We start from the raw sequence: 979,482 nt of genomic DNA on the forward strand, positions 1-979,482 counted from the left end.
CACTCTTCCTTTAAAACATCAAGGCTCAAAATCGATCGACAGCCTGCAAAAGGCGGTGCGGGCTGATATAGGCAGATTTTTTGTCGACTGTGATGGATAAAGCGAAGGAGAGGAGGGCGACTTGATTGAAAATCCCGTTAAAGGAAAGAGGTGCTTTTAGGAGTTTTTGAAAGACTGCAGGGACCTGACGTTCGGGATTTGATCACCCGACCGAGTCTCTGTTTTACTACCGTCAAACTTGAGTTTACGGCGCTCGATTGAAAAAAGAAATCAAATAGCAATTTGTTGCTGTAACAAGTCCCGTCTCGAATTACTTTCATCAGAGTACGGGGATTTAATATTTTAATAAGTAGATGATAAAATGACGGGCTTCATGAGTTAAAGGCTGCGCCAATAATGTATCATATATGATCGATAACTTAAGAAAAATCCAAATTAATAAAATTACTATATAAAATAAATAAGGTAAATATAATAAATAAATAACTACCTACCTACCTACACTATATGATCACTATAAATTATGAATAGATTTCCAGAGTTGTACGAAATAAAAAATGTGTAAAACGCCGAAAATGCCGTAGGTATATTTTTTAACAAGGTACCTAAACGATACATTTTATTGTAAATAACAAAATAAAAGATTCCCCAAAAGGACTACAAAACGGCTCGTTTATTTGATTAATTTTTCACAATTGGTGATTCGCTTCCCTTACCTACAAAGGAGTTATTACTTAAATTGCAAATACCTATACGAAATATATGTTAACGCAACAAAAATACTTTATAAAAGACAAGTTCTTTTATTGTTTTTATTTAAGCCCACAAAGCTATTTAATCATCGATAAATTTAGAATATCGAGGACTTTTTTATCTTGCATATAAACACAGTTAAAAGAACAATGTAATGTTCTAATATATGTGCATCTAAAACTACCGAATAGTTCGATAAATATAAGTTGAAGCGATATCAAAAATGCGAATGCTTTTTTTTATTGTATGGATACTCTTATTCCCGCAAAATTTACTTTATTTAATGCATTTCTGTAAACTTCAAATAGGTACGCGCTTTACTAAAATAGCATACTTAATGATAATATTTAACCGACAGACAGAGAAAGCTAATTATTTTTTGTCTTTAAGGTCAACTAGATGTCGGGCTAGCATATCCAATGATATGCAAGAATTTCGTACAACTTCTCGGCCCAATCCAGACCTTGACCTTGACAGATTGACTTGACTGTGCACACGGTGAGAGACAAAAGATATCAGCACTCTGTTCCGTTCTTCCCATGTATCTCTACTTTAAAACGCATTTAAAATTCTTGTAAAACGAAACAAAAGATGTATCGTAGACTCTAGCTTTCTCTGCGCAACGGGCTGACCCCGTCCACAGACATTTATTTTTTGTTTTGTTTATCCACATGGAAAGGCAAAGGTATCTAAGCCCAAACTGCCTTCGACTGTAGCAGAGCCAAGAAAGACATAGACATTTTTTTGTTTAGGTTATCTATATGGTAAGGCAGAGGGATCTATGCCCATACAGCAATTGGCTGTATCATTCATAGACATATATATATAAGCATAACTTTATGTTGACTGTGACCCCATCAAAGGATCTCGCAAACCTCTGCAGAGTCATGAGTGGGAATCTTTATTGAGTATACTATTGTTGCCAGGTAGTAAAGATTTTATATGGCAATATTATCCGATTCGTCATCCATCTGTCATTATAAAATACTTGTCAATTTCCGGCTGCTCAGCTGCATTGCTGTTGCAGTTGATATCCGAATAATATAGTTCTTGATTCTTATTAGAAAATAGTTTCTTCCATAAAACATCATGGGAGACTCCCTTGACGGGAGTGAAAATGCCCCGGAGGCACATAATGTCGTCGTGGTTGATTTCCAAGACTTTGCCAACTACCTGCGTCGGGCTGCAACGGTACTTCTACCGGAGGATGACATCGTTCCGCCGACGCTGAACGCCGCACTTGACGACAAAGTAAACCAAGACTGCATTCGAAAGTTCATCTGCGATCCGCAGGTGTCTTCGTTGTATGTACAGAGGTTTTCATCCAAAGGTAAACACTGTCGGAATGAGCAGATCAATAAGATGATATCATCATGCATAATCTATGCATTTGCAATTAGTATTTTTATAACTGCATAGAAATTGTTTGTTCCAGTCTGCTGGTCTGCTCATAGATTTTTAGGCTTTCTTTTTACTTTCACATTATGAAATTAATCCTTATAATAACTTTAATTGCTATGATCAATAACTATAAGACCTTTTGCATTAAATGTATAAGCCATAGATATTTTCTCCTCTGAAGCTATTCATAATATCTCTCAAGAAATATGATAATTGGCAGACCAAGTTAATTACAATTCCCAAAGAGGGTTGAAGTCGAAAGGAGGCCATAAAATCACAGCGGAGTCTTCAAAGTTGTAAGGTCTTTTTTATGCTGAATGTTACCAGGAGCACACACAAGGATGAGAAAGAGACTGTACTAGTCAGTTCTGGCATGGTCTGATTGGACTGTGATCATGTTAAATTGTCTTTATTATCTCCTAGCTCAAAGGGTATTTCATGTACTTATTAACAGACATAAAATCATGACAAGTCCTTAATTCGGCTGAATACATTTTTGTTCTCTTTTGTATAGCAAGGTCAATCAACCTGATGTTAGAATATCCTGTCCAAGAGATTTTATATTATTTTAATTCTCCACAAACATGTTGTACTTTATTTAATAACTCAGAAAACACAGTACACATTTTACGAAACTACAAGTGATAGTTAATATTGTATGAATTTAAATAAGACTTATTTTTCAGAAGATGACAATGAGCAGCCAACAGAAGGTGAAGAGGAGAAAGAAGCTGTCACCTATCAAATCAGCAATGAGGTGATTATGTTCTATTTTCACTTTTGAATAATTATAATCAAACATATATTTTATTTACCATATTCATCTGAATCAACTGTTAAGTCTTAAAATTTGGGAAGTTCTGTGTAAGTCATCCTGTTCCTGGTTTTTATTATCGGCTGTGATGTGACTAATCCTACTGAGATAATATATTAATCTCTACATTTTGAGGATTTAGCTATATTTTATGACTGGCTGCCAGCCTGATGCTATCTTTAGGAATGCTGTTGTTAGTAACCTCTTTTGACATTAGCATGATTAGAAATATAGGACCATGTCTAATTTCTAATGCTGTAGTGAACCGGGCGGGAACCACACTGTTTAGATAGTTTATTGGTCAGTACTATACAAATTATGGAACTACAAGTGTGTCATATTTTGCAGGTGCACTTCACATCTCCCCGAGTAGCCGCATTTGTCTGCATCAAGAGAGGTGCAGTCATCGAAGCTGACAAATCCATCCATAGTCAGCTGCGCCTCATCAATCTGTCTGATGGCTCCCCCTATGAGACTCTCCATGCCTTCATCAGCAAGACTATGGCTCCATTCTTCAAGAGCTATGTCAAGGAGAGTGGAAGAGCTGATAGGTATGCAGTTATTATGTAGAGTACATTATAATATCCTGGCCATAGCTAACTACTTGTCAAAAATATTATAGATAGTCCAACTAGTTAAGTCATTCCAATAGTATTTCATGAACATTTTATAATGTTAGTTCCTGCATCAAAAATAAATTCTATTGCTTTGTCTAATGCATCAGTGACTGTTTCCAAGGACAGCAGTGAATGCTTACCATTAGGTAACCCATATGCTTTTTTGCCTGTTGTGCTACAAAAAATAACATAAAGTGGGAAAATATATTGTGAATATGCTGAATTGTTTTTGTGTGTGTGTGTGTGTGCAGGGATGGAGATAAAATGGCACCATCTGTAGAGAAGAAGATTGCAGAATTGGAAATGGGTCTCCTGCACCTGCAGCAGAACATTGACATCCCAGAGATCACCCTGCCGGTGCATCCTTTAGTGGCCGCTGTCATAAAGAGGTACTGTTTGGATATTATTTTAACAAAAAAAAAAAACAAATCATAGTTTGTTTTTAATCTCTTTAATACCTCGCCTGTTCTCGGTAAAATTTGAGCTGCCGGAGTAGTTAATTTTCTATTTTTGAGTTATTAATTAAAATTTGAGGTTTTTTTATAGCCTAATTTATCTGGAGTTCACATGGCAGTTGGTTAATGTTTGAATATTATGTGGACTGTCTAGCTAGTCCACTACTACTACTAGTGCATGCACAATTCTAATGATAAATCTTTATCAGACCCATCTGGGTCTGACGCAAGATATGCATTTTCTGAAATGCATATTTTGCGTCACAATGAGCACTTTATGCAAGATGGGCACTATGCAAGATATGCATTCCTCAAAATGTGCACTTTGCGTCAGATCCACAAAGATTTTATAATAATGTTTGTATCTGAAACATTGCACATTTTACCATTTGTTTCAACCAGAGCTGCTGACGAAGGTCGCAAACCACGCGTGGCTGACTTTGGTGATAAAGTGGAAGACTCAACATTCCTCAACCAACTGCAGAATGGCGTCAACCGTTGGATCAAGGAAATCCAAAAAGTATACCTTCCTCTTGTCTATTGTTTATCTTTATCAATTTTTATGTTTTTAACACATGTACTAATGATATATCTTCCATGTTACCACTGATATTCGCGGAATACCAACGCCCTGATTTGGTACAAATCAAATTCTGAGTTGTGGCCTAGTTTTTTCATTATTTTTTATTTATTTATTATGTTAAAAAAACTTTGTAAAATATTTTGTTTTATAATTTAGTATTTACTTAACTATTTTCTACTCATTATTAATATATTGCATCTCATTTTTGTGTTTCTATTTTCAGGTTACGAAGTTGGACAGAGACCCCTCGAATGGAACGGCCCTTCAAGAAATCTCATTTTGGCTTAACCTCGAGAGAGCTCTTCATCGCATTCAGGAGAAAAGAGAGAGTATTGAGGTTAGTATATTGTATAAAATTCTATTTTTGTGCCATGTTACATTAATTACAATTTGTTTTATTATCTTAGGTGGCTCTTACCCTTGAGATACTGAAGTACGGGAAACGTTTCCACGCCACAGTGTCATTCGACACCGACACTGGTCTCAAGCAAGCTCTAGCGACGGTCTCAGACTACAACCCACTAATGAAGGACTTCCCGATCAATGACCTGCTTAGTGCTACGGAATTGGAGAGAATTAGGTAAAGTCAGATATATCTAAATCATTGTTTATTATTGGCTATATAACTGTTTGTAGTAAAAAAAATGATTTATCTATATCTAGCATATTTCATATTAAAATCACGACCAACCAAAATCCTACAGCAAAAAATCCAAATATAACTAAGAAATGCCTGCCAACCCTCAGGCTGAGAATGACAACTTCTTAAAATGGCAACCTCCAAAAACGAAAACAACCTCATATGACAACTTTCTAATATAGTTCAAAGCTTCATCACATATCACCACAGGCTTTTTTACCTAGATCATAAGTTCAGAACCAAATTCAAGCCATACTCGTATGTGTTATTAGACTAGCAGTGCAACAGATCTTCTCTCACCTGCGCAAGATCCGCTCCACAAAGTACCCGATACAGCGCGGCTTGAGACTCGTCGAAGCTATCTCCCGTGACCTCTCACAGCAGCTATTGAAGGTAACATATAAATACCCGATTCATCAAGCATTATATGTTAAATGGAATCTGTAATGATAGACACAAATAAAATCTAAATTGTTGTAACTTTATGAGTTAATGTAAATTATTATTATTATTATAATTTTTGTATAAACGGAGTCACTAAAATATATACGTTTACCTTTTTCTGTTAACAGCAATTTGTATATTCTCGTTTTTGATATATTTTTCTTTCCTTGAACTACATTGTTATTAGAAATAAAATTTAATAAACTAGTTGACTTCATGCCAGTTAAACTTTCAGACCAGGCAAATACAAACACTGTGTGTGTACTTATATACTGTGCTGACATGCTGAGTTATAATCTGTCTTCTGTAAACGCTGAGAAACAAACTAAATCAATCAATTTATTCATTATTTCGCAATAGGTGCTAGGTACTCGGCGCCTCATGCACATTCCATTCGAAGACTTCGAGCGCGTGATGACGCAGTGCTTCGAGGTGTTCTCCTGCTGGGACGACGAGTACGAGAAGCTTCAAGGGCTACTGCGGTAAGTGCACTCAAATCTGCTATTTACTTGTTCGTTTAACTACGGGCTATATATTTTCATAGGCTATTTATGGGCTAGCAACGTGTTTTAAACTATTTAATCTCAATTCCACTATCCAGATAAAAGTGGCATTCGAGTTTCGCTTTAGTTTAACTCTGAATACCCCGTCAGGACAAACGCGATACTTATATGATGTATATATTTTTTAATCTTGTATGTACTTGTATTGTATTTGACGACCTCCGTGGCTTAATGGTCATCATGCCGGACTGCTACAGTGGAGGTCCCGGGTTCAAATCCCGGTCAGGTCAACATGAAAAATGATCTTTTTCAGATTGACCTGGGTCTTGGATGTTTATCTATATATGTATATGTTATAGAATATAGTATCGTTGAGTTAGTATCCCATAACACAAGTTTCGAACTTACTTTGGGGCTAGCTCAATCTGCGTGATTTGTCCCTATTTATTATTTATTATTTATTTATTTATGTATATGACGACCTCAGTGGCGCAGTGGTAAAGTGCTTGCCTCTGAACCAAGAGGTTCGAGGTCCGGCTTCGATCCCCGGTCGGGTCATGATGGAATATTTGATGTTTATCTATACATATATGTATTTGTTATAAAATATAGCATCCTTGAGTTAGTATCCCATAACACAAGTCCCGAACTTACTTTGGAGCTGGCTCAATCTGTGTGTTTTGTCCTGATATATTTATTTATTTATCATGTCATACTTTGCAAAAATTGTCCAAGTGAGTTTTAATTTTTGTGTTATAATTATCTTTCTTGTTTCTCCGCAGCGACATAGTGAAGAAGAAGCGCGACGAGCACCTGAAGATGGTGTGGCGCGTGTCCCCGTCGCATAAGCGGCTGCAGGCGCGCATGGAGCACATGCGCCGCTTCCGCCGCCACCACGAGCAGCTGCGCACCGTCATGCTCAGGGTATTTTATTATTTACTTAACTTTAGCTTTTGCTCCTTTATTTCGTTCGGCCGCTCATAATTTGTTATTGTCAATATCTCGAGTTCTATGCAACGTTTCAAGATGAAACCTATACCAGGTTTTAAGTTAGACAATCCCCTATACAACTGTGAACCTCATCAAATTCTATCGAGTGGTTATTTTATTATGAGATGCGCGAACAAAAGTGCATGCAAACACAAATTTAAAAAAAATGTTTTCGCTTCTATTAGTCACATAAAGACCCCCATAATTCTTATTTTTTAATATTTCTTTAGTCAATCTATAAAGAGTAAAAAAAATATTTTTAACGAACCACATTTTTGTCATTGCAGCTCCAAATATTGTCAAGATTGCTTGATAAGCTCAGTGTTACCAGCCTACATTATTTTCTACTCTTTATGTAGACAATCCTTATATATTTATTATTTATTTTTCATTGCCGAAAGTATCCTATTAAATAATCTATACCCAGGTGCTACGACCGCGCGCTACAGTGACCCCTGAAACAGGGGGTGGGGGGGAGCCCGCGCAGCCGCATTCATTGCCGATGGACGCGGCCGATGCCAACGCCATCGCTGAGGTAAATTAACTTATTATTTCGTGGTTTAGACTGTCAACTGTTTACTCATTTTTTATTCATCATCGTCATTAACAGCAAATTTAACGTTCCCATTGCTGGGGCACAGGCCTTGCTTATTGATGGATAAGGAGTATAGGCCATAAACTACCACAGGCCCATTGCGGATTGGCGAGTTTTGACGACTACAGATACAACCGGGATCAACGGCTTAACGTGCCTTCCGAAGCACGGAGAAGTTTACATAAAGGAGAGGAGGAATACATTTATGATCACCCATCCAATGACCGACCTTTGTATGAATGACTTAACCGCCAATACAGAATGCCGAGCGCGTTAACCTCTGCGCCATTAAGCTCCTTTTTATTATGCCCCATTTGTAAAGGTACTTATAAAAGTTATTTTTGTTGAAATCGAAAAAATCTTCTTTAATCTTATCATTGAAAAAATCTACAAAAATCTTTATCTATGGAAGGGAAAAAGGGCAAAAATCATCGGTCTTTTGTTTTCACTTCTTTAGTTTCTAACTATTTATGATTATAATTCGTCGTAACAGGTGAACTTTGCGTACGAGAACGTGAAAGAAGTCGATTGCCTGGACATCTCTCGCGAGGGCTGTGACGCCTGGGAAGCTGCTGTGCGCCGCTATGAGGATAGGATTGGTAAGTGCTCTTTACTACATTATTATTTTGTTTACTTTCCTTTGTCTTACTTCCAACAATTTTCCGCTGTTGGCCTCTTGAATGGGTCCTTTCAACACTGCTTTAGTGGAACCGGCCTACCTCCTTCGGGAAGCGTACTACCGCCAATGTTGAACAGCACTAGGCTTCGGCCATGGTCGCTGGGTTTGCCAGCAACTCTTTTGTTGATGATATTGTTGTTGTCTTATCCACCAGACCGCGTGGAGACCCGCATCACGGCGCACCTGCGCGACCAGCTGGGCACAGCTAAGAACGCCAACGAGATGTTCCGTATCTTCTCCCGGTTCAACGCCCTCTTCGTGCGCCCGCACATCCGCGGCGCTATACGCGAGTACCAGACGCAGCTGATACAACGAGTTAAAGACGATATCGAGACGTTGCATGAAAAGTTCAAGGTATGTCAAGTAGATGTTTCAAGGAGTATAGGTAAATGTATAATATTACAGAAGTAAGGATGCCAAATGCAGAAGAAAAAGTAGAAAAAGCGAACCCTGAGCTCAAAGCAACCAGGATAAAGAAATAATGAAAAGTTAGTTATTTTTAGGTTTTAGGTGTAATGTGTTTATATGGCATTAATTACTTATTTGCAGTAAAATACCCCACTTTATTTATTGCTTTAGGTTTACTGTTTACTTATATCAGAATGACTGTGTTAACAGCAAAAAAAAATTTTTTTTACTATGCGTTGACTGTGCTATGCCAATTTTTTTGTTTACTAATTTAACACTCCTGATGATATTATTTACTGTAACGCATGTATGTACTGATTGTTACAGTTCTTTATATTTCATTCCGAACATCGGAACTTGTCTCACCCGGTGTTCAGGTCCATGTTTCCTGACTGGAACGAGCCTCATCCATTGGTACCCACTGCAATAACCGTCACTTACACTGCTCATATCCGTGCCACCACCCAAGGCTGAACACGCTTGTTATGTTTAGCGATATATGCGTGTCTTTTTCCTCGTCTCATTGAGATAATGACCAAGTCAATTCCACCAAAATTGTTAATCGTAATTTTGAACGATCTATTTTTTTTTTGTACAATGTTCTTAATTTAACGCGTTGACTCTCTTTAACAACGCGACGCGTGTTTTACTAATCTCATGCAGTAACGCCGTTACGCGTGTGACGAGTGTCATCGCGAACAATGATCCTCAACAAAATCAAAATTAATGACGTTGCTACGTTATTGAGGCGTGTCGCAGTCAGAATGCACTAACGTAATATCATTTTAATTTTGCGTTACACCAAGGCATAACGCAAAACTGGAATGAGTTAGCTTTATACCTCGGTGTTCTTGCAAATGGCCATTTAAACTCCAACGACGTGATATTTACTGTGTACCAATATGTCCTTGTCCTATTCCCAGCTCTTGTACTTGTTCTAGAACACTCTTTGACCAAAGCCATCGCCAATGCAGTCACAAGGCCTGCCTACTCGTTTATATATATTAATGTCATGGACAGCTGTCTTTTTTGTTCTCAATTCATGGAAAAATGTGTTAAATCAGTAATCCTAATATTTAAACAGTTGGATGGGAATTAGAAGACGCTGTTTCGCTTTTCCAATACTTTACAAGTTACAAAATACAATAATTACTCTACAAATACAGCCTCTGTGTCGCTCTTCGCTTGAGAAACATCAAAGTAATTTTAAAAATGTTAGAGAAACGTTTGTATTTTCAGGTGCAATACCCCCAATCTAAATGCAGTCGTCTGTCATTGGTCCGCGACTTGCCGCCCGTAGCGGGCTCCATCATCTGGGCCAAACAGATCGATCATCAGCTCACTGCTTATCTGAAGAGGGTTGAGGATGTTCTTGGTACGAAATTCCATACGCTTATTCAAAAATAGATCGAATGCATTTATATGTTCTATGTTTTATGTGTTCTTCTTCATAGCGTGCCCATTGTCTTCATACCATTCCATGTATGTTAATTTGAGACGTTACCTGTACCGTATTCGGTAAATAAACATTTAATTAATTCCTTCAAAGGCGCAATAATACATATGTTGATTCTGCTACAGTTGTTTTTCGATCTCTTGTAATGATAACTACTAATTAAAATACGATAATGAATAAACAGGCAAAGATTAATAATATTTAGTATGTCTCATATATGTTGACCTAATTTTTAAATTCCCTTAGGTAAGGGCTGGGAGAACCATATCGAAGGTCAGAAACTCAAAGCCGACGGAGATAGTTTCCGCCTGAAACTTGACACCCAAGAAGTTTTCGATGATTGGGCACGAAAGGTGAGTATATAATATATATATATATATATATATATACCTATTTAAAATTCCTCATATGACTTATAATAATTATTTTCGCGATATTTTAGGTACAACAACGCAACCTCGGTGTGTCCGGGCGTATCTTTGCTATCGAGTCCGTTCGCGCCCGCTCCAGCAAGACTGGGACCATACTGAAACTGAAAGTCAACTTTTTGCCAGAAATCATCACCCTGTATAAGGAAGTGCGAAACTTAAAGAACCTTGGTTTTAGGTAAACAAATCTATTAGTTATTAAGCAGTTATTATTCGTTCCTTTTTTATTACATTAAAAATTTATGGATATTAATTTTAGGGTTCCCCTAGCTATTGTGAACAAAGCTCACCAGGCTAACCAACTGTATCCATTCGCTATCTCACTCATTGAGAGTGTGCGCACTTACGAGCGAACTTTGGAAAAGGTATGTTCTTTATATAATCTTAACTCCACATAAAAAATACATTACTCACAGTGTTCAAGCACAAAACACGAGACAGATACTAGAAAATTACTAGCACACAATAATCACCTACTTTACTAACAAAATACACAATGATTTTTCTATGTGTGAGATCACTAACACATATGCATTTTTATTTGTGCAGCTAAATAATAGGAATCATACAAAGGTAGTCTACAATGCTGCATGGTTCCGACGCTTCTATGTTATTTATTTCATGTGCACTCTATGTACTCGTATTTGTAATATTTATAAATGAGATTGATATGTGTATATTGAGAATGAATATAAAACACCAATGCTTTATGATATAAAAATATTAAAATAGAGAATATTACGCAAACCTCGACGCAGATTGCAGCACCAATCCAAACCACCCATCACCATGGTGCACAAGTCAACACTGTTGATATCTCACTCTAGTGCTGCACTCTGGCGTGATAATATTGCAGTAATATTTCCTTTTCTCTTTTTTCACTGAGTTATAATTTATAAATTTGAAGATTGTTTTTATCTTTGCAGTGGTTGAACATAATGTCCTTCAACTAATATTTTCTTCTGTCTTGCTTTCTCGAGTATTACTGGCTTTTATTTAATAATTTATTTACGGCACAATTTTTATCACTTCGTGAATGGCAATTCTGTGTAAAATTCTATTAGCGCTTCTTTCCAATGTCTATGGTCTTCTATAAAGCTATATTTTTATTTGCCGACATGCTGAAATATCCAATTTCTAGATCCGTGACAAAGCGTCGATCATCCCCCTGGTGGCCGGTCTGAGACGGGACGTGTTGAACCAAGTGTCCGAGGGAATGGCGCTCGTGTGGGAATCCTACAAGCTGGATCCGTACGTCCAGAAACTGAGTGAAGTCGTCTTGCTGTTCCAAGAGAAGGTATGTAATGTGAAAAGTAAATGACATGTGGATAGTTTTATTAAGTAAAGGCATATATATTTCGAAACTTGTATGGTACGTCATTTAGATGAAAAAAATATGCCAGTTGGTCTTTACATTATTATTTTTTATTTTATCATAGACGGCTTTTCCAAAACCATAATTTCAAGTTCTCTTTCTTATAGCCAATAAGTGGACACACACGTGCTTTATACGCGCCTCTTTTTTTTACTGCTTTTTTTTTGTTTTCTTTATGCAATAGAGTTTACATACAAATAACTTTCTTGCCAACATGAATGGCGTAGTTTGCCATTGCCTCCGCCATATCGCACTTTTTGTATGACATGTTTATATTTTAGGTTGAAGACCTGCTAGCAGTAGAAGAGCAGATATCAGTAGACGCTCGTTCGCTGGAGACGTGTCCGTACTCCGCGCAGAGCCTCGCCGACATCCTGAGTCGACTGCAGCGAGCCATCGACGATCTGTCATTGCGCCAGTACAGTAATCTGCATCTGTGGGTGCAGCGACTCGACGAGGAGGTGACTGTACTAAATACATAAAAGTGCCGGGCGCGCCTAGACCTCACCCTTCTGAATGCCAATGGAAAACAATGTTGCTATTTTTATGACAACATAAACTAAGAACTAAAGATTATAAAGACCACCATTATCAGCGAATATGTCTACCACAGCCCACAGCCCTCCAAATCATTTGTTTGGTGTAGCTCCTATAATTTTTCTAGATATTTTTTTAAGATAGATAAGATTTTCACGCTAGCGCCTTTCAACGTTAGGTCGCACCCGTAACTGTATACCAAATTTGCATCAATATGCATCAACTTTTCCAGTGTTTTAATATACGTTTTCCGACAGGTGGAGAAGAGCTTAGCCGCTCGCCTGCAAGCTGGAGTAGAGGCGTGGACGATGGCTCTGCTCGGGAAGGTCAACGAACTCGATCTGTCCATGGACACGTACTCGCCAGCTGAGCCCACGCACAAGCCGGGAGGTGAACCGCAGGTAAGTTGATTACTTCTATGAAGATAAATCTTTATCTTTATCTAAATTACCCATTTACTTTCTTGTCCAGCGTATCCTACCACATACTACATGAAAGACCTGTATGACGCCACATAGATATACGTGACGTCGCTTCTCACAAATTTTACCCACCACAACAATACCGATACCTAAAAAATTAGAAAAAATACATGCAAGAAGTATTATTGAAATTTAAATGCTCTATATGTATGACAGAGATCACTGTCATACATACGGTGCTTTTACATATACGAGTGAGTGAGAGAACACAAATAAATATATTTTATTAATTTTTGTTAACCAATAGATCGCGCGTGTGGTCCACGAAGTGCGCATCACGAACCAGCAGATGTATCTGTTCCCGTCCCTAGAGGAGGCTCGCTTCCAACTCATGAGGCAGATGTTCGCCTGGCAGGCTGTGGTCACCAGCCAGCAACGACTGCAGAGTACCAGGTTACCACTAAAATAGTTCTGATTTAATAAAGCTATGTCATGATATTATGGGATGAGGATGAACGAGGATTATATAACGAACTTGGTACACGATTTCATGGTTCGCTTAAACATGTGTTTATTTCTTCAACATTTGTTACAAATCATATAAGTGGTTGACTAAAAAACAGATTTTTCTTTATGAAACACTGAAGCTTGTAAGAGCGATGCTATGTTTTTCTTAAACCTATTCTATATTTTTTCTCAAGACTTTTTAGAAACACAAATGCTGCTAATGTATTTTTTTATACTAGTATAAGCCACGACCACGACATTTGTATTTTTATTTCAGATACCAAGTGGGCGTTTCTCGTGCCCAACCAGCAACGTACCGCAACTTGCTGACCAAATTGCCGGGCGGCAGTGCGCCGCTGGAGAGCGCCTACGACGCGATCGAGCAGAAGATATCGCAGGTGCGCGAGTACGTCGACGAGTGGCTGCGGTGAGGATCACATTGTTACATAGTTACTGTTAAATGTATAGCGTATCTCGTGACAACAAATTCTAAACTGTCTGATATATGATGTTTTTTTTTTTATTTTAGCGAAATAATACCGCGTTTTCTAAAATAAGAAAACAAAAATTTTTTCAGTGTTTGTTTGCATTTTCTTACAAATATGTTAATTTAAATAATTTCAGCTACCAAGCGTTGTGGGATCTTCAGCCAGAGAGCTTATACGGGCGTCTCGGTGAGGACATCACCTTGTGGATCAAATGCCTGAATGACATCAAGTAAGTTATACAATTTTTTTTTATCTGCTTAAATAAGCTTACCTGTTATTATTTACAATGCACAGGTAATGGGGTTAAATGGTCCCAGAATGGCAGTGCTCTAGTACTTGCGCTGGCGTCCCTAACTAAGAAATAAGAATAACACTACTTTGAATTATGAATAAAAATTATTAAAACTTGTTAAAAAGTTAATCAAGCCATACCTAACATTCTATTTTACATCCTAAAACCTTTAAAAACCTTATTTTCTACTAGAAAATCGCGCACGACATTCGACACATCGGACACCCGTCGTGAATACGGCCCCGTTGTCATCGACTTCGCCCGCGTGCAGAGCAAAGTGGCGCTGAAGTACGACGCGTGGCACAAGGAAGTGCTGGGCAAGTTCGGCGCGCTGCTCGGCGGAGAGATGGTCACCTTCCACTCGCAGCTCGCCAAGTCGCGCAGCCAGCTCGAGCAACAAACTATCGGTTAGTTTTTAGACTGTTTTGAACGAACAATTCTAATTTTTTGGTGACAATATTCACGTTGTGAAAATATAAACTCAAAAGCCCATTTTTTAAATATTCATACTACGTAATTATTATAAACGGGATGGTATGAAGTTTAAACAAATACACTTCATCCCCACTACCATGATTGCCGTAGCTCAGTTGCTTGCGGTACTAGTTAGCTACAATGGTGGAGCATCAGTAATGTGGTTGTGATGTACAGTTACGTGCATACAATTTTTGTCATGTTTTCGCGGTTTAACTGCTTGGCCAATTTCCAGCTGCAGGCGGCAAAAAATAGTATACAATAAACGAATTATTTCTTAAATGCGAATATATAACACTTGGGAAAATAAAATTTATTTAGTTATTAGCTCTCAGTTCAATAGAAAAGTAAATAGTAAAAGCTCTTTTATTAAAATTATAGTATTAATATGTAATCAATAATTTCTTCAGAAATAATGAATCTTATGATTGAAATATAAAATAAATAAATTACATACGCAGAAGCGGCATCTACTAGCGACGCCGTATCTCTCATCACTTACGTGCAACAGCTGAAGAGAGAAGTCTTGGCGTGGGAAAAGCAAGTCGATATCTACAGAGAGGCCCAGCGCATTTTGGAAAGACAGAGGTAATTTTGAAGTTTGTAGTTTTCAAATTTCAAGTTAAATTTTTTAATTTATTTTTAATTAAGTACAAAGATATTCCTTATATTCGGAGTTTTATCCTTAAATTTAATGATGTTTTTTATTAGATTCCAGTTTCCAGCGCAATGGTTGCATGTTGACAATATCGAAGGAGAATGGAGCGCTTTCAACGAAATCATGCGCAGAAAAGACTCTTCCATCCAGACTCAGGTAATCATTGTATATCATTGCTTTTAAGACCTCCCATCATTATTTTTATTATATGTCAGAGATTTTTGTCGAAACGATTACTAGATCGAATCTCTCGACATCGATCTTTAACTTTAATCACTCCTTTCTAGGTCGCATCCCTACAACAGAAGATCGTAGCGGAAGACAAAGCCGTGGAGGCGCGCACGCTGGAGTTCCTCGGGGAGTGGGAGCGCAGCAAGCCCACGCACGGCTCCACGCGGCCCGAGGACGCGCTGGCGCGGCTGCAGGCCATGGAGACCCGCTACACCAGGCTCAAGGACGAGCGCGACAACGTGGCCAAGGCCAAGGAGGCGCTGGAGCTCCATCACACTGGTGTGTAACCTGTCTGTGTAACTAGTCTGGCAAAAAGTGACCAAAACGTATTTTAAACGAACTAAATTTCTTTGCCATTGCAATACCAAAAATAATAGTCAAGATTGGTTCATAAAAACCCAGTGTTGCCAGCCGCAACAGGAGACAGCGCCCTTATTTATTTTCATCACTTTCTTGACAGAATGTATTTGCAACAGGACATTAGAGGCTGCTCACCAAAATACATTGTTCAATTGACCTTACGTTTCGCTCGATAGAAGAATATTTTTATTCAATTGGACCTTTCTATTTTCGCTGCCTCTGCCATGTCCTATACAATTGTTTCGCGTTCAGGAACCTCGGTGAACGACGAGCGCATGACTGTTGCACTAGAGGAACTACAAGACTTACGCGGCGTCTGGTCTTCCCTCAGCAAAATCTGGTCGCAAATCGATGACATCAGGGAGAAGCCTTGGCTGTCGGTGCAGCCTAGGAAACTAAGGTATTTTCAATTTGAACGGATTATATTTACAGGGTTGTAGATTTATAATATATTTATTTGCTTGGTTTCTACTTTTAAGAAATATATTTTTCGTATGTATATTCTAAACTCATGCTATGCAATATTTATTTATCAATTTTATATGTGTCTACAGGCAACAACTGGAAGCCATGCTGAATGAACTGAAAGAACTGCCTGCTCGTCTCCGCATGTACGACAGCTACGAATTTGTCCGCAAACTACTACAATCATACACGAAGGTAATATAACAATATATGTTCGAAACTTTACTTGTATTTGCTTAAATTTGTGTATTCGAGCATTTCTAAATACCTACTATATATTTCTAATCTATAGTCCCAGTTTTTCGAATAAAACAATCAAAATAAATGAGTTATGTTTTCATCCTAGGTGAACATGTTGATAGTGGAGCTGAAGTCGGACGCATTGAAGGAGCGCCACTGGCGCCAACTGTGCCGCGCGCTCAAAGTGGACTGGTCGTTGTCTGAGCTGACGCTGGGGCAAGTGTGGGACGCGGACCTGTTACACAACGAACACACGGTCAAGGATGTTGTCTCTGTTGCTCAGGGAGAGATGGCGCTCGAGGAGTTCTTGAAGCAGGTAAGCAAATATCCTAACTAATATTATAAATGCGAAAGTATGTTTGTTTGTTACCTTTTCATGCTCTATCTACTAAACCAGCCTTCTTGAATTTTCGCATATATGTAGTTTGAAGTATGGAGAAGGACATCATTTTCCGACATGAAAGGTACCCACCATTCATCCTGGAAAATTAACGGGGAAGCCTCGTACAAAGGCTAGTATTTTATAAAGTTTTTCAATGAGATTGGTTTCTGTCCGAAATGACGCTGGGATGTTTTTGGAAAGTGTTACATTTAATCTGGTTAATTTTTTGTGACCAAATAAATAGAGGCCAATTTAACATATTTATTAAAGGTTCGCGAGTCCTGGCAGAGCTACGAGTTAGACCTGATAAACTACCAGAACAAGTGCAAGATCATCCGCGGCTGGGATGACCTCTTTAACAAGGTCAAGGAGCACATCAACAGTGTCGCCGCCATGAAACTATCTCCTTACTACAAGGTAAATACCTAATTTTTCGTTTTTTTTTCTATTTCTCTTTGCTGAAAGATATGTAAAAGCATACACTACCACCTTTTCCATTATATGTTATTATTGTCGGAAATGAAATTCTATAGAACTGTACATGTATACGATTAACATGTATTACGATTGTAGGAACGATTTTACTTCAATGAAAGTTCATCATTTTCTTTTGTCACAACAGGTCTTTGAAGAAGAAGCGTTAACTTGGGAGGAAAAACTGAACCGCATCAACGCATTGTTTGATGTCTGGATAGACGTGCAACGACGATGGGTGTATCTGGAAGGAATCTTCAGTGGCTCAGCTGATATCAAGACTCTATTGCCGGTGGAAACCAGCCGCTTCCAGAGTATTAGGTATTTATCACTCAATCATTTATTTGTAAAACATAGGTAATACACATTAGTTGGTGTTGAGCAGTATATGTTTTTTCTCCTATTAGGTATACAAATATAAATTATTCTTATTTACTGATCAACAGTTATTTAGATCACACTACTGGGCAAAGCTCCCTCATTAAAGAGCATTAAGTAATCTAAATGTAGTCGTGGAGGGAAAGGAATATTATTGTTATTTAACAGTAAAAATGTATAAAGAAAAAAATAGAAGTGGTTTATTTCTAATTCCAGCTCTGAATTCCTCGGACTAATGAAGAAAGTGAGCAAGTCCCCGATGGTGATGGACGTGCTGAACATCCAGGGCGTGCAGCGCGCGCTGGAGAGGCTCGCGGACTTGCTCGGCAAGATACAGAAGGCGCTCGGGGAATACCTCGAGAGGGAGAGAAGCAGCTTCCCCAGGTTATTATCAATCATTTCTCAATCATCATGTCATACAGATCAATTATCATCTATGTGAAGCTGTGGTGATGTAATGGGACATACGTAATGGAATAGTATAGTAGTTTTCATCGACCACCACTTGATTCCGATGAAGGAAAACATCGCGAGGAAATCTATTGCTTGATTATCAACTTGTGTGTAAAATGGAGAAAGCAACGGCCAACCACTCCATTAATAGTGCCAAGGAATACGAATTTGAAGTAGTTTATGCGATGCATCGTAAAAGTCATACAAGACGTCCCCTCTCCCCTCCACTGCCCCCTCCACTGCACTTAGAAATATGGTCGCAGTGTTGAGGCCGTTCTCAGTGTGTTCAGCTATGTCTCAGTGTGCAGACTTCTGTCGCTCAGTGACTGGCTGTTGGTTAGTTAGCGTGGTGGGACGTCGATTAGTGGATGTAACTAGTTGGGATGTATAGTTCCTATAAATTCTTACAAATGTATACATGTTGTGGTATTGTCGTGTCTTTACAATGGTCTGGCTGTTTTCAATTCAGATTGAACCGATAAAAATCAATACTTTCTGACTTATTCCATTGCTACATTTCCAATTTTTACATCGCTGTTTGTAACATCTTGGTAAATAAAGTATAAACAAATAAATAAATCAAATATTTTCTCTTCCATTTCAGATTCTACTTCGTGGGAGATGAAGACCTGTTGGAGATAATCGGCAACAGCAAGAACATCGCGCGGCTGCAGAAACACTTCAAGAAGATGTTTGCCGGCGTCGCCGCCATCATCCTCAACGAGGACAACACTGTCATCAACGGCATCGCTTCCAGGGAAGGCGAGGAGGTATGGACACAATAGGGACTATTACTGCGATGAAATCGTAAAAGATATTTCAGATGATTTTAGATGGCTTGAATAGAATCTGACGCAGTGGTATATATATATATTATAAAATGAGACACACAGATTGTGCTAGCCCCAAAGTAAGTTCTAGACTTCTGTTATGCGATGTATATATATATATATATATATACAGATATTGCTATCATTATCTCATTTTATAATAGATCATTAACATATCACATACATTATACATACATCTGAAAAGCTTAGTATGTAAAATGAAAAAGTTCAGAACATGTCTTACATAATATGTATGTAATACATTGTTTTTTTTTTTGAGAACTAAATTGTCGTACTTTTTTTTTTAATCCACTAAGATAGACATGCCTCATTTAATATGTTACTCATATCTAACCGGTTTATTTGCTCTTTTTTTCAAATAAAATATACCTACATAAATAATATTTTTATTATTTTCCAGGTGTACTTCATGTCGCCGGTGTCGACCATAGAGAACCCCAAGATCAACTCGTGGCTGTCAATGGTGGAGCGTGAGATGCGCGTGACGCTGGCGTGCCGGCTCAAGGACGCGGTGGGCGATGTCAAACAGTTCAAGGATGGCAACGTCGACCCGCAGAAGTTTATCGACTGGTGTGACAAGTATCAAGTGAGTGGACTCATAACTATGTATGCCCAAAACTCAATTATTGGTCACCTTTGCCCATAATTCTTTATAATCATATTTTTTTTGATTGGTTCGACCTGTTCCATCTGTATGTATTTAAATCTTCAGTTAATTTTCACCTGTCGAAATTTTCCACGTTGCTTCTATCCTGATGGTGCACGAACTCCTTAACGGCTTACTGCGCAGACATTGTTTATTTTGGCATGCGTAGACAAAACAACAAGATCTGTGATGACAATCAAAGCATGTGTAAAAAAATGCATTTTGTAATTTTTCATTCATTGTTTTATGTATTTGGAATAGATAAACATAAAATTGAATTTGTTTTCAGGCCCAAATCGTAGTGCTAGCTGCTCAGATCCTCTGGTCGGAAGACGTAGAAGCAGCGCTGGGCAGCGGCGGCGGGGACGGGCTCAAGCGAGTGCTGGCTCATGTGGAGAACATGCTCAACATCCTGGCTGACTCCGTGCTGCAGGAACAGCCGCCGCTGAGGAGGCGGAAGCTGGAGCATTTGGTATGTAGCTGGTGGAACAAAACTCCATGAACTCTGTCTCATTTTTTCATGTTCCAAAAATATATCTGGGACTGTGCCGCCACGAACCCCAGGATCAGAATAAAAAATAATTTTGAAGATTTTTCTGTGATCTTAGACCCGAGATCGGTTGTACTGACGTCAAGCAGGCGCATGCAAGTCAACCCTCCTTGGGAAAGTTGTTATTGCCTAATAGCTACCAAAGTTGTCACTTTAATTCAGGGTGTTAGATAAGGATAGTATACTTATTATTTATTATGACATCACATTGTCTTCAGATCAACGAGTTCGTCCACAAGCGTACAGTGACGCGTCGTCTCATCGCTTCGGACGTGAACAGTCCACGCTCCTTCGAGTGGCTCTGCGAAATGAGATTCTACTTTGACCCCAGGAACAATGATGTAAGGACATTCACCACATAGTAATAATCATATCTTCATGACTTAGGTTCGTGACCGCCAGTAGCAGTGGCACTCTTGACTAGAGAGCCACCGCTTCTGCTGATAGATTAGAGATTTCCAAAGTAGTCAGTCTTATGCCTGCTTTAAGGCCTGGTTATCACATAGTCTTTCACATATAAATTGAACGTCGCAATTTATCGTTCTTATTTTCTTTCCTTTGGAAGTTGTTCTATTCCATATACCTATGTGTAAATTTGTACAGTAAATAAAAAATGAACCTGTTCAAATGATATGTTTTGTGCAGGTCCTGCAACAGCTGACGATCCACATGGCGAACGCGAAGTTCCTGTACGGGTTCGAGTACCTGGGCGTGCAGGACCGGCTGGTGCAGACGCCGCTCACCGACCGCTGCTACCTCACCATGACGCAGGCGCTCGAGGCCCGCCTCGGGGGCTCTCCGTTCGGTTAGCTTTCTTCTTTAATTCTATTTCTTCTTCATAGCCGTTCTATTTCTTCTTCATATTCCTCATGGCTGAGGGTCGTGGTCATTACGTGGAATTAAACACACACGACTTTTTTGGCATTTTCTATGGAGTGGTTTGCCATTGCCTTCTCCATTTCACACACAAGTTAATAATCATCCAGTGTGCAGTTGTCCTTTGCGATGTTTTCTTTCACCGGAAGCGGGTGGTGGTCGATGAAAACTACTATACATTAGTCAGATTGGTATACAAATTTATGTGGCACAAGTAGAATTCGAACCTGGGAGCTTTCGATCCACAGGCGGGCGTCTTAACCATTACATCACCACCGTTTCAAATTAATTATGTTTATTTAATCGAAATATTTTACACCAAATACATAGTTACGCCTCGTTGATATTATTTCTAGGACCCGCTGGCACGGGTAAAACCGAGTCTGTGAAAGCGCTGGGCAACCAACTGGGCAGATTCGTGCTGGTGTTCAACTGCGACGAGACCTTCGACTTCCAGGCCATGGGCCGTATCTTCGTTGGTCTTTGTCAGGTAAGTGGATTTAGCGTTTCTTTGAGATTTTAAATTATATTCTAGCGATTGTTAGCTTAGTCAAACAAAGAAGACGTGACCCAGTATCCTTAAGTATATAATAACGTTTCAGGTGGGCGCATGGGGCTGCTTCGACGAGTTCAATCGTCTGGAAGAACGCATGTTGTCGGCCGTGTCGCAACAGGTGCAGACCATTCAGGAGGCGCTCAAGAGCCATCAGGAGGGAGACAACTCCAATACTAGTAAGTCTTATTAATATTATGAGTACTATATATATGATCTTCGCGTGTTTCCGGTCTCATTCACTAAATTTTCTAATAAAACTAACTTTGAAGAAGCGTCGCGCAAGCACCTAGCGCAGGAACTAATTTATCACATAAACATGCAAGCGGGCCCGTCGATCTCATAACTCTTTATTTCTGATATAGATGCTTCCAAATATGATTTTTTTTAATAATTACAAATTTGTAGGCAAATCCATCACCGTGGAGTTAGTAGGCAAGCAGGTCCGCGTGTCTCAAGACATGGCGATCTTCATCACCATGAACCCTGGCTACGCCGGCCGCTCCAATCTGCCCGACAATCTCAAGAAGCTGTTCCGAAGTTTGGCCATGACGACTCCTGACAGACAGCTCATTGCCGAGGTCATGCTGTTCAGTCAAGGATTCAGGACTGCTGAAAAGCTAGCCTGCAAGATTGTGCCCTTCTTCAAGTTAGTATTTATATTTTTTGTTCTGCTGAGCAAGCAACAACTTCTTACTTCAGGATATTGTTTATGACCACTCGAATCTGAACGGCGATCGATCCCGGAGCCTCGGGTGTAACAGTCATAATATAATAGTCCCGCATAATAAGATGTTGACGCTGTGTCTTTAAAAATTGTTTCATTTCTCCTTTTTGTTTATATTCCACTTTTATCATATAGGTACTTGTATACAAAATGGCAACGCTTCTTATTTCTGATGCCTTTATCTACAGATTATGCGACGAACAACTGTCCAACCAGTCTCACTACGACTTTGGACTCCGAGCGCTCAAATCTGTGCTCGTGTCCGCTGGTAACGTCAAGCGCGACCGCATACAGAAAATCAAGGCAAGTCATTTTTTCGTAATCATTGAAATATTAATAATACCTTATCTCAACTTGTGATATATATATGAACAAAAAGATTGAATCGTTAGGAAAAGTTCTGATAATTAATATGCTACCTATATATTTTTTTTAATTTGAAGATCTCTTTAATGGACAGTGAGGCAAATTGAAATATTTAGTTCTTATCTGGCTATTGAATTATGTGTTTTCATGTATTTTTCTCTTTTTCAACCATAGCGTTTCAGATTTAGCACTCCTGTAAGTTGATTAGCTTACAAATCAAACAGCTCCGATTATTTTTCATTTTATAGCGAAATTACATCATATTATTTTTTTATAGGAGAATTTGATCGAGCGTGGGACAGAAGTGCCGGATGAGGCGTCCATAGCGGAATCTTTGCCGGAACAAGACATATTGATTCAGTCTGTGTGCGAGACTATGGTCCCCAAACTGGTGGCCGAGGATATCCCGCTTCTGTTTTCGCTGCTTAACGATGTGTTCCCCAACGTTGGATACACTAGAGCCGAGATGACCGGTGAGTTACATAATAATCTCAGATATGCTTATTTGATCAAACAATATTATTTTAATGATTTTATAAACGACATAGCTTCAGGCTAAAATGTTATTTACAAAATAACATTAAAATTAGACGATGACAAGCGGATGCCAGTAATGTATGTTGAAATGGAGAAGATCCTTGCCAAGCAGTGGGACAACAATTTTCAGACTATTCTTAATATTTAGACTTAGCAGACATAAATAGAGGATATTATAAATATTGATGTAATAGGTTTAAAGAACGAGATTCGTGCCGTTTGCGCTGAAGAATTCCTCGTTTGCGGTGAAGGCGACGAGCAGGGCTCCACTTGGATGGACAAGGTGCACTATATATTCTAATATTTACAACTAACCGCTAATCAGAGTTAATTATAGCCATTATAAATGGACAAGGATAATAAGACTAACTTCTCGCTAGATCTTTAAAATAATATTTTTGATATAAAAGAATCGTAATAAGTGCTATGACGAACGAAAAGCATGTGCTGTTTCACTTGAGTCAATAAGACACTTGTGTTACATGTTGCGCCGCAATGTTTCTAGGATACGGGGATTAAATTTCTCATCAACAATGTATAAACTGTAATAATCAACATCAATGTTGGCGTTATACCAACTAATGGGGTTGATGCATTTAGCGAGATGTAAGTCTGTGGATCGAATTCAAACTAAAACCATTCCATCATTGAGCTGCACCGTCAGGTCATGATGTCTAGCACTAATAATTAAAACTCATTTAATCAAGAAGGTGAAGGTATATGTATATAGGTATACTATATACTGTTAATCCGATAATATGTAAAGGTTTTAAATATTTTTTTTTACAATCCATAATAACTTATAATCATTTGATATTATCATAACAATTAACATAATGCTTTATCATTTTAGTGTTTTGATCGCACTTTATCGTAACTTAAAATATGTTTTCACAGTTTTGTTTTTTAAGACTTGGGTCTAACAGTACAAAGCACGAATTTTTATGAAACTATTTTCTGAACCAAACTTCACAACATTCCATATTTCAATTTATTTTAATTTTCGAACAAGTGCGAATCGAAACGCGTACGTAACGTAACCATACGGTAGTACGTGAGTGTGAATGCGTATGCGTTTCCATGCTAACCCGCTAACGGCACGTAGAGGCGCAGCGCGGCGTCGCGCGCGCAGCACAGCACGTGGATCGAGAAGGTCAGTGACCCCGAGCTCTTCAGCCGACCGATGTCGCTCTCACTGTGTCCGTGTCGTGTGCATTCACTTCTCTATGGTTGCATGTAATGGTTGTTGTCTTTCTGATGTTTTCTTACATATTGAAGATGCATTTTATGTAACAGTTTCATAATATTTCGCAAAATAGTTTCGCATAACTTGTTTGTGCTCGCTCGTCACATTCCCTGTTTTAGTCACAAGTTTTTTAGGAGTCACAAATCTGATGTAGGATTGCATGATTTTATTCTGCATTGTATGTTATAGTTGAATAAAATTTAATACAAATTCAGCTAATTGTTACATGTAACCGCAGCATTAATTTGGAGTTGTCATTTGTTTGTGCAGTCTTCACCATGTTTACTTTTCAGCCGATCCTGTCTTCTCTGTGTGGTAACTTGGACACGATTTCATCACATATTATTTTTCACTCCATTTCCTATATATATCACCAATAATAATTACGCTATTTGAGTCACATTCTACATCTACTATTCTATATCTCTTGACTATAGTCTTTCATTGAGGTACTATGATATTGTTTAGCGTAATATTTTTTTTATATTAACTAGTTTTGATTTTTAGTTGGGGTGACGATGTCAAATTCATCTGGTACACTTTTTATGAAATTAGTATTAAAAGTAAATAGATTTATATAGAGTGATATACACTTATTAAAAGTAAATAGATTTAATTTTTATCTGATTAAACACATCTTGTTCTATTGCTGTAACTTGATACTGATTGTTACGTCGCTTGAAAGTTTTTCCCTCTTTATGTGCATAGAATATGGTTATATTAATTTTATTTATGCATGTATACAGGTCCTCCAACTATACCAGATCTGCAAACTGAACCACGGTCTTATGATGGTGGGCCCGTCCGGCAGCGGCAAATCTACCGCTTGGCGGGTACTTCTCAAGGCTTTAGAGAGGTATGTCATTTATAGTAACTACTTTTATAATTATTATAATATTGTTATATGTTCACAATCATGAACGGTTTTTTAATTAAGAAAAAAGTTAAAGCCTGCTTTTAGTTAAAACCTATTTTGTCTCGCCCTGTCAATTTTAGTATTGTGCTATAGAGACAAATTTTGTTTTAACTTTTTTATGAATGTAAAGGTCAGAATATGTAAAATTAATTTTAACAAAATTGTTATTATTACTCGCCATGTCTCTTGTCTAGATAAACAAAATAGTTGAGGGCCTTTTTTTTGTTTTTATAGGTCAAGTTACAACATTTGATATTTGAAGCGTGAAAGAATCCACAAAAATACGACTGTACGAATGTGGCCTAAAACTGGTATTTTTTTTCCAAAGATACGAAGGCGTGGAAGGAGTGGCCCACGTGATCGACCCGAAGGCGATGTCGAAAGAAACTCTGTATGGTGTTCTTGACCCCAACACTAGGGAATGGACTGACGGTCTCTTTACTCATATTCTGAGGTAAGCCTTTATCACATAAGAATCCGCGCCACGAAACTAATAGTTTAATCTGTCAATCAATCTTAGTGCAATCTCTTAGTCTTAGATACGCCTAGATAAATGAAATGTTATGTTTTACGTTCGAACTATTTTCTTGTCAATTACAAATTCTTCAAAATATATGGGCCATTTTGTAGAACTCACAAACCTATACGAACATACTGCTAATTGTATTGATATGTCGACAGTTTGTTTTGTTATTATTTCTTATAAAGTATTTCATTTTGTTTTTCTTATTCAGAAAAATAATCGACAACGTTCGCGGTGAGATCAACAAACGCCAGTGGATCATCTTCGATGGAGACGTGGATCCAGAGTGGGTGGAGAATTTGAACTCTGTATTGGACGACAACAAACTGCTGACTCTGCCCAACGGCGAGCGGCTGTCGCTGCCGCCCAACGTGCGGGTCATGTTTGAGGTGAGATCGACAAACGATTGTTAACCTTATTGCCTTGGTTATAACGTTAAAGCAAAAAAAAGTACGTTGCAAAATTCAATTCAATGTTTCGTTTTGCTACAACGACGTTCTGATGATACGTCTGTTATCATTAATCTTGTATTTGTCAGGTGCAAGATCTGAAATACGCGACGTTAGCCACGGTGTCGCGTTGCGGTATGGTGTGGTTCTCACAAGACGTGCTTACCACGGAGATGATCTTCGAGAACTATCTCATGAGGTAAAGTTTCGTTTTGTCAAAATTTTTTTTATAACGACTCGAGAGAACGATTGTCAAAGGACTAATATTAATTTATCTGACGGAGGGACAGTGCGGAAGGAGCATTGTTCAGGATAGCGTGGTTTCAACTCCCGCTCGGTTCCAGATTTTTTCATCATTTCAATTAATTAAAAAGCATATGTATAACTAAACCATTAATTTATCTCTCTCAGACTAAGAAACATCCCGCTTGAAGACGGCGAAGAAGATTCGTTCAGCATCGTCATGGCTGCTCCCACTGCCGGCGGCGATCAAAATGCCGTCGAGAACATTTTATCGCCAGCTTTACAAGTAAATATTAATTTTATCTAAAGTTTTTAACAATTATCACTCTCTTGTTTGGTGGATTCAAGTCTAACCGGCTCATCGTTTTAATATAGACTATACACTATCCCCGAACTTAAACATATATCGACACAAATGCATGAACATTGCGTATTTAAATCCGCTTAAGTTTAGAGAATTATTTACAGATAATGAATAGCTGACATAATGTACAAGATGGCGACTTAACCCTTATGTAAACGAGTCGAAATACAATGTTGTGCATGTCTGTCATGAATGTAAATACAGTTTAATATGTTGAATGTCAATGTTTTGTCATATTGTTAACATGCCTAAATATATTAATCACTATGCTAATACATTGTCTTTTTCCTAGACTCAACGCGACGTGGCTGCGATCCTTCAGCCTCTGTTCTTCGGCGACGGACTGGTAGTGAAATGTCTCGAGCGCGCTGTATCGCTCGATCACATCATGGACTTCACGAGACACAGAGCGTTGTCTTCTCTGCATTCCATGCTGAACCGCGGCGTCAGGTATCTTTTCTAAAATATTCAGTTGAAAGTACTTATTTACTCACGTCTGTTGGCCAATTACACTCACAACGCATTTTATCATTGTGAGTCGAAGGACATATTTATATATTATGTAAGTGTAATAAATTTCAAATAAACTATACATTTATTACTCATTTATTGAACTTTTAACATCGTAAATAGATAGGAACTCAAAAGTAAAACTTCTGACAAATAGAAACATTTGAATAAAATGTTTGGCCCTCAATGTCTAGAGACATGATGAGAGACTAATACTTAGTGCTGAGCTATTGTTTCTCATGAAAAGAAACCAACCAACCCTCTCGCAGGAACATCCTGGCCTACAACCGGCAGCACCCCGACTTCCCCATCACGAGCGATCAGCTGGAGGCCTACGTGCCTAAGTGGCTGGTCTACTCTCTGCTGTGGTCCTTCGCTGGGGACGCCAAACTTAAGGTAATTTTCTGATCTGTTTATTTTGACATACTTTTAGCATCAATCCTGCTCTTTGTATTAGTAAATAAAATTTGAACAAATAAATAAAACGCTTTAACATTTACAGCACTTTATTTAACGATTGTGCGTCTTTCAGGATCGTAACGAGCTGGGCGATTTCATTAGATCTGCCAGTACCATGCCGCTGCCTAACTGCGGAGCAAATCAGCATATCATCGATTTCGAGGTAATTTACTTATTTATAATTATCTCGACTCGAAGTAGAAGTCTCGAGAAATTAGGCAAATATATTTACCAACGTAAATTACTTTCCAAAAAAAAAACGTAAAGTTTTTGGAAAGTGTTTTCCCTTTGCCTTTGAAAATGTATTCATTTTTATTTTGGTTACCCATGTCATGTGCAGTTCTCAAAAGTAATGTTTCAAGTGTTCCAAAAAAGGTACTATATATTTCTACACATTTCTTGCATTGATCCACGAAATATGACGAAAAAAGGGTATAATATTTGTTTTCAGGTATCAATAACCGGCGATTGGGTTCCGTGGTCGGCCAAGGTACCTCAGATCGAGGTGGAGACCCACAAAGTGGCCGCCCCTGATGTGGTAGTTCCAACTCTGGACACCGTGCGCCATGAGGCGCTGCTATACACGTGGCTAGCGGAACACAAACCGCTAGGTATGAGATATTTTGGTTTGGCAAAGTATTTTTTTTTTACGAAACGTAAAACTTATCAACGTTATTATTATTTTCATATAATTGTGAATAAAAATAAATATATAAATGTATCTTTCTTGTATTAATTTTGAATGTACATATTTTCGTGCAATAAATTTATTACAAACAAAAATACATGTAAGATTTCGTAACTGTTTAAAACTGAAATCTAATATTCATCTTTTTTATTGCAAACCTTTTTCGGATAACCTTTTATTTTAGATAAATAAAAACTAAATTTATTTTATTTTTTATTGATTTAAATGGTTCACAACGGGAATCATTTTTTGGTGGAGTAAATAAGTATTTATTATTAATATTTTCTAGTATTGTGAACTCGCGGGAAGAAAATCTTCAAATATATTTTTTTCCCCACAGTACTGTGCGGCCCGCCCGGTTCAGGCAAGACCATGACCCTATTCTCCGCCCTCCGAGCGCTGCCGGACATGGAGGTGGTGGGGCTGAACTTCTCGTCGGCCACCACTCCTGAGCTCCTGTTGAAGACCTTCGACCACTACTGCGAGTATAGGAAGACGCCCAATGGCGTTGTGCTGGCCCCTGTACAAGTATGTATATATATTTTTTATTTTCTCCTATAGATATATGTTCCTATTGTGACCATTACATAACACAAGTACAATTTTTGACTGGGCATGGAATAAAACAAGTACAATATAAATTAATTTATATTTTTTGTAGCTGGGCAAATGGTTAGTGCTATTCTGCGACGAGATCAACTTACCGGACATGGACCAGTACGGCACGCAACGCGTCATTTCCTTCTTGAGGCAACTTCTTGAACACAAAGGATTCTATAGGGCCAGTGGTACGTATTGTACATTTATTATTTCTATTACAATTTGCTTTTTATATTTTAACTTATTCTCTTGTTCTTACATCAATCATAATGTATACAAAAATAAATAAAACTTGGTGTGATTCAAACATTTCACCTCACCATGCTTGTCTGGAAGCCAAAGAAAAACAGAATGCGCCAGCTTTTCTACTCAAGCGTATATTATAAAAGTCAACCTTGGGAACCGTTTCCGAATTGGTCTCATAGGCGATAGGCTAGCAACCTGTCACAATTTAAACTCAACTCCGTTAACAAGCCCACCATACAACAAAACGTGGCAGAGTTTCGTAACTGTGTTCTGTCGAACCCGCAACGGATAAAGACTTATCACTATCTGAGAATTCAATTTTTGTACGTCACACCAGATCACTCGTGGGTACACCTGGAGCGCATCCAGTTCGTGGGCGCGTGTAATCCGCCCACAGACCCCGGGCGGAAGCCGCTGTCTCACCGACTGCTGCGGCACGTGCCAGTCATCTACGTCGACTACCCCGGAGAGACATCGTTGGAACAGGTAACTACAGTAGCTTAGGCATCATAGAAAAAGTCATAATACTGAAATTTCCAAAATTTATTTATTTATTCACAGATTTTTGCATGTGTGTTACATAAGCTGTATTCATATTTAGTTGTTTTACAACCAAGGGTCAAAGATGGTCTTCTTGTTTATGTGTCTGTAACCAAAACGCTGCATTGATTTTCTTGTTGAAACATACATTTCAAAAACATTATCTTTTTTCACATTACATAGTATTTTACGAGACTTTATTATATTTAATTTGCAATGAGGAAATTTATAGATTTTTTATTGTACTTTATTTGTACAATTATCATGTATCATGATTTTCAAGTACCAAAATTGACAGAGTATACCCATTTAGGATATACGCACACTTCTTATACATCCATAAATACCTTACCACTCCACCACCTTAGTACTTTACGTACGTACCTTCCTTATTGGACGTTATATTGAGTGATGATGTTTCAACAGATCTATGGTACCTTCACCCGCGCCATGCTGCGTATGCAGCCCGCCCTCCGCGGCTACGCTGAGCCGCTGACGCAGGCGATGGTGAAGCTGTACCTCGCATCCCAGGAACGGTTCACACAGGACATGCAGCCGCACTACGTGTACTCTCCTAGGGAGATGACCAGATGGGTGCGAGGAATCTGCGAGGCCATACGGTGAGTGCAAGTTCAAACATTTATTTATTTATTTTGATATCTGCAGCATTGTTAACCTACTCCTAGTTTTGCGTTCTTTCGTACTCGCCCGATCCTGGCGTATCGTGCGAGACTATAATCCAGCTCTAATCCGTGGTGCGTGTAACATGCCATTGCGACAATTTACAATATATCGACATTGAAAACTATAATAATTTCCCTCGGTTTTGTACTCTTAATAACCTCTGATATCAAGTCATAAACACACATATCTGCCTATGTGTTATGTACGTTTTTCATATACATATGTATATCAAAAAAAAATTATCGGTAAATTTGTTAGTTTAGTATTAATTTAATTCAAAAACTACATCAGAAATTCACTTTACAGGCCACTGGACAATCTATCTGTAGAGGGCCTGGTCCGTCTATGGGCACATGAAGCCCTGCGTCTATTCCAGGACAGATTAGTAGAGGACTCCGAGAGACAGTGGACCGATGAGAATATCGACAATGTTGCTATGATGTTCTTCCCTGGTAAGCTTCTGTAAATCATTATTTGTGAAAAATATGAATGGGCTTTTAGGTACGGAAATTAAATTACACATACGAGTAAGATCAATAATCTAGGTACCATAAAAACTAAAGATACTTTTGTTGCTCATATTTTTCGAGTTATTCTGATTGCTAAGTATATCTAAGACGAATGCGGTCGCGAATCAACATACTAAGTTTGTAGTTTGTATGTGAGCGTAGTTTAACGCATGGAAAAACCTTACTCAACCTTAATCTGCATCAGAATTTGCTACGATTCGACATATCTACATTAAAACTTATCATACATTATAACTTACATTAAATCATTTTCTTCTTGTACATTGGAATTCATATGTGTGTTATACTTTCAGGTATCAATAGAGAACAAGCGCTAGGTCGACCAATCCTCTACAGCAACTGGTTAAGCAAGGATTATATTCCTGTCCAAAGAGACCAACTACGTGAATACGTGAAAGCTCGACTCAAGGTGAATTCAAATAGTAATAGTATACAAGCCGGCAAATGTTGGTTTACTTTTAATTACTTATGAGTTAGATAGAAAATCAGAGTGCTTCAAAACAGGTCGATAATTTTCTGTTACTATAATGAAAGTTAAAAATCTGTTTGGCAGGTGTTCTACGAAGAAGAGCTGGATGTGCCTCTAGTTCTATTCGACGAGGTTCTAGACCACGTATTGCGTATCGACAGAATCTTCCGTCAGCCACAAGGCCACCTGCTGCTGATCGGAGTATCAGGCGCCGGCAAGACCACTCTCAGCCGCTTCGTGGCCTGGATGAACGGCTTGAGCATCTTCCAGATAAAGGTTTGCATCTATAATTTTATTTAATTTTTTAATATTCCGGTTTTGACTAGGAATTAATTGATCATTATCCTTGCATGTTTATTCAGTAGTTATGCCTTTACAATTCTTTTTCCATACGTTTGGTCTTTTCGAGTTTAAAATCTTGTATTTAAATTCATCTTATCTTAAATGATTATTTAAAAGTACTTTTTGCCTCGCCCGCGTGAATTTCTCACGGGAACGGTACATTTTCCAGGATGAATTATTCCTACGTCCTTCTTTTGTCAATGTCTACACTGTCGACAACATTTGTGATTTATATATTTGACCGACTTCAAAGAAAGATTGTCTTAATTAGTCGCGACATATTTTTAGGTGCACAACAAATACACGGGCGCGGACTTCGACGAAGACCTACGCTCGGTGCTGCGGCGCGCCGGCTGTCGCGACGAGAAGGTGGCCTTCATACTCGACGAGTCCAACGTGTTGGACAGCGGCTTCCTCGAGCGCATGAACACTCTGCTTGCTAATGGAGAGGTCTCTGACATCTCTGTTCTATTTTTGAAAAAAAAAAGGAAGAGCAATCGGAATTTAGAATAGCAATATGACGTTGCTGGCTGGTATAATTATGAAATAGAAGAAATCATGATCGGTATTGTAGTTAATTCAGATATTGTGATTCACAATTTTTGTAATGAGATCTATGACTGGAATCTGATTATAATTTCTATGAATGATCGATGACAAGCTACCTGATTTAATACACACATGATTTAATGTATTTGCAACGTTTTTGACTTGACTGTCGCTCATGTATATTTTTCGTCATTGTAGGTGCCCGGATTATTCGAGGGTGACGAATTTGCCGCTCTCATGACTCAATGCAAAGAGGGAGCTCAAAGGGAAGGTCTGATGCTGGATTCCAACGACGAACTTTATAAATGGTAAGTTCAGCTACTAATTGTACGAAATATCATATGATACACAATGACACCCACAGATGTATTTATCAATTGCTATTTCGTAGCGATGACTTGTAATTATTTATTACAAGCTTTGGCCCGCAGCTACGCCCGTGTCCCGTAGCCTATATGTGACCTCAGTTTATTAACTATTCTGTTTAAACTTTCATCAAAATCGGCCTAGCGGTTTAGCTATAAAAGCTTACATGGTTTATTGTATTTTTGCACCTTTCATCAGGTTCACTGGCCAAGTGATGCGAAACCTTCACGTGGTGTTCACCATGAACCCTTCATCTGAGGGTCTGAAGGACCGCGCGGCGACTTCTCCCGCGTTGTTCAATCGTTGTGTGCTTAATTGGTTTGGCGATTGGAGTGATGGGGCTCTTTTCCAGGTAAACTATTATTTCATAAGAGAAAAATTACACGTGACAAATCATTTAGCAAGATCGTCGAACGTCTATATGAATCTCATTAAACTGTGGTAACATATTGTTTTCCCTAGGTGGGCAAAGAGTTCACAAGTCGCATGGACCTAGAATGCGCGGACTACGTGCCTCCAGAACTATTCCCAGCAGCTTGCGGTGAAGTGCCTGCACGTCCGGCGCACCGCGAGGCCGTGGTGAACGCGTGCGTGTACGTGCACCAGACGCTGCACCGCGCTAATGCTCGACGGGCTAAGCGCGCCAACCGCACCATGGCTATCACTCCCAGGTGCGTAGACAGAGAAAGATATAGATCTAGTCATATTTTCCATTTAGCTCATACATGCATACATAAACATGACAGCGCTGACGACAGCCGTTGAGCGTTGGAACTTAGGCACCATTTTCCTTCATTTTTGTCTCCACTTCGCACGGTCGTCAATATATCTAGTTGTCAGGCCATTGGCACGCATATCATGCTTTTCTTGGGTTTACACTATGCCCCAATTTTTACCCTGCTATCATATTTCATTTATAGGCTAATGATTACTTTTTCCATAGAACTTGATGATTTAATTATTTATTTATTCCTTGCTTTTTCATGTAAGATTCACATTGGTTGTCACAATAATGTTTGTTAGTAAGTGTTATTATGTATTAGTCATCACCCATCATCATTTTGCTAACTCAAATTGATTAGCGTTCGGTGGTTTTGTCAGGAGATTTAGAATTACATATTAACACAAAATACTTAAGATTTCAGTAAATGATTCATGGCTTATTTTACCATCTCTTTTTTCTTAACAGGCACTACCTGGACTTCATCCAGCAAATGGTGAAGTTGTACGCGGAGAAGCGCGCGGACCTGGAGGAGCAGCAGCTGCACCTGAACGTGGGGCTCGGCAAGATCGCGGAGACCGTGGAGCAGGTCGAGGAGATGCAGAAGAGCCTCGCTGTCAAGTCTCAGGTAAACTACTTATTACAGATCAAATACTTCTTCCAACAGAGCAGATAAATGGCACGTCTTGAAGAGCAGCTGAATAAATTATATATAAAATGATATGTAACAAAATATATGGAGTGTTGCTAATATAAAGGAAAATGTCATTCAACGCATTGATTTAACATTTGATTATGATTCTAGGAACTACAAGCTAAGAACGAAGCGGCCAATGCTAAACTACGTCAAATGGTGAAAGACCAGCAGGAGGCAGAGAAGAAGAAAGTGGAAAGCCAAGAGATTCAGGTTTCGCACTGTTTCTTCGATAAGTCTTTTTCTTATTAATGGTCACTTTTTAAAACGTATTTGTTTTTAATTTAGGTGGCTTTGGAAAAACAAACGAAAGAAATCGAGGCCAAACGCAGGGATGTTATGGCTGATTTGGCTCAGGTGGAGCCCGCTGTCATCGAGGCGCAAAACGGTTTGGTTTTCATTTTCATACCCATAGTAGTTATACAAGTTGACGACGGGTGAACTATGCCTTCGTCGAACGCGCATTTAGTAGTTTCAATATGTCATAGATCGTGTCATAGCATGTAAATTTGTTACCCCAAATATTCACAGACGATTTGCTTAACGTCAGTAGTTAGTTTTACTCGATGTCACAAAAAGATGCCTACATAAAATATTGTTTTGAATGAACAAATTATGATAATATAAATCAAAACTGCAAAATATTTGATGAATTTGGTCAATAGAATATTTTATTATTAAGTATTATTCATGTTTGTGTCGTTTATATTTTTGTAATGTTGCACGAAAACCTCTTATGTTCTGTTATTGACATAGATTTTATGCATACCTTAGATTCCGTTTCGTATTTAGCTATATATGTAACTGATTACTAATATATTAACTAATTGATTACACCAAAACTACACATAAGTAGATAAAACCTAGAAACATGAAACAAGCCTGATGATACTCATATTATTAAACATAAAAGTATATTAGCCAAACATATTGCAGCGTGTTATTACAGGCTTAACCAACTATATTATATTATTGTTTTAGCAACTATGGTAAAACAATAATATAATCAAATTTGATACATATAATAATGCAATACCTGTAAACTTACCCAAAGAACAAATGAATATGACACGTCTGGCTTCTGACTTACGGAATTCATATAGAGATATAACATAGTATTAAAAATGGAGATATACAGCCGTGCGGTCGATCAAGAAACAGCAGCTGGTAGAAGTGAGGTCGATGGCCAACCCGCCCTCCGTGGTCAAGATGGCGTTGGAGTCCATCTGCACGCTGCTGGGCGAGAAGGGGGACACTTGGAAGGGCATCCGCTCCGTCGTCATGAAGGACAACTTCATATCCACTATAGTTAACTTCGAGACTGAGAACATCACGTTAGTTTTGTTTACTTTTTGTAATGGATAGTATGTTGCCTTGAATTCTTAGAGCTAGCAATAATATTGTTTAATTTCATTTTTATTCTGTCAAATTTAAAGATAAAAAGTAAACAACAATATCGCAACTTGCTATCTTACCGTCTAAGTCTGATTTATAGTACTTCGTTATTAAATATTATTTTAAGACTATAAACTGTTTTAGATAGTTCTACATTTTAGATAGCAATAAGTATTGTATTTATTGGCAAAAACATATTGTATTGTAAACTGTTGCATTGAATGCTTTTTATTGAAATGTATTACGTTACGTTTTAGTTATTTCGTTTTTCTGCTATGGATTGTACGTTTAATATTAAAAAATAGTCACATTTTGGACTATTAGAATAAAAATAGAAAAGAACTTTGTGAAGAAAAACATGTAAATAAAACATAAGCTCGCTTGCATCATGTGACTGTTGTTATTAATATTATAAAACAAGCTGTGATCACTGTATGTATATTGTAAAATGGCATCTTTGTAAGACTAATAGAACTCGTGACTAACATACTAAGCATCGTCGTGAACATTAACAACCGTTTTAACCTTTGTCGTAAGATTAACCGTGTTTCTATCGGCAATTCCAATATGAACTATGGGCCGTAGATCATTGTGTCCTTAGCTTTGCTTCGCTTTTCTTCTATTCTTGAGGTACTTCTATTAGTTTAGATTTCGGATCTCACATCTATACTTTGTAGCAATTGATTCAATCATTGGGAAATGTTAGAGAGAAAAGCGTAACATAGCGACACACGTCTCGGTCCGTCCCGTTACAGTGATCTGATCCAATGTTAATCGTACAATAATGCTAGCCGCATGAGACACGACGCTAAACGCCTTTTTTGTTTCTCTCCTTTGTACTCTCTCGCTCACGCTTCGTGCTGGTGTCGGACGCCGCCCTCCGCGACCGGACCTTAAAATAAACAGCGGTCAAGTCGATAAAGAAGCAACACCTAGTGGAGGTGCGGTCTATGGGCAATCCGCCGGCCATCGTGAAGGTCGCACTGGAGTCCATCTGCCTGCTACTTGGGGAGAACGCAACCGATTGGAAGGCCATTCGAGCCGTCATCATGCGGGAGAACTTCATCAACAGCATCGTCTCCAACTTCTCCACTGAGGACATAACGTGAGCGATTCACCCCACGCCCCTGCCCCGATTCCCCCTTGTCCCTCTCTTTTGGTGAAAGCGCATGGCGTTTGATCATTGCATCAGAGGCCTGATACGCTTGAAGCATGCTTACTGCTCGATGTTCAATTTTCTTTGCACGTTCTAACTTTGGGAATTGGCATTATGGTGATGGCTTATTAATTTATGTAGTTGATGTATGACTTTAAATTTGCCGCCAATATAATACTGAAACGACACTACAATTAACACTTATTTTTACTTTACGTCGGGTGTTTTAAGTAATTATATTTTCGTTATTTCATTGTAGACTATACAAGTCATAGTCATGAATATTTATTCCGTTTAATTTGGGAATTCAAAAACGAGACTTTACACATTTGGTAAAATGACTAAGTCTACTCTCTCATTTATTTTCATGACGGACGCATGAATGTATTTGCCAATAAATAACATTCGTCAAATATTACAAAGTCTCCATCAATATTCAAACAATAAGCTTTGTGTTATTTTGTTCCTTATTATTTTTTGTTGATTTTATTTTTGCTATCTAATGTGTCTTTCTATCGAACAGTGAGAGGCATTGGATGAACTGTTTGTTTTTTATTTTTTGTTGTGTGGTAAGTGACGTCCAATTGCTAAAACTAAGCTAGGGATTACTGGGATTCTGCATGTCACAATGAAGTATTTTCACGGAGAGGTTATATTCAAAATTTAATCTGGGATCATTGGCATTGCACGAAAAGCACGTTAGTATACGTATGTTGTAGAAATAGGGCTGTTATTAATCACTTATATTTTGCTAGTGACGATGTGCGAGAGAAAATGAAGACTCGATACCTGAGCAACCCTGATTACAATTTCGAGAAAGTAAACCGAGCCAGTATGGCTTGTGGTCCTATGGTCAAATGGGCTATCGCACAGGTGAGTTCATAGTTCATGTTATGTAAATATTTAAATAAGTGTGAAACAAATTACATCTTCGCCATTACCTGTCCTTCTTTATTTACAGTAATAAGGCAGAGATGACGCTTTTAACTGTTATTTTCATAAATTCTATCATGTGAACCCTGTTGATGTGAATAATTGATTTTTATACGTTTCTCGATATTTGGTGCACAGCAGTGCAGACCATGTCACAAAGGTAATCGAGTATTACTATTATTAGTCGCTAATTATGATTGCCGCGTAAACTTCTAGATCGAATATGCGGACATGCTGAAACGCGTGGAGCCGCTGCGCAACGAACTGCAAGCGCTGGAAGACCAGGCGCAACACAACGTGAAGGCGGGCGACGAGGTGCGCGAACTCATCGCGCAGTTGGAGAAGTCTATCGCCTCCTATAAGGAGGAGTATGCCCAGCTCATCAGCCAGGCACAGGCTATCAAGACTGATTTAGAGAATGTGCAGGCTAAGGTGATGATTATTTATTTTTTAAACATTTACTTGACTTTTTAGATTCAGGGACCCGATTCTCATGCAATCAAAGTTCATTTCCTTGTTATATTTACATCGATGATGAGCGAAAGAACTACAATTGCGTGACAATCGGCGCCCTGACTTTTTCATATCACACGAGAATAGAATAAATAATTTATATCTGCCAGTACAGCCCGGGCACTAGATATGTTATGCAAACGCTATAAAATTATACTATTCAATATATTACAATTTGTTTGGTACCCAGGTGGACCGCTCCATAGCCCTGCTGAAGAGCTTGGTGATCGAGCGCGAGCGCTGGGAGTCCAGCTCCGAGACTTTCCGCTCTCAGATGAGCACCATAGTAGGGGACGTACTACTGTCCGCCGCTTTCATCGCCTATGGAGGGTACTTCGACCAGCATGTGAGTATATTGTGTAGTTTTATGCTGAGCAGTGCCAACCACTGCGACATTCAAGTATATTTAGGCATTCTTTAAAAAAAAATCATAGATATCGAATATAAAGCTGCCAAAAGTAAGAGTTCTTAGAATTCGGCGGTCTAGTTTCTCCCTCATTTTCAGCTACGACGTCAGTATCTAATAGTGGGCGACATTCTTTATTCTTCTTTAGTTAGGGCTAAGTGAATGATTTGCAGCTCAAAATCACTCAAAAATGTCTGCATATTTAATGTTAATATTTTAGTACCGTCAAAACCTGTTCTCGACGTGGACCGCCCACCTGGCGGCCGCCAACATAAAGTTCCGCGCGGACATCGCGCGCACGGAGTACCTCAGCAACCCGGACGAGCGGCTGCGCTGGCAAGCCAACGCTCTGCCCACCGACGAACTGTGTGTGGAAAACGCTATCATGCTACGGGTAATTATCATTATAGCTCTCTCTCTCTCTCATCTGAGCGCACTAATATGGATCTGAATTCAGCTATAGAGCGTCGAACCCAGGAACTGCTTTTGTTTTAAAAATTTGCTAATGATGTGTTTGTTCTGGTGGAAACTAGCAACTCAATTTGACGTAGATATCTTCAACCAATTGAGTACTTCAACTATATGTGTGGATGACAACGTATTATTGTGATAAACATGACCTGATACGCCAGGATCGGCTGCTTTATTTTGCGTTCACAGTTATATGTACTATGACGATAGCTTGTGTTCCGGTCGTAGTCACTAAATGTAAACTTAAATAAATGTAAACTAAATGTTGACTGAAAGCGCACAAGTAAGACCAATATTCGGAGGCCCACCGGTGCATTTACTTCTTAGGTCTTAGGAGTAGAATGGAAATAAACTTAAAACTTTAACTGTTTCTTTAGCGCTTCAACCGCTACCCGCTGATCATAGACCCGTCGGGCCAGGCCACGGAGTTCATCATGCGCGAGTTCAAGGAGCGCAAGATCACCAAGACCTCCTTCCTGGACGACTCCTTCAGGAAGAACTTGGAGTCGGCGCTGCGGTTCGGCAACCCGTTGCTAGTCCAGGTCAGTATCGTTGATTTTATATAATTTTATAGAATTCATTTGCATAGAATTAAATCACAGCGAAACAGTTTCAAATTGACATAATATTCAATTACGTATCAAGTAAAGTAGCTGCAACTCCTACGTATATATAGAAACAAAAATTTATTTCAAAAACAACATTGAAATTATCTTATATAGTACATTCTATATTGATGTCGCTGCAACACAAAGTCAGACCTCACCACATCGTAAAAGAGTTAATATTAACTTCAAACTTATTTACTCAATATACCATTTCGTATATATAAGTATTTTCTAATGTCTTGCACAATGTAAATGTACCTTGATTCTGTAGTCAATGTCATGGTTTTGTGAAACTTTTGTAAATTTCATTAATGTCCCGCGGTAGTGAAAATAAATAAAATTACAATATGTGTCTAGGACGTGGAGAACTACGACCCGATCCTGAACCCGGTGCTGAACCGCGAGCTGCGGCGCACGGGCGGCCGCGTGCTCATCACGCTCGGCGACCAGGACATCGACCTCAGCCCCTCCTTTGTCATCTTCCTCAGCACCAGGTCCGATACAACTTATATTGTACATGCGAAACTCTTCTGTCTGTCACGCTTTCACCCAACGTCCAACATACGCTACCGCGAAGCTTCCTCAGCTTACAGCGACAACCAGTAAATAAAATAATAATAAAATCTTTATTTCGACCACTTAACTTTCTTATTCATAACACAGTGATAAATACAGACAGTGTACTTATTTGTTTGAGTCCTAACATGTAAACGGTCATCACGGTAGTTATTGTTGAATTTTGTTGAAATAAAATATTAGTTCAAATCTACATTCTAAAGTAAACCACGAAAATCATTCCAAGTCTTAATTATATTGCTGTAAAATCACAAAGCGGTGGTGGTGTAATGGTTAAAAACCTGTGGATCGAAAGGTCCCAGGTTCGAATCCTAATCGTGTCATGAGTTTGTATACCAATCTGACTTATGTATAGTAGTTTTCATCGTCCACCACTTACTTCCGGTGAAGGAAAACATCGTGAGGAAACCTGCACACTGGTTGATTATTAACTTGTGTGTGAAATGGAGAAGGCAATGACAAACCACTCCATTAATAATGCCAAGAAAGTTGTTATGTGTGTTCATTACACGACCCTCAGCCATGAGGAATACGACTATGAAGAAAATCACAAAAAGTCATGGTAAGACTGTTTACGTAAGACTTGTAAGAAAAAAAAACTAATTTTACAACTAGACGTGATTTTCGAATTTAGCAACGTCTCTGTGGATGACGTAAAAGATATAGAATATTGTATCTATATATTGTATTTTTATAATTTTGACCATATTTTGAGTAAGAACATACCATCCCCAGGGACCCGACAGTGGAGTTCCCCCCAGACATGTGTTCGCGCGTGACATTCGTCAACTTCACCGTTACGCGGTCGTCGCTGCAGTCGCAGTGTCTGCATCGCGTGCTCAAAGCGGAGAGGCCCGACATCGACACCAAACGCTCAGATTTGCTCAAGCTGCAAGGTGAGATAACCATCTTATCTTGCATCTACCCTTACTTGCAAAGACGCCGAGCTGGCCAAAAAAGTTTTCCATATACAAGTTGCAAGCCAAATGTGTTAGGCAAATAATAATGCTGTGTAAAAGTTGTAGAGCCGCAAATTGGAACCGAACACACAATAAGGGACAAAAGATTTTAACACTCTATCTCTATTCTTCCCGTGTATTTCTAATATATCTTTCGTATCTTTTGAAATATATTTCTACATTGTGATTTAAAATTGTGCAATACTAAATATTCCAGGTGAATTCCACCTGCGCCTGCGTCAGCTGGAGAAGTCTCTGCTGCAAGCGCTCAACGACGCGAAGGGCAAGATCCTGGACGACGACTCCGTGATCGCCACGCTGGAGACCCTCAAGAAAGAGGCTGACGATATTGGACAAAAGGTAATCACGTTTAATCTCTTAATGCTGCAATAACTGTGATCATTACGATCAGCCATTTTTATCTCCACACTGCCTGGCCAGTGACCTTTCTTTAGATAAGGAGTATGAGCCGTGATCCACCACCCAATTACAGCCGGTACCAATGACTTAAAGTGCCTATACCTCGAGAAATAAATAAATTATACATTTTTGAAATAAAATTAAATAATACATTTCTGTATCTGTGATGTAATTCATGTACTATATACCTCTATATATTTATTTTTGTGTCCCATGTGAACTTTAAAAATTTTGAATTGTTTTAGGTTGAAGAAACTGACAAAGTTATAGCGGAGATTGAAACCGTCAGCCAGCAATACTTGCCGCTGTCACAAGTAAGTATAAAGAATTAAAAACATGCGACATATTGGGAAAATCTGGATTTCCCCCCTGCGCCTGATTAACAATAATTCTCTTTAAAAAAATGATTATTCATCTTTTTTATATTGGAATGTATAAAACTGCTACATCTTTTATATCATTAATTTACAATAAAAATGCAGGCCTGCAGCAGTATCTACTTCACGATGGAATCGTTGAACCAAGTGCACTTCCTGTACCAGTACTCCCTCAAGATGTTCCTGGACATATTCAGCTCGGTGCTGGTGTGCCCGCTGCTGAACGGCGTCACGGATTACACCGCTAGGTTGAAGACTATCACTGAAGAGTTGTTTACGGTAAGATTATAGTACATAGTTGATTTTGTCATCTAATACAGCTGAACATATGAACTCCATATATTTATTTTTGCATAGAATAGATGGAACATATTGGAAAAATCTTTTGTCTGAAGTCTTGCGACAGTCTTCGCGGTTTAGATAAAATAACTATACTTATTTTTTTACGTTTCTATCAATAGAAGCGTAAAAAATAAGTATAGTTAATGCCAGCATTTTATCATATATTCAAATATATGATAAAATGCTGGCATTAACGCTATTATTTCTGTTTGTACCTACCCTTTGACGAACACTAAGCATATGTCAACAGAAATTATACAAAAAAAAATTAATACACGTCTAATTATCCAGCAAATTCTTTAACCCTTCGACACTTGTACCGGAGCTGGTGACAGAGGCACTCTTATTTATTACTCTTGAATAAACCTGTCACCGGCGCCGGCGGCCATATTTTTGCGCCTGTCGAAGACAAGACACTTCCAATCCTACTAATATTGTAAATGCGAACGTTTGTGAGGATGTATGTTTGTTACCCCCAAAATCTACTGGACCGATTGTTATGAAATTTGGTACACGGGTAGAACATAACCTGGAATAACACATTGGGTACTTTTTATCGCGAAATTCCCACGGGAGAGAAGCCCCGGGGCGCAGCTAGTAAATAATAAAACAATATCGTCAGGCGGTGTACGAGCGCGTGGCCCGCGGCATGCTGCACACGGACCGGCTGACGTTCGCGCTGCTGCTGTGCCGCATCCAGCTGAAGGGCGTGGGCGCGGAGGACAACCTCGACCGCTCGTTCGCGGTGTTCCTCGCCGGCAAGGACGGCTACGTGGCCGCCGCGCAGCCCGCCGACCAGCTCACGCCGCACCAACACGACGCCGCCGCCAGGCTGGCCACTAGGTATACTCACTCATTTTTAAATATGGTAAAAACTCTTAGATTGAGGCGTTCTACTGCAGGAACCAAATGAATAGGTCGGTCGACTGTATAGACTATATATAGGATAGATGCTTGCATATAAAATAAAATGTATAAATACATTTATATACGATATCAAATGTCACAGTTTTATTTATAATAACATTATACAAAGTATAATTGAAACTCTTTTTGTCTTCAAAATTTGTAACGTCACTTCGTCCCCCACAGTCACACAAGCCGAATATAATTTTGTTTTCGAGACAAGCAAAAAAGTATTTGATTTGACTCGACGGCTACTACCCTATCGATGTTATCATTGTGTGGTTAATATAATAGTATGTCGTTGCAGAGTGCCGGCGTTCCGACGGCTGCTGCAGAAAGCCACGGAGCTGCCGGAGCTGGCGGCGTGGCTGGCGCAGGCGGCGCCGGAGCAGTGCGTGCCCACGCTGTGGGACTGCGACGCCGCCGCGCCGCCGCAGCCGCCCACCGCTGCCATGTACCGCTTGCTGCTCATACAGGTGCCGCTGCTCCACTCTCTGCTCGTACACTACCGACCTCCGAAACGATCACTCATATGTACTTTCCCATTTGGTCTGATCCTCAAACTGTACTTTTTTTTTCCTATACGTTTTCCTCCTATACTTTTGTTTCGGTCCACTTTCCTCATCAGTCTACAAGCACGTAAACAGTTGCTATAGCAACGATGATCGTTATGATAACCGTTTTTACTTAGATTTCTTAACGATTTACTGGACTGAGCACTTCAGAAAAAATGCTAAATTGACTAAAATATATAATCGTTTTCAACCTATGTATCATCTTCATACCGGTAGAGTGTAAAATAAGTACATAAATTAAAAATAATAAAAGGAAAGATATAGATAGAGATATTATTAATTAAAATCAACCAGCGATAGACTAATTAAACGCCCACAAGTTTCTATAGTATTTCTACAACAATATATCCTGACAGGCGTTCCGTCCTGACCGCGTGATCGCCGCCGCCACGCAGCTGGTGTCGGCCGTGCTGGGCCCCACCTTCATGTCCAAAGCCGAGACGGAGTTGGACCTCACCTCCATCACGGAACACCAACTAAATGCCACCACACCGGCGCTGCTGTGCTCCGTGCCTGGATACGACGCCAGCGGTGAGTCGCTATGTTTCCCTGCCGATTTTTATTTATTTTCTAGGTCTTGCTCGCGGCTTCACTCGCGTAAATTTCCCAAGGGAACAGTTATTTTTCCGGGATGAAAAGTACCCTATGTCCTTCTCCATACTTCAAACTACATGGATCCAAAAAGAAGATCGGTTGAGTAGATAGTGCTTGAAGTGATAACAAACAAACTACTACTTTCGAATTGATAATACTAGTTAGGATTACAAATTTTATTGTTAAAACTACCCACAAGACTTCGTGTGTTGCAATTCTTAATCGTAGCCCACCACGTAAAGGATACAAAGTCTATGATTTAGAGCTAAAAATATAATGCACTAATAGTAAAAATGTTCTGTAGGTCGAGTGGACGACATGGCTACAGACCTGAACAAGCCGCTGTCGAGCATCGCCATCGGATCCGCCGAAGGATTCAACCAGGCCGAGCGAGCCATCAACTCTGCTTGCAAATCTGGACGGTTGGTTCATCACATTACTTTCGATTCTAATTATTCAAATAAATTTCGCTGTTAAAAACATTACTATATGACTTAAAATCGAGAAAAGCTGAGCTATTTTAAAGCAACGCAGATACGCTGTGTTCCCGAACTTAAAATTTGTCTGCGTTCCCGAATTTTATTCTTGTGTTAAGAAATTGAATTTTTTAATTCGTATTTTGGGAGTTAAATGGAAGAGTAGGTCAGATATTCTAATGTGACTTGTGTGAATTTCCAGCTGGGTGATGCTGAAGAACGTGCACCTAGCGCCCGTGTGGCTGGTGCAGCTGGAGAAGAAGCTGCACTCGCTGCAGCCGCACCCCAACTTCCGCCTCTTCCTCACCACGGAGATCAGCCCCAAGCTGCCGGTGAACCTTCTCCGCGCGGGCCGCGTGTTAGTGTTCGAGCCTCCTCCCGGCATCCGCGCCAATCTGCTGCGGACCTTCGCTACAGTCAGTCTCTCTCTCTTTCTTTCTCTCCCTCCTTGTCGTATCGTATCCTCACGTATTAAATTATCAGCCCAAAGCCTCATTGTGGGTTTCGAGCAAAATATAATCCTTTCGAATATTCCGCTGTAATGTTACGATCATCCGTCTACCTGACGTCAATTCTCTTTGGCGGTGCTCACTGCATATATAACACCAAATGAAGTATTCAACACAATGTACATTGGTATTTTAAACAAACTCAAAGCAGGATAAGCGTTTCTGCGATTACTTATATTTTATTTTTAATTACTACTATTTTGAGTTCTACACTTCTTGTGCCAAATGTACACTATTAGCCATGATTGTGGCGAGTCAGCATAGTTTACTTAGTTTGTGACCTTTGTATCAACACAAGGAAAATCATGTCTGTCAGTGTAGTTCTGTCATGAATGTGAGGAAATCCAAATGATTATCCTCAGGTGCCGGCGGCGCGCATGATGAAGCCTCCGTCTGAGCGCGCCAGGCTGTACTTCCTGCTCGCTTGGTTCCACGGTAAAATCCTTTGTTATCTTTAAATAGGATAGAAGTTATATGTCCATTGACGTAATAATTTAATACCACTTTCATTAATCAATTTTATTTACTGTATGATTCATTATTTTTAGTTCATATTTGGAACATATTCAAAATGTAAATAAGACGCACTTCTTCTTCACAGTCACTTTTTCACGTCAAATTTTAAATAGTCATTTCGCAAAAGCTACAAACCACTGACATTTCAAGTAGTAATACCGAAAAAAAAACTCTTTTAAACAGTGTTGGTGCCATCATGCCAAAAGGGCTTACCATTATTACTTACATAGTTTTTATTCCGAAAAATTTGACTATATAATCGTTCTGTCAATTATTAAATGTCAACTAATAAAGTATATACCCAGGTATCGTCCAGGAGCGGCTGCGCTACGTGCCGCTGGGCTGGGCCAAGTACTACGAGTTCAACGAGTCGGACCTGCGCGTCGCCTGCGACACGTTGGACACTTGGATCGATGCCACCGCTATGGTAAGGTTACCACTCATTGTTGTTCCAGTTACTTGATTCGTACAGTTTATCGAACACCTCAGCACGGGGTGTAAAAAAACGAATAATTGTATTCCTACTTATATAACTACATCACTTATCATATCTATTTATATATATAAAAACTAAGTTTACTGTCGACTTCCAAATCGCAGATACAGAAGAAGCGGCGCAACAAACTTCATCGCAGCCTTTACTTCTAAGACGTCAATTAACAAGTTGTTTCTGAGAGTGGGGGGCGGGGGCGAGTATGTGACCTCTCTCTCTCATCTGAGCGTTTTCCCGATTGCATCCGTGTGATGTTCCACCATAATTCATTTTGAAATTAGTATAGAACTTCAAGAGCTAGTGGACACTGGTGTCAGTTTAGGAACTGGCGGCCGTGGAATCAATGTCAAGGCCACCGGAAAACTATGAATTTATCAAGCTGTGGTTATAACATCATCATAGCAATTTTTAATATCCCAACTGTTGGGACACAGGCCTTCCTTCGAAGCAAACACAAAAAGGAAACCCCTTATTGCTATTTCTTTTTCAAAAGTTGTGTGATGGGGGCTGAGGCAGACGAGAGGAGTAAGTCGTTCCGCCATAGCTCCGCGCCCCTACATATATTGTAATCCAGTTGCAACGAAATAAGCACTTGACAGTTTACTATATTTGTTCTATCCAGGGCCGCACCAACCTGCCTCCGGAGAAAGTCCCGTGGGAGGCGCTGGTGACGCTGCTGTCGCAGTGCATCTACGGAGGGAAGATCGACAACTTGTTCGACCAGCGGCTGCTGCACTCGTTCCTCTGCAAGCTGTTCACGCCCCGGTCCTTCGAGGCGGACTTCGCGCTTGTGGCTAATGTGGACGGGGTGAGTGTTGTGCTATTTTGGCAGTCATTACCTCTATGTTAAATATTTTAAATTTTGTATACTTGTAAATGATGTTAAAATGTATTGTATAGAAAGAGCTTTTATAGTCTGCTCCGTTATTATGCATTCGATATATTTTGAGGACTTGTGATCGGTCTATAGGTTTATTAAATGTCCATCTTCATTTGGTGTTAATTAATCAATGAAATTTGAACCATAGGCGACAGGCAACCAGCGGCACATCACGATGCCGGACGGCAACCGCCGGGACCACTTCCTGAAGTGGATCGAGGAGCTCTCCGACCGGCAGACGCCGTCCTGGCTGGGACTGCCCAACAATGCTGAGAAGGTATTTATTTATTTTACATCTCTCATGTTCGGTAAGTAGGTCCTTATTACCACCAAATGGTAAGCACCACCAGCTTGTAAGTGACCAATTAGCGCTCTAGGGTAATAATTATGTAGCTAGAAAAGTCAATTGCACCCTCTAACTATAGGCGCCCTCGCTGCGCTCGTGCGTCTAAATATCTCGTGAATAAGCAAAACGTCGCATATCTTGTAAAAACCATACAATAAATTACATACCTGTTACATATCTTACATTGTATACATACCTGCGATTCTTTTAAGCTATGTAATTATCACAATCAAATTAATCCCTTAACGCAATAACTAAATTAGCATAAAAATTGTACAAGTGTACGCGAAATAATGGCGATGTGTTGTAGGGTGTAATGTGTGAAACGAAACCTTAACACATGCCAAAGAAAGATAGGAGACTATCTGATATCGGCTTATGTCGACGACTGGTTGCATGTGGTTGTAATATGTATGTGTGCGTGAATTGCACACATTTTAATTATTAGAATACCGAATATTATGAGCGAGTTCCCAGGCGAAGTTTTACCATAAGCTATACCTCTAGCTGTTATAGAAGGCAATCATTATGTGCATAAATTGTTGGAGATTAACCATAAGCTCCAGAAACTTTTATCCACGGGCCTACGACTTTACCAAATGTTTCTCCAGGTGCTGCTGACAACCCAAGGTAGCGACCTCGTGTCGAAGTTGCTGAAGATGCAGCAGCTGGAGGATGAAGAGGAACTCGCGTACAACGCCGCCTCCCAGGACGATCCAAGTAGATATTAATTTACACTGCATTCTTACACAACTACACTTTCTTTTGTTATGGTCCATCCCCGTCATGCCTATGATACTCCCAAACTCACTTATCCAGTAATTTTCGTCACTTCATCCATTGTCATTTTTATTCGACAATCGACACAAACTGTTAGTTTTCTGAGTGTCTATTATGAACTCTGAATTTAATCTGCGTATTGAAATTAAACGAACGTGTCATATTGGATTCTTAATATTCTTCTTTTGTACGTAATACTAACCAGTAATACGTACAAAAGTCACATCGTCGTATTTCACTTTCAAAAGTGAGATTAATCGAGATTTTTCTTTATCAGTGGCCATTGTAGTTGAAGGCGACGGCAGACCAGCGTGGATGAAGACTTTGCACCAAACCGCCTCCAACTGGCTGGAACTGCTGCCCAAAGAACTGCCGGTAACTAACACTTGCATCATTAGTAGAAACATTATTATTTAGGACAGTGTGGAATTTTCTTTCACTTGTTGCGAATCAAACTTATTATTACAATTGAATTGGTTTATGTGCCTTTCATAACTTAGTTTTGTTTTTTATTCGCGAGGATATTTTGTTGGTAAGTTGCTATTTTTATAGTAGTAATGCTACATATTTCTCCCCGTCACCATTGTTATTTAACACTAGGGACTTTCCTGACATTGAGAGGATCGATGACGAAAAATGGTCATGACCCTCAAACGTTTGTGACAATATTTCTGCACTAAAAGTGGGCTTAAATTGATAATCTGGTACCAAAACGTTAACGTCTGGTAACCCTAGTCTCGGCACATTAATCCAACAATCATTTTAGATATAGATAAACCATTTATTCATAAATACCCCTCTACAATAGAACCATATACAGACAACAGCACCTCAAGTTACCTTGCCTAGAACTCTATGCAACGGTATTAGCGGCGAAATTGCAATAATTTGGATTGTTACATGTGCTGTTATAAAACTAGAAAAAATTACCCAAATATTTAATGCGAATGATATTACAGACGCTACGTCGTACGGTGGAGAACATCAAAGATCCTCTGTATCGGTTCTTCGAACGCGAGGTGGCGGCCGGCGCGGCGTTGCTGCAACAAGTGTTGCACGATCTCAGGAACGTCATCTCTATCTGCCAGGTAATAAGTGCCACATTGCTGTTACGAGTGACTGACGACATTCAAATTTAAGTCTCTTTTTTGTCTTATTATAATTGTTTTTTTTTTTAAACTATAGCAATTTTGACCAAGCTTGACCAAGGCCAACGTGATTTAGGTCCTAAAAGTAACTTTATTTATATTATTGTATAACTAGCACTAGCCGTAATTTACCGCGTGTACTTGCAGTCGGACTCATTGCACGAAAGTTTACCTTTGTTGTACTTCAGGGCGAGATGAAACAAACAAACGAGACGCGAGCTATGGTGGGGTCCCTGGTGCGCGGTATGCTGCCAGCAGTGTGGCGGCGGTACGCGGTCGCTCGCGGCTGCACCGTGCAGCAGTGGGTCATTGACTTCGCGCAGAGAGTGGCCCAGCTGGCGACCGTGTCTGATGCCGTGAGCCAGCGCGGCGCCAAGCGGCTGCAGGTATGTCGTATGAGATCGGGCTACTCTCCCGATATTAGATTAAAATTATTTAACAATTAAAAAAAAATTAACATTTCAGATTCTTATAGATTTCTTTTTCTGATATTGATTTATTTTTGGTTACGAATTTATTATAATGTAACTAGGTTTCAGAGTAATTTTTCAGAAATAGGTAAACACTGGTTTTTAAAGAGGAACTCTGTTAGACATCACCAGATCCAAATGTTTATTATATTTTGGATGTAATTGCAGAGTATCCCTGTGTGGCTTGGCGGGCTGCTGAACCCCGAGGCCTACATCACGGCCACGCGGCAGTGCGTCGCGCAGGCCAACTGTTGGTCACTCGAGGAGCTGCATCTGCAGGTAGACACCGTAACACTACATCGTATACTAGATGTACTATCGTGTACTAGGGAGTTATGGAACTTTTACCCTGTTAATGTCGTTGAAGCCGAATTTTCATTACGAATCTAATCAAGTTTTACAATGTTTGACTAGGTGTGTGTGGAATAAATCACAGAGTCCGACTTCGTTAATTTGTTCGCAGGTTAAGAGCCAACAAATAGGAATGAATGACGGAATGTATAAAAATTCTGACAATACAATGGTCACAGCCTAACAGGGAGATGGCATAAGGCCACGCCATTGTCAAAGCAAATTGAAAAAAAATTTCAGCAACATTAACAGCTAAGTACTACAAATCAAAACCACATGTTCATATTTATTCCAGGTAACGATCCCGGACTCCGGCACTGCGTCGGAGGTGTCGCAGCCGGAGTGGTCGTTCTCTGTGACGGGGCTGAAGCTGCAGGGCGCCACAGTCAAGGGCAACAGGTTACTTCTCACCAGCACTATCATGGTGGACCTGCCGCTCACCGTGCTCACGTGGATACGGTGAGAAATTTTTATCCTTGCGTGTAGAAACACGTGTTTTTCGGAAGGTTTCATTCTCAGCTAAATTTCAATCAGATTTATGAATATTCAAAACGTTACATGAGTTTCACGAGCGTTTTGAACGCCGCCGTGGGGGCCATTAGTGTTTATTAAATTGTACCATACACAGTAATCAATTTAATTATCCTATTTTATAAATAAGTAAAGTACTGGTACAATGTTAATTTTATAAATGTTTAATTTTAAAAAAGATTATTCTTTTTAAAAAAAAAGTGCGGCACTAATGAAACTCTAGACGCCGCGTTCAGAGTCGTGAAATTCACCCTCACATACGTTTGATTAGTGTATACTCAATACACTTGTTCCATAGACAGTCGATAATTGTGGAGACCCCCTTATTTGCTTCGTATAATATCCACAATAATAACATAGAGACAAATAAACGATGTGCAGTCGGCCAAGACGAGTCCACCCACAGTGGGGCCACAGATTGGAAGTATATTCATATAATTGTATATTCCAGCGGTCCGGAGCCGGCGACGGCGGGCCAGTCGCTGACGCTGCCGGTGTACCTGAACAGCGCGCGGTCGGAGCTGCTGTTCACAGTGCGGCTGCCGGTCGCGGCCGGCCAGGAGCCGCACGCCTTCTACGAGCGCGGCGTCGCGCTGCTCACCTCCACCGCGCTCAACTAGACCCGCTCCGAGGGGCTATCGGCTACGAGAACGCACGCTACGACACTGTCTACGAATATTTAAATATTTGCTACGAAAAGAAAATAACTACTATGAAAACGCGATCAGTGAAATTGTACTCCGAAAAATAATGCAATCTTAACACACTCCTTTGCTTCTCTTTACTATAGAAAAGTTAATAGTCGACGTTATTTAGATTAAAATATAGCTCAATGAATGAGTCCATGTATTCAATTTTTGGTATTTTAACGCGTTTATTTATTGTCATTTAATATTGTGCTAAAATCTCAATGTGCTTTTATTTATTATTTATGAAAATATAAATATTGAATAACATTATTTTGTTTTAATACTAGCATCCCTATTCTAATAGTTATCCGCTTTATCCACTAGTGGATCATAGAAAAAGCTTAGTGGATCGTAGTGTATATGTTGTATGTCAATATTTTTATACCCTCATCACCCAAAAGGGTTGATTTCTTGTATATACGTTTTGTATTAGGTTTTATTTATGCTGTGCTTATGTTATTACCTGAAATAAAATTATTTATTATTATTATTAAAAGGTATACACGCGTAATCAACAATCACAAGGGTATCTAGCTCCAAAGAAGTCAAATAAAATGTTGTTACCACGAATGTGTTGGATCGACACGAATGAAATTTTCTAAACACGTATTAAAATTTACTTCAAATCTATGTAATGTTTTATATCTGTGCTTCAAATTAACGTGTATTGTAATCTTGAGGTTTTAAGTCCGTGATTGTAATGTTTCTTCTTGGATCATATAAAGATATATTCTTAAATTATTTGGCAAAACATATGTACTTTTTTCGGTCCGTGTGAAATCTAACATCAATATCGAGATCAAGAAAGCTGTACACGCGCTGCGTACTTATGACCGTAAACTACAAAATATCATGGAATTAGTAGGTAATCCGTAACAAGTACCTACTAATTCCATGCAAAATATAAATCGGCACTGGCATTTTGTCGATATCAATAAGTGTCAAATAAAACGAAGGTATTTATTAATTATTCTTACTAATTTATTTAAAATTACACTTAACAAAAGTTATCTATATCCATAGATATAGAAAATCAGTCATAACTGATTTGCTTTTAGTTTTCTTCACTGTGGATGGTTTCTGTTCATTCCAGGAGGCTGCTGCTTTGGCAACCTGTAACATGAAACACGTACAGCAAAATGTGCTAATAGAACATACTAAATGAAATCCTCTACACAATATAGGCTGTATTTATTTGTGGCCTAAAATACAGAATGCACAAATATAAGTACTGTCTGTATCAGTGATTTTTTGAAAAGGTAGGGTATTCCATTATTCGAAATATATTAGAAGTATGATGTACCTGGTACAAATAATCTTCTGCGGAGAAGAAGAGTAAACGTAATCCGAGCTTCTCTCCCAGTCAGATCGCTTCTGGTACTGACTTTGTCGTCGTCGGTCCACGTAGCTTATCTGAAAAAAAATATATAACTATCAAATACCATCAATCTACTAGCCTTTTACCTATTAGTAAAGAATGCGCGCTACATGAGTTGTGACTTGGGGTGTTTATAGTACGCCTGCGAAGTAGATGATTTATAATAGGCCTAGGCAAGTCATAGACACGCCAGGTCCAACTGGCGCGTATTGTACCCACTTTCTGACATTCATCTCATTTGAAAATTTTATTGACCGACTTATTAATAAAACTAATTTTATCAAATTTGTTAATATATTTCAGTGCCGTCATTTCGACATAGTGACATGAAATCTATTACTAGGCAGATACTCACGATGCAGCTGACCGGGATCCATATGAGCGCGGTGACGAGCACGACGACGCCGACGATATTGTCGCGCAGGAACCCGAGCACGTTGTTGATGTTAATGTCCTCGATGATGTCCCAAAACCGCTCCACCACGTCCTGAATCGTCTTCTCGCACACGCCCTGAGAAAGTCACATCTTCTTGAGTTATACGTTTGATCACAAGTTATGTACATGTTCATAAGTTTTAATCATAACTAAAGAAAAAAGAAATATTATTTATGAGCTGCGGTATATGGATATGGATTTCTGATCATATAAATTCTAGCAACTTATTTATATCATGTAAATTGAAAAAAAAAGGGTTTTAGTTTATATTTTTGCTCCTTAGAGAAATTATTATTAATTTCTCATGTACTCGACTTAACTGAAAGGGGGTAATAATTAAAATTGAGAAAAGGTATGGAGGGAAGTCACTTGATCATTTTTAATATAGACGCGCATAATACGTCGCAAGCGACTGCCCTCCAAAAGGTGCCTTTTGTCACGATAAAACGACGGGACAGGTCCCGCGGCCGCACCTTGTTGCAGAAGCCCTGTATGCAGGGCGTGCCGTCGGGCAGGATGTCGGCGAGCGCCACCGGGAAGCAAGTCTTGTTCAGCGACTTGCGGCAGCAGCGCTTGCACGCGTCCGCCACTGGACACAAACATCATCATCGATCGCTACATAGTAAAACAAAGCCGCTTCCCGCTGTCTGTCTGTCTGTCATTAATAATATTATTATGTCATTCATATTAGCAATGTTGATGTCAGTTCGGCAGTTGACAATTGATTATTTTTTGACACTTAATCTCTTGCACGTCAGTGATTATTAAACATATGTCCTTTTGTAAAATGTAATGGACCATGTATGACGGAATGAAGATCATTTTCTCATTGATTCAGCAGCAAGTGTGCAAGTACCTATGTCGCACATGCAGCTGTGGAGCCCCTGCGTCTCGCAGTAGGGCACGCAGCTGCCGTTGCGACAGCGGCCGCGCTCCGCGCACTCGTGCTCGTCCGCGATCGCCGGCGCCTGGGAATTTGTCAATCAATATAAATGTTACTAAAGTAAAGGGTTGTGTTCCCAGCCTACTATAATTAATTATATATATTTTTGGATGAAAAGCACAAATAGCTACTTAAAAAATAAAGATATTAGTTTTTTTTTCAGATAAGCATGTTTTCATCCGAATTTATTCTAAAAATAACTACCCATTTATCTTATCACTTAGTATCATCCTGTGTATATTTTTTATAATATTTAAAATATACGAGCATACATATATTTATAAAACAATGCATACAAAGCATACCTTTGCTTAAAGTAAGTATTTGTTCACTGAACTGTACAGATATCACTCATGTTTATTTAAAAAACACAATGTGTTGTATAGTTATACAGTATTAGTTAGAGATGTGTTAGTTACCTTGGGGCAGTCGGCGGAGACGCCGTTGCAGATGGCCTCGCCCTCGCAGGCGGAGTGCGCCGCCTCGCGACACACGAGGCCGGGCGGCGCGAACACGCAGCCCGCACAGCACGGGGAGTTCTTGTCGCTGACACATTCCTTATTCTACATCTACAGGGTTTGCGCTCAGCGTTCTTCGCGAAAACTCAGCCGCGAACCCAACTTTTGCGTGTGTGCAAATACTGGCCGTAAACCCATCTCTAAGGTAAATAGAATGATCTGGTGGTCTGACTGAAGTATTTGCTATGTGTGGGTTTCTCAACAATCACACTACCAATAATAATATAACCACATAAACGATTTTTTTTTCTATTTATATTCAGCTGCTAAGTCCCGTTATTTTTTTTTCTTTAATTATGAGAATGAGACAGCAATGATTAACACAAAAAGGTTTAATTTATATGTTATAATATATCGAACATATAGAATAGAATCGTGAATACCTGCAAACAGCTCCCTGACCCCTTCTCAGCTTACAATTTTTATCACAGCACATGTCATTATCCTCGGTACCTGAAATAGCCAAATGAACAAACATATTAAATTAATATAGATAGTAGCAATTGTCCACGACAACACCAGATCTAATACTCAATTTACACGGGACATTTTAGAACAATATGTAAACGTAAAACGAGAAACACTGAGAAACAAACTTTAAAATGATAAACATACAGAACACAGGACAGAACTCCAGAACATAAGTTAAAAATTTACAAAATTCAGGCGAGAAACCAAAGACCAACTTGAGAAACAAACTGTGGTAATTACCCAGCAGCCCCGCGTCGCACTCCTCGCCGCCCTCAACGCGCAAGTTCCCGCAGAAGCTCTCCTCGGGTTCCGAGAAGCAGCGCCCGGACTTAGCCTGCAGCACCTTGCGGATCGACCGCAGGCTGCACGGTGAGAAACGCTGCGCAAACAATACTTTATCAACTCATCCCAAGGCTAGACGTATACATATACTCTTGTCGCGTTTAACAAATGATTTTGCTTTGAAAATCGAATTTTTATACACCTATATAATCTATACACCTATGTAACCTTAAAAGTAATTACCTTGTTGTTGACATCGTACCCGCTGACGCTGTAGGTGTACATGAGGTAGGAGCCGCCCTGCGAGGCGGCGGGCGAACACTCGGCCACGTCGGGGTCGTGTTCGGAGCCCCAGTTGTGGCCGAACTCGTGCGCCGTCACCAGGTCCGCCTCGCGCGTGATCACGCGCTGCCCGTAGTGGTTGCGCGACGAGCTCAGACCAGAGTTCAGGTATAACGTGTAGCCGTTCTTGAAATACTCTGCAATATATATTTCAGACAAAATTCTAGAAGATATTCTTTTACTTCACTTTTTTGCGTCGCACATATGTTCTGTTTGTCTTAGTGATTGGCTGGGATAGAATGCTTGTAGCATTCAGTTAGCCATTTGTTTATAACTATGTTTTTACTTAGAACAATAAATAAATCCAATATTGTATATTTATATAATAGTTGTTGTGTGTGTACTTTTAGCATGTGTTCTTTGCATAATAATGATATTATAAATATACATGTATGCTTAAATGTCATAGTATAGAGCCATAATCAAAGCATAAGTGAAACTGAAAAAGATAATTAACCAATTTAGACTTATCTCATGAAACAAGGCGGTCCTTATTAATATGTTTAAATCCTAGACTAATTTATGTAAATCAGTTATTTATATAAATTAGTCTATGATGTAAACACATCAAATTACAAATATAAAAACAACAGTATAAGCTTATTAATAAAATTAATTAATCCAAAAAAAAAAAAACAAAAGCTAACAGAAAGAACATAAAAAGCAAAACACTCACACTATTGCGCCAAAACAGCTGAAAACAAAAACAAAAATATTTAAATCATAATAAAATAATATTAAAAATTAATATATGCTTACATCGGATCTTTCATAAGCATCGGATTCAAACACACCCAGACAACCGCAACAGCGTAGTAGTCACCACGCTCGCACGCCATTTGGGTTCGATTCCCAGTGCGAACAAATTTTTGTTTTATTTTTGTTCATCGGACCAAAGAAACAAGCTCACTGAGATGACAGATTGGGTCGTGAACGTGATGAAGATCAAAATATATCAACGCTCTGTCTCGTTTCTTCTCATGTATTTCAAATTTCCACATCTCTTTCTTGTAAGAACGAAATGGAAGATGTGACGGGGCTTTCTCTGTCTACGAGTACTGTCTACGGTATATGGATTACCATACCGGGCGTGCAGATGCCGCCCACGGAGTTCCGGCGCGGCGAGCCGACGTACGCGAGCCCTAGGATTCCGCCCTCGAACTTCAGGTCCGTGAACAGGTGAGCCAAGCAGAAGTCCTTGTGCGAGTACTCGCGGCTGAATACCTACGAATTTACAATTATTACTTAACTAACTTCAATGCTGTGTAAACTCGCACATTATAACACTTTCATAAATTTATAAAGTAGAAAAATCCGGCTGTTATATTTTCGTATTAAAGTTAATAAGTTTAACATACAAATAAACATTGAGTCTCACCTCGAGCAAGTTCCGCACGTCCCACTTCTCCCGCACCATGTTGTAGTGCGCCTCGCCACCGCGCACGCGCGTCGGCTCCGAGTGCACCAGGATCTTCTTTATCACGAACCCCATGCCTTTGAACCCGTCCATGTCCTATCAATCAAACAAAATTTGTGTATTGTAGACAAGGACAAAGAAATTCAAATAAATGGATAAAGACAAAGAATTTAATAAAAAAAACAGCTTTTTAAACTAAGTTTTTTAGGAGCAAATATATATTTTTTATATTTACCGCACCTATTTTTCTATGAAAGGCACAGAACAAAGGAAAATGGCATACACGAAAAAAGCTTCTGTTCAAAAAATCGGGCGGCGACGGGCGTAATAGCGTACTAGAGAAAGCAAAGACCAAGCAAACTATATAGACGACAGACATCTGTAACTGTAGGTAAATGAGATGGAAGATTTTCCATACATCTTGCCGGCCCAATCCAACTAATCTCAAACAAACAGGCAGATTAGGGCAGGCACGTGGTGAGGGACAAAAGATGTCAGCACTTCTGTTTCTTATGTATTTCTAATATGCATTTCACTTCGAAGCAAAAGATATGATGAAGTTTTCTGTCTATAGTATAGTTCTTTTCTAAAGATATCGTCTTATCATCTTTAGAAAAAATGCATACCCATAACCGAATAAATATGAATAAATTGACGTACCTGACGGTCTTGCCAAACAGTATCATTATATATTTTGTGCACACGGTCAATGAGACTTATCTGAAAAGAAAATTCACCTAGAGATAAAGTACTTGTACCAGAGAAAAAGAAAACAGACTAGTTTTTTGGATTAAAAATAAAATGTATAAATGCACTACACATGAAATGCGGGCCACATACTTGATCTTTTTTCGATTATGTTTTACTATATTTTATTTTTTTGTTATCTACTATATTTTATTTCTTTTTTTTTATAATTACGACCGTTTTTTTACTTTGACGCGTCAACTCGTGAACGGGTGCTGCGGGGGGGAACTGGTCAGCTCGATCTCTTATTAAAAGTTTTTTTGTTTGGTTACTTCATTTTTTTTCCTTTATCAGCACTCGATCACAATCATAATATGTTTCAGTATACCTTTTGACCATGTACTTTATTGTGTACTTACATTTTTATATTACTGATAAATAATTATACATAAATTTATATTTAATAAATGGTAAGCCCTTCTAGCATGATAGGGATCAACACTGAATGAGTTTCGTTTGGTATTTCTTCTCAGCAATGGTTGTTCCGAAATGCTAGTAGTTTGTAGCTTTGGTAAATATAATTTAATTTAGAATATGACGTGAAAAAGTGCCTGTGAAGGCCTAATTTCTGAATAAATGATTTGATTTTGACTCTCATGATAAATAATGTCACTTCTTCTCACTGACAAGACCCTTATGGTGATTTGGGGTAATGAACCATTAGGTATAGGTAAGTAAGTCATTTTTACTGCTACTTACCAAATAACTGATGGTAGTTTTCGTGTTACTGGCTCCCATTTCCTGGAAGAATCTATAATCAGCCACGAGCAGCAAAGGACACCTGGTCTTGGTGGGCGTGTATTCATAGTCACTTTGCCTTTTCACACGCTGCGCCTTTACTGATCCATTCTCAGTAAATAAAGACTGATTCAAATATTTATATTTTTCCAATTGCTCTTGTTGCTGCTCTAAATCTATTTCTGGTTCTTCCTCATGTTCCTCATCTGTATCCAATCCTTAAAATAGATTAAGAATAATTAAAAACGATTCCATGTCAACTCTCTATCTCATCCCTTTTATTTATGCATTCAAATTTTGATATTTTTAATAATGATGTAAATTCGTCCTATATTTGTTAATTGATGTTCTTGGAGAAAAGGATGTGGTTAAGTCTGTTGCGCCGCTTCTCCTTCACCTGCGCTTTGGAAGTAATTAAAAATCCTAATTAATTAGAATAGTAATTAAAAATCGAATTTGAATTTGAGCTCTCCAGTTGACAGCCATTCACAATCACAACCCAAAGTGTATGTATGTATATGTATATATATATATATATATATATATATATATATATATATATATATATATATATATATATATATATATATATATATATATATATATATATATATATTTATATATATATATATATATATAATTTTCTACCAGTGTACCAAATTTATATATATATATAAATTTATTATACCTTTGAATTTTCATATATCTATATCAATGATCCAACTAATATACTATAATATATAACTATAAATGTGAAAGTAAGTTTGTTAGTTACCACTTCACATATTATCTATTGGACCAATTGTTATGAAATTTGGTGCACTGGTAGAAAATAACCAGGAATTTCACATAGGGTACTTTTTATACCAAAATTCCCACGGTTCCCACATGAAAAGGTTTAAAAGTATAGTTTATCTAATACATCACATTATCATCTTATGTGCTTTATGAATTATAAAAATTTTGTTACCATATCCATCTTTGACATAGCCACACACACGAGGCTTGGCGTGGTCATGGGGAGTGTCAGACCAACTGAATTTTATGTCTGATGAGCGATATGTTATCATGGTTCCGTCATCCAAGTGAGGCAAATGGCGCCAAGATGGCTGTAAAAATCATTATGAAAACGTTAATCGCTGATCAGGCCTAACACTACATGTAGGTGCAAAATACCCAAGCCATGAGTAAATTTTATTTTATACTGTAGGCTGGAGCCCACAGTATACAATAAAATGTAAAATCAAGAGTAAACAATCTATTGGCTTTAGAATTGCAGTGGCAAGAATAATTAACATTCTTCTTTAGCAATTGGTTGTGAATCTCAGTAGCCAATGTGACCAGAGGGGCATCTATTATTGAACAATTGAGTTTAACAGTAATTCACCTCTATATGGTAAGTGTCCTCTGGCAGGTGAATAGCACCTGTAATCATGCCATTTTCCATGTGCAACTTTACATCTGAGGTAATTTCTCCAAACACTCTACCAGTGTAGAAGTTATCACGATCTGCAACCAATATAATATATGTCATTACTAAATTAATCATAAAAAAGTATTTGGCTGCAAGCAGAGATAGTTTTTGCCTCACAAATTTCCCAGTCATGTTGCTCAGGCATAATGAGCTTATGACTGGCCAATTGCAGCTAGAAATGTCTAGCTGAGATAACTTGGATGGAAAATTGGTAAAAACTGAAACCTAATATATATAATATAGCTACAACAGTGATAAAATAATATGTGAATAATATTTATATTCTTGAGAAATGTTCAACATAAATATTCAAACAAATTAAGATAATTATTTGGCTTTGTATTCTGAGCCCTAAGTTGGCACTTCAGGTCATTCAATCAAAACAATAAAGTAAATTTTCCAGTATCACATGTGAAATAAAAATTATTGTGACATAGCAGGCTTGCAGACTCACCAACATGAACTGTACTCTCTTTTCCATCACCGTCAACTTCATAAGCCTTGAAATTGGAATGTAACACAGAACTGTGCGGATGTAGAATCAGACGAAACTGTTTACCATGAGTTTTGAAGTGTAATTCTTTGATAGTATTAAATGGATGGTTAGACAATTTTGCACCTCTTTTTTCTATATGATGTGTAAAACTTGAAGCATGTAAAGTCTCGAAGTATCTTAAATTCTTATAAATAGAGCCTGAAAACAAAATGCAAATGTTGAAGAGTACAAACTGTTGAGTAAAATCTTTGAAAATATGTACCAGGAGAAACGAAATTGTAAGTGTACTTACAACTACCATATATGAAACACGTAAAAAAAGATATTACTGTAAACTTCTCATTGAACCACATTTTGAGTAATTACAGTACTTATGTTAAATGATTCAGTGAAATACAAAAGGTGACGAAAGTAACAAATGGAAATTTTTTCGTCACGTTATATTTGTAATGATCTTGTGGTTTTGATAAATCATAAATTTATAGGTATTATATCCAGTAGGTAGTACGGGCCCACCACTTTTAATTTATAGAATTAATTTAATGAATTCTACTCTTGTCTGTGCCCACCACCACCACCATATCCATCAACATAACCACCATCCAATACAAACTAAAATATTGAACGACACCATGACACAATAAGAGACACACCTGGAAATAAAACTAACTACTAGAGCGTACCTATTGTACTAGAGTGCTGATATTGACTGAAAAAGTGGGACACGTTGGTACGTATAACGTTTTACCAAGCGTCTTAGCTAGTGATGCGTACTGTAAACCTAGTCAGTCTATATTAAATCCATAGATATATAATGTTCTTTTATATCTGTGATTAAATCATACTCTGAATTATGTACGTAGTAAGTAGAGGATACATAGCATATAATAATGAACATGTTTGTATTTTGTATGATCTTTATTTATTCTCTAAAATTATCTTCCATGTAACTAACAATATGGAACTTTTGTAAGTTTTATTTCGATTCCTGAAAAATAAAACTTACAAAAAAGCTAGGTAAATGTTTCTAGGAAACCGGATTTTAGCATTTGTAGTGTACCTAGTCATTAGACTACGACCATGGAATTAGTAGGTACTCCGTGGCGAAGTACGTACTAAATCCATGACTACGACAATCTAACAAGCGGTTAGGCAGAAAAATATGAAAGTGTCATAGTACAAATTTCCTCATGGAATAGGCATGGTGAGGGCATATTACGCAAAGCTCAGCGCAGATAGCGCTACTGGTACAACTAAGGTACACAAACATTGCCAATGGAGGCAAAAAGCGCCAATTTTCAATATTATTGCAAATTTACGACTAAAAATACCTTCTACGCAATCGTGGTGCGAGTATAAAGGAAAAAGGAAAGATTTAGTGAATTATCCTGAAAATAATAACACTATTTTAGGTCATGTTCTGCATTATTTGGTCAACTGTGGTCATAAACTGATATAAACTTGATTTTGACTAAGATGTTATCTATATGAGTCCATATTTTAATAAGTCTAAACGTGTGAAGTGTTCTGAGCTTATTTCCGACCGTTTACTGGCTCGAAAATTTTACAGCGTGAGGCGTATCCCATAGTTTTCGAAGTGTTTTATCTTATGGGAAACGATTTTTCCCAATATTTCGGCACCCGAATATGCTAAGTATATTGTTGTATATTTTCACAAATGAATGCTTACATAATGAAAGGATTAATAAAGTACTCTAAAATAAACGTATTAATGGACACACCAAAAGGCGGCAAAGCTTTTGTGTACTCTGGCGAGATAAATGTGCAGTAATGCTCCCTATTCTATGGTTCGGCGACAGCGACAGTGTGGAACATAGATAAGAATATATTACTGGTGCAACTAATGTGGAGAAGGCATTGCAACTTGCAGCCGATGATTGAAGCATTGATTTTTACCAATATTTTCAATACTTATCATCATATTTCAATGACTTCAACAAATGTCCCAAAACTCCACACGAAAACTAATGGGTCTGACGCAAAATAAGCACTTCGCAAAATGTGCACTTATTTTTACACGAGCCAAGCCGCTAGTCATTTTTTTCTTTTATTTAATTTATGGCCAGTCCAGTCATGATTATCCATACGTAACCCATACCTCGAGATTAATAAAAGTCTGTGAACCATACTAATATTATAAATGGGAAAGTCAGTTCGAGGAAATTTGGTTATGCATATTGTTAAAGACCCAGATCAAATGTATGCTGTTGTAATAAGACTTTCGAAAGTTTTAGATTTTAGTCACAGAGCCAAATATCCTTGCCAGCCTACTTAGTAACTACAATTATAACAAAAAAAAAATTTTTTTAATCATTTATTTATTACTTGACATAATCATAATTTCACTTTAGTTTTACATCCCTCCACGGAGACGCAATACTAGGTGAAGAGTAGATTCTTTCTGAATATTATAATCGGAAAGAGTGCGTCCATCTTCTAATTGTTTCCCAGCAAAAATGAGTCTCTGCTGATCAGGAGGGATACCCTCCTTATCTTGAATTTTGGCTTTAACATTTTCAATAGTATCTGAAGGCTCCACTTCTAAAGTAATAGTTTTTCCAGTCAGAGTCTTAACAAAAATTTGCATTCCTCCCCTCAATCGTAAAACTAAATGCAAAGTGGATTCCTTTTGAATGTTGTAGTCAGATAGTGTGCGTCCATCTTCTAGCTGTTTACCTGCGAATATTAGCCTCTGCTGGTCAGGGGGAATGCCTTCTTTGTCTTGAATTTTAGCCTTCACATTTTCAATAGTATCCGAGGGCTCCACCTCTAATGTGATAGTTTTGCCGGTCAATGTCTTGACGAAAATTTGCATACCACCTCGGAGACGCAGCACCAAGTGAAGGGTAGATTCTTTCTGAATATTATAATCGGATAGTGTGCGTCCATCTTCCAACTGCTTACCAGCAAAGATCAACCGCTGCTGGTCTGGAGGAATGCCTTCCTTGTCTTGGATTTTTGCCTTCACGTTTTCAATGGTGTCTGAAGGTTCTACCTCAAGTGTGATTGTTTTGCCAGTCAAAGTCTTGACGAAAATTTGCATACCACCTCGGAGACGCAACACCAAGTGAAGTGTAGATTCCTTCTGAATATTGTAATCAGAAAGTGTTCGTCCATCTTCTAACTGCTTGCCAGCAAAAATAAGACGCTGCTGGTCGGGTGGGATACCTTCTTTGTCTTGGATTTTAGCCTTAACATTTTCGATAGTGTCTGATGGCTCAACTTCTAGTGTTATAGTTTTGCCAGTCAATGTCTTGACGAAGATTTGCATACCACCTCGGAGACGCAGCACCAAGTGAAGTGTAGATTCTTTCTGAATATTGTAATCGGATAGTGTGCGTCCATCTTCCAATTGCTTACCAGCGAAAATCAATCGTTGTTGGTCAGGAGGAATGCCTTCTTTGTCTTGGATTTTAGCCTTTACGTTTTCTATGGTATCAGAGGGCTCAACCTCAAGTGTGATAGTTTTGCCAGTCAAGGTCTTGACAAAAATCTGCATACCACCTCTCAAACGCAAAACCAAATGCAGTGTTGATTCCTTCTGGATATTGTAATCAGAAAGTGTGCGTCCATCTTCCAACTGCTTGCCAGCAAAGATCAATCGTTGCTGGTCAGGAGGGATGCCTTCTTTGTCTTGGATCTTAGCTTTTACATTCTCAATTGTATCAGATGGCTCGACCTCCAACGTAATAGTTTTACCGGTCAAAGTTTTGACAAAAATCTGCATACCGCCTCGCAATCGTAATACTAAATGAAGTGTAGATTCTTTCTGAATATTATAATCGGATAGTGTGCGTCCATCTTCCAACTGTTTGCCAGCGAAGATCAAACGTTGCTGGTCTGGAGGAATGCCTTCCTTGTCTTGGATTTTAGCCTTCACGTTTTCAATGGTGTCTGAAGGTTCTACCTCAAGTGTGATTGTTTTGCCAGTCAAAGTCTTGACGAAGATTTGCATACCACCTCGGAGACGCAGTACCAAGTGAAGTGTAGATTCCTTCTGAATATTGTAATCGGATAGTGTGCGTCCATCTTCTAACTGCTTGCCAGCAAAAATAAGACGCTGCTGGTCGGGTGGGATGCCTTCTTTGTCTTGGATTTTAGCCTTAACATTTTCGATAGTATCTGATGGCTCAACTTCTAGTGTTATAGTTTTGCCAGTCAATGTCTTGACGAAGATTTGCATACCACCCCGGAGACGTAGTACCAAGTGAAGTGTAGATTCTTTCTGAATATTGTAATCGGATAGTGTGCGTCCATCTTCCAACTGCTTACCAGCAAAGATCAGTCGCTGCTGGTCTGGTGGGATGCCCTCCTTGTCTTGAATTTTAGCCTTCACATTTTCGATAGTGTCTGATGGCTCTACTTCAAGGGTAATTGTTTTTCCAGTCAAGGTTTTAACAAAGATTTGCATGCCACCTCGGAGACGTAACACCAAGTGAAGTGTAGATTCCTTTTGAATATTGTAATCGGATAATGTGCGTCCATCTTCCAACTGCTTGCCAGCGAAGATCAACCGCTGTTGGTCTGGGGGGATGCCCTCTTTATCTTGGATCTTGGCTTTTACATTCTCAATTGTATCAGATGGTTCTACTTCCAAGGTGATGGTTTTTCCCGTCAAAGTCTTCACGAAGATCTGCATTTTGCCTGTAATAACGTACAATATGTTTTAAATACCATAATATACCAAAAGCTACGCCCCTCCTACCAACTGCCATGTACTCGCTATCGCTTCGTTTTCATGATAGTTATGACACTTCACTTTTGCTTGCTAAAATAATAGTAGTAAAATAATTCGCAAGCTTGCTGTGACCGCTTCGTGATAAACAGATGAAAAAGTAGGTCACTAGGTCATGTCCTCGTAGAACTAATAAATCCTCACTCACTCTCGTTATAGGTAACTATTTAGTTTTCAATTTCTCCTAATTTTTAAAATAATGCCTATGCAAATTTATCACCACGCGCTCGCTAATAGGTATTGCGCAGTTCCATTCCAATATCTAGATAAGCATACCTACTCATGTGAACGTCTTAATTGCTAAAATAATAAAAAAATGGCACTACCAAAGTAATATTTCACAACATAATGCTCATTTTACAAGCATTATTTCGATTTTCCAGTGGTGTGCTGCTCATACAGACATCATCATTACAAAATGGCGAAAGTTTCACCATATTTTACATCAAGGAAATAGCGTACCTAACATAGAATACTTAAATTATCTTGGAAACATTAGAAATTGAATTATAAATTTTGCTAACTCACCGTTTAAATCACTAGAATTTAGTCCAATCTGGTAAATTCACACTTAAAAAATATAATATTGCCCTCAAATAACAGCTCTGAAGAGTCACACGTCAATGTTGTTTCGAATCAGTCACAAAGTTTAAATGCGCCACCAATAGGGGCGCCGTTCTTTATATAGATGCCTGTTATTGCGATCAATGTTTTGACCCGAACAATGGCGAGACTTCACGAAATCAGCCGACCGTTGTTTTGTTTCATTTACTCTTAAGAAGAAAGATGAGATGAAAACCTAATAATAAACTTCTAGAAAGCATGCGTCATGACATGACATGGTATTTTATTTATTTCATCTATGATCATGTATGATTATAGCATTTTCTTTGTGACGTAGTAGTGGGTAAAGAAATTGAAAACATTGCGTTATGCAAAAGGCGTGTCAAATGCAAAACTTGTAGGTAAATTTGTCAAATGTAAAAACTGGTTTTATTTTGGTAATTAATGATATGGAAATTAAATCATCACCTAGGTACCTACCTAGACTGTGGCTGATGTAGGTATTATGGCCTGCCTATAGAAATGGACGACAATGTATAGGTAGGTAACTGTAAATTTACAAGTTAGCCCACATTTATACCTATCGAATGCCTGTCGTAGGAATTTGGACTTTCAACTAAAAAAAATCCTTTCCTTTTGGAAGCTACAATGCACCGCGCGCGTGGCCCTTCTAAATCTATGCAGTGCACCACAGATATAAAAATGTTACAAATCTAGGTAGGTACCTATGCAATGCTCAGACTCGAGAAGTTTTTTATTACAGTAGGTAGGTAATGTTTGGTAACCATCATGAGTTCTAATATCTGTGACATGAGTAAGGCCAAGATCAGTAGTAACTTTAGACCTATGTCTAAATATTAGATACCTATATAGGTACCTATGTACCTATATAGGTATCTAATCAAATTACAGACAACACTTGTGTCTATTTTATTAGATTACCTAGCAGACGCAACGCACGACGTACGAGGTCGTAAGTAGACTATTTACTACGCAATTATAAAAGTAGGGAAGTATCTATGTTCTAATTTTACCAACAACAACATACAAAGACACGCACGTTCTCGCTACTTCGCACGTGTTCTTAATGCGCAAATTGAATAAACGCATAAAATCAATTATTTTATTTCAGTTCCAAAAACAGCGGATGGATTTTCGGCCAAAGTACAATTAATTCTGCGAATTAAAATTACTAGGTACTATGTACCCACCATGGGTATGAGTCCTTGAGACTCTTCTCATAAATAAGAATATGTAGGTATCCTTACCAAGAACGGTAAGAGTCGTTCGTACCGTTTCGCGACAGATAGGTTGGAATTGTGGTTTACTATACGGTAGTGTCAGCAGAGCGAAGTTTAGATACCTAGGTAGGTATTTTTAAGATGGAGTATTTTTAGTAGGTATCTCTTTTAAAGTGGCATTTGAGTTCGACAACCCGGCGCGCCATGAACGCTCTGTATTCTGGATGAACTCCATTCAAATTACAATCCATATTTTGGCGTCAATGAACGGTACTTGGCATTTAGCCAACCATAGCTAGACTAAAAAAAATAAATGTTTGGTCATAGCGTAGTCGAGCCGGGTCCATAAATCTGCATACAATGTCAACATTCACCAAAAGTTTCATCATGCGGAACAGGTACCTACCACACTGGAAGTCCCGGTTTCAATCAAACCCAGTAGGTAGGTATGTGGCAATCCAATCCCATCCCGGTTAATGGGAGATGGAAAATGATCTTTTTCGGTTTGATCTGGATGGATATTTATCTTACTAAAATTATACCTAAAGGCGTAAGACTGTGACTAGGTATGTTTGTCACGACCATTGCGTACCTAGTTTGTATTAGAGCTTTTATTTACCGCTAGAAAAACGAGCAATGTTCGTCGAAACCGAAAAATTTGGCGAGCTGTTTGCCAATTACTTACGTGGAGTCTGCATTTGCTTTGGGACTAATAGGTATAAACTATGCGATGTTTATGTGGGCTACACACTATCCGCGAACGGCTAAGCTTTGGCAGTTCGGTATACATTGCTGATTATTCATTGCGGTAAATAAAAGCACTCAAACAAATTAAGCAATGCATCTGCCCGAGTTCGGTGTGGAGCACAACTATCTACATGTACCACCTACTACCAGTTAGTTAAGTATTTACTATAATTACATAATGTAGTCGTAATTAGATAGTAAATAACGAAACGAGTGATGACTAACATCAACATAATGTGATCATTTGGTAATTGTGGTATGGGCACGGTATGGGTAGGTAACTAATGTTGTACATACCTACCTAAATGGTCTGTGGTACCTACCTACTCTACAGTATGTACATCGTACTCAGACGTATCAGCAGTAGGTAACGAAAATAAAATGATTCTAATCAAACCAAGATGTACAATTTATTGTAACTTTTATGTTATTCTCAAAATGGTTAGTTAACATTGTGCTTATTTTGTTACATTATCGTTGCGGGAACCAATTTAAAGGTAACTACCCGTAGGTACACCTGTATTGCGAAAGATTAACTGACAATGCAGCACACTGACACAGCCGTCTACTATCTAGATGTTCATGCCCATAAGTTTCTTGTCGAACATAAACTCTCCAAGGGCATCATGGCGTTCTATCATCTTCTTGAGGGTAGAGGCCTTGCCTGCGAGGTCGCGCTGACCCTTGAATTGCTCCTGCAAGAACTCACCAGTAAGATAGTCTACTAGGTGGTAATGGTTATAGGAGTCGTCATTCTCGCAGTTAACAATTACAGTTCTGATGCTCTTGGTCACTTCGGTCTCCATGTTGAGCGCATGCTCCAGGGCTTCAACACCGCTCACCCACTGTTTGAGTTCTGGTTCGCCGATCTGTATGAGCGAGCTGACGTCGGAAGTGAGTTCTCCTCTCATCAGGAGATACTCAATGAGCTTCATTGCGTGCTCACGCTCTTCAGAAGCCGCGTCGAAGAACAGTTGGGCAAAACCGGGACGATTGATATTGTCCTTAGAGAAGTGAGCACCCATGGCCAAGTACTGCAAGGCAGCTTTGACTTCCTCCTGGATTTGCCGACGCATGCTGTTCCGACAGGAGTTTTTGAGGGTCAGCCATTCCGTAGGGATGGTTACCGGGTTCAACTGGCATTGTGCCGCGAATGCTGGGGCCGCAACAGACAAGAGGCCTACGAATGTTAGCAGGATAGCTTTCATATTCAAAATCGAGTATTATCACAGACACTTTGACGAACGGATTAATTAATTTCGCGTGAGAATAAGTAATTTCGCTGTTCCGCGAGAGCACACGTTAAGAGTCAAGCCTTTACACACACTGGTGCAGAAGGCGACTATGTTCGGAAATATGGAAACAAAAGCTATATATAGTGTTCTGGACTGGACACCTCTGATTATACGAAAACAATGAACTACGGGCGCATTGATAACGACATCTCATATTGACAAGTACTTGTGTATTGATGGAGTAAGCGAGAAACAAGATAATTTATGTTGACGGAAAATTAGGTGGAGGGTTTGTGTTCCAAGTCGGCCACAGAAAAATTTGTTAACCAAATATTTGCATGTATATGTTATGGAGAAAATGATGATCTATGAAATAATTTGTTACAATGTATTTATTATTTGTTTAGGGGGGACTTTGAGGAATATCTACTAATAAATAAGACATAGGTTGTATTATATGATCAAATAGAAAGACTTGAAACCATGCATTTCATAAGTACTACATACATAATTCCACGCTTGAAACACAAAACCTTTGAATGACACATTTTTATTACGGAATAGTTTGGTGGCACTGTACTGGGGCAATACTAGTAATAAACTTGAGTTTAGTCTAGTATTGTCTTGAAATTAGATATATATTTAGAATATTATTTCAATAAATTTAGTTTACAGTTATAAAATTATTTGACTTAGATTTGAGTTATCAATATACATTCTTTACCATTACATAGGTACTACCTACCCTACAAAACAATCTACATTTTTTGATTAATTATTTTTGTGGAGCTTGACTACTGTATTCTTCCCATGGCCGAGGTCCACGTTTATTTTCCCAATTATCAATATCCAGTTTCTTTATTTCTTCATATGTGTCTTCTAATGTGACTTCTTTAGTTTTATTAAGGCCCATTTTTTGAGCTTCCTCCCTACTAACTCCTTTTACTTGAGAAAACTGATATCTGAAAGGAAAGATTTATATTTTTAAAAATAAAATTAATGAGACTAATCAAAACATTCCAGTGCTATGTAGTTACATGAGACAAATGTATTGTCAAGATTTAAAAATCTTACAAGACAACAAAATTTTACAAGACATGTAAACTCAGTCATGAAAATATATCTTATAGTGTATATATTATATTTGCAAATATACTTTTTAGTGTCTATAGTTTGAAGACCTTGCTTGCTTTGTATAGGTCACTATGAAATAAACTAATCTTTTAATTAAGGTGTTGAAGTTCCTTTTTCAGACCGGGTTTCCGTGGTCTAAACTCAACCTTTACTAATTACTAAGCTAAAGTTGCTAAAATAGATAAATATTAATAATCTATAGTGTTGTTTGCCAAAGATAACCTTATTTGTGTCCATTCTCGTAAACCGAAGGAACCACCTAATACGAATATAATGAACGGTAGACCATATCTAAAAGATTTCCTTTTACTGATAACCGAAATATAATTTCTGAAAGAATCAACAGACTCAAATATTTTATTTGCTTTGACGGTCATTCTTTTGAAAACTTATAAGTTTTGGATTTTTATATGTTATTTTCTTTTTAAATCATTAGTTCTTTTGGTAATTCGGTATTTCACACTAAGAAAAAACACTTCAGACTTTCTTTTGGAGTTCGGTAATTCGGAGATAGGGAATGGAATGGAAAGAAATATGCAAAACATTGACACAATGACATTGACATATGATTGACATTGGCATTTAGCAATGAATGTTTGCTACCATAGACATTGTTCATTCCTGGGGTGAAACAAGATCAAACAAGCGTTTTCTGTCTTTGTATGTTGGCTGAATGTGTTTTGATCTTTCACACTACATTTTTGTACTTCGACGAGAGAACATGAATATAAATTTATAAAATGGCTGACCATTGAGTGACGTATCGTGTTGTGTGTTTATGAATTTCCAAATTTTGAAAATTCTAGTGGTTTCATTATGCAGTGAACATTATAAGACGGTTATTGTATGGACTTGTGTTTTTAAACTCGGTAAGTCTCGATGTGTTACTTAAATGTACGATGTATACCTATTTAAGTTGGTCATGGTGGTACCGAGGAAGAGGCTGCTGACTGTAGGCGGGATAGGACGGCCTCGATCGCCTCGAGAATTATCAATCAAAAAGGTTTATGATTACTATTCCATACAACGCACTAATTTCAGATTATTCGAAGACTTCGTTTTTGTTGGTTGTGGCAAAATAATGTCCACTGAGTGCCCAAATACCTAGCATGGGATTCTTTTCCCCTGGCGTAACAAATATATGATGACTAAATTTTTACATTTTCATTATCTGGCAATTTTCTCATTCAATAGATACCTATTTATATAGGTAGTTGTGAAGTGGAAAATAAGTAATGAAAAAGTGTTAATTATTATGGTCCTACAATTTTGGTTGCCTATTGAAATTATGATAGCATGCTGATTGCATTGTTTGTAGCAAATTTACAATGTTTCATAAGTTGTATTTATAGTTATATATATATTGTTATTGAGTGTGTTGAAAGATAAATGAACAAGGTGATCTTAATGCTACATACCTATCTGGTACTTCTGTACTAGTGTATTTATTAAATCTAATTATCAAATCTCTGTTAGTAATAATATAATAAAATAATATTATGAGCAAGAAAGTATGAGCAATGTTATGTTGTTGCGGTTTGTATGGCCCATGTTTTACTTTATTTACTGGATTTTACCCACACCACTGTATGTAAGGTTTTCCATAGGAACAGTAATTTTTTCCTGAATACTCTAAAACCCATACCCTAGGCTCTTCTCTGTATGATCACTTGTATGATTAACAACATGTATGCAAAATGAAGGTAGATTGATGATTGGATAAATTCTGAAGTGGTAGCAAACAAACATACATAGTGGTAGCAAACAAACAAACATAAAATAAAATTGTTAATAATTATGATTACCATAATTTATTCCTAAGATAATTATATTAATAATTCATAGTTTATTAAGTCATGTGAAATGCAAAATTTTAAAGTATAATATCTGCTAATCTACCACACTAATCATAATAAGTAAGCTTCCTACTATCCAAACTATGTAAAACTTGAGGTATGAAATTATCTCATAAATTTTTTTGAATTTACCTACTTATTTTTCCAAATTGGTATCCAAAATTCCCATGTTAAATTCAATATTATTAGATAAAACATTTACATAGAAACCTACTTTAAATATATGTAAGGTACATATACTATACAGTATCTGTATTTAAGATTTATCTTAGTTATTTTTAAGACAAATCTTAACTTAATATGCTCCTTTATATTTGAAACACCTTAATATGCTCCCAGGTATGATTTCTGTGTAATACAAATCCACTTTATTTTTTTTTTATTAATTTTATCAGAATATTATTTACATTTTCACTAAAATTTATGACTAAAAGAATCACTACTGTTCTTGTTTATTTTTGGTGTAATGATAGACTAAAAAGAAACAAGTACTACAGAGAAATACTACCTATAGATCATTTTCATCAGCACTGTGAATCAACTTGGGATGTACATTACTTATTGATGTCAAAAATTAGTAATTTTTTACTAATTTTTGATTGAACTTAGCAACATTAATTTCGTTTCGTTAGTTATTATTTATTTATTTATTATTATCATGATCATCGTCGCGAAAATATGAATATATAAGGTCGAAAATCGTGACCACGCGAAGTAATTGTCTATCATTATAGTTTGGTCGCAAAATGATGTGCTGGATACCCCCGAAGGCGAAGGCATTCCAGTAACATCGACAACAGTCGGTCACGGGGCAATGCGGCGCGAACGCTACCGTACGCCGGATTCCTCTCACGCTCCAGTTGTCACAAATACCTCCAATTGTATTGCATTTTGCCATTGCGCGGATGTGAACTTGGGGATACCGTACGTCTAATTAATATTTTTCATTATAATGTTTCATTATAATGTTTTGTTTCCTTTTTGGCCTGTCGGTGTGTTCACGCGTAGTCTGTATATACATGGCTAAGATCTGTATTTATATGACTGTCTTGGGCCGGGGGTAAAAAATATATTTCTCTGTTAATGTTTAGCTCCTATGCTTGTTGCTGTATGCCTTGCGCATATTCAAAATTGACCTCGTAAAGTAAAACTGAAACCGAACATTTGTGTGGTAATTATCCGTTTCAGCTGAGTGAGTGTGCCCGTGTAAATTACATGCAAGTAATACCTTCGTACCATAGTGGAGCGTTTCCTGTGCGCAGATCAGCATCAGGTTGCCGCAACCGGACACTACACATCATTTACATCAGGAAATAGACACTCGAAAATCAAGATATTTCTAAGCCTTAGTTACTGCGTTGCTAGCTACTTGTGAAGTTCTGCAGGAAGATCTTTGTTTTTGTTGAACAGTTATTATAGTCCAATCATGGATGGCGACGACCTCGATGTTTTGTATATTACTGATCTATTAGAATAAACCAAGGTTATTATTGATAGGGATGTGTACTTTATTTTAAAAATCCAGAAAGCCTTGAAAATCTTACTTCACTGGAAAGTGCGAGATTGTACATTAGGCTGTAGCCTAATGTGACACCTATGCGTGCTAAATCTGTAAATATCCATAAGCAAATGTATCACTTACCGATCTCATACCTTCAACACAAAGGTACAAGGGCTCAGGTAGGTACGTTCACCAGGTGTGGGTAAGCACAACCAAGATAAACCTTTGGGTAACTCCTACACTCTGTTGTAGTAATTAAATGAAGTTTTGGTGCTACGGTCTGATTAGTAATTTTCTGCATCAATAGAACTTGCGGAAATCGAAACTTCTTGTTCATTTGTCAAGTAGATTTCAGTTCATTCAGGCGGCGGCTCTACACTGAAATCTGTTCTGTGTTTCACCAGGTTTCCATGATGCATTAGTTTGCCCCATGTGAAAATCATGAAAGGTCCTTGGTAGTTGTACCATTTCCATATGATTGTGTGTATGCTGCAAATGTTCACGGCCCCGGTTTTGATTACGCATTTAAGACAAATGGCATAAATGTCGACGGTCGTTTGTGTAATGCCTTTACTAATAGGGAAATTCGTTTGCCGGTGGGCAGATCGGTAAACCGCTGGCCAAGTTGACTTATTTCTCTGTCAGCAGTTAACGTTCAGCGTCCGTTTGGTTTGCACGCCACTGTATGCGGCTCTCCGCGTTCCATTCTACTCGAGTGTACCTCTGTGTCACGTTGCTCATGTAAACAAAGATACCTCCTTATAGGTTACTTAACTCATACGTGTTTTAGTGTAAACAATGATTAGTGTTGTGATGATTTCAAGACAAATTTACTGATGAATGCAAACCGGTGTGGAAATTTGTGCATATTTTGAATATTACGTCTACATATTTATGGACCGCTTGAAACGTGATTACCATGTCATTATGCTGAAAGTCGCATATGGTATGTTTTATTGCAACATTTAATTTTATAGTTCTAATTTATTATTGCGCAGTAACTTTGTTAACTATTAAAGCGTGACATTTGCAATATGATTCTGTTTACGGTCATGTACAAATCGATATACGAATGTTTCAAAAGTTTATATTCGATTTTCTTGTGCGGTATGATATGTATGATATTCATCAAGAGAGATTTTCTGTTTCGCCTTTTTATCTTCTGATGTAGGTACCTACTTAAGGTGTTTTCAGACCGGAATTGTCTGCCTAATATCAATCTACTTACCTAAATTAATTACTAGCGGCCCGTCCCATTAAAATCATAATATATTGGTTTACCTAAACTTTCCCCACGAATCACACAATCTATGGGTGAAAACCGCATGAAAATCCATGCGCGAACGAACAGACAGACGACTTTGTAATAGGTATGTATGAATGGATGATAGTCCAATAAAGTTTTTCTTTATTTGAAACAAGAAATATAATGATAATACAAATACAGGACTTACCTCAAGGTACGGTATTATTGAAGTTCTGTCATAGTTATGACAGAACTTACATCGTGTATAGTAGTGTTGTTATGATATTTGATAGGTAGGAAGCGCTGAAAGTGTCATCATATCAGCATCAACCAGTGGTGTAGAGCCGGCTAGATGCGGTCCAAGGCCGTAACACACGTCTGCCTTGATATGGCGACGTGGGTAGCGGTTTGTTATGCCACATGCAGGTACTTACCAACTCCAAACTTGTACACATACCCATATCCACTGTATACTAGTTACGCTGGTTTTATACATTTTTCAAGTAAAAATAATAAGGCACCTATTACTATTATAATGTTTCTTATAGCTCATTAGTCATCTATGAGCTAAACAAGCTAATGAGCAGATGCGAATCAATGAAACGTTTTAATTCAAAGTTTCTTTTGTCCGCAACTTCGCCCGCGTCCGCTCATAACATATTATAGTCAATATCTCGGGTTCTAGGCGATTGCGATCGTACATTGCGATTAAACCTATACCAGATTTTAAGTTAGACCATCCGTTATTGAACTGTGAAAACCAAAACACATTAAATTCCAATCAATAATCTTTACGTCTTGCGCGAATGAATATAGCCTACTTACAGTTTTATTATATGTATAGATATAGAATAAATATAGATTACTTACCCTAGCGCCATGTAAATTCTTTATTGTGAGAAGCTCAAAATCATATCGCAAAATACATTTATATACTTGTTGTTGTAAAATAGGTGTGGTGGTTTCGTCATTTATGATTTATCGAAGCACCATTTCCAGCCAAAACAGTATTAATGGTTTCCAAGCATGAAAATACCCTTCGGAAGCAGTTTATTTATGGCTGACGTGTTCACGTCGCCATTTGCAGGGGAAAGCACGAATATGCAATTTTACAATGTCTGGATTTATTTTATTTGTCTCGTTTTCCACAAATATACTGGTATAAACAAGAAACATTTTATTCTCAGTCTCCTCAACCGACCTTCTTGAGGGGAAGGAAGTAATTCCTATTAGCATTGAGGCCGCAACGTTATTTTCTTTGTAACTGCTTCTGCGTTTTGCAAAATTGATTTTAACAAGCAACAAGATTTTAAATTCATTTATGTTGTATTATATTTGAGGAGTTATATTTGAAAGTATTACAATGTATAGCTTACTTACTGTTTTTCAAACAAAATAGCGAGCTCATCTTGCAGTGTAGCGTGTCTTGCCGTGGGAATTGAAATAGGTATATCCATTGAATACCTATTCCCTACCATGCATAGATAGGAATGTATGTTTCCTGTTTTTATGCCGTCTAATACTGAAATAAAATGTAAACACGATGCTAGTAATGTAAACAGTGGTAAACTTGGATATGTAATCAGTACTGCGTATCGCTTCCTACATTTATTTAAAGGCCACAAGTCAACGACCATCACGTTTCACTTTATCCCAATGTCCTCTCTTCAATGTTCTATGAATATCGTAATAATAATTCATACAATAGTTTTATTTATTTAATATGTATTTTTAAGGAACTGTAAATATTAGTAGAATTCGAAAAACCTCTATAATTTATCATCATTCAGAGGCATCCCGATCTTTAGAAGTGCTTTGTTGTTTAACCCTTCCTAAAAGTAAAATATCCATATCAGTACATCAGTATATACAATATACCGTATTAGGTACCTATCGAAGATAATACGTTTTAAAATCGCCAATACCATCAACAGCGTCTTGCCTGTTTCTGCAATTTAAAGTTCTCGTGCGGTTTTATTTATGGGCAAGGCCCTCTCGCAATGTAGCATTGAAAATGGCTCGTCGAAGTCTTCAAGATTCCAAGCGCTCTGTTGATTTTTATGCTACATAGTAATTCAGCCTGTGAGTTGTGATTAGGTGTCATGATTTGTAAGTGCCGCAAGGCGTCCGCGGTGCGGTGGCTGGAGCGATGAAAGTGAAACGCGTCGAGTGCGCCGTGGTCGTTCAACCCGGCACGCGCCTGCATCCTCCACGGCCAATCTTGTTGCTCGTATTGTGTATGATTTCGCTGCAACAAATCTAGCCCTCGCATGCTCTGCTAGTTCTACACACTTGACTTGGGTTTGTTAGTCGTTCCCATTTTCCTGGCGATGATTTGCTTAAATACTTGTGGCTTTTTTGAGCCGTTGTTATGTCATCAGAAAGCTCATTAAAATTTAATTAGCCATTTAATTGAAGCCATTATCATGTATCATGATAATTTAATCAGATAATGTCATAGACATACAGAAGAATACGCAGAAGTATTTGGCCAGCCTTATAACATAACAGTTAATTTAATAGTATACGCTTTTTATAATATCCCAATACTATAGACACAATAACAAATACATATAACTAACAATATTTAGATACTTTGTTTTATTCTTGCAGTGAAATTCGCTAAGTTTCAATTTGAATGTTGGTTTGTCAAGTCTATGCACGCCCATACCATTGCTCGAGCATTACACAGATTACAATGTTCATTGGCGCCGCCATTATAAAAGAATAAAAGATATTTTCCTGTTCAGGCCTTAATAATACCAAAAGAGGATGTCGGGGTCTGCTCGTTGTTTACTTCATGTGTTCGTTCGTATGAATCACCGGGATCATTTACATAATTCGTGTCATTAATTTTGGAACATTTAGTTTCAAATTGAATCGTTTTAAATTAGAATTCACAAGAGGCATGGTTAACTCGGTGCTAATTAGTCATTGTGTTCTCTCTTTGTTGGATACCATAGAGGGCCGTGTGGCGAATTCCAATCCGATGAGCTAATGTCAAACAAGGATCGACAAATCCATCTCGGATAGCCTCTATACGACATTGAATACGTCGGTCACGACCGTGCTTTTTGTTTGCTCGACAAATTATGACCGAATGATTTGTTAATCCTCTAGTTTACTTATCTACCAGTTTCATATCCGGGTTTTATCTTTGTAGAGACTTAGTACTCGTAGAGATCAATAGGTGTTTATTTTTAATTCAAATCAATTTTTACCAGCATATGCAGGGTATTACCTGAAGTATATAAGGTATTATGCTAGGTTCTATTATAAACCTGATTGGGCATTCTGCCCACAGGTCTGCTAGCATTTAATTGAGCTGCCGTGGGACAGGAAGTCCAGCTCTGTAATGTAAACTCTAGCCCTGGCTACAAATCAGCAATATCTTAAATACTTGACAACTACAACTAAATCAGTCTTTTGGACTTTTTGACATTTTATGACAGTACCTTCCGCTGTTTATGCAGCTTATGTGTGTTATCAAGGAAAGACTACTTAAACATTATGAGCAAATGCTCATAATGTTCAAGTAGTAGTTTCATCCAAATGGATGATAAGTTATTAGTTGAGCCATCTCAGGTATTAATTTTACACAATGTTTATTGCTATTGAAATTTAAATAAATAAATACTTGCGATATATCAAACTTTGCTCAGAGTAATATAAAATATTACAAAGAACAGACCCTATAAAAGTGTCAGTGGTTTCATAAACGTGATTTTCCTGCTGGTTTATGTGTCATTTAGCTGGTCATCTCATACAGTCCATTACATTGAGTGGCCATAATTTAAATTAATTATAATTACAACGAAGCAACTCCACGAGCGTTGCGGTGGATGTGACCTTCATCGCTGCATGAGAGAGATGCGTCAATTGTCAAACACAATTGATTTTATTTATTGCGCTGGCGTCGCACGGGTGTATTACAATCATTGTCTTATTGGTTTTACCGTGCAATTACTTTAGTGATTAACGTTTAATTATTCATTATATAATATTCCATGTACTTACAGAGTTTGTTAACGCTATAACACTTGCATCAACATTGTGGTAATACATTAAACATAAGTTTTGTCAACTAAAAATGGATGGAAATTATGGAATGGTTATTGCATCTGCCATTATACTTATTTGCTGATAATAAGGTGGCTTTGGTGGTTTGGTTATGGTATTCAGTTCAGATGCATTTGACCATAACACATGTTACGTCAGAGTTGCGTGATGATAAAAAGGTACCTATAATACAGAAATCATTGGACACGAAGGTGTGCGGCGATGCGAACAGTCACGCTTCGTGGCAAATCAGTTTGTTGCAGTTGCATCACTAGTGCAATATTTGTCCCCTAATCTAGAATAGCTGGCTTGGCTAATATAAATATATCTTTTAATTTAACTTTTTAAGGGCGAATAAAATACTTCTCTTCAGCCAGCTTCCTGACATCAGATCGGAAAGAAGCTGGCTTTATTTATTTTATTGGCAGCAGTTACGAATTCATGTAGTTCGTTGAAATACGTAGTCGGGATGCGGCCCCCGTCCTCAAATGCCCTAACATCTAATTCTGTTCGCAATTAATTCTGTCCTGCCCAATGCCCTTTCCGTCGTTAATTTGTTGCGGTAGACGTATGTTTACACGGCCTTCTAACGGGAAATCATTTTCCTGCAAATATTTTTTTTTAAATCCAATTGACGATTGCCTCATCCTATTCAAGTTACATAAGCCGGTGTACACGCGCAAATGCAAGGAGTCACGATAGCCGTCACGCTCCGTCGACGATGTTTGTCCATACATACACACATATCTAACTAAATGACGACCTCGGTGGCGCAGTGGTAAAGTTCTTGCCACTGAACCGAGAGGTCCCGGGTTCGATACCCGGTCGGGTCATGATGGAAAACGATCTTTTTCTGATTGGCCCGGGTCTTGGATGTTTATCTATATATGTATTCGTTATAAAATATAGTACCGTTGAGTTAGCATCCCATAACACAAGTTTCGAACTTACTTTGGGGCTAGCTCAATCTGTGTGGTTTGTCCTAATATATTTATATTTATTTATTTATTTAATGACGAGACGAGACTGAGTCACCAGCCGCTCCCCTCAATACCCTCTTGTTCAAAGTATTTATGTAACTATACATTTTGCAAGTATAATTTTTTACAAATATTTTGGACACATGATGTTAATGCGCAATAGGCAGGCATGACCTTCAAGCACAACCTTCGAGTAATAAATTCTTCGTATGATAGTGTAATTGTAGAATTTTCCCAAGTATTGGAATAATATGTAAACATACATATAAATACCACTATTAATGGCGTAGGTACATGGTTTTTGTACTTATCTAACGTATCAATTCATTAAAACAAATGTATCTATTTAATGGCACATCGCATAATAATGATACATCAATGGTGCTTACTAAATATTAATTATTATTATATTGTAAAAGTTTTAGTCATATTGTATTATTTTTTATCCAGAAAAGTCTTTGTGTAGGTAGGCGTTATGTATCACTGATTTTTTTATGTTAACAATTCCTTAGATAAATACTTAACTGTTACAAGCTTGTGTGTCAAATACTGCCTTTTACGGAAATACATAGCTCCACAGCTCGCTATAAACTTAAACCGGTGTTGGGTGATGAGCGGCGCCTAGCTGACCTACATTAGGAGACGAAGCCATAAGGCCATAACACTTGATTGATTACCAACCTATCTGCTCACTCCATGTGAGCAAGGGCTCGTGTTTATAGCTTGGATTAATTGGTCAGACAAGTGATTTTATCACTTAGTATACGTATTTGAAGAAAAATCTAAACAGTATTATTATTGTACTGTTTATTAGTCTTTAATACTCAGTGGTTTCTATAGCTGTATTTTGGCCTGTGGTCACTGTGTTTTTGAGATTAAATGTTGAAGTTGATAAACCCCATAACGACAAAAGCTGTGCTAAGTATTTTGTTGTTTTATCACAAAGATTCTTGAATTTAGAATTCAAGTTTCTGGCTTTATATTTTGAACCTAGAAAGCGTGAAGATCACAATTTCCGCAACTTACAGTGACTGAATATGAACATTCAGCAGGAAATGAAAATATACCAGCAATTTTTATTATAAAAAAAAACAGTCCTGTAGTATATTATATACTAGCTGATGCCTGCGACTTCGTTCGCGTGGCCGAACAATTTTTGGTAAGGAGTCAAAATTATTAGAGAAATTTAATTGTACAGACAAATGTAACGATATCTATATATGTATACAAAAGATGCTAATCAGACTGAAAAAGTATATTTTCTATAGTTTAGCTGAACTATTATGACTCTTCTTCAGGTGTTCCAGAACTTCGATTTTTATACCTCAACAGAAAATGCTCATCAGGCTGAATAACTTTTGTTAAGGTGTCATTTCTATATTTCCTATAGTTTAGCTGTATCATCGTAGTACTCCATTAGGTGTTCCAGTTTTCAAAATCATTTATACTCTATATGTTGACCAGGCTTTATAGCTATACAACAAAAAAAAGCTTCATTCAAATCCGTTCAGTAGATCCAGAGATTAGCGTGTGCAAACAAACAGACAGACTTTTTTTTGACAGACATTCTTATTCTATTACTGATTCTCTATCGATCTCAATTTTTTTATTTAAATGTCTTCAGTGTACAGAACACTTTTTTACTGTTTTATTATATGTATTGATTAGTAAGTATTTACCTATTAATTCCAAAACAAAAAAAAAGATTTATTTATTAATTACTGTTGTGTTACATAGTAATAATAGTGGTGATACTTTTGTAGAAAGTAAGGCTTACTTGTGTTAATGTTTTATGACCGTGATAACCATTCAGTTTTATTGTGCTTCAAGCATTCTCCTCAAATTGTTAGCTACTTTTTCTATGGCCGAATTAAATTGAAGCCGATATTGAACTTAATAATTGCTTTTAAAATCTGTCAATAATACAATAGGCCGCTAAGAATACTATATAAGCGACATTAACAACATGGAATGAACTGTATACTGTTAAAAAATTACACTATTTATTTCAAGATGCTCCGGAGAACCGAAATATAAGTTATACTTGTCTCATTAAATAATCATAGCAAAACGTAATAAAGAACATTTCTTTATACATATTGCTATCTGAAATTGTTTATTTCGATTATGTACGATTAGATCTTATCATTATGTATTAAACTTTGTCCACAGATGATGAGGTGTAAACAGGGTTGGTAGAAGTCGGCGCGACATGAACTCTGACGTCCACCGTCATCAGGCGCATCCGCCGCTTGCGCAGGTAAATAACACTAGAGAATTGCCCATTGGTATATAATTAGTTGCATAATCATGCAATTGACATGTAAATCCCGCTCTGAATTAGGTCTAGTAATGGCGAACGAGACCACGATTGGGGCACATTCTTTACCGATGTTTCAGCAGACTGCGGCACCGTGGTCGCGTAGGTGCGCCCACTTTAGCTTTCTTTACTATATCTATTGTCATGTTTATGACCGGAAATGTAATTCCAGTTTTGTATAATATTTTATCGTTTCTACCTTGCAAGAAACATTATATCGATGTTTTTTTACGAATTAGTTCCGAATGCACATTTCCGTAATTTCAGGAACTGAAACAATAAATGAACAGCTGAAACAAAAGACTTTTGTGTAGCAGTTGAGATGCGAATAAAAGAAATATGTAAAACATTTTGCATGTACAAGCTGTTCGCAAAGTCCCCGGTACCTGCTGCGCCAGATTTGGCTGCGCGCCAAGGTTACATGCATTTCGATAGATCATTACACTCTGTTGTATGGGATATTTAACATTTATTGAGGTATCAATCCGAGATACTATCAACTTCTACGATCGTGTTTGGTAGTATACGAGCATTTTTATTGGCAGTTTATCTAAAATGCTTACATCATCCATTCTGTGAATGAATAGGCGTTTAGAGCGGGTATATACATATATATAATATTTGACATATACGCGGTAGTTCTGCGTACCCTGGGCTTGGACGTTTACAGCTGTGGAAGAAACCAGGAAAGCCTCACATGAGATATTTCGGTACGCGGCAGTTCCTAAATAGTCCTTAATAATCGCTTATAAAGTAGGTATCTGATAGCATATCATTTTGATTTCCCTGTAGCGTCAGTCTGTCTGTATGAACGCGATAAACTCAAAACCTACCGGACGGATTTTTGTGCAGTTTTCACCAATATATGGTGATTCCTGAGGAAGGTTTAGGTGTATCATATTATGGTTTTACCTGGACGAAGACGGGCTGAAGTGTAAAATAATGAATACTGGCAAATATTATCAAACAAATTTATCTAGGTAGTTTTATCTGTCAGATAAAATGATATTATTGATATTTTATCACAAAGCGATGAAACAGGCCCTAAGAGTGATAACGGAAATAAATGTAAACTTATGTTCCGTAGCACGGCGTGCACGCTGGCGCGCAGAGCGTGGGTCCGTGTGGCTGGTACTCCGCGTCGGCCGCGCCCGCGCCCACCGCGCCTGCGCGACTCAAGCGCGCCCAGCCGCCACACCAGCTGCCGGTTAGTACTCACAATATTAGCTGTGCCCCGTGAATCCGCTTTCGTGACCATTGAGTAACATAAATTCACACACAACCAAACTTTAACATTTATGATATTACTACCGTAGTTCCACCAGCGGAAACCTTTGTTTGACCTCCGGTCATTAGTTATATCTATTCCAAAATAGCATCTTATGCATATATCTCATAGCATATATGGCATAGCATCTAGAGAAGTTTTATTACCTCATTTGATTAGAATCACCACGCTTCGCGAATGTCGCCCCGTCATTGCCATAACGATGATGATGTATTTTCCTTTTTCATCCAAGGTTTGTTTCCTTGCCTTGCCTGTTATTTGCTCGTTGTTTGTTTTCCGCAATTGAGTTTTCAGTACACTATAATGTGTTTATGAATATCCTTGTTTTCCGAGATCACATTTAAATGTAATGTCCTGTTACATAGTTTATTATATAAAGTATTTATTTATTTTTATTATAATCGCCCTGAATTGTAAAAATGTTTATATAGAAGATAAATCCAAAAATATAACTAATATGATTTGCGATTAAAACGCTCATCAATTCAATAACAAAAGTACTGTTTAACACAAAATTTGTTATATAAATGTATCAACAACAAAGTGTTGGAACACTTCACGAAGTGGAACCAGTGTGTCAAGGATGCGTTTTGTGTGTGTCGGTCGATTAATCTAGTTAATGCTAATGACACTAACATACATATGTATAGCAATCAATTCCAAGACTTCTGTGCACCGTGCACAAATATTGCATACACAAGATCGTATAGAAAGATGATGTGTTTGTTGATGATGCTATTGCTTTAGCTCACAACTTTATATGCGAGTAAGTATGGTGTTACTTTGGTACTCCCACGGAATCTACAAATCAAATTTGAGATATCTACGCCCAGGTGCGTTGTCTATCGGCTTAGGAAGAATGTTATATTATGTAGTGATAATTATTTCTACTTGCGAGTGCAACTCGTCCGTTTCTTTATTAAGTACTTATATGACATAGCTATAATAAAACTATTGCTAGAATATAATTTTAAAGCAATACAATTGTTTTATTTTGTTTCACGTCGCCAATAACGAATGATTAACACAAGAATTCAGATCGAATACAAAACAGTAGGTGGTTGTGACTTAATGTCTCTTTGTTCGTAAATTCCATTTATCCTCTCGGCTATACGTCTGTAGCTAGAGGACAAAGATCCATTAGAATTAGTACAATAAATTGTACTTAGCTTTATTATACCAGCCACGTTTACATACAATACAAAGGAAAATCGTCGTATTTATACAACTGTATCGAATTATTGATTACGCGAAGTAGTTTCTACGTCAATACGCAACAATACAAATATTAAATGTTTACATTAAAATTCTATTTGGAGTGTAGGTGTAAATTATAACGGAGTAATGAGAGTAGCTCGCGTGATATCACTCCTGCAATGCACTTCGCCTCAATAAATATATGTACATAGGTCTTTAACCAAGCTCAGACGCTTACCATGGAGTTAATGAATGAAAATGTTCCCACGACTAGAAAGTAAGTCAGTACCGACGCTACTGCAATTAATGGCGTCTGAGCGGTGAGCGAGAGCACGCATCTGCAATGTTTCTTTTATCCATAATGTTTTTGCATGAAAATAGTGTAAAGCTATTTTTATCCTAATCTCCACTTGTTTCAGTCCGGAGGTGGTGTGAGCGGCAGTAATGGGCCACACGCGCCTCTCTCGCCCACCGCATTGCAGAATTCCGTTCCACTTCCACATAATGTAAGTGCTGAATTTTGGTATAATAGACAAGCCAAGGGATTTTTAATAAAACTAGAAATGAACAAACTTGCGGCTTTTATCAAAAGAATACAGACAATAAACTGAAGATTATATATTTGTCAACAGAATCTAATGTCGTCGTCGGTGCGGGCGCCTGCCCCGACTCCCCGCGCCGCCATGCACACCTCTCAGACATCACCCGGTAAGACCTTATATACCTTAGTCAGGACTTATCCTTAGTACTCCTCAATCATAGCATAATGGTGAACTTGTTCCGAAATACAAGTTGGCTTCAAGAAGCATCCTAGTTAAAATACATTGTATGACGTCAATATTTCCTTGACATATTTTGTCATATCTAATGGTGCGTATCTAGCTAGTAAAGTACTAAAAAAACTGCTCAAGTTCAAGTAAAAAAAAGTCATAATACCCATGTGAGTGTTCCGTAAATTGTGTACATATATTTACGGTTTTCAGATGTATTATTTAATATTGTGCTGTAAGACAACGCTTCTTGGTAAATTATTTTAGGTCGACCAGAATTATTCTATATGTTTTGATTCCCTGTGAAATCGCATATATGTTACAAAATATATGTTACATAAATGGTAATATCTTTTGATCGTGTCGACCCACCATTTTGGTGTTTTTACAGCTAATAAAGACCGTATTCTCGAATATATAAGCTTCCCTGAGATTATTAAAAAAGCTACGTAAATATTACATGCGCAATGCAATGTCCTGTGATTTTAACATTTATATTTCTAATTAACGGTAATAATGGTAATGAATGACGCCTTTTAACTCTATACGAACATGTGACAGTATGTGCATTGAATAAGGATAATGTGACCGTTACGACGTACATACAACACTAAATATTAATATTTTCCCTACAGAGACATTATTATTGTGGTATACCATCATTAATTTTATATATTTAATTTATTAATTAAATGACAAATTATGTGGTGGTTACTGTGACTCTGTTAATGATGAATAGTGTTGCATGCTTTGTGGAAATAAGTACATCCTATAATTTGTAAAATACACTTCACTTCAGAGATATTAAAATCATTAGTGCGGTAATATAATGTAAAATGTGCATGGGATCCACGACATGAGTGTTGTTCATATTTATTGATATATTTGCCTTTTTTTGCAGTGGTGTCAAAAGGCGCTAGTGACGTTTTGGTGAACTCAACCACAACGCAAAACCCTCCCGCCGCTGGCAACAGGCTGGTCAATATGGCGCAGTGGTCGTGAGTACTCTTTTATATACTTTACTTGTGCTATTGTAGTAAATCGCTTTGGATTTTTCACGCCCTTGGCGAAAAAAGTGTTTAATTTACCATTATCATCAATGTTTATTTCGACTCTGTTATCGACCTTTACTCACATTTTTATTTAATCGTAATGATAACGATTCTGTAAATTAACTAAAAGAGAATTATGAAAAGCATTTCGCAGAAGGAGGCTGAAATTATCCATTTGTACTAGTATTATAAATGTGAAATTGTGTTTTTGTCCTTGTTTCACGTGAAAATTGTGATGATGTAACACATAGTGCCATGCTCAAGTAGGAGCGATAACATAGAAAATGCCATTATTGCTTCTCCTCTTGCGCAGATTGTAGACGTCAATCAAGAAAAAGGGTAATTAACGGAGTTTCTTTTCTTAGACTATGGGCTAGTAAACTATCAGTATACTGTTTCAGAATTTCCAATTCCATCAGTAAACCCGTATCTAGCTAAATATGGCCTTCTAGTCTTGAAACTTTCGGCTTTGTCTATCCCGTATGGGATAAAGACGTAATACTGTATATAAATATAATATTAACAATTTAATTTCCTTAAAAATACTTCAATTTTTGAGTCTTGAAAGAATAGTTCTGTTATAAATGTGATATCGCTTAATTAATACATCATGCCGAAAATTGTCGGCAATTTGAAAATGTGTCACAGTCATTAGTTCATTACGATATCAGGTTATCGGCTTTATCTCCGTGATAAAGCGTCCACACAGTGTTCAGTCGTGTATACGATGGAGAGCGATATCGCCGAGTGTTACTACAAGTCGCACAAAGTTAAATTGTTTATCCCGCCAGCGCACGATGATTTCGTGTAATTAATTATATCTACACTAATTATAAAGCGGAAGTGTTTGTTGGTTTGTGTGTAGTGGGTAATCTTCGGAACTCCTCTGGTGTTGCAGACTATATAGCCTGTCGTGACCACTTCACATTATATAAAAAAAAACTAAACCGAATGCCCATAATTATTTTATCTGTAGAAGACTAAATTATTATATGACTGAGTTTAGTTTTAAGTTAATTCTGATATAAAAATATCAGCATCACATTGTGATGCTGCTGAAGCTAGTACAGTTATATAATTAATTATTATACATTCACTATTTAATTAGTTAAATGATAGGTAGAACGCTCTACGTGTACGTATTGTCTAATAAAATACCGTCTGCCTCAATTTAACATTTAATGCTTGTGAAACATTATCCAGCAGCAGGACGCTTAGTTGATTCAATGAAGTGTTAGTGTTGACTCTAACACTACGGACACTTAGTATATATACTGATGTTTTTCATGATACATACTTGAAGAAAATTTTTTTGCGTTTGTTTCCAACGCTAGAAATATCTCCATATTCTCCCGTGGATGTCTTATGAGACGACTAAAGGACAATCCTTGTCAGCTGATATGCCACAACAGCATTCCTAAAGAGGGTTGATGGTTCGAAAAATTTACCCCAGGGTTAAGGCGTAACTGTCTATAAGGATATATACAACTAGTGAGTAGGACTAAGACACCTAATGAAGATTACGCTTGCGTTCAACGGACACAAGAGGAACGGTCCGTGCGTAACTTAATGAAAACCAATTTAATTTCTCGGCGCCTAAAAACCACTGTGTATATGACAATATTTGATTACTATTTATCAAACATATATCACTGCAGATATTTGTTTATGCTGCTGGCTATTATAATTAGCCGCGCAGCGGTGCGTGCGATCTCGTTTGTAATATATGTTGCACTGCCTTCCTACCTGGTTGATGCACTCAAGAGTCCCCCCCCTCTCCCCCATCATCTCTCCTCATAATTATGATTATTATGGAGAGAGATGAGGGGCAACGATATTTCATACAACAATTTTAAACTATGAGACGTCGGGTTTTCATGGGATAAGCCGTTCAATGAGACTGAATACTGTATTTACCTGGTGAGACGACGTGTAATTTTTATTCCCTGTATACCTAGTGTTATATTTTAAATTTAACGCTTTCAGTCCCGTCTGCACGTAATTCCCCATTTTTATTCAACATTGACCTAGATAAAAATACTAAACGTGTAACTGGTCCCCGCGTTATGTAACTGTTGTTGTCGTACAGTTGGCACCACGGCGCGATATCCCGGGAGCGGGCGGAGGCGCTACTGTCGGGCTCCCCGGACGGCGTATTCCTGGTGCGCGAGAGCACCAACTTCCCCGGGGACCACACGCTTTGCGTCAGGTTCCGCGGCCGCGTCGAGCACTACCGGTTTGGATTTTTTAATATATAAAGGACTAAGCAGGGAAAGAGGCATGCGGCTCGCCTTATGGTAAGATGATCACAGCCTTTGGACGCCTGTAACAGGGGTGTCGCACACGCACATTGCCTATAATCGGAACATGACAATGCAATCTCTACAGTTTATTTTTACAGCAGAAATTGCTAGGTGAGAGTGAGGACCCATGCAGATATGTTTTGCCAATATTACTTTTTTTAGTTAATATGTATCGTAAAACCGTGAAAGTGAATTTTTCTAAAAGAGGCTATTTTTATTTGACTACCTTTTATGTTGGCAACCGAAAAGAAAAGAGAGGTATCCTCTCGCTAGCATTAAAAAAAAAGAAAAACTAATTATTCGCTTGATTTGCAGTGTAAAATGGGCAACGGCGCCGGACAGTCAGACTCAACGGCTGACGATAGATGACGAGGAATTCTTTGATACCATGACTGATTTAATACATGTAAGTTCAAATATTAGTTACCTCTTCGTTGTTTTCTCTGTTTAAAAGGGTCGCTCGAAACTTCGAATTGATCAAAAGAGTAATGTTTGAAATACCTACTCAAAATTATTGTTTACTTTAAATGATTATTTTATATAGTATCGTTATGTTATGTATAAATAAGTTCTCACAAGAACTAACTTTAGGGCTTAGTCATTGAGATTTGTCCATATGAATATATTTATTTATTTTCCAGCATTACCTGGAAGACGCGGACGGGCTATGCACGAAGCTGGTGCGATGTCTCCCGAAGGCGTCCCCGAACGGAGCCAACAACATCGGCGGCGGCATCATGGGCTCCACAGCCCCTCAGCCCACGTCCTACCCACCTCATCCTCAGGTATGCTGACAGATTTGCACTTAGAAGAATTAAGTTTTCTAAAAGTAATTTAAATGCCTCGTATTCTGAAAACCAGACAATAGTTAAACAATATATTCTTGCGTACATCGTACATGCAGGTGTTCAAAGTTTTGTTCATAATTGTGAGTTCACCTGGGTGAATAAGCTCAGGTGAATTAAGTTTACGTCACGACAAATACGCGCATTTATATTTACTTGTATTACTACAATATCGCTGAAGTGTTTGTTTGTTCGAATTAATGGAACTACTGGTTCGATTTGAAAAATTATTTCTTTGCAAATCAATCACAAGAGCAAAATATTGCATAGTCAATCAGCATTAAGTACGTGACAACGGCACGTGTTATTCGCGATAATTTTGTTGATGTTGACTGCTGAAGACATATAGTTATGTGTCCGTACCACTAGTTAAACACGTTATACCGTGTAATTACACATTTCAGTCACGCCACGCTTCAGAGTGCGGTAGACTGCGACTGCTGAATGTATTTATTAATGTCTGATGAAAGAAAATAGCGATTTAATCACTTTACAACTGTACTTATAATCTGTTAGATAAAGAAAGAGTAAAGAGATTGAAATGTTTTAGTTATTTATGTTTGTAATAGCATTTTTTAAGATTTTATTTGGTGCACGTGCATTCGGAGCAGGTCGCTGACGCGCTCGAGTAGTGAAAATCAGCGTCCAAACTAGCGTTTTTTGACGCGATCTAGAAACTGGGGATCGGTTCAGGCAAAGGAACATATATGGAATGTAACTTAAAACATACTTTAAAAAATACCCTTTCGTATGAAATGTATGAATAATGCACAAGGTATCTACAGACTTATAGTGTGTATGTTGAATTCGTCGTTTAAAATATATCTGCAATAGTCATGTTCTATTTGGATCTTAGGGCGTGGGCGCAGCAGCGCCGCCGCCGTACCCTCCGACGCCGCACGTGACGCCGCAGCCCCACTTCCCGCACACGTACTCAGCGCAGCATCCGCCCGCGCTCCCCGCGCCGCACCCACCGCACCCGCCACACCCGCCACACCCGCCCTCCGCCGACCAGACGGATAGTGCGTTGATGCCGCAGAACTTCGTCGATGCCCGTAAGTATATTTAATATATTGTTAACAATAATAGTAACAGAAATGCAAGAACAAAGATACATTCTATATAAAGGTTGCTGGAGGGAGTTTTTCAAGGTCATGGGCTACAAACATTGCTATGACCTTAACATGACATACTTGTTATTTGTTTGTAGACTGGAGAATAGACGAGCGCGATTTGGAGATCAGGGAGAACATCGGCAAGGGGGAGTTTGCGGACGTGATGCTGGGCATCCTCAACGGGTCGCAGAAAGTGGCCGTCAAGATCCTCAAGGATCGCGAGGCCGCAACCAAATTCCGCGCTGAGGCCAGCGTCATGGCGTGAGTTCTTTTATACTCTATAGCTTCAAATTTACTTTTTATAGGGTATAATCGTTTTCGTGTTAAGCTTTTTATTGTGTATAGTGCTTCGTGCCATCAAATGCGTTAAAAATCATATGCGGTGCAACTAACGGTTACGGAGGACGGTTCCGTCTCCTCAATGGTTATAAGAGAAACCGCATGACAAAATTTAATTTGCGAGATTTGATCACTGACTCCGTAACAAGTCAATGTGATTATTTAGCATACTGGCCGCCTAAAATGTACTAAAAAAAATCATCTTCTAAATTCAAATATTTTTCATGTTTGACAGATTCCCCACAAAATTAAAATGCTAAGTGGCGCCATTCGCATTATTTTAGTTTATTTCATTACTAATAGTAATTGAATTGGTTTTATTCTTGATTATTCACATTTACATCACATACAATCACTAACGGAATATACTCATTCGCCTATAAAACCTGTTTGAGGAAAAGCGCACAATGGAAAGCTGCTCCAATTTATTTCTCAGTATTGATCTCACTCATCGATAAAAAAATCCAAATTAATGCACGCATTCTCCAACTATTCACATATCAATATTTTCCCATCACAAGCGTAACAAAAAAAAACTCACTTTACAATTACGAGTCAGTTCAGTATTTATGTTTATTTTTTACTCTATGTAATTCTGAACAGCAAAACGCAGGTGTCATTAACATAGTAATGCAAGATGTAATTGTGCTTGCATGCTCGTTGTGATCTCCGCATGAAAAACGTTTAGATTTATCAATGCTTGTTATGCTTTAGCGAATTTGATTTTCATTGAGTTATTTTTTATACTAGATTTTTTATAGGCATAATGTATAATGAATTAAAAGGTCCATAATGTTTTATTAATAATGTTTATATTTTTTGTATTATCATATTTTGTTTATTTAACCTTATTAAAATCCGCCGCTAGAGGCGCTGATGTAGAGTGACGTCTGTGTCCGATTTTCAAAATGTCAGTCATGCTGATATTTCGAAAATACACTTGCCAATGGCGTCCATCAATGGGCGAAGAACGGTAACCATCGTTGTGATAACGGATTCACAGATTTTCGTGAGCGTGTCAGGTTTTGTGTCAGGTTAGGATATGCATCTTCTGGCATTAGTTTTGAACTGTAACAAACATGCTAACATGCGGCCCGCCCCCAGGTCGCTGAAGCACGAGAACCTGGTGCGGCTGCTGGGGCTGGTGTTCAGCGCCAACGGCGGCACCTGCATCGTGACGGAGCACTGCGCGCAGGGCTCGCTGCTGGACTATCTGCGCAGCCGCGGCCGCCACTACGTCACCGAGCTCAACCAGATCAACTTCGCTTAGTGAGTACAGCTGACTGATCTGTGATTTGCATGCTGATTATGCGTTGAGCGGTCAATTCTTTGTATTTTCTTTTTATTTCATATGAGCACTATTGGTATACGTTATCATCCGTGTCGATGTCAACACAACTTGTCCGTTTTACAAAGACTGTGCGGAAGCGTCACAGTCAAACATTTATTTCGTATTACGCAAGACAAAGCTATACCAGTTCGGACGCCATTCGATAGGTCATTATGTGATATGTCTCATACAAACTACGCAATATTAATTAGTTCGTGAATTCGACAGTATATAATGGCAGGCATAACGAAAAGCAAAGTAGGTATAAGGAACGCACGTGTTCGTGTGTGTGTGTGTGTGTTGCAGCGACACGTGCTGCGGCATGGAGTACCTGGAGCGGCAGCGCGTGGTGCACCGCGACCTGGCGGCGCGCAACGTGCTGATCTCGGCGGAGGGCGCGGCCAAGGTGGCGGACTTCGGGCTCGCGCGCGCCGACGCCGCGCCCGCGGACCCGGCCGACGCGCTGCGGCTGCAGGCCAAGCTGCCCATCAAGTGGACCGCGCCGGAGGCCCTCAAGTACAACGTGAGCACATTCATACTGTTCACTGCATCGCGAGTGCCACTTTGTTTGGTACCTCTTCCCGCTTTACTTGCATATGTGTAGGTTTCAAGTGTGCTGAAGGACATAGAGTAAGTTTTATCCCGGAAAACAAATGCTGGCAAAAGCTAGTAAATTATATTAACGGGCCTTAGCACGAACCTTTTTTATTTAATATTGTTGACGTTTCAACGACCTTGTAGTCGCCGTCATATTTTGCTCAGAGTATTAAATTGTACTGGCCTTGGTGTTGCTAATTTTACATCTACGAAAATGGTTAAGGTCTCCAAAGGTGTGTATCATCAAGAGCTATAAATTAAGCTGTAAGCTGTACATTAAAGTAAATGGTATTTTCGGTTCTGTTCATTGTTCTGGGACTGCAAGACAAAATTCAGTATTATTTTGGTGTTGTTTACAGAAATTCTCAAATAAGTCTGACATGTGGAGTTTTGGTATTCTCTTGTGGGAGATCTACTCGTTCGGAAGAGTGCCCTATCCTCGAATCGTAAGTGCATTTGGAATTTTCTTTTTACTATTTTATCGATAGCCGTTAATATATTAAACCGTATGAATTATTTCGATTATTAGGTTTCCAGTTGTAAACTTTAATGCGTAATAAGTTTGTTACAAAAATGACATTTATGACACAAGCTCTTAATGTTGTTAGAGAGATCTTATGGCATTCCATGTGTGACAATAAAGTCATGTCCGTTTAGTAAACGGTTGAGAAGTTCCCATGCCTGGAGCCGAACCTGGGTTCACCATCTTGTGATGTTTATTATAATAATGCATTGTCATCCAAACTAAACGCGTGTACAAAATTTCAGTTCAATTGGTTGAAGATATCTGCTTGAAAATGGAGTTACAAAATTCCAACCATATATAAAAGCGTGTACAAAGTAATGTGCTCGGCAAATACAGTTTGGTATAGTCTTATGCTATTTTAAAATGCGTTTACACGAAGCGAACAAAGTCTGTGGCAAGGAATAGAAAGAGCTTTCGTTTTCTGTAAATCACCTTTGAAATAATGACATTGTTTTTTGTAAATAAATATGTGTCCAAAATGTCACTACTTGGCCGCACAAAAAAAAGAAAAAAAAGTAAAGTATTGACAGCTGTCAAACTTTAGCGCCAACTGTTTTTTTTTTAACAATAGACTACTTATAATTTTTATTTACTTTATCCGTATGTACGTATGTATAATATATTTATATACTTTTATATTTTAGGTTACACACTGATCCGTGTTTATAATATCATTATTACATATTATATTCCGTGTCAATTTCAACCTTGACGTTGGCAATATCATCGTTTTCGCGAATGATGGAGCCACGAAATTAAAAAAAAAAAACTTTGGTGCAAGTTCGATAATTACAAAACATATTTAAAGTGATATCAGCAGTTTCGTTTACTCCTTTTCTATTACTTACCCTTATACCTAATAGTTCAAACAAATGGCAAGTAATTTCGCAAAAAAGGTTAGAAAAAATATATCACCTTCAAATCATTCGACCGAAGACCAAATATTTGGTTGACAATAATAAATTTCGGGCTGCTTCAAGGTTTTCCTTCGATGCCGCTTTACTGGCCATATAAATCACGAACACACAAAGAAACATTTGACGGGCAACATATCGCTCTTTTTTATGTATAAAATATAAAAAATATTTAAAAAAAATTAATTGTAATGAAACTGAAAGAACGATATGTTGTGCGTCAAATGCTCCCTAGAGCATTCGTGGCTTTCAACAACACCATTAACAAATGTTCAGCCGCTGGCGGAAGTGGTGAGGCACGTGGAGCGCGGATACCGCATGGAGGCGCCGGAGGGGTGTCCTCCCGGGCCCTACGAGGTGATGCGCGCGGCCTGGCTCGCGGAGCCCAAGCAGAGACCCACGTTCGCGGCCACGCGCCGCGACCTGCTGGCCATCCGGGAACACACGCTGCAGCACTCCAACGCTAGCGCGCACCCGGTCAGTGTCGTCTCTCTCTCTCTCTCTCTCTTACAAGCATTATTTAGTCTAAATATATTCCAAATGATGTGTGCTCAAGAGCTGCCAAACATAACAATATAAACTATATTATATATGAGAATGTTTGTGATAATGTATGTATGTATGTATGTTTGTTTGTTTGTTGTTAATGGACCGGTTGTTATTGAATTTGGTACACGTGTAGAATATAACCTGGAATAACACATAGGGTACTTTTTAACCCAAAATTCAAACTATACTAGTACTAGAGGACGCTGACATTACAAAATAACAATATAGACTTTATGTGATACGTTAGTCAATAAACAAAGTGATTAGTGACCTTAATAATTAGAAAATAACATTTCAACTATAGATCTCTGTATAATTATATTAAATTAAATTTATTTCGGTTTTTTTTACAGTGAAGTGCAGTGAACACCCCGCCAGATAGCAAAGGACTGCATAAATGAAACTGTATATTTTACTACGTAGGCGATGTGCTGTGACGGTTGCGAGTTGTATTTTATAATACTTGACATAGCGTAAGTACTAAATTATTTTAATATCTTTAAAGACACTCCCTCGCTTAAGAAGTAACTCTAATATAGATTAGGTATTGTGTAAAATTGGTGTGCCGTAGAACAATTGTCCGGTATTAATGTAATACAGGCTTTATTACAGGGCTTTTAGTACTGTACTCGCGCAGAATTATTATGTGAATGAGGTTACATAATAGCCTGATTAAAAATAATAGTAATAGTTCCAGATAGTTCCAAAAAAAAATCCAGAGTGATGTTAGATCGATCGATTAGGTCGACGGTACGCGTCGGGTATTATAATATAGCTATAGACAGTGATACATGACGGTACGAAATTTTAATAGTAGTAGACAGATTAAAATAGTGTAGAAAATGTATTTTGTTTTAATGAACTGAAACAGCTGTTAGGCCATGTTTTGGCAATGCTTTGGATTGAGAAAATGAGTGTAGCACGAAGTTCAGCGTCCTTGTAAATATATATATTTTTACATGACAGAATTGAAATACTATTTTTTCACCAATGAAATATACTATTTCTATCTACTATGTGATTAACGTTTTACCTGCTAGCCTATTCACATATTTAAATCTCGCGCAGAGTCCGAAAAGGATTTATTCCTGACAGTTTAAAACATGCATAGAAGAGAAACAAGATAATAATTTATTTGATGAATTACCCCAGTGATATAGTTAAATTAAGTTTTATGTTGCCATAATACAATATTTCGAGATATATTTACAAATACCTATGTTCTCTCCGAGACTGCACTAAAAGCTCTGTACATTTTTATTCTTATCCATTGTTGAGGGCCTAAAATAAAAACGAATTATGTTATTCTGATAGACTCCACCCAATGGCTATCGTATTTGCTGTATGTCGGTACTATGGCGCTGTCTAGTCAAAGGAAAGTTTGTAATATTCATTGTATGATAGTTATTATTTCATTGTATTTAACGGGTGTACGGTGACTGATATGATAACACATATTGCTAAGAATGACAAAAGTGTCACACTATTGTTTTCACTTTAGTCTATTTTTACAAAGCTCGACAGGTTAATATACATGGATAACTTTATATATAATTTCATTCGCTATCCGGTTAATCACATATTATGCTTAACAACACATATAGAATATCGTTTTCGTAACTTCAGTAATTTTAAAAACAACAAATGATGGTTAGTGTAAAACTGTAGTGCAGCTGAAATTGAGCGAGATATTCGTTCCAAATATAGATTATTGTGTTCAGTGCATTTCGACTGATCAGAATCATTGCAATCCTTGCATTAAATGTTGCACTTTATTAGTAATTTTAAGAATAGGAAAGGAGTTGCGTAAGCCAACTTACAGGTTGTGTGTATTAAAATAAATTGTAGAAAGTATTAAATCGTTACTTTCTCGGCATTTGAACTTTAGAAATTGTACTATTCTCAATATAAATGTGTCCAATATCGATTTATAAAATTTCATCAATAAGCCTAATGTAATGTAATTTGTTTTACACAAAGAGCTATGTATATTTTACTTTATACATTAAGTTTTGAGAAAACAAAAAATAACTTTATCTAAACTTACAAATTTATATTTGTTCAATTATGCACAAATTTTATGAATTCAAAAATTATTGATGATAACTAATTCAAGACAACAAGTATAAATAAATGTTATAAAGTTAGTGTGATGTTGTACTTGTGTGTTCAATTTCAAGGAACAGTTTTGTGCCAGTATCTACAAATGATCTTATGATGTAGTTTCTACAAACCATGAAGTTCGTACAATATTGGATAATGTTCGATGTCGTTTGCTGCATTATATAAAAAATTTACCTAAAATGAATCTCAATGACCTTGTGTCGTGGCTCGTTAATATATTAAGATTATATCCCTGTAAACCTGATCCATTGCTAATTTGTCTGTCCCTATAATATTTAAATCAGATGCTGTTAACAGAATTTAATATTTTCAAAAGATTTTATATGTGGACTTATTTAGATAAATTCTTGAATTTAAATTATATACTTGAAGTATTGATTTAATAGTCTAAAATGTATTAATTATGTGTGTCAATGTTGTCTTATTATGCTTATAGCCTCCACTTAGCTAAATGGGTTTAAGATTAATCTACATATATTTTTAAGATTATATTTATGTGTATATAATTTCTTCAGTGGTGTTTTAATGATTTCTGCACTTCAAGCATTATGAGACAACATTCTTTAAGTTTAAAATCTGGTTCAAAGACTTTATTATGAAGATATCCGTTCAAATAATAATGTATTCTTATGCAATACTAGCTGTAAGTGTTAAATTGTTTTTACGGTTTATTTATGATCTATTTGCAAATCGGTGAGAAATGATTTACCAAATCGATTCATAATACGAGTCATTTCTTTTCTACCAAAGCGTATTTTAATGAAAATGACTTGTGTAGTATTTCGAAGTCTTCCTTATTTGAATTTACGATGAGATGTAAGCATGGATGGGCGTACAACTGTGTGCTAGTCTTAAAGGTTTACAATAAGCCCCAGGACTGATATGTTTACAGTTATGTTTTCGTCACTACTTTTAAAATAACGAAACAAAAATCTCAATTTTGTTTTGTTTATTGCTGTATGTACTATTTTATCCCACACTGTAAATACATTTAATTATAAGCGATAAAATGTATAATAACAAAATATAAATCCACAATACATATGATGTGTTTTAATTCATGCTACCTCTACTAGTCACTATTGCATATTGTACAAAAAGATTCGCTCGTGCTACATCCGGAGTTATAATCATAGACACCGAGAAGTTTCTCCGAAGACTTAGTCCTTCTCCTACGACGTTTGGGTCTCTCAGACTTTTGTTCCTTCATATTGTGACGATTGTGCTGATTATGTAATTTCACAAACCTCTTTTCTTCCTTTACATCGTTACAATTGCACAGTCTTTCTTCTTCCTTCACATCGTGACATTTGTGCGACCTCTGTTCCTCCTTAACGTCAGTAGGCGGCCAACATCGGCACTCGGTTTGAGTTTGCCCCTCCGCATCCGGCACACTGCTCGCTTGGTCGAGGTACGTGGCCACCACTTTATCCGCGGTCTGAACCGCAGAAGTGGAGTTGCCAGTCGTAGGAACCGAGTACGTTGGACTAGTCTCGCCCCTATCCAGATCGGTGTCTTCGCAAATACATTTGACGTGTGCTGCTGTATGTTGACTGTTTTTTTCACATAGATGACATGTATTTTCGTTTGATTTTTTGTCCTCTGTAATGTTTTCAATGCTATCCACAGAGCATTTGCAAATTACTAATTTCTTTTTTGGTTCCTTTATCAATGTTTTACGCTTGCTTTTTCTAAATTCAGATTTTTTAAGGCTTGCGTTTGAGGAACATGGGCTTGTTTTCGATTTATCAATTGACATCTTACTTGAGGAATCTTTATCAGATTTATTACATTTACATCGATTTATTGTTTTATTATATTCTTTCATAATTTTGAGCATACGACTTGCACTCGTGTTGTCGGAATGATTGCAGTCTGTAGTGCGGCACAAGCATTTTATTTCTATTGGTGTTTCTACTGATGCTGCGGGCACAATCGGAGGCACGGGGGGTAGATAAGGACAAAAGTAATGTAGGTCCGTAGTAGACGTCCAACAGTCGTTGTGAAACTATAATAATAGGTAAAATTATTTTAAGTAAATCTTTCTTGTAATTGTAGAAACAATTACAAACTAAGTTTCTGAAAATAAAATTAGCTAACCTTATTTTAAGATGTGGGACCAGGTGTTTTAAAATTCTCATAAGTTATATGAGAATATTTAACGTTGAATACTTGCCTTTAGCTGAAAACCTGCCGGCACGACATTGTTGTCGTAACCGAAACATGATTTTGTGAACGGATCGGGATTGGTTCTCTGCCAATATTGATTATAGACCGGCGATATCCTGGAGAAATAGAAGACGCTTAGTTACAAATTAATTATCGATTCGTCACTATTAATTATCTTTCCATCATGTAGAGTATACGTACGTATTGGAGAAATTTCTAATGATCCAAAGCCCCGGGTTAGGTTTACTATAATTGTAAAACATATTGTCATTGAAGGGGCACGGAGGCCATCGCTTCAAGTGGATATCGCTTCGCCATCTCACAGGCAAGAAATAATACTGAATGGATCCGTCGGGGAAAGTTATGGAATTTACTTCTCCTTCTCCAATAACATCAGGAGCTAAACCATTGAACGGATTTACTGAAATTGAAGGGATTAGAAAATATTACAAATAAGGCAATATGCATAAAATTAATGAAGTCGGTATGATCAATTAATATTTTGCTTGTTTTCATGGTTTTCGTCATCACTATAGTATTTTAAAATCTCTCTCTGCCTTTCTCTTTCTGGACTTTTAGTTCCTCCGCCACGTTTCCGATTTAGATGCGGTTTTGACAAAAGTCTACATACAATAGGTAACTGATTATATAGTCACAGTATAAATCATCACATTATTTACTATTTTTTCGTGAGAGAATGAATGTTCATCCCAACCAGGAGGAATAGGAGATGTGATAGTCCGGTTATAATACCTGGATTGCAAGGAAAATATTGACCAGAATATGGTAAATTGATTCCAAATGGCGGCTGCTGACACTGCATGATTGGAGCTGTCTTGTGGCTGACTAATGTTATATATTACTCGTGTAATGCATAGTGGCTAAAGTGGGAAATATCAACACAAATAACCCATTTTATTGTAAGACTTTGTTGACAACGGACTGTCCGTTGGTCTCTGATCTGATGTCTCAATGACGATTGTGTCATTTAATGACAACAGAAGGTTAAAAAATAAAATATCGAATTTTGTCTAAACACGAACTGTTTCAAAACAATATTACTTTCTACCAGAGCAACGATAGTGCGTGGGCAGGAATTAAACGTCAACAAATTCCCACTCACACATGGTGTGAGTGGCTCATAACAATATAAAAGTTCTTCACCTGTGGTTCGGAAGATCAATGAGCAAACATACTTCCCGTATGTATTTAGATTTACATGTCGAGCCCCTTGAGCATTGATGTATTTTAACATCAAACACCACCCGAGCCAAGTATATATGCAATAATTCTTTATATAAGGATTTTCATAAAATAATATTACTTACATTGTAGGATAAGAAAAGTAAATAATTTGACAATTACCAGTTTTATTTCTCAACTTATTGTCTCTATCTGGGCTCCCTGTGGAAGTAATAACATACGACTTCCACGGGGCTTACATATAAAATACAATCTGTCAAAATATACATCAGTAAATATACTATACAGTAGCAACTTATATTATTATATACAAATTAAATTTGAACAACAACAGTAGAAATTGGCACCATATTATTTGAATCCCACTCTCATCAAAACGCGCAAAAAATATGTACACGTTCTCAATTTATTTACTACAAGTATTGACCAATGCAACTGATACAGCATAATTTGAAACTAAGTACTCGTAGTATTCATTAATGTAATGAATCCTAACAGTTTCAAGATCTAGTTCTTTTTGACAGCTCATAGACATATCCTTTTTTGTGTTTTTAGTTACCTTATTAAAGAAATATATATTTACACTTTGTATAAGCCGTCAGAATTTAATTACTATATTTACTATTTGTTTTTTTATTTACATTATTAAGAGTTGCAATCTTGTCTATTCACTTTTTTATAATCAATTTAAATCACTTTGAAAGTTCTTATTCCAACTTTGGATTGGCACCAGGAGATCTACTATTTCGCCGCTTCTCTGTCGCGATCTATGTGTTGCCGCCACTGTGAATCATTGCTGCTGCATCACATAATCTGAATCTTTCTTTTGAAACTAAAGATTCACTATGCAACTTTCTGCAGTTTAACGGTACTCTTTTGAAACACACAAAATATGAACATCAACTGTAGACAGCGTTCCGAATGTGGAAGTTGACGATGTACTCTGCGTTGGTGCGCTGCACGCTGATGGCGAAGGGGTCTGTGGGGTGGAAAGTGAAGGCCACCAGCCGCCGGGCGCTGGCCGGCACCGACTGCCCCAGCACGCCCGCGTAGATCTTGAACTTCAGCAGACCGGAGTCCCGCGCGTAGAACCTACAGCATATAATATGACGGAGTGTTAACTCTATTGATAATTTAGCGTATTGTCGGTAAAACAGCACAAGATGTTACTCATCGGCAAAGTGACTCATAAAATGTCACCTGTTGTCACTCACTTGTGTGTTGGTTACATGAATTTAATAAGTACTTCGGAGTACTACTAATTCCATAGTTGGTTATAACACGAACGTGTGAGCGTTGTAATAATTGCTTCAGTCGTAGCTCTGTTGTTTAAATTACTAATTTCTGTGGTCGTATGGTTTCGTTCTTATTTATTGATCATAAAAGACGTGCTGTGGCGTTAATTAGGTCAGGTGTGATTAGACGTGAAGTGACTATGTGATCAGTCAGATACTTTGTTGATGTTTTTCTGTGATTATTATCTCATCACAATGAGATTTGTGGCGTATCCACAAGACGAATTTGGTTGGTTAGTTAATACGGTGGGACGTCGTTTAGTAGATTGGTTGTAACGTACAGTCCCGGAAAGATAAACCTGATCCCCCTGTGATAGTATATTAGTTATATATAGGGTGGAGCATGGTGAATGTATGATCCACAGTCCCGATTTGAGACACGCAGGGTCGGCCATGTTATTATTATTTTGGTATTTCCCTTCTCTTTCTTTCTTATATTAAAGGGCTGGCCTTGAAAATTAAAAAATGGGCTCGTAAAGATATAAACCCTTTTTTTGCTAACCCTTATTAACCTAATCTTATAAACCTAACTAAAAAATAAAGTTACTGTTATTTCAACATGATAGACTAAATTATATTTGAACATGATAGACTATCTTACCTTATAGGATATTCGCCGTAAGCTTTAGGTCTCTCCATAACAGAAACCCATTTATCGTCATAACTAAAAAGGCCCAAGTCTAAATATGGAGAGCCACTATAAGATTGTGCGCTAATAGGAAGCTGTGCCAGTATTCTCTTGGTAGCTTCAGTGCGACCGCCGTAGATGGCTCTCACGATGGTCTGCTTGAAGCGCTGCTGCGTCATGCGCGCGTACAGGTTGTTGGACGGCGAACACGTGAACTGGGAGTCGGCGCACAGTCTGGCGTTTCTGAAGCAGTCGCAGTAATTTTCAAACAGTTGTAACAATCCTTCTGATGTATTTTCATATACTTCCAAGATTTTGCTCTCACTTATATTGTATATCACAAAAAAGGATGATTGACTATTTGGTTCCGCCACTCTCAAAGTGACTACTTCTTCACTTGCATATTTTATGAAAAGATGATCTTCATCAAGTAGCTGCATTTTCCACATCCTTAGACTCCTGAACATATCAAAATATTTATAAAATTTCCTTAGCTCTAGCGGATCTTTGCTATCGTCACTGATGGTTTTTGCTCTTTTAAATAAGAAGACGAGCAATCTATGTTTCAAACTATTTATTGTCTCTTCATGAAAAGGTCTCTCGTGTAGTAGCGGCGCAAACACTGAGCTGACAATAAAAGGGTCGTCGTCGTAACAGAACCTCCCTATTTTCCTCATTTCAATCAACATTCCATCAACAATTTGGAATAAATGTATAGTTTGATGTTGGACCGACAATACTGCTAGAACCTCCTTGTATAGATAGATGCCTTGGTTATGAGAGAGGTAGATTTTATCAATTCTAAAATGTTTAGTGTCACATAACTTGCCATGGTGCAAGTCCACTAGATGGAGGGAGTAGTCTTCTAAAGCAGACCTGCAATCAATATAATACATTTATATGTAGAGTTCAATTTGAAAAGTTACAAGTGACTTTGAGTCAGGGTTATTGCAACACATACAGTTAATAAATTATTGATATCAATGAGTCAAAAAAATAATTTTTAGTGGTATAATAGGTAAAAGGCTTCTCTTTATTATTTAATATTTATCTCTTTAATATTAAATACTATCATAGAATGTATATAAAAAAATATTAAATAATTTATGACTTAGTTTTAAAAAAGTAGAATTGGTATTACAAGAAATTTGAACAATTCTCAAAAATCATGAGATATTATTTCAGGTAATTTACCTCATTGTTGGAGTAACAGCTTCATTGTTGCTGTGTATGTGATAGAAATGAGGTCGCAGATCATCTGGAATGTGAGCAGCTGAGCCAACAATCACATAGCGACCGTCTTCAGTGAACAAGCTGCACTCTCGGTTGAGTTGTTGCTCCATGAATGGCATTTGATTGGAGTTTCGTTCATTTCTTGGCACTTCTCTTTGCTGACAAACATTTACTGTGAATTTTGGCTGGAAAATAAAGTTTAATTCTCTATTCCTTAAAAAATATTAATAATGTATACACAGTATAAAACAGAAGCAATTTTTCTGTAGGAGTAAATAAATAAGGTTACAGTTTAGGGTTTCAGCATTTATTCTCATTTTTCTCGGGTTTCAGAATATTTATATCACATATTTATAGATGACAAAAGGTATGTAATGCTTATGTAATATATTTAATCTTTTAATAATTTATAATAGTAGAAGATAAAATAATAAACTCACTTTGAAAAACCTATAGAAAATATGAGTTCGAATCCGATAGTGTATGTCAGCATCTGCATTCAATAAATCTGAAGGATAACCAGCCACCAGGTCCCCGGCCGCCGCAGCTCCTCTATATTCATATATCTATAAAATTATTTTTTGGACTTTATCAACACTGCATGTAAATATTTATCTTCTAAACAAAATCAAAGTGAAGTCCAGGGAGATTGAAGAAGAGCTATTTCACTAACACAAAAGAAGGAAGCCACTGTGATGTATTAAAAATGTAATTGTAGTACAAAGTAAAATTATAAAAAGGCTGATTAATTCCTTTAGAGAATGCAGAAGAGCAGTAACAGCATTCTAGAGATGATAACCATGAGGTTATCATCTTTAGAATGTATTACATGTAAATTAGCATGAGCCCTAACTGCCATGGGCTGACACACTGCATACTGGTAGCCATTGGAGGTAAAATTATTATTTTTATGTTATTTTTTGTAATGAAATAAAATAAATAAAATTAAATTTCATATGCAGTGATCAGAAATAACTTGACAAATGTTCCACAAAGAATATAAATATTTTAAGAGCAAGAGTTAAATTTTACATAAATCTAACTTACCTCCAATGAAGTCTGGTCTGCAGAAAAGGCAATAAAGTGTTTTCCATCTGGACTGAATTTCCTTAGAAAGCATGGTGGTTTTTCAACATTCACTATAGTCAAATTGGGGAAAATATTTTGATAGAATTCTCTAACAACATGAAAATGGGACCCTGGTTTTTTAGACCCATATATTTCTCTCTCCATCAATCTTACAACAATGTTTTGGGGTTTTATTTTCCTAGGCACAATGCGTTCCGTGCAAATGAATTCCTCTTCATTTAGAGTGCCAGGCGGAATATCTTCATAATAAACATTACTCTGAGTCTGGCTGCTCGTTGAAGCCATGTCAACTACTGAGTTGCACAAGGCTTAACAAAACTATTCTAAAATGTATATACACATATATTCACGATTATTAGCTGCAAGCATTCTGTTGATTATTATTAAATATTGAAATTTATAAGAAAACAGCACGAAAACACAATAATCTTAAAAATCTCAGTCCCAGGCAGGCATCATCACATCAATCGATTGATTATTTATACGTACTTGACATTGACAGATTCTGAAAGTTGACAATGACAAAATTATCAAAGACAAATTAATATTAGGCAAAGACGACACAAGGCGTTGCCTTGCCGTTGTTGCCCATTAGTCATCCAGCAATATCAGGAGCGGTCAATCTACCTGTACCACCGAAGCACAGATTCATGTTTTCATATAATATAGCTGTGCACCGAAGCCGGTTTCATGGATTTACATGTTTTTGTTTCCATGAACTCGAAATATGCGGTTCTGACAACAGTCTTGCCAGTGATATTTAGATATTTTTAATTTAAATTAATATAATTTTGTGTTTTATTGTTAATTATATTTAGTGATAAAAATAAAAAGTTAAACATCCACTAAATGAAAGATTGAAATTTATTTTTAAAGTCTTGCCAGTGGGAAAAAAGTGACAGCTTGCTTCTTACAAACGTCAAATGAGGATTCAAAATTTCTTCAGTTCAGAGTATTTTGTATAGGAGTATCAAATAGTGTTCTGTGATTTTGAAGACGATTTAATAATTTTGTGTTATAAAATAATAAGTAGACTTCCATTTAACTCTAGCGTGTAATCGTATACATGGGTTTTCTGCAAATATAGGTTAAGTGAAGCAGTTTTAGTAAATTAAAATTATGGATGAACCAACGTTACGGTATGAAAAAATAGATTTTCTTGGAGAAGGACAGGCAAGTAATTTTATTTATTAAATGATATTGATATATTTTTTGAATATAAACACAATATTTTTATTTGTGAAAGTATTGAAAATTGTAACCTACAAAAATGTTTATATTGACACATCACTTTTAATTTTGTCCTCAGTTTGCAACGGTATACAAAGCTAGAGACGTGAAAACGGATAAAATAGTAGCTGTTAAGAAGATAAAAATTGGTTCACGTTTAGAGGCTCAAGATGGTATCAACAGGACAGCATTGAGAGAAATTAAATTATTACAAGAATTGCAGCATGTAAACCTTATCGGACTATTAGGTATATTTCTCTGATAATTCTTGATTCAAGAATTTTGATCACAAATCATTACCACAGAAATAATCATTATTTATACATATAGTTAAATTAGAATTAAGTTGTGCACTGCTGAAACAACTAAATTTTTGCTTATAGAGTTTTATAAAGTATTTTGCTTTTCTTTACATGTAGTATATAAACAACAGTACACAAAAGCCCATTACACATAATTAATTTCCTTACAGATGTTTTTGGACAAAAATCTAATGTTTCTTTAGTTTTTGACTTTATGGACACCGACTTGGAAATAATTGTTAAGGACAACAACATTGTACTTACTCCTGCTAATGTTAAGGCTTACATGATTATGACTTTAAAAGGTAAGTAACTAATAAATAATAACCAGAGAATAAATCATCTTAAGAATCATCACTATACCTTCCCTTATTCCACTTATGCATGTACAGTACATACTGTGCAGACAGTATGGAATTTTTGCCAAATATAATCATATTGACAATTTAAAAATCAACAGCTCTCCTAATGTTTGCGAAAGGAGCTAGTTATGTCTACCTTTGTTATTGTTCTGTGTTGTCTACCTTACAAACCGGTGCAAATGCTTCTGTCAAACAATTGTTTATGTATTGTATCTCGATTTTATGCAGTTGACATGTTAGTATTTCAAATCAATTTGATGTTTCTGATTTGATTACCTTCTTGCAAAAAAAATCTCATGCTAACTCCACTCCATAAGACATCTCCTCCACATTTTGCTGGTGATAAGTTTAATTTATGAATTAATGAAAATTTGATAACTGTTTTCACAAGAAAATATGTTTTTAGGGTTAGAGTACTTACATCTAAATTGGATATTGCACAGAGACTTGAAACCAAATAACTTGCTAATAAACAGAGAAGGAATATTGAAAATAGGAGATTTTGGTCTTGCCAAAGCCTTTGGATCTCCCACTAGAATAAATACACATCAAGTTGTCACAAGATGGTACAGGTAAGAATAATTAATTGAATGTTATCATAGATTAAATGTTGAAATAGATTTTAACATTCAAAATAATAAAATACATACATTGTATGTACATTTCACATTACTATGGCACATGGACTTACCAATGTAGCAAAATTGGTAGATGCTAAACAGTGCATAAAATAAGTTTTATTGTTTACCACTGGCAATGTCCGACAATGTATTCACAACTATACTGCTGAAGAAGCTGCAACCTTGAAGTGGCACCAGACTGGATATGTCCCCACCATGCCACCATATATGGGATCACTGAATGAACACGATCCTATATTGAATGGGGACCATAAGAGTTGCTATATTTTGACATTGTTGTAAACCTCAATGCTGTTATTTCATAAATATTTTCGCTATTATTTCATAAATATTTTCAGATCTCCAGAATTATTATTTGGAGCCAGGCAGTATGGAACAGGAGTGGACATGTGGGCTATTGGTTGTATATTGGCTGAACTACTTTTGCGAGTTCCCTTTCTGCCTGGAGAATCCGATTTGGATCAGTTGTCCCGAATTTTCCAAGTTTTTGGTACACCTACAGAGGAAACTTGGCCTGTAAGTTAGACTATGTATTTACTAAAATGTATATGACTGATGCTGCTGGACGATGAGTAGATGTAATGACGTAAATAATATGCATTATTTGTATCAGAATACCAATATTTGATTATGAAAGAAATTAAATTAAAGCAACAGTTGATTACAAATGCTATACATTGTGAATCATCATCATAATTACATTTCCCACTGTCTGTCTATCCCTACTTAGATCTTTTAAACTGGATATTGATGCATATATTTTTAAATATAGGAGAGTGCTTCAAGAAATGGTTTATATGTATATAACATGCGTAATATTTCACCCGAGCATAGTCGGGGCGGGCCGCTAGCACATAATATATCTTGTACATGGTAATTTGAGTAAATGTTGAGTTATAAAAATTATTTCCATTGTTGTAGGGTATGAAGAGTTTGACAGATTATGTACAGTTCAAGCAGTTCCCGCCGCAGCAATTGAGACATATATTTAGCGCTGCCTCAGACGATCTAATCCAGCTTCTAGAAAGTCTTTTGTCTATCTACCCCCCCAAGAGGTGTAACTGCGCACAAGCACTTCAAATGCCCTATTTTAGGTAAGTTGGTTTTAGTATCATAGCTGTGTGTATGTGTAATTATTTGAATTGGTTATGACACAAAGAGAGCATTTCATTATGCATATTGGTTCGTGCTTGATGATGAACATTTTTTTCAGCAATAAACCAGCACCAACTGTGGGTACAAAATTACCAATGCCTTCAAACATATCAAAAGTGGAGGCTGAGAAACCATCACTCAAAAGAAAACTTTTGGAGAATATTGATGGAGGTTCATTAGCAAAGAGACTGCAGTTTTAATATACAACCATATAGGCCAGCATACTGTCGTAATCAGTACAATGTTAGTGCAATCATGGACAGAACTAGCTTTGTATGTGTATGGTTAACAACCAATAAGAATTCCAATGAGGGTGGCCTCTTACAGGTAATATATCGAAACTAGTCAGCACAGTCTATATATTACATGCAAGTGCCCTTAAATACTGCAGATCACAGCTTTTTAATCATCCAATATGCAGCATCTATTAAAAACCTGTGGTCTGCACGACCTTAAATGAATTTTCATTCAGTATAAATGTATTATCTTATTGATTAAAATGCTTCGAACAGGTTGTAGCATAAAGCAGGACTTATATTCAGAAACTTGTTTAATTAAAAGTTAAATTTATATTTAAGACAATATAACTTTGATACAAAAGTATATGCAGTTTTAATTAAAATAATATTGTAAAATACATTATGATTATTTATTAGGTACAGGGATAAATTTGACGGAAAACAAGAAGGCAAAAATATACACTCTAGCAGAATTTGCTGTAAAGAAGCAAGGGTTAGCTAACGTTACAAAGTTAAACTATGCCAACAATAGCTATCATAATATTAGGAAAGGATATGAAAACATATCTTCCACATTCCACTTTACATCGGCAGTAAGATAGGCTGCGCTGTTACGTCCATATCAGGGTGAGGCATGTCGACAATAAGTCTCGTGATCTCGGCAATGCGGTCAAAGTAATACAATAAAATGTATGTTTTCTTACTTTGAAGGAGGAGGGACTGACACTATTAATCTGGAACAAAAACAAGGTAATTTAAAATATGGTTCATACTTGTTGCGCCAGTTACTCAATATTTGGCATCGTCGCGACAGTAGTTAACAATATTGTGCCCCGAGGCGACAGTAGTCTTGTATCAGATAGTGGTGCCCTTACGAGTTCATCTTCCACGCGGTGTAGGCCATGCGCACGAGGTGAGCCCGCGTGGAGCGCCGCGCGCGCTCGGGCTCCGCCGGCCGCGCGCACATCACCGCGTCGCGGCACTGCACTACCAGCTCTGCACACACATCATATACTGGGATCAATAATATGCTACTACAATGGCTAGACTAAGACTTCTGGCCAAAATGGGCTATGACGAATAATTCAGATTACTTTTTGGAAAAAAACCTAAACTGAATACTGAAAAAAAAAATCAACTGAATACAGAATAAATGTTAAAAAATAAACATACCGTCGAAGTGGTCTCCACAAGCTTCGGGTTTATGCTTGACATTTGTTTTACTCTTTTTCACGGCAGTCTGCACACAAAATTTTATTGTTCCCTTCTGTCCTCTAACACATTTTTTTACATATTTTTGAGTAGCTTTTACATTACACTTTCTGTTGGCAAACACAATATTTCATGTTAGTAAATGTTCATAAGTTTAAAGTAAAACTAATTTGAATGTTCAAAGCGCCAATTCATAGTAATTACGCGTAAAAAAACAAAACATTGTGTTAGCCATCACAGCAATCACTACCAAACGTATGAAATGGCCTGAGAACATTTTAGAAAATCAATGTGGTTACCTTGGGCGAGTTGGAAACGACGGACAAACGCCCGTACACTCCATACTTGCGCTCGTCCTCCGGCCTCAGGGTTCCCATCTTTTTCATCACTAAATATATCTGGAATTGTAAAGACAATGTGAGCATAGTTTGGTTCATAAAGGGTAATAAATAATAAAGCCATCTCTCTAAACTTGTGGCACTGAATCATTTGATAATCGATGTCGAATAGATTAGCTGGCTATTTAACTGGGTAAAAAATAATATATATGTATATACATATGTAGGACATTCAAAACAATCGTGACGTCATATAAATCACTTACAAAAAAGTACCTTTTTTTTTGACATTAGAAAAAGTATCTGATTTCACTAGGTACATAGCAAATTCATGTCAAACGCTGTGCAAAACGTAGGATTTAGAGATTTTTGACAACGTTATACATGGGAGCAGCAGCTATCTTATGCTAAATAAGCACAACATCGCTCCGGCTCCCTCGTCTGCAGTCACCTGCTCCAGCATGCCGTAGCTGCGGATGAGGAAGTCGCGCTGAGCGAGCAAGTTGACTCGCTCGCGCTCCTCCTTCTCCACGATCGGGTCCGGCTCGAATGAGCACAGCACGTATGGCGGCTTAGTTTCCTTTTCCGGCAACTGTGATTTATTTATATATACATATAGAGATATAGGTAGAGAGCACCTTTGATACCTCAAGGGTCCTCTCTAGGTTAGGTACCACATTTTAAAATTTTATTGTACACAAAATATATAATGTGAAATGTACTAAGATAAAGTAAGTAAAGACAATTTAACTTAAGCTTATTTTTTATTTTATTTATTTATTATTGGCATAATAGCTGATATTGTACAATACAAAGCTGTATGCTTACTATTTGCTGTAATAGCGACGGTTTTTGAATCAGTTTTGTTTTATCATCCTTTTCTTTTTTCTTGGGCTCTTTATCTTTTTTAGCTTTAGTTTTGTCAGTGTTAGTGTTCGTGGTAGCGGTGGCGGTGCCGGCGACGGTTGAGGGCGCGACTGTACTCGCTTCGTCGGCCGCTTTCTTCTCGCCTTCCTTCACGCCTTTTGGCTGCGATGGCTTTTTAAGAGCTTCCGCTTTTGCTTTCGTTTGCTGTAAAATTATTATACATATAAAGGCTTCTGTTATCGACGCGCTATTTAATTTATATGTCATTTAAACGTTACCAATATCCGTACTATTATTATAAAAGTCGGTCTACAATATCCGTACTATTATTATAAAAGTCGGTCTATACAATTTTAGGATTTCCGAATAAACTTTGAAAGAAAAAAATATATTTATTGATTGTTGACTCGCCTGGAACTCTTCACGCTGCAAGCGAGTGCAGTCGCCGCGCGCGCGCGAGGACGCGGTGCCCGTGTACAGGGAGCCCGAGGGCTGCTGGAACAGCGACGCGTATTGCTCGCCCACCGGGTACACGCGTCTACAGATACAAATCTCTTATTTACTTGTAAGGGGCTTGTAACACATTTTATTAAACAGCAGATCCTGCTGATGTTGTTACAACATAAGCTGGATCGAGAACTGCGATTATATAGATTGGCAGTTCTTAGATGAAAAAAAATATTTCCGTTGTTAAAATAACAGGTTTGAAAGAGAAACTTGTAACCAAACTGTATAAAATATATGATTTTATTAGCGCGATTGGGAAAAGCACATCACCACACGTCTACAGATACAAATTTCTGTAAGAGGCCTTTGACATTTTATTGAACGATATGTTTTGACACTACATTATATAAAAATATTTTACAAAAAAAAAAGTACTTTGAACGTTCTATGTATTGTGCCCAGAATACTTGCAGCATTTAACAAATAAGGTGTAAAAGTTTATCTCCCACTACCTTATTAATAAAAATATAATTCTTATTCTCGAATGCTTTGTCCATCTTAGTTTTCATTATCTGAAGAGATTTTCACAGTTTGCCAGATTATGTAATCTTTAAATAGTGTTTTGTTAAATAAATAATAAAAATTCTATCCATTCTAATCCAAGAATAACATTTTTATTATATAGAATTCCGTCAAACTGACATGCTTTGTAAATTAGTAAAAAATAAAAACGTCACCTGAAGTTGCCGAGATGAGTCTCCTCCCACTGTATTTGCATCTGCCAAGGACTTTTTTCTGGCTCTTTTTCTTCATTCGGAGTAAACTCAGAAAATCTGAAAACATTTCTCCCTTTGCATTTGAATTTTCTATGTCAATATTGGATTTATTTGCTTGACATACTACTTTGATTTTGTATTTCCAATCAATCCGTGATTAAAATCAGTTTAATCATGAATCTCACTTGTTGGTCTGCAGCAGCCGGTCCCGTATCCGCTTTCGGTCCTCGTCCAGCACGCGCTTCTTGTCGCACTGCCAGATGTTCAGCATCGTGAACGTATCCGTGAGCAAACCTTCCTTCACTTCGCGGTCCAGCTGCGTGTCCGTGTGGAAACTAGGCGAGTGATTTACCTACAACCGGGAATACTGTCAAATGAGAGAGAATTACAAAGACTATATTCTGATCTGATCATATCCCAAGAAATGGCTTCATATGGTAAAGTATAAAATTCGTGCGTCGAAAAGCGGAATCCGGGCCCGGGCTCCAACGCTCAACGGTTGGGAAGGAACCGGAAAAATACTTAGATGAGCGATAGACTATCTTCTAATTTTATGTTAATTTGCAGAAAGAAATTAACGTAATCTTGTTATCTACATAGCTGGTACCTTCAAAAAGTACGAACTTCACAATAAGGACAAGATTCTACTGTACAGACTTCGTTGAAAATCTTGGGAAAGGTTATATTTTTTGTGGCATTTTGATGTTACATGCCTTACCTCTAATATAAATGGATGCAGCTTATGATCCAAAAGTATATCAAATCCGAGAATTTCAAAACATGCATGTACCTGAAACGGCAAGTATAGAACATTAACTCAAACTCTATGCGAAGAAAATGTTGGATGGATCAAATATACAGACAACAATGTCATGCAAAACTGCAGGTACTTGGGGATATGTAACACGTAGACAATGGTCTTGATGTAGGCTACACTTAGTATCACTGCGTGAACGAATCAGGAATGTGGTCATCCCCAGAAATGCGAATTTCACTGACATAACCCATAAGCTCGCTGAGAGCCCTATGTCTAGTAATATACACTTGTGAATGAAATTATGAGTAAGCGATGATTAATTAAGCAAAGGAAATAAGATAATTTTATCATAGAGACCATGTCATGCGAGGGGAAGCACGCGTGGTAGCTGTGCTTGAGGATGGGCCACGCGGAGATGATGGTCTTAACGATGACCTGGTCGATAGCGTGCCACAGCCGGTCCAGGTCCACGCCTTGCGACAGCAGGATCTTGTTCAGCGTCGATATCTTGCTGACGCGCGGAAAGTTGGACATTAGTACATAGGTAATTTTAGCATTCAGCATCCCTAAAGCGATACTTTGTGTACGCAGGTTACGTATTTCGGCCATATGCATACGAAGACAAAATATAAATGTCCACATAGGTATAGGTAACAGAGGCGTAATTTTCTGCGAAGCGATTTATTTTTAGTTGTTGCGCCGTCGAGTAAGGAAATCTATGCATTTTGGAATACTACCACTAGATTTCTCATAATCATACTGAAACTTTCTATAATTACTTGCCTACGTTTACCCCAATTTTTAATGACCACGAAAAGTGAACTTACCGTTTACTTCCTGCCTCGGAGTCGTAGACATAGGTGCGACTGTGTTTGTTGAGCGCGTAGTTGGTCAAGTGCATGAATACATTGGTCGTATTGTTCACGTTGGGATCTGCGTAGCGACTGGTCGCAAATCTAAAAGAGTTTACCACAATTAACAATAGAACTAGTATGCAAACTTTGCCAAAGTGATAGAAGAAAATACATGCCTAACTAGACCTTCGTTGTAGACAAAAATTCTAAGGGGATCACACGATGTGATGAGTGTGTAGACTCTGATGTCGAATTTGTAACCGTCTACTAAATAAGGCTTGGATAAGTACACCTGCAAATAAACAATTGTATATATAGTGATAGCAGTTAGTAGTGGATCGATGATTTAATCAACTCTGGATATAATTCGTTGGTGGTGTAAATATAATGAAGTGCACTTTATAGGTAGATTTCCATGTTTCATGGAAAGCTGATGATAAGTTACGAGATTATGCACATTCTGTTTGATGTATATTATATGACTATGATCATTTGACAAATACACAATCACCTGGCAAATGAGTTTGTCCGTGGGTTTAATATCTTTGAGTGACTTTGTGAGGTAGATGCCGCGTCCTTGGCTCCCGCATTCTGGCTTGATTATAAAAGTTTTGTTTTTCCGTGACTTACTATAGTTTAAAGCTTCCCCGAAGCTAAAAAAATTACATACAATTTATATTAAGCAATTCTTTTTCGGTGCATTTGCAGCTTTGCACTCTTAAAATAAAACTATTTTATGACGTCAGTAACTTACTCTGCTGGAAGACACCACGTTTTCGGAAAGAAGTTGTATTCCTTTGGGTAGATCTTTTGCATTCTATTTAAATTACGAGCTAGTAAATCTTTCCTGTAAAAACACTTCAATATTTTTAAAAGTACTAAATAGGTACTTACACATTCACATGTATTGGTTTCTCAAATCAGAATGGAATTTTGTGAATCACAAGAATTGGATTAAGTACTTAGTCTAGATTAGATAAATTAGAGTACAGACATACATAATATTAATGTTCAACCCTTTGTTGTATAAATAAAACGTATTAATCGCTTCATAATTAATATTCCAGAAACATGCTTTCGTGATTCATAAACCACGGAGTCAAATAATAGGGTTTAATGAGCGCGATATTGCCTGCACCTGCACTTGCAGCAGTCACGCAATGCAGTATAACTTATAATGAGTTCGTCCTTTGCTTCATTCCACTGCAAGTGGCAAAAACTTTGCATCGCGTTGCAAATGTAGGTACTTAAAAATAGAAGTTTTAGGCACCCAGCGGCATACTTAATTTTGTTGAAGAACAACGGTAATTAATACTTTATACTTACTAGGTACTTATTCAAGTGTAGTACAAACTATTAGACTATTATTAATATTGAGTAGTATGTTCATACCTACTATATGCCTACTATACCAGTTTATTCCTAAAAAGTCCAACGGAAACCCGCGTAGGTAATATGGTATATTCATAAATCCTATTCCAATGCAAATTGTATTGAGAATGCGATCAGATATGAGAGGCAAATTGTTTTTCTAATTCAAAAAAGGTTGCTTGTACGGTCACCTGCAGATCTCCAACATGCCGGGAAAGTGATTAATCCGCTGGAACCTCTTCATTTCTTTAGCGCGTTCGACGGATACGCTCATGTCGGTCCAATAGAAGTTCCACGCGTCCTCCTCAGACACTTCGCGCATGCCGAACGCGCTCGCCACCTTCCGGATGGACTCGTAGCGGCAGTTTGTCAAGCATATCGATATTTGCGATCTATCGATATAAAACCTCTTTTCAACTACGGATCCCTACTACATAGCCAATTATTTTTTACGGATGATCTAACGTACAGTACTTCAAACACTAAGCATATTTAGATAAAGTAGTTTTATACATTCGTAAAATGTACAATGAAGTTTTTCCATCAACTTCTTTTGAAAATATGCTAAATATTATTTATTAGACCATCTTATTACGCAATTGTGATCGAACTTTTATCTTTGGCTTGGAGCTTTCATATGAAGTGAAGTTGATATCGGCGGTCGTCTTTTTATCCTGAAATTCCCAGCGGAACACGGCAACTGAGCGCAACTGTTATACATAAATGATTGAGTAACTAACGTTTCTCAATCGCGCCTCTGATCACCCAATAGGATTTTGATGAAGTTCTAGGTATAGAAAACAAGTAATATAAAATACTTTCTTTATTTCAAAGGGAAGCTGATTCCCGGGGGGGCGGGGCCACGGGGCGCAGTTGGCATTATAAAGTGTATGTTTCATCCCGACCATCCTTCTGGAGTGTAAATAAATACATTAAGGTCCTCCGCTAATAGATGATGCGGGTGCTCAACAGCGGGAGCCCGCGGTCTGTATTCGCTTTGATTCATGGATTATTATGTTCCTATAATTACTGTAACTTCGCAATAATAATAACATTTCGTAAATACTCGTGTCCCCGCGCCGTAACACCATCGCCAATTAACACTTTCCTATATTAGTTTTGTGTAGAGCGGGCACCCGCTCCATGGGCCCCTTGTCTATTAGCGGAGGCCCTAAAACACATACATAACACATTGCGACTGAAAACTTTAAACCAACTAAAGCAATTGTGTTGAAATATTTACGTGAGTAATATAGATATTACTTCTGTTCAACATGGAAAGAATTTTTCAAATGGAGTTATGCGGGGAACTAATAAAACTTTCGAAATAAATACTTTTAAAAGACAGAGCAAAAAACGCACCACCCACTTTTTCAAAGTTTATACAGGTTACGGCAAAAATATGCGCTTAATTAAAAATGGGTTGCGGTGTATTAGTCCATCCTCGGCATGATCAACTATATATAAATAAAAACCTATATAGAATGAGTTCAACCTCTTTCTCTTCTTTTTCTTGCGTGTGGGCTCCATCGGTATGACGGGCGCCGCGCGCGACGTCGGTTGCGACGTGTCGTCCTCGCCAGACAGCTTCAAGTCGTAATTCCTCATCAGCAATGTCGCTATATTCTCGGCTTGATCTTTTTCTGCCTTTGCGATTGGGTCTGCTGATTTTTCATCTGCAATGTATACATGTCAACCCTGCTAGAAACGGGCTAATTGCCAAAATGATCGATCTATAAAACCTTACCTCTACACTTTATTTCATTCCTTTCGGTCAATGCAATGGAATAAAAAGAAATATATTTTTTAAATTAATTGGTACAGTTAATTTGTGGATTCTTACGAGATCACGACGACTATATTTTAAGAAAGAAAATACCTGTGATTTTTTCTTGATTTTCATTTTTTCTTTTAATTTGATGTGTATGTGTTAGAGGACCATGGAATGATTGCTGATCTTCGCCACGCAAGAAAGTGTCCACCTGCAAAAGGGTATTGATCTACTTATACATAATAATAATCTACTTCCATTTTGGTATTAGAAAAGTTTATAAGTAGGTAATACATTACATACCTCCATTTGCTGTAGAGGCAAGTCATCAAAATAAGCTAATTATTAGTGCTAGACATCTCCGGTAATAATACCGATATTAACTAATTATAAACACGTTCAATGGTCAAAAATAGTCACTATCCAACAGAAACCCAAAACCTGAAACAAACCAAAAATGCACTGAAAATATACAATTTGCCAATTTGCATATCACTGCTCTGTAATTAATCTAACATTGGGAACCTTGCGATGCAGTAATTTCATAAAAAATTTGCGAGAGACATTATTGAAAACTGTTTTTTGTTTTTATTTCATGTCAGTCAGCCTGTCTTTCAGTCAAATTATCCCGGTTACTAGTCAACTTCCGCTTGCAATAGAGAACCGGAAGTTGAACGTGACTTCTCAATAGTGATGCAAGTAGAAAGAATCACAATATTCAATCGAGAAATATATTAGATTCCTCGATTATGAAATTAATATGTACCTAATTGTACAACACTTTTGTATTACTCTGACTGAGGTAAGATTTTCCGTAAAGATTAGACAGGTTATACTTTCCCCTAAATGAAAATTATGTACCTATTTACAAGACAAAAATAGATATTTTGCCATTTATTTTAATTGTATTGTAATAAAAAAATGGATGCGTATGGAATCATGGCATGTAGAATAGATTAGAATTTAGTTCCGTCGTGATAACATGGCAGTATATTTAATACCTACGTTGTAAATATTAGCTTGTACATCACGTATGCATACATACATAGGTTCCTGCTTCTAAGAGCGCTTAGAAGCAGGGACCTATGTATGTTATGTACCTTATTCCACTTACTCTGAATAAGTGGAATAAGTATTCTGTACATATTATTACTCTGCTCTCTTATATTTATGTTAGATGAAAGAAATAAGTAACAATAATAATGAACTAATATTTGACAAGTGGAAGGGCTCCGTAAACTCGTTCCATAAATGATAGACCATAGTTAAATAGGTAATTTTTTAATATATTTTTTAATTTGTTTGGTTGGCAATGCTTTTTATAGCCGTCAAGCCGTCAGCGCAAGTCTCGTCCGTCAAATTCTGTAGTGCTTGTACAAAAATTTTGCTTTTCCGCCAAAGTACAGAGTCATTCTAGATTTGCCAAAATGGCAGAGGGCCAGGAAGAACCTAAGAAAATTACAATCACAGTAAAAACTCCAAAAGAGAAACAACAAGTGGATATTGAAGAGGATGCCGACATTAAAAAAGTAAGTACCTACGGCATTTCGAGAATCATTGCCCATGGCGTAATAACATAGATATTGCATACGCAATCAGTGATGAAATTCGTTTGGTGTTTCGGTATTGTAAATATTCATTGTTTCTTCGTGGCTTTTAGTTAAAAGAAGTGTTGTCGCCAAAGTTCAGTGCCGAGCCGGAACAGTTATGTCTAATCTTCGCCGGGAAGATCATGAATGATGCTGATACTCTAAAACAGCATAACATCAAAGACGGTTTGACTGTTCATCTGGTGATCAAGACTCCGCCCCGACCGGAACCAGAGGGTGCGGCCCGACGCCCTCCAGGTAACTCCTTTACAATTTCCACAGATGACAACTTAAAAAATTTATACTAACAAGGCAGGTATGTAATCTTATCTATATTTGTAATTTCATTTTCTATTCTACTTGTTTGAATATGACTGATCAACTTAATGTTAATGGAAAATTAATACCTCACAATGTTAATAGCACTTAGTTCATTACAATTATATTGATTAATGTATCATCCAAGTTTACACAGTAAACTGTACATTATGTTGTAATCCTTTATTTGTGAATTAAACTAATATTGTTACTATGTTAAGCCCAATTCGCACTTTGATTAGTGTTAAGCACAGCTGTGACTTGAATAATTACATAAAAATAATTAAAGAAGAATTGCCTTGCAGGCAATTATTATTTCAAGTCCAAGTATTTACACTTAACAATTGCACTTACTAATCAGAATGAGAACAGGTCTTTACAATTGTAGATCTTCTATGTGCAATTATTGCAATGTTATTTATTATTGATAAAGGATTTAGTTAAATACACATTATTATCTTAAAGCTATCACCAAATGCATGATCGGACCTCCTATACAGGGACCATTACACCCAGTTTGTGAAAAAGTATATATTGTTTACTAAGCAATTATTTCTTTTTGCAAATTATATTAATGTTTGCTGACTAAACAATGAAGCCATTTTTGTTAAACGAAATTCAACAATAAAATACTTTGCTAGTTCAGTTTTTATCAAATACATTTTTGGTGAAATTACACAATGTTTGCTGAGTAAACAATGAAGCCATTTTTGTTAAACGAAATTGAACAATAAAATACTTTGCTAGTTCAGTTTTTATCAAATACATTTTTGGTGAAATTACACATTTGCACAACTAGATGTTTGCTATTTCCATTGTGAATTGGTGAATTCAATTTTGTGAAACAAGTTATTGCATGTACTTTATAGGCCTTAGTGAACCTGTGTATGATAATCATTAATACTAACGTCCTAATGGAAACTATTGCAGTACACAGAATATTGAGGTATAACTAAAAGTACATTGAGTATGAAGTTATATTCTCATGCAACAAAATATATATTATCTATCTTGTTTACCAGAAATTCAAATCCAAAATTCTTTATTAAATTCAGAATGATATACATCACTTATTAAATTATGGGATTCAATTATTTATCGTTTACTTCCACACATTTCAATCAACAAATGTATATTATTCACAGCGGACATTGGTGCTACACCATTTGGTCTCAACTCTCTGGGTGGGCTAGCTGGTCTTGAGAGCCTAGGTCTTGGACAAAGCACATTCATGGATTTGCAAGTAAGTCATAAAAACTTTACATTGACATGTTCTTCCTGTTGAAATTGTTCTTTTTCATCCAAATGTGGAATCATTGATGTTAAAAATGTTTTAGTTTTTTATTTAATCCAAACTTAAAACATCTATTTGTTTCAGGCTCGAATGCAGCAAGAGCTGTTGTCCAACCCAGACATGCTGAGACAAGTGCTGGACAACCCACTGGTGCAGCAGATGATGAATGATCCAGAGAATATGCGGACTCTCATCACATCCAATCCTCAAATGCAAGACCTCATGTCTGTTAGTATTTTATATTAAGTATGTGAGTGGGTATTTAGGATCACCTAATTGAATTTTAGTGCTCATTAATTCATGAACGAAAATGTTATGGCGATATTAATAGTTCCTAGAATCTACTAGTGTAGTGTGTAATGTCAGACGAACAGGAAGAATGGACTATTAATTTTATTTAAATATGATATCCTCATACAATGGTAATGAAGCAGAGCCATTCTAGGACGAAACCACATGTATGTAAACATACTTATAGCTGTAATAGTTGACAAATGTTTGTTTTTACTTTATCAGCATTTGGTGAAACAGGCCCTAAATATGTTTTTTTTTTTCAGAGAAACCCTGAGATCAGTCATATGCTCAACAACCCGGAGCTGCTGCGGCAGACCATGGAGCTGGCGCGCAACCCTGCAATGCTGCAGGAGCTCATGCGCTCCCACGACCGCGCGCTCTCCAATCTCGAGAGCATACCTGGTGAGATACGTTATACACCCACTTTGCTGCAGTTCGATTTTTCTTACAAGTCCTATTATGTAAACAATCTTACCATACCTTGTTATGATTTAACAGCAAATTGACTTTTTAGAAAATTATTTTACTGATTAATGAATATTTTATTTTTTAATGTATAGGTTTGAACTAATATTTAATTTATTTTAAACAATTGTGAAGATTGTTTACATGTGAAAAAACGGACTGTACTTGGACTCACTGAATCGAATCGCGATGCTTATTCACAGGTCACCACCACAGCGCTTACAGTTTATATAGTATCACTATGCACCTGGTCGAACTCCCACAGCCTTTACGTGTTTTCGGAAGAAAATAGTGTCCCATACGTACTTTCCTCCGAGAATACGTCTGAGGATGTCGGGTACTATCAACATTTTTTATGCAAGACAACTGTTTATTTACATATTTAAACCTGTATATTTTTTTGATTGATTTATGTACTGCTTTCACGATTAGACAACAAATCACAGGTATTTGGGTACGAATTTCATAAACTGCATTAGGTTGAATTGTTTAAATTGTGAATTAAGTTGAATGATTACATTACTGCATATGATTTGTCTAGAATTGTTAATCCTTTTTTTTTTACTTACTAACATAAATGCGAAATCTTGGATGTATGTGATTGAGTGTGGATGTTTCTTACTCAATCACATAAATTCCACGAAAGCTTAAAATATAACCTAAAATAGCATAGGGTTACTACTTACTACTATTTATTAGCCCACAACTAGCTTTTAATTAATTTTATAATGGACTAGCTTTTGCGCGCGGCTTCGCCCGCGTGAATTACATAGCAAAATCTCAGTAATTTTTTTACCGCGTACTATGTAAGACTGATAAACATATATTATTCAAATTCGCATTTTTTCTCATCTTTAGTTCAATTTTCTGTTTTCCGCTGCGTGTCTCGTCCCGCAAACTTGTCTAATCCCGCGTTTCCTACGTATTGTGCCATCATGTTTTTTACAATGTGTCCCGTCCTGTTTCACAAACGTAAATTAAACATTTTTTTTTATTTACTATTACTGTTATTTACTACAAAAAGTGTGCCAATTTTCAGCTTTTTATCTTGAAAATTGTATTAAGTCCCATACAATCTTTCACCCCCCTTATGAAGGGGTTGAGGGTTAATTTTCAGGAAAATTTGAAACACGTCAATTCATTACTTCATTGTAAACAACCAAAATTCAAATTTTCAAGTCACTACTTCAATGGTGTAGAACTTTCATATTTACAGTTTTTCACCCCTTTCACCCCCTTCGGAGTAGAATTTCCAAAAATCCTCTCTTAGTGCTCCTACCAGCAGTTTTGGGTGTATGTTGTCTGTCAGTCAGTCAATCAGTCACTCACTCAGTAACGGAAGAGTTTTATACTGATATATATCTAAGATGTTAATCCCGTATATAAGGTACCTAAATACCAAATTTCAAGCAAATCGGTCCTGTAGATTTTGAGTGATGCGCTTCAGACACACAGACAGACAGACAAAAATTTCCAAAACTATATTTTCGTCATCATTTATTCGTAACTAAGCATATTCCATGAAGAATTTTAAAAAATATATCCAATGTACAAATTTGGCCTTTCTTCAATTTTATTATATGTATTGATTTCATAAATTAACCATAGATTAAGGTCTCATTGTTACTAACGACATGGACCATGTCTGAATAACGAATTTATTTTGTATTATACTGCAGGAGGCTACAACGCTTTACAAAGGATGTATCGAGACATTCAAGAGCCCATGTTGAACGTGGCCAGCAGCATGGCCGGAAATCCCTTCTCGGGACTCGTCGACAACTCTGGTGCGTACATCATTTTGTAAATAAATAGATGGATAACAACTTCTAAAGGACTTAAAATAACCTCATGTTATTTAGTATTATTTTTATTTATTGTTTTAACCCGTCAATCGACACAATCAAACAAGTGTCGTAGAAAGCAATATGTATCCCTTGGAAGGAAGTACTATTTTATACTCATACCTCTTACTCATACTCTTGACGTAGGTAGTACATTTTATTATACTGTGTCTTAACATACACCCTCATTGCAATCTGTTTCTTTCTTCCCTCGATGTGTAATGTAGATAGATAAAACTTTTGTAAAAAAGCAATACATACACACAACAACAACTATAAACATTAACACAAGCTTAAGATAGGAAGTGTTTGTGTTGCAGTAATACAAAAAGGTCCATCTCAGTACACCAGTGTCAATCAGTGCGTCTTATCCTTATAGTGAGTGGTAGACAGATTTTCAGACGTGACCCGAAAGTGTAAAAAACGAAAATAAAAAACCAAAATACCTCTAAATTAAGGAAAATATATACATAAAGGGACGCCATACAATATTACAGTGATACAATATTATAGTGATATTTAATTGGAAGTAAACTATAACTACAAACCCGTCTGAATAAATTGTGTAAGTAAACAGCGCACTAACTATGTAGGATGGAAAAATAACGATAGATATAATAATAAAGTAATAAATAGATAACAAAGAGAAAAAGAAATAAATCGATTCAGTGGCTGCAACAACCACTGTCAGCAATGAAGTATACAGTTTACTTTTTGAGAACTTAAAAGGTGGGCTCGAAATTGTTGTAAAATTTTATATTATGATGAAATATTGATGTCGTGAGATGCGTCATCAAAAATCTGACGTGTAGAAAGTATGGTGATTTGTTATTCAAATGTAAAAATTTGTGTGGTTTCTTTTTTATATCTACGACACAGATATTGTCAACTCAAAAAGTAGTAAAAAACTTATTTTGCATTTATTTGGAAAACTTGCTTTCAAATATGAATGCAAAAGTGTGAATAGATATTTGTTACGTAAGAAACAACTTCCAAACGGTTTTGATTTTTACATTAGTAATTAATCCATGTGGGAAGCGGTGGTAGTGTAATGGTCAATACCTGTGGATCAAAAGGTCCCAGCTTCGAATGCTGCTCATGCCACACTTGGTGTTTGTCAATCAATCTTGACCATTCTAGTTCATTAAACATCTGTTTTCTTCAAGTCCTTGGCAAAATGTACGTTTACTCCTCTGTCTCAGTGACACGAAAGTAGATTTTGCCCTCAGAAACGCGAGAGCGGCATTCTGCTAACTGGCGAACCATAGCGGTTCACCAGTTACTTAGCATAAATATATTTATGAATATTATAGAAAATATATTTTTTCGTGGTCGAGTAACATTAATTATTTATATCAAAAGGGAAAAAGCTACTTACAAATAAAACTGTCGACCTGTTCTTCCAGACGGCACCAACCCGCAGCAAGGGTCGGAGAACCGGCAGCCGCTGCCCAACCCGTGGCAGCGCGGCGGCGGGCCCGGGGCCGGCGCGGGCACGGCCGCCCCGGGGCTCATCAACACGCCGGGCATGCAGTCGCTGCTGCAGCAGATGTCGGAGAACCCGCGCCTCGTGCAGTCCATGCTGTCCGCGCCCTACACCAACGACATGCTGCAGGCGCTCGCCGCCGACCCCGAGATGGCCTCTCAGCTCATCAACCAGGTACGCGTGTACTATGGTTTAACGCCGACTATTTTCTCAATTTATACTCAGTTCGGCGTGAACAGGCAGAGTACACAGTTTATAAAAATGTATTCTCTAAAACAACTTTATTCGCTAGAATATAAACTTTGGGATATGAATTTGATATTCAATATTTTCAATATTAAAACCACGACCGATTTATGGGATAAAAGCTGTGCTATATAAAGTCCTGATAACTGGAAAAATGTAGAGTTAATTCAGTTAATTATGGCATACATTTTTTATTACTAGATAAAAATCTCATACTTAAATCAAGAGAAATCAATAAAATGCATTATTTTTCAGCTAATTTACTTTATACATGTTTGCACTATTGCTCATCTAAAAATAACAGACTGTTTAGGAAAATGTGATTTTTTTAACAAATAAAATTGTCTTTGTTGACAGAATCCGATGTTCGCGAACAACCCGCAGCTACAAGAACAGATTCGCACGATGATGCCTCAGATGCTCGCGCAACTCCAGAACCCAGAGATGCAACAGATGATGTCCAACCCGCAGGTCTGTATTTTATTGATGAAATTGTGTGCTTTATATCAAGTCTTACAATGATAGGTGCAGTGACTTATTTTCAATGGAACAAATACCCATACAACGTATTACCTATGTGTCAGGTTAATTAAACGGTCAGACCGTTTAATAACTACTGTTCATTGTAATAAATTCAGTATATACAAATATAATTCGTACCTCAAAAGGAAAAAAAAACGGAGCCCGAAGAACAGAAGAAAAATCAGAGTGATAATATGGAGCGTAATAGTGGAGACTTGTTACACATATTTGACAATATGTACGGTTGCAGGCATTGAACGCGCTGCTGCAGATCCAGCAGGGCATGGAGCAGCTGCGCGCGGCGGCGCCTTCGCTGGTCTCCAACCTGGGGCTGGGCGCGGGCGCCGCCTCCGCCTCCCCGCCCGCGCCCGCCGCCCCGCCCGCGGTCCCCGTCTCCGCCAACACCGCCCAGGCCCGTCAGCAGAACAACTCCGAGCTATTCACACAGGTATACCATACACATTACATCTCAAATGGAAACTAAACGTGGTATAGAGGAAAACCAAGGTGGTGGTGGATAGATTCTGTCAGAGAAAGTTTGAGTAGGGAAGTCTTCAGTGAAAGTGACCAAGATAAATAATATAATGATAGTCGTCCGTTACGCGTTTATTAGGGTTTCCAGTTTCTCCACCTATTTTATTTCTAAAGAATTCATGTAGCGAAACTTTTACACTGGCGATATATAAAACATCAAAGGAAAAAATAAAAAAGTTCACGAAATCCTAATACAAACTTGTCCAACATTTCGCATCTTTCCCTTAGCACCAACCAAGCCCCAGTCCCGAACTTCTTACAAAGGTAGGTGAAATTATGCAGAATTGGGAGCATCGTCGCGCGCAAGCCACTAATAATGAATGTGACGTCAACGCCCCGACCTCCTCTCCCCATTCCATACAAATCCTGCAAAATAACTCACGAACTCGCCCTGAACTCTCGGACGTTGCCTTTGACTCCGAGGTTGGTACTTAGTAACCTAACCACCAGTTGATTGTTTTTTATTAACTTTCATTTGTAGCATAAAGTATGATTTGTTGATGTATTAAATTATTTTATCGTTAAAGTAAGTTGGTGGTGAAATTTCATTGTATCAATAGATACGCTTATGTAAAACGTTAAGTAAACATATTTGAAAAAACATCTTACATAATTTTGGGCATAACTTATATATTTTAGGCATAAAACGGGGTGTTTTGTGGATTAATTGAGCGTAAACTACTTTCGCTGAGCGCGCCTACACGTACCATAGACAATAAAAACATTGAGCATCACAGCCCAGGGTCCGCTTTCCTACTTTTTTGTCTCCTTTTCGCACGGTTGTCGGCCTGCCGATACCCATATGAGCAAATGGTCTGTCAACTATGTCAGTCATGCTTAGACGTACGAATATCAGAAATATATAGACAGATGGGTTTACGCTTGAATAATCACTTTTATCCGAGGTATTTAGTTTTGGTGGAGGATGACAGCTTTCTAGACCTGCAAAGCTGCTGGAATTTTACGTGTAATTACATCGTTTTGATTTCAAATATTCTTTCGCAGTTCATGCAACGAATGGTGTCAGCCATGTCGAACAACCAGACCAACTCCACGCAGCCGCCCGAGCAGCGCTACTCCCAGCAGCTGGAACAGCTGGCCGCTATGGGCTTCCTCAACAGGGAGGCCAACCTGCAAGGTTAGTACAAGTATTATACATATAGGTAGTGTTAGTGTAGTAAAACTAAATACAGCAGTGTATCAGCCATGTTGGAATACCAGACGAATTCAACCAACAAACATAGCTTATTTATTTACCACCATAATACTATCTTCTAAAACTTTCCATTAGGCTTATTTTACAACAAATCAGAAGCGAGTTGTGCCAGCACTAACATAGGAAATCAAATACATTTTTCCTGATTTTAAAACTTATATGACAGTGACATCACTACTTTTGAGTCAGTCATTCCTAATACAGGTACTTTAATGAGAGCTAAAATAATTCATTTTGATCAAGTTTATTATTATAAATATTATATTTGTTCGTTCCAGCTCTAATCGCAACCTTCGGTGACGTGAACGCGGCGGTGGAGAGGCTACTGGCCCTCGGACAGTTGTCTATGAGCTAACACTAAGGCCCCTCTGCGACAAACCTGGCTACTACTACACTCGAGTTTAACTATTACTACGCTCACAACTGTATTTTGTCATACTATTCCTATGTGAACTTGGTCAGTTATAATATAGCTGTTTTGACATTCCTATTGACCTTTCACTGACAACTTTTTCCCACTCATGTGGGGTCGGCACTGTATGTTAACTCCTTCCATGTGGCCCTGTCCCATGCCATTTCATTTAACATTCCCTTTCTAGTTTTACTTTCGTTTTCGTTTGCAAGAATATTCCAATTTAAATTGTCTCCTGGCAGCGAAAGCACCGACATTTTTCCCTCTTTTTCAATAGAGTTATGTGCCACTGTTCTTGAATATTGAAATATACATCCAAGTAATTAGACTTGCTTAATAAGCTTTTCCTTGTCTGTTTTTGAGCTAGCCTCAAATATTTATGCAAATATGCAGTTGTGTGACGTAGTAGTTCTAATGTTTTATTTCCATTCTAACTGCTAAATTATGAATGTAACTACGTACATATAATGCGAGATATGCGTCACATATTGTGTTTAAATTATATTTTGTTTCTCTATACTTCTAAAACAGTCTGTAGGATAAAATAAACTAGTTAGTGTATCCAGACAGATGACACTTTATAACATTCACATTCACTGAGTATGTATTGCACGTATTTTGCTCCACGTCCTTGAATACTGGAGGCAATTTTTTCGTATTGTCTACATATATTGATACGTGTATAGTTATATGCAATATTTGTGTGTACAATCACAGTGTGAGTAAGTAGCCATAATATAAAATACGTCGGTTTAATAACTATGATCCTTATTTTTACCATCATTTTTGTTTGTGGTAGGAACGTAGTCCTACATGTACTATTAAATTTCATTCCTTCTCGTTTTAGGTGTTATACAAAATTGTTTATTAGTAATCAATAGTATACTTACATGATTATTTAAACGAAGCGCGGTAGTCGCTTGTTTTATTTACTGCTGTAAAAATATATGGTTATATTAATTTATGGTATAATTTAATTTGTTCCCACTACCATCATCGTAGACTTTTACGTTGGTCTTAGTTACGTAAACGTCTGCATAGGTTATGTAAATAGATTCACTTCACATTAGTTAATGTGTTACGACAGGGGTTGAGCCAATATTATTTCTCAAAATGTATAGTATAATTAATTTATTATACTTGTAATATCAGAACACATTGGTACGTTGTGAATTTCGTGCGTCGAGAAACGATTGAATTTATTTGGCATTGCGGATAACGGTCTTAGGATGGTTTATAAATATTTTTGTATTCATAGTACAGTCATTATACTAATCTGCTTGTTTAGTCAACAGAAATAATGTTTGTTTAGCCATTATTTTGTAAGAAAGATCACATGTTTTTTTTTATTTCATAAGCTGTGGTGGTATAAAACTATTTGATTTTTAAACTTTTATTTGTAGTCTATTGCGATGGTTTTATAGATAATTCGCAAATTATACGTTGTAAAATAAGAAGGATTAGGTGTTGCTCAGCTGTGTAGGGGAATACATTACACAACCTTAACATCATGTTATGAAACATGCAATTGCGAAGGATTATAAAAATAAAAGGTCCCTTTTGCTAAACATCTCTTGAAAGATTTTTTTTTATTACAGAGAAATTGTTTTCAAATGTACAAAAATGTAAACAAAAACTGTTTAAATTGTAACTATTTCATTCTGTTCAAATGAACTCTCAATTTCTATGATGATATTGTATTATTACAACACTAATAAAAAGGAACTGCATGTGCTCTGTGATGTATTCTAGACTGCTAGAAATGTCTGAAATCGTATGAATCTGGACTGGGTGTAACATTATATTATGACAGAATGCAATTATTATAAATAAATAAAAGTAAACAAATTGTAGTTTTATTTATGTATCAAGTGTTACCTAGTGGTTTCTAAACTTTGCGCTTTGAACACATTTAAATATTATTGTTGACGTTTCAACAACCTTGCAGCTAGACAGCAATGTTAAATGAAAAGGTGCTAGGTCCATGGATGTACATCAGTACCTACTAATTCCATGGCTAGGTCCCGTTAATACCAGGTAGGTATGTTAGGTATCAAGTCTTCACAATAAGTTTTTATACGTGTTTATTCTTAGGTTGATGGAATAATAAAATTTCACGTTCTATTCCAGAACTTTGATTTCAAAGCATTTATATTCCTGTCTACGAAACAACAATAATGTTTAAGGAAGTTGTAAACAAAATTTATTTTTGCGAAGATATATTTTTTTCCTTGTGTGTGCAGACGAGAAAAAAAAAGGATATGTGGCCTTTGCTCAACAAACACTGAACACAAACTTGTTTTATAAATAAAAGCTTTTTAAAAAAATGTACTCTGTGGCACTTGTCCTATTTACTCTATAGGTACCATAAACAATTCAAAAATAATCACTGGCTGAGAATGCAATAAGAGTCGTGAAAATATCAATGTTTAAACGGGAAAATAAAACGATGATCGATTTTTAGGAACTTTTAATTTTTATTATTTTAATAAAATGGAAAGATTTATTTATTAATATTTGTGTGTAGAACCCATACAATTGCAGGTAATTAATTAATCAAAAATTAATAGAATTCCTTTCTTAAATGTGATTTGTTTTTCACATTATTGCTCTCTTTTCAGTCATGTATTCTCCGAGGCAAAAAATTCTGTGGTTTGCTTTTAGTACAAGAATAGTCATAATATTTCTACAAGCGGTATCAAATTTTGTGATACCAGACCACAATGCCAATGTTTTCATCAGTCCTGAGGATCCAACACTACGAAAAACCTATGTGGACTCTATTGTGGACAAGTTGTTGGGTGGTTTGAAGAGATGGGATGCGCAGTACTTTATACATAACGCACAATACGGGTACACTTACGAAAATTGTTTAGCCTTTTTCCCCCTTTTCCCTATGATTGTAAGATATGTTGCATATGGGCTATGCAGTTTGTTTGGATCGATTATTAATTTTCATAGTGCACTTCTAATATCAGCAACTATTGTAAATATCTTGATGTTTATTAAATCCGCTGATGTATTACACAATTTGAGTTTAAGAATACTTAGAAGTGAAAGCAAAGCATATAAGTCAACTGTATTGTACTGTATTAATCCAGCCAGCATTTTCTTTACAGCTCCTTATTCCGAGACCCTGTTTGCGTGGATGTCGTTTTATACAATGTTCAAATGTACAGAAAATGAAACATTGCGATTTGCCAATATAGACATTACAAGTGGGTTGCCCGCAGGTTTCTCAATGATAGCTCGATCCAATGGATCTGTTAACCTAGGATTTATATTATATACAAATTTCAAGAATGTAATAGAGAGAACACTGCCTGAGATTGTGTACAAATATAAAACTTTAAAGCGCAAGATAATAATTCCATTCTTGCTTCTACCACTGTTTACATCTAGCCTTGCATTATTTTTGACTGTGATAATAGCTTTGATTCCATTTTTATTAGTTCAAACATATAATTATTTTAAATATTGTGTTCACCACGACCACAACCTGCCTGATTTCCTGTCAAATACTGAGTATGTTCTCCCAGGCACCACAGAGAGCCCTTGGTGTAACTACACTCTGCCTTTATCTTACTCTTACATACAGGACCACTACTGGGATGTTGGCTTATTCAAATATTACAAGTTAAAACAGATTCCTAACTTCATATTGGCATTTCCTATATTATTTATAATAATATATCATTGTATGTCTTACATAAAAAACAATTTTAAATTATGCCTTAGACTTGGATTAAAATCTAACATATTTGGATATTCAAACAAGATGCCTTATAGGCCAAAGCAATATTCTAAAGGTTTTGGGGCCAATGATCCTTTGTTGTTTGTATATGTGGTTCATGTGATGTTTTTAGCTGTGTTTTGTATTGTTTTTGTGCATATTCAAGTGTCAACTAGATTGTTAGCTTCCGCTAGTCCCGTTCTGTATTGGATATGTTCTAGCAGAATGAATGTGGGACCTACTCCTTCTGCTGACCAAAATACTATAAATGAACACTTCCGACGAATTGGTGCTGGGAAGAGAATACCTTCCCATCACTTATCTATTGCAAACTTAGAAGGAGTGGACAACATGTATAGTAAATGGAAAACATTCATAATAACGAGGCGAATGCCAGATTTCCAATCCCGATTAGTGCAATACTATTTTCTTGGATATTTCATAGTTGGAACTATTTGTTTTTCAAATTTCTACCCATGGACATAAAACTTTAATCAGCTTAAGTTTTAACATATCACATCCTACGTATCAAATATGTTTAGGTTTGGAAGGTTTTTACCACAGAACTACCTCAATATAGTTATGTGGTCTTTGCATATCATTTGTTCTTTATTTAATAGATTAAATATAACAACATTCCACTAGTCAAGAAGAAAAATATAAGATATATATATTTTATCTAATTTTATTGTATGATAGGTACAGATAAGTACAATAGCGTTTCTTAAATTTTGCATTAATTACCTACTAGCTAGATTAATGTCTTTGGTCTTTTGATAAGATTTACCAATAATTACAATTTAGCTATTATTATTATCATCATGATAATTTTAAATTATGGCTTTAAAGAGAAGATAAGATTTTACATACATTTTAAATGATATCTTGTTCAAATTTTGCTGCTTAAATATCAATAAAGCGTGGGGCCTTCAAAGGAAGTCCATTTTTATTAATGGCATAAATAAAGTAATAAATTTAATATTGCCTTTTTAAGTAGTATGTTAAGAATTATAAAGTAGAACTGTTATTGTTTCTAGTCCTCAATGCACTGGTGGACGAAATTAAGATTTTGACTGTGGTGAGAAAGTACTTATGTGTTGAAAGTACTTTTGTGTACTCTAACAGTATTTGATTAGATTTGAGTGTGAGAAACCAGATAGTACCTATTTGTAGGATTTCGTGGAGAAGTTGCAAAATGTTCCACCAGTGCACTGACATATTTTATATACTAATTAATAGGTATAACTTTAGGTGTAAAGATTTTGCATTTTGCTGTTCTTTCAATTCTACAAAATTTTTCGTTTAATTTTTGGACTGCGCTGGGTGACCACGGAAAATGTGAAAACATGTGTTGGGGTCGTTTAGTATGTCTTCAACTATAATTAAGCTTGAGGAATTGACATGTTTTATTAAAAGTATATATCTATACTATTATTATAAAGAAGTAAGCGTTTGTGAGTTTGTATGTTTGAGGTGGGTAATCTCCGAAATAACCGAACCGATAAAAAATATATTTCACCATTAGAAAGGTACATTGTTCAAGATTGCTATAGGCTAAATTTTATCTTAAAATTCCTACGGGAGCGAAGCCCCGGGCAACATCTAGTTAAGTATATATTTATACAGGGTTACTGGTAAAATACTAGCAATCTCGCAGGTCTAGATAACTAACAACAACACAATGTTTGTTCTGAGTTAGATAATTGGTTCAATTGTAATTATATACAAAGTTTCCGTATTAACCACAAATTGATCGAGATGAATACGAATCGAGTCGAATCGAACTCAGGGCTTAGAGGAGCACAGGACATCGATCGAACGATACTAAAGACGCGCCAAATATTCGTTTAGTTTTCGGTATTTTTTCCACTGTTTGTAGTATTCGCTAAAATAATTCGGTTTAGCGTCGAATATATTCAGTTCGAGTATTTCTATTTTCTTGACTAGGTACATACTCGCATCTTCAAACTCATGTTGGAAACAAATCAATTATCAATATTTTTCAAATAAAAAGCGAGCAAGCAGCAGACAAAAAAGACAGTGGTTTTCGGTTTTCATGTCAAAATTCGTAGAACAAAGTTGACGTTAGCTTTCTAGTACGTGCGAGGTGTTTTAAAGTAACTTTTATAGAATCTTTTCTCCAGTCTACCTATGTAAAATTTATTGTTACTAGACTCCATACACCTTGTCAGCCTGTCTACGTCGTCTATTCCCATAGATCGACAATAAAATCTAGTCCAGATAAATTTATTTCATGCTACATGTATAGTTGACAGCACATCAACTGACTCAACTTCATTGCAAATATCACCTCATAAGAGGTCCAGGTGACATGCTGTTGACTGTAGCCTCAGCTTAGGTAATCTTCTAGCTGACACGTCCAGTCTCCTGGATTCCAGGACATGCACATTGCAACGTAATATTAAAAATTGGTTGGCACATTAGCTACCGTCCATTTTGTAATAGAATAGCATTACATATATTTGATTTTTTGTTGATTACACAAAAATAGGTTTTTAAATTTTTATTTAGACTATTTTGGGCAGGTAATAATTGAACTATTTTTTTAAATTGCACAGTTTTAACAGCAACACTTTTATCTCTTTCAATTTGTAAGTTTTAAATGCATAGCCAAATTTTTTATGGTTGTGAAATTTTTCATTAGTTACTAAGCAGTAAGCACAAATATTGACACAATTCTTCTTTTGTAACTAACGAAATAAAATACAAAGTTCAGTATAAAGTGTTTTATTGCGACAGATACAATCATAAGCTAGGTTTCCTATACTTAACGGAAAGTTCGACAACGACAACACACACAAAGTTTACATAACTAAGCAAAGTCTCATATTCATTTATAGATTATGCTGGATAGTCTAGAAGCAGCAATGTTTCTTCTACTCACTCGCAATCGTATCAATCAACATTATGTGAAAACGCGATAGAGAATTAATTCTAACTTGTTCTCGGGTATGCCAATGAACCCTATCCAGCAATATTAATTCTGACGAGCTTATATGGTCTAAATCTAAAAAATAGCGAGAATTGCCATATAACAAAACTGGATATCAGATTAGAATTTTACTTCTTCGAGAAAAGAGTAATATTTGTGTAATGAATTGTTTTTCAGCCTTGGCTAACAAACAATCGCATCTTTTAGATTCATTTAAATTCCTAGATATCATCGGCTAGAGATTCCGGTTCACATTCGTTATCATTATCCGTCGAGTCTGGCGCCATCACGGGCGAGAGTTCCGTGGAGTCTGGCTCTTGAGTGGAGGAGTCGGGGAGGACGGGCGGTTCGGGGGTAGGGGGAGGGGGAGAGACGGGGCGGACGGGGAGAGTGAGGGGGAGGGGCGCCGGCGGAGGGGGGAGGAGGACGGCGGGGGCGGGCTCGGCGACGGGGCTCGGCTCGGCCCCGTCGCCGGCCGACTGCTACGCGGCCGCTAGCGCCTCCTGGAAATTTCAATTACGTTATTGAAAAAAAAATCCTTCCGAACCATTATGTTGAATTCCAATTCATCTTTCTGCTACTTCGCTATTTTTGTAACTTATGTCGAAAACGATAAAGATGCGCCAACCTCACCATGGGTTTAAGGAGGGTTAAGGATAAACCCATAACATACACATTGTACCTGTAAACGAAGGCGAGCGCGTTTGACCCGCTCCTCCTGCCTGCGGACGTCTTCTTTGGTGATAGTGACCGCCGCGATCAGCGGCTGCTCAGGGTTTAAAAAAACACCCGGGTTCTCCATGATCGCCTGCTTTGACCCGGTTTGACCTGAAAACAACGTCCATTTATAATCTCTCTCATCTGAAGATGCATTTTCGGCATTGGCGCTTTCTTCTTGTTGTCGAGTCAGAATGGCTATTATATAATTTTCGACCAATGTGGGGTATGTTTAGGTAACATGGAAGGAGTAGTCGGGTGAATTTCACGAGCGTTTCGAACACTGTCGTAGGTTATCATTGTGTTTATTAAATTTTACCATACACAGTAATCAATTTAATCATCCTATATAAATAAAGTACTGGTAAAATGTTAATTTTATAAATGTTTAATTAAAAAAAAAAGCAATTATTCAAAAAAATATGCGACATTAATTAAACACTACACGCCGCGTTCAAACAGTCGTGATTCAGATTCATTTATTGCAATGTCACAAGTGGTAATGTTAGATGTTACATAGATAATAAGTAAGTACAGGTGACGCCCTGCAAGGGCGCAGCAAACATTGGGGCAGCTAGATGCCATTTACTGAAATATTTAACATTGTTTGTTAATTGTTGATTGAAATGATTAAAAATGAAGTCGGTTAAAAATGAAGGGGAGTCGAAGGTATCACCGATCGATTTGATCTTCAAAGAACTCTACGATACTGTAATGACATTTGTCCAAAATAAAAACCTTGAGATGGTTAGTAAATATGTGTGGTTTTTCAATATTTTTTATTTCATTTGGAATATGGTTAAATATTTTTATTGCCATATGATGAGGACTAGATCCAATTAGTATTAGTAAGTGGGATTAATAATTTATTTAAATACCGATTGTTTCTTCTGTTACAGTTATCCCTATTAGTATATAATTCACTGTGAAGTTCACCCAGTCCTATTATTTTATATAACTAACTAACCAGTAATTTGCTGAGATGATACATGTAGGGCTGTTGCGAGCGACTGTATGGTGGTGGCGTCGGAAGTGTACGGTCCCAGCGGTTTGATGTACTTTGGGAGGGAAGTCGTTCCTATCACGCCATTCGCATCGCACGCTGTGAGACCCTGAAAATTATTGTTTATATAATTATTGAATTGATTGATTAGGCAAATTATTTCACAAACTGGTCAATGAAATTTTAAAAATTGATTTAATTTTGGTGGAGTATGTAAAGAATCTAGTGAATTATATTTATAACACCCAAACAAACTGTATCTATATTTGATCAATAAATTTTATTTAATTCATTCTATCTCAATGGACCAAAAAGAAAATTACAGAATATGAGTAAAGCCACAGCTAGAATAAGGAACTGAATACAAAATAGCAATACCTCGAGTCTCTTTTCCCAAAACAGCTGCTTCGGCTTCTCCTGCTTGTCTCCAGTGCGTTCGTGCTTCTGGTCTGTCTTCACCTTGCTCTCCTGTGTCTTGTACACAGTCACCGGCTGCTTGAATATTGACGCAGTTTGGCGTATGGGCGGCACTAGCGACGCGTCGGAACGCACGCCCCTGTATACATGCAAAACAATAATGAAGTTATATGCACAAAAATGTGTTTTCACTAGAAATCACTAATTCAATTTACTGTTACAAAGTACTCAAAAACTAAGAAGAATAAAAATAATAACAGACATACTCATGCTACTCGAGACAGTGGTACGTGCAAGTGCAGTATGAAGTGCCAAATATTTACTTAATTTATTATTTGGATAAATATATATACCACAGATTTGTGATAAGTTAAGGTATTTAAGATTAATTTTTGATTTTGATTAATACATTTTGACAAGAATATTTTTTTATCTCAGATAAATACAATTTTAGTAATACAACATCAATAATGAACAAAAACAAACACCGACATTTGTAGGATATAAACTATAATGTAGATACTACATGAGTTTAACTAATAGCTAACTTAAATCAGGAGTAAAGATTTTGAGTCTCGAATGGCAAGACATACTGTTTAGTAAATAATATAAAGAATCTTATCTCTAATCCTAATTGTGATAAAACATACCATAGATATGAAAACAAAACCAAAACAATGACACACAAACACAAACAGCTTACAAACATCTTCATATTAGACACCAACTGATAGCCCGCTTGGTACAATTTGGTCATTTAAGCTAATTTTATGTTAAATGATAGATAAACTTAACAAGCATTTTATTCAAAAACTGTAAAACCACAGTAAAAATCTTCCTCCAAGAAGTGGAAGTGGGAAAATACCTAATTACTATAATTTATGAATACAAAGTTTTGAATCAGAAATGTTTTTGTTTAATAAAACCTTATCCCATTATGCTTTTGACCAAGTTATACTAACAATTAAGATAATAAGAATATAATATAATAACTAGAAGTTAGCAAAGCTGCTGTGACAGTGTTACTAAATATAATGAATGGTGAAGTGATACAGGCACTACCAAGCCTAAGCTAACTCATTAAATGTATGTTAAACAGGTACTAGAACTGGGGTGGTCTACAAGCGGTGCTGGGTCAACATTTAAGATAAAATAAAACAAATTGTTGTGATCTAGTACATATTACAATATTCATACAAAATGTTTTAAATTTCATCAAAAGATGTTGAACAACAAATATAAATTATATACCTAACTTACATACCTAGTGATTGCAATATACAAAAAGCATTTGTAAGAAATGTATGTACTACCACGGGAATATTTTCAAAGGCACTAGCACTTGAAAAGTGACTACAGACTGATATTCATGAAAATATTGTAATATATATTAGACTCACAAAATGATTATAAAAATTACACAAAAAACTAGCTAATTCTAGGGCACACTGACTAAACAAGCTTCTGGTAAATAGCGCATTGTAGGACACAAAGCAAAGACTGCACTAATGATCACAACACAAGTGAGAGTAGTTATTGACACTAATATGGAACCTGTAATCGAACTGAGCGCGTGCTTTCTTGGCCTTGCACAGCAACATTGTGTTTATTTGACCTTGATGGAAGTCGAAACATGACAGGTCCATACTATCACCAAGATAACGAACTAGCTCGGGTTTACTGCGAAACTTTTTACCTGTAGGGCTATAGAAAATTCATAGTCATCCATCGGAGGGAGTTGAGTTGTTAGTATCACATGTTAATATTCAGTGATGTTCAATGCGAGTGAACAGTTGATTGAACATCTAAAGCTCAGCAGCGCACCGTTATTGGATGTCACCAATAATGATTTATGACTATAGCTTCACAGTGGGGTGCCATTGTCAGGAACACGGAATAATAAACTCTTATTTTTCCATGGTCAGGAACATTTCTCAAAAATAGAAACATTCCAGAAAGTTTTGCTCTATCTTGTCACATCTTGACCAAAAAATATTTTCTATGAACCAGAACGCAAAATTCCTATCAACCAATGTAAACCATGATAGATTTAACTACTGAATGGCAGATCACTAAGCATTACAAAATATCATAAAATGAAACATATCATAGTATACAATGAAGATATTACATTTGATTTGATAATATTTACTAGATTTCTTCAAATTTAATTTTTCATAAAAATACATGTCATGTGAGACCTTTTATAAGGGCAAATAAATTAAAAAAAGGACAAAGCGGCATCTTACTAATAAATATTCATATATATAAAACTTAACATTAAAATTATTGATCATGAAGTGACATCAAACAAGCAAATACATTTACTAACCTATAGTAATAAACATCAACTTTCCCAGCAGTTAGTCCAGTTTTTCTCAATACTTCTTCTCTTTGCCATCCTTTAGGGAGAACAGAACAATCCGATCTCTTTTTTTCAATTGAAATATTCATGTTTCACTGTTATGATATTATTGCTCTGTAAAGGTGTAAATGTAATGAGGTTTTTTTTATTTTTTGCGATTAGATAATTTCGTATTAGTTATGAATACAAAACACTTACCTGCAAATCGTTATAAAACACAAAATACTAAACTGTATGATCGATCGATATCATTCATTACTTGATTATGGTATCTATCTTTTCTTTCCCGATCCAAAGAAATGCAAAAAACTTGTAAAATCCACGGAACACAAGCAAAGCAAATCAGAGAACAAAAGGTAACAGATTGGTAACAGATAAATAACCAACCTGTCAGTTTATTTGAAAATGGCACAAGGAATTTGATTACGGGGTAAATCGGGGACATGAAATTATAAATCCTGATTTGACCCAAAATAATTTAAAAACGTACATATACATTTATTGAGTAGGAATCTTTAATACTTTTTTAAACATGCAACACTATTGAAAAGTGTCATTCAAGTCAAGGCAAGGCAACTGTCTGTCATGTCAGTCAGATGTATGTAATTTTTGTGGTTGACTAGTTGTTAAAGATTTGTAAAATTGCGGCGACTTTTTATGTTTATATTAGAGATAATTTGTGAAGTTTATCGTAAGTGAAATAAGTAGAGATATTTGAATGGTTCGTCATAGTAAGTTATGGTAAGTGTTATTCGACGGCTTTGCTGCTGGTATTTTTCTTGGTGATGTCAACTTTGTTGAATACCTACTTTCACTTAAAATTATAGCAAGTTCTACAAAAATATAACTTTTTATAAGAGATTTTAATAGCCTTCCTATATATTAAAAGTTGCAAGGTACTAAAATAATTAAAATCTATGGTTCTGGTAAAACTACTGGTATTTCAATATCTAAGTGGATACTACAAAAAGGTACTTACCACTTAAGTTATGTAGAACTCTAATTGATACAGTTGGAATAGCAATTAAAATATTTCCATGGATAATGCAGATGATTTGTTATTTATAACTATGATTTTGGTGCCTCCATTGAGTGTTTGATAATTGTAACTGTTATTACAACAGATTTATGTCAACAAATTATTTTCCAAACTTCAATAGTACCTAGTGTAGTTGTTTATATTCATTAGATTGCTGCCCACTGTAATACTATATATATTATCTTATTTTTTGGAGAAGTGGGCCTACAACACCTAAAAATGAAAGCAACTTCAATCACAGGTCTAAGCAAAATTTGCACTATCTCTTGTTAACTAAACTAATCCTTTTCACTTATTTTTGGAGTATACCTAAAGAATGTTATTAATAAGCTAAGCTATGTTTAAAACCTGTGCCTGTAATTAAAAGGTCCCAGGTTCGAATCTTACACATGCCACATGAGTTTTAAACTAATCTGACTGAAACCTGCATACTGGTTGACAGTTTAGTTCACTAGTATTTATGTGACTACTACCTGCTGGTTGGTAGTTGTAAAAGACATGACTGATGCTTTTAAACGACTTGAATAAAATCTGACACCAGTGTTAGCATTAATATACTTGATAAAAAGAAAACTAAGTGATAATTGACACTTCATAATTTCATATCTTTTTTATGTTTCCTTACTTTTACTTATTAAATATGCACAAATGGTAAACATATGAAGTGTTTTAATTTGGCTCTGAAGCCTACTAGATATAGGTATTTACACTAGTACATTACATTGACAATAAATAAGTTGTTGCAATTAGATCACACAATTTTTCAGTCTGATTACTTAAGAATATGTAGGAATGCTTTTGGAGTAAATTATGCTATTTGCAATATGAAGTAATAAATACTTTTTATGGTGGTAGATAAAAATTTCCCACATATATGTAAGTAAGTTTGTAATTAGTATGTTTATTAAATATAACTACTTCCCATTTACAGTATCTATAATGCAGACTAATACATGAATGTCCATGAAAGTTTTGGTATTATGTAGGGCTTAATTACTACCATTGCAAATGCTACAAGATGGGTTGCGTGATTATGTCTCAACATTTATGGGAATTTCAGGATTATGATGAATATGCTTTTATAGGTTTAATTCTATTAATTACTACATGTATTGAAATTAATGGAAAAGTTTTTGCATAAAAAAAAAATTACAACCATCATATAATAGTAGTGTAGGTATATAGGATATTAGTTAGGATACAGTATGAAATAAAAATGAAGAGACCATTTTCAACATTTACATTTTTTCACCACCAACCAGTACGGCGGCGGCCGCGGCTGCTAATTCTCTCACGCGCTCTTTCAATTATTCTTTTAAATAATTCATATGAGTTAAATGTCCGTGAGTTAACAGTCGCCTTGAACTTTTTGCAAATATTTAGTTTTGTATTTACTTTACGTTTCGTTAAAAATAAAATATCGACAATCATGATATAGATAAATAATGCATACACAATGTAAAGTACAGAATATAGTTAAAAAGCTTTCGTGATAAGTCCATAATAATAATCTAGAGTGAACGCATACCTGTCCCTACATAGGCCTATTTTGTTTAGTTTATTGACCCATGTCGGCTTAATATTTTAGCTTTGCTTGCTTGCACGCAACCTCTTTTAGTCAAATTGTGTTACGTTGTTTACATTACGGTATTAAAACATGTCACAACGACGTGTTATTTTTTAATTCAGTAATTAATTCCACGGCACGGACTATGCATCGCCAAGCTAGCTTTTTATATTGTCCATGTCCTAATGTTGTGCAAATGTTTCCCTTTCTCCCATCTATTAGGTGGGTTTGTGCCAGACTTTTAGGGAAAATACTGGACGAGAACCGATCTTTGCCTAAAACTAGACGAGAAAAACACTGCTACGGTCGTTCTTTCTATACTTCATTAGCCTATGGGTAGGGCACTGTCCACATAAGTACATAATCTGACTTGAAGTCACGAGCAATAATTTAAAAAGTTAACCGGAGTTAGTAAGTCGAAAAGGAGAAAAATAAACTAGCGCGCGTGTCAATCTCACATTACCTTTGCGTATCCAAGAGGCTAAGTAATTGAGAGATAAACTATATTGAAACATGTAAGATTATGTACGTACGACCGAGTATGCTGGGCTGTATAGGTAGTATCTACCTATATCCATTATCCAGCAGCTGGCTTGGATGCATTTGAATCACAAATTTAATGCATTTACAATACTGAGAATATCAACAAAGGACCTCAGCTCACAGTTATGTATGAATTTATATAAAATACTTTTACCAAACTATGTTGGTAATTAAAAATTTTATCAATGCATTATGTGCTCTTGTTTCAATTAATATTTAGTCATGATATCACACATATGGCTAAAATGTTCAGTTCGCCTTGAATGGCCATTAAATCTTCATAGGCGTACGCCCCCTTGATTGACCTATCGTATATTACATGCTCCGTTTTAACAGTCTACTTTGTTATTACGCAATTTCGGCATTTTACAAGGGTCAAGGGCAAATTGAGACTGTTCGGTGGTAAATTTGTAAAAAATAAATCCATGTTATGATTATACATCACAACACTCTGCGCCTATAGAGACGTTATGTTCTATAGAAAATGCCAAGGTGAGATACTGCAGTAGAAACGCGACGGGGCTGAACAAATAACCCGAAAGCCCCTAAACATTATTAAGCTTTTTCTGTTATCAACCATGATGGCAGGGCTTCTTTGTTGCTTTATTCGAAATGCCAGGCGTGGCCCGTGACGCCATCGTCCGCCAAAATGTCGTGCCATTTCGCGAAGCCCGCCACACCCGTTTTCACCCTAATCTCTGCAACGGTTTGTCCAAATCGTTCCCCTGCGTGGCTGACACGGCCTAGTTTTATGGTCAGCCAAATTCATACTGACAGGCTTGCCTTCCGTGTCTTGATTGAGTTATTTTCTTCACTAATCTACATTGGACCCTCTTAACTCTTTGGAGACACCTGAAAAGTGCACCCGAATAATCATGTGCGATATGGAAAAGCAAAATATATTTTTTTCACCTAAGATTAACGTTCGTTTCGTTAGCAAATGTTTTCTTTCACTAGTACGAGTAAGGTACCTAGGTACTTGAATTTTTTTCTGCCGATAATGCGAACGCCAATGAAATCTTATAGGTACCTATGTCTAAACTATTTGTCTTGCGTAGCGTAGCATCTTGCATACACCCACCCACTTTTCCCGTTAGACTATCCAGAGCCCATCTTATTAGTACAAATAAATTATTTTGTTCTCTTCTACCTTCGAATTAATATCGTTTTTAAAAAAACTAAGAATAATTAAAATTATGTCAATTAACAAATAATTACCTTATTAGTATACATATCTGAATTTATAAGTGTAAAATGTGTTTTGTTTCAGATCATTGCTATGACCAATATGGCGGCCGGTCACTGCGCCATGCTGCGAATGCGGGCTTAGCTTCAGGTTAGTTTACTCAGTTTTAAAGTTACATAAAGTTACCGTCATTGTTAAACTTCTGTTTCCAACCCCCGTTTTGTCTAGTACCTTCAATTTTCCTATCTTTACTTCAACCGAAGTCATGAATAAATAATATAATGTAATGTTTGTCTCGAAGATTCTCATTCACGTCTTGTATCTGTGACCTAATATCTTAAATCTTTCCAAAAATATTGGCATTTATTTTTTTATTGATGTACTTACACACGAAACCTATAGATTACTTGATAAAAATAACAAGGATGTTACTTATTACAAAAGAAATCTCTTTCAGTATACCCGTGCCCTTAGAGGAGAGACCCATCTCTCTTCTAAGGGCACGGGTATACTGAAAGAGATTTCTTTTGAAATAAGTCCCAACTTAGAGGCATACTTACCTTAAGTTACTATCTACTTACCTGCCTTAATAAAATAAGCTTGATCATGTGGGCGAAGAACACCTACAAGTCCGACTATTCAAACTAATTCGACGTTATAAATACATAATTCCAAAACATTTTTGATTGCGTTCGTGTCGCCGTTGGATTGTCTAACAAAATGAAACATTAAGGTCCCGAGGACCGCTATAAATATTACAGTGTCCATTGTGAGCCAATAACAGGTGTTTATTGTTCGGTTGTCAGCTGCGTTGATGGATGATAGCATCTCTCTTTATGTTGATGTGACCTAAATGTGAAATTGTTGCGATTTGTCTTTCTGTGTGAAAACCTAACGCTAGGGTGTGGTTTTCGCCCTTGGGAGATATTAATTGACTGATACTAGCTGAAACTGGTCTGGAAACATTAATATTAGGTCCTTACATATGAAATTGGTGTTTGGTACAGGAGGAACAAAAAGTCGAATATTTTTTAATACAATATATTTATTTAAGAAAAGTAAGAACTATTATTATCTATGCACTTTTTCCATCTCATACCTATGAGACTGAGAATGGACTACCTAGTCCATTGATCCCTTTACTAAAAAACGGACGGGACATTCGGACGGGAATCAATAAAATCTTTGAAGGTTTGGACTGCCCTATCGGAGTTGAATTTTTTCCCTTGGAAGAAGTTATCCAAATTTCGAAAAAAATTGTAATCTGTTGGAGCAGAGAATCCACTTCTCATCATAGGTAATGATTTGATTTAAAAACCCTTCATTATTGTGCCGGTTAAGTAATGTAAGCAGTCGACACGCGTTTGCCGGTTTGCTTCACTCAATTCGTGAGGTACCCACCTTTCAAGTTTCTTAATCTTCCCAATTTGCTTCAAGTGGATTAAAATAGTTGTATCACTAACACTGAAGCCTGAAGCTAACTCGGACGTGGTTTGCGATGGATCCGCTTCCACAATAGCCTTCAATTCTTTATTATCAACTAGGGTATCCGGCCCGTCCACGGGACTTGTTCTACAGGTCGAAATTTCCAGAACGAAAACGTTGGAAACAAAAACGCACTGTGTTTTCTTTTGCGACATGACCGCCATACACATCATTAACCCTTCGAGCCGTTTCCGCAGCGCTGGTGCCACAGTGGAACTCGTACTCGTAAATAACGCGATATTTCAAGTTTTCCATTTTGTAAACTGAGTGACGCAAACAGAAAAATCAGAAGAAAAAAAAACAAATGAAAGACGGTTAACGAAACACAATTACATGTGTAAATAGCTGTATAAATTTGATTTGGAATTCCTAACCAAAGAGGAGAAATTTGTGATTAAAGTGACCAGTACAACGCCAATTTCATATGTAAGGACCTAATAATATTACTGATACTATTTACTTTATCTATGTTACTGTAAAAAGAAATAAAAAACTGACGTAATCCAGAAAATGTCTGATGATCTTCAAACGGCCAAAGACTATCTTGGACACAAGACTTACCTACATGTACTGTGTAGTGACGTCGACAACCCTGTGTCCCCGGCGAAGATTTTCCCATGCACTCTTCAGTTTCCCACCAATGTGTTTAATAATTCTCTAATTTATTAGCATATATGTACGCCCGTTGTTTTTTCACGGATTTCAATTGATCACTTAATATTTTTGTATGTATAGGGCTAAATACTTTTACCCGGTCACAGATTATATATATATATTGAACTAAAATTTGAATATGATGAGTCGAAATATATATATATATATATATATATATATATATATATATATATATATATATATATATATATATATATATATATATATATATATATACATACATATATATATATATATATATATATATACATATATATATATATTAATTAATATTAATACGATCATGTTCTAAAGAAATATTCAATAGGTACATTGAATGGTTCATATGCTAGTCACATATATCATTATAATAAAAAAATAATGAATACCAGGATAAATAACTATTTATTTATTGGATATAGTCAAGCACTGATATGAAAGTGATCAGTATCAAGACAAGAAAAGGTAGGTATGAAGAATCAACATTTAATTACCAGTTACCGTATTACACTGTTTATTTGTAAATTAAATTTTACTTAGTCATACTTCGGGCAAGCTGTTATTTGTGAATGAAAATTTAATGTAAAATTACTAATAGGTCATCATTATCGGCTACTATACAATTCGTGAAAAATACCATATGGCAATGGAATGTATGGAGAATTTTTCGAAAGTCTTGGCATTTTGTTTGTTTCCCACTAACATCTGTCTTTCTATGGTCATTTATTTTTAGTTATATTTTTAGCATGTAACTTTAATCTCAGTAGAATAATAAACAAACAAAAACACATAGATATGTGTTGCGATTAAATGTAGACTAAAATAAGACGTAAAAAATCATAGATTTTCGTATCAGTTGCGCATCACGCATAAAATATTTGATTATATTTTTAAGTTAGTAGACCAAGTTTTAAAAGTGTGCAGGAGCTTACCATCATCATCGTATGGATGATGATCGCAGATGACTGCGATCCAGTTCAAGACCGATTTAGTTAATTTTTAATACTATGTAGTTACTATAATGCGATTTATTTCTGGTTCCTAAATGGTAGGCCTGCAGGTTTCATCTTGGTGGTGATAGGTCGAATTCAATTCGTCAAAAGATTAAAGAAGTATATAAGTTTCGCAAGCAAAAGGTAGTAATAATAGTTTGTGATCTATTTCACTATGAATATTAACCCTGCGACTAACAACGCTTTCAGGTAAACAGGAAATCCATAACGGACGCTATCAAACCCCATCAGTTAAACGTTCCCACCTATTTGTGTGCCGGTGACCGTATAGACGTAGTCTGTGATGGGCGCCGCGCCTAACTCAATCACGCCCACCGGGTCAGCCCTCCGCAGGGTTGAGTTCTTGTGTTACATAATGTTAGGGAAAATATTATGTGACACAAGAACAGGCAGGCATTTAGTCATGATTTGGTGGTGGTCAAGTTGTTAAGATCGTCAGCGTGTGAACGACCGGTCCCAGGTTTGAACCCTACTCTTGCCACATAAACCACCACTTGCTTCCGGTGAAGGAAAACACCGTGAGGAAACCTGTACACCGGTTGACAGTTTAATTTCACTAGTGTGTATGTATAGATGTTGGCAAGTAGTCGTAAAAATAATGTCATATGCCTTAAGACGACTTGAATAATATATAACACCAGTGTTAGCAAGAACACACTCGATATGAAAGAAAGATTTAATTATACCAGGACCTATACCGTAAAATTGCCTAAATAAATATACGGTATATTTATTTAGGCAATTTTACGGTATAGGTCCTAATAAGAGAATAATTATCAGTAAAAAATTGCCATTGCAAACTAGGCAAGTGCTTTTTTTTTTTAATTTTAGCTAATATTATCATTCGTATCTTGATTTTTCACAATGCTTTACAGTATTACATGAACACTGCCCTCCATATAGAAAGTAGTTACTGCAGTTATGCACTTACGTCTGCAAAGCCAAAGCGTAACGTTTACTGTTGTTCGTCATAACCATGACAGCTTGTTTGGTAGCCGAATTTCATAAATAGAACTTGTGCACAGAGGCGCATTGAGGAAAAACACGTTTCATGAAGTGCAGTATACGCATGTGTGGTGGTAACCCTAGCCCTGTGCTTAATATTGCTGAAAGTAGAACGCGAATTCATGTGCGCGTGTCACGCACGCTAAACTACAACTTGATCGTCACGCATAACGTCTAATGTCCCTTGCACGGCCCACAGCTAAGGGGTTGATTCTATTGACTTTGGAGGCCTATCTTGGCCTAATTTGGCGGTTTTGCCGTTAAACGTGGTACAGTTGTTAATTGTGTCAATATCAATACTATTAAAGAATACTCCGTTATTGTTGATGAGCTCAGTAAACAAACAATTGAATGTGACAAAAGTCATGAAATACTCGCAGTTTTTTTTTTCTGGAATGGTGCCATCAGATTTGCTTTAGTGAATCATTCCTATTTTATTTTTGAATTTGTGGTCTGGTCTTCATTACAGAGTATATTTCTACGAAAAAAACCGCTGTCTGTTGGTGAAAATCTCATCTTACTCATTTTCATTCCATGCAACGACCACCGTGGCGTAATTTTTCTTAACACTCCAATTATGACGTTATTTTTTCGTTTGTGCCAAAAAATAGATGTGCCCTAGTGGACATTTTGAAAGTGGGATATTCTGAACTTAACCGATTTTAGCCCTAGATCAAAAATCATCATGTTTAGATGCAGGTCGGGCCCTTGCATATTTATATTATAGTCATTAATTTCATCGTAGTCAACAGTCATTTTTATTAAGTACATAAATAAAAATTATGAGTAGGGGAATTCAGGCAGTATACACAGACATGACATGCGATTAGGCCCTGACGTCATGCATGACGCATCGGCATTTTAGGACGTACTCTACTCACACGCTAGTGCTTCATTTAGAGTATTAAAAAAAAAACACTTGGAATTTATTAATAACATCATGAAGCCTACAAATTTGTCAATGTGTATAGTTATATACATTGACAAATTTGCCGTCTATGTCAAGCTAATAAATATATTTTTAGAACTCGATGACCTCAACATAAACAAAATATCGATGTGTGTAATCTTAACAACAGAAACATTATAATAAAAGTATCCCGTATAAAAAAAGTACAAGCGACATAACCAAGGCCACCTTGAGTGAAACATAATTTTATCTAAAATCTGTAAATAATCTTATTTCCGTTTTAATAATCGTTCGAATGTTCAGCAAAAAAGTTGTCTGAGAGGTCAAAATAATACGGAAAAAACTATAACGCCATCACTGACCCGCAGATTTCAGTTAACTATATAATATTTTCACCGTTAAACTTATAATTTACAATGCGGTAAAAAGTGATGTTCGTCTTTTCCAGTTATTTTATCTATCTCTTAAATACACATTTCTTAGTAAATAGGGAGCTAAGAAATACTACGACTTGCCGTGTCACGTGATGTTACATCAATAAATCACATACATTCGCAAAAAATCCACCCTACATTAGTGTGATAAAAAGTTTTGTTCGTTAACCAAGTTTACTTCTGACGATCCATAACGTCTAAAAGTTAAATTGAACTAAGGAAATTTACTTTTATTTATTATCGGGAGGGTCTGCAATTTTTTAAAGAGCTCTCGATGAATGTTCCGGCTTTTCTGTGAATCCACCGAAAGTGTGTGGAATTTTTTATAATATCAAAAGCAGCAACTGATTAACCATCGAACGAAACTGTCGATGGTGGTATGTGGTTCGTGGTACAGCTCCCACTCACCTTGCAGTACGCTAAAATACACTATCAAAACAGTATGTTTCGTTCGCCCGCGGTGGACAGACGTTTTTCATGTGTTATCGGATTCGACTTTAAAGAAAAAATCGTGATATTGAATTTTTAAATAACGAGTGTCTATTTATACACATGTGCCTTAGTTTTAGAATAAGACATTTGGTGCATTTTTTGTCGTAGACAAGTCATATTATTGTGTGAATGTTGAAGTTGTTTTGCAGATTTTAGCGTCTTTGGGTTGTCTGGTCTGCTGGTGCATAATGTAAGTTCCCGCGGAAATTTTGTGTATGAATTTGTTTATTTTGTTCGTTCCGGCTTACAATTTTTATGTTTTATATTATTAAATAAATATAACATATATTATTAAATAAATTCATCAAAAATATTTAATGTTTGTTATACAAACAGAATTCATTAAAATACCTGAGTTAAGAAGTAGTAGTAAACCGAACCCAAAGAAAACAATTACATGTCAAGTTATGCGATTACAAACGGGGATATAATTGACGATTACAAAATGCACTTAGCGAGCAATTACAATATGAGAATTACCACATACTTTTCAGAATTGCTACTGCAAGTCGTTTAGAGGCACTATAAGATGCATATTAACAAAATTCATTTGATTTGTCTTATCATTTGTAAAATACGAAAAAGGTGAGAAGAGGACAATTGTTTACATTTAAAAAATACGAAATAAATGTAAAGTTTTAAAATACCAAACAAATGCAAACTGGGCAAAGTGCATTTGTTTATACATACAGGGAGTTTAGTAGGTGATGCAAGATTTAACCTGACAAAGAAAAATAATTGTAAATAAAATCATATATGTAGTTACACTACGTCTCAGACAAATATAGCTCAAACGGCTAGAATGGTTTGCATAGACCTATCAAACTTCCTGTATATTCGTGAAATCATGTTGAAAATTTCATACTGATTGCACTGATTCAGACAAAGTAAGCAATTTATTTTTGTAGGCCTTTCCGAAATCTTAAACACCTATCGGCTATGAATATAGAAATATTTTTGCATCGCTACTGAAAAGTGCAAATTTATCAAATCTTTATTTTTTTATTCATTGTTCACACATTCATTGTTAAATGAACATTCGTTCGAATTAACTTCTATTATTTTCAAAGTAAAAATCTAGAACAACCTTGTTGTTGTCCTTCCGTGTTGAAATTAATAATTCTGGTGCAGTTGCGATTACAATGCATTTTTTTAATGGTAAACATGACTCGATTATAAACGCCGGTGTGGCTTCCGATCCTTCATCAAAATTTGTCTACAACACGAATATTTTTGTTCAAGTTACAAACTAAAATCTGAAATAAAAAATATAAACATATTTTTATGCAAATATTTAGTTTCAATCTTTCAATACAATACCATAGCTGAAGTTTGTCTATGATAATGTTTAGTTTGGCTAAGTCAATTGAAGGGCCCCCAAACGCTTAGGTTGTTGATAACAGAACTAACTATGCAACGCGCCCGCCATTATAAACATTGGAAACTATTAGTAATTGTAATGTTAACAATGACTGTATTGTAAAATGTAACTTCCTACTAATCCTTTCCTAGACACCTACTTATTAGCTATATAGGAATCCGTTAATTTCGTCGATTGTAATCATAATTAACATATACAATATTTTATTTAAAACCGTTACTAAACCTACTAGTTTAGCTTTGATTAATATTACTTAATTTAGAATATAACGTGAAGAAGTGCCTGTGAATGTCTAATATCTAATTTGAATCGAAAGTAGGTTTCAGGTCCCTCGGGTGTATAGTAGTTATTTCGGCATTCTTTCGATAAAAGAATCCAATGGTGACTTAGCAAGACTTATGTAGTCAATGGTGGTGTTATTCGTAATTTATGAAATTCATCAAATAATAAAATCTAGTTCAGTAAATATAAATTCACCAAACCATAAAAAAAAAACAATAAAAATATACTACAAATCCTACAACAATTCTAACTACTTATACCATATTTTGATGAGGCGTACCTTCAGATGTAGGTCAAACAAAGTCGTTTAGAAAGGTTGATTAAAGCTCTAGAATGGGTACATAGTACTAAATTCCTGGGCATCACAGTGGATGACAAATTAAAGTGAGATAAACATATTGAAATCACGGCCAAAAAACTTAGTACGGCAGCTTTTGCAGTGAGAAGGATCAGACAGTGTACGAACATAGATACAGCTAGACTTGTGTATTTCAGCTACTTTCATAGCATTATGTCCTATGAACTATTAGTTTGGGGTAATGCAGCTGAGATAGGAAAAAATTTTGTATTACAGAAAAGAGCTATCCGTTTTATTTATGGGTTAAAACCTCGAGATTCTCTTCAAGAACTCTTCAAATCAATTAACATCCTCACTGTTGTATGTCAGTATATCTTTGATGTGCTTATTTTTGTCAAATCAAATTTACATATATATAAAAAATTAAACGAAGTAAATAGTGTAAACACTAGAAATAAGCACAAACTTTGTATGAACAGATTCAGGCTTAAAAAGGTTCGGCGGTCTTTCGTGGGTCAAAGTGTAAAATTATTCAATAAACTTCCTGCAGAGGCTTTAATCTGCCAATGAAAAATTTTAAAACTTATGTTAAGAAAAATTTTATGGATAAAGCGTATTACACAATTAACGCCTATTTGACTGATAAAAACGCATGGATCCTCCCGACAACTTTGCCACTTCACACATGATCTCCTAATTTTTATTTTACTGTTTTTTTATTATTTTATTCATAATTTTTATTTTTGTGATAATAATTCATATATTGTGACATTTAAATTTTATTTGTAAAACATGTACGTGATTTGTGATCTTCAAGTGTCTGAATTATACTTCTATTTCGACGAATAAGATTTGTAATTATGAAGTCATGGGAATCGAGTGTGTCATGCTCACTCAAATGATCAATCTGGTAGTGGCGTCGTGGGCTAGGTCGTGAGGTTCCCTCTATTATGGTTGAGCTACGCGATGGCTGTCCCATGCGTCAACTCGTGAACGGGTCATCTCGTTTCTCATATATATATTTGTAGCTTGTGAGAAATAACTATAAATATAAAAATTGACGAGAAAAAGTGCCTGTGAAGGTCTAATTTCTGAATAAATTATTTGAATTTGAATTTGACACTCTTGTTATCTCATTGAAAAAAGGGAGGCAATGACTATTAGGGAATACAATCCCGACCAATATTTGCGATCCCGGGATTTTGGTATCAAACGAAAACTACGATTGAATAATTAAAATTATCGTCTTTATTCAATTTGATTTCGTTTAAATTGATGTTTGCGAACATTCAGACTATTCTTATTAAAAAAATAGTTTCGAAAATAATAAAATACTTGTTCTTACAATTTAAATATCTACTTAAAAACAAAACAACAATATCTAATTAAAAACAAAACATATCCAAGAAAACTCTGACTTAAAAAGAGATATAAATATTATATTAGATAGGTAAGTACTTGCATTCAAGTCAGGTCTAAAAAAAGGGATGCACACGAATTAATTAATCATCACAACATAAAATCATCTGCGACCGGTTGCACCAAGCCAAAGATAAACACCGTACGCCTAGGTGTAATGTAGTTTTCAGAGCATTTTGATCGCTGCGGCCGCCGTCATTATACGATCCGTAAAAGGGTTTGAAGATTTGTGGCATACCTACTGCCGCCATTTTGATTTTTTTTCAAAATCGCGGCCAGCCATGAAACGTATATAAATCGATAGCTGACATTAATACCAACAAAAAATATTAAAACAATGACCCTCGTAAAGTGTCAGGTTTCTGAGATAATAACCGTCAAAGTTGATCACGTGACATCCATAATTATAAGCAAGGGTATGTGTTCTGATGAATCAAGATGTTAAAAAAAATAACTTTTAGAACAAATATTTATGTTGCATTGTATCTGGATATATTTTTCAACTTAATAACATATTTTGTGACCATCTATGTGTGAGTGCAGTATCGTCATTTGATTTAATATGACATTTGACATTATAGGGTAAATAAAAGTAATAGGTACCTCTGTAAAACCATTTACTACATAACATAAGATAGGAATAATCATAAAATTAAAAATTCTCTTTACATTTATATTGTGGCATAGTTTTATGGTTACCTACTACAATTTCTCTTTGCGAAAATAGTTATATAAACCTGGATTTATTTTTACATTGGCACAAAAGGGAAAAAAATTAAAAGTACAGTTTAGGAACAGTATTTTTATTGCCCGATAAACATTTTAAGGCATCATGCTTTTAGTATACACAATTTAAACACTTTTGAGACTACAAACACAAAAATCACATTCCTAACATCAATACAAATACTAAATAACGAATAACTCGCACAGAGAGGCGTTTACTCCCGCATAGAAAGAACACAGGTAGCAACAACTGAGTGCAGCGGTCGGGGGGGTATAAAGGTGCCCCCCCCCTTCCGTCTCGCTTGCACACTAGAATAATACAATATATAATCTATTTTCTTGTTATATATAACACCTAAAACAATACCTAATGAACAGTACGTCACCATTGACTTTTTTGTCGTAGTATGAAATATTCTTATTAAGTACATAGTAGCCGCAACATGTAGAAATATCATGAGGCATAGTTATCTATGTTTTATTATTAATATTATCTATACCTATTAGAATATTTTGTGTATGTTTACACATATATACCAAATAGATGGGATTATAGTAAAAAAAAAATCACGTGATCAACTTTGACGGTTATTTTCTCGGAAACCTGACACTTTATGAAGGTCATTGAATTAATATTTTTTGTTGGCATTAATGTCAGCTATCGATTTATAAAAGTTTCATGGCTGGCCGCGATTTTGAAAAAAAATCAAAATGGCGGCAGTAGGTATGCCACGCTCCATAGTAAAATCTTCAAACCCCTTTTCTTGACGAAGGAACCATTTCCAAAATGAATCATTTATAAAATTGACATTACCACAGTAGAAATTAATTGACCAAGTGAGCGAAGCGAGCGAGGTCTAACATTCTACTTGGGGCAAAAATACATTTTTTGCATGTATGTATGTTTGTAACGCGATAACTTTCGAACCGTTGGACCGATTTTGATGAAATTTAAAGGTTTATGTAGGATATGCCAATAAATTTTTTAAGGTTATTAAGATTTTTTTTTGTTTGGTTAGGTTAGGTTAGGCACTTGATCACAATCATAATAAGTTTCAGTATACCTTATGACCATGTACTTTATTGTGTACTCACATTGTTATATTACTGATAAAAAAATATACATACATTTATATTTAAAAAATGGAAAGCCCTTCTGGCATAATAGGGACCAACACTATTTGAATGAGTTTCTTTCGGCATTTCTTCTCAGCAGTGGTCGTTCCGAAATGCTAGTAGTTTGTAGCTTTGGTAAACATCATTGAATTTAGAATATGACGTGAAAAAGTGCCTGTGAAGGCCTAATTTCTGAATAAATTATTTTATTTGATTCGTTCGTGGGGCATCAAAATTGGTTCAGTCGTTTTTTAAATATTCACAATTTTGTAAACATGTTTTGTGTTCGCGAGGTCTAAGTTCGCGGCGAACAACTAGTTATTTTAAAGTCAGATACTAAAACTAAATTTGAAAAATTATAATGACAGCGCGGCCGTAGCCGTTGAAATGCTCTGAGAATCATCCTGTAACATGTAACCAACGAAAACCTACTGCACCTAACTCTAGCCGAATAAGCAGGCAGTAGCCTAGGAGTGGCTACTCCTAGGCTAGGAATAGCCAACTGAGACCGGCTGCACCTAGCCGGCTAAACCTATGTGGAGCCGCACTATATTATATAACTTGCTGCGCCCCGTGGCATCACACCCGTGAGAATTTCGGTATAAAAATACCCTATGTGTTATTCTAGGTTATATTCTACCTGTGTACCAAATTTCGGTCCACAATTTTGCGTGAAAGAGTAACAAACATACGTACACACAAACATCACAAACTTTTGCATTTATTTAAGTAGGATAATACATTCTAATACACAGAAGTAGGTTTAAGTACATGTTTCTTGTTAGTTGTTACGTCTACAACTTCCAGTAATTATATGCCTGTTGTTTGTCAAATCGATAAATTATTACAATCGAACTGATTATTTCCTTCCAATAGTCGATCTATGAATCATTATTTGTCAGTACGTAGAGAACAATAGAGTAAAAAAATATCTTGATTTACTTCAATCTTGTATTAAAAAGTAAGTAAATCAAGATAAAAAACCAAGATATTTGTACATCGAATCGAGATACCAATCTGTGATTCGAAAATGTTGTGTATAGCTAGGTAGATTCTGTTTTGAAAAAGGTTAATGTCTCGTCGATTAGTGGGATGATGTTGGGTGTTGGTGTGTATCAGAGTAGGAAACGGGGACAAATAATTTAGAATATGGAATATTGGATCAGACATTTTCGATTTCTTTAGACATTGATGTCATTGGTTTTGGCATCACCAAAATTACCCCAAGAGAACCCAATCATCAATTAAACCATATTAAAAATTGTGTGAATATGTTTATCTAGTGAAAATGTGAATGTTGATGTTATAAGAGTGGTTATGTGAAGGTCGGTTAGCTTCTGACTATGCAACGACGACTGTGGTTGCGAAACCAGCTCAATCGAATTCGACATCGAATTGGATTATTCTGCATGCGTATCAGGTTTTGATGGAGATGCAGCAGATGCTTGACAGCAGGCAGGCGGCTGATCTTATATTCATAGCCGAATTTTCAAATCTTTTTTTATTCGAAAGCCCGAAGCCCGCGCTTTAAGCCGGACACTTAAAACAATTCCATGCCAAAAATTGTTGACCTTATATCTCGGTAAATACGAGTACATTTTACAAAGTGAAAAGTGACTGTCAATAAACAATCATCCTACCAAAAGCTCTGTTATAAATAACACTAACGAAATCCACGTTATTAGTATTTCTCATAATTAGAACATTAATCTGGGTAATTTATTGTTTTCGTGTAGGAAATTAAATAATTATTAAACAACAGTTGCGCCCCGGGGCTTTACTCCCGTGGGAATTTCGGAATAAAAAGTACCCTATCCCTGTTATTCCAGGTTATATTCTATCCGTGTACCAAATTTCATAACTATCGGTCCAGTAGATTTTGCGTTAAAGAGTAACAAACATACATACTTTCGCATTTAATACAATTAATAAAAGTAGGATTTTTTAACATTAAAATGCAAAGAATTTTAATTTCGATTTCCAACCTTTTCTCATCATATTTTGCAGTCGATACACAGAATTATGTACTTTATTGATATCGATGCACATTCAGAAGTACTAGTTAAAAGTCAGTCCACTTCGATTAACGTCTGTGCACTCACGCGCCGACCGCGTGTGACGTGACTGCTGTATCAAGCATGCATCTCAGTTCTCTCAATCAACATCAATATGATCTTATTAGATCACTGCTTGACCACTCTTACTTGGCCACAAGTCCATTGCATTGTGAAACATCGAATGCCGATATAATCGGCCTCCTAATTGCGTGCCGTAAACTGGTGCATTTGACTGGGAGTCCCGTAGTACATTTGATAAACCATTGAAGAATTCGTTCCCACTAGTTCAAACTTAGTAAAAAAAAGTTTGAACTAGTGCGAACGAAGGAAACTTATGCTTTTATACGTCTAAATAATGACATTTATAATGAAGAACCTACAGAGTACAAAGTACTTACGTCTTCGTTGTTGGTTTCTCCTAATTATATTTTTATCTAAATTACTCGCTTTACGTGCAATTAGATGGAATATGGAAATTACATATCGACTTAAAAAAGGAAAGATTAAATATATTTTCTTGTTAATTTTATTACAAACTTTACTTCAGTTTTATCCGCTGCATGTCTGTTATACTTAATAAATTTTTGCGAATTTACCCATTTTTCTGTGAACTCTGCTTATGTAAATTGAATAACAAAACAATTTCATTATTACATACAGTTTCAGCTTATCTGATAATGCAGTCGCAATAAACCTTAAAGATACAACTATACAAGATCAGACGTGAAATAAAATGTATCCTCTTGTGCAGAAGACAGTTACATGTTTTAAATGATGGCAATGAAAATTATAATTGAAGTAATATTTAATTTGTTACAGGAAAGCGAAGTGTTCAGTTGAAGCGCAGAATGCCGATCGCGCCGCGCGGCCCTCCGCCCGTGTCCACGCCGCCTTACCACCAGCCGCTCCGTAGAAGACCTAGCTTAGATCTCAAGTGTCCTTCTATAGTCTAAAGTTTTATACTCCTCTTTTATACCGATCCGTTGTTTTAAGTACGCACAGTGCTAGTGTTAAGTATCGCGCGCGCGTGAGTGTATGTGTGTCGATGGTTCGGCCGACATGGGAAAATCCTCGGCGCGAACACATGGCCAAGGTGAGTTATGAGCCAACCTTTGCAGACGACCTAACAATGCCGCGGAGGGACACCTGTCTCCAAGGTCGTCTTACTGCTTTACCCACACAGTACGCTTCCCTGACCTCGATAAAATTATTTATAATATATCTTGACAATGGCTGTATGCAGTTGATCGATCTAACTAAACAATTAACAGGAAACGCTGTGTTGAACTTGAGGAATTGTTGTTAATATAGTTTAGTACGCTGCAAAGAGAAGAGAGAGGGAATAATTCAGCTTCAGCAACCCTTTTTAATGTATATTACCATTACCCTACTACACAAAAAAAAATCTCAAACAAGGTTTTAGTGCCCTGCGCTCTATTGGATACTAAATATTTTCTTGCCAGAACCTAGCCAATTCAATTAAATATCCCACCAATTTACCTTTTGGGTCACACACTTCAAATGGCTTGGCCAATTTTTATGAAATTTAGTAAGTACCTACCTTGTATTAACTTGTTATGTCAAAAAACAAGTTAATACAAGGTATCAGTTACCTACATTTTTATTCCGAAAGTACGCGACTCCCGTATTTGGTTTAAAATTAGTCTGACTCTACTTAGTTTATGATTCTAATTAGTATTAGTCTGATTCTAATTAGTAAGAGTCTACTTACATTTTAGTAATCTTTTTAAAAAATAATTACGCCTGTAATTCTTGCCGTAGGTACAGCTGGTGTAATATAATTTGCGTGCACATATTATACATATCCGGGGTTGTATGAAGAGACCAGTATCATCATTTAGGTTCTTATAAAGTGTTTGTTAAAGAAACGGATAAGCTAAATTTAATTATCATACTACAAATTTCACCACAGTTCACAAATCACACATTGAAAGTTGGCAGAATTACAAGGTTAGCGGGGAATACCCTGCTATTGTCTTGAGATGGAATTAGTTGACATATAGAAAAAAAATCTTCTACCGGCTTTGTGCCTTGGTGCAATTCGTTGACCTACACAAAATAGATACCTATTGCTTGTGACAAGAAATTCTTTACAAGTTTCCCATATTGCGTTGCCCATTTACTTGACATATACTTATGATGTATCTGACTATTGCGGCGTTATGGTTAATGTTTATTTTACGTTGAATTATAAAACTTTTTTTCCTGTAGTAAATAAAGATTGTATTGTAACGTTGGAAGGAGAAAGCACAATACGCAAAAATGTGATCACCACAGACTGCATAGGCGTGCAGTGCAATGTGTAGTCGTGTTTTGCAAATTCAGTTGAATGTGTAACAAGTAGCTTCAATAAAGAATTAATTTAATGAACGCTGACACTTTCGCACCTTAGTGTTATTGTTGTAGTTATAAAACTTATTTTGGATAGCTGAAGACTAATTTATGATAACTGAAAGAAACCTTTATAATTAAATACTATTTATGCCGCTTGTTGCGGGTTGTGGCAAGCGAAAGTTCATTGAAATGCACCAGGATTATTCAATACACTACCAATTTTCCCAAACAAGCTTTTGCTTGCGTTCATCAGTTTTAGCTGTTCTGTTAGTGAAATATTTATAGTGTCGTAAATTTCTTTGTTATGAAACCAAGGAATTTTGTAATCAACGCAGGCCAGCTGCTACCCTGGAAAAAGCTACATGAAGTTTTATCGTACTATTTTTTGCATGTCGCGCGATGGCTATTAAAATTTATTAATGTTCCTATTGTATTGTCTACACGAGCGATAAACTCTTAAGAAAAAACCCGCTAGGAATTTGAGATTTAAAGTTATCTACCAAATCGTTGAGATCTGTCGGATAATAAGATCAGGAAAGCCGGCAACACCGAGCGCAGTTCGTAATGCGTGCGCAGCGGCGGCGGCGCTAGTGTGTGCGGCACACGAGTGTCGTGCTAGCGACGGGCGGGAGCGCTCGTGTTGCGTTGCCGTGCTGAGCTGGTGCGTGCGGAGTGGCCGCGCGCGGCACGCGACATGGGGCGGCGGTAGCGGCGCGGATGTGCGCGCGCTCCGAGGCCGTGGAGCTGGAGGTGCTGGGCGCCGAGGGCGAAGCGCGCGTGCCGCCGCGCCCCCTGCGCCTCTCGCTGCTCGAGCTCCTCGGCAAGCTGGTGCGCCGCGACCAGCCCGCACCGCCGCACCGCCGCGCCAGGCATAACCACCGATTTCGCACCTTTGTTTCTTGTGGTCTGTATCGATTATTCGTGAACGTTCCGACTCGATGACGATAGGATGTCGTTTATTGAATTTTCTTTTGCTCGCAACCAATACTGCATCTTATTCACGTGTCGTTACGATTTAGTTGCGATTACAATGAGCTGTTGCGTTTATATTGTATGATGAGTAACAGGCGTGCCGCATTGCATACAAAAGAAAGTTCGTGAGCAATGTTTTGTTCTCAGTTTGGTGAAGACGAGGTGGTCTGTGTCAAATTTTTGGGAGTATGTCTTGTAAAATCAGGATAACGTATCTTATTGGCCAAGGTCGTAGTCAGCGCGCCCCCGCACGGTCAACGTACGGGCCAAGACGCGCTTCAGCGCTTTGCGATTCGCGTTTATGAGACCCGTTTTGTTATTGATTACCCGCTAATGTTATATAGCACATAATTTCATGGAATATGTTATAATACCTATATAGCCTATTAAAAACTAGCTGTGCCCATAACTTCGATTGCGTGCAGTTCTATAGGTATTTATATTTTTAAATTTTCTTAACATACAAAAATAATCAAATCATTGCACAATTAAGGTAAGGCCAGACGGACAAGTTATCTTTATTTTTATTTTATTTAGTGAAAAGATAATGAAATACCACTAAATATAAAGATAAGTTTACTTGCTGAAGATTAAAACCAGAAATTGGATCAGGCTCTCGAGTGAGACGCTATAAATTACTTCCTATCGACCTAGTAATTCTCAAAGTACCTAAATTGTAAGTCAGTCATAATTCCCAAATAGAATCTAGGCCGTAAAACTCGTGAATACGATCTACTGAACCTAGATCGTGCGTAAAATAGCTTAGGCAATTGCCAAGTTTGACATGAATGATGGCTAAATAGAAGTTTTGAGTAACTTTGCATTACATATTTGTATAACAAAGATTTTATTATGAATGTGTGTTATGTAATTAATTGAAATGGCAATACAAAAACCTTTATTATATAAAACTATGCAATGTTAGTTTAAATTTGGTTGTAGAACGAATTTACTGCTGTAAACAATGAATACCACGGGCAACTAACTTTTGACAACTCTAAAGTTGGTAATAAAAATATAGTTTCAAACTATGTAAGTGTGGTGTAAAATTCCTCGAATGTTAGGTTACAATTGCAGCACATGACATTACGACGAATACACACCAGCCTCCTAAAGACTGACAAAATGAGATGCATACGCGGTGAAGTAACACGGTATAGTTACTAAAAAGTTCGGTAAACTACGCACAAACGAAGTATCATTATCCAGTGTATATTAATGTTATTTGGATTACTTGTATAGATCATATTTAGATAAAGTCTAAACTTGTATTTACTATACTAAAATATCCTAAGTGTCTACAGATTGAAACCTTCGCTTGATTGATGACTTTCTAAATGGAATGGTTCCAAAAAAAGCTGGTCTAGCGTTTACATTGATTTCAATGTCAACCAACAAATTTAAAGTTTGTTAACAAAATAGAAGAAAACACATTCGAATCGAGAAGCAACTTGTTTTCACTAAATACCTAATTTAAGAAACTATAATATTAGTCGCTCGAATACAAACATCTTCGAAGAAGTGAATAATTTTGTCTAAGAAGACTGACTCACCTTTGGGACCCTTGAAGACTGACTCATAATTGTTGCCTTAGATTTAAAAAATGTTCCATAGAAACTTTATTATGTTGTTTAAACAAAGTTTATCCCCACTTGGCTCCCGTGAGAATTTCACCACCCTCCTTTGCAACCACCCTCATAAATATCCAGTCCAGTCCAAAGATTAGCATGTTCAGATTTAGTTCAGATTGAGTTCAGATTTAAATTAATACCTATACATACATAGATAAATTTCATCCTTGTTAATAATGAATATGTGTAAACGGAGCGCTAGTAATGTTGCCCTACCAAAAATTTAAGAAGATTAACCATTACGATTACTGACTGAAACCAGTCAGCCTGAGCTGCCCCTGAAACGTTATTAGTCGTAAAGCGGAGAACAGATCGATAGGCGTCCCCGCGGCGCCGCGGCCGGCGAGACTTTCAACCCTCTTACTGCTGAGAGCTATTCGACCCCGTGATGTTTATCACATGCCTGCCTTGCCTAATTCTGTCGTGAAAAGTACACCTATATGTTGCATCTTTGATAAAGAACTAATGAGTATTTTTTTGTTTTTGTGCATAATATATTTATTTTGAGATCATAGTTGTATGGAGATGTTTACCTTAAGTTAGTCACCCCATACGCGGTATTTCCTGATGCCTGTTTTAATGCCGCCTGCAAAATACAACTTTGAGCCTCTGACATAAGATCTAACGAAGTCCCATGCGTTTTTGCAGATAATGTTAGCATTTATTTTGCCATTGATTAGTTACATTTTTATAGGTTGTAAATAAATAAAGTTTTTTACAAAAGTTAGATATTACAACCGTAAGCAATGTAATAGGTATAACAGGTGACAATAGTTGGTCGTATTTACTACGTGATTATGTGAACTAATCAAGTGCGTCAAGTTGGACCAGTTTTTGTGCACGTTGTGCATATGTGCGATTATAAGTGCAAACGCAACTTCATACTGAGTGGTCATTGCTATAAACATAATTGCATAAGTAGGTACTCTTATGAAACAAGCAAAATTTCACGGATTTCTTTTTTCTGAAACTAATTTGAGTCCATCCAAATGTACCAATTTTGTTTTTTTTTTATTTTGTTGCCAGTTTTTGGTATTGATTATTAAATCAATATTATTTTTTTAACGTAAGTGCGTGCACGTGTAATCAAATAATATTACCACAATACTCGATATTACCACATTTCGAAAAGTATTTGTGATTCACTTAGAAAGTAATGGGAAAAAATCATTATCATACTCACAATGTCACAGTTGGTCGCTTTTAGTATAGATTTTCCATCAGCGACGGGGGTAAATAATGGAAAAATTGTGTATTGACTAACAAAGTGTGTGTATGTGATGTGTGTGTATGTGAGTCACATTTGATAACGAGCTAAATTACAATCGTCTGGATACATATCATAGGAAGCCTCCTATGATGTGGATCCAGACAACGATTGTAATTTTGTACTGTTGTAGGCAGCCGCCTACAACAGTACATAATCTAAAATAAATACAAAATCTAGGTTAAGAAATAAAATCTTTAAAATAATGAGCCATAACTAATGAAGCACTTACTTCGAGGGCTCTGCGACCCAAAGAGGATCTTGGCCCCCGGTACTAGAGTTCCCCACTCTATCCTATCTTGAAGGAGCTCATTTTTTATATTGTCTCGTGTGTTATCGCAGGTGTTAATTATTTCCAGCTACCTGTATGTTTTTTAGATATCGCATAATAAGTTGTATATAACGATGAATGTATATAACGGATATTCGTACGTCTATTGATATAAATTGATATTAAATTCAATATTGTGATTAACAATTCTGGTATTAGTCAAGCAGCTGGGCTTGGACAATACAAATAATATACAGTCGATTCAATATAACGATTCCTTATAACGACTTCCTGGCGAATAGCGCAACGTGCATTTAATTTTACGATTATAACTTTCAAGAGGCAATGCACACGAGTTTAATGCTATGTACCGTGTTATGATTCTCACCATAAGTGTGATTGGTTGATTTTCATCAAATTACTTAATTTATCGCATATTTATTTATTTATCGGGGTAGCATAATTATGCGAAAAATAAATAGCAAAGCAATAACTCATGTTGCTCATTTATAACAAATTAATTAGACAAATTATGTTCCCGAAATAACAAAAAGAAATTAACGACGTTCATTTACTTGTGTCCTAGGCCTCAGTTCGGTTTATCCAAACTTGCAAGTTTAATATGACAAAATTGTACGTTTACGAATGACCTAGAATTATAAAATGTATCAAAAATCATGTTTTTTGTAACATGTTAAAAAAAAATCTACTGAATGTGTTAATTATGAATCTATAAGTTATAATCGCTATCTTATTTTCTCTTTATGCAACCCTGAATTACAAAATGCAATCATTATATCGAATTAGAACACTGTTCGCTTTTTTCTATAATTTCTGTTTTTACTTTTTTCATCGTAAATAACTGCAATTTTAGATAATTTATTAGATATCAGAATTATATCATGAATTAATAAAAATTTGAAACTTTTAAATTTCAGTGTCAGACTGTTTATTATTTATTGATTGCACTCTGAGATCACTAAAGTCGCTATATCTGTTGTTTCAGACAATGAACGGAGAATCAAAGCTAACAACAGGGAGTACAACGCGCAGTTTCGCTACGCTGTAAGTACAATACCTGGGATTATTCTCTGTCTAATAATAGTCATGTCTGCTTATCTAAGTGTGGATAGTCAAGTCCATCCTTCCAATTACTTTATAGGTAGTGGTAGTAGATGTACCTAGTAGTCCGTTATATTATTCTTCGTCCTTTCTCTAATCTACTAAGACCGAAAACTCTATATTAATAAACTCACTAGTTTGAAGAAAGATGTGATATTATAATTATTTTTGTATTTAGTCAATTTATATTTTAGTTAGACTTTCTCGACGAAATGTATATTAAATTGTTTTCTCTTCTTAAATTATTATTTTAATCCTTTTGTTGCAGAACAACTACATCAAAACATCGAAGTACTCCATCGTGACATTCCTGCCGCTGAATCTGCTCGAGCAGTTCCAGCGGCTGGCAAATTTCTACTTCCTGTGTTTGTTGGTGCTGCAGCTAATCCCGGCCATCTCGTCGCTCACGCCCATCACCACCGCCATCCCGCTCATAGGCGTGCTGTCGCTCACTGCCATCAAGGACGCGTACGACGACTTTGTGAGTGTTCTGTGTTATATTTGCTGTGTATTGTTCGTGTTACAGCTCTTCTCGATTATGATTCACTAAATTAATAAGTTCTATTACTTAAATGCCTTCTACTCTATTATACTTACCTATGTAATTATAGTAGTTTCTTAAATATTTTTTCTGTCTAACTGAACAAAAATACACATAATAATCTTTATATAGCAGTGGATATTTATTACCTAATTTACATGATTTACTTTTTACAAGGAGGAGATACAGTAAAAAATCAAAAGTAGCATAAATCAAGCAGTAATGAAGAAGTCAATTTGAGATGTTATGAATTTTACGGCTGCAGTGATATGTGTTTGTTGACTGAAAAGTTGTAGTTATCCTAAGTAAAATCGAGACTACATATAGTAAAATTTGGTCATTTGTCAAACAAGAAAGTGGGGCGACCCGGCCACACTTCCGCAAGCAATGCACGTCTGATCAAAATAGACACATTATTGGAATCACTCTCCACTGTGTGGCGACCTTCACGTTTTGAGCCGGCCTTGTCTATGAATAGTCCTTTTATGAACTGAGAACAACATAAGTGAACAAATTGTATACATATTAGGCGTTAACTAGAACAAACGAGCATCTGCAATGCATCTAAAAGTTATGATAATATAAGTAGTGAAGGAAGTGTGGCCTTCTACTATAGATAGAGATTAGAATATAGAGATTGTAATATATTCAGAAGTATTAATAAGCAAATTAATTCATTAGACTTCACTTTAAATCATTTGTATACCATGCCATATTTAAGTATACTCGAGAGAAAGAATTGCTTTCCTTAATGCAGGTAAGTGAAAGAGAACCGCACACTTGCACTGTTACTAAGATGCCCTTTTTAAGTTTATGCTTATGGGTACTAAAGTTTATGTGACTTCACATAAACTTCAGGTACATAAGACTGACCTCAGCTTACGTCACCGCGTCCTCAGTTTTTACGTGTGATGCTAAAGTAGATAAAGTCATGGTAGAAATGAGATCACACGTCGTTAAATATATTGTTTTCATTACGTAACTGAATGCCAAAAAGGTTTACTACAGGGTACATAATATGAGATTATAGCTATATTTAAGTTCTCCATATATTCTATATTTGCAATTTTCACACTACTGGCGATAAATGTTCACGGTTATAAGTCTATATATTCTAGATTAATAATTTAGGGTATAATATGCCCGGGATATCTCTATCTGCAGAAATTACACTAAGCGAGCAATTATATGGGTGGGATGTATGGTATCCTGAATACCATCACCACAAACCACTATCATTTCATTCAGATGATCACACCTTCCTGGCAACATGACCTTGGGCCAACATTTTACTTACAATGTTATTAACGTTGACAATTAATTCCAGCAACGACACCAGAACGACTCGCAAGTGAACCACCGTCGCGCGAAGACCCTGCGCAATGGCAAGCTGGTGGAGGAGAAGTGGGCGTCGGTGCAGGTCGGTGACGTCATCCGGCTGGAGAACGACCAGTTCGTGGCCGCGGATATCTTGCTGCTCAGCAGCTCAGAGCCCAACGGCTTGTGTTACATCGAGACTGCGGAGTTGGACGGGTCAGTCAAAGCATTTATTCACTTTTTCAGTTTAAAATTGTATGGTATTTCTAAAAGCTATAATTATTAGTATTTCGGAGCAAATACTGAGAAGAGAGGCTGAAAGAAATTCATATTAAACGGTAAATAGTCCCTATCATGTCAGGAGGCATTACCATTGTTGTAAGTCTTACCATTATACGTTACCGACATTACAGACAAACCATTTGCTTTTCGTTGAGATGTTATTTTATTATATTTGATTTGAATAAACAATAATTACGAAGAAATATTATTTATTCTCTAGAGTTCCAACTGGTGAATGAAAATGAGTTGTTGCAGGTTAGAAGCACTTTATCATGCCAATGTAATACTTAATCAGCAATTTATATTACAATTTTTCTACCTACAAATTTATAAACATATCCGAATCCGAACCCAAAGTTTCATCTCATTTAAAATCTGTATAAGGAAGAAGTGTGTTATTTGTTGTCCTTCACAAATCTTTGTGACCAGACATGTCACAAAAGACTTTAAGAACATAACTTAGCTATAACAAAAGACGTTTCTGACAAACTCGTTTGCGAGTTTGTCAGCAAAAAGTGAAATAAACAGCGAGCTGATTTGCAGAACATTCAATTTTGATGTACGAATTAGATTTGACAGAGGAGACCTTGAACAAGTCATTGTAAAAAGGCCAAGGTTTGGCTATTTGATGTTGTATTGTTTAGTCGTGTCATGTACAATTGCGAGCTCTAAATTTCGCCCTTCTTATCGTGTGGGTGGTAAGGTCAATCGATCCTTTTTTTCCTGATGTCAAGTTTCTAATACGTTTTTTAAATAAATCAACAAAAAAAATCACAGTTATTATTAACATACATCGTATACAAAAACCGGATATGAAATAGCTGAAAAATATTGTCAATTCTCTTAGCAGCCCTATTTGTGTGCGACCCTGTTTAATAAATGTCTGACGAGGAAAATGTGTTAGGCATATCGCACCGAAGGGACACTGCGCTGCGGCTTTATGCGGGACTTTTGATAGTCGTTGGTACTACATGTACTACATCAGTATACTAGTAACTAGGTATGTGTCGAATAAACCTACATACTTGTTTCATATAAATAAATAAATAATTTACCGCAATATTGCATCATGCACATAAGTAGACAAATCTCTATTTATAGCAAAGTTAACTATGCCTCGCGGCTTTGCTTCCATAGGATGCTAGACTACACGTTTCTCATTTAAACTGTAATTGGAAATTCCAGATAGGTATTAGCGTATTTAATATAAAACTAACATAAAAATATCGTTATCTTTGTTATATTGGTATGCGTAGCACCATCAATTTCTACTTTTCTTGATCGCGACTTGAAAATACAATATCTGACTCATCATTCATAAAAAAAGACAGATATTATATTGATTGTTTCAGTGTAATGGCCCCATCAGAGTTGTACAGACCTATTTTAGCTGATATAATATTATGAGATATGCATAAAGTTAGTTTCGATTCAGAATGACTAGACCGAATATTGAACAAGTAATAATCATAATTCATATGTTAATGAACAAATTAGGCGTGGCGAGGCGAGTGGGGGGGGGGGGGGCACAATACGAACTTTGTATTAAGTTACGTAACGCATAATCTTGTGGAAAATTGACGGTTTATACATAAAGACCCTTTTACAAGTCAGTTAAGATTGTAACTTTATTCAGCCATCGTTGCTAATATGGTTAATGGTAAATTTGTACGTGCATGTACGTACGTAACAAATGTTCGATATCAGGCGATGAGGAAAGAAAAATCTAGAATGCCGTTTATGGTACTGATCCGTGGTGCTACTGATACTTGTATTATTGGGAATTATTTCTATCTGTCAGCACAATGCAATTTATTGGATTTGAAGGTGAGAGTCAAGGATTTAGAATGTTGCATTGGCATTAATTAGGCTGTAATTAGGAAGAAACAAGCCTCATTAGTGTTTATTTCACAATTTTTCGGAAGGTAAATTAGTTAAATTAGTAGCTTCATTGAAATACTGGCCGGTCACACACGTTTGTAACTGATATAAAAAAGATTCAAATGCAGAATATTTTATAAAAACTTTCACTTTTAAATAAATGTTGATCTACGAAAATGTATAGAATTTTGCTAAAAATATTTGTTTTAACAATATTGCTGTGATAATGATACAAATAAATATACACTTAGCAATTTAACAAGCCCACGGCTGAGAATTACGTCGCACACAATACTCAACATGTTACTCAACAAAACTGTTATCAATATTGCCCTTATACATATACCTAGAGGGTATCACACCCTTACTCCACACGTTTCTGTATATACTACTTTTGTATCTTCCGTACTCACAGCATAATCTTGTAAAAAATATTTTTTACGTATTCAGTCCGACTGCTGTGCAAACTCCTTCCAATCTATCCGATGCCAATTCCATCCAAGTTCTCATAAAGCTTTGCAGAGCATCACTCCAACGCTTTCTTGGCCTTCCAAGTTTCCTCTTAATATCTCTTCTTGACCTTATTCTCACACATGTTGGGTCAGCACAGTACCCTAACTTCTTTCAATTAGCTTTTTCACTCGCCATTCTCCCTTCCTATTCATACTTTCCTTAACGCAATCAATCAACCCTATAGGACATTAATTTCTTCTTATTACAATCCTATTTATTTCCAACAGGGAGACGAATTTGAAATGTCGTCAGTGCCTTCCCGAGACGGCCGCCATGGCTCAGGACGACGCACAACTGGGCGCCTTCGACGGCGAAATCGTCTGCGAGACGCCCAACAACCTACTTAATAAGTTTGAAGGTATCCTCAGACTTTTTTATTACGCAATATGTATTGTGAAATTTAATAGATAAGCCTCACTGATTAGTTGTGCCTTCTGCTTTTGGAAATTTCTATGATAGAAAGTAGGTACCTTCCCAAAGGGCCACCTTATATGTATATTCGATTAACTTTTTAGGTCATGTAACATATTTTGGGTCGGTCGTAAGGAATGCTCAAATACGGTGTCAATTCCTTGTATGCACGAAATCTGGCAACATTATCTATATTATATAGCAGATTGTTTATCATCAAAATTTGCTTAGCTAATTGAGTAACAAACATCACTAGAATTATTAAGTAAGTTTGACACTAATTTACCGTCGCTTTCAAAGCGTAAATTGACTAATCAGTTAAATCTTCAGTTCATTAACCCGCGTAGTTCCCCGTGTTTGGGTGAAGCAACACCGGTAGTAGGCACGTTGTCGCGATGTGAAATTCGCGAAGACGACACTCGTTACGAGGTACAACCATCGACTGTAATGTCTGTAATAGCTGTGGCGTGCTGGATTTGCATAACATAATGAATCCATTTCACTATTGTAACTTCATAGAGAGCTACAGTATGTAAACTAGTAAACCGTAACCATCTCTAGAATTTATAATAGAATGTCGTAAAACTAATGATTACAATACACACGCACACGCGCTACAATAAGATCACTCTACATACACTCTCCTCGTACGACCCCTACGGGAGGTATCCCGTCTAGATAAAAATCCTGGTTTAACAACAAAGAGGGTTGACGTCACAGAGACAGTCAATCGTAAAATACCAGCCGAATCTTCAATATTTAAAATATTTTTTGGCTTGGCTACTCGGAACACGCGACGATGAAAGTCGTAAAACTACTGGATAAGTACCTACATTTCAGCATCTGAGCAACTGGCATTTCAAATCTACATGCATCTGAAATATTTGAGGTCATTGACGTTGCGATGTTGCAACCATAAATGTTATTATGCATAATCATTTGCAAAAAGTACCTACAGCGATCTCCTTTGTGTTTTGTAAATGCAACATTGTATTATTATTATTTTTATTGTCCTAGATGGAGACTTAACTAAACTATATTCATTTATCTAATCCGCACTTTGAGATATGTAATTTATCTTATATCATTAACCTTACCTATACATCATTAAAGATCGACAGGGATTATTGTCAATACAATGATTGCTGCAATATCTTGGTACTTCGAAATTGTCTTCAAGTGCAAATAACTTATTATGATGTAGTAATAATACCATAGTTACTTATTTGCGAAATAATTTTATTATTATTTTACCTAATCTAGAAACTTCTGTGTTTTAAAACATAGTTTCGCTTAAAATGAGATCCCTTGTTGTTTAAAAAGTAACGGTATCGTGAATGTATTGAATAGTTAATGTGACGTGAGTTACATACATAATATCAATTTATTGACGTCAATAATACTACCTAAGTAGGGCTAAATTACCGACGAAGGATAAAAACTTAATAAATCCCAGACAATGTGTGAATTTGACTTTTTTTCCTGGAGCAAAGAAGGAACAATCCAGAACATTCAAGGGACTATGAGAAATCTGGGAAAACCGGACCGATGGCCGCCCTACCCGTGTGTGTTTTTTCTTTTTGTTGATCTTTGGGCCATGACCACTGCTCTGTAGTTTTTAAAATATTATTACTATGATTGCTGCCTCTTATAACCAATTATGTCGACAATATTGTATATGGTATTGGACACAAACATATTGACTGTCACTGTATTCTTAATGGATCTTTCAGTAAAATAAATTGATTGATGAATACAAAGTCCTGTCTGTCGATCGTTGATTCGTTTACTGATAAGATGTAGGTATCCCAGAATGTTTGTGCAAGTGTTGAGAGGCCTAACATTGGGTGAATTGGCTATTTGACTGCGTCTTCTTTACGACGCTTGACTTTAGTTAGCTCGTAGAAAGTAAAACATTTAATAATAATATAATTATCTAAATAGTGACGTCATTTGACATCACTGTCCCACAAGCTCCATTTCATTGTTTTTAGCATTAAGAAAATAGTATCTGATTTATTTTGATGATTATTTGTTACAAATAGCCAATTGCATGTTTAAGTAGGAAGAAATAAAACTAAACATCTTACAAATAATGTCTATGAGTCTATTAGCGTGACATAATAAGTGAAAAGATTCAGATTCTGAATATATGTAATAATGTTCATATCGGTTCATACTTTATTATGAAGTAACTTTACTATTACACAAAATATGTATATTTGTTCATAGGGACGTTGAGCTGGCGCGAGCAGCATTTCTCGCTGGATAACGACAAGATTCTGCTGCGCGGCTGCGTGTTGCGCAACACCTCGTGGTGTTACGGCGTGGTGGTGTTCGCTGGGAAGGACACCAAGCTGATGCAGAACTCCGGCAAGACCAAGTTCAAACGCACCAGCATAGATAGGCTACTTAATTTTCTTATTATAGGGGTAAGTTTCCTCATTCCTCGACGAATTATCAATGGTGTTAATCCATAAGTGAACCATCCATCACCAACCGACCATCGTGACCATTCGATTTGGTATTGCAGTAACAAAAAATTTAGTTAAAAATCCCTTTTTTATAAAATATTTGCGGACATACTGTATATAGAATAGATTATTTAGTACGAAATGTGTAGCTAGGAGTTTCAAAATTTTCGTAAGAACATACATGCATTGGTAGATTGTTACACTTCACGGTAACACATCGAGTACAATATAAATAATATATTTAAGTCAAATGACAATTTGTTGCATCCTTGGGTCTTTATTCTTTTTAATTTTTATTTGTGTAGTATATCCTTACATATTATTAAACAAAGTCCTCTACCGCGTCTGTCTGTATCTTGTCTGTTCGCGACAAACTCAAAAACAATTGCACGAATTTTCATGCAGTTTTCACCAATAAATAGTGAGGTTCCTGAGGATGGTTTAGATGTATAATTTATTATGTTTTATCCAAACAAAGTTGGGACGGGCCGCTATTAATTAAATAATTAAATAAAATTGGTTTAGGTTACCAGTTCAAAGCTGTCATGTAGAGTGGTAATAAATATTTTTTCATTTTTACTTACATACCAATATATGCTATCGCATAAATGCGAAAGTCTATTTATCTATCAGGCTATAATTAATTATGATACCACTGAGCCGATTTTAATAACATTTTGAATATATATAATAAAAGACCTAAAACCAAACTAGGCGGTCGGAACTACGGGCAACATTTAGGCATTAATAAGTTCTCTCTCTGTACAACCTTATCTTTACCGCAGATAGTTTTCTTCCTCCTGTCAATGTGCGTATTCTGCACGGTGGCGTGCGGCATATGGGAGTGGCTGGTGGGGCGGTACTTCACCGCGTACCTGCCGTGGGACACGCTGGTGCCCAGCAGCGACCCCACCATGGGTGCCGTGGTCATCGCCTTCCTCGTCTTCTTCTCCTACGCCATCGTCATGAACACTGTCGTGCCTATATCGCTCTATGTGTCTGTTGAGGTGAGTGTTTCTTTGTTACTCAGGAAATGTGTAATAGTATTTGGTCCCTGCAAATTCAAAATATAAAGTCGAAATAAATCCACTATTAATCTAGCAATATCATACTATTGGCTTCGATAATACTGAGTTTATAACCTAATCAAATTTATCTTATTTATAGGTAATAAGATTCGCACAGAGTTTCTTAATAAATTGGGATGAGAAGATGTATTACGATAAAACTGGTACTGCGGCGAAGGCGCGGACAACAACGTTGAACGAGGAACTTGGTAAGGTCAACATATGTTATTAAATATTGCGTATTAAATGTAGCACACATTAATGCACATTTTAATCCCGGTACAATGTTAAACATTTGTTATTTTCAGGGCAAATTCAGTACATATTCTCAGATAAAACGGGTACTCTGACACAAAACATAATGACGTTCAACAAGTGCTCGATTGCGGGCATATGTTACGGCGACGTCGTGGACGAAGTCACGGGCGAGACCATCGAACTCACAGAGGTACGCTCGTATCGATAGAACCAACATCGATGAAAATGTCTCACTCGATACAAAAGTTAGACAAGCACATTGCTATAGATTTTTTTAGTCACAACAGTGCATGTAGGTTGCATTTTATTTGATATATCACAAAGCACTGCGAATGAAGGCAAAACTCGCACGTTTCGATACGACGAGCCTCCGATTTATTTTGCATGAAGTTTGGATTTGTTTTACCATTGAGAATTCGAGTGGTTTTGAAATTGATACCCATCGAGTGTTTTGTTCTCATGTTCCCTGCTTCTGGGGTAATGTTGTGAAATGTTTACATGTCATGTTGACGTTTTTAGTGTTTTCCTGTTTGTGCACGATTTTATCATAGAAACATAATTATTACACGTGGTTCATATTATAATTGTTTAATTAGGAGTAGTTCATTCACGAATACATACTATTTTCCACCCAATGTCATTTACCACACACATGAATTACGAGCATGGACATGCAAACCTTTGGATTGTACTGTAGTTTATATGAAAGAGCCTACATATTATACTACAAAAGATATACATATAATATTATGTAAAAGTCGCCATATCACGATATTTAAAACTAGTTTAATGATTAAGCGAAGTCCATGTGGACTGCGATCTATGTATTTTTAAAAAGAATATAAGGGTATGGTCAGACTAATTGTGCATAGCAAAGAGAACAGCCGAGCGTGACGTATGTGTGACGCAGGCGCGCGGCTCGCGCGGAGCGGCGCGGCGGAGCGCGGCCCGCGCGCGGCTGCTCGACGCCGAGCACGAGCAGGGCCGCAGCACGCCCGGGGCGCGCAAACCCACGAACGGAGCGCATGTATGACTCACGTAGACTAAGAAAACTATAGACTTCGTCTTATTTTAGAAATATGCGTATTACAAATACAATAGAAGAAACGCGTTAATATCTTTTATAATAATTTAGCGCTAATACATATATGGGTCTTTGTTACCTGAAATAATGCTATTTTTTATTTTGTGTCTCGTCGTGTTTTACAACGCCCAATCTTTCGCGTTATAAGATGGGCCAGGAAGTTATATGGAAATGTTCTATCTCATTTGACTACACTAGCTCGTCGTCTTTAGTTTTCTTTGTCTTTGATGACTTGTATGACCAACGCAATGCTCGCTACCTCTCGCTCCCTGGGCCGGTGTTCGTCTTCCGAGCGTCGTGCTCTGTGACGCCAGAGCTTCTCAAAGTTCTCAATCGTCACGATGCCCGGAGACCTATTAACTTTATCTAAAAAAAGACAAACGCGCTATTTCATTACTTATGTATTTTTTGTAACATCGTAATTATGAAAGATCAATACGAATTGATCAATCGCAGTTTTATATGGCTAATGTGACCTTTGTTGGAATGACGCCCTATAAAAAGTAATTGTGTGCCATGACAATATAAATTCTATGATTATAAGTGAAACTTTCAGCGCATTTGTTAAGTTTTAGATTAATTAAGTATATTAAAAATGTCGACGTTTATTTTATTTAAAAGCTATATCTATTTAGTTTGAAATCTTTAAAAGGGATTTCAGAAATGTGAACTATGGATCTGAATACGTCTAATAACATATTTAGAAACTAATTTGCGAATAATAAACGTCGTATTTTCATATCCTTATTTTGAAACAAATATATTCATAGTATGATGTGTTTACCGGTGAAAGTATTGTACAAAATTCACCTCTCAGATTTTTATCGTATTAAGTTCATACTTTGAAAATATTATTATTTTAATATAATTATTTTATTATAAACTTTTATTTCTATCAAATTATGTATTTAATTATATATTTGTGGAATGGTTCTAGGCTAACCCTAACTATTGTAAAAATAGACTGTAAAAGCTATTTATGTCTTAGATTCAAAATAATAATAAAGTTACGAATGACGACATACGAAAATACTAATTATAATTTTTAAACACTACATTAATATTTCTGTCTACTGTCACCAACCTATCATCATTTCATCATTTTGGATGTTTGTAGGGACTGCTATGGGAATAAATATTGCTTTCCATTATGGTTGCATGTAACCTTTTCAAGGGTTTGTTAGGGAGGTTTTGTTGTAGTCTGATTAAAAATGTGATTTAGATTTCAACATTATAACTTGGGTCCCGTAAATAAAATGATGTTATCTAAATACATTTCCTATCAGCCTATAACTTCCTATATACTTATATATGTTGAAGTATATAATAATATATATAAAATAATTGTGTTGAGTATTGTATCGTAATTTTAACGAGTGTGCGTGTGACTAACCGCTCTGTAATTTGTTGTGTCACGCATGTCCGCTTTGCATCCTTTATTTGTTGATGGTACTGCTTCTAACACAGTAACACATTATTTCATATATGACAGACCTTCCTTAATCTGTTATTTATACAAATCAAATGGAAATAGTTATTTGCTATTGACTTTATTTAGTCTTAAAATTGTTTGAATAAAAAATATTTTGATTTGTGGTTGTTTCTTTAAATACTGAAGAAAACCCGAAACCAAGCGGTTAACGAAGGTACGTCTCCCAATTAGTAGGACCTCACATATCTGACCTATCCTTACTTTCCCAGAACACAGAGCCTCTGGATTTCTCCTTCAACCCGGAGTACGAGCCTGAGTTCAAGTTCTTCGACTCGACTCTCCTGGAAGCGGTGAAGAGGGGGGATCCGGAAGTGCATGATTTTTTTCGTCTCCTCGCGCTTTGCCACACTGTCATGCCGGAACAGAAGAACGGGCGGTTAGAATACCAGGTACCGAACGTGATTATGTAAAAGCCTGTACGTATTTTGTATGTATTATCTTGCATTTGTGGTGTTAATTTACCTGTACTTAACACTCGCACATATACATAAACAAAATGCAAACCGGGCATTACCACACATCTCACTTAAAATATAAGATCTCTTAGAATAATCATTTATTTTATTTTTTTCAATTAAAATTACGAACGAGCTGTGTGAGCTTACGGTAACCGTAAACTTACAGCTGAGATTATAATAATGTAGCTTCAGTTTGTTTTTTATTATCGACACAATGTAAGTAAAGCAAATTTGTATGTCTCCAGGCGCAGTCTCCCGACGAGGCGGCGCTGGTATCGGCCGCCAGGAATTTTGGTTTTGTGTTCAGAGAACGCTCGCCTAATAGTATTACAATAGAAGTTATGGGGAATACAGAGGTAAGGAACCCCTTGATATCGTCTTCGATTCTTAAAATAAAATTAAAATGTTCAGTGTGTTTTGGTCTCTGGGGACAACACACTTCTTTATGAGATATGGATTTTTTTAAACTTTCATATCTTTTTGTATTGTTTTCATAATACAATTTATTAAAATACTTTGTTGAGTATTAATTTACGTTTTCTTTGTTTCAGGAGTATGATTTGTTATGTATATTAGATTTTAATAATGTTAGAAAAAGAATGTCCGTGATATTGAGGAAGGATGGTGAAATTAGGTTATATACAAAAGGTGCTGATAATGTAATATACGAGAGATTAAAATCAAATCAAGCAGAAGTTAAGACGAGAACACAGGAGCATTTAAATGTAAGTTAAATCTCATATATTTTTTAATGGTATACAACTACATTTGCAATTTAGTTACTAAAAATACTTAGTAACTAGAAACCAAATTAGTTATAATTTATTCCATAACATAATGTAACCTTGTGTGCTACAATGCAAGTTGAGAATAATTTAAAAAAAAAACAACTAAAATGACAATTAAGTAGGTATCTTAATACAAGACGTATTATAAAAATGAAATTTAAATATCTTAATGTCACCCCTTCTGAATTTCGCTAGAGTCGACAATATTACTTACTCTATTACTTGACATTTGTTAAAAAAATCGTAGTTTAAATCAAAAACACTAGTACGCCTTTGCCACAACACAATCTATCTCTCAGAGCTTAAATACCTCACAACTGGCAGCCTTAGTCGCGTTTATTTGCAGCATTCTTTATATAACGGTACGGTTTACACCATAATCCCAACTAATATTATAAATGCGAAAGTAAGTTTGTTTGTTACCTCATTATCTACTGTTATTGTTACGAAATTTGGTACACGAGTAGAAAATAACCTGGAATAACACATAGGGTACTTTATATCCCGAAATTCCCACGGTAGCGAAGCCCCAGGGCTCAGCTAGTATGTGGGGTGTAACAATAATGTGGGGTGTACTATACTTTAACAAATGCTTTCAGTTCTGAATTTGAAATAGTAAAATAGTCTTTTTAATGTTTCCTTATACTTTAGAAATTGATATCACCTTGATGTAATTGATTAAAACATTTCTGAAATGACATATATAAAACTTATTCGAAATTGATAGGTAGGTTGACCATTAAAGTCTTACAGGCAGTAATTAACGTCAAGTTCTCGCAGTTCGCAACTAATGCTTAATTATAGGTACCGCTCCAACGAAACTTACTTTTTACTAATCGGTCATGATTATTTAATTGGATAAAGAAGCTACGCGTCATTTTCATGTAACGATATTAGGGCGATTCTATGAAAAATATTAATACTAAATCAAAATAGGTACTTACATAGCTGGAATATTTATCAGTTATCTCACATTTTATTTTATGTACTTGTACGTGCAAATATACGGTAATTAGAAGTAGTTGAAACTGAGTAAACACGATTCGTTATTCTAAAATAATTTGTCAATTACAAAAATTTCAAAGCATCATTTCTTAATAATTTCCTCAAGATTCATTCATTGTGCTAATTATTAGCACAATTTTAAAAATTATTTATTTGAACTAATCAGTCATTTTTACGAATGCATTTTCGATTTCATACAAGTTGTCAAAAAAAGAGGGTTCAGTGTCACAATACTCACAATAAGTATAGAATATTTTTAAGCTTAAGCTTTAAGCTTTTAAATAAATATTGTTTAATGAATATCGTGAAATCAAAATGGTTTATGAAGCTACGAAAACACACATACAAAGAAATTAAATAGAATAAAAAATGTGACCTTATGACGATATCCCATTTAATGTGCGCGTAGAATATATTTCGTACATACAAACGATATCTGATGGATTTAATTCTTTTTAGAAATTCGCGGGCGAAGGCCTGCGCACACTAGCGCTCGCGTGGCGGCCGCTGGAGGAGCGCGGCTTCGCGGAGTGGAAGCGGCGCCACCAGGCGGCGGCGCTGGCGCTGCACGACCGCGACGAGCAACTTGACGCCATCTACGAGGAGATCGAGACTGACCTCATGTTGATGGGTTCGTGCATACAAATAGACTAGATAACATTACTTGTTTATGAGAACGTAAATATATAAAAAATGAACATTTTGTCCATAAACCTTGCCTTTCTCAATATATCAATATTTATTCAGATTTCTTGTAGTATTTTTTTTAGATGCATATAAAGGAATTCAAAAGTTATGGTACTTAGTTTGTACGGTCTAGATTCTTAACATCTAAATAGTGTCATCATCTGATAGTTATTTTATTTACAATTTCAGGTGTCACTGCTATAGAAGACAAATTACAAGACGGTGTACCAGAAACGATATCGAATCTCAGTATGGCAGGAATCAAAGTCTGGGTACTTACTGGAGACAAACAAGGTAAATTTATAAATGCCAAACATTGTGACAATGGTTCGAATCCTAGTATTTAGGATACATGCCTATATGTTTTTATAGACTATAACATCGAGAGAAAACATGAACACTGCCGCTGGATGACTATCTGTCAGATACCTTTGGGCGACTTCAATAAAATCCGATCAAAATTTTAGCAGTAACACATTCTATAAGAAGAAACTCTGATGCAAAATACCTGGATATATTCGTTACACGGGTTCCTGGACTAGTTTTTAAAACTGTGCTCCAATTGAATCTCACAATTTGGTAGAAAGGCAATTTTAATGTATGATCCACTTTACAGAGACTGCAATAAACATCGGGTACTCGTGCCAGCTGTTGACGGACGAGATGGCTGAAGTGTTCGTCATTGACGGACTGCTTTACGATGACGTGGAGCGGCAGTTGGCCAAATGCCGGGACTCCATCCGGGTCGTCAACACCTTTCTGCCGCACGGTGAGTTTGCACTGGGATATTAGGATGGCTACTCGTGTGCAGTAATTATCATATTAAAGTCCCGGCACACCGAAGACCTGTGTTGCTACACGGTTGTATGCATTAAAATTCCGTACTATTACTGCGTACGTGCTGGATAGACGTTCAGTGTGCACGGACCTTCATTCTGTTTTCTCGTTTGCATTAAAAATTTCTCCAAAAATTTCTTGTGTTACCGATCTTTTACTTCTTTTTCTTCAACAGAAAGATTCACGCCTAAAAAAACGTTGATTTCTATTATTATCATACACTAATTTTCTTTTGTTATACACCTTATTACTGACATCGTTTATTATTTATCTCTGCTCTAGATACAAGGGGCGTTATCCTGAACAGTGGCAGTAACCGGTGTGTGTATGTGTCAGGTGCGGACAAGACCGGCCCGGAGGCGAACGGCGACAGCCGTCCGTCGCCGGTGCGCGCCAACGTCAAACTGAACGCGCCCGCCGTCTCCGTCGTCACTTTTAGGTGGGGACATAACACAATACCACACGACAGGTAGAGAGACTGAGAGCTGTATCACTTCATGTCACCATCTGTTGTGGACTGTCTGTGCGCTGCGAATCACAACTGTGACGATATTTCGATTCGTTTTTCAAAGATGTATATCGACATTTTGTGGACCAATTGTCGTTGTCAGTCTGGAACGCGTAATGGCTTTATTGTAAATATAAGTTACTACATAACTTTAGACCATAATATAAAACTAGTACTGCAAATACTTTAGTTGATAAAAAGGCAAGTGAGGACGGTTTCACGCCTTAATTTTGTTCGCGCTATATATTTCTCATTCTACATCCTTTCGCTCTTACTATTTCGCGAACGTCCGGTTGGAGATTTTTTAGAAAATAAACTAATAGTAGAAAAATATTTTAATTTAATTTACTGAAATTTCAGACAAATCAATGTAAGACATTTGTAACTCAGTTGTGATTCGCATGACGTTTTCTACTGTGAGTGCCTTTTGTAGCCAGACTTCAGTTAGTAGCATTGCTTTTTAGTGATTGGCGACATCAATCACGTATGTTGTTCTACTTCATATATTGATCGATATTTGATGTCAATATGTACATAGAAAAAGAGGCGTGTATGCACCGCTTCTATTGTATGCAAGCGTTAGAATGGGGACAGACTCAATGTGTAACGTATATAATATCATTGGCCGTCTATTCGCAAACATTATGATGCTTCTTTAGTGTCTGTTTATTTATGTTTTTGCTATAAATTTGCCTTTATTAGTTTCGTGATATTTTTAAACTTTATTAATAGTGTACAGTTAGGATAAACTAATTCGGAAAATATTTTAAACGAGTAACTATATATTTTAATTTTGCTTAATGAATCACTAGTACTCACTACTACGCCTACTATTCACGAAACATAAAACGTTTATATGAATCTAGATTATCGAAACATAGCTATATCGGATTCGTTCCATCTCTTTTGCACGTAAGATTTGTGACTGAGACAGACACAATCCGCCGCGTACTTCCGCGCCATAACGGACTCCCTAGTTTGAATATATAAATGAACTCAAAAACTACATGTTAGATAATAATAGTAATTCTGTTAACTGAAGTTTACCACCTCTGTTACTAATTCCACTAAATTGTTTTCCTACACACACTTATACTGTTCTTTCTCTCTCTCTCTCTCTCTATCTGACCCGTGTTTAACCACACCACAACTACCCTCATGCAGGCACACCCATATTTTATCACTTTCTAATACTAGTTTGTAGAAACTAGCTATCACACGTATTAGCCTTAATTTCGCATTGCGAGTAACATTTAAAACCCCACTACAAAGGGATATTATAAGTTTGTTTTCTTTTCGTGTTTGTTTGAACTGTTTATTTGTAATATATTGCACAAAGTCGTTTACCACAATGTATTTGAATTATAAACACATAATTTAAATGCAAATGTCTATTTGTTTAATTTATATTCAATGTAAATTGTAAGAACTGCATTTTTTATGATAATAATTTAAATAATCTTTTATAATGATGTTCTGTTTTTTTATTGTATATGTGAATAATTTATCAAATTGATCCTATTCGAACAAAGAAATAAAACAATATTCTTACTAACTAATTAAGTAAAGCTAAATAGAAACTTGCGTTACATAAATTACTTTTATAAAGTGTGCTCCTAAAAAGAATTCCGGGATGCCGAGAGTTGATCCACATAAACTATTTAAATTTAAAAGATTCGACTGTTATGTTAAGACTGGACCTGCCTGACGTCAACCCTCTTTGGGAATGCTGATGTTGCCTATCCCCTGTCAAGGTTGTTTTTATCCCTTAGTCGCCTCATACAACATCCACGCGAGGATATCCACACATTACACAGACGTATTACACAATAAAAAATGTGCGAGTGTGTTGTTTTGCAGCAACGAGTACGTGTCAGGCGGTGGGCCGTACGCTGAGTCGCACGAGCCCACCAACGACGACACCAATGGGTTTGCGATCGTCATCAACGGACACTCGCTCGTACACTGCCTGCATCCCAAACTTGAAGACAGGTATGTACTTCAATAACCGCATGATATCATCATCATTACATAGAGTCCACTGCTGGACATCAAAGATTTCCAAAATGACTGGCTCATCCGTCGTTTCTCTGCGATTTCAGTCAGGTCACCCGACCAAGGTGGTCGGTGCGTGTTCTACGCGCTTTCCAGTTCGTGATATCCCTCTGTTCCATCTAGAAATTTTTATTATTTTGTGAAGCACGAAGACGTGAAAAATAATTCTGAATAAATGCTTGGACTTCGCTACAGCCGACCAAGCTATTTGGTTCACACAGTCGCCCTCTACTTTGAGGACTATATAACGGAGATCTGGGCAGGTCCCTCCCTGTTTACATTCTATATTATGTTGAAATTATTAATGAACCTTTTTTTGAAAGTCAGTCGACCTCTCTCAGTGGTTCAAACTAGTGACCGAAGAGACATAAACCCTCGTCATTAGGCTCGTGCCTCCCCAGGTTTCTAGAGGTAGTGCTGCAGTGCCGCTCGGTGATCTGCTGCCGCGTGACGCCGCTGCAGAAGGCGATGGTGGTGGAGCTCATCAAGAAGAGCCGCAAGGCCGTCACGCTCGCCATCGGCGACGGCGCCAACGACGTCTCCATGATTAAAGGTAGTTTCTGAATACTGCTGTCCTTGTCTAGATCCATTTTATTTATAGTAAGATGTAGTATTTTTTAGTTTTCATTAAAGTCGTTTTTAATTTCATAATTTGTTACGTCACTTCCCATTGTCATACAAGCTCCAGACATTTTTATGTTTTTGACACATGGAAAAAAGTATCTGATTTGACTTGATGACAACTATTACTCCCAATGACAACAGTAATAATCTTTATTTGCCAACAACATATGAAAATTGATTAGAGTATCTTTTTGATTTCATGATTTGAGAAGTCACTTGTCCTCACAATTATACAAATCCGATATATTTTTATTATAGTCAATCTGATAATAATCTTTATTTGTCAACAACATACAAAAACATTAAAGTTATGTTCCAGCGGCGCACATCGGCGTCGGGATCTCGGGGCAGGAAGGCATGCAAGCGGTGCTGGCGTCGGACTACTCCATAGCGCAGTTCCGCTTCCTGCAGCGCCTGCTGCTGGTGCACGGCCGCTGGTCCTACTACCGCATGTGCAAGTTCCTGCGGTACTTCTTCTATAAGAACTTCGCGTTCACCGTCTGCCATTTCTGGTTCGCGTTCTTCTGCGGATTTAGTGCGCAGGTTTGTGTTTGTCTCTCTCTCACTCACTCATTCATTCATTTGAGCATTTTTACGATTTCTTCCTAGATGTTAAGCGTCGGAGTTCAGGGTCCGCTTTCCTACATTAGTTGTGTATTTGTAAGATTTTTTATTAATATGTATGTTTGAACTACAAAATGTTACAGTTCGATAGCCTTGCTAAAAGCGAATGAGTCACCAGCGTTGACAATGCAGTCGGGCTTGTCACAAAATTTGAAAGTCACATACATTACATCTGATATGGAGCCTTAAGCCTGCTCTCCCTCCCCGCGCCTCAGACCCCGAATCCCGATTGCAGACGGTGTTCGACGAGATGTTCATATCGGTGTACAACCTGTTCTACACGTCGCTGCCGGTGCTGGCGCTGGGCGTGTTCGAGCAGGACGTGGCGGACAGCACGGCGCTGCAGTTCCCCAAGCTGTACGCGCCCGGCCACACCAGCCAGCTCTTCAACAAGGCCGAGTTCATCAAGTCCACGCTGCACGGCTGCTTCACGTCGCTCGTGCTGTTCCTCATCCCTTACGGTCAGCTCTATTTATTTTTGTATTTGCGGCCCATACATATATAGGTCAAAACATAATAAATTATACACCTGAACTTCCTCAGGCATCACACTATCCATTGGTGAAAACCGCATGAAACATGGTGACACCGTAGTCCACCGAGAAGAGCCTCGCTCTTAAATTAGATGATGATGAGACGTTAGTGCTAGCGGTATACCATTCACTATTCAGTATTGAATCTTTTCTTTGGCAGACGCAAACAACCTATTAAATTAATCTATTGTATAGTTCTAGTTGCGTCACAATCCAATCGCACTGTGATTGGTTGACTGCGGTTTATTGTAAAAGGATTTGATATAGAAAATCATTGACCTGTCTGCTCTACCTACCGAATCTGTTATAAGAAATAAAAAATCTGAATCGTAAAAATAATGTTTTGTCTTCATTTTCAGGTACTTACAAAGATGGATTGGCGCCGGATGGCAAGGTCTTATCGGACCACATGTTATTAGGAAGCGTCGTAGCTACTATTTTAATCATAGATAACACGACACAGGTGAGAATTCCGTATAATCTCAGATTTTTTATTGCATGAAATTCTGACATTTCCGACATTGTTGCCAATATTGGAAAAATGAACGTAGTTTCAATTACAGAAACTATTAACTTAAAAATATATCGATAATTTAACTTTCATATTTATAATATTTGATTTAGAATGTGACATGAAAAAGTATTTGGACAAACAATAACTTTAATAATTTATACTTATAAATTATTTGATTCATCAAAGTGTTTCGTCAAAAAGACAATGACTTGTTTCAGATCGCGCTGGACACGACGTACTGGACGGTGTTCAATCACATCACGATCTGGGGCTCGCTGGTGTCGTACTTCGTGTTGGACTACTTCTACAACTACGTGATCGGCGGGCCGTACGTAGGGTCGCTCACGGTCGCACTCACGCAGCCCACCTTCTGGTTCACTGCAGTTTTAACTGTGAGTTCGTGCGACTTGTAACAGATTATTTCTTCAATAGGCTGGATGGCAAGATTTTCAAAATCTTCGCTTTTTACGTGATGTCTGTGCACTATTCATTGTAGTTATTAACAAGTTGTATCGTTTTCTATATTTGGATTGTGCTTCATACTTACTTTCCGTTGAATCTGGGTGATTTTTCATTATCCTCCTCCAAAATAAAGAACCATTCTAAAATCTTAAAAATTAAATATTGATTAAATTATAAATTAGGGTAGTGAAAAGATTCTCGTCTTTGTTGAAATTTGAAAGAAGTGTAGTGACGGTGATCGAAATGCTCAAATTCACCGATCTACACTGTCTACCTTTTTGTTCTGTGTGATTTTTAAATTCGATTGCGTTATTTTGAGACAGTCCATAAATGGGACCCTGTATGTGTCGGTTGTGGTCCCAGATGATAATCCTGATGGTGCCGGTGGTGTCGTGGCGGCTGGCGTGGTCGTGGACGCGGCCGACGCTGGGCGAGCGTCTGCGCGCGCGCCAGCGTCGCCGCGCGCCGGCCGCGGCCCCGCGCACGCCCTCCGCGCGCCGCGCGCGCCGCTCCGTGCGCTCGGGCTACGCCTTCGCGCACCAGGAGGGCTTCGGCCGCCTCATCACGTCCGGCAAGATCATGCGCCGCATCCCGCACGCCGACGCGGCGCTGTCGGCGCTGGCGGCGCTGCCGGGCAAGTTCCACGCGCGCCCGCCCTCGCCGCCGCCGCCCTCGCCGCCGGAGCCGCCGCCCCACGCCCCGCTCGACGCCCCGCGCGCGCCCACGCAGAACCTCGCCACGGTCGACTTATGAGCCGCGGCTCGCATTGTGATAACGTTGATAGATTTAAAGATTCGTATTATATTATTGCCTATATTAAATTATATTTGTTGATCGAAATATATATTGATAGATATTTATTACGATACGTACTAAGATTACTCTTTTGTATTGGAGGAGCGTAGCTAGTTTTCGTAATGTTCCTTTCCGTGTGTAGACGTGCATAGTTTCGTTGCCGTCGACTCGCGCGCGTCGCGAGGACGCGAACATTTTTAAAAGTGAATAGAATTTCTACTGAACCCTTAATGTATAAATAGTTAGATTTTTATTGTTTCCTCATACTGTTACATTCGTCGGTTGGCGGCGTCCGCGGCGGGCGGCTCACTTGTACTTAGTTCGTCCTTACGACCCCGCGAGGTCACTTTATATTTTCACTTCTTATTGTAGCTACCTGCCCGCCCTCCGCCTCAGTCGACCGGCTCTATTTGTTGAGCTTTAAGTATTAAGTTTTACTTGCTTTTTTTTACTTATTTTCAGTGTCTGAGATCATAGTAAGTTGTCAACTTAAACCAAATAAATTGAAACCACGAACAGTCAATATATTTTATGAATTATGAAAGATACATTGTTAACTATATGATACAATCCGAAATAAAACTGCTGATTGAAACATTTCCTAATGTAAGTATTTTTTTAATGTTCTTTCATATTTTTATATGTATTTTCTGATTTACTTGAATATAATCATTTAATTCGTCAATTTTACTACATGTAGTAGCTTTTGTTACCTAAACTATTTGTAAGTACTTTTCACTCTCTATTGTGATTAGTGCCAAAGTTACCAACATTATGTTATTACGTCACCTTCTAACCATCATACAAAATAAAGATGGTTTGTTCGCACATAATTAATATAAAATGTTGACTGTCCGTGCATGAAATCAATGTTATATATTTGCTTTGGATTATTTTTTTTTAATAAAAATGTAATTCTTATAAAAATGTATTTATTTCATTATATTTTTAGACATATATATCTTTCTACCACTCAATAAGGAAGAAAAAGTAGCGCTCGCAGGGAGTTCTCAGTTAAAGCTCTGAACTTCCAATCGTGATAAATTATTTTATTAAGTATCTACTATTAATATAAAACAAAGTAGTTTCCAGCTGTTAAAAAAGTAGCGCTCGCAGGGAGTTCTCAGTTAATGCTCTGAACTTCCACTCGTGATAAATTATTTTATTAAGTATCTACTATTAGTATAAAACAAAGTAGTTTCCAGCTGTTAAAACTACGGAATGGATTGTGTGCGTTATTTTCTAATAGATAGTGGGATAACTGAGGAAGGTTTAGGTGTACAATTTATTATGGTTTTACCCGAGCGAAACCGGGCTTTATAAATATTACATTAAAAAATATTCACTTATTAAAATATCTACCTACCTACTACATCTTTAAACACTGAATAAAAAAGAGAACAAACACAGAATTAGATCGAGCGAGATCTAGTCCTTTCTGTATTGTCAAGGGCGATTTATTCGTCAACGCTCAGCATAAACCATACAATGCTGAATTTGGACAGCAGCATATTGTTAACGCGCGCGGGTCATATCGTATCATGGATTTAGTAAGTTCTTGTACAGAGTGCGTACTAATTCCATGTACCGTATCTCTGTTATTAATGGTCAAACTACATCAACATAGATCAACAAAAAATAAAAGCGGCCAAGTGCGAGTCGGTTACGCCCATGGAGGTAGCAGTAAGTAACATAACATTAAAGTTCTTGTTGATCGATTTTTGTATATTTTTAGCCTTTACTAAATCCACGGCCTATAAAGAAAAGTTGAATGTCATTGTCAAACTGTCATATCGTTTAAAAATTGCTCAAACTAAAGATGAACTAAAGTCCAAACATAACCTAATTTGAATAGAAAGACGGCGGGCGAAACACCTAATTAATACAATTTGTTTTGTATCTTCATGCATTAATTAGGCCTGATTTTTCTCTTACATTCTTAAAATGACTGATTACAACGTGGTACCATGGTACGACAGCAAGGAATGGCTTGAAGTGTACAGTAAAATTTACAATGAGAATAACCAACAAGAGGCTCTTAACATGTTGCTAATTTGGAAAGCGAGGTGCCCTTCGCTTCCATCAGGCATAGAATCAACTTTGACTTTATTGGAAGTAAGTTCCCATGATCAGAAAATTTGTGATGATATTACAAAAGATCAATTCATACGTCTGGCGTACTCATCAGCCATAATGCGTTTTGTTAATCACATGTTAGATACACAAACTGCTAAAGGGTCAAGTTTATATAATGCAGCAAAACAATTAGGAGTTCCCGACTGGATCATAGATATGAGACATGACACTGCCCACAGCAATAATTTACCATCCATAGATTTACTGAGAGAAGCAGCAGCTATTTGTTTAAAATGGCTTCAGGAAAATTATTGGGATAAATATAGAGAATGTATACAGGATTACACAACATCTGCATATACTTTGGGAGATGGGAATGGAGACACAACTAAAATTATAGCATTACTAAATTTTTGTTTATCTCTTAGTATATGTATGCACTCTAAAATCAAAAAGTTGTCTGATATATCAGATGTTACTATGAGAGAATCTATAGTTAATGACACCAGAGATTTATTTGGAGATCAAATTGATTTATCAAATTTGAAAACTATTTCTATTATGTCCTTAGTAAATGCATTGAACGGACAATGTAAAAATCTTTTGCAAGGTAAAAACAAAGCAACTCAAGTTACAAAGGTCTTATTGGGAGAAGATTCCTTGTTTCTTTCCTTAGAACTATTACATTACTTGAATGAACATGATTTCCCTCGCAAGAAAATATTGAGTGCAGACTATATTCAATGTTTTGAACTCTTGTTGACATTTCTTCATTCAAATGACTTGATTTTCGAGTTTATACTAGAATTGGTCCATATAACACAAAATGGAGAAGACAAAGAAAAGTGTCTTTTATCAGCACTTTGGCTAGCAGAAATACTTAAGGCCTTAAAAAAGTCTAAGGAGTTTATTAATAAGATGAATAGGTAAGATTATTTTTTCATTTTATTTTTTTTTTTATTTTTCCATTTCTCATACTCAGAAAATGCTTAATCAGGTGATGTGGAATTCTACACTTTGATTACAATTAGGCAACAGGTTTTGCGTTTTCTTTATGTGCAGTGTGTTCCATAATTTTCTGAATACTCATCAGATTTGATAGTCATACTTATTTTTTACAGGATAAATACAAAAGACATGCAGTCCAGAAAAAGAAAAGAGTTAATATCTTTATATCATCATTGGTTTCCAAATGATAGGTTAAATGGCCTATTGCTAGATCTTCTGAAGTCTGCTCCTAGTGCCTTGACTAATATTAACTTTGTACAATCTATTATATCATCCTACAATCCATTTCTGACTTGTTTTGTGGCAGATCTTTTAAATTTAGTTGAACCACATTTGCCGAACCCAGTGAAAGATAAAGTGTGCAAGTTGGCCAATATGATTTCATCACCTGAAAAACTCCCAAGTGCACCAGCAAAAATTTACACCGTTGAAGACTTAAAATGTAGCAATATGGAAGCTGGTCATTGTTCTATGGAAGTAGAAGATGAATTTAATGATGTTGAATGTAAAAACAATGAAGACATATTTAATCCCATAAATGCACAAGGAAGTTGGGTTTTATCATCAGTTGCTTTTGATTGGTCTGCAGTTCCTATTGGATGTTTCATTCAGAACTTGAATAATTCAAAGTAATATCCATTCAAAATAAAACCATCAAATTTACACAGCAATTATTTATTTTTCTTTTATATTTCTGTATACAGTAGAATGTTTTGGTTACATTTCATTGTAATGATATAATAGGGTCCTAAAAATAATACGAACAATATACATGTCATATAATACAAGATCATTAATTTAACGTCACAGTCAAATAACATACAGGAATATAAAATGTCAATTTGTAAACAGCATAGTATTGGTCCTTAGGATAAATACAACTATAGAATAGATTCAGTAAACACAGTAAGCATGTCTATAGAAATATCGAATAATATCAAGTAAAACTTCCACAACATCAGTTCTATATTTATAACCTTGTCATGCACTACCATAAAATCATGGTAACCTACAGAAATTTGAAATATCTATTAAAAAGATAAATACAAAATGTAGTTTTGTAATCCTTTTGTGGCTGTTGGAAAGTTGACACCAAGCTAAAAGTTTCAACTATGTAAATGTAAAGTGCCTTTAAAAAAATATTCAGTAATAACTTTAATATTAAGAATTGTCATATAAATCGATTTTGCCAACATCCTTGCAAAAATCAACATTATTATGATAACAGATCTGGGCTTGTAAAAAACATTTTATGCATATCAAATAAAAACAAACTTTGATAAAATTTTAATAGTCCAAATACATAGGCACCTAGTGTGAATTAAATCAAATTTACAAGAAATTATAACAGATGTCTAAATAGGCACTTTGATAAATTAAAAATTACAAAAAGAATTTAAAATAGTACCTTCCTAATTTTAACTAGTAATATTTACATAATTCTCACGTGGAACGACACTATCTACATACACTTCTAGTGTTTAGTGCTACATGTAGCCACATTGCACATTCAATTTACTTAATAACTTATAGAAACTTGTTAACATGGAGCCTTCGAATTAGTGATACTAGACCTGTATTTAAGTAACTAATTTTATAACTACGTAAAATAATGTTTCAAGCGGAGTACGCGTTAACAGTACGAGATTATTATAAGAACACTATAATTATGTAAACAACAACAGTCGAGAAACAGTTGAACATTCGTAGACATGGACTGCTGAAAGCAAACTAGTCGAAGGCACAGAAATACAGTAGATTACTGCGGCACAACCCCAGCGAACAGGATAACGGGATTGTATGTACACGATATAACAACATATAGGCACATCTAAAAGGAAATTTTACCAATTATAAACTCAAGTTTGAATTAAAATAAATATTAAAAAGAAGTGGTGGCTTGTGGTCAAGGAAGTGTCAATGAATTATAATAAACATACTAACCAATATAAAAAACAAAAACATATATTGCTGAAATAAAATTAAACCTACATAGTTAACTTACAAAAATTGAGCTATAAATATCTCATACAAGCGTTCTTAGTAACAAGTTCAAATCATAAATTGATTTCACAGAGATAATTCGTTGTTTGAATAGTTACAAACTAATATAGAGCAGGTAAAAACATTTGTGACTTATATAAAGATAAATTCAATAGCTTAACAGTAGACAGTCTTTTGGAATACAAAAATAGTGAATCATATGAAGTTAATGTAACGGGAATATTGGTGAACTAAAAATTGACTTTTTATTATGTTGAAGAATACTATTAATATTTAGACAACTTCAAATTATATTATTCAAAATGGTTTAATTTATGTAGTTCACATCTATTAGACAAACATCATTTGAGGGAAGTAAACTTTATCACTAGAAATAACTAAAATTGTGACAGGTAGGGTGCTAGGAAAACTGAACAAGTTTGATGAGAAATGTAATGTCACATTAGAAAGGACTCTTTTCACAGTGGAAGCAACGACATGGCGGAAAAGATTCTTCAAGTATTGTAAAATTATGATAGCTTCTACTGATTTATTACACTTCAAAAACAAAAAATAAAATTTCCGAAATGGATATTATAATTATCTGTTACAACAAATCTTATTTTCAGAATGTTCTAATTTGGCCTTTTATCTGTAATTTGATCTTTGATTTGCATCTCTAAACGAAATTTTTAGGACACTTAAATATACCAATTATTTATTAGGTAAACAGACCAATATAATCACAATTTGACACTAATTCTAAATTTGGCGTAGTTAAAAGAAAAATTAAATAATGTTAGCAGTAAGAATATAATTTGATGAAACTAATTCAGTAGAAAAAATATACTACAATTAAAACATTTAAGATTTACATATTTACAATGAAAATATATCATAAAATAGTATGTCAGTGGGTAGATGATTTTTTATTATATATTAACATACGAATAAGAAATATATATTCGCGTCTGTGTAGAGGTCACAGACGCGGTCGAAGGTACCGGTTGGGGCGTACTCAGTACTCTACGCAATAAGCTCATCGCTAAAAGTTAAGTACAAGTTATCCATGGCTCGGCGGCGACCTGAGGTCGTCGCTCTACACTAATAGATCTATGCCTCATAACAACATACATCGCTCTTACATTGGCCAAAAATACCAGTTTATTACTAATTCGATTCTAAATGTCTCTAGCACAAATGGCAAGAAGTTTTGAAACAGTAATTTTGTGGTATGTAATAAAACTAAGATCAAGTCACATTACACGTCCATCCCAATACATAAAAGAAAAAATAAATTACAAAGGGATGCTCGCACGTCACATGCTTTAATTTTTTTAATGTGTTTTCCACCTGATTATAATCTCAAATACAACATTTTTACACAGCAACCAGATTAATTTGGTTTGTTATACTTATCTTGGCAATCATAATAACATTTAGATAAAGATTTTTATTCAATAATCTCATTTATCTTTGGGAATGTATTGCAACTAATCCTCATCCACTTCTTGAGAAAATTTTCAGACAATACAATCACTCTTTAAAATGACGTCAAAAGAACTGGTTTCGTAAGAATATATATACTATAATATAGATCGAAGTAATTAAATATTTGAGTATACACCATCTGTCCTGTTTCTTCTTGTATTTTTCTAATACGCGTTTCTCTTTCTTGTTTTGTAAAAATAAAAAAAAGATCAATGCTTTTATGATTTTCCCACCTAAATGTTTGTGAAGTTTCGAATTTCAAACGCCTCCGTGAGGTGAAAAGTACAGGAAAAAAATTGAGAGCGCCTACCAGCTCTCATTGCCTCATATAACGCAACGAGAGCGAAATCAAGGGCTTGGACAATAATAACGAAGTATCACATTTTTCGAATTTAGTGACAACCCTGATCACTGGCACCAGTTGTATGGCTGCCGTTACCCAGACTAGACCATGATGGGGTCGTCGGAGGACAGCTGGCGGTGCAGCAGCCGCTGGGAGCGCAGCGAGGCGGCGGTGCTGAGGTCGTCGGAGCTGCCGAACTCGCCGTCGTGGTCCGTCGTCGACAGCAGGTCGTCGTCCGACGTCGCCCTACACACAAATCTGTTTTATTACCTATATTTATTTTATTTATTTCTCTTAAACCACTGTTTAAACAAAACATTGACTGTATCGAAATATACAACAATTATTCAGTCGTATTTACTAAGCGGTTGCTGTCGCGACTTATTTGTCAATAACTATATAATTTTGTTTGCCATATCGACTCGGAAAGAACTTATCTCCTTCCATTTTTTGATAGTTAACCTCCTATACAATCGATTGTCCTAAATAAATCAAATAAACTAAAAGGTCAATATATTTTTCACTGTAGTAGAACACGTGTGGTAGTGTGCCTACCTGATGAGCGTGGGCAGATGCGAGGTGAGGATGGCCTTCTCCTTCTGTATCTCGTGGATGTGGCCCACCAGGATCTGGTCGTCGGGCCGCGAGGAGGCGGAGGTGGAGCGCTGCGTGCTCAGTCTGTCTGTGGCGGTGTAGTACGCGTCCTCCAGCGTTGCGATGTCCGCCAGCATTCCGCGCACCTGTCGCACAACTCATCATTTTAGTAAGTTTTGGTAAAATTTGGATGTGAACAGTGGTGAAAAATATGTAGGTTAAGGTTGAAATCGGGTTTGAAGTATATTTGTGATCAACCAAAAAAATTTGATTCACATCGATTCCTAACAATAATAAAATCGTTTGTGACAGCGAAGTAGCATTATAATCTGCAACAAGAGCGGCGGCTCGCAGTATAACATATACTCACAGTGCGCATCTTGTCCTGCAGAATGGTCTCGAGACAGGTGGTCTGCTTGTTGATGTCGTGCAGCGAGTCCTGCGCCGGCTGCACCTTGCGCGTGCGCAGGATGCAGGGCGCGAACACGATCGCCAGCGCGTTCGGACCCATCCTGGAATCACAATTTTAAAATAAGAACTGTCATTAACATACAAAACTTCAGCTTTATTATGGGTATTTTTTACACCACACAAATTTTGTGAGCAGATACAGATAATGAAACGACATGTCCCTGATGTTCCTTACCAGGCAAGGGATTTTTATTATACAAGATGCTAAAATTAATAACATTTCAAAAAGAGTACTTACCTATTGTGACTTTCTCGTAGTGCTACTCTGGCCAGGTGGAATATCAACCTCTCTACCAAATCAAAGTTCGGCTTCGGCAGCTTTTTTAGTATCGTGAATATGCTTGATACCCTTTCCTGAAATAAATGATATATAAAACTGTAAAATTTCATTTCAAAGTTAAGTTAGCTGTATTTTGGTTGGCAAAGGCTTTTGGCATTTCAAAAAATTAAACAAAAAGATCTGCGCTGAAAATTGGATAATTAATGTAACCGGCAAGGCAATGCAGTCTTGATAGTTATAGTAGTTTGGCCGAAAAAAAAGTTACGTTTATAGCAAACTCCGCAAAAATAAAAATATATATGGCCCAAACCTGTGGATCAGTGATGTCGGCGGCGAGGATGAAGTCGTCGTAAAGGTCAAAGGTGAGCAAGGGCTCAGGCAAGTCCCTGAAGAAGCCCTTCAGTACCGACGCCCGCACGTGGACCGCGTACGTGTCTAACCGCTCCACGCCCTCTTCCGGCCGCTCGTCTAGTAGACGTCGGAGTTCGCGAACCTATATACAATAAATATTGATAATTACTTATTTGATTCATGAACATTTCACACGGCCTCGCTAGTCACTAATATTTACTTTATAACATGTAACAAGTATATTTTTTAATTTTTGCCAAAGCTTTTATCGTCAAAGAGATCTTGTTGCATTCAACGCGTGAAAACAAATGTCCGTGCAGTATACGTTTGAGGAGTTCTCTCATTCGGAGCCGATTCTATATGCACCATCCAATCAAGCATGTCATAATAATGCATTGTCATGGAGACTGAAAACATTCGAAAGTAGGTTTGAAAGTTATCTTGCAAAATATGATTACTGACAAACATTGAAACTGGTGTAATTAAAAGTTTGTAGAAAATAAACTTACCTTTGAACTGAGTCCACTTTTTCGGTAGAGCCCCTCGTTGTAGAGGCCCGTCATCTCAATGGTGGTGATGAGTCTGTCCACCACTATGGGAATGTTGCTGTCGCCGGTCGGCAACTCGCACAGCGGCACACCGAACACCTGAAATGCAAATATTTTTTACTGCTTGTTTCCCGTGGATTTAACCCAGAAAAAAGCAGCCCACGTCACTCTCCAACATCTATCTTCATACAAAAAATTATATTAATCACACAATAGCTCTGATTTAAGGAGGATAAGAGTAAAGAACCGTTGTTTTCAATAAAACTGTTTGGAAGATGTCTTACCAGTCCTCTGGTGACGACCCCGTACTGCTCCCGCCCGCTCACGTCGAGAACGCCAACTATCGCTGCAGAGTCCTTCCGACATTGCGTGTTCACCTGTTTACAAATATATCAATCAATGAATTATAGAGATCCAAAGACTTCAAACGAACAGTTACTATTTTGTTTCTAATTATTTTTGTAATATATTAACTATTGGACAAATTTTGATAAAATTTGGCACAAAGAGACTTCAGGAGTAAATAAGTAGGTTAACTTTTATCGCGAAAAAGGTGGACAAAGTCGCGCTCAGCAGAACTTTTGAGCTCAGGAGAAAATAGGTTATGGCTCTGTGGCGCCGCAACCTCTGTATTTGTATAAAACTAACCTTCATGTAGCACTTCTTGTGCGAGGCCAGTTTGCAGCACTGGCAGATGAGCGATCGCTCTATCGGCCACATGAAGAATGTCTTGCAGATCTCACACTCCGTCGGGATGTTGATCATCGATAGGATGAATATATGGCCCTTGTATTGTATGGGGTCGTCCACCTGCAAAATTACGTTAGTGTTAACAAAAAGATTTTTCACAATTAACTCTGAAGCAACAAACAATATTATCACACTGCTAACTTACGAATATAATCCCCAAGACACAGGATTTACTAAAAGCAAATTCAACAAACCTTTCTCTTTTTGTCTTTTTTCCTCTTCGTTCTAGCTTTATCGGTCTCATGCTGGCTCATGAACTCGTCCATAAAGCCCCTAAAGGCATTGACCCCCATCGTGATAGACAGCGTGGATCCCTCACGAGCGCAAACAGTTTCCATCACGTGAAGGAAGTTGCCGATAAGGTCTTTGTATTTGAGCGCAGAGCCCCTTGTTTCGACCACGCTGTATGTAGCCACGAGGTTGTCTTTGAACTCGCTTAGTGCGTGCTTGAATACCCTGTCGACCTGAAATAACACATTAAGTAAAACCGTTTGCAATCAATCGAGAGTTAATCAGAATATACCCATCTAATATAGGCAGAAAATGTCCAGCGAGAAGACCTTGAGATGGAAAGACGACATCAAAAAGATAGCGAGCAGCATCCGCTTGTTAACTTCCTAAAATTGGCGGAAACTGAAGCCAAATATTTGGTTGAGCAATGCTGAGAAAAATAAGATAAACATTTCCCTTAAATGAGTTGGAAGAAAATAGCTTAGAAATAAGCCCGCCATGGGTCCATGTATAATATGGGTAATATATTGTTGTATTATTTTGTTGTGTTGTCGTCTTTATGCGCTATAAAAATATCGATTATAGATTTGTTTTGTAAAACAAAGCCTACCTCGGACTGTTTCTCGTTATCAGACAGCCCCATCTGATAGATCTTCTTAGTGATAAAGTTCTGCATCGCCTGCAGCTCAGTCGCGTCCGATATGATTTTGTCCGTGCGGTCCATGAACTCCGAGGTGCCGGTTAGGTTGAAGTTCGACGTTACTGAACCTAGCAAATTAAAGTATTTTATTTTTACGACTTTCATCTGCGCGTTTTCCCAGTTTCTTCCGCCGCCATAGGTCGTCGGAGACTAGGTTCTTTTCTATTTTTCTTCTCGACTTATTTTTCTGACTATACCAGAAATAAATCCCTCTCTCTCATCTCAGCATTTTGCCGGTTCTTTCTCAGCTGTCAATAGCTAGACTGTTAAAAATCACGCATCGATGTTTTAAAAAACTTCCCCAGTGACGTAATAACGCGCACAGCGTGCGACCGCCGAAAAATCTCATGCAAAATTAAAATTAGCACTGGCGTTGCGTAGTTATTTAAAATCTTGAATTAAAATAGGTTATATGCATTTTAATATAATTACACTGCTTCTGGGTCTAGAAAAATAATTAACAAACAAAAACGAATAATTCCTACTGTTAGTTATTTTTTAAAATTACCTTTGGCCTGATCCCCCAGCATGTTATAGGGCTCCTTCATGATAATCCTCTTCCTGTTCCTCGGGCGAGTCTTGGCGTTGGCCACGACCGGACTGGTGCAAGGCATGGTGATGACGCCCTTGTTCTGAATGCACTTGGTGTGGTATAACTGTTTGCAGTCGATGCAGCGCTGCCCTTGTGTGATGAAGGCGTCGATCGCCTCGTGGCAGTACACGCATTTGTCGTCTTTAGAGAACCGCGTGCCTTTGCGAAACCTGATGATAATATTGTGCCATTGTAATTGTCATTTGGAAAATTAATGTTGAGCAAGTAGTCACCGCAGCCTATGTGTGTGACAAATGGCTGTACCTGTGTCCAGCGATACGGAAGAGTCCATTAGTAGTGGTCCCGATGAAGTCAGTGGACCTGGGGTCGGGCGCGCGGGGCTCGGCGGGGGCGGGCGCGGGGTCGGAGTTGCGGCGGCGCAGCGCCGGCGCCGGGCCCCTACCCGACCGCTGCAGCCCCGCGCCGCACGCCGCGTCCGATATCGGCGCCGATACAGATGACGTTTCTAGTAGTGGCGCCATCAACTCTGATGATGTTCTGGTGGAAAACAATCATTTTTTAAAATTTTTAAAAATATATTTCTTTCATCTGATGGTAGCAATAATAGGGAAGATGCGGGCGGACTTAGGTATTTAAAACAGACATAAAGTTAATGTAAAGGACAACCTTTGCAAGTATAAGATTATTCAATCCTTATAAAATCTTCAAATTTATCAAAACAATAGAGACATTTTACAGTGACAACTATAACATAGTTAATTTATATAATATATATTTAATTTATATAATACATAATTTATATTATTATATTTCAATACTTGTCAACCCAAGCAATCATCTTGAATGAGAGTGATCATATAAGCTGGCAAGTTACCTAGCAGGGTGTCTCTTGCCGTCTCTATGGTCGGCCACAGACACGGCAGCGTCCAGAGCGTCCAGAGCGTCCAGAGCGAGGCGCGGCGGGCGGCGCGAGGCGCGCGCGGGCGGCGCGGGCGGCGGACACGTCTCCGCTGGCCGCAGGCGCACGCCCGTCGACACCACTGAAGAAAACATATAAATTATTTTGTCAGCTCTTTTTTATCATTTGACTATGATATAAAATAAATAAAAATTCTAATTTAATTATCTCAAAAATGGGGATAACATTATATAAACTTTCATAGAGCTATTCAAGCTAGAGAGTGGCAAGAATGTTAGGGACGCACACAGTTATACCACATATAAAACTTGAATATGTAGGTCGATTAATGCTATCTTACCGTAGTAATAGAACACGATCTTAACACACAGAGTAAGGTATCCCATCATCAGCAATAATATAAAAACACCTACTAAATACACTACAGAGACACAGTTACACGTACGTTGCCGTTCAGTCTTCATACTCAGAATTGGGGATATCGACATCCTACACATTTTGCCTAATTCAAACACGTCACTGAGAGAATACTTTAGTAAAACACGTCTTGAGCATTTCAAATACCAGACTTGACTACTTTACATAGGATAGGAATAAATAATTTAGAAGTCATTGATGAAGTAAACAAATTAATTAACTAATGATTTTAAAACAAATATTGTTTTGTTTGTTGCTGCAATAGCAAATATATTTTAAAAGAATAATCATTATTTTATTGTGAAGGTACTATCAGCGGATTAGCATTTTTATTTTCCATGAAAGAGTATAATATTATTATGTTTGCTTTAGTCATGATATGATGAATTTGAAAGTGAGTTTCGTGTATTTATTGTTTCCTTCATTTGTGTACGACGTGAACAATCACATACATATTTTAAACCTAAAATTTTGTGATAATATGGCGATGGATGATCATCATTCTTTTGGAACAGCAAAATTCCCAAATTTCAAGATTCCCGACGTACAAACCTCTATATTTCTTTCTTTCATCTGGGCGTTTTCATAGTTTCCTCCGCCATAGATCGTCGGAGCCCAGGATCCGCTATCCTACGTGTTCTCCTCCACTCCGCACCTAGGTCTAGCCGGGATGATAACGGCTAAAACTAGATGTAGCCACATCCCGGGGTTAGCCGTAACATATATAAAGAATAATGATAATGACAGACGATATGATTATGATCTTTGTGTCGACTGACGACATAAATGTAGCACATGTCGTCCCGTACGAACCTGGTTGTGCCTTGTGGTCGGGTCGGGGGTCGCGGCGCACGGGCGGCAGACTGAGCAGCGCGGGCGGCTGCAGCGTGGTGCTGGACAGGCTGCGCTGGTACACCTGCGGCGAGCTGCGTCTGCGCATCACACCGCACGCTTTATCATGCGGCCTGACACTTTCTCTCTCATCCTCTCATGTTAACAATTACATTTCAAGGGTTCGCGTATCATAAACATGAAATTTTAAGATTCGACTGATTTTACAAAGTGTGACGATAACTTTAGCGAGTTATCGTCACACTTTGGGGATTTTGTCATTGCCTATCAACTGTCAAGGCTGTTCTAATCCTTAAAAGTCAAAGCATTAAAGTTATGCATTTCACGTCAAATTTATACCATTATAAAGATCCACATCCAAGGTTATATATTTAATAATATACAAATTGACACTTACCTTGACCCTGTACTTTTATTTGTGTCCGAGCTGTCTCCCGAACTACAGTTATTTATCCTTTCCGTTACATCTACTAATTCGATATTCTTGTCATTTGTCTGAAACAAAAATCAAAAACTTACTAAGTTCTTCCTCTTTCAATTTCCATTTTCCAATCTACGCAATCACCTGATGACCATGATGACTATTTTCTTCTATTATATTTTCGTGAAAAAAAAGAGTAATAGCAATTTTTTTTCTTGCTGGCCAGATATTGACGACCATTTTTATTTTTAATTACTACTTACTTTCGTCTTGCTGGCCAATATGTTCTGGTCCAACCGCAGCCACAGCAGCTCATCCGCGAGGTCGGCAGGAGTGATCTTGTTGGGGACGGCCACGCCTTCAGCGTTCCATCGCCCGATGTCTAAGAAAGATTTCACTTCTTTTTTCTTCTTTCTTTCCTCTTTTTGGATTTTACTGCAAAATAATGGTCAAATTAAAATTAATAAATTTAGACTGTATAAAAACTATTTTTATCAATTACTCGGATTTATTTATATATGAATGTATTATTTCGACCACTGAAACATGTGAGTAATATTTTTTTAATCAATGATTTCAGTGCGTTTGATCTCAATAATGCGTGGTGGGAAACAAAGATGACGTCGAAAGTGCCAGGACCAAGCTCAAAAAATGTCTATTAATCATTCAAAATCTTATTTACATACCCTAAGCAGTATATGCAACTTAGGCTACCTAGAGGAGGAGGAGATTATAATATATAAAGTACCTTTTGTTAACGGCCGTGATATCTGTGACCTGTGCGTTGGTTACGTTTTTGTTTTCGAACGCCGCTGCAGGAGGAACAAATGTGTCTCGCTTCTTTTCCAAACTGCAAGAAAATAATTAATAAATAACTGGACAATCAACAGGTACTAAGCTACGTACTAACCTATAACAAAAAAAGAATAATATTACAAAAATTTAGAATGAAAGCGACTGAGATATCGCAGCTAAGCCCTTATAGGTTTACCAATACATATTTAAAGAATACTTTTCACATGTAAATAAAATGTACAAAAGTACATATTCAAATACAGAACATTATTATTGTGAATTCAAATAAAACAATACCTGGCTATGGGTAATGATTGTGTAGCTCTCAACTGTCTCATGTTCTCCACTCCTCGGTTGATGAGCATATCCCTAAAATAAATGCTGCATGAGAGATTTGCTACGTGAAATCGTAAACCAACGCCCGACCTACATATTCATAGAAACACGGCAACTACACGCGCGCAGTCAATAACTTACTACTGTTTATTACTACTAAATAGTACATTAAATTCGACAAAGTCATGTTTGAACTATGCATGTTCGTAAAATGTTCAATTAAGATCACTTCCGAAAATCATCAAATGAATATTTGTTGTACAATTTAGGTTCTATATTTCTATTCTGTTACCATTAGGTTCTCTATTTCTATTCTGTTACCATAATAAGTATAATTAGGTTTTCGTAGTTTTGTAGTCGATTATAAGCTACGTTGATCGTTCCTTAACAAATAAGTAATGAAAATACGATGAGTCTGCTATATTAAACAATGAATCAGCCGTTTTTGAATAAAAATACAATATTTTACATTTACAATACATTTTTGGTCATCCAACCAATGAGCGACCATTGTGAGAGTGACTTAATCACCACTATCGCAGGCCGAGCGCGCTAACCACTGCGCCATTAAGCTCCTCCAAAGATCTACAAAATTTGAATCAGCACTGGCGTAGCGTTGGTTCAGTCGGAAATAAAATTTATTAACACCGACACAGTATCAGGATGTTTCATATTTTGTGACACCCTGGCTGCATTATGAACGCTGCTGTTTCGCTTTAGCAAGGCCGAGGTACAACTGTACGAATCTCATTAAACTGTACCTATATTGTATACTTACAGTTGCGTATCTATAATGTTCTTGAGCTCTTCGAGGCTTGGCGCGCGGTTGGTATCGTCTTCGTGCTCGTCGCCCGCCTTATTGTCATGCTGTCAACACAAACACGCACACTCCGTATATACATGTGTGTTCTGTCACACGTTCATGACAAATTGTACGGACGCATATTCTGATATGTCGTGACTTATATATGTATACAACGAGAACTTCATTATATATTAGGCTTCATTATTTCATAGGCTTCATTATATATACTAAAAGAAATGGGACAGAGTGCTAATAACTTTTGTCCCTCACCATGTGAAAAAATATTCACTTTTATTTCTTATTATCATTACGCCACAAATGAAAGTGCGTCCATACGTAGCTATTAGTGACAAGGACTTTACTAGTTATTTTCGGGAGCTTACAACATTGTATCATTCTCATTCTAAAAACTGAAATATTTTAATCAACAAATAGGATCATAACACATACGATGAGTTTAATGCTAGTGATTGAGATTTCATATGTGATTTATTAGTAATCGAAAGAAAAACATTTCATGTTTGTAGCGACCCTACAAAAGTTTTATGTAAAAAGTTATTGAAGACATCAGCAACCATTAATTTACTATGTGATAGTAAAAATATATGCACATAACAGATTAATGGCGTGAATCGAGCAAGGATGTGAATATTGGAAATAAATTATTTATTATTTTGATAGAAAGATAAATAGAGCGCGGTGTTTGCGGCTATAAGTCTGGAGCCCGCTTAACACTTTAGTGGACCCGTGACTGTTATATCAGTATATTACCGCTTGCTGATAAAACATCTGATAGCCTAATGTAACATATCGACAGATAGAGTTAAAAATTGTGTTTCACAAGTGTTGGATAAGGCTAACTGGCCATTCATTCACATTAGACAGTTTCATCCATTCGTTAGTTATATATTAGATTACCATATGATATGTCGATGAGATACGAAAATAGTTTCAGGGTCTATTTCACCACTTTCTGATAGTGGTGAAATAGACCCTAAAACTATTTTCGTATCTCATCGAGTCTCCGCTATAGTGTTATTATAAATTCCAGTGATGTAGGTTCGCATGCGAATATATATATTTTCCATATATGCATTTACATGGAAATAATACCGTGAATTTAGACGACAATCATTTGCCAATTATTTACACCAATCAAGTCATTAGTGGGTCAAACAAGTTTACTTACGTCGTTTTTGTCGAGTATTCTGCGCGGTCTCCGAAGGGCAGGTAAAGTTTTTCGGAGTAAATAGCCTTTGGCGGCGGCTTGGAAGCCCACAATGCCTTTCTTTAGCTTCAAGTACCATCTGCGCACGCGATTGCCGCGAAACCACGCTTGAACTTTCGTAGCCGCTTCCACGCGAGCCACCAGCCATTGTCTATTAATTGAAAATAGTAATTGTGTACTTTATAACTAAACTTAATTTGATGTTATTTTTTAAAGTACTAAAAATATTACTGGTTTGCTCTATTAATAGGCCAAGACAGAAGGAAAAAGTTAAATACAATTCACAAAACAAGAGAACAAAGTAACAATAATTCTAAACGATGTAGTATCTCAAAAATGCATCCACTTTAAATTTGTACTCATTGCTGATTTAAGAAGTTTCGTGTGTTAGGTGGGCGGTCGTAAAATCACAGTAGAATCTTCAAGTTTGTAATATTTCTTTAATTTTTAACACTGACCCCAGGATACGAGTCGTCACGGCCGTGCCCAATAAGCAACATGCGGAAACGAGAGAAACAAATAAAGTTATGATGTTCTTTTTTCTTCCTTACAGAGTATATTATGGCTAACACTGGCGTTAGATTTTATTCAAGCCGCATAAACTGTCAACCGTGCAGGTTTCCTAACGATGATTCCATTCACCACATGTTATGATAGTGACGATTACCCACCTGCAATAACCCTGTAAGACGCGAGAGGCGCGCCGCAACGCCAGAAAGCGGCGCCGCTCGAGCACGGCGCGGAACCAGCGCTGGATGGCGATGATCGACGCCATAATCTGCTGGTGAAGCCGGTATTCCAGTTTGGTCTGCTCGCTTTCGCGCATGAAGATCTTTGTCGCACCTGGGTATTCAATAGTTTTTGTTGATTATATTCATGGAATCTGACATGGAATTCAAAGGTTGGAAAATCACAACACAGCTGAAGAGAGATATGATAGGAAACTCCCTTAGAGTTTCCTATCATATCTCTCTTCAGCTGTGTTGTTTTACCATATTTTTTCTCCACTTCCAAGTAACTTGTTAAGTCTATAAAGAGAAGATTAAATTTATGACGAACTACATTTTTTTTGCCAATGCAATACCAAATCGAACGGCCAAAATTGGTTGCTAGCCGGCCACACAGCGAGAAAAAATTGATTTATTTCGAACCGCCCGTATGCAAACGAAGTAGCAGCCGGTACACTTAAATCTAACTAAAACTAGTTATAAGTAGATAAATGTCTCACCTAATTGATAGTTATCCCTGTCCAAATTCAAGGTGGCCAAGAAATGCCTGACGTCGGCCTGCGAGCTGAGCAGCCCCTTGGGCAGCAGGATGCGGTACAGCTGTATGAACTCCTCGTACGTGAGCCGCACGTTGTAGCCGGCCTGCCGGATGCGCACCGTCTCCAGCATGCCGGTGTACCGCAACTGACGCTGGACGGTCTCTTCGTCGAACACGTTCGGTATCTTATCGCTGTTCGATTTTATACATCTGGGGGATTTTAAAGGTTTTATTGTTACGCTGAATGAAATTGGATTTCAGTGGATAAATGTAACGTGAGAAATAGTGATCATTAATCGAAAATACTGGTCGCTCGTGTGTGATTATAGATAGAAAAGTCGACAGTTTCAGTTTTAGAAGGAGTTTTCCGTCGATAATTATTAATTTTCATTAATGACATTGGATTTACACGATTGTATTTTCATTTAAAGTCACTGGGTACTTTGATATTTGTGTGAACATGAGAAAAAAAATGTGGCAAATTGACAGTCTCTAAAAACATAATTGAACGATAATACTGGTACATATTACAAGCGATAACCTGGTATAATTGCATTTTAACATAATAATAAAAGGAATCATATCCCACATTTATTTTGCTTAGAGATAGGACAGAAAATGGACTACCAAAAAAATGGCATATCTAATTTTAATCACCTTATAAAAAACGGGTTAGCTTGGTTGAGCGTTTCCATAAGTGCCGCCAAGGAATGCTGAAATTGCGCAGCGACAGTGAGCGGCTGTTTCCGCTTGCCCGTGGGCGCGGCGGTGCGCCCCGCCAAGGTCTTTACGCTTTGCAGGTTCTTCAGCCCCTTCTTGGCCCGCTCGCGGGGCCTGAACGACTTGTTCTTCCTGCGGACACAACCGTGCGTGCTAGACGTGCGTTTTGCTAATGTTGATTAGCTCGAGCTTGTATTCCGTTCACAAAATAATATTACAATACCAATTTCGACACGTTTGACTGTTGTCAAAAATTGATCTGCCTGCTACAAGTTTATTAAGTCGCTTAAATTTTGTTGAATGACGGTTACAAAAGTATTTATTTGTTGAAAATGTGATTTTACATTGAGAAAGTCTGTAGCGGCTGGCTGAATATGAATGTTTTTTGTCAGTAACCAAGTTTAATAGAACTTCAATACTACGGAATACTAGCTCGAGCTAAAGATACCTTCCACCGTAATATAACCAACTACGTGATTTATACTTAATTATATTTACAACATGCGTTTGCGTTGTGTACATGACATGTATTTACATATGTGTCGATGACAACAGATCTACCTGATGTATGAGTATCGTGATACAAGCTGGCACAGTGAATTCTGTTTGTAAACCAATAAAAACACACATAATCAAAATAAAACGTCTTTAAAAATCATAAAAAATAAAAACAAAATAAATAACAAGTACTTATATATATTTCCCGCATTATACCGACCACTGATAAGCGCCCGTTTTTTTTTAATGTATAACATGTAGCACCGATTATCACACACAACATAGAGAAATGCTTGGAAAATTAAAACCCAACAGCCATCACCGTGATAGAGAGTGAAGAATCCCCACCGAAAATCGCAGGTTCATCAAACAAAAATCTTGTTTTGATTTCTCATAGAAAAATCGTTTGCAAGTTTCAAATGACCTACATTGTGAAATAGCTCAAACCTAACAACACATTTTAAAGGAAATTTGAAAAATTAAAAAATGTGTATTTTTTATTTAAAGTCAACTACTAAGACAATAAAAGCAGTTGAATCATTTTGGATTTAAATTTTAAAGTAATTTTGTATCTGATTCAGAAATGAACCATGAAATATGACGAGACTTCATAATGCTATTTACTGGTTTGACATGTCCCTTAAAATAAGAGTTTGCGGCAATTTCAACATTAGACATTTGTTTGATGAGTGCATGTGCGCATCAGAGACAGAGAAGCGCTCGACGTACATAACGATCTGGCTGGCGCGCTGCATGACGTCCGCGTCGTCGAACTCCCGCTCCACCCTGCGCGTGCGCGTCTCCGCTATCCTATAATTCTTTGTCTTCCCATCGGCGCGCGCGCTATCCACTCGCTGCTTAACCTCCGCGCGATTCAGCCCGACCTTTGCCGGCGTTCTATTGGGCGTTCTATCCGAACGCGCACGAGTTAAAAAAATAAATTTCAAAAATCAAATGTGTAACGCATGCATGGATGTGCTTGGACTTAGTGATATGATCTATTAGGGCTCGTTACGCCTACGACTAGGTAAATAGAGGATTTAATTGAACGAAGTAAGTGTTAACGTTTAGATTTCTACAGAATAAAGCGGAAAAATGTCTACATCATGGTTCAATAACAACTGATAAGTAGACTAAAAAAATGCGAGGGGTTCAATAAATGATAAAGCAAGGGATTGATTAGAAAAGTGTATTTATTAATTTTTGTCAGTAATCTAAACTACTTTCATATAAGGATAATGATGGATTTTGGGAATTCAACCTATTGCAAATGCAACATCGTAATTTGGAAGGGGATTTTTTTATTCAATAGAAAATGTATGAATTTATCATTATTTTAATTTACTTCGTTTAATTAATAAATTTACTTTAGTAGCGAAATGTTTACACAGTAGTTAGGCTGTGCTCAGACCGACTCCGAAATGAATTTATTGTAGCATGATTGGTTCTGTGAACAACTAGACCTCTTTCAAACGGACTGACAATGTCGGCAATTATGTAGCTCTCACTCTCATAGTATTGTGCGAGTGAGAGGCACATATAAATAAACTGTCAGTTCATTATGTGGCCAAATTATGTAGTGGTCTAAACGCAGCCGCCAGATGGCGAGGTTTGACGGAAGTAACAAAATGTAATGTCCATGCGTTAGGTGCACATAGAGTAATAATAATAAGCATGCCGTACAGACGGTGACTTACGCAATGCGGTTGATTGCGAGATTGATTGACGATACTGTCACCAGTTGGCTGAGCAACAAGACACAAATCATTACGTCACATAACTATATGCAAAGCACTTCAATTCTCAATAAATCCCCTAAACATTATTTCTATAGCAGACGGAAAACGGACAATGACCCCGGACTGATTTATATCTATCTCAAGCATGGAAATAATATATCACGGTCGCATTTGAACAATAAAGTTGTAAAACGTAATGGCAATATATTATGTGTAAGGGACAGATATATACTATTCAAGGTCTTAACCTTTTTTCCGCCTGAATTAGACACGGACTTTAGCAAGCCTCTGTCGAGACTCAAGCTTTTAAAGTGAGAATGTATGTTACTGTACACAATGCACGCTTGACGGCATGCTAAGTACTTTTTCAATTTATAATTAGCTTCATGTCATAGCATTCTAGCACTAGTGTCGCACGGGACTATCATCCAAATGCGTCTAAATTGGGACTATTATCTAATTATGTTTTTATTTCAATTATGACATGCCATTTACAGTAAAATAGTAATTACAAAGACTTGCAGTTAGTTGGATTGATCGGAAAGCAATTTTAAATTTGCGTATTGACACAAGGACGTAGCATATAGTTGGGAATATAATAGAACTGACCTGATTATGCTGTCATTAGGCGCGTGAATAGAGGCGCGAGACACTCTCAAAGCTCCGTCCGTTCTGTGGACTCTATGCTTTCTGCCTGCTTCGTGGAATGCGAAATATCCCCTGAAAAAACAATCAACAAGGTTAGGGAACGTTTTACCACTACTTGTCATAGCAGCTCCTAGAAATCCGTGAATGCCACAATGGTGAAGTCTGATGGCAAATAAGCAGGCAGCAGCTAGTAGTCAGATCGCAAGCCCTCCGCATTTACCTCTGCCCCTATAGCCCTGCGTGGAGGCGTTCGAAATTCGACTGTACGAGTAAAAACCAAGTAAATAGGTCACCATCATCATTATCAATTTTCAAACGTATTTTTTTTTATGAATTCATTAGCCGTTGAGGAGTTCCTCCTGATACCAGGAGTTCCCCTTGTATTGACATTAGATAGTGGTATCAGTATGTATTATCACAAAAAAGGTTACCTAAAGAATGCCCGCACGATGGCCCACCGGAAGACCGCGACGGGGTCGACGCCGACCAACTCTCGCACGAACGCCAGCGAAGAATTCTTCAACACGCTCACTATATCTTGCCGCATCAGATCTAAATTTTTTTCCCTCATCGCTGTCACCTGTAAGGTGAAACAGATTGATAAACTATCATCTAAACATATTATAAAACATAAAATCGAACTATTTTATAGTATGCCGCAGTTACGATCAATAATTGTTGTCATCTAACTTCCAGAATTACAACATTTTATCATTAGTTCTGTTCTTCAAAGATAAATAAATAGTGTTAACAGATGGTATATCTTAAACTCAAGCAACATGAATGTTATTTTGTAGTAATGTAAATTAAAACAGTGTCTAATACAACATACATTATAGATAGTAATAAATAAGCCTACATGAATAACAATAGGTTACCTGGTATTTGACCCTGCCAGCATAGTGCTTGACGACGAAGGCGGGCTCCCTGCGCTGTGGTTTCTCATAGAACTGGTTGTCCTCATGCACAGAGTTGAATTTCTGGAGTAGGGTTTCGTTCGTCGCCCAGGGGAAACTGAAAAATATTGTTGTTTCAGTATCGTTTAATAACATAGAAAATAAATTCGTTTGTTTCTACCAGCTTTAATCATTTCGCCATCTGATTTATTCGCATAATTTAATTAGTTGCCAAGGAATATCGTTAAATGAGTCACTAAAGAATAATTAAGTTGCACAATATTGTTCTTGATTGAAGCAGTTTCAATACGAACTATATATGAGGATGGCATATTTATGTCAAAACAAAATAATAAAATGAAAAAAAAAATTCGCGAACGTAATTTGCCTTTTATCTCATACCGAAAAAGATATCTGGCTTAAAAACTCACTTGCATTGATCGTCCAACAAGCACAGCAGCCCACTAGGCTTGCCCTCGATAAGCTGCAAACACTGCGTATTATCCGAAAACCCTATATCCGTCCATCGGATTCCCTCGCGTCTGTACTCTTCTTGTTCGTACTTGAACACGTGCTGGTTGAAGTAATACTGCAGGTGCTCGTTTGCGTAGTTGATGCAGAGCTGCTCGAAGCTGTTCGACGGCCCGAAGTCCTCGAAGCCGAATATGTCTAAAACACCTGGAGACATTGGACGCATTTAATAAATTACTGACACATGTAAACGAAATTACTATTATTTTTATCAGCAATTATTTATATAGTTGTGACCGAGTACATTTTATTTCAAATCAAAAGCCGTGACAGTTACTATAGAAAATTGAAAATGTTTTGGGACAAAACACAATTATTTTTCAACCATTTATATCCTCGACTCAGACGCATGACTAAGTAAGAACTTACAAGAGCTGGCAAACGAACACAATATTATATTATAAACATTATAATTATAAGAAAATAAATAACAATTTTACTGACCAATGCTGTGTCCTTGATGCTCCCGCAGCGTGTCCTTTTTAGACAACAGTGCATGGTTCACCTGCATTACGATCCAGTCGAATAGTGCACCATATAGGCATTTAGCCATGGCGTCTCTAGTCGCTATTGCTTCTGGTAATCTGGGGACAAATAGACGAGTTCTTTATTAAAAAAGTAGTATTTAGACAAAGTTAAATTTGTTTTCGTAAATAGGAGTCGAGTATTTACAAATGTAATGTGAAAACGAAATTCTTCATATATCTACGGCTAAGGATATGCGAATTTTTATTGCGAAATGGCATATTTTGAAATGACGATCTAACGTCAAATCTATTAATATACCAGCTATTGATATCTTTCGGAGCGCGAACAAAATATAACTAGCAGACGCATGACTGAATACTAGGTAGACTGATATATTAAAACAATACACAAGGTATTTTCATTTCTGTATCATAACAATTACGATAACATTGCATCATAAATAAACAGGTAACAATTTCAGTTCTATCTTGCAAGTTTTCAATAAAGACAGTCTGTGAAATGAAAATATTGTTTAAATGTGACATTATTGCCATTTGCTTTCGTTTTTTTATTATACTGAGTAAGCTAACCGGAATACGGCCCACCTAATAGGAAGTAGTCACCGCAGCTTATTTTGGTGAAGGAAACCAGCACATTAGCTGAATGTTTTTTCGGTAACCGACAGAAGATGGCGGTGGTCGCAATGTCAAGTCGTACTTGAATAAAATCTGACACCAACCAATGTTAGTTCCAAGTTTAAAACACACTCAATAAGAAAAAAGTAACAGAACCAAAAACTGGGTTCCTCAGACATTGGCATAACTTAAGAGAATGGTCTTTGGGTCGGTCATAGATTAGATTTTACCTGTAGTTGATAACCAGGGTCTCCCCCGAAGCCCTAGCGCGTTTAGACGTGAGTGCCGCCAACAGAGTCTCCTGTTTGACGTGCAGCAGCGAGGATATCAGGGAGACCACTTCAGGGTTCCTCACGCCCACTGCCTCGTCGTGATGGTAAGACTTTCTTGGCTGGAACTCCACGTTGCCTGAGATGAGGTGTTGTTTCATTAATAAAGTAATTGCTTTGCAATAAGTCAATTGACTGATTGGCACTACCATTTTAATAAACTAAATCAACATGCTTTTAAATATAAATGTGTGATGGGTTTTTTTGCAGGATAACTATAAAAATGTACGACTTTGCCCCAACATTTTCCACAACATTATATTATTACTAACAATGAATCACAGCGTAAAAATAGTAAAATCAATATAAAAGCAATAACTCCACAAAATGTAAGCTCATCCTAAAAGAAACTTACCCAATAATAAAACAGCTGATAACACTGCAAAAAGTCTGCGGCGTTTGTCCATGGTGAATCCCACCATGTCCATAGATTGCTTCAGCCTCGAGAACTCATACTGCTCGTCCACACCCGGAACCACACTGCAACCAGTCCGCGACAAGTAGTTGTATTTGTCCACACTAAGCAAATGCAACTGTTCTTTCTCCTGCTCTGATGCACCAGCCAACAAATAATAGAACACGTGATAGTTTCTCTCGTTCCGACCTTGGCTGCAAATTCTCGATTTTTCCAAAAGATATTTCTGTACTACAGCACCATGGACCATTCCATTTTCCTTATAATTTACTTGTATGAATTTGCCGAACCTACTGGAATTATTATTGTGGGCAGTCTTTGCATTACCAAATGCTTCTAGGACGGGACCAGCACTCAATATTGTCTGTTCAACTCCACTCCCGTGTGATCCTTTCTGACTGAGAGCTGTTAAGTGATGCAATAGGAAATTGGTGCTCTCTGTTTTTCCGGAACCACTTTCACCACTAATCACTATACATTGATTTGTTCGCTCGCGCAGCATAGAATGGTATGCTGCATCTGCTACTGCAAATATATGTGGAGGGAGGGTTGATCCTATTCTCTTGTTCTGATACAGCTTGACATATTTGGGGTTGTAGATGGGGTAGAACTTGAACGGGTTAAGGGCTATAAGGATGGAGCCGACGTATGTGTAGATATAGCCAGCCGCAAACCTCGCCCTCAGGTTATTCAGCAGAGTCTGTTCATTGAGCTCCGGCAACTGGCAGAGGTCAGGATACTCGCGGTCCTTCGGCTGGTAGAGGAACCTCTGGAAGTAATCCTTTATCAGCTGCGGATCCACTGAGAAATTTTCCATCCATGGCTCGTCCGGTATTTTCTCGCGCAAATAGAACCTGTCGACAAAGTAATCACCTAGTTACACGATCGGACGTATTACACATAAACAAGCTGAACTAAAAATAAAATTACTTTTGAGTCATATTCAGATGATTAAATCTAAATATTTGCGTGTGGCCGAACAATTTTCGAGACCATGTTGGAAGTAAACGGCAATGTTTTAGTTTAATTGGCAGGATGGAGACGGCGTTATCGGGCGGTCGCGGCAGGAAGAGTGATTCACGCGCACCATTGGAACATTATCCCCAATCACTATTATCCTTTATTTAACAACACCAATTTGTAACGCGAATGATGTGATGTAAACATTAATCTGGAAAATATTTATATTGCGTCGCACACAGATCAGAACGTCAGCTCCAGAAATTTACATACATGCACTAACGTCTCTCCACTTATCTCTGAAGTCTACAGACTGAAATTTGAGTAAACAAGCTGATACATGTACTGGTTTAGAACGAATGGAATAATATTAAAGAAATATTTATTAAGCTAAGTTTGTTGCAAAACTGATCTTCAAACATCGTTGTTTGTTTCAAACCGCACGCAAAGTTGCGGGCACATTTTTAGGAAATATATACCAAGATGTATTAAAATATATATAGATTGTACGATAATCACCGCGACTAAAGCCGTAGCCGCGGCGAGTGGGTAAATACACTCATGCAATTTTGTGATTAATCAAAAGATGAAAGACAGACGCACACATAAAGACAATTCATAGCTCGGATTACCGTAAATTCGCCACATAACAATCAAATAGGCGACCTTGCTCCGTTTTTAGTGAAGTCGCCAAGTCGACCGGATCATTATATTTATTATTTTTTGTTCCCATAAATTATTCTGTTCCGAAACATTACAGTTGGCGTGGTGCCTAACTTTGCGTTGTAATTTCAAGACTCTATGTCCGTTTCTTAATTGAGACAAATTGTATAGCAATCTTGTTATATACATATCTGGCCTTGCCTAAAGACACGACATTTTCTGGGAAATCTTTAATATTTATTGCGCTACAAAATATAAAATGGAAACAAAAATAGTACTGATAAATACGTTATAAATTACTTTATTGTTCAATTATATTGTTGATACTAAATAGAGGTAAGAAAAAAATATATGTTTATCATATCTAGTTATAATTAAATCGTAGATTTATCAGTTTCATGGTCCAGTTTGGAAGGGAATATGATTCATTTGTTGATTGCAATGACTCAATTCACTTACAAGTGTTAATAAACAAATGGTTATCAGATTAAAATCATGATCAAGGTGAGAAATAGACCCTAACAAAAAATAATAGCAACTAACAAAGATGTCTAACCAGCTTCATACATAACTCTTAAATCAGTTACTATTACTACAGTCCAGCAAACGATGATTATACTGAAACGCAAGGTAGTTCACAAAATAATGTTATAATTAATTTGGGCTATTTATTATGTGCCCACACGGAACTGATCATGTGGTGAGTTTAACCACTTGATCAGAAGCGTTAGTTGTCCGCGATCCCATTGTGATCGTATTTGGCGCCAAGAAAAAGCAGATTTAAAAAAAGGTATATTTTTAAATGAATGAAAAGTAACAATCCTGTCAGAATTTGCACAATAAAGAACGCGTGTCCAAACATAATTGGCTGTTTCAACTAACTAGCCAGCTATACAATAGTATAAAGTGACAGGACTAGGCAATTAGTAAACAGGTGTACAAACAAGGTTAGATGTATTAGAGTAGAATATAATTTGAGAATAATTATTACAGATATGTAGTGCTATAGACATACTAATGTCATAGAGATAAAGTAAATGATAAAGCCCTATCGCCTATCATGTTAAAATAGCAAAATTAGATTGAAATAGTGGTTCACTATAAGACGTTGATATGTAAAAATATAAGATTAGATATGTACCTAAATTGTTATTAATTATTTATTGGAATTTCTTTAACTCTAAAATATTATTTGAAAGTGCATGCCAGCACTAAACCTCCAAGGGAGCTAAACGATCACCATAAATTGATTTATTAATAAACTAGCCACCCGACTCTGCTTCGCATCGCAAAATACGTTGCGTGGTTTGAAAGAAGAAAGCTTAAAAAGAGACAGAGGTAGAGGACGATTTTGTTTCATACTAAGTAGTGATGTTGAATTTATTCAACTTATAAATAAACCAAAATAAGGAGAAAAATTCAAACAAACTTGCTTCCTGCAAAACATTATGTTTTAAATTATAATATGTTTGCTTATTTATATATTGTTAAGATAATGTCAATATAATGTTTGGGATATATAGGCCATCATTTCTCAGTTGCAAGTCACAAAAGGAATACCAGTCCAAGATGTCCAAAAACTATGACAATTTACCTATAGTATTGCTCGGAGTTGTTGTTAGGCCACAGTAACATGACACCAACGGGAGATTCATCAGGTGCAAGCCGCCTCTCCTTGCACTCGCCGCTGACTACATCACCCACAACCTGTTTGAGAAATATATTTATAAATATTTATTTGCGCTTTTTCAAAGGTGACGTCCAATAAATAATAGTTGTATGAAATAGGTTATTATCGTCTAGACTGCAGGTTTCCTCACGATGTTTTCCTTGACCGGAAACAAGTGGTAGTCGATGAAAACTACTATATATGAGTCAGATTGGCATGCACTCTTGTTTGCACTCCAACCTGGAACCTTTCAACCTGAACCATTTCATTTTCTCCTGGAACCATGGAATCCAACCTGGAACCTTTCAATTCTCAAGCACAGGTCTTAGCCATTACACTACATTACACTATTACTGCTTCTGTTTTTAACATGTATATTTAATTATCCTTACCTCTATATGCTCTATCAACTCAACCAATCTTCTTGAAATTTTAAATTAGAAGGACATAGGGTACCTTTCATCCCAGAAAATTAACGCGGACGAAGCCGCGGGCAAGAGCTAGTAATTCATGATTATGATATGATTCACCTTCTTATAGTTACCATCCAGTTTTTAATATTCAATAAATTAAGGCCACATGTTTCAAACCAGACAGTGCTAGTCAGATAACAATCAATTGAGTAAAGAAAAGATTCTTATGTTGAGAAAACATGTTTGATAAAATAAGAAATGTGGAATCTGACCTTTTCACTTATTGCATATATAACACAGTCTTATGGAGTAAGGTATGGAATTTTTTAACATCTTGCAACATGCACAAGTAAAGGAAGTTGCAATGATATTTATCTGAGTCATTAAAGTTCATTCAACAAAAAAAAATAGATGACAAACACCAAGCTTGTCAATTACATATGAGTAATATGTCATTGAATTCTAGTATACTGGTAGGGTTACCAACTATGGATCTTCAGAGATTTGGGAAAACGAAATCCCGATTAGGATTTTTAAAACAATTACTTTATTTTTTATTTAATATACACACAGAGCTAAAACTCTCTACTGACTATGCTAAATAATAATTTAAAAAATATATGTTACTAAGATAATTCAAATCAATTTTAAGATTGTATTGTCAACAGAGTTAATTAAGTACATACCTCTGCCAGCTCATATGGTCCTCCTGAGCCATTATTTAGGTTTAGTTTATCTGCAATGCAGCACACTATCTCTTCGGAGCTTGTTTGTTTGGAGGCTTCCACTGACAGTGCCTCATATTGTGCCGAGAGTGCTCCAACAAACACCTGTTATCAATACACTTGGTATACATAAAAAACCTAATAATATCCTTAAATCGTAGTGTACCTAAGAGTTCTTATCTTATAAAACATGGTGACTGACATGTGTAGTTAATATTAGTGTTCTATAGATTTGAGTAGAAATTATACAAAACGTCTGTTTCCATAAATATCAGGGTTTCATTTGTTTTATTTGTTATATTTGATAGATCTTTTTTCATATAAAATGAGTTTGAAGATCAATAAAATAAAAATAAACTGCCAGAGATTTCAGTGAGAATTGTGCCAAATTATGTATTTATATCACCAAAAGAATGATCAAGTTGAAAGATCAAGCTTGATAAGGGCATTCCAGGGTGGTGTTAGGCTCTCCACCTGGCAGCTGTTTATATTTGTAAACAGTGAACATACATATTTGTAAACTGACTCTTAATAACATTATGATCAATAAACACAGATTCCTTACTTACACTTTTTCACAAGAAAAAATAATATTTTAACAGAAGTTTTTTGTTTTCATTTCATTATATATTTTAAAATACATGAGTTATACATGAGTTATATATATATATATATATATATATATATATATATATATATATATAATACATTGCTACAATAATAATACAATAATACATTGCCTATGATGTAAATCATAATGAAATTTTCAGTATTGTAGTTATTTTTTGTATTGACAGATTGGTTTAGGTTTAGCGATTGGGGATGCTTTGATCCTGATCTTAATGAAATAATTGTTAAGTTGTACAGATTTTATGTATTGAAAAGCCTCAATATTTTATCAAAAATTAATTTGTTTAAGTAATCTGTCAAAGATCACGACTCACATAAGCCCCAACAAACAGTCAAAGACCGGGTAAGCCAAGAACCAGAGGGTGATGTGATTTGGACAGGTTCCATAAAAACTAGAAAATTTTAACATAGGACAGTACCAAATGGAAAGAATGAAGGCCCTTGCCCAGCATTAGAAAATAATTGTCTTTAAATAAAAATTAAATAAATAAACAATCTGACACTAACCTGCACTATGTATCTATAGTTCTCAGCCATCCTGTGTCATTGTACAACCTGTACTGTGTAAATCAATCTCCAGAAATCTTCTCTGCTCGAATGCCACTGACCAGACATCTCACATTTTTTTGTGAACATCTAGACATTATGGATTTCTATTTTTATATGGTTATCGTCATCTGCTAAAAACATTTTATAATTTTATACAACCGAAACTCTTAACACATCAGTAATTGAACACTATCTCATTATTATTGTTAAAATATGCAAGTATTCGGTGTTATGCACCTGACCCCCAGTGAGCTGAGCAGGTTGAATTCAACCGTGACAAGTTCGAAAATACAATGTTTATATGGTGATATTTGCAATAACATTTATCCATATCATCGGAACTGAGGACTGGGAATGATTTTAAGAAAAAATATAAGTTTTACAGCTAGAAACAAAGAAGAGAAATCACAGATTTGGGTCACATGCTGATTGAATAAAACCAAATACTTACTAAGAGCGTTTCTACGGATTTCTTTGTTTATTGCTTTATTGAAACGAATTCTAAATGTCCACTTTATGAAACATAAGAAAATTGCCACTCGAAAACCACTTATAAAAGTAAAAAACAACACTTTACACATAAAACTGAAGCGAAATCGGTGTCTCCAACAACCTGTTATTTGTCAAACTCTGCTTTCGTTCTCGCACTGTTTAATTGCGACAATTATTTATTTACATTATTACACATAAAATAAACGTTGTTTGGTACTTTTAAACTGTTTAAAAAATGTATGTAACGTATTGCAAGTAACAATTATGTTCAGAGAAATCTAATCTATTGAACCACCATTTTTATTTGTGTCGAATTGAATCGTGTATCAAAACTTATTTTAAATATACACTTCAATTGTATGGGGTTGCTAAGGAAATGTTGACTTCGTAAATAGTTCGGGTAATACCATAGACTAGAGTAGTTACTAGACTAAAAATGCATCGTTTATGGTAATTCATTCGGAAATTTTAATCATTTCATATTTTTTTAAAATCATTTTTGATTAGGTGCAATATTTTGTTCAGTTTTATATAATTAATAAGTAGGTATATAAATATAATATATATATAAATAGGTAGTATATAAATTTAATAAGTAGGTAGGTAAGTAACTGCTATTCACTGGGCCGCACTGCATAGAACAAATCACCCAAATCCATAATATTAGTAGGCACTCCGCCGAAGTACTTACTAAATCCATTCCCAAATCACAGATTTAAATCTGTGGTACAAATCATTAAAGAGAAAGTGACAGAGTCAGGGAATTATTTTACCAAAGATTTTGGATAATAGAATTTATGTCACGTCTGAGTGTCAATGTCACTACCTATATCCTTTTCATCCATTTCCGGTTTCATCCCGCCAAAAACTTCCAAACAAGCTTTGCTTCAATTCAGTTCAAAGCATAGACAAAGTACAAATACATACGTATAGGTAATATATCTTGCATTTTTGCTGTAACTCTAAAGATAAGGTCCACAGACATAGGTAGTTATGTGAAGAAGTGGCGCACTGCTATTTCTATCTACCCGTGTACCAAATTTCACCGAAATCCGTTTGATAGGTAAGTATATAGTGATTAGAGTAACAAACATACTCATATCCCAACTTGCGCATTTTTACCTAATATATCAGTAGGATTGATTTAAAACGTGCAAGATATTTTCTTACAAAGTCTCTACCCTATTGATTATTTAAATTTTTATTTGCACTATTTTTATTATTTTTGTTCATTTGCTTGCCCTACATTTGGTAAAATTTATTATTCATTTTTTGTCGATTTTTGGTACGCCGCTTAACGCCTGCTAATCACTCATCTAGGGTTTTAGATCAGATGACAGGATTGTCCTAACATGTTAGGAATTTTAGACTCTGTCAGGAAAACAGGGAAAATTTGGAATTGCAGAAATTAATACTTTTTTAGAAAGGTATGTCCCCCGTCGTCCAATTCGCCCGCGCCTGTGACGCCCCGCTCCGCACACCGAATATTAATACAATAAATTGTATTATGTAATTATAATAATTCGCAAGCGACAAGCTTGATATATTTTAGTTTGGGATGCGGTGCGGTATGTATTAATTAATTACATATTTTTTATGCATATGTATTAGTATGTTACTACACTTGTATGCATATTTATTAGTAGGTAGGTTCCATTAAAACTACTGTATGTATCATACACACAGACCATTTAGATCATTAGCCAGTAATTTCAGGATATTTATTGCTTAGTAATGGATTTTATCCGGATTAATTAATTCCAGATCTGGTAAACCTACACTCATCTGATATTTTAGCTAAACAACTACAAAGTCCACCGCCTCGTCCGATAATATACCCAATGTTTCTTTTTGCGTTTTCACACACCAAACGATGATTTATTTACTAGAGAAACAATTATAACAAACAATGGATTGCAAATATACAATCGATTGTTTGTTATAATTTCGTAATAACAAAACTATGCTTATAAGTAGTATTACTTATTGTAATTTTATTTAGAAGACCACTAAGTATTTATTAATTTGAACATTTTGTCAACCATTGGGCTAATGAGACAGAAATGGTAATGTGGATTACATTGGAAACAAAATTGATGTGCCTATATGTGATTGTGCTATATAATGGACCAGCACTAAACAGTGGTTGCCTCAGTAGATGGACCCCGCCTTGAGGTGCAATCCTTTCAATTGAGTTCATAGATGATACTGTGATTTCCGGTGTACCTAAGTGTTAGTTGACTAGTGGTCACTGGCCCAAAAAATGTAGGTTCAATATTAACTCGTTTTAGTATTGACGAATATAAGTAATATGGTCATGTTATTTACTAATAAATAATAACAAAATTTCAGTTTTATTACTAGGTATATACTTAGTTTCTTAAAATTTTGAAATTATTACATATTATATGACTCATTCTTTCTTATACATACAACATACTACTAACCGGCGGCTCGCACAAATTTCTGACTTAAATTGTACTTTATGTATTACGTACTTACTATAACAGTCTTAATTTCTGTCCATAGATTATAAATTTAAGTAGTTACTCCAGTTCAGCAATAAATCACGATATTCTCCGTGTTCTTGTCACACGGATTGTGTTCTGTCTGTTGACTGCTGCAAGTGAAGCAGTGGCAGCTACAGCCTCAGCGGCACGGCGCCGGCGTTCGTGGACACGGCCATGTTTCGAAAGATGGTCGGAACGAGCGAACCGTTTGCCACATTCAGTACAGCCGTAGGGCTTGTCCCCCGAATGGCTGCGACGGTGACGCGCCAACTCGTCTGACCTCGCAAATCGCCACATGCAGCCCTCCCACGTACACCGGTACGGCTTCTCACCACTATGGCGCCGCAAATGCGCCCGCACGTGCGACGCTTTAGCGTACAACTTCCCGCACTCCTCCACTGGGCAACGGAACGCTCCCAATTCAGCACAAAACTTAGGTTCTCCCCAAGACTTCATTTTTGAATTAACCCTTTCTATATCGCTCTCGGCAGTCTGTTTGCCGATCCACTCTGGTCCATATGGTACAACATCATAGTCATGCGTATCCAACACGTATAAAGATTCACTACTACCAGCGGAATCTATTCCCGACTGTGGAGAGTCATTAGATAAATCACTATTTAAGGCTTCTAATAAGTACACGTCAATTATACTCTCGTCTAAATCTTCGAAATCGAACACAGGTGTATTTCCCGCCAGATTAAAGTCTTCTTTGCTGATATCCGCGGCATCACCGACGAATGCATCACACTGTATGTCCAAGTCTCTAAGTTGCCAGTCGTCATCTGATTCAAACGTTGGTATCTCAAAGTTGACAAGACTCGCTGGTGGTGAGTGCTCGAAGAGGATGGGATCACTTAAGAAAGCGTCTTCGAGCAGAGGCCCGCTGGTGTCAAAGAACATTTTGCCTGGAATCAATTAATGATTGTTATTTAATAATTCAGACATTTATGCAGCGAAATGATGTGTTGTCAGTGCTTAAGACTAATTTAACTTATATAGAGCATTGAAAACATCGCGAGGAAACTTAACTAATTTGTTTTATCAATGTGAAAAATGAAGAAGGCATATTACAAAACAACAACTTGAATATAACCGAGAAACTTATGTTTCATCAAATAGGTAATGCAAGATGTCGACAGAAATAATTAATCCGTTCTTCTTGAAGAACTTAGGATTTAGTGTAGTTTTTATTGTTATAAATAAATAAATAACTGCCTTTCTACATACTAATTAAATTATATATTTACCTTTATTTTTCACTATCTTTATCCACAGACACCATTAGTTGTACTAGTACTATTTGTTATTGCTGGTATAAAGCCGGCCTGTTATTCGGACAATGCGGCACTAAGGAAGTTATCTCGCTGATGCGGGATGATGAGGTTGCATCCAGCCGTTTGCGTCGCGTCCTGGGATTGGACTGGAGTTGGAGTAGGCCTGCGCCCGCACCTCGCTCCGGACATGCGGACTGATAACACGATCACCGATTATCGGGATCCGCGCACGCACATGTCCGACCCGACAGCCATCGATTGCTATTATGTAGTTTCTACAAGGCGAAATTAACTGGCACTGCTGTGAATGAACGTACAAGAGTAACTGTAAGCAATTGTACGACACTGACGCGAGCTTAGGTACATATAATTACTTTGTTTTCGACGACAATTTAACAGAGCGCAGTTAAAATGATAAAAAGTGGAAATATCAATTAACAATGCTGTTTATTGAACATTACGCGAGACGAAGATCATTCACTTTCTTTTCTCTTATCGGTTGTTTGCTCGACTTATCCGCCGCTTCTATTGCCCTATTGGACGATTGTAAATAAATACATACCAAATCCGTTGAATGTTTACTTGCATAATAAAAATATACGTTTAGTTACCTTTTCTTTTAAAAATTGCGTTAAATCACGCTTAACAAATACATATTAGCAAACAAATTTCCCAGGGGATATAAAAAAACGCGTATTCTACTGTGGTTATTATTTATTATCTATCGTTGATTGGGTCGGATATTCGTCACTGGTTTTTTTACGAGTTTCGACGTAAACAACAAACAGTTCTTCGTAACAGAAACAGATTGTTTCTGTTACGAAGAACTGTTTGTTGTTTGTATCATAAATATTTTGTGGAAATTAGGTCTAAGGTTTAACTATAAATCCAGAAATATAATTCATGATGAAAAAATGTCGTTCAAAATTGGTTACATATTTTTAAAATAAAATTTAACTAAAACGTCTGAAAAAACTGAGCCGATCACAAGAGATTGATTATAAGTATGGGATGGGATAAGAAGAATTTAAAAATCGAATTAGTCTGAATACCTACGTTGTTTTATTCTCATAAAAAAACATTTAGATACCTAAGTCTGTACCTATTTGATACTCTCGCGTTTCATGGTTGGTGTAGGTAGGTACATCACAATCACAAAAGTAAGCTGACTGCAACTGTAGAGAAAGAAGCTTGACTGGGATAAATTGGATAGAATAGACGTAAGGATCTATTGTCTTTGTGGAATATAATATAGGTAATTGGAATTTGTATTATGGAACCAATTTGCAATTCATATATATTACTAACTACCCGACGTTACCTGGGGCTTCGCTCCCGTGGGAATTTTGAGATAAAATATAGCCTATAGCAATCTTGGATAATGTACCTTTCTAATGGTGAAATAATTTTTGAAATCGGTTCGGTAGTTTCGGACATTACCCGCCTCAAACATACACTCACAAACGCTTATTCTTTATAATAATAGTATAGACTCATGAATCATTGTGACGAGACTGTTGTGTGAAGATTGTCATCGTAGTTACTGTGATAAAATATCGTGTCCCCCATATTATCAGTAACAGTTAAAAATGTAGCTTTTGCCAGCGCTGTTTCGTCTGCGTAAATATCCCACAGGAACAGTACTTTTTGACACTTTGATCAGAATCTAAGCTTGACCGAATAAAAAAAGCTAGTTTTACCATATATCCATATACCATATTTATTTTAACACACTAGTAGCTTGAAGAGGCACCAAAACAAAACCACTTTAGCATTTATAATATACCTACCTACTTATATATATATATATAATTCCAATTCCAGACTGGAATACCACATAGACATTTTTACATCGACAACTCCCGCCGGTGGAAGCTGGAAGGTCCAGGTTTACTACTACAAGACTAAAGTTGGATTAATTATTGACACTGATTGGTACTTTTAACTAGCAAACAATTTAGCTAATTTATTTTTGTACTTACTTGTATAACAGTTCTAACGGCCAAGGCAAAATCCTCTCACGAACGCAAAGCTTGTGAATGTTTTAAATTGTTTAAAAAAACTTATGTTAGATGGCCACCCAACTGAACCTATTCCAAATTGCGTCATGATTTAAGGATGAATGTTGCGTCGTATGGACATGCTGCGTCGTCGTTGGCGACGACGCGGCGGCGGCATCCACCGGTGGCTGGCACCGCCGGCATCTGGCATGCTAATATCTATCTCCTCATATTACGATGGCCTCCAAGTTTACGAGACAACTGTCGATAAAGTGTTTTTAAATGTATATGTGTGTTATTGATTGCATGTTAAGTTTGGCAAAATTAAGATAAACTTACTGATAATTAATAAAATTATCACTTCAAAGCCACTTTTTTGTTCACTGGAATTTGCGATTAACTTAATGTCCTGGGCAACATTGCTTGTCTACAAAGTTCGTGCAGAATTTGTTTACCAAAATACGTAACAATTTTGTTGAAGTAACAGTACAGTACAATAAGCAGCGATAACAATCCGTGGCTGGCACTGCCAGGGTCTCTCCGACGGCCACCACGATGATTACGTACTGGTATACAAACATCTAATGGTCACACTTGCAGAAAATTACCTCCATAGTGGAGTAGCACAGTATCGAGAACTCACACTTATAAAGGGATTCCCTGCGTGTCTGCGCGTAACTTCAACGTCTCTGAAATTTATTTTTATCGACTATGTACTAAAGGTACCTATATTTTTATTGAAATACATTTTCCGCTCCATTATCCTTATATCCGTATTCTTACCTAATTACTATACTTAGTACATACAACGAAATTTCTAGATTGTCGTGAAGACATAAGTATAGAAGGTAACAAACAAATAAACATTATTTCGCTTGCAATTTTTTTATCATAAATATTTCTTTAATAGAGAAGATAGTTTTTTTTATGAATTCTTTAGATGAAATGTGAAAATATTCAATATTCATAAATATTATTATATTAAACTAAATAACAGCGGGATTATAATTGTTGTAATTATTTAAAAAATGCGTCCTCATGTCGTTTTATTTTCAACCCATTGAGATAAAAACTGGAATATGGTGTCCACGTGTCAAAGTAAATAGCAATCCCATTGATAAAGTGGCTCGAATAACAGCCATTAGGCATCGATTTAGCAGTGCCTATTGCTGACTGACACGGAAATGAATTATTGTGAAGATAAAAATGGAAGCGATTGTGCTCTGGCTGGCTGTTTAGATTTGAATTCGTTGTTTGTTGAGGATAACATTATTACGTTAGGAAGAGAAAGTAGATTTTTTATTAAAATATCAGAGATAGGCAAAAAGTAATTGATTACCGATTAAGTGCGATTAGGTACATATTAAGAAGGGATGACAGATTACACAAAACAATTTTGAAAAACTAAAACCAAGATTAATGTAATCTTGACTACATTAACTTTCAAATATTACAAATTGGTGGGGTGGTCAATATATCACGTCTTCTTTGATGCCGGGATATTGATGTTTGGGGTGGTTTGATTTTTTAATGGTTGATTGAATTCTTAATATAACATTTCTTCAATGTTTAGCTAATGGGTCTTAAGTAAAGTTGAAGTCAGTCATATTAGCTTTTCACTATACTAAATCACAGTTCAATAAAGGGTAAAACTAAACTATGGACCACATTTATAGGTTTTCTGCCCCGAATTGTGGTTCACCGTTCACGGTTTTATTCAGTGACATAATGTTCATTTTACAATAAGCCGAACTACTATCAGATAGTATTGACATCGATTAGCCCATCTTCGATTAGGACCCAACCAAGGCGCACGTGATCGATTCAATCAATATTATTATTTACATAAAATGTATGTACATAAGGAGGTATTGCATTTAATATATAATATCCCTTATTTACACCTACACATACATTTACCTCAGGTGGAGGTATGCAAAATTACAAAAAAATAGTTGAATTATTAACTTAACTAATTATAAATACAAAATAATAATAGATATATAATGATTAATCTGAGTGCGAAGAAGGGCTTTGCATTTCTCTCTATTGAGTCAATTCAAAATGAGACGCAGAGAACCAATCACATTGTGAAGTTGTCGTTGCGTGCAACGACGACGCACTAGGTATGATTGGTTAGGTGCGTCTCACTGCGAATCGACTCGATGGTGAGATGTAAATAGCAAAATTACATTACGCACACTGATTAGCCAAGGTCCGAAAGGAATCAACTAACACGGGTATATAGGCGGTCGGTTAGAACTCGGATATTAGCTATCCGAGTTGGAATTGATGAGTTTCAACTGTGGCAAATCGTCAGTAGTAGAAGTGCTCCATAAACGTCGTAAGTTGCTAGCCATCTTGATACCTTTTTTTATTTCACACTGGCTGTTAAGAAACCTGGAAGTATTATTTAATCTATGCAGAAACCATAGATAAAAGAAAAATATTATGGCAGAACTCACAAGACCACAGTGCATTTTCATTATTTTCTTTTTTTAATAATAATGTCATTACTTGATGCTGACCCCTTATTTGCCATCCCTTTCATCGGTAAGCCAACCTCTCCTTGCGCGCTGAAATCTGTACGGTGAGCATGGATTAGTAAGTACTTCGTACATACTAATTCCATGGCGGTGAGTAGTACAGTCTGTCAAGAAAGTTAAGAAATAAACTGAAGGCGCTGTCAACTCTGGTTGTTTATCAACTAATCTTAACCATTCTATTTGGTGGGTATTGCAATGGCAAAAAAATTTAGTTTGTCAAATATCTTCACTTCGAAATAGCAATATACATGTACCTTGCATTAAAAGGTTCTTGAGAATACTGGCTCCCTGTCTCTCATGGATGCTTACAACTTAAAAAATTAAATATGTAGAAAATTATGTTTTAAAATTTACTTTCCGTACTTGATCGGGATGTCCTTCTATGCTAGTGTTTTCGAAATTATATCAAATATTGTCAAAATATAAAGCCTACTAGCACTATTTTTTTGTCTATTTATAAAATAAAATTGCCATTAATGACTTCGGGTCTTTATCAAGCTATTTATCATTATAATTGGTCAAGCGTTTCGGATATGATAGATAACAGACAGACATCGCATTAGAAAAGGTGTAGGTGTGAATAAAACATAAAAAATAGTTTGCGCATATCTTTTCTTTAATACGAGCATTTTACAACAATATTGAAACGAAATCATCATTTTGAGATCTGCTGCCAACATACACTACGGGCGCTCAACAAATAAACATAAAATCGCGCACACTAATCTATATAAACAAGTCGCATAAGTACATACAATACAGGCTTCCCAATATAATCTATACATACACTAAAACTATATCACCACGTGCCACTCTGTTCGCGGAACGTCACTCACTATACACAGTCACTTGATCTGTTTTGTTCGCTTGTTTGTTTGTTTGTCACTAGTAGATCACTTCGTAGACTGTCGCTTTCTTGTCGCCGGAGCCCGTCACGATGTACTTGTCGTCTGATGAAATGTCACAGCTCAAAACTGATGAAGATTCTTTAGACTGTAACAAAAATACTCAGGTTAGCACTTGAAAGTATTTGTCAAAATCGTGTTATTATAGTTTTAAAATTTTGAACATAAGGTGAAACAATATAGAAAAATATTTTTGATTTCGATATTACAGCAATATTATTGAATAAAAAAGATAATCTTTTTATGTCTATGCGTGCCAGAAACATCATGTCCATGTAGGAAACATTGCGGAGTTCCCTTGTTAGGAGCCGGTTTGAGAGTACTAATCATCAACTACTCAAATCATCTTATTCATAATAATGTCAATACATTATAGATACATACATGTGTAGGTGAATGTTAACTGTCTGTATCGTAGCAGAAAAACGGCTAAACCGATTTCTATGTAGTTTTTTTTTTATTTGAAGAGAATTTAATCCAGAGTGTCCTTCTTTTTTTATAGCAAATGAATGGTTGCTATTAATTTCAGAGTTGGGAATTTCTTAAATATTTAATTTAAATTTTATTAACAACAGTTTTGAACAAACATTCGGGCATGTCAAACGAAACAAAAGCTCTTAACAAAAGAATACCTGGAATATACTAGCGCCGTAGGGCGTGCGCCAGGCGTTGAGCAGGTTGTCCTTGCCCGTGGACACGAACCACTTGCCGCAGGACGCGAAGCGCAGCGACAGCACGCACGACTCGTGCAGGTGCAGCTGGTACTTGTCCGGCTTCACCGCGTGCAGCACCTCCACGTTGCTGTTCTCCATGCCCACCGCCAGCCACTCGCCTGTGCATCACAAAATATAATCATTTCATTTTCATTTCTCGTAAAGTAGTTGATTTGGCTTGCATATAGGCGATGTAATGTATGTAAAGAAACTACGCGCCAGCATTTGTAGATACGTCCTAATGTATCAAATCGTCATTACAAAAGTATAAGTGAGATCAAAAATAATTTTAAATATGATTATACCTGTTGGACAATAGCCTAAGGAGAATATCTGAGAACTGAAATCATGCTGCTGCAGCTGTCTGCCTTCTCTTAAATCCCACGACCTGAAAATACCAAGATATCATTTATTAAACTATCAGAATGTTAAAAATATAACAACATTATAATAAAGAGAACATTTCTCTTATTTACATTATGCATGAAAGTAAAAATAAGAGTTATAATTGAATAAATCGAATCCTACGCCGATGGATGTAGATTCAAACATTTCGACTTTTTCACCTACTATAATTTATTTTATTATTATAATATAGGAATAGCATGCGTAACATTAACATTTACTAGAAGTAGACAACATTTTAGATATAATTTTATGTTTCAAAAAGGTGTATATATCGCAGCCATATTTTAGTTTCCGCGATCTTACAAAACGGCGCGTTAAATTGGAGAAATGGCGTCGCTTTCTAAAACTACGGTTTTCAAAATAATATGCGATATATTCATATTGCCTATATATGAATATATTGATATATATTCATATTGCCTAAAAGTGAGGTTAAGATCCACGTCACTCTGTTGTTGAGAATGGCAATGCGAGTCGACATTTTCACAAAGGAAAAAGAAAAATGCACTAACCGGACAGTGTTGTCGAGCCCGCCCGTCCACAGCTTGGTGCCGTCGGCGGAGATGTCGATGCAGGACGCGCCGTCCGTGTGGCCCTGGAACTGCCGCACCAGCGTCTGGTTGTGCAGGTCCCACACCGCGATGTTGCCGTCCGAACAACAGCTGAAGCACACCTGCAACACAATTACAGACATTTAGGGCCTAGTTCACAACTAAATAAATTATCATATTATTGTAATCTGACAGAAATCTGCCTGAAGTTATTTGCCAGTCAGTCCTATCCAACCTGTGAAACATAATATTTGTGACCGTCCAAATCGAAGGAGACCGGCGGCTGGCACTTAGGTCTTTATTGCCGTTGTTCGAATACAAAACAACGGCAATAATGGCTTAAATGTCGGGCGCCAAATCAAAAGGAACCTTCCCTTTTGATTTGGACGACCACATTTAATTTGTTACATTCAAGCTATCAGGTATTTAATTAGTAAGCTACCAGCATTTCTCAGGGAAGCCTATTGTTAATTAAACGATTATTTATAAATAGCTGGACTGGTGAGATATATTTTTTTAATATTCGTACTACTGAGTAAGCAAACAGACACATCAGGCAGCAGGGGTACCTTGGAGTCGGGGCTGATGGCGAGCGCGTAGCAGGCGGGCGCGGAGGAGGTGAGCTCGGCCTTGATGCGCGGCGTGGGCGACGCCAGGTCCCAGATGGACAGGTTGGAGGCCTCGCCGCCCACGATCAGCGTGCGCCCGTCCGGCAGCAGCTTCACCGACCTGATGTAGTTGTCTCTTTGCTGGAAACCATAAAGTCGATCGTTAATGACGAATTCCTGGATTCCTTTCCCCACCACATTACGCTGGAATGTCAGGTCCAGACAATTTTTAAAAAGTACACTATTGTTATTCGAATTTGATAACTGACCGGATATTTGTCAAATATCGTTGATTGATGGCAATACAATGTGTATGGTACAGTGAATGTCAACATGTGTGTGTATTCTTATTTCCGCCACATTTATTCCGATATGAGTGTTTTTTTTTTATTAGCAACGTATTACCTCTATTGCCTGTTTTATTGGTAGTTAAAGCGGAAAATTTATATGTAAACATTGTACAAAACCAATCTCAGATTCGTTACGGCAAAAATATATTTACCTTCACACATTCACTGTAATGTATTCGACAAATAGCGTGCTATTTAGTTGATCCATAAAACAATAATATTAAAAAGAAAAATGCGAATTATGTAAATCCCACAAATACATAAATGATAAATACACAAGCTGAAGCGCCGCTTCAAAAACACAAAATTCAAAATATTTACTTTTTAAAGTTTACATGCTCGCCAAACGTAAAATCATTGTACATGTATTATATAATTTCGTCTCGTGTAAAAACATAGCTCACATTGAAACGTACTATTGCTCACCAACCTACCCAAAATCATTGCAAATTCTATATATATTCCCGTTGCATACAGGTAAACATGACATATTGTGATTTGCCGAGCATGTTAACATGCCATAAGAATATAAAGTTTGTGGGACAGTTACCCACTCACCAAACAGTCCAGTTGGCTGACGGGCGCTTTACTCGGCTGACTGATGTCCCACACCTTCACGCAGCCTTTCCCACCGGTGTACACGTACTTAGTGGGCGAGGACACTGTGACTGCGCAGACGACTTCGCCGTGCGCAAGCGCAGAGACTTGTCGCGCGTGGCGCGGGATGCCCGGGCCCATCAGGGCGTCGGGGGGAAACGGCACCGGCTGCATCTGACCCTCCGCTGACACGTGGAATGAGTATGCCCTGGAAAATACAACTTTTTTGTAAGTTTTTTTTTTATCGATTCGGTAATACAATACCGTATAACTAATGTATAACTTGATGGACCAACCATATGATATTAAAAAAAAACAGATACCTATATTGGTATTGTCAAATCAGAATGATCACTAATAGAAGTATGTGGTTGGATAGGTCTCTCTCAATAAAAGATTGCATGCATTTTGTTATTCGCAAAAATTCGAAATTACAACAAAATTATAACGAATTTAATTTTTCAAGTATTACTAGACTTCAACAGTTTCATACCCACACGTACGTGCGTATTTTCCTGTAAGCATTTAATTAACCACACGGAATGGTTAGCATTTTATGACGTTGTTAATTTAATGTTTTTCAGGAACATTAGTCACGTGTTTCATCCATTCCTGACCGCAATGATAGCGAACTGTGGCCTGTGGCATCAATATTAGGTTTCGAGATAAATTATTATTGCAATGGCTGAAAATTACCTGTTTTATTTACAAATACATGTGCGTGATTTATTTAGGTACCTATCTAAAATGGCAATGTATATGTTACGTTAATACGTTGTTTATTTATCTTGCTGATCATTAATTTAATTTATTCAAAACCTAAGCAACCAATAAATAAATTAACAAGTCACTCAATGACAAAATAACTTACGGTTTTCCTCCAGGTATAGGCGCTAAAGCAGCGGGTCCTAGCGGAGGCCTAAGGGGTTCGTACGCTAGGGCAGCTCTCGCCGAATATCCAGCTAACCCATACGCGTCATGAGCGCCATTGCCCAAATACGGGTATTGTAAAGATGGCGGTTTGACGGCGGCTTTCAGCGGAGCGCCCGCGGGCCCCGCGCCGCTAGCGCCCGACGTCGGCGTCACCGGCTTTGAAATCGGGGTGCTGGGCTTCTCATCTAGCTTCTTCGCTGAAGGCGTTGATGCATTGCTTGAGGTACCCGACCTGGAAGTTCATTTATGGAATATAATAAATATTTAAGAAATGTACTTTTATTTAGCCAGAATTTTAAGATTTTATGTACAGATTATTCACACCGATATTAAGCATGTGCATTACATTATAATTGTAATGAAAAGATCAAAGCGATAAATGAAACGGCGGCTCTAATCCGTAACGCACTAACGAGATAATGTTCAAACAAAAAGTAACGCTAATTCGTCGTCATAACAATCTCTAAACTTAACCCCAAGGCTCCCGAAACTGTTGAAGTTTGTGTGAAGATTATCATCAGCTATCCGCGGAGGCATGTCTAATCTTATTGTTGTTAATAGGACTACACGAAACCTCGGCCGGGCTCTAATTCCGTAATTGATTTAGTCCGGGCCGGATTAACTTTCGTGTTAGCTCGTCGTGTCTATGACCCGTGTCGCTAGGGCTTCTATTAAGAGGATCGTGCGATCGTCGTAAACTTACAAATACGTTAGGTGTTAAAATGGCTTCTACACTAATAGATAAGCGCCGCATTAGGTTATTTTTAATTAGGAGTGAAACATGCCAAGCTTTACTAAATGTAAGAGGGATTTTGTAATCAGCTAAGTGACTAAAGTGGTCAAGTTATGATTTAATGCGTAGGTACGTGTAATTTTAATTAACACTAGTTTACACATATAAAATATTAGAAATTACATACATTATAAAACATTATACGTTGTTTATTTATTTTCATTGGAATCGTACAATGTTTACATATAAATTTTCCGCTTTAACTACTAATAAAACAAGAAATACGTAATACGCATACAAGTATATTTATTGTAGGTAAAAAAAAAACTATATACCTGGGACTGTGTGGTGGGTGTTCCTTCTTAGGTTGCAACTTATCTAAACCGTTTTCTCTGGGTGAGGGCGCGCCGTTGTGTGGCGACGTTGGCTCCTCGCTCGCGTCGTCTACTACCAACTCCTAAAATTAATGGAAAATGTTTTTTTAGATAATTCTCATTACGAAATATGTGGGCAAAACATCATTGAAGGTGCCAGTAATTAAATAGGAGGGCTAATCTCAAATTATTCCAAGTGAGTCAAGACTCACTTGCAACTTAACGCCAATAATTTGATATTATTTCCACAATCAATAAAACTGAAATATGATATTTTGCAATAACAAGATAAAATTACTCACATGACCCATGTCTTTCTCTTCTTTCTTTAGTTTCTTGTGGTCAGGCTCTGCCGGACTCCGCGTTCTATATTTTTCTCTCTCGCCCGGAGATATGGAATTCCTCTGTAACAAAGAAACAATCTTCAACAACAAAATCCCTATAATATAGGCAGTATCGGCTTGCTATTCGATCAAATACGAGTAGGTAAACATAATCAAAACGTTTATGGCCTTACGTAGCTATAGCAATCAATCGATCATTGTTCGCAAATAAATCGGCGCGCAGCGAGGCGAGTGCTACAGTCAATATCAATATCAAAACACGCTGAGGCAGAACAAACTGACCGCATGATTAGCTCCGGGTGTGGTCATCGCCCCCTCGGTGGGCCGTGGGGGGACAGGAACCCCGCAACATTTGGATGAGCGCGCAAATACGAACTAATGAAATAATCATATACGTGATGAACGACCACCACGCTCGCTGATTCAGGCCATGTTGACGTTTAATAACGTTGGTACAGCTCCGAATGGCGGCGAGTTGTTAGATGCCATTTGAAGAGTATACAAGTACGCACGCGAGCGTGAGTGCAGCCATTCGAGCGAAATGGCTTTCGCTTCTCTTATGATTCAATATCGCGCAAACTTTTACATCGGGGCTATTGACATTCTAGCTGTAAGCACAAAAGATACACAACGTGCCAATATCTATTGCGCAGCATAAGTTTTCTAACACGATTCTGCTCAAGCAGAAACGGGCGTCGAATGAGAAACGGGTTGGGTCTAATCCGGCGTCCTCCGGGAGCGAAGCCCGCACGGTTCGTTGGGGCCTGAAGGGGTCTAACGGGGCCTAATTTTACGAGGTACTAAGTTAGAGGCGAATGGCAAGCGGCTGTTAATTTGCTCTCCTCGCCGACCTGTCGCCGCCCGCTGTGACTTACGACCGGCCGCCGCGAACCGAGACAATAACACTTTATGTTGAGATCCACATCTATTTATCGCCGGCCGAGATAAAGCGAACATTACAATAGATCCAGTTCTATTTAATGGGCCGACTATAAACGCGAGCGTTCTGTTTTCACGCACAAAGAGCCTGATTTTTACGATGAATAAATTAGATAATAAAATTGGGGCAAGTGTATAGAACATAAGATAGTACATAGTATGTAACTTATTGCGGCGTTGTTATTGGATATTTGATGATAGCCGAGATGTAACCAATAAAATTTTATTATTTGCACAAGTCGCGTGGAAAAACATAAAGCGGTCCACACTGGTGTGTATGTTGGTATCGAAGTGTAAGCTATGTCGCGGGGGTCGGCCGTGTGTTCGAGGGCTTAATTTTACGATCTCCCGATCTCCGCACAGTTCGATATCGAATTTCAAGTGCTATTTCGAGAGACCCACGGAGCTCGCGGTAATGTGACGTGTCGGATTCGATTGGATGGATTTTATGATGCCGTACAAGTACCGTCATTCACTTTGCTCGTGGAGGCTGTTTGCGGTTAATCGTTAATTTAATAGATTGCATTTGTGGCCGCTCCGACGCGGAATGAGTTAAAGAATTATAAAGAATATTTATAATAAATATTTCATTTACTTTACGATTTCATTAATCGTAGATTTAGAATTTTTTTAGATTTAGATTTTTTAATCAGTAGGTCAGTAGGTGGTAGTAGGTAGTATCCATATACAAAAGCCAAAACAAAGTCTAGACCAAGCCTTTTCAGTTCAAAACAATGAACTTAAGTTAGTGGACTGAATAGTGAGACAAAGTAAACATTGCAATAAAGTTATTTACGCGGTGGAACGTGTTGGTTGACTTGACATACAGTTCCGCTCGAGGGTGATAACGTATTCCATGTATAAGGTAGAAGCGGGTTGCGAGGTCACCTAGGCTATTTTTAAAATATATGAGGGTGATAACAATTGTATCAATATACTAAACTATATAAAGCTTAGAATAGATGTGGATGTCAGTAGGATTTAGTAATCTCATATCAAACGGAAACACGTTATTTATCGAGTGGATCAGCCGCAAAACTTTTCCTTTTTCAACGGAAAAGAGAACAGAGCTAATCTTTACTTTATCCCATTACGCGGGTCGACCTCAAGAAAAAAGCAATTGAGTCTTGGAAGGGTAGGGCGGAAGGAACCGTCGCTAAACAAGTACGAGTCGACTACAAGCTCCGACAACACGACTTATCGGCTACCGTGCGACGGGCAGCCCGACACCCGGCGCACATGTGTCGTGAGCGCGGGGGTGAGGGGGTCGCGGGCGGAGTGCGGATCGTGACGTAACGTATAAAGTGGCAACACACAGGCGCGCTGTTAACGCCGCCCGGGCTTATTGTCTGCGGTCACGCGACGAGCCGTTTAGCCGCGCGCGCCGTACCGCCGCCGCCCGGTTAACCGGAAGGGGGGCGGTTAACCGGACGCTCGGGGGCGGAAGCGGGGGAAATAGATAAATAGACCGCCCGCCGCTCGGAAATGTACGGATTGAGTTCAGACTATATTTCAGGTATAATAGTTTTGAAAGTTACGTGATTTACACGCGACGTTTTCGTCTTTAATAGAGACTGGCATTCTAAACAACTCGTTTTATGATACTGTCATCGAAAAGTTTTATTATAGACCATTTATTTTTAAGTCCCATTACGCCGTCAATTTATAACTTTGTACGATACGTAACGGACCTAAATGTTTCATGAGGCGATAATACGAGAAGGTCCACATCGTTCATATGTACGCATTGTTAAACCAGTCTCTACCAGAAGGGTTGAATGAATCAAAAAGGATAATAATGATTCGGAAACAAGAAACCGCTACGAAATTGTAGCCAAGCAAAAACGAAAAAAATAATTAATTGGATGCTAGCGCGTAAACCGCGGGGCGATGCGCGACTTTAAAATTAACTTTACCGGTTCATTCGTATACATAAATAATGGAGGAATTTCTGAATACACATTAAACTCCTATAAAGAATACATTAGCATAAATTTATGGTAGCGAGTCGGCGTTTCGAGCGCGTTTTTACGTGACTCGTAAAGTTTATAGTCGCGAGTGGAGGATTGCGTTTACTGCGCGCTATCAGTTTATGGCCGACCCCAAATAGCCAAATTGCCTGGTGCTCGTTGTCGATTGACGTGCTGCCCGCCGACGCACGAACAGCACGGGAGCAAACCTTCATTTTCATCTTACCAATGGGTGAAATTTCTCTTTCAAGGCATAATAGATCTGCGCTCTCAATGTTCATTGATAATTTTTCTTTTTTAGTTTTTCAGACTCCCAAAAGTGACATGATACAGTAACAAGCATAATTCAATAGATAAGCTTCTTGTACCTCCTAGATTATGTTTTACTATAGCGGCAGTTTATTTAGCAATACTAAGATTTGCAGAAAGGATCAAGACAATTTAAGAGGAGCGACGGCGAGTGTAGAGTGCGAAGCTATTACACCGCCTCTCGGCACCCGGCACTTGGCGCTACGAGCTCTTAGCGAAATACCGTACGCTCGCCTCGCATCCCAACACTCGCAATGCACTTGGAAACTTGCCCAATACAATTGGTGGCCATTACCGCTCCGGAGAATACGATTCTGTTATTGTTAGCCAACCGCAGCATAATAATTGGTTCATAAACTTTTGGAGGTATGTCGTTGAAAGCAATTAGTACAAGTATGTATTGCATAATAATGTTTCTATTTTGGTATGTATTGTAATGAAGAATATGACAATAACCATTCATGAGATATGTATGAGTAATCAGTCACTAAACTATTCGGTAGCTTTAGTTAGACTAACGTAGGAACATCAAATTAACAGAGGTTGGGTAGATGTATCACACAAAGTTAATTCCGGGGAAGCCGTCGATAAGCAATCTCACCCCGCCCCTGCTCCATTACAGGAGTAATTAGCACAATTAACAGGAACAGGCGTACAGACGAGCGAGGGGTCGCGCGGAGCGGAGTGCGGGGCGGTGTGCGGAGAGCGCGATCGCTTTCACGCATGCAAACAAAAGTCACGTGGCGCGGCGCCTTAATTAAAACGATAATTGAGTTGACTTCCAAAACTCATCCGCCATTTCGACATTCCGAGAGAAATTTCACAGAAACTCACCCCCCGAAACTACGAAGCCCTTAAGTGTCGACGACTTTAATTTTGTGTTAGCTCGTCTACTTTGCGGTCTCGGCGAAAATTTTAATACGGTGTACGAACGAAGCCGCGCTTTTGTAAAATTACTTAAATAAATTACACCAAATCGAGTTTGTCGTGGCGCTGAAAGCTGAGAGGCAACTCGTTTGGAAAATTGGCAATGAAGAAATAAAGTTGGACTGCGCCAAAGAGAAACTTTCATAAAAACTTTAATGGTAAACAAAAACCTTAATCTGAATGAGGACTTAGCACTTGAGGGTAATGACATAAGATTGCTGGGGACCATGAAATAACTGTGCGTATCGCGTGAAGTGGCGACTGTTGACAAAACCCGTTCCTTTAATTGTGATCCTTCGCTTAAAATCAGATAGGGTGCGGAGGGTCGTGGATCCTCACAAGACCCTTCCACTCCAATATGTACGCCGACATTCCCGTCGCGGCTTAATACCGGAGATAAACAATTCGTTCCGCCTTAACGAACGATTCACTCCAGCGACATCATAGCAATAAAAAACAATTTACTAAGGTCGCTGGCCGACCTTTCGAAATTATGTCTCATAAAATATATTAAGTACTGGACTACTATATTACGCCATAGCTACGTACTACGTATATACATACAACGAACAAAATAAATTATGTCAAAATTTATTTGACAATATAATTAACCAATAACCGGATTGAAGTTTCTAGCATTTAACAAATTACCTAAAAAAATTTTATTGATATTTATTATTATGGCTTTTTAACATAATAATTGTCTTAGAATACCTTACATAATAAATAATCTTATATCGAGAAAAATAGTTCCAGTTCGAGACTGTAGAATGCTACCAAGGTCTATTCGACTTCAGCACGAGTACTAGTTTGCTTATCTGAATAAAATTTCTTTTTACTAACACACTACGTTACCCTGTACATATGATATGAACAGAACGACCCACGCGTGGTTTTCAAGAAATTAAAAATTCTACCGTCTTTATACAAAATCTATAACATACCCATCTTTAACTAGTGATTGTTAATTATCGTAAAAAGAAACGCCGTCAACGATGTAAATTGTGTTTTTATTAACGGCTGGAAAAAGTTCAATTTATAATTACAAAACATGTTACGTACAAGATAGTCAATTTAAAATAATTTATCATCACAATCCTAAAAAAAATAATAATGTGAATGTGAAATAACACAATATAATATTTAAATATGATGTCATTAATGGGTCCGATGTCGTCACAACCTCTAAACATAGGTTGTAACATATATTATGTTTAGTGCCAGTTTATAATAACTAGTTGTTCGTCACGAACTTTTAAATCTCGCGAACACAATAAAATTTGATGAGTATTTACAAAATTATGAATATTTCAAAAACGACTGAACCGATTTTGATGCCCTACGAACTGAAACATTCTATTGACAGATTCTACATACCTTTTAACGGTTCGAAAGTTATCGCGTTACAAACATACACACAAACATACATTCATAAAAATACGTACATACATACAAAAAAGTATTTTGCCCCAAGTCGAATTATTGTAGATAATATGTTCCAACACTAGTTTATCATGTAATTTGTACTTTTAGGTGTGGTTTTTTTTTAACTTTTCAATAATCAAGACAAACAAAAAATACACGACACAATTAGACAAAAAATGTTCTATTTCATTTTCAGCTTTATCTGTGCCTATCTAAAATTTGTTTGCACAACTAAAACCGAATGTAACAATATTATTTACATGATTTACTGTCGTCACTTAACTATGAAGAGACTTGAGATTTATCAAGACACGTATCCGCTACCGCAACTCTCCCGAAAGGGGTCGCAGATCGTGAGGCTCGGCGCACGGTTATTTAGATGAGGGCTCCCTCGCCACCCGTCAATAAAACATTAAACACGTAACAAGTTTATGCGCAGCGACAACCCTAGCGGATTCCGCCACTTCGTTAATCCGGGGCAGGGGCAGCCCTAAATTAGGGTCGAGACAAGCCGTAATCCCTCGCTCGGCGCGACGGGGGATTTATATTGTTATTGCTCCGCGTCCGGAATTATACGAGGGTTGAGGGACTAATGAAAGGGGAAATTTAATTCCTAATGATTCTCGTCTTAGTCCGTAACGAGGAAACTCGAAAAAGGGCTGCGACCCGCGCATTTTTATGATTAATCGTTTTAAACGAACCGAATATTATTCGATTTCGAATGGTTGTTAGGGATATTGACTGTTTGTTTTTACTCGCAATGAAATAATGTCGACGTGTCGTTGTTTGTCGAGGCGAAAGTTAACTACCAAATTGGATTACAAATTTATTCATGAAACATTTTCAATGCTCGTGCACGGCGGTGAAGAGGCGAAGCATATGTAAATGCGTGATAAGCACGAAGGGAACGACGTGCAGGGAATAGGATGTGAGCGTGTACGGCAAGATGGCGGAGCAAGCATGACATGCCGGCCGCATTGTTAAACATGCCGCCGCAACCGCATCGCTGGTACACAACGACATCGCTGTACGGTTTGCGAACCGATCGCCAAGTCACCGACATCTGCACGGAAAACCGCAAATACATGCCAATGTATTGCAGTTACTACATTGCAGCATTTGCAACGAAAATTACTTGATACAAGCTTCGAAGTACTACATTCACGTATCTAACCAAAGGAACACAATGCAATATCACGAACCTAGTAAATATTTCATTAATAAATTTAAAAAGTCTGGTTATAAGCAGACATAAGTATAGTACGTTTCAGAACCGAGAATTTCCAAAACCAAAGGTGATGTATAAGAAATCAAACAATACATGCATGAATACTAAAATGTGCTGATTATTAAATATGCAAGAGAAATAGAGCTCATTGTTACTAAACAATCAACTGTTTGCATCATACACAATATAAATATAAGGTAATACATCATATTATTCAGTAGCGTAGCGAACTAAACAAATACAGCACACCGGAGGTATGCAGCAAGCATTATATTTCGCACGCGAAATGCAAGCATCAAACGGTAGTGCCACCCTTCCGCTCATTACGGGCGACTAATTGAGATAAATTATGAAGACGTGCAGCCAGCCGCGAGCTATCGCTACCTGCCCGCTAATTACATGCAGCGATTTCAATTATACAAGCAGCCTAGCGTGTTTTTTTTTACTCGCTTGTTTTTTCACGTTTCCATTGAACGGGTTTATGTATCGTAATGAACGCACGGAATAACGCATTGTAAATTTATAGACTTATAGCGCTTTGATGCAATTAAACGATAGTAGTTATAGTTATTATTATGGCTTGTTGTAAAAGAGAGCAATAAATAGATTCGTGTGGGGAGAGGTGCATCGGTAGCGTGCATGCGGGCTTGCTTGGGGCCCACACAGGGCGTAAACAAAGTATTCAGAGAACGTGTGGTGTGAATATTCTCACTCCATGGTGGCACGACGCGACATGGTGACCACATAACGAACAACCGACGATGCCACACTAACAAAGACGGCTGCGGCTAACACACTGATTAAAACAGCCACAACTATCCCACAAGTTTTACGACCAACATATTTTTACTGTAACAACTTGTGTGTCATTTTGTTTGCATCTGCAAAATATTGCACTTTCGATACGAATCGGCGAATGCAATACGTATTGAATATTTCATTTGGAATATTGAATCGGTTGGAGCACCGAGTAAGCACGGTTCGTCGCATTCGTACGATCTCTGTTGGTTAGCTGTGTGTATGTATGTTACGAGTACGAACAATAGGGATTTGGCTTCCAGTATGTTCACAACTTGGACACAAAGCAATATTGCCCTCATAATGTCTGCACAAAGCTCGGGTTGCGATCATAGCATTCATCATGATGCAAACGGCACGCTTACTAACTCGCAAATAAAACGTGAGACGAGGAAAAATTATGCCTTTGCATGGAACTCCTGAATTTCGATGAATAAAAAAATACAAAGTTGTTAATTTTTATTCAAAAGAACTGAGTGTTGCTTGAGTAAACACCAAACATCACGTCTCCTCAGGCAAAATAGGCAATTCCCAAAAAGCTGTTCTCAGCGGGGCAGTAAGACAAACATTTAAGATTTTATACTTGCCGATTAGGCAATCCTATATAAATAATACTGGTTAATATTAGATTCCTGTTACATTGCGGTGCAACGACAGTCGGATATTGTTATGAGAGCGGGTGAGGGGAGTGGTAGGGGGGTCGGAAGGGGGCGCGATTCGATCAAGCTTGCATAAATCGATGCGATACGCCCCGATCGAGAACAAAGCCGCAGGCCCCGACCGAGACGAGCAATACCCTCAGAGCGGTACAGACAGCTACAAAACGTCAAAGACGACTCTCAAAGAATTCCGAATTCCCTGGCTTTCGAGTTCGGCTGTGCTCGGCGTAGCTTGCATTCAAATTGTTTGAAATTACTAAAGTTATTCACGAAGGTTGCTGGCATAGTAACAAATGGTTAATGCACAGGGGGATAGCTTCTATGCAACTGACTTTATTATTTAGGACTAGCAACCGCCCCGCCTTCGCTCGGGTAAAACCAGAATAAAAAAGTAGCCTAAGTCACTTCTGAAGGTTTCGTCTATCTCTGTGCCAAATTTCATCAAAATCGGCCCGGTAGTTTGAGTTTATTCATTACAAACAAAAAAACAAATTTCTCTTTATAATATAGTATGGATTTCTTTACTTAGTTTGGAATTAGAAAATGTAATGCAAGCACATTCTCAAATTTACAATGTTAGTTACGCAAGATTGTCTTTCGTTATTATTTGTTAAAAGGCAAACTAAACTTTCTGGGACATAACACAAAATGAAATCAGCGCACTCATCAAATACAGTAAGCAATCTCGAGTATCTTTACTTTGTAGCCTGGCTTTCTTGCAAGTGTTGCATGTGTATCCGGCATTAATAAGTGTGAATAAATATGGCGCGCACGTCTGGCGTATAACGAAGCGTGTTTATTCATATTAAGCATATTCAACACAAGTCATGATTACATCGAGCAGATTATATATTCCAGAGACACAAAGCCCCTTACTGTACGTCGGATAATCGGAACGGAATAATCTGGGATGCACCGTAATCTACATGTTATTCCAAAGGCGTAGCATATCCATTGTAGGTAATACTATAAATGTGAAAGTCTGAATTTTGAATTTTGATGAAATTTGGTATGCATGTAGTTAAAGAACCCCGTCAAAACATAGGCTACTTTTTTTTGCTTTACAAACGACATACCTACTCACGAAAGTGAACAATATAAATGCGTTTGGTTGTAAATTCGTCACTATTACAACCGCATATAGATCTATCCAGGGAGGGTAAAAACGATGAGAACTTAAGACTACATAAAAAGATTCGAAAAAAAAGAGAAAATATAAATATCGTAACTTGAGTGATCCTGTAAGTGTGGGCCGTGGGCGAGGGACCATGTCGTCCATCTAGCTACGCCACTCTGTTATTGTGTATCGCAGCCGCGCATAAGAAGATTAACTGTAGCACCTATCTATCTATGTATGACCGGATGGAACATTAGCAGCGAATTGGAATACAACCAATTGAAATAGCGAATACCGATACCAATCCGATTATGAAATATTGTATATCGATCGATACTCGTATATTAAATGACTACTGTAGGCTTTGACAGTATTAAAACTTGCATTTTATCCATCACAAAATTTATAATTACAATGCAATGGAAAATCGCATGCCACATGCATGCATGCATACTCGTATGGTAATAGATTATTCCATGACGTTGGCTTCAAAACAATAATTTCATACATAAATATATAATGCATGTTTCCCATGTTTCAAAATCAAGTCATTTATTCAGAAATTAGGCCTTCACAGGCACTTTTCCACGTCATATTCTAAATTAAATAATATTTACCCAAGCTACAAACTACTATACTACTACTATATTTGTTAAATGTAATGAGTGTTAAGAAATAATCGGGATAATTACAGACTATGTTTACACCCTTCTAAAACGGCATTACTTAGTAAAAGTATTGTATGTATGGCACCTAAAATTTATAACAAAACCCACAACAAGTTAAAGATCAGAATTTAAATTTATTTCAAAAGTATCTCAGGTCCTTACTTATTAATAAATGTTATTATAATTTTTTTTAAATTATAATAACATTTATCAATCAATATCAATCGATAAATGTTTTTTTTTTTAATTATAATAATAAAAATATACATAATAATTAATAGATAAATGTTATTATACTTTTTTTTTTAATTATAATAACATTTATCAATCACGACGATTTTTTTTAAATTAGATAATTAATTTTAGATTTAAATATAAATTTAGTCAATTTAGTTATTTTTATTTATTCTATTTTGTTTTGTGGGATGATAGCATGCTCTCCATTTAAATTTGCATACCCGTGTACGGTGAAACTTAAATTACAACAGGCAAATCAAATTGGAAAAAAACTACGCGCATATATATTACTAACTCCTATAGCAACCTCCCAGTGCATAGCTTCTGAAGTAGAGAACTAAACAGCTTTAAGCACACTATGCAGTCTAAGATTAGCTGCAAGATAGAATGCGGTGCCGTCAAAGTGATAGATCGATAACTCCTCGACACTGCCTACTTACCTTATCCATTATCAGATGGGTTTGTGCGATAAAACCGATTCTTGTGACTAAACACCAGTTAGACATGCTTGATCTTTGACAGAGACGAATTAGGTTTCTAGACATCACTTGAGTATTAAGTACTACAAAAACAAATCTGTTGATCAAGATAAACAGACATCAAGCTTAAGGCGATTTATCCATGTCATACTACAAAACAAATACAAGGAAAACTGTATCACTAATTCCTGAATGTTGTCTCTTTCTAAACATATTAGCGAAATAGTAACAGGACTGGGTGAGAGAACCTTTTTATTATAAGATAATTTATTTTTACTGGAAGTTACACACACGCAAGTTCGCGTATCTAAAGCTAAAAGAAAGAAACACGCAGGCAACTCTCCTGTGCAATCTGTTTCACTTTACACCGTCTTAATAATTACAAGTGGCCATTCCTTCCAATTAAGAAAGTCTCGGGCGATAAATTGCGAAGGCTGTCGCGCGTCGCGGCGCTCGCCGACTGTTGTTATACGCGCGTAAACACGCCCGGGTAGGGTTGCCACCGAGTAAAAACAAAAGCACATTACAGTTCAGTTTTAATGCTTTAATAAATTGCTCCACCACCGCCCGCCTTGATAAATAAACTCGTATTTACACGCACCGCTGCCGCCTTAATTAAAGGAGCGCACCTTTAAATACGCAACGACCGGGCCATATCGGAGAACAAACGCAAATTTATTCTGACCGGAGTTTTTTTTTGGCATCTATTAAATAAAGAAGTCGAGGAGAATGCTAAACAAGGTTGAGCGGCCCTCGCCCTGTGAGTTTTCCACTTGAAGTGGTGAGCGGGTGGACGGGGGTGAGCGGGGCTGGGGTCACGGGGGTGTTATTCAGAGTGGCTTAGATAAGGTAAGGAGGATGAAGAGGCGAGATGCGCGGCGTAATGAACCGGCTCCGACCAGTTTTTGTGTGGTTCGGGCGCCTAAATTGAATATTAGGCGCGATTTGAGAGCGAATGAGCGGCGGTAGAAATAAATCCGCGGTTATTATGTTACCCAAATGAGATTGTGGAAAGCCTCGCGCTGTTAGGCTTTGGGCCGCTGCTGCTCAATTTAGCGTCGGTGTAAATTGCCCGTCGTAAACTTTGTTATGTTTTGTGGGAATTCGAGCGGCTTTCTAGGAACCGAGCTAGAGTGGAGTATTAAACGATTGTTATTGAAACCGGTCATGATTTTGTTGAGCGTGCACTCGATTACTTACACAATCGAGCGACTGCATGCACTCCATTGTTAAAATAAACAACGAGCCGCGTCGACGTATCGGAAAATCAAATAGGTAGCGCGCGATGTTTGCAAATAAACAGAGAGCGATCGCGAAATCGCAATACACAGTGTAGCACCTCCGCGATTCGCAGAAAAACATAGTTGGGTACATGGTGAAGCACGAAGTGAAACCTGAGGCAGAGTTCCGTATAGTCGAACCAAGGAAAGATGGTGGGTTTATGTAAACTTTATTAAGGTGTGCAGTGGCCCCCTGCCTCCCCTCGACTCAAATTGTAACGCGCGTCCGTGCATTACTCAGCTCGCTGCGTGTTTGCACAGATCTAGAACGGCGTGCGCAGACTGCCAACACAGCTCCTCTCCGCCGATCGGGGTCGTTGCAAGATAAACTCTTCACGTACCGTCCTCAACTTATAAACTTGCTTACCTCACCCAACTTTGCTAACAAGTTTTGTTAAAGTATGCTATAATACGCTATTATGGGCATTCCCTTTGAAACTCTTGGCAATCTCGTGAATATTTATATTAAAAAAGACGTGTTTGTCTCAACTTTTACATAACTTCTCAAACAGATTTATTGCTTTCAGGTTGAGATTGAACAGAGTATATTTAAAAACAAATTTAACCATTTTAAATTAACATTTATTAAAAAAAGTTTTTTTGCATTAATCAATACATATCATCATCAATATCAATACATATCATCAATACATATAATAAAATTGAAGAAAGGCCAAATTTGTACATTGGATATATTTTTTTTTAATTCTTCATGTAATATACTTAGTTATTGATATAGATGACGAAAATATAGTTTTGGAAATTTTTGTCTGTCTGTCTGAACGCGCATCACTCGAAATCTACTGGACCGATTTGCTTGAAATTTGGTATGTAGGTACCTTATATACCGGGTTAACATCTTATAGACATTTCATCCCGGAAAATGAGGAGGGTCCTGTGAGAAAATTAGATACATTTCATCCCGGTAAATGGTCAGATTCCCGTATGATAATTGAAAAATTTTACGCTGAGCCGATTTACTTTAAAATTTTGTAGAAAGGTGTAAACAGAATATAAACGCGCTAATTCACGCGGGCGAAGACGCAGGCAAAAGCTAGTTACGTAATATTTCTGAAGTTCACCAATTAATTGTGATATAAAATGTGGCAAAAATAAATAAGTATCCGAAAACCTCAACGCGAAGTAGGTTAGTGCGACAAAGACAATATAAAGTGGGGTTGGGGGGTGTATCGATTCGCGTGCATCCGCTCAGCACATCTGTGCGGTGTGGCTGCGTTCAGCCGAGCACAACAAGGGAGGAGTAGCACGATAGCCGACATTCGCAACACCTCCCGACGCACTCGTCAACTCTCTCAGGGCTGCCTCTATTCTTTTTTTATATTTATGTAAGACGACTTAAAAATTTTATCTTAATTACGTTTAACTTTAATTTTAGACCAATGCTAACACGATTTATTTTTTATTTTCCCACATTTCGGGGCAAAAAAAAGAACAAAAATAATATGAAAGAAGAGACTGGTGCAAGAAGCACGCACTTTATTCGATAGCGTTGCTATCTCGCTACAAATAGGCCACGCGAGGCCAATTTGTTTAAAAATAAATTATTTTGTAAAACGAGCTTCAGTAACAACCCTGTGGAATAGGGGTGTGCCTCTTGCACCACCCACTTGTTTCAGCCAGAGCTGTGTTATGAAATCAACGTGTTTGAGCGCAACACTCGCGCCGCTCCCAAATGGAAAACGCAGTACTGTTGGGGAATTTTTCAAAGCGAATGTTTTCCCTCATGTTTCAAACTAACCTAATTGGAAAAAGTTGAGAATGTTTTTTTACTTACATGTCTTTCCTCTGCTGAACTGATACCTGGAAATAATATAATGGTGTGTTAGAATTTACAAATCACTAGTATTCTATCTGACGGTATAGCAAAATTATTTAACTATATTGCGATTACGCCGCAAGCTTTGTGGCGCAAGGGTATATATATTTTAAAGTAACTCTCTGAATCCCCTTCTCAATAAGTGCTTTAAAAAGCAATCACGTCGAGTCTATGAACGTGATATCAAATAAATAACCTTTTTCAGCACAGCGTTCAGAATAGCGTCTACGCGAGAAAAATCTACAGTTACAAAAAGATGGTTACAGATATAAAACCTTGTACATAAAGCATAATATACGCCGGGCAAACAATATGTATAAGGCTATTGTAATGTTTAAAGTGCACCATTAAATTGCAAAGCCTCGACTAGCAATGGCAACTGACACTTTCAATACGGCACTTCTGCACATTGTATATTTTATGTCCTGAGCCGGGGCGGTCGGGTGTAAAGTGCTCCATGAATATTGCAGGGCCTGTCGCCGTCACGCGTACAGAGCCAAATAACTTCTCAACGGAGGAGGTACAACGGGGAATTCTACGAATTCACAGAGAAAGTAAAACACGACCGATGGTTGCCTGGAAATTGAGAGATCGTGCGGCAAGTGCTTTAATAAAAGTTCCATTACATATTTAATTTGTTCTGGTCGAAACTTTTGGGGTGTTGTTTTGCAACAGTAAGGTTAGTTAGGATATGGACAAATATGACTAACTAAGGAAGTTTGGCCCATTTATAATCCTACTAATGTTATAATTGCGAAAGTTTGTGAGGATGTATATGTTTCTTACTCTTTCACGCAAAATCTATTGTTAATAATTTGGAACACGGATAGAATATAATTTGGAATAACACAGGGTATTTCTTATCCCGAAATCCCCTCAGGAGCGAAGCGCCGAGGCGCAGCTAGTTATAATTATAAGAAATCTATGAGCGTCTTGTGGTTGAGATGATGATTGTTATAAAGCACCGATAGAACTGCGGTTAAAAGCATATTATTCCGAGCTTCAAAATTATACCTAATCGAAAAGATGATGGTCTTGATGTATGAATTGAACCATCTCAAAAGATTTCAAAAGTTATGATAAGACGTAAATAGATATGTATCTATGCAGACATGTGTCTGCACCGCACGACGCTAACCAAACAGTGAAGCAGATAATTGTCAAGCGGCTGAAGCTGCAAATTGGCTGGAGGGGTGAATAGACACGAGCCGACTGAGCACTTAGGGCCAGTCGGAATTAGCGCACGGAGCCGTCACAGCATCCATCAAACGTGGCTTTATGTACCAGACGGGATACCTACGTATAGCATTGATTAACCACATACGGAGACTAGGATTGCAATTCAATTTTACGAATGACATACTGATTTTAGACATTCATTCTTATATCCATCTGTGAAGAAGCCTGTGTCTTCGCAGTATAGCCATTAAAATAGATAGATGACAACATGAAAACAACTCTAATAGACAGTGAGTTCATATAAACATCAGATGTTAACATCATTTAAAACTAACATTGCATAATTACAATTCTCAGTGTGTCCGTAATTGGCACTGAGTACGAGATACGCCCGCATTTGAATAGAGACATGAGGTCACAGAGTCAAAGGCATTATCTAACGCGACTGATTCACCTCAAGTTTACCAGTAATTGCCGGTCCAATCTCATTACTATGCACGATTCGTACATATAAACCACTACCAGACGTCGAATTAGGAGGCGTACTGCCACAATTAATTTAAATGCAATAGCCTCAGTTATTGACCGACTATTCAACCATTCCATATCCGCATATGCATGAATGGACTGTGCACTGCATATTAGTTGTAATAACAGTGATGCAATATATCACGCATTCCTTACTAATATAACGATATCGATACGCGACAAATCACATTATGATAACTTCGCATCTTAGTTATTAAAGTAAATATTATAACTAAGTATTCGCTTAAGTGAACACGTGCAAGTTGGCGCACATTAAAACGCGAGGTTTGTACCGGGCTGTGGCCGCATACACTCAAGTCACCCGCAAAATTACGTTACTAATTGACTAAAACACGCGACGCTCACACCAGCAAGGAATAATTAATTGAGCGCTGGCAAGGTAAAGGAGGAGGGGGCCATCTGCGCGGTAACTCTTACATCAGTACACCGATAATGGCACAAATTAGCCAGGGAAGTGGCAGGCGGCGGAGCAGGGGTCGAGGGGGCAAGGGGGCGCTAAGCCGGAACATCCCGGAGCGCAGATTACCGCTTGCTTTTGTAATTAACCGGAGCGACGGGCGGCTTCCAAATCCATTTCTGTGTTACATTTTCATTTGTGGCGCGCTCGTCGGCTGCGCAGGGATTACTCGCGCTCCGGTGAAAACTGAAAACCCCGCTCCCTGTTGTTTGCCAGGAATATTACTTTAATGACGAGAAATATAAACTGCGAATTTCGGTCGTCTAGGGCTTTGACACGGGGAGTATTTCAACCAATCTGTTCCACATCTGTTTACATATTCTGTCCAAACAACGCACGCATAGATAGGCACCAATTCGAAGAAGTGACTTATTCATACTCTCAAAGCAATATCGAGCGCTCCGTAGCCGTCAGCGATCCGAAAACACGCAAACAGCGAGTTCAAAAAGCCTCTCGAAGCTAGTAAATATTGAAACAGAAGTGGGATCGGAGACGTCTGCCGGTGGGCGCGGAATGGGGGGCGGGGGGTTCCTCGGAGGGCACTAATAGTCTCCAGTGGCGCACAGCAAACAAGACGAACATACAAACACGACAGCTCTTCAAATATTCATCTTATGTATTGAACCGTTATCTCTCACTTGCCAAGATTACTTTGCGGCTTTTTGCATATAGGTTCGTGTCGGATATTGCTAAACTTATATTGATGATATTTAGTATCAGAAAATTATTAATAAAATTATCAAAAAATGTTCGAAGTTTACCTTAAGTTCGTCTTATACAAGTAATATGATATTCAACTTTAGAGAATTACCTCATTTATTGCTGCACCACCTTCGAGGGAGAAATAAGATTATTGTAGCTATTTATATTCTACATAGTCTATTTAAAAATAAGATTTAGCCAAAATCTTACCATTTCCTTTATCATCTGACCGATGTAGATCTGGTGGCTTAGCGAGTACTGAAAGGGGGTGGTGAGGCACTCCGAGGCCCAGTAGCCCCGCTGGGGGCAGAGCGCCCTGGCCTAAAAGAGGCAAGGGCGGCGCCCCATGCGCCGGGAGGTGAGCTGCGTGCATTTGTTGCAGTAACCGCGGCAGGTCTGGCCTTTGTTGCTGAAACAAACAAAACAATTGATCAATATCAAAGTTCATAAATTCTTCAAAACTGAATTAAAATCAACTGCAAAAAATAAATCGTCAAAATTAAACACTGTGTATTTGAACTGCAACACGAGCAAGTAAACCCTGCCACCGTAAATAAATTTCATTAGATAAATAAAGCAAGCCACTATTTAAGTTCGGAGTGTTGACAGTCAAAGTGAATTGATGTGTCACCGCAGAGCTCCGTGCATTTTTAAACCGAAGCTGAGCCAAATTAAAAAGTCCTCCATAGCCCCTCGTGCCGCCGCGATATTTTAAATTTTAAATGAGAGCTTCGCCGCCGGCGACGACTGAGCGAAATTGATTACTCTTTCTCCATTATTCCCCTTTTTCCTCTTTTTCTGCGCTTCCCTTTCATATTTCGTCTCATTTAAGATTGTCGTCCACTGAGACAGTCTACAAAGGTGTTCTGTAGCAGTTGGGATTGTACACGCTTATTTTTTTCGAAATTTACAAAATTTAATTTCTTTATTATGAACCTTATTGCACAACTTAAAAAATTAACAATAGGGTGGACTTAGCTTAGTTTATGCACGGTATTTGTATGATCATTGCATTTTTACTAATATCAGTACAATAATATAATCACTGAATTTCACCTAATGTCACATAAACTATGAACTGCATATTACTTATGCATGAAGAAATAAATACAATATACAATCCTAATTGATTGGCGACTAAATAGAATAGATGAGCGATGAAGCGATTCGATCTCGAAATCACGTTTTATGTCCAACGAATCAGTTGCTGAGAATGCTTTCAGCGCTATTATTTATTAAAGAGGCCGGTTCGATTCACCCCACACGTCCATTCAGTCACGTGATCCGTAAATTCGCTTTCCGAATCGTTCCGATCCTATACATATACGCCTCGCTAGCCTCTCGTCACTTGCACCACCTCGCACAAGCTTTTTCCGCTCGGCCGAGCACGTTCTTTTTTTTTAGCCACCGAAAATTAATTGGATTTTCGCCGAGGGTGGAACATATTTTTTATTGGCCGCTCACGGCTGTGATTTATTGTGTGTCAAAAGGTGGCGAGCGCCACTTAGCTGGGAGTGCTTTTTTATCAAGGGGGATTTTTTAATTCGAATTAGTTGTAGATCTGTACATGTATTAAGATATCAAGGAAAGACTAGATTATATAGACAATACATGTAATAACTTTGTGTGTAATCTAGGAATATTTAATATAAGTGTTTATAGAATATAAATAATATTTTATATGAATTATTTCCGCCTCGCGTAACTACCAAATATATTTTTTTAAACTTAAATGAGTAAATTAAAAAAAATATTTTATATTATTTAATATTTTATTGGCACGTATAAACGCAACTTTTAATACGCAGCGTAAATACATATATGATGCGGGGTGTCTCAGTTGACCCATAAGTTATTTAATCTAAGTGCGCCCGTGAAGCGAGCGCCGCCGGTGTCAGCTCGTTATTCTGCGGCGGATCCCAATGCCACAGCTATCGTTATCGAGAGCTCCCGTTTCACCCTCTCATCCCACTACACCCCGAACTCTCCCGCTTCACCCCACTTGCCTGTTATGAATGACAATAACGCGCGATACCTCACGGCACTTTTTCCACAGCATATTTAGACGTGATTAAACACACCCGATAGGCCCCTCGGATTAAAACTCACTCCCCTAACGACTTTTCCATCCATTTACTTATCTCTGCGAACTTTGCTGTTTGCACCATCAACCAAATTAAAGTTTGATTAAGTTTCCTTTGAGACAACAGGCCTTATTGAGATTATTTTTTTAAATATCGCGTAAGCAGTCTATGGTTTGCCTGGAGTGTTTAAAAGTTAAAATTGTTGGGGCCTAAAAGTAATTACTGTAAAATGTTTAGCTTTAATACTGGTGGTTAAAAAAATATAATAAAACCGGGCAAGTGAGAGTTGAAGTCATGTACACAAAAAAAAGCATTTTCATGTCTCAACATATTAAGGGTTTTCCGATTTTTTCTATAAGTACTGAGTTGTAATGCATTTCAAAGTCAAGGTGACTTTAAAATGTATTACAACTCAGTACTGTAGACAAACTCAGTTAGACAAACGACTGTGAAAGCCAATAAGAGTATGTGGTAGTGCGGACTACGCTACCACACGCAATGTAAAATAAATCTTTAAATATTTTCCTCGCGTCCGCCAAATATACAAAGCGTTATATAACGTACCATTTCTTTTACAATACGTTAGTGAACAGACTAGGGCTGTCTCCGAGGCTTTTGTTGTGAGAAAAATGCGGTGCCGGCTTGGGCGCGGGTTTTCACGGTACATTTAGCATGTCCCTACCCGCCGGGATTCCTATTCGTTTAAAAACATAACATGCTCGTGTTCATATAAAAATAAACAAACGCATTTCTCTCATTCAAACATAATTACGACAAGTAGCCGAACAAATAAAAAAAAACTTGTTTAAAACAGGGAAGTGGCGGTTAGTGGCACAAAACGGTGTCAATATAAACAAAGTTAAAAAAGAATTAAAATAAACGAGCAGTTTAATTATAGATTACAATAATGACTAGGTATCATTGGCATTTACATTTTAATTGGTTAACCGATTACAGCAAATATTGGAGGCGTAATCAACAGGCATTAAGGTGCAATTAGTTACGTTTTAACAGGAGAGACGGAGTGGGGAACTTTCCACTCTAACACACTTAAATAATTAAGAACGGTTAGTTCTCGGTTAGAAGGCATGGATATTGGCTCGCTGCGTCGAGTACAGATTATTTAGTTGCATAATACGTATTGCATCTAATTCATCGTTTCAGCTTTGCCTTAATCTTGTTTTGATTCTAGACACGCGCAATGTGAAAATAGTTTTATTGACGTATCGTAACAAATAACATTACTGCTATTTTAATACACCAGTGAGACGACTGTCACATATTACATAATGATTTAAGTCAGTTATAATGCATGCAAATAGTAAATATAAAAAAATAATATTTTTATAGTGTTTACTACCTATATACTATTATGTACTTTGGGATAGTAAATTTATGTTTTATATAAAGGCCATATCTCAATTTAACTTGAAATTCTTGGGTTTAATTAAACAGGTATTTTAATATTAATACCTCAATAAATAAAATCACTTAATATTTCCTAGAAACTATGAGTTATTTGTTCCGAAATGTTTAACATGTAAGTAATGTAGCGTTAAAGTTTCCCAATATCAGCGCGGATTGGTTTCACAAAATTTAACCAATGATTATTATTTTACTGCCAGCGGTTCCGCGCAATATGTTAACGATCAGATTGCGCGGTTTAAATTAAATACATTTTTCGCTTAGCACTATGATTGGAAAAGGAAGTAGGTAGTCGATTAAATTGAAAATTCGCAAAGCAATAACCTAAAATATAAAGAGGATGTAAGCCATAACCAATAAGAAGTATACATTTCTTAATTAGAAATAAATTAAATTAAATAACAGGCAAAATTAAAGGAAATATGTACGACTGTATTAGGTTAAAATTAATTAATTTTAGTAAAAATTGTTTAATCAGAATTTCGTATGAATATTACCGAGCTGATTTGCGTGATGATGAAGTAACCACGAAGGTTGCCATTCTAAAGATTAAAGCATAAAAAGTTAATTGAATTTCTAGTTGAAAGGTAACCATAAAGTAGGCATTACATAAAATCAGACTTGATAATGATTTACGCAGAGTTCACATTAACTGTCGCTTAACCGTGAATACAGGATATAAAACTGCGATATACGCTACAAAGAGGGTAGTTTATCGAGACAAGGGTGTGCGGGGGGTCGGGGGGGCGGCGGAAGGGTGTCACGCACCATTAGGCAGGAAGCCTCGAGGCGGGTCGACACGCGACGCCAACACGTGTTACACTTTCAACATAATTGCTTCTAATCACATATAATACTATGTACATTGTACACGCCAGGCCACGTACATTAATACTTAATGATATAATCACTAATCAGACTACAAATATCTACTGACAAGTGGGAGCGGCGGAATTAATTTAAATGCCTTTTGTCGTGTCGTGCCAAGTCTGTCAAACGAATTCCAATAACACAAATAGATTTGAAAGGTCGAATTCTCGCCATTATCAGCGTCTGAATCATTGTAACCACCTCTGAAGTCAATACTAGAACATCTAACATTGATCGAGTTAAAAAACAAAGTAAAAGACAAAATGTTTATTCTATTATGATACTATAAAAACATGCCCATCACTTGACAGACAACATCGGAACCCCAAACAGAAAGTAAAAAACATACGAAAAACTCTCAGGCCGGATGAGTCGTAAAACTGATTACATAATTTCATTGGAAGCGACGACAGAATGGGCCCTAACTCACTTCCTCGCGTTGAAAAACAAGGAGCTTCGGCTAAGCGACAGGGGAAAAGTTAATGCGGCTCGTCGAGCGTCGAGCGACGGCAAGAAACGCTGAGGGCCGCAATGCAATATTTATCACCGGCCGCGGACGTGACTGGGAAAAAATGACAAATTCATGTCGCCGCCGCCCGCACCCCGCGCCTCACCCCCAAAGCGCTGTATTCCCATCGTAATTTTTATCAGGGGGCGAGACCCGACGCAAACTAGATAGAAATGTTTTCACGACTCGCTTGTTTATAAAGCCATCGACGGCAAAACAGATACGCTCTATTTATACAGTGAATGCTCTTGTTTGCTCACCTATCACTAGAGATAATGTTGCATAAACGATACACATAACTCATAATACACTTATTTATTTCACAGGCTTATGTCAACGATACGGCTTTTCAATTACAGGAGTATGTCGTAAATATCACAATGAGATTTGTTATCGTATTCGATAGGCTTTTATGCCGTTAGCGTCAGATGGAACTGAACAGGATTCTTATTGTGTAATGGAGGTGAGCATGTGAATCTGAAAGGCGACGCGGAACAAAATCTGAACGAGAAATAATTCACATTCAGCACCACCCACCTCCGTCCCGGTTATTGACGACGGGTTCATGCACATTGCGGAAACACAATGGAGAACAGTTCGCCACGTTATCTGCCGCCCTTGAATTCAATTCACACCACCCTGTTTGTAATTCATCAGGCTGAATGGAAACCTAATTGTTTATCCGCTGTTAGAACTATCTATTTATTTGAGGTTACTGCAAAATATCAAGAAAAAACGTATAACTAACGTTGGAAGAGAAAAAGCGTCGTTTCAATTTAAATTAACAGCCAATATATTCAGAAGCTGCCGAAATTAAACAGTACAATACCAGATAGAATCGCGTTCAAATTTCAAATCTCAGTTGTATGATATATCAGTATAGACGAATGAATAATGATGATGAAAATAATGCTATTTGAAACGGGGGATCTGCAAATAAAGCTTAACAAAAACAAAACGTTTAAATTTGGAAACGGAGCACTCGTAACGGTAAGTGATTTTAATAGGCAGGCAAACAGTCCCCAATTTGAGGACTATTCCCTCTTCACAAATCGGCGCGCGCCAGAGTCCTCGCAAATCACACTGAGGCAGTGAGGGGGCTACTCTCGGGGGAGAGCCCCTTTGATCCCTAGCTGACCCGAAAATAAAAAAGGTTCGTAATAAAAAAGGACCGACATACGGAAGGTGGCGCCGCTTTTTTATTTAAATTAGAGTGTTTTATAGGGGGAGAGCGATATTGCGTTTTGCCGGTGTCTCGAAGGCTATTCGGTAATCTATACATGTAGGTAAATCCGCACGGGGCGGCGAACCCACGGCAATACTTTGGGGTCTTAAGGTATTTTCTTTTATCCTTTGGGTGTTTCCGATCGTAGACGCCGAATAAAAAGATTGTCGTATGTGATGTGAAACGTGCGACGTATGAGGATGAGATGAAAACATGTAGACGAGGACGTCATGTCATTTTAACGCGTCGTGTGCTCACGACATACTCTAATTAGGAGCGGTTATCGAGTGTGCGTTGAACGTTAGTAAATAACCCATGAGATTGTTGATTCGCAGCCAAAACTGACAAACCACTAGGTGCTAATATTCCTAATTTAATAAGACAACGTTAACCACGTATTTCTCTAACAAATAGTGAACACGAAAATATTTTAGAGTAACACTATTTGTTTAGACTAGTTTTATGTGGCTTAGCATCTGCCCCGATGAGCGTAGCTGTGATCGAATTGGCCACGAGCCAAGCTCTACAAGCCAAAAGAGTCTATCAAGCAGAGACAGACGAGCGACGAGTGAGTTTCGATGCTTTATTTTCGCTCTCATTATCTATCATGTGATTTATTTTAGTCACGGTATTCGATACCGAGGCATCCCAACGCCAAGAGTTAACACATCGCGAGAATAGATCAGTATAACGACTTGGCACCCGCGTGCGATAGCGCTTCAGCTTTATAATGGGCGGCAATGAAGTCCTCACGAATTGCAACAAAAATACTATTAGAGTATCGTGAAATTAATTTGAGTCGCAATTTGAAGACGGGCTCTAATTCGAAGGTGGGTTTTGCGGTAAAACACAACTTGTTGTGAGAACAGAAGTAGCGAAAAAAAATATATATATTATATTTATATTTAAAAAATGGTAAGCCCTTCTGGCATAATAGGGACCAACACTGTTTGAATGAGTTTTTTTCGGCATTTCTTCTCAGCAGTGGTCGTTCCGAAATGCTAGTAGTTTGTATCTTTGGTAAACATCATTTAATTTAGAATATGACGTGAAAAAGTGCCTGTGAAGGCCTAATTTCTGAATAAATGATTTGATTTTGATTTTATATTTTTAAGACGAGACAAAAAGTAGTAATATCTAGGATATTGTCCACATGATATTGTAATGTGATCTAGATCACATTACAATATCATGTGGACTGGAATCTATCAATAATCACGTTTTTACCCACCATGTGCATAGAAAATAAAGAAAAGATTCTTATATTTTTTCTTTGCTTTTTCAGACTTATCTGTGCCATTTTTGATTTGAGTGTGGTGAGCGCTAATAGCCCCGTAATAACGTTTGGTACGATATAACAAACGTCACCCACGTCGATGACAAATGGCCGGGGCCTAAATAAAACACGCTAATTCTCGCGAGGCCATCCAATAAATAAAACAAGCTGTTTTCTCCACGGTTGTAGTATTAGTGCCGTAGCTACCGGAGCGGAGTACCACTACGTTTAAGCTTATGGGACCCTCAGACTTAGACACACAAACTTTTTTTTATCGCACTGTCATGATTTCTTATAGTAAAACTTTAAGCTTTATCTGAAACTAAAAGCCCGACCCCAGTAAAAACATAATAAATTATACATCGCACTATCTAATCGTGAAAACCGCACAAAAATCCGTGCACTATTTGAGTTTATAGCAAACATACAGACAGACGCAGTAGATAGGACTTTGTTTAATAATATGTAAGGATAACCAAATATGAGATAGTCTCAGATTTTTTTGTCCATGGCCTCCTAAATGCGTAGGCTTCATATAAAAAAATGTTACGCCGGGGCCCCAGGTATTATTGCACCGGGCATATGGCTACGAGCTACGCCACTGTATAGTTTGAAACAATTTTATCAATTCCGCGCGGTTGGAGCGCCGCCAGCCAGTTAGGGCTTAGATCGTTTAATTAACGAGCGTCGAACTTTAGACCTGTTGAAAACCGAGCTTTCACACAATTTACTCACTTAACACCATTTGAAATTAAAGCAAATGTTTTTTTAACTGCTCGATTATGTTTTTTGTGGAGTATTTTTATAGTTAATACGAATTATGCTAATCGATAAAGGAAGTGTAGCCGAATGTATGTGATATTATGTATCACGAAGAACAAAATCTATTTAAGATAATTAGAACAAAAAAATAACTTGAACAAATTGATATGTTAAATGCGCGATCAATGCTGTTCAATGATGAAACAATTTTATATTCCTTGAAATGACGATCGTAACGTGAACCCTGCAAGTGAAATCATTAAACAAACGCCAGGCGCGATGAAAAATAAAACATGACGGTATACGATACCCATTTAACTTAACGCGTCATAAATTGTTTCAGAATTTCGTTTGATGTTTGTCACAGAGATGTATTACAGCCTTCCCATTCCCGACGAATAAGAGCAACAAGCACATTCTAACTGGTCGTCCTAGCTGAGTTACAAACGCGACAAGGCAGTGGGACGCGGCGCGATGCAAAGGTATGTAAGTATAATAAATAGCAAATAATATGGTCTGTATTTGCCGTGTGTCGCCGTAGTTTTTCACACACGCACAGCATCGCATTGTGTCATACAGCAATCCGCAGCTAAATGTGAACGAGATTGCTTCTCAAGATGCTTGAAGATTTGGACAGATGCCATCGACACTGAAATAACACGTGTTTGATCGGTAGCTTTGTTATGATCACACGACTTTATTAATTCAATTACAAATTGGATTAGACTCATTGGCTATCTGTACCATAGACTATATAATGCTTATAGGTATGTAATTGGCAGACTGCACGCGACACATTAATCTAACTAAATATATTTTAATACAGTGTCCTTTAAAAATTCGTGAATGATTTATTTTATAAATACTTAATAAGTTTAAAGAGAAAGCGTTTAAATATTCGCGTTTATTATCAACTAATTAAAATTTTGAAACATTCTGCCGTTGACACGAAAACGCGCGAGTAATTTTCATTTTGTTTGTCCGTATTTAGACAGGAACCGTGTCCTGGTTGCCCACCGCATTCCTCGTACAACCGGCGAACATTCCTGGTATATTGGAACACGGTTTTGTACAAACTAAACACGTGTCCAATCCATCGCGTGAAATGTTACCGCGTTGCTTACATGGAAACTCGATTAAATAAAACTGTTATCGTTTACGTTTAAAAAATTGAGCTTGTTTATACAATACCTGTGTAAAAGCTTTTCGTGGTAGTTGTTAGCTTTGTTAGCTTCTGTTTACCATACTAATTGAATATATATAGATATTATCTTCTATATCAGTCACAACTTTTCTAGTACTAAGCATAATGTTAGGTAAGTATTTAGTATTATAAAGACTTTCATGTCATTCCAATAGAACTAGCTATCATGATCCTTACGACGGTTATAATACCACTCCTGCAATAATTAAACTCTTCCTTAATAATCTCCCAGACATAGTTTCAGTAGCACTTACCCCTATAATAGCGTTGAGTTCCGTCATCGTGACCTGCTTCGCCCTCTCCACGGCCGACGCTACTTGTTGCTGGTGCTCTTGTGATAAAAACGGAAGTATTTGAGCTATTATCGCATTTAGTCTTTTTGCTATCTCCGTCTGAAATAAAAAATAATCCATTAACATACACAAAAAAGGCATTCGATCATGTAATCGATTCTCAGAATAATTAAATCGAAAACTAACTTTATCGCAACTAACTCGCGTCGATAACGCTAATAGACCGTGACGCAGACGAGCAGCAATTTAAATTCACTGATCTATTTCCCTGTATAAAATGGCCATTAACTTTCAATAACGCCGGCGGCCGGCGAAATAACTGACCACACCGTTCCGTTTCACAAACAAATACAAACCGAAAATTGTTCCACATTCCAGCGCTACTTGTATTCAATAACGTATATAATTAGCCGATAAGCCGGTGGAGAGCAACAAATAAAATTAACACGGTAAACAATAATGCACGCGGTCAAACGAAATGATAAATCGCAGTTACCGAGCTCACATTTATTGGCTTTGTTCGTATTTTACGTTTAAATGCACATTAATTTTATTCACAGATTGGAAGTGAATCGTGAACAAATTAACATAATTGAGTTTCTGACTGAGAATATAAAACGTGAGCTATTTTGGAAACGTTAATTTGGTTTGATAAAGCTGCGGTGAACCTGAGGTGGAAAAATGTTCAAAGAATCAGTTAAACGATTCGGTGGTCGATAAAAGATTAGATAAAACAATTATTTTGGAATCAGTAACAAGATTACCTATGTCTGAGCCATACAACTAAAAGCAATGGCGAGCCGCCTACACTCACCTTCATAACTAAACAATGTGGGAATATTTTTATTTATTCATTGGGATTTTATTCAATTAGTGAGAGCTGTGCGGGTGTGAAGCTACGCACTGTGCAGGTCGGCACGACAACGCGCACCGCAAGCCGCAACCAAATCGTTTCTAATTCCACATTGCTGCACACAATGCGAACCTCTAAACTATTTATTTTCTAATTATAAACTTATATTCATTTAACTAACAATTTATATCAATATTCTATATATTTTATGTAATTAAATGTAAATGAAACACTATATTTTTCTGCGACTATAAATAAAGTATTTATTAATTTGATTTTTACTATATATCACGATATCAATGAATAGTAGGGTAATGTATCGCGCAAATCCACGATTATACTAAAATGTGGTATTATATAGAAAATCAAGAGAGAGTTTAACAATGCTCTGAAATCTAATAAACTGACCACAATATAAATTATGCAGACTGTTTGTCCGTTCGCCGATAAACATCGAGCTAAAAGCAGAAATCAAACGCTGGTAATTTCCTAAATGCTAATAAAACAACAAAAGGTCAACGGTGAATTCATTTCGCATATTGCATATACAGCGAACGAGACAACATAATCATCTTTGAATATTCACGATTCCAAAGGTGAAATGTTAAGCGGAGGAAATGGATTTTTGTGTTAAGAGTCATCAATTACAATATTATTGTTAATGTATTCATTCATATTGCACAATGGATGTGTTTATAGCGTCGTAAAATTGGAAAGTTGTTATGTCGCAGTCACGGTTAATAAAGTTGATTAATATATTCAGTTTGAGAGAATAGAGTAATAATATCTGCGAAAATATGTCTATGAAAATGTAAATGAACGTAAACGTAGTAGGGCAGTGAGGCGAACAAGCCGCGAGCCGCAGCGTTCCCGCGTCGCGCCCGATTCACCGCAAATTACATTTTCATCCGCCGCCTCCCGTCGCGCGGTCGATGTGGAAATTCACAAGCAAAACGCGCGAAATATCTGCCTCGATTTTCCGAAAACAAGTATGCTGCTTTATCGCAAATTAAACCAATTTAATGATATTGCTTTATTTGATGAGAGATATGCTCGACGTGCGGTGTCGATATGTGTAAATTATTTCATGTATTAATGCTGATCATCAAAATGCATTTAAAGTATTCATGAAACTACAGTACTTACATTTGTTTATAATACTTTTGTACGTGAAAGTATTAATACGTTAAAAAATAAAGTATGTAACAGTTACAGAAAAGATTTTTAGTGTTTAATTATAGTAAATTGACGGAAAGTTTTGTTCAGAAACACGCCAATTAGAATTAATTATTTAAATTCTTATTGCTAGTATTTTTGCTCTTTTAGTGATAGTTATCTTTGAAATTCAAATTTTAATGGCGCAAGCAACATTTGCATTGTTTAAATGATTAAATTTGTTATAACATTTCTTAACTATCACAAAACAAGTCTATTCCGTTGAAAATTCAGAGGTAATGGAAAACCTCGGAAAATAGCACAGCTACAATCGTAAAAATCCCTGCGAAGGTTTTACACAGAGCGGATTTCTTATTGGAGGCGCATTTCGAAGAGACTGGAGCCGTCCGTACCCCTACATCTGTACCAACGAGCGTCAGAATAAAAAGAGGGCGTACAAAAGGCCCGCAAAATACGTACTTTTGCAGCTCTCCACAAAAGATATAGTACGGTTTGTCATTAAGGAGTTCATCCCCGCGCGAGAAATAAAAGAGGAACGACGGGTTTCGGGGTGAGCGGGTGTGTTTGGGGGGTGCGCGGGGTGGGGTGCTCACTAATGGCTCCGACACTCATCCGCTAATGCCGCGGGTGACTCTTTTTGCCCGATTTTCACGTGGTTTAGTCGCTGGAGCTTTTAATCTGAAGCTGCATCTTGTGACGCTCCATTTGTCCTTATATCTCTACAAATGCGTAAGCTGTTGGGATTTCATTTCACCTGAGCATTTCATTCACTTCTGTTAACACGGAGGTATGGAGGGTAATCTCTGTCTTTATACCTTTAATATTTTATTTTAGAGTGGATGAGTACTCGTCGAACGATACGAATACAATATAATATGAATTCATCTCTCACAAAATCTAATAAAACAGAAAGAATATTATAATAACAGAAGTCATATTTTTTGTTTCATTGAAAGATAGTCGGGGTAGAAATGGAAGTATAGTCGCAGATAAAATTGAACCACTTACACAGGTGAGTCAGGCTTATCTGCTCTCGTTAGTACATATACATAGTCAATTACAAATGTTATTTGATGTTAAACATAATCAAAAAACCTATGTGTGTGTTATCTGGCCACAAAGTGCATGATGTACTGCACATAGCTCGGCTGGAGGAAGGCATGCAGGTCGCGAGGACACGTACTCGCGCCACAATTTATGGTCTCCGCCCAGAGCTACACGGTAAAGACATTACGAGGAAGCGCCCGGAATACTAACTGATCCGAGCCACCGCTCTATGACTGCGTAGGTACATTGAAATTTTGAAAATTACTTACGACTAAAATTCAATTTTGACACATGTTCTCACTTCTTGGTAAAATAAAGTGACGGTAATGCGAGAAATCGAATAACAATAATATTTATTCTTAAACATGTCTTAAGAAAAAATGGTTCGATATGTAAATGTATAAATTCTAGAAAATATAAAGAAATTGCACTGCACTAAAGTGCTAAGATATCAAGTTAGCGGTGCATTAATTACAGAATATCAAAGTACCGCTTAGCATCCACCTCCGAACTTCAACAACTTTGCCAAGAACACTGCCAGAATAAACCGAAAGGATCCACCTCGCTTCTACTCCTGCCTCGTTAATGGACCAACTCTTTTATGAATTATTTATGCATGCCGCGTTCTTATCTTACCCGCAGCGGTGAAGTTTCCACTTTATTAAACAAAACAGACTTCAATCGAAAAGGCCTGCTATTGTATTGAAAGCGACGTCGCTCTTATGGCGCGGCAATAAATAATTCCTCCGGCAAAATGGCAGTCGACTCAATAAATGGGCTATTATTGCTGCAGACAGAGCCAACATTATCGTCGATTCGTATCGCATTCGCCGAGCAATAATTGTTTAAACATAGCCTGCGTGGAACATTAGTGGCTGGCACATCGATAATGCAAAGCGGCTGCGCTGACGGCGAAGCTCGTTAGCTTTCTAATTGCCACGTATTAAAAGGTGGGCTGAGAAGACATACTCCACTCGAGAGTGTGAACCGGACCAATGCTACCACTCAAATATTCACATACGCCTCAATTACTTCCAGTAAACCGAACCGAACGACAATATAATTGACGTTACTTAAAATAATTGCAGGTCGAGTCAATACCATAATAAACAGAAATGTATCGAGGAGCGAGTCATTAATATTCATTATAAACAAATGGATATAATTACTCTGCAAGAACAAGTCGTTTCGAGAGCGGTTGAGTGGGTGTGTAGTGCGGGGACACGTCGTTATCTCGATATCGAGTATCGAGTGCAAGCAGCGAGGCGGCGAGGCAGGCGCGGCGGGCGCGGTGTCACCTCGTAATCAGATTGTAATTGCGCGATCAAGAGGCTGCCATGCTCGAATAAACAGCACCTGTCAATTTAAAACTCGTTGCTTCGACTATAAATAAACATGCGTGCGTGTCGGGTTTTATTTTATGAAACTACGGAGTTTGTTTCTTTTCGTTTTATTACGCATGTTGAATTTTTATGTAAGTCTATCTTGATACATCAAAATGTATTCAAGGATTCTAATACGAATAACGAACAGTCTGTATTTTATTGAAATTAAAATTTTACATAATATGGCAATAAAAACTGATAGTGGAATTGATTTTACAATTTATCGTATGTCATAAACAACGATATTGCTGTTAACTGTATGTTAACAATTTATGCTACGTGAAACATTACCTGTAATTACGAACTGGATAATGGCCGTATAAAAACAAGCCTTCACTTAACTCGTGAAATAACCCTCGAGGCCTGATCGAGTGCGACTCATAATGTAGTTTATAATGACTTGTCTCGAGTGTCCAATAATGACTAATGGCAGTACTCGTCAGGTATGAACACGAACACTGGTTTTAAAAAGAATACGCCAACTTTCGTTTACGGCATTGCCATGCCAGTTTAGATTAGACGTTATGTTATGAGTGGTTACAAATTAACAATACGAATAAATCTATTTGTCAAATATTTGGTTACCTTTCATTCATGCCATGATGCAAAATTACTATGTAAACAACTTTATTAAGTTGAACAGTTATAAGATTTAAAACCCGTAACTGAAACCAATTAGATAAATGAAGGGAAAGCCCTGCTTCACCACTTAATTACATTGATGTAAATCGACGAGCCCGTAAATTGAGTCGACTCGGTGGGATCACGTCAGATTGACAGATTATAGTTGACATATTACGAGAGGGCGAGAGGCAGACACATGGTGCCATAATAGGGCGAGGCGAGGCCGATATTGACTTGAATGTTTCTCTCCAAACAAAGCCAGCTTCCTAGCTACCCTTGTTTGTTTAGGTCCAGGCCAAACGTTTATTGCCCTTTGTGTATCTTACCTCTCGCTAAAGCGTGAAGCCTTTTTGACTCGACACTTTTTACAAGAGCGCTTATAAGCGTGTTGATTACTCGACACCCTAAAACAGCGACGTCAGGTATTTTAAATACATTTATTTACAATCGCAATAAAATAAGAAGTAAAACAGAATCACGATATGTTTGCCAGTGAAGAGAAACCGCTGTGTTCACGCGATAATTAAACTCAAATAAAACATGTTTCTCGACACATGAATTGACCAATTTGTAGATTGCATAGTTTCACAGCGGTGTCCGTTCGCCGCAGATGAATCAATCATGGCGGTGCCGCGGGAGTTTTTTTGCTGACATTAACAAGCAGCCTCAGTAATGACTGCGCGTTTCCGGCGCCTTGCCTCGCTTCGTCTTGTAAAGGTAATGTAAAGACGTGACGAACAATGGTGTACGCTAACAACGCGACTGTCGAATCTATTTAGACGTATTACGGCGCAGCAATTAGAGCACGTAAACAATCGTAATGTATGCAGTTCCGTTCACACGTAATCCACAAATTTCCGTAACACAAGGCCGTTTTCAAAAGTGTTTTATTAATCGCGTTCACATCAAATTATCCGCGGTCCGACGCGCGCTTATTATTTTTAACTTCGAAACGACTATTATCGACATGCCATGCGTGTGCTATTATCACGCCTCATATCAGCTAGTTGTATCGAATAACATCACTAAAACCACTATGGAATAATCTTAAAATGTTATTCATCGAAGTCTAATCATGTTGTAAGAATTGCTTTTTTTTTATCAACCGTCTTATTCACAACGCACCATAGTTTATCACGGATTTAGTTGATTGGAATGATAACGTAAATTCCCGACCATGTTTAATGATAAAGTAGATAGATATAATAATATTTTGTACGATCAATAGAGCTGACGATAAACTCAGATTGAGAGATATGAAACATGTCATTCAAAATAAAATAAAATGGCAAAATACAGAGGAAGCGGATATTTATTAAACGGTCAAAAATGATTTACAACGCGCGTGTAACTGAGTGATTTCCGAATAAATAATGATATTTTATATAATTGAAACATAATTATTGTAGAGGTATTTAGACTACATATAGTAGTTATTTCGGGAGGTTTACTTGCACGTGACTCCAAACTGCATTGTATGCGTCCAGTTGCGAGGGCCGACCGTGCTTATTTACAGAGACCGTTTGTATAGCTCTGTTTACTATCTCGTCGGCACAGGGACAGATTATGGAGACTATAAAATCAAATCTAGTGGTATTACAGAGTTTGAATTTTCATCATATGAAAATTTAATTTATTTCATCTAGTCTACAAAATTAAATAGCAAGTTTCTATACAAGCTAGAGACAATCATGAGCAGCTTGCATAACAATATGAACAAATCTACAGCTAAGAGACGGCCGACAGTCCGGCACCGGTTTATCAATTTCTTATCCAACTTATCTAAAGACTAGTGAAATTAATGAATTATGGTATTCTAAATAAGTTCTAATTTAGTTTAAGCTAGTAGTAGTAATTTCTTACGGTACACACACTGTTTCGTATGTATATGACTCAAAAAAATTGATTTTTTATAAGGCAGTAATATCCTACTCTTCTGTACTATCTGCATTTAATAGCATGGGTTGTCGACTGCTGGCATGTTTTATCTGTGCTTCTCAATCGACGTAACGAATTTACTTTGATCGAAGACAATCGACAGCTAGAAGCTACAAAAGAGATTTATTGAATCGTGAGATCACTTAAATTTATGGCTCACAATCGAGATTTAAGAGACATTGATAGTCATATTCATCCTTTGCCGCGTCTGTCTGTCTGTTCGCGATAAACTCAAAAAATACTGCACGGATTTTCATGCGGTTTTCTCCAATAGATAATGTGGTTCCTGAGGAAGGTTTAGGTGTATAATTTATTATGTTTTTACCCGAGCGAAGCCGGGACGGGTCGCTAGTTTTATTATAAAATGCTAATACGCTATCACCGCGACGACCTCGGTGGCGCAGTGGTAAGGTTCTTGCCACTGAACCGAGAGGTCCCGGGTTCAATCCCCGGTCGGGTCATGATGGAAAATGATCTTTTTCTGATTGGCCCGGGTCTTGGATGTTTATCTATATATGTATTTGTTATAAAATATAGTATCGTTGAGTCAGCATCCCATAACACAAGTCTCGAACTTACTTTGGGGCTAGCTCAATCTGTGTGATTTGTCCTAATATATTTATTTATTTATTTACCGTATTATATGTATTGAACGTAATGTATTGAACGTAATGTATTGAAGGTAATGTAATGAAAATAAACCTCATAGGTTTACTTTTATACAAAGTTTTAAGAAAATAAATTAAAGTTTTAATAAAGCAGTGAATATATTTTATGAAATGAAGAATGATTTTTTATACAAGAAGAAGACCACGGCGTTGCTTGTGTGATATTGTTTCTGAAAAGGATTTTTTTAACAAGAACACGAAATGGTTAATCGCGAATATTCGCCGAAACGGTTTCTCACTTAAAATGTACTTTGATATGCCAATAAGAATTTATATACATAACTATAGCAATATTAAACATATATAGATGGGACTCGTACTTTATTTCTCTGTGTGTTAGTCAACGCTACTGTTTGGAACGTATGTATTGTACACACAGTTGGCACAGCGTGTTTGATCAGCTTGTTATGTTGGTATTCTACGAGTATCGACATCGGGATTCGACCACCTTCTCGTTTTATTGTTCCAATTGCAAATTCAACAACATCATACGTATTCGTATATTACTAGTTTATGATTATTCCACGTACGATTTCTTACAGCTATAAATATATAATGCAATACGTATTTTTTTTATCTTCAAACTTTTAAAACATTTTATTGTAAATTTATAAGAAAAAAATCGCTGTTTTATATCGAGTTTCGTCAAGACACGCAACGTCATTTACAGCTTGTTTAATCTACTTTTTCAGTATTTTCTATTCGAAAATTCACATGTCTTGCTTATAATATCGTGACTTAAATCTATTATATATACTATATTCATCAAGGCAAACTATAATAACCCGGTTATGTATAATTGCACCGGAGATTAAGATATAATTATTTCAACTAATAATCCTTATTAATGCCGTGAGTTAATGCTGCTAATTACGTACTTAAAATGATAAATAACATCGAAGATAATCTACCTTTACAACAAATCGTTTAGCATCTAAAGCTGTATTTATAAGCATGTGATTTTAATTTTGTTTTAATTTGAACGGTGTTGAATTATTTGGAGTGAGTTTAAGCGAAGGGAGGCGGCGCGGGTTGCGGTCAGTCGACCGCGCGACCGCAACGCTGTGGTGGACCGCGGCCACAGCCGCCGCACCCGCGACCCCCGCACCTTTTACCCCCTCTCTCCCTCACTACACGACACCCGTAACCCATACTTTATTTTTATTCATGAAGATTCATAGAATTAACTCTATCGTTCTAATTAAGAGGCGTTTGGTGTAATTCTATTACTTTTGAAGTAAGATGCTACCAATAAAATAGGAATCCAAATCAAATTATGTATTACAATGTATTGATTTAAAACAAAAAATGTTCTGTGGACGAACAGAGCGAAATGAAAGCTGTAATTAACTTGAAATATTAACGTATTAAAATTTAATTATAGGTAATTCACACGGCTATCTCGAAGTGATGTTCACGCAACAAATAAACATGTTTATGTAACCGTTAATTACACTTTCGTTATTCTATACCATCGTGTAAATGAGAACTAATTGGACAAGTGGGCGTATAAAGTGTGATACCAATCTTACGTCAGTTGTTACATTCCTACATTGAGAGCGATTTGCTGGCGTTGAATTAGTCATTAGCGAATACCGCTAGCGTGTGGCGAACTATATCGGCGTGTTGGAAGTGTTGGGATAACACGCGGCGCCACACGCTACGTGTTGTGGCGTTGTCGCGCCACACGCCGCGTGGCATATGGCCACTGGAACACGTAATATGGGTGTATGTTTATGCTTAATTTACGAGCGACTAAAAAAGCACGTGAAAAGTGCTACAGTAGTGATTCACGTTTTTGTAAGAGTTGGTAGTAATTTGTATAATATTTTAATTCGACTCTAATATCCTAAATATCCGGTTTCTAAGGATTCAACAAATCAATAATCATTTGTGAAATGCATTCAAGCGAATAGCATTCATGCAGAATCATTATTTTATTTGTAACAAAACATTGATTCCGTCAACACACTAGCACATGATTAAAAATAGGATTGGATATTTATTTGAAACTTCAATTTAACAATTCTTTTGACTACACATTGTGTCATACAATAAATCAAATTGCCGGAGAATAGAAAAAATATACAAAAGTTTAGATTTACAACGACGATAATAAATGGAATATAATTTCATTGATGTCAGTCATTTCGTTAGATTTCTTTTGATATCTCCCTAAACTCCAATTTGCCTCCCCTCGAATGTTAATATCTGAGAATAATGTCCCCCTCGCGGAGGTTCACACACGGCTGCTTGCAGACAACGCGTCACGTGCAGCGGTATCATGCAGTTAGCTATTTATAACGTGAATGCTACAAATAATAGGTACACCCTTTGTTATATTATCTGGGATTACATTTACATAACTAAGTTTTTTAAATATTTTTAATTTCAAGCTTGTGTAAACTAATCCTTTAATCCCATATACATATTAAACTATAAAATAAGTAATAAATTTACGTAAAATTTAGTTATTTACATTTTATTTTGTAAGTTAGTGGCCAGTGTCAATAATGTCATCAAAAACTTATTCATAGATAATGACTACCAGTAAATAACTTAGATTTATTTTTAAAATTGAACTCTGGCTCTCCAACTCTGATAAAGTTAAATTGTATGTCAATGTTTTGTCTTATACATGTACAACTGTAAACATTTATTATAATTTTTATAGCCTGATAAAGGATTTCACGCTTATCCGACTGTTGTTCAATGTTCTAAGAATATATTTTTAGTACATTTCATGTTCAGAAACGTAATGTGATTAAATTATTTGTATAGTACATTTAGTTCCATCTCAATATTAAAAATATTCCCCTGACGTGTGTGTGAACATTACAATTTAAAGTAGAGTTAAAAATCATAAAATGCACTTGAATGGCTGGCAAAGTGTATTGCGGAGCAACTGTCAGATTGCGAGGGTTTCGCCGTCAATAGCTCCGAGGGTCGCCACCCTCGTATTTGTACTACCCCTTCGCCCTGTTTGCATTGTTTCACTGTATTTGTACAGACTACCCGCCGCCATACAACTGTTACCGTTCCCTTATAATGTTAGCGAGATTTAATGATATACTATCTACTCACATAGCTAAACCGAAACAAACAGGACTCCTTTTCATGTAAATTTGGCCCGGTTATTTAATTTGCTTTAATGAGTGAAGCAAACACACCGCTCCTTATTATTCCCGCGCGGTTCGGACGGTTTACGGCCTATTACTGTGAATGGAAAATGAATGAGTCATAGGCGTGTAGTTTACGAGGCGAATAGAAATCGTCTGTTTTAAATGAAGAGTCAAGGAGCGGACGAGGCGTCCATTATTCATGAGAAGGTTTCACGGGCGACCACGTCCGGCGATGACCGCCCGAAGCGCATGAAAGCAAATTGTTTCGGAATCAATATCCGTGTCTCAATCAGCGCAATTAAGACGGCCCGTCTAGCGTATTGGATGTAATTAGTTTCGTACGATGCTTGCGGATACGGTCGCAAGGGGCGACATAAACCAACTAAAATAGAGGAGAATAAAGTTAAACGTGCAGGGAACTACCCCTGTTAACTGATTACAGGCTGTTCACTTACTGCGCCAGCTGAGACGGCTTCTTTAAGTACATATTTAACGAGTCTAGAACTCTGCACTCGACGCTCTTTTAAATTATAGTGCCGTTATACACACATATATTCTGAACATGTGTTACGTAAAGAAAATATCATACTTGAGATTCAAGTAGCACTCGATAAAGTTACAATAAAACAGGAGGATATTTCTGACATTGAAAGGAGTGTGCGACGTGACGTGCAACATTTATTTGGAGATAAAAAAGTATCCTATCCATAAAACGAAATCCGAAGTGAAATCCAATGATGTATCTCGAACAACATGAGTAAGGAGATAGCGAGATTAATGTGTATCAGCGCGATAGGCATGTCGAATGGTGCACACATTATTACGTTGTTATATGTCGTGGTTTACTATAAAGGCTGCGGGCAATAAAACTGTGTTTATTAGTCACGAGTGTTCACGGCCTCATTACACGGGATAACTTAATGCGCACGAACATTGAATTAAATGTTCAACATATATCTGATTAATGTTTGAACATTCATGAAGAAAGTTTACGCTCCTGAGAACACACTGTATAACCGGCGAATTTAATAATGCGACACGGCTCCCGTTTTTCACATGGTGTACATCGTCCCCGGGCATAATAGGGGCCGAATTTGAAAACACAATTAGACTTAATACAGAGGTGATTGTCGGGTGAGGGTCGTCGGTGAGGGTTGGCACGGCAAATCCTTTAATTTGGCTCCCCGATCAAATAATAAAGCGGAGGGGCAGCGAGCGAGCGATATCGCGTTTAGTGGTTTTATTGCAAGCGCCATCTGCCGCGCACCCTGTAGATGGAAAGATAATTTCGCTTTTAAAGTGAGGGGCGCCGAGCGTTCATTGTGAATTGTTGCGTTCAGACAATTCACAGAGCTGTAACCGGCTGTAGATGGAGTAGATAGAGGCCATTATGCGGGGCCCTTAACGACTACCTGCACGCTGATGTGGACACTCAACAGCTATAATTTGATAACACATGCTGCTTGCCTCGCCTCGCTAAACATGCCTCATATTGATTACATAGCCGGTTCCTTGCGCGCAAACCAATATTAAGTTATTATTTTTAAAGAGCGTCTCGTGGCTGTAATAAGTAATGATATCCTAGATAAGTGTCTAGCTAAAGCTTGAAGTAAGAACATAAATACGGTGAGTAAAATAATTTACTGGCCTTGGGTTAAAGAAAAAGAAACAATTCTAACAATAAATTTCGCTTGTTGGAATTTTAAGTCTGCAAGACATAAAAAAAGATTTTAATCTCGTAAACCGTTAAAAATCTCTTTGCAATTAGAAATAAGTACCAACAAGAAAATGTCGATAATAAAACAATCAGCGATCTGCAAAATCAATTAGAAAACAGATTTTTAATTTTCATTCAATCATTGGTAACTTCTGCTTAATTAATTTTACATCCGTGAACAATAATGTGAAGCCGACTTGCTAATTAAAAACTATGGAGAGTGTCGCGGCATAAGACAAACAGGATTAGGGCATTGCACCACTCCCCCGTTTGATCATAAACATGGGTAAGCGGATCGGGCACGTGCAATGTTTTTATCAGCGCCGGCGGGTGTGGACGCACCCTAACGCAAGGGTAAACAGCCCTCCGCCCCGTATGAATAATTTGAGAGCGCATCAAGGGCGAGGGCTGTGGACGGAATCGCAATAAACCCGAAATTATTAAATTATACGGGCAAAGTATAGCGCGGGATTTTTGCCCCCTATTATATTAATTGTATACATTATTGTGTTAACTTTTGTTTGTTACCAAGTAACAACTGTTTTGTAGTAGAACAGTTTTTACGGCTTGTATATTATGCGGTTTTCAATAAGTTCTACATCGGATTTACATGATTGTCATGTTTTTCGCAATAGATGTATTATTGTATGTTCACAGTTATTGAATTATGTTATATGTATAAAATAATCTTCATGATGAACATGACCTGAATGTAAAACTTTGCTAACATTACGTTACTATACATATTTAATCCTTCGATACCTACCTAACCTTAAATCCCGATAAACAGATAAACAACTTTACCGCCTGTTAAGGTGACAAAGAGTTTGTTATCGCTGTGATACAAATAAATGTTTTGGAAAAATATGTGACATATCCTTAGTGAACTAGATATACACAATGAAATGTGTCTATTATCTATGTGCGCAGCGAAGCGTCTAGCTAGTCGTTGATATTTCATAACAAGCGAGTGACAGAGGGTGGAGAGCTCGGCAGGGTGTCAGCACTCGTAAACCTCGACAAAGTATTTTATCGACATCCCGCCGCGCTCTCGCCCGCACACACAACCCTATTGTCTACATTCGCGACACTTCATGAAACCACTCGGCTGTAAATTTATTGCTCTTCAGCCAACGCACGCTCACATAAATACCCTTTATCACTGTTTATATTCTACATTTCATTATGATCGCAATCTACAAAACGATTCGAGTCAGAGGCCCTCAATACGGAAACCGTTGCAATAATCGGCAGCGTGAAAGTCAGCTCGGGCGTGAATAATAGCTCGGAGCGCAGAACAATACATCTCCGTGTCGATACAGTAACACAAAGACGAAACAATCAATTCACGCCATAAGTAGGTGCGATTCGGCACGGTCCGACTACGGTCTGGCTCCGCGACTAACAAAAGAAAACCTAAGCAATTAGTCGTCGTCAGAAAGAGCGGAAAACACGCGTTAGACGCGGTCACGCCGCGCCGCGCGGAGCGGTCACAACCATCATCGCTGGGAAATTCAACTTAAGTTTTTAAATAAACCTTATGCCCGAGCACGTAGATCGAATGCTCCACGTGCAAAGTCAAAAAAATCCTGTCACCGCTTTAATATGCCCTGAGGTCTCACACGACCTTGAAACGTCATAAGTTCAACAAATTAAATAAAACGAAAAAGTGTACCCTATTTTCCACTCTAGAAAACGATTTCAATCTTTCTATAAAGAGTGGTTAATTTAACCTGAGACTGGCGGTCACGCAGCGGAAAACAGAAAATTATAATGTTGTTGAAAAAAATGTGAAAACATTATTTTTTTATAGCATTACGCTTGCATGCAACGCCACAAAAGCTTAACAAACTCGGAGGGGTATTCTGGTTCTCGCTCGACTGAGCGTGTTAAGTGCTAATGTAATAATCCATTACAATGAAGCGCGGCAGTGTACGCTAAATAGCGCATTCAAGCATTGAGCTGGTGGAGGCCGCCATCTGTCCGCCGCAGTGGCAAACAATGCGAACCCTTCGTAATCACCCTCCTTGCTAGTTTACTATACCCTAAACAAATACCGCTCGCTGCCATCTTCGCTTCGGCTTTATTATTTCGCCCAGCATTTCAAAGTAATACAAAAAAACATTGCGAAACAATTAAGAAGCTAATTTTGCTCTTAACTGTTATTTGTGGTTTTTTACTTTGCTGCGGCTGCGGCTTCTGATCTATTGAAGTTTAAAAGATGTCGTCCAACTTAAAATAAATAGTACTAATAGTAGTAATAGTAGTAAATGTGCGCAATTACGAGTTACATTTGATAAAAGAACTGAAACACATGCCCCATGAAAAAGCCAAGCGAGAATTATTGATGTGTGAAACGAATGGCTGTTTCTTATAAGAAGTCTTCAGCGTTTTAAATTGATTTTGGTTCCGTTATGAGGACGTGTTAAAGTAGGGCTATTATTAAAAACGTGGGGTTCGAGCGTGGAGCAGGACGGCGAGCGTAAAATCAACAGATTACTACGGAGCCCCCGCAGCTAGCCCCCAGCGCACGGACCCCTGCCGTCCTAATATTATATCCGTTGCAACAGCAATTTTGCAGCAATGAAGGATGTCAACTAATGTTATATTTACTAAATTAAATATAAATATTTTTTTTTCGAGAAAAGCATACAATTAAATACTATTGTAGAGTATTGTACGATAAGTACTCTGATTCCAGTGATCGAAATGAAGTAAATTAAATTTATGAAACAATTTCGTGCAAAACCATAATGTGTGAATTAAATTTTAATTCATTTCGTTCAGCTACAGAAAATTGCGCAGAGGTAGAAAACGTTAGCTGCGTTAACAAATAAAATTAAAAACATTATAAACAGTCATTTAGTGACAGCCCTGCGCAAATCCCCCTTTTTGTAAATCCTAAGCATCAATAACTCGTAAGAGAGATAAGGTCTCCATTGTAGTGCTTACTTAGGGGAGTCCTTCCCTCCCCCGGCAATATTGCGATCATAATAAACGCCATCACAACATTAATATAACCGCTGCGTCTGTGATTGTCAGACAAATTATTATTTTCCGAGCAAAACTCCAAATTAGGGGAACGAAAAATAACTTTGCAAAACATTCGTAGGAAATTAAAAACCAGAATGTCAACAACGCGGTTTGGGGCGACATAGACATGCTAACAGCTAGCCATAAAAAGTATAGAAATAAAAAATATAAAGGAATCACCAAAAAGAAAAAAGGGTGAGACGTTTCGTTACACGTTATAGTTTGTAACTTGATGCTGCTCGTTTTTACTGATTAAACAAAGTTTCTAATAAAGTCGAGTTAAATTGAAGTCAAGCTCGAAATCGACCCGAACACAAATACTTTTTTTACTTTTACGTTTCGTTGTGGGCAAATTCGTTCAAACTAATAAAATAAACCACCCAGCACTTTGCAATATTACGCCATTTTAACATTCGTATCGTATGCAACTGGACTGTGAAATTTTATTTGTTATGTGAAACGGAAACTGTTGGAGATACTGTTTTAAATGGTTCTCGATTAAGTGTTGGTTGCACCGTCAACTTTGACGTTAATTTTAACATGCGCAGAAAAACGCAAAGTCGACGACACTTTGACTAAAAGTCAGCGGCGCGCCGCCGGTTAAAGTCAACGTCAAATTTGACGATGAAACTTACCCTAAATAATTCTATAATGTTTGACATTAGAGTGTCTATGTATATCGTATACCTATTTAGAAACTTATACGTATTACAACAAATATTTAAAAGTAGCTTAGGTTAAATAATGTTATATATGTAAAAATAATAATTAAAGTCTGAGGTACATACCTGCTTGTGCATTTCCACATTGAGGCCATATGACATTTCATAGTACTGAAACATAAAAGACACGCATTAGCTGAATCGATTACTACATGTGTGAAAACGTTACAATCCAACTGTGACACGGAAAGCTTTTGGCACAGATTGGCTTCCTCAAATTGTAGGAGGCGAGGCGAGTGACCAAACATCCGCAGCGGCATGCTGGAAACCCGCCAGAAGTGTTTCCGACACATAAAAATTCTCAGAGAATATTTCCTCTCAAGCGTATTAAAATAAATTGCGAGCGATTTGGCTACACTTAATCATGATTCATATATGAATGGACCAACATTGGAGGATTAAAGCTTGCCAAAATACACCATACGTTTATACGACACAACTATGCGTGTATTCTTTAACACATGCTGCGCTCTCGATAATTTTATTGCTGTGGAACAAGTGATTAATAGCTCAACAATCTACAAACAAATATAGAGGCTGATAACAATATTTATTACACATCCAACAGCTTTGATCGATAATAGTTTGATGTCGCAGCACACAACTAAACATGATCGAGGGTGCACCAAATGGCCGACTCAATCAAACAGAAAAATAGTAACCATGCGGGCGCCGGACAAAGAAACATATTTTATTGATTTTACACGCCACACCAAATGAAACATTTGATAACATCTCTATCCATCCGTTAAATTAGCCGTCCCTCCGATCACTGCGCCTGATAAATTGACGTCAGCCTGACCCCATTTGTTTGTAGATTTAAGTATCAATTAAATTACTCACCATAACATAATGCCTTTGTATTTCAATTTTTTCACTAGCCAATTTTTCGCATTCTAATTTTAAACTGCAACAAAAAGAAAATCTCATGTTATTTTGACGTCTACATTTTACGCTATCTAGTGGCTGTATACACATACGAGTAACTCGTGTGTAGGTTTCCTAACAATGTTGTTATGAATCAGCTTGGAATTTAAATACCTATCTGTAATACGAGTGGGATTCGAACTGGGGATCTTTCTGTGCTGGACTGGACCACCGCTGTCAGATTTCGAGTCTTCTGAATTTTTTAATTAGCTATTTGAAGCGGTCAGATAAATTGTTATTTATTAAATAGTTATTTAATGTACCGGTAATCCACAATTACATTCACTTTATAATTTGGTCGGTACTTAAGGGGACGATAGCACGGACTAACGGCCATAAACATTTTGTATTCCACGAAATCTTTTAAATCATGAAACAATTACGACAACATTAACTAAAATTGTTCACTGTTTAAAACAAATGCGCTCTCTAACTAAGTGATACTGTTTAGTATATTAACGTTGAAAATCAATTGCTATAATTATAGCTCATAGCCAAATAATATGTTGTTTGTTTGTTGTTTAATGTTTATACTTTTTTTTTATTTGTAGACTACAAAACTGAACTCAGGTGCTTACAAATTATTAAGAAAGCTATAAAACTGGTTAGTGCCTATTAAACAGAACACTGTATGTATTTTCTAAATTGTTATCTACCTATATGGTTTTTAGTGGCGACACTGTTCATATATTGCTATATTATCATTGCAGTTTTAGTCAAACATAATATGTAATTACGTAAGATTAATAAGATATGTTATCGGCATTCAAATATTAATCTTATATATTAAAACCCTGGCCTAAGACCCGGCCTATGTCACTTTCCGACTATCTACAAATCAAAAAGTCAGTGTTCCGTTTTGATGTTTTCATATTAATAATATATGGATGTATGGATGGATGAATTATACCTATGCATTAAGCTAGGGGAAAACGTTGTCGATATAAATAAAAATAAATGTGTCATCCAACGGAGTATCATAAAGTATTTCGTCGGTGTCACCTCAATGAGACATCTTGAGGATAAATCTGTTACCAGATTTAGCTACACATTAAGTACTATCAACACTGTACACTAAACAAGAAGAGTATAAATATGGCCAGTGTGTGCGTGAGTAAATCCAAAATCTACTCTTCCAGAAACCTATTTGTAATCGAGTGGCATTTAAGAGCGTAAATATAATACAAAAAGTAAACAAAGAAGTACCATTTATTTTTTGAGATAACAAAGAGGGTCACAAAGGGCGAGATTGTAAGGGCTCAAAGGGACAGGTAGGGTTTGATCCGCTGATTCCCGGCGACAGCGGTGATCCCAAATGATCTCCCTTTAGAGATACTTTGATATAATGGTTTTTTTTTCATTTTAGTTAATCTTTTAAAAGAACTCTCGCTCTCACTTTTACGCGTGTTTTTCTTTTATTCTATTCAAAAATGTTGTACAAACATTGGTAATAATTTCGCTTTAATTCGACCATCAGCTAATTTATTTTTAATACCAGCAACGAGATACTTAAGTACCTATACTTAATGAAAATTTTCAAAAATTATTTGATTTTTAGATAAGAACACATTCAGTGAAAATAAAATATTATATACTACTATACTAACTTGTGATATTGTGCTTGTAGAAAGTTAAACTCTTCTTTTATCCTATCACAGGACTCGCCGACTGTAAATTTGATAGGTTGGCCGGGCTGCGGTGGACCCTGTAAACAAACAACCACGCTGATAACCATTGCGCACTTTGAGCAAAATAAAATAAATTTTGGAATATGAGTGGACAGAAAAAAATAATCAATGACAATTTATTATTAGGAAAAAGACACGTACGAACTACTAAATAAAAAAGCCACTTGTTACCAAAATAGGCCAGCCTCTTATTGGCAATGTTTAACACGACACGCAACATCCCATCAATCTCGGTTTGACCACAAAAACATTCCTATCACGAAACAAAAATTACACGCATCCCAAATTACCATAATACAAATTATCCTTTAATGACCATAATTCGGTGTGAGGCTCGATTAATAAAAAAAAACAACCGATCGCCTCTTAACACAAAAATAAAGTAACACGAACACGTGAGCATGTAATAATAAAATAAAAAACTAACTTCATAATAAGAAGCACGAAAATAAAAATAAAGCGAGGGACACAACAACACACGGTCGCCGGGAGGCCGGCGGCAAAAAATAAACAACCTCCGCTCGGAGCCGGCGCGAGGAACAAACGGACTTTAAAAATAATAAAAGGAGCGTAAATAAAAGCGTAAAAGGAACTGGCGCGGCGTGTAGACGTTGTAAATGGAGCTGCGGACAATCGGGATCGAGAAAAATGTGGCCGGAATTTAATGAATGTAACCAACCATCGCAACAACTGAGATAGGCTTGCGGTTAGGCACGATGCGTCTCATGCTTTTTGTAATAGGCTGCACTTTATGATAGCGTAATTTCAGAGAATAGATTATAGGTTGTAATGGGTTGACGTGGATGTGGTTTAATCAGATCACGCATGAACACAATACCGCAACATTTATGTAATACAATAACTACTTTGGCGATTACATCGGGGAAATAAATCTAGTTAAAAAAAATATAATGTAGCCAAAACCATATCAAGCCATTTAAGGTGAGTAAGAAACGAACATTTACATTACGGTTGGGTACTATAGTTACCGTTACCGCTTGAACTTTTGGAAATTCAACATTTAAACAGAATGATTAGTTCACTTGGTAAAAAGATAATTGAAAATTTCAGATTAAATTACATCGAAAAAGCAAGAACAAAAAGTGGACAAGTAGCCCGCAGCGGCGCGCGGCGGTCGCGGCACAACGGACAAGCGCGTGAAGCACGGCTTCGAATCAAAGGACGTTACGGGAAGAAAAAGCAAGAATACTTGTGCCATGTGTGTCACCTTAACTTGAATGTTTACAACAATAGATAACAAATTGAATCAATATAAAAGTTATTAATTTATTATATTCAGTAGCTGCTTTTCGGTGTAAGTTATTGTATGTAATAAAAGTAAATAAAATATTTAGTTGCCTATTATCGTTCATTAAGTAAATAAGGTATTTTAAACCAATTGTATCTTGCTACAGACGTATATATAAATTATATTACAATAATACAAAAATCCAAAACTTTGGTTCTGTGTAAAATACGTCAATGAAAATAAAGAGTCGTTACGTATCGTTTTCCATTATAATAAAACATCTTTTCAACACAGCAATCATTGCATGCAGCAGATTACAATAAGAAAAAATTCAAGGCAATATTAGACTGAGTAAACGTTTTCTTTCAACAAAAAAAAGTATCCCATAAATTATCGCCGAAAAGGTCAAATTAAAATACAATGAAGAAGTTTTTGAGTGGCAGTATTGTGTAGAGGGCCGGATGAAAGGCCCGCATCCAACAGCGACCAGTCACAAAAACAAAATGCGTTTAAACGGATATAAAAAGGAATGTGTATTCTTATTTCAAATTATTGAATAAGTCTGTCTACCCACGTCTACCTGTGTAGGGACTAAACGAGTCGTTTTATTGGAATTTGGAACGATTGAATGAATTATTTTTATTTTCGAATCTGAAGTAGTCCTACTGGTCTTTATGTTTTGTTTACTACTTAAGCGATATTTTTTAAATACTTAAATAAATATAACCGCGATTAAAATCAAAATTCCATGAAAAATTAATCATAATTCCTACTCAAAATTTGTTTTTCTCAAAGTCAAAGCATAAGTATTTAATCGGAAATTAAGTCCTTCGCGTGCACATCACACTATCTATTTGTGTAAGAAAATGTGTCACTGAGCAAGAATTTGTAAAAGTGAGTCGATGTCACTTATTCATTAGTAATATTAGAGGCTTGCCCGTTCCTCTAAGAGCACACACAAGTTCAGTCAGCGGCTCTGTAAACATCTAAACACCATTCGCACTTACAAACCAAACAAGCATAGACAAATATTTGAGCGCCAAGATTGGCTTTGTAACGAAACGCTTCGACGCTTCATTGCCCCGAGCTAATTTCTACTCTACTGTTATCAATTTAGAGCTCACAAGAGCTAGCATATGAACAGTTTTTAAAGCCTTTTGTGTAGAAGAAAAAAAATGTTAGTAAACTAATATGGTAGCGCAGGGATCAGAAAGCTGATTTTATTTTCTCAGAAACGTGACACCACGAGCCGCCCAATATGTTGGTTTGGTATGAAGTCTTTAGACGTCGTTGGCCGTTCTAGTTCTGCGAAAAGTGGCTACAAATTGATGTTTATTTTTTTCATAAAATGTAGACTATTCCAATAATACAGTTGTGACTAATTCCCTTTTTAAATACATGAAGATAATACACGTTTACTTTAAGAGCTTTTGAATATTTATTAATGTAAATAACATGTCAAAATGAGTCGTCGTCACATTAGCATCTTTTATCACCATACAAATATCAACTAATGGTATCAGATTATGCCTATTATTATTGGTATTAATTAGGTTTGTTGCGAAAGAGACCGGATATCAATCGTATTACTTAATTTGATTACATGCAAAACGCATCCAGGTCTTATCTACCTACACTCAAGTGTACTTTACAATTCTCATTCATTATCCATACCAAAAACATGTATGTACTTAATTCGAAAAAAAAAATACAAAACTCTCAAAGTGATTCTTTTTGAAAGTTCTTTCAATGAGATGGTTCCTATACGAGTAAAATTGCCAGAACATTTCAAAGATATGTAGCCGACCTCAAGGTAGAAAATTGAAGGTGGAGGAAACTTCTTTCCTCCACCTTCACATGACCACATGATTGATTGTTAGATATACAAACCATCGAAGACAAGACAATGAATAGAACCGAGTATATATGGGTGGCGCTCTAGTGCTAGGCGCTCCGATAGCATCTTGCTTGATTATGACGAAGCATATTTGTTTACCTACTCGAAATGCCGTGTTTGTTCACTGATAATGCTATCTCGCGAATGTGAGGAATTATTTTGGGTGAACATTGACTCAAGGCACTTCACTTATCAAACCTGATAATCCCATTTGACGAGATACATTTCCGCTGATAACGTAGTAACTTAAACACAATCGTTAGCAATGTAGTTACACCATGTGTACATTTCTTGTGTAAACTTATAATGGGATCAGTTTGTTGCTCCATAGCCTTGGGAAAATTCATTTATCTGATAAAAATATACGAATAATAATGACTGCAGACGTGCCATGACCTCGAGAAAACGTAACGCTTTCAGTCTGCCTACTTTCTTATAGTTTCATACTTTACAACAGCGCACATGGGCAATCGTGCAACGCATTTGACTGAGCAACCTTTAATTTATGTTTAAGTGTAAAAAAATCAATATTTACAAAATCTTCAAATGACTGGCGAAATCACATCAATACCTAGTCAAAGCAAAGTATTTGAAGTATTAGTGTTTGAAGAAATCGTAAATACCGAGGATGACGCGCCGATGTGGCCGCCAACTCATTTGTTCAAAGCGGTATCACCATTCGTCAAATATTGGCCGAGTAGGACGTGACACGGATTTTGAGCAAACAGGTAAATAGGCATAATTACATTAACACCACCCTCCCTCCCCCTCCTTTCTTGGTTCGTAAAAGTGAACCGCAACACAAATGTTGCGCTTGGCATGTATTTTGACTGTTGGACACCGTTTTTTAGATCATTACGAATTTCGGTAAAATGTTTGTTTTCTTTCTCTTAGGGTTAGGTAGATGTATTTACAAATTATTTTCTGACGCGGTCTGTTTCATTTATCAATCAATCAACAAGATGTGCAACGGTTAGTTTCTAAACGATGAATGAAACATGTGAGATAGACATCAATCAAAACTATACGCCAGACGATGACTGTTACGTTACACGTATGAAATGAAGATTCAATGGAAAGCGCGGTAAAGGGGTCTTTACGCTGCAGTAGTTTAAGAAAGTCAACAATGAACTCACATTAATTTGAGTTTAGGTGTGAGACACAAAAGACAATCGTCCGCAAAGGAAACGCATCTGCTTTTTTGCATTGTAATATGTCAGGCAATATGGTCGTGCGTAGCATTTCGATTTATTTTGTACCCTTCTGGAGGTCCTTACAGGTTAAATTACGTAAACTTTACAAATGTGGCTATTTATTAGCTGATGACCCCACCAAAGTAATCTTAACTACCACATAAGTAAAATAGCTACTAGCATGTGCTACTTACATGAGTGGAAACACATGTAGGTATATCTGATATACATAATAGGCACATTTATACGTAGTAACTACTAAGCAAAAAGTGACAACATGTTATGGTAATTAACATATCTACCATTTGTTTTGCATTTTAGTCAAATGAAACAGAGTTTGCCACTTTTGACCCGTGTAATATTGTTGTCGGATTGACATGTCACAATGCATGTCATTTTTGTCAAGTATGAACTGAAAACCAATCGTGTATGGGTGAGGCTTCAGGTTTCTTTCTTCAATATTTATCATAATATTATTGTTATTGTTTTTTAATGAGACTTTCTATTTCAACAACTTAAATTAATAATCAAGTAATTATTTTGCCTCTTTCAATGAATAGTTTATATTTGCTCTCTGAACTTTAAGATAGGACACCTTGTTGTACTATTACAATGAGTTGTATTTTAATTGATTTTTGAAGTGTGGTTAGTCATCCGTCGGAAAATGCAGTGACAGATGCGCTGCGGTTTGCGGTGTAAAGCTACCTTCTACAAGCAGACGACGCTCGGAAAGCAACTTTAAAACTCTGGTAATAAGGATTACTTTACGACGTCTTGTTCATGCATTGACGTTTCAGACACATGGTCCGTTTCATTCTTAATTTTATTTTAATCGCGATTTCATTTCTACTTTATTCTATGATATTGTAATATGTACCAGTCAAGAAACAATACAACTTTCTCTTAATTGTATGATGATAAAAGTACTGACAATTATGTAGTATTTAGTACCTACTTCTATACTCGTCTGTGATTTGATACAACGTACGTTAGTTTCCTTCAACGTACTGGCTGACTAATAGTTATATTATTAATAATGGTAATAAGCAATAATATTAGTTAGCCGAGAAATAGACGAGGCTAATTTAATTATCGATAGATTTTTTTTAAGTTAATAACTTTGTCATACATAGCGTGGCACTTTTGGGAGCCTAATCTGGGATCAGTAAACTATTTCCCTGGAAATACTACTTATCACCACGTGTTCAATAAACGATTGCCGTGTCAGGTAGCCTATGATAAGCAAAGTAAGCAATGAAGGAAGTGTCGCTAACCGGATGCCTTGCGGCCGCCACGGCTGCAGCGGCAGCGGCGGCGTTCATTGCGCCCGCGCTTGGATACATTCCCACGTCAAACACACGCAGCCATCGTCAGAAACACTAATTAAAACAAGACACAACACTCACTCCACTCAAGACACAACAATAACACAATAGTAAAGGCACGAATCCGCGCGGTCAGTCACACGCGAGACACTAGAATTTTTTAACACGAAACACACGCTCCGCACTCAAACGCTGGAAATGAACTGGCGTGCTTGGAGGAGGGGGAATCCCTCTCCGCGCCCCGCATCTACCCTTCCGACCCCGCGCACCGCTGCTGCCGTGAGTACATATTTTCTCCACTTGAATTTTTCGTTCGGTAGACTATCTTCACATTTGAGAATACTTTACCCGACTCGGAGATGTAATAGATGTGTTCAGGAATTTTCCTCAGGGAGACGATGTGGTAACAGACGTGATAGGTTCGATCGGTCGGTACGCGAGACACCATAACTAAACTAGTTAGGTACTATCACCTGCACGTGCAACCAATAGGAACAAAATATAACTTATCCTTCATCGTCTGGATAAACTTACCAATAAACGAACAGTAACACGAATTTGTAATTTACATCAGTCCACGTGATTCCATAAAGTCCGCATCCTGTCCACAGCGAGGATCGTTGCAAATTAATTCTGGAATCACCACCATTATATCCTGGGTTATACGTCAGTCAAGGAAAAGATTGTGAGCACTTGATGCTTTCCAGCAATAAATAAACATTGTTTTAAACAAGTGGCAGGAAACGTGGGAGACCTTTGCCCAACAGTGGGAAAAATAGGCAAGCCCAATATTTACGCAGTAGGTAGATATAATCGACATACGACCTAAGATAACATTTATATTATAGCATACTAATATCACTCGTTTTATTTTTATGGTTATTGTTGGGATTTTGTGGCATTTTTATTGGCCTGTTCTCAACGTCATTCTAAACACGAAAAGAATACAAAACACTACATTACCTACTTACTACATTACAATAGACCTGGGTATTCTCAAATTATCTGGTGTGTCTTAGACAAATAAGAACATTCTGAAACTTTGAAGCGGTGGTTAAGACCATCCGTCTATGATCGAAAGGTATATATATATATATATTTGTAACTAGCTTGCGGTGAAGGAAAAGGAACTTCACTATAGTGTGAATGTGACTAATTGCCACTAGATGGCGGTAAGTAGTCGTAAAAGTTCATGCCAGATGCCTTTAGGCGACTTGAATAAAACGTGACACCAGTGTTAGCAATAACACACTCGATATGAATGAATGAATTAATCAAGAAACTGTAAATTCAATAATAAGTAGATATTTCTGACTGATGTGATGTGACTGACATAAATACATAAAAAGGTTTCTACACATAACTAGGTACCATTTTATAAAAAAACTTTCGACACATACCAATTAAAATGAACCGAATTATACAAAATTATCAATAAAATTTCAAGCAATTCAAACAATAACTCCTCGATTGAATACAATTACGATCATAAATCACTCGTTTTTAATATCCGTGGCATGCAAGTTATCTTTCTGTGTAATTATGTAACTATTGACATTTACTTCTGAATTTATAAAATAATCAATAAAGCAGATGATTAAAACGGCTTGCAATGGTAAATAGCCAGCCGAGTGGTTAATTAATCCATTGTAACCCTTATTATTAGCTTACAATGCCCGGTGGGTTTGTGTGCATATTTTCCTACAAAAAGTTAATGTTTAAAACATTTTTCTCCTCAAAGCCCCCGTATTACGCTCGGAAGGCGCGTAGGCCGCGTTTTATGTTTATTCAATGCATTCCGAGCGCATATACACGCTTGAGTTTTTATTGTAAATTGCATTCCGGTTCGACGGGAGATATTAATCAGAAATGGTAGCGGCCAGCTATCGGTGGGCTCGAGTGCCCATTGAAAAGGACAGACATCGTTCATTGCATGTCTTTTTCTTATTGACCATTTTTGTAGTTGAACAGCTATTAAAATTATAAGTATTAACTCAAGTCATTGTGAAAACCGCATAATTTAGTTTAGGTGCATACATTTTCAGTTTTGGTCTCAATAGGTAGGAACATGAGGATGGATCACACGGAATACAACAATAAACATAGAATTACGTTTCATTGCCATTAACGTAAACGGGCAACAATTTAGTGGATTGCGTAGTTTGTGTCGCGAGCATTAGGTAGTGGAGGAGCAATAAGCTAAAACGCAAGCAATTTGAGGCACATGACAGCATCAGTCACATGCTAGAACTACCAATCGTTTATTTTCATGGGAATAAGCAGTGGCGTGGCGAAGCTAGCTTAGCTTAGGCCCTGGTGCAAAAAAAGGGTACGGGACCCGCGTGAATGACGCTACCTACAATAATATCGGAGCTCTACACAAACCACTGAATACACAAGCATCGACTGTGTTGAAGATGGGTTGCTGTGGTAGAGCTTGGCCATGTCTTGCTTCTCGCGATTATACTAGGTACTCGTATGTTACACAAGGTTTATTTAAATACTTAAATTATGAGAAGAAATTATAGGCTCTCGTGCAAACATAACTTCGGCCTGTTTACAATTAAATCCTGACTAAAGTTTTTAATTACATTATTTAAGTTTCCTTTATTTAAGTTTATTTGGGGATGGGTTTGATTGATTTATTTGAGTGTGCGAGAAAAATAAGTTCGGGGGGCCGAGGGCCCCTGAGCTCGAACGCCCCAGTGCTCTGTCCCTTGAACTACGCCATAGCCAAAGAGGAAACAAAACGCCATCGCATTTTGTACCCGTGTAGTTTTTTTTTCTTTTTAATTCTTATTTTGAATCGTTTTGCTGGCCGCCACATGTCGTGGGGACGCCTCACAATGGATGTGGTATTTATGTTGTCTATACCTGCCTACTTCGAAGCCTTTTTTATGTATACAATTTTAATGGGTTGCGTTTGCGTTTCAAGAACTAGTATTGCAACAATAAGGTATCAATCAGAAGCAAAGCTAATGATGCCTGAATACAAAAAAATATACTTACTAAACCTCGAGATATGATTTTTACTTTTTATATTTTTTATTACCGTCTTTATTTAGGTACCTAGATGTTTTGTTTTGCGGTGAAATGTTGTAATTGTAACCTAAAGTAATTACATACCTAGATAGTTACTAACCCAAAAGGATTTAGTTAAAAATAAAAATATTACCTACCTCATGGTTTATCTCATAACTCAATAATCGCAATAAAAAACCGGCACCTGGACTTGCCTATTATCGTGAATTATTTATTTGTATCGAGATCAAAGCGATACAACTGCCACCTCCCGCGCAGGCGAGCGATCGTCGGCGTTGATAACGAATAAATAACAATCGGACGATATCGCCGCGACATCCATGCGACAACGCCTGGCGCTGGTGTCGGTCTCTGGTCTGGAAGTGAAGCCGCATGTTCCTGTTGTCGCCTCCCTCTTTGACGTATCTCCACAAGATGTGAAATGCGGATTCTCAATGGCTTCACTGAGACAGCAGCAAGAGACTTTTGACTTCATAAATAAGTATTACTTATATCTGTAAATGCTATTACCACAGTCCGTCCCTTTTTCCATTAGGTACATGTTGTATTTTATATGCAGTAAAGTTTTAAATTTAATAGGCGGAGTTTTGCTACTAGCATTTAATTTATTTGAACCATATGTATTCTGTATCGTATAAATAATTCCAGATTTTACCATTCCATCATTGGGCATTGGAAGCCAACTAAATTAGAATTTTCCCGAAAATTAAATAAATTCAATAGGAGACAACGGGTACAATCGGCCCCGCTGGTGTCGGTCTCGCAGTCACAGTTCTACCTGTATCTACATTATTCTACATCAACATTTTTACGATCCCATTGCGTTGTCGATCGGTTGCCGAGAGATAAGCGTTAATTAATTAGGTAGGTGGTTTAATCGAGCCAATGTCCCGACTCCATTCTAATTTACACACTCCACTGTAATAAACGCTTTTATCAAGATTATTTTCGTTAATTTGAGTGATATTTATGCTCGATAAAGGCAGTCATCGTTAAGAATATTCTATTCTAACATCTTCGCATAATCGATACCGGTTTTGTTTTATTCGAATGATTGTCACGCATGGGCAGATAGCATTTGACTTTAGCCAATTAATTGGTCAATAAAAAGAATAGCAGTTGCGACATGAGGTCGTAATGAAATGTCAAGTGATTAATTAGTTGCTAATGGAAAACGAGAGTCAATAAAACAACATACAAAACACGACACGGCTACTGTCGATGTCGTTTCATCGCATCTCGTATCTTAATGCAACACAGGAACACAGCAACATACATTTTGTGCTAACCTCTGGAAAATGCCAAACTTATGAAAATGACAAAGAAAGGTTTTAATGTTTGTTTAATGTCTTGTTATTCATGCACAGATCCCTGGTGTACAGCATAAAGCCTTTATAATTGATACAGCCCTGCACACAGTTGTACAAAATAAACAGTTCGTAATTAGCCGGCGTGAACAATTAGTTGTATAACCGGGCATTGTGTTGTGTCGCGTCGCGCAAAAACCCGGTATTCTCGAAAGTCACTCCAGTTCCCAGAAGGCTGGGACTCGCGGACCCGACTTTTTGCCGCAGAATTAATATTTAATGGCTGCATTCGCATTGCACGCGATCTCGATTTAGATAAACGTCGGAATACTTGGGTGTTTGCGTTAGAGAGTGTGTGAATTATGAACAATTTGTAATTGTAATGCTGATAATACGAAAATTATCCGTATTAATTATACCCGTATGTTGGATATCGCTATAACTAATCATGCACACAAATAGGAGTAATAATTATATTCTAATTACTGAATAGGTGTTACCGACCTAAATAACCTTAGCCATAAAATTTTACATATTGACACATAAATAGTTCGATAAAGTTATTTTTGCTGCTTTTGGCAGAAAAAAATATTTGAATAAAAATAGTAGGTATGAATACTACTCGTAAGTAGTATAGGTATACTACTTACGAGTAGTATTCAAGATTCGTAAATATACTTAAGTACCTACGTAAAAACACAGGAAATTCGCTTTTGTAGAAACTGACTTTAATTCAATAAATATAAAACATAATGTTCTTGCAATAAGTAGATAATAATTAGAATAATATTTATAAAAGTCAATTAGACAAAATTACACAGTTAATTGGGTGGTCGTAAAGCTGTACTTATTTAGCGTTGTAATTGTATGTATGTACTATGTGCAGTACATCATGGAAATATTGTTGGAATCCTTTATTTAAACTTTTTACGACAGAGTCGCAATTTTATATCCCGACTACATTTAGTTTATCGAAATATAATAATTTTACTTGTTAGCAGCGTCGAAGTTCAATTTTATTCGAACATACAATTTTATTTGAATGGTTCATAATTAATAATGAAAACTACCAATGATAAATGAAAACCTTATATACATATAGTGTGCTGTTTTTAGCATTTAGATGTTGTCCTTTTTTAATAAACAAATAAGTGACGCAAAGATCCTGTGTCTAGATTTCTCCAACAGCAAAAGTACTTATAAGTGTTACGCGATCATACCTTAGATCATTTAGTAAATGATGTAAGTTGAGACTTAAGACAAATAATTTTATACTTAGGTATCTGTATGAGTACAGATACCTAAGTATACAATTATTTGTCTTTCAAACACATATATTTATACACATATTTATGTTGAGGTGTGGCAAACCGTCTCTTGTGTACAAAGTACTTGCTGCTCCACCACACGTTCGTCCATCCGGAGTTTCTGGAACGTGACCTAACTCTTGACGGACCACAGACGTTTCTTTTCTTCATATTCACAAATCTGAAACAGGTGTGGACACAATGGAAAAAATGCTTAACACATCCAATTTGTGGATTACCAGTGGTGACATCATCAGTTTTGTTAGAGTCATAAAAAGTGATTAAATTTTACCTATAAAGAAATAAAATTTATAAATCTACCTAAGTGATAATTGAATTTGTCGAATGCATTTATAGTTAAATTCCAGTTAACATTTATACTCCCAATAAATTTACAAACATGCCAAAATAAAAAATTAAATCACTTAAAAATTCCAAATTATTGCTGTTCTTGAAAATAAGCAACATCTGAAATGAGTAGCAAATTACTAGGCACTACAGGTAGTAGTAACAGGAACTGCTTTTTACTTTGCCTACTTTATCAAAATTTACGAATGCAAGTGCCCTATGTCAATGTTTAGTCTGGCAATAATTTGTTTTTTAAACACTGGCTTTCAAGTTGGTCAATAAATCCTATAGACGCCATTGTACAAGCTGCGTCTTAGAAACTAGAGTTGGCTTTGGAATTACTTACTCATACCGTACCACCCACTTAGCTGTAAGTAGTCGTCGCATTTGAGAAAATGACTTAAGTTTAAGAAAATGTGAAGTCTATTCTGTATCTGTGTTCACATTAAGTAAATTTATGACAATCTAGCATGCCTCTGTGTTTTGCTGGCTCCAGGATTTACCCCACCGCGGGACAAAGTGAAAAATAGCAGCAAAACTTATTGCAATATTTTCTTTGTTTTGTAGATGAATAGATAATTAAGTATAGATGTCAAAAATAAATGATGCACATTTTAGACAATTTAGACTATGTAACTGACTGCAACGTTGGGTTCACCCCAACCGGTGAAAATTCGTGTAAGATTTTCGCTCAGTGGGTAAATACTGGTAAACATTGGTAAATATTCCTGATGATCGTCAGTGGGTTCGGAGCCTGGGAAACAAAGGGAATAGACATGCCTCTGCCATATGCATGCCAACAATGAGCGTAAATATCGCACTTGCGGCCTATTCACCGATTGACACGTCATCGTACCCGGCACACCCGTCGCCTCCACTCCGCAAACCACTTAATTCAAAATCGCGTTACATTGCCGGCTCGAACCAGGCGTAATTCAATTAAAACGCCGAAGCGTCGATGGAGTGGGAGCTCCGAATTAATACCATTTAAACTTAGAAGAGGTGCGAGCGAATTGCTTCGCTATTAATTAAGAGATCATTATCGTGTCCATCGTAATCTTGCTATATATGATGATGTATGGTGTGGTTGGTGCCTATTATTTGATTCGAACTATATCACAATTTGTGGACAAATTATTCAAATTATTACTTAACAACAAATAATATATTTCGTAGATAGTCAATTTGTATTTATTTATTTACACTGAACTAAATTAGTGCAGATATATACTATTTTATGCTTCCCTCTGAGCTCCTTTTCTTTATCCTGGAATTCAATTCTATTTTAAGTTGTACCGATATACTTACTAACCTATTAAATCTTATGTGTAAATGTATTTACCTAAATAGACTATTTAATTTGTTTTTTATTATAGGTTTCTAATAAATACTTACACGCTCTAAAGTAATAATTTCCTCTCAACTCTCTCCAGTCAATAACAATATGTAACATTTCTAAGAACGCTTTTGTAGCATCAGTGGAAGCATATTTCAAACGATTTCACGCCCCCACATTAGCAAGCGGCGGACAAAGCCGGGAGTCGCCGGTGATTGTCCACATTCGCCGCCATCAAAACTGCATTTGCCGATACGAGCGACCATCATTTTTCCTTATAGTGGCTGAGAGCATTAGCTTCCTCTTTGACCTAAATGTGTATTGTTTTACTGTTTTTATGTTGATTTGTGAATTGTTACAAGAAAGGTAAACGCCCCTATAATGGACAGTTTTTGTTTGTGTTACCTGTATCAATTATGATACCTGCTTACTTTGTAAAACAAACACGATTGAAATGTGTGACAAGCTGTTAAATCTGGCTGTATAACAGAATATTTACTATTTATTTACTGATTTCATTAATGTCATAATAAATATAAGTTATGGAACCCGTTTGCAATTCCATGAGGTTTATAATTTATTCTCGATACAATGAAAATTAAGTAGCTACTTTCCAACTAGTCAAATCAGAAACTTTTATCAATTGTCAAAAACAAAATTTTTGGAGGGATAGTATTAATTGTATGCCAGTGATTGTACTTTTTTCTTTGGTGAATAAAGTTATTATTAAGTGATGACACGATTTTGAAATCAAAAGCATTCCTAATATAGGTAACCTGTAACCCACCTGCTTTAATTAGAAAGAAAAATAGTAAATCACCCGATAAATTACCTAAGTAACTTACATTAATGGATTTTATTTTTTACTTCGTCGCAATGTAGTCAATTAAGTAAGTAGGTACTTACATCTAAAAATAAATGCTAGCAAAGATTCACAGTTCACTTCACAGTACAGCTATGAAAAAGGAAAGCGATATCTAGTTATTGTTTTTTATTGTGCTCGCGAAGTTGACTGTCTTCTCTATTGTGAGCTAAGCATCCATCGGTGGGTATGAGTGGGCTCACTGTATGGGTGGGCTCTGAAGCTATTCATCACTTAACTCCAGATAGATTGGTACTTACTATATAGTTAGACACAAGATAGTTTTGTAACTAGGTACCTACTTATCTTTTAAATACTTATCTTTTATTGATTTGAACAAAAACAAATAACTTATGTACTCTACCCATTCAACCTAAGGTAGATATAGCAGTAAGATAGATATCATATCTGATAGTAGGTAAATATCAGTTCTAGTATGTAAAGTTATCAAAAATATTCACCTAAAAGGTAGCCCTCTGTGCCAATTGTACGTACCTAATTAAGTAGGTAAACTTACCGTAAACAAATCGCTAAGGCCGAACAGCCGAGAATATTTTGAAAAATAATTGCTAAAATGAGTTATTAGGTAACGAGGATACCCCTAACAAAAAGTTGCTTCACTCAAGTGGAGGCAAACAAACGTAATCGTAATCGTAAAATAGCGTCGTTAGTTTCACTGAGACTGAGATCGTATCGTCTCGTCCAGGATTTGTCTGCGAATGTCAAGTGTAAGTTACGTGTATCTGTGTGGTAACTGGCAACAAAGCGGCTACTGGCCTTATCCGATGCAGGCATATGCTTCTTTTTTAGGGTTCCGCGTTGGTACAAAAACGGTAAGTAAAGGGATATGTACCTACCTACTGTTACTAAGATTCCCTATAGGTCCGTACTATATCTGTCTGTCATCACACCAGTCCATCACGAACCGTGATAGTTAGGCCGTTGAAATTTTTACTGACTAAATTTCTGTTGCTACTGTAAAAAAAAAATACTAAAAAACGGAATAAAATAAATATTTAAGGGGGCTCATACAACAAACGTGATATTTTCGTCATTTTTATACTTAGATAATGATTCGGAACCTTTAGAGCGCTAATCCAACTCGCACTTGGCCGGTTTTATTTATTTTCTTTGCACCTCATACCAACACGAACGCCACCTACCCCCTTTTCTTTTGCAGCGTACACTCGTCAAATAACTAGGTAACGACACTAACGGGTTACTCACCCGAAGATAACAAGAACTGAGTTCGCTCGACTACGGTTTCCACACCCATATAAAATTTAACACGAACACACCTATCTATAACAGTAATTGCCTGGAGTTGCCTACGATCTCGTGTGTAAGGTGTAAGATATATAAGTAGATAGGTACCGACCTACCTCATTTGTTAAAAAAATCTTATGTTAGGTATATGTATTTTTATTGAAATACTTAGGTATACTTACCTAAAGTTTATTAAGGTAGGTAAGTAGGTACCTTTAAGACAGCAAAGAAAATGGAAAATTAATTTGAAAATTAGTAGATAATATCTTTGCACATTACAAATCAATTTTATCATAAAGTAGTACCTATATACCTACCTAGTACCTATCTATAGATTTCATAGTTAATTTCTAATGAGCAAAGATAGGTACCTACCTACATATTTCTTTTTATTAAAGTGTTCAATAACGGCATTTTAAGATTGTTTAGGTACCTATTTTTAGGTAAGAATCGTATAAATGAATAGTCAGTTATCTAGTAAAACGAGGAACTGGCTGGACCTCTGACCCGACATGGACGTCGCGGCGCGGTAGCAATGTCGCAAGTCGCGGCGACCGGCGACCCCGCGAGGTCTCGAGACGCAGGAAGCGGGTCGCGGACTTGCCATTAGCGCCGCGCATTCAATAATAATGAACGAGCCGCACCGAAATATCCCCTGTTTACACCCACTCGCTCGCTCGCTCCGCCGCCGCACCGACCGACCGCATTTTATTTTTTCGCTGTCGCACATTTCGCCGTCATAGCTATTTCCACTCGAGGCATTATACGCGCGTCAGTGTGTGCGTGAGTCAACGTGGACTGCTTCGTTCTCGGTGAGCAGAACTCGTCGAATACGCCCCTGCCATTGGCCTAAAAGTCGAGATCGCTTATTAAGGGCGGAGTTACACGCGTTTCTGAGCTCTGATTGGTTACGAAGACGATCTGGGTCGGTTGCATTGGTTGAGGCGATTTTTATAAGCGCGGCAGTCCACGTGGACTCGTTTATCTATTCAGACGCCGGCGGCGCGGTCGCGGGGGGAGGCCGGGGGGTATACGGGCAATCAGTAAAGGCGGGAGGAATACGGCCATATTTATAAGAGCTGCGGGGATGCAATCACGAAGCGGCGCGGGGGTCGGCGGGCGGTCGGGGGGAGGGCGGCGGCCATTTTGAGGGCAGCTCTTTTTATTCGTTTTTCGCGCGGGGTGCGTCGTCGGCGGGAGCGCGCCGTGCGCTAATTGCGGGGGTAATGAGGGCGCTCGACTCGACTCGCTCACTCTATTAAACTCGCTCGCTATCGACTGCCTTATTGATTTGTCCTTAATCGAGGCGCGGTGGAGTGGCGAGTGGCAGGCACGGCCAGCCGGTGTAACGTAAACAACGAGCGCGGAAATGTCGCACAAATTGAATTAAAATGATTAGACTGGAGCAACTACGCTGAGCCACTGACCTACTCGCCAGCCGCTAGTCGTGGCGATGCCACCGTCCAATGGCTGTTTGTCTGTCTGTAGTTTGTGCTTTATTTTTTTTACTCAAGTATTAATGGCCATATAAACACATGTTGGTTAATAAGTTTAAGTAATATTACAAACGACATTGACACTGCAGTTAAGTTAGGTACCTACCTAGTTACTAGCAATACTACTAATACATAACTTATGTATAGCTAGTAACTAGGTAGATAGGTAAGTACCTCTTACCTATTTTATTGTGCGAGTTGAAGATGTTAGTACCTATCCTACTCATATGAATTCGTTTACCAAAAACCAATAAATTAAAGTAGTACCCACTTATACCTATAGGTAGTAAACAACTACCTACCTATCAATTCACTCCGTGTAATATAACAAATTCTTAGAGCCAACATGGTTTTGCTATTAAAACGTTTGTCAGACAAATAACAGACAGCGTCATTTTAATAAAACAAAAAACGGTGTTTTCACAAAAAATCGTCATAGAGTGCGTCCGCGGTATCGGCAAATAAGCAAAACAACGTAATTTGTTTGCCCCCAGACGTTTGCTCAGGTGTCTACATTACACGCTACAAAATGTAGCCATGTAGTAGGTATACAGACCGCCGCCGCGCCGTAATAACATGGCCACTTTCGAGTTTCATTCGACTATTAAATTAAATATCTCCCTGTAGGTACGGTATGTACTTCAGTCCTAATTACATTGAACACAGCACTAAGTACTTAAGTATTTTATATTCCCAATAAAAGTTGTAAGTAACGAATTTGTTAAGGTAGGTTAGGAACCTACCTTAACAAAAGTTGATTTTTATTTGCCAAAAATATGCAAAAGTACAGGAAAATAAAAATCAATTTGCCTATAAACATTTTTCGTACCTAAAGTTACTACTTCTACTGTAAAGTATTATTAAATATACTGTTTTTTGTAGATCTTAGGTACTTTGGTGTCCCTACATACACTTTGAATGTGTGTTTGACTACCTATTGTTTTATATACGCATTCATAGTATTTTATATATATACAGGGGCGTACCTAGTTAGTTAACCATTGGCTATGGACAAAAAACATCTGAGGCACCATCTCAACTATCGGTTTAAGTTTCATCAAAATCGATGAGGAAATAAAGGTGACTAGGTAGTCGAGATCCGATCCTCTGATTTTAGGGCCCTTCTCAAGGCATGTATGGTATGGTCCAATGTAAGTAAGTAATTGCTTATTGAAAACTATAGGTTACATAACCTAGTACAATTGTGGGTAAGTAAGTAGTACCTAGGTAAGTACATAGGGAAGCTTTAGCGATTTGTTTGCTTTCTTATAACAAGTATAAGTTTAGCCTCATTTATAAGAACCCGGCTTGATGAATGAATACTATGGTACATTCATACCACAGTTTCTGCTATCGTTTTAATCATGTCACTATGGTTTTTCAATTCTATGAAATTTTCACACAAGGGCCACTATTGAAACACCATTGAGACACGATTGTAAATCAACGTTAACAAAATCGACACACATAGATCTCTTAAAGGAAAACCGAGCCCACGACAATAAATTTGTAATGGTAAAACACCTGTTATGTGTCAGTGAGAGAATAGCAATAAATGTTTGGTTATTCACCACGCGACCACACTATTGCAATTGAGTGTGGTCAAAGGAAAAATATCTTTGAATTCATCATGTGACTGCTAATTATGATACTTACTTCTACTACTTACTACTTGCTTGCTTAGTGACCCCAGAGTAGATCTCGGCCTCCGATCCGTAGCGAGATAGCGCTAGAGATTTCTGCGTTTTGCTGTACCTATAGTATATGGTTTCTCTCGTCTGAGCGTTTTTCCGGTTGATTCCTGAGCCGTTTAGCAGAGCCCATGGTCTGGTTCCATACCGTTTGGTCTCCATTACGCAATTTTCGCCGCAAGGTCGTCGGCATAGTTGTCAGACCATACTGGTCTTCATTATCATTATACCTCGATAGGTAACGATACGTATGGTAACGACTACTATAAGTATTAAGTTTATTACAGTCAGTAAGCATTTATTTTAACGTTTTTATGACTTTTGTGTTAGATAAAAAAAAATATTTTCATGAAACTTAATGTTTCATGAAAATAACAGATTTTGTTTATATTTGTGATGCTTATTTTTAATTTATAGATTGTGTCTAGTAGAGGTGTTATCAAAAGTTGAATACAAAATATTATTTTTGAGCCATGAGATTGACCGTAGTTATGGATGGTTAACTCCGTGTGGTTCGATATTGAATAATCCAAATGTTTTATGTGCGGGGTGACCGTCTGAACTTCTCATTAAATTATGAATCCGTGTCAATTTCACGCCATTTCGCGCCACATACGACTCAACATCCTTATTATTGTGTTTAAATCGAAACATTCAATTAATGGTAATTGAGTTTATGTACGGTATAACTTAATATTAATGTATTTCTGGGGATCTGTATATTCATGAGGTCTCCAAAATTTTGGATGAAAACTAAAAATTCGCACCCTGTGATTTTATTTGTTTGTTTTTTTTTTCAGTGGCTAAACTTACAGTGAATTACTAAAATATAAACACAAATGACATTTACAAGAGTGACATAATATACCAGCAAAGGAAATTATTGTATTCGATAAACGACTCAATTAATATTTGCTCAGATAACGTTGATGATAATTGTAACATACCTAATTGTGTCAGTCGCACCATCACTGGTGCACTAAGGTGTATATAAAAGGTATAAAAAATAAACAGAATTATCATCGATTAATAATAATTAATCGATGATAATTCTGTTTCTTTTTTATAACATAGCACTGATCCTACTATATAGTTACTAATGATATATACCTAGTTCGATTTTCTACTACGTGGCAAATTATTTTGTTTACAAATATCGGACGAACCGGAAAGCACAGAAAACGTACAGAATTCTTTAGCATTAGTCGGATTCGCGCTTGGCCGAATTTTTAACACATACACGCTTGTGCAATTATAATACGACATTTTACTTTACAATTTGTGTAAAATAAACATTGTACATGTCATGTTACTTGGAAATAGTTTTAGTTAGCTTGTAACAAAGTATAACTAGTCATTATGTCTACATTTTCTACGGTTAGGTAGTTATTGTACGTATAGTATATGTTAGGTTCTGTCTAGAATATAAGTTAGTCTCAGTAGTATAATTTAAATTTTATGAATGTAAGCAATAAGTACTTATTAATGTATTTTTTTTTCACTATAACAGCAGCGTCTGTCTTATATTGATGGTACTAAAACTGCACTGAAGCATACGTACTTACATGTATAGTTGTTATTAAAGTATCTAATAATTATTTTTCTTAATTAAGAAGTAAATTTTATAGTGCGAACTTACCTACCCCGAAACTACACAATTCAGGCAGCTGAGCAAAATGGCCACTTTGTCATTTCATAAAATAAAACCAAGCGACGAGTACCTACTTACTGGAAGTAGGGTTGCCACAGGCCTTTTATTTTCATTATTTGGTTTAATTTATCCATATGGAAAGGCAAAAGGATATACCCATACAACCATCGTCTGGAGTTTCTTTGCCACACCATTCAAGGGCTGCAGCAAACTTTTTTTTTACCAAATACCTATAATATTTTTTTTTCAATACCTAGTATAAATGTGATTTAAAAAAATATAATTTCCTACTCCTTACTCATCTTTAATACAGATTTTTCAGGAAGGCTAGCAGTCGGGCCGTTTAATTGCTGATAGGATAGATTAAATAGGTATTTGAGCGTATTTCATACTTAGATTTTAATTGTTAAGGTAGGTACGTGGTGTACTTTATTAATAAAATATGGATACGCCCGACAGTGGTATCATTATTGGGGTTGGCAACCTAACTCGAAAACCTCACAAAATTAGCATAGGTACTTATAGCGTTAGCCCTATTACGTTAGATATACCTATCAAAGCTACTTAGACATATTATGTTATGCTATTAAAATATTTTACCACATTTAAATTCGTAAAATCAAATAAAATCAAGTAAAATCTCACAATTCCCAATATTTCGTGTCATCAAATTCCCTATTGCACGAATCACGATATTCACGAAACAATTTAGCTCGAATGCTTGCCAAATTAGACTCGGTACGGTAGATATTTTCTCTTATCTCGAGTTTTACCAAAAAAATTAGGTGAAATAATTAATTGAGATGAAAATAGTGCTTAAACACATTTTTTTTGCATTTTAAAATAATGTTGAACCTCTGATGTGAATTACGTCGTTTACAAGTCTTCGAATTAGTATAATTTTCATATTTGCTCGTTCTGTACGCGTCCAGTGATATTTTATTAAAATCGCAGCGCATATGGTTCCCACGATTTACAAAAAAACGCATAACAATAGATTTAGGACGAATCTTAGAAAACTATTTTACAACTGCAAATATTTCACTTCATAACTAATTTAGCTGCTATTACAACCATATGGAAGCATTTTCAGCATAATATAAAATATGGTTCACATTAAGTGAATATAGGTACTTAAGTAGTTTTGGATTTAATAAAAAAAACAGAATTACCAACCCTACAAGTATTTATGCCTAAGTACATTGAATTTTTAAGATGTCACATCTGTTTAGGGAATCCCTTTCATGATGATAAATGTGATAAGATTTTTTTAAGTCTTTATCATGTTAAGATTAAGTAATACCGGATACTGGTCGTTTTGTTTTGATGAGAAACTTTTACATCAATGTTTATCATGTAAATTTACAAAATATTCTAATATGAGCTTGATTGTTGAAAGGACAGTGTGCAATATTTAATAGATTGTTAATTTCCAATCATCTACTCATCCAACTCAATATATGAAGCAGTATAATTGGCGGGGTTACAGTCAAGTGTAATAATCGAGACAGAACGCGGGCAGTGCAGAGTACCTACACGACAATAGAGCGCGTGAGAGCGATATGAAATTTCATTAACGAGGGTCGAGGCAGCTCTCCGCAAGACGGCGGGCAAACAGCGCGCGTGAACCCACGAATAATTCACACGCGAGCCCTACAAATAACGCGCCCCCCGCCCCGCGCCCACCCCTGCAATCCCTCCCAGCCGCAAACTGAGTTATTTATCGCCCCCGCGCCTCCCGTGCCGGGGACAGGAAATACCCGCACGTATTTTTACAGGCGGCCTTAGACCGCGCGAAACACTAGTGACATCTCTCGGGGGGAAGATGAAAATTCGCCTCGACTCTAACGTCTGCGCTCTATTCGTCACGTGTTCATCTCTCTTCGTGAGTAACGACTCTTGTTGTCTGCTTCCGAATGTTTTCTCGGAAATGCCTCCTTTAATAACCGACAATTTACTCTGACGAGTACTTTTGATTGGAACAAAAGTTGTAGTAACAGTTCATTGATATACCTACTTAAGAAAATTTGTATTAACTATAGTCAATTTACCACTTTAACAAAAATCACAAATTATAGTAGACGCGTCAAATAATTATTATCTTAATAGAATGCTGCATTTATCTTGCTGAAACTAAGATTTCCTTATCTGACGTTTACGTGTGGCTTAACTTAATAAAAGCCGATTCCGTATCCTTTGATTCCATTGAGCCCGCACAAAGAAGTAATACAAAACATTTTTTCGAGAGTCAAAATAAACTTTTATTGCTCTTTGTAAAGCAAACAATGCAAACGAATACTCAGGTACATTTTTTTTTATTCAATTTCAAATATTTAAGCTCTCTGAAAGCAATTAAGTAAGAATATGGATTGAAATGAGGATTCTTTATTACCCGCTTGAATAGGATTTAATTCAATTAATTGGGTCTGGCTGGACTGCACTTTTTTTTATTAAAATAAAATGTACAACATAACATCGGGTTTATAATTAATATTTTATCTAGCTTTTGCCCGCGTAAAAGTAGCTTATGTTTGAACGGGGATCTTTAACTACAGCATACCAAAATTCATCAAAATCGGTCCAGCGGTTTTGAAAACGTTATAGACAGATAGACTTTCGAATTCATAATATTAGTATGGATTAATTTAATACATAGGTACCACTAATCAAAAACAGGAAAACCCTATGTTTACTTACAGAGGAAACTAATAATTTTGTTGACATCGGCACCATGCCTAATCAGAAAAACACTAATGTTTCAATAACTCGTAAAAATATCTATAAAATTGATTTTATGGCTATAATATATAAAAAGTTTGTAAAATGTTATGAATGCTAGATGCATTCATAAAATACATTATACAATACGCAAGTTACATACCAAAACTAGTTAATAAGTACGGAATTAAATTATTATTTAGCTTACAAATAAAATGAACTGTTCAAAAATGGATCTGATACTTACAAAATACATCATACATAAATATTTAGGAAGGTATTTGATTCCCCGAAATACCGTCCAATCAAATCGAAAAGTTATCGATACAGTGATCATAAAAAATTAAAAAACGAAATCCGTGCCCCATTCCCCCTTGTGCGACGGGCGCTAACGTTAGATTAGAACCCCCCATTTTTGCGGGTAAATCAGTGGCGTAGTTAGGTAGCCATAGACCCCTAGTTATGGCCCCTGGTGTAAAAATGATCTGGGGCCCCACATACACTAAGAGATCATTTCTCATATTCAATCGTCTTTGGGTCATCGGTTTACTTGATTAGTTTCAGAGCAAACTAGCTGTGAACGTCGGACAGACAGACGTACGAGTGATTATATAAGGATTCAGTTATTTTCCTTTTAGGTACGAATACGAAACGTTTTATTACACGAAATAATGCGCAAAAATAGTTCATTTCGCTGCCCAGGTTCGAGAGTATTCGAGACCCCCTAAGCTTGGGGACTCCTGGGCACTACTGTTTGGTCCTTTGATAGTTACGTCACTGCGGGTAGGTAACGTGCTCGGTGACACCTCGGCGGGTCAAGTGCTGGCAGCGGGGCGCGGCGCGCGGGGCGGGTTTCGCTAATTCCAAGCGCGTGACCGCACCGCTCTGCCGGGAGACGATTTCATAATTCAACTGGTGAAAATTTACTATACACTTCAAATTTTTTATCTATTATCTAGGTATAGTAAGTTGTATACCTAGTATAATATTTACTTCTTTAGTATTTATTTATTCATATTTTTATTTACCAAAAATAAATTAAAATATTTTTAATTAATATAAGTGTGAACCGAAAAATGGTCAATCTTTGGTCATCTATAGTTTAACAAAATTCGCAACGTATTTTAGCATTGACCAGTGACCAGGCATCTGAAGTTGCAGGTGTAGAGGTGGTAGGTAGGTAAGTAGGTGGAAACTGTGTAGTGGAACTGGAAAAGTATGACTGGAAGATTATGATGAAAAGGTGTTAAATAATATATACAGCTTGACAGATACTACAAAAATACTTGAAAGAGCGTCATTAATAATCATAAAATTTAACCTACCCAGTAAAAGATTAATTTGTTATTGTGAAAAAAAGTATGCAAATAATTACATAATAGTATAAAACAAAATCACTTCCCGGTCCCCGCTGTCTGTTCCTATGTGATATGTGGCTTAGATCTTTAAAACTACATAACGGATTTTGATGCGGGATTTTTAAATTGATACGCTTTAGGTGTCTTTTTTATTATGATTTTACCCGAGCAAAGCCCTCGTATTTTTTATAACGGTGAAATAATGTTTCAAGATATGAAATTTGAAAATAGCCTCCCAAACGGTACACGGTTTTCCCGCCGGATTTGCGTTCATACAGTAAAATAAAAAGGGCGATTTGGTGCCCTCCATCGCCGCCGTCCGATTAGCGGCGCCCGGGGAAATTAAAAGTATTTTATTCCAGCATTTATTCCCTTTTTGTTTGTGTTGAATAACGGTCCGTTCCTACCACGGAATTTGAATTTGTTAGGCAGTAGAAGTATCCTCTCTAAGCCCACAGAATTACACATAATCAAATTAATTCAATATTGTTGATTAGGTTAATTACTAAGCGCATCAGGCTAAATAGGTACTTCGGTATTTGAATAAGATTTCACTCTTACGTTAAGCGAATAAATCTTACAATTTTGAAGATGTCTGATTATAAGGTGATTAGCGCCACCTCACATTTATATTAATTTCTTTTATTTTTTAGCGAAGATGAATTATGCCACTGTCATGTCTTTCTACTAAAATTCTTTATATAGGTATATAAAGAATTTTAGTAGAAAGTCATGACAATATTCTGTGAGAATGTTGTTGTAGCCTTTCAACTGTATGACATCCACGCCATGGTCAATCCATAGGTATAGATTAGCCCGATTCTAGGGTGGGAACCACACGCAACAAGCAGAACTATGACACTTCTATTTGCTGATTTATTCGCTGGTTTGGACTACGGTGAGCCGGTCCGGTGCCGGACGAGATGATATCGATAGCGTATGGTAGCCGATAGCTGTGTTCGTTATCTCACGGATTAACGCTGTCGACAAAATATTTATGAAGTAGTTTATTCTAGACGTGAGTGATGCGACCAGACGGTGGGTTTTTATTTATCGATAAGACGCGGAAAATCTTAAGATAATCAGATAAGAGTTCTATTCTTTTTATTATTGTGTCTGTATAGGATCAATTTGTTATCTGTCCTTATTTTTATTTCTGGTACTTTAAAATGTTGAATATCAAATGTATCTTAGGCAAGTAGGTAAGTAAGAGGGTACGCGAATAGATGGAATAGAAAAAAATACATCCCCCTTTAGAATGGTGAAGATAAATACTTATTTTTATCCAAGTGTTTTCGCAGCGCGCGGAGGGTGACAAACAGTCTGACAATTTATCATAATACCGTAATAAAAGGAGACCAGTTGGCGCGAGTGCAGTCGCAGGCGGAACTTATAGCCACTGAGGCTAGAAATATGCCTTTAATAAAAGATATTAACCACACCTTTCAAGCTACTTTGGAAAGTATAGGGGATTCCTTGGGTGCTATAGAACTTTCATATGAGCAATTTTTACTAGTCCAATCAATACAGCTTCTAATAAATAGGTAGGTAAATGTAATGTTGTTGTTGTTTTAAACTTCAGCATTGATGGATTCACATGGAGTAGGTATATTAACGAATAAAATTTAATAAAATGATTAAATAAGTTACATAAAAACGTCTAAGCAAAGTGAGAAACTTCGTACTTAACTGTACCGCGAAGTACCTACTTATGTATTCTCTTATCTATGCTAATGAGAAAGGAGCCTAACTAACTAATCCTGCCTGTCTAGACTTACCTGATGTATGTAATGTGTACCTAACATGGTTGATGTAAGAATTAAATTAATGTATCAAACATGTTCACAGTCACAGGTCATGTTTTTAAATTAGTTACCAATTAGGTACTAAATAATAAAGAAATGTGGCATTCGATTTCGGTTGAAAACCGAAATATATATATTAAGTTACAAAGCTAAATATATGCCTTTTATATGTATACTAGTTAAAATAATCCAATCCGAAGCCAACATTTAAAAATAATTGGAAAAAATACCAAATTCAAATATTGCCAATAACGCTTCAGTTATCGCCTGTACCCGCAGTCACAGTACAATCGGTTACACAAGTGACGCGTTGCAGTGTTCCGTGCAATTTCCCGTGCAATGGCAGTGACTGCAGGGCGAGCGGGGTGGGGCTCACTGTCTATTTGTTTGTTTGATTATGTAAATTGACCACTTATTGTATTGCCGTGCTCGAGTTATGATTTATGAATTTTATGATACACTTTGCAGCAGAGGGCTTCGCGTAGATAATACCTACCTACCACTTATTAGAGGTGTAAGTACAGTAGATGCAAAATGACTGAAAATGACCATTACACTATATCCCATTTATTAAGACCAGTAATATTTTAAGAAGGTATATTTGAACTATTCTTGCCTACTGCTGCTATTAAGTACTTACTTGATTTTTTTTTTCTCTTTTTCCTTTACGTATATTAAAATTAGATGAAGTTAATAATCCTTTTAAAATCGCACTAATTACTATATTACTGTACTGTATTACGGTCGAATAAAAAATCTATACTTAGACTTCAACCGGTATAATTCTGAATAATGCAGCTGATGAATACCTATAGGAAAATATGAAACTCAAGGTCGAGTGGGTCAGACGCTAAAAAATATTATAGGCCGGGTCGTTTCTCTAAAAAATGTGATAAAATCTGGGAAAACCATGAGTGATGAGTAGAAGAGGGACTGTGCAGGGACTTTCGGCTACTTGTTTTTATTGATTATAGTTATGTATTAATTATTATAATAAATATTATTTCTCAAAGATTGTAGTGCGAGTTTGCTCACACTCATGCAAATGTTTTTTTAAAATGGTATAAGGTTAGTAAGAAATTGGTAGATAATCACAGTGGGTGAGGTGCGTTGTAGAATGTATCCAAAACTCTTCGCAAGCTTAGAACAGGAACTATTAGAATAATAGTGTATTCAAAGTTTTTGTTCTTTGCCTGGATTTCAATCTCCAGGAGGCTGGTTAGCTGAGCTTCTGGCAAATACACAATTTAGTTTTTTCATAAAATTGTCTCCCTTATCAAAGGTTACATGCTAAAATATTTTAAGTAGGTAAAGGAACCGAGGGACGAATTAGAACTTTTTTAATTTCTTAGAGTGGTGTTCAAAATAAATTGTAATTTAAGTAAGTATTTATTAACATTCGATGATTATTGACTTGAGAATAAACTTATTCAGGCGATACCTTATATAAAGTATATCTAATCTTTAAGTACACTATTGAATCTTACACCTGACCTGATTAAATAAGGAAGTGGGTACATCGAAAGAAGCTTGTGTAAGTAGGTATTAGTACTTACTAAGTAGATATAAGTACCTACATGTAAAGTATATACTTGGGTAGGCGTTTGTCGAGAGGTCGAGACTGATGATAATACTAATCGGTCAAGTGACAATCATCGTGGTCATACCAGCTAAGCCACGCCAGGCTAACCTAGTAATAGATAAATATGAACAGGTGTATTTGTGTAGTAACAATATTATGATGGCATAACGCAACTCACGGAATTCATGACCTAAATCTTGGATCCTTTGTTCGTTCGGTCAAACGCCCACGAAATAAAAAGCAGCATATTGGGGCAAAATATTGCGAGCGCTCTGAATGCAGCGGCTGCACCTCTCCGCTATGAAAACGTCGTGCCTCAGCACAACAGTTGACTCGGAACAGAACACACTCACACACCGACACCCGCTATAATAAAGGGGTGGAAGCGGGCAGGGCGGGGCGGGGGTGCTGTGACGATGCAGTTTGCACCGCGGCCTCCTCCAACCTTCACCAACTTGCGCCCGTGTTCTTGGGAATCGTTTTAAATTCAAGAACCGCAAGCTCTCTACAAACCAATACGCACTCTAAGATACAACTTATAAGAACTAAAATCACAACCACCTCTTTTTGTAAGACTTTCTGAACTTAAAGCTTCGTGACACCGCAACATCAGATTTAAAACTCTACACGTACTAGATAAAGTCGAGAATCCTGTAAATAATTCACAAATGGCAGCTGTCCTTGGTGTGAGTGCGGAGGTGAGAAATACATTAGCGGTACCGTTTTCTATTGGTCGTTGCTCCTGTGTTGATATTAAGGAGTCCACGTGGACTGCTTCGGTGGTTTGTTGTCTCGTTTTTTTCAGCGGGTGGTTCTCTGTCCGTCTCGTTCTAATCTACAACGAAACGTGGAATGTCATGTCCGGAGTTGTTCAGAAAGTCGTGAGCGTGCATCGTGCTTCGAACTTGCGCTTCGGTCCATAAAGTCTCAAGTATCTTAGCTTATATTGGAATAATGACTCAAAGTGATCGTCGCAAAATTGAATTCACATTGATTTCTCATGTGTTCATATTGTTCATGTTAATATGGAATATTGATAAGCATTTTTAAGTCAATTAACTAAAGGCGGTTGTTGCTACATTTAAATTATCGGCCGGCATTCAAATAACGCCATTTTTTTCGTGTCGGCACGAATTTATTTATAGTTATATGTTATGGCGGGTATAATAACGCGGCGTGGGCGATACTATTACAGCGCATATCGAATATAGGGTATTCATTCACTTAGTCACGGATATCGGTTTAGTTGTGAACAACAATATTCATAAACTTTATACGTAGTAAGTACCAACTTAGTAGCATAGGTTAAGGGTACCTATTAGAGTAGGCACCTAGGCTGGTACTAAACCCACAGGTTTTCCAACCTTACAGTATAGTTACTGACTTATTATAAATTCTAAGTACTAGTACTAAACTCATCTCCTAGTAGGTAAAGTAAGTAATACCTACGTCTATATTTAGTTAATTCTTAACTGCTGAAGCTAAGTAGGTTAGAAAGTGTAATTTCATTTTCATAATCGTTACATTTGTATGTGTAGGAGCATACTTGCTAGATACCCTAGACTTGATCGTATCGGTAGGAGTAGGGTTACCATGTTATACTTTTGAGGACATGCATTTACAAATTAAGTAGTAGGTAGGCGCACATATCTACCAACGAAACTTATGAAAGTAGATGCCGATATCATCATAACAAAAAAAAAAGCATAAAAAAAACAGAATTGTCATGTCAGTAACAAAAATTTCACAGTTGGAGTCAGGAATCAGGAATCTCCCAAAGACTTCGTAGGTATATAGAATAGACAGATTGAAAACGTTACTAAAACTCTATATATAACGGTACGAAAAGAACAGACGATAGTCTGGATAAATAAGTTTTCCGGATAAATTTGGACGGATGGTAACCCTATAGTAGTATAGGAGTTCCCCCAATTTAATTGAGGGGTGAGTCGTCGTCGTGCATGACACGGCGGAGAATTTAACTAGGGACTAGGGGTGATTTTTTGCCCATTAAAATACTTTTGTTGTTATTGAGCTGTGAAAGCTGTGATTTTGAATAAACAAGCTCATTCACTAAACAGTTGCTCTAGGTTTCGCTGGTCGTATTATGTCACCGTACATTACATTACTTACTTAGTACGTAAGGTACCTACAATTAATGATGGATGGAGAATTGATTCTATGAATGGGAGCGGATTTTTCAGTGGCTTTATTTGTATAGGTAAATTAAAAGCATTAGCAAGTTTCTTATCTAGGTTTTCGTGGAGTGTACAAATTGGATAGATAATATATAACAATGATTTGGTCTCATTTCATTTGTATTTGTTAGGATATGCATGAAATAAAATTAGGCTTACCATTGCATCAGTTACAGCCCTATAGTGACATCTCGTGAGTATTTTATTAAATATCTACGAAATGATTATGACGCCATCTGGTATCATTAAGCAGATTGATATGTTTTGATATTACACGGCACAAAAATGGTTACTTATAATAAAATACCTGTACATAGATCAATATAGAAAAATAAGTAAACCTTTTAATACTAGGGTATGCAGTATGCATATATCGTTTGATGAGATTTAGAAAGTAGGTAGGTATCTATTTAGGTGACAATAATTAATTGTTAAAAAAAGTTTTGTCTGTCATTGTCAAAGAACTTGTCAATGTCAAATAAGGAACGTAGAGTAGGTAGGTACCAGGTACCTATAGACTAGGTATAGTTTTTCTCAATTGCTTGTTAGCTCGTGCGATTGAGATATTTTATTATTTATTCATATTTTTCAAAAAGAAAACTAACAGTGCTTGCTTATTACTTAATTGAAATAAAGTATTTCTTGTTATCTAACAAGGTTAATGCGATACCAACCAATTAATATTCAGTTATGATAAGAAGTAAATGCTCTATTTACTTGCTCGTTTGGTGATTGAAGATGCCTCCTCGAATAATTCTTTTATTCAGTGGTAAAAGAAAATCTGGAAAGGACTATTTAACTGATAATCTCCAAAAGCTGTAAGGAAACTTGTCATGTATATTATTTTTGTGCACCTCAAACATTTTCAAAGTATTTTGAGTATTATCCACACTGCATGTATTTTTGTTTAATATTTAAATATTAAATTATAATTTAAGTCTAGAACTGTATCAATGAAAAAAATATTATTGTTATTATTTAATTAAAATATATTTTTCCAGTTTATCAGACAGATGTGAAATAGTAAAAATATCACAGCCAATAAAAAGTCACTGGGCCAGGGAGAAAAATTTAAATTTGAATGAATTGCTTGGCGATAGTGAGTACAAAGAACAGCACCGATTGGACATGATACGGTGGAGCGAAGAGATGAGAGATAAAGATTACGGCTGCTTTTGTAGGCAAGCATGCCACAATGGTAATACCAAGTTTTAAATGTATTATATAAGTACTTCATTTGTTTAGTTATTTTAAGTAGTACCTTTACTTATACCTACCTAGGTACCTACCTAAAGAAATGAGAACAATCTTGACATGTCTTTCTGTTGAAAAACATGTTTTAAAATGAAAGTGCAGTAATTATAAATTACATTATCACCTTTTTTAAGGATCTAAAAATAGCAATGTAAGTACGTGTAAATAAAATCAATTTGAGTTCTACAATCTATAGTTTTAAAGTGCACATAAGTTCCCACTACAAGGGCACAGTCCTTCCTTTATATAAATTTATTGTTTAAAACACTAACCATTATGTGGACTTAATGCCATAAGGCATTTTCACCAGTCAAACCTTCAGACCAAACAGATAATGAGAAAAGGATAAAAAATTAGAGATAATTAAATTAGATCAATTTGAGAATTATGTATAATTAAGGAGATTGTTGTGTTACTAAAATAAATATTTTCATGTTTCAGCTGCAGATCGTCCCATTTGGATAGTTAGTGATATAAGACGCAAAACAGACATAGCTTGGTTCAAAGATAACTATGGAGACCTCATAAGAACTATAAGGATAACAGCTGATGAGCTGACAAGGCAGTCCCGAGGGTACCAGTTTAAGGCTGGTGTTGATGATGTCTCGTCGGAATGTGATCTTGATGATTATACAGACTGGGACCTCATCATAGACAATGGAAAAGAAAGGCAGCAATTACAAGAACAGTTGGGCAGTATATTAGGGTTATTGTCACATTTATAGCTATTTAAATAATTTGAGGGTATATACATTTTGTATCCACTATTAGTATTAATTATGATGACTATTTTAATTAATTGATATATATATAATATGGCCGTGTACATGCTCATTATCTTGGTGTGATGACCTTATTTTTAATTAGAGATATTGTTTGTTCTCTGTAGCAAAGATTATGTTGATTTGGTTGTTATTTTTCTAAGTACATATTCAGTAGATAAATCAGTTTTGATTAATACATATTCATTCCATTCTGGCTGTATATATTATCAGAAACCATTCCACATTGCTATGTTTTGAGGAAATTAGTTTTGTATTTTGGTGGAAATAAATTAATTTGAGAATGTATAGTTTTATAATTCAGTAGATAAGAACAAATAAATTGTTTCATATTTTTGGCATACCTCTTGTGTCAGTAGATGTCACAAGACGCCACATTATGGGGGATCTCGATGCCGACGCGACATATATTTATATACATCGCATAGTTAGTATGTATTTTTTTTTACCGCAATGAAAAATCGATGTACGTCAAAAATCGCCACGTTTGCCCTCAAAATATAGATAGAATACTATGGCGCTGCAACGTACTGCGTTGTCGCAACGGAGTGCGATTGAGCAATGGGGCATGGATCTTAAAGCCCTCATACAAACTATACAATGAACGTCAATTCGCGTCGACATTTGTTTGTGCTCGCCGATAGTGCAGCCAACATAGCAAGTTAAAACCGGGAAAGCGCCGCAACGAAGCAAATATTGCTTTGTTTTACTTGTTACACCGCACTATCGCCCTCAAAGTTCGGCGAACTTTTCCGCGATAGCGTGGAGCTGACACTAGAGACGAGTGTTGCACGTTACCCCTAGATGTCGCTATGATCTATGATATAGTATGTTCCCTGAAACTACCTAATTTCAGGGGGTTGGTCGTAAAAACCTGAGCTATGTCTGCACCATGTCTGAACCTCAGAGCGATGGAAACTTCGGACGGAAACAGTCCGATCTTTACACAGCACTGATTAAAAAAGGCTGGATAAGTTTGATATATGACGCAACTGGTCTGCTAACTTCATTTTATGTGAATTTCTATTGGCGTCTAGATATCGGAATGAAATGTCAAGAAAATCAGCTTTGACAAAAATGTTCTTATTGCACAAGAAAAGGAAAACATAATATTTTTAATGTTTGGGTCATTGAAAATATTATGTTTTCCTTTTCTTTGGGTAGGCGGACAGATTAATTCCATGGATTTAGTAAGTATTTCGTACACGGAGTACCTACTAGTTAGTACTGATTAATTCATACTTACGTGGGGATCAATCTAGAGTAAAGAACAAAAATATATTGCTGACTAAAGCACGCAATTAGGTAATTTATCCTGTTTATTCATAAAAACACGTATAACCCAGCTCAATTGAAGCACTTGTGTTAAGTAACAAATTGAGTTTAAACAAGAAGATGGATGATGAGTTGTTCTTAAAGTGCTGAAAATTAAATAATTGGCTGACATAAAATTTCTGACAGTTGTTTGTGGCTCATAATATGCATACTGCTTCTCTCGAAAATAGCCGTGGTCTACTTTTGTGGTTCCCAAATAATTTTTGCGCCAGTTCGTTCCTGGATCCTGTCGGGCAAGGCCAATACTGTCGTGCATCCCTGTTTCTTTTCTATGTATCTGAAGCCAAAGGAAGTTCTATTCCTCTGGGGCGGCTGCTAGTGTACGCCACATTTGTGGCCACAGGTAAGCACTGTCAGGATATTTACGTCCCTTCGTCCTAGGGTGCCACAGCGAAGTTTGGTTCTTGCCCTTGAAGGACTCATTGACCACTCCATATCCTCTCGTGGATGTAATTAAAGGAAAGAAGCCTTGCCAGATGACAACAATTCCAAAGAGGGTTGACGTCAGGCAGGTCTTTAAATCGCAGCTGAATCTTCAACATATTAAATTTATTTTTAAAGCAGACGTCAACGCATTATAAAGGCGCAACCGGGAGTATTATATTATTTACTTCCTGTTGAGGACGCCAGAGCAAGCACCAGACAGGTGATCGGCCTCCCATTCTGGGCCCCATCATTTTATCGAGGCATAATGATTGTGGGAGACGTTTGAATGATGTGAGAAATAGTGCATTGGCTTAGTGAAGGAGCTATCTTACGATCATCAGCCTGAAACCCTAACTAAATGGATCTCTACAAAGTTTGTATGTCTACTTTCGTTTTACGTGAAAAAGTGGATACCTGGTTCACCCTAACCCTGGTAGTGGTGACCACTTTCTACCACATATATGGTCTGTACCCCTATATATTAGAAAGCTAGGTAAAGGATTTTTACTACTTCCTATATCGTATGGCAGTTGTCAACATCTGGTATCAGATCAATCTAGCGACCAGCACTCCGTGGTCCATAGGTAGTATGGTTTAAACTGCAGTAACTGATGTGGTGACCCAGTCAATCATGCCACGCCCATAGTAGCTTGGGTTCCTTAAAGGCCGTGCTGGGTGCCGTTGACCGTTCAAAGCGGAGGCGGATTTACGTCCATAACTGTCTGTCGTTGTCGCTGTAATGTCAATTGCGGGTGGTGGGTGTAGTTCTCTGCGGCGCGGGGAGCGGGCGCGGGGGGCGGTATCGATGCGGCTGCGCGCGCAGGCCCGCGCCCCTCGCTTCGATTTTCCTGTCCGGGCGACCGCGACGGTGGCGGCGCGTTGCATAACTGTGTGGCGGCACTCCGCGCGCGATATCACCCCGAGCGCCCGCGAGCGCGCCACACGCGCAAGCACGCGCATCGTCGCGCCCTTTACGTAACGCGCGACCACCGCGCCAAAAGCTCCGCATCAAAAGGATACTTTAGTGTTAAGTGTGCAACGTGACCGCTGTCGGCTGTGAGGATCCGAGGCGAGCGAGGACGGACCGCCGGTGGGCTGGTAGGTGCCGCAGTGCGCGCGCTCTTCTTTGTCCGGGCGCGTGGAGGCGGCGGTGGCGTGCTGAATAATTGAGGCAAAGGCTGGCCGGCGGCCGCTATCGACCTCGGTCGCGTGACTCGGCCGATTACCACGACAAGGACGCCGCGCTGGCTGCGGCACTAGTCGCTGTCGCCACCGCCGCCGCCGCTGCGTCTGCTGTCACCGCCTGCTTTATTCTCGCTCTTCTTTTTCTTCCCTGAAATACACCGAACTTTGATGCATAATACGAGCAAGTTGAGGCTATGTTGAGCTGTCAAATCAACATTTTGTTTCGACGTCTGAATGAATATATAGATCGATATGACTGCCGCAATTAGAAATTATATTATTTTTGTTAGATAACGAAGGTTTAGGTTTAAAAACAGAATATAACATATCCCAATGTCAGCTATCGCTACCTGCTACTATCTTTTCATCTTGTTTATAAACGGCAAACTTACGTTCCAAGAAACTTGGGTATCATTTGAAAATTAAATTCATAATAATACAGATTTATAAATATAAATACTTCCACTTGCGTTCTACAGTGTAGGAATTGTTCTATGCGTGTGCTACGCCGCCTTTTCTTGTCGTAACGTAGTCGTAGCCCTATGTAGTAGTTCGTAGCCTGCTACGAGCCGCATGAATTATTGACAGATAAAATTGATCTTTATTTTAATAGCTTTTGAGTATAAGCTGTACAATGTATTAGTTTGTATTATAGGCTTCATCGTGCATATTTTGTAGTACATAATTTAGTAAATAGCTCATGAAATATGGTTCATTGGGTACAGTTTACGTCATCGTGCGTATGACTCCTGGCGGTTCAGGCTTCGCGTCCTTGAGAACAAGGTCGTAAGAAGACAGGATACAGACGACGGGGCGACTAGAGAATTCTAGCTTTTTCTTTCCGCTCATCTACCTGCGTTATTTAAATTATTTTTACAATATACTCACTAGGCACATGTATCATTCTAAAAATAGGTTTTGTTTACCCCCTCTCTTTAAAGAGTTGCAAAAAAGAAAAGAATCGATATTTAGGTATAAAGATAAATACTTGTTTCTGCATGTGGCTTCGTCCATGTTTTACGATCAATATTCTATAACGCTGTTGTCTTTAGTCATATACCTATGCATGAACTGTACTGTCTGCCCTTTCACTGTAGGAAATTCATATTATTATAGGTTTGGTTTGACCCGACGCTTAGCCTACCTTGTTACCTACAAAAAAGAATACCTAGTAGGATAAAACGATGCCTATACTCCTTTGTGAATGAAAAAATGACGTCATTATTTCTAATTTCCTTCTCCCTATAGAATATATTTCCCGGTCATTGGCTTAGGTCGGGCAAAGGGTAATATTGCTCAGTAATTAATTAAAAGCAACAAAATCTGCAATATTAAGGCTTAAGGGTTATAGACTTTAGGAAAAGGACAAAAAGTTTATCTTTAGAGAAAAAAGCATAGTTTTTAAAAGTATCTCTACGGGGAAAGTGTGTATCTCTGGGAAATAATTCTAAATATTATATAACGTTTTAGGCTATCGTTATGGGTTATGGTATTTATCCACAATTCCTTTAAAATTATAAAACTTGTATCATAGAAACCATGGAGACTTAATTCCTTCATTGTCACCATCAACAGTACTAGACGACGTGGCGTAGTGGTCACGACGCGTCCGCTATTGCAGGTCCTGGGTTGGAATCCCTGCGCGGGCAAATAATTTCTGAATTAACTGTGATTACAAAAATTTGTCTGCGGTTCAGGGTATGTTGTGCCCGTTTCTTTGTTTGTGTCCATTACACCCCCGTTACAAGCTAAGTGCCTAGTGTTATCCATTAATTTTTTTCACGAAGGAACTACTGATATTTTTTGAATCACTAGATCCATTTAAAAAAATAAATGACCGGTATTAAACGCGCATATATCTTTTTTTATTTCCCAGACGTTTTGGAGCTTGTTACAAAGATCCGTGTCCCTGGGTGACTGACTCAGCAAGCTACGGCAGCGACGTCTGTCCGGTAGAATTTTCTTCTACCGCAATATTATTTCTCCGCCAAGTACCGCCACAATACACACTGACAGTGCCCTTATTATCTATGTCTATTTTAGCCGATTTGACACCAAAACGAGGTTTTCTTTTTGCTACTACTACTGGATTCCACGCAGGAGCTGGTTCCTTCATTGACACTGGTCAACATCAACACTTCCATTATGAAACACAGACTAAAAAGCGAAAATCTACATTTAATATTTCCTATTATATTCGGTAGAGAGATGTGTATTATGACTAAAAAATAGAAGGAAGGCAAATGCTTTTACGCCTGGGAGTAAACCCATCTCTGATTATACGATATTGTTTTATTTCTATTGAGACAGTATATCTAAAAGATCAGAAATATATATTGATGTTGTTATTCAAACATATATTTTAAAAAATACACTTTATTTCATTTTGTTGTATTAGAATCACGTATAGAATAAACTTTATATATTTATATTACAAGACAATATATACATAATTATTTATTGCACCAAAACTTACTTATAAATATTAATATACATATATACATACAGTAATATCCTTATCATATTTATCATGTTTGATAAATATAATGTCTAAAAATCTAACGTTACTTACGTTAACATCATCAAAAGTTCTCTAAGTTTTCTGTAACTAAGTAAAGAATTGGTCAAGTTGAAGTTCGTCCACTCTGCTAACTCCCACTTTTACTTGTTCTTTCTTATAGTCATATTTAGTATAAAGTTAACTAACGTTACAATTCATCTATGCTAATATAGTTAAAGTCTGTCTGTAATGATCTCGCAGCCGAACCGCTCTGGGCCGAATTTTATGAAATTTGGAATACATATAGTTAATAACTGGAAGTCACACATAATGACCAGAAGTCACACACAGGCTAACGGAGCCGCGCGCAACAGCTAGTAATTCATACACAATCAGAATCAGAGTAATGTTCATGCTATATACTCGTATATGTATTATATTATATATGCGACAATTAAGTTCCAATTCGGAATTTTCCAAACGTACATACGTGTATTTTCGTATTGTCCATTTGCAATCAAGTAATTGGAGTAATGGACGCGAAGGACATAACACGCGAGATAAATATAGGGCGCAAATACACGGATATTTTATAAAGCATCAATATACAACCAACATCACATCATTTCACCCTAATTAATTTCATATCCCTTAAATACATTGTAAATTTACCACGAATTATTGGACCGCCTCACACATCCTATACCATTAAACGAACATTATTTGTATAACTATATATATGTACTCGCGTTTTCGAAAACGACATTTTAATTTAAACATTGAACAAAAAGACGAGCGGAGCTCGTTAGCCCATGCACTACATAATTTCAGTATGGCCATTCGAGTGTGCACAATTTCATTGTCATTTTCGTCACCACTATAGACAAAACTGACACACACAGACACACACTTTCTTTTCAGTACATAAAACAAAGTCGCTTCCCGCTTTCTGTTTGTTAGAACTATAAAACTACGCAACAGATTTTGACGATGTAATTTTAATAGACAGTGTGAATCCTGAGGAATATTAAGGTCTGTAATTTAAGCCAGGAAGGGCTGCTATTCTAAGATAAAAAAGAGATATATGACTTAATTAAAAATCTCGATTCTATGTAGCTACGTCAATCGCTGTATTGGATTTAAGTTGGTTTAGAGTGGTTCGAATTCACAAAGTCAGACTACCTACTATTCCTAGCAAAGTACATAATGTATTTAAATAAATATTCTCTTTTTGTGATTAATCGTCTTTTTTATTAATCGGTTTTGCGAACAGCCCCATTCTACTTTAATTAACGGCTTCTGCGAATGCCTGTTAATTACTTTGGACTCGTTAAAGTCTTTATGATCTTTGAATTGAGAATTTATATACGTTGCCTGCGTTTATATTATTACCTTGTCTACACTTCCATTGAATAAATAACTACGAATATTTCAATATACCTACAAATAAAAAAATATTACCAGTACAAGGTAAAACAAGACTTTTGACGTAACGTAATAGATTGTAGTTAAAATGTTCAATATGTGCAAAAATATTGTAATCGAATTAAAAAAGGGTGCTATAACATTTTCGACACTTTTTGAGTATTTACAGATTGAAAGACTTTTGTTAATAAAAAAAAGTATGTTAATATTATACAATCCATCCAATGCATGGTTAGGAGCATTTCAAGATTTTAAAATTTCTATCCATGTATGTTAGCATTTCTATAGAAAAGTAAATTCTTTACAGTGTAGTAATTAATACATTCCATTTCGTCACGGAATTTAGGTTAGTGTAACGAAAATAAATCCATATTAGGCCAGAGAGAGTGCGGCGATGTAGAAATTACAGGAAACATGGCAACATTGAAAAGGCGAAAGTGGCGCGGCCTAGGGCTTTAATTAAATAACTACTTTTTATTTCCGTAATTTATGCTGATGTTATTATTCATTTATGTATTCAAAGTGTGGGGTATAATAAAATTGCCGGGGCGAAAAGATCGGTATTTACGTTAGTACATAGAGGTACATATTCGCCTGTTTCCCATGGCGGTAGACAGTGATTCCACTTGCTACGATCCTGAAAAATCTCACTAGCCTTATTTATACTAATAACTCTCTTTTCCCTTATCTCCTTTACGAAGGAGATCCTAAACATGTTTGTATCTTCTGTAAAGTCATAATTAAGAAAATGTACTTATAATATTTATGTGTTCCTTATATACTTTTTTATGTATTTATATGCTCAAAAAAAATTCTTCTTCGTGCACGGGATTCTATTTCGATTTTAGGGCGTAATGCGGATCACATGCCAAAACAGCTTGCTTTTGTACAACAGAATCTATTGCAAAATAGCTCATTTTGTTCACGGAAAGAACGATATGTGTCCTTCATTTGACCTTTATGACGTTATTTGAAATTGCACTTTTATTTTAAAGGTCGTACTAACCATGTTAATTAAGATAGCGCAACCTTTTTTCCGTTTTTTATTTACTGGTCAGAGATTGCTCTTGATAGTGAAGTAGGCCATTCAATTTAATAGATTGAGAACTAAGGCTCTCCATATCAAAATCATTTATTACCTCATAGTTTAATATAATTTTTACATAAATATACAATATTGGAGAAGGAAAGTATGTAAAGTTATTGTGATTTAAATTTATAACTGTCATAATGAAAATATTCAGTTAATATCATTGCCAAAAACAAAATAAAACTTATTTGTGATATGTATTTTTGTGAATGTATCATTCTTTTTTTATGATTATTCAACTCGACCATATTCAATTTCTTAAAATATATTTCTTGACAAAGATAAATGTTTAACGCCCTTAAACACAACCTATATATTACCTCATTTATGTTTGAATACCTAGTTGTAACTTATAATTTATGTGCAATGCATAAAAAGTTGTTTAGGGGTGTGTACCCTCGAAGCAAGCTTAGTGCTTAGTGTGGCCCGTTCAGTGTTCATTTTGTCCATTTATTTATCTATTTACAAAATTACAATCTATGTAATCTATCTATCTATCAGAAATGTTCCGTGCCATTTACATTTACTGCGCTCGATACGGCGTTAACTATGACCTATTTTAGGTGTACATTACTAGTTAAGGCGCTTTCAATTAATGGATTGCGATATTGTCAAAGAAAGTTAAGTTACACTAAAAATAACATTTTGAATTTTTAAGAATAAATAAGTAACATAATGTCCAGTGATAGTAACTTGTAATGTGATGCAAAGCAGTGCATGTGAAGGTTGATATGTCTGAGTAGCAAATAGTTTAGTAGTTAATAACTGTTCAGTAGTTCCAGCAACTTCACCGGTGTAGGTATACTCATATATACAAATGTCAGAATGGCATTCAATTCACTCCCTCCACTTAACTAATAATAAATGTATGTGTAGTATGCTCGTTTTTGCACATCTCTCTCTCTCTCTCTTACAATACAGGGTTGGTAAATGCTCTTGTAATTTCAATTATTTCTTTTCAAATTTGTTGATTGAAAGAGAAACCCTCAAGTTTGTCAATGCTGTTATTTAATAGATTTTTGTGGATTTCAATGCAAACAAACAAGTTAGGCGCTTTTTCGTGGATGTTAATGCCCACAAAAACAAGGACAGATATCAAAACGTAATGACGTAGCTCAATCGTAGCAATCTTCGTAGCATCGTAGCATTTTTTGTAGCAACGCAGTAATTTTCGTAGTCGGTATTGTTTCTAAACATTTATCAGCATAAATTTAGGGATTATTCACTTTCTTATTTATATTTTCGTAGGAAGTAGAACCTTTCCTATTTATATACTGCGACCGGGTCGGTCATTCAAATCAAATCACACAGATTGTGCTAGCCCTAGAGTAAGTTCTAGACTTGTGTTATGGGAACTCAACGATACTATCTTTTATAACAAATACATATATAATATATAAACATCCAAGACCCGGGCCAATCAGAAAAAGATCATTTTCCATCATGTCCCGACCGGGGATCGAATCCGGGACCTCTCGGTTCAGAGGCAAGAACTTTACCACTACGCCACCGAGGTCGACATTATTCGGTACTATTCGGTATCAGGTTTTGAAACTGCTTTTAATGTCTATGTAGTAACAACGGTCAGATAGTTAATATTCAATGCTGAACATTTTAATTAATGTTTCAAGATATTGTAATAACAGACTTTGTACCGTGTCGTCGGTTAAGCAGACAAACCATTCTCCCGAGTTCATTGGCCATTTTGTTTACGAGTTTATAGTGCTAAGTGGCTACTTAAATATACAATGTTTTTGCGTTTTATTTTCATCTCTTCGCAAACTTGAACCGGCTTGATGGTTAAATGTAGATTTATGTGAATCCGGGCCTTAATGCATTTTATTAAGGTCCGGATTCCCATAAATCTACATTTAATCATCTGTAACCGGCTGCATATATTTCTAGCCGAAACGATACCTAGGTCTAGCCAAAGATAAGCAGGCTACACTTATGCGTATAGCCGGGTTTAGCCATAACAAGTATATAATACATAAATACATGAGGATATGACTACCAAGAATCACTCACACGATGAGACACATAATAAACTGGTTTATCGGAGCCTCAAAAAAGTTTAATTATATGTAATGATTAAGAAATCTAGTATCGTAGCAAGAATGTTTTTATACTCGGCAAAAGCTAAAAGCAATTTCGGTGAGAGCGCTGGTCGTCACACGAGTAACATATGTAAATGGATGCACGCCGTGAGACTTATGTTTGTGTATTATGTATATACTTATGTGTGATGTAGCGAGAGGCTCGTAAACTCTAGAAGGTCGGCGGATAGGGGTGTTTTTAGATGTTTTATTTTATTGTTTGTAATGCAAATTTTATTGTACTTTACACTTGAAATTGTAAAAAGTATTGACTTACAAAGATAATATCAAACCCTCAGTTTTGTATTATAAAACGTTTGTACTTTTGGGGACTATAACTGAAATACGCATAAGACCGCAGTGTCTTATGCGTATTTCAGTCTGCCGATCACTAAACCGGGAACCTTGAGTCGGGGCCAGCCTCCCCTCCCGCAGGCATACCCCTGACAACCTTCCTTGTGTTTCTTTATCACATCAGGTGATTCAATATTACTTATTGGTGAATTACATACCGGGAGTTAAGATAAAAAATATATTTTTCTTATTCGGTTCTTTGTTTTAGTTTAAAACGTGCATTTAATTTCGGTTTTGTGTGTAGGAAATCTTTTTGTTAATCCTGTACGGATTAGACAGTTGACAGATTAGACTAGACATTGTGAATTTTTTCGTTGAAATTTTTGTGTCAAAACCATTTTACGTAAAAAATTGAATATGAGAGAAACGATATCTTTTAATAAGATCATTAAAATTTTTACGCATTTTTAAGTTCCTTGTTTTTCAAAAAGCTATTGTATTAGGAATTGATTGGTAGTTCACAAGCTCACTGTCTATTATAAACAAAGGGCAAATGTCACATTCACATCATATCAATAGGCGTAGGCCGTGTTATTATAGTGAGCGCGTCCGTAACAGATCAATAAACAGAAAACATCAATCATTCCTATAATCAGATCATTATTGGTTGTCTATTATTTATAACTTTGCCTGTATTTCCATCCAATTTAAATATGAGTCAGATTATTCAAAATGCCTTTAAGTGAAGGGTTATTAAATTTTGAACAAGATATTTTGCCTCCTTGCCTATAATTATTTTATTTTTTCAAAAAATATTATACTTGCCACCGTATTCCTTTCAAGAAGTTGGTTGGTAGCATTGTAGCATGGTAGCATGGTAGCACATGCCTTACTTTGTTATTTCGAGGGTCATGGAAGTCGTTAAGTTTTTTTTAAACAAAAAATATATTTCATCCTTTTGAGTACCTACCAAAATTAATATTTTTACTTCTGTATGGTGGGTGGATAAACAGCCCGCGAATGACATAAATTGCGTTACATATTTTCTTGTGCAAGGAGGCGTTCAGACAAAATGACATTACCGGGCAAAACCAGCTTGCAGCCACATAATTGTTGGTTACAGCCACATAATTACGAATAATGGGTACAACCCACGTCCGACGACGTTGAGATAAATAAATTCAATTACTTAACTGTTTTATGGACATATATAACTGTAATGCTTGACTTATGGTGCATTTGATAAATTTTCAGCAGTTATCTTAGAACATTGTTAGCCAGTTTTACCCACCTTGTAAGTTAGGTATTATGCATAAAAGCGCATTTACCATACTTTAGAGGCTTCTAAGTTTAGAGATATACATACACGCTGACAATCGACAAGATATGTATTAAAGAAGTTTCAAAGCAAGCTATTATAAAGAACGAGTAAAGTATGAGTCGGCATGTAACTCGTAGGCAAAGTTAAAAGCATAATGATTTCACATATCAAAATTTATCAACGCAGCGGATACGGAGTACTTACTAGGAATGAAATTGGTGTATTCATTCAAGTTTTGACTTAAATCATCGATTAACACCAGCAATTTAAAAGTTAATTTACATTTAGCTTTATTTTTAACAATCTGTATGAATCTGTTTTTGGAATCAGTATAGCTGTCCCTCCTTGCCCCCCTTGGCGATCCATGGTCCATAATCTAAATAACTGAAAAATTACACCAGAGTATAGGTAACATAATGGTAATGTGAGTTTTCAAACCACCAAACTTATAAATACGATACGAAAGCTTGTACGAATTACCTAATAATTCCTATGCGTCGACAAGGCCGAGCTGCCCTTACAGAGGCCACTTACCACGATCCCATTTATTATTAACTCCTTAAACCACTCTACACTGAATTGCAATTAAATATGGGAAGTACGCTTTACCACTGGTTAAAATAAGTACTTATCACATCTAAACATTCAATCATTAAAAAAAAAAACAATTTGCAGTTTCGTTGTGGTTGCCTATGCCTCATCAAAATCGGTCCAGCGATTCAGCCGTATAAGTGTGACAGATAGACAGACTTTCGAATTTATGATATTGGATGACAATAAAAATTTACTCTAATAATTAATATATCGTCGTCAGAAGTCTTCAGTCACAGTCACAATTATCTAACTATGGCATGCTTGCGTAGTTACATAATATATGTATAACTATTCAAAATTACATAATACAACTCACTTAATGGTTGTTCCTTTTGATCTACTACTGAGAACAAATTCTTATAAATTGTGGTTTCATATAATCTTCAAACCCTCGTCAAATAGTTTTTAGTCAATGTGTCACAGATAGAAGTCTGAATATTAGTATTTATGCAGATAAATTAGTTTAGTTAGGTAGGGTCTTGAAAATAAATCCATTAGCGTTCGAGTTTCGTCCTTATAATGTTAGTTTTATAACTTTAGGCAGCAGAGTTATGGTATGGTACTTTGGAACATTTAACGTGACTCCCACGGATTGCCATAGGTGGAACAGAGTGGATTTTCAGGGCTGAACGTAATTTTCAAAGCGTACGTATGTCATACCACGTTTATAACATATTTGCGAGGAATTAAATAAAATTCGGAATATGAATAAATATTTAATTACTTGTTCAAGCAGTTATATTTTTTTTTATAATTTTTAACATTAATCGAGGCTTAGGTTAGCCTCTTTTGCTGCCTTTGAGACTTGTGGCGGTGTCAAATTAATAAATTAATCACTATGTACTTGACGATTTTTTAAAATAAAAACAATACAGTGAAAAGAAAAAGCGCGCGGAATAATTTTACTTGTTCACAAATTAGCGATGCGCGCGTATCAGCGCTTTTTTTAGGCAAAGGCACAAAAAAATAGCCAGTATTACTTATAAAGTAAATTAATATATTGTTGTTTTGTTATAGATAAATGGTTGTAATTTATTATCAAAATGTAATTTAAATAATTAAATGTTTATTTAATTTATCTCCTATAGTTAATTTAGTTTTAAATGTTGACCGCTTTTCTGACATAAAAACTCTTTGCTAAGATTTAAAAAAGTATCGTTCGTTTTACTTTATTGAAAAAAAAAAAACTTTTTACATTACATAACGCACAAGTGCGTATTGAGACAATGACAATACGATACGATATTGAAATTGGTGAAATAAGTTACCCTTTACAAGCAAATATATTATATATTAAAAATTAAGTAAATATATTAAAAATGTATGTCAATATCAACTTTGAAGTAATACTTTTCCTAATTTTAATTGTATCTTCTAAAAATATAATTGCTTACATACGTAAACTCTTGGTACACCGTGGAAACATCGGTGTTGGAAAATTATAAACTTATACTTATTACATATAATGGTTTGTGACAATCATGAATTGAAGTATTGCACTATTTTTTTGTATGTTTGTGTTATACAAAACACTTATTTGCAGCGTTATGTAAGAACATTTCTAATGGTCAAGACATTAGTTAGCTCCTTTTTTAGTGTTTTTTGCGGGTACCTACCTTGTGGTCACTGGAGACAATTTTTTCACAACTTGCCTTAATGTTTTCCTATTCAAGGTAACAACCAATAAAAATACTTAAATATCCTGCAACAAGTCCGAGCTCGCTCCCGGCCAATATCAACGGAAACCTGAATGAGATTCGTAATGAAGCGTGCGAGCGAGACGGATGATCGTCTACAGGCTTTGACATGCGCGGACAGCAGCAATGGACGCCGCCGGTTTCCTTTCAATTTAACGCCCTTTTTCTTTTCAATATTACATAAGATCTTATACAAGCTATTTATAAAGGTTAAAGGTTCAAATATTTTCTTGGACCACGCAATCGAATAAGTATTTTATAAATGGTGACGAAACAGACGAAATGGCGTTTTATTTTGATTGGCCGATGAATGAACGAGAGGTTTAAAAAGTTATTGGTACGAACTTCCGCATCGAATATTCCTTTACATTTCAAGCGTATTACATTGTACTTTTTCTTCCGTAAAAAATAAAACGTATAGTTTTAGAGAATATTAGCTATAATTGAATAGTGGATTTACAATATATATATATATTATATATATTGTTTAAATACCTATATTATTATGGGTCCCGGATAAACCTGTATTTGATAACATATGGAAATTGCTCAATAATTTAAATGTGATGGGCCGTAAATTTTAATTTACATTATAATAAATAAATTTAATTTATATTATTTTAATTTAAATTGTTAGTTTTAATTTAATTTAAGTTGTTTTATTGAAAACTAGCTTTTTGTCCGCGGTTTCGCCCGTGTGAATTTCATAGCAAAATCTCAGTAACTTTTTATCGCGTACTCTGTAAGACTGGTAAACATATATGATTCAAATTCTCAATCATTTTTTCTCATCTTTAGTTAATTTTTTTGTTTCCCGCTGCGTGTCTCGTCCCGCAAACTTGTCCAATCCCACTTCCTGCTATGTAATGTAAAGTAGATATCCCGTACCGTTTCCTACATATTGTGCCATCATGTTTTTTGCAATGTGTCCCGTCCTGTTTCCCACTACGTGTCTCCTTCCTATTTCCCGCTCCTACTCTCACTCTCACTTCAACGCGTGCCGTCCCAATTTCCATGACGTTTTACGTCCCGGTTTTTTATTAACCACAAACGTAAATTAAACATTTTTTGTATTTATTATTACTGTTATTTACTACAAAAGGTAAGTGTGCCAATTTTCAGCTTTTTATCTTGAATATATATATTGATACATACTGCGCCCATTATATCTATATCAGACTCTAATCGATAAAAACAATTTGTTTATATTCTTTTTACACCTTTCTATAATTTTTTTTAAGTAAATCGGCTCCGTGGATTGTTATTTTAATTTTCCTACAGGATTTTCTGGGATGAAATGTCTATAAGATGTTAACCCGGGATTCCGAGGAATTTTTGATTCATAATTAGTTTTTCAATTATCCTACGGGAACCTGACCATTTACCGGGATGAAATGTATCTAAGATATTAACCCGGTATATAAGGTACCTACATACCAAATTTCAAGCAAATCGGTCCAGTAGATTTCGAGTGATGCCCGTTCAGACAGACAGACAGACAAAAATTTCGAAAACTATATTTTCGTCATCTATATTAGTAACTAAGTATATTGAAGAAGAAGAATTTAAAAAAAATATCCAATGTACAAATTTGGCCTTTCTTCAGTTTTATTATATGTATTGATATGTTAAATAATCAGTGTAAACCTATATAAAATAAACCCTTTTAAATAAGGAACCATTATCTCAAGGCCGTATTGGTTAGATGAAATTGAGTTTATTGAGTAAAGTTCCTAAGGCGATTAAAACTTGATGGTGTATTTTCAAACATCTGCGTTCGCGGATCGATGGACCGTTATGTATGTGTGTCACAAAACCTGATTTCAGGCTTTTTGTATGAAGGTTGAAGCGGTTTCCTAGAAAACTGCAACACGCCAGTTTAGGTCACTGTTTAACCTACTTAGCAACTGTTATTTGCATGTCTAAATAACGATTATTTTGCCTTCACTAAAAATATATACTACATATCGCGTTATGTTATAACTACTTTATAATATTACATTGTACAAGGATGATAATCATCTTTTTTTAGCGACTTGCTCCGGTTTTGCTCACGTATACTTCTGCAGTGGCATGTTGCGTTTTATTTAGGTAAGGTATATCGCGCATATATGTTTTATCCGTGATTGTCAGTATCTATAGTATATATACTTATACGGAAGAAAATAACCTAAATGTTAGTGGAATTTGCTTCAAAATCTTTTTCTGTATTTAAGAGAGGAAAGTATGCAAAATAGCATCCTGTAACTTATATTTCTGATTTATCCCTTCAATAAATTGTGAATCTAGGAGAATCGAACGTAAACTGAATAATAAAACACAAAATCGATGTCATTTTTTGAAACTCAATGCTAATCAGCGAACATAACCATACTGCAAGTAATTGAACAAATTATAGAAATAATGGATATATACTATGTTAAAAAAGTTAAATCTAGCTAAAGTATGTTTTGTCTCTTTCTGTAAATGGCAAATGTTATTAAGTACCTATTTTTTATGTACACACAGAGATAGTTTTCTCAATGAGCAGTTAATTGTATGTGTCAAATATCAAATTTTATCGCCTTACGTAAAAAAAGTTGTTGTAAGATCATAGACATCATTACTTACCTAAAATTAATTCATATTTGAAATATTTACATGTAACTATGACCACGACTTGTTAAATTCTTGCAATAAGCCGACGATATGCTCTTTACGGAAGGAGTTGAGTTGCAAGATTCCACTCGAATAGATAGAGGAAGGTTTAGGTGTATAATTTATTATGTTTTTACCCGAGCGAAGCCGGGTCGGATCGCTAGTTATATTATAATTTCTATTTTGTACTTCTGTACTTTTTCTGTTTTGTCGGCCTGTCTGTTTTCGCAGTCGCGTTGTAGCGCTGCGGTCGGAAAGTAGGTCATGCTCCCGAGTCGGCACACGCCGGCAGCTTCCACACTACTCTCACATTTTATTTTTTACACGAAGGAATGCTGGAAGGGCATCAATGTCTCCGCTACATTTGCTCCAAGATAATATTATCAAGGATTTATTCTTCGAGCATCTAAGATGGGATATTTTTCTTGCGTAAACAACTACTTTCTTTTTTTTCGTATGCTTTTAGTGATATAGAGTTTCTTCCCATAGACTTATAGAAAATCAAGTGCAATTACATTTCTTAATTCACAAAAATATCCAGTGTAAATATATTCAGAGTCATCAAGTTGTTACAGTCATACAATCGAATCAATAGTAAAAAAATCGAAACTTGTACGTCACTTGTACGTGTATATTTAGCATTGTTATTTTGATTTATGCTGTGTAGTTTGTAAAATGACCTTCAACTGACTGTTATCAACCAGTACATGCATGAAACGTAGCTTTGTGTTATAGAAATAACAAATCCAACTGCACATTACAAAAATACGCCATCAAAAATTTCGAGCAAATGCATTGATTGATCGAACTTTTTAGTATGTTAATAATTTTGCTTAAAACTATTGAGAAAAGTGCACATCGTAGGCGTGAGTATCGGGCCCCGTGGCTTTCAGTTCTTCGAAGACTTTTTAGACGGCAAAAAGTAAGTACCTATATGTCGTCCGTTAATCGAAGGTGTATCAGATGTTTTCCATTTGTGTTTATTCCTCTGCTAGAAAAGTCTGCTAGGAATATTCGACACGAATTGTCCTAAAAATTTTACAACAGTATTACTTGCTAAGCTGTACTATCTTGCTAATGAATGTCATCGTAACGAAAATAACCTTCTTTCTAGAGGCCTCTATAGACCAATAACTATATTTCTAAATGTTCTAATGATGCTCATGTTAGCCAACAGGATAGCTCTACTAGGATCATCATAATCTGAGATTAATGTCTTGTTTTTGCGACGACTTAATGATGGCTCAGCTCTCTGTGTACAGACAACATCACATCGAGCTTGATGCAAGCATCACCCAAATTAATTCCAATTTCGCTGTTATTACTGTGGTGTAAAGACCCATGTAACTTGACCCTGTGATTCCGAGATTCCGACTCTCAGCTAAGAAGTCTTTTGGTAACGTTAAAAACTTTATTTCTAAAATAATTTTACTTACATTAATTTTTATATCTATTTCTTTAAAAGATCAGATAATGTTATGTACCTCAACTACTTATTTACCATGTGTCAAAATAAATCACCTATATCTACTTTGCACGATTTTTTTTTTAATATTTTACATTTATGTATTCTCTCTCTAATGGAATATTTTGCCATCGTGATTAACCTTTGCCCACTCCTGGCTGACTCATCAGTTCCCGACCAAACCATTGACCTACATAATTCATGTAAGGTGTAGAGGAAATTATTTATAATCCCAAGAATTCTCTTTTTTCAAAAAGTCACCTGACGCCTTTTCCTAAATGTGAATTTCACATTTTGATTTTACTTTTTTGTAAAAATAAGTATTAAAATTAATAAATATTACGTATTTTATTTAGTGATCTAGTGAAATAAATTTAATAAAATGAGTGATATTTTCAATTTCTAGAATTTTGTCTGGTCCTATTTTTATTATTGAATACTTTGTTTCATGTGTGATATGAAACAGTTTTCAATAATCAAATATGTATGTTATGTAGGTACGTTATTGTGACTTCTATGAAACGCCCGGTCGATACAGTTAAATTGTAGTTAGGATACAATATAGGTATACATATATTTGTAACGGGTCGGTAGCATGCAGCTCAAGCTGATTCTTTATTCTTATATTCTTGTCTGATACTATTTTGGTCGTAACTCCCTCGCTTGCTACCCTTTATCTACGATGGCAATGAACTTCATACAACATTTCTGATCTAACTATTCCTATTATATTAATATTAAAAAAAATTAAATATACTTATTGCCATAATTAATTATTCATATTTAACAACCAAGTAAAGTATAAGTAAGTAGCCAATGAAATGTCTGCGCAAGCGTCGCGCGTTTTATCCCACACTATGAGTTGAGAAAAAGGGACTTCTTCAGGCAATCTTCTGAGATTTATTGCGAGAAAAGTGAGGGCTTAAACATAGCTAACTGATTATATATTCTTCATGTCAAATATTTACATCAAAATATTTCATTACTTATTTATTTAAGAATACCTAAGTAAAATAAAGTTAACTTTTATTATAAAATTCCGGTCTCGTGAAAAGAGGGTGAAATCTGTGGGGTCATGTGGAAAATTTGGTCGGGCCTCGCATACACTGGCCTCCGACATTAATGGCCCACGTTCGCGCCAACTATTTGTGTTTAACGTGTGGTCACACTGAACATTACGCCACATTATACAGAGTATAGTCTCTTGAAGTTTGAGACCGATTTTATTTGACTGATGTTAAAGTAAACTTGGATAATGAAACTGAGTGGGTTTAAAAAGAAATCCATTTTATTTGTCTTCAATACAAATTTGTTTAAGTATCAGCTGATCGAACTTATATTCTTTTTTCACTGTGAACTTTTGGAAATTTCAGAATATATTGTTAAAAATTGTGCGGTGTTAAAAAAAGGCTTGGTGGAAATTCATGAATATTTTAATATTAAGACAGATGAAAATCTCGAAAGATAGATGAAAAATTTCCGAGATAAAAAATGTCAGCTCGTGCCATTTTGTGATTTGGCTCATTAATGAGCAATGACGAATAAACCAACTAAAAAGCTTCCGAAACTCTACTTGAGTAACTCACGGCGACGTTGTCGTAATGGTAATGTTTTGCGACAAAAAATCTTTAATTTCCAAGAATGGAACTCAAGTAAAAAATTATTGGCGTAATAAAAAATAAATAAGGATTAGTACCTACTAAATACTAAATGACAAACAATTCTACACAGACAATAACACCGGTCTATGATTCCGATTTGTAGTGAATATTACGAAGCCATAGTCCACAGTAGCAGTAGGGTTAGAACAACTTGACACGCCAATCCTGTTACGTAATCTGCTTGCCGCCGTCCGTTTGATAATAGAGAATCTCTTTCTTCATTTATATCTCTTTGTAGTACATTTATCCGTATAGTCTGCATATTTCATGTTTCCCAAGTCCCTTCTCGTCTCGATTCCCGTCACTAAGTAAATTACGTATTATTTTTTTCGAACAAATAACTTAAATCTGAAATTGCAATTACACCTTTAAATTTTATAAAAATTTATAAATCTATCTAAAACACATATATGATAACATTCCACTTCAATGTAATGTTCTTATATCTGTGATCTAAAACTTCATTTGTCTCACTTCACATCCTAAATGTGAGGTTTCATATAAATTTCCAGCCCTTATTACAGGTGTATTTTTAGCAGAGCTTTGAACCTGCATAATTCATGTGATTTTAGAATATATTAAAATTAGGTATCTAGGTTAAAAGACAAATTCTTCGTTACGTTATTAGTCGTAAATAAATCATAAAATTATAAACCAATATTTATATAGTATATTCATCAATTCCTCATTTACGTTACTAACGTTAAAATTGTTTAGAATGTTCTTTTCATGAAAAGAAATAAAGCAATGGAACCTTGTCGTACTGAAAAGATTTCATCAATTTCCGAGGAAAGAGGCTCGGGTGAAAGATATGAAAACATATCAACATAAGAGGAACTTGGATGAGATAATACAGAAAGCCATAAGAAAACTTGAGATATCTTCAGATAGTTTTCCTGTCCTAGAGTTGGTGTTGTTTGAGAAATTGATCCTATAATTTAATTTTGTACAGTGCGATTCCAAATACCACACTTTTATTATTCAGTAGAGTGGAGGTTGTTATTTACCTCATAAACATAAATTACTTATTTGTTTAAGACACATAAATTAGAAACAAACTATTTCTAATTTTTTGCTGAATTTAAAAAAGATATAGGTACCTAATATAAAGAAAATTTGAGTGGAAATAATGTTAAATAGTGCTTGATCCCCAAAAGTCGAACTGAGTTAACCACGTCGAAAATCATAATAATTCTCGAAATTTTTAATGTGGTAACAATTGACAATAAAATGAAACAAACTACATTTTACAGCCAAAGAGTTCCATTATCAAATGTAATAATTAGTTTCTGAATATTATTTATGTAGTGGCCAGTTCTGGATTCTTAAATAGCTCGTATATTATTTTAGAGGTACCGTCTCGAATGACATTCCTACTGTGACGAAAAACATTTACAATTTAATCAAATGTTTTAACATAACTTTTTTACTAATTTCTTTTTAGAATTTGGTTCCGAACTTTTATATTTTTCCACATTTTTTTCGAACATTGTTATAGTCCACCGACCCGGACGTGTCCACGGGTCGACCCGGTCGGCGCCGCGGAATCGATCGCGCGACCTGCCGTCCTGACGTACAGGTACCGCATCGCCTGTGATAATTACACCATGATCGATGAACTCAATATTATTAGGTCGTCTAATGCACCGTGATTATTCAACATATAAGATTTTTCAACATATTGAAGATTGATAGACTTTAACGACGAAATTTATGCACAATCACAAATTATTTTAAATATAAATAAAGGCAAATATTACCTCCATAAACCAACGAGCCGGCCCGGATTCGCACTATCTAAACCTTAGGAAATTTAAACAGCACTTAAAACTTCATAAAAATTCGTTGCATCGTTTAAAAGAAGAAAGCTTGAACAGTCAAGAGGGCGCCTTTATTTTTTACTGTGTAGTGATCGGAAGAGCGGGGAACAGCTAGTTTTAAATAAAAATATTTTTAATTTAGATATTTAATTCGTTCAAGTTATCATACAGTTAGAACAAAAAATTTTTTCTGTGTCTAAAAGTGTAAAATAATTTTCTTAGATAAATCAAACAAAACAAAAATCCTTTTGTTGATTTATGTTCTGTAACATTTATATACTTAAATTTAACTTTTCTTACAAAGGAAACTTTGATAAAAGAGAAAATGTATGTAAATGGATGATGCACGGTTGTTACGGTGCGGTCGTCAAAACAACGATGATGAGTCCTTCTTCAAGCAGTTAATAAATTCTGTGTGAATTTATTAACTGCTTGAAGCCAATAAGAGTGTGTGTTTGTGTATGTCGGACCTCTCAACAGAAATATCTGAATAGAATACACAGTTCCATTTATAGTTATTCTATTTCTTTTTCTTTCAGCACTAAGATTCGCTTGGGGGTATTAATTTTGCCGAGAAATTAGTTTCCTATCGTAGCATAATATTAGTTTCTTTTGCCTGGAGCTTCTATTGTTTTAATATAAAAAATACCGCTTTTCTTCAGTAATGGTTCTTATATATTGTTCTCCATGTCATTTACTATTTAGTAATACAAATGGCTCATGATACTCGTGCACATTTATTTCTGATGATTCTGATTTATCTGTGTGTCTTTCTTTCTTTCTTGATAAAAATATAAATTATATAGGTGCAATTCCATAAAAAAATTATCAAATCAAATCATTTATTCAGAAATTAGACATTCACAGGTACGTCAAATTTTATATTAGACAGTAATTTCTCTAAAAACTATAAACTATTGTCTCGAATAAACACAATCTGACGGATTTTTTTTCCCATAAAATTTGGAGACGTTTCGAATATACCTAATTATTTGTTTTCTCCTGTATGATCAGAGATATTTTTAGTTTAGAAAAAAAGAAAATTTGAGATAAAATAACCTGCTTACTTTCGGAAAATTCTAGAGTAGATATAAGTTCCCGAACAATTTTCTTTGAAGCGTGAAGTGTATCGATGTTGCCGCGACTCGATACAAACATCGCTGAAATCCGAATATGACGAGGGTCGCGATTCTGCGAAGTTACGTAATCTTCGAAGATCTTATTGAAACAAGCTATATCTATTGAAACCATTTTTAAAGAAAATTAATGCACCGTTCTATCACCATTCACCTCCATCCGTCTCTGAACATCATGGACATTAATGCATTTACGGCGGAGTGGTCGAGAAATATGGTTGACTCTTGTCTCGTTGTAGTTAAACCAACCCGAGTAATGTGAAAGTGACCTCCAAGTTTCGCTAGGCATCTCAATAATCTCGAGATGTACGCTTTCGCTTTCTCCGCAGTTGTCTTTGTGCTCAAAGGCTCGGCTGACCTAATTCCAGGTGTGACTCGTCTCAGCGCCGCACATGCCGCACTAAATGAAGCGCTCGAATTAACTCTAAAATACATTTAATTCCACAATAGTAATAATACTTACAAATTATGTTGGAGTTGTGATATAAGAAGTAATAATATAGTATCATTTTTGGTAAAACATGTGATAGGAAAAAAAAATTCTAAAGGCAAGTATATGTAATACAGATGACAAAAATACGATAATACTTTTCCTATGTTTTGGACTGTTAAAGAAAAACAATATCATTTTATTGTATGTTTGAGAGTGTGAGTGAGTGTTTTGAGAAGACATGACGTGTCTGCAACTTTTCCTCGTATCTATGAATCAGCTCCATGATATTAGTATGAGCTTTTAAAAGAACAATGAAATAAATAATCTACATCTACAATAATATCATATTACACGTTAAATAAGTCACGTTTTAGTATTGGCTGATTATAAATATCTGCTCTAAGCTGTCTTCGGGAAAATACTGACAACTAACGGTGGGTTGATAGGCCTCACACGACAACAAGATTATAAATAACTAGCTGCGCTCCGGGGCTTCGCTCCCGTCGGAATTTCGGAATAAAAGTAACCTATGTGTTATTTCAGGTTATTTTCTACCCGTGTACCCTAACAAATTTCATAACAATTGGTCCAGTATATAATGCGTGAAGAGGTAACAAACAAACTTACTTTCGCATTTATAATATTAGTTGGGATTTAACTTCGTCTTTCAGCTGCGCCTCTCCAAAGTGATCGCTATAACTCAATAAATTATCTCATTTTACAAAGTGTCCCTATGTATTTATACCGAGCAGCTGACTGAACGAGTCAGCAGAAATAGCGGGTCGATAAATGGTGGTGTGTAATTCGTAGCGGTTTCGTAGCAATCCGTAGCGGTTCGTAGCCGCGCTACGGCGTAGCAATGCCGCAGTTCAGAGTTCGCCGGCGTGGGAGGGAATCTAATATTCCGACTATTGTTTCAGGAATTCGTATGTAGACAAGTAAATATAGTAAAATGATGTGTAGATATTACTTTACCGAGGTAGATGTTTGATTTTCAGAAACATAATATCCTTCCTTGTTGAAAAAATGTCATTAAAAGCAACAAAAATGTTAAAGCATGAAAAGAAACCTATACTTATTGATTACACATATAAATGTATACTTATTAGTTAAATATAGAAATATATAATATAAATATAGAAAAATAAATCAATAGGTACTTAGACTTTATTCAAATCAAAGGAAAAATAAGAAACGCGGTCATTTCCCATTCCAGCCGCACTCCACTTGTGATAAAGCCGCTGACGCCTTTGACAGCCTGCGGCCGCTTAAACTGTGACAGCTATTATTCAGACACTTTTCAGGTTTATTTTTTACTATCTGTTGCCCACGGCTTCGTCTGAGTAAATTTTCCACGAGAACATTTATTTTTTCGGGATGAAAGCCGGTTCCTATCCTTCTTCATACTTGTAACTAAATATGTGTAAAAATACAATTTAGTATAAAATAATACAAGATTTGTTGAGTAGGTAGATCGTGAAGATGTAACAGATATATTTTCGCATTTATAATGTTAGAATTTTGTTTTTTTTACTCGTATTTAGCACCCTTACATTATGTATTTTTATTATCTTTGAAGTATAATTACTAGACATAGTTGAATAACAAAAATATTTTTCTTGCTAATAAATAGTATATTCAATGCCTCTAGAGAGAAATATAGTCGTTCTATTCTAATATGTATGTTTGAAATGCGATTATTGCCAAAAGGTAAAAAACAAATGAAATAAAGTTATCTTCAAAGACTTATTAGGTTCGTTGACCCCGGCGGCATCTTTTGTTCTTTCTTACAAATCGATATAACTGTAGCTACTTTAAAATTATGGCAACCTGTGTCATTGAACTCCCAAGTATATCCGATGAATCTGACTATATCATTTTACCATACTATTAGTATATACTACGCAAGTTTTGTTGTGAATGGAGTTGTGAGAATATTTGTCACATATTCACAAAAAAGTTACTTGACGGGTTTTGACGAAATTTTGTATTCAGTTAGAATAAAACTTACTTACTTGCGTATGGAGATGCTTTCGGGAGTAGAGAGATATTTCTAATTCGAAAATATGATGATAAATCCAGAAAACAAATCCACTTGTTTTTGCCTGTGATTTTAATGAAAAATAAATTGTGATCCGCTGCTACATTCGGTAGTTCGTTATTTCTTCACATTTTTCTGGACGAATATCGCTGAAAATTGCAGGATTTTCATCTTTCATTGCAATGGTGCGATCGACTGAAACAGATCAACAATGTTTAGTTTCCATAAATTTTGAAAGATTTTTTTATGTTTAATAAAGTTTTCACTAAAAATCCAATGGCCAGGTAACGGATTAAACTGATGTCAAAAACATAAAATCAATAATTTTAAAACATAACACTACATACTACTCTGCAGAATTGAGCCACCTCTTTTGTCCCGGAGTTTACAAGCTAGCATGGACACAAACAGTTTGTGAGAACTAACCACAGATAACATTACCAATTCCACTCTCAAGCGACGAAACATTCCGAACCCGGTATCGATCGAGTTCAAAGTTTGTTCAACCCGCTCTTGACATCTACTAGAGAATATTTCTCATTTGATTAAACCACTGAAGTACACTGTAGTGTTGTACTGAATTTTTATTGCTTTCTAGAGAAAGACAGTTGAATTTTACAGGACTCGTACCGTACAGGTTATTGTTTTCGAAATGTGTTATCTCGGAGACGTTTAGAAAATCTTTAAAATGGTTATTATGATGTACTCGATTATAAATAGTTTACAAGTGTAAATATTATTACTTTAATTTTTATTAAATACTTATTCGCTTTGATAAAAATTCCGATTTGATATAATCACTTTTGATTGATAGTTTCATTTCAATCTGAAAATTTTTCGACAGCATTAAATATGGTGAGACCAAAACGGAATGTTATGTAAAATCATTCTAAAATTGGACAATACTTTTTACGTAACGGACTTTTTACGTAAGTGCGAGTTTACATCACCAGATGTAAACTCGCAGGTTAATTACTCGTAAAAAATAACAAATATATTACTTTGCAACTTACTTAGCGTTTACAGCGTATTTTAATACATATGACGAACGTACACTTATGTTTTTAGGTGGATAAATGAATGAATACACACGTATTTGTTGCATGTCTACCTAATAGGTACGTATAATTCTTTCTCTAAATACCTATACTGTTGAACAAAAGAAAATTGCCCCACATCTGTCTCTAAAGAGGTTGCTATTTTAAAATTGTGGCCAGTGACAATAGAAAGTTGTGAGTAAGATAGTCACGTCTGTCACGGGCATTTTCATATTCCCAGTAAAAGGCAGTGTTGTCGCACTGAATGGAATTGAGACGGAGCAGAATGGGCCTGTCGGGCTGGATTCGAACTATTACTTTAATAAAGTTTTCAAACAGAGCAATGAAATTCCAAGCTGGAACTTTTTTATGAATTTTTCAGCCGCAACATCGTATTGTAAAGCCTTAGAACTTCAGATTCACACATTTTTTGTACGGACGCTTGATGACGCCGGAGATATATCGTGGTTGAAATATGTCGTGGTTGTCTACAAGAACTTACGCTGCGGCTGATGTAAATTTTCGTTAAAAAAGGAAAAGAAAACATCTTAAAAGTCACAATACCCGTACGGTGGTGTTAAAAGTATTTAATTTTGAAATTATAATTTTACCAGAAGTAGACTTTGTGTGTATTACATTACACATAAAAGCCACGATTTCCAACCATGAGGAATACGACTATAAAAGAAGAAAAAAAAGTACTTTAATTGTTAGCCAGTTCGAAATTTTATCCGAATATTCCGAGAATCTGTTCCTGGTAATTTTGTTATCTCAAAAACAAAACTTCCAACTTTACGTTCCTAAAGGGATTTCTTTGTAAAGGATTAAGGATATGGATTGGCTGTCATTGTTGCTCTCTATTAAAGATATCTTCATAGGAAGATATCCTTAATCCTTCACGAATAAATAGTTTTTTAATTAGCTGGCCTCATCGAAATTCATATAGATATCGTTAATTGTCGGGTGGTTCATATGCAAGACAGCACTATGGATGGCATTGCCGAGTAACTATGACTACCAGTCCGTTACCATGTCCAGCAGTAATCAGGGACAGACCGACCTTGAGTTACCCTCCCCACTTCTGATCCTTTTAAAGGCTCGACGGAAACTAGACGAGTTAGGTCGGTACGATAAAAAAGAAACAGTTCCTTTTTTAGGTTACGTACTTAATTGGTATTCGACTTGTAAGTTAGAAGAAATTGTGTAAAATTTATTTTAGTTATGTTGAAAATGTTGGCTCTTATTTATTGCAATTTACATAGATTATGTAACTACAATGGACTTAATGCCATTTGGCATTATCTAATCACTGTCAACAAATAGACCAAACAGCAATGTTTTAGTGTGATTTCTTTAAATTGATGGGTGTACTGTACAGTACATTAAAATCGGTTTAGTACTGAATAGAGTATAATATTATAAAAACTGTGAGAATCGATAAGCCATTAGTTTTGTGTGTGACTGCGGACGGTACCGATGTAGGTACCAGCCACCAAGGTCTCCAGACAAATGCATAAATCCTTTCTTTAGACGTGACAGCCACTGTTCTAGGCAATCAATATATTTCCGTCTGGTTCTCAATATTTATTACGTTGTAAACTATAAACCGGTATTATCCATAATGATGATAAATGCGATATCGTCAAAGGGGATATGCGCGGCAATGGTCTGATAAATAAGAATCCGATCGTGTGAAGTGGGGAAGATAAAGTAGGACAACGTGACTTTTACGTTCTATGGCCCATGAACTGGATAGAGAAGTTGAGAGAAAACGATAAAATATTTCTTTCATCAGGATATTAGTACGGTTAATAGATGATCTTCCTGTTTCAAACAATCGACTTTTGCCTTCCGAATAGAGCCCTTATCAAGGTAGGATAGAAACCAATATGAAAAGGAAACTGATGGCTTTAGAATGAAAAACGAAATATATAGCTTTGTTTTCAGAGTCGGTTTAGTTATATAAATAAATAATAAAGTGGTGGGCAACACAATATAGAGCCAAAGAGCGTGCCAAAGATGGTAACAAATTAAAACTATATGGTTAGTTAGGACACTTTTTTAAAGAAAATTGTAGAGAAAATGATGTAAGAATATATATTTTTAAATTTGAATTTTTTGAATATGTAATATATACTTAGTAGTAAACGTTACTGATTGTTACAGGCGCGGTTAGAGCGCTGAAGCAGATGTTTCGCGTGCCCAGACATTGGAAAGAGGAGCGCGCGCGGGCTGCGGGCGCGGCCACCCATCCGCGCGCCCTCTAGACAACACATCTACACGCTGCACTATATACGGTAGGTGTACAATCTACCCAAAAACATAATAAATTCGCTCTATTACCGTTGCATACAGTACCATTCAGGTATTTAGGAATATAAGTTATGCAGGATGCAGACAAGCTTTATTTTTTCATTGTTTCAGGTCGGTCATGAAAAATCTCGCCCATTTGCTGGCTGTCCCGATCAGCGAACACGTGGTAACTTTCATCTCCCTGGTAGCCGCGGCCACACTGCTCGCGTGGACGACAGGTATATACTAAGTAGACTACAGTATATACTAATAAATAATATTCAATACATATGGTCCGCCAATCGCAATGGGCCCAAGTGGCCCATGGTGGTGAATGGCCCATACTCTTTATCCATCCATAAGAAAATCAAAAGAAATATTCATGCATTCGCGTCACTATCTGCCTGAGTTCAGCTAATGGGATATTAACTCAACGATATAATGTTTTATAAAAACTGCTGTTTTAGGCATCCTTAGTAGTCAGACCATCAGTTTGGTGACTAGTTGGTGTAAAGTTTTAAAGTTAAAACTTATCATACATAAATTTGTTAACAGAAGGGCGTACCGCCCGTAGGTGGTCGGCGGCGGGTCGCGGGCGTAGAGCGTGCGACCGCGTGCAGTTCCCCCATCATACACACCCGCCCATTAACTGTTAGCAGGTAAAACGTCACACATGCATCCTGTGCATCCTGCAATACATGTTACACATTTTGCACAGAAGACCCTACATACTGAGCTTGTAACGGTTGTTGGTATACACAACACAAATAACCATAGACATATCTGTGTACCTATACTTAAATAAATCATCGGGATATAATGTACGTTGGTACATTACATAAGTTGGTACATTAAATAAATCATCGGGATATAATGTACGTTGGTACATTACATAAGTTGGTACATTAAATAAATCATCGGGATATAATGTACGTTGGTACATTACATTAATAATTCAATAAATACTGACGATACTCACATTTTTCTTCAAAAATTCTTCATTTTGGCCCGAAAAGAAGAAATTATTCAAATGATCCTTTCGTTTGATCTCTAAAAAGAGGTCATAAAATATAAATGGCCGTTTCACATTTAAGGATCCATAAAGCAATGCTAACTATCTAAAGCCGCAACTCAGTCATAAAGCGCTCTGACAGCAGCCAATTTGCCGGGACCCTAAGCCGTAAGGGACTACGCCTCGAACTCGCGAGACGTGAACGATCCAACTTATTTGAGCAAGAATTACTTCAGAAACGTCCTTGGCCCACTTACTTTACGACAAACATCCCCACTTATAACATTCCGGAAAGAAATGTGCTTCAATTCAAAGGATACATATAAATTGTATCTGCGTATTATTATTGTATTAAAATATTGTTTATAGAATACATAATAACTATTTTATTATGTATTCTATAAACAATATTTTTATTTTCTAGTATATTTTTCGAGTAAGTATTTATCTAAATTACGAAAGAAGTGCCTTTTATTGGGCAACTACTCCGAAAATATATTTATTGTACTTATTTATCGTTTTTTATAAATGATATTATCTTTCACAGTAGGCAGTTCACTCGGGGGGAGTTCGATAGACAATGTCCGAGGACTTGGACTCGATCAGCGAGGAAGAACGAAGCTTGTTCCGACCCTTCACACGAGAGTCACTTGCCGCTATCGAAGCCCGCATAGCTGAAGAGCATGCCAAGCAAAAGGAACTCGAGAAAAAACGAGCGGAAGGCGAGGTAAGACCTCTGAGGACAAATCTGGATGTGGTCATTTGATGTGGTCTGGTGTTGCGAATTGTTAGCCAATTTTCAGTCGCCAAAAAATTATACAGCTTATTGCAAACCAATTATTTTACTAGTTTTGTGAGTGTAACACTTGATTTGAAACAGAGTGACAGGCACACTCAAGAAAACTCACATTTGTTTGGCATCATAAAGGAGTTACTCCACACATTTATACTGCTCTGATGGATAATTTTTAAATTATTCCAGAACGATTTGGGGCGGACGAAAAAGAAAAAAGAAGTAAGATTGCTTGCTTGCCCCTTTTACCTTTTTACGGCTCATTTTATTAGAGAAATTTAAAACAGCAAGTTATCGCTTATCGTCAAAATTTATTTGTAAATGATTTCGAGATATCACAACGATTGGCGCCAATAATCTTATGCGATAACTTGTGATGCATTTGATTTGTGCATATTGACCGCATTTAAAGCATTATTTCTTAAACACATCGCTTTGTCGGCAAAGTATCCGTAAAGAACTGTCAAAGTTTAGCTGTTATGAGAAAGCTGCCAGTGCGCACTGCAACAGCTAATCTTGTAGTTGGTTAACGAAGGCTTGTCATGTTTATTTGCATACGATGATGTTACTGTTGAAATCTCCTCTAAAACCTGATTTACAAGAACTAGACCATAAAAAAGAAAATAGAAGTAACATGTCCTTCCAACGAGATCATAAACTTTAAAAATCACGTTCATTGCCCTTAGAAAAGTTTAGAATAATCCCTGTTAGATAAGACAGAACCTTTAGAAAAATCGATCCTGATTCAGTGTCTAGTATTTGTAGTCTTTACGCAATCGAAAGGGAATCATTAAAAACTGTTGTACAAATTGTGAATGTGTTTTCACGAAATTTCTAAAAGCAGCAAAGATCGTATATATTGGAAGTCGTACACAAGCACAAACATCACCATTATCAATTACTTCATCAACCAAGCATTGCACTGGACTGGCCATCTCGCCATATCACCATCGACGTCACAGGCCTAGCATGGTGATCACACCTAGCTAGCATTTAGTGCATAACTGGAGCTAAATAGATGACAGTAATGATTTTATTAAGTAACACCTATTTAAAAAATGAAAGAATCATGTTTGTTGGTATTTTATATGATTCTTATTTTTAATTCATTTGTCTGGGCTTGCGCTAGTCATGCCTCCTATTCTGAGACCTATTTCGAATCGAAATTACTAAATTTGAAACTACTAATACAAATAAGAAGGTTTTCAAACGTTTTGAGTCATTAGGCTAAGTCATTGGTCAATTATTTAAATATTTTCCAATATGTTAAAAGGTGCAACATTTAATAAACACCGTATAATAACATAGACGCTATATTTGGCCATTGACGTCAACATTCGGAATGGTAGCACAATAGAGAGGAACAACTAACTCGAACGCTTCTAGCTCCGCCAGTAACGCCTCACAGTCACACAGAAAGCACTACTTACACTTATAAATTCGACTAGCTTCAATGCTACGAGACGCTGTAATTTACTTTGTAACAATATGTGATAATAGAATATCGCGGAAATATGAGGAACAAAGAAGGACCGGGTTAAATAATTACCCATAATTTATTTATCCATCTACATTGGCTTATCTGTATTGTTACAAAGATCATGCTCATGTGATATGATAATGATATTTTGGACATAGGCTTGTGTTATCTTAGTAAGCTAGCTTGTTAAGAGAATACATGAGACACGGATCGATACCACAGCGCTAAGCGTAAGTAGTCGAAGGATTGGCGGACTATCTTCCTAACAAAAATAAAATTTTATTGGGAAACCAAAATAGAGGTATTGTTTGTATTAGGTTTTTAAAATATACTGAACTTAAGTACATACACAAAACTAGGGTGCATTAGCACTGATCTTTTCAGGTAGATATAAATCCACTAAATATAATTAATCACTCCACTAACATACAGTTAATAGAAAGTTCAAATCAAAAGCAACAGAATCCATGACACCCCAAGAGTGAAGATACAACTATACAGTATATTTTTCGACAGTATATTTGAGTAATAAATGTATTTTATTTAGGTGCGTTACGATGACGAGGACGAAGACGAGGGCCCCCAGCCGGACGCGACCCTGGAGCAAGGGCTGCCGCTGCCCGTGCGCATGCAGGGCTCCTTCCCTTTGGAGCTGGCTTCCACGCCTCTCGAGGACATCGATCCCTTCTACCACAACCAAAGAGTGAGTCACCAGTCACAGCAAAATTGTATGGAAAACAGCTGCACAGCTATTCGGCACGTGTCTGTATAGATTTGTGATGCGAATTTAAACGTGGTTGAGACTGTTGTACTGTTTTTGGTTGGTAAATAAAACCTTAACCACGCAGGGACGCGAGAGTCGCAAAGCCCAAATACTCAAATTACTTTGGTCAAAAAATACTATACTATAAACAGAATTTTGCCTGTTTTATGGTATGGATGTATCTATATTTGTTATCGTTATTAATACTAACATGACGATATCGAAAAATATTTACATGAACAATGAGATAAGACGATAAAAATGCCATTTACATAACCATACATGCAGATAAGCAAACAATTGAAATAATTAAAAACAAACACGTGATCTTTTATCTTTTTTTTCAGACCTTCGTAGTCATAAGCAAGGGTAAAGATATCTTCAGATTTTCGGCCACCAACGCTTTATTCCTAGACCCGTTCAACCCTATAAGAAGAGTGGCGATATACATATTGGTGCATCCCCTCTTCTCCTTATTCATCATCACTACGATCTTAGTAAACTGCATTCTTATGATAATGCCTACCACACCGACTGTCGAAAGTACTGAGTAAGTACCGCAATATACATTCTTTATGTATTGTACTAGCATAACATAATACCTCGTCTTAATACGAATTCCAAAACCATCATTACTCAGAACATTTCTTCTTAGGATCTAGACCATTTCGTAGTCTGCACGCATATAGTTACAAAATTGTTAGCATTCCGCTAGTTAAAGACAATATTTAGATTTATCAGAAACTCAGTTTATATATTTAGAATGATTACCAATATACATAAGTATATTTTTATAGTATTGAATCAGATAGTAAACATTGTTTGTTTATATAGAATCCCTTTGAATATTTATTAGAATTATGTTTACCCGTATCTAATGAACTTCGATTGATACCAATAACTACGGAGTCTTGACCCTGGCTTTGAACGAAATCAAACATTACTGTATTCAAAATAATTAATTGCATACTATGTTGTTTGACAATTCTGGCTAACGATGTTTCTCATCTCCTGTAATCTCAAAGTTTTTAGAAAACATTTCATACAAAAAGACTTCTTTGTAATTTCCATCTATCTGTACATACTTACTTATACTATGTAGGTTACTAATATACTTTATATATATCATTACCATATAGATCAGATTTACTTCTTATCTATGTAAATTCTTAGTACATAGATCTTTTTAGAAATTCTATGTCTACTTTGAACCTAATCATTTTATTTGCCTACGTCATTAACTCATAAAATTTGACATAGATAATTGAGATTGTTTGTTTTGGAGCGGCGATCCTCAGTGGAAGTGAATTTTTCCAGAGTTATCTTTACCGGGATCTACACGTTTGAATCGGCGGTGAAAGTAATGGCCAGGGGTTTCATACTACAGCCATTCACATACCTTAGAGATGCATGGAATTGGCTTGACTTCGTAGTTATAGCTTTAGCGTGAGTAGTAGACTTTTTATTGATATACGTAGTACATTATTCGAAACCGTTGAATTGTAGATTTTTTATCTTAAATGTGTCATTAATAGATTAGATGAGATTTTAAATAGACCGTTGAAAATTTCGAAAGACCAATAATTCGAGATTTGGATAGATTCAATTATCTTTTTAATTTTTTGTGATTTAGGATTGTGAAATAGATTTTGTAGTGATGTACTCGTAGTTATGTGTATTAATCTAGTTGTTGTGGTTGTGGGTATCTGTTTGCAGTTATGTGACGATGGGCATAGATCTGGGCAACCTAGCAGCGCTCAGAACGTTCAGGGTACTGCGAGCGCTCAAGACTGTAGCCATCGTGCCGGGTAAATCCATTTTTATGATATAGCTTAGATGTTTACTTAATTAGGATTGTTTATGTCAATTTGGATTTATGATTTCCTTAGAGTAATTGTTACTTAGTAGTACAAAAATAGATTTCGAAATTTCGAAATAGCGTAGTGAGGGTTCTATTGGCGTACCGCATAGCATTTTGCTGCTAGATCTATTTAGCAGCTGGATTGGCTAAAATGATATTCATAATTTTTATATTCTTCCTTTAAACTTATATAAAATAATCCGTTTAACTTAATCCATTTAATTTTAACTTAATATTAAATAATAGTCTAAATTTTAACTAAACTTCACTAGAAGAATTTCTTTTTACAACATAAAGTACTAACTTTATGTTCTAAATAAATTTTGTATATAAACATCTATGGTGATGTCGCCGAAAAATAATCCGTAAGCATAACTGATTTGTACCAACAAACTTGCTTTCGGTGGTACTCCATTTTCATCGACAAATTAAGTACTTATTATGAATTGAAGTATAACTTGGATATAGTCTGGTTAATGTTTCCAGCAGTAATCATTAGACGCATAAAGTTTATTCTTCCTTGCTTGTATTCCACAGGTTTGAAGACCATCGTAGGAGCCGTGATAGAATCAGTGAAAAATCTCCGCGACGTGATCATCCTGACGATGTTCTCGCTATCGGTATTCGCGTTGATGGGCCTGCAGATCTATATGGGGGTGCTGACACAGAAGTGCATCAAGGTGTTCCCCGAGGACGGCTCCTGGGGGAACCTCACTGATGAAAACTGGGAGAGGTTCTGTCAGAATGAAAGTGAGCCTCGATAGTTTCTTGTTTACTGAAAACGACAAAGTTATGCGTTTTTAGCTATGCTGGAAATTGAAAGAATGAAAGTAGGACGCACGGATAGTCTTTTTAGTATTTAGGAATGACCTGTGACCTTAATGTTTCTATCAGTTAGTGCTTTAGAAAGGACGTTATTTATTCAAGTGTTTGTCATATATGACACGTCATAGGTCATGAGTCACATTGTAAACTGTAACAAGTATGTTAATAGGCTACGGCAATTCAAAGCGCGTGTGATCTGTGTGTTCCGTGCCTATGACATGTATTTCTTCATTGATGACTAAACAGTTCGTCGTTGATTGATTGGTGTTTCTTTGCAGCGAACTGGTATGGTGGAGACGGAGAATATCCGCTATGTGGGAATTCATCAGGCGCGGGGTAAGTGTACCTACTGGCTGCGAGGGTCTAGTTTCCTTTCTAGTTCTAAGGGTCTAGTTTCCTTTCTAATTCTCATGTTAGAGTGCTAATTCAGATATTTGATTTTTATGTATTGTTTTTCGAACTTACATTGCTTGCTTTACTATTCAAAAATTAAATATATTAATCCCAAATATAGATTCTCATATATAAGTAAGTATATACTCATATTAACTACAATATAATTACCGTACACTTCTTTTTTTTAATACCACATTCATTTATAAAAATCTGATTCAAGTTTCTATACGTTTATAAAACGAAGATAGCTCTTCTAGTAAGTCTAAGATAGTCTAAAAAGTGCAAGTAATATATTTTTTAGAATTTATTTACAACGGTTTAACTCTCCAGGCAATGTGAGCCAGGCTACATCTGCTTGCAAGGCTACGGTCCAAACCCGAACTACGGCTACACTAGTTTCGACACGTTCGGCTGGGCGTTCCTGTCGGCTTTCCGTCTCATGACCCAGGACTACTGGGAGAATCTGTATCAATTGGTGAGTTTTATACCATTATGTGAAATTCAACTTTCTGTGAAATACGTTTGATGATATTATGTTATGTTCGCGCGGTGTCGATTCCCGCTTTTAAACTAATTTATGCCGTTGGAAATTATCTTCAAATGCTTTTAGTTAACATTTTCCCCTTGAACCGTCATTAGTTGATGTTACAGATAATATCAAATGATTATTTTAAATCAACGGTATTGTTTATGATAAAAAGTAAATTAATTTGCCTTCTGATACATAATCCAATGTTACTGTTATACAATGATCAACAATGATTACTGATCATTGCTGAGCTCTATTTTCATGGAATTCCGTATACGACTGCTGCTGGGAATAACTTGAATTTTATGTTGAAATCTCGGAATGACTTTCGACAGATACAATTCAACTTTCACTAACATTTCACTATTTAACTATGTATCTCATTCCATAAATGTGAAAAGTAGCTGAGATCAGAAATTTCATAAGTGATTGTTGCAGGTGCTGAGGTCCGCAGGGTCGTGGCACGTGTTGTTCTTTGTGGTGATCATCTTCCTGGGCTCGTTCTATCTCGTGAACTTGATCTTGGCCATCGTCGCCATGTCGTACGATGAGTTGCAGAAGAAGGCAGAGGAAGAGGAGCAAGCGGAAGAGGAGGCTCTCAGGGTTAGTGATCTACTTCTTGCTTGCCTATATTCAATTTGTAGCTAATGTGACGTAGATCAACATTTAAATGACATATGGGTGGCCGTGATATGTGGTTCCGCCCTAGAATAGGACCACTCCATATCCTCCCGTAGATGCTGTACGAGGCAACTAAGGGACACAGCCTGGACAGTTGATAGGTTACAATAGTATTCTTAAGGAGGGTTGACGTTAGATAGGCGGCCGGTTGTTAAAACACAGGTAAATCTTCAAAATTTTAAGGTTTTTTTACGCTTACCCCGGGCTTCGCGGCTTCAAAACACCGAACGCAACCGGGAACATGCAGTGGTGAGAGAGCTTGGTGTCTCGAGATGAATTTTTAATACCGAGACAGATTAGATAGTTGAAATTGTTTATTCTCCACGAACATCATGAAGAAGTGACGGAAGGCTTCTAAGTTCATCTAAAAGTCACATTCAGTTTTGTTAACCTATATATATTCCAAATAAGATCTGATCAACTAAAGTAATTTGACATTAATAGGAAGCAGAACAAAAAGCAGCCGCACGCGCAGACAAGCAAGAAGCCCGAGAAGCGCACGCTCGCGAGCAAGCAGCCGCGGCCGAAGCCGCAGCGTACGCCGAAGCCCATCCTGCCAAATCTCCCAGCGACTATTCCTGTCAGAGCTACGAGTTGTTCGTGAACCAGGAGCGCGTGAACCAGGACGACAACACGCGCGAGCGCATGTCCCTCCGAAGCGACCCCTTCGCCGACTCGGTGAGCACTCAGCCAACGCACAAGCCCACCGAACACCACGACAACGCACGCCGGGCACGGAAGGTCAGCATGGTGAGTATGCAGCCTTATCACGCGCACATCTCGCTGCCAATTGTTCTTAAGTATATTTTGGAACTTCGAAAATATGCAGGGAATTAAACTGGAACTTACATCGATGTCTTATTTAATTATGATGGTGAAAACTGAAACTTAATGATTTAGTTAAAATGTTTCAATGTACAACAAATCTATAACAAAACATGATCAATAAAATAATTACCAAGGAAATAAGCATTAATAAGTTAAAGTTAAAAATTAAATTATAAGTTTAAGCATAATTTATAACGAAAACTAACTACAGTTTATAATTTTGAAGAATTTTTTTCGTCTTGTCATTATATAAATTTAAACGTACTCAATAATTATTCTTATTGAATTATTGGCAGCGGAATGTCTCTTATCTTTCCAACTTGATCAAATCAAATTCCGCTATACTGCTTTGAACACTGAAAGGAGTTTCTGAGAGACTCCGTTATCTGTGCAAAATCTTATCTTATCTACACTAAGATCACTTTTCATCTTCATGCCAGCACAATTCAAGTTGGAAGGAAAGATTTTAAAATATACATGTTTATTTTTTACTGCTATAAGCTTCTATTCTTCTCCTATGATGTAATAAAAAAGTAAAATACATAAAAGGTACAGATATCGCAACATCGCAATTTATAAAAGCATTTCTTTATATATTATACATCTAGACTTTGTTGGTTCTTTCTACAGTTTCCTCTTAACATCTCAATGTTTAAATATCAAAAATTTTACGCTGCATTTAAATTGGTATCTGTACATTTTAATTGCCATTTGATGTTCTTATTTTTTATTCCTACCATGTTTCTAAATACCAATGTTTTGCCTGACGGCATGAAATTAGTTACTTAACTTAGTGCTACAATGCTATGTTTTATACAAATAAGTTATCATTGACATCCAAACTATCATTCGTAGGCTTTCATTAATGTAGTTACATTTAACATTCAATCATGTCCTCAATTAGATCTAGCTAGTCTTTTTCTATTTCATTATCTACCTATGTTAGCACGTCCTTCTGTCTACCTATTTCTTTAATACCTACATATTTATCAACTTTCAATTTTTTTTTATCACAGATCAGACCTTTGTTGTAATAAACGATGACTGATGCCCTGTGTACAGCATGACTTTGTCGATAGAAATCACATTAGTTCTGTGTAGCCCTGTATTCTCCAATAATATTTCTCATTGGATTGAAAACTTCAGAAAAAGAATAAAAGTGTAAAACTTGTACTTATCATAGTACTATCAGTAATCATAATACTGAAGACAAATTATGACTAAAATTGGCTTCAATAGAAAATCCTAATAATTCAAGGAATACTATTGGAGAGAAAGAATCTATTGTCATGGTAGATTGTTTCTTTTGCAATGTGAGTGTTACGAACGGGCCGGGCCGAAACTGAACAATTCAACGATGAAGAGGTAGGTTCAGTCCAATCTTACTATTAACATGGTTAACATTTACTTCTTCAATTTATCAATAGAGTCCTCAATTTCGATTTAGCATTTTAGGGAGGCTTCGACTAAAAAATAACAAAAGAACAGTCCTCATGACTTTAGATGTAGCTACAAGGAAAATAGTTATGATAGGCTTAGAGTATGCAGACATGCATGTAATCTGACCCCTATTACTTCATGTGTTAATAAACAAAGTTACTGACTAACTTGCTTACACCCATTTATTGCTAGATTTTTTTTCAATTTCATCATTTCTTTGTTTTACAATAAGGGTTTTAATTGCATCCGCATAATTAATAACAAAAGTAATAATATCAAGGGATGTTATGGTTTAAAGTTCTTATTGTACTTCATTGACGTAAGTAGATCTTTTTTTAACAAAATGCCATGTTTAACTGGACACTTATCATTATATCAACCACATTCCAAGTCAATGTTTATGTCACAACTTGCTTCAAGTTGCAATTTTTTTATTTTATATGCCTGTTTTTATTTAGTTAATGTATCAATGGCAATGTCTCTGTTCCTTTTATCCTATTTGGTGGATGTCTAGATTTGATTTTTATAAACCGATTGGATTGAAAATTTTGAATTCATCAAAATTTTGTTTATGATTGAAGGTTCCCCACCCTGAACGCATTAATAAATACGGGCAGTTATATGGGCCACTGCGGGAGGGCTCTCAGGTTTGTCCTTCACTCCTCATTGGTGTTTGTGTTCCCCTTCCTTTTCCTGTTAGAAAGTTTTTATTTTCCATTCTATATTCTCAGCTACTTCTCTTCAATTCTTCTATTAGTACTTTTTTCAATACTTTTTCAATCAAGTCTAATAGCATTAATTCAGGGAGACTGTTTTCATGAGTTTATTCCTGTATTGATGCATTGAGACGGGCACTTATCATTTATATAACTTCATTATCTTCTTTCTTTCTTTTTACATTCCTCTTTAGATATATGTTTTAATTTACTACATTTGTTTATCAGCACATGAAAGTAATGATTGATTTAGGATTTCTTCGAAAACTGTATAAAGCCTCTGCAACCGGTTACGAAGTATAGCAATCATAGAGTATTATTAGGTATCAAGAATTTACTACTTGATCTGAATTGAGGAAAGTTTTATAGATTATATGCATAGCAAAGTAACCAAATACATTTTATACGTAAAACTAAATGGATATTATGGTATTGTCTAGTAAGTATATCGCAAAGGTTCTTGGATTTGGGTGCGTTTATGTTAAGGGTTTTATGATACTGCAGGCTTCATTATCGCTGCCGGGATCTCCTTTCAACTTGCGTCGAGGGTCGAGAGGGTCGCACCAGATGGCGTTGCGACCGAACGGAAGGCCGCGCTACCCCCCTGGAGCTGATCGCAAACCTCTGGTTTTGTCCACCTATCTGGACGCTCAAGAACATCTGCCATATGCTGACGATTCTAATGCTGTCACTCCAATGTCTGAAGAAAACGGTGCTATCATCATCCCTGTGTATTATGCTAATTTAGGTGAGCTACATTATATGTTATTCATCAAGAATCATTTCTTTTTTGACTTTACAATAAATGATATATGAAATTGTCGTCTCTTTGAGTCATCTCAGTTGCTAAAAATATTCCATTACAAATACCAAATACATGGCAGTTAAGAAGTAATACTCACTTTTCTTAGAAATTGTTATCCTAATAACTTCAAGTAAATTCCTGTAATTCCAGGGTCAAGGCATTCCTCGTACACGTCCCATCAGTCTCGATTATCGTATACCTCCCACGGCGACCTCCTCGGAGGCAGTAAGGCGCAGACTAAAGAGGCTAGATTGCGAGGGCGGTCGGCTTCCAGGAACCACAGCGTGACGTCACAGCCCCACGCCTACCCGCTGCCCCGGCAAGACTCGTCGCTCGCTTCCAGACCGCTCAGAGAATATGTATGTATCAGAAGGAATATTTATACTTCTATATTATCATCACACTCTTTATTCCATAATCTGGAAACGGCGCGATATATCTAATCTGTTGTTTTCTGGCGGCCTTCACTTTTAACACTCTCATATTGTCTCCATCTGTAGTCCATCCAACGTCATGTTCACAAAATAAATTCTTCTTCTCCTTTTCGTTTCATTACTCTAGGTACCATATGCTTATTTTATTTGTCTTCGTCTTCAGTATATGAAGTTTTGAACAGTGTCGAAAATTTTATAGTCTCGGTGGTGGCCAACATTAGGTCGTCCCATGTCCCACATGTGGGACCATCTAATGTTGGCGACTAACGAGAACCTACCGCCACTAGCTTACAACCACAACCGATCAACCACCAACCACCAACATGTAAGAGACTTGATTGACTTTTTAAATAATAATCAAAACAGTGTATAAGCCTTACTGGAGTGCAGCAATGAATGCTTCAGCTGTTATTACTGTAGAATTCTAATGACAAATAATCATAATCATATATCCGCGCAGTTTAGCTAAATGTTGAAGAATTCCAATGAGGAAATCATTGCAAACTCAAAAATTAATACGATTGAAAAATGATTGTAAAATGATAGGCATTCATTTCTTAAAATATAATGTGGCATCGTGTTATGTTTCAGGAGACGGAATGTGTGACTGACGAGGCCGGCAAAGTTCTGAAACCTTCCAACGACAATCCCTTCATTGAGTCCTCCCAGCAACCTAACGTAGTGGACATGAGAGGTAAGTCTTTATCCTAATCCAAACTAATATTATAAATGCGAAAGTAAGTTGTTTGTTACCTCTTCACGCTCTATCTACTCCATCAATCTTCTTGAAATTTTGCATACATGTATTTTGAAGTATGGAGAAGGACATACCTTTCATCCAGGAAAATTAACGCGAGCGAAGCCGTGGGCAAAAGCTAGTTTATAATGCTGATGTCTATTATAAAAATCTGACCTGAATAATAAATAGAGGTTGATTAATCTTAGGTTTGTCTATCAAACTTTATAGACAATTGTTTTTGAAAGATCTTCAATGAAATAATATTTTTCTTATAAGTTGTGGAGGGACAATTTTTTCGGCATTTCTTCATGTAAAATTTGATGTGAAAAATTGTGAAGGTTTAGACTTCACAGGCAATTTTTCTGCCAAAAAAAGAGAGAGACCAATGCTCGCGATATTAAGAGATCTGATGATTTGAATATTCGAATAGAAAAAAAAATTGAATTTATTGAATTTGTTACAGATGTAATGGTACTAAATGAAATCATCGAGCAAGCGGGCAGGCAAAGTCGCGCGAGCGACCACAACGGTACGGAACCCCTACATCATTGTATAAATATTGTTCGGAACAACGCTGTTGTCTTGCATCTCATTTATTTTTACATCGATGTCTTTAAATGTGGTTATGTGAATTGGTCAATCAAAGAAATATAGAAAGTAGCAGGTATAATTAATTTTATCTAAAAATGCTACGTCAATGAAGTTGAGGAACCAAGCTATACGACTGTTACATATTTCTTTGAATGACCCATTCAAGTATATCGCTTCTCTGACTGAACTACTAGACAAATTGACAATTTCTTTCATGAACTTACAAAGTCTTTTACACAGTATTTTGTTATACATGTCCCGTTAAAACTATACACTAGGACACATACAAACACACGAGGTATTTGCTCATTATGCAACAAAAAAGCATAATTGGCAATGTAAAATATGGATGTCATTTTTGTCGTTTTAAAAGCACCAAAGTGTTAAGCCGAAGAGTTGTGCTGTATAGACAAACAGATTTAACTTGAAGAATCTTATGTTGTTACTTAGTAGACACTTGAAATGTAGTTTGTTGATATTTCTTCGGCTGTATCCACAAGTAAAGAGTAGATTACAATTACACGGTTTAAGATATGTTTTGCGTTAGACATATGGCAAAGTATTTCAAATATTTGCACAAGTTGCACTAAATTTAACTTGATCACTACTTCTGCACCAATGGAACGAAACCCTAAGCCCTTAACCCTGGAAATGCAACGTTACACTATTTCTTGAGAAATGGTAAAATAAAATTCTTCTTTATAGCCTGTTTCTTCGATATTGTTAGTAGTAATATTTATCACTGGTGTCAGATTTTAATCGCCTAAAAGTATAAAAACATTCTACGAGTTGCATTTTCAGTTACAAACATTTTGGCACTGCACTGCACACTTACTATACCGAATTAGACTAATTTATTAGTGGAACTTAGTCCCTTTTTTTGATTTTTAAAATGTACGTCTTATTTGAATAGTTGATTATATCCATGTCTTAGTTTGTCAGTAGATTTTGTATAACAAAAAACATACATGAACATATTCGTCATGCTTTGTGATTTTAAATCACAATATTCATATTTTTTGGCCATTTTATAAAAAAATAGTTCAAAATCTGTCATGACATGATAGTATGTATTAGTAGTTAAACGGGTATGAAGCTTCAAACAGGTTGCATTGAAATATCATGTAGTCACGCCAGTATGTATCGACTTGAGTTTGATTTGCACGATGTTACCAAGCACATTCCCTTGGGACGCCGAGGACCCATGTTCCACGTCGGGGTTTATCACGAGTTTACTGTCACAGACATGTCTCAAACATAAATGACAGCCAATCACAAAAAATATGGATATTAGTGTATATTGTGCAGCGAAATAGAGAAACGAGCGCAGTTCCGAGAAACGAATTGGTTGAATTTTTGAATTCTTTTTTTGGAACTGCTGATGACTAAAATTTACGAATAATGAGCGAATACTAACCAAATTATTTCTGTCTCTCTCTAACACACACACACGCACTCTGCTGGTAAACGGGACGCAACAGTGTCAGTATACTACTTCCCAACAGCGGAAGAGGATGAAGATGGGCCGACGTTTAAGGAGAAGCTTCTGGAATGTTTCATGAAGGGGATAGACTTGTTCTGTGTGTGGGACTGCTGTTGGTTGTGGCTGGAGTTTCAGAAGTACGTCGCGTTGCTGGTGTTTGACCCGTTCGTGGAGTTGTTCATTACACTGTGTATCGTGGTCAACACATTGTTCATGGCACTCGACCACCACGACATGGACAGAGACATGGAGAAGGCGCTCAAGAGTGGCAATTATGTAAGTTTGCTCTGTTTCTATTTATTTATTACTGTTCGTTCGCATTTGGTCAACCAATATATAATAATATCAATAATATATATAATACTAATTTCTTTCAGAAAAACCTAATAAATTTAGCTGATCTAAGTTATTATTTTATAATTTGACATGAGTTTAACCTCGTCGTGTTTTGTTTACAGTTTTTTACTGCCACTTTCGGAATAGAAGCTATGTTGAAGTTAATAGCAATGAGTCCAAAGTATTATTTCCAAGAAGGATGGAATATTTTCGACTTTATTATTGTGGCCTTATCACTTTTGGAGCTGGGGCTCGAGGGAGTCCAGGGTTTGTCAGTGTTGCGTTCTTTTCGTTTGGTAAGTTTATTCCTTTTTTTATTAAAATTTAAAATGTTATTTAATAAAATGATTATTCTATTTAAAAAGTTATAGATCCCGAAAAAAAATCAGGTCTATCGTCGTATCGTTAACTTGTCAGAAGTATTTAATTTCTTATTAACTTAATCTTATATGGTAGCATTTCAATATATATACTTTTTGATTCATATGTTCCCAATGCACTAATATATTTCTGATGTTTTAGAAATTGAGTAAGTTATTGATTTCAAAATTTCCGACAAACATAAGAGAAAACTTCTTTAAGCATTATTTTCGGTGACTAACTTGATATATGTGTATCTAACTACTAATCTACTAAACTACTATCATTGTATTGATGTCGAAAAAATTTGATTCGTCGAAGAATTACCCTAATATAAGCGTGATTGCTGAATATGATTTAGATATTCAGTGATTTATCCGTCATCAATGAAGTCACTAATATTTAAAATCAAACGATCCAATGATTGTAGTGATATGTACCTATATAAAATACTATCTTTTAAGTAATCTATTATGCATAATAAAATTATAATCCTTTTTGGGATTATTTATGATTGTTGTAATTCTGTAACACTCTACATTGTCCACATGTGTCACACAAAAACATTCAAACATAATTTATGATAGATGTAAATTGACGTGATGAATATTTTCAGCTGCGTGTTTTTAAACTGGCCAAGTCTTGGCCGGCGCTAAATCTTATTATATCCATAATGGGTAGGACAGTGGGAGCTTTAGGGAACTTGACCTTTGTACTTTGCATCATTATATTCATATTCGCGGTGATGGGAATGCAGTTGTTTGGGAAGAATTACACAGGTTCTATTTGAAAGAAAATTTAGCATCTATAAAGAAATAAGCTTCTTAATTCAGCTTCACACTCCCGAAAATATTACACTGGGCTTGATTTAACATCTCATGAGGGACGTCGTGGCTTTGTAACACGACGGGAGAGACTCGGCACACCACGGCCGCTCTCAGATCACACGTTATGAAGCTATGCAACGCTGCTTTACAATCATGAACTAAGCTTTGCATCGAGTATATAGATTTGACTTGCAGCTTTGCTTGTGAAAGAGTACTTTTCGCCGCAGGTCTTTGACTGATGGGATCTATGTCATATCATTAGGCACATCATAAGAATAGATACGAACAGTCGAATAATTAGAATGGACTGTGAAATTTGTATAAAACGTTTTGATAAAGTACTCTATTATTTCGATGCAAAAGATGAAAAAAATTTAAAACTAACATATATCCCACTCATACAGAATTAAATCAATGCACATCGATAGGAGACTCAAGCACACATTCGCTAATAGTCGACACAGAATCACTCTCAGAGGGTGTACTGGCATCGCCAATCACAACTGCGAGTGATTTTGTGTCGTGGAGAGGTCCGCGCAGTAGCATAGGTGAAGCGCCGGTAAGCGAGCTTGTGTGACGCCTTGTTTCACAATTTATACTTCCAGCTTCGAGTATTCAAATTGGCAAAGTCATGGCCGACACTTAATTTACTCATCTCTATAATGGGTAGGACAATGGGTGCCTTGGGCAACCTGACCTTCGTATTGTGCATCATTATTTTCATATTTGCCGTGATGGGTATGCAACTGTTCGGGAAAAATTACGTGGGTAAGTTAAAATTGGTGGGAGTGCTGCATGATCATTGGTGTTTGGAGGTGTTGACTGTTGGTGGCGGCAGCCTAGCTTGCACGGAAATCTGTCCTTACTCGACTGACTGCACTATAATCAATCTGCATAAATATAGATGCACATTGACTAATGTCTGCCTGTCTCTTGTACTAATCTGCTTTCATTGTCGTTAAGTTAGGTAATCAATAAATTACGTTGTTTTTATCTAATTATAAAACGTTTGTGGAATACTATGTGTAGGTACACTTGGCCGAAAACTATAATTAGGTAGACGTATTTGACATTTTTGTACCTATACTGCCCATGTAATTACTAAAACACTGGGGATCCACAGACGTGGTTTTAGACAAAACATATACATGTTTTGTCTAAAACCACTAATGAAATCAATGTGATCTGTATGTGTAGTCAGTTGACTATGATGATGGATCGTGTCAAGAAAATTAGAGCAGTTGTATTTCGGTATTTCTTATCTGTGTTCGCGTTTCACCGAAATATGTCTGCAAGTAGAAATTTACTCTTGAATAATGGAGTTTTATTTACACAAATATCAATAAACTTGGTTAAGTAATAATTATGTGATTTGTGTGATAAATATTATTTACTATAAAAACAAACTCCATTGTTCGACTGGAGCTCGCCGCCCCGTTTGAATAGTGACTGTATTGGTGTGCGTTACACTCTTGTGCTCATTGACATTAGGCATTAGGAGATGCCAACACTGATTGTTGTTCAAGCGTTCCAAGTGAGCCTGACCCAAAATGTACCTCCCCCCCCACTTTTCTCAACGGACCCTCTAAAGGCGCCTCACTTGTGAAACATTGCCAGCTTTTCTCTCATGCATTTTTCGTTATCCCTCTTTTTTACAGCAGATTTTCCTTATTTTGATCTAGATTACATGAGCTCTTATCTATTTATTATACCTACCTGCTATGTATTAATACTAATTTTGTATCCTTACGACTATATTCTTTTTATTTAGTAAGTATGCATGTCCTATTGTGAATGCCAGATATAAATAATAGAGATAAGTAACGCACTTATGCTTCAAATTATAAAAAACTGTTGAAATCTGAATTGTGACGTGGCTTGTATGAATAAACATTGCTAACTTTTATTTTAGTGAATAATGATTCAAATAGCTTTATTAATACCTAACATTATATTCATGTAACACTAGATAACATTGTAATTTATAATTTGTTTTACGCAGATTATGTGGACCGGTTTCCGAATGGAGAGCTACCGAGATGGAACTTCACAGATTTCATGCACAGTTTCATGATAGTGTTCCGAGTGCTCTGTGGAGAATGGATAGAGAGTATGTGGGACTGTATGTTGGTGGGAGACGTCTCGTGTATACCCTTCTTTTTGGCTACTGTCGTCATTGGAAATCTTGTGGTTAGTATTCTCATCCAGATAGATCTTTTTTTTATTTTGTTAGAATAGTATTTTACTAGTACTTTATTTGATCAATCTGAATGAATTTCTTGAATGGTTTGATATATTCCATAGATCAAAAAAAATGATAAAAATAAATGAAGAACGTTGTTCTTATCGATGTAGCCTCCATTTACAAATATCCTCTGCCATTAATTTTACTAATGTTCATTTTAGGAATGATCATCATTAATTTTCAGTCTACATCAACCCACTGCTGGGTCAATAGATTTTAGCAATTATTGGTCTAATCGTTGGACTACTAAACTCCTTATTTGACATACCTATGATTATTTTGAAATATGTTAATTAATGTTATTGAATTCCAGGTGCTTAACCTCTTCTTGGCTCTGTTACTGTCAAATTTTGGATCTTCGAGCTTATCAACGCCAACTGCTGATCAGGACACGAACAAAATAGCTGAAGCTTTCAACCGGATATCAAGGTTCACTGATTGGACGAAGCGCAACATCGCAGACTTCTTGAAGTTACTGAAGAATAAGCTGACTAACCAGATAGCAATACACGCCCCTGGTAAGATGTGCACACAGTCGAATTACAGTGTGTTGTGGCATGTGTGTTAAGCGTTCGATGTACAAAATTGTCGATTTCAGTTTTATTTTGAAATGCTTAAGAACCTTAATAAAATGTTTTTATGTTTCAAGTATGAATTCACTGAAGCTTGTCTTTAAATCAAGATAATGAAGACAAAAGTTTTGATAGTACTGGCTATAAAAATCTAAATACTGTTCATGAACAAAAATTGGCGTTCGTGTAGTTATTTACATATGTATAATGTCATGTTGAAGATGAAAGCGAAATGTTTTTTGATACTAAATTCTACCTTTAACCAAATAATAAAAACTTATAATAAAATTAATTTTATGTTGTACTTAGCATGACTTATTGACAAATATGACTGTGTGTGTGTATATTTTGTGTAGCATGGTACCAGGATAAATAAATTGTATATTCTATCGTTGTATTTATTCGCGTATTGTGGACACTACGTGCCTGCGCTATTTCCAAATGTAGAAAGACCCTGTATCAAGTGAATTGTCGTGTGTTAGATTTGAATCCTGATTGCTACATTTCTGTATTCTTTTCTGTTTACATCCTTGTGTGTGAATCATTTTTTTTTGTTTTTATGTAGTCATTGTCTCATATATGTAGTTCTGTGTAAGTCGTTGTTGCATGTCCTTACCTACACCAGATAACGTGTTTTTGTGTGCCTTACCTATTTCGAAAGACTCATCTTCAGCGTATATCGTATCATTTTCAGCGATTACTCAACGTTATATACATTATTTATGAATTTACATAGGTATCTAAAATGGATAAGTATTATAGATTTTGAAATATTAAATTTTGTAATTATTTAAAAATCATCATTAATTTTACGTAAATTATTCAGCACTTTCATTTTTTAAACAACCAATCATCAAATAAAGATCAGATTGAAAGTTCATGATGCACAGTTGAAAGAACATCATTCACGATACATGCTTATGACAGCACTGGGTTTTAATCTAACATTACTAAGACTTACTTGGTCTGATTTCTATGCTTGGTCTGGCGACACGTGGGCCACGTCGCGACACTAGGCTTAAAAGCGGCTTTGTGTGGCCGCTGTGTCTCTTCAGAACGCGTAGACAACGAGCTGGAGCTAGGAACCGACCTGGATGATGCTGTTCTGTACAAAGACAAGAAACTTAAGGATCAAGTAGAAGTAGCCATAGGCGACGGAATGGAATTTACGATACCAGGTAAATTAAATGAAGTAATGTTAGGCATATAGTATTTTGAGAATGCGCTATTACTACCTGATGTTTGTTTCCAGGAGACAATAAATATAAAAAAGGAAAAATATTAATGAATAATATTAATGCTATAACAGATACTAATCATAGAGACAATCGGTTAGACTGTGAACTAAATCATCATGGATATCCTATTCAGGTATGGTTTTGAGTCTAATAAATAAACAGAATAATTAATATTTCAGAATTTAAGTGGCAAACAAATTTATTTTTTGTTATAGGACGATGATACAATTAGTCAAAAATCATATGGTAGTCATAAAATTAGATCGTTCAAAGACGAAAGTCACAAGTGTTCTACAGATACAATAGATGGAGAAGAGAAAAAAGACGCTAGCAAAGAAGAATTAGGTTTAGAAGAAGGTTTGTTTGATTTTATATTTCTTGTTAATGAGACTAGAGAGTTCGTGATTACTTCATTTTTGATATTTATTCCTCTTGCAGAAATGATAGAAGATGATGAAGAAAAACCAGATGGTATTCTTGGGAAGACAGATATTATAGTGGCAGCGGACGAAGACGTCGTAGACGACACGCCGGCTGACTGTTGTCCTGAACCTTGTTATCAGAAGTTCCCGTTCCTCGCGGGAGACGACGAGTCACCATTCTGGCAAGGCTGGGGAATGCTCAGATTAAAGACTTTCAGGCTCATTGAGAACACCTACTTTGAAACGGCTGTGATTACTATGATTTTGCTCAGTAGTTTGGCTCTGGTAAGTATAAATAAATTAAATGCTCTCATCTTACTTAAACTACGTAAGATAATCACGATTTTTTTATGTGTTATAGGCTTTAGAAGATGTACACTTACCTCACCGGCCAATCCTGCAGGATATACTATATTACATGGACCGGATATTCACTGTAATCTTTTTCATCGAGATGTTAATCAAGTGGCTTGCTCTCGGCTTCCAGAAGTACTTCACAAACGCTTGGTGTTGGCTCGATTTCATCATTGTCATGGTAAACATTGTTCGCTTTTGATTATTAAACGACTCCCATTATACTAATATACTTTTTGCAGGATTGCTATCTCCTAAAAATGGTATATCAAATCAAGTTATTTTTAACATTATCATATAGTACTGAAGGGACATTGAATACCCGTAGATGTAAGTTTTAAAGTATATCAATTAAATTAAAAAATGTCGCGTAATATGTCAGTTATCGCTCGTAAACCACGGGGCGGTGATGGCGGGCGCGGACGACATCCCAGCGTTCCGCTCGATGCGGACGCTGCGCGCGCTGCGCCCGCTGCGAGCCGTCTCCAGATGGGAGGGCATGCGCGTGAGTAAGCGCCGCACCGTCGCGCTCCGACACTGTCTGTGTCGAATATGTTGCGCTGCCCATCCACTAATACATATCGAATCATTTAGAATGGTGATTTTGAACTTACCCTCGTGTCGCAGTAGTGAATTTTAAATGTCAACAGAGCGTAAATGTTACAGCGCCGGTTACCGAGACTCGCAATTGAACTCAAAGCTGCCATTCTATATGATTCTACCAGTACCATCAACTTCATTGTTGATTATTGTCTTCCTTAACTCCTCGTATTTGATCATCTAACTTATTCTGTTGATGGGCAGCGCGACAAAAAGCAAAAAAGCTTTGTCTGTTCGATGTCTATCGGAGCGGAGACTCCGACTGGTCTCACTTCGCTGCCTCAAGCTCTCGATGTCGTTAAATTGTTTGTCTGTGGATACTGCTTCTATGTATCTCTCTTACCCACGACTCCTGCTACTTGTCAAGTTCTATATCAAAACTACAATGATTATACCTATTATTCCCTTTATAGACGATCTCAATTTAAACCCCCCCAAATTTAAAATGCATGTCAAGACACAAATACTTTATCTCTGTACTGTCGTATTAGAATGTGCCATTTTTTATTATAGCTACAAAGTTTACAAATAGTCAAACTGTGTCAAACTTAATAATCCAAATTTTAAAATTATAATATTAAAGAGAAATAGGCACTATTTCTATTATGACTGCAAACTGTTGATGTCTTGTTCAAAAAGTGATTGCAGCTATGATATGATAGGACTTTATTTGTAAAGGTGTTAGCGGGAAGTTTTTCGGTTAGCTTTGTTAAAGTTCTTCTGAAGATTTTGACTTCATGCTCCAAAGTAGGTTTGAAGGTTGTTTATTTTCTTCAATTTACGACAAAATTTTCCAACAGCTTTCGAGAGATTGCAATTTACCAGACTATTTGTTCCGTTTCTTATAATTTACTTATTGTTGAATGCTTAAATATTATTTTAATGATAAATGTTGAAATGACAACCGTTAATTTCATCAGGTCTCGCTTATAAACTTCGTAGCGGCGCTTTGTGGCGCCGGAGGCATTCAGGCGTTCAAAACGATGCGAACGCTCCGCGCCCTGCGCCCGCTCAGAGCCATGAGCCGCATGCAGGGCATGAGGGTACGTACCGCCCTCGCGAGTTCCACCAACTCGCTCATCCACCACACATGGCCTAACATCTTCACACTCACATTTTTTACTTTTACATATTTTGTAGTCCAAAACATCTTCAATCCCATTAACATTTCAATTTACAACACTCAGCTCCTCATCAATCTTTGCATCAATTATTTGGTCTTAATTGTTAAAAATCTTTTCTGGAGTTACACGATTGTTGTTCCTCATTGTCAGTAGTCGATTTTCGGTTTGTATTACTAGAAATCATTTAAAGATGTCGGTGGCACCCTTGAATGGCTTAGTATCATCAATCCGTACATCTTATTAGATCTCGGGCCGTGTTCTGTTGAGCTCATTGGGAGAACATTCATTGTCATATTTCGATAATATTATCTAGTATTTTTTTAATTAGTTAGTTTAGAAATTTGTAATTAGTGTAATGGATTTTAACTTAGATTTTGCACTTTAGATTTTACCTTCTTGTCTTCATCGTAAGAACTCTTTTGGATCGCATGCGTATTCTCTTAATGGATGGTTTTGTTACTGAAACTGGTAAGTGAAATCAATGTCGATGTTAGAGCTATTTGTTGTGCACTTATTTTTATGTTGATATTGCTTTGTATATATCCAATACCTAAGATAAGCACGTCAAGTAAGTACACTTATATCACAAAATTCATGTCAATTAAGCTTTTCTCAAATATTAATCACCATAATAACATTATATAAATTCAACTGTGTATTCTAACATACTGTTATTGTTAGTAAAAGATCAAATTAAATAATATATAATAATAAATAATTTGTTTCTCAGTTTTTTAAGAATTGAAACGTCATTAGATTTAGTATTTTGATGATTTAAATTTGATGTCTTAACTAATTAATTATGGCGTCAGCTAATATTATTGCATTCAAACATTATGTTAAAAAGCATATCGTATGAACATTTGAAATATTAATATTAAACCAATTTACCATAGGTGGTAGTAAACGCACTCGTACAAGCGATTCCATCCATCTTCAACGTGCTGCTTGTGTGTCTCATCTTCTGGCTTATCTTTGCTATAATGGGGGTCCAACTCTTCGCTGGAAAGTATTTCAAGGTATGAAAAACATTAAATTTAACACGTTATATGCACAGCTTTAAATTTAAATGTTTCATCAACTGAAGCCGTATGGCCGTCTGCTTATATCGTTAACGAAAATAAACGCTTAATTTTTTTTATTGTACCCACAGACTCTGTTTGTACCTATTTATTTTTATTATATTACGGTACTTACATATGCAACTTCATCTTACTTTCAGTGTGTTGACCTGAACCATACAACGCTGAGTCACGAAATTATCCCGGACAGAAACGCGTGCATCTTAGAAAACTATACTTGGGAAAACTCGCCGATGAACTTCGATCACGTCGGCAAAGCCTATTTGTGTCTCTTCCAAGTCGCCACATTCAAAGGCTGGATTCAAATCATGAACGATGCAATCGATTCTAGAGAAGTATGATGTTTCCTTAATTTATCGTATTATTTATAGTTTTAAAATAAATTTACTATAAACAATTTACATAATCTAAATATGCTTTTACAAAAATGTTTACAAAAAAAGTTTTTACAAAAATAAAGAGATTCTAGCACGTCGCCGCTTTGAAGGGTCCCAAGAAGGCTGGCAGCATTTGAACCGTTATGGCAATCCTATTTCCAGAGTAACTACCCGCCCTTGGATCGCCCATTACCTCACAGTCAGTCAGTTTTTTTTCTATATTTTCAGGTTGGACGTCAACCAATAAGAGAAACAAATATTTATATGTATTTGTATTTTGTATTCTTCATAATATTTGGCTCATTCTTCACTCTCAACCTATTCATTGGTGTGATCATCGACAATTTCAATGAACAGAAGAAGAAAGCGGGCGGTAGTCTTGAGATGTTCATGACAGAAGATCAGAAGAAATACTACAATGCTATGAAGAAAATGGGTTCCAAAAAGCCACTGAAAGCTATACCTAGACCCAAGGTGATTACTTTTGTTATAAACAAATTGTAACCCAGCTATGTTGTCATGTATATCTTTAAGTCAATAAGTATTTTTTTATTGTTGCAGTGGCGACCACAAGCGATAGTATTTGAAATAGTTACAGATAAGAAATTCGACATGATAATCATGTTGTTCATCGGTCTGAACATGTTGACGATGACGCTAGACCACTACCAACAGTCGGATACATTCAGCAATGTACTCGACTACCTCAACATGATATTCATAGTAATATTTAGTTCAGAGTGCCTATTAAAAATATTCGCCTTACGATACCATTACTTCGTCGAGCCGTGGAATTTATTCGATTTTGTTGTAGTCATGTTTTCTATATTAAGTAAGTATACTTTAAAATTTATCAATGTTACTATGTCCATTTGAAATTATTACATTTTTTAATGACTCTCTAAAATTTCAGGTCTGGTATTGAGCGATATAATAGAAAAATATTTTGTGTCGCCAACTCTATTGAGAGTAGTGAGGGTAGCCAAAGTAGGTCGAGTACTTCGACTAGTGAAGGGCGCCAAGGGTATACGAACGTTGCTGTTTGCGTTAGCTATGTCACTGCCAGCTCTATTTAATATCTGCCTTCTACTGTTCCTGGTCATGTTCATCTTCGCCATATTCGGCATGTCATTCTTCATGCACGTGAAGGACAAGGGAGGGCTCGACGATGTTTATAATTTCAAGACATTTGTGCAGAGCATGATTCTGCTATTTCAGGTCAGTGTATCGTACTAGTTACTTGCATAGAAAGGATTTGCATAAATAGAAGAATTATTGATATCGATTTCTGAATGGAAGTATAATCTAGTTTTTATGTATTTTATCGCTCTCTCGCAATAAAATTATTAACAATCGCGCTCTCTAACAGAATTAACTTTTACCCCACAAGTGTGGTGCCATGTAAAGAGCTCTGTCGGTGGCCAATATTAAATAATCACGAATGCAGGAGTTCGGACGCATAATTTTAGTGAATTTTCTATGAAACTCCATTTAGTTGGGACTGTCCTTGCACCGGCCTACTCGTGTTCGCAGTCTGTTGCGCATCCTCCAGTCAGCCCAAGGCAGGTCCTCATCAGGTGGCCGCTCTTGATATACTTTACAACGGAATACTTACTCGTATATGTAGAATAGTATTTATTATTAATCTTTAACCGTCAAATCATATTTGCAGATGTCAACGTCCGCGGGCTGGGACGGTGTGTTGGACGGCATCATTAACGAGGAGGAGTGCGACCTGCCGGACAACGAGCGTGGCTCTCCCGGCAACTGCGGCTCCGCCACCATCGGCATCACCTACCTGCTCTCCTACCTCGTCATCTCCTTTCTCATCGTAATCAACATGTACATCGCTGTCATTCTCGAGAACTACTCTCAGGTAAGCCCAGGGTTTTGTGCTTTATTTTTCTGATTATAGTTATCTAATTGTTGTGGGGGAGTCTCGACCGAGTAGCCGTCGCGAAAGGACGTCCCTTTAGCTCCGAACGCAGACAATAGACCGCGCAACCAGATGTTGAAAGTGTTTGCAGATGTTGAAAGTGTTTGTGACCGTACCTATACTCACTTCCAATTTAACCAAATATTTAACAAATCTATTATTAGTCCAAGCGCGTTCGGGTTCACTTAAATTAATAAATATTTAACAAAAAAGTGCATTTGGCGATTTTAGAGCGTAGTGAATTAGTTTGAGATTTTAGTGTTACCTAAACATATCATTTATAAGTATCTAAACAAAACAGCTCCAATGCTGAAGACTTCGTAAGTGAACCTGCAGCCTGCCAACACTACACAAGCTGAAAAACACGGGTGAGAGCGTTCCATGTTATAAAATATCCCCCTTCATAAATATATCTTTACCTAGAGCTATATACTTAACCCATAACGTAAACAAACCCTTAGCGTAACAAGTTCTCCAAGTAGCCAACAAAAAAGCAACTATACTTCAAAGAAATAATCTTGTCCCACCACTTGAATCCTGCAAGGTCAGTGCCAAAATCAAATCCAAAATACACATTCGTCTTTACTTATGTATAGATGTACTGCTTTATTTGTTTGCCAGATTAAGTAAAATAAAACATGAACCTGTTCTAGTGTTGTAATTTAATAGTTCAAATATTATATAAAAGAAATAAATAGACAACGCGCGTTCGGGTTCATTTAAATACATAAATATTGAATACAAAAAAGTGCTATTGGCGTATTTAGAGCGTGGTGAATTTGTCTGAGTTTTAGAGTTACATGTAATACCAACAAGCCAACAAAAAGCAACTATATTTCAAAGAAATAATCTTGTCCCACTGCTTGAATACTACAAGGCAGTGCCAAAATCAAATCAAAAATACACATTAGTCTTTATTTATGTATATATATATATATATTATGTATTGTACTGTTTTACATGTTTCCTAGACTAAGTAAAATAAAATATAACCTGTTTTTTCAAAGAAAACCTCAAAGCTATAAGATAAACAAAATGAAAGAATTCCGGTAGCAAATAAAGGCATCCCAGATAAAATTTAAGACAATTAAAAATATTTAAATCACAACACATAATATACTTCGATAACGAATATAAAACGAAGATAAAAGAGTCTCGTCACGCTTATAACTCATATGGCACCTCAGATATTCCGCCAACATTTGTCTTAAATAACCTAATATTACATACTTATTCTATAACCCAACATAGAACATACCGATAATTCCAAACAACATTCCTAGGCGCAACTCGCCCTTGCAACAATAAAAAAAAAAAGGCCCAATATAAAAATAAAAGATAAGAAATTAGAAAGACGCCATTGAAACCAGGAAACACAACAAACACAATAGCTAACACGTAGAACAAAAACAAATCCACAGCTGCAAGCCATAAATGAATAACATCGTCTGACTTGACGCAAACCATAAATTAAAACAAAGCAATTGATCCCTACAACAAAAAAAGGCATGAAGGTTACAATTTATTACAAAATAGAAAGCTAGCAAAAAATATACCCTATTACGCAAACGACTCTATAGACAAAGGAACCCCGAGCATTATAAACCTTTATTACCTACCTAACAAACTCACCAAGTTGGCACAACCCAGAGATTTACATTCGACGTTATAATTTAATATTGGCATTAGGTACCACAAACCAAACTTCATAACATATTCAACTAAAACTAATACATTTTTCTCCACAGCTGTTTTAGAAATTAAGCTCTTTTTACAGCATAGAAATATGGAGATATACGCAGACACCATAACAAAAATCCCAGGTGATGGTAACTGTCTATATAGAGCAATCGCATACCAAATCAACGATCTGTTTGGTATTACATTCGACCATCTAGCAATCCGACGCGACTTAGCTAAGTACGTTGAGGATAATCAACACAACGATAACATACACCAAGCTATTAGGAGTAACCTAAATGACACACTAACAGATCTACAGACTCAAATCAACAAATACCTACAAGCTCAATATAAAGAAGGTACCTGGGGTGGGACTGATATATTGATAGCAGCAGCTGAATACTACAGCATCAACGTCAAAATCTTCCAAGGCTATCCGCTAAAAGAAACAATACAATTCAGCCCGAAAAATAATGACGCAGCAGGTTGCATAGGACTGATATTTAATGGAAATCATTACGACTGCTTCAAGAATCATTTGGGCGCTTCTTCACTAAACCCCACACAAAAGACAGAAAGCTCAGACGAATGCACCCCGGAAGAAATAACTGACGAAACCGGCTACAGACTAATAAGACCGAAGCCTCATTACACAACTATAAAACAAATAGACAACATCAATATCGCTACATGGAACGTAAGAGGCGCAGCGACCTTAAACAAAAAAGCAGACATTGACTCGATACTAGAAGATAAATTGATTCACATTGCATGCCTACAGGAAACCCACTTAAAAACAGGTTCTTACAAATCTAAACACTACCTCTGGTCTCTATGTGAAAACCGAAAAAGGGGATTAGCCATCCTAATCAGAAAAAATTGCGGTCTCACAATAAAATGGACAAAATCAAACACAAACAACATGGCAGCGCTAATCTACCTAGATAACCAAACTACACTATTTATAGTTAATATACGTGTCTCAAACTCAACGTCAGCGGCAACAAATGATTTAGCTAAATTCATACATTATAATACTGGGCGACTTCAATGCACACGTCGGCTACCAAAACCCAAAGACACGGCATAATCCAAAACAAATAGGTAAAAACCTGCATCACAAAACTACAAACAACAACGGTGAAATCATGACAGATCTATTAAGAATGGGAAACCTCCGACTGGACACATCTTTCGGCCGCAATAGTTGTAAAACGACATACAGATCCGGCCGCAATATTTCACAAATCGACCACATTATGACCCAAGCTAAAACTCCACCATCATTTAACTATATAAAAGGCGAATACTTACTACGAATATTAATACGCCACTTTCGGACCTTAAAATCATCTGGGGCAATCTAAGACCTTTAAATAGAAATACCAACAAGACCCACCAATTTAATACTCAAACAACAACACCCAAAAACAAGGAGCTAAACACATTTAAATATAAATCGCTAGATTATGAACTACTTCAAAGTAAAGGCACAAAAGAAAGATACCAAACGGAAGTAATTGAACTTTTAAATAAAAGACAGCAGAACAAAATCAAAGCCAATCTTTCCTGGGAAGAAATAACAGGAACTATGAAAACAGCAGCCACGAACATCCTGAAATTTTATCGGAAATATTCCAGAGATATACAGGTTAGCTCTAACAAAACTACAAAAAGCAAAATGCTTGAAAAACTAGCGGCCCTCTGACCCAATCCACCAAAAAATCCTGAAAAAGTGCAGATATCACCTACAAGCAATAGAGGTCGCCGAGGAACAAGAAAAATATCGTGCATTCTTCAGTGACCTATTAACTAGACACCCCTCAGTAAGAATGAAATTCACATGCGAATTCTATAGAAATCATAAGCAAACAGAAAGACGCCGACTAAAGCAGACTTTTATTCCTATGTCTAAATGGGAACAAGTACTGGCAAAAACAGAAGGACAAATCATAGAAGAATTGACAGGCGAAAACGCAAAAAAAAGAACTAGGCGCGGAACCTACACTATAAGAAATCGAAGGAATAATAAAAAAAAATGCGCAATAAAACAGCCCCGGGAATAGACCAAGTCGTAACAGAATGATACAAAGCCAACCCAGAAGAGCTAAATTTAGAAATTCTAAACCACATTCGAACTGCATGAAAAAAAATCATACTGCCATCCTCATGGACTCAGTCGATTCAAGTGCCACTCCCTAAAAAAACTAACCCGAAACAGGTAAATGACTACAGACGTATATCAATATGTAGTAAGGGATACAGAATTTATGCAAACCTTTTACTAAAACGACTGGACGAAACAATTGAAACAATAGACAACTACCAAGCCGCCTTTCTAAGTAATCGCTCCACGGATGACCACATGTTCACCTTACGTCGAATATTGGATGAAGAATGGAAAGCGGGTGAAAAAACTTTTGTTCTTTTGATCGACATAGAAGCAGCATTTGACACCGTGGATCACTCAGCTTCAGAGATATAATCGCGTCTAGAACAAATAAATCCATGACAAATCGAATCATAAAAGCCACTTTGAATGAATCTACATGCATTAAATGGTTCGGACAACAAACCAAATGGATAAAAAAAGGTAAGGGTGTCAAACAAGGCTGTCCCATATCACCAAGACTCTGAACAATAGTTATGGACGACGTCTTCAAAACACTAGCGGAAGAACTACCTTATATAAAAATTAATCAAGATGACAAAATTCAACTACCAATTATTCTAGCCTTCGCGGACGACGTAATCATAATATCAAATGATATTCAATAATTAAACGAAATTTTTGTAAAGGCCACAAGTCTATTAAAGTCAGTAGGTCTTACAGTAAACGATACAAAAACGAAATTACTAGTTCGCGACCCACTAAACATAAATAACAGGAACTTTTTTGTACTGGGAGAAACTACTTTATCTCCCGTTAAAGAAATTAGGTATCTAGGGACCTACATCTCACCTGTACTGAACAGGAATGGTACAGTAAATGCCCGCTGCAAACAAGCGATCAAAAATTCGAAGACTCTACAAAAATTTATTTAAGAGTTCCCGCATGCAAGGGAAAACAATAAAACTTCTTTACAAAATGGTGATAGAACCAACTATGACCTACGGCCTCAAATGCGCAGCACTAACAAAAGCGAATCGCTCAAAACTTAGAAGATACGAAAGAATGATTTTACGCGACATGCTAGACAATGCAGGCCCCGCACATATGTACAGCAAGATACACGACATTCTGGATGGAAAAACTATTACAAAAAGAATCAAATGCCTTCGAATGTGTTACTATGGACACATACTACGACGCAGAGACCCACATCTACTACACGCTGCATACAAACATGAAGCAAAAAATCGTAAAATAGGTCGACCTATTTATACCTGGAAAAATTCCCTACAACAGGACATGGAATACTATAAGAAAAGCCCTTCAGAGTGGATAGAGCTCGCAACAGACAAGAAAGAACTCATTTCAGCGGCTAGAGAAATATACAAAATGGACGAAACGGACAGCGAAATAGAAAACGACGAAACCGTCACCAACACACACAACGAAGTCAGCGAGGAAAACGAAACACACCAACGCTCTCCTCCATCGAATAACCCGTCCTCCTAAATTCCAATATTGGCTACAGGCTGCATAGTCGGTTGATTGTGGTCGACCGGTTGCGGCTAGTCGACCGTCCTCTCCCATCCCAGAGCGTGTCACTCCTTATAAAACCGTGCCCCCTGGTGTGGGGTCGTGGGTCTGGGCTTGTGCGACGCCACCGCTTCCACCCAGCAAGGTAGCGGTCGCTGGGAACGTCCTCTGATACCTCGTATTGACAGCAAAAGTAAGCGAGCTCGACGCTGTTTTGTTGGCAAGGTGAAGCATGTAGACGAAGGACGTATATTCCAGCAAACGTGACTTTGATGGATGGAAGCGGCGTCGCATAGGTACGGCCAACGGCCTGTATTCGGTTCGTCCGTTTCAGCTTCGAGCTGGCTGGGTGTGGTGCATATGTTCATGTTCATGTTCATGTTATAGTTATCTAATTGTTGTGTGAAAGCTTGTTAAGTTATAGATACCAATGCAATATGTATACTGAATAGATATTAAATAGATATGTACTTAAAACATTTTAAGATTCAAAGTCTTCATGTATTCTCATTTGGTCATCTTTGTTTGATATTGATAATAGTTGGGGTAATATTCGCAAAGACTTTATTTTCTTTCTCCTATTCCAGGCGACTGAAGATGTACAAGAAGGTCTTACTGACGATGACTACGATATGTACTATGAGATCTGGCAACGATTCGATCCAGACGGGACTCAGTATATTCGGTACGACCAGCTGTCTGATTTCCTGGATGTGCTGGAACCACCGTTGCAGATCCACAAGCCGAACAAGTACAAAATTATATCCATGGACATACCTATATGTCGCGGCGACATGATGTTCTGCGTGGACATCTTGGACGCACTAACGAAAGACTTCTTCGCGAGGAAAGGCAACCCAATAGAGGACCCTGGCGACCTAGAGGTGGGGCGACCGGACGAAGTCGGCTACGAGCCGGTCTCGTCGACGCTCTGGCGGCAGCGGGAGGAGTACTGCGCGAGGCTGATACAGCACGCGTGGCGGCGGCACAGGCGCGCGGGCGCTGGTGACTCGCCGGGCGGCGGCAGCGGCGCGGGCGGCGGCGCGGACACGGCCGTGCTGCTGGACGCGGTGACGCCCAACGGGCACCGCGTGGTGCTGCAGACGGCGGGCGCGGCGCCGCGGCCGCCCGAGCCCGCGCCGCCGCCCGCGCCCGTCTGACCCGCGCTGGCGCTCGCGCTGCTGCCCGCGCTAGTCGACGACGCGCCGCTGCCGCTGCCCGCACCGCTGCCCGAGCTCCTGAGCCCACCCAAGCGCACTTAATTATTTTTTACGCTAGACGTTTCGCATTGTATATATAGTAGTGCCGGCGGCGGCGGGCCGCGGAGAGCGACGCGACGTTCGGCGCGGAGCCGCGCGTTCGCGCCGTCTCCCTCGTGGACGTTATTCTTTCGCGTTTAGAGACGTTCGAAGTGATAACTGGAGTGTTTTATATTCGCGTGGCCGAGCTTTCGTGACTGTTTGTTTGCGACCGATGTTCGCGCGTTCACCGTGTTTTAAAGTTCATATTCATATTTTGAGTTAATTTCGCATTCGACCTGCCCGCCCATGAGAAACTTTGTCGAAGGAGCGGGTCGTTTGCGAGCGTGCCGTTTATTTCGTCACTAGTGATTTAATATAAGGTACTGATAAAATGAGGAAACTGTAAAAGCTTATTTTTGTATTCGATGAATATCACTGTCTATCTGTAAATTCTAAATCAGAAGTTTATTAAGATTACGAAGAGTAATTAGTGGTCGATTGTGAGATATCATTTTTCTTCCCCGAAATGGTGTCGAACAATAGGATATACTGTATTGATAGATGAATGTATAAAGTCGACGGCGGGTGTTGCTCGCGATCGCTGGCTTGGTCTTTAGAGTACCTCTTGTGTTTTTATAACGAGCAAAACACACCAGAGCAAGCGAGTGAGCGAGCGGGGCCGTGACCGGCGCCGGCGCCGAGAGGCGACAGTGACGTCATTAGCTTGTTCCGTTGCTTGGCGGTCGTCACAGCGGCCACTCACACCCAGCAGTCGGTGTAGCACACAAACTTTGGCAATCAGCTAGTCTGAATTTTAATTATTGAGTAATAAACGTTTTAACACGTCCGCCGCATTCGGACGTTAGTATAATATTAACTGATAAACGCTTACACGAGCAATGGCTACGCCGATTCATATCAATTTTGTCCGTATAGTTTTTTATAGTTCCAATTTATAAGCCTCTCATTGTACCGCAACGATGCTTCGTCTTCGTATTCTATACGAGGTCGGCACGCCGTCGGTTTCCTCGAAATATAAGTTTTGAAAAATTTTGCAAACTTATCTATGTAAGCTTAACAAATCAGCTGTGAAATCAGTACCAGAATTCACTTCCGTCCTAATTCAGTATGCATCATAGGAATCGAGCCATTTTATGTAACGCGCACTTTCCTACCTAGTTGATGTAATTTCCTTCCCCGAATTACATTAGCTGCAGCGCGCGCGGTGACCGGCGATCCCCATCCGGCCGCCGCGCGCTCCACTGCAGGAGGCTGAGGAGGTCTTGGACATGGGCAACCTTTAACTTGCAACATGGAATGGCTGAGGATCTTAATTATCTAACGCGAGAGTTACAGGCGTTTACCGGCCTTGATATTAGCTCCTAGGCTGATAGTGTCACCATCACTAATGCTGTGCATACATCTATGTCAACACTATTGGACTTCGGTTAATACATATAAGATTTTTACAAGATCCTTGGGCAACAGTGTCATTTTATGATATTTAGGATGTCTTTGTTCAAGTCCGCCTAAGCATCCTTTGTGATGAGTTGCACCTTATTTTATATGCGAGCGGGCTGGTACTGCCTCGATACATTTTGCTGTTGCAGACTACATTATAACGATATTGTACAACCAATCAGGCTACATGAAAGAGATCACCTTAATTAGCAATAAGATTATTTATACCTAAGAGATCGAACGTCCCTTACTGAGTAAGGTAGCATATTGAGTATTATTATTTTTCGATTGACATCTCTCTAGATAGATGGGTAGCGCATGTTGTGAGACGTCGCGTCGGACCAGACGGCTCGCGAGCGTCAGGTTCCAGTCAGTATTGTCTTTTCTAGCACAAAAAATCATCAAATTTTGTAATTTTAAATTGGAAGTGGTCAATTTTCTACTGCTCTGTAAATATGAGAGCTTATCGCCGGGTAGATCCCAACCGCACTTCGCAACACATAATTTATCATGTCTACTTCTATTGTTATGAGCGAGTTCGCAGTATACATATTATGCTTGAAGCAATAAAGTTGTCGTGTGCCCGACGGAGGTTTCGCTTCTCATTGTACGGAACATGTCATCTAATAGTTGTGTGTTGGTTGTTTTCAGTCGTTTACCTACATAAAATGTGAAAACAGAAGTACAAGACAATCTAAATGTTGCAAAGTTTAAAGAGTCAGTGTATCTAAAATAAAATGAGACGCTTACCGTTTTGCACATATTATTTTGCAATAATATGGTTACCGTTAATGATTATGTAGATAATTTAATTAAATTTGGTCGAGCGGGGAGCGTGCTGGCGAGGTTCCCCGTCGCTGGCACATGCTCCCCGCGCTCGACATTACAGGTTATTTCAGTTTTTCTCACTAGCGACTAAATTGCTGTTCTTAAGAACCTATGCTGAGGGCGTGTCAGGCTCGTGACTCTTATTTCTAATCTGTCTTTTCTCAATTATCGGTTGACCAATGCTAAGTTTAACTTCTTCATGTTATCAAATATGGTATCTGTATTGACGAATTGCAATGTTTACAGCAAGCATAGGTCGCAAAGGTCAGAACCGCCCTCAGACTGCACGGATGTGACAAGTTGTCGTTGGTTTATTTTATTTTTATGTTTTTGGTCAAACCAAATGTTTTACCTAATATTAGGCATATTTGCACAAAAAAGTTGTGTTTAATTAAGTTTAGACAATAAGTTATATCTAAAAATTGTTTCTTTTAAAATACTTAAGACAAAAAAGTGAGTTCAGTTTGCTGAGTGATAGAGGTTTAATTGAGTATTTATTATATATATTGTTGAAGTTTGTACAAAATAAATTAAGTAAACGATAAAATATAGAACTTGACTGCTTTATGTGGTTGTTTTTTTACTGCCAAGTTGAACGTACGTTCGAGTTCACTTAACCGACTAGGCGTACTTACTATGGACTCATCAGTGCCAACTCTCCTATCCCTTTTTTTGTCTGCTCTTGCAAGCACATTTGATCCTAAAGGTTTCAGGGTTGAAATTTTGTCGTCATTTATAGCAGGAGAATTCAACACCCCAGGTCTGGGAAATTATTTATGGAGTATAAATTCATAAAATTAAGTTAGATACCTATTAAATTCACCTTGCAGAACATACGTATATTCAGTTCCCCTTACATCACCTTGAATTCTAGATACGAGTAGAATTTAATCTGAATGGTCTGCGAATAGAATATGTAGAAATATAAGCTTATCAAAAACTATATTTTTGGCACCTACCATGCAAGAAGCTTAGGTGATTTTAGGTACTGACATTAAAAATGCTCTTTATTGCTATGAAAATACATATATGTATAAAATAATCATATGAAAAGTTAAAATGCTATACATATATACTAATAGGATATCGACATGCGCTGTACAATCAATACATACCTACATATTTATAAAAACAATAAATATACCTAATCAATCAAAAGTGTTAGCAACAATTTTAAAAGGGCCGTTGGTTTGGTATCTAGTTCTGTTGTAGTCCTGGGGTTATGTCAAGCCCTGGGCACCAACTTCAAGTGAATCCCGCCGTTCGGACTTATCACCACTCGTTTAGGGTTGAACTGCATGATCTTTAAAGTCCTATCGGTCGGCTCCACTCGGTATTTACTCAGCAGCCTTGTGATGCATATACGGCTCTGCACTTTTGCGAACCGCATGCCTGGAATATTAAGTTTTGTATAAGAATTGATAGGATATGATTATCATCAGTTAAGTGCAGGAACAGATGAGTTTTGTCCATCCAGCATTCCATCCAGATCTAGCATTTGGATCCGTAAGATGTACCTATGTTTGAATGGCATCTTGCGGAGAATTATTTCTTGTATCCCATTTAAGATCAAGCATATGTTGTTATATTACTTGGTGAAATATCTAACCTCGAATACCTTATCTAAATCTGGGTTACTTAGTGCTAATAAAACTTATATAAAGTTTATAAAGCAATCACAAAATAAAGAAATAAAAACACTATTTAATTTTAATTACATCATGAATACAACAAATTTATGTAAAAAACCTAAATACCTATTTAATTTCTATCAATTGTACAAATATAAAATCTGCATTCTAATTTTAAAAATCTTTAAAAGGAAGTCCATACATAAATAACTTTTACAATTACAACATATAAACACCATTTAATAAATACTAATAAAATAAGATTGCCTACAATAGAATTTCCTACAACAGCACTTGATCACAATCATAATATGTTTCAGTATACCTTTTGACCATGTACTTTATTGTGCTTACATTGTTATATTACTGATAAAAAATATATACATTATATTTAAAAAATGGTAAGCACTTCTAGCATAATAGGGACCAACACTGTTTCTTTCGGCATTTCTTCTTAGCAGTGGTCGTTACGAAATGCTAGTAGTTTGTAGCTTTGTAAATATCATTTAATCAATACATATCAAAAAAAAAATCCTGTACATTGAATAAATTTACATAAAAATAAAATTAGGCGATAAGAGTCACAGCAACAGAGTAAGAATTTGAAAAATTTTTCTGTCTCTATGTCTATTTGTACACGATCTTCGGAACTACTGGACGGATTTGAATGATACTTTTTTGTTATATAGCTATTAAGCCTGGCCTATAGGGTATAAATTATTTTGAAAACTGAAACACCTGATGGAGAACAATTATGGTACAGCTAAACTATAGGGAATATAGAAATGACGACTTAACAAAAATTGTTCAGTCATGCTCATCAGCATTTTCTGCTGAAATATAAAAATCACTGTGATTTTCTGTTGAGGTACAAAAATCAAAGATTTGGAACACTTGAAGAAGAGTTATAATTGTTCAGCTAAACTATAAAAAGTACACTTTTTCAGTCTGATTAGCATCTAACATTTGTCTGTACAATTAAATTTCTCTAATAATAAATACTCCTTATCAAAAATTGTTCGGCCACGCGAACGAAGTCGCAGGCATCATTTAGAATACAGCATTTAGAAGACAGGCATAGTTTAGAATATGACGTCAAAAAGTGCCTGAAGGTGTAGGGTCAATTTCTAAATAAATTATTTTGATTTCCATCTGCCTACTTACTTACAACTTTTAATAGGTATGCCAAGAAACAAGTTTCTCAGATAGCGTTGTAGGTATATGATTGATGACAATGGAATACGACTAAAAGGAACCTAACTTTATAAGTAAATAATTCAAAATTGTTTACATCAATATTTTTGAATAAACTAAGTATTTTAATAAATTTAAGTGAAGAACTTACCAATACAATTCCTCGGTCCCGTACCAAAAGGAATATGTGCGCATGGATGTCTATTTCCCACATTTTCTGGGGAAAACCTCTCAGGGTCGAATTTTTCTGGATCAGGATAATGTTTCGCATCACGATGTATGGCCAGTGGTGGTATCAAACACAACGTCCCTTTTTCAATTACAAGATCTAACCCAGGAACTTTGTAATCAATCATTGCTCGCCTTTGCAATGTGTCAACTATTGGATAAAGTCGGAGAGTTTCATTAAAAACTTTTTCCATATAATGCAAATCACTAATGCAATCGTATGTAACTTTTCCATCGTATTTTTTGAGAACCTCGTCTATTTCTTCGAGTAGCTTTTCCTGTACATCTTTGTTTTTAGCTAACTCATACAACATAAAGGCCATAGTCGTCGCACTCGTCTCGTAGCCCGCCGCGTAGAATATAAAAGCCTGGGCAGCGATCACATCTTCATTAAAATCCAATTGGAGCTCTGTCTCGTCGCTTCGCCTCATTCCTTTGATTTCTCCTTGTTGACGCAATTCGAGGATCAAATCCATAAAGTCCTTTCTACCTATAGGGGCTCCCTTTCGATCCAAAATGACATTTCTAGCTAATTCATAAAAAAACGTTGAAATAAGTTTCGGAAACAATGACGAATTTATCTTCTTTAGAACACCGGGATACAACATATCCAATTCAAAGAAGTAAGTCGGTTCAAATATTAATTTATCAATAGTTGCTACGCGTTTCAGTAGTTTTTTATCATTATGAATATCAATGTCAAGCCCAAAAGCACATGCAGATATTATGGTCACTGTAAATGTCCGAACCAATGTATAAACATCTTGTACTGGTTGTTCCTTCGTCAATGTGTCAACATAGTTCAAGAAATCCTCAGCTGCATTTGTCATAAGATAGGACATATTCTTCAACTTTCCCGACGTGAACAAGGGGGTAAAGCGATTTCTCAACACTCGCCATGTATCACCATCGGCGTGAAACAAATTAGCTCCTAGCCCTTGTTTACTGAATTCAACACCACGATCCACAAATAAATCGAAATCTTTTATCATAATTTGTTTTACAATATCCAAATCTTTAATCAGTAAACTAGGTGTAACCATTCTATAAACACCGACTACTTTCTCATTTGGAAACTGATCATATGCCTCTTTAAACACCGTACCCGAATGTTTTTTCCTCATTACAGATTCGAAAAGATTACCAAATAAAAACATTGGTTCCGGTCCTGCCACATTCTTTTTTTTCCAATAGTTGTATGTTGTTTTGAAATAGTAATACAGCCCATAAGTTAGCGCTGTTAGCGCCACAAGTAAATAGGCAAACATTTGGAAAATATGTAATGTATAAATTAACTCACTGTCAAAAATTGTCGACTTCTTAGTTTGAAACATGTAAACGTAATAAATGAAATATCCATGAGTTGCGCTTTATATGCATATTGATAAACTGTTTATATCAGAAGAGATATTAAAATAAACAAAACAAAAAATGAAAAGTCATTGTGAGAAGAAATTATTTTACCTACTTATCTCATAGTTCATTCTAATAATATAACGTGTACCTACTTGGTGCTGCAGGCGCAAATCTGTGGCTGTAGACGTCCACAGGCTGTAGTGACGGCTTCCCATTATGGGGGTCGCTCGCCTATTTGCTTGCTCAGTAGTATAAAAATAGTATAGAACCTAGGTTCTAAATTTAGTAGTTTTTATTTTATTTTAATAAAGGAAGAGTTATTAAAATAACAATAGGTAAATACTGAAAAATCAAAAAAGCCAATTGAAGTACTCTAAGTCACAAATAAGTTGTTTTTTTTTTACACTACCACTTGAAAAACAACAAGCGGTAGAATAAACTAAAAAATTAGTAAAGAAAGAAAAAATAGGTTATAAGACATATTTGATTTTGATGGCTGAATCTCACTCTTATTTACACTGAGTTGGAAGGCTAATTTCGTGTTTTGTGTCCCAAGATGTAATAAAACATCATTGTCTATTTTTATTTAGGTTTTTATTTACTTATAATACAAAACATTTTCTATACACTTCATTAATTACTAAGCGGTCCTTGAATTGTTTGAAAACCTACCGTCTTAACTACATCGTTATAGGAAAACAATAGTCTTTAGTCACTCGGACAATTTTGAGATTACAATTACTAGAAGTAAGTATTCCAAATAGGAGGCTGCGGCCTGTGAACAATAAAAATCTTATTAATTATTATTAATAAAAAATGTACCTAAAATAGAACCTTGAGGCAAGCCAGTTTGAATGACGGAAAACTTTACTTACTAAAAAATATGTGTTTTTTCCCAGTTCTTCCATTCAAATATGGTTTTATCAATTCAAGTTTATTGAACTTGAATTGATAAAACCATATTTGTATGCTGAATGACCTAACTTATTTGATAGAAAGTACCATCATCGACCATCCTTTAACGACAAAAACCGGAAATTTCTTACATACCAACAACGTAGAGTAGAGATGCTTCAGAATGTTATGCAGCGCATTATAGCCTAAAATTTGCTTATTTATGTAAATAATGCTAGCCCATCAACCATTGGGGTACCTATTAATGAACCTCAAACTGTATCTAATTCGACAACTACCCTATACTTAATAGGAAATAAATATGTTTATTTATTAAACTATGTATAACCTACGAAATATTTCTTCATCATATGAATACTAATCATCGACATAGAGGAACTACCAAAGTACATAAAGTATATCTACACCGAATACTGTCTATTTTTAAAATTGAAATGACGGCGCTCACCAAGCTTTAGGCCTTACTAGATCTTGTGGGTGAAGGCGCCAGCGCATCCCTGCAGTTGAACAAAATGTTAGTAACTCTGTTACAAAATATAATCTTGACTATAATATCATCCTCCTCGAGCATTGGTCCCAGTTACATTCGGGGCACCAAGATCAAGAAAATTTTGAAGATTTGGATGTGATTTTACAACTTTCAAAATCACTTCCCAACCAACTTTACATGTTCGTCTAATGATCCTACAGTATATGAATTATCACAATGTTTTTAAATATATCTATTTTATCCAGAGCATACATATTATTTACAATTATCTGTAAAAAAATGGCTTGTAAGTTTTGAATAGAAAAAATATGTATTTTTTCTTTTGTTCATCTATGTATTAATTTTCCCTGTGATCACAAAATTAATTTGTTAAAAGATATCCTTACATATTATAAAACGAAGTCCTCGGCCGTGCCTGTCTGTCTGTACGCGATAAACTCAAAAACACCGCCCAGATTATCATGCAATTTTCATCAATAGATAGTGTCATTCCTGAGGAAGATTCAGTTTAGGTGAATATTTTTTTTTGTTTTTATTCGAGCGAAGCCGGGCGGGACCGCTAGTTTATAAATGTTTCTTCTAAATATTATTGGATTAAAAAAATATAATCGCATTCTAGTTAACAAATAATCTAAAAAATAATGACTGTCGTTACCGAAATCCGCCAAATCATGGTGTTGGCAACCAATCTAATATTATTACTTTCAAACCGCAACATCATGGTGAAAGGGAAATAATCTACGACAAACATGTAGTACCTATACTTCCATTAGGAGTGGCAACCAAACAAAATCTTTCACCTCATATCGACAAGACTATCCTTCACTTCACCATGGAATAGTGGAATATAACTTGAAATCGAGCAAAAAATATAATGTAATAATTACACTAATATATATGTGATAAGAATATTTAATGTAAAGTGATCAAAATGAGCATTGATGTTAATTCTTACAAATATTGGAAACAGGACGGTGGCACGGGTAAAATAGATGTAAATAACAAACTTCCTGTCGATATTACTATTTTTATTTCCGTCTCTCAAGACAACAGTGTGTTTAGCGGAGACACACATACAAGATGCTCATCAATACACAGCTATTGTGAATTACACGTTAACCATATAAATATCTATACAGCATCTATATGTACAATGTCTGTGCAGCTTGGAGGTCACCCAACCCTAGCGCTGGGGTCGCTCGGCCGAGGCGCGGTCCACCTTGTGGACCAAGCGTTATATTAGTGGCAGTGCAACCGACTTATGCACGATCGTTACCAATATCAGTAAATTATTACATACGTATTAGTGAGAGATATGTAGCGACAATTATACAAAAAGCTTGCTATTTCGAAGTAAACTATTTGTACGTGCTGGTTTTGTAAAAAAGTTCATAGCTCTGCTATTATAATACACACTTATTTGATTTTACGGCCACATATCACTCAATTCAATGAATCGAAGCCCTCATTAAAACATGTTCACATTACCAGTCGTTAATCTTATTAGGGTTTATTTTAATTACATTTTAAACATTATCGAAACCATTAGGCAGCGCGTGTCGGCTGCTAAATCAATTTTATAGTTCTACCAACACCGAGCCTTGAAGGCATTAATTAAATTAAAAGTCGATCACAGAATAAAACGCACTATCCTGAGCTAGTAGCTTACATCTTCATAATTGTTATTATTGTAAAATAGTACCCTAATAACAAAAATAGGATTTTTGGTAAAAATATTTTTCTTGTATTTCCTTAACCGATAAATTGTTAGTTAGAAATTGTGCACTATATATTATATTGATCAAGATTTATTTATGAAAAATAAAGTTTTAAAATAGATTAGAATGCTATGATGAACATAAACCACATTATATTACATAACGAATGAATGAGAATATCGTAATACCAGGAAATCATCCAGAATTTAATGTCCACTACACTAGGCGATTTATACGACACTACATTAACATATTAACGTATCAAAATGATTCTATATTAAACCTAAATGTTATAGTTGAAATTAAATGAAAACTATTCTCAAACGCTACTGCGGAGATAAGATGTCGATTCTACTAACAATTAGTAATATTGTGGCTCAATAGAAGTTTTTTTTTGTGTTAACAAGAGCCACTATTGAATCCCAATCTTGGATAACGTTAGCAGAATTAACACCTTAAAGTGAATTACCAACGTGGCTGAAATCAATTCATTCATCATAATTATTTTGTATTCATTGTACCAGAGAACCGTCCACGAGTATAATGTATAGGTATTTATTATATTAACTAAAATGCTACACTAACAAATCAACATTGTGTATCTAAATAATTTTAACTAAATAGATTTATATAAAATAAATTTTCAGTTCGGAGTTACCATTGAATCGTAAGCATACATGTATAAAATAAATTAAAATTACATTTTTTTGAAACATATTATAGAATTAGAGAGTAATTTCATATCTACAGCGTAGAAGAAAACGGAATAAATTCACAGGAAAGCCACACAGTTAGTAATCGCGGAGTTGTTACAGTGACAGTCACCCGGCGGCATCAACGCAGCCGCGTCACTCCAAATATTATACAAAAAATGAGATCTTACACTTGACATGCCATCACAAGGCGCACCTTGTTCACTCACACTCGCCTGGTTGTACCACTTCATCGCCATTTGTAATTTTGATAAAAAGTGAAGCACTTTTTATTTCAATATAAAATGTGACAACCGCCTTTTGTTTGCAATGAAGTAGTGCCACAAAACAGATTTTTAAATTAAAATATTGACAATCACTATCTAGCACAGAACTGTGACATACAATCACAACATATTCTACTTTATAAATAGTTTTTTAATAATAAAGTCTGTTTTGTGTCAACCCAGCATTAGTACCGGATGATAACATTTTTTTTCACTCAAAACAATGAACTTATACTTAGTAAGTCGCCAACACAACAATACATGTACTCAACGAGGTGATAGTGTGTAACTATATAATGTAAAAACTGCATACGTTTTCAAATGGATCAATACAAAACTCAGTCGCCTTTCGAAAGACTTACTTATGATGCTTTATTTACACAATTTATGAAATAACGGCGGGCGACACGAGGCAAACCGGAATCATACGTAAGTGTAATGCACATAAAATAGCTTACCAAAATAAAAAGAATAATCGAAACAAAGATCTCGCTGAGACTTCATATACACATTTAAATCTAAAATAAGGTAATATAAACTTGAGAATCATCTATCAGTGTAATTAAATTCCATAGATAATATAATACTTAAAATAATTGTCATTTGTCAAATTCTTGATAAATTGTTTTATATAATTTAAACATTGACAAGAGCATTTTAATTAAATGTGTTCTTTATTCCACTTTTTTTTGTTAAACAAAACAACACATCGAGGGCGCCAGGCCCACTCGATATATTATATAATAAGAGTTGACAAGTTTGGCTCGTGTCTCGCCGGCTTCGTTCCAAATATTAGTAAAGTCAAATGTCGTAATCGTAAAACCAAGCGATGTGATGAGGAAGCAACAATGAGGTCATATCTCATTAACACCAACTGTTGCCAACAAAAAATAATTCAAATACGAGGCTAAACCTGTGCTCTGTTAATTACTGCAAAAATCTAAAGCACATTATTTTTTTTGTGATTTTTCTTATCCACACGATTTTTTAATATTAGGTAGGTAGGTACTTAAATCTCAAATTCTTATTACAATCGACAAATTTCACGAAATATATTTTAAAAATATTTCTCATTGAAAAGTATTTATTTATGTTAACAAAATATTTGACCAAATGACGACATTTCTATGTTTATGACGGTTATATCAAAATGTCACATTTAGCCTATTATTTAGAGAGCACAACTTCAAGTCCATATTCGATTACTTTTAGCTGCGTCAGCGGTGTAGTACAGTCAACATTACGATTGCATCCAGCTCGCAATCTATATCCAAAATTTGTATAACGATATCATTGAACGTTCACTCCTCTCAAAATTATCTACAGATTGATACGAAATAGACCATTCCGTTGCACTGTCGTTAGGCAAACTTTAAATATATTTGTGTGACCTGGATACGGATACTGCTAAAGTTAAGTCAACGTCACGTCTCAATAATAGTTCTTATTAACACGCAATAAGAACCAATATTGAGACGTGATATTGATCACGTTAGCAGAGTCCACTGTGTTGTCTGTACATGGCTACGATGGTGATCGCTATAGTGTCGGCACAAATAATGATAGTAAATGCGATGCTGAACGACGAAGTAGTCAGAAGGTGTTTACTCTGTATAATCCCACCAGTCCTTCTCATAGCCCTCGTTTACGTGTTCTAGCAGCACCTTACGCCGGCTGTCGCAATATCTGAAAGAGAAATTATGGAAAAATAAAAAAATGCGATGAATAAGTGGTCTAATTTACCACAACACATCCGTAGTCATACCAAATTGTCCTACTAGTTTTCACCCGATAGTTGACACATCTGACATTTTTTCAAATTTCATTCCCAATGAGGGTTGGCGTCAAGCAGGCGGCCAGTCGTAAAATCACAGCCGAACGAATTTATTTTTTACGCGGATCCTAGTATTTAAGTAAGAAACAGAGAGTATGAGAGATAGATACTTTTATCGATTGGCACATATTTATTTTCATCACGATGTTCTCCCTAAAGCCACGAAGTAAAGAACATTTTGTCCCACAACAAGAGGCGCAACATTCAGCTGAGAGCGAGAGGGAGGGAGACAGCTCACCTGTACTTGTCCTGCACCTTCTGCTTGATGTCGGCGAGGTTCTCGCTGGTGATGTCCCGCTCGAGGTACTCGGAGAGCGTCTCGGTGGCGGACTCCAGGTCGCGCTGGTTGTCCTCGAAGATCACCGACTGGTTGTTCTTGCGCAGGTAGTACGCGAACACGTACGTGTACATCAGCGTCTGCCGGCACTGGCACAAAATGTCCACCGCCTTCTTCAGGAATTGCACCTGGGATTGGATATTGGAAATTTATTCAAACTTTATTTACCAACTAGACGTTGCCCGGGGCGTCGCTCCCGTGGAATGTTGAGATAAAATATAGCCTATAGCAATCTTGTATAATGTACCTTTCTAACGGTGAAAGAATATTTGAAATCGGTTCGGTAGTTTCGTAGATTACCCACCTCAAACATACAAACTCACAAAGTCACAAACGCTTACCTCTTTACAATAATAGTATAGATATAGTACAAGGGACGGGACGTACAAACGGACTTAAAGCTAAAAGCATTCTCTACCGATCAAGATTTAAATAAATAATCCATACTAATATTATAAAGAGAACAAATCAAATCAAATCAAATCAAAAATATTTATTTGTAAATACAGGTATAAAAGTGTTGTTAATAAACATAGAAAGTGCTCTGTATTCTGCCTAGTGGCGTACAAAATATAAAAGACAACATTATTTAAAATAATCAAGTTAAATGTAATGTACTCAGAAACTTAGAGCTTGTCCTCCAAGAAATCCTCTAGTTTGTAATAACATTTCTCAACAAGTAGCTTATGAAGGTCTTTCTTAAATATTTTTAAACTTGCTGATTTTAAAGAGTTAGGTAAGTTATTGTATATTTCAGGTGCTCTTCTAAATACGCTTTTATGCATCAAAGCTGTATTACAGACAGCTAACGCTATTTTGGTTGAATTATTACGAGCCCGCGTATAAAACGAGAATTTATCTTTGTGTGTATGCACAAAAACAGCACACTCAAATATATACATGCAGGGTAATGTTAATAACTTAAATTTTTTAAAAAATGGCACGCACGTGTCTGTTTGTTGGAGTTGGAAAATAGATCGGATGCAACGTTTTTGAGCCTTGAAAATAAATTCTTTTTCTCAATTTCTTTATCCGCAATTGTTAGTTTTTCCTTCATGCTTTCTATTTCAACTTTAAGGTCATCAATATAAGATGCATCATAATTCGTAGTCATATTTTGTAAGCTGTGCATAGTTGAATCCATGATTATTGTCGAGTTTAATAAATTACTATTATTATGGCAGTGAATTAGTGTCGTCAAGTCCGTCTCAGATATTGATTTATGTAATTTCTTTCTTACTGTTACATTATCCATTATACTTATAAAATTTGTATGTATTCTTTCAATAATTAATCTCTTTAAATACAAAAATTTTTCATTGGTGATTGAGATTCGAACCTAGACTCTCGGAGTCTACAGCATAGTCCGCTACCGCAATGCTAATTTGCAGTTGACGTCATATGTCGAATTTGCGGTTTTAATCTTCCTTCCACTGCTATTTTACCGACCTATATAACTTTCCAAGTCAAGTATAGATGGCTCTGAAATCGCAATGCTTAATGTTTGCTTTAAGCATGCTTTAAGCATACCTTAAGCATGCTGTAAGCTGGTGTGAGTCTTTGTGTTCAATATTATTATGGGTGTGAAATATTTGAATTAGATAACGGAATTTATTATAGTATTTTCATGGTTTTTAGCACTGTCCCACTAAAATTTATTAGGTTGACAAATTTATAACGTCATTTATGTTATATGCCTCCAATATCAACTATTTTAAAACAAGATTACAAATGTCTTAAAGCACAAAGTCTTTAAATTGCAGTACTGTTAGTCCGTATTTATTATGATACAATTTAGTCACTTATCTTTAAAAGTTCCCTTGGATAACACAGTCACTATTGATTACTTCACTTATAAGCAGGATAGTACACTCAAATTTATTATATTTTTTCTGGAGATATTTTTTATGATTTGTTTACACGGACCCGACAAATAACGTGCGCAGTGGCGCCACCAACTTCAACAATATGTATTTTGATGAAATTTGGCACAAAGATAGACGAAGTTTTATTCTGGTTTTACCCGAACGAAGCCGGAACGAGCCCCTAGTATTTATTTAATTGGTTACTTTCCTACCAGTCAAGTCATACACTTTTTTCTAATGTCATAAACAGTCTAGTATTTTGGAAATTTGGGACATTATCGTGTTTCGTGACAAAGTTTCAAGTAATCTCATCAATCGTTTTTGAGTAAAAGAGATGTAGATGATCACGTTCTGTTTCGAGTTTAATGGTTTAATTTAACACGAAGCTCGTTGACCGCATGTAAATAATGTAGCGGTTGCAGTAGTTGTAGCGGCTGCAACTTGTTGCGGAACCTGTTGCTGCAACAAGTTGCTGAACAAATTACTGCAACAGTTGCTTCATAAAGTTACTGCAACAGTTGGCGCTACAAGTTTTTATTACAAGTTGCCGCAACAATTATCACCTCGATCCAGCTCATGTTGTGCTGCTGCATCTCCTCCATCTTCTCCTTGACGGAGGCGTAGAGCTTGGACTCGAAGCGTAGAGACTGCATGTGGTTCATGTAGCGGTTGCAGTAGAACAGGTAGCGCTGTAGAGCCGCGCGCGAACGCTCTTGCGCGTCGCGTGCCGCTTTCGCTTCGTCTTCGTCATATCTGTAATTAAAAAAATACTTGAATTAATTAGAATTAGAACCAGAACATTAAAAAATGACACATAAAAGTAGAGTCTCTCTTTTGAAATAAATTAAAATAAATAAAATACATTGAATAAAAGAGTTTTTGAAACTGGAATCCTCAAGAGAAAGAAAAATATTAGTTCCCGTACTTACCTGTTACAGTTGTACCAGCTGCTGCCGTGCGGCTCCCAGGGCCCGAGGCAGACCCAGCAGAAGTCAGCTTTGCAGTTCTGGTTCTTGCACACCATGTGGTTGCATCCGCCATCTTTCTCTATGGTCACGTTGCATTTCGGACACTCCTTCGTATTCGCTGCTATCCAATTCGACGTTTCGGAGTCGTCGTCGCATTTCTATAAAAAAGATAATCAAATAAACACACAAGGGGACACATTAAAATAAATAAATAAATTAATTAATTTGTAGAAAGTCACCCTAAAAAAGGAATAGTTATCGCTGGTTCTGAGATATCATGCATGTTATTCAGAATTTCTTCCACCGTCAGTGGATATAAATCTTTGTTTTTAATTTGTTAACTGACTAGAATTTTTCAATGCAGCGTGACCTCCAGGGAATATGAATATGTAGTCAGTCAACATTTGATTTAAAAAGACATGTGTTTGGTCTATTAAAATCAAATGTTGACCGACTACAGCTAAATCGGCTAGACACCGAGGGACTATGGACGTTAAGACCAAGCATAAAATTCCAATTTTCTGCGACGTTGATCCACAGAAGACGACAGCGCACCGGGTCGTGCAGTTGGTCGTACGCCACTTTGATGGCGTTGCTGCCATCCGCGAGGGACACCAGCGGAGCAGTCGGTAACATTGTCAACCAGTGTGCTGGTTTCCTCACGGGGTGATCTATGAATACTATACATGTGTCAGATTGGTATACAAACTCATGTGTCACGAGTAGGATACCAACCTGGGACCGTTCGATCACAGGCATACGGTCTTAAGCACTTTAAAATTTCAATGAGTTTCGATTTCCAACCTTGATCCACTTGCGCAGCAGACAGCAGCGCACCGGGTCGTGCCAGTTCTCGCCGCACGCGAAGCAGAAGGTGTGCCCGCAGCGACACGTGACCGGCGCCGCCTCCACGTACGCCACTTTGATGGCGTTGCTGCAGTCCGGCGACGGACACCAGCGGAGCAGCCGATTACACTAACACAAAATTATTTATTGCTAAACATGTGGCGTGTGGTCGGGACCTCACGCCACATGTTTAGCCCTAGAATAGGACCACATAAAACCCTCCCGTGGAAGACATACGAGGCGACTAAGAGACACAGGCCTTAACAGCTGATATGCAACGATGGCATTCCGAAAGTGGGTTGACGTCAGGCAGGCAGTCGGTTATAAAAGCATAGGGAAATCTTCAAAATTGAAAGGTTTTTTTTTTACGCGAACTTTGGGCTTCGGGGCGTCACAGCTCCGAATGTAAGCTAAAACGCAAGGATGATATGAGAGAATTTATCGTTACTTAAAACTACTATTGGAACTTGAAAAAGTAATAGTAACAAAACAAAAAAGCTTATAACAAATGACCCACCTCGACGAAGCTGTTGGTGATAATGTGCTGGTATTTGAGCTTGACGCGCGGCTCCCGCACCAGGCGCATGACGGTCGCGTCGTCCACCAGAATGTCGCACTCGTGCGCCGCGCACGCTATCGTCTGACCCTACAAATCGTATTCAGTTACGTCTGTATACTTCCATAGCAATAACAAATTTATAATTTTGTTTGTAATGATTAAAACTCCAAAACTACCGGGCAGATTTCGATGAAATTTGGCACAGAGATATACGAAATCTTTAGGAGTAATAATATATACATATGATAGTTTTTTTATTATGGTATTACCCGAACGAAGCCAGGGTGGGCCGCTAGTAAATAATAAGTGAACAATATTGAAAACCCGGACACAACACACCCAGAACGGTAGATAAATATTTGTGGTCACATGTACAAATGTATGCCCGCGCTGGGAATCGAACCCAGGACCTCTAGATAGCGGACAGGCGTAATGACTATGATGCATATAATGGCGTGATGACCACTAAACCAAGGAGGTCGTCAGAGATACGACATATCTGATAGATTAATGCATCATATCGAACAACGTGTGATTACACTGATAGAGCCTTACGTAATAAAGATAAATTGTTTGTCCCCGGGCATCGGTTGGCCACAGTTAGAACGTCTTTTGTTGGGAACTGTATCCATTTTTATAAACTATATAAAAATTATATAATAGTACTTTGTTTTTACAAAGTACTTCTATTATATAATTTTTACAAGTGTGATGATTAGGATAAGGTGATGATTAGGCATATTACAAGTGTGATGATTATGTGAAATACAATAATGTTTGACTCAAGCATGGTGCAGTATCCTCATAACATATGTAATTGATTTATGACATTATTACGTACGTTTTGTATAGTTAGCTTTTTATTTATATATTTTTTTTGTGTGACAATTTTCAATAATTTTATTGGAAATACAACTTTTTTTTTTATTTATTCATTAAAATTGTGACATTATGATGTAAATTCGTCCTCCTAATTTTTAATATATGTATAAGACCTATATATGACCTATATAATTGACGTCCTTGGAGAAAAAGCTACGGTGAAGTTGTTGCGCCGCTTCTTCTTCATCTGCGCTTTGGAAGCCGGCAGTAGACTTAGTTTAAGTAATTTTTTGACGTCAATAAGACATGTATGTCATCCGAAATTGATTAAAGAATTTTGAATTTGAATTTAACTAGCGGCACGTCTCGGCTTCGCTCGGTTAAAAACAATACATAAAAAAATATATGAGGCACCTTTGATTTTGGGAGTTAAATGTAGTGTAAACTTCAAAATGACTTACTAAGCCTTCCTCCATTATTTTAGTAGTTAAATATTCGCACCAGCACTGTGTACAAAACCTGTGGCCGCACTCCAAGCCCGTCATCATCTGTAAAATAATATCCAGTTTTATGGAAATTTAAGAAAAAATATAATCATTACTACTTTTTGTAATATCACAATAAAAATATGTGTATTACATATATGTTAATTTCATATAATACTCATTAAAAAAGGTTAAACTCTTCACGGTTACGAAGCTATAATACTATAATAATATGACAGTATTCCAAGCAGCAATTAAAACAACAATCAATGGAGTTAAAACTCACACACCATATTTTTTAGGAAAGAGGAATCAATTCCTACTTCCCATAGCAACACAATAGGCGTGAACACACGTAGGTGGCATGCTCCTAGGCGTGTAACTAAGGCTACGCATAATAAATAGCTTGACATAAAAACATTTATCTAATAAAGAAAGGTTCATCATAAATTCTGCAAACTTACAGTCAAAGGTAATATTGAAAAACATATTTCACATTCCTCTGTCCCTGACGTTGATATCCGCCTGGGTAGCTGTAACAATAATGAAATATAGTTATAAGTTATTAGCGACAAAATATATAAAAAGCTGAAATATATTTAGTTATTTATTTATTTAGTGCTATAAAGGTACTTTTAAAACAAATGACTATGGATAATCGTATAGAGAAATCAATATATAAAAAACTCTTCCGATACTGAGTAACTGACTGACTGACAAGACAACATACAGCTGAAACAACTGGGCGTAGGAAGCTGAAATTTGGCATGAATGTTCCCTGGGGAGTGTAGGTGAGCACTGTTTTTGGAAATTCTACCCCTAAGAGGGTGAAAGGGGTAAAAAACTTTTATGTGAAAGTTGTACAACATCGAAAATAGTTACTTGAAAATATGGATTTTAATTGTTTACAACAAATTAATAAATACTAGGTATGTGTTTCAGAATTTTCAGAAAATTAACCCTCAATCCCTTCAAAAAGGGGGTGAAAGATTGTATGGGACTTAATACAATTTTCAAGATTAAAAGCTGACAATTGGTAAACATACCTCTTTGTAGCAAAAAAAATGATAGATATTTGTAAAATAAGTCAGAAGAAAAAGCGCTGTTGTATTCATCAAAAGGCGCGATATTACCAAATTTGACGCGGGCGAACCCGCGGGTATAAGCTAGAACCTACATAATATGTAAATTTTAATTATACTGCAAATAAATGGAGAATATAAACTTGGACAAATGTTAATCATAATCATATAATTATTAAAACTGTATAAAATATTTATTTACTGATCTCAAGAGGTTTCTTTACCTTTGGCCTTTGTATGACTGGTTTTCTGAATGGATTAATGACTCTAGCTTCTGCAAATAACTGATCTTGGTCCCCATCGTAGAACCGTTCCATAAGCTTCTCTTTGTCCCATTTGAAGTGATTTAATAGTATGCGCGTTGTTGTTGCTGGTATCTGTTAGAGAGAGAAAAAACACTACTTGAACTCTTGTTCTCGTGTTGTTAGGGCTTTTTCTTAGATTTTAGGGTTGTCAGCAAAAATATAGCATACTTTCGCCCTTTAAAATTCATTCAAAAAAGTGATTATGACACATCAAGATTCACCTTAAAAATATCATACATATAAAATATTAACTTATAACTAAGTCACACTGTTTATATAAGCGACACATGTTTCAATGGGACTTTCTTCTTTTGTCTCTTGTCTGAACTTGTCATCAAAGGGATTAGGCAAAATGCCTTTAGGCAACTTTATTAAAATCTGACACCAGTGTTAGCAATAAAATACTCAATATGATGATGATCAAAGAGTGAAAGATAGGTGGAATCTTCTTAGCTATGTCTTACCACAACACCTAAAACTTATCAAATGTAATAGAACCAGAGTAGATATAGGGAAATACAGAGCATACAATGTATATGGTAACATAGCAAATGCAAATGTTAGCAACTTACCATATACATCCTTGTATCATGATAAAAAATTAGTGAATTCTGAAATTGACATGATAAATATATAGAGTAGACATAAACAAATAGTAGTACCACATTATACACCAGTTACCACCCATCTTTTTTTAGTGGTGCACACTATATTGTTGATGTTGGTGATGATGATGATGAATGGTGAATAAAAGTTTCTATTAATGCAAAAAATATGTAAACACTTCTAAATCTTTAGCTGGTTTCAGCCAAAAATTAAGGTTTGCAGTTTATAATATACCTAAATCCTAGATAAGATGCAAAACCCTGTAACAAATTCCATATAAACATCTTTTATCTTCTGTTTATCCATAATAATTGCTTTACAAACACCTATATAAAAAAATAACAAAATATCTACCCATTTCTGATTGTTGATAAAATGAAGAAGTTGTTTCCATGTAATAGGAAATTATGTCATAGTGAATAAATAAAAATAATGTTGTTTTTGGTGAATATAAACATGAAAATATTGAGTTATAAAACATATTATTCTTCTTAATGATTCAATTGTGAATGATACAGCAGTGAGTCTTGTCTTGTGTATTGTTTATAGTCCATAAAAAATTATAATCCTGAGAAAATAATTACTAAAATACTGACACAAAAAATATGACAAGCATTTTCATTTAGACTGATATAGTCATCAATATTTACGACGTCTAGCAGACAACATCAAGAATATCATTTATTGTTTATGACGCACAAAAGAATCGGGTTTCTAGGCCATCATCATTGTGATTTCAATAGCCCGACAGTTTGGCTTCCCACGTAAATATATAGTCTTTATAGAAGTAATGGTCAAACATTTCGACAATAAATCTAGGTACAATACAAAGGATTCCACTGAAGGTTCCCTGTGTACGAGAAACCTCATTCAATTTAGTCCATTGTTTACTACTAACATACTGACCTCTACTACAGTGTTCACATCTTTGATGCAATCAACCATGTGCTGAACGATTTCCTCCGTCGATAACACCTCGTATGGATATTCCTCGAGTTCCGTTTGTCGTTCCCTAGTACTGTGAGTCTCAACGTCCATTGCAAAGTCGACATCGTCTCCACTAGACTCGTTACCAGAATCCACATCATCCTTTGTGTCATCTTCGGAGTCCATAGTCGAGACGTTGACGAAATAAGTAAACTTGGTAATAAGGGTACAGCCAGAGCACGTCTAATGATGAAATAATTACACCTAAGATTTAGGAAAGGTCAACAATGAAGAAAATAGTTCACCCACGGGCTGCCAAAACCTCTGACGTATGGGTGGCAGTGTCTATGACGTCACTCTTGCTTTTTGTTTATGGTAAATGCAATTTTTTTTCTTTCTCAGTCAGGCATATTTTCAAATACACAAAATGCCAAAATTGTTTATTAAAATATACTCCGCATATTTATTTGTAAAATATACCTCCTGTTTATAGTAGTTTTTTATTATTTAAATGTTGTATCTATATTTATTTTTGGTTAGGTATTTATTGTGGTTGGATTCTTAAGCCACAATTGTATGGCGTAAAGGCCCTTGAGTAGGAGCGTAGACCCGATTTATTGTCTGGAGTGATGACCTACATATTTTTATAGTATCAAGGAGCATCCAAAGGCCTCCTAAGCAAATCCAAAACAGCATTAAATTTATACTTACCTAATGATTAAAATTTACTAAATATATGCAGAACTAGCTTTTCATACATACTTAAACACGATTTTCATACATACTTTCTCCCCCTTTATGGACATTTGGAAGTTTGATTTTTGAAAAAAAAAAGTACATAGGGTTATGTATGAACGGGTGTCTTTAAATACATGCATATCAAATTTAATCAAAATCGGTCCAGTGGTTTAGCCGTGAAAGCGGCGCATATTTTCGAATTCATAATTTTTTATTTATTTTATTGTTAATAAAATTACTACCGGTCAGCCGCGGCTTCGCTCGGGTAAAACTATAATAATAAAGTAGCCTATGTTATTTCTGAAGATTTCGTCTATCTCTGCGCCAAATTTCATCAAAATTGGTCCAGTAGTTTGAGTTTATTCATTATAAACAAAAATACAAATCTTTTTATAATATTAGTATAGATATTGAGCTTTTGGTTATTATTCTGAAATCTTGATGAAGGTGGTGATATAAATTATTCAATCCAATGTATCAAGATCACATCAACATGTACATACATGTTGTTCAATTACACTTTCTTTATTTTGATATACATGATAGGTAGGCAAAGAGGAATCTTTTGAACAAAAAAACTTTGTTATTTTAATTTACCAAATAAACTATATTATATATTTTTCACTTATTAATGTATACTATATGTGGATATTATAACAAATTATCCAATTCATTTTGAATGGATTCAAACTGTAGGAAAACAGAATATAGTTCCGGATGGGTTAGTTCTAGCTCAGTTTCACTTTGCTTTCCCAACAAGGTAAGATAAGCCTTTGGCATTTTGCATTTCTTTTGATATCCAGAACTTAACTCTGCGTTTAGTTTCCAAGTAAAATTAAGATTTTCACCATTTTCATTGATAGTAGTGGAATCCATTTCATTTAGAGCTGCTTTTGTTTCTATTGACCATGCTTTAACCATACATTCAGATTTTTCACTATTTATACCAATTTTCGATAATTCTTCTTTTAAAATTGAAGGCATAAAAATATGCTTCAACATTCTTCTGAATAAGTAAATAATAGTCCTAATAGATAGGAGCAAATCATCTTCACTGATTTTGAATATTTTTTCTAGCTTTTGTCTCTCATCCTCTGAAAATATTTCAGTATCTTGAACTTTTAGTTTTGCAATAATTCTACGTAGAAACTGTTCAAACTTTGTTTCGTCTAACAGATTGATGACAGTTATACCTTTGTTTAAACTGAAATGAAAATAAATAAACAATTATTTATAGTTAAATATTTAATAATAAAATATGCTATACGCCAACTCCATTATGCTATGCTTAGCACTTAATCCAGTATTATTGTACTTTTTAATCAGAACTCTGCTTGTGTAGTAACTCAATCAAATTAATCACATCTTTACAGAGGATACAATAAGCTAAACTTAGCCTAGAGAGACCTAGTTACGACAGACATAGCCAGATTTACTATATGGGTAGTAAATCCTTCCATATCCATTGAAACAAGACGATCACAATAGAAAATTATTGAAATGTTACTTCAATTACCTCGGTGAAGACTTTAACCACTGACATACCATGTTTGTTAGGGTAAAAAATTAAATTTTTGTACTAAGGGTAGCGTTAATCTCGGTACTACTTAAGACACACGAGAAACAATGTTTTTGTTCAGTTATGTTTGCGTGAATTTTTCACTACACTGAAATATTTTTTTTGGTTTATTTATTTTCAATTCTCCTGAGCCATTTTCATGACAAGTTAGTTCGACAAACAAAACAAAACGACATGACAAACAAAATGACTTTAGATTTGGTTTGACGTTTTTTGTAATTTTTTTAAAACTTTGTCTATGGTATCAGGTGGGTACAGTGGGTACATGGATTTAATAAGTACCTACTACGACAAAGATTATTTATTTGCAAAAACATGAGTTTACATTTTTTTTACAATGTGGTGTTAAAAGAAAAGCTTAATCCTACATGTTTCATCGTCTACGTATATGTAAATTTAATAGAAGAGCTTGCTATCATACCATAAAATGAAATCTAATAAATAAAAGTAAGTAACTAAATTAACTAAATTTTTATCTGAATCTATCATTAAAAAAATCGTTCAAATTATAATAACAATTATCAATCAGCAAGGACCTGAGGTGCTTTTTAAATAAATTTAAATTCTGATCTTTAATTTGTTGTTGAATTTTGTAATAAATTTTAGGTGCCATACATACAATACTTTTACTGAGTAATGCCGTTTTAGAAGGGTGTAAACATAGTCTATAAATGAGTCTACATTTAACAAATAATGCAACCTCAAATATATAAAGTGAAGGAAGTGTTAGAATTTTATGTTGTTCAAAAAGCGGCTGACAACTATCAATACTTTGTAAACCAAACATTGCGCGAATACAACGTTTTTGCATTTTTAAGGCTAAATCCTTGTCTGTAGAATTTCCCCAGAAAATTATTCCGTATCTAAGAACTGATTCAACTAAACCGTGATATGCGATAAGAAGGCTATATGATATAAGAAGGGATTTCGTGTTTAATTCATTTGATAACTTAAAAAAACATACGCGGAACTACAAAGTCTTTTGCACATTACATATATATGATCTTTCCAGTTTAATTTTGAATCTATTAGAAATTTAGTTGACGCAACTTCATTCAAAATTTGACCTTAATATTCGACTTTAAAACTTTCTCTATTTTGCGGTCTTTGACTAAAATGCATTATGTTAGTTTTATCAAGTTTTATCTTCAAGTTATTATCATCGAAGTTAAAGTTGAATTAATATCCAATTTTTAAAGATTTGTTAAAGGTTTTTAAAGTTTTTTAAAGATTTTTTTGTTACTGTACTATCATCAGCAAATAATATCATATTGTGCTTCGTCGTATTAGGAAGATCGTTTATATAAATTATAAAAAGAAGGGGCCCAAGAACGCTAACTTGTGGAACACCTTATATTACTGAACGTTCCTTAGATAAATAACGTTGTTCAGTTTTAGTTTTAAAATTAAATTTAGATATTTCGGTAAATTGTCTACGATCTGATAAATATGATTTAATTAAAGACAGTACATTCCCCCTAATTCAACCCCTAAATTAACGGAGTATGGGTGGGTCATGGGGCATATTACGCAAAGCTCAGTGCAGATGGCGTTATTGATACAACAAAGGTACACAAACATTGCTAATTTTCATTACTGTTGCAGATTTCCGACCAAAAATACCTTTTAAGCAATCGTGGTGCGAGTTTAAAGCAAAAAGAAAGGATTTCGTGGATTATGCTGAAAATAATAACACTATGTTAGTTTTTCACAAACTAATGCTTACATAATGAAAGGATTAATAAAGTGCTCTAAAATAAACGTTATAATCGACAGCAAAAGGCGGCAAATCTTTTGTGTACCTAACATACAGTGTTGTTCTCTGGCGGGATAAATGTGCGTATTCTCCGTCGAAGTACTTACTAAATCCATGGGATCGGTATTAGTATGCATTTGCATCATCGCATGCACGCACGGCACAGATGCCTACCTACCCAAACATACCTCACGTTATGGCCGTCAAATCCATGCATTTCTTCCTTTCTACCCATAAAGCTTGAAATAACGATTTTATAATTTTAGCGCTTAATTCCGAAAATTATGAAAATACATCACATTATCGTCAATAATTTACCTACTTATTGTGAATACGAACAGTATTTTGGCTAGTTATACGTCATTAGCAATCAATACGTTCCTGCAACGTGGCACGGTACGGTGCGAGGGTGCCCTACACAGGTGGCGTGGGTATTATATGTCAATGTCAAAATGTTTTCACAAGCAATTCGGCACGTCTGCAGCTGTCATGTTCATATTGTCATCTGTCGTCGTGGAGGAGAGTTTTATTCAGATGTTAGAAAAATAAAATTAACGAAATGTCGAGTAAAGTAGATAGAGTTCCTGAAAACATAGATTTTCCTAAAGAGGAGGAAAAGATTTTACAGTTCTGGAAAGAAATTGATGCTTTTCAAAGTTGTTTAAAGCAATCGAAAAATAAACCCAGGTGAGGTTATGCGGTTCAATATGGGTGGTGGATTGTAAGTTCAGGTGATGCAATCCTGCCTTAAATTTGACATTATAAATACCACAACAAAGAGACAAACTTTATTTCGGCTGCTATATACCGACAATATCTCTATATCTCCCTTATTCCAGGTACTCATTTTATGACGGCCCACCTTTCGCCACTGGTTTACCTCACTATGGACATATACTTGCAGGAACTATAAAGGATGTGGTGACTCGATATGCCCATCAACAGGTACACTATTTACTACATTATTTTTTAATCTGTTTCGAATTCAAATGTCTGATATTAACCGATCTGTTAAGCCAGGTCCGCAGCGCCGTGTTTTCGTGTTAGTTAACAAAAAAAACATGTTTTACTAACCGATTAGGCGTGGCCTAACAATTATGTTAGACAAATAATAAAAACATGTTTTCCGAACTGAATGGATAACATCCTCACGTATGCCTGTGGGGAGGGGAAGTGATCACTAAAGAAAGACGTAGGACAGCACAGCGCAATATGAAGTAAACAAATAACAATAATAGGCGCAGCGGACGGGCGGTTTTCCTAACTTGTTTGTTTTGTTAGAAAATTGGCGCTATGGACCCTGCGGCTGGACATTGCATTTCTCTTTACCATATCTTGCCAAATTCACTCTGTTCATCTCTTTTACAGTCTTTCTCTACTTCTCTTACTACAAAGTTTCATAACTTGTTTTACATTGTCATTCTCCACCCTTCTCATAACATGCCCATACCATTGAAGATTTTGATTGACCAAAGATTCCTTTAATATTTATTTTAATTTATAGTTAATATGAATTTATCTTGGTACTGTTGCAATTGATATTAAATTTTTAGGGTTACCATGTAGAAAGGAGGTTTGGTTGGGACTGCCATGGATTGCCAGTTGAATTTGAAATAGACAAAACACTGGGCATCAAAGGCCCTGAGGATGTTGAGAAAATGGGTATTGATAAGTACAATGCTGAGTGCCGAAAAATAGTTATGAAGTATGCTAATGAATGGGAGACCATCATCACTCGAATGGGACGTTGGATAGGTAAGAGCTCAAAAGACTATTGCAGCGTAGGGTATTTTACAACATAAAAAATGGGATTTTATACTATTATAAATTTAAAGTACATTTAAAGTACAAAACCCTATTATTTCTCTCTTTACTCTTTTGGGTTCTGCACAAAGAAATTAAAATTATGGCTTATATCACTTGTGTGTCTGTCTATCCATCTGTCACAATTTGCTCTGAATCTACAGGACCAAATCAGGTAAAATTTTGTAAGTTGCTGTAATCCTATAACCCAAACACAGATGTCCAAAGTCAGTAAATATATTTTTCAAATAAGGGTAATTTTCACAGGGTAAATTAAGAATTGAAGACAAAAAGTTTTGCAAACCAGTAACAGTTTTGATTATTCATGACAAAAAACAAAAATTAACCATTCCTTTCCCCCTGATACTACACCTAAACGAAACTACTGAGCCTAAACAAAACTACTTGAAAAACATATAAAATATTGTTCATTGCTTGTAGATTAAAGGAAAAGCAATAAGAATTCTAGAAATTAAATATAAAGTGATAAAGTTAATTGTTTTTGATATTTAGAAAAAAGTATATGATGAGACTTGTAATGAAATAGTCTATTTTGTTGAATCTCTTTATCTTAGTCAGTAAAATTTTATCTTTACACTTGATATGTTTTTATTATTGGGAATAAGACTAATAATTGATAAAATAACAAATATTTATGGATTAATGCTTTTCATATTAATCATAGTTATTTAGTTAGTAAACATATACTTTTTGTTGCAGATTTTAAAAATGACTATAAGACTCTCTATCCTTCATTTATGGAGTCCATCTGGTGGGTATTCAAAGAACTTTATAATAAAGGTTTAGTTTACCAAGGAGTCAAAGTAATGCCCTATTCAACAGCATGTTCTACTCCACTATCCAACTTTGAATCTGGGCAGAATTATAAAGTGGTAGTTGATCCCACAGTTGTGGTGTCCTTCCCTACTACTGAGGGATATTCCCTTCTGGCTTGGACAACAACACCTTGGACATTGCCTAGCAATCTTTCTCTTTGTGTTAACCCAAAATTGACGTACTTAAAAGTAAAGGAAAAATCTACTGGTAATTGCTATGTCTTGCAAGAGTCGCGTTTTCCGGTAATTTTCAAGAATGTTGATGATTTTGAAATAGTTGAAAAGTTTCTTGGTGAGAAACTAAAGGGTACAAAATATACGCCAATATTTGATTACTTTGTTAAGCAGTGCCCAAATGCATTTAGAGTGTTAACTGATGGTTATGTTACTGAAGATTCTGGTACGGGTGTGGTACATCAGGCACCATACTTTGGTGAAGACGATTTTAGGGTTTGTCTTGCAGCTGGAATCATAACGAGAGACCAAGATATAATATGCCCTGTCGACGCCAGCGGTAAATTCACAGAGCCAGTGAAGGATTTCCTCAATCAATATGTGAAAGATGCTGATAAAAATATAATTGCAAATTTAAAAGCTCGTAACAGACTGGTACAGGTGGGACAAGAAAAGCATAGTTATCCATATTGTTGGCGGTCCGAAACACCCCTTATTTATAAGGCTGTACCTTCCTGGTTCGTTAGAGTGGAGCAAATGAGTCAAGATTTGTTGAAATCCAGTGAAGCCACATACTGGGTTCCAGAATATGTTAAGGAAAAAAGATTTGGAAACTGGCTGAAGGAGGCTCGTGACTGGGCCATAAGTCGAAATCGCTATTGGGGCACACCTATTCCACTCTGGATGTCTAGTGATAAGCAAGAAATAATTTGTGTTGGCAGCATCGCTGAATTACAAGCTTTGACTGGGAAAGAAATCAACGATTTGCACAGAGAAAACATTGATCACTTGGAAATACCGTCCTCGCGGCCTGGTCACCCGCCTCTGAGGCGAGTTCCTGAAGTATTTGATTGTTGGTTCGAGTCTGGCTCCATGCCTTATGCTCAGTCACATTATCCATTTGAAAACAAAAAAGAATTTGAAGACATTTTCCCAGCTAATTTCATTGCAGAAGGTATTGATCAAACTAGAGGTTGGTTTTATACTTTGATTGTGCTATCCACAGCGCTTTTTAATAGGCCACCATTTAAAAATTTGATTGCCAATGGTCTGATTCTAGCATCAGATGGCCAAAAAATGTCTAAGCGAAAGAAAAATTATCCAGATCCTATGGAAATAGTCAATAAATATGGTGCCGATGCTCTGAGGTTATATCTCGTAAATTCACCTGTCGTGAAGGCGGAAAACCTTCGTTTTAAAGAGGAAGGAGTAAGAGACGTTATCAAGGACGTTTTCCTTCCTTGGTATAACGCATTCAGATTTCTTATGCAGAACGTAGAGAGGATAATCCAAGAAGATAAAATCGAGTACAAATTTAATGAGAAGGCTATAAGAGAAAATGTTATGGATAAGTGGATAACGTCTTTTACTCAATCTCTTATCAATTTTGTGAAAAAAGAAATGGCTGCATATAGGTTGTACACAGTAGTGCCAAGACTAACCAAGTTTATAGATCATCTTACGAACTGGTATGTAAGAATGAATAGGAAAAGGCTAAAGGGAGACAATGGAGTAAAAGACTGCCAGGTCGCTTTGGACACATTGTTTGGTGTTTTGTTCGATATGGCGAGAGTAATGGCACCATTCACTCCCTACCTGACCGAGCAGATGTACAAGGTCCTGCGGCAACTACTGCCGGGAGACTCCCTGGACAGTGTCCACTACAATATGATTCCAGAGCCTAAGATGGAACTCGTCGATACCAACATAGAGAGAGCCGTACAGAGAATGCAATCGGTAATTGAATTAGGCAGGGTTTTGAGAGATCGTAAAACAATACCTATTAAATATCCATTGCCAGAGATGATTGTCATTCATCGTGACAAAACATATTTAGATGACGTCAAGTCTCTGGAGAAATACGTCTTGGAAGAAATGAACGTTAAGAAGATCCAAGTCACCAGCGACAAAGAAAAGTATGGAATCAAATTACGCGCTGAACCCGATCACAAGCTGCTTGGCATTCGACTGAAGGGAGAGTTCAAGGCAGTGACTCAAGCTTTAAAAGAACTTAATAACGAACAATGTGAAAAGATTGTCGCCGATGGCTACGTAGAATTGGTAGGTCAACGCATCGATGTTTCTGAAATAAGATTCATATTCCAAGCAACTGGGAATGACCAGTACGAGGCCCACAGTGATAACGATGTACTTGTTTTGCTGAACGTTACTCCCGACCAAGACATGTTGGATGAAGGATTCGCAAGGGAAATTATCAATAGAGTTCAGAAACTGAGAAAGAAGGCTCACTTAGTACCAACAGACGAAGTAAATGTTTATTACTCTGTTAACAAATCTAGTGATATCCTGCGTATATTAAATTTGCATCGAGAATTCATTGAAAGTACTGTCAAGGCTCCATTGATACTAATCGAAGAAATGGCGTCATCAAAACCAGTTATAATTGAGGAAACTCAAGAATTGAAAGGCTCTCAATTAAAGTTAGTGATAACATGGAGGAAAGAATTAGAACTTCCTGTAAAACCGTGGGCCAATGTTGTGTTACAAGATATCAGTCCACGCTTTGGAGTCACTGGCAATAAAGCCAGTTTATTACTTAAAGATAAGAATGATAAAGATATAAGTGTAGAAAAACTTTACCAGGAAGTAAATGTTTTATTTGGTCTTTATGGAATTAAATACACTTTGTGGTGCGATGGAAAGGAAGTCGAAAATATTAAAAGCTTGAACACTAAGACTGTAGTGGTGTCCTTATCGACACCACAGAAATGTGAAGGGCAAGCTAGCCCTTTTTGCAAATTTGTTAATGTATCTAACGGAAATAAATCGGCTACTTTATTCTTAGAGAATCCAATTGGAAGGGAGACTCTAAACAAGGAAAAGGCAATTCAATTTGTTTCTGGTTCTCTAGGTATTAAAATAAGCGATCTCTAAAGAAATTGTCTTACTTTTCAATGAGCATTATTTATTTCATGTGAGAAAGTAGTTTGATACTTACAAAGTAACTTATCTGTTTTTTTTTTACCAGAACTTATTTATTGTTGCTTCTATAAATGTATTGTATAATGTGAAACAAATAATAAATGTTTGGTTTTAATATTTTGTTTTACTTTCGAAAGGTACTACAACAGGTAATACAACACTGAGTTGCAGTGGTGGTAATATAAATTAGAAACACTTCTTATGAATAAAAAAAATGTAAATATAAAGGTACAAATGTAAAAAATATATATTTCGATGATAAATAATCATGCAACAATGTAGCCACTTAAAAAATTCAAAAATAAAACATACATAACTTATTTTTAATTATAAAATAAGTCTTACTGCTGTCATGCAAGAGTTTATTTACTTGTTACCGGCCGCTCGGACGCCTTATTAAAAAAATGAAAACAGCACCCATAGCTCGTTTTTTTTAAATTGGAGAATAACATTTCTTGGGTTTTTATATTATTTTGGCGGCAATTGGTAGTTGACAAATTTTTGATTTGATGACTATTTGATCAAAGGCTTATTAATAGAAACATAGTGAAAAAGTACTGTGTTAAATGACAATGCGCCTAATCCCGTGACAATTACAGGTATACTCCTAGGTCGTGATCCTTTCACGTTTAATAACCTCTTTTCGGCCAAACTTCACATTTGTATTTTTTAAGAAATAAAACATTTATTACTGTGTTAACCTTTATTTTAAATCTTTCCTCCATAAATAAAACAAAATAAGCATTTAATATAAACATTATGGACAATTGAATTATGATAACATGTGCAGTGTGCATTTTGTTGTTCTACTATACATTAGCATATTGTTGTTCTACTATACTCCGTGTATTAATTATAATAAACTCAAGAAAAATAAATTATTACAAAAACGTGATATATTTTTAAAACTACACCTTGAATACCAAATTGGCAACAGAAAAAGAAAATCTCTCAAATACATACAATATAATAAATGTTCTGTAATATAATAAATAAACGTATATTTCTTAAGAATTGAAGCTAAACCCTTTTAAGTGCAAGTTTCTTGCGAGATAAAGTGGAAAAATGTGGAACTTTTTTAGCAAATGGCAGATTCACATGTGATTTCCATGTTTTTGTCAAATGATGCGAATTTTACTTATAAAGCCCAAATGTTTTGGTAACGTTACGTCATTTCGTATTACGTAGATTCCATATAGGAAACTATAACTTTAGTGATTTAAAACAACATTAACTTAACAATACATATAGTCAAACCAAAACAACGAAACCAATGTCTTTTGAAAATACACATTTATTTACATGCATAGTGTAAAGTGTAATGCTCGATGAATGAAAAATATAATGTAATAGTAGCATTGATATAATTTTATTTGAGTGCTATACTAGTAGTAGTACTACTAGTTCCTCTATAACAAACATTAACATAATATAATATCTACCACCCTCACACATACGGTCGATATTAGGTACTGTGCTATGGGCGAAATAATTAAAATACAGGTTAATTTTATGCTAGTATATTGCATATTAATAAGCCACAGTGATTGAAACTTAGTTTATAATTTATAGTAACGAGTTAATAATAAACGATGCAAATAATACAGGTGCAGGAGTGCTAGAACAATATTACTAGAAAAATACCGAATAAAGTAACATAATTTAGTTATTGGAATATAATGGCAAGTTATGTTGCCATCAATTTTATCACAAGCACATTAATTAATCTGAGTCCTACAATAATTATAACTTTGAATATGATCGTGGACTAACGAATTCAATCGTGTACATAATACTGCTAGCAACTGAACTTTACAATAAACAACATTATTGCTCAAGATAATGCTCATAGGCTTCTGAAACTCAATAATAATCTCGAATACATCACAATAATATAAATTACTTAGATCTAGTAGAACGACGTGTGCGATTTCGATTATATTTATTAACATGCAGATATAAGACGAGAAGTTATTGTGATTAAACATTATACACGTAAGCCAACAAGATTTACACAAGGTATACATAGAATGTTCGATAAATTATTTATTATGCGTCAACAAGATACTATAATTATTAACTCTCGTCGTAAGCTAAACATTTCAAATGTTAAACTAGGTAAAGGCGCGACGTCGTCTGCAGTCGGATTCATAAGTTAGCGATCGTGTTAGAGTTATTGCACTTCATCAATACTAAATACACTCCACTTCGTACGTAGTTACACTAGAATATCATCTACTACACCGTCTGTATACATATCATTTTATTTAGGCCGGCCACTGCCGATGATTGTCTAACAGCAAGTGCGAATAAATAATTATTTATTATCATCTACTAAGAGTTAAGATAAAAATAGCGAATATTTCACACTATAAAAATAACTAAAGATTCATTAACGTTTTAAATACAATATAAGATACAACATCGCCTACCCATTGACTAGTCTAACGGCGTATAATCATACTCGTAACATTTGAATAGCAACAATGATAAATACATCACAAGGGACATAAGGTCGGTCGGAGCACTGACTCCGGCCTTCTACATTAACGACCACGTTTGTACCCATCCCCTACAGCTATCATTCTAATTTACTATATAAGATTCTATTTATATTATAGCAGGCTATGTTTTTACAACTCATAATAAGACACTTTTGTAGACTTCATCAAACTCAGGATTCGTCGATTTCAGATGTTAGATTTTGAAACAAAACAAAAGCGGGAAAAATTTTCAAAAGTTTTAAAGAAAATATTTATAACCAGCCAGAATGATAAAGCTGCGAAAGCGGTGTTGTGGTGGGGAGAGGGTATCGATATGAATATTTTTGGTATTATAGTTTAGTATTGCGGCTGGTGCAGAGCGGGCTGGTCGCGTTCCGGCAACTTGCGCACCTTCATCGTGCCGTCCGCACCGCATGAGAATAATCGTCCGCCGCTATCTGCAACACATGTTTAATATCGTCTATTTATCACAAAGACTGCGTTCTAGTGCGGTCCAAACTGCTAGATGACATATGCTTTACGCAGATATACATTGAGATAAAGAAAGACATAATATACATGAGTGAATTTTGTAGTAAATATTTACAGATTTTTTTTTATAAAAACTTACCGATGTGTATTTGTGTAACACCCTGGCCGATATGCTTGAAGAAGGAACTTCTCGCATGTTCTCCGGCGAACGTGTGAAGCAATTGGTGAGTTGACATCGAGAACACCTGAGAAAAAAAGATGCATACGTGAGTATATATGAAATGGTTTCAGACCATATGGTTCGCTAACAGGTTAAATAAAAAAGTAGCCATTGTAATCTTAGTACGTATATATCAGACCTTGATGTCCCCGTCGGCGGCGCCGATCGCGTACAGGTCCTCCTTGGGCGAGAGCGCGACGCACTTGATGGGCGCGTGGTGCGCGTGCAGCTTGTGTCGCGGCGCGCGCGCGCGCAGGTCCCACACCAGCACGTCGCCGCGCCGCCCGCACGACAGCAGCGCGCCCGCGCCGCCCGCCCACGACACGCACGACGCGCCGCCCTCGTGGCATGTCCACGCTGCGCACAGAACAACATTCATTCGCACATTGTAAAAACTCTATACATACAAAACTATATAACAGATAAAAAAAATCATTCATTTATTGTTTTTGTATAACAAACAGTCGTATCTAAATAAATGCTTCATAAAAAATAAATTACCATTGACATGTTCTCAATTCTCATCACAAAATCTCGAAATCTATTAGGGCAATTAAGATAACATTTAGTAGGAACATACGGTCTTGGCTATACGAATCAATGCGGACATTTATTTTTTGTGGTTTCAGGAGTTTAGAATACAATATTCAAAGAGTAGGAACCAAAAATCAAATAAAGAAAAATACTCACAAACCACCAATGCCTTCTTAATCGGCATCAACGTATCCCATATGGCAACATTTTTACTCTCCGAACTGTGACCCGCTGAAAATATAAAATATAGACTTATATTATGTATAATTCACAAATATTATCATTAGACACTCCGTCGAATATTGCGTACCTGTAGCCACTAAACTGCACGACCCAAGGAAAACAAAATCACTAATTCCTTTGCTGTGACACTGGTGCGTCTGAAAAACGAAAACAATCAAATTTTGACTTGTATGAAATTATGCTTATTAATGGCTCTATCGTGGTACAAGTTGCTTATTTAACCCGGCGAAGGGCTATGACATTCACAACTTTGCTATTTACCAATGTGGTGTCATCACTTTGAGACACAACTTTGAACGGCCCAGTGAACACTTCAGGGTTCACTGGGCCGTTGTATTCTTCAGAATACATTTATTTTGTAAAATGACAACTTGTAACACACACTTATCAATCTGTCACGCTACCTTAGAATAGCACGAACGTATTTGCGCTAAATAGTAAACATTATTATCGTACCAATATTATAAATGCGAAAGTTTGTGAGAATGCATGTGTGTAGGCAAAATCTACTGGACGGATTCTTATGAAATTTGGTACACGGGTAGAATATAACCTAGAATAACACATAGGGTACTTTTTCACTCGAAATTTTCACGGGAGTGATGGAATGAGTGTCGCCGAAATCGAGCAAGATGTTTTTGTGCAATAGTTATTTTAGGTAACTCACAAAGAAGGGTCGCGGTGAGGCGTGCGGCTGGCCGCCGACCTGCGCGAGCTGCGCGTGCGCCGCGGGGTGCAGCTGCCACATGGCCAGGTTGCCGTCCGCGTCGGCCGCCGCGAACTTGTTGCCGTAGTCGGAGAAGCGCACGCGCGTCACTTTGGCGAACGCACCGGGCGCGCGAGGAGACCACACGCACGACCCGTGACCCCATTCCCAAAGTTGCACGGAACCATCAGCGCCACCCGTCAAATCTGTTTATGTATTGTTGTTAACAATCATTATACTCTATATTTGTCTATAAAGAGCAGAAAATAAATGGGCTTTTGGCTGGAAATACTGGGTTATATACCAATCTTGACCATTCTATTTGGTATTGTTATGACAAAATATGTTTCCTACTCTTTTATAAGCAGGCTATATATAAAAAGCTATATCTAATTTTTAGATACATGTCGTCTATATATCTATCAGTGACAAATATTGTAATGTGAGAGAGGAACATAATATGTTTAAATAAAATTTAACTTTTTAAGAATAAGAGTGTCCGTCAATATGTTATTCCGAGAGAGTATTGTCTGTTATGTTGTAAATAAGCTAAAAATATGTAAATAAATATAAGTTCGACACGCTTTAATGTAAGAAATGTTCAATTTTAAACTCACATAATGGTTGAGAAGGATGTGCTGCCATTCGTTTTATATTGTCGATTTTGTGCTTCAGTACCTATACAAAGTAAATTCCATAAGAAAATATTGAATCAAGAAAATAAAACATAATAAAAATATAACAAACACGATGAGAAACTGAACGAGGACAAAATTCATGCTCCACATAATAGAAATCAACACACAGACAATATACAGAATAGCATCTAGGTCACAAAAATAGCGTAATATATAAAATATAAATCGAAAAGTTCCAATGAAAACATAACGACAACAACTAAAATATTCATTGCTACATGAATAAACAAATCGTGATATGAAAAAAAACTTCCAATAGGAGTGAGAAAGAAGAAATCAATATCCGAGAAAAGAGAGAGAGAGAGAAACCAAAATTGGTACACCAAAATACGCCTGGTGAATGAAGGGTGGCTCGAACAGAAACAAAAACGATAATAAAAATAAGAAGACTACAAAATCAAATAAAGGTGTACATCGAGCTGAAAATAAACAGGGTGTGCGAAATATCTGAGGAGTGAGGTGGGCGGGGGGGTGTTCTAGGGATGTCACTGACCGGTTTCATGAGAAGCTTCGAGCGGTGCAGCACCAGGCGACAGTATTTCGGGTCGTGGCAACCCGGGAACTGCAGGCCCTTCACCTGCGACCAACACTCAGTTATGTCGCGCACTCACACACGCACACATTCGCTGTCATACGTACACCACAGATGAGAAATGTTTTATAGTGAAATGGATTATCTCGTGCCTATTAGTTCAAACCTTAGACTTATTCCAAGCCTAACATTTCTTTAAGAACTTTCCGGAAAAAAAATTGTAAGAAAGAGATATATAGAAGCGCGAGCTAAGCGCTGCGAGGCGGCAAACGTAAACACGAGACAAGTACACAATACCCACACACCATTAGTGGCCCGGTTGTTACTCTACGAATGTTCGCAGTCAATCGTGGACTCTATTACATGTATTCTAAATGCGATAATAGCGTGCACGATTTTAATCCGCGATCTTCATGAGAAAGTCATAGGTCTACGATAAATGCTGCATGGTGCAGTTAGAGAAGTAAAACAATATTTCATAAGTTATATTTTCTGACCAATAAGTAAAAGATAAAAGTTTGCATACACATTTGCATGCCAATTAACACACTTAAGTTGAATCTAGACATAATTTTGTGTATTATGTATTTCTGCAGTCTGTCTGCAAATAAATTTATTTATTCATTCACAGACAAATAACAAATGTCTTGAAAATTTTAAATATGTGGTTCCTGTATTAAATGTAGTAGTGTACTTCTATATCCATATATTAATATAACAAATATGAAAGAGTGTTTGTTGATTTTTGTGGTGTAAAAAGCCGGAGAGCGATTAGGCATATTACTTATCCTACAACAACTGTCCGAGTAAACTTCAATATTTAACACAATAATTATTTCAGAACGCAACCATGAACGCTGATCGAAAACCAATTTCCCAATGAAGTTATTCGTAGAGTGGCGAAGTTAGTGCATTAGTTAAGTCGACGTACTGTGACAATACACGCTTCGTGCCCGGTCGGTACCAAACTTGCTCGCCGCTCCAGCTGTGGACGTATTCGTTGTAGTATTATTGCTCCTCCGCACTATCGGCGAACTCAGTGTACATTGCGTAGTATTTATGTGAGCTTTTTTTTACCTCAAAGCAAAACCAGCAATGTACGACGAAACCGTCAGAGTATCGCAAAATATGTGCCGATAGAGTGGAGCAGGCTTTAAACCCCCTTATCATCCGAATTTGTTATGGATTATTATTTTACCCGTTTGTTTAGGTATTTTTATTATTTTTTAGGTACTTAGGTACTCTAAATAGGTAGGTATAGTAGGTGTTTAGGTACTCTAAAAATATACAGTTTATGTCTTTATGTTAAAGAATACACCATTGCACAATGCACATCACATATTATGTCAATAATTTATGACAATTAATTTGTAATGTGCAAATATATTGATTTTTAAATGGTGTATTTCATTTAAAATGGAGGTCAATATTATGTTCCCAAATTTAACCACTTAAATACCGAAACAAATGGAGTAGAGTTTTAATGATTATCAAAATATCATTAGACCAAACTTATGTAAGTGAAAGTAGTAACTTTTCACATATTTTCAATTTTACTATAGTATTATAAAAAATAATAATTTTTAGTTTGGCAGAGTTTTAAAATTAGTTACAACAGTATTATTCAACCATCATGATATTATAAATTGGAGTTTAATGTTAGTCACATGGTATTCATAACTATAAATATAATTATAATACATATATACAATACCTGTAAAAATAAATAAAATTACCCGAATATAAATAATATTAGAAATATTATATAGATATTCTAGACTTATAATAACAAATAATTCCCTTGTGTAAACCACATGCCCATTATTTTTTAATAATTCCCAATATTTTTTAATAATGTTCCTATACATTTTTCAATAATGTTTGACATAAAACCAATTTGTACGTAATACTTACGACACTAGCGCCGCGGCCAGTTTGGCTCGCCATGCCAACTGGTATTTGCGGAGCGTTGGGGTTCAGCGGAGAACTGTTACCGGTCCCTGGGACGGAACCATTGCTGGGCCTGTGAAATCAAATAAAACTTTAATATTTTGATAATTTATGATTTGAAACATGCGCATAATAGTTTACGATATCCAAGTGGATTTACCAAATCGGCTCAAATTGTTTTACATAGACGTGCATAGATGATTAGCTAGTGACAAAAGCCTACTTCCTTTAATAGTTAACTACGAGTGTCCGTTTTTTTATTTTGTGTCGAGTGCTCACATTAATATTACCTTAAATGTAATAACATTAGCTTTAAGTTCTTAATACATAAAATGTAATTTCTTTGAGAGAATAAATTCTTTAAACCATAAATGTATTACTTGTCCTGGTGCTGTATGATGAGGAAGCCGGTGTCGGGCAAGGTGGTGGGGTCGGTGGTGAGCCCCATGAGGTCCACGTCGCACTCGTCCTCGGACCAGCTGACCCCACCGCGGAGTAACAGAGACACGTCCATCTCTTGGACTTCTCTGGCGGTCGCCACTGCTAGTAAACCGCCGCCCACCTGAAATAACACTCATTCAGAAATTTGCATCATTCAAATAACGATTTACGAAATGAAATATCGGAACCTGTAAAAATATGTTAGATATAAAAAGTGTTTGAAAGTCGAACATACTCTGAGAAAAATACTTGGTTAGTTTGAAATTTCGACTCAATAATTACAATATACGTAAACCAAGTGGGCGACACTGTAGACACTGACCCGGTTGAGACAGAAGGCGGCGATGGAGTCCTGCTCCTTGTGTATGATGCGCACGGGACTGCGCAGCTCGTCGCCGCGCGCGCGCGCACCCGCGTCCGCGCGCGGCTCGCTCGCGCCCGCGCCCGCGCCCGCGCCCGCGCGCTTGCGGGAGAACACCGCGCGGATGAACAGCTCCTGCGAATTGCATCTCCTTTATTAACACAATTTAATAACCATAGCATAGAGTGACATAGGTAGCTTTTTATTGCGAGCGCAGCCGCGGGCTACGGCTAGTCTTTACAAATAAATGTACCACGAAAAGTCTAAATACTACTTTACCCAACAATATTACGGTTCCGAAGGTATGACTTATAACTTTCACGTGTATGTAAAATAATAATCCCGCTACATGTCGGTATGTATTTATTTACTCGATATGTTATACGACATGTTTTTCATATTTACATAATTAAGGTCTAGGACTAAATATAATAGTTACCACTATATTAAGTGAAAGAAATAAAATATATTTATTTCGTACACGTATATATACATTAGTGTCAAGCAACAATCACTACTCGCCACACTAGGATGAATTAATAATATTCGATTCTGAATATATTTCTTCTTTATATTTAACCTAACAACGTACAAAGATGTGAAACTATCCGGATATTCACCTGAACAGCTTCCTGGCGCACGAGGTAACTCCACAGCCGGCGGGCGGGCGCTGCGCTGTATAGACACGAGTTGAACGGCGTATTATGCTTCTCCAGCAGGCATCTGAAATGTGTCAATATAATCAACTAAACAAAACACATGTCGCCAATAAAAAAAAACTTTAAATAAGATAGTAGCGAAACGGCCGCCTATAGCGCATATAATTTCAATTTGAAATGTATAACTGTATGTTTTGTCTTTAGGGATGCCGACTACTACTGTGCGAAGTGAGTGAGAGAGAGAGACTGTATCTGTACGTACTTGTACTTGTTGATGGGCGGGCCCTGCGTCTGCTGGTCGGGGAAGCAGCCGGCGATGTAGTCGGGGGGCGGAGCGCGGGCCTCCAGAGTTTCATACAGCTGCTGCTGCCATTGATCCACGCGTCTCAATGCTCCATGTACTGTTGGGCTCGTCGTTGCCAGTTCTGATATTAAACATTATTCATTAGTAAATCCAGACTACATACTATGGAAGACTGGGAAGGTTTTCAGAGTTTTAGTTCAGAAGAACTAACATGCTGGGAAGTTTATTTCCCCATCACAACATTGGTGTGAAGGTGGGCAAGTCGTGATTTTAATATCATAAAAGAGAAATGGTGTTTGTTGTTTGTTCATATAAAAAGTGAAGGACAGATAAATGTCCTTCACGATGTTTACCTAGTAAAAAAGAGTGACATAAACTACTTTTTGGCGCGGGCGGAACCATGGATGCAAGTAAGTTTAAAAGGGCTTTTGGAAGTTATTAAACCTTGGCTTTGTTAATACAGATAGGTACTTTTTCAAGTCATATTTTAAATTAAATTATATTTCTCACAGGTACAAACAACTAGCATTTAGGAGAACAACTACACATTTAAATAAATATCCATACAACATACCGGACATCTCGATGCCGCAGAGCTGTAAGAAATGCTGCAACTTGTGCTGCGCTAACCGGAGTACAGCTACTCGCATCACGAACCACGAATATGAGTCAGGGTCCGAATGCTCCAGGTTTACGAACTTGCGTTTCTCTTTCCTGAAATTACGATGTATAAGTTTATTTTTACAAATCATTTTAGACATAAGCTTTCATTGTCGAGATCTTATTGCATTCACTGGTTTTAAACCGGACTAAAAATATAGAATTCTATATTTCAACCCTGAACCTAAGTCTGGGCTCCGACGCTTTATGGCTGGAGAAGACATAGCCAGGACTTAGAGATGCATTATGTGTGTCATCAATAATAGTTGATAATACTAGGATTTGAATAAAACCTTATACCAGATAGATTCACATTGTTCAGAGCAGACAGAGACCCAAAAGAGAGAAAAAGGGAGAGAGAAGATAGATAAAAGAGGCCATACTTTGTAGGGTTGGTATCGAATATGTCGTCGTCGTCGGCGTCGCTGCCGCTCTCCTCTGCATCTTCGCCGCCAGACTCCGCTGAATCGTAGTCGTAGTTCTCCGGGTCTTGCTCCGCTGACGGCTACAAAACAAAATATATATATTTCAAGTGTTTAATTAAAAATTCTTTATTCAACTTAGGACTAAGTCTGTTGTCGACTTCCAAACCGCAGGCGCACTGAACTTCACATAGATTTTTCATCAAGATGTCAATCAACAAGTACATTATAACTAAGTAGACTAAGGGCCTGGTTCACCACTTTCTGACAAACCATATTGTAATGTGATTGATAAAATATCTCCTGGACAAATCTGATTGAAATTATTGACCAATCCTATCCAACACTTGTGAAACATAATTTTTTAACGTTATCTGTTCGATATTTTATATAATTTATTAGCAAGCTGTGAAACAGGTATACTTATGAAATGATAGTTTAATAATGGAACACAAACCTTGGTAAGCAAATAAGTCAATATACTGCACAGCGGCGGCACGAACTGTTCGCGGTACGTGGGCCTTCCTTCCTGTATGTTCTTATTGTGCGGGGCCGTGGGGCCGAGACCGAGTAGACGCATGTTGAGCAAAGCCCTTTTCTCACGAAGCGACGACCACACTGATGTGCCTTCAGTTCGTTCTACTAGCTTGGGCTGTGGAAAAATTAAATTAATAAATTCACACAATTCATTTAAATATATAGACTGAAGGATGTGAAATAGATAACTGATAGAAAGGCCTGAAATCATTTCTAAGTCTGGAGATACCAAGACAACGACAAGAATATTATCTGTGATGGTGCTGAGCTACAATTTTACCTGTGGAGGCGCTGGTGCGGTAGTCAATAATCTCCTCACTCCACCACCAAACAACTTAGCATGGGCTCTTTGTTCCGGCTCGTGGGCGGCCAACCTGTACAGTAAATGCGCGTCCCTCGCTGCCAATGCCCAGCCAAGTAAAGCTAAATACACAGCACAGAACGCTTCGGCTAACAGGACAGCTAGTCTTGGTGCGTCTTCTTCCTCAGCCGCGCGGACGGCGAGCCCGCGCAATGCCGATACTCCTGTTCGAAAATTGCCATTATGTTATTGTTATAAAGTTGAATATGGGTATCAAGTAAAAGATTTGAAAAGAGCAATGAGTTGATTAAGCGGAGAGATATCGAACAGATTTCCCTATAACAGATATTGTCTTACTCTAAAGCCTTATTGTACATACCCGGCCATTTATTCGGAGGTGTGGTAACTACTAATTCTTCAGTGGAATGACGTCTTCGTGCAAGTAAATGGCTTGTGCCTGGAGTCTCTGCTATGATACTGAAAAAAAAAAACAAAGTAATTTAATAAAAGTACCTTCCAACGCATGTCACGTCAGAAAAATAAAATTTGGATTTCAACATTTTAATTTACAATTGTTTTGTTTAATTAGTGGCTTAGCCACGCAACAATGGAAATTACCAGGAAAAAGGTAATAGATATGTCTATCATAATACTGTCCGACAGTGCGGCCGTCCTACACGCCCTGCGTCGAGTCTACGTGGACTCCGCACTCATATTGGACTGTCACGAATCCTTGAAAAACCTCTGTAAGTATAACTCAGTCACCCTCCAATGGATTAAAGGTTACAGCAATTCGCTGGGCAACGATGCAGCAGACGAGCTTACGAGAAGGGGGTCTAGCTGCCCCCCTGTGGGCCCTCTGCCGATGGCTCCGATCCCTTTCGCACAGGTTCGTTCCTGGATCCGCTCACGCATAAGTGAAGAACAAACCCAATTATGGCAGACCCTGGAGACATGTCGACAAGCCAGGGAAGCACTACCTGACTAGGACAGTCGTTACTCAAGATGTCTGATCTCACTACCAAGAAGGTATCTACGCATCATGGTTGGCATCATTACTGGTCATTGTGCACTAAACAAACACCTTTTCACCCTAGGTCTTACAGACAGCCCACTATGCAGAGCATGCATGGAGGCTGAGGAAACTGCAAGCCACCTCCTCCTGAAATGTCGTGGCATTGCATCAACAAGACAAGAGTTCCTGGGAAATCCAGGGACCATGAGCGAAGCCTGCCGTTCATCCACCATCGGCGGTGCTCCGCTTCCTGAAGGAGCTGGGCTGGCTGGAATGATCAGCGGCTCAGATTCCGCACGTAGAAAGAGCCCAGACAAGAGGCCTAACTGCGGAAAACAGTCCTCGAGGGAAGGAAGGAAGGAAAGAAGGAAATGCGTAGCGAGAGGCCGAAGGCGAAGTTGCGGACAGGGTCTCCATTAGATGAACGCCACATTTGCCCCTTTTGTATCTACTGTGCCAACTTTATGATATTTTCATGAAGACAACAATTTTGTTTTACATAGTTGAAATAACTATTTGCCGCTACTTTCATATACACTAATATTATAAAGAGATTTGTATTTTTTTGTTTGTGATGAATAAACTCACTACTTTACAAACGAAACGTTCAAGAGAAACAAGGCTTTTTTTATTATTTTACCCGTGCGCTAGTCATTAACAATTCCAACATGTAAATCATCAATTTCGTCAATTTACGATTTGATCCCGGGCAACAATTGCATATGCTACGCCACTGTTAAAATTTAAAGTGACTCACCCGTCGTGATGATGCGTGTGCTTCAAGCTGAAGGTGTCGGAGTCGCACAGACTCTGGTAGATGCAGGCCGACAGCGCGACCGCCAGCTCCCGCAGCGTGTGCAGCAGCCGCGTGGCTGAGCCGCCGGGGATGCCCAACTCGCCGATCGTGCCCAACATGTCGTGCGCCACCGACTGCAATACAATACGGCATTAATACTAGTTGATCGCCGCGAACTTAGACCTCGCGAGAACATTTTCATGAGTTTTTATGAATGTTTCAATGATGCCCCTCGAACTTAAAATATCTATTGACACACCCTACATACCTTTTAAATTCATCAAAATCAGACCTCGACGGCTCAAAAGTTATCGCGTTACAAACTTGCATACATATATATACAAAAAATATATTTTTGCCCCAAGTTGATTTGTAGAACTCGTTCGCTTCGCTCGTGCGGTCAATTATGGCAACTTTTGCACTGGACTTTGCCAGTGTAAAATATAAGCGAGCAAATTCACTTGAACATTCAATTTTTGTCTAATTTTTGTCTGTCTGTTGATTTCACCAAATTTGTACCCCAATTTGGTGAAATCGGTTTAAATTGACAGTGGATTTTGCTAAACTTTTCAGTGACTCTGCAAATAAATTGTCGGTGTGTAATTTCAAGTTGAATGTCAACATTTAACGATTTAGCGTGCTGAAATTAGATAATTTGTTTTGCATATATCTTTATGTGTAACATACCTGCAAATGTCTAACAGGATCAGCAACCACGGTATTATTGGTAGCCACAGCAGCCGCCAGCAACGGCAGAGTTGTGGGGAAGGGGAGTGGCGACAGCAACTGTTGGTGTTGCTTGTCTTGACCCAGCTCTTGTAACAACAGCACTAGTTCCATCCGAACTGAGGCCAGCCCTCCACCGCCAGCGCCGTGGAGTGAACAGTACGAGAGTAAGGTTCGGAGGAGCGTCTCGTTAGCTAGAAACAAAATATTTTAATTTAACAAAAAGCTGTAACGAATACGCCCATAAAGTGTGATAAGGGTAGGCGGATGATGATATGATATCCCGTTTGTTTTCGCGGCTGTTATTTCATCCCTTTAGGAGTCATGAAATTTTTGGGACTAGGACCAACTAATCCTTATTTTGTTCTAAAAACTAAAAAGGAATGAGTTAGAATAAGTCAACAACAATAATTACCTTTGAGCCACTTCTTACGCCTGACAGCTCTCTGCACCTTCGCCTCGAAGTCTGCCTTCTCTCTAATGAGCAGCTGGTGCAGCGTCGGTCTGTCGGGCAGCGGCGGCGGCTCTGCGTCTGCGCAGATCAGCTCGCCGCCGCCCGCCGCGCCCGCGCTGTACCCGCACAGACGACGTAAGGCTTCTACCTCGCGCTCCAACCAGATGTATAATTGGTAACGAAGATGGCCACCTACAAAACAAAAAGTTAATGTAGGTATAATTTATTTTAACATCAATTTATATGTACTCATGTTTTGACAATTTTTTTTTTCTTTAAACTAAAGACCTATTTATCATGTAGAGTCAAACTGACAGCTCATCAATGGAAACCACTGGCATATTAGGTGTAAAAGATCTGACTGAGTGTGATTTATTCTAGGACGATTAATCATATTATTATGCAATATGAAAGAATGACAATGATACTTGACAAAATTTTGTTGTCAAACTTATACAGCAGCAGCGACTCTATAGGCCCAATATCCTTTTTGCTAATGCATATTGTGCAATATGATTGACCGTCTAAGAGATTACAGACATGATTTGACCTGAGTATTTGACGTTATTTGATATATTCACGTTATAAGAGGAAAAATGGACAATGCAGCAATACTCTTAAAGGATCAAATCCGAAACGTCGTTTCAAAATTTCGTCTCAATAATCTCAGCTATCTCTAATAATTGACTCACCATCGACTTCGAACCCTGTGGCCAGAGTACTCAATTCCTCCATGAGAATCTTGAGACACGCGACAAATTTGAGCTGTTGCGCCATGATGTCCACTGGCGGCGCCTCTTCCGAGCCGGGACTCTTCTCCACTTCTCCGTTAACTAGAGGCTCCTCTTTGTTGTCTAGTTTCATACCTAGAGGCGGCGTGGATGCGCCTGAACCACCAGAACTAGAATTTCAAAGAGTACGAAATAATGTAGTACAATTTGTGCAGACTTGACGGACACCATGTTATTCATAAAATTTAAAGTATACTTTAGACTAAAGTATTTCGTGTCACTGTCGCACTTTTAATATTTGACATTGACAAAAAGAGACAAAACATACTTTAGCTTAAAGTATGCTTAAAGTATCTTTTGAATGCAATACATCTTTCTCATCCTCCTGTGTTCCCAGTTTTTCAAAATTCTTTGTCTTTCGTTTTCAGCTATTTTTAAGATTCGACTGTGATTTTGCAATCAAACCTGACGTCAAACCTTGAGAATGCTGCTCCTGTCCGTCCCTTGGTCGCTGCGTAGGACGAGGAGTTATATTGAATACCAGTGGCGATTCCTACCGGCTTCCTTGGCAGATTCTAATATGTTTTTTTACAAGTTAGTACCTATATGACGTTTTGCTTATTCACATGTTAGTCGTTTTTTGGTCCGGCTTTACCTTTCTTTTTTTTCTCCCCACGCCACTGTTGAATACAATATATATTCTTACCCTTTATCATCATCATCGTCATCCCAGGTCAGCACGAGCTCATCGTTCTTAGCGGAGCTGACCGGCGCGCCCCAGTCCATGTCGGCCGATGACGAGTTCCAATCCAGAGATTCTTCTTTTTCTGTTATAATTATTGTCGTCATTAAAAATAAGAAATCGTGAATCGTGTCTATATCCGATGACGATAATTTATGCAAAAAAATACACATCCAGCAAAATTTTCTAAAACACATGACACGAATACATAAAAGAGGATAAATTAAAATAAATTCAATAAAACCACAACGACGTACATCGTAAAAACTTTCCTCTTCGTCCACCTAAAAAATATTCAGTTGTTGGTTCTTCATTCATTCATTTATAGGATAGTTTTTAATCTTTGCCCAGCAGTGGGTTAACATAAGTCAAATTAAAAATAACCTAGTTATTAAAAAAGGGGTAGAACTTTTTTACTATCTCTAAAGCTAATTGAAACATCTCTTTAAAAAAGTACCCAATCTATCGGCATTGATAAAAAGTTTATGCTCATGTTAGGTCGTTTTCATTATCGCCACCAGCGCCATCTTATAGATATAAGCCTCTTAGGTGATTATCTTTATGACACGTTATATGTAACAACTTGAAACTCATGACTTACAATAATAAATAATATCTGAATCTGAACCAAACTAAATTATTAATAAACAAAAAATAAAAGGAAAACAAAACATAAAGCGCATTGACGTACAAACTGACGTGAATGTGTCGTACTTTTAGCTTCGTCGACCAGGTGTCCCGTGTGGATGAACGCTTCGTCTCCAGAAGCCGAAGACACGGGGTTCTTTGCCTTCTCGTCGCGGATCCTGCTGGGCAACTTGGAGAGGACCTCCAAGGCCAGCGCTGGGCAACCCGCCTTGAAGTGCCCGTTCGCAGTTTGGAAGTAAAGACGACGTTCCAATCGGGTTATACCCTCTTCTGGCTCTTGTTGTAGTAAGGCTAGAGTTCCGCCCTGTAAACAAATTTGTGGTATAACAAAAATAAAACAATTAGTTATAAATCTAAAGATTTACCTTGTCGTTTGATCCTAGGTACATCCACTAAATTATTAAATATACAAGTTGAACACATTCGGTTTGGGATCTTCCGCCAGGATTTAGAAGTTAATTCCAAAAATGGTGTGATGGCGCCCTCTAACCGGAGGAAATGTAGGATGTTAACTTAGGATTTGTTTATCTCACCTGTGTGGGCATGTTATGTCGCTTCAGCCTAGGATGTGTCCTCAGATACACATAGAAGTTGAACACACTGGGCGTGGGTTCGTTATCTCTGGCCGCGTGTAATCTTCCGCCGGGGCTTAGAAGAGTGTCCAGAGCGTCCCCATAGCGCTTCAACTCCCAGAGAGCCATGGAGCGTACGAATGGATCAGGGTGCGCGCGCTCTAGGATTATCTCGCCGTCTTCTATCTCGCCTCTGTTGGTCGAAATATATAGAATTTCCATGAAATCCGAAAAGATTTGGCTACAGATGGATAATACTGAGTGCTGTCAATAAACATAGGTTATAAATTGAATACCTTTAAATGTGCAATCTTCCTTCTTCGATAAAAAATATGTGACTTACCCCAGAATTTCGTCCATGAGCAACTTTCTCAAGCTGTCCGGTAGCGTACTGTCAGATTCGTATAACCGCGCGACGACCATCGCCAGCTGTAGGTCTCCTAACCGTGTTATTAATACCTATAACAAAATTATATTACCTCAGCTTCCTATAGACTAGACCATGTTTATAGTAACCTACCTAAAAACAGTACTACACCAAATTCAAAATCATTTGCTTCCCGAATAAGTGCACGAGTCAAAATGATTGGAAATCAAATTTATATATTTGCCACATATTACATAGGTACTTATAACTTAGGTACCTTTCGTATACTGTAATATAGGTATTGCAAAAAAAGGACAACGTACAATATTTTTACGATAATAATTAAATATTAGGACAAATCATACAGATTGAGCTAGCCCCAAAAATTGTTCGAGACTTGTGTTATGGGATACTAAATCAACGATACTATATTTTAGATAAACATCCAAGACCCAGCCCAATCAGAAAAAGATCATTTTCCGTCATGACCCGACCGAGAACCCGGGTCCTCTCGGTTTAGAGGCAAACACTTTACCACTGCGCCACCGAGGTCGTCAAAATTGAACATACCTCGAGAGCATCTTTGAGAGCGCCGCCGAGCAAGAAGAAGGCGGCCGCGTGCTCGAAGCGCTGCTTGCCGAGCAACACGTACGCGTTCGTTAGAGCCGCCTTCCGCCATCTGTCTTCCGTGAAGTCGTTCGCGAAGAACTGGTGAGTAATATTAAAGTTGATTTCTTTATACTTAGGAAGACCTAATGCTAAGATAAAGAATATGGAAATGATAGTATGAAATAGTTATCCGAATTAAAATCCTGTGAAGGTTTAATAAAAGTAACAAATTGAGAAAGCCGTAGCCCAAGCATTAGCTTGGGCTATGTAAAAAAAAAATTGAGCGGTCTCCACGTGTTCTTGGAACTGAATAATGGTATGTTAACTGAATTTTGAAATGAGATCCGCTGTGTCAATAATTGGTGTTAAAAAATCACATACTTTTTATCTGTCTTCAAAATGCTTAAGTCAAAGTTTTAGTACACATGTCACTAGTAATGTGTCACAGTGAAAAGAGTGTGCGCGCCAAAAAAAAAAAACCTTTCGAGCTAAAAAGAACAGTGAAACTAACCGTAGTCATTCTCTCGTTTCTGTTGGAGCGGAATAAACCCCAGAGCAACATGCGTTTCTTCATAGCGAGGTAGTATAGTGCCGCGTCTAGAGGATCCTGTTTCTGCATGTACGCGGCTCGGGCCAGCTTCTCCACGCAAGTTTTCAACAGATCACCTCGGATCCACCAGCCCACGCCTGCATGAACAACACAAACAAATAGGTAAAGTTTTTCTAAATTTGTAGGTCTGTACGCGACGGCTACCTTTCAAGCGAGAATAACATCAGTACCTATTTCTGTGAACTAGTTTCACAATCACGCTATCGGACAGGAAACTATGCACGCGGCTGTCTGTCTCATTCACACGTCTTGCGTGTGACAGAAAAAGCGCTACGCGACGGATTGGTTTCATATCTTTCAATATCAATTTTTGAGAATAAGACCGGCACAATTTAAATTTAGCCCATAATGAAATAATTTCAAAAGTAATGGAACACACTGAGTTTACAGTGTAATTTAGCGATGACTTACCAAGTTCCCTCATAGTGGCCCATTTGGGTTGTCCCTTAGCGTAACCCGGTACCAACTGCAGCAGTTGGTCGTGGGTTTCCGAATGGAAGGCCCACACCAGATTGCAGGTGCCTACTCCTGACCTCTGTAAGGCCGCCCTTTGGGCCAACGGTAAGCATCGGAGGAGGTAACCGTAGTGTTTCATTGCTAGGAGGAAACGCAGGCCGCAGTCGTCGAGAGAATCTGGAAAGGTTATTTCAATTACAACAACACGAAATCATGTGACATTTAATTACAATAGTTTTATTTAAGATTATTTTAAGAGAAACAAAACTAATTGGGTGTAGTTTTTCGAGTTGCTGTCAAACCCGGAGTGAGAGAGATAACAATAAATTACCTGGCAAGATCTCCTGGCTGGTAGCTTGCGCGACGTCTGCTCTAGCGTTGGTGGCGAATCTCTCCGCAAAGTCCGCGTCGCACGTGGACACAGTGTCAGCTAACGCCAGTAAATGCATCTGGTCTAACGAACTTAGACCCGGTAAGTGGGTGTGAGTGAGAAGGCGCGATAGAATTCGACCTGGCGGTTATAAAAAATATATAAAACCCATGCATATTCTACGAAGATTATGGGTAAAAGGATATAATTAAATGTTGCTGTTTGCTAATGATATAGTCCGATGCAGACACAACCCGAGAACATTCAGATTTATGCCAAAAACAAAATTGAGATTCGTCTAGTATTTAGTTTATGTGTCAGACTAGTACCGGGGGCATCAGAAAGTTACCTTGTCTGGGGCCAAAGTGTGAGAGTGGTTGTCTTTCCGGCATGGAAGGTCGGCGGTTAACGCCCTCCTCCTCACCAAGTAATAGAGCATCTAAATCTTCGTCTGTGTCCATCGTTCCTTCGAAAAGGTCGTTGTAGTCCTACGACATTTATTCATCAAAATACATACTCCAAAAGTTATATTAAAATGTATCAGTAATATACTATTTTTATAATACTTTTTATGCTATATTTGAGTGCGTTAAGACTTTTATCTAGCCTGATGGTATCTAAAGATGTGGTCTTAGGTGGTTCAAGCAAACCCAAAAAAGATGTGATTGCGGTAAATGGAAGTACATTAGCCACACTTACTTTAGCTTCCTGCATTGTGGAAGGATGGTGCGGCGACTCCTTGTCAGCAACAAGCAGAGTCCACAGCGGAAGTGGCGGCACTGATGTTATTTCCGCATAGTCTAACTGCACGTCCTCAGATATCTATACATGTAATGCAATAATCATTATATGTACTTTATTGTTAAAATTAAATTTAAAAAAGACAATTTATCACAATTGCTCTAAATAGTACGGCATTTATGTGTAAATCATTTTAAGTCCATCATGTTGAAAAACGTCGTATAGCAAACGTGCAAGTCTATAATTACTAAGTTATAATGTTTCGTTCCGCTTCGTATTGCGTAAAAAACCCTCATCGTATGTAATGTCAAACATTTGCACGCTAGTTTTATAAATATACTATTATGAGTTGACATTTGTTTTACTCACATAAAAATAGTGACTAGTTGGAACATACTTTCATTATAATTAGATTTTACTTTAATAATATTGTTTGTGTGTCTAGAAAACTAGTGCTGGTTAATTTTTCTGCATACTCTGTAGTATAGGAAACATCCACTTTGCATTGCTTCTGTGTGCTTAAGATTGTATTAAATCACATATGTACAAGAATTTTGTCAGAAAAACATTTACGATCCAAATTCGGAACTGTAAATATAACAAGTTTTTGAATGGACATTCACACAAAATAACAACTATTTTATTCAAATTTAATATATTGTAGAAGTATCGCATGTGTTTTTCTTTTATGTTGAGCTTGTTTGCCTATAAAGAGAAGAAAGTAAATGAAAGCGCAGTATCTTCTCGGCTTGCAACACTGAGTATTTTTCAACCAATCGTGACCATTTATTTGGTATAGAAATGTCAAAAAAAAAATTAAAAAACCGTTTCCTTAATGTTTAGAGATAGAGTGTATAAATAACGAGTGATAAGTGATATAGTTAGCGTGTTACCTGTGCAATGCCATCTAGCGGCGAGGCGGCGCCGGCGGCGAACGACACGGACAGCGTTCGCGAGCGCGACCAGCCGCGCTGAAACATTCGTGCTCATGCTGCAGTCACGATGCGTCGTGCATGCAGTGGCTTATTGTATACTTGTGCTTGCAATGAGACTTCAGCTTTCAATTTATTATGCATTTTCGGAGGTGTTCATAAAAATATATACCTATTGCTTATTTTATTTCATGTAATACGTAGATCATATTAAACAATTTATTTTTATTTTACATGAACTTTTTTTTAAATATTAATTTAACAATTTAGATCAAGAATGATATATTTCGATAGAGTCTGATCTACATGTTCTGATCTGAATACCGGTTATTGTTTTTTCGAAAACAAAGTAAAAAACTGTCTCAATGCAAGGACTAAATGGATTTATGTGCTTTTCATATAATTTTGACAACTAAACTAGAATTAATTTCTGGTAACTAATGTATTATACTAAAAACTTTGGCACTTGACCTACAGATTAGTTACTTCACACCCCTAATCAAAATCAACCAAGCACATATCTAAGTGTTGGTTTTAGTAGAACATATTAGTTATGTGAAATATGTGAATTATTTCAGTGAAACACTGGTGTAGGAGCTGTAGGGACTAGAAAAATTTCAGCATAGGAGCTTGTTCATGCTAATATGTAGGATAACCAGCTGCCAAATTAAAGATATAACATGGTCAAACTATAATAGGCTATTTCACCATTGTTTTACTTCTTTACTTCACTATTAGTCAAATTATATACTTAATTTACTAAATGTCAAAAGCAAAATAATGTATGGAAGTTGCACGACAGTGATGCCAGAGCGTGTCACTATTTCCACGACAACTAAAATACATTTTATACATTAAATATTTTTTGTTGTGAAATACTCTATTACATTTGTTTAGTTGCAAGTTTCAAGCCGGTTGTCTCAATATTTAATTATTGATTTTTTATGTATATCTTTGGCATAAGCTTTGATGATACTTTCATTTGGCGCTGAATCACAGATACGAGACGTTGACACGTAGTATAAAGGGGTACAAAAAATAAATAACGTTGAGATATAAAGTTCAAGTCATACCTGTCTCGATAAACTGTCTTCGTCACCTTGTGAACTTCTACCAGTGTACGTACCACCTATACATCTGAAAATATTTCATTATTACTTTATCAATTTACACAGTGAACATAATAATGGTAATCTGAAAACATCGAACCTTTTTAACGCCTAGGAAACATTTATGTCATAGATAAGACTAACTGCTACTTGAAGCGGTGGTGGTGTAATGATTAAGACGCCTGCCTGTGGATCAAAAGGTCTCAGGTTCGTATCCTACTCGTGCCATATCAGTTTGTATACCAATGTGACTCATATATAGTAGTTTTCATAGACCACCACTTGCTTCCGGTGAAGGAAAACATCGTGAGGAAACCTGCAAACCGATTGACAGTTTAGTTCCCTAGTATGTATCCGACTACCTGCCAGTAGATGGAGGTAAGTAGTCGTAAAAGTCATGTCAGATGCCTTTAGGCGACTTGAATAAAATCTGACACCAGTGTTAGCAATAACACACTCGATATGATGATGATGACTGCTACAAATAAATCTGAATCTTAGTGTCTAAGAGGACAATAGCAGTAGTAAAAAACAGTACCTGACAAGATGAGCTAGGATAGCCTTCACCCATCTGATCTTGCCGCTGTTCAACAACTCCATCAGCTGCTTGGGATGGTACTGCGGTAACACTGGACACGCCATCTGCGACGCTTCGAACAACCCATAGTCGGGCATGTAGTCCAATAGTGGCTGGAAAGAAAATTCATTCATCATACAAGAAAACTAATACAAATATTTCGGAAACAGAGTGAAGGGAAATACTAAAATAAATAAATAAGTAAATATGAAATGTAATAAATAAAATTGATCAATTAAACTGACATTTCATTAGCCTGGAAGAGACTGCAGTGATATGGCCGCCATTTTCTAGTTGTCTTATTGGAATTTCTATCTTGTATCTTGTTTTGGTGCAATAAAGTGTTTTTATTTACTTACCTACCCTATTGCAGTGAGTGTTACCTGGGGTTGATCGGGCTGTGACTTGTTGCGCCTCATGGCGTTGCGCTCCAGCAGCTGCAGGTTGATGGACGACACCCGCTGCAGGTGCGGCGCCGACACTCGCAAGTCTGAGTCGCGCAGCGCTCGAGATTCACCTCCTTCGTCTAGTTCCTGTTGAAGATTATAATGTCGGCTCCAAATTATCCGCAAACTGTTCACCAAACTTTGCCAGATTCGGTATAAATTGCCGATCTTTCATTGCGGTAAATAAGAGCACTTGCACAAACTACGCAATGTTCAATGTGAACTAACAGTACACTTGGTTTCAATTGCTAGAGGGCAGTTGTTTAATTAAGCTCATATTCCTACAATCTTCAAATAATTAGACAAAAACTAAATTTCAAACGAAAAAATAAATAATTTCAGTGAGAACACACCTGGCCAGCTAGAAGCCCTTGCGGCGTGTTAGTATTCTCCGGCTTCCACTGCGAGTACACGTGCATCTCAGAATCCATCCCAACCACTAGTATCCCGTCTCGGACCCACGATATCTGCATGGGCAACGGCGGCAACCCATCCGCAGTCTTCAGCTCAATGCGACGGAGTTGCATCCAGCGGATCTCTTCCACGAACAATGGCGCGGCAAGCGATGAAGCTTTGCGGAGGATTGGACGGTTGTTGTTTATCGATTCTTTCATGGCCTGAAGGTTTAATATATTTTGCATAATATAAGGAAAACTAAAAGTAGAAAATAGTGTGAAGGCGCCCAATTATTGAAAAATGAAAAAAAAGATGATATGAGAAAATTGAAAACTTGAAGTTTAAATTTAAAATAGATCAAGTCGAGTTAAATCCGAGTTATCTGTGTGTACAACCCTGAGGAACAAATAATCACACAAAACCGCATCCCAATTGGAAAAAAGTACGGCAATATGTTAGACGTGAATGTGCCACTAAAACTGTAGGTACTCACTTTCAAGTTAGCCTGAGCGAGGTCGCTTGAAACAGGCGTGAACAATAGGACTCTGGATCCAACTGCTACAGTCAAGATATGGCTTCCATCTTCTTTAGACACCCAGTCCAACTGGACAAGATGTTTCTGGGTCAAAGGACAGGTGTTCCCGTTTTCCATAATACTTTTTCTGAGGGATTGCAGCGTGCTGAATGATGGGACTGCGAGCAAACCCGCAGATTTCCCTGTGTCGGCTTCGCCGTTGCGGCTGTTGCTTCGCTCTTCCGATGAGAGGGTTTGCAGGACCTGTTTAAGATAAGTTTATAGTTCACAATGCAATATATGAGATATTTACGACCAAATTCGACGTTTTATGTCATATTCCAAATTATCTCGGCTTTATTAATTATAATATGCGCACTGTACAATGATTATAAAATTTGTGCGCTATGGGGTAGTTATCTGCGGGTTACAAATACTCAAAATTAGTAAATTTCATAATTGAAAAGTCATTTTCTTCAAAGTAGTTTTTATTCAACAGTAGCGACTCAACGGACCACATAAGATTGTTCTTCTGTAGATTATATGAACCGACTAGTTTACAAACTAACCTGTGTTAGCCTCTGCTTCTTCTGCATGAAAGAGGTGTCGTGTAGGTAAGACAGGTCAATCTGCGTGTCTGTGCATACTCCCACCCTCGGCAGGCTTACATTCCTAAAAAAATTAACATTATATTAAATCCTTTATGCTTAAACTTATGTCAGTAATACATTTTTCCACTAATACTGATTCTTTATTTTTAATATTGTTAATACGAGTTTATATCATTTGAGCGTGTTCCCGGTCCCTTTCAGATGTGAAGTCTCTGAAGCCAAAATTCGCTTAAAAATATTAAGACAGGCCGCCTGCTTGAATTAAAATTTCTTTGGAAATGCTGTTGTTGCATATCAGATATCACTAATTTTTTGGCCCTTAATCGTCGCCACGGGAGGACGAGGATTTTAACAATAAATAAATCTAACCTCAGTGGTATCGTGTCCTCCAACAGCCATTCGGCCCCACCGGTACTTTCACACTCATACACACAAACGCAAAGGTTAACAAAGCGCGCATCATTGGTACTAGTACTAGTGCCTTTGGGCCTAGTGAAGGATTTGCCGCATTTGTACGCGCAAGCGATTCTGCCGGAGTACGCCGCGCTAATGTGTAGAGGTTGACCTGAATTGAAATAGAAAGACAGGTAAATAAGTTACGTATTATTTACCACCACTTTATATGTTTTTTTTTTTTTTAATTACATTTTAGATTTGACACAAGATTTTCCTCACGTCACTAAAACTTGTGTCAAAATTTTGTCACGTCACTAAAACTTGTGTCAGGAAAATCTTGTTGCATTAAACGTGTAACAAAGTTTCCATGTTGGGAGTCGATTATGGGTATCATAATGGGAGTGAAATGGGAATTAAGCGACGTGGAAAATACTCTGCTTAGCTGATACTAAATAAAGGTTATTAATATATAGCCGGGAATTATTACTTTTAAATGTTTTTCTGATATAATCTGAATTACAAAATTATCTTTATTTTAGTTTGTGACTACAGTGGATACTTGCCTGGTGTATCTATAGTAGATTCTTGATCTTTATTCATCATTTCCCATTCTTTCCACGTGTAATCAAATTCTTCGTCGTCTTTCTTCGTAACGTTACATTTCCAAAACCTGAAAAGTGGTTATGTGCAAAATGAAATCAATTAAATATATTCTATTATATTGTTTTTGAGACATGATCGGTGCTTCTTTCTTTATTCCACACTAGCTGTACCCTGCGAAAGGCGCTAATCTACTTTATAAGGCGCCGTTGACTATGAAAATTTTTGACCCAATCCTACGGAAATCTCGTACTTTCGGGTAAAAAGTAAAGCTAGAGTAAGTTGAGTTAATCCAAGGTATACCAAATTTCACAAAAATTGGCCTAACCTAGTCATAAACATATTCACAAACTTTCGCCTTTATAATATTAGTGGGTTGGAGCTTGAACATGACTTGACATGACTTACCGTAATGTGTTGTCGGTACAAGCGGTGGCCATTATATACGGAGCAAGGCAAGCAGGGTAGATGGAGGCGGAACTAAGATGGCCGGCGGCCGGAGTCGCGTGGATTACGTCAACGCCGTCCGGCAACGACAGTGGGCACTCACACACCTGTGTACATTGAAAACATACAGAGCGTGTCATCAATTTCGGATTGGCGTTCAATCGAAATCTAATGTGGATTTTTCTGCTCTCGAAACCGAGAAACTTGAGAACGAGAAAAAAATCAAATCTTTTCTTTTCGTTTTTTCGAAACCAGTTTCGACCGGAATAGTATTTTGTGACATACTCGGACAGACAAGCAGCGGGGAACGACTTTGTTTTATACTATGTAATTAATGATACATAAAGTATTATTACAATTTAAAAATAAATATAAAATAAAGTTTTTCCGCTCTATTGTTGTCAAATTATGGATAAAGTAGGGGAGGCTTGTCCAGCAGTAGGATATAAAGAGCTAATAAAATAAAAGAAATAACAATAATAAGAAAGTAAGCCTTACTTTCTTGGTAGTAATGGCTAAGTAAGAATGCGCAGGGGGTGGCGGTGGTGCTCGATCCTGGTCCATAGACACTGAGTTTTTACGGGATTCTGATCCTTCCTCTTCTTGTACTAAGGCGCTGTCTGGCACGTACATCATGCTGTTTGTCAAGTCCTCTACAAGTAGGAGAAAAATATGATGATATTTAAATATCAGTTGTTAATAATCTTAAGTAAAGCACGGTATTCTAATTTAAATTGTTTTGCAAATCTGGACTTTTTTCAAAAATCAAGTAAAGCTAGCATCAGATAAATAAATCATTTTTATATACTTACAATACTTCTACTAAAAAGATAGTAGGTAATAATTGCCAAATCTTTCAATGTTTCTTACCATTAGGATCAGCTTGAGATGACACAGTGAGCCTCCACATATGGACAGTGGAGCCTCCGTCAGTCCTCTCTAACACGACTATATAGAAAGGCTCATTGAACACGGCCGCTTTCCGAAGGTCGACTATAGCTTCAAGACCAGCTTCCGTGATTGTGTTCACGTCTGAATTGTCCCCGCTTTGGTTTGCGTTCGATGTGTCTGTTGATGTGCGTTCACCTGGAAATATATATTTATATTGTAGCCTGGTAATCTTCAATAAAAAATAAGGCCTTAACTAGTATAGTTAAGATGCGGATCTTAGTATTTTTTATAATACCAAGCAGGAAAACAGACATGGGGTCCACCTGATGGTAAGTTGTCACCACAGCCTATCAACGCTTGCAACACCAAAGGTAGCCTACTTTCTGGTACACTGCCTCTTTCCTCAAACCGTAACACAATAATGCAAGCACTGCTGTTTGGCGAAATAGACGAATGTGAGGAACCCATGCAGACGACCTTAGTACCAAAGTCTACCTCTAGTAACTAGGGTAGATAGTAGCAAGAGTACGAAGTAGATAGACGAATAGCATATGTTTTCTCCAGCTGACTTAAAACTTCTAACCAGTGATGAGTTGTTCTTGAAAGACGTGTAACAACTGCGTGTTGTGCCAGTCGTGTGTCGCGTCTGCGATCGCGTGGAGTTGTATGATGGCGCCGGGTCGAGCTGTCGATTGCTGAGACACTATCTTTATCCGATCGTGGAGTGGAACTCCGCCACCTTCTTCTAATGTTGACTCGGAGGACATTGACATTGTGTCGTGTTGTTGCTGAAAAAAGATTTAACAAATTCTTAACAAATGTTTGAAGCTCTTGTCAGAGAGAAAGAAAAATGGTTTAACAAGTATTTTTTTATTAAAAAAAATATTTTTTTTATTTTTATTGTCGTCATGGGAGTTGTTGCATTTAACATGTGACAAAATTATCATGTCTGTGCAGTTGAGGAGTTCGATTATTGGGAGCCAATCATCAGCCATCAATCACCATCATGAATTATAATAATGTATTACAGACAGGTGGGATAGATGATAGACTATGCAAGAGATCAAAGTGTCATTTGAGAATATGATACAGATTGTCTAGTACAATAATTTTCGTTTAGGTAACTTCTAACATTTCAGGAAATAAGAATAGGGTACAGCACACATAGTAACCTACCACACTACAGTACCTACAAAATACATATTTATAACTACCACATAAAGCAGCGGGAAAGGGTAAAGAAAGGCCACTACAGCTAACATCAATTACCAGTACATCATTGTGTCGTCGTTCAGATGTCGCTATCTCAGCTAACAGTGTTCTGGCATCGATCACAGCTTGGAACACTCTGAGGCTTTCACCGTCGCTCGCCACGAAACACGCCGACGGTGAATTTGACAGGTTTCCCAGAGTCGTGCTGAGAAATGCGAGAAAATTATGAGAGCCGAATATGTATTTAGCGGGTTGTAAGTTAAACGACCGAGTTCAACCGAAACCACTTTATTAATGAACCAAAGTACTTACATCTCACTCCTCCATACATTTTTTTTAAAAACTCTTAATTATATAAATTTGTATGTATGGATACATGTTCTTACCTAGGCAACAACGTAGGTAACCACGCGACGTTGCTAAATGCGGACAAATGTGGGGAATTCACTCGGGCCAGTTCGGAAACCCCGCCAGACTTTCCTAGAGGTCCAACACATTCCACCCGCCACATGATGAGCTCCGAACATAGTCCTCCCGCGGCCGTGTCCGCTTCCTTGGTGGCGTCTCTTGAACTATCTGCACATGGTAACAGTTTTGTCAAAATACAAGTATAATCTTTTCGATGTTTTCGATGACCGTTAATCTCTGTCTCTTGCCTCCGCATGTTTCCAGTTTCGTTCTGGGCTGGGAAGCCGCGAAGCTCGTGGTCAGTGTAAAAATAACCTTAAAATTTTGAAGATTAGACTGTGATTTTACATCCGGCCAAATGCCTGATGTCTGATCGAATATTTAATATTTCAAGAAATATTTATATGTAATATGTTTGTAAAAAATCTTAAGAACTCACCAGAAATATTATGATGGCTAGTTGTGAGTAAAAGAGGTAATACTGGATGGCATGTGATGTCATTCACTCTAAACCTATGGCCTGACGCTCTTGACGCATGGCCTATAGATAGTACCTGCAAAAAAAGTCATAAAACCTACAGAATCACTTTCCAAAACAGGTAAAAACGTGGAAGATATGTAAATTTAACACAAATTCTAATTTAAAATTCAAAATTCTTTATTCAATTTACCGACTGCCGACCGTTCGAGGTCAGTTGCCATAATGAAGGCGGGCATGAACCAACCCTGCCTGATTCCCACCCAACTTCTCAGCGGCCAGGCTCATCTTTCGCATACGTACCTGCGAGAACTTGGATTTGTCATCGAAGGTCAGCTGCCACAGGTTGAGCGTGCCGTTGGTGTGGTTGGTGACCATGGAGATGACTGGCGCCGAGTCTAACACGTCTCCTTCCTGATTTTCGCCCAACTCTTCCGCAGCCACACTCATCTTTCTCTGCGTTTCATTGTTGTTTTCTTCCCGGCCTGATATAGAAGGTTCCTTACTAAGTCTCATTAATATATATTTAAAGAAATACATTTGAGGGCCTCCGCTAAGCCACCTCTGGTATATGCGCTATATCTGGTATATCTCGCGTCCATTAGTGCTACCCATAACTATTGGTAAATTCAATTGGGCAAAGCCGCAGGCAAAAGCTATTATCCCATAACATGAATGTCTAACTTTGGCGCTACCTCAAGCTGTGTGATTTGTCCATATATATTCATTTATATAACCTGCATATACGTCTGAGTCTACCAGCGGAGACCTTCCAAAAATGAACAATGACTTAGAAATATAAGATTTTGAAATGGCAAATTTTAAAACCACGAAAGATGTGATCTGACGTATCTATGGTTTGCCTACGCAATAGCAATATAGCCTACTAATATCTACTGCGTAGGCAAGTCACAGATACATATGTCAGGGTTTCTTCTTGGGTTTCTTCTTTCGAGACGCGGATTGAAACACATTTGTCTTTGCGCATTTACCTGTTTCAGTTCAGTTAATGATTTAGTAAAATTAAAACAATAATAAACTTATTAAAAACATATCTAACAAAATTTACATAGCATATAATATATAATAATTGTATTAATTAAAAGACAACAAAATAAGCGTTATATATAATGAAAAAGTTTGACAATATGTTTTGTAATGTGTCCAAAATATGAGTTGACCTCCTGAGTGGTATAATTAATTAAAAAGAAGGTGGTGTAAAATATCGTTACAAGTTAAAATTCACAGTTTATAATAACATATACTTAGATGCATCCAGTGAAGATTTAAAAATCATGGTAAGTGTAACGAGGGAATAACAAAATACAACATCAAACAAAACATTTATAAAATATTTATAAAGAAATTATGTAATTCGAATAAAATTGGTGATGGTTATTATTTTAAATAGGGTTATGTTTGCGCATGATCATACAAGTTTTGTGTAAACGTACCTCGTCTTCTGTGCCTGTGTGAAACTAGAAAGTGATGTTGTTATGAGTTCGGATTCTATTTAAACTATTGGTTATCTATAACGACAATAATTTTGTGTGTTTTTTGTTCTATTTATAGGTCATAGAATTATATATTACCGTACAGTAATTTAAATACAAGTTTCACTAAACATGACTACTTATAGATTTCTAATCACTGTATTTAATTAGTATTTTATAAACTCATAATCTCTCACAATGAAATATTTATAGGTCGCATAATTTAATCACACCTATGAATGAAATGTTAAACTTACCGTTTTGTTGGGGCTCCTTCTGCTCTTCATTTTGGGGCCATTCTGTCTCTTCTTTTTCCTCTTGAACACTGGCTAGTGGTGTCGTCACCACTTCGCTTGGTGGTTGTTGACCAGCTTTTGGAAAATAGACACAATCACACAACCATTTATTAGCAATATAATCTTACCTAATATTTGGATTTGTATGACGTGTGAGTGTGATATTTAATACTCAGGCATACAAATTTTACTTGGACGTATTTTGATGAAATTTGGTACACAAGTAGAGTAAAGTTGACAAAAGCATTATATGGATACATCGGAAGCAAGTGGTGGTCATGGAAACTACTACACATGAGTTAAGTATACAAACTCATGTGGCAGTAGTAGGATTCGAACCGGGACCTTTAGAATTCACAGTATTACCCATTCCACCACTACAGCTTCATATAAATAAATAGATATAATTACCAGGTACGACAGGCTTGGTCCGATGCCGCACATACAAGGGCTGCGCGGCCGCGTGGTACAGCGCCGCCGGTGTGCACATCGTGGTGGCGTCCCCCAGTGGGAATGCTGCTGGGATTCGCGCAGAGAATGACACTTGCGCTTGGCGTAATGCGCCCGCTTGGAGCTCGTCCAACCATTCGCATACCCTAAAACGAAAGTATGGATTTACAAACAAAATACAAATCAAGTCGTATACCGCATGGTTAGTGAACTAGGAAGTATAAGAGTTGTATTGTATATTTTCTAGCACGACACTACAAAGACTGCTTTGTAGAACCGTGCTAGAACGAATAATCCGCCAGTGCTCATAGAAACGGCCTGGAGTGTTGTGTGGTTATAACATTTATGAAAACGTTATTGCTACAGAGCCGTATCATGACAATGGGATACTAGTAAATTTTGCTTACTTACAAGTATACCATAATAACGTTGTTTGTCACATATAAAAAGTAATTTTCCATTTATTTCCCACTAGACCATCACTTACCATATACCAACTATCTGGCTCCTTGTTTACATAATTGGGTAAACTAATTATATATTTGAGTGGATGAACTGAACTGAACGCGATATGATAAAGACTTACCATATAAGGAAGCTGCCGTCAACAGGGTGTATTGAGAACAAGAGGTCTGGGCTCTGGTACCAGTCGCGGAGGAGGGAGTCAATCTTGGCGTCCAGCGAGTCCGGCAGGTGGGTGCACGTCACGTCCGTAGCTATAGAGTTGATGGACGTCGTGTTCGACAGGCTTGGGTGGCTGTGGTTACCGCTACCTGCAATGAGTACTTTAAATGTTAAAACTACTTACATGTGCTTACATGTACTTGCATGAATTCTAGATTTATATTTTTTTGCTACATATTGAACTGTAGGCATAAATAAAATTTAAATTCCGCAAAGTTATGTGGAACATATATTTTGAGCATGATTGCGACTAAACGAAATTCTAAGTAAGAAGTTATCTATTTGTTGTGTCGGTATTTCTACAGGGTCTGACGTAAAATGTGCATTTCGTAATATTTGCAATTGCAAAATCAGCTCTTAACAAATCAGCTCTTCGCGCTACTGCAATAAAGGACCGAACCGATCTATCAACATTGAATGGATTTAACGTCCACATATTCTAGTCTGAGACTATTATGCTGTTTTTAAAATAATTGATAAATATCAATTGAAATCGATTCCCATTTTAAACGTGCTCATTTTGTGAAATAACAAATTAAGTTATTTTGGGTAATTCACACTTCGCGTCAGACCTTTTCTACAGAACGAACCCAACAACAGTCTTCTTGAACGTAAAGAAGGATAAACGTTACCTCGAGTTCACGCAAGCTATCACAAAGAACAAAATTAAAAAGAGCGAACGAAAAACAAAATAAACAGCTACATTTTACAGCATGTTACCTGGTTGTTCGTCACTGTTGCTGTTGTCCTCAGATTGGGTTTTAATTAGATGGTGGCTTGGCCGCCTATGTCCTATATAGCAGCATGGAATGGCGTCAAAGCGGTTAGCGGTTTTGCGATTAAGCTTATTAATACTTATTAATACATTTTTGTATTAAATTTGTCACCTATTCAGCTAATCCATTTCACGATGATGATTTAATGTTACAAGCAAACACTAAAGTTAGTACTTGAAGCATAGAATGACAAGGATATCTAACCATTTAGTATGGTATTTCTATGGCCGTCATAGGAGCAGACAAATTGGCTTGTCCCTCTGTATTTATTTTTTATTTGTCAGGATAATGACACGTAATTTAGATAAAAATATTGGAGAAACTGAAAGCTATTTTAATACTCCGTCTGCATGGTAAGAGAATATCATTACGCAAATAAATTCTAAATATACGACATACTTGCCTATTTAAAAGCCGCAATATTGATTCAACGACTAGGATGAATAAAAATAACACTTGAAATACATTTAGCAATAATTGAATGAACAAAGATATTTTTAGAAACATTTTTAGAGCACAGTTAAAAGTAATAGACTTATTTATTCGAAGCCATTAGTTTATTGGTTGTAACTGTATGTGAATGAACCTTTTGTTTGCATCGTGTTTAATAGCTGTGGACACCGACACAGAATGTGTATGCAGCATAACATATAATATGGAATTGTAACACATGCGTTCAAACATACGCCTGTTTCAATTCCATACAATCGTGCCGCATACGCATTCGGTGAGCGCCGCCCTTAAGTGTGATGTAACATTAACCTTCTTATTCATAAACAAAAAATTCACTATTAATAATTTACAATACGTTAATATATTACTTAAAATCTAATTTACCACCACCAAAGCGCAAATCGAGAAAAATTCGGCGCAAGAAATTGTAGCCAACGAAATCAAAGAAAAATCTTTTGAATAAGAGGTTAAATACATTTCACATTAAAAATTTGTTTATGAACAAATGACTCCTTATCTGGGTAATCTAACTTCATTTAACTAAATTTCGTGTGTTTTGCTCACTCGTGTCGTTTTCTCCGTCCGGATGAGTGTTTTGCTCTGAAGCTGATCCTCCTTCTTCAGTCTCCTCTTTGTCCAAAATCTGAAAGAAGCAAATACCAAATTTACCACATTGTTGATAACATATTTTTTTGCTTATGAGTAGTATATTTTGTTGAAGAACTTATCTCATATCGGCCGTTCATAATCATTAGGAGGCATTAACTAACGCCTACACAAGACAAATTTAAATCAATTACCCCTACAACATCCGTCACGCCTCCAGATCAATACCCGGGAAAGCGGCCCATATTTTTATAAAAACGTTTCTTCACCCAGTCCGTAATAATTTCGAACAACGGATCTCGAAACGTGGCGTGGTCAAACATCCATATTCATTAAAAAATAACATGGCGCATCTTCGGTAATATTTTTTCGTTATAACAGATCAGATGCATTGAACAAACAGGCTTAGTAGATTTAAATTTTTCGTGTGAAGGCGCTAGAGTTAATAGCCTACTAATTTTTATGCATTCCTACATCGTTTTCAAACGACCAATAAAATTACCTGTTGTTTTATGTTACAATCTAAAGCCCGGTTCGCATTTTGATTAAAATATGTGCGAGTGTTAAGTGCAACTGTATTAAGCGTTCAATAGAAATGATTGGACTAGCTAATCAATGTCTGTCCAGATTTTGCACTCAAAACTCGTACTTAAAGCTCAAAATGCGAACATCATAAGGTGACTTTTAGACTCACTTTCTTAGTTAAATCGTGTAGGATAGCTTCAGCTTGGCTGGTGAAGTGCATCTCTTTATTATGCAGCCAGTGGAGTATGAACCGCCCTCCGCCGGCTAGTGAAGGAACTAGGGGAATGTCCGTCTCCGCGTTAATTGACGCCGATAGGTGGAAGTGAAGACCTGGAGAACAAAATGAATAATTTATTCATATTTACTTAAACTTTGTTGTAAAATACAATTTGTAAAAACAAAAGTTGCCCACCTTTTAATATAATATCATTATCTAACAGTCGACAATTCGTAATTTTGGTTCATAATAAAATTATGAACGTTTTTGCATTCTAGCTAATGCAATGCAAACGCACAGTTACTATTTTGGTTGCTACAACACACGAACGATGTGCAATCTGCTGTTTTTTGTATGTAACAATCGAATAAAGGATTGGCTTGATAAGCAACTCCCTACCTACCAGACTGCTGACTGACGTGCCGTGGAACCGCTTTGTTAAGGTGGGTTCTATTGAAAAAACTATAGAGAAAGGTGCACAGATGTCACGTACTGACCTCCAGTGTAGGAACTAGCGTGGTAAGGGTTGTGAAAGTCGTGTGCGCTGTACGTAGAAGGCAGCGTCGGGATAGGCGCGCCCGGCTGTTTGTTTGACTGCGCGTTCCGTCTGATGTGGAAACATGTTCTGGAAACAATAGAAACATTTATTAAATTCTTATATCTTTACATATCATATAACAAAGTCCTATGTCGCGACTGTCTATCCGCGATAAACTCAAAAACAAAAGCACGGATCTCCATGCGGCTTTCACCAGGTGTATAAATTATTATGTTTTTACCCGAGCGAAGCTGGGACGGGCTGGAACTAAAGTTGTCAATGGTGTCCTAGTCACGGGATCAACACTTTCTCTCTTTCGGCGTTTCTTCTCAACAGTGATCATTCCGAAATGCCAGTAGTTTGTAGCTTTTTGAGAATATTATTACTATATAATATAAAATTTTACGTGAAAAAGTATCTGTCCTGATTTCTGAATATATATGTTTGCGTTTCGCAACAAAAGTGGTCAATGGCGTGCAAAAGGGTAAAAAACGTTAGTCACTTCATGTGTTTGAGCCGCAACATAAAGCGGTGCTTGTGGCGGTGCGTCGCGCGTTGTCGGCGCGGCGGCGAGCGCGCGTGTGACGTCACCAGCCCTCCCCCCCACTCGTCCTCTGGTAGGAGGGTCTCGGCCCACACTCGACAGATGTTGTCCACGCATGATGTTACTAGGACGTTGCCCACGCTGCCTCTGTAAATAATAATTCAATGAGGGCCGCCGCGATCGAATACGTCGCTGGTGGAGAGAATCTAAGATTTGGGCGCGGGCATTATTTTTTTAATGTCAGTCAGTAACAGGGCCTCAAGTAACTTGTTCCGCCAAAAAGTGAGCAAAAATTGGTAGCCATATTAAAATACAAACAGAAAAATCATATAGAAAATCTCTCGCATGAACGAATCGGTCAATACAACACAATACAAAAAGAATCATGAAAGGGATAAGGTGGACTTATAGCTAGATCAATATCTCCAAAGTTAAATCATCAAACATACAAATAAATAATAATATAAACATACTTGGGCATGTATTTGCTGGTTTTTCGCCATGAGAGATGGGTGACAGCCCGCGGGTGCGCCACGTATATGAATGTGTAGTTCAGTTCCGTCGGCGAGTGCTCCATGTGCGCTTGAACCAATACTGCAACAAAAGGCGTCAATATACATTTTGGCCAAAACAATCAAAGGTATCGATGATAGATATAGATATATCTCTCTCCTTCATGCTCGGCGTAAAAATAAAACTAAAAATGTTGAAGATTCCCCTATCTAGCCTGTCTAGCTAACCCTCTTAGGGAATGCTATTGTTTCCTATCATCTATTAAGGTCTGGTCGTTTAGTCGCCTGTTGTAAAAAAGGATGTTTTGACTTTTTCTATAATACTCTTACTCATGAAATGTAAACTGAAAATAATAGCACTTTTTTCCAGCATTTCCCAAGGGAACGGTGCCTGAACTGAAAATATATTACAGTTAATTTATTTACCTTTGTTTTGGTACCAAATCTTGACAAGTCGGTCGTTGACACCTGACGTAGCGAACAGTACCCCGTCGGGAGAGAAGGCCAGGTGGTGCGCAGGAGTCGCCGTATGACATTTCCAGACGCATATCCATCCCTAGAAATTGTTCCTAAATTAGTTTGAACTATATATATTTTTTATAATTATTATTATTTGAATTATATATTATAGGATAATAGCCTATAAACATTATAAATGCGAAAGTTTGTATGAATGAGTGTGTAAAAATGTTTGTTACTGAATCGCAAATTATACACGAATTTCAAACAAATTTGGTACACGGGTATAATAATTCTCTTGGTGTCTTGTATCTTTACTTCGAAGATAGGACTACTGAGATGGTTAGACAAGGTGCTTTTTATCCCATACAACAACGAGAGTGGGGTTATGGGACGCCGCTAGTTGTCCATATTTTATACTATTGTATCTCTATCGCATGCACGGACCCCGGCGAAAACTTTTCCAGATAAAATTCAATCAACTAAGGTCATAAAATAATGTCAAATCTTAGAATGATAAAATATTCTTTCTATAAAACATATTTATATAAATTGTCTTTAATCTATAAGTCACACAGTTACATCACAAAGGGTGTTTAATATCCTACGTGTTTATTAGCTCTGCGATAGTAAATCGCTAGTCCCTATTTAGACATATTGTTCGGTTAATAAGTTCGTCCGATCGTAAAGCAATAAACGTAAACGACATATTGCTGTTCAATTGGCAATTATTCGCGCACTCATCGCCACTCTAAACCAGTGTAAACTATTTTTAAAATTTTATTTGCAGACTTGCTATTTATAAAATAGGATTTTATTTAATTTCCTACTTATAAAAAAATATCAAGATATGAATAATACTATTAGTTACATCAGTTCACATTCATATAAAAATACAAGGAAAACCGGAAAACCGCCAAAATATTCGTTCATTTATCTAACTACAATATTATTTGCTGCGATTAAAAATTAATAATCGCAGTAATCCTACTTCGGCGTGATAAATCTAAGTGTGACCGTGAAATTCTAAAAATATTGATCTATCTAACACAGGTTTCATTTTCAAAGCTTTATCTAAGTATTCGTTCATTTATCTAACTACAATATTATTTGCTGCGACTAAAAATTAATAATCGCAGTAATCCTACTTCGGCGTGATAAATCTAAGTGTGACCGTGAAATTCTAAAAATATAAAAGTAACTAATGTGAATCTTGTAATGAAATTAAAGATTTTCTTCAATTTACATTATCTTATAGGTTATATAAATTATATTATTAATTTATATATAAATTGTTATTTCACTTACACTTTTTAATATATAAAAAAAAATAATAAAAAAATGGCATCTACTGGTAGCGAGGTTGAGGAGAATCTCATTACAATTTGGGTATTATTTATTTATATTATCCATAAAGTGTTATTCTATGCATCTATACTCTAATTAATAGCCAGGTGTAGGTTACTTTCTATTATATATATTTAGATTAATTTTACCTAATAAGGGCTAACAAACCAGTATTCAAAGTAAAAGAAAATTACAATACAATACAATACAAAAATCTTTATTGCACAAATTAATTAAATAGTATACATAAGTACAAAATGACGTTATGGTATTGATACATTGTGCAAAAGGCGGCCTTATCGCTGTAAGCAATTTCTTCCAGGCAACCTTTTGAGAAATTGCTAGACGAGGAAATACAGAAATGCGGGTCGGATTAAACTGACAATTGTAAAAATAGATTTAATATAATAAATATACTTAAAATAAATATCATAAACCTACATAAATGTTAATACTATAAACTTACATACACACATTACATAAATATATACTTATATTGCACATAATTATGAATTATGAATGAAAATGGAAATACAGAAACAACTAATCAAAGAGATAAATAATATGTCTTGACCTGAGATTTAAGGCTACTCAGAGTTTGAGCACACCGGATGGAGTAAGGTAAAGCATTCCAAAGAATTAAATTAAATTCTAGCTTATGAAAAATATTATCGAACTGAAGTTAAAAAAAGGCTATGTGTCTACTTACTCATAGGCTAGTGTTTGTTTGTTCTAATATAAAGTAAATATAAATTCGTGGCTACCTCACTATATAGGTAGATATTATGTCATTTTTATTAAGATTTTTTATGATCCTCAGACCGTGTCAATTGATCAATATACTTACATGTTTGCATAATAAACTTTACACGTGCCTGATACGACTATACATATAGTATAACAATCTACAAGCATTTACCTTTTATCAATTATGCAATATTGTGATATAACTTCTGTTTCAAGGATAACATCTGCTTGGTCTTTTTTGATTTGAAATGTTACTAAAGTCCGCTACTTCGACGGCGTAGTAATCCGAATTCAATATCGATTTTTATAATACTAAACAGACAACACTCAACGGCCCACACTAAACAATAAGCTTTGGCTTAAGGCGATGGACAATCCAGAACCGCAGATAAATAAATCTGTGATAACAGGTACAAATGTTTGCCGCGCAGGGAATCAAATTCAGTTCGTCCTGATAGCGAACGGGCGGGTGGTGACCACTACGCCACTGACTGAGATCAAAGGTAATGACTATTATGGCAATGACGACTTAACAAAAATGGGAACGGAACGTAGTTTCCGCTTAAATTAGGTGAGAGAGCAATCATTCAGAAAATGTTAAGAAATGCTGATAAAACTGTCAGCTAATGAGTTCGTTTATCTTTGCCAAAGAATGTAGTGTTCAAGATTAAATGTGTTATTTGGAGTCAATGAATGTATATATTGATACAACAAGTGTAAACGTGGCAAGCGAGCGCGCTGACCTATATCCGTACGTCCCTAAAAGCGGAAATACACATGTCATGTGACTTTTTTGGGATGTCCTTAAGATCTTATGAAACTGGTTACCTAACTAAAGACTGTAAATTTTTCTCTGTCTAAGGTGGTAAAATATTTCATTAGGGTAGTATAGACCTTTCTAATAGGCCTTGATATCATAGATGTGTTTTGAAAACTCACCGGTTCTTCCTCTTCAGGCTGTTTAGGTTTTTCATCTTTGTCACCGCCAATTTGGAATGTCACGCCGGAACTCGCTATAAACAAACATGTTTACGTGATCAATGCACTTGACGTCACCCACGCTCGCTATAACAAGCAATCAAGTTTTGTAAAAACGTTCACGAAATGGGCCATTATTTTTAGAATTCAAAATTTTCTCATTTCAAAAGTTTCTTATGTGTTGTAGCTGTTGCCTATATTGACCCCGGGTCAATAACTATATCCATTCGAAATTTCATCAAAATTTTCCCAGCGGTTTAGCCGTGAAAGCGTGACAGACAGACTTTTGCATTTAATTAATAGTGTTGATTATTATTAGTTGATTGTTATAGATACTTATACCCTGTTATTAATATAAAAGTTAAGCATAGGTACTTAAAGCTAAAGCATGTTTTGTCAGATATTGTAAAGTGCGCTCATGACAAAACATAGTTTACATTTATGTGTTAAATTGTCTACCATCCTTATCTTATAAGCATATATTTAGTGAATACTTGTAACAATCATGTAGGGTCCATCCAGGGTAATTTGACGTGATGTTGACTGTATTAACAGCTAAAACAAACTGGAGTTTATGTATACATTTGGTCAAATATCACATGACAGACAAGATGATTCATCCGAGTTCTAATACGACACTTGCCCTAAATGTTCCACAACATGCAGCAAATCAATGTCTATCAACATTCTGATAACCCAATAGAACGCCTACGCTACGTCGAATAATTTTAATAAATCAGTACGTGCCACCTTATCTGATATCATATAAGTCGATATAAATATAAACATTGAAGGAGTTCCTAATCGACGATATCTATCCGTAGCATTTAAGGTCATTTAATGGTCGATATTATAACAAAAATATAAAACTATTCATAAGTTTTAATAATTTCTACAAATATGGCACTTATAGGTATTTTTTTACTTAAGCTTCATTGAACAAAAAATAGTAAAAGTACAAAAAGCATTATCCAGCAATTTGGTCATAAAGAGAATGATGTGGATGAAAAAAGGTATTTCTAAAAGTATGATAAATATGTTAACGAATTATAGATCTCTAAAACGAACATACAGCCTCAAATTCGCGCCATAAACTTACGTTGACTATCATCCTGATAGAGCGACGCCTGATGCCACAGCTGCAAGATCTTTCCGCCCGTGAGTAGCCTCGTTCCTTCAAGGTTCCACGACAAGGCCGTGATGGGCCCGTCGGCGACCAACTTGCCCGTTTGCACCCAGCGATACTCCAAGCCCTGAAATTATAGTCACATGCCGTCACATGACACTGAATTGGATAATAAACCTAAGGATGCTCGCAGAGTTCAATATTGCATAACAGCATTTTACCAATTTATTATGATACCGTGAAATCATTTTGCGATTCGTAAGTGTAAAAAGACTACGCCATTTGTGCTGCCGAAATTCATATTTTAATTCTAAATATTTGGAAATGAAACTGTAGTAAGCGTTGTCGTTTTTTCAGCTGCGTATAAAAGAAAAATATTCTGGATAGTAGAGGCACAAATTTATTTTATTTATTTTTATTACTAAAGGCTTATTACAGATATAGGTAATCCACGAGAAGATAGTTTGTTTTACGGTTTTAGACTAGATAGTTATGATTTAAATGAAATAAAAGTCATCTACACTTATATTACAATTCTCATATATTTTACATTAAACTTGGTGTTGCATATGCAATCCTGATATAACTATACTTCATAATGACCAACTATCGTGACAGTAATATAATCAAACCGTTACCAAGCCTAATACATATTTTGAAAGTTATTGCATAATTAGCATAATTTTAGACTAATAAACGTTTAAACAGGGTTTTCAACATGTCCCATGGAGCGTTTCTCAAGTTGACTTTGGAGTATTATATTTCAATTGATATAATTTTGCTGTAATTATTGATAAACGTATTCTAATATCAAAAACAATGAATGTTTTATGCACAATAAACTTGACGGTAAGGTTACCTTGCACGGAGTCACGATAACTGGCAGTGCCACCAAGATCGTGTGATGATAGTAATAGTTTTCCTTGTTAACGTAAAATCATGTTATCTATGGCTCTATGTAAATAAGACGAGGGTAATTGTAGTGTATAATATAAAGTCGGTTCCTATGTAGAACCATCTAAATTGGAGCACAGATTTTCTCGAAAGGGTTTTAGAATAGTTTGCTGGCTTTATGGCATATGGCAAGCGTGCCAATGGTCTGAATTATTAGGATGCCGAAGACCGCGTGAAGTGAAGAAGAAAAATCAAGGAAATCGGACCCAAAGTTCCGAAGATTTGTGGCTCAGGAAGTAATCTGAAAACACTCAGATGAGTGAGAGATTTATGGCATACTAGCTTTTGCCCGCGGCTTCGCCCGCGTGAATTTCATAGCAAAATCGCAGTGATTTTTTTATCGCGTACTCTGTAAGACTGGTAAACATATATGATTCAAATTTTTTCTCATCTTTAGTTCAATTTTCTGTTTCCCGCTGTGTGTTTCGTCCCGTAAATTTGTGCAATACAGCTTCCTGCTACGTAATGTAAAGTACCCGTTCCCGTATCGTTTCCTACATTTTGTGCCATCATGTTTTTTGCAATGTGTCCCGTCCTGTTTCCCACTACATGTCTCCTCCCCATTTCCCGCTCCTACTCTCACTCTCGCTTTCTGCAACGCGTGCCGTCCCATTTTCCATGCAGAGTAGAATTTCCAAAAATCCCTTAGTGCTCAACTACAGTCAGTCAGTCAGTCAGTCAGTCAGTCAGTCAGTCAGTCAGTCAGTCAGTCAGTCAGTCAGTCAGTCAGTCAGTTTACACCTTTCTACAAAATTTTAAAGTAAATAGGTTCCGTGGATTGTTATTTTAATTTTCCTACAGGACCCCCCTCATTTTCCGGGATGAAATGTCTATAAGATGTTAACCCGGGATTCCGAGGAATTTTTGATTCATAATTAGTTTTTCAATTATCCTACAGGAACCTGACCATTTACCGGGATGAAATGTATCTAATTTTCCTACAGGACCCTCCTCATTTTCCGGGACGAAATGTCTATAAAATGTTAACCCGGGATTCTGAGCCATTTTTATTCATAATTCGTTTTTCAAATATCCTACGGGAACCTGACCATTTACCGGGATGAAATGAATGAAATCTTTTTAATTTGTCTGAATTTTTAAATATATACTAATTTCTTGTTGGATCAATGCTTGAATTAAAAAGGAATTTTAGGAATATAGTTCAAACAAAGAATTATCGCATACATACCTATCGTAGTTGAGAAAGTCTATTGTAGAAATTCGAGTTATTTCGAAAGATTTGTCCACGTCTGGGAAGGTGGGTTGTACTTAGTTGTATAAATCAATGACAATGTACTTTGTGATTTACTAGACAAATTCAAACTCTTATAAGGTCTTTGAGATGTATTGATTTACAATTACCAACTCACCTTCACAATAAAGTCACTATCAAGCGTTGATTGGAATTAATTTTTTTTTTTTTAATCTAGCAAAATGCAAGTACCTAAGGTTGTAGCTTTTTGGGAAATAACCATCCTACCTACTACTAATATTATAAAGTATCTAAGATGTTAACCCGGCATATAAGGTACCTACATATCAAATTTCAAGCAAATCGGTCCAATAGATTTCGAGTGATGCGCGTACAGACAGACAGACAGACAGGCAGACGGACGGACAGACAGACGGACAGACAGACAGACAGACAGACAGACAGACAGACGGACGGACAGACAGACAGACGGACAAAAATTTCCAAATTTCGTCATCTATATCAGTAACTAAGTATATTCCACGAAGAATTTAAAAAATATATCCAATGTACAAATTTGACCTTTCTTCAATTTTATTATATGTATTGATTATTGGCGGGTTTATATATCCAATTTATATTTAGATAAATGAAAAATAGGTTAGTGACTTATATTATCTGAATGAATTCAACATTCGAGCGGCCTTAAAGAAAATTAATTAAAACTCCTATAAAACCGCTAAGTGACATTGATCAATATGATATTGAGATGATAAATGAGAAGTTTATTGCATAATATTCATATTACATCTGTTACAACTATCATATATTTATTTTCTTATATGTATGTTTTTGTTAGGTAATACGACGCCTACTAACTAAATAGGTACGGGATCTATGTCAGTATCAAGATAAACTTGGCTGCTAGTGGCATTTTATCGTGATTGCACAGACTATTCAGGTGATTGTTATCACTACTGTGCTGCTACGCCTGAGAAATTTAGAAGAGAGGAAGAGAGAAAGAAAATGTTATGCCAGAATTTTTTTTTTCGCAAACACTTACACACAAAGTATCATCTAAATGCTGTGATGTGGTAAACCCCCACCAATTAAAAAGGGCTTCAGTAAATCGGCCCGTGTTGATGTGATAGCGCTTTGCATAATTAAGTCAGCATTCACAACAAAGACAAATTAACATGAGAGATTAATTAATCTGATCTTGTAATTAGTTGAATAGTTAGCAATGATGATCGCGCATTTTATTACATTTTACTTGATATAATATATAGCGATTATCCATTAAAAATATATGAGCCTCGACATGTATACAAATGTTCAAAATTGAAATAAAACTGCAATGCATTAATCCGATGGTTTAATCAGAGACAGGGAATCGTCGTAGCTATTTCCTAGATAAAGACATGTTTAAAAAACTGGAGACTGATTCCCTAGTAACTGGCCAGGTTGTACAATACCTGGCCAGTTACTAAATCTAGTCTAATTACTTGTGAGTAAATTCTCTAAATAAAAGTATGTAGTCGCACATATGCCGCACATGCAGTGTACCAATTCGACTCGAGCCGTTTTACGATGGATTTCGTAATTGCAAATCATAATTTCTATAATTAATTTTATTGTGTAAATGTATTCCTTGCTCTCGCATATTTCAAGAAATGGTGTTAATATTTTGGAAATAATATTGAGGTGAAAAAAATCTGGAATGCAGCGGGCTCCTGCTGGATCCAGAATTTTTACATCTAGGTACCGTCAACAGCAAGCCAACCTACCCAAATTTATTGCAAAATTATCGGGGTATAAAAATGCATGTCTGGTAACTACAGTCGTGCGATAGACTACATATAATATTTTTTTAATGTAATATTTAATAACACTATAGTTGGAATTGATGTTTTTTAAAATTACCAATAACTCAATACCAACGCTTAATGACGCGTGCGTGACTGTTTCGACCGAAATTCAATGCCGTGGATATTTAGCACGTTCAGCGTTCATGCTCTGCCAATCTGGTTACTTTTAATACATTATCTTCTATTTATACGAGTATATAACGAGCTTGAAGAGAAATGTAATCAATCAATAAAATCTATCAGTAGATCTGGCTCTGCAGAAACATACATTGTTTTTATTTTTATCAGTTGTGTAACAACTATTAGTTGCCATGTTATTTGCTCTTGATTAGCTTAGCTTGATCGGAAAAAGTGTGGAAAGATGACATAGTGGTTAATATAAAGAAACAGCCAATTTAAAACAAAACTTTATAAGAATAAACATTTTGAAAATTAAGGGGATACTTTTGATTAAGAAATTATAAAAATCCTTGACAGCTAATAGCTTGGCAGATCATAAAATTACAGACCTCGTGGCGTCACAACCGCGAATCATTCATTCATGAAATATGTAAGATAATAGGAATATATAGCAAGAACTTCCTGTGTACCCGCGACTTCGTCAGTCATAGTTACTTGGGACAGCATACTCGTCACTAAGAAAACTAAGAATACATTATGTCGCCTTTCCCTAAGATAGCCCAGAGATGAGTCTTGCGTTTAGAAACTTGTTTGAGATGACTTATAGTCCAGACTACTCTAGGAAACACTGATCTAGACCATTAATCATAACTTTAAAAATCTTACTCAATTAAAAAATGAACTTACATGTGTAGTTGCAGCAGAGTGTATTAAAGGTGTTGGTTCAAATATGCACACTTCAGCCCCATATGCAGCAGCAATCTTCCCTGTGTCTGTACTGCAGTCCAAAGAGCCGATCCGAACATAGCCATGTATAGCACCCGGTATGATCTGAACACGCTCGAAGTTTGATGCTAATATTACGATGTTGCATCCTGCTGCATAAGCCTGAAAAGAACATCCTGATGCATACAAGAGTTCTATGTTCTTTATCATAATATTATTATCAACTACATATCTAAGCAATAACCAACAAGAATAAATTATAATTTTTTATGAGTGTTGTTTGTATAATTTGTGTGCAATTTGTCAATTACCCAAGAGAAAAGGAAAAACATATTTAATAGAAAAGGAATGTTGTCTTGCTTCTCTTTCTTTTGTATAGCCGCATCCCTTTCATCTGTTAACACCTGCCTAATTGAATTCTCTATTAGTAAATAATGAACCTAGGTGAATGATGCATAAAAAAAATATAATAGGTGTGTGATATTATTGATCTCTCTGGTCACTTTTGACTTTAGAAGATTAATTTAAATTTTACAGCACCATGATAAATCTGGGTTGTTAATAAATAAAAAATATCCATGACTAGCATATTGAAGAAATTTGAATTCTATAAAAATATAATATAATGCAGGACTTGACTAAGTTAATTAAAAGACGAAATAAGGAACAAAAAGAGGAACATATACATGTCAGAATTAGGTACTTAAAAGGATTGCTCACAGACTTGCACATGTTAATTACATTCTCATTTCTTAGAAATTCAGAGAAAATCTATGTAACTCAACTTTGATGTCTGTGTGATATAATTCTAATAGCTTGAATGTTTGACTATCTTCATTCTTTAAACCAATAACTGAAAACTACTCAATCTATACATAACATATACAGACATCTTATTCTTATCTTTAGCATAATGTAAATAAATGTTAAGATAAAATTCATCATGGTAATGTAACTATGAATTATCATGGCTGAAAAATCTGACATATTCAATGAATCTGTGATATCAAGCCAATAAGATAAAAGCAAGATAAAATAACTTCATAGAGCAATGCTACATAAAAGTGACTTCAGATAAACAAAGAATTATGTTATGATATTGTTATTTAAAATAAGGCCCAGGTAAATTAACATTCAAGGATAAACACCATTGTGTACTTTACAGTGTAACCAATGGATTTAGCTTAGTCCAGTGTTAATGAATCGCGAAAGATAGTGAAATACAAGAGCTACAGATGTATTTAGCTTATCATAGTACGCTAAATTAGATTTTCCTGCTCAAAAGATTACTTCCCAATTGCTACATTACACTTTTGGACGTTTAGTCACGAGACCAAATGATCAGTAATAAACCTTTAGGTGATATACTTACTGTAAAAGGTATTCCTTCAACAGAACCAACAGCAAAACATTGATCTCCTGAATTACAGGCGCCACTTAATACTTGGTGGCAGTTCATACTGACCAAAATTTCACCACTAAGCACTTAAAAAACAACAACACTGCACGGACACATATCTAGCACAGAAGCACATACTGATTAAAATAAATGTAAAATATATACATTATTAAAAGTTATTAATTATTTTACGATAAAACGACTGAGAGTAATTCACTATTTCACTATGACACCACATCGAACGTAGGAAAATGACGTAGAGAAAGAAAGAAAGAGAAAAAATATGGTACGTTTAGAACTAAACTAAAAATCTTTATTCTTGTACAAAAAGGTTTTGTTTTAAAATAAGCAGCACTAATATAAATAAATTACATACTATATATACCTATGTACGTTAAAAATTTAATTGTTAACTTCAAATCTGAAAATGTTGCATAATATAATCAAAAATATCTTTCATTAATATTTTCGAACTAAGTTTTGAATGCATTTAAAACTTTAGTGATGTACTGCCAGCTGCCAATTATTTTAATGAATTATTGACCGAGACCAACAAAAAGAAATATTTATAAAAATAAGACAAATAAAGGAAACAAACAAGAAAACAACAAAGAAAAATTGTTGGGGGTTTCAAAAGTAAAATTGCCAATAGAAGCAACATTTTTAGTAAACTTCGATGTAATTTTAATCGATTACTTGTCACATGATTCCAACATTCGATTTAAAAAATAGTGTTGACTGTAAAGTCAGAAAGAAAGTGAAGAAAACTGATTATATCCAACTATATTTTTTGATTGGTTAATAAATTTTACAAAAGTCATACGATATCGCGCCAGTCAACGAACGACTACGATAGCGACAAAACCATGGCGAGTTGTCGCTATAGTAGTTGAAAGATTTTTAAGTTTTTTTTAGTTTCTAGTTTTTAAATATCGCAATGCTTGATTTCTACGGTAAAATAAAACACTCGTGCCACGCCACTTCACATTTCTATGTTTGGTATTCCATGATTTCGTTTGATGTTGGCATGACAATGTTTAAAGGAATTATTATTTCTATGTAGTAAATAGCACTGTGCCTGCTCATTAATAAAATCAAATATATTTTCCTATAGAAGTAGGTATTTCGGTTAAAAAAATCCTTTACTTCTTTTACTTTTTATTTATATAAACATACAGACTTCATGAACATGGAATTAGTAGATACTCCGTAAAGTACTTACTAAATCCATACGTGAACTACAAAGTAGAATTCATTTGATATTTTTATAATTACTGTCTAGAATCGAGTACGATTATGCTGCTATTTGTTATCGATACCTATACAATAAAGTGATCGAGTCGAGTGGAAAGGAGACCAACCAACCAAAAAAATGCCAAATGCCAACGTTTAATTTGATAGATTTGATTTGATTGATCATTGATTGTGAATGAAATGTTTTGTGTGTGTTTGATTATTGATTAGGATTTTGTCTATAATTTGGATTTTAATCCTAAATTTGAGGGCAATATTTAAATTCCACTAACATTATATACCTACTTACGTTTGGGTTTTTGCGTCCTGAAAACCTAAGTTTGAAAAGAAAAAACTGCTGAAGGAAGGTAAGAAAATTATTCTTATTTCTTATTATACTTTCAGCGTGTCCAGCCGAGATTTAGGAAACAATCAATAAATAATAATGGTTGTTTTTCTATAATGATATGGGCATGTTATGATTATATAGTCTTGTGTACTAATAAGTAAGTCTGCAGGTTAAATTTTGTGGCTCTGCTATGCTATTAATTTGTGCTATCCTTTTGTTATACATTATCAAGGAAAGATCGAGCCAAGATTTTGCGTTTATTACGACTATTTTTATATTTCATAATTTTTTTAACATTTTGAGACCTAAGTATGTCTCTATTTTGTTTCTTTTGATTGTAATTTAATTTGTAACAAGTAATACTGTTTTATAATAATTTCAAAATTATGGAGTCTGGTGAAAGTAAAATTATAAATCTATTGTATATATATTAAGTGCGGATTGATGATATAAAGTGGAACATCTTATGAATCATGTTTCTGATAAATAGTTTCATTAAACAACAAACCTTCTAATAGAAAATAAATTAAATAGGACAGGCTTAACCACTGGTCAAAACTGCTATAGTTTATCTATAAACCAATTTAGTTAAGTCAATATGAAGGACAAGAGTACAATAGAATATTTGTTTTCATATCTTCACAACAAAAAGTAGCTCATTGGAATTGCAATGAAGTTTGTAATAGCTAAAAAGCAATGATCCATTGACTTCTTATTTAAGAAATTTTGACATTGTTTCTTTTCAAGTCATTATGGCTATTTATATAATGTGAGACCAGTATGTGGCCACTTTTATTGCTTTGTCGTTAGCCTTGTAGGAGTCCTCTATTTAACAGTACAATAGGTAGTTGAGCCATTGACATGACATAGCTACAAGTTGTATAAATTGTGGCCAGAAAGCTAATTGTTTCTGGTGTTTTCAATGTTTACTTTGAAATTATATTAATTTTACAACATACTGATCATGCATGTTTCTTGTACTACAAGTAAAAGCAGATTTGGAAAATTATGTCATAGTTACATAAATCTAAACAATTTATGTGTAAAGGTTCTTTATAACATAGGTACTAGCTGCACCCTGGGGTATTGTTCCCGTGAGAATTTCGGGATATAAAGTATCCTATGTGTTATTCCGGGCTACCTGTTTATTTTACCTGTGTACCAACTTTCATAACAATCGGTTCGGTAAATTTTGCATGAAACAGTAACAAACATACATAGACACATACATCCTCACTTACTTTCGTATTATTAATATTAGTAGGATAGTCTTGCATTTGGCACCATCATTTTTTTTATCTCAATTACACATGTACAGTATCATTTGACATTGCTATGATAAATCCAGTATCAATGGACTCTGTTTTGAGCCGCTGCATTAATCAAGTTTTATTTTTGGCTACCCATGTTCCTAATTGAACCTATTAACTTGCTGGGTAGATATACCTTACTCATTCAATGGTGTGCTAGCTAAACTTCAAGGTAAATTGAACCTTGCCACTTGAGTTTACAGGTCAAAATTAAAATATAACCATTTTTTATGGATATTCTGTGATATAATTTGCAGTTTTATCCACCATATATTAGATTCATACTTCTTTTAAGTGAAGTCATTCTTGATTAATTTATAACTAATTATGAATTTAATAGATATAATAATTTAGTTCGACTTTAAAATTGCTATATTATTGATACCAGTCTTCAGATAATTCATAACCATATAAGTACCTATGTAGTTAACCCCATGGAGAAGTTACCTAGTTAGAAGTTTGTTTCTGGATTACCATTTAGTTCATGCTTACTATAAAACTACTATGAAAAATCTAGAATTCAGAACTAGATTTCTATAATCCACTCCACAATCTGTATTGACCATTACAAGTAATAAAAGTTAATATAAGGCTATAAGTATTCTATATGTGTATAAATTGAAGAATACAGACATATAATTATATAATTAACCTGTACAATTATAAACAAATACTAATATTAAGGGACATTAATCTCATATTTTTTTATCGCGCACTCATGCATGACAAAACATATTTGGTTTTTGTTGTTGAAGTCGTCTTTATCGCATTGGGATTAGAACTGTTTACAATTCGATAAAAACCTTGTGTGCGTGTTGCGAACTTTATTCAGGTCAAATAATGTGTTAAAACAGCACAAAGCGAAAATTGCGGACTTTGCGTTTAGATTAATATTGTAATCAAAAAATATTTTTTCAATATAATTTATAATGTGACAACAAGTGACTATATTAGTGCTGAAGAGCTCGATGTCGCAAGTCGCAAATGTCGTCAAGCCACTTTCACAGTGATCGGTCAGCGGATGGGTTACCAAAAATGTGCATTGGTCTCCGCGTGGTGGGTCATAAACCATACTCCTTATCCATCCATGAAGACTGTCTAATCCATAATGAATAATGGAAGCAATGGTGACTTTAATAGGGTTTGCCGTATCGAAAACCATACTTTTAGAAAATGAATCTCACACAAGACCCGCACAGGATCGCAATAAATATGAAGATCATAGGGCTTACAGGATAGGGAGGTGATGTCATAATGTCAGTTCAATTGAAGGATTTCGGTCTGATCTCACCGTTGTCGCCTTGGGATTTAGGTACTTACGACTTGATATATCCAACGTTCGAAATAGCGATTTGGCTGAAGTTACAATATTAACAATAATACTAATTATAACTTCACCTAATTTCGCCATTTTTATAGACGAAGAACAATTTGTTGTGACGTATGTATAATTATTTTGTCGTCAAGCCAATTTAGGTAGATAGATAGATAAATAGATAAAATCTTTATTGCACCATTCACAAAGGAGTACAGTTACAACAACTACCACTAGTTACCACTAGTTGTATCAATTCAAATAATTAAATGGTTTAATTGTACTTTCCAGATGCCCAATATTGGTTCATTGACTTTTGTAATGTTTCATGTGAGACACTATAAAAGCGTAGACTCCCCGCCACGGAAGAAGTCCATCATAGATCTAGAACTATCAATAAAAGATCGAATATGTACCTACCTAGCGCCTCATCGTCTTATCGACTTTAGTTTATATTATTTCAATTATTATACAACTCATCATTTAGCCAGATAAAGCTATTTTATTCGACGAATTGTTATAAATTTCAAACTAAATATCATTGACGAAATTCCCGTGAGAACAGAGCTCCAGGATAAAGCTAGCTAGTATGTATTTCTACTGCTTATATTGATAGAAAAATAAACTCTCTCTCTCTCTCTCTCGCACCGTACACTAGAATCGTCAGTTATAGCTAGATCCTAATACAAATAAGCGTACTTTCTTCCAGCCAGAGTTTGGCTGGAAAGTATCTATCTATACTACAAAGTTCTATCTGTACTACAAAGTATAGTAAGTTCACTTGTTAGTACAAAATCAATACGGTGTATCGGTGCAGCGGTTGTTTGTAAATGATCCGATAGTAGCATGGAGTGCACTCGGGGAGAGAAGTCGCGACGCGGGGGCTTGTCTATTTATAGCCCTCCCCGGCCACTCAATTAGCAGAGCCCATGCTTTCATACAATGTGTTTGGTCTGTATTTTTTACCTATATGTGTTTTTTGTTAGCACTTGTAGCAGAATGTCGGGAAATGAATAAACTATCGCTAACTCTACGTGTGTACACCAGGCTTTACATTTTTTATTTATTTACAACAATAAAAATAAACAGCTGATAGTACAATATAAACTTAGGTTTTTCTTGGCGCTGGTATTTAGAGCATTTAAATGGGTTTTGTTAATCGGTCTAGTTAAAAGCCGTGACATATAGGCAAACACAGTCTTGATTCTGATAGAATATTCTCCATTTCATAGGAGCGTTTTAGAAATATTGGGGTTTACCAATTATTTTGTAGTCTTGTTTTTAATGAGTCGATTTTATATCATGGATGGAATTGGGCCATTGCCAGTTTACCTGCAGAACTAAATGCGATCACTGCGCAAACACTCGGATTAAACAGGAGATTTTTTTAATGTTATTGGTGCAATGCAATTTTTTCAACTAACATCAAAATTTGTGAAAGTTTAGGGCCTTTCTTGAGCTCAGTCACTCTAGCAGCCTACTGATTTTACAAATGTAAAAGTTTATGAGTGACTAGCTTTTGTCCATAGTCATTGACTATATCTATTCTAAATTTCATCGAAATCGACCAAGCGGCTTAGCCGTGAATGCGTGACAAACAAAGAAAGACAGACTTGTTGGATGTGCAAGTGTAGATATTTGTCACTCTTTCACTCTAACATTAAATAAGACTGATTTCGATGAAATTTGACACTGATAGAATAAAACCCGAATAATACTTTTAATCCCAAAGTTCCCACGACCTGAGCCTCACTCGGCACTCAATATTATTTTATGCCTGGGGTAATATCTACATCTATCTAGCCTATCCATACGAGGAGGCGTGATGCAAACGAAGATGATAATTAAAATTATTCCCAACACCAAATAGACAACCCTGAAATGAGCACAGGTTTAATAAATAACTTCGAGCGTAATTGAATTTTAAGCAAAAATTACGTTTTCATAAAGTAGATGGAAAGTAAATGCTGAAAACACAGTATAATTAAAGAGCAAACGGACGCACGCTACACGAATTTAAACAGTAAACCGTAACATTTGCTGATATTCACGGGAATATCAGCAAATGTTACGGTTTACTTAAGATACACGGGTATCTGCAAAAATATTACCGTGGGATTATTTCACTTACCTTATCCTTCACAGTTGAATACCCAATTTTTTATTGTTCGTTCGTTTTATTGTTAGTTCTTAGTGGATGAAATTTATTATTTATTCGTACATCCTAAAATTACAGCTACTAATGCTAGTGGATGTATTATATCATCTGTGGTAAAGCATAGATAAAATATACAAATATGTATATGGACTTCAACTTGGATTTTAATGTTAAATACAAAAATTAATAATGATGACCATTTTGGCTACAATGAATTTCTAGAGAAAAATCCCATGTTTAGGTCAATCTGAAATGAATTTTGACCTGACAGCAATATCCTTCTGACGGACTTCGTTCTATCCTAGTGCTATCAGGTGACCTGTCTTCATTGATTTACGTATATATTATATTGATACGTTAAATATTTATAGAAAACGAAGTAAATACTAAGACACTAAATAAAAATGAAATTTCTCCCTACCTGGAGTGAGGAATGGGGTGTCCTCTTGGAACTCAACGGGAACTAATCGTCAAGTTTTGGTTAAGTCGCCCTTTGCGAAGCATTTGCGTGGTTTTGCCACAGAATTAATTAACAATTACCTGGAAAACGTTCAGGAGTTCGTCAGTTTGGCCACCGACAAAAGTTGATCCATAATCTAAACCGAAGGACGTACCGACATTCTAAATAGAAGGGATTTGTTTGTTAATAATTCTTGGAGGTATCGTAATTTTAAAAATAATGTTTTATATGCTTTAATGAGACTTAAAGAAATAGTAAATTTCGTAATTAATAAAACTGATCAATTAAAGTGACATTTAATTTATAGTATTTGATTATTTAAATACTTTCATACATTTTATTTTTTACCCTATCGAATACCCATGTTTTATGCAACTAGTTTAATTATTTCTTCCGGGTTATAATTTATATACTTTTCCCAAGAGAACAATGGATTTTCATAAAATTTTTCAGGTCAGTTTTTTTCGACTTCAATTATACTTATAATACTTTCAATGCTTTCATTTTTAAGTTCAAACATGGAATCAGATCTCTCAGATCAGCTGTCGTAGGTATAAAAAATATTTCTGCGTTAAAAGGAGGTATCCTAGTAACCCATTTGTCTGATCTGAATACCTAGCCTAGGCTGCTGCCAAGTCTGTCGGCAGACAGGCGGGCGCCAGAGTGTCAGAATGTGTGCCACCCACGCATTCCTATTTTGGGCACGTTTTTGCTTCGAGGCTTTGTGACATTGCGCCTAAGTGCTATAAAATTATCTATAAAACTACTAAAGCTTTGGGGCTAGCGAAGACCATACGGCATTTAAATACGGCCACTGAAGTACGTAGTATTCAATACTATAGTATTCAATGTAAGTAATTTTTAAGGACGTTTTTTTGGCTAAAGTTATAAGTTAGTAGAATCTGTTTTTTTTTTTGCTGAGTAGGGTAGGTAATAGATCATATTTTAATTTCCCGTTTGACAATGTCGTAATCACCTCAAAAGTGAATGGCATATAATCGATCCAAAAAAGTCATAAATTTATAAGTTAGTATCCGCAGATCGTCGGTAGATTTTTAATCTCTGCAAAGGATTCGTCCTTCGGTGCTAAGCCGTAGAGGCGGGGAATGCGCGCGCAGCCTCTTCGATCCGACCAGCCTCGTTTGAATGAAACGATTGGTCACTGGCAAGCCGCTGTCTCGTGTGTACTGAACTGACCTTTATATTTGACATACTTTTGTCTCATTACGCCTTCTCTCGTACACATATTCGCCGTTATTCGTTTGTATGAAACGATATTACATATATTTGGTCCTTGATGACGGATCTACAATAAGCTATTTCTGAGACGTAACCGAATCGACTTAGTTATTTTTAGAGTTCTGTACCTCCTCAAGGTAGGTTTGGGAAAGTGTAGAACCTATGATTCCACGAAAGTGCTAATTTTATAAAGGCAACAACCATTGAAAATTAAAACAATTACAGAAGTTACAACTCATACAGGACACGTAACATATTTCATGGTGAAAGCTTTTGATTTGGTAATTATTCAATAACGAAAGAGAGGTTATCAGAAAAAATTGGACTTCCCTTTTATGTGAATGTTTTGGCTTTAGTGGCGGTCGCGGTCAATAACTTTGATAAAATTGTTTTATCATCACTAAAGGCGATACGTATTTTAAAGGCTAATGACCGTAATGAAAGTACAATTATACGAGTAAAGTAAATAACTTACAATGCTGCTGATTAAATAATAATTTTAAAAAAACTTAAAAATCAATTGAGTTCTTGTCCCATTCTTCTATTTTTATACTACTGAGAATGCATGTTTGCATTCTCAGTAGTATAGTCATGCGGCCCACCTGATGGGAAAATGGGAAGTATAATCATTGCAGTCTATGGATAGCGTAACACCATGTCAGGATCTTGTTCGAAATGAAATAGATATTCACTAATAATAATATACTAGCCTATGTCCGCGGTTACGCCCGCGTGAGTTTTCTATGAGAAAAGTTAGGTATTTTTACTGGATGAAAGTTACCCTATGTCCTTGTCCGTACATTGCAACTAAATGTATGCCAAATTTCAAGAAGATTGGTTGAGTTGATAAAGCGTGATATGGTAACAAACCAACAAACAAACTTACTTTCGCATTTATTATATTAGTAAGGCTAGTTAGGATGAAGGTAACTATCGATTTATAAATTTTCTACATTCTCTTGGACTTTGCACTTGACTGCAAAGTGCTGCAGTTGCGTTGTCTATTTATTCCGATTTGTGGAAGGCTGGGAAAAATTTCTCACCTTATGACCTTTAACACTAGTATAATTAATTCGCTTAATATAATTTAAGTAATATGTAAATGGTGGTTCGGTCATGCTCACAGAATGTATCGAGATATGCTTCTGTGATTATGCTTTACTTAAGCATTGGGCTGATTCAATCAATGGTCATTCAATAATTCGGTCAATGTGTTTCACGTCTGATATCTAAATTAAACACACTGTTTAAATTATATTAAGCGAATTAAATTAGTATAAGGCTCAAGGTAACGCATTGTTTAAATTATATTAAGCTAATAAAATTAAATTTTCTATCACCATATTTGATATACACAGGCGATGATTAACTCGTGAGTTATTGTCAAAGGGAACAAATTACCATAACAATTGAATTTTCCGACCTTGTAACGACGTTATGCCTACGAAAGGTTTTCATCGAAAAGGATTGTCGCACACAATAATTTAAGCCTTGCAGGCAGCACTCAAGGATTTTCCCTTCTTTAATTATACATGTGCGCACCGCTCGGATAGTAATATATGAATGCCTTAACTTGTAGTATCAAATTAAGAAAATTTACAAAATCGGTACAGCCATTTCGAAAAAACAAAAACCATTCAAACAAATATACAAGAATCAGACTTTAATTGTCCTCACAATACATCGCATCTAACCAGGTCAATTACTTTTTTGCTAAGTGATTATTCGGGATCTTTCTTTGTTTCCTACTAAGGTTTCTTAACACACAACAAGAATATACAAAAGAAAAAAATCTATAGCTCAAGAATGTGTGATTTTATTTTTGTCATATCGTTGAAAGCTTTGTCATTATCATTGCTACTTTTCGAATGTACCTTTTCGTTTACATGCTTGCCAAACGTTACGGCGAATCATATCAACATGTATTGTTTAGTTATTACTCAAATAAACAAACGCAAATAAAAACTAATCGTTAATCAACGTTCAAGTACTATTGATTGTACTGTGTTTCACAGTGTTTCTGGCATTTTAAAACATTTTATGTGTCACAGTCACAGACAAACAATTGCTTTTACAAATATTTTCATAAAACCTTTCAAATTATCTCATTCCTCCGTGATATTTATGGTACCTATTGAAATTTAATATAGCCTTAGGCAGTATCTGTGTACGAATAGGTATGTGGGCGGGTGGCGGGCGGCGACCGTGGGCGGATTCTGTTTAGTTATCCTTCTGAGGGAGTCTCGTGTGCTCACTAAATACAACTCACTCGCTTTTTTCCGGTCTCTGTAATTGACGTGTATTGCCAACCTGTGTGAATGTTATCTCGACGTTGTCATAAACAATGCTACAATTACAAGATATATATATTTTAAACTATTACTAGCTGTTGCCCGCGGTAAAAAGTAGCCTTTGACACTCTCTAGCTCTCCATCACTATCTCCACAACAAAATCCATTATGAACTGCTCCATTATGACGTGAAAGGCTGACAAACACACTTTCACATTTATAATATTAGTATGGTTTTGTTTATATACCAGCTGCGTCCCTTCGCTCCCATGGGAATTTCGGGATAAAGAGTACCTTATGTGTTATTCCAGTTCCAGGTTATTCTATACCCCTGTACCAAATTTCATAACAATCGGTCTAGTAGATAATACGTCAAGAGGTAACAAACTTACCTTCGCATTTATAATATTAATTGGGATTGGTATGGGTTTTAGTCATGTAAAAATATTGAATCTCATTCATTTTATATCATAATACAAAGATTTTAATACTACGTCGGACTCTTAAATAACATCACAGTGGGAGGCGTAAAAAAATAATAAGTAATCACGCTCTATCTAATATAAACGACTAGAAAATGACGCCTCTTAGAAAAATAATTATCTCTTTATGAATACACAAGCTGTGCCCCCAGGCTTCGCTCCCGTGGGGAAACTGTGCTATTCCAGGATATATTCTTCACTTATGCCAAATTTCATCGAAAACTGCCTAGCAGATTGAATTGCTTGATTGAGTAACAAACATCCTTACACGGTCACATCCAAACATTCTCATTTGTAATATTAGCGGGATTTTATGAGATATACCAACGCGATACTAAATAATAGATGAAAAATACTCAAAGAAGACGATCAGTGAACTGCAAACAATAAGCAAGACAAGTTGAACATTGAAACTTGCGTTAATTCAGATTGTTAACGAACTCGCCTTACTTAGCGGTGTACATACCTGTATATTATATCGGATACGTTACAGAAACAGTAGATGTGATTAGAAGTGTATGACATTCCATATTATCACGAACCTCAGTTATGACTATAAAAAACTCGTATCTCTCTGTGGTGTCTGAACGGAAGAAAAATATATATTTTTAATCTGTTCCGTCCTACTGCTGGGCAAAGTAGGTCTCCCCCAAATGATGATTACTTGCGAAAGGAATGGTTGGATTTGGCATCGAAGAGAGCGACTTGGAAATACTTGTGGGAAGAAAAATTTCTTTGCAAAAAAATTTTGTATATTATAAATTAGTGTTAAAAGAAAAATCTTTAACCTACATGTGGTGTGTCTATGACGAGCAAGTCGCTCCACCAACTTTGCCATATCTACATACTAGCCGTGATAAGATCACGTAATTTTTGGAAATTTTGTGTGTCCGTCTCCAAGACTATAGGTTCAGATTTTTTGACTGAAAAATATATGATGTAAGTAGAATATATCTACAATTGACTTACTCTAGTAGATTTCTAACAAAATGTGGAACGTAAAGTTCGATGTGTTACAGACCCTCCAGGTAAATACCGATTTTTAAAACACCTTTATTATGTACTTTTCCTTATTTTACTTTCGGGGGTGCTATTATTTGCTCTTTAATGTAATTAATACAAAGATATTAACTGATATTTAATAGTTATATATCATTTATGATATGAAAGTGCAAATGTCCACCCATATTCAAAACATATAGTCAACAACATTCAATAACAGCTTGTTGCGATTCCACTTGCAGTTTGCAATGACAGATTAATTGCAAATGGTTGATGTGCTATTGCGTGCATTAATTACAGGCATAGATCTGTATCAAGGGATATTTCGGGTGTAAATTGCGAATAAATTGGACAACTTGGTTGAAGGTAATCGGTTTTTGCATTTATGACTTAATATATTTACGCATATTTGGTCAAATTAATCTCGTGAGATTGCGTGGTGAATTTATTCAAAGTGACAACTGTCTATGTCTATTAAATTAAAATAAAACACGATCTTTAACGGAAACGAGCTAAGGCACGAATTCGTATTCATTTACCAAATGTTACGTGTTTAAATGTAATTCTAGTAATTTTACTTAAGGATCAAGTAGTATTTGCTAGGTGTACTGAATTTAAATATCAACAGTAATGGGTAAGGTATTGAAGCTTACGGAATTTATTTACTGCCCATTGCTTTCCGCAGTGCCTTCCCACGAGAATTTCGAGAAAAAAAAAACTGGTGATATGTGCTTTTCCAGGTTTTCTACCTGTATAAACTTATTTTATTTATTATACTCATTAAAATCAGTCTTATTAAATATCCTTGGTTCAGTATCACACATTCTGATTGATAGAATTAAGTAGCAAGGTTAGTGTTAAGCGTAGACACAGGCTCAAATTACTACAGACATAGCTTATAGACACATTATTTTCTTTATCACGAAACGCCTTCGAGGCTCGTGAATATTAAGCCAAGTTCTAATGTACGCTCGATTGTATTTCATTAGTTTTAGTTGCAGACCATGTAGGCTTTGTTCGGAAATTAAGTCAACGGAACGATAATTTCTTTGTCTAGATTTATTAACCATTATTATTATTTCAACCATGGAGTATATCATGAAAATAGCCAATGTACATACAATTTTACAATCTGGAATATAAAACATTAGAGCTTTAAAATTTCGCACGAAAGTTTTGTATTAAAAAGTTGCGGGTGTTGTTCCGGAAAATGAATCTATTTAGCGGAGGACGAAGTTTGGAATTTCGATGCGAGTGTACCGACCACAGCCGAGATGAACAATACCTAAACCACCATCATAGGTGAGCGACGGAACGCTGCACGACGTTCACGTGATGCGTACTGGCCGTGTGTGAATTATTATGAAATGGCAACAATAGGCCAAAAGTATATAACTACATTCAGAGGTGAATTTACGCCCATTTACTTATTTATCCTAAGTTTATTTCCAAAAACCCGCCGCAACCATATTGCTTTTCGGGAAATTATTGGCTGAATTTGTTAAACCCCGCGTAATTTTGATATAGACGCGACTCTTATATCAAAAGTACGAAAGGTTGACGCTTGTTTGACTCTCGTCGCGCTACCTTGCTACGTCTGTCGATCACCTAGGACGTCGGGTCAGGTATACGTCAGGTTTTTTACGAGTTGGCCACCTAAACGAGTCGGTTCATACATAATTCTATACATCTCGTCCCGTCCCGTCAGACCGAGTTTGGGGAAGCGGTTATTTCATGACCTTATTGTCCCGAATCCTGGTATATTAGGTGGCTACCTAAAGGTTGTTTCCAAATTACTTCTAATTTTAGCAATACTAATTCCTTTGATGAAACTATAGACGTATAAGCTAATTCCGTACAAAAGTAAACTAGACAGCTTATAAATATAGAGTGCTTCTGGTTATATATTTTTATTTCCTTGAATTTTTTAAAACGACAGATTTTAAATGTATTAACCTACAAGGAATAATATTACTATTTTTAGTGGAAATTAAAATGTTTTAGGGACACAAATTTAAGAAGTTATCATGATAAGTAGCTCTACAATTTTTTTGCAACTACAAAATGCATCAAAATCAGACGAGTGGTAGAAAATAATTTTGAAATTGTATGTAAGATGTGGATTGGTATTGGATTCACGTGTGAGGGGCGAGGCTGCGCGCGCAGCTCTACGCCGTCGTAGCGCTACGAGCGTTCAGTCTTAACCGAGCTACGACAACTATCGGCTACGGCGTAACTTGACTCTAGCGTACTTTTATGTCAAAGTGTTTTGTGACATTGTGATCTCAAAGGTCTATAAGTTGCAAGAGGTCTAAAAGAAGGTAAATTTTATATATAAAACTTGTATAGACAATGTGATTGTAGCGTATAATTTTCATACCTAACCAATATTGATGTCGTAACATTACTTGGGATGATTGTCTCGCGTATTCATGAAATCTATTCGTAGAAGTACTGCCACTGCATTATTGAGAAACCTTATATTAAAATCGTTTTTCATATTTAACTTGGTATTTTAGTATTTATGTTACCTGATAATTTAAACTTGTTGAATGATTATACCTAACTATACCTTGATTAAGTATGTAGTTCAAATCTTAAATGAAGGTATTAATTAACCTTTGTTACTTTTTTCTTAAAAATGCTTTTTTGCAAGTTGACAACTATTTCTTACGTTTGTTTTTTCCTAATTTCTTCTAACCTAACCTTTGGAAATAAGTACGATATGGTTAAATGATATTGTAGAGGGTGACCTTTGATATTTCGAGACGTATTCAAGTGCTCGCACAGAGCTTAAGGAGAACTCTATATTTAATTCGAGATTACGTCTAATTTTAGACGTTCTAATAAACAGTGATAGGTCAAGATAAGGTTATGAAAATATGCCATATAACAGATCCTTGCGTAGGCTGAACAATTAGAAAATCTGAACAAATGGCATCATTTTATTTGGATTTGGTTTAAACGACTTGAAATTTTATTTCGTCAAATGTATATTATTGAGTAGCAACCCGACCCGATGGTATTCTTCTGACTGCAAGAAACTCACTGTTTTCTTAACAAAATAATTAATTTACACGTAGCCTTGATTTAAGACTTATTAGTATAACTATCTTACCCAAACCATCGCTGCATACTACGAGTATTCAATGATACGCTAAAGAAGACACTTAGAATCGGTTAAAATTAAATTAATATCAATTGGTCGGTCTAAAATAATCGGTCCAATCCAAATCTTCTTAGACAGTTGTTTACCCAAATGGTTGCCTAGAAGAAATTGCTAATAGCGATAAACCGCATTTAGCACAATAACATTTATCTAAATCATTATGTTATTCTATGTGTGATACTTTTTGTACTGATGTACACTATGTAACTAATTTGTGCAATTCTACTCTGAAAAAATGGGCTTCGTTCTTGAGACGACCTGTTTTAGTAGGCACCCAAAAGGCACAAAAAAAATCAGAATTAAATTTAGTTCATGAACTGCTTTTAATTATTGTATAGCCCAAATAACAATAGATTACTTTGTATTATACGGCTAAAGCTATACGGTTTGAACGTTGCATAATCTGAATGTTATACATTCATAAGATAATTCTACTTATTTTTACAAAGTGTTGCATTGAGCCTTTCGGATATTTGCAATATAAACTTCATTCCTAACGGTCAACGGTCATTCATATTTATTTTATTGACTTTCTTAGTTCAGCAGCCCCTCTCAAGGTCATTTCAGAAGAACGTAGTCTTAAGGTCAAATAAGCGAAGAACCCGCCGCTCCGGCTTCGCTCGGGTTGAGACATAATAAATTATACACCTCAACCTTCTTCAGGAATAACACTATCTATTGGTGAAAACCGCCTGAAAATCCGTGCATTAGTTTTCGAGTTTATCACGAACAGACAGACAGACGCGGCAGAGGACTTTGTTTTATAATATGTAAGGATTATTTGGATAATAAGGTTTATAATTGTTAAAAAAAAATATTCTACCATCAAAATTTCCAATGCGTAGCCTTAAATAATTGAGAAAAAAGAACGTAATAGAGAAATACTCGATATCAGAGAAAGATTGACTCGATAGTACTTAATGTATTATTTTTCTTTTCCATTTCCGATGCTGCAGTCTGTCCTCGGATCGTTTATTTTATTGAGATGGTTTTATTTGCTTATTTTTGTAATGCAAACAGCCAATTATTTTTTATATTGAATATCTTTTTGATCATATTTTATGTCAATGTTATGATGAGAGATAATTATCATCTATCTAGATTTTTTAATACTTTCGCGACCTCTCGACGCGTCGCGAATGAAGTTTAATTGTTACAAGCTTTATCTATGAATTATGTCCCTAATTTGTGTTTCGGATGTAATCTTGCAACTCACTTATGAAGCAGATATCTTCAACCGATTGAGCTGAAAATTTGTACACTAGTTAAGTTTGCATTACAATGCATTCTTGTGATATGCGTGGCCGGATGGTGCGTCCAGGAACGGCACCAGGCGTGTGCACGAACCTGCTATTTTTTGTCACACATTGAATGCAATAAGATCTCTGACAACAATAAAAACTTGTGAAAAACAAAATTACATTTTTATAAATAATCTTATTTTAACACTGCTATAGCAGTTGTGCGTCCGAGAGAGCGTTTATGACGATGTTACTGAAAATTACAGAGTACACGTTTATAATTGTATAATGTAGCTACAAGAGTGATATATACATCGTATCAACAGAATATGACTGTGAACGCTGTGTTATGCAGTCATCTGGAAAAATGAACAGATACAATGTCGACAGCACGTATTGTACACACGTAACACACGTCGCCAATATTCTGTACCGATATTGTGTTAACTTCATGCTTGTATGGAATTCGTTATTTTATTGGTTACAAAGTCATTCCAAATTTACTGATGTTACTGTTTTATCCATACTTCCATACTAATATTATAATCCGAAAAGATTTGTATTTTTGTTTGTAATAAATAAACTCAAAAACTGATAGACAGGTTGTCATGAAATTTGAGACAGACTAAACCTTTAGAAATAATAATTAGAAATAATAATACTTTTTAATTTATGGTTTTACCCCAGCTGAGCCGGGAAGGACTGCTAGTATTAGTATAACTTGACACGCTGTTGGTCGTACAAAGACTATAAATATAACCAGTTTATATAGTTCTATTATATAATCATATAGAAAAAAATCTAATTTTTGAGGTATTTGTCAGTAGCCAAAAAAAACAAAGTCATTAGCATGATGCAAAACTGTGCTTTGTTTATTTCAAGTTAAACATTTATCAGCAATTCACTTATTATATATATATTATTATTTTTTATTAATTTATTGAAACTAAACTATTAATATAAAATTATTATTTACCTGCCTATCTTGCTGCCTGTTAACATGTCATATTTTTTTCGTATACAAGCGTATACGATATCAAAGTGACATAATTCCAGCCGTGAGCTTTTGAAAAGCTTCCTCAATGGAAGTAATCAGGCTAATGTTAATGACATAGAATGTCTCTGTTACTGCGGAAACTTGGTCCTTAACACTGCGCCAGAAGGTAAATACTAACATTTTCTAGTTAAACCCACAGATTAAACAAATATTATATGTTCTGACAAATCCAACTGTGTTATGCTATAAACGTTAAATTTAGAACTTTTACTGATGATTTTATTAGTTCACATCTCTATTTATTTTACGATGGTATAACTATATGTTATACTTATGTTATATAACCGACTGCAAAAAGACGGGATTCTCAATTGGTCACAAACTTTTATTTTTTGTCTATGGTAACTGTTGTTGATAAATAATCTTAAGCAAATTCTTGAGTTTTATTATTTTTTTCTTAAGTTTTTTTATTGGATTTGGTAGTAGCAGGGCCATTGTATGCATGTATTTGTTTTTTAATTTTTGCTATTAAAATTTCTGAGGGAAAATTCTCTTTATCTCGGATAAATGTTTCTTGTAACACCGATATCGTTTTCAGGGGTTATTGTTCATACTGTTCAAGGGTCATTACGTAAAAGTACAGCCCGCATCGATCCCACCATATGGCACCGCGCCAACAACAAACTCCGCACCCTACATACTGTACAGCCAACCCCAACTCAACTCAACTTTGTATGGAGCGCTATGCCGCGGAGACAAAGTCGAATTTGCAATGACCGTTTATTGTTGTGCTGGCCACTGTAAGAACTTACGCCCGTTCATAAAACTTTGGTATTAAAACAGTTTTATTACCGCTAAGAACTACACCACACTCTACGTTCAAACTTCCAATTGGAAGTATGAAAAAGTGAAAACATGTAAGTATCTTTACGATACTTACATGTTTCCACTTTTTATTAGTTGAGAAGAAGTACAGGTTGTTCCTTAATTTATTCGGAAACCGAGTATTAATTCTTGTCTTTTCATCTTTTCAGGTTGATTTTACTACAAAACAATAAACTGAGGTCTCAATCATGGCATTTGCTGGGCTTAAGAAACAAATCAACAAAGCTAATCAAGTAAGTAAACATAAATATTATATCTGGTATGCCATTATATTTCATTTATTGATATATCATGGAAATTGAGAATTTAAGATTAATCCTACCAATTTCTTATCAAGAAAAACGGTTTGAAACTTTTCCGGAAGCACCTTTTTAGTGACAAAACAAAGAGTAGCAAAGTTTTTCATTCGTGTTAAAAAAGTTTCAAGATAAATTTTGCCCAGTTTTTGAAGAAATTCTTATCGACGCTCCAATATTAAATTTGTTCATTCAAGCTTATTCAAACGTTTTCTTTGGTTAGATGGGGAAAATCGGTTGTATGTATTGTTAATTACAATAAAGTACGGGGGGTACTAAGAAATATATTTTCTAAAGTATGATAACTTTAAATTGGTTTTTCAAAGTTTCAATTTCGGATTTATTTTAAGACAGTCATGGCGTTTGATCATTTTCGTATCAGCAAAATCGATGTGTTTATCAAAAATATCACGACACGCGACATGGTTTTCGTTGAAATATTTTCCAATTACCAGAATGGACTGCACGAATCCATTAAACTTAATAACCGAAATGTCAGTTAGAGCAGTTGATTCTACATCTTAACTAACATTATAAATGGGTAAATTTGTTTGTTTGTTACTCTTCACGTTATATCTACTCCACCTTAATTCTTGAAATTTTGCATACGTACTTATGTAGTTTCAAGTATGGAGAAGAGTACATAAATAGTGTATATTTCGTCCCGGATAACTGTTCCCGGAAAAAATATTACGCGGGCGAAGCCGTGACCGAAAGCTTGTTGTTAATAATGTTTGATAAAAACCGTTCATTCTTAAATCAGGCTTGTGAAAGTATATCTACATAGGTAGGTACCACGCTATTTTTAAATATACTTCCAGGATTAGATTTATTTACCTGAATTTAAAATATTCGATAATAGGATTTTTTTTATAAATCTATCTACATGTATTTCGTTCGTGAAAGAAGAATTGGTGAACTTTATTCAGATTCATGATTTGGTAGCCATACCGAAAAATCTGTAGATGACTCTAGAGTAGGATTCCTGGTATGCAGATAACAACTATTTTAGCTATTTTAGTCCATGTATGGTACTAACCAATCATATATGGACTGGTCTCCAAATCGAGAGAGCATAAACGAATAATGAAATTTAATATGGAAATTTATTGTTTTCTGATTTCTTTAATGGGTGTGCAAAGCTGGTTAAGTTCGTAAGCCAACAATCGGAGCATGATTGATGGCACCGTAATGCGAGACCCGTGATGACACCCCCTGCTCTGAGGGTAAGTGTGGGTTTGTATTTCACTTTTCACTATCGAATCGATTCGAAGTGAGACACACGAACCAATCACATTGCAGCGTGATTGGTTCGTTGCGTCTCACTTCGAATCGATTCGATGGTGAGAAGTGAAATGCAAACCTTCACTAGCCCCTCTGCACGCTCCGGCAATACTATGTGCTCCGGCCTCACTATAATAGTTAATTTTCACTCAAATTATTTTATAATTTTTCAATGAAAAAATATTAGAAAAGGCGTGTATTTTTCTTGGTAGGTTTACATATAATCTATAACAGGCTGTAATAAAGTCTGCATGGGTATATTTACTTTGCAAACCTTTCTATGAGATAGATAAATATTTCGTCTAACTACCTACCTACCTACCTACTCCAAATAACAAAATATATTAATGAAATTTGACGAAGCCAGGGTAACAAATCAACATTATTACGCTATTGTGTTCAATACCTTTGACTTGTATCTGATCTTAGACAACATTTTCCAAAGGCTTTCTGCTTTATCCTGGATTTATGTGAAATATTCTGATTCTCATTTTGTTTGTGTGCCCTCTAAGATGGAAGGCATGCCTAAGGGATCGTTATCTCGCCGGATAAATTCTTTCAGGCCGAACCTCCTAACCTTGAGTGGGGTGGAGAAACGACGGTTATCTTCAATCGGGTATTCTTCGAATTTCCACATTTATTTTGCGGTGTTTTAGTACAGAAAATACTGTTTATGGTTCATGGTAATTAACAAAGAAATTATTATTTCTATCAGTCTGTCCTCATTGTTTGTTTAGATCCGAATGCTATCTAACTCGGAACCTTGCATATATTTGCTGCATCGTCACACTAACTTATTGGAGCTGTTAGATTTATTTCGATGATAATGTATTAGGTACTCAGAATTTTTAATTCAGAAATTCAATAATAGCCTCGACACACGTTGCTTTTAACGTTATACAAATTTCAGGAAATAATTTAAGAATAAATCCAGTATATAAGGAGTAGTCCAGACGTATCCTTGGGGCGGATGCACCATAGCGCTGTGTCGGGGTTGCGGCCGTGACCTCGCCCTATTTTCCCGATGTGTCCCAATTATTGCGGCCTTCGCCACCCTACACAGGACCCGATCTCCTGCTTTCATGCGATAAACTACATCCATCGAGCTAAAGTGGTTTATAATGCAATTCTGTTACGATGTCGACAGAATGAAGTGAACCTAAATGTACTTTAGGTTCACTTCATTATTATCATATATATTTTCACTTCATTGTTACTTTTTACGTGCTTTTATAATGCAATTACGTTATGTTGATAGTTTAGCTTAATTATTTGCTATATTTTCAGTTCATTATAAATTATCTGTTGCAATCACATACGGATAGATAGAGACTATACAATCAAGCTGATAAGTCAATACAAGAAACGGATATTTTTCATTATACGCATCTTTTTCTTTATATTATCTTCATCTTCAAATAAATCAAAAAGAAAAATACTTTTTATTACCACAACAGAATAAGCTACTTGCAAACCGTTATCGAGCTATACGCTTCCCAACGGGCGCGAATAAGTTTAATGGTCTAGTTTATTGACTGTTCTTTATGTTAGGCTTCACGTTCGACGATCGATATTACTATACATGCTCGACAGGTTCCGTGACTAAAATAACCTTAAGTATAAATAAAATAACCGAACAGGCAATGAATAATAATATTCAATTGTTTTTCATACATGGGCTCAACAAATATCAACGTTTCAGCAACAGAAAGGCTGACTCATTGTGCAAATATTGAAAGGAAAAATAAACAGTTAACAGATCAATTGAAATATCAAGCCCCTACGCGGAACGAATCAGCCGAGCGCTGTCAACAAATTAATAGGCATTATTTTAATTAGCATAAAATTGTCGGGGCCTAATTATCGCGATTCACAGCCACTGGAGCTTTCCACGATATTACATTTCCAATTTCGCCATAGTAAAAACGAGAGGGCGCATTTCGGCCAAGGTTAGGCCGCGACCCTCAGCTTTTGTTCGTCTACCGCCACTACTTCGGAACACCCTTTTGTATGATGTTTTTTAAATGTAACGTTAATGTATTGTACGACAAAGTTATTACGTGAAAACCTTAGAGCGTGGACTGGAATGTGATCGTTTACCTGTTTATTGTAATATTAGTTAGATCGAGTTAGTCCAGGATAAAAGTACCTTACTTTATTAATTTATATGTTTATATTTATTTTATATTTAGTTATTAATTTGTTTGTTGCAGTATGTCACAGAGAAGATGGGCGGTGCCGAGGGCACGAAGCTCGATCTGGATTTCGTGGAAATGGAAAGAGTAAGTTCATTTGTGACAAATATTTGATTTACAGAGAAGTTAATATTTGCTAATAATGTGTACGTAAATGTGTTACGGTAATAAAGCTTTATTGAATGCGTCACTAACAAGATGTTATACCAGCTGTATTATACCAGACTCCCAAGAAAGTTATTAAAGTAGTTATGACATGATATTACAGGGCTAACATTATGTTTGTATAAAATTCCGCATAAAATTTAGTTTGCATGTGAAAGAGTCACTTTGCTCTCATCCTTTGCCAACCTTGCTTGCGTCATTTTAACTAGGTTTCAAAACATTTTTCATGAAAACATGACTGAAATTACCGTTTTAGGTTAAAGGCTTGAAAAGGTTAAAGGCTATTCGTTTGAAAGTAAAGTTAGAAAATAGATTGAAATAAATTATTCATGAAAGAGGGTTGTTGCCATCGGCTGCGCCCGTAGCCTGGGCACATTCATTAACTATATAAATTTCAGGGTCATTACATTTTCAAGGTCATTAACTATATACTAAATTTCATCAAAATCGGCCCAGCGGTTTAGCAGTGAAAGACAAGTAAGTGTGGATATGGAATTGTATTTTTTTTTTCTAGAAAACAGACGTCACGTGCGAGCTAGTGGAGGAGTTGCAGACAAAGACAAAAGAGTTCCTGCAACCAAACCCGACAGCGCGAGCCAAGATGGCGGCCGTAAAGGGAATCAGCAAGCTGAGCGGGCAGGCCAAGAGTAACACGTACCCGCAGCCAGAAGGCGTGCTTGGCGACTGCATGCTGCACTACGGGAAGAAACTTGGGGAGGACACCATATTCTGTAAGTTGATTTTTTAGCATGCTGGTATGGGCCTTTAAATATATAATAATTCATCTGCTTCGCCCGCCTAGATTGTAATAGTAAAAAAAATGCGACAAACACAGTTGTCACACTTTAGAAAACCAAAAAGACGATGATGGCGCTAGTGTGCATTCGTTTGTTGGGGAAAATGAATAGAATCGGCCTTATAAGAATAAGAACGTAGTTATAGGTCACACTGCGTATAGAACATTGCTAATAGAAATCCATAGTAAGTCTATAATGAATATTATGAAATATGAAAGAAAATTATGAAATATGAAAGAAAATATTGATATAGCCTAAGTCCAAGCGACTTTCTTCATAAGTGGCTGCTAGTTCCGTGGAAGTTCTGAAACTTGGCCACTTAGCCTACTTATACCACGCCTATTTCTCGTAACTGAAGACAAATGTTCTAAGAATAATACTCGTTGTACGAATACCCTGATGAAATTATTGTTGTCTGTCCATTACAGAACTAGTTAGTGTATTTGAAATGTTAACAAAACATTGGTATTTTTAATTTGGTCCTTATTTTATCAGGGCCTTTTTCAAATTTTGTTTCGCTTGTACGCTCTAATTTCTCGTTTTTTTATTTATTTTCCCTATTCCATATCTACCGGAGTTAATTAAATAATGTATTTTCCACGGTTTAGGAAAGACATATTGGTCGCACCTCACCCAGGCATATAGGTAGGCAAACACTGATTGCCCTAGTAATTTTGGGTAAATTATGAGTTTAATTTATTTTAAACTATTGTCCATAGCTTCGCCCTCAATGGTCTGCTTGACCTCTTTATTTCATCAAAATCGGCCCAGTGTCAGAGTTAACCTTGAAAGCTGTCTATCATACAGACTTTCGCATTAATGATATTAGTATAGAAGTATGCATTTTATAAAGTGACAAAGTATACAAAACTATTGTGTGTGTTCTCAGCGCAATGCCTGATCGAGATGGGCGAGTCGCTGAAGCAGATGGCCGACGTCAAGTACTCCCTGGACGACAACATCAAGCAGAGCTTCCTGGAGCCGCTGCATCATCTGCAGACCAAAGACCTCAAGGAAGTTATGGTGAGCTGAATTTTCATGGTCTTCCATACCATACCACCGAAAAATTGGACCTTTTCCATTCGAATTTCATTACCTGTTCGAGCAGTTTTACATCGATAATTCTGCTTGATAGAGTTTATATTTTAGAGAGATGTTTCAATGTAAAACAGCTCGGGGCAATTACGCCTACTCTACACCAACTTTTAACTTGTTAACCACAACAATAGCTTTGGTTATTTTATCCTGTTCACTCTCGAAACTAAAAGGTTTCTAACGAGATCAAATCATGTAATCTACTACATTTATGTACTAGATTACATGATTTGTTAAAGTAAAAGCACTTAAAAAATATTGATGTTACACATTTACTTACAGCATCACCGAAAGAAACTACAGGGGCGTAGACTCGATTTCGACTGCAAACGGCGTCGACAAGCAAAAGGTGATGATTATTTATATTATATCTCGCTCTATCTGCAATTTTATTTTAAATCTTTCCTGCTTAGACGTCTAATTTTATCTTTTCTTATTTGTTTTATTTTAACGCCAAGGCCCCGGTAGGGCCAGCCCTTACATGAGTCCAAGTCACGCTCCGAGGCAGGGTACGTGGGTGATATCATTTATACTCATGAGCTAGATATCTCATAAATGTTCACCCCATAGTAGGCAGCTGAAGCTACATAACTCCAGTAACAAATCCTATAATATACGTTCGTTTCTTACATGTTGTGATCCTGTCCCGGACCTGCTACGGACCTTTCACTTCACTTTAATCACTGCCTGATACATTATTTTCAACGTTTGGTTTGTATGCACCTTTTTTCTTTTTTTTCCCCCTATTTTTTTCTTTTTTCTCTAAAATGTTTGACGTGCGAAACTGCGTATGCGACGGTTCGTACATCAGGCTCTCAAATTCCAGACGATGAGATTCGGCAGGCGGAGGATAAGTTTGCAGAGTCGCTGACACTTGCCCAGATTGGCATGTTCAACTTACTCGACAATGATGTAAGTGTTTTTATAACTGTTTATCATTTTTTTGCTTATTCTATTTTTTACAAGTGTTGCTTAGTTTTAACACAATATTGAACAATACGGCATACCGTTTGGCAGCGTCGCAAAATATTTTAATCTAAAAATAGGATAAGTAAATACTAAAATGGTTTACGACTAATAGTTTCCCGAATAATTGCGTGGTTTGAAAGTTTGTTGATGTATGTCAGAAACGCAAAATGCCAGGATCGTGATTTGTCAAAAATATTTATTCTGTCTGTTTCAAGTCTGTCTGAATAATAAAGAAGTCCGGTTTGTGAAGTCTATACGTAACCTTAACCATAATATAGAGAAACTCACAACCCGGCCCATGGCAACTAGTTTGAACACGTGGGCAATTTGGGCATGACATACATTGACTACACCGTTTGAAAGTATCGTGGTGAAAGAAAACTTTAGACATGGGGTTCACTATTCAATAAGCCTACTCGGCAGTTAGCGGTGGCCTGGCATTTTAAAACACGTGAAGACACAACAGGTTAATAATTGCATAAAACAGAGACAAAATTCAGAACAGTGACTGCAATGGCAATAAAAATATGGCGTATATACATACGTGCTTCTCTGTCTTGTATATGTCGATGTCTATAATTTTCTTTGTCTACGGATAGTATGGAATATTCCCTAACTTGCCGCTTTATCGCCATGCGCTTATAGGTGGAGCAGGTGGCTCAACTTAGCTTCTTCGCGGAAGGTCTCCTAGAATACCACCAACAGTGCACGGAAATCCTCAAAGGGCTAGTTTCCACGCTTATGGAGAAGTAAGTGACAGAACCTATCTGCTATATAAACAGAATCATGTTTCTGTCAGTGTGTAAACTTGTTAGCAATTTCAAGAAATGTCATTAAAAATGGCGATTTGACATATGTTATAACCGCACTCCCAGCGTGTTACATCGACAAGAAAAAGAAAAATCACTGTAGTTGAATGTTATCCATATTTTTTTTGGTATGTAATTTAATCCAAGTACAATTTCCTTTCAGGAAAGAGGAAGCCGTCAACCGTCCCAAGCTGGAGTTCGTACCGAAGACGCTAGCCGACCTTCACATCGAGGGTATCCACGACTTGAACAATGGTAGGCGGTACGGTTCCACCCAGAGTCTGTCCCTTCCCCGCAAGCCCCTGCCCCCCTCCTCTTCCGTCGGCGACCTCAGTAACATTGACCCTTTCAAGGCCTGGGAAGCCCCGACGCCGCCCAAGCCCCGCGGCTTCGGGCACCCGCCCGGTCCAGGGTTCAAGCCTCATCCAGCGCCGAGGAACCATGTCAATGGACGGGACCCGTGGGCAGGTGACTTAGGTTTTATTTGCTGGTATTTTGTGTTCCGTTTTGATTGTGGATTGCGACGGTTTTTGGTGACGGTCGACGGAAAGTAGCTTACGGATTGCATTATCTTTATATGTTAGCTGAGTAAGTGAGGTAAACTGTTCTCTTCATATCATTGTCACTATATTTATGAACATGCAATGATCACAGTTTTCTGTAGTTTGACTGGGTTGCACTTGTATTATTATACAGATTTTTTGTTATAAAATAAGTACTTATAACTTGATACAAAGTACCTAAACAAACATGGTATACGTGAGACAAGGCCTGATAGTGACTCTCCTCGCAAATATAACACTTCATCTTTGCATGTCGATGGCAAATCAATTGGGTGCTAAACATAGCACTTGAAGAGGTGTATATAGAGCATAGTAAATGATTTATTTGTATATATGAGCAATCCACGGTTGAAATCAGTTTATCATGTTTATCATCTCCATAGGACACACGCACGCTTCAAGCAATTGTACACAGCACTCGGTGACGGGCATATGACACGGGTCAAATTGGTCATTCCCATAACATATTAACACTCACCCATATCTATAACTTTTACTTCATATATCTACAACCTACGTCTAACATATTATACATATTATCATACTCCAATCTTAGTAAAAGTAATTTACCGTAAATGAACCGTAGCTACACCTACCATAATGAAATAGTAAATTATCAAAAAACAAAATAGTCAAGTAATAACTACGAAAAAATCTAACTTTGTATGAATTGATTAATTTAGTTTATATTTTCATTTCATTTCTTCTTCATGTAGATTTTACTAATTTAGTCACTAACACAACTGAACATGTCTTTATAAATATATGTTTTAACATGTTCGAAAATATTTTGATTTAGCTGGTGTTTTAGAAATATCCGGTTAATACTTAATGTTGGAAGTGGAACACAGTACATAACACACTTTACGTGATAATCAAGTACCTATCTAGATCTAGATTCTTTTTTTTTCGCTTTTTGTAAATATTCTTTTTAAGGAGCTTCCAAGTGATAGAGAAGTCTGTACAGTAATTCTATTTACAGGTTGCCGATATACGATCACCAATCCTTTACCCCTCCCTTACCCTTAGTATAAGATATTTTGGTATTTTTATATTTCATCTATTATATGCAAATGTCCGAACACTTGTACTTGTTTTGCATATAATAGATGTGAAACTATAAATTAGTTTGGGTAGATTAGATTATGGGATTTCTATACTTATTTACCTCTTATATATTTTTTCTCACGTTTTGACATGTTTCTGGCATTATTGTTCTATGATATTATTTCATGAAAAAATAGAACAATAATATGCAGAAGCATCATGCTGTCTTTATAATTGTGATGTCTATTTATTTCTGACTTCTCCAAGCCAGTAGAAAGTTTTCGGTGTTCATTTCGTCTCCTTCTAATGTTCGATGTTCTGTCAAATTCTAATTGACGTGCACATTGTTGAGGAACCAATCCGATCATGAACAAGAAATAAACTAAAGTTTAAATACAGATACACACGAGTAAATGCCCTTTTTATTCTATTTTTATATCATACTTCTGTCAACGCAAAACTTGATATTCTGTCCTCGTATATGGCCTTTCGTTAGCGCTATAAGTGTCATGTACGCTAAAGTATGTTATATTTTTTAGATTCAATATTATATTCAGGATACCTATCCAAATCAGACAACCAAATAAATTACATAAATAAAACATACGAAATTAGTATGAAAATCATTATTTTGAGTGTGGGTTTATTTGTGTGCCTCGTGGAGAAGGGGGCTCGCACGCCGGCTCGCCGGAGCACAAGCCGCCCTCCAACCTCGAGCTGTTCCCGGGCTCCGGAAGCGTCCAGCGCTCCAACAACGGTAACACGCGATTGATAGTTCAATTGACAGTGACAGCTTTTAATGTCAACTTGTGAAAATGTAATCGGCTATATTTTTTGTTGTGATATTTAAGTACAATCACTCATCATAACTGGAAGTCTACTGCTGGATCTCCAACAATTTGATAAATGATCTAATATTTCATTGGAGAAATAGCTGATTTCATAAGTTATGAAGGTAGAAATTACACGTAATTTCAACATTTGAATTAACTGTAATCTACCTACAGGCAAGCTACAGAGTGTATGATTTGTAATTTAGCAACAAATGTAAAAACATTAGAAATCGAACCACAATTAGTCACATTTAAAACGGCCAGTGACATTAGCTGCTGTCAATTCAAGTCTATTGAAAAATCGATTACACTTTACACACCACGCTCATCATATTACGCTCACTTTAAGTATTTCTGATTCGTTCGTTACAAAGAAGAATTTTTCATAAACTACATTTCATGTCATAATTAAACAACACGCTATTGATCTCATTAAGTAAGTCCTAGCATGATGTGTGGGTTCGAATTGCGTGTGATGTAATTCAATTAATATTATTATTCGGGTGCTATATGCTTTTTTCTGTGAAGCAGTTTGGGTTGGGTAACATGCGCAAAAAAGGTGCCGTTCATGAAATTATAAGCTCGCATATCATAAATTGAGACTGAAAATGAATAAATTTCTCTATAAATATTTTTTTGAAAAATCGATGATTCACTAAGCCTATCTATGCCTTGTTACAATAAATTAATAGAGAAATATAAAATTAATTCTTCTTTGATAACGATTAGAACAAAAATTACAATTTAGGGTTGTTGATATGTGTGCACTTTAGTATAGCCAAAGTAGACCGCAAACAAAATTACCACATACTCGAATCTATTCGGTGCAATCTATAGGAGCATAGGTAGGAGAAACATAGCTTTTCAATAAAATTGAACTTCACATGCTTTAGTAAATATATAGTTTTAGGATTTAGACAAAAAGTTAGACCAAATTTAGACAATTTTGACACAACAAAAATACCACATGTACAAATTTTCTTCCAAATGTGTGTTGCGTATATCAAAGCAGCTTTTGTGACGTTTTCTATTTTATTATTAATGAAACCGTACATATTTATCCTCCGCTGTGCATGTCATATTTCAAACGCCATAAGGTTCCAAATATTCGTTCGGTCATTGAAGCCATTGTACGTTTAGCGGCATGTTGCAACTGTCTCATTTTAGCGCTTTTAAGGCCTAAGAACATGCATAGTATCGGTGACCACTTGACCAGTCATTTAGTGACTATATATTATTTTTTAATAGCGATATAATATTCATTTTTGTGTTATGACTTCATTAAAAAATATTAAGTAGGGTAACAGCCACATAATTATAGTAATAATAAGTCTTTATTTACTCTATAAAATAATAGTATTAATATTATTCAAAAATGTTGAAATATAGCGGATAATATGAATCCAATATTTACTAAATGATCACCAATGCTATATATAAGTGGCATGTTTTCTATAGCCCATTAAAACTGAACGCCAAATATCATGATTCGTTGAGATAAATCTACGCCTTTGCTACAGCCTCATCATCGTATTGTTTGCCTGTGAAGCTTGGATTGTCCAGTCTACTTGTAACCGTCTCACATCACAATACATCTCATATAAGCATTTTATCAAAATAAAGATCTAGTATGTTACTGCCTCATTTATCCTAAGTTATTTGTATATCCTTAAGATTTTCATGGTCCACATACTATCGAGGTTGTCTTGTCTATCAAAGACTTGAAAGAATCTTTATTAAAGACTGAGCAAAACGCTTTGAAACGTTACCAAACTACAAGTTTAGTAGCGCATTAGTTTAACTATTTTATCTTTGCCATTATATTTCTGGTAAAAAAAAAAAACAAAATTTAATTAACATTACTGACAGCTTAATTTTAATCAATGATATTTGCGATAACATGTACTTTACATCATAAAGCTCTTAACAGTGCGGGCTGCAGTATAACTTATAGCTTTGCGATTGATTAAAATTAAGCTGAATACCATCCAAAAGTTTGGCCATAAAATTAAATTTTGATTTAAATACCAGGAATATTACGGCAAAACTAGCTTCATATAATCAATTCATTACTATTCGACTTTCTTAAAAAGATAAATAACGCAGTATAAACTAGAACAATATCTAAATATAAATACCTTGACACACTGACATAGAGGTGACATTCGCAGCGTCGCCGTTGCCGTCGCCGATCAAGTCGCCGGCGCGGACGCCGGTCGCGCCCGCCAAGGGCCCGTGCTGCACCGCACTGTACGACTTCGAGCCTGAGAACCAGGGAGAACTAGGATTCAAGGTATATACATTTCTAGCATGTAAGGTAGCAAGATTTGTAAATCCGTGTTAATATGTATAAGTTGCGACTAAACCTCGAAGTGCAGTTGAAGCTGGCTAAAACTAGGTATAGCCGCACTTCGAAGGGAAGCCGTAACCTATTCCTATATTACCAGGTATTGCGGTTCTTTCAAAACTGAGATTTTAGTAAATATAATTTTTGTGGTAATTTTATTTTATCATATCCCAGTTTTATACTAAATTTCATTTAAATTTGTCCAATAATTTGTCAGAGAATAAACTTTCATACAAAACAATTTGCATACTCACTTATTATTTGAGTAGAATACGCTTGAATTTATTACTATTATCATATTGGGGTCAATATGATCTTCCAAATTCTTCCATTCATCCATAAACATCATCTTTCATACATTTCATTCATCTATCAGTATCCTAACATGAAAAATGTTATCATTATGGTATGAGGAAATAGTTTTGCTTAAAATATATTCTCACGTTTTAATGGATTGAGCATTTAAAAAAAAGTGCAAATAAATACCAGCCCAAGTTGAAAATGAATTTTATTTTAGTAAACATTAAGACGTTTTTTTCTGAGATGCTTATTCAATAATCAATCTGGATATACATTTTTATTCGTAAGCAAATACAATTACCATAACGATAACAATATTTTTATTTTGCCGCGTCGTATACCTTTTTCAAAAATTGATTTATTTTACTTATTGTTTTTGTATAAACAGGAAAACGACGTGATCACCCTGATCAACAAAGTGGACGACAATTGGTTCGAGGGCTCCATCAACGGCAAGACGGGCTACTTCCCCATCAGCTACGTGCAGGTCACCGTGCCTCTACCCAACATGTAAACCCCAGGACTCGACCACCACGATCGTATTCATCCCTTAGAATCTGCGCGAGTTGAATGCAGCTGTGAGGTATTTATATATTAGGCGTTATTGATAAAACAGCACAGAGTTAAAAAGAGGGATACAAAATGGCGAATTAAGTAAATACGCATGAAACAAAATATGACTCAAAACGCAGTGGTCAGCCATTGTGTTCTGAGTTTATCTATTAACCATAATATGCATTTGTACTATGTTTAAAATAATAAACATTTCATTTCTGTCATTCATCGGATGTCAGCTGTTGCCCTGTTTTTTTATACATTAAATTTTTCTTCACATGTTACTCAGGCATCGCAAGAAATCTGAGGCCTCACACATCTGATATCAATTTACCAATTATATGAACCTTGAAACATATTTCGGCATCAGTGTAATGCGTCGCATCCGGTGCAGTGCACCAACCCAAAAGGCTGCACGCAACTCGCTCGCCTTACTGTAACTATCCATTGTTGAGGAAGTAAGATCAGTCCACTGTTGAAATATGTTCCGTACTATGTGTTTTACGGACACCCACCACATATTAACTGAAATTGAATTTCTTTTTATTTTTACAGTTTTTATACTAAAGTTATGTAAATACGTTATGTAATTTATATTTAATTGCCATATCATGAGCCCCTTGTTCATACATAAGGAAGGCCACGGAATTATGACCATAAAAATGGCTGATGAATGATGAATTTATTAAAACATATAAAAATGTTCTTATTGAGTGTTATGATTAATTTTTCAAGTGTATTTTCGGTAGCCAATATCTACTTCCTCGGCATATGCGTTACGGATAAATTGTTATTACGTTACGTTATTCAGTATTATGTAGATCATTCATGTAACTGTGTCAAGCGCTCAATGATATTGTTATAACATTATTGAATTCAAATACTACCTATTATTAAATAAAACACTTATATATTTCCTGAATGTTCTGTTATTGTACTAATATAGGAGTCTTCCCCATTTACTTTACAATATTTTTCGACCATTATCTATTATTTTATCAATTTATGTAAGGATATCTAAAAAGTTTACGCAAGATTTAATCTTCCGATTTGATTGTTTCATTATTACCACAAAATTATGTCCGGCTTAAGAAATGTTTGTAATATCTAGAGCGAACTACATGTTTTAGTATTTGCCTATACATGACTACAATTTATAATACTTATTAACAATGTTGCCATTTTCTTTAAGTAATTATGTAATATTTTTTATAGTTAATTATTTGTAACTATCAGTTTAGGTTAATGGTATGCGATTTTTTGACATTCCCGTGCAACATCGGAAGTACCAGTTGCGGTCAGTGTTACAGTAGTGTGTGTACATTCGTCCGTTATATTTGTTAACACCAGTCGTTGTGTTTGCTCATAGTTAGTCTAGTATAGAGACCTTAGTGTCATTGGGACCCAAGGGTCGGGAGTGAAGACCACCGCGCGAGGATTAGTCGATTGCAAAACTGTTGGAAGGTTCGTTGCCTAGCCCGGCAGCATCAATTTTGAAAAGTGATATTTTAAAGTAATGTTTATAAATTAGTTATATTTATTGCGAATCTATTTTTATAGATTCACTATCACACCGTTGTATTTTATCCCGATTTTATTTATATGTCATGTTCATTAAGTTCATTATTTAGCTCTTCAGTATTTGACACAGAATATAACATTTATTAGGATTAAAAGTAGTACTAGTTAAATGATGAGATTAGATTTTATAGTTATATCTTTGCGGGTAATTTATTTATCTAAATGGAGAAATGTATACAATATAACGTATATTACACTAAAATGATGGACAAGATTTGTAAGAATTGTTAAAATCTTGCCAGTAATTTATGGCGTTTCAGTGTTTGATGTAATATTGGCAAAATGTAATAATAACATAACATATTATAATGTCATTGTGATAAAGTTAGAATATTATATACTGTCGATGCAGTGGCCTGTGCACATGCATCATATTTTAAACGTAAATTTAGTTTCTTAGCTACTTGTTTATTTTTTTATTTTGCATAATAAATTACTTTAGTCATTTATTTTACTTATCTCAATGCATTAATCAATAAATAAATAAATATGATTATACAAGGCCTCTAAACGATAACATTATTAAATGTACTTTATATTGCACATATGATCTAAGATCTTTACTGTCATATATTTCACGAGTCCTATGTCGCTATTATGGTAATATTGAGCGTAATTTCAATTAATTCATCGTGTCATCATTGTCGTAATTGGACCCCATTGTATCGTTTCTGGCATACAAAAGACAATACCTAGATCTAATATTAGATGTATGATAGGTTCATAAATATAATTGTTCAATCTTCAAATGTCTCTTAATGTAAGTATTTTGAGTAATAATACATCAGTGTTACAAAAATGTAATATTTCAGTGTTATAAATGTGCGTTGCATGGACGGCCTCGGCGTTCGCTGCCAAGGCAACAAATGTCTACGATTTCTCATTATAAATGCAATTAACTGACCTCGGAAGGTATAAACTTAACGTAACAGAATTGATAGACTGTTGTTGTATTTAAATATTCTAAAGATTGAAGGCGATTGGTGTAACCAATTTGACAGAAATGGAAATAATGACCCATTGTATGTTTTGGATCAATGTTGCTTTACATGGCTACGTAATCTGTTTTGGGATTTGTTATGCTTGTTGTCTATGAGTGCACTAGAAAGCAGCTACTTCCTATGGCAGGTTTTATTCGCATGCTCTTAGAATAAAATATTCCTTGTAAATTGTTTTACTCTTGTGAAAAGGCAGCAAGCATTTAAATATTTCACTCATTACTTGTATTCGCGTTAGAAACTGGGCGATTGGTGCGAATACGTCTGTTGTGTGTAATCTTGTTCATGTTACTGTAATCTTATTACTGTAATTGCATAGAATAAATTGACGATTTATGGAATGTAATACAAATATTATTGATTTGTATTAAAATTTATCCCGAAACTTATTGCTCGTTTTCGCCTCCTAATAAAATGTTAACAATTAAACATTACATGTTGTTTCATTTACATAATTATCACTTATAAAACAGTAAACCAAATCAATCGCGCAAGCATGTTTGATATTTTTTTACGAAACGATTCAATCATATACTAGTCTGAAAATAAAATTGCATGTATAGTACCAAATATATCGCGTTTATAAAATAATGACGGGGCCACGCCGCACGCTAGCGCCACCAACAATTGTTAATTTCTTTTAACTATAGCGAAAACCATCGACATAATAGAGTACCTACTAATTCCATGGCGAAAACTAAATACCTATCTCAGGAAAATTCTTCTCTGTACATACAGCTTCGTCCCTGTCTAATGGCGCTTCGTCGCAGAATATTAAATTTGACCTTTTTCAATAATGTCCGTAATACCCAACAGGACCCTGCGCATTATTGGATAACATTTACAGCGCTTCGTACCTCTAACCATCTCGAATAAGTATATGATAAATCATTCTTGAGACGAAGCATCTTGGCGACGCAAAAATATATTTATAACAGGTACTAAACAAGGATCTCTGCTATCCTGTCAGAGTCCTCCCTGTTAATGTTAAATGTCTAGGTCATGTCATAGTAATTTTATAGGGACATGAAAGAATAAAAAAATAATTAAAGCATAATAATCACGTTTTAATTAAATCCAAATTATAAAAGTTATAGCATCTGGAATGATTACATCGAGCAGGTTTCGAATTTAAACAAAACTGTAAGAATATGTATGTGAGTTAATATTCTGAAATATGGTTAGTTGCCACCACGGAGTCGGAGTACCAAATGCAAGGTGGATTCTTTTTGGATGTTGTAGTCTGAAAGAGTACGTCCATCTTCCAGCTGTTTACCAGCAAAAATAAGTCTCTGTTGATCTGGAGGGATGCCCTCCTTGTCTTGAATTTTTGCTTTGACATTTTCAATTGTGTCAGATGGTTCAACCTCCAAAGTAATGGTTTTACCAGTCAGGGTTTTAACAAATATCTGCATGCCACCTCGCAAGCGAAGAACTAAATGCAACGTCGATTCTTTCTGAATGTTGTAGTCGGATAAAGTACGACCATCTTCTAATTGCTTACCAGCGAAAATCAATCTCTGCTGATCTGGTGGGATTCCCTCTTTGTCCTGTATCTTTGCCTTTACATTTTCTATGGTGTCAGAAGGTTCAACTTCAAGGGTGATGGTCTTTCCAGTGAGAGTTTTAACAAAGATTTGCATTCCACCACGGAGACGCAGAACAAGATGGAGAGTAGACTCCTTCTGGATGTTGTAGTCGGACAAGGTGCGGCCATCTTCCAATTGTTTACCAGCAAAAATCAACCGCTGCTGGTCTGGGGGAATACCTTCCTTGTCCTGGATCTTCGCCTTCACATTTTCAATGGTGTCAGAAGGCTCAACTTCCAGAGTAATGGTCTTACCAGTAAGGGTTTTCACGAAAATTTGCATGCCACCACGGAGACGCAGTACCAAATGAAGGGTGGATTCCTTCTGAATATTATAGTCAGAGAGGGTGCGTCCATCTTCCAGTTGTTTACCAGCAAAGATTAAACGCTGCTGATCTGGGGGGATACCTTCCTTATCCTGGATTTTAGCTTTGACATTCTCAATTGTGTCAGAAGGTTCTACTTCAAGGGTGATGGTTTTTCCGGTGAGTGTTTTGACAAAGATCTGCATTCCACCACGGAGACGCAAAACCAAATGAAGAGTAGACTCCTTCTGGATGTTATAGTCAGACAAGGTACGGCCATCTTCAAGTTGTTTTCCGGCGAAGATCAAACGCTGCTGGTCTGGGGGGATTCCCTCTTTGTCCTGGATTTTTGCCTTCACATTTTCTATGGTATCAGAAGGTTCCACTTCAAGGGTGATTGTTTTTCCAGTAAGGGTTTTCACGAAGATCTGCATTCCACCACGGAGACGCAGTACAAGATGGAGGGTAGACTCTTTCTGGATGTTGTAGTCGGACAAGGTGCGGCCATCTTCCAACTGTTTGCCAGCAAAGATCAAACGCTGCTGGTCTGGGGGAATGCCTTCTTTGTCTTGGATCTTTGCCTTCACATTCTCTATGGTGTCTGAAGGTTCTACTTCAAGGGTGATGGTTTTTCCGGTGAGTGTTTTGACAAAGATCTGCATTCCACCACGGAGACGCAAAACCAAATGAAGAGTAGACTCCTTCTGGATGTTATAGTCAGACAAGGTACGGCCATCTTCAAGTTGTTTTCCGGCGAAGATCAAACGCTGCTGGTCTGGGGGGATTCCCTCTTTGTCCTGGATTTTTGCCTTCACATTTTCTATGGTATCAGAAGGTTCCACTTCAAGGGTGATTGTTTTTCCAGTAAGGGTTTTCACAAAGATCTGCATTCCACCACGGAGACGCAGTACAAGATGGAGGGTAGACTCTTTCTGGATGTTGTAGTCGGACAAGGTGCGGCCATCTTCCAACTGTTTGCCAGCAAAGATCAAACGCTGCTGGTCTGGGGGAATGCCTTCTTTGTCTTGGATCTTTGCCTTCACATTCTCTATGGTGTCTGAAGGTTCTACTTCAAGGGTGATGGTTTTTCCAGTGAGAGTTTTCACAAAGATCTGCATGCCACCACGGAGACGCAAAACAAGATGGAGAGTGGATTCCTTCTGAATATTATAGTCCGAGAGAGTGCGTCCATCTTCCAGTTGTTTACCAGCGAAAATCAGTCTCTGTTGATCTGGAGGGATGCCCTCCTTGTCTTGAATTTTTGCTTTGACATTTTCAATTGTGTCAGATGGTTCGACCTCCAAAGTAATGGTTTTACCAGTCAGGGTTTTAACAAATATCTGCATGCCACCTCGCAAGCGAAGAACTAAATGCAACGTCGATTCTTTCTGAATGTTGTAGTCGGATAAAGTACGACCATCTTCTAATTGCTTACCAGCGAAAATCAATCTCTGCTGATCTGGTGGGATTCCCTCTTTGTCCTGGATTTTTGCCTTCACATTTTCTATGGTATCAGAAGGTTCCACCTCAAGGGTGATTGTTTTTCCAGTAAGGGTTTTCACGAAGATCTGCATTCCACCACGGAGACGCAGTACAAGATGGAGGGTAGACTCTTTCTGGATGTTGTAGTCGGACAAGGTGCGGCCATCTTCCAACTGTTTGCCAGCAAAGATCAAACGCTGCTGGTCTGGGGGAATGCCTTCTTTGTCTTGGATCTTTGCCTTCACATTCTCTATGGTGTCTGAAGGTTCTACTTCAAGGGTGATGGTTTTTCCAGTGAGGGTTTTCACAAAGATCTGCATGCCACCACGGAGACGCAATACCAAGTGTAGAGTCGATTCCTTTTGAATATTATAGTCAGAAAGTGTGCGACCGTCTTCCAACTGCTTTCCAGCAAAGATCAGACGCTGCTGATCGGGGGGAATGCCTTCTTTGTCTTGGATTTTGGCTTTTACGTTTTCAATGGTATCGGAAGGTTCTACTTCCAAAGTAATGGTTTTACCCGTCAATGTCTTAACAAAAATCTGCATTTTGTTATCTGCAACAATAAAAACTACAATTGATCAACACGGTAACTATAAATTTTGCAAACGGGTGACTGAATTTGCACAATGGAAGACAAAGAACAAAGAAATTTCCAGACAACAAAATGGCGTCACCCATGAACATTGACAAGTCAGCAGGGCGATTTCTAAAATAGAATATGAAATAATGGAAGAAAACAAATAATTGAGATATTACTTACCAGTATTCTTAGCTGGACAAATTAATTGAAACTATTTATTATTATAAACTTATTATCTTGGCTTAAATATCAAAATTCACAAGTCAAAAACACAGACACGTCCTTTAACTAAGTTCTTGATCAATAAATAAAAAAAATGTCGTTCGCTTCTCCTTATAATGTGATTTGTTTTATTGAAACTGGCAACTCGTTTCATTCTTGTTTATGGTAGAAAGTACCTCGGTCATGGAATAGGGAATTAGGGAATATTACTGCACGTTTAACCCGCCGCACTATATGTTAGGTACACAAAAGCTTTGCCGCCTTTTGCTATGTCGATTAAAACGTTTATTTTAGAGTACTTCATTAATCCTTTCATTAAGCATGTAAGCATTAGTTTGTGAAAATATACAACAATGTAACATATTCGTGTGCCGAAATATTGAGAAAAATCGTTTTCCACAAGATAAAAAGTCTTTGAAAACTATGGAATACGCCTCATGTTGTAAAATTTTCGAGCCAGTAAACGGTCGTATTAAAATATGGACTTCATACAAGTAAGATCTTTAGTCAAAATCAAGTTTATAAATATCAGTTTATGACCACAGACCACTGAACATAACCTAAAATGGTGTTATTATTTTCAGGATAATCCACTAAATCCTTCCTTTTTCCTTTAAACTCGCACCACGATTGCGTAGAAGATATTTTTGGTCGTAAATCTGCAACAATATTAGAAAATGGGCGCTTTTGCCTCCATTTGTAATGTTTGTGTAGGTACCTTAGTTGTACCAATAGCGCCATCTGCGCTGAGCTTTGCGTAATTCCACAGTTTTCGAAGTTTCCAAGTTTTTCGACTCCATAGTTTTTGAATTTTTTTTATCTTAAGGAAAACGATTTTTCCCAGTATTTCGGAACCCTAATATGCTACATTGTTGTATATTTTCACAAACGAATGCTTACATAATAAAAGGATTAATAAAGTAAAAAAATCGAACATACAGTGTTGCATCTGACGCGGCGGGATAAATGTGCAGTAATACTCCCTATTATATCTGTGGTCTTTGGTTATGTTTTTATTTGGTCGTTTTGTTTTGCGATGAAATATTTAGACGTTTAGACAACTGGTAACATTTTGGTAGACGTCATTCTTTATTTTTTATCTGGGCGCGACGTTTTGGACGTTTTGCGACGGACGGATGAACAGACGGGCGTATCGTGTTTGATCATCTCGTGAATTCAGAAAACAGAAATTTAACTATAGTTTTCACAAATTTTGTGCTTTATTTTTTTCAAAAAGTATGTAACAACAGCTATGCTGATAACCATTGTCTACATGTAGATTCCTATCACAAACTTTGCATCAGTGAATGATATTCATAAATATATTTTATCTATTGTAAACACCGTAATAGTTATTTGTTATTTTCTTTGGTATAAATCACAAGAATGAGTCATTGGCTTATTCTTGAGAATTTCTTATGAAATAGTTTTCAATTCCTTGTGGTGTTCATTAAAATGGCTGATTTGATACGTGCAATGGGGCCATCAAATGGACCCCCTGTAAAGGATAAGTTGGGTTCGCCTTCTACTGAATCAGAAGGCGGGGGTGATATAGCAGAACTTGCAGCTGATTTGGAGTTAGATGAAGCTGATGGACCTAGTACTAATGGTAATATCATTTTTATTAATACTAATACTTTACTATATTTTTTATTTACTGATCTGTACCAATAAAATAGGAAAGACTTAGAGGAAACCTCATGAATGCTCAATTAACTTATTTACAAATTCACAACGATGTACATTTTACACCTGATTAATATCTGTCTAGTGGCCCAAAACCATGTTAAGTGGTAGATAGCATTATTTGGTCCAGATATTACAAGTTATGTCTTTGAGATTTTAGGCATAACTTGAGAACTTTGGTTTCAATCCTTCAACTACACTGGATTTAATATCTAATAATAGAATTACAAAAAGTTATGAGTAAGTAAACATAACTTCTTGAACTTTAGGCAAATATCTAGGAAGATTAGCCAAAATTTAGATTATTATTTACTATATTTTTTTTTATATTTTATAATTATCAAATTATTGTTTCCTTTATCTTTCCAAATGCATGTTAACTGAAGGCATATTATGATAGAAAAAAACTCTTACAGGTACTTTGTTAGGGGAAAGGCAAGCTGTTCTGGCTCCCCCTGAGACCGAGTGGTACCATGGCCGTCTGGATCGATACACATCAGAAGAAAGGTTGTGGGCTGCTGGAAAATTGGGCAGTTATTTGGGTAGATATATTTTTTTAAATTATTTACCTTCCTTTAAATATAATTTTTGTTATCTTATTCCATTTGTATATCACCCACTTATTATTCTTATTTTAAGCTAGCATAGCTTTCATCAACATCTATTAAACTTTTCTTTTAATTAGCAAGAAAATAATAATGTAATAAGACATTGTACAGGTACACCCTATTGTATACAAATTCCCAACAAAACAATGGATACACAATTCAATGTTTCCCATGCTATTTATATGGTTATACAATAGAAAGTTATATTTTCTGGTCAGATGTGTTGTGGTAGTAGACGTAATTGTGGTACTAGTAGATGTTGTATTTTTATTATTTCCAAATTAGTAATACTTAGGGTTTGTTTCACAAGTTATTGATAAAGTATCTGATAGTCCATCTAGTATCACATTGATTTTGATTCACACGGTTTGGATACAGCTAACTGGCCAATCAGATCAGTCAGATTTAGAAGGTTAGTTTATCTCTCAGATATGATATTTTATCGGAAGATTGTGAAACATGCCCTTAATATAATACATGTTTTAATATTACTGATTATTCTTGAAGTTTGTGGTTTCACAATAACTTTTGTTTCAGTTCGTGAAAGTGACAGAAAACCAGGTTCATATGTCTTGAGTTACTTGGGTCGCACTGGGATCAATCACTTTAGGTATATTTTATTCTAGCATACATTTTTTAAATACCTATTATCGTCTTCAATGCGATTATGAATTCCATTATAAAATAACTTATTTCTATAGTTATCATTAATACTGACACAGGAAGCAAGAGAGAAATCAATTCTGTTATTCCTCAGGATTACAGCTGTTTGTGGCGACTACTACATCGGAGGTCGTCAGTTCGATTCCCTGGCTGAGTTAGTAGGTTTCTACAGCCACTGCTCCGATTTGCTGAAGCGGGAACGGCTTGTGGAACCAGTTCCGCCGCCTGAGCCCGTCAACGATAAAAAGGTCGGTTTTATGTATTTTTTTTACATACTATTGTATTTTATAATTGGGATGTTTATTTTGACATTTAATCTTTATACTTCCTACACATGTTATTTTGAATTATTAGATATTAGCGGTCCGCCCCGAATTCGCACGGATGCAATATTATCCATGTTGTATACATATAAACCTTCCACTTGGATCACTCTATCTATTAAAAAAAACACATCAAAATCCGACCAACGGCTCGAAAGTTATCGCGTTACAAACATACATACAAAAATGTATTTTTTTCCCAAGTTGATTTGTAGACCTCACTCGCTAGCGGTCAATTAGTAGGATGTGACAATAACGAGAAAATGTACCTCGTGGAAGGCAGTATATAATTAAATATTATTAAACCTGTTCATCTATATAAAATATGTTATTCTTCATTTACAATTCATTTCATATACTGTTTTATATTGTTGCAGAGAGTGGTAGCAATCCTGCCGTACACGAAAATGCCAGATACTGATGAGTTGACATTTCAAAAGGGCGACATTTTTTTCGTACATAACGACATGGGGGACGGCTGGCTTTGGGTCACGGCGCACAGGTAACGTAATTTTACGACTCGTGAGGGAAAGAAAAAAATATCAAAATTTAATTATTTATTTGGAAGTGCAAAAGTTCGAATAGGTGTGTTTATGTGGATGTTTGTAACTGTTGAGTAGGTATTGATGAAATTTTGTACATAGGTATATATATATATCTATTTACCACAGGTCAATAAGAGTAAAAAGTAACTACTTGCTGACTAACTTTCTTCATAGGAAGTGGGAATATTTCTTCTCCCCACTTACTTACACCATGGACAGGACATGCAAGTAATAGTTATCCGATAGAAATAAGCTGTTATAATTTTCTTTATTTATTACTATGTTCAATTTAATATTTCATAACAAACATGGATTTCTGTAGAAAATACAATATAAATTCCACAATTGACTTTATTCCTATCGTAACTAATATTATAAACGCGAAGATTGTTTGTTACCTCTCTTCACACAAAAAATCAATCCTATACAGAGTTGTGTTCTTATTGTTTATGTCTCAATATCTGATCATGCCTATATTTTCCTACAGAATAGGAACTGGAAACAAAAAAGTATATTGTAATAGCTTTCGGTTTCAAATCAGAAATTATAAAGGTTAAATAGGTAATAAAGGTGTATTTAGGGCCAATTATTAATTTATAACTGTGTCTGCAAATAGTTTCCGTTACATCCTTAATTATATTAAAGTGACGTTAAGTCAATAAGACAAAATGGCTGCCAATACTTAAATCACCGGACGCAGGTTAAAAACTTCATGGATAAAAACATGGATTTTTCCCCGACACTATTTTTAACGTCGTAAAAACCGGTCTAGTGCGAGTTGAGTAAACTCGCTTTTATTTATGCACGGGTTTTGGATTTTTCCTTTATATTGTAAGCCCTTACTTGCCAAATTTAATGATTCTAGTTCAACGGGAAATAGGTACCTACTCGGTTTTAATTTCCTTTTGCGACATATAAATACTAAATATTTATATCTTTTGACGGCGTTGATTTACAAGTTTGCTCTTTTCCTATCTAAAAGAAACCGTAGATCCGAGTATTTGACATAAATTTCATTTTGATACCTACCTAGAACATGTGTCTAGAGAAAATGGATCTCGACAGACCGACAACGAAGTGATGCTGGAAGGGTTCAGTTTACCTTTGAAAATTCTAAAAAGGGGAAATTATAAAAAACTGATATGTAGGTACTTAAAAACTCTCGTCGAAACTAGGACAAATCCGGGCGTATGTCAACAATATCTGTATTCGAGTAACCGAAGTCATTGTACTTTTGTGTCGCCATTTAGGGGCCGCCGGTTTCTGGCTCTTGGTGATAATAAATGGCTATTGACACCTGTGTTCTCCGGTCCATCGACCGACCTTATTTAGCCTGTGTACTTTAGGTGTACCTACTTTATTAAGTTGTACGTATGTGTTGTAGGTTATTTTTTACCCCTGTACTAAATTTCATAATAATCGGCCCAGTATATAATGCGTGAAGAGGTAACAAACTTACTTTCGCATTTATAATATTAGTTGGGAAGTTGGGATTTATTGCGGTACCTATTTGTTTTTTTTTTAAACTACGACCGCGGTGGTTTATTAAAATGTCATCTTAATATAGTAAATAGCATGTGTCACAAGAGAGAATGCAACCGATATCACGTTCAGTTTAGAGATAGATTGTAGTAGTCAAGTATTAAAAATTACGAAAAAAAAACAAAAATTCAAACAAAAATCAAAGGGTTCGCGACAGTTCGTAGTATGCATCGCAAAGCTTAACCTTAGTTTAACAGTTACTGGACTGATTTATAAAATCGTATTCATATAAGTTGCTTGTTATAAAGGGCAACTGAAATCGCAGGGCACGGCTAGTTTTTACATAAAACGTGACTGACTTCCTTTAAATGGCGATATGAATGCGCATTCTGTTTCTTTATCATACGCATATTGTTCCGAAAGGAAGATAACGGTAAAAATAAACTGTTATCACTCTATTTGTATTATTATATTGTTTTAAAAACGTCAACTTATCCGCCTTAGGAAATATTGGCAAAGATATAAAGAAACCTAAATTTTCTTATCAGCATATCTAAAACATTGTTTTCTGTCTAGATAAGATTTGTTTTTATTATGTTAATAAAAACAAATCTTATTTAGATTGCAATGGCGTAGCTCTCTACTGAGTACAGGATTCCAGCCTCCGATTCTTAAGTCTTTAATAAAAATTACTTGCCCTAGAACTGGTGAGCAGGGTATGATCTTCAGGGAGTTAGTCGAAGACCTGGACCCGTCAATCGACCCGAACACAGTATTTTCCTGGTTCCACCCCAACTGCACCAAAAGCGAGGCAGTTGACATGCTGGTGAAGGCTGGCCCGGGTAGTTTCCTCGTGCGCCCTTCGGACAATTCCCCCGGAGATTACTCCCTGTTCTTCCACATCAACAACCAAATCCAGAGGTTCAGGATAGAGAAGAAAGGCGTCAGGTACCTGATGGGAGGCCGCACTTTTGAGTGTCTGGACGCGGTTATAAATAGATACAGGAAAGAGCAGATTGTGGAAGGACACACTTTAGGACAACCGGTAAGAACCCTTTATTAATTTTCATGAAATAACTTTTGTTAAACTTTTTTTAGTATATGATATACTAAAAAAAGTAGTAGTAAAATAGATTTTCCTATATTTTCTTGTGTGTCGTGGTCCATAAAGAGCAATTGACGTAGTTTTTGTCTAAATAAGGTATTGTCTATGGTATGGAATTCTTTATCCCTTTCAAATACTTCCATTTTTGTCACATCACGCCTATTTCCCAAATAAAGAAAAACGTATACAAAATGACATAGGATAAATATTATGATTTCTCAATCATCTCTCTGCTATTGCAGCTTACAAAATCAACCGCGTCATTTCTTCTTATCGCTAATGTGTAACAGATGCATAAATTTTACAATATCATGAAATAGCTAAACTCCAGGAAATGCGACATTCGCGTTTTTATCTGCTTTTGTATAAATATTAATATTGTATAACTTGAAAGTACCTAATTAACTTATTAATCACGACTAAAAATTTATTTGCTTATATCTGAAGCACCTGTTATAGATATTCTAATTTTATAGATTAATAGATGCTGTAAATAAATACATTGCGTATTAATCACTGTTGCATATCTTTGAGGTAGTGATGTTGTGTGAATTACATGTAAAAGATAATTTTAATTACAGCTGATAGCAGAAGGACATGTAATCGAGCCACAGCAGAACGCCACAGGCGCCGCGGCCGAAAAAATATATGCGACATTGCGCGAATGCCGAGATCAGATTGGCCTGAAGAAGATGAAGGGTATCAAACACCAAGGCTACCTCAACAAGAAGTCCGATAAAGCCGCTAAAAAATGGAAGGCCTTATACTTCGTTCTTTTGCAAGAGGGAACAGATACACATCTGTACTTTTACGATTCCCCAAAACGCACGAAACCGAAAGGGCTCATCGACCTATCATGCGCATACCTTTATCAGGTACTTGATATATTTTGCACGCATTAGTTGTACTATTGTTTTGGTATATTTTCCTGTGTAATTTGATGTCTCTTTTGTTACGGTTATGGTTATCGTTCATTTGCATGTCCCCGGACGACGCGCCGATTGTGTTCTGTCGAATCTCAACAGACAATAAGCTACCACAGAATGTTTTATTCTTATTCGTGTCGGATTTCAAGTGATCTTGTTATTGTAGGAAATTAAATCGTCATTTTCCTGATCTCATAACGCAATGAAAGGAAATAAACAGTGAAATATATATCTCAAGGTTGACTCCGAGTTTAATAATACGTGTGTTTCGGATAGCGTGCATGAGTGCACTGATATGCATTATATAATTAGTATTTTAATGTAGGTTTGCCTCTGGTTTTTTTAATGAGTGAAGTGAGCCGGATGCAATAGATGTGTCATATGATGAAAGGCGCTGCATTAGGTATTTCATAATAAATGGCATGCCGATGCATTAATAGAAAATCGCTTTAAATCTAGTTTATGTATTGGCTGCAAACATGTATTTTGGTTTTATTTCATTATTTAAAGTAACAAATTATACATTTAGGGAAACTATGGAATGAAATTAGCTTATAAAGCTAGCCTTAGTATTAAATTTCGTCACGTTTATTTACATAAAATTTTCTTTAACAAGAAATTGATAAATTGAGAGTGAAATCATATTGACATGAAAACATTGTAGGTGCACGAATCGCTATGGGAGCGCGAATTCTGTTTCCAACTGGTAGAGCGTGCGTTGCCGTGTCTCTCTACTCACACTTTCCTAGCGGCCAACAGCGCGGGCGAGGAGAGGGCGTGGCTAGACGCCCTGCGGCCCTTGTGTGTGCCGCAACAGGCCAAGCATCAGTGCAAGGTCGGTAGTTATTATATTAGGCATTCTGGCTACTTTTTAAATATGACGTATTTGTCATTTATTTATTGCCTTCAGCACATACTCGTAAAGCCTTTTTTTGCGCATATATTTGAACTTTCAAATTTGTAACTTTATGTTTTATTTGTTTTATGTGCATTGAAGTCCCTGCTCAATTACTTTGTCCTTGACGTTGCGACGACGCAGCCTGTAGGCGCACCGTCGTGCTTTCTTTTTTTCCATAGATTTGACATCGACGTGCGTCGTGCGAAACTACATACATTTTTGCGTCGACGGATATTACCGCAATGTAGGAGGAAGGGAGGGAGTGCAACAGCAGCATAACTGACAAAATAAATGTTTAATTGAGCAAGAGTACCGTCCCTGTGGTGCAGGTCCCGCGCGTGGTGTGGTTGCGCGCGCTGCGCGTGCGCTGCGTGACGGCGCACCGGCTGCCGGCGCGCCTGGCGCCGCGTCCGCACCTGCGCCTGGCGCTGGGCGCCGCGCCCGTCGCCCGCACCCGTCCCCGCCCCTCGCCCGACCCGCAGTGGGACGACGAGTTCGTCTTCGAGTCAGTTCGCTCACTATTCTTTATACTCTTATAACATTTTGACATTATCTCTGCTTAATACTTTCTGTACTTTTCTTTAGTTAGTATGTTTAAGTCATCATGCATTTAAGGGACCCTAGGCTCCCACGCCCTGCGTTTGAGGAAGAAATCTGGAAAACGCTTAGATGATTGAGGAATATATATTCATGATTAATTGTATTACCTAATTAAATGAATCATTTCTATATAAAAGACTATTAATCTTTACTTGAAGTAGTATCTCTATTTTTAAGAATAACAGTAGTCGTTCCAAAATGCTTGTAATTTTAAGCTTTGAGAAATACTATTTATTTTATAAGAGCTTTTGAAGCTTTTGCAAGCTCTTATAAAGTTTATCATTGACTATTTTTATCATTCACTTTCAGTGACGTGCCTCCAGATGTAACATCTTTCACGATCACCGTTCACAACACAGGGAAACGTGGCAAGGAATCTGAGGTAAGCCTCAATTTTATTATTATGTTATTAAAATCTGGTAAGTAAATTTTCTCAATGGGGAATAACGTCGGCGATTTCGCTGCCATAGGTACTAATGTTGTGAAAGGTTCGTTTTCAAATAGAATTTTGACAAACGTCAACATTTTGTCAATAAGATTTTATTGACAAAATGTTGACGTTGAGCTTTCCTTCCGTATTTTTCGTGATCGAGGAAAATGATTTTTTTGCAGATTCATCTAGGTCTTGGTTTATGTTTATATATTTATGTTATAATATAGTATCGTTAAGTTGGTATCCCATAACAAAAGTCTAGAACTTATTTTGGGGCTATCTATGCGTGCTTTTTCCATATGTATGTATTTATTATTTGTGAAGGTGGCAGAGTTGACAATAGAGTTGGCGAACCTCGCGAACGGCGAAGAGACTGAGGAATGGTATCCGCTCGCCGGCATGACTCCCATTGGCGAGTGGGGCTCGCTTAGATTACGTATAAGGTAATAAACAATTTCTTGTTATACATTTTAATAGTTTATTAGAAGAAGATATAATTGTCTGATTCCATCTCATCCGATCCTATTTATAGATATATGCAAGAGTTGGTGATGCCACGTGAGGAGTACAACCCCCTCCGCCAGTTGTTGTTGGAGCCAGGTCTACCTGCGGTGAAGGCATTGGCAGAATTGTGCAGGACAGACAGACAACCGTTGGCCACTTGTGAGTTCATTTTATAAACTAAAAAAATTACATGGTCACCGCACCCTACGTAGGGTGCGGTGACCATAATGTGACCTTAATGTCATGTCTATAAAACGTTACCTCTATGTTCGACTCCGCTACATAACGCTACTGTACTGTCTCGTGTTGTTTGGCTATTACATAAAGTTAAGATGTGTAGAATCGTAAATTAGATTGTATTCTTTTTATATGAAAATAAAACTACGAGTCACGAAAAGTCGTAGAATAAAATTATATAAGGTTTTGCGTTTGATAACAGTAACCCTGTATATAAGTTGGGTAATTTAGGTGAGAATTTGTTATGTACACAAGAAATGAAATAAAGAAATGTCCGCAGCAATCCTGCAGTCGTTCGCGTCGTGCGGACGCGGCGCGGAGCTGGCGCGGGAGCTGGCGCAGGCGGAGCTGGCGCGCGAACCCGACGCCCGCGCTATGTTCCGCGCGGCGTCGCTCGCCACCGCTGTGCTGGACGAGCTCATGCGGGCACACTGCAAGCCCTTCTTGCAGGTTCTGTTACTAACTAATGCGAAAGTTGTTACCTCTTTACGCTCTATCGATTTTCATGAAATTTTGCATACAAGTAGTTTGAAGTACGTAGAAGGGTCATCTTTCAGCGCTGAAAAATAACTGTTCCCGTGGGAAATTTACGCGGGCGAAGACACGGGCAAAAGCTAGTTTAAAATATATTTGAAAATAGCGTACATAAATATAATGTATATTTATATGACGAGTATAGAATATAGATATATGATAATTATTATAGGATAACTAAATAAATATCATTATATATAAAAGGTGACTAAGTTATAAGCACTAATTGTAATGATTTTAAGATCATTGTAACACTAGGTTGGCGAATGAATAATATGAGTATGAATATATTATTTATTGTTAAAATTAACGTTTTTAATCCTTCAGTCATTAAATCAATTAGGTATGATTAATTTGTTGCCAGTAGTAAAAACACAAGATAACGTGGAATGTAGGACTGCAATATAAAATAATATCAGCGTTGTTTCTTTCACCCAGGCTGCAATATCGGAGACAGTGCAGAAGTTAATAGACTCGAAGCAGACCGCGGAACTCAACCCGACTAAAATGGACTCTCCGGATGATGCTTGCAGTAACGCGGAGTTCTTACTCATGATACTTGATCAGGTATGCCATTGTCAAATGTCTATTGTGATTATATTTTTTTTTACTTTCAGTAAACTTAACCTAACATTACAGAAAAAAAATAATACGAGAGGTTAATTGACTGTGAAGGACAGACAGAGGAACGGGGTGTTCAACTGTCTATGTAGCATCAGTTAGGTAAAGATAGAAATACACTACGCTTGTATGTGAACTTTATCATCTCAACGTAAAATCAGCAATGTACGTTTAATACGCTACATTTTAGCCGTGTTTATTGTAATTTTAAGATGGGACCTGACGTATTTTAAATATGTTTTGTCTGCACAATAGCAAAATGGTGTATAAATCATCTATAGCGCCGACAAACCATAGATACGTTAGGTCTCAGTGCTATTGTCGTTGCGTCACAATGGCGCAATGTGATTGGTTCGCTGCATCTCACTTCGAATCGATGAGAAGTGAAGTGCAAACCCTTACTTTCCAAACAGATAACGCTGTCGATCTTCACGTCGCCGGAGTCGTGCCCGCGGCCGGTGCGCTACCTGTGCGGCTGTCTGCAGCGCGCCGCCGTCGCCAAGTGGCCCAACGAGCGCTTCGTGCGCACCAGGGTCGTCTCTGGTAAACTACATTATAAACTTGGAACTAATTTTGTTTTTTTACCTCTTCACACTTTATCTGATTAACTTTTTGAAGTTTTGCATACATACATTATTACAGGTATGCATGCAAAATGTATTATATATGTAGCTTAAAACTAAGTAGATGAACAAGAAAATACGCAAAAGGCTATATATACGATAAGCGATTTCTTGCAGGCAACCTTCTGACGTGTAGAAAACCTTGAAGAGGAATAATAGTATATTCGATTAGGGTTATAAATGTTAAAAACAAATACCTATATGGATGGAATGGGCCATGACTCATCACACGGGCTTTATGCGGATTGATGGATACGATTAATCGTTGACCATATGTCATAGAATATATATTAGTTGTATTTATATACCCTTTTCAATATAAAAAAATTTTAGAGTGAATAAAAATTAAGAAGTGTATTTAACACCGTATTGCAGATGTATTTCAACAATAGAAAAAAAAAGCCTCGTTTCCGCGTAACATGTGAATGAAAACAACATTTTTTGAAATTCGAACATATTTTACTTCTTCAATATTTTTTTTGCGGCCAGCATTCTAAATTTGAAATGTTCACCATGCCAGGTTTCATCTTCCTGCGGCTGATCTGCCCGGCGCTGGTGGAGCCGGTGTCGTGGGGGCTGGTGCCCGCGGCGCCGCCGCCGCACGCGCAGCGCTCGCTGCTGATGGTGGCCAAGTGTCTGCAGAACCTCGCCAACCTCGTCGAGTTCGGAGCTAAGGTCCATTATTATTTATTTTTAAAAGACTTTAAAAAATAATGTTCTCAATTACTTATTTATTAAAACTTTGTAAAAGTGTTCACGCTAAGGGAATGATATTTACACGAATATATAAATGTGACGTTCCACGAGAAAAGGTACCTTATGAAGGGAAGTCGCTCAAGACGTGTCACTTGCTCATTTTTATTATTTTTTAAACTCTAGCAAAAAAGAAATTCATAGACGAACAAAAATAAAATCTAATTTAGGCGGCATCCAATCCACCAAGCAAACACAAAAATTAAATTTCAAACCATAATAATCAATATTAATTCTTCAGGAGCCATACATGGAGGTAGTGAACCCATTCATCTTGAAGAACAAGGAGCGGATGGTTGTGTTCCTGGACCAGCTGAGCTGTGTGCCCGACCCCGGCAATCCACCGCCTAACTCCAATAACAACGTGGATATTGGTGAGTTCACACAGGATATTGGTGAAAATTAAACTAATTTAAAAAGCTCATTTTAAATTTTAAACTTAGTTACTTAGTTTTTGACTTAAAATTTACAACGCAATGATCGTCCAACCATTGCCCATTTGATAAGACGAGAGCTGTCTGGTTGTTAATGTAAGTAAGTATAATGAACGTCATCTTATCTGGGTGGGAGCGGTACTATGCGCTACCTTTGAAGGCAAAAACTTTAATTAGGCAATGATAATATTTTGCATTGTGGTTATACATAAATATCCTCTATAAGCGGAAAGTGGATGATAGCCTTCTTTCAGATATTGCTGGCAGGGTCGAGGTTCCCTACTTAAATACTGGACTAGAATTCGTTTACTAACATTAGTCATAAGAATATTAACATTATATTATTGTGTTCAAAACTAAATAAATATTATAAATAGGCCTGACTCCAAATTTTTCCCATAATTTGAGTGTAAGTCAGAATAATTTTGCAGCGAAAGAATTGGCGACACTCCACCACATCTGCGTGTCGCACCTGTCGGAGCTGCAGACGCTGGGCAAGTCGCAGCCGGCCATCAGGAAGCTGGTCACCGTCACCGAGATGCTGACCAAACACAAACACAAGTACCTCGAGATGATCAGATAGGACCCGCTCTCATCTGGGACGCTTCTTGGTAACTCTCTCACTCTCTGTCTCTGTTCCATGTTTCGTGTTACATTCACGGCTGTAGCTCCGCAAGTTCAGGGTTCGCGTAAAAAATAGACCTTCAAATTTTGAAGACTGCACAGTAATGGAGAAAACGTTTTAATTATGCTTTTATTTTGTTTCAGGGTAAAGATCACGATCCGTTAGACTAGCGGTAGAGAATATTCACAAGTCCTCCGGCTTAGGATAAGGCATCATACCTTAGTCGTATACGCGTAGTCATTGTTAGCTTTAGCCATTATTTAGCATCGTATACGCAGTTTATATTTTGGATTATTTTGGGGCTTCCTTGTGCCAAAGTTTTGGGCTAAATCTAAGCTACTACATGCAGGGTGTGGACCTGGTGTTAACCAAAATTGAGGGTTACCTTTCATCGGCCAATAGTTCCCATTGAAATTTAAAAGAATACAACCTATTGGTTATCCCCACTTTTGGTGCATAGCAGGCCATAGTAGAATTTACGTTTTATGTTTAACATTATTTTGGGATGAAGATCCCGCAAGGCCTCTGTTTACGAATTAGCATTTATTGCAATTATTTTCTTATAAACATAGCTCTCTAATAAGTGTAGTATAAAATATTTATTTCTACTTATATATTATTAAAATTTAACTATTATTTTAAACGACATACGAAACGATATATACATGCTTAAAAATATTTTAGATTTTATATTTTCTCTCTATTAACTCAAAACGTGAGGTTTAGTCAACTCTCAAAAACGCATCAATATTTGTATTTACACTAAACGGTTATTCTGGGTACTTGTACTTCGAGAAAACACATTGTTTTTTTTCTAAAGCTTTAAATTAGAAATAATATTTTGTACTAATTTATCTAAGTGAAATATAATCATTTAATATTTATGTATGATCTTATTTAGAATTTATATTCAAGTATTATCTAAGTTTATGCATTATTAGCATTAACTCTAGTTGTAGCTTTAGGATAACATTTGACCATCACTCATGAGACACCAAAAATGTACTAGTGAAAGTATGATTGTGATAGTTGAGAGTCGTAGGTTGGTGTTCTTCGAATTGATCTTTGAATGTGACAATGCACTTACATTTACGCAGTGCACCGTGACTATAATTATTGATTCTCTGTGATAATTATTCCTTCTTGAATAACAATTGCATTTTTACTGTGATTTGATTGACTTTGATTGGTATTCACATAATTTTCTCGTGTTATTTAGGCCTTTGGATGTTCTTGGTAACTGAGAAAAATTCTGGAATAAGTTTACTTTTTATATTTCTGTGGTTTACATTATGTCACAAATATATTCATGGAACATAATTCTGTCATGAAACATTCTGCTCAATCAGGCGATCAGATCTGAAGAAAAGATATGTATTGTACAACCCATGTCTTGATAGCTTTAATCAAATATTCTTATCTAGTATTACACAAGAATGCTACAAAGTCACTGAGACAAATAAACTGTCAATTTGTCTAGTTGTTTATTCACATTAAAGATTACCTTATAACATTATTCATACAATTTCCTCGTCTGTTGCTCAATAAACGTTATGTTTTTAGTGGTTCATATTTCTAGTGCCATATCATTCTGTACTTATTTTTTTGCGTAATCACTGCACTTGCCTTTTTATGCATCACAATTTTTGATTGTTGTATTTGCTGTAAGTGCTGAGGGAGTTTATTTTTTTCGCTTGGATTTATATGTCCTAGATGTTGTCTTATTGAGGCATTCAAGTATTAACAGAAAAATTTTACTTGAAGGATTTTATATTTGTTTACATGTGGAGACTGCAGCATTGATGTGCAGAATTTTTATAAATAAAAGAAGATTAAAGATGTTTTTGATTGTCATGTTTGTTTATACGTCCTCAGTATACAAATGTTCTCAATTAGATTCCCGAATCGAAAATAAAATTAATAAGAAGTATTTTATGATAGACTGCCATAAACTAGGAACTGAATAACGGACATCAATGCATCGAAGTCGAAACATTCATATTTATTTAGAGTTAGCTTGTAGGCGTAGTGGATGTCGCCGTATTTAAGTGTATTAATTATGATATTAGCTTATGATAGGGACAATGTCTAGACTGATTTACTCTCCAATTAGTCGTGTTAGTAATTATACATTTAATGCACTAGATTTTCCAAGAAATTGTAAAAGTGATAATATTGCAATATTTCGGCCCATTTGATATTAAAATTTTGATACTGAAATTCGGGAGACTATCCATTAGTAGATACTAAGTATTACTGTTGAATTTTTGAAACATTTTATTGCATATTTGTTTTTAATTATCAAAAGAAAGCAAGAAATACCGCGTTCAGGCTTAAATTACCATTGTTTTATCTATTATTTGCAGTTAATTTTTTAATGTTTAGTTTTCGAGACGCCGATCAAGTTTTTACAATGCAATTTTCAATAAGAACTATATAAAAATAAGCACAATATACACGACTGCACTTATTTACGCCTGTATATTAGGAAGACCTTTGCTTTCTTTCCAATTTTAAGACTAATCTGAATCCAAATTATTAGTTCCAATGTTAATAATAACAATTAGTGTTAAACTAGATTTTGTGACTGTTTTGTAATCTCTATATTCTATCCCTTAGTGTGTACTGTTTTCTATTAAATTTTTATCTGTGCTAGAAACCAGTCTCATAAAATAAAATTATAGAAATAACTTTTTATTTTATTCAATAACTAGTTCAGTGCAACTTTCTGTTATATGATCATATAAAATATGTGCCCTAAATTCCTGAAATACTGGATTTTCTTAGCTTAGGCTCCATTCCCCATTCTTCCTCCATTCTTTGCTAAAAATCATACATGCCAAATGTTTTAGTAACTTTTGTTTTATGGTGGAAATAAAAACTATATTTTCATTTTTCATTGTTGGCCTGATTGTTTGGAATACAAAATATATTATGAAAATTTATAAAATATAATATATTCTTAAAATAATTTTAATGTACAGTATAAAAACTAACATAGCAATAACTTAAGTAAGGAACAATATTGAGAATGCCATTACTATGCAGCACACTGCTACATATGGAGATTTTCTTTCCCCAATCCTGGCACATTTCCAAAAGGTCCCCATCAATCTGAAACCAAAATATTTGTAGTGAAAGATAGGTGGGTGGGTACATATGTAAGAATGGATTTTTTAACAGAGAGTGATCAAGATATCCCTAATGATGGACTCACAACTTCAATTTGTTGAATAAACTATATATTAAATTTTGTGAGCCTGAAAAATGACTTGTTTGAATGACAAGTTGTTTGCTTCGAAACAAATGTGGTGTTTATCTCCAATACAGTTTAACTAAATTAGATCTATTCCAAATCCTTTGTAACCTTAGCAGATTTCATACTTGATACAAGATATTACAGTTTACTATATTGACAATTTTTTTGTGAATTTACAACTCACCCAGTCTTATTACGGTCCATAATACTAGGGAAAAATGATCTTAAATATGCACAGGTGCATATCAAGAGTAGTATTACCGACAGTAAACTTTGAAAATTGAATATTGCACTCTGAAACAAAAAAAAAACCAAATTACACTGTATATAATCAATATTTCTCTTGTCATGGAAAGCTGGATGTGAATGTATAATTCTTTGGTTTTTATTTATAATTCACTGAACCACCACCAATCACTGAATTTGTAAATGAATGCGATACGATTAAATTAATACGTTTTAACAATCTGTGATAATATGAATGTTACCATTTCTTTTCATTCAATCAAAATGCAGTTTTTAGAAACTGAAAAAATATAGAATGTATGAAAAACTCCGTATTCCCCCGTAATTTCTAGCTCCGAATTCTATCTGACCCTACAACGAAGCACAAAACGTCAAAACACATCAGCTGTCGATTGACATTGATGGACGGATAAATTTCTAAACGTAATCACCCAAGCAGCATTTCCAGCCGACTAAATCTAAGACAAAGGAAATTAAAGGCTAACGTACCAAAATGAGATTCTCATAGATAATTTCCCAGCGCCAACCCCACCTCATTTCTCCTTATTGAACGAGTATCAGTAAACCGAAAGATATGACGAAGTTTATAGTTTTCTCTGTTACGGTTTTACCTTGTTTACATAGATTGGTGCTGTTGCTGGGTCAGGCATTTAGCTAAAATGTTTACTAGAAATTCAGTTATCAGATAACAACTGTCACTGTCACAGACTGACATAAATTTTATGTTAGACAAAGGTTTCTGTTGTTTTTAATACAAGTATCTACAGTACAAAACGTTACTACATTATGTACTTTTGTTGATCGAATTGAATTTATTAATATTTATATTTGTATTACAAAAGACAAATGCCTATTTTTAGATAATTTAAATACTTAAAAGTCACTACGATGGATGACGACAAATTTGCTTTGGTGGAAAAAATCTTACTGGATGTGGAAAATGTTATGTCGAAAAGTGCTGAGTTGTAAATATTCATTCGTATTTGGCAATTTAGTTTAATATGGATGCAAAGTAAAGTCAATAATATATTTAATCATGTTTCAGATGTGCTTTCGACATAGTTCCGGTGGACTCTAATTTTCGGAATAAATCTCCTATCCTATATTTAGAAAACTGCTTGGGATTGGAGTCCTGGTGTGTGAAACATGTTTACATGTACTGTTATTCAGAAATTATGGATAAGTTTTTTTCTAAATCTAAACGGAAAGCGGTTAAAATATCTACAGTCAATTCCGATAGACTTGCTAGGTTACTTAATTTGACCTTATTAATAAACCCTGAATTAACGTCATTTTGGAATAAAAGACGTGAAATGGTAGTCAAATCATTTCTGTACAGTGCATCAGAATTACTATTTACAAAGTTGGTCTTATCTCGTAAACCCAAATGTAATGAAGCCTTTGCACATAGACGTTGGATCTTGGAGATCATTCTTAAAGGTGGGTACATTGAAATATAATTTAAGCAAAATAAGTTTAAAAAAAAGTTATCTTATGAGATTTATTAACTTCACAGGTGACACATTGCAGGCAGACAATATAGAGGCATTAGTGAATGATGAGTTACACATTTGTGATCTTGCTGCAGAAAATAGTCCCAATAACTATCACAGTTGGAACCATCGCATTTGGTTACTCAACAGACTACAGCAAGCGAAGCAATTCAACCTAAATTTACAATACATCAAAGAGTATGAATATTCTGAGCGGTGGTCATCAAAACATGTTTCTGATTATAGCTGTTTTCATTACAGGCAGTATTGTATTAAAAATATATTCTCTATTAGCAATGAAAACTGGGCCACCCTCTATGGTAGTGCTTATGCAGATTTAAGAAAAAGTTTTGTTCAATTATTGGCTTCAAATTTCCCAAAGGACAAAACAATCCAGGCATCACAAGAGGACTTGGTAACTTATACAGAAGAGAATTTAATCAATCTCTTATTAGGTTGCAAAGTTATAAGCTGCAGCTGTAATGTAGATAATGTCTTACTGTGTAGAAAAATACAGGTATTATTCTCCGAGTTAGTATTAAATAATGAACTGCTAAGGTTTTATAAATACCATGAAACATTATGGTACCACAGGCGTTTCATTGTTCATGAAATTGTTGCTATCATGTATGATTATTTTGATGTGGTCAGACAAAATGGAGTGTTAATCAAAAACTCTTGTGCCATTTGTAATGTTGAGGAGTTGAGACAGAAACAAGCCAAAATTGTGAAATATGACAGTAATTGCATTTATTCGCGTGTTTTGTTTAAGATTCTATTATGTCATGAAAAAAAATTCATTCAGGAAAGAAGAAATGATGGAGATAATTATGCGGATCGCCATGAAAAGTACCTGAAATTTGTAGAAGGTCTTAACTATGTCATGTAAATGTAATCTGTAAACTCATGTTTGTATTATATTTAATGCTAGTGATAATATATTGTATTCTGAAGATGTACATGAAGTGATTTTTTGAAATATGTAACAAACTTAATTACGGTTAGAATGTTTAGGTCGGCGGTGATTTGGAAGCATTTTAATGTGAAATATAAAAATTCATTGCATTATAATTCATGTCAAATACATATATAATTTTTCTTGACTTCAAGTTGAAGAAATTGTAAAGTATGTACTCATAATATGATAAATTTAATTGTATCTGAAATTTACTTACAGTTATAAATTGATAAAATCATTAATGAGGTATTCCCGCGAGCTTGACATTTATAATATTTTAATTACATTCAGACAATTTGTAAATTTTTAATTTTCAATATTCATAAGTCTTTAAAAGACAGATCATAGTGATTTAATCTGTATATTTTTTTATGTACATAATATCTACATATGTTTCACATTCTTATTCATATTTTTGAGGGTTTGCATATGAAAATATAATCGTAAAGGCATAATAAAATTCCATCATATATTGAAGGTATACAGTAGTCATAAGTAGTAATACCGCATTTGCCTCAGGCAATTAGATATAGTGTTGTATATCTCCAATCTGCTATACTGTTGAATATGGCCTTCTAGTGTCACGACTCTTGGTACTGTCTACTCCGAAAGGGCGAAAGACGTGATACTGTTTATTTTTATGGATCTGAGGAATATTAAAAAATTATAAACTAAATAATGAAATTCGCATATATTTAGACTGTGCAAATGCAGCTTGTTTTTTTGAAATTGTTTATTGCACAGATATCGCAATCTAATTTTGTAGTTTTATGACATTCTACAAAGACCGTGAACAAATCAACGGTAAGAGGTTCATTCTCATAACACCCGTTCAGCCGTTACTGAGTCTCGCGCGCCTGTGATCGAAAAGTCTCAGGTTCGAATCGTTCTCGTGCCACATGAGTTTGTATACCAGTCTTACGCATGCAAGTTTTCATAGGCCACTTCTTGTTTCCGGTCAGGGAAAACATTGTGAAGGTTCGTGTTAGACATAGTGTTTAAGGGACTGCCGGCCACTACATGTAGTGGCCACCATGGTGGTAGTCGTAAAATGATGTCGGATGCCTTTAGGCCACTTGAATAAAATCTGACATTGTATTACCAATATCACACACTCGATAAGAAATTGTTTATTATTTTATTTATAGAAAGGTAATTAGAAGGATAAGTGTATAGATATTATTTTCTGGTTTTATTTGTTATCATTGTTGTATTTCGTTTAAATAAAATACTTTTAATTTTAATTGTTTTTTTTTTTTCGTTATAATTAGATAAATATGTGATTGTTTTTTAAGAAAAAGCTAGTCTTTTCCTGCCCTAGCATAGGACCATTTCATGTCCTTCCGTGGATGTCATATGAGGCGACTACGGGACTCGTAGTCTAGGCAACTGATAGGCAACTATAGCATTCCCAAGAAGGTTTAACGTCAGACAGGCGGCCGGTTGTAAAATCCCTTTTTCGCCTCGTACGACACGTATAGTTATGAACAGGTCAGGAACCTGAAAACATAGGAAGGAAGGCATTTACTACACATAGTAACATCTTTAATTGCATATTGGAAATATGCTACGAATAAATAAACAACTTTATTTTTGTTATATCATAATCTCTACTTATATTCATAAAAGCTATATTCGATTGTAATAATTATTTTATTTAGATATGTAGAAGTAAAAGCGGAATCTAATCCTTCACAAAATCTTTCAAGACTGCTACGATTATTTCGTAGCTTAATGACGCTACGAACGACTACACTTGGTTTCGTAGTGGTGCTACGAGACGCTATCGTAGCACGGCGCTACGGTGTGGTAGAGACTGATGTTGTAGCACTGGAAATTTTGTAGTAAATTAAATGAAGAAGTTTATACAAATTAGATATATTTATGATTATATTAGATAAATAAATCAAGAGTTATGGTGTAATAGAATGTACAACTATTTTTAATTACCTACTTAAACGTAATTGACTACTGACTATTCCTGAGATATATATGGTATCCCTATATCCAGCTGCCATATTTAAACCAGCATATTAGTTATATTCACGGATATTGTTGTGTAATTATATTTAGTTAAATACTCAGTAATTTTTAAAAGTAAATAAAAACTTTATGGAAATAGTATTTTAAGTCATAAATCAATAGTGCAAGGACAATCATACTAACAAGGTTGCAATGGCTACCACACATGTATAAATGCATACCTAACCTTGCGTAGCAGCTGTAGGTACATAACAGTTGCATACGCATTACGCGTCGGCACGAGCCCACTACTCGATGTGGGTCAGGAGGTACCCCCCTTTTTAATAACCTATTAGAAAAACGATTAAAGAAAAAACTAATGTAAATTAAAATGGACTTTAAGCAGTGGTATTAGAGTAGATCATTGCTTCTAGTGTAAGCGAATATAACGACATTGTTAAATTCTCTGTCCTGGCGTGACGTCATGGCGTCGCGCGTTCGCGGATACGTTCGGATCGATATTGGGCGATGTGTTCGCAGTCGTGCTCCTTCGGGCGGCGTCGTGATCGTTCGGAAGTTTGCATCTACCACGTGGGGTTACGCAATATGGTTGGTACAACTCATTGACAAAGATTATTTGTGTAAGGAAGCCATGCTGTGTGCGGACCTCGGACGACACTATACACTCGCCTCAACTGTCTTTGAGTCACGGAGACTTCATTGGCTTTGTTTTACAGGTCTTCTACAAGCATGTATTCCTCGTAAGCTTGGACTCGTTTCCTGAAATTTCAGCTTAATTTTTCTCCTGTCCCATTGTTTGTCTGTAATCAAATCATGCAAGTTAATGTTTACCTATTTGCTTCAGTTTCCATAGCAATCCAGTATTGTGTTAAGTATGATTTGATGGTGCATCCAGGTTGGGCTCCCAACGAGGGAACTCCTCAACGGTTACAACACGGACATGGTTTTTTGTCACGCATTGAATGCAACAAGATCGACAACTGGGGGCAATTAAAATATTGTGGCAAAAATAATATTTTTGTAAAAAACTTGATTTAAGATTATTCCGGAAAGCTATACAAAATTAAACGATAAATGTTAGAAAATACTAACAGCGGTACTTTTTTATTCATTCTTGCTAAGGAAAAAAGCGTTGAGTAGTTATTTTTGGACAGTTACCCCGAATTGCTTTTATCAAATAAACTAAAGGAATATAAATTATTAAACACATTTAAAATAATGAGTTCCGAATTATATGGTAAAATAATATTGCCCCAACCACCGGCGTGTAGCTATTGGACAGCTAATTACACCGGGTTATTATATTAATTGTGATTGGTCAGCAAGCTGCAAACACGCCTCGCGCACGTGCACATCTTCCAAATCGGGCACGTAACTCGCTTATGTGATTAAATTCCTAGGCGCGACTCTAATTCAATTTACAGAGCGAGACTACACATGCGGGATTCCTACATCTTGATTGCTTTCCATGGAGTTTAGGAGTAAGATGAAATGAATAAAGTGGCAGCTACTTCTCATTTTATTGACGGATTGCTACCCTGGAGGTTCGATCCCCGGTCAGGTCAAGATGGAAAATGATCTTTATTAGATTGATCGGAGTCTTGGATGTTTTTCTACGAGTATATATGTATTATGTTATAAACTTTTAGTGTCGTTTTTTTGGTATCCCATAACCCAAATCTCGAACATATTTTGGGGCTAACTGAATCTGTTAGTGTCCATATATACCTATATTTATTTATTGCGAAAGTCAATAAAGAGTGAAGGGTCAATCTTTTCAAAATTTGTAAATAGAAACTCAACACTGTTTATAACTCGATTCAAAGGTTAATAGCAAAGTGTTGAATCGAATCAGAAATACCTACATTCTCTCATAAAAGTTTTAATCAAGAGCAAGAACGTTAATTGATGAAAAAAGCTCAGGAAATGTTCAGACATCGGCTGCCCCGATGCAACGGGGTCGTCGGCCACGGGAGTCGCGATCGTTACCATCATCAAAACTGCAACACTTAGGACTACGGCAGTGCAATGATTGCATCAAGTTTAACCGGGTGCGATCGATGCGAGGGTATTTACCTCGCCGGGCGAAAATAATCCGGGTACCGATGCCGGTGATGTCAGAGCGGCTGGCGGCCACACTCAACCATGTCTACAAATTAACTCGCTGAAATTGGTGTCCAAGTGGAATTTTTTGCTCAAATACAATTTATAAATGACCGTTCTGAGTATTCTGATTTATAAGTAGTGCAGTGTGGAATTATAATAGAATGCAAAAATTGATGTTAGCAGTGTATCACGGCTTTAGTGATGTGGAAGCAGCGCGGTAGTTAGGGCGCGTGCGCGGTGGCGGCTCGTGTGGCCGGGCGCCAGTCGGTCGCCGGCCGGGAGCAGCCGGGCGCGCGTAGCGAGAGATGGCGGCGCACGGCGCCCGGTGCGGCCGGTGAGGCGCCGGCCCCGCCGACCGCCCCGGGTCGACGGGCCAGCCGGGCTACCGGGCGAGCCGCACCATGTCCTTACTCAGCGTCACAGGTAGTGTCCGTGTTTTTCGCGCCAGTTCTGTGGAGGTGGCTTTGTGCTATGATTTCAGTTACGCAGCTATTTCTGGAGACGCGTACCGTAGTACGTTCATGTGGGGTTTAAGGGTTTGGGTATTTGGTAACGTTGCTTTTAGAATACCTCCTGAACCTACCTAATGAACATACAAATTCAGTTTACCAGTCCGAAATAATATGATCCGTACCTAATCTTGAGTTATTAAAATTTTTGCCGTAATCTTAGTACTTATAATATTTTCATACATCTATCTATACAACTATCGGTATATATAATAAAACTGTAAGTGGGCTGTCTGTAAATAGGATATCTCCTATTTACAGACAGCCCACTTGCACTTACAGTTGCCAAAAATGTACACCAATATTTATTTTTCTTTAATATCTTAAAGAAAAATAAATATCCCCATATTGCGGGTATTTCGGTTTTGGGTCTTTATGTGATTATTTAGAAGTCAAAAATATTTTTTTAATGTTGTCTTTCTGTATGATACTTCGCGCATCATCCAAAACTTCTGAATGGAATTTGATGTGCTTTTTACAGTTGTATAGCATATGAAAAAATCTGGTATTATAGTTTACATCGTGATACGTTGCTTGGATCCCAAGATATTGACAAAAATATGTTACGAGCGGAAGTATAATTGCGGGAGAAGACGCGGGCAAAAGCTAGTATAATGATAAACTAAGTATTAAATATATCAAAAGATAACGCACGCATGGGGCGTTTATTTAGCGGCGAGCGCGCCATCCGCGGTCGCAGTCGACACAACCCACTGGTATTTGAGACAAAGGTCACACCGTGATTTACGGTGTCAGCGTAGTCAGCATTAGAGCCTCGATTTAATTTTATCTTCATTTTGCTCGTTGTTATAGCATTTAATTCACGAAGTTTACGAAAACAAACTATTTGCTCTTAATATACTTATGTACAAATTGATCCGTTTTTAATAAATATCTGAAAATCAGAATTTTATTAAAGTCTAAGTACGTATTCGAATAATATAATAACTATGTTTAAGTTATTTTAGTTCACCGTTCATTTTTCATCATACGATATAACGTCAAATTTACGTTCAGTATATGTCACATCCGTTTTATCTTAAAAGGCTATTCACGACGTACTTATATCATATTTATAAGTACCTTTGACTGCAGGTAAGTGGGCCACCCTTTGAGCGAGCGCATCGTGTCACGCGCGAGCTTTTTTAATTTTAAATAACTTTATGATACTAATATAACTTCTATGATAGACTAATTGAAATAAATGATACATCATTTAAATCAAGGCAAACTGATTGTTCTGTTTTATCCATGATAACTTTTGCGAAAGCTCATGTCTGAAAAAATAATTTAAGATTAACAAAGAGAAAGTACAATACCTCGAAAAGAGCTGTTTCTTTTTGCTAAAGACGTGTTAATCATGCGGAATTAAACGCAAAACAAATTTAAATCAATGAAGTATCAGAATATAAAGTAATATAGCAAAAAAGCTCATTAAATTCAATCAATGCATACTAAAATATATTGTGGTTTACAAAGTAAAATATATAAACTGAATTTTCCTTTGAACGAAATGAAAATTTCATTCTCGATAAAGTGATACGAAGATAATATTTTACCCCTTTATTTATCGTTTGGCTTTTAAAATGGAAATTAATTGGTTTACGCTGACGTCGAAAAATGAGTTTTTGTGCATCGAATTTATTACGCTTCTCGATTGAAAGCGTAAATTACAAGCTACGAGCCTCCAACTGGTAACAGTTTGTTAAAATTGAATTGAAATATTGCAAAGCTTTTAAAATTTTGTTAGAAATTTGTTTTCAGACTACCTACGTTGTGACAAATATTTTTCCTCTGTTCATTTTGGTAGTGCTAGGATTGAGTAAGGGGTTTTTTATTTTTTAATTCAGTTCTTATTCTCTTTTCACTTGGTAGGGCAAATTTGAGCGAAATTAAATCAATTGACAGAGAGAAATTTAATTTGTTAACTAAATATAAACAGTGACACGGAAACCTTTACCTTCATAAATAATTATGATTAAATAAAAAAACAAAAGAAATCATCTAAAACATAGGTACATTTTGAAACATATTAAAGTAAAATGTTTATATTGGTGTACATTTTTGGCATTTTTAGCCACAGTTTTTGTTGATTGAAGATCTGACTTCAAACGAAGCAAAACTAGTGAATTTAAGAAGCATTTATCCATTTCGGTCAATCATTATGTCCAAAGAGTGTTGACGTACCTAGCTACAATTAGCTCTCCGGTGCCCAATGAAGGCGTTTCGAGTGTAACACAAACAGAACTATCCTCGAATAAGTCGACTAACTGGCCTTCCTTTGTTTTCCATGGAAGTATATTTGGCCGCTGAAGAGAGGTACGTTGACAGTTATTAAGTCCTAAGAAAAACTTTCTATTGGCCAGGATTTAGCTGTGAATGGCTCTTGGCCTAACTTTGACTTGCGTCAAATTTCTTTTCCAATACATGTATTAAATGTTACCCATATATCCCTCAGAGGAACAGGTGATTACTAATAGTGTTCCGAAGAGAATATAAAAAATAAATTCTTCTTAAATTATAGTGGAAACATAAAAATCTGAACCCTTTTACCCCTCAAAGCGAACATAATCTGTAACTTCATTCTAGTAGATTATTCTTACTTACCTTCGAGTTACGCACAGTCAATTTTTTTCTGAATAGGTATATTACATTACATACAACCAAGGTCTGGTTATCGCTGAAAAATGATTTCTAATAATTTCCATTCCATATTCCTTGTTATTCTTTCTATTTCGCACGGTCAAACGGTCAGTCGTTAATAATCAATTCGGAACATTCACCAAGCAAGTTGGATGTCCTAAAGTAATAAGACATTTATTTGTGGTTCGTTCGCTTGCCATGATCCGAATATATACAAACGACGCGACGACACGTTGCAATAAGAACTCAAAATAAACGCAATAAGGTCGGTTTTTCGTTATAGTCGACAAATATTATCACACTGCACGGTTTACTATGCGAATTATACGAGGACATAGTGAAAGAGATAGAAAATTGCCTTGTATATGAATTGGCAGAAAGTTAAGGCTGTTAGGCGCATATTGCTATTTGGCATACAAGTTTACAAACAACATTTTGAGCACGCTATTTTTGTGCAATGTTATTTATTTTATAAGTTGGAGGACGACTGCAGTTTCTGTTGTTAAATAAGTTATTCATTACTTCAGGTCAACAAGTAGTTCCAGCAATATATAGGAGATGAGAGACAGTATGTCAGTATTACGTCCGTCAATTTACTAATATCGAAGTATAAGAAGAAATTGCGAAACATTCGTATGGATTTCCACATAAGATAAAAAATTAAATGCATTTATTATCAAAACATGCTATAAACACGTATATCGAATATCAGCTGCTAAAATAGGAAAGTCCTATATCATGGGGCATTATTATCATTATGATTGGTTTATGCGAATATTAGATGTTTTATAGTCATAAAAAGATAATGTCATCCTCAGAATGCAATCGATATTGAGCCAAATGAAATTTTTCCTACTAGCTACTTTTTACGATCAAACTTACCACGGGGTATGGTCAAAAATAGCCGAGAACATTCCTCCTTGAAAATGGTAGCAATAAATCTCCCGCCAAATGTATGTTACGTGGGATCCCATAACATCGCCAAGAACCTAACTTTATCTCAGTGAATGTTGCAATAGCTGGCTGTTATATAGCGGTTCGGTTCGTTCACACATTGTATTCTCTGCAATTGAAACTTTATTGAATGTAAAGATTTTATTTTAAAATCTATCGGTTTCAATTTCATAATAATAAACCATAACAACATAACATATAATTTGCCTTTTTTGGTTCTAATAATGAAATGGTTGGCTATTGCCTTCTCTATTTCACATTTCAGCTGATAATCACCAACTAGAGACTTGTTTTTATTCATCGGTAGTAAGCTTTGGTACTATACACCTACTATACAAAAACTACGATACGTGAGCCAGGTAGCTATTACAATTCATTTCGACCACACTACTTTCACACTTTGATTATATTATTACTCATTTAGAGTATACCCAATATATTTAATTTATAAAACAATTCTATAAATGTGTAAATATTATTTTATTCAGTAGATTCCTTTCTGTAATTATTAAGAATTACATTGTTTGTTCTAATTTTTTCTGAGAATCACAGATATACAGAACTATGTAGGTGTATAAGTTTTTCAGGAAAATCGATTGACCTACGTTCGTAAATATATTTTTTCTACTAAAATTGTGTTTTTTCACTTTTATGTAATTTAAGAAGTATGAAATAAGATTTAGTAATACATTTTGTTATTTATCTACTACCCCTGTTATTCATAAGTAAGTTAATATTTTGTCTTTTTCTGTCAATGTCCAATATTGTAATGTGCGATAGTGACAAAATATAATTTAGCTAAGTTCAGTTAACCGAACTGTTGCTATATGTTAGTCTTACCTAGTTAATTCATAAAAAAGTTAAAACGTACTTTAAACTTAAATACATTTTAAACTTGTTAGCTGAAGTGTGAAATATTTTATTACAAACTAGTGCAACTTTGGAGTAGCGTTCAGAAAAAAATCACCGAAATTTCGCAATTATATTCCAGCAATGGTCGATGGTTATCAATGATTCCTCTGACAGACACATTATAGTTTTCTATTACTAGATGGATAGTTTAGCAAGTTCATCAAAGCATGCACAGTTTAAGCACATCAGAATGCTAATCCCTCTGTCACAGGCTGTACCGTTTATACACAATATAGAGGATTTGCCGATCGAACGACATAGTAAACGGGATTTGTGGGCTCTGCGAGAATTGCCTTTGTATGCTCCATTTTACGTAAAGACGGTATTATGTTCTGATAAATTAAAGTAAATTGTGTAATTTAAGTAATCTATTTTACCTTTGTACCATATTTTCAAAGGATTTGTAATGGAACTGTGTACAATCAAAATCATATGATGTTACCAAATTCATTACGGATTCGTCCTTATTACCTTCGCATAGAGATCCATGCGGGGTAACTTGAAGTGCGGCTCACTGTACATTGATTGATAATACAAATACAATTATCTCATATTTTCTGTTATTTTTTTTTTGTAATTCCTTTTATACTACCGGGTGCCATGCGGTCCACTTGGGTGTCGATTCTACTAAAGATAAGCCGATATCGTGTCTCAGTATTAGTTCTTATTGTATATCAATAAGAGCTACTATTGAAAAGCAGTTTTGGCTTAAATTTAGCAGAATAGACACCCCGATGGGTGTGGGTGGGTAGTACTTATTTCTATATTGTCTAGTATATGTAATAGTACATATTTTTATGCAGAGACAACAACAACGTTTACAAGATAATATACTTATAACGCGGCCGAAGCCGCGGGCAACAGCTAGTATACTTAACTTATAAAATAAAGAAAAAACACAGAGTAGTTAAAGCTACTACTACGAAACTAGTATTCAACAACATCTTATTTAAATTTTATCATGTTGAAAATGATGTCAATTCAAGCACCTACAGATGTCTGATTTTACGGTGTCGTCACCAATTTAATTATTTTCCTGACAATTCGTTCAGTGGAATCCATTTTGATTCTATTGGCGACGCACGTAAAACGAAACGGCTTTCAGTATTGCTGCCGTAAACGACTACGTTCCTTGTGTTCCCCCACGTGAGACGAAACAAGAGACTCCTTTAAATATGTAGACATCACAATGTACCTATACTAAATACGTACATAGGTATACATAAGCGAGTCTAAATTACGCAAGGTTGTCAGAGCGTTTCGACCGCTGCGGCCGCACTGTCATAACTATCCGTCAATTTTCTTCAGGAAGGAATATCATTTCCAAAATCAATCATTACCACAGAAAGACATTACCACATTTTCTAAACCGATGTTATCATATGAAGTAACAATAATCTTGGTGATAACAATCGGTAAACATGTAATCAGATACTTGTTACTTGTGTCATACTTATCTCTCTAAAATCTGAGATTCTATTATATTCCCGTTTCATTTATGGTTTTGACGCCTGAATGCCCGGGTTTTAGAAGATCTCTGTTGTCAAGACATTATATCCCTTAATCGCCTCGTACGATCGCCACTCGAGAATATGAAGTGGTTACATTCTGGGGTAGGAACCATGGTTGCACACACCACTGTTACACATGTCTGTCTCTTTTCATTAAATTACATATACACTGAGCGTTATTCTACTAATATTATAAATGCGAAAGTTTGTGAGGATGTCTGTATGTCTGTTTGTTTGTTACTCTTTCGCGTAAAATCTACTAGACCGCTTGTTATGAAATTTGGTACACGGATAGAATATTATCTGGAATAACACATGGGGTACTTTTTTACATAAGCAGCAGAAAGCAATAACGAATTTTCTTTTACATCGAATGTGTTTTCCCCTTTCGAATTAATTCACTTTATAATATTCTATCACGGAGTTGGATTTCCCCGGAGATAGTTCTAAATCCATTTTCCAATGTGGTTGTATCTGTTGATTATAGTTTGACTTTAATTTACATATTACATAAATATTACATTTTTCTGTGAATATGCCTAAATGCAATTTATTTCTCGTTTTCATTTCAAGAGCTATGCTCTTGTCGATGGAGTATTCGCCACCTCCTTGCACATTGCATTTTAGGTTCAGATACGCGACGCCTACCTTCTCCTTCAGCTCGGTCTCCATGCACCTCTCTTTGCGCCGCTTCTTCTTCACTTGCGCTTTGGAAGTCGGCGGTAGACTTAGTTTAAGTAATTTTATTATGTCAATAATGTATATTATGTTCCTAACCGAATTGCGTCTACACAATTGAGATAGGTACTACGAGAAACCTGCCTTGTAAAACTAAATCAGGCCTAACAAATGTAAAAAGATGACACAAATTGGGTTTTTAGTAAGCCTGATAGGGTATCCCATTGCCGATCAAAGAACAGTTTCTTATTAAAGACCAAAAAACAATTACTTAGTGTTTAGATTTTAAAATATCTAAGTATTCAGACGTATCTTCCAATTTTACTCCGTTGCTGGTTCCCTAAGAACTGTGTCAAGATGGGCTATTTTAAAACTAGCGGTGGAAGTGCGGCACTTGTCAGTATTCTTTTGATGTGAGATATCACACAGATTGCGTTCTAACAAAATTTCTTCTTGTCGAGTTAGAATGGCTATTCAAACGGTGTTCGATGGGTAAGTAGCAACGCTGATCGCACTGTCGTTGGCATCGTTTAAGTCTTCCTTCGCTTAAGATGTGGGGCAGTTGCGACAGTCGAGTAGCAGAGTAGCGGCTTCGCTCAGGAAACGTCCGAAGTATATAAGAAACAAACAGAGCGTTGACATATTTTGTCTGTTAATATATAATAATCACGTGAACTCGGCTCAATCTGTCACTTGTATAAGATTTGCCGCATTGGGCCGAGAAGTTGTATGGAATTTTTGTATCTCATTTGGTTACACTCGTCCGCTGTCTATCTGTTATCTTGGTCTTTAGTTCAAAGCAATGGATATTTTAACCCACGCTAAGATTTGCAAAGTATAGTGACAGATATTTTGACCTTTCAATACGATAAATGTCAAGCTGTCGCCCACGTCTGAACCCTGGGTCAGCCAATCCAGAAGGATCTACAATCAGATAATAAATCTAAGGATAAATAGAATTTACGGATAAATAATCTTTAAATTCATTTCTTATAGATAGATATTTTGGTTTTGTTATTCTTTAATTTTAAAGTTGACGAAAAATGTAATCATTTTTGTACCTTATTAAAATTTGTATAGTTAGTTGGAAACACCATTTTTAAAAATTAAGTGATTTTATTTACATAATTTTTAAAAATGGATTTTCCATAAACTAAAATTTTATTAAGAAGTCATCAGCATAAATGCAATAACTAAAGTAGCTATCGAACAAACATCATGTTAGAGTATCATTAGTATGGAGCGTTTGAACAAGTTTAAAAAAGTGTGTTGTTCAATATGACAGAAATACAAATTGTTGTCATATCTTTGATAGTATTGTCATTATCACAGTATTGATTTCATAATGTATTGTGATAACAAAAAATAATACTATTAAACATAAATCATACCGAAAAAAAAAACAATAACAAAAAAAAAATATATTTTTTTCTAACGATGTTTATTAGAAACTATTCCATTTTTAAATTAACATTTTCTTGTTTAAATGTTTAATTACGATAGCCGGTCTTGATCTTCGAAATAAGTGGTTCGTTTTGTATTTACACGCGTAAGCTGGTTCAAATTGGTGAATTATTTAATTCTGTAATTCGCAATTATTCTGATTCTGCTTATCTATTACGTTTGATAAACAAGTCTGCTAGTAAATAACGTTATTTGTTATTCATTTGTCGTATCTAAATATTATTTGTTTCAATGAATAACTAGCCAGCAAGAGCTGGCTAGATATTCATTGAAGCTCACAGCTCGGCCTGCGGTTCACCTCGGGTCATTAACCAAATCCAAATTTTATCAAAATCGATCCATCGGTTTAGACGTGAAAGCATGGCGATAGACTTTCTCAATTGTAATATTACTTATTAGCTTTTGCGACTGCGCCCGCGTGTATATCCCACGGGAACAGTTGTTTTTTCCGGAATGATTAGAGCTTATGGCCTGTATATATAATTTTTAACTTCATGCATGCAAAAATTCAAGAAGATTGGCTGAGTAGTTATAGCCTGAAGAGTAACGAACAAATAAATGAACTTACTTTGACAATTGTAATAAAGAAGAAGTTATCCTATATACAAGTTAGGTATAGATTGTGTTCTCCATTACTTATATCCAAACATTGGTATTTTCATATAAGGTTCAAAATAGACATTACAATAGAGTCAACCTATTTCAATAGACAATTTCCAATCGACAAACACACCCACAGAAAGCGCCGAAGCTACATAGCGGCACTCATGATAGAGTAGGCATTGACTCAGCATTCCTTTCGTCGTTCTTTGTGCTCAGTACGTTTCATTTCAATGCCAAATAGGTCAGTGAATCCGCACTTTTCAGATTCGACCGCCTTTGAGAACCGTATATTGAATTAGTGTATCTAACTGCAATAAGATGCCTTTAGAAATTGTTATTAGATTTTTTAAGTCGGTTCTATCAGTTTCTTGTAGTTTAAGTTTTTCCGCCTCTTCTTCTTCACCAGCGCCTTGGAAGTCGGCGGTAGGCTCGATATAAGTACATTTTTGACGTCAATAAGTGAGTACATAGCATTCTAAGTTGACTAAAGAATTTTGAATTTGTTTTTTTCGTGTATTCTTTTGTAAATTTTCACAATTGTAATAAGGATTCCAGTGAATTGCACATAAAATATTCATTAGCTTAAAAGCTGCGCGATGGGTAAGTAAAACTTTTTATTCGCACTGATTATACAGAAGTGTAACTTTTTACGAATACAACGACATTGTTGTCAGGTTGACAACAATGTTGTAGGTAATCGATGAAGCTTGTAAATGTGTTGTTAGAAAATGGTTTTTATCTTTATTAATGAACAATTTCGTGTCGCCAGCATCCGGAATTGTACTATATTTTCAGTGTACAGTTGGTATGATACATAGGGCAGGACATGTGAGCCATGGTTTGGGACGTGCAGTACCAGAGTAGGTACTTAATACGTGAAATGTTAAAAGGTGAAGAAGTTTTAAATCTATAATTTAAAAACAAAATATTTCAGATAACTGACTTCAGAGTCTTCTTTGCTGGTCTGGGAGAAAAATAAAAACATAGAACGTACCAGCTGCTTCTCTTCCGAAGCAGATTGTAAAAATAAAGGGAAAGGGAGAATCTTCTCATAAGCTGGCAACCTTTCTCTATTTAATCTCAATACTGCCAATAAGCCGGCCATACAGCCAAACGAGGTAGTCGAATTTTCGCAACTGAGATAAAGATGTAAAAAAACTGTAAAATAGAAATATTAAAATTTAACATGTTTATTGCCAATTCGCGATGCATATATTTTCCTAAGAACGAAAACCCTATGTTTTCAGCAGTCAAAAGTGTTAAACCTGTCGTCCACTACACACACGAAAGGTTATGCCGAGGGTCGGGTCAGGAACATGACCTAAAAGGATACATCATAGGATATTAGAAAAGTACTAAAAAGGCAAAAAAAAAACGGATATTTGATGAGCTCTCCGAAGGTTTATGAATCCTGGAGAGGCACCCAGGTGTGGCATGGACATTTTATTGGTATTATAAGGTCGATAAATATGATATATTTGAGGTGACTTTCCTTAACCGACCCTAACAGTATAGATGTTTTATCTATTTTATAGCTACTTGGTTATCGCGTAGGTATCTCGTAATTTTTATCGATTTTTGACGCATACAACGTTTATGCGTAATTATATGTACATGTTAATATTTTCTTTAAAATACATTTTAAGCTTGTTAGTTTATATCCAATTCGAAATAGGTACATCTATAATTTTGAATAATAAAGAGTAGTAAATAATTAGTATAATTAAATTTATGCGAGTCATGTTCTGGTCTGGAATTTTGGAACTGGCTATTTATTATAATTTTATACTGAAAACTTTACGTATAAAATCTAAACGTATAAAAAATATCGTGTTCCGAAACATAATTTAAAATGAAGTCACCCTCCGTCCGTCTTCCTGTTTTTAAGTCATTATCTTTTAAATGACACAACTGATTTGGCTGCAGTTTTTACTGTTATTTAGACAATTTATTTCCGAAGGTTTGAAGACCTTAGGCAAGAACGAAGGCCTAGTTACTAGTGAATTACATTTTGAAATATAAATCACGTTAAGTCTGCTTAATGTGATTTATATATCAAAATTATTTGACTATAAAGATTTGCACATTACTATTCCGTGACATGTCGCAAACTCGCAGTTAATATTGTGAGGCAATAGCACTCGTTCCTGCCCCGAAGTCACGTCCGAACCGTTTTCAGATATCGAGAGTTAACTCGTCACGTGCTGGCCACTCCATTATATTACGCCATTTTGGAATTTTATACGAAAAGTAACCATATATACAGATTAGCTGTTGCCCGCAACTGCGCTGATATATCTAGATTTTGCCTATTGAATACGTAATAGACAGACTTTCGCACTTATAATAAAAATATTATGGCTTCTGCCCGCGGCTCCGCTCGGATTTTTTTCATTTTTTCACGGAAGCAGTAATTTTTCCGGTAGGTATGAAATGTCCTTCTCCATATTTCAATCCACATATGTACCTACGTAAAATTTTAAGAAAATTAGTTGAGTAGATAAACCGCGGTGAAGTAACAAACTTACTGTATGGATTTCGAAAGACTCAATATGTATGATATCTTTACCCGAATAAACGAAATACATTTAAATTCCTACCTAACAGATTTTATATAATTACTTCTTCAGCTACGATAGACTGCATAATAATTAAACTACCTATAGCATACATGAAATATAGAGGTACTTTACCTCAGTAGATTTTATATTTCATTCGAACACATTCACGAGCAATAATGTTGTATTGCTTAGGATTCCCGCGTTCGTATTCTGCGTTTGTGCTATACAAATGCTGTATACAGTTTTATAGAAGCTTCAGCTTTTATAATGATAGGATGTGATGAACTCGTCGAGCCGTGGAATGGATCTCGTTATTTGTCTAGCAAACGTTATAAATGCTTGTTGGAGATTAGTAAGCCGGTTTGTTTAGTTATGAAAACTGGTTGATCAATGTTTTTATAGTCTCGAAATAATATTTTAATTATTTATATGTAAATTTTGTCCATATCGTAGTAAGGAAATCTGTTATATCTATCATGCAGTAACATGTCTTGCCTTTAGAGTTTACAATTAATTCTTATAATTGTTGACAGAGATATTTTAGGCATTATATTTGGGTCTGACCTGATTATTTTTTCCTTTTGTTGATCTATGGGTCTGACGCAAAATGAGCATTTCGCAAATTTGCACATGTCAAAATCAGTATTTCTATGAGTAAGTGTGTGTCATAAAAATATTGTGTAGTATTGAAAATTATACTTAATTTTCAGTGATTTTTTCGAATTATAATACCTTGTCCTTGTTTAAATGTTGGACAAGGTATTATAAATGCGAAAAAATCACTGTGTTCATATTTTTTCTTTTATCTATGGTGTTTATGTACGTTTACCGACATGTGCCAAAGATAATCTTGACACTTTAATAATACTTAAACTACTTTATACTAGAAAAAAGAAACTTTAAAAAATATTCAAGACAGCAAATTGCTTGTATATTTATAGCAGTGTCGCATTTAACGAGAAAGCCAATTACTTGACTGCACTGCACAAGATCCAGACCCGTCTGGCTGGTGTTGACGGCTTGATTGCTTCGCGATATTATTGTGGAATCGAGTGCTGGATGAGGAGCATAACTAATTAAGTACCTACCTATATTCTTTACTTAATAGAAGTCAGTATCAGAATCTTTTACGCCCAGCATTTTCCAAATTTCTCATCAAAAGTTCGACGTTTTAACTATTAACATATGAATGATCATACAATAATAAAAGTAATGAAAATCAATTATTTGCTCATTTATTCGGATTTTATGCATAGTGCCTGGCTTTTAATTTAAAAAGAAGCTGGTATAAGATACGGATAGGTCATTAGGTTTCATTTCTTTCTCATTCCATTCCTTATGCATCCTCGTCTACTAACAAGTTCATTATAGAACTTCTTTGCTTGAAGTTGGCTAATTAAGTTATAATAGAGTTCTGTAATAAAGATGTTATCCAATTGCTTATTTAATAATTACGATATGGTATTTGAGATTTTACGATAGGGTAGGGACAAGGTCACAGAATTCTAAAAAACATGTTTAGGTAATATAGATAAAATATATATATTTAGGATCACTGTGATTGTTCATAGATTGCAATAATGCAGTTGGGTCATTATAAGATTTAAAGTTGGTTAGAAAGTACATTTACAAAAAATATTGAATTATAAAAACAAACTCAATCATTATAAAAAACTAAAATGTTGTAACTACTTTTATTTAGAAGTGATATCCCATACATTATTTAAATTCTCTTATTCAATGCAGAACCCAAAATCTCTAACAAGATATAGAATAACCGACTAAGTTATAAGAATTTGAGCCCCGTAATAGGATTACGCGAACTGAACAAGTAGGTATTTTGTGAAGAAACAAACAATTTGAAATTAATAAGGGATTTGTTATAAGATACCTCGCTTTGTCTAAATATAAAAATAATTACCGCGTCGATTTATAGTCGGTATTATTTTAGACGAAACATTTTCAGAACAGAAGATATTTAGAAATTAACGTTAATATGTTATTTGTGTAAAAAAAATATATTACGAAATTACAGTAAATAAGCGAGTAAAAAATCTTAAGATGTTACTTTTGAGTTTTACTCAAAAGTATAAATAAACAAATATTCTTTTGAGTTCAATGTTTGTATTGAATGGGAGAATTTCTATTCTATCTCCGTTATTAATAAAAATTAAGCTGGCGAATTTAATTTTGTGAAGTTTAGGGATTGGAAAAAAGTCCAAGCAATTTGTAATAACGATTATATAAAAATGTTGATGACAAAGACGTTTTTAAAAAGGCCATTAAGGCTTAGAAATAACGCGGTGGTGGCTACACCCCATCCACGCGCTAAAAGTTTTGCTTCAAAATAAGCATAGCACAAATATAGCTCTGCCGGCGAATTGCGTAATAAATATCGTAATAATAAGTCATAAGTCTTTAGGCGACTTGAATAAAACACTCGCAACATGAATTACAATCGAGTTTTCTCCTAAGCGATTTTCGTAATAAAATGTAGCTATATATTATATTAGTTGCTTTATTCTTTTTATTTTTTGTTGATTTGTGTTTTTTATATGAAAGTAATTATTTTCGATATTATGGCGCTACTCTGCAAAAATAGAAAATAATTGTTAAGTTAATAAAAATGTTTTACAACATAATACACAAAAATAAAAAATAAAAATATTGTTTTGTTAATGTATTGTTATAAAAATGTATTGTTTTGTTTAGGCAATTAACATTAGTTGCTTCTTCATAAAGTAATAATATATATATATATATAAATATTCTGCAGTCTCTTTTTCGCGTGGTAATTGCGGAGGATTTCGACACGGTCCAAGGTTGGCGCTGCGTTGTCGGCGAATCGCGTAGTCTTGTGTAATCGGCTGCGCGTCCGGTGTCCTTTGTCTACAATAACAACACTTTCATACCATTATAGCTAAAGGTTACAGCTGTATAGTTATGTTTTGAAGATAATTAATGTACTATTCTAGAATTTAAATAAATTAGTAGATAGATTCTTCATGGCGTGGATATAGATATATGTATATTATATACCCTCGGACGTCTTTCCCTCATTAAAACTTCGAATTCAAATTCAGTTTCAAGCGACGACTAGCTAACGTATTTATGACATTTCTATTGTTACATATATTAATTTCAGTGGTAGACACAATCTAGCGATATATAGCGTGTACATGCTCCACCCCATGTTATTGTGGACATAACTCATTCACAATGACGTTATTTGAATATATGTAGTACAGTTGCGTGTAAATGTTATTACATTTAGAGTATATTTGTATACTGTAATATATAGCTGCTAGCTATTTATATAATATGAATATGATAGAGTTCTATCAATTACAGAAGCGTTGAAACTAAATATATATTTTTACTATTCGTCGTGTTATAAAATTCCTTCACACGGAAAATATTGTTTTTTCTTTACAGCTCTTTAAATTTATGTGGTTTGTTTCGCATGCCTAATTAACTGTAAAATTGAATCTTCTTCTTCTTCTTGACCTTATCCCATTCATGTGGGGTCGGCACAGTATAACTGTAAAATTGAATGAGGTGAAAAATATCAGTTCTTGAACGGGTATCGAATGCCTATTCGGGGCACCACTCTCTTACCACTACGCTATCGATGCTGATACCAATTCGGTCGGAGTAACTAATCTCTTTCGTCCTGTCACTGAAAAACAGATTTTCAGTAGTAAATACTTACTTTCATTTAATCAAGTAAGAACTTATGTTTTTTTTAAGAATACCCAAGCTTCTATTTAAATTGCATTTAAATAAGTGATTATGAAATCAAGCAGAATATTCTTTGTGGTTAGCTCAAATATCCCATATTTTCTTACACCAGTTAAAGAACATTGCTGCCGGTTGAATTTACGATGGCCACTACCACGGCAAGATACGTTTTTTTATATAACATAGTAGTTCGAACCTTACATATATAGAATAGTGTTGTAACCTACCAATAGTTTAACTCACAATACTAAGTAAGTAGTAACACAAGTATTTTGTTTCATAGTGGCATTACGACATGTTTTATTAGCACTATATACACAACAATGTATATAAGTGTGCTTAAGCAATGCACTTGCGTTGTTATAGCATGTTTAAGATCGACACGATCGTAATATTTTATACGCCTCATAGAATCCTTATTCGTTTTAAACCGTTAAAACAACTGGAAAAAAAATATTCGTAGCACATTGCTACGACGTCGTAGCAGTCGTAGCGCTGTCGTAGAAGTTGTTCCGATATACGACAAACTTCTTTCATAACGGTTCCTGCATCGATCTCGGACTTTCAATATACTGTTTTATATCCACCATCGATTTAAAACTCCTTACAAGTTGCACGCGGCGCAGTGCCTCATTGCAACAGTATTTATAAACTTTAACAATGCCTTTTTTAGGGATGGCTTTAGATAATGATGCATTTTCCATCCTTACATATCATAAAACCAGCTTTCGCCCGCGTTTTATTGTCAACATCTAAAGATCATTTAAGATAAATAAATAAATATATTAGGACAAATCAATATGTGTGCTTTGTCCTAATATATTTATTTATTTATCTCGAGTACTAAGAAATATAACGCGATGAAACCTATACAATTAGATTATCCGTTATACAACTGAGAAAACAGTATCAAATTCTATCCAGTAGTTTTATGTTTTGTGCGAACAAACATAACCCGTTTACAGTTTTATTATATGTATAGATAAAGTCCTTTGCCGCGTCTGTCCGTTCTCGATAAACTCAAACTACTGCACGGATTTTTATGCGGATTTAAATAGATAGGTGATTCCTGAGAAAGGTTTAGATATAAAATTTATTATATTTTTACCAGAGCCGGGATGGACCGCTATAGAAAAGCCATCTTTCTTTCTCATCTCGCATTTCCCTGAGGTCTTCCTGAGCTGTTAAGTGTCGAAGCCCAAAGTCTGATTATTAATTATTCTCCACTTCGGACGATCTTTAGCATTATCAGTTATCGGAACATTGGCATGTATATCTTCCTTGACGACATCAAGCCAGCACTTTTTGTGTTAGCCTAAGGATGCCTGGCTTAAACGTCTAGGCAATTACGCATTCATAGTAATATTACAAAAATAGTTACCTGCACGTCAGCTTTGCTGTGACCATGACCTTCGGAGGTCAAGTTTGTAACATCGAACCACTCTGTCCTCGACCCTCCTATTTACAGAACTGATTTCGTAATAACGTAATCGAAATCAATGCCAATATTTTAATAGATTACTGCCATGCAATTTTTAATTTGTGCGTTATGTTATAGCCTTATGTTATAGAATTTCCAATATAAAGGTGAAGTAGTGCTAGAGTGTTATTTGAGATTTTATGGAATACAACACTGTTTTTAACCGTTATAACATTAAAACATAATTTGTGTTACGTCGAGTATCTGCTAAGATATTAATCACTGGTCATGATTAGCAGAAAAGCAATTAGAAAAAGACAAAAAATAAATACTTTTAATAATTGTAGCTCCATTCAGTATTTGTTGCATAATAGAAGCATAATTTCGTGCAAGCCCGCGGGGAATCCGTATTGTTGGCAGCGCGCCATTAGCCGCCGCCATATTACCAAAACTTCCTGAACACCTGCTAGATTCAACTTTAAATCTATGCGGTCAGAGTTCATAATTAAATGGCAATTGTAGTAACGTGCGTTTTCCGATTTCATTCTTTTTTGTGCTGTTTCACACTTTGCCTGGAACATTTTGCGCCACAGCATATTATTCACAAAGATCTTTTGAGACTGTAGGAGTCGATCGTGTCATTACATTTTTCTCTTGTACATTGTGCACCTATAAAATCAACATGGTACCAAAATGAAAAGTTTTATATTATGTCGTCCAAACTAGATTTACGATCAAAGTAACATTGCTAACTTCATTAAAACAATTTCGTCTGGAGCTTTGCTTACCGTGGGTAGTACTATTATATATAGTAATACTTTTACTTCATTCACTTCTCACGGCCTAAAACATGATTTTATACTGTACGATAACGACGCGTAATGTGCATATAATAAGACACTGTGAGCTGCTTCTTTCTTAAAAAAAAAACAAGTAAATTAAATGAAAAATTTTAGATTTTATTTAAATTTGGAATTTTTCATTGAATGTTGCTAAAGTGGACATTACAGCGCAGGACACATTCAGTATGAAAACCATAAATTTAATGGAAAGACGACATCATAAGCAGCCACTCAAAATAGGGAAAAGTGGCGGAAGGTCTATCAATCAAATATTTGCTCAGAGTGTTAAGAAAGGGCCCTTCAGCTACTACTGCCAAACAAACAATGAAATGATCAGAAGGCGAATTTTCAGAGTACATATATATTATATATGTTAAGAAAAGATGAAATCAAGTCATTTATTAATTCATGCTTGGCAGAGTAAAGCTTAAAAGAAGAAAATACGAAAATGAATAAAAACTCTTTATATAACGAATTCATACATTCACAGGGAATAAAACATGAGATCAGAAATCTTGACTAGACTTAGTAAAGAAGTAGTTTATATTCAATATTAATACAACAAAAGGATTTGGATCGATGCCAGCATTTCAGTTATTTGTTCGGGTAGTGGGGCGGAAATTATTACGTTTTTATATTTCTGTTTTCTGCTTGTCACATTGTCAACCGCCAATGGTGTTCTACTTAAAAGTTTTTAAGTAGTTTCCTTAGTCCTTAGCTTGAAACTTATTATTTTATATTCTTTGGTAAATAAAATGGACCAGATATTTATAAATATAAATACTAATATGATATACGTGTATAAAAATGTAAGCTGTTATGCAACTTAAGGAAATGAGGTGGATAAAAGTATCAGAAGAGCCCAGATGAAAGGACAAGAGGTTTCTCATTTCCTGACAATGGTTCTGTTTCTTATTCTTAATATCCTTCATGTGTACACTGAATTGTGTATTAAACTCACGTACATCATTAAGATAAAGGAATACTTTTCATTCAATAATTCTTTCTCATTTCCAAGCTGCTACCATGTCTCAATGCTCCTACTTCAACGGCTAGTTTTATCGGAATATTTTATCGAAAAAGAAAAAGGCCAATTATGAAATGATTGGATGAAGAAATGTAGGGAAAAACCAAGGATAGAGAATAGGGATTCGTGTTAAAAGAAAAATGTTTTTGACCAACATTGGAACATAAACATAGACTAAAAATCAACGTATCCAGTAATGTAAAAATACACCCCGGTCATATTGTAATTACGCTAACAACTTTGGTGTAGTTCAAATTGTGTTTTTGTAATTAACTTTTCAGTATATACATGTTTGTTTGTAACTGGATTAAAATACAAATTGTTGTTGTAACTATAGTGCTTCATAAACTGGGTTGACTTTTAAACTACATTCAATATTTTAGCAAATTTAATCAGAAATTTTATCAAAAACGAGGAAAAAGATTCAATGTTCGATGTTTACATTTTTTTGTTTAGAAGAGAAACTCTAGGAGAAGGAAAATCTTAAACTTTTATAACGGGAACCGGTTAGAAATATGTTTTTCACGTCTTCCGACTGAAAGTGTGCCAAATGCGGATGCATGCAATGTTGAGCAGATTCTGTTTTGATGGAAGGGTAACACGTGCTCTCTATATTCCATAGGGTTGCGAATATTTCTAGTAATCTATAAAGGATATATTACAGATTTTAAAACGGGATTTACAAGGTCCCTATAAAGAACTATACAGAGTCGGGCCTTTATTTTTGTCTTGAGTTTTTTTTTAGGAGGGACAAATACGGGACGCGATATTACTCGGGACGCGATGGCTAAATACGATGACAGTCCCGTAAATACGGGACTTCAGCCAACCCTATCTATATGTAGGTCGGCACAGTGCCCTCACTGCTTCATGAATGCACAAGTTTCTTTGTCCCACTTTCACGCTTCGCCTATTGAAGCGTTGGCGCCAGATTTTGAAAAACAAGAGTCTCTAGCGCCACACCTTGCTTGAAGGGTTACGTAACAGAAAAGGTTAGTTGGTAGAAAAAAAAGTAGGATTTAAGACCGCCCTTCATTTTTTTGTAATAAAGTTCAATAAATGAATAAAGGCAATGTCGTATAAGTATAGATTATTTTACTTCCTTGTATATTCAAACTTCGATTACGAAGAAAATTTTACACACCTATAAAGTTGCAACAAGAGTATACTTAAATTAAACATAAAATTAAAGAGAAATCGATATTTCTTAAGACAGTGATGTTATTACAGTAAGCTTAAGGTACCGAGAATAAACTTATCCTGAGTAACGGCATTTAATTTACATTCGTAAAGTAGATCTGCACAAACCCAGTGAGTTTAAAGGCGCCTGAAATTCTTCCGGCGTCACCCAATTGCAATAAATTGCTTCCAAACAGTCTCCCAGATTTCAGCCTTGCCTGTAATTCGTTATTTACCCTTTTATTGGTTTTGTAGGTCACCCCTGTTTCTAAGCGTTTTGTTCTTATAAATTCAATTCATGAATCTTGTAAATTCCTTTGTTTTTGTCGTGTGTACTTACAAGGTTCTTATCAAGTGGTGAGAGTAAACAGTATCTATATAGCTTGAAAAATAAAAAAAATATTTAATAGCTATTTGTGTTCCAGTATACTGGGCAAAGGTTCTCTCTCTTCTTCCAAGAAAGGGTCTTCCAAACTGATATTCGGCTAGTAGCTGCATAAAAGATTTTTAAGCTCTCAGTACTCGCCTGGTTTAGGCGGATTTATTAGGTTTCTATGGAACGGCCCGGTCTTTCGAGGGTTTAGTGTGGGTCCTGCCGATGTGATTTAGGAGAAAAATTGTCAAATAAGTCAGTAACTTCGGCAAAATTACTCTTTATTTTCTCACGAGAATAAAAAAATATTAAAGAGATGATTTTTATTTTTATGTCCTTTCTTTATGAGACATGCGGAAAACAGAATTTTCTTGATCAAATCTGGAAAGAACTAGGTAAGTTTGTAGAAGCTACAGGCCTCCCTTTTTCACCAAGCAAACAGGCATGCAGCCCGCCTGGTGGGAAGTGGCCACCATAATCTATGATGGACGCCTGCGCCTTCAGGATTTATAACAAATTATCATCCTCATCATCAGGAGCCCTTATATCCCACTGCTGGGCATAGGTCTCTCTCAATGTAAACCATTCACCTCTTTCCCGTGCTGCTCGAAACCATTTTCGACCTATTAAGTAGCAAGATATATGAATTTTCAATTTGAAAGATTTCTATTTACTCTAAACTTCGTAAAGAAGAGCTTCTTTGTGCTACGCTATCTCACAGCAAATAACTTATGCGGAAATAAAGTCTAACATGAATGTTCTCCGACTGCTGTATTTGCACTGTTGTTGTCGCAACTCAGTAAGTCTTTATTAGGCTTTCAGTTTTTTTCGGAGCTATTCACAAAATCGGCCAACGTTTCATAAATGTAATGATGGGTGAGTTTCACGACTGTTGAGCGCGGCGTGTAGCGTTTCACATTAGAGACGCATATTTTTTTTTAAATAAAGAATAATTTTTTAAAATTAAAAATTAACATTGTACCAGTACTTTACTTATTTATACAATAGGATAACTAAATTGATTACTGTGCATGGTACATTTTAATAAAAACTAATGAATAAAAACTAATAAATAAAAACTAATAAACCCACGGCGGCGTTCAAAACGCTCGTGGAATTCACCCTAATATACATGTAGTAGTAATAATAAAGTATGTAGGAGTATTTCTCACTGAGTATTGTTCACTGATATATTAAGGTCTTTTGCCCTTCTTAGCGTGTCGGCTAGGCTTTGATTTTTAATGTTTATGACCATTACGACGCCAGTGATACAGCATTATCAGTCTTTACTTATCTTTAACCCTAAACAGGCAGACAGAGCCAATAATCGCGTAATTTGTTCATGTGTACCTTACTTCACACTAAACACGTGAAACTTGAGCTATCTTCTTTAGACAATTTGTATTATGTACTGTATAAGATGAAACGGATGATAGAGGTACTCGGCCCAATACGATCCGTGAAATTACCTACCCGTATAACGACGTCGGCCATTTATAAACTCGATTTTTGCGGATCCCGACTCGGACCTTTAGCGAACCGGAGCGGAGTTATTAGAGATGTAAAATGAGTGTTCTTCTCTGATAAGAGTGAGGTTTGATTCGAGATTTGACTCGATTTATCACCTCGTGCTTCAAGACAGACTTTTTAAAAGACATCTAAATATGGTCTGACAGATATTTTAAAAAATCTGGTGGATTGGTTTATCCTTTATGTGTTGTTTATATTTTATAATTTGAGTTTAATAATATAGTAGAAGTACTATTTAAGTTATACTATAAGTTACTAAACGTAATTCGTGTCAAAGTTTGCTTTTGCGGAATCTATTCAAATGTGTGAATTTATGTTCTTTGTTCTAGCCACTGAATTATACTGCAGTGTTTTTGGTTTTGTAGAGCGTAAATATTGTATGGTTTGCTTTAAGATACTTACATAAAATAAGACGTACATGGACATTAGGGGGACTATCTAAAACACCAAATTAGTATGCTTATTATATCTAAGTACTAGTTCCATATCGTTTGGCATAAGTATTGCATTGGAGTTTAAATGACAATAAAAAATTTAAATAATTTGGTAATGTGTAGTGAGTATATCGACTTTTGCAATTGCCTAAGTACTTCTAGTACGAGCTCGTTATTCTCGTTAATTAGCCTTTAATCATAAACCTCTTTAGGTTAACCAAAACGTTGGAAACGGATACAATTGGACCTGAAAGATATATGAAGTATACAAGTGAATATGAAAATGAATCTAACCATTGTTATTTGAGCCAAAACACTATTTTGGTTGATATCAAATTTGCGTTTTATTTCGTGTAACAGATTTACATAGTTTGCTGAACTTCGCCGCTCAGCCAATCAGAATGCGGCGCTGAGTCGCGTGCCGTCTGTCATTAGTACACGACTCAGAAATAGGCAGTACCGACATCAGCTTATATTAAGCTACGACTATACGAGATTGAACAAACATTATTTATACCTGATAACTGCTTTTCATTTAGATATAGACAGTTTATTTAATCTTTTCAGATAATAGCTGAAGCGGGTAGATATAATTTCTGTTAATATACGTCAATTCCAATTTCATACCTCATCTGGTAAACGGATTTTGATGTTTGTTTAATTAGGCTTTTATTTACAAAACTTCACGTAGTGTTTGAAGCGTATACATAAACATCTATTATATGTTATATGTATGTAATTATATTGCCAGTTTCGATAATATTTTCAAAGAAATGTAGCATTTTCCACATAAATTCGCGGAACAAAATCTAATCATAAAACCCACCATCAGTTTTGACGAAGTGACAATGTTCATGGCTCTTATCATTCCCATTTATATCTTTATAACACATCATTTGAACGTAGTAACGCACGGCGAACTCATTCTATTCACGTTAGAGTTCGGTGGGATACCAAGTGTAATTTAATATAACATTTTAATATACAAAGAAAGAAAAAGTCTTTATTTGGTAAGCATCACAAAATTATATGTATTTATTAATAATTCTGTTAAATGAAATGCTATATATCGTAGATATATCGTAGAGAATATATATATATATATATATATATATATCATTTCGTCACAATGTATATTGCTTGACAATTAAATGAAATGAAATGATATTATAATTTTTCAGTCTATCAGGACCAAATTGCCTGGTCAGCGTAATGTCACGGTTTCAGATAACAGCGACGCTAGTCTTCGTGGCTACTATAAAAGAAATAAGTTCATTGTATACAAACTAATAAATGAATTGACTGGTCCAAGTAGCTCTAATGTTACAGTGATACACTGAGAGTTCTAAACTAAAAAAACTTTCCTTCAAATAGTTCAGCTTGTTATCTGTTAAGGGTGAGTTGCACCAATCAATTTTGGCGTTGATTTTAACACGTGCGCCGTCGACTTTTAGACAAAATAGCGTTCTTTGTGTTTTTCTGCGTTTGTTCGAGTTAACGTCAAAGTTGACGGGTGCAAGTCAAAAGTAAAGGAGTAATAATTATCGATCGAAATTGAAAATAACTCCTTAATCACATTCAAGAATTTCTAACAAACATCTAGAATTTTCATCACATTTGCTCGCCATATTACGGCACTAGCGATTTAATCGTCATTCTCATTCTCTCATTCAATCATTTTAGTGCGAATAAAAACTTTCTTTCAAATCGTTAAGCTTGTCATCTGATAAAGGTGAGTTGCACCAACTTTGACGTTGACTTTAATACGCGCGCTGCTGTCCTTTAGACAAAATAGCGCACTTTGCGCATATTAAAGTTAACGTCAAAGTTGACTGGTGCAACTCACCCTAAGTGAAGGCAACAATTATTGATCGACGTTGAAAACAATTTCTTAAAGATATTTGTATAACAAACATTTTTAACAAACTTTTTATTACGCTTATTCGCAATATTATGGTACTTACTAGGGATTATTATTAAAAATTTATAAATGAAGGAGGAAATGTGAGCTAAACTGGACATAAAACTTTGTAAAAAAACTAAAAAGGAAGCGTGCGAATTACCATTATCTGATCTGTAAGTAAACGATACATATTATAAGGGCTGTAGAGGTATAAAAACCCAGGAATGTCAAGCGACGTCTCGTCAAAATGCCTCGGAACTTCAGCTTCTGCTGTTCAGCGTTGTTCGTTATTTATATGTATTTTTACACGCATAGTATTTATACGCATTTTGTTTGCAAAGAATCCCAATTTATATGCCCTATGTTCGAGTCCCTTTGTGACCTTTTTGCCGGCATTTTTTATTTATACTTGGGTACGGGACACACATGAACTGAGTTAGCTGTTTAAAATGCGAAATTTGCACATATATGATTATTCATATATTTGCACATATATGTTTTAAATATCTTCCAGTTATGAAATATAACATTCTTTTGACATTTCTAACTATTATATATATATATATATATATATATATATAATATATAAATATATATATATATATATATATATATATATATATATATATATATATATATATATGGTGAGAAGGTTGTAATTTATTTCTATTTTTAATTACACTTGACTGTTCTGGGTTACGTGGCATTAAACATCGATTTGAAGTTATTCTCGTACTTGACGTGTCGCACGCGAGCTGCTGAACCAATGAAGTCATTTTTAGGGTTCTGTATCTGAAAAGTTAATATCCGAACCATTTGTTGTCCGTCTGCCCGATTGTCCATTTGTATGTCTGTCAACTGTTAGAATAAAATACTCAGGTCTAACGGTATCTTTCTACTGTGAAGTAATCGAATTTGTAAGAAAACACGTTCAAAAGATATGACCATTTGAGTAGGTATAACCTCTTCCGGCATTATAATCATATAATTTAGTAAGAAGCATTGCCTTAACGCCCCTATTAATGAATAAATTTAAAAAACTTAAATATATGTCAGAGTCTCAGATTAAAGTAACTACTAGTGCTAGTTTGAAGCGTGTTGACTTATTTAATTCAAACTACGAAAATGTCACACTGTGACAATTTGTCTTTGGTGGTACGTTCATTCGTTCACGAATGAAAATATTCGATGTCCGTTCAGTTAGCTGTAGTGGTTCAACGATTCTATTCAAAGTAGTCGGGATTCAAACTTTGTACGGTAGTAATTATATTTTCGACACTAATTTGTCAGGCGGCGTCATGCAGCGAGGTTGTGTTTCTCTGAGATTATTTGCTATCCCATTGCGTCCCTTTATTCACATTGTTCTGCGATCATAGTGAAGTGGTTGTGTGACATAATATAGATTTCTTTGTGTTATTTTGTGAGTTTCTTTAGATTTCTCTGTGATTATACATAAAATTTTACGGAACCCTCGGAGCGTGAGTGTATATCACACTTGACCAGTTTTTACATTTTAGTTCTAAGTGGAAGTATTTGCGCAGTTTGGATTATATTTTTTCCAAAATCAGTTACGTCACAGGTAGTTCCTACAGTGAGTAAGAGCAACACTCTTTACTTAAAGTGCTGCGTCTTTCTAATAAAGTAAACTTTTCTAGTAAAGTAGATTATGAATAGATGTGGCGTCGTATTGGTGAACACAAATTTAGCAGAGTTAACGAGCTAAGAAGAAGAAGAATAGATTCTATTTTTCCACTTTTTTAAATTTTGAAATAACAATTACATTACATTTACATATCTTCCATTACATTATTTTAAAATTAATATGATCTTTTTATTGTTACAGTTAAAAAGGCGCGCTATGTTGGTATACAACGTAAGTATCATTATTTTAATTTAATCTATTTCGTACCGATCTCCTGTATAATTTGATCTATTTTAAGAAAAAATATCTCGTATCTAATTTTTCACTGGCGAGTTTAAAATAAGATTGTCATTGTTAATGAGAAAAAAGTTTTCGATGGTGAAATCCCAGCGGAGCTAAAAGAACTGAGTTAAGCAGATTAGCCAAAATCACCAAGGTTAATGAAGAACCCTTGTGGAATTTGAATTATTAATAAGGCACTCTCTATCACCCAGTAGCTTATTACAATTCAGTTTTTAATTTGAGAGTAAAAGTAACTTTAAATTCTTAAACAAAACAAAAATCGTAATCTATTATTTGTTTACTTTTTCTTTGAACTTTGATTAACAAAATGCATTCTGTTGGCAATTATTGGCTTTAATAACCAATTAAATTGATTAACAATAACAAAAGGAGTATTTAACATGATCAGTTGTAGTTAAAGTTTGTGTATAGAGTAACTAAACTTTTGACATCATGGCCAAAACTCTCATCAAAAGTTTCCTATATTCCGTGGTTTTAATAACCTTTCACAATTATCGTGAAAATATACAAATGTTTACAAGTGTGAACTTACTTTGCTGTTCAAAACGGAACCTTACCACATGTAATCAAGATTTATTTTCATCTACAGCCACACAGTACAACACATACGTGACACTAAAGCTGCAGAATGTCAAGTCGACGACGGTGACAGTGAAGGGCCCGACCCCATGTTGGGAGCAAGACTTCCTATTGTGAGTATTTTTAACTTTTACCTAACTTACCTAAAAAGCACAAAGTAGTTAATTTTATGTCATTCTATATGTTTTCGACATTTCTTATGTTCCGCATCTTTTAAAAATATAGTATGGTTTTGGTGCTATTCTGGTAACGTTCTTATTGCGTGTTCTTATTCGTTCATAGTCGTATTTCCTCATGGCTGAGGATCGTGGTCATTACGTAGTACACACACAACAACTTTCTTGGCACTATTAATGGAGTAGTTTGTCACTGCCTTCTCCACTTCACACACAAGTTAATATTCAACCAGTGTGCAGGTTTCCTCACGATGTTTTCTTTCATCGAAAGCAAGTCTACGAAAACTGCTATATACGAGTCACACTTGTATACAAATTCATGTGGCACGAGCTGATTTGAACCTGGGACCTTTCGATCCACATGCGGGCGTCTTAAACATTACACCACCACTACTTCACTAACAATGAGATGGAACTTTGAGTTAGGTAGGTAACCTTAACAAAATTCACAATTCGTTAGTTCGCCCAGTTGGATGTGATACTACTTCTAATTCTCGATTAAATTCATATTAAGTAATGAAAAATGAAAGAAAACTTTATCTTATTTATCAGCACATAAACATAAAACAAAAAGCAACTCTTGTTATAATGAAAAATAAGGCTGCAAAGGGAATTATGATTAATGTTGAGGCTCTCGCTATCCATTCGTAACCCTTGTAAATTCAGCGAGATTCTCCAGTCACATGCTCATGTCTCTGGGTTTGCGAGGCGCCCACCTCATGATGTGGGTCGCGCCAGTACATTCTTGTTATACTTTCTGTAAAGGTACTGAATTACTAAACCGTGGTCCTCACTAAGCGACGGAACATTGTAAGCGATATTCGTGTAATGGTTAACGGCGACTAATCACCACAACGTAGGCTACTTGTAAAAATATATGTTTGGTGTTGTCGCGCCGCGTCCGCGTCACGCTCGCACATTTAGGACGCCTGGTCCTGCCTGACCGGCGTCCTAAGCGAGCGTCTGCGGTTGCTTACGTATTTTGACACGATTTTCACAAGGTTGGTTGGTTTATATTTTGTAAGCTACCTTTTTCAAGTCTTTCTTTTACCACTACTTGAGGGCTTGCTTGGCTCTACTTTAGCCGTTTAATTCACTCATTTGTAAGTAGTAAATTAGTAGTTAATTTATAATTCCGGCCAATGAAAGACTTGTTGATGAAAACTAAATGTGCACATGGAAATGTATCCTACAAAAGTTTTATAAAATATCTCAATGCAACATGTTTTATAATTTTCAACATTATTTGAAAAGAACTAAGATATCATTATATTTTCGTCTTAATGACAATAATTTCACCGCTTACGGCTTCATTCATTTCAGTGGCGCAAAAATTATACGTCTTTTGTCACTAGGTCGTAATTTGCATGAGCTAGGGCCGAGTCCACGCTGTGGCTGCGATCAAACGCCGTGCCAGTTTTAGTTGCTAACACCACTCATTTGCATACAAACTACTACTCATTAAACGTTTGCGTACTTTGCACAATTGGCGGTTTTACACGAAACATAAAGGTAAATGTTAGATTTTCTAGATATTTTGCATCTTTAATGTAAGCGTTTTCCCGCTTGCCTTAAGCGTCGGAGCCCAAGCTTCTACTTTTTCTTTCCCGTTTCGCACGGCCGTCGGTATACTTTGTCATATCACTGCACGCTCCTCCTTTGCTGTCATGGTAAAGATAACACATCATGAGTGTATGTATTTACATAAACAAACATATACACATATTTGTGAACTAAAATTATTATTAAATTTACATGAGGTTTATACAAGTCGCAAATTCCCCAAAACCTTTTTAAGGTTTGATTCAGAATAATATGAGATGGCGCAATTTCTTTCTCTTCACAGGGATACATTGCCATTTTCTCATACCTAGGTAAAATGGGGAAAGTGACATACTTCAGTCTCAGTCTCAGTGGCTAATCAATTTAAGCGTGAGATAAACTAGGTGACAAAAACTTTATCTGTCGGATACAAACTTGGGGAGCAAGAAATGCGATTCTGACATTAAAGGGAAATTGATGGTCTGGGTTAAATTCAGGAGATAGCCGGCAAATATAAAATTAAGAATAAAAATTGTGAGGCTTTGAGAGTTATGCTACGTTGCGCTCCGTCGCGTCGTCCTCCTTTGCGTTGACAATAAATTGTATAGTTTTGACTTACATCGACAAATGTCAATGTCAAAAACTAGAAAACAACTGAGTACGACTGAGCAATGAGGCCTCGCTGCAAGTGCAGCTTTTATTTTTTTCTAATTAACTACTACTACTTTTAATAATATAATAGGAAATGCATAAAGAGTACAACACATTATCAACACAAGCAGTTCAAATAAACACGGACTCGTTCAAATAGAATGCTCGACACATTTCACTTGCCATTCAGGTTCTATTTTAACGTACACAGAAATAATGTTATTGTAATCGAGTAGGCGTGAACGTGGTTTCAACAAATGGATCCGGCGAATAAACTCTGAACGGTCTGGTTTTGGCGGTAATGGTCAGACTGCTACAAAACAATGAGGCTACAGAAATGCCAACAATATTAATCAAATTTATGTTTCTTTATTTTATTCGGTTCGTATCCGAATGAAGTTCGATTTACTTTATTCGGCGAACATACAGTCATCAATAAATATTAACTATGAACCTATCGACCATTTACATATTCTCATATGTAAGATGCTAAAAAGCTTGTTGATAGTTCCGTTTGGTGTAATGGTAGATTGGTAGAGATTCTTCTTCAGCCTATTGTCATTCAAGCTGAAAGACCTCTAGCGATTGCGCTTGATGCTCTTCGGTCTTTTGCTTTGCTTATCCATTTCTTTCCAGCAATATAGAGCTGACAATCCGTCCATTTTTGAACCCACATTTCGGCGTCTGGGTCTTATCTCCTGTACCACTTTTCCTCGTCATTCACAGGTGAACAGATGTGGCATGTGTGGCTCGCACGCCTAATGTATTTTTACGAGATTTTAAAATCGGAAATCTACATAAACAGAACAAATGTGAGTTGCCGTTTCAAAAATATTATAACAGTATATACAGCCTGTGAAAACATTTTAATAACAATTTGTACCAACTTTAGTTTACAGTTAGTCCGTAATTTCATGAAATTCGTATTCCTCGCTCTAATTTTGTTTTATTCGCTTACGGTAATTTATTGTACTCAATTTCGAATTTGATGTTTTTGTTAAAGCAAATGATTTCCAAACGAGAAGAGGATGTATGTAGCTATGTTTGGAAAATGTGCTGTTTACCACACATTTCCCAAACGTAGCTAAGAACATTCAAATAATAAAAAAAACAAGATCTAAATCGGTTTAGCGGTTTGGCTACGACGTCTCGGACAGATAGATACATTAAACTAATGACTCCCCTCCTTCTGTCGCCGGGAGGTTAAAAATTATTGTAAATGAGCAATAATAAAATATTTATTATATAGGTGGTAATATTTCTGAACTCATTACGAGAGGATTATGCCATGTCTCCGCGCCTACACGAAATATTTATAAAGGTAAATTTGCTAATGAAGTATTTTTTGCTGTGTGGGTTGGCAAGAAAAAAAGATGTATTACTTGTCTGTAGGTACATACAAAGTGCGGAGGTTTCAAAATATACCGAAAAGAGATACAAAATAACACACAATAAAAGTACTCTTTGAAGTATTTTTATACTGGTATTTTATAAACAGGCAGTGTTTCGTATTTTGTGTTCTATTTGAGTATATTAGTGGTGATGGTCTAATAGCGGACCCTGGGCTCCGATGCTCAACGGCTGAGGAAGAAACCGGGAACACGCTCAGATTAGAGATAATGGTAGTAGTAGGCATTTAACTTTTGAAGTCAGCCTGATTCTAGATTATATTGTTAAACAAAACAACATTTTTGAGTTTAATGTTTAAAAATGTAAAGAATATATATATATTATAAACAAATTTTCTCCATAACATAGATGCTCGTAAACAAATTTTCTTGAAATTGTATAATAATCTACCTGTGCACAATCAACATAATTATGTCCAAGCGTTAACCATGATATGAGCCAGTCCCACTCAAGTTGGAGATTAAACTAAGTTATTGCGACAGCTATGTTCGTTACAGTAATTGCAAGCTACAGATCTCGCATTTCTATATTACCATATTGTTATTTTATGTACATAATAACCGCGTCATTAGCTGAATTTGAAATTGAATCGCTAAGCTAAGGTTCCTGTCTTCTATTTCTTCGGAGCGTTTTCCAGGTTATATTATCTATCGTAGAGTAAATTCAACGGAATCGCGTGCTTTCGGGATAAAAAGTAGCCTATGTCCAAGATTTCAGCTACCCCAATACAAAATTTCATGAAAACTTGCCCAGCCGTTTGACAGGGAAGAAGTAACAAATATAAACTTTCGCCTTTTACTTTATAATTTATAGTGGGATAGAAATCGCGTTTTTTTCTTTTTGTCTAATCATCCAGTAAAGTAAACAAAATATAGTAAATTTCGTAGACATGTCACCACCAATTTCGCGATCAATTAAATTGAATATAGTTCAATGCTCCAATTATTTATCAACTGCAATTGACTATTATCACATAATGAGGGTTGGAATCTATCGATCGTTTGTTTATCGATGCAGCCTAAGTGCTGATAAATCCGGATTATTCTGCCGTATTCGAATGTGACTCTATTGTTTGTAGCTTGAATATGACGTGATTTGGTGACCGTGTGAGACCTCATTATCTGTGTGTTTTAAACTGTAAATACTCAATATTCTTGTAAACTTGTAAAGTATTGTAGTATATTTCAGTAACACTTTAGAAACAAACATGAAAAACAGTGTTCAAAGTAATATTCGGATATAGCTAAAGTCATTGTCTGTAAGTAGAATTTAAAATCTCATAGCTTTTATAAAAACATAAGACGCTAAAATTACTTCCATTTTATTTCTGATTTAAAGTGATGTATGATTCGGTTGAGCAAGAGCTTTATATAGCTTGTTTTTATATGAAAGAAAGCGATTAAGTAAAGTAGAAAAAAAATGGTTTTGCTAGTATAACCTATATAAACGATGGCGAACCTAAACGAGGCCTACGATAGAGCCATACGTTCAGCACATATTGGTGGACCTATACTATATATTTAATAGCCTTTCTGACTAGATTAGAAGAATATGTATAATTGTATTTGACCTTGTCAGATAGTATTTGTAAATATTCTTCATTAAAGCTTAAGCGTTCTATTTACGGTGCTATAGACGCTTATTTCAGTGCTAAAGGTAATGTCCAAAGCCACAGAGCAGCTGAGCTCGGCCCTTCAATCAACGAAGGCTAACTCCATCACGATCCATGCTATTATACCAAGCTATTTTAGACGGCTTAATGTACGCCTACCCTGTTATTCTGGGGTCGGGACCCCACTCCGTCTTTTCACGAGCATCTGTATCCATCAGTTACGAAGCTCGTGTGATACGCAATCAACTATTCAGACTCCAATTTCCTAATGTCTTAGTCATGACTGATGCCTTTAGGCGACTTTTAAAGACTATATCTGACACCAGTATTGTTATGTATAAAATACTCTAAACGAAAGAAATAATATTTAGGTCCAGAAGTTCTATTTAAATTATGAAGCTGACAAATCATTATTGCTATGTGAAATTAGAGATTAAATTAGAAATTAGAGATTAGAGAAAAATAAAAGTCAAATTAAGTTACAATAACAAAACGAAATATAAGACTTACGTATTTAGCAATTGTATCGAAACTATTTATTTTGTAACTGCAAAGAAATATTTATTACTTATTCATTTTTGAAAATCGATCTCGGTTCCGAAAGAGCGCTCGATTTGAGCAGATTTATTTTCGGCTACAAATTAAATTCAAATGTACGCAGACCTAGAATACCTTAACCTTATATGAAGCAATGCTAATCCCCCATTATACTCCTATCTATTGTGCTTTCAACAAGCGCCGCTGATTCCTCATTGTGGAGCAGTGTTTGAGCGCATCAACCCTTCTCTGTTTAACCCAATTCAAATCTCGGACCAGAAATAACTCGAGAGCTAAACCTAGGTAACTAACTATGCGTTTATACGCTATGTTACGAAAGAAGCCGTATATATTCTTTGACAAATAATAATTGAAAGTAAAACGAATATTGATTTGGTTTGTATCAGCTAAAGACCGACAATCAAGCTTTAAATCATTATTCGCTGCATTATTGAGAATAAAGTATTTGCCTCTTGAATCCCTCTCCCAGAATTTCTCTCACTTCAGAGTGATTTTCCCATTCTCATGTTCATGTCCTTCTCTATACTTCAAACAATATTTTATGAAGATTTCCTGAACAGATAAGGCGTAAAGAGTTAACAAACAAACAAATAAATAAACCTACTTTCGCATTTATAATATTAATTGGGATTAGGTAAATTAGCAATGCAATCTTTACCATATGTTGTTTGCTAAACTGTAAGTCGTTACCTGTGCTTCTGTGTTATACAATAAATTTTCAAACAGCACACTAGACCTTGGAGTTATTGATATTTCAGCTACTAGATGATTTAAAAAAAATAATATTCCCTTACATCAAAATGTCAACATGAGAAGGATAGAACGATAGGACTAAACAGGTTACCTAGTCATAAGTGGGCCGAAAGCGTAGACGTCCTAAGTGCTTGTATAGAGCTGTTCAAATTAATGGTGTCAACCCTACGATCCTAATGGATGTCTACTAAGTGAAGGTAAATCGTCATCCTTCAGTAGGACCTCTGCTCGCTTCCGTTTTATATTGTGCATTGTCCTTTTTGAAAGTAATTGTTGAATATGTCTCAGTAATTTATGGCCTACTTTTCACTGGTACAGCGTGACTTGAATGATTTGCAGTTCTCAGCCTAAAATTACAGCTGTTCTATTAGTCAGCTTGGAGGATGTTGTGGAGGTTGGTGTATAAAACTTATATTACATTTTTTAACATAAAAATTAAAAAAAAAGCAATAAATTGTGACAATAAAGCGTTAATTAGCACTAGAAGGCGTGGAATCATAACTCCAATTTATTATGGGCACACCCTTCTCTGACATAGACTTATCAAAATACATAAATATTTGCCCAGACAACGACTTTGAGCGGATGAATATTTTTCTTTTTAGATTTGTTTTCACTGGCAACAACCTCTCATCCAATTTCCGGGTCGTCCTTGTAACAAAGAATTATGTTTACGTATCTTAAACTTTTTTGTATGAGTGGCTCGATATAAAGAACTCTCAATATCTAGACAGACTTATATTAGTTTTATTAAAGTAGATATTTTCGTCATCATAGTAATAAGTAGCTATTTTAATATTTCCTTTGTGGGGGTACTACTCTTTTTTATATATGGATAAATAGGGAATAAGCTATGATCCACTACGCTCAGTGTGGATTAGTGTGATTTAACATGTAAATACAGCCGAGACCAGCTATTTTAAGAAACTACAGGACGTGTGTTGATATGATAAAAAAACAGGTATTTTTCATGTAGGTCTGCTATTTATTTCAAGAAGTGGCCGTATATCGAGAGTAAAAATAAGTTATTATTTTCAAAAATAAGTTAAAAAGCATTTGTGACTTGTATAACAAATCCATTTAAGTAGAAGTTAAGTTTATAAAATTAGCATTGGTATTATTTATACTAGTGGATGAGCATTTTTTTGGACGAATATGTACAAAATACCTACCACTGTAATAATACAAAATTCGTGTTAAAAGTCTTAATTTCCTAAAATTATTCGTTCTTATATTCAATATAACAATCATCACTCAAAATCTTCTTAACTGAAAAGCTCTTAAACGACTTATCAACGAGTGTTTTTCTCAACAACCCTGCCAATTACTGAGGCATTAAAGCTTGTCTAGACAGAATGTGTAAACATTGTCTCAAGTGTTGCACAGAACCAATCAATATGGCCGAAGAAATTTTAATTAAAGGGAAGAAACAAAGGGAATAATCAGAAATCTAGTAACAATAATTGAAGTTGATATTACTTTTAAGGTACTATTTCACTTCATCATAATATTGGATTAAACTTTATTTGCTGTTTTTGGTAACAATTTGACTTGGATAGACTTGGTTTCCTCACAAACGAGGTTATCACATAGGCATGTAAATATATTTTACATTTGACTTCGACTGGTAATTCTTCAAAATTTTCGCCTTCAACAAACTAAAGTAACTGCAGATTTAAAATGATAGAGACTAGATTGCGATTGCGCTAGCGGCTTTACGCGCGTGAATTTCCCACGAGAACATTATTTTCTATATCCATCCCCATCCCCCTAACTAGGTGCATGTATACTGAAACGAAGAATAACCATTTTTCATGAAATTTAACCGAATAGAATAGACGTGAACGTTTGGATCAGCTTAAACTATGATCCCATTAGCAGTAGTCAATGCAAATTGCTGTATGTTGCGCCATCTGGCCTTACGAGTCTGCAGTGGGAACGGGTAACCCTCACCGAATGGATACGTTTATGATGCACTGATTGCTGACAAAAGCAATTTCATATTTTGATCTTGGTTATATTAAATGATTGTAAGAAATTCAACATGATATCAAAATCATTATTTTTAGTAAAGTATAAAATTGAAGTGCATAATATTGTTTATGTGAAAACTTTATGGAAATTACACGTAAGAAAACAAATAAGAACACTGAAACACAAATATCATTGTGTACAAAAAAATTGAGATCGATTTATACGTATAATATCTGAAAATCTATAACAACACATTTCCAATTGAAAGTTGTGTGAAGCACTTCTTAAAAGAATGTACCCTTAAATTATTTTCTTCACAAATTGGTAAAAAGTTATTGAAAATTCGTACCACGAAAAGAACCTTGGTTCTTTTCGTGGTAAAAATGACGAACCTGCAAGCAGGGTGAACGTGGTTATTGTACCCAACAATAAATTTGAGGAACCACTTGATCATCTTTTTCGTCGGTTGATTGTTTCACGAACGTTACGATACGAAGTTACCTATACGTTTTTTATAGCGCTATATGGAACTGATTTGACGGACTCTCTCTCTCATCTGAGCATTTTCTCTGTTCCGCTTCGCTTCATCTTCGGTCCGCTTTGCTACATTTTCGTCTTCATTTCGCGCGGTCGTCTGTACCCCTAGTTGTCAGACCCAATGATCTGACGTCTAGGGATACAGCCGTGCCATGCACGCCTGACTGATTTATCGGATTGCTTGATCTAACAAGAGCCTTATTTCACATGACAGCAGTGATTTTGCGGGGGACAGTAAATAAATTGGAGCTATTTATAGTTATTTAAGAATACATGTATAATAATATGACAGAATATATGTATATAGTAAGAGGAAGTATGAAAGTAGCACCAGTTAATGAGAAATTAAATAGTTATAGGTTAGGCTGTTACTATATTTTAAGAAGAGATGAAACTCACGTCACTCAAAGGGCATTAAAGATGGAAGTAAAGGGTTCCAGGAATAGAGGAAGACCTAAGAAGAAATGAATAGAGTGTGTCAATGATAGTATGAATAGGAAAGGAGTATCAATGGATATGGCGAATGACAGAACGAAATGGAAGGAACTTACATACTGTGCCTACTGACCCCACATGACCCACTCATGTAGGGTCATAAGGTCAAGAAGAAGAAGAAGATTAAGAAAAATTTAGTTAATTAAGAAAAACGTTTCATGTGAACTTGGGGAAGGGTAGCCATTATTAGAAATTCTCAATGGACCTTTCGATCATTAAGTTTACTCGGCACATGACACTTTGGGAAATTGGTTATGGTCAAGTAGAAACTTAGAAATTATCTATCTATTATATAGACTTAAAACAACATAGTGAAAGTTTGATAACTATTGCAATATTTCGTCTTTAAAAAGTTTTACAGAGACCTGTAGCTATATATCTTATGTTCATATAAAATACTAGCTTTTCCCCCGGCTTGGCCCGCCTGAATTTCCCATGCGAACATTTATTTTTCCGAGATGATAGTTATCCTAATGTCCTTCTCCGTACTTTGATATTAACACATTATGTATAATGAAAATTTTCAAGATATAGCTACGGAGGGAGATATACATATATATTTATGAATATAAATATATATATATATTGATTGATTATAATATGATAGTTATACTCTTGTTACAGTGAGGTCAACGATATCAACCTCGGCCTCTTGGTAGAGGTGTGGAACAAGGGCGTCATCTGGGACCGAGCGCTCGGCTACCACTACCTGCCTCTGACCTCCATCGCCTACAACGAGGTAAGAGTGAGATAGTGTAGTGAGGTCAACGACATCAACCTCGGCCTCTTAGACGTATAAATAAGCCATAAGTGGAATTGTAGGGAATAAATGGTTTAATGTTACTTGCGAAGCAGCACCTTTAGATACATTTTTGGTCACCCATCGAATGACCGATCATTGTAAGAGTGTCTTAACCGCCAGTATCACAGCCCGAGCGCGCTAACTACTGCGCCCTTGAATTTCTCATTTGATTTATCATATAATTGGGAATATCGTAGTTGTATAAAATTACGACGATGCCTAAATGCAAAATAAATTAGTATGTCGTATTGAATTCCGAGTAACTATCCATCTATTACTTTTAATTGGGTGAGATCGTTGTGGATGGCGAACATCGGCAATTGATCGGATTAGCCCTGAGCAATAATGAAACATCAGTAATTTGCTACATAAGGGACCTATCACACTGGCTGTGATATTTCATTCGAAATTTCATTCGAAAATAAAAATTATATCTTTTCCTCATACGAGTACTTGCCTCTTTTGAATTAGATTATGATGTGTCGCCTCATACGATGTTTAAGTAAGATATGTAGTGGTTATATTCTAGGGCAGAAACAATATGCCACAAAATTATAATAATCATAAATCATATGTAGGTATGTTGTCTTGCAATTCAATCAGTTTAATTGAAAATGATTTACTATTACAAAACAATTGACGACCTCGGTGGCGCAGTGGTAAAGTGGACTGCCCCTGAACCGAGAGTTCCCGGGTTCGATCCCCGGTCGGGTCATGATGGAAAATGATCTTTTTCTGATTGGCCCGGTCTTGGATGTTTATCTATATATGTATTTGTTATAAAATATAGTTTCGTTGAGTTAGTATCTCATAACACAAGTCTCGAACCTACTTTGGGGCTAGATCAATCTGTGTGATTTGTCCTAAATTTCCTAATATTTAATTGGCATGAGATAATTTCGATTCAATGTAAATCTTGAAATAAAAATCTTTTTAAATAAAATCATATTTATTTTTTATTACATGTTATATTTGTGCCAGCCACTTATTATCAAATTATTAAATCTCATGACAACGTCAACCTGTGTGCCCGTATTATACAATACATAAATAAATTAAATATACATGCAGAACACCGACGCCATGAAAAAAAGATTGCTAATTTGTTACGATAAATATACGTGGGTGGGAAAGGTCCCTATTAAAGGATCCTTGATCGATGGCCGGTAGACCTTTACATTCGCTGTACCGATGAACATTGTTCTTTCATGCTAGGTAAAATAGGCATTCAAATAAATTTAGTTACTGGAATTTGAGAAAAACAAGTTTTTTACAAAAAAGTAATTCCTGTCATAAACTTTTATTCTTTTAGTCTCTAATGTTATAATGTTATGTTATAGATTTATTAATTGTAAGATAATAAATGCAATGATTTATTATCTTACAATTAATCTTATTTAAAAAAATGTTTTTCTTATGTAAAATGCCTGGCGACCGGATTGGCTCGGGCTCATCGATTTGGTCTATTTTTATTTGAGACCTTAGTAAAAATAGATTCACTAGCTTGTGTACGTTAATACGGGTTAAAATATTAAACCTACTATAATGATTCATAGTTACACAGTTATAGTCTGTGTTCATTGTAATTAGAACTCCTTGTGAGTAGAATGAGTCACGCGCATTTTAAAAAATAACTTTTTAGGAATAAAGATTTGCGTTAATGTGCAACTCAGTCAAGAACTGTTTGTTCTACAATCGTATATGAGATCATTATATTCCCTTTCTTATAAGTATATTTGATAATTTATCATCACCTCATTTTTATCTGTTGTCATGAGGAGCAGTGCGGTATAAGTGTCATTTTTATTTCCTTGATGAGGACGTCGCGTCATTGCAATCCATCAATCAATCAAGATGATCAATCCTCACATACTGGATTTATTTTACCCAATGATATGTTTAAACTCAGTGCTATCTTATTTCTGTGTGATGAAAAGAGTTCCGAACCACCCAACTCTGAATGTTAGGTTTACCCCTTGGGTGGTCTATGGATAAACTCTTCGCTGCGGAACGGTTCGCCGAAAATAACGATCGCCCCGTGACGGTTCTACATTAATCGGTTCGTAAAACTTATCGGCGGTCTCATGAACAAGACTATCGTTTGATTTCATATTTATTTATTTAATAAGTTGTGCAGAACAGGTTACCGTCATAACACAAAATATACCATTACAATTAAAATATTTAATGACATGTCCATGCAGGTCCAGGAGTGTGGCGGGCGCTGGGTGGAACTGGAGGCGCAGCTGATGATGCGCGGTGGCGCGGTGGTTGGCACCACCGGACCTACGGGGCACGCGCTTCTGCTGGACTGCCGGTTCGAGCCGCCTTTCGGTGAGTACTGCCTCTCTCTCTCTCTCTCTCATAGTAACAATCGGGGTGATGAAGCCCGCGATCAGCATTGAAAATAATGCTTTGCCAATTTTGAAGATTCAGCTGTTTTGCAACCTCCTTAGGAGTTGTTGCCTGTTAGCTGCCAACGTTGTTTCCCTTAGTCGTCTCGTACGATATTTACGGGATATAGAGCTGTCGTATTCTAAGACGGAACCATATGGAACTACGATGAGTTTCTAAGTCTAAATTGTAAAGATAATACGTGTCTTTTGTTCAGGTCCTGATAACTTTGTAATTATGCGTGATTTACCTGAAATACAAGATTTTTATTTCAGTCAACGTAAACTTAAAAAAAAAACATTTTCCGTTTGGATATTGATATGTATATGTATATTTGTATATTGCAAAAGAAAACAAATCTGGTAGGATGGATTGTTTGTCTATATGTTAGTATAAAAGTTTATGTTAAAATGTCATTTTGTGGTCACAATAGAATTTGAAGCATCAATAGTATTCATTTAACTTGATTAATAGAATACAATCTTTTACGACCTCAACTCTGAGAATTATTTTAATGACTTTCTCAGAAATCTTCAGAAGCACAGACGATTTGGTTTAAGTCACTCATCTTCTTAATTTCTATAATTTGTGGATAAAGGAGAACTTAAGTTACTTTATATTTAGTGATATAATGATTTCATTTGATTTTGCGTTTACTGGTCTATTTTCTAATAATAATTTATACATATAATATTCTTCTTTATTTACCGATTGCCTATAAATGTGGAGGTTATCCTGAAATTTAATAAATCTCTCGATGTGACAGATAGAACGATTAGATCAATAAAAAAGAAAAAAATAGAAGATGTACATATTAAAAGGTTTACTTTTTACTCTTTGGGTATAACTTGAGTATAACTATAATAATTTTACCAATATAATCAATTGCAACTTTATGTGGCTTTCTCCAGGGTGAGTTACTTTTCAAGTCTTTTTTTATTAGCGCCCGAAAGAAAGACCCTCAATATAGTACGAGTATATAATGAAATTTTTAATCTTTCTAATAATTTTAACTCTTTACCAAAAATTGTTAGACTAGCATCACTAGCAGACTAACATCAGCTAGTTCATTATATGTATTGAGATAAGGAGAGATTAGATATGGTTTGAAAGTTGTAATACTTATTTGTTTGTAGGATTGAAAATGAAAAGTCGATAAATAAAAAGATAATGGGCCTACTTGGCAAGGATCTGAAGTGTGTCAGGTTGGCGCCAAGGGTCTCAGCCGTCTAGCCTTGCCAAGTTTATGTCCTCGTTCAACAAAATGCCCACTAACCAAGACATGTATGATAACAAAAAAATAGTCGTGGCCTTTTTGTATAGAATTCCTAGTAAATTTCCCGGCTACGCTCGGGTAATACTATAAAAAACCTTTTTCTCAGGAATTGTGTGATTCCTGATTGTATTACTCTACAATATTTATGAAAACTGTATATAAATCTATAGATAGGGGTTGACTTCATTTTATAATATGTCAGGATTTATTCTTTAATTTTTTTCATATTTGTTGTTTATTTTTCATTATATATTTTCATATTTCATGTTGCATATTAGGTTAGGAATATTCATTTTGGTTTTTTGATTATCCTAGGTGATTCTAGGGGGCGATTGTCATATAATGGATAAAGTTCACGAAACGCACGTTCGCAAAAACTTAAATCTATACTTTTCAGAAGGTATGCAGAAGTTGCTCTATATCTTTTTCTCAGAAATTCACGTTTTAGTGACTAATGAGTTTAACTTTTTCGTGAACTGAAACTTACCATCATCCGTATCACCATCGAAATAAAGTCTAGTTTTTTTTACGTGCTTTAATTTTTTCTAATAGAGTTGAACTAAATCTACTGGATTATTATCTACAAAGAAAAACTACGTATGTTCGGAGAATGAGGATTAAACTCAATTTAAAGCACAAACATGGAACAAGATTTAAATTACTCAGTCTGTTTCTCTGATATAACTAGAATTGGTTTGGTGCGGTTGTGTACGTGGCTTTGGAAATTAAACTTACCAAATAGTAATTTATATTGTAGAAACATGTTTAATTGTTTAGATAAACCGTTGATAATCTGGATTCAACAACCTTAAAATTCATTATCTGTATATAATATAACATTATCCAAATAAGTGATTAACGTGTACCTTACGAATCACAAAGATTGTTTATTTACATATTGTGTCTCGATTAAGTAGTTAAGATGTGATCGGGTCCCAGGTTCGAATCCAGACTCGTGCTTCATGAGAATTGTATACCAATCTGGCTCATGTGTAGTTTTCATAGGCCACTACTTGCAGTGAAGGATAATATCGTTAAGAAACCTGCACGCTGGTTGACAGTGCAAATTCACTAGTGTATAGGTATGCGATAACTCAGATGAATCTGACGCACGTCAGATGCCTTTAGGCAATTTGAATGAGTTCTGATACCAGTGATACTCGTAAAGAAGAGATCTTCAACAGTCACAAACGGGGAATAGAGGCACAAGTATATTGTGTAATACCAAACAAAAAAACATTTTACGTGATATTTGTAGTACTTACATGAAAAATATGACGTAAGTTTGGTTTATTCATAACCTGCCGCCGCGTATTGCACATATACTAAGCTGTAACGCGAACTTTGTTGTTTTATGACCGCTAGGGACGAGATATTTTGTTTTTCAGATGTAAAGCATTTATTGAAATAAACATAACGCTCCATTTTATCATGTCTTGGATATTGGGAAGACTATAAAGAGTGTCATTATGGGAAGTATTTCAAAAAATTTCATAGAAATTAAAATGACAGCTATATATAATCTTTTTGTTTTCCTACTAAAAACTCTGGTTAAACAAGCCGTCTGCTTTGGATTGCTCACAAAATGGTATCTGACCTTCATGGTTTACATTTGTATACGACATTAATCTAACTAACATTAATCTAATTAACAAACATTAACTAAAATATATAAGTTGTATTTAATAAAGAATACCAAATCCCAACTTATTTTTATAAATGCGAAAAAGTGAGTTTATTTACTTAACTAACTCAACCAATTTTCTTGAAATGTTGCAAACATAATATATATGTGTTTTTTAAACTTTCGCGCTTTGAATACAACTACTTAAATTATATAAACGGGACTTGGAAGGAACCTTTTTTATTTAATCTTGCTGACGTTTCAACGACCTTGCAGTCGCCGTCTGTCGCGACAGCTGTCAGTCTGGCTGCGACCACGGCGACTGCAAGGTCGTTGGAACGTCAGCAACATGAATCAAAAGTATTTCTGCCAAGTCCTATTAATGTATGTAGTTACAATATATATGGTTGACGACAAGAACTTTCATTAGGAAAATATACTGTTCCCGTGGGAAATTAACGAATTCGCAAGAAAACGACACTTATGTTTAAGGCCAGCATATCTTCTATGACGCCTCTGATATCGCGTTTGTTCCAGGCCATCGATGATGACTTACGACCGGCACTATCTTGCCAGTTTCCTTCTTAATATCATAAAAAAATTAAAATACTAGCGTTAATTTCAGTTCTTAAAAGGAATCTAAGCATAATTTCAGTTATTCTTTTATCGCGTATTCTAAGACTGGTAAAATTTATTTATTACTATGATTCAAATTCGTATTTTTGTCATCTTTAGTTCAATTCCCCGTTTCCCGCTAATATTAATGAAAACATTGTGTATTCTTGCGTTTTCCCTTTTCCCTGTTACTACCCAAAAATGGCGCCGTCTGGGCGGGAAGCGAGACTGGTGGGTGGATGCCGTCAAGGTCGGTTACAAGGCGTAATGAATGGGCATTGGCAGTAGGTTGTGAATTGGCAGTAGGTTGTGTAGTTGCAGACTATTCGACGATGGTATCGGCTGTGACGCATGCGACCATTTACGTGTCAGGAGTACAATACTGTTCCTGTTAATGGTTGACATTATATCGTATCTATACATATAATGAAACTCTAAGTGGGCTATATCTGTACATATCTGAAATAATTATCCTAAGGGAATAATAGTAAGTTACTGAACAAAGTTAAAAGACCTCACCATCCAAATAATTAGTCGATTGTTAGGAAAGTTCTATTGACATATCTATAGCATGTCAATATCCGTTTACTTATCCGTTTTGTATAGATTACAGTTCGTTCCTCATGGGAACTGAGCACCTGGAAATTGGGTATACTTGGACGCGAGGGAGTTTTAGGTTTAATCTATTAGCAAAAATATTTATCATAGTTAGTTGCAATTTTACTTCACCAGTGCAATACTTGACATGCTCATTCGCAAATGGCGGCACGACATCTTGGAAAATAAAAAAATCGCCAACGAAATGGGCCTGAAATACGAGCTGTGGCTTTTTATTACACAAAAATTAAGATTTTCAACAAAAATAATAGAAGGGCATCAGTATTACCTATCGCGTTCAATATGCATCCATAATGCCTCCGTTCAGAAAGCTTGATTCCCGCCCTATTCTTAATAAAAACATCAAATTGTGTATTTTAACATTACAGTAGTCAATCTAAGCATCTTTATTCAACGACATGACAAAACCAGTAAACTTATTAGCTAACGCAAAACTGAAATAATTCCACATCATAAAGGCCTCGTGAGGTGCAGGGAGCGAGGGGCGCCAAGATTGATGGATTGTTCAGCTATTTACACTAGAGCTATGATGAATGAACCAGGGCCTGTCGCAATTCCTGTCGTCGATGACGATAAGACCATGCGGGTTAACCCATTTGAAATCGCATGCAAGAATTGGTGTATTTATGGCCGTATTTTTTTAAATAATTAAAAAAATTTGAAACGAAACAATGAGTGAAATTTCATTCATTAATCTCGGCTAGATCTAGGCGCAGATAAATGTAGATTTCAGATTAGATAAATTTTACATTTGTTTTTTAGACTTGATTTGAATGCTACACATGAGTGCATATGATTATCGCTACCTTATTGACTTCAGTTTTCATATTCTCTGATACTTACTTTTAAAAGAAATGAGAGTTTCATAAGTAAGTATCAGATTCAAATCAAAATCAAATCATTTATTCAGAAATTAGGCCTTCACAGGCACTTTTTCAAGCCATATACTAAATTAAATTATGTTTACCAAAGCTACAAACTACTAGCATTTCGGAACGACCACTGCTGAGAAGAAATGCCGAAAGAAACTCATTCAAACAGTGTTGGTCCCTATTATGCCAGAAGGGCTTACCATTTTTTAAATATAAATTTATGTATAATTTTTTATCAGTAATATAACAATGTAAGTACACAATAAAGTACATTGTCAAAAGGTATACTGAAACATATTATGATTGTGATAAAAAAAGCTTTTAATAAGATCGAGCTGACCAGTTCCCCCCGGCAGCACCCGTTCACGAGTTGACGCGTGAGTCAGCCATCGCGAAGCTCAACCACAATAGAGGGAACCTCCCGACCCGATCCACGATCAGAGGAGTCCAAAAAATTGGTTAGTCATGAAGTCAGTCAGGTCAACATTTGTATGCATAGTTTCTGCATATATATAGCGTTGCAACATTAGCATTATCATATATATTTACTCGCATTCATGATAGGTCTAAAAAACAGATGCACACGAGTTAACCTAATCTTAAATCTAAGTTTAGCTAAAACGATAAGGGCCAAACCCAGGTCTAGCCAACCATAAGCAGGCTATACCTAACTAAGTATTAGGTATAGCTGCTAAAAGACCGACACCATAATAATGTAGTAAATTTGCATTAAAATACCAATCATTTAAACAAATGTCCGCATTCATACTTGTATATAAGTGAAATCGATTTTCGCAAATGTTACACGTGTCTCTGACGACTGTAGAGGTACATGTAGTACGATATCCGTTCCTTGTCTCCGCCTTCCGTCGATACGGAACCCTCTTTTATGGGGGAAACTGTACGCTCACACCGCTCCTAATGTCCCATTTCGATAAAATCTTCCTGCTTGTTTTGTTTTGGCGGTATTTAAGTTACAACCAATTTTGAAACAGTAATGTGTTTTGTTATTATTGCCCTGTTTTATTATCGATATATAAATCAATGAGATATTGAGATTTATTCGTGAAAATAGTAACATTACAAACGTATTATCATACTAACTAATATCATATCCTACTAATATAAATAAGAATGGTTGGTTATATATATATAAACAGAATACACAAAACAATTCGAATAAATTTTGTGTAGGTACCGTAAAAGTAGATATAACCTGGAAGCCTTGAATAGTAGAATATGCACACTGAATAATGCAGATACAGATATACAGATCACGTCTTTTTTGCCTTACGGGATAGCCAAGAGTTGATTGAGATTCAATAGAGATGGGTTGCCAGCCTATCGATTAGAAGAAACTCCAGTTTGTAAACCATTTATTTATTATTTTATTATAGGTATTTTGAGAAAGATTTTGTTTATTGATTGATAATTGTTTCACTAATAATTCTAAAATCGTGTGATTCTTCTAATATGCATCAAGTCAAAATTTAATCTGCTAGCCAATTTGTAACAAGAAAAAGCCACCATATACCACTGTTTTTCGATTTCATTTGAAATAATTAACACCCTTGTACTCTGGATTTTTATCATGTAATCTAAAAGTTTCATGTGTACATAAATAAATATACATTACTATGGAGTCGATAAGAAGAATAGTGATCACTATCAGTTGAAACGGTAACGACTACACGAACATCTAATTCCATTACACGCCGCGCAATAAGTTGAGCGAACACATCGACCAACTTTCACAAACCTTATTACGTGAGAACAACCCTGATTGGTTTACCCCAATTCTAACCTCTCGCGGATGCTTTTATTGGGAATTAGTGCTTCATTACCTTATATGGGTACTAAACTAAATATTAATACATAAATTGACAACACTCAACGGCTTACACTAAGATTGTATCGCGGATCCAATGGACGAACACTGAAACGAACACAACTTACTGCAAGGTAAATATCTGTGAAATCCAGAACCTCCGTGGCCTAATGGTTAAATTGCCTTTGGCATTTGAAATAACAAAAATAAGCAGAGAACACAGTCACATTTTGACATAGTTAAAATACCAGCGATTTGGCACAAACACGGATAAATTAGACACGGCAGTCGTTTGAACATAAGCTGGAATGTGATTTAGATGACACCGACCCTCTGTTAGGCGTGGTTTAGGAGATGTACGACACATACTCACATAAATACTGTTATTATGAACGATAATCCAACACGTGTTTACAATTTCTATGTAAATTTTTAGACATTGTAACTTTCCACGTATATTTAGCATGACGTCCGTTGTCGCTATTTTTATTAATTTATTTCCAACCCCTTTGTTGTTTGATAATACGAAATGTATAGATATTTTTAATATTTTCTATAGACTGTTAATCTCTTTCTGAAATGTACGATACTATTATAATTATGGAATTTAAATATAAATATAACATATTATATTAATCTAACTAGGCCAAGATATATATATATATATATATATCATTACATTAATTATTCACTTCACTATCTCCATTACTGTTTTACCTTAAAAACCACCTGACATTAGAATTGCACAGAACCTGCAACAGTTAAAAACAAACCTCCTTATTAAAATTCAAGAAAGCCATTACAGAAATATCTTTAATAGTAAGACATCTTTAAAAAGCGTACAGCCGCGCCTCGCCGTCTACTCAGAATTCAGGACACGAGTCGAAGTGAAAATAGCATTGAGAACCTAATTCCTTTTTATTGCGAGGATAACGTCAATTAAATTGGCGTCGGGGTTCCGGAGAAATATGATGACGAAGACAAAGCTATTAGTCTAGATTTAAAGGATCAGCTTAAAATGCTAATTTCCAATTCTTCTGTCGTGGAATAGAGGAGTAATAAGGAAATTTTACTACGTTTGAGAGCGGACAACTCTGACTTTAATAGTATAAATGACACTCACAGGCCGACTCTGATGACAATAACACTCAACGGCCCACAACATGGATGTCTATGACAGATAAGTATGTTTACATCCGAGCTCAGTATAAAGTCCTTAAGTATAAGATATCAAGCCAGAATCTCAGTCAAATACGAACATTTGTCTGAGCTGTAGAACTAACCGTTGGTCAAAACATCAAAAGTTATTTATACAAGTTGAGCAAATAAAAAGGTAGTAAGCCAGGTAAAAATAGGTAGAATAATTAAAACAAAACCAGTTCCCGATAGAAGCATGCATAATGGACATCAAAGGATGACCCACATCGCACTCCGGTGAACACCTAATCTATGGAGACTAATAGAAAGCTGCTGTGGCGACGAGTCGACGCAACCCATATCGATATAATATTATGCAATTTTTTTGATAATATTGCACCTAATGTGCACGTACACAAAACCATAAATCTAGTTTTTTCATAAATGCTTTGATTTTGACCTACATATAAATTTTTTGAAGTCTCCACATGCTAAATAAATATTTTTTAGAAATAAACGTATCAGCGCTTTGAAAAAGAAAAATCTTTATGTAGTAAAGTATATTTGCATCGGGTATAGTTTACACTTTCTCCACTTCCAGATCAAATGGCTAATTTTTTCGCAAATCCTTACGTCGATGCATAGTTTATTACATCAGTTTTGACCGCATCTCTTACGCCGACCTTTTTGTGAGGGAAAGTATCAAAGTTTGGGAAATCCTTTTTGAAATGTAATGACATACATACTTTATACATACATACTTTTGATATCAGTTAAGAGCATTAGTTGTGTGTGAAGACTGTTTGTTTGTTCCTTACATTTAGAACTATTAGTGTAACTTTATCGAACCAATAAAAATACTGAAACATATTACGAATGCATTACAATTTATATATATATATATATATATATATATATATATATATATATATATATATATATATATATATATATATATATATATAGACAAGAAAATTATGTAAATATACTATCGATTTTCGGTCAAGGAAAACAATTTAGGGAGGCGTATGTGAGGGGTATCTATATGGTCTGTTGATCGGTTTGGTTTCATTTACATAATTTATCCGTAAGAAGAAAATACAGCGGTCGGCAACATTTTGACAGTCAAGTCACTCTATGTGATGCACAATAAAGAAAAGCTGGGCCATACTTGTAATTTTATGTCTAGAAATTCGTCCTATATGCGTACAATTGGTTAAGTCTTTAGGGACTAGTATTTTGCTAAAATAACCAAGACCATAAAAGGCCTCGGGTAGAAATCTCAAGTAAGAGTGACAGCGCCGCATAACTTTAGCTGGCCGCGGGTTGCCGTCCGCTAAAGTATAGATATATCCCACCAAAAACATTTTCATGTAAAAATGTTGCCAAGACGAGTCTAGTTTGCTTTACAATCTCTAAAGTCAAAATGTATGAAAAAGTGGTCAGATCTCGTGTAGAGCCAAAATTCTTGATATATGCGCCCTAACTTTATCAAACCTAACTTCACATACTCTACATTCCAGTTAAAACGTGTAGCTTACGATATATAAAGTTATATAGTTAATATTACGAAATATTTTGGTAAATTAATGAACCAACAACTTACTTATTATATTCCTTATGTTTGTTCCTTATTTTGCATAATAATATTATATCTAAATGGAAACAATAAAATATGATTTCATAAGTTTTTGGAGTTCTTGATTATAAATATTTACTTACTAGGTAATTAATTATTTGAAATGAGACCATTATTTAAGTTTAGAAAGATTTTTTAAATCTAGAAAGTTAAGAAACATAAATTATATTACAGCGCGCGTGTGGCGCAAAATTATCTAAAATATAATAATATTCTAAACAGTATTTTCTTTTAAGTTGGCACCAAATCAAAACTTGGTTTGTCTACAAGTGATTAGTAGAGTGCTTCCGGGGATCAAGCCGGGAATCATTGAGCGGGATAATATGTCCCACACGGGAATAGCATCACAGTTTCAATTTGAAATGCCATCCCAAAACCTACGGGGTGGGAATAGCGCTCAGTTTGTGTACGTCAGCGAATAAGTGAATCCGTGTTTCACGTTACGCTCCACCGCCTTCGATTCACAATTATCGGAACCATGCCATAAACAAGTTTCCTATTTGAGAAACCAACATATTTTTTCGCAACAAAGTTTTTTATTAGGAAACCTATAAGCAATATTCTAGTTCGAAAATAGAATTTTAACTTTTTTTGCCATAACAAGTTTCTGATTTGGAAATAGAACAATAACTTTTTAAAAATTTTGTGAAGTGTTCGACCAGTTTGAAAGTATGTTTACGCAATTTTGGTCGTTGTGTGGAACTTTTTAAGGCGTCCATGACCTTGGTTCAGTTCAAAGCAAGTTGGTAAGTTCTGTTTGGGCTCATGTAATTACTTTACATTAGATTTCCTCGGAGAAGTTATACGATTAATCAGCATCACGTTCTCGATTCCTCACTGTCACTGGGCCTTAATCTGTTTTGTTTCAATGACCAAGTTTCCTAATGATCTTATTATGCGATAATTATCCTACGTTGAGAATACGTGTCTGCGTTTTGTTGTTATATCTTGTTTTGTATTCGTATCATGTATTTCATACAGATAACCGCTAGAGGAAATTGTGACGGAGATAACCGCCAGAACACATAAGTATAATAAGTTTAGCATATTATTCACTGTTTTAAGATTTGAACTCTGCCAAAGTTTGATAGCGAAGAAATTTAGTTAGTTTCTACTAATACAAATATACAAAATCTTGTAATTAATACTTTGAAGATTATTCATTAAAATAGTTTATAAAAATTTTATATTATTGTGTTTACTTTTTGTACTGGCAGATTTCAATTGTTTCTCATTATAATTCGCTAAGATAATATGCTTTTAGCATTAAATCCTTCTATAATAGTAGTATAATAAGAACAAAAAAAATGAAAACAATTAACAAAGTAAATTAGTTAAAGCCGAGTGGAAAGAAACCATAAATTAGTATTTTGAATATCTCATGTAAGTACTTTAAAAAAACAGTCTAAAATTACTATTTCTAACTAAAAATAGGTCTAGGAATTCCTCTTGCAATGCAGTGTGAACAAAGAGCCCGGTACACTCATCTGCTAATGTTGCAAAGTTGTATGTATGCGGGAAATTGCGCAATTTGCATTAAAAAAAATAACGCGTTGTAGCTTTTGACTGTTCCTTTCTTATGTAAACTGTTTAGGTATTTTCATAACAATCGAGTAATTCATGAGGAAGTATATTTTCAAAACATTAAGGAAAATAAATAAAAAAATATACGAATAAAAAAGTAATGTGTTATCGTGTTTGATTCATTAAACAGTAATAATGTACATAATTGTACTATTACTATTAAATAAATAAATAAATATATTAGGACAAATCACACAGATTGAGCTAGCCCCAAAGTAAGTTCGAAACTTGTGTTATTGGATACTAACTCAACGGTACTATATTTTATAACAAATACATATATATATATAAACATCCAAGACCCGGGCCAATCAGAAAAAGATCGTTTTCCATCATGACCCGACCGGGTATCGAACCCGGGACCTCTTGGTTCAGTGGCAAGAACTTTACCACTGCGCCACCGAGGTCGTCATTTATTTGTATACTTTGTTATTATTCTATAAAAAAATATTACAGAATTGTCTTATTCAATACCATTTCTTTATCGCATACTTTTACACATAAAATCTAACAGTTATTTTGCAAAAATATGATTGTGCATCCCCCTGAGATAACGCGGTGGCTGGCATTTGCCATAGTAATGTACTGCTAGCATAAAGTCTATGAGTTTATTATTATATTTTATAAATATAATAGACTTTATTGATTTATTGAATTTGTTACCACGTTTTCCTCTTGGACCCAATCTTTGGAGTCTATCTCTTTTTTTTTGAGAATGCCTTCTGCAATAAATACTTTCTGAAATGAGGACGATTTGCTTCTTGGTTGTTTTTCCGTAATGGTCAAATAGATTTAAACCCATTTTTAATTGTGGACGTTTTGCTCTCAGAGCATTATATATTGCTGTCGATGTGCACCCAAAGACATTTAGCTTCCAAAACCTCCCGAAAAGGTTTGAAACTTAAGTTTGTAAAGTTAAATCTATTTCTATCCGTATTCTCTCTGTCATCTGAGCGTTTTCCAACTTTCTTGCTCAATCACAAAGCGTCGGAGCCCAGGGTCCGTTGCAAAAAAGTTTTGTATTTTCACTCAAAAACAACTGGATCGATTTTGATGAGACTTATCTCAGCAAAGTATATTCCTTGATTATTATTAAAAATTGTATTTGGCCATGTCAGGTGAGTTGATTCCATTTATTTGACCTGTAAGTTAAGTATATTGAGCTTTCGACATAATTTTAGAATTAACTGTGAACCCCTGGCCATAAAAAATGTATTGGCCATGAAAGTGGAAATTGAAACAATAAATCAAAATATGTGCTTATATTAAACAGTGGTTATACATTTAGGATTTTTCGGCGTGGCGTGAGGTTCCGTCCTAGAATATATCGTAAATGTCGTACGAAACGATTAAGCAACACATAGCCATAACAACTCAGGCAACAATAGTTTTGCCAAATAGGATTTCCGTTAAGCAGGCAGGTTGTAAAATACCCATATCTTTAAAATGTTACGGTAATTTTATTACGCTAATCCTGGGGCGTCACAACTCCGAAAATAACCGGTAACACGCGAATATGAGAGGTAGAAAGTTTGACTAGAGAGTTAGACTTTTTGCATAAATTTTGTACACCCTGTAATATAACGTTTATTTTGAGTTCGCTGTCTTGAATGTTTATGTAAGTAGGATTACAACTAAATTCCCCAGGCATTTTATATTTTGCTGACTCTCCGACTCGACGGCACGCGTTTTGTATAAGAATATTTTTGCTATCCCTTTTTGGAATGCTCAGTTTGTGTATTGCGCTTCTGAACGCTACGGAAACTTTGTAATATTTAAACAAATTTCAATTGTGGTAGGCGGCAAGTCAAATATCCATGGAATTAGTAGGTACTCCGATGTAAATATCAAAATGATATTGTCATAAGAGTAACTTTACAATAAAATTGAAAAAAAAATCAAAAATCGTTTTTAGGCATAAGTAACATTTGATATTTGAACTATGAACCAATGCTCAACGTTCAAAATACAACACTACTATAAAAATATCTTTATAATCCAATGACATGTGAAGAAGGATACATTATTGCAATATTCTTGTGTTTGATACTTACTTATCACAAAGTATGTTTTGTAGACCTGCTACGCCGTAGACCGTCTAGTTCTACGGCGTAACAGGTCTAGAAATGTATATTTCTAGTAGCATATTACTAGGAAAATGTTAACGAATATAGAAAATAAAGACCTTTGTATAATCAGAAAACATTCAAAGGTTTTTACATAAACATTTGGATAATTATTTGTTATACAAATAACTTTTACATCGTGGGAGTACCACAAAGTACTCCCACGATGTAAAAGACTATCAACATCATTAGCAATTTTAACGGATTGGCGGGTTTTCACGACTGCAAATACAACCGGGACCAACGGCTTAACGTGTCTACTGAAACACGCAGCTTAAGATTTTTGGTCACCCATCCAATGACCGACTATTGTGATAGTAACTATCACAGGCCAAGCGCACTAATCACTGCGCCATTGAGCTCCTCATTCAGGCAAAATTGATTTCAAAATTCACGTCAGAGAATCGTCTTAATAATGTATTCAGTTTATAAGTTGGAATACTCTAGAGTGGAAATAGTTTTCAGGTAACATTGTTAAGCTCTGAAGACACTTCGTCGAAAATTAAATCCACTTCGTTACAGACATAAAATTATTTCCTCTCGATGATACCTGACCGTTATGGGATAATATGCGTTTTTATTATTATACTTAAAGATTAATTTACGATCGTACAACATTACTTTTATATGCTGTTTAGTAATTTTGCGGAAAATATAACAAAATATTAATTTATAATTATTAAACCGAAATCATTGAAATGTGGTGGATATAATTTTATCATTAAAGTTTTTTATTATATTTATCAAAATTAAATAAAATCATGAAGGTAAACTGGCGGATAATACTTAGCATTTTTTTATACTTATTATAAGCTAGCGCCGCCCCGACTTCGCACGAGTGCAATATTATGTATTTTATATTCATATAAAGAGAGAATTCTTACGTATTATATAACAAAGTCATCTGCCAATATAATTATATAAAAGTTCTGCCGATACAAAAAGTTTAATTATAAACTGAAATGAGAAACTAAGACACGTATCGAATCCAATTCAAGTCATTGCTGCATCCCATTTCCAAGTTATTTTGAGACAATACCATCACAATATACTACCTCTCTCTTCTTCGTTCTCATCTGTGACAGACGCCTGTCCCCATAAAAACACATACAGTATCACATCTTTATCTCTCTTACGGGGTAGATAGAACTTAGAATGGTGAAACTCGAAGCCATTATTTTTACTCATTTAGCTTTACTGCGGAATACTGTTAGTGGAATTGAGACTGACTCAATAGTGAGTGGTAGCTAACCTATGAGAAGAATCTCCAGTTTGTAGACCCTTGATTATATTACAATCTGCGCGAGAAGAGAAACATATATGCAGACTAGCATAGAAGAACATAAAAGTTCATTTTTTTATACTACTGAGCTTTAGAACTACACACTTTAACAAATAGACTTTTTTTTTCACACACAGATTGAGCTAGCCCCAAAATAAGTTCGAGACTTGTGTTATGGGATACTAACACAACGATACTATATTTTATAACAAATACATACCCGGGCTAATCAGAAAAAGTTCTTCCATCATGACCCGGCCGGGGTTCGAATCCGGGACCTCTCGGTTCAGAGTTAAGTACTTTACCACTGCGCCACCGGGTCGTCATCTGATGGGAGGTGACCGCTGTCTATGGACGCCTGCAACACCAGGGATGTCACATGTACGTTGCCGGCCCTAAATAAATCTTTCCACGCCCTTTTTTATAAACTCATTCCACATCGTACACGGGAGGCAGTAAATTGTATTTTATTCTATAATTTTTATTATCTTCGTAGGCAGGTATCATACAAAGCACTATGTATCACTCGAAAGAAAGTGTTCACAACTCGTGTGTATGCGACTCTTGACTAGCGTCTCAGGTCTCAACATACACCCTCATTAGAATCTGTGATTTTCATTTCTCGGTGAACTGCACTATTATTTTCTCCAACAATCTTACATGAGATATTTTTAAACCTGAAGTGGAAGCTCAGGGTCACATGGAGTTACTTGCAGTAACTATTGGAATGCAATGTAGGCTGAAAATATAAGATTATTATTTCAGGATACATAATGGCTGAACCTTTTTGCTCAAAGTGAGAGTATTTATTCATACAAGCGTTCGCGCCATCTGGGAGTTCAGTCAAGCCTTTTAGCTAAATTGACAGAAGTTATTTCCAACTGTATTATTATGGAGCTGTTAAATTATGTCAGTATTTCAGCTTCTAGTATTTCTCGGAGGCATAAAAAAGTTATATATTTTTAATAATAAATATTGTGGCAATAGCTCGGTTCGTTTAAATAAGAAATAATAAATCAATTTTATATAGAAATTAAACTTACATTAATTATTAATTTTGTTTAAAATCTTTCTGTAATAAATAAGTATACATTCAAATAAATTGAATAATCCAATACAATTTCTTCGTCAAGTACAAATAACCAGTTGTTCAAAGTTAAAATAAGTAGTTCTATTGCTTCAAATTAAATATTACTTTATTACAAAACTTCAAAAAAAGGATCACAATTTGAACAACAAATCAATTCGAATATTTCACAGGCCTGAAATACGATTTAAATGTAAAAAAAAAACGTAATCAATGTTGCCAGTTCAGTAATAGCACGTTGTACACATCGCAGGCTAACATGAATTAACTCGCTGCTTACGGTAGCTGACAGCCATTTGTCACGCGACCACGTACGATTGCTACTTATGGGCTTAAACATTTAAAATATAAATTGTTCAGGTAGTTATGTAAGCTAAAGTTTCATTATGATGGAAGGTACTTTTTGTGTTCAGGAATGAATTTTGTGTCACTCTTTTTTTTTCTTACATATTATAAAAAGAAGTCCCAGTCCCCCGAGGGATTTTTGTACGGTTTTCACTAATGAATAGTGTGATTCTTTCGTTTTTTTAAAACATAAAAGTGGAGTAAATGAAAAAAAAACATACCTATACATTTAACTCACTCACTCTTTCTCACCTGCGCGCGTTCTTTTTTGCACACGTGTCAGTTCAGTGTCGTGACAAAGATTTTAAAATTTCGATTGTGATTGTGAAACCGGCCACCTGTCTGACAGCAACACTCCTCGGGACTGCGGTTGTTGCCTATCAGCTGCCAATACTATGTATCCCTTAGTCGCCTCTTTCGACATACACTTGAGAATACAGTACTTCGTATATATTCTCATAACCAAACCATACCTTTATATCAACCTATAGAAATATCTACCAAGAAGCATATTTCAATGATTCCGGACTTTTAAAACCCTTCATCACGTACGTAGTCTAACTCATAAACCACATGTAATGTTATTAAATTTTAATAATTAATTTCAGCTAATATAAATCATTTGTAAAGCACACGTCGCAGGCGTGATTGCAGGTAATTCACGGTGCACTAAATACATAATATGCTAATTGCGACCTACGGCAAAAATGTTAGCTTTCATTTTTGATTGGCGGTAAAATTACATCACTTACGAATTTTAATTATTAGAATCACATAGTTCGTGTTTGTTATTTTACATAAACGAAGGCTACAAAGTTTAAATCAATATTATTTATCTATAATCAGAAGTATCGAAATTCGGAGCGTAGTCCTCTTTTGTTAAAAAATAGGGTAAAATATATAAGACTAGCGACCCGCCCCGGCTTCGCACGGGTGTAATATTATGCATGTTACATATATATAAATCTTCCTTTGGAATCAGTTTATTTATTGAAATAACCCGAAATAAAATCTGTTCCGTACTTTTAAAGATCTAAGACAAACAGACAGCGGGAAGCGACTTTGTTTTATACTTTGTAGTGATAGTGATATAGTTTTTTTAAATAATTCAGAAGTAAAACAATCTTGCTTAGTATTACTGTTTCTTTATCTTCAAAATGAGTTTTTAATATTTCAACTACAATCAAGTGTTTTACTATGTAATTATTATAAATATTTTCGTATTTACGAAAATTATAGTTTGTATTTTTGTCGTCGCCCCAACTAATGTGTGGATTTTTAATATCAGTCTATATTTGAAGGATATAGTATCGTATTAATACCATTTATTACTGCAAAACTATAATCTGGCTTGAGTGTAATTTTCATTTTCAATTTTCTAAAAAGCTTTAGCTAAGATATTTGTTCTCAGTAAATGTAATAAAATATAATTTAACTATAAGCATTACGTTAATAGCCACATTATATCTCGGTGTAAAATATAAATTCGTTTTACAAAGTATACATAGAATAAATTAATTTTTGTGCCAACATTTTCTGAAATTAGTTACAGGAGTGGCTTGGTTAATTTCGCGTCTAATCCGATAAAATGGGGAAAGTGGGGTAATAAGTGAACTATAACTGCACAGTGGCGTACCTAGGAAACCACAAGCAAACAAAGGTTTGGGGACTCCCAACTACACTGTTTAAGTTTCATCAGGAAGTGAAATTATGAATAATACGAATGAAAAAGAATCCCTCTAACAATAACTTAGTTTTAATACCTATATACTATAAATGTCACTTTCCACCGAACCATCTATCGTGTTTCCACAAAAAAAAAAATACTTGAGTTAATTATCCTGAATTGATACTTATTTTTGATTGAAAGAAGGAGAAACAATCACGCTTTCACATTTATAACATTAATTTGGGTTACAATTTGAAATGACGAGTGTGTGTGTATAAACTAGGGGGTCCAGCTGCCCATAACCGTCTTGCCCTCTTAGCTACAGCACTGGCTGTGCGCTATTATATTCTCGTGGTCGACTTGGGAATAAATTTAATGTAAGAAATTGGGTCGTAAGCGAGATAGGTCAATGATTGGTTGAATGGTGTCTCGAAGGGATTTATGTGAAAAATGAGGCTTCGCCGCGCTTACTGGCTTAGTGCTGAGACGAGGATGCGTGGGTGTGTGACATCGTCAGTCACTTGTGAGTTTATTTATGATGCGGGAAATATATTTTTAGTTTTTATAATGGTTAGATGCGGTTGTGAAGGCGTTTAAAAAAAATTTGTAGGATTTTGTGACTATCTTCATATTATTTGGACGAAATTTTTGCTTTACGACGAACGATTTTTGTTTAAAAGTACTTTTTGGTATTTTCTATAATTATGAAATTATTATTTCACTCATTTAATCTCAAATACAAGGAGAATTTAAGTGTTTAACAATTTAAATTATGTGAATTTAACGGCGAAACTATCCACATCCGCTACTGATGACTGACTTATGGATATTTGGCTCGGTGATCAAAATCGAAGAGTTTAAAAATTATTTCGAAATATGATTTTTATCGAATTTATAAGGCATTAGCGCTTCGTCACCAGGTCAGTTATCTGATGAAAGAAAAACAATGTGTGATTCCAGATGCGGAAGGGACGGGCGGCGCGGACTTGCAGAGGAAGCTGGATCTGCTCAATGGAGCCCTGGACGCCGAGCGCGAGGCCCAGGCCCGCAGACAGATGCAGTACATCGCTCACTGTGAGTTTGTTTGATATAATTAGATACATTTAGATTGCTGAGTTGACGTGTGACCCAACGGGCTCTTTGATCAAGATTATGAGACAAATTATATAGTTCTTAAACATAACCCAAAGGATAAAACGGTTCGTGTTACTATAAAACTCTTGTCGGTCTGTCTGTCACTATTATTGGTGTTTCTCATAAACTGTGATAGACAAATGAAATTTTCAACGATGATTTATATCTGTTCCCGCTATAAGAATAAATACAAAAAAAAATAATAACATTTATATCTAAGGGAGCTCCTATACCACAAATGTAATTTTGTTTGCCCTGTTTTATAGATGGTACGGAACCTTTTGTTCGCGTTGATTTGACTCTCACTTGGCCAGTATTTTTAAACTGATTTATTTTATTTTCAACTTTGTTCGATCTGTGAAATAACTTAATATTAGCTGCGCCCCAGGGCTTTGCAACCGTGGTAATTTCGGGATAAAAAGTACCCTGTTTGTTATTTCAGGTTATATTCTATCCGTTACTCAATCTCATAACAATCCGTACAAACTTTCGAATTTATAATATTGGTAAGATAGGTGAAAGAAAACTGTTCGAATAAAAATATATTAAGATTCCAAGAGATCTATATTTACACGAATATATTTTGGACATTTCCTGTAATAATTTATTTGTATAAAGAAAACATTAGAAGTTTCCTATCTAGTGTATATCATACACTTTCATGAGCAGGGTGGGTTAGGGGTGGCAGTCGCAAATTCATAACGAACCAACAGGACAAAGGAGTGTACGGAACACTTGTGGTTTGCGTCCGGTGTGCACTTTCCAACTACTCCCTGTTAGCTGCAAACTTTAAGGCTTTTATGAAAAAATATTATGCCATAATACTTGGTAAACTTCTAAGTTTTACTTAAGTCGTTAAATACTTATAGCTATTTACTTTTGAAAGTACCAAAGTGTGAGTAATATTTTGATTTTAAATAGTGAAATATAAGCAAAGTTATACGAATATATTATTTATTAATTAAAACTTTATTGCACAACTTGAGTTCATAATTGCTGTACCTAATGGCATGTGGCATTCTCTGCCATTCAAACCTTGATAATATAGAACATGATTTACTGAAAACGCATCTCTAATTTTGTGCGTAACTAAAGCTCGAGTCATAATGTTATATGTGAAACGTAATGATGCAATTGTCAATTAGATTACTATATTGCATCACGTTATTTTATGAACTGCGCACATTATTCCGTTGTATTAACAGTTGTAACACCGTGTGCCATAGACGTTGCTAAAAGTGTAAGGATAAATTATTATTTTTATTAAATTGTAATTATACAAGCGGCTCGGCATCCCATCAGGTGAAACAAAAAAGTAGTCGCCTATCTCTGTGCTAAATCCGTCGTAGTATTTGAGTTTATTCATCACAAACAAAAAATCAAAAATACATATATTTTATACATATGGATGGATAAATTATTCGTTTTAATTAATTACCTGTAATGTCTTTACATAAACTGGATTATACATTCATTAATAATTTTCCAGCGGGCTACTCTGAGGACTCTGACTATACCTCGGACCTCAACTATCCAGTGGGCCAGCATGCCAACTGTAGCGCTTCGCAGTTCCGCACGGCAGCGCATCAGATGCACACTCCACAGGTAATCAAATCAAATATCTTTATTTGCCAAAAAGCGTAACTACTTATTACATGGTAACATTTATGATTTAGTTCTAAAACTACTCGTATGCGTTGTCCCGTCACCAACAAGAAGTCCACCTCCGAACTATATAAAATCCGTATCTCAGATGATGGACGACCAGTTAGATATCAGGACAGATGCTGTGATTTATTGTAGTAAATAATATGTGATAATAGTATAATAAAGTATATGGAACGAAATTACACTTAAATAAGTGCGATTATGTTGATATAATACAGGATTACTTATGAGATTTACATAACTAGAAAATCTACTATTTTTTATCTCCTTCCATGCCAACATGTATGTATATTGATATACCCAGGTCGCAATAAACTGACAACTCGAAATGGATTCTGATTCCTTGACAAAGGTCAGTGACATCTCAGCCTATTAATAATTCTGTTTGCAGAGGTCACTGGAGGTGTCCCGGGAGAATTCGTACGAGCGGGAAGAGTACCACCTACACGGCGACACCGACCCGCTGTATTATAACAGTCAGCCGAGGACTAATAGGTGAGGTTATGAGAATATTTGATATTTACAAACTTATAAATAAATATATGATATACATAGGTATATCATATATTTATTTATAAGTTCGAAACTCGGGCGGATCGCTTTTCTGATATAGATCAGAATCAGAAAAGTGATCCGCCCGAGTTTCGATTGTAAGTTATTAAAAGTTCATTTCATTATAATTTTTCTCAAATTTTTTTGAAGGTTTAATCGAAGCAAAATAATCGAAAATTTTCTTTCTTAAATGAAAGAAAATTTTCGATAATTAAATTAAATTATTTTATTCTATTGTAATTTTCCGTATGTTTCTTAATCGTAATCAAATGGTGGCTGATGAAACTATCGTATGGGTCAGATTGGTAAATTAAGTGACACAAGTAAGATTAGAATCCGAACACGTCGTCTTAACCACTGGAATTCAACGGCTTATTATTAATTCATCACAGTCACAAGTCTACTGGACATGGACTGGCCTCCCAAAAAATTCCACAGAGATCAATTATTATTTTTAATTCAATCTGTAAAGCAGGTTTATCCAATATCAGACACCAGCCAGCTTATCTCAAATACACTGATTGTGCATTTATATTGACATTTAATTTTTTTTTGGAAGAGAAAATAAATAAATGTTATTAAAACATATTATTATCTTTCAGGATAGAGACATGGTCGCAGCTGCACGCGCAGGCGAGCGTCGAGTCCGCCATCTCGTGGCGGACGGCGCACGACTGGCAGTCCACAGGTGATTTTATTTATTTATTTTCTTAAGCGAAATACATGCATTAGTGTAATTATTAAAAGCCACATTTACTTGACGTTACTGAACAAAAAGTGAAATTTATTTCTATTTGTGTACCGCTTCTTATTCAAAGTCGGCGGTAGAATTGGTAGTTCTTGGGTAGCTTAAATACATTTTTGACGTCAATAAGTGAAGTGTATATCTTAATTTTGATTTACAAGTATAACCAGTGACGTTGAAAGTGACTTGAAGTGAATTCAAGTGACTGTTGAAAGACTGTCACATGGTGATTTGTCCGCGTTATTGACCTGGCTGATCTATGCGTGGATAAAACCAGAAATGTGTTCAGATGAGAGAGAGAAAGTCAACGTTAAATTGGTCAGAGAGGAAAAGCGTTCCCCATCGATCCAGTTTCGTTCTGTACAAAATAATGGTATAAGGTCCCTTATTTTAAACTGTAGTTCTATTTAACAAAGTATAAAAATATTACAGAGGACCAGCGGCGACCAAGTCTTGAGCGTCAGAACACATTGTACGATGAGAGCATGGGTTATGGATATGATGCGTTCGGCACGAGTACGTATATTAGGTAAGTAATGTACATACATAAGCAATTTTTTCGGTTGAAGCGATGTAGGTCCAGTGGTTAAAGGCCTGTGCACACTGAACGCGTACCCAGTGTGCATAGCAAAATTGTTTGGGATTTTAAAGCACGTGTACACGCGAGTATAAATTGGGAGTGCAAAGGCTTTAAGACAACCTCCTGTGATTGAAAGGTTCCAGACCTAGATCCGTAGTCCTTACTTATATACTATCTCACCAAATCGTATGTATATAACGCGATGTGATCAGATAGTATAAAGAAGTGTCAACATTAACATGAAAATTTTCAATGGTGGGTAGATTCATTTTACATATGTATGTATTTTATAATACCCTGTATAACGCACAATATCGTAGCTTTCTTACGATCTTTTTGTCAATCTTCCAGGGACCACTCACATATATCGCAGCAGGCCAGCTATGAGGAGTTCCACGACTCCAGCAGCTACCCGTACCAGACATCGTACCTGGGTGACGACTCCCGCCAGTGGGACAGTGGGGGGCAGTACTTCTATGACGATGGGTACGGCCTTACGCCCACGGAGTACGAGAATATGCTTAATAAGAGGAGGTCTTCGGTGGTGCAGCTGCCGCAAGTGCCTCCTAAACAGGTAAGACATACTGTTGGTTGGGTAAAAAATAAAATGTATGAAGATATATAAAGATGATCAGTATGAATGGTCTGGTTCAAAAGTACCAGAACTGTTGAGGCAGCTGGCCTTTGATGGGCGGAAGCAAAAAGGTTTGTGAATTACATAGGGTTGAAGTTGAAGCGAAGGGTCTTCGATAAGCGAACGGTTATGGTACCTGGTTTAAAGGATAGCCATGGGTATTAAATGAGAAAATGCGGCCAGTGTGATTGGAACCTTTACTGTCCAAGAGAGTATTATTGATTGGTTCTCAGAGCTTTTCGACCGTCATTACGATCCGTAAATTTTCTTAAGGAAGATATCATTTCAAAAATCAATCATTCTTAAATTAACCACAGTACAGATTTAATGATTTTAAAGTCAGACAGTACAACTAGTTCTTGTCTTTGTTAAAACTCGAAAAATTGCAATGACAGCGCTGAGACGCCGTGAGGACCATAGAGCCAGATGAGTTTAATTGTCCTGTTTTTGCATGACTTAAACAAAATTATTTGATTGGAAATAATGTATTTGCTTACAGCTTCCGCCTTCGTCCCGCTATTCGGATTATAACGAGATGGCGCCGTATCGACCTCGGCCGCGACGGACGACGGCTAGCCTTCCTGGTAAGTTTAAATTAATCCTGTTTAACATTTCTACTACCGTTACTACTAAATAATTAGCCATGCCTATTATTTCTTAGAATAATATGTATTGTTATTAGATTACATACTTATATTTATTGGTATTTCGATAGGAAATATTTCGACCTATTAAAAAAAATAAAAAATAAATTGTTTTCGCTACAAAAAAATATACTGAAAGTTGATATTATTCACGCTTAAATTCACGTTGTAATAATTTTATTTGCAAATACGTACATTACTACGTACATTTCGGAACATAACCATTCCTCGAAAGGTTTCTTATTACAAACTTATTTATAATCTTACTGTATAAATATGGTAATAATTATGAACGTTTATGATCCTTTTTTTAAATAAAAAATAAATTATTCTTATTTATGCGTTCTCCACCATTGCTTCTCAGTCATTGAGCTTCGGAGCCCAGGGTCTGCCTCATTATTGCTTATGCCGGCTACCCACTATCGCGGGAAGTTTGCCGAACTATGCTATTTCGTTCTTCATTGCGGTAAAAATATACAAACTAAGAAATGTTCATGCATTCGCGTCGACATCTGAGTTCGATGATAGTGTATAGCCGGCATTTAAAAGCAATGTCCCGTTGCTCAACCGCGCTCAGTCATTTTGATGGCAACGTACGTCAATGTTAAAATATATAGAAAACGACGAAGCACGTTGAAGCTGCAACGTATTGTGTCGACGCAATGGACCCTTACTGAGCAATGGGCATTTCAAACTGCCTGCTTTATTCCAGCAACGCCATCTTCAACGCCGAAGCGCGGGCGCGCGCTGCCGGTGCCGCCGAGCAGCGAATCGGGCTCGCTGCGCGGCCGCGCGCGCCGCCTGCCGCGCCCCCCGCGCGCCCCGCACACCCTGCCCACCCCCGCCCTGCACACGCATGTGCCTTACGTACCCGCTGCCGGTATGTTTGCCTGTCTTTGCTCTAAATCCTGAGAGCGTCTCATCCTGGCTGGTGAAAGTAGCATACTTCATAAATTTTAATCTATTCAAAATTGACTTATTCCATTTTTAATGTTTTCAAAAGACACGGTTCGTGCGTTGACAAACGTGACCACATCCTCTAATGACATAAAATATTAAGGGCCTGTTTCATCACTTTGTGATAAAATATCATATTGTATCTATAATCTGACAGATAAACTAACTACTAGATAAATCTACCCAAAGTTATGTGCCAGTTAACTCTATCCAACACTTGTGAAATACAATTTATAAAGCCCTGTTCGATATCTTACAGGTTATCAGATACTTTGTGATCAAGTGGTGAAACAGACCCTTGATATTAAGATATTTTTGACAGATTTGAATTTATGGCCTTTATTTAGGTTAGGTTATTTTTCAATTTGATATCTTACGATTTCTTTTATCTTATACTTTTATGTAAGATATCAAATTGAAAAATAACCTAATCCTATAGGATATCAGATACTTTATCAGCAAGAGGTGAAGCAGGCCCTTGATATTATGATATTTTTGACAGATATGAATTTATCGCCTTTTTTAGGTTAGGTTAGTTTTAATTTTGCACGGTTTTCAAGATTCAACATTGTGTTCATTATCTTTAATCCTCAAGTACAGCAGGAGGGGATTAACGTGTCTGTGTATCTCTATGTCGGTCTGTAGCCTCGTAGCAGCCCGGCTGAATAGATTTTGATCTATTTTTTTATTTGAAAGATAATTTAATATAGTGTTCACATGTTTGGAAAATGCGCGTTCAGGCGTTTGGAAACCGTTAGCGTAGATAGCAACTTCTGAGTTCGGATTTCCTAATTTTTTTTAATTTAGTTTTTATTATATAAAGAACATGGGATATAGAGTCAAACCGAACGCTATTTCCATCTATCAGTCATACTGGTAAAATTGCAAAGCTACAACATTCGGGCTGTAAATACATCGGACTGTAGGAGAAATTCAGAAGTTGGTTTCGTTACAACACTGCTGAATATAACTGTTTGATTCATCTATTTTCCGATAGATGGCGTGGAAAAAGAAAAGCCACATTTTCCCACGTAATAAACTAAGTCACAAGAGTAAGGAATCTCTATTCCTGTGGTTATGGCATGTATTTTCATATATTATGGTCATTGCATGAACTACTGAACTTATACGTTGTGAGGTATTAATAGCTACATTAGTATGGTCTATGTTTTTAGGATACAGATAAGTTAACAGCACAACTATCATCGTTTACTCTATTCATTGCAAATTCGTCGTCCATTGAAAGTAACTTGACATGCTGTATATTGTACCCATTTGCTTGTTTTGTTTGTATTTATTTTATTGTAAGACAATAAATAGATAAATGAAAACTAAGGCAAGAAAGATAAATACCAATATACAGTCAACCGCATGGTGACTTAAACGCCAATATTCAATCGTGCTCCGATCTCATTTTTAACCGAACATAAGGCTCCGTTATTTAATAATTATGAACGTGACACCTAAATTGTCAAGTGTTGAATAAATTATATGCATTTCACAGAACAATAATAACATTTTACAAATCTTGTTCATGTTTTATTTCGTGACTAAAAATGCGTGCGACACAATTATTGTTCATCAATAAATTTTTTGTCGATCACTTTCCGCACCTAACCTGTGCCTGTTGATATTTATCATTTGGGTGTGTGCAAATGTGTGAAAATTCGGAGACATCGGTACTCGTACTAAACTCTTCAGATGCCACATCTCCCCTTATTAATTTTATATATGGCTACAACGTTTTGGCACTTACCCTGCATTGATCTCTATGGGGCGGTAAAAACGACGAATTTTCATTGAATTTGAGTAGCATGACGTGCTGTCGACTGTACAAATTACCTACTAATTGTTAATTAACTTTTCTATGTGCTGTTAGATATGTTTTCGAATTTTATAGAATGTTTCCATTTCAGAACCCGAGAAGACAATACCCAACGTTAGTTACGGCTACGACAGCTTCGGGTACCAGCCAGAGTATCAGGACACTGCCAATGAACCCTATCAAGATACTAATTATAACACAAGGTTAGTTTATCTGAATATATTTAGAGCTATATGTCATTGCTTAGTCGCGTTCTGTTGCGACGACGCCTAATATTTTGAAGGAGTGAAATCTTTTTCGCGTTTTTTGGAACAAGTAGAAACATTAAAAGCCCTTCTGTTGATATAAAGAAAATGTTTTCAAATGGTCGTGTAGAACCAATTTAAATCAATTATACCTGAAGACTGAAATTAAAATAGGATCTTCCATTAGGAAGTTACTCCTAAATTTATGACACGCGCGTCATAAATTTCTAAGTTACTTATGTATTAATTATTATTATTCACAGTTACGATGAAGACGGGATGCAGCCTTTCTTCGACGAAACGCCTCACGCCACACCACCTGCAGCTGGTATTAATTTAACTGATATTAAAATTAGCATGACAAATAATATTCTTTTACCATCGGCATTGTGAGCTTGTCGTTTTGATATAAATGATAACAATTTCCGCTCAAAAGAGTTCATGATGAGTCAATGAGATGAGTTTTCAGTATTTTATAGATTTAAATTAGAAATGACGTGTCGTATAATTAATACGCTCTGTGAATATTGGTCGAGTTTGCTTAACTTATTTTTCAAACTTTCAGCTCAGAAATCTTCGTGGATTGAAACAGATTCCACACAGTTCACATATCCCCCAGCACCAGAGGACGATGGATTAATATCAAAATCTCATCACTTACCACAGCCACCTATTACAGCACAACAAGATGTTTATCACGTAGATAGTTATCCACAGTACGACCATTATGAAGACCAACAACAATATCAATATGACCAACAAGATCACCAATATCATGATCAAAGTCTATATCAAGATAAGCAGGAATATCAATATCAGTATGATCAGCAATATCAGGATGACCAAAAGCATCTGCAATTTGATCAGCAACATCAATTCAAAGTGGAACAGGATCAACAACAGTTGTATCATCAACAACAGTTGCAATACCAGCAGCAACAACAACAGCTTCAGCAGCATCATCTACAGCAACAGCAACAGCTTCAACAGCATCATCTACAGCAACAACAACAGCAGCAGCAAAAATTACCAGCGCAACAACTTCAAGCTACTGTTATGACAGGGGCAGCTACTTTAGGTTCTCTTATGGCTGGTGGTGCCAAAAAACTTGGAAGTTTCTTTGGAGCTGCTGCCGCTGCGGTCAGTGCGCCTCCAGTGAGTCAGCCATCTGCAACGACGTCGGCTGCTTCTGTTCAATCCAGCCAGTTTGCGCTAACCGTTGCTCCCGTAACGCCTTTCACAAACGCTTCAACTATACCTATCATAGCTTCCGTCCCAGAATCATCACCAGCAGTGCCAGTGTCCACTGTGACTTCATCCGCACCTGTTTCTTTACCCCGAACTCCCTCATTAAGGAGACAAGAATCTATACAAAGACCTTCTGTGCGTCGAACGCGGACTTTACCCGACGCACCAGAAGAACTAACGTCAAGTTTTGACGAAAGTGCCTACGAGAACGAGTACAATAAGACTGAATACGATCAATCTATTGACAGAACATCTTTAGATAGGTATCGTGACGAGGAATACCCGCACGATACAATTCATGAAGATGTTGAAGAAGACAGACATTTACACGAAGAACCCTTAACCAGTAATGTTACAAGTAATGGAATACAAAAGACTGCATCTCCAACTAGAATTGTGTCTCAAGCGAGAAAACCTTCTGTGGATAGTTATCATAGTCAAGCACCATCAATAATAGACCGGAGAACGTCACAAAGTTCTTATCATCAAGATGATAAAACTATCATCCCAACATCACGGGAAGGTTGGTAGATTATTTTATGAAACATATAAGTTACGCTTTTAAGGACTGAATATTCAATTTCATAACTTTGTTGTACAAAATTATTAAATTTGTTTACGTATTAAAATTATTGACTGGAAGAAAATACCATACCTTTTATAACCATTATACCAAACAGATATATATAGCAATTTTGCCATATGTATACTTTAGTAAGTAGAAAATATATAAAAAAAAATAATTATAACACATACCTCTAGCAAAGCGCTATTTTTTGAACTAAGCCCTGATTCAATATCAAATTTCTTAACTAACAAAAATGTTCTTTACAGAGCTAATCACGGACAAATCTAAAGTGACATTTCAAGAGGACCACACAAAGTACCACGAAGTACCAGAAGAACTAGATACGTTTCACGACACGCAAGAGCAGTATGATGATCACCATAATGACGGTTATAACGATGATGAACGGTACGATGATCAAGATGAAGCATTTAGAGAGGACGACGAAAAGTTCGAAGACCAAGATCGTGATGAGCAATACCAGGAAGATAGTGTATTCAAAGAAGAACAGAGACAGCAGGATGAACAGATTGAGTTTCAGCCGGAGCAGCCGAAGTTGACGCCGAAGCAGCTGTGGCATCGCGCCTACAACAAAGTTATGATGCAGCTAAATGTGAGTACCTTTTTAAATTTTTCGAAGGCAGCAACATTTGATTTTTAAAAGTAATTTTTAATATGATTCAAAACGGTGTAATTTTTTGTTTTTTATTTACCTTTTTTTATATCTGAAAGTTGCTAAATTTTTATTATGTTATAATGATATATTTTGGTTAAAGAAAAATATTATTTTAAATAACAAGTTATGTCTGCTGCCTTCGACCAAATTTGATTAAATCTGATTTCATATTTTTTGTGTATGTCCACATAAAAGATTTTAGTATGGAGAATTAATCGATACAAAAGTGTTAGTCGTGTTTGAAGATTCAGAATAATTCAAAGGTAAGTCTTTATTTGCATATTTCACACAGAATTTTCTTATATTTAAACGAATGCTTTGAAAAACTTTTGATATGAATTTTTGTAGTTATAGATAATTGCGTCAACTATGCTATTAAGTACTATAGACTACGTATTTGATGTTCACATTCATAGAATGATAACAGCTATAGATTCAGTAGGTCATATTTAATATCTCGTAAACGACATCATCAATAAATAGTTACTGTGAGATTATTTTTATGGACGTTTAGCGCCGTCGGGGACAAACAGTAGGGCGTTGCAATTTCTTCTAATTAATACGACTTTATTTGTTAATTGAGTTTTGACATTGTCGTCAGAAATACAATCCTATTTTCATCGATTCTCTGTATATTTACCGATTATATCAATATCAAGGCCAGCCAGGCAAGGCAATTATTGTTAGTATAATTGGAATATGATAATGTCTTATAAGATACCTTGATACCTCATCCTCTGAAACGTAAGACGCTTATCCCAGTAAACTTCAATACATTTCAGTCATATGAAAAGAAACCACAAAGAAATACTAATCCTCAGATTGCAAAAGCCTTTGAAATCTAGAGCAGTTACAAGACAAACGCATCCAGGGACAAAGCATACTAGTGTAGCCACCCGCTGCGTGCCAATGTAAGCCTAATCCACTGGTGGGAAATGGGAAAACGTTGTTATGTCGCTAGTGTGTTGAACCTTTAATGGGTTGACCTTGTGGAATTTTCGTACGTTGGCAGAAAGATGAGTTAGCATTTTGGATACGCTCATTAATATAGGTCTCATTACGTGTTTTATACGAAAATGTGGAAAACGCGTAAATTGTAGCTTTGGACCCAAGATCACACTTGAATGTAGATAGAAATGTTAGGCATTTAGAATATCATTTTAAATCCTATCTATTGAAATGTGTATAAATGCATTCTAGTTCAATGAGAACATTGGCTATTTTAAATAGATGAACTAATATAATAATTGGATGTGGTTAAATATAATTCACATAAATATCAAAACCATTTAATAAATACTTAAAAACTCACAATAGAATATAACAAAAATAAAATTTACTTTACTAAAAGGTGCTAATGAAACTAGGAAGTCCCCTTGTCTATGATAATGTACTTTGAAATAGCAAGTGTGCTTGTTAGGAACTACGATTTCATAGGATTGAAGCTCGTGGATGCAAACTACATGAAACACAAAGGAAAACTGGAGAAAATGATTTGTTTAAGGATATTATAAGGTTTTTTTTTTCTAAGGCAGTTTCAAAAGACTTACGACTATTATGACTGAGTTATACTTACCTACTAATATAATTTAAACATATATTTTTTCAAACACTTATGTCTCATTTACGTATTATATTTCGAAAACGATTTTATGTATTATTTTTCATTGCATATGCGATTCCATATCACCCATTTTCCTAATATTGCGTATATTAGGAAAATGGGTGAATGGTGATATACCTACATTATCGGTATGATAGTACGCTTTCTATTGCTCCTTGTCTTTAATCTAAACTGCATTAACTTGGTTCCGGATGAGTGTGCACTCGCGAACAAGTGTGATAAAATATAATGTTACTTTTAGTCTCATTTAGACATAATATTGGAAGGTATAAAAATACAGATATGCATCGGTTACTACTTTTGACAATTAAGTAGTAGGTAGTTTATTTATTTTAAATATTTAAAACAAATTTACATATATATCTTCTAAATCCCGCGAAATGCTCTTACGTTTAATTTAAAATTTTTGGATCTGTTAGTATAATAAATAAAATAGGTATATATTTGTTTAGTCTTTGAGACTAGAGCTCTTAATCAGCTTATATGTCTGAGAAAATGTAATTTTCTGTGAAGTAACCGAGATACGAACATTAACCTAGATAACTTTGTTACTATAGATATAAAGGATTCCCTCTACTCCTCTTATATATTTGTGACTAGTAGTTAGGCTATATATCGTTGTTAAACTATTAAAGTGTATATATTTTTCATTAGTTATAGTTTAATGTAAACAACAATGATATAAATGAGTACAATTTCGTCTTCGTAAAATTTTACTAAATCCCGTGAAGTTATCATGCCATATTTTAGTAAGATAATATAGTTTGATATCTATGTCAAAAGTAAATACCGAATCGAATTTATCGATTATAAAAATAAATTATTATCGTTTTTTGTTATAATTTAAATACTGTCATTGATTTCTCATTAGGTTTACTTATGAATTTATTATTAATATTATTAATATTTATTTTAAAACAGAAGTATTTTAATGGCGTGAGTACTACTAAATGTATGGGCTTAAAAGTTGATTGTTCAACAAGTGTGCGTGCAAATTGTGAGAAGCCTTTCGGTAGCAATCATTGACGGGAGAGTTCCCCCAGTTTCTGGAATACTCGTATCGATTTTAACGAATATTTAGGTAAATAAAATCGATCGAGCCAACATTTTTTTCTTACTACTTCTACGGCGCAGCGACTAAATGGATCTTGGGTCCCACCCGATGACGACATTTATTCCTAATTTAATATAAAAAAGAGTCTTAGTGAATTATTTTTAATAAAGTTTATTATACCTACGCTGTAAATTGAGCAAATATTTTTTCTTAGTAAATACTACAGACTGGATGTTTTAAGCAAAGTACTTTAGCGTCCCGCAGTCAGTTTTCTTAAGTGGCTGTCGCCGCCTGCAGAGACCCAGAACGCCTTTGAACTCGATCACCTCATTAGTTCAGCTGAGTTGCTCCATCCATACGCACATACGTAGCCACGCACTCTCCACTCACTCAGTCCGCTAACGGCTTCTGGACCGAACACATCCCTACTTAACTAAGAAAAGTACGTAAAGTTTGAATTTCGAATATGCTCGGGTTTTGATAACATTGCGCAAGCGATGGCGGCGGAAATATGCGAGGCCGCGATAGCGACATCCTGCGGGCGACCGTGGCCCTATTGATTGCCGTCGTCGGCGCACCTATCGGCAATTTATATGCAAATTATCCTGCGCTTCAGGTGTTCATGTTCAGTGGAGTCGATACCGTGGTTGTGTTATGTTGTTTTGAAAATGTTCAAAATGGTGAGGAACCGCAAGGCCCAAGCGGCCAGCGAGGCGGACGTACGTCGGGATCAAACTTTTCAAAATCGGTCTAGCGGCAGCGGATCTCGTTTACGAGTCCGCCGCGGTTCAAGTTTGACAGATTTGGACAAGTTGCGATGTAGCGGTGGTTCTAGCGGGGGTGGTTCTATTGGTGACTTGATGAACATGTTTAGTGGTAGTGCGAATTCAGTTGGCAGCGATACTTTGGTGGCTCGGACTGTCCCCTTAGAGACAGTTCGTCGGAATATTCCGCCAATGTCCACTCCGCCCGCTCATCCGCCACCCTCTCCGCTCATCCATGTGTCACGGCCTGTGGGCCCTTTGACGATGGCTCAACGAACACTGCGGTTTAGCAGATTGTTAAAATATCAACCTTGTTCTGCCGATATCCCGATTTCCCTGGTGAGTTTCAAACGTTCAAGTTCAATATGAAATTACTGATTAGATTGATAACTCTGTGTTAAAGTATTATGTTATTAAAGTAATCTAATGGTTCTATTATCATTTTGATCGCGCTTTTAGATAACATAATGTATGAGGTTATATCTGACATGCAGGATATCTGCATATCAGGCATGTGGGCATTGTTAGTAAAAAAAGAGGAAGTATAAAATCGGATCGTAAAGCCCAGTCAAATGGAGTATTTGAATACAAATAAAGGTTAATACTGGCCAGCGGATGTTGCTCGAAAAGAGCGTATTTTATCAATAATTCATTTGAATACTTCCTCCTCATAGTGAACAAAATAAACTAGACATTTTCTTTCTCATAAAATGAAATTCTTCATTTATAGAAATTCATCGTCTCGTCTTTGTCGTCTGATCGTCGCATCATCAAGTCTATTGGATTCTAGTAATAAATATTATATACTGTTGCATTTTAGTAATTGCCAGATTTAAAACGAATAGGAACATCGTGGCAATATATTCTTGATATTTACTCCCAAGCAATTCCTGATTCAATGAATCGGAAGCCATGCATAAGCTAGCAGTTGCATCTGCCAGCCATGAATGTTTTAAGCGCGAGTGGCGTATCTGTAGGGTGATGTGCTCAGGGAGCTCCAAGCTTAGGTAGCCCTTGGACTCTTAACCTACGACATTATTTTTAATCGCACACTCATCATTTCGACGTATGACGACGTATAACGCTTTTTAAGTTCAGAAAGCGTTAAGCTGTAGATCTTTTTCGTAACAGCTTCTTAGGTGATCATAGTCATTGATGCAAATAATATTCAAGAATCATCAGGCTTATTTTTTCATTCTCCAGAATATTTTTTTCTTAAATTTAAGAATCCTTTTAATATTTTATAGAACAATGGTTTCTGTGGGGGCCCCTGGTACCAGGTATCTTTGATTGCTAAGCTTAGCTACATCACTAAGGAGCGCATTTTTATTTAAATACTTCCATTTGCAATCTGGATTGGACGAGGTGTTATATTGCAACGAAACAACATTTGCTATCAGGATAAATGAGTTTTGAAGACAGGAAATAAACGCAGCTCTTTTTTTAAAAGACACTGCATTGTGAAGAAAATTTAAAGAAAAGTTTTTAGAAAATTTGCTTTGGATAAGTAAGTTCATAAATATTTTTCGGTGGCCAGTATCTTTTTTAATAATAAAATATACGTTTAAGATTAGTTGTTTATTTGCAAAAAGTATTAGTCTAATTGTTGTTTGGTATAAAAAAAGTCGAAACTACATATAAAAAGCAGACAAAAAGTCTGTTATTTACAAAATAAACTTCATAAATTCATAGAATTATTTGATCAGGCGTATTTTTTCATGAATTTCAGTAGGTACTTCAGTTTGGGCATTTCTATATTGTGGATGCATCTGTTGAAGTCGCCTATGACCTTGACGGAATGTGTCATCATTCGGGAGATGATATCCTTCAGGCACACGCTGAGGTCACTGACCTCCTTGAACCCGTGAATAGCTATCTCGGCCATTACCACTGGGAATGGAGACGTTTCGTACAGAAACTGAAAGAAAAGAAATATAGATATATCATCGTATGCTACCAGTTGTTTTGAAATTTTTACACCTTATATAAATTGTATGAATATTTAATTTATGATCATGTAAGACTATAGCTAACGAGTAAACCTTTTATTCCACCGTCAGTAATTACGTTGAAGCCATATTTTAATAGTGTCGTAAACGGTTGGCATTTCATTGCTAATTTTGCCCGTTGCCGGGTGCTCCACGATGTTAAGAGGCAATTTACTCTCTTAATTAGATTTCGTGATCAAACAAAAGAATTATGCCCCGCATTTTTATTCTGACTTTTAATTACTACACTTGTCCTGCATTTTAAAACAAAAAAGTACAACAAGATCGTGGTCTATTCTTTTAATTTATTTATCATATGATTATGCTAAAAATAACAAATAAAAACTCTGTTATATTTTCGATGTTTTGATTGTTTTTTTGATAAACATTAGGTATAAAGATTTGTTTTGATATAACTTTAAATATATCATTTGTAGCTTGTTTTTTGCTTCAACACCTTGATTTCTGTATATACTAAAACTCAGAAATCGTGTGAGATAAACAGACATTTTCTTCAATATAAACATGAATTTCACCACTTTTACCAAATTTAATATTTACTCACCACTGTTCTCTCCAAGTCTTGACTTTCGTGCGAACAATTTCCCCCGACTTGCTGTTGCTTTTGACACTCAAACAGTTTTGATGCTGAATATTTCTTTAGGTTTTCCAGTGTCTCGAAATGAACTTGTAGTTTTTCTAAAAAATATGTATATGTTTAAATGTTCCATACTCAAACTGATGTCAAATATTTATGAAACCTAATTTTGAGTATATTTTTGACGTCTAAAATAGCAATTTTTTTAAAAGATTAGGTAACTTAAATGTTAATGCCATATGATTAAATAGATATAAAAAAGTTCTAAGAAAAAAACTTCAATATATGATGTAAGTGTATCATCCCAAGTTGAATAAAGAGTTTTGACTCTTTATACTAGAACACATGATGTAATAAACTTTATACTATACTACTACTATATATAAATTAACTTTATAATGTTTAAAATATTTCCGTAGCTCAGTAGTTGAGAGAACGAACAGCCCTACTGGCAGTTGAAAGCTGAAATTCGGTTCTAGGTTGCTTCGGACTGAAGGGGAGCACTAAAAGATGGTTAATAAAAACTTCTAAGAGAAGGCAAATTTAATAGTTTTTTTACGTGTTTACGAAATCGCGAGTAAACACTTGCTGGTCTATTAAAACTCTATCAGTTTTTCATACGGAGAATTTGTATAGTTATTGTTGTAAATAGTACCCCTATTTGAACGAGATTTTACTAAGTAAAATGAAATGTGGTCTGGGTTTTTTACCTCAAACCAATAAATATATAATCTGATATCAGTCATATTCATACACAAAAGAAGAATATAAAATTATGAGTGACATTATTTCTGTACCTAAATTTTCTAAGATATGATCCCACATCTTAGAAAATTTACAGTACTATTTTTGGTTCAAAACGTTCAAATGATATCAACACAAAGGACTGAGGAAAAATTGAATTTTGTCGGAGAAACATTGAGCCGTGTTTACACTACTGACGTGTAGGATTGTTTTGGTAGCCGTGCGCACGGAAACGGTGTCGTAAACGAGGGAAGACGTCGCACAATACTGCTATGTGGGTGACAACGCTTCCTCGTACGGTCGGCAAACATGTAAACACACGTATGTCCAGCTTTAATTGTGACAGTTCGTGTTTGGTTTCGTTGGGATTAAATGAAATTGTAGCGTGTATTTTGGAAATGGTTGTATCTATTTGAAGTAAAGATGTAGGTAACTATTTACAAATCAATAGGCTACCATGGTTCTATAACGTATAAAATGGAAACTTCCATTTTATACGTTATAATTTAATACGTTATAATTATAATTTCTCTCATCTGAGCGTTTTCATTTTTAACTCTTTATAGATAGAAATTTTATTTTTTATACAGATTGTTCTTATATATAATATACATATTGGTCCCATATTATATAAATAGCCATAACGACTCGAAAATAAGATTGAACTGAATATTATAATGTACCTGGCAGCCTCTGCACCCTCTGGTATCCCAGCGCAAGGCACAGCGTGACATTCTCATCAGCCAGTTGCAGGTTTTCTCCCAGCAACTTCACAATGCTCTCCTTGCAATAGGTTCCATTACGAGGCTTCCTATCGTGAATTATTACCTGCAACGGCCAAATGTGAGGGTGAATTTTCAAAATTTTTAGGTTTTAGCTATTGTTGTTTGAGCTGAAGGAGTTTTGGATAAATTTTAGGTAACTAGTTTAAAGCTTTTATTTTTAGATATTGCTATAATACAATAATTAATTATACTTATGAAATATATTTATATTATATAGGTCTATTTTTTATTTCTCATACTCGGAATGTAGTGTAGTGAAATTTTTATCCGAATGTAGGTATCACTCATAGTGAATTACTTTCCAATAAAAGGCGGGAAATGTATTTTAAAAATATTAATTTTTGTTAGTTAATCTGAATAATTTGACACAAATAAAAAAATCCTCGCGTATTCCATATTTAAAATTTTAAATACCTAGACGTTTTTAAATTCTCATATATTCGAAACTAAAAGTAGTATTTACCATGGTTGATACTCATTAATTTTTAACAAATTACCTTGTCAGGAACTTTCGAACCTTGGCGAATAATCTACTATTTATTATCCCTGAGTCACCTCGTACGACATCCAGGGTTGGATATGAAGTGGTTCTATTGCAGGGCGGCACTACACGCCCATGAATATGCATATCCTATTCACGGTTAGATAAAACTACCGGTGTATATTGAATATGGATACTACATAAATATTGATAGTAGTAATTTCCGGAAACTCCGGGCCTCGTATAGATTTCCCATAAGGGCTTATATTTCACATAAAACGAGATACGTTTTGAGAGTTATGGTGGTAATTGACAGGATTTTTAGGGACTGCATTGGAGTCATATTGCATCTATCTATTCTCATCCTTACTCTGGAACTTTAATTTTTATTTTGTCAATGGAAGACTTGTATGTGACTGCGGTAAGTTAGTCGTAAATTAACAATTAACTTAGCAATTAACACACTCAAAAAGAAGAATGGACGATCAACCCTCGGTTTTTTTGTCTGGTAACACTCCACCTCGACATCTAAAATACTATTTATGACAATTTTAAAATTAATTATCTAGATCAATTTAGTTGTCAGGATAAACAGAAAGATATATATATCTTACCTTAAGATATACCTATAGGTATAACTTTCTGTTTTTCCCAAAAAAGCATTTTGCTTTATCGGGGCAAAGGGCTTGTGTGATTTGTAAATGAACTCCTTTGAACAAATACAATAAAACACTTTGTAACAATTCATTAAATAGAGTTTAGATAGGTACATGAATATTAATTAAAATGATATGTTGCATCCACGTTGCTTACAGAAACCGAGCCATGATAGATTGTGATTATACGATCCATGAATTTATGTTGTAAGATGGCAACTTAGCTAAGTTATTATTATTGGCGTCTAGCCGTCTAAGAATGATATATTGTATCGTATGTATTAATATATCTTAGGAGTAATTCATTATTCATTCAATATTGCGAATAATTTACAACTTTACTTACATAACCTTAGGAGTAACATGATTCATCTTAGGAGCAAATTTTTAAATTAATATGAAAAATATGTATTACCTAATATTATAAAAATATATATTAGTATTATTATATTTTTCAATTAATTCATCAAAGAACTAGAATAATGCATAGTCCGACGTTAATTCAACCTGAAAATCGGACAGTAAATAATAGAATATTGTGTAAAAAAAATTCATGGAGTTTGCGTAAACAAAAAACGAAGGCTTGCCGCTTATTTTTCTACGAGTACTTATATAATAACTTAGAGCCAGGCCCCATTGCTACTTTGCGTCGTGCCGCTCCGTTGTTTTGCATGGGTTGATACTGATGTTGTGCGTTGACGTACGTCTAATCTCCATACACTGCGTTGTGCGTCGACGGATATCAAAACAACGGAGCGTGAATGAGCAATTGGACCGCGCTCTTATTAGGATTTTTATACATGGAACTTACTTGAAAATATAGCGAAATCTGCTCAAGATAAACAGTCATGTAGTTGATAGCTTTGTCAGCTTCGTTCTTCATAAGGAGCTTGATTTGGGAGACGAGGGTGTCCATGTCCTCTCGGGACTTCTGAGTGCGGACCTGGATATCTGCAATGAGCGCTCTGTACCCATTTATCAGGTTGTCCTGGAAATCTGTTGACTGGAAACACGGCTACCTTAGTGTTGTGGAAAATTGTAAATTATAGGAGTTGAGATTATTTATTATCTAATTTGTTTTCTTCTTCATATTTCGGAGCTATTGCTCCCATAGGTGTAATTATGTGGATGTAACGACGTTTTTGGAAATGGTAATGAAGTGATGAATTATTGTAGTTGATATTTGTTAAGTAGTTGTAAATTATTTTTGTAGTTTATTTTAGCTTATTTATTTATCATTATATTTAAGTATATATTTAAGTATATGTAAGTTTATTATATTGCTTTACTTTTTTCTTCGAATATTTTTTTTTTCTTTTTGTCCTAATGGTTAGCTTTGAGAGAAGGCTTTTAGCTTTAAGTTCGCCATTTGTTTATAAGTATATTTTTAGATGGAATAAAAAGTTTCATAAATATATACATTGCAATTTTCCTTCTTAGGTTTGTTTGGTTCATGTTTGTTTCCTTCATAGGAAAGTCTGTACGAATAAATTTAGTTAAAGTAAAAAAAATCTTTTATCACGAGATCACGAAGATTATATGGTTTTAACCACTCGTCCGTAAACGCTACGATTTGAGCTATATATATATATATATATATATATATAATATCTACGCAAATTAAATTTAAATTTTGGCAATTTAAATTTTGACATTTTGACGCAAAGATTTTTCATGCACAAGCCCAGAGAATCGACTATCATTAAAAAATATTGTATCGTATAAAACTTTGGTTTAACAAGACCAGTCTAATATAAAAATATGGTTAATAGGAATTGTAGTTCAGTAACAGAATTTGCTCAAAGAGAGCAAGAAACTAGAAAACAATGTTTTTTTTTTGCATTATTTGCAATAGCTGCATTTCTTATCGGTGTACCTACTAACATTAATGCAGCTATTTAGAGAGCAAACACAAAGAAAAGAAGAACTGTAAAAATAAAATGAACTAATAAAGCTATGCAAATGCTCGCCAACGTTTCATGTCTCGCATTAACGTTTACTTTTTAAGGTAATACATAGCACAAGTGACATGTTTATTAAGCAAAAAAAAAACTAAAGTAAATGACAACAAATTGTTACTAAAATCAAAACAAAACTCAATTAAAAATAAAACTATTGACGTGTTTGAAATAACCTTCATGGTTGACATTTTCAAATGAGATTCATTCTCATTCATACGAGATGCGATATTAAAATAGATCTAATTAAATTGACATGGGACATTTGTAAGTGTTATTACAAAATAAAAAAAAAAAACACAAATCATTATTTTATTAATTATCATGGGTTTTATATAGGACAAATATATTAAGTATTACAAAACTAAAGATTTTCGGACAAATCACACAAATTATATAATTATAATTAACAGCTAAAACTTATTATACGAAAATGCTATTCAGGTTCTACTTATCTAACAAGCGATATGACATAAAAAGATATTTTTTAAAGTTGAAGTTTAAAGAAAGAAAGGTCAACTAACCTGAAACGTGATGCCGACGAATACCAATAAAAAGGCGACTAAAGTTAATCGATTCATCTCTTTTCTTCTATACCACTCATATCAGCTCACTGTGAACACCAAGGGCTGTCCCACCTCGGAAATCGTTTCGAATTTCCAGAAATCGAGTCTCGTTTCTCGGAGTGTCTTAATCGATGTTGTTGCAATGCAAACTGGGGAACTACTGCATGTTTTGGCTTATTCCCTTGTTTTGATTCCGCACCGATGTTTACTGCAAATCTCTGTTAACGATACGATGACGCGCTGCAGTTTACAATCGACGCTCGATTGTTTTGCACTGAATATTTTGGGTTCCGTGCCGTTGATAACTAAACATCTTTAAACCAATAATTGTTTTATTATCATCCTTCCTCGACCCACTGCTGGGTGTATACCTCCTTCCGACTACGCTACAATATATTAAAGTTTTTCTTTCTAATAAGGTATGAAATTTAGATGCTTATCATTATCATATAATTTTGAATACAAAGTTATCATTGACCATTTACATATTTATTCTTCTTATAAGTTTACAATTCGCCTGAATGGAGTTGATAGCTTTGAGATACGAAATCTTTTGTCCATTTTATATTAAATATTTAATTTTGAATCAAATGCGTACTTGAGAATGTTAATGTACAGGATAATGCAATTACTGCATCTCTCTCTCTCTCATTCTCACGTGTGTGTTGCATTCGGGTCTATGAGGTCGCCAAGCTCGGGGTTAAATGAGATTACTGTACCTACTTATCTTTAAAATAACATATGTATCAGTTCTATAGCGACGGGATCCTCGCTCGGATTCGGCTTACACGAATTTCGCCTGACTCATATCCTAACTAAGTCTTTAGCACCGTAAACTTCCATAATGGGACAGCCGAAACAATTTTCTATAATGTAATGAAGAAAGTGTATAAAATATCGATAGATATATATGATTAATGGTTGCTTTGATCCCGCGTTTAACAAAATAACAAATAAAGTACGGAACAATACAAGAAACCAATAATGTTTGAGAGCCGTGCGAATGCATTCATCATTGTAAACATATAGCTCATTAACGCATTTATTCTCATTCATCTCTGCTCATGCAGTAAAAATGTATGCAGTAAGTATGTGCTAATGAATGGGAATTAAATGAAACATGTACATAGTTTACATAAAAAAGTAGGCGTAGTAGTACCTTAAGGCGACTTAAATAAAATCTGATAGCAGAGTAAAAACCGTTATACTTTTCAATATACTTAAAACAGGTATTAAATACTCACGTACCTTACCTACCTTTTCCGAGGCATAAAAGTTACGCGCGCGTTTAATACCTGTTAATAAATGTGAAAAGTTAAAATTAGTTTCCAACTTTTTATATATTTAATAATGGGATTTGTATTATTGTTTTAATAGATACACGCGAAATAAAAATGTAATGAAGTAATACATTAACAGTCCCTTTATTCCCTCAGCGAAGACATTTCACGGTTTGTTCCTGTTTATGGGCCATATCATCATTACGAGATAATTATTTTGCATGTTAATTTCCATTCCTTTTGTTTTTCCCGACGATAAAATATGAAAAACTGCAGTTTTCTGAAGAAGATACTTAAGAGGAATATTCTCTGTTTGCGGATTATCAGGAATTTGTATGTTCAAAGTAGATCTAACGGAAAAGTAGACCGATAATCCGAAATAATATCAATAATTATATGAGAGTAGGTAAACCATAGATTTTATGTGACATCTGCTTAGAGAGAATTATACTCCATGTTTAAACTTTGTATTGAAAATTGTGTGAAAATTAATTATTCCTGTAAGTATAATGTAAGTTATTTACAGTGGGAATAAGTATGATTAATATGAACATCGCTAAACATACGTCAATTATGCAGATATCATTTTTTTCATCTTTTTTCTTTCTCTTATCATCATTAATTATTCCTTTCATTATCAGGCATCATCAGTTATCAGTCCAAAAAAAATATTTTGGCATTGAGTTCTTATTTCAATGGCAAAACGTTGATTCTATTTTTACAAATATGAAATACATACCTACTGTGAATGTAAATACTTATTTGATGGGCGTTTGTTGCAATTATGCAATAGAAAATGTATTTCTATTTCTAATATATTCTATTCTTATTTTTTTATTATCCGCGTAAATACTCGAAAAAAGTGCTATCCATAATTCGTGTGTTACTCAACATTTGCAGTCGATAAAATCTATTACTTTCTTTGAAATCTATAAGGCTAAAATTAAATGCCAATTCTGAAATCTTAAAATTTATGAATGCGATTTTTCTCAAACTTTTCTTAATTTAGAGCGCCATCTCGTGCCAATTTTCCTCATTGTACTATATCGGGGAAAAGCGGAACTTGTTAATAAGGTTGATGCCAGCTCCACACTGTCGCCGAACCCAGACACATGCCGACGCGAATGTGTGAACATTGCGCTGTATACCGAATCCGCCAAAGTTTGGCAAACTGTTCGACGACATTGTGGAGATGGCTTGACATTTTTTGACGCCACGGCGGCGCGCCGTGTTTATAGAGTAGAGGGCGTATTATGAATACACAAGGTAAAATAAACGTAATGGTTTAATGTCACTAGATGGCATTAGTTTACTTGATAACATTTTCCGATCGGAAGTTTATTGTTCCTAGTATGATGATGGAATACATAAGTATTCCATCATCATACTAGGCATACAGATTATGCAAAAAATATACATATAACATAACCATTAGAATAAACTAACAAAAATCATGTTCCTATCATAAATTCAACTCATATACTACTTAGCAGATTATTTCTACTCTATATAAGTAAACTTTCTTTTGTTTTAGGTAATATGTTTTAGGTAATATGTTTTAGGTAATAACAATTCAAGAGATAACTCTTGAATTGTCTGATAAGTATATGTTAAGAATAAATAATCGTTACTACTGAAAAAGAAGCATGCCTGTTCGCACTTTTATATAAAAATTAGGAAGTGGTAAACAAGATAATTTTATAATAGATTAGGGGATTTTTTAAACTGTTTATTTTACTTTGACTTGTCCATAAAACATTTAGTTTACTTTTCGGAAACATTGGAAAGTAAACTAAATCATTTTACGCACAAGTCTTTACCAGTTACATATCAATCATTATAACTATAAATCCAACTCACCTGCCAAATAGTCCATAGTTTAATTAAGCAGTCATCTCACAGTGATATATAGCTCTATATCAATAAGGTCTATTAAGCTAAAACTAGAATGTAGCTTTATTGCTCAAACCTAGTTTCTATGAGGTATGTTTCTATGGAATAGTCTTTGTTGGCTTAGTTAGAGGCATAAAACTTAGTCGAATAAGGAGTTGAAATTGAGACCAAAATTGATGATAGCCTAATTCATTAAAGTAACATTTTCAGGTTTTACATTTGTTCATTATATTTTCATTTAATAGAAATTAATCTTTCTATAATCTTTGCGTATTCTTAGTTGCATTGCCTTTCAGTTTTTAAGGCTATGTGTCCTTTTCTCGCCTCTTACGAAATGTACAGGAGGATGGAGTAATCATATTCTAAGGCGTCGTGTCGTGTTTTTAATGAAAATTCGATACGTGACAGTAAGCTAAGTAGATTACATGTGGACTACGTTTTTCAACTTAAAAAATTAAACTTTAACGCTATAATTTATGAACAAACCGACTTTTAGTGAAGCACAAGAAATTCCTAGCAAATTTTAAAGTAAAGAAACTGGTTTTATTTTAAAAGAGTTCTTTTTCTATAGAAGTCCCGGGTCTCGGTTCCTCTTTTCAACGTAAAAGTAAAATTTAGGTACGAATACATCAGACGCACAGAATGTAAGAAATGCAATAGAAATGAAAGATGTTTTCAAGAAAATACGAAGAAACTTGCCAATGATTTTATTACTTCAGAAATGGAACAAAATATATTACCTAATTGAAGATTAAAATTTAATTAATGAACGCTATTTAACGGTTTCATATTAACTTTGATGCTTTTATGACAGTGGACTTTAATAGGAGTTGAAGGAAATTCGACGATGACTAAATTTATGTTTATCGTAAGAATTGTTTGTATTTTTTCCCTCACGTTTTAGTTCAAAAATTGTAAGTTAGTATATTTTTAAATAATTAAAGATAATTGTGACGACATTTGTTGAATTATGTACTTCTTTTGAATCTTATTATCTATCAATTAGAGTAATTTCACAAAATATATTCGGATATTATATATTGCTATGTGTATTATAATTATTAGGACTACATAATAGAATTCATGTGTATATGTGGTGCTTCTATATAATATGCTAGTTTTACTCAAATACATATGTATATATTTACTAAACATGGTACCACTGTCTGTATCAACTAAATTGGATTTCAATCGAGCAGTTGTGAAGGACCAAGGGATGTGGAGTTCGTAAATATATTATGAGAGATGGAGTACGCGTGTTGTGATGTGTATCCCTTGATCGGGTTTCCGAGATACGGAGAGTAAATCATATTATCTAAAACAAATGAAAGTTTACTTATATAGAGTAGAAATAATCCGCTAAGTAGTATATGAGTTGAATTTATGATAGGAACATGATTTTTGTTAGTTTATTCTAATGGTTATGTTATATGTATATTTTTTGCATAATCTGTGTGCAAACATTATTATTTTCTTTAGTTTTCGAAAATAAAATAAATTGATACAAATGTGATGGCGCATCACATTCGCCTTTTAATTGTTATGTTATATTATGTTCATAAAATGTTAGCTATTGTGGTCATGTTCTGTGTATTTTTCGGCATAGAAAAGGGCATAATGCCAGTGGATAAATTAATGGATGGAATAAATGGAAAGTAAAAACATTTTAATGCCTAAGTCAATAGTATATATTCAGAGAATTTCACAAACCCTTTCCTTTACATAAATAATCCATCGTGAAAGTTTTAGTTACAAGGTCATTCAGTCAAAGCTACTAGGTATTCGGATCGCCGACATGAAATGCTGAAAAAATAAAGTATTTATCTCTAGTTATACATATTATATATCTAAAATTACAAAAATTGTGTTCAAAAGATGGACAGGCCTACGGCATTCTTTACCAGTCAATCATTAGACCAAATAAGAGCATGGCTCTTCTATTTAGTTAAAATTTAGTTAAATTTAATTTTACTTTTTTCTGAAAATAAAGTCGGCAAAGTTTAAAACCACCTAGTTCTACTTCTATAAAAGTACGAGATTTTTCTGCTTCTGCAACGGATATGTTGAAATGTTGAACTGTTAAAATATATTTTATAAGTGAAACCACCCAGATCTCGGCTAGTGTTTCAATAAGATTCAGTTCTCGAGGTAAAATACAATTTCACAGTTTGATTCTTGTTCTGAACGATTTTATATTACCTACATTTTTGATGTGAATGTAGAAAATATATCTTTCTCGTATTAATATTTCGATATTGTAGGTGAAATATTATATCTAATTCTGTTATTCATAAAAAATGATACAACTAAAGTATATTTTCTCACTGTCGCACTTACTTTAACAAAACGAGGTAAAACATACTTTAGCTTAAAGTATACTTTAATTTTTTTTGGGTTAATAATGTATGTTAGACCAATAAAATAAGTTTCAGTAAATGCAAAGATTAGAGCCTATGTCGCCAAAATGTCGTAATATTTACACATAAATATCAATATCACACTAAATTAAAAAGTATAAAAACTCTGATACCACAAGATACTTTATAAAGAGATTTATATTTAATGTTACAAAGGATGCGTATATGATAAAGCATTTTTAATAGTATAATGGAATTTCAGTGTAGGAAAATGTTGCAGGAAACAGGTTGCAGCCAATTAATGCTAGTAATCTGCTGTAATCGGCTGCGTACACAGGAACGCAATCTAGACTGGTTCGAAATTCGAAAATATGTTTGAAGCTTGCTTGTTTGATTGGATGAATTATACGAGTGGTTACTATTCAAACTCTGATTTTTTTTCACGTTCCATTTTTGAAAATGTCCCGAAGTAATAACGTGAACCTCAATTTTTAAAATAAGTGTAAGCCGCAGCTGCTGCAACGTTCTCTTTCACATTGTTTTTTGAAAATGAAGGTAGATCAAGATCTACGCACAGATAGACACGCACCACCACGGAAGAGCCGTGGCCGTCGGTCGTGCATGACACATCCGCACCATGTGTCACGTTTAATTTCATGAATATAAAATGGAGTATGCATCTCGAACTACAAATATAATAGCTGTTTTTTTATATATGAATGAAACAACTTTTGAATCTGACCATACGTGGCTTTATAAATGTAGCGAACACTATGTTCCGCGGTCTAAGCGTGCGAGTTGACCGAACGTTAGGAATTTAATCAGGATAACACGGATTACTCATGTGTCACGATAACCGTGCGCCATACGGGCAACATTCGTCCGGATTACAAACAGAATGCGTGTAATCGTTGAATGATTATTGCTATATTTCACCGTTGTTCATTTTCAACATCAAGTTAAAGAATAGCACTTTATATTTTGTCCTTTGTGTCTTTTTGTTTGTGTATTGCGATAAAATAAGTGCATGAATTAAAATTATTAAGAGAAAAAAAATACATGTACTTACAACGGCGGACTTATCCTATGTTTTTCTTTGTTTTTTTTTTGAAGATGTGTGAATAAATTCAAGGTTAATATTTCAATGGTTCATATATAAAATAGGAGAAGGCGGTGGTCCAGTCGTTAGTCACCCGCCTGTTATCTATACCTATAGCACGAGTATAAATCATATAGTACATCAGTAGTTTGTAGATACCATATTTATTTCTTTATATATCTGACACATGTGTTGTATTATTATTATTATTCATAGACTAACACTTGCTTCTGGTGAAGGTAAACATCGTGTGGACACGTAGTTCTGTCAGGTGCCTTTAGATTACTTTAGCAATAGTGTTATTTCTTACCGAGTGTGTACTAAGATAGAAAGATCTAATCTAGATAATATAGAACGTCGTAAAATATTTGAATTTGTAAAAAATAAAGTAAATTTCGTACAATGTAGGGTAGATACACTTTGTCGAGATGAGATTGTGTCCGTATTATCCCTATAAACTTGCTGCAATTTCATTTCAATTATGTAAACAGCGGCATATGCGCTTGTTACGACTAAACCGTGTAGTTAATTGTTTTTAGTTGGTGAATGTGATTGAGTAGTAAAATAAAATTTTACTGCTATTAAGATATAGTAACTAACATCTACATAGATTTATGCTTCGCTACAAAGATGTTACATACTTATTGAAGCAATTCAGACACATACTAAAGACCTTTAAGTTTAACATATTCTCATGTGTATCTCAAATAGTAGATTATATTATTACCCTTAAAAGTAGTCTACCTTGAGTGTCATCAAATACATATTTCAGTAAAAATCAGCGAAACGTGGCACTTAATCTATTTTCGGCTTTTAAACTTAGCCTGGACTGGATGATCCCAACTTTGGCCCAAGTAGCTCTTACACTTGTCTGGAAACGCCGCTCGCCACTCTTGTAACTCCTTCATTCTTCTCAAAGAGCAGTCGCCCATTACGTCTCCTACACACAAAGTCTTGTTGGGAACATTTCCATAACTTTTGTTATGTATACATTGTTGCGACCCTAGACGTGATGTGTTAGAGGAAATAAAATAATCTATATCAGCCCTATTTTCATGTAACGTTGTGTCAGCACATCACGTCCAAGAGACGTGTGACAGGGTCGATGCAACAACGTCATAATTATGAATAGTATATAAGCTAAGTAAAATAAAGATTTCATATATTCACCGGTCTCACTGTTATCATTTACCAAGTCAACTGAGATTGTGGATCCAACATACATACTTAAATTTTATAATAAGAAGTCTCCTTGGCGCATCGCGATAAACACAAAAACCCACTGTCAGTTTTTTTGCCAATAGATAGTAGGTATGATTCATGTGGAATGTTTATAATTTATTGTAGTTTATACACATAAACCTTCATTAGGAATTACACAATCTATTTAAAAAACCCGAAGATCTAACCATACATTGGGACAGACTGACAGCGGGATGCGACTTTGTATCATGTTTGGCAAAAAATCGAACAGGAAGCTGATAATTAGATAAAGAAATTACTTTAAAGGAAGAAAACTTTAAGCAAATAGGATTCGTAGGAAATGGAAAAGGTAATTTATACTTGCTATGAGTGAAATGTATTAAAACTCGCGATATGTAAATAACCATAAAGATGGCGACGACGTGAAAGTTAGTCTTCATCTTTGCGTTAAAAAATCTTCGTGACAAGATTTTATCTTTGATATTACATCTTGCATTTCAAGCACCCGAAAATAAGACTTAAATAGTCTTATTTTTTGGTGTTAGCAACAAGTAATGAAAACACATGGTTTTAGTTTGGAACAAAATTCAACATTATTGTATAACTGCACTGTTTTAATAATTGAATTGAAATTGCAGCAGGTTTATAGGGATAATAACAGACAAAATCTCATATCCACAAAGGGTATCTACATTGTAAGAGATTATATTGAATATTTACAACACTTTATTGTTGTTATAACATCTTTAAAGTGGTCTCAATTTCATAGTAGTAGTTTAGAATAGGTATATTATTACGCCTATTTCTCATGGGATAGGCAGAGACTAGGGATTTCACTTGCCATGATCTTGACAAATTTTATTTGCTTCCTCTGTATTCATCACTTTTTTCATGCATGTCCGTCGATTATGGATGCTATCTTCCTTAAGCTGATTCACAATTCGTCAGGTTGAGGCAGTTCAGTAGGTATCCCTACTCTAATTTCGATTTCTATCTACATCTGTCTCTGTTTCTCTCGAGAAACAGACGTAGTATATATGCGTATGATATAGTACTACATCTGTGTCTCGAAACTGGGTGACTGATTTTTCATTTGTTTCACTTTCTTTTTCAGTCACTTCCTTCTCTCTCTTTTCATACTTGCTTTTGCTCAATTGGTATTGGGTACTTGTGATAGTCTCATCTAGGAATAATTATTTTTTGTCTTTGTTCTAACATCATAACATATCTTAGTTAAATGAATCTGACAATCGCAAGCTCGGTCGCAGACAGGTAGACAAATTTGGAGAAATAATGAATCGTTTGAGTTCATCCATCCATCATCTTGTAGCGCAAGTTATAAGGTTTCTTTCTTACAGACTACGTGTAGGTGTGTGTTGTGTACTGAATATATACATTTTTACATGGATAATTTAAAGTTTTTCGTTCCAGTCCCATCCCGAAAAAGGAAAAAAATGTAGGATTTTTAACAAGAAACTTTTTTATCCTCCTTTCCGCTCGCTCCGCTAGAAACCTGTTCAAATATTTCATAGAAATTCTTCAATTCATTTTGTCTTAATTGGTTATCAAGAAATATAATCATATTTTCGTATTTATTATAAGTAATTCTGATATAAATAATAAAAAAACTTATATACACTCAAAACCGCCTTGAGCTCAAGATATATGCCGCATTATATTATTCCTCCCTCCTTCAGCATGTGAGTCCGATTGCCGGAGCAGTTCACACCTGTGCCGAGCTCGACTGAATATAACTAAAATGATGAATACGTAACACGAGCCCACTGGAGAAATTGTATTATTTTCGTATATAGGAGTGTTGCTAGTAATCGTGAACTAAAATAATATAGTGAAAATAGATGTACAAAATTTTGAATTAAAGAAGCTTGAAAAAAACTGACCTCTTTCTCAATCGTAAAATTATGTATGTTTTTCACAATAAAAAAAAAATCAAGAAAGAAATTCAAGATTCAATTGATTAACTTTGCCATTCAATTCGATTTCTATTAATAATAAAAAACACAAATTTTTAAAATCTTTTGTTTCCCTCAAACACCATATAATATTTCCAACAAGATTAATTCCGAGAATCTCAAGCAATTTTTGAAGGCAAAGGATTTTCCGACCTCAATTATCTTTGTCTACTTAGCTCAATAAGTCTTGGTAATTTCGATTTTCTCAATTAACGGGGTCTTATCTTACAGACTGCTATTAAAGTAATTGCTTTCTCTTTGCCAGTGTTTTGTTTAATTAATTCTATTGGCAGCGCAACGGCTTTGGTGGGCAATACAATTTCTCCGCGGCTATTTGGATGGCTGTGAGAACGTACCAACTCCAGATAGGATATTATGTATGAACAGAAGCAGTTTCAGATTCGTGGAATTTCAAAGGAATAAAGAGATTTAAAGCGAGCTTCGTTTTGTAAATTTAATGTATTAAAATATACCTATGTAATGCATAAATTTATTTCTCATTTTTTGTACACGCCAATGCCTCTTTTTTCCCATATTTGCGCGGTCTTCTGCAAGATATTTCTATAGAAACACACACATTTACTTATATGTAGTTTTATATTTGCACTGTTAAAGTAGTGTATACAAAAATTAGTAAAACAAAACATGAAAATGTTATTAAAAGAAGTATGAGTTTAGTTTCGACAAGAGTCAACAAGAGACAACGCTATATGCAATCTGTTAAATTACATAAGTAGCTAAATCGTTATACGTAATTTTACCGTACATAGATTTAGTATACAATTGGCCCATATTGGTCATTTGCTAGTATTATTTCGGTAACTAAAATTACGAAACAAACATTTCTAGAATAATGTGCCGAAATTACGTGCGATTAATTTAGATATAAAATTTATTTAGAAGTTTCGGTAATAAATCAACGTCTAACGAGTCGGCCTGACTGCGACTGATAAATCGGCTTAGGGTGAGATGCACCAGTCAACATTGACGTTAACTTTAACCTGCACACAAAAACGCGAAGTACGTCATTTTGTATGGTGACTCGCAAGTTAAAGGCAACGTCAAAGTTGAGTGGTGCAACTCACCCTTAGGGTTTAAAGTAAAAAAAAGTCTAGGTACGGGTATTAGGTACGTACAATATTTAGGTTTTATAAAAATATAAAAGCTTCTTGTTTTTCGTTAAACTTTATTTTCCACCCACTTGCTCGTTACGGTAACATTACGGTACCTACTAATATTTGTGTAACTTGTATTTATTATTAATATTAGGAGATTATTTTTGTACGGTATAGACATCACTATGTCTATACCGTACAAAAATAATCTCCTAATATTAAGATAACTGAATTTTACTTTATGACTGGCGGTAAGGTAGATACAATTACTAATATATAATTTTGTTAAAATGTCCAATGTCAAAGTATAATCTTTATTATATCGTATTGTCTAGATTTTATAATGAAGTTTAAATTCTAGTTCTATGAAAATTTATGGTTTAAGTATGAAATGTAGGAACATGTTTTCCGTATATATCAAAAGCAACGGTTGACTGAGCATATTAGAACTTCAAATATATTTCTTTTATCTATGAACTTCAACTTCTCAGTCTAATAGGAATTGAAACAAAACATACACAACTGGATTTACCAGACAATACGATCGAAAGTCACAACTTTCCGTCCATTTTGTAGTAAAAGAACGTTGAGTTAATCTTCTAGAATCTGCTTTCGAGCTAAGCTGACGTCCCAGTTAGGTAACGGAACGCTACAATGCGATTCGACTCTCTGACTGTAAGTGTAATTACAGCGACAATATACATATAATATATGTAAACTACATTTTAAATGACGCATCGCTTTCTATCATGTGGCGACCTCGGTGGTGCGCAGTGGTAAAGTGCTTGCCTCTGAACCGAGAGGTCCCGGGTTCGATCCCCGGCCGGGTCACGATGGAAAATGATCTTTTTCTGATTGGCCTGGGTCTTGGATATTTATCTAACATGTATTACAAAAATATAGTATTGTTGAGTTAGTACCCCATAACACAAGTCTCGAAATTACCAAAGTTCGAGGCTAGTTCAATCTGTGTGATTTGTCCTTATATATTTATTATTTATTTATTTATCATATCCGTTGCTTAGCTAGGACGTTGGGTAAGCTAGCGCCATAAAAACTATTCGTGCGATTTCTCTGGAACTGTGTTTATCGGCAAAGGAGTTAGCTAGGCGGATTAATTACAATGGGATAACTCAGAAGGATTATGAACTTGTGATCTATGTTTCGTTTGGGTAATGAATAGTTCTTAGTTAAAATACAGTATGTATAGATTAACCCGTACTGGCCGGGTGATCGAAAGCTTTAATATTATAATTAGCGAAAGCTTTAATATTGGAAGCTTAATTTTAAAGACATTTTGAAATATATTTTTCTTGTTGATTTTTTGAAACAGCATCGACTCCGTCCTGGCCTTATCCATATTAGTCTGTTCTTCTTTCACGGTTAAAACAGCTGATTGTACCTAGTTAAAGAATCCCGTTCAAACGTAGGCGAGATTTTTTTTTTCAACGATCATCCCCCTAATTATTATAATGAGGGGTGGGGTGGGTTGGTATGAAAATCGTGTTGAAAAGACGACCAATATTCCTAGAAAGAAATTAGTAATTTGACATGGATATACTAGTTAGACACTTAATAACAAAATATATAATTATGCTGTCAGAAGCAATTATTCTATGCCGACGAAGTCGCGGGTAAACAGCTAGTTCTTTGTCAAACTATATGTATCAAGCAAGATTTTGATTTCGAAAGTGGAATTTTTATAATAATTAAAGTGTGTTCTGGTTAAGTCAAATAAGGAATGATTGCAATAACATTTTAAATTCTTTGAAGTATTAAAATTATGATCTTATAGTATTCTCTTTCCCGCTCGATTTAATCTATGAACTAAGAATTTTATATTGTTATTGATTAAAAAAATTAGGAGTTGGTTTTGCTTTTGGTTAATTTAATCAACAACCATGACTAGAAAGTATATACATAAGAATTATGTCAAAATAACTAGAACAAAAGTTGTTTATTAATGTATACTGACGTATTGCGAGTATTATGTGTCTCAAATATATTTCAGAACCAAAGTTGCTGTTTCTATGTATTAGTTAAAATGATTTTTACTTTTAGTTTAAGAATAGCGTAATTCATGTAGAACTCGAGCAAAGATATTTATTGAAATAATATTCAAAGTAAACTTTGGTTATCAAACTCTGTTCATAAATAAATAACTGGATTGAGAGTTCAAATACTACGGGTCATATTCGTAACTAGGTCATGTGCTTCTGTTTTGTCGATCTATGTACAAATCAAAGTGTGGAATAGCTATGTAGTTTATAGTTTTTTTTTATTGATTTGTAAGAAAAAAAATACATATTTTAGGAAATATAATCAAGTATAACAGTAAATTTAAAAATAAAACATTTTCATTTGCAATTTAATCTAATTTATAAATATTCTAATTAGCTTTATTCAATAAAAAAGAAAAATATTTTCATGCCAGTTACAATTTGATTAAATTTAAGTACCAAAAAGTATGTACTATTTAGATTAAAGCAACAATGTAGTGGAAAGACGGAGATTTCAGTCGAGAATAGAATGTCTGCTGGCGCCAAAAATGAGTTTTGGTACAATGGAATATTTGCAATGGCTGCCACAGATTCTTTCAGAGGACGCTCTCCGTTCCGTCCGTAAATGTAAATGCAATGTCATTGTCAGCCATCTTTATTTCTTGACGAGAGAAGTGAACATTTTAACTACTTTTTAAATTATATTAAAAAAAGATATCTTACTAGTAAAAAAAGATCTTAAGCCTATGGCACTAGAATTTTCTTGACTTTCCTGTTCTTTTCATAGAAAAAATTGTCAATGGAATTCCAAAGCTTTAGCCATATTAATCCATCGCTTTTAATTGTTATATTTCATAATTTTGTTCAAAATTACTGCTGTTTTTCTACATCAAATATACCTAAAAATTCAATTTATACATATGTTAATTTCGCAATACCATCATAAAATGAAACATATTATTTTCGTTTTGAACAAAAAAACTAGCTTTGTTCTATTTTGTCGTTCAAATTGCGTACTTTAGCCAGTCCCTTTGTACATACATGAGCGCGGACAATTCGGAAAATTCCCAAATATATTTCAGAAGCGCTTCGTTTTTCTCATAACTTGTGTGGATGTGACATATTGTATGTAAGATATTCTGGTGACGTAACACTCGTTTATTGTTAGACAGAAGGTCTGAAGATTTGTCCCGCTTGATGAGTAGGAGATAAATAGTTGCAAGGAATTTTAATGTAAAGAAAGGTTACTTTACACAAATTTGAAAGTACCGAAAGTATGAATTTTAGCAAATATGAATTTTAACGAGGATATGGCGTTGTTTTTATGCGTGGTTGTTCTACCTAGAAAGAGTAGGAACTCTTTCTAGGCAAGCAGGCAAGGGGTCCTCTCCTCCATATCCCTCCCATAGATGTAGTACAAAGCGACTAAGTGATACATACATAACCGAGGAGTTGATAGGCAACAATAATATTTCCAGTAAATTTAAAAATAAAAGGTAGACATAAGTAATAAAGGTTTGACATCAGGCAGGCGGCCGGTTTTAAGTTCAAAGCCGAATCCTCAAAATTTTAAGGTAATTGTTATGCTAACTCCGGGCTTTACGGTGTCACAGTCCCGAATATAACCGGGAACATGAAAGTGGGCTTGATCTTTTCTAATTTAATTAAAACATCTCAATTGTACATTAAGGATAAATGCAATAAATGATTTGATTTGGAGCAAATTGACGAGGGTATGTGGCATTTTTTGATTGCCCTTTTGCCCAACAGTTAATCAAAGAAGTATAATGATTGTTTTAATATTAGTCTCAAGAATAGATCTATTGACAAACTGCGCCCCTTTATAGATAGACAACTAATAGAAAGTCCTTGTCAGCTCAAAGAGCACGTTCTCAGAAATAGGGTCATGTATATATTTTGCTAGATGCTATCGGACACGTATCGACCTCTGATGAATGACGGTAACACATTGTCGAATAGGAACGTAATTTCGGTCGGGAATAATTAAGGCTCAAACTAATAAGTCTAATTTAATGGTGTTCGAAGGCTGTTCTTATAGAAATTCATGTGACGTTGCAGGTTTTGTACTCGCTTTGTTGGTAGTTAATAAAGAATAGGGAAATAATGTCCATTTATTACATTGACTTATATATATTTATTACATCCGTAATACTAATATTAAGCAAAAGTATTAAAAAAATCGATTTTGATGAAATTTGGAATATATATTAATGACCCTCGGGTCATGTTAGACCTCGTCTAACAACGTCGTCTGAGCGTGATGTTTTCGAATGTGATGCCCAGTGACCCGGAGTCCGCTTAAAATATAACATTGTAGTAATAAAGATTTGTAATTAATTTTAAGATCACCTACCAGCCTGACATCTATCCTCTTTGGGAATACTTATGCAGCAGTCAAAAGTTTCATCCTCCTTACGATATCTACGGTAGAATATTGAGTGTTTTTACTTATTTTATCTATGCTCGATCAAATCATCAGGAATCGATTATACATAGAAGAAATTCCGATCAATGTAGTTCGAATAGGAATAAGTCTGTTATGATAGCAAGTTTATAGTGTACTCAAGACCTTAGACTACCAAAAGGCGTATTTATGCAAAGAGCCTTACCGAAAGCATTTTTATTAGGTCCATTGTATAAATCGACATATTGGTGAAAAGCTCGGTTATTTTATACGGGTTTCGTTTTGATAGTCCGGATTTATCTGATACAATTCCGATTGGGTCACTGATATTCCACTCTTGAAAGGAAAAAAATTGATACTGGAGCGAATTCAGCTTGAATCTTGAGGGTTCCGAAGTAACTTTTCAACTGAAGATCCTCAAAAGCCGGTATCTATGTAACTGTTGTAAAAAGTTTTAGATATGTAAAAACGATGTGTAAATGTAAATTTAGACACAATCCGCAAGTATTTTATGTGGTACCTACTTCGACGTTAACTTTAACCCGTGCGCCGCCGTTGTTTAAATAGAATGGATTTTTAACGTTAAATTGGTGGTGCAACCGATTCCTAGATTTATTACAAGTATAAAGCTAAAATGCTTGCGAATTTATCACAGAAACGGTACTTTTTCCGGAATGATTATAACCTAAATGAATGTAGTATTGTTCGCTTCTATAAATCGTGACAAGGTAAAAAAAAATATTTTCAAATTTGTAATATTAATTAATACTAGCAAATTCGCAAACAATAAAAATGAAATTAAAATGCAAACTCGAATGTATGAACAGATTCGATGAACACACGTATTATATTCTGAAAGTTTCATAGAATCACAGGCCGAGGTAGTTAATAATAGAAATGGAACCCAAACGTGCGAGGGAGTCAAACTTTTTCATTTCAACTTTACACCTAGTAAAGTTAACGGCATAATAAAATAACTTGGGGACCGTACTCGCATTACATCACATAAAAGAGTTTTTAAGATTGCGATCTCTTTAACTCAAATACTTGACGGTTTTATACTTTCAATTGGCTTGCAGTTATTTTATTACTAGCCGAGATTTTCATTATACATATGAATACAACTGTGTATTATGTTTTTGTATCACTGATTTTCCACTCTTGTCTCCCATAGGGGTTACAGATACTAAGGATTTCCATTTGTCACGATCCTGACAAACTCACTCACTTTCTCTATACTCATCACCCTTCATGCATATCTCTGGTTATAGATAGATCTATAGCAGCCTCTATTATATCCAATTTTATATATTCAATTATCCAACACAGATCGGTTCGCACACTGATTCAGGTCTCATCTGAAAATCAGTGTATTGCCCCTCTGGATGCACTGTGTGTTAGTACACATGGGCCTTTTTGTATTGCTGCAACACAGTACACTTGCTTTTCAATTGTGCTATGTAAATACTGTGTTTTATTTTGTGTTTTTAGTCTGGTTGTGTATTGTGTTGTTGTTTTACATATAAATATTTTATCTATCTATCAATTTCGGACGTAGGCCTCTTCCTGTCTTATCCACTCCTATAGCGCTGTTTTTCGAGGTCACCTCTTTTTTATTATGATCTACAAAACACATTTAATTTTTGTATCTATTTGGTGGTTGTATCAAAACGGGATCATTTTCATTCTCGACTATGTATCTCTGACCGTTTATCGTCTAAAATATTTTTGTTGTCATTTTCAAGTCACGATGAAACCTATTCAATATAATTTAAGACATTATCTCTACAAGGACAAATGTCTTTATTTATTTGACTAATTTCTTCAAATATCATTGAGTAATTTTAAACCCAAAATTTTCTGTAGAATGCTGACAAAAGAATTTAAAAGGAAATTCGTAAAGGGGTTTGGAAATCGTTATTTCAATTCTTTGGATTCCACATAGACGAAATTGCACTTACATATAACTAAAACTCTGTAGATTTGTTATTTATCTCACCCGAGTGTGTTCAGAATTTCATTTTCGGCTGTGAAGATCCAAAGCAGATGGTATGCAGAGAGCATCTACTTCAAAATAAACTTTTAAATTTCGGCTCTGATCCGCCTGTCGTTAGCCCTCTTTTATAATGTTTATCACTGTCTGTGTTTTTTTGTAATTATCTAGAATGTTTAGTAACCAAGATAGGCGAGTTTCAATAGTAGGTACATGATGATACTTCGAAGAAGTAAACACGAAGTCGATAAGTTTAATAATATTCAAAGTAAAGTAAAAGAAACGCGTAGCCTTTCTTTATACCTCGTATATTGTGCCTCATTATATTATTAAACAGGTAATACAAATTTAATTTAGAATAAACATATTTTATTCATTAAATGTGTACAGCAGAAACAACCCAACTTTGTTTTCTGGGTTTAGTTAATTATTCGAAACTTTGTTTCGTTCCTAAACAAACATTCGTACTAATTTCATGCCTCGTTTGCATAATAAGTACAAACTAAATAATAAGTTACAGCAATAATTACAGAGCAACTTTAGAGAAATATTTCGTAAACTATTTCTTTAACATTATATATATATATATATATATACACCTATACACAGTTGTTACGTTATTTCATGTAGTAATAGTATCAAACATTCTGATTTATGTATCTAAATTCTATATACCCTAAGTAATATATTTAGGTAATGTTATGTACGATTGAATTTAATTGCCTATGGGAATTATAATTAATCGGAAATTGTCTTGATATGTTTACTGTAATGATTTGGAAAAAATATTCCCAATGACACATCCAGTTGTGCATGCCAGGTTGGTCCAAGAAGAAAACGTTGTTTCTGAGACATAAATGCTAAATACCTTAATTGAAGTTTATTTGACAAATATTCACGTAGATGTGTATGTATATATGTTTGCTTTGAATATTAATAGCCGTAAAACGTGAAATAGAAGAAAAAATAATTTATTTCAATTTGTATGACCTTGTACACAACGTATGGTCTGGATAGGTATTTTTATCTCGGAATTTCATGCAGCTAGTGCACAATAAATAAAATCATCCATTTACGTGTTTCAATTCACTTACGCTCATTATTAAAACGTTACACAGGTTACTGTCGTTTAACCCGGGTCTTTTTAAATCCGAGTTTATCCTGGCCCCAAATAAATAAGGGTGAAACTCCACCTGTATGACAAAGTCGGCCATCTGTATCATTCATGGGTAGTCGTTCACCTAAGCTACTTACAAAATGTTTATTCCATATCCAGCATTAAACGTTTAATTTATCGTTTACGTTTTGATTTATCAATTATTACAATTTCTTGTGCACATTTTTTTGGTGTTGCTTATTTGGTTGGTACCGTCATAACTAACATAATTCACGTAATAGCTACATTACATATACCTGCACCCTATTCTATGTTCTGTAGATACTGAATCTACTTACATTATGTATATGTAGACGACAGCGTCAGCTGGTTCAAATTATATTTCAAGGGATATAATTGCGTGAGTTAAACGATGCAGCAGTTCTTTGCAACCTTTTTTTTCCAACAAATTATTTTGAATGACACAGTCAATATAGTTTTTTCTTTTTGAAAACGGCAAAACCTATTGAGGTTTTAAGTCAATGTGGCCATCGCCAACACTTTCCCCCCCAGTGTTGCCAGTGCGACACTCAAGATTGGCAAGCGAAGCCACCCTAGTTACTGGTCGCTTCGTCACACCTGCACTAGTTTTGACATCGACCACTCGGACTCGTATTTATGATGTAAACAATTACCACAAACATGTTAAAAGGCGACTATGAATTAGCGATTTGTGGAAAACTCAATCACACTTCTAAACCGCCAAATAAACTTATTCCAATTTTATCATCCATATATCAGCCACAGACGAGAAGCAACTAATATTCTTCACAAAAAACAAGAGTCTTATAAACATCTAAATGTTTGCAAGCGACACTACAGTTCATAGCTATAATTTATTTTGGACCAAGTAAACACTTAATTTTAAACGTATGAGACGTTTAAAATTAAGTGTTTACAGGCTTTATATCTCAAAGTCTGTAGTTGAAATGTGGTTGCTAATTTTAAACGACGCCGCTTGATGAGATTTTAATTTCACCCGGCCGTTGAGATAGCACATACACGTAAAGAATATAGCCGCTGAGCATCTGAGCTTAGGATTTTTCTTTTCTTCTTTTTTCTTCGCCAAATCGCATGGTCTTCGTCGGCCTTTCTTATCAGATGATTGGAGCATATCATCCTTGAGAACATCAAGCCAGCAATTTTTAGGTATACGTCTTCTGCTAGACCCGGGCGGGAAAGCCACAGCCAGGATTTTTTATTGTAACTGGTCTATAAGACTTTAAATCATAAGAACGAATCGTATCGTCGTATCGTAATCGTATGAATATTTTGTCAATTTGTTCATAATCAAGTAAACCGCATACTTGTTTGTGTACTATGTTGTATTAAATACTAGTTAAGTATAAAAATGTTGTGTATTAAATAAACGCTCTCTTATATTAAGCTTGTATAAATACATTTCATATTAATCACGCTCTTAAAAAGATAAAGAAAATGCTCATCATGTTTGATGCCGCGAATCATAAACTCCGAAACTTTGGTGCGCGTTTTAGCAAAATTAAAACTTCAGTTTAATATTTTAGAAGCTTTTATTAATTTTTTGATAAGTAACAACACATCAAGCTACCCAAATTCATTTACAATTCATCGCTATTGCTGCGGAGTACATATCTATATAAGGTATGCTTCATACGTGGTCGACGGTACATCAGTGCAAATTATGAGAATCTAATTACATAATATTAATTAAAGTAGGCTACTAGTACCAGTAGTAGTTAAAATGTAGTTAATGATTAGGTAATTGAAGTTTCGTAGATATTAATGCAAATAATATTGTTTTCATTGATGTGATTTGTTTCAAAGTAAATAACTTGAAGTTTACAGAATTTGAACTCATTCAGTTAAGTATTTATTACTGTCATTTCATAGCTTGTAGCGGGTGACTATATCATTTACATTTAAACAGATTCTCATTGTGCAAACGCCATCCCGAATTGCATTCCAATTCCCAAAGATACAATCCTGTGTCCCTGAAGTGTCGTGTTGGCTTCGCAGTTGGCGCCAATCTGCGCAGCTCGCAGTGTCGTGATGAATGTCGGCAAAGCTTGAATAATTGAACCCTGGTTATGGCTTTCTGATCTATATCGGCCAGGCAATGTATGCGAAGCAAACGATGATATCAATGGTTACGAACATATCGCATAATTCTGGTATTTGCATGGAAACAAAAATAGTTACAATACTGGGAGTATTGTAATTATTATACGCTTTGTTAGTGCGTGCACATGCATAGTACATTTCTACTATCATAAAAGACAAAATGTTTGCGTACAAAGAGAGAACTACGCGACTAATTTCCAAAACTTTTTCAGCAAAAGGTAGCTACATTATTTATAAATGACATAGAGTAGTTATTTTTAAAAGGTTAGTGAGGCCCTGGGATATATCTAATAAATAAAGTTTTTATCTGTATTATTAATGAATTAATATCTAATCAATTGACAACCTATTTAATACAAATTAACACTCGTTATTGAGACAGAACATGTTAAATTCATTTTAGTTTTGTTTAAAAATGAGCGGTAGACGTCCGCTGTCTTTTTATGACGTATAAAAATTAAACTCACTAAATGTATAAAAGGGCTAAGAAATATAATTTTATGAAACAGTAAGCCATGAGCCGTGACTTGCATAAATAGTTTGTACTATATTCCAAGCTATATTGTGGAGGTGGAAGTTTTCAAATAAGCAGAGCCGTTGCATAACAAGCTTGGAAGAGTTGCGCTGCAGATATTGAAAACGTAAACGTCGATCGTGATTCTCAAGATGAATGAGTGTATACCGGATAGATTCTAGAGTTTTAATGTTGAAACTTTTAAATTTTGTACTCGTATTGTGTCGGTCGGTAGCTTCGATCCTTTGAGAATTTTTGCCTTGAGACAGTCTTCCGGGAACACGCAAGGATAAGAAAGAGCAAAGCAGTATTTATTTATTATAAACTAGGTTTTGCCCGCGGCTTCGTTCGTATATTTTGCAAGGAAATATTTAATTTTATAAAAGGTCTGAAAGGAGCTCTTTATCTTTCTCCATACTTGAAATTACATGTATAAAAGAAAAGATTCTTCAGCAGATAAAGCGTGAAAACGTAACAAACAAATAAACAAATAAACTAACTTATTTTCCCATTTATTTCCCATTTATAATATTAGTTAGGGTTAGGGTGAAATACTTTACATTCTGACTTTCTACAAATTTCACGTGTACCTTACGGGGTAGACAGAACCTAGGGTTGCGAAACTCGAAGGCAACAATTAGCTATATGGCGAACTTGTATGTGAAATTGAGAATGATAACTAATTCCTTAACATATACATTATATAGATAAACATCCAAGACCCAGGTCGATCTGAAAAAGATAATTTTCCATCTTGACCTGAAAGGGAATCGAACCAGAACCTCCAGTGTAGCAGTCCGACATGATGACCATTAGGCCACGGAGGTCGTCAAGCACAAACACATAAAATCAGTGCGGGGGGTGGGATAAACAAGCTGGCTATTCTGTTTTTCTTTCGCTTCTAGATCTGCATGGCTATACACATTGCAACTAAACTTTCAAACACAATTAAAACAACATTATCCTGATCACGATGCACTATGATAACAGTAACGCGACTAAGATTTTCGCAGAAACAAATCAGTAGAGTTTCCTTGCACTAACACTGAGTTATTCAGTGATACTCTATTTCCATAAATTCAAATAATACGCCTTAAGCGTGCTTTCCTAGCTGAGCGCAGTGCTTAATATTCCTATACTTAATGGAGAAGCTTTTACGTTTATACATTTGCGAATATCTTGTGTTGTGGGTTTTGTTATAAGCATTTTTCACTAGTAAATTGTATTATATAACTGTACTAGTAAATTGTGTTGTAATTGTAGTATTAATCGATTCGAAGACATTAATAAATTAGTTATTAAATATTAATTTGAAACATTGGTAATAGGTGGCTAATCAAAATACCCTTGGCATTATAGGCATCTATAGGTTGCGGTGACCGCTTGCCATTTGGTGGACTCACTAGTAAAAAAAAAATCATAAAACAATCATATAGTTCTCCAAAATAACTCCACAAAAGAATTGCTATTATATTATTACGTTAATTATCGGTTAAAAAAAATGAATATTCACCAACCATGATTGTTTTAAATTACAAAACGGCGAAAGAAAATGTTTTCGAGAATTTGATGGAGTATTTATTCTAATTGTTCGAATTGTGGAGGTTACGTTCCGTACTACGTTTATAAAGAAATAAAGTTAATTTGGTTGTTATTTCCGAAGAAAAAATGACTGTTAGAGTTAAGCTTATTTATTTAGTTTCACTGATTTTAACTGTCACATAATTTACGTACTTAATACAATTTTATGAATAGTGTAACTACGACTGATAGAAATCAATTTGAAATACCTATCACTACATATTTTTATAAATCTAACTAAACTAGCTATGATACAATCGGCAGAAATTTCGTTCAATGTTGATTAGCAAATTACAAATTTTATAATTTAAATTGTTGAAATAAACATACAATATATGTTCCGCAGGTTTATTGGATTAATAGTTTGTATTGGTAATCAATATCCCGTAAACTTTTACACAAATGTGAAATGTTAAATATATAAACTGGAGGAAATTATTAGGTCAGATATTATGGAGTAAAATCTGATACCAGTGTTAGCAATTAACAGACTCGAAAATGAAATAAAAATGTACTAAGTAGGTACATTTTAATTTTATTTATTTTATTTTGCGTTGCGTATTGATAATGTCAAAACTTTACAGTTAAGTAGTTATTTATTAACAATCACAATGTCAATTATTTGAAAGTAGAAAAATTGGCTATTTTTGGAGCCATATTTCTTAGACACTTTTAGTTTGTCAGCGAATTTTTTGAAGCGAGAAATCATGTTGGGCTTTATCTCCTCCGTGACATATTTTAATGTCCATTTTACGCTTGATAATTGAGAGGAATTGTTTATGTTCTTAGTTTTTTTAATACATTTTTTTTGCGTTTTTCCTCAATACGAGTAATTAAGTGTAGAATTCTGTTTCCTTGGTTTTCAATTACCTTTGGTAATGTATAAATTATTTTTCTACTCTCCTTACTTGTCTATGTAAATATGCTATGTGTGGCAAATTGGCCTTTAATCAATGTTGTACGTACCGCCTTTGTCCTCTGTCTACCTTATCTTCTACAGTTACCCAGTAGGTCAAAGGTAATAAAAATCTCACAAATGTACCTAATAGTATATATAATTATTCTTTTGTTAATTTCATATATTGAAACTACTATATAAAATGTATATGTTAAAGTTTCTACTAAAGCGTAAAAAGTGACCAGTTGGCAATAAAATGTATTTTGTTTATGTTCTCGCATGCAGGGTAAATCTAGCACGAATGTACTAAAGCGCGGTGGGCAGAAGCTGCCAGTGTTTACTGTAATATTTCACGTTTTTTGTAAGAGGAGCCATTTTAAAAGCCCGTGTTTCGCTGCTTTTTTGATATATGGGTAATTTTTCAACAGTACTTTTGCGTCGTAGGGTGACAGTTCATTTTCTGTTTCGCTTTTTTTTTTAATCCAACGCGTGTAAAATATTTTCTTGCGTACCACTTATCCGGTATTTATTTCACTTTAGTTTTGGGTTTCGTTAAATAATTTGATAATTATCTAGAAAGTTTCACCAAATCACTTTTGAGGAACTAATCAAAGAACTGAGTCTAAAATTTTATGTTAAAAAATATACAAAATAAGAAAGTTTAGTTGTAAACTATTATACACAGATAACAATTTTTCATACGTAAATAAAATGTCTTTCCATTTTTAAATTTAAAAGTAGAAAACAAAAGAATGTCAATCGCACGTCCAATAACTCGCGGTTTTGAAACTAATTTTGTACTGCAGCTCGGCGCGAAATTAGTTTTGTGGTCAGTACGAAAGTGTATTCAGAATATTTTGTCCTGGTTTTGCTAAAATTGTCGTGATATAATATAATAGATGGATCTCTGTTAGCATTTTGATATATCCATACTTCCGTACTAATATTATAATGCGAAAGTATGTCTGTGTATCATGCTTTCAGGACTAAACGCAGTGGTTATTAAAAATATACTTATAAAGACCTTAGGTTAAATGGAGGCTATTGCGGGTGGAACTAGGGGCACCAAATTATATTCTAGTAATATACAGTATTCAGAATTTACAAATTATAGCGCTGATTACAAAATTGATAAATCATGCTTAGTCACTGAGTAAAAATAAAGGAGCACTATGAATTGAATTTGGATTTACGTCAGACTTAGATCAAGACGAAGCCTACACATATTTCTAGATGGTTCAGCGCAAACCTTATTTATTAAATTCTACTACCTATTAATTTGATCTGACGTCTACATGTCGGCGTTACCTCGGAGGATACAAAGATATGAAATTGTCTGGAAATTGTGAGCAGTCAATTTTTCTAGGATAATTTTAATAATTGCTAATTTATGTATAAGTATGTGTATAATTATGTATCCCACTGCTAGGCAAAGGTAAAAAAGTTATGTATTTTTAATCGTTATACCTACCTGTATCTGTACCTTTACCTAATATAACATATTATTAGTATGTGATATATTAGGTATATATTATTTCGGAAATGTGGACTGGTATGCGTTAAATAAGTTTCGATACAAACGCTTATATAATTGTGTTGTTTTTATGTTATCATATTATATCTGCTTATTTAGTCAATTAAATTTATCATTAAAATGATTGTATCGACAAAACCCTTCTATTTTGTCAATACAATAATTTTAATAAAGCGTAACATATTTTTTAGAGTATTATTTACTTAATCAGGGATTGGTTTATTTACATTTTCATCACTTCATCTTCATACGAATAAGACCTACTTTACGGTTACTAGCTATAAACTGAGTATGAAGTCGTAACTCACAGTTATTATGCTTATCGCTCAAGTAAACGCCACAATAACTTTATTTATGAAATTGTTCATGCCTCATTGTTCAGTTTTAGTGTTTAAATTTCAATGTTAGTGCATAATTTAACCAGATTTACTACTCTTCATTAACCTTCCTACTTAACCTAAGTTTATTACCTATGTATCCCTTAGTCTATCTTTCTCTCTCTCTCTCTCTCTCTCTCGTCTTTGTTCCCGGTTGTGCAAATTTATATATTGGCAGAAAATTTGAATGGATTTGTTATACATGTCACACATGCTTTTTTACTTATTTTTGAAAAATTGGCAGAAAATGTCTGAATAAGGAGATAATAAAAAGGTATTTACTGTTTGACTTCTGTAATCTTTCATATAATTCTTAGAACAAATGGAAAGGTCACAAACAAATTCATCCATCATATCGTATTGACATTCTGAACAAATACCAAACTCAAAGGAAAAATAAATAAAGACTGTTTTTCAAACCCGCAAATGCACAAAATGATTAACTTGATTATTCAAGTTTGAAAAACATTCTTTATCAAGTCTAATCATAAGATGATGTCAGTTTTTAAAAGTCAACTATTGTAAGATTTTGCAAGTAGATAGGTTTATTTAATGCAATAAAATAATTTGAATGAAAATAAGTACTTAATACTTTTAAGTATATTTATTTCGATTTCTTAATACTTGCTCAATTTTATTACAAGTATATTAAAATTTCTGCTTATAAAAAATTGTGAACTTAACTTTAGTTTAGTTTACTAAATCCAATTTTAAATTAAGTCCGCACAATGTCTTCTTTCCACAACCTTCTCCGGTCTTCCTCTTCCTCTCCTTCCATCCATTCAGCAGTCCAGCAACATCCAGTCCAGCATTCATATTCATCACTTTTTTGTCACATACGTCTCTCCCCTTCTCATTACATGCCCAAACCACGAACTTAATTTTGGTTTAGAGACTAGTCACGTATAGATTTTTATAATATGAACATACGAACGTAATAAAGACGTGAGATGTAATTTCGCAACTTTTGCAAATTGTGCACGGCACGGACATGATTCGTTTAGGAATTTGCATACCATCCTATTGCGTGGTGTAGGTATACATACAATGCTGTATGCGTACCGTATGTACCCATACGGTCTGTTATTGCTTCAGTACTGGAGCAGTACGGTGTCTTACGCTTTCATATGCTGAAATAACACTGGAATTGTTGATTCCACGTTTATTTTGCAACGGTTTAGCATCTTAGATGATCTAAGAACTAATGATGGGTTACACCAGGCTGATTTGACGTTAACCTGCGCCACTTTAATCTAAACGTCTGTGCGTTTAGATTAAAGTGGCGCGCTCTGCGTTTTTCTGTTAGTAATATTGCAGTTAGTTTTGGTTATTTTAATCATACGAGTATTTATCGTCATTTGTGTCACGGTGATATAAAACAAGCGACGGAGCCATAAATCCTCGTATACAATGTTTTTCTCCACATAAGATACTTAACCTGTAACGAAATAATATTACATAGTCATCTTGCTTGTTGTTTATATGTGAAAAGTAAAGATAGGTAATCTTATTGTGGCGAATCGGTGTAAGTACATTGCGGATTTTTTCATCCCTTGATACAAAGCTCACATTGAGACTAAGGAGTAAGTATAAGATATATATAAGAGAAATAGTCATTGTTTCTATTGTCAAGTAAATCAGTTGGTTGGTATCTGTGAGAATTTCGTGTGTTTTCGTATCATTTGCGTCATTGCAGAGAATTAGTAAATTAAGCACGCATGTGCATATTGGATTGCGTGATTCAATCAAGGAATATCGTTTATTTGGGATTGGGATCGGAAAATAAACCCTAATTGGTCGTCCTCATTGAGATGAAGTATAGCGCGATGCAACGAGATGCGTAAATATCAATTATGCTGGCGACTATGTATATCGTCATCACCGAGAATCTTACCGGTAGAATTCCTCCCATTGCTCTCTCCCCAAAGATAATTCCATCACTTATTGATACAAGTATATTAGGTAGGTATATATGACACTAAGATATTCGTCCATAATTTTTATATTTTCGTATCAGGTCATATCTTGCCGCTTTGTCGCAATGAGTACGACCTGTAACAACATAAATATATATAGGTGGAATGGTGAATGAAAAGGAATGGTGCCAAAAATTATATTTTCCTATTAGATTGATTTAAAATACTAGTGTAGGCAGCCTTACATACACGGTCGGTTAATGCAGACGTTGGCCGCCCTTATGTAGTTTAGGCAACCAAGTTGTGATTGTCAAAGTATGAAAAATTGAAGATGTGAAGTATTAACATACTATGTTATTTGCTTTCCACTCCGGAGTCCTCCACACTAGCAATTTTTGTTATAAAGTAACAATTTAAATATATTACATATTAATTTACATACGAATTCGGCGTTCGTTATGTAGTATTTAAAGTCCCACCGAACAAAGAAAAAGAAGTCGACAAATAGTAATGCAAAGTCTGCTCAAAATAAAACTAAACTTATCTTGTAAAGCAAATAAGTTTTTACATTTCGTTTGAATTATATGATGGTGACGTCGGCTCACAATGTTTTTTCAGAATTAGCGACCGCTGACGAATATAACAGAAAAGGCATAAAAAATGAGGACTTGTGTGTTATTCTCCCTTGATCTCTTTTGCTATTTATCTTGTATATGCTAATGTTAATCCGACGAATACTTATTTAATGAATGTGTGTGATCTCGCGTTTAATTTTGCGTATAAATGTTTCATGTTAAAATGATTAATCTTAAAAGTAAATGTCATCTTAATCAATCTGAATTAAAAAGCTAACAGCAATAGAATGATACATGAACCTGTAAGAACAGGATTTATAGCTGATGGCTAACAACAGCATTTCCTAAGAGACGTCAGGCAGGGTTGGTCCCAAAACCACTGCCAAATTTTCGAAAATGTAGTTTTCTCAACTGCATGTGGGCTTTCTGGCGTCTTAGCCGCGAATGAACACCGGAAACATGCTCATGAATATTTCATGACGTACCAATTCTGTATTTTAATTAATTTATGCTGTAAATGTGAGCTCAGGTGATACACTAGACGAGTTCGCAGCGAGGTCGATGCAAACTTTATGAGGCAGCTTTAAAACGCGCTTCTTTGTTATACATCATGATTGACCTGGATGTCTGTTACGAAATTGATCGCGATACAATCTTTTAAGATGATATAGCTTATACTTGGAAACTGGGTAAATTTACTTTGCTGCTTTTAACTTAGTTTAAAAGCACCTCTTTAAATTTTAGAATAAAAGTACCTACAGTATTTACAGGGAATTAATTGCATATATTTACTAATTATAAACATTATAAACACTTTATATTGTATTGAAATGATTTTGAAACCTCTTGGAACAAGCATGTCCAATTCAATGACACGAAACTAATCACTAGATAAATCTGATGTTAGCCCTATCCAACACTTGTGACACACAATTTTAACGCTATCAGTTCGATATGTTATAGACTATCAGATAATTTACCAGCAAGCGGTCAAACATGCCATAAATCTTCCTAAAGCAACCACTACTTAAGCATAGTGCTGCCACCGAATTAATCTCATTGGTCAATTAATTTGGCGCGAAGCACGTCTCGCTGACTAATCAGTCGACTGAGCATAAGCAATGAAGTTAGACGTAGCCAGTTGCTTAGCCCATTTAACATTAGCTGTATCAATATTGGTATTGAATCCTACTAATCATGCTTTCATTCTAATGCGGTTAAACGCTATCGCCGAACTCGGACAGATGTCGACGCGAATACACGAACGTTGCGCAGTTTGTATGAAAGCTTTATTTACCACAACGAAAAACCAGCAATGTACACCGAATCCGAAAAGTTCGACTAATTGCACAGCGATAGTGTGTAGGCGGCTTAATGTTATAAAGCCACGAATATACTAGGGAACATTTGATGCGCAACATAATGTTATTCCCTTTTCATCACATGAGTGAGATAGATGTTGTGCTATTTCACTCGAGTCAATAGTAATGAGTGAGAAATAGCGATAATGAGCTTCAAATGTTCCATGTTTGAATGTGAGTGAGTGTGGATATTTGTTATTTAATTACGTAGGTAAAGTCTACGGGACTTCGATATAATTAGATACAGGAAGAAGTTACCTGGAAAAGGTACGTTTCATCGTGAATTCACACGGGAATGAGATTCACCACAAGATAACGAGGTCCAGCACAGTCCTTGAGCACAGTACAGCTATACTTTATAAGAATAATTTGTGTATATTATTTTTTTTGGAAGTAAAATTGGAACCTACTATATGTGCGTAAACATATTTTATCTTCACCTCTTATTTCATCGAAATATATATATCTCTCGTTACCGCATCTTTGCATTCGGGGATATGAGGCCGCGAAGCCCGGGCCACCGTAATAGTTTTATCAATATCCTAGATATATTGATACTCTTTTCTAGCTTTTCTATGGTTTCGTTTATTATTATGTTTTCTGCAATGAAATATAACATAAACAAAAATAAATGCTTATTTTGGCCGTGAATAAAAAGATTCCGAAATGGCGCTTGTATTTATCTCCGCGATAGAAAAAAGATTCCCCACTTGAATTCCTCTCAATTAATGTTATCAGGAGACGGGAAGTATCGCTAAGTGACGTTTTATCGTGTAGAATACGATAACTGAATATTTAAAACGTCACGTACAAGTTAAAATTTATCGTTTAATTGAAATTTGACGACTGACATGGAGCGTAATTTGTTTAAAATGTCTTTTACAGCCGCTGTGTCATAAATCAATTGTAAAAGATCGCGACGAATTGAGAACCTATTTTTTTTGAAGTCGGTTAAAAATGGTATCGTACTTATACATACAATATTTTAAAAAAACCTTCAAAATTTCGCATTTATAATTGTGGGATTTTAGTATTTTAATTAAATCTTCACATATAAAGTTCTTGTCGAGTCTGTGTGTCTATATGTTTGAAGAATGCCATAAACTCAAAAACTACTTTCAAAAACTCAACAAAATGTATACGGTTTTCATCAATAGATAATGTGATTCCTGAGGAATGAGTCGGGATGGGCCGTTACTTACAGATAAATATATTCTAGTTCAATACAACAAACGAGACATCATTAAATAAACAAGTTAACTTCACGCCTCCAACGCGCTAACAATTAGCACAACGTAATTGATTCGATGCATATCTACGTTTATCAACGTTATCTACATGGTCGTAAATCAGGGCAAGGGATACAGACCCTACATACTAATGAAGATGACTTTAAATGTCTTTATTAACGTAATTATATTAAACTTTGATGATCGTCTGTGAAAGAAAAATAATGTTCCTAACAATGATTTATAACATTCGATTTTTCAAGTTTGAGACGACGTATGTGTGTGTGTGTTTGTTACTCTTTCACGCAAAATCTACCGACCTACCGTTTGTTATGAGATTTGGTACACGGGTAGAATATAACCTGGAATAACACATAGGGTACTTTTTATCCTGAAATTCCTACGGGAGCGAAGCTAGCACGAAGTAATCCGTGGAAGCTTGGCATATATTATTTTCATTTAAATTTTACTGTAGACCTTTTTGTTCTCTAAGCTGCATTTAAAACATTTCTTATTATTAAACAAATGTTTTTTTTGTTTGTAATATTTATATTGTGCAAAGAACACATTAAAATTACACATATCAATACAATACAAGAAGGTCAATATCCAATGGCGGATTTATCCCATGAAGGGATATCTGAATAACTTATAACCTAAAGTATGTTCTGTCTAGTTCTGTCAATGTCAAATACTGTAAAGTGTAATAGTGACAAAACATATTTGCTTCAGTTTTTATGAATAAATAAAGTTTATCTTGTCTATTTCAAGCGCGTTGGCTTATCGCGCATACAGTTCGTTGGTTTTCTAAGATTTTCGTACATTACCAGGGGCGTGTATCTCTCTCGGTTCATGCTACCCTAGTAGCTCTAAAATTCTGTCAATTTAGCATCATATTTTTCTTGTGATTTTAGAAATGACAGGATATAAAGGTGTGTAAATGTGTGATAGCTTTTATATATACTTGTGTGACTATACATATAAGACACTATAGCGGCCAGTCTCGGTGTCGCTCGGGTAAAAACAATTTATAGGCCTAAACTTTCCTCAGGAATCTTACTATCTGTTGGTGAAAAACGCATGAAAATCCGTGTTTTTGAATTTAGATTTAAAAACTGACAGACAGACGCGGCAGAGAACTTTGTTTTATAATATGTAAGGATTGTTATGCATACATACATATAAGTAATTATTATTCCTAGTCAACATAATCGCTTTTGACATTAGTACATCTAACACGAACTCTCGTGTTTGTGTCGTGGTTACATTAGGAGCTGTGCATCCCTTAGTCACCTTGTACGACAAATGCGGGAGAAGTTGGAGTGATCCTATTCTAGGGCGGGATCACACGCTACAAATATACCTGAGTGGCGTCTCAGCCAGATAAAACACTTCAATGTAAATCGAGCGGCATAAATCAGAATGGTCATGAAGCGACCAGTATATCTGCACACACAATCTAGACCATAAACCACGCTTGTTCAATAAAGTGTGCAGTTGAATTGCTTGATAGCTAGAGCAGGGCAATAAACCTCTATAAAACTCTTTGTTCGTGTAGCTGTATCAATTTACATGTTTCGTTTATCTTTCGTATCAGAATTGTGTGAGCGTTTATGAAAATTAAAAAAAAAGAAACAGTATGCCTACCTATATTATAGCGAAACTTTTAGATTAGATACTCAATATATAAAAATATTGTTTTTACATTTATATAACGGCTCATTTTTAAATAAAAAAATAATAATGAACATAGATAGGTTTTCAATTTTAGTTGTGAAATTAAATTCTATTCTAAAATTGAAAATCACTACAACATGCCAGTGTCACAATTGATTTATACGGTCGCAGTTCATGTTTTTGAATTTCGAACTCGTTTTAGAATTGTTGTTGATAAAATTGAATTTAAAATATACCTAGCACATGTAAATGGAGCGAAAATTTTTTTTCATATTTTCTAGCGTTTCGCTCGATAACATAAAACTGTTTTGGAATCTCATCCCACATGTCGGTAAGCGCATTATATGCTAATGCAAGCCTTAGAATTTAGCAGCTCAGGCACTGTCTACTATCATAAAGATAGGAATTATTTTATGTATGTACTCAGGCTAAGTGAAGTCTTACCCTGCTTTTGAGTTGATACTTTCAAATTAATCAAAGAAAACTTTCCAAACTCGCTGATAAAGTTGATGTTTTACATATTTTTACATATTATGGGCATAGACAATACGATGGCAGCAGATTTTTCTTACATCAAATTTAAAGGAAATGATATATTATTTTGAACCATTGAAATTTTTTTTAACTCTAAATTATATGAAATGCTAAATAAATATTTTAAACCGTCACTATAGCAAATGGTGATTTGTGAAAAATTCACGTCAGATGCCTTTACTCGACTTGAATAAATTGATACCAGTGTTAGCAATACCCTACTCGATAAGAGCCATATGAAAACTTGTGATAAAAAATGTCTTATATGTGATTAATGGCAAAGAACAGATATTAAAGGCTATTCAAATATCAATAGCCATTGAGTCGACAACAAGAGGAAACTGCAGAATTCATGCTTTACGAGGAGCGGTATTGACAGTGTAATGGCGCCCATACACCATTGTCTTGCAATATTAAAACCGGGAAATTGATGGGTGGCCATGGCGATATTTAATTAAAAATGTGTTGTTAACGGTCGTCCTCATATCGATACGATACATACGATCATAATCACGGACGATACGACACGGTCTTCAAGTTTCAAAATTGATAACATTATATGTATTTCTAGCTACATTTATATATATAAATATAAAAATATATAAGAAATAAAAATACTTAAAAATATATAAGAAATATGTTTAACGTATATGTGAAGATATAAGTTTAACGTATATGTGTATCTGTATGTCTATCCATGTAATATTACCCAAATGGCATAACCGATTTTGATTTACCTAGTATTTTTCTTTTAAGAGAGAATTTAATCGAGAGAGTTCTCAGCTATGTCTGGAAAATGTGCGTTTAGTTGTTTGGAAACAGTCAACTCTGTAATAAGAGATGAGACGATGGCAGAAACATAGGAGGGGGTTTTATTCGTTTTATTTATTAATAACATCTGAAGTAGATATTGAAATATCTTGAAATATCGGCATAGAGCGTTCGAGGAACCTTAATAACTATTCCTAGTTTTAATCAACTATTCCACTTGACTTGTTTCAAGGAAAACTTATAATTTTCTTCAAGAGATACGAGTTCTATAATGATCTAGTTCGATGAAACTTGTATAAAGGTTATGCCTAGTGAAAATTATCACTGCCAAGCTAGCATAAAATCAACCTACAAAAATCCAGTACCACATTTAACTCCTGAGCAAATATATGCACTTAATATACATATATACCTTATGTCACGTTTTATACTAACTATAAAGGATACCTTTCAGTTGAAAATACACATACCAGTAGTTTGCACATTTACATGCCATCTACCGGCACATGTGTTTGTATGCAGCTGTCTGGGTCAAGGTTAAAGTCAAAGCACTATGCAAATATTATATAGCAATCGGCTGATAGCTACTCGTTTTATTTGTATGTTTAACACTGAACATAATGACAGAATTGCAGTAACAAAGTGCAGTATTGAACAAAATGGTGGAGACATCCACCATTTTGTTCAGTACTGCACCACCATTACATTTTTATCAATTTCTTACTTAGAAATTGACTATGCCACAATAACACTACATAAATAATTTTAGTAGAAAGTACCTATTATAGTTTTCTATAATACAATATGGTTACAGTTGACTAAATGGATTTCGGTGGCGACCGTTTTCGATTTAGTCAACTGTGACTACAATGTAACGAAATTATAACAAATATATTTTTAGTGGTGGTGGCGCTAGTGTGCAGGTACATAGTGGCTTAATCTAATTTAGGGCGCGTAAAGGACGTGGTACAGTCCAAATTGCGTTAATACTGGCCTCGTAGTCTAGGGGACTAGGCCTCTGCCTAATGACCTGGATTAAAATCCCTCGTAAGCTTTGTTGAATAGACTGCGCCTATTACGGTGACGGTGTTTTTAGAGTTTAGGCTCTTAATACCACTAGAATCGAACCCTAAAAATTACTGCTGTAAATAGTTACAGGAATAGTAGATATTCTGTATTGTAGTGTGTAATTAATGTGATATTCTGAATTGAAGTGTAGTGTATTGTATTGTACTATTTTATCCACGCGCGCCAAATAATACATGCGCCAAAACTTACTGTTTGTTCGTGTTCCCAAGGGACATTTTATGTATTCATTATATTTAAGTTATTGTGTTATGTACCTTATATAGTTGGGAGATCATATAGGCATTCATAGACAATATACATTATATAAATCAGTAGTCTATGCATATTATCGAAGTAAATTTCGTGGCAGTTTGGCGTTAGGTTAACATACATTTTAGCAGGGAATATAATACTGCGGATACCAACTTGGTGTTTGCTAATATTTGGCGAAAGTTATGCTGTGTATCTGTTGCATTATTTAGTGCGTTTGTTTTAGGAAACGGCATTGTCAAAATGTTCTTTATCTGTATTAGAAATTATCAAATTTGGTCACTTGGATATACAAGTCCTTCCACCAACGAGAACTATATAAAGGAAATTAATAATTCGATTGACTATTTTTTAAAACTCTCTAATATATTAGAATTACTGTCATGTGTGTCTGTTCTCAGTCATTCTTTTTACTTCTTGTATTTCTCCATCCTTGCAAGTTGGTGACATTTTCGGCTGTGAAGCACCGAAGCCCAGTGTCGACATCAAAATTAAACCTTTTAATTTTGAAGATTTAGCTGTGATTTTAAGACTCCTGCGGTCGCCTGCCTTGTGTAAAAGTTACATTCTAATTACAAAGTTTAAGCCTGGCCTATACTTAATTTGAACTGAAAAGGTATACGAGTATTATTAACTAAGCTTGTGTACTTTTAATTATAAACATATACCGGACTTATCATTGATTAAAAGCAAACTGAGATGTTTGAATATTTCTTATTAATTAAGAGCTCACTTTGATGCGTATATTAAAATATTAAAGGCTATGTTTCAGACACGAATTAATATTCATGGAAACTGTAAGAGCTACGATAATAATCATAATATGGTCTCATACAGTATACCTGCAGGATCAGGGTAGCTGTGATAGTATAGCTAACAGTATGTATAGAGATATCACCACAAGGACATAGGTTTTTGGGACAAGGACATAATGACGTTACACCGTCAGAGGGAAATACAATATATCAAATTATTTATTCGGAAATTAGACTTTCATAGGCACTTTTTCACGTCAAATTTTATATTATATAGTAATTATTCAAAAAGCTACTAACTACTGGCATTGACCACTGCTGAGAAGAAATGCCGAAAGAAACCCATGACAGAAGGGCTTACCCATATCGTTAGTCAGATATGTTTTCGAAGTTTAGTATTATGTACTAAATATGTATGAATTCCGTCCGAATTCGTACTTATATATTCGGTATAGTGTACTACATAGATGCCACGGTTTTGCCTGTGTCATTTAACAACGGTAACTGCACATTTTTTTGTTATAAAAGATAACATATTACGAGTATGTTATTTTCCGTGCACTACTTAACTATATATGTGTACTAAATGTGTATAATACTTTTTTAATTTTTTTTTTGTCGTTTTTTTTTTAATTATCATTATTGATAGATATACATCTATGAATAATAATAATGTGTTAATTGATCTGTGTGTCCCTTAGTCGCCTTGTATGACATCCATGTAGTCCTGTTCACACGCCACTATACTGGTTCATCAAAATGTTTGAGTGACATATATCCCATGATGTTTTTAGTTGCAAATAACCATGTATACTGATTATTTAAAATTAATTTATATCAGTCGCGTAAACCTAGTTACGTTAGTTACATATATTACTATGTATGTATATTCAAAATGAAAACTTCTAAAAAATATCGTCAACGACATTGCACGGCTAAAAATCTTGATAGGAAATATGTAGGTACTAAATTATCGAACGAAAAACAAAACGTGATTAGCTAGGACTTAAAATCACGCGATAGAGAAGGTCATTTGTGTAATAAATTACAAAGTTTTTTATTTATTTTTTATACTATTAAGCAAGTAAACAAGTAACCAATAAAACAACAACAATACACTACTCAGATAGACTGTGCAGCACCTGACAGCGACCACTCAACAAAACCAGCACCAAAACATCCGTTCATACACACAAATATGTTGAAACAACAGCTTATAAAAACGACAAATCAGGAAAAACTCGCAATATATTGCAAATAATAACCACTTCGTCTCTTTTATCTGTGTATGCGGGTAAAATACGACTTTTTACGATTACTCGTGTATGTTTTGCAAATTTTTGCTTGTATTAAATTTGAGCTGTTATTTCGCTCTTAATTTTAATAGCGTTTAAACAGCTGTTTGAGTTTTTACACAGATATATAATTTTATGATCCATTTTTAAACGTAATACGTGAGTTTTTTTGGAGTAGTCATTATCACGCACATGAATGTTCAATTGTATTTATTATTATTTTATATTTTTTATATGCGATTTATTTTCATAGTTTATAGTATGAGGTTGAATTCAGATTTATCCATAAATCCATACTAATTATGAATGTGAAAGTCTGTCTGCCTGTTCCGCTTTCATGGCTAAACCGTTGGATCAAATTTAAAGTTAAAGAAATCCCTGTTCAATATAGGCGACTTTTTGTTTACAAAAATCAACCTCCAATGACTATAATGGGAGTAGAAGTTTGTATGAAAATTGTGTCTGTTCCGCTTTCGCAGAAAAATCCACGCGGGCGAAACCGCGGGCAAAAGCTAGTAATTTATGAAAAATATCTACAGATAGCCCCCTAGGCAAGATTCCCATCACACAACACAAGGTAATTTTGTATAAAATTTGTATAAAAATTTATAATTAAATTGACAAATTTGTCTTCATTATATTTATGACAATTTTATAGACATATGAATAGTATGTAGTTCCGTTTAAACACGAATATTATGAATCTTCCAAGTGAATGATGAGATATATTGTTGCTACATCACTCTGCGTGTAGCAAATGGGTTAGAGTGAAATATTGCAAATAGGTTAGCAGTACATTGCATTAGGAAACGCAAGACAATTTATTTGTAATGGAAAAGACGTTGATCGTTATTATTGGTTTCCCAAGGAAGTGTTTCATCATCGTTATGTATGAACATGAACAAATACAATTTCACACATTAAGAAACATGATTAAGTTCAGTTAAGTTTAAATAAATATGTCGCTTCTTTTTACATATCTTTCAGTTGGATGAAATAACATGTACCTACCGTTTAAACAATTAATTCTGATTGTTTTAGCTGCAAAAAGAACACACTGTCTGTGATCTGATCAATACCGTTCCCGGATGCATTCTTGGCTGGATTTTGTATAATATATTTTATTATCTACACAGTTACTTTTTTACTGTATGCAAAAGCAACCTATTTTGCAAACTAAATAAAACTTTAAATTAGACAAGCAATTTTAAAATCGTCATCCAAAAACTTGGTCAAGCTGGCCCCGTCAAATAATCTTTGTCCCTGTTTTGTTACGCTACTTTTAATCCCATTTTCGCCGAAAATGTTGAACTTAGCGCTCGCCTTTTCATAAATTTCGAAAGAATTCTAAATATTTTTCAAGGGATTAGAGAAATGGAACGTCACTGTCGCTTTGTAGCCATTTCCACGATCTTGTTTAGTTAAAATTCTTTTAGAAAATAGGTAATGGTTTTTCATATATTCTTTTCGAAGTAAGTTAATATCATCTTTATAATCACAATCTAAAATAAGCTTTATTTTAATTTAAAATTCATAAAACAAAAGCAGCAAAAAGCTCTTTCAAGTTTAGCCCGGAAAGTGTTTTTGTTGCGTCCTCCGCTGAAGTACCATCCGGTTATAGCGTGCTTTTCGAAAGCCACTTAATTTTTTTATTGTGTATATAATTTTTACACTTATACTAGCTGTTATAGGAAAAATTATAAGAGGTAAAGTGTTCTTACTTGATTTAGAGATGTAAATTTATAATGTTTCTGGCATGACTTTTACGATTACCTACCGCGTCCAGTGGCAAGTACACGATAGTAAACTTGATTTCATAATTAATAATAAAATAAAAAAGACATGACACTTTTTTGATACGAAAAAGTGTCTTTACTAACTTTTACTTTAAAAATTCTAACACAAATTCCACTTTAGATTTAGATTACATAATTCAAGTGGCATTAACCATCAGCCCGTCATTTGTGAACAGCTTACATTTGCTATTAATTTTTAATGAATACTGTCAGTCTGTTTTGTAGCAGTTTGAACTTTAAAATTAGCCAGCACAGAGCAAGAATTTATTTTACTGCTATTTCATTATGTTGGTAGAGAAGTATTTTATTGGACTGTTCTTATCCATTTGTTAAAACGAAACCTATGATTTTTTTTTAAATATATCAATAATATATTCTGCATGCTGGTCTGGAAAAAACATAATGTGCTTTTCTTCCCGCGAACATTGTAAAAGTCAAACAAGACAAATATGGATAAACTTGTGATCTACGGTTCCAATAGCCTAGCAACCTGTCACTATATACCTAATCTAAATTTCATTAATATACACACCACACAGCTCAATGTGGTCTTCCGAGTTTCACATATCTTGTTTCTGTCTAGCCCGTAAGAGGTAACGACGTGATTATGACACATGGGTAGTCTTGTACATTCCCGGTTCTTAAAGCTTAAAGTTGAAACACAGTTATATTATTTGAAGTCATCTGAAATTATAGTCTATTTTCACAAAAATTGACAGCTTCTATTTCGTTTTTATCCAAAAAAACTTTAGACGAAATAACACGCACCGTTTAAATACGTGTTTCATTCAATTCCATCGCCATCCGATATCAAAACATTTAAAAGAGATGTGAAGCTATAAAAAATGGTCGCGGGTCTATTCCGTCTATCGAGTTTATCCCATTTTGCGAGAGTGACGGGCGCGACATCGGCTTGGATAGGGAAATGCGACAATTTACACTGGCCGCACTATATTCCTATCATATGGTACTTTTAGAGATTTATTTCGTTTTTATTAGAGGCTTACCTTGAAGTGTTTGACGTATTCGATGACCGTTTATTACGATTAGGGATATTTTCTAAATTGTAGCTGAAATTCGTTTAAAAAGTTCTAAAATTTTGAAGATTCATTCGGAGAAGTTTTTCATATTTGTGATATTTTAATATCACGGTCAACTATTTAATTACATCGGTCATAACTGGATAAGAAAGACTAAATACAGTCTTGAACGAAGGTGAAGGAGACCTATATTCGAAGACTGATGAAGAAAGTGCTGCAATGTAAATGATCAATTAGGACTTGTTTTAATCCTATTTGAGATTGTTGTTGATTGCTTTGTACAGTCACGGGAGTAAAATAAAATGTGGGAAACATACATCACAAATTATTGAATCCTATCCTAACTAATATTATAAATGCGAAAGTAAGTTTGTTTTTTACCTCTTTATGCTCTATATACTCAACCAAACTTCTTAAATTTTGCATACTTACATATAGTTTGAAGTACGGAGAAGGACATAGAGTAACCTTTATACCGAAAAATTGCTGCTCCCATGGGAAATTACGCGTGCGAAACCGCGGGCAAAAGCCAGTTATCTAAATAAACGACAAAATTACACGAATGAACGACGCCTCTTTACGGCAAATAGAAGCTAATTGTATCTAACTGTGCAGGATGTGAACTTGAATGCGCAATATAATAGAGGTTTTGGGTTACTTTGACACTTAACATTAAACTGAATCGAGGTCGGCCATAACCGTTAGGACGATCAAACCACACGTGCGAGGGATCTAATAACGCTGACAATACATTTAATAAACTTAATTTACTTTAAAAAGGGCAATAGGCCAGTTAAGTAAGGCGAATATTCTGAGTTAACATTAATGTTTTGCGAGAACCAATTCGTATCGACAACGTTAAAATGTCTATGGAAAATGAACAGCGATTCTATCGTATGGAAAAAGAAAATTTTGGCGTTTTCATTACGATTTCGTTATTGCGAAATCACATACTAGCCCGCTGTATCCTTCCCATGGTAGGGTTATGTTCAGTGTTGCCATATGTCCCGTGTATATGACATTATTTTTGAACTAACCCGAATTGAGTAGAACTCTTTCAATCTTTAAAGTATTTTTCGTATTTTTTACAATATACTTTGCTTAATTACCTTGAAAACTTAACAAGTAGATCTTTTAATTAGATTGATAGAATTGAGATGTTTTTAGTGCCCTGTGGTTCCGCTTTAGAATAAGACCACTATCCTCCCGTATAAATGTCGTACGAGGCGACTAAGGGACACAGCCTAGGCAGATGATAGGTAACGTTAGCATTCCCAAGGAGGGTGGTAGGGATGGTGACGTCAGGCAGGTGGCCAATTGTAAAATCACTGCCGATTCTTCAAAATTTTAGGGGGTACTTTTTACGCTGTCCCCGGGCTTTGCAGCTTCACAATCCCGAACGCAACCAGGATGACATGTATGCAGAGATTTTTTGAGTTTCTAATTTGCCGATGTAAACACTGATCTGTTTTTACGTTTAAACGTAAACAATTAGCAAAATTCTTTCAAGGTAATTGTTTTATATATACATATGTAACACATTAGACCTATTAACACAACTAGCATTCCTTGGCGAAAATTTTCCTCGTTTATTGGGAATTAATCGAGATCCTACGGGACAATATAATTACAAAGGGACAGAGGGCTTCAAGTAAAGAGGGTCACGCTAAAAATAGAAACATTGTAGCACATTACTTCTGCTTGATTTCTCATCTAAGATACGATTTTTTATCAGTTGCCTCTTTGATCCTGTAAATTGAACATTGCAGCGATGTGTCTTTTGTAGTCGGGTAAATAAAAGTTTTGTTTGATCACGAAAAATGTAAGTAACGTGGACATTACTTTTACGTTTTGTTCGCTTCAAAGAGTTTTGAACAGTCAGCGTCAAAATTATTGGACAAATATAAAAGCAGTTTCTATTTTTATGTTGTCTTCCAACAGTTGAAATGCTGAATAAAATATTCACTTTTGGAATCTTCTTTTTGCTGTTCTTAATATGTATAGAACTTAATTTTCGAAAAATTACTGACGTGTATTTTCAGAATTTTCAAAAAAAATTCAGGCAGAATTTTGATATACGCAGTTAGATTCATCATATTGCCGTCTTCATAGGTGTTCAAAATATTATATATTATTATTTTTAAATAGGTTTAGAGCCAAAATACGATTACTAATTTTCACACTGAGCCTTTACACCTTTTATTCGATCGGTAATTCGACCGGGAAATAAAGGTTGGAGTAAAAAAAATTCATCACCATTATGCTACATATGGCTCGTAAAAATTAACCATTGGGCTAACATAATAAACTAGTCTAAGGGTGAGTTGCACCAGTCAACTTTGACGTTGACTTTGACCTGCCCGCATCACTGACGTTCATACAGAATGCCGTACCTTGCGATTTTATACGCTGCTTCCTGGTTAAAGTTAACGTCAAAGTTGACTGGTGCAACCCACTCGTAGAGTTAATAAAAATAACAGAGACCGGCTGCCATTATTAAACTCATTTCACATTCAAGCGAGAGAGAAGATAAAATGGGCTGGTGAATTTCATTTAGTCTACAAACATCAGTGTTATTTCAGCTACGAGTTTGTTGAAAATCTGAAGAGATACTATCACCGTTCAGGATACTGTGTAATTTTGGTACTTATAAAATGTTTGTTTGATAAAACTTTATTAAATAGAAATAAAACACAACGAAAATGGTGATAGAGAGGCGGGCTTGTCCCATCGAAGGATCTCTTTCAATCAGCCGGCTGGAAGATAATAGTGACAAATGCAAAGGGTAAAAGAAGAAGCAAAACAACAAAAAATTATACAATGTTTATCAAATTAATAAATGGCATGATATAATACGCGACAAAAGAATAATTGAAATTTTACTTCGATTCCTTTTAAGTACCGAAATTAACGCGTGTGAAACCGCGGGCAAAAGCTAGTTGTCTATATTATTATTATAAAGAGGTAAGCGTTTGTGAGTTTGTATGTTTGAGGCGAGTAATCTCTAAAACTACAGAACCGATATCAAAAAAATTTTCACCATTAGAAAGGTACATTATCCAAGATGGCTAATAGTTTTGACTTTCAAATGATTAAGCCCATTTAAACAACATCAATCCTCATCATGAATAATTAAATATATAATTATGAAGAAATATACTTAACAAAAAGGCACGGTCGTAAGTAGATTAATATAAGTATATATAAAAATCAATTTGATCGTAAAAGCGTGATTGAATCAAAGCCATGGAAACGCCCGAATTTGTATTTATAATATTTGTACGATAATAAAACGAAAAACTTCATAATTTTTCACCGAAAACTGTTTGGAGTGTTGTTCACGTGTATGGGCATATTTACCTATACGAATATACGTGTGCGTACCCTGTCCTTAGGTAAGCGAAAAACTAGGCAGCGCAACGATGCGTGTTTTGTCAATACCAAACGTATGGGTATTTACTCTTGTATGTTATCGACGTAATCACTTATGCACAGCGTCGTATCGCCTTATGCAACATTCCGTCACTCACCTAGGATGCCTGGGTAACAGAATGTGAACAGCATTTTCCCATTTTACCTTTGAATCCCTTTGGCTTCCAATATAATATTGCTTATAACATATTTTCGATGCTAGCGGATCGTCTCGGCTTTGCTCGGGTAAAATATAATCGGGTAATTATAATATATGACAGCGCTAATATAAAGTCTCTATAAGTCTATTTTTCATATAAGCGCTCTACTGAGTTTGTACAGGACTTGTCATAAAAACTTAACTTTTTTATATATTTTGTAAGGTTAAGTACGTTGCCTGTCATTAATTTAATTTGACAAATCGTGCAACACGTCGTCTCCTTCGACCTACTGTATTTTATTCTGTGGTTCACCTCGAGCAACAGTTGTGAGATGCGTAGAGGCGCGCGGGGCGCGGGGCAAAATCAATAGACCCGCCCGGGCCGGCCCCACCCCCTGCCAAAACATCCCCGAACCTTTGCTGATATGTTAGATTTTTTTATCATATGTGTTTTCGGGACTCTAAAGGGTTATAATTTAGATTACAGCCTGTGGTGAACCGTGGGCGTTTTTATTACTTCGGTAGGTGACTAGGTATTTCGATTTTAGTATGATTACTGGTATCTTCTTCATAGTCATATTCGTCATGGCTGAGGGTCGTGGTTATTATGTGGAATGAAACACACACAACAACTTTCTTGGCATTATTAATGGAGTGGTTTGCCATTGCCATCTCCATTTTATACACAAGTTAATAAGAATCAACCAGTGTGCAGGTTTCCTCACGATGTTTTCCTTCACCGTAAACAAGTGGTGGTCGATGAAAACTACTATACACGAGTCAGCTTGGTATACAAATTCATGTGGCACGAGTAGGATTCGAACCTGGGACCTTTCGATCCACAGGCGGGCGTCTCAACCATTACACCACCACCGCTTCTTTATTACTAATATACCTAATAGATTATGTTTGCTGATTTTTAGTGCTTCTAGTTCTCATTATGGTCTTACAATACGCAATTACATAAATAATTGGGTTACATTAATCTGATTTTTACAATGTATTGAAATAATCTTACCAATTAATATATGTGATAGGAACGTAAGTTATATAATAATTTTTCACTCGCTTTACAGCATAATAATTTGTGCTTCAATTTGTCCCAATCATTATCACGTTGACCAGCCCCAAAATTTATAGTAGGACCCGACTGTTAATGGCCTCGACAAATTGCCATATGATTTTATAATAATTTGTGAATATATTGTCGTAGCCAGGAGCCCAACTTACTTGCGAAATTGCAACAATTTATGGTATAAATTTTGATAATAGAATTTTATGACTGATAGCAAATTTCATACAAATTCTCCAAGTAAAATTGACTTAAAAATTAACTGATTAAACTTTCATTTCGCCCAGAATTCATATTCACAGCCGAATTTTATATGAATTCATTCCTATTCATGTAAGAGCAAATAAATCATTCTTTAACTTGGCACCTAATTTTCTGTCTTCACCAATGGGTGTAATATATAGGTAGGTACTTATTTATGATTTTTTTCGTAACACAAAAAAGGAGCGTGCTTTTTTAAATCTTGATGAAGTCACGTACCTAGTATGTGGCTCTCTGTTGAGATTCTTTTACTTATATGTATGTAATACGAGTATATGTATAATATAGAGAAGCCTTGAAGTTAGAATTTTAAGTTTACGATTTTAAATATTTGTATTTTTAATGTCACGATTCAAAGTTGTGCGTTTTTGAGTGCCGACAACTAGCGACGACTGAGACCACGAGCCATAAAATACGTTTGATATTGACTGACCGCGCCGCGTCGTGATCTTTTTCGTGTCACTTACCTAGGATGCCGGATATTCTACGCCACAGATATAAATATAATTAAATTTATTTGAGATAGCTATTGTTTCTTCTTAATATAAGCATTAAACAAGAGGTAATTAATCGCTTCAGGCAACAACATTTTCAGATGAAAACACAAGTGTTGTGGGAGTAACATCTGAAATAGCTTTTTATTCTAAATTATTTCCACATTCAAAAAAATTTTTTACTGTTATTTGTTTTTTCTATTGTTTTGCTAAATATAGCAAGTAAAAGTAAAAAAAAAAATATTGCAGTAATTCATCTAAAGATGAAAATCTAGACTTTCAGTAGAAACTAAAATATTTCTTATTAGAAAATCTTTCATATTATATATTTTTATGCCTATTCACTCTACGTGGTTCCTATTTATTTATCTTTATATTTAAATTGTAAATTGAGTTGACGCTAATGTTGACGTTCCTATATGTCCTGTATTATATGCCTATATTACATTACATAAATAAAAAAAATATATTACACTTTAGTTATTGGTTCACTTTTAGTTATATTTCAATGTTTTACGCGTGTAAAATGTAACTGATATATTCTACCCAAGTTCCGTGTCTCAACTATTTAATAATTTAGTATGGATACCTTCCACCTATTGGAAAGTGGGCACGGAATAGTTCCAAGAAGACTGAGGATCGAAGATTTTAAAAGTTTTTGAGTTGGTAATAAAGTTTTGGTTGGTTAATTTGGAATGGAAAAAATTATATTTAGAAGGAATCGCTTACCGTTGCTTATAAACGAAGTAGGTTAAAAAAGTATGGATGTATACGGACGTCCATTAGCAAATGGGTTGTAAAGAGTAGGTTTATTGTTTCCACAAGTGCACACGTTTATCGGCCAGTAGTCCTCATTAGTCCATTTCACGGTACATTCGGCTAAGTACTCGATGTAAGGACTGAGCGCCTCTAAACGAGCGTACGCTTGAATAATTTTGTTTGTGTATTATTCGGCTTGTGTGTGTACAGTAGGCGGCGTAAGGCGTAAGGCTAGAGACGGTGGGTTACCAGGGTGCCATACAAAGGGGCGCCTCACAATTATGTTTTCTAATTGACCTATTCCCGTTTATGGAGGCACAGTATATAAGAACCATTGCGTTGTGTCATATGCCAATTTAGTAAATTTTTTGACAATTTGATTTTGCCATTTCGATCGATAGTAATTTCGATTGTGTATGTGATCACGACTGTATATAAGTTTGTTTTTGAACTGCCCCTTAAAAGTGCACATGTGTTAGATACAAAAAGGCCTCATATATAACCGTGAGCTCTAATAATAATATAAAGATCATATTAGGTGTCTCGTAGCCACTTTAGTATTACAGACAAATACCCCTTAGAAATTTCGCCCCGTGTACGTGCATTGTTGAAACCGGATCTGTATGTGTATTATATTCTCGTGTGCAGTGAAGTTGAACTAATGAATAAGCAAACGTTTTCTTAATTTCTTTTCGAAGCGGTGTCCGCAAATAAATATTTTATTTTGGACGTATTTTTATTGATTATATTAAACATTTAATTTTCTATCTAATATATATTTTTATCTAGCCTGTAGGTGTTGTGTCCCACTGCTGGGCAAAGCCCCCCCCTTATTTATCCACTCATCGCTCTCCATAGAAAGTTATATATAAAAGCGAAATCTATCTATAAAATCTAGTTGCGTAATATTGTTTCAAAAGATTGGCTTACCTATATAATTTAATATGTATAACAGGGATTTCATGCCATAATTGCTATTTAACATTGTTAGCAATCTGGTTCTTAGCCAATTGCATAGGAGAATTGGACGAGTATTATAACGGCGTTGACATCATACATTTGAGATATTTCGTATATACATAATAGCCAATGTCTATAGCATATCAAGTGCCAATAGCTGCATAATATCAAATGCAACACTTGTCGAAAAATGTTGATGTGAAGATTTTTTGTCAGCACGTATGAGCTGACAAAAACTCTTCCAGGCAACTTTATTAAAAAACTAAGTCTAACTCAATTATATGTGGCCGTTCAAATCAAAAGGAACCTTATGGCGGCTGGCATTTAGGTCTTTCTTGCCGTTGTTCGAATACAAAACAACGGCAATAATGGCGTAAGCCGGGCGCCGTAAGGTCCCTTTTGATTTGGACGATCACATATTATAAAACACAAATAAAAACGAAAAGAATGTCAAATAAACTAGGGTAGTTAACAAAATAAGGTAGATAACAATTTTTTTATTTGATGACTGGATTCGAAGGCCCTTATAAGAAAAACCAGTGAAAAACTGTATTAATGACAATACTTTCACATATTTTGGACTCGTCCAAATGCTTAATACTAAATGGTACTCTATTGTGACGTCACGATTGTGTAATATCTCAACGAAAAAAAGCTGTTTGTTTGACAGCTACCTTACATATTGCGTTTATGATAATGACGTCTTAATAAACTATTTTTAGAACGGTTGAGTATAATTTTATAATAATAATATTTTTTTAAATGGTTTTCCAACCAACTTTTAATTCGTACTTATAATGATCCAGTCTATGAATTATCACAGTACTCATAAACATAAATATTTTATCAAGAGCATATTATTTACAATTTTCTGACCTACCCTATTCATATCATGACAAACTAAGTAGGGCTGCACCTTATACGCTAACGGCCAGCGTATTCTAAATATATCGTGTGGAAAATTGTTTATTATCCCGGTCTGGCGACTCCAGCGTCAAATGTAACCATCGATCGAGGTTTAAACTTAGTGCGGCTGAACAGCGCCTGTGAATAATTTAGCCGGATCCTGTCCCGTGCCGTGCCCGGCCCGGAAGCGAAATGTATACCGTAACCCGATTTGAAGGAATTTCTTTGCGAAACGCACGCTTCGATATTAATATTAAAAATGTACGAATGTGCATGGGTGTGCAATTTCACTTTTAATACTTTTTTTTTTTAATTTCAGAACGTTTATTCGAGTTTATTCGAAATCGAGGATTCTTTTTTCAAATCAGTGTTTAAATTTATTTCTTCTTTAGTCTGCATCAATAAGAAGTACGAAAAAGTGTGAAATACGAAATTGAAAGGCACACTGGGCAGCTTATTTAGGTTTATATAATATTAGCGGCCCATCTCGGGTGTAACCATAATACACTATGCACTTAAACAATCTTCAGAAAGCAGTTTTTGAATTTATCGCGGTCATACAGACCTTTCTGTATGACCGCGTCAGCACCGCAAACAGACGTGACAGATTTTATATATAAAGGATAATATATTGTAGACGTAGCATACATTGGTATTTGCATAGGTGTAACTTCACACCATATGATATTGCCCTGCACCAAACTATTATGTTTACTATGATAGTGTAACATTATGAACATGAACAGTGTACGAGTATAGTGTTATTGCACGTCTAATTCTGCAATGGTATTAATGTCTATAGTATAATGTCTATAGTATAATATCCTGAACACAATTATGACATGTTTACATTATTAGGTTAGGACGGGATAATATAGTGTTACAATGATTGTAATATAGGTACAGATAGGAAAGACTTAGGAATATGTGTTTTAAAAGTGGGTTGCACGAGTGAACATTGTCATTAAGTTTAACCTACGCGACGCCGTCGCTTAAATAAAATTGCGTACTTTGTAATGTTTTACGATAATGTTGCTACGATGATGTTTTTAAATCAATATTATTTTTTAAAATATTCATTGTGAATTCGCAGCTATCTACTTAAAAGTTATTTTATAATGATAATGAATGATGTCATTTTTTCAAGACAATTACAAATATCAAGAAAAGTAGCCTTATTTTTTAAACCGGAGCAAAGCTCTCATTATTACATGTTGAGTGTACGGAAGCTAGCTTACAAACAACGGAGCTTTTGAGGAAAAGCTCGCATCTGGCGGGCTTGCCACTGAAATAATACGAGCTTCGGGTGAATCTTAAACTCTGCTTGTCTAAATTTAAATATCGATTCCAAGTACGCCCGCGTCTTCTCGAATTAAATACTTAAACTTCCACTGTTATGATTTATAAGTAAGTAAAATCGATATCATTAAATATATAAATATATTAGGACAAATCACACAGATAACATATGTATATGTAAGTATACATGTAACAATATATGCATGTTGCACGTCGACAGGTGGTCGTAAGTCACATAAGATGCCTTTAAGCGACTGGAATAAAATCTGATAATATAGTTACCAATATCTTACACGAAATGATGAGAACAATACGAAGTAGTATGTTTAATTAATAGGAATCATTTCAAACCACAGAAATAAATTTTATTATTCGTAACAAAACACCACAATTAATGTCTCATTTTATAAATTACGGTACTCGTGCCTTTAAAATATTAATCTCGTACTACAATGCTTTTTAATCTAAAGTAGACTTGTCACGCCGACATTATTGTTATTAAACCTCCAAATAAGTTATTGATTTTGACATTTAGAAGAAATATATTTAACTTGTGAAATATAGCCTATTATTAAAAAAATAAATGTATCTAACATTAGTATGTTAGAAGCAAACAGCAAACACTCCTTGTTTTAGATTCGTTACTGTCAGCTCGCCTCTGCCTAAATGGAGTTTCAATTTGGCCATGTGGCTAAATTATTAATCTGAAAGCTAATATTAAAAGAATATGACAATATTGTCATGTCCTTTTAATATTAGTTCTTTAATTATATGCTGTCTGCATATCAAATCAGAACTTTACATAAACTAAAGCAGTGATTGATTACACTAATCATCCTCCCGTTACGATGAAGACACGTGCTTGCTATACTCGATCATCTACATAATGTATGTATGATTGTTATTTATGTATGTCCCTGATGTATATAAAGTTACGATGAGACGGGAACACTTTGACAGTTCTGTTCTGATTCAGTAACGATGACCTCCTTTGATAATGATATTATTACAGGATTATAATGTCACTTTGACATGCATGAGTGATCGTTATGACAATCCCACTAGGACCAGTTTGAAATTTATCTCTCATTTGAGCTTTTTTTTTCGAGTTAAAATAATAGACAATATATTAATTTCTCATTTGAGATATATCCTGATTGCTTCTTTAATGCTTTTTTTTCTCAACCTTTGATGTCCTGAAATGTCGAACTCAAAAATTTGCGTCTTGCATTTGCCCCTTTGTCTTCAGCTAGTTTTCCTGTTTATGCACGTCGTACCAGAGTAACAGAGAGTGAGTATTTGGATGTTTTTACGACTTCAAGATGGATTTTGTTGATATTTACCGTCAGCTTGTTTTAACATCGAAATTCTTATTAAAGAGAAGTCCTAAAATGACTCCGTAGCTATTTACTCGTAAAGCTTACTCAAATCACCGTAAAAGAAATCGAAGGAGATAAAAAAAATATAAAAAGAAGAATTTCTTTTTCGTATTTTGTTTCATTTTCAGTCCGATTCCCCAAAGAATTGTGTCACCGTTCATAATCTTGGGACTAAACTTTTCTGTAAACGTTTAAATATTATCTTGATATAAGATAACCAAAGAATCAGGTCAAATTGAACATCAGTGATATGGAATAGTCTAGAAAAACGTTACACTAGAAATCTTACGAAGTCAACGCGACGGGATCACGAGTCTTATGGTTTAATTTGATTCAAAGTCACGATAAGTAGCTGTAGCTTCGAAAATCCATTAAAAAGCTTTGAAAGCATTTCTCGTCATGAGTTTTAAAAGAGAATTTTTCGTTATAGATTATCTTGTACTTGTTTCTCTTATACGTATGTAATTGTGAAGATTGGCATGTTATTTTGCAACTGGATTGTTTTCAGACTAAACCATAAAAAATCGTTATTCATTTAGTGCGAATTTTGCATATCTAATATTTTTCTTATAATTGCTTTACTCAAGTAGTTCATTTTATTCATTCAATTCTCCATTTCATCTATCATTCTATTAAATCCATTTTCTGACAGTAATCTTTGTGAGCATGAAAAATGTTGTCTTTTATTTTTTCAACAACAGTTACATATAATTACCAAAATGAAACATAATATGAGAAGTTCTGTGCTATGTTTCTTTATTTTCTGGGCTCAAAATTGCGGCCATTATTTTTAAAATTTGTGACATTTTCTGCAGCGACACTATCGTAAACTTTGGTTAGGTTAGGTTTAGGTTTTTGCTTCCACTTTTATAACATATCCTGCATCGTAAAAATTTTGGTTCGGATCTCTGTTTGATATTAATATCGGCTGATAAGACAGCAAGATGAAAGATGAATATGTTACTCCTAATTATCTATTTTCTACCCCTATGTTGAGTAAATATATCCTCACAAACTATCGCTGGTTGATTGGAAGAGATCCCTTCGTGGGATAAGTCCGCTATTGTAATTTACTTTTATCATGTGTTTTTATACAGTAAACATATTATAAACAAACAATTATCTGTAATAATCGCCATAATACTGTGTTGTTTTATTTTATTGAGCAAAACAACATTGCAGCATATCTCTGTATAGACATAATGGCAGAGACTAAATACAAAACACGACTTACTATTTACTTTACTTTTAAACCGTTTCATACGGACCGTACTTAACACATATATACGAGTATTTCAGTTTCATAACCTAACATTACATAATTATATAAACAGATTTGGGGCTCTCAGGATTTGTTTGTGTTACAGAAACCTAACACTGAGAGTGTTTGCGCTTGACGCGGGCCTAGAAAGTGCTTTAACTGCTCTCATCTCGTCTTCTGCTTTGCCATTTTGTTCGGCTACTATATCACTTATTTTTAGAGACCTGTACCTAAAATTTTTTAATCGTTGTCTGTCTTTTACAAGGCTGATTTATTTTATTTTTAAATATTGTTGTTATTGTACTTTAAAAAAAATCATGACCTGTTTATGTTGTATGTAACAAAAGTTAATTAACTATGTATGTTGATGTGTGGTTACATGATATTTAGAATCAAATATTACTTGAAACATATTTTACTAATATACCAATAAATACATAACGGAGTTTGGGTGGATTGACGTATAAATCTGATTTATAAACTAGGTTCGTTAAGAAACTTAATAATATTTACTAACTACGAGAATTAATTTCTTTTTCTAAAATACAGAGTTAACGAATTGAAACAAGAAATTCTAGTAGTTTTTACCGTTTCTGTTTTCGAAAACGTCGTGGAAACAATGCAGCATCCACTAATTGAATTACTTTTGATCGCATGCGCGCTAAAAGGAGAGGTAAAAGCTGCTAACTAACCTAACACAGCGAATAAAAATAAAACACTGAATCATTGCTTTCCAATAAAATGACACTAAGTCAAATTTCCTTCCTTTTCGTAGTTGCTTTTCTGCATTTTCTTATCTTCTATATAATACTATAGACAGATAAAACGATACTTGAAACTTATAATATCGCCATTATCATAGTTGATGAAGATTTAAACTTTTCTTTAGTAGTCTTCAAGTCTTTGAGAATATGTAAAAAAAAATCGTCTTATAAAATTAACAATGTTGCCACTTGTAATGAATGTAAATGATTTTTTAGTGTATGAAATGAGATGTTTCATATTTTAATATCCTTTTGCTTGCAATTGAAATATTTTGCTCATACTTTTTTAAATTACTTTTCACCAAAAAATTGTCCTCTTCTTTTAGAAATGGATATTATTTTTTATCAATTAGCTCTGAGCCCGCTGCCTTTTTTCATATGGTCGTAGTAGTCTTAGTATTATTCCAGATCAGTTACTTTGAAACTAATGAGATCAAAAAATAGGAGTTGAACAGTATCGAACAAAGTATGCGTTACTATTTAGTTCTACTTGTGAGTACAGTATACGACTACTTGCCCCTGTATGGAAGCAGGTATTCGTTATCCCTAAACCATCTCCTACGAAATCCAGGTCAAGATATGGAGTCCGCCTATTCCAGGACCTTCTCTCAAAATATCATCCACTTATCGATTAACCATTACTTCGATTGAGTCGTGAATTCGAGATTTATATTAAGCTTATCTCGCCTTAATGATTGTAATCGATGCTAAATTATATTGATATAAATGAGCTTCGTAAACTGATTACTTTATTAAGCTTACTTCGAACTCAAACTTTAGCGCATTTATATATAAACTTCGAATTTGTTTGTTTGCTAGTTTTAAAGCCTACGCTGTGATTTTTGTTGATGTAGCATTCAAATAGCATCCTCATATAATTTTACTACAATCAATTCGATTCTTAGGGTAACGAGTGCGCGTGCGCGTGCGCGTGCACATTGTTTGAAATTGTGTACTTTTTTAACCTTGGCTAGGTTTTTTAAACATAGCATGTTTCAGTATTTTTTCAAAGTTCTGTTTTTAAAGACTTAAAAGTTACTAGAATTTAGTGTATAAAAATTAAGTGCCAGTGTCTTTTTATAAGAGAAAATCTAAAATATACGCTTTTAGTCGAGAGTTCATTAATGTAGGTCGTAACTGAATATTATGACTACACTAAAGCTCATAAGTGCTGCATGAATTTAAGAGAAAACTTGATATTTTATACTGTAATAAAAGATAAGTAAATTTTGTTAATATAATAACAACTATTTACAAAATATGATTATGTCACATCACGTGTTTATAATTTTTCCTTACTTAAAAAACATCGTTTCTTTTTTAAAACTTTTCTACTGTACTTGCACATGTGTAGTTGTGCTATTTAGCTAAAAAGTAGGGCGAGAGTCAATAGTTGTAATCAATTTTAAACATGTAGTTTGTATTTAAAAAAAATAGAACTTAAAACATACAAATTCCTAAACATTGCAAAATATTCTATGCGAATTCCACTCAGTATATTCAATTTAAGGTAACAAGTGCAGAAATAGAAATTTTCTGGATTTCACTCCGAACATCCTGGAGCGCCGCCGTCTCGTTTTACGCACAAATGCACGGCAAATTTTGAGAACAGTTGCACAGGAGACGCACGTGTTTTCTCCGCAGCCTTTTGAATTGAAATATTTAAGCGTTCCATTTTCTTTTTATTTACACATTTGAAAATGGAAATAAACTCATCCGCATTCTATGGCGTAGATAATATAGCTGGCTTGATTTCTTTTAAAAATTTTCCGTTTTCAAAATTACGAAGTAATATTATATGATTCTAAAAAAAATTTATACTGAATAAATAAGAAAATAAATGCTTTGATGGAATCAGTTTAAAATACTGTGTGTGTTGATTTTACTAGCGATCTATGTGTTTTTACTGTTGTTATTTTCAAACTAATAAAATCTCAATTGAATTTAATTTTTCTATATTTGTTTTCATACAATAAACAATCCTAGGGTTGTTAAATGAAATGTAAATGGAATTTATTTGTGAAACGTAAATATGACAAAATAACGGCTAAGTAATACATATTTTTATGACGTAAATAGCATAGGTATCTAAACGGTTAAAATAAATTTCGTTTAAATCTTAAAATGTAACATTTTATTATTCGGATATGTAGTTCTCCTATTTTATTTTTCGAAATATCAAATGAAAACAGATTAAAAAGAAACTATTATTTAAAAAAATGCTTTCAACGCAAGCAGTATGCTAACAAGAAAATGAATCGCCATAATCGATAGAATCGTTTCAACCCAGCTGAGATAAAAGTTTATTCCGCTCCGCTCCTAATGGGTCTACTTAATCGTCCCCCGATGCGAGTCTCGGTCGGAACTGACAAATCGTCTATTTACATCACCGTCTAATAATACAGTCGCATTCATATTGATCTCTACAATCGGTGCAATATGTTTCAGTTCCGTTCATTCTGAATTGAGACTATCATTATTTTGTATTTAGATTCGAGTTTATTGTGTTTAGTAGTTGGATAGTTATAGTATTCGTACTAACACTATGGTGTTAGCTATTACTTTAACGTAAAGTTGTTTTGTTATTACAAATTTTGTTATTGCAATTTCACGTGAAATTGCAACCTGTTAATAATAATAATAATTTTGATGGATGATCAATAGATTTCAAGAGTTATGGCGATTTTTATACATCACTTTTAATTAAAAATAACTTGGTATTTTCGGTCAGATTGAAGCATCAAAAATTATTTACAGCCCAAAGTTTATGGATTCAGCTGCACAGCAGTATACTGAATTTACTATCGTTTAAATACTTAGATATAACGTGTGACAGTCAAAAATGCTCTAAAATATACCGTCGAGTCCCGTGAGTAAAAATTACGAAGTTCTTTAGTTCCGAGCAATGCTGCTAGAATTTCCTAGTCCACGTTTGACGTACAACGGGAAAATAAACATTGATTGGGGTAAAGTGGGAAAGTATTAAGTGGAACGTAACATTCTTTGTAACTTTAATTGGCCTCTGCGGTATGGTGTTTAACAAGAATCGATTGAATGTAATGCAATTTAGAACGAGTCGTGTGTTTCAATGACTTCTTGGAATTCTCTCTCTGAATTTAAAATCGATGTCGACCGAATCGAGCGGGTTATGGATTGTACAGACAATGGTATAAATTACCCCATTATGTATATTTTGATTGACAAGATATAAAAAAAATACGCTAGAATTGGTGGTTCCGATGCACCTAGAGGCAATTCTTAATTCTTTAAGAATGTTTTGATTCTTTCATGTAAAATTAGTAAATATATGTAGGTACCTGTTAGATGCATAATTTGAGTGTAATTATTAATTATTATCCTGAAATAACTTTAAGTTTCACAATAACGCCGGTGACAAAGGCGAAATAAAATTTTCATTTCACCTTTGCCACATTTTTCTTTTTTGGTAATTGATGGCCTTTGTCTTGTCAGATTGCTAGTAGTTTGCCATACGACGGGTGATTTCAGTCATTCGATGATAATTCATTGTGGCTGTCGAGTTGAATACACAAAAGCAAACTTTTGTAGGAAAGATATAATGCATTTCCCAAAAAATGTTTCATAAAACGAAATATTATATATTATAAAAAAACATATCATTTTTAATAATGTTTTGTCAAAAAACTTCGTGTTAGAAAAACTTTCGTGTTGGAATTTGAGTACCTATGTTTTAAATAAATTTTTATTACGTTTCAAAAATCAGCCATTGACCTCTTTACGGGTATTATCTTAATTCAAGCTTCAAAACGATGGCATAAAGTTGAAAAGGCGTAAAGTAAAAAAAAAACATTCAATTTATCCCAGTTTACGAGCGGGGTGACCTAAAATGGCTGGTTATCCGTTGTGGTTCTTTCTTTTTATTTGTTTTCAAAATGTATTGTTGGTTCTTAACGACCAGCTTAACAATACTGTTCAATTTATAAATTTAAATTTTGAATTATTTTCAAAATTTAAATTAGAAGAATAGATTATTTGGATCATTGCCGAATTAATCAGAATTAAAAAAAAATACTTAATATACATTCTAAACCAGTATTAGTTTAAACAAATACGTTTTTTGGGTTTTCTAAATTTTCCCTCCCAGAATACGCTAGGAACTGGTCCAAAAAACTGCTAGATTGACACTTGACATTAGACTGGTTTGGGCATATTATTAACAAATAATATAACCAAAGTCGCCGGTCGTACGTGGATAAGAGAAACACACACACAAGTGTTGGACCTTACATCTCCGTACATAATCTTGAGTGTCCGGTAAAATCCTAATTCTGATACAATTTGAATAAGGTACAACTCTTGTTTGTCTAGGTCTAGATTTTGTGCAGCTTGTCCGGGTCTAGATTCTGTACAACTCGCTAGATCTATTAGGTATAAGTTTGAGATCTAAACTTTGATAATTATCCCGGCTTGCCCCGTTACCGTCAATAGATTATAGTCTCCGGGCCAGTAACTAATTTTCGTGACCAATATATCCTATGTAAACTCTGCTTTCAAAAGACTTGGATGAAGCAAAATAAACAAAGCGAATCATAATGGTTTATATTTTTGAAAAAATACAGATTAATTTTTTATATTATCATCTTGATATAACTCGTAAAATGCTTTAAACAGCTGATGCTCTCACCAGCTAAGAGCAACGGTAGCATACCAAGCATTATACTTTATGAAAAAATTAAGTTTCTAGGGCATTGAAAAATTCCGCCCGAGAGAAAATAACAGGCGAAATTTTTGCCTGGCTCGTGGACTATAATATAATACCCGTCGCTCGGTGAAGTTTCCCTGATCCAATGCTCTTGGTAAATATTACCTACACAGGAATGTCCAATCTTAAGACGCTTTTGTAGTTTGTTTAAGTTTAATTAGTTGAAAATAAAAAAAAGTTAATGTTTTTATTCCTAGCGCGTCCGAAGCCGTAACATAGGCACTGACGCAGTACTGTGTGAAGGTCTAATACGCTTCATGGATTAATTTTACAAGAGAAGTTACTTATATTACCTACATATGATTGTCTATGCATTGGATAGAATAACTTCGAACGAGGTGTTACGACTCGTAGCACAAGCTACGACGCTACGAGTGACTACGAAACGTTCCTGTGTAAATTGAAAATAAGCAATTGTATGAGGGCTTCGCGTCCTCACAGGTCATAATTAAACCTATAAAATCGATAAAAATCTCGAACCATTTTGATATATGTAGGATATTCACTTTAAAATGGGGTAACCCATTTTCAGAAATAAAACAAACTGAATTACGAACATGAGATTTTCAATTCCATGAGATGTTTTTTATCTTCTTACGTTTATTTAATCGCTCCATGTTCATTTGGCGCCATTGAATCCGAAAATACGAGTCTTTCGAAAATGAGTGTGATTTTTACGACATCAGCTAAAAAGAAACTACAAAAAAATTCTCATTTTAAATGTTACGTGTATTTTAGTCAGATCGAAAATTGTTTTGTATTTTGACGTCAGTTCATAAATTAACATATTTCATAAATGTACTACTGGCTTATAAATAAAATACGATTTATTGTATTTTAAAGTGCTATGAATATTGCGTATTTGAATAAATATGTTTGACTTTGACTAACCAAATGTCTTCTTAAATATGTATTTAGATATTTAATTATTGAACTAAAAATATGAATCGTAATTTAATACAGTTACCTTGTTTAACGACGACAAAATCCATACAAATTTGATTGCGTTCATATCCACCCCTCAGAGGTCAAATTTGAAAAGCCATCTCTTAACTGGGAATATTTTATTAGTTCAATTTCATAACTCTATTTTAATATTCATCGCATTGAAATGTTAAAACATTTTTACGTTTTAGGTGAATGTGAATTTGTTATAAAATTTAATATTAGTATAGGATTAGGTAATTGGTGAGATAGGCCGGCAACTATTTCTAGCAGTTGAAGATATAATCTTTTATATATTTTATTTTCGTGGTTTTTACAGCGTTATGTATGCATTAATATACAAATCAATGCCAATGACAACATATCGCCTATAAAAATAAACAATTTAAAAAGAAAAAATCTATTATTTTAAACATACGAGTTGGTATATTCAAGCAATTCGTATCAGAAATAATCCATCCATCAAATGAAATGAAACGGAGACGTTCCGACTTCCACAAGTTAGAAAAACAGCGTGAATTGCGTTAAATAAAATTGAATTCAACGTAAGTATAAATAAGGTCGCTTGTTCAATAACGACTTATGCCATAGAAGCTATATTGAGTAATTTAGTTGAGTTATTATCGGCGAGAGAGTCGATCTTGGGAAAATAAAACTTTGCTGAATACAAATAGACTGTTTAACAGCATTTTAGCGGCCAGACGTGTAAATTGGACTTCGTTTGCAATTCAAAGATATGGAACTGTATTGAAAATGTCAAGAACATCACATTTATATTATAAAGTTCAATATAAATATAATTATATGAAAGATATCTTTCTGCGCGACATTTTTTTACATTTTCGACATTTGCTTGCGGTTTTATGTGCGTGAATTTCCCACAGAAATTGTTGATTTTGTTTTTCGGGATAAAAGATAGTCATTCCCTCTTCGTATTTCTAACTATATGCTTGTGATACGAGGGAATTTATTTGGAAGATACAATACTAAACTAAACCAATCCTTTATATAAAACAAATAAACTCACTTTAGCATAAATGAAAAAAAAAATGATTTAATTAAAATGTGTGTCCGGTCAAATAAATTTGCAGTTTGATAGTAAGTGTAAACATTTTTAGAAAAAAAAAACAAATGTTACATGTTAGTTAATTCTTACACATAACTTATTATAAAGTAATCTTGATCACATCACAGCACTTTCGTTTTTTAAATTTTGAAAAAATATAAAATATATTGACCAAAATTACACAATAAAAAATATATTATCTCAATGGAACTAAATAATTTATTACATACTTCGTCAAACCAATCATTTCTATGCATAAAATCACAATAGACTGAGTACACCATAGACGGGTAAATACAGACCAGTACTGCCGCATTTACACCGTGTAACACGTCAGGTTGTAAAACTTTATGCATTTTGTTCGGGGCATTCAAATACGTACAATAAGATACATTCGCGTGATGCCATAACACGGAATGGGTTTTATCTGAGCCCCGCAACACCCCGCCTCTCTTTTACCCATTTTCTCCATTCACCCCGCAGCTTGAAAATAGATAGTTACAGAATTGACACTTCCACTGAGTGTGTAATGGTCTACCAATAAACTGTTGACCATTGAACTGTTGACAACAGAGTTTGAACAATGAATTGACCCAAATAAATTTTCACTCATGAATGTATAGCCAACAGAATTTTACTTCAGTGTTAACTTTAAAATTAATACAACGGCACGTTAAGTTGTATTGTGAGCTTATTGATAGGATTAAATCGTTTGTTTAACCTTTCCCTTGATTTACTATTGTATATTAAAACCTACTGCTTCCACTTTGATAATAATTTATAAACACTCATCCATACACACACATACTTTAGATATAGTTACTTAGACTTATAGTTTTAGCTATTAAGAACTATATTTTTGTTATTTTTACTTGTATCCAGAAGTGAGAGCACTGGAGATCTGTGCCACACGCCTTGCCTTCTACAGGCTCCAGTCCTCCAATCTGGTATTTACGTTTGTAATATTTGATTGTTGGAGAAAATAAATACATTCAGCTGACCTTTTTTCGTATCAGATTACCAGATTAGAATGGGAGCTGAAAAATATTGGGATATTGTTTTGTATTAGTTCATTATCTGGTTACTTTAAAAAGCTAAGTTTTAAAGTACCTTCAACATTATAATAATGCAGATATACTTTTCTAAAACAATTGATATTCGCCAGCAGATATAAAATGTAATGGAAATAAGTGACACAAGTAGGTTATTAGAAAATGTGATGCCTTCATTATATAATTTAAGTTGTTAATTGAAATTAAGGTTAAGTTCAGAGCTGAGCACACTCAGAATATTAGAGGCAGAATTAATTGAGTACTATTCAGTAAATGTGGATGATAAAAGTTCGTCCGCACGGAATTTGAGCCAAGTTACAGTTTTGTAATTCCATTATTCTATTCCGCAACCTAGTTAAAACTGCATCTCGCTGAGTCCCCCGATCTCCTGCCGTTTGCAGAATCTCCAGCGTTGGTTAGTCCTTGTTAACTTCGAGGTGACGGAATATTGGTTCAGCAAGATAGACTCTTGTTATACTGGGTTAATGGGAAGTCTGAAGAATTTGCCGGTTTACAGCCGTGATTTTAGATTGCTTTACTCTAAATTGTATCGATTGAGTTAACTTAATTACTTTTTCGATTAAAGTGGTTGTTAAGTCATTTTACAAAATGTAATTTGCAAAATGATGAGACGTTTTGACTGTGGTTGGTTGATTGGTTGTATGACAATGAGACTTAGGTTTCTTATTGAATTTAATCCGTCTAATATTATAAATGTGAAAGTTTGTGAGGATGTATTTGTATGTCTTTGTTACTCTTGAAGTCTATACTGGGCGGATTGTTATTTGGTATACGGATATAATATAACCTGGAATAACACATAGGGATTTATCCCGAAATTCCCACGGGAGCGAAGTCCCGGGCCGCAGTTAGTTAAGTTAAAATGCTCTAGAGCAGTATAATAGTGTATATTAGTAGGTGGAAATATATTTTTATGATTCATTTAAGTACTTTGAAATATTTTAAAAAACTCGAAAAAAAACTTGGTACATTTTTCTATCTTCAAGAAATAAATCCACAGAAGGTAATTCAATCAAACATAAAGGTATTAGTTAAGACAACAAATGCAGACATTTAAAATGTCGACGAAATTGGCACCTTGGCTTACTAATTTACATACGAGCGCAATTAGTTCTTTAGCAATAAAATGCAAATAGCTAATTTAAATAAGGCCACAATTAAATAAAACCGTTTCGACTTGCGTAATTAACATGGTGCATCCGTCTTCATTGTCAAGTTGTATATATTTATAAAATTTTGACCTGCATTTCTGCAGTGTACTGGATTTTAGTTTTTGCTGTTTCAATGTACTTAATTATTTTGTTAATTTTTATAAAATATTGCGGAGTTGCTACGAAATAAAATGCACTTAACGTGGATTCTGTAAATATTTTTGTCTTTTTGTAACACTAGCTGTTACCTGCAGCTCCAACTAGCTCCATCCAATCCGTTTTAATGTGTAAGAAACACAAACAACAACAAAGAAAAACAAACGTGTTTCATATTTATAAGTATGGGAAATTTTTATTTTATTTTTCCCATAGATGGAAAGTTTCGAGAGGCTTTTACCCAACAGAGATATATAAATGTTTAGAAAAATATTTATGGTGGGCGATTTAGTTTTATATATAGTATACTAGCGGCTCGCCCCGGCTTAGCTCGAGTAAAACCATAATAAAAAGTCACTCCTAGAGGTTTCGCCTAGACTTCCTAGTTTCATCAAATTTGTGAGTGTAGTTTATGAGTATTCGTTACAAACAAAAAACAAAAATACGAATCCTTTCTCTTTATAATATTATAGTATGGATAAGATAATGTCTACTTGAATCGAAACGTACCTCATTATATCGCAGTGGATGCGCGTCAATAAAGTGCACTCGATTTACAAAGTAACTTGTAAAATTTCCTTTCCAATTTTATACTATTATCGCATATAATATAAAAGTTACAAAATCTAAATTTCCATAGAATTCGAAGCGAGACTTGTACAAAGTTAAATCTGGAATAAGTAACTTGGTGAATGTTTGAAAATGGCCGGCGCGGCGTCGCGCCTGTCCCGAACCGGATGGGCGGCCGGCCCTGTGTTTTGTAGTGCGCGCGTTCTGACGAATTGGCGTCCGGCACTGTGTGAAATAGGCCTTATGGGTGCATTCTGAATAATTTATAGTTGAAAATATAACATATTACAGTGTGACAAGTTTATCTGCCCCTGTGGGGGCGTCACTGCTTTTAAACAAAGACGAGAATATGTTATTTCAAATTATTTTTTAAAGTTTCCAAATGATGATCGCTGTGTTGTGTAAATGTAAATTGACGAAAATTATTACAAGCATCGGCTTTTTTGAGATATTTTTATAAACTCTCTTATATAAATTATTTTATTTATCAGGTCTTGGCCAAAAGAGGTCAATTATTTTGAATGAAACAATTAAACGAAATTTAGACTTTGTAATTAAATTGAAATTTTATTGTATCTAATCCCGTGTACGCATTGAGATAAAATGTACGACGCGATACGATGCGAATTGGGACAAATACTTCACGCGATATGTGTGTAAAAGACAAGTCTCGCCTTCTATATTCAAATATTTATTTGGAATATTACGTTCAAAATACGATAGAAACATATTTTCTCAATAGATTTGTACATCAAAACCAATTTGCTTTTGCTTAGATTTGCAAAGCTTTAAGCTTACGTAAGCTCAATAGAAGAGATTTCCGACTTCGTGCACGGTAGGCGTCTGTCACAAGTCACCCAGCAAAAAGCTCAAATAGATCACAGAGCTTGTGGGAAAGCCCGCTACGGAATGCTTGTCGGACACTGTAAAATGTGCGTCCAATTTTCTTGCATTCTAAATTGAGCTTTTACAATGGCAGAGACTAAAGTAAAATGAACTTTGTAGGTAAAATCACACAGGTTAAATTAGCCTCAAACATTAGTTCAAAACTGTTTGGTAATAGCAATAATAACTGATTTGTAATATTATATTAAAAATCATAAAATAGTATTTTAACAGTCCAATGTTTGGTCATTACTTTGTACGGGATGTGCAAAAAGTAAGCAAAAAAGTATTTTTATGTTGTTAAAAAAAACTCTAGATTTGCTATTTTTATATCTATAACACTATAAACGCAGTTTTGAAAAAATATATATGACTTATAAAAAATAACAAGATTTGTAACTTGTAGAAAATAATATTTAACATTAAAACTATTATTAGGCATATAGTCAGCATTCAGATAATATTTTCTATGATTTTAACTATAAAATCGAACAAATTTTGTTTAGTGCACAAGATAGTGAAAAATCCTATGATATTTATCTTCCACCTCGAATATATTTCTGCTACGTAAGGGATGAGGATGTTAAAATATGTAGGTATGCATTATTCATCCTAACTTTTGACAACAACCCTCGTTGGAGTTACTGACATATAATATTCTTTTTGCTCCCGTAGTCGTCTTTTACGATATCTCCAAGATTAGAGGAAACTTCAAAGAGCTTATGATTAACAGCTATATAAACATTTTCTATGTCTGACAAGCTCTGTAGATGACCGAGCTTTCGAGTTTCGTTTCGAAACATCGCTTTACAAAGGGCATCTGTTGTGATAGTTATGAATGTCAAAATTAATACCTGATATTTTACTAAACTGATGCTATTTATTTCACCTGATTAGTAAATTATTAATAGAAAAAGTGAAACGTTTATAGTTTAATGTTTTCTCAACACATACATTATTTAATGCCTATATACCAAGACATTAGTCGCTACCAACTATTTCTTATATTTTTCCCGGGCACAACACAATCTTTTACATTTCCGAGTGCGTTTGTTTCATTAAAATGAGAAAAGAGCCCATAAATGTCCAATCCTCAATTAAAACAATAAAGTACTATAATAATACTTTCAGTATCTCTAGTGAGTCATCTCGCAGAAACTTTATCACTATGTTTTAATTAAACAAAATTAATGCGCGAGTCGTGACCTCGTCACGCTGTCACCCATCAATGTAGGGACGTGATACGCATGCCAAATATATATCTGTGATGTTACGATACGATATGAGTTTCACATTCTTAGGAATCATATGAGAAAATTCTAGCATAATAATAACGAATAATTGGTAAGTGTGCCTGTCAAGCATTCTGCCTATTAGTACATATATAAAATAACTTAAACGTACCATATTGACTAAACGTTATGATATATATGTCATATTAATTATGATTTTGAGAAAGAGTTTACTCAAATTCGCCATATCCCTCCGGAACGATCAGTCTGCTTTCCCGATCAGTCTACTTGTCCAAACAATGAATCCAAAAAATGTTTTGAAATAATGGGTCCTTCAAGAGTTTGCTTGGAAAAAAAAATACAAACAAGAAAAAAAGATTGCAAAATAACATTTATTATACATACATCTGTTTTAATTTAAAAATTCTTCTTCGTTTAAATTTCTTCTTCTTAATGTTCTTCGTTTAAATTTGAAAATGTTATTTCTCTATACACTTCAATTTGTCTTTTGTTATTAAAAATATACAGTTTTGTTATTTCCTTTTCTCCACGAATCGACAGTTATTTATAAAATTTGTACTTCATACATTTTTCGCGCCTAACTAATGAAAATATGGCAAAAACGGGTGAATATTATTCTACATAAACTAAAAATGTTTTAAATCACTCGAGCGGTGAAAAATGTAGATTAAAATACTTTTGACGGTCGTAAAATTCAATATCGGGCACACTATATTCGCCTTCAACATAGTTATGGAATATTTGAAGTAAAATTATAGCTACGCGTTGAAAGTCTCTTTATTTATAGGCAGCACATCGTCCAAACATAATTTTTGGGAAATTCGCCACTATTACTACCGCATAGAGGGTTGGGATTCATGAATAGTGACTCCACAGAGTTACCTAAAATGGGGAAGAGAGCGAGTCAGCTGATAAGTTGGATTTGTCAAATAGACGACGGGAGCCGTTGTGTATTTTCCGACAAATGCAACAGAATAATAGCTACCCCAAGAAAATAAATAATACCAATATTGCCCTCCATATTTTCTAAAGAAAGTAAATGTACATTGTACAAACTACTTGGTGTCATATTTTATGAAGTCTCATGGGCTAGGGAATGTATATTTTCATTACATCATTTAAATTTTGAAGAACATACTTATAAGATATTTACTTAAATGTCAATGTGAAAAATTACTACAAGTATATATATATATATATATATATATATATATATATATATATATATATATATATATATATATATATATACTTGTAGTAATTTTATATATATATATATATATATATATATAGTATATATATATATATATACTACATATATATATATATATATATATATATATATATATATATATATATATATACTACAAGTATATATATATATATATGTTATAGATATAATATAGTTCCGTTGACTTAGTATATATATATATATATATATGTATATAGTTAGATCTTTTTCATTAGGTGCATGTTTCATTTACTCTACCGAAAAGATTCATGACAGTTTACTCCAAATATTTTTGGCTTGGCTATTTAAAATTATTTACAGAAAAAATGAAAAAGTAGGTATATAGAAACAAAGCATTTTTAGTTTCTTAAGATATTATTATATATGTCATAAGGATTCTTATCTATGTATATGTTATAGATATAATATAGTTCCGTTGACTTAGTATTGCATGTCACAAATCTAGAACTTACATTAGGGATAAATCAATTTGTATATATGTTAATTTACTTAATTATACATGTTTTCTTTAATTTCTCTTATGTACAGACATAGACGAAGATGAAGCTGGGCATATAAATTGAAAATCATACGCCTTATCAAATTTTGGGCTCAGATTCCACTGATATTTCCAATACTTATGGTTATGTGTATAAACCACGCAGTTGTATTCCATTATTGGGCTGAATCCAGGCGGAAAGTGGCATATCCGAGTGGAACAGTGACGTCACATTAATCACTCATTGTCTCCAACAGTGCGATGTATGGAGCTGTAGGATTTAATTGAACTATTGCTAACTGAACGTAGGTTTAAGGAAACAACCGATGCCTTTATTTGTTGGGCGTAACATTTAATTAAAAATTCATTATTCAACTTGAAGGATGATATACACCATTAATTGACAATACATCATTAACTGACCAAAAGTTAATTACCGGCTTCTAAAGCGCAGGCGAAGCAGAAGCGGCGCAACAAACCTCACCGCAGCATTTTTTTCAAGATGTCTATTAACAAATGTAGATCTTATAAGTATGACGATTCAGGAATTTTTCTCCTTAGTATTTACATAGATTTTATGTAAATTTATAATTAGCAAAATTAAACAGTTCCTTTGATGTGTAAACTAAAAATCATTGTATTTGATAGGTTCGCAATTTACGAAGGCTGTTGATGGATTTTGTTAATTTCCGGGGCCAATTAGGCTATATCGGTGATCAAAATAAATTTGTATAATTAGGTATTTATGATTATCGTTTTGTTTATCATGTTGCAGCAACATAATCATTTATTTATACGTAATAACAATAAAAAAGAAGAACATTATAATACATAATAGTAGAATGATTATAAGTTAACACTTTTAACCTAATAGAAAGAGCGACAGCATTTTTTTACTTGAAGAATTCAAATTGAATGCACATTGGCCGGCTGCCGTGGCGCGTTCCATTTTCCATTATATTGAGAGTAGCTTGTGATAGATAGCTCCGTCACAGGACACTGTAATATCCGGTCTTAGTCAGATTATTGTACGCCCTATGTCGATATTGTACACTTTACGGTACAATAACTGACGTAGAGCGTTTATTGTGCCCTTTATCGGGTGTCTCTCATTGTGTTTGAGAATACAATATAATTTTTGGAATTTGTAGTGAAGGCTGAAGACTGAGAAATTCTCTTATATAGATTCCTAAAACGATAACGACTTTAAACGACAACTTTCTAATACGTCAATTTTCAAAAATAACTATTTCCTAACACGACATAATCCTCAAATGACAACATCTACAAACGACAACTTTAAAAAATGACAACATTCTAAAACGACTTCTAAAAACGATACGTTTGACGCATTCTTTTACTTTTCACATATTTGGTAGAATTTATTGATGTCTATTTATACATCTATTGATTATAAAATGCTATATATGTAAATGTATTTGTCCAATTTTTTTTTATTATTTCTTTTCGTCTCTTATATTATTAGTGTACAATTAGTTTATTGACTGACGTAAACTTAATTCTCAGTATAATTTCAAGCCTTAGTGGTTTCACTATGCTAAGTTAATTACATAATGTTTGTAAGATCTTTTATAAGATAATAAATTTAAAAAAAAAAGAAATATATTTTTATTTACGATTTTGTAATTTTTATGTTTGTCATATTAAATATTTTTATAAGCTTATTTATTGTGTTTTTTGTATAAATTGTATTTATTTGTACTTACATCAAGTTTTCCAAACACAGTTTTTTAGTTCAAACACAGGTTTATACAGCAAACAATTTTTTTAAAGTTAATTGCACATTTATGCGAACCGATCTTACATAATAATAAAAATGCTGTAAAGAAAAATCTAACACTTATATTACATTTTTAACTCGAGTTATTTCAGCTGGCTGTCCATAAATGAAAGGATTCCACGAAAGTATCTCCGATTTCAATTAGAGACTGTCTTCCGACTTTATATCAGTGAAAACAATCCAACTTTACGCTTTTACAAAACAGCACGAATCTGAATTATAAATTCTCGCACGGGAAAGATAATACTTACAAACTTCTTCCATCGAAGGGACTCGGGATGAAAATTAGCGGAAAATGCGGACGTTTATCGAAGTTTGGAAATTATCTGACACTAGCTTTTAACCGCGGCTTCGCCCGCGTGTTTTACTCACGGGATATATACTTTTCTAGAAATGAAAAGCCGCTTATGTCCTTTTTAGTACTCTTAACTATATAATTATGTGACAAATTTCAAGATTGGCTGTGTAGGTAAAACGTGAAGAGGTCACAAATAAACGTACTTACACATTTATGTTGCGATAGTTGTGAAAATCTGCACTGACTAAGACGTAGAATTGACGTTGTCACCAATAGATAGTGTGGTTCCTAAAGAAGGTTTAAATAAATAAATAAATATATTAGGACAAATCACACAGATTGAGCTAGACCCAAAGTAAGTTCGAGATTTGTGTTATGGGATACTAACTCAACGGTACTATATTTTGACAACAAATGCATATATCAGAAAAAGATCATTTTCCATCATGACCCGACTGGGGATCGAACCCGGGATCTCTCGGTTCAGAGGCAAGCATTTTACCACTAAGCCACCGAGGTCGTCAAAGGTGTATTATAATTTCTTATGTTTTTACCCGACCGAACCCGGACCGGACCGGAACGCTAGTATTTAATACAATTATTAATTTAGGTCAGGGTAAAACGAGAGTGACACACGTCGTTGATTAATTATATCGATATTCGATAATAATTGAATTGTTGACCCAAGAGTAGGTCGTCAACTCTACGACTACGCAGACTTGAAACAGATAATTAAGACTAAAGATTCGCAAGCATTCACCCCCTTAAGGAGGGAACTTCCTGCCAAATTCCATCTTTATTGTAGTATGGCCTAGTAGTTTTAAAAATTTCGTAATTATTAAGTGAACGTTTTTGACTTTAATAAACTTCTTGTTCAAAACCGAATTCCATTTTATGGTGTCAGCGCAATGTATATAGAAAATTGTATTCAGAAAAATAAGTCCACAAGAGTTACAATACAGCATGATGACACTTTCCACTGTTGAAATCAATAGACAAAAGACATAATAGCTTCAGTAAAATATAATGTAGCTAATATAATGTAGCGTTCTAGGCGTGTTGCTACGGTGCAGTGAATATTAACCTACATTTCAAATAATTATTTTAATCATATTCATTGTCATTTTCAACCAAACAATTTTATTTTACAAGTACCTATACCGTACTGTACAATTTACAACTTGTGGGTTCTCAGCAATTTTAATTACACTGTGTTCATTACTTGTGGAGCGGAGAATTCTCTTTGAATGTTATTATTGTACCTCCTTCCCTAGAAAAACACCCTCCGGAGCTATATTGTATACTGCAATATAATTTTAATGGCTCAGAGTGATAGCCGGTGGTCGTTTGAGAATATTATGTTTATGATATTAAACAACTTTGTTAGCGTAATGAAATTGCTTACAAATTTCACTACTTTGCAACTTCTTGATCAGTATTTTGGAGTATTTATTTCTTTCAACTTCATAGCACATCTTATAAAGTTAACAAAATTAGTATTTCTCATCAGAAGAAATGTCTCTCTAATCGGAATGCTTTTCGGTTTCTTCTGGCCCTAGAGTGTTGGAGTTCTGGACCCGTTTACCTATTTTAGAAGCTTTAGTTTAGTTTCAGCTATAGGCACCGATGTTTGCTTGTCTATCTGTCTAATCAAATCTTGCAAGTTAGGGATCTCCTACTATCAGTTGTCTTACAGAGTTGAAATTTCCCACGACGTTGAAGGCATTGTATATATTAACATCTAATTGGGCATTTTGGGTATGCCAATCTAATAGAATAACAAAATTATTTTTAAATAAATACTAAAATATTAAATTCAATTTCATGCTATGGTCTATATACATAATGTCTGTCTGTGTACAAATAATTGAATATATTTTCGATTGTAATCGATGATAACACTCGAAAGTGTCCTTTATTTTTAAAAAATGAATTACAAAGTGCTTTCCCTGTCACGCGATTAAACTATTTATAAGGTAGATATCACAGCTAAATTTAATATAATATGTCTGTACACAGTGATTATTAGATTTCTGAAATTGAGTATTCATTATTTTAGTTTACTTTAGTGGAGAAATATCACAAAAGCCGCAACAAGCATTACGGATGATCCATAACCACGACCACTCCGTCAGGAGTGTACGACTGAGAAGAATAACACAAGTGTCGAAATTACTGTAGCCTTAGCGCCACAGCAAGTTCGATACTTGGATCACACAGATTCAGTTAGCCCCAAAGTAAGTTCGAGACTTGTGTTATGAGGTATTCATTCAACGATACTGTATATTATAACAAATACTTATATAGATAAACATCCAAGACCTGGGCCAATAAGAAAATGATCATTTTTCATCGTGACCTGACCGGGCAGCGCCATCGAGGTCGCCAGATTTGTCCCTACATATTTAAAATTAATATTATATTTACAAATGAAATTAAGACAGCTATTTCTGTTAAAATATGCTCCCATTAAATTGGTATATCTTCTATAGACAAAGAGATCAATTGACTGGCCGGCGGCTACTTCCGTGGCAGGACAAACAGTGTAAAGCCAACAGCACTTCGTGTTAACCTACATGGACTTCTATGTGGTGGTAATAAAGTTGAATTCGCTATGAATTTGGATAGGTTGACGTGTTCTTAACTGTACAGTATTAATCCAATTTCCAGTTTAATTCCGAACGGATTCCCGGTCGCTACACGTAGTTTATTTGTTACGATATTTGGACAACCGAAATTCGATTGTTGTAATGTTTATTTGCGTATTGTTTATCCATTTGAATTTATCCTATGTCGTACCAAAAATGTGTTGATATTAGATTAACAATCTGCGATATATATTTATACGAAGCACATAGTGTTCTGCTGGTTAAATATTGCCAAACTAATTTTCTTGGCAACAAAGATTATGGCCAAGAAAGTTGATGTGTATGTTTCATTCTACTTAATGATCACGACTCTCAGCCATGAGGAATACTACCTACTATGAAGAATATAAACCATTTACGATAAAATATACTAGTTGACGAGCATTTTATATGATACTGTTGATGTCACATTAACATGTTATGCAGCATTGCATATTGTGGCATAACTTGTTATGTTGTATAAAATAGCATTTTATTAAGTAGCATTTGTGCGGCTATATTTTAAAATATCTATACAAGGAGTGGCTTCTATATCTGTCATACTGTATGAAAACGGGGGTCTACACAACTCAGATTTTTTACTTTAGTCTCTCTCATCTTTAGCCTTAGATTTGGAGCCCAGAGACCGTTTTCCTACTTTTTCATCTCCACTTCGCACAGTTTTCGACATGGTTAATAGTCAAGACCACAGATATTTTTACTTTTATGTATATGATTTTAAGTGCCGGCTATTTAATTAACAATAATGTATTTTTTATATTGCTGTCCTATGACCTCATTCAATTTTTATGTTATTTATAAGTTACTATTCGTTGCCCGCGGTTGCGCCCGCGGCAAAAAATACCCTATATCATTCACCACCTTTATAAATATCACCTCCCAAAACATCGTAATAATTCATTGCTTTCGATAAACTAAAAAACAAACACACTTTCACATTTAGAACATTAGTATGTATTAGTTATACGTTTCACTACGTGTTTCTGATTGTGATACAAAATGCACAGAGTACTAATGAAGTAGGTAGCATCGAAAACATAATATTTTGTCATGCTGGTGAAGCATATTTGATACCACTAGTCACTTGTTGCATGACAGCACGGTAGCGCTGGCTTGCCGCACATGGACCAGCGCCAAAAAAAGTAATTGAATAATAAGTGTAGTGCCAGTTTTTGTGCATTTATTTAATGTACATTACTACTTCCTTGTGTTTTCTCTCTCTCATCTTAGTGTGTTCCGGGCACATTTTCTGCTGTGATGCCACAAAGCCCAGGGTATACAAAAAATATAGCGGTACCTTATATTTTCTTCTCTCTCGTACACATATTTGATACGTTTGCTTGCGCTAAGTATAATATATTTCAAAAATGATCTATTTTATATAGAAAGTACAAGAGAAAAGTCTTGGTGAGTCTATTTATTTTTCTATGTGTGACGTTGACGTTCGGGAATACAGAAACGTAACTAGCTTTTGGCCGTGGCTTCGGTCTAAACTAATTTATACATAAATAATATTATTTTCGTATTATTTAACATTAAAGCCAAACATTGTTAATTCCTTCGCCTCGAGAAACAACAAAGAAGGCATTGGTAGACGGCATAGTAACCTTATTTGCCAACGATAACGACCTCGTAAACTAAGTTCCCAGGCTGTAAACGGATGTATAAAGCCTGGAGGTGACCGATTTTGGCACCTGATACCTGTCACTTGTTGCACAGAACAAATGTCTAATGCTAACATTGTTGCCAAACGACGTCGCACACAGATCCCGGATGTTTGGTTCCATTTTCAAATTTGTGCTTGGCCACTTTTGTTTTTCGTTGAAACCTTAGGAAAGAAAAATATTTTCATCTTTTTTTATTTTAAGTGTGTGAATGATATTTTATAATTATAAAATCAGCCAGTCTTTGAGTCCTCCGGTAATCTCGTTCGAGTTTCTCGTTTCATCACAACTTCGTTAATTATCTACATGTGACCGGCTCGGACCAACACTAAGAACTAGTTAACCCTCTCCCATTTCGTATTAAGACGCAAACTTACACAAAACTTACGTTAACACCGCGTAGATTCATTATACTATACTTGTAGGGACCACGTAGTATTGATTGCCAAGTTTCAGGTAAATGCTCGTTGTTTAAGGGTCGAGAGATAGTTGTGAGGTATCCAAGGTCGAGTGGTCTAGTGTGTATTATGTACGAAGTTGTAAAAAAAAATAGTGATTTTTATTTAATGCTTTCTAGTTATCTTTTCCAAGTGAAATTATGGTTCAGCCTTAGGATTAGATTTTTCTTCTTTTTAATTCTCTTAAATATAAAATTATAAATTTCTTCACGGCATGGTAAACACCGTACTCGTATCTGTCATATTCGTCGCTATGACTTCAGAATTATAAAATATACTTTTCATAAAAAGGTGTTCTGTATCCTATTTATCAAAAGTTAAAATTCCAATGCGGCACTGCGAACTACATTAAAATCTATAAATACTATAAATGCACATGCACACATTCCCGAGCAGTTTCAGAACTCAATTTCAAATTTGACGCGAACAGTTCCCAATGAAAAGGTCCACTACACTTCAGTTTACGACACGTGCAAGTTTCAATATTACTGAAACTTTAGCTTATGATTAACATCAAACTAATCCGGAGCAAGGATGGGTTAACACCCGGGCACTAAATTAAGCATATAAAGTTTTTGCAAAGCGTAAACGCAACCTATTAGATCACAAGTTTCAAGTTCGAATCTTATCCCAATATATCAATTATTTTTGAAATTTTGTAAATATAATGTTAGGAGTTTGGAGTTTGGAGTTCGGAGAAGGACATAGGTTGCCTTATATGTCGGAAAAAACATACTATTATTCCTTTGAGAATTTAATCCGGGCGAAACCCTGGATAAAGCCAGGAGGCATAAACGTTTTTGCCCGGGTAAACCCCCATCTTTGATCCGGGAACGATCGACAAAGAGCGACGAAGCGGAGTCGGGTCGGCAACTTGTAGTTTACGGCTTTGCTGACCCGTTCAGTTCAACTTGTTGTTTAAATACTTACTGTAACTATTGTAAGAATATAAGTCATTAGCGATATTCATTACACAGCTATACTGTTCGTAATTTAAAAAAAAACTTTATTTAACATGTTTACGAAAATACGGAAGCAACACAATATTTTTTTAATATGAACTAATGGATGGAGGAAAACTAAAGGTGTTTAGTTTTCCTCCATCCATTAGTTTTCTTTGCAAGCAAAAAATGTTCTATGTGTTTCCATATATATCCACAGGTAACTCATTATGTTATATCATATATCTGTGTGTAACTTGTTATCATAAATAACTAGCCGCCAACCCCGACTTCTTTAGGTAAAAACCTAAACTTTCCTCATGAATACACTCCCTACGTATGTTATAAACAATAACATACGTAGGGACAGCCAGACAGGTGTAAGCGACTTTATTTTGTACTGTGTAGTGAAAATACTTTAAAAATATGCCTTTTTTTCCGCCATCGCCTTTGAATTGTACTTTATTGTGGAGTGTCAACCTGCAGATAAGGCCGGTAACAGGCTTACGCGGCTAATTGAAATGTCCGTGCCACTACGAGAATAATGTTAAATATACTGCTTTATTCCATTTATCTGGATTATTTTGTGGTATTGGACCGAGGGTCTGTAGAGTAATCAATTTTATGTTCTCGTTAGTACAACTGGTCGTAATTAAATAGACGAACCAAGCATCTAAGCATGAGCGTGATTTCAGTAGATGCCAACGGCACACAAAAGCGTATAAGGTGTCCAATATTCAATTGTTTTAGTTGTCAAACCTAATTGTTTTCGTTAAAAGTATATAAACGAGCAAGTGACCTTTATGTACAATAAACTTCCATTATAAAGTACACAACAATAAAATTAAGACTTAAATTTAAATTAATAAAAATATTTTTTATACGGCGGGAAACCATGAATTTTGATAGTTAAATTATTGAATTTTTATTGTTGATACTGGCATGCTAGACGATAGACATCATTCTATAACATTTCAAATTAAACCCAAATTTACGACAGATTGTGCATTGGAGCCTATTTTTGCATATGAGCGTATGAATTCAGGGTCCGCTTTCTTACTTTTTCATCTCCACTTAGGATGGTCTTTACCATCCTTATTTCTCAGACCTAAGTATACATGCATTCACCTTAACGACATTATTTTGATTTCACTTCTTTTGCCAGGATCTAGGATTGCGAAATTTAGTATTTAGATGTAAAAAAGGAGAAAAATCAATTGAAAGATCTTATTTTGACGTTAACATTAGCCTGCGAAGAAGTACTCAGAAGGTTATAGAAGGTTTGGATAATTAAACGACGGCAGTGCGCTGGTTATAGTTAACGTCAAAGTTGGCTGGTGTAATCAAGTGGATTTAATAATAGTATATTAAAAGGAATTTAAGTAAATCAGATCCACAAACTCCAAGAAATGGGCAATGGTGTCATTGTGGATTCAACCGCTGAGATGGGCGTGAAGGAATTGAGGTGACGTCACTGTTCTAGATACGATGGACGGGTTATTAAGACTTACTATCGTGAAAGTATTTCACTCTATATGAACTGTATTTAGAGTAGGGTATAGCTTAATTTATTTGTAAAAAAGACACCCCTTTAAAATCCAACTAAAATGTAGGCGACTTTGTGTGTGAGTGATAATATTTGTTACTCTATCACTCAAAATCTACTAGAAGAATTTCGATGTAATTTGGCAAACGTGTTTTTTTGAATCAGAAGAATGTTAAGTGTATTTAAACTCAAAATTCCCAGATGAGACGGAGATAGCAAAATTAAATTACAGTAATTTTGACCCGTATATCTAATTAAATCAAGATTTACTCATTGAGTATCAATATAATGAACATTTTATTCAGATTATGTCGTTTAACAAGTCTCTCAGAAGTTAGCAAAAGTACCAACATTTAGGTAACGTCGGAGGAATTAAATCAAGACCTACTCGTGCGTAATCACGTCCGCCTCACACAGACTCTTCAACTTCCAAAAAGTTTGACATCGCGTATCAAACTCAAATATTTAAACGTTTCATATCAGAAATTGAGTTCATTGGCTCTTACGCATTTTTATTAAAGAAAATATCCATCTCTGAAATGTTATTTCTGTCTAGAAAGAGACTCAAGATGTGTTCCATCTCCGCCCGATTAGACCGTTCTAATCTAGACTAATCATCGGGAGACGTTCCAAAAGCCGTGACTGTTCAGTATAAAGGAGATTAGACTGGCTTGTTTACTAGATCTAAGAAATGCTCCTTCATTTGTAACTTTCCAGCTTAGAGCCCCATTGCTCAGTCGTGCTCCGTTGAGACGACGCAGCAAGTTGTGGCTCCCTTGTTTCTTGATTTGACACCGACTTCGCAGAAGTTAGAATTTCTGCATACTCGAAGGATAACGGAAAGCAACAGAGCAATGGGGCATAGCTCTTAAATTAATTTTTTTAGCTTCGATTTCGGATACCATAATGATGGTTTGATACAAGTTGGGTCTGTTCCTTACTCGTCCTATACACTTACTCACCCGGAAGTAATATTCCCAACTCATTCTAATGCACTATTATAATATATTATTTAAATTCAAGTACATTACCTAATTATTTTATTCATCCTCAAGCTATTTAACTAACTACTAATAACACTACTCGTGTACTAATTAATTAATTAATTTTAATTTTTTCCTCTTCACAATGTACTTACTACAGAAATTATTTTTATTTTTTTCAAGTAAATAATACTCAAGGATAAATTAATGACACATTGGAAAATCATAACAAATGGGAGTGAATAAGGAAGTTAAAAGTACAAATTATATTAAAATAAAATTTTGTTGGATAAGTCGGTATCCCTATACCTGATATATAATATGAGATTTAGATGAGTAAAGAAAAAATAATGAGGAGGATGAGACGTCATAGGATGAATGCGGAACAATCTACGAGTTAAACTTGTGAATAATACGGTTCGGAAGTTACACTGTTATCTCACTGTAACTACTTGTTCAGTAGCTTAGTTGGTATCTTAAACTTAAGAACTTAATTTATAAGGACTGTACTCTATCAATTAAGTTCTTATATAAGTGTGTTGGAGCGGTGGTGGTGTAATGATTAAGACACTCGCCTATGGATCGAAAGAACCCAGGTTTGAATCCTAATCGTGCCACATTAATTTATATACAAATTTGACTCATATGTAGTAGTTTTCACTGACCACCACTTGCTTCCGGTGGAAAACATCGTGAGGAAAGCTGCACACTGGTCTACTTGTGTGTGAAATGGAAAAATTTTGATACTTTGTGCAATGTTGGTAACGGGACGAAATAATACGTGAATAGTTTTTCTAAAATCGTAGTTCTTTTTACTAAGTAGCTAATCTGAAAATTTTTTTCTCTTTCCAAGAAAAAAAAAGTTATACACATAAGCGCCAAAATTAATAAATTAAAAATAAAATGTTTTTTGTTATATGAGATTAAAAAATAACAGGCCATAAATAATATTGTTTTAAAAATCAAGTTTCTCCAGTTAAAATATCGTCGCAATATTCGAAGCGTTTCTGAAAATTTTGTTATGTGGCTTCTGCCGAATAATTTTCAGAATATTTCGGATAATAATTTAAAAGGGCAAAGTACAATGGAACGGTTTAATAAAGCAACGAAATACCTCAAATATTGTGACGGTTTACTGGTTTATAACATGCGACGAATTAAGGGTCACTGTAAACACGATAACGACTTTATTCGGAGGAAAAAGTTTGAAAAATATTTGTACAGTATCTCGGATAATATTTGCTAAGCTAATAATGTAGTCTTGGCGAAAATAAATAATGATTTAAGCTGCTCTTTTTGTACTTTTATACATGACTAGCGGCCCGTCCCGGCTTCGCTCGGGTAATAACAATAAATTATACACCTAATCCTTCCTCAGGAATCACATTATCTGACATTACGATAGACAGACGTGACAGAGGATTTTTATATTTATATCATCTATTTATATCAAAATATCCTTACATATAGAAATATGTAAATATTAATAAAGATTTACATATTTAATATTTAAATATATTCCATGTTAGTAAATATGAAATATATTAAAATATTCTTACATATAGAAATATGTAAGGATATTTTGATATAAATATAATTATACTAATTGGTAGTTAAATAAATATAAACTCACACTGTTTAAGTAATAAATGAATGATATAAAATTCTTAAGATCTGGTCGGGACACAGAAAGTTGAAATGGTTTTCAGAATCCTTCGAGAGTGTAAGGGGGCACTAATTGGATTTACCTAAATTCGTAACGCATTGACATATTAACTTTGAAACGGAAAATTAGTAAATATTTCTTTTTGTATTAAAGAAAAAGGTAATGAATATTCAGAAATTCTGGTATATACGTTTTTTTATTAGTAGCTATAATTCTAAGTGGTGTTTAATAAGTTTTTTCAATATTTCTCCAAAATGGTCTTTCCAAAATACTAGTAAGTTTGTGAGGATATATGTGTGTTTGTTTGGTACTCTTTCACGCAAAGTCTACTGGACGGATTGTTATGAAATTTGAGACACGTGTAGTATATAACTTGATATAACTAACGAAATTCCCATAGGGCGAAGCCCCGGGCGCAGCTAGTACTTATATAATTTAAAATTTCATTTTGACTAAGGAACCACGTATTGGTAACACAAGTTTACCAATTTTCTTATTTTATGCTAAGCAAAGAATATCCAACACATAGAAGTATTACGCAACAAGGACAAAATTACGTGTCATGCTTCCGGGAATTTTCGAGATCTACGTTTTCTACTTATACGTAGGTAGGTGTTTCAGAATGTTAGCAACTTTATGCTATCGGATAAATAAAATTGTATTATTTGGCAGTAGATAGTGTGTGCCGGTATATAAGTCATGTCAGATGTCTTCAGGTGACTCGAATAAAATATCTGACGCCAGTGTTAGCAATAACACACTTGGTAAGAAATAAAGATTTTTATATCGTAAGTAGATGCCATAGGCATCAGGCTAAATATACCTGTATGATTGATATATATAAAATATGCAATAGACTTTGGACTTCTCAATTAGTAAAAGAATTAAAATTGAAAATATTTTTGTACAGCAACTGGAAAAATGCATTGTTCAATCTTTTGTATATTTTACATTTCCGATGCGACAGTTGTGAAAATCATATTTCAGCAAAAAGATTTTTTATATGGCTCGATGACGTAATTGCAACAAAATTTACAAAAGACTTTATACACATTTTTTTTTTATTCGCCGGATCAAGTGTCCTTGTCGTTTTGTAATACAATTTCTAGATCATTAATTTAGAATGTCTAATGTTTCTAAAACTACAATTTTAGAAAATAACAATTTATAGTGTCAATAAACTAGTACGACTTTGATAAAAATACACACAGCTGAGTAACAATGGTGTAAATCAAACAGAAAAAAAGACACTATACTATGTAAAATATAACACACACACAGCACACACAGCAGGTTGAACAGACACATTCGAAATGAGAGCGACAGAGACAGATGTATTATTTTCATACTATTTGACATCTGTCATAGAACTCAAGTTATATTTTTCAACGTATATTTGTGGCAAGTGAATGGCTAAACCAGTGGGCAAAAAAAGATTATAATGGTGATAACACAGCCATAACCTTTTAATAATCTATATTAATACTATTAATGTCCTTCCATTATTTAATTTCATCAAAATTAATAAATGAATCTTCAACATCAAAATTGAAAATGAAAGTGAAGCCTTTTTTCTACTTAAGTATGTTAGCTTAATTGGTTTGTTATGTATTTCAGGAATAAACAAAAGTTGTCTGTGTCTTGGTTTGTTATGTATTTCAGGAATAACAAAATCTAACTAACTCAACCACGTTTGTACCTAGTAGTAGTAATAACTATATATGTCTCAACCTGCACGTTATCTAAATAGGTTATGACTAGCAGTGTGTTACGACCTGTTTACCGTAACGTTAACTGCAAATATTTTAGTTAGGGTTATTTTTATAACTGCATAAATACTCGAGCTTCGTTACTTAGTTCTTCTTCTTCATAGTCGTATTTCTCATGGCTGAGGGTCGTGGTCATTACGTGGAATGAAACACACACAACAACTTTCTTGGCATTATTAATGGTGTGGTTTGCCATTGCCTTCTCCATTTCACACAAAAGTTAATGAGAATCAACCAGTGTGCAGGTTTCCTCACGATGTTTTCCTTCTCCGTAAGCAAGTGGTGGTCGATGAAAACTACTATACATGAGTCAGATTGGTATACAAACTCATGTGGCATGAGTAGTAGGATTCGAACCTGGGATCTTTCGATCCACAGGCGGGCGTCTTAATCATTACACCACCACCGCTCCAGTTACTTAGTTAGATGTATGATATTTGTATGCGGTGTTATTACTCGAATTAAATGAATATTGATTACGATCTCAACTGCTGTTTCTTCAGTGTGTTATTGGCAACACTACTGGTGTCAGATTTTAATAGTTATTATTAAGTCGCCTAAAGGCATCTGACATGAATTTTGCGACTACCTACCGACGGCAAGTAAAAATATACTTGTAGCACTATGTGTGCGGCTAATACACAGTATTACAAGTATATTTTTATCAAGTATATATTTGGTATGTAATTCAATAACGATCAGTGTGTGGTTCCGTTAAAATAGAACCACTCCATATCGATCCGTGGTTGTCATACAAGGCTACTAAAGGATAAAAAGCCTTGACAAGCAACTATAGCATTGCCAAAGAGGGTTGACATCAGGCAGGAGGAGGCAGGCTGGAGGTAAAAACTTAACCAAGTCTTCGAAATATATCCCGTTACATTTAAGAATGCCACGTACGTACCGGAAACACGCGAGAACGAGAGATAAAGAGAGAGAGAGAGACAAAATTACCACCGTGTCAAGTTTGTTTTGTGTTAGCATTTAATTCTTCCTGTGGGAGTAATAAACGGCCAAGAAAAAGCACCGCAAGTTTATTATTATATAATGTATATAATTTATCCCTGTACAAGAATCTAACATGTTCTTATCTTACACCGTAATACAAATTGTTACATTCAACGTGATTTGCCCAAAAAATAATTCTTAATTATAACGGAGATTTTGGTCCATATTATCTGTCTCTCATCTGAGCGTATTCCAGGTTTCTTCCTCAGGCGTTGAGCGTCGGAGCCCATGGTCCGTGCCGATCTATTATCGATATCTTCTTTTATATCCACTTTCTCTCTCATGATCCTGATAATATTTTCGGTTGTGACGTTCCATAGCTTAAGGCCATCGTAGCGTAGCGTCTTTCACGTCATGGATTCATGAGATTTTTTATGTGCCAACTGGAGTCAGTAGCTCAACTCACCAACTTATAGTAAAAGTATATTTTATTGATCTAGATTGTCCATTCCTGGGAAGCAATGCCAAATTTAGGTCAAAAGCTACAGCGGATCCTGGACTACGACATTTTACGGCTTAGGATGAAACGGAGAAAACGCTCAGATGAGAGAGAGAAAATTCCCATTACTGGAAGGCCTTCTCTGGCCTCTCCAAATATCTTTACGTTTAGCTATGTTCTAAATTATCTTTTTTGTTACCAGAATGCTAAAAAAAATGACCATGTTTTTAAAGCCAATGAAGTAATGTACAGTTTAAAGCAGGACAAGTTATTTTTTATAAACCTTTTTGCGGTAGTAATAGGACCAAATTGCTACAGTTGTCGAGTTTGATGTGCTGTTGGCTGTACAAGCTTAAGCCACGGAAATGTTACAGGATTACCTACAAATGAGACACCTATCCCAAGGCAGCCATGCCACTTATTCCAACACTCCAACGAATTGTTAGCTCAGGGATGTCGAAAAATAGAAACACAAAGATTTTTTGTTGTTTTATCAAGAATTTGTTTATGTTAATGAAATACCTATGGCTGAGTTTATAGCAATATTTATCTGAAATAGTAGTGAAAATCTTGAGCATAAAAGTAAATATATTGAAATAAGAAAAAAAAAAATTTAAAAATAATAAACAAAACGGACATACATGAAAAGGAATTTAAGTATATCAATACGAAAATCAAAAATGAATTAATGACAACAACATACAATTTGACTACAAAAGCGGTTTTGCGTTGCATGCTAACTCAAAATTATGTATGTTATTGTTTTGTGAGTAATATAGTTAAACATAAAATTGTCTCTGCAATAATTTATTAAACCAAATACACACCCGAAGCGATAAAATTTAATAAACAGCTCTGTGTATATTTTATAGAAGTCGTAAAGTTTGAAGGCACAGTAAACTTAGACGGAAGCTTAGCTAATTGGAAATCTGCAACTCTAGCATCTAGATATTTCCATATTAAATGAAATGTTTTCACTTCTTGCACCGTTATCTTTGATGTTTTGTCGACATTTTGTCTAATCTTCAGCGGCGTGCAAGTTAAAGTCAACCTCAAAATTGACTACAGGATTTCACCCTGAGCATATTATGTCGTCCGGATCTGTATGAATACATTAATTAATATATCCACTACTGGCCTTCCTTACTGGTTGTCCTCATTAGGACAAAGGAACTAAATAATTCTATTTAGGGTCAAAGAAAAGGTCCTTTTCAGGACCAACCAAAAGATCCATTTACGACTATCTGCTGACAGTTCTTTTGTTGCATGTAAAACTATTTGCAGACAAAGCGACGCTCAGCGTTAAAATATCAAATGTATGGACGTGTATGTCTGTCATGTATACAATCTATATTGTTAACTATTAAACCAAAGGGCAAGAGTACCAGAGCTTAGCGCGTGCAAACGTACTCTACAGCTTTAAAATGAAAGTTCTCCAACAAAATTTTAAGATAAGTTTATGTTTCATCATGAATGACTTTATAAAACAAAACTCATAAAGATTTTTATAGATTATCTTGCTTAAACAAATGTTAATAATTATTCTTCGATATGTTACTCAAGACATGTTTTATTTGCAGCCATTTTATATATTTATATACAGATATTATTCGTAGACTTATATCCGGAGCATATATAGGAAAGTCTATCCGTCTGTTGCAGTTTCAAATACGAAGATGCTCGTCTATTTTTATCTAGGGCAAATACCGGCTATGGCTATCACTGTAATGCAATAAACTGGTTCGGATTCGAAGGATCAACTTTTGAGATAGCGTTTTATTTCTGATATTGTTTTTAAATTTACTTGCACTCCGTTTATATGATTGATTAATTAAGATATATTTTGTTAGCTCGTAATTAGGTATTTCGTCGATCAGTCGTCGTCTTTCGGTATCATCTCGTCATTAATATTTAATATCTGTAAAAAACTAAGCTTAATCTAGAAATAAGTGTACAAATACACAACTTTACTATATAATAAAGTTGTCTCTTTTTATCTGCGTGATGATGTATCGGGGATTCGTGACATAAAAACTTTTAATCTAGGCCGGTCCGGGACAGTCCCTTTGGCCAAGACGAGCGTTGTTTACGCTACAGCCATGCCTGAACACCATGGCGTGTTATGACGGAGCGCACAGGTGGTAAGGCGCGATGGCTGGTTGTGTGTGAGTGGGGCGCGGCGTGCGGTATCGAGCGCTGGCGCGCGCAGTCCTCACGAGGTAGGCTCTCGGCTGCCCGCGTTTTCCGCTCAGATGTGATCTCAGCCGGCTCGCTCTTGGCCGGCCGCGCGGCGGCAAAACCGCCCGCGACACACCATATCCCTTCCTGTACATATTAGGTACCATGTGACAGTGCAGTGATCAGTGTATCGACCACGTGACAAACCCGTGTGGCAATTTCTGTAACGCGGTAAAATAAATTTAATAGTCTGCCGAGGTCAACTTTTAAGGTATCTTTTCGCCCGCTCGAAATTCGGGTTAGCTCCATGGTCATGCCCCGGATGTCCACAGCGAAGTCTGTAACAGCTCAAAGTTTTATAATTGTTGTAACTTTTTACACTTAAACTTTTCACAAACTTGTACTAACGGTCTGGGTTAATGTAAAAGTTTTTGTGAAGTAGTTCGAACTAGCACAGAATTTTCTAATGCCATAACTTTTGATCGACTATTTTATAACTGTCTTTCTGCTACCACGCACTAAAAGATATATTTTATTTTTAATTTAAATTATATTATGAAGTTTATACACTGAATGCTACGAAAGAGTAAATGCGTCGTAGCGTCGTAGCGTCGTAGCGTCGTAGCACCTGCTACGATTTACGCTACGATGGTGCTTCGCTTGATAAATGATCTGTTAATCTGCCTTAAGATGCTTGTTAATTCAATTTAATATCTGTTAAGAGGAGATAATGTTTATTCTCGTAATACACCTACTGATTTACATTAGAGTATTTTATAAAGCTCAAATTTATGACGCAGCAAATCTTTTTATTTGAAAGAAAAATGTTGTGGTTTTATTATTAATATAATTATCGACAGATTTATAATGAATAATAATTTGTATTAACTAAAATATAGTTTTGTTTTCTTTTCAATTATTTGTTTAATTTGAAAGAAGACTTAAAATATTTTATCTAATCGTATTTTGGTTAAAATTCATTCTACAAATATTCATCTAAATCGGTTGTTCAGCTGAAGAAATTTCAACTACTAAATTTACAAACAGACACAACTTTAAACTGACTAGATTTATTTCTAATATTAGATAAAATGATCGAATGCTTTTTCCTAAAATAAACTGATCCAATAAAATGATTTCGTTTGAAAATATACAACAAACATAGCTCCTTGTCACAAAAGTTTTTATAATTAATATGGCAACATTGAAAAATAATTTTAAAATCAAGTTTAAAAACATTCAAAATGAGACAATTCGATGACCGATTTTAAAATAATAATCACACGTTAGTTAAATACCTGTGAGTACATGATTTACGTAAATTATTTGTGAAATAAGTGCAGATAAGCATTGTCTATTCAACCATACCTAAATTGTCAAAGCTAGAAGGGATTCGAAAATCCCCGAACCACGGCAGGGGCGTGAAAGTTTAATATGTGTCCTACATACAAATCGGAAAAAGTTCTTATAATATAAGAATTCTAATATAAGTTTACTATTTTATAAAACGATTTATAACTCTTCGATCAAGGAAGATATTTTTAATGGTATTTTAACTTTTTAATGGACGTTTGAATTTACATGTGTTTTTCCAAATGAAATAAATGTACCTTTTTTAATTTTTCTTTTTGGACTTTTTTAAAATTGTTGTCTTGAATCAAAATAGTCGATTAGATTTAAGTCAAATCGATTTAAAGAACCTGGTTATAGTAACATTGTTAGCTTCTTATGGCGCGTAGTTCTTGCTTTAGTATAGAACCACTTCATACAGGTGAATCTGTGGATATCGTACGAGACGATGAAGGAAATGAAAACCTTGGCAGCTGATAGGTAACAATCTCCAGAGAGGGTTAAATTTTGTTATTTTATGTGGACATCGAACATGCGAGAATGAGAGAAATAGAGGGTAACTTTTAGTCATTTGAAACTGAAATTAATCCGCGTAACGGAATGTAAAAGGTTATTCAGTATCAATTTATTTAAGATTCTCAAACCAATTTAAATCAGCTATCAGAGATGCGATCGAAAGGGAGTGAATAAACAACCCTTTAGATTTTGCCTAAAAGGGTTGATTCTGACCTAAAGGGATTGCAGTTTACCGTATTCACTGAATTTACATCAAATCTGCAATCAGGTAAATTAGATTTACTATCTCATGGCTGACTGCTTTTATATAAACCTTTGATGTGGAGCTTACTTTCTCTCTTCTAAGTGTATTCCCGGTTTCTTCCTCAGCCGTTTAGCATCGGAGCCCAGGGTCCGATTTATTACTTTTGCGTCTCCACTCCGCGTGGTCGTCGGCATCCCTAGTTGGCATCCACTGGGATATGTGTATCTTATTGAATTTATATAACTTCACGTCACTTTTCTTAGATACATATATTTCTTGTAAAGCAAAATAATACGAAGTATTTATAATAATAAGGTTTTTATGGAATAATAAGTGCTACAATACACATCTATAAAAAATATTATTAAAGATATTGGCTGAATATAATTCACTTTTTGCTATGGAAAAAAAAAATTTAATACTTGAAGTACATAGTATAGTCGTTTTGTCGTAGTGTAGGTACTCGTTGTATCATTAAATTTGACGTCCAAAATACTACAATTTATTTTATAATGTAACTTATGTCACAAACGCGCCTTATAAATTAATATGAGCAGTCATATCACGTAAACCTTTGTACAAAATCCATTCTTCCTGAACGGTCCTCGGCTGAAGGACACAGTGACTGATTCCCGGAAGAACAAGGTCGCTGGTTGGATTAGATCGCCTTTTGTTCTCAAGTGTACCCCTGATTACGTTGACACTTTGTTGATGGTTTGTCTACAGAACTGTACTGACCGGAACGTTGTAAAATACGAGATATTTTATAAATAAAAAACAAAAATTGTATACCTATATTTTTTATATTAGCTTTATATGCACGAAATCTAATCTGTGAACAGTCAACCCTTTTTTTATAATTTTCGTTTTTATTAACGTATATATAGTGTAATAAAAACTGTTGTTATATTGTTTTACGATTTTCCAGTATTTAGTGAATTGAGAAAATAAAAAATAAGTTGAAAACATTACCTTAGGTAATATTAAAATTAAAAAAAAAAAAACGAAGCAACAACAACAATTAAACAAGACACGTTAAGTATTTTACTCGTTTTAATTTAATTTAACGCGCCTATTTAATAGATGATTTTTAAAGAATCAACAGTGAGGTGAAGAATTAAAAACTAATTTTCTTTTAATTTACTTTTAAAATAGAATAGAAATAATTAGAATGTCTGCAGCACTGAGTCATGCAATATACTGCGAGTTGCATCTGCAGCTGACATGAAAAACGCATATTAACGTCTGGCAAATGCAGTATTTGTAAGCATGAGATAGTTTCCTGCACTTGTGGTTGCATAACATTACTGTAAGAAGTGGCATGACTGCGCTAGTTCCTTTAACATGCAACTGGTGGATAATTGGGTATAAGAAATTACTCCACTTTTTACCGTATATTAAAATAGGTATTTTTTATGGTATTTAAAAGAAAATAAAGAAATATTTTCAAAGCGGACAAGTCGAACTTCTAATTTGGAACATTATGACTATTTTTTACTTCAAAAGAAATATTTTTTAATTTTTTTCTTCAAACTTTATGCCATCACTAACTGCGGCCCGGAGCTTCGCTCTCGTGGTGTGTGTTGGTGTGTTATGTGTTATCCTGGTTATATTCTACCCGTGTACCAAATTTCATAACAATCCGTCGAGTAGAATGTTACAAACATATACACATACATCCTTAGTTCTAAGTACACGAGTAGTCTTCTACTCGTGTACTTAGAACTATGTAAGGATATATACTAGTATACCTACAATCCTACATATTAGAGTATATACGAGTATAATCTTCTTCAACCATGTCTGTTAGTATATATAGGTATACTAAAAGTGTTTAAATAAAAATTTATTTAAAATCTTAATTGTCACTGATGATTGAGGACTCAACACTAAAAATTCTATAGTGCCTGTGAATTTGCAGCTGTGTGAATGAGAAGAAATCATAGGTTCATATAACAATGGCACCCATTTTCTTTCATATAAAAAATGTTCAGTTTTTGTCCAACTTACGAAGTTTCATATAGGCCAATATTCTCGTAACTTTTTGCTCGTCAACCGTCGTTAAATTCGTCGCAGTCAGCAAGTGATAAAAGATAAATACATAGCGGAGCCTTTGTCAGGTTTCCCAGACGTGGCGGTGTTTTGCTAATGTGGCAACTACTTGTCGTAGCCAATTAAAATTATGTTAACCTTTTTTCCTGACAATATTCAGCTTATGTGTGAGGTTCTGGACATTGAACAAAAGTAAATTTTCAAAATTTTAAGATTTTTTTCGTTTTTCAAGGTGTCACAGTTGAGATTACAACCTATATCATGAGAGAAAGAATGAAAGAGAGAACAAGAACAATTTGTAATTTTGTTAGAATACTAGAATTTCATTTATATAATAAATTATGTAATTGTTATATTTAAAATTATTATAATTATGTAATTAAGTATTCTAGAATATATTTTATTAGAACAGTAATATTAAAATGTTAAATGTTGATTTAGACCGTTCTATTTTAATGCTAAAATCACTGGCTTAAAAAATACCGTGATAAATTCAGAAACTCCTTCTTTTTTGAAGTCGGTAATATAGTATTAAAACAAAGGAACAGTCTGATTATTTAATTACATTATTATACTGCGAATAGTTAGCCTTTCAACCCTTTGTGTAAGAAGTTTTAAAACTGTAATTAATTAACAAAATATAATTATCTCAGAGAGAGAATTACTCTTATTTATTTCAAATCATATAATCCACTTAAAGCTTTCAATCAACAAAATGTTAATATTTCTGAATGCCTATTTCATGTTGCTTCATTAAAGGAGATTACATTTTCTTCCATTTCATCGTGAAAATATATAAAATTGAAGCTGTAAAAATCCTTATTTGGTAATTAATATCGCGCCTTTCAAAACTAATCAATAAACATAAACTCTGAAAAGAAATTTCGCTTTCACAAGATGAAATTGACACTAATGGATATTATTTCAGAGGCTACCACTAGGGGGTGGGAATCGGGGGAGAGGGGCGTGCCGTCTAGTGGTTGATTGATGGATGATTTGTGGGGCCATAATTAATGCCCTATGACCGGTTGGTCTGCTTGACAATTAGCTGTGTTGTGGTAGCCCTTTATAACTGGGTTGACTATTATCCATGGAATTAGTAGGTACTCCGGCGAAGTACTTACTAAATCCATGCTATTAATACACTGGAGCTGTATTTGTCAAATTTGACATATAAACCAGCGTCCTAATTAAGCGGCAGAGCGCAGTTAGACGCGATGTGACGTTGTGTATGTAGTTTTACGATTATAAAGAGATACGTACAAAGGTTTGACAGTGTCGGATCGTATCATTTCGCGCTGCTTTGTAATATGTTTAGTTTTCGTCGTAATTATTCGGTAATTTTCAGGATACATCGATGATGATAAAATATTAAATATGGTCATGAAATAAATACTTTACTACGTTACTTACTTACGTTACTAATAGTTTACTAACCGCCGATGTTGACTCCAGAATCGGTTCAATGTTATTAATAGGTAACTACAATATGTATTATACAATGTTTAATAACTATTAAGTACTTTCTATTTTCATAATCTCAGTCTTGTAGACTTAACACAAAAACAAACACAAGCAAACTTCCTGTAGCTGAGTCACACTGCTGGGCAAAGGGCTATTAAATTTATAATGAATTGAAAAGTATAAATTTCAAGTGAAAATTAGTAATTTAAAAATTTTACTTATTTCAGACTTTACTTAATGTTTCTGAAATATTAACCACCTACTTTTCCATTACAAAATGATCAAACTTAAAAACAAAAGAATATTTCCTCAACTCAAAGATATGATCCCGATTACACAAATGCTTTATTTTCGCCGGGAAGAAGTCGAGACGCTCCCTGACATTGAGTTGACATAGCCCTCGTTATAATTCCGATATTACGAACATTTCCCTTTTTTCTCCCCTTGGGAGCTCGACTCAAAACATAGCGACGCGAAGAATGTTGCTTTGCGCCCAACATCTATTTACAAGATAAATGTGCTTTCAATGAATGCTTTTTTGCTTTGTCGCCCGTGATTTAGGTTTCAGAAAAGTCATTTGAATAATCTTTCATATTATGTGACCTGTTATATACTGAAAAATATATTGAAGCGATTAAATTTATATTTTTAAATTGGTAGTAATGTAAAATAAAAATGTCAAAGTCATAAAAAAAATAGTAATTAAGATTTAAACTTTGAAATTTTGTAATCTTTTACATGTTTCCTAATCTAACAGATTTACACTATGACATGAATTCATTACGGCCAATTTACATTGAATTAAGTCGTCGTACTTCACCATAAAATGATTCGTGACCGCACCTCATTAGTGGAAAAAACCGGATCCCAGCAGTTACACCACAATGCCTCCCTCGGAACCAGCCAGAATTCTTTCTTCAATTCCTTTCCAGACCAGCCTTAACGAGAATCTAACATTTAAGTGCGACTGACAGCATTATTTCAAAAGGCATAGAATTCAATATCCATTGCTCTCAACAGCCACATTTTTCTTATTCTAAAATGAAACATTTGAACCTGGAATTCACTGCGTATTTACTGATTTTCATTTGTTTACCTCTGACGTCACTGTGACATAATTTGACATGACCCAATAAGTGGTTTCAGTGACCTACTTATACAGCTTGATAAATTGCTTTGGGAAAATATGTGAACGTATAATTTCCATTGCTTTTGAGAATGTGATCACCTGTTCCATTTTGTGTGAACATTAAATGACTTTTCGAAATGTTTCTTTATTAATATTACTTGAATTATTTGAATTTGAAGGTATGACGCCCAAACCAAGACGGATCGCGGAAAAAGTAGAATTTTGAAGATTTAACCATTATTTTACAGCCGGCCTCCTGTCTGATGTCAACCCTCTTTGGTCATGCTATTGTTGTCTATCAGATATTGACTACATTAACGGGAGGATATGGAGTGGTCCTATTCCTGGGCGGGGACCACACGCCTATTTATCGGATAAGAATCGCCTATTTCTTGGTCCATTTGTCTATACTAGTTCTTCTAAAAATATTTGACTAACGTTACTTTTATACGGTTATGCTATTTCTTTTATGCTTTTTTAGCACTAGTATCCTATTGATTTAGTAGATTGATAAAATAATGATTTTTTACTACTGAATTTAATATTATCTTATTGAAGTATGGAGCATCACAATCACGTGACTAGTCCTTAATTTAGCTTTTTTTAAATGTACCGTAATACGGTACTGCACATTTATTTACAAAAGATGAAATCATAACTAAAACTGCAAGGTATAATTCAGCACTTTTAACGGTCATAGTTATTTTGAACGCATAACTTATTGATTTACGACTAAAAAAACTTTATACCCTCTACTTTTATAGTGCGGTTAAGATAAATAACTCACAATGTAACACTTACTCGCGTGCGTAAGCTTACCTCCTGTAAAATCTATGAATTTTATAACTTGTAAGGCGAGACTTGCGTGTCGCCCGACACGTAATATAAGTTAGAACCACAGATTTGTTAAAGGTAGATATCGCATCTCCACAAAATGCTAAAGAACTGATTGTGAATGATATGATATACGATAAATACCGCGATATGCTCATAAACGCTGGTGTACATAAAGGTACTTTCGTATATTTTTATATAGTTTATTGCTGGAGACATATCTAAATCTACTATCTGTTATCTAAGGGAAGAAGTTGTTATAGAAACAAGTTTGTTTCCTATTTGTAAGTTTTATATTTAAACTGTTATTTGTGTACATCATTATATATTACTAAAAGTCAACTGCCGCGTCTGTGTGTCTGTCTGTTTGTGATAAACTCAAAAATTGGTGACAAAAATGATTTTCATACGGTTTTCACCAATAGATAGTGTGATTCAGGGGAAGGTTTAGTGGTATAATTTATTATGTTTTTTACGCGAGCGAAGCCGGGACGGGCCTCTAGTAAATAATAAAGAAATCACGTCCTACAGTTAAATGTAAGAGACTCGCTGCTATGTCTACTTCATAGAAATAGAGTACTTCAACACGTAAACGATATCTGTCAAAATATAAATCTATGGTAAGAGCACAATAAACGATAAAAACTTGGCCACTCACGGCCCGGGAATTCAGTGGCTCACGATTGTCCCTCCTAGTGTATTGAGCTAAACTTTGTTAATACAGTCTCGAGTAAGAGATAAATTGCGTGTTATGAGTTTGTGAGTTCACCATCTTCTACAGAATAGGTTCGTGAGTGCTGTTGGATGTTTCTGACAGAATTATGTGCTTTCAGCAAATCGGGATATATATTATTTTATTTATATTTAGCAAATCAATGAATAAACCTGATTTTATAAGTACTTTTTATAGACTAATATTTCTTCATAAAATAAAAAAATAAATCGTTTGTTAGTGCTTTTTCTGTCTTTGTGTTTTATTATCCTATTTCAAACAAAAAAAATGGCAGTTCTAAATGCATCGGAACAAAATATTCTGTTTTTTTCACATGTACCTATCATAAAAATGTAGATCACGCACGGATCTGATTACAAATTGAACTTGGCTTCTCGCTGGATGCTTTCATCTTTCATGTCGAATTCATAATACAATATTAATATTGGCGGTAAGAATTGAGCAAAATATTGAACGTGAGATATTTTCTCAGTCGACTTTTATTAATTCGAGTAGATATGAAAATTGATGGACCTGAATTATTTGTGTTGTCCTTATTTAAATATTTATACATAACACATGAATATTTTTAAATTACGATCACGATAAAATTACGGTAAATTGCAGTTTAAAATTATAAGCGTCATAGGTATTATTATTTTTTATTTAAGTAAATTAATTTCAATTCAATTTGTAAAGTTATAATACTACTGAAATGAATTGATACGATGAATTAGACCTAAATTGCGTTATATCTTGGACCTCATATACTAATGAGGGCCAAGATATAACGCAAATTGGAAATTTACGTAATGCTTTATCGAAAACGTTACGTCATTATTATCTACTAAGTGACGAACTTAACACAATTTAACATTAGTTTACTTATTAGGTGTTCTAATCCTATTGAGGATTCGTTCTTAGTTCTTTATATTCCAAGTATGAATTCTTACAAATTATTATTGACGAATTCCCATTATTGTCTTCCCTTCGCAAGTTAGGTTATTATATTTTTTTCGGTTTGAAAAAATAGGTTTGGAAATTACTACAAAAAAACATCTATTTTTTTATTTAATCATAAAATTTTGTTATATATATATATATCTATGTAACAAAATTTTATGATTAAATAAGATAAGCTACTTATAAGACATAACATAGCTACCTATTATAACTTTTGTTGTCTCTTTTATTTAACATTTAAAGGCAATAATTGTTATCTAACATTTGTTGTACACGCTGGATTGAAACCTTGAGGGGTAGCTTTTTTACTTATTAAACTAACCCCGCTGTTATTAGACGCTTGCGTTTAAAACTCGGACTAAACCTGTCCTATATAAATTAATGGTTTTCCTCAATCGGTTTGCTGTGTAACGTCTATGAATTAGTGAGGAGGCCATGGGCGTCGACGGAAACCTAAATGAAGTAATATCGATGTTCTGCGTTCTTTAACTCAGCGTAGTGGTTTGCTCACTTGGCTTGCGATTACAGAGGTTAAGCAACTTTTGCAATGGTCAGTTATGGGATGGGTGACCAAAAAAGTTTTATTTTTTACACTTTGGGCTGGGACAAGCAGCATTACAACATTACATTTTTTTCATTCGCTTCTAGAACAGTATTGTAGCACTTTTGCAAGCAAGTGGTAGACACTGATTATGCTAATAGTGGCGTATAGTCTGGTCCTCACTATGTAATGGGCCAATGCACTGGGCCAACGAGACCTCATTGGCCCTAGAATAAATAATTTGATTGTTGCCAATATCCGAAGAGCTTGAAAAAATTTTCGTTCTATTTATCCTCAATAAAATCTCAATTTTTATGCACTTCCATAAAACTATTCCGTAAACGTAAAATTTTATTATTTAAATAGTTGATAACGTAGTAAATTTTCATGATTCTGTCACGATTTATTTTACGACTTTGATGAACCACTAAACTGATGAATGATCATAATCTTCAGTACTTGATGTACAATATTTGTTGTTCTAAACTAGTAGTTATAAAATCTTTCGAACTCTAGGAATTAAGTTAAATGGTGCAACATCCATCTATATGTATATCCAAAGATTCGTTATTGTGAATAAATTGAGGATTTTTTATATTTCAACCAATAAGGTCACGCCGCCGTTCGTCTCGCCGGATCCATGGGCCGTGAAAAAAATCTGCTCGTAAAAAAGGGTTATATATTTAGTATGAACGTTTGTTCACACAACAACCGACGCGGCGGCGGCTGAGATCCATCATCTGAAATTGACGAATAGGTGTGCAAAGTTGTAGGCCAAGAATTGTTGTTAAACATTTTGAACACATTTAATGTTGCTAATAAAATGTAATAAATACATCGCAGGTATGAATGTTGAAGTAGAGGGGAGGGCTATGCCCAGCATTGGGATACAGCAGGCTAATAAAATAACATGTCTATGTAAAGATTAATTTTGAAGAAGATAAAAGTTGGAATGGTTTTCTTATTTCAGATTTGGCAGCTTGAATATTTCCAGTTAGCATCACAAAAGACGTGAATTTTAAATGCAAATTACTCCAAAGTTAGTTTAGACTACTGAAGTAATTTTGTTAGCGTTTTGCATATGAATAAAAAATAAGAACTAGCGATTTTTTTAAATGAAATTATTCTGATCGCAGAAGTCGGGAACATCAATACTTGATAGTTGACGTTGACAGTTAATTTGACATCGACTAGATATAATATAGAAGTAGGGTGCGTTCTATATTCAACAAATAATTTAAAAAAATAAAAATTATCACTACTTTCTCTGATGCTTTACATCCGTACTTAAAAATATTATGTGTTATCAGAATAACCAACTGTATTGGATGTAGTGCCAATTCTATGGCAACTTCATTTTGAAGTATAGCATTAAAATACTTAAATAGAATATAGCGTAGCTTCGTTCACTTAAAAATGATTCTATAATTACGTTGACTGTAGACAAAATTAGAATTTAATTTGCCTTGCATCTTTAAGGGTTCGCTTAAAAGTCGAAAAAAGTAAAGAATTCATTAATCTTATTAGCCCGGCGCTTTTGTTGACCCTGTTCTGTCTTTCAAGAGCTACTCTATGTAATTTATTTTGATGTTATATTTCCTCGTTGTATCAAGCATAGCCTTTTCATTAAGTAGAGTCAACATGAAAAGCAAATGTTTATAATTAATTAGGATTTGATTCAATATTTTTCATTGACCAATGGTAATATTTATAATGGTAATATTTATGAATAAAGGTATGTCTTTAATCGGTGCAAGTAAACTGCAAAAATAAAAAAAATATTATTTAACTTTAAATCCCCTTTAAACACAACTTACTATTCAAAATACTACAAACTCGAATATAATAAAAATAAATAAATATTAAATACTCAAATAATCATTACATGTATATATAGTATATATAATAGTAGAGGAGTTATTTCGAATTTCCGTTAAAATGTACCTATGTTCGAATTTCCATTTTCAGTGATGTATACGCGACTGTCATAATAGATATTAGACATCTTTGACTGACAAATTTTGCGGGTTTAATATTGGGTTGGGTTTAGGTTAGGTTTGCGCCCCTGTCAGGTGGGTCGCAGGTGACTAGACTGATGATCTCGGGTTCAGACGATATCTGTTTTCTATTAAGTGTTTTGAAAAGTGAGTTACACCCAGGTAAATTAGATCGATTTTAGGTACTCTCATTTATTTAAATGATTAATTTTACATTTTGCCAGTAATCAGTTAAAAAATTACACAAAATTGTCGTCAAGTTAATGGATGATAGTTATTTTAAATTGACAAAATTATTTCACTAATACAGACAAAGTATCAGTTACGAGGTCGACAGAGCCTTGAAGTCGAAAAATGAAGTATAAAAAAATGAAAAGAATACATTAGATTCAAATGTGAAAGGTGTGATAGTGTATCTAATTTCACCCATAAAGTTTGTATTACGGTGAGACACGATAATGTTCACTATGGAAAATGGTAATGTTTGGTACTTATCATTAGTATTTTTCATAGAAAAATACGGGTCTTTGTTCAAAAGAACGGTGTCACAAAAGTGATCGTAAAGGTTGAATCAATCGCATAAAAAATATTTTACTTAAATTTGAAAAGTTTGCAAAGAATATACAACTGGAGTAAGGCTAGGGGCACCAAGTCTGAAATTCTACAAAGCAATCAGAAAATGAATATTTTACTCACAATTTAAATATGAATGATGCAACCTTAATCAAAATGATGCAGCAAAATTTACGAAACTTGAAACAGGGGTGTGAAAAACTTTTCTACTGAATGAAATGGACATGACTCGACTAATGTCGAAGCGAGTACAGCCGCGTACAGAACTGTTATGTTGACGATCGAAGGTACACTTAAGCACAAAAGTCCGCATTTGTACCGCGTTCCGAGCCGCCATCGCCTGTTTGAATAGTCTTTGTAGTAAAAATGTGATGGAATTTTTAATATCTGCACCTATTTTTCTTTCTGATTTCCTTCTCTTTGTTCCTTGTTCCTACTCTGTTCGCAGTGATATTGTTTACTATTTTAGTGTTATATAATGAATATTCATTATAATTCATCATAATCGGTCTTTGCCCAGCAGTGGGACACTGAAGTAGGTATACAATTAGTTGTTGCTTGCAGCTCCGCATAAAGTAGTCCACGTTTGACCTTGCGTCATTAATTACGTTTCTTTCACTATCGGCCCAGAATGGTTTAGCCACGAAAATGTGACAGACAGACATTCACATTTATATTATTAATGTCTAAGCATGGATTGCACATAGTACAAATAACTCGGTTAAAACGATCCGGTTGAATCGATTCTTACTAAACCCAAACGAATGTTCCAAACATACCTATATATTATTCAAAGCGTTTGTTAGGCGTTCAATAACCATCGTATGTTGATTGAAATTTTTGGGTCGGAATATAGGTCAGTATTTTTAGCGACATATCTATGTCTCATATATTTCGGTTAGTGTCGTAATTATGAAATTTTATGTAACAAAAGTGATTATTAGCTTACGCAATATCGTAAGTATTTTTCCAGTTTTACTAGAGAATTACGGGATTTTTAATATATAAAAATCTATGTACTAAATTTCTATGTCCAGTAATTTTACCTGAGTGTTGTCTGTCAGTCGTTAACAAACGAATGACAAGTATGAAAAAAAAATTCTTTAACTTTCAAAGTAGAAAATATCAAGTGTTATATTTTAAGTCCAGTTCTAACCTGCACATAATATTGTTATCGTGAGTAAAACCCATGGAGTTTTTACTCGTTAACCGAGTGTGGAGTTCAAAGCGTTTTATTGACCGCTTTTAATTGCGGCTATACGTGAAACTTGTATTGTCGCCATAAATTACTTGATATACTTAGTTCTATATTTCACTCAATACTACACGTGCTACTAGTTGCGTCTTCTGGCTCTGTTCTCATAGTAAGTTTGAGATAAATTGTAACTTTAAATTTCATCAACAATTCATCGAAAATCTTATCTGAAGTTTCGCATTTTTTATTAAAAATGATTATATAGAAGTAAAATACTCTTAATTTTTACTTGGCCTGATCAAAAATGTTTTTTATGCTTAATAATGTATGACTACAATTTATGACAAGGAATACCTATTTGAATATAATATTTAATTTTGAAACTATCGGATTTGCAACTCTTAAAAAATCTGAATTGTCACCACAGATTTAATTAAAGGCCACTGCAAACTAAAACTTTAATTAAATTAAGTCACTTCTGTTCTTTGTTACTTGCTTGTGCCAGTTTTAATATTTAAAAAGTTGTCGACAGAATTTCAGCCAGCATTTGTGTTAAGTTACTGTAACAATACTAATTGTTTCTGTGTAAAGTGCCCTTGTTTTGCTCTGTGCTGCAATAATTAATTCATTTTCAATTAGTTGTTTTTTTTTCTGAATTATAATGGCCAGTATTTAGTATATTGGATATGGATGTTATTTGAATTATCTTTCTTTAAATTATTCTATTGTAACTCGAAATCAAATTAGTTGATTTAATATTTTCATTGACTGATTAAGCAAATACGCTTAGCTTATCATACTTATAATAGGCCAATATCTATCATACTAATATTATAAATGCGTAAGTTTGTGAGGATGTGTATGTATGTTTGTTACTGTTAATTTTAAAAAATAGTAATGTTACAAAGATAAAATCTAATTTATAAAAAAATATAAAAAAGACGTGATTTTTTTAATACATATTAGGTATTTAAATGGGTAGTTTGTGCAATAGAGTATAAATAAATGAATAAAATAAATCATGGTTTGAAATACTTTTTAACTTCAGAAAAAGTTACGTCACCTCTACTCATACAAGTCCTTTATAATATTGTTACATACATAAATATGGTAATAGGTGTCTATTGAATACTATACGGCAAGTTAGACAAACATATTATTCTTTATATTTATAAGGCCATGCTAGTCAAAGGCAGTCTAGTAAGGAACAACCATCTGTGCGGAACTTGGCGAAATGCCAACTAAACCTTTTTGCCAGTCATAACATTACGTATCCTATCTCTCACATGTTTGAGAGTCTGTTATCACTTGTGATGTCAACCTTCAATCGATATTTTATCGATATGTAGCCGTATCTGCTAACAGCCACATTTTGAATTTTGCTTTGATGAGAGCGAAATGACATGCAGAATAGAAAACTAACTTTGTTTCTTCAATTTTAATTATAAAGAACTGCAAAATTGTTATATTAATTTAAAATCTTTTTTTCATAAAATAATCATTTCACAACGATATGAAGTATAATAGATTGAGAGAGAAAACTTATCCATTTTACAAAATTAATAAGTTTTCTCATCTGGGCGTTTTCTGACTTATTAGATAGTGACGTTGTTATAGCTGAGTGTCTATACTCTTGCTTGCTGGCTTGATGTTGGGCCAATATAATTCCATAGTTCACATCGCCAATTTAACACGTAAACTATAACATGCCCAAACTATTGTCTTGCTCTAAATAAATATTTTTACAATATTGATCATGATATTTGTGATAATCTGATCAAGATGGCTGGAAGAAGATTTGATGAGGAAACTAAAAAATACTTGATATTAATGAAACACAAAAACCTAAAATTCATAAAAATATATTTATATTATTTATTTACCAACCAAGTGTTACAATTTTAAAGTCATTACAAATAATGCTTAGTAAAATGAACTTATTTATTAGTATGAGACAATACTACATTTGAAAACAATTTAAAAAAAATAAACTAAATTAAATTAAAAATTAAAACTAAATTATAAATACTAAATAAACTATACAAATTATCTGAACAAATAAAAAAAGGTAAAGAGCACCAAAAATGAATTCCCATAGAGACAATCACACAGTAATTGGGTGGTTATTGTTGCTCAGCGAGGCAAACTGAACATCTGCACTAAAGTTGACCCAGTGCCAACAGATGCAGTTTTGCAGCTCGTTACAATATTCACATGCATCACAGATTATTGCAATCGACATAAAAAAGTGAGATTCAAAAGTTTAAATCTAAATTTAAATATACAATTAATTAACATTAACTAATATTATTTGAGATCATGAAAAAGAAATGAATGAAATTTTAGAAATGAATTGTCATTTTAAAATCTATTAATTTCTTTAATATTATAAATGTATTTTTTAATCAAACAAGATTTTCTATAATTCTAGGAGATAGTTTCATATGTTTTTCTAGATATATTTTCTGTTATGAAGTGCCAACACTAAGGTAGTTCCAACATTTGAACATGTGCCAATATCTGCTTCTTCCCAAATAATGGCACATTTTTCATTCCTTAAGTAAATTTATAGTCTTTAGCATCACCCAGTTGTTAAATGCCTTCATTGTTTTGTAATATGGTACCTAATGAGTATTATTATGTACGGAATTTAATTAAAATATTATATTCAATGATAATGCCGTACTACTTACTAGCTATAATAGCTTATCCTATTTGTTGAGGGGATTACTTCGTTTTCTTTCTTCTTCTCATACGTCCTACCTACTCTTCCTCTTCTATCGTAAATAACTTTTTAAATATTATATTCCATTATTTATTTCAATAGCTTCTATATACCTATACTTGTTTTAAAAGTTAAAAGTTTCCACAAGTAAAGCATCAATTTCGACGTAAACTTTATTTTTTTTATTATGGAAAATAGTTACTCTTAAAAAATAAAAAAATGTTATAAGCCACCTCATTACAGTGGCTTGTTATCAAACAATTGAACATCAGTTGAACTGCAGCCAAGCTCCGCTGCCTTTGCTGATCAAAAAATATTTTTTACACTACAATCCTCGAGTGTTGCGACTTTGCCAGCAGATTACTTCTCATAATGAATATCTAAATGAAAAATATATTTTTCATTTGCGTGTAAACAGTTTTTATATTTATCCAAAGATTTGAATTTGCTTTGGATGTTAAATATATTCTAAAAAAATCTATAAATACTTAAATATATTTTAGATAAGTACATAATATACAAAAGTTAAAAATACTTAAAAACGTAATTCGTAAACTATTATTTAAAGCAAAAATGACTAAGTTTTAGGCAATATAAAGAAACATTCCAATTTCAAATTTAATGGTACAACAATTTGTCAAAAATGACACAGCCACAGGTGATGTATGAAATTCTGGCGGATTTTGTGCAATGACAAGTGGACTCACGGGGATTACCAAAACTTGGCACTGGCATGTTACAATTTACACAATTTGTGTTCTTTATGATTTAAATACCGAATTTTCAATCCGAGGATTGCGATTTCAGGTGCTCTATGTTTTATGAAGCATTTTAGCCAGTTATTTCTCTTAATATAATTACGCTTTACGAAATTATAAAAAAGTTTATACTTAACAAAGATTATCATGTCAACCTATAATATATAATACAATATAATCTAGCAAACAAACTTCATAAACAAAATTTAAACTCGGTGAATTGAACTGTTACAAAGCAAATTGCTGATTTAATTTCCTCTATATTTTATACCGTGCAATATATAAATTTAATGACATTTTTTCAATCGACTGAACCTCTTATGTAACAAGTAAAGCTTACGGCGCAACAAATCCTGCAACGAATAAATGGGGGAATGTTCCCGTAAATCCGTCCAAACATTAGTAGGAATTTATATCCTAACCAAAATCGTATGGATATTGAGAGCAGGTTTCAACGATTGATGTATTTATAAAATAGATATAAAATAAAAATAGTATTGCAAAATAGGCTTCGACTATAATGATATTTACCAATACGCGTTTAGAAGACATGAAAATTAAATGAAATTACTTGTGATACTAATTACCCGGATTCGAAATTTATTTATAGATATAATTATATGGGAAGAAGAAAACTCATTCATATACAGTCAGCTATGGTTGAATATATATATATATATATATAGCTAGTAAGACATAAATCAGAAATGCACCAGCGACATAATGTGACCTATAATGTTCTTAAAAAGTGGAACCGAGCCAAAACTGGCGAATGGCTCTAAGAAATACAGGTAACGTAATGTAAAGAACTGGCAACCTCACTCATTTCAAATGAAACATTCTTTAAACAGATTCCATTTTCAAACAAGAAGCGTTTATTCGACGGAATTTCTTTAATACTTCCTCAACGGAGTGCGGGCTACAAATCCAATTAGTGTTGGGCAAAAGTTGGCTGGTTTTGGCCAAATTCCAACCGTTTCAATCGACTATTGCCGTTCCGGCTAAGGCATTGCTACTAATTTAGTTTAGCATCGTGACATGGAAGACAATGCTTAGTGATTACTCTGTGGTCGCCTCGACAAACTGAAGTGCGGTTTGAGGTTTCAGTTTACTGCTAAAGGAGCTGTTTATTAACTTTAAGAAGATTCAGTACCAGACGCTTAAGTTTTTATGTTACTATTTATCTTGCAAAGTAAACTTTGATAAAATAGGTTTGCTAAATATACATTCGTATACATTTTTTATCTTTGAATTCAGAAACAGTCTTCAATTTGATAAACTGAAATAAATTTTAAACAAAATATATTTTCTACGTTTTTCTTGATTCGTAATGGATTCTCTTCTTCTCTACTTTTCATCAATGTCATTTGTTGGCGTCCCAATGCCTAATGCAATCCCCTTTAGAATTTTATAGCAAAGGTCAATGTCAGTTATAAAATTAATATACATAAACGGTCTGTAAGATCATTGAGATTTATGACGCCATCAAAACTTTCAAGAATTTATTCAGAGATTTTTAAGTAATGCCCGGTCGTTAGCCATAAAAATGAGAATAGGCGGTCTTTTTTTTTACTAGGTATGTATTGCCTCAATTCTGTGCACTTTATCCAGTTGTAGGCAATCAAAAGAGAAGTATTTTATATTTTTTTTTATCGAATAATAGAAAAACGATGAATGGTGTGAATGTATTTCGAAAAAAATACAAAATAAGATTTCTTCTCCAAAGAAAAATACTTCTATTCAAATTCTGTGTCTTCCACCCTATATCTCTGTCTTACTCATATCTCGCTTGCTCAATCGAGGGTAAAGAAAAAAGGCATACCAAAGATTAAAACGAGCGAACATGCTTCTTATTATTCTTGAGGGTATTATGAACGGCGTTCCAAATTACTTTATATTTGTTGGCGAACAAAAACAATGGCCCATCTGACAAATACCGAATAAATTTTGTCTTGCTCCGTTTTTAGACGAACATTTAGATATTTGGAGATGTTAATTAGCGATTTTGTTTTACACGAAGAAATTGACTTCGGCTACTCGGCCATTTAAATTTCGACCACTGGCCAAGTTTGACATATAGCAGAAAAGTCAGAAGTGGGATTACACCAAAAAACTGAAACGTTATATACTATAACGTCATAATTTTTATCTAACATTTGTAGATATTTGAATGTCTCCTCAAAGTAACTAATCTTATTTCATATCTATCAATAAATAAAATACTTCAGATGAAGCGATTGTTTTTTCTTCCTTCATGTTAAATGAAAGATAACCCTCGACCTTTGGAAGTAGTACCTATTAATACAAACTTTCATAGAAGGAAATCTAGTTCAATACTACAACTAAGCTCTTGTAAATATTTGAACTTTTGAGTGAAACTATGTAATTGAACCCGGTCGAAATAAATATGAACCTCGCAGCATACAAACATCATTTAGATAGATTCAAACACAATTCAGTAGTTTTATATCAATATTTAATGACAGCAATGAGTACATATTTTGCATTAGAAATTATATTTTATTCTATTTTTTTATCAACGTCGTAGGCAGATATACAAAAAGAACTATGTATTACTCAAAAGAAAGTTCGATTAACAAATACACGTTCATTAGAATCTGCGATTTTAATTTCTCAGTGAACAATGTACTATAAAATTACCTCAAAGATTTAACTGGTTCAAAACGTTTTCAGTCTTACCTTTAAAAGGCACATTATTCTAACGCTATACGAAATATTTGAGTTTATCAAAGGAATACCTTGCTTGCTACATACACGTATCTAAATAGTGACGGGCCTTAACAAGTAGTATGAATGTGCATTCCCCATTTACTTACAGGAGTAATCTTCTAAGCAAATGAGAATATTTAGCTTTTTTTATTCATAGTTAGACTTATTACAGTGATACAGAGGAATCCGCATTCTTAATATCATAAATGCGAAAGTCTGTCTCTCTGTCTGTCTCTTTCGTTTTCTCGGCTAAACATAGGCTCCTTTTTTGAAAAATGACTATAATGGGGGGTGAAAGTTTATATGAAAATCGTATCTGTTCCACTTTCAAAGGGAAATTTACGCGGGTGAAGCCAAAGGCAAAAGCTAGTTATTAATAAAAAATGTGTTTTATTATTGTTATTTTGCGAGTGTTATTGCTAAAATTTCTTTAATTTTGCGAGTGTTATTGCTAAAACTGGTACCTATCAGATTTTATTGAAGTCGCCTAAAGGCATCTGACATGACTTTTACGACTGCCTCTACCGACTTTTAGCATCCAGTAGTCGCATATGCACTAGTGAATTTAAACTGTCAACCAGTGTGCAAGTTTCCTCACGATGTTTCTCCTGCACCGGAAGCAAGTGGTGGTATATGAACACTACTATATGTGTCAGAATTGTATACAAATTAATTTGGCACGAATCGGCGCACGAATTTGACCTGGGCCCTTTCGAGCGCTTATCTCTTATCTCTGCATGTTCCCGGTTGCGTTCGGGGTTGTGAGGCCGCGAAGCCTGGGGGCAGTGTAAAAAAACCTTTGAAGATTCGGCTGTAATGTAAATTACCTACTAATTCTTCCGTCTTTTATTTAACCGTGTAGTCCAAATACCCTCGTTTGAGAGTTCGATGCTTTTCTCTTTTTAAAAAAAAAGTAAAAAAAAAAGTAACTTATTGTTAAAGTAACCTAGCATAATGCATAATTAGCTCGATAATATATGTCTTAATAATAGGTATATTTATACTATTGAGCTAAATGTTTATATGATTTCGTTTCAAATAACATCTAATTTCAAAAATACATTTATTCACTTTGAGCTGTTACTAAATAACCTAAAACATGTTTTAAAAATATCAAATATAAGCATTAAACACGATTGGTTTGTCCGTTATCGATAAAATCACAACTTATGATGTCGCCGTATGGTTTCCTAACATCCTTGGCTCGATTTAAGCGAAGCGGTGGTGAAGCTCGGTATAATTTCCTTTCATTTCATCCATTTCCCATCCACCGAGCGACGCCTTCCACCTCTGAGAGATTTGCTCACGTGGAATCTTATACGAACCGCTAAGCTGCCTCCATAAGGAACATGTTGACTCTCAATAACGATCTTGACATCTATATTAAATCATTTAAGTTTTTTTGTTAATAAATTAATTAATGTCAACATAGTCCTTGAGGTAATCCCTATCCATTCCCTCACTGGTGTGCACATAAATTATTATGTACAAATCAGTGATATTCATAAAATGGATGCACTAATCCAATCTTCTAATTTTCAGTCAAGTGATAAGTGTAACTAAAATTATATTTTTGATGCAAAATTATCAATATCATTCCGTCGAAGTACAAAGTATACAAAATAAATTTGACGACAAAGTTTGATAGTTTTAAAAAGTGCGCCAACATAAACAATAATGTGGTGAAAGTATGTAACAGTGATAAAATGGTTTTAGTGCAGACTGCAAATGCGGGACAGTTTTGTGAGAGAAATGTGACGAACAAAACGATATGGGATGACTCATAGTGCAAAATGTTATGTGCAACCCACTATCCGATCCGAAGATGATGCGAGATATCCACGACAATGCTGGGGCAGGCGCAAGCGGCGCGATGGAGGGAAGCGAGGCAGGCGGGAGTGGGGTTGCAGAGGTCGATATGGACGACTGCGGCTCCCTCGCACTGCCTCCGGACCTGCCCCCTTACTCCGGCGACTACATCATCAGCGACTACATGGAACGCCTCGGCACACGGCTCAACATCCTCGAAACAGAACTCAAATACGCCTGGCGAGCCCTCGATCTTTTAAGTCAAGAATACGTGAGAATGTGGGAACGATTAGAAAGGTTGGAAGCGCTACTAGCAGATCAACAGGGTGTGATATCTACATTATTAGATTTTTATGCATGTCGAACTGTAACATCTAGAGATCCAATGACTCGACTTGAAGTAATACGAGAAATATTAGGTAACGGTACTGTCGAAGATGGTATAGAAGAAGGTTTGGATATCGGGAGAAGTTCTGTATTAATGGACCCACAAGAAGAGATAATGGAGTCTAATGAAGCATTTTACAAAAGCTTGAATGCAGCCTATCGAGATGATCTAGTTTGTGACGAAACTTCAAGACCTCCTTCACAGTTAGACATGATTTGGGAAGCACCTGAAGAACCTGAAATTGAAATTATACCTCAAAGTTCGAGACAAATTTACAGTGCAACAGATTATAAAGATTATTGTGGTCTTCAAGGAGGACCTGGTATCAGCGAAAGAGATTTAGTACATCTATCTACATTAAGTACAATAGATCAAATCACAGTAGATAAATTACATGAATTAGATAGGTTGACAACCCAATTACATAAAGATTCGAGAGAGTTAAAAGACTTGAAAACTAGGCTGCTTAGTCCCGATCCAAAAATGGTTTCAAAGCACGACCGAGATATTGAAGCTAAAACACTCGTTGAAGATGGAAATATCATAAACGAACAGCTTAAAAGTGTTTACTCTGGAGGTGACAATTGGGGAATAAATGATATGATGAAGAGTTTTGATGACTTTATGTTGACAATGCCGAAAGATACGGCATCAAGAGAAAAATCACCATCTAGATTGTCTCTTACAGAAAACTCATCTGTGGAAAGATCAATGGATTATTTACCATCTACGCTTTCACCAAGACGTAAATTTGTTCCAGAAAGAACTACAACAGAGCCATATACGACTGTAACTGGCCGTTTGGCTTACAGTTCGGCTGTTGCTAATGCTGAAATAAACGCAGCTAAAGCATCTAAATCTCCGAGTGCTCTTTCAAGAGACAGATTTGACTTCAGTTCAACGTATCAAGCCAATGAAAGCTCAAGGCAGAGTTATTATTCAAATAAAAGTATGTCTCATCAACTTAATGACATATACAAAACAAGTTCCAACCAACACTCTCCATTGTCGATTCATGAAATGTATGATGTATCATCAGATAATAATCGCTTAGATTTGACTTATGAAGAAAAACGGTGCCCTAGTCCACCGCCACCTGCACCTCCGAATGGAACAGAATTGTTTTCTATTGGAAATAATAATGAATCAATGTCAGGCCACCAGTCGATGCTCTCCGCTGGGCAAGTAGATAATTTGAGATTAAGTCCTAGATCACCGAAATCTCCGAAAACATCACCAAAGCATATAAAAAGAGACACTACAAATATTGTAGCGGCTAAATCAGATTCTGGACTTTCATCAATGAGTGGTTGGTCTAGTTTAGAAAAAAGTCCTGGTTCACCAAAAATGGGCAGAATCACGCATAGTAGTCACGATTCACATAAGATAAGAATCTCGTCATCACAGTCAATTCAAAGAATGGCATATGAAGCTGATCCTAAGCCATACTTGGAAACTTTAGTTGACTCCTACTTATTTGAGGGAAAAGGAATAAAGAATGATTTAAGTTCACGCAAAAGTGAGCTTAGCAGTTCAAGGGATTTGACTACTTTGCAAGGAAAAACTGAAAAGTCTTATTTAAAAAGTGAACCAGCCTTTGCAATGACTGTTCAAAGTACCCAAGTAACTAATATTAATGAATATTATTACGGAAATGAAGCCCCTTCAATATATTCTGTAGCTGGAAATAGACAACCTATATTTACTACTGTTTATAGTACTCCGAGAGGAATGTTATCAGAAGATAATAGGAGTTTTTCCGAATTATTAGATAGAAATGAAATTACAGAATCTTCTGCAAGACCCGCAATAGATTCATACCCACCTGAACCGAGTTATCATGCACAAACTGTTGTTATGTCAGCTTCAAATAATGGTAAAAAAACATTGACTAGAGCGAATACCATGGGTTCAAGTGATTCACATTTTTTTCAAAATGGTTTCAAGGCATCTGGACATCGTACTGGCTATCCGCCTAGTAATTTTACTGATGCTTTGTCATATTACCCAACTTCTACAAGGTATGATTCACCAAAAAGAACTTCCCTAGAAGATCAACTATCTTGGCAAGGTGGAAGTAGGTCACCAACTAGCTCTATGGAAACTTCTAGTCTTAAATCACATTCACTAAATATATCTGAAAGAAAACAATTTCAAAATCAACTTCAGCAAGAATACTTTAAACAGCAACAATATGATCAAAGAAATGGTAATGTAATGTACGAAAACCAAGCAATTGTCGAACACGCCAAAATGAGAAAAGAACAGTTTGTTGATTCTACTGGTATATTGGTATCTGAGTCAGGATATCTATCCATTCCTGCTAATATGAAAGTAAAACAAATAGATAAACAATGTAAGAAACCCAAAAGAACGTCATCTCTAAAATCAGCAATGTCTTCCATGAGTCATTGGTTACCAGATTTACATTTACCTAAAAAACATAGATCTCATTCACTACCTTCTGGTGTAGATACTGTAGAACAACCACAACAAGAAAAGTCGTTAAAGGAAAGAATTTTGTCAGCTCAACGACGAAAAAAGAAATATCATTTAGTAGCTTCAATGTCTGGATTATTACAAAAAGCAAGGCGGAAACATCAAGCTAATCATCAGTCGCTTTCTGATCCTGAGACTTCAGAAACGGAATGGTCCGGTCGGTCTAGTGTTCAGTCAGAAGATAGTGATAGCGTATTTTCTGATTCAACACATGAAAGTAATATGTTTGCAAAAGTTCCTGTCAAACCAAAACAAAGAAAAATGAATAACCAAGAAATTGTAGAACAGCAGCAAATGATACAAGATTTACAACAACAAGGGCTTGATTATAGAGATCATGATGACACTGATTGTATAATAGAAGAAAATGAAAAGTTTCCAGTAATACCTCGAGATAAAAGTGATGACATTGATTTTCATTTTGCAAGAGTAAGTCAAATAAACAATCAAATCAATAACAAAAACAATATCATATCAGAATTGGAAAAATTAGACATAGATACGGATATATCTAATGTTGATTTATTTGATGAAGATGAAGAAAAAGAAGATAATCAATCACCTGCCTCACTTTTTGCAACAGTTGGTGATGTTAAGAAAGCATCTGTTACTTCTGATGAAGGATTATCTGATAGTAATAAATCTTATAATGGTAGTTCTCAAGAGTTTGCTGTATCTCGAGCATTAGGTAAATACAGATTACGGAAATCATCGTCAATTTCCGATGAGCATCAAGGAGAAAATAAATCTCCACCAAAGCCCGAAGTGGAGTTGAATTTACAAAATGAAATTAGCGAGGATTTTCCCACTATAAAAGAGAAAAGAATACGTAAACAAAGTACACCTGAAATCATAAGTAGTTCAGTACCAGAAGATACTGTTTCATATCCGGAACGTAGTCCATCGATTCAGAGTAGTAGAGGCATACATAACAAATTTCAGCCGCGTCATCAACAAAGTTTAGAAATACCAAACAAACATGATGACGATGACAGCAGGAGTACTCATTCATGGAGAAGTGGTTCTCGTGTATCTTCAAGGCGGCAAAGTACAGAAGATAGTATTGACTCTGAAGATGAATGGTACTGTTATGAATTAAGAAAATTAGAAGAAATGGAACACCAATCACAAGTGGAGTCAGAACGACAACAAACATTAGCCGAAGAACCTGAGTTTGAAGTATTAGAGGAACCAGAAGAAAATTTGAAAGAGAAAATGTCTTTTGTTTTGCGAGAGTTGAAACTAAAAACGGCACCTGTGAAAGATAAATATGACGAAACTCCAGTGAGGGAGACTTGGAAGGACATCACAACATTTCCAGTTATTGATGAAAAATCTGATGATGTTGTGAGAGAAGAATCGGATGATGATAAATCATATGCTGATTCTGGTTCAGGTGAAACTTCTGGACCTGATAGCCCTGTTCAAAGTGGTGACGAGATGGATGATGATTTTGACATGCCTGAAATTCATGAGGAGCCAGTCCCAAAGCAGCAGCCATTTCAGCAGCAACAGCAACAGGATGCTCCTGTTGGCAGCAAGTGGAAACTTCTCAAGGCTCTGAAGGATCGCAAAGCAGAGGACAAGGCATCCGACACGCCTGCTGCGACTACACCTTCTACCGAAAAGGACAAAGTAAGCGCAGGTGTAAGTTATCTCATGCAGAAATTTCATGAAATTAGAGTTAAGAGTTAAAGTAAGACTTAATTGAGGTATTACAACTTTCAGAGTATTTTGAAAGTAAACTATTAGTTAGACTGATATTATTGGACGCCACTGCGAAATTATTTAATCCGCTTTAAATTTTCGAAAATATAGTAAAATATTAGGGAGTGTAATAATTTATAATCGTTATTATAGTCGTCCATTAAATCATCATAGCATTGTTATTTACTACGTAGTAAAAAAGGTTATACTTAAATCCAATTAATTTTAAACATGTCAAATTTGCAATACTACCTACTTATTCTGAACTTTGCGTTAAGTCGTAAAATATACTGAATGAATCACTCAAAACTATATGCGGTTGTGACTAGTAATCACATTTAAACACGGCTTTTTTTTTAAAAACAAACTCTTTCCAATTTCTTGAATGACTAGTATTAGGGTGCTCTTATAAAAAATATTTACATTTTAATCAATAATACTCCATTATTTTAATTGAGGCAATAATTAGTAATTACCTGCGCAATAGTTGTTAAGGGTTTTCTATATTATCTACTTATTAATGGGATTTTATATCTTAATCCAAACGATATACAATTTGTAACAAAATTTTACTTGCTTGATGATATTTATACAAAAGTTCCTTGCAAATTATAACTTATTACAAATCAATGTGTTGCTTTGTAAGTATTTTCAAGTAATTAATTACATGACATTGTCACATGCAATCACATATTTTATGAAGAAATAAATAGTATCTGGGATCATTGAGGTACAAAACCCATTCATTGTCATATCATGTCATATCACGTATCAAAAATGTTCCTTATTTGTCGAAATCGCTCAAAGAAACATCGATTTGTGCGTAATTAAATTACGTGGCCTCAATAGGGTAAGTTACTAAGATTCATAATTTCGTTTTAGGAGAAAAAAATATAAGAAGTAAAAACAACAGTGACCTTATATTTCATGAATTACATTTATGATATGAATTACCAAGATGTAACTTTGTAGCGATTCACGAGTAAAATCATAAAAAGTATTTATTCATTGTAACATATTCGTGTTTTACTTAGGATCGACACGGCTTAGAGTATCGTATAGCTATTTACACTTAAACATAAAATAATATAGCTGGCACTTTATGTACTTATATGAATATTTAGTGGAATATTTTAGGTCTCATATGACATTAGAGAAATAATCATAATATGGGCTGAAATCGGCTGCAATAACTATATGTGAAACGCATAAAGCACTTAAAATAAATATATTAATTCAACAAAAAATCTGCTTCATAATATTGCATAAAGCCATTCATTCCTCAAAGACATCAGTCTCGATAATTTGCCCATTAAACATATATTGTTAAATTAGATGATATACATACTGTGTGAAATATGTTGTTTGTACTATTGATGCTATCAATTCTCCATGCTAATTGTAAAAAATTCTGCTGATAAATTTTCATTTTTCTGCGCAACAAATTTGGATTTATTAATAAAATAATTGTTCTGAAATGATCCAATCTAATGAAATAATGAAAATTTGTCAAAGAGTTTACATCTAGTTGAATATTGTTAATTGTTGTTATTTTAGTGTTAAAATAAATGTTAGCTTTTTTTATTTTTTATTTTTTTTTAATTAGCGTTTTTTTTTTTTTAGAATGGCTCCGGGGGATTCAACGAGCAAGGAGGCCGTGGAAATGGGTGAGCAATAAAATAAACAACAGCATTCAGTATCAAAAGAAAAAAAATAAAATATATCTGATCATGAATCACAAAAAAACTAAACTTCACGTTGTGGTAAATTTATATTTACTTACACGTTACATAAACTACTGCAATAATCGCGTGATGAAATGATAATGAAAAATTGAATTTTCATTAATATGTTCAAAAAGAAATCTAAAATATAAATAATGAAAAATATAATCGATAAAAATATAATTCGACCGTTTTAGGCATCCAGGAGACAATCCCTTCTACAGCAATATCGACAGTATGCCAGACATCAGGCCTAGAAGGAAATCTATTCCACTCGTCTCAGAACTTGTAAGTAATGCAACAATTTTATTATTCCTTCCAATAGTTAATTCTCTATAATTACAAATCCGATGGAAGTAAGCTATCCTTTTCTTTGGCCGGTTTCAATTCATAACTCAAATATAAAATCCATTTCACCAGAAAGCAATTTGATTAAATAAGCACATTCGTATTCTTCTATCTGTTTCATATTAATCTATCATAATATCATTTATTACTTTAATGCAGTCATTTCCATTTACGGTCTTCACGGTTAGTCCACTTTTTATTTTTATATTCATTTATAATACTATCCAAAATTTCATTACTACTATTAAATTTAAATTATAAGCCTCGCTTTTGATAAAGTCTTCAACTTTATGCTGCTCTCTGGTGACTGTAATAGCCTCTATGTATAACGTCATAAGGTCTAAATAAGGTTCAAGGTTTTGGAGGTGACTTGAGACTGGTCGTTAATGTTACAGCTCGCATCGACGTACGCTTCCTGAGGCTTAGTAATATTAGGCGCGTAATCAATGTTTTCTTCTATTATGGGAAACTTCCATATTTTGTGTTTTGGACAATTACTGGCGATATCTGCAATTATAACTTCAATTTTTATTAATTTTATTAATATTCTTAATCAATTAAACAGTGACAGTAACAGTAACAGTATAGCCTTTCCATTATTATATATTTATTCATATAAATGTATGCAGAAAAAACCAGTAGCTACTAGTAATTGTTCAAATCGAATAAAACTGATCGATATCGAAGGCCTTACTCAAACCCTTCTTTCTTCATCGATGTCTCAATGTTACCTGTAAGTTTATGTGTTTCCCTTCAACTTTCACAAACTAGTTGGCCTTATACTTAGACAAACCAATCCAATTTACCGAGTAACAAAATAGGGGTCACCAGAAATTGTAGCGGATCCGTAGACACCGAGAGAATGACAAATTCCTGATTAAAATTAATGATATCATTGCATTTTACCCCTCACCACGGACCCGCAGGTTCTCAAGGTATTTCTATCCCAATAACACTCTTTTCTATGCATGTGATTCTAAAGGTGAAGTGATAAAAGACAGACAACCGCATGCTTGATGAAAATTTTATCATTTCACCGTTATAGTTTGCTTGCATTTGTTAAATATTAATATTATTGGCAATTGCATGAATTTTGATGATGTATATATGATATATGATTATATTTTTTATATATGATTATATTATTATGTATATATGATTGATAGTTCGGCGGACCTTCAAAGTAACACTTTGGTGTAAAGTCTGTCATTTGTTTTATTGATTTAATTAATAAGAAATGGCATAAATATGCACGTGCTTGCATTGGCATTGATTTGACGGCTTTTATCACAACTGATTTATTTAAAATAATGTATGGTTTCAAAACGTACATAAAATATCGCTGATAGATAGAAATCGAAGCGTTTTTAACACAACTACACAAATTTAACATTATGTTGTTCACGCACAAGAAAATTGCATTATTTTTATTCACATTATAAATAAGTTGAGGCATACACATTCATCGATTTGAATAATCATTATAAACTGTAGAACATTTTCTATCAACGAGCTTATAAACAGCTTCAATAGCATGAGTAGACAGACATTCTTCCTTTGTTACTTCAACAATTGGTTATTATTTTTGACGACTTATATACTATTTGTAATACGAACACGTAATTCGCAGTAGGTAGGCGACTCATTCAGCTTTAGACTTTAGATACAAAAATTCTGTTTGTCACAAAAATCATTACTCACATTTTTAATCGTAATGAAAATAATATTAATATGATTTTGTATGTATAGACAATGGCTGCGACGAAGAGAAATGCAGGTTTGACATCGGCTGTACACAGGGCGACTCTGAATGACGAAGAACTGGTAAGTTTGAATCTTCTCTTCATAGTCGTATTCTCCATGGCTGAGGGTCGTTCATTACTTGGAATGAAACATAACAACTTTCTTGGCATTATTAATGAAGTGGTTTGTTTTTGCCCTCTCCATTTCACACACAAGTTAATAATCAACAAGTGTGCAGGTTTCCTCACGATATTTTCCTTCACCGGAAGCAAGTGGTGGTCGATGAAAACTACTATACATGAGTCAGATTGGTATACAAACTTATGTGGCACGAGCAGGATTCGAACCTGGGACCTTTGATCCACAGGCGGGCGTCTTAACCATTACACCACCACTGCCAAGTTTGAATAGTTCTAGTTTATTATATAACGTTTTAACAGTCTTTCGAAACTAAAAATCATAAAAATAATCAACTTTCTCAGGTTTAAATAAATTTAACATTAACAATCGAATTAAGATTTTCAACAGTCCTAAATTCTATATGATAATCTGTTTACTACAAAGCTATGTCTAAAGTCAAACTCATTGTCCATCCACAATGAAAAAAATTTGACAACTAGAAAATATAATGTAAGACACCGTGACATCTTTAAATGACGATATAATGCATTTAAAAAGTATTTTAATCGTATTGTATATAACTTTATAATCGTTTTTAGTAGGAGCTCAGTAATATTGACAAAATTCATGAGGAATTTTAAATTTGAAAAAACAAAGATGGGAAATAACTGAACACTTGTACCTTTTAGAAAATGCACGTGTACAAGAAGACGTTGCAAGCTCTCATATATCCCATTTCCTCGACGACTCCACACAACTTCGTGTTATGGACTGCAACATCTCCTACTTACTGTTACGAATGTGAAGGGTTACTGTGGGGCATCGCCAGGCAAGGAGTCAGGTGCACTGAATGCGGAGTCAAATGTCACGAAAAGTGCAAAGATTTGCTCAACGCTGATTGCCTACAGAGTAAGTGAAGATTTGAGGTAAACTGAGCAGCAAATTTTATAATGCGAATTGGTTCATAAAAAACTTAAGAAATCAACAACAAAATTTGAAAATCAATTGTTACTAATAATGATTCGACATGTACAATCAATTCACACTATAAATAATAATCGTGATTGATGAAAATTATACACACAAAGTGAAACTGTAAAGGATTAACTGTAAGGTATAATCACAATAGCTATGATGCACCTTGCAATTATCACTGTGCACAGCATATATAAATTTACATAATATTCTTATATTTTGTGTGTATTTATTGTTAATTACCTGACTGTCAATTACTAATTTATTGAATGAATGAGTAAATTAAAGTTGTAATAATTTCACCCACGCAGTTAAAAAAAGAAATAACATTTTTGAGATCTAATATTATTGCCAAATAAGGCAATGGCAAAAATAAATGATTTACTATCTATTTGTAATTCTCTACAAAACGATACTTATGTTTTTACCTGCATCGGGTGATCATGTAAAAATGAAAAATCGTCTCCTCTTTGAAATAAAATATATCAAAAAACAGGCTTCGCATTGTCAAGTGGCTGCGAAGCGCAGATATACCCCCTTATTAATCTGGAGAGCCATCAAGTAATACTTGACGGGTCAGTCGTTGGAGGCAAGAACTTTGGACGCCCACAAGAATGCATTCTTTAAAGTTGTATTATTTAGACTAGGCTTATAATTTGCTTTAAATAAACGAAAATGTTGTAAACTGAAATATTTTGAACATATCATAATAAATTAAACGAACATATGTCAAACAACGTCACTTATATTATACATAATTTTCTAAATGTACAAAAGGAGTTACAACACTTCAAGACTTCTCAATAGCTCTGCCCTTAGAATCTATAATTGTCACAAGTTCATTACATCTGAAGTAAGAGTAATTTCTTCAATAAAATATTCAAAGAGGTGACGAATGTTATAAGTCTAGTATTATTTAAAACTTTGTTAGATTTTGCTGTCTAAGTGAAACAGGTAAATTGGTTTAAGATAAACAGTGTCGTCGTAGTCAAGTTTATCCCTGTAAGCTCGATTTGTGTGCATGACTTACTGCATGTCGGTCGTACATCAAGGACATCCTCACACAACCAAAATCATTGGCATAAGAACACAACTAGACCAAGGATCACCTAATGATGTGTTTTTGGACTAAACATTGACATTATTCTCAATGTGATGTTCTTTTACCGTGATGATTTTACTTTTTTTTCTTTCTTCATTATTGACCTCATATAATAATAAAGCATGATTTTTCCCTTCCAATTTGATAAATTCTCCATTGCTTTATCGGTGTGCATGGCTGTCAGTTAAAATTTAAAATGTACCTTTCTATATTGTTGTTCCCTTGATATTCGATTTTAGATAAATTTGCACGTTTATTGTTTTCCTAAAAGCAGTCGCTATGATAATATCGTGATACATCATTTCAATTTAGATTTGTCGACTGCACGCTACCTCATTTTCTGGTCTACACTTTGAAAGCATATAGGTATTTTTTCCTTGTATATATTTTTACTTACTATCATTATTTATTTCCCGTACACTTTTATTTTTGTATAATTTGAAAACAAATACCTAAAATGTTTTGATATGTTCATTGTATTGTAATTATTTATTACATTTGATCTATAAATATTCTCTAAGGTTTCGCTTGTGTTTGAATCAATAAACCATCAAATATGAATACGCACGTATTTGAAAATAAACTATACGCTGACCTTTATATTCCTTTTCAACAGTTTAATATCCTTAGAGAATACCATAGCTTATTCAGTTATATGTAATCCATTCTATCAGAATTTTATTAGAGTGTCGATAATAATGTTTTCGAAGTGTGGACTAAATAGATCACGTAGATAGGGATTCCGGTCCTGTCATCCGTCCGATCCTTTCGGGTTGCCCCGCCCAGCGCCGAAACTTGTTCAAAACCCTTGTTACTATAGTACTTAAGTTATACTTTTCTGTACCCTACTTTACATTTAACACTATCTAACACTGTTCTTCTTGAAATCGATATAGAAGCTTCAAATACACATGTGTCCGAAAAAATAATATTTCACATGTTGTAAAGATGTGCCTGTTAGCGGTGTGTGCACGCAATCCAGTGTTTGTCCACTTCGATATTATATGTGGTCCTTTAGTTTTTTTTTGTTTCAATACTTTACTTTTCATAAATTTCCACATTTTGTATTTCTTTCACTATCTTTATGTTTTTTATTTTATTTTAAAGTCCTCATCGATGTGTGATCAAGATGTGCAGAAACAAAAGAAAATACAAAACAAGATAAAACAAGCGAAATTATAATATGTTTTACTGGACTAACACACAAAATAAACAAACAAAGGGTGTTTTGTTAAATATAATCCCAATGCCTTGGACCTTTAGAGGCTTGTAAGTAAATTTTGCTAACAATCTTCTAAATCCTAACTAAAATAACAGCAATTGAAATGAAATATGTTTGGGATTATATTATATTTTCTGTACAGGCGCCGTGCTCAGGTCTACTCCGGCTTGCGCCCCTTCAGGTCATCGACCTGATCAGACTTGACATAGTGTACTTACGATGCTTGTATAGCTATATGAAGTTGGGTTCTAGTCAGGTTGTACCCTGGAGTGGCCGTAGTAGGCCTGGGCGCGGGGCGGGGGCCCTTCCCGGCGCATCCCGCAATCACCAAGGACTCTTTGGCACCGCCTAAGTAGTGTGCTTCGCAGGGGCTGCTGAGAAGTCTTCCAAACATGGCGCGGAAGACAAGGCCAATTCCATCATAACTGCTATGAAGGAACGAATGAAGCACAGAGAAAAGGAAAAGCCGGAAATCTTTGAACTCATCAGGTATGAATTTTGCATTATGTATTTTATATTAAACTTTCTCACGATTTCTAAGCAACTTGGGATATAAAGGTATACTTGATTTAAGTAAAGTAACTAATAATCCTTTAACACATTATAATTACTGTGTAATTTTGCACTCTTAACATAATTTCATGAATGACATTAGTTTAAATGCAATATCCTGCACGACATAAAACCATGTGGTGAGTCTACAGCACTACAATTATCTGATCCTTATTCATTTAATTTTACAATATCTCTTCATATTGCTGATAAAATTCAATAACATAGCTGCGGTGATTATCGAATATATAGCTGAAACGAGTGTGTATGTAACAGATGCGTGTTTGGAATCGAAGGAGAAGGGCATGCGACACACATGAGCACAGTCAAGCAATCAGTCCTGGATGGCACGTCAAAATGGAGCGCCAAAATCGCTATCACAGGTTCGAAACTGTACCGTGGCACTAATGTTTTGTCCACAGATGTTACAGCATTCCTGGTACCAGTGTCACCAGAAGCAGCAACAACAACACTAGACACAGAACACTAAATGGTTTTCCATCTTTCGTTACATGTGGCGATCAGGAGGACGTTTAACGTCGATCCAGACACTCACATTGACAGTCTCGAACAAGCCGAGCAAATTACTATAGAAGGAACTTCAAAATGGTCTTGCAAGATCGCCATTACAGGTTTGCGGTGGTCTTTTGCGGCTATGAACCGCACGCTCGCAGTTTTGATTCTATTAGACTGAAACTCTTCTAAATTCTTTACTTCTTTCTTGACATCTGCTTGTTTACTAAAATGAAATTTGACTACATATTTATATATTTGTTTATTTTTATTATATAAAAAATAAGCAGATGTCATGAATCGCTCTATTGCATACTTACTTCAATACTAACTCAATTAAATCACGGTCGTTAATGCACCGCCTCAATCACTTCATCGACTCGTAGAATTTAATCATAACACCGAGGAAATTCCACGAATCTGACACTTCATTGAAAAGTTGAATATTTTACCAATAAGATTTTACATGCACACGAAATTCCCTGAACACTAAATGACACAAATTGAATCCACTTTTAATTAATGATGATTGCAAAACCACGATTCGGCAGCACGCCTGCTAAATTACCACAGATTGCATGCGTTCCACAATTTAAACTGTGATTAACGATAATTTTCAGAACTTCGCCCTCTGTTTACTGTGATGTAATTAAATCGAGTAGCGGATCTATCTTAGAGCAAACAGATTGAACAATTAGAGTTGCATTAAAATAAATTACTTAGAAGTAACAAAAGCATGGAGAAAACCTTAAATTTTTGCTATGTTTCCAGATTTCTACTCCTATCGTCTATTTGAAATTTTCTGATTCGTGAAAATTCCGTTACCATTAGATTTGATTCTCGCGCATATCTATAAACTTCTTCTTTGAAACTTTCTTCTTGGTCGAAGTTTGCATTAGAAGTTCCGATTATGTAGGCGCTATGTTCAACTTGTTAGAAATGGATTTTGGGAATAGATAAAAATTTGGTAGTTTTGACGCTAGAGTCTTCTTTGATCCCAGCCCGTTCTGCTCACACACACTCCCTGGTAGTCATCCAAAGGTTCTATTATAGCTGAATGCTTTGTTTGGTAAGTTGTTGCGTAGAGGATAATAAGGTAAGCTGGTCGAATAATTTCCAAGCATTTTCTGGTTCCATGTAATATGTAAATCTAAAGCTTTAGGTGCTTTGTTTACTGGAAAAGTACCTATTGCACCGTATGAGGCTTTGAATATTTTAGTATGTGAAAATGTTATAAAGCCATAAAATAATTGTAAAATAAATTTGTATTATGCTTTAGAGATTTTGCAGAATTAAGTTTAATGAGATTCATTGAGGTATGCTTTGGGTTTACATGAACTGTTCTCGTGTAATCTGATATAATGGAATATAATTTTTAAAAGACTGAACCTTTTCGTGCTGCGAATGTAAAAGATAAAAATATAAGAAATAGTTTGTGAAATTAAAATTAATTAATAACATATTCAACATGATATAAGTTTGTTGGCATTATTAATTATCATTATTCTGAATTGGCCCTTTGTGGGCAGTTATTTGTGCTCAAGGGTTGATCGCCAAGGACAAGAGTGGAACATCAGATCCATACGTCACCGTCCAGGTCAGCAAAGTCAAGAAGCGGACGAGGACCATGCCCCAAGAGCTAAACCCTGTGTGGAACGAGAAGTTCTATTTGTAAGTATTAATATTTCATTTAGTTGATGTATGTCTATTACTTTGTTGGTTTCTAACTAGTAACTACGTAATCATTTTTTGTTGTCATATAGTAATAAATTGTTACTTAACATCATTAGCAGATACTTGAAGAGGCACAAAAGAAAGTATTATTGTTATTACTACTAGGAGCCCTGTATCCGCCAAAAGGTTGAGAAAAAATAATATTATTACTTTTCTTATCCCGTGTAGCAGAAATAGGTATATGTTCGGGCTTTGAGATTTTAGAGTGTTATATTTTTTGCAGTGAATGCCACAATTCTTCCGACCGCATCAAAGTGAGAGTGTGGGACGAGGACAACGACCTCAAGTCAAAACTCCGACAGAAGTTGACTAGAGAATCTGACGATTTCTTGGGGCAGACTATCATCGAGGTTAGAATTAGCATAAGTATTACATGAATCTAAATGATTTAGGACGACTAAATGTTGCTGTTGCTATGCCCCTCATAGCTGTTCTTATCCCTTAATCGCCCCTTGACAAAATGGGAGAATATGGAGTGGGCCTATTGAAGGGTAGAATCCCGAAACGAGAAGGGGTTTTGATAAATTTATAATTTCGTAAAATATGGCTAAACATTCGACATCTCGTTTCAATAACTACTGATATATATTTTCGTTTACAAGTTCAACGTATATTGTGTTACATCCATAAAACTTATTTTTTATTTCTAAAACTATATTTTAAAATATATTTACACTTTATTATGTCAGGTGCGAACTTTGTCCGGCGAGATGGATGTCTGGTACAATCTGGAGAAGCGGACGGACAAGTCAGCCGTGTCCGGAGCCATCAGACTGCATATCAACGTAGAAATCAAGGGTGAAGAGAAGGTGGCACCGTATCATGTCCAGGTAAGTGTTCTCTACTAAGTTTATCGATTAATCAGTGTGATCACATTACTGGTTGTAAAGCCATTCTGACTCGACAAGAAAAATAAGTAGGTTATGTAGTTATGATATCGTTATCAGTCAAGGTTACAAATGAGGACATACATAAATTACCCCTACTTTGTGTTAGATCATTTTAGCGTATTGACTGCTAAATTTGAGAGAACCAATACAACGTCATCGACACAGTATCTTTGGCATCACACAGATGCTTTAGTGCAGGTGATATGTCACAAAATACATGCAGGATTAGATTTCAGGAGAGATATATACCAAGGTTTCAGGAGAGGACACTTCAATGGATTTATGTTCTAAATTCTTCACCTGGATTTATGTTTTCTTTGCTTCGGCTGACTTGTGTCCGTAGCTTTTTGATAGAGTTCCATGTCGGCTAAGGTAGATGAGATCCAGGTTGTATTGATGAAAACCACTTGTGTTAGATGAAAAGCAACTTGCGCTTTTAGATACTCTGTGTTAAAATAAGTATATAAAAAAGTAAAAAATAAAACTAATTCCTATCAAATTCAAACATAAGTTTTCTAAGCCACAGTCAGTTAAACCAGATTTAAACTTGTTGAGTCCACAAAGTTCTAAAAATCCTCGTAATCCCCTTGAGGATTATTTCCCTGTATGTCACGTGTGAGACTAAAAGGTTCTGTTTGATTAAAACATATTATTACACCTGTGATTATTGCGTGATGGGAAAAAGCTTTATTTTTCTTTTTTAAGTATTTTGGTATTAGGTATTGTTACAATGTTATATATACATACGTCAGTCCCGTAGTTTAGACCAAGTGAATTTTGGCATTTATTAATTCCGCGTCAAAAAGTTTTCTTGAGTGATTTTCTATAACAATTAATATACAGCCCTGTGCATATTGAAATAGGGTTCTATTGGCATCGTCTAGGGTACGGAACCCTAAAAATGGTAAACAAAAACAAATTTTCACGACACTACAAGGATGTTTTGACTGTATAATTTCCCAACGCCTCCGACTTGATACCGGATACCAGTCAAAATATTTGGAATTATCTTTTGTTGTTCTCGGAGATAACAAAGGAATTAAAGTGCATTGTACAAAAAAAACAATATTTTTATTACATTTAAAACTTGTTCTAATAAAAAGCTGTATTTTCCTGTTTGTATTTTTTGTTTGTCATTGAGAAGATTTTTTTTTAACTTATATTGAAATAACTGTTAATGGGCTTTCCGTGGAAACTTCGAGATTATAAATGCCTATGATTATATTTTAATCTACGCATGATCGAGAAACACTTTAGAATTCCGTATTTTTCCATATATCAGTGTTCTTTTGCGCTTAAGTTCTTGATAGGTACTAAATTACCAAAAAGCGATAGCACAATATAGTATCATTGTATATAGTAAAGCAACAAGTTCTGGCAATACGCCTGTTGGCCCAAGTCCAGTACGAGTAGGTTTTATCATTGTGTTATCACTTAGTGATTAGTGACTTAGTTTAAAATTACATGTATGTGCAGATAACAAGTTGCAGATTGCACGGTTAGTTTCCTTAGTGAAATAAAAATAAATTTAAAGTAGCACATTAAGTTAATCAGAAAACGACGAATTAAAAAATATAATGACACAAAAAAATATAATTTAAAAGAAAGGTAAAAAGATCCAGTTGCCTATTATACATACCAAGGCTGCTTTAGTTATTACATAAATTTTATATAAGAACTTACTGGCTTTGAAATTTTGATGATGAAACAAAAAAGATGATTACATAAATCTATCTGGACGAACCGAAATAGACTTTTGTAAAAGTTGATACTTGAAGTAAACTTGCATACAACATTTTAACGGAAACATTTTTGCATAAATGTCATTTTTGTCATGTCAATGCGTGACAAAAAATACTGTCGGTTCTGTAAATCGGTGAGGAGTAACGTCGATGGCAGTTGATTCTGGTTGCACCATCAGGTCAAGCTTATCATAATAATTCATTGTCATGGAAAAAAATTGCGGCTAATTTTTCTGCGGAAGTAGGTGAAATTTAACTTGCAAGATTTGTCACAAACATCGAGACAGGTGAAACTAAATATAAGTTTTTAAATGCATTACATACATTTAAAAGTATCACCATAAAAAAAAACAAATACTATTGGCACAAAATTATGTTTTTTCAAATTTCAAACTTTAATTTTTCCCCGCTTTTCGTTTATACCAAATCCTAATTCAAATTAATCGCTTGTAACATTGAAATTTGTGTTCCCTTCGTAGAAACAATCGAATCTTACCTTAGCATTCAGATGCGGGCTCATAACGACTCAACTTCGGGGTAAATGCGGAAAGTTCCCACGAATACCTAACTAAGCGAAACTGCTTGATAATGCTGGAGTATAATTTCTTTCCCGTTTGGACCATTGGGTAAACTTGGCTACTTCTTATGCAAATAAATTGCGATAATCCATCAATTTACATATTTTGAACCCCAAGTCTAGGTACTCAGAAATTACATTAAAAATAAATCGTAATATGTACGAATTTTTATATGAATTTTTACAAATATACGTCAATGGCTTTTTCATTAACTTTTAATTCATTTTCATTTGTTTTTATCGTCATCATTTTTTCTCGCATTGTAGGTATTACATATAGCAGATTCTTTCCAATATTAAAAACAATAGCTTCGAGCTTTTGTAGATACAAAATAAAATTAAAAGTATCGGTCTTGTCTCGATTTTAAAAGAAATGAGATAGCAGTCATTGACCCAGAAATGTTTTATATAAAATGGTACAATTAAAACAACATACAAAATGAAAATTTTCGTCAACAAACAGTGCTAGAAAATGTTCTTCCGAATTTTTGCGAAGCTGATACGCATTTTATTAGTTGAATTCGCAATTAATTTGGGTAGATTAAATAGGTTGATATGCGGTCAACTGTACAGGCGAAGCACGTTACCATCTTTAAACTTGTGGTCGCTACCTGTCTTGAAGTTTCACCAACGTTGAAATTACAATGGCCGTAGTTTAAAGGAAATGTATGCTCAAAGTTCTCCTACTTCAGCGCATGTCCTGCAGTGAATTTAAAGTCCAGATTATGAGATGTAAAATATTTTTAATATCGACTAATATTATTAATGCGGAAGTCTGTCACGCTTTCACGGCTAAACCGCTGGGTCGATTTTGATGAAATTTGAAATATATATAAGGTGACGACTCGAAGTAAAACATAGGCGGGTAATAACTATTAATTTATAAATACAATGCGGTGGCCTAAGAAATTTCATATTATTTTCTTAAAAATAAATTTAAAAAAGGTTATTTTCATAAACTAATTTATATTAATAGTGTGAATAAATAAGAAAAGTTTAGATCATTATAAAATTTCCATTTAGTGGACTTCGTAACATAATTCCAGTGGCCTAGAAAGTTATAATGGCCGACAAAATGTCACAGTATATCAGCTTCAATGTTTCGTTGTCTGTCTGTTTGTAAACAGTGTCTTATTGAATTATAACTTCTCCAACTGTAGTCTCTAATATAGGTCACAAATTCCATAAATTCATTGGTTTCTCCGTTAGTTTTGAGAACGAATTTGTATAAATATATAAATACATTATTATTAATAATAATGATACACGTACAATAATGTCTCTCTCTTTCTCTCTCATCTCCGCTGGCTCAGGTTAGTAGCAATTTCGTAGCAATGATGCCGCGAAGCCCGCGGTCAGCGTAAAAAAGAACCTTAAAATTTTGTAGATTCGGCTGTAATATTACAACCTGCCGCCTGACGTTAACCCTCCTTGGGAATGCTATTGTTTTCTGCCAGTTACTTTGGCTGCATCCCTTATTATCATATAGCGGGATCTATTATGGTCGCACGTGGAGCCTTTGGTTCTTTTGTGCGTATGTATTCCTCAGTCGCCTCGTACTACATCCACTGGAGGATATGGAGTGGTCACATTCTAGGGTGGAACCACATGCCATAAAATAATGTATGTATGTATTATATTGATAATTGTATAATTTGAAAATAGTTACCTAAAAATTGCCCTTTGAAAACACGCAAACTATTTAAATACATAGTTAACAGAACCTCTCGTGAAGTGACCATGGGAAAGCCAATCAGACTTCACAGCGTTACTACTCACTTGGGTCAAATATGGCCCAAACTAAGGACGTTAGGGAGCGTTCACACAAACCATCTGTAATTAGTTTTTGTTAGTAGAAAACTTACACATTTTGGCGTGTGGTCCTACTCTAGAGTTGGTTTTCCTATGATTGTAATAATCGGCGGAATAAAAACACTTTGCTGTGATTGGCTACGTTGTTGTTGTCTTTTGTGTCGCAACATAACTTTATTTATTTAATTTTATTTTGAAAGCAAACAGTTGTACATATCTAAATAAACACTTCATACAAAACAAGCTTTAGATTATCCATACTAATATTATAAAGAGAAAGGATTTGTGTTTTTGTTTGTAATGTATAAACTTAAAAACTACTAGGTCGATTTTGATAAAATTTGGCACAATACGATATCATCAGGATTTACATAGGCTACTTTTTTTCCCCGATCGAAGCCGAGGTGGGTGGGCCGATAGTTGAAACAAATTAACTATTTAGGCATATTACTGTAGGACTGTGTTCTAATTTTTTTACATTATGACAATCTACAATCATATCATCATATTAGCAATAATATGAAAGATGTCTCCTATTTTTCAATATATTCTGTACACAGCTTACGAGTCTCACTCCTCAGAAGTGCCACATAAAAAGCATTAGGAGTGGGGCTTTTATGAGGATTTGTGTAAGTTGGCCCATAGACAATTACTACATTTGTCTTGTGCACGAGAACCCTAAGCTATCCAAGCGTAACTTTTTGCAAAGAAACATGACAAAGATAAAGTCTTTTCCTTATTGTATGTAATACAATAACAGGTTTTGTTAGCCCATTGTACTTTATTCCGTGTGTTTGAGCATTTAAAAAGGTTTCCCAAACTATTATCACTGTATTCACTATTATCGCTCTATTATATATCTGAAAAAAAAAAAAAATTTTTTTCTTTGATGTTAATGCGTTCTTCTAAAACTTTGATCCGTGATTTTATCACATGTTCTGTACATTTTCCATGATTTACAAAGTTAATTTCTTACACGGCCCTCGGACTTCAAAGCGTCACAGCCGATATAAAACGGGAAACAAGGGAGGATTATAGAGAGATTACATAGAAGATAAACGGATCTCATTTGAGCGATTTCGCAGCCCAGCCTCTTTAGTCATTAGACGACGAAGCCCAGGGCCCACTTCCCTACATTTTCTTCTACACTTCGTACGTTTTTCGCTATCCTTAATCAAGAGCAAGCATATCCACCTTGATCTTTAATTATTTACGAAGATCTTTAGTTTAATTAATTTTTGGTTTTCAATCTATAATAGAGTTATAGTATTATTATCCTCAAAGTACTTTTTTCATCCCAGAACTGAACAGAACTTTTCGCAACTGAACAATAGATCACGGTGACTTCTATTTATAAAAATATTCGTTTTTACTATCGGAAGGGCATTATATAACTATTTACCCTCGTTCGAAGCAGAACAATCAGCTATGTTATAAATGGATGTCTATTAAAAGCGATAAAGAATTGTCGGAAAACCAATTAAGCCCCTCAATCTACCATAAGGTATTTATACTCGGGTAAATCCATTTATTTTGCCTATAAAAGAAACCAGATGGGATGTTAATTGCCATTTTGTTATATGGCGTGAACTTCCTAATTCTTCTTATGTGTTTTAAGGTAGACTTCTTTTCAGAAGTATAACTATTTTCCAAAAAAATATCTATTGGTATCAATGAATAAAAACTACCGCGAAGATTTAAATCGATTTCTTATTAGAAATGTTGACATGGAAATATTCATCAGTATGAAAATATGGTAACAATAAAAATTAACTAACCATTAAAGGATGATCGGAGTGATGTAATGCGTTAATTACCCCGACTATTGTCGTTCTGGGGGGAAAGAGAGGGGGAGAGGCAATTTCCTTTCTGTATTATGAGCGAAAGTGCGGAGTTCAGTTGAATAAAAAGATTTTGCGTGTATTTTGAAAGATGGGGCAATCATCGTGTTTATTAGTTTTTATTACGTAGGACAATGGACGTCGTCATTTTACTGCTTGCCGCAGGTTCGTTTACGTATTTTGCGATAAAAAGTATCCAATATTGCTGTTTTAAATATTTCTGTGTCAAATTTATCGAAATCAGTGTGTGTCTATTGAGTTTATTCGTTACAAACAAAAATATGTATATTTTTTGTATTTAATTATATATTTCATATATATAATTATATACTAAAAAAAAAACATATTTTTACTATTTAAGACAACATTTGATTCAACTAACACTTAGGCGTCATAATCATCGTCAGCTATTTAAATTACCTCACTGCTGGGGCAAGCCTTCTTTATGGATGGGCCATGTCCTACCACGTGGATTGACCGTTATAAAATCAAAAATCAAAATCAAATAATTTATTCAGAAATTAGGCCTTCACAGGCACTTTTTCACGTCATATTCTAAATTAAATGATATTTACCAAAGCTATAAACTACTAGAATTTCGGAACGACCACTGCTGAGAAGAAATGCCGAAAGAAACTCATTCAAACAGTGTTGGTCCCTATTATGCCAGAAGGGCTTACCATTTTGAAAATATAAATTTATTATTATACGGATTATTATATGTATATTAACTTGTAAACATAATGTATATATTTATTGGAATACTATATTTTTTAAAATGATTTATTTGTGATGGATTATTAAAAAGTTTTTGTCGTGACCTTCACATTTCTCTTACCAAAATAACGTTGTAAAATATTTGATATTTTTACGTTGTTGCTTAGCACGGATAAACCAGATTTACACCTTGTATCCCCGATGGCCTGTAGCCGAGTAATACCTGAACATTGACAGTAAGCTGAAAAGGGTATATAATCGCGGATTATTTGGCAACAAGAACGCGGGAAAAAATAATTGAATTATGTTTGTTGCACATACAGTTAAATACTTTGGTAAACCGATAAAAGTAATGTGTGAAATAGTGTTATTGTAGTACATATATTTTTTAGGTATTATAGTTTAATTTCTACATAATCATCTATCACATATGCATAATATATGTATGTATTATACATTTCTAAAGTACTATTTTTCACCCGCAACTTCGCCCACTTAATCATTTCGGTAAAAAATAGTATTTTCTACTAACTTGTTCCTGACACGTGCCCTTTTGTGATTCGGTCCATATTGTTCTGGAACGTGTGAGATTCAGTTGAGTTTTTTAGCGGCTGGATCACTGGGCACTACTAGCGGTACATCCCGGCTTCGAACGGGTGGATCACCCTTGTGTATAAACAATACATAACAACCTATTCTCAATACCATGTGTACACGTAAAATTTCATCAAAATCGGTCGTTTATAAGTAATGTGGCAACTAACACTGATATATTTTTTTATAATGATAAGAACATTATCCTTATTTATTAACATTTTTATTTATACCTTAAAGTATCCTTTAATGTTTCAATTCATTATTTCAAAATGTAATTAAACGACAGTGGTATTCACTGAGGAAAGAGTACAGTTGTTTATTGTGCTACTAAGGACACCTACGACATACGTTCGAGTTCGACCTTAATGGTTAACCAATACAAACTACCAACTATCGATTAATGCCACAAGTACCTAATGATTGTCGTCACCAGTTCGAACCGCGGACTGGTCACGTAACAAAATGTATTTAAACCCTATTTGCTTAGCTACTTTCATGTAAGTAAGTAAATAATCTTTATATGTCTTAAGTAAGTATTATAACAAATCATTCATTAACACTTGAAATTTAAAATATCGATACCAAAAGTATCACTTAACGTAAGCGCCAAAGTACTGTTTTTCTAAAAAAGCTTTGTTTTTCAAAATAAATTCCATAATTTTTACAATTTCAACCGATTTTAATAGTGTCTAGGGAAAGGTTTCTTAGATTTTTTAATATTTGTCCCTATTCGGATATATCTCATTTTGCTCAAAATGGCGCTTGATTATAGTATTTCTAATATCGATATAGCAAACTATATTTATGAGATAAACATTACTTCAAAACATTTTAGAATATAAAATGTGATCTATGTGTTTATCCTAAATATTTTTTCTTCCTCCGAGAAATTATACCAATAAAATAAAACAGAGCAAGTGATGAAAACTCGACTAATAACTAGTAAAATAAAACAGTGAATAGCGCGCAATGTGTATCGTTCTAATTCGTCCAGTGCAAACATAAACACAACGTGGTATTTAATGTCCTCTGTACGTTTGCTAACTAGAATGAAACGACACGAGCTGCATGCAGTTTTTGTCTTTTTCTTCTTGCTTCGTATTTTAAAATTTGAAATGCTGGTTGGTCTTTTTTGACAAATGCCGCTGACTGGAGAGATGGACCCTATAGGCTAGGGTCGTTAGTCGAGCCATGCCACCTGTGGGCTATGGCATGGGCCATGGGTGCCAGTAGGCGCAGAGGGAAACCGCGATAGAGACGGAATGACGATAGAACGACAGGAACAGCTGCCAAAGATTTATATGAAAAAATAAAGATGAGGCTTTTTCCAGCAGCAGCAGCATTGATAAGCTAATAAAATAAAACTTAATACTTTTTCACAAATTTTAGAAATAATACGCAAAATTACGCAAAATGTACTCAGATTTCGATAAAATTTGGTACACGACTAGAATAGCACCTAAGAATACTTTGTATGTTCCCAATTTATTTCAAAAATGTTAGGGGTTTGCCTCAAATTTCGGAAAATACTGGGTGTAGAATTCAAACCTCTGTTACCTATATATTACCGCGGGGGATGGAGTTTAGTTCGCTACTGCAATGAAACGTGCCTCTAGCTATGAACATCAGGCACTCGTTTGACATATTAGTTTCTTTTTTCTTCTTGTTTGACATATTAGTTTCTTTTTTTTATTTGTCTAATATGCTGTTTATTCTGTCAATAAATAATAATGAAATTACATTTAATATTCAACACATAGCCATTGAAACTATATATCCCACTCCTACTAGAAGTGGGAAGATGAATTTCTTAGAAGGTTCCTTGGGGAATGTAACCTATATATGTATGGTCCTAAAACTCCACGGAAATATGTGACACGATATACGATGTCGCGAGCAGAAGAATGGGGAGAATTTGAAAACGTTCTATAATTGAATTTGATATGTTTACCTTCCATTTCAAATTTAAATATAGAACGTGCTGTGTGTTCGATGACGCGACCTACATTCCAAGTTTAAATGGTTTTTGGTTAGTTCCAAGTTTAAAGCTATTTGAAACAATTTGAAGTGTAGGCAACAAGCAAGCGAGTGAGACAGGCAGTAGTGATAGCACGAGATTTGAGGTCGTCTTCAGTCGCGTCCTAATACTACGTTAAACTTTAATAGCCCCTCCATTGGGCCAAAGTTTCCAACTCCAGATGAAACGGGGCTATTGTACGAACGAGAGCGTAAAAGGTTTTAAAACTTTAGTTTTATGACCTATTATTTCTTAAATTGTTTGCTTGTTTCAGAATCTGTTTTTTGTTTATATTTTAACGAAATTCTTTACTTTTTACAAGACCCTGCGAATCAAGTTTGCCTGTTTCATTTATTAGCCATTTTCCCCTCCTATTTATTAGTTCTGACGTAAAACGCGTACACAATACGCCATTCTTGTCAATTTTATCAAACACTAATGTTATTATGTCCTTTTAAAGGGATGCCAAATAATTATTCAAATTATTAGCGCTAAATTAAAAACATCATACATACCTATATGTTTTTTTTTTATTTAGCTCTAATAATTTGTTTTTCGGCATCAAATTACAAGATCGAGTTCGCAACCTGGAGATACGACGTCGAACGAAAGTTCAAGACGTGGTCTCCAGAGTCGCGACATTAAAATGGAATTGTGCTGGGCACTTGGCTAGAAGGAATGATGGAAGGTGGAGTAAAGCTCTAACTGAGTGGTACCCCAGAACTGGAAAACGGAACATCCGGCAGCTAGATGGGTCGACGATGTAAAGGAAAGCAATTTCCTTTAAAACAACTTTTTTTTTGGCTTTTTTTTTGGCAACAACTGGATGAGTATGGCTCAGAACAGAGATGGTTGGCGAAGACGGAAGGAGGCCTATACCCAGCAGTGGGTCACGGAGGGCTTCAAATGATGATAACGATGAATTTGTTTTTATTAACTAAAATACTTGTTAACGAAAAAAATAGTGTAAAAGAGAAAAAAAACTTAAACTAAAACTGTTCATTTCCAATATGTCCGCTCAATCCAATTCCAGTTTGTCACAACGAGCTCGGTTAACGATTTATGGGCATGTAAATCACTGACCTGACCTGGCTTTTAGGGTTCCCTTTTATAGTCAAAACTCAAGTGTTCCCCCGTGTGTATGGTAATTTCGCTTATTTTACTGAAGTAGGATACTTATCCTCAGTTGTATCGGTCACCTTTGACTTAAACTTCAACCTGCGCAAAATAAAGTAAAATTCGCCGTTTTAACTAATCGGCGGCGACACGCAGCTAAGTTTAGTGATTAAACTAAGATCCTGCCGATTAAAATGCCAATATAATTACTTATTTGATATGTAATAATTGGCTATATAAATTATTATACATTTTTTAAAATTATTGCTTACAAATAATGTACGGTTCTAGTTTGAAACAATTTGAAGAAGAAAAGTTTCAAGTAACGTTTTATCCTGCTGTTTTTAATAGGATCCGTCTAAATATACAAAAATAAATACTCTTAAAAAACTTTACGGTTAAAGTTTTAATAACATAAAACTTTGTAAAGAGCTCTTTCAGTTAAGTACAGATTTAAATATGCATTTTCATAAAGACCAGATTATGAATTACAGTGGGTTTTGTTTATATATAAAGTTAAATTTAGACTAAAGGCCTGTTTGACCACTCTCTGATAAAATATTATATCATAATCTGACAGATAATCTAACCCACTAGATACATCTGATTGCCGTGATTGGCCAGTTAGCCGTATTCAACACTTGTGAAACACAATTTTCAATCTTATATGTTCGATATGTTACATATGAACTAGCAGATGCTTTATCGGCAAGCGGTTAAAAGGCCTTTAGCTTTTTTTCACGAAGGGTTTTGGTTGTATTCACGATCTTTTCTTACAGACCTATCACAACCTTTTATTAAAAAGTTAAAGAGAATAACTGACATTTTACGACATGCGTTTTTAAGAACACATTTTTTTAATTTATTTTTTATATTTTTTACTTACAGGTAAAGATAAATCAACATGTTCTAAAATGAAAATACATATTGCTCCATGAATACAAAAGTAAATCGACTTTATGTAAAACCCTTGCGTATGATGAGAATTTTTCATTATGCTTCGCAGGGCTGTAAAAATACTGAAGTTTATGTTCAAAGGTAATTCTTAGCTATGAGCTCCATAAAGTAGTGAAAAATCGCTTTTTTTTATTACTCACATTAAAATTTTATAATTTGAATAATTTAATTTGAATAAATAATATTTTTTCTTTTATAATCAATACCTAGCTGCATATGTGTAATTATTTCAAAAATATTTACATTATCTAACTACTTTATAAAGCGCCATTAAGTATTAGGCTTTGTTCCTGACGGAAATTTTAGTATAAAAAGTATTAACACATAGAAGTCTAGGTGTTAATCCAAGGTATTATCTAGCTTAAAATCAAATTTCATAAAAATTGTAACAAACAATCACCTTTAAAATATTATTGGGATAAAAGTAAATATAAACGTTATAAAAATAAATCTTATTTAAAGAAAGTTTAGGCACATATCAGTAACGAATTCTTTTTTTTAATATTCACTGAACACGACACGTTTAAAACAATGTGTGGTCATGGTTATTATTAATGTTTTAAATGCGTGTCGGTTATTACTTAAAGTCAGCTTTTAACAAAGGGTTCTTAAATAGGACAACCAAAACAAGGAAACTTAATAAAGCGGGTTTTGAAATAAAAGGACAAAACAAATTATAGAGGTTTTACAAACGTTTTTTTCGCGATTAAATCTTTCATCGAAAAAAAAAAACGCGATCAAGGAACAAGATTCTTGTGATCAAGATTCAAGATGATGTGCCCTACTAAACACTGGCAATTTTGGTAGGATTTGTCGATATCGTCCCGCCCAATTAAAGTAAAAAAATATTTAGTTTCACCAACAATCGCAGTCGAGAAATATAGAAAAATGATTGGTACAGTTAAATTCATATAAACCCATAAAAATATCGTATTCCATATTTACATCAAATATTATTTACTCGGAAAATATTCAGCTCAGAATCGCCAAGCAAGAATAAGCAAGTTACAAATAAACACGTATTTTGTTTCAGCGAGAAAAATAAAGATAATATTTTATGTCCACGCCGCAGTGTAACGATTCCTAAAATGGACGGAATTCGCACCATATAAACTTGAGTTACTACGACGACATATGAATGTAGAGAAGGCATGTCTGTGGTATAGTTCTGTACGGGTTTGCACTTCTCTTCTCACTATCGAGTCGATACAAGTGAGCCGCAGTGAACCAATCACCGTGCGCCATTTTGACGCAACTACAACAATACAGCAAAGCGATTGGTTCGCTGCGCCTCAATTCGAATCGATTCGATAGTGAGAAGTGAAATGAAAACTCGCACTTCGCCCTTTGGTCTTATTTTCTTTGGTTTTCCATGAATAAATGAGCGAAACGGGTAACAATAAATTTATTATTTATTGGGACTATCGGTTGCTCACAGCTTTTGTGAAATCAAGTATATGTATTTATTACTGGATTGTAATGTCTTCTTGTCATGCAATCGTACGAATAACAATTAATTATCTTTATCATTTTTCTTGCTTACATTCTTTATATTTTTGTTTTCTACCTCTTTTCCTATATATCAGAAATGTTTTTTTTACAATATGAATAAATAAATGTGAAAATATATAAAATAAAATATGTTTGTATCATATCTGATACAAAAAAAATATGTCACACCTATTGTTGAGAAATTATTTTATTTTCCTTTGGCCACTGTGGCGAAATAATAACAATACAGTTTAATGATGTTACCTACAAGAATATTTAGTGGCTATATTTATCTAAAATTCCAAACATGATATTTTATACCAAGTCTGAATAAAGCCTAATAAACTTTCATGCCCAAAATCCTTCAGGCAGTTTATCAAATCGTAAATAATATAGCGTGAGAAAGTTAAAGAAAATATGCCTATAGGTTGCTCTCGGAGAATTCTTAACGGCCTTCAGTTTTACTATAAACAGTAGTAATACGTGCCAGAGCTGCTATAACTTTGGCTAGTGTGAGTAAGATAATAGGCATATTTACATAATTTTGAAGTTAAACATACATAAGTAGGTACGGTTTTATCCAGCTGGTTAATTTATTTTATTTATTCGTAAAATGATGATAAGTATATAGTGCGTAGGTAATCAGTTATTTAATTATGAGTAAATTGGTCAATTCTTGAATAAACCAATACCTAACCCAAATCAACGACCTAAAGCTATGATCCCTAAACAAATTGACGCTACATAAATTAGAATGACTGCATATTAAATTATTTAAATTTTATTTGCATTAAATAAAACTTACGTCCATTAAAAATAAAGATCAAATTTGAACAAAGATGGCGGCTAGTGGTCCTGACCTTATTCAAATTTCTCCGTACTCAAGATACGGTCCCATTTAAACCAATTTATCTTTCCTTGATTTATTAAGGGTCCCTTTAATTAAATGGACTCCGAAATATTAAGCCGCCTGCTCTAAGCAAATTATGTTAGGGCGTACCTGTGATGTTAAAATGTTTTATTTCTAATTTATATGTACTTTTTACGGAGTATTACAAAGCTCCTTGGAGTTAGGTGAAGGTATGCCAACTCTCACTTAGTGTAATTTTTATTCTTAAAATGCGTCGCTATAAGCTATTGAAAAAAATTCTTATTTTTCTCTGGCCAGTATTCGCAAGTACAATGACAAGGACAACATGATATTTTTTAAACGATTATAATAATTTTGCGGTAACGCGTAACATGGTACACATGTTTCCCTAAACACCTAAAAAAATATATAATCTTCATAACTAACCAGCTGTTTTAAATATGGGTACCAGATACATGCAATTTATTTTTCTTTCCCCTTTTAGATCTTTTAAGTAGTTTTTTTTTTGTTTATTAGTTTATTTTTTATTAGTTATAGATAGATATTATAACACATTAGGTAAAAGTGGAATAAACATAAGATATAGTGATGAGTAACATTTAAAGTTAATTGAATAAAATATTTATCTTTTTTTTTATCAAATCAATTTTAATCGACACAGATTATGAATTATTATGAAGTGAAACAATATTTGTCAGTCAACTTACTTTACTTTACCTTTAAAACCCTTTACTTAAGCGATAACCTTGACTTCTGTCTATTTTTGGAAGTCCAAAGTACCCAAATCAGGGGTAATCAAAAGTGGCAACACAAATTGGAGGTTAATAATTTAGTATGCCCTCGTCCGGATCTGGGAACTGCCCAAGAGCACAATAAAGTCGCCTAAATTATTAATTACTAGATTTAAACCCCATCTTTTCAATGACTTTTCCCTTTTAACTCTATACTTTAAGGGTTAAAACTGTATAATCTTTCTAAGTAACTACACTACTAATGCTCATTAAAAAAACATCAAAACGTTTTGGAGTTCGTTGAAATGAATCTAAATAAAAGAAGTAGCTAAGCCAAGCAAAATTTTACTTTTTTCCTTCAAATTTAAGGTGCATTTTAGGTCGCATTGTTCCATTCCTCGCAATTTCCTCTGGAACAAACACGAAGTGAGTTGACCCAAATATTTAATTCTTGCCATTAACAAAGCCGTGAATGGTGGGATACAGTGTAATGAGGGCCTTATATCTAAAATAAAGATAGCGTAGAAATTTTCTTCGTTTCAATAAAATATTGTATAGAAATCATAATAGAATTTATTTTAAAATAGATATGGAGAAAAAAATTTAATTTTAATGTAGCTACAATATAGCACATACTTTAAAATTTCTGCTCTTTTTCTATTTTGGGGTTAGAAGCCATACAAATACCTATTCGCTATACGAAGATTAATTGAAATGTGCGCTTCACCCTTACACCAGCATTTGATAGCTCTCAGTTTGGTATACGTATGTGTGGATGTCCTGCGAGGCGACTAAGAGACACGCGGAATCTTCAAAATTTTAAGGTTTTTTACACTAACCCTGGGCTCCGCGGCTTCACAACTCCGAACGCAACGAACGATACGAAAGAGTGGTAAGGTGATAATGTATGTCCAAAATGTAGATAATCCAAACCTATATATTCTTTCAATTTTTAAGTATCTATACCTATTAAGTTACGAAACCATAAGTATGCATACTTATTATGCATTGAAAAGTACTCATGCCATACGAGGGCCATTGATCTGGCACACTCGCGTCGTGCCTGGATCAACGACCTCCACACAATCACTTCTTATGGCTTTAAGATCCTTGTTTACAGTTTTCTCGTATGTTTTCGTAGAAAATGTGTAATAAGGAACCACACAGCTAACAACACATATACTCGTATATAGTAAAATGATTAAACACGAAAAAAATATTTGTCCACATCATTGCAACATTAAAAGTACAGTCAAGTAAGTTTATTCGAGGCAATAGAAGCGATGGTTATGATTCGAATTTTAAACCAGTAAAATTTTTTTTGGTGCGATTTGAGGAATCAATTATAAAGTGTATTACTTGAAGATGTCCTCGATCAAAGTGGCGTTTGTATTGATTGCATTAAAATTTTTCCATTTCCACTTGTTATTGAATAAAAAGCGTTAAAACTTTTTACTCTACCCAGAAACATAAAGATTTTTGTTTTATTTCTTATTAAACCAACAACGCTTACAAAGGACCCTGCGTACAGAGATAACAAAGTTTGTTGTGCCCCAATTAGACGGGAACCCAGGACCTCGTAAAATGAGACAAACCACAAAGTAGCAATGATTTAACTTCTGTGTCCACCTGTGCTCAAATTTTAAAAAAGTACTTAAGTACCTTTTTATTTAAAAACTTTTATGTGTATTTATTTTTGCTTCATTATTTTTTCATTGTGCTGGCCAGGTGTATTTTATTTATTATTCGAAATTATTTTATTCAGAGAACATAAAGCGATTTTTATAGTTTTTGATGAAATCAATTATTTTTAATCTTGCAAGTTTATGTATCGCTGGTAGACGCCAACCAATCATAGCGTGGCATTGTGACGTACGTGTGAGCTAGTGGCAAATGTGTTTGCCTGCATTCGGCTGTGAAAAGTAAATGCGATCGACTTCGAACCGTAAACTCTCATATAGCTTTTTAAATATATTTTATTTAATTATTTGACTCTTATTTAATATTTGTATAGGTAGGTATTCAAATAGCTAAAGATATAAATAATTAAATGCCACTTCATTTATCAGTTTTATTAATTACGAGATTTACTATATTTTTCAGTCTCATCAAAGTATGTATATTAGAAATGATTTTGATATGACTCCAAAATCCTTGATGTTACAATTAAATTACTATCATACAAGTTTTATTTCAGATTTTGTTTTTGACCTCAGAAATAATAGGTATCTGATTTGACTTTAGTTGATCGGATTTGAGTTGGAAAGTAGCCAATTGCAGAAACGAGAAATATTTTTTAAGTAGGTACACGCACCAGTTTCACATTACCAACATCATGTTTAGGCTCCCAAAAAAAATTGAATTAGGTATTACTTATTTTAATATATTCACTGACACAGAGTACATAATCCTGTTATTAAAATTCGTTGCTAAGTATTTAAGTACATTCACGTTAGGCAAAGTTATCGATCACACTTCCACCCTCTTAGCGTGTCAGGAAGATTTATCGTCGAAGGATATAAGACGCTGCGTAAAATATACGTACTTTATATGTAAACAAGTGTGATAGTAAATTAACACGGTAAGCTGACGACGTCGATACTTTTACGTGACATCGCACGTTTTCAGATTCTGTATTAAATTACGATGTAACCTTACATCGTTATGAGAGTTTATTTTTTAAAATTTTAACGCTTCAGAATTTACTAAAAAAATTTTCATCCTTGCTTCTGAGAAACATGTTACGCTAGTATGTATGACGCCATGTAGTTGCAAGTAGTCGCATACTGCATGTCTTTAGGCGACTTAGGTATGTTCTGACCGAAGATCATCATTGTTCTCTTAATCGCTAATTGTACCAATTTATTGTGTTGATTTATTATTCCGACTCAAGATGTTTATTTGATAAATGTTTTCTACTTACTAACTGGGGGTAGTTCTACCAAACCCTAGGTTACTTACATATCTATAAAAGTCCTATAAAAAGAACCAGAATAGAATATCTCGTTAGCATTCTTTGATATGGATTCCCCTTTTAAAGCATCTATGAAATTTCAAATAGAGAATTGTCAAATATTAATCACTGTCAAAGAGTGTGCTCCGAGCGTAGGCAAGGGAATCCAATTTATTCGGTCGATCCGTATGCCGTCTGATTTCTCGCGCGGGAACGTTTGAGAAACAACAAATTGAAAATAAAACGAACCAATTGTAAATTGAACATTTGTACATTTTTCGAATTCCAATACGTGTATTCACAATAATAACGCTGATCTAGCGTTATTATTGTGAATCGTACGTTCAAAATTCTAACAGAGTTTTAGGGAAATAGCAATTTTTTTTCTGCTCCTCCTTACAAAAAATGCTATTGAGTTTGGCAACTCTCGAAAAAAATGTTTCAAATTATAAAAGTTTTGTCTCATTGTTCACAGTACACTTGTCTCCACGAAAACCTGTTCCACTACCTTTGCGAAGAAAATGGTGGGGCTGTCACCCTCCCCGCAGCTCGAGGGGACGACGCGTGGAAGGTCTACTTCAACGAGATCCCTGAGGAAATTGTGGATGAATTCGCTATGAGATACGGGATTGAAGCAATTTATCAAGCTATGACGTAAGTATACATTACTTTTTACTCTTCGGGCTCAGTGACCAATGAGTCTCCGGCCACACGCCAGCTCCCGCTAGTCGTCACCAGCTTGCAGCTCGTGCAGGTCCATCTCTATCATATCTCTTCGTCCGTCTACGATCGACTATACTTATTTTAGTGTTCCTCAACTATCGTGCCATATTTATCAACAATTAAGTTACAAGAAAGAGACACGAAAGATGATGTTGAATTATCTTTTTATATAGTTTACTTACATTTTTTTCATATAAAGTAGAATTTACTGGCATAGCACGTAACACATTTTATTTGTAAATTTCTTCGAAAACAAAGCCCATAGAAAGTAGCTAGTAAATAAAAATTCTTGTTTCATTCCAGCCATTTCCACTGCCTCTCGACCAAGTACCTGTGCGCTGGAGTACCTGCAGTAATGTCCACTCTTCTGGCGAACATCAACGCATACTATGCTCATACTACGGCGTCATCAGCTGTGTCGGCTTCGGACAGATTCGCTGCATCTAATTTTGGGGTTAGTAGACCTTTCTTTAAAATTTATAAGGCAAGCACAATTGAATTTTTTAATCATTATTATAGTATAATAATGAAATATTAAGTGTTGGGCTCTTATCTGCTTCAGTTAGTCTAATAAACTCTCTCTCATATCTGAGCCGTTTCCTGGTTCCTTCCTCAGGCATAAAACGTAGTAAACTCATATTGCTTAATCCGCTTATCACATCTATGGTAAACTAACCAAACATTTTCTTTAACAGAAAGAGAAGTTCGTCAAGTTGCTTGACCAGTTGCACAACTCGTTGCGTATCGACCTGTCCATGTACAGGAACAACTTCCCCGCCTCCAGCGCCGAGAAGCTCATGGACCTCAAGTCCACCGTCGACCTACTCACCAGTATTACATTCTTTAGGATGAAGGTAAGTTTATAGTAAATCGTATGTATGTGTGGTACATTTTGTATTTTTGAATATTTTTAAATTTGCGTTTCGTTACAAAATTCTAATACAAAAAAATATTTATTCAAATAATAAATATTTTTTTTTCTTTTTTTATACTTGTTCACTTTATAAATACTGAAAAATGATTTTTCCTTAATCCTTAAATAAGTTAGAATCTTGCTCTACTTTTGAAGTGATATAATTAAACAACAAAACTAAGGATGTTTCTACATTATTAGTTATGTAAATAGAATATATCGAATGAGTAAGTACCTTATTTATATCACATCTTTTGAATAATTCTTCCAGGTTCAGGAGTTGAGCAGTCCACCTCGCGCCAGCACGGTAGTCAAGGACTGCGTGAAGGCTTGCCTTAGATCTACATATCAGTTTCTATTTGAGAATTGTTATGAGCTCTATAACAGAGAGTTCCAGGTAAGATTTATGTATTTACACTCAGTTTTATCTTACGAGTCTTACCATAAAAACAATCTTCAAGGTATGTAATGTCGAATTTTCTTGAATATTAATCACTTATTAGTTCAAACCTAGATTCTAAAGTAGAACTATCAATTTTTTAATAAAGACTATTCTAATTTATATCACAGTAAAATCATAATATAAGTAACTATTCATTAACACAACCGTAAAGTATCAATTAGTTATGTATATCATCCTAATTTGAATAAAGAATTTTAAATTCGAATATGAATTTCAGGTTGACCCGAACGAAGCCAAGCGCGATCCGTCTGACCACGGGCCGCAATTGGACTCGGTGGACTTTTGGCACAAGCTCATCGCTCTCATCGTATCTGTGATAGAAGAGGATAGGAACAGTTACGCTCCCGTTCTCAACCAGTTCCCGCAAGAATTGAATATTGGACAGGTAAGTGAAGTATTTTTATCATTAAAAATATAGATTGTTTAATTATAAAACTAGATAATATAATATGAAATATATTTTGCAGCTATCTGCAGCAACAATGTGGTCGCTATTCGCCGTGGACATGAAGTATGCTCTAGAAGAACACGAACAACACAGGCTTTGCAAGTCTTCCGCTTACATGAATTTACATTTTAAGGTAACATCTATTGGAAATCTAATAGATTACAACCTTCAATTTTCCAATACAGAGCTGGGTTATTGCTTAGCTAGGGTTTTTTACACAGTCCCAGTCTCATTAAATGATACTAGGAACATGGGGACATAAAAGAGAGAGTGTAACATTGCTTGTTTTTTACCGTAAAATGTCATATTATGTTGACACACATCACAATATATATATATATTGAACATATAAAATCTTAAATCAATGCACAATGTTTGTATGTGTTAAATAAATAATGTTAATTTTTTCCCTATGAATATGATCTACGCCAAAATATTATAATGCTGAGACAATCACTTCAGCATTTTTTCAATTCCACAGGTGAAATGGCTCCATACAAACTTCGTAAAAGACGTGCCTCCATACTGCGGCGCAGTGCCCGAATACCCAGCGTGGTTTGAACCCTTCGTGATGCAATGGCTGAACGAGAACGATGATGTATCCTTGGAGTATCTCAATGGTGCCTTCAACAGGGATAAGAAAGATGGGGTGAGGACTTTTTATTATAATGATTATTTGCGAATGGTTTCAAATGAAACAAGCAAAAAAAAATTTTGAGGTAGACTATCTATCCATTTTTTATTACGTCATTATTGACATTATGGGCTTTTGCAATGCCGTCTTTTTACTTTTTTTGGGACACTTGATATAAAATACGACCTATATGTACACTGCAAAAATTAAATAACCTTAATTTTCTGTGTAATCGCAGCCAAAATAAAAAAAATGTTATGACAGCATTTTCAATACACATTCTATAAACCAATAATCTTCATTTCTAGTTCCAAAAATCAAGCGAACACGCGCTCTTCAGCAACTCCGTGGTGGATGTATTCACCCAGCTAACGCAATGCTTCGACGTGGTTTCCAAACTCGAGTGTCCCGATCCTGAGATCTGGAAGAGATACATGAAGAGATTCGCCAAGACCATTGTCAAAGTGCTGGTCGCGTACGCTGATATCGTGAAGAAGGAGTTCCCTGAACATTTGAAGGAAGAGAGAGTGGTGAGTCTAGTCCTTGAAATCTGTTCCTAATGTCCATTGCTTAGTATATACAAGTTACATAATTCATTCTAAGTGATCTAATAGATCCTTTAAGATAAATTTCAAGTGAATACTATTTTGAGAAGAGCAAACACTACTTTTTAAGAAGAGTTTACTCTTCTAAAATAGGTAACAATGTTATACTTTTTCAGCAAACGGTAAAATAGGTGAATCAGGCCGTTAGTATTATTGTTAATATATGTCATAAATATTTTAGAATCTGTACATTGCTTTCACGATTCTCGATCTAGAACTTATATTCTAATTCCAGGCTTGCATCCTAATGAACAACATCCAGCAGCTGCGCGTGCAGCTTGAGAAGATGTTTGAGGCGATGGGCGGCACCAAGCTGGAGCGGGACGCCGCCGATATTCTGCACGACCTGCAGCAGAGCCTCAACAGCACGCTGGATGAGCTCGCCTCTATGTTTGCTAACAGGTGGTGTACCTTCTCCTTATCGAGTAGGAATCGATAAAAAATCATGTTGAGTCCGTCTGCCATAATAGGGACAAATAATGTTTAAATGATTCTCTTTCGGCATTTCTTCCCTAGAGGTCGTTCCGAAATGCTAGTTTTTAGCTGAAGCGGCTTCTCGTACTGGTGTTATAATCTAATTAAATATATGATTTAATTTAGAATATGACGTGAAAATGTGCTTGTAAAATAGTCTCAGCCATCTGTTCATCGAACTAAATGCTAGGGGTATATGACCAAGCTGATCATTCTCTCCCTGACCTCGTTCAAATGTTCCATTAAAGCTTTGTTGTTTGGTTCTAGAACGTGCCTTTTTGGTTGTTTGGGCCTTGACCACAAACTTTTGTTTTTATAGCCATAGCATGGTAGAATTACCATCTAGACTATCCAATGCATATTTTTACCCATGGCGTACCTGATGTATCATGATCGCTAGAGCTGGATCTGCTGTGCTGTTCGTCCTCAGGGCGAAGGTTCTGCTACAATTCTATTCGTTCGTAATTTATTTGAATTCCAGCTTAGAGACTCGCATCACGGCCAGCGTGAAGGAGCTGGGCGAGCTGCTGCAGAAGGTGGGCGGAGGCGGCGCGCCCGGCGCCGCGCAGGCGCCCGCGCACCACGAGGCTGACGAGGTGCTGCGCCCGCTCATGGATATCTTGGTGAGGGGGATTTGTTTATTACGCTCGCGGTGGCCTATGTTTTATTTCAGCTCATTAACCATCGACTTAGCTGTAAAAGCAGATTTTTACATATAAGAATGTGTTAAGAATATGTATTCTAAATTTAATTTAAAAATAGCAAGGTTCAGCGTAGTAGCACCAACACAATGCAACCGTTACCATGGTATTTAACAATGTTGTACTCTGGCGTGATAACGTCGCAGTAATACTTAGAACTGTTGACAATAATATTGGACACAATGTTCATGAAAAGACTAATTTTAATATTTAGAATGACTGCAAATGATTTCGTCATCATATCATAAAAAATAAAACAAATAAAAAGAAATTGGTAGGCATATGAAATAAATATTTTTTACTCCGTATCCCAAACCTAAACTGTCCTCGATAATCGTTAAAACATACTTTAGCTGAAAATTTTTTATTTGACAGGATGGCTCACTCACGATGTACGCGGAGTCCTGCGAGAAGACCGTACTGAAGAGGCTGCTGAAGGAGTTGTGGAAGATTGTCATGAAGATTCTAGAAAAGACTGTCGTGCTTCCTCCCATGACTGATAAAACGGTGATCTTTCTTATTCTAACCTTGTAGATCTTATAATTGCCTAGTAAATCTGCCTGATAAATATGTGTCTGCAAAGGCCAAATTTCTGACTACATGCTTTGATTTTGACTTTATGAAAAGAACCTACATCAATGCACGGATTGTGATAGACCCTCGATAATCTAACCTTAGTGACTAAAGTATGTTTTTGCATAAGCATTGATTTATCATGCGGCCAGTTGATCCATGAGGAAAGCTAGAATCCTGACCATATGTTCAAGAATGATCAAATATTATTACAACTTCTACTACTCTGCAGTAAATCATAAAATAATATACGTTTAAGAAGACTTCTGTACCTGTTTTCATTTCATTGAAGATAATAAATCTTAAACTTTTATCTTCCTTTAGATGATGTTGAAGAACCTGACCAACAACGCCAAGAATCTGGCTGCCAACGCGAAGATAGAAGACATGACGCAGCTGTTCAAGAGTACTGTCGGCAAACAAGATGTGAAGCATGCGTTGTCCGGAGTCATGGACATCTCGAAAGAGGTAATTATTATAAATTTATATTAGTCGGATGACCTGACTATGGTCGTAGAGAAATGCTAGATGCAGGCTACTTCTAATCGGCCATCTTGAAAATCTTTGGGGGAATCGAATGTCCAGCAGTAGATTCTCAATACAATTCCATTCCAATGGGTTGATATATGCCTGTTGTGATAAAAAAGGTACACTATTTTCCGCTTTTTGGCTGAAATAATGATGGCAATGATTAATATATGATCAATATCGATTCGAAATCAATAATTTTGCCATTTAAAGATAATATTTTTGAATGCTTATTCTAATTTGTAATCTGAATTACAATTATCATCGTAATTACTGAAAAAAAAAATTCATATAATAATTAAATTACTGTTATTTTTATTATTATTATTTATTAATTAATTGATGTACGTACACATAATAAAAGTGTAAATATAACATTGACAAATACTTATGTTACGTTCAAACTTAAATTAATAATGTATATTTACATTTTCTCAGCATTTATCAGCCGAAAAGAGTTTAACACCGAAACAGTGCGCAGTATTAGACGCAGCGTTGGACACCATCAAACTATACTTCCACGCTGGCGGCAACGGCCTAAAGAAGACCTTCTTAGAAAAGAGCCCAGAACTGCAGTCATTGAGATATGCCCTCAGTTTGTACACACAGACTACGGATACGCTGATTAGGACGTTTGTCACCAGTCAACAGAATCAAGGTATGTTTTATTGTAGATAGAAATAGCATAAAGAATGTGAACACACACACACACACACACACAAACACACATACATACACACATAAACACACAGACACACACACACCCACACACACATACGCACGCGCACACATACACACACACTCACTCATGTTTAATACACGGGCCAGACGTTTTGTCCAATCAGATATAATTGAAATTATGACTTCCTATAAATGCCTTCTATTTCTACACCATCCACCATATATTTATTATTTTATAACTTTCTTTTGAAAAAAACAGCGGTAGCATAAAAATATTGGAAATTAACTTGAAAATGTACAAACTACATTCATAGACGCAGCAGTTGCAGAAGAGGGAAGCGTGGGAGAGGTATCTCTTCAGGTTGATCTGTTCACGCATCCTGGTACTGGAGAACACAAGATCACTGTCAAAGGTATGTAATTCAATTAAAATATATAATTTGTGGCCAACAGGCGGACACTTCAACGGGCACAAAATCAAAATGTTATGGTTCATTTGGATTTTGTCATAAAAAGTAATGTTCAGAATCGATTATTCATTCAGCAGATTAAGCCTGAAAATAAAAGTATTACAGACATTTTCATATTTCAAAATGAAATGATTTCGTGAATAATTTGTGATGATAGTTTGAGCTTAAAGAAGACTAAAACAATGAAAAATTGTACTGAAATATTCATTTCAACAGAATCCATAAATCGATCGTTACAATTGCAGTGGTAGCAGCGAACGACCTTAAGTGGGTGATAGCTAGCGGCATGTTCCGTCCGTTCATCGAGGTGAACCTGATCGGGCCGCACCTCGCTGACAAGAAGAGGAAATTCGCCACCAAGTCCAAGAGCAACAACTGGAGCCCCAAGTTTAACGAAACATTTCACTTGTACGTGTCATTCTCTTTATCTTTCATTTTTGCACGTTTCCGTTTCCGATGTGTCTGATATCAGAGTAAAAAATACCTAAACCTAAAAAATAAAAAAAAATGGCTTTGACAATCGAAAGTCTGCCTGAAGTCAATGTCAACGCTTGTTATGAATAATTGGCTTTTTCTCCAACTAGTCAAATCAAATACTTTTTCTAATGTCAAAAACAACATTTTACATGGAACTTGTATGTAATGTAGTAATGTATTGATTGTGACGTCACGGATTTTGGACTCAAAAAGCATTTCTAATGACTACATTAGAAATGCTTTTTGAGTCCAAAATCCGTTTACTTTTTTGTTCATTTTCATAAACCTGGCCAATTAAAGTGGCATTTAATTAACGTTTTTGATTATTTAAATACATACCTTAATACATTATTTTTTTTACGCTGTCAAATATAGCCAATTATTTCTGCCGCCAAGGCCACCAAGGTTAGTTTGCTCGCACGACATCTACACGGGAGGATATGCATAGTATATATGTGATGAAGAACGTTTAAAATGCTTTTATACGCATGATGTATTACGCATGACTATTGCAGCTATATTAATTTCAGTTTCCAAACGACATTAGACAATCTTGTGTCATCTCTTTTTTTCAGTATGGTGAGCGCGACAGAACAACTGGAACTATTTGAACTCCACGTGTGCGTACGGGACTACTGCTTCGCTCGGGAGGACCGTCTGGTCGGTGTCGCTGTTATGCGGCTGGCAGATATTGCGGAACAGGTAACAAACTACGTCAATATTATTAAGCGCCAAACTTGTTCCATCTCTAAGAAAGCATGGGCCGAGTTGAAGATTTGACATACATAATTATAATTCGTCCCTGGGATAAGATTCAAGTGGGACCAGAAGCCCCCTGACTCAACCATTGAGGTTGTGATCTCTAACTGCAGCATGGTGAGACAGAACTAATAGAACTGTTTGAAGTCGATGTCTACCTGAAAGATCGTCGTATATTTGAAGTAATGGTTGGCAAACTACGCCTTATTAATCCCCTGGCTTATGTATTTTTAAGACTTGTTCTGTAGATATGGACAAACATACATTTTTTTAAAATTATCAACTTTATGGTCTGTCTAAGTCTGTATAAGAAGTTTATTTATTTAATATTGACTTATTTTTTTATGTATAATTTTAAATTAAACCTAAAATATTTGGAATTGTAATTGAATATTTTGTACTAGGGTTCATGTGCTGGCTGGTTACCATTGGGCACACGCGTGAAAATGGACGAAACGGGCTGGACCATCCTCAGGATACTCTCCCAGCGGCACAGTGACGAAGTGGCAAGAGAATTCGTCAAACTGAAGTCAGAAATGCGCAACGAAGCTCCCGTAGGCCAAGGACCTTCGTGAGGAACTCTATAAGAACACCATCGGAGTCAAAGTTACGGCACTTAAGTGTCATTACTCGAAAATGGACATTTCGAGTGTTAATTGCGTCCCTCGAAGTCCCGAAGAGACTTCGCGAGGAAAAACGACTCCGGCGCTCCGGCAGTACCCGGTCAGATATGATTTCCTATCGAGACGTTTTGTAAATAAATTTCGATGTTAAGTTACGCGATAGTAGTATATGTTGCACAAAGTACTCGTTAGCTACAAAGACTGACCGTAGGCGGCCGAGGGCGCCGCGTGCGTATCCGTTTTAGGTGTCCAATGTTTATTACTCATTCGTTTCGATTTAAACTCTGACTGAAATTGAAGAGATTTATTTGTTATTTTATTCACTTGCCACTTTGTAATTTTGAATTAACTGCTCACGAGTTTCGATTTTTGTATTTTGATTTATGATTGGATATCTAAAATGGTGTGCGTATCATCACGATTTATGTAATAATATTAATATGGACCAAACTGTCATAAATACGGATTCATTAATCCTTATCCCTAAATAATGCAACATAATTTATCTAACTAATCATCTACTCGTTATTCGTGTACAGTAAATAATATTATGGCCTTATGTAAATTATTTCGATTTGTTTTTTTTTTGCTTCTTATATATAGTGGAATGAACGTTAGGACAAAAGAAAAGCGATGTTTTTTTTAACGCGTGGTGTATAGGAATATGCGAGCACGATAATCAAGTGTAGGAGATGAGTGTTCTAAAATGGAATTAAATATAGTATAGCTACGGTTTATATTAAAATGTACGGTCTTGTCATCTTTTATATCTCATTTTGTGTCCGTTTTGAGAGATCTCAAGTGTAATGTGGTCCACACTGTTTCAGTATTTTACTGATGTAAATACCAATGTTGTTTAATATACAATCTTATTATCTTTAACACTTATTTTAATACGCTTGGCCTGTTAACATATAATCAAATCTCCTATGTCTTTTTGTATATTATTGAAAATTGTGATATTGTTATAAATGAAATACATCATTAACTGTCGTGGATATTTACGTATATCGGTTTTAGGAGATAAATTCATTGATCAGATGTTGATTGTTGTAAAATTTGTATTAGAACATATTTTCTTTATCGATACAGGGCACTGATAATTTTAAATTAAATATTAAATATATATTTAAATGTTTCTTTGTAAGTATCAATTTGATGTTTCCTTCGAATTTCTATGAATATTCTTATTTGTTTTGTCGAGGCTGTACCTTGACGAAATCAGTGCTCAAAATAATTCGTTAAGGCATTTTTATGGCGAATTATAATAACCACACGTGGATTTAACGAGATAATAATTATATTATAAATTAAAATTGTCACAGTCAAAACCTAAACTCACAGTGTTTGAAACATCACAAATAAAATTAGGAACTGTATATTTTCATAGTCACTACGACTAACTTTAACGAGTATACGATTCACTATAGACATAAGTAACTAAAGTAACAAAAATCTAAACCTACCTACGTTGGAATGAGTTCCATTTTATACAATTATCTGTCATAGATTTTACTTCATACTAGGCATATATCATTATATACAATAGAAAGTAGAATATAAGGCAGGTAATAGCGTAAAGTGGAAATCATTCCATCGATTGATGATTGATTGTCGCATTATATAAATTGTTATTTAAGTAATGTCATTTTATATGCATATTCACGAGATTAAATGTCTTTGTTGTGTTTTTTAATATATTTTTTCTTTTAATATGAGTGATGTTTGGTCATAGTGGTTTTGAAAATATACAAAATGTGTAGAGGCACACCACTGAACGACACGGGAGATAGATTTTCTAAATATTAGCATTTATCATGGATTACATATCTGTAGATAGAGAATGTGGTTTGTCTAGTCCAAATCTCAATATATATTATATATTTCATCGTCTTTACTAAAAACTTATCTTTTTTACTTTGTAATTCCGAGTCGACTGAGTCTATAAATAGTGCGTAACTATCGTTGCGTTGATAGTTTCCGTAGTTATTCTATTCAATGTATTAACGTATTCAAATCTAATAAAAATATCTTTCAAAATTTGAATTAGATATATTACATTCTTTGTCCATTGTAATAAATAAAATATATTTAAAAGTAATATATAAAAATTATAGCCTATATGTACGTATTAATGCATTGAATGGGGTGTGTTTCGTTGGAATTTATTAGCAATAAAATTACCTATTGGATAGTGTTCTAATCTTTTTTTCATACAAAATGTTGATAATAGTCTCAATGACGATAATAAAATTGCGTACATTTGATCATCCATTTGTAAATACTGGCAAATCGTACTTCCATTGTTTGCTGAAGGGAAGATATCTGGAAGGGATCGTGTGATATCTACATAAACCAACACACAAAATATCAGTATTAATTTCTGTGTATCATGATTTGTTTATGTATTCGTATATTTTGAAGTGATAGTCTCAAAACACTGTTTATGAAGATATTACGATTCGAGCTAGTATTAAAGAGAAGCGCACAGATCATTATCCATCATCAAAATAATACTATCAAATCATATTGACACGTGAAACCTTTACCATTTGACAATACTTGGTAAATATAATTTTGTAAGTGTAAAATGTGATCATTACAAGCATCGGCGTCATTGTAAGTCTATATCGCTCCAATTTTAGTATTAAAGTCACTAAACATTGCATATATCTTTGTATAAAATGCATATATGTAAATGTTACATGTTTAAACACATTATTGAATTTAGAATTTTTATGAAAAAATAAATATCCGTATTTCAAATATACCTCGTTTTGTTTCATTATTTGTTTGTTTTTATTAACTCGTATAAAGGTCATGTCTAATAATAAGTTTTTATATTTTTATTATAGTCAAGTTGAATGTTTAGAGAAGACTCCCGTTTTTCGATATAAATCATAATATTTATAAGACAAGAATTCCAGGAAACATTAGTTATACTTCAAAACGGATCTCGTATTCCCTAGTGTCTGATGCTGACATTGACGCTCGTAAAGCCTTGGAACTGTTTTGTAAATAATTCCCGTTTTACAAATGTCCAATTCGTGATAATGTTACTGATTCATGCCTCGTTTTTCGTCAGATTCTTTGAATTTTCTGATCTATTTGTGTCGCAAATGGAATGGAACGTAGACTGACATTCCCACGCAAAATCCACGCAGCTGACTGTAATGTGACGACACAGTGAAAAAGAGGGGGAGTCTATTTAAACGTCACTCATTCATAAACTGAAAACATCATTGCATCATTGAACACGGCCGCGTACGCACGCCAGCGAACCGCAAGCGCGCTATTTTTATACAATTTCGTACTTGATAAATACAAAGAGTTTTGTGTTGTGGCATTTTCTTTGTGAAGATGAGCGGAAATTTCCTGACGATCCCCAGCGACGACCACATTACGAAGCGTTCACGGGTATGGCTTCACTTTGTATTGCATGAAATAGAACGTAAATAGCGCGAAACCAGTACATACACAATAACAATATAAAAAAATATGTTATCTATAATATAATTCAAATGATTTTGTTTTTAAGCAGGATTTTGAGGTCTTATTTAAATAAAAAACAACATACCTACAATATTTTACCGCCATAGTTTTTCCCGCCAAATTGCAACATATGATTAAATTAAATATAAATGGTTTACCAATTGAACAATCGAATTCAGTTCGTTAACTTACCGACCTAAATTGTGTGGCTTCATTCCTCTCTTTTTGAATGATAAATAAAACCAACATTTTCAATTCGATAGACATTTTATTCAACAAAATCTATCCTAAAATAAATTTTAAAACATTTTATCATTGAACACTCAATGACGTGTTTTGCAGAGATATATTTTTTAAATTCACACTGGCCGTTTTGAAACACAAAGAGGCTCAGGATTTATTTATTTTTAATTGAAATAAAATTTTGTTCGGGGTAGAACTTCCAACGAATGAATTCAATTTATAAAATTTATTTCCTGCCCTAAATTGGGAAGAAATTATTACAGGTTTTTATCTCCAACTCAATATTTGAATTTACTAGGAGAAAAAAGCACTTTCCGAGTATGAAAAAATATATAAATTATTATTTTTTGCATTTATTAGTAAACTTTGCATGTAACTACAGAGTATCGCATTACGCTGCGTTGTTCATCATTTTACTTAGGCTTCAATCATTTGGAATAATCACTAAGCATTAGCGATCACAACTGTTTAATATGTTACTGTTATAATATTATTGCGTTCTAATTTTGAAAATACTTACATATACAGAGAATTTCTTTTCACCGCGACGTGTGTTTCTCGCCCTACATTAAAACTAGTTTAAAAAAATATTTACTCTATAATCCTTTCACGGGTGTTGTACGAGGTAAAAACAACTTAGCAATAACGGCGTTCACAAACAGGGTTAACATCCAGTAAGCCTGTTCACCCATTCAATAATTTTTAAATCTTTTTTCGCGAATCCCGGGCTTTCGGGCATCATAGCCGTGACTGCAACGGGAACACGCAAGGATAAGAGATAGATTGAAGTTTATAATATTATTAGGTCAACCCTAAACAAATTTAAATTCACCTTGTCCTAATTACAACAGTCAGAACGCGGAAGAAGCGAACATATGTTCGATTAGTAACACTATTTGTTATAGAAATAGTGGGAATAGCCGCAATTTCAATTGTGTATATAAGGTTGCTTATCACATTTAAGTGAAAATTAGACAAAGCAGCGGATTACTTAACTAATTATTTTTAATTAATATTACAAGTTATTATAACATAGTTTTGAAATGGAGTGTTTACTGTTATATTAGGTTTCAGGTAGTTTAATTTAAATAATTTTATAAATCGTTCACGGTGGTTGGTATGTGTAGGTACGTAACTTAATATTTATTTATAAAATTTAATATTATAATTTGTTTTTTCTATCTCATAATTAAAAATATCGGGTAAGTTACGAAAATAGCTTTGCCGAACTATCGATAATTTTAATCGAATGAAGCTATACTATCGATAGTATTGATATTATTCATAGTCTCGATAGCTCTCTGGAATAACACTATTGGTAAATTACAATCAATAGTATGGTATCGATATTTATATCGATTTTTCTCAAACTATAGTTTGAGAAAAATCTATAGTGTCAATAGTTATCGACATTATTGATCGTTTTCCATACTATCGAATGTAATTTACCAATAGTGTTATTCCAGAGAGCTATCGAGACTATGGATAATATCAATACTATCGCTAGTATAGCTTAGTAGATAGTGTAGTGTTGCCGCTTGATAGTCGACTTGATAGGCGGCAACACTACACGAAAATATTTTCTCAGTGTCATATTTATGAAGCATTTAGAAATATGTACATATGTGCAAAAAATTGACAAATCGCTCAATAATTTAAGTGTAGATAAAGCGTGCTGTTTGTGATTTACCTACGTTGAAACATATTTCATAATGTATTTAATGTTTGAATGTCGAATGAAAAATTCTACATTATAACCAATGACTGTGGAATATGCAGCGCTAGAGTTTGGTGGCTTGCCAATGTTTCCTGCAACAATATATTTCTGATTGCGACGAAGATATCACAAGTCTAGCGATAAATAGTTGTCCACTTATAAATAAGATATTTTTAACGATTAATTATAATCGTTAAAAAACTAAGAATTGATGAGGAAATATTTGTATTTTAGTTTGTGTCCCTACAACTCAAACAACTGGACCTTTGGTGCAATTTTGCATCAACCATTAGGTGAAACATAGGTAGATAAACAATGAGAAATATAGGCAAATAAGGTACGTAATGCTGCATTTTATTTACCGCGGATGAAGTCTAGGGCTTTTAATTTTAGAAAGTATTGATAGAATTTTATTTGATTGGAATGTTTCAAGCAAAATCCACTATTTTCTAACTTTCTAATCAATAGTTCATAAATAAATATATAAAAAACGTATAAAGCAAAACCTCAAGTAAATAATATTATTTGATTCTATCAACCTAGAACCAACATTTACTGAACGTATATTGAACAGTTATCATTGTTCATCATCACATCATATGTGTTGTCGTTCATTAATAGAAAGGCACAAAAGATGAGAAAAGAAATCTTCCTAGGGGGCTATTTGTACAGACTTTTATTTAGATGCACCTGTCCCGATGTCTGCCTGTCTGAAATCAAATCCGGGTGATAAACGCTTGCTTCACTTCTGGCAACATGACTCGTTATCCAAAATTTAATCGTTTTTTTTTTAATTCAGTACGAGTGTTTAGCCAAATCCGGTGGTCAAAGATCCGGCTTTTCTTTCTTTTCGAGTGTGTTAATTGCTAACACTGGTGTCAGATTTATTCAAATAGCCTAAAGGCATCTGAAATGACTTTTACGACTACCTACCGCGTCTAGTGACAAATAGTCGCATACACACTATTGAAGTACCATTGACTGTCTACCAGTGTGCAGGTTTCCTCACGATATCTTTCCTTCAACGGAAGCAAGTGGTGGTCTTTGAAAACTACTATACTTACATGAGTCAGATTGGATCCAAACCTGGCGCTTTTACATTCACAGACCTGCGTCTTACCCATTACACCACCACCCCTTCACTACATAGTATAAAACGAAGTCGCTTCCCGTTTTCTGTCTGTCCTCATTGTATGCTTAGATCTTTAACACTACGCAATAGATTTTGATACAATTTTTATGGTGTTACCCGAGCGAAGCCGGGATAGGCAGGTGGTATATAAGTAGCTATGTTATATGATTTCTGTGGCAGTTAATGTCTATAATGTACGCATAGATCTTTATAACTACGTTATGGATTTTGGTGAGGATTTTTTAATAGATAGTGATTTTAGAGGAAAAAAAATAAATACAATCAAACACCTGGTGTATATAATTTATTATGGTTTTACCTGAGCAAAACCGTGACGGGCCGCTGGTATAATATATAACGTTGAATGATTTCAGCGACAGCTAGTAGGTAGTCAGTCTAATTAGAAAATTAACGTTAATGGCTGTTGCTTTAATTAAACGCCCTTAATTTTGTAAAATACGTGAACGGAATGATACCATGCTTTGAATAATTAAAAGTATTACATTTTAAACACTATCAAAGCTAAAGTAACTGTGATATCAAAGAATTTTAAGAGTTGGTTCCACCAGTCAATTTTGATATTAAAATTAACCTGCACAGAAAACGCGTTTTAGATATAGTCTAAACGTCGACGGCACACAGGTTAAAATCGATGCCAAAGTTGAATGGTGCAACAATACCCTAATATCTAAACTTTTGATTAATTAGAAAGTCGATAAATATATTTATATTATTTGGGGAAATTTAGATATTTTAATTTGGCTGAAAGATTTTCGAATTTGATTTTGAAAGTTACAAGTCATTAATACTTACTTCTTTTAATTACAACATTTTTCTCATAAATTCTTGAGGAGAAACTTGTTCTAAAATGTCTGCCCATTTATACTACAAATATTAATAAATTATCCTACCTAAGTATTTTATCATTATTTAAGTATAGGCTTAACTTCACGTGCGTCTTATTTTTATCATATAAGTATTTGAACAATGAAATAATTTTCACATTTCGATATAACAGCATATGTAATATAGACTCGCAAACATCAGGGATATCGTGAATTAAGATGATCAAAGGCGAAATTCCCGTTTGCTCCACCGATCCACTAAAGGGTATCAGTACCTGAAAGTCCTTGTAACGTGACCTCCCTGGTGGAGAAGCTGTGGGGTCACCAATTCGTAAGGAGTGATTATTCTTAGTATTCTCATGAAATCCCAGCGAGGGTCAAAACCCAATTTAAATTACGTACGTTCCTGAACACACGAATAGAGAATCTGAACAGAGGTTAAGGTTCATACAACTACGTTCTTGACCACACGAGTAGAAAATCGGAATAGAGGTTAAGATTCATACAACTACGTTTTCGTCGGTACCTATTACAAGTATGCAGCGCAAGTATGTATGTCTACACCTTCTAAAAGAGTGCCCCATATTTGACAAGACACGCCATGACTATGTCACGGCGTGTTCACGAAATAAAATTGTCGAATTTGACTTAATCCAGACCTCAACTAAAGAGGAAAAGACGACGACCTTTTTAAAATTGGTAGACAATATCGTCTACAACCTAAAAACCATTAACGGGACTTAAGCTCTAAATCTTTTCTTCCTCCAAAAAACCTCCTCCTCCTCCCTCCTTACATAACCCAGATAGAAGCACGCAACTCTGTATCCAATAGCAAAGAAAGCGTGTATCTAAATTTTGTGACTTATGTAAAATTGGAGCCCAAATAAAGCTATTATTCCTAATATTTAAAAAAAAAAAGTATGTATGTCTACTAGCCGTTTGTAGATTGATGTGAATTTTAAATTGTTTTTTGTGGTGTAAAGGTAGTAAAAAAAGTAGGTACTACTAAGATAGGTAATAATTTGGGACGCTCCTTAGTAAGCTTTGCCTCTGTTCAGCTTCCTTACTCATGTATTCCTGACTGAGTCATTGGACTCTTGCCACGTAATAGGTAAATTATTGTGGAACACAAAATAAACTACTAATTTTATCACCTTTGAACATTCCTCAATAGATTCGAGGTAGGTAGGGCTATCTAGCGATACAAATTTATTATTTTTACTAAAGAAGCTATCCTTATAATATGCTAATGGTGTATTTTGGATTATAGCATAAGTTACAAATGTTTAACAACCGTTTCGTTTCATAATGTAAAGTTAAAACTTAAAATCTTGAATTCCAAACAAAAGTCTCCCTCTGTTCTTAGCATTTTCGGTTTCTTTTTCAGTCGTTGAATCCGCTTTTCAATTTCTTTCTCTTTGTTTTTCTGTGTTTTTTTTTAAACTTTAATTTTTTTAGACAAATCTGAACATCTTTTTATAATTGATTCATTTCTATTTTGCGTGTCGTCGATCTCCAACGATACGTTTACCTGATATCTAATACCTGTACACTGACAGCCCTAAAGAAGACGGAAGAGTGAGTCAGACATATTGCCACGTGAAATCAGTAATCATTCAAAACGAGGGAGCGAGGACACTCCGGCGCAGGGCCAAGCATTTACTCATCACTGTCATTTACCATCATGACAAATGTTCGAATATTCTAATATTTAAAACAGCTACGTAACCAGAGGCGTCCTAGCTGAGCGACAAGGTAGTACATATCAAATGCAGTTATGTTTCGACATTATTCCCAACCGGTTGTAAAATCACGGCTGAATTTTCAAAATCTTAAGGTAATTTTAAGCTGATCCTGGGTTTCACGGCATTATAGCTCCGAACGAAACATGTGGAGACTAGATTATTATGATACGACATTGAAACCTTCAAGAAACGAGTATACAACTTCTTGAAAGGCCTACCAAAGCTTTTGCGATGGTGTTAAGTTCACTGTACGTGATTGTCTACCATTTATTTATCTTCATTTTAATCCAAGTTTATTATTATTTTTCAAGAGAATATCAAGGTTAAACTGTTTTATATATCCAAAATTAGATGAAAGGGATCATCTCCCGCGAGATTCCAACACAAACCGTCATACTTGACTTTCCGCGCCACGAAAGAAATCTTTCAGACGAGGCGCTACTGTCGCTGTTATCAACAACGCGTCCTATCTGTCATTGATAGTTCCACATATCGCCGCGGGACTTCTTTTGTGGCTCGGACTTTTTGTTCTGGCAGCCTCTACTCACACAACGTTCGCTGTAAATCAAATAGATTTAATTAGCTCGTATTGTGAATCATATGCGACTGTAATTACATTATGATGCGGTACAATACCGTGGATGTCATATGAGGAGACTAAGGGACAAGAGCCTAGGCAGATGATAGGTAACAATAGCATTCCCAAGGAGGGTTGACGTCAAACAGGCGGCCGGTTGTCACAGCCGAATCTTGAAATTTTAATGTCTTTTTTACGCTGACCCCGGGCTTCGCGGCCTCACAACCCCGAAAGCAATCGGGAACATGCAGACATGCGGGAGACATTTCGAAAATATAATGATTTTTCATTGACAGCTTTCGAGCTTTTGCCTGTTTTAAGCCAACATTTATACGATTCATCTCATTATCTTCTACCATCTAAACGTCATTTATAGTACACCTTTAGGTCTTGTTTATGGTGACCGGCGCGCGGGCTGGTCATAAACATAAATTTATACCGCACGGCGGGTTGCGTGTCCATAAACAATAGGTACCTCATATTTATTTCTTAGTCACCTTTTACGGTTATGGGTTTGATTCTAATACCTACACGGTTCAGTTTATAAACAAAAAAGAACAAATGAGATACGAGTATACCTATAAACTAAAAAACCTAAATAGGACTAAACTCAAAAGATTTAAATACAAATTCTAAGAATTGAGTTATCGTGCCATGAAGCCTTTCTGCATTACCGCAAGATACGATACAACAGACATAGCGCGGTAAATCCTCTGAGCGAAAAAGCAGTCAGTCCGCTTGTCATTTGTAAGAGAATGGAGATATTTATTTAAGTTCAGTACAAACGTTTTATCACCATTATTGCCATTTCACAACAGGTCCATCGTTGAATATTAAATTTATATTACTTTTTACGAAATTGTCAAATCGATATGATACTTTAATAAGTATTTTATTCTCGAAACGATTCATCAGACGCAAAGCAGGTGTACTAAAACAAATATTTACAGAAATTAAAAATGAAATGAGCGATAAAACCTGTTCACTAAACGATACGCACGAACTCCGTAAACACATTCCATACATTTCATGTGGAATTTCAGACGTATCGAACAATACTCGTATTCGCAACGAAAATCCGGGTAATAAATAGCTTGCTCCGTAAACATTCGCAAATTTTCAAATTACAATATCCTTGACTACAAGTTGCAGACTACAAATTGTTACAATTGCTGTATAAATATAACTTGGACTTGTTGTGACTACTCTGTAAAGTCATCCAGCCTTATGTTTACATATAGGTACCTACATATTTTAAAACAACGCCCTCTGCCGCGTCATAACGAACATACAGAGCTATCTGTATGTTCGCGATACCTAAACTCAAAAGGTTTTACCCAATAGATGGTGTCATTCCTGAGGAAAGTTTAGGTGAAGGTAATTTGTTACGTTTTTACCCAAGCGAAGTCGGGACGGGCCGCTAGTTAATATTGCAATAGATTTGTTGCGACTACGATTCATAGTAATATGCTACATATACACCAGCGTCGTGTGTCATGGTTTACTCTCGATGAACAAAAAAAATTTTCATGTTATATACTTATATATATATATATCGTGGTGAGTCAAGGGCTCCAGGCCTTTCGAAGCGGTGATGGTGTAATGCTTAAGACGACCGCCTGTGGTTAAGACAACCGCCTGTGGATCGAAAGGTCTCAGGTTCGTATCCTACTCGTGCCATATGTGTTTGTATACCAGTTTGACTCATATATAATAGTTTTCATTGACCACCACTTGCTTCCGGTGAAAGAAAACATCGTGAGGAAACCTGCACACAGGTTGACAGTTTAGTTCACTAGTGTGTATCGTCTACCTGCCACTACATGGCGGTAAGTAGTCGTACAAGTCATGTCAGATGCTTTTAGGTGACTTGAATAAAATACCTGTGTTAGCAATAACACACTCGATATGACCATGATGAGTCAGTGCCCCAGCTGGGGGAAATTAAAACAGCTGCTGATGCAGCATGAGCAGATGATAAAGTATGTCAAAATTTTATAAGTATCTACAGACATACCTACAGAGGTAGAAGCGGAGGTGGTCCACACCTCCGTATCTACTTACAGACATACTTAATACCCAGATACGAATTCTAATCCCATCCCATCATAAATAATATAGTAAAATATTTAGTGTAGAGGAAAATATGTGAGGATTCCTCTACATATTTTCCTTACATATTTTCCTCTACATATTTTAGAAGCAGGGATATTATAATGATGGGATGAGATATTAGAATTCGTATCATAGACAATTATTTAGTAATGGTATTATACCATAGTAGTTACCAGTCAGCAGTAGTCATGTAAGATGTGTTATAAAACCTGATACTAATTATAGGAATGACAGGCTCGAGCCTGTCTGCTATCTGATAAGCAAATAAGAAAGTTTACTAGCACTATTAAAGTTTAACCAACATGTCCTCCACTGAAATATGTCTATGACTAACTAGTTTGAACTGTTTAAAACAGAGGTCGACAAATATGTAACTAGACAAAGTTTAGAATAGCACATAAATGTCATCCACAACCACATCAAGGGTAATTACAGTGGAAGCTACAGAAAAAAAAAACAAATGGTGATTCTAAATTTCTCTAAATTTCTTAATAAAACGTTTATTAGACTGCTAAAGACTATTCGTATTACTGTCTGAAAACTATTTAGCACGGTTGTTAGTGATGTGATAAATAAAACAATAGGAGTTGGCATCAAATCGTGTCTAGTTTCAAAAATAAATTTTCCGCGTTTATGCGCCATTGTCTGAACGGCCGAATGGTCGCACATGAACGCTTATATAAAATGTAATCACCTATACATATTTGAATCACCTATACATTCGCAATTTTCACTTTCTTCAATACTTCATCAAAGTCATGCTTATACTCTCTACTTATACTGCTTCTCCTCCCACGTAGATTGTCAAAGACAACCAAGGGAATGGGCTATGAACTGAATTTTTGAAGTGAAAACATTTTAGAGACATTATGCACTTTTTGTGATGGTAAAAATTTTAAAATTCGCGTCAGGACATTTGGCTGATCGAAAATTCGTAAGACGTCAAAAATGCACAAGTTAATTTTCAAGTTTTCACACTCCCGGAGTGCAACCCGTCTTTTTTTATTAAAGGAACCTATCATAGTTTGCTAGGCTAGCATGATGACTATTAGGGGGCTTATTATTCAATGTGTTGTTAAAGAAATATAGTTCCATCAATAGGAATCGAATAGGATAGGATTCGAAGAATTGCGAAAGACTGAAAAGACTTTGTAGTTTCGCAATTCTTTGCTTTGTACAAAATTTTATAAAATTTACACTTTTAGCAGCATTTTTGGACTTCCCAAGAGAAAATAGCGACTGCTGTTTGTTTGTCCTTTAAAATTCCATCACATCATCCTGGTCTCGAACTTACTTTGGGTCTAGCTCAATCTGTGTGATTTGTCCTAAAATATTTATAATATATTTATATTTATTTATTTATCCTATAGCTTTATTTGATTGTCTGTCTATTGTAACCTAGACGATAATAACAGTATTATTGGAAATTTACATTTGACTCTGTTCCGTGTTTTGGTTGAAATTTGCATGCTTAATAGGTATCTAATGTTAACACAATAATGTTAATCCACTTCATACCTCACTCAGGTTTTGCTAATAAATTCTGCTCTTGTAATGAGTTTAGGTGAGATTGAATAACAAACCTAATATACGCTTAACTATATTAGTATAGGCCATTAAAAACCTTTCTATAACGTTTTTGTGTTTTACTTTTTATGAATATTTTTAATTTAATAAAATTTTCTTTGTTCTATTTTTAAAATATAAGACAGACTTTTAGAGCAGATAAAAACATATGCCGAGCATTCCATTTCTTATCTTAAATTAATAAAATAATATTAGTAAAATTCATTCGAAATTCTTCTTATAGAGGACTGACGTCATAAGCAATTATTGGTCGAGTCGTATCAATTTTAAAAGGTCTGCCCCGCTATTAATGATATTAGGTAGTTAATGTATGCTTTAAGCTAAAATATTTTTGTCACTATCGCACTTTATAATATTTGCCATAGATAGTAACAGACAAAATGTAATTTAGTTTGTCTCATGTTTTAACTTTTTTAAGAAGAATGCGGTTAATTTTTGAGCGAGTCCTAGTCGCCAAGTCGTTGCGGCCATAAACGCGAACATGTCATGACAGTCACTCAAAAACCTACGTCCATTTTTATGATTTACTTTACATTTAGATGCTCTCAGATATCTTTATTTTTTTTAAACGTAAATGTATTTTATATTTTTCATTTTATTCGCAAATGTGTTTTTAACAGTTCAATATTTTCATAACAAATGATTTTTCCTTGAGATTCTATAATATAAAATGACGTTTCCTGTTGAAATGGTCATTCAATTGATGACAGGAGAATAATTTCCGTTTACACAAACATGTGACGAAGATATAAAAGCTATTGTTGGCTGTTTTTTTCTGCCTAGAATTTTGTATTTTATGCAATATTAGCAAAATATTGGTTTTTTTCAAAGCAATTTAATTACTTATTAACTTATTCTTTTTCATAACTTATTATACCTAATAATTATATGTACAATCGCTATGGCATAAGAGTTATATTTTTTCTAGTATAATATATACATATAGTACATGGGGTACCCTCATGGAGGGTACTTCGCCCTGGTTGACAACCAGACGATGAGAATATGTCGACGCAATTTTTTAACTAACCATTTTTTAAAATAAAATAATTCATGACATTTGAGTTCTTTTAAATAAAATTCTGTTAAATTAATAGTAAATATTTGTCTACAGAGTTCGTCACTGACAGACCTGATATCGGCGTTCGACACAAAAGCACAGACACACAGCGACCTGCAGAAAGTCACCGCATTCAGCGGTTCCTTTGACAAAAACCACAAACCGACATTCTCCAAAGATGAGTACGGCAAGTGAGTATGTCTGGGTTCCTTAAGAATAGTTTTATCCATGTTTTTAAACTTTTTTTGATTGGTAAAATATGTTAAACTCGCTCGTGACCCGATCGAAAATTCGTAAGACGTCAAAAATGCATAACGTTAATAATCAAGTTTTCACTACTGCCGGCACTCCCAAAGTGTTACCCGCTTTCTTTTCTCTCTTTCATTTGTATGAAAGAAATTTCGGAATTTGCGTATTTCCGATTTCTTCCCCAGCTATAAAGCATCGGAGTCCAGGCTCTTTACTATATTTTGGCAAAGACAACATGAAATGGAGAACCTATTTCATATTGTCTTTACCATCGTCGAAGTCAAAGCATTAATTCAGTGATAATGTCCTAGACTTTAGACCTCCACGACACATTTTCACGTTAAATTGTATATAGTATTTCTCAACAAGCTACGAACTACTGGCATTTCGGGACGGCCACAGCTGAGAAATGTCTAAAATAGTATTTGGACCCTATCATGTCATGTCGTCTTAAATCGATAGGTAGTTTTAGACTTTCTTCCTACTTGCTATGAGCAGACAGATTCTGCAGGTAATCCGTGCACTTATGTGAATAAGTGAACTAATTCGCCGCCTTTTTTAATTTTTAACAAGCTACTGAAATTTATCTGAAATCAACAAAAATATACAGGGCAAGGCTTAACTGTGGATTTCTAAATAAAATGTTCAACTTTTTCTTTGACTGTTCCCTCTTGATTTCGCTTAATAAAATGTAATTACAAACTTCGCGACAAGAATGAAGGATCCATTAATCTCGTTATGCTCCATAAGTAAGTAGAAATAAAGCTGTGATCATGAAAGCGTCAAATATCATTCAATTTTGAAGAAAAAAAAAACAGTTTAAATCCTTACACATCTTTGCAAAGTATCCGCATCTGCCCGTCTGTTCGCAATAAACTACTATACTGATTTTTATGCAGTTATCAATAACAGATAGTCTGATTCCCAAGGAAAGTTTAGGTGTATACTTTAGTATACTTTGTTATAGTAATCTGAAATCGATAGACGGTTGCACGCAAAATCCCACATCATGTCTGTTTATCAATAAAATGCCATTTGATGGTGCGAGCGAATATTCTAAAATTATTTTATGACTCATAAATTTCATATAAAATTTCCAATAAAGACGGATGATCGTATAAATATTGAATTATGATTTGTTAACAGTGATCGTGTTTTTGCGGATACCACTTTATAGTACTGAATTCCGATTACACGTGTATTTAATTTGGCTGTTTTAGTTTGGTTAAAACAAATACTATAGGGCTTTTATGACCACTCGACCGGTTTTTCATATTAATAATACCCTTTCACATTAACCTTTACGTTAAATTCCAATACAAATCAATTCCAACCCATCATCATACATGAGCGACAAATGTGGCAAGACAGCGCGACTATAGGCGCTTTAGGACTACTTATTAGCGAGTTGCATAAAATATGGCGAGTAAGAAATAAGAACTTTCTTGATAGCGAACAGGCGACGGCAGTATTTCCCGTAATGGTTGACGTCGGGCATCGTTAAATCACATATCTCATGAAATAATTATTTCTTAAGCTGGCCAAGGGGTTCACAGCATCACAGCTACGAATACAACAGGAAAGACGTAAGGATAGGAGAGATGCATTTATCAGTGGCCTATGTTGTTATCGTAATTACTCGTACATGTCATGAGCGTGCCGTCGCTCAGCTAGGACACTAGGATAGCAATACAGTCACTATCAAATATCGAAGTTTCCATCTAACCCCAGCTTTTGTCCGCAGGCCCATCCCGGGGTCGATGACCGAGTTCAGAGGAGCAGAAGCTCAGGCTCGAGTTTGTACTGAAATGAAGGAACTTTGCGAAATAATAAATGAATACGGTAAAGCTCCTTGCAAAAGTCTGTTGCCACCAGAACTACAGTGTGCGACCAAAGTCATATCATTTGGGGAACTGTTTTCAGTAAGTATTATCAATTTGGCAACATTTTTATATTAAAAATTCTAATGGTGAAATTCAAGCCTCTGATGTATTCACGGAAATCTTAACGAGCTCGTATTGTTCGTTAAAAATAATATATTTTTTTAACAAAGCATACGAGCTCGTTCCGCATTATGAATACAGATTAAATATTAAAAATTATTTAAAACACTTCAATATATTTCGACATTCTTTTTTTATTGTGTTAAATGCCGAGACATTTAAATATTTGTTGATCAATTTTCGAGTTCAATTTTCAGTTTTTCATCGTTCTTTCATCGATAAAAATATTTTATTTTCTCAATTTAAATAAAAACACCTGTACGTAGTTTTAAAGACCAATTTCAAATTTAGAATTCGTGACGTTTTTAGCGTCGGTTGGATGAAGAATAGAGAAAAATAAACTGTGAATATAATAGAGAAAATAAAAATAAAGTCTATGGCTTGTGATGACAGCACACCTGGTTAATGGGTGTTTAATTTTGTAAAAATCATTGTTTGTTATAATTACTTTTAGTTTCAAGAGGCAAGGCCAGGCGGATAGAAATAGATCGCTGATGATCTTGACAAAACATTGCTTGTGGATGTAAGTCATAAACTAAAATCGTTAAATGATAGTTATTGACAAAATTAAACATTACTACTACCAACCAAAACGAAGCCAAATTTTGACATCAAATCCAATTTTAATTGTTTAGAAGAAATCATAATCGTAATTGCAGTTGTGTATTGATTTTATTTCTATTTAGGGATGTCGTGAATACATGTTGTAAAAATAAGCGTAAAATAATTTTGAATCATATGCACGTATAAACCTGTCAAGGCTTTTGTACATCTTTTATGTTATTTTAAAGTATTTTTTATGGAAATAAATAAATTAAAAATATTACACAGATAAAACAATCTATAATGACCATCCATTTATATGAAATCAAATAATAATAGAGGTTAAATACTGACACAGATTGTAAATATAATTTCTACAATATCTCATGTAGATCGACGGTAAAAGTGGTGTTTTAGTAAAAACAATAACAATAATTTGTCATCTATTAATAGCAAAATAGTACGTCTATAGAATTGTATAGGATCTATTTCTATAGAGGGAGGCCAAAAATGATGGCAGAATGACTTTAATATATTTTTTTAAATAATGGCTAGCCCTTAGCTTGCACAGAGATGAATATAAAACTACGGGACGTTTTCGTCCAGAGCAGTTGGAAACGTCAACCAATAATAAAAAACCTACATTGTCAGCATTAATTTGTATCAAGCCGTACCTAACAACTGTGTAAGATTCTTTAAGACTGAGAAAAATGAAAAGAATGTCCAGTGTCCGCTACAGTTTATAATTTAAATTCTTCGCCCCGACATTAGCAGACAATAACAAAACTTGGCACATTCGCAGCGGGGTGAGACATGCCATAGTTATTTACATATTTCAGTTTTCGAAATTTAAATTTCGATGTCTTAATTTACAGTGAGTCAGAATTGGTAAATAAAATAAAACTTTTTAATTATATTTATTTATGTAGGTACAAGTGTAAACATATTATATGGCTTCGTAGCTAACAAATGCATTATAAGTAATTGAACATTTGATTTCGCATAAATAAGTAAGGACCAAAGTTCACAAAGCACGGAAAATTTCATTTTATTCTCTCTTATCCTCACGTGTTCTCGGTGACATTCGGAGCTGTGACGCCCCGAAGCCCAGGGTTCGCGTAAAAAAAATTAGCCATTAAATTTTGATCATTTATAACCGGCTACCTGTCTGACGTCAACCCTCTTCGGGGATGCTGTCTAATCGCCTCTAAATTCTAGGGCCACGCCACAATTTACTATTTCATTTTACAAAAAGATAAATAATAAAAGATAAATAATATTATTTCAATGAGTCAAGAACATCATTGATTGCTTTTGTTGTAATTAATTAATCTTATAAATAATCTATAATATTAATATCCAGAATAAATAACCATAAACTACAGATATGTGCATTCAGCATTCAGCCAGTGACGTCATAAGACATTCCTGGTCGCGTTCCGTTCTGTCACGGCCAAGATTTAAATTTGGAATTAACTAATGTGGGTTCATAATTAGCCAATAAACAGCGGGCGAGACTCAATATGGTAACGGAAGCGATGGTCGTTTAAATCTGGAATATTTGAATGTTTGTCTGGCTATCTATTGACGTATGCCTTGCGTAAATATTGATGGTTTTCGCTAAAATTGATGATTTATTTTTGGAACACCTAAAAATGCATAAGATACACAAATATTGGTTTGACGTATGGTGGCTGGCCGGTTTTTATAAACTCTTTAAAATAATGGCAAATAAACTTACGATTTATTCATTTCTAAACTCGATATTCACTCGATCACGGTAAATTACTTATTTTGTGCAAACTGTCTCATGATTTATTGTATGACTGAATTTAATATAAATAAAATCATTTTGCCAACAGATTTACACCGTAATATCTGACAAACTAGTCGGTATACTTCTAAGGTCTAGAAAGCACCACTTATCATATTTCGAAGGAGAAGTTTTATTCCAGGTGAGATAATCCATATTCATATTATAATTTATTTATTTATATTTATATTATATATTTATATTTATTAATTGCGGAAATAAGCCGCTTGACCCATTTTCATGAAATTTGGTATGTAGTAAAAGTAGTAAAAGATATTTAATTCAAATATAGGCTAACGTTGGGTTAAAGTTTGTATGAAAATCAATTGTTCTGCTTTCATAAATTTATTTTGTATGTTTTCATAAATTTATTTTGTGGAATCCGATATATATTATATTAAGTTTTCTCTCAACGTGATTATGACCAATTCAATAAGAAAATTTATTCTATCTACACGTGACAAATTATCAGAAACATTATAACGAACACATGAAAGTCCAAAGGTCTTTGATACTCGAAGGTTCAGTGTATCCTCTTAAGTATGTTATTTAGTTATCTTTGATCACAATTTCTGGAGAGGAGATCATCTTGTTTTCTTGCTTATAAGTCTTTATAATGAAATGAGGATGTGTTTGGGGACTTCAGATAACACACAATCTACTTTCGTTGCATGGTTAAAATTTGAAAATTATAGATAAGAATTAAAAATAAAAATCTGTGTGCTGCCAGTACTTTTTAGAATAATTTTATTTCATACTTATTGTTTATGATTTTTTTTTTTTAATTTCATAGTTATAGACTCAAAAAATAATTTGATGATTCTTTTTCACAAATATGTGAAAAAGAATAATTATGTAATAATTTATGCGATGCTAGCATTTACCCACGGTTTTGCCCGCATGTGTTTCACACGAGAGCGATTGGAACACGCGTTTAGTTTTGAATATTCTTAAGAAACATAAGAGTATGTATTTTCGTTTAATTGTATTTTCGTTTTGTATTTGTCAGAAACGGGATGACGATGTGCCCATATTCCTCATGCAGCCAATCGACGATATCAGAACTTATTGTAATAACAAAGCGTTACAAGCCCGAAGATCAGTGTCACCTATGCCAGAAAGAAATTGAGCTAGAAATGATATATTTCAGTTATGTGTAATGTACTTGTGTACACTACACATAAGCCATAATAGCCAATGAATACTTATTTATGTGAATGGTACTTTTTTCTAAATATGATCCATATTCAATAAGTATATTTATTGTAGTTCAATACTTATTCACCGTCGCATAGCATGCTGCTTAATTTATATTTTAGTGAAATTTTATAAGGTTTAATATAAAAAAAATAACCTATATTGTTCCCTTGTCCACCAAAATGGTATTATTATAATAAACAAAATTATTTTAATATCAAGACCAACCGACAGTTACTAAAGAAAATAAGAAATTATTTTCAAACTTTTTTCTAATATAAATAAATTTTTACTCAGTGACATTTATTTCGTATAAAATAATATTTTATATAATTATATATATTTGATGTATTTATATTAGTATTGTATAAGATAGACAAAGATAGCATAGAAAAGATATTCGAAAAAAAGGGACCTGTAATTGTATTGTTGCTTTTGTCTATATTGCGATGTGGAAAAAATATATTTTAAAACTGCACAGAAAATTGTGAAAATTAAATTTGTACACATCTATTTTTAGGTTAATTTTATCTAGTCTATCCACTAGTCCATATAAATGAAAAGATTTTTTTTTATTTACTCTCGGTGAGAGACGTTATTGTAATATTTGAAAAATACCTAATTTTAGTGATAATTATTCATATTTTGTTTATTTTAATTGACAAAAACTTGTTTTATATTTTAAAAAAAACGCATAATATTTATTCAGTTTATACATCAGAAGTCGTAACATTATTACCTACCACATTTGTTTTGTTTACCTAACTCAATATATGTATATGTGGGAGATAAAGATTATTTCATAATAGTACAATATGATATAAGTGCGGTAAGTTGAAAATTACAGCCGAGGCAATATTGCTAGCCCGAGCCGTAGGTCGAGGGCTACAAGAAAGCAGAGGTTGTATGTCACTATGTACGTATGTCATCATACGTGTATTGAAAATTACAACCTTACGACGTTTTATAACATATTTGCGATTAAATAAATATAGGATTCAATAAAACACGGAAACAAATAAATCTTCAATTACTTGTTAAAGCAGTTTTAAAGTAAATTAATATCTTTGAGTTTTCTTACCGATAAATGGTTGTAATTTATTGTCAACATTAATTTAAAGAAATAAATGTTTATTTATTGTATCTCCTAAAGTTAATTTTATTCAAACAATGTTGACTACTTTTCTCACATAAAAACTCTTTGCTAAGATTTTAAAAATTATCGTTGGTTAAGACCGAGCATCTTGATAAACCGTGCGTTTTACTTAAAAAAAACTTGTACGTTTTACATTACAATAACGCAATTTGGTAAATTATGTGACCCTTTACGAGCAAATTTATTATAAAATATATTTTTTTAATCCAATAGATTTAACACTGGCAATAAAGAATTCTCAAGGGAAGGTCAGTTGAAAGAAATCAGAAAAAAAGAGGGACTGAAGATATTGTAGAGACGATGTAAAATGTTTTAAGAATAAAATGAAAGATTCGTTGCTTTTCGACCTGATTTTATCTAAAATATCCCCACATATATTATTATAAACAATTGTATATATACCTTTATATAACTAACATTTGGTTTATCGTTTGTTATTCTATACTTAGTTTTAAGACAAATAAATAAATAAATAAGACAGCTTTGTAAAAATGCTTATTTACTTTACACAATAGATTAGAACCTAATGATAATGTAAAAGCAATTTATTTTCAACAAAAATAAGTACATTAATAAATAAAAAAAATGATGTGCCATGAAAATGTCATCATTCAAACACAATAGTAAATAATGTTTAATATGGTAATGCATTTTCATTATTTGATACCTTAGTAATATTTAAACAACTAACCCTTTTATTTATAAAAAAGTTAACCATACTTTAAGCTAAAATATTTATTTCGGAAAAACACAAAATACGCCATTTTGTCTAAACGTCAGCGACGCGTCGGTTAAAATCAACGTTAAATTTGGCTATGCAACTCACCCTAACTTTTAACTCCTCACCGCCTTACTATACAGACATGATATTTTTCTCACACATTGAATGCATTCTCTCTGACAAGAATAAAAATTACATTTTTGTAAAAAAACTAATATAGTTTTCTACTTCATAATTTTATGACTAACTTGTTTTGAATTGCTCCGGCCACGTGGTCAGACTTCCTTTGTCCTACCTATCGGACGACTTGGTTTTTCTTATTGTATTTGACATGTCTATATACAGCATAATTACAGTGTGTATGTGTGTATATGTCGAGCTCGTGGAAACGTTTATGTATACAAGGTATTTGTGCATTAATTTTGCATTTGTCCTCCAAGTCGGACCCGCAACTCTGGCGATATCCCCTTAGCTACATTTGACAGATGTCAAAAGTGATAATGAAAAAGACAAACATTTTGAAAATCGAACACAAAAACTCCTATTTTGGAAGTCGGGTGAAATAATGTAAGAATAACAGTGATGTGTAATAAACAAGTTGATTCATGACACTGTCATGACCGAAATTAATAATTTGTTATATTTTTTCATAAGTAAAACTGTTACAGTTATGTAATAATTACATTACGATGATGTAGGTCAAATAGTCATTTCATTCGTGACTTTCGAAAAATTATGTCTCGAAGCGAACTAAATACGATGTTTTCTCGAAAAATAATCGGTTTCGTGACAATAATATTGTCTATATGCGGTATAGATAGGGGTCTCTATATAAAGAAATCGAATTTGTTAAAATATACACATTTTGTTTATTCCATAGCATTTTTAATTTTCAATTTGATTTTTACATCGCTTGTGTTTGTCGACAATTTTAAGGATACAATTAAAATTTTAATAGCAGTGAAATCTTTTAACTTCGTGGTAGCTTCGATTACAAGTCTAAAAAACAATTCACACAAGTTGTCCATAGTATATGCTAACATTTTTTCATACATGCCTAATATAAACGAGCACAAAATCCGAAACAGTCTTTACTTAGTTATATTTTTTATGACAGAAATATTTGTAATATGCAGAGTTTTTGCAATTACGGAATTTGAAGATGTTTTACTAAAGATATTTTTGTGGTCTTGCTATTTGACTACATTTTTATATCTCGTATGGTCATTTCTCGTATTCAGTACTATAACAAGTCTGTTGCAAGCGTTGTATAGAAACTTCAAAACCGATTTTATAATGAACGGTAAACTAAAATCAACATTACAGTCTCGTTATGTTCAAAATTATTTGTCCCACACATTCCGATACTTCAAGCGCTTAGTAAATGCTCAAAAAGCATTGATTGACATAATAAAAGCTACTGTAAGTACCATTTTTATTTCTGTCATTTGACACAGTTAATTTGCCATATATTTACTTTATGTGAGCGTTATAATAACAATAAAATGAATAAGTTTTCTATATAGTAAAAGTTACACTAGCTAGGCTGACGTATCACATGACGAATTAACTGTTAATGAAAATTTAATACTTAATGATTTTTCTTTTTAAATATGATACAATTTTAACTTTCAGTTTATTGTCGCAATAGCTAGTACGATGTTACTATCAATTATAGAAATAGTTACACTGATCTTCCATCTTCGAAATTACGTAAGTATTCTTTAATTAAATACTTTCGTTTATTTGTTTCTTCCTCAACCATTTCGGTGTAGATCTCCATTAACCTGTTTCGAGATTGAGGTCTCTGGATCCAAGGAGCTTATTCAGGATGCATTCCATCCATATACCAAATTTAAATTTACTATTGTGTTTCAATTTCATCGAAATTTGCGTAATCGATTTAGCGTGATTGAGTAACAAACACCACTATAAACACTCTTATTAGGATGTCATTAGTCAACTTTGACATTGACTTTAACCTGCGTAATTTTATCTAACGACGGCACGTAGGTTAAAGTTAATGTTGACTGGTGCAACTGAGTCATTATTTGAGTTATTTTTAATCACTGAGTATTTTCAGAATGGTGCTGCAACAATCACTTTCATATTAAACTTTATTAACGAACAACTAAAAGGACTTGTAATAATACTAACTATATGTTTCGAAGGTGACATCATTAAGAAAATTGATAAGAAATTCAAAATTTTGCTTACAATGTTACTTGTAAAGTGCAAAGGTAAGACTGACCTTTTTAAATTAAGACGGCCATCTGTCATCATTTGAAGTAGTTTTGCCGTAAGCCTAGAAGGGTAGACACCCTCATACACATGCCACTCAATCTCTATGATATACTGCCAAACTTTGGCCGAAGTTTAGTAGCATAGACAGAAATACAACTATATTATACTTTGTCAAAACTTCCATTTTACTTACCTACACAAATGAGAGAAACGCGCATTAGAAATAGGTTTAGAATGCCGGATTTTTATAGGGTACCCTACTAAGTTCCCTGGTGGGTATATCTTATATGGCTACACTCTCTAATGATATGTATTAAACGCGCACATATTAGGCGACTGACTGTCGCCCAGGGACCACGGACCTTTGTAACAAGTTCCGAAACGTTTGGGAAATAAAAACGGTATGTTTAATATCTGCTGTTTAATATATAATTATGTTATATTAACCCTCCTTGGGAATGCTATTGTAGCTTATCAGAAGGCTTTGTATTTGTTTAGTGGATTTGGTGTAAAAATAAAAAGAGGCTAAGAGCCCGGTCCCATTGCTTTATTGCACTCCATCGTCCTACGTTCTATGGAGTTTAATGTCAATAATTATATGGAATTTCGAGATACGTGGTCGCATGTCAATGTCAAAATTTTATAGAAAAAAAAAACTGAGCCGCAACGTGTCGCGTCGTCGCCGCTCTGGAAACAACGAAGCACGATTTAGCAATCGGGCCGGGTTCTAACACGTACATTGTCATAAGAAGACGTGTTTATTTCAGATGGCGATCCACAAAAAGAAACATTGGAACGGTTCCTGCGTTACATCGAACGAAACCAAGATAAACTAACTATGCTCAGGATCGTATCGTTGACACAAGAACTGCCATGTACTTGTGTGTTCGTCATTATCAATTTGTCTATTTTAGCTTTACAGTTTTTCCAAGTATACAAAGTGTGAAAATGTTATGTATTACTAACAGTTTAAAATTTACCCTAATTTACTCTCCATATCAAAAAAAATCACTTCAATCAAACGCGAAAAATTGCCAAACAAACACATTCACATTAAAAATATATTTCTATACATATAGTAAAACTGTAAGTGGGCTATGTACAGAGCAGATATTAATAATATAATGAATAGGACTAATAGAAGCCTAGGCCATAGCACAGGCATTAAAGCTCGGTTGCTACCTATTTTAAATACAACACAACTAACTTCAGCTAGGTATTTTAATTAGTTTATGAATCATTATCATATTATGTACACTTGCAACATTTTACATAATTTCATAAAAGCTAAAAATTAAACTCCCTTCGCGGAGAATGTGTAAGAAAACCGTCGAAACTTCGAGAGCCTTTCACAGCTTCTTTTGAAGAAAGTTTGTTCACAAAATAAAGAGGCTCTGAATTCGGACTTAGTCGACTATTGGTTGCCGTCTGTCCAAATACTGGGTACCTTTTGCAGTAACTGCGATGAACCTGTCAGAAAAAGTTGTATTCAAAGTTACATTTGTCAATGAATAATTATGAAATATATTTCACATCGTTGTCTGTCAGTCAATTACATTCATGCGTAAGGAAGAATAAAGGATTTATCTTTCATATGAAAAAGATAAATCCTCTATAACACAAGGTATAAAATACTTCTACTAATTCATTGAATAATGTAAAAACAATGCAATGCAATGCAACCAATATGCACAAAATTGATTATTCCATACACCTACAAGTTAAACTTGTCCATACATAACAACTTGTAACATAAGATATTATATTTTTAGATTCACGTAAGAAAGTTTTGAAGGTATGATTGAATGATCACCTGATTCTGTAGTGTATTAGAAGCAGGTAACTTAGTCTTCAAATTATCATGCGGATTCGATATAACTGCAATGAAAATCATATATACAGTGGTACGTCTCTGTTGCTTACGGGGTAGTCAGCGGCAGAATTCGAAGCGATGGTTCTCAGAGCGTTTCGACCATAACGGCCGCGCTGTCATTACAATATTTCAAATCTTAACAAAGACAAGAATTTGTGTTTATATAAATCTTTAAAATAATTAATCTGTACTATGAAAAGATTGATTTTGGAAATTATTCCCTATTCGAGAAAATTGATAGTTTGTAATAACAGCGCGGCCACAGCGGTGGAAGCTCTGAGCTTGTGATGTCGGGCTTGTAGTGAAGTAAAAATTGAAGTTTTCAAAAATCACAAGTTTAAATGATAGAATTATATATATCACCGGCTACACACAATCGCTTAACTCAGATGCCGGCGCGAAGGAATGAACACTGCTCAGTTTATATGAGAGCTTTTATTTACTGCAATGAAAAATTAGCATTGCATGTCGAATCGCAATTTACCGGCATACCAATATGCACAAAATTGAGTTAACAAATTTGCTATAATAAATATTAGAGATAGATTTTATTTAATCTTTTAAATAAAATCTATCTCTAATATTTATTATACTGACCCAGACTTTATTTTGAATATTTTTAAACATGTATTTTATCATAGTATTAGAACAATATAATGAAGTACATGGACGAACATCAAACAAATTAACTTATAAACATAAAAAAAATAAACTCAGGCACCGGCTCTTTTATAATTACAATCATCTAACGTAACAAAGAACGTAGGCTGGACGTCATTACTGTCGGTGTACGGATTGAAATCTGATCAACCGTTGACCGTGAGGTAAATGACACAAATAATACAATGTCACGTGTAATTTTTTGACTTAATGTAATAGTTTAACCATCATATCTACTAATTGAAGCACTGGTAGTGTAATGGTTAAAACTGTCTGTGAACTGAAAAGTCCCAGGTTCGAATCTTACTCGAGTTTGTATACCAATCTGACTCATGTATATTAGTTTTCATCGGCCACCACTTGCTTCCGATGAAGAGAGCTCTGGTTGATTATCAAACTGTATGTTTGATGGAGAAGATTACTCCCTTAATAATGCCAAGAAATTTGTTGTGTGTAATTCATTCCACGTAGTGATAACAATCGCTATTCTATAGCCATTTTCCTTTGCGCTATAGAAATAGTAGCTAACACAATATATATTGTTATTATTCCATGTTTTCTTATCCACCATCCTTGAAATCGGAATAGTTTTCTACAAGGCCGGGACACCTTTGTAAATAAAATTGGATAATAGAAAGAAACGAAACGAAAATATTTCAAGAAACCATAGTTTTATATAAAACTGATTAAATCGATTTAATAAAATTTATTTATCTGACCTATATATTCATTGTCTATAATTATTATAACTCACAGGAAATAAAACTCCATCGAAACCAACTTTTAATGAGAAATGAAAGTGACGTTGAAGCTAAGCATTTCAAACTTAAATGGGATACAAACTTAATAAAAAGTTTCTGTGGCATATTTTACAGGGAACACTCAAGAGAGCTATTTATATAAATCGATTTGTTATTGGAGGACTGAAATATCATTAAAGTAAATGTATTCAGAATGAAAGTAAATATATTGTTTATGAAATAGAAAACTAAGTACAAAGGAACTAGGTACTTATCAATAGAAATTCTTCCAGTAGTTTCGCGAAAGAAAAATAGAAGAGTCATTGGTAAAGGATATTTCATAATGTTGTATTTAAATTATTCTATTTTTTATAACTTACTGTACCCTGGGTACTAGAAATATTCTATAGTAATATTTCATGATTCATGATAAAAATGTTGCTATTGCTATTCGAGGTAAATGTTAACACACCGTAATGTGATTGGTTCGCTGCGTTTCACTTCGAATCGATTCGATGGTGAGAAGTGAAACGCAAACCCGCACTTCGCCCACAGAGGGCATTGCAGTGTGGTTGTGTTGCGTCACAACGGCGCCATGTGATTGGTTCGCTGTGTCTCATTTCGAATCGATTCGATGGTGAGAAGTGAAATGCAAACCTTCACTTCGCTCACAGTTGTTTTTACGCGAAACAAAACTAAATAAAACGTCGAATAACAATAATATATCGAGCTCATGTCTTTACCTGGTATATCAGTGGGATTTACATTGCAGAAAATTTTCCTAAAGGTCTTCGTGAACGCTCGAAGGTCAAACGCGTAGGAGCCGTACACCAGGGGGTCCATGCAGGAGTTGGAGACGGCCATAATGAAGAACATGTCCTGGATTCTAGGTGACACATGGACAGCGGAATTCCGATCCACCATGTACCTGAGAGAGAGGGAATATTGTACAGAAATGTGTTCTTCTTCGTGTTTGTATTATACAGAAATACGAAAAATAATGATGAAAGAAGGTTTCCCTTGTTATACAATTATAATATTACGTAAGTTCGTATACGAAGCAGCGAGATATAGCAAATTTAGTAAATATATTGTTTGGATTTATGTAGAAACAAATAACAAAGACAAAACAATAAATAAAGTGTTTACTTTTAAGATTAATATTTAGAAAAATATGGAATACAAATTCTTGAAATTATATTTATAGTGACGTGAATTCATTTCATTGCGTAAGTTCGATTACGAATATAAATCAAAACGTTGTTGTTAGGTTACATATTATTTATAGCTCGCAACAAAAAATAACTAAGAAAAATCATGTTTCAAATTGTGCAAATGAAATTAACCACTTCATTTATGAATTATTAAAACATCTATTTTATGGTTTTGATAAATTCAATCGTTTATATGTACAGGAAAGGGTTTTTCTGAGTTAAAAGGTTGATATAAGTATCAAACATGCCTTATTTATATGTATATTTTCGAGCTCTTTTTCATGATATTGGCGAGTATAAATATATATTATCTCTCGTTTTCCTGAAATATGTAGAAGTACTTACATAATCACTATAATTTTAAAACTAATATATCTATTATAAAAAATAAATATATCTATTATAAACCTAACATTTATTAACTAAACTATCTAATAACTATATAATAATCCATAATATCTATTATAAAAATCTGCATCAAAATCCGTTGCGTAGGTTTGAAGATCTAAGCATAGATATATTTTTTGTTTTTTACTAAGTATTTAGTGATATACGCAGTCGTATTCCTCATGGCAAGTCGTGGACTTTAATTGGGATGAAACACACACAATAGCACTCTTGGCAATAGTAATGGAGTGTTTTTCTATTGCCTATATTTCATGTTAGCAGGCAACACAAGCATTTAAATTTTTGTATAGGTTATCAATGTCAAAGTTTTCACCGATCTTTTTCGTTATTAAATCAGTGTGAAACAGCCTATGTCTTTATTAAAATAGTCCACAAGATCTTAATAACATAATTTATTGTAAAATGTTTGCTGTTTAACAATAATGATGACAATTGAGGGGTCTCACAAAATAATTAACAAGGTATAAAGTTTAGTACCTACGTAATTGAAGGGAGATTTTGAGTGTGCGGAGATTATCGTGCGTGTTTATGCTTATGTTCCTTATTGGTTTATAAAAAATATGAAACTCACCACAATGTCATAGTGGCATACGGCAGCCAACAGCAAGCAAACACTGTTACAATGGTGACCGTCATCCTGAGGGTTCTCCTGCGCGCGCGCACCAAAGGTCGTTGATCAGAGCGCCTGAGCGTGACTCGGCTCTCTGTCTGTTGGGTCTTTTCTGTAACTATTATTTTTTATAACTATTCATACAATGATATATTGGAAATAAGATTTAAAGAGTATTGCTGTTTAAAAACTTTGCATCTTTGTTTTATAAAAAAATTGCGTCTTCACGAAAATATCCTTATATGGAACAAAATTAATGTTGTTATGTCGTGGTGTAAATAACATCATCATTTTGAAATGAACTAGCACTTTAAAAAGCATATTCATGCAAAGACAAAGACAAAGATAAAAATTATTTATTTGCAAAAACATGAGTTTACATTTTTTACAATGTGGTGCTAAAAGACTTTTTGAATTTTAGTTATATTCTATTTTTAAAATAAAAAAATAAACTAATGAAAATATAAAAAGAGTCTATCATTTAGGCTTCGTGTAACGTTGAAGCATAGTTATTTGTATAACATAATAATCATAATTTAGTAATACATAGAAATCATTTTATGAAGCAGAAAATGCTATTTAGAGTTTTAACTCTTTAAGCCAGCCATTTAGGTACCTGTATTTTCCTTAGAGTTGTTAGAAATTTCGTAAAAAATACAAATGTAGCATCCGGTTATGATTGTCAGTGGCAAAAAGTACATTGCAGACAGACAGAAGATGTTATATGCCAGTTCTTGATGCGGGCTTCTGAAGGCTTCGAAAGATACGCATTGTTGGAAGTCTTTCACTTTCGGGTGACTCTTCACACGGAACACAAGACTCTAAAACAAGGTGCAAAACATCAAAAAGAAAATACGTAATGCGTATATATTAAGATTAGATAAGATAAATCTTCGAATGTGGTTTTACAACAGTCCATCTGCCTGATTTCAGCCCTTTTTGGGAATGTTGTTAACTTTCAACTCGGCATTTCATTGCTATCGTACGACATGAATGGAATATGGTGGTTTTATCCTAGGACAGGAGGTACACGGCATAATGTGAACTTTTAAGAAGATTATTAAAATGTAATTATATTCTCACCTGAGGCAAGCTACACAGTAAGGCGATCATCCACGCTAAATAAAGCATCATTTTGCTTCGCTTTCTGGCTACAGCCAAACGCAGTGGGTATATGATTGCAAAAAATCTAAAACAGAAAATTGGTGTATGATTCCGTGAGTCCAATTATTATCAATATTTGTATTATAGATATAATTGTAAAACTTTTCAATACCCATGTATTGCAAACATTGAAAAGTTTTCCAGGCTTAATCGAAACTATCCGGTGGCGGCGTCGTGGATCGTGTCGGAAGGTTCCCTCTATTGTGGTTGAGCTTCGCGATGGCTGACTCACGCGTCAACTCGTGAACGGGTGCTGCCGGGGGGAACTGGTCAGCTCGATTTTCTATTAAAAGTTTTTTTTTATTTGGTTAATTATATTAATTATTATCCTTTCATGAGCACTTGATCACAATCATAATATGTTTCAGTATACCTTTTGACCATGAACATTTTTCAAAACGCATTTCTCCTCTCGTCTTTACGTATTTACGGATGCATTCCGGCTGTGACGCAAAGAAGTTCGAGCTCCGCATAAAAAATAATCTTATGTAAATATCGAACCATGCGACTCTGATTTTATGACCGGCCTTCACTTCAGTTATATATAATGCTTACCTGTCAACTGATATACAAACAAGAACATTGGAAGAGAGGTAGAGTCCAAATGCTCTGAGAACTAAAAAAAACTTGCACGCCAAATTCCCCGCTAACCACGCGTTAGTAGTACGCCAACCAATCTGAAAACAAAGCCTTTGTCACAAATTGAATCATATCAAATCCGAACTAAACAAAAACTATTTTTTTTCAGTTGTTATTTTTAAAATTAAATATTATTTATAAATTTTATATTAAAGTTATTTAAATTAAAAAAAAAAATTGCATAACTAAAAAGTTAACAATTGGTGGACAATGTGGACATAGTGCCAAAAGGAATTCTCTGATTCTCTTAAAAACAAAAAGATAATTAAATATAAATATATATAATGCATTAATCTTAACTATATTATTATTATTTTAAAGATTTTCCTAAAAATCAACATTACGATATTTATTCCTAATGCAATTGTAACAATTTGCATATAGCTGTAGACTTACCGAATTGGTTTTACCACATCAATGAGCCTGTGAACTACTTTGAAGTCTTATTTCGAAATAAAAGCTTCGACTTTATCACTCAGCCATTAGTGAAATACTTACTATGCTAATCAGGGAAAAAGACAATTTAGAAATTGCCGTTCTATAAGGAAAACCCTTTTCCTTTGTTACTTCTTTTTTTTTAATTTTCTTAAAATTTCAATTATTGAAAAACCTTTTTAAAAAGTATACTATTTGCTTTACTGTATACTATACGGTATTTGCTAAATATTTTTCAAATGATAAATAAAATAATATAATTTTTTGTTCTATTCAGTTATAGATTAACATTATTATTTATTATTAAAATTTCTATACATATTTAATATGAAATTAAAACTACTTTTGATTAGTTTTGTATATATAGATATCAGGAAGAAAGTATCTATGAACTAATTTAAAACCCATATTTCCTGCCCGCGTAAAATTCCCAAGGGAATAGTTCTTTTTCCGGTATAATAGGTAATGTCCTTTTACAAACTTCAAACACGTATACAAATTTTCAAGAAGATTGATAGATTAGATGAAGCGTGTAGAGGTAACAAACAAACAAGCTTACTTTCGCATTTATATTATTAGGATTTTACTCACCTCCAAAGGTATAACGACGAGTGTGACCATCATGTCAGCAATGACCAAATGCGTCATCAACAGATTGACTCTGGACTTCCGTCTTCGGGAACGTAGGAGAGACACCAGGACTCCAACATTTCCCAGGGCACCAATAACAAGTAGTGTGCTATAGACGACTATGACAAACACCTGATCAGATGCTGGTATTGAAATCTTCGTTTCACTAGTGCTATTCATATTTACAGTGTACGTGTTTGAAACGACATTAAGAAGTTTTATAAATCTTTTAATTGAATTTATTAAAAACGCAAATTTGATTTAGATTTATGGCACATTTTTTATTTGTTTCACTTTAGACTTTTCTTTTATTTTCTTATAGTTTATTAATTTGACACCACTTTCAAAAGTTAGTAATTAAGACAAGTTTTATGTTACACGCACTCACAAAACTATAATTCATGTTAAATATTATATACTTTACGTTTAACTACATCTAAAAGTTAATTATTATTTTCTGAACAACCATTAAACGCATTCGTAGCGCAAAAGCAGTTACGGCGTAGCCGCTACGAGGCGAGTGTTCTTCGTAGCACCTCGTAGCCATTTGACGCGCGTCGACAAACGACAAGCAGGATACGATAATTTCACTAGAATAAATCTTATGGAATACTTACTATCATTTGCCCGCAGCTGCGCCTCCGCGAATACAGTTATTTGTGACTGACAGAGTGTAAGCGAGCGAAGCGAGTGAGCGTTGCTAATATTGAATTAGTTTGAAAGTTATGCTTCAAAATTATTATGCTCAATAAAAAATATGCGTAATCTTTTCGAAATATGAATAGGATAAACAAAAGAATGCCGTATTATATTATGTCTAATAATTATATGCAAATGAACGGCGCCGTCAGGAATAAACTGTCTAAATAACAGTGAAAAAACTTCATCAAAATACGTTACGTGGAAGGAAAAAACCTTAGAAACGGACGGAGGCAGAGGGCGACATTGTTTTATAATTTGCAATAATATATACTGATAACATGTTTACCAATGATGTTCAATCAGCTACGTAATTTATTCTCTTGGGTTCTACATAAATAACAGCATTATTGGATAGTTTATAGAGCGTATATGCTGTATTTCACGCCTAAAAGCCGACTATTTCAAAGATTTTGTTTCCATCTGAAAGAGCTTATTCGATACCCAGGTTGTGCATTCATTTTCAGGCTGTTATTCAAGAAAGAAAATATATTTTATCTAAAAAAATTTTTTTAGATCTTTTAATATGACCTTAAATATCGCCCAGTTTTTTACTAAATAGGAAAATTTTAATTGCTTGTAAATATTTTAATGTCATTGATTTTTACGACATTGTCGATCATATCATATTTTTGTATATAACATTACGTTGTTTTTATATAACCGTATTTAAGGATATTGAAGTCTATTCATACATACGAGTTTCTCATTTACTCTTCTACCTTTAACTCAATATTTACATTTCCCTGTCTTTGTCTATATTTATTTATATATTTTATCTTTTCTGGTTACTTTATATTGTTTTGAGAAAATTGAAAACAGGTGAATCAATATAGGTGATTCATTATTTACTTCACTTATTTAATGTATTAAAGAAAAAAATACTATTGTATTTTTATTTGAACTTTTGGCGACTTTCTTTACACATTCTAGTTAGGTACATAGCTAGAATACAGAATTCTTTTTAATTTCAGACAAAATTTCCCATGATTCTAACGTGGGACGTTTTGAACATAGAAAGAGATCTGACACTAACCCATAGGTTGGTTCTAAAAGGGACGGGTGGGTAAGAGGGAATAAAAGTCTCATTAAAAAATACTACAGCTCATATAATCCAAGTTACACTTTCATTTCAACAATGATCACAAAAGTTTCCTCTCTTCTTTTACGCACCGCATAGAACAATCCATTGGCATTCAACTCAAAAAACTACATTACATAGGTCGAATAACTAGTTTATTATAACTAGAAAAAGGTACACCCAGGCGAAAACGTTCATGATTCATGCTTTTATTTGCGTTTTACCCGGCGCATACCAATTTCTCATCTGAACATATAACCGACAAATCGTTGATTAATTCCATATTAGTTCATGAAAGACTTGGATGTTTATAAATTACTGTCGTTGGTATTTATTGGTAACAAATATTGAAATAGTAGGTTAAATTTCATAGATTTTTCAACAAATTGATACATGTCAATATTATTACGATCAATGTAAAATATTAAATCGGAAGTATTCTAAATTCAAATAAATTCGAAATGCAAATAAATTAAATATGAAATAAAAAAATAAACTATGAAAGATATGAACCCTTGTCAACCCAGGAATTACTGTGCCTTTTTGAACTTAATTTTTTCAAAAGTACCTATAAAAAGCGATATATATTATCACTTCTTACTAGTTTGTCGACCTATGCAATTAATGCATATTTAAAAATAATTTACTGGAACCGTTATTCTTTAAATTACTTATTTACATTAAAATTCGCAAATACAACTGGTATTTACACAATTATTTTAAAGTACATAATGTCTTAGTGATTTGTGTCTATTATTTACAAATTCTACTTTTTTATCAATCTTAAACAACATTTGGTCAATTCTTAATACAAATAAATAGATTAATTTTGAAATTTCGCTAAAAATAGTTAATCGAATTTGCAAATATATTTTTATGATTTCTCCTATCGTAACAAATGTTTGACATTGGTACGAGACTGGATTGAAGGAGACAAATCATCAAAATATGTTTGCTAATAGTAAATATAGATAAATAACAAACTATAAAGCAATTACCTTAGTGACTAGATTTAATTTTGGGGACAATTCATTAGGCTACTTTATTTCAAGATTATTAAAATATTTCGAGGACAAATCACTATTTAATCCATTGTGCGTTGGGAGTTACCTACAGGAAAATTAAGTGCATTCTCTAATTCAATTATTTGAATGTAAAATATCGTGATGGAAATAAATAAAAATTCGTTTGTTATAAATCAAAACATAACAATTAATTTGTTTTGTTGAAAAATTTAAACCATTAATATTCAAATACCATTTTTTACTAAATTCAATATTATGACGGCAGTAATAACTATACAATTTGATAAAAATGTATCTATAACTTGTAAAAATGTCGAGGTAGTAATACTAGGGATTAAAAAGTAGGTATTCAAACACTGTTATGAAATATTAGCAAAAAGTTTTAGTTAAAGGGGTAAGGTATAATTTTATAATGCAAGAAATTTAATAATACACTATAAAACGTACGTTCATTATATACTAGTTGGTGTTTTGAATACGAACGACTTAATAGGATTAGACACTTTATTCTATATATTATTATTCAATAAATTATTATTGGAAATTAAAATAACAGTGAGAGGGGTAGAAATCCCGATATCAATTTTATTACGTACACTCAACAACATAATTTGGTATTCAGGTCCCCAAACTATATATTCGAAACATATGTATATAAATAGCTGTTACTCGCTGCTTTGCCCGCGGTGGCCTATGTTTGATCTCTTATCATAAAACTCTATTCATAATTTCACTAAAATCGACCTAATGGTTGGGCCATAAAAGCCGTGATATTATGACAGATAGATAGACTTTAGAATATATAACATTAGTATGGAAATACAAATTATATACTATATTTTAATAACTCATTTAAAAAAATATGGTTGTGACCTAGATACAAAATTATGTGGTTGAATGAATTATGATAACACCGATTAAACGTTATACAAATGCAGTAATAATATGTTATTTTTATAAGATATGATGTCCCGTTACAATTTATTTACTTTTATCTCATTTGATACCAGGATCTTAACACAAAATTAAAATTAAAAAGTTACATATATTTGTCACATCTCTATTTGTGTTTTTCGACTAGTTATCAAACTAGACAATGTCATATATATATATAATACGTGAAAGCTATTTCTATTAGTGTTAGTAGTAACTCCAACAAACATCAGAAGAACTTAACGATAGATTGAAGTAAAAAAAAAAACAAAACTAACGCACCACAATAAAAATACATTAATACAACTAAAATGTGCAAAGAAATTGATCCCATCTTACATTCTTGTACATCTACCGAGATATTTGCTATAAGTATATTATGCTCTCAATTTCACTTACCTATTTACACTTTATAAGGATAAAACTGAGTTATCGAAATTTCGTAGTGTTTTAGGCACTATGTAGACAGCCATCAATCTTATTACTTATACAAAGCTTTACTTACTAACTAATCTTTAAAAAAGTTACAATCTACTTGTCAATAGGCAGGTAGTAACAATTTTATTATCAACTATATCTAGATAAAGTGTGTATACAGATTCATACATTTTATGGGATGATTCAAATTTTATAGGCGAAAAGTTAATCTAGAAATTCTTTTTTTTTATTACGCAATGAAATCAATTGACCACATTAAATCTTTTGCAGAGCAAAAAAAAAAACTTTCACTTGTTATAATTAATAAATTTTATACTAATTTTAGACAAGGAACAAAAACCATTATATTCTTTCATCCAAGCTGGATTCTAATTTCGTGTACAATTTACATTAGACATGCGTATTTTGTCAACATATTTTATCTATTTCGGTTCAGTAAATACAATTTACTAAGTAAAAACTAATATATTGGCCTATACTGCTATGTTCTGCTCTAAGGTCTATATTAAGAAATCTCTGAAAACTAATCTCGATTTCGTTGCTTAAAAAGATTTCTCAATTCATCAGAATACAGTTAACTTTAGTAAATACACACGAAGTTATTATAAAACAGTGTACTTAATTTGGTTCCTTGAATTGTAGATAAAACGTGAACGGACGTGTAATGTCCACCTAACTATTCTAATGCTGATAATGTAATCAAAATATCTTCTAATTTATTACCTAAAGCGTCTATTGATAAAGCATTTTGTATAATCACAACAGCATGTCCCTCCGGCCGCATTTCATTCACTATCTAAACAATAACACTAAAGAACAGTCTGGCACTTCCGAAACTTTGAGGAACAGCGATGAAAACTACGGCTATCCTGCTCGCACCGCGGCGTGATCCATCGGGTTGTCGGAAAAATCGTTTCACTGTCTCTTCATATCCAATTGTCAATAAAAAGACATTGGCAACTTTACACGAAGACATCAAAATCACTCAAATTTAAGTCGTTATTAAAACGCGTTCATAAGGCATTCAAAATTAAAACATTGTTTAGTTTCATTGCCTATGGAGACCAGAGACCGGCAGTCATTTTCACATCATGAAAAAAAAAAGTAAAGAATTATCTGTTTATTTCAAGTACATTACAATGACTACAAAGATGGGTTTGGTAAGTGCAGTTCATTCTTATTGTTTCTCAGAAAATTATTTTATTAACATCATCAATGTAATAAGTGACATTTCACTGTTAAAGACTTGTTATTATTAAAAGGCTTTGTAGGTTTATTTATTGAACACTTTTGATGTCAGTCAACTAATGTAAATTCGTTAAACTTAATACCTAGCGCTTTTGTTTTGTAAATCGAGTGTTTGGACTAAATAAAACAATTTTCCCGACAGCCTTGAGGCGTAGTCTCGATATAGGAGGGGGGCCGAGTTTCGTCGAGTTCAGCAGAGGAGTTCGGAGTTGGAGGGCGGTACTCAGCTGGGGAGAGGGGGGCGCGCGTGCGGCGCGGGGCTGGTCGGGTGCGCAGGAGTCGGGGACGGAGCGCTCGTGCTCTCTGGAGCCGAGTGCGTCCGCGCAGCTGATTGGAGCACGGGGCTCGGTGGCCACGGGTGAGATGCTGACGCTATAGTTCTGGAAATTAACAAGTTTTTTTTTTCATTAGCATTTCTTTGCCAAATTAAAACGTAAACTGTTAAATTGTTTTCTTGCCAGTTCAAAAAAAAGATGCATAGACTTTATCTGTGTTTTGATGAAAAATATCAAATGACTTAAAGATTGAAAAGGGTCAAGGAGGAGGATGGCCAAACAATAAAAGCACTTGACAAGAAACGCAGAGAAATAAGCAACGACAGGTGTTCCGTTTTCAACGTTTTATTTACATTAAATTCAATTTCGCGCGCCTTATCGATGTATTTGTCAAATCGCACCATTTATATGGTACTGCATTCAATTCTAGCCAATAGGAACGCGCGGTTCGCCGCCGCGCATGCGCAATGCTGCCGGCGCAACAAAACGCCATAGCGGCGGCAAGGGGAGATTTTTTTCTTCGTTACCGGCTCTTAGCGCGAGCGCATTAAAAAATATGTAATAATTGTGTTATCATATAAGTGCATCGCCAGTGCTCCTATATTTAAACTGGACTATTTCTATCGTTACCGAGTATTGAATTACCGTGTGTCAGGCCGGCCGGCAGGTGTTTAAGGACTATAATTCCAGTGAACCATATTCGTGAGGGATCTTGGGGTACAGCCGCTGTCTACGTGGTAAGTACGCGCAATATTCCTTATTGGCATTATTGCCTGCAGTATCGTTATTTACCGGCGAATACCGAAAGGTATTTGATCCAGATGAGCGATTGACAAATTCATAATTCATCGCGTCAATTTGCAACAACAGGAATACGTCTAAACAGGGGGGGGGGGGGGGGGGTTTGACCAAAATTAGTCCTTCATATCTAAACAAAAAGGATTACCTAGCATAAGGAGCGATGGTAGATGACGGTGGAGTAGGCGCGGCGGCTGTGTCAGGATGGAGGAAGTTTCTTCGCTGCTCCGCTCGCTCCCAGCATTGCTGCAGACACCGGGCCACCACGTCTGGTAACGTGTTTACTTGTTCCTGAAATCACAAGTTACAAATATATTGTTATTTCCCCCGTAGTAGATAAATATAAGTCTTACAATATACTATATGAAACGCAACTGCAATAAAACTTCTGGTTATTGAGTATTGAGTTTCTGCCAGAAATTTCTTTGAGAGACTACGCTGTGCTGGACCGAGTCAAAGCGTTAGATCTTCTTCTTTGCGTGTCGATGGCAAATCAACGCTCCATTGGATGCTACCTAAATAAAGTATTCGATGCAAGCCATGGTATTGATTGAAAGTTCATGTAGAATAGCAACTGGTAGAACTATGAATATACAGTCATATATATCATGAACCGCATGTTTAAAATCACAGCTCGTTTTTGGATAAAGGAAATCATTGAGAATTAAAATCAAACAGAGACATTTGCAAGACATGTATAGAAATAAAATTAAAAAAATGGACGATGTAATCGACAATTTTGATTAAAAAATAGAATTTTTGTGCCTGCTCTCCAGACATAGATTAGATGAGACATATGGACTAAAGCTAAGTATTTATTGGTTCTCACAAATTCGAACGCCGAAGTTGTCTCGCTAAGAAAAAGAACGAAAAAAAAGAAGAAGAAAGAAATCATACATACTTGCAACGTTGTAAGTTTTTCTTCTAAACTAGTCAGCCTCTCTTCGATTGTATCTTGCCTCGTGCTCATATCTGACACAATTTCGTAGACCGTATTCTGAGTCTGAAATAAAAAGGGGTCCTGGTATCAATAGCTTTGCAGCTCTTCGGTCACTGTTGGTGAAATTCATAAATATATGTGAAATCTGTACTTGTTTCGTGTATTAATTTGCCTGACGGGACGTGTTCGATGTATGTTTTAGTTGTGTGTGTTATGTAGTTATAACGATAACTATATCTAAATCTAGGACATGCAGTTTCTATAGGATAGAGGGTTCAAATCATCGAATGATCATGCGCTAAGCGAATGTTTTATGAAATTTGGAATATCATTTTTTTTAATACGTCAATTTAAAACCAATAGTAAAAATTATTATTCACTCAATTTCTTACCTGAATGCGTAAAACTAGTATGGAAACCTAAAATTTGGAAATTGGTTGAATAAAGATGAAGATATATTCTCTAGCATTTAAGTCCATAACATAATGGGATGCATTCCTAAAGTGCTACTAAAATCTAAATGGAAGTGTAGACGGCAGTGTAGCGTTAGCAAATACAAATATTTGAATAATGGCTTACCTTTGCCATGTCTGTTATCGTGTTGGCGTTGTCCATTAATTTCCTTTGATCCATTTTTACTTTTCGTAATCTGGAATATTTGAAAAAAATTACATAAGATTTAAAATGTGTGTCTTAACCCTTTGTGATAAATTACTCTGTTTTCGTGGAGAATTTATTTTAAAGAACCGCTTTATGTTGAACTCAATGTTATTAAATCTTCAGCGTATTTTATTAAAATATGATACTCTTCAAGTAGAAATTGAATATTTAACTTCAAAGGCATTATAGAATCAAGATCTCAGTTATTTCATTTAATGCAATAAGTGTTTGTTTCATCTTACGATACTAATTACGCTGAAAGATTTTGTCTAGTTTTTAGTCATATATAATAACCTAAAAAGTCTCTTCTCTATAATTTTTCCTTTGATAATTTCGAAATACTCATTAAAAATTTATCGGATATTTTCAATAGAAATTTTTCGAAAGCTCTACACATTTCTGCACGTTTATGTATATTTTCGGAAATTTCATGATCGTCACATCGCATCGATAGATGATTCACACAAACCAAAATAATATCCGTTCACGGATCTATTTTGGTATTTATATACTTACGCATAAATTGCTAATAGAAACTTTCTCTGATGTGTCCTGACCCTTCCAGGGTGCACCCTTTTCACAAGTCTTGTGTGTTTGTATATTAACCATGTCTCCCGAAGTACATTGGCTGCGGCGTTTTTCAGCTGAAATGTGATTAGTAATCACATTATTATCTAATTTTACTTCTTGTTACACAAGTTTTTTCAACGCATTGTATGTTTAAACCTACGTTTTTACTTTCGATGGTGATTTTTTATTTGTGTATTAGTAGTAGGAGCGTGAATGTGAAAATTTATCTGTTAGCTCAAATAACGAGTAAAGTGTTAACAAGACCTAGTTAACAAGACAATAGTTAGCTTTAGGGTTTCTTTAGTAGCAGACGTCACATTGCATAAAAAATTATATTTGTTAGTTTACATATTAAAACACTGGCCAACATTTTTTTAATGAATCTTGTCATATTTTTACGTATCTTAACAACTTTAGTTATTGAGCTTCTCTACCACATTTTTTGTACTTAATGTTTTGACTTATAATATAATATATTTTTGACGTTAATTATATAAAATATTTTTTAATGTTAAATATTAATTTTGATTGCCAATACAGTAAAATTTCACAACTTTTATCAAAAAAAAATTAGCCACAATTTGTTTTCTTTTTTACTTCTGTACAAACTTATAAGCTTAATTGTTTCGATAATTTATAACTATTCACCAATGCTAAATATGTCAGATAACATTTTGTCTGTTGACCAGTGTAATATTGAAGCTATGTCCTTTAGCGTCCAGGCGTTACGATCTTACCTGCTCCTTGTTACTCCTGTAACAGTCACCTTACCTTTTTTGTGAGTTGAGTTTCCATCATGAAGTTGTGCACATGTTTCTCAGCGCGAGTCAACTCTAACTTTCTTGAGGCGACCGTCACTAACAGTGCAGTACAGCCTGCCCCCTGTTGATTAGATCAACAATAATTGTGATGAACTCATATCGACGTAATACTTACTCTTTTAGTAAGTTGTGTGTCCATCATGAAGTTATGAACGTGCTTCTCGGCTCTAGTTAATTCTAATTTTCTTGAAACAACCGCGACTAATAACGCTGTGCATCCAGCTCCCTGTTAAGTGAATACCTTAATGTAGAATGTAAGCGAACGTGGAAAGCATTCGAGAATTTTATCATTCCAAAGAGGCAATTGAAGGCTATAAAATCAAAATAAACTAAATTTTATTCTATGTGCTTTTTTATAACTTTTAATTTTTCAGTATTATAATTATTTTATGCGGAAACGAAGACATTAGAAATAATGGTAAGACATGATAAGAAAACTGCAGTAATTTACTGTCACTGTAAATATAAAAATAAAAAAAATAAACAATAATATAAAATATTTTTTCTATTGCCTTCCTTATCTGATGATCAAGAAATGATTGTTAAATTATATTTATTATTAACTTAGTTCTTATTAATATAATTATTTAGTGCAAAAACATTATCGAAACGAGTGTAGTACGAAAATCGTTGTTACCACAAACACATATATTGCAACGATATTTCACACTATTTTCATTAAATTTTAATAAATATCCGTGGTGTTATGAAACCCTCAAGTTAGATACAATTAAAACTTTGAAATTATAGAACTTAACACTGATCATTTTATCCCAGATATTATAAATATATGTCCTACTGGTATATTAATAGGATCTTACAGATAAATTGCCGACTATTTAGTTGAAACAATAAACTTAAGATATATCAAGGTTTTGAGTTACAGTTCTCAACTGCTCCGTAATCGATTTATTTTTTAATTTATGAATGAGGGTACCACTTCCACGGAAATTTCCCTTAAAGTCAATTCCTTATTAAAGTGATAGATATTTCCGGTGCATTTCCATCTAAATAGGTGCACAAAACTTTTTAACGTTAACTTCCATTTAACATTTAATGTCTATTTTATATTCATACAGTAAACACAAATAGCTATTTAGGTGCAATAAATTTATTATAGTTACATTTTCTTATCAAAATAATAATTAGAAGAAAAGTGAGCCATTTTAAACAAAAACAAACTCAATGTGCAAGTCAGTGAAATATCCAAGTGAAGATAGAACTACGAGTAGAACAGTAAGGAGAAGTGAAGCATTCCATTCTACTAAATATATACTGACTAATATAGCTGGTTTAACAGGGAAATGGACGTTATATTTACTTAAAAATCACTGAAGACTGGACTGTAAATTGAGACAATCCAAATATTTTAATTTCTGTAAAATCTATACGAACAAAATATTGGTTATGCAAATGAAACAATCACCTACATTCAAGACAGTGTTACAGTGTAGTTACAAAGACTGTGGCATGTAACATAGTGTGTACAGAAAGTTTTTGCGTTTACATTTATCAACATCAATTGATTACAATTACTTAGATCTCTTTACACGTAAATTGAAGTTACACAATATAACATTGATTACACCAAAGTAAGTGAGCTTAGCGTAGATTAACATGTGTGAAGCAGTGTTATGTGTGATTAGTCTGTTACATTGAATCGTGTTGACTGACTTCCATTGAATACAGATAGTAATAGAAATGGGCGAAATCATGCCAACATAAAGCGTTGGCATTTTTTGCGTGAACATATAAGTTATCCACTGGATTTGTTCTACATTCTACGATCAGGTCAAAGTGAAACTCGCATAATGTACGAACATTGTTACCGGTCTCTAGATTTTTTGAATAAACGCGATCTAACAGTGAGAATACGGGCAAAAGGCGCTAACCCCAAATAGTTGAACGGGGTAGTAGAGAGGACAACGCCCTGCTCCTACCGCTGGGTTCTGCCTTGTACTGGCCAAAAATTATATTAATACATAATGCGGTGCGTTTACTTTCACCCAACTGCAAACCGCAGTACACCTCCAGTGTAACAATCCCTTTACATATAGAATGGTGCTTTTTAAATACGTGTCAGTCAACACAAACATAAAGATTGTTTGTAGGGAACTTACCATAATACCGGTGCTTACAGCAATACCTCTGCCGCAATATGTGTTTGGCACAATGTCACCAAAACCGACGGAGAGAAACGTAATCGCAATAAGCCACATTGCATTCAGTAGGTTAGCGTGTTCTTCGTCGTGAAACCTGAATCGTTAATAAATTTCAACTATTTTACTCAAAGAACCTGACTATGCCCACCAGATTTAGCAAAGGCAACATAAACCCACGCTATACGAGTGTCCAAAGATGCCTACCTACTAAAGAAAAGTTTGTTCAGTGCACATAGTGAGAATTGTAAAACTAAAGGGATTAAACCAAAAAGAAGTATTCAGAATGTTGTTGTAATAAAAGAGTTTGACTTTGATTTACAATAATTGTATTGTGAAATTGCTTCAACTTTGTGATTTTTAATAACACATAAAATGGCTCACCTTTACTTCTATAAATGTGCTCTCAAGACAAAACAAGTCTCAGTGAAGTCTATTGTGATTTTTGCTTCAATTTCAAGTCTTGCTTTGCCTTGGAGATATGTCGATACTAAATTCAAAATTCACAAATTTTATCAGTCAACCCAAAAATATCCTACTTTTGAATACATACCACCATACCGCAGGTGAGTGTAATGCCACGGCCGCAGTAGGTGTTGGGGACTATGTCACCGTAGCCAACACAGAGAAAGGTTATAGCTGTCAGCCACATTGAGTTTAGCAAATTGGCATGGTCTTCATCGTGGAACCTGAGAGCCAAAACGCCCGACAAGAACCACAAGATAACCGAATGTTCTACCAGATCAATATACTCAAATCTCAAAATCAACATTATTAGAATAATATGAAACAAGATATCAATATTTTCATGTAGCATCTGTCAATGCAAGTCTCAAAATGACAAAGGAAATAATTTAATTTTAATTATATTGAACAGATACCTACAAACATTTGAGTCACCAAACATTCTGGCATGCCTAAAGGATGAAAAAACAAATCGTCTACACAGATAATTTCAAATACAATAAATATATATTGTTCAAAATTAAATACAACGTGCATTTCTAAACACTTATTTTGTTCGATACGAAACATTTAGTTGTAGCCATGCGTGAAATTAATTTTGAATTTACCTAGTGTTGTATGACACAGATACATTGAAAAGATAGATTTGCAGGAAAGAGATAATCAAGAAACATAGAAGTGATAGGCTTTTGTTTCAGGGGTAAGGTATATGCATGAACATGATAACTGTGCAATGCTTGGTGCTTATCATTGGGCACATTGTTAAAAGCTTACATATTTTGTTTTGCATTTGAGCCATTTTGTGCGTTTTTGTTACTATTCTTGTGTTATTGGTGAGCTAAGCTTGTATCAGTATATCAAAAATTACGACAATTCACACCAATGTGCCATAAATTTCACTCTTTTTTTTTAACATTTACTTAGCATCACGTACATTGATGCCTGTTTTTGTGCATTATTTACAAAATAAAGTTTATCTACACACGCTACTGGATCACAACAAGCGTCCGTTTCGTTATTATAATATTTAATTTGTTTATCTACATCTAAACATATACTAGTTCACATTTTTACATAATAGCATTCGTGTTAAGTACTTTATAAAACTACATTTGCAAAAATATTCAAAGTCAAACTCTTGTATTATCTTGTGATGAATGGGCCTAGCGTTATAACTACTGAAACGCTTTTATTAAATGTCGATAACGTATAGGTACATTGAAGAAATAAAAACAGTGGGTTGAAAAAGCAAATAAACATATATACAACGCCACAGTACATATAAGCAACAGCATGCCATGTAGGCAGTACACTGGTGAAATATTGAACATGAAATTTGTAATTTAAAAATAGAATGTCAGAACGAAAAAGAATAAAAGCGAATACGTTGGTGACATTCATATAAGATTTTTTTTTAATGAAATTTATTTACTGTTATAATTCGTATGAACAATGTAACTTGTCAAATTGACGCTAGGTATTAATCGTACAATTTAATTTAATTTTGCAAAAAAAATATTTATAATGATGTATGGAATTTAGCAGCGGTACTAACCTTTCGCACTGTCTGAGAGTCCAACTCGCTATAATCCATAATGATACCATAAAAACTAGTAGCACGGTGCCGGGACAAATTGTCATGAGGGTTTTCAGAACAAACCTGTGAAAGATTTCACCAAAAAAAAAATTAACAACCCTTGTGGGGTCGCAATACTCTAACTGACATTGTTTTCTATTAAAAAGAAACTAAAAGCTGTGATCTTGCCTAATGGCCAGACGTTAGTTTATATATATCTCTCTTTCTATCACGTTTCTTTTTACTCTGTGTTTGTACATTCTTTCTACCTAGCTACTGTATACAATGTAAATGTCCTTTCCATCGATTGACTGTTTTCTTCTTCGTCATGTCGACTTAAGTTCTAATTGCAACATACATACTTATATAGAGTAAAACGTACATACGTATATAAGTATGTAACAACTATATCGAGTATCACGTTCATATTTATTATATAATTTATGACAGAATATTTTTACTTTTATCATATTTTTTTTTCTATACTAACCTAGTATTAAAATTAATTCTGTTTAAAGCTCCTATACTTCTGGAGGAAGCGTCAGTAAATAATTTACTGTGAAGTAACATAACCCTGCATATGAGATAGAGCCGAAAGAACATTGGCAGAGATAGTGTGACGTCATACGGGACCTGCAATAAGAAAAAATGTAGTTAATATTATAATAAAATATATGCTCCATACAAAAATATCATATGGAGTACCTACACCTACAGTAAATATAATATTTTTTAAATAATTATATTTAATGTCAAGTAAATTAGAAATGACAGCTGTAATTTTTATTGATAAACGTATAAAGTAAATTACTAAAAGTGTTTGCCAATTTTGTGGTATAAGTACAAAAAAAATAGCGTGTAATATACAAAAATGAGTCCCGTAAAAAACGTATCCAATTTTATAAGATGATGCACGTAAAAAGCTTTTTATACGGAACGAATACTACTCTTTATACCTGGCACATAAAAGTGTTCTTTATTTAAAAACAAATGTAAACAACATACGGTCAAAACTCACGCGCACAACCGAAAAACAAATTGGTAAGTGAAAAGAACGTACCTTAATACTATAAATAAATGAACAAATAAAATGCATTTATAAATACTATGTCTATGATCTGTTGTCTGGCTTAATTGATTTTGAGACATATTTTTTTAAATAAGGCACATTTTAACCGTACAAAAACTTTTTCCTTATTTTTTTCTAATTTGTTAGGTACCATGTTGGATATGATTACATTAAAAATTACGTAATGCAATTAACTACATTTCATACACATATTCAAAATAGTCATCACTCACATATAAACACAACAATAGTAGTTGGCCGTCTCACCCCATGAACTACAATTATTTTTTGATTCAATAAATTAGATGTCTAAATAACAAAATTAAAAAAGACATTTCGAAAATTACTTCACACGACAGACCCAGTCCTATAATTATTAAAAAGTTTAATATGCTACATTACAGATTCTATATGAATATGATAATAAAAGCCACAGTATTTAAACTTCACATAATAATTTCAACTCAGCCAGAAATTTCATTTACAGAATCATAATTAGTAGGTATTCATTGATGTTTATTAATATTAACAAATTAATTGCTTTTTAATTTACGCAAAGATGTTGTTTTATTGATATTTATAAACAAGTTTTTTTTACCCTTTTAAAACCTACGCAAACGGGGTTTAGTTACCAATACCATAAGATTTTATTAATAAAAATGTAACATTTGCATGAATGAGTAAGTAGTGGAATGAGACGACTTGCTACTTAAGAAAAGTCAATGCACGTATCATCACAATGCATGCTAACACAAGGACGTCTAACACCACTTTGAACTCAACACCCGAACCCAATACAGACCTGAATTTGCTTATACATTGTGCCCTAAGGAGAAAATTTAAAAAGATATCAGTTTGTAAATCAATGGTAACAGATTAATTTAGAATATTCATGAAGCTATAATAAACTCGGCGATACATTAAGTTGCTGGCTGAACGTAAAAGTAAAGAATGAAAAAAAAATTGTTCGAAATTTCAATTCAATTCGAAATCAGATTGAGAACTATATGCCATAATTTACATTTATGAAAATAACATCAAACATTGATCTAAATACACATTTCTAGATTTATTTTTTTCGAGCAAGAACCACCATCAAGGATTTTTTCAAGTAGGAAGGATTAACTTACAACTTCCACTCCTATGACTCCCCCTTTGTTGGCTAGTTTAGTAGTCCAAGTGAAGGTGTACTGTCCCGGAATGGGGTGGACGGCGCATATAGCCAGTTCTAGAGCTATTTGGGCTATCCGCTGCCACGTCATAGCTATCCGCCAGTCGTCAGCGCAGTTGTCTATCATAAATAACTGAAATTTTAAAAAATATTGATTTCAATTAATCGTTCATAATGGTGAAAGTCGTTCGAGAAGTTTTGAACATAGTGTATGAAATATACCATGATTTTTATGATAGCAGGATGAACTAATGCATTCGAAATGTGAGCGACAGAGACGGATGGTTCGACTGGGCTTTGCTCGGGTCAAAACGCACCAAATTATACATTTAAACCTTCTTCAGGAACTACACTATGCCCGCCTCTAAATCAGTGTAGTTTTACATAAGCATATATAGAAACGGGCAGTGGGAAGCGATTTTGTTTTATATATAATTGTAGAATCGATAATAAAAACTTACCTGTACTTCTAATGCGTGGTACGCGACGATTAGGCCAAGTAAAATCACAGTTGACATTGATATAAGCGTCTTCAACGCCTGGGAATATATTGATGCCTGAAAATGTTTTAAAATACATCGATTAATAACAATGACTAATAACAGTATTTTCTTTAACAATATCCAATTAAATCTGTAGCAAAAAATGGCAAAAATATTTTGTTGCCATAAAAATTCACTTAGTATAGATATAGATTATATCCTATAGTCGAAATTGTGTGTTTTTACTATCATTACAGATTTTTTGCAGGAATATTATTATATCCCTCGATAATTGGGCTGGTTATTAAAACAACTGCACGTGTTTGTACATTTTACCATTTTTTTTATTTAGTAGTCTCGTAAATAAACACATGAGCTTAACTCTACTCACCTTAGTATACACACCGGCACTTGATAGTTCATTCTCTATAACCATTATTATAATACCAAACATTCCCATTACTAAAGCGTAATCACTTATTCTTTTTCTTTTTTCAAATAACGCCTTTCTTCTACCTAATCTGAAAATTAAAAAAAAAAACATTGAACATTATCTTTATGAAAGTAAATTTTGAGAAAATTTAGTTGGCGAGTAATGTTAGTAAGCCAATTAGAGGTTAAAAGTTGAATTATATAGGTAATCCGAACGGATTAAAACTATTCTGCCTCTCTCTCACATTCAGAATTGTGACGCCCAAGTTTATGAAAAAAATAACTAAATTTCAAAGGTTTGGCTATCATTTTGTAACCGGTAGGTACCTGACGTCTACCCTCTTTGGGAATGCTATTGTTGTTTTTCAGCAATTAAGGCTATGTATCCCTTAGTCGCCTCGTATGCGTTACTGCACATGGCATTATGTATATCCCATGTTGAGTAATGCTTCTAGCATTAATTCCGCGTATTGTACGATTGCCTGCTAAAGTCCTGTCATATTTTTGAACTTTATTCCTAGTATTGCTAAGCTTTTGCAGCCGAGGGTATTTTGGCAAATGTATTTCGTGCAATATAATAATTAAACAGTAGCAGTTAAATTAAAATGGAACGAGAAATTCTAACAAAATGAGAAATTCAAAAGTCGATGTTCCGACTAGGAGCCCACACCCACCATTTACGGATTAGCCCCTTATTGATGGTCGTCTTAGTCCCTGATTGTTGCTCCAGTTTTCCACTTTATTTACCCTCGAGTTTAAGTTAATAAGGAGTAAGTAAGTTAGGAATAAGAAACATTTCTGTCAATAAATTAGGAAGTAATATAAGTTTACTTATTTGATATGTTACAGAAGTAAGTAGATATTAAAGAAAAACTCTATTTATGTAAATACTAGCTGCGCTCCAGGGCTTCGTCCCGTAAAAATTTTGGGATAAAAAATACCCTGGGTGTTATTCCACGTTATATTCTAACCGAGTACCAAATTTCATAACAATCCGAAAGAGTAACAAACATACATACACACATACATCCAAACAAACAAACTTTTGCATTTATTTGGAAAATTTGAGAACATAATACAATATGCAGAACTTCACAATGCGTATATGATTATATAGCACAATAAAACTTAACATAATAAAAGCGGTGGTGGTGTAATGGTTACGACGCCCGCCTGTGGATAGAAAGGTCCCAGGTTCGTATCCTACTCGTGCCATATAAGATTGTATACCAATCTAACTGTATAACCACCACTTGCTTCCGGTGAAGGAAAACATCGTGAGGAAACCTGCGCACTGATAGAAAGTTTAGTTCCCTAGTGTGCATGCGACTCCCTGTCACTAGATGGCGGTAAGTAGTCGTAAAAGTCATGTCAGATGCCTTTAGGCGACTTGAATAAAATCTGACACCAGTGTTAGCAATATCACACTCGATGTGATGATGAATTAACATAATATAAATTATTAAAAAAATATTTTTCAAGTAAGTATTCTTTAAAAATATAAGAAATAATTAACAGTTTATATCTAACAGGCTGAATAAGCTCATTAATATTAATTACTGTCGTTGCACGCATGAGTTAAGTCTATCATACATAATTAACAAGGAACAAGAAACGGGTTATTCACTATGAGACCACATGGAGTCTACTATGCGTATGGTCAAATATTTTAAACAATCGAAAAAAGCAGTCTCTATAACACTATTATTTATTAGGTACAGTACCCGACTGATAGAAAATGAACTTAAATTAGTCAATCTAAAACTCTTACGCTACTTAGTGACTGGCTGACAGACAATGCACAACCGAAACCCAGCACAGCGTTTCTACGCCTAGGAACACACCCAAATTTTAGCTTTCTAGCTGAAATTTGGGTGTGTTGTAGTTCCTAGGACAGTGTGGGGGAGCACTAAGAAGGGATTTCCTGAAATTCCCACGGCAAACAGATTTTTACTCACACACGAAGTTGTGGGCAAAACCTAGTAGTATTATAAATGCGAATTGTGAAGGATATAAAGCATTGGTCATGTATAAGAATTTTTCACGCAATATCCACGATATATTTTGATGAAATCTGGTATACAACCCAGGATAGAATTACAACAACAACCGTTTATTCCAAAATTTCCGTGGCAGCTTCGCCACAGGGTGCATATAGTATTTTTTATAAAAATAAGTATAATTAAGTACAATTACGTAATAAAAACATCGTACTTAATATAATAAGTTAAACTATATTATAACTGTCGTAATAGGTTTGTATGAGAAATCCATGCTTCGCAGGCCTATTATATATATATTTTTCTATTTATTTAAGTCGTACTCCTGGTCAAAGTCTACTCCAACTGCTTCCATGTGGAAGAAGTTGGTGTAGGCTTATTGTATGCTCCATGCCATTATGCTCTTGTCGAATCTTAAAAAAATGTGATATTTTTTCCAGTGTGATATTTCACCACAGCCATGCGCGTGTTCAGCCGTAGTTAATAGAGAATCACCCAAGAAACTAGGCTTTTTAAGGTCACGCTCGTGACGTGTATGGACTGGGCTTATGCACTTAATAATTCTGAAAACGAACAAAATCGATGCGGCCCTGATGCAAGCTATTTCCGTTAGTTCAAGGCTACGTGAAACATTTAGTCGTGATTAGAACGTTTCTAAGCTGTTGGCCGATATATTAAAAATAATATTTTAAGTTTGAAAATAATTGGACTATGTATAGGAGAAATTAGAAAAGACCTTTGCCCTGGAGTGCTTCATGCGTGTTGACGAAAATTTTTATAACGTTAAAATACCTATTTGTTTAGAATTTAATGTCGAAAAAAAACATTGGTAAGTACATAATACTTTGGTGATGGTACATGATAGTACATGGTAGGTAATGGTCCGTACTTAAATCCTACTTAATTACTTTCTTTAAGTACATATTTTATGCCTATTTCTATTTTCAATATTTGACATGAACTTTTTTATTTATATCTTGCTTAGAATCATGTAAAAACCTTATTTAAATTTTATTACCGAAGCATATAAAGTGTTCGTTACTTTTAAATAAAACGATAATACCACAAATATATAAACATTTCATATTTGAAACAACGTAACAACGTAGTAAATCGAAATGTTTGTTATTTACAAGATAGCTACACGTTGATACCTCACTTATGAATTCTGATCTCGAAGGAATACACTCGGCAGGTTTCCAACTATCACGGCTTTATTTATACTATATAGGTACATATACGTTCATATACCTTAGAGATATAAGGCATGTTGCGACTGGACGGCCAATAAAACAATATAACCGTCTCTACGCACGCAAACAGGAACGTCTTGACGTCATACGAAAAAATACTTTTTTTTTAAATTGATTAATATATTATAACGAATATTAATATAGTATTGATTAATATATTATAACGAATATTAGTATAGAATAATGAATATAGTCTCGGCACAAAATATAACAGCATTTATCAAGAATTTTATTCGTTATTTTGTCATTTCAACTCACTTAGTAATTTCCCTTTGTATTGATAAATCAGTCAACAATATCTTAAGGTAGTCGATATTTTAAAAAAATAACAATTTAATAAGGAAAAAAGGAAAACGGAAATTCTCTCACTTAAGTGAGAGAATAACAATACATTTTCATTGCGCCCACCGCGACCAAATTGGGAAAATAAGATTTGTATAGTGACGACCTGAATATTCAAATGAATGGATGCACGGCCCATTGATTCTGTTAATGAAATTGCGAGCCAAATAAAAATTCATTATTTCACAATCGTTATTTACCTCGGCGGTAAAAAAGAAAATAGAATTCATTGTCTAGTCAATGAATAAAAAAATATGTTTCACAAAACATTTGTTTTATTTCCAATTATCCTAACCTAACTAATATAAATGAAAAAGTAAGTTTGTTTATTACCTCTCTTCACGCTTTATCTACTTAACCAATCTTCTTGAAATTTTGCTTACATAGGAAAAATAACTGTTCTCGTGGGAAATTTAAGCAGCCGAAGCCGCAGGCAAAAAGTTAGTATAACTTTATGAAAATACGGTGATTAAGAAACTGTTTTTGCAAGATTACTGATTATTATCCATTTTTTTTCAGATTATTGGTTGAAGGAAAAAGCGACGCAATTCAAATAATATGCTGTTACAATACCATAGCTATTAATTTATAAAAAAATAATGGAAAAGAATTATTATTTTTTTCCAAAAGAATTAACTTAAAAATCTTTTTTAACGACAAAACCCTAACATTTAGATAACCATAAAATGTAATACACAATAGCGGAAAATAAAACTTTACGGCGATATCTGATGAATTTATTTCGATGCGGCGTTCACACTGTCCCATTGTGCAAAACTGAAACCGAGTGGGGCTTTTAGTGGAAAAATATCATGTCCGCTTTTGTGTTAGTACGTGGTATGAATCACATGGACTGGAGCTGTTGTGATATGTTTGCCGCTGTTGTACTCCGATTTAATCATGAATATGGTCGCTATTACTTAGCGTTTTAGTGTTGTGTATTTTTTTTTCATTTTCCAATTTTAAACTACACGTCGGGTTAGCCACTTTTTATGGTTAAGTGCTTGTTTTGGTATAAAACATGCTGATCTCTGTGGCCTAATCCCAGGTCAGTCCCAGGTTCGATACCCGGTTAGTTCAAGATGGAGAATGTCTCGAAATTAATGGAAAATCTTTTTCTTGAATCTTGAACGTTTATCTACCTATGTATATTGTTAACTCGCAATATTTTCAATAATAATTATAAACATTTTACTAAATTATTAATTATTTTTTGAATATATTTCTCTTAATTTTAAGGAATTAAAAAGTATCTTTTGGAAAATCGTTATTGTTTTGAATGCAACTGTCATTCTTGCGGGTGTCTCACCCCACCTCGGACAGATGAGAGTGGGGACGGTGGGGAGAGCCGCGTGCAGGCAGACAGAAGTCCATTAGGGTTTTGACTGCGAAGAGCAGAGGTTGTTTTGCGTCATAGAGACATAAATGTGAATTCATTGTGAAGAAATAACTTAACTTGGAACTGTGTTGGATATATTTTATTTGGATACCAATAAACTCCGTGTAAGTACTCATTTCTTTAATTTTTTTTGAAAACCTCAAACCCTGAATAGTCTTTGTCGATAACTATAATCTGTATGATTTGTATATATATAGATAATAGGTAGGGAACCTATACAAAGTTACGTGGAGTTTGCCGCCTTAGAATATGCTACTTCATATCCCTATCAGGACAAATAGCTTTAGCTGATAGGCAAATAGCATAGCATTCCAAAAGAGACTTAATTTGTCAGGTCAGTTGTAAATTCGTTTTACTCCAACCATAGGGTTTGAAGCGTCACAGCTTCGAAAGTAGCCGTCAAACTTTTGATTTTAACCGGCGCACCGCTGAAGTTTTTCTGCGCACGTTAAAGTTAACGTCAAAGTTTTCGGTGCAACCCAGCTGAATCAAAAAATAATAATATTGATATTTGTAGTTACATACTACGTTTTATATTTTGGATTATAACATTGCCTCCTATTTATTAGTTTTTACATTAACCCTTGTCAAGTAACTATTTTAATGTATTCACGTATGCTACCCTATTCTCGGCATGATGGCCTTAATCGGTTTATAGTCACATAAGTCCGTATCACACTTAAATTATTCAGTACTACAAATGCAAGTACAAAGGACGCGCATTCCTATTAAGATGTCCGCATTTGATGCTAAAAATATTAGGCGAAATATTTTAAAACTTCAATCCGATTAAAAGTGCTGCAATTAAAAATACAATAGTTAATGGACATTTTGTGTGTAAATAAGAAAGTTTGTTACTCAATCACGAAAATTTTACTAAGCGGATTTTGATGAAATTTGATACGCAGGTATCATGTATCATTGTCAGCAAACTCATCATGCAAATTAGCGCAAAGTGTTGTTTTTATCTCTAACTCTGGAATTAAAGCAAGGCCTCGGGGCTCAGCATGTATAAGAAAAATAGGAAAAATGTCACATAGTGATAGTCCACTCGCATCTAAAAAAACTACGCCAATTGCATATCAATTACCTATATCCTATATTGGGTTTGTGCTTCGCTGTCCCCCCGCCCTTGTACGTGCCGCCGCCGAGCGCCCGCTCTTCGCCGAAGCGTGGATACTCGCTGTGCACACCGACCAACGCCACGCCAGCTTCCTCGCCCGCCGCGTCCCTCCCCCCTCCTGAGTACGCCTTCATAGCGCCAGGGATCGAGAGCGTCGACACCGGCTTGCGTAGCTGGAATACATATGTAGGAATGTTGAGTAATTGGTAGTGCTCTGGGTAGTAGTAGCTAGTCTACTTTCATGGGTCATCATTTGTTGGACACGAACACAATTAAGGCAGCTGCTAGAATCGCTACAGACGTCCCTTCCATACGTTGTAAATCGGTGTTGAAGTCCGTCTGTGAAACGATAGGTCCCAGGTTCGAATCCTACTCGAACAGCATAAGTTTGTGTTGTAAAACAAAAGATATCATCGTCAAGTATTCTATGTTTTATGAACATAAATTCTCTGCTACCCATAGTTTATCTGCAAAACTATATTTCAAAGAAGAATTAACTGTATTCTTTGAACAATAAACGGTGTGACAGATAAACAACATAAAGACGAGAAATATAATTGCGGAAAGTATTACGCTTAAGCCTGTATATTGTAAAACATACAACTCGAGCTCAGAAAAAGAAGAGTAACAATAATGCTACAGTCTGCGTCAAATATTCATTGCCTAGTAGGTAGTTTGAATGCCTCGGTGACGCAGTGGTAAGATTCTTGCCACTGAACCGAGAGGACCCGGGTTCGATCCCCGGTCGGGTCTTGATGGAAAATAATATTTTTCTGATTGGCTCGGGTCTTGGATGTTTATCTATATGTGTATGTATTTGTTATAAAATATAGTATCGTTGAGTTAGTATCCTATAACACAAGTCTCGAACTTACTTTGGGGCTAACTCAATCTGTGTGATTTGTCCTAATATATCCTAATATAATATCGTTTATTCCAGTAGAACTAGTGTTCCACTCGAGTATGCGGACTTTTATTAGCTAACAACAATGAAAATATTACATTTTATTACATTTTATAACTTACATTCTTTATATTATATATTACTAAAAGGCGAGTTTACATGGAAATATAATGTGTAATAAATACACAAATGTTTTTTAAAATATTAGCGGTCTATCCCGATAAATAAATTAAATACCTAATCCTTCCTCACGACTGACTCTATTTATAAAAAATCCGTATCAAAATCCGTAGAGCTAAGCTATGTATTAATATGTTTGAAGTCACCTCCAATAGCAAATGTATTTTTTTTCAAAATGAAGTATCTTATTTTTTTGAAAAACAATAACTTTTTCATTTTAGAACTAGTTTGTGTATTATTAGGCAATGTTATTAACACAGAAATATGGTCCGTGTAACCGTTACGCTACATAAATTTAGTTGATTTCCAATTTTCAGAATTGGTCTATTTCATGCATTCTGGACTTTATTTACCGACTCGTAAGTATCCGGCAAGGTGCCAATACTTGTCAGAACTCTTACGTAGATCATAAAACTATGACTGTTAAGGACAAATTTCTATAATTATTTAGATAAATAATATGAATAGAAATACAAGCGAGAGAATATGATAAAATTGGAGTGGTATATTATAATTATCGGATTTATGGCTATATGCGATAAATTGTATTGTTTTATAACAATATCTAATTTTTCACATTAAATTATTTATCGTATTCGTTAAAAATGGAAAACTCTTAAGATTTACCTAAATTTTTAATCACATATAAATTTCTACGCATTATGGGAAATAATACTGAAAAAATCACGTGGCACTTTAAAATGAATAAAATATTTTTACACCAATGTCAATTTAAATAGAATCAAATAAAATCAAATATATTTTTGTTACAATAAATAAAATAATGTATTTTCATCAATGTCAATTTGAATTAGATTTTAATTAGTACAGTCAACAGCACATCGGCCTGCCCACATTAATTGCAAACTCGCAGTTATTACCGCGTCATAGAGATTGCATGTTACATGCATGGTAACCTGATGTGCTGTTGACTGTACGTTAGTCCAATAGTGTGTCCCGAATCGTACCAACCAGATGTGCCTACGACGCTTGCAGCATATTCACACTGTATTGCTACTTAAATGGATACTTATATAAAAAATCAATTGTTAGCACAAGTAGCTTACCTTGGTGAATAAAATAAGAGGAGTGCAATCGATAAATGGAAACTTTATTACTACGAGAAAGTAGATATTATAAAATTAATGGGTTATATTGCACCTTCTCAGGAATGAGATACAACAAGTCTTGAACAAGCTCTCGAGTTTATTTCCCGTTGGATTGTAAGAAAAGTTTACCCGGGGAATTTTATTTATTAGATTTAGTTCTCTTTGAGACTAGACTGTTATTATTAAATTAACTGGTCATATTACACCATCCTATTAGGTGGAACTGGTTAGCACAATTTTAATTTATAAAAAGTATTTTTTATTTATAGTAAGTAAAGTTTATAATTTAACAAATATGATTACATTTTATGCAATAAAAATTTTTCATTCATTAATTCACGAAATAGCCATGAAAACATTAAATCTAACATTAAATATGATATATTTAGTGATATAAAACGAATTGGACATATTCCCACCTTTCTTCTTGTTCCAGTTTCAATATCATCATCAATTCCTGCCACCAAATGACAGTGCTTTTGAGAGTGATTTGTGAGGCAGTGCAATTGCAGGGTACTGTGGCAAGAGCCACGGCCAAAAAGTAGGCAACGCGCGTGTGACAGCCCTAGGCGTTGTAGGCGTTTATAGGCTGTGGTGACCACTTATCATAAGGTGGGTCGTATGCCTGTTTACCTATTTGGTAGTATAAAAAAATATTATCCCCATTCACAAATTCGATATTCTTCACCTCATATACGAAAAATACTTCGGTCCAAATTATTTTACATTTCCGTTCGTTTTGCATTCGCATAACATTCATCAGAAACTTTTGTAATTTTCGCTTTGAAACGAATAGACTTTATTTTTTGGATTCCGTGGTCGAATTGTTTCAGTCCCGCTGAAAGTAACGATGTAAAACGACAAAAAATCTTGTCGATATATTTGAGTTTCCATTCATGTCTGTATTTTTGACGTTTTTATTGTTACTGTCTTTAACGAAGTCGTGAATCAGATTTGCTCGGTAATATGTGTGTTAATAATTTCACAAGTTATCAATAGTTAAAGAAAAAACGTTGTTGGTCTAGAAACATGTTTCATTTTCCTCGAAAAATGTCTGGATAGATGTGGTAAAAAGATCCTTCTTTCAGCATTGATGATAGATTTGTCCATTAATGTGATGTATTTCTAGTGTGAATTTTGACCTTTTCTTGACGAACGAGCGACGCACTGCGTAGGTTAGACACATCAACTGATAGTAGGTTAAGCGGTTAGTTGGATAAATCACTAAATATAGTTCCACGATAAAAAAAAATATAGAATAGAAAAAAATATTCTCCACACAATTATGAACAAAACATTTACAATGTTCTCTTAAAATCATAAACAAAACACAAAATAGTGGATGAATCGAATATGCCTTCGCTCAGCACTACTCTGTCTTAAAAACACATAAAGGCGAACTATTTAATTTTAAATATTTGAAAAAAAAAAGCTGTGCGTTACTTAAATTGCATGATATAGACCAATTCAAATATTAAATTGACATACACACACAGCATAGACCAGAATACGATAGCCTAAGTTTTTAGTTTTTTCTAGTTAATATAAAAATATACTTATTTTTTACATTCAAACTTACAACTAGCAAATCTCATATGTTAAAGAGAGACAATGAAACTTTAATAAAATTGGTAAGATAATAGCAATGAAGGGAAAAAAATACGACAACACGCAATAGTGATTCTTTGTAGCGATTATTGTACTTCAAATATGATCACGGCTTATAGATCTACGTGTTTCTTACATAGTACTTAAGTGAACTATATTACATTAGTTAACAAAAGTGGCAGATATTTCTACCAACCGTAATTATGATATACATCATCGCGCCTGTCCATCGTACTGATCAAATATAAACCCTATCCGTGACGTCACATGATGGATGAGTCGTTTCTACAATATTCTCAAATATTAGGTAGCGGTGCCGCCTAGCAACAGCTATTATAGATTTTTCTCCATTTGATGTTCAAAATTTAGTTTTTTCTAAAATTATTCTTGCATTCAGTGCGAATTTCGGGACACGCTCATAAATCGCCTTCTTTGCTCAAATACTAGAAATTATATTATAGATCATATATAGAAATTACATTATAGTTGGCCGTTATATATCTAAAAGACTAGTTTGAAAATTGGCTCAAAAATTGGACAAAATATTTATTTAATAATTATATCAATATTTTTATTTGATTTCATATTATTTATATAATTTCATTTATCCTTTGATAAAAGTATGAAACAAATTGAAAAATAAACAAATTGCAATTTTCCGCCACATACTCGTACGTCAGTTCTCAACTCCTTTATAGAAGAGCAATATCTGTATTTCAGAAAGTGGTTATATTCAAGAAATAGCTCAGTAAAATTTAATTTTCTAAACAGAAATAGCGTTTGCTCAGTCTTTCAAATTGAAGTCTCAAATACTGTTTTCAGAAAACTGCATCCAATTTTGAAATGGATGTGAACGTGACTTTTGTTAAAAATTTTAAAACGTTCTATGCACATTATTAGTCAAAAAGAGCACGTTCCTAGTTTCTTAACCTTTTTCGGCAATGGCGCTCCGAAGTTTGAAAAGTTAACTTTCAAATGTTGATGATTCGTCGTGATTTTACGACGAGCCTACTTAATGTCAACCTTTTTGGGTATGCTATATGTCTATACTAATAACTGTTATTAAAGCATAATATGCAGTTATATCCACTTATTTTCTTAGGTTCTTTGAAATAAATACGACGAATGTTTTATATATTTTTAAGACTTTCCTTGTTATTTAAAACAACAAGTTATTATTTTTACCATATGTACTAAGTACGTCTAATTGAATAATCAATAGACCTCCGTTCAAAGGGTAAAAGTCACCATCACAATCTATTTAAATAACCGATGGACAAAGAAAATATTTAGTAAAATATTTGGTATTTATAGGGATCAGTAGCCGAAATGACAAAATCGGAACCCTTATAGTTTCGACGTTGATATGTAAGTAGTACTCACCCTTAGTGTAATTTAATATTTTATCTCACCTAAAAAGTTGAAATAAAATATTAAAGTACACTACATTTGGGTGAAAACCCAAAATCTTAGAATAAAGTCTTAACACATGTTTCCTTCAAACAAATGGTAACTTCTTGAATGTAAAATCTTCCTCTGGTTTCCTTCCATATAACGAAGTCTAGATGAGTTAAAACTTAACTAACAGAACTGAAACAATAGGCGACGTCTATTGAAAAACTAGGTTAAGACGAAATGATCTTGTTATCTTGTTCAACGTGCTCGGTGACTCCAGAACAAACCAACTTCTATCTATTAATTCTGTGATTTTATATATATATATATAATTTCCACATACTGCCATCTAATTGTGTATTACGCTGCAAATGTCGACCGCGTGTTAAACATCCCTGCATGATTTATGCAATGGAAATAAGAGCTAATTTGGGCATTTCGATAAGTATATGTAAGTTTGATAAAACCCAATGTATCAGTAAATAGATTTCAGATTAATTAGGTTTGTTATAGATTCGTCATAACGTCACAAAAACGTGTCGAGTGATGAACATTCCAACGTATAGAACTAACAAATATATAGTCTGAAAATAAAGTCGATGAAATCATACAAAGTTCAATTTGACGACCTCTGTGGCGCAGTGGTAAAGTTCTTGCCACTGAACAGAGAGGTCCCGGGTTCGAACCGCGGTCGGGTGGGTCATGATGGAAAATGATCTTTTTCTGATGGGCCCGGATCTTGGATGTTTATCTATATGTATTTATTATAAAATATAGTATCATTGATTTAGTATCCCATAACACAAGTCTAGTACTTACTTTGGGGCTAGCTCAATCTGTGCGATTTGTCATTATATATATTTATTTATTTATAATTTAGGTATTTGTAATTGTAATTTTGACGGTGACTCCACTTATCCACTTTGAATTAGGTTTATAAATCTTTCTTGCAGATTGTTAAATGTTATTGGGAAGACAATCAACGTAGATTTCGTACAAACCATTCAAACTGGATGATGGAAAACAGTGGAAAACAATCAATTACTTTGTCTATTGCGATCTTGAAGGGTACATCTGTCAATGTCAACATGTATTTAGAACAATTACATTATCTGGCTGACTAAACAATACCCAAGGAGTTCAGGAAGGAAATAATAACTAGGTACTTAAGCTTTTATTTCTAGAAATTGGTTTTAGTGTGTTAAAAAGCATCAATTAAAGTGACACTACATTTTTCTAGACATCTCTTGACGTTTTGACCCACGAAGATTTTAACACACTGTCTTTGTCAACCCACTGAGCTTTTGGCTTAAATATTTTCGCAATTGTATCATCATCATCTGCAGCCCTCTGTGACCCACTGCTAGGTAAAGGCCTCAATTTGTCTATGCCAACCATGTATCTACATCAACCTGTTCCTTTACATAATCGACCTAGCTGCCGGTTGTCCTACGCTCCTGTCCTTTTCCATTGTGTATACGGTGAAATTAATTATAAAATAAAAAATACATAAGACGCAGATGAATCTCCAACAGATGAATCTCCAAATGACAATTTTCCATCTTTACTAGACCAGAAATCCATCCCACGACTTCAGAGTTAGATGGTCAGGTTCAAATGGAAGATGATCTATCCAAAATAACAAATCCATAAATGCATAGTGTTTATTCATTAGTAAGTGATGGGGTCAATGAGTCCCATTAGAATGATTTTTTTTTCAGTCAGCAAAACCACGATTATGTAACAGCAAAGTGTAACGTGAGAAGCATCGGAATGACACCCGACGCACCTATTTTTAGAACCGCTCATAATAGGCACCTATCGAATTTATTCTCGAATAGATTCAACACTTCGCACGTATTCCGGTGGTAAGATTTACATTACATAAATAGCTCTTACGCATTCATGTATCGCAGCCTCTCCTATTTCAGATTTAGATGAGATAATACTGTGAACTGAATTACATACTTTATCTCTTTTATAGCTTCATATTCATACTGACTGTGTTATGTATAACGAAATGGGGTAATGATAGATGTGCTTCTAATATAGCATACGCACGTTATTGCCGAATAAATCAAGAAAATGTTACCTACTGCTTCGATTTTTAGTAGTAAGACCTATGTGGCGTGTGATTTCGTCCCAGAATGGGACCACACCTTATCCTCCCATGGATATCGTACGAGGCGACTGAGGAACACAAAGCCTTCGCAACTGGTAGGCAACAATATCATTCTCATGGAGGCTACCCAGTTAAGCTTGTTACTATTATTTTTATAGAAAATTTAGATTTTTGGATACCTATATAATTTATAAAGCGGTGGTGGTGTAATGATTAAGACGCCCGCCTGTGGATCGTAAGGTGCCAGGTTCGAATCCTACTTATGCCATAAGTGTTTGTATACCAATCTGACTTGTATATAGTAGTTTTCATAGACCACCACCTGATTCCGGATCGTGGGGAAACCTGCACACTGGTTGATTATTTACTTGTGTGTGAAATGGAGAATGCAATGACAAACCACTCCATTAATAGTGCCAAAGAAGTAGTTGTGTGTACACATATATACAAAAATATATAGTTTCGAATTGAAAATAAACGTAATGTTTATTTAGTATTCCATTTGGGACATTTTCAACAAAAGCAAAATAGAGAACTTCAACAAATATTTAGTTTTATGAGGCAAAACCTCTAGTTTCCAATAAACCCTCTTTATAGGGACAAAAACTTCGGGAATGACGAGGGGTGTCGTAATCTAGACAAGGTTGCGTATTCCTAAGATATTTAGGACTATTTTCGCAAAATATAGTAGTAGTAGTAGATACATAGTAGCAATAATGCTTTGTTACACATTTAATATATTTATTTCGTAATAAATATCAGAATTCAAATAAACCCAGGTGTAAGTTATATAACTTACGGATCCTAGGCTCTAGCGTTCAATGGCTGAGGAAGAAACCTGGATGACGCTCCGATGAGTGAGATAGAGAAAAAAGATCATCATCAGCCTACCCTCATCCCACTTTATGTGTGGTCGGTACAGCATGTCAGTCTCCTCTACTTCTCCCTGTCTGATGTTAAACGATCTGTAGTACCTTTTTAGCCATATCCTGCCTAATGCACTCAATCCACCTCTTCTTCGGCCTGCCCCTACTTCTTTTCCCATTCAATTTCAAATCTATAACCTTTCTTACAATATTATTTTCCTTCCTTCTCATATATAACGTAACCATACCATCGAAGCCTTTCAATCGAACCTTCCAATTTTCCTATGATTGGTGCTACCTTGAGATTTCCTCTCACATATTCGTTCCTTATCTTATCCATCCTTGTCACTCCACACATCCATCGAAGCATCCTAATCTTCGCAACATGCAGTCTCCTTTCATGCGTCACCTTCTTGGCTCAATCCGAACCATACAATACAACAGGTCTGATCGCGGTCTTGTAGGTCTTGTCCTTGAGTTTAAGTGGCATTCGAGAGTCAGAAAAAGATATCATTACAATATAAGGAGGAGGCAATGGCCGCCATGAAAGTCATTGTTTATTCTACTCTATAATGGTCACGATCCTCTGCCATTTTTTTATTCTTAACGAGTGTGTTAGCCATTCTTTCTTTGCTAACACTACTAGTGTCAGATTTTATTCAAGTAGCCTAGAGAGTAAATAGAAAAGGCATATACCTATTTATGATTTCTCAATCTCGTATGAGGTCGTGGAGTCGTGATGGACCCGACCCGTTACATATATTATTGGGCTCTTGAAATCGGCAGCAGAATATTTTTAGAACTAAATATTCATTTTAATTAATGACTCATGCTAATTAAACTCAAGATTGTGCTATTAAACCAAACGCAGTCGAAGTTGGCCCACGTTTGGTTATTTATAGCTTTATCGGTTTAACTTAGGGATTTGTGGCGCCGCGTGCCTTAAATTTGTTAAGTAATCGAACTTTCTGGAGTTAGAAAGTCTATTGATAAATTTATTTTAATTTTTTTTTAGAATGATCATGACGCCGAGTAGCGAAATGGATTATGTTTAATTTTAAGTAATTTACATTTTTAAAAATACTAAATTGTTGTAACAAAATAAATATTTGGACAGTAGTTTTTCACAAAAAAAATGAGAATCATCCAATCAGTCACCTGTTTTGGCTTAGATTTATTATTGATTATTGTAACTTTTGTAAATTCTGACATTGTGAAACTATAGTGAATATTAGAATAAATGTATGATATTTTTTACACACATACCCCATTGTGTGTAAAAATTATCAATAATATAGTTTCCATTACATAACTTTCCATTTCAAATTAATATTTCTTAAAGTAATAGTTTACTTACAAAAAAAGATGTTTAGATTATTCAGGTAAAACTTCACTTTTTTATTTTATCTGAAGTCTGGATAAAATACGAGGGCAGAGATAACTTTTACGACTGGTCATAATTTAAAGATAGATAGTCCGCAAATCCATCTATTTTACAGCTCCCATGTTGTGACTGAGTAGGAAATGAGGTTTTGTTTGAAAATTAAAATCCTTACATAATAACAAGAAGTCCCCCCTCCCCATCGTGTCTGTCTGTCTGCATGAACGCGATAAATTCAAAAACTACCGAACAGATTTTTGTACGGTGTTTTACCAATATATACTAAAATTCCTGAGGAAGAGTTTAGATGCGGTCACTATATCATAAATTATACAGAAAGCTATATTTTAATTACTTTATATATACATAAAAATTTTATTTTATATAGGTAGGCAAGAAAAATATATTGATTTATCTGAAAATTATATAGAAACGGATCTGAAGACGCCTGGGTATATACCAGATCAGTTGACCTGGTTCTATCCATGGAACATATAAATAAATTGAGAACAAATTAAAACTCGCTTTTTTTGTCATGGTATCAAATCGACTAAGTACATCACGAAAAAGCAATTGTCGCTTAAATAAAATACTTACAATAACTTTATGTAATTAAGAGTAAAAAATGAAGGATAACTAGCTAAAAAAAACAAAGAATTTCTCGCATCCTGCAGCAAATATAACAGTGTGCAAGCACATATTTCGTTAAAATATACCATTGCATTTTTAAATAAGTAACTTTTGCAAGCTAAAAAATGTTTTTAAAAAGGTTGCTTCTGAACTATCTGCAGACAGAAAATGCGAATATTTCCAAACCAACCGAGTGGGACGGTATGTTGTCGATGGGTAACGAACTGTAGTCAACATACCATTTTCGTGCAGTGCAAATTAAGTTTGTTCTTTGTTTTCAACATTGTTTAAAATATGATGACGTGGTATAACACAGATTCAACATACAGACAAATGAATACAATTATGCAAAAAGGCGCACAGTCAGTATTTTTTACACTTTTTTCGTTGTAATTTGTATTCGTAATAAACCCGTATAGTAAATATGAGAAATAAAGAATAGATAATACATTAATATTCGCAAAAGGATGGATTCACGAGGAAACATAATTCTTGTTGAACAAAGATCATTTAGTCAGGAAACAAGAATAAAACCTTATATATTCATTTTTTGAATTGTCTTTTTTACAATATTTATTGCCTTTTTTTATTAATACTGGTGGAGAATATTGGAATAATTTTGAGTATGTAAACAAAAATTAGTTTCTGTCGAATCAATAACAAAAGTTTAAGCATGTATTTACTTAGATCGCTAATTCTACGTTGACCTGAATGAACTGATACTGAGCGTATGTTTTACCTCGAATTTTGAAATCCCACGAGAGTTGAGATAAAGCTGGTAATATAATTTGGAAACTGTACAAAGCAATAAACAACTTTGTTTATTTATATCGAGTGTGTTGTAGCTAACATTGGTGACAGATTTTATTCAAGTCTCCTAAAGGCATCTGACATGACTTTTATGACTACGTACCGCTATCTACTGGCAAATCGCATACACACTAGAGAACTGAACTGTCCATCAATGTGCAGTTTTCCTCACTATGTTTTCAATAACACTGTTAATTAATATCATAAAAACATACATATTATTATCATATGAAAATATATTTATTGAATTATATTTGAAATAAGATAAAATTTCATTTACCTAGTACTTTTTATCCACTTCATGAATCCTAAATTACATTGGTACGTCTCTATTCATGCAGTAATCCATGATACCCCTCGTCTGCGGTCTCACAGCGGCTATACTTTAATTAAATTCAAATCTACCATCTAGGCCAATGAAATTCACTTCAACTTTCCAATTGATTCGAAATGTTCTCTGTTCTAAAATTTTTTATCCAATTTCTAGTATTGGTAGTTAGGAATTGAGAAAAATAATAAAATGTGACAAACTAAATCCATACTATTATAAATGTTAATGTGCATTTGTTTGTCCTTTCAAATGAAAACGGAGCAATAAATTAATGTAATTTTTGGTTTGGAGGTAGTAGAAATGGTACAATAGTAAGAACGACTAGTTTTTTTTGCAGGTGGAGCTGCAGGCAATATAATATAGTTATTGATAATGTTGGAAAATAGTTAGCTATACAGATGTAAATACAGTATCACGTCTAAATTGCTTGTGGGTTAGACAGAGTCATGAGCGCGAAACTTGAGTTTATTGGTTGAAGTGAGATTAAGAGAGGTGTGTTACAAGAATCTACAGTTTATAGGATTTATACAAATGCTATTATTAATTACATTTAGCTAAATGCATAGCTTCAAGGTTCTTTTAATTGGTATGCTTAATTTTTGTCTCGAAGATGAAGACCAAAGACAGAAATGCGAGGAAGAAATTAAAGGCGGATTTTGGCCAGCAGTAGGATACAAAATGTTTGATTTGTCAGAATATTAGATCCATGGCATTTTAAAACATGTTTCTAGGTCGTAACTAAAATTTTGGAATATAACCTTTAATCAACATGACTGAAAAAATATTTTAGTTTAAATTTTTTTTTATATTATTTTATTGAGATTAGATTGTTTAATCAAAATTATTTTAGGCCAGTATTTAAATCGCAATTAATTTCATTCTCTTATAATCTAATAATTACATAGTAAGGTCATTGTCTCTATCACAATCGAAGAGTTAAAATAGCTCTTACCTCATTATCAATAGAGTTCAAAATAGATTTAGCTTTTCACTTGCGTGACAAGTAAACGCCCATGTCATTTCGTATCATGGGTGCGGAGCATAATTTTTGTTATGAAGTTTGTCAAAATAAAGATTTCGTACAAATGAGCTGACAATAAAATATTTTCAATGAAAATGGCGTACTGAATTGGTATACATAAAATTATGCAATAAAATGGAAACTTTATTTGATAAAAATATATTTTTTGTTTGATTCTATGAGGTCAAAGTAAGAGCACAATTTTCAGCAGATCCTACACAACTTTTGATATTAAAAATAAAATTACCTTAATTTCAGATACCTATTTTATTTAATCAAATACCTATCTATTGTGTATATCCTTCAAAATTCTTTCACGAATATGAAGCTAATATATTAATTAATTAGAAATTATTCTTTTTGAGAAACCGGCGTTTTAAATTATTTTTAATTTTTTCCCATTTGTGCGTAAGACCTGGGTTCGTGCGTCTCGCTTTTAATGACAATTTAAAATGCATACGAGTATGTATAAATGAAAGAAATTAATGAAAAATTCTTTATTCAAGTAACCAACGCTCGTATAGTGTACTAAAATGAATATTATTCGAATCAAACTATAAGAGCCAACCCTAATAAACAATTAACTTATTTATTTGCGTTACGTTCTAACTAATATAACTTGAAGTATGGCTTCTCGTGACAAATGTGGGTATTCGATAAATATTTTACGCTCTGCCTGAATTCTGTTCTTTTTTTGAATGCCACAAAAATAGGTCAATGTCCACGCAGTCAACCCTTATTTAATTACTGACACGAAGCGAAGACTTAATGAGATAGAAATGGCATATCCGGATAGTTATTTATGGAAAATAGCTTTGTAAAGTGTCCAAAATTTGTAGATTACTTAAAATAGTCCGTTCATCATAAGATGCAGATTCGGTAAATGTTATTTAGAATATGACGTGAAATAGGCGTACTTTGTGAACAACTTAATTTTGATCCTTATATATTATAAAAAGAAGTCCCGCTGTTACGTCTATCTGAATGAACGCAAAGCCAGGACGGGTGGCTAATATGAAACAAGCGATATAATTATATTCTTAATATTTTTCTAATAAAAACATAATCTATGTAACCAAAATAATACGTATAAGTACCTAATTATAGAAAACTAGCAGCCCGTTCCAACTTCGCTCGGGTAAAACCATAATAAATTACACATAAACTTACCTCAGAAATTACACTATTAAAAAAACCCATATCATAGTTTTGAATATCTTATCCAAGCATAGGTACTGAGACTTGGTTATTATTAATGGCATTGTAAAAAAAAGTGACCTGAGAGGCCTCACTTATTTTCAAAGAGTGGGAAGCGCTCTACAAGGTTTGATGTGATCTCTACAAGGTTTAAATAATCGAATCTCAAAAAAAAAACTATTTTTTACGTTGGCACCTGGCTTTGTGGCGTCACCACAAAGAGGTTATTTAAAGTACTTAAAAAAAGTTAATGCGTCTCAAAGTGTTTCGACTGCTGCGGCTGCGGTGTCATTACGATCCGTAAATTTTCTTGAGGAAGGAACCATTTCCAAAATCAATCATTAATAAAATATACATTACCGATTATTTTAAAGTCAAATAGTAAAAAAGATTAATTATTTTAATGTCAGATAGTAAAAGTTATTTTTCATTTCTATGTTAAAATTAAAAATATAATAATGATAATGGGGCCGCAGCGTTTGAACGCACTGAGAACCACCTAGCGGTCAACCGAGTTAATTAAAGTCGCTAAGTAGCCGGATAATGGAAATACCAGGCGCGCCTGCTGTATATTAATCTTGCTTGTTTGCAACAATCTGTTGTAACAAGACGTCTTGTGTACACGAAAATTTAGTTAATTTACGTTCAAGCTTTATATAATACGTTTGTCATATTATCGTTACTTTTTATGAATTAAATTTTTAAAATATTTTTTTTATCGATTGTATCTGAAAAATGGGGCAAAATGGCGTGGAAAAATACACAAAAAATTAACATTAGAGATACCTACGTCGTTAGAGAGGAATAATACCAAATTAATAATAAATTTTTATATTTTTTAATTTTAGTAGAACAATGTTCTTATTTTCTTCATAACATTTTTGCTCGATAAATTATAACCTTTTTCACTACTAATGAAATAAAAGTTATAAATAATAAAGCCTAATATCAAGTTTAATTTTAATAACTAGTGAAAAAGGAACTCATGGATAAACATTAACGTAATTCTAGTTTAATTAATTGTACAATGGAACTCAACCCGTTCCGACAAGCCTATTGGTTTTGTTAACTGACAGCTATACGCCCAAACACAATCTTTCCTAAATTACAGTTGTAGTCTTGATTGTGTACGGATATTGAATAGGAAAAAGCAAATACGATTATTTATTAAATATTGTGACAAATTATTATCCTTACATATTTATAAAACAAAGTCTTCTGCCGCGTCTGTCTGTCTGTTCGCGATAAACTTAAAACCTATTGCACGGATTTTCATGCCGTTTTTACCAATAGATAGTGTGATTCCTGAGAAAGGTCTATAATTTATTGTTTTTAATCGAGCGAAGCCGGGACGGGCCGATAGTACTTAAACATAGAAATTATTGGTTTTGATTTATAAACTAAAAAAGTTTTTTTTTATGTTACTATTCTTAATTTTATTTTAGTTTATTGTTTTAATTATCGCCTTCTTATTGTTAAGACATATCCTCCTGTCGGTCGCCATACCTCTCGATCCTCGGGTTAATTATAAATAATATAATTATCGTTTACTTATATAAAAAAACTTGTAACGAGGAATTAATTACCATTTCTGAGTTTTTTATGTTGTATGCGTAATTATGGCACTATTTTTCAAACGTTATTATTAAGTTGAATAATGAAATTCTTTACTACTCCAACCTTTTTAAAATTCTGACCGTATTTTTGTTAAGTACCGTCAGCAGCTTAGCGAGCCACAAACAGATTCACTTTTCACTTAAGATCAAGTTGATAACCGCTCGTTTTATAAAGCCTACCTCTCCACACGGAAAAGTTTGGACTAGACAAAGTAGCACAAAGTGGCGCTTGCATTGCAAGTGAACATGCTCTGTGTTTGATCAGCTTAGTTTTATTCCATTGCGTGCTCTGAATACTTTGCATACTCTATTTAATTCTCAGCTCAAAATTGTTTATTGCTGCTGCAAACTTTTTTGTATTCTAGTTTGTATTCTTTTGACGTAGTCACTCGTTGGTCTTCGCATGTTCCCGCTTGCATTCGGGGCTATCACGCCGCGAAGCCCAGATTTTACAACCAACCGCCTGCTTGAAATTAATTAATTAATTAACCCTCCTTGGGAAAACTGTTGCCTATCACTTGCCAAGACTTTGTGTCCCTTAGTCGTCTCGTACGACAGCCACTAGCCATTTCGTAATTTAATATAATGATGATATAAGTGGATACAGAAATTACTGTAATAATCATTAAAAGAAAAGATTTGTTTTTTCAATTAAAATTCTCAGGTCATATAATTTTTATGTTTTTATCACAAATGCAAAATTCTAAGGTAAGCTCCAATCTACTAATCGAGCTATTAATTATAATTATCATTGTGTGTCAAAACAGCCAAGACATTATCAATTTCCATTTCGTTTGTCTGATTTTTCACACGAATAATGTTTACCACCCTTTTTCACGCCTCGAGATAATTTTTATCGCGTTCTGTGTGAATCTAGTGTAAAATCGTGGTATACTTTGCGCAGTCTGTTCACGAGTCTGATGTTTTGTTCATGGTCGGTGTAGATAATATCGTAGAATTAATAAAGCAACTCTGCACAAAGTTTCTTGGTAACTCTGTTGTAGTAGTGTTGATCGATATTATATCGATATTTGGAGCTAAAGTAATAGGGGAAGCTATCAAAATATAAATTATACGGTAGTATTGCATCGTTCACAACTTTGATAACTATCGATCTATTACTACTAGATATTGATAATTATATACTATCAATAGGTACCTCAATGTAGTATCGATAGTTCGGCAATATTAGGCTGTGGCAATTGGAATATTTCAGATTATTGGCGCATGAGAGCAACTTCATTAAAAAATACTAGATTTATTTTAATACCATACAATTGATAGAAATGAGAAAGATTGTCTTCAAAATCAAAATCTTGCAAAATTACTAGAGACTCACGAGAAAATCGAAAATAAATGTTTTTTGCAAGTATTCAGTAGGAAAAACTTATCGCTTCGCTGCACGTGCGTTGGAACTAGGAAATGTAGTTCTTTCATATTAGCAGCTGTCGCCTCGTGAATTCGCTTTCGTGACTGTTAATAATATTGAAATAAAATATAACTCCCACGTATTAACATAATAAATCTTTTCTGTGGTAAAAATAAATATACTTATTACGGAATTAGAATCGGTTCTGTGAGAGTGGTTTGTCAACTTTAACCCTAACCCGCCCGCCGCCGACGTTCGACTAAATGAAGTGCTTTGCGTTTTCTATGTAGGTTAAAGTTAACGTTAAAGTTGACAGGTGTAACACACCCCAAGTCTAAGTAATAAATGAGAAAAGATACTTGAAATTTTACTAGAATATAACCTGAAAATAGCTTGCTCTGATCTCTTTTATCTTCCAAATCTTTCACGCTTACTTTCGGCTACAAGAATAATGTTTTAAAATTCATATCACGGTTTAGTGCTTCACAGTGCGCTCCCTTTGTGAATTTCCTAGATAATATTCCTAGACTGTTATATTGACTGCAATTTTCTTTTATCCGCCAGCTGTTTCCAGATGGTGAGCGAATAATTTTAAAATATGCTAACGTCCAGAGTACAGATTTCTTGAATATTGTTGTGGCCACGATGTGTAATGTTTTCATTTTAATCCATGTTTTTGACAACGATAATAATTTATTATATTTTTAACACGCAAAATTTTGAGAAAATATGATCTCCTGTATCTCGTTAATAATTTAATTGAATATTTTTTAAATATTGTAGTAAAAATAAATATCCATAGATTTGCTTATAGTTTTAAAAAGAGAATGTCAAAATTTCATAGGTACTAAAGTAGGTTGTTATTGCTGAAATAAAATTATATTTCCATAAATGCCTCCATTGTAGATAAGCCAGCCCAGCTGTAATAAAATTTATGAAAAAAACATATTTTATTATATGGTCAAAATATATAACTGTGAATCCAAAATAGCAACATATTTTTTTCATTTTGTTTATACAGCTTAAAGATAAAGAAGAACATGGCTTAAAATTTAAATAACGTCCTTCTGAATATATCCTATTAGTATTAAAAATGCGAAAGTTTGTGTGGATGTTTGTTACTAATTCAACAACAAAACCTGGAATAATACAGAGAGTTCTCTTTATTCCGATATTCCCACGGGAATGGTGCAGTATGTTTGTTACTCTTTCACGCAAAATATATTGGACCGATTATTATGAAATTTGGTACACAGGTAGAATATAAGAATCATTAGGTATTATTTCTTTTTTATCTATGAATCTATAAAACGCTCATTTCTATAATGAAAACTTGATTTCAACCCATATTAATGCAAATCCAACTATTTATTTATGTTCATTTTTCCATCACCATGTATCATAAAATGGAGGTAATATAATATCGCCTGGGAGTTATAACCATCTAGAGTTATAGCTACAGCGCTATGCAATGCACTCAGCTGAAGTATGCGCTAAATCCTCTGGTGTTTAAATCATGCTTGTATAAAATTAATTTTTACTAACATATTTAATTTTAGTGAAAATGTCTAAAACATGTTCGCATGTAAATTTAAATGAAAAAACTTCCCAACTTAAAAATTATAAATGCCACATTAATTTTGCTTTTTACCTTTTCACGCTTTATTTATTCAAGCAATCTTCTTTAAATTTTGCATATATGTAGTTTTCGGTGTTTAAGTTTAAGTTTAGTTTAGTGTTTAAGTTCGGACATAGAGTACTTTTCATCCTGGAAAAATAACTGAGAGAGAGAGCTAGTTGACAATAAAAATAACATGTTATTAACTGATAACGTTATCGATTCACTATGACATACCAATTATATACGAGTAAGTAACTGTATTGCATCATAGCACTGACATAAAAACCAGTTTTATACTGGAAATAAAAATAATATCAATGAAACCATTTATACTGAATGCAGTAAGCCCCAAACGCGGTTAGTACAATAAATCACTGACGTTATATCAACTTTGATCAAACCAAATCCAAAAGAGATAAAACCATTGGATACTACAAATACACATTGAAATTTTCCATTTTTGGAGCGAATTTCTATTGATGCAGATTTATTGATCATGGGTTTGTAGGACATCAATGTAGTAGGTACGTCGTGTATTTTTTTAGATTACATGTAATATTTTAATGGATCCTAGTTGCCTTTAATGATGAATATTTTGACCCACTACGTGGACTCGATGCGAATAATTATTATGTTACCAACTTACAAAAATCAACCAAGCTTAGATATTGGGCTACTTGTCTATAAACGGCGTCAATTAATTTTTATTAGTAAAAAAAGTCATTAGTTTTGATAACTATTTATGAAACGGCGCGGGAAATGTCTTTGTAGTTAGTTTGATTTGCTGTTGAATGTTACATACAAACAAGACAATTTCACTTGTAATAAAACACAACCAGCTTGCAATCTCCATTTATCTCGCTAGGGTGAGTGTTGAAGGTGGGTTTCATCCCGCGCGCACGTGCCTGGGGCAACAAGCAGATAGTTTATGATTTTGTATTAGTTCTCTGCAACCGCCGCCGGCAACCAACTTTCTCATGCCGGACTAATATTAAGTGTAATATACTCAATAATTTCTATTGCATCAGTCTGTTTGTGTAGTCGAGACGAGAGAAATCGTGTGCCTATTGTTTTGTGAGAAAGCAAGTGGGCTTTTGTAAAATATGTATACCCTCTGTTCTTCGAATGGTTCACTCTTGATGGAGTGGTCGTGACTATCGGTCTATTGGAACTTGCTTATATAAGGCGCTCCTAAGATTTTTGACAAAAAAAAACAGTCCAAGTAATTTTATAATGATATTTCGAATTGGATGCTTGGTGTGTCTCTCAAAGGAAATTATGGTTGAAAAGTAACTAGAAATGTCAGTTACGTTCCAGTTTTCGCCGTATGTACTGAGTCTAATGGTATGGATGAGGTCTAAAACTATTAATAAAGTTAATGTTTACTTTTCTACAAAAGGGATCTTTTAGAGAAACCTAGTTTATTTACACTAGGGATAAAGAAAGCAACACAAAAGTTGTTCGTTAAAATTTGCGGCTTCGTTTAACACAATACGCTGAGCGTGATGACCTGAAATTATTTTAACACTTAACACTGATTGTACAGCGCAATGCATTTTAACATTAACTTGATTGTACAACAAAATGTTACTGTATTGACTGTAATTATTGTACAACAAATATTAACATTTACAAGTAATTATTTTTATTTCGCATTTAGTGATAGTGGTATAAAATATCAGATTCAAATTTATTCAATATTCAGTCTGTTTTGTGTTAGCAATTTTTTTTATAAATAATTCTATTCCTTATGGATTAAAGTGGTGGACTTTCTTGGCCAGATCAAAGGTGATTTGTCAATGCGTTCTCCATTTTACACACAATTTGATATATCAACTAAAACTACAACAAATAAATAAATAAATAAATAAATATATTAAGACAAATCACACCGATTGAGCTAGCCCCAAAGTAAGTTCGAGACTTGTGTTACGGGATACTAACTCAACGATACTATATTTTATAACAAATACATATATAGATAAACATCCAAGACCCGGGCCAATCAGAAAAAGATCATTTTCCATCATGACCCGACCGGGGATCGAACCCGGGACCTCTCGGTTCAGAGGCAAGCACTTTACCACTTCGCCACCGAGGTCGTCAAACAAACAAAATATTATATTAATCTGTTTCATCGCGATATTTTCTTTCACCGAAAGTCTAGTCCTAATCTAGTCATAAATCCTTGTGTGTTCTTTCGGATTTAATTAGTCTAGTTACTTAATACATTATTAGAGTCGTCTTGAAATGGGTTAACTACATTCGACTATCGCGACACTATAATCACATACGTGAATGACTCGTATTTTTATTAATAATGTTTATTTCTCGCGTTTATCACTTTATTAGAATAGGAAATTTAAAAAAATAATATTCCATTTTCCGTGATGTTTCGAAGGAAACACAATTTGCGAACCGAATCGAAACATTTAATTGCTTATTCGCTGGCCGACGGATTGTGGATTGTGGTCTGCTGATTTATTTCACCCGGTAAATAAACCCGAGAGCCGGACAGTTCCCACTGCGATTTTCAGCAGTTAATGGCTGGATATAAAACTTGTAGTTCAGAAATTGCCGTCATATGACGAACACAGATCTACAAACTCGGTGAAATAGTCCTTTTGTCTACTCGAAATATCTCTGGTTGGCTGTACAACACTTGGTGATTACATATTTGGCCACTTAATTTAATGTGAAATAAAAATACCATTTAAATATTAATATTTTTATATTAGATATAGTTTTATAATTACGAAGAAGTATATTTAATGCTAAACTATATTATATTTTAGTGTATTTTGGAAATTAAATCAAGATAAATAAATATACTATAACAAAATCACACATAATACTTTTAAATTTCAGTAGGTATACAAATAAAAAAAAATGTGTGATTTATAATATTAATTTTATTGTTGCTATCCCAATTATGTTTATCATGTGTGTCCTTTTTGAATAATAATGTACCTTATAAATGTGTATTTATGTATTTATGACTGCCATTATTATTCAAAAAGGTAGAACTTATTCTAAATTATCTTTTGACATTTTATCTAGTCGACACAACATCTGCTGGTGTCAATTTGAGCTCCATCACAACTCAAGCATCATATTATGAAAAGGGACGAAAATAATTGACAAGTCTTCTATTGTTTTACAAGGACGAAGCAATGGTCACAATATACCTCATACCAAATATATTTTTGCATTTATATGATTTTTTTTTTCTAAAGCATAAACACATGTGGGAGTTGAAAGCTTTTTATATTTAACTACAATAAGATTTTCTATTAATTTATGTGTCATTATATCATTATGTAATGTATAAAACAAAGTCTATTCCCGCTGTATGTTTGTTCCTATGTATGCTTAGATCTTTAAAACTACACAACATTGTTATTTGTATTAAGACAGATCTACACAACATTGTAGAAAGGTTTATATGTCAAATAATATTGTACCCGAGCGGTGCCGAGGCGGGCCGCTAGCTTATTATAGGTACTTTTTTGTACCTATTTTGTTATTTAATAGCTATATATAAAAACACCTCAGAATGAAAGAATCGCCCGCCTGTAGATCGAAAGGTCCCAGGTTCGAATCCTACTCGTGCCACATGAGTTTGTATAACAATCTCACGTGAAGGAAAAGTTGTTATGTGTATTTCAGTCCACATAATGACCACGACCCTCAGCCATGAGGAATACGACTATGAAGAAGATCTCAGAATGAGTAATTCTACATATTAAAATAGATATAAAAGGGTTTAGGTATCTAGGTTAAATTTATAATGTAGCTAAGCACGCCACTGAGAGCCATTGTTCATACAATGGCTGTACTCTATTTGATTTACAAATGCAAGAGTAGGAAATGGAGATATTAACTATTAATTTATTCATATTATTTTATCTGTATTTTGATCTACTATTTAGGTGAATTACTCGAACGTCTTATTTTTTAGTTTTACAACATTTACAACTCGACTAATATTCTCAAAAAGCCTGAATGAGATTCATTTAAGTGAGTATTACTTTTTAAGTAGAGCATACTTTTTATCCGAAAAAGTTAGTAGGTAGTTTGTCATTTTAAGAAAAAATATATAATTTAAAATTGACGTGAAAAACTGCGTGTGAAAATTTAATTCCTGAATAAATTGTTTTATTACATTGACTGTCGTAATGAGCGTTGAAAGTTCTTCAAAATTAAACTCCTAAATTACGATCAACTTCGATAAAACTCGGCGGGTCGCTAAAAGCCATTTAATTTCACATAAACTAATTTATCTCTTTTCTTCCGCTTTGCGGGGAATCATCGACGACAAGCGAATTTAACACCGCGATGGGCACAGAAATATAAATTGGATTATTGGCGAAGAGCTGTTACATTTTTCAGTGCTTTAAAATTGTATGTGTGTCTTTTGTAAAGTTAGCAATAAATGGAATCGACGAAATTTTATGGTTAGTTAAAGATTTATTTGTAAATATTTTATACTACGTCAAAATATAAAAAATGCATCAATACCTGTGGTGTGGAGAAAAGATTATATTTTTAAATAAACAAAATGATTTATAAAATATTTTAACGAAAATCAGTAGGTATATAATAAGATAAGGTAATACCAGCATTTCCAATGAGGCATAACGCCACAACCGGTCGTAAAGCCAGGGCCAAATCTATCGAAAAAAATATAAGTTTGCCTTAAATGCATCCCCGATGAGATAGAGAGAGAGAGTTAAACAAAAACTGTTTTATTCAGCTTTCAATGATTATAAAAATTACGTGTCATAATTCTTCACGATCATATTTTATCCAAAGACAAAAAGAAATATCCATTGACAATATTAGTAAAGGATTTATGACATTCAATATGAAAGCGATATGTAGGAGTGTAACGGACTGGCAGCGAACAGTCGTTCTAATTTCAAATAAGCGGGGTAAGCGAGATGGAAAATTTTCTCGCCCATCGATTCCGCTCCATGCTGCATTGGAAATTATATTTGGCACCTTAATACGTTAGGAGAAATGTTAAGACCATGGATTTGTTTAGTCTATTAATAAAGCTCTTTGTATGTCTTCATTAACAACTGATTAACTAATTTTGTGTAATACATTTTTTTTTTTCATTTAGTTCTCGAAGCTGCGTGGATATATAGTGGAATTTGATTATTGGTTTACGTAAAGAGAAATACTAAACAGATTTTTGTAATAATTTATTTGCACTGTTGCAAAAGTGAACTATAAAATAGGCTAGATAACATTTTTTTGTTTTGAGGACTATTATAATTTCATATTTAAAAAAAAAAGAACTTTTCAAACTTCGTATTTGAAGATTTACAGATTCAGCTACATTGTTAGAATGATCCTAATTATGTATATTATATCTACATAATACATATTTTTTACAATTCTTTGATCTTGTCAAGTGACCTAGTAAATAGAATCAAACACACTATTCAGACAGAATATTATTAGGTATATACCTACCCTACTTGAACATGTCAACTGACAGACAAGACTGCATAAAATAATGCCACCCCACCTAACAAGTTAGGTCTCGGCGGGGATTTCAATTTGCATAGAATCACCACACGATGCACTTACCTTGTATGGCACGTGAGTCAAATCTCTGCGAGCATAAATTGGCTAGGTATAACTCTCCGGGATGAGAATGAAATATATGGTAGTTACGATCACTAAAGTTCATTGAACTTTTGTCATACTTGATTTTTATTTAACCACAGCGATGTTACTCTATAACTGTCTATGCATTGAAGAAAGAGAAACATAGATTGTGCCATCTGCTTCTCCTCTCGCGTAACAAGAGAAAAAGTTATAAACTTGAAATTTTTTCAGTGATGGTTTCAGTATTATAATCTCAATTTAACAAGTAAACCAGCTAAACATAGCTTTAAACTTTAGCAATTCTTGATTATGTCTATCCCGTATGGGATAATAACGTGATACTGTATCTGTACCTAAAAATATTAGTGCAACACGTCCGTGGTCTTGCCGGAGCTTGAAATTCGGCTTTAGTCCGGCTTTAGTTTGATGTTTTGTTTTCTATTCTGACCTGTACTCCAAATTTGAATATATTCTTATCTAATCTACTATCAATATTTACCATAACATGCTATGTCATAATCAACGTGCTCCCACAGTTTTATAATAGGCGTATTGTGTTACGATACAACTTATTCTACTAACAATATCACGTCGTATAGATATGTGTAACTTCGCTACGGCATCGCTAGTTCATATGTAACCTAGTTTCCATGCGGGAAGAAAGCCAACATTAAATCAAAATGGACTTACTACATTTATCCCAGCCTTTTGTAGTGGAATAAGCTTTTTAAAAAATTACATTTTGGATATAATCTTTTATTGTTGTCACGCGAGATCTTATTGCGCGTGTGAGAAAAAAATATGTCCGCGCAGAAAACCGTTGAGGAGTTCCCACATCTGAAGCCGTTCCTGGGTGCACCGTCAGGTCATGCTTATCGTAATAATGCATTGTTATCCAAACTAAATGTGTGTACAAAATTTCAGCTCAGACGGTTGAAGATGCTGCTTCAAAATTGAATTGCAAGATTCCACCAGAGACCCTATGACATAGTGAGATTACGTACATAGTAGCATTGCATGTTAAATAAAAGCAAATAAAAAAGACAAAGATTTGCCACTTTATCAATCTATGACATAAATATATCATGCATTCGAAATTGTATTGAAAAATTCAAATTTTCAATTGTGTTTAAACTTAACAAAACTACATTAGAATATTATGTCATGCATACAAGAAAAAAAAATATATATTTTTTATATTTTCAACAAAATCAGTGTCCAATTTATGTGACGTGTTTTTGATATGATCCCTTTCAAGAGTAGTTTACATATTTCTAAGGGTTGGTCTCCAAGCATATTATTTTCGGTCTCTGACCTTTCTTACTCTGGTTTCTCATATTGTGCTGTTGTCAACGAGCGATCTTGTTAGTGGTTACCCAATACTCAATTCTTTATTTGCATTCTTAATGTAGGTAAGTAACAAATCTTTCTTATATATATTTAAAGATCCTTACGGGCGCAGCAATCGAAGAGGGGCTGACTTGTCCATAATTACAATATATTGATTCAATTTCTTTTAGTAAATCAACCATCCCTACGCTTCTACACATTTCTTAAAGGAAAGTGCTGGCTTGATATTATCAGTGTCGATATGCTAAAGTTAACAGTTAAGTATCGAAGTCAACTTGCAGTTGGTCGCTACGTCGACCTTTACAGTTTTTTCATATAGCTTGCATAACATTATAAATTGAATAATCCGATCTTTAAATTTTACTCTGACTACCAAACTCGACTGAAGTTCTATTGTGATGTGCGCGACTGAAGCAAAGTTTCGAACAACTAATAGAAATTAATTTGTTTTAAAATTACTAAATTCTTAGGATTTGGTCGCCCCAGTCATTCGTTGAAGTTACTTTCAGATAACACAGCAGAGGCTGGCCATTAAAACTCAAGAAATTTCTCACTACAGTTATTCCACATGGCAATAATACTTTTTGTACATAATGTCAAGTCAGGTGATAAACGCTCAGAATTTAGAGTACGTACTTGCACCGAGTTTTACGGCGTCGACGTGCCTTGTATATCTACTATACAATCTCATATATCAAACAAGGCATTTTTTTTGCAACATTCCCTTGTATTCTTTTTTCATTATTTTTTCGTGCGGCCAAAGTTGGCAACATTAACATTCAATTCAAGCAAATCAATAACGAAAGGTAAATAAACTTTATTAATTGAAATACAATTTAAGTATAGGCAAATAGCTCACTTTTTTGTACAAAATACCTAAACAAAGTATGTAATAAATTGGTAATAAAGTTTGGAATTTAATTAAAAATTGTATTACATAAAACATAGTACAACACCACTTTCCAGTCAAAAGTACGCATTGAAATTTGATAACAAAAAATACTAAAACAAACAAACCATACAACAGTCTAAATGATCGTCCAAATGCAAAATATCTACGATAACCATTTCTTATTCCAATAAGACCCCAAACGGTTATAGTCCCCACCATGTGGCCAAGAAGATATTATTTGGCTTATTATACCAAATGTGGTCTAATAGTGCTCTAAACATGCAGCCTCTCAGCCGTTGTGACACCATCAAATATTACTTCGGTCGATAGGGTACTTATCTATTCAATTTTTGATTGCAATGAACTATATAATTTTATAGACTTCGGGCGTCACAGCTGCGAATGTAACCTAATAGACTAGGTTGAGAGAGACTGAATAGTATCTTGTCTACCTATTAAAATAAAATTGTGTAATGCTAAAATATGCCATCTCGTATTTCATGCGAACTAAGTCGAATTTATTTATTTCTCGACAAAATAGATATTATTTAGTAACTAACCCAATAAAAACACTACCTCCCAAAAAACAAAACCATTAACTAAATAAGAACGTTCTGGCAACGTTTTTGATGTGATAAGAAGCTGGTTTCTCATATACTTATCTTAAATGGCGTCATAAAGAATATTACCTAAGTAATTAAGTAGTGCTTGTCGGTGCTATAAAACAAAATTAGAGTGAAAACAAGATACAAAAACATGTTTTATCTTTCTGTGACTATCAATTTTGTCTCAACATTCAAATTCTTATTTTGGCAACGCAATTTTTTATATTGATAACAATGATATGTAACATAAATGCTTTCTAACCCTGAAACAGTATCATCACTGCCATACAACTTCCATTAAATAAATTTTATTATTTCGATGAAATGTCTGATTCGTCATGTCGTGAGATAGTTAAGATTTTTTCTAAATATTATAATATGTTTCTTTTATTCACAATATCGGCAAACGACTGAATTATTAGTGGATATTAAACACTACTACGTAAATTATTGATACATGAACGATCTTTTTATTGTACCATTTATGAAAGACACGTAAGTTATAGCTAGGTACATAAACACACGCAACAACTTTCATGGCACTATAAATGGAATGGTTTGCCATTGTCTACTCCATTTTACACACAAGTAATAATCAACCAGTGCGCAAGTTTCCTCAGCTTTCCTTCCATGTCCGTCTAGTGGTCTATGAAAACTATTATACATGAGTCAGATTGGTATACAAACTCATGCAGCACGAGTAGAATTCTAACCTAGGATCTTTCGACCTACAGGCGTCTTAACCTTTACACCACCACCGCTTAAGACTCATGGCTAGGTAACACAAAATGAGGGCTGAAGCATTATCGCAAAAACAAATACTTCTAGCCAACCTTTGAATGGAAAGTAAAAGAAGTAAATCAAAGAGAAGACTGTTATAGCTCCTTCTTTAAATACTATTAATAGATACTCAGCAGATTTGGAAGTAAATTGGTTGCTTATAAAAGAAATAAAGACGGTAACGTCGGTAAGTTTCTATTCGAGACACCTTTTCCGACAGTTTCCGCCTTTCAGTGAAATCTTTATCACTCTCGTCGACTCGTGCGCTGTAAATTCCTTTAAAGAAATTTGTTACACACGGATGGCGGGATTAGCTTGATAAATGCTTCGGTATTGCTGTTAAGCAAAGTTATGGTAGCGTTCACATAGAAAGGGCTAAGGCGCGAACGTACCACGCTTACCAAACGCAAAAAATAAGGACATTATACTAAGAATAGTTTCGCTAAATTATAATTAATATTCAATTAAAAAAATATAAACGTTTAATGTTTGCTTAGTCCATCAATTAGCTGGCTAGATGAATACACTTTTTTGTCCAAACATTTCCCTTACTTTGAAAAATGTTATTTATTTAAAAAAAAATTCATTCTGTAAACCGAAAAAATGGCATCTGTTTATGAGGTATTGTACAAACAGCACCTATCAACATTTTGTCACACAAAAATATTACAAAAATTAAAATGAAAAAAATCCACATTTTATATTTCGCAATCACTCAATTCACAATAATTTGAAGAGAACAAAAAACCGCTCGTAAAATATAGCGGCGTTGTCTGCAGCTGTATGTAACTTAAGGGTGGGTCGACGAATCAGTTGTGCCTTAACAAATGGCCGCTCATAAAAATAAATAAAACTCGGGCGCGGAGGGTTTTATCTTGGCCCTTCGAGGCGGCAAAAAGGGAATACCCGGGGTCAAACTGGCTACTACCCTCTCGTTTTACTTCCAATGATAATCGATCTTGCGTGAAATTGGAGCTGTAAGAATTACACGTCTTAACCCTCTTTCAGGTCTAGAATTTTCGGGCCTCATTACATGTGAAAGTGAATCGCTAAGGTACACGTAAGAATAGAATTCCTTTTAGAAGACGTTGTCGGAAAGTAAAAACATATCTATTCATTGTAGCTTCTGGGGGCCGATTGCTTCTCAATGGAAGTTAATTTGATCAATTTTTCCAATTCTTTTTCCACTGTTTAACATAGTTTCTTCATACACAGAAAATCGTGCAAGATGCAATATGCAAGAATGTTTGTTAAATTTAGAGTAAATTTGATACGGGTATACGAAAAAATATTAGTTTTCGGATCGCATAGGTAATACATATCATACATTACGAAATGTGCACAATCTGAACAATGTAAAAGTGAAGCTTTCATGCTTCGCCTTACATCCACTATATGTTTCATACAACATCGTAACGGGCGCAAAACTCATTTCATACATATTCAATGGACTCTTGCAACAATAGGCATAAGTATGAGAAATGGCGGCCTGACCTTTAAATATACATACAAATTTTTAGGGTAAACCGTACTCTGTTGGGAAAACCAAAGCTGAATACAGATCTGTTAACAGAATGGTACATAAATAGAAGATTTATCTGTTGACTTGTTTTGGTTTATTAAGAATCTGTGCGGCACATACCCAACTTTCCGTTTGTAATATGTATTAGGTAATGTTAACAATATATATTAGGAAGAACAAAATTCGTAGCCAAGCCACTGGTGTAGTGTTTTCGGGATTGCCGTAGGTACGCAGAGAGAGAGTATAGTGTTAGGAATTCAGATATTGATAGGTGTCTATGACACAGTGCTTTATTATTATAATTTCATTGGGCAAGGCAATTCTATCATAATTATTTAGATGCAGTGTTTTCGAGTACTTATCACTAGCTTCTTCTTCATAGTCGTATTCCTCATGGCTGAAGGGTCGTGGTTATTACTTGGAATGAAACACACACAACAACTTTCTTGCCATTATTATTGGAGTGGTTTGCCATTGCCTTCTCCATTTCACACACAAGTTATATAATAAGAATCAACCAGTGTACAGGTTTCCTCACGATGTTTTCATCATCACCAGAAGCAAGTGATGATCGATAAAAACTACTATACATGAGTCAGATTGGTATACAAACTCGTGTGGCACGAGCAGGATTCGAAGCTGGGACCTTTCGATCCACAGGCGGGCGTCTTAACCATTAAACCACCACTGCTTCATCGCTAGCTAGCGCGAATGATTTAAATGTGATGTATATAGTGCTCTTAACGTAATGTATTTAGTGCTTTAGTAACATGGTAATAAGAATACAATTATTCTTATTACCATGTTACTATAGACAGGCAGACGGCTATATACCTTATATATAATAGATACCTATGATTATACATAAATAATATAAAATATAATAATGAATATTAAGAAATTGAAAATGCAATCATGACTAGATCAATATATATCGACATTATTCAAACAAAGAAAACTAGATCAATATAAGTTTATTCGCTTTGAATCAAAACACGTCACCTCGTATAAAAAAAACGTGATAAAAGGATGAAATTAAATTGCAAACCGCTTTCGCACAAAATAAATATAATGAAATATGTATGACGCTCATTTAATTAACTCAACATTCATACCCAGCGGCCAATTTTCTGTTGAAATATTTTCCGACGAAAAAAAGGTATATTGGAACTTTCGTTATGAGACATCGTAATCTCACGTTACATGAATTCGCAATTTTACAGGGATGCCTCGTTTGAACGAGAGTTAAATAAAATCTCTACTATAGCGCATTTAATAATGCTTTCGTATACAGTTACAATCGACATCGACCTACCGTCCAATGCTCGGCGCATATAATGTACAAAAACGCCACGTACTATATCAACGTTTTTCAGTTTAAAAGAATAAATTTAGACCCATACAATACAAGATAGGAAGACATAAAGGCTATGTCCGAACCGGTCTCCCACAAATTAAGGCCACTTTGTAAAGTTTTTGCTAACAAAATAAGCCAGTCTAATTACAATAAAACATTAGAGGACATTGTTCATTCATATGTGCCTAATTGGAGTTTGAAATGGTTCTGTATTAGCCGCAGCCAGAATTATATTCCATTTGGTCCTTCCCTCCTTGTTCGTGAGTATAATATCTCACTGCCATTATAACTTTGAATAAGTTTTCGACATTACGACGAAATTGGTTTTATATTTTCTGTACAAAGTTGTCTCGTTTGAGACGTGTTGTACAGCGGTTGATGCTCCCGTGGATATGTAATGAGGCGACTAGCTAGAGGATATAAATCCTTGACAGCTCATAGACAATAGTTGTATTTTCAAAGAAGGTTGAAGACAGGCGGCTAGTCATACAATTACAATCGATTCAATTGTGAAAGTTTATTCTTTAGTGTACCCCGAGCTCCGGGAACAACTGGATTGCAATCGGGAATATGCGTGAATGAGAGAGTAGCCGCAAAATAAACTAAGTTCCTACATAACTAGTACTTCAATGGTAAACAACTCACTTTAATCCTAATGATCGAAAATCTTATGAATTATGAGATTAGAAAGAAACTTGATCTGCTTTGTAAATAAATAATAATATGCAAAATAACAATAGAGCGTGTATTATTCGTAGAAAGGTGCAACCGTAAGCAATATCGACGATATCGAACATCCAATTTCAAACTAACATTTCTCCCAAGCAGTTCTTTCACAAAGTCGAAAGAAATTGTGTCATATTGCCAGTCAGGCAGTATTGAATCTAAATAAAACCAGGCTTTGAAGAGATGTGAAATACTAAGTGGCATTTCCTACTGAGAAAAATGTTATTAAAGAATAAAGCCATACTTGACGGAAGAAAACTTGGCAAGACTGATATACTTTCTAAAAAGTATTTTCCGAAAGGATTACGTCGGACTGAATAAGTGGGAAACTTAGCCCCTTTCCTGCTCAATTAGGCACGTTTTTGAAATATCTTCGTACATTATGATAATTTTGGGTTTACTTTGGTTAAGAATGTGAAACTTAATATGAGAGCTCGTTTCGCATGTCATTTATTTTCAATCAAAGTTTTTATGGCTCTAGTGTCGAAAAGGATTATGATTCCTCTAATGCGGTAGATGCTCATTAGTAACACAAAAGCGAGTGCCTTGTGCTATTATGCTGTTTTTGCATTGCCATTATTGCATTATGTGACTTATGTGTTATAATATCCTACCACTAATATATGTTGATTGAGCTCACAGTTTAAAAACTGTGAGAGCGAACACACTGTTCGTGTCAACTAAAATATAATTTTGTTTACAGTTTAGCCTCTTGCGCATCGTATTTCGTTATTCGTGTTTTTTGTAATAATTAACCAAACAAACTTTCGTATAATAACATAGATATTATGTTTAACTTCTGGCATCACATTTAGCTCCGGAAAAAAACTAGCACAGAGTGGAACATTATTATGTTCCATTTTATGCTAGTTTTTTTGCGGAAAGAAAGATCACGCAAAATCCACAACCTAATACACATATAAGCTATGATAAACCCGACAAATGCACGTGTATAAACAAATTCTTGAAACTCCAAATCTCTGCAAAACAAAACAAATATATTCTAAGTATAATTAGACTAATTCAGTGAAGCGGAAAGACATAAATAAATTCGTACACCGCAACCATTCGGAAGGACGGAAACGCGGCAGAAAGACTAGCGACGAGCAAAACAAAGACATAATTTTACGAGGCAGATATCTGTGGAGTACAGTCTATAGTAAATCCAATATGGCCTCTATTATTACCGCTAGAAGGTCCTTGTAGAGTGCCTTGACGTGCTGACTGTACGCTGTTTATCCAAAATAAGATTGTACGGCGGCGTGACGAAATACGACATAGGATAAACATCAAAAGCAGATTTATGTACGCGTGCTTTTACAATTTATTCAGTATAAATTTTCGTAAAGTGTATTTCATGTTTCAAAATAGGTTCCAAGTGTATGGAAACACCTAGATATAAATACTTACTCTTTTCGAGATAAAACAGTCTATCTATTATTTGTAAGGGCAAAACGAACACTGAACTTGACTGAATTGTTCTGACCTTAGAACTTATGTAATGTCAAGACTTTTGAAAGACTACTAAGCTAAATATTATATAATAAAACCTTGTGATATCTTAACAACAAAATTATGAAAATCAGACGGAAATAGAGAGTCAAACTAGCTACATAATACTACATAATCAAGTACTTATTCATGAATATATTGCCTTTAATAGCATTCGTGGCCGAAAGTACTAAAATTACGCAGTTATTATGCTACCAATTAAACTTTCCTTGTTGTTCTTTCTCCTTTTATGTTCCGTTTAACCAACTTAAACGAGTTGCTTATTTCTTACGTTTGTATAATTATAAGCGAGTGCTCGAAATGACTGCAACTTTTTAGACTGTTCTGTTCACTCTGTTCACAACAAAACAGAAAGTTATTTAGTGAAGTTGTGCTATTTTCCTCAAAAGACGTATCTGTACTTTCTAATTAGAAATAAAGAAAAATGTACCACTCTTTCCACTTAACTCCATGAGCTCGTAATAAATATCATAACTGTGGGTGTAATTTAAAGGGACTTAGTGTAATTTACTCCCAAAATTATTACTAAATCATTAGGGACACGAATTAACTCTCTTGAACAGTCTTTATGTATTATCATCAAACTTATAAAATGTAGGTATACAAAAAATTCAACACAAATGGTTCAAGATAATCTGAGAAGTAGAGAAGAAAGTGGACCCTGGGTTCCGACGCTCAATGGTTGAAGAAGTAACTGGGAAAACTCTTAGATGAGATAGAGAGAGAGAGAGAGAAGTGAAATGAAAACTTAGAGATACACAACAGGGTCATCAATTAACTGATCTTCCATCAGCCGGCCAGATGTGGTGATCTCCAGGCCAGTTTGGAGAGGTTTGAACTAATTCCAGGCTGGTGTTGATGACGACAAAACAGAGAGATAAAATGCGATTTTTGCATCATTTTACAAACTCTTCCTGTACGTATGTAAGTCCGTATATAGTACGTGTATGTAAGGACAATGACAAGCCAATTATTATAGCGACTAATTCAGCAAAATTAATAGGTATAAACTGACTCTAAAAGAAAAAAAATACGGTTGCACTCCGGGAGTGCCGCTAGGAGCGGAAACTTGAATTTAATATTCAAGTTTCCGCTCCTCGTTGTGCATTTTTGACGTCTTACGAATTTTCGATCAAGTCACGTATTCTGATGCGAATTTAACATTTTTTACCCATCACAAAAAGTGCATAACGCCACTAAAGAAGTTTTAGATCATTCTCTTTTTTCTCGGTTTATAAAAAAAATCTCACTTGTTCTATTTGTCAGTGGAACTAGTGAGTGATCCGAAGTTTTCACTTCTAAAAATAAAAACTTGCAGAAACAAATTTTCATGCTCACGTACTTTCTTTTTTAACGTATGTTCTTTTTAAGTTTGGGAAGGTAGGTATCTACCTTCCCAAACTTAAAAAGAACCAAGTAAATAAAAAATACAAGAATGTAGCCGCAGCTATGTAAAAGGTTCCAATATATTTGACTCATCTGATAACATATTTAGTGCGAACAATGTAGATAAGCGATAATGACGTCCAACTGAATTCTTGTTCGCATTTAGACCTTGAAATTATTCATGGAGGTTCCTTTCAAGGGATAAGAAGGGCCCATTCGACCTTTTCGAGAGATTGAATGCGTTCAGTCTTATTCAAGTCAAACTAGTAAGGTCAAGTGCTTTATACGTAAAGTATTTTAAATACTTTATAATCTATTCCAACTTTATTAAAATAGTTTTCTTTATTCTAGTTTTTCATAATATTTAAATATTTATCCTCATTTTCTTAACGATTTGAGTTAAGTTTTGTTTTTCTTTTTTGTGAAATATATGAAAATGTATATTAGACTTTAGAGTTTTAATTTCATTCATTTAAATGTGCAAGCAATTCTTAATTATGAATTCATGTAATTTTTCAACCTCTCTCTCTAATAAGACTTTGGAAATTCAGTTGTTGTTTTACAACTGGCAGCTTTCTCAACATCAATCCCCTTACGGTAGATTGCACCGTCAACGTTAACGTTAACTTTAACGTGCGCAGAAAAACGCAAAGTACACCATTTTGCGCGGCGTCAAATTTGAAGAGACAACTCACCCATAGCGATTGCCGTTGTTGTTTTTCAACTGTCAAGTTTTTTTTATATAAATGAAGTTGTACGTTTATTTAAAATTATTAGTTTGATCAAAAACTTCCAAGCCAGTAAAAAACAATATGCAGCTAGTTCAACATATAAAAAAAAAATACTACACGAACAAGAGTGTGCTTCAGCTTGCTTACACGGCAAAATAAATAACCATGTTTGTTATTCACTCGCTGAAGACGTAACAGAGGGTACGGTTATCCTCAATCTCATGCTGGGCGAGCAATATTTTAGCTTGTTTTAGTGTTTTCTTGTAGCGAAGAAAAGAAAGAAAATAAGAAAAAAATTCCTTTGTTGAATTCTTCTGCGAAGATACTTCGAGAAGTTCAATATTATTCATTTTTCTCGTCTCTGATCATAAAATAATTATTGCCTTTGATATCTGAAAAAAGTAAATGACCCCAAAAAACCATCAAGCTCCAGTAACTGGTAATAAAGATGCTATAAATTTACCTTTTCGAGCGACCATTTCAAGTACGAAATTCAATATTCAAATGAGTTGTAATTAGCGTAAAATTTCGCAAGTTAATGGTGAATTATTGATTTTTTTTTCTGATAAAATGAAGAACCTACTCTTTTGGGTCAAGTACACTGTCAACATTTTTGGTAATTTTATGTCGGGACTGTCCAGTACAAGTAATTAAAACTAAAACATTTTTGTAATACCTAGGTACAAGAAATAATTACATACTTAGGTATATCATTTCTTTTACCTAGGTATTTTAAGATAAATATATAATATATGAACTGTAATATGTATGTATGTATGTATAATATTACCCGCCTCAAACATATAAACTCACAAACGGTAAACGTTTTGAATGTAAAAGAACATATAGAGGTAAATACCTATATTAGGACAAATCGCACAGATTAAGCTAGCCCCAAAGTCAGTTCGAGACTTGTGTTATGGGATACTAACTCAACGATACTATATTTTATAACAAATAACTAACTAACTGGGTTCTACCAGTCAACTTTGATGTTAACTTTAACCTGCGCAGAAAAACGCAAAATAGGTACGCAATTAACAATTTTATCTAAAGGTCAGCTGCGCGCAGATTAAAGTTAGCGTCAAAGCTGCCTGGTGCAACCCAACCTTAGATTATACCTCTACATTTACATTTACACTACAAAAGTAGAGTAATGATAAAATAAGCAAGCAGTTTATTAAAAATAAATACATTTTTAATAATACATTGTCCAACGTTTTCTAACTATTTTTTTTTAAATGTCGATAGTCATATATGATAGAATGAATATTATATATATTCAGTCGTAAAAAGGTTTAGTCCGACCCGACCTAGAACGACCTAAACATTCAACATCGCAAATGACAGTCTAAACGCCCTGCAAGTTTGCAACAGTTTATGGGTCCATAACTGGGGTGGTTTCCTACGATATGATGTGGGCAGCATGCTCCTAACAGCCTGATATGATGTGGTAACGACTTGATGGAGTGATTGTGACCAAATGAAAATGATTGTATGATGCTGAACATTATTCCTCTTAACAATAAAAAAAATCTTAATTATTGGATATTTGGATTGGATATCTGGATTAGTTATTTTTGATTATCTGTATTTGACATGGAAAAAACGAATCAATCAGTAAGTTTATCAAATTGAATAATTTGATATGTCATTTCTCCTGAATAACAGATCGACCTAATTATGACTTAAACATTATTCATGAGAAAATATCCAGTGCAGTGAAACTTTAGCTGGAAAGTACTAACGCTTATTCAAAAGTACACTCGCTTTAATGAAGCAGGTAATGAGACTCCGAGAGTCAAGCAAACAAGTTGAAGAGTCTGGACCTGAAGGGGAACTCAAAGGAAAGGTTTTTATTACTTTCCAAGTCCACTATAAGAACCTCATAAAGTGTGAAACAAGTTTTGTTAAGGTATTTTAAAAATTATCTACCTATTTAATCATATTAGATTTTATTAATGTCATGACTGCGCGGATTTAGTTTTTCACTTTTGCAATTATTTACTTTTTAATATATTACAATTACACATATATACAATTAATATATAAAAAACCACAGTTCTACATTTTGTCTCTGTGGTAATAACAAAATCAGCTGAAGCTTGATTTTTCATCATAAATTTTACTGAAAAATATAGTGGAAAAAATTGACCGCTGACAAAGAAAAATCGTAAAATGTGCGAAATATTTCATGATCGTATATCATAAAAAGCAATAAAGGGAAGTAGTAGTCAATCTTCGAATATTTTACGACTTACGATGAGAAGGCAATTTTTCTGAGAATTTCTATTTCAATAACCCTGTTTAGTTTAATTTTTGATACAAACTTTTATTATCGTCATGCATTTTCAGTTAAACTAAACGTACAAATTTTCAGTTCAATTAGTTAAAGGAAATAAATAGTAAGCTTAAAAAACTAAAAATCTAAATATAATAAATTACAAAATATAAAAATTGAATTACCAGTTTATTCGCAAAAATGTCTTAATTAATTTGAAGTCATTTTTAAAATCGTCGAACGCGACAAATTCCAACCGCTCCACAAATTATCTAGCCGATGAAATGAACTAGAAAAATGATGTTACAACAGAATTTTTCTGTTGAGATTCTCCCTCATTTTTTCGGCTTATAATTTGTCATCTCCCAACAAAATTGATGACATATTGCGAGACTCAAGTATTCCGGGAATTTTCTGTCTATAGACTACACAATGCATAATGTACTTTACTTTTCTATTCACTAATATAGTAGGTACCGGATAATAAAACCTTCAGAGATATTTTGGTACCGTAATTTTTTCATGTTTTGCTGCTATTATTTTTTAAATATATTCAATTAATGGACAGAGTAAAACACGGGCAAGTAGCTGGCATGCCGGTAGCTGGACTTTGACATGACTTTTTAAATATGTATTATAGAATGACATGCAAGTGCCTGTGGAAGCTGCTGGCATGTGTTCCGCTATAATGAGAAGACATGAAAAATTGTACAATTGCATTTTAAAAACTTCAAATCATTTATTAGTCTCGATACAACGTTACAATCAGGTCATGATAATTGAGTATATTCATGCATTCTGCGTTATAATCAATGAAAAAACAACAACCTGTTTACAATAAAGTAGATATTCAATCGTAGTTGATAAACATTTCGATTAACCCTAGAAATATTTATTACTAACTATCAATTATTTAGCAAAATAATTAAATATTTGTCAGAAACATGCTCAATAACAGTGAACTTTGCAAGAGCTAAACCCCCAAAAATATACGATTGTTTATTTTTAACCGACTTCACAAAAGATTCAACAGACTCGAGTCAAACAAAGAGGCAAAAGAATTTTATGAAACGTTCGTTTAAAAAATTTAAATTCTCGCTCTGGATACACGCGATACTGTTTGTCATAAGGGCCTTTATGTTCGGAATCACAAGGGATTTCCCCGTCAAAAACAAATGAGGAGCGGATGTCCTCGAAACTTCCGGCTTAATTAAATGGCGTTTTGTCCGGAACGAAGGGTTATTAAAAGCAGAATTAGTGTAACTACAATGTTTGGTCTAGGCGTGAAAAGGGTATGAAATGATCAACCTAAAAGTTTTAGGTTCAGCTGAAAAAGTTTGTGATGTGTAAACTTCAACGGATTCAACGGATGGAACGTATTTAAGTTAATATATAAATTTTTTTATATTATTAGCAACGGATTATTGAACCTTTTCTTTCCACGATTTGGAAAATTTTGGAAAAATATATAATAGTTGCTGTCGTGTTTTAACATTGTCGTTAACATTAAAACGGTGAAAATTAAGTCGATATTTAAATTTCCGTGGCCATGCAAAATCAATAAACTGAATGAAACTTTTTGAAATCTAATTCTTTATAAAAATGTTGTATATGATTAAATTAACAATGTTTCTCCATTTTAATATAGCGTGCAAGATTGCATTTTGCATAAAAAAGACAAATAAGATTTAGAAATCGAATAACCGGAGCTATATTCGATAAGCCGTGCAGGTATCGAATATCGTGAGAAATAAAATGCAGCAGGCAAGAAGCATTCGAACGAATACGACATAAAAGCGAATACAGATTGTTAGACTGAAGGCATACGAATCCCTCTCGATATTCTTTTTAGAGCATCTATCCGCTGTAGCGCTTTAAAAGCGATGAAGTGTTAACACCGCTGTAAAATAAAGAAACGTATCTGATATTTTTAGGGTGAGTTGCACTTTAACTTTGACATTAGCTTTAACCTGCGCGCCGCTGTTGTTTAGACAAAATGGCGTTTTTCTGCTCAAGTTAAAGTTAATATCATAGTTGACTGGTGCAACCAACTCTTATTCATGTAGTGATAGCTAATGTCGATAGAATTAAACTAATGTTCAATTTGTGTGTGAGCGGTAGATTTTATCAAACAGTATTATAGAAAACGTATTGCTTCCGATTGAATATTCTAGCAAACTATGGAATTAGTTTATAAAACCAATAAAATTAGGCACTTTCGTCTATAGTATTTATAATTATAGTTCAGATGGGTATCCTAATTAATTTCATAAATTAAAAAAGTGCTTTTACCTATTATTACGCTTTATACTCAAACTTCTTGAAATTTCACAAATATACGCATAAAAGTACAGATAAGATTATAAGGTACTTTTCATCTCGAAAATTTACTGATCAGTAGGCAATACATATGGGCGAAGTCACGGTTAGAAGCTAGTTATTTGAAATTGAAATTGCAACGCGTATTACATTCGCAACCTCGTTTTGTGTAGGTTTAGGGAAAAGACAAATGAAGTAAGGCTGTTAGCTATCATAGCTTATGTCCAAACATGGCGCATCTTCAAATATTCAGCGTGAGGTCACACGCACTACGACCAGTCGTTTACTTGTGAACAAAACACGCTACATTATCAAATACGAATATGCTGCCATCATAGTATAAAAGACGTATCTGACATTGGTCAACGCACATCAACTAACACAAATTAATTGCGGATTCGCCTAATTACCAAGGCGCACAGACACATGCAGAATAATTTGACATCTGGTCGTCTGTGCCAATTAGTTATTGTCTATATGGAATACATATTAAACTTAAATGTATAAAAATAATTCTCAAAAGAAAATGTCAGTTGCCTCCTTTTCATTATTTATCACTGGGGCATGATTATTTTTGTTTCATTTCACACTATTGTCAAAGCTAGTTATATCTATAAAATTTGAAATACGGTTGTCTTTATTACAGAAACATACTTAAACCCTTTGTCGATGCCAAGTTTTGCATTTTATAGTGCTTATACTAGTGGTGATTTATGGTATGAATAATAACCCCCTTTGTGCTTTGTGAATGGGAAATAAAATTCATTTACATCTTTTTTTATTTATGATTTTATATCGTTCCAGGGCGAAGAAAAGTTTGATGTAAAAAAAATATAATGAAAACATAAAGCTAATATTGTAACGTGGTGAGTAAGAAGATGGGAGCTATACTTTAAGGCGGGCTAAGGAAGAAACCAAGAAAGTGGTCAGATGATCAAATGTTGGTATCAAACTCATCAAATTTATACCTTTTTCTTATATCAATTATATAACACATACAATAAACGAGAAATAATAATTACTACATTACTATACGGTTGCGTCAGTAAATTTTGATGTTAACTTTAACCTGCGCGTAAAACGCGCGTAAACAACGACGGCGCGTTGGGTCAAATTAACGTCAAAGTGAACTGGAGCTACCCACCCTAAATATCAATCACAAACAAATAGTATACTAAATTGTATATTTCCTTTTGGTATCCTAAACTTTTCTCATAGTGTGATAGGCTTAATAGATTGCTCGCCTTCGACAAACAACATCCATCTACCTGTCAGATTTATGGTGTTGAGAAATGGGAGAGAGCTCGACGTGTTGTTTGTAAGAATCCATTCTGAATTATTAACCTTTCACAACCATTTTCCTCATTAAAGAATTTTTATGTTTTCCTGTGTCCTCTTTGTACGATTCCGTATTTTGTTAATAAAAGAGTTTTACAAAAAAAAAATTGGTAGGTATTAAAATCATGTTACTTAGTTTGTTGAGGAGCTCAGACATTCTCATAATGGTCCAATCAAACAAATTCAGGGTGACCAAAAATGTAGAAACTGGAGCTCTTCCGTGCTTCTAAAGGCACGTTAAGCCGTTGCGGTTGTATTGGCTGTGGTTAAAACCCGCCAATCTGCAATGAGCCCGCGTTATGGGTCATGGCACATTCGCCTTATCCATCCATAAGGAAGGCTTGTGCCCCGGCAGTGGGCGTGAGACCCAACGTTTAAATGACTGTTGGTGATGACGATACTATATGGTAAGACGCTTACTTGATAATAAAATTTCAAAAGTTTTTAATTCTACAAGCATATCTTCCTATTTTTAATCCACGTATTGTTTTTGTGTAAATATTGATGTTATTGTAAACACAAAGAAAGATTATTCTGTACAATCTTAAAACATGCATTTCGGATTGTCAAAACAATACGATTGTTATCTTTGATTCAATAAAAATAAAGAATTCTTGTGCTCTGATTTATTTCATATTAGGACGAAATCTTTCGTCTAAAAGTCGGTAAAAAGCATATAAATCACTTGGAAATATCTTCCTCGTAGGCCCAAGGATACCTCGGCTGAAAAACAAGCTCGTTACGATTCTCCAGTAACGCCACCAAAAAGTTTTGCCAATTGCTTCTACCTAAATATGTAACGAAATTATAACTGGGAGAGAAATTTCATTCGAAATCTGAAGCGACAGTTATGGACTTGCCGAAGAAGAGTTCTTTAGCATTCTCAACAGAATATATCTACTGTAAAAGTTTATTTAGACGTAATGTAATAAACTTATTTATTTACAACAGTAAAATATTGACGAAAATTAATACATTGATAAAATTTAGTTTTAATTTATTAATAAAAATCTATAATTAATATTAAAATATTAAAATCAGTCAACTTAGACGTTAACTTCAACCTGCGCAGAAATACGCGAAGTACGCCATTTTGTCTAAATGACTGCGGTGCGCAGGTCTGAGTTGACTTGTGTAACTTTTAATAATTCCATAAGGTTGGGCAAAATTTAAAAATGGAAGCTGTCATTGCGTCGGTAAAAAAAAAATACTACGTACACGCCAGACATTGAATTTTCGTGTCGATACTCACGCAGCGTTTTTTTACTAACATTTATTTACATTATCCGTTATCTTTCCAACAATACCGAGAGGTGAAACGACCTACCTATTATTTTGATGATACTACAAAGCTTTGAATATGACTCGACTTTAACACGACTTTTTCCGACCATTACGCGGAGTCATCACTATTGTTGTATTTTATTCAAAATGTTACATTATTCTTGTAAAGTGAGGTAATTTTGTATATCGTCGTTTTGATGATATTGCTTTCTTGTACAGACATTTTGTATGTAAATTTGCATTTTTTTATGGCTATCACATTGATTTCACGTAAAGATTTGCTTTTCTAAAAATGAGTAGAGGTAAAATGAGTAATGTTAACAGGCCTCATATTAATAATATAAGTAAAAAATATAAAAGTTTTGAATATGAAGATTTATGAAAATAATAGCACGCAATAGTAGCTCACACAGAACGCAGATTTCTGTGTTATTTCTATCTGGGAAATAATTTAGGACATAACTAGCTTAGTCAAGATAGTCCATAGATCTAAATACCGAGCTAACTATTCCAAATATCGTGTTACTAAATTATTTCCCAGTAAGAAATAACACCGAACCTCACCGATGTGAGCGACGAATGAAGAACAAAATTATACTGATGTATTTACTTGTGCCGTAAATCGTAATTTTAAACGATTTTCTTAAAAATACTTAATTTCTACTGGTATTTTGGAACGATCGGTGTTGAGAAGAAATACCGAAAAAAAACTTATTTAAATACTGTTGGACCTGTCACGACAGAAGGGCTTACTACATATTTTTAAATAGTATAATAAGGTATAAAATCAAACTAATTTGGGTAGGTTATTATGTGTTGTCGACTGTACTATAACACCATGAAACTTACCTGAAACGACGTGAGTTCAGCGACAAAGCAGACTATCATCGACAGTGTTATCCCAGCATCAGCTAGATAGAACAGGTCGGCACTGCCGTCGACACATGCTCCGTTGGCGAAGCATCTGACTTCTTCAGCTGCCTGCCATTTTCTATTCGGTTTATCGATAATCGAATGTACATCGTCTTTCACTTCACTATTACACTAAAGTTTTAGGTCGTCACTAGGCTGCTTGATTCTGTTGAAAGGTATGTATCTGGCTGATGATAATATCAAAATTAATTGTCATAATATTTTTAGACATATTTTTTATTTTGTAAATTGAAAAATTATTGTTTTGATTTCAAAAGTATTAAAACGTTGTGTTATCAATAAAATTCGAATTTTATTTTTATATCAAAAATCTATGTTTAATACTTTAGGCACTATAGATGTTTTATTATTAAAATTGATATTCCTAGTAAAATAAAAATCAAATAAAGTAATTTTACAACTTAATTTTGTCCTCAAATCTAACTGCCAATCTGTAAACTCGATTTCAATCGAAGCATGAATATTGATGCTCGATTCTCGGCAACATCGATGCTTCTTTTTTTTCTTTTTCGAACCGTTTTTGTACGAGCTAAGCCAGCCAGTTATTCAGAGGGCGACAACACAGCCTGAGCCAGTGCAGACAGGCCTAATACAAAAGCCATAGATCAGACCAGCTTTGAGTTCGTGTCAACCATTGTGTCGTATCGCCTGGAATTTAGTGAAGAGAATATTTCACTAACAGAGCCAATCTTCTGATTAATAAGGTCTATGCTGATTTAATTAACCTTTAACTGACGATTTTCATTTGTTAGAATATTATTTGAAGCATTGAGAAATTCAAAATTAGGTAAAGTTTACACATAGTATGTTAATTTTTGTAAAAAATAATATTTTTGCTTCTATTCATAAACACTATTCGTAAGTAGAGTGACTGTATTTAAGGTATATTATGCGAAACGCGTGAACCTGGATAGACACTTTCCATATCCATAATAAAGTTTAATACTTTGAATTTCAAACTTCATGCTGCAAACTTGAGATGGCGATCGATAGATCATTATCGATAGTCTATCGATATTACAGCAATATGGCAGAGTTCGAAACTATCGAACACTTTATAATACTATTGATACAGTTGATACTATCGATAGGTGTAGTATTATATTAATGCAGTCATAGTATTGCCAAATTTTATTCTATCAATATTATCGATAGTCATATCGATATTCCTTACAAATTTTTAGGTCCATTATTGATACTTTGGTATCACTACTTCAAACTAATAGCAGTTAATCTTCGAGAGTATAACATGTATCGAGTTACCCTCGCTACCCATCAAACTTTATAGACAGCATTCTGAATGGGTATTTCAGGAACTAAAGCCGGTCATGACATGATCGTAAGCCGATTTAGGTCTTCACCCGTCAGATTTCAGTAGTGCCTGTCAAATCATACGAATTTGAATATAATAATTGACAGACATCTGTCTGTCAATTATTAGACTGAACTGCAAAATTTACTACATTTAAGGCATATTCCCCTATCCGACGTCAATTTATTTGTATCTATACCTGATTTTTAAATAATATATTTAATTATTACAATACATTTTAATGGTAAAATGCGGGAAAACTCACTAATTGGACTATACATGTTTCTAAGTGTTTTTCGCGTTATTAGTGTGTTAATTTTCAGTTTCAATAAAATACGATATATTTGTACACGCCTAATACTACAATATATTATTTATTTCTTGGTGAATGATTCGAAAAAAAATATTTGTGATTATTCTTATCACAACATAGTATTAAAAAAGTCGCTTCCCGCAGTCTGTCTGTTCCTATGTTATGCTTAAATGTTAAAACTGCGCAACGGATTGTTTTGAGCGATTCAAGAGGAGGGTTTATGGTTAGGTCATGTACGTACGTAACTCGTACGAAGCCGGCGCGGGTCACTAGTATTATGCTAAAACACAAGAAATGGTAGGTATGTGATAGAAAATTTCAAAAACAATGTCTGCGTTATTCTCTTGTTGCTAGTTGAATTTGAAAAATTACTTCTAACAGGTAAATCATTAAGGAAAGGTCACCGATAAAATACGTACACATACATTTATTTAACGACTTCCATAGATTGTCCTGTCGTTAAAAATTGAAACAATGTACTGCCCTTTTCATTGAACAGTAAAATGTGAATTTATTTGGCTTTTTATGTTTAGAAAGTTAAAGTACATACGTGGCAAGTAATAAAAATAACAATCTTATTGCGGTTAGATTTAACGTCACAGTACTTGTGTTAACAAGTACCTACTAGGTAATTTTATACAGATGTAATTTTTCTACAATTGTTTCATTAATATTTATGAAATAAATTTTAACAAAAAAATAGACATAATCAAGTAACAAATATTTATATTTAGTATACAATGTGGGAGCTCTCCATATTGTATGTAATGTTTTTGTGATGTCGAGATAATGTCGATAATCATAGTTCCTATCACGACGTAAATTTTATATTTCTGGGGAACAAAATATAATAATTTTATATTTGAATCGTACGCGCACTAAAAGTTCGTAGCACATTCCTAGCCGATTACGTAGCTGTTCGTAGCAAATTTGCTACGACCCTAGCTTACCCTATTTTTCTCATTTAAAAAATAAGGCATACTTACTTTAATCTGAAGTATGTTTTATCTCGTTCTATCAATGTAAATTTTTTTATAGTGCGATCGTGACAAAACATACTGTAACTAAGCTTTTAACTTTTTTTATAAATAACTGGCGAATTTTTCACATGTAAATAGTTGATACTACAAAAATCTAATTTTCTTTTGTCTGTCTTTTACAATATAACTTTCGCCATTTTGAGTGATAGTTCTGAGATACTTTAGTAGTAAGCCAAGACAACGTCAGACTAGCTGGCGTCTGATGTCGGTCGATGGACGCATCAAACTCCAAATATTCAGGCACAATTCTTGTTGACTCACAGAAACTATACGGTTTAACTTCCTTATATTTGGAACTAGCTGCGCCCCGGGGCTTCGCTTCTGTGGGATGTTCGGGATACGAAAGATCCTATGTGTTATTCCAGGATTCTACTCGTGTACCTTCATAACAATCAGTCCAGTAAATTTTGAATAAAAGAGTAACAAACAAACATCCTCACAAACTTTCCCATTTATAATATTAAATAGGATAGGATGTAAAAGTGACAGTTATTATATATATTTGTTACGGTCAGACAAATTGTCACTTTCTCTATGGTTGTCGAAGTCGGGAAAATAACTATTCGTATAATTTGACATATCATTTACAATCTACCTTTTTTTTTGTGGTGACAAAATTTATCTTTAGCGTAACATTTTTGGTCAGGAGCCAAAGGTTCCGCCAAATTTAGGTGTCCGGTTTAAGTAAATAAAATGTAAGTATTTTTTTTTTATCAAAGAAGAATATAACAAACACTTTTATCATTAATTCATATTAATAAGATAATTATAATCTTATTCCATTAAAACTGACTAAGTTGCAATGAAGTTCAACTGTATAAAGAAAATTAATGAAGCTTCTCTTATGAGTCATTGCACCAAGCCTTGATATTCAAGGTCAAAAGGTCAAAATTATTTACAAAACGTTTAAGCTTTAGATTAATTTAATCACACTTAAAATTACAGTTTGTAAACAATTTATGACAAAACCTAAACAGAAAGAATAATAATTGCAGGTACAGGTGGTATTAAAGTAAAGTATTTCTAATTTATACAAATTTACAAAGACTTATGTTTAAAGGTACATGAATCACAGTCTCTAAATTTGAATAACCAAACGTTTCTGGAGTGTATGAATATTTGAGGCACTTTCCGAGGCCAGTGTACTAATGTTATTCAGCGCTGAAAGTTTTCCCTCTTGGAGACAAATGCGATCATGTAGCCTTTGCTTTCTGAACTCAATTTCATAGTCTTCATAAGAACACGTCTTTGAAACAATAGTAAAATTATGAAACAATGAGAGAAATGTCCTTCTTCAAAATTAGATATTCTCCTGTTTAATTTGATACGCACAAATGAGATCACCCGGAACGTTCAATCGCAAAATTCTTCAGAATTACGTTCAAGAGAAACCCCGAGGCATTGCTAGTAATCAAGTATTAAACTGTTTAAACATCAAATAGACTGTACACGGAGTTTGAGCTTCCCTTTGATCTCTTGACTGAAGTTTCTTGTGGCATCCTCGGAGCATCCGCAAATATGACTCAATTAAATATAATTGTAAATAGTGTTAATTTTAGTTCAGTCAGGTTAATCTGCATCGCTTTAAAATATATGCCTATTATTTTTAACAGTGGCGTAGTTAGACAAATACGTTTTTCTTAGAATGCTATAGTGTGTGTGTGTGTGTGTATTTAAATTTTATAAAAAACGATACAAGATAAGTTAAAATTATACTTTTTCTTATATTTCATTTTGTCCAGTGAAAAAATATAGGTTGGTAAAGTGAGTGGGGCCATTTTTATGACCGATAAAGTGGACTTAGCTTTGATTGGTGTGGCCAGCAAACAGAATAACTGTTGGTGTATTGTGCTTCATATTGCTTATAATTATTTCGAAAATAGGTACAAAAATACAAAGAGAATAAGTAATAAAAAATATTATGTAGGATAAAAACATTTTACTATTCGTAGGTATTTAATTGCTGCGTTAATTACGAAAATATAAGCGAGAATTATTATTAAGCGATTACGAATTTTTTTTAAAGAACAACATTTTTTAATATTTTTTTAAGCCAATATGTTTGCCAATTCTTTCTACAGAAGCTTAAAAGCATAAGGCGTAGTATTAGAAAAGAAATTATACCCAGCGGCGAAGGTTTATATCACAGCCATTGCAGATGCACTTAGGCATTAGGTATATCCATACAATGTTATTTTTTAAACCGACCACTTAATAATCTAAATCACTATGCTAAATTTTGCAAACACTAAAACGGAACATGTGAACGAAGCACTTATATGAACTACTTTAGCCTTGTCATAATAATTAAAATTAAAAAATATAAATGTCACGAAATGACACGTTTCTATTTATATTGGTTTCTGACAGCCGGTTTGGTTAAAATGTATTTTCGATGAAAAGTATGTCCTGAATGGATTTTATGGTAAGCTATGGGCACTAACGTTTCATCGAAAGATTCTCGAGGATGGATTTGGTGGCATTTCGGAGGGTTTTGCTCAGTGATTTTAAAACGATTGGGGTGCAAACGCGAACTGCCCCCTTTCACGGTAAGGTTTCAACTGAATCAGACCCGATTCGATGCCTCCGCCCAACATAGAGCGCTTGCTCGTCGGTCGTGCTAGCATAACTTTCAACTCTACATTCATGGTTGTAAGGTCGAAATTAGACTGCAGTTTTGATTGTGGTGAAGAAGATTCGTGCTTCGGTTCGTATAAGCAGCCAATACGCATGTCCACGACATCGTATATAACTTCGTATAGATGACATAGTTCCTTGTACATTTGGATTTTCTGGAGTTCAAGGACTTTGTGTTATCTGTTTAAGTTTTTGGGCGCAATATTTCTATAGTCATGTTTCATTGGAAGATTGATATGTTTACGGTAGCGAATGCAAAACTTTTTAAAACAAATAATTTTGGCTTGTCATGGTATGCATTACTTTATGCTTGAGCCTAAATTAATTATTAGTGCTTTATGCCATCCGAACACAAAAATATCAATTCAAAAATGGAAAATTTAATATGACATAATTAAAATTAATAATAATCAATTATATATATATATATATCATCTCGGGAGATAATAAAAATTAAAAATATTCAAAGTTTGTAGAAAATATATGTTATGGATTGTATATGCAATTTTTTACCACAAAATAAACGAGAAAAAACACCAACGAAGGTACTCGAGACTGTAAATGCAAAAAGCAACTATTTTGAAATTTATGTCTTATTGAAATCCCATAGAAAAATGTAAAAAAACCTCTAAACTGACTTCCTATAAATTTAATATTATCTACCCCTTGAATGTTCATTCACATCATTAAATTAATAACGAGTTCTCTTTGTTACTGTAATCTGCTTGTTATAATCAAATATTCCCTTCAACTATTTACATGCTCAACAAGCCAATGTTATGTAAATTAATCAAGCAAATAAGTGTTTTGACTTAATTCATATTGTACGTATAGCAAAGAATATATTTGTTAGTTTGTATATCGATATCGTTTGACACATAATGTTCTTTTACGTGTTTTTATTTGTACATCGATTATAATATGAAAGGTTTTCGTTTAAAGCTATTTGGTCAATTATAGTTTTTTATGTAAGAAGCTGAATGCTATTTTATCGAAACTTCCTCAAGTTATTTCTTACTCAAATCATATGAGTTTGTATACTAATCTGACTTGTGCCCGATCACCTTTCGGTAAATAAAAACATTATGTAGAAATCCGAATTAGATTTGAGTGATTACCCTTTCATGCAAATGCATGAAAGGGTATGCATAAGGGTTTTTGCATGGTTTGTTATTCCCGAAATTGCGAATTGACCTTCACCTGCAAACTATATTTCCGGCTCTTCAGGCCAAAATGGTGGTATACGTACAGATACCTTATATGTTGAGGTCCGACTCCACGGAATTTCCTGCGGTGTGCCGTTGTACGTCGTCTTCGGCATCTTTAAATTCTTTATCCATCGTGCTAGGTTACCGGGTCACCAGTGTGGAGGATTCCGGAGCGGAAAATAAATAACATAGGATGTTAATACTTCACATATATTATTTTCAATTTTTCATACTTTGACAATCACAACTCTGTTGCCTAGACTCCACAAGGGTGGCCAACGTCTGCATTGACCGACCGTGTTTGTAAGGCTACCTACACACTGATAACGAATAAGTCCCTTATGGGGAGTTATAAAGAAAGATAGCCGTCTAATTTCAAACGACGATGCCACGTTGCGTTCAAAAACGAGTAGAAACGAAAAACGTGTCTAAAAGTATAGTATCGCGCTTTGAAGACATAACTAAGTACATCGTGTATTATATTAACGTGTATTAAATTAATATTAATATGTAGTATATTTTTTTATTTAATGTTGCTGACGTTACAACGACCTTGCAGTCCCCGTTAATCACTTCACATCACAAGACTTATCACAAACCATTTTTATTGAATGTTGCTGACGCTGCGACCACGACGACTGTCGTTGAAACGTCAGCAACATTAAATAAAAAAGGTTCATGCTATGTGCCGTTTATATTACATATATTTTTATGAGTATAATCAGGTAAGAAATAAGTTTCATTGGCATTTTTCCTCCTAAGCCTCGCAACATTTAGCGCCAATAAGCAAGAAAGCCTTCTGATTTATGTTGCCTATTACCCATAATGAAACCTATCGTATTGAGGCAGTGAGCCTTTGCAGTTGTGGAATGAGAGTTAGAAGATAATTAGATATGTGATAATAATGTTATTAACGATATCATCATGTACTCGACCAAGTAGGTTTACTCATAAAATCCACATTTGTTCAAGTCATCAGGCATCAGACATGTGTCTGATGCCTTCAGGTGACTTGAAAAAAATGTAGAACTCGACAAAAAGATTAGAAATGTTATGAAAAAAGGCATATTTTCAAATTAACAAATAATGTTCATGAATAAAAATGAAAGCATATTGAAACTTTGTAGTAAGTATACATTATTGAAATCTATTGCGATACGTAATTTTGAGTATATAGAAATCTTCTAATGTATAACAACATAAAGCAGACTTTTAGTATTTCTTAGCAAATATATAAAAACATACTAATAACTCCATGTCAGTGCTATATAAGGCAGTGACTATAAAAATCCTAAGTAAAACAAAATAATTATATAACATCACTTTTTGTTGATTCCCTTTTCTATTCTCCTGAACAACATTGTAAATTCCAAACAAATTGGTCTTAAAAAGCGAGACAAGAAAAGCTCTTGATAGAGTGACCTTTGTAGTTGACCTCAATATATCAAGTTTTCAGGTCGACCTACCGTTTTTTAAGTGTTTTGGTCAAGCACACTTGGACACGGAACTGAATTCAACATGACGGACGAATATTTGTTTTTATTGGACCAGTGAATAAAGTCACAGGAAATTCGCTTTCTTTTTGTATTTGTTGGAGTATGTACAGATTTTTGTTTGATAAAATATCTAATTAACCAGTAATTAATTAGTCTTCACATAATAGTAAACATGAAAATACATTTTATAAGTTTCATCGTGCTTCAGTAGCTTCACCCTGGGTCTCCACGTGGGCCTTTTGGGATAAAAAAACTATAACTATTATGTGAGTTACACACATTCTCACATCCAAACTTTAGCGTTTATATTATTTTCAAATATTTATATATTTTAAAGTATTTATATATTTTAAATGAATGTTTCCAGTTAGGTTTAAAGTAAAAGCAAATTCCAATGCAAATTACTCGTAACAAAAAGTACTTAATTTATTTTTATGCAGGAATATAATACAGGTATGCACTCCTTGACATTTTTTGCCTTGCACACGATGCTAATGAATGTAGTCATTAATTTTAAATACGTACTATAAAGTGGTATTATAAAAGAGATAACAGAATTGTTAATTGAATTTTATGTGTTAATGCTCTCGGAAAGTTCGTTGGAAAACAGACAATTATACAAAAGGGATTAAATGTAGCTGTATTTATAATATCAATATTATTTGGCTTATAAGAAGAAAAAGTGCGCGGGAGATACCACTAAGCCATCCCATTACTCAGATATCGAAATGCGTACGTGATTGATTTGTAAATTTGATTAATTGTACGTGATTGATATAAATAATACAAATAATCTCAATATGTGAGTTGTACCGTCAAATTTTACGTTGATTTTAACCGATGCGCCGCTGACACTCAACAAAATAGCGAACTTTGAGTTGGTCTGCGCACGTTAAAGTTAACGTCAAAGTTGACGGTGCAACCCACCCTAAGGAATAATCATTTCATGTGATATTAAAAACAGTAATATATAGTTAATAAATAAGTTTAATGATAAAAGTAGCAAGATTTCAAATGTATTAAATAAATCAAGTATGCAACGAGTAACATTTTTTAATACATTAAAAAACAATAAAATCGTGGCACATCAGCTTGAAGCACAAAGTTAGGTTTGGTTACAATTAAGTTAATTTTGCTAATTAAGTATTAATATACGAGAACGAAACACTATAGTAATTGAATTACTTTAAAAAATGTAAATATTTCTTATAATGAATTATAGTTATATTTAACACAAATTATAAAATATGTTACAAGTTAGAAAAAGTAAATCAACCTTAAAATTGAATACCTTATCATATACATAAAGAACTAAGTATTCTAATTTAATGGCTGACTGCTTACTTTATATTTCTTAATTTAAGATGCAATAATCCAAACAGGAGATTACAATGTTAAGTAAGTAAGTATTAATATATTTAACCTTTGCTAGACACTTATCGAAAACACCACCAAAGGGTTTAATGAAAGAAAGTAAATTATATTATGTCTACTTATTTCTATAATAAAAAATATAAGATTGAAATTCTATATCTTCCTATAGCTTTTAGTCAGGTACTTTCGTGCCTAACAATTTTTGATGACAACAAAGCTTTTGATAATTAAAATTTATTGAATATTTTAAATATAAATGTATAGTTACATTTTTCCGAAATTATGTTACTATTCATATTCGGAAGCCATAATTCAACACAGCAGTATTCAAAACAACTAAATATCAAAATCTCGTTTTAAATTTAGGACAGCTACCAAAAAAGGGATCACGCAGACAGAGCTTTTCGATTTCCCGAGTAAATTTGGCTTGTGGTCACCCCCGGGTAGAGTGGCGAGCCTCAGCTCCCGATGAAAAATTGTTTTAAAACTGTTTCAACTATGCTTGTTTACAACACACAAAAAAGCGTTCTTTTATGTCGTAATATGCTTTTGTGTTGAAATGTTTTAACAAGAAATTTTGCATAAAAAATGAAACGAACAAAAGAAATTTATTATCAACTAGCTTTTACCCGCATCTTCCCCCGCGTTAATTTATCTGCGAAAGCGGTACAGATACGATTTTTAATAAACTTTCCCCCCTCATTTTTGCCATTTGGGGGTTTAAAAAAAAGTACCCTATGTTTTAAGTCCGAAATTCTTCCGTAGTTTGAACAATATCGATATAGGTACCTAACAGTTAACTTTTTCGAATCATTTCATAAAAAATATCTAGACTGAAAAACTTCAGTAATAGCTACTAAATAAAAACTCTTCGATTTCAGTATCAATAAATAAATACAACTCTGCAGTTGAACTGCGGGTTCGTACAATCAGTATAACAACCTACCACATTTCATTTCAAATTCGCCTCTATTGCCTCTATATATAAGTCTTTATATAGAGCATCTTGTCATGCAGTAGTCTGTATAAACCTGGCTATTCTGGAAAAGCTTTTAGTCTGGCATATTTATAGCCAAATGGCTTCGTGACCTAGAATAGTGATAAGTTTGTATAATTTGATTTAAATGTGTAAATGTTATATAGATAACATTTACACATTTAAATCAAATTATTAGTATAGATTATTAGTATAGACTAATATTAGGTATAGGTATATGCGAAAATATGTCTCTCTGTTCCGCTTTCACGGCTAAATAGCTATAATAACCCCCAAAAGACGATAATTTGATAGAAAATAAAATGTGAAAGTTTGTATGAAACTGATGTTAAAACGACGACCAAAGACAATTTAATTGGCTATCACACAAGTTCCTAGAAATTAGTAATCTGGCATGGGTTGACATTAATGTCAAAAAAATTAATTATGCCGTTGAAAGTAACTATTCTACGCTGACTAAGTCTTAGGTAAATAGCTAGTAATATATATATGATTATAATTATATGTGAATGGTTTATGTGATAGATGCCCAGACGTAGATAAATGTTTCAGGGCGAGTTATTCCCGTCGGATAGCCCAAAACGACCCCATGTCAATTTATTTTTAAAGCTTTGCAAACTTACCATTCCTGTCTGATCCCCTTCCTTTTATTTACGCTGAAGTGGACGAGAATATATAGTATAACTGAACCCTCAGGCATATGCCTGAATTAATAATATTTCAGATAGTCTCTCTCTCTCTTCTCCCTGTCCCCGGCTGCATTCCGGGGTTATCGTAAAAAATAATTTTACATTTGAATACATTTTGAAATCAGCTACCTAGGCTATGTGTCCCTTAGCCACCTCGTACGAAATCCACGGGACGATATGAAGTGGTCCTGTTCTAGAGGGCGAAACCACAGGCCAATATTACACATTATCACTACTTTTATCCCTTACGGAATTTTGGTTAATCAACATAACGGGATCATGATAAAAATGCTGTTTGCTATCTTATCCTATGAGAAAAATCCTCAGGTAATTATAACCTTTCCCTCGCTCGACTTTTACTAACCACGTTGTAGGAGAAGCAGTAACTTTTTTTATTGGTCCAAGCATGGAAACAGTTAGAAGCAGTTTTAACATAATGATAACAATAAAAAAATGCACGTCTAATTGTTAAATACATGCTATTACCATCTATACCTTTTAACGTGTACAGATATAAAATTCAAATCTAATATTGCCTAGATCCCATTAAAAGAATGGCAGATTCATTATAACAGCACAAAAAGAAACTGCCCTACCGATAAACGAACTGTGAAAACCTAGCAATTAATGCATACCATTTTATTTACATTTTGCCACTGAACGGCTTTGTCATACAACAAAAGACTAAAGTGCGATAACGTTTCAATCAAAATAGAACCTTAATTGATGGCGGAAAGGTCGTCTTTTGTTTGCTAAGCGCTTCATTTTTCTGTTTATTGCTCTATAAGGTAGACGTTTCACTTGGGCGGGGTTTTGTTATAAAACGAATGCTTTCCTGTTGATGTCGATGTGAGAAAATTTTGTACGTACTATTTTTTTTATTACGATTCAGTTAGAATCAAGCTGTGCACAACTTTTTTTGTTTAAAATATTGCATAGTAATAGTAACATAGAACCACTGAGGCGAAACTGTTTTTTTTATTATTATAAAATTCTAATAACTTTATACATCCTAATAAAGATTTACGTGTAGGTACTATTTCGATAAATTATACGAGTTATAGTAAGTACATAAAAAAATCAACATTTAAACTGACAGTTTATAATTATTGAAGTTGCAATTCATCATAGCTACATATAATATAAAACAAAGTCGCCTCTCACGTCTGTCTGCTTCTAAGCTTGTTCTTTTAAACCACGCAAAGGATTTTGATGTGTTATTAGAGGTGTAGTAGTTTTCACTGTTGTTTAGATAATTTATTCTCAAAGGTTTCTAAATAGAGTAATAAATAAATTTGAAAACAAATCTGCCATTTAATTTTGGATTGATATAATATTTTAAAATAGCTTGAAACCGACACAGTTTAAAAATTTGCCTGGGGGCTATTAGCGGAATCAAATAAAACGACTCGCTTTAAATTGTCGTCGACTTGCAGACTAGATTACCTACAAAGTAGTTTATTTTTTATATTTCTGTAGATACAACATATAGATATAACTATTCAAAATTTTTTCATGATAACGTTTGTCAAAAACATCCTATAGTATCAGTTTGGTGATCTGTTTTTAAATTATGCCTTCTATTGTTTGTATTTGGGTCATGCATTCATAAAATATATAGCTCATGAAAATTATGCAGTATGACTCACAGTAAAAAGATATTGCAATATGCACTTTATCGAAGCCATCGAAAATATGTTATTATGAGAGATTTTACGTCTCTCCCATCTCTTGTTAAAAGGGGGTATTAACCAAAAAGATAATTTAAAATCACGACCAAAATATGGAGAGTACAAACTAGATATTTTGTGTAAACCAGCAAATTACGTAGGTAGTTCCCGACTTCGAAGTTCAGAGAAGAAGAAGAATAAGAAGAAGAACTTCGAGAAGTTCAATTTTATTATTTACAAAAAAAATGTGCTTTTCTAATATTGTATACTTTTTGTTCTCGTTCCAAAATGAAAAACCAAATGTATGTATCCTTTCATACTAGATTTTCCCTTAAAGGATCTAAATACTATTTGGTTCTATCAACAAAAAATACATATAAACACACAAGGACAATAGTTCCACATAGTTCGATGGACACAAACACAAAAATAGCACAACACATACAGTGCGGGCAAATATTTGCACCTGTTGTGATCACAACAGGTGCAAATATTTGCCCGCACTGGGAATTGAACCCAGGATCTTGAGGTAGCGGACGGGTGTGGTCACCACTACGCTACGTAGGACGTCAAATCTATATCATAGTAGTCATAAACAATAAATATGAATATTCACGTATCCATCAAACCTTTCTTGTCGTCTTCCTTCGTCTATCTTATATAAAGTACAAGCAGTAAATCCAGGATATTTGAGACCTACATATATTGCTATAATACCGTTCTATATTCAAAAGATATAGAATGACCTTCCATTGAGCCGGGAATCTCTAAAACTGCAATTTCCAACAAAGTGCGACCAAAATAAAATACCTATGTTTATTTATCACAATCGATACATTTTGCCAGTTTAGCTGTGATTGCTATTGCTGCCAATAAAACCTTAGAAAAGCCGTATTTATGTCTCGGAACCTACCAAAACAATAGCGTTCCAGTTTAAAATGTAAAGGGAATCGTTCGGAACGATTGAAATAATCCGATTCGATCTGGGAGACATTCGTTTCTTCGAATGCAATTTTCTCAGACTTTGAAAGCATTTATAAAAGTTAAAACTAGGCTATTGTGAGATTCTAGCGGGCAGTAATCGATTTGTCTAAAATTCTCACGACCGCAAGACTTGAACCAATCACGTCTATTGTTTACTTTTAATTTGATTTTATGTTTTTTTCTGTTCGTAAAAAGGTTGATTCAATTTACAGTTCCGCTTTGCAATTTACAGTTCGCGTCTTTCTGTCTGCTCGCAATAAACTGAAAAACGGATTTTTATGCGTTTAGATAGTGCTTTTCTTGAGGAAAGTTTAGATATATAATTTATAATGGTACCCGAGCGAAGCCGGGACAAGTCGCTAGTAAGATATAATTTAAGTCAACACGATTTAAGCATATTATGTAATGAACTTAGTTATAAAATTTTTGTATAATTTTTAATATAATTATAATTATATTATTCGCTTTTTTAAACAATTACGGTTGTTTTTACACTTTTCTATATAAAGACCTATTACAGTTACCATATACGTAATCCCTTACGGGGTAGACAAATCAGAGAGTTGCGAAACTGAAAGGCTATATGATGTCGAAACTTGTAAACGTCAATATGTTTATTCAACTGTCCTTATTATAACACCAAGTGTGTGAATATACCCTAAAACTCTAACACAAATGATCATCCAAATGACCAGAAACAAGAGTGTTCTGCTCTCAACAACGGTTACCTCGAGGAGCTGAATAATGAATGTCACGGTCTGTACCAACGCAATTTGTTCGGTGTCCACTGTAACCAATGACCAACACTGCTGGTCGCGTCATGTCAACACAGCTGAAGGCTGTTTTTACATCGAAAGTTTGTATTAAGTATAATTGGCCCATACAAGGTAGGATTTGAAAAAATATGCAGTACATTTTTAATGACGACGTCATAAAAATAACTATAAATAAAGGGGCCTTTCGGCAAGTCCTATTATCACCTGGAAAATGTGCATATTTTTTTATTATCTAAAAAAGATATTTTTTATTTGAGTATCATCTAATGATTGTTCAGTCTGAATAATTACACTTGGGTTGATTTATTAGAGATCAACAATAAGGAATAGTAAATTTTTTGCTGATATCGATATAAAAATTTATCATTAGTAAGGGGCGTTTTGGCAATTCCAACTATCGTTCGAAAAATGTACCTACATTATTATTTGTTATATTTTGAGAAGTACTATTATTTATTGATACGATTCATTCACAGATGATTGTAAAACGTCAAATTGTACGGCGTCAAATCAAAAATATTGCCCGGTTATGTTCAAAGTACAACAAGAATTCAAAAGGTGATTAATTCATTTTCTATGGTAATTTAAATATTTCCTAAGCTTTAATTCATAGTTGGTCTTGATTTTTGTGCCAAGCCAAGCCATTCTCGCCTCACGTTTTGATGCAAATAGGGCCTTATAGTTACGTAACGTCTATCGGGAATCGATGTCGGCGTGCCTCATAGTCTCGACGATCGTAGCCGGCAAACGAATAATTAATCGGTCAACCGCTCGTCCCACTTTACGGAAAATTGGGCTCTTTTTCGCGTCTTGGTTCTAATATATATGTTTACGCTTCGCATGCAGTCTATACCTTCACTTGATCTTACTTGCATAAATAGTAGAACCTATTTGACCTCCTCACCTGATATCCAATGTTTAGATTGTGTTTCTTAAGGGCTTCAAAAACAAACAATTAATGTTATATTTTCATTACGTATTTTTATGTTTTAGTAAAAAAAAACAAGCGTGTAATATAAATTATAGCATAGAAAATGTAATGTAATAGTAATATAACATGATTATGAAATGATTATACATTAGAAACTAAATTTTGACGGTTTTAAATCATGGCAGAATGTATAAAAATATATAAGTTTATATGAATCAGGTGATACGTGTTCTAAAAAAATATTAAAACATGGAAGTATGAAAAAAATGTTGTAATCCAATTTGTTGAAGTAATTAAGTACAGCGACACTTGCGAAGTCTTACAAATGTGAGAAACATATATTTAATGCATGAGTTTAAAGGACTGCATATAAGTGCAGACGCGATGCAGATTTTTTTGTTTCCATTCATTTTTCATTTTCTACCATATCACATGACGACAATATTCTTACCAAGTATATCATCGCTAATAAAGATTTTTTAGACCTAACAATCTTCTTTGTAATACTTTTCGAGACAGTATGACGCTTAAGTCCTACGATGCTACGAAGGAATAATTTCCAAAATCAATCATTCATAAAATTGAAACACCACAGAACAGATTAACAATTTTAAAGTCAGATAGTAAAATTAATTCTTGTCTTTGCTAAAATTAAACGCTCTGAGAAACACCCACTAGTGTGACAAAACCTACGTGGTATTTAAACAGTAAGCCAGTGTGCTTTAGCCTTTTTAATATAGGCGAATGTCTTAACTACTGGACCACCTCGGCAACAAAAACAACATCATTTACTATAATCATAGTTAGCTACATTTGATTTAATCTTAGTTCCTCAGATTAATATTTTATAAATAAAATTATCAAGTCAGAGAGAGAGTTCACTAAAAGTATTGTGCAGTTTCGTGAAATATATTATTGTAATGTAATATAAAACTAAAAACCTCTATAAAATTACCTGTGACATCTGATCCCGAGTAGCACAGGCCTAGAACAGAATTCAAAGATACTTATAATAATGATAGCGATCGACATATTTTTGTTTCGTCTAAAACGTTAGAACATATAAGCGAAAGTGCCAAGCAAGTGCAATACGAACACAAAAATATAGATAAAAACACCGAAATCTGAAAATTAAATTAATTAATTATTGAGGTATTTCAACAAAGAGAAGCCGTAGGTCGTTTGTATGAAGATTGTACGCAACAACATAAAAAATAGTAGGGCTGCGAATCCACTTAAACAGTGCTTTGTGGAGCGAAACAAAATAGGAACACATGACTAAGAGTGAGTTGCACAAGTCAACTTTGAAGTTGACTTTGACCTGCGCGCCGCTGACGTTTAGACAAAATGGCATAGGTACTGCAACGATTGGATCGCTTATTAATTAAAATATATTATTATCAGATATAATTTTAATACTTTTTTTACACACAATTAATCTTATTCAGCTCTGGGGGCTGACTGCGTCAAAACATACATCAAATAAAATCTTGTTTGTTTTCTGTTCTTCGTTCGAAATGCAATAAAGAAGTTTTCAAAATGAAATCAACTAGAATCATTACTTTCTGGAGGGGGATGAATTAAATGATATTCCTTCATTACATTTTAAAATCCTCTTTATTGCATTTCGAACGAAGAACAATCGTTACAGTACTTTGCGTTTTTGGGAGCAGGTTAAAGTTAACGTAAAATGTGACTTGTGCAACCCACTCTAAATTTTAGTTAGTTTTAGTGAAATCCCAACCTATAAGTATATCTTCGAAACCAAAATGATATAAGAATTTATCAAATATGTTCATATCTCAAAACGTGTATTTTTGACCATTTCATTGACAAGCCATATAATACATGCAACGATAAAATCGTGCACAAAGCCCTTCAGTGTAATTTAAAAAAATTGTGTATACTCGTAAAAGCATATTATTATTTGCAAAAATAGCGTGAAGACATTCAAAACATAACTAAAAGCCGTTGTGTACATTGGCACGTAGAAGCAGAATCAAATTAATCCAAGCCCATGCTAAAGTATTTCTTAAAATGCAAATTCGACGTTGAATGGAGGCAAAATTTTAATCTCTCTATTGACTTAATTTATAAAACAAAATTTAACCCTACTTCTAAATTTTAAGTTTGCCAAAGTTTCAAAATTCAAATCGGTAGCTTTGTCAGCCAATGGTTTTATTAAGGCATTTAGTTATAATATATATATATATATATATATATATATATATATATATATATATATATATATATATATATATATATATATATATATATATATATATATATATATATATATATATATATATATATATATATATATATACAAAAGTTATTACAATGTGTGTGGTGAAACAGAACATTTCATGTTGAAACAGCACTAAATATACATGAAATTTCTTTTTTTATTTATTTTCAACTACTAATTTGACTGAAATTAAACAAAGAGGAGTGTAAATCGCAAAAATAAAAATTAACTTACTTCTCTACAAATTTCTGAGCACTGAAAAATATTGCTCCATACACAGTTGAATAATATTGAAAGTAACAAAGTTATAAGTTAAAGCCATTCGAAGTTAGAGTAGTTATTCTAGTAACGTTACATGAAATAGCGTATCAATTATATATAGGCATTTATTCCCAAACAATAAGGACTACTATTGAGATGCGATTATGTCTCAATGTTAGCAGAATCGACACCCAGAGAGGTCTTTATACCGGAGAGAGTGTCATTATCGAAGTCCGCCAGTGGTTTTTATGGCATTCTCTCTATTTTTTATGTTTGTGTTGAAATAGAGGTCGTATTTTATCAAGTTTTAGAGCTATGATTCCATTAGCCAGTGTTTTTATGTCAGTTTTTTGTCTAGTTGTATTTTCTAGTTTATTTTATCATGAACTGAAACTTTATGTATATGATTTTACTAGCAAATCATGTGATCAACAACAACGTTCATCAGCAGTATATCTCTTTTATAATTTTAAACCAAGTTCTAAGAAATCTCTTTCAACAGCAATCCAACATTCTCAAATTTATCGCAAATTCGCAATTATAATTGTGTAATAGATAGACTTATATTATAACTTGGCTCATATAATGCATAAATCTAATTCATAAAGAAGAAATAAGTAAAGTTGGAGCATTAAAATCGACTGCCTCAGAAAACTCCGGATCCCATTGAGAACAATATGAAAAGTTGGAATTCCAACGGTTGACGCTAAGTGTTTCTGCACTAGTGCATTTTTGGCCCATTGCCAAACAGCCAAGCTCAAATGTTACCTATAGTCTACGGATTTGAGCCTTGTCCATACTCACGTACTCTTGGTTGGATTTACTACACATTTAGCTCCTTCGTCTAGACGTCTATCGTGCGCTCGTTTCTATCATTTGTAACGATGACGTTTAACTGCATTTAACTTATTTGTTTTTAGAGATTTTTTTCCTTTGTCCATTTATGTGTCTGCTGGGCGTCCTTTTGTCTTCAATAGAATTCTGTATTGAGCCAATTATTGCCAATCGCGCTGAAACTTGTCTAGATCGTCCCGACATGATCAATCATGGTATTCCACAACGACGTCGATTTATTTTTAATTTATTTAGTATTGATTTTCCCTTCATCATTAATTCGTTATGCTGTTTCTCTCTTATCTGAGTGTTTACCTGGTTCATTAGTTGTCAGGCGTAGGAGCTCAATTTCCTACTTTTTCTTCAACTATTTGTACGGTCTTCGGCATCCTTAATAATCAAACCATAGTCAAGCATTCTCTTGAACAACATTGTTTCATTATATTGTATTAGATTCATAAATAAGCGCATTTACGCTCTGTAAGTTCAATTTCTTAGTTTTCTTAATTTACTTTTATAATGCTAATCATCCAATATAAATTCTTCTCCGCAAGTCCATATGGGCTCAACATGGTTGTGTTGTTAACCATTTATATGACTTTAGAAATATTGTGTAATTCCCCATTTTTTATATCGAAGGTAACGGAACCGATTCTTTTAACAATAAACTTACAAAACGCATTTCAAGTTTATGAGTTAGGACGTTAAAAACATACACACCATTTATTAGAGCATCTTATATTTGTCATAACTCTTCAGCCGTTTGTCGTTGTAATAAATTTATTTATTGCCCTTTGTCTTAGAAATTGCTAACATTATTACGATATTCATTTTTACGTCCCGGTTGTATATGATTTTTATTAGGTCCCTACCTTTGCCGAAGTACCAATAATTCTAAACAAGTCTAGGTAATAAGAGCTACTTGTACACACGAGCAACTTCGCAGATCTAATAGCTGACATATGATCTGAGTAAAATAGAGAATTTTAATTTTATTCGATTATTGGTACATTATTCAAATTTATACAACTATTTCTACATATGTTAAAAAATATTCGACATTTTGTACCTCCCATACAAAACTCAATTTTGATACTAGGTCCTTACACATTATTTTCCATTCCTTACACATTCACTCCATCCATCCATATATCCGTAAACGCCATTTTAATATTAGGTATTTACATAAATAAATCTAATAAACCCAATATCTATTACAATATAAGTAAATAGGTACGAGGCAATTTGATATGACGTAGATAGAACTTATAATGATACGTATAATATTAAACAGTGATCTGCATACGACAGGTGAAAAGTGGGTGCGTTGATCAAATTAACCACATAGTTAGCTAATAACGCGGTTTGCAAGTTACGGATATAATATCTATAAATATATACATACAAACTTGTAAACAATTATTGAGAGCATGGGCTGATAGCCCACAAAAATATTAATATAATTTATATAATTTGGGCAAACAAACTTTTTTTATTTTATTTTATATTTAAACTGTTGAGTGTAACTTATATTCATCTACATTTTGTGGGACGTTAGCTTAAAAAGTAAAAACTTTTCGAAAATTCTTTCAAAAAAATGTACTGATGGCCATTTTATGGCTGAAGAGTAATATAGAAAGACTGGTGGCAAAATTCCAAAAACTTTTCATTATTTGTCACATCTATTGAATGTATGGCACCATCTCCAAGTTTATACTGGAAAAGAAAGGTGCTCTGCCAAACTTTTTAAAATATGAACTATATTTTCAACATTTCAGAAAGGATGAGTGCAGTAATAACCTCACCAAGGAAAGGGAGTAGATAGGTTCTAAACAGAGATAGAAAAGCTAATTGAAAATAGAAATTTATAATTCCTAAATTAGACCTTTACAAACACGGATCGGATTTCACTTTGTGTGCTCCTTACATTAGAAACAATAAATATTAGTCAAAATATAGTTTTAAAAATTGTTACAGATTCATTACCCTTATGGCATAGACAGAGCCAGAAGTTGCTAAACTCGAGGACCACGCTCTTACAGTCTTCTTTTCGTGTAAATGGCATTCAACAACGTGTCTTCTCGTTGTTGAATGCCATTGACATCTCACGTCTTCCCAAAAAGTAGCAAAATTAAAATCAAATCTTTTCAGAAATTAGGCCTTCACCTCAGGTAATTTTTCACCTCATATTCTAAATTAAATAATATTTACCAAAGCTACAAACTACTAGCATTTCGGAATGACCACTGCTAAGAAGAAACGCCGAAAAAAACTCATTTAAACAGTGTTGGTCCATATCATGCCAGAAGGGTTTACCATTTTTTAAATATACCATTATTTATATATTTTTTTTTTCTTAATAATATAACATCGCTACCTTATTGTCCGCGGCTTCACCCGCATTAATTTTCCAGGATGAAAGGTACCATAAGTGCATACTTCAAACTACATGTATGCAAAATTTCAAGAAGATTGGTTGAGTACATAGAACGTGAAGTAGTTTGTAGCTTGTGAGAAATAACTATAAATATAAAGATTGACGAGAAAAAGTGCCTGTGAAGGTCTAATTTCTGAATAAATGATTTGAATTTGAATTTGAAGAGGTAACAATCAAACTTAATTTCGTATTTATAATATTGGTGTTATATAACTAGGTAGGGGAGACCGGGTATAAAAGTAACGGCGGGTCAAAAGTAACAAATGCGCTGTAGGTTTGTCTAATAATCGCAACGCCGCTTCGCTGCCGTCAGGTGATAGCCCCTCGTACCCCCCTCAACTGTATTCAGTCGCCGCGAGCGCCACGCGCAGTGATGTTGTGTTAGAGGACGCTACGTGATTTTACGAATGAAAAGTAAGTTTTTTTGCATTTACTTGTTTAATGTTTACGTAGTATAAAATAGTGATAATATTCTGATGATTTACATTGTGATTCTTGATCAAATTGATTGTACAGTGTTATAATTCGTTTTTGTCTAGCCCGTTGCGTTCGAAGGTTATGTTTCAAGTTTCGACAAAAATGTGATTGGGTACAAAAGTAACATAGGCCTATGAGTACGAAAGTAACATGTTACTTTTGTCCCCCTTCTAATTAACTGAGAATAATATTTTAATGCATACAATTATTTTCACAGAATGCCGCGACATCGAATCAGAAACACCTCACGAGGAACTACTGATATGGAAGTTTACCGAAAAGCAGCTGAAGAGCATTGCAAGGAAGGCACAAAAATAAGAGCCTTAGCAAGAAAATATAACGTTTGCCATGTAACGTTATACAGATACATAAAAAAAGTTAAGGCAGGGAATACTAATGCAGTTGTTGGCTACCGTTCTGTCAACCGTGTTTTTAGTTCTGACGAGGAAAAAACTTTACAGGACTATTTGATTGAATGCTCTGGAGTTTATTTTGGATTATCTCCATGTGAAGTTCGTAAACTGGCATACGAGTTGGCGAACAAAAACAAAAAAAAATTTCCTGATAAGTGGCATGACACTCAAATGGCAGGTAAGGAATGGTTGACGGGTTTTTTAAAGCGACATCCAAGCCTTTCTTTGAGGAGTCCTCAAGCAACAAGTCTGTCCAGGGCCTCAAGTTTTAATGAACACAATGTAAATAAGTTTTTCGATAACCTTGGTAACGTTATGGACAGGTACAATTTTGAACCAAAAGATATCTGGAATATGGATGAAACGGGGGTGACCACTGTTCAGAAACCTAGCAAGATTATAGCTCAAAAAGGTATTAAGCAAGTAGGTGCAGTAACCTCAGCAGAACGTGGAAGATTAGTAACTGTTGCGGTCGCAATTAATGCTCAAGGAGGACACATTCCTCCTTTTTTTGTATTTCCACTAAAGCGATACCAAGACCACATGATACGAGAAGGTCCTGTAGGATGTGCTGGAGCTGGCAATAATAGTGGATGGATGCAGGAAGCAGAATTTTTGCTATTTCTAGAACATTTCAAAAAACAAGTAAAACCAACGGTTGAGCAAAAATGTTTGTTACTGCTTGATAATCATGCTTCGCATATATCGATCCTAGCTCTAGATTTCTGCAAAATGAATGGTATAGTATTGTTGTCGTTTCCACCTCACTGCACACATAAACTTCAACCTCTGGACAGAGCAGTATTTGGACCATTTAAGAAAATGATAAATACCGCTACAGACAACTGGATGCGAAATCATCCTGGCCAAACAATGACCATCCATTACATTCCAGGGATTGTTAGAGAAGCATTTCCTTTTTCTGTAACTGATAGAAATGCCATTGCCGGATTTACCTGTACCGGTATAAGCCCATTTAATAGAAATATTTTTACTGCTGTCGACTTTGCACCATCATCAGTAACTGACCGTCCATTACAAATTAATATTGAAATTCCACCAACTGATCCATTGCCCAGTTTTGATGTAACGTCTACAAAAGAAGTTGCTTCAGAAACTTCAGCAGACGTTCTTCCAACATCGAGTGACCAGCTTACAGACAGTATTAATTTGTCGAGCAAATCACAGTCTGCTCAAGATTTACCGGGCACGTTATCTGCTGAAGGTAATTCTTCATTAACTACCCCAGCTTCCGACCAAAGATCTCACTCGCCAGTTCCAGGACCGAGTGGATTACAACAAATCAACTCTTCTCAATCGTTTAATTTTACTCCTAAAGATCTTCGACCTTTGCCACAAGCAGGTCCGAGAACTGCTACGAATAAAGGACGTAAGAAGCGAAAGACAGCAATATTGACGGACACGCCTGAAAAAAATGCAATTGAAGAAGAGTACAAACAAAGAAACAAAGCCAAGAAGACGGTTTTACAAGCCGAAACTGAAAAACGCAAGAGGAAATTTATATCCACAAAAGGAAAGGGAAAAGGAAAGAAGACAAGGAAGGAAGATAAAGAAAATAATAAATCTGATGACGAAGATTGCTTCTGTCTTGTTTGTCTAGAAAGTTTTAGCAGTAGCCGACCAAATGAACAATGGACACAATGTATGGAATGTAAAATGTGGTCACATGTTGAATGCGTCAATGATGATGAAAATTATGTGTGCCATAACTGCGAGTCTGAATAGAAGACTGATAATGAATGGTCTGATTAGAAATAATAAGTACAATTAGTAAGCCTACCTAATAATTGATCTCAATACCAAAACTAGAATTATTTGTAACGAGGAGTTAAAATATTGTTTTGTTTTCATTAACTATTATTTTTTGAGCATAAAAAGGCATAAGTTTATTTGTGTTATTAATACAAATTTTTCTAATAAATAATTTGTTGATTAAAGATATCGTTTTATATTGATTAGAAACCACTTCGTCCTGTTACTTTCGACCCACAGCTTGTTACTATCGACCTGCCAGCGTGGTCGAAAGTAACAACTGACCTTTTTTTTTAAAACCTTTGTAAGTCCTACAAATTTTGTAATAACAAGATAATTCGATACTCTAATTAAAGACTATAAATGAAATTTATATATGCCAACTTCGATTTTATCCAAATTATAAAAACCAATCAGTAACCAAGCCGAAAGTACAAAATGTTACTTTTGTACCCGGTCTCCCCTACTTTTTATTATTATATAATCAAAAACAACAAAATAAATCAAACGTTTAATAAACCAAGTAATCCTTATGAAAGCCAACTTCGTCTGAACCCGCGCTATTTCCATTAATAAGTATAGCTCGCCCCTGCTGCGCGAAGTCAAACGGTTGTGTATGATTGTGACCCTACAATTGTTACTCTAGAGTTGCTAGCAATAATATTCCCATTACTCTTTGCGTTTGACTCTTTGCCTCATAATTTGTTAGCTTTTTTCTTGACCTTTTCTATGTGTCGTTATGTATCGTCGTGTCGTGAGATGACTAACGTATTATCTTAAGTAATAAGTCTTAAGTAATTTCTTTCCTAATCATATTGGCTCAAAACCAATTGTGTATGAAGCTAATGACTAATTTAATTTCATATTTATTTATTTTTATGTTATATGTTTTTTTTTTCAAAATCAGTGGAGTTGTTTGTTGCTCTAAATACTATAATACATTTTTACCATTTTTATTTTGCTATATGGATTTATACCGACGAGTAATATATTCACAATATCTTCCTAAAAATTCAGCTGCTCAGAATTTGATTTACATGTGAAAATACTAAGCATAAACCCATCTTTGAGCAAAAGATTAAATACATTGTCACAGCTATAAGTAAACTTATAATTGTATTCATAAGGACCTATCTATGCAAACTATGCATATCCCTATTCTTAATACTCGTTTTTCTACTTCATGGGATTAATATTTCATTAAGGATAGGAGAATTGCGTGAGACACTGATGTGGCCTGTTCATAATTTTTCCTTAATTTGGAGTTTAATCTTATAATTTCCTTGTTTGCGAGGTCTGAGGTTAATGAGCAACATTTGTTTTTGTTATCATTGTATTTGGTTTGTTTACGTAAAAAAACTGTATATTTTTAATACCTATGTGAGCTGTAAACAAAGCTTATAATTAAAATTTGTACGTACAATTATTTGCTTTTCGTATATACTTTTGTCTGGATTTAATTACAAACACAAGCGTGGCGGGTAGATTAATTTGATCCTGGAGATAATAAAAACAATTGAATAACGATAGGATCGCAGTACGATTGGACCGCGCAAGATCTGAAAGATTGTGAAAACAATGCAGTTTATAAATAATACTGATCAACTTACGTTAATGGTTCGGATTATCTAGGCTCCTTTTTTTACAAGACAATGACGTTCAAATTAATTGCAAATTCGCCCCTATTACTGCGGCATATACATCTATTCAGGGCAACTTGACATGCTGTACCCATATTCTAGTAAAAGCCTATACACTTCTTACTAAAGAAAACATTTTTAATAGCCTGTATTTTGTGTCCCACTGCTGGCCAAAGGCCTCCCCTTTTGTCTTCCTATATCCTGACACATTTGTTGCAACCACGTTGAGAAAATCCTAGACAAATTAAAAACAGTTGTAACTATTACTCCACCGAGAAAATAGGTATCCCCCATTGAATGAGCACACAATCGTTAGGATCAGATACGGCGTAGTGCTGGGATTAATGAAGGACCTAAAGAATGTCTCTGTAATTGCTATCACTTTGAGACTACCCGTTATGATTTCTTTAATAAATATCCTGATTTTTAATTGGATACCTATTTTGTTAAATATAGACCCTATACGCAACGTATGTCATTTTTGAAAACGAAAAAAATGCACTTGAAAGAATGGAATAAATATTTATTATAAAAAAGTTACTTATAAAATTACCTCGTACTATTTTGGCCCACTCCGGCTTTACATAATCGGCAAATAATCCATCCATCAAACTTCAAAATCCATTAAACTTTGGCGGATTCGACTGGCTTTTCCTTGGGGTAAATATAAGCTCTCATACAAACTATGCAATGTATCTCTCTGAGTTCGTCGATAGTGAACTACCAGCATCAGATGCCATTCTCCCATTATGCTTTTTCGGTACCCTAAATACTATACGATGCTATGTGTTCATATTAATCACATAACAAAACTTTTTTTACTTTTCTCAAATTAAAAATAATTTGAAGAATTGGTTGGCGCAGCCAATTGGATAATTATCTTTTAGAGACATTTCTGCTTTTAGTTTCATAACTCCCACTACGAAATTATAATTAAAATTAAACTAAATAAACATAATTAAATTAAACTAAGTTAACTCTCACTTCATTTATTTTTTCTGCAATAGCAAAGTAAAAGTTAGCATTTCTATTTCCTTACATATTATAAAAAAGTCCCCGTTACGGGTCTGCCTACTTGAACGCAATAAACTCGAAAACTACCAAACGGATTTTCGTACGATTTTCACCAATATATAGTGTGATTTCTGACAAAAATATAGTTGTTTGTCATTTATTATGGTTTAACTCGTGCGAAACTGGAACGGTCTGTTATATAAATGGTTATGGTTCAATCTAAACTTGAGGTTTTATAAGATCATAAGTTTAGATAAAACTTAACAAAGAGCAAATTAACCTCAGACATACACAAAGACAGTTAAAATTCTATAATTCTACAGCTGACTGGTAGAGAATTAACTAAATGTCTTTTAGCAAACTACGACACTAGTATAGCTTTAACTGTGACGTAAACGGTCGGAAGTCCTATTAGCAAATGGAATAGTGTGCTATAACTCTGAATAACAGCTGCATAGTATGGTATTCGTCACAAATCGTTACTACTGCTAATTGTGAAGGCTATTTGCAGCTTGTATAAGGATCTGAAACTGAACTGAACACTACTACACACTACATATATAATATTAGTATAGATACGACAATATAGATTTAATGATTACCCACTAGGGACTAATTTCTCTCATGCCTAACGTAAAAATGAAGAAGCAATCAAACCATGGAAACAATTGTACCCCAGGGTATCGCGTCTTTGCAGTTTACGAGGATATAATCCCCCATTTATCCCGGTAAGGCTTTTAGGACTCGCTATTAATATAAAACCATAGACTATTGCATTTTTTTTTCATAATAGTCATAAGGTTATACTGAAATAGTAAAGCGCCAATAGAAAATTAAATAAATGCTAAAATGTATTTCGTTACTAATACAAACTTCTCTCTTCTTTTTCACATAAACATATTTAATAAAATATTCAACAAATTATACATATAATTGATAAGATGATTTTGTAACATATAAATGCTATGATATGTTAGTATATGAGACGTTGTTTATTTGCAATACCTGTAAAACGTAACTAAGTTAGAATGTGGACAAGGTCAGATAATTTGTAAATAATATGTACAATATAGGTAAAGTAGATTTATTTAGGATCATTATGTTGATCAATAGACTGTAACAATGCATCTGGATCATTATACGAAGATTGAAAGTTAGTTGGAAAGTCATTGTCATTATCACAGTAATTTTTTTCACAGGCATTTATATAAGGGTCTTCGAATTGACATAAAAACAAAAATTTGTCAATATTTTAAGATCATCAATTGTACATAAGTTGGCAAATAAATTAATATGAATATTAAATATTACCGCCAAAATACAAGTAATTTATTATTTCCTGTTAATGTAATTACTACAAGCGAATTAGCAATTTTTTTTGTACAAATGGTAATTTACATGAGTGTATCATTATGTAATTAAGTTAATGCTGAAGTCATAATTTGTCCTTTATATTATTGGCGAATAAAAATCTATTTTTACCCTTATCTTCAAAAGCATTTGCAAAATAATATAATGAATATGGTAATTGAATAATCTAGTCATTTCATTTTCTTCGTTGGGTGTATTTCATGTAGTCACGTCTTTATGTCTTACCGGGTAGACAGAGCCAAGAATTGCGAAACTCGAAGATTGGTGGAATTGAGATTAAATAACGACTGGAAGTAGTCTATGAAAAAATCTCTAGATAATCGTCTTTTTCCTTGATTGATATTTACAATTTGTTCGGAAGTAGAAGCAGCTGGCTCTTTTTTCGTTTGCGCCCAGATCAGCTTGAAATAGTGTTGGACATGCTGTGAAATATTAAGTAAAAGACTTCCTTGTTTGCAAATTTTAAGACGTTACTATTTTCGCCACTGTATAAAGATTTCTTCAGGATAACAGGATCTGCAGTTTACTGTACAAGTCGACCGGTTATCATGTTACTCTATAATATTCTTTATGCCACGGAAATAGGGATGAATTTCAAATGAATGATAGATCGGCGTGAGACTATACGTATACAAAGGTTTCTGTGAGGTGCGAGTGCGAAGGCGAATCCAAAACAATAGATTTTACGTTTATTTTCCAATGAATGTCGTTTCATTATTGTATTCTGTTTGTTTCTTTCATATTATATACGGTAGAATAATTATTTACATCTTAATTTGAACAACAGTGTAATTCCGTTTCGATTCTTTAAATCAAATATTATAATTACGACTCTTTTGTTTCCATAATTATTTTTTATTTTTCATTTCCGTTGAGTTTCCATAATATTTTGGTTCGTGGCACAATGGTAAAATTGTTTTTTTTTTGGAATTGTTATTCTATTATGAAATAGATTGTTGAGTGAGAAAACATTGTTTATAAAAAATTATAGACATAATGTTTTCTCCCTCAACAATCTATTAAAATGGGAAAATTCCCATATCAATACATAAACAGACTGAGTGGCAAATCACATGCATTTAGTATTATCTAGTTATTTCTTCTTCTTAGTCCTATTCCTTTCAAAACAAATAGACCCCATTCACTAGTGACTTCTTGGCTTAAAAGATAGAATATATTTTCAACCCCCGACGCAAAAATATATATCAGCCCTCGTGATAATTTTGACCGTTGAGTGTGTCTGTCTACGTGGCACCATAGCTCATTAACGGGTGAACCGATTTGGATGCGGTTTTTTTTTATTTGATAGCTAATCATTATGCGGTGGTTCTAAGATATGTTTGATTAAAATCGGTTCAGCCATTCAAAAGTTGTAGGGAAATGAATATTGAACGTTTTATTTTAATTTGTTTATTTAGTTTATTTTGATTTGTGTCTAACAAATAAACTTGTAATTTAATCATCCTATAAAAATATTAATTAAGTGCAGGCCCATAGTGTAACTTGACGTGTTGACTGTGAAATTGCTTAAAATAAATTTATGTATTAATAGTTATAAAAAAACATAATCGCGAGCTTTTCCCTTAACATCATGTCGAGCTAAAAACTTGACGGTAATCTTGCTAAAAGAGAAATTGAATGTTTTATTTTCCGTCGGAAAATTGGAAATGCAGTTGTGCAGGAAATAAAGAGATTACTTGCGCCACTTTCAATGGCTCGGTTGAGCCTATTACGTTTGGCTTTTATGGTTTTTAAAATTTTGAAATGCACTTCTATTTTAATGTTTTTTTTTTATTGTGACCTATTTTTAGGGTTCTGTAGTCCTACAGACAAGGAACCTTTAGTTTCGCTATGTGCGTCTGTCTGACCGCAGTCTAGCTTAAAAAGTATTTTAAGTGTATAATTAACTAGCTTTTGCCCACAACTTCGTATGTGACTAAAAATCCTGTTCCCGTAGGAATTTCAGGAAATCATTTCTTAGTGCTCCCCTACACTGTCCTAGGAACCTACACACCAAATTTCAGGTTTCTACACCCAATAGTTTCGGCTGTGCGTTGTCAGTCAGTAATGCAAGAGTTTTATATATAGACCGATGTACCAAATTATGCCAAAACACGTCACTTTAACGGTCTGTGTACGTACGTTGAGTAGGTAAGTACTACCCTAAATAAAGTTTTTCTATCCTTTGTTTATTATGAAAGCAAGGGATGATCGATAGGCTCTTAGAAGTATTTTAGGCTAGTGTTTACCAAGGGATTAGATCCCTTGTACCTTTATAAGGTTACAAAATATAACGCCAAGAAACCTGTGTTAGAAAGCAGATTATTATAGTTCGGTTTTTGTTTCTGTTAAGGCGGGTCCGCTGCGCCATGTTTTGAACAGAATATTGTTCAAAAACATAATTTTATCGTTGTAAAACACCTTCGGCTGCGCCCCTTTTTATGTTTTTGAACAAATGTTACGTTCAAAACATGGCGCAGCGGATCCGGCTATAAGATACTGCTAGATTGTACATTAAGGCTTACCTTAATTATATTGTTATCGTAACGTATAATTTAAATCATTCTATAGAAAGAAATTTTCGATCTATCGAAGAGATATTTTTAAAATACTAATGTTATAAAGAGAAATATAACAAAGATTTTTAAAGTAACTTGTAATGAATAAACTCAAACTACTGGGTCGATTTTGATAAAATCAGAGACGAGATGATATCTCATCTCAAAGCGAAACCTTGAGGAGTAGGTACTTAACGAAAATGTTTTACACGAACGAAACCATTGTTCAATCTAGCGAAATTATTACATACCAAAACTTTTGCATTATTACCAAACAAAATTGATTTATGTATAATTGAAAAAAAATTGCATGCGAAAATCAAAACAGTCTTTTCCAATTTATCATACGATATGCCCTTAGGGAGTCGGAAGGACATGCAAACGACACTATCGCACCACCCGGAGGTGAACTGAAGAAAAATGGTCCTCTACCCGCCCAAAGAATGCTATCTCATTGACAAAATGAACTGCCAACCTTGATTTGTACTACGCATAAACTTACGTGACCTCCGTAGTTCGACCTTGACTTAGTTCCAACGTTTGTCATCGTCTCAGACGTGATGTCGCGAAGAATTTTGCGATTGTGTGGCTACACTTTAAAGATCGGTGTAGTGATGACATTTGTGAATTTGAAACTCGTACGTTCAATGAGAATTTGAGATAGTCTTATGCGAACATCATTTCTATCCAAACATTCATATGATAGATTGATACTATTATTAATACATAATACAAAATATTGTGTAGCTAGTCCTATTTTCATCATAGAATTTCAATAGTCAAGATGAATATTGATTTGCGGAAACATTTACTGCGAATGGCAGAAAAAATATAAATGCTGGCGACTAATACAAAGAAAAAAGAAAAAAAAGCCAACCAATCGTCAGGTATTGATTGACTACTTGTTCTTTTTTGTATACGCCAGCATTTTTTACAAAATAATGCGAATATTTGAAATTAGAACATTTTACATAAGCTTTAGCAGTAAATAGAATACGTTTTCGAAGTTTTATTATCGTCTGTATACTAATTATACTTCATAAATGATATCGATTTTACACTGTAATAAATTATATCGCCTTTGTAGTCTCTTCACACGTAAATGGCTTCTGCATTGTTATTCTAATAATGGAAGGCGAAAATCAACAATTAGAATAATAAAGCTTTCCATTCACTAGATTAGAGTAAAATAACATTCCTAGAGTACTATAGGAAATGGAATTTTGGTAGATGCAACTTCCAAGTGGAAATTTATAGAAATTCATACCGAGTATAAAAAATATGAAAGTGTTTGTTCCACCCTCAAGTCACAACGGAGCAATGAACTAATATGATTTTAGTGAGATAGTTTAAATAGAATATATAATAACTTCATAAATAAACAAACCATATTTTCCGATTGTCTATGTGCGTAGTCATAATTTTGTCATACGACATTTAAACACCCTATTCATTAAGCTATAACAGGTTGTTTGCTGAGTATCTCAGATCCCTTTCATTGCGAAACTACTCATAAGCCATTACTTAACCAATTCCCATATCAGATAGCGCCCGCCAATCAGTTACCTCGTTAGCCGTGAGCCCGAAGTAAGGCAATTAATTGCTCAAATATCGTGAAGATAATTCTTAACGCCTATGTAATAGAGTAGTTGGTGAAGCCATTAAATTAAAAACAGTACAAATCATTAGGTGTTAAAAAATATGCAATTTAAAATTTTGCAATCTTTGAGTGAAAGTAATGAATTAATCCATGGTTTCGTTACTATTTCGATTAATTAACATTATGTTTTCCAATTTGATTCTTGATTTTATTTTTTTCCACGACAATTTCAAATTCAAATTAAGAAACAAACTTGGAAAAATAACGTTATTTCCGGCCAGTATTAGCAGCGCGCCTCGTCATTATCAATTGGTCGTAATAAACACGCCAAATGGAATGTCGCGCGCTCACCGTGACTGTACACTAGGATGTCTTGTGTAATGGGTCTTAAGGTAATAGTTCAAAAACTGAGTTTAAAAAATTGTTCAGTCTTCACTTTGAGCTTCCCGGCCTTCAGAATTATTTCAATTTAAGAACATTTAGCGTGAGATGTCCACATGACTTTAATTGAACAAAGATTTGTTGGCATTATATTTATGTAGGTACTAGGTTCATTTAGGTATGGGCAATAATATTATTTAAGTGTTTACTATGCGCACTTAATATGTGTATTAAAAAAGTTTTAAAGTGCGCTTAACGCTTATCACTTGAACCGCGCCGCTAGCCAGATTAAAACTATTATTTTTTATGTAAGTATAAACAATTGTTGGGAAAATTATCTATTTAGCTAATGTTTCACCTGCAAAATTCAGGCTTGAAATTCTGAGAACAAGTTTTACTTTTATCTATATTAACCCAATAAATTTCTACAGGGTAATTTTTTTATTAAACTTTTTGAGCATTTTTCAAGTCTTCTGAACTGATACGGATGATGAAATAAAACTGAGTTAGTATTCAATAATTCAATGTCAAAATGTGACAAAAAAATTTGGCTTCCCAAACAAATTGGGTGAAGCTAATCGAACTTCTGACGAAATGTTTTGTTCTTGTTTCACTGATTATTTCTCTTAGGTATTTTTATATTCCATGCACCGATGATGTTGTTAAAAAATGTGCAGTGAATAAAAAATTTGCTTGCAATATTCTACATAATAAGGAATTCATACCTATTGGGTTACACTACAATATTTCACCATATTTACTAATCCGCACGTACCAAATTCAACTATTCTAATTAAATTGCAATCAATAATATTAATATGTTAAAACCCGCATGTCCGCGTCAACACACCAATTATATATAACAATTTCATCAAATTGTATCTCATCGAAAATATAAATATGAAACGAGTGTCGACTAAAATGTTGTATATGCGCGTTGTTAACCTTTCCCACAAAATAATTGATTGAACATAATAATTCAGCCAATACGTTCTGGATACTGCTAGGGTTGCCACGCTTCATTTATCAAGGATATTCGCGGATTCACGAGATTGTTTTTACACAATTATACAAAAAAAATATGTGTATCACTGGTGCACAGGATGTGGAATATAGTAACATCAGTATCCTGCGCATTATCGCAGGCAGGCTGCATTTCTTGTATGCAAACCATTGCTACACTCTTGCTTGGGGTCAGAAATTGTCTGCAATAGATACTACCAACTAACGACTCTTGGTTACATAAATGAACAGATTTATTCCTTCGTAACATATTCATTTCAGTAAATTATATTAAAAGAAAAAAAAATAGCATCGTTTTAAAAAATAAATAGGGTTGAGAAATCTGCCGGTCCTTGATCCCTAAATTGCGATGCTCTCTAAGGTAGCCATTTTGTTAAATCCTTTGGAAAATATCGTACATTGTGTTAAACCGGCTAAGCCTTTTGCATAACCTCCGCATTTTTTGCTTAAAATGTGGAAAGTGATATGGGAAGTTAGGTCCGAATGGAATTATACGTGTTTGCATTGTGACATGGGTCTTTCAATTTGAGGGTTCACTTGTATTTAAGTGGGGGTCACATATATGCCCGATACTATAAGATTGTAATGGTAACACAACAACCATAATTTTGTGTAATGTTAGGGTAAGTTATAATCTTGGTTACAGAGAAATTGTAACAAAATTGTTGATAAAATTTATTTTGGTGTTTGAAACATCATGTAAATGTCGAATATCAAAGCTATGTTTAACTTTTAACTTTTAAATAAAAATGTTGAAAAGGCTCTTAAATTTTCGTTAAGATGAAAGTCTCCAGCGAGGCATTAAGTATCCACTCTAAATCCAAGAAAATAAGTAATTCCTTTAATTTTTCGTATCTATTTGTGTAATCTTTGATGCTTTTGTATTTTGAATATAAAATTGGGTTTATTGAAATGAGCTATAGATATTATATACTGGCTATTATACTGGCTGCTTAGCTCCCGTGGAAATCTCGGAATAAAAAGTACGCTATGTACCCTATTCCAGGCTACCAAAAATCAAAACAATCCATTCAGTACATTTTGCGTGAAAGAGTAACAAACATACACATACATCCTCATAAACTTTTGCATTTATAATATTAATAGGATGACTTATAGGGACTCCATTATTTGTCCAGGAGCAAAAGAAAACATAGAATGTATTAGTGACTTCTCCACCCACGTTGGCTGTTAAAATCAATAAAGAGTTATTTTGGAATTATCTTCACAGACAATAAGATATCAACAACAAAAACCTTCCTGTCTAGCTAAACAAAGCCTTCGAGTTTCAAGATTCTTGGCTCAGATAATGTCTTTAGCTAATAAGTTTTAACTAAGTTAGCTTTATTCTAGATTCCTCGGAACAAACATGACGATTTAAAATCATTTTTCTTTTTCTCATTTATAATCCTTAGGTGATTCCCAGATAAAATGGCTGACACATATCCCACCTCAACTTCGGCTCGGAAACTGATCCATCGTATGGTTAACCATTTAACACTGACAGCTAACCATCGAACACTGTCGACGAACTAGTTAGGTTTAGCTGGTGATTCATATCCTCGATGGCTCAGATTCGGTTTAGTTTCAAACTGAAGTTGGAGTTATCGGTGTCTAAAATTTCCTTCATACTCAAAATGAAATTTGTATACTGTCTTCAATTTAAAATCGCCATTTTTCTGAACCACTTCCATTGTGAAAAAAAACACCAATAGCAACTTTTGTTCTCTGATGTTTAAAAAATGCAAAGAAATTATGTTTGATATGTATTGTAACATGATAATTAAGAATGAGGAAGCATTGAAAGGAAAACATTAAGAGTGGGTTGCACCGTCGACTCCAACCTGTGCGCCGCTGAGACAAAATGGCGTACTTTACTTTGCGTATGTTGGTTGACTGGTGCAACTCACCCATAAAGATAATATGTTAAAACAACAATGTATGAGTAAAAATTTTATTTCTGAATGTAATTAATAACACCCAAAGGTTATTTACCATTAATACATACATATGAATAATAATTACTATGTTTAATTCTTCAAATACCTCTAGTACAAGTTGACATCGTAAAGTTAAAAGAAGGAGATCGATTTTAAACTTGACTCAATAGAAATTAACTCAAGCATCTAACGATAAAGTTTACGTCCCTTGCTAATGCCGGGGTCGTTTCCGATTTAGCTCGAAGTGATTTATAGTGTAATTATAGGATACAAGATTTACAACGCCAATTGAGTATTCTAAACTGGCATTTGATGTCTATGGAAGGGTATTGTCATTAACATATCTGTAATGTCATAAGGATATCTTCTGTCTCGTTGTATATTCAAATATTAGACAAGATATGGCTGTGGGTTGGTGTATTTGGTTTTCGTCCTAGAATACGACTAATCTTCTCGTGGATGTTAAGGGCAGCCTAAGGGCATTCTCAAACAGAGTTTCTCAACGTCAGGAGGCCGGTCGCGAAATTACAGCCAAATTTTTTTTATACTACTGAGCAAGCGAAAAGGCATGGGGCCTAACTAACGGAAAGTGGTCGGTCACCGCAGCCTGTGGACGCCTGTAATACCAGGGGTGTCTCACACACCTCTACAAAATGAGGTTTAAGCTGACTCCGATTTTTCGGCGTATAACTACTGCCATTGCAACCGAGAGCACGCTCAGATATAAATAAATAGAAACGAAAGCTACGGGTACGAAAAAGCGATATTTGGGTAGTGCGAAACGATTGTAAATGGTATAAAAAATAATAATCATATTTGTCTATACAAAAATAATAAAAATTGGCGACAACAAAAACACGACAACAGTAATTCAACCATTAAGAAAAAGAAGAGCATTGTTATTTACAAATCTGATAAGTTATAATGATATATTTGACTGTCCCGTTTAAAACCGAAAATTTGCCTAACGTGTATTCGAGTCTCATATCAAAAAGGACGTGATACGATTTTAATAATATTTGTTTCTTATCCCAATTCTTATCCCAGATTCCGTAATTAGTGAAAACATTTCGTTCAGGTTTTACTAATGTTAAAAAATCTAAAAAAAGAGTGAGTTGTATCTGTTATCTTTTATATTAGCTTTAACCTGCGTAGAAAAATGTAAAGTGCCATTTTTTTAGACAACGGTGGTGCACATGTTAAAGTAAATGTCAAAAGTGACTGGTGTAACCCACTCTAATTATAAATATTATTCTAATTATAAATCTAAGAGTGAGTTGCGCCGTCAAATTTGACGTTGATTTTAACCGGCGCGCCGATCTTATAACTTAGACGTTTAGACAAAATGGCGTGATTTGCGTTTTTCTGTGCACGTTAAAATTAACGTCAAAGTTGACGGTGCAACCCACCTGTAGTGTATGCCTATATTCACTTCTTCTCCACTACTGTGATATAAGTCATAGCGCTGCGAGCAAGCACTCAGTTGTTTACGAAACGGCGAGACGCACAGACGTTGGAGCATCAGTCATGTGGCTGTATAACAATGAGCCTAAGAATAAAGAAGATAATTCCTTTATTAGTTTTGTAATGGAAGTACCGTGACGAAAAATTTAACTTTTAACGGCACTGGCCGAAAAGAAAAATCGACTAGAAAGAAAACATAATAAGCGATATATACGATAGTCTCCATATACAATTTTGTAAACGACACAAACAAGTTGTAACGTCAATTAAACTCCGTCATTGTGTTACTTTTTATAGAAAACAGGGCCAATCGATTCGGTCCAACCCACAAGTTATATAATGTCAGAGTTATTATATCGTAAATCAATCGCTTACTTACCGCAAACAAACTATCGCGTGTGTTGCTACATCATTCCTCCATAATACATTACGATCAAGGACCTATTTCCGAAACGTACTAGACGAGAAATTTATATGATTTATTTATTTGAATCTATTAAGTAAAGCAAGCCGCCTGAGGATAGAAAGGTCTCAGGTTCGTATCCTACTTGTGCCATAAGAGTTTGTACACATATTATACAAAATGTTTATATACATTTATTGAGTCAAAATAATTTAATTTACGCGCCGAAGGCTATATTTTATATGCGACTATTTAATATATTGATGCTTGCTCCATCTACACTATCTAGTATCGTGATGGCCGTTTTATGTTCATCATTTTTACAGCACTATGAATAAGTTTTCCTGCTAACAAATGTTTCGTCTTAAATCATTATAGAAAATTATTAGGGCATTGGTTTTTGTGAAAATATTTACATTTGATTGGATCACGAAATACATATGACAAAGGTACAACAATAATGTTATTAAAGATTTACCTTTTCATTCATTAAATAGTGAAGTTGGTCACTATCGGTCTTTACAATATCTATTCGTATTGACAGAATGAGACAAAACATACATTAGCTTGCATGCTTTGACTTTTCTATGAATAAGAGGTTTATTCTCTTTCAAAATACAAGATCAAAATCCTAAATGGATATACACAATATCCAAATGTATCATTCATATCCTTCACTGTAGTCTGGTTGGATATAAATTCAAAATTAAAAAACAAAAAAGTCTGTAATTTTTTATGCTCTCCGCAAAAATATATCCTTTGTTTAGAAACTTTCGAACGAAGGCCAAAATGCACAATTTAAAGAAAGGAGCATAGATAAAATAGGACAAAAGTATTACATCGGAGTGGAGTCCGTCCCTCAGTGAATCAGATATGGTTGAAGAGGTCGACCTCGCAATAAATTCTCATCGCCTTATCCGGATCTGTAGGTCGCCACGTGGAGCCCCAATTGTAAAAACTACATCACGAATTCATGTTATTGCAAGGGTATTCACTGAAAGTTGGTGTAATTGTGGAGTTATGCTTTTAAAACTTTTAGAAATGTGTCCCCGGTTGACTCCTTTTTCAAAATTGCACGAACAAATAATAATAATAAACTGTTTATCGTTATTTGTTCATGCAATTTTGACCAGCTATGCCAGCTTTACACGATTAAATATTTTGTTAAAACGATTAACAGCATGGCCAGAGAGGGTAGTAAAATCCCAAAAAGGTAGAGCTGGTCGTGAAATCATAGCTGAATCTACAAAATTTCAGAATCCCATGGGTTCATAATTAAGAATCCAAATTAAGATTATGAGAAAGGAGATATAATTGATGGCTGAAACCGCATAAATCTGCTTTGTTTGATTTATCTAGTATCTTGTTGGCCGTTGTAAAGTTCGTCATTTTTAAAGCACTGTAGCTTCGTAATCAATTTTCCTGCTGACAAAGGTTTCGCCTGAAATAATCATATAAAATATGTGAAAATATTTTTATTAAATTGGATCACGTAACAAATATGACAAAGGTACGATAATCATGTTATTTAAACGTAACGTAAAGAATATTACCATATTATATTATGAATATTTGAAAGTCCCTTTGTAGATTTAAAAATATTCCTCTGCAAAAAAAATCAGAAATGGTTCTCTAGTAAAAATAATAGTGAAACAAAATTAGCTAAAACCTGCATGTAGAAATAAGCCAATGCCTGCGAGCACCTGGCTCCGAGTAAATACATTGAAGTGTTTGCACTGAAGTGTGTAAATATTGTATGTAGTTTACGATTGCACCGAACGAAGCGAGGGAACTGAAATACAGGCTTACATTGAAGAAAGGATGCGAAATAAACAAACAATTTGTAGACGCGAGAAATGCTCGCCGTACAATAAACTTCTGCCTCAGAGATTTTGGTGCTGGCTCGAGTGAAATTACCAAGTAATTTAACTTTGATATGAACATTTAACGACAACTAAAATCACTTTTGGTTTAATAACGAACAATACGAATTTTTTATAATTGTAAAATTTGAGAAGTATTTGGTAATAATTTAATGTCTTTTCGTTTCTTTCAGCGCAAAAAAATGAATTCATGAATGATCCATGAATATGTTACTAAAGGATATCGTAACTGCTTATATAATTACGCGTCGCTTATTTATTAAAAAGGGCAGAAGTTTAACATCACTCTGGCTTATTTAAAAAGTTGTGTTTACAAGGAATGTAGCATAGTAATATAGATATAGATAGATAATACTTTATCAAATCACTGGTTTAAGCTTTCTCTCTACTAATACCATTCCAAAACCAGTGAACTAATTTCATGATCAAACCATAGTAATTAATTTAAATTCCTCACAGTTCAAATCAATCTAACTAATCTGAATTTATGGTTATTCCGATATTCGCTACTTATTAAACAGGCCTAAATTTGGCATAAATTATCATCAATGATGATAAGGCTTGGACTCCATCGGACAAATTCGCGCGGCCTCTATAAATGTCCACCTCAATCTCAATGACATAAGATAATATAGGTAGTAAAACAAATCAAAAGTTCTGAAGTTAGACGTTAGTAAGTTTATCACGCTTCACCAGTAACAAGCCGAACGACCCATCTTTAAATTATCTATTTCTGTAAAAAAACTATCAAAGTAATAGTAAGTCAAGCATTCAATCTACTTTCACACAGCTTTAATGAAGATATTATTTCCTTTAACTTAGACATAGAAATCTCTATTTACGTCTATCTATCTTCGGTACAACAATCCTGAAGTACCATAGGTGGAGATTTCTGTATAGAACCCAGGTATTTTTTAAGTCATCCGGACATTTGCAAACTGGTTTGGTTTTCCAACATTTAATCTTATATACTGCAATAGAACAATAATAATTAAGCCACCCATTTTGTCACGCGTTGAAGATATTATAGCACAGGAATTTACATAATAAGTAAATTTACATAATATGTCAATATATTATATTGATGGAGTTCCTGCATTAATCGAACCTAGTATCGGCGATCAAATGCATTAGTTCCATGTAATGGAACGTATTGTGTAGTCGCTTCCAGGAGATAATTTATGTGACAAGGTCTGTGTAGGTCCATTGTGGTATTCGTGGTTTTGGATGTTTGCCATCGTAACCCCTAGCCATCCATATTTTAAGTTTTTCAGTGTTTTCAACTTATCTACATGATTTATTGGTTATGTAAAATCATTTTTACAAATTGTGACATGGACAAAGTTAAGCTAATCAGGGCGAAGTATGTATAAAAGATGGTTTTAAATATATTTCATAAAACTCGATTTCCCGATTTTAAAATTGGAACGTAATAACTTTTTCTCTTTCCCCGACAAATCATAAAGAAAAATGTTACATAGAAATTCCAGCAAACATGTTTGTTACGAATCCGCTTGTTTCAAAATGAACAAGTCATTTGACATCCGATCGATCCCGTCATATTTCTGCTAAGTTACGTACTGTTGGAATCCCCAGGTAATAATGATATGTGCATGACATTTGTGCTAAAGCAGACAGCGTTCTAAATTTGGCATCCGTGATTTGCGATTTTAGCGCTATCGGAGCTAGCAACAACAAACAGCGTTTATTTCAAAGAGATATTGAAGAATGATGTATATTCTTTGTACTTAAAAGGATCAATATATATAGGTTGAGAAATGCTTTTTCATCTTTCTGACTTGCCGTTTCGGGTTGGTCCTTGTCGCACGTCCCGGTACCATAACGGTGTATCCTAGGTTGTTCAAGTGATTGAAAAATACTATATAAGTAATTAAAGATAAATGACTATAGACATAATGGGAGTATAAACTGAGTATAAACGTTATCGCCCAGATGATATATATTATATTGGTTATGGTATATATATATACCATAACCAATACCGTAGGTACCTACCGTACCCTTCATATGTCTATAGATATATGTTGAGAAATATAAATTTATCTTTATATAATATAATAATTTACTCAATAGATATTCTAATAAGTTTTTTGTTCGTACTTTCCAGATTATGGTGGTGACTTAATTAATTCGTAGTCACATCATCGTGTACGAATTTATTTGCTTCGGAAAAGCCTTGGCCATGTGCAGAGCAGATAAAAATCTCATCAGACATGTCACTAACACATACGTGAGTTGAAGTAGACTACAATGTAGGGGAATTTAATTAGCCTCGCCTCAAATTTCAATTTGAAATGCGATATCCTGAATTTCTGCAGAACACGAAATCGACGATGCAGGTAAATATTGTTGTGATATTAATGGAAGTAGAATACAAGAACCTTGAGTTCTATGCTAAGGATTTAGATGGTATAATAAATGAATAAATATATCAGGACAAATCACACAGATTGAGCTAGCCCCAAAGTAAGTTCGAGACTCGTGTTATGGGATACTAACTCAACGATACTATATTTTATAACGAATACATATATAGATAAACATCCAAGACCCGGGCCAATCAGAAAAAGATCATTTTCCATCATGACCCAACCGGGGATCGAACCCGGGACCTCTCGGTTCAGTGGCAAGAACTTTACCACTGCGCCACCGAGATCGTCAAATAAAATAATATGCTACGTCTCAAGTAAAATATTTGTTAAAATTTGGAAACAGATGCAGAGGACTTTTATTATTTTTTATAAATACAATTTATAAAGAAAAACAATAAATACATTAACTTAAAGATGCCTAAAACTTCCACTGATTTTGAAGAACGAAGGCTTTTTTATTTTATTAAAATTTATTATTTTGTTTAAAAAGTAGTATGTTTAGATAATTTACAATGAAGAATAATATTAAAAAGTTATTATTTTTTTACATTGCAGTGGTTTCTTTAATAATTCTATTTGAAAATTTTGCAAATCATTTTAGCTTTGTATGTATTACTAATTCATCGCATATTTCAACTAACGTAATAAATAAAGTAATATAAGGTAAAATAGCGCATATAATTTCGCTTGATAAATTATATGCCATTTTGTGTGAAATGTTTTGCTTCATGTTATTTTCAGTAAGGCCTTGGAATAAGTAATCATATTACCAAATGCATTCCTTAAATCAGAATCATGTTGCATGTTTTAAGTGTAAAAAGCTGGATTATTTCTCAAAATAGGAAACTATAACTATAACTATACTGAATTAATATTGAAAATCTTGAATGAGATCTTACAGTCAATAAAAATAAAAATTCATGTCACATTTTTGTTGTCTACATTTTATTTTATACTTCTGAAAAGATGTAAGATTAAATGCCTGTACAAAAACTTATATTTTTAAAATAATTATGTACAGTCGACTTCAAGTTACCAACATTAATTGCCGATTTATCGTGAACGCCGCATAAAGTACATGTATAGCTGTACACCAATTGACAGGAATCACAACATTTGTCAACGATAAATTGGAGATAGAAGAATCAATATAAATATAATAGAAAAAACATATGTTTCAATCATAAATATACATTTTTTATAACTAAAATGTCCCGAAAACTAACTTTCAAAAATGTTCAAGTGTTGCCTAGACAATTTGCTCTGTACATATAAAATTCACGCGATATTGTTTGTGGTTCAAAGCAATTACCTATATTCATACTGCCACGCCAATGCCAGTTCAGGCCGAATTTAATCAGCTCATAAATTGATTACTGGATACCAATTTGCAATAAACAACAGCTCAGTATCAAATTATAACGATAATTTAGTTTGTTTCTTCATTATTAAACTATAATGTTGCTTCGAAATGTTTTAAGCGTTTTGATTTCTCAATTTCCATTTCTTGTTTATATATACACTTAGAGCCCCATTCCTCCGCGACGGATCAATGCAAAACTACGTAGAAATTGTATGAAGTTGTCAACGCACGTCAGTGTCAAAAGCTATAAAAATAGCCAAACGGAGCAGCATCGTCGCAACAGAGCACGACTGGCATGGCCTGCCATGAAAGTATTAAAAAATAATATAGTAAGAAATATGTTAAATTATATTCATTTATTTTTCTCCCACGGATGTTGTACGTGGTGACTGGTGTACTGAGGGGATAGGTAACAATGGCATTCCCAAAGATGACATCGACATTATGAACGCCATACAACAATTAGCCATTAGGCTTCATAGCTGATAATGCAATCGCAATACATGAAGATGAGAGAAAGAGAGAAATGACATCTATGCTAATAATATTGTTTGTTTCTTTTAAAGCATTAATCACTGGAACTATCCAATGGATAATTTTAAATAATATTTTCCCGAAAATTTCACAGGAAACACAGCAGTAATTTAAATTGGATCATTCAACATTGTTTACATCACAGAACAAATTAAGTTGTTTTAATTTCTTGTAATCTGGTTTTGATTACATTAACAGCTCTTGTTCCTATTTGTATTGTATCATTACCATTTATTGTCTCGCCAATAAACGAGAAGGTAATTAAAGATACTGCTAATTGTTAAGGCTTATTAAGAGCGGACAAAATAAGTAAAATAAATTAAAACTTTATCTGACATTTCTACACTGAGTTCTGTAAGAACTTACTGATTGTCAAATTTTGTATGAAGAAATTACGGTAAGTTAGTTTCGAATGAGTAATCTGAAAGTGGTCCCTGGGCTCTGATGCTCAATGATGGCGGAAGAAACCGAGAAAATTTCAAAATGAAAGAGAGTATTATCTTTTAATAAAGTCGCTCATGGAACTATAACTTATATCAACTTAGTACTTACTGATCTGTGTCTAAAAAACCTAAAGTATGATCATTTTATTATATGGTGATAAATAATCGAAATTCCTCAATAATTACTCGCATTTAACTACAGGATGATTTTAATTTTATTCTTACATTAAATTTAAACCGGAGCACATGTAAACAGCTTATCTACGTTAGAACCTATCCCTGTTATTCATAAAAAAGCCAAAGTATATTTTATCACTATCGCAATTTACAAGATTTGGCATTAACAAAACGAGACGAAACATAGTACGACGACGACAGACAAGTACCTAGGTTTAAAGAGTGCTTAATCTTTCTTTTGATTTGTTTATAGAACAGAACACGCAAACTGATTTTGTGGTTTTCGTTTACGAACAATATCTTTGCCTAGTTATATACCCTACATAATTACATCAAGACAAGACGTCTGTTCCAACAACGGTTCCGGGCAGGCTTCCAAGCGCTGATCACATCGTTACATCAGTAAGGTTGCCAAAATCACAGGCTTTGCACAAACCATTATTCAGTAATAATGCTTAATGGTAATGAATTTCGTTGTGTAACAAATTCGTAGCTTATGACGCGTTTTAAATTTGGAATTCTGTATAATTGTCATTTTGACGTATGTTCATTTGTATCCTGTCAATAATAGAACAGACCCCATGGAATTAGTAAGTACTCCGACGAAGTACTTACTAAACTCATGACAGACCCACAAGGTCTGTTTCATCATTAGTGCACCAGTCAACTTTGACGTTGACTATAATCTGCGCGCCGCTGATGTTCTAAACGCCAGCGGCGTGCATAGTAAAAATTGCGTAAAAGTGCGTCAAAGTGATTGGTGTAACTCACTCTTAAAGTTGTAAGTTACTTCGAATATTACAGCCTAGTAATAGAGCGATTGCATTACTTTTAAAATGATCTCATTTATTCAAATCCAATAATATTTTACAACAAATCATAAAAAATACTTACTTTACTACTATTTTCTACTCTTTACTATAATGAACTGATTGCTCGATAGTGTAATGAAAGTACGGATATACAGAAGGATTCTTACTCTGAGCAATTCGAGTAACTACAAACAATTTATAATTTTGTATGGCTTAATTTTTTATTCAGTCTCTAGTCTATAGTCCCACAATTTATGAATAAATAATTTAATTAATTTCTTGGAAACTGCTCTTTGTAAAAAACAATGTTAGAGCGGGCATTGCGGCTATCATCTATAGAATGAATATTATACAAAGTGGTAGATTACATTACTTATTTTATCGTGGTGCTTGAAGCAATTTGCAATGTTAATAGTATTAAGATGTCTCCATCTTCTGCCTTTGGAGAGTATATTTAAAGATTAAATTGTATTTGACTTAGTTTATTTGTTGACCTTTTTCACTTAATTAAAAAGAAAAGGATTATTTGTTCTTAGGTATCATCCTAAGTACATACATAGGATGATATACATTACTTATTTACGTCAAAAATTTACTTAAAACTTATAGTTACTACTGCCGACTTCCAAAGCGCAAGTGAAAAAGCGGCGCAACAAACTTCACTGCAGCCTTTTCTCCATAGACGTCAATTGACAAACGTGGGTCTTATAAGTATGTTAAAATTAAGTGGGCGAATTGACATAAATTATAATGTTATCAAATTCATATGCATATAAAAAATAAGTATATTAATCAAATGAAATGACTTTTTGAAGGGTAGGGCACACTTTGAAATATTCTTATCAAAACATGAAACTTTCAAAAGACAGTATGATAAATTGTTGAACTTTTCCCCAATATTTCTGCTATCAAGTCAATACTGGTGAAGGCAAACAATCATCTTATATTACAAGATTGTTCCTGAATAAATAATATTTATCACGTATTTTTCTCTTCAGTCTTCTAACACAATTAATTATGTATGAGTATGTTTTGGGAAGACAGAATGAAATTCTGTTATATGAGTACTCATAATAATATGTTTTTTTATATATTTCTAGTGAAGGTATATTTTATTTTTAGATATTTCAATAAACTATACAAATTATATTGACTTTGTGAATAAAAATAAAGAATATGGTGGAAATATCGGAGATGACAACGCAGCAACTCATCTAGTCTAGATCTGGTCTAGATTTATAAGATCGGGTAAAATTTTTTAAAATTAATTTTAGGGTAAGATTCTTTACGTCGTATATAGTTAGAATAATGGTACCTGATGGACATTTAGAGATTGAGAGAGTTCGTGAAACGTTCTGAGGGCTAAGTGTGGGTTTGCATGTCACTTCTCACCATCGAGTCGACTCGCAGCCATTGTGACGCAAGGACAACCACACCGCAATGTGATTGGTTCGCTGCGTCTCACTTCGAATCGATTCGATAGTGAGAAGTGACATGCAAACCTGCACTTCGCACTCTGGGCCTCTTTTTCTTTTTGTCTTTAGAAATGGTAAAGCTTTTCTCGAAATAATTTTTATTTCCACGCATCACGAGATCATACTATAAGCTACTTTCACATTGCATTTGAAAAACACATTAATTCCTGAAGAGCGAGAAGAAATCAGAATTATTTTTAAATGAAAAGTGAGAGGAAGGCAATTTTAATAAGTACATCGTCATAAAGAACCGGACGTAATGAGACTCAAACCAATCCACTCACAACTTGGCATATTTCTGCGACAACATCGGCTCCATTAGGAAGAATAAGGTTAGTGTATTGCGAGAGCCATAGCAAATGGTACAGTAGGACATTATTTTCAGATCTGGTCTGTATCGATGGTGGTTAATTTGATTTAATTTCAATTGTTTTCCGTTTTGTGTGCGTACATACCAATTTTAATTTACAATCACCCTGAAAATGTTATTTTTTCTGTATCACGGCTTGATTGGTAGAAAAAGCCTCAGGCTTTTCACATTATTATATTTTTGTAATAAACGTAAAATAAACAAACTTAATTTGGTCTAGGTGTCATTCATAGTAGCTATGCAGCGTATTGCGATTTGACTCGTATTAAAAATAAATTAATGATATAAGAAATAGCATTCACAATATCCCAGTACTTAGACACTTGACTACTTATTACTTTATACTGTGGCGAACATACAACCCACCGAGAAATAAATTTGCCAGTACAATATCAAAAGTAACGTCCAAGGTTGCCCTAACTTATTACGCCTTTGCTAATGCTGCACATAAAATATGGTACCTCGTGTTTTAGTTTCAATGTTGTCAATATTCCGATAATACGAGTACGTTTACGAATTCACTGATCAATGAAATGACAACCGCATAAAATAATAACTAATATAGACTTAAGTTTTACATATTAAAAAAATTACCGGATTTCATATACCAATGCCTACATACATACATAATTTAGAAAATGCAAATATTTCAATAGATAGAACTATCAAGCTTCAAATCGATTTATATGTTTGACGAAATATGATAGAAAAATATTGCATAAAAATTGAAACGACGAATATAAATAAAGTGTTCATGCGGGAAGATTGAGCATGTTTATCTCATGGCGGCTGTAAATGAAGATGTTCTTCGAAGCAGAATAATCTTCAATACCACGCCAGCTTACTCCATAGGGCTCTAGGCCCAATATATTCGATATTCTTCTCTTCATAGTCGTATTCCTCATGGCTGAGGGTCGTAGTTATTACGTGGTATGAAACACACACAACAACTTTCTTGGCATTATTAATGGAGTGGTTTGCCATTGCCTTCTCCATTTCACACACATGTTAATAATAATCAACCAGTGTGCAGGTTTCCTCACGATGTTTTCCTTCACCGGAATATTCGATATTACTCAAATCGAATGAGAATTCCCCACAAACTAGGCATGCCTTTCGGCGAACGATTTGAAAATGGGAGAGAAATTTTAATAAATGAACACACTAAAATTTTGTCAATTTTACGCCTTAAATTGTCTAAGTAACCACGCTCAATTAGTGATTATCCAGGCTCAATTACACATTGATTATCTATAAATCTATCTATTTGGAAGTATTGGTAAGTACAATTTAAGAAAATTGAAATTTTCAAACGAGGAGTGCTATTCGTGTACGTTTATATACATTGTTTTCCATAAAATCGTTATATTCTTTTGGAATATTCACTACATCCCTAGCATAATTCCCTAGAATTTCAAGAAGTGGGCCCTCAGACCATACGCATATATTTTTCGTAACTAGCATAAATAAAATAAATATAAATATATCTGTATTTAGAATAAAGGCTCCGGCTCTGTACTTAGTCCGACTCGCCTGTAACTCTATTTGCATACATTTTCGCTGAACATACCTATTCTAATTCTTTTTAATGCAAAATAATATAGCTATTCTAATTACTAATTCTGTAGACGCAAATTTTAAAAAAACATTATATAAATTATACAAAAGCATTGTGCGATCTAGTCATCGATCTAAAGTGCATAGCGCTATATCCATCACCGTGAACATGTGGTATCTAATGAAAGTGTATGTGCTGTGTATAGCTTGAGTGAGTTGAGTAATGTACCTCCAAGCGGTGACGTAATATCCTTCAGAATTCATGACGTAGCAAATGATGATGTCACGAAAGAAAACATAATAAGTGAACCTGTAGAACATATTGGTGATATCAAGACAATCGACATTCAAAGCTAATTTGTCAAACCCGATAGCGTGCTCGTGACGTCATGTCGCTCGATTGTGATGGAGAAAACGATTTTCATGAGAAGCGTTCGGTGCTGGGACAGGGTTCGGTGGGGGGGTGGGCTATCTGTGGTCATTAGACGAAGCTAGAGGGACGACACATTCGCCAACTAACAAATTACGAGTACTTTCGTGATTAATTCAGAGATACCGCCAATTCGATTGTACAAACACGGATTTGCCACGTCACTTTGATAAGAGCGGAACTACTTCTAAAATGTAATCGGACTTAATTTGTACTGTAAATGTGAAGCTAAGATCTATGTTCCATTTGCAGTACAAAATGTATGTGTATTTTCCGTTGTAACCACATATGTCAATTGTAACGTCTTTGTACAGTCGACTGCGGTTGGCGGTGCATAATCCAATAGTTTTGAGCCCACCGTCTTAACGTAGGTAACTGTGTCTCCGGTGGCTTCAGTGAATGCTCGTCTCAGCCGGGCGCGACGAGTCTGCGACAAGGTTTGAGGGCAGAGAAGGAGTCCCTGTAGGTTAAAAAGAATCAAATCAAAATGAAATTTGATTTGATTTAGTTATACCCGACTCAAGACTCTACACAGCACTTACACCTGTAAATTGATATTTGGTTTTTAATTTTGGGTTTGTGTTGATATCACTTGTCAGATATATGTACCTATTATTTATCAGGTGAGTTTAATGGCAGTTTAATGAATAATGAAGATTACCTGACTACTATTCTTTTGAGGAGAGAAAAATCTTTGAAATACCTACATTTCTATTATATGTATCTACTTTAATATCACAAAACTAAAAGATAAACACAAACAAATTTATAAAATCAATCAAATAAATAATTAACGCTTAATAAATTGCTTTAACGCTTTTGTTATTAAGTAATATATACAAAATACTGTCAAGTTATACTTACGTCAATTAATTCTTTATGCGAGGCGAGATTCTTAGACTTCTATAAGCAAATATGACCTTTAAAAATAGAAGAGCATTTTTAACTCACAAAAAGATTCTTTAACTTGTGATACATATCAGAATGCTGATCAAAACACAACTTTTTATAAACAAAATCTACTACAAATTTTCTGCGAAAATATTTTAGCTCACGTGACTGTTTAATAAAAATTTTCGCATTAAAGTCCTTCTCGTAAAGTCAAGGTTTCGTTTGAAATATGATTATGACTTAATCATATTTTTTTGCCTAAAAAATTTGTTACAACCACTGATTAGTTCTAACATATTTAAAGAATTATTTTGATAAGATAGATTTAACCAAAAAATATTTATTCAAATAAATGGATTATTTGAATAAATAATTTTTGGTTAAAAAGAGTACCTACCTATTTTCATTCAGAAATAAAAAAATATGAATGTTTAGTAAATTTAGTACTTAACATGAATTACATTTTTACGTCGCTCAAAAAGTTTAATGGCACATAAATCATTAAAAAACATTGTGGTTTTAACAAATATGTAAACCAATTATGCAGCGTTTTAATTTTTCTACGTATTTGAAGCAAGAGGAACAAAGTTGCTGTTCCAAATTATACTGTTGTTTTCTCAGCAATTCACTTAGCGGTTTAATTAGATAAAATTTCCCCAAGAGCTGTCCGTCTGTGTGCTCAGCTTTTCTTTTAACAAAAATCTAAAAAAAAACTTGTTTCTGGCAATTTTTAGACCATTTTTTTCAGCCATTACACTCGTTAAATAGATTGTTATTGCTTCCAACATTACAGCGGTTGACTTCACATTTATCATTATAATGCTTCCTATCATTAATCATAAACGAACAAATCCGTATAAATAACGAATTATGATTCCGGTTCAAATGATTTGAATGACGATTTGATGAGTTTTCCGACACATTGATAAGCACAACGCTGTTATATTTCCAAACTTCTAGCAGACATTTGCGTACTAGTAGCGCCATCTACGGGGTGGTGCACTTACCTGTTTGAAGGGCCGCATGCCGCCGTTGATTCGCAGAGAATCAGCTGCGATGCCTGCTATTCCGTCCCCTGGTTCTCGGAGTTGCCGCAGGGAGGCGCTAGGATGGTGGTGGCCATGATGAGGACAGTGAGCCGCGCATGCGCTAGACTCCGGCTGCGAGCTCTGTCGGATGATTCTGGTACTTGTTGCTGGCAGCAATAAGGCTGGAGGTTGTATAACAGGACAAGTACTAACTGCGTGGAGCGAACTGCAACCACACGGGTAGTGAATAGCGGAACGTACGCTTTCTCGCGACACAGATCGCGCTAGTTGCAACGCAGACATGGGTGCTGTGGACTGTCGCCGCTCGCAAACGCGACATCTAGAGTACGTCTGCGGTACTAGTTGGCAGGCGGTCACTGACCCTCGGTGGGAGCAGGTAGCGACAGGAGACACGAGCGTCTGAGGGCGGTCTGTGGGTAGCTCTCGACATTGTAGTTCTATATCCGGGACGCTTCTTGCCGTTCCGTCTTCCAATCTGACGGAGGTTGTACTTTCCTCACTTCCCGGTCCACCGGACAATTGCGGACGCAAATGTGTCGTGCAATCTTGTCTTTGTAAAACAGGTTTGACGGTTCTGTTTTCGGAAGCGACTGATGGAACGATGACAGTGACTGAAGGCCCGGAGACTAATAGACTAGCAGTCTCGTCACTACTCCCGTATCCTGAGTTGGTGATGGCTTCAGTGCTATCCGTTGTGGGAGCTGACATTTTGCTCGTAATCTGAAACAAAATACGTCGTTCGTTAAAAAAGTTTTAACGGCAACTAGTGAAACTTACGACCGTAATAAAAAGGCTATTAAATTTAATCCTTCCGAGAAAAATGAAAGGCTCCTGAAAGGAACAGCTGGCTTATTGATCTTTCGGCAATATCTTGTTATAGATTATGTACACACACTTTGGAAAAGAATACTTGTTTCGATAAAGAAATATTTTAAGAGCAAACCTCAAACACGTATGGAAAAAAGAAACATTATATTTTTTAAAGGAAATGTCACTCATGACCATTTTCTTTATCGTAACAACTTCATGAAAACGCCTCCACATTCCAAGCACGATGCTTGCTGTCACTCAGAAATTCACCCTAAGGGTTTTTTTTCAAATTAGATGAGTACATATATAGAGATATGGATATAATCTTTTTTTATGGCTATTGTACAAACGAATTATTATACTGATCATTCAAATGGTAGAGGTATACTTGAAATAAGTATGAAATAATAAGTAAAGTTGTGTGTCGAAACTGGTTCTTTAAGATATGCCTATTCTCAGCAGATGGAAAAAGAAGACTGTCAATATTGAATAAGAGGTATATTTGGAGAGAGAAAGAGAGTTTTCTTGAGAAGTACAAACAAAGTAATACTGAAAAAATAATTCTTGCGGGAACGGAAAACCCAAGATTTTATGCACGTACGAATTTACGGGCTAAAACTAGTAACTATTTAAAATATATATATCTTTCAAATATTTATTAGGTAGGTACTTAAATTTTACCAAAAAATATAAAAGGCTAAAATATGTTTGCAACATTTCTAACCAAATTACAGTAACATGTTTCTTTTCGTCCCCAGCGACTACAGTGGATTACAGTATCTTCGGCTAAACCTGAAGGATTCTCGAAGCTGAACAAATACCAGGGACTGTGGATAAAGGAGAATTTATTGGGTTTTTTCGGCATCCTGCAAAAAAGAAACGCGATAAATAATATGCTTTCGTTGAATAAAAAAAAACTAGTGTGAATTTTATTATATTCTGACAACAGCAAGTTATTTTTGCCTTGCTAATGATCACTTGACTTTTGCGAGGCGACAACGCCCTTGGTTATTACACTTCAAAAATATAGGTCATTTTACCATTTTTGTCCTATTTTATTATGCTCTAAACGATTCAAAAATTTGTATTTTCCGCAACTTTCCATATTTGTTTCATTTACGTATAATTTTAATAGAATTTTTTAAATTAGTTGTACATAGATAAAGTTGCTCACTAGCATAATAGTATTTTTAATGGACGAGATTTTAACTCAATAAGATTTGGTCAGAAATAAGGTGCTACTGGCATTTTCCCTCTTCTATTTACAAAGGGTATATCAAGATTAATGACGATAATGCTCGAGCCACATCCTAAGCTAAACTTAGAGGGCATCCATTACTGGAAAAAAACTCAGAAAGGAAGCCTTAATAATGGTGCTTATCAAACTCGGACACGATATTTTATTCCTTGTTTTCTTCACACTCATTTTTTTCAAATATATTTTAGGTTTACTACCAACATTATTGTTCTCGGTTAAAAAACTGACAAAAAAGGGACAAACTCAAGTAAATATGAGTACTTAAATTCGAGAGTTAGATTAATTCAGTCATTAGTACAAATCCATATTATGTGACTAAGAACAAGATATTTTAAAATTCATTTTCATTAAAAAAGTACAATTCTTATCAATATTTCAAATTATCTCGAATCTGTTTTTATACATCTGTAAAAGAATATTCTTTTTTTTTTTAATTTTCAGCGTAAGTCATATTTCTTAATTTTTGTTTTACAAACCTCACGGCAGATCTGATCATGTATCTCATTGTTACTTTAGCGGTATAAGTATATTTAAAAATGTATAAGCTCATAACTCACTGATGCAGCGTGAAAACCAGATCTGAGCGAAAATTTAATTTTTCATTTCATAGTGGCGAGGTTAGAGTCAATTTGGAAGTCTAATATTCATTGGAGTTTGTATGAAATGATTATCAGCCCAAATGATAATACCAACATTTGTAGTTGACCATAAAACTGTACACACATAATGACTTCGTAAAGAAGATTGTTCAGAGAGTTTCATTGTATTGAAATAAATTTTGGATTCTCGATGAAACTCAGACGAAACAAAAGAAAACATTCTATGTGAAATATGCTGTATCAGAATAGAAACAGACAGACGCGAATGGCGACTTTGTTTTATACTAGTAGTGATAAAACATGGTACAAAATGCTACAAGAATGATCTACCAGTTTTTATAGTCATATCCATATACCCTGTCAAAAAATTGATAGGCTGGCTCCACACTATCATCGAACGCCGACGCGAATGCATGAACATTGCGTAGTTTGTATGAGTGTTTTTATTTACCGCAATGAAAAACTAGCAATGTAAGCAGTGTCCGTCAAATTTCGGCGAAAAATTCCGCGATAGTGTGTAGCCGGCATTATAAGTTTAAAAATGCCTCTAACTTGATAATTAATGACACCAGAGGTCGCTTTTATTTAGTGGATCGTGAAGAATATATATTACAATGATATTTGGTGAACTTTAGGGCAACAAAAGCTGTGGGATACATTAAGATGACTATCACCGGATACTTTGTTAAAAGCTCTAAAAGTATCCATTACCTTAACAGAGGGTAAAATTCACATTACAATATAAGCTTTGTATACGACGTCGTTTTCTAAACGAAACAGTATACGTATAGGTCGGTAATGATTTGATTAAAATGTAATAAGTATACTGGAATGCTATACTAACATTATAAATGCGAAAGTTTGTTCGGATGTATGTTTGTTACTCTTTCACGCAAAATCTACTGGACGGATTGTTATGAAATTTAGTACACGGGTGATACCCTATGTATTATTTCAGGTGTCATATTCTAGACCTGAAATAATACATAGGGTATCACCAAAATTCCCACGGGAGTGAAGCCCCAGCGCGCAGCTAGCATTATTATAGAAATATTAGCGTCACAGGATGATATTAATTTGTATATGCTCAGGCACCCTTTGTTTTATTTTATTTTAAATCTTAATTCAGATCTATTGCATAACTTTAATTTATGTAACATGAATAAAGACATATTATTAATATTATTTATATTAATTTGGAAAAAATAATTTTATTTGGGAATATCATTCTCAAAGAGGCTTGACATGGGTTGTCACGCAAGGCAGGCCGTCATAAAATTTTCTTTCTTTCTTACGTGCACTCATGGCTTATGGGTACCACAGCCAAGAAAGCTGGGAACATACGAGAATTAGGCATAGAAATATCTGACTTTAAGAATAAGTTTCCTATCGCATGGCACGTGGAAAAGCCCGCATGTGGGGGCTAATCATGTTGATAAGAAGATAAATAGATAAGAGGGCTTTAGATCCTCCCTAATAACACATTGTTGAATGAAATAACTATACTGAAAACAGTGTATCACTCCTCTGGGATCGCCCACAAAAGGTCATCTCAGTTTACGAGTACAACACACATCAATGTGTTGTAAACTGACCTTTTTGTATTGTTGCAACACGGAGATCTCTATACTCTGTGTGTTCTTTTGCTGTTTATTTATATTACTGTGTTATTGGCATTACAAATAAACTTTTTGTCTATCTACTGTTATTACGTGGCTGTGCTGCACTGTGAACTCTGTTTATCAAGACTAATCATGTCAAAAATGAAATGTCGAGGGCGAAATGTCGTTTGTTAAGGTTTACATTCTGCTTTTCACTTCGATAATTGATAATAACAACAACAACCAATCATAAAGGTAATACGTACGATAGTGAGATGTGAAAAAAAAAATCAAAATAAAGAATATTTTTATTCCAGTACCACTTAACGTCCAAGTTGCTATAATTACAACATTCATTCCACTTGATTTATGTAATAATTTTTTTATACTACACTAGTCCATTCACATTTTTATATTATTTTTAGCTAAACCCGTTATATGTGATTATTCATAATTATACATTTTAGTAAATAAAAATAAATATCTCTTACTTTATTATAATTTTTTGGCTTAAAATGAAAAAAAAAATATCTTTGTTATATGAACTCTGCTCTCAAACAGAAACGTCAAACTTTTATTCTCCTAAAGTAATTGTCCGACATATACAATGTAAGTACTACATCAATAAGATAAAGTTTTGCTTGTATTAAAACAATACTGTTATAGGTATTTTATTTTGCTCTTTTTGCCAACAGTAAATATATAAAAAACGTTCAAAGTAGCAATATAAATAAATTTCCTTTGTGTTTTGTTTATTGCTTGCAAAAGGGTAAAATACAATTTAAAAACACATTGTATCTTTCCAAATTTAAATTGCGCATAAGTAACGAAAAGCACCCGAAAACCTATGACACGGAAAGAACCGGCTGGCAATTTGTTTTTTTCGGTCTCCGAACATTCTGAAGTAAAGGCAACAGCACATCAACTAACTCAAATTCGTTGCCAATTCTCCCCTATTACTTACTGCGGCCTAGTGATTCATGCGTGAAATTATAGGTAGTCAACTGTATTCGACTGTACCAGAAGCTGAAGTGAGTAATTGAGCTGGAAACCTCTTGAAATCTGTAAATTATTTTCATCGATATCGTTTTTTTATGTTTGACTTTGACTAACTATAGTCTACGACTCCCCTCGTTCCAAATGCCAAAAATCACATTACTAAAATGATTTTAGTCTTGACGTGAAAGAAAGACAAACAAACAAACACACATAATCACATCATTTTCACGTTTTGGCAGACATAATATTCTCTTTTTTTGAACTAAAAAAATTTGACTATCAGATTAGCCGATAAGTAGTCCAAAAACTAAAATTGTATAACAAAAATCAAAATTTTCATAAAATATAGAAAGTTTTGTATATTTCTCTGTTCTTCATAAACTCTTAACTGTAAAGTTTGTTTTATAGAAGTCATTCTCATTCCACATGCAGTCGCCATTCCGGTGCCGTCACCTGGCGTTAATGCACTCTGAAGATTACCCGGTGTCCTAGGTGGACAATAAAAACAGTAAAGCTGCACGACGCGGCGTAATACGTCAATTCCAAATGTATGTTAGTGAACGCGCTCATATCTATGTATAGATTATGGGCCAAGTGATTAATTGGACGCTATTGGAAGGAACTCCACTGACAAGAACGACGTTCTTAAATGATGAATAAAAAGAATGAAATCAAAAATGCCCGCGCAAAATAAATGATGCCCAAAATGAGATTACAATTTGCTAATATAAACAAACTGTCTAGGCATCATTACCACGCTATATTTAAAGTGCCTGGACATAAATTTAGTTATGTTTGTGGTTATTCAAAAAATATCATTTTAATCCTAATAGAAAATCATTTAAATATCAATTTCTCTTCTGCCCTTTCAAATTGCTAGTCCTTTTTTGTGAGGTTTAGCTCACAATCCGCAGTTTACATTACAGTACACATCTACAAATATATTTGTGACCTATTTAGTTACCGCACACATACACAATGTCGCACAGCGTCCTGTATTTTGCAGCTCACTTAGGACGCCAGTTACTCTCGATAATAAAAGAAAATGTCAGCAAGCGCCGTGTATATTCTGCTCTTCACAGGGAAATCTCAAGTGAAAGTGTCTTAAAATGGCACTTTAAGATTCTTTACTCAGCTGAATTAGCTCTTGAATCAGTGTTTTTATAACAATTATGCTATTATGTGACTTTGCTTTTGATTTTTTTTTTCAAAAAAACCTTGAAAGATATGTACTTACTTAAACATAATGGATTATACATGATACATGTCACACATGCTTTTTAACTTATTTTTGAAATTAATAATGAGATGAAAAATTTCTGGTATCGAGAATTTTTTTCCCGCTCGCTCAGAATTTTTTCTTCTCATTATCATTTTCAATAATTACTTAAACATAGCTGGATTGGTTCAAAAATTCCGGAACACATTTAGTTTCATTTAAACACTGTTATTATAAATGATGGAATGAAGTAAACGATATCCATGTAAACAACAAAATTCAATTAGGAAAGATAAACATTATATACTTATAATTTGGCGTCATTATAAGTAATATTCGGCCAAAAAAAATCAACATCTACGTAAGGCATCTACGTAACTTTTTCATTTGGCTACAGCTACCTTATACTTGTGACGGCACTCTTTTCCATATTCCATTCGCCACTCATCCATCTTTACGTAACCGACCATTTTGTACAATTACGACGTCTTATTGTGATTTATAGAATCCAATTTAATGTTATAAGTGTATTTTTTTCTTTTTTTCGTTTATAAAGTATTTTTATTCAGATATGACACAGATTTGCTTGTACAATTTGAGGCATTTTATCGCGCGTCCTTTGGGATCTTTTCGTTAGTTTGGGAAAATATGCTTTGCGTATTATTTTGTTTGTATAAAATTATTGTATGTAGCATTTCTAATATTTTCTTACTGTTATTGACATAAATATGATTAAATACAGTATAAATTCCACTAATATTTGATGTGACAAAATTATATTTTTTTTAAAATAAAACATCTGTCTCAAATGAACGTTTTCCCGGTTGTCTCACAGTCGTTGAGCGTCAGAGCCCAGGAAATAAAAAATAAAATATATTTTTGCAAATAAATAATAAAATATATTTTTTAAATAATATTTTTTTATTTTTATTTTTGAATTCAACTTTTTTTATTGGGAAAACCGAGAAAAACTCACTTTCTGCGATTTCCCAATAATATACAATTATATAATTACAATTCTATAGGAGGAGTCTAATAGTACTGATTCCGATTATATTTTTGCAAAAAATAATCTGACATTAGAATCGTCGTGTCACAAAATTACCGACATCAGAATCGCTTTGAAGAAGGTCGTGCAAATACCTCTTTATTTCCGACAAAAGGAAACCAATTTCATAGTTGTCATATCGGAGGATTACGGTCGGTATCGAGTTTGCGTGAAAAATTGAAAATCCTATCGAGATTCGTGTAACAAAATGTAGAAGTTATTGTTTTCATGATTACTTCAGTCGTAGTTTAGATGTTGTGCTCTTGTGTAAAGTTATACATATATAAAGTTGTACTTCTAAAAGTAGGATTCGATTTCGATTTGGTCAAATCGAAAGTAAGCTAGCAGGTTTTGCATTCACCAAACTTCATAACCATCTAAACCTTCATCTTTGCAAGAGTAGTTGGATTGTTAATATATATGCGAATTAATTAATTAATTTAATACGCTTATTCCTCGAAAAATCAATAAAAATTCAAAATCAATTATGTTATGATTATTTGTTTCTTTATTAATATATTTTAAGTAAAAAGTAGGAACAAACTAACAAACACCCTTCAAAGTTTATAAATATTTTAGGACCTCATAAAACTTAAATAGTTTCTAGTTTCACCGATTGTACGACACAATTCGCAAACTTTCACTTGATAAGCGAAACGCTTAGTAACGATACACTAACTTAACACAGTTTAAGGAATCAATCTTCATTTACTTCAATCCAAATGGGAAAAGTTTTTAAAGGCAACCATTCGAATAATACAGGACTCCTACAGAAACTTGATATGGTAATATATAACTTTGTGGTGTCAATATTACTTTAGAAGACATTTAGACTGTATTTGCGGATATTTATACTTTCAAGGTTGTAGTCATTCAAATTATCGCTTGTAATAACAATGCTTTTGTTTGCGGCACTTCAGGAATAATGTTTTAGAATCAAAATTACATTTTCTCTACCCCTGTATAACAATTTCCTGAAGTATTTCAAAGGAAGCACTGAAAAATGTTACCTATTATATTAATCATGTCACCAATAAAACCAGTGGTGCCTCATTTTTGAGAATACATCTCTCGTTGTTAAATGCCATCGACATACACAGAAGTATTAATCAAAGAAAGCTCAATAGCGGATTCTGGGATCATGGACTGACGCTGAGGAAGGAACTGGCAAGACTGACAAATTAAATTTAAATCATTTTATTTAACCTAAATGACCACTTTCGATAACTTAATGTCTTTAGTTTATTTCAGTCAAATAGACACCGTCAGAAACCTTTAAACAAAAATAATTATTGTAAGCTTACGTGCAGTTAGCTGTAGGCTTAACGTAGGCAGCGCTAACACAATTTTACCACAAAGAATAAATTGCTTTGCACTTGTAATGTAAGAACATTAATACTGCGTACCACACTCGTTTACTCGTATTTTTTGTTCATTGTATTAAAAACGTGACATGAATAAAAGTTAAGGTCAAAAAAGTGTTCATTCTCTTTTTTTTTACGAATGTGGCGCCTTCAAAACGTGACATTTCTCGCTGTTGCGGTCATGCTGCTTGCCATTTTTATACCTATAATTACATAGCGGTTATTTTTTCAAGAAAATAGCCTTTTCAAAGTATTATTATGGTAAGCATGACTCGTAATGCACCTTAAATCGGCTTTTTATATTGTGACTTATATTGCCCCTTCTGAAAATCAAAGTCGCCTATTCTTTTATATTATTGCACCATTTTGTTTCTGTGTTACAGGCAATTCGAGATTGAAAAGGTCCTGACCCAGCTAGCTTTTAATATTACTATAGCAAATAAATCGGAAAACCTTTTGCACAATTCATCCTAATGTTAGAAGTACCCCGTATACTTTGAAGTTATAATAGAAATAGAGAAATGTATCCGCCATTGTTCTGTTAGATCTATATCTAATCTCATCCAATATCTATATATTGGATGTACAGGAAAAATATCAGCTAATAAGTAGTAACTCAACGGCGCAGTAATTAATGCGTACTCTCACAATAGTTGATCATTGGAAGGCTAAAATATTGTATTATCATGAGCGTGCTCTTGAAAACCCGGTTATATTTGCAATCGTTAAAATTTACCAACACAATATACTCCTTATCCATACTAATTTAAATATATGAAAGTGTGATTGTTTGTCCCTCTTTCACGTCAAAACAGAGCATTGGATTGAGGTGGTTTTCGGCATGGAGATAGTTGGAGAGTGACGTAGGCTACTTTCTGACGCGGACGGAGTCGCGGTAAAAAGCTTAGTCCATCCATAAGGAAGGCCCCAAAATTGGGAATATTTAAATTGCTGATGATGAAGTATTTATTTTATAAGTTATTATCATATAAGCCAATTTTCCCCATCTCAACTAAAGAATTTTGTGAGTTTATTCTTTACCTCATCAAGTTTTATCTGCTCAATATTGTAACAACTCGAAATTTCTGGCACAATATTTAAGACTTTTCATACATACGACTATGACTATATATGTAATATAGTGCCACATCGTTTATGTATGTATGAAAAGGGCCAATTGACGCCTTTCGTGTAAAACTCAATTTCCCAGACTTTATTAACCTTTCCGAACAGGTGATTTTTGTGTTTATACTTCCGCAGCAAAAAGGTTAAGTCACGAAACTATATCGTTACGAATAAAAGAGTAATTGTGTATTTCATTGTGTGCATTCGAATTTAATTGTTACTTCCATTTCTTTTATCTATGCACTTGACGTGTTGTCTTTAACTAAGAGCGCATTTATATTTTTATTTTTATTTTTTTATTATATTTTTACTACGTCCGCTCATAACTCAATCGGTTTCTAAGCAACGTGTCGCGATGAAACCTATACCAAATTTTAAGTTAGACCATCCGCTATACAACTGTGAATCCGCATCAAATTCCATTCATTAGTGTTAACGTCATGAGCGAACAAACGGACAGACAAAAATACAAAAAAAAAATAATTGCTTTGCTCTTTTATTAGTCCCATAAAAACTTCCCATAATTATATACATTACGTGGTCGAAATACTTATTTATTATTGAATAAACAAGGTACAACTCAAAATGGAAACTGAAACCATTGAAAAAAAACACAAAATTTCGGTCAGAACGTCAGTTCAAAAGAACATTTAGTTTGATGTTGGTCCCAAAATCATAACAAATTGGCTTATTTTAAAGTCACATAGAATTCATACAGGGTACCACGACACGCGGTTGACTATACAGAGAGATATGAATGCACACACCCATGCACAGTGGCATATTTAATATGTCCACAGCAAAATTGTATGAAGTTTTAATTTACGTTCAGACACGCTCGTATACACGAAGACATCACAATTTCATACGACCGTGCAGCAAAAATGATGCACAACAATTCGTTATATTCGGGACTTTAAGACTTTTGATTGTGGAACGACCTCTACGATGGAGCATCCACCCACATAGCTGTATGAACAATGGACCGTTATCTCAAGCCTACAGACGTGGAAGCAGATTACTGAACAGCCACAGGCTTATGGCATTTTCAAATTTCTGAGCTCTTTGAAATTTTTAATACATAATTTGTATAATTCACTTTATTCGACGTGGCGTGTGGTTCTGCCCTAGAATATAACTACTCCATATCCTCCCGTAGATAAGGAACAATAGCATTCCCAAGGAGGGTTAACGGCAGTTAGGCGACCGATTCTACAACCACACCCGAATCTTGAAAATTGTAAGGGTGAGTTGCACTAATTAGCTTTGACTTTGACTATAACCAGCGTGCCGCTGACGTTTAACAAAATTGCGCACTTCGCTTACCAACTAATTGCAAAGATAAATTCTACTCAAAACACAAACCCAAGCAAATTAATTTCCTTCTAAACGTTGGAACTAACAAAGAGGACATAGGTATTAATGTAACGATGTTACATTCTAACATCAGTAAACCGTAAACAGTAACCTTAACATAATATAATATATGAACTCGCGACCTTTAGTAAAATGTTTATTTAGCACTGTGATTCCAAGCCATTTGATTGTTGACATTTCACACACACGCTTTGTATGACAAATGGTGGATACTACAATGTAATACTGACCAGACCATTGCTTTGAGTCTTTGAATAATATCACGATTATATTAATGTTTCCTTAGAAATGGGATTTATGGGTTGCAGCAATAGGCAGTAAAAGACAACAGCTTTGTCTGAGGATATCAAAGATTTCAGAACAAATAGGGCCATAATAATGTGGACAGACGGCAAATTTTCAAAATTTGATGGCTCCAAATCTTCACGACTAAGCAGCCATTTTCCTGTGTGCATCGACCCCATACAAAACGAGACTTGGTAAGGAGCAAGAAAAAGTCTCCGAGCAAGAAGAAGTGTTAGGTACACAAAGATGTTTTTATATGAATAAGGTGACTGAATAAAAGTCAAAAAATTTAGAAGAAAAATATATCATATCGTCATCTATCTATTCTGACAAAAAAAACAACAAGGTGACGATAATTTATCTATGGCAATTGCTATAGTGACAGGTCCTTCGTCCTTCCTTATAGTCCTTCTAAATCTATGGTTCTATTAATTATCCCGCCATATAGCTAAAATGCGGGCTTTGAATTTCACAACTCTTGTGGGGTCTGCTTTGCTAATTTTACTCCTCCAATTCGCAGGGTCTTCCGCAACCTTAGTGTCGGCAAGCATATTCTTGTTGATATCAGCACTTCTAGTATTTGCCCCTTTTCGGCTCAATCTTTCAGTTTAAGAATGAGTTTTTTTATGCTAGGTAGTATAAAAAATTAGAATATGTTATATACATTTCGACAAAATTTAATTCAGTGTAGCATGCAGGTTTTACGTCTAAATTAATCGTGTCTGCATTCATGTGGCTAACCGGCAATTTATAAAGTTTAATCCGCTTAGTTTACAACATGTTACGAATCTAACGTTGCAATATACATTATTACTTTAATTATTGTTCGTTTTTCAGATTATATTATACAGGAAGGGATAATGTTGGAAACAATTATCTACAGAGATTTCTTTTCGAGTTACTTAAGGCAAGTAAACCCCTTAATTTTTATTGAAGGCCTATTTGTATATATTATGCTTTAGAAACACGTATAAAGTGAAATATTTTTAAAACTTCATAGACAAATAAGTTTTGAATGCCTCAATGTGAAATATATCCAAGAACACCGATATCAGCTCAGCAACTATTGGTATAGAAACGATAATTTATCCATCTACACTTCAAACTATCGCATTTTATTAATAAGAATTATATACCTACGTATTGTTTTTAATCCTATTTTCTTACATCAAAAGCAGTAAGTAGGTATTTCGAAAATCTTATAGCATTTGCAGCAATGAGTGGGACTTATTCATTAGTTTTGTTAGGTCCGCAAGCTAACCACACGATCCCTAAATTTGTTTGTGGTGAGAATAATCTGAGAAATCTACTAGTTTATGGATTTAATCCATTTAGCCTAAAATAACTGAGTTTGCGTATGTATTTTTCCATATTCCGATATATACAGTATATAAAATTTACCAAGATTACGCATATAGTCACCCATAATCCAATTGCGGATCTCCTTTGCAAAAGGCATGCATTAAGAGAGCGATGAGTCTAGAGGAAGCGAGTGAGATTTGTCAGGATGTGGCAAATTCTCAGCAAAGAAATTTTTTTACTCCGACGAGATCCCCAGTCATCCAAGCCTCCCATAGACAGACGTGATAATATGTATGTATTTATAGTTTGTTCATAAAGGTTAGAAACCATATTTTTTGTCATTGTAATACCAAATCTATATGTTTATCAATATTTATCACACATCAATGCATCTGAGTGGAACGAAAAGTGGAAACTAATCCAACAATGGATTTTTTCAGTGGAATGTAGCAATATTTTTTATCAAATTAATATTAACACTTTTTGAAATGATTGAGTAATATTTTTCACATTATACGATTAGAAGCACTAAAATCTGCTTATACTGCATTTAGCAGAAATCCAGTATTTTCCGGTTTGAACTAGTACTATCCGCAGCGAAACCGGAACATAGGGGATTAGATAAGAGACATCGTTACGTGTGGAAAATAGAAATACCATAACTTGAGGAGTAACTTGGACTCAGTGAATTATATTTTCTGTTATATTTATATTCAACTGATATAGTTGTATAGGTCAACTGCATAATGACCTATTTGAAATTATTGGAAATTCGCCTTTATTACTTATGCACAGAATTCCATGAAGGGTAAACTAAGGCTAGGTAAACAGAATTACGTTTCGTGTCATTGTGTATTTAAAAATCAATGAAACTGACAAGAAAATGAATCCTTAATCGATAAAACTGGATACGATACTCGTAAACGTATCGAACATAGGCAGGGTTATTATTTTAACAAATGATGTCAAGGTCGTCACGCGATCCATATACGATACAAAAGATTTAGGGCCATTTTCACCGCTTGCTAATAAAGTATCGATAGTCTACATGTAATATATCAAACAGATAGCGCTAAAAAATGTGTTTCACAAGGATTGCATAAGGATAAAAATTGCCCTGTGTTATTCCAGGTTATATTCTACCCGTGTACCACATGGCAATCCATCCAGTAGATTTTGCGTGAAAGACTAACAAACATATACACGTACGTACATCCACACAAACTTTCGCATTTATAATATTAATTACGATTAGCATAGTTAGTATTTCCTTCGACCCCAGATTTAAATGTCACACATGCATTATTCAAATTAAATTATGAGGTGTAAACATTCTTGGCTCAAGCGGCAATCAAACATATTTTGTGAGTGTGTCGTGTCAAATTTAGTCAAATTTATTTGGTCTATATTTAATTTGGTACATCACATGATCTGACTTAGTATAAGGGTGATTTGCACCGTCCAATTTGACGTGGATTTTAACCGGCTCGCTGCTGACGTTTAGACAAAATGACGTACCTACTTTGGTCAAAACTAACGTCAACTTTCGACGGTGCAACCCACCCTAATAAACTAAAATAAATAACTACTAATAATATACACAAAACTTCAGGTTACAATTTTCCTTAAAGTTATTGATAACATGTACTTAGTTTAATGTGAAAAATTTAACAGTATATAAAAAAATACCACGTTTAAAATAATTGCTTATATCGAGGTTCATGTGGTCTGAGAGCCCACTTCTTGAAATTGAGTAAGTTTGAATTAGATTACGTGAAAGCCAAATGAGCGAGTTATAATGTTAAAAGTGATACAGGCAGGCCCTCAGTCCACACTGTGCGGACTCACCTGAGGCCTCATCTAAAACGATACATACTACAGATAAAGTCTTTACGCCAAAATCTAAGATCTCGCATAACATACTCGTAATTTGTGGAAACATTTTATTGTAAAACGCTGTTCTATGTTATACTCGTTCGTTGTATATTGTATGTACGTTTGAAATAAATATTGAAATGTAATTATCGTAAATGTATAAAATATTTAAAGACTGTAATTCAATCATATAATATACTTACTACAATAAAGTAGTAAGTATGTAGGTACTAAACAAATAAGCTAATAAAGAACATTTTTCTGACATTATGTAGTTTACGACATATAAACTACTCTGGTTGGACAGCTCTAAAACAAATGTAGTTTACGAGATACTTACTTTTACGAGCGATGTAATGGATAATATGACGTGAATACACACCTACTTTCGAAGAAAATTTGTATCATGTCTAATCTTCTTGGGAAATGTTCAGGTGAAATGAATGAAATTAAAATAAAATATTTGAACTTACTATCAGGTTACGATACATCGATATTACTTTAATCAAACATAAAATCATTGCATATGTAGGTTTTAGTTCTGAAATTTTCTTTATAATTAATGAGCTGAAAATTATGCCATGGATCATCCATGACCTCTACCGTGCGAAGTGGAAAAGAAAAAATGGGTAAACGGATTTTGGGCTCCAACGATCAAAAGCTTATTTTAGAGAGATATTTTTCTCTAATACTCCGTCATCATCTTACCTACAGAGTTGAGTTGCCGGAAAAAAGCTTTTTCTTTTATTACACTCATTCACTTACACTATTTGAACATTAAGAAATTTTACTTTAAAATTATTTATAAGACAGTAAAATATTAAATGCAAGTTGGTTATATAAAACCATCATGTGATTTTAGAAACGAAGATTCGGGAATTCGAAGCAGTATTCCACGGGGCGTCTTTCGAAAGGGTCGCCCGATTCGGACTCAGCTGTTTGGAATATATTTACAAGAATCTGTCTTAATTGTGATGGGCTGTAACGATCAATCCAAATAGGCAACCATCTGGGGTCTCTCTCTGCCATGAATACTTTGATTGTAGATAGATTGGTTAGATACTGTTCCAAAATGAAGAAAATAATCATGCGGAAATATGCTTTTATATAAGTGTAAATTCCGGGAACAATGCTTTTTGTAACACTGATTTTTATAAAGATTGATTGACAGAAGATCATAACACGTAAACAACGAGTTATAATTTGTAATTTAACATTTGCGAATTATCTTAATATACGCAAAAAAGAAGGGAAATTGTAGACAATATAATTTACGAATTGCATGGCGAATCTCTAACCGTCGCGTCTGCTCTAGACATTTACGACATATTTGCATCTCAAACGATCAATTGCAAATTGCAAGTAATACTAGAGTGACCACACAGCCACGACGCTTAGAACGTTGCACTTTCAGGTTCATTATGCTGATTGCATGAATTGATAATGCTTGAAAGTCTAGACATTTTATTGCTAGTAAAATAATAGTTTTATTACAACTTGATGGTTAGCGTGATCGGGGTTGAGATTGTGGTTAAAGTCACTTTCGCAATGGCCGGTCAGTAGATGGGTGGCTAAAAACGTATTATCTCGTCCTCCGTGCTATGAAAGGCATGATAGGTAATGACATACTACTCGTACTTACAGCAATAGGAACGTTGAAATGGTTAATCTCTCTCTCACCTCCACGGTTTCGTTCAGGGCTTTGACGCTACGGAGACTTAAAGTTTTGAAGATTAGGCCTGTGATTTTACAACCTGCCGCTACCATAAACCTTCCTTGGTAATATTATTGCCTGTCAGCTGCATAGGCTGTACATACCTTTGTCACCTTCATATGACATCCACGTGATGATGTGATATGTAGTGGTCGTATTTTAAGTCGGAACCACTATCCTTGAAATGGTTAATAACATAAGTCAAGAAAAAGAAAAAAAATGTGATGATTAATGGAAATAGTAGCGAATTTACAATTATTTGGACAGGATAATGAGATGCAGTCCATACATTCATTCTTTTTTTTTCTATTTTTCTATCATGGGTCTACTGGAAGAAATTTCTATGGAAATAAGTAGTAAATTTATACTTAGTTTCCTATTTGAAAGTTTAATATATGATATATAAGAAACTAAAAAGTAGATTAAGTTACAAACAATATTACGAGTGTAAAGTTGAAATAAAAATTATTATTATATATATTATTGAATTATTATTTAAACTGTTATGTTGTATACATAAATAAATAAAGTTAATTAACAACCGTGTCGGTCACATTTTGTTAGTTTAGTGGTAAAGCAATTTCCGTTTATAGTATACCGTGGTTTAATCAACAAAATTATGAACTCGATTACAATAACAGGAGATCAATATTGTCATCATTATAAATTCATTACGCCACAATGTAGCTATTGTTCTACAAAATCCATCAATACGAGTCAGCTGAACTTTATTAATTCCATCTTTCTTAATGTTGGTATATGAAAGATCCATTCTATTCTTGATTGTTTTTCAGTCCGATGAATTGGATAATGGAACTTTCAGAGTAGTTTTTGAATGAAAAAGTTTCAGGAAATTCGATCATAGTTTGCTAAATAATTGATTGACTAATAATGCTTTCATAAATATTTTCGCGTTTCCATTTATTTTGTTTTAAAATTTCTGTTTTAAAAATTACTTCTGAAAATTCCTTTTTTCTTCAATTTATCTTAAAATAACTTTTTCCGCGGCTTCGCCCGCGTCAATTTTCAACCCCTATTATAGCCACTTGGGTCTAGCGGTTAAGTTGTGAAAGTGGAACAGACAGACACAAGAAGAGAAGTAATTTACAAATGTATCAAATTATATAACCCTGTTCTGGAATAAAATAAAAATACGAACATTGGTTAACTTTTGCCAAATTTAATAAATAGTCATGACATGACCCATATTTGTTCATAGTCGTATTTCCTCATGGCTGAGGGTCGTGGTCATTACCGCTTCGATAGCATAGCAGATGTAGATTGGGGTCATTTTGCAATGTGTTTTAACAAAGTCGTATAACATCAATTTTCGTATACTGTGATTACACGATTTAATGGGTATTCAATCGTGCAATCACAGTGTACAAACGACATCTCACAATCAAAATGCACACACATTTGTCACCACATAGATCGATGCCAATAAATGTGTACACTGCACTTTATTTAAAGTGTCTGTCTATTTTAAGAGGAGCATTGCACTTTGCAAAAACGAATCGTTGAGTCATAATGCTCGGAATAGCGGTAACGAGGAGAAAGGGAATTCATTTTATACTAGTTGCGCCCTGGGGCGCAACGCGGGCGCTCCCATTGGAATTACGGGATAAAAGTTATCTATGTAATATTCCAGGTTATATTTTACCAGTGTACCAAATTTCATAACGGTAAGTCCTTTGCCGCGTCCGTCTGTTCGCGACAAACTCAAAAACTATTGCACGGATTTTCAAGCCGTTTTCATCAATATATATTGTGATTAGGCGTATAATTTATTATGTTTCTACGCGATCGAAGCCGGGATGGGCCGCGAGTATAATTTAAATAAGACAGTATCACTACGAACCCAACAAGACTGGCCACTTTTAACTTTTTAAAGTATATATAATAAAATACAATCAACACAACTTAGTCAAAGGTTAGACTTTTATAATTTTGGTCACAAATGTTGATATTAATTGGTCTATTGTTGAAATGTCCTCAAATAATCACATCAGAAATAGTACGATAGCCAATTAAAATTGACGGTTAATAGGTTCAAATAATATGTTAAGCTGTGTAATTTAAAAGGTTTATTTTCCTTTTATAAGGTAAGTGGCTACAGTACGTCCCCTGTTGTCACGAGGTTATGTGGTTTGCATGACACAAAGCTAATTTATGAGGCCTGTTTATTAAAATTTTAGTAACTTAGGTACGTGATTTGATGAAAAATCACAAATTTTATACTGTAAACGTTTTTTAACTTCGACGCAAATAGAGCGATTTTTTTAAATTTATTACTAGTTTGATTTTAATCATATTATCATTTGAAAAAGTGATTAAAATCAAACTGACTTCAGTGATTTTGTGAAAAGTGATCTACCTATGTAGGTAGATAGTGTTTTTGGCAATGGCCAAAGTCAACTACTAGAACGAAATCATAAAATAGGTAAAATGACTTGTTAGACAATTTCCTTGATCGACTTTTACGATAATCTCAGAAGAAACAGTTGACATATTCTATGTTTTTCTTTGCTAACAGATTATAGAAATTAAATATAGAATTAAATCAAACTAGTCTTTGGCGAAAAGATTAATATTGGATTTGTGATTAATTTTCGCAGTAGAGAAATAATTTGTATCAGTAACCAAAACGGCCTTAATTTATTATGTGCCTTAATTTTCTTAATACAGCTTTGTATCCCTTACTTCTAAAATTTATTCAGCAAGTACCTTTGTAAATGGTTTTAATTAAAATGGTGCACCGTCATTAATTTTAAACCTTATCCTCCAATCCTCCCGTCGAAGTCGTACGAGGCGACTAAATGAGACACAGCCTAGGTAGCTGATCGGAATTAATAGCATTCTCAAGGAGCGTTGACGTCAGGCAGGCGGCCGCTTGTAAAATCACAGCCGAAATTTTAAAATTTTAAGACAACCTCGGGGTTCGCGACTTCACAACCCCGAAAGCTACCGGCAACATGCAGATCTGTGAAAGATACGTATAATGGGTATGAATGATGACAAGACTATGTAACATATTACATCGCAAATACAGACCACAAATGTCAAAGTTTAATATTGAATTCCCTACAAACTAACAATCTAAAATTGACTTGTAAGCAAAGTTCCCTGAACATGTAACATAGCCTGTATCGAATTTGAACATAGAATTCTGAATCAGAAGACGATAGAAGTACACGCATTATTTGGTCACTGCTTCGGAACCCTGAAATTTATTTCACCTTTCATTCTTTAGTTTCAGTTTCAGTCTTTAGAAAATCGTTCGCAAACAAATAATAATTCGAAATTTAATTTAAATTTGAGCCCACACCTCGAACGAAATCAAGCGCATTATATGGAACTATCTATAATAATTCTGACATATTGATGTTGTCAGTGACTGTCACGACTGCCCAAATATTTTCATGTAAAATACAGAACATGTCTCGTCTTTTATATTTCCAATTCTGAGAATTTAACCAAAGTTAAAGTTGTAGCGAACACTTCAATGAATATCATTATTGTAAATTTGCAACTGGTTTTGTGAAGCGCACTATTTATAAACAATTATAACATGATTGATAGAAAATAGTAAATAAAATATGCAAATCACGAATCACAGAGGACATTGGCTAAATACGGGCCACGGTGGCAGGTGGACACCTGAGAAGATTTTTGCAAAAGACTTATAAAATCTACATGTGTTAATTAAGTTTTCTATATATGAGGGTTCGATATGAAACATATCAGCCACCAGAGAGCCAAAAATAGCTGCTGAGGAATTGAGTACCTTTCATAATTAAGGTCACACATATTGGCCAACATATAAGGAAAACTTTTTCTATTTTAAATAATAATCACTACTTCCAAAAGGTCAAAAAGGTCCCTCTTTACATAAAACTTTCAGGTTATGTACTGAACCTTAAAAAGGACAGCCATAAGGTTATTGTCAAAGTTAAGTGCCAAGGGTTTTATTTTGGATCAAATAGTTTTATGTCTGTTCGGAAACTCGTAACCGAAGTTCAATTGAGAATGTTGAATACGGGTGTTCCACGGATTTCTATTTGAAGCGGGTATTTACATGAAATTTTATGTACAATTGTACTTACGTTTATGTTTTACACACTGTTTTTTTTTCAAAAATCCAGCGGACTATGTAGATACAGTCTTAAAGTAAATATTGTGAAAAGATATTACAATGCAGTCTTATAATTTTAGATGTTTCCAAATAACTTATTTTTTCCGCCTGTGAGCTTTGCTTATTCTCATAAAATTAAATAGAAAAATAACATATAGTTGGCAGTTACATCCTTGAAGAAGCTTTGAAAAAGATGGCAGAGATATTATTATTTACCTACTTGAGTTTTAGAAACTGGCAGTATACTTCAAACCTATTAATAAAATAAAATCTAAGTAATGTTATTGTCAGCTTTACGTTATTTTTCAATTTTCTTTAGTGAGATATATTTATTTATTTATTTTATATCTACTTAGTGGACCTGTCGAGCTTTTCTGTTTTTAATTGTTAAAAAGACAAACATCAAACAGTACACTATACCCTATTATATACCTAGGTATATAATGAGGGAAGCAGAGAGCCAAGAACAGCAAAATGAATCAAAATATATAGGTACTCAATGCGGTTTTTTCTCAATTTATTCAATTTACGCACAATCTTAATACATCTCGTAAATTTGAAATATTTCAAGAGTTTAGTTAAGTACACCAGCGTTCTTGGTAACTCGATAACCCTTTTAATTTGCTTAGTGGAACACGTGACAGCTGTAATTTAATTAAAAGTTCTTTACTCCCCACCCCACTCTACTCGCTGGATAAGACCTAGTGGTGTGAAAAAAACTCAAGTTATTCATTAAAAACTCGAGCTTCGTAAAAAAGTCAACTGAATTATCAAAGGTTCTTGGTTGAACCTCTAGGTGTCCCTTCATGCCTTTAAGTTACATTTTAAATTTATCAAAATACAAAACAGTACGTTTTGTATTTTGATATCAGAGTAAAAGAGATAATACCCATGTGATATCAGAGAATAGTTAATTCAAACAAACAAAAAACAATGGTTAGAACAAAATACAAAATAGTACAGACAGACAACAACAGACAGTACAACAGATTTCTTCCAGTTTTCTTTTTTGATAGTGCTTCATTCTCATTCTTTGTGTGATTTACTAAAGTTGCCTGCAGACGTTTACATACATAATTAGCAAAATATACAGACAAAATCTGTATAAAATTATTCTAACTTGTAGCTATTAGGAAAAAGTGAGCATTTAGATTTATTGTCGAATTTGACAGGACTATTTAGAACACGTATTTAAATCGCTTCCTTTCTAGTATTTTGAATGAAGACTTCATGAGAAATTAATTTCTTTTTAATCTAATAAAGGAATTACCAAATTTAAATTATACTCGAATCGTGACGCAAGAGCAAAGCTGAATCGGTAAATGGATTTATAAATTTATTATTTATATTCTTCGTCTTTCAAGTTTAGTTTCGGACCTTTACAATAACGAGTTCCGAGTACTTTTTGTGCTTGATTTTCGAATACTCGAGTTCTAGAATAAAACTCGTTTATCGCAACACTAACCCTGATGCATGCAAAATACGTTGTTTATATATTGCGGATTAGAAATTTAAGTAGACGTGGGAACAATTGTGATGTATTCTGATATGTCTCACGTAGGAATTTCGGGATAAAAAACCCTATGTGTTATTCCAGGCTATATTCTACTCATGTTCCAAATTTCATAATAATCCGTCCAGGAAATTTTGCGTAAAGAGTCACTAATATACACACACATCACAATCTTTCGCATTTATGATAACGATAGTAACCAAAAGTTACCTCTATCCAATACTCTGTTTTAGCGTAAAAGAAAAAAAGCAAAAAAACTTTCACATTTATATTATGATGATTGTAACATAGGATAATAGAATTTTAATAAGAATTTTCCAAATTATTTTTATTACGTCTGCACCATGTGTGTGATTTTCTGAATACCTATTTTCTAAATCATGTTTGTCAAAGACTTTTTTGCAATTGAAATACTTTGAGTATGAAACATTTTTTAAATGGAAATATCGAAAGCATTTGAAAAGCGGATATCTCTTAAAATGATTAACATTCTATCATTCGGAAAACGCACACCTTTAATAACCAAGAAACTGTGAAAATTATCGATATTTTCTGTTTTCATTTCATACCAGACAAAAGGTTTCTTTAGGATCGGAATTTATTAACATTTTCGTAGTCCTTAACCGTTAAAATTTGCTTTTTTTCAGCACATTCCTGCGTTCGGCTGCGTTCGGGTTGTGACGCCTAAGGCCTAATAACTTTAAAATTTTGAAGATTCAGCTGTGATTTCATTACCTACCGTCTGCCTGACGTCAACCTGGAGACAACAAAAGCATTCCTAAGGAGGGAATACGTTTTAAGAACGCCGGATACCTCAGGCAGGCGGCCGACACGGGTTGGTTGAACAATCACGGCTTTATTTTACTTTAGCTGCTAAAGTAAAAGCTATGAGTTCCTTAGGCACCTCTATCTATGAAATGATATAAATGTGTTCATATTCTAAAAGAGCGGAAAAATATTGTACATTCTCGAATCAATAATCCACCATATTCAATAGATATAAAGATAAGGAGGCAATTTTAAACGTTCTGTAAAAATCCGATAATCTACCTGCCGGATATCCACTGAAGCGCAATCTTTCTGATAGCCTATTTCCGAACGAATCCTCTTGATAATCGACTGCTAAGGGGAAAATGGCGGAAATTAAGGTAAATTTAATTCATTTTCCCCAACTTTTAGGCCTATATTAAAAAACGATGGAAAAGTTTTTATTCTGCTTAACCATTTTAATTTTGTCTAAACGTCAGCGGCGCACAGGTTAACGTCGACGTCAAATTTAACTAGTGCAACTCACCCTACTTAAATGTTATTGTGTGTGTGTGTGTGTGCGTGTGTGTAATAGGTATAACAGCCATCTTTCTTTTGTTTTATGTTACAGTTTTAATTAAAATTTCCATTGACACAATCATAAATCTTCCATTCACATCCAGTCAACAGATAAGTAAAATAAAAAAAAGAACACGTAGAAAATTATTTTTATTTTAACACGTAACAGAAAAAAGTCCGAACACGAACTGAATTTTTATTCTCGGTACCAATATTTTTCAATTTTCCATGAAATAAAACCTACACGATTTTTGCAGTAACTAAATGCATAACATAACATTATACTTTATAAACTCCATTTTAAACTGATATTATAACGGCGTCACCTTTCTACCCAAGTTTCTGAGCCCTCACGGCGAGCCAAGAAATGCACAATAATAAACATATAGAAAATGTGCTGGAATTAAAAATAATTTAAAGTTTTAAACGTATGTCATTAAGTTTACCTGTAAAAAATCGTGTTATTTTAGACTCTTTTCTTATCTCAGCACAGCCCCGGATATTGGGGCCTAAAATAATCTATAAAATTAAACTTTCGACTTTAATTTAGCGACTGGACGTATCAATCATTTTTGGATATACTGATGTTGTCAATCAGCCTTTTAGACTTCTTAATCATATTTTAGACTAATATTTAAAAATAATAACTCTGATATAGTATTATATATTATACTGGTTAGTCCTCGTTGTGTAAAAATACTTCTCGACTTTCTATATTTTAGGTATTCTATATAAGAAACATTGCATGTTGAGACGCGATAATGCTTTTTATACCAGCTGCATTGTACAAAACGGATTCGTATAAACTTACGTGACAGCAGGATGACGTCAGCCTATCGCATGTAGCAGCTATTTCATACAAAAATATTTTTCGTTTCACACTGATTCGTTAATCTAGGCCATTCGCATTGATATTTTAATTCAGCAGACTTTTAATCTAAATCTTTTTCACATGAAATATAGTGCAATTATTTTTGCATAAAATGTATCACCATATTTTGTTCGATTTTTGAAAACTACAGATAGGTTTAAAATATATTTTCATAAATTGTCATATTGAGTGTCAAAAATAGTCGAATTTTTATGAACATGATTGGATCAAGATCAACATTTTTTAGACATGCTGAAATGATTCGATTACGTTAAATTTCAGGGCAAATATAAATTAGGCTGATTAACTAACTGAGGCGGAATGTTAGAACAGTGGGAAGAGATATGCATGAATGGACTTTAATATGAAAGCGTAGGCTCTTTAGCACAAATCTTCATTAATTCTATTTGAAGTGAAGATTCATTTTCAAATATTCATTATGAAAGTTCTCGCCCGGTGTTTGTCTGTCTGACAATTGTATTTACGAGTAAATTTAATACTATAGTTATACATATCTTACACTGTAGTTTCTATAGTATCTCTTTTTAGGTTTTCAAATTATTGGTCCCTAGGTCCTAAGTTTTGTAGGGAACCTAGCCTGTGTAGTGGTACCTAGCCTTTATTCGCATAAAGTCTAACCGGAGTTTTAATGGCTGAACCCAATGGCTTCGGCCACGTTGTCCGACTTCCTTTGTCCGACCGATCGGACGACGTGAAAATAATTGCCTAGGCCTAGTCAAGCCTAACTGTAAACTTCTGAGACCGGCTATTACTCCCAGCCACACTTTGGGGCTTAACCTTAACATATAGATATTTACTTACACTTAAATACATAATTATTTCGTAAATAAACTAAGACATGAACACTCTCCACACACTTATGAATAATACAATCGCACTGGACACATGGACGCACTTGTGTACAGGTTTTTATTAATTTAAACGTCAATACTTAGGAGCGGTTAAACCAAAACTGTTTATTTCTATTTTCTCTACACTATTTGATTAAATTAAGTTATACGGCTGTGCCTCTATAGGGTTGTGACTCACACTATAGAGGCACAGCCGTATTGTTACTCAGACACAGATATCACGGCATACAGTACGTTGCGCTGCGGCATGGGCTGCGTTATTTGCTTACCATCAGGCAACCCGTATGCTCGTTTGCCCACTAAACCCGTTTGCTATAAAAAAACAGTTGTGTAAAAAATCAGAAAAGCTCTGATGAGAGAGAGAGTGAGGGATGATAGCTTTTGATTTATGATCGTGGGTTTACGTTATGTGTATGATAGTCGATGTGTATTGTGGCGTGTGGTTCCACCCTAGATTAGGACCACTCCATATCTACCCGTGGATGTCGTACCAGGCGACTAAGGGACATATTGCCTAGGCAGCCGATAGGGAACAATAGCATTCCCAAGGAGGTTAGTCTATAATGTAACACAGCATACTGTATCTTTAAGCTATAATGTAACACAGCATACTGTATCTTTAAGCTATAATGTAACACAGCATACTGTATCTTTAAGCCATAATGTAACACAGCATACTGTATCTTTAAGCCATAATGTAACACAGTATACTGTATCTTTAAGCCATAATGTAACACAGCATACTGTATCTTTAAGCTATAATGTAACACAGCATACTGTATCTTTAAGCCATAATGTAACACAGCATACTGTATCTTTAAGCCATAATGTAACACAGTATACTGTATCTTTAAGCTATAATGTAACACAGCATACTGTATCTTTAAGCCATAATGTAACACAGCATACTGTATCTTTAAGCCATAATGTAACACAGCATACTGTATCTTTAAGCCATAATGTAACACAGCATACTGTATCTTTAAGCTATAATGTAACACAGCATACTGTATCTTTAAGCTATAATGTAACACAGCATACTGTATCTTTAAGCCATAATGTAACACAGCATACTGTATCTTTAAGCTATAATGTAACACAGCATACTGTAATATGGCATAATGATTTTAAGTATAACGTTAATACGCATAATGGTATAAAAATTTGAACCATAACTAATCTAACCCAACCTAAAAGTTAATTATCACATTTACACACAACAATAGGACAAAATAGTTTATGCGATAAAAAGTGGCCCCACTGGGAACATACAGAGATGAGAGAAAGGAGGTGTATAATAGGAGGTAATATGTATGATAGTCGTTCATTGCAAATGCCTTATAAATGTATAATTTAATCATATCATTGATCCCCGCTTTCTCATGAACAGGGTTTAACGAGAATATGGGGGAGGCGTTTAATTAATTTTCTAATCTACTTGGTAACAGTAGATAAGTAGTATTTTTTGCTGGCTAATGCCTTTTATTACAATGAAAGTTCATCATAAATTATAATCAAAGAATAAACAAGCGTACTTTCTCATTGAGCGATTTAAGGCAATTCCTACTAAATATTTTTTGCGGAAAATCTTAACAAATAACTGAACACTTTTTCGATACTGCCCTTTGAATCAATAACAAACAATTTTTGTTATATTCAAACATTCTTCTAACAGGCTATGCAATTTTACTGACTCATATTATAAACATTTCAATTTGGTCTAAAATGTCATCTTAATACGTTAACACACCGTAAACTATAAGCATAAGACAAAGACCAACACCATTAAACCCAACGAGGACAGTATCGTAAATCATAAGGGTTTCCGCGATACATTATTACCTACTACCACAAACTAAGAAATTAACAGAAATATAGTACATCAATTCGTCAAGGACGATATGCGTGCCAAAAAAAAACTAGGAAAGCGAACCCTGGGCTCCGACGATCAAAGACTGAGGAAGGATCTGAGAAAACACTCATATGAGAGAGAGATAACGCTCATATATAAATAATATATCGTTGTGAAAATTAAATTGTTGTTGCAATTATTCTTTGTTTAATTAATATGTCTGTCAGCTATGAAATTAAGTAACATTGCCAACCAAAGATGCTGGCAGTTGACCCTGGGCTTCGACGCTTAACAGCTGGGGAAATAACCAAGAAAACAGAAGTGAGATTAGAGAACTATAAAAAGTATGAACTGCAGGTACGACAGAGGAACAAAAAGCCGCATCTTTTCAGGTACAGTAGCGTATTAGCAATGATTCACACAATTTTCACGCACTTATTCACACAATGATGAAAGCTAACTCGAGCTAAACAGACAATTAATTTTCAAGAGTTTAGGTTAGGCTTATTCTATGTTAAATAACACAGACAGACAAAAACCCTTAACACTTATAATAAAATTGTCTATTAGCTTTCCGCCTGCCATAGGTGTATGAATCAGTGTGTCAATCGTGAAATCATGTGGCTGCTAATACGCTAAGTTTTTCCGTGCCTGCAGAAGAGTGATGGGTTTTTTTTGTTAATATACATTTATAATTATTCCGTGAAAACTGGATCTATTATACCTTTCTGTCTTTTCTATATTTTGATGAGTAAAGGAGGTCGTCGGTAACGACAATGTCGTATCTCTTATGGTAATAGGGTTGCACTCCGCAACATACGGACATTTCACATTGATTTGTCTCTCATGCTACATTTGATTTTTAGGTTTATCTTCTTCTTCTAGACCGATTTTCAACTCTTATGGGGTCGGCACAGAATTTAACTCTGTTACTTGCAATTTCACTTTCTTATTCACAATTATTTTGATGCAATCCATTCACCTTTTCTTGATTTTAAGATTTGCTCCTAATTACTCTTATACTATAGACTGCCTTTAAAATTGTTATCTGTCAATTTCAAGTCTTTAGCATATAGTAATGTAATATTAACTTGAGTAATCTAAAAAATCTTTTAGGAAAACCGCCTAATTATAATCTATTAAAATATACATTTCTGAACAAAGCAGTAGTAATTAGTAGTAGTATAAAATACTCTACTCTTTCATTCTTAATAGTCTCACAGTTATACAATAATATTTTAAAAAATCTATTCTTCCAATTATTATTCCTGCTAAGCTATAAAGCGTACAGTAGTACCGGAAATATAACAACAAGATTTCATCTGACATTTTTACTACTGCACTTTTATATTTATTATAAGCTGTTTCTATCCTATTCCAATTCTGATGTTTTTTACTTTATTTTTATTAGATTTGTATTTATGTTACAATTTGTCTTCCTATAATCATAATGAACTAAACTTATTTAAAGGTGTTTAGTATTACAATATACCTATTTACTTACATAGCTTTAAGTTGCCAAGAAATTCCTTTTTCTGAAACAAAATAAAAACAAATTGCTCGATCAGTCATGCAATGAGGCAATTATCAATTTTATCCAAAATCATTGCTTTCTCTTTCGTTATGTTACGCAGAATGAGATAGCAATGATGCTGAATTTAAAATAAGACACTAATTACTTTTTAATTAGTTCTGATTATTATAATAATTGAAGTGACAAAAATGGTTTCTTCGTAACAAAACTTGGACAACGCATTTCTTAATGATGATCCATTCATTACAAGGCTCAATTTATTTCTTTCTTTAGATCATTTATAATCAAAAAAGAAAATTAATCCAATGACGAAAACAGGACTAAGTACTTTGAATTATTACCTGATTATAGGTTTATAAATTTTTATAAAAAAAGTTGCAGACTAATTCTTGGAGTATAATATTTCTAAATATATTGAACTAAATTGAACTACTATTTACTAATGTACTTAGACAATCTATGTATTCCATATTCGTAATACAATGAAGAACGGTTTAGTGTAATTTATCAATCATTTCGTACCTATTTCTTTTGATCATTTGAAATCGAGAAAAGGAGCGGTAAGTAATTTTAAAGCAAATATTAAATAACTATATTTGATGATAATATGATAATATGTTTCAAAGTAAATTTGACTAAGTTTCGAAAATTTCACTAATAAAATAAATTTCTTTTTATCATTTGAAAATGAACAAAGGAGCCGTATGTATTTTTGAAGCAAATATTAAATAAGTATACGTCTTCATGATAATATGCGAATGCGAAAGAATGTTTCAAAGTCAATTTGACAAAGTTACGAAAATTTCACTAATAAATACCTAAAAACCCAAATTACTGCATTAATTTTGACTTATTTCTACCACATCACTTGTAAATGGTTTTGGTTCAGTGAAGCGTATTAACGATTAACCAGAATACCAGTCCATTCGTTTCAAAGAATTTATTTTAATAAAGGCTTTTTCGAGATATCCAATCATTGGCAAAATGATTGAACCTTGTAAAGCCATTTACGTGTTCCCAATTTTAATAATATTTTACAAATCATAATGTTTTGTTCGGTAAATTGTTAAGATTTTTTTAGGTTCATGGACTAATTGGGTATGTATTAGTCAAATATACCTATTAACCTTAATATTTAAATTGTTAGTTTCTCAACTAACCGCAGGTATTAGATAAAACGCAGCTTCCTTTTTAAACATTTTGTTAGTATTTCTTGTAAATTTTGAAACATCTAAAAATAATATTACGGAATAGTTTCCTTCTAAATTATTATAACTTGTCTTGGACAGTGTTTTATTGATCACAAAAACATAGTCTAAGGATGCGTTGCACCAGTCAACTTTGACATTAACTTTAACCTGCGCAGAAAAACGCATAGTACGACATTTTGTCTAAACGTCAGCGGTGCATAAATAAAAGTTATCGTTAAAGTTGACTGGTGAAATTCACAGTAATTTTCATTACTAGTAACGGAGATAATAAAATAGTTTTATTGGTCGAAAATGTTCCCGCGAACGTCAAGTTTTATACTACTTCACGTCTGAACTTCACAACGGAATATGACGTTCACACGTAAAACTTTTGTCAAAATTATTGTTTTTGGAACCATAACATAAAAAAGAACCAATCAATACTAATATTATGAAAAGGAAAAAAAAAATGTTGTATTTTTTTTATTGGTTACCAATTTGCTCAAAAACTACTGACCTGTTGTAGACATTTATTGGAGTAATATACTCAATTTAATCGCGGACGGAGTAACGGGCAGGGCGCTAGTAATAATAAAACAATAGAAAGAATAAAAAAAACAATAATACACTTTGGTTTTAAAAGCAGCAGTGATATTAAAACACAATAATGATTTATCAAATAAATGCTAAAGAAAATTCCTTTATTTACCAACAAAAGCTTCTAGATCCAAGCTTAGATTTTTCATTGTGTTTTATTGAACGGGCACAATCAAAATGTTGGCTATTTGCATACATCTGCGGCCACAATGGCGGCGCGTCAAAGGAAACAGCTCATTTACATAATATTCAACGGCGAGGCGCGAAATGTGATCGATTCTTGGATAAAACGCGGGAAATAGAATATCAGAATTGCATTGATTTGTCTATTTTTAGAGTTCCTTACCTAAAGGGTAAAACGCTCCTATTACTAAGGCTCCATTGTCCGTCCGTCTGTATATCTATCCGGTGTGTTTTTTCTCAGTAGTTCCATTCACTTAAAGTCAATGGAACTACTGAGAAAAAAAAATCTCACTAGTTCCATGGAACTATTTTCCGATGGAACTAGTGAGAACACACCATCTATCCATCTGTCTACAGGCTGTATATCATGAACATGGTTGTAATATTCACAGATGATGTATTTCTGTTGCCGCTATAATAAGAAACACTCACACACACAAAACTACGTATACGAAACTACGTATAAGAAAGCTAATACTGAACTACAGAATAATTAAAATAAAATTAAGTACCTAGACTAGATATTTGTTATTAAAATATTCACAGGTTAATTTACTGTAATAAATAGTAGGAAAACATAGATCGCTTCGTTTGGCTCTTAACTTTTCTACTAAGACAATTTTATAGCATAGTGGGTACAGCAGATCATCATCTCTTAACGCGATCCACTTTACGATCTAAACAGAACTGCATCGCAAATTCGTACCATCGACTTAATTTTTTGTATGAATGCAATTCATTTTAGGTTCCTAAATTGAACTGAGTTGCTGTAAAAATTGATGGTAGGCCTGCTGATGGCTAATCACATGTCAAAACTATTCAGAAACACATGATGATAGTATGAGATTTAAATTTGCTTTGGGGCAGATCTGTTTTTGACAGAGCTATTCTTGGAGAGGTATTTACGCAAACGATCGTTAAAACGGATTGCCCAGTTTGTGTGCCATTAACCGTTTATTACTAAGGTTCCTGACCTTTGACCAAGAAGTTTGTCTAATAATCAACCACAAATCCAAATACCCAAATTCTATACGCAACAGATTTTCGAAAATAATTATTAAATATTTGGTTCCATAAGAGAAATTCATATTAAAAATACACGAGAACAAACGAGACAGATTGCTAATATTTTTGTCCTTAATCGTGTGTTCTGTTTTACAAGGCCCAATCTGCTTTGTATGAGGTGGGCCAGATTGAGAAGGAATTTGTTTGAAAATCTTCTATTTCATTCAGGTACGCCATCGCTATATACCACGGACTTATATATTCTATATACGCTATGTATAAGTATACACGTCGTCTTTTGTTTTCATGGACGTTGTTTGTTACCGTGTGACACAAAATGAGTGCCATTGAAGTAAAAATATTCTGAAGTTTGTTTGCAAGTCTACTTAACAGATTCTGGAAAGAGGAAGTTTTATAATAGCATAAAATACTGTAAGTATGACAAACATCTAAGAAAAAACATTACTTTTCAAAATAAATTTAGTAGTCAGCCCGAAATAAATTAGTCACGAGATACCTTGACATATTTTACTTGCGGCGTCATAATATACACAAAATTTAATATAACGCTTATAAAAATAATATAGTGCATAGTAAAAAGTCACATAAAGTAGAGCAACAAAATTTGTCGGTATTAAACCCAAAAAAAAATATTACGTTCATTATTCGTATTATCGTACTTTTATACTAATATTTATAAATGGAAAAGACTTTCAGTCTGTTTCGTTTTCACGTTGAAAATATTGGACCTTGAGAATTTGATACGGTTTTATATTCATACACTAAAGGCCTGAGGTAAAATTGCCTGACAAAGGCCCGCATTAGTAGGTGAATGTTTGTTTCAAACACACAAAATAGCTATATTGCTGCGAGCATAACCGCAGGAAACAGATAATCTATGAAATTTTATTTAGATGATTGCCAAATCGATCGTCAATCATTCAAAATGTCTTTTTTATTTTATTATTCAATCTTTGGAGAAATGAATTGTTAATTTATTGTAAGTAAACTCGAGGTCAAAAGCTAGTACCTAAATAATATAATGTGAAGTTCATAGGCGTATTTATGGTTCCGTACTGGATTCCTAAACGTATTCCCAAGGTACTCTAAGATATAATTTATCGCGTTCTAAGTTTCCCCACCAGTTAACGTGCACAGGAGAAATACAGAAAGTTTCGTAGAGTTGTAAGAAGTTAATGTCGATGTAAGTTAAGTGTGGCCACAGCAACATATCTAATTACTCAATTTCGAATGTATGAAAGTCACTTCGTGTAGGATGTAATATTTCCATATGTGTAGAAATCGCACTCTTAAACTTTTTATTATTATTAAAATGCTTCAGAATGATAACTTACTGGCAACTTACAGTCTACCATAGAACGACTTTCTTCATTGTGGGAAAAACAATGCCAATTCTTTTAAAAATACAGTGTAATTTAAAATTGGAATACATATATTTTTTTAAACTAAAAATTCAAATTGTTCGATAATATATATACAATTTGTTAATTTGGCTACTTGTGTCCGGCATCCTATTACTTTCTCGGTAGTTTGAGTAACAAAGTTAACTCAAAATATACGTCTGCGTTTACACTATAATATTCATTCTATTCATAACAATCTACTGAAATCGAATGGTTCGGCCTTATTACCGCTGTATAAGCTACAGGCTATTGCATTTACAATTAAATATACCTACCTATAGTTTTTAAATCCACTAGATCAATCATAGAAGGATTATCTTTCGTAAACAGATCCCAATTTCACATTATAAATATGATCACTGCATTGGTTCTCCATTGACTCATTTAGCCTGAGGTTATTAAAATTACTACATACCCGGTCATAGGCAATTTCAGTATAAAACAGGGCAATATTCATTAAAAATAAATTTAACGAAATATATTTTTTATAAATGCAAATGAACTACAAAATAATCGGATTTTCATAATTAACGATTAACACTTTAGTATTAATACTGTCGTCAACAAAATACCCTGTATGTATTTACAATACTCACCATATCGAGTGTGGTATTGCTAACACTGGTGTCAGATCTTATTCTAGTCGCCTAAAGGCATCTGGCATGACTTTTACGTCTTACCTCCATCTAGTGGCAGGTTTCCTCATGATGTTTTCCTTCACCGGAAGCAAGTGGTGGTCTATAAAACTACTACCTATATATGAATCAGATTGGTGTACAAACTCATATGGCACGAGTAGGATACGAACCTGAGACCTTTACGACAGGCTTCAATACTCAAATAATAATAATCAAATTGGTAAAAAATTTCACATAACACTTTTTTATGATAGCAAATTATATAACACTTAATATTGTTTTCCATATTCATAAAATATTCATCAACATTTCCATTGGTGCTTGCAACTAAATCTGGATATAATCTGATGAAACATCTGAAAGGAATCAAATATAAGAAGTGTACTCGTAATTATCTTCCCACTCGGTCATTATTGTACAATTTGCAAGTACTTATACGTGTAGTAAAAGTCAAATAAACTGTTGAATTGATGTCATATTACGCATACTAGAAATTTCCGAATCAATAAAATGGTTTACGCTTAGCGTTCCAAGAATCGCGCGTGTTTCTTTGAACAACTGGATCTATTTCATCGCTATATATTATGTAGATTTTATGGCGTGTGGTTCCGCCCTAGAATGGACCACTCCATATCCTCCCGTGGATGTCGTGTCGAGACGAATAAGAGACAAATAGCCTTGTAAAAAACAATAATATTCTCAAAGAGAGTTGAAAGCAGATGGTCGGTTGTAAAAACGCAGTCGAATCTTCAATAGTTTTAAAGTTTATTTTTACGTTGACCCTGGCTTCGCGGTGTCACAGCCCTAAATGCAATATTGATCACGCGAGAAAGAGAGAGATCTTTGACTACATTTATATATTTGACTACAGACCCTTATACATATCATCAAAAATTTTAATGGAATGCCATAATTTAATTTGGCAAATCCGTGACAGGTTAGAAATGAAAAATCAGCTGACTTGGCTCCCTAAAATGAAGATAATTGCCCTGTCGAGGGCGAGAGGTGAAAATGATTGAGCGATTTCTTCACGATGCCACAAAAATTCCAGATCTCATTTTCAATTATATATTTTTATACAACTGTCATCGCAGAATTTGGAATAACTACCACAAACAGAAGTGTATAACTACAAATTTGCGTCGGGGATAAATATTTCTGTGTATCTTCAGGCGGTTATGATTACAAAATGCCCGTTGTTTGCCCGTGGGGTCAAAATTAATTTTTAAATGTTACTTATCCATATATGCATGATTTAATGTAGGGTTGTAATAAAATAAATATTTATGACAATATTATTGACAATCTTATTCCACTAAAACAGAAGTGTACGTAACAAATTACATAACAAATAGAATTCCAACGAATATTCGATTCTTTTGAGAGACCATGATTCACTATTAAGTAGATTGCGACAACTATACAAAATCCTATCTGATAAAAGAGGCAAGGTGAAATAAAGTTATACAATGCAACTTTTCTATTACATTTATAATATTTCACACTCTGTGGCCATCACTAGATCCATCCTCGCTTTCTGTCACTCTCTCAATGTGTACTCCGATGTACGCTAAACAAACTTCGTTAAATAAATGTTATGAAATCTGTGTCTTATTTGCGTCTGTTGTGTTTATCAATAGTCTATGTGGTGTGGGGTGCTGCGAAAATAATGTTTTGAAGCACTTTTAAAATTAAAATTTACAAGGTTTTTAAATGAATTTATATCATATCAAATAACCCATAAAAACTATTTATAAGTACTTTCATATTTTTTTAGTTTTTAAACCAATTAATTTGTTATTATAATATTACTTAATTTACATGTAGTAAATATAATACAGCAGTTTACATTTAATTCAACTTTATGTTACTCAGTTTTTAACTTTAAACAAATCAATTAATTTAATATATAGATGGTATTTAGAAATTCTGTAAAATGGTTTACGCGACTGTAACACGTTAAAATGAAACGCTTGAATTCGGTACATTTAATATTCTTAACTTCAATTTTACACAACAATAATTACGTAATTTCGACACTCAAGAACTACAAAATAACTCTAAAATAAAATTACAGAGACTATTTTTCAAAATTATTGTCATGGTTGGTAAATCATATCTTTAAATCCTAGAGAAGCTTGCATTTTTAATGAACCCCGCGCGTCGAGGTGTAACTTTACGGTGAGATGGAGCACAAGTTTTACGAAACTCGTGTAATAAATGCGTGGAGTTGTGGAACAAGCTTCAGGTTTTCTTGCACAGGAAGTAAATATTTTCTAAACGCAAGTTTTAAATTAATAAACAGGATTTATTGTGAGATATCCGTGTTATGTATAGATATTAATGAATATAATATCGATAAGATAGCTTGTGTTTGAAGCTTGACTCGAAAAAAGTAGAAGAAGAATATTTGTAATATTATTGAATTTATAATATTATTATTGATATATAAATACCTTAAAAATTTATGTAAAAAGTGTCTATGAAAATCTATGGTTAAATTTTGAAAATTTTGAAATCTATTTTCAGCGCAAAATTGTTTTAAAATAAAGTAAATAAACGGCTCCAAGTAAAAAACAATCAACTAAATATCAATTTGTAAATCCCAATCAGACAGAATTTCGACATTGGACGCTAAATGACGACACGTAGCAAACAAAACAATACATGGTTTAACCTTTCGGCTAATTTCGTTGGACCCTCACAAATCTCTCTCGGAGTATTGCGTCAATTGATCCCACTTCAGCTGGACCCACGGGTCCAGTGTGTTCACGGGAAGTGGGTTCACTTGACTGATTTCTTCAGATTTTTTTTGTCGAACGGAAGGATCTCGTTTTGAACTAGATCTTATTCAGAGCTATTATGAGAAACTAATAACTTAAATTTCAAACAACGTTTATACAGATGCATATACTATATCAGGTTATTATCCCTAACGGGGTAGATAAATCCTAGAGTTGCAAAACTCGAAAGCCACGTTCAACTTTATGATGGGCATTACTGGCATTAAGATTAAATAGTGACACTAGCCCACAGATTGCTAGCCCAGCGCCAATGGGAAAAATCTTAAGTTTATAGCCATATCCCTTGATTGTATTAAATCAGCTGGCACATTTTTTATTTTTCTTTCGCTCCCAGACTAACACGACTATTCAATTCACTATATTCTTTTTTGGCCGTGGGGTCAGTTGACTAAAGATAATTAAAATAATATTTACTCCCTCGGGTCCAAATTTAGCGGGGTCAGTCGCCGGAATACCCATCTCTCGTGTCATCCAATTGGAAAGACAATACGTTTAACCCAATGGAATCCCAGAGCAATGTATAACATTTCCAACTAAAAATATATTATTACGGTTGATGGCGATTACAGGAAAACCTTTTGATGATATCGCTAGTAGCATAGTAGTCGCTTTGTAACTTTAGGGTCGGCTACCTTTGTCATTTATTGGTTTGAGGGAATGGCTACAAAATCATTAAGTCACTTTGATTTTAAAGTAATTTATTCTCACGAAGAAAATCCAATATATCCAAAAAAACCGTCAATAGAAAAAACCTAATCAAGTTTAAACTGTATAATTAGACCATCTGTTGCTTTACTTTAAGCATACGTACGTACAGACAGACATGACGAATCTACAAGTACAATAGCTAAATAATGGAAATTAATTGAGAATTTTATTTCTACAAAATTTACTAGGTGTATTTTGATGAAATTTGGTAAATGGATATAATACGTATCTATTTGTGATTCGCCTTTTTTTCTTAGATTCGATATTCCGAAATTTCTCTTCTACTTTTTTATGCAAGGAAATATAAAAGTGGCTGTATTAAACTTAACGGCTATCACTTTGGTATATTTATGGACCTTTTATTCGCTTTTTATTGGTGTCGTGAAATATGATACAGCGTATACAATCCAGAATTTAGAAGAGCGTAAAAATGGCTTAAATGGTTCAACAATGTCAAGTAAATTTATGAACCAAAGCTGTTTTGTAGAAATATTCAAATCCAACACCGAGTTTTATATCTTAAAATTCTATAAAAAAATAATTAAATTCATTAATATTAGATTATTTTATTAATTATTTATTTTTAAAAAAAAATGCATAAGATTACAAAATTTCGGAAATCGAAATGTCGACGCGTCATCGAGACAACTACACGGACGCTTTCTTTGCTCAACGTATAAGTCTGACAGTCCAGCGGGAAAATACTGCCAACATTCTGGGCACATTGCCTCGATGTGGCGTTTTCGAGGAGATATTTTATATAAAGCATACAAGATAACATAGCCTATTGTAATTAGTGTTCAATAAAACGTGATTGAAATAATCAAATTCAAATTTGGAACACAATAGAAAAAATATGTTTAAAAATACTAAATCACTCAATTCACAAATATGATAAATAAAAGTTATGTTTTTTACTTATCTATTTCATTAAGCGAATGCACATGTGCATCCTTTTTTAGCCATTTAAATACTACTCTATTCAAATGACAGTGTTGCTATCTGAAAATTGTTTTTACTAGATCTTCCAATAGAGCAATATGGCCCTTGTACGTAAATCCAGAACCCTCATTACTATTCAGTATCAAGTAGCCAAGGCATATTACTAATAATATATACTGTACATACTGCATCCATTATCGACCTGAAGGCAACGCGGATAGTATAAATAATTCAAAGTAAAGTGTCTAAAGAGACACCGCGACCCGACAATCTTTATCTAGAATGTCATTATGTTAATCACATTTTGAAGGGGAATATGAAACTCGTTATAACATACATGCGGATAAATGTGGGAAGAAATGGCAATAATAATAAATAATAAATAAATATTTATTCAAATAACTTTGGCTTAGTACGTAATGTTGTATATTAATAAAAGAAACATTATATTAGTATTTTAAATATGGTGCCTGAGCTATGATCATAAATGAACCTGTGTTTCAGGCGAAAGAAAATCAATAAAAAATAGGATTCAAATTTACAGTATATTTACAAAAGGATTACCCATTAATATCACTAATGACAAATGTGACTTTTTAATAGATTATTTATTAGTTAATTTAAGGGTGATTAGAAAGATATAAAAATTAAAAAGGCAAGTGAAACATTGGTCACATAAAACTTGGTACTTTGACGCAATCTGGTATTGAAAATAATGTGTAATTAAGCCTATGTTTAATCTTGTCCAAATTTCATAAAAATTGATTTTAATCGTGAAAACTTAACAGACAGATAGACTTTCGCATTTATAATAATAAATATAGACTCTTCGATAGTGGAGATATTAAAAAAATGTAACAACAATAGGATCGCAATCCGATCGGGCTATACGGGAACAAAAAAGCTTAAAAATTTATGTGCAGTAAATTCACGTAGGTTTTAGAAGATACTAAAGATTTCACTAGTAGCAAAAATTATAATTTCAAGGACAAAATAACGAGAAGACATAACAAGAAATAAATGTTCTTTTTTATAGAGGCCCTGAGATTTTATATCTTTCATTCCAATTTTATTTGTTCTTTTATAAAGTTAAGCCGAATGGGGCGCTTGAGCGAAATTGATTTTCCTTCATTGTAATTTTTGTGATGTTTCGTTTATTTCATATTGTTAACTAGCGGCCCGCCCTAGTTTTGCTTAAGAAAAAACATAATAAATTAGGAATAGACCTAACCTTCGTCTTGAATCACTCTATCAAAAAACCCGTAACAAAATTCGTTGCGTAGTTTTAGATGCGTACCTAGATTGACAGACAGCCTGAAGCTACTTTGTTTTATTCTATGTGAGGATACAGTTGTACAGATATTCTTGAATACATCAAATTTAAATCTAAAGTATATATAAAACAAGCCTCGGTTGCACAAGTAAATTTTGACGTTGACTGTAATTTGCGCACAACAACCATTTTATCTAATCAGCGGCGGCAGCATGTTAAAATTATATCAAAGTTGACTCGTATGAACGAATTTTTCCAGTCTGATTAGAAGTTGCACCTAATCAGACTCGATCAAAACATCTAAGACCAAAATCAATGGTTTTTTGTGACATTTGAGTTGGAATCAAACCCAAGACCTATTATTATACGAATTATTTATTATATATTATACGAATATATCAGAACATGTTACCACATCATCGAGATAAATTTATGTTGGCGCCTTAGCTCCGAATAAACATAAAAAGGAATATTTAACCTTTCTCTAGTAAAAACACGTGAAACACAAATGTAAAAAGTTTCTGACTCTGACATATTACCTCAACCCTTCACCTATAAAACAACACATGTATCTTAATATTCGTCAATGTTCGAAAGTAAGTAGTATACGCGACTTGTGCCGAAACACAAACGAACTGAAATGTATTAAAAACATTTTTCGATTAGTTGGTTTAGGACAAAATTGACAAATTATCCGTAAAAAACTACACACACGCAAAAACAGCGTATATGCTCAAATGCACAATAAAACATGCTTAGTTTTGGTGATCGATAGACACCGCGCGCGATTTTTTAGTAGTATTACTAGACCAGTAAAGGTCAAAGATTAAAGTCAAAGGTCACCGGAAAGATTTACCTGAACTTTTAAATTCAATTTCAACTAGTAACCTTCACTCGAAAAAGATCTACTTGACATAATCTTATACATACATTTATCACAATTACATGTTACAAAAACGGATGCATCGTTTCTTAAACTTTCTCTATCATCTTAGCGTTTTCCGGGTTTCTTCCTGTGCTGTCGAGCGTCGGAGCCCAGAGTCCGATATTCTACTTTTTCGTCTCCACTTCATACGGCATCCATATATGTCAAACCATAGCATTGGCACGCGAATCGTCCTCTCATTTATGAACTTAGCGACTGGAATAAAAAAAATGTTATACAGACATCATTAGCAAACAAAAACAAGATCACTTGGTTCCTCTCACCTCACAGCGTACCCGAGGGCATACTCAGTGATATTTACACAACCTTTCACGCGTTAGCGGGTACGTAAACACAAAATCCAATCCGTAAAACAATTGTTCCAAAGCATTCTATGTAAGCACCTATATTTACTTAGATTTTTACGAAGAAATAAAGCATTATAAGACTTATTACTTCGTTTTCATATTATTTCAAGTAAAAGAGTTTAAAAAAATTCCCACGAGAGCAAAGTCCCGGGTCGTAGCTAGTTTATAATATTAGTAGGATATGCCATACATCTAGCTTCGATAACGTCTGAGCGTGACCGTGGTTTTCCTTGATTACGGCCTAGAACATTTTTTTTACTCATGTGTCATGTCATCAAGATAAAACTGTAAGTTTGAAAAATAGGTCAACATGGCAACATGGTGGCCAATTTTTCAAGTCTATAATAAATCAATTGTGTAAAAAACTTATTCCATATTAATGTGGCTGTGATAAACAATGACTTTTGACGTAGGTATGTATTGTAGGTTAGAAGTTTTAAAAGTGACTACGCGAGTATTTAAATAAACAAAATAAATTATTACAGTTTCCAGATGGCATTTACATTAAAAGAAGTCTTCAAATGATCAACTCCTAATTAGCTTAGATTCTTGACTTGGGGTCGGGTCTGGAAAAAAAACGGAAATCATTATTTTATTGCCCCAAAGGTCTTAATTACAGCGGTATTTCATGAAATTTTAATGGTTACATTTCGCGTTAAGGGCACTCGAGTGACTGTGCCGAGTTTATTCGGCTTCCAATTAAAATGGGTTCGAATTCTCAACGGTATATCTTAATACTGAAAAAGGTAATTTTTATTAAGAATAGCATGTTTGAAGGCCCTTCGTATTTAAAAATGATCTTTAAATATTATTTTCTAATTAATATATTTCCTAAAAGCCGTTTCTTTTATCAAAAGTAAATAATAACAAGTCAATCAGTGACAAAAAATTAATGAATTAAAATTTAATTCATTGATATTTTTTGAAGTTAACTTTTAGCAAATACTGTGACTTTTGGCGAATCTTTATTATGAAATAGATTAACTAAAACTCAAAATACTCCTATAAGGTTCTCTCAAATAGGGTCCTATAAACGCTAATAGGATTTTTATAGGACAAAATAATATAAAATAATATATGGTCCTAGGATTACTACAGAACACATTTTGCTACTTGGGGTACAATGCAATAATAAATATTGAATAGGTATGAACTATCTACAATTATCTTAATTTGAAGCTGCCATATAGTTGGAACCAGTCCGCAGTAAGGCAGGCGCCATAAAATGACTATAAAATGGCTATAATATCGCTAATCATTATTTACGTACTAAATCTTATTTACGACTCATAGTAAATATATCGATGTACAATAGCTGTTATTTTTGACTGAACCACTTCAACTCGATATTTTTTTCTTCTTCAAAGGCCACGTACGTAGAATCCTCTGATCTAACTTTCAAGTACCAGACAGGGTCCTTTATTCGAATTATTCCGTTCTAATTAAAACACATATATTATTATTAAAGAAACATTTTTTTAAATGTCAAAATAAATATATAGAGCTTGTATGACAGTGATTTGTCATGACATATCTATTTTGGGGTCAATAACCATCCCTAATAGGTATTCTTTAATGAGACCAAAAACTGTACCTAAATCATATGATTTAAAAATAATACAAAAAAATCCGCTACACACTTTGTCAATAAATGTGCCGATCGAAATAAATCCTCTACATGCTTCGTCAATAAAAAGAGACGAAAATATCCGCCATAATATGCTTCGTCAATATTAAACAAACGAATATCCACAACAAGCTTCATCAAAATCTATCAATTAAAACTGGCATTTTTTTGCTCGTGTAAATGTCGATTAATTTTATTTTTTACTCACTCAAATAGCCAATTTTATTATTTTGTGATGTAATATTTTAAATAAACTTGACTGACGACCATCGTCACTAAGCTCTTAGTTAAAAGGAGCAATCTATTCGATTGTCAGGCCATAAGGCCAAAATTGCAGGCGATAAAACAAGCGTTATTAACTGAGGGTAGTTTACAAGATCCATTCAGTACACCGTTTCTCTTTTAGCAGCATCCAGATCTCGTAAGAACCGGTTTCAAGCAGTAATTACTCAATCGGACGTAGGTATTCTTTAAGGATTAATTTGGAACGAAATATATATTAGTAGCGGCCCGTCCTGGCTTCGCTCGGGTAAAACAAAATAAATTGTACACCTATCTTTCTATCAGTTTGTGAAAACCGCAAGAAAATAGTTTTTGAGTTTTGTGAACTTTGTTTTATAATATAATAATTGTGTTAAAAATATTTTTTTTAATTTAGGATCTTTGTAGTTTTCATCCAAAATGTAATACTATTTTTATACTTAATATATAAAAAAATATAATAATAATATACAAAAAATACCTCTAACTACCACCATTACTTGCACTTGCGTTAATTTAACCAGTAGAAAAACGTAAGACAGACTATTTTTTATCTAAACGACGACGGCGCTAGTTAAGAGTAACGTTAAAATTGACTGGTTCAACTCAATAAGTATTATTTTTAACACACATTATGTCCTAACTAAGTTCGACGTCCTTCGAACCAATATGTAGAACGATACATTTCTAGAGTGGCACTAGATAATCGATAAATGCGGTTTGGTCAATACAAAATGATTGCTGCCCACAGCATTATACTATATTGTACTATATACTATAATTACTAAATATCTGTACGGTTATACGTTATATATGTTATCAGCCAAACCTGATTCCAGGATAAACTAGTTTTACCTAAGCTAAACTAATTCTTCCTACATGCTATAGGATAAACTGGTATAGCCTAGGCTAAACTAGTTCATCCTAAGCCCGATAGGATAAACCAGTTTAGCCTAGGCCAAACTAAGTTATCCTAATAGAAATACACACTCTCAGGATAAACAGGCATTGCTTAAACATTATAGAATATCTAGAAAGACAAAATAAATAGATAAATTGAATAAAATATTATTTAATTAAAATTAATAATTTCATTAAAACGATAACGGTTAAAACTAACAATCACATTCTAACAATTAATAAAGTATCAATATAGTCTTTTTAATATTATTAAAAATACTATATCTATTTCGGAGACTTTGTTGGACTAGGCTAAATAAATTTAGACTAGGTCATTCCTGTTTAACCTGAGTGTGTTTATTTCTATCAGGATAAACTAGTTTGGCCTAGGATAAACTATTTTTTCCTATATGCGACAGAAGGAACTAGTATAGCCTAGGCTAAACCAGTTTATCCTATCGCATGTAGGAAGAATTAGTTTAGCCTAGACAAAACTATCCTGGAATCGGGTTTGGCCGGTAACATATATATGTAGATGTAGGTAGATATTATATTACAGTTCAGAATCTAATATTTAAAAAATCTGATATTTTGAGAATCTCCTGAGAGTTTTCCTGGTTTCTTCCACCGCCGTAAAGCGTCGGTGCCCACGGTCCGCATTCCTACTTTTTCTGCTCCACTTCACACAGTGTTTGGTATCCTCAGACTATTGGTAATTATCCAGTATCCAAAAGAATGAAGAATAAAACATAACATCAAAACGTTTGGACGTGGTGACGTGTTACATAACCTGGGCCGATTTTGATGAAATTTGGATTTGATTGAAATTTGTACAACTTTTATAAGCGGGCCGCTAATATATATAAATGAAACTGAAGATGGACGTAAAAATGCTTTTTCATTTAAAAATAGCTTTCAAATTTTAATTTTATTAAATCTGCATTCTGATATTTCGCGATATTCTGCTGGTTCGCGTTTTGATTAGTCTTTGTGCGAGTGTCAAGTACAGGTGTAGAATACTTGGACTCGCACGAATCAGTGTCTGTCCCGATTTTGTATACTATACACCTGCACTTAACACTCACACACACTTAATCAAAAGCTAATAGGCCTTTATATACAATACTATTTCTGAAATAGCCCATTAAACCTTATTTACTTAATAACTATGCACGTTGGTTAGAATAGATGGAGTGAAAGGTAATAAGGGACCATAATCGGATTATGAATCATAAAGGTGATATTGCTGAATTAATTTATAAATTTATTTATTTATTAAACGTATGGTATGGTAACCTTTATTACTATTTTTTTTAGTAACCATCGTATTAATTTGAGTAAAAGTTATTTAGGGATTTCATTACACAGTTTTTTAAACTGATATCCTCTCTTTAATCACTATCGGTAAATAGGCGTGTTACAAAACAAAGTCGCTTCCCTGTGTCTGTCCCTAGTATGCTTAGATCTTTAAAACTACGCAACGGGTTTTAATGCGGATTTTTGAAATAGATGTTGGATAGTGTCTTTCCCCAGGAAAGTTTAGGAGTATAATTTATTCTGGCTTTACACAAGCAACCCTAGTGTATCGCGATTCATAGAATTCAAATGTAAAACTACAGTGACGGATACAAAGAAAGAAATAATAACTTTCCCCGTGATAAATTCACGCGGGTGGACTCGCGAGTACAAGTTAGATTTACTACATAAATTCTTGCGTTAGTATTGATATTGATATTTTAGTTATTGATGGCTTCATATTTATATAATGATCTAGATTATTTGCATCTAGATAGAAACCTGAAAATAAAAACATATTATATCCTACAACGGCGGTCGTGTAACTCAATTAATTGAATGTAGGTCGAAGGGGAGAAATGGAAGGAAAGCGTAATGATTGCACACATGCATCTGTGAGGTCCACAAGATTGTTCACTCAGATGTGACATTGATGTGTATTTTTTCTTTACAGTTAGTTAACTTCAAGAGCTTCGTCTGGTCAACATTACGTGATATGTAGACAAAATATTTGTTTGTTAATAAAAAACAATATTAATAATAGTTAATGTGCGTTTAACCTCAATCTAGACTGATGAAAACCAAAGATGACATCTAGATTATTACATGATAGCTCAAAAATACGAATTATTCACGTGTGATTATCGACTGAAAAATCGATTATAGTTTCAGTCATATTGACGACCATTTTCAAGACGAGTATTTTTATTTGCATTGTCTATAAAACCGATGAACCAGATGGAGCTACGATCTGAGGTTTCTTTTTCAGCCGTTGAGCGTCGAATGCCGGGTTCCTCTTTTCTACTTTTTCATCTCCACTATTCGCACGGTCTTCTGCATCCCTAGTTGTCAGACCATTGGCACGCATATCATCTTTGATGACATCAAGCCAATGATATAGATAGTTTCCTGATATATCATATCCGTGTTAAAGTAAATGAACGTTCAAAGTATATTTCACGCAAAAACGGTTTCCAAAGGAAAAACCGCAGAATCTGAAACAACAGCAATATATAACTATCTATTGAACGTATAAAACTTTTTTTTTTCCAACAACTCATCACATAGTATTCCCGGAGGAGCTATTTCTGGATTCAACATTTTCCCGGTCGTGATTGGATAGCCAAATAAAAAAACTGAACTAAAACTATATTCTCTCCATTTTATAGTTAAATAAAACCGGCCATGAGCAAGTCGGAATCGCTCACGAAGGGTTCCGTAGTAACAAAAAAGTTGTTAGGCATTATATATTATTAAATAAAGTGCAGGTTTCCTTAAACGAACAACTAATTTGGAGTTTTAAATGCGAAGTCATGACTTCGCTTTTGTTGGCATTATAATCTAGTCAATGTAATATTTTTGTAAGTTGTTTTGTTTGTCACTTCGCATTATCAATCTTAGGGCATCACCAAACTGTTTTATTTTTCTTTCAGTTCACTTAATCTAAAACCTGTACAGGATATATTTATATTATAAAAAGATATATTCAGCTACAAAAAAATATGCTGAAGACTTTATAACTATTCAAATAGTTGGGCTTGGGCTTGAAAAATAAAATATTGTTGATGTCTTTTAAAAGTACTTGAGTTAAAAGGTTGTTACAGAATATGGTTGTTCTTACAGAATTCATATGACGCTATGAACTGGTGACGAATGCCGGCTAGCTAATAATTAGCATTTATGCATACTAATATTATAAAGAGGAAAGATTAGTATTTTTTGGCCAATTTTGATGACCTTTGGCACGGAGATAGACGAAACTTTCAGGAATGACATAGGCTACGTGTTATTATGGTTTAATCCGAGCGAAGCCGCGGCTAAGGTTTAAGATGCTTTTAAATGTTCTATTTTGTAATTAAATAAATATATTTAGTTTTAATTAAAACATATATTAAACTATTCTGAAAGGTGAACCTCGTAAATGAGCTAATAATGACGTATGAAGCTTGCTCTAATTAAAGACTACATCGCTGTCCGAAACTAAAATAAAAAAGTAATAAATCTACCAGGTGGGTGTTTTGTTTGTGCAATATAGCGATTTTAGTTTCAATAAAGATACTCAAATTGCAACAAATAAATCTTCTTCCATCTTCGAGTTAAATAAACGTCCATTCAAATTAGATTCGTGTTTATACCGATCAAATTGTGATGGATTCCGATTTTGTAATGTCTGTGTGGATCTATTTGGAGCTCGTAATTTTGTTTACTTTACAACTGAGTGGTTCACTGTTACGTCAAATTAAAACCGAGAACAATTTCAGACATTTCTTTCTTCATTTTCCAGTTTAGATTTTTTGATTTTGTGTTTCGTTTGTGAGGATGTATTTTTCATTATCTACTGGACAGAGTATTATGATATTTGGTACACGAGTAGAATAACCTTAAATAACACAATTTTATCCCGGAATTCCTACGAAAGCCATACTGCGGGGCGCAGGTAATAGTACATAATATAACTCACCAATATACAAATTCACCTGAAAAAAATTCCAAACCGCGTTAATAGCGGCGAATTTGTAAGAATTTGTATAGATTGATGTGCTGTTGATTGTACGTGCCGATCGATCGTTTTCTGCGACATAGTACCTACTTAATTTATGAAGCTGTATGTGCTTATTGTTATTACGCAAGCGCCAAATGGATGGTTTTCACATTTTGAAAAGGCTGTGGTGAAGCTTGCAGCATCACTTCTTATTTAACTGCTCTTTGAATGTCGGTAGTATACTTATTTTTAAGTGAACTGTTGACGCCAATAAGTGATGTATATCATTCTAAGTTGTATAAATACATTTGGGATTTGAATTTTGTCTACCTGTACGTTTGCAGAATCTAAATCCTATTATATTATATCTATAAGCTTGTATTGAACTTAATGAATATTGGGCGCATATCGTGTATCATTAAAACGAATGAGGCGGTTGATTAGTGCAGTTACCAGCTTACTATATAACATCTAATTTGGGAACTCACAACATCGGAATTTAATACGTTGCTCTGGTTATAATCTGCATGTTCATAATTTGAATTTTTGAAGTTTTTAAAGTGAAAATAAGTATTCTTTTTTTTCATTCATGTCTCTTTTATGATGACTCCTAAAACTGGCAGCTATATACTTATAAGGTGTATAAAAATAATTATTTTTATATTTATTACCATTTGAAATCTACGCAAACGGAACAAGTCTAGATTAAGCCAAATATTTAGCAAAATTTATACAACAAATATTAAAACTGGATAGGTCATACTGGCAATTTTTTTTTTTATAACAATGTAGGTCAAACACCTGCCTATTCACTGAACGTGTCGCCTACATGTGTTTCGTAATCCCCGAATGCCATTTAAAGTTTTGACGGTTAGTCAAAGCTTATAGAAAGGTCATGACCGAAGGTCCAGTGTTAGGACAATGGACAAAATCAATACTTTCAATGGAATTTTTAGAACTATGTGGGACGAAGGAGGTTATATTAACGAAAGCACGTGTCGTGTCAGCCATATTTCTTTATTTTATGTTGCCTGTAATATATTTTATTTGGTAGTATATAAAAAAACATTATTGAAGATCAAAGTAATTCAAAGATATTTCGTCAATTAGAATATAACTAGCGGCCCTTTGCTAATTTCGGGATAAAAAGTACCCTAAGTGCTATTCCAGGTTCCGTCCTAAAGCTTTTTCATGTAAAAGTAACAAACGTACATACACACATAAATCCTCATAAACTTTCGCATTTATAATATTGATTCGGATAGAATTCGATAACCTAAACACAAAAAGTAACTATAAAGGAATGCAAAGTTTTGTTCAGATTGAATTAAGGGAAAGGGCAAGTAACTAGGAATTCTACTCCAGCGTAAGCTACTTCTAGTTTCGCGTGTGACCGCTCTGTCTATCCCGTAAGGAATAAATATATGATAACTATTAACCCTTCAGCTGGAGCTGGAGCTAATAAACAATTAAACGACAATAGGATCGCAATCCGCTCGGGCCGCGCGCGAACTAAAAGGCTACAATGTAGATATCTAACTATTTAAAAACTCAAAGGGCTCATGCAGCCGTCCAAAATTTAGTTATTACGGATGAGTGCCTCTAGAGGTGTGGGACACTGTTTCATTTGGTTTCATGAATTGTTTAGCTTTTTCCGAGACCCCGGTATTCTATTGCAGAACCAAAATTCTATTTGGGTTACATTTTTATAGTGAAAAAAAAATATTATGCCATTTAAATAAAAATACATCATAAAATAGAAAAAAAAACAAAAAGAAACAAATCGACGCAATTATATCAATTGCGAAAGAATGTTCAAACATTCTAATATTACAAACATAAAAGTTTGTTTGTCCTTTTCTTTTACGCCAAAACACATCGTTTGCGATGTATATAATAGTTTGCGATGATTTTTATAGAGTTGGATAGCTGAATATTTATATGGGCTACGTTTTTTACTTGTAGTATTTACGTTATTTAATTTACCTATAAGTATATTGGTTTGAATTAAATAGTTTTGTTGCAAAAGATCTAACAGGGACAACGCTCGGATAAGAGAGAGAGAGAGAGAGTTGAGTCATGTACTAGGCCGTACCCTTAGTAACAAGAGTCATCAATCAGTTCATAATTACTTATTATGTAGCGTATAATAGGTGCTCCATCAAAATTGACGTAAACAATATCGGCATGTTGTTTTCTTCACAAACAAAACTTTGTATATTACTTCTACATCGAAATAATACTTTATACACTATTTCAGGTGTTTTATATCTAGAAAGTTCGATCCAGATTCGATTTTATACTAAGGTTTGTCGATCGATATTAATACCACTTGCTCGATTCACATTTTACGTAATATTTGGCGACATGAAACATGTTAAAAAAACGTATGACACATGAATTCATTGATCATTTCATAATCGGCTTTATTATAGCACTCGTTTTCCAGCTCGTTATATACGGGGTTCAAGACCGAGTGCAAATATGTGCTATAAATTGTTACTATTGAGGTTTATATAATTAGACTCTTGAGGAAGATTCTGTACTATTTGTATTCAACTGTCTTTGATATACCACAATACAGTGCTGAAACGAGTATTTCGAATATAAAAGTTAGATTATACGCTTCGAAAGGTTAGACAAATACAGAACCGTCCTTGGCATTAAGGTGTAAGGGCATAATAACCCCAAACCTACTCCAATAAAACGTGAAACGTAACGTGAGTGAAACGTTACGTTATTGCTCTTTGGTAACCGTACTTCCAGCCGCCAATTTTTTTTTTTATGTACTGTATAACTTCTTTTTTTTCGACCTAATAATACTAAAAAAAGATATTTATTTTTGTTTTATGTAAATATATTTATATATAAAATAAATAAATAAATTCATGATTTATAATAATGATTATGTCTTAGATAATAAATGAACTGCTTCCAATCTCAAACGGCAATAATTCTTCACTTTCCTAATAAATTTGTGTTATAAAATATTGTTTAGATAGTAATTTACTCGTACTTATGACGACCTCGGTGGCGCAGGGGTAAAGTACTTGCCACTGAACCGAGAGGTCCCTGGTACGATCCCCGGTCGGGTTATGATGGAAAAATTATCTTTTTCTGATTGGGTCTTGGATGTTTATCTATATATGTATTTGTTATAAAATATAGTATCGTTGAGTTAGTATCCCTATCACAAGTCTAGAACTTACTTTGGGGCTAGCTCAATCTGTGTGATTTGTCCTAATATATTTATTTATTTATATTTATTTTATTTAATTTTCAGGTTGAACTGAACGGTTTATATCTTTTCTAATCCGAGCATTTTACTTTCTCTGCTTTTAAGCGCGGGAGCCCAGTATCCGCTTTTCACCTTTTTAGCACACATAGCGAGCTTGACGACATCAACTCGACTTCTTGGGTTCACGCCACCTGCCAGGGCCAGGCGGGTAATTCGTATATAAATGTGTATGGTATTTTATTCTAAAAATTCACACATGAATTAACAGAATATAATAGTGTAACATTTTTTTAGCTTGAACTAAACAGCTAACCACCAATGGCCATTTACCTCACTGGTTTTAGTTGGACAGTGGTAACTAGTTTCCCAACCCTATCTTTTAATTAGAAAGAAGTTACTATCTGATATACATGTACACATATCCATAAACGAAAAGGTTCAATTGCTGGCCTTGAATAAAGAAACGAGAGCGGGGGACTAGCACGCAATCGTGGAAAAGTCGAATCAAACAAATGCGACGTTTGCTCGCAAAATATGTGTGCCAAAGTCACGGCTAGTGACGAAAGTGCAAAGTAAACTGTTCAGGCATTTATTGATTCAGTCTTTCTTTGAGTGTGTATACGTTTTTTCAGTGTGTTGTAAGTAAAACTAATGTCAGTTACGTTCTGGAATCTCTTTAAGTTAGTTACGTGCATTTGACTCGATTAATCCCAGAATAAACTGTGCACTCGCATATCTGCCGTAGTTCCATATATCACTGCTGTGCTTATCATAAGGTTACGTTGCTATTTCCATATAAATTATAACCACGAAAGCCAGGCCTCATTGCTACGTTGCGCTCTGTCGTTCTCCGACTCGATACAGAACAACGTAGAAATCGTATGGAGTTTTAACTTATGATACCGCTCTTCAATGATGTTGAAGAATCAAAATCTGTAAAAAACAATCGAATACAACGGAGCATAGAGTACGAACGTAACATAGCTAGGGCCTGGCTCTGTAGCAACGTTACTATTGCGGTGGATAAGTATTCTGAGGGATCTGTATTGCTCTCACTGTTATGTGTTGTGTTTCACGTTTCACTCTCACAAAATCCCATGTAAACCAGTCCAGACCGCAAACCAAAACTCCTTATAACTTACTGAAGTAATAAAAAAGTATCCATTGTCTGTGATATCCCTGCCTTTTGGAAAGCAGTTATAATTAAGGTTAGTCATTAATGATGTATTGCTGAGAAATTATGTGTTCTCGGAAATTTTCGTCCATTTTTGAATTATTTTAAGAATTCCAAGAGAAATTCTCATCTGCAAAGTTTTCAAGATTTTCCGAGATTCCATACACTCTAATAGTTATTTTTATGTACATTATCAAATATTAAGATAATTACTGATTTAGCCCCAAAGTAACTTCGAGACTTGTGTTATCGGATACTATTAAAAGATACCTATACTTCCACATACACAAGATACAAAAATTCCTGTTTCTAAAAGAATAGCAATGTCAATCAATTCGTACGATTTGGTCGAAAAGTAGTGTTTCGGATAGAATACATATATAAATCATACAAGCAAATGTAATAAAGAATACTAACAATGTAAATACAAAGGTCTAACTAAGCAGTCAGACTTACAAGCGTCAATCACTCGTTAACAGCTAAAGCGATCGGCCGATTTCGATGAATTTTGGGAGATATATAGAATAGATATACCAAAAGTTAAATATAGGCTAACTCGACGGAGCCGCCGATGGCAAATAATTAAGTATGAATTATAATAATGTATTTAACTTATTACATATTCGTCTTATAACACAATAGTCTAAGTACATACAGGCAATGTGATTAAAACTATTAACAAAACAATAGATTTATTATTCTTACCTTGCGTTTATGAAGAATCGATAGCAGTAAATATTTGATGCGCTGGCACCAGCCGAAACCAATACTTATTAAAAACTATATTTATTACATACACAGTACACTTATTTACACCTAAATTAATTCTTTTAATCCACAAGTTTGGTCCACGCACCAGACAAATATTTATACTTATTTACATCTTAAAGTTAAAGAGATATGAATACAGGTTTCTTTGATATAGTTCTGATATACTGGATGATAAGTCACTAAGTTTGGACCAACGGGTAACTCCTAAAAGTGTGGAAAGGCGTGTTTGGAATTGGCTAAAATATGGGGAAATGTGCGTAAATATACTGATGCGGTTATAAAGCGACGAAAATAAACTTTGTACATCGAATCCATCACAAATCCACTTGCGATCGTAATATTGCAGTTAAAGTTCGCTGCTAGTGTATATCAAGCGCTTATCAAATATAACACTCGCTTAGTAACGGATCCCATCTTGACATGCAAAATAATTTTACGTCCGCACAAACTGTTTAAAAAATTCGGAGCACGGAGCGGCATCGAGGCTACCTCGCGCCGTGCCGCCTCGCCGCGGACTGAAGCTTTTCACCTACTCCAAATGAAAGCATGTGTTTTCCGATTTTCCTATGGAGCGAGTGAGACAGATGGTGGTTAGTCAATTGTGTTAACAAACCATGCTTCGCTGGAGTCGAGCAGAAGGAAATGCAAAAGTGTTGGTATCAAAATAAACATACAACACGTCTGGTTTTGGTAGTTCGCAGCGAAACAGTATGCATTTTTGCCGAATGTTTTATTTCGGTGATTTCACGCTTTTATCGCTTTTGTTTGGAAAATTTAAAATCTTGATTTCTAATAGAATATAACAGACATACAATAGGATTATGTACGACCTTATTAGATGTAGTAATCCTCATGACGTATTAGTCGCCTCAACGGATCTTGTTACGTTTCATTCAAGAAGGATATCCAATTTCAGTTGGAATTTTTATTACAAGATTTTTATTCACAGTAACAAAGTGATTTCAATTAAGGTATTTTTAGAACGATATAGTTTTTAATAGCCACAAAAATATAATTTATTACGGCTAACATTTTAAAATACTAATTTTAATCACAAAATTTTACAACTTTATTCAATTTAAATTTTCTCATTTATATAAACTGTGCACAAACCATTAATCAATCTGTCAAACATTATTATGATTTTACTTGAAATAATCAGTATTGGCAATAACACTCGACATAAAAGAAAGAATATTGTTCAAAAGATTGAGTACAGTCGATCGCATATCAAGTTATCCTGTATGCATCTTTATGCAAAACGGTAATAGCGGTGATTTTGCAATGAATTTGGGTAGCTTGGAGTTCTGTTGACTGTACAAAAAGAGCTTCATTAAGGGGAAGAACGGATAATAATAAAATAATGATTATATCAATACATATCTACACAGATAAATCCCATTATCCTGTTCAAAAACATCGTTGAATGAATAATGTAAACACATCAAAATGGCTCCATTACGTTGATCCCTTTATCAACCTTATTTGGCATTCAATTAGACATGTTAATGAAGATTTCGCGCTGTCATAACACGAAATGTAAGACTTAGGGTGGGTTGCACCGTCAACTATAACGTGCGCAGAAAAACGCAAAGTAGGTACGCCGTTTGGTCAGGTCAGCGGCGCGCAAAAATCAACGTCAAGCGTGACAGTGTAACTCACACTAAGGATGAATTGTATCGTCAATTTTGTCGTTGATTTCATAATATGATGCGTTTTTCTGCATACGTTAAAGTTAACGTCAAATTTGACGGTGCGACTCACCCTTAAAGTGGATCGCACCAGTTAACTTTGGCTTTAACATTAACTTTTTCTTTTAATCAGGAAATAAAGACGATTCCAAATATGTATATTTTCTTAAAAAAAGAAATGGGTCTCTTTTCGGAATTACGGCAGCATTAAAAATCATTTTTTTCCATGTTTTTCTTATGTCATTAACACATATATGCTAGTAAAAGAACAATAAAATTAATTTGGAGCTTAAAGTGCTGTCATTAAACATTTCAACGTCGTTATTAGACTAGTCGACTAATTGAAATAGTCACGAAATAAAACACAATGATTATTTTCTGTGGGAGGACATTTTCGCAGTAAATGGATTAAAAAGCAAATTACATGTTCCCAGTACCTTTTGCTTTTTTTACTAATTGCCATGTTGTTATTTTATTCTCCTACTCTCTACGTACATAATTGAAAAGGTATTCACCAGTATTATTCGATTATGTTTACAATCTTTCTAATGAGATCTTTGACATGCAAAGAGCATTTGAATTAGTAAGTGATTCATTTTTATCTGCGGTCAAGCGACTCCAAGTAAATAACAAATACATGGACAACACTCAACGATCCGCACTCTATCGCGGATCCGATGGACAGAAAAACAGAAGCGCACACCCATCCAGGTACACTACTCCACATTACAAGTACGTACAATTAACAAATTGCAATAATAACAGTACAATTTAGGTATGTTATAAGGTAAATTCCTGCTAATAATTATATTGTATGTGTCTTTTTATTTAAATAAGTGTCTTATGTATGTTTCAAATTACGTCTAAATTGAATTATTTACATGATACTTGCCATATAAATAGAATCAGTATATTTTTTATCCTTTCTTATTGCTCACTATATTAGATAGACCATTATAGTGAAATGTTATGGTTGTATGAACTTTAAAGCCATTATATTCAGAGTTGGGAGTTTTAAAACACCAACAACTTCGCAGAATTAGATAGCTGCCGTCATCTACGCCGTAGTCTATGAACTACTACTATAATTAAAATAAATATAATATATAATTAATAAAAAACGGTGTACATATACAGATCATATAAATGCAAACATAAAAGTAGAGTAGTGACAAGACAAGAGGCATATCATTCAACAAATAAATGAAGTAGTAATTTAACTATGGGATCTATAAAAAAATTGCATGAAATTGCAAAAAGTTTTATAGTCTTTGAATAAGTAATATTAGTACTATTGAGAAACTAATTCCCTCATAGAGGAAGAATCGCAAAAAAGTAGAGGGGCCCTTGAAAATAAACTATCCAATTATATACTTGAACATTATATAACCTACAAGTTTATGCAAAATGTACCAAATATTTACGAAAGACATAAAATAAATAGACAATAAATGTGAAACATTTAAAGTCATCCTATGTAGTTTCCACACGATTGGCGAACTCGGACAGATGCCGACGCGAATGCATGAACACATTGCTTAGTTTGTATGAGTACTTTTATTTACCACAATAATCACTGGAAATACAAAACAATTACCGAGTCTGCCATAGTTTGGTGAATTGTTCACGGATAGCGTGGAGCCGGCATTGGATAATACTCTAGCCCTGACTTGCATAACAGCAGGAGCTAGGTGCAAGCGCTAGCTTCATCTTGTTAATGAAGAAATATTATAAATTGTTAATGAATATTATAATAAATCACAGCTATATAACAATATAAATAAAGGATAATTTAATTTGTTAATAATTTATTAAACAAGAACATGCTAAAGCTACATAAAAAATACTTGAACAATATAAAACAAATCCTATTTCATTTTTGCATAGCCTAATTTTAATAAGTGGTCTATGATTCGAACCCGTGTCACTTGGACCCCGATAGCATCTTGTCAAAAGTGTTTAGATGTAGAGGTCACTCCGGGAAGAGGGTTCTAAATTCTGACAGCGACTATGTCCGATACGTACTATGTTTTATGTCCGATACAGTAACCCACATCGAAGAATTACGTCGAAGGTTTAAAAGCATACGTATTTTTTATTCGTTTAAAGTTGCTTTGACTTTAACTTTATAATCTTTACCAACCTGCGCGCCGCCGACGTTTAAGACAAAATGCGGTTTGCAGTTTTCTGCGCAGGTTAATGTTAATACAAAATATACGGTGTAACCCACTGAGAATATACTACATGACGGAACGCAAAAAACACTTGAAAGTTATTTATTTGTGTACACAACATGACAGTGTAAATATTTTATTATTAAATTCTTAGTGCATTGCATAAATGACAGTTTTACAGAAGTGTATCCGCCATAATCTTATCAAATCAAAATATAATTTTATTTATATAAACTTGAAAGTGTGTTTATTTTATGAAGGGAATAAAACAATTAGCCAGATTCGGCGGCAAAAATATTTCCAAGCGTAACATTTTAATTGGAAAAGTTTATGTCTAACCTCCTGCATATCTCGACAAAGAAAGCTTCGTGCTTTTAAAAGTTTGTAATTAGATCGTCCGCTCTAAGCTTCTTGTAGATTATATTGAATTTAATTGAATCTCTTTTAATCGTTGTGCACTCTAATTCAGAAACTAATTAAGTCTTATTTCATAATAGTCAAGTCATTACAATTGGCTATTTTTATAAGTGAAGACATTTTACAAATACCATGACTTATTTTATGCAATTCAAAGCTTCATTTAGTATTTCAAGTTATCAGAACTACACTATTATCCTCATGTTACGTAGATAGGATACTATTTATATACGAAATTTTATTAAAACCTCATCCCATTCATCCTCATCAACTAAACGGCGAATTAATTTAATATACAACTAAAACTACCGCGTACTGTTCCCTCCCATAAGCAGTGGATACCGTTGTTGTAACAAGATAAAGGGATAAAAAGCCTTAAATAGCTTCAATGACATTCCCGAAAAGTGATGACACCAAGAATATCCCCGGTCATAAAATCACAGTTGAATTTTCAACGCTTTATTTTTAATCAGAGCTCGGATTTCAGGACGTCGCAGCCAAGATTGCTGAAGTAAGTCGATTACTAATTTAAACAAACGTTATGTATCGTACATCTTGTCTGTTTACCTTGTCTTTAGACAGAGGAAGTTTGTTTAAATTAGTGCGTGGCTGTAATCGACTTACTTCGGCCTCGACCCAATACACGTATAGTGTCTTACTAAAAGTCCACTTAATTAGTTGTATAGGACCCTAAAACTTTGTTAAACTGTTTGTTTATTCGGTCAGAAGTAAATAGAGGGTCATATTGACTATTTTACAACAAGCAACTACAAAAGTGATTTTCTAGAATTACTATATTATTTATTTGTAACATAAATAATGTAAACCATGACATTTATCGTCACGTAGCTCTTTTAAACCACCGATGCAAAAAGCGAGGGGTGTTATAAATTTGGCCGCTAAGTGTGTCTGTCTGTCTTGACAGCAAATTTTTATGCAGTGGCTCTTAGACATGTTTGATCAAAATCGGTTCAACTGTTCAAAACTTGTAGCGAAATGATTATTAAAAGTTGGGTTTTTTTTTTAATTTGTCTAACAAATAATCTTGTCTGCCCACTGGTAAGCATAGCCTCCTCTTAGCTTGCACCACCCTCCACTGTCCTGTGCCTCCTTCATCCATGTACGACCTGCGACTTTCATTATATCGTCCTCCCATCTTATGCAAGTCCGACAAAGTACATGTTTTTTGTCACAAATTGAATGTCATAAAATATCTCTGACAACCATAAAAGCTTGTGTAAAAATGTCATTTTTTACACAAGCCTTTATTGTTGTCAGAGATTTTATTGGATTAAATTAGTGACAAAAATATATATCCGTGCAGTAAACCGCTGAGGAGTTCTAACGTCTGAAGCCATTCTTACAGACGTACACCATCATGCGTATTATAATAATGCATCCAAACTAAACGTGTGTACACAATTTCAGCTCAATTGATTGAAAATATCTGCTTCAAACTTGAATTGCAAGATTTCACCCGAGATTTTGCAAGTTGAATAAAAGTTTATATACAAAATTCTATATAATTCTAAATCGAAACCGTAGACCTCGTCGTAGACTGTAGAGCAGTGCTACGATTTCGTAGGCTGTCTACGAAAGTAAAGGCGGGATGGTAACTCCCTAAGCATAATATTAAAAATGTAAAACTTAGTTTGTTTGTTTGTTTGTTCGGTATTATCTCTACACGCTTTATCTTCAATACCGATCTTCTTGAAATTTTGCATACATGTAGTTTCGAGTATGAAGAGGATTTATATCGAAACATTTCCGTGGGAAATCCACGCCGGTGGAGCCGCGTGCAGAAGTTTGTGATAATTATATCTCTTAAATATGTATATATAACTGAGTCGTTAAGTTTATAAATTCGTAACAAAAATAAACTAAATAAATAATAAAATATTTGTAATAAATGAGAAATATAAAATTATTTTTAGCAAAACTATCACAATTCGTGTTGAGAATGTTTTTTCTCTCAAGACATTTCGTTAGATACAGTCCACAATCCAATTTTTGGCACACATATTAATCATTATAATATCTAACCATAATAAATATTTGGTTCTGTTTGCACAGACGATAACATATTTCCAAGAGATGAATATATCATAACTCTCGCCTTACGCCAATTTAACTTAATAACGGAGCCTGCGTGTCAACACTGTTTAGGATACGTGTTAATTATATTTTACTTTAACTTGATATTGCTTTTAGGTGAGTTAGTCCTTAATCCATCTATGGTAATATAGGTTAATCAAACAGATAACGTGACAAGAATTATTTTTCGCCATCGTAATTATCAGTATAGACAAAAACATGGGTTTACATTTTTTACAATGTGGTGTTAAAAGAAAAACTTAATCCTACATCTTTTACCGTCCACGAGATTGCAAATTTAAATTGAGAGCATGCTATCATCCCACAAAACAAAATCGAATAAATAAAAGTAACTAAATTAACAATTTTTTTATCTGAGTCTAACATTAAAAAAATCGTTCAAATTATATTACATTTATTTATCAATCGGTAAGGAACTGAGGTGCTTTTTAAATAAATTTAAATTCTGATCATTATATTGTTGTGGTAATTTTAGGTGCCATACATACAATACTTTTACCAAGTAATATATCCTACGAAATTATGACATTATGCAACGAAATTTTTATATATGCACCTACTTAATGGCTGATTTATATGTTTAACGCAGTAAAAAAATTGGATTGTAATATTTAGTTAGATATATTTAACAAAACATATGTATACATTATATCGACCGTAAATAAACAGGCATAAAATGGCTTTATTTAATAAAAGTCGTAAAAGTTATGTCAGTTGCTCTTAGGAGATTTGAATAAAATCTGACATCAGTGTTAGCAATAACACACTTGATTAGAAGAAGATAGCTGTTCGTTAACAATAGCACTCTCAAAGAGATTGCTATCAGACTGGTGGCTGGTTGTAAAATTTTAGTCAAATCTTCAAAATTTAAAGATTTATTTTATGATGTGATGTTTCTATTGAAAGAAAAAATTGTCACAAAGCGTTGCAAATTCAAAGCTTCAAAATGAATTTCTCATAAACCTCTCAGAAATTCGAGTCGAGTTTGACTCTTATAAAGTCTCAAGACTGCATGAATTTACAATAAGGCAGCACGCGGCCGACATGCTTCACATATTCTTTGTACTATTGTTTCAAATTACGTTATTCTGTTCCGGAATTAAATTCGTAATGATTATTTTTCTTGAATTTGCTCTGAAAAGTCAATATAGGCCGTTGAGCGTTGGAGCCCAGGATCCACTTTCCTATCATCATCCACGTCGCACTGTCGTCTGCATCCCTAGTTGTCAGACCATTGGCACGAATATCATCCTTGATGACATCAAGTCAGCATTTCTTGGGTTTGCCAGCACCTACCCACAGCGCAAATGCTGGGTATACCTTACGTGCGAATATTTTATTATTTCTTTCTTTTATACGTATACAGGTTTAAAACTGAGAGAAAAAACACTAATTACACAGTGATACGCAACGCAATAAACAGGATATTCATCAAGTCAATAACAACGTAACAATAAACACAACCCGAAACACAATAGGTACGTTTCGTTTATTATCCACTAAGGACTTCCCCGTATAACCCAAATGAATGTCTAAACATCTACCATTACACCCGTAATGGACCACAGGTAATGCCCTATATAATTTGTCCCGTCTGTGGGGAAATTTAAAAACATGTCGACTTTTTAAAAGGGACCCATATATATTTGCGATGTCAGAAAACCACGAATGATTCATGTTTTTAGATATCTGTTTTTGTTGAAATAAATAAATTTAAATATTACTAGCGACCCAGCTCGGTTTGGCACGAGGTACATAAACCATCGGGAACAAATTGTCTAAATAACAATGAAAACTACATCAAAATTCGTTGCAAATATTAGAAAGCAACAGACACAAAGGGCGACTTTGTTTTATACAGTTTAGTGATTCACTATTGCGCTCGTCATCCCAGTACTAATATTATAAAATATGACTTTTGTGAGAAATACATATGCTTACATTCATATGCTTAATAGAACTTATAAATACATAACGAATTAATTGTGGCAAATCGACATTAACTTGCGACGGCGCAGCTTTGATAATATTTGTTTGTGGTACGAAGTCGAATCTGCTCGTGGGCGTTATAATGAGAACACGCCCTAACAATAACATTAAGTACACATGCAATCTACCTACACATACTGAAGTGTCGCGTAGATGGCGCTGTGTGCAATTAGCACCGGTTCACTGAACATTAATTAATGGTAATGGCCTGATATTTAATCTTCTGCCACAGCGAAATGTTCTAAATAACAGAAAGTAAACTTTTCACGGCCACATATTTTATTGAAATGAAAAGTTTTATATCTTGATTAAAATGTAAAACTCAATTACATTAATGAGATTTGAAACGAACCTTTGAATTAACTAAATCATACGATCCAAAGGTTACAATCATAATTTAGAATGAAAATCTCACTCATGACTTGATTTAATAACTATTTTGAATGTATACATGCCCATATAAAAGTTAAAAATAGTAAAAAAATACTAGTACTTCTGAGGCATGTCATTCCAACCCTAAAATAGGACCACATCCTATGGATGCCGTAAGATGCAACTAAAAGATAGAAAGCCTTGACAGCTGGTAGACTATTACAGCATTCCTAAAGAGATTTGACGTCAAACAGGCGACAGGCATCTCGATTTAATAATAGATATAGAATCTTTGAATCTTTAACATAGTAGGTGTTTTTAGCTACTGGCTGAGATGAAAGAGAGAGATGATTGACAGGTACATATATTTATATCCTCAATTTTGATAAGAAATTGAACTCCTGGTTAATAGTTGCTAGATTAGCCAGTGGCTTAATTGCTCGCTTTATCGTCAGTAAACATTGTAAAGTTAGTCAAGGGCGTGTGATTATTGATCGGCTGTTGACGGACTCACTTGTTGAATATTCATTATTTATGAGTTTCAGCTAAGTGCGTTTTAATGCAAGTTATACTTGTGTAAAATTCAGAACTCTAAAGCAATTTGAACCATCTGGGTTCTGTGTTACTGTATGGTCATATTCTTTAAATACAGTTGCAAAGTGAAACAAGCATGAAGTGTTATTTCACCATTGAATTGGCAAGAATTACTTTGAATATCAAAATTTAAAAAGTTTTCTTCACACACAGCAACAAATGCAGCTGAGAATATGCCAGAATTAATAAGATACATGTATAAGATATTGTAACTAGCCTGAATCTAAAAACGCCCGAGAAGAATATCCACGCGCGACAGCAAATAACATGTCCAAATAGCTGCCCTTTTTTACGAAATCACTTCCACGTGTTACAGAAAAACAAAAAGAAACGTATAGAGCAATGTGTCTTCCTCTGTTCCAGCTTGATTAAGTAACAAACATCCAGTCCACATTTGAAGGGACCCGAATCAAAAAGGTAGTCCCCATTTTATTATCACCCAGTTTTTCTTATTCGCTACTCACGTGGGTTTAGATTATAAATTATTCATGTCTCGCCCTCATGACGCTTATCGACTGTGTCGAATGTACAGTGATTTATGGGAGTAAACTCGCTCAGACATTCAGATTTTATGAATATATTCTTAATCGGTGTCATGCAAATATCCAAGTTTCTACCTTAGAAGCAAGGTGTGCCTGCGGGCAGAATCGATAGTGTGTTCGGTCTGACTTCTGTTGAATATTAAATGTAAAATTATTGTCTTCCCTTCCATTGTACTATATTACTGTGACTAGTGTCAACATAGGATCATGAACATTCTTCCACTGTGATATTGAAGAATGTTCATATTTTGCTCTTTCAATTAGAAAGTAGTTGTTTATTCCAATGAAATAATAATACATTTCAATTTATATCATGAATTGAACGACCACATAAAATGATCAAAACCTATCATCTAGAAAAAATATATTTAGAATTCAACAAAATCATATATTATGTTTATAAAGCGTCAACAATTATTTTCAAATAAAAGTATTTGTCATATGAAACAAAATTGTATTTTATTTATTTTCATACCAAAAGGCATGGAGAAACATATAATAATGCCTTTTTAGTGTAGACTAAGTTCGAAATCATGATAATTCCAAAAACAATATGTAGTCGTAATATGCGTTTTGTATGCAAAGTATAAGGAAAACATACCTAAAGTAATGCGAAGCGTGTTACAGGGCTAAGTGGACGTTAACCCCTATAATCCTGTATACACTTGGGTGCAATGCAATGGCGCAGAGTGTGACGTCGTTGAGTTAATATTTTTGCATATTGCATGAGATTTGGCAAAGTCCGCTAATTAACCGCCAGAATTACTCCGGTGGGAACTTGCAGTTAGAATTTATTATGTACGATAAATCTTTTTATATATCCGTGATATTTCTTGTTATTCTAAGGAGCGGTGCAGAGAAAAATCACAATGTCGATTCCATCAAAATCTGGAAGCAAAAATACTCAAATAATCATAGCTACACGCGAATATTTAAAAGTAAAAGTGTAACTTTTATTTATTATCCTTCATACCACTAACAAAATATACTGACAAAAAAATTACTTGTGATTTACTTCGAATAAATTAATATTCATTTTATCTATACATTTTATCTGAAATATAAAGTGATGTCAATATATATTTACCTAAAGCCGTACATTTGATTAAATTTCAGTCCTGGAATATCACAGATTCATAGATCAATTGACATTTTAATATTCTTCTTAGGAAGTACATATACCCTTGTTATAGAATGAAACAAAAAGCATCTTTTCACATATTAATAAAATTAATATTTTTAAAATATAAATAAATATGATTGAATTTAACGTTTTTGGTTCTGACAAATCTAATCAAATGGAATGTCTAATTAACACATAGTAAACAAAAAACATTTTATGTAAAATCTCAAGGGCAACAGCTTCAATGACAAGAAAATAAAAAATAACTAACAAACAATGGTTTACAAAACACTGAAATAAAACGTAATAATGAAAGCTGTCTCATTACTCTTGACTCTGCACACTTGATATAAAAAGTTTGCAGTAGAATGTTGGTAATTTAATTTATCGGTTTTGTGTCGTTAGCACGATTTAGACTTGCATGTGTTATTAATGTGCTCCTTATTGAATTTGAAGCAATACAAATAGCTTCCCAATTTGAAGGCTCTACTCGTGTTTGTGTCAAGTAAATTGACACATCGACTTTCTAGACGACTCAAAAATACTGTAACGTATCAAAAATAAATTCTGCTTTGAAATACGTTTCAGGTTTCAACGTATTCCTGTCGTTCTCTAGTTCTATTCAGGATTTTTTTCTACCACTCTCTTTTTACTTTCGAGTGTGTAATTGCTAATTAATTGTTACTTTTCTCCCAATAGTTTGTGTAACTTGTAACTAAATTACTTTTATGGTTTTATGGTAAGTTATCGAAGAAAGCGTAACATCAACGATTGTTATAATTGGAATATCTAAAGTTCAGTTGAAAACTGAAAAAAATATTCGAATTGTATCATCTGTACAGTACTGTACGTACAGGCCTGTGCGGGCATTCACCGACGAGCTATAATTACTAAAATCAATTGACTTGCTGAGAACAAGTGATACGGAATGCGCCAACCGTCGAAGCTTTGTCCACTCGATTTTGACGACTCCAAAGACGAGTTTGGTGGCCTGATTCAAAAATTTTCATTGGTCCCTAGCCAAACTATTGAAAACACAAATATCGTGAATGTACATGGCCAATAGAAGCCATTAAAACGAAAATAATGTGATATACTTTTTTGCCATAAACAACCAGCAATCAAAAAAACAAACCATCAGCCAGTACGAAAAGCGCCTAAACTATGCCATGGGCCATATGCCGTGCCATAAACTATGCCATAAAAAAATTTACCGTGTCAGATTGAAACCTATAAGATTATAATTTATGCATTATTACCATTTCGCACTACTCAAAAAGCAGTTAGTGTTAGCGATATCTTAAAGGTCGTGACAGTCTTAGATGCTAAACTAAAATTAAATTGAGTGAACTAATTGGAGGTTATTTGAAGTATTTATAGGTATCAAAGCTCTAGTTAGTTCTAAAAATATATTTGCACGCAACTAACCTTTTTCCTAAAATAGAAACTAACCGCTTTTGATTATAGTTTTGTTTGATAAAAATCTAGGATGGTGACGGAACGAAGACCAACCTTGTTATTATAGAATGAACGGTCTTTGGAATATAAAGCCCTTTGCATATTTTCGCGCCAAATAATATTGATGCAAGTTTATTTTTATCATTCGGACTCAATCGTTTACCATGATGAGCACAGTTTAATAGATCTCACGACCTTGATTTACGAAAAAACCATTAGGACCTAAACTGATACTGCCATGACCTCTAGTTTTATTTTATTTCAAATTTAAAGACCCAGCTGAAAATTTGCGCTGTGATTTACGCCACAGCTGTGGCGATGTGATTCAACAAAAATGACATTTTTGTTAATAATAAATATTGTAAAGTGTTTATAACTTGTTTTTCTGCCGAGTCTTTCTCTCTCCCGTCGTTGCATTCTAATTTCCAAATGAATTTGTATGAATATTATCATATTACAATACTTACCATATTTTACCAGATTATGGTGAAACTAGCCAACATTTTAAAATCATTAGAAAATATATGTTTGTATTTAAGTGAAACCCACTTTTTTATTCTTTGCATCGTCGCTTGGGCGCCGCTCTATTTTGTATTTTGTTAAATATTCTGTGGTCGAACGAATTATGATTTGGCGCCATTACTAGCTATTCTCTCTGGTCTTTTCCATTTGTAAAGTTCACATACGTGTCATGCATTGTAATAAAGCCAGTAATTACATATTTCAGTGGTTTCTCTTATTTGTCCAATAATATAGCATAGCAAATATAGCATATTGTAATCATTACTTATATTATTCTGGCCGATAGTTTTTTCGAAACATCGTCACCGCCTCTTGTCCCCGATGCCGGCCCACTTCAGACCTCGAGGGTGCAGCTCGATGTTGAAAATAAGCAGAAAAGGTTTCGTAAAAGATATCCCTTGTTTAGCAGTTCCCGCCCTTGGGAACCTACGTTACATTCACTGAGTTATTTATTAGATAATCTACATTATTGTCTCAGGGTTTTTATAATCGATTTCTATAACTCCCGCTCAACATTTTTCGTATAAATAAACTGAATCTAATGATTGTTTCTTTTCATATTTGTACCGATTTTTGTTGTTATAGGGTAGGTTGCAAAGTCTAATCGGCGATATCAGGTTGAAGTTAACGTCAAAGTTGACTGATGCAATGCAATCTAAATATAGATATACGAACAGCAAAGCATTGATTCCTAAACACGAATTAGCAGTATTGATCAAAGCGGCTCACAATCGGACAATGTAAAGATATTTGCGGAGCTATTTCCGGTTAATTCGGAGTTTGCCTAAACGGGAGCAATGTTTAGTTTCCACTGCACTGATAAACGATTATTTCAGTTTGCCACAGTTATTTGACACGTATTTGTCTCTCTCAAATCTTCGCGTGTTCCCGTTTATATTCGTCAAAATTCTTTGGGAATGCTCTTGTTGCCTATCAGCTATTAAGGCTTTGTGTCCCTTCGTCGCCTCGTACGACTTCCACGGGAGGATATAGAGTGGTCCTAGTAGTCTAGCACTACTAGGACCACTCTATATCCTGGACCACACGCCACGTATTTGTAAATATCATGAACTGAATGTTATAAGCCTGCACCGTTTTTATGAAGAACTAGATGTTACCCGGGGCTTCGCTCCTGTGAGAATTTTGATATAAAATATAGCCAATAGAAATCTTGGATAATGGACCTTTCTAATGGTGAAAGAATTTTTGAAATCAGTTCGGTAGATTCGAAGATTACCCGCCTCAAACATACAAACCCACAAACTTACAAACGCTTACCTCTTGATAATTATATAGTAATAATAGTATAGATTGACTATTATGACAAACTGATACAAGCCTGGTAAAGGTATTTGCATTATATATTGCATACAGCATTATTGGCTGTGACACCCGGGACACAAAGACCGGGATTTATGTAAATCCTAATAATATTCGAGGTTTGGTACTGATTTCACATCCGACTGCCTGTTGAATATTTCTTCTTGAATAATGCTGATTATGCCACGATCACGGCACACGGATCACGGCTTTTTATCCCTTAATTCTTTTGCACGATATCTACGGGAAGATTTCTGGCAGCTAACGGGGACATTATCTGAGGCTTAGAGCCTCATGCCACAAAGGCCTCATTAATTCTAAGGTCAAAACCATAGATAAAAAAATATATGGTCAAAACTATGACCAAAAAAGCACATGTTCTGAAAACAATGGCTGCATTTAAAAACCGCAGACAAAATCTTTTGTAAAATCTCATTTACAAATTAATTCATTTTTTTTTATTAAATTGGTCTTCGTAGGTATTAATATATGTATAAAGTACAGGAGCTTATTTAATATTATTTTTAAAAAACATAACTGCTATATAATGATTTGAATTTATAAAAACTGTCTTCTGGATATTCATTTGAAACAAGGAAAGGTTATCTAAAAATACTATTGCAAATTCAATTTTTGTAACGTCCTCTCTCAAACAACCACGTAATATACCTTAATCTGCTGGATTTTTAAAATGGCCGTTTTAAATTCATAACCAATTTCGTTTCCAGTTTGAGTTACCGCTGCATCTTTTAAGGCCAACGAAATTATATTGACTTTAAAAGGTTAAGAACGTGAAATATTTATTTTATATTTCGCCTTGGCTTTCTATAAAATCTTACAGGAACGCTTGTCGTCTTTGTGCAGTGCACCTAATATGATATTACCTACAACCTACACCTAATTGATAAATGAGCACAATTTCATACCGCGAATACACATGTCTAGCTACAACCACGGCGACTCCTAAAGTCATATAAAAGTCGTGACGTTATATTTAAATGTAATAGTGTGTATGCAAAGCGCTACAGTTTAAAAAATTATACAGAATATAAACTGAAAATATGTGTATTTAGATGCACTCCGCTGTGTTACCAGCGTAATTATTAATTTTAAAATACTAACGTTTAAAATCACAGTAACGCCATCTACTTTATAAAACACCATTGATTCGGTCTTTTTGACAAAATACTACGGGAATTGCGTATTTTCGGTTAAAAGTACCCAATGTGTTAATCCAATAGGTATCAGTTGTAGTGATTGGCATGTCGATGAAATGTATGCCACGGGAAGTATGGGCCAAAATACTAACTAAATAGGCTCCACCAAAGGTAACCACCACTAAGGGTGCGTTACACTGTCAACTTAGACGTTAACTTTAACGTGCGCAGAAAAACCCAAAATACGCCATCTTGTCTAAGCGACATTGGCGCGCCGATTAAAATAAATGTCAAATTTGATGATGCAACTCACCCTGAAACTTATTACTTAATACCACTATACACAGCAACAGCTCAAAGTCTTAAGATTGGTCCTCTTAATAGCTGATAAAAAATATTAAAGCAAGGATGGATAAAATAGTCAGTTCTGAAATACGTTAACTTTTATGTCGTTGAACTTATATTTCTACGTATTCTACACTTTCAGTAAGAAGTATATCTAAAAAGTTTTCGTTTTGAGATTTTCTGGGAAATATCGTTAGTTCAAATAGAAATTGCTTATAACAGAATTGCAATTGAGCTTTCGATGAAATCGTAAAATGAACACTGATGTTAAGCAATCTCATGTCTGCTTCTTTTCTTTTAGTACAATCACTTTCAGCTAGAATTATATTTTTTCTATATTTATCTGGTTGGTTGGGGAGACGAGCAAATACATATTCACGAGTAACATAAGCCTGAAAGCTCTACAGTAACTCCTGAATAAACAGTATGGAGTGGAAAATAAAGTTAAATGAAAATGAAACAATTACATGATATGATTATTGCCTTCAATTATGTAGTCTATCTAAGTTATATTATCTTATAATGGACATATAACCGCATGACATGATATTGTTTCATGTTCCGTTTCTATCAATATCTACTTATTAAGTTAAAATACTTTTTTCTAATTAGATTTATCAAGAAACCTCGCAACCTTCTTGACGTGACCCAAAAAGAAAAAAATATAACAAAATTAGTCTCATTGGCCTGATGTAAATTTTATCGAGTTCCCCGAGCATCAAAGATAGTTTTTGCTCTATGCTTTGAGAGTTAAAACAACACTGAACAGACAGGGAAGTACTTCAGAACTCGGGCTATTGTGCTCGCTAGCTTACGACCGTCAATTTTTAATTGGAGACATTTCCTTTCAGCGTTTTTAGGTCACGTATCACGAAGCTCTAAAATATGTATTGGGGCAGCGCGACCCAATGATTGTACGAATACCGTTTTATTATTCTGATTGCTTTGGCTCATAAAAACTGAATGTAAAATTAGATAGGTTTTTTATGAAGCCCGTCCGCAGCAAATAATATAATGTGTGATTTACATACAAATTTTCACCACTCAATTATAGATTCTACGGACGCCCTATAGGTCTAATCAATCCCTTAATTAATATAAATAAATTTCTGAAACAACCGCACCGATTGAAAAAATCGACATATCGCATAAAGGAGGCAGAAGACACGGCAAAAGATCATCGATGTTTTTAAATCTGTGTAAAAGATATATCTGGACAGATGTCTATTTAACTTGTAATAGACATACATTACAATAAACAAGCATTTATCCATAGGTATAAGCGTCCACTGCTAATCACATCAGTTCCAAGTTTACGCTACAAATACCCACCATTGTTATCTGTTCTCCATAGAATTTATAGTAAACCAAATGTGTCACAGATCTCCGCTTCTATAGGAATTTTGCGATAAGTACCCTACGTGCTATTCCAGGTTGTATGTGTACAGTCGAGGTCAAATAAACTTGACCCACCTGTGGTAACTAGTACGTTAGTTGGTGTATTCATTATAAATGCCCCCGAGAGTACCTACCATAAAAATGAATGAAATTTAATATCATTCATTCAGTACAGCGTCAAAAAGTAACAGGCATCCTCGTTTATATCCTAACTTTCGCATTTTATAATGGTACATTACTGCAAAATAGTAAGAGGTAGTACACATACTTATAAAATACTTCTTACTAAAAGTAGCAAATAAAATAAAATACAGGCTAGCATATTGTTTAACTTAGAATATAATAATAGCATTTAATTAATTTTGCCTCGTAATCTTGGAATGTGGAGCAAATTTTTGCAGAAATGCGAAAAATAATTCCATTCATAGCGCTCTCATATGACACAACTTGCTAGATTACATTACAGTGTCGCATACAATAAGAGTCACATTTACGAAATTAAAAATAGTACTAAAAGCATTTTTCAAGTGTATACGATTAATGCCAGTCACATTTTACGAAATTAAAAATAATGTGTATTCGACATTCGAAAACGATATTTTAAATACGAAAAATATAACGAAATTTTATTCTATCGTTAACTTTTAAGCTGAATAGAAAAAAATAGTAATGCAAAATGTATTAGACTTTGTGGACGTTACAAAACAGAAAATACAAATCTCATAATTATTATTAAGGATCACAACATAATTGCATTTTCTTGAAGATATCAATAATACCTATCTCTCTCTCATCTGAGCGTTTTCAGAGTTCCTTCCGTAGGAGCTTCGGAGCCCAGGATCCGCTATCCTCCTATTTTCGTATACCTACACTTCACACGGTCGTCGGCATCCAATATTAACTTCATTCATTACATAATGCCTTTATACTGTTCAGATTTAATATTCATTAGCAAATGCAGCGTACATAAGTGATCCAGTTCGGTCGGCTGATCCCAATAAAGTTCAATCAACATGCATTAATAAAGTGTAAGTACGTCACTATTATATAATTTTGTAAAATATATCATTTTGTAAAATGTGTTCATTAGTTCTGAGTTAATAATAGATAAATTTCGTTAGATTTACAAAGTTATAGCATAAATACAAAATCTACGTAACTTGTTATTATTAATCTAGCTCTAAGCTAATCATTCAATCAAGTTTCCACAAAATTACAAATACATAGGTAATTTAAAAACAGGTCAATGCATTTGTATTTTAGTAAAATCATGTATGTATCATAGTTAAAATTCTTGTAAAGTGGCTTCATAGGACAAACAACCAAATTGGTTCCAGCAAACAAACCTTAGTGATTGCTAACTGGAATTCGATTCTCATTCTATTAGCCTATTTTTACACCATTCATGTGAGTTTTTAGACGAGCAATATTGTCTTTGGTTTAAGCTGTCTGCTTTTTTTACTGTCACTTTGCAATCCTCATATGCAGCTCTGATTGATTAACAGGACAAGTAAGAAATTGCACACGTACCTATACAATATTTAACATTATATTAAATTTATGTAATTAAATAACACTATTTAACTTAACAAGCTATTTGTTAAATTATTAGTTATATATACTAAACATAATAATTATTAGCGATTATATGATTAAACTTTAAACATTTATCTTTATATTCGTGACTTAAATGAAACTTACAAAACAAATTTCAACAGCCTGCCAAGTTTTTTCGCAATGTGAAAATTCTAACCGCTTTTCGCTTGCACGTTTCTACCGAAAATGTTGCTAGTTCCAGGAATTCACCCCTTTTGCGGGCGTCGGTGCATTTAAAACTAAATCCACGACTACCTGATACGAGTTAGCATGCGATGAACTAGGAAGTGGGGCGAAATTCTGAACACAACCGCGAACTACAAAGCAATAAAACACGCGCTCAATGTTTTAGTCTATTTTATTTTCTTTCGCGTGTTTTACAGTTATCTGTGAATATTAGAAATTTTGCAAATTTACATACGGAAGGAGATCTGGGTCCTCGTAAAATCTGTAGAAATCGTGAGAATTTTATAACCTCTGCTCTGATTCACAAATACATCGATGTCGATATTTGTTAGTAGTTATACTTAGTCGAAAGGGTTACGGTTTATTGGATAAGATGTGAATCGAAAGGTCCCAAGTTTTAATGCTTCTCGCGCTATTTACTATATCAATCTAGCTTATGTATATTTATAGACTACTACTTGCCTGGTGAAGAAATATATGGTGAGCTAAATAGCTAGAATAGAATGAAAGAAAAATAACATTATTCTTTTTTCCCGGGTATAGTAAAACAAATTAAAAAAATAAACTTCGCACCTAGTTCCTGTTTTATATTTTCACATTGTATTTTTATTGTGTACATATTGAATAAAATATACCGGCTCTCATTGTGTCTGCACTGCATTTATCCGTATGAATGAAAACCTTACGTGACAATGTTACATATTATTGGACATATACGAAAATTTGCAGTCGCGTTCAGAATCGCACCTTAATAGGCATGGTGCATTCAATGGCTTTTCGAAGCGCCTAATGGTGGAGCATAATGGATTTGTTTGCCGGGTCATAGGGTTAAAGGTGAATGACCTCTCGCGTGATCGGAACCACCGCAACTGCATCGACTGCGATGTGGGAAATTCAGGAGGATCCTTAGAAGGTTATATACTTGAATATTTTGATAGATCTACGAAAAAATACGCTTATTCTTGAAGATGCTTCACGTACTTACCTATTGAGATTATTTTAGTATCTAAAGCAACGATTTCTAATATCACAATCCATTCGCATTGCCTTGACAGCTTACAGGCAATAACAGCGTCCCAAAAATGGGTTATGGGCATGTAGGCGATCTTAAAAATATAAAGTATTTTGAGACATCACACACAAGCGAAAATACGATCGGAAACGTGTACAGAAAAGAGAGAGTTTTGTGCAGAGAAAATAAAAATAGCATACTATACGAATTCACCCTCCAATATTTTATTCAGTTTTCTGCGATGCAAACACTCACCCAGGTTATTCAATAAAAGTCAAAATTCACCGTGCTCTCGGAACTCGATTCGGAGTGTGAATTGTTAAAATCCGAGCTTGCATGTACAGTCGTCAAAAAGAAAAACGACGTATCTGATTTTTTTTAAATTATAAAATATACAATATTCTAAATCGCCCTTTTCCCCAGATACAGAATATGTATACAATTCATTTTACAAAAAAATCAGTTGCGTCGTTTTCCTGCATGACGGCTTTTTGACTCATATTTCCCAACAGAAATCGAGCCGTATTGGTACCGGGAACAAACACTATCTGCATACAACATTGAAAATACAAGCTAGCCACAATGTAGCTCTGTCGTTTTACAACAGACATCAAGTGGTAAGTGTCTATTATGCTGTACTATTAAAGCTATTCGACTAGATTTTATTGTCCCAATAAATGGGGATATTACTGAAACGGTATCATCTCATAGTAAGTTGAATAATAATATTGAAGAATTTGGACACAAAATATTGACAAATCAATTTTGGATAAACTATATTTAATAACTAAAAGCAGTTTAGACAAATAACTTTTTTTTAAATGATTAGCAAAGGCAATTAAAATATTATAGAATTACATCAATCATTTATAAAGTTTAGCAATCGACACAAATTTTATTAATATAATTACCCAATATCGCAATTTAAGTATCATTAATAGAAAAGAAGGTCCCAGGTTCGAAAAATGTATTCAGCATACAGTTTTTTTTTTTAATAATGACGCTGGGGCCGGGTGTGGCTAGTTATTACGTAATTATTTCTTCCCTATCAAAAATCATATCCATGCAGTAAACTGTTGATAAGTTTCTTCGTTGTCCACCATAATTCTATACCTATCACAAAGCAATACATAAGACATATAAATAAGACCTTGTAAAAAATAACACAAATCAAATTTATTACGAAACAATCCTGTTATTCACAATAATCTTTTATTTATGCACCAACAATGGACAAGTGTAGAGAAAGTCCTCAGTAATTATGTATTCCGCTCCCTAGTTGGAGATTTTCGCTAAGATCTTAATGAGTCCCGACATCTTGTAAATAGGCTTCAGACTTGAAGCACAATATATTGTTTTACATGCCAGATATCTCAAGAAACTAGGGTGTTTTCGTGATTTATCGGTAAGCAGTATGTACCTAAGTATGTAGGTATAAAGAAACAATTTCTTTATACATAAATACTACTTGCACTTGTCTGCACCTGCACTTGTCTTTATGAAACCCTTACGTGACAATGTTAGATATTCTTGCAGAAACACGTAAATGTATTTAATTTTCTTTAATCTTATGAAAAGTTCGAAGCAGTGGTCCAGTGGGTGAGACGTCTACTTGTAATCGAAAAGACCCAGGTTCGTATATCAATCTGGCCCATGTAAGTGATGACCGTTTTCAACATATACTTATAACTGCTTGATATAAAATATGACATGTGTTTAGGTGACTCGAATATTAAAGATATTGCAATGTCGAGTGCAATCTCCTCGTTAAGAAGGAGATGAAGTAAGCAAAATAAGACAGCACGAAATCTTCATGAAACTTCTATCAGCAGTATTCGTAAAGGTTCAAAGGTATTGGGACCATCAAGAAAAGATGAAGGTATGTATTTTAAGAAATAAATATTTATAAAAAAGCTATCGTATTTTTAAAAAATCAATAAAACAAGTGACACTGTTCTGTATAACCGACGTGTTTGCTTACCATCACGCAACAAACATTAAACATTGTACAATAAAAAAATACCTGGAAAAACTTTTTTAATAAATAAATACCATACCATATCCAAAGCACTGAATATCTTGCATCCTTCTCCAATTTTCTAAGCCTCTGTTAATTTATACGCATCGGACGTCCGCGAGATAGCGACCGCCGCTATTTCACGTCCTTACCGTCGACGGCGTCGCATTTTTGTATTCTAATTGGGTCAGCTACAAGACACTTGTAACGTCACCGCCTGTTACTGCTAGTTAAGAGGCTATATTTGGCGTACTGTAAGATATATTTTATGCTTTTTGGGCTGTATTACAATGAAGATGTTTTCGTAAAATTTATGGTGACAGCACAGCATATTATGCAAGAGACGCTGTCGTAGAAATGAAAAGGTATAAAAGACAAATGTGTGATTATTGGATTCAGATGTTTTCAAACAATATGTGGAGATTTTTAAGTCCATCCATGCTAATACTAGCCTTAATACCAGTTAAATTAGTAATCAAAAATACGTAAGTTTTTATTTTTTTCCCGTATTACATTAGACTTTTTTTTGTACTGGCCAGTGTTATTGTTAAAATTTCTTCCATTATTCAAAATCATTCTATAGTTGGCAGAATCATATTTTGAAAAAGAGTAAGAACTTCATAACTCAACACATATACACAAGTTGAAATCATAAATTCCCTTTCACGTATATCAAAATTTGAAGTCCCAAGTTCCAACCACGAGCAAACGTTCAGTTATTCATAAACCGCATTCTGATATATATACAGAGGAAGTGCATACAGCAAACAAAACTGAAGTAAACCGATGTCCTAAATGAGCTTCAGAATATTACAGGACGCCATGCCGACGCTGTGCGTTTATTGGATTTTACGGCGACAATATAGGCACACAGTAAAATAATGACTACTAAATTTCAGCTACGCCTGCTCAGCACTGTTAATTTTGCCGCATTTGTCACTAATCTAGGACTGTATTTTGCGATATCGATTACGAATTAATTGATTATCACGCTAGATTGTTTTGCAGTAGTTTATTTTCCAATACCTGCTTGTGATATAAGTCCTATTTTATCACGTTCAAGTAAAAAAGGAAAAAAATGATTTGTTTAAATAATATAGCTACAGCATACAATTATAAAAATATTCAATGAGACCTTAAATAAATACTATTATTTTAAAAAAAGAAAATAAATTAGTTACAATCGGTTGCAGAAATTAGAAACTAAATTAAAAAAATCACAAACTCTATTTTCATCTCCGTAATACTTACCAATTATATAGATATAGTAAGAGAAATTATATTTATTAGAATAACATTTCAGTTGAAGTACATTTCGGTAGAAAACATTTTTATGAAAAAATACGTAGAACAAAGTGGAGGACACTCGGGAATCGCTTCGGTCTGCTAGATGCAAACTATTGTCATTAGCATTCTTCAAGTTTTCAAAGAATTTATTGCTTGTCTGGTGATAAAATGTTATTAAAGTCGAGAATTTTAGAATTTCCAATATGGAGGTTTACTATGAAAGTCGAATAAAACGATATTAGAAAAATATTTAATATTCCTGAAACGATTTTAATATATAAATTTAGTTTAATATATAAGTTTCGCCCGCGTTTACTTTTACCTTCGTATTCATACTAATGTTATAAATGAGAAAGTTTGTCTGTCTATTCCGCTTTTACTGCTAAACCAACGGATTGGTCCGTTGGTTTAGCAGTAAAAGCGGCATTTAATGAAATTTGGTATGCATGTAGTCAAATATATACTACCTTGTTTTTCAAAAATCAACCCCAACGTGACTATTCATGTGATGGTTGATACAGTTTTAGGGAATAAAAAGTTATATAATGCTTGTAGCATGTTAAGATTAAATAACAAGTTTTCATTGTCATCTTCATTTAAAGATGGCCTCAAAACCGTTTTAATTTATCAACTTTTCTCGTTAACTGTACCCAAAGTTTCGGTATTATAAACTTTAATAATAACTAACTCTAACTCGATACTCAATCGAGAGTGAATCTAGCATAGTTCAGATTTGTACCATAACTACGTAGTTAATCAGTGTTTTAGTTAAACTTTTAGTTAACTGTACAAACTGGTACTATTACTGTTTATTTAAATAAAAGATTTTTATGCATTGAAATAATGAATTTACAAAAAACTTTTCACTTATATTGAACAGCTTGATGAATATTCATTCATAAACTCAAGCATAAATTCATAAAAAGATACGCCTATTCTAATAAGCTTAAGCTGGTTATCGAGCTACTCGAATTATAGGTAAGAAATTTTTCATTTTGATTTTTAAGTGCAAAATCCTTTGTTCCGTCTTGTTAAAACGAGAATAAATGTCAAAGAGATGCTTGTAAGGCGTGAAGAACGAACGAAGATAAACTTGCTGAGAGCCCTGAGGCAGTCCAGCGACGAAGCCACAGTATAAAAGAAGTCTTTATCCAACGAAGTCCGTTTCTACGTCTAACAAGATTCATAACGGAATGTTGTACACACTGTGAAAATGACGCGAAGAAATTGCTGTGTGTGAAATATTCAGTACATAGTGCAAAGTTAGAATCGACGCGGTTTTTTTTTACTTGCGATGAACAAAGAGAAAACAATACGCCAGGGAACAATAGACTTTAGTTCATAACAAGTACTTGTTTCAAGAAAAAAAACTTGAAGTTCGTGAATTTAGACTTGTTGTCGCAGAGACAAGACTTTAAGAAAAAGTCCAATGAGTACCGACATTTTGCATTTGTGATACGTATCTGGTGACCATGGACTGCGATGTCTGCTTACCATCTGGTAACTCGCATGCTAGTTTACCCACTATGCTATAAAAAACGTAGCTTATTAATAATGTACACTCTTTGTTAGATTTTAGGTGTGGCTATTAGGTCACGCTAGACTAGGACCTTTATAACAGTTGAGTAACATTTTTATCTTCTATCTATTAAAATGAGTGCTTAAAGGCCGAAATTATGTAAATTTTGAAAGTTATGTATTATGGCATATCTAAAGATAGTTTTACACAAACAGAAACAGTAAATGGAATCACGAATACAATTTTGTGGGAAAACTAACAGACCCTTTAATCTCTTTAATTATTTCGGAGCTGTTTTGGCAATGACAGAGATAATATATATAGAAGCGTCTTAAAGTTCTCAAAGTTAGGAACTGGGTGATGGCTTGCGATGCTACGACAAGACATATATACCTTTATAAATATTTTTTTTATTAGGTAAGTTTCACAGATTTTATCATCTTACTTCGAATCGACTCAATAGTGAGAAGTGACACGCAAACCCGTACTTCGCCCTCTGATGAGTGACTTAAGGGGTTAAAAGCATTACGACTACATCGCATTACACTATTTGGTCTGACTGATAAGGATGTCGAAGCCCATACAAAATGAATGAGAAACAGTAGAAAACCGAATCCTGGGCTCCGATACTCAATGGTTGTGGAAGAAACCGGAAAATGTTTAGGTAAACAAATAGACTAGATCGCGATACCACACGACATCATACCTTACACACTTTTAGATTTATGTAATCGCATCCAGCAAAGAGATCATTCAAGTACAGTCGGTGATACATAAAAGGGACATCTTATCCTTCGCTCTTAGTATTGCGAGCCGTAGTTAAGGCGAGATGATTGGAATTAATCAAACTTTAACAGCCCTGTTTAATGCCATACCGCAGCAGGTGACACAGCCAAATGACAGATAAACAGAAAACACTCAAAGTTGTCGGAAAGTTTAGACATTTGAATTAGCCAGACATGATAAGACAGACGTCATTGCTTTTTTTCTTTGAAAAAAAAAGATAATGGCCACTATTTCCTTTCTTACTTCTACAACGTGTCATTGAGCTCCACGTCAATGGGAAATTAATTTTTATTTTCGTCTCATTATTATATGAAAAAAGAACTCTATTTGATATTCCAGGTTATAATCTAAACATTTACCGATTTTTTTTAATCTGTATACTGGATTAATTAGGTAATTAAGTAACAATCGTCTACACAGACTCACGTCCAAACTTGCACATTTATAGGTAAGTTGGCTATTGAAAAAGTATTTTCGTAATTTGTTTTAGATTACTTAATCAACATTATATATTTAAGTATATGTAAGTCGATTGTGTTACTTTTTTGCGCCGCACAATTTCTTTTTCTTTTTATACTACTGATTAGCTGGGAGAATGCTTTTAGCATTAAGTTCGCCATTATATATTTTATGTATTTTACGCGGACAAAAAAGTTTAATGAACAAACAAATAAATAAAGTAAAAAGTATATACTGTTTCATATCAATCTTCGCCAGTAATTTCCTTAAAACACCGAAGGAATTATTAAGGCCATTAGCATAATAATGGCTTGTGTTTTGGTATAATTAATTTATCATTAACAAAGTTAATCGTATACCTGACTTCAGAAATGAAGATCAAGGTGCATGATAAATCTATCTTTGTTAAGGGTCATACCTTTCATAAGGGCGTTTTTTCTTCAATGATTTGTTAATCATGGTAAAAAAAGAAGAAATAAATAAATTCGGAAAAAAATGTTCTTGCTTTTGCTTACAAACTAATGGTATTTAAAAGAATAGGTAGATAGATAAAGTCTTTATTGCACCATTTACTAAAGAGACATATAAGTTACAAAAAGGTATTTAAATATAAATGAGCGTTATGTAAGAATAGTCTTAACATTATTTATCAAAGAATGAGAGAAGTTACATGTATACGAATGAGTAGGTAGATAATTTTTCACACGTTGCTTGACGCTTCACAAGAAAATTATAGAAATTTCTAGCTTATATTTGCCGCACGTTCAAAAACCACATTGACTATATTTTTCTCTTTTTCACCTTAACATGTTCAGGAACATGTTAAAGTGAAAAAGACAAAAAATAAGTTATGAAACAGGGACGCAACGGAGAGGTAAAATTAAGATGTATCTTTTACGCTGGCCCCGGGCTTAGCGGTTAAAGATGTATTTAGTTGTCATTTTCAACGCCAATCTTCCGTGGGAATGCTATTGAATATTTTGTTTTCTTTACAGTTATTTTACTGAAAATAAAAGTAACTTACAAAATACAAAACAAATCAGATATTTAGCTGGAGCTATTTTAATTAAAGCATAAAATAAATATTGTCAGTTTTAACACAATTTTTGTTACATATTTTTTGTTACATATAGCTACATTGTAAGATATCAATAATTCGATTACCTACACAAACATGACAGCCAACCCACTCGACGTATTGCAAATCAAAGCTACTAGATACCCTTGTTGCAAGCTTTGTGGCTATCTCAACCCAATCACGTCTGATTTGATTGTGTAGGGGTGAATTGCTAGAATACGAATCATCTGCAATCAACATTCTAAGGGTTTCTAATACCAATACTATAATAATTTAACAAATATTATAAATGCGAAAGTTTGTGACGATGTATATGTATGTTTGATACATAATAGTTTCACGCATAATCTGATTGACATATTGTTATGAAATTTGGTACACCGGTAGAATATAACCTGGAATAACACTTATACTTACTTTTTTCCTACTCACTTTCCTACTTAGTACTTTTTTCCTGAAATTCCTACGGGAGCGAGTATTTTTGTAGACAAGGTAAGCAATTTTTACGAGAAATATTATAATTCCTTTAGTTTGTCAAGTGAAACATAAAAAAGATTGATTGAATTTCCTATCAAATTTTTAACTTTGAAAATATACATTTAAAATCAATCCATTTGTAACAAAAAATGCTGACGTTTCAAATTAAACTATACTTAGCTTCATTATAAATATAACGGCTGGCGACGTAAAAAAGTTACAAGAAACGAGGGAGATGACCTTATTACATTAAATTGTAATAAAAATACGAGCTCAACGTTTGAAAGCATTCAAATCCGTGGAAATATGAGTGGCATACAAAACCCAGTGATACAATCCGTTCTTTGCACGCAAACACTGGTTGGATAGAATTTACAAAGGAGAAAAATAAAAAGAAAATGAACCGTTTTGCTTCTATTCTTTATTTTCCGTGCATTTGTTCAATTCTCACGTTGTTGTTTAACCGACTTTGACAATGGGAGTACATAAGGTTTTAGCAGTTGCTAATGAACTTTATGATTGGTTTAGTTTTAGATATTTAGGTTCGGATTCCAAAGACTATATTGCTAACAGGCAGCTTTTTTATTTTTACATCAATTTCAAATTCGCGAATATTTTAATTTGTTCATAGTATGGAGTTTAATTTATATATTATTATATGTAATCTTTTGTGAACAGATGTAACATGGACAATGTGCTGTCAGCCGAAAATCTAACCAAACTTTATACAAACCATCACATACAAAACAAAATCTTAGCATATACACGTACAAACAATAAAACAAGATTATGAACGTCGTAAAGTGTGTAGAGCTTAAACTCGAAAGCTCGAACTTACTGACATCTGTGCAACAATTTTAAACGTAGGAAATACATAAAGAATATATTGGCCTACAATCAATTTTATAGTACAGAATTCATTTCATTTTCAAAAAACTATCGACGACTATTTACGATTCAAACAACATTAAATATGATTAAGTTTTTGATTTAAAAATTCAAATGTAAATCTCTCTCTTTCTTTTTGAGCGTTTTCTCGGTTATTTCCGCAGCCGTTGAGAGTCGAAGCCCAAGGTGCGCTTTTCTACTTTTCTAATCTACTCTGCAAGGTCACAATATACATTAAGGTCAATTTTCTACGTATTTTATACATTAAAAGTTTATTCAAAACAACGAATTTTTTTGACAACGAAATTACTGTAATGACAAACCCACATTCGTCGCAAAAATAATTTTATTTTCCAAACCAGGTCCTGTAATCGTTTAGTTAAACAAAATTCTAAAGCTTAAAATTTCTGATGGCACGAAACCCTAAGCGCCATGGTTTTATTGGAACATAACAATACCTTTCGACTTTTTGGTTTTTGTTCGAACAAATTGTGAAGTTACTCTCAGGCATCGATTCTAAGTTCAAAAGCCCTCGATCCCAGTTCAATCTCTTTTGGTAAAGTATAGAGTAAAATCGAATGAAATATTGTCGAATAGAATATCTGAAAATGTTTCACCGTTGCCGAAAAAATGCGATTTAATAATTATATATTCTTTGGAAAAACAAAAGCTTTACTTGCTTACTATAAATCTGAAAGCCCATTGTCTGTTAATAGTACAAAACATGCTAAATAATATTCGTAATCATCTCGTCTTTCTTTCCCGGAATTTCAAGATAAAGCGTGAAGAGGTAACAAACCAATAAACAAACTAACAAACTTACTTTCATATATATAATATTAAGATTAGGATTGTAGGCTTCTGTGACCGATCGTCTGCTTAGAGAGAGACACAATATATGAATGATGACAAAACAAGCGTTGTATAAAAGAACAAATTAATAACTGGCATGATTTGATCAACACTAAAATACAGTCTTAATTAGCAACAGTAGTTAAATAAAAGCTCGTAAACAATAAAGTAACATAGCCCATTTTCGCACAGGAACTAGCGTTAAATCTTTTTCTCATTTAACAGGACTCACAGTCTCAATGCAACGCTGTAAAACGTGAACCGCATGTCAAATTTTCAGACGAGTGAGGGATTATAGAGAAATAGGAAATACATAGACTAGATAAATTACACTTTAAAAACGAATAAATTAAAAAATACAATAGTATTATACTCACGGTTTTTCACATTCACATTATAATATTTGAAAGTATTATAAATTTCAATAATAATTATTATTTTAAAATTTTTACTATATTCCTGTAATTATGATTTTTGATTTTTTGATGAACTTCTTTTTCCCAAGTTATTAAATGTTTTTTTTTTTCTTACAACGTCATTAATTAATATAAGAAATTATTATATGAAATTGAAATTATAATTCCAGACTGGTTACATAATATATTATTATATATTTAGGGTAACTAATAAACGTGTAGTACCTATATATTACTAAAATTCTATCGTAGCTGATTAATAGGTGTAGAAAGTTAAATTCGAGAAATTTAGTACATGCAATATGAATAATAAAATAACATCAGCTATATATTACTATATATAATATATTACTTATAACTTTGGGGCTAGCTCAATCTGTGTGATTTGTCCTAATATATTTATATATATTGATTTAGACAGCATATTTAGAGCTCACCGTCATTATAGCAAACTGATATAAATGAGTACGCAAGCAATATGGAGATCACTGTCAAATATCGTGGCATCACTCTGCGTCCATTAACTAAAAAGCTCAAAATCGATCGCCTAAGTAGGTCAGGTAAGGGCTATTTTTAGCATTCTTTGTACCGGATGCTCTTTAATTATTCCTTCCCATACGGCAATAAGGTTCATTTTTATCGGGAATATCTGGTTCACAATTCATTATTTTAACATGTATAAACCTGTATACGCACTGTGTGTACAGTTTAATGAAGTACGTTCTGTTACCCGTTGTCTGTATAAGTTTTACGCTACATTGAGGTGAAAGGGACAAAATTTAGGTATAGTGAATATGGGTCGATTGTTGTACAGCCGACTGTACTGTACGTATTTCTGACTAATAAGTAACAAAATAAAGTTTTAATGATTTGAGAAATAAGAAAATTTAATCAAAAATGGGAATCTCTTTTTTTCTTTATAGGTATGTATTTTCTCTGCGCAACAAAGTGCTTACAAACTATGAAGATAGACTTACTTTAAGACACATCATGACTTTGATTGAATTATTAATGTGTCTAAATTCAGTGCTGGCATCGTGTGAATTACAAATATTTTGGAAGAAAAATAACTTTACTGTGATTTTACTCACCGCCATTTTACTCAAAGCAATAAATTCATTATGGGTACTTCTCGTACAGTAATACGTGATGTCATTACAAAAAGACTATTTTCATTGGTAAAAATAAATGTTATTTTGGGGGTCATAAAAGCCTGTATTCATAGATCAGTAGGTACTAGGTATTCAGGGTTATCATGTCTAATTGACGACCTCAGTGGCGCAGTGGTAAAGTGCTTGCCTCTGAACCGAGAGGTCTCGGGTTCGATCCCGGTCGGGTCATGATGGAAAATGATCTTTTTCTGATTGGCCCGGGTCTTGGATGTTTATCTATATATGTATTTGTTATAAAATAGTATCGTTGAGTAAGTATCCAATAAAACAAGTCGCGAACTTACTTTGGGGCTAGCTCAATCTGCGTGATTGGTCCTAATATATTTATTTATTTATTAGATTTAATTATTAATGTGTAAAGAACTTCTCTAAATTCAGTGCTAGCATCATGTGAATAATAAATGTTTTGGAAGAAAAAAACTTTACTGTGATTTTCCGCCATTTTACTCAAGGCAATAAATTCATTATGAGTACTTATCGTACTATGTATGACTATTTTCATTGGTAAAAATAAATGTTATTTTGGGGGTCATAAAAGCCTGTATTCATAGATCAGTAGGTACTAGGTATTCAGGTTTATCATTTCTAATCTATCTTATAGCTTTTATTAGTGATTTAGGGTTGAAAAACACATATCATAAAGTTTTTTTTTCTAGACAAGTAATTTGTCTAATATTATTTGAGTAATGTTCAAAGTTTCTAATTCCGTAAAGAGACAGTTTTAATTAACCAGAATATTAATTAGGTTACTGACGTGCCAATTCAGAAAGCCAAGTTTCAAATAAATTTGGACTGACGTTCAAGTCGTAAGAACATACATTGTTAAGAACTCAGCACTCTACATAATTACTGAGCCGTCTTGGGTGAACGAAAAACGCGGCATGGCAGCGCGACTCTAATATCACAACCTAAGTTATTATCATTTGTCGCACGGCACAACTAAAGGACCTTTACTAAACAGTATTTTTCAGGCATGCGGTTGGTCGATTCTTCAAACTTTGACAGCTGTTAGGCAACAACAGCATTCCCAAAGAGGTTTGACAGACAGACAGACAGACAGACAGACATGCAGAATGCAGAATCTATTCTATCTACCTATATATATAAAACTCTTCCATTACTGAGTGACTGACTGACAGATAACGTACAGCCGACACTACTGGGCATAGGGAGCTGAAATTTGGCATGTAGGTCCTTGGGGAGTGTAGGTAGGATATTGAGAAATTCTACCCCGAAGGGGGTGAAAGAAGATGAAAAACTTTTACATGAAAGTTTTACACCGTTGAAGTTAGTGACTTGAAAATTTGGATGATAATGTTTCAGATTTTTCTGAAAATTAACCCTTCGCCACCTTAAAAAGGGTGTTGAAAGATTGTATGGGACTTAATACAAATTTCAAGATAAAAAGCTGAAAAATGAAAAACATACTCTTCATCATTTTTCTTAAAGAATAACCGAGAATTTGCTATGAAATTCACGCGGGCGAAGCCGCGGACAAAAGCTAGTCTTCAATATTTCTATTTTATTTTTTACGTAGACCCGGTAGAACATGAGAATGGTCTAGGTTATTGTCGCTATCTGTTAACTTTAAATACGCACAGCATTTCGACATACTCGTACACCTGGCTAGAATACTGTATATGCCGCCGCCTCCACAGACGCTGTATGACGCAAGCATTTTCTTATCACATCAGATTATGCGTGAGTGACAACCTTTACTCTGAATGAATACTTAATATGACCACTTAGAATGTTTTCGGTATGGAAACACTACGTTTCATTATTCACAGCATGTCTTATTTAATCTGTGAACGATTTGCAATGCTCGATCTTTAATGGCCTTTTAAAAGCAATTGAGTTTAAAAAAAAAAGAGTCCGTACCTTTTCGCAAATTGTTTAAAAACATTTCCATTTGGAATATTGAGAGGAAAATATAGCTTATTATTGACAGACTATTATATATATATTTTAGAAGAGAAACAAACTTTATACTCTTAATAAAACAGATATACCTACGATAATTATGATAATTGATAGACTGGATCATTATACGAAAATTTAAGTTGTTTGGAAAGGACATTAAAAATAAACTTAACCATAGTAAAAAAAATTAAATTTTATTACAACTGTGTTGAACAAACATAGCTTTCTGCGAAGATAATACTTTAACGTGACGTCACGATTTATGGAGCGTTTAGACAAGTAAATAAAATGTGTCATTTTATTTTTGTCGTATCTTTGAAAGCATTGTAATTATTACAGTATTTTTTTCACTGAGGTATTTAATAGGGCGGCCTTCGAATAGTCACCAAAACAAAAAAAATATCATCTACCTTATTAAATATACTTTTTGTTATACTAACAATAAAACTGCCATTTTTACTTTTTGTCTGTCTGCCTACGTTGCGCTCTAATCAGAATGCAAAGTACCATAATAATCTAAAACAAAATGTTTAATAATCGCGTTTAATACTTATGTTTTATACTACTGGGCAAGCCTCATGCGACCCACCTGATAGGAAGTGGTCACCACAGCCTAAGGGCGCATGCAATCCAGGGTTTGGTTTATTGTCTAGTAGCATAAATAGCAAATACAAATGGCTACTACAGTTCCATTTTGGAAATGATTAATATTGATAAGAAGACTTTGACAAATAAATATCGTTGACTTCTAAAAGATTCGGTGATACGTGCTAATAAAAATAAATTATTGTGTCAATTTCGACAAACGATTTCGGATCAGTTACACGGATAAATTGAATAGGAACGAACCTCTATAGGGCAATAGGTCGGTCCTGACATCTCTTTTTTGGCAGGTTAATTTAACGGACTTTGTGCGATAGATGCACCATTAATCTTAGTAAAGGACCTTTACCGGGTCAAGTAGTACTATATTGAACAGTGATCTATATTTCAGTAAGATAATAAAAATGTAGTATAAGACTTTTTTCTATTACCTAATCTATAAGGTCCATACACTGGAAGTGTTAACTTTTTATCAATTTAATTAAAACATTGAAAAAAAAAACTAAGCGTCGACTAACCGCACTATGTGGCGATACAACGCTTGTTTCCTTTGATTTTTTTTATAATATGTTTAAATAGATTTATTTGTGTATGTGTTATGTTTTTGTCTAATAAATATTATGTTCCCTCACTCACAGCGTGTGCTAGTGTAGATATTGTGATAAATAAAATTAAATTTTAATATCATAATATCATTGTTATTAAAAGCTCAAAGATTAATTTAATACATTCAGTGTACTTATTTTAACACTCAGTATGACGAAGCGTAAATTTTAAACTATAATTCTTTTGGCTGTCGGGCTATATTGTCACTTAATTCATATCATAGAAAGAAAATGATAAATTATGTGCCAGCAATTTCCATTAAAGCATTAAAAAGAAAAAAACGTATTATAGAATGTAACGTGACCAAACCGGTGCGTCTGTTTTTATATATTTAAAAATTCGAACTTGGTTTGAACAATAAACAGTGCTTTTCAAATGAGTTGAAAAGGTGATTGTACTAATTCGCTATCGTTTGTATTTAAACAATTCGATAACGTGTTAAATTGTATAATTTAAGAGTTTTAAACTTTTCCGTCCCACTGCTGGGCTAAGATCTCTCCCAAGTCTTTCCAAATACATATTTAAGTCAAGACATATTTAACTCAAGACATATTTAACAAAAATATCATCGTAACCATTTTTATATACAAAATTTGGAAATTAAATTTATCATTACTATTCTATGGCACTATTATAACATGACGCAAAAAATAATTTTTGACATGATTTTTTTGTTGGCAAGTGGTATAAACCTAAATCATTTTTTGTTTTTTTTTTTTAGCTGAACAAAACATCCGTATCCTATCAAAGAAGCAGCGCTTGATTAAAACGATATGAAACCAAAGCTTCTCACATATTTTCATTTCATTACAATGTCTATCTGTCGACTGTTAACTTTTCTTTTCCAAAAATAGATTTATTTCATAACATTCGTGTCAAGAGAACATTTCACAGCTAATAAACGACATTCGAGTATGCTTGTTTGGCGAAAAATCGAAAACTTCTTGCTTCATAGTATGGTACCGCCTTCACCAAACAGCAAACAGACTGGGGTGATATAATTATATTTCCGGCTGTCTAGGCCACGCGCTACTTTAGTGAATAATGTATATGCTGAATTGGGTCACGTGTTTTAGAGCCAACTATAGGCTTTCTCTACGATATTGATGAGAATATGTGAAACGTATGAGGAGAAATACTTTATATTCAATTTATGTAACAGAAAATATAATATCTTAATAAAAAATACTAAAAAATAACGTACAATGACTAAATATTGTTTTATTTACTTAAAAACTTTTTTGAACAAATTTAAATAAATATGTACCTAATGGACATACAGAATTTTCTACCAGTCGACCGTTAGACCAAACAGAGTCAGGTGGTGTTATCTCATAATACAAAAATGATGATATTTCTAAACTAATAACTACTACTACTACTTTTTATGTAACACTAACTGCGCACCCGGGCTTCGTTCCCGTGGGAATTTCCGGATAAAAATTACCCAATGTGTTATTTAGGTTATAATTTACCCCTATACCAAATTTCATAATAATCCGTCCGGTAGATTTTGCGTGAAAGAGTAACAAACATACACACATACATCATGACAAACTTTCGCATTATAATATTAGTAATAATAATAGGATGCTTTTAAGGTTGTGCGTGTTATTAAACTGGTACTTTGTCGACATATTGCTACACGAAATTTCGTAATAGATGCTACTGCCTAGCAGTTGTAGCAACCACAAGCTACGCTTTATATTCGTAGCTTTTAGATTACTTATGTACAAAAATTGTAGCTGGTTTGGTAAAACTTTTCGACTTCTATGAAATATCTAAACAAACCATAAAAATGTAATTAAAACTTAATTAATTGGTTATTATCTCCCCATTATAGGACAAGTAGACTAATGTTAAGCTGTCGATTATTCAGTCGTGAGTTTGTGAAGTACGAAGATGTCTTTTATTATTTTTCGATACACAACACAACGAAACCTTGCCAACTTTAGGATGAGAGAAATTATATTAAAATTTATCACAAAGCCAGATATGTTTGAGATAGACATTTCATTAAAACTAGATATTAGTTTAATATTATGCACAAAGCCAAATCACAAACAGCTTAGATATCAAATAACTTAGTTTTGCGAACAAAACAATCGAATATGTCAAATTCAGTGCAAGAAGAACTGAAAACTGAATCTATTGCTCTCTCTCATCTCTGTGATCCTGGTTGCGTTTGAGCTTCACAAGCCGCATAGCCTGAGATCAGCGTAACAAAACCTTAAAATTTTGAATATTCAGCTGCCAACGCTCCTTCGGAATACTATTATTGCGTACCAGCTCCCTTAGTCGCCTCGTATGACTTCCACAGGAGGATATGGTGGTCCTATTCTAGAGCGGAACCACACGCCACCTGAAAACTGAATCCATCACATTATACGTATGTACTCGTAACGAGTATAATGTGCAATTTTTATTATACAAAATTATCGTTTCACCTTTTTACTTATCATACTTTCACAAAATTTTATATGTATATATCAGTAGATCTAGGTAAATAGGTTGTTATCTATTTTTGTACCCCTAAGCGATAAGGATGGTCCACCCGAGCGAAGCCGGGACAGGCAGCTAATATATTTATAAATTGTACTGTATTTTCTATGGAAAATTTCATATATGTATAATAGTGACTAACACACATTTTACAATGATCTAACCCTGTAATACTCTAGTAAGTTAGTAATAGGGTAGATAAGTCAAATTAAGCCCATGTTAATCCCCCTGTATAATCAAATCAATAAATTTACTGTCAAAGTTAAACAATGCATCTAAGTTTTCAAAAATTAATTACGTCTGTAGACTATTATCACATATAGTAAGTTTCTGTCAGTAACAAGACGACATAAAATATGCAAATGTGTAAGCCATTTTGAATTGTAAACTAAATTGTAGAATATAAGAATCATTTCAGAAATCCGATATTAAAACACGTCTTCGTAATAATTGGAGTTTAATTTCTAACAGTTTACGTTTGAGATATTTTATGCAGCACTATTATACTTGACCTAAATTGTTAATACGTAACTTTTGTCTACGTTTATGGCTTGATCGTGTATGTTTTGCTAACGTATAACCAATGTCTTGAAGAAAATGAATAAATCCAATTTACATAAGATTTTACCAAACTATTTATTATATTAATCTTTATAACTTTCGAGGTTTATTTTGCGGGTGATTATTTTTTGGCGGAACAAATGAGAGAGAAGAATAAAAAAGATTAAAAAAATAGATAAAAATATATTTATCTTCTCCAAAAAATCAAATATTACAAACGTAAATACCAGATTGGAGGACTGGAGCCTGTAGAAGGCAAGCCCTGTGGTACAGATCTCCAGTGCTCTCATTCTAGATACAAGTAAGAATAACAATGTATAAGTTCTTAATAGCTAAAACTATAAATCTATGTAACCATATCTAAATTATGAAGAATGTTTTACTGATGTTTGAAAATGGTATTGCAATATTATAGTTGTATGCGGAACGAGGAGTGCTAACTACTCACTACTCGAGCGGCTAATTGGGGCAGCTCACAAATTGTATGTCAGAAACAGCTCGAGCTATAACTTTGAAATATTTTACTGCACTGAGTCGTGATGGAATGGCGAAGTTTCTTTTTTCTTTTTCACAGAAAAATTTGTTTCTCAAAATTATTTTTTATAATATGCTTAGGACATGGAATAAAAGAATACTTTTTTTTAACTTTCCATGTCCGATCAGCTGGTCGATTTGTATAAGAGAGAAAAAAGATACCTGCTCTATTTCAGCATACAAACCTCCTAGAAATTTTTAATATATACGTTTTGTAGGTAAGCGTATAAACCATTTTTGCACGTTATATTTAATCATGGATATTAGGAAATTTTAACATTTCAATCAGGCACCACTTTGTATAACATAAAGCAATTATCATGGAGGCTTTCGACTGCAAACAATAGTCAAAGCTTTACCAAAAATATAAACATTTGGTTAGTACAAATTGTGTGGCACGTATTAAGTATGAAAGCGGTAGACCAATGATTAATAAATGCGAATACCTGTGATAATGTGTAATAATAATGTGTTGGATACCTACATCTTCGGGTGTCGGTATCCAACTCATGTATAGTACTTTCCATCGCTTCCGGTGAAGGGAAACATATCGTAAGAATATCTGTGCACTATAGATTACGTGAAATGCAGACGGCAACGGTAAACCACTCCATTTAAATTGTCAAGAAAATTATTGTGTTTCTTTCCACCCAATGACTCCACCTAACTTCGTGACGAATATTTTATACATACAGGAGAAGGATCACTTATGTAAAATGTACAGTTCAGTTCGATCTGCTTACGCTAAGTAAGATTTGATGAGATATTTTTTCTCTGCTCCTATTTCATTTTACAATGCTAATTATTGAAGTGAAAACTTCTTTAGTGGCCTTGTACACTTTTTGTAATGGGTAAATAATATTACACTCGCATCAGGACACGTCACCTGATCGAAAATTCGTAAGACGTCAAAAATGTACAACGTTAATATTCAAAGTTTACACTTTGACGTTAAAATGTGAAAAAGAACCTTTAAAAAAAAATTCGTCAAAAATGCACAACGTTAATAATCAAGTTTACACTTAGATGTTAAAATTAAAAGAAAACTTTTTAAATTTTATTTGTGGAAATCTGAAGTATTGTCTTTTAGGTTTTCATATGTAAAATTGTGTCTAATTTCTACGGAACCTCATGCTGATACCGAACCAAAAATATAAGCCAAAAATATGTCAGATAATTAATAGGGCCTATTTCATTAACAAAGGGTGTTATTATGTACCAAATTCATGATTTCTAAAATCTAAAGAAATACCTCGTTTCTTGCATCAATAAAAAAACATCTTTTCTTAAGGTGAAAGTGAAATTCAGGGATACAGT

General features: G+C 34.9%; 35 protein-coding genes and 2 long non-coding RNA genes across 137 annotated transcripts; 17 read left to right on the top strand and 20 right to left on the bottom strand.

Annotated features, from left to right (window-relative positions):
* Positions 1–1,734: 1,734 nt before the first annotated feature.
* On the top strand, positions 1,735–52,434 carry Dhc64C (Dynein heavy chain 64C). Of its 6 annotated transcripts, none has more exons than XM_053756079.2 (96): positions 1,735–2,083; positions 2,841–2,911; positions 3,317–3,519; positions 3,837–3,974; positions 4,443–4,560; positions 4,847–4,960; positions 5,031–5,203; positions 5,536–5,656; positions 6,068–6,189; positions 6,993–7,134; positions 7,628–7,735; positions 8,289–8,394; positions 8,629–8,828; positions 10,122–10,257; positions 10,585–10,691; positions 10,781–10,944; positions 11,026–11,131; positions 11,316–11,339; positions 11,908–12,063; positions 12,423–12,602; positions 12,936–13,079; positions 13,408–13,553; positions 13,885–14,034; positions 14,232–14,324; positions 14,580–14,794; positions 15,323–15,449; positions 15,573–15,675; positions 15,807–16,029; positions 16,363–16,510; positions 16,665–16,770; positions 16,922–17,131; positions 17,468–17,614; positions 17,820–17,992; positions 18,266–18,433; positions 19,107–19,272; positions 19,754–19,939; positions 20,289–20,471; positions 20,768–20,890; positions 21,195–21,354; positions 21,782–21,915; positions 22,028–22,157; positions 22,387–22,627; positions 22,894–23,008; positions 23,349–23,544; positions 23,803–23,891; positions 24,714–24,761; positions 25,601–25,710; positions 26,099–26,224; positions 26,505–26,682; positions 26,832–26,941; positions 27,154–27,271; positions 27,642–27,799; positions 28,129–28,255; positions 28,392–28,481; positions 28,770–28,929; positions 29,347–29,534; positions 29,668–29,794; positions 30,190–30,338; positions 30,819–31,012; positions 31,383–31,528; positions 31,900–32,015; positions 32,160–32,351; positions 32,706–32,867; positions 33,165–33,274; positions 33,531–33,684; positions 33,795–34,003; positions 34,522–34,681; positions 34,859–34,960; positions 35,036–35,135; positions 35,886–36,081; positions 38,054–38,171; positions 38,448–38,663; positions 38,935–39,090; positions 39,371–39,544; positions 39,999–40,163; positions 40,587–40,723; positions 41,541–41,701; positions 41,982–42,124; positions 42,430–42,498; positions 42,667–42,840; positions 43,526–43,746; positions 44,117–44,285; positions 44,741–44,915; positions 45,283–45,400; positions 45,657–45,870; positions 46,326–46,398; positions 46,785–46,906; positions 47,595–47,780; positions 48,001–48,129; positions 48,810–48,918; positions 49,256–49,353; positions 49,938–50,066; positions 50,315–50,512; positions 50,765–50,875; positions 51,243–51,406; positions 51,930–52,434. In XM_053756079.2, exons 1-96 carry the CDS (start codon positions 1,843–1,845, stop codon positions 52,096–52,098), a joined length of 14,034 nt encoding a protein of 4,677 aa, XP_053612054.1. In that variant the 5' UTR covers positions 1,735–1,842; the 3' UTR covers positions 52,099–52,434. The 6 variants fall into 6 exon arrangements, with proteins under 6 accessions (XP_053612054.1, XP_053612052.1, XP_053612055.1 ...); XM_053756077.2 differs by lacking the exon at positions 35,886–36,081 and adding an exon at positions 37,049–37,247; XM_053756080.2 differs by lacking the exon at positions 35,886–36,081 and adding an exon at positions 37,049–37,247 and having other exon boundaries at positions 2,844–2,911.
* A 723-nt stretch (positions 52,435–53,157) lies between these two features.
* On the bottom strand, positions 53,158–62,041 carry Tace (tace). The gene is made up of 17 exons (XM_053755516.1): positions 61,702–62,041; positions 61,368–61,607; positions 60,827–60,948; positions 60,410–60,548; positions 59,401–59,657; positions 58,615–58,674; positions 57,916–58,050; positions 57,623–57,761; positions 56,439–56,674; positions 56,154–56,292; positions 55,826–55,895; positions 55,344–55,470; positions 54,838–54,949; positions 54,455–54,570; positions 53,901–54,056; positions 53,471–53,580; positions 53,158–53,280 (listed from the first exon to the last, which is right to left on the bottom strand). The coding sequence occupies exons 1-17, from the start codon at positions 61,760–61,762 to the stop codon at positions 53,232–53,234; spliced, it is 2,268 nt and encodes a 755-aa protein (XP_053611491.1). The 5' UTR covers positions 61,763–62,041; the 3' UTR covers positions 53,158–53,231.
* Positions 62,042–63,551: 1,510 nt separating this feature from the next.
* LOC128675822 (polyubiquitin-C) lies at positions 63,552–66,849 on the bottom strand. The gene is made up of 2 exons (XM_053755515.1): positions 66,694–66,849; positions 63,552–66,074 (listed from the first exon to the last, which is right to left on the bottom strand). The coding sequence occupies exon 2, from the start codon at positions 66,067–66,069 to the stop codon at positions 63,784–63,786; it is 2,286 nt and encodes a 761-aa protein (XP_053611490.1). The 5' UTR covers positions 66,070–66,074; positions 66,694–66,849; the 3' UTR covers positions 63,552–63,783.
* Positions 66,850–69,102: 2,253 nt separating this feature from the next.
* Positions 69,103–70,714, bottom strand: LOC128675824 (ferritin heavy chain-like). The gene has a single exon (XM_053755517.2). It carries the CDS (start codon positions 69,923–69,925, stop codon positions 69,290–69,292), a length of 636 nt encoding a protein of 211 aa, XP_053611492.1. The 5' UTR covers positions 69,926–70,714; the 3' UTR covers positions 69,103–69,289.
* A 1,080-nt stretch (positions 70,715–71,794) lies between these two features.
* LOC128675757 (tyrosine-protein kinase CSK-like) lies at positions 71,795–99,039 on the top strand. 3 transcript variants are annotated; one of them, XM_053755409.1, is made up of 16 exons: positions 71,795–71,955; positions 82,901–82,988; positions 84,136–84,255; positions 85,953–86,039; positions 86,166–86,241; positions 87,205–87,301; positions 89,445–89,591; positions 89,974–90,064; positions 90,300–90,443; positions 91,360–91,558; positions 91,714–91,879; positions 93,062–93,226; positions 93,594–93,810; positions 94,244–94,330; positions 95,601–95,801; positions 96,227–99,039. In XM_053755409.1, the coding sequence occupies exons 2-16, from the start codon at positions 82,941–82,943 to the stop codon at positions 96,227–96,229; spliced, it is 1,848 nt and encodes a 615-aa protein (XP_053611384.1). In that variant the 5' UTR covers positions 71,795–71,955; positions 82,901–82,940; the 3' UTR covers positions 96,230–99,039. The 3 variants fall into 3 exon arrangements, with proteins under 3 accessions (XP_053611384.1, XP_053611385.1, XP_053611386.1); XM_053755410.2 differs by lacking the exon at positions 71,795–71,955 and adding an exon at positions 75,086–75,389; XM_053755411.1 differs by lacking the exons at positions 71,795–71,955; positions 82,901–82,988; positions 84,136–84,255; ... (1 more) ...; positions 86,166–86,241; positions 87,205–87,301 and adding an exon at positions 88,068–88,162.
* On the bottom strand, positions 98,932–101,159 carry LOC128675759 (uncharacterized). Its single transcript, XM_053755413.2, has 4 exons — positions 100,920–101,159; positions 100,368–100,587; positions 100,174–100,282; positions 98,932–100,005 (listed from the first exon to the last, which is right to left on the bottom strand). The coding sequence occupies exons 1-4, from the start codon at positions 100,987–100,989 to the stop codon at positions 99,070–99,072; spliced, it is 1,335 nt and encodes a 444-aa protein (XP_053611388.1). The 5' UTR covers positions 100,990–101,159; the 3' UTR covers positions 98,932–99,069.
* Positions 101,160–101,519: 360 nt separating this feature from the next.
* On the bottom strand, positions 101,520–106,105 carry abo (abnormal oocyte). The gene is made up of 5 exons (XM_053755412.2): positions 105,573–106,105; positions 104,966–105,091; positions 104,487–104,710; positions 103,266–104,168; positions 101,520–102,461 (listed from the first exon to the last, which is right to left on the bottom strand). Exons 1-5 carry the CDS (start codon positions 105,897–105,899, stop codon positions 102,269–102,271), a joined length of 1,773 nt encoding a protein of 590 aa, XP_053611387.1. The 5' UTR covers positions 105,900–106,105; the 3' UTR covers positions 101,520–102,268.
* Positions 106,106–106,525: 420 nt separating this feature from the next.
* On the top strand, positions 106,526–109,907 carry Cdk7 (Cyclin-dependent kinase 7). The gene is made up of 7 exons (XM_053755793.2): positions 106,526–106,787; positions 106,924–107,092; positions 107,317–107,451; positions 107,915–108,080; positions 108,488–108,665; positions 109,071–109,243; positions 109,363–109,907. Exons 1-7 carry the CDS (start codon positions 106,734–106,736, stop codon positions 109,502–109,504), a joined length of 1,017 nt encoding a protein of 338 aa, XP_053611768.1. The 5' UTR covers positions 106,526–106,733; the 3' UTR covers positions 109,505–109,907.
* A 24-nt stretch (positions 109,908–109,931) lies between these two features.
* On the bottom strand, positions 109,932–118,580 carry LOC128675952 (tubulin polyglutamylase TTLL13-like). Of its 6 annotated transcripts, none has more exons than XM_064436432.1 (21): positions 118,453–118,580; positions 118,240–118,377; positions 118,045–118,147; positions 117,661–117,841; positions 116,988–117,077; positions 116,357–116,557; positions 115,549–115,641; positions 115,306–115,447; positions 114,971–115,086; positions 114,768–114,896; positions 114,298–114,451; positions 113,902–113,973; positions 113,369–113,535; positions 113,145–113,240; positions 112,372–112,498; positions 111,922–112,164; positions 111,545–111,685; positions 111,055–111,153; positions 110,717–110,783; positions 110,419–110,539; positions 109,932–110,277 (listed from the first exon to the last, which is right to left on the bottom strand). In XM_064436432.1, the coding sequence occupies exons 2-21, from the start codon at positions 118,243–118,245 to the stop codon at positions 110,244–110,246; spliced, it is 2,382 nt and encodes a 793-aa protein (XP_064292502.1). In that variant the 5' UTR covers positions 118,246–118,377; positions 118,453–118,580; the 3' UTR covers positions 109,932–110,243. The 6 variants fall into 6 exon arrangements, 5 of the variants coding, with proteins under 5 accessions (XP_064292502.1, XP_053611764.1, XP_053611765.1 ...); XM_053755789.1 differs by having other exon boundaries at positions 118,045–118,165; XM_053755790.1 differs by having other exon boundaries at positions 118,045–118,165; positions 118,462–118,573.
* Positions 118,581–119,255: 675 nt separating this feature from the next.
* Positions 119,256–130,004, top strand: Ubqn (Ubiquilin). The gene is made up of 11 exons (XM_053755611.2): positions 119,256–119,465; positions 119,597–119,783; positions 120,989–121,086; positions 121,222–121,365; positions 121,695–121,833; positions 123,576–123,683; positions 125,147–125,400; positions 125,830–125,943; positions 126,245–126,442; positions 127,534–127,666; positions 128,023–130,004. The coding sequence occupies exons 1-11, from the start codon at positions 119,364–119,366 to the stop codon at positions 128,097–128,099; spliced, it is 1,554 nt and encodes a 517-aa protein (XP_053611586.1). The 5' UTR covers positions 119,256–119,363; the 3' UTR covers positions 128,100–130,004.
* Positions 130,005–130,555: 551 nt separating this feature from the next.
* PIG-V (Phosphatidylinositol glycan anchor biosynthesis class V) lies at positions 130,556–134,632 on the top strand. 2 transcript variants are annotated; one of them, XM_053756117.2, is made up of 2 exons: positions 130,556–130,700; positions 130,778–134,632. In XM_053756117.2, the coding sequence occupies exon 2, from the start codon at positions 130,780–130,782 to the stop codon at positions 132,373–132,375; it is 1,596 nt and encodes a 531-aa protein (XP_053612092.1). In that variant the 5' UTR covers positions 130,556–130,700; positions 130,778–130,779; the 3' UTR covers positions 132,376–134,632. The 2 variants fall into 2 exon arrangements, with proteins under 2 accessions (XP_053612092.1, XP_053612093.1); XM_053756118.2 differs by lacking the exon at positions 130,556–130,700 and having other exon boundaries at positions 130,837–131,009; positions 131,276–134,632.
* Positions 134,622–139,732, bottom strand: MBD-like (Methyl-CpG binding domain protein-like). 2 transcript variants are annotated; one of them, XM_053756119.2, is made up of 7 exons: positions 139,543–139,732; positions 139,312–139,458; positions 138,534–138,683; positions 136,941–137,118; positions 136,527–136,671; positions 135,525–135,670; positions 134,622–135,345 (listed from the first exon to the last, which is right to left on the bottom strand). In XM_053756119.2, exons 2-7 carry the CDS (start codon positions 139,431–139,433, stop codon positions 135,325–135,327), a joined length of 762 nt encoding a protein of 253 aa, XP_053612094.1. In that variant the 5' UTR covers positions 139,434–139,458; positions 139,543–139,732; the 3' UTR covers positions 134,622–135,324. The 2 variants fall into 2 exon arrangements, with proteins under 2 accessions (XP_053612094.1, XP_053612095.1); XM_053756120.2 differs by lacking the exon at positions 138,534–138,683 and having other exon boundaries at positions 139,543–139,730.
* A 186-nt stretch (positions 139,733–139,918) lies between these two features.
* Positions 139,919–186,707, top strand: ATP8B (ATPase 8B). 7 transcript variants are annotated; one of them, XM_053756115.1, is made up of 26 exons: positions 139,919–140,085; positions 143,764–143,829; positions 157,771–158,044; positions 164,454–164,512; positions 164,838–165,050; positions 166,438–166,643; positions 169,331–169,461; positions 171,747–171,946; positions 172,774–172,995; positions 173,156–173,264; positions 173,364–173,503; positions 174,224–174,340; positions 176,099–176,278; positions 176,593–176,703; positions 176,899–177,072; positions 178,600–178,771; positions 179,017–179,121; positions 179,444–179,596; positions 179,947–180,133; positions 182,033–182,164; positions 182,629–182,780; positions 183,171–183,394; positions 183,711–183,936; positions 184,368–184,471; positions 184,741–184,914; positions 185,348–186,707. In XM_053756115.1, the coding sequence occupies exons 3-26, from the start codon at positions 157,987–157,989 to the stop codon at positions 185,735–185,737; spliced, it is 3,939 nt and encodes a 1,312-aa protein (XP_053612090.1). In that variant the 5' UTR covers positions 139,919–140,085; positions 143,764–143,829; positions 157,771–157,986; the 3' UTR covers positions 185,738–186,707. The 7 variants fall into 7 exon arrangements, with proteins under 7 accessions (XP_053612090.1, XP_053612091.1, XP_053612085.1 ...); XM_053756116.1 differs by lacking the exons at positions 139,919–140,085; positions 143,764–143,829 and adding an exon at positions 149,618–149,862; XM_053756110.2 differs by lacking the exons at positions 139,919–140,085; positions 143,764–143,829; positions 157,771–158,044 and adding an exon at positions 159,861–160,210.
* On the bottom strand, positions 140,965–143,816 carry LOC135309862 (uncharacterized). Its single transcript, XR_010370095.1, has 2 exons — positions 143,712–143,816; positions 140,965–143,345 (listed from the first exon to the last, which is right to left on the bottom strand). It is a non-coding gene; the product is annotated as an uncharacterized LOC135309862 (long non-coding RNA).
* Positions 186,708–187,569: 862 nt separating the features above from the next.
* Positions 187,570–189,526, top strand: LOC128675720 (uncharacterized protein). The gene is made up of 2 exons (XM_053755294.1): positions 187,570–188,781; positions 188,977–189,526. Exons 1-2 carry the CDS (start codon positions 187,724–187,726, stop codon positions 189,494–189,496), a joined length of 1,578 nt encoding a protein of 525 aa, XP_053611269.1. The 5' UTR covers positions 187,570–187,723; the 3' UTR covers positions 189,497–189,526.
* On the bottom strand, positions 189,523–217,500 carry LOC128675719 (unconventional myosin-IXa-like). Of its 12 annotated transcripts, none has more exons than XM_053755283.2 (36): positions 217,263–217,495; positions 216,644–216,813; positions 215,468–215,611; positions 214,294–214,406; positions 211,017–211,930; positions 210,563–210,740; positions 209,674–209,813; positions 209,130–209,376; positions 208,681–208,816; positions 208,234–208,382; positions 207,764–207,874; positions 207,113–207,160; positions 206,145–206,324; positions 204,855–205,049; positions 204,160–204,407; positions 203,603–203,774; positions 202,893–203,082; positions 201,677–201,765; positions 200,860–200,931; positions 200,516–200,617; positions 200,031–200,202; positions 199,744–199,841; positions 199,308–199,426; positions 198,033–198,198; positions 197,462–197,695; positions 197,114–197,367; positions 196,516–196,673; positions 195,869–196,138; positions 195,573–195,734; positions 195,209–195,301; positions 194,886–195,023; positions 194,336–194,518; positions 193,984–194,099; positions 193,645–193,786; positions 193,236–193,420; positions 189,523–192,926 (listed from the first exon to the last, which is right to left on the bottom strand). In XM_053755283.2, exons 2-36 carry the CDS (start codon positions 216,671–216,673, stop codon positions 192,782–192,784), a joined length of 6,093 nt encoding a protein of 2,030 aa, XP_053611258.1. In that variant the 5' UTR covers positions 216,674–216,813; positions 217,263–217,495; the 3' UTR covers positions 189,523–192,781. The 12 variants fall into 12 exon arrangements, with proteins under 12 accessions (XP_053611258.1, XP_053611259.1, XP_053611256.1 ...); XM_053755284.2 differs by having other exon boundaries at positions 216,644–216,816; XM_053755281.2 differs by having other exon boundaries at positions 217,137–217,495.
* Positions 217,501–219,502: 2,002 nt separating this feature from the next.
* Positions 219,503–223,212, bottom strand: LOC128676042 (Krueppel-like factor 17). The gene is made up of 3 exons (XM_053755942.2): positions 222,947–223,212; positions 220,938–221,265; positions 219,503–220,595 (listed from the first exon to the last, which is right to left on the bottom strand). The coding sequence occupies exon 3, from the start codon at positions 220,588–220,590 to the stop codon at positions 219,745–219,747; it is 846 nt and encodes a 281-aa protein (XP_053611917.1). The 5' UTR covers positions 220,591–220,595; positions 220,938–221,265; positions 222,947–223,212; the 3' UTR covers positions 219,503–219,744.
* Positions 223,213–226,105: 2,893 nt separating this feature from the next.
* gro (groucho) lies at positions 226,106–283,202 on the bottom strand. Its single transcript, XM_053755648.2, has 16 exons — positions 282,947–283,202; positions 277,253–277,350; positions 275,562–275,625; positions 274,785–274,829; positions 258,395–258,532; positions 248,997–249,195; positions 245,858–245,883; positions 231,985–232,086; positions 231,644–231,765; positions 230,514–230,807; positions 229,604–229,850; positions 228,657–228,836; positions 228,049–228,209; positions 227,434–227,516; positions 227,048–227,247; positions 226,106–226,503 (listed from the first exon to the last, which is right to left on the bottom strand). The coding sequence occupies exons 1-16, from the start codon at positions 283,013–283,015 to the stop codon at positions 226,396–226,398; spliced, it is 2,136 nt and encodes a 711-aa protein (XP_053611623.1). The 5' UTR covers positions 283,016–283,202; the 3' UTR covers positions 226,106–226,395.
* Positions 283,203–307,451: 24,249 nt separating this feature from the next.
* Positions 307,452–309,286, top strand: Pmvk (Phosphomevalonate kinase). The gene is made up of 3 exons (XM_053755984.1): positions 307,452–307,782; positions 307,966–308,162; positions 308,660–309,286. Exons 1-3 carry the CDS (start codon positions 307,703–307,705, stop codon positions 308,941–308,943), a joined length of 561 nt encoding a protein of 186 aa, XP_053611959.1. The 5' UTR covers positions 307,452–307,702; the 3' UTR covers positions 308,944–309,286.
* Positions 309,287–311,610: 2,324 nt separating this feature from the next.
* On the top strand, positions 311,611–373,760 carry para (paralytic). 31 transcript variants are annotated; one of them, XM_053755693.2, is made up of 38 exons: positions 311,611–311,859; positions 337,360–337,490; positions 337,618–337,724; positions 338,041–338,144; positions 339,045–339,224; positions 339,480–339,512; positions 341,318–341,473; positions 341,881–342,083; positions 342,851–342,979; positions 343,250–343,341; positions 343,932–344,144; positions 344,498–344,555; positions 344,946–345,090; positions 345,583–345,747; positions 346,270–346,575; positions 348,675–348,740; positions 349,314–349,557; positions 349,765–349,973; positions 350,640–350,742; positions 351,251–351,316; positions 352,860–353,137; positions 353,320–353,493; positions 354,174–354,336; positions 356,387–356,574; positions 356,943–357,147; positions 358,218–358,379; positions 358,454–358,572; positions 358,655–358,796; positions 358,878–359,146; positions 359,223–359,396; positions 360,736–360,858; positions 361,836–361,958; positions 362,162–362,356; positions 362,627–362,872; positions 362,960–363,230; positions 363,312–363,616; positions 364,071–364,274; positions 370,251–373,760. In XM_053755693.2, exons 5-38 carry the CDS (start codon positions 339,078–339,080, stop codon positions 370,821–370,823), a joined length of 6,249 nt encoding a protein of 2,082 aa, XP_053611668.1. In that variant the 5' UTR covers positions 311,611–311,859; positions 337,360–337,490; positions 337,618–337,724; positions 338,041–338,144; positions 339,045–339,077; the 3' UTR covers positions 370,824–373,760. The 31 variants fall into 31 exon arrangements, with proteins under 31 accessions (XP_053611668.1, XP_053611672.1, XP_053611667.1 ...); XM_053755697.1 differs by having other exon boundaries at positions 358,257–358,379; XM_053755692.1 differs by lacking the exon at positions 354,174–354,336 and adding an exon at positions 354,990–355,152.
* A 422-nt stretch (positions 373,761–374,182) lies between these two features.
* On the bottom strand, positions 374,183–377,608 carry LOC128675926 (cytochrome P450 6B1-like). The gene is made up of 2 exons (XM_053755734.1): positions 376,170–377,608; positions 374,183–374,585 (listed from the first exon to the last, which is right to left on the bottom strand). Exons 1-2 carry the CDS (start codon positions 377,578–377,580, stop codon positions 374,419–374,421), a joined length of 1,578 nt encoding a protein of 525 aa, XP_053611709.1. The 5' UTR covers positions 377,581–377,608; the 3' UTR covers positions 374,183–374,418.
* Positions 377,609–378,179: 571 nt separating this feature from the next.
* Positions 378,180–392,683, bottom strand: ari-1 (ariadne 1). Of its 4 annotated transcripts, XM_053755735.2 has the most exons (12): positions 392,320–392,683; positions 390,727–390,879; positions 389,885–389,953; positions 389,397–389,483; positions 388,072–388,200; positions 387,513–387,683; positions 386,670–386,866; positions 386,304–386,493; positions 383,777–384,003; positions 383,313–383,390; positions 378,966–379,014; positions 378,180–378,377 (listed from the first exon to the last, which is right to left on the bottom strand). In XM_053755735.2, the coding sequence occupies exons 1-11, from the start codon at positions 392,524–392,526 to the stop codon at positions 378,972–378,974; spliced, it is 1,551 nt and encodes a 516-aa protein (XP_053611710.1). In that variant the 5' UTR covers positions 392,527–392,683; the 3' UTR covers positions 378,180–378,377; positions 378,966–378,971. The 4 variants fall into 4 exon arrangements, 3 of the variants coding, with proteins under 3 accessions (XP_053611710.1, XP_053611711.1, XP_053611712.1); XR_008405344.2 differs by lacking the exon at positions 378,966–379,014 and having other exon boundaries at positions 382,163–383,390; positions 392,320–392,682; XM_053755736.2 differs by lacking the exon at positions 378,966–379,014.
* A 982-nt stretch (positions 392,684–393,665) lies between these two features.
* Positions 393,666–394,848, bottom strand: Vlet (Valette). The gene is made up of 2 exons (XM_053755748.2): positions 394,595–394,848; positions 393,666–394,282 (listed from the first exon to the last, which is right to left on the bottom strand). Exons 1-2 carry the CDS (start codon positions 394,624–394,626, stop codon positions 393,730–393,732), a joined length of 585 nt encoding a protein of 194 aa, XP_053611723.1. The 5' UTR covers positions 394,627–394,848; the 3' UTR covers positions 393,666–393,729.
* Positions 394,849–394,977: 129 nt separating this feature from the next.
* IleRS (Isoleucyl-tRNA synthetase) lies at positions 394,978–402,284 on the top strand. 2 transcript variants are annotated; one of them, XM_053755731.2, is made up of 4 exons: positions 394,978–395,104; positions 397,253–397,358; positions 397,967–398,168; positions 398,937–402,284. In XM_053755731.2, the coding sequence occupies exons 3-4, from the start codon at positions 398,072–398,074 to the stop codon at positions 402,119–402,121; spliced, it is 3,282 nt and encodes a 1,093-aa protein (XP_053611706.1). In that variant the 5' UTR covers positions 394,978–395,104; positions 397,253–397,358; positions 397,967–398,071; the 3' UTR covers positions 402,122–402,284. The 2 variants fall into 2 exon arrangements, with proteins under 2 accessions (XP_053611706.1, XP_053611705.1); XM_053755730.2 differs by lacking the exon at positions 394,978–395,104 and adding an exon at positions 396,902–397,100.
* Positions 402,285–402,853: 569 nt separating this feature from the next.
* Rbcn-3A (Rabconnectin-3A) lies at positions 402,854–449,824 on the bottom strand. 10 transcript variants are annotated; one of them, XM_053755682.2, is made up of 64 exons: positions 449,550–449,824; positions 448,139–448,339; positions 443,291–443,444; positions 442,153–442,226; positions 439,087–439,216; positions 438,622–438,742; positions 438,107–438,295; positions 437,564–437,691; positions 437,019–437,179; positions 436,283–436,361; positions 435,210–435,281; positions 434,392–434,578; positions 433,767–433,951; positions 433,317–433,430; positions 433,021–433,044; positions 431,870–432,051; positions 431,528–431,642; positions 431,067–431,256; positions 430,744–430,885; positions 430,052–430,256; positions 429,448–429,663; positions 429,076–429,230; positions 428,539–428,684; positions 428,094–428,200; positions 427,504–427,699; positions 427,093–427,195; positions 426,503–426,787; positions 425,967–426,230; positions 425,551–425,700; positions 425,129–425,280; positions 424,555–424,618; positions 423,443–423,520; positions 422,508–422,630; positions 422,158–422,296; positions 421,770–421,949; positions 421,394–421,615; positions 420,884–421,059; positions 420,334–420,471; positions 419,740–419,855; positions 419,358–419,589; positions 418,891–419,128; positions 418,141–418,261; positions 417,396–417,604; positions 416,665–416,895; positions 416,211–416,443; positions 415,485–415,657; positions 414,092–414,189; positions 413,692–413,936; positions 413,332–413,526; positions 412,836–412,957; positions 412,367–412,506; positions 411,751–411,913; positions 411,450–411,552; positions 410,791–410,964; positions 410,408–410,589; positions 409,992–410,100; positions 408,039–408,122; positions 407,465–407,525; positions 406,809–407,053; positions 406,209–406,278; positions 406,055–406,129; positions 405,504–405,721; positions 405,284–405,389; positions 402,854–405,110 (listed from the first exon to the last, which is right to left on the bottom strand). In XM_053755682.2, exons 1-64 carry the CDS (start codon positions 449,634–449,636, stop codon positions 405,010–405,012), a joined length of 9,678 nt encoding a protein of 3,225 aa, XP_053611657.1. In that variant the 5' UTR covers positions 449,637–449,824; the 3' UTR covers positions 402,854–405,009. The 10 variants fall into 10 exon arrangements, with proteins under 10 accessions (XP_053611657.1, XP_053611656.1, XP_053611659.1 ...); XM_053755681.2 differs by having other exon boundaries at positions 430,738–430,885; XM_053755684.2 differs by lacking the exon at positions 408,039–408,122 and adding an exon at positions 409,009–409,062 and having other exon boundaries at positions 430,738–430,885.
* A 1,092-nt stretch (positions 449,825–450,916) lies between these two features.
* EndoA (Endophilin A) lies at positions 450,917–483,975 on the top strand. Of its 9 annotated transcripts, none has more exons than XR_008405345.2 (13): positions 450,917–451,177; positions 467,857–467,940; positions 471,501–471,569; positions 472,162–472,378; positions 473,334–473,467; positions 473,822–473,888; positions 473,998–474,048; positions 474,366–474,451; positions 475,154–475,257; positions 475,481–475,785; positions 479,932–480,053; positions 480,796–480,990; positions 481,252–483,975. XR_008405345.2 is itself a non-coding variant. In XM_053755745.2 (13 exons), the coding sequence occupies exons 2-13, from the start codon at positions 467,896–467,898 to the stop codon at positions 480,919–480,921; spliced, it is 1,203 nt and encodes a 400-aa protein (XP_053611720.1). In that variant the 5' UTR covers positions 450,918–451,177; positions 467,857–467,895; the 3' UTR covers positions 480,922–483,975. The 9 variants fall into 9 exon arrangements, 8 of the variants coding, with proteins under 8 accessions (XP_053611714.1, XP_053611720.1, XP_053611718.1 ...); XM_053755745.2 differs by adding an exon at positions 477,595–477,684 and having other exon boundaries at positions 450,918–451,177; positions 475,481–475,572; positions 480,796–483,975; XM_053755744.2 differs by adding an exon at positions 477,592–477,684 and having other exon boundaries at positions 450,919–451,177; positions 475,481–475,572; positions 480,796–483,975.
* Positions 483,976–484,587: 612 nt separating this feature from the next.
* LOC128675925 (polyubiquitin-C-like) lies at positions 484,588–487,837 on the bottom strand. Its single transcript, XM_053755732.1, has 2 exons — positions 487,680–487,837; positions 484,588–487,472 (listed from the first exon to the last, which is right to left on the bottom strand). Exon 2 carries the CDS (start codon positions 487,462–487,464, stop codon positions 484,723–484,725), a length of 2,742 nt encoding a protein of 913 aa, XP_053611707.1. The 5' UTR covers positions 487,465–487,472; positions 487,680–487,837; the 3' UTR covers positions 484,588–484,722.
* A 994-nt stretch (positions 487,838–488,831) lies between these two features.
* On the top strand, positions 488,832–504,134 carry vap (vacuolar peduncle). The gene is made up of 19 exons (XM_053755512.2): positions 488,832–489,330; positions 489,824–489,949; positions 490,553–490,625; positions 490,773–490,926; positions 491,379–491,503; positions 493,731–494,073; positions 494,715–495,008; positions 495,724–495,894; positions 496,287–496,462; positions 496,867–496,939; positions 497,315–497,433; positions 497,523–497,653; positions 498,012–498,181; positions 498,704–498,832; positions 499,300–499,429; positions 500,030–500,184; positions 500,504–500,636; positions 501,128–501,307; positions 501,465–504,134. The coding sequence occupies exons 1-18, from the start codon at positions 489,177–489,179 to the stop codon at positions 501,277–501,279; spliced, it is 2,808 nt and encodes a 935-aa protein (XP_053611487.1). The 5' UTR covers positions 488,832–489,176; the 3' UTR covers positions 501,280–501,307; positions 501,465–504,134.
* Positions 504,135–504,278: 144 nt separating this feature from the next.
* On the bottom strand, positions 504,279–505,223 carry ksh (kish). The gene is made up of 3 exons (XM_053755513.1): positions 505,069–505,223; positions 504,765–504,874; positions 504,279–504,435 (listed from the first exon to the last, which is right to left on the bottom strand). Exons 1-3 carry the CDS (start codon positions 505,069–505,071, stop codon positions 504,330–504,332), a joined length of 219 nt encoding a protein of 72 aa, XP_053611488.1. The 5' UTR covers positions 505,072–505,223; the 3' UTR covers positions 504,279–504,329.
* Positions 505,224–505,541: 318 nt separating this feature from the next.
* Positions 505,542–508,521, top strand: temp (tempura). Of its 2 annotated transcripts, none has more exons than XM_053756182.1 (3): positions 505,542–505,791; positions 505,872–506,266; positions 506,343–508,521. In XM_053756182.1, exons 1-3 carry the CDS (start codon positions 505,715–505,717, stop codon positions 507,206–507,208), a joined length of 1,338 nt encoding a protein of 445 aa, XP_053612157.1. In that variant the 5' UTR covers positions 505,542–505,714; the 3' UTR covers positions 507,209–508,521. The 2 variants fall into 2 exon arrangements, with proteins under 2 accessions (XP_053612157.1, XP_053612158.1); XM_053756183.2 differs by having other exon boundaries at positions 505,554–505,781.
* A 3,081-nt stretch (positions 508,522–511,602) lies between these two features.
* Positions 511,603–741,330, top strand: LOC128676184 (protein unc-13 homolog B-like). 6 transcript variants are annotated; one of them, XM_053756181.2, is made up of 43 exons: positions 511,603–511,789; positions 537,494–537,523; positions 538,185–538,287; positions 548,507–548,621; positions 550,889–551,018; positions 569,741–569,854; positions 571,404–571,519; positions 571,974–572,077; positions 572,737–572,822; positions 573,312–573,408; positions 573,811–574,033; positions 574,593–574,677; positions 575,450–575,617; positions 577,611–577,722; positions 578,028–578,092; positions 578,330–579,535; positions 579,847–580,193; positions 702,767–702,810; positions 703,065–703,155; positions 704,965–705,039; positions 705,768–705,987; positions 708,734–708,866; positions 709,206–709,312; positions 710,972–711,113; positions 711,400–711,526; positions 711,866–712,006; positions 729,964–730,142; positions 730,515–730,665; positions 730,907–731,065; positions 731,396–731,521; positions 731,805–731,972; positions 732,055–732,168; positions 732,517–732,684; positions 732,978–733,199; positions 733,510–733,676; positions 734,230–734,371; positions 734,825–734,956; positions 735,347–735,490; positions 735,989–736,208; positions 736,546–736,644; positions 736,947–737,109; positions 737,754–737,880; positions 738,342–741,330. In XM_053756181.2, exons 1-43 carry the CDS (start codon positions 511,768–511,770, stop codon positions 738,510–738,512), a joined length of 6,855 nt encoding a protein of 2,284 aa, XP_053612156.1. In that variant the 5' UTR covers positions 511,603–511,767; the 3' UTR covers positions 738,513–741,330. The 6 variants fall into 6 exon arrangements, with proteins under 6 accessions (XP_053612156.1, XP_053612151.1, XP_053612152.1 ...); XM_053756176.1 differs by lacking the exons at positions 511,603–511,789; positions 537,494–537,523; positions 538,185–538,287; ... (12 more) ...; positions 578,330–579,535; positions 579,847–580,193 and adding exons at positions 674,978–675,117; positions 696,283–701,083; XM_053756177.1 differs by lacking the exons at positions 511,603–511,789; positions 537,494–537,523; positions 538,185–538,287; ... (13 more) ...; positions 579,847–580,193; positions 709,206–709,312 and adding exons at positions 674,978–675,117; positions 696,283–701,083; positions 709,455–709,561.
* On the bottom strand, positions 585,262–591,672 carry LOC128676186 (uncharacterized). Its single transcript, XM_053756184.2, has 5 exons — positions 591,433–591,672; positions 589,762–589,953; positions 587,712–587,856; positions 586,252–586,385; positions 585,262–585,616 (listed from the first exon to the last, which is right to left on the bottom strand). Exons 1-5 carry the CDS (start codon positions 591,487–591,489, stop codon positions 585,401–585,403), a joined length of 744 nt encoding a protein of 247 aa, XP_053612159.1. The 5' UTR covers positions 591,490–591,672; the 3' UTR covers positions 585,262–585,400.
* A 461-nt stretch (positions 741,331–741,791) lies between the features above and the next one.
* Positions 741,792–760,676, top strand: LOC128675991 (actin-binding Rho-activating protein-like). The gene is made up of 5 exons (XM_053755872.2): positions 741,792–741,977; positions 753,128–753,264; positions 755,067–755,244; positions 757,731–757,823; positions 758,691–760,676. The coding sequence occupies exons 1-5, from the start codon at positions 741,921–741,923 to the stop codon at positions 758,808–758,810; spliced, it is 585 nt and encodes a 194-aa protein (XP_053611847.1). The 5' UTR covers positions 741,792–741,920; the 3' UTR covers positions 758,811–760,676.
* A 3,590-nt stretch (positions 760,677–764,266) lies between these two features.
* Positions 764,267–771,840, bottom strand: LOC128675850 (adipokinetic hormone/corazonin-related peptide receptor variant I-like). The gene is made up of 8 exons (XM_053755556.1): positions 771,334–771,840; positions 770,224–770,345; positions 769,588–769,693; positions 769,121–769,325; positions 768,466–768,616; positions 767,016–767,200; positions 764,813–764,877; positions 764,267–764,469 (listed from the first exon to the last, which is right to left on the bottom strand). The coding sequence occupies exons 1-8, from the start codon at positions 771,550–771,552 to the stop codon at positions 764,287–764,289; spliced, it is 1,236 nt and encodes a 411-aa protein (XP_053611531.1). The 5' UTR covers positions 771,553–771,840; the 3' UTR covers positions 764,267–764,286.
* A 1,319-nt stretch (positions 771,841–773,159) lies between these two features.
* Positions 773,160–940,981, bottom strand: SK (small conductance calcium-activated potassium channel). 13 transcript variants are annotated; one of them, XM_053755598.1, is made up of 19 exons: positions 940,409–940,981; positions 916,420–916,450; positions 887,729–888,490; positions 886,189–886,290; positions 853,512–853,541; positions 794,299–794,504; positions 788,174–788,303; positions 787,762–787,857; positions 787,260–787,433; positions 786,932–786,955; positions 785,551–785,693; positions 785,040–785,144; positions 782,981–783,116; positions 780,811–780,921; positions 779,986–780,113; positions 779,389–779,458; positions 778,771–778,890; positions 778,018–778,160; positions 773,160–777,176 (listed from the first exon to the last, which is right to left on the bottom strand). In XM_053755598.1, exons 3-19 carry the CDS (start codon positions 888,476–888,478, stop codon positions 777,020–777,022), a joined length of 2,625 nt encoding a protein of 874 aa, XP_053611573.1. In that variant the 5' UTR covers positions 888,479–888,490; positions 916,420–916,450; positions 940,409–940,981; the 3' UTR covers positions 773,160–777,019. The 13 variants fall into 13 exon arrangements, with proteins under 13 accessions (XP_053611573.1, XP_053611574.1, XP_053611569.1 ...); XM_053755599.1 differs by lacking the exon at positions 916,420–916,450; XM_053755594.2 differs by lacking the exons at positions 916,420–916,450; positions 940,409–940,981 and adding an exon at positions 913,014–913,126.
* Positions 812,834–815,706, top strand: LOC135309854 (uncharacterized). The gene is made up of 2 exons (XR_010370084.1): positions 812,834–813,015; positions 815,552–815,706. It is a non-coding gene; the product is annotated as an uncharacterized LOC135309854 (long non-coding RNA).
* LOC128675867 (uncharacterized) lies at positions 858,589–861,178 on the top strand. The gene is made up of 2 exons (XM_053755605.2): positions 858,589–858,750; positions 859,031–861,178. The coding sequence occupies exon 2, from the start codon at positions 859,032–859,034 to the stop codon at positions 860,970–860,972; it is 1,941 nt and encodes a 646-aa protein (XP_053611580.1). The 5' UTR covers positions 858,589–858,750; position 859,031; the 3' UTR covers positions 860,973–861,178.
* Positions 940,982–979,482: the final 38,501 nt, after the last annotated feature.

This window comes from Plodia interpunctella, chromosome 15 (assembly GCF_027563975.2).
Source record: "Plodia interpunctella isolate USDA-ARS_2022_Savannah chromosome 15, ilPloInte3.2, whole genome shotgun sequence".
NCBI classification, from domain to species: domain Eukaryota; kingdom Metazoa; phylum Arthropoda; class Insecta; order Lepidoptera; family Pyralidae; genus Plodia; species Plodia interpunctella.

Coding starts and splice junctions, on each gene's coding strand:
- ATP8B (XM_053756110.2), top strand. CDS start 160,024: ATGTGCGCGCGCTCCGAGGCCGTGGAGCTGGAGGTGCTGGGCGCCGAG. Junction 176,279..176,592: donor ACGGGCGGTTAGAATACCAG/GTACCGAACGTG, acceptor GTATGTCTCCAG/GCGCAGTCTCCCGACGAGGC. Junction 177,073..178,599: donor GAACACAGGAGCATTTAAAT/GTAAGTTAAATC, acceptor AATTCTTTTTAG/AAATTCGCGGGCGAAGGCCT.
- LOC128675824 (XM_053755517.2), bottom strand. CDS start 69,925: ATGAAAGCTATCCTGCTAACATTCGTAGGCCTCTTGTCTGTTGCGGCC.
- IleRS (XM_053755730.2), top strand. CDS start 396,973: ATGTCGAGTAAAGTAGATAGAGTTCCTGAAAACATAGATTTTCCTAAA. Junction 397,101..397,252: donor CAATCGAAAAATAAACCCAG/GTGAGGTTATGC, acceptor CCCTTATTCCAG/GTACTCATTTTATGACGGCC. Junction 397,359..397,966: donor CTCGATATGCCCATCAACAG/GTACACTATTTA, acceptor TTAAATTTTTAG/GGTTACCATGTAGAAAGGAG.
- temp (XM_053756182.1), top strand. CDS start 505,715: ATGGATGACGACAAATTTGCTTTGGTGGAAAAAATCTTACTGGATGTG. Junction 505,792..505,871: donor ATGTCGAAAAGTGCTGAGTT/GTAAATATTCAT, acceptor ATCATGTTTCAG/ATGTGCTTTCGACATAGTTC. Junction 506,267..506,342: donor CTTGGAGATCATTCTTAAAG/GTGGGTACATTG, acceptor TTAACTTCACAG/GTGACACATTGCAGGCAGAC.
- gro (XM_053755648.2), bottom strand. CDS start 283,015: ATGTATCCAAGCGCGGGCGCAATGAACGCCGCCGCTGCCGCTGCAGCC. Junction 227,517..228,048: donor GGGCTCGACAACACTGTCCG/GTTAGTGCATTT, acceptor TGGTATTTTCAG/GTCGTGGGATTTAAGAGAAG. Junction 226,504..227,047: donor ACGGCGCTAGTATATTCCAG/GTATTCTTTTGT, acceptor TTTTTGTTACAG/TCTAAAGAATCTTCATCAGT.
- MBD-like (XM_053756119.2), bottom strand. CDS start 139,433: ATGAATATTTCAATTGAAAAAAAGAGATCGGATTGTTCTGTTCTCCCT. Junction 137,119..138,533: donor CGCGCTCAGTTCGATTACAG/GTTCCATATTAG, acceptor GCATGTATACAG/GGGCGTGCGTTCCGACGCGT. Junction 136,672..136,940: donor TTTGGGAAAAGAGACTCGAG/GTATTGCTATTT, acceptor AATAATTTTCAG/GGTCTCACAGCGTGCGATGC.
- LOC128675952 (XM_053755789.1), bottom strand. Junction 111,686..111,921: donor CGTCGCTATTACAGCAAATA/GTAAGCATACAG, acceptor AATAAATCACAG/TTGCCGGAAAAGGAAACTAA. Junction 110,278..110,418: donor ACCGCGTGGAAGATGAACTC/GTAAGGGCACCA, acceptor TTTTTGTTCCAG/ATTAATAGTGTCAGTCCCTC.
- ari-1 (XM_053755735.2), bottom strand. CDS start 392,526: ATGGACTCCGAAGATGACACAAAGGATGATGTGGATTCTGGTAACGAG. Junction 388,201..389,396: donor AAATAATGGAGGAAGGCTTA/GTAAGTCATTTT, acceptor TACGATTTGTAG/GGTCAGACGATAGCGTGCGC. Junction 386,494..386,669: donor AGCTGGTACAACTGTAACAG/GTAAGTACGGGA, acceptor TTTTAATTACAG/ATATGACGAAGACGAAGCGA.
- LOC128675757 (XM_053755409.1), top strand. CDS start 82,941: ATGAACTCTGACGTCCACCGTCATCAGGCGCATCCGCCGCTTGCGCAG. Junction 93,227..93,593: donor AACCAGATCAACTTCGCTTA/GTGAGTACAGCT, acceptor TGTGTGTTGCAG/CGACACGTGCTGCGGCATGG. Junction 94,331..95,600: donor GAGTGCCCTATCCTCGAATC/GTAAGTGCATTT, acceptor ACAAATGTTCAG/CCGCTGGCGGAAGTGGTGAG.
- abo (XM_053755412.2), bottom strand. CDS start 105,899: ATGGCTTCAACGAGCAGCCAGACTCAGAGTAATGTTTATTATGAAGAT. Junction 104,711..104,965: donor TTTTCTATAGGTTTTTCAAA/GTGAGTTTATTA, acceptor TTTATTTTCCAG/CCAAAATTCACAGTAAATGT. Junction 102,462..103,265: donor TACGGCGAATATCCTATAAG/GTAAGATAGTCT, acceptor TATATGCTGTAG/GTTCTACGCGCGGGACTCCG.
- LOC128675822 (XM_053755515.1), bottom strand. CDS start 66,069: ATGCAGATCTTCGTGAAGACTTTGACGGGAAAAACCATCACCTTGGAA.
- Ubqn (XM_053755611.2), top strand. CDS start 119,364: ATGGCAGAGGGCCAGGAAGAACCTAAGAAAATTACAATCACAGTAAAA. Junction 119,784..120,988: donor TGCGGCCCGACGCCCTCCAG/GTAACTCCTTTA, acceptor TATTATTCACAG/CGGACATTGGTGCTACACCA. Junction 127,667..128,022: donor CAGGGAGGCCAACCTGCAAG/GTTAGTACAAGT, acceptor TGTTCGTTCCAG/CTCTAATCGCAACCTTCGGT.
- LOC128675991 (XM_053755872.2), top strand. CDS start 741,921: ATGAGCGGAAATTTCCTGACGATCCCCAGCGACGACCACATTACGAAG. Junction 741,978..753,127: donor ACATTACGAAGCGTTCACGG/GTATGGCTTCAC, acceptor ATTTGTCTACAG/AGTTCGTCACTGACAGACCT. Junction 755,245..757,730: donor CATTTGGGGAACTGTTTTCA/GTAAGTATTATC, acceptor TTTTGCCAACAG/ATTTACACCGTAATATCTGA.
- Cdk7 (XM_053755793.2), top strand. CDS start 106,734: ATGGATGAACCAACGTTACGGTATGAAAAAATAGATTTTCTTGGAGAA. Junction 107,093..107,316: donor AAACCTTATCGGACTATTAG/GTATATTTCTCT, acceptor ATTTCCTTACAG/ATGTTTTTGGACAAAAATCT. Junction 109,244..109,362: donor CTTCAAATGCCCTATTTTAG/GTAAGTTGGTTT, acceptor CATTTTTTTCAG/CAATAAACCAGCACCAACTG.
- Rbcn-3A (XM_053755681.2), bottom strand. CDS start 449,636: ATGAACTGCCACCAAGTATTAAGTGGCGCCTGTAATTCAGGAGATCAA. Junction 418,262..418,890: donor CCTGGTCGACGAAGCTAAAA/GTACGACACATT, acceptor TAATTATAACAG/AAAAAGAAGAATCTCTGGAT. Junction 410,590..410,790: donor CCGCCTTCTGTCTCAACCGG/GTCAGTGTCTAC, acceptor GTGTTATTTCAG/GTGGGCGGCGGTTTACTAGC.
- Dhc64C (XM_053756077.2), top strand. CDS start 1,843: ATGGGAGACTCCCTTGACGGGAGTGAAAATGCCCCGGAGGCACATAAT. Junction 42,841..43,525: donor TCACTGAAGAGTTGTTTACG/GTAAGATTATAG, acceptor CAATATCGTCAG/GCGGTGTACGAGCGCGTGGC. Junction 44,286..44,740: donor ACCGCTTGCTGCTCATACAG/GTGCCGCTGCTC, acceptor ATATCCTGACAG/GCGTTCCGTCCTGACCGCGT.
- LOC128675867 (XM_053755605.2), top strand. CDS start 859,032: ATGCCGCGACATCGAATCAGAAACACCTCACGAGGAACTACTGATATG.
- EndoA (XM_053755739.2), top strand. CDS start 467,896: ATGGCATTTGCTGGGCTTAAGAAACAAATCAACAAAGCTAATCAA. Junction 473,468..473,821: donor AAGACCTCAAGGAAGTTATG/GTGAGCTGAATT, acceptor ATTTACTTACAG/CATCACCGAAAGAAACTACA. Junction 474,452..475,153: donor TCAACTTACTCGACAATGAT/GTAAGTGTTTTT, acceptor ATGCGCTTATAG/GTGGAGCAGGTGGCTCAACT.
- vap (XM_053755512.2), top strand. CDS start 489,177: ATGGCTGATTTGATACGTGCAATGGGGCCATCAAATGGACCCCCTGTA. Junction 490,626..490,772: donor ACTGGGATCAATCACTTTAG/GTATATTTTATT, acceptor GTTATTCCTCAG/GATTACAGCTGTTTGTGGCG. Junction 500,637..501,127: donor CAATAACAACGTGGATATTG/GTGAGTTCACAC, acceptor ATAATTTTGCAG/CGAAAGAATTGGCGACACTC.
- LOC128676186 (XM_053756184.2), bottom strand. CDS start 591,489: ATGAATCGATTAACTTTAGTCGCCTTTTTATTGGTATTCGTCGGCATC. Junction 589,954..591,432: donor TCGTCGGCATCACGTTTCAG/GTTAGTTGACCT, acceptor CCGTGTTTCCAG/TCAACAGATTTCCAGGACAA. Junction 587,857..589,761: donor AGATTTCGCTATATTTTCAA/GTAAGTTCCATG, acceptor TGGCCGTTGCAG/GTAATAATTCACGATAGGAA.
- LOC128675850 (XM_053755556.1), bottom strand. CDS start 771,552: ATGAATAGCACTAGTGAAACGAAGATTTCAATACCAGCATCTGATCAG. Junction 768,617..769,120: donor CAACTCTAAGGAAAATACAG/GTACCTAAATGG, acceptor TAATAGTTACAG/AAAAGACCCAACAGACAGAG. Junction 764,878..767,015: donor AAATCCCACTGATATACCAG/GTAAAGACATGA, acceptor TTTTCATTGCAG/TTATATCGAATCCGCATGAT.
- Vlet (XM_053755748.2), bottom strand. CDS start 394,626: ATGGTATGTCAGTGGTTAAAGTCTTCACCGAG. Junction 394,283..394,594: donor TGGTTAAAGTCTTCACCGAG/GTAATTGAAGTA, acceptor TTTTCATTTCAG/TTTAAACAAAGGTATAACTG.
- ksh (XM_053755513.1), bottom strand. Junction 504,436..504,764: donor ATGGACCGTAATAAGACTGG/GTGAGTTGTAAA, acceptor TTTTGGTTTCAG/ATTGATGGGGACCTTTTGGA.
- SK (XM_053755594.2), bottom strand. Junction 794,505..853,511: donor CTCGGGATCAGATGTCACAG/GTAATTTTATAG, acceptor TATGTATTCCAG/CTACGCAAGCCGGTGTCGAC. Junction 777,177..778,017: donor ACCATCGCTCCTTATGCTAG/GTAATCCTTTTT, acceptor GTTAATTTCCAG/AACTATAGCGTCAGCATCTC.
- LOC128675719 (XM_053755283.2), bottom strand. CDS start 216,673: ATGGCTGAGAACTATAGATACATAGTGCAG. Junction 199,427..199,743: donor AATAAAAGTACAGGGTCAAG/GTAAGTGTCAAT, acceptor TGTGATGCGCAG/ACGCAGCTCGCCGCAGGTGT. Junction 193,787..193,983: donor CTACGAGAAAGTCACAATAG/GTAAGTACTCTT, acceptor TTGTGATTCCAG/GATGGGTCCGAACGCGCTGG.
- LOC128676184 (XM_053756176.1), top strand. CDS start 696,539: ATGTGCAACCCACTATCCGATCCGAAGATGATGCGAGATATCCACGAC. Junction 711,527..711,865: donor TGGGGCAGACTATCATCGAG/GTTAGAATTAGC, acceptor TTATTATGTCAG/GTGCGAACTTTGTCCGGCGA. Junction 735,491..735,988: donor TCATGGACATCTCGAAAGAG/GTAATTATTATA, acceptor ACATTTTCTCAG/CATTTATCAGCCGAAAAGAG.
- Tace (XM_053755516.1), bottom strand. CDS start 61,762: ATGTGGTTCAATGAGAAGTTTACAGTAATATCTTTTTTTACGTGTTTC. Junction 59,658..60,409: donor CTATGTCAAAGATGGATATG/GTAACAAAATTT, acceptor ATCTATTTTAAG/GATTGGATACAGATGAGGAA. Junction 54,571..54,837: donor CAGCTGCATGTGCGACATAG/GTACTTGCACAC, acceptor GTTTGTGTCCAG/TGGCGGACGCGTGCAAGCGC.
- para (XM_053755693.2), top strand. CDS start 339,078: ATGTCCGAGGACTTGGACTCGATCAGCGAGGAAGAACGAAGCTTGTTC. Junction 341,474..341,880: donor CCTTCTACCACAACCAAAGA/GTGAGTCACCAG, acceptor CTTTTTTTTCAG/ACCTTCGTAGTCATAAGCAA. Junction 362,873..362,959: donor AAGCTATACCTAGACCCAAG/GTGATTACTTTT, acceptor TTATTGTTGCAG/TGGCGACCACAAGCGATAGT.
- PIG-V (XM_053756117.2), top strand. CDS start 130,780: ATGTATTCTCCGAGGCAAAAAATTCTGTGGTTTGCTTTTAGTACAAGA.
- LOC128675759 (XM_053755413.2), bottom strand. CDS start 100,989: ATGCAGTGTCAGCAGCCGCCATTTGGAATCAATTTACCATATTCTGGT. Junction 100,283..100,367: donor ATTAGAAATTTCTCCAATAC/GTACGTATACTC, acceptor CTATTTCTCCAG/GATATCGCCGGTCTATAATC. Junction 100,006..100,173: donor CGGCAGGTTTTCAGCTAAAG/GCAAGTATTCAA, acceptor CTATTATTATAG/TTTCACAACGACTGTTGGAC.
- LOC128676042 (XM_053755942.2), bottom strand. CDS start 220,590: ATGTTCTTTGACACCAGCGGGCCTCTGCTCGAAGACGCTTTCTTAAGT.
- LOC128675720 (XM_053755294.1), top strand. CDS start 187,724: ATGACTGATTACAACGTGGTACCATGGTACGACAGCAAGGAATGGCTT. Junction 188,782..188,976: donor TTTATTAATAAGATGAATAG/GTAAGATTATTT, acceptor TATTTTTTACAG/GATAAATACAAAAGACATGC.
- LOC128675926 (XM_053755734.1), bottom strand. CDS start 377,580: ATGTTTCAAACTAAGAAGTCGACAATTTTTGACAGTGAGTTAATTTAT. Junction 374,586..376,169: donor GGGACCGAGGAATTGTATTG/GTAAGTTCTTCA, acceptor TTAATATTCCAG/GCATGCGGTTCGCAAAAGTG.
- Pmvk (XM_053755984.1), top strand. CDS start 307,703: ATGCCTCCTCGAATAATTCTTTTATTCAGTGGTAAAAGAAAATCTGGA. Junction 307,783..307,965: donor ACTGATAATCTCCAAAAGCT/GTAAGGAAACTT, acceptor ATATTTTTCCAG/TTTATCAGACAGATGTGAAA. Junction 308,163..308,659: donor TAGGCAAGCATGCCACAATG/GTAATACCAAGT, acceptor TTCATGTTTCAG/CTGCAGATCGTCCCATTTGG.
- LOC128675925 (XM_053755732.1), bottom strand. CDS start 487,464: ATGCAGATTTTTGTTAAGACATTGACGGGTAAAACCATTACTTTGGAA.